Here is a 1153433-nt window from a genome sequence, read left to right on the forward strand (position 1 = left end):
GCAAAGCTTTGTTTTTAATCAAATATTCCTTCCCAGCAACTCAGTAATGTTTTCAACTATCATACACTTTTGAGCATTATTTGAGGAAAATTCTCATGACTCAGAAACAAAGTAAATATTATTCCCAGAAGACCTATGATTAGAAACTTGTTGATTTAACATGCAGCCAAATGAATGATAAGATTTTAAAAACCAGTTTTTCTTCCTTTTTTTTTTTTAATCTAAAGGAGAAAGTTCAGAGCTCAGAATATGGTCAGAAATTTGGGCTCAGGGCACCTGGGCGCCTCAGTTGGTTAAGTGACAGCCTTCGACTCCCATCATGATCTTGGTAGTCCTGGGATCCACTCATCGGGAAGTCTGCTTCTCCCTCTGACCCTCCCCCTTTTCATGTTGTCTTCCTCATTCTCTCTCTCAAATAAAAAATAAATAAAAATTAAATTAAAAAAAAAGAAATTTAGGTTCAAATCTCAATGTTGCCCCTTAGTAGCTGGATAAAATTAATCCTTCAGGGAAATTAAACTGCATAGGCCTCTTTTTTTCTCCACTGTAAATATGGGATGACGGTAAACAGTAGTCTCTTCCTCCGGTTGTTGACCAGCGCATGGGCTGTTCACCAAGACAGACCATATGCTGGGCCACATGACAAGTGTCAATAAATTTAACAAGTCTCTGTCCCGTCTGCCCGAAACTGTCCCTGTCACATGGTTATTCCATAAATATTGGTCAGATAAGCAAATGAATACAACCCTGATTCCCCATTCCAGCACACCTGTGGAGCCATGCCCATCTCTCGGATAACATCCTGTCACGGTGAACACAGTACATTCCTTCACAGTGTTTCAAGGCTTACATCCCTCAGACTAGGTTTCAAAGGAGAGAAGCTTGGAGATGAGAATATTTCCCTTCTGCTCTACCTGCTCAGTGAATGAATTCAGTGACGGGCATCTGTTCAAGGGCAACTCAGTCTGGCGTTGACAAGGGCCTGGCGTAAAGTGCATCTGGGCTCCCCACCCAGTCATGAGTGGGGAGGCTCCCAGTCCCCGGAGGGCAATTTCCTTGTACAGATTTATGGAGGAATTCTTGGGGAAGTCACCGGGAAGGCAAATTCGGAGAGGACGGTGACACAAGATGAGTAAAGCTTTATCACTCCAGTTGCTGTGTGTTGAGCAAGATCCTTCCGGAAGGAAGGATCCAAAGTCCAGCAGAGTGAGCACCTGGATGGGAACTTCAACAACTGGAATGATAGTAACTGCAAATGCTGTCGTCATCCTGTGCCAGGCTCCGCATTGTTTTATGGACTTTTTTTTTTCTTTTTTTTGGTCCTCACAACAATCTTATGAGGTACTATTAATTCCCCTATGTGGGGATAACTAAAGCTCAGGGAGTTTTCTTCGTTTGCTCAAAACACCTGCTAGTTGTAGAGACAGGATTCAACCCAAGGAATCTAGTTCCAGAACCAATTGTCTTAACACTATTACTATACCCTAGGACTGCTTTTTTTTTCCTCTCTAAAAAATACCCAAACTCCTTTAAACTACTTACCCAGAGAAAGATTTCAGAATGCGGCTATAGAAAAAAAAAAACAAAACGTAAAAAATGGCTATCATGGAATGTTACGGATGAGAATAAGCCAATTAGAGAGTCCCCAACTTTCAAACATATTGGACAAAATAAACAGGGCCATCCCCCATTCAAAAAATACAGTATGATTCCATTTATATAAGGTTTAAGAACAGGTAAAACTAAGCTATATCATTTGGGGATTCTATATGTAAGTGGTAAAACTACAAAGGAAAAGCAAAGAAATTATTATCTTTCTTAAGAAAATAAGAGCACAGTGGAGAGAAGAGTGAGCTGTACTTGGAGGGATGGCAATGTTCTATTTTCTTCACTTAGGTACAGGTTACATGGCTATTAGCTTTATTTTATTTATTTTTTTTTAAAGATTTTATTTTTATTTATTTATTTGTCAGAGAGAGAGGTAGAGCGAGTGCGAGCACAAGCAGACAGAGAGGCAGGCAGAGTCAGAGGGAGAAGCAGGCTCCCTACAGAGCAAGGAGCCCGATGTGGGACTCGATCCCAGGACGCTGGGATCATGACCTGAGCCGAAGGCAGCTGCTTAACCAACTGAGCCACCCAGGCGTCCCTTATTTTATTTTTTTTTAAAGTTTTATTTATTTATTTGGCAGACGGAGATCACAAGTAGGCAGAGAAGCAGGCAGAGAGAGAGGAGGAAGCAGGCTCCCCGCTGAGCAGAGAGCCTGATGTGGGGCTCGATCCCAGGACCCTGAGACCATGACCTGAGCTGAAGGCAGAGGCTTTAACCCACTGAGCCACCCAGGCACCCTTCCTGGATCTTTTAAGCTTAAAAAAGAGAGAGAGAAAAAAGTAAACATTAACCAACTACTGCAAATACAGTGTTCTTATATCTCATTTTAACTTCATGGGGGTTCTTTACCTCCTGTGTCCCCAAACTTTAAAAAGTACTAAAACTAGGGGCACCTCGGTGGCTCATTGAGTTGGGTGTCTGACTCTTGATTTTGACTCTGGTCATGATCTTGGGGGAAGGGGAATGAGCTCCACGTTGTTTCTGTGCCCAGTGGGGAATCTGCTTGAGGATTCTTCTTCCCTCTCCGTCTGCCCCTCCATCCACTCACGCTCTCTCTCTAGGATAAATAAATAAATCTTTTTAAAAAGTACTAAAATTAATCCTTAACTTATCACAAGGAATCCTGACCCTAGAAAAACCACTTGAACTGGGATGGTATGAAACTCATACTCCTAGCAGAACACAACCTTCTCTCGACATTTTGTTGGTTACGAATTACCATTCTGTTATTCGTTACTGCGGCGTCGTTGTGGCAGCTCTTCTGACTTCATTTGGAGATTATTCAGGAGAAACTTCGGGAGCCTGCAAAGGGAAACTCACTTCAGCTCCTGAAATGTTGATGCTAACCCACACAGGGTGCGGTCTGAGCGGCCCATTTGCGAGCTGTACATGAAAGGGACTAGTTAGTCACTCCAAAAATATTTATTCGGTGCCAGCTCTACACCCTCCAGACCCTGTTCTGAGCCCTGGAGATACCATGGACTCAAGAAAAACAGGGTCCCTCACGGAGGCTTATACTTTATTTGGGAGAAGACTTACAACAGAGACAATTAAACTGAAAATGAACAAGATAATTTCAAATAATGATGAATGACTTAAAGAAGTCCAACAGGCTAGGGCACCTGGCTGGCTTAGTCAGAGGAGCATGTGACTCTTGATCTAAGGGTGAGAGTTCGAGTCCTGCTTTGGGGGTAGAGAATAAACAAACAAACAAACAAACTTAAGAATAAAAGAAGTAGAAACAAGCGAAGGGGACAGAGAGAGAGGGAGAGGCAGTGGACAGGAGCTACAGGAAGTAGGGCAGAGTGGCACCGGTGGCTGCCCCGAGGCAGTGACGTTTGAGTTGAGACTTTAATGATGAGAAGGAGCCAGTCATGCAGAGATCTGAGCCAAGAACATCCTAAAGCAAAATGGGGGCCACTTTAGACATTTAAAGAACAGGAAGCCAGGAGAAGGGGAGTTGAAGCATGTTGGAGAAGAAGTGTGCAGAGGCCGAGGTCAGGCCTCAGGTGCCATGCCACCTGCCTGCCATGTTTTCATCTAACTGAGTGAGAAGGCTTTGGAGGGCTTTAGGCATGTCATAGTAACGGATTTATGTGTTAGCATTTTGTGCAATTTTAACTGTCCCCCTAAGCCTTTTCCTGTTTTTTAAAATAATTTTTGGTAACGCTTGAGGACTTACCTTTGAAATTTGTAGCTTCTGAACAGAAAGGACTAAACCTGAGCAAGAGAGCAAGGGTGATTGGAAACCAACTGATAGGATCTTGAGAAATGCAAACTGACTCCTATTTATCTTCCTATGTGCATCTTAATTAGAAAGGTCAGCCTCCGTGCCTGAGAGGTACAAGCTGCTGGAGGGGCTAGAAAGGGAAATGGTAAGGGGATTTCTGCAATAATCATGGGACTCTTTTCCATGCTTTTTCTATGTTTTCTGAAATTCCTCAGTGAATGAGCATGTAGTCCTTTTTTTTTTTTTTTAAGATTTTATTTATTTATTTATTTGAGAGAGAGAGCAGAGAGGGGAAAAGAGGGCAAGAGCTGGGGTGGAGGAGAGGGAGAGGGAGAAGCAGGCTCCCCACTGAGCAGGGAGCCTGAGGATGTGGGACTCAATCCCAGGACCCAGGTATCATGACCTGAGCGAAAGGTAGATGCCTAACCCACTGAGCCATCCAGGCACCCTGAGCATGTATTCTTTTTGACAGTTAGGAAAAGGAAAGGTTTCCATTTTTTTTTTTTAAGTTATTGTGCTGGAAAATTCAAATATAATTACAGAAAAGTTGAGAAGCTAGCACAATGAGCTATATCCTTCACCTAAATTCACCAGTTGTTAAGACTGTTGACCTTTGTTGGGGCGCCTGGGTGGCTCAGTGGGTTAAAGCCTCTGTCTTCGGCTCAGGTCATGATCCCGGGGTTCTGGGATCGAGCCCCGCGTCGGGCTCTCTGCTCTGCAGGGAACCTGCTTTCTCCCCTCTCTCTCTCTGCCTGCCTCTCTGCCTACTTGTGATTTCTCTCTGTCAAATAAAAAAAAAAAAAAAAAAAAAAAGACTGTTGACCTTTGTACTTGCACGCAGGCGTGTGCACACATACACTAATGTACATGGTAATTTTTGTTCTCAATCATTTATACACCTTGATGCCTTTTTTGGTTCGGCCATTTAAAACTTTCTTGCAGGGCGCCTGAGTGGCTCAGGGGGTTAAAGCCTCTGCCTTCAGCTCGGGTCATGATCCCAGGGTCCTGGGATAGAGCCCCGCATCAGGCTCTCTGCTCAGCAGGGAGCCTGCTTCCTCCTCTCTCTGCCGGCCTCTCTGCCTACTTGTGATCTCTCTCTGTCAAATAAATAAATAAAATCTTTAAAAAATAAATAAATAAAAAATAAAAATAAAACTTTCTTGCAGATGGGGATGTGACACTTTACCCCACATACTTCAGCGTGGACTCCTAAGAACCGAGACAGTCTCCTACACAGCCACAGTCAGCGTGTGCTGCTACAACAGAATACTGTAGACTGGGTGTGTTATAAACAACAGAAATTTCTTTCTCACAGTTTGGAGCATGGAAGTCAAGAGACCAGGCTGCCTGCCCGGTCAGGTTCTGGTGAGAAGCCTTCCCCCAGATGCACATAGTAGTTTCCCCTTATGGGCTGAAGGTAGGGAGATCTCTCTCTGGGGTCTTTTGGGAGGGCACTATTCCCATTCACAAGGGGTCCACCCTCATGACCTAATCATCTCCCAAAAGGCCCCACCTTCTAAAACCATCAGGTTGGTTAGGATTTTAACATAGGAATTTCGGGGGATACAAACATTCAGATCATAGCAACCACCATACCATTAACAGACCCCCGAAAATGAACACTAATACATAATCATATCTAATACGTAGAACATACTCACGTAGTTACAGTTGTTCCAGAAATGTCTTTTATGGTTTGTTGTTGTTGTTCAAAGATTTTATTTATTTGAGAGAGAGAGGGTGTGTGCACAAGCGGGGGGAGGAGCAGAGGAAGGGAAAAGAAATTCTCACCCAGACTCTGGAAGAGCGTGGGCGGTGGCTGGGCTCGATCTCACCACTCCAAGATTACAACCTGAGCCAAAACCCAGAGTCAAATGCTCAATGGGCTGAGCTGCCCAGGCAACCCGTTGTTGCTGTCGTTTTAAATCCAAGGGTGCCTGGGTGGCTAGTGGGTTAGGCCTCTGCCTTTGGCTCGGGTCGTGGTCTTGGGATCCTGCGGTCGAGTCCTGCGGTACTGAGTGGAGTCCCGAGTCAGGCTCTCTGCTCGGTGGGGAGCCTGCTTCCTCCTCTCTCTCTCTCTCTCTCTGCCTGCCCCTCTGCCTGCTTGTGGTCTCTCTCTGTCAAATAAGTAAAATCTTAAAAATCAATCAATCAATCAATCAATCCAGGAGCCAGGGTTCCTGGATGGCTTAGTCAGTTAAGCATCTGCCTTTGGTTCAGGTCATGATTCCAGGATCCTGGGATCGAGTCCCCACATCAGGCTCCCTGCTGGTCTGCTTCCCTCTCTGCCTTTCCCCCTGCTCTTGCTTGTGCTCTCTCTCTCTCATACACAAAAATAAATAAATAAAATCCTAAAAAAAAAAAAAAAATCCAGGAGCCAGTCCAGGATTATTCCTTGGATTGCATTGTTGTGTCTCTTTAGTCTCCTTAATTCTTGAATAATCCCATTACCATTTCTGTCCCTCATGACATTGTCATTTTTAGAAAAAGAATCTGGTCCAGTTGTTCTGTTGAATGCCTCGTGATTTGGATTTGTACACCCCCTCCCCCTGCTAAATGTTAAAGCAAAACTTACTGGCAAGAACACTATATAGATGATGGGGACTTTGTACTCCATCCCATCAGGAGGCTGACACTATGAAGCTGTCGCAGTACGAGTGATGCTAACTTTGAATCAGGTGGTGTCTTCCCTTTATAATCAAGAAGTACTCCTTGGGGGTCTTACTCTGTAACAACCTTTCATCGTGAAAGCTCTCAGTGTCCATTGTTGACTCCTGCCCGACTCAAGTGTTCCATCAGTCGGTGCGTTGTGTCTGCTAGTACTAATCAAGAATTAGCATCAACACTATCGAGTGCCACCAAGAAAAAGAAAATACAAAGAATTTCCACATGTAAGAAAAAGAAGGTGGAACACATTCTAAGTCATTAACATATTGACCTCACATGAGAAAAGTTTCCTTTTTGAGGTACAATTTTTTTCTGTGTTGCCTTTAAAAATTCAACCAGTTCCTGGGGCACCTGGGTGTCTTCGTTGGTTAAGTGTCTGCCTTTGGCTCAGGTCATGATCTCAGGATGCTGGGACTGAGCTCCATGTCAGGCTCCTGGCTCAATAGGGAGCATGCTTCATCCTTTCCCCTCTGCTTGTGCTCTCTCTTTCTCAAATAAATAAATAAAATCTTTTTAAAAAAGTCGACCAATTCCCTTAACTGCATAATATATATACTGAGTGTTTATTTGGGAAGGAGGGCAGGTGATGTGGGAAGAATGCAAAGCCTACTTTTGTAGAGCTCTCTTCCCTCACACAGCCTAGGAGATAAGGTGTATACTCATAAAAATGAAAAATAATAAAACAAAGGACAGATAAGTGCTGTGTGAGTGGTAAAGATAAGAACACTCTCTTTTCTGAGTAAGTGCACCTGCTTACCTGGCCATCTGTGTGCTCTTCCTACTTGTGTCTCTGCAACTTGCCCTTTGCTCACACTTATTCTACCTGGAACGTTCTCCTTCCACCTTTGCATCTGCAGGCTCATGTATTAAGATATTGCTGCTGCTTCAAGGCTGAGCTACTCTATCTTCTATTTAAAAAAAAAAAAAGCAACAAAGACACTTCTTTATTTTCTCCTCTTCTTTACTTTTTTAAAAATTCTTTAAAGGATTTTATTTTATTTATTCATTTGACAGAGAGAGAGAGTACAAGCAGAGGGAGCAGCAGAGGGAGAAGGAGAAGCAGATCCCCACCAAGCGGGGAGCCTGATGAGGGACTCGATCCCAGAACCCTGGGATCATGACCTGAGCCAAAGGTAGTTGCCCAACTGACTGAGCCACCCAGGCGCCCTCTCCTCTTCTTTAAACAGTGGTTTCTCCCAGTTCTGCACAAATTCCAGAATCAACTTATCTACATCGTTTGGCTGTCCAGTGTCACACTGCTTTCTAACTTGGATTATATAAGTGTGTGGCTCCTTCTAGACTGTACGCTGACTGAGGGTGAGCTCCCCTTCTGCCTTGCCTGGGTTCCCAGCGGGCCCCTCTCTCTGGTATTTTGCACTTGTTTTGCTTTGAGTAAACGAACAACAGTCAATGCTTCAATAAACTGCCCTTACATTTATTGAGGTTGAATTATGCTGGTAATAATCTTGATGAGAAACTCTGCACTTGGCCTCTGTGCTTATTTTTTTTCCAAACATGTTCCTTATAGTAGTAAGTTAACCAGGAAGTTTCCTTTACTCCCTTCCTCTAGACAGAGGGAAAAAAATAACAGGAAACCAACCCGCAGAAAACAATGAAGATGAATATCAAATATTTATTCCTTTCCGTCCTAGAGGAGTTAGCACAATATTAGGTCATCATGGTACCACTTGAAACAATCAAAGTTGCTTTGAGCTTTAAGAACTTTCAGTAGAGCAATTTGGCTGTTTTTATTGAAATGAGGTCAAGTTAAAATACAGCTACAGAAATCAGTAGATATTATTCCAAGTGTCCACAAGTGTCACTTGAAAGCCATGCTTGGTCTCAACCTTGTGATTCAGGAACTAGGTCTGAGGCTGTTGGCAGATAACTTCCTTTCTTTCTGTGCTCCCATACATTTTGGACATGGTAAGAAAAGAAATAGGAACTACCAAGTAACTTTCCTGTGTCACTATGACATCACAAGCTAAATATTAACTCCATCTTGTAGATAAGAAAACTCAGTTTCGGGCACCTGGGTGGCTCAGTGGGTTAAGCCACTGCCTTCGGCTCAGGTCATGGTCTCAGGGTCCTGGGATCGAGTCCCACATCGGGCTCTCTGCTCAGCAGGGAGCCTGCTTCCTCCTCTCTCTCTCTGCCTGCCTCTCTGCCTACTTGGGATCTCTCTCTGTCAAATAAATAAATAAATAATCTTTAAAAAAAAAAAAAAAGAAAGAAAGAAAACTCAGTTTCATAGACAATAAAAACTTGCTTCAAATTACACAGCTGGGGAAGTTTAAAGCCAGGATTCAAAAATACATATCTTTTGGACCCAAATCCATGCCATCATCACAGGATATGCTTTTAACAGATTGTTTTAAAATGTGAGAGAGAGTGAGAAAGAGAGAGACAGTGAGCAAGAGAGAAAGAGACAGAGACAGAGCATGAGGAGGGGGGAGGAGCAGAGGGAAAGGGAGAAGGGATCATGACCCCAGCCCAAGGCAGCACTTAACTGACTGAACCACCTGGGTGCCCCAGGACTGTGCTTTTGTTAGATGCCTGCCCCCATACCAAAGTGTGAGGTCCTTCGGTCCACAATACCTACCATAATGGCTGGAGCATGAATACTGAATATATTCGAGTATTTCCCCGTTTCCATTTCCCCTTTCCTCTATCTCACCGAAGGTCAAGTTCAGTCTTCTATTCATCCTCCCCATACAGCCAGAGGCTTCAGAAGAAGCTGACTCTGCCCCAGCCCCATCAGTGGGAAACTGGACAACCTGCTCCACTGCTGTTGGCAGCCATCTTACAACCACAAGGGGAATCAACATAGACGACATCAAGTCCACACCAGACATGGCAGAGATAAGAGAACCAAGAAAAACCAGAGCCTAGAGTCCACTCTGGATTTCCACGAATGTGAGATAAAACATTACCTTATTCTTTAAACTACTTCAAAAATGTTCATCGTTGTTGCATTGAGCTGAAATGGTCCTGATACAGTGTGTGTACTTCATAAATGTCCATGGATGAATATTTCTTTTGCATCAGGAATAGCCCTTCCAAGGCCCTTCCTTATCCTGGATAAGGAAATTAAACCTCAGCAGGTTAAGTGATTTGCTTAAGGTTACAGAACTGTTGAGGTGAAAAATGAATTCAGAACTCAAACTAGGATCTCTTGATTCTGTGGGTCCCTTACCTCCCATACAAATGAAGGGGGTGAGGGTCTTCATTCTGTGACAATCTTTTGCTTAAGGAAAAACTTACAAGAAGTGATAAGACCATTTCTTGGCAAGATTAATTTTTCTACCTCATTTACTAAACAGACATTTCCACAAACTTTCGTTGACATTGACCAAACATCCATGTCCAAAATGGCCAAGCATTCATGGTGATTCAATCAACATAGTCTAGGTTGTGCTGAATTAACAAAAGCCTCACAAAGTCTTGGTGCCTAAACACAACAAATGTTTATTTTTATTCATGCTCCATATCTAAAGAGGGTTGGTTGGGCACACTGCATCAGAGTTTTCTTACTCTAGGACCCAGGCTGTCAGAGAAGCCACCATTTCAAATGTTACTCAACACAGTAAAGGAAAAGAAAGTTCTGGAGGCTCTCACATGGACAGTTAAGTGCTTTAGGTCAGAAGTGATGCAAGTCACTTTCATTAACCATATACTGCCAGAACTAGACCTATGGCTCCACCCAGCCACAGTCTTCTGTGTGCCTGGAAGGGGAAGAAAACCAGGTACCTAAGTGGTGAGCAGCAGTCATGACCACACGGCTGGTTATACTGATGACTGCGCTAATGTTTGTTCCTTTTTTTTTTTTTTTTAAGATTATTTATTTATTTGATAGACAGAGATCACAAGCAGGCAGAGAGGCAGGCAGAGAGAGGAAGGGAAGCAGGCTCCCTGCTGAGCAGAGAGCCCGATGTGGGGCTTGATCCCAGGACCCTGGGATCGTGACCGGAGCTGAAGGCAGAGGCTTTAACCCACTGAGCCACCCCGGTGCCCCCCTGTTTCCAATTCTTTTTACCTCTTCTACATACCAAGGGCAGAATTGCTGACCTGTATGGGTAAATCCGTGTTTAACATTTTTTTTTTAAGATTTTATTTTATTTATTTGAGAGAGAGAGACAGTGAGAGAGAGCATGAGCGAGGAGAAGGTCAGAGGGAGAAGCAGACTCCCCATGGAGCTGGGAGCCCGATGTGGGACTCGATCCTGGGACTCCAGGATCACGCCCTGAGCCGGAGGCAGTCGTTTAACCAACTGCGCCACCCAGGCGTCCCCGTGTTTAACATTTTTGGAAACTGCCAAGCTGGTTTCTAAAAACAGGTGTACTATATTATAATACCTCAAGGAGTGCTTGAGGATTCTAATTTCTCCACACCTTTGTCAACCCTTGTTGTTTTCTGTTTTGTTTTTAGCTTCTCTAATAATATCTATTGTTGAGTTTCTTTTAAAATCAATGTTGAGGGGGCGCCTGGGTGGCTCAGTGAGTTAAGCCGCTGCCTTCAGCTCGGGTCATGATCTCAGGGTCCTGGGATTGAGCCCCGCATCAGGCTCTCCACTCAGCAAGAAGTCTGCTTCCCTCTTTCTCTCTGCCTGCCTCTGCCTACTTGTGATCTCTGACTGTCAAATAAATAAATAAAATCTTAAAAAAAAAATTAAAAAGAAAAAAAATGTCATGTACTTAAAGTAATTAAAATGGACCAGAACTTAATGGCAAAAGGTGTTTTCTACTAAAGGGAAATCAGAAAGGCAGATTAGAAGATGCCAATACTTCATGGAAAATCAAGAACTTAATGATATGGGGCATTGGAGTATATACGAATAACAAGATGCAAGGTAGCAATATAGACAGGAATTAAGGAGATACTTTGAGGAGAAAGATAGGTTATGTTCAACAGCTGTCTCTTCATGTTCTCCATGGGAAAATGATAATACAGTGGGGTAAATGGTGATTTTTTAAAGCATTTTCCGTGTTCTGTTAAAACCAAGTAACTCCAGAATAATGCTGAACAATAAGCCACCCCTAATGTTTGTTCTTAAACGAAGACAACATAATGTAAAATGTAGAGCTTACAAATTTCACAGAGCCCTTCAAAACACTTCGCCAAAGGGCGCCTGGGTGGTTCAGTGGTTAGAGCCTCTGCCTTCAGCTCAGGTGGTGATCCCAGGATCCTGGGATTGAACCCCGCATGGGGTTCTCTGCTCAGCAGGGAGCCTGCTTCCCTTCTTTTCTCTGCCTGCCTCTCTGCCTGCTTGTGATCTCTGTCAAATAAATAAATAAAATCTTAAAAAAAAGAAAATCACCAAGGTACTTTTACTAACATTTTTATCTGCACCGCAACCCTATGACAGCGTGTGAGCACATCAAAGTGTCAAACACAGGACAAATATTAGCCTTAGAAATAAGACAATATATGAGGTTTCCTTTGCCAGATTCCACAACTCAATATGCTAATAGGGCACATGGTAAGAGTCATCCGTTACACACACACATAATTAGGCTGAAAGATAGAGGTAGCCTGGTTACCTACCATACCATGGCCTTCCAGGGACAAAACCGTATGAAGCCTTCTAAGAAGTAGTGAAAGAATGACCAAAATGTCTCTCTCTTCTTTCCTTCCCCTGTGACATCAGTGATGGCAGCAAGAGAGAAGAAAGAGGAAGACTTGCTAAGGGAACTGGACTAGAATTGAGGAGACCCAGTTATACTCAGTTCTGTCAGAAACCAAGTATGTTTTTTTAAAAGTTTTGTTTATTTATTTAGAGCATGAGAGCTGGGGGAGGGGCAAAGGGAAAGAGAGAAAGAGAGAAACAGTTTCCACACTGAGTGCAGAGCCCAAAAGAGGGTCATGGTGCGAGTCGGGGGTGGACTCTAGCCCATCACCCTGAGATCATGACCTGAGCCAAAACCAAGAGCTTGTTGCTTAACCAACTGAGTCACCCAGACACCCCAGAAACCAGCTATGTAACTTTAAGCCAGTTTTTTACTATCTTACCAGTGACAATAAAATGATGTCTATTATTTTAGAAGGTTTTGTTATATATTATTTTTATTATACATTTTATTATATATTTTTAATAATGTCTATTATAAGAGGTTTTAGAAATATGAAGTGCTCTAAGTAATTAGTCATCCACTACTAAGTTGTTCTTTGTGCTTGGTCTCAGGGGAATAAAAGAATAAAGACACGATCTATGCCATGGGCATCTCTTATTTTTGCATGGCTGGCTTCTGTTAAGAACACCCAGCTCAGGAGAACCTTCAGCTTAGGTCATGATTCTGGACTTCTGGACGGGATAGAATCCCGAATCACATGGGGCTCCCTACACAGCAGGGCATCAGCTTCTCTCTCTCCCTCCACCCCTCCCTCCACTCATGCTCTCTCTCTCTTTCTCTCTCTCTCTCTCTCACTCTGTCTCTCTCTCAAATAAATAAAATCTTTAGGGGCATGTGGGTGGCTCAATGGGCTAAAGCCTCTGCCTTCGGCTCAGGTCATGGTCCCAGGGTCCTGGGATCGAGTCCCACATCGGGCTCTCTGCTCAGTGGGGAGTCTGCTTCCTGTTCTCTCTCTTTCTGCCTGCCTCTCTGCCTGCTTGTGATCTCTGTCAAATAAACAAATAGAATCTTAAAAAATAAAATAAAATCTTTACTTTTTTTTAAAGATTTTATTTATTTATTTGACAGACAGAGATCACAAGTAGGCAGAGAGGCAGGCAGAGAGAGAGAGAGGGAAGCAGGCTCCCTGCTGAGCAGAGAGCCCCCAAAATAAAATCTTTAAAAAAGAAAAAGAACTCACAGCTCTTCCTTTGAAGACTTGTCCCTTCCTCTACTTCATGAGGTCTGCCAGCGCTGTCAGTCACAATGCTGTGTCCCCACAGCGGAGAGTACACTAATGAGATGTGGCGATTGGCTCAAAGAGGACACGAGACCCAGTCAAGTTTTCCCAGAGATGTGGTAGAGAATTGCTGGAAGAGAATCTCATGTAATCCTGGACATAACCATGGCACATAGGGGGCTGAGCCATCTTCCTTAGTTACACAGGATTATAAATAGAGGAAAATGAGACTAATATGCTGTGAGAAGCGGAGAAGACAGAGGATGGGCTGCCAGGGAGCACTGAAGCCAAGTCGACTCCTGAACTGTTCTGTCCTTTAAATCAGTACGTTCAGTCAGTCTCACTTTCTCACCCTGCTTTGTGAGGGCTCAACTTTGTGAGGGCTCACTCTGGGCTCAATTCCCACCTTATCTCTTTATCCAAATATTCTCTGGCCATTCCAGCCTATGGTAGCCTCTCTGGAACTCCCCTCCCCCTCCCCAGAATTCCTGGCTCTACTGGGCTCTGTTAATCCTGAGATGAGCTCTATAAAAAAGTGCTTAAGAAAGAAGGATTACATAAATGTAAAAGTATCTGTTGTGAAAGTAAAGTAAAAGAGAAAATGGTGTGTGTTGAGTTGTTAAACATATTCCCTCATCCTGAGGTCAGCAGAATTAAAAACGCTCTTCAAACTGCTTTAAATACCAAAGAGCACTCCACTTGCTAATACCAGCTCATTTCATCATTCTCAAACCCTGTCTAGCCTTCGCATTCTTCCAAGCTTGTCTCAGCCAAGCTTTGTGATTACTGAGAACATCTGGGCCCCTTCACCCTTCTCCAATGGTCTCTAGAGTCAACCCCAACCCTCTCCTTCTGTTCTCCGCTCCCTCTCCCCACATTATGCACCCCCTCAGAGTTAGCTTTTGCTCTGCAAGTGCCCTTCCTATGGCTGTCCACGAATCCCCAAACTGGAAGTCCTTTCCTTGATTCCTGGGTTCAAAAATGCAGGAATTCCTTTTTTCTTTTTAAGGAGTAAATTTTTATAGAACACCAAGTCATTCAAGTTATTAAAGGTAACTCATCTTTGCTATTCATAAACCAGAGCATTGGCCCTTCACTCAAGTTTACACAGAACTTTATTTGGCATTGTGCTGAGAAGCTGAGTTGCCAGCAACTTTGCAAAGCTCCCACTACACAATTACCCAGACAGCTGGAATTCCTTAGTTTTCCAGCTAGAAGGCTTTGCTAAGGTGCATTATCAGTGTTGACTCAGGTTGGTCTTTAGGTATTAGGTTGGTTTAGTCCTTCCTTGAAATGTCAATTATTGTTAGTCTAGCTTTATTATTGTCCTTTGGTGGGTTGCTTTGCTAACCATATGGTTATTTTTTTTTTTAAAGATTTTATGTATTTATTTGACAGAGAGAAATCACAAGCAGGTGGAGAGGCAGGCAGAGAGAGAGGGAAGCAGGCTCCCTGCTGAGCAGAGAGCCCGATGTGGGACTCGATCCCAGGACCCTGAGATCATGACCTGAGCCGAAGGCAGCGGCCTAACCCACTGAGCCACCCAGGCGCACTAACCATATGGTTTTTTTTAAGGCCTTATTGTACCACTAGGATTTTGGAGCCATAATTTTCAAGGAACTAGATTCTAAGATGTGTATGGTTTGTATCCTAATAGAACTCCTTTATACCTGTATAGCTAAATCAGATGTTTTTATAATTTCCTAGAATGTGCTCATATTATGACGCTTCATTGTTTATATGCTTTTCATGAATGTGTGTTACTTATATAACTATGACCTAGAATCCAGATTAAGTGTAATGAAACCACTGGGTTATTTTTATATTTATGAGACATTGTTTTACAATATAAAATCATGTGGGCAAGCTCATATTCTTCTGTTATCAAGTAAATGGTAAGTGTCTGAGGAAAAACATATTAATGATGCCCTTTATCTAAAATGTGGTATCATGTTGTGATGTAATATTGCCATTTATTGTTTTGTTTAAAATACATTGCTATTTTAGACAAGGGTGCCAAGGCTATTCAGTGGGCAAAGGGCAGTCTTTTCAACAATTGTTGTTGAGAAAAACCAGATATCCATAAGCAAGGAAATGAAGTTGCATGCCTACCTTTGACTGTATAAAAAAATTAACTCGGGGTTATTATATTGCCAAACTGCTACCTATAGAGGATGCAACAATTTATACTCCTTTTGCTAAAAATGTAAACGATGGTTTCCCAAACTCCGGTCAACAGGGGGTTATCACATCCTTGGTAGTCTGATAAATGACAAAAGAGCATTTTGGCTTAATTCTAATTTGTATTATCTAATAATAGTGAAGTGAGCTGAACAATTTTGCGTGTGTTTAACAAGCCATTTGTATTATTTTTTCAATGAACTGTCCCAATCCTTTCCAAATTTTCTATTGTATTATCCATCTTTATTGATTTATAGGGACTCTATTTATTAATGAAATTAGCCCTGTGATGGACACTGGGCAGCTTATGTGCTATGGGGAGTGCTATGAATTATTTAAGACTGAAAAACCACAGACCTGTACCCCTAAAACAAATAATACATTATATGTTAATTAAAAAAAAAAAAACACTTCACCAGATACAAGAGGAAAAAAAAATGATATTCCTGAAGGAATACCAACCCCTTCCCAGCCTTTTTTATATCACTGCTGATCATAGGGTTCTGGTAGGTTCTCAGTGTTTATTTGTCTGCTGGTGCTAATTGCGTTTTTAATACTTCTGCTATTCACTGTCACATTACATTCTGTGCTTTCTTATTTACTTGAAAAATATTTACAAAACAAAATAGAATAAAAAAGGAAATTAGCTTTTGTACTACAAGTGACAGATTTTTTCTTCTAGTGTGTCACCTGTCACTTTTCTTTTGCTTTTTGGTGTTTGTTTTTGGGGGAGGCATGGGGCATTGCCATGAAAATATGTGTTGAGATACTGTACACCCAAATTTCAGATGGATCACAGAATTACTCGTAAAGAATGCCAACATTAACAGAAAACCATGGAAGAACTTTCTTTTGGTCTCAAAGTAGGAAGCGCCTTTCAAAGAATGAATTAAAAACCCCCAAAGACCGATAACTTTGATTCTATGAATAAAGTATGTCTTCATGGCAACATCTGACGGACTAAAGCTCAATACCTTAGAATGTAACCTTATTTGGAAATAGAGACCTTACAGATATAGTTAAGGTAAAATGATGTCCTACTGGAGTAAGGTGGATCCTGAATCCACCATGACTAGTGTCCTTATGAGAAGAGAAGAGGAGAGAAGAGGACTCAGAGATAGAGACCCAGGGAAGACACCACATGACAATGGAGACAGAGACCCGTTGTGCTGCAGCTAGAAGCCAAAGAATGCCGAGGGTGGTCACCAACCACCAAAAGCTGGGAGAGACACAGAGAAAGATTCTCCCCTGTGGGTTTCAGAGGGAACACCACCCTGCTATCACCAGAACTGTTCAACAATATATTTCTGTTGCTGTAAGCCACCCAGATGGTGGTACTTTGTTACAGTAGCCCTAGGAAACGAAGAGACCCAGCTTCCTTTCTGACTGGGTAAGACAACTAGTCTTTTTTTTTTTTTTTTTTTAAGATTTTATTTATTTATTTGACAGACAGAGATCACAAGTAGGCAGAGAGGCAGTCAAAGAGAGAGAGAGGAGGAAGCAGGCTCCCTTCTGAGCAGAGAGCCCAATGCGGGCTCCATCCCAGGACCCTGGGATTATGACCTGAGCCCAAGGCAGAGGCTTTAACCCACTGAGCCATGCAGGCACCCCAGACAACTAGTCTGATCACATGAAAGGTTTTGTTCTGAATCACTCTGGGAAAACGCATGGAGGTATAAAACACAGAGTACATTTACTTGCCTAGAAGTATTCTTATCGTGATACATTGTGAGCAATGTATAGAATTATTGAATCACTGTATTGAACACCTGAAATGAATAGAACATTGTATGTTAATTACACTGGGATTAAAAAGGTAAATAAATAGGGTGCCTGGGTGGCTCAGTGGGTTAACCCTCTGCCTTCAGCTCAGGTCATGATCCCAGGGTCCTGGGATTGAGCCCCACATCAGGCTCTCTGCTCATTTGGGAGCCTGCTTCCCCCTCCCTCTCTGCCTGCTTCTCTGCCTACTTGTGATGTCTCTCTCTCTGTCAAATAAATAAATAAAATCTTTTAAAAAAAAAAGGTAAATAAATAAGTTTGTTAAAGTTGCCTCCCCTGACCCCCCACTTTTAGGTAGCCATAGAGCTCTCTCTTTGACATCATAATTCCTCTCTGATACTAATCTTATTTACCTTTGCTTCATGAGAACACAAACTGCATGACAGGGAGAATTTTCCTTTCTGTTCACCACTCTGTCCTGAGGTGATCCCTAAAAGATGGTAGATAGTCAATACTATTTGGATGATGAATGAATAAAAATCATAAAGAATTCTAGCACATCACTGATTCTATGCCCTAAGTCATGTTCTGGAGCTGTTCCATCTCTCTGGGTCTTCATTCGTGAAATGGGGAGAAGGGTCCATGCTGCAGGTTGGGGAGAACGGGGGCCACGGGGAGTGGTGGTGCTTTGGGGGGAGCAATCAACCAGACTGTAAGCTCTACTGGGTTCCCCACCAGACTGATTAACTGCCGTGTGCCCCACAGCTACTGTGGCTGGACACATAGTAGGTGGTCAAGAAATTTACTAAGGGAATGGAAGGCGTCAGGAGGCGGGGGTTTGGAGAAATACTTGGAATGTAAAACCTGGTACTGAAGTGGATGTTGGGGAGAATAAAGTAATGACGCCACATCCTCTCTTCAGCCTTGGGAACTGGTGTGAGCTGTCCACAGATTTTAACACTTGTGAAGCAAAGGAAATAACACCCCTCCAGGGCTTTTGAACCGTCAAGCCTTACCCTTGGATTTCCACCACCCCAGCCCCTCAGAGAAGAAAAGGCAGACTTTCAAAGCTGGCAAAATAACAAAGTTTGGCGTTTTAAATGGAAACAAAAACAAACATGAATAAGCCTTTTTCCACTTCTCAGCCTCCTCCAGGCAAAGGTTTAATAAGTAAATATTTGCCTTCTGTCCTCTCAAAAAAACCCACACCACTTTTCTCCTTACAACTTAATATATTAAATTAAGTGCAGATGCGATATTCAAATATATATGATTTCAGTCTCCCCCCCTCCTTTTTTTTTTTTTTTTTTTTTGGAAGATTTCATTCATTTTGACAGAGACACGGCAAGAGAGGGAACACAAGCAGGGGGAATGGGAGAGGGAGAAGAAGCAGGCTTCCCGCTGAGCAGAGAGCCTGATGCAGGGCTTGATCCCAGGGGATCATGACCTGAGCCTAAGGCAGACGCTTTATGACTGAGCAACCCAGGTGCCCCTGTTTTCAGTCCCTTCTTATAGATTAACAAACCTCAGGATTTTAAAAATTATTTATGTATTCATATTAGGTAAAGATTTTGTTAAGTGATTTTGGGAGAATTTTTTAACTGTTCCCCCCTTCTTGTTTGGAAAATATGTTGAATGAATATAATGAAATGGTAGATAGAGATCGTTTTCTATAAAGTTAGATATTTGGATAGAACCGTTTTTTGTGTTGCTATTTTGAAAAGATGCATTTTTGTCAGCATGGTGCTTTGGTTATTTGTAACATTCATGGGACTGTCTCAACACTTATATGCTTGTATCTTCAGTGTAAAGGCTTCAACTAGACTGCAAACAAGGCAAAGGTTACATTGTGAAAGTAAATATTTCATTGCTTCTTAAAATAACTCTGCCAGCTGCAATATTCCCATAAAACAGTGTTTCTAAAGCCAGCTCCAAGGGTGAAAACCATAACTGGGTATTTAAAAAATTTTTTAAACTCTATCTCTAAAAGTTTACTTCTGAAAAATGACTTTCATAATCTTAGTCAATATTTATACATCTAAATGTCCATTCCTCAGTGTCTCTGAAAGTGCCCTGTCACAGTGTACTCCTAATTTCATTCTTAGGTCTTACAGTATGTTCATCAAGTGTATACTCTATCTGCTTCAGACTCTTTTGACCTAGAAGGTCCTTGAATGATACCCTGGAGCTCTCCTTCTCCCACTACAAGCCAGAATACCTCTGAAACTTCTCCCTTCATTTCCTGGTGGTTCATGGACACTCAGGCTTAGAATAAAGAGGCCAGCAGCAGCCTTGGGTACCATGGTACCCGGAAACACAGGCCTGAAAAGAGACTTGACTTTTGTTGCTTGCCATTTTTGTGTGTGTGACCTACTGTCCTGACCTACTCTGGCTAGGCCAGCCAGCAGTCTATCTGTCATGCCTGTTGACTTAAGCACACACACACCCCCAACATTAAATTCCCATCAGATTTTATTTTCTTATATTATGCTTCTGAAGATAATCTAGTTAAGATTATTTTCTGGAGTGTATATTTATAGATTTTTCTGATGAACAAACATGGATTTATTCAAGTTCAAAACTAAATCAAGTCCAGAATAAAAAACGTTTACAACTCAACAATGAAAAAAAAAAAGAACAATAAAAAAGGGGACAGAGGTCTTATGTAGACATTTCTCCACCAAAAATACACATGTGACCCATAAGCACATGAAAAGATGCTCCACATTTCTAATCATTAGGGAAACACACAACAAAACCATAATGAGATATCCCTTCACAACCACTAGGATGGCCATTTTTTAAAAAGGAGAAAGAAAGTAACAAGTGTTGGTGAGAATGTCAAGAGTTTGGAACTCTCAAGCACTGCCAAAGGGAATATAAAATGGTGCAACCACTGAGGAAAAGAGTTTAGTGGTCCCTCAAGAAATTAAACAGAGAATTAGCACATGATCCAGCGATTTTGCTCCTATGTATATAAACCAAATAGATGAAAATGGGGATTCAAACATATCAATATTCATAGCAGCATTATTCACAATAGCCAAAAGATGGAAACAATCCATATCTATCAACAGATGAATGAATAAGCAAATACCCTACCACAAGCAAAGAGAACTCATTGGCATAAATAAAACCATATTAGAAAAAAAGCATATTTTGTGACAATTTGCTAATAATTTGCAAATGTTTGGTCTGCTACTGTGTGCTAAGACACTGTCCTAAGTGTGCTTTACATGTTTTAGTTCAATTAATCTTTACAAAGGCCTTAGGGGGCAAGTGATATTATTCTCATTATACAATAAGAAACCTGAGGCACAGAGAGGTGAAGTCGCTTGGCAAAGGTTACACAGCATGTAAGTGGCACTGCCAGGATTTGGACCCAGACAGTCTGGTTCCGGAGCCAGTACTCTCTGCCACTCCATTCCAACTTCCCACAAAGTTCCTGAGCATATGGTACACAAATGACCTCTGTGAGAGAAAGAAAACATGGTTATGTCTCATGGGCAGTATAACCAAAACACTTACTTTGTACACGGGAGGTGCTCAAGTCATAGACAGCTAACATTGCAAAAGGGAGATGGGTAGATCAGGGAGGCATTGAAAATTATTCCAGCCTCGACGTGAGCTGATGAGGACTTGAGTGTCCCCAAAATTTTCAATGGTCCTGTCGTGCAGCACCAGTTTCTCATCATGAGAAGAGGGAAAATCAAGGAGCCCCCTGTAGTGACTCTCGAAGAGTCACTCACCCACGCTGGCATGTTGACCACAGACACCGACAAGAACCCTTTTGCAGTATGTGATCTCTCCAAATTCTCTGCTTTCAAGCCCTTAGGCCCCAGGGTTTCTAAGAAAATCCTAGATATCACCACTGATTGTAGGAGCAGCCACAGACCGTGTCCACCACACTGTTGTATCTGGCGGCTAAATCCCACAGCGGGCACCTTCCAAATACTTTTGAAGGCAGTTCTGCATAGCTTCATCCCACGGCTTAACTTGGGCTTGCCCTCTGGCAAGATCAATCTGCAGAGTACGCTTGAATATTAACAACACTGGCAGGCTTCCTGGTCACGAACAAGATTTAAATAGAGAAGGGCTGCTGCTTTTCACACATTACCAACAAACCGTATTTTCCTCACCAGTTGTCCATCCTGCAGCCCCTTGGCCTACACGCAAAGGCAGTTCATGGGCACTGATACAGCAATGTTGGAGGGAAAGCATGTCAACAGGTAAAAATAATTTTAAGGTTCACTCATTTGTAAACTTTCTGTTTTTGAGCTGCTCACAGAGGAAAAGGTGGAGAAAATGGTTAGAATCTGCCATCTCAGATGGGGACTCAGTTCAAAGTCACAAACACAATCTAGGATTTCAAACAGGACTCATCAAGCCAACAGTTTCAAGACTGTTGTGTTGCTCTAGTTATAAATGTTCTCCAGAGACTGCTAGAAAACTAAGCAGTTTCCTTTCCTTTTTTTTTTTTTTTAAGATTTTATTTATTTCACAGAGAGAGAGAGAGATAACAAGTAGGCAGAGAGGCAGGCAGAGAGAGAGAAGGAGAAGGACGCAAGCTCCCTGCTGAGCAGAGAGCCCAATGCGGGGCTCGATCCTAGGATCCCAAGATCATGACCCGGCCCAAAGGCAGAGGCTTAACCCACTGAGCCACCCAGGTGCCCCTAAATTTTTTAAATAATTATTTTTTTTATATAAAACAGACATATGTTAGGGGCAAAAAGTGGGTAAATCTCAAGGGTAGAGTGAAACAAATATTTAAATATGTAGGTACCTGTGTAACTACCATCAAGAACAGTATACAGAACATTCTCATACCTCAGAATGTTCCCTCATACCCCTTTCCCAGTTAATAACCAGCTCTCCTGGAAACAAACAAACAAACAAAAACAAAAACAAAAAACACCTGAAAAAAACTGGGAGCCTGCCTGGCTCAGTCAGTAGAGCATTCAACTCTTGGTCTCAGGGTCCTGAGTTCAAGACTCATGTTGGGCATGTAGACTACTTTAAAAAAATAAATAAAATAACTGGCTCTCCTGAAGTCATCCCTATTTGTAGGTCGCCCTTGCTTAATTTTGCATCTTTAGGGGTTTTAGATAAATTGTGTACTGTGCATTCTTGTCTGGCTTTTGTTCAACACTATGTCACGGTTTACATAAAACAGCAATTTGTCCTTTTTTTTATTGCTGTTATATTCTATGACTGTATCATAATTTGTTCTTATATCTACTACTCAGCTGGTTTTAAAAATATTTATTTATAAATAATAAAATAAATAATTTAATAATTAATTATAGTTATAATAATTAATAAATATTATTCACAAATAAAAAATTAATTATTTATATATAGAGAGAGAACGTGCACGCACAAGCAGGTAGAGCAGCGGGCAGAGGGAGAAGCAGACTCCTGGCTGAGCAGAGAGCCCAATGTAGAAGTTGATCCCAGGACCCTGAGATCATGACCTGAGTCAAAGGCAGACGTTTAACCAATTGAGCCACCCAGGCGTCCCTTGACTTTTTCTTTTTAATGTAGATTTTATTTATTTATTTTAGAGAGAAAGAAAGTGTGTGATAGCAGGGGAAGGGGCAAAGGGAAAATATCCCTAGCAGACTCCCCGATGAACCAGGAGCCCAAGGCAGGGCTGGATCTCATGACCCTGAGTTGAAAGCAAGAGTTGAACGTTTAACTGAGCCACCCAGGTGCCCCTCTACAATTCTACTGTTGATGGACATCTGGGTTATTGCCTATTTGGGGCTATTATGTGTAAAGCTGCTAAGAACATTCTGTACATGTCTTTGGCAAACATATATACTCATTTCAATAAAAAGTACAGGAGTCTTGGATATATAGGAAAATTTGACCTATTCTGGTAAGTCCAGGAAATTATTGCACTAAAACGCTTTTTGGGTGCTAATGTTTTCTGAATCTCAAACCTGGAGGTCAGGAACACATCTCCTATGTCTAGGAAGTTAGTTGGGACCCTTCCTGCCTTTTCTCTCAGTCCTAGAAGGGCTAAGGTTAAAGACGTTTTGGCACTGGCAGTCACTTATGTATTTGGACTCTTCGTAAATGAGTAAGATAAAGCCCTGACTACACTCACAATTCAGACAACTACTATTCTGTAGGCGATAGCTGTTTTCCTTTTGCTGTCAGCATCCAAATCCCTTCACAGCTTGGGGATTTCCCCACGGGATGACTCTCGGTTGCAAGGCCCAGCCCACATGCTGAAGCTGAAAAGGCCCTTCTACCGCAGTCTCCTTTGTAACCAGAGCATGGCAAGTGACCTGCTTGCACGGATCCACCTGTTGCTCTGAATCACCTGAGTCTGGGTCATGAGTCTTCCCGGCATCCAAGAATGGTAGAGTTGGCGGTGCATTTGGCACACAGAGGGCAGCAGGAACGGCAGAGCTGCTCCCAGCAAATGGGAGTGTAGATGTCATTTTCGACATTGTTCCTGTTGCATGGCCTCCAACTCAGTTCCTCAGCTGTCCCAGCCATGCTGTAAGCTAGGCAGTAGATGCTAATCCATTCCTTTTTTTTTTTTTTTAAAGATTTTATTTATTTGACAGAGAGAGATCCCAAGTAGGCAGAGAGGCAGGCAGAGAGAGAGAGGGAAGCAGGCTCCCTGCCGAGCAGAGAGCCTGATGCGGGACTCGATCCCAGGACCCTAAGATCATGACCTGAGCCACCCAGGCGCCCTAATCCATTCCTTTTGTACTTCAATCCACCTGCTTTGGTTTCTGTGGCTTATAACTAAGAACCCTGACTGCTAGATCCTCCTAAGCAAATTTTCCTGTTAATGTTGATTACAAGTATTTGCTGTTACTACAGAACTAGAACAAAAAAACCCTAAAGATTGTATGAAGTCACAAAAGAACAGCCAAAGCAATCTTGAGAAAGAACCACCAAGCTGGGCTCACCTGGGTGGCTCAGTCAGTTCAGTGTCTGCCTTCGGCTCAGGTCATGATCTGAGGGCCTTGGGATCAAGTCCCACTTGAGGCTCCCTGCTCAGACCCTGCTGCTCCCCCTGCTTATGCTTTCTTTCTCGTTTACTCTCTCTCTCTTTCAAATAAATAAATAAAATCTAAAAAAAAAACCAAAAAAAACAAAAAACAAAAAACACCAATACTAGATTTCAAGCCATACTACAAAGTTACAATGGTCAAGATAGTATGGTACTGGCATAAAAAAACAGACACATAGATCAATGGAACAGACACAGAACCCAGAAATAAACTTGCCCTTAGGGGTGCCTGGGTGGCTCAGTGGGTTAAAGCCTCTGCCTTCAGCTCGGGTCATGATTCCAGGGTCTTGAGATCGAGCCCCGCATCGGGCTCTCTGCTCCGCAGAGGGCCTGCTTCCTCCTCTCTCTCTGCCTGCCTCGCTGCTTACTTGGGATCTCTCTCTGTCAAATGAATAAATAAAATCTTTAAAACAAACAAACAAACAAACAAAACCTCATCCTTATATGGTCAATTAACCTCCAACAAAGGAGGCAAGAATATACAATGGGAGTAAAGACACTCTCTTCATAAGGTGCTGGGAAAACTGGATGGTTTTAGGCAAAGAATGACACTGGACCATTGCCTTACACCATATATAAAAATAAACACAAAATAGATTAAAGACTTAAATGTGAGACCTGAAACCATAAAATTCCTTGAAGAAAACATAACCTATATACCCATGGACATTAACCTTAGCAATATTTTCCTGGATGTCTCAGGAAATGTTTCCCAAGCAAGAGAAACAAAAGCAAAAATAAATAATTGGGGCTACACTGAACCAAAAAACTTTTGCAGTGAAGGAAACCATAAACAAAACAAAAAGGCAATCTACTGAATGGGAGAAGATATTTACTAATGATTTATTTGATAAGGAGTTAATATCTTAAATATATAAAGAATTCATACAATACCAAAGCACAAATCACCTGAATAAAAATGGGCAGAGAACCTGAAGAGACATTTTTTAAGGATTTTTTTTAATTTTTAAGTAATCTCCACACCCAAAATGGAGCTCAAACTCCCAACCCTGAGACCAAGAGTCACATGTTCTACTGACTGAGCCAGCCGGGCTTCCCTGAAGAGACTTTTTTCCAAAGAAGACATACATACAGATGGCCAACAGACACATGGAAGAATGCTTAATATCACTATTCATTAGGGAAATGCAAATCAAAACCACAATGAGATAACACATTACACCAGTCAGAATGGCTAAAATCAAAAAGACAAGAAATAACAAGCATTGATGAGGTTGTAGAGAAAAGGGAACCCTTGTGCACTGTTGGTGGGAATGTAAATTGGTGCAACCACTGTGGAAAACAGTATGGAGTTTCCTCAAAAAACTTCAAATAGGACCAAAAATGTAAAATTAAATGTAAGCATTTTCATAGAGAATTTGTTTACGATATGATTGCAGGTTTGCTTTTTTTAAATCTCATATGCTCTCATTGCTCAGAAGAGTTAAGTGACTTGCCTGAGGGTCACACAGTTTAGACTTAGATTTAACTCCCATTCCTTGCTTTTTATGATGTGAACATCAATAACTTTAAAACAGGAACATCTGTTGGCTCAGTCAGTTTAGCATCTGCTTTTGACTCAGGTCAGGTTCCCCCGGGTCCTGGGATCAAGCCCCTTGTCAGGCTTCCTGCTCAGAGGGCAGCCTGCTTCTCCCTCTCCATCTGGATCCCTCCCCCCCCCATTCCCCCAGTGTGCGCATGCTCTAATAAATAAATAAAATTTTTAAAAGAAAATAACTTTAAAACAATTATGTAACTATGGGGCACCTGGGTGGCTCAGTGGGTTAAGCCGCTGCCTTCTGCTCAGGTCATGATCTCAGGGTCCTGGGATCAAGTCCCACATCAGGCTCTCTGCTTAGCGGGGAGCCTGCTTCCCTCTCTCTCTTTCTGCCTGCCTCCCGTCTACTTGTGATTTCTCTCTGTCAAATAAATAAATAAAATCTTTAAAAAAAAATTATGTAACTGAATTGCATTAAAATGAAGTAGAGAACATAAAAACTCTAAATTCAGAAAAATTAAATGATCTAGTTTTAGTTAAAACACAACATAATACATAATTAAAAAAAAATTTGTGGATACCAAAGCTCTTCTTTATATATGTAAGAAATACATACCTGAGTAAGATGAGAATGGAGGGATATGCTCCAAAATGTTACCAGGGACTACCTCTGAGGGCTGGAATTATGGGCAATTTTATTTGTGTGTGTTTGGGAGGACAAGTATGAGCTTACCTTCATCTTCTAAATTTTCTGTAATAAATGTGCTACCTATACTTTCTGAAAAAGCCTTTTATTATTGATATTATTAGTCATTTTGATATTGCACCTTTAAAATAGCCAACTCATTATCTAACTCAATGAAAAGTATACTTTTCACCACTTATTGAGCAACATCTCCCTGATGCATGTATGTCACATGCATCATTCCGTTTTAATTTTTTTTTAAGACTTTATTTCTTTATTTGACAGAGAGAGAGCATAAGTAGGTAGAGAGGCAGGCAGAGGGAGAGGGAGAAGCAGGCTCCCCACTGAGTAAGGAACCAGATGTGGGGCTCATTCCCAGGACCATGGGGTCATGACCTGAGCTGAAGGCAGACACTCAAGGAACTGAGCCACCCAGGTGATTACCCCCGCCCCTGTTTTAATTTGTACAACAGTTTCATCAGGTAATAATGGTATCATCATGTCACAGATAAAGAGGCTGATGCTTACAGAGGTTCAACGGTCAAGATCACACAGGAAGTAATGGAGTCTGGGTTGTAGTGAGCTCAAAAGTCCACCTTCTCCGTCTGCTGGGCTGCACCGACTCTCCTACCTTCTGACTGCTCCCAGTTTCTCTAGTATAGGAGAGTTGCTCTTTAGAGGCTGGTGTGGCCTCTCAGTTACTCTTCTTTAAAAACACACTTAAGGTATTAAACAATTTAAAAATGATTATATGTATCATAAAAAGACTGGAAGGATATGTTCCAAACAGTATATACTGCCAGGGCATGGGATTGATAGTGGTGGGACTTTTATTTACTTACTTTTTTTTTTTTTTAAGATTTTTACTTATTTATTTATTTGAGAGACAGAGATCACAAGTAGGCAGAGAGGCAGGCAGAGAGAGAGAGAGCGAGGAGGAAGCAGGCTCCCTACAGAGCAGAGAGTCCGATGTGGGGCTCGATCCCAGGACCCTGGGATCATGACCTGAGCCGAAGGCAGAGGCTTTAACCCACTGAGCCACCCAGGCGCCCCTATTTACTTATTTTTAAAGTACTCTGTCCCCAATGTGGGGCTTGAACTCACAATCCCAAGATGAAGAATCACATGCTCTACTGAATGAGTCAGCTAGACACTCCAATAGTGTTGGGACTTTTATTTTCTAAGCTTTTATACTTAACTAGTTGTTTTTTCTTTTTTCTAAAAAAAAAAATTTTTGACAGAGAGAGATGACAAGTAGACAGAGACCAGGGAGAGAGAGAGGAGGAAGCAGGCTCCCTGCTGAGCAGAGAGCCCGGCTGGATCCGAGGACCCTGAGATCACGACCCGAGCCAAAGGCAGCGGCTTTAACCCACTGAGCCACCCAGGCGCCCCACTAGTTGCTTTTTCTTAAAAACTTTTTCTGTAGCACCTGGGTGGCTCAGTGGGTTAAAGCCGCTGCCTTTGGCTCGGGTCGTGATCTCAGAGTCCTGGGATCAAGCTGCATCGGCCTTTCTGCTCGGCAGGGAGCCTGCTTCCTCCTCTCTCCCCACCTGCCTCTCTGCCTACTTGTGATCTCATCTGTCAAATAAATAAAATTAAAAAAAAAATCCTAAAAAAATTTTTTTTCTGTAATAGTTTTCTTTTTTTAAAAGATGAGAATCAGGAAAAAATTACAGATTTTTCCTATATTGCCTATCTTTTGAACACTGGTGCATCACAGTATTAGGTTCAGTACACAAACCATTTCTAGAGACGCGCGTAACAGAAACGTGTACTTCGTCACCAAGCCCAGGCTTTCTCACTCAGATATCCCCTTAGACAACAGCCCCAGGTTCTCGGCTTCACCAACTACTGGGTCCTCCATGCTAGAACAGTATCTGGCCGACAAAAGCATTTGGCACAGAACTGGCAAATGCATGACTGAAGAATATGTACTTTCTTCTAAGTTTTAGATATACTGACATATTCTCCTATTAAGTTTCAAATTAGGATACATGTTAAAGTCATCTGGAAAAAGGAAAACGTACAGGGAAATATCTTTGCTTCCAGATTTCACAACTTTGCTACAGGTGGCTGTTACAGGTTGAATAGTATTCCTCCCCCTGGAAAAAAAGTTCTAACCTCTGGTACACCAAGAATGTGATGTTATTTGGAAACTGCGTCTTTGCAGGGGTAATTAGTTAAGATAAGGTCACAGATGAGAGGGTGGGTCCATAATCCAATATGACTGGTGTCCTGATAAGAAGAGAGCCAAATGAAGCCTGAGACACAAGGAGAAGGCAGTATGAAGGTAGAGGACTGGGGTGAGGATTGGGGTGATAAACACACAAGCCAAGGAACGTCAAAGATGGCCAGCAAACCACCAAAAGCTAAGAAGGATTTCCCTACTGGTTTCGGAGAGCATGGCCCCGCTGACATCTTGACATCCGTCTGCAGAACTGTGAGACAATAGATTTCTGTTGTTGTAAGCCACTCAGCTTGTGGTACACAGTGGCCTTGGCTTTGAATTTTTGCAAATAATGGGGGAGGAGGAAACGGTCACCTAAACATCATGACCTACAGGTTTTCAATGACTTTCCAGTTTGTTTTCTGATAATGGAAAATATTTTCAAGAACATGCCCAGTCAACACAGGAATGCTAGAAAAACAAACAAGGAAGGGCACACAGAAAAAACAAGTAGTTGAAATTTTAATAAGCCTAGGTACTGACATGAGAAATTTTAAAAGTTAGTGTTACAACATTGGTTTTCAAAGATTAACATTTACAATTACAGTAAAATTAAGTTTCACAAAGTTAAATTTTTTAACACCTCATTTCACTATGAATCTAACTCCTTACAATCCAGCAAAATGGTATTATTCATGGTTTGGTTTTTTTTTCCCCTGTTTTAAAGCACTGGTGTGCTTCTTAAGCAAAATATTAACATGGGACCCTAACATATAAAACAGAAAGTGAGGCTGTTCCAGTTAAAGGGGGGGGCTTTGAAAGGGATCTCACATTTCCCTAGGTGTCACCTCTTGAGACACACAGGGTATCCCAGAGTAAGCATACTCTGGGAGCCACGGTATTAAAATAGTAACAATAAACACTAAATAAGATTTCAAAGATAAAGAAAAACAAGGAAGTCCATTCAATATCCAACGCTTTTGAAGGCTCTGCTTTTCCACATGCTTTTCTTTGGTTTCATTGCTTTAGAAAATTGTCTGAACATTACTTGTTCGAATGGCAGCTGTGGTGTACTTCTGCACCCAGGAAACTTGCCACAGGACAGATGCTGCTGAATAGGATCCAGGAGCAATGACTTCTTAAAAACATTTGTTTAGGTAGTCCATTGTTCATACTACTAAAAATAAAATACTTCTCATAGACAAAGTCCCACAGCCAAGAGAGTGGTTGGGAAGATGAAGCATCACAATAAATCGAAAGGAGATTCTAAACAAATGTAGGGTCATGTGGCCTTAGCCAACAGGGCAGAAGAGGCAACAGGGGTCACACAATCCTGGCTGGGCTGTGGGGAGGCGGACCTCTGTGCACAGTGATAGTGATTCATGATAGGAAGGGTGCAGTCGGTGGACCCCAGTGGCCACAGAACCACAGGGAAGCACCTGCTTAAGGCTACATGTGGTAAGAGTTATTAATGACAAAAAAGGAAACCCATGAGACAGGTGGGCCTTCTGGTTAACTGGTTGAGCGTGCTCAGTAAGAACCTTCCTTTGGCAGTGTGTTCACGTCACAATCACTTCTACGGACTGCATGCGCTAATGGACTGTGTGTAACGTGCCGCAGTCTCTTCTAAGTGCTTTACAAACATTACTTATTTCAGCCTCACAACAACCCTACAAGGGAGGCACTCCCATTAGCTCCACTTTTGCAGATGAGAAAATAGGCACTGAGAGATACAGAAACTTGCCTGAGATCCCAAGACTTGGAAATGTTGATCCTGGATTCAAGGCCCTTTCAAGAGAAGGCAGGATGCCTTGGCTCGGAAGACAAACATGTCCTAGAGAAACCCCAGGAGCCGGCCTGAGTTAAAAAGGAGAAAACAGCCCCAGAATGATGCTCTGTGTGTTCATCACACTGTGAGGATAAGACCTCTAAACATCTTTTACCTCTAACAGGTTAAATATAAACTGTACACAGATGGACACAGCATTTCTTTCATTCTGAGTAAAGGTCCTTGGTAAATCTGGACTTGTTTTGAAATGTCTGAAGTCATACTATCATAGCTTGGCAGACCAGCTAAACCAACAAGAAGCCGATGCAGAAAGCACATGCTTCTCTATCACAGACTAGCATGGAAAAAACAGTAAATAAATATTAAGTTTAACATTAAAAAAGTGGTTTCAAATAAGGTTTAAGAATAACCTTGCACATTCCAGTTCATTACTTTATCATATTCTTGAATTCTTTGCTTTATGTGAGAAAGTTTATTCTTCAGATATTCACAGCGTTCTTTTTTTTCCAGAAATGTGGGATCCTGCAAAGGAAACACAACCAATATTTTCATTTCTAGTTTCCTCAGAGAAGAACACAGAAACTTATTATCACCTAGAAAATGACCCTTCATAGCAGATTTCTTGCAACAGATTTTAAAATCTTCCTAAGAAGAATAGCGGCTCCTTACATTTTTAAAGATGATTTTATTTTTTAGAATACTTTCCATTTCATAGCAAAACTGAGTGGGAAATACAGAAAGCTGTGAACAACTTTAACTTCAAGAGTTTAAAATATATTAAAGAGCAAATTAGTAGGTACAGAAAAGATTAACAGAAGCTCTCTCCGGCCTCTACTGTGCAATTAAGGATGGAATGAAAAATATAAAATGACTTTTTTTTTGAAGGAAATGTCAGTGAGAAGTCAGTGGCTCCTTTCTATAGGTTGCTAAAAACCAGGTTGTAACAGAATGTGTTCACGACAGAGAGGAGAAGAAAAGGCATTCAGGAGCCACTCCTGTTCTCTAGTAAGTAGCATCTGAAGAAATATTTAAAGAGAACTACTTTAGCTGAAAGAATCTAAGGTCTGTCAGCTGTCACCACTGTACGTGCATACGAATATACTCTGAAGAAGAAAATGGGTTTACTCACATTCTTTTTTTTCTTAAACTCTTCATGGATTCTTGAAATTCTCTCACGTTCCTAAAAATAATATATTGTACACTTGAATTAAAACACCTGCATTTACTCAAATCATATCTTAAGAATATCTAAGTACACTGGGGATTTGAACAGAAAATTATTTTTATCTAAGACTATAATGAAAGTATTCACACACTAAAATTCGATTCACTGGACAGAGATTAGAAGGCTTCCTGCCTGCCACACACATTGGAGTCTAGGGGTGAACAAGAGAGGAAGGCCCCGCCCGCATGAAACCAGCACTGAGTCCCAGGGCCACCACACAGCAGCTGTCTAGCCTGGGCAACCAGTTGGTCCCAGGACTCTGTTACCTTCCTGGCAACCCCAAGTTTCGGAGAAGGTTCACATATTTGAAATGACCCTGGTAAAGTGCTTGGTATGTAATAACCACATTACACACTGGGATTAAGAGGTTGAGACTATTTGACTTTCAAAAATAACTAAGTAAGGTTCCTTCTAACTAAAAATGTATTTATAACAAATACGAAATTTGTTAATGGACTGAACAGTCTATCCAAGGAGAACAGGTTACTAGGGCAATTTATCCATGTAAAACCTGTGCTTTAGAGTTGTCAGATACCATAAATCCAATAAGTAAAACAGGCAAAAAAATATTTGTAGTTCTAAAAGCTCTCCCTGAGAACATTTCTCATCACCCACCCACATTCTTTTTGCGACCTATTCTAATTCTTTCGTGCCTTTTGCAGGAGTGTCATTTGTGCTTTGATTGTTTGCCAGCATAGAGGTGACTGGCTAATTTAGTTGTCTCTGAAGAGGGCCTGGACTGGGAAGAAACTAACTGCTGGGGCCAGCGGTGTGGTGAGGGTGATGCAGGCTGAGATAAGAATGGCAAAACCTGGGGCGCCTGGCTGGCTCAGAGGGTTAAACCTCTGCCTTCAGCTCAGGTCAGGATCTCAGGGTCCTGGGGTCGAGTCCCGCATCGGGCTCTCTGCTCAGCAGGGAGCCTGCTTCCCCCTCTCTCTCTGCCTGCCTCTCTGCCTACTTGTGATCTCTCTCTGTCAAATAAATAAATAAAATCTTAAAAACAAACAAAAAAAAGAATGGCAAAACCTATCCTAGAGGCTGTCAGAAAAATGGAACTTTAGGGACACCTGGGTGGCTCAGTGGGTTAAAACCTCTGCCTTTGGCTCAGGTCATGATCCCAGGGTCCTGGGATGGAGCCCCAAGGGCTCTCTGCTCTGCGGGGAGCCTGCTTCCCCCTCTCTCTCTGCCTGCCTCTCTGCCTACTTGTGATCTCTCTCTCTCTGTTATATAAATAAGTAAAATCTTAAAAAAAAAAAAAAGACAAACGGAACTTTAGAAAGTGAGGATCAGATTATTTTGAGCAATATTCTTATTTTATAGGCATAGAAAAGTCATGTGATTCATTTTTCAAGGGCACACAAGCAGGTCTGTGAGAAAACCTATCGCTCCAAACCAGACCGCTGGGCTTTTGAACACCACTCTGGGGACCTGTCAGGAAACCCACAGGCCTTCCCTCTGACTCCCACCCACAGCAAAGCTCAGCCTGTGGCGGATGAGAAGTTAACATTTGTGATACAATTAATATTTCTACTTTAGATAGGGACTTGAGGAGACATGGAGACTAACAGTGGCCTTGTCATTTGGCTACTTACTTACCATGCTCTGTACAAACCACAGGAAACAACTACTGTTAATACTGTACAGAAATATCACGGGAGGACCCAGTCTCAGTTCCTACTATAATCAAGTCCTTCCCATCCATCAGGTGCAGACTCAATTGGCAGAGCCCTTGCCCATTCACACAAAGCCATAAACCAGAGCCCACTGGGTCCAGGCTCAAAGATGACATGACTAGACTGCTCAGCATCCTGTCTGTCAGCCAGCTTGCTCTTCCCAGCCTGTGCCGACACAGTCTCCAGAGGCCTGCTCAATCCTTCCTGCACTCCTTTGAGGGCCTATAAATTTGGGCATCCTTCTTGGACCTCTGGACCCTGTTTGTCTTTCAAATGGTACCAACTGATCCTTGACCTGCAATATTTGCGGGATTTTTCCTGGTACTGGCACCTCCTAGAAAACACCATTCCTTTGCTCCAGGAGTGGGAAAAGTTACTACTCCAGACATTTTGGCTTAGAGAGCTCATAATTATAACTGATTTAAATGTACACTTAATAGTCTGTGGTCAAAACATAGATGCCTAGTCCTTACGGATCACAGGAGCAGAATACACATATATAAAATATGTGTTAGTTATATATATACATTTCTTTTTTTTAAGATTTTATTTATTTATTTGACAGACAGAGATCACAAGTAGACAGAGAGGCAGGCAGAGAGAGAGAGGGAAGCAGGCTCCCTGCGGAGCAGAGAGCCCGATGCGGGACTCGATCCCAGGACCCTGAGATCATGACCTGAGCCGAAGGCAGCAGCTTAACCCACTGAGCCACCCAGGCGCCCCAGTTATATATATACATTAACTTGCTTGACATTTGTTAAAAATGCTGTGAGTTTTAAAAAATTTGAATTATAGGGGCGCCTGGGTGGCTCAGTCAGTTAAGCATCTGCCTTCGGCTCAGCTCATGATCCCGGGCTCCTGAGCTCTGCATCAGGCTCCCTGCTCAGTGGAAACCCTCTTTCTCCCTCTCCCTCTGCCTGCCATTCCCCCTGCTTATGTTCTCTCTGCGTGCCAAACAAAGAAATAAAAATCTTTATAAAAATTTTTGAATTATACAAATAATATCTTAGACTAATACACAGTCTTTTAAAAAGTTAGGATATTAGAGATAAATGTTCAGAGCATTACTCATAACAGACAAAAAGTGGAAAAAAACTGAAATGTTTATCAGGTGATAAGTTGATAAAGAAAATGTGGTACATACAATAAATATCACAGATAGGAATGAAACACTGAATCTTACTACAATATAAATGAACCTTAAAAGTGTTATGAAAAGCCAGATACAAAAGGCCACATATTATATCATTCCATTTATAGAAAATGTTCAAAATAAGGAACTCTATAGAGAAAGTACATTATTACTTGTCAGTGGTGGGAGAGGGGCAGGGATGGGGAATATGTACTGATGGGTATGGGGTTTCTTGCTGGAGTGATGACAATGTTCTGGAATTAGGGGGTACTAATGGTTATACAACTTTGCGAATGTACTAAAACCCTGTGAATTGTTCAGTCTAAAAGGATGAATTTTATGGCATGTGAATTGTGTCTCAATAAAAAATGTACATCTGGTATAAAGTGCTACAAATTATCAGGGCATCCTGATTTCAGAAATATTAAAATGCGACACCCTCCCCAACCCCCACCCAAACTCTAGAACCTTACGGAAAGTGACTTGAGTCCCTGGTGACTGCTGTGACTCTTCCCTAGCTCCCACTGTCATGATCCCGGTTATCCGTATAATGTGTGGATATGTGTGCCCAGCGGCTCAGATCTACTCTGTCGTTACGCACTGTGCTCTTTGGATCTGGGGTGCTCACGGCTTGGCTGTCACTTACCCCTGGAGAATCTGGAGAATGCATTAACCCTGGTTGCTCCCCTACACCCTGCTCATATCTTTGTGAATAAATCTTTTTCGAATTGTCTCAGTTTGAGTGTGCCATCAGTCTCCTTTAGGACCCTGATGGATTCAGTATGTATTTTAGGAAAATTTATTTTTTGCCTAAGAAAACAAAATGATTGTTTTATAACTGTTTAATAACTAAGAGCAGAAGATATGAAACTATATAATGTGAATTATAATCCTGACTAGTGCCCTTGAAGACCTCAAATGACTTTCTGAGACATAGACAGCAGATGCACATGGTGATTATGGCTGCCCCACATTCACGTGAAGGTCAGATTTTACCCTTCCTTCCTCAGGGCCCCTCCCAGGCAGCTGCAGGCACTGACCTGTTGGTTTTCTGAACAACGAGGCAATCTGCTCATCACTGCATCCAGCTCGTCGAACTTCCTCAAGACGGCCTGGACTTCTGCAGAGAGCTCTTTGTACTCTGAAAACTGGTCTTGGAACACAGCTTTGTAGCGTTCTCGTTCATCTTCCGTCTGAATCACAGGGTATTTTCTGATGGAAAAAATTAACCAACGCTGTGACTTTTTCATTGAAAACAGGCTGAACGGAAAATCAGCCTAGCTTATTCCCCACTGACCATGCCGTATCTTCAATTCAATATCCTACCTCTCCAGGAACAAACAACTGTTTAAATATAAATGTTGTCAAGCAAAGAGCATGACCTTGGAGACAAATGGGATTTCTCCATTTCTGCCTTGAAGAAGATTTTAAACAGACACTCACGCAACATAGTCAGGCATCACAATAGGTTTAGGGATGTGGCCTGCAGGGATGTGCCCACTCAGAAGTTCGGGTTTCATTTTTGTTGGTCTCAATTCTTTGACATTAACTTCTTGGTCTCTCTGTCTGTCACCACCAGTGGCCATATCACACTACAGTATGGGAGAAAAAGAGGATTTATTTGTAAATGGAGGTGGAGGAAGAGGAAAAAAAAACAACAACAACACATGAATTTATGTTAGAAGAAAATGGTGGGGAGAAGCAGGGGGAAGAAAAGTAGAAGCAGCAATTAACATTTCACTTGAGAACTGCATGTTTTATAGTCACAAAATTGTCTGAATGTCTTTGTAATAGCTAAGGGGAACCACACTGAGGTACAGGAGTGCATGACAGGTAAAACCATTGTGTGTATATTAAATGTGGATGATGAAATACTAAATGTAGGGTCTTAAGTACTTTATTTAGGTTGTATACCCCAACTATAAAACAATACAAACTGCAGGGCGCCTGGGTGGCTCAGCGGGTTAAGCCTCTGCCTTCAGCTCAGGTCATGGGATCAAGTCCCACACTGGGCTCCCTGCTTAGTAGAGAGCCTGCTTCTTCCTCTACCCCTTCCCCAGCTTGTGATCTCTCTCTCTCATTCTCCCTTTCAAATAAATAAATAAATAAAATCTTTAAAAAAAGAATACAAAATGTAGTTCAAAATAAGAAATTCGGGGGAAAATATGGAATAAGTCTACATAAATAGAAAGAGAAAAAATGCCCTGGGGAACTTGAGATGAATCAGCCACAAGTAGCCAACACTTAGGTTGGAAAGGGAGATGAGTTACATTGTTTTCACTGCCTGAAAAGGAAAGCAAGCAAATCCAGAGGAAAGGTGGTAAAGGCCTTTCAGCTATCCATGAACCATGAAGCTATCTGAACCTGAGGCTCCTTGTTTTAAGTCACCCTGGTTTCTCAACTGGAAAGTACTCAGAAGTCTTTAGCAAAAAATGGTACATTCAAAAGAGAAGTAGCACAAGATGAAATGACCTGGAGAGGAAGTAGCTCTGACATATGACGTAAGGAAGCAGGGGTGTCAATGTCCAGGGAAACCCACTCTGGAATGGGCAGGCTCACATGGACGTGCAGATTTAGGGGACCGTTGCATGGCCCCAGGGGGCAGGGCCCACCACACGGACCACAGTGGTGAGGTGAGTGAATGCCAGGAGAGGGGTTTCCATTTTCACGGGAACCAGCAAAGTTCAGAGAGGTGAAGTAAATTTTCTAGGGCATCAGAGCTTGGAAGTGGAAAAACCGCAATTAAAACCCTGAACTTTTGGGGGGGCACCTGGGTGGCTCAGTCTGTTAAACGTCTGATTCCTGATCACACAGCTGAGTCTTCATCTCAGGGTTATGAGTTCAAGCCCTGGCTTGGGGTCCACGATGGGCATGGAGCCTACTTAAAACAAACAGGGGCATCTGAGGGGCTCAGTCAGTTGAGGGTCTGCCTTTGGTTCAGGCTGTGATTTCGGGGTCCTGGAACTGAGTCCTCAGTTGGGCTCCCTGCTCAGTGGGGAGTCTGCTTCTCCCTTTGCCTCTGCCCCTCCCCTGCTCCAGCTCTGTCTCTCAAAAAACAAACAAAAAACAACAACAGAACTTTTCAGCTTATTGATGCTTTAAATGACTAGCAAGAGGAAGGTTTACTTAAATGCATACTGTTCAACCCTAAAGTGCCCTGCAATTCTGGTAGCTCCCTAGAAATGGTTGATTTTTCATTACAGCAGTCAGCACCCCCTCCACTGGGCCCCTGGGACTTTGGCATACACTTGTTGAATTAAACTTCCTGAACTAAACTGAGAGCAGCTCGGGAGGGCTCCCACTTGGCTGAAAACAAACTACAACACATTTTTTAAAAAAGATTTTGTTTATTTATTGGATAGAGAGAGAGATCACAAGTAGGCCAAGAGGCAGGCAGAGAGATGGGGAAGCATGCTCCCTGCTAAGCAGAGATCCCAGGACCATGAGACCCTGGGACCATGACCTGAGCTGAAGGCAGAGAACCCACTGAGCCACCCAGGCACCCCAACTACAACACGTTTTAAAACTTTGCTCTTTCTCTTGCCAGGCAGAGCTTTAAAATCCTTTTGTTCCCTGATTTCCCTATCTCTGAGGCTGTGTCTGAGGTGTGGCTTAAGATTACCTCATCCTAAAAATCACCAGCTTTTAACTCCCCAAAGAGCACAGACCACGCATTGGCATTGGCGGGTGAGGCAGCTAACCAACCCTGGGGGAGGGTTGTGCAGAGGAGAAGGGCTGCCCACAGCACCCAGGAGAAGGCTGGAAGTGGAACCAGACGGCCTTGGTGTAGGAGACATGCTGGCCACTGGGTCCCAAACAGCAAGGATCCAAGTAAGGAGCAGGAAACTCCCAAGGAAAGGAGACTAAGCAGGAGTATTTCAGGGAACACTTTCTGAGGTTAGTATTTATTCTCCTTTTTCTCCACTTTTTAGGAAGCCATTTCTTCAAATGAATGAATTCTTACCTGTTTGAATTGATAATGAATGACAGTATTAAAAAGAGGGGACAGGGACCCCTGGATGGCTCAGTCAGTTAAGCGTCTGCCTTCAGCTCAGGTCATGATCCTGGGCTTTTGGGACTGAGTCCCCAGGGGACTCAGTGGGGAGCCTAGTTCTCTCTTCCTCCCTCTCCCACACCCCATACCCTCGCTTTTATTCTCTCTCTCTCAAATAAACAAATAAAATCTTAAGAAAATGAGGCGAAACTTTTTTGGCTTAAATAAATGGATCTCTATTTCATGGTCTCCCTCTTTAGCTTCTAAATAGTTAACAACCCATTTGTCACACTGCTGTCTGAGGGGGACCCTGGCTGATGGAGCCGCTATGGATAACGCTGACCCTTCAGAGCTTAGCAGCAGCCCCAGGTGTCAAGCTCAGATTTCCGGGTCAAAATCATAAATTCTGCCCAGGTAGAATTTTTTTCCCTAGGTTAAATTTTTCAAGCAGGAAGTATTCATTTTCCTTACTTGCGCATCCCTAATTCAAAGATTCACTTTTTATTTAAAAAGGAAGCTTTAAGAAGTCAATATTTTCAGACTACTTCATCTGCTTTAAATTATTATTTTTTAAAGATTTTATTTATCCATTTAACAGACAGAGATCACAAGTAGGCAGAGAGGCAGGCAGAGAGAGAGGAAGAGAAGCAGGCTCTGCTGAGCAGAGAGCCCAACACGGGGCTGGATCCCAGGACCCTGAGATCATGACCTCAGCTGAAGGCAGAGGCTTTAATCCACTAAGCCCCCCAGGCGCCCCTAAATGTTTCTGTTTTTAACACTCTTAAAATTTTCTTTCACTGTATTTGGGTGAAGTTCACTGAACCTCACAGAACATCAATTCAGAAAACCTTACTGAGGAAAAAAAAATCTGAAACTACACTGAAGACAAATAATCAAAACCTCATTAGGCTCTTATTAGAAGGCTTTATTTGGCTCTAGCCCTGGGACACACCATTCTCAGTACTCCTGACTACAAACACAGGGCCCCAGGTTTCATAGGACCTTTCTTTGCTTCTAGTAAAAAAACTGAGTCTCTGTCAGCAAATAATAGAAAAGCTTTATTGTGAGGCAAAATAAAGTAATTAAACAATGGGGTAAGTAATGCTATGGTTACAAATTACTAAGCTTTTCAAATTAAAACATGCACTGATGAGGAGGGTCGGGGTAGGCATAATGGGTGAAGGTGAGGGGGAGGTCCCTTTCCAGTTAACTTATTCAAGGCGATGAAAGGCACAGCATAAGGAATATAGTCAATGTGACAGTGTTGTTTGGTGGCATATGGCAGCTACACTGTGGTGAGCACAGCGTACGTGTACAGAGAGGTTGAATCACTACATTGTACACCTGAAACTCTTTAACACTGTGTGTCAACTAACTTCAATTAAAAACTGCTTTAGACAAAAATGGACTTAATATGCTACCAAGTTAGAAATAGTGTGCAGGACGCCTGGGTGGCTCAGTCAGTTAAGCGTTTGCCTTCGGCTCAGGTCATGATCCCGGGGTTCTGGGATCAAGCTCCATATCAGTCTTCTTGCTCAGCGGGAGGCCTGCTTCTCCCTCTCCCACTCCCCATACTTGCGTTCCCTCTCTCACTGTCTTTCTCTGTCAAATTAATAAATAAAATCTTAAAAAAAAAAAAAAGTGTGCACTTGTCCAAATACTAAGTGTCTCCCTCTGAGCACACCATGCACTGATGCAGGGGCCGTGATCCCAAACCCACAATACCACCTTCAATGTTCAGGTTAGATTCTGACTTTTCTAGCTTGGAAAAAAACCTGTCCAGCACTTAGGGATTTATTAGAATTTGTTTCTGTCTCTGTCTGATCTTACTTTATGTCTGTATATTTCTTTTTAAAAAATGATCTTATTTGCTTTTCAAAAAGTGTATTTGTTAAAATACAAAATAAAAAGTTACAGCGTAGTATATAATTGCAAACAGGGGACAGGAAACTTACGTTCAGAGAGGGTAAGTAACTTCTTCAGAATCACAGAGCTAGTAGTAATAAAATTCAAATTTGCCTGATTCCAAGCTTTATTTTGTCTTCATCATACTACACTGCCTCTCCTGTGGTAGACTGCCAATTCTTCCCTACCAAGAACTGGGAAAGAAGCAAGTGAAAAATCAATGAGAAATTGGAGATCCAGCCTTTCCTAAAGGTTTCTAGTAGGTAAGTCTAATAGAGATTCTCTAGCTGAGTCACAGGATTCCCTCCCAGAGGTCTGCCTCTAGAATATACCTGAACGTGGATCCACTGTGATTCACTTCCCAGAGAAAGAGCCCTGTGAAACGGTGCCCTCTGCATTCAGCTCCCGTATCTTGAAAGAGTTTAAGTTAAAGGGATTGGTAGGATTTTCAAAGGATCCCTATGAATGGGGGTTCTAACTCCACTAAGATTTATTCCTGACTATTCCAGGACCTCTCCGGAGCCGGGAACCTACAACAGACTCCGGATATGCCCAGTACCAGCCTTCTAGGGCAGCCTGAAAGGGGTACCCTAGCACTTGCTGGCAGAGCTCCCTAATCCTGTCCTACCTGTACAGTCCACTTCAGCCACATTCTCACCAAACAATCATGCTGACTACCCTCACTGCATTCGGGGCAACTTCCCCAATTCAGCCAGGCCTTTCAGGTTGACTCTACTCTGTGCTTAAACAATTGGAAAATCCCATTACCTCAAAGGGAGTGGTGAAGAAGCCCATAAATTCCACCATGGCAAAGAATGACTACCATTGCCACATCATTGCCACATTGCAGCCCCATGAGACAATCCTGTCTCATGGACTGAACAATCAGCATCTGCAAAATGTACATCACTGTTAACCCCCACAAACAAACAGATTCTTAAGTCCCTGAGGATGATCAGAAACACACTTCCTAATGCTAGCACTCTGACTTGCTACCCCTGATATCAGAGTATGCTATCACCTGTTCCCACGACTGCCAACTTTTTTTTTTTTTTAAAGATTTTATTTATGTATCTGACAGACAGAGATCACAAGTAGTCAGAGGCAGGCAAAGAGAGAGGAAGAAGGGAAGCGGGGTCCCTGCTGAGCAGAGAGCAGACTCTGAGCTCGATCCTAGGACCCTGAGATCATGACCTGAGCCAAAGGCAGAGGCTTTAACCCACTGAGCCACCCAGATGACCCGTGAATTTCCTTATATAGAAGTTTTTAGACCCCCTTTCCATTATAAAACAGCTGTGTAACCCTGATCTATTTTCTACACTAAAGTCTTTTAAACTTGATATTTTCCATGCAGTGAGCATTATTTTAGGACTCTCACCAGGCTGTGATGCAGCCATGATGGTCATTCCTGGCCAGGATAGGGTTCATGAGTCTCCCCGTCAGTCCCTCTGAGGGAGCAGGATTTACAGAAGAGTTAAAGCAGTGCTGGCAATCTGGAATAAGAGTATTGGCAATAATTAGGCCAAACCACTCTCATGACTCCCAACTGGGAAGAGTGCTCTCTTCCTTTGGTCAAGGTCACTAACACTGGAAGGCAGCCCATAGGGTAAGTTAGGGAAGCTGCTCTTAAATCTCAGACAAAGGGCCAGTGTTATTAATTATTTAAGCATTAGCTCTACATTGCTTATGTCAATTTTATTTGAAGTATTTATTTAATTTGTTAAAAACTTAAACATTTTTGAATAGGTAATATGTATATACATGACATATAATTCAAACATCCAATAAGGTATATAATGAAAAGTAAGTCTCCCTCTCTCCTTGTCTTCCCAAAATTAGGCAGTGGCCCTCCTAAAGGTAACTACTATCTACCTAGCTATTCATCTATCTATGTAACAGTTTAAAAGTGAGCATCCATTTCGCTTACTGTGACTGTACCACTGAAATACACATCCTGAAAGCAATAATAAATAAATATTTAAAGCAAACAGACAGGGAATTAGGAAGTGAAAACAAAGTACAATAAAAGCAAATTAAGGGCACCTGGGTGGCTCAGTGGGTTAAAGCCACTGCCTTCGGCTCAGGTCATGATCTCGGGGTCCTGGGATCGAGTCCCGCATCGGGCTCTCTGCTCAGCAGGGAGCCTGCTTCCTCCTCTCTCTCTCTCTGCCTGCCTCTCTGCCTACTTGTGATCTCTCTCTGTCAAATAAATAAATAAAATCTTAAAAAAAAAAAAAAAAGCAAATTAAAAGCCACAGGCACAGAGTCATGTGTGTGACTAACTCTATGAAGAATGTTTCAAGTGCATAGGTTTATAGCACTCAGGTCCACGCTGCAAGAGGAACTCTTCAATATTCTGTAGACCAACCGATCCCAGCCTCATTTATCCCATGCCTGGTTAGTCAGGGCCGCTCAAGTATCTCATGATTCCTAAAGATTTATGGATCCTGGTAAGACGCAATGGCAGAATGCAATTCAGATGACTTTACATACATGTCAGAAGTAATTTAAGGCAACGGACCCACTAAAATCTGTGGCTAATTACAGATCCCAATTGCTTTGACCAGTAACAATGCTGAATTTGAGACATTATCATCCATAATCTGATTTCCCCAGAAGATAGCAGAGAACTCCAATCTCTCCTTTTTTTGAGAAATAAATCTTTTTTTTTTTTTAAGATTTTATTTATTTATTTGACAGAGAGAGAGAGAGAGAGGTCACAAGTAGGCAGAGAGGCAGGCAGAGAAAAGAGGGGAAAGCAGGCTCCCCGCTGAGCAGAGAACCTGATGTGGGGCTGGATCCCAACACCCTGAGACCATGACCTGAGCTGAAGGCAGAGGCTTAACCCACTGAGCCACCCAGGTGCCCGAGAAACAAATCTTTAAGCAACTTCAGTTTTAGGGTTCTTGCTTACTCTTTCACATATATACACACTCTACTAACACTCTGTGGTTTTTTTTTTTTTTTTTCCCACAAGATTTGTAAGCTCCTGGGAAATGGAGATGATGTACCTTGTAGTATCCATATCACTAGCCTGCAATCTAATTGGGACATGTTTGTTCAATGAATGAATGATAACACTGATGTATTAATCACAATCCCTTGGACAAAGTGTCATTTGTCCACTTCAGAAATCCCTTACTTTACTGCGAACAGAACATTTTCATATTATATTTGTGTTAAAGAGAATAATGTTTAAAAAAACCTATAAAAGGTATTTTCAAAATGCATGCACTTAAAGGATTTGTATAAATTAGCAACTCAATTAAAAAGTAGAAGGGGGAGGGGGGTGCCTGGGTGGCTCAGTGGGTTAAGCCCCTGCCTTCCGCTCAGGTCACCATCTCAGGGTCCTGGGATTGAGCCCCGCATCGGGCTCTCTGCTCGGTGGGGAACCTGCTTCCCCTCCCTCTCTGCCTGCCTCTCTGCCTACTTGTGATCTCTGTCAAATAAATAAATAGAATCTTTTAAAAAAATTTAAAAAAAGAAAAAAGACAGGATACGAAGAGTAAACAGGGAAGGAAAAGCAAACATAACATGTGAAAAATGGTCAGTCTCACTCCTTAAAAGACAAATGCAAATTATAACTACCTTAGACACCATTTTTCACCTATCAGGTTGACAGATATCAACAATTTTCCTAACACTGTGTTGGTCAAGGTGTGAGGAAGACTATAGTGCTCCTGGGAGTGGAACTTGGTAAAACTACCATTGGGCAACCAGGCAGTCAAAATAAAAAAGAGCATCCATACAATGCAGTACTATACAGTTATAAAAAGAGAATGCAGAAGTTCTTTATGTACCAATAAGGAAATGTCTTAGAAATGTATTGTTTTTTTTTTCCAATTTATTTATTTTCAGAAAAACAGTATTCATTATTTTTTCACCACACCCAGTGCTCCATGCAAGCTGTGCCCTCTATAATACCCACCACCTGGTACCCCAACCTCCCACCCCCCCGCCACTTCAAACCCCTCAGATTGTTTTTCAGAGTCCATAGTCTCTCATGGTTCATCTCTCCTTTAGAAATGTATTGTTAAGAGAAGAAAATAAGGGGCATAACAGTGGGTATGGTATGCCAGCATTTGTGTGAAAGGAGGAGTAAAGTAAGTGTGTGTGTGTGTGTACACATTTCATATACAGATAATATAAAAACATGTCTAAAAGGAAACACAAGGCACTGATAACAATGGTTCCTTCCAAGTGGGAGAGCTGGGAAGCTGAGGCATGAGGTATGAGAGAAGATATTGAGAGAAGACATTTAGTTTTGAACCAAGTACATACACTCCCTTCACAAAGAAACAAATCCAAAGGCTGGATTCTCAACTTCTTGCTTAGAAATAATGCTCAATATCTTTAAAAAAGGACTTTTCAATGAGATAAAATTATGATTATTAAAATATATTAAGTTTTTACATATATGCTATTAAATATAATAACAGCATCTCATTTAATTCTCTTGGCAAATGTGAGGTAGGAATCAATTTTTTTTTAAGAGTCAAAAAAATTTTAGGGGCACCTGGGTGGCTCAGTGGGTTAAGCCTCTGCCTTCGGCTAAGGTCATGATCCCAGGGTCCTGGGATCAAGCCCCGCATCAGGCTCTCTGCTCTGCAGGGAGCCTGCTTCCTCCTCTCTCTCTGCCTGCCTCTCTGCCTACTTGTGATCTCTGTCAGAGAAATAAAGAAAAAATCTTAAAAAAAATTTTTTTTATTTTTTTTTAGGAATCAATTATTATTCCAACTTTACAGATGAACAAATGAAGGCATGGAAAAGTAAATATCTTGACTACTGCCATGATGTTAGTCAATTCCGGAATAGGAATTTTCTTCTTGCCACAACAGCATTTAGCATCCGATAGCAAGGTGAGAAAAAGAACAGCAAAGAACTTTGAAAAGAACTTTGGGGGCACCTGGGTGGCTCAGTGGGTTAAGCCTCTGCCTTCAGTTCAGGTCATGATCTCAGGGTCCTGGGATCAAGCCCCGCATCAGGCTCTCTGCTCAGCGGGGAGCTTGCTTCCCCTCCCTCTCTGCCTGCCTCTCTGCCTACTGTGTTCTCTCTCTGTCAAATAAATTAAATTAAATTAAATTAAATTAAATTAAAAAAAAACGAAAAGAAAAGAACTTTGAAAAGACTAAAGAAAGTTTGAGAGAATCCCCTGGGCTTAAAAAATTTTAACTTAATTTTTTAAATTATTTTAATTTCATTTGTAATTTAATTTTAAACATAAGAAGAAATGGCTGTTCACTTGCATAATCTTTTTTTTTTTAAAGATTTTATTTATTTATTTGACAGAGAGAGATCACAAATAGGCAGAGAGGCAGGCAGAGAGAGAGAGAGGAGGAAGCAGGCTCCCTGCTGAGCAGAGAGCCCAATGTGGGACTCGATCCCGGGACCCCGAGATCATGACCTGAGCCGAAGGCAGCGGCTTAACCCACTGAGCCACCCAGGTGCCCTGTTCACTTGCATAATCTTAACTAACAAAATGAAAAGAAGCTAAAAAAATGATAGCACTTACAGTTTTGCCAACATACACCATGCGCACATCTAATTTGATCCTTTCATTATGAGAAAAAAGCTGAAAGTTGAACTAGATATTCAGTTAGGAACTCAATGTAATAGATACACTTTCACAGACAGAGGATCTACTCTGTAGGTAACAGGTAATATAGAAAACATTTAACAAGCTAGACATAAAATACAATGTGAACTTTATTCTTACCATTTTCCTTTTGGATGGCAATGATGGCTCACTGACCTAGAATAAAAAAGAGTGAAAATAATTTTTCAGAGAGGTGTGAGTCTACTTTGTAAATATTTTCATCCATTTGTATTTATAGCCCAATCTCAATTTCACAGACTTGGATTCTCTACTTGACAGATGTTCCCTGCTCATCTGGGTGACTTTGGATGGGCTAGCGAAGAAGCAGAGGAGGTGGGTTAACTGTACCTCCCTGTCTGTCAGGAACACACAGTTAGAGGTACAGACCTAATACAGACTATTAGGTAAATTGCACTGAATTACCTAGAAGTTTTAATTCATCCTTGGCTCCCACTACCCTGTGCAATTAAATAATTTAAACTGTTACAGGTATAAAATTAATAGAAAAAACCCACAGGCCATTAAAGCCGCTAACTCTTAAGAAGTTACAGCAACTGGGACACCTGGGTGGCTCAGTCGTAAAGCCTCTGCCTTCGGCTCAGGTCATGATCCCAGGGTCCTGGGATCGGGCCCCACATCGGGCTCCCTGCTCAGCGGAAAGCCTGCTTCTCCCTCTCCCATTCCCCCTGCTTGTGTTCCCCCTCATGCTGTGTCTCTCTCTGTCAAATAAGTCAATGAAATCTTTAAAAAAAAAAAAAAAGTTACAGCAACAGACAAAGTGGCACAACCTCCTACATGAGAACTAATTCAAGTCTAATCAACCAACATAAAAAGTCTTACGGGGGGCACCTGGGTGGCTCAGTCAGTTAAGTGTCTGCCTTTGGCTCAGATCACAATCCCAGGGTCCTGGGATCCAGCACCACATCAAGCTCCTTGTTCACAGGAAGCCTGCTTCCCCCTATCCTCCCTGCTTGTGCTCTCTCTTGCTTGCTCTCTCTCCCCCAAAAAAGGAAAAAAAAAGTCTTATGGAAACAAGTTTTGAGAATGGAGACAGAAATGAATGTTTTATGTTGATAACTATAGTCACACTCATGTAGAATTTTGAAATGATGTTAAGAAGTCTGTTGACAGGCGCCAGGGTGCCTCAATACGTTTAGCATCTGCCTTCAGCTCAGGTCATGATCCCAGGATCCTGGGATCAAGGCTCACATTGAGCCCCTTCCTTGGCAGGGAGCCTGCTTCTCCTTCTCCCTCTGCCTGTTGCTCTCCCTGTTTGTGCGCTCTCTCTCTCTCACTCTGTCAAGTCAAAAATAAAATATTTAAAAAAAAATAAGTTTGCTGTTATTAGACTTACATAAAATCATGAAGAAGTGTGTTTCACTATCCACACTTCACACTGATTAAAATTTGAAATTATTTTGTATACACTGATGTAAATTTAAGAAATATGCTTAATGTGTTGAGATAAATTTTTAGAAATAACGAATCTATGTGGAGTTCTAATAAGATTAATATATTTTGTGATGGGCGCCTGGGTGGCTCAGTGGGTTAAGCCGCTGCCTTCGGCTCAGGTCATGATCTCAGGGCCCTGGGATCGAGTCCTGCATCAGGCTCTCTGCTCAGCAGGGAGCCTGCTTCCCTCTCTCTCTCTCTGCCTGCCTCTCTGTCTACTTGTGATTTCTCTCTGTCAAATAAATAAATAAAAAAATCTTTAAAAAAAAATATATATATATTTTGTGATGAGAGAATATGGATCACAATGAAACATGTTGAGGTTCTTCATATAAAACATGAGGTAGCTGTTACAAAATTAATGCAGCTTTTTGTTGTTATATGTAAGACTGTACAAAAGATTAAACACAAAATGTACAGGTGAGTAAATAAATAGGTTACTGAGTAAATAAGAGCAGGATTTCATTTTAACCTAGATTTGCCCATATATATAGTATTTGCAATTATATAGTATCTAGGAAATCTTTGAAAGTGGGAAAAGAGGGCACCTGTGTGGATCAGGCAATTAAGCATCTGCCTTCTACTCAGGTCATGATCCCAGGAACTTGGGATCAAATCTCGCATCAGGCTTTCTGCTCTGCACAGAGTCTACTTCTCTCTCTACCCTCCCCATGTTCATGTTCTCTATCTCACTCTCTCTCTCAAATAAATAAAAAATCTTTTTTTTAAAATTTTTTTAAAATAAAAAATATTAAGAAAAAAGTGGGAAAAAAATGCATAATAAGTTGACTCAAAATTAAGAAAAAATTAATAAGACATTGTTGGTAGCATAGGTAATTTTACTACACACTCTCCTTAAAAGAAAACAAAACATTAGCTCATTTCAGGGTATAATGAAGCTAAAGGAACACACTCTAATATTTTTGCTACTGTTCAAATAAAATAATTTTAAATATGGCTTTTATATAATCTTATCCTCCAGGCATCATTATCATTATTATTATTAGTCCTCCTTCTCCTCCTTCTTCTGTTTAATTAGTTAAATCCTGGAAATAAAAACAAGCGCCAGGCTCCCATTCTAATTTGGGAACACTCATCTTCCCAAAATAAGAATGAAACATCAAAATGCCTGGGCAAGTTTTCAGAGTATGTTCATTACAACTCAGCCTCTCGATACTTAAAAAAACCAAATGTGGTTCACTGTATTCTTACATGACTTTATTTAAGTCACTGGAGGAAAGTGCCACTCATCATAACTTATAAATGAGCACTTTCCACCTAACACCTAAAAGTTTTTTTTTTTTTTTTTTTTAAAGATTTTATTTATTTATTTGTCAGAGAGAGAGGGAGAGTGAGTGAGCACAGGCAGGCAGAGAGGCAGGCAGAGAGAGAAGCAGGCTCCCTGCCGAGCAAGGAGCCCGATGTGGGACTCGATCCCAGGACGCTGGGATCATGACCTGAGCCGAAGGCAGCTGCTTACCCAACTGAGCCACCCAGGCGTCCCTAAAAGTTTTGTTTTTTTATTGAGCTTTACCACACTAAAGAATCAACCCTGTTCTCAAACTTACTTTAATGACAAGAGAGTCATTGTACTGAAAATGGTATTATTTGTTACAGAAATTTTCCCCGTAAACATCACAGACATAGCACAGCCAACAAACTATATACCGTGTTCCCCATCGTATGCCCACTCGCAATGTTACACATCAGTGACATATCTCACCAAAAGCAGGTCGGATACTGAGCCAGGACTTTCGAATTTTGGATTATTTAAAAAACAAAAATGGCTTTTTAAAAATCCTTGTTTTGACAAGTGTACGTATTTAACAAGAAAATAACCAAAAAAAAAATTGAAAAATGAATGAAGGATGGTGAAATTCCTTACCTCCTGATGTTCCATCCACTCCCTGTGTCTCCGAGCTGCCTCGTGCCTCCACAACTTTAGGCAAACCAAAGCACTAATGAGATAAACGATCATGGTGACAAACAGGAAGATCATGGCTGCTATCTGCCCTCCTTCCACGCGGCAGAACACAGCATTCATTGGAGTATTAAATAACGGATAGTAGCAGAGTCCACCTCGGTTGGTATCATTCACATAGACTATGGCTGCAGCCATATACAAAATAAACAAGGCAACGTTAATTCCAAATTCAGTTAGAGGCCACCAATTAGAATCCAAAAGAATGGTCCGATAATACATGGACATGCCGAGAACCAGAATAATAACGGTGGCGATCCAAGCTAATCCAGCGACCACGAGTACAAAAGGGGTTTTGGGGCCACTGTAATAATAGCCCCCATATGTGCTGCCCAGGCCACCAATGCCTCCCATGCCATAGGGCTGTGAATATCCAAACAGGTTATACCACTCGCTGTCCTTGTAAATGTAAGCTGTGACACAAGCAAAGACGCCAGCTCCCAAAAGCAGCTCCACCACACCCAGAATTCGCAGCAGGCCGGCCCACGACTTCATGTAGGAATACCTCAGGTTATACTCTTCCACCTTCTCACTGTACGTTTGGGCTGTCTGTGTGTGTCGGCTGAGGGAACTGTAGGGATCGTGGTGAAACATGGCCTCAGCCTCTTTCTGGGAATTAAAGGTTCCTTCTGACCCTCCGCAAGGATCTTTGCAGGAGTTGAGGAGTGAGCGGTGGTTTGGTCTTGCTGGAGAGGCTGGAGGTGAACACTGCACTCCATCCGAGATGTATCTGATGTCAGACACTGGCTTATCCCATCCTAGGTCCTTTTTCTTCCCTCTGAAGAAGTTCTTCCAGGACTCAGGGACAAAGCGCCTTACGGGTTTGAGATCTGGGGCTATAGCCGGTTCCTCTGTGTCACTTGAGTAGAAGTCGGGGCCGAATGGTGGCTGTAACGGGAGAGGGGGTGGTGGCAAGGGATCAGCGCTCACAGCCAGCTCACTGTCACGAAGAGTCTGGAGGGTTTCTATGGTGCCGTCGTGATAGGGTGAGTCCCTATCTCTTGGGACTTCATCATAATGTCTGTCCCGATTCCTGAACCTTCCATCATTGGACGACATTTGTGACTTTTATACCTGTGGCCAAGAAGTTAAAATTATCACTTATGCCTAGCTATTTATTCCTTAAATGATCCTGATTTTGTTCACTTAATGGCAGATGATCATATTTAGGAAACCAATATGATCATGTCTAATTATCATGATATGTAAAAAGGATAATAGATATATTTTAAACATATACAATGTATTAGTCAGGGGTAACATCATCATTCTATATGATTTTAAGGGCAATCAAAATTAAAATCTTAGTTCTGAATTAAAATATTTCTAAGTCTAATTTACCTATGAGCCTTTTAAACAACAAAGTGTAGAAACCATATAAAAGCTAAATTTTAATAATACAGGATACCAACAGATCCCAAGCAGAACTCTTTTCTCAAATGCCTAAATCAAAATATTTAGTAGTTTGAGCATACCGAAGTTTGATGTGTCAGCAAATACTCTTCATTCATTACCTCAAATCTCCTTGGAATGGCCTGGGAGAAGCAGCTCTATTAAATACAGGGACTGAAGAGCCCCTTTCTTTCTCGAATCAGGGAAGTTAGTTTAGGGAAAATCGCTTCTTCCACTCTAAAATATTAATTATTGATACTCAGTTTTAAAAACTGAAATCTCAGAGGGGAAAAAAAAAATCACTGATGGTTAAGATTCCCCAGAAGTACAACACAGAGCAACCATGTGTATCACGTGTAGCACTCTTTCCAGAGGGGCCACCTAAAGGTGATTTGCTGTTGCCATAGCAACACTCAAACAGTATCTCAGAGGTTTGATCCACCTAAAAAACAAAGCAGACAAAAAGCACTTTTACTAAACCTGTGGACTTCCTTCACGAAATCAGTGACCTACATGTACACACAAAAAAGGATACTATTCGCTAATATAACTACTAGGTTTAAGGACAATGAATTTCTCCCTCTCATTGCTTATAAGCAAGTATTTACTGAAAACTAACTGGACATACAGTACTATACTTGGCACTATGAAGCTCTCAGAGTTTAAATAGAGAATCCCACTTCTGTAGTGTTGAACCATTTAGAAGTTCCTTAGGCTTTGGGTGTTTTGTTTTGTTTTGCTTTTAAATTGAGAGAGAAAGAGAGCAGAAGGAGAGAGAGAATCTTAAGCAGACTCCATGCCCAGTGTGAGTCTGATGAGGGGCTCGAGCTCATGACCCTGAGATCATGACCTGAGCGGGATGCTTAATCAACCGAGCCACACAGGTACCCTCCTAAGGCTTTGCTTTATTTCATTTTGTAAAATGGAGACCTATCCGTTCAACAAATATTTACCAAACATCTGCTATCACCAGGTATGCTAAAAGTGTATCAGTGAAAAAAAAAAAACAAACAACTGAGGGGCGCCTGGGTGGCTCAGTGGGTTAAAGCCTCTGCCTTTGGCTCAGGTCATGATCCCAGGGTCCTGGGATTGAGCCCCCGCATCAGGCTCTCTGCTCAGCAGGGAGCCTGCTTCCTCTCCCTGTCTGCCTCCCTGCCTACTTGGGATCTCTGTCTGTCAAATAAATAAATAAAATCTTTATTTATTTTTTTTTTAAATTTTATTTATTTATTTGATAGAGATCCCAAGTAGGCAGAGAGGCAGGCAGAGAGAGAGAGGAGGAAGCAGGCTCCCTGCTGAGCAGAGAGCCCGATGTGGGACTTGATCCCAGGACCCTGAGATCATGACCTGAGCCGAAGGCAGCGGCTTAACCCACTGAGCCACCCAGGTGCCCATAAATAAAATCTTTAAAAAAAAAAAAAACCCAACAACTGAAATCTTAAGTTCATGGAACTTAAGTCTCAATGGGGGGGGATGACAGATGACAGATTAGGGAAATGAAATACACTGGGTGCTAAGGAACAAAGTTAAGAAAGGTGATAAGGAGCTCTCTGCCACAGGGTGTTACAATTTTACATAGAATGACCTGAGAAGCCTTCATAGAGAATGTATCATCTGAACATAGAAATGAAGGAGGGTAGAGGAGGAAGCCAGATAGGTTATCAGGGGAAGCGGTCCAGTGCAAAAGCCTTGAGGCAGGAGTGCCTGGCAAGTTCAAGAACTATTAAGTCATGGAGGCAAAGGTGGCCGCAGAGTGAGTGAGAGGGTAAGCAGCAGAATTAAGTCCATCTGAATTATTAGGGCCTTGAGAACCACGGGAAAGGATTTTGGCTTTTACCAGGAGTGAGAGGAGAAGCGCATGAAACATTCTGAGTAGAGCAGTAACAAGATCTGACATGTTTTAATAGGATCACTCTGGACACCAAGTCGAGAGTACACTCCAGGTGACAAGGAAGAAAACAGGGAGATTGGCTAAGATGCCACTGACTGAATCCAGTGGATCATGGCGGTAGCAATGGAAATAGAAAGAAGTCAGATTTTTTAATACAAGGAATTAAAATTTTTTTATTATAGAAAATTTCAAACATAATAAAAAGTGAAAAGAATATTATCATGAACCCTATGTATACCCATCAACCAACTTCAATAATTATCCATTGATGACCGATCCTGTTTCGTCTATCCCTCCTGCCAACAGATTACTCTGAAGCAAATCTAAGACATCAGATAGTTTCATATGCAACATTTCTCCACCCCTCCAAACTGGAGAAAGCCCTGGGGATATGCAGCCTGAAGAGTTTTAGATACCCATTAGAAATCCAGGTGGAGAGGAGCAGTAGGCAGTGTACACACAGAAGGATAAGTACCACCATAGACTAGTCATCCACGGAATGGGTGAAAATGTAGAGAGTTCTAAATTTCTGGGTTTTCTAGTGGGGTATCCCAATTTAGAGAATTAACTGCTAGTTCCAGCATGGTGCCCAGTGCAAAGTAGGATATAAATGACAGCAATTAGCAGTTATTTTTGTCTCTGTCATTTATCTCATCTGTGTCTAAAAACATTGATTTTACTTTTTAAAAGACTTTAAATTTACTTGACAGAGACAGAGACAGCCGGCGTACACGTAGGGGGAGCCGAAAGCAGGAGGAGAGGCGGAAGCAGTTTCCCTCAGTCCCAGGACCTTGGGCTCTGAAGGCAGAGCCTTAACCCACAGCCACGCAGGCGCCCCCTGTGTCTAAAAACATTTCAATTCTAGAAATGCCCTGTACTATTGCTGTTTCTAAATATATTTTCTTAAGAAAAGTCGAAGCAAAAGCACAGAAATAACTGCAGCAAGTTCTACATAACTCAATATCCCAATGCTTAATTTAACACACTGGTAAGAACGTGTGCTTCACTGAAATGGGTTTATATTCACCTGTGTGAAGTGGCTCATTTAAATCAGAACACCTTATCGACGTTTACATAATAAAAATAATTTTTACATAAAAAGCAAAAAATAAACGTGGGGAATCATGGAATAACAAAAGACGTGATTTTAGAAGGGCACGGCCGGCGGTATTCGCCGACGTCGTGGTTACTAGCTACGCCTCGCGTCTCTCTCAGGGCGCCACTGGTAGCCCTCTTGGATTCAGCACGCTGAGGCACAGAGGGTCTTTGTTTTGGACAAGCCCCGGACTCTGGCTCCCTTCCGTAGGCGCACACAGCTCTGAAAGCCATAGCGGGGGGAGGATACGTGGTTTCCCCCAGGAAAGTGACACGGGAACCGAACTTGTCGCCTTTACAAAAACCTGAAGCATCGCTTTCAAGTATTGCTGGGCCCACGAGATGTTGCTGGGCTTCGTGGGAGCTGGGAAAGGCCCGAGGGTTTTAAGTTAACCCACGCGTGAGTGACAAGGGACACCGAGCACGGGCGCTGGGGTCGCTCCCGAGCCTGCCGCTCGCCATCCGGTCCGCTAGTCTCTCTTACTCCCCGGGACTGCCCACCCCCGGGACCGCTCGGTCTGCGCGTTCGACAGAAAATCCACTCTCGGTCAGTCAAGACGACGCCCCAAAGCGGCCGGAACTAAGTCCGCGCGCAGATCGGGATCAGAGGATCCCGGCGCCGGGGAAGGGCGTCCGCTGGACGCGTCTCGCCGCGCACCTGTGTCCCCTGAATGAACGGGCTGGCTGAGCGGCCCTCCTGACGCGCAGGCCTAGCGCTCCCCGGCGCCCTCACCTCTCTCTCTGCGTCTCCGTCCGGCCTCGGCTGCAGGTTATGGCGGGGCTGAGTGGCGAGCGCCGCGGGCCCGGGCGCGCGCCGAGGGGCCCAAGGCCTCTCCTTCCCCAGCCGCGCACCTGTCGGGGGGGGGGCGGGGGCGGGGGCGGGCCCCTCCCCGTCCGCCGCCGCCTCACGAGGGCCCCACCCCTCGGGCCCACTCACCTGCGCGGCTGCCGGGAAGAGCGCGCACGCCGCCCACCGCAAGGAAAGCCCGCTCAGCTCCCGGGGCGGGGCCGAGCCAAGTTTGCCCCGCCCGGCTTTGTCAGGCCCGGACTTTCGCTCCGCACCCGGGAGGGTAGGGGCCCGCCCCGCACCTCGGAGCGGCGGTTACACACTCAGCTCCGCCCGCACCTCGGAGCGAGCACACAGCTCGGAAAGGTAGCAAAAGGTGTGATTACTCCCACCGGAGAGTTCTCATCGCAAGGTTGCCATTCTCTTCCCTGTTTTTGAAAAGTTAACAACGGATAAAGGGAGAGTCATGTATGCCCAATGATACCTGGCCGAGACTATATGTTAGGAAACAGTTAAAAAAAGAAACGAAAAGAAATTCAACATTTTAATTTTGATATAAATTAAATACTTTCCAAAAAGCATCTAAAATAGTCCACTGTACAGCATATAAAAATGGTACTTGAGAAGTTAGAGACCATAGAGAAATTGTGGATAAGGCACAAGGTTTATTTACACTCATAATTGCATGCTAAACTGTTTCATAATTCATATTTACAACCCCATAAAGTTTTAGTATTCTGAGTTATTCCTTCACATTCTTTGATATTTGGCATAATGTTCAAACACACATCATTCACACTGACCTCCTCTCCCAACCACTCACAAGACTAAATAAATACTAGAGAAAAAAAATTAAGATATTATTTGAAACTTGATCTGTTTACTTCAAAATGACAGAGAAGTCAGTTTCTTGTGCTGAAATACTACAAGAGTGAAGTATTAAGCTGTCATTCATTTGAAAAGTATATTATCTCTGTCCAAATACCACTGAATAAAATAAATGCACATGGACCTGCCAAGTAGCACCATGACCGGCAGGCTGGTTTCTAGGTCCCATCGCTCTCATAGTCTTCTATTATCAGCTCTTCTTCTTCCATGTCTTGTGCGGAAAAGCGCTGAGGCTGGCTGGCAGGCAGTTCACTCCCACTATTTTGACTCAAAGGCAGACAGCACGTTTCAGTTTCCGCGGTATGAGTGGGTTCACCCAGACCTTCCTCAGCAGGCTGCCCTCCTCCATTAAGATGGGCTTCATCTCCACTGTCTGGATCTATCAATCCAGGTTCCCGGTCCGTCAGGGTTTCCATTTTCAACCTGCCAGATTCATAATGCAGGCATCATAATAACGAAAAAACAGGTTATTTTTACATTATGCCATGCGTGTGAGAATTATGAAGCCATCTCTAGCCTTTCACTTACCCTGACTGAGCTCGCTATTTAGTCAAGCCCTTTAGTTTATTTCATGGTATAAAATAGTACAAGGTAAATGACAATATGTGAAAAAATCATTACAACTTATAATATAAATGACTTGATCAATGACTTTGCTAAACAGTTCTTATAAATTAAAAAGAAAAATTAAATAGAATAGTAAAATGGGTAGGGGCACCTGGGTGGCTCAGCTGGTTAAGTGTCACACTCCTGATTCAGGCTCAGGTCATGATCTCAGGGTTCAGATCGGCTCCACACTGAGAGTGGAACCTGCTTAATATTTTCTCTCTCCCTAGCCCTCTGCCCGCACACATCCATGCACTCTCTCTCTTAAAAAAAAAAAAAAAAAAAGAAAGAAAAAAAATGGGTATAAATGGGAGAATTTACATAAAAAATAGAAATGGTAACTAAATTGTTCAACCTAATTAGTAATTTTAAAAATTGAAATTTTTAAATTTCGCCTGGGTGGCTCAGTTGGTTAAGCAGCTGCCTTCGGCTCAGGTCATGATCCCAGCGTCCTGGGATCCAGTCCCACATCCGGCTCCTTGCTTGGCAGGGAGCCTGCTTCTCCCTCTGCCTTTGACTGCTACTCTGTCTGCCTGTGCTCACTCACGCTCTCTCTCTCTGACAATTAAATAAATAAAAATCTTTAAAAAAAATAAAAATAAAAATAAAAATTGAAATTAAAATAATGAACTACTACCATCATCTTTAAAACTGGCGAAGACCTGGGGCACCTGGGTGGCTCAGTTGGTTAAGCCGCTGCCTTCGGCTCGGGTCATGATCTCAGGGTCCTGGGATCGAGTCCCACATGGGCTCTCTGCTCAGCAGGGAGCCTGCTTCCTCCTCTCTCTCTCTCTGCCTGCCTGCCTCTCTGCCTACTTGTGATCTCTCTCTGTCAAATAAATAAATAAAATCTTTAAAAAAAAAAACAACTGGCGAAGACCTTATTTATTTATTTAGTTAGTTAGTTATTAAAGTTTCACTTATTTACGTAATCTCTACACCCAACGTGGGACTCAAACACGAGATCAATCTCTACACCCAACGTGGGACTCAATCCCGAGATCAAGAGTCTCATGCTCTTTTGACTAAGCCAGCCAAGTGCCACAAGACCTTTTAGGAAGATTTTAATAAAACCCAGTGATGCCAAGAGCTAGGAGAAAAGAATATATTGATACACTGTAAGTGGACATAAAACTGGCAAAATATTCCTGGAAGTAATCTGGTAATATAGAATAAAGGCTTCAGAAAAGTGTATATCTATGGATCCAGCAAGTTTATTTTTAGGAATACATTCTATGTAAATAGCATTTGATGTTCACAATGATTAAAGCTACAAGGAAAATTCTGATAAAATTGGAAATAAGCTAAATGTACAAAAATAAGGTGTAGGTTGTATTACAGAAACTAGAGAACTATTAAATATTAACTATCAAGCTATATATTAATGTTTAATATTGTCAACATGAATCAATGATAATATTAAATATGGTCATCATGATTGTTTATTTAAATAATCTCTATATCCAATGTGGGGCTTGCACTCACAACCTGAGATTGAGAGTCTCATACTCTATCTTCACTGTGCCAGCCAGGCATCCCTAAATACGGTCATCATGAATGACTATAGTAAATAGCACTGACAAATCTTGTCTCCCAAGTTAGATCAAGTAGTTGAACCAGTAATAGCAGTTAAAATGCCCTTTTAAAACTTTTTAAATCTGACCTTACAAATAAGCTAAGTAGAAATGAAATATAAGTATTGTGTTAATCACTGTATTAGCCCAGAAGTGATTTTGGAATAAAAGGAATAGCACAAATAAAGATTTACCTCTCTATATCTGTGGTTTGGTTTGGTTTGGTTTTTTAATTTGAATCTACTAAGAGAAGGAAGTTAAAAAAAAAAAAAGAGTGCTTTTGTGGTAGTTGTTGGTCAGTGCAGGCTTGAAACACAGGCTAAGAACACCTCTGGGCAGGAAAGGTGAAAAGGGGTTTCCACGTATGCAAGATTTGTTAGATGAAGAATTTTTAAAATCCCCTTACTTTTATGATTGTGAGCCAGTGAAAATATATGTGAGCCAGTGAAAATATACTGTTATATGTAATAAAATGATGGATCTACAACACAATCATATGGTCATTAATCACTGGGAATAACATCTATTTCTTAGATTTTACAGATAAATTTTACTGGCTGTATACTTAATAAATAGGTAACATTCAGTGGACATTTGAAACAGGTTTTTTTTGTTTGTTATCTGCTTTGTTTTTTTTAAGATTTTATTTATTTATTTGACAGAGAAAGATCACAAGTAGGCAGAGAGGCACGCAGAGAGAGGGGGGGGAGAAGCAGGCTTGCCGCTGAGCAGAGCCTAACGTGGGGCTCGATCCCAGGACCCTGAGATCACGACCTGAGCCGAAGGCAGAGGCTTAAGCCACTGAGTCACCCAGGCGCCCCTTGAAACAAGTTTTTAAAATTAATTCAGCTTACCTTCCAAAGTGTCGTTTCAGAGGAAGCCTTCCAATATCTTGAATAAAAGAAATCTGAGCTGAAACAGATTTTTAAAAAGCTTTAGACAGACAATTCTCTGAAGATAAACAAATGGACAAGCACATGAAAATCATGAATACTCTGGAAAATTCAAATGAAAACCACAGGATACCATTTCACATCCTTTACGATGTCTATTATTAAAAAAAAGAAAAAGAAAAAGAAAAGTTTCTTAAAGATGTACAGAAAGTGAAACCCTTGGGAATTGTTAGTGGAAATGTAAAATGGTATAACTGCTGTGGAAAATGGTAAGGCAGTTCCTTAAAAAATTAAATACAGAATTACTGTATGACTTAGCAATTCCATTTCTGGGTATATACCCAAAAGAACTGACAGCACAGTCTCAAAAAGTATTTGTACACCCATGTTCATAACAGCATCGTTCACAATAGCCAAAAGGTGGAAGCAACTTATACGTCCATCGGCAGATGAATGGATAAACAAAATGTGGTATATACACACAATGTGGTATTATTCAACCTTAAAAAGGAAATTCTGATACATGTAATTTTAAATATATATTCTTTATTTTATTCTGGCGGGGGGAGAGGGATAGAGGGAAAGGAGAAAGAGAATCTTAGGCAGGCTCCACAGCCAGTGTGGAGCTCGAAGTGGGGTTCCATCTCATGACCCTCAGATAATGACCGGAGCCAAAACCAAGAATCAGATGCTTAAATGACTGAGCCAAATTGGTCCCCTGACATATACTGTAATACAAATGAACTTTGATGCCATGCTGTGAGAAGTAAGTCACAAAAGGACAAACACTGCATGAGTCCACTTAGGTGAGGTACCTAAAGTAATCAAATTCAGAAAGAGAAGATAGGGGGTGGGCAGGGAGTGGGAGGTAGTGTTTAATGTGTGTAGTTTCAAATATGCAAGATTACAAAGTTCTAGGGATTGGTTTTACAAAGTGAATACGCTCATCTCCACTGAACTACATACTTAAAAATGGTTTAAGATGATAAGTTTTTATATTCTGAAAAAACATTTATTCAGGAAAATCTAACAACAAGAGTCTGTGGCATTTGAACCAGGACTCACTCCATTGCTTCTTTAGCTTTAAGATTAAGATTTTTTTTTTTAATTTGACATACAGAGATCACAAGTAGGCAGAGAGGCAGGCAGAGAGAGAGGAGAAAGCAGGTTCCCTGCTGAGCAGAGAGCCCTATGCGGGGCTCCATCCCAGGACCCTGGGATCATGACCCGAGCCGAAAGCAGAGGCCTTAACCCACCAAGCCACCCAGGCGCCCCACTTCTTTAGCTTTAGAGAGACTTCACGCTAGGTGGGTGCAGCCAAGGACCCACAGGACTCCTTCCCTCCTGTGGCTAGCCAAAAATTCAGGACTCCCTTTCCCCAACCTAAAGCATGGAAGCTCTATCCTATTAGAACAGCAGGCTGAGAATCCTGCTTCCTCCTTGAACTACAATGGCCCTCACCCAAGTTCCTTCTTTAGGGAAGTGGGTCCACACTGTGAAGTTCCCAGCCATGATGATCAGAGGCTACATACACTTGAGCACTCACCCAGAACAGTGACTCACTATAGGGGCTCAAGAGTAGATTTGAACTGGCTGAAGAAAGAATTAGTCAGCTTGAACAGGACTGATAAATACTGTGTAATCAAAGAAGAGAGAGAAAATGGAGAGAAATGAACAAAGCTATCAGAGGTATGTGGTATACCTTTAAGCATAAATAAAAGACAAAGAGAAAGAAGTAAAAAGTAAATAAATAATGTCTAAAATGACATGTAAAGAAATGGGACAAAAATGATAAGTAAAACATATATATATATATATATATATTTTTTTTTTTTAAAGTAGGCTCCACACCCAATGTGGGGCTTAACTCCCACCCCAAGATCAAGAGTTGCATGCCTCATTTTGCAGTGGGTTGAGTGCCCAACTCTTGGTTTCAGCTCAGGTCACGATCTCAGGGCTGTGGGATGGAGCCTGAGGGCTCTATGCTCAGCGCTGAGCAGGCCTAAGACTCTTCTCTCTTTCGCCCCGCCCCCCCCCTTGCACATGCTCTCTAATAAATACTGGGGGAAAAAAAAAGTTGCATGCTCTACCAACCCAGCCAGCCAGCCAGGCGGCCTCAAAACATTTCTTCTTACTTTGTTATGTTAGTCACCATACAATACATCATTAGTTTTTGATGTAGTGTTCCATGACTCATTGCTTGCATATTATACCCAGTGCTCCATGCACTATGTGCCCTCCTTAATACCTATCACCGGACTAACCCATCCCTTCTACCCCCTCCCCACTAAAACCCTCTGTTTGTTTCCAGGAGTCCATGGTCTCTCATGGTTTGTCTCCTCCTTCATTTTCCCCTTCCTTCTCCTAATGTTCTCCATGCTATACCTTATGCTCCACAAATAAGTGAAACCATATGATAATTGGCTTTCTCTGCTTGTCTTATTTCACTCAGCATAATCTCCTCCAGTCCCACCCATGTTGATGCAAAAGTTGGGTATTCATCCCTTCTGATGGCTGAGTAACATTCCATTATATACATGGACCACATCTTCTTTCGCCATTCATCTGTTGAGGGGCATCTCAGCTTTTCCCACAGTTTAGTTATTGGGGACACTGGTGCTATGAACACTGTGGGGAGCATGAGGTCCTTCTTTTCACTACATCTGTATCTTTGGGGTAAATACCCAGTAGTGCAATCGCTAAGTCATAAGGTAGTTCTATTTTTAATTTTTTGAGGAATTTCCACACTGTTTTCCAAAGTGGCTATACCAACCTGCATTCCCACCAACAGTGTAAGACGGTTCCTCCTTCTCCACAAGCTCTCTCAACATTTGTTGTTCCTTGCCTTGTCAATTTTTGCCATTCTGACTGGTGTAAGGTAGTATCTCGATGTGATTTTTTTTTTAATTTTATTTATTTATTTGTCAGAGAGAGAGGGAGAGCGAGCGAGCACAGGCAGACAGAGAGGCAGGCAGAGGCAGAGGGAGAAGCAGGCTCCCCGCCGAGCAAGGAGCCCGATGTGGGACTCGATCCCAGGACGCTGGGATCATGACCTGAGCCGAAGGCAGCTGCTTAACCAACTGAGCCACCCAGGCGTCCCTCGATGTGATTTTTTTTAAAAAAAGATTTTATTTATTTATTTGACAGAGAGAGATTACAAGTAGGCAGAGAGGCAGGCAGAGAGAGAGAGGAGGAAGCAGGCTCCCTGCTTAGCAGAGAGCCCGATGCGGGACTCGATCCCAGGTCCCTGAGATCATGACCTGAGCCGAAGGCAGCGGCTTAACCCACTGAGCCACCCAGGCGCCCCTCTCGATGTGATTTTGATTTGAATTTCCCTGATGGCTAATGATGATGAACCTTTTTCATGTGTCTATTAGCCATTTGTATGCCTTCTTTGGAGAAGTGTCTGTTTATGTCTTCTGCCCATTTCTTTTTTAAAAGATTTTATTTATTTATTTGACAGATAGAGATCACAAGTAGGCAGAGAGGCAGGCAGAGAGAGAGTGGGGGAAGCAGGCTCCCCGTTGAGCAGAGAGCCCGATGCAGGACTTGATCCCAGGACCCTGAGATCATAACCTGAGCCGAAGGTAGAGGCTTAATCCACTGAGCCACCCAGGCGCCCTGCCCATTTCTTTTTTAAAAGATTTTATTTATTTATTTGACAGAGATCACAAGTAGGCAGAGAGGCAGGCAGAGAGAGAGGGGGAAGCAGGCTCCCCACCGAGCAGAGAGCCCGATGCGGGGCTCGATCCCAGGACCCTGAGATCATAACCTGAGCCGAAGGTAGAGGCTTAATCCACTTAATCCATACGAGCCACAGTGGCCCTTCTGCCCATTTTTTTTACTTGGTTATTTGTTTTTTGGGTGTTGAGTTTGAGAAGTTCTTTATAGATCCTGGATATCAGCCCTTTGTAGTGTCATTTGCAAATATCTTCTCCCATTCCATGGGTTGCATCTTTGTATTGTTGACTATTTCCTTTGCTTTTCAGAAGCTTTTTATCTTGATGAAGTGCCAAAAGTTCACTTTTGCTTTTGTTTCCCTTACCTTTGGAGACGTGCCTTGAAAGAAGTTGCTGTGGCCAATGCTGAAACTTACTATCTATGCTCTCCTCTAGAATTCTGATGGATTCCTGTCTCGCACTGAGGTCTTTCATCCACTTTGAGTTTATCTTTGTGTATGGTGTAAGAGAATAGACCAGTTTCATTCTTCTGTATACAGCTATCCAATTTTCCCAGCACCATTTATTGAAGAGACTGTCTTTCATCCATAGGATATTTCTTCCTGCTTTGTTGAGGATTACTTGACCATAGAATTGAGGGTCCATATCTGGGCTCTCTATTCTGTTCCACTGGCCTATGTGTCTGTTTTTGTGCCAGTACCATGCTGTCTTGGTGATTATAGCTTTGTAGTATAGCTTAAAATCAGGCAACATGATGCCCCCAGCTTTTCTTTTTCAATATCATATCCTTGGCGCTTTGGGGTCTTTTCTGATTCCATACAAATTTTAGGATTGTTTGTTCCAGCACTTTGAAAAATGCCATTGGTATTTTGATTGGGATGGCTTTGGAAGTATAGATTGCTCTGGCCAGCAGATTTTAACAATATTTATTCTTCCAACTCATGAACATGGAATGTTTTTTTATCTTTTTGTTTCTTTTTCAATTTCTTTCATGAGTGTTCTGTAGTTTCTATAGTGTAGGTCCCTTGCCTCTTTGGTTAGGTTTATTCCAAGGTATCTTATGGGTTTTGGTGCTACTGTAAATGGAATCTATTCTCTAATTTCTTTTTCTACAGTTACATTGTTAGTATATTAGAAAGCAACTGATTTCTTTTTTAATTATTAACTTTATTAACATTACATCAATTGTTATGCATTAATAATATTAATAATAATTATTAATCATATTAATAATCATGTATTATTAGCCCCATTATTAGCCCCATACAGGTCTGTGAATTGCCACATTTACACACTTCACAGCACATACCTTCCCCCAATGTCCATAACCCAACCACCCTCTCCCCCTCCCCCACTCCCACCCCGCCAGCAACCCTCAGTTTGTTTTGTGAGATTAAGAGTCTCTTATGGTTTATCTCCCTCCCAATCCCATCTTGTTTCATTTTTTCCTTCCCTACCCCCCAAGCCCCTACATTGCTTCTCAAATTCCTCATATCAGGGAGTTCACATGATAACTGTCTTTCTTGGATTGACTTATTTCGCTCAGCATAATACCTCTAGTTCCATCCATGTCATCACAAATGTTGATTCTTTTGATGGCTGCATAGTATTCCATTGTAGATATACCACATCTTCTTTATTCGTTCATCTGTTGATGGACATCTAGGAGTTTGGCTATTGTGGACATTGCTGCTATAAACATTCGGGTGCACGTGCCCCTTCGGATCACTACATTTGTATCTTTAGGGTAAATACCCAGTAGTGCGATTGCTGGGTCATAGGGTAGCTCTGTTTTCATCTTTTTTTTTTAAGATTTTATTTATTTGACAGAGAGAGATCACAAGCAGGCAGAGAGGCAGGCAGAGAGAGAGAGGGAAGCAGGCTCCCTGCTGAGCAGAGAGCCCGATACGGGGCTCCATCCCAGGACCCTGAGATCATGACCTGAGCCAAAGGCAGCGGCTTAACCCCCTAAGCCACCCAGGCACCCTATTTTCAACTTTTTGAGGAGCCTTCATGCTGTCTTCCAGAGTGGTTGCACCAGCTTGCATTCCCACCAACAATGAAGGAGGGTTCCCCTTTCTCCACACCCTCACCAGCATCTGTTGTTTCCTGATTTAGCAACTGATTTCTGTACATTGATTTTGTATCCTGCCACATTACTGAATTAGAGTTCTAGTAATTTGGGGGTGGAATCTTTTGGGTTTTCTACATAAAGTATCATGTCATCTGCAAAGAGAGAGTCTGACTTCTACTTTGCCAATCAGAGTACCTTTTCTGTTTGTTGTCTGATTGCTGTGGTTAGGACTTCCAATACTATGTTGAACAAAAATGGCAAGAGTGGACATCCTTGTTGTGTCCCTGATTTCAAGGGAAAGGCTCTCAGCTTTTCCCCATTGAGAATGATATTCGGGGTGGATTTTTCACAGATTGATTTTATGATATTGAGGAATATTCCCTCTATCCCTATACTCCAAAGAGTTTTAATCAGGAAAGGATGCTGTATTTTTTCAAATATTTTTTTATGCATCAATTCAGAGGACCATACGGTTCTTCTCTTTCCTCTTATTAACGTGTTCTATCATATTGATTTGTGAATGTTGAACACCGTTGCACCCCAGGGATGAATCCCACTTGGTCGTGGTGGATAATCTTTTTAATGTACTACTGGATCCTATTAGCTCGGATCTTGTTGAAAATTTTGTCATCCATATTCATCAGGAATATTGGTCTGAAATTCTCCTTTTTGAAAGGGTCTTTGCCTGGTTTGGGGAGCAAGGTAATGCTGGACTCACAGAATGAGTCTGTAAGTTTTCCTTCTAATTTCCTTCTAATTTTCCTTCAGGAAAATAGGTTTTATTTCTTCTTTGAGTATTTGGTAGAATTTACCAGTGAATCCATCAGGTCCTGGACTCTTTGTTTTTTGGGAGGTTTTTGATCACTGCTTTAATGTCATTACTGGTTATTGGTCTATTCAGGTTATCCATTTCTTCCTTGGTAGTTTCTAGTTTTCCAGGAATGCATCCATTTCTTCTAGGTTGCTTAATTTATTCACATATAGTTGTTGATAATAATTTCTGATAGTTGTTTCTATTTCCTTGGTGTTAGACATGACTGTCCCCTTTCATTCATAATTTTATTAATTTGGATCCTTTCTCTCTTTTTTTTTTTTTTGATAAGTCTGGCAAGTGGTTTATTGATCTTATTCTTTCAAAGAAACCGCTTCCAGTTTCGTTGATGTGTTCTACTGTATTTCTGGTTTCTAATTCATTGATCTCTGCTCTAAACTTAATTATTTCCCTTCTAGTGCATGCATTGGGCTTAATTTGTTGTTGATTCTCCAGTTCAAGGTGTAAACATAGTTCGTGTATTCTGGCTTTTTCTATTTTCTTGAGTGAGGCTTGGATGGTATGTATTTCCCCCTGAGGACCACCTTTGCTGTACCCCACTGGTTTTGGACTGATATGTTTTTGTTCTCATTGGTTTCCATGAATAGTTTAAGCTCTTCTTTGATTTCCTGGTTGACGCAAACATTTTTTTTTTAAAGATTTTATTTATTTATTTGACAGAGAGAGAGAGAGAGAGAGAGAGAGAGATCACAAGTAGGCAGAGAAAGAAGGAAGCAGGCTCCCTGCTGAGCAGAGAGCCCGAGGTGGGGCTCAATCCCAGGACCCTGAGATTATGACCTGAGCGAAGACAGAGGCTTCTGAGCCACCCAGGTACCCTGACCCAAACATTCTTGAGCAGGATAGTCTTTAGCTTCCGAGTGTTTGAATTTCTTCCAAACTTTTTCTTCTGATTGAGTTTTAGTTTCAAAGCATTGTGGTATGTGACTATACATGGAATAATCTCAATCTTTGGTATTGGTTGAACCTGATTTGTGACCCATTATGTGGTCTATTCTGGAGAAAGCTCCATGTGCGCTGAAGAATGAGCATTCTGTTGCTTTAGGGTGGAATGTTCTGCATTTGTCTATGACGTCCATCTGGTCCACTGAGTCATTCAAAGCTCTTATTTCTTCGCTGATTTTCTGCTAAGATGTGGAGTGTTGAGTCTCCTATTAGTGATTGTGTGGAGTGTTGAGTCTCCTACTAGTGATGTATTATTATCAATATGTCTTTCTCTCTCTCTCTCTTTTTTTTTTTCCAGTATGTGTCTTTATTTTGGTTAACAGTTGGCTTATGTAGTTGGCTGATCCCATGCTGGGGGCCTAGATATTTAAAATTGTTAGATCTTCTTGTTGGATAGATCTTTCAAGAATGATATAGTGTCCTGTATCACTAACTACAGTCTTTAGCTTACTTTGTCTTATATGAGAATTGCTACCCCAGCTTTCTTTTGAGGTCCGTTGGCATGAAAGGTGGTTCTCCATCCCTTCACTTTCAGTCTGAATGTATCTTTAGGTTCAAGTGAGTCCCTTATAGACAGCACATGGATGGGTCCTGTCTTTTTATCCAATCTGTAACCCTATGCAGTTTTATGGGAGCATTTAGGCTGTTCATGTTGAGAGTGATTATTCAAAGATATGATTTTGTCATCATCATGTTGCCTGTGAGGTCCTTGTTTCTATAGATTGTCTGTGTAAATTTCTGTTCTATATCACGCTTGGAGTCTTTCTTTTATAGAACACCCCTTAATATTTCTTGCAGAGCCAGCTCAGTGGTCACATATTCTTCCAGTTTCTGCCCATCCTGGAAGCTCTTTATCTCTCCATCTATTCTCAATGACAGCCTTGCTGGAGAAGGTATTCTTGGTTGCATGTTCTTCTTATTTAGTACCCTGAATATGTCTCGCCAGCCCTTTCTGGCTTGCCAGGTCTGATGTTACTCTGATGTTCCTCCCTCTGTATGTAAGGAATCTTCCCCCAACTGCCCTTAAGATGGCTTCCTTGGTTCTAAGACTTGCTAGTTTTACTATTACATGCCAGGGTGCTGGTCTGTTCTCCTGGATTTTGGGAGGGGTCCTCTCTGCCTATAGGACACAAATGTTGTTTCATTTCCCAGATTAGGGAAGTTCTCAGCTATGATTTGCTCAAATATATCTTCTAGTCTTCTCTCTCTCTCCACCCCTCCCCTCAGGGATCCCAATAATTCTGACATTGGAACATTTCTGGCATCACTTATTTCTCTTTTCATGGATTTTAAGCCGTTTGTTCCAGGTCTCCTCCTGTTCTTTCTTTTCTATCCGTTTGTGTTCTAGGTTAATAATTTGTTCTTCCACCTCATTTACCCTAGCTGTTAAGAGTATCTGGATTAGGGGTGCCTGGTTGGCTCAGTGGGTTAAAGCCTCTGCCTTCAGCTCAGGTCGTGGTCTCAGGATTCTGGGATCGAGCCCCACATCAGGCTCTCTGCTCAGCAGGGAGCGTGCTTCCCCTCCCCCCCCACCTGCCTCTTTGCCTCCTTGTGATCTGTCAAATAAATAAAATCTTAAAAAAAAAAAAAAAAGAGTATCTAGATTAGGGGCGCCTGGGTGGCTCAGTAGGTTAAGCCTCGGTCTTCAGCTCAGGTCATGATCTCAGGGTCCTGGGATAGAGTCCCGCATCGGGCTCTCTGCTCAGCAGGGAGCCTGTTTCCCCCTCTTCCTCTGCCTGCCTTTCTGCCTACTTGTGATTTCTTTCTCTGTCAAATAAATAAATAAAATCTTAAAAAATAAAAAAGAGTATCTAGATTAGACTGGATCTCATTGATAGCATTTTTAAGTTCATTTTTTTCCCCCAATTTATTTATTTTCAGAAAAACAGTATTCATTATTTTTTCACCACACCCAGTGCTCCATGCAAGCCGGGCCCTCTATAATACCCACCACCTGGTACCCCAACCTCCCACCCCCCTGCCACTTCAAACCCCTCAGACTGTTTTTCAGAGTCCATAGTCTCTCATGGTTCACCTCCCCTTCCAATTTACCCAAATTCCCTACTCCTCTCTAACGCCCCTTGTCCTCCATGCTATTTGTTATGCTCCACAAATAAGTGAAACCATATGATAATTGACTCTCTCTGCTTGACTTATTTCACTCAGCATAATCTCTTTCAGTCCCGTCCATGTTGCTACAAAAGTTGGGTATTCATCCTTTCTGATAGAGGCATAATACTCCATAGTGTATATGGACCACATCTTCCTTATCCATTCATCCGTTGAAGGGCATCTTGGTTCTTTCCATAGTTCATTTTTAAGCCAGATCAGCTCTCATTTGTGCCCTTAGAGAATATATGTTGCCATTAATGGTTTTCTCCATCCTAGCTACTGTCTGCATAAATGTTACCTTGAAGTCTATTTCTGACATCTTTTTTTATATCCATATCCATTAGTTCTGTAGCAGAGAACTGAATCTTTCTGGTGCTGGGGGTTCCTCCCTTAGTCATTCTGTTGAGGGATGGTTGAGGGAATGCACAGAGTCCGAATTATTGATCACAACTCAAGCAAGATGCCCCTATTTTATAGAGACCTTAGGGTTGTCAGCCTCTTGTTCTCCCATCCTGTCTTCTGGGGAGGGACCTGCCTTGCTGTTACTCAGGCAATCCTTTTTGGGCAGAGTTTCCCTGTCCCTTGTTGGTGGGGGATAGACTGAGTGAAAACTGGTTTTTTGAGGCTTTTGTTCTCTGGTAGCTTTCCCCGGCATCTTTCTGCATTTCTTCCAACACAGCAGAAGTGATCATATCTATAAACCTCTGTCTTAGAACAGAGAGAGCGCAGTCTGTTCTTCAGTGAGCTTTCCAAGCGATACTATCTCTGTTTTTGTCTGTGCTGCTAAAAAACCACAGCATCCTGGGTTGTGTGCACCCCACAGAAGCACTCTTCAGCCCTCACGTCCAGGTCCAGCCATGTCTCTGCCCTTTGTCTTTCTAAAACTTTCAGCAAGCCCCAGTTCGCATTTGCGCCCCTGCTGCTTCAGGTTTCAGCTTGGGGGGCTGCCTTAAAGTCCTTCCTCCACCTCTATGGTATGCAAGTCTCTGTTTGGTCCCCAGCACGAGAGCCTTTTGCACTCCAGTGGTGTAGGATCCCAGAGGCTCCCTCCCACTTCCGTTTATCTTCCAATACCTGCCCATAGAATCATGGCTCCCTGCTTCATACCTCGAAACTAAACACTGGAGATATCTGTTTGTAGAGATCCAGATATATCCTCCTATGTCTCAGGCAGATTTTGTAGGTATTCAGAGTGCTATGGTAGATATCCAGCTTACTTACTTCATGGGACTGGCTAAAATAGGGTCCCCTATCCTCCACCATCTTTGCAACCCCCAAAACACCTTATTTTTTACTGAATTTTATAAACCCTTCGACGTTTGTTAATCCAACACTGTGAGGGGTCTTGCATACTCACCTTATTAAAGATCCACTACAGAAGAGAATTAGGATTTTTTTAAAAACAGCTTTTTGATATGGAAAACTGAGTTTGTGATCCCATAATCTGAATTTTTAATTAGTAGATAAATGAATCTCCAGATAATTCCAATGTAAGTACTCTAAATCAGTACTAGATAATAAACCGGGAAAGGTGAGAATAAACTCTGTGGTGTTAGGCTACAACAGAATGTATTCTTGTGAACTCATGGTTTACACACACACATACACACACACATGCACACACACTTCCTAGCTTTGTTCCACTGAAACAGCCTAGACACAATGATACTCCAGTAGCAAGGACCATATCTAGTGTCCTGATCCTAAATTCTTTTTTTGTAGGCTATATGCCCAATATGGAGATTGAACTCACAACCCCTAGATCAAGAGTCACATGCTCTATCAACAGAGCAAGCGAGGCAGCCCCAGATCCTAAATCTTAAATATCATTTCCACTATAAGGAACCAAGGCTCCAGAAATTCCTAATTCCAGGACTAGGGCAGCGAAGTATAAAATGATCCTGGATTTTTTATATTTATAAAAGGGACATCAGAGAGGGCTTTCTCTTTGCTCTGCTTTCTGCCATGTGAGAATATAAGATGGCAGCCATCTACAAGGTAGGAATGAGGTCTTCACCAGACACTGGATCTGCCTGTATCTTAATTTTGGACTTCCCAACCTCTGGAGCTGATTTAGTACTTATTTATAAAATATGGAGTGCTACCCATGATAAATGTCATATGCCAATTAAAGCATATGTCTAATGTTTGTATATGTACAGAATAAAGTCTACAAGAATTTGTAGACTTTAGTAGTCTTTGAAAAGCAATTACCTGTGGTTATAGGAGACTTTTAGCTTTACTTTATATATACATCTGTATTGCTTTCTTCCTTTTTAAGTAAAAAATACATATTAATTCTGGATCAAAAAATAAAGGGAAAAAAAAACTTAGCTCACTAGAATAAAGCAATGAGTTGACCTACAGAAAGTTATAAAGTTGTAAAATACTAATTCTTGGGATAAATAAAAACCCATGTTATTACCTGGATTTCTCATTGGAATGGTTAGCAAGGCAAGGTACGGCAACAGCTGAGTTTGGAGGCATAAAGCTGGTAAGCAGAAGTCAGAAAAAAGTGCTTTTGCTGTCAAGCAATTTTCCCGATACTGTATAGAAAAAAAAAGATGAAATGAAAAATAAAAAAAATATGGAGATGTATTCCCTAGACAAACTAAGTTTACTGTATCCCAAATTGTGTTTATATACCACATATTTTTAAGAGTTTATGTAATTAGTTTTTATAACTGTTCTAATCTTACCTAATAAAGCATATTACCTGTAAAACTATTTCCTATTTGACATAACAGCAATAAGACTTTTTTTTAAGAGACTTAAAGGTAGAAAGAAAAAGAATCTTAAAAACGAAAGGAATTTTGCTTATGAGCATACCTCACAAATTATGTGAGGGTTTGTTTCTCAGTTAAAAAAATATATTTTCTTTAGTTAACATGGGTACAATGCTAGGCTGAGGAGGAGAGAAGCACAATCTGCTTTCAAGGACCTTACAATTTTACAGAGACAATCTGTATGGAACTATAAGGAAAATTAATATTCCTATTATAAAGAGCAAAGCAAATCAATAAGGGACATAAACTGGTTAAAAGTCATAAAATTCTCCAAGAAATCTGTTGGAAAAATGTCTTAGGTAACGAATTGCAGGCTCATATTTAGCCATATGATTTATAAGCTGGAAAACATCTTAGAGATGACGTAGTCCAAGGGCCACAAATTTGGATGCTGTAGGAGACAGGCAGGTATATAAATCAGTGCAGTGAGACAGCTGGAGAAAGTAGTACCCACCACTCCCATCTTCAAGGGACAGATGCTACTTGGCTTGATCAGATTGCTGCCATGTAAAAACATAGACCAGTGCTGCCTTACTTTGCATTCTTTTCAGGAGTTAGAGGAATTCTGAGCCAGAAATCTGTATATGAATTTTAATTATTATACTCATTTTTTAAAGATGAAAATTCATGAAAAAAAATCTTTCTGTGTGCAGTATTCAAACTGGGGGGGCCACCCATTTTTGATTGCTAATGAATCTTCCACATTTAAAGCTGTGGAAACTAGTGGCGCCTGGGTGGCTCAGTGGGTTAAAGCCTCTGCTTTTGGCTCAGGTCATGATCCCAGGGTCGTAGAATCGAGCCCCGCAACGGGCTCTCTCCTCAGCGGGGAACCTGCTTCCTCCTCTCTCTCTCTGCCTGACTCTCTGCCTACTTGTGATCTTTGTCTGTCAAATAAATAAAATAAATAAAATCTTTAAAGAAAAAAAAAAAAGCTGTGGAAACTAAGTGCACATTAGGTAAAATAATCCGTCCAGATGGTTAGAGGCAAAGCAAAGATTTACCTTTTTCCCTTCTTCTTCTTTTTTTTTTTTTTAAAGTAATCTCTACACCCAGTGTGGGGCTTGAACTCACAACCCTGAGATTAAGAGTCACACATTCTTCCAACTGAGCCAGCCAGGTGCCCCTATTTTTTTTTTTTTTAAAGATTTATTTATTTATTTGACAGACAGAGATCACAAGTAGGCAGAGAGGCAGGCAGAGAGAGAAGAGAGAGGAGGAAGCAGGCTCCCTGCTGAGCAGAGAGTCCGATGCGGGGCTCGATCCCAGGACCCTGAGATCATGACCTAAGCGGAAGGCAGAGGCTTTAACCCTCTGAGCCACTCAGGCTCTCCCCCTATTTTTAATTAAAACTAAAAGATAATTATAACGATCCTGTGAATTCAATAATAATCAACTAAGAAATAAAATATGTACTTTTAAATTTTTAGTGTTTTTTTTTTCCTTAAAAATAATGAGGCATTCAAGAAAAGCGTCCTTTTTATGGCTTACTATAATTCTAAGAAAATTGCAGGTGTTAGCAACTATTTCTCACTTATAATAAAACACTTTTTAAAAACTTATAAAAAATAACTGCTTTGGGCGCCTGGGTGGCTCAGTGGGTTAAGCCGCTGCCTTCGGCTCAGGTCATGATCTCAGGGTCCTGGGATCGAGTCCTGCATCAGGCTCTCTGCTCAGCAGGGAGCCTGCTTCCTCCTCTCTCTCTGCCTGCCTCTCTGCCTACTTCTAATCTCTCTCTGTCAAATAAATAAATAAAATCTTTAAAAAAACAAAAACAAAAAAAACTGCTTTACTGAAATATAATTCACATACCATAAAGTTTATCTATAAAAAATTAAAATTCTTGGGGTGCCTGGGTGGCTCAGTGGGTTAAGCCGCTGCTTTCGGCTCAGGTCATGATCCCAGGGTCCTGGGATCGAGTCCCGCATCGGGCTCTCTGCTGAGCGGAGAGCCTGCTTTCCTCTCTCTCTCTGCCTGTCTCTCTGCCTACTTGTGATCTCTGTCTGTCAAATAAATAAATAAAAAATCTTTAAAAAAAAAAAAAATTAAAATTCTTTTTTTACCTTTTTATTTATAAGAAACCACTGGGGTTTGTGCAAGGGTCGAAAACTTGATCCTCCTCCTTGGCAATGAGCAAATCCTCGGGCTTTGTTGGAATGTATCACACCTCTTGTAGCTATGGATATACTATATTGATTGAGTAAAGACCGTGTCTAAAAAGGAGACAAAATGTAAAATAAAGAAAATAAGAGATTTACAATGCAGTGCTACTACTGGTACTGCTGATGCCAAAAAAATACTAATCATATTTACTTAATGTATGTTCACTATTTTTTTTTTTTTTAGTATTTATTGATTTATTTTAGAGAGAGAGAGAACATGCACATGTGTGATTCAGGGAGGGGCAGAGGGAGAGAATCTTCAGCAGACTCTCTGCTGAGTGTGGGGAGGAGCCCCAAGTTCAGGGCTTGATCCCATGAACCATGAGATCACAACCTAAGCTGAAACCAAGAGTTTTATTACTGTTATTAATAAGTTACATAAGGGGCCCCTAGGTAGCTCAGTCGGTTAAGCATCTGCCTTTGGCTCACGTCATGATCCCAGAGTCCTGGGATCAAGTCCCGAGTTGGGTTTTCTGCTCAGCAGGGAGTTTGCTTCTCCCTCTGCCCCTCTCCCTAGCTTGCGCTCTCTCTCTCTCTCTCAAAAATAAATAAAATCTTAAAAAAAAAAAAAAAGAAGTTACATAAGAAGTCAAATAATGAGGGATAAAAGTAAACTTTCTAAATTCTGAGGAAATATTCATAAACAAAAACAGTTAAGTCAAATGGTCTTACATTCCAGTCACTGCGGAGGATATCTGCAAAACTCAGAAAATCACTGGCTCTGACAAGATCATCAACTTCCACGAAGAAATCTATGTAGTTTTGGTGAAGATATAAATTAAACAGCTCTCCTGGCATGTGTGACATTTCTACTACTTCCTATAAAAAGAAGCATACACACATAATTTAGGTAAAATGCAGTGGTTAAACGTACATATGCATAAATGTGAATAATATATATCCTGTAAAAAGTACTACATATTATTAAAGACTTTATTTACCTCAGGTTGAACAAGTAAGGTATCCCGCTCATACTCTGATAAATGCGAAGGCAACCGAGGAGAATCTATTTCTGCTAAAGATGCTCCTATAAAAAAATTTCTGGAATTATTAAAAATAGCATCACCTACAGTTCCATAGAACCACTCATTGCAAGGTTCTTTCAACACTTTAAACACATAATACCAAACACATTAAGCAAGATGTTAAAAATAAGAAAACTGGAAGCTTATGTGAGTTGCCTCACTATTACAGTGCGTTGCTGCTGTATATACATTAAGCTGTCTCACATCATCACTATTCTTAAGAACTCAAATTAGAATTCTGGTACCTGGATTATGGCTTTTCTAGAGATAAAATACTCCAATTGTCAAAGCACTCTGCAGCATTTCACCTTTTCAGTTCTGCATTGCTTTCTTCTTTTGTTTTGTTTTAAAGGTTTTTTCCTTTTTTTTTATGTATTTGACAGACAGAGGTCACAAGTAGGCAGAGAGGCAGGCAGAGAGAGAGGAGGAAGCAGGCTCCCTGCTGAGCAAAGAGCCCTATGTGGGGCTCGATCCGAGGACCTGGAATCATGACCCAAGCCGAAAGCAGAGGCTTTAACCCACTGAGCCACCCAGGTGCCCCTGGTTTTAAAGATTTTATTTATTTATTTGACAGAGAGAGAGAGACAGACAGCGGGAGAGGGAACACAAGCAGGGGGAGTCAGAGAGGGAAAAGCAGGCTTCCTGCCGAGCAGGGAGCCCAAAGCGGGTCTTAATACCAGCACCATGGGATCATGACCTGAGCTGAAGACAGATGCTTAATGATTGAGCCACCCAGGCATCCCATTCTTTCTTCTTTTAATTCTCATTCTCAATATAAAGATCTTTACTGTTCTCTTTAGTGTGTAGGATGAAGCTGCTTTCTGCATGAGAGAACAGAAACCCTGTTCCCTCATTCAAGAAGTTATAAATGAATGTTGAGAAGGAAAACAAAAGGTAGAAGGAAAACAATCAGTGGGAAGAGACTCAGATTCAGAGGTAAGAGATCCAAGGACAGAAGTGTGTCTTCACTTCCATCTAAGTGTGCCTGTTTCATTTTGTTTGGGTGGCATGAAGGCTTCCATTTAGAAATCCCAAATTTTCAACTATCTGGAAAGAAGAGACTGAGAGATATTAGTCTAAAATAAGAAGGATGCCAGGACTGAGAAGCAGTAATATACAACAGAAGACAAAGAGGCAAGGAAGATAAGAAGATGGAAAACAGGTATGGGAGGCACTCAAGAGTTTTACAGGAAGATTAAAAACAGTTGTTTAGGGGCGCCTGGGTGGCTCAGTGGGTTAAGCCGCTGCCTTCGGCTCAGGTCATGATCTCAGGGTCCTGGGATCGAGTCCCGCATCGGGCTCTCTGCTCAGTGGGGAGCCTGCTTCTCTCTCTCTCTCTGCCTGCCTCTCCATCTACTTGTGATTTCTGTCAAATAAATAAATAAAATCTTAAAAAAAAAAAAAAAAACCAGTTGTTTAAAACAGCTGGGTTTTTAGCAACCAAAAATTAGTCTCAGATAGTAAGAGGTGTGATAAGCATGAAGCTTCAATGAATGTCCATTCACATACTATTTATGACCCACTGAAGCAGCTATTCTTACAAGATGTGTGAAAAACTATCTGAGAGGAGATTGAGAACATGACACAGAACTTTTCTCAATGGTCCATTATGATTATTTCCTTTGTGCTTTAACAGATAAAACAGTTCCAAACTATGGGAACGGTTTCCTTCAAAATTTTTAAGAACTGTTTCAATCTATATAAAGGCATGTCAGATCCTGCCCCCCACCCCCAATCCTAATTCTCTTCCTTCAGGATCAGCACACTAAAAACTGGTATTTTCTACATGAAAAACAGAAGTCTGGCGTTTTATTGAAGGGAAAACCAATCTGGGAACTTAGAGATCAGTGATCCGGGTGTAGGGACTGAAGGGAAGCAGGCATTAAAAAAGGAAAAGGGAAATAGAACAACAATGGTTGGGAGAGAGAGCAGGTAGTGAAGAGAAATATTAAGGAGATCCAAAGAAGCCTGAGGCTACCTGACAACTTGCCTAGGATTCTGGTGTCCAGAGTTTAGGCCCAAGAGGGCTTAGGGCTACCAACACCTGCCACTAAAATTCTAGAGAAACTGGTGTCTTACCTGCAGCAAACTATACTTTTAAAGATTTACAGACATGGTATTTGGTCTATAGTAGTTTTTACATTTAGTCCTACCCAGTCTAAAAACACTCTATCTAAATACACTTACCTGCTATGTCTCAGGCTTTGCTGAACAGAATCAGTCCTTCCCCTAACTGCCAAATACGTCACATTTTCAGAAACTCGTATTTAATTTTAGTTGTAAGACTAATGTCTAACAGATTAAAAAAAAAGTAAAACTTTCTTACTTTTACAATATAGTATTTTCCCCAGAGCTCTGAAGAGAAAAAGAGAAATATCTTTGCCACCAATGGCTTGGACCTCTTGGTTTTCAAAAACCCTATCAGTTTTTTTCCTTTGTTTTGATTTTGACAGTGCAGCAGCTGATTTTATTGAAGACAATGCTTTCTTCCTTGGCCATAAACGGTTTTCTCCTAAATAATACACATCCAAGAGACAATATTGAAAATAAAATTAAAATATGAAAAATAAGACTGACAACATTTTATATAGTTATACTAGTCTAATTAAAATGTATTTTTTCTAATGAAGTGTAATTATAAAATATATTAATTGAGTAACAGTCGTCTTTGGGTTGCTACACTATGAAAATGGAATAAAACATCACCTGAAGGGGCGCCTGGGTGGCTCAGTGGGTTAAGCCGCTGCCTTCGGCTCAGGTCATGATCCCAGGGTCCTCTCCGCTGAGCGGAGAGCCTGCTTTCCTCTCTCTCTCTCTCTCTCTCTCTGCCTGTCTCTCTGCCTACTTGTGATCTCTCTCTGTCAAATAAATAAATAAAATCTTTAAAAAAAAAAATCACCTGAAAGTACCTCATGACACAGATTTTAAATTTTATGCATAGAAATGACACATTCTCTAATATAGGCCTATCATTTTGATTTCTTATGGCACTGCTTGTGCAATGTACTATTCTTGATGCATGATAGATATTAGTCAATTAAATCCTGAAAATAACTTGATTAGGGGAGAACTCTTACTATACACATTAAAGATAGGAGATATAAAGAGATTAAGTAACTGCCTCAAGGGCATCAGATTCTAAGTGATATGAATCCAGACAGCAGTTCTGTAGTGCATGTTCAACAACTATTCTGTATTACCTTCCTACCGATTTGGGCACTCTTCAATTTATGAATATGCCACTGTTGAAATTTCAGTGGTCAATCTACTGTTCAAAACTCAGAATGCATCCCTTAAGAAAAGTAGCCTGGAAGAGCAGAAAAAACTAGGATCTGGGTTTGATTCTTATTACTGTCTATCTCATTAAGCTGGTCAAGAATTAAAGGAATCAATATATGATTGCTAATACGGTTCCTAACCCACTCAAAAAATATTATTTTCTTCCTTTTAACATTTCTGAGCTAAAAGTAATAATGTTATAAGTGACAGGATAGCAAACTGGCCTACTTCAGCCTTCCCAACCCATAATTCCAGTAGTGAACCTAAGCACCACTTACATTTATTTTTCTATTTATTTTATTTTTCTCCTTAATATTTCTACAGGAATATACAGAATTCTGATTTCAGTTGTATTAAGCTGCCTATTTACTTTTCTCTGCCTATTTACTTTTTTCTGCCTATTTACTTTTACTTTTTGTTTGAAAAACAAAGATATAAACTAAATAAACAGATTATTCTTGTAGATAAACACTAAGATTTCAGGTGGGTTCTGAGAACTCCAAAGATGGCTTTTAATTTTTCAAGGCGAATTCCTCAATGTGAAACATCAAGCAGGGTGCTTGTCAAATGTTTTCTGACAAGGACCATGTACAAGAAACCATGTGCTATCTCTCTATATACATACACATTTTTAAAGATTTATTTATTTGAGAGAGAGTGCGTGTGGGCACATGAGAAGGGAGAGGTGCAGAGGGAGAAAACCTTTAAGCCGACTCCCTGCTGAGCACTAAGCCCCACAGGGAGCTCCATCCATGACCCAGGAGAACATAACCTGAGCCAAAACCAGGAATTAGTCGCTCAACCTACTGAGCCAACCAGGCACCACTTTCCCTTCCCACTTTTTTTTTTAAGTAGGCTCCATGCCCAACCTGTAGCCCAACACAAGGGCCTAAATTCAGGACCCTGAATTAAGACCTCAGCTGAGATCAAGAGTCAGATGCTTAACCAACTGTGCCACAATGGCACCCCTGTGCTACCTCTTTTAATATAGCATGACACTGTACCTTCCTTACAATAAAGGTAAATCAATTTATTAACTGTACCATATATAAATTAAAAATAGGGAACCTGGTGGCTCAGTTCGTTAAACATCTGGCTTTGGCTCAGGTCATGACCCCAGAGTCCTGGGATCAAGTCCCGAATCAGGTTCCCTGCTCAGCAGGGGAGCCTGCTTCTCCCTTTCCCTTGGCCTGCAGCTTCCCCTGCTTGAGTACTGTCTCTGTGTCAAATAAATAAAAAACTTTGGGGTGCTTGGGCGGCTCAGTGGGTTAAGCCTCTGACTTTAAGCTCAGGTCATGATCTCAGGGTCCTGGGATCAAGCCCCACATTGGGCTCTCTGCTCAGCAGGGAGCCTGCTTCTCCTCTCTGTCTGCCTCTCTGCCTACTTGTGATCTCTCTCTGTTAAATAAATAAATAAAAATCTTTAAATAAATACAAATCTTAAAAAAAAATTAATTAAAAGTAAATACAAAGGCGAACGTATGTAAGCACAATACTACATATTTCTTAAAGATTTTTTTTATATATTTTTTAAAGATTTTATTTATTTATTTGAGAGAGAATGAGTGAGAGAGATCATGAAAGAGGAGGAGGTCAGAGGGAGAAGTGGACTCCCCAAGGAGCTGGGAGCCCGATGCGGGACTCGATCCTGGAAGTCCGGGATCATGACCTGAGCCAAAGGCAGTCGCTCAACCAACTGAGCCACGCAGGCGCCCAAAGATTTATTTTGGAGAGAGCACACCCACGTGCACTCAGGGGGGAGAGGGAGAGAGAAAACTTCGATCAGGCTCCATTCCCAGCATGGAGCTCCAGGTGGGGCTTGATCTCACAACCCTGAGATCATGACCTGGGCTGAAATCAAGAGTCGGACACTTAACTAAATGAGCCATGCAGGTGCCCCTCAGCACAATACTATTAAAATTCACTAACAGCTGATCATTTATTGACTCCTTAATATATATTAAGCACTGGAATAAACACTCTACAAGTATTAACTCACTTTTCACACAACTCTGTAATAAGAGAAGTTCTCATATAAAAGGTGAGAATATGCAAGCACAAAAATAATTGTCACTTGCAAGATTCTTCACCAGTAAATGGCAGAGCCAGAATTTTCATCCAGGAAGTCTCATCCAAATTAACTTAAAAAAGTCAAGTAGCAATAAATAAATTAATTAAATTAAAAATAAATTAATAAATAAAAAGTAAAGTAGCAAACCACCTAATTGAATCAGGTTTTATCTCAGGTATACAGGTACATACAATGACATATTCATAAGGCATATGTATGCACGTGTACATACATGACTTTACAGAACAGTCTCAAAAAAACAATAGATGGAGATATATATCAATTATAAGTTAAAATATGTTTAGTTTGATTTTGATTCATGAACAACCAAGAGAAAGTCAGTCACCCAAACAATGCAGTAAGAAATTTATTTTTCACAGTTACCTTTTGAAGAAGAAAACTGGAGGCTGTTTATTGCACTTCTGATATCACCAGAACACCCTTGACAGAGCAACTCTAGAGAACTTCTATCAGGGACAGTAATATTTCCTCCATTCTAAAATGAAAAAAATTAAAGTTTAAAACACTAGTTTCTAAAACCAAAAAAACAGCTCCCCCGTTTCTAAATGAAAAAGTAAATTAGAATCTTTTAAAGTTAGATGCTAAAAAGCTTCCATGTTAAATGCCAGTCTGCTCAGAAAAGCCAATGACTTACGATACCTTAAGGTAAATTTTCAAGAGTATAAAATAATTTCACTTGTTTACTTGGACTAGATTATATTTTGAAGTTCTCTTACTATAAACACATGTATATATAAATATATACATATATACACACACACACATATATACATACATATAAACATCACTCCCTTGTCAGTTCAAGTATAAGACCAGAAAAATTTATCTATCCCTCTCCACCTTAAGGAACTCTTAATTGTTTCCTGACAACATGATTTAAACTGATTCCAGGTCATGATCTCAGGGTCCTGGGATTGAGCCCTACAGTGGCTCCATGCTCAGTGGGAAGTCTGCCTGAGATTCTCTCCCTCTGCCCATCCTCCTGCTTGTGAATACACATACATGTTCTCTAATAAATAAATCTTTAAAAAAGATATATATTTTGGGGCGCCTGGGTGGCTCAGTGGGTTGGGCCTCTGCCTTCGGCTCAGGTCATGATCTCAGGGTCCTGGGATCGAGCCCCGCATCGGGCTCTCTGCTCAGCGGGGAGCCTGCTTCCTCCTCTCTCTGTGCCTGCCTCTCTGCCTGCTTGTCATCTCTCTCTGTCAAATAAATAAATAAAATCTTTAAAAAAAATATATATATTTCTGTGGAAGGAAAATTGCCTCCAAAGTGTCTCTAACAATTACTAATTTATTTTTTTCTACCAACAGTTATGTGAGAGTGCCAACTGTTTATCTGTGGCAGCCCTGTTTATTGATCTCTTAAAATTTCTACAAACGGATATGTGAAAAATGGTGTCTGGTTTAAATATTAATTTCTTTGATTACCAGTAGGGCAAAATACCTCTGTTTACTGGCCATTTTGTGTATTGGCTTCTCTGTTCTTGGGATTTTTACTGATTTATTTATTTTTTTAAAGCTTTTATTTTTATTTATTTATTTTTTTTCTTTATTTATCTGACAGAGATCACAAGTAGGCAGAGAGGCAGGCTGAAAGAGAGAGAGGAAGAAGCAGGCTCCCCACCCAGCAGAGAGCCCGATGCGGGACTCGATCCCAGGACCCTGGGATCACGACCTGAGCCGAAGGCAGAGGCTCAACCCACTGAGCCATCCAGGCGCCCCAAAGCTTTTATTTATTTTTGCAAGAGAGAGGGAGAGCACACTAGAGAAAGCACAGTGGAATGAGGGGCACAGGGAGAAGCAGACTTCCTGCTGAGCAGGGATTCCCAATGTGGAGCTCGGTCCTGGGACTTCAGGATCATGAACTGAGCCAAAGGCAGATGCTTAACTGACCGATTCATCCAGGCACTCCTGTCCTTAGCCTTTTTAGGTAGGCACATTTTTATATATTCATATATTAATACTTTATCTGTTACATAAATTGCAAATATTTTCTTCCATTCTCATGCTTGTCTTTTACCTTAGCTTACCAGGCCTTCTATCATTCCCTGAGCTTTTCATTTTTCTGAAGTAAATCCAATCCAATGTTTTTAGGGCTTTTGTTTCTTTTTTAGGAAAACTATCCCTCAAACCAAAGTCAGTACTTTTTCTTAATACTATTCTCATTTTGAGGGTGCCTGCGTGGCTCAGTGGGTTAAGCACCTGCCCTTCACTCAGATCATGATCTGACTGATCAGATCATCATCATGATCTCCAGGTCCTGGGATCAAACACCAAGTCCAGCTTCCTGCTTAGCAGGGAGTCTGCTTCTCCCTCTCTCCTGCTCTGTCCCTCCCTACTGCTCATTTTCTCTCTCAAATAAATAAAATCTTTTTTTTTTTTTTAAAGATTTTATTTATTTATTTGACAGAGAGAGATCACAAGCAGGCAGAGAGGCAGGCGGAGAGAGAGAGTAGGAAGCAGGCTCCCGGCTGAGCAGAGAGCCCGATGCGGGGCTCGATCCCAGGACCCTGGGATCATGATCTGAGCCGAAGGCAGTGGCTTAACCCACTGAGCCACCCAGGTGCCCCTCAAATAAATAAAATCTTTTAAAAAAATACTATTGTCATTTTTTTTTTCGCATTCAGATCTTTCATTTACCCAGAAATCTTTTTTTGATTACCAGTAGGTAATCAAATTTATTTTACAGAGAGCACATGTGTGAGTGGGAGAGGGAGCAGAGGGAAAGATTCTCAAGCAGACTCCCCATTGAGTGCATAGACCAAGGCAGGGATCATGTCAGGACTCTGAGATTGTGACCTGAGCCAAAATCAAGACTCAGAGGCTGAACTGACTGAGCCACTTAGGTGCCCCTACCTAGAAATTATTTTTGTGCAGAGTATAAAGATGCAACCTTATGTTTCCCACATGGATATCCCTTATGTTTCCCACATGGATATCCAATTGTGCTAATCACTTTTTAATTATGACAGTTTCCTCTCTCCCCACTCTAAAATGCTACTTCCATTATACAGAAAATTGTCATTTACACATACTGATATATTTCTGTGCTGTCTTCTAACTGAATCCTTCCTTTTGTCTGTTGTATTGTTTGTCAACAGTACACAGCTATAAAATTTATAGTTTTACATTGTGTTCCAATACCTAGATAGCAAGTCTCTCTTCACTATTCTTTTACCAAAATTTTCCTGCCCATGTTTGTGAATTTCTCTTCCAGATTACCTTCACTTTTATTCTGAATACATTTATTTTATTTAAAATTGTTTCAAGAGTATTTGTTTTTGAAAACTTCTAGTGTGGACTACTTGCCAAAAAGGAAATGTTATTTGTTGTTTTTTTTTTTAAAGATTTCATCCATTTATTTGAGAGAGTGTGAGAGAGAGAACATGACTGGGCAGGAGGGGCAGATGGAGAGGGAGAAGCAGACTCCCCACTGAGCAAGAAGCCTGACCCAGAGCTCGATCCCAGGACCCTGGGATCATGACCTGAGCTGAAAGCAGACATTTAACTGACTGAGCCACGCAGGCACCCCAGGATATGTAATTTGAAATCATGATCCTTTGTAGCTGAAGGAAATACCATAGATGTTAATCACTTTGAACACACAAATGTGACTGAAATGTGTGATCACACTTTACATACACAACAGTATCAACAAAAAGACTAAAGATCTTTTTTTCCTTGTAAAAACAGAAAAACATCTATTTAAACTAAAAACAAAACACAAAAACAACAACAAAAAACCCCCAAACCTAAGATATTCACCATTCTTTTAACTAAATCACTTAAGATGTCAACAGTCTTGGGACACCTGGGTGGTTCAGTCAGTTAAGCTGCTGCCTTTTGACTCAGGTCATGATCCCAAGGGTCCTGGGATCGAGTCCCGTATGGGGCTGCTTGCTCGGCAGGGAGCCAGCTTCTCTCTGCCTCTGTCCGCCTCTCTGCCTGCTTGTGTGCACTCTCTCTCTAACAAATAAATAAAATAAATCTTAAAAAAAAGAGAGAGAGATGTCAATAGTCTTTCTTAATATAATTAACTGAGCTACAGAATGCCAGACATTAAAATGATCTTTTGATTTTCTTCTACCATCATTATCATTGTTGAAGACGCCAGATAGTATCTTAACATTTCATTTTATAAAAGTGTGAAAGACTTGAATAGTGTGCTGGTTGCTGCCCCTGTGATGTAACAGTGTAAACAATAATATCAAAACTACACCAGTTTTAGGGGCATGTGGCTGGCTCAGTCAGTAGCGCATATGACTATTTTGATCTTGGGGTTGTAAGTTCAAGCCCCATGGTGGGTGTAGAGGTTACTTAAAAATTTTTAAAAACCGGGATGCCTGGGTGGCTCAGTTGGTTGGGCTGCTGCCTTTGGCTCAGGTCATGATCCCAGCGTTCTGGGATCGAGTCCCACATCGGGCTCCTTGGTTGGCGGGGAGCCTGCTCCTCCCTCTGCCTCTGCCTGCCACTCTGTCTGCCTGTGCTCGCTCGCTCTCTGTCTCACAAATAAATAAATAAAATTAAAAAAAAAAAAATTTAAAAACCTTAAAATAGGGGCACCTGGGTGGCTCAGTGGGTTAAGAGCCTCTGCCTTCAGCTCAGGTCATGATCCCGGTGTCCTGGGATCGAGTCCCACATCGGGCTCTCTGCTCAGCGGGGAGTCGGCTTCCTCCTCTCTCTCTCCCTCTCTCTGCCTGCCTCTCTGCCTACTTGTGATGTCTCTCTGTCAAATAAATAAATAAAAAATCTTTAAAAAAATATATATGTATATATTTTTTAATTCTAAAAAGTGAAATAATGTGTTTCTAACTCCACAAGTATGGCTTTCTAATGTAAGATTTGGATTAATCGGGGCGCCTGGGTGGCTCAGTGGGTTAAAGCCTCTGCCTTCGGCTCAGGTCATGATCCCAGGGTCCTGGGATTGAGCCCCGCATGGTGCTCTCTGCTTGGCAGGGAGCCTGCTTCCTCCTCTCTCTCCGCCTGCCTCTCTGCCTACTTGTGATCTCTGTCAAACAAATAAATAAAATATTTTTAAAAAAATAGATTCAGATTAATCAGTTCTTAAGAGACTTACCTTGTTAGCTTCCACTGTCACTATTCGATTAAGAAATTTCATCATAATTGTTGGTGCCACAGGGTTAAAACTGTTAAAAAGGTATTTTAAAGAAAAATAGTGGTTAAATGATCAATTTAAAAATATAACATGTATATAAGCTTATAAGCAGAAATTTCATTCTTACCTAATGTTTGCTATAGCACACTCTTCCTGAATTTCTTTGGGAAACAATAACCTCTGATTATTATCTCCACTGAGACTGTCAGAAATTATAAATATTAGAGGACATCGACCAGTGTGCACATATTTCCTAGAATAAAGTACAGCAATGTTTAAATACAAGGTACTGCCATTTAATTCAAAGTTTGAGGAAAACTTCACTGAAACTCACCTGAGAATTTCATGTAAAGTATGAGAATCTCGATAAAACTGGTTAGGTAAATCCTATTGAAAAATGGTAAATATTACTCAGTTATATTATTGTGTAAGTTTATGTAAGACTTGTATTTACCAAATTAGGGAAAAAATGTTATATATACAATTCAGAAATTAAGGAAAACATGAAAAAGTGGATTACTAAACAGTAAAATCCATCAATAGGAAACCCAATTTTCAATCAAATTTCTTAGGATCACTACTAGTTACAGTATTTTCACTAAAAACATCATTTGCCAAATAATTTATTTTGCTTTTCTATACTGAAGACATTAAAATTTTAAAGTTCATTTACTTATAGCTTCTATTCAAGTTTACTGAAAAAGACCTGAGGTTTCCACTATCACTGAGCTTTTACATTACATTTTACCACTATTAATACCATGGAGAGAGTTAATGCCCCTATCAATAAGATATATCTTGCAATTATTTACTCAATAGTTACAGCAGGATCTCAAAATCTGTCCGTACTTCAACGAGAATTATCCTCTTATCAGTTCTTAGATCATCTCCAAGCATTTGTAGTTTGTTATACTTTGTTGCTCTTAGTAGAAACTCTTTAAAAACTGCTATCTGAGACTGGTAGGGAAACGCATGGAAGCTGGATTCTGAAAAAAAAAAATTTAACACTTTTACTTTCAACAAATTATGTATACATCAAAATTACACACCTAACTAACACACACATATACATTACTGATCACATTCACATATACCTGAAGCTTACAACATTGTAGATTTTTTTAATTTAGGCAAAGCTGTACAAATTTAAAATAGGATATTCATGGGGCGCCTGGGTGGCTCAGTGGGTTAAAGCCTCTGCCTTCAGCTCAGGTCATGATCCCAGGGTTGTGGGATCGAGGCCCGCATCGGGCTCTCTGCTCAGCAGGGAGCCTGCTTCCTCCACTTTCTCTCTCTGCCTGCCTCTCTGACTACTTGTCATCTCTGTCAAATAAATAAATAAAATCTTTAAAAAAATAAAATAATATAAAATAGGATATTCATGGGGTGCCCGGGTGGCTCAGTGGGTTAAGCCTCTGCCTTTGATCAGGTCATGATCTCAGAGTCCTGGGATCGAGCCCCGCATTGCGCTATCTGATCAGCAGGAAGCCTGCATCCCCCTCTCTCTCTGCCTGCCTCTCTGCCTACTTGTGATCTCTCTCTCTCTGTCAAATAAATATATAAAATATTTAAAAAAATAAAATAAAATAAAATTGGGCGCCTGGTGGCTCAGTGGGTTGGGCCACTGCCTTCGGCTCGGGTCATGATCTCAGGGTCCTGGGATCGAGTCCCGCATCGGGTTCTCTGCTCAGCAGGGAGCCTGCTTCCCTCTCTCTCTCTCTGCCTGCCTCTCCATCTACTTGTGATTTCTCTCTGTCAAATAAATAAATAAAATCTAAATAAATAAATAAAATAAAATTGGATATGCATTTCAAAAAACAAGAGTCATCATGGACCACAATGAATTTTCTGTAACAATGAATGTAGTACGGAATTAACTGACTTTAGAACACAGTTGCTAATGTAATAGTCACAGAACTGGTAAAAATATTTACATCTTTGCCTATACAATAAAAAAAGTCCAAATGAGTGTGTTGACGACAAATCAATTAGTCAGACTTAATCCTTAAAGAATCCCATTCTCTTGGGGCACCTGGGTAGCTCAGTGGGTTAAAGCCTCTGCCTTCTACTCAGGTCATGATCTCAGGGTCCTGGGATCAAGCCCTGCATCGGGCTCTCTGCTCAGTGGGGAGCCTGCTTCCCCCTCTCTCCCTCTCTGCCTACTTGTGATCTCTGTCAAATAAATAAATAAAATCTTAAAAAAAAAAGAATCCCATTCTCCTCTACTAGAAGCAAGCTTCCCCTCTTCTCAAAGTATTTCTGTCTGAAACTTGGAAGTAGGAAAAGAAAATGGTCTCATATGGTTTCATCTGATCGCTACTCTCATTTTGTGAACCTACTGAGAGTGGGTAGATGTCAATCTAGCATAGGAGTGACAACATATATTTTTGCACAAAAACATATACCCAGGGGCGCCTGGGTGGCTCAGTCATTAAGCCTTTGCCTTCAGCTCACGTCACGATCCCAGGGCCTGGGGATCAACCCCCACATCAGGTTCCCTGCTCAATGAGCCTGCTTCTCCCTTTCCCTCTACCTGTAGCTTCACCTGCTGTGTCCTATCTCTGTGTCAAATAAATTTTTAAAATCTTAAAAACAAAACAAAACAAAACAAAAAACATACCCAAAAGAATCTTAGGAATCTCAAGAATATAGTTGGGGATGTTACTTCAAACCTCCTTCAAACATACACTTTTCCCACTATTTCTACTACGTTCATAGCAAACCTTACCAGGATTAAGTATCTCCTTGAAATCATCTTTTTGGAAGTCTGGTAAAATTGGATTAATCCACTCTTGTACTTGAATACCATGCTCCTTTGATAGTATTTTTAGAGTTGTTGTTTTCCCACATCCAGGAGGACCTGTTATTAATAAAATAGATCCACCCTAAAACCAAATACAAATATTAATCAAAAATCAAAATCACACACACACACACACACACACACAAAATCAAAATCACTGGAATGCTAGAATATTATGTTTGAATATTTTTATGTTTGAATTTTCTTTCAAATATTACTTCTATAAAGATTTACTAAATATCTGAAATAAGCTAACTTTTACACAGATGTTACCTGGATTATACGAGCTTTAGATGAAAGAGGATAATCTTATTTCTTCAACTTTAAGCATAACTTCTGATAGTTCTTCAATTCTTACACTATGTCTCTCCCAAGGACTACTGAGTAGCCAAATTAAAACAACTAAACTTCAGTTAGATTAAGGAGATAATGTCTGAAACAAGTATTTTTAGAGGTTATCTGAACTCAAAATTCAAACTTAATACAGATCTCTTTGGATTATATGCGTTAGTATTAAACAAGTATAATATTCTTTTTTTTTTTTTTAAAGATTTTATTTATTTATTTGACAGAGGTCACAGGTAGGCAGAGAGACAGGCAGAGAGAGAGGAGGAAGCAGGTTCCCCACCGAGCAGAGAGCCCGATGTGGGGCTAGATCCCAGGACCCTGGGATCATGACCTGAGCCGAAGGCAGAGGCTTTAACCCACTGAGCCACCCAGGCGCCCCAACAAGTATAATATTCTGATGGGAAATGTAGGATATCAGAATTGTTACAAAATGTGTCTTAAGAAATATATTTTCCAGGGTGCCTGGGTGGCTCAGTTGGTTAACCAACTGCCTTGGCTCAGGTCATGATCCCGGAGTTCCGGGATTGAGTACCACATCGGGCTCCCAGCTCCATGGGTAGTCTGCTTCTCCCACTGACCTTCTCCCCTCTCATGCTCTCTCTCACTTTCAAATAAATAAATAAAATCTTTAAGAAAAAAAAGAAAAAGAGAAAGAAAAATATTTTCCAGAGATAGAACTCCAAAGAGAGACTATAGGTTGTGGGTCATAATATCTCCTCGTGTAATAAATCTGATAAAAAAAAAAAGTTAAAGTTAAAAATATATCAGGGGAAGATGATCTCCTACATTCCCTGGTGGGCTATAATCCTTGCTCAGCTGTTTAACTTGACTAACTAATGCAAATAAGGGACCTTGTACATGGCCCCAGAGGACAACCCGTCCTACTTTTTAAAATGTATGAGTGCATGAGTTATAGTGATATTAGCCATGACTTTAATGATTAAATAATATATATTAAATATGGTGTCTCTGATCAAATACAGAAAACAAGGTTATATATTGATGAGTTGATGTAAAGGTGACCAAATAAAGACTGTTTTGCAGGAATCTAAATCCTTACTTCTCTTTGGAACTATGACTCAGTATTTGCTTACTGTTTCTAGTAACTTTACAGGACATACCTAATGTAAATAATGAGAACTGACTACTTCCAAGGAGATTTAAAAAAAAAGAGGATGATCAAACACAGACACCCATGCATGTTTCTTTTTTTTTTTTTTTAAGATTTTAATTTATTTATTTGACACAGAGAGAGATCACAATTAGGCAGAGAGGCAGGCAGGGAGGAGGGGGGAAGCAGGCTCCCTGCTGAGCAGAGAGCCCGACGTAGGGCTCGATCCCAGGACCACAAGATCATGACCTGGGAGTCACCCAGGTGCCCTCCATGTATGTTTCTTATATAATAAAGTGCCCTATTTTTGATGGAGTGAGTAGAGCCACATAGCAAAAGTTTTGCTTCCAGTAAGTGGGAGATAGTCTATGAGAACACTAAAACATGAAGACTTTTGTTAATGTTCCCATCGTCTACAGTACAATAGGCTTTTCTTCATTGTTTTAAATTGAAGTAAAAATGGCAATAGCATCCTAATAGTTAGTAGTACATCATAGCGATTCAATATTTTTATGTCTTACAAAATGATAAGTCTAGTCATCATGTCACTATATAAAGTTACTACAATATTACTGACTATATCCACTATGCTGTACATTACATTTCCATCACACTATAACAGTTTTACTATATTCTGAAAATGTTGCTCTGAAAAATTAAATTCAGTATTTTAAGTACTTATAATAAATTTAAGAAAAAATAATTTTAGCTTGTCCACAGAAAAATCTATACATTGTCAAAAATGGGGGGGCAGGCTACCTGGGTGGCTCAGTGGGTTAAAGCCCCTGCCTTCGGCTTAGGTCATGATCTCAAGGTCCTGGGATCAAGCCCAGAGTCCGGCTCTCTGCTCAGCAGGGAGCGTGCTTCCCTTCCTCTCTCTCTGCCTGCCTCTTTGCCTACTTGTGAACTCTGTCTGTCAAATGAATAAATAAAAAATCTTAAAAAAAAAAAAAATGGGGGGGGATATGCGTGGGTGGCCTCAGTTGCTTAAGCGTCTGCCTTCAGTTCAGATCATGATCCCAGGGTCGTGGGATTGAGTCCCATGTGGGGAAACCTTGCTCAGCAGGGAGCCTGTTTCTCCCACTGCCTGCTGCTTCCCCCACTGCCTGCTACTCCCCCTGCTCGTGCTCTCTCTGACAAATAAATAAATAAAATCTTTAAAAAATATTTTTCTTGAATAAAAATGTCTTATAATTACTGACATCATTGAACTTTTATATAATAAAGAGTATACAACTGGTGAGAGTTCAACTTCTTAGCGGGAAGATTTTATTTTTATTTTTTTAAAGATTTTATTTATTTGTCAGAGAGAGTGGGGGGAAGAGAGAGAGAGAAAGAATGCACACAAGCAGGGGGAACGGCAGGCAGAGGGAGAAGCAAACTCCTGCAGAGCAACGAACCTGATGAAACACTCGATGGACCCTAAGACCCCTAACCAACCGAGCCATGCAAGTGTCCCAAAAAATGAAACCATGAAAAAAAAAATCACCATTTCACAATCTTAACAAAATAACTGATTCAGGCAAGGACTGAAAATGGACACTAAAGCACTTACGTGAAAGGGGGAATTGGACCTTTTTTTTAAAAGATTTTATTTATTTATTTGACAGACAGAGATCACAAGTAAGCAGAACAGCAGGTAGAGACAGGGGAAGCAGGCTCCCCGCTGAGCAGAGAGTCTGATGTGGGGCTCGATCCCAGGATCCTGGGACCATGACCCGAGCCGAAGGCAGAGGCTTAACCCACTGAGCCACCCACGCGCCCCGGGAATTGGACATTTAACATTGTGAAATTATCTCCCTATAGATTATGTGGCAATCGCAAGGGAAAATTACTTCATAATGAAGATTTCTGACTATTACTGGGGCTCCTGAGTGGCTCAGTAGCTTATGTGTCTGCCTTTGGCTGAAGTCATGATCTCAAGAGTCCTGGGACTGAGCCCCCAGTTGGGTTCCCTACTTAGTGGGGAGCTTGCTTCTTCCTCTCCCTGCCTCTCGCTCATGCTCTATCTCTCTAATAAATGAATAAAATCTTTAAAAAGAGAAATATTTTTACTATTATTTCCTTAACTTAGTGATCAAAGTTAACATGAAAAACAGGAGAACCAAATATATTTTCTGATATGGTGCAATATAAAACATACATCACGACCTAAAAAGTATTCTTAAAAAATGTTCAACTTGAGTCTAATCAAACCCTTGATTCAAACTTCCAAGCCACAGGAAATGGAAGATAGAAGAACAGGTTAGTCATCATGAAGAGGAAACAACCTGACAAATCTAGAAGGTTAGGGTTCTACACGTCACCTGGCCTGGACTCTCTGGTAAGTCAGTGTCTTAGAGTAAAAAAGAGGGTAAAAGAGGACCGTTCTAGATTTTAAAAGACCTAAGAGGTGTAACAATCAAAAGCAACATGTAGTCCTTGATTAGATCCTGGTTGTAACAAATCCACTATAAATAACATTTTGCAGACAAATAGAGAAATGTGAATATGAAACGAGCATTAGATAACATTATCTAACATAATACTAGATAATTTTGTTAGAATAATAATATATAACGGAATACTATGCAGCCATCAAAAGAAATGAAATCCTGCCATTTGCAACGACGTGGATGGAACTAGAGGGTATTATGATGACCGAAATAAGTCAATTAGAGAAAGATAATCATCATATGATCTCCCGGATATCAGGAATTTGAGAGGCAAAGTGGGGGGGGGGGTTGGGGGGTAGGGAAGGAAAAAATGAAACAAGATGGGATTGGGATGGAGACAAACCATAAGAGACTCTTAATCTCACAAAACAGAGGGTTGCCGGGGGGAGGAGGGTAGGGAGAGGGTGGTGGGGTTATGGACATTGGGGAGGGTATGTGCTATGGTGAGTGCTGTGAAGTGCGAAAGCCTGATGATTCAGAAACCTGCACCCTGGGGCTAATAATACATTATATGTTAATTAAAAAAAAAAAAGAGTATTCTTCATAATATCATTCCATGTTTGTCCATGTTTGAAATTTTCTATATTAAAAAACTAACAAAAAGATTTAAAAAAAGAATAACGGTATATACAGTCAATTAGGAAAATGCTTTATTTTTTAAAAAGAGGCATATGGATATTTCTAGAAGTCTGACTAAAACGTCACATATTCATAATTGAAAATACTTTAAAATACTTAAGAGTGAAAATGAGATATATAGTAGGCATAAGACTATTCATTTATTATTCTACTTTACTTCTGAAGAATCTCAAAATAAAGTTTAAAAAGGGAGAAAAAAATATTCTAGCTTGAAGGCTAAAAGTAATTACAGAAGTAGGAAGTGAAACAAAAAACATCAGCCTTAAAATGAATGATGACTGTTTTAGGCTGTATTTAGTACAAAACTAATATGTAATTTGCCTGCTTGCTTCAGCATGAGATAATCTGATGTGCTAAATACACTGGCACCCTAATGAGTTCATTATGCTTAATGATGATGATGAGACATAAGTGGGTAAAAGAAGTTTAAGAAAGAAACTCAAAATCTCTTGAGTCTTTTGGTGAAGTGTGTAGGAGTAAATAAGAGACTTTTTTTTGTAGGTGATTTGGACTTAACAAAGTCAACATAAAAGTTTAATTTCTGGAAGACTGGGTGGCTCAGTTAGTTAAACATCTGCCTTCAGCTCAGGTCATGATCCCAGAGTCCTGAGATCAAGCCCTGCATCAGGCTCTCTGCTCCATGGGGAGCTTGCCTTTCCCTCTCCCTCTGCCTGCCGCCTCCCCTGCTTGTGCACATGCACACTCTGTCAAATCAAGCAATCAATCTTAAAAAAAAAATAGAAAAAAAGTTTAAGTTCTTACAACCAACTATAAAGCAGAGAAACATTTGATGTTATATATTTTAAAACACATTTCTTATTCAATTACCTGTTTTGGTTGCCTTTCTAAGACTTTAGCTTTTAACCAGGTTTCAACTTCTTCGATTTTCTTTTTATGCACAGCAAGTTCATGCTAAAAATTTCAAGTTTAGAACAAAACATTTTAAGTCAAGGATTTTTGGTACAGCAGCCCACATTAATCTAAATTAAGCATTTTCAATGAAGAAAACTATCAAACAACATGATAAGAGAATTTAAAAGTCTTTGCTATTATAGTTCATTTTTTATATTGAAAAATTCTGGGGGTGCCTGGGTGGCTCAGTGGGTTAAAGACTCTGCCTTCGGCTCAGGTCATGATCCCATGGTCCTGGGATGGAGCCCCACATCAGACTCTCTGCTTGGCAGGGAGCCTGCTTCCCTTCCTCTCTCTCTACCTGCCTGTCTGCCTACTTGTGATCTCTGTCAAATAAATAAATAAAATCTTAAAAAAAAAATTCTATCCTTAACACTGAAACCATTGTCTGAGAATTTGGGGCAGGTTGGGAATTACAAAACTTTAAAATCCTGACATACAGGACGCCTGGGTGGCTCATTTGGTTAAGCAGCTGCCTTCGCCTCAGGTCATGATCCCAGCGTCCTGGGATCGAGTCCCATATCAGGCTCCTTGCTCCGCAGGGAGCCTGCTTCTCCCTCTGACTCTGCCTTCCACTCTGTCTGCCTGTGCTCACTCTCGCTCACGTTTTCTCTCTCTGACAAATAAATAAATAAATAAAATCTTTAAAAAAAAAAAAATCCTGACATACATTTTTGGGAAGGGAATAAATAGGGAGAGATATCACATTTAAGAAAATAAACAGATCAATTCTATGTTGGGATTAAATTAAATCTATGACAAATAACCAACGATACAATTTCGGAATAACTTGAGAAATGCTGAGCCATGGAATATAAAAAAACTACAAATTACTGGGTTTTTTTCCTAATTCATTTAGAAAGATTTTTATGAGTAATAATCTGAAAATACATATTCCTCTCCTTCCTGAAATTGCATTATATATACTTGTTTGGATCCTTTTTAGTACCTGAGTTTCTGGCTTGTATTTATCCACCCATGGTTCATTTTCAGACAGATATTCTTTTGAATTCTCAAGACCATAAATCTTTTCTGAGGAAGATGGCTTTTCTCTTTTTCTAGCTGGAAATCTGCTACTGTCTAATCTGGAAGGCACATTTTTCCTTCTGTGACTTGAGTTATTCACACCTAATGATGTGGCAGTAATAGAGATGCCTGTATTCTCTGAAAAATCATCAAACGATGGGTCCACCCAGTCTGTTACCTGAAAAAAAAGAAATCATGTAAATATTACATTATCTACCTCTATTCCCTATATAAGTAAACTACTCTCTATAAAAAAACCATATTCACATATCTGCAACATTTTATTTTTATTTTTTTAGAAGATTTTATTTATGGGGCGCCTGGGTGGCTCAGTGGGTTAAGCCGCTGCCTTCGGCTCGGGTCATGATCTCGGGGTCCTGGGATCGAGTCCCACGTCGGGCTCTCTGCTCAGCGGAGAGCCTGCTTCCTCCTCTCTCTCTCTGCCTGCCTCTCCGTCTACTTGTGATTTCTCTCTCTCAAATAAATAAATAAAATCTTTAAAAAAAAAAAAAAAGGTTTTTTTTTTGGAACAAAAAAAATTTTTTTAATTAATTAATTAATTAATTAATTTGACAGAGAGATCACAAGTAGACAGAGAGGCAGGCAGAGAGAGAGAGGGAAGCAGGCTCCCTGCTGAGCAGAGAGCCCAACGCGGGACTCGATCCCAGGACCCCGAGATCATGACCCGAGCCGAAGGCAGCGGCTTAACCCACTGAGCCACCCAGGCGCCCCGGAACAAAAAAAATTTTTTTTTTTTTTAAAGATTTTATTTATTTGACAGAGAGAGAGAAATTAGAGAGTAGGCAGAGAGGGAGGCAGAGAGAGAGAGGGGAGGAAGCAGACTCCCTGCGGAGCAGAGAGCCCGATGCGGGGCTCGATCCCAGGACCTGAGATCATGACCTGAGCTGAAGGCAGAGGCTTTAACCCACTGAGCCACCCAGGTGCCCCCGGAACAAAAATTTTTATGATGAATTTTCTTAACATTCCTGAAGTATAAATCTAGAAAAACCTAGCTTAGGGGCGCCTGGGTGGCTCAGTGGGTTAAGCCGCTGCCTTCGGCTCGGGTCATGATCTCGGGGTCCTGGGATCGAGTCCCGCGTTGGGCTCTCTGCTCAGCAGGGAGCCTGCTTCCCTCTCTCTCTCTGCCTGCCTCTCTGCCTGCTTGTGATCTCTATCAAATAAATAAATAAATAAATCTTTAAAAAAAAACACACACACACACAAAAAAAACCTAGCTTAGTATGTGGCTTTTGAAATTCCTTGGCTGCCTAATAAGGGGGAACCAAGGTTATATTTTCCTTGAAGAACACTCAGCCATAGTTGTGAACTATTTACTAGACAATGCTAAGGAAAAGCAACCTGGGGTTCAGAACTATCTCAGGAATGAAAGTCACACTTCATTCTCCCTTTAAAGACAGAAGGTTAGGAATACTATCACCAATAAGTAAAGAAATGAAGACCTGTGGGAAAAAATTTCAGTCACAGCCTAAAAATTCGCTTCTCCTTCTTCAAAAGACTGTCGACAGTACAATAATTTTGGCTCCTCATCTGTTTTTAAGAGTTTAGGGGCACCCGGGTGGCTCAGTCAGTTAAGAATCTGCCTTCGGCTCAGGCCATGATCCCGGGGTCCTGGGATTGAGCCTTGCATCGAGCTCCTGCTAACCAGGGAGACTGCTTCTCCCTCTGCCCCTCCTTTCTCCTTTTCTCAAATAAATAAAATCTAAAAAACAAATAAGAGTACTTAGGGACACCTGGGTAGCTCTGTCAGTTGAGCTCAAACTTTTGGTTTCAGCTCAGGTTGTGATCTCAAGGTCATGAAATGGAGACCAGAGTTGGGCTCCACACTCAGCACAGAGCCTGTTTAAGACTGCCACTGCCCTTCCCGCCCCCTGCCCCTGGCTCGCACAGGTTCTCTCTCCCAAAATAAATACATCTTTAAAAAAAAGTAAAAATACCATGTTATAGTAAAACTTTTGATAGCATATCTGATCTTGCAATTTTGATCTGCAAGTTATTTATACATTTTATAGTTTTATATCTTGCAGAAACATGGAGTCCTATTTACTGGGGAAAAAAGAAACACCAAAAATTAATAATTTACGTAAGATCAGAGAAAAATAAGACCCACCATTATGAAAATAACTACCCAGCAAATAAGCATGATACTGACTGACCCCATCCTACGCTATCACTAGCCTTGCTAAGAACTGGCACTCAAAAACATATATTTAAGTGGCAGGCCTTGTGGTTAAGCTTTATTTTTATTTATCTGTTTTTTTAAAGATGTTATTTATTCATTTGAAAGAGAAAGAGACAGCAAGGAGAGGGGCAGATGGGGAGGGAGAGAAAAGGAGAGAATCCCAAACAAACCCAGCACTGAGTGCAGAGTCTGCTACAGAGCTCCATCCCACAACCCTGAGATTACGACCTGAGCTAAAACCAAGAGTCAGATGCTCAACAGTGCCACTGTTGCCCCTCACTGTTACGCTGTAATACTATGACTCATGTTTTTCTTTCTTCTATTGATCTTCCATGCAAGAGTTTTCAGCCTTTCTTCCAACTGAAATTGAAAACACTCTTTTAAAAATTAAGGTTGTGCTTTTAGTCATTTCACACTAAATTTGCAATTTTTAGATCACCAATTACAACAGATACTGTACACTATTACTTTGACAGCAATAACAAGTCATTAAAAACATACACAAAAATTATCCTTCCTTTTTGGGCAATTATTACATGGCCATTTTAGTATATCATACCTTTGTAGAAGATACCTTTGGTCTAAGAAAAGTTTTTGACATTATAAACTTTAATAGTTCCCATCCGTAGTATACAACCTGTAGTAATACATTAAAGTATAATTCACCTAAGGAAACAAAAAAAAAAATCTCAAATTAGGAAAACTATAAAAAAGAAATATAGTAATATAAACCAATATAATCTACAGTATAATAATGGCTCAAAAACTAATGAGAGGACATAGTAAACACAAGTGATCAAAATGCTAAAATAAATCACTAAAATAAAATCACTTTTAATCACTAGAACTGTCAAATAATCCACACGTGGTGGTATAAACAGTCTTTCATATGAACTCAACAATGTATTAGAGAAAATAGAAAAAATGCATTCGACATTTTGTGCAGCTTTTGTGCTGAAAGTTAAAATTTCCCTCACTTCAAATCACAATTCCAGGGTTTTTTTCTGCGAAATTTCAAAAAAATCCTCACCATTTAACAAATCCAGATTTTCACTTACTTTGGAAAAAGACTATAAATCTAACTGTATATATTTTCTGTAAGTGTTCTTCTTACTTGAACATACTGGAAAATTTGGGGACAATAATGTTTTCCGACTTTAATAATTATTCAGTGTTTACATAAACTAATGAATTCATCAGTCTGAAGTGAGCTTGAAGCAAAGTTTTTTAAGGTCTGCAAATTTATAAATTGGAAGGTGTATATGGACTTTAAGGTTTGGACGCACATATGTTATATAACGTGAAAAGATTCCATAAACGAAAAAATAAATTTTTCACACACACACACACACACACACACGCACTGTTCACGATTAAAGAGGTTTTTGCTTTGGAGATTCAAAGAGATACATGGGTGGGGAAAAAAACCACACTTGTTGGATAAATATAGTTGTCAGGTCGAAATAAAAGACGCAGACTGTTTTTACGGTCAGGACTCCAGTCGCTCTTTAAAAACAAGACTGACAATTACCTCCTTTAAAAAAGAAGATAACTGTCCCAGATGATGTCAGGCTCCTGAAATGAGATGTCAGAGGTAGAAAAGACCTTCAAGAATATTTCTAGTCTACCCACCACCCGCCCTCACACACTGGACTGGCGATACTAAACCCAGACACTCGTCCAGCGTAAAGTTACTAATCAGCGAAGAGGATCTCGCCATGTCCCCACGCCAGGCCAGAATTTTGCACCCCCACCCTCCAACCCCAAATGGAATGGGCAGGTCGGGAGGAGGAGCGAAAACAGCTCGGGGAGGCGTGAAGGCAGAGATGGGTTCGCGTCTCCAAAACATACATAGACCAAAGCCGCAACCGCGGCGGCCTTACTTTCCGGGAGCTGCATCCCCTCGTGGCGGGAGAGGAGTGGAGGAGCCAGACAGACTTTGCTCCAGCGGAAAGGCAAGTACCTGGCCCTAGCCAGGCTCAGCGCCGAGCCTCTCGGAGGTCCCGCCTCCCGGGGACCTTCTAGCCGGTCGGCGCTTCCGCGACACAGGCAGAAGGGCAGCCGCCAACGGCTCCGGTGGCTTAGGCTTCTACCGCACTGCCTGACCCAAAGCAAGGACCCGACCTGTGCCCCTGCCTTGGACTCTGCGGTGCAAGCGTGCTATAGAAGGCCAGGTAACCAATATTCAGTGGCTAGGCGGTGGAATCGGGCCCCGAGCGCCGCGCACAGCCTCGAAGCCCCCGGGGCTACTGGCGCTTGCCGCAGCTCGCCGCTTCCGGCTCCTCCCTTTTGTGCGTAAAGCGCGTGGGCCTAGACGCCCGGAGCCAGCGCGGTGAGGACCATGTTGCTTCCGAACATCCTGCTCACCGGTCAGGCGCGCGGCAGGGCGGTGCTGGGTGGCGGGGCAGGCCTAGGGCGTCGAGTGCCGTGGGGCGTCGGACGTCCGAAGGGTGCCGTTCGGTGTTCTGTTTCGAGGCTAGTGGAGGGCCGCGCGGCGTGGCGGTTGTCAGGGCCTCGAAGAGACCGGTTCCTCCGATGGTTGTGGGAGGCGGGGTGGGGGGCGGGGAATGTTGATTGTGTTGGCCCGAGGCTCCTCGGTGAGAGAGGGAGACTTCTTCAGGTCCTCGTTCTGGCAAACTGCCGAATCTTTCGGAATCTGGTTTTTGTTTGTAAAAGTTTGATGGTTTTTTTGTTTTTGTTTTTGCTTTTAATTTGCAGGGTTTGTCTTTAGAGTTTTAGCGAGATAATGTAAGTCGCTCTCAGACCCTTAGTGGATCTTTTAATGTTGCTGGAAACGCTTGTCCTTAGGCCTTCCTGGGGCGTATCTCTTTTTCTTTTGTATCTGCCAGTTACGGTTGGACAAAAGGGTTCGAATATATATGGCGCAGGGTGATTAACTTGCTGTGTACTTTTATTGAATTAGCGTCAGAAGCTTTTTTATTGTGAAGTTCCCGGGATGATAGCTGTCTTTCATACTGGTTAAACTTTTTCCCCATAAATAATTTTTTAATTAAAAAAACTAAAATAAATGATTGTAATTTGAGATACTTAGTGTTATTCTGGGAGTATCTGTTAACAGTGGCAGGCAGTCTGCGAATTCTTATTAACCCCCCAAGCCCCACTCCTGATAGATCAGATTCACTTGGTGAGATTCCCTTATGCAACAGACTTTGAGTAGTTTTGATTGGTTATAGTGTATATTCACAGGGAATTGCTAATTAGGATATTTTTCACTTCAGTTGTTAAAAAACTTGAAGAAGGGTAGATAGGTGGCTAATGTCTAACAAGTATCTATGGCTTGTCTTACAGGTACACCAGGGGTTGGAAAAACCACGCTAGGCAAAGAACTTGCATCAAGATCAGGACTGAAATACATTAATGTGGGTGATTTAGCTCGAGAAGGTAAGGGATACATTGGTGATGGTTTTTAAAAAAGAGAGCGACTAGATAATAGAGTGTTAGTATTATACTTGTCAGAAGGCACAAAAAGCAGAGACAGACCATTAAGGAATTTATGCTCTGTTGGGAACCTGTAGAAAGAGAAAGTAATATATGTGTAGTACTGTCTTTGGTTGTTCTGACTATTCTGACTATTCTGCCCCATCCTGCCCCACTCTTGGCCAGTAGTTCTTAGTGGTAATAATTGGGAAGGCTACCATGAAGAGATGGGACATAGAGAGAATGTTTTTGAAATGGGCAAACACAATAAAGGTTTGGATGGTCCTAAGCATATCTGTGGAGATGGTGAGTATAGATCTCACTGGAAGGATATTATTTTGAACTCTTAGGACAAGACTGTTGATGGTTTCTTCTTAGCTTTGTTTGATAGTTGCATGCCTGCACACAACTGCACATTATTCTAAAGTGATGAATGTTTTTATTTTACCTCGTTTTTTCCCAATTTTTATCACTCCCTTATTTGTCTTCATTTTTTTAATATTCTGTAATTTGTATAGGGTAGAAATTTAATAAATTTAAAGGGACCTTAATTAAAATTAAAAAGATTTAACACTTAAAAATTAAAATATATTTTCAAAAATTTAACAGTATTTAAAATTTTTGAAGTTCCTGACAGTTGCTACTAAAGTAACTATTTCAGATTTGATCTAATGTCCATATTTTTTTCAAATGATCTAAAGTCTGATCAACGGATATCATGGAGTCTGGCAAGATGGCTTCTCCCAAGAGCATGCCGAAAGATGCACAGATGATGGCACAAATCCTGAAGGATATGGGGATTACAGAATATGAGCCAAGAGTTATAAATCAGATGTTGGAGTTTGCCTTCCGATATGTGACCACAATTCTAGATGATGCAAAAATTTATTCCAGCCATGCTAAGAAAGCTACTGTTGATGCAGATGATGTGCGATTGGCCATCCAGTGTCGTGCTGATCAGTCTTTTACCTCTCCTCCCCCAAGAGATTTTTTATTAGATATTGCAAGGCAAAGAAATCAAACTCCTTTGCCATTAATCAAGCCATATTCAGGCCCCAGGTTGCCACCTGATAGATACTGCTTGACTGCTCCAAACTATAGACTTAAGTCTTTACAAAAAAAGGCATCTACCTCTGCGGGAAGAATAACAGTTCCACGGTTAAGTGTTGGTTCAGTTACTAGCAGACCAAGTACTCCCACTCTTGGCACACCAACCCCACAGACCATGTCTGTGTCAACTAAAGTAGGGACTCCAATGTCCCTCACAGGGCAAAGGTTTACAGTACAGATGCCCACTTCACAGTCCCCAACTGTAAAAGCATCAATTCCTGCAACATCCGCAGTTCAGAATGTTCTGATTAATCCATCATTAATTGGGTCCAAAAACATTCTTATTACCACTAACATGGTGTCATCACAAAATACTGCCAATGAATCATCAAATGCAATGAAAAGAAAACGAGAAGATGATGATGATGACGATGATGATGATGATGATGACTATGATAATTTGTAATCTGGCCTTGATGCTTGTAACATGTATACTTGTCTTGAATCCATTGTACTAGATTAAACATGCATGCTGGGTATTTTCAAGTTGTGTTGTAGAAAACTTAAATGCTATTTAATGAGTAAATATAGATACCCTTTCCAATTGAGATGTTGGGTTTTCTTTAATAGGATTAGTAATGGTTATTCATCAGCCTTTAAGTGTAAAAAATAAAACTGTTTTCATCAGTTTGACTGTTGGTATTTTGGCAATTATGTTTTTAGAAGCAGTTTTCTCACGTGTCACCAACAGGAATAACAGTGACAACAACTTGAGTTGTTCATAAACTAGAGTTTATGAACTCTAGTGTTCATAAACACTAGAGTAGTACTTCTAGTGTCTTCAGATGTTTAGATCACAGCATGATCTCTAGTGTCTAAGTCATTCTTATGGCCCCATTTTCTAAGATTGCTGAAGTGTAACCATGTCTCTTTTTTTTTTTTTTTTTAAAGATTTTATTTATTTATTTGACAGAGAGAGATCACAAGTAGGCAGAGAGGCAGGCAGAGAGAGAGAGAGGAGGAAGCAGGCTCCCTGCTGAGCAGAGAGCCCGATGCGGGACTCGATCCCAGGACACTGAGATCATGACCTGAGCCGAAGGCAGCAGCTTAACCCACTGAGCCACCCAGGCGCCCCCATGTCTCTTTTTTGTAGAGTCCACTTCATCTGTTTGGATTTTTCTTCTTCAATTACTCAACAACTTCCTGGGTCCTTTTTTTGCTCTCTTTGGTTTTATTTTAGGACCCTTAGTGTGTCTTCAAGGATGTCCCCACTTCAGAACTTAAATTTTTTTTTCCCATTATCTCTTTTTGCAGGTCAGTTTTGCATATCTTAGCTTTGTCATATTTTTGATACTGTAAGTCAGTATCATGATCATATTTTTAATCCAGGTTTGGTATTTAAGTATAGTGAATAAAACTTAGGTATTGTTTTACATGACCAGTCTCCCATTTTAAACCTACATTAAAAAAAATCTGTTTTTCCTTTGCCTGTTGAACTTTACAGTCTCTGACAAGTGATTTTAGAGTAATATACAGTTGTCAATTTCAGTCTTCTAGTTTATCTTACTGAATTTAATACTTTTTTTAAAAAAAAAGACTTTATTTATTTGACAGGTCACAAGTAGGCAGAGAGGCAGGCAGAGAAAACAGGAGGAAGCAGGCTCCCTGCTAAGCAGAGAGCCCATTGTAGACTCCATCCCAGAACCCTGAGATCATGACCTGAGCCGAAGGCAGAGACTTTAATCCACTGAGCCACCCAGGCACCCCTGAATTTAACACTTCTAAACTTAAAGAAGTTGCTATATAATATGATTGTGTAGTACTGAGAGGAATATTAACACTAGACATTTGGTTCCTTTCATACTTGTATTCAACACTATTTTAGCCACTATAACACATCTTAAGTGTGTATAGTCCCAAACATCCTCTATGTATTTTTTAAAGATTTTATTTATCCATTTGAGAGAATGTGCATGCACAGAGTGGGGGTGGTGGGGAGGACTGGAGAGGGAAAAGGGCTTCCCAAAGGGATCTGGATGGGGGTAGGAGGGGTTGTTCCTGGGATCCTGGGCTTGAGACTTGAGCCAAAGGCAGTTGCTTAACCAACTGAGTCACTCAGGTACCCCTAGGTGATCATCTTCATAAGGTTTTTCATAATGTACCAGATTGGTTTTTTCCCCCCATGCCATTTGAATATATCTGGACATCTTAATTAGAACATATTCCAAGATTAAATCTTAACTAGAAAATATACTGAGACACCTGTCCTCATTTTTCTCAAATAGTTATATATTTTAAGGGATACCATGTAACCATCTATAAAGCAGTGGCTCTCAAATAAGTGTGATTTTGCCCTTCAGGGGACATTTGTCAATTTCTGGAGACTTGATAGTCAAGACTGGGGTGGAGGCCAGGGATTCTGTTGAGCATCCCACAATTCACAGAATAGCCCCCCACTCCTATAAAAGAATTATTAAGCTCAAAATGTCAATAGTATTTGAGATTGAGAAACCCTGGTATAAAGAAACAAGACCCAAAAAATGCCGCCCTGATTTTATTTATTTATTTTTATTTTTAAAGATTTTATTTTTTTGACAGAGATCACAAGTAGGCAGAGAGGCAGGCGGGGGTGGGGGGTGGGGGAAGCAGGCTCCCCTCTGAGCAGAGAGCCCAATGCGGGGCTGCATCCCAGAACCCTGGGATCACGACCCAAGCCGAAGGCAGAGGCTTAACCCACTGAGCCACCCAGGCACTCCACCACCCTGATTTTAAATGAATTTGTCTAAATGGAGTTGACTGCCATTCTAGAAATCCTGTTGAAACTAAGAATTCTTAGGTCACGTGCAACCAAGGCAGGAAAAATTAGGTGGGGAATTGGGTTTTTTTTTAAGATTTTATTTATTTATTAGAGCAAGTAAGAGAGAGCATGAAAGGGTAGAAGGTCGGGGGGAGAAGCAGACTCCCTGCGGAGCTGGGAACCCAATGCAGGACTCCCATCCCAGAACTCCAGGATCATGACCTGAGCTGAAGGCAGTCACTTAACCGACTGAGCCACCCAGGCACCCTAGGTGGGGAATTAAGTTTAATAAAATTATTGGGAGTCCTAACTATGGTGTGGCTAAGAATGCTTTTCTTACCCTTGTTATTTCTAGCCTCAGATTCTTCCTCACTTGATATCCTTTCCCATATGCAATCACTTAGTTGCACTTACCAGCACCCTTAATTTTCCTACCACAAGTGTATCCGTCTTAAGCCTCTGTTCATAAACCTAAAGCCATCAAGCCTCTGTTCATAGGTCTAGACAAAGTATATTAACATTGGATCCACTGGAAACTTGTAAAGCATAGCAGAGCCCTCAACACTTAAAATCTTGATCTTCTCCTAACCCAGGAGTTGGTAGGCTGCTGCTGTTTTTTTACAGGAACCCCACTGCCCGAACGCTAGCCCAGGAAGCGTGAAGTATTTACTGTCTGGCCTTTTACAGAAAAAGCTTTGCTATCCTGGCTCTAACGACCCTTTATCCCATTTTTCCTCCCTCCACTGGAAGGCTTTGAAACTAACCTATTTGGCCCCTCTGGCACTGCTATCTCCCAGTCTGCATGTGATCTCCCTCACACCATATACTTCCTTATTTTAAAGATTTAATTTATTTATTTATTTGAGAGAGAGAGAGAACGAGCCGCGTGCGCATGGGAAGGGGCAGAGGGAGAAGCAGACTCCCCGCCGAGCAGAGAACTGATGTGGGGGCTCAATTCTAGGATCACAGCTGGAGCCAAGGGCAGACTCTTAAGTGACTGAGCCACCCAGGTGCCCTCTGCCATATACTTCTTTCCCAATAATTTCACTGCAGCTATATTGCTAACTTTGCCCCTGACTTTAGTAATTAATCTCATCTACTCTGAACTAGTCACTCCCTTTAAAAGAACCTAATTTCTAGATAACTCACTAAAAGTAACCACCTTGGTAGTTCCCAGACCTCTCCAAACTAATAAGACTTAAAAAGCACATGCCCTTAAGTCCTACCTGACTACTTGCCCACTCTTGATTCCTGTTCCCCACATAGGGACACATTCAAACATTACACAAATGCATTTGCCCTGTAAATCTTTTTTTTTTTTTTTAAGATTTTATTTCTTTATTTGACAGACAGAGATCACAAGTAGGCAGAGAGGCAGGAGGAAGCAGGCTCCCTGTTGAGCAGAGAGCCCGATGCGGGGCTCGATCCCAGGACCCTGGAATCAAGACCTGAGCCGAAGGCAGAGGCTTTAACCCACTGAGCCACCCAGGTGCCCCTGCCCTGTAAATCTTGATGGTTTGCCTAAAAAATTGATATGGTACTCCTCCCATTTTCAAGCCCATTTCCAGTGAATCTCATTCTTTGTATCTTTTCCTTCCCTCTCTGTTATGTCCTTTAAAGAAAAAGAGGGAGAAGGAATAAACAAGGCTTGACCTTTTTCTGACAAAGTCCATTCTCGCTAATGATGAACTGGTCATAGTTTACCTTCAGCCTTCCCTGCCCCCGCTTCCCTAGATCCCCTTCAGTCTACACTCCGTGCACTTCCTGTTCCTCAGACCCTGGGAATTGACCTCCATGTCTTTATACATGTTATTCCCTTCACCTATAAGTGCTCTTCCTTACCTGCCCTATAAACAACTCTTTAGAAGGCCCAACTCAGGGGCGCCTGGGTGGCTCAGTGGGTTAAGCTGCTGCCTTCGGCTCAGGTCATGATCTCAGGATCCTGGGATCGAGTCCTGCATCGGGCTCTCTGCTCAGCAGGGAGCCTGCTTCCCTTCCTCTCTCACTGCCTGCCTCTCTGCTTACTTGTGATCTCTCTCTGTCAAATGAATAAATAAAAAATCTTTAAAAAAAAAAAAAAAGAAGGCCCAACTCAAATGTCACATTTTGGTGCTCTCTAACTTTTTAAAGTAGATTTCATTGTGCTTTTCTCTACATAAAAGGTCAGGTATCAAAATACTCAATCCTAAACCAATTAACTTCTTGGTACTAGTTGCATCACAGACATAAGCTTCTTGTTGGATTGAAGTAAATGTGGTAAATATGTTTCCAGAGTAAGAAATCTGAGGGTCACCTGGCTAGCTCTATGGACAGAGCATGCAACTCTAGATCTCAGGGTTGTGTGAGTTCAGGTCCCATGTTGAGCATGGAATCTACTTAAAACTTAGGGGCACCTGGGTGGCCCAATCAGTTAAGCATCTGCCTTCGGTTTGGGTCATGATTCCAGGATCCTGGGATTTAGCCCCACGTCAGGCTCCCTGCTTAATGGGGAGTCTGCTTCCCCTTCTCCTGCGCCTCCCCCATCCCTGCTCGTGGGCTCTCATTCGAGGTCTCTCTCAAATCTTTTTAAAAACTGTATAAAGTAAGAAATCTGAAAATGTTTTAAGTACTGGCAATAGCATCAAAATAGATAGCATTCCAATATTAAATAATAGCTTTCATATGAGTATATTAATTCTGGGATGGCAGTTAAAATGTAATGATTTTGTAGTTTAACTACAGCTGGAAAGATCTTTTGAGGTAAGGACTTACCATTTAACTGCCCCACAATTAATTTTTCTTCTCCAACTAACCTATCTTTAAATAAATCATAAAACTTTGTTGAGAAAATTAATTGTCTATGCTTTTGGTAGTTTAATCAATTCAAGCCTTTTCATCTCTTCTAGATTAGGACCCTATACATATACAACTCTAAATTTGACTTCAACTGAAACTTTCTAAAGTAGCATACATTAAAAAAAAATTACAAGTAGCATAGATTTTTCCCTTTTGGGGGGGAAATCTGAAATGAAGTTTAGAATCCATTTCTTCATTCCTTATGGTACAGGTTATAACCATCAGTCATCTAAAATTCTGCAGTAGCCTTGATTTGGTGTCCCTGTTTCTGGATGTTTCCTTTCAACTCATTCTCTACAGAGAAACCAAAATTATTTTTAAATATTTGTAATTGATCATGTCATTTCATGATTAAAATGCTTTAATGATTTTACTTTGTTTTGGGATAAAGTCTAACTCTGCAACTCTTAAGGCCCTTTTTGATCTGGCCTCAATTTACCTGACCCTTTATCATCTATTTTCCAACTAGTTTAAGAGACTTTCCATCCCCTGAGTCTTCCCCTCCTAATTCTCTCTGGTTTTGAATACCTTCTCTGTTGAAAATAGCCTTCCCTTAGGGTGCCTGGGTGGCTTTGGGTTAAGCCTTTGCCTTCAGCTCAGGTCATGATCTCAGGGTCTTGGCATCGAGCCCCAAATCAGGCTCTCTGCTCAGCAGGGAGCCTGCTTCCCTCTCTCTCTTTCCCTGCCTCTCTGCCTACTTGTGATCTCTGTCAAATAAATAAATAAAATCTTTAAAAAAAAGAAAAGAAAATAGTCTTCCCTACCTTTTCCCTTTGGTAACTGCTCCAAATCTCCCCTTAAGTCACTTCCTCCAGGAAGCCTCCCCTAATATCCCATGTTTCTGTTCCTAACATAATAGGTGTCCATACTTTTGCTCTTGTAACACCATGAATTATAACATTAAAGTATCATCCTGATATAATTTCCAGGTTACTTGTCTGTCCTCTCTTTTTATTGTAAACTTTTTTTTAATTAATTTTTTATTTTTTATAAACATGTATTTTTATCCCCAGGGGTACAGGTCTGTGAATCGCCAGGTTTACACACTTCACAGCACTCACCAAAGCACATACCCTCCCCAATGTCCATAACCCCACCCCCCTTCTCCAACCCCCCTCCCCCCAGCAACCCTCAGTTTGTTTTGCGAGATTAAGAGTCACTTATGGTTTGTCTCCCTCCCAATCCCATCTTCTCCTACCCACTTAAGCCCCCATGTTGCATCACCACTTCCTCATATCAGGGAGATCATATGATAGTTGTCTTTCTCCGCTTGACTTATTTCGCTAAGCATGATATGCTCTAGTTCCATCCATGTTGTCGCAAATGGCAAGATTTCATTTCTTTTGATGGCTGCATAGTATTCCATTGTGTATATATACCACATCTTCTTTATCCATTCATCTGTTGATGGACATCTAGGTTTTTTCCATAGTTTGGGTAAACTTTTTAGTGTAAAATTTTCCCTTTTTGAGGGAAAGACTATGTTTGCCCTCCTGGTCATTTTGCTCACTATTAAATCCTTATTATCCCTACAGACACCTGTAAATGGTTATTTGATAATTTTTTTAAAAGATTTTATTTATTTATTTGACAGACAGAGATCACAAGTAGACAGAGAGGCAGACAGAGAAAGGAAGGGAAGCAGGCTCCCCGCTGAGCAGAGAGCCCGACGTGGGGCTCGATCCCAGGAACCTGGGATCACGACCCGAGCCGAAGGCAGAGGCTTTAACCCACTGAGCCACCCAGGCGCCCCGATAATTTTTTTTTTTAAATGAACGTTTGAAAGCTTGGATTACACTCACTGTTCAACTACATTAATGTGATTTAAGAAATCCTGCATCTCAGCATTGCAGTCAACTTTAATTCTAATTTAATATTGCAGTAGTTGTCCTTATTTTCAACGACATGTAATTTTAATGATTTCACTAGTCAAGGGTTTAGGAGGTGCCTGGGTGGCTCAATGGGTTAAGCCTCTGCCTTTGGCTCAGGTCAGGATCCCAGGGTCCTGGGATTGAGCCCCGCATTGGGCTCCCTGCTCAGCGGGGAGCCTGCTTCCTTCCCCGTCTCTCTGCCTGCCTCTCTGCCTGCTTGTGATCTCTGTCTGTCAAATAAACAAAATCTTAAAAAAAAAAAAAAAGAGTCAAGGGTTTAAATATGAAGGAACATTATTATTCATTTATTTCAGATTATGACATAGTACAGATGAGCAGAAGGAATTAGATTTTGTTGCACTGTAAAAATAATACACAGAAAAAGTATGCCAAATCCTAATTTATTTCCACCTTTTTTCTTCTAATCTTTGGCCCTATTGCAGACTACTTTGAATTCTGCTTTTATGTTTTACCCCTTGTGTTAATAAGCATTTATCATGTGCAACCTAGTGTATACTACATATTACTACCTTAGTATTCCCTTAGCTTTAATTATATTTCATCAAATTAGAAAACAGAGATTTTAAGTATTTCCCTATTGTTGAATTTTTAAAAATCATTTTATCACTTAAAATTTTTTCAGGTTTGGGGTGCTTGGGTGGCTCAGTGGGTTAAAGCCTCTGCCTTCAGCTCAGGTCATGATCCCACTGTCCTGGGATCGAGCCCCGCATTGGGCTCCCTGCTCAACGGGGAGCCTGCTTCCCCCCCTCCTCTCTGTCTGCCTCTCTGCCTACTTGTGATCTCTGTCAAATAAATAAATAAAATCTTTAAAAATAATTTCAGGTTAGGGGCACCTGGGTGGCTCAGTGGGTTAAGCCACTGCCTTCGGCTCAGGTCATGATCTCAGGGTCCTGGGATCGAGTCCCGCATCGGGCTCTCTGCTTGGCAGGGAGCCTGCTTCCCTCTCTCTCTCTCTGCCTGCCTCTCCATCTACTTGTGATTTCTCTCTGTCAAATAAATAAATAAAATCTTTAAAAAAAAATAATAATTTCAGGTTAGAAGTTAAGTGGTAGAGGAAATCTATCAATGGCATGACATTTTTCTTTTTAAAATTATTTTAAAAATACATTTTAATATACTATGTATGTATGTAATTAACTCAACAGGCATAAAAAGGCTCATTTTAATTTACATCTCTTTAATAGCTGGGAAAGTCCATTTTTTCATGTTATGTTTACTAATTATCTTTTCCATCTTGTGGGAACTCTTATTTGTTAAGCTACTTATTTTTATCTTGATTTTGAAGGTCATTATATAATCTACATTTCAGTCCTTTGTCCTACTACAAAAATTTCTCCCAGTCTGTTATTTTTCTGGGTACACTATTTTTCATTGAACAGAGATTGAACTTTTCTTTTTTTGAGATTTAACATTTTATGTGTTTTATTTAATCATTCTATTCTTTCACAAACTCAAATGAATCATTCCTTTATAGATTAAATTTTCCACTAGTTATCTTTGGAATTAAAAAATTAGCTCTTGGGCGCCTGGGTGGCTCAGTGGGTTAAGCCACTGCCTTCGGCTCAGGTCATGATCCCAGGGTCCTGGGATCGAGTCCCGCATCGGGCTCTCTGCTCAGCAGGGAGCCTGCTTCCCTCTCTCTCTCTCTGCCTGCCTCTCCGACTACTTGTGATTTCTCTCTGTCAAATAAATAAATAAAATCTTTAAAAAAAAATTAGCTCTTTAATTCACCTAGTTTATAATATAAAGGATTTAGATTATTTTCTAAATTGCTAACCAGTTTTCCCACTGTCAAGCAGTTTAATTTTTTTAGCTAGAGTTTCTGTGGGTTGCGCAATAATCCAGGGAAGCAAAGGCCACACTAAGGTGCTCAAGAGGTAGTTCTTGTGCCCAGCATCTGTCCATATACCCTCCTGGCTCTGTGCCTCCCTCAAGGACTACTCTTTTGTTACTTCAGAACTCATTCTTGTTATAACCTAATTTCAGCCTTTTCTAAAATAGGTAAGATTTTATTTATTCTAGAGAAAAAAACACATATGTGCCAGCAGAGAGGAGACAATCTGCTGAGCACGGAGCCTGTCATTGTGGGGCTCAATCCCCTCTTCTCACCAAACGGTAGCTTAACCAAAAATAAAATACAGTCCTCTTCCAACAGTCCCACAAATTCTGAAATTATTCATTCTTTTTAGTTGGTTTCAATTTTGATAACTAAAATTGATATCAGATTGACTGCTGTCCAAGTTTCCTTCTAGATAAAATTCTAATTTATCAGTATTGCTCTTCACATTTGGTGTCCATATGACATCTACTGTGTAGTGCCCTCATCAGTCTCTAAAAGAGTAATTGGTGATGTATTTCCCAAAATATAAAATTAACTGAAGACTACTGAAAGTTACTTAGAAAATATTACTTTTCTTTAATATGCCAATGTAAATCTCTTTTAGGGCAGTTATATGATGGCTATGATGAAGAGTATGAATGCCCCATTTTAGATGAAGATAGAGTAAGTACAATTTTTATTTATAAAGTATAAATTTTTATTTATAAAGTATACTTTCTTTGTTTGTGTTGAGAGAGAGAGAGAACACAAGGGGAGGAGTAGGAGCAGAGGGAGAGTGTGAGAGACTCTTAAGCAGGCTTCATGTCCAGCGTGGAGCCTGACACCAGGCTTGATGTCACAAACCTGAGATCATGACCTGAGACGAAATAAAAAATTGGACACATAACCCACTGAGTCACCCAGGTGCCCCTATAAAATACACTTCTTAAAATTTAATAGGAAAGTTGACCTCATTTTTTTAAGAGGAGCATTCTTTTTCTCCCTTTCTCACAGGTAGTTGATGAATTGGAAAGCCAAATGAGTGAAGGTGGAGTTATTGTTGATTACCATGGTTGTGATTTCTTCCCTGAACGCTGGTTTCATATAGTTTTTGTGCTGCAAGCAGATAACAGTGTATTGTACAAAAGACTTGAAACAAGGTAAGAAAGGAAAAACATTGAATTCTTAAAGTATGATATAAATCTTTATTTGGATTCCTGAAATTGGCCAGTACTACCATGAGAAAGGAGTCTATTTGAAAATGTGACGCTTGGTCTCTCGTTATAAACCATGTCTGTGTGGTACCAATGTTCTGAGTCCAAAAGAAAAAGATGCTTGTGTAAAACACAGGCAGTAATTTATAACGAGTAAATGAATACTGCAATTGACAGTTTGATTCCGTAAAATATACTGTACAGCAACTCTATTTAGTCATGCTCTTTCCTTAATGTAAAACCTTGCTGGGAAAACAGCCAAGCCAAGAACATACTCTGAGAACTGGATGAACATGACCCTCCTTCATTAACCCCTCAACATGAGTGGGAGAGTTTATGAAAAACAGACATGATAAATCAACATTTCACCACCTTTTTTTAAAAAATTTATTTATTGGAGAGACAGAGATCACAAGTAGGCAGAGAGAGAGGAGGAAGCAGGCTTCCTGCTGAGTAGAGAGCCTGAGGTGGGGCTCGATCCCAGGACCCCTGGGATCCTGACCTGAGCCAAAGGCAGAGGCTTTAACCCACTGAGCCACCCAGGCGCCCCTTCACCACCTTTAAAATATATATGAGTTGGTCTCTCCACGAGGACATCAGACTTAATCCAGTATAACCAAAACAGAAATTTTTGTGGAAAATGTTTTTCCACTGTCTTTTGATTCAAGCTGGGAAAGATGGAGGTTCTAGAGGGGTTTACAAGGCAATCTCAGAAGGAAAGCTCTGAAAGTTTACCCCTAAGTTCAGGTTTAGAATTTGAAGGTAAGACTGACAGTGGTAGTCAGCTTTAACCAACCATCACTGCATGGAATACTTGCAAAATCCTTGCACCAAGGAATATAGTAGCAAATATACAGGGAAGGTTGGAGCTAGACCTAAAACTTTAATTATCTTTCTTTTGGCAGTGAAAAGCCATTAACAGTATTTTAAATGAGAAGCAAGAGAGATCATAATAGTACACATTCCTTTTCTCAAACAAGGCAATTTAAAAATTTTTTATTAAAAATTACTGTTTGGGGGCATGTGGCTGGCTCAGTCAGTACAGCATGCGACTCTTGAACTTGGGGTTGTAAGTTAGAGCTCCAGGTTGGGTGTAGAGATTACTTAAAATCTTAAAAAAAAATTACTGTTTTATGTAAATAGGGGAAGACTGACAAGGTCTGAAAAAGCTATGAGAGAGCTAGTCTTGTTTTTAGCCACGAAAAAGTTACAATGTAATCACCTTTAAAAAAAACAGCTTTATTTTTTGAGATAAGTTCTTATTGAGATAAGTTCACATACATAAAATGTACCCATTTGAAGCATACAATTCAGTGGTTTTTAGTATGTTCACAGACTTATGCATCCATTACTACAACCAATTTTATTTTTTATTTTTTTAAAAGATTTATTTTATTTATTTATTTGACAGAGAGAGAGAGAGATCACAAGTAGGCAGAGAGACAGGCAGAGAGTGGGGGAAGCAGGCTCCCCGCTGAGCAGAGAGCCCGATGCGGGACTTGATCCCACGACCCTGAGATCATGACCTGAGCTGAAGGCAGAGGCTTAACCCACTGAGCCACCCTGGCACCCCACAACAACCAATTTTAGAAAATGCTCATTGTTTCCCTCCTCCCAAAAAAACCATACCCATTAGCAGTCACTCTGCATATATCCCCAGTCCCTCAGTCTCAGGCAACTGGTAATTTACTTTCTGTCTCTGTGGACCTGCCTGGTCTGGAAGTTTTAAATAAATGAAATCAATATGTGGTCTTTTATGGCTTCTTTTACTTAGCATAATGTTTCAGGGTTCATCTGTGTTGCAGCACATATCAGTACTTCATTTGTTTTAATCAAATACTATTCCATTGTATGGATATACCATATTTTATTTATCCATTTATCAGATTATAGATGTTTATTATAGCCATTTTTGGCTATTATAAATAATTCTGCTATGAACATCCATGCCTGTGGTTTTGTGTGGACATTATACGTTCTTTTATCTTGGATATGGAATTTTAAGAATGGGACTGCTGGGTGATATGGTAACACGTTTAACATTTTGAGGAACTCTTAGACTATTTTCCAAAGTGGCTGCACCAGTTTACCTTCCCAAGAGCAATGTATGAAGGCTCTAGTATTTACACATCCTTGCGAACACTGGTTATCTGTCTTTTTTATTGTAGCCTACCCAGTGGATATAAAGTAGTATCTCATTGTGGTTTTGATTTGCATTTCCCTGATCATTAATGATGTTGAGCCTTTTCTCATATGCTTACTGTCCATTTGTATGTCTTCTTGGGAGAAAGAGCTCTTCAGATTCTTTGCCCAATTTTTTATTGGGTTCTTTTTAATTAAGAAGAGTTTTTGTGTATTTCAGATGCAAATCTCTTATCAGATACATGATGTGCAAAAATTTTCTCCAGTTCTGTTGGTTATATTCTCATAAAGCTAATCATCTTTTAAGTAGTTCAATTTAATCTTGTTACAAGGTTGAACTAATTTGAATTTGAGTATTTGCTTTATCTTTTTCATTAGCTAATTAGCTGGCTAATTTACATATCTTCCTAAAGATTATGTAAGTTAATTTTTTTAAATGTTTTTGGGGGACGCCTGGGTGGCTCAGTTGGTTAAGCAGCTGCCTTCGGCTCAGGTCATGATCCCAGCGTCGTGGGATCGAGTCCCACATCGGGCTCCTTGCTCAGCAGGGAGCCTGCTTCTCCCTCTGCCTCTGCCTGCCATTCTGTCTGCCTGTGCTCGCTTGCTCTCCCTCTCTCTCTCTGACAAATAAATAAATAAAATCTTTAAAAAAAAAATAAAATGTTTTTGGAATTGGGAAAGGAGAGATAGATCTATATGTATAATCAAGTACCCAATTAGGATATAGTATTCCCATCATAAGTATTCCACTCTTGGGGGGGGTCCTTTTTTAATTTAAATTCAATTAACATATAGTATATTATTAGTTTCAGAGGTAGAGTTCAGTGATTCATTAGTTCCAAAGAACTCCCAGTGCTTATTCCATCAAGTGTCCCCCCTTAATGCCCATCACCCAGCTACACCATCCCCCTACCTACCTCCCCTCCAGCAACCCGCAGTTTGTTTTGTGTGCTTAAGAATCTCTTACGGTTTGTCTCCCTCTCTGAGTTCATACTGTTTTATTTTTCCCAGGTTTGTTTCTTTTACTAACTAGAATCATGACATATGTATATTGTTCTTTGTTGCGCTCATTGGCGATGTTCTCAGGCTAGCACACTCCTTTTATCCATTATATATTCCACAGAATTAGTGTCACTGTTTGGGTTGCCTCATTCTGCTGTTATAATTATGCATGTTTTTGTGCACAAATGAGCACAATGGTTGGAATTTGAGGGAAAGAATGCCAGTTTGAGCCCTTGGCAATGTGAGGTGAAGGCATGTTGACTTGGCACTGAGCAGGTGGCAGGCCGTGCGCGCCAACTCGGGCGTGGCTGGACTGTGAATTTAGGACCCACAGGCCAATGGCATCCTGTGTGACAGGGATGTGGCTGGTTTTGCTTTTAACTTTAGTTTTTCTGGGAAACTCTGTCTTTCCTTCTATTCTAAATGAAAGCCTTGCTGGATACAGTATTCTTTCTGTAGATTCTTCCTTTTAGCCATTGGAATTTATTATGCCACTTTCTTCTGGCCTGCAGAGATTCTGCTGAAAAACCCAGTGATAGCCGTATGAGGTTTCTCTTGTATGTCACTGCTTTCCTTTCTCTTGCTGCTTCTAAAATTCTCTCTTTATCACTACTTTTGGCTATCTTATTTGTGTTTTGGTGCAGACCTCTTTGGGTTGGTTTTGTTGGGAGCTCTCTGTGCCTCCTGGATCTGGATTTCTTTCCTCCCCCAGGTTCAGGAAGTTTTTTTTTGTTGTTGTTGTTTAAAGATTTTATTTATTTATTTGACAGATAGAGATCACAAGTAGGCAGAGAGGCAGGTGGAGAGAGAGAGGAGGAAGCAGGCTCCCTGCCGAGCAGAGAGCCTGACGCGGGGCTCGATCCCAGTCATGACCTGAGCTGAAGGCAAGGGCTTTAACCCACTGAGCCAACCAGGTGCCCCAATAGCTATTATTTCTTCGGACAAATCTTCTGCCCCCTTTTCTTGCTCTTCTCCTGGGATCCCTGTCATGTGACTGATACGCTTGACAGTGTTGCTGAGTTTCCTGGGTCTGTTCTCATTTTGCATATTTTTTCCCCTCTGATCTACTCAGCATGATTACTTTCCATGACTCTGTCCTCCAGGTTGCTGGTCCGTTCTTCTACTTCCTCTTGTTTGCTGTTTATTCCAGGTGGTCTATTTTTATTTCCATTTAGTGAGTCCAATAGCTCTAATTGGTTCTTTTCTACATCTGCTGTTTCTTGGCGGGTGTGGGGGGGTTCTCATGGAGGTTCTGCACTCCTTTCTCAATTCTAGCAAGCATCTTTATGAGCATTACTTTAAATTCGCTATCAAACATATTACTCATCTCCATTTTGTTTAGGTCTCTGGCTGTGATTTTGTTCCGCTCTTTCACTTGGGACATATTCCTCTGTCTCTTGCTAATTCTATTGCTGTGTCTGTTTTTCTGTGTTAGGAAAGTCAGCTGCGTCTCCCGCACTTGAAAGTAGAGGCTTTATGAAGAAGAGGTCCCACAGTGCAGCGTCTCCTGTTCCCTAGAACCTGGCACTTCAGGGGTGTTTCCAATCTGTATTGCTAAAGGGGTGTCCTACCTTTCTGGTGGAGCTGTGTTTGCCCTCAGTCCAGCCTGTGATGGCTCTCTGCCTGTTGTGGGCAGAGTCTGTTCCCAGTGGTGTTAGTGGGCTAGTTGGGGGTTGCCTTGAGCTTGCGCTGAGTCAGACCAGGTGTTTAATGGATATGAAGGAGCAATAAACTGCAGGCATTTTCCCTTTGTTGTCCCCTCAGAATTTTTTGGTGGTTGGGGGGGCCTATAGTCAAGACCAGCTGCCTACCCCCAGCCCACTGCTGGAGTCACAGTCAGACTGGTGTGTGGTTCTCCTCCCCCTCCCTGGAGCAGGACTCAGTCTGGAGTGGTGCTGGCCTCATCTGGGCTGTGCACACTGGCAGGCTTGTGGCAGCGCCTTGATGGGATCTGGCCAAGAGCGATCGGAGAGGGTGGATCTGCTTCACTGTGGTCTCTTGTCTATGTCAGGCCGCAGAGAGTCTGTTCCACCAGCTTTCCAGTTGCTTTCTGGGTTATTAATGCCAATGTAGGTGCTCTCTAGGCCACCATGCAGCAAGAGGTGATCCCAGGATCCTCCTACTCTGCCATCTTCCTAGCAACCTCTCATAAGTATTCCATTTTTATCTTTTTAAAGATTTTATTTATCTATTTAAGAGAGAGAGAGAGTATGAGAAGGGGGAGGGTCAGAGGGAGAAGCAGACTCCCTGCCAAGCAGGGAGCCCGATTCGGGACTCGATCCTGGGACTCCAGGATCATGACCTGAGCTGAAGGCAGTCGCTTAACCAACTGAGCCACCCAAGCGCCCAAGTATTCCATTTTTTTATAAAGATTTTACTTTTCAGTAATCTCTGCATCCAATGTGGGGCTCAAATTTATAACACTGAGGGGCGCCTGGGTGGCTCAGTGGGTTAAAGCCTCTGCCTTCGGCTCAGGTCATGGTCCCGGGGTCCTGGGATGGAGCCCCACATCGGGCTGTCTGCTCCACGGAGAGCCTGCTTCCTCCTCTCTCTCTCTCTGCCTGCCTCTCTGCCTACTTGTGATCTCTGTCTGTCAAATAAATAAATAAAATCTTTAAAAAAAAAATTTATAACACTGAGATCAAGAATCCCATGCTCCGGGGCGTCTGGGTGGCTCAGTCATTGAGCATCTGCCTTTGGCTCGGGTCATGATCCCAGGGTTCTGGGATCGAGTCCCGCATCAGGCTCCCTGTTCAGCGGGAAGCCTGCTTCTCCCTCTCCCACCCTCCCTGCTTGTGTTCCCTCTCTCATTGTGTCTCTGTCAAATAAATAAAATCTTAAAAAAAAAAAAATCACATGCTCCACCAACTGAGCCAGCCAGGCACCCCCCATGAATATTTCATTTTTATATGCCATCTAGTTATTTTATCTGTCTATATCTTAGCTCCTCTAAAGCCTTTAAAAATTTTTTTTCAATTTTTTAAAGATTTTATTTATTTGACAGAAAGAGAGAGAGATCACAAGAAGGCAGAGAGGCAGGCAGAGAGAAAGAGGGGGGAAGCAGACTCCCCACCGAGCAGCGAGCCCTATGCAGGGCTCGATCCTAGGACCCCGAGATCATGACCTGAGCTAAAGGCAGGGGCCCAACCCACTGGGCCACCCAGACACCCCTCTCTAATGCTTTTTCAATCTAGGACCCCAGCTATAAACCTTATTTATCTCATAACTCAATATCTGGCTTGAGGTAGGTAGATATGTTTGCTAATTGAGTGGATGACAAACTGTGTGGAGAAAATTAAGATAAACCTAAACACTGAACCTTTGTTTAACCCTCTTGTCAAAAAAGTCTCTCATAGAGTCAATTATATGGTTTCACTTATTTGTGGAGCATAACAAATAGCATGGAGGACAAGGGGAGTTAGAGAGGAGAAGGGGAAAAAAAAAGGGAAAAAAAAAAAAAGAGAGGAGAAGGAAGTTGGGGGAAATTGGAAGGGGAGGTGAACCATGAGAGACTATGGACTCTGAAAAACAATCTGAGGGGTTTGTTGCGGTGGGGGGTGGGAGGTTGGGGGAACCAGGTGGTGGGTATTAGAGATGGCACAGATTGCATGGAGCACTGGGTGTGGTGCAAAAACAATGAATACTGTTATGCTGAAAAAAAAAAAGTCTCTCATATTACAAGTGCCAATCTAATTTTCTTGAGGTAAACAGGCTACAAGAAATATTTTTGCATGATTTTTCATGTATTTAAAAGTGTCCAGTTTCTAGTGTGTTTTTAAAATTCCAGTTAAGGTATTTTAGTTTGCTTTTTGTTTTATCTTCTCATTGTCTTCTAGGGGTTATAATGAAAAGAAACTAAAAGACAATATTCAATGTGAAATTTTTCAAGTTCTTTATGAAGAAGCATTAGCATCCTACAAGGAAGAAATAGTACATCAACTGCCCAGCAATAAACCAGAAGATCTAGAAGATAATATCAATCAGATATTGAAGTGGATTGAGCAGTGGATCAAGGATCATAGCTCCTGACTTACAAGACTGGCCACTTTACAACCACTCTTGTTATATCCCTGCCATAATGAATAAATTGTCCAATTATCAGTAAAACTTCTTTATTAAGATTGTGCTGCAGGACTAGTAGATGGATAATCTAAAGGTTTATGTTAGGGCTTTTTTCTTCCATGAGAAAGCAAAACATTCTCAAATATAGTATATATAATATCATTAAGGATTTAGAGTAAAAACTGTCATCTTAAATGCTTCACCTGCTAAAGAATAAATAAATCTGACCAAAGGGGTGGCTATCTTCTAAGCTGATTGCAAAAGAAAATGAAGATGAACCCTTAAAATAAAAATTAAGACTAAGGATAAAACATCAGAGTTTTTCATTTTTATTTCTTAAATTAAAAAAACAGAAACACGATTAAGTGGTAATAAAATCAAAAGGTACAAAAGAGTATCCTGGAAAGGTAGGTTTCCCTTCCACACTGCCTCTATTCTTTAGCCACCCAGATGCCCTCCCTTTAGAAAGTAGTATCAAGAGTCAGAATTCTATCTTAGCAAGCTCTAACTCATTAAGTTACGTTGCTTAATATACATGGAACTTTGCACATGAGCAGGTTTATCTGTAAATTCCTGTATAAATTATATGCAACCATAACATTTAGTAGATTCATTTTAATAACCATATATTGTCTATTATATATGTGCAAGACTCCACCCAAATAACTGGTGGGAAATGCCTCCCAAGATAAGTTCTTTAGCTCCAGACAATCATAACCTAGAATATACATGGAAGATATACACAAAAATGGACGCTTTAGACAAATCAGTTAGATTGTGGCAAGTGCCTTACTAGAAATTCTAACATAATGAGGGGCGCCTGGGTGGCTCAGTGGGTTAAGCCGCTGCCTTTGGCTCAGGTCATGATCTCAGGGTCCTGGGATCGAGTCCCGCATCGCGCTCTCTGCTCAGCAGGGAGCCTGCTTCCCTCTCTCTCTCTCTGCCTGCCTCTCAGTCTACTTGTGATTTCTCTCTGTCAAATAAATAAATAAATAATCTTTAAAAAAAAAAAAAAGAAATTCTAACATAATGAGAGAACAAAAGAGAAAACTCTTCCTACTATGAATATCAGAAAAGGATAGAATATTAGAAAAGGGTGAATATCAGAAAATTATGTAGGATGCAGGGCTTTGAAGAATGGATATAGAAGCAGAGAAGAGTAGAAAAGTGTTATCCAGTATTACCTGGGGTCAAATCATAAAATAAGCACAATTACTTCATAGGGCTATTGTAAGGATTAAATGATATTTGAACTTAGTACCATATATGTGTGTGTTTCTACTTTTTTTTTTTTTAAGATTTTATTTATTTATTTGACAGAGAGAGAGAGATCACAAGTAGTCAGAGAGGCAGGCGGGGTGGGAGAGGCAGGCTCCCTACTGAGCAGAGAGCCCGAGGGAGGGCTCAATCCCAGGACCCTGAGATCATGACCTGAGCCGAAGGCAGAGGCTTCGGCTGAGCCACCCAGGCGCCTCATGTGTGTTACTACTTTTAGTAATTCTAATGGCTATTTTGAAAAGACAGTATTCTTTTCATTACTGGGATTCACTAAATTATCAAATGATTGCTAATTATCTTAACACTAAAATTGACTCATCATAAAGATTTTCCTTCAACAGAAGGGAAATGGTGATCCAATAGGGAGCCTAATATGCAGCTATACACCTTTTGGGAATTTTGTAAATATACTTACGAATTTCGGTCCTAGGTATTCATGTGAAACTGGTAACAATTCTTTAACATCTTACAGTTATTTGAAGACGGTCTTAGGGACGCCTGGGTGGCCTCAGTTACGCATCTGCCTTCAGCTCTGGTCATGATCCCAGGATCCTGGGATCAGTCCTGTGTCATGCTCCTTGTTCAGCGGGAAGCAACCCTTCTCCCTCACCTTCTCCCCCTGCTTGTGCTCTCTCTCTCCTTCTCTCAAATAAATAAATATAATCTTTTTTAAAAATGAAGACAGTCTTAGAATTAGCCCTATTTACTGTTTGGTTTTATTCAAACCTAATTGTTAACTTTTTTTTTTATTAAATAGATTAATTTAAAACAAACTTAAGGGGGGAGTGCCTGGGTGACTCAGTCAGTTAAGCAGCTGCCTTTGGCTCAGATCATGATCTCAGAGTCCTGTGATGGAGCCCACATCCAACTTCCAGCTTAGTGGGGAGTCTGCTTCTCCCTTACCCTTTCCCTCTGTCCCTCTCTTCCACTTGTGCACCCTCAAATCTCTCTCAGATAAATAAAATCTTAAAAAGAAAAAGAGATAAAAAGTGTACCAAGTTTTTATTCATTTCATTTTCTATAAATGAGACTTTTTAAAAAAAGATTGATTGATTGATTTGACAGAGACACAGCAAGAGAGGGAACAGCAGGGGGAGCAGAAGAGGGAGAAGCAAGGAGCCTGATAAAGGGCTTGATCGAAGGACGCTGGGATCACAACCTGACCTGAAGGCAGATGCTTAACAACTGAGCCACCCAGGCGGCCCTAAATGAGACTTCTTTTTTTTTTTTTTTTTTAAGATTTTATTTATTTATTTGACACAGAGAGAGAGAGAGCACAAGCAGGCAGACAGGCAGGCAGAGAGAGAGGGGGAAGCAGGCTCCCTGCTGAGCAGAGAGCCTGACTCGGGGCTCCATCTCAGGACCCTTAGACAATGACCTGAGGCAAAAGCAGAGGCTTAAACCCAGGCACCCCTAAATGAGACTTCTTAGTAAGATTTACTTTGTTCCTTAGGAGTGCTTAATAACCTTAGATGTATGCATAACCACTGATTGTTTTCCTTCTGCCCACCCTGATTAGTATATATATTCTTGTATGGGTTTTGAAAAAGGGGTTTGGCCTCACGTCATCTATTTCTTCTTACCGCTAATCTCTGGCCAACATTTAAATTTGTTGGTTTTTAACAAAAAGTGATAGGGGTCAAAACTGCAAAGAAGCATTTAACCTTTCCTATGGAGTGGGGAGAGTCCAAGATAAAAACAAAGCAAAGAAAAAAAACCCAACACAGTCTTAGTAACTCTAACTGCTGTATCATGAAAATTATTTATCTAACCTCGGCTTTTATTTAAAATTTAGTTCCTTGGGGTGTCTGGTTGGCTCAGTTGTTAAGGGTCTGCCTTCGGCTCAGGCCATGATTCAGGGTCCTGGAATGGTCCAGGTGCCCCAATATAACAATTTTTTTTTTTAAGATTTTATTTATTTATTTGACAGAGAGAGAGATCACAAGCAGGCGGAGAGTCAGGCAGAGAGAGAAGCAGGCTCCCGCCAAGCAAAGAGCCCGATGCGGGGCTCGATCCCAGGACCCTGAGATCATGACCTGAGCCGAAGGCAGCGGCTTAATCCACTGAGCCACCCAGGCACCCCAACAATTTTTTTTTTTAAAGATTTTTTATTTATTTATTTGACAGAGTAAGAACACAAACAGGCAGAGAGGCAGGCAGAGAGAGAGGAGGAAGCAGGCTCCCCGCTGAGCAGAGAGCCCGATGCGGGGCTCGATCCCAGGACCCTGAGATCATGACCTGAGCCGAAGGCAGCGGCTTAACCCACTGAGCCACCCAGGCGCCCCCCAATATAACAATTTTTGATGGAGGTGCAAAATGCAAATTAATGGGGAAAATAATTTTTTAACAAATGATGTCTGCGCATATCAAAAAGTGAACGCCTGGGTGGCTCAGTGGGTTAAAGCCTTTGCCTTTGGCTCTAGTCATGATCCCAGTGTCCTGGGATCAAGCCCTGCATCGGGCTCTCTGCTCAGCAGGGAGCCTGCTTCTTCCTCCCTCTCTACCTGCCTCTCTGCCTACTTGCGATCTCTGTCTGTAAAATAAATAAATAAAATCTTAAAAAAAAAAAAAAAAAAAAAAAAGACACCATCAAGGGACACCGGCCTGGCTCAGTTGGTAGGGAATGCAACTCTTGATCTCAGGATCAGGAGTTCGAGCCCCTCAATGGGTATGGAGTCTACTTTAAAAAAAAAAAAAAGACACTGTTAAAAGTAGAAGCCAACGATTGGGAGAAATGTAAAACAAATATATGAAACAGATTTGTCTTTAAAATATACAAGGTAGGGGCGCCTGGGTGGCTCAGTGGTTTAAGCTGCTGCCTTTGGCTCAGGTCATGATCTCAGGGTCCTGGGATCAAGTCCTGCATCGGGCTCTCTGCTCAGCAGGGAGCCTGCTTCCCTCTCACTCTCTCTGCCTACCTGTCTGCCTACTTGTGATCTCTATCAAATAAATAAATAAAATCTTTAAAAAAATATATTTAAAATATACAAGGTAAATGGGGCACCTGGGTGGCTCAGTGGGTAAAACCTCAGATCATGATCTCAGGGTCCTGGGATTGAGCCATGCATTGGGCTCTCTGCTCAGCATGGAGCCTGCTTCCCTCTCTCTCTCTCTGCCTGCTTCTCTGCCTACTTGTGATACCTCTCTCTCTCTGTGTCAAATAAATAAAATCTTTTAAAAAAATGAAATGAAATATACAAGGTACTCTCCATTCGGTGGCAGCCACTGAGCAGACCAGTCATCACTCACTCACACACCTCACCTCTTTCCCCTTCCTCTGCAACCATGTTTGAGAAACATGATATGGCTAAGATTGAGAAATCTGGTAAGTCGAAATTGAAGAAGATAGAAACACAAGAGAAAAATCCACTGCCTTCAAAAGAAATGAATGAACAGGAGAAGAAAGCAGATGAATCATAACAAGGCATGCAATGCCAATATGCACTGCACATTCCACAAGCATTGCCTTCTTATTTTACTTCTTTTAGCTGTTTAACTTTGTAAGAGGCAAAGACGTTGGATCAAGTTTAAATGACTGTGCTGCCCCTTTTCACATCAAAGAACAGAGAACTACTGACAATGAAAGCATCTGCCTCTCCCATCTGCCTGTCTGGCTGGCAGGGAAGGAAAAGAACTTGCATGTTGGTGAAAAACACAAATCAAAACCATAGTGAGATACTACCTCACACCAGTCAGAATGGCTAAATTAACCAGTCAGGAAACGACAGGTGTTGAAGAGGATGTGGAGAAAGGGGAGCCCTCCTACACTGCTGGTGGGAATGGAAGCTTGTACAGCCACTCTGGAAAACAGTATGTAGGTTCCTCAAAAAGTTGAAAATAGAGCTACCCTGACCCAGCAACTGCATTATTGGGTATTTACCCCAAAGATACAAATGTAGTGAACTGAAGGGGTACCTGAACCCCAATATTTATAGCAGTAATGTCCACAACAGCCAAACTATGGAAAGAACTTAGATGTCCATCAGCAGATGAATGGATAAAGAAGATGTGGTACATATACACGATGGAATACTATGTAGCCATAAAAAAAACAACAACGAAATTTTGCCATTTGTAACAATGTGGATAGAACTAGAGGGTATTATGCTGAGCAAAATAAGTCAATCAGAGAAAGACAATTATCATATGACCTAACTGATATGAGAAATTTGGGAAACAAGACAGAGGATCATAGGGGAAGGGAGGGAGAAATGAAATAAGATGAAACCAGAGATGGAGACATACCATAAGACACTGTTAATCTCAGGACTCAGAGGGTTGCTGGCGTGGAAAGGGGTGGAGGGATGGGGTAGCTGGGTGATGGATATTGGGGAGGGTATGTGCTATGGTGAGTGCTGTGAATTGTATAAGACTGATGAGTCACAGATCTGTATCCCTGAAAGAAATAATACATTATATGTTAATAAACAAATAAATAAAATATACAAGCTATTCTCAAAGCAGTAAGAAAATTAAAAACTTGATATAAAATATCGACACAATTAGCAAACCTTTATCTAGATAAAGAAAAAAGAAAAAAAGACACAAATTACTACAATCAAGAATGAAAAAGGCAGTATTACTACAGATTTAACAAATCAGATTATAAAGGAATACTATGAACATCTATATGCCAACAAAATCATTCAGATGAAATGTGCAAATTCCTAGAACTTCACAAGTATTGAAACTTACTCAAGAAGAAACACAAAATATGAATAGACCTATAACAAGTAAAGAGAATGAATTAGTTTTTTAATTTTCCCCATACAAAAGCCCAGGTCCAGATGGCTTCACTGGTGAATTTTATTAAATATTTAAGTAAAAGTTAACAGCAATTCTTCACAAACTCTTCCAATAAGTAGAAGAGGAAGATGTGAGGCCAGTATTACCCTGATACACAACCAAAGAACCACAAGCATAAAAAAAACTACAGACAAATACTTTTCACAAAAACAGATGCAAAAAATCCTCAATTAATACAACATGTCAACAGAATAAAGGACAAAACTACATGGCTGCAAAAACAGATGCAGAAAAAGGATTTCACAAAAATCCAACATCCCTGAAACAAGTATTATGCTGTATGTTAATTGTAATTTAAATAAAAAACTTGGATAGAAAAAATATACAACATCCTTTCTTTTTCTTTCTTTTTTTTTAAAAGGCAGGCAGAGAGGCAGGCAAAGAGAGAGGGGGAAGCAGGCTCCCCGCTGAGCAGAGAGCCTGATGCGGGGCTCAATCCCAGGACCCTGAGATCATAACCCAGACCAAAGGCAGAGGTCTGACCCACTGAGCCACCCAAGCACCCCTATCCTTTCTTGATATAACAGCTAAACTAGGAATAGAAGGGAACTTTTTTCAACTTGACGAAGGGAATCTATAAAAAAAAACATACAGCTGGGGCGCCTGGGTGGCTCAGTGGGTTAAGCCTCTGCCTTCGGCTCAGGTCATGATCTCAGAGTCCTGGGATCGAGCCCCCATCAGGCTCTCTGCTCCTCGGGGAGCCTGCTTCCCTCTCTCTCTCTGCCTGCCTCTCTGCCTACTTGTGATCTCTTGTGATCTCTGTCTGTCAAATAAATAAAGTCTTTTTTCTTTTTTTAAGATTTCATATATATATATATATATATATATATAGAGAGAGAGAGAGAGAGAGAGAGATTCTAGCCAAATAAATTAGGCAAGAAAAATAGAAGGTAAACTACCTTTATTTGCAGATGACATCATCCTATATATAGAAAATACCAAGGAATCTATTTTTTATTATTTATTTATTTTAAAAGATTTATTTCTTTATTTTAGAGAGAGAGAGAGAGTGCGCATGTGAGCATGAGTGGGAAGGGGAGAAGGAGAGAGATTCTCAAGCAGACCTCACACTGAGCATAGAGCCCAATGCAGGGCTCCATCTCATGATACTGAGATCATGACCTGAGCTGAAACCAAGAGAAGGACACTTAACTGACTGTGCCACCCAAATGCACCTGAAATCTACTTTTTATATTTTATTTTTTTTAAATATTTTATTTATTTATTTGAGAGGGTGAGATCGCAAGGAGGCAGAGAAGCAGGCAGAGAGAGAGGGGGAAGCAGGCTCCCTGCTGAGCAGAAAGCCTGATGTGGGGCATGATCCCAAGACCCTGAGACCATGACCCCATGACCTAAGCCGAAGGCAGAGGCTTAATCCACTAAGCCACCCAGGTGCCCCAGAATCTACTTTTTAAAAAGCTATTACACGGGACGCCTGGGTGGCTCAGTTGGTTGGGCCGCTGCCTTCGGCTCAGGTCATGATCCCAGGGTCCTGGGATCGAGTACCACATCGGGCTCCTTGTTCAGCAGGGAGCCTGCTTCTCTCGCTGCTTCTGCCTGCCTCTCTGCCTGCTTGTGTGTACTCTCTCTCTCTGTCTCTGGCAAATAAATAAAAAAACTTTATATTAAAAAAAAGCTATTATACTACTAATCAAATCTGCAAAATTCAAGATTAATACATAAAAATTAACTATACCTATTTTAAGAGAAATTACAGGGGCACCTGGATGGCTCAGTCGGTTAAGCATCTGCCTCTGCTCAGGTCATGATCACAGGGTTCTGGGATTGAGTCCCACATCAGGCTCTCTGTTCAGCAGGGAGCCTACTTTACTCTTTCCCTCTGCCTGCGGCTCCCCCAGCTTGTGCTCTATCTCTATCTGTCAAATAAATAAAATCTTTAAAAATAAACAAATAAATAAATAAAATCTTAAAAAAGAAAAATAACGTAATTAAGAAGACATAAGGAAATGGAAAGACATCCCATGTTCATGGATCAGAAGCCTTATTGTTAAACTAGAAATACATGCCACTAATCTACAGATTTAACCCAATCTACATCACAACCCTTACTAGTTTCTTTGCAGAAACTGGTAAGGTGATCCTAAAAATCATATAGAAATTCAAGGGACTCAGAACTGTCAAAACAAAGTTGGAGGAATCACATTTGCTGATTTCCAAACTTACTACAAAGTGACAGTAATAAAGATCTGCAACATATGCCACAGAGTGTAGCCCAAGAATAGATCTAAAGGATCAACAGAGTAGAAATAAAAGACCAGAAATACATCCTCACATTTATGGCCAGTTGATTTTCTTCTACATGGTTGCTAACACAACTAAAGGTGGAAAGAACAATCCTTTTCACAAATGGTGCTGGCACACCTGGAAAACTACACACAAAGTAATGAAGATGGATCCCTTTCTTACACATACATGAAAATTAACTCTTGGGGCGCCTGAGTGGCTCAGTGGGTTAAGCCACTGCCTTCGGCTCAGGTCATGATCTCAGGGTCCTGGGATCGAGCCCCGCATCGGGCTCTCTGCTCAGCAGGGAGCCTGCTTCCCTCTCTCTCTCTCTGCCTGCCTCTCTGTCTACTTGTGATCTCTGTCTGTCAAATAAACAAAATCTTTAAAAAAAAAAAAGAAAGAAAATTAACTCTTAAGAATCATAGACCTAGGGGTGCCTGGGTGGCTCAGTGGGTTAAAGCCTCTGCCTTCGGCTCAGGTCATGATGCCAGGGTCCTGGGATCGAGCCCCACATCGGGCTCTCTGCTCAGCAGGGAGCCTGCTTCCTCCTCCCTCTCTCTCTGCCTGCCTCTCTGCCTACTTGTGATATCTATCTGTCAAATAAAATAAATAAAATCTTAAAAAAAAATCATAGACCTAAATGTAAGAGCTAAAACAATATCAAAGAAAACAGGAGTAAACCTTTGACCTTGGGCTATGCAAAGCCTTCTTAGTAAAAGTAAGAAACGAAAAAAATTGGACTTCAACAAAAATTTTTAAGTTGTGTGTTTCAAAAGACACCCTCAAATCTCAGTGTAGCTCCATCGATTATAATAAACATATCACTTTTGCGAGAGATGCTGATAATGGGGAAGGCTGTCCACGTGTGCATGTAGAAAGCATACAGGGAATCTTTGTACCTTCCTCTGTTGTACTGTAAACCAAAAAGTGCTCAAAAAATAAAGTCTTAAAAAAAAAAAAAAAAAAAAAGGACAACATCAGGTGCACCTGGCTGGCTTAGTAGAGCATATGATCCCTGATCTCAGTGTCATGAGTTCAAAACCCCGTTGGACATAGAGTTTATGTTTAAAAAAAAAAAAAAAGACACTATCAACAAAGTGAAAAGATAATCCACAAAAGGATAGAAAATATTTGCAAATCATAAATCTGATAAGGTTAAGTATCCAAAACATACAAATTGTAACTCACTATTCAATCTTAAAAAGGTATATAATGCAACTGAAAAATGGACTGTAGATTTCTTTTTTTTTTTAAAGATTTTATTTGTTTATTTAACAGACAGAGATTACAAGTAGGCAGAGAGGCAGGCAGAGAGAGAGAGAGGAGGAAGCAGGCTCCCTGCTGAGCAGAGAGCCCGATGCGGGACTCGATCCCAGAACCCTGGGATCATGACCTGAGTCGAAGGCAGCGGCTTAACCCGCTGAGCCACCCAGGCGCCCCTGGACTGTAGATTTCAACAGACATTTCTTCAAGGAAAATATATCAATGGCCAGTACACACAAGAAGAAGCACAACATAATTAGTCATTAGGGAAATGCAAATTAAAACCACCATGAATACCACTTCACATCCATTAAGATAGCTACCATTAAAAACAAATAAACAAACAAAAAAACCCAGAAAATATCAAGTGTTGGTAAGGATGTGGAGAAGTTGAAACTCTCACATATAGCTAGTGTTAATGTGAAATGGTGCAACTGCCTTCAAAAACCTTTTGGCAGTTCCTCAAAATGTTACCGAGAAAGTATTATATGGCGCAGCAAGTCCATTCCTAGGAATATAACCAAGACAAATAGAAACACGTATCGGGGCGCCTGGGTGGCTCAGTGGGTTAAGCCGCTGCCTTCGGCTCAGGTCATGATCTCGGGGTCCCGGGATCGAGTCCCGCATTGGGCTCTCTGCTCGGCAGGGAGCCTGCTTCCTCCTCTTTCTCTCTGCCTGCCTCTCTGCCTACTTGTGATCTCTGTCTGTCAAATAAATAAATAAAATCTTTAAAAAAAAAAAAAAAAAGAAACACGTATCAGTCCACACAAAAACCTACTGATGAATGTTCACAGTAGCATGATTCATACTAGTCCTTAATTGGAAAAAAAAAACGATGTCCATCAAAAGATGAATGAGTAAATAAAGTGATAGTACCCATAAAACTGAATTATTATTTGGCTATAAAAACAATGAAGGGGGGCGCCTGGGTGGCTCAGTGGGTTAAGCCGCTGCCTTTGGCTCAGGTCATGATCTCAGAGTCCTGGGATCAAGTCCCGCATCGGGCTCTCTGCTCAGCAGGGAGCCTGCTTCCTTCTCTCTCTCTCTGCCTGCCTCTCTGCCTACTTGTGATCTCTCTCTGTCAAATAATAAGTAAATAAAATCTTTAAAAAAAAAAAAACAAAAAACAATGAAGGGGGCACCTGGGTGGTTCAGTGAGTTAAAACCTCTGCCTTTGGCTTGGGTCATGATCCCAGGGTTCTGTGATCAAGCTCTGCATCGGGCTCTCTGCTCGCCGGGGAGCCTGCTTCCCTTCCTCTCTCTGCCTGCCTCTCTGCCTGCTTGTGATCTCTGTCTGTCAAATAAATAAAAAATAGGGACGCCTGGGTGGCTCAGTTGGTTAAGTAGCTGCCTTCGGCTCGGGTCATGATCCCAGCGTCCTGGGATCGAGTCCCACATCGGGCTCCTTGCTCGGCAGGGAGCCTGCTTCTCCCTCTGCCTCTGCCTGCCATTCTGTCTGCCTGTGCTCGCTTGCTCTCCCTCTCTCTCTCTGACAAATAAGTAAAATCTTAAAAAATAAATAAATAAATAAAAATAAAAAATAAATAAAAACAATGAAGTGCTGATATATGCTACAGTTTCAAGGTAAACCTGAAAAACATAAAGGTAAGTGAAAGAAGCCAATCACAAAAGACTGTATATTTTATGATTCCATTTTCAAGAAATGTCCAGAATAGGCAAATATTTAGAGACAGACAGTAGAGTAGTGTTTTTTCTAGGGCTGGAGCAGTTGAAGGAAAATGACTAATGGATAAGGAGTTTCTTTTTGGAATGATGAAAATATTCTAAAATTGGTTGTGCTGCGGTGCCTGGGTGGCTGTCAGTTAAGCATCTGACTTCAGCTCAGGTCATGATCTTGGGGTTAAAAGATTGAGCTCCCAGACAGGGGGCTCAGCAGGGAGTCTGCTTGTCCCTCCCCACTCTCCCCTTCTCCTGCTGGAGCTCTCTCTCTCAAATAAATAAAATCTTAAATAAATAAATAAATGAAATTGGGACACCTGGGTGGCTCATTCAGTTAATTATCTACCTTTGGCTTAGGTCATGGTTCCAGGGTCCTGGGATGGAGTCTCACATCAGGCTCTTTGCTCAGTGGGAAGCCTGATTCTCCCTCTCCCTGCCACTCCACTTCTTGTGCTCTCTCTAACAAATAAAATCTTTAAAAAAATAAAAATTTTTAAAAATGGTTGCGCTGATTACACAACTAAAAATCGTTGAGTTGTATACTTTAAATTGTATGCTATATAGCTAAAAGCTAAATAAAGCTGTTAAATAATACACATCAGATTTGAAAGGTATTCAAATTGGTAAATACAAGTTTTTAAAGACATTCAGCACACGTTTGTTATGTAATAGTTTAGCAGCATTTCATATAGTGATGAAAACCAACTTTAGACTGATGTCGTATTTATTTATTTTAAAGATTTTTAAAATTTATTTGACAGACAGTGAGCAGGGGGAACGGGAGAGGGACAAACAGTCTCCCCACTGAGCAGGGAGCCCAAGGTGGGGCTAGATGCCAGGTCCCTGGGACCATGACCTGAGCTAGAGGCAAACACAACCAACTGGGTCACCCAGGTGCCAGGACTTATGTCTTTTTTAAATAAAAACTTTATATGCATGCATTCAAAGTTCTACTTTCTGAAGAAGTCTGACAAAGAAAATAGAGTTAGGGGTGCCTAGGTAGCTCAGTCCTTAAATGTCTGCCTTCAGCTCAGGTCATGATCCCAAGGTCCTGGGATCAAGCCCTGGATCAGGTTCGGCAGGATGCCTGCTTCTCCCTCTCCCACTCCCCCTATTTGTGTTCCCTCTCTCATTGTCTCTGTCAAATAAATAAATACAATTTAAAAAAAAAAGTTGAAGTTTTTCTAGGGATAAAGTTTTGAAATATTTTTAGGGTAAAGAAGGCTATTTTATTTATTTATTTATTTATTTATTTTTTTTAAAGATTTTATTTATTTGACAGAGAGAGATCACAAGTAGGCAGAGAGGCCGGCAGAGTGAGAGAGGAAGGGAAGCAGGCTCCCTGCTGAGCAGAGAGCCCGATGCGGACTTGATACCCGGACCCTGAGATCATGACCTGAGCCGAAGACAGTGGCTTAACACACTGAGCCACCCAGGTGCCCCAAGAAGGCTATTTTAAATAGGTCAAAGTTTTAAGAAAAACTATTTTTGGTTTGCAAAGCTATTGAATACACTAGGTAGTAAGCAAACTGACTTTAAAGTTGTAAATATATTAATCTCTTAAGATAATCTTTTTTTTTTTTTTTTAAGATAATCTTAAGTCCCCAAGCATCTACCATAGCATTGATCTTGTGTCTTTTTGGGTTTTTTTTTAAGGTTTTATTTATTTATCTGAGAGAGAGAGGGAGAGAGCACACGCAGAGGGAGCGGCAGGCACTGGGATCACTACCTGAGCCAAAGGCAGACGCTCAACCCACTGAGCCACCCAGGAGCCCAACACTGATCTTGTTTTATGTCTGCTTTTCCATATGTTTCCTTGGGGAAGTGGGTGGTTAAGGAAAATGCGGGGTGGATCTGGAGACGAGGAAGAATAAAAGACGTCTGTTACTGTTAAGAAAAGGTTCAAGAGCTTGTTTCTAATCCAAAGGAATCTTTAAATCCTGCCAAGTGTCTGGACCACCATGAAGTCCCTTCAGCTACTTCAAGGACGTCGAATATCAGGAAATACTATCAAAATCACTTCACTCAGGTAATGAAGCTACTGACTTGGCGCGTTCCGGTGGGGCTGGAGGGGGCTGGGGCCCGTCTCCAGCAATCCACGGGAATCATTCCCAGCAGCAGCTCTCTAAGGCCCCTCTTGTTCCTTCCCACTGCCACGCCTTTGCCCCAGCGGTTGGCCTGGCCTGCAAAGCCCTCCTCGTTTCTCAGCGCGGACAGCCTGCTTTCCTGGTCCACCTGCACCGCTGAACTTCAGCTCGGATCCAGCTTCTCCTGCGGGATCCCTGGACACTTCATGTTTCAACCACCTCAGTTTTACCTTTATTGACGCATACACCGTCTTGTCCTGTTTCTAAGTCTCGCACTGCCATTTCTAGTTCGGTCACTCGTACTGGGTAAATCTTGGGACTGGCAGCCGGACAGACAGCGAGCACGCTCCGGCGAGCCGCGGAAGCGTCCCAGACTGCGCCGGGCGGCACGGCTGCCTCGCCCCTCGGCGGCCTCGCCCCTCTTTCCGGTCCGGGCGGTGCGCGCTCACGTGGCTGGAGGGCGGCGGCGCGCACGGCGTAGACGCTCGGCGCCAGGTGAGCGCGGTGGGTGGGGTGCGAGGGCGGCGGGGGTCCCGAGCGCGGAGTCGGAGTCCGGGATACGGTCCCAGGGGCGCACGCTGCGGGGGTGCGGGGCCAGGCCCGACTGGTGGGGAAGGATGGGGGGGGAGGACCCCGGGCCTGCGCTGCGCGGGTTCGTGGAAACTCGGCAGGTTGTGGACAAGCTGGCACACCGGCAACTTTCCCCCTAAATGCTAGTTTAATGGCGTTTTCTCTCACGTTGAAAAAATAGGGATAGATTAGAAAAATTCTGTTTCTGCCGCTTCCCCCTCCTCCTTTTATTTTTCCTATTAGTCTTAAAACTACGGCGCATTAAATGCAGTGTAGCGTCCTGCAACAGAAAAAGAGCATCAGTAGAAGTGGGAAAATTCTCATAAAGTTTGGGGTTTAGTTAATGGCATCAATATCAACTTATAGTTTTGATCATTGTACCCTAATATTAACAGAGGAATCTCAGCAAAGGGTATACAGGAAATCTTTGCACTGTCTTTGCAACGTAATGTAAATCTCAGATTATTTTCACAAAAAGTTGAAAAACAAAATGCCAGAGCAGGATGTAGCAAGCCATTTTTCACCAGGGTGGACCCACAATAGTTTCTCTTTGCAGAGCCTGACAGGAATTAGATGTCTGTTTGACCAATCTGTTTACTAGGGCGGGAGTTGTCAGGCTAGTGGGTGTGGATGCTTCTAGTCCAAGTTTTCTGGGCAGGAGTCTTTTTTCTTTCAGTTCAGTCTATCACGTCTTTGGATACTCCTTGCAGAAGGGGCATGTGCAATAAAAATGTCAGGAAGGACTATTAAAAAGGCAGAGATGCCTGGCTGCCTCAGTCTGAAGAGCATGTGACTCTGCATCTTGGGGTGCTGAGTTTGAGCCCCAGGTGGGGTGTAGAGATTACTTAAAAAAAAAAAAAAAAAGAACTTTTTAAAAATGGCATGCCTGAGTGGTTCAGTCTGCTAAGCATCTGACTATTGGTTTCTGTTAAGGTCATGATCTCATGGATCATTAGATCGAGCCCTCTATTGGGCTCCATGCTCAGTGGGAGTCTGCTGGAAGATTCTCTCCCCCTGCTCCTCCTCCCACTCACTCGCTCTAAATAAATCTTAAAAAAATAAAAAATAAAAAGGTACAATAGAGAGCTAGGAGAAATCACATCTGGCTCAGGAGCATCAGGAGGGCTACTGGAGGGAGTGGCTCTCATGAACAGAGGGGGACTTAGAGGAGAAAGCCTTCCTGTGGTGAAGAGCACCAGCAGAGGCTTGAAGGTGACTGCATAGAGGAGGCCTGGGTGCAGGTGCAATCCTTTTTTTTTTTTTTTTTTTAGGATTTTATTTGACAGAGATCACAAGTACGCAGGGAGGTAGGCTCCCCGCTGAGCAGAGAGCCCAATTCGGGGCTTGATCCCAGGACCCTGAGATCATGATCTAAGCCAAAGGCAGAGGCTTAACCCACTGATCCACCCAGGTGCCCCAGTAGGTGCAGTCCATCATAAGGGAAGCACAGAGCCTGACCGGGGACCAGTGACAGATGAAATGGGAAGTAAAAACTAAAGTCTTGGGACGCCTGGGTGGCTCAGTTGGTTAAGCAGGCTGCCTTTGGCTCAGGTCATGATCCCAGTGTCCTGGGATCGAGTCCCGCATCGGCTCCTTGCTCGGCGGGGAGCCTGCTTCTCCCTCTGCCTCTGCCTGCCACTCTGTCTGCCTGTGCTCGGTCTCTCCCCCTCTCTCTCTCTGATAAATAAATAAAAAATCTTAAAAAAAAAAAAAAAACAGTACTCTAAAAAAAAAAAAAAGTCTCATTATATGTAACAGGGGGACACTTACTTTAATTATATATGCCATGGGAGCCATGGAACATCTTAGGGTAAGAGAAGGCCATCACTAGATCTGTGCTTGGAGCAGCAGTGTATAGGATGGCTTGGAGTAGAACTATTGGTTTAGCCCAGGAGAGGTAATAAATTCAGCTAGGGCTGCAAAGATAATATCCAAAGAAGGATATGGTTTGGGGAGATTTTATAGGCCTAGAGGACTTGGTAACTGAAGGGGTCAAGGAAAAGAGAACTACCAAAGTTTTGGATCTGGGTGTTTTGGAGCTTGAATGATACATATGTAGAAATAGAGGACTTGATGAGATCTAGTGTGGGTAGGAGGGCACTGATTTCCTTTTTGAACGTCTGTCTTTGAATTGGGGCAGGACATCCAGTTGGAAATGTGTATGTAATTGTGTTTACTGGTGGAAGCCAAATGTACCCAGCAGGGACAGAAAGAGGAAAAGGAGCCTGAGCAGGCAGTCATTCCCATAAGGCTGAGGAGCTAAGATCAACAAGGAGCCTGCACATGAGGGCGTGGGAGATGAATTGTGTCACAGCTTATGCACAGGAGGGAGAGGCTGAGGGGCAAGCCTAGATCTTGAATTTAGCAATTAGGAGGTCAGTGATCACTTTCCAGAGAGTTGTTTGAGTGCAGATGTAGGAAGATTGCTCATTGCCTTCTGTTCATCGTATGGTTTTTCCCAAGTGAGCAGAACATTGGGCCAGGAGCCAGAGATATGGCTTCTAGTTCTGGTTCTGTCACTATCTGTGTAATTTTGGGGAAGTCATGGATAGCTTGTACTAACAGAAAAATAAAACTAGAAGAACCCTTTTATTCCTAGCAACACCTAATAATCTGTAGAACTAGTGTTCTACAGGGCACACTTTGGGAAATGCTGATATAGAAGCAGAATTTTGGAGCCTTAGAAAACCAAAAAATCAGCTTATCCAATCCTCTCATTTAACAAAGAAACTGATACCCAAATTCCAAGTCAATGAACATTGATTTCAAATGCATCGATGGTACCCCAAATAACCCTATGAAGTAGTTAAACTTAAACCCATTTTGGAGACTGGAGACTGGAAAACATGCTCCAAAAAGTTAAAGGACTTGCCCAAGATCACAGAGCAGCAAGTAGTGGAATAAAATCTGAACTCAGACCTCCTGAGTCAGGGCCTTCTCTGTCACATACCCTGCTGCCTCCCTAGTTTTCAACACTGAATCCTTTTAAAACTGCCTGACTGGAACATTAGTAACTTCAAACATTTTCCCTTTCTTAGAAGGCATCCGTTCTTTTTTAAAAATTATGGCTCAGTGGGTTAAGCCGCTGCCTTCGGCTCAGGTCATGATCTCAGGGTCCTGGGATCGAGTTCCGCCTCGGGCTCTCTGCTCAGCGGGGAGCCTGCTTCCTCCTCTCTCTCTCCGCCTGCCTCTCTGCCTGCTTGTGATCTCTCTCTGTCAAATAAATACATAAAATCTTGAAAAAAAAATTATTTTATTTTTATTTTTTTTTCAAGATTTTATGTATTTATTTGACAGACAGATCACAAGCAGGCAGAGAGGCTGGCAGAGAGAGAGAGGAGGAAGCAGGCTCCCTGCTGAGCGGGGAGCCCGATGCAGGGCTGGATCCCAAGACCCTGGCAGAGGCTTTTAACCCACTGAGCCAGCCAGGTGCCACCCCCCTTTTAAAAAAAAAAAAAAATTATTTATTTGAGAGAGAGAATGAGAGAGAAAGAGAGCATGAGAGGAAAGAGGTCAAAGGGAGAAGCAGACTCCCCGCCAAGCAGAGACCTCAATGTGCAACTCCATTCCAGGACTCCAGGATCAGGACCTGAGCCAAAGACAGTTGCTTAACCAACTGAGCCACCCAGGCACCCCAGAAGGCATCCGTTCTAAAAGTAATTTAGTTTAACTGAATTACATATGAATATTAGTATATAAAAAGTGGGAGAGTACACAGCCAGCAGTTCCCAAAGTTACATTTTTTAAAACGGTGGAGTACTGGATTGTGGGAAAGTTCATTTATGTTCACCTGTGAACAGCAGAAAGACAGAACCATGATACCTGAATTTATGTGGTACACTAAAAAATATTCTTAGCTAATCCCACGATTGCTTAGTCTTTCCTCTTGCTACTTTTGTCCTTTGTGTTGACCAATTCCATTTTCTCCACTGCCAGCTGCCTAGTCCTGACCACACCCTCCTTACACAGAGGTATGAGATTGCATTTACAAATAAGAATTTGTGATAGAGGTAAAAACACAGCTTCTTAGGGATTTTCTATCTTGACAAATAAAAATAGACAAACTTACTTATTTTGGAAATAAACTTGTAAAGGAACCAAGATGATTTTGTAAAAATTTGGGTAAAAAATTACTTTCAGTTCTGTTTGATGTTATAAATGATAGGAACGTGGTTTATTCTTTTTTTTTTTTTTAAAGATTTTATTTATCAGAGAGAGAGAGGGAGAGAGAGCCAGCACAGGCAGACAAAATGGCAGGCAGAGGCAGAAGCAGGCTTCCTGCTGAGCAAGGAGCCCGATGTGGGACTGGATCCCAGGACGCTGGGATCATGACCTGAGCCGAAGGCAGCTGCTTAACCAACTGAGCCACCCAGGTGTCCCGGACGTGGTTTATTCTGATGTTAATTTCATTCAGGTTCTTCAAATGACAGAAAGCCGTGGCTAAGAGCGCCACAGTGTCTCTGACATTAGGGATCAGATTTCAGAATCTGGTTCTATCTCTTGTTAGCTATGTTACTTCACCACTCTGTGCCTAATTAAGTTCAGTTGTCTAGACTTAAACAATAACAGTATTGTCTTGCAAAGTGAGGACTAAATAAAACAATCTAAGTAAAACACTTAAGTAGCGCCTAGCACACAGAAAGTAAACCACAAGTGCTATTATTACATCACTGAAAAAGAACTGGTGCTGATTTAAAGCATCTAGTTTAATAATTTGCTTAGGTAGGAGGGCACAACTGGTTAACACAATTCTCATCTTGTTCCTCAATCCAGTTAAAGGTCCCTTTTATTTATTTATTTATTTTTGCTTAAAAAACAACTGGACCACCCAGCACCCTATGTGTGGTTTTAATAGTGGAAGAATAAGAGAAACATCTCACTAAAAAAATGCAAGACTTAAATTATTTTTTTTAATTATTATTTATTTATTTGACAGACAGATCACAAATAGGCAGAGAGAGGAAGAGGAAGCAGGCTCCCTGCTGAGCAGAGAGCCCAGCATGGGGCTCATGACCCAAACCGAAGGCAGAGGCTTTAACCCACTGAGCCACCCAGGCGTCCCAGATTTAATTATTTTTTTTAAGTCCTGGTAAGCAATTATTTAAACAGCAGGATATTTAGAGAGGATGTCAGATGTATTTATTTTTTTTAATGAGTCTTGAGAAAAGGAGATGTTTCTAAACAAGTACTTCACAACAGAGGTTTTGAAATGTCTGGTGGTGAAAGTCCTTCTCAGCTGTACTCCGTGCAAGAGGAACAAGGCTGAGCAGTTAAGGTGCTCTCCAGCCCCTGGGCTAGGTACCTCCGGTGGTCAGTGGTCTTCCCTCAGAGAGGGCTTAGTGGTGGGCACTGTAAGGCAATTTTTTTTTTAAGATTTTATTTATTTATTTGATGGAGAGAGACACAAAGAGAGAGGGGACACAAGCAGGGGGACTGGGAGAGAGAGAAGCAGGATTCCCGCTGAGCAGGGAGCCCGATGAGGGGCTTGATCCCCGGACTCTGGGATCATGACCTGAGCCGAAGGCAGACGCTTAAAGACTGAGCCACCCAGGCACCCCAATAAAGCATTTTTATCTGGAATCTTTCCTCTGGGAAGAATGGCAGGCACTTAGCTCCACAGAATGCAGAGCCTTGCTGAGGTGACTGCTTTCTGCTGGACAGGAGAATATTTCAATGCATTTATTCGTTCCTTCTTTCACTTATTTAAGAAGTATTTCTTGAGTACCGATTATGTCCCAGATACTGTCTTAGGCATTGGGAACGCAGGGATGAGCCAGACAGACAAAATTTTCTCTTCTTAAAGAGCTTACTTTCCACTTAGAGCCGTCCGGAGCAGATCTGGGCTTCAGCAGAGAAGTTTCAGGTTGCTCTACCTTTTGAGAGGCATCATAGGCAGGGCAGAAGCAACTCCTACTTTCCTAGACCCCACCTTTATACTGCCTTCCCCCTTTCAGTGGTGTGATTGGGAAAATGAATAAAATAGGGAGGGGTATGTTAGAAGGTCCTAAGTGCTTCCCGGCAAAAATAAAGCAGGGAAGTGGGATGGGGAGGGGTTTGCACTTTTAGACCCCATGTTGGTCATGGAGGTGCCACTGAAGGAAAGACACAAAGGAGGTGAAGAACCAGTTGAGCGGCTGCCTGGGGAAGATCATCCCAGGTGAACTGTGTCTTCATAGAAACAGAAGATGAACCAAGTAGAGCTAGAGGAGAGACTCTAAGAAACGCCAAGCGCCTAAAGGGCATAAAGCCCCGGGAAGGGACAGAGGCAGGTGGTCTCTATAGTCACTGCAAGTCCCACTTTTCAGACACTCCCTGAACTGTGTGTACTTCTTAGACTTTGTGAAAACCATACCCTTTCTTCTCTTTTCTTGGCAGAGGCTGATCTGCTTTATCCTGATCAGGAGATTATTAGGTTCAGTAAAAAGATCTTCCTGCTTCCTTACCATTCCCTGCAATCTTTGAAATAAGAGGATGGATCTTTTCTTACCTAAGAGGTCCTTAAATGTTAAATGAGTAGGATTGCAAGGGCTGTTTGTGTGTTGATGCCTTGCTGGGATAGTCATGCCTGTATAATGGAGAAAGAAACTTTTCTCCCCTAAAACTCAACTTTATTATACTGATGGTTTTTAAACTCTTTCTCTTAATCATAGATAACCTGCTTTCCTGATGTTGAATACAGCATCTGGCTGATGAGCGGGGTGGTGAGGCCCCCGAGTGAGGCGGAGGTTCGGACCTGGGAAACGGAAGATGATGACATGGCAGAAGGTGACTTGGGGTATGGTCTCGGAAAAAGGCCTGGCAGTATTTATGAAGTCCAAGTTTCACACCTATCGACATCGAGAAAAAGATCTGATGGCAAGAACTTTAGCCTGCCCCCATTTCCAGGAAAGGGGGAGGAAAGAAGTGGTGCCATTTTCCAGTACTCCAGGCATGAGAGCTTGCAAGATACATACCCAGAGGACTACAGAACTTCACACTACAGACGACAAAGTAGCAGCGGTAAGAGTGTCTAGTGCCCTCTCCTTTCTCCTTCTCTGCTGTCTCTGCTGTGAATTTTATCAGTGCTTTCACTCTTCCAACACCAGACAGTAGGTCACTATAGTGGATTCTGGAAATTCATCTTTATTTGTCTCTTGGGATTGGTGATATTACAAAAGTAACCCACGTTTCTATTTTCAAGGATTGTACAAATGGAGTATTCTGCTTTAATACAGATATGTTAGTGATATCAGTGATTACCTACCTTGCCTTTGTGTGTGTGTGATTTAGTGGTATGCTTCATCCTTTTTTTTTTTTTTTTAATTCAAGTATTTATGAGGTACCTCTTAGATGCCAGGGGCTGTTCTAGGCTCTGGGAACATTAGTGAATAGTCTCCATGTCATGAAGTTCACATTCTAGTAGAGAAGAGAAAAAATTAGTCTACCAGTCAACAGCTATGTCACTTGAGGCAGTAGAAAGCACAGGGACAGTGATCTCCCATCCAAGTACTAACCAGGCCCAACCTGCTTAGCTTACGAGATCAGACAAGATCGGCACATTCAGGGTGGTATGGCCATAGACAACTGTGAGTATTTGGAAGGGTTGGCATATGCTCTTCCAGGCAAGGGTCAGGCCTTTACCACCCATCTAAGGAGGTGGCTCTTGAGCACCAGAATGAAATGATGTCCAAGCCTGGAACTTATCTGGGGAAGGCATGTTCCAGGCAAAATATATATGTTTCTGGTTATTTTAGGAAAGTCATGAAATCCTTCCCTTAAAAATTAATATTTTTTAAAAGCAACCTCTACACTCAACATTGGGTAGTGCAACCCAGGGATCAATAGTTGCCCGCTCCACCGTCTGAGCCAGCCAGGTGCCTCTCAAAAGATTAATCTTAACTTATCAGAACAAAAAATAAATTTTTCCATGTATCAAGGAAAAAATAAAATTCAGAATCTTGTCGTGATAGAATGTTACAACTCCAGAACAGCTGGGAACCCAGGGGTGACTTATCTGCCTGGTGGCACAGCTTTTGTCTGGCTGAATCTTCTGTAATCCATGTAGTAAAACTTACCCCACCCAAGTGGAATGAACACAAAGTAGAACAACATGAGAATAATTTAAGAGACATGGTTTATAGATTTACAGAAAACAGACTGTAGCTGAGGATCTTAGCCATCATCTTTCATAATCCCTCTTAAAATTAGGATGGGATTATATATTTTTCTTTCAATTCCTTATCATGCATAGAGGTTGGGTTCTATTTTACAAGCAAGATGTTGAAAATCACACGTGATGCTAAGATGCCTTTGTAAGAACATGAGGAAACGACTGGGATATAAACAAGATATAAAAGTATGAGCTCCTGTCTTGTTGGGCAATGGACTTTTATCTCAAGTTAGTCTGATCCTACATAAGGATATTGTATTGGTTTCTTAATCGCTAATAGGTAATTTCCAAATTATCACAGATCTAATGCCTTAAGAAAACAATAGCTTATTATCTTACAGTTCTGCAGGTCAGAAATCCAAAATAGGTTTTACTGGGCTAAAGTCAAGATGTCGGCAGGGTTGTTGTGTTCCTTCTGGAGACTCTAAGGGAGAATCCATTCCTGTGCCTTTTCCAGCTTCTAGAGCCCACCTGCATTCCTTGCCCTGTGGCCACCTTCTCCATCTTCAAAGCCAGCAATGGCTGGTAAAGTCTTTCTCATGCTGTTTCACCCTGACACTGACTTTCCTGCCTCCCTCTTTCATTTATAAGGACCCTGGTGAGTACAATGGGATCATTTGGCTAATCCAGGATAATCTCTTAGTCCTTAATTTAATCATACCAACAAAGTCCCTTTTGTGTATTCACAGGTTCTGGGGATTAAGATGTGGTCATCTTTAGGGCCATTTTTCTGCCTACCACAAGTATTACTACAACAGGACTTGTCACTGCCAACCCAGTGTCACTTGTTTCTGCTTGGGGCCTTGTGCCATCAGAGTAAGAACAAGATTTAGTTTTTGCCTCCGATGCTGTCATATTGAAAGTTCAGAACAGCAAAGAAGAAATTGTTTTGAGAAGTTTTTAATGTCCCTCAAAATACTCTTTCTAAAAAATCTTTTCTTCCTCTTACTTCTTAATCTTCTTGCTTGTAATTTACCACTTTCATGTTTTCTATTACCAGTGAGACCACAATGAAAATGAAGCTCCTGGGAAGCTCAGTTTAATGTCTCAATGATCACGTTAAAGAGAGAATAATTGAAGTTATGGGAGACTTCTGGTCATTCTCCTTAGAAAGAAATTAAACAGGTTATTTCTTAGATATTCATATCACTACATTGATCAGACTTAAGCCAAACACCAAAATTTATATCACTCACCAACATTCATGTTTTGTTTTTTTTAAAGATTTTATTTGTTTATTTGACAGACAGAGATCACAAGTAGGCAGAGAGGCAGGCGGGCGGGGGGTGGCGGGGAGAGCTGAGCAGAGAGCCTGATGCGGAGCTCCATCCCAGGACCCTGAGATCATGACCCAAGCCCAAGGCAGGGGCTTTAACCCACTGAGCTACGCAGGCGCCCCACCCAACATTCATGTTTTTAAATACTGTTTGGCATCTAGTAATTAACCAATTCATTAACAACAGTTTTATTAGAGAGTCTCTTTTTAAAGAGTATTTTTATTCAAAAGTATGTATTTTTTCATTTGTGTAATGTCTAAAGCTACCTTTTTTTTTTTTAATTTAAGATTTTATTTATTTGACATGGAGAGAGATAGTGAGAGAGAGCACAAGCAGGGGGAATGGCAGGCAGGGAGAAGGAGTGGGGAGAGGCAGATGCCCCGCTAAGCAGGGAGCCTGATATGGGGCTTGATCCCAGTGCCCCTTAATTAAGCTACCTATTTTTATCGTTATTTGGCTTATTACAATTCTTTCATCTTGACAAAAAATTGTATTTGTTATTTTGTAAACAGATGTCCTATATTAACTAGTTTAAAAAAGTATTTGTTGGGGCTCCTGGGTGGCTTAGTCGTTAAGCATCTGCCTTTGGTTAGGGTCATGATCCCAGGGTCCTGGAATTGAGCCCCAGGTGTGCTCTCTGCTCAGCAGGGAGCCTGCTTCTCCCTCTCCTTCTGCCTTTCCCTCTGCTTGTGCCCCCCTAAATAAATAAAATCTTCTAAAAAATCTAAAAAGTATTTTTTTTTCCTAATAGATTCTAATTTGGAATTGTCAAATGTAGAATTAAAGCAACGTCTTCAGGCTACTTTAGAGGTAAGTATTCTGGCTAATATAAAAATTCTCATGTGAACAAAAAGCCCACTGATACTTTAAGTAATCTACGAGTGTCTGGAAAACCACACTGTCTTTCCAGATACTCTCAGTGAGCCACAGTGTGAGGCTGGTAACTTTGAACTGGCCTCCTTTCTTATCTTCCTCTTCTCTCAAGAAAGTTATATTTACATAAACATGCCCTCCAGCTTGCCTCACCGCCCCGCACACACCCCAGCTGTGAAAGCACAGCTTCTCTAATCTGCTCCTGGAGAAAAGAGTAACAAACTTCCCTCCAACTGTCTTAACTGTGTGTGTGGCCTGACATAAACTGACTTCATTTAACCTCTTGGAAGTCAGACCAGCAGGTTTCCCAGGCACTGCTGGAAGTAGGAGTATCTCCGTGGGGTCCCTATCTTTTGGGGAACAGGAAGCCCGTGTAACGTGCATTTCTTACTCTTCTGGGAAAAGCTACCAAGCTACGGGATTTGTCTTCCAGGGCTGCTGTAGCAAAGCACCACAAACAGATGACTTATAAAATACAGAGATGTATTCTCTCTCAGTTCTGGAGGCTAGAAATCTGAAATCAAGATGTCAGTTGAGGGACGCCTGGGTGGCGCAGTTGGTTGGACGACTGCCTTCGGCTCAGGGCGTGATCCTGGAGTCCCAGGATCGAGTCCCACATCAGGCTCCCAGCTCCATGGGGAGTCTGCTTCGCTCTCTGACTTTCTCCTCTCTCGTGCTCTCTCTCAAATAAATAAATAAAATCTTTAAAAAAAAAAAAAAAAGATGTCAGTTGACCATGTTCCCTCTGGAAGGTCTAGAAGAGAATCCTTCTTTAAAGGATTTAAAGATTAAATCTTGAAATTTAAGATTAAAGATTCTCTTCCTCTGGAGGTTACCCCTGACAGTCTCCTCCTTCCTTGGTTTATAGCTCTGTCACTCAGTCTTTGCCTCTGTTGTCACATGGCCTTCTCCCCTTTGTGTCTGTGCCCTAACTTCCCTTGTGTTAGGACAGCAGTCATTGGATTGAGGCCTACTCTAACCCAGTATGACCTCATCTTAATCTGAGTACATCTGCAAAGACCCTCTCTCCAAATAAGATCACATTCTTAGTAGCAGGAGTTAGGATTTGGACGTATCTTTATTTGGGAGGGACATAATTCAGCTGATGATAGGTACTATAGCTTGTGGATGATCATGTGCTTAATTTAGGTGCTCTAAAGATTATTTTCAGATTATTCGCTGTGTGGTCTAGAAGGGTAAAAGCAAAAGGTCTGGGCTTTTAGTTACAACAGGTACCTGATGGTGAGAGTTTCAGTCTAAAGCCTGCCTGGGCCACTTAGGAAACCTGGAGGAATTTCTAGCCTCTTTTGTAAGGTCAGAATGCTTAGATTCAAAGTGCTGTGTATCAGAGTGTTGTAATCTATCCAAAGTGATCATTTCGGGAGTTGCATATCTTACAGATACGTAGACTAATTTTACTTCTCCCCTTAGGAGGTAGAACTTTTAAAAACGGAACTTGAGGCATCTCAAAGGCAACTTGAAGGTAAAGAGGAAGCACTGAAAATTCTTCAAAGCATGGTAAGAAGTTCTTTTCTTTTTTTTTTTTTTTTAAAGATTTTATTTATTTATTTGACAGACAGAGATCACAAGTAGGCAGAGAGGCAGGCAGAGATAGAGGAGGAAGCAGGCTCCCTGCTGAGCAGAGAGCCCGATGCGGGACTCGATCTCAGGACCCTGAGATCATGACCTGAGCTGAAGGCAGCGGCTTAACCCACTGAGCCACCCAGGCGCTCCAAGAAGTTATTTTTTAATTTTGGTCACTTACACATTCCTACCATAGGTAGTATGGTTTTATCTTTTATTATTTATTTATTTATTTAAAAGATTTTTATTTATTTATTTATTTGACAGAGATCACAAGTAGGCAGAGAGGCAGGCCGAGAGAGAGAGAGAGAGAGAGAGAGAGGTGGAAGCAGGCTCCCTGCTGAGCAGAGAGCCCAATGTGGGGCTTGATCCCAGGACCCTGGGATCATGACCCGAGTCGAAGGCAGAGGCTTTAACCCACTGAACCACACAGGCGCCTCTGGTTTTATCTTTTAAAATAAAAGCATCAGTGCTTAATATAGGTGTTTTTTGTTTTTTGTTTTTTTTGAGGTGGAGATTGTTAAAACAGTTTTATTGAGGTAAAATTTTATATGTTATGGATTTCATTTGTTTTCAGTACACAGATTATTTTTGCTGACCTTAGAGTTGTATAACCATCACCATGATCTAATTTTAGAATATTTTCATTATTCCCCAAAAGGAAGTTCTAACCCATTAGCAGTTACTCCCCATTCCCATCCCCCACCCTAGACAATTCATCTCCTTACTGTCTTTTGGATTTGTCTTTTCTATTTCATATAAATGGAATGCTAGAATATGTGTCTGGATTCTTTGAATTAACATGTTTTTGAGGCTCATGCATGGTGTGGCATGTGTCAGTACTTTCTTCCTTTTTATTGCCTAATACTCTATTGTATGGAGAAGCCATATTTGTTTATCCATTCACCTTTTGATGGGCACACACTGTTTCCTCTTTTGGGCTCTTAAGAATAAATAATACTGCTTGGCTCAGTCTTTAAGTGTCTGCCTTCGGCTTAGGTCATGATCCCAGGGTCCTGGGATCGAGCCCCACATCGGGCTCCCTGCTCTGCAGGAAGTCTGCTTCTCCCTCTCCCACTCCCCCTGCTTGTGCTATCTCTTTCACTGTGTCTCTCTGTCGAATGAATGAATGAATAACACTGCTTTATTTGTTCATATACCAATCTTTGTGTGGAAAGTTCATTCATTTATTCCCAGATGCATCAGGAGAATCAAATGAAGATCTTTTGACATGTGAACTATCAAACTCTCCATAAAAGTGGTCTCTATGGAAATTCTCTGGTGGTCTATTGTGAACCTTACTCTGTATATAGGAGTAATGAGAAACTTAATTTGTACTGATATGATTCTTATTCTTCTTAGGCAATATTTGGCAAAGCCACAAGTCACACCCAAATGATGCTTCAAAAAACTATGGAACAAAAGAGATCCTTAGAGAAGGTATTTGCCACTTTTAGTATAGACTTGTTTAGTCCACGGAGCTATCAAATAGAATTTCCTTTAAAAAATCACTATATCGGGGGGCGCCTGGGTGGCTCGGTGGGTTAAGCCGCTGCCTTCGGCTCAGGTCGTGATCTCAGGGCCCTGGGATCGAGTCCCGCATCGGGCTCTCTGCTCGGCAGGGAGCCTGCTTCCTCCTCTCTCTCTCTGCCTGCCTCTCTGCCTACTTGTGATCTCTCTCTGCCAAATAAATAAATAAAATCTTTAAAAAAAAAATCACTATATCGGGGGCACCTGGGTGGCTCAGTGGGTTAAAGCCTCTGCCTTTGGCTCAGGTCATGATCCCAGGGTCCTGGGATCGAGCCCCGCATCGGGCTCTCTGCTCAGCAGGGAGCCTGCTTCCTCCTCTCTCTCTCTGCCTGCCTCTTTGCCTACTTGTGATCTCTGCCTGTCAAATAAATAAATTAAATCTTTAAAAAAAAATCACTATATCAATGGCTGTGTCATTTGTGCTTACCCTCTTTTAGTTGTGCTTCTATTTTATACAGACCCTTCCCTTTTGGAGGTCACAGTCCAAAACACATTGTTACACAGGCAAAGAATTAAGATTTCTTTTATCTCCTTATTTTAAGTTAGTGCCAAGTTGACACTTCCTATTTTTCTTCTTTTTCCTTTTTTCTTTTTCTGCTTGCCCAGCAGAGCCTGCCTCTTTCTGACCATCTCATGGTCACTAAAACAGTAGTCAGGAATCATCTTGGAAGGTCTTGTTCCTATGCCTGTTGTAGTCTCCTTTAATGACAGTGTCCTGGGCTCAAACTTCAAAGCATGTGTTTTGCTTGTGGGTCTGTATGGGTTGGGAATGGGGACAATGAGGAATGCAGGTTCTGAGCAGCAAAATTTGAAGCTATTTCTTATAGGAAGGTTTGGCAAAATTTTTCTTGGGTGCTAAAAGGCATGTTATAGGTGTTTACAAATGTCACAGACTCTTTTTGAATAATTAGTTTCTCTTTAACCTATTCCTTTTAAGTAATTAACGATTTATTTCAGCTATTCACAATGTCCTGAAGTGATTTACTTGCAGTAATTTTCCATAAAAAGTGCTACTTTCTTTCCATAGGAAATAAATGCTTTGCAGTGGGAAAAAGAATTTGATCAGAATAGATTTAAAAATATAGAGGAATCATGGACCCAAAAATATGACAGGTTTGTATATTCTTATTCTATAGTTTTTCTTTGTATATAATTTATCTATATATTTTTTATTTTTAATATTTATTAATTTGAGTAATCTCTACTCCCAACATGGGGCTTGAACTCATGACCCCGAGATCAAGAGTCTGGGTGCCCCATTTTTTTTTTTTTTTAAGATTTTATTTACATGAGAGTGTGTGTGTGTAAGGGATAGAGGGAATAGCCAACTCCCCACTAAGTGCAGAGCCCCACTTGGGGCTCAGTCCCAGGACCCTGAAAGGCATATGCTTACCTGACCAAGCCACCCAGGAGCCCCTGCTTCTCTATTTTTTACTTTAATTAATTAACTAATTAAAAGGAGAGGGGGAGAGAGAATCTTAAGGAGGCTTATGCCCAGCGTGGAGCCTGACCTGGGGTTTGATCTTACAACTTGAGCATGACCTGAGTTGAAATCAAGTGTCAGGCAGACACTTAACCCACTGAGCCAGCCAGGCCCCCCCACAACTTTTATTATTTTATTTTTTATTTTTTAACTTGAGATACTTCTGATGCTTTCTCAGCTAAATATATAGAAGAATTAAGTATATTCAAAATCTTTCCACACTCTTTTAAATTGTTTTTGTTTTGTGACTCATGTATGTTCTAGACTGTTTTGAAGTAAAAAAAAAATTTATTTGGGTTTTTGCGTTCTAATTATGAGATAAAAATCTTATTCAGTCATGAAATGTTAATATTTTAGTTATATGGAGGGTACTTTTTTCCTAGGCTAAACTGTGAAAATGCAGTCCTCCAAGAAACTTTGAATGTAAAAACAGAAGAAATTAAAATGCTCAAGTCAGAAAATGCACGTAAGTGAAGAGTGATAGTTTGATGATTCTTTAAAAATATTATGTTAGGGGCTCCTGGGTGGCTCAGTAGGTTGAGCCGCTGCCTTCGGCTCAGGTCATGATCTCGGGTCCTGGGATCGAGTCCCGCATCGGGCTCTCTGCTCAGCAGGGAGCCTGCTTCCCTCTCTCTCTCTCTTCCTGCCTCTCCATCTACTTGTGATCTCTCTCTGTCAAATAAATAAATGGAATCTTTAAAAAAAAATATTATGTTAGAAGATCATTTTTATTTTTATTATTTATTTATTTTTTTAAAAAAGATTTTATTTATTTGACAGACAGAGATCACAAATAGGCAGAGAGAGAGGAAGGGAAGCAGGCTCCCTGGCGAGCAGAGAGCCTGATGCGGGACTCGATCCCAGGACTCTGGGATCATGACCTGAGCCGAAGGCAGAGGCTTTAACCCACTGAGCCACCCAGATGCCCCAGAAGATAATTTTTAAATAGAGTGTTCTACGTTAAGAACATACAGACACAGTGCTATTATTTTGAAGTAATATACTTTAAGGATGATAGATACGCATCTTTTAGGGTGTGTGCAATTAAAAAAAAATTCTTAGGTGAAATTCAATTAACAAAATTAACCTAACCATTCAAAAGTACATAATTCATTAACACCTACAATGTTTGCAACCATCTAGTTCCAAAAGACTTTCGTCACTCCAAAATAAAACCCTATATCCACTAAGTATTTTTCCCCATTCCCCCTTCATCCTATAGTTTTTATATTCAGTGTAAAACAAAATTGTAGAGCACCTGATGTTGAGGAAACTTCATAAGTTTATGTTTTATTGGAACATTAGTAGGAAACGTATGTAACTCTGTAATTCAACATTTTCTCTCAAAAATATCTTCTGTGACTTTATTGCTAAAATTAATATTCTTAATTTTTCAATATGACCCATTAAAAACATGAAATTTTTTACATGTATGCTTATACATATACACCCATTATATGTGATGAGCCACCTTATGACAAAAACTTATAAGAGAATAGTAAGGTGTCTTAAGAATATTAAGATGGCATTAACTTTTTATAAAATTTAAAGAAATGTTGATTCTTCCCTTTTTTTTGGTTCTTCCTTCTTTGTAGAAACTTTTAAATTAGTGGCTTGAAAGGGACAAAGTTCTAAATCAAGTCATGGGCCTATGAGGGGCACTTTCTGTTGTTCAGTAAGTGAACTGTGGTAGATTTCTCCTTGTTAGGTTAGTTCAGGACAAAAGTTGTCCATAGCCACATCCTCTCCCCCTCTACCATCTCACCCTGCAATAAGAGAGGGAAAGTTACTATTTCCTCCTCAGTAGAGAGCAGGATGCTTCTAGTTCTAAAATGTTTGGTTGAGAGCCTCTTGTGAAAACTAACAGAAGTCCGATAGAGTTTGTGTAGGTGGTACATCATCTGATTATCTTAACTATCCAGCAAATGCAAATAAGTTGCATTTCTATGTTCTTTGAAAATCCTGCAAATTTTCTTTGAACAAATGAAGACCAGACTCTGGTGGCAAAATTAAGATACTTCAATATTAAAAATAGTAATATTTAATCTAGTGTTACCTATGTATTATCTCACTTGATAATTTTTTCCTGGACGGGGCCAGATGTAGTAGGCAATGTCTGTGTATATGCATTGCTTGTAAGGAGTGAGTGTATGGAAAAAAATTTTTTTAAAAAGGAGTGTATGATGTTGGTATAACTCAGGTGAGGCTGGAGTTAAATTTCATAACTAACACTCTTCCTTGGCCCTTCCTAGTTTTAAATCAACAGTATTTGGAGGCCCTCGCCATGCTTGATGTCAAACAGCAGATGGTGGCTCTGGAAAACGTGTGCCACGATAAAAGTGGTTTTACAGAGGTTTCAGGTCTTGAGGTGGGTAAACAGGTTGGAAAGTTGAACAAGAGAGAATTTTTTACTTTCCTTTTCTCATCACCAGCTGCTCCACGTTCTAGAATAGCACTATCCTTAGTAATTTGTAAATTACTATCCTTAGTAATTTGAGAGTGAGGGAAGAGAGACCCATGGGGTTCCCCAGGGGAGTTCTGTAGACTTCCTAGCACCAGGCATGTCCATGCATTATATTCTTGGACACTATTAGATGTGTTGGCTACCTCCTGCCCCTTTTAGTTCTTATTTCTATAGTTTTAGCAGAAGCTGTGTTAGCTGTGTCTCACATTACATGATGACAGGTATTTTTGAGAAGTGGAAGGATGATTATTCTCCTGGCATATTTTAAGTCATTTCATCATTTCTGAGCACACACCTCTCCCTGATGGGAACTGGTAAGGGTAGAAGCTGGGCAGCAGGACCAAGGTCAGTCACAAGAAATAACACATGGTGGGTGTTAATACTTTCTTCATTAGTTCAGGTTGCTGCCAGGGATACAGAACTAGGAAAACTGATACCCACTTAAAGGTTTTAGAGAAGGAAAAGAATCAAGGTAGAATTCCTTTTTTTTTGTTCCAAGTAATAACATTGTTTCCTCATTTGTAATTTTCACTTGGATCCTGAAATCCTTGTCTCAGCTTGCTTCTATTTTTTTCTTTCCAGGTTCTTTGAATTAGATGCTTGAATAGAAATGTGCATGTGTGTGTGTGCCCTTATGTTTGTGTGTGCAGCTAGGCAGTATGACACTTAGTAATGGGAGTAATGCTTTTGGATTTAAAGCTTGCTGTCCTTGGAGCCTGCCTTTGCCATGGCCCTGGAGGGAGTCCCTGCGCCTGTGCCAAAATGGCAGCATCTGCTCGCAAAATGCTTCTTAAGCTCAAACAGGAGGTATTGTATTATCAAAACACTAAAGAATTGGTTTTCTCCCATAATAGAATAAAGGAAAATATCTGCAACAATTAGCTTCATTTTAGTAGTCATTGGCTATGGAACTTATTCTTAATTTTATGTAATAGAATTAACTTATAAACTAGGTTCTATTTACATGGTTCTAAAATACAAATAGTATTTGGCCTGATTTGGTGTCAGCATGAAGTTGTTTGACTAAGTCTGTACTAAATTTATATTTCTTTTCTCTATAAATGGCCCTAAAAATTACTATCCTACACACTCTTGCTTAAAATCACTAGGATCCATAACTCTGATAAATGGGGAGATAAACATGAAGCTCATTAGAAAAGTAGCAAGATACAGTAGAAGGAACCTTTGTACCAGCCAGACCTAAGTTTGAGTCTTAGCTCTAGAATTTTCTAGGTGTGTGGGTTTAACATATGTTAAATAGAGAGTAATAACTAGTTACTGGGCTCTGCAACGATATAGAGGAAGCAGACATTTAATGTTTAGCATAGTGCCATGCAGGTGCCTAGCATTTAATCAAAGGACATTTGCCATTATTATTAGTTTTAATAACAAATACAGAACATGGACCATAATTTTAAACATATTTTACCTTTATTGAAGTATGGAATTTTAAGTCTTCAGATATAGGAAAAATAAGTTAAAAATAAGTAATTCATTAACAAAAGTATACGATTACACATCAGAGTCAGGGTCAGCTATGGCGGGAATGTAAAAGATGATACTCGTAATTCTTTTCAGTGATATTGTTTGGAATGGCCCAAGGCAGTACTGAGATTCAGCCTTTGGCATCCTCCTTTCTTACTCTTTGGGCAGGACACACACAGGGCTGTCTAGAGTAATACGGTGAGGTTCAAGAAATGGATTAACAAGGAATGGTCAGGCACCACGAGGAAAACTTCTGGTAATTTAATTCAGAGAGGGCAGCTACGATACAGGGGAATTAGCAAGTACTAATTAGTTTAAGCAGAGGGACTAGATCAGACACTAGACTCATGCTAGGCAGGGAGACTACATTTGCTAATCTGATTCAGCATTCAGGCAAGAATTGTTACGTTTCTCCTCTAACACCTCTCAAACTTTTTTTCAAAACTAGCTGGGACTTTTGCAGAAGAGTAAAGAAGAAGCTTACATAATGGCAGATGCATTCAGAATTGCATTTGAGCAACAATTAATGAGGAAAAATGACCAGGCACTGAGATTGACACAAATGGATAAAATGTATAAAAAAGGAACAAAATGGATAAATTGGAAGGACCTTAAAGAGGATGGTAAATATGAATTATAAAGGCAATAATGAGGTGTAATTTTAGTTGTTTCTGGTTATAATCAAAGTTGATTAAGCACAGTTAATGCAATGAATAATATAATTGAAATATCACAAAATTGTTGTGATTTATTATAGTATTTAGTAACTGTGGAAGAATGGGGAGACTGGGTATTACATATGCAGAGGAGGTAATAGGATCACTGAAATCTTAAAATAACCTCTTTTTTTTTTTTTTTTTACTAATCATCTGTCTCATTTAAACAAGACCATGTTTTGTGGGAAAACTTTGTAAAAGTGCCAGTTGATTAAAGGGAAACTGCCTAGGAAGTAATAATGAAAATACTAAAACCCAACATTAAATGTATCTAATTAAACTTTGTTGAAATGTGTGATTCTAAAGAGATATTGAGGAAAAGTCTTAAGTTGGAAATACTAATACTCATAAAAATGAAACAGAAGTTAAGGTTAGGTTTTGGTTCACAAACCTAGCAAAGTTCATGGCTGTTTTTTAGTACTGCTGTACTAGAGGAAACAAAGTATATGAAAATGGCATCGGGACGCCTGGGTGGCGCAGTTGGTTAAACGACTGCCTCCGGCTCAGGGCGTGATCCTGGAGTCCCGGGATCGAGTCCCACATCAGGCTCCCAGCTCCATGGGGAGTCTGCTTCGCTCTCTGACCTTCTCCTCGCTCATTCTCTCTCTCACTGTCTCTCTCTCTCAAATAAATAAAATAAAATCTTAAAAAAAAAAATGGCATCAAAGAATAAAATTACAGTTGAAGTATATCACCCAATATAATCCAATTAGCTATTACTTTTTTAGAAATCTTAGTTTCTCTAAGTATGTCAGTATGTTTTTATCAGAATTATTCAATGCAACTCCTAGCGCTTTAATTTAAAATTCCAATTAAATTCCTATTTGAAATCTTTTATTAGTCAAGGGAGATTACAGTGAAGTTTATAATTTATTTATTTATTTTTAAAGATTTTATTTATTTGATGAGCACATCAGCTTGTCTGGCTTTCCTCCTTTTGCCCCAGTTGCTGGAGGAAGAGGACATGAGTGAGCTCCAGTCACTGTGGTTTATAAGGATTAGGTGTAAAGGGAAGTGTCTCCTTTTTTTTTTTTTTTAAATTATTTATTTATTTGACAGAGATTACAAGTAGACAGAGAGGCAGGCAGAGAAAGGAAGGGAAACAGGTTCCCTGCTGAGCAGACAGCCTGATGTGGGACTCGATTTCAGGACTCTGGGATCATGACCTGAGCCGAAGGCAGAGGCTTTAACCCACTGAGCCACCCAGGCGCCCCAAGGGAAGTGTCTCTTATCTGTTCTGTTTTCCATTAGACCACTTGCAGAGCATTCCAAAGGCATTCTTGATGTTTTCTTTGTGTAAATCCGTAATTTTTGTACCATCTGCTATAAAACTGCATCCTTTCTATGAAGAACACCATCAGTGTACAGATTTCAGGATACAGACTTTAAAACATTATGTCTGTACCTGGGCTAGTTTTCACAACTGAGCTGTTATTTTTTAATTGTGATAAAATACATACATAAAATTTTACCATTTTAAAATGGTATTAACTACATTCACATTGTTTTGTAACCATCACAACCATCTATCTCTACAACTTTATCTTTTCATCCTCCCAAACAGAAACTTTACCCATTAAACACTAACTGCCCACTCCCTTCTCCCAGCATTCCCCTCTGCTCTATTTAATGGCACAGCAAATTCTGAGGCATAGGTACTATTATTCTAGAAGTGAGGAAACAAAGCTCAGAGACCTTGTCCAAGGTCATTTAGAAAGTGGTTAAATGAGGGTTCAAGTTCAGGTCTTTCTGCTCTAAAACAGAATTTGCATGGTTCAGAGGCCACGTTTTGTTGGGTGTGCACAGTGTTCTCAAATAACAGGGGTAAGTGACTGATATTTAACACTGGGAAATTTTACATACAAAATTGGATTGCTGCCTCCTCTGGAAGGCTGCTATTAATGTGGACTGCATGCTGTCCGGAGGAGCAGCAGTACAATGAGACGGGAGTGGCAAGCAGGGAGGGCATTGCTCTGGGTCCTTAGACTGTGGCCTCTCAACCTCCATTTGCCATCCTGGCTCTGAAGTCTGTGTTCCCCTTCCAGTACACTGTAATGCCTGACTCAGTAGAGGCTTCCTGAAGAGAACCACCTCTTGACTGATTTACAAATGAATTATCCCTGGTTCATACTTACCTCTATTCCTGGAACTATATTAGTTGAGTGTCTTTTTATGTCTCAGTTGGATTTGCATGTTCAATTTTAGGATTACCATCACAAGGAAATAAGAAGACCTTACGGCAGAAACTGCTGCAGATGCTCCCTTCAGAAAACAATTCTAAGAAGACCCATGACCAGAATAACCCTCAGGAAGTCTTTAAGATGCTAACAGAGTTGGTTAGTATCTTTGCTTTTCTTTTGTAACAGGTTGTGGCTAAGAATCTTTCTGCTTCCTATTAATTAAACTTTTTTTTTTTTTAAAGATTTTATTTATTCATTTGACAGGCAGAGATTACAAGTAGGCTGAGAGGCAGGCAGAGAGAGAGAAGGAGGAAGCAGGCTCCCTGCTGAGCAGAGAGCCTGATGCAGGGCTCGATCCCAGAACCCTGGGATCATGACCTGAGCTGAAGGCAGAGGCTTTAACCCACTGAGCCACCCAGGCGCCCCTTAATTCAACTTTTTAAAAAATGTAATTCTTTAACACTCTGTACTTGCCTTTTATGCCCTTTTCCCAGCTGATGTACCATCCTCCAGTTTTGATCTTCATCTTAAATTCCCTGCATGCTCTTCCCACTTCTCCCATTCATGTTCTTCCTGTACAAGTTTAAAGCTTCACCTCTGAAAAGAGGGGGCTCCCCTGTAATTAACTGCAGGCACCTCTGTCATCTGCACGTATGCATACAATCCACGCCATTCAGGAATTTTAAAGGTGTACAAGGCAACTTTCTCACATAATATCCTTTAATCATCACTACAACCATGAAAATCAGTCCTATTATCCCCATTTCATAGATGACTAAACTAGAAGATTCATGCTATAGGAATATACTTATCTATAGAGGTGTTCAAGTTATTTATTCTCATGTAAATGTATAAAAACAATTTCACATATATAACTTCAATATTCTCTTGCAGAGGAAAGTACACGTTAATATTGTACACACATATATACATGCACCATGTATATGTTTTCCCCTTTCTTCAGATGATCTACAAAAGCTTCAGCAGAAGGAATGCTGCTTTCTGTTCTTACTTTAAAAAAAATTCCTCAGTAATGTGTAGTATATTATTTGTGAATCAGTAGATACCTAATTATTTACACTGACTGATGACAAAACATTTTGAGAAAAATTCTTCTGACTATAGCTCTATATTCTGTGATTTACTGACTAATGGGTATATTTGTATTTAATCTTTAAAAAAAATATTTATTTGAGAGAGAGAGCATGTGTACAAGTTGGGGGAGGGGCAGAGGGAGAGAGAATCTCCAGCAGACTCCCCAGTAAGCACGATGAACACTGAATGGGGGGCTCGGGTAGATCTCATGACCCTGAAATCGTGACCCAAGCTGAAACCAAGACTCAGATGCTTAAATGACTAAGCCACCTAGGCACCCCTAACTAGTAAAATTTTAATTTTTCTATGTGCAGTTGAATGATAAAGAAGAAGCTCTGGCTCATCAAAGAAAAGTTAGTTACATGCTTGCTCGGGCACTGGAAGAGAAAGACACCACCTCAAATAAGAGTAAGGGAAAAAGTCCTGTGAAAGACAATTTTCCATTAAAAAACCACTGGCGGAAATTTTCAGAATTCCCTAAACTGCATGATCCTGTATATTCAAGTGTTCAAATTTTAAATTCTGCGGGCTGCATTTGTTCAATCCAACACCTTCACAGAGATCAAAACTGCACAAGAACTCTCAAAAGATCTTATTCTTTGCCATCAAATATTATGTTTTGAAAATAAACCAGGTGAAATCAGAACCAAGAGCTGTTTCTATCAAAAGACTTTAAAAAAAGACTGTACAAATGTTGCTTCATCTTCGGAAGTCATATACTTTCTGGATCTTTCTAAGTTTTAGAAAGCAGCTTAAATACTCAAAACATTTTCTACAAGATACTAGTATTGTGCTGACATATTTTATAAATTATATTACTATACCTTATGAAATTTCCAGTATTTGCCAATATCTTAAAAACAACAAAAAAGTGATTTTTGAGAAAAATGAAGTTATTTAGCTACTTAGATTGACTAGGGATCTTTGGCTTAAGTAACAATATAAATTAATCCTCTAAGAAGTAACAATGTCTAGGAATAACTGAATGTTAATTTTTAAAATACATGTATCTTGTTTTATTGTATTTTTTTCAGGATTTTTCATGTGCCACAGAAAGTTTAGTAATCTCCTTAACTTCAATTAAAAAGTTATTATGGTGGGACTTTGGCAGTGTATATTCAAAACATTGTTAGTTACCTTTATACCTTCTTTTTTTGTTGGTGTGGCATTCACACCATTCTGATTTAACTTCTTGGTTTTGATGCTGAATTTAAGCCATTTAACTTTTTTCCTTTCTATAAGTGTTATATAGTAAAGATCTTTAATACTTCTTGGGAATGTTGCTATATTAATAACATCACAGTTATGTCAAAGGAAATATATTACCTTATCAGAAGTTTTAATAAAACTTATCTGATTACGATCTCTAGCAAAAAAGATACATACGTGGCTTGGCTACGTTAAATACTACTTAAGTAGATGAGGTAACAACAGGGTAAAATAAGGTAACAGCAGAAAGTATAAGCCATTTATTGTTGTATTAAAGCAACACCATTTAGTTGGAACTAATAAATATTAATAAAAGATAAAAACTTGGCAAATAAATTTTGAAAAAAGGAGTAATGATGAGGAACTGTTATTAGACATTAAAAGTGCATTGTCCTGATAGTAATATAAAGCTACCTTATTTAAAACAATGTGGTATAAGCAGATCAATGAAACAGGATAAAGACCATACACAGATTTAATACATGTAATGATTTAATATGAAATAAAAGGTAAGAAAAGGAACTGTTCACCAATACCAAAATCGGAAGTGTAAGAAAAAAAATCAAATAAAAAGGTTCTTTTTTAATGTGTGTGTGTAAAATACATATGTATATAAAATGCAAATTCATATAAACTGATAAAATTTGGAACACTCCAACAGCAAAGAATCTAAATCAACAGTTTACAAAAGGGATTATATATGGTTAGCCAATGTAAGGAACTATTCAACCACAGTAGAAATTTTAAAAATGTAAATTAGAATGAGATACCAAATTAACAAAGATCACAAAGATTATTTAAGTGCTAGAAATGATGAGGTGAAACAGATCCTTTCATACAATGTCGATAACTATGTATATTTGAGACCCTGCATTCAATCTTAGGAGGTATATACTCAAATGAAACTACTAGATCATATGAAAATGCTCTTTAAAATTTTTTAAGGACAGGCCACAGTTTTCCATAGCAGACACCATTTCACATTCCAACCAAAAATCCACAAGGGTCCCAATTTCTCCACCTCCTCACTATCACTTGTTACCTTCTGGGATTTTTTTGAGGGGCGATAGCAGAGATCCTAACAGGTATGAAGTGATATCTCGTTGTGATTTTGACTTGCATTTCCCTAATGATTAGTGACATTGAGCGCCTTTTCATGTGCTTACTGGCCATTTCTACATCATCTTTGGTGAAATGTCTATTCAAGTCCTTTGCCCATTTCTTAATAAAATGTTTTTATTGTTGAGCTATCTTTTATCAGATATATGATTCAGAAATAATTTCTACTGTTCTTTTCACTCTGTGCTTATCACTCCATTGATAGACATTTTAAATTTTGATGTCATCTCTTTTGTCTTTTTATTTTTATTTATTTATTTTTTTAAAGATTTTATTTATTTATTTGACAGAGAGATCACAAGTAGGCAGAGAAGTAGGCAGAGAGAGAGAGAGAGAGAGGAAAGCAGGCTCTCCGCCCAGCGGAGAGCCCAACGTGGGACTCGATCCCAGGACCCTGGGATCATGACCTGAGCCGAAGGCAGCGGCTTAAACCACTGAGCCACCCAGGCGCCCCTCTTCTGTCTTTTTAAAGAAAACAGTTTTCTCTCTTGTAGCAGACAAGGAAACCAAACAGATTCTAAGCATAGCTGTTGGTGTACAGATGGAGAATGCCATATGACAAGGCATGTGGACTGCTTAAGAAGCTGGGAAAGGCCCCTGGCTAACAGCTAACCAGGACAGGAAGCACGTGCATTAAAATTACATGAACTGAATGAGCTTATAAGCCAATTCCTCCCTAGAAACTCAGAAAAGAGACCCATTCAACTGACACCTCGATTTGGACCTATGCAAGAAACACAGCTGGGCCAGGTCAGACATCTGGCTTACAGAACTGTGAGCCAGTACATTTGTGTAACTTTAAGGTGCTATACTTATGGTAATTTTTATGTAACACAAGAAAAATAATCCATAAAGCATGAATATGTAGTGTTATATATATATTTTTATATATTAAACAGATACTAAGCTAGATTTATGTGGAAGGGATTTTAAAAGTTTTGAGTAAAAAAAAAATTACGAGATGTACAGTCTATCACTCATAAAATTTTAACAATATGGTATATTTCTACATGAATTTTTATAAAATAGCAGTACAAAATCATGGAAGGACACACTCATTTCCTGAGAGTCACTCTCCTTTTGGGAAGGTAAAAAGGAAAAGAATGGAATGATATATTAAAGGGAGCTCAATTTCATTTGTAATTTTTTCTTCTTTCTTTCCTATTTAGCATATCAACATTTGTTAGCTCTAGGTAGCAGGTATATGCAACATTTCTACTACTGCCTCTGTTTTTTTTTTTTTTTTTCTAAGATTTTATTTATTTGAGAGAGAGAGAGATCACAAGTAGGCAGAGAGGCAAGCAGAGAGAGAGAGGGGAGGAAGCACACTCCCTGCAGAGCAGAGAGCCTGATGTGGGGCTCGATCCCAGGACCCTGGGATCATGACCTGAGCCGAAGGCAGAGGCTTAACCCACTGAGCCACCCAGGCGCCCCTGCCTCTGTTTTTGAATACTACCCCTGCTACTACATATCTGTGATGCTATGTGGGCCAACTCACCAAAGTAACTGATGATTATTTTTATTAAGGTTTCCTTAATGCATTTTCAATTCTACATTTCAAAGAACTCAACTTAATCTTACTTTAGCACTCTCATCAGAAAAATCAGAATTGTTTTAAAATAAATTTAATAAAAATAATCCAGTTTTACATATTTTACATGTGTGGAGTATTTACAAATTCCTTCTACAGCATTTACTTAATGTTTACTATTTCTCCATTATTTGCTTTTTTGACTATTTCCTTCAGTAGTAAAATACTGTCCAGTGATCTCTGTAACTAAAAAATTAGCTTCTTGGGTAATCCTCCTAGGTGAAAAAAAAAACGAGGTTGTTCACATTTAATCTTAAGGCAATTCTAACCAGTCACTGCATTCCAACTACATTCATTTTACTTGCTTTGGTTCGCTAGTAATACTTATTTAACATTAAGCATACAATACATCAATAAAAACTTAAAAGAAAATAAGGTACATACTAGTAAGTTCTCACAACTCTGATGTATACTCCAAAAGAGCCCATATCCTTTTAAAAAGCTTGATTTAATTATTTTCAGTGGAAACAAATATTGCTAAAATACGACATTCTCTACCACACTTACGAAATAGCTCACAATCTACATTTCTTAGCTGCCCCTCGGTCACTAGCTATATACTACCTACTTGGAGTTTTCTGAATTCATTTCATTTCTTATGAAAATGGAAGTTTTACCTTGTTCTAAGGCCTGTGTTCTCTTCCGTTTTGTTGCTACAACTGGATTTGACTGCTCCTTTAAAGTTTCCAACGGACAGTTTGGTCTTGGCAGCTGACATCCAGGTGTCGGCCCTGGCCGATTACTGAAATACTTAGTTTTCAATGCCTTGAAAAATGGAAGATACCAAGGAAAGTAGGGTTTTAAGTGATTATCTGGACTGTTTTTAAGAAAATCTAACTTCCAGAATTGTTGGGAATATTAAAAACACTATATGAATACCCCACACTTCCAAAATGAAATTCATTTCAAGAGTTTAGATGAGCAAACTACTATAAATAAATATATAATAGCTTAAGATCAGCGGGTAATTCTATTACCGTAAGAAAAAGACACTACAGGGGCACCTGGGTGGCTCAGTGGGTTACTGCTTTCAGCTCAGGTCATGATCTCAGGGTCCTGGGATCAAGCCCCTCATCACATCGGGCTCTCTGCTCAGCACGGAGTCTGCTTTCTCCTCTCTCTCTGCCTGACTCTGCCTACTTGTGATCTCTGTCTGTCAAATAAATAAATAAAACCTTAAAAAAAAAAAGACACTACCTTCTAACTTTTCCTCAGTTAAACAGCCTATACTAAATATGAAAAATCCTTAATAAGACATTGTACAAAATACTAAATATGAAAAATCCTTAGTAAGACATTGTATAACTCAGCTCTCTACACTTTAGGGGCTCTATAGTTCAACACATAAAGAGAGAAACATACTTAAAAAGAACTTCAAAGTTTGTCACAACATCTATATGTATTCAAATTCCAAATCATGTAAATAAATTCTTTTTTTTTTTTTTTTAAGATTTTATTTATTTATTTGACAGAGAGAGATCACAAGTAGGAAGAGAGGCAGGCAGAGAGAGAGGAGGAAGCAGGCTCCCTGCTGAGCAGAGAGCCCGATGCGGGACTCGTTCCCAGGACCCTGAGATCATGACCTGAGCCGAAGGCCGCGGCTTAACCCACTGAGCCACCCAGGTGCCCCCATGTAAATAAACTCTTGAAAATAAATTGTTTTAAATGATGCAAAAGGTTGGAAACAATGTGTTAAAATCCAACAATCCACCACAAATTATTAAAAATTTTACTTGGAAGGAATTGCACAATGTTATTTCTATATTTTACCTGCTCAATGTTCTATGATACAGTATTTCCTTTACTTTAATCCAAAATTAAAAAAAAATAATTTTGGTTTTTTTTTTCCAATAAAAATAGTTTTATTCTAAATGATAAACTAGTCAAATTCATAATTTATTTGTATCCTATAGCCACAATATTCCTTTTGGAAAATCCTTTCAGGAATATAAAAAAGTCCATATAAACTTTTCAAGCATTTCCTCCCACATTCTATTATTTGCAGTAATAATTTAGAGATTCCTAACTTCAAAAGAGTTCAATTTCTACAGTATTTCTTCCAAATCAAGAAGTTCCATAAGTAGGGCGCCTGGGTGGCTCAGTGGGTTAAGCCGCTGCCTTCGGCTCAGGTCATGATCTCAGGGTCCTGGGATCAAGTCCTGCATCAGGCTCTCTGCTCAGCGGAGAGCCTGCTTCCTCCTCTCTCTCTCTGCCTGCCTCTCTGCCTACTTGTGATCTCTCTCTGTCAAATAAATAAATAAAATCTTTAAAAAAAAAAAAAAAGAAGTTCCATAAGTAAATTAAACTAATTCTGAGATATCAGAGATCTAAGAAAGGAACATTATCTCATTCCAACTTTAAGACAGATATGCATGAGCCAGAACATGTTTTTAAAAATGCATTCTAGGGCGCCTGGGTGGTTCAGTAGGTTAAGCCGCTGCCTTCGGCTCAGGTCATGATCTCAGGGTCCTGGAATCGAGTCCTGCATCGGGCTCTCTGCTCAGCGGGGAGCCTGCTTCCTCCTCTCTCTCTCTGCCTGCCTCTCTGCCTACTTGTGATCTCTGTCAAATAAATAAATAAAATATTTTTTAAAAGATTTAAAAAAATAAATAAAAAAAAAATAAAAATGCATTCTAAGGGGTGCCTGGGTGGCTCAGTGGGTTAAAGCCTCTGCCTTCGGCTCAGGTCATGATCCCAGGGTCCTGGGATCGAGCCCCGCATCGAGCTCTCTGCTCAGCGAGAAGCCTGTTTCCTCCTCTCTCTCTGCCTGCTTGTGGTCTCTGTCAAATAAATAAAATCTTTTTTTTTTTTTTTTGTTAAGATTTTATTTATTTGACAGACAGAGATCACAAGCAGGCAGAGAGGCAGGGAAAGAGAGAGAGGGGGAAGCAGGCTCCCTGCCGAGCAGAGAGCCCGATGCGGGGCTCGATCCCAGGATCCTGGGATCATGACCTGAGCCAAAGGCAGAGGCTTTAACCCACTGAGCCACCCAGGCACCCCTAAATAAAATCTTATTAAAAAAAAAAATGCAGGGCACCCGGTGGCTCAGTGGGTTAAGCCGCTGCCTTCGGCTCAGGTCATGATCTCAAGGTCCTGGGATGGAGTCCCGCATTGGGCTCTCTGCTCATCAGGGAGCCTGCTTCCTCCTCTCTCTCTGCCCACTCTCTGCCTACTTGTGATCTCTCTCTGTCAAATAAATAAATAAAATCTTTAAAAAAAAAAAAAAAGTCCCGATTTAAAAAAAAAAAAAAAAAAAAGCATTCTAGAGGTGCCTGGGTGGCTCAGTGGTTTACGCCTCTGCCTTCCGCTCAGGTCATGATCCCAGGGTCCTGGGATCGAGTCCCACATCAGGCTCTCTGCTCAGCAGGGAGCCTGCTTCCCCCTTCTCTCTTTCCCTGCCTCTCTGCCTGCTTGTGATCTCTGTATGTCAAATAAATAAATAAAATCTAAATAAAATAAAATAAAATAAAAATGCATTCTATCAAAATATAACATAAGTTGTCACAATTAGTATTTTTCTATAAATTTTGAGTTTTACTACTAAGGAAAACAACTTTCTAGATAATCTGACCTAGTCTCAAGTTTCTTTTGATGGAGGTAATAAGTATATGTATAAAGGTGGAAAGGTAATAATGAGATACTTGCTTGAAATCAGAAAAGAAATTCTGATGGTAAAATATCTAGCATATATGTATTAATGTAGCATTATATACTGCCAAAACCAGATGGCCTATAGAAATAAATGCATTATGGGGCGCCTGGGTGGCTCAGTTGGTTAAGCTGCTGCCTTCAGCTCAGGTCATGACCCCCGGGTCCTGGGATCGAGTCCCTCATTGGGCTCCTTGCTCCGCAGGGAGCCTCTGCCTGCCACTCTGCCTGCTTGTGTGCTCTCTCTCTGACAAATAAATAAATAAAATCTTTAAAAAAAAAATTTAGAAAGAAAGAAATACATTAGACAATGATTTGGTAGCTTATAATAAACTTAAGTTAAAAAAAAAATCCCTTTGAATCCTTGGTATAATGTACATTAACATGGTTTGTTAAATATGAAGACTTGGGACATTTCATTTTAATCAGTCTTACTTTATGAAGTCAAATCATTGTACTGTGATGCATTCTTGCATTTCCCTGCCCCAATTTTAACCCACTGAGCCACCCAGGCGCCCCTTCCCTGCCCCAATTTTAAATGTTTGTGACACTGTCCTTTTTTGTCTTGTGCTTGTTTTTGAGACAAAAAAAATTGATTCCATCCCTGCCCCACCAATCTATAGGGCATTTATTTTTTTGTTTGGTAACATTTTTCTCTTCTTTTATAAGAACAGACATTCTTGGTCTTCCTAATTTTTTTTGAGTTTGATTCTTATTTCCCTTAAACAAGGGCCAGTATCAATGTCTGTTCTGTTTAGAGTATCTTTCAATCTCTTGTAAGCATAAGTTGTGTCAAGAACTATACAGGGTGCCTAGATTGCTCAGCTGGTTGAGTGTCTCCCTTTGGCTCAGGTCAAGGGCTGCATGGTGGGCTCTCGGCTTGGCAGGGAACCTGCTTCTTCCTCTCCATCTGTCTACCTCTATCCCTCCTTGTGCTCTCTGTGTCAAATAAATAAAATCTTAAAAAAAACAAAAAAAAAATTATACAATTTTCGGAGTGCCTGGCTTGTTCAGTTAAAAGAGCATGTAACTCTTGATCTTGGGGTTTTGAGTTTGAGCCCCATGTAGGGTGTAGAGATTACTTAAAAATAAAATCTTTAAAAAAGAAAAGAAGAAGAACTGTATTATTTTCTTCCACATTATCATTTTCTGACTATGACAATGATTACCATGGATACTGGGACTGCATTTCATGGGGAAAAAAACCGAAACACTTTTGGCATTAAGCTTAGCACAACCATTATTTTAACAAATACAGAATGCTTCTTATTTTTTCTTCTCTAGGTAAACTACTTGAAAGCCAATTAATTATAAATAAATATGTATTTATATGTTCCTTAACAAAAGTAAATTCTCCTGTTGTTGCGCGTACATGATGTAATTTAATACCAGTCTGAAGAGCTTGTAGCTTGGGGACAAGATAAAATTTGTTATTCCTTAAACCTAAAACACATCTTTACAGTATTTAAAGAATGGTAGAAAACCTCAAGAAATTCTACTTTTATCTATGCCAGAATTAAGATTCCCATATTTCCTATTAAAAGAAAGATATGCTAAGATACCTGTGTCGCTGTAATTCGAGTACATGGGTTGAATAAGAATAAGCCTTGTATGAGATCTAGCAAGTCGTCTCCTGCTGCAATGAAGATGTGTTGTAACGGGATTCCAGGAAAACTCTTAAATGTCACGAAATCTGGAAGACTACACATGTCCTGTAAAATATTTATAATTCAAACTTAGGGACTGAAAGGCATATAGCTCTCAGATGAAGAACTTAAACTGTCAAACGGAGAATGTAATGACTTCCATCGAACTGCTTTGCACCATTGTCAAAAATCATTTGGTCAGGGCGCCTGGGTGGATCAGTGGGTTAAGCCACTGCCTTCGGCTCAGGTCATGATCTCAGGGTCCTGGGATCGAGTCCCACATCGGGCTCTCTGCTCAGCAGGGAGCCTGCTTCCTTCTCTCTCTCTGCCTGCCTCTCTGTCCACTTGTGATCGCTCTCTGTCAAATAAATAAATAAAATCTTAAAAAATAAATAAAGAAAAACTAAAAAAAAAAAAAAAAAATCATTTGGTCAGAGTCAGTGACTGTGCTGCACACTGGACTTTCCATCCTGGAACCACGGCCCAGTTTATTCGTAATCTTGTGGAGAAGACCTTGTACTGTGAACGCTGCTATGACTTAGCCATTCTGGTACTATGGCAAGGTTATGCTGGTTACTCTAACCCCTGCTGAGACTCCTATAGCTATTCAGAGCTTGAAAAAATTTGTATACCACAGTTTCGATCAGAAGATAAAGTCTGATTAAAATGTCTCATTTCTATTATTTATTTTCAGGAGATGGAGCTATAAGAGGAAGAAAAATCTAAAGGATTATAATTTTAAGAATAAACAAGTGAGGGGTGCCTAGATGGCTCAGTCAGTTAAGCGTCTGCCTTTAGCTCAGGTCATTATCTTGGGGTCTTGGGATCAAGCCCCGCATCAGGCTCCCTGCTCAGCAGGAAGCCTGTTTCTCCTCCCACTACCCTCTGCTTGTTTTCCCTCTCTCTCTGTGTCTCTCTCAGTCAAATAAATAAATAAAATCTTATTAAAAAAAAAGAGCAAGTTGGTTGCAAAAAAATTATATGGTATGATCCCATTTTTATTAAAGAAAAGACAGAAAATGCAACTCTATGTTTATATGCTTGTGTATGTATCCTCACAACAAGATTTTCTACCAAACTGACAGTGATTAACCCTAGGTTAGGAATTACTGGGATGGAGAAAGGGCAACATGTACAAAGGAGGCTGGACAGTATACCACAATTTTAACTTTCTATTTGACATAAATTTTTCAAAGTATGTATTACTAGTACCTTAAGAAAATGAATACATTTCTTTAAGTAATACCTACATGACAGCATCAGAGTCCTAACAAAATTTCAAAGAACATGTATGAAAGCTTACTGGCCACTGTTCTTCAGTTGGTGTGCCCAAAGTTTCAAATATTCTTGTTAGTTGATCAAGGTCTGAATCTCCTGGCAAAAAAGGAACCTGGAAGAGAGTGAGATGTAGGTATTTCAAGGTGGTTTATAATAGATATACAAATAATACTACAAATTCCATAAAAAAACTAAGCTGTAACAAAAATAAAAATGAAGTCTGAGGTATACTAGATGTGGCACTAGATCCTACTGCTGCTAATCAAATGAAGAGCACTGTATTTCCCATTGTATTCACTCCACAAATCTTTAATAAACACTATGTAATAAGTATGTGGTAATTAATTAAACCCTAGGCATTTAAAGTAGGGAACAAGACAAAGACACTTGAGTGCCTCGGTCAGTTGAGTGTCCAACTTTTGATCTCAGCTCAAGTCTTGATCTCAGGGTTGAGACTTCAAGCCCCACACCCAGTTCCATGCTGGGTGTGGAACATACTTTAAAAAAAAAAAGAAAAAAGAAGTGAACAAGACACTTCTTGCTCTCCCCTGGGGTGGCTGTGGGGGAATGCTGGTAGTACAACTAAAGGGGCATCGCCCAGATGATGTTTTCAGGGAGAGCACAGGATCCTAGCATACACAAAACAGCACCTACCCACTCTACAAAAGCCAAGGAAGGCTTACTAGAAGAAGAACCAACCAGTGAAAGTTGAAAAATGAAAGAGTAAGCTGGAGGAAAAATGTTAAGATGGAGAAAAATTATTCTAGCTAAAGTACAGGAGCAGGGGCGCCTGGGTGGCTCAGTGGATTAAGTCTCTGCCTTTGGCTCTGGTCATGATCCTATGGTCCTGGGATCAAGCCCCGCACTGGGCTCTCTGCTTGGTGGGGAGCCTGCTACCCCTCTCTCTGTCTCTGCCTGCCTCTCTGCCTACTTGTGATCTCTGTCAAATAAACAAATAAAAAAATCTTAAAAAAAAAAAAAAGTACGGGAGCAAAGGCTGGCAGGCAGAAGAACACCTATATTACAATCTTATTTAAATAATATCTTGGCATATTATTTCTCTGAAGAAGTATAATGGCAAACTTTAAAGAATAAATGATAAGTTAAAAATTAGAAACTAGTAAATAATTAAAATCCTTGCTACAGACATTATTTTCCAATTCATCCTCAAACATCTTCATAAATATATAGGAGAGTAAAAAAGAGTTTGCTCTGTGAAGAGAGACTTTTCATACTATTACAGGCCTTGAAAAAATTTACCAGCTCAATGAGAAAATGAGATTAAGTACCAGCTTTCCCACATTTTTATTACTGTCAACTACCACCACCACCAGCACCAACCCCTGCCAAAAAAGCATTTAATTTTGCCAGTTATCAATTCCAAGCTCATCTATTTTGCCTTTTCTAAGAAAACAGATTTGGGCCTTTAAGTGTTTTACTTTTGCCAGCTGAAGCGGTCTGCAGATGCTGCTGGATAAACACTATAGGAAGACTTTTGCTTCCTGGCTCTAGCTTGTATGCCCAGCTGACTCCTGCGGCACTCTCAGCTTCACTACCAACAGGTTCCCACAAATGTCGGCAGTTTCTTCAGTGCCCAATGCACAGAGCAGCTTCCCTCTACAGAGTTGTGTAGCAGAGTGCCTCCAGAAAACCACCTCCCACAGAAGAGCTTTCCTCTACATGCAAGACAGACTTTCAACAAGTTCTGCCAACACAGCTCTATAGCAACTTCTCTATCATCAGTGAGCCACACTGCACATTACAACGTCTAGAATTCAGTCCCTGGGTCCTCTTCCTTGGGTGCTCTGTATTAGTCCTAGGGTGGCTGCTCCTTTCGTCTACTCTTATATGCTTTAAAATAGTCTCTTTACCTTTTCTTCTTTATTTTAGAGAGAAACAGAACTCAAACTCGTGAAGGGGGGAGGGAGAGGAGAGAGAGTCTTAAGCAGATGTGGCGCTGAGCAGAGCCCACTGTGGGGCTCAGTCTCACAACCCTGAGATCACGACCGGAGAAGAAATCAAGAATCAGACACTTAACTATATGCACCATGCAAGAACCCCTCTCATTACTTTTTATTAGTCAATCCTTCATTATTCCAATCGATAACCATAGTTAATTCTTAATATTAAACTTCCCTTTTTAATGTGTGGTTTCTATTTTCTAACTGGATCTAGATTTAATATAATCCCTATGTATAACACTAGACTATTATGTATATAAAATGTGTATCCAAAAAAAGAAACCTGAAGTTATACTAACACTGCATGAATATTTTTAGGCATGCTAATGTTTTTACTTTGAAGACTACTAAAATAAACTATGAGATCTGAAGAGGGGGGCCTGGGTGGCTCAATTGGTTCAGCATCTCCCTTTAGCTCTGGTCATGATCCCAGGGTCATAGGATCAGGTCCAATGTTGAGCTCCCTGCACAGCTGGGAATCTGTTTCTCCCTTTCCCTTTGCTCCCCGCCACCACTTGGGCTCTCTCAAATAAATAAATAAAAATCTTAAAAAAAAAAAAATCTGAAGAAAAGGACCCTCATCGAGGGAGGAGCAAGATGGCGGAGCAGTAGGAGACCTAAATTTTGTCTAGTCCCAGGTATTCGGCTAGATAGTTATCAAACCATTCTGAACACCTACAAACTCAAAAGGAGATGGAAGAAAAGAACAGCAGCAAATCTATGAACAGAATAGCGACCACTTTCTGGAAGGGTAGACATGCAAAAAAAGAGAATCCAAGGTGATATACAGGAAGACAGACCATGGAGGGAGGCTCAGCAAATGACAGAGCAGCAGAGCACAAAATCATAAGTTTTAGAAGTCTGTTCCACTAAGGGACATCACTCCAGTGGCTATGCGGGGGGATGGAATCCTTGCTGGAACAGTGTGGTCTCAGGACCCTCAGGGTCGCAGAAAGACCAGGGGTGCCAGAGTGAGGCAGAGTTCCCAAGTATCGGAGCAGGGAAGCCAGCTGCAGAGATGGAGCCAAGGAGTGGGCTCTCAGTTTGCTGTTGCCATAAACTGGATCCGAGGTACAGTAAGGCAACTGCTCTTCGAATAGGGACTCAACAAGTGGCAGATCCTGGGAGACTTCCCGTCCTCCCCAGGGAGAAGCAGCCTTGGAATGCGCTGCAGGAATCGTCTGGGTTTGGAAACTCCAAACAGGGCTGTGTGTCAGAGATAAAAATGCTCGGTCACAGGCTGGGCAAGCACAGAGTGCCTACGAAGACCAGGGAGACAGGTGTGATTGACTGCTTTTCTCTGAGGGATCACTGAAGGGGGAGCCCCGAGCTCTCGGCTCCTCCAGGGCTAGAGATTGGGAGGCTGCCATTTTCATTCCTGTCCTCCACAGCCGTACAGCTGTACAGAAAGCTTTTGAGGAATGAAAGCTACCGAAAAGCAAACCTGAGCAGATTATTTCACCTAGCCCCTGGCAAGGATGGAGCAATTCTGTCTAGGGCAAAGACATTTGAGAATCACTGCAACAACCCCACCCCTAGAAGATCAGCAAGAACATCTGGGCAAGACAAAGTATGCCGATCAATGAGAACTGAAAAACTCCAGTGTTAGGGAGAATACAGCACATAGAATTTACAGCTTTTTCCCCAAGATTCTTTTGTCTTTCAAAGTTGATTTTTAGGGGCGCCTGGGTGGCTCAGTCGGTTAAGCCGCTGCCTTCGGCTCGGGTCATGATCTCAGGGTCCTGGGATCGAGTCCCGCATCGGGCTCTCTGCTCAGCAGGGAGCCTGCTTCCTCCTCTCTCTCTCTCTCTGCCTGCCTCTCTGCCTACTTGTAATCTCTGTCAAATAAAATAAATAAAATCTTAAAAAAAATTTTTTTTAAATTTTCCTTGTTTTTTTTTTCTATTTTTATTTAATTTTTCCTCTTTCCCATTTTAACCATCCTACCATATCACTTTTTAAAAATTTTTAATTTTCATTTTTACAGTCATATTCTATCTCTTCATTATATTTAACCTTATTTTTGTGTATATATAAGTTTTTCTTTATTTAAAATTTTGAGATACAGTTTCTTCTAACAGACCAGAACATATCCTAAATCTAGTATATGGCTTTGTTCTAGTCTCCCGCCTGATCACATTGTTTTTTTAAACTTTTTTTCTTTATTTTTTCAATAAACTTATCAATTTTTTAAAAATTTTACAGTCATATTCCATCCTTTCACCATATTTACCTTTATTTTGTGTGTGTATATGTATATGTGTGTGTTTGTGTGTGTGTGTGTATATACACACCTGATTTTCTTTCCTTAAAATATATACATGATTTTCTTTTTTTTTTTTTTTTTTTTTACATGATTTTCTTTCCTTAAAATTTTGGGAGGCGGTTTCCTTTAATAGACCAAGATACAGCCAAAATCCAGTGTGTGGCTCTGTTCTGTTCACCAGCCTGATCACATTCTTCTTTTTCTTTCCCCTTTCTTTCCTCCCCGATTTCAGTTCTCTTCTGATTTTTTTTTAAAAAGATTTTATTTTATTTATTTGACAGACAGAGATCACAAGTAGGCAGAGAGGCAGGCAGAGTGGGGGGTGGGGAGAAGGCTCCCTGCTGAGCAGAGTGCCCGCCGTGGGACTCGATCCCAGGACCGTGGGATCACGACCCGAGCTGAAGGCAGAGGCTTAACCTACTGAGCCACCCAGGTGCCCCTCTCTTCTGATTTTTTAGTGTTTGTTTTTCGAGGGTAGTTGTTACCTTTTAACATTTTGTTCTCTCATTCATCTATTCTTCTCTAGACAAAATGACACAACGGAAAAACTTAAAGAAAAAACAAAACAAAACAAAACAAGAGGCAGTACTGACCGCCAAGGACTTAATCAATAGGGACATTACAAAGATGTCAAACTAGAGTTCAGAATGACGATTATAAAGATACTAGCTGGAGAATTCCTTTCTAGAGAAATAAAAGAACTAAAATCTAACCAAATCAAAATCAAAATTTTAATGAGGTGCAATAAAAAATGTAGGCTCTAACTCCTAGGATAATTGAGGCAGAAGAAAGAATTAGTGATACAGAAGACCAAATTATGAAGAATAAAGAAGCTGAGAAAAAGAGAGATGAACTACTCAATCATGAGGGAAGAATTCAAGAGATAAGTGATACCATAAGACAAAACAATATTAGAATAATTGGGATCCCAGGAGAAGCAGAGAGGGGGAAAAGATATACTGGAGCAAATTGTAGCAGAGAAAATCCCTAATATGGGGAAGGAAACATGCATCGGAATCCAGCAGGCACAGAGAACCCTCCTCAAAAATCAGTAAAAAAGGTCAACACCCCCTCGTCTAACAGTAAAACTTCGAAGTGTCAGACACAAAGAGAAAATCCTGAAAGCAGCTCAGACAAGAGGACCTACAATGGTAGAAACATTAGATAGGCAGACCTATCTATCCACAGAGACCTGGCAGACCAGAAAGGACTTGCATGATATATTCAGAGCATGAAATGAGAAAAATATGCAGCCAAGAGTACTATATCCAGCTGGGCTGTCATTGAGAATAGAAGGAGAGATAAAAAGCTTCCAGGACAAATAAAAACTAAGATAATTTGCAAACACCAAACCAGCCCTACAGGAAATATTGAAAGAGGTCCTCTAAGTAAAGAGAGAGCCTAAAAGTTACATAGACTAGAAAGAATTTGCAAACACCAAACCAGCCCTACAGGAAATATTGAAAGAGGTCCTCTAAGTAAAGAGAGAGCCTAAAAGTTACATAGACTAGAAAGAAACAGAGACAATATACAGTAACAGTCACCTTACAGGCAATACAATGGCACTAAATTCATACCTTTCAATAGTTACCCTGAATGTAAAGGGGTTAAATGCTCCAATCAAAAGACACAGGGTATCAGAATGGATAAAAAAAACAAACAAACAAACAAAAAAAACAAGACCCATCGATATGGTCTATGCAAGAAACTCATTTTAGACCCAAAGACACCTCCAGATTTAAAATGAGGAGGTGGAAAACCATCTACCATGCTAATGGACATCAAAAGAAAGCAGGGGTGACAATCCTTATATCAGATAAATTAGATTTTAAGCCAAAGACTATCATAAGGGATGAGGAAGGACACTATATCATATGTAAAAGGTCTGTCCAACAAGAAGATCTAATAATTGTAAATATCTATGCCCCTAACATGGGAGCAGCCAATTATATAAACCAATTAATAACAAAATCAAAGAAACACATTGACAATAACACAGTAACTGTAGAGGACTTTAACACCTCCCTCACTGAAATGGACAGATCATCCAAGCAAAAGATCAAGAAGGAAATAAAGGCTTTAAATGACACAATGGACCAGATGGACAACACAAATATACTCAGAACATTCCACCCCAAAGCAAAAGAATGCACTTTTTTTCTCTACTGCACATGGAACTCCAGAATAGATCACATCCTGGGTCACAAATCAGGTCTCAACCAAAAGATTGGGATCATTCCCTGCATATTTTCAGAAAACAATGCTTGAAACTAGAACTCAATCACAAGATGAAAGTTGGAAAGAACACAAATACATGGGGCCTAAAGAGCATCCTACTAAAGAATAAATGGGTCAACCCATTCATTAAAAAAAAAAAAAAAAAAAAAATTTAAGGGCGCCTGAGTGGCTCAGTGGGTTAGAGCCTCTGCCTTCAGCTCAGATCATGATCTCAGGGTCCTGGGATTGAGTCCCGCATCGAGCTTTTTGCTCAGTGGGGAGCCTGTTTCCCCCTCCATCTCTCTCTGCCTGCCTCTCTGCCTACTTGTGATCTCTCTGTTAAATAAATAAATAAAATATTTTTTAAAAAATTTAAAAATTCATGGAAACAAACGAAAATGAAAACACAACTGTTCAAAATCTTCAGGATAAAGAAATGCGGTCATAAGAGTAAGTTATATACCAACATAAGACTTTCTCAAGAAACAAGAAAGGTCTCAAATACACAACTTACCCTACACCTAAAGGAGCTGGAGAAAGAACAGCAAAGAAAGCCTAAACCCAGCAAGAAAAAAGAAATAATAAAGATCAGAGCAGAAATGGAAAACCAAATTAATAAAATCATGAATGGAAGAGGAGATCATGGGGTGCCTGGGTGGCTCAGTGGATTAAGGCCTCTATCTTTGGCTCGGGTCATGATCCCAGAGTCCTGGGATTGAGCCCCACATCGGGCTCTCTGCTTGGCGGGGAGCCTGCTTCCCTTTCTCTCCCTGCCTGCCTCTCTGCCTACTTGTGATCTCTGCCAAATAACTAAAATCTTAAAAAAAAGAAAGAAAGAAAGAAAGAGATCACAACCAACACAAAAGAAATATAATCAATTATAAGAACATATTATGAGCAACTATATACCAGCAGATTTGACAATCTGGAAGAAATGGATGCATTCCTAGAAACTTAGAAACTACCAAGACTGAAAAAGTGGGAAATCTGAACACAGACTAGGTACTGATTTATCTTTCCTTTCCTTTTCTTCAGATGATAACAGTATTGTGGTTATGATAAAAAAAAAAATTGTTCTAGAGAAAAAAGTCTTTTAGAGAAATAGTATATGGAGAAAATGGCATAATATCTGGGATTTGTGGCTTAAAAATGTGATGTGAGGGAATTACAAATAAAGCTGATCATGTGTTAAAAACTGATGAAGCTGGTTTGTGGGTACACTGAGGCTCATTTTTCTCTCCAGAGTCCCCTGCTGAAACTCTCATCCCTTCTGCTTCAATATGGACTATTTTCTCTCTGGGCACACCTGCTTCTTCAGAACTTCCTTTCACTATTAAATGAGGAATTCTATTCACCCCTTTTCTGTGTTCAATCTCATGTTCTCTGGATCCCACATCTTTCTCTTGATTTACTCTCACGTAATAGTAGAGCACAGCTTCAAATAAATTCCTAAGAAAGGAAGCAGATGTACAATTTTTAGTGTAATAAATTGTATCTATTCTCAAAAGCTAACTGAAAAATACAAATGGGCACAAAATTCTAGGTTGGAAATTATTTTCCTTCACAATGTATTCTATTGCCCTTAGGATTTCAGTGCTACTGTTGAGAAGTCTGAAACCATTCTTTCCCCCTATTCCTTCATTATGGTTTCTTTTTTTTTTTTTTTAAGATTTTTTATTTATTCATTTGACAGAGATAGATCACAAGCAGGCAGAGAGAGAAAGAGGGAAGCAGGCTCCCTGCTGAGCAGAGAGCCCGATGTGGGACTCGATCCCAGGACCCTGAGATCATGACCTGAGCCGAAGGCAGCGGCTTAACCCACTGAGCCACCCAGGTGCCCCTTCATTATGGTTTCTATGTAAGCTCTCTCTGTTTTTCCTCTCTTGGAAATAAAGTATTTTCCTTATAGTCTGGTCCTCTGAAATTTTACAATATGTCTTTTTTTATTCTCTATGCAGAGTCTTTGTTGCACTTTAAGTCAGTTCATACCCACCAATGCTAGGCTATTTTCTGGTGAATTTCCTATCCTACATTTTCATTCTAGTAAGATTTTATTTATTTATTGGACAGAGATCACAAGTAGGCAAAGAACCAGGCAGAGAAGAGTGAGGGGGAAGCAGGCTCCTTGCTGAGCAAAGAGCCCGATGTGGGGCTCAATACAAGGACCCTGGGATTGTGACCTGGGCTAAAGGCAGAGGCTTTACCCACTGAGCCACCCAGGTGCCCCTATCCTACATTTTCTTTGTTCTTTTTTATTATATTCTAGATCAATCCTGGATCAATCAATCAATCAAACCTGGATCAAATTAGCTTAATTTTTTGGTCCTACTTGAGGAAAGAATTCTCGAGTTTACTTTCCCAATCTTTCCACTGTCTCTGTTTGCTTTTAGTTACCCTACATAAAAATTTTCAAGAGTCCCTTATTCTTCAACTGATCCTTTAGTAATAGAGCATCATGTTCTTGTTTTACAGATGGAGTATGTTCTCTTAGTCCTCTGAAGGTGTGGTAGAGATGGAGGGTTAAATTTCTTCTGCTACCTATTTTGCCCAAATTTCTTTCTTTCTTTTTTTTTTTAAAGATTTTATTTATTTATTTGAGAGTGAGTGAGTGAGACAGAAAGAGCATGAGCAGGAAGGGGGCAGAGGAAGGAGGAGAAGGAGACTCCCCAATGAGCAAGGAGCCTGAGTGGGACTCAATCCCACCTGAATCAAAGGCAGACAATTAATCGACTGACCGACCAAGGCATCCCCCTACAAATTTCTTTTGTTGTCAGTCTTTCACACTGAATCCTTTCATCAAGTAACATTTTTAAGTATTTATTTATTTGAGAGGGGGAGCAGCAGGCAGAGGGAGAAGCAGGCTCTCCACTGAGCAAGGAGCCTGATGCAGGATTAGATTCCACGATCATGGGATTGTGACCTGAATGAAGGCAGGCTTAACCACTTAGCCACCCCATCATCCAATATCTAATGATTCTTGCCAATTACCTGGTAATTCTTATATACTGGAAGCCTTCATTAAATATCTGGAATTCCTTGATAACTATGTGGTAATCATGACTAACCATTCATATTCAAGGGTAAGGTACTAAAAACATTGATTAGAACTCACAGGCTTTCTCTAGAAAGATTGGGTGGGGAGTTTAATGCCAGTTTTCTGTGGGTCTATTCTCTGGGACCATTCAGATTGTCTAGTAAAGGATTCTCTAATCTTTTGCCTGGGTTAAAGAGTTACTAGCTTGTGCGCCTGGGTGGCTCAGTGGGTTAAAGCCTCTGCCTTCAGCTCAGGTCATGATCCCAGTGTCCTGGGATCAAGCCCCACACGGGGCTCTCTGCTCAGCAAGGAGCCTGCTTTCCTTCCTCTCTCTCTTCCTGTCTCTCTGCCTCCTTGTGATATCTGTCAAATAAATAAATAATATCTTAAAAAAAAGTTACTAGCTTATTGCAAAGGCTACCAAGGTTCTGGGAGCTGCAGGGAACTAAATTGAAGGTTTTACTATTCAGTATACAGACATTCATGTAATTTGTATGTTTTCACCAAAGCAACTTACCCACATCCTCCACAGTGTCTAAGGATGGCTATGTCTGGAGATTTGTGTTTCAATTTCTTGAGAGAATAAGCATATCTTCAGTGGAGTTTTAAAGTGGAGGTATAGTTAGGCAAACAGAAATGACCTAGCTTACGTGCAGAGGGACTGCGGTATTAATTGTCCATACACAATTTTTTTCCACCAACTCCAGTTTTTAGGCCTATAACCTCATTATTGTCATCAATGGTCACAGGTGCTTCTCAGTAACTAAGCACCTTTAGGATTCTGTGTGTCAAGCCCAAACTGCCTCTAGTTGGCATCCTTTTCTGTAAAATTTAAGCAGTCTTCATTTCTCATCTTATAAACTCTAGCATGGTATTAATGGGCATCTCCTAGTTTCAAGGATGGCATTTATGTATCTTTTTCAAGATAATTTATAATGGTGGGGGGAGTTTTGCCCTGCCATATCAAAAATCTTTAAGATATAATTATCACTTGGGTACCTGGGTGGCTGAGTTGGTTAAGCATCTGTGTCTAGCCCAGGTCACAATCCCAGAGTCCTGGGATCAAGTCCCTCATCAGGTTTTCTGCTTAGCAAGGAGTCTGCTTCTCCCTTTTCCTCCTGCCCCTCACCCCTGCTCATACTGTCTCTCTCAAATAAATAAATAAAATCTGAAAAAAAAAAAAAAAATAGAACTAAGCAGAGAGTGTGTGAACAGCTGTGACAGTGGGGGTAAGAGGGAGAGAATCCCAAGCATGCTATACACGACCCTGAGATAATGACCTGAGCCAAAATCAAGAGTCAGACACATAACCAACTGAGACACTAAGGCGCACTTCTAACCTGTTCCTTCTTTTTTTTTTTTTTTTAAAATATTTTTATTTATTCATTTGACAAAGAGAGATCACAAGTAGGCAGAGAGGCAGGCAGAGAGAGAGAGGAGGAAGCAGGCTCCCTGCTGAGCAGAGAGCCCAATGCAGGATTCAATCCCAGGACCCTGAGATCATGACCTGAGCCGAAGGCAGAGGCTTAACCCACTGAGCCACCCAGGCGCCCTAACCTGTTCATTCTTAACTTCTGTCTCTCTCCGCTTACTTTCTCAATGGAACAATAAATCATAACATTAAGGGCTATGGTTTTATCTTGGTAATGAATGAATTGTGTTTTGAGGAGCTGACAGAACTGACAGCTGACAAAACTCTTGTGTTTTTGTGAGTAGCAAAGCTGTTATGCCAGCTTATCCACAGAACCCATCATTAGCACAGGGATTACTATTCATCTTCAAATCTAAATATGTTACTATTTCTTCTGCAAGCACCCACAGGAGTGAGCTTCTCCAAACGATGCACAGAACTCACTCCAAACTAAACAAGATGTTTGAGAAGGTAATTTTTCTTTGTGGCATATAGAAACTATTTTCTGTGTTCAAGGAACTGAAAAGCTGTATTTTTGTGTCTTGGGTTCACATTTCTTTAAATATGTATCACCTGAGAAGAGTAGGGGTTGGAAAATGGAAAGTAGGGAAGAAAAAACTCCCAGCTTCAGAAGGATTCCCCACTATTCCTTTGCCTTCATCATTCAGAAAGGCTAAACTAAACTTTATAGCTCAACAAAAGTTTCTAAGGCACCATCTTTCTCTCCAGCAAGGGTAGCGAGACAATGATTTATTTCAAGACGGTTTCAGTCCAGGGAAATGCTACAGGACCACCACAACTGCTTAGTTTGAACAGAACTAAAATAATCTTACATACACCACTGAGAGCGCAGCTGTAGTGGCTGGTTTTACACATTTCCTAAAGTGTAACTTTTAACAGCCCCAAACAAGAAAAGTCCCAGGACTATAAAAGTGCATCCTAACATTTTTAGTTACAGCAGAAATGTTACAGTATTACAGCCTGATGAGTTTTATTATAGCTTTATTTCAGATTACAGAAATGATCTATAAATCTTTATTGTCCTCAATAGGAGGTCTTCTCATCTCCCATTAACAAAAAGGTTGCAGTGGAGAAAATGCATTTATTTTTTAAATTGGTCTATTTGTTGGCTTTTTTTTAGAAGAATGGTGCTCCTCTCTGAGAATTATCTATGGGAAGACAATTCTTATGCAAGTTATACAAACAAATAGCTATTACAATATCATAGTGTATATATCAATCCTAGACTTACCCTCAGAAGAAGCTCTGCTAAGATACAGCCAACAGCCCACATGTCCACACCAACACCATACATTCTAGCTCCAAATAGTAACTCAGGGGCCCGATACCACCTGAAGAACAAAAAGAAATGTAAATTTAAAGATGAGACCGGGAGGGAGACAAACCATAAGAGACTCTTAATCTCACAAAACAAACTGAAGGTTGCTGAGGGGAGGGCGGGGAGGGAGACGGTGGTTGGGTGATGGACATTGGGGACATATGTGCTATGGTGAGTGCTATGAAATGTGTAAACCTGACGATCCACAGACCTGTACCAGTGGGGCTAATAATACATTATATGTTAATAAAAAAATCAAAAAATTTTTAAAAATGTAATTTAAAAAGGCAATCACTGAAGTACTTCTGGGAGAAAACTCCTCAGCAAAACATCATCCCACTGATGAAATTCACTTTTATGTATTCTATTAACTCAGGAAAAACTGACTATAAAACCTAGCAGTTCCAGGACACCTGGGTGGCTCAGTTGGTTAAGCGTCTGCCTTCAGCTCAGGTAATGATCCCCAGGTCCTCGGATCGAGTCCCACATCGGGCTCCCGGCTCAGTGGGGCGCCTGGTTTTCCCTCTGCCTCTGCCTCTCTCTTTCATGAAGAAATAAAGAAAAAGTCTTAAAAAAACAAAACAAAACAAAACAAAAAACAAGCAGTTCCATACTGGAAATGACACATATCCTTGGTCCATATACTTTTAGATTTTTTTTTTTTTTAAGATTTTATTTCTTGGGGCACCTGGGTGGCTCAGTGGGTTAAGCCTCTGCCTTCGGCTCAGGTCATGATCTCAGGGTCCTGGGATCGAGTCCCGCATCGGGCTCTCTGCTCAGCAGGGAGCCTGCTTCCCTCTCTCTCTCTGCCTGCCTCTCCATCTACTTGTGATTTCTCTCTGTCAAATAAATAAATAAAATCTTAAAAAAAAAAAAAAAAGATTTTATTTCTTTATTTGACAGAGAGAGAGATCACAAGTAGACAGAGAGGCAGGCGGAGAGAGAGGGAAGCAGGCTCCCTCTTGAGCAGAGAGCCCGATGCAGGGTTCTATCCCAGGATCCTGGGATCATGACCCGAGCCAAAGGCAGAGGGTTTAAGCCACTAAGCCACCCAGCTGACTCTACTTTTCCATTCTTTTTTTTTAGAGATCTGGTTCTTTTTTTAAGATTTCATTTATTTATTTGACAGATAAAGATCACAAGTAGGCAGAGAGGCAGGAAGGCAGAGAGAGAGGAGGAAGCAGGCTCCCTGCTGAGCAGAGAGCCCAATGTGGGGCTCGATCCCAGGACCCTGGGATCATGACCTGAGTTGAGGCAGAGGCTTTAACCCACTGAGCCACCCAGGCGCCCCCAACTTTTCTATTCTTAAATGATTAATGCCTTCTCTCTTCCTGAAACTCTCAAAACCATCCTTCCTCTAAGCCACCTTACTTCCAACTTCACTGAAAAATATCCAAATAATGGGGGAAAAAAAAAAAAAAGAAAAAAGAAAAAACAATTCCATGGACTCACCTATAGTCTTTCATATTCACACAAGCTCACAATCTGTCTTTCCCATCTGTAATTTCAGACGAACTGTCCTGGACTGTTTTAATGCCAATATGTCAACTTGGGGCACCAGGTACCATGCTCTCTTGCCTATTTTCTAACATACTGAAATTCTTTCTCCTACATCAATGTTTTCTTCTTCACTAGACTTTTCCCACTAGTGTTCGAACATATGATAATTTCTTCAGCCTTAAAAAATAAACTAAAAAACAAAGTAATAAAGAAGAAAAACTTCTTTAGGCCCAACTTCCTGTAACAGCTACCTCCACATTCTCCAGTTATTCTGAAATAACTAGAATAACCTCTTACTATCTGTTTTTATTATCTCCAATTCTTATTTTCTTATCCTTTTTTTAAAAAAGATTTTATCTATTCATTTGACAAAGAAATCACAAGCAGGCAGAGAGGTAGGCAGAGAGAGAGAGGGGGAAACAGGGTCTCTGCTGAGCAGAGAGCCCGAAGCGGGGCTTGATCCCAGGACCCTGAGATCATGACCCAAACCGAAGGCAGAGGCTTTAACCCACTGAGCCACCCAGGCACCCCTTCCTATCCTTTTAAAAACTCTTTCAGGGTGCCTGGGTGGCTCAGTGGGTTAAAGCCTCTGCCTTCGGCTCAGGTCGTGATCTCAGGGTCCTGGGATCGAGCCTCGTATCGGGCTCTCTGCTCGGCAGGGAGCCTGCTTCTTCCCTCTCTCTCTGCCTGCCTCTCTGCCTACTTGTGATCTCTCTCTATCAAATAAATAAATAAAATATTAAAACAAAAACAAAAACCAAAAAAAACCCTCTTTCATGGGGTGCCTGGCTGGCTCAGTTGGTACAGCATATAACTCTTGATCGCAGGGTCCTAACTTCAAGCTCCAGGTTAGGCCTACAAAGAGCTTCCTTTAAAAAAAAAAACAACACAGACGCCTGGGTGGCTCAGCTGGTTAAATGTCTGCCTTCAGCTCAGGTCATGATTTCAGGGTCCTGGGATTGAGCCTCACATTGGGCTCCCTGCATCACCCTCTCCCTTTGCTTCCTCCTCGCTATTTATGCTGTCTCTGTCTCTCGCTCTCTCTATTGCTCTCTCAAATAAAATCTTAACACAAAACAAAACAAAACAAAAAACTAATCCTACACAATATAAACTTTCAATTTTTTTAAAACCAGTTCTTACCTGGTTACAACCTGATGTGTATAAGCTCTATTGGGGCTCCCAAATGATTTGGCCAGGCCAAAATCTGCCAGTTTTAGAACTCCATTTTCATCTAATAACAAGTTGTTTGGTTTTAGATCCTGTATCATGGAGATTTCAAATAAACATGTCAGCAGGTGGTAGAGAATACCATAATGCTACATTTAGTTGGCTTAACTTTAAACTTGGCAAAAAACAGGGTAAAACCTTAAATTTACACAACAATCAGTACTTTTTTTTTCATTGACTTAAAATCTTACCAATGCTAAAAAAAGACTGGTTATATTACTTGGTGAGACCTTGGATCAAGACCTTGGGTCACTGAGCTTCAATTTACCTACCTCAGAGGGTTGCTGTGAGGATTAAATTTAGCGTTTTCTATAAAGAGGCTACTGCAAGGACTAGGAACTCAATAAACAGTTCCTGCTATATATTTAATAACAGTAATACACAGGAATTTCAGTAAATAAAAATATGATGCATTTAGAGAGGATGAGGAACAAATTCTTCAAAATATATACTAAAAAGATATTAGCAATAACCTAAAAGGGATTCTAAGTTAAAGGTATGAGAATTACTGACTACACATATTCTTAGCTATTTATCTAAATAGAGTGCCTAAGAAAATCTATCTATTGATATTATCCGCCTTATTTCAAGAGCTGAATGTTTCTTGACTCAACCATTTCAGAAACTTCATTACTTCACAGAATTTTAGAGTTACTCAAATATTTTTTCTAAAAATATTTTAGTGTTGTAGAACTTAATCCAGACTCACTGGATTTTTTTCCCCTTGTCACAATAGTATAGGTATAGCACAAAGAACACTGGACTTAAAGCCAGAACAAGTAGATTTTAATATTCTGTCAGTTACTAGCTACTGATCTTGAAAAATATATATATAGCCGTGGTCATGTGATATAGCAACTTAGCTTTTCACCTAAGAAAAAAATGAAGAACTGGGTCTCTTCTATTTCTAAACTTTACGTAGCATTTTATGGTCTTCATGTCACCACCTGGTAGAAAACTAGGGAACACCAGAGGGAGTTCTGAACACTGAAGGGAACACCCAGAGGAAGATGGGGAAAAAATGGCCAGGCTCTATTTTTATTTTAAAATACACATATTTAGACCATTTATGTAATAACTGACCATATTACACTTGACTAAAACATAAAGAATCAATCATACTTGGTTAAAAACCTTACCCTATGTAGAATCCAATGCTGATGTAAATATTCTAACCCTTGAAGAGTCATCAACATGTAGGCTTTGATGTGTGATGGTGTCAACACAAGACTATTATCCTTTATTATAACCTGTAAACCCGGAGTATATATACAATTATTCCAAATAAATCACACCATATAAAATCACATACAGACATAAAATGAGTTTATCCATCATATAGGAGAATCTGAAGAAACACTGCCTAACTCTCCTTAGGAATCACCGTGAGAATTTCCAGTTACGTGATTAGGGCAAGTATCTCTGCTGGTGCATTCTTTCCTACTTCTTTGTTTAAAAGGCATTAACACAGTGAACATTTGTTGTTTTGCTTGCCCCAGGATGTATAGCCCCTTCTGATAACAGCATTTAGCATTCCTTTGCGGTGTCACCTGGTTAAAATAGAACTGACCACTACCAGTGTCCTCTAGAGGTAGATACATGACCCATGCATAGCCAACCACCACAATGAAGCTTGCTGTCCAAAATACTGGTTTAGGAATGGACATGTGATCTAAGCCAAGCTAATCCAAGAGGCCAACTACTTATGTTAGAAACTAAGGGAACAAAGCACCTTCCTTCCTAACTAACAGATTACTAAACTCTTAAGGATATAAACCTGAGGTGCCTGAGTCACTACTCTGAGAAATTAAGCGCATGAAGAAAGGCCACAAAGAAGAAAACAGAGTCGAGCTAAAGTGCAAGACAGAGTTTTCCAGGCATTATTTGAGAACTGTGCTTAAAGCCAGTTTATTCCTACATTTTTAAGTTATATTAGCTAAAAGTTCCCATTTTCTTTTTTTAGAAATCAGATTTAGATAAAAGGTATCCTGGGCCGCCTGGGTGGCTCAGATGGCAGGCGGCTCGGGTCATGACCCCAGGATTCTAGGATCGAGTCCTGCATCAGGGTCCCTGCTTTGCAGAGAGCCTGCTTCTTCCCTCTCCCTTTGCCTGCTGCTCTGCCCCACCCTGCTGGTTTCTTCTCTCTCTCTGTCAAATAAATAAAATCTTTTAAAAAAAAGGTATCCAAATTGGCAAGAAGTAAAACTTACACTATTTACAGATGACATACTATATATAGAAAAACCTAAATATTCCACAAAAAAACTACTAGAACTGATCATTGAATTCAGTAAAGTTGCAAGATCCAAAATCAATATACAGAAATCTGTAGCATTTCTATATACTAATAATAAAGTAACAGTAAGAGAAATTAAGAGAATCCCATTTACAAGAAAAAAAAAGAAAAGAATAAAGAAAAAGAAAGAAAAAAAAGAAGTCAGAGTTAGGCAAAATATGCCCTTTTCAGTGCATAGTTCCATGTGTTTAACAAAGACATCCAGTTATGTAACCACTACCAAAATCAAGATAAAGTTCTTTAACTCCCACCCCTACCCTAATCGCCTCAGGCCCCTCTATACCTAATACTTTCCTCTACTCCCAACCCTGGCCACCACTGACCTAATCTGTTTCTTTAGTTTTGCCTTTTCCAGAATATCATATAAGTGGAATTATGTAATATATAGCATTTTGAACTTGAGTTCTTTCATTTAGCATAATACATCTGAGATTCCTCTATACTTTATACTATGAACAGTTCATTACTTTTTATCCCCAAACAGCATTCCATTTTACAGCTATACCACAGTTTGTTTATATATTCACTAGAAAAGGTATTTGGATTGTTTCCAGTTTCGGCAATAATGAATAAAGCTGGAAATCTGTGTACCAAATGATTTCTGTGTAGACATATTTTGGTGTCTCTTAGACAAATATCTAGCAGTGGTATTGCCAGATCGTTCTTTAGCTGTGTATTTAACTGTTTTTTGTATTCTCACCAGCAGTGTATGAGAATTTTAGCTGTTCAACATACCTGGATTGTCAGTTTTTTTATTTTGTTTTGTTTTTTAAAGATCTTATTTATTTGACAGAAAGAGAAATCACAAGGAGGCAGAGAGGCAGGCAGAGAGAGAGGGGGAAGAAGGCTCCCTGCTGAGCAGAGTCCAATGCGAGGCTCAATCCCAGGACCCTGAGACCATGACCTGAATTGAAGGTAGAGGCTTAACTTACTGAGCCACACAGTGTTCCTGGATTGTCAGTTTCTGAGATTCAGTTAGTATTAAGGAAAAACCCAAGATCTTATATTCTCAAAAGTAAAATAAAAAACGTGGGTTTCAAAAGGAGGATATTCTGTGATAATACGGAAAAGGAACTCTAAATTCTCAAAGGCCTAATATTCATTTCTCTAAAAGTAATGTCAATAAGGTACAAGGAACTTGGTAGACAGAAATGCTCTGAAATCCCAATCTCTGTATATAACACTAGGAATATGGCTAAATGACTCAGATGAAAAAAGGAAATAAACATTTAGGTTCTCTTCTGATAAAAAGAGAAAAGAAAGTTCTCTAGGAATCTTAATCTTACCTCTAGATCAGTTTCCATAAAATCAAAGACAAGACTAATATTAGATTTATGTCCAAAAGCATCAAGGAGCTGCAAAGCAAAATTAAAAAATAAGTAAGTAAATAAAAATGTGATTTTCCATAAAACATTTGAAAAGATTATACCAACTAAAGTAATTCTTAAAATTTAAACAAGTATCTGGACTGCTGACAATTCCCAACTAAATCTGAATTATCTTTTTTTTTTTTTTAAAGATTTTATTTATTTATTTAACAGAGAGATTACAAGTAGGCAGAGAGGCAGGCAGAGAGAGAGAGAGGAGGAAGCAGGCTCCCTGATGAGCAGAGAGCCCGATGCGGGACTCGATCCCAGGACCCTGAGATCACGACCTGAGCCGAAGGCAGCGGCTTAACCCACTGAGCCACCAAGGCGCCCCTAAATCTGAATTATCTTATTAAATTTGACATTTATCCTTTATATTGCTAGGAATTAGTAATTTGAGGCACAAAAATACTAAACTTTGTATTTTTTAAAAGATCTTATTTATTTGAGAGAGACAAAGAGCATGCACAAACAGGGGGAGGGGCGGAGGGAGAGAGAGAAGCTGACTCCTCGCTAAGCCAGGAGCCTAATGCTGGGCTCAATCCCAGGACTCAAAGATCGTGACCTTAGCCAAAGTAAGACACCTAACCAACTGAGCAAGTAGTTGTGCCTAAACCTTAGGTTTTGTTTTTTTTTTAAAAGATTTTATTTATTCATTTGACAGAGAACCCAAGTAGGCAGAGAGGCAGGCAGAGAGAGAGAGAGAGAGAGAGAGAAGCAGGCTCTGCACTGAGCAGAGAGCCCGATGCGGGGCTCGATCCCAGGACCCTGGGATCACGACCTGGGCCGAAGGCAGAGGCTTTAACCCACTGAGCCACCCAGGTGCCCCTTAAAAAGTCACTAAATACTTAAGTTTTCCTCCAAAATTTTGTGGGTTATAATTAAGAAATAAATTAATGAAAACTTCACCTCAGTCTGCATTTTTGTGCTCAATATTTAAGAAAATCCTATAAACAGAAGTGGTAGCTATCATTCCTTATATGCACCCTCTATTCCAGGCTCTATTTCCAGGTACTTCACAAGCATTCAATCAATGAACTAGTCTTACTACAACCCTCGGAGGTGGAGTTATGGCACCGAGTTATAGGGGAGCTTACTCAAGGTCTTATACATGCTAGGGCTCTCGAGACTTCAAAATGATTTTTCACAAAATTAGGCCATATGCCCATATTAAATTTATTCCATCAGTTGTATCCTAGAGACGCCTGGGTGGCTCAGTCAGTTAAGTGTCTGCCTTTGGCTCCTGGGATGGAGTTCCCAGCTTAGAGGGGAGTCCGCTTCTCCCTCTGCCTCTGCCCCTCCCCATTTGTGCTCACGCTTTGAGTATGGCACGTGCTCTCGCGCTCTCTCTCATGCTGTCAAAATAAAGAAATAAAATCTTAGGGGCGCCTGGGTGGCTCAGTGGGTTAAAGCCTCTGCCCTTGGCTCTGGTCATGATCCCAGGATCCTGGGATTGAGCCCCACATCGGGCACTCTGCTCAGCGGGAAGCCTGCTTCCTCCTCTCTCTCTCTGCCTGCCTCTCTGCCTACTTGTGATCTTTCTCAGTCAAATAAATAAATAAAATCTTTAAAAAAAAGAAAAAAGAAACAGAATCTTAAAAAAATTTAAAAAAAAAAGATACTGCCTATAGAATCAATTAGAACAAAAAATATCTATTAGCCTGTAAATTTTTAAGCTTTTTTACAAGGTTCACCTAAAGCAATTCATCTTGCTGAGCCTTCAATCAACAACTACCACATTCAGAAATGACAGGGTCCCAAATCCCAGAAACAATTTAGATCATACTCACACCAATTATATTTGGATGACTTAGCTCCTGTAATAATTTTATTTCTCTTAAGGCTGTTCTATTTATACCTATATGAAAAGGCAAAGGAAAATGTGAAAACTCTGACATCTCAAATCTTAAAAACATATTTTTTGGGATAGGTTAGTCTTTCAGGAAATAGCAGTGAATATCCTACAGAAAAAAAAAGGGCCATTTTGACAGTTTTTTTTGACATCTGGTTTTATTTTATATTACTTTATTTTAAAAATAATTTAAAATCACTATGATAAATGGTGAAAAAAAGTATTCACTTTGTAGCAGATCTCTTGAGAAGACTGCTGGAATAACAATGTGACTGTGTAACATTAAAGCAATAAATAAGTCAACAGCTTCCTCCTTCTTGCATTATGAATATTAGGAACAGATTCTTGATGCTAACAGCAAAATAGTGGTAAGACTATTATCATTCCCAATACAAAGGATAGAACTCAAAATTAAAAATAAGATCTGGTACTATCTGTTAAATAGAAGATGGGTCCTTTTCATAAAAACTAGTTCTTGATGACTAAATACGACTTAACAGGCTAGCACACAAAGCTATGGAGGAAAGGTAAAAACGTGTTTTCTTCCATTCGTCTATTTCAGTGTGAGCTTTCCATACTTCCATGAGGTTGTATCCTGAATTTTCAAAATATTCAGTTCAGAGAAAAAAAAAACAGTGCTTGCAACAATACCTTAAAGAATGATGAAGACAGCAAGACAAGCCACTGATAACCTTGTTGCCTTACATTTACTCAGATGACTTGGTTATATGACTCTTAACATCCAAATGGTGGGTATCACAAACATCCTGTCTCTATTCTGATTCCCCATGCTAAGTTTACTCTTCTAGCACCCTGCAACAACCCTATCTAAACCGCTCAAAACTGATACGTTGCTAACTTCCTTAGTGAGGATAAAAACTTTTCCTGTTCTGTCAGATTATATTGAGTACTTACCATCTTTAGCTTCTGATCTATGTCCAAGTTTAATCTGTTGGGGGGGGAACCCAAACACATTAAAAATATGTTATTTAGACTTAGTGCATAACATATAAATACTTCAGAAACTTAGCCACAACAAGAATATGTAGCAAACTTATATGTGGCCAGTAAGCAAGAAGCGAGTGGGAAATCATGAATCTGAAAGGCAAAATTACATGTAATAAAAAGAAAAAAAAAAAAGCCCAAAACAATTACTTCTGGAAAACACAGCTATTCTACCTTTAAAACTACCCCCCAGCTAAATGCAAAATGGTGCACCCACTGTGGAAAACGGTATGGAGGTTCCTCAAAAAACTAAAAAGATAATTACCATGTGATCCAGTAATTCCCCTACTGAGTATTTACCCCAAGAATACAAAAACACTAATTTATTTAAAAGCTATATGCCCCTCTATGTTTACTGCAGCATTATTAACAAAAGCAAACAGAATATTAAAATAGAATATTACTCAGCCACAAAAAAGAACGAAATCTTGCCATTTGCAACATGGATGGATCTAGAGGGTATAACATTAAGTGAAATAAGAGAAAGACAATACCCTATGATTCATTCATATGTGGAAATTAAGAAACAAAACAAACTAACAAAGAAAAAAGAGACAACCAAGAAACAGTTAACTAGAGAGAACAGGTGGCTATCAGAGGAGAAGTGGGGGGAGGTTGGGGGAAATAGCTGAAGAGGATTAAACTACACATCATGATGAGCACTAATATACAGACTTGCTGAATTACTGTATTGTACACCTGAAACCAATGTAACACATCATGTTAGGTATGCTAGAAATAAAATTTAAAAAATAAGAATCTTGGTAATGATAAAAATAGATTAAAATATGTAAATATATAAATATATATATATATCTTCCAACTGTATACCACAAACACAACTTTTTACTTAAAGGTAAAATACTATAGTACTAAAAAATATAAGGCACTCAGCAATAAATTTAACAAAAGATGTGCAAAGCTTTCTGAAACTAAGTAATAAAATGATATAAAAACATGCTTAAAATGAGACCAAAATAAACACACTCATGGATAGCAGGACTCAGTAATCATATATGTGTCAATTTTCTTTAAGTTCAATGCAATCAAATCTAAAGCTCAACAGCATTTTTTAAAGAATACTGACAGGGACGCTTGAGTGGCGCAGTTGGTTGGACGACTGCCTCCGGCTCAGGGCGTGATCCTGGAGTCCCGGGATCGAGTCCCACATCAGGCTCCCAGCTCCATGGGGAGTCTGCTTCGCTCTCTGACCTTCTCCTCACTCATTCTCTCTCTCACTGTCTCTCTCTCTCAAATAAATAAAATAAAATCTTTAAAGAATACTGACAAACTGATTCTAAACTTTACATGGAAAAGGATCTAAGAACAATTTTTAAAATTTTTACATTTTGTAAACACAATAAAAATACATTGGTTTCAGGAAGCCATCTACTTCATTACCCAGATTTTTTTTTTTTAAAAAAAGATTTATTTACTTATTTATTTGACAGAGAGAGAGATCACAAGCAGGGAGAGAGGCAGGCAGAGAGAGAGAGAGAGAGAAGGAAGCAGGCTCCCGGCTGAGCAGAGAGCCCGATGCGGGGCTCGATCCCAGGATCCTGCGATCATGACCTGAGCCGAAGGCAGCGGCTCAACCCACTGAGCCACCCAGGCGCCCCTATTACCCAGATTAAACAACTATCAATATTTCACCACACTTACTTCATTATTCATCCTCTCCTTTCTGCTGAATAAAATGTTTTCTAAGAAACCTCAGATTTCACGTCATTTCATCCCCATGTACTTAAGTAGGCATCTCTAAAACATGGACATTTTCTTACATATTCAATATGCCATCCTCATACTTTTTTTTTTTTAAAGATTTTATTTATTTGACACAGAGAAAGAGATCACAAGTAGGCAGAGAGGCAAGCAGAAGGAGGGGGAAGCAGGCTCCCCGCTGAGCAGAGAGCCCAATGTTTTCATAGAGGTGCATATACTTTTAGTGCAGGCCTCGATCCCAGGACCCTGAGATCATGACCTGAGCCGAAGGCAGAGGCTTAACCCACTGAGCCACCCAGGCGCCCACACTTTTTTTTTTTTTAATTTATTTGTGAGAGATAGCATGAGAGGGGAGAAGCAGACTCCCTGTGGAGCTGAGAGCCCCATGCAGGTCTCAATCCCAAAACTCTGGGATCATGACCTGAGCCGAAGGTAGTTGCTTAACCAACTGAGCCACCAGGTGCCCTGCCATTTTCATTCTTAACAAAATTAATAATAATGCCAGAGCAGTATGTAATACCTAGTTCATATAGAATTCTCTTGATTGTTTGAAATTTCCCAAGTGGCAGATAAAGTAGCCAAGATAATTTTGAAGAAAAACAGGTATGCTTAACTTATCAGATTTCAAGGGTTTTGAAAGACAATAGTAATTAAATACACTATAGCATCTGAGCAGGGATGGAAAAAAAAAAATCAACTAATGGAAAAAAAAAATAGTGTGCCCCGAAATGGATCCAAGTATATACTGGAACTCAGATACAACTAAAGGCAAAACTTGGTGTTACAACAGGAAAAGGACAGACGATCCGTAATGCTCGGACAGCAAGGAAAAAAAATACTGGATCACCCTACTACACAAAATAGAAAAATTAATTCCAGATAAAATAAAGACCTAAATGTGAACAGCAATGCTTTAAAATTTTTAGAAAATAGAACCCTTAATAACCTGGACGTAGGCAAGCACATAAAAAGGAAACCCATAAAGGAAAAAAAAAAAAAAAATGGATAAACTCAACCAGAACAGAACTATAAATTTCTGTGCCCCAGAAGACACCATATATCAACGAAGTCTAGCCAAAGACTATGAGAGGATACCTGCACTGCAAATTTCTGACAAAGGATTAATGTTCAGAATATAATAAAGAATTCCACTAATCCACAGGAAGAAAAAATTTTAAGCACCCTAACAGAAAAACTGGTAGAAAAAAAAAATCTAAAAAGCCAATAAAGCTGTGGTGGGTATTATAGAGGGCACGGCTTGCATGGAGCACTGGGTGTGGTGAAAAAATAATGAATACTGTTTTTCTGAAAATAAATAAATTGGAAAAAAAATGTGACATAGTAGAAGATGGAGAATGCTATGGAAGGAAATAAAGCAGTGGAAGGAAAAAAAAAAGCCAATAAAGCTAAGAAAAGATGATCAATGTAACTGGTATTCAGAGGAATATTAATTGAAACAATCATATACCAATTTTGACCCAGGTAATTGAAAAATGTTGTAAAATCTGACAATACAAACATGGTAAGAATGTGGAGGGAGGTTAAACTGGTCCAACCACTTTGAAGAGCAATGTGACAATATGTGGTGAGAGTGATGCTGTTATGTGCCCTAAAACAGCAATAATTCACAGATGGTTTCAAATATGGATATATTCTCTAAAGAAACTGACATGAATAGGCATCTCTGTAGGACTATATTAAGGGAAAACATAAAAAAATAACAACAAAATAGCCTAAGTGTACATCAACAAGATTTTGACAGACAAATATAAGTGTAATTGTATGATGGAATCTAATCACCAATGATTAGAAATAAACCATATCTACATGTATCCATGTAGATTTTCGCAATCATGCTGATTCAGGGGGCACCTGGGTGGCTCGTGGGTTAAACCTCTGCCTTCGGCGCTGGTCATGATCGCAGGGTCCTGGGATGGAGCCCCACAATGGGCTCTCTGCTCAGTGGAGACCATGCTTCCCCCTTCTCTGCCTGCTGCTCTGCATACTTGTGATCTCTCTGTCAAATAAATAAATAAAATCTTTTTTTTTTAAGATTTATTTATTTATTTATTTATTTGACAGAGAGAGAGAGAGAGAAATCACAAGTAGGCAGAGAGGCAGGCAGAGAGAGAGGAAGGGAAGCAGGCTCCCTGCCGAGCGGAGAGCCCGATGCGGAACTCGATCCCAGGACCCCGAGATCATGACCTGAGCAGAAGGCAGCGGCTTAACACACTGAGCCACCCAGGCGCCCCAAATAAATAAAATCTTTTAAAAAAAAATAATGTTGAGGGGCACCTGGGTGGCTCAGTGGGTTAAAACCTCTGCCTTGGGCTCACATTAGGATCCCAGGGAGGTGGGATGGAGCCCCGCATCAGGCTCTCTGCTCAGCGGGGACCCTGCTTCCTCCTCTCTGTCTACTTGTGATCTCTCTCTGTCAAATAAATAAATAAAATCTTTAAAAAAATAAAATAATAAAAAAAATTAATGATTCAGAAAGACAAACTATAAAAGAATATTTACATATGTGGGGGTGGATGGGCAGCCAGCCAGGCACTGAGAGAAATAATCTCGAAGGCCACCAATAGAGGATTGGTTAAATAAATGGGGAATCATAAATTGAGTATGATCTTTTTAAAAACATGAGGTAGACATCAATGATAATTTACTGGGGCGCCTGGGTGGCTCAGTGGGTTAAAGCATCTGCCTTCGGCTCAGGTCATGATCCCAGGGTCCTGGGATCGAGCCCCGCATCGGGCTCTCTGCTCAGCAGGGAGTCTACTTCTCCCTCTGCCTGCTGCTCCCCCTGTGTGTGCGCTCTCTTTCCCTCTTTCTAAAAAAAAAAAAAAAAAAAAGATAATTTACTTTTTATAAATTTCAAAAGAAATTAAATATTCCACTTACCTTTAAAAGTACTCTTTTTTAAATTTTAAAGATTTTATTCGACAAAGAGACCACTAGTAGGCAGAGTAGCAGGCAGAGAAAGAGGGGGAAGCAGGCTCTCTACTGAGCAGGGAGCCAGATGTAAGGCTTGATCCCAGGACCCTGAGACAATGACCCAAGTGGAAGGCAGATGCTTAACCCACTGAGCCATCCAGGCACCCTATCCCTCTAAACACAATTTAAAATTCCAAGATACAATAAGTGAAAAAAATACAGAAAATTCATTTTTTGTAAAATTAAACGTGTTAGTAAATAAGTGTAAAACTTTATAGCAGAAAGACTAGATAATGTCTAAATTGAGGCTTCAAAGGAATTAGGAATTTTGAAGAAGAAAACAGATTCAAATGGCAACAGGAACAATAAGGAGGTAAGGACACCTGGGTGGCTCACTAGGTTACGCCTCTGCCTTCAATTCAGGTATTTATCCCAGGGTCCTAGAAGGGATCCCCACGTGGTGCTCCCTGCTCCTGGAAGAGCCTGCTTGCCCCGCTGCCTGCTACTTCCCTGTGTGCACTCTCTGTCCCCCTTTCTCTGACAAATAAATAAATAAATAAATAAAATCTAAAATAAAAGGAGGAGGTGGAGGTCACCTACCCCACCAAGAGACCTTGAGGTATGACAAAAACCTCTGAGAGTATTACTGACTTCAGCAGCACAGGAAAGAAGAACAAGCAACCTGGCAGCAAAACACCTGGATTTAAATGCTAGTTTTAGCCATTAGTATCTGTGTCATTTTGACAACTACTCAATCTCTCTTAGTCTCAGGTATCTCAAGTGTAAAATGAGGATATTTTCCCTACTTCATATGCCTATATGGAGGGCTAAATGAAAAGAATGTAAGTGAAGATGCCTGATATGTAAAAAATTAGCTACATACGACCCAAGTTTCTTGAATGAATGCAAGTAAAAAAGTTACTAAATTCATTTTTTTAAAAGGCACATCAATGTTAATGCTCATGAAAGCCTTTCAAGGAAAATCTGTACACAGAAAATGCAGATGATACACATGACGGATGCAGGTGTGGCAGAAACCGTGACCTGGGAAGATCACGGCATTAAACAGCTCTGAGGAACCAGCAGATGGGTACTTGCTCCCCTTGCCTACGTCTGAAGTTATAAAGCAAACATAATATATAGCTTCCTCTTCATTTCCATTCCAGTTAATGGAACAACAACAACAACAACAAAACTAATTCAACCCGAGTTCCACTCTAGAACACAAGACATTAATAAACTCCGTTTTCTCTGAAAATGACCTAAATATCAGCAGAGCACGGTCAAAAGTCGTACAAAGCCCAGGCATCAGCTCATACATACAGATATCTTCAGAGACTGAAGGAAAAATAAGACAGTAACTCACTTTCTTAATGGCGACAATTTGGTTGGTGTTCTTGTCTCTGGCCTTGTAAACCGTGGCAAACTAGAGAGAAAAACAGAAATAATCTAAGCTTGTGGGAGCTTTTTTGTGTTTGCCTTTTTACTTCTTCAGATCTGGAGAAGCAAAGACCTCGGGGTTCTTGGAGCGGATTCGAGGTGGCGTGGAACGCGGTGAGGCAGGCCACTTCCCATTCCAGTCTATCCTTCAGAAAGGACAGAGCCGCGTAGGGGCTCCCCTCCAGGGTACACAGAGGGGCAGCAGGTGCGTCTGGGCAGTCTCGTCCAAAAAGGAGTAGCCAGGTCAGTCCTCTCAACCCCACCAGAAAATCTGTGAGGGTGTGAGGCGGCCTGGCGTTCTCCGTTCAGAGCCCTGCGAATCCCATCCGAGAGCCTCACCTGTCCCTCCCCGAGGAAGTCCAGTTTCTCATAACGCTTTGCTCGCGACTTCACGTCCACCGCCATTCGTCGCACGAAACTCGGCTCCAACTGAAAAGGGCAAGCTTCCGCAACACCAGGAATTTAAAGCTACCTAAATACCTCCAACAGCCACTTCCGTTGAGTGAGAGCCGGCGCTTTATTAGCTCCGCCCCACTTCCGGTTTGGGCTTGGGTGCTGCCGAGTAAGTCCGGCTAGAGCCCGCCCTACGGAAGCTGCGCGGGGCAGGGTTCGTTGCTTTTCTGCGCCGTCCCCGCCCTGTCACGCCGTAGTCTGTTGGTGCCGGAAGCGGTGTGTTTTCGCGGTTGACTATGTCACCCTGTTACCGTTTTAACATAGATATTCCCTTCAGTACGGGGGACAGGTCAGCGTTCTGATATAATGTTCTGAGTTCGGGATTTAATAGGTATGTGTGAGTGTGGAAGACTTGACCTTATCCCTGATCTCGCTGTCTGGTTCTTGCTCAAGGGCGTCCGTCGCGATGGTTGCTATGGACGCTTAGCGTCGCAATCGCCGGTTACTTAGAAGAGAGCCCAGTTCTTCAGGGCTGGTCAAAACGCTTTCTCAATTCAGTTCTTTGTTGAAGGACTCCCCGGGAAACAAAATCCAAGTCAACTGAAGAATTCCGTGCCGTGGAACAGAATTCTAGCCGTCAGTTTTCTACTCTATAAAATGGTAATAATAAGCTACGTCATAACTGGTTGTGATGACTAAATAAAACACCCAGAAAGTTAAGACATTGTAAGTGCTCAATTAAGTGTTAATTTTGAGCAGTACTCAACTTTGAGTCTCATCAGTTTTCATGCATATTAACACGTTACATAACTCACTTACTTATCGAATGTATATTGAGCACTTACTATGTGCCTGGCTCTGTTGCAGACTGAGAAATCGGCAGGGAAAAAGACAAAGATCCATGCTTTCCAACGGAAAGAAATAAAATACGTTATGATACATACTATTACGTGCTACAGCGATTATAAAGTAGGGAAAGGGGATAAGGTAGGACTTCAGTTTAAAAGTGTTAAAAGACATCACTGAAAAGACACTGCAAAAAAAAATCATATATACATATATGCCACTGTAGTTTTCAGCAAAGTGGTATGATCTGACTTAATGTTTTAGAAAGTTCACTATGGGGGCGCCTGGGTGGCTCAGTGGGTTAAGCCGCTGCCTTCAGCTCAGGTCATGATCTCAGGGTCCTGGGATCGAGCCCCACATTGGGCTGTCTGCTCAGCGGGGAGCCTGCTTCCCCCTCTCTTTCTGCCTGCTTCTAGCCCACTTCTGATCTGTCTGTCAAATAAATTAATAAAATCTTAAAAATACAAAGAAAAAAAAAAGAAAGTTCACTATGGCTGTTTTTAGAGACCACAACATAGATTTAGAGAGCAAAAAAAGAAAGGCCAGTGAAAGAATTGTTGCAGTTATCTAGATAGCTATGTAAGGTTTGGCTTCTAGCCAATAGGATTTGCTGACAGACTGCATATGGGTTATGGAGGAAAAAACTGGTAATTCTAAAGTTTTGAGCTGAAGCATTTTGTGTTTCTAAGAGATAACAATATTCATTTGCTTCATTTGTGAAGAAGGCATCAGAATACTAAGGTTCATAGTTTAGTCAAGGTAATACAGAGTAAGGATTGAATTCTTGCTCTAGATCTGGACTACTTGCTTTTGAATACTAGCCTCACAAGTATTCAGTCACTAGATTTATTACTTGGGCAAAATATTTAACGTTTTTATTCCTAGTTTCCTCATTTGTAATAGGACTACCCATTGGGTTGCTGCAAGGCTGAAATGTTTTACATTTCCAAAACCCTTAGAAAACTGTCTGCCAGTTCTGTTCCTTACCTATCACATAACTATTACTGGTCACCTTCCAGCTCTTTGTCACTGGGTTTTTACTGAGTTCTGTTACATTCATAGGCAAAATTATCATACATTACACAAAACGCCATCCTTTTACCATTTATCTCTTGCGTCAAGATATACCTAATGATACATGGTATCATAGAACTCAGGTCAAAGTTGCTTCCGAAAGCTATCACTTTAACAGTAAACTAACTTCACTTGTAGCAGGAATAAGCTAAATAGTGAGCTAAATGTCATGTACATTTGTGAGGCTAGAAGTTCTAAAGTGTATCATGGCATATGAGTTGATAATCACTGCATTATACTATGCTAAGTAAATTCCTATGTGGGGACATTTTAAGTACGGTAAAAAAGGCAGTTATTTAGGTAAAAGTCACGGTTCAGTAGGTCACTGTATGCATAAAATGCCATTCAGCATCTGTAAAGCATTATCCAGTTTCCATAGCACTTGCAGGTATTAGCAACAGCCAGCTTTCAAGATGGCCCCAATGAAATCTTTCCTTCTGGTATCAGTGCACTTATGTAGTTTATTCCCACAGTGAAACAGACTGTTCTGTGTGACCTGTAGAATATGTCAGAATTGAGTTCATGTAATTTTTAAGTAGATCATAAAAGGCATTGCTCCTTCTGCCTTGCATGCTTAGATCATGTGCACTGGGTGAAGTCAGGCTTCATGTAAGAGTTCAGTCAGGTAGCCCTGTGAAGAGGTCTACATGGGGAAGAACTAGGACCTCCGGCCAACAGCCATCATCAACTTGGCAGTCATGTGAGTGAGTCACCCTGGAGGTAAATCATCTAGCTCCAGTCAAGCCTTCAATAATTGCAGCCCCAGCTGGTCTCTGATCACAACCTCCTGAAAGACATGGAGAGCTGTCCAGCCAAACTGCTCCAGAAATCCATACCCAGAGATAAAAAATGACCTGTTAAGTGATTATTATTTTTAGCCACATTTTGAGTTTTCAATCATTAAGTTTTGATTTGCTACAAAGTAATAACACCATAGGGACACCGGGATGGTTCAATCAAGTTAAGTGTTTGCCTTCAGCTCAGGACATGATCCTAGGATCCTGGGATCCAGAGCCACATCAGTCTCCTTCCTCAGTGGGAAGCCTGCTTCTCCCTCTGCCTCTGCCTGCCACTCCCCTGCTTGCGCTCTGATAAATAAAAGTGGAAAAAAAAAAAAAAGTAATACACAACGCACTAATGGATCCTATCATATTGTATAGCGTTAGGGAGGAAATCTGAAGCTTGAACAAATTCAGCAATTTGTGGATGGTTATATATATTTATCTCCTAAATGAAAATACAAGCTATTTATTTAAAGCTAAGCCAGAGGAACCTGGGTGGCTCAGTGGGTTAAGCCGCTGCCTTCGGCTGAGGTCAAGATCTCAGGGTCCTGGGATCGAGTCCCGCATCGGGCTCTCTGCTCAGTGGGGAGCCTGCTTCCTCCTGCTTCTCTGCCTACTTGTGATCTCTGTCTGTCAAATAAATAAATAAAATCTTTTTTTAAAAAAAAAGCTAAGCCAGAATTCCTTCCATACCATCTTCTTTGGGAGCTCACCCTATGGCACCAATTCCCACTGAGCATGCCTTTTTGCCATACTTGTGCTCATAAATTCTTTAAAAGTGATAACTTTTTTCTTTGTGACATTCATGGCTGGAGCTATAGCAAAGATGGCCTTCAGACAGTTCTAGTATGGGGCTTCTGACTGCTGGCCCACAGAATCACAGAAATCACTCTTCATTATCTGAACCAACTCTGTTTCGGAAAGCAAAAAAAAAAAGACCTTGGTTTCCTGGAACTGAAATGTAAAAATTAAGGGGAAAAAAAGAAAATAGGGCTAGCTTTAAAGAATATATTCCAAGTAAGTTTTTAAATGATAACAGAAAAATCATCAATCACATTGTTTTTCTGAGTCACCAGAACAGCTTATTTCTAGTACCAAACACCTATCTCATATTCAACTTGGGCAACATTTATACTGGTCACAACAGAGAACTCATAGGAGAAGCAGATAAACTATGGAATAGCAAAAAGACAAACAAAAAAATAACAAAAGAAACAAAAAAAACAAAGCTTAGTCTACAGGTAAATGAGCAATACTCTCAACAACAATTCAACTCTAATACCCATGAGCTACCCTTACCATTAGGAATGACTGGGACACCTGGGTGGCTCAGTTGGTTAAGCAGCTGCCTTCGCCTCAGGTCATGATCCCAGAGTCCTGGGATCGAGTCCCACATCGGGCTCCTTGCTCGGCAGGGAGCCTGCTTCTCCCTCTGCCTCTGCCTGCCACTCTGTCTGCCTGTGCTCGCTCGCTCTCTCTCCCTCTGTCTCTGACAAATAAATAAATAAAAAATCTTTAAAAAAAAAAAAAAAAAGGAATGACTTCCTTAAAGCATATTCTAGAAATCATTCAAGGTATGGAAGAAAATTTATTTAGCTTTGTGAGGCTTTACTTTCACAATAATACATGCCCTTGGCACTCTAAGACCCTATTAAAATTTCATAAATTGCCTTAATAAGGCAAATATTTAGGTTGATTTTATGAGACTTTCAGACATTTAAGTTTGAGAAAGTTAGTGGTTTTCAGAATTTGCACATATGATGACAATCAAAACAGTAAAAGTAATCAAAGAATGAGACTTTCTTAACAGCCCTAATAATACAGTAAGTTGCAATGTCTAATCAAACATCTATTCCTAGGTTTATATTTATTTTGATCCCATATTTTCCATTTTAAACTCTGGCACTTTCTTCTGAATATAGGTTACAAATAATCTTTTGTCTTAACTCCCAGTTTTAATACCACAAAGTCACCTGTTTTACCTTGACTATATTTTTATTACTTAGTGTAGGATATGCTTTTTAATCTAGTTATACTCCAGTAACTCTGTGAATGAAAAAATGTTAGGAAAACTAAGAACAAATAATGGAGTAATTCTTTCAGCTTTCATTGATCCTCATCCAATTTCAGGAAAATCACTTCCCCAAGCAGCAATTCTCTCTGATAAAAACCTGTGATAGTTTACTAGATACTGTGTACTTTTAATAGCTCCAACACTGGAAATACTTGATAACTGAGAGTAAATTAATAGGCTAACATTTAAAAATGTATACTTTAATAAGCATATAAACAATTAGGTAAGCTTTTGCAGAAGCTGACCAAGATACATATATTAGAAGATACAACTGTCCATCTAAATTTTCTATATTTCATTTTTTTTCTTTTTGCAGAGTATTCAAGTTGTTTGCTATATAATTTCTCATGTGCCATTTTGGATTTTTGGACAGTCTTTATTGTAAAGACTATTTTTTTGTCTGATGACAAATAGCAGCCACACTGTCAGTGATTATTCCGGACCTCCACGCTGAAAAGGAAAAAACAAAGCAAAAAATTAGGTGTTAAATTTACAGAAGAAATGTTTTCATGGTCACTTTACAAATTTACACAACTTTAAGCAAATGACCTTTAGGGTTTAAAAAAACAATTTCAATTTTTCATTTCTCTTAGGCACTCCTATCAATGTTATAAACAATTTCTGATCTGGAAAGGACTCAAGGTTGACCCTGATTGGTGGGTCTCAAATTTCTTGGTCTCAGCAGCCCTTCACACTGAAAAGTTACCAAGGACTCTATTGAGCTTCTTTCATGTATTACGGTTATTACTACTTTCCATATTATACTTCCACACATATATCCCTTCATGTATCTCTACTGAGGGCTTGTACATGGTTTACTTCTCATAGTCCGGGCCTGACTATCTTGGTCTTAGTTATTGACCCACCATGACAAGGTGATGGAAGAGCAAGAAAATCAGCCTATGAAATTCCAAAAGCCAAAAATGTTCATGTGTTTTGATAGTACTAAAATAAAGAGCAATGGCATACTTGGATAAATTCAATTTCTTCTTGAGATACAAGTTTCCTTCTGTATTTCTGAGGTAATGTTTTTATTATTTCTGCAGTATCCGGTGGACCCTGATGCATCAGCAAATCTGGTGATTTACTTCCTTTAGAATGCTGTGAAATTGAAGAAGAGTGAGATGGTAGTCCTGCTGATCTCAAAACTTCTGATACTGAAAAAAAATATATAATTAGAGAAATAAATTGTTCAGGTATCTTAAAATACTATTTTGAGTTATCTATTATTGAGTAAGCAAGTCATTCTTCAAGTGCTAAGTGTAATTCTAACAGGTATTACTGAGTAACTTAGTTGGGTAAAGTTCATTTTAAATAAGGAGGTAGCCTTAAGCGAATGAACTACTAAAACAAGTTTGTAAAATAATAAAACTTCTCGGTAATGGAGTTCAACCCATATAGATAATCTCATAACCTGAATTTTGTCAAATGCTGGCATTTATAGTTAAAAATATCCCTATAAGGGGTGCCTGGATGGTTCAGTTGGTTAAGCAATTGCCTTTGGCTCAGGTCATGATCCCAGGGGCCTGGGATCCCTGCACAGTGGGAAGCATGCTTCTCCCTCTCCCACTCCCCCACTTGTGATCTCTGACAAATAAATAAAATCTTTAAAATATATATATAGATAGATATACACAGATATACATAGATACATATCTATATATAGAGATATATATATATCCTTTATAAAACTTGTTAAGCTCCTCCCTGAATTGAAGATCAAATATCTTATAATAAAAACAGGGACAAGAATAATGATTACTGAGTAATGTATAGAGTTGTTGAATCACTATATTGGGCACTATAAATTAACTCTACTGGAATTAAAAAAAAACAACAGGGACAAAGGACTGGGTAAAATGGACAGAAAAGAGGAGAACAACGTGTTCAGAATCTTGAGTTACTTTATAGGCAATGATTGCTCAGGGCTAAGGCAGTCTTCATCTATTGAGTGAATGAGTAAATGAGTGAATGAAAGAAAAGAAGGTCAATTGGGAGAAAAATATAGGAATGGCTACTGTTCCTCACAATCTCTCCAATGTAAGCATGGGATAGTCTTTTCAAGGACAGAAGAAAGGAAAGAACAAAAATTTCCCTATATAAAATCAATATCCTTAAAAATTCAGAGACATTTCTGTTGAGTCACCACCTTTTTAAATGGAGGTAATATGAAGTTAATTTCTACTTGCATAAAACCTAGCAGACCACTGTGATCTAAGCTACAATGGTCTCATAGATTTTAAAATGAGTAAGAATACCTATAATAGCATATTCATATATAAAAATGCTTGTACATATATATGTATTTTAAAAATTTGAAGTGTAACTTACCATTAGGTTTAGGATTGTCTCTTCTGTCAGGGAATCTTATTAATGGAGTATGTGGCTTGACTACCTAAAGGAAAAATTAAAATACATGGAAAAAAAGATGAAGCACTAAAACTATTAACTATAAAAGAAACCACCTACTGAGCTTCACAGATACCTTTGTTAAAATAAACTTAGTATTTCACAGCAACTTTAAATCTTACTATTTTACTCTTCCCCAACCAGGAGAGCTGGTCTATAAACTATTAATTTATCTTATCTGCTCTTCATAGTAACTTTGGACTTTACACTTAACTTGTATTTTACTATACTTTATATTATTTATTTTATACTTTATATTTATACTTTACTTATATTTTACTATACTACCAACTGACCTCCAAAACAACCCTATGGAGGCACCTGGGTGGCTTAGCTGGTTCAACTGCCTTCGGCCCAGGTCATGATCCCAGAGTCCCGGGATCAAGTACCACATCGGGCTCCCAGCTCCGCAGGGAGTCCGCTTCTCCCTCTGACCTTCTCCCCTCTCATGCTCTCTCTTACTTGCTCTCTCTCTCAAATAAATAAATAAAATCTTTAAAAAAAAACAACCCTATGAAATAGATGACAAAGATCTTATGTTGCTGACATGTATTGCCCTGCTGCCTGCTAAGAATTTGAAGTTTCCTGACTTGTATTGAGTTTGTTTTCCTATGTCAATATCTAGCAGTGTAAAATAGGGTAAAAAGCATACTAAAAATTAGGTCATTAAGAAAATACTTTTTCAGGGATGCCTGGGTGGCTCAGTTGGTTAAGCAGCTGCCTTTGGCTCAGGTCATGATCTCAGCGTCCTGGGATCGAGTCCCACATCGGGCTCCTTGCTCGGCAGGGAGCCTGCTTCTCCCTCTGCCTCTGCCTGCCTCTCTGTCTGCCTGTGCTCGCGCTCTCTCCCTCTCTCTCTGACAAATAAATAAATAAAATCTTTAAAAAAAAACACAACTTTTTCTGGGATGCCTGGGTGGTTCAGTCGGTTAAGCATCTGCCTTCAGCTCAGGTCATGATCCCAGGGTTCATGAATCCAGTTCCGCCTTGGACTCCGTGCTCAGTGGGGAGACTGCTTCTCCCTTTGCCCCCCATGCCCCTGCCTGTGCTCTCACTGTCTCTCTGACAAATAAATAAAATTTTTAAAAGAAAGTATTTTTTCAAAATTACAAAAGTAACACATGTTCTGTGTAAAATAATTGGAAGAAATGGAAAAAAGCACAAATAAGAAAACACTGTCTATAATTCCCAAGCCCACAAAGAACAATTTAAACATTTTGTTAGCGCTTTTGGTCTGAGGGCTATACCCACGGTAATATATATTTTTAGAATATTGTTTTTATAATATATTTGCAGAGTATTACTGTTTTATCCCTAGAATTCCAGATAATGCTATAGAGGAACTTAAATGGATCTTTCAATGTTAAATTTTCTGAACACACAATGCTAAGACTCTAATGAACAGTACTATTTGCATCTAAAGTAATCTCTGAGTTGCTCTGTAACTAGTGATAGTGAGATATGTTTATCTGCAAAATACTGTATATATGTAGTACATATTAGTTTATATGAGTACAGAAGTAAATAGGTTCGTTGGGACCAGCCTGAAACCACCACAACTGTGCTGCTGTAAGAAAATGCTAGAATAGAGTTGTCTCCCACAGTATAAGGGTACACACAAGTCTTTCATGCTAAAAAACGATGAGTCTAATGTAACATTGTGTGTCAATTGTACTTAAATAAAATAAAATTTTTTTAAAGACTTTAATTATTTATTTGACAGAGATCACAAGCAGGCAGAGAGGTAAGCAGAGGCAGGCCCCCCACTGAGCAGAATGACCGAAGTGGGGCTCGATCCCTGGACCCTGAGATCATGACCCGAGCCGAAGGCAGAGGCTTAACCCACTGCACCACCCAGGTGCCCCCCCTTAAATAAAAAATTTTTAAAAAACCAATTATCCCTCTAGTGACTATTTTTCCTTTTCATAGCCAAGCTTCCTGAAGTAATGTTTTATCCATCCATTTTCAATACCCTATTTAAAAGTTTTAAACATGTTCAACAGCTTTCAAGATAAACTTCAAACTTAGATTTGTCATTCACAGGCCCATCCTGATTTGGCATCTACTTACCTCTCAAGCCTCAATCCCCACCACTGCCTTATATACATTATTTTTTTTAAGAGATTTTATTTATTTATTTGACAGAGAGAGAGAGATCACAAGCAAGCAGAGAGGCAGGCGGGGGTAGGGGAAGCAGGCTCCCTGCTGAGCAGAGAGCCTGATGTGGGGCTCAATCCCAGGACCCTGAAATCATGACCGAGCCAAACGCAGAGGCTTAACCCACTGAGCCACCCAGGCGCCCCTGCCTTATATACCTTTTATTGCAGGTTATTCTGAAGTACTTTTCTGTTCCCTATTCATCATGCCATTTCATCCCATTCAATCCACAGCTTGTGTTCCATGCCAGGAAATCTATCCTCAGTCCTGTCCTGCTTCCATTTTTCAGTCAGTGCTTTCATCTGTTTATTAATTTTTTTTAAGTTTTAAGATTTATCTATTTGAGAGAGAGCAAAGGGGAGTGAAAGAGAGAGAGCATGAACAAGGAGACAAGGAGAGGGAGGAGAAGCAGACTCCTGGCTGAGAAGGACGCCTGACACAGGGTTCGATCCCAAGACCCTGGTATCATGACCTGAGCTGAAGGCAAACACCTAACAGACTGAGCCACCCAGGTGTCCCTCATTTGTTGATCTGTTAAAACAATCAAATATCACTTCCCTCTAAAAAGCTTTCCTGATTTTAAAAGTGTGATTTTAAAACTCCTCCTCTGGGTTTCCATGGCACCTGTGCCAGTATATCTGTGGGACAGATTCCTAGGAAAGAGACTGCTGAGTCAAAAGAGAAAAAAGCCAATCTTGAGAGGTACTGGTAGATTTTCTTTCACAGAGTTTATACTGTTTTACATTCCCATATTGGATCCTAGAGTGACCAATGAGTGCCTGCTTACACACAGCCTTCACAACAGACTTGTGTTATCTGACTTGTACATTTTTAATCAAATCTCAGTAAGGAAAAATGTTATCTCCATGTAGTTTTCACTTTCAGCTATCTTACCATAAGTAAGGCTGTTCATCTCTTCATATGGTTAAGAGCATTTTCATTTCTTTACCTGTGAAGATGATATTCACAGCTCTTGCCTATTTTTCTATGCTTATAAGTTCTTTATATAGTATGCTTATAAACTCTTTTTCTGTTGCAAATTTTTTACCTAGTTTTTTTTTAGTTGAATGGGTTTTATTTTTTTGGATGAGTAAACATAGCTTTTTTTTTTCCCCTTTCCAGTACAGCGCACATTATCAGTTTTTTCCCCTTAACACATCTTGATTTTTATTTTTAAAGATTTTATTTAGAGACGCCTGGGTGTCTCAGTGGATTAAAGCCTCTGCCTCCGGCTCAGGTAATGATCCCAGAGTCCTGGGATCGAGCCCCCCTATGGGGCTCTCTGCTCAGCAGGGAGCCTGCTTCCCCCTCTCTCTGCCTGCCTCTCTGCCTACTTGTGATCTGTCAAATAAATAAATAAAATCTTAAAAAAAAAGATCTTTTTTTTTTAAAAAAAGCAAGATTTTTTAAAATCTTTTTTTTTAAAAAAAAAATAAAATCTTTTTTTTTAAGATTTTATTTATTTATCTGACAGAGAGAGACACAGGCAGAGGAAACACAGGCAGGGGGAGTGGGAGAGGGAGAAGCAGGCTCTCCGCTGAGGAAGGAGCCTGATGCGGGGCTCCATCCCAGGACTCTGGGATCATGACCTGAGCCGAAGGTAGATGCTTAACAACTGAGCTACCCAGTACTCTGTATCTTGATTTTAAAGCATAGTTGGGTAAGTTTTCACTGTTCCAGTTATAAAGAAAGTCTTGTTTTCATTTGGTATTGCATGGTATTGTTTCTTTTAATTTTCAATTCTGAAGTAATTACGGAATCATAGGAAGTTGCAAAAAATGTACAGGGAAATTCCTGGTAACTTCATTCAGTTTCTACTACAGTAGTATCTTACATAACTACAGCACAATATCAAAACCAGGAAACCGACACTGGTACAGTCCATACATTTTATTTTAGATTTGGTCAGTTTTATATGTACTCATTTGTTCATGTATAATTCTTTGCAATTTTGGCTTCATTTTTTACATTAAGATATCATATCCCTTTGCAATTTATCACTTCCTCCCTAACTAACCCCTGGCAACCACTGATCTTTTTACTGTTTCCAGTTTTCTCTTCCAGAAGGTCACATATTTGGAATCATAAAGTAGTCTTTTCAGTTTCTTTCATTCAGTAACATGCATGTAAGTTTCCTCCATGTCTTTTCATGGCTTGACAGCAAATTCCTTTTTAGTGTTGGATAATATTCCATTGCCTGAATGTATCACAGTTTATGTATCTATTCACCTACTACTAAAGGATATCTTGGTTGCTTCCAAATTTTGACAATTATGAATAAAGCTGCTATAAATATCCATGTGCAGGTTTCTATGTAGATGTAAGTTTTCAACTCATTTGGGTAAACAGCAAAGTGCAATTTTTTTTTTTTTTAAAGATTCCATTTATTTATTTGACAGAGAGAGATCACAAGTAGGCAGAAAGGCAGGCAGAGAGAGAGAGAGGAGGAAGCAGGCTCCCCGCTGAGCAGAAAGCCCGATGCGGGACTCGATCCCCGGACGTGAGATCATGACCTGAGCCGAAGGCAGCGGCCCAACCCACTGAGCCACCCAGGTGCCCCAGCAAAGTGCAATTTTTTTATCATATAGTTAAAAGTATATCAAGTTTTTAAAGAAACTGCCAAACTGCCTTCCAAAGTGGCCGTACCATATTACATTCTCAGCAGGAGCGAATGACTGCCTAGTGCTCTACATCTTTGCCAGCATTTGGCAGTATCCACATTCTTCTGGATTTCGGCCACTCTAACAGGTATGAAGTTATATTTCTTTGCTGTTTTAATTCACAAATCCATGATGACATATGATACTGAGCACCTTTACATATGCCTGTGATCTGTCTTTGATGAGGAGTCTGTTCAGGGCTTTTGGCCATTTTGTTGTTGTTGTTTTTAAGTGGGCCCCGCAGCCCAGCACAGGGCTCAAACCCAAACTCAGGACCCTGTCAAGACCTGAGCTAAAATCAAGAGCCAGACATTTAATGGAATGAGCAACCAGGCACCCCACCCAATTTTAAATCAGGTTGTTTTCTTGTGTTAAGTTTTAAGAGTTTTTTTTTTTTTTAAGATTTTATTCATTTATTTGACAGACAGAGATCACAAGTAGGCAGAGAGGCTGGCAGAGAGAAAGGAGGAAGCAGGCTCCCCGCTGAGCAGAGAGCCCGATGTGGGGCTCGATCCCACGACCCTGGGATCATGACCTGAGCTGAAGGCAGAGGCTTTAACCCACTGAGCCACCCAGGTGCCCCCCCTTTTTTAAAAAGATTTTATTTATTTATTTGACAGAGATCACAAGTAGGCAGAAAGGCAGGCAGAGAGAGAGGAGGAAGCAGGCTCCCTGCTGAGCAGAAAGCCCGATGCAGGGCTTGATCAGGTCCTCTGATCTTGACCTGAGCCAAAGGCAGAGGCTTTAACCCACTGGGCCACCCAGGCGCCCCGAGTTTTTTTTTTTTTTTTAAGATTTTATTTATTTATTTGACAGAGAGAGAAATTACAAGTAAACAGAGAGGTGGGCAGAGAGAGGAAGAAGCAGGCTTCCCGCTGAGCAGAGAGCCGGATGTGGGGCTTGATCCTAGGACCCTGAGATCGTGACCTGAGCTGAAGGCAGAGGCTTAACCCATTGAGCCACCCAGGTGCCCTAAGTTTTAAGAGTTCTTTGTATAATCTGGATAATGGTCCTTTATTGGTTGTTTTTTCCAAGTATTTTCTCCCTGTCTGTAGCTTGTTATCTCACTAACTTAATTAACTCTCTTTTGTAGACAAGATTTTAATTTGAATGACATTCAGCTTATCAATTATTTTTTCATGTTATCATGTCTTTGGTGTTGTATCTAAAAAGTCACATATAGGGGCGTCTGGGTGGCTCAGTGGGTTAAAGCCTCTGCCTTTGGCTCAGGTCATGATCTCAAGGGCCCTGGGATCAAACCCCTCATCGGGCTCTCTGCTTAGCGGGGAGCCTGCTTCGCCCCCCACCCACGGCCTGCCTCTCTGCCTACTTGTCATCTCTCTCTGTCAAATAAATAAATAAAATATTAAAAACAAAAAAAAAAATCACATCTAGGGATGCCTGGGTGGCTCATTTCATTGCGCCTCTACCTTCAGTTCAGGTCATGAACTTAGGGTCCTGGGATCCAGTCCTACAGAGGGTTCCCTGTTCAGCAGGGAACCTGCTTCTCCTCCTGCCTCTGCCCTTCCCCCTGCTTATGCTCACATGCACGGACACTCACTTTCTCTCTGTCAAAATAAATAAAATCTTTAGAAAAATAAATTAAAAATTAAAAAATTCAGGCAAACCTAAGATCATCTACATTTTTTATGTTATTTTCTAGTTTTACAGTTTTACATTTTACATACAATTCTACGATCCATTTTGAGTCAATTTTTGTGAAGGGTATAAGGTCTGTGTCTAGATTCATTTTTTCCAAGTGAATATCCAGTTGTTCCACAACATTTATTGAAAAGACTATCTCTTCTCCATCTATTGTGTTTGCTCCTTTGTCACAGTTCAATTAAATAGCTTTTAATTTTTAATTTTTACCTTTCTAAGTCTCTTAGTTTGAGGTATGCCTCATATATAGCATAGCATTGGATAGGTATTTGCTAGCCAAGTTTAAAGTAATTTTTTTATAGGTTTTTTTTTTAAGATTTTATTTATTTATTTGACAGAGAGAGATGACAAGTAGGCAGAGAGGCAGGCAGAGAGAGAAAGAGGAAGGGAAGCAGGCTCCCTGCTGAGCAGAGAGCCCAACTCGGGGCTCAGGCTCGATCCCAGGACCCCGGAATCATGACCTGAGCCAAAGGCAGAGGCTTTAACCCCCTGAGCCACCCAGGCGCCCCAGATCATTTACATTTACAGATATAACTCACAAGTTTGGTATATTTTGTCATATCATTTTATGATTATTTAAATATAAATTCCTTTGTCGTATCTTTTTCTTTGCTTTCATTTGTGGTATTTTTTTTTAATTTGGAAAGAATTATAAATTATGCCTTTGTGCATTTATATTTACATTACTACCTTTACATAATACCCTTAATGGCCACCTTCTGAGATACTACCCATTGGTACATTACTATGAGAAAGAATGAAAGCAGGTGATAGTGATCTCTTCTCTGCTTTCCTTCCCATCTTTTACTACCAGTTAATAACCAGGGGCAGGTGTATTCCAGCTTTTGTATACTCTCCCCCTTATTCCTCCATTTTAAAAGTTGAATTAGAACTATACTGTCAGAACAATAGTATTACCAACAAGTCTTTCACCGTATCTTCATTATTTAGTCTTGTTCTTACAGTCACATAATTCAATGTTCATATCCATTTCCTATGCTGAAACAACTCTGAGTACAACTAAGTATTCCTCAGTTGTCTTTCATTCTCTGGGAGATCTAGAAGGAAGGGCTGCAGGGAACAATATTCCCTGAGTTAGTGAAGGTGTAGAAGGGTTTTTAGCTTTCACAACTTGAAGGTCAATGTAGCTAGATACATCTCTGGTTAATATTTTCCATCCTTAACTACCTTATATGTTATCCGAATGTCCTCCTTTATGAACTACTATTGTTGTAAACTCTGATAACTTTCATTCTCTTTTAAGTGCTTGGTCTTGTAGCCTGGATCACCCAAATTTTTTCTTTTTCTCCTTTAAAATCTAAAGATTCCAGGGGCTCCTGGGTGGTTTAGTCAGTGGGGCATCCAACTCTTGGTTTCAGCTCGTCATGACCTCAGGGTCCTGAGATCCAGCCCTGTGTGCATCAGGCTCTTGGCTCCGTGGTAAGTCAACTTGTCTCCCTCTCTCTCTCTGCCTTCCCACCCCCATCCCTATGTGCTTACACACATGTGCTCCCTCTCTCTCAAATACATAAATCTTAAAAAAAAAAAAAACCCAAACCAAACCTCAAGATTCTACTAGAATATACCCATTAGTCAACTACAGTTGGTTAATTCTCTCAAGTCTAAGGTATAGTTTTAAGTCTTTTATTTTATTTTTTTAAAGATTTTATTTAAGTCTTCTTTTATATCAGGCAAGTTTTATTAAGTTATACATATTGAGACTTGTTCTATTTGCTTTTACTATTTCAGAGACTATTTATTATGCAAAAGTTGCATCTTCCTGTTTTTATCTACTTCTGTGACTTCCTTTGAATTGGTCTAGTCTTTTCATTTTTCTGTGATTTTTTTTTTCCTTTTCCTCTTTTCATGCACTATTTCCTTTAACAAAACTTCTGAGTTGCCTATTTACCTTTATATTCCTTCTACTTTAGTATTTACTTCTGGAAAGTTCTTTTAATTCTTCACTGAGTTCAGAGCTATATTGTCCCTAAAATCTAACCTCAACCACAACCTTTTAGTGTATAACTCTTCTCTGTTACTTTCCACTCTAAGCTTCATCAAACCCTACATTTCCTTGATTGTTCCTTTTCCAGTCAACTGGTTCCACCATGACTTTACCTCCTTTCTTTTCTAGCCTAGGACCCAGGGACCATTCAATATTCTATTACCAGCACTCTCATCCTCCTTCCTGGAGGTGTATCTTCACCTCACTTGTAAATCTCAAACCCTGAATTAATCCAACTACCCTTCTTCCCATGTTTCATGCAGCCAAAATGATTTTGTAAATGATAAATTTTCACCTTGTTGCTTACATTAGTCCAAATATATCAAATATATATGCTTGCCATTCCATCATTTTTATATGTCTTCTTGTAGATATATATAGTCATTTCTCTTAGGTATAAACCTAGGAGTAAAATTACTAGGTTACAGGGTAGGTATGTTTAATTACTAGCGACTGACAAAACAGATTTCCAAAGTGGCCATATGAATTATAATTCTACCAGCAACAGTGAGGGTTTCCGGTGCTTCACAATATCATCTCTTGGTATTGCCAGTTCTTAAAATTTTAATAACTTTAGTAGATGCAGTGGCACTTCCTGGCTTTAATTTGTATTTTCCTGGCAAGAATTAAGTAGAACATTTTTTCCCATGCTTATTGCTCATTTTTATATCTTCTTTTGTGCAGTTTCAAGTTTTTAACCCATTTATAAATTGAACTATATATTATGGATATGTATGGTTATACATTATGGGTACCAGTCCTTTGTCAGAGGTTCTCCTTGTCCTCACAGAATCTTTAATTAGTTAATGCTCAGTATCTACCTACTGAATAAGTGAGGATCATTCCTTGCAATGGATCTAGGCTGGGATCTAGGATTATCTTTCAAACCGAAACAAGGAAACAGGCTGTGTAAAACCACCACAAATGTGCAGGTTGTGTCCCTTTATATATTAACTTTACCCCTCCTATTTAATTTAGCCATCACTGCTGGAGAAGCAAATACAAAAGCTATCAGGAGTTTGTAATTGATGTGTGGATTAACAAAGTTCCTCTAAGCTACCAATTTAAACTCAAGGGGAAAAAAGCTTGACAACCGAAGGCCTGGAAAGCACCAACCATACATGTTTTAATGCATGTAAAACATTACAGATAAACTTAAATAATATCTTTCCCCCTTTCAATTCCCCCCACCCAGCCAGTAACTAGATGCTGGGATTGGTGGGGGAGGACAAGCCCGGGGTGAGTTCGCAGCTCACAGGCCAGTTCTCAGGCTATTCCCAAGACCTTGAAGGGACACCGGGTCAGATACAAGGTTCGCTTCCTTCCACTCGCCGTTACCGCCTTCCTTACGATTGGCTCATCCCGGGACATCACAGACGATGCTAAACGTCGATTGGCCAGACTACTGCCAGGGCAGCCTAGCCCGCTGACTCCTAAGAGGGCTACGGAGGTCCTGGCAGAGTATCGTCCGGGGACGGCGCAGCTGTTCTGCGCCTACCTGCTGATACACTGCAGTCCTGCAGCATGGCTGGAAGCCTCAGCTATAGTCCCGGCTCACTGCCCAACCCAGTGGGCTCAAGGTCCAATTCTCACACATACCCCCCGGCCGCGTCGCTGGCGCTACCCAAGGCCGCGGTGACGGCGCAGCCTCCGCCACCGCCTTGTCTCCCCAACGCCTTTACTATAATCAGCAGTGTCCCTACCACCCACGGTGCGAAAAAGCGACAAAAATTTCCTTACCTGAACGACCCTGCTGGCAGACGCCATCTTGCTGCCCATCATGACCCCGGGATGGGGCGGCTTCCGGGGCGCTAGCTAGGCGCAGAGAGAACAGGGCAGCTGGGGGCGGGCCCTGCCTGTGGCGTCATGGAGGAGGGACTAGCTGGCGATCCGGTGGGATCGTTCTCCACCGCGGAGCTAACCCACCCTCTGCGCCTGACCCCGCCCCACCCCGCCCCGCTTTCCGGCTAGGAATTGCCACACGTGCTTCCCATTGTTCAGTTTTGCAGACGAAGGTCTGTGGTGTTCCCTGTGTTTCGCACATAAGCCTATGAGTAAATTAGGGCCATTTCCTTATCCAGATAGCCAGATTCTAATTTAAGTAGTGTCCAAAATTTAACCTGAAACCAAATATGAAGTCACGTGGCTTCCTAAAATAAACAATCTTGTTAAAACTTGGGAGTTAGGGGTACCTAGGTGGCTCAGTTGGTTAAGCAACTGCCTTCCGCTGGGGTAATGATCATGGAGTCCCAGGATGGAGTCCCACATTGTGCTCCCCATTCAGCTGGGAGTTTTCTTCTCCCTCTGACCCTCCCCTGCCTCAGACTCTCTCTCTCCCCTGCTTTTGCTCTGTCAAATAAATAAATAAAATCTTTAAAAAACCTTTTTTAAAACTTGAAACTAGAAAAAAAATTGAAACATTTAATAAAGCAGATCTAACTTCTAATTAATAAAGTAGACGTGAAACAAGCTATATAAACTACTAGGGAGCAATGAGACGAATCATAACAGAAAAGTTTCTACAGATCAACTGGTTTAAGTCAGTGACTGTAAGAAAAATAGGGTGCCAGTGCATATAACCTCTCATTCAGTTCAACTTAAATATGCTAGTGTTGAGGGAAAGCAGCCTTGGTTAATATGTAATAAATCTATGGGTATTGTCTTTGTTTCAATAAAACTTTATTTACAGAACAAGCCAGCTGGTAAACCATAGTTTGCTGACCTCTGATATAAATGAACCAACCAACCAAAGCAACTGTTATCACCACCAACAACCACAATTAAAATATATACTAAGGAAAGCACCACAGCCCAGAATCTAAGACCGACTGAGATGTAAAATACTTGTGTCCCCAATTGAAAAAGATGCTGAGCTCTCAAATGCCCTCTTCAGATATGGCCAAGGTTAGTCATGGAAAGGGAGAACTTACCAAAGGGCAGAGTCAGAAACCACAGAAGAACCTCTTCCAGTGAGCAGCAAAGTGCAGTAAGCAGCAGTCCAGTGAGCAGCAGAGTGCCTAAACAAAATGTATTTCCTCTCCCTAGGAAGGAGAACCTCCTATCATTTACCAAACAGTATTTCAGAATTGCTAACCTTGTCCACTATTGTATGCTGGCTATGTAAAGCAACAGAATTTATCTTTTCAGTTCATTAATCTCCAGATCAGGAAGAGCCTTTTTTAAAAATAGGATTTTATTTATTTATTTGAGACAGAGATCCCAAGTAGGCAGAGAGGCAGGCAGAGAGAGAGGAGTAAGCAGGCTCCCTGCTGAGCAGAGAGCCTGATGCGGGACTGGATCCCAGGACCCTGGAATCATGACCTGACCTGAAGGTAGGGGCTTTAACCCCCTGAGCTACCCAGGCACCCTAGATCAGGAAGAGCCATTATTTGGACCTGATGTGAAAGAGTATCATGAGATCTTGAACTTTGAAACTGTTGTGATTAGATGACACTCTTAAGTTACTCTCCTTGGGGGGCGCCTGGGTGGCTCAGTGGGTTAAGCCGCTGCCTTCGGCTCAGGTCACGATCTCAGGATCCTGGGATCGAGTCCCGCATCGGGCTCTCTGCTCAGCAGGGAGCCTGCTTCCTCCTCTCTCTCTCTCTCTCTGCCTACTTGTGATCTCTCTCTATCAAATAAATAAATAAAATCTTAAAAAAAAAAAAAGTTGCTCTCCTTGGTGAAGGAGGTCTTTTATGTGTAAAAAGGAAGTTAATATTTAAGACCAAGACCGTATACTGTAGTGGACTGTATTCTTTTCAGATGCCCATTTTCGTTCCCCCATTCTGAAAGCCAGCACTCCCCTACTGTGGAAGTATTCTTTCCTGTCACAGTAATGTTTGGCTTGGTGAACAGAGCCTTGGTGAAATAATGTACACCTCGTCCAAGCAGATACTTTAAATGTGCTTGTGTAATTTGACTTTGCCACATAAACTATAAGAACGTTTAGACAGTGGATGTTCCTCAGGTCCTCCAATGAGCAGTCAAACTATGGATCCAAGAGAGATATAAATGTCTGTTAAAAGCCAGGGAATTGTTCAGCACTTGAGGAAAAACTGACTATCTCAGGTTTGGGCTTTAGAAGGGAATACAAAGGATAAGAAAATCCCAGGAAAATATAAAAAGATTTTTAGATGATGCTGAATCTTTACATCAGGAAGGTATTTTCCAGAATAATGCTTTTCTGTAAGAAAAATGTAACTTATTGGGGTGGCCTGAGTAGGTCAGTTGGTTGAACTTCCAGCTTAAAAAAATGTTGAAGGGTGTCTGGGTGGCTCAGTCAGTTAGGCTTGGGTTATGATCTCAGGGTCCTTGTCCTTCTGCCCCTGCCCCCACTCATTTGCTCTCAAATAAATCAACAAAATCTTTTTAAAAAGAAAAAGAATGTTGAAAATACTACATTGTCTATAAAAGTGATCAACAGCTCCAAACTCAATTTATTTCAATATTCAGTTATTTGAATAAGAAATTCAAATTAGAGCTTTCTCTAAAAAGGGATTGGATACTATAAAAGATCGCAAGTTTTATTTTTTTTTTAAGATTTTATTTATTTATTTGACACAGAGAGAGAGATCCCAAGTAGGCAGAAAGGCAGGCAGAGAGGGAGGGGGAAGCAGGCTCCTTGCTGAGCAGAGAGCCCGATGCAGGGCTCTAATCCCAGGACCCTGAGATCATGACCGGAGCCGAAGGCAGAGGCTTAAACCCCTGAGCCACCCAGGTGCTCCAAGTTTTATTTTTTTTTAAGTTTATATATTTTTAGTACTCTGTAAACCCAACATGGGGCTTAAGCCCCAGATCGAGAGTCACATGCTCTACTGAGCTAGCCAGGTGCCTGAGCAAGTTCTATCTTTTTTTTTTTAAGATTTTATTTATTTATTTGACAGACAGAGATCAAAAGTAGGCAGAGAGGCAGGCAGAGAGAGTCGGAGAAGCAGGCTCCCTGCTGAGCAGACAGCCCGATGCGGGACTGGATCCCAGGACCCTGGGATCATGACCCGAGCCAAAGGCAGAGGCTTTAACCCATTGAGCCACCCAGGCGCCCCAAGTTCTATTTTTTAATAAGACAGAGTAACATTTACTCTTTTTACTTTTTAACTTATACAAGTAATATGTGATATAGAAATACAAAATTAAAAAGTCACAATTAAAAAAATAATAAAAAAAATAAAAAGTCACAATTACTCTAATATAACCACAAGCCTTAACATTTCAGGTACATTTTATCTTGTTTTTCAAGATTGAGGTGCTTTATTTGGGTTTCTGTTTAAAGATGTGTAGATGGGGATATAGGGGTCGCTCAGTTGTTTAACTGTTTGCCTTTGGCTCAGGTCATGATCCCAGGGTCTTAGGATGGAGCCCCACATCTGACTCCTTGCTCAGCAGGGAGCCTGCTTGTCCCTCTGTCTGCCATTTCCCCGCTTGTGTGCGTGTGCTCTCTCTCTGTCAAATAAATAAAATCTTTTAAAAAAATTAAAAAAAAAAAACAAACCGTACAGTTACTTTGACCTATTAAAAAGGTGTTACCAGTAAAAAAAAAAAAAAAAAAAAAATTAAAAAAAAAAAAAGATGCAGATGGGAAAAGAAATAAAGATACGGATGGAGTGTGGGGGACTTGGGGAGATGTTGCTCACAGAATACAAAAATGCAGTTAGAAGATGAGTAAGTTTTTGGAAATCAAATGCATAGCATTGTGATTATAGTTAAGAATACCTTATTGTATATTTCAAAGTCACTAAGATCTTAAATCTTCTTACAACAAAAGAAAAATAATTATGTGACACAATGGAGATGTGAGCTAATGCCATGGTGGTCAAATCAACCCACTGTATACCTTCAACTTATACAATGCTATGTCAACCCATTGTATACCTTCAACTTATACCAAGCTATATAATTTACAATGCTATGTATATCGATACAACTGATAGTTGAAAAAACATCAAGATACGGATATCTCTTTCTCATTCTTCTAATATTTTAGTTGACTGACAAATGCACAAAAGTATTCCAAATAATGGGGGGTGGAGGGATGGGTTAAATGGATGATGAGTATTAAGGAGGACACTTTTGTGATTAGCACTAAGGTGTCAAATGTAAGTGATGAATCACTAAATTCTACTCCTGAAACTAATATTAAACTGTATGTTAACTAACTGCAATTTATAAAAACTTTAAACTACAAAGAATAAAAAAAGGAAGAAAGAAAAGAAGAGAAAAAAAGAAAAAGAAAAAAAAAAGTTGTTTTCCAAATGAGTTGGGACTGCCAGGAATGTTATAAAAAAAATGTCCACATTCAGTGGAAAGCTTAATTAGATGTCTTTTGGGACCCTTTCAGATTCTTTTAGAGAATGCCAGTCACTTTAATTAATATATTTGAAAGAACAAATTCCATGTTATAGTGTTAAGCTACAAAAGTTTGCAATATCAGTTCCGAGATTATTAAATAAAAATTTTACTTGAAATTTGCTATTTAAATGACATATCAAGATTAAAGCAAAAAATGACAAATCAGAATTCTTATTAGATCATGGTGAGATTCTTCTCAAGCTGTAGAACAGTTTCCTTAAAAGCAGGATCCTCTGCCCAATTGGCTTTACTTCCTAAAATAAGGTTCTGTAATAAAAAAAAATTATATTAAAGTTATAAGTACAATTACAAATTTAACAAGATTTTTAAAAATTCTCTTACATTAATTTTTAAAAAAAGGATTTTATTTATTTTTTTGAGAGAGAAAGGGAGAGACCACAAGCAGGAGGGAGGAACAGAGGGAAAGGGAGAAGCAGGTTCCCCGCTGAGCAGGGAGTCCTATGTTGGGTGAGCTCAATACAAGGACCCTGGGATCAGGACCTAAGCTGAAGGCACACACTTAACCAACTGAGCAACCCAGGCGCCCCCCCTTCACTAATCTTATCAAATATTTACCAATAAGGTATGGGCATCTATTCTATAAAAAATATATTCTTGGGGGCCCGGTGGGCTCAATCAGTTAAGGGTCTGACTCTTGGTTTTGGCTCAGGTCCTGATCTGGCAGGATTGAGACAGAGCCCTCCTCCTCCACCCCTGCACATGTGTGTGCATGCCCACATACACACAACTCCATTCCCTCAGGGCAGAGTTTGCTGTTTGAGATTCTCTGTCCCTCTCCCTCTGCCCCCTCCTCCTACTTATGCATGTTCACTCTCTCTCAAATAAATGAATGAATAAATAAGTAAAACCTATTTAAAAAAGAAAAAATACATTCTTGTATCCTCATTTCCACTTCAGTAAGGGTTCATACTTGATTCTCATAATTCTAGAGAATATTTACAATGTTACAACAATTTTTTTGGATTCATCAGTTTTTGGGATGTTTGCAGTGATATTCTAAATTAAAGGAAAAAGACTGCAGCTATGGTTCAGTCATTTTGCACTTCTACAGTGAAAAATAGTTTAACCATAAACTATTATGCCCTATTTATTTAAATAGAAAAACTATGGCTTGAAGATACTAAGTTACTAATTCAAATTCTGTTCAAATAGATTTTAGAATTTAAGTGTTATATTGTTATATATAAAAATACTTAACAATATGGCTTACGCATGGCACATTCTTGCTATAGGGCTGGTGTATGTAAATCCAATTAAATTTACAAACGCAAAGGGAAGTAAGCATTCAAGTACGACTGAACCCATTAGGGGCAGAAGCTCCTAATGTAGCCAAAGCTGTGTTCTGCTTAACAAAGCAACAATTTCATTAAATCAAAATTAACACTAAGAGGATATGAATAAAAGCTAAGAAAGACAAAAAATTGAAGTCTCCAAAAGTAGTAGGAAGGAAAGTATGCCAAAAAAAAATTAATCTGATCCTGTATTTATGATGCAGTTCTCCACTGGAGGTTAGTTTAAGGGACTTCCTTACTCCTAATAGAGTAACCCACTGCTACTAAAAGGTAGGTTTAAGACCTGATGAAGAGGGGAGCCTGGGCGGCTCAGACAGTTAAGCAACTGACACTTGGTTTGGGCTGAGGTCAAGACTTCAGGGTCATTAGATTGAGCCCATGATGGCTCTGTGCTCAGTGTGCAGTGTGCCTAAGATTCCTTCCCCCCACTCTCCCTTCCCACTGCTTGTGTTCTCTTTTAAATAAATAAACAAAGTCTTAAAATAAAAAGAGACCTGAAGAATTTCTTATGGTCAGCTATAAGAACTCATATTCTACAAGGATATGCTTTACACATAATAAATATTTGCTTTACACATAATGGGCAGTTTTAACTGTGTATCTTCCTAATTGAATCTAGTAATATAAGTATTTCATTTAATCAGTTTGAGACATTTTAGAATTCAAAAAAAGTAATGAAAACCCTCCAGAACTGGGATGTCTGCTGGCTCAGTCGTCTAAGCATCTGCCTTTAGCTCCAGTCATGATCCCAGGGTCCTGGGTTATAGTGCCACATCTGGCTCCTTGCTCAACAGGAAGCCTGCTTCTCCCTCTGCCTGCCACTCCCTCTGCTTATGCGTTTGCTCTCTTGCGCTCTCTCTCTGACAAAAAATAAAATATTTTTTTTTTTTTAAAGATTTTATTTATTTATTTGACAGAGAGAAATCACAAGTAGATGGAGAGGCAGGCAGAGAGAGAGAGAGAGAGAGAGGGAAGCAGGCTCCCTGCTGAGCAGAGAGCCCGATGCGGGACTCGATCCCAGGACCCCGAGATCATGACCTGAGCCGAAGGCAGCGGCTTAACCCACTGAGCCACCCAGGCGCCCCAAAAAATAAAATATTAAAAAAAAAAAAAGATGGGACGCCTGGGTGGCTCAGTGGGTTGAGCCGCTGCCTTCAGCTCGGGTCATGATCTCAGAGTCCTGGGATCGAGCCCCGAGTCGGGCTCTTTGCTCGGCGGGGAGCCTGCTTCCTCCCCTCTCTCTCTCTGCTTGCCTCTCTGCCTACTTGTGATCTCTCTCTGTCAAGTAAATAAATAAAATCTTTAAAAAAAAAAAAAAAAAGAAAACCCTCCAGAATAAAGGAGCACATAAAATTTAAGAGGTAATATGCTAATAACTACCAACATTTATTGAGAATTTACTTGGACCAGACATTATGCTAAACAGATTAACATGAATTATCTTTTTTAAGTTTTACAACCTTTCTTTCTAAACAGGGAAACTGATGTTTAGAAAACTTAAATAATTTGCTCAAGGTTCACAACTTTTAAGTTGCAGTATGGAACATAATTCTAGATTTCCATTACCTGCATCCATGTTTTTCCCTACCTCCCAAGTTTAAGTTCTAATACTTTCCACCATTATACCTGTCTCCACAAAGCTGCTAAAGTCATTACACTTACAAATGCCTAAGTTCTAACCATAACAAAAAGTCAAAGCCTAAAACATTAAATAGATACAAATTCCAAATATATGTAAACAGACTAATATTTAGTATTGAATTCATGTTTTTTTCAGGATCAAAGACTAACTGAAAGTAAATCTAAAGTAACAGAACCATTTTTAAAAAGTTCTTTATCTACTTTCCTTATATAAATGTTACCTGAAACACATGCTGAATAACTGTAGTAATCTGTATCTCCATCTGCAGGTTTTGTTGTATGGCCTTTATCTTGTCCGAATTCTCCATAACAGCCAAATCATTTTTCTGTTTGTTCTTTTCAGTCTGTATTTCTAAAAGCTTACTTTCTGAAGCTTGTTTTAATTCTATCAGGTTAAAAAAAATACATTATTGAACAACTCCTACAAACAAGAAACTGGAGAAACTGTGAAGCAGAACAATTCCTGACTATATCAAGAGAAAATATTTAATAAGCATCATTTTAAGTTACAATTCCATTTTGATCTGAAAATGACTTTCGTGATGAAAAATACCAGTATTTTAACCTTAGCCGTGTCCTGCATGATAATGACACCTGTCTACTTACGTTTGAAGTGACACCACATTAAAGAGGACTTACTCAGGGTTGTCAAAAGAAAGGCAGAAGATATATGTAAGGAAATACCTTTTCCTCCTTTATTTACAAAAATGACATATCAACAAGATAAATTTCCAGTTAAGAGATTCTCTTCTCCAGGGATAAACACATCATCAACCATTTCCTGTATTTCCTGAAAGGTTATAAGAATTAAACTATCTCAAACCATAAATAGGTGTGTCCCAAGAGCTTGGTTCATTGATATTAATGGATCAAAAATAGGTTGGAATTCAAGGAAAAACACTGAACACCCAAAGGGTGATTAGATCAGGTGACTGGAACTATTTCTGACCCTGAGATTACTTACAAACAGGCAAATCTGTGTCATATATAAAAACAATAAATCATGCCCATACTATTAAATGAAAAAGGCAATTTACAACATAGAATAAATGAGGCCAATTTTATTAGATAAGAAATAAGCACTGAAGGCACCTCTGAGAGGCTCAGTCAGGTAAGTGTCTCACTCGATTTCTACTCAGGTCATGATCTCAGGGTTGTGAAATCAAATCCGGCACCTATCTCCCCAATGAGGTCGAAATACAACCTCATCAGCATGAAGCCTGCTTGAGATTCTCTCTCTCCCTCTGCTCCTTCCCCTGCTCCTGCTCATGCCTTCTCCCACTCAAATAAACAAAAAAATAAAATCTTTAAAAAAGGGGTGGGGGCACCTGGATGGCTCAATCGATTAGATGGCTGCCTTCAGCTCAGGTCATGATCCTGGAGTCCCGGGATCGAACTCCACAATGGGCTCCCTGCTCAGCGAAGAGCCTGCTTCTCTCTCTGGCCCTCACCCTGCTTGTGCACTCTTGCGAGTGTAAGCACTCTCTCTCTTAAATAAATAAAATAAAAACCTTTAACAACAACAACAAAAAGAACCACTGAAGAGTGATTATATCTTGATAGTAAATTTAAAAATTTTACTTTCCCTAAGTATACTTTTCTGTTTCCAAATTCTACTGAAAATGTATATTACTACTTTAAAAAAAGTTTCAATAATTTCAATGCAAAAAGCCATCTCATGTTAAGTTAAAAAAGCTGTAGAATTATACGTATCAAATCACAATTTAGGGGCGCCTGGGTGGCTCAGTGGGTTAAGCCGCTGCCTTCGGCTCAGGTCGTGATCTCAGGGTCCTGGGATCGAGTCCCACATCGGGCTCTCTGCTCAGCAGGGAGCCTGCTTCCTCCTCTCTCTCTCTGCCTGCCTCTCTGCCTACTTGTGATCTCTCTCTGTCAAATAAATAAATAAAATCTTTAAAAAAAAAAAAAGATAATTTAAAATTAAGTATATATAAAGAAGACATTCAAATGGCCAAGAGAGACACATGAAAAAGTGCTCAAATCACTTGACATCAGGGAAATATAAATCAAAACTACAGTGAGATACTACCTCATACCAGTCAGAATGGCTAAAATTAACAATTCAGGAAATGACAGATGTTCCAAAGGATGCAGAGAAAGGGGAACCCTCCTACACCATTGGTGGGAATGCAAGCTGGCACAGCTACTCTGGAAAAAAGTATGGAGGTTCCTCAAAAAGTTGAAAATAGAGTTACCCTACCACCCAGCAATTGCACTACTGGGTATTTACCCAAAGATATAAATGTAGTGATCCAAAGGGGCACGTGCACCCAAATGTTTATAGGTGCAATGCCCATAACAGCCAAACTATGGAAAGAACCTAGATGGCCATCAAGAAATGAATGGATAAAGAAGATGTGGTTGGTATGTATGTATGTATATATATATATAATGGAATATTATGTAGCCATCAAAAAAGAAATCTTGCCATTTGCAGCGATGTGGATGGAGCTAGAAGGTATTATCCTAAGTGAAATAAGTCAATTAGAGAAGGACAATTATCATATGATCTCAATGATACGTGGAATCTGAGAAATAAGGCAGATCCCATAGGGGAATAGAGGAGAAAAAAAAAACAAAACAAGATGAAACCAGGGAGGGAGACAAACCATAAGAGACTCTTAATCTCAGGAAACAAACAGAGGGTTGGTGGAGTGCAAGGGGTGGGAGGGATAGGGTGGCTGGGTTATGGACATTGGGGAGGGTATGTGCTATGATGAGGACTGTGAATTGTGTAAGACTATTGAATCACCTGTACCCCTGAAACAAATAACACATTATGTGTTAATTGAAAAAAATAAAATAAAATTATGTATGTATAAATATGTTTATATGGACATGGAAAAAGTACTGGAATGATATATACCTAACTGTGGTCACACAGGAAGGAAATATGGGTTTCACATTATACACTCTGTATCATTTGATTTTTCTTTCCCTGGGAATGTATTAATTTTGTGATTTAAAGTTCTAAAACAACAAAAATGAATCAAGTGAACATTTTATATACTACTTTTAAAAATGCCATGTGTAAAATTTTAAGAAAATCTGAAAATTAAGAAATTTCTCAATGGCTGAGGTAACTGGCCTTATCAATCTCCACAGTAAGTAAAAATGTTTTCTACAAAAAACAAAACAAAAAAACTGTTCTACATACGTAATCTCTTCTTTCTAACATCAAGTAGTTTTTCCTCCAAATCCCAAGATTCCTGTTATTAAAAATAAAAAGATTAAGGTGCATTACCTAAGAATAAACCTATAATACATCACTGAATTTTCTCTATTACCCATGTTTTCCAAACCTCCTATTTTCAATCCCTTTATTTCCATACCAAAAAAGAAAAAGGACAGTAGCTTAAATTTTAAGTGAATAATTAGCAACAATAGACAGAAATAACTGAGTTATGAGAAAAAGAAGACTTAAGAACAGTGAATTCCAATCATACCAGTAATCTTTGGGTAATCCTGTATGATCACACATAATACAGTTGCAAGCAACAAGGCACTGAAATCATGAGAATGCATAAGCAGCCCAATACGCAGTTACCTGGTGTGATTTCATTATTAATTTGTTTAGCTTTAATATGTGTTTCATGTTATCCATGAGCACGCTGAAAAGGAATAAAAAAATGATTTGTAACCCTGATTAAAAATAGTAAATATCAAAAAATAATAATAATAAATATCATTAATGAACAAAATCAATTGCTATGTATTTCCTTTCATGGAATTTACTTATCCTTCAATAGAAAGTCACAGACAATTAAAAAAAATGTGAAATTTAAGCATGTAGGAACATTTCTAAAAATCTCCTATTTTGGAGAAAAAGCCCTAATAACATGCTAATGAGTTGCTTTTTTGAAAACAGACTTTAGGGGCGCCTGGGTGGCTCAGTGGGTTAAGCCTCTGCTTTTAGCTTGGATCATGATCTCAGGGTCCTGGAATCAAGCCCCATGTCCTGGAATCAAGCAGGGAGCCTGCCTCCCTCTCTCTCTCTGCCTGCCTCTCTGCCTACTTGTGATCTCTAGTCTGTCAAATAAATAAATAAAATCTTTTAAAAAAAATTTAAAATGTGAAAAACAGACTTTATTTTTTAGAGCAGTTTTAGATTCATAGCAAAACTGAAATGCAGGGGCTCCTGGCTGGCTCAGTGGGTTAAGCCGCTGCCTTCGGCTCAGGTCATGATCTCAGGGTCCTGGGATCGAGTGCCGCATAGGGCTCTCTGCTCAGCAGGGGGCCTGCTTCCCTTCCTCTCTCTCTGCCTGCCTCTCTGCCTACTTGTAATCTCTGTCAAATAAATAAATAAAATATTTTAAAACTGAAATGCAAAGTAAACCCATATACCTCTGTCCCCCACCACACACAGCACCCTCAACTATCAACATCCCCTACCAGAAAGGTCCACTCATCACAAATGATGAATCTACATTAACATATCGTTATCATCCAAAGCACATTAAGGTTCATTCTTTTTTTTTTTTTTAAGATTTTATTTATTTATTTGACAGACAGAGATCAAAGGTAGGCAGAGGAGGCAGGCAGAGAGAGAGAAGGAAGCAGACTCCCCACTGAGCAGGGAGCCCGATGTGGGGCTTAATTCTGGGACCCTGAGATCATGACCCGAGCCGAAGGCAGTGGCTTAACCCACTGAGGCACCCAGGTGCCCCATAGGGTTCACTCTTGATGGTGTACATTCTTTGGGTCTGACAAATGTATTAAGATATGTATTCACTATTACAAATAGCATCATAAAGAATAGTTTCAATGAATATTCAAGACGCTTCTTACCCTCATGTCTTCAACAAATATTTTTGAGTACTACTACATCCCAAGACCTGTGTAGACACCAGGAATATAAAGCAAAGTAAAACACCAAGAGGAAAGAATCTGCTGAAAGAGAAAAATGAAACCACAACTAGAGTATGGTTTCATCACAACCAGTAATGAAAGAGTTGTGCACAGAGTAGCACAAGGGAAATTCTTGACTCTTTAAGAACATGAAGTAATTACCTAGATTACCTACCTTGACATAGCTGGAGCCAAACAGTAAAAAGTAAGACTGGGTAAGAATAATGGTTCTTATATTTCTAAAGTGCCACTACCCTTTGGGAGGATGTTTAATGCAGACCACCACATTACCCCCATCATGCCCATCTGGACTCAGAGATTGAGTCAACAGGTTTGGGATGGGACCAGCAATGTGATCACTGTGTACTAATTATTCTGATATCAGCCAGGCATGAGAAACACTTCATGCAAAGGATTTTGTTGAGGAGGCTGAAAATGTGAATCTTTGTAAGACCTGGGAACACTAAACTCATTTTCTACTAGTTATAGCTATACTGGTTTGTAAACTTAAAACTTGCTAAAGAAACTACCTCAGCCTGCTTGGCCTTTCTGTCCTTTCTGGGGGTCAATTTCTCCTGTACCTCTTTAACTCAAGAATGTTTAAAGCTCAGGACACCTGGGTGGCTCGGTCAGTTAAGGGTCAGGTCATGATTCTAGGGTCCTGGGATCAAGTCCCGCATCGGGCTCCCTGCTTAGTGGGGAGCCTGCTTCTTCCTCTGCCTGCAGCTCTCTATGCTTGTCTTCTCATTCTCAAATAAATAAAATCTTGAAAGAAAAAAAAAAGGAATCTTTTTATTCTTTTTTTTTTTTTTTAAATATTTTATTTATTTATTTGACAGACAGAGATCACAAGTAGGCAGAGAGGCAGGCAGAGAGAGAGAGAGAGAGGAGGAAGCAGGCTTCCCACTGAGCAGAGAGCCACATGCGGGGCTCGATCCCAGGACCCTGGGATCATGACCCGAGCCGAAGGCAGAGGCTTTAACCCTCTGAGCCACCCAGGCGCCCCAAAAGGAATCTTTTTAAAGCTCACCTTTTATGGAGGAGCAATCGTTAGAGGGCCCAAATTCATATTTTAGGATTTATGTAATCCTGGAGTTAAATGGAATATGGGGAGAATACATTATCAGTCTGAACTAAGACACCCAGAAAAAGGAAGTGTCCAGATGCATCTTAACACTTTTCCGGAGCTAATGGTAGGAGATCATTTTTTTTTAAAGATTTTATTCATTTATTTGACAGAAAGAGAGCACTAGAAGGGGGAGTAGCAGAGGGAGAGGGAGAAGCAGGCTCCCAATTAGCAGGGAGCCCGATGTGGGGCTTGATCCCAGGACCCCGGGATTACAACCAGAGCCAAAGGCAGATGCTAAACTGATTGAGCCACCTAGGCACTCCAGGAGATCTTTTATCACAAGATTTTTTTAGAGCTTTGAGATATAAGAGCATAGGTAAGGCCCCTGAGGCCAGACACAGAGGACCAGATTATATAGAACTTTAGCTGTCAGAGTTTTAATTTTATATTTCTTGCCAAATAGTTTACATATACAAGCTCATTTTCTGCCAGTGAAAAATGACGCATATACTTCCTGTCTCAATAACCCAATTCCTGGTTATTGGGTAAGTGAGACAGCTCTATCCCTGTTTTATAGTAAATACTGAACAAAAGTAAACTTTCAAAATCTTCCTTCAAACTCATCAGACTGTCTGGCTAAAAATCTCCATTGCTTCTTAGTGTTGCAATCCAACCAAATGTCAGTAGGACTCTAAAAATTACAATGCTGCAGAGGCCAAAAATTCCATCACTTTTCTTATTCCCCAGATAAAGATGGATGGCACTGACAGTTAATTTAAAAAAATTCAGAAAACTAAAGTCATTATGCAGATCTCCCTTCTTATTCTTAGCCTTAACAAATTCAGTAAAAAAGGAAAAAAAAAAAACAAACATACCTAGTCCTGGGGTTATTTTTCTCCAGGTTTTTTTTAAGTGCAGTCGAAAGTTGCATCCTACAATGCAAGGAAAAAAAGCTGGCATTATAAAACATGAATAACATCTGTGTACATTGAAAAGAAATATGTATATATACAACTTAAAGACTGATTTTTTAAAAGATTTTATTTATTTATTTGAAAGTGAGAAAAAGCATGAGAAGAAGGAGTATTAGAGAGAGAGAAGCTGACTCCCTACTGAGCAGGCCTGATGTGGGACTTCATCCCAGGATTCGATCCCGGGAATCCAGGACGATGACCTGAGCTGAAGGCAATTGCTTAACCAACTGAGCCACCCAGGCACCCCTGATTTTTCTTTAAAATGTAACCTAAACCATTAGTAGGTTTATAAACACTATTGTATGGGAAATACTTTGATAAATAAATCACAGAAATGGAAAATAACAAGATGGAAAGGGCTGCTGCCTGTGGTTGTGTGCTGCCAGGCTGAGGGACCAATAAGACTTGAAATCAACCTGAGCTTTGCTCTCCAAGCCATCCACTTTGGTGCAGGGCCAGAAGGAACCATTAAGGCACTACAGAGACCAGGTTAGGCCTAACATGGAGTTAGGGAATACAAAGCCATACCTGAATGTAAACTTTAAAATATGCATTCATACAAACAAAAACAAACTGCATAAATTACTTTTATATCCAAATAGCTAATAAGTAATAATGAAAAGGCAATCAACTTAGCAATATTAATTTCTTCCTTTCTGCCACATACAAAAAAATTCAATTCATTAAAATAAGATCTCTTAATAGCTCTGAAGTCATCTTAAAAAAAAAAATGATCTATGGGGCACCTGGGTGGCTCAGTGGGTTAAGCCTCTGCCTTCGGCTCAGGTCATGATCTTGGGGTCCTGGAATCGAGCCCCAAATCGGATTCTCTGCTGGCAGGGAGCCTGCTTCCCCCTCTCTCTCTGCCTGCTTCTCTGCCTACTTGTGATCTCTCTCTGTCAAATAAATAAATAAAATCTTTAAACAAACAAAAAAATGATCTAGGGCACCAGGCTGTTTCAGTCCAGAGAACATGCAACACTTGATCTCAGGATCATGAGTTCAAGCCCCAAGTAGGGCAAAGAGTTACTTAAAATGAATTAATAAAAAAATACATATAATCTATATAATGAGCCAGCTTATGAGAATACAGAAACATGTTCACTGGTAGAAGCAATAAAGAGGACTTTAACTACTTTTCAATTAAATGTATAAGAAATTCATCCGAGAAGCCCAGAAACACAAGGAAGTAATTTTAAGTCATCCACTTAATGGAGATCATTAATTCAGATCACAGGTCTGTAAGATCATGTTTCTCTTATTAACAACTGTATACTAACACCTACCACAAAGCTTAAGACATAGTAAGCATTCAAATTATTTGTTCAATGGATTTTAAAATACAGATGCAAAACCTATATCAAAAATGTATTTAGGGGCACCTGGCTGGCTCAATCAGTAAAGAATGAGACTCCTGATCTTGGGGCTGAGTTTGAGCCCCACATTGGTGTGTTACTTAAAAATAAAATCTTAGGGGCACCTGGGTGGCTCAGTCGGTTAAGCCACTGCCTTTGGCTCAGGTCGTAATCCCGGAGTCCTGGGATGGAGCCCTGCATCGGGCTCCCAGCTCTGTGGGGTGTCTGCTTTTCCCTCTGACCTTCTCCCCTCTCATGCTCTTTCTCTCTCTCTCAAATAAATAAATAACATCTTTAAAAAATAAAAAAAAATAAAATAAAATCTTAAATATGTGTGTGTATCTTTAAACTTGATAACAATTCTTTTACTTGATTAATAGTTACTGTAGTAACTGAATCCACATAATCCTTTGAAACACTGGATGGGATTTAAGCTCACCCTTCAATTTCCTTGACTGACATTTTATTAAGTCAATCTCATGTAACTACTTCAAATGAAGGTATTAATGAACGATGTAACTTTTCTCTCAGGACTCAAAATTTGTGTAACCATTATCTAATGATCATTATCACTTGATTAATCTCATTTAGACTAATTAAAAGATTCCCTCCACCTCAAGTCATACCTGTTTTGCATTGACTTCTCAATGCTTATACCTAGACTATAATAATTACCTGTCTAATGCAAGCTTTTTCATTTCAAAAGCAATTTTCACCTCTTCAATTTCATTTTCCAGGTCTTCAATTTTACTGTCAAAGAAGCATGAACAAAAAAATTTCAGTAATATAAAAAAAAGTCATTGAATATTGAAAAATATAAAAGTAAACCTTTGAAAAAAGTAAAATGACCCTATCTAGATAAAATTATTCTGCAGGTTCCCCCACACTGATGCATTTCTAGATTTGGTAAACAGATGCCTCCGAGGTACTCAGCTAATTATCTTGTGAAGGGGAATGCCAAAAGTGCTACTGTGGTCACCGATGTACATATTAGGTCCATCTCCCATATCAACAACTTCTAAGTACAAGCATGAAAAATTACTGGGAAAATAAAGAAAAGGAAAAAGGAAAATAATGGTGTAAGATGGGTGATAATACCAAATCTTAGTAAAAAACACAAAATTTAAAGATATGACATACGCTTCAACTTGCTTATCTTGCAAGATTTGTTCTGGAGCCTTTTCTTCAGCTACAAATAAAAAATTTTTTGAAGTTAGTAATAGTTGAGAAGAGTATGGTCCAACAGATATATAATATAAGCTATAAATGCAAACCAAAAATTTAATTTTTAACTTTTAGTTTCTATACTATTATAAAGCAAGTTAAAATATTTCAGTGTGACTTATTTTAACTCAATAGGTCTAAAATATTTTAACATGTAATTAATCTTAAATTACTAATGAAGGGGCACCTGTGTGGCTCAGTTAGTTAAGCACTGCCTTTGGCTCAGGTTACAATCCTGGAGTCCCAGGATAGAGTCCAGCATCGGGCTTCCTGCTCAGCAGAATCTACTTCTCCCTTTGACCTCCCACCTCTCATGCTCTCTGTCTTATTCTCTCTCTCAGATAAATAAATAAAATGTTTTCAAAAAATAAATGAAAGAAAATTACTAATGAAATATTTTATAATCTTCTGTATTTTGCATTTATTGTCCCTCTCAAGGGACTATAGTCACATTTTAAGTGTTCGATTATCACATGGAGATAGTGGCTACCATACTGGACAGAGCAGTTTGAGAATAATGTAAAATAAAAAAGGAGTAGAATAGTACCATGAGCAATGTCAGAAAGATCAACTGTAAGTCTTTATGTTAGGAAAAAACAATCAGGGGTGCATGGGTGGCTCAGTCCATTAAGAGTCTGCCATTGGCTCAAGTCATGATCCCAGGGTCCTGGGACTGAGTCCTGCGTAGGGCTCCCTGCTCAGTGGGGAGTCTGCTTCTCCCTGTGCCCCCTCCCTTCATGCACTCATACTCTTGCTCACAAAAATAAATTTGAAAAAAAATTGGAAATTAATACTTAAGGATAAATTTAACAAGATATGCATACGACATCTACACTGAATATGTTCAAATACTGAAAAAATATATCATGTATAGATATTAGAAGAATCAATATGGCTAATAAAACAATCTACCCCAGGGCACCTGGGTGGCTCAGTGGGTTAAAGCCTCTGTCTTTGGCTCAGGTCATGATCCCAGGGTCCTGGGATCGAGCCCCCCATTGGGCTCCTTTCTCAGCGAAGAGCCTGCTTCCTCTCCTCTCTCTGCCTGCCTCTCTGCCTGCTTGTGATCTCTGTCTGTCAAATAAATAAATAAATAAAAATCTTAAAAGAAAAAAAAAAAGGCAAGAAACAAACTGGGAGAAAATACCTGCTAAATATATAAGTAAATACAGATACCTATAACTCTATAAATATATAGAGACCTACATCTATAAATATACACCTACATCTATAAATATATATATATAGATATCTGAAAAAAATAACTATATTTATAAATATTATTGAGTTTGTGTTGTTTATAAATATAGTTAACAATCCAACTAAAAATAGGCAAATATTTTAACACTTCATAAAAGTAGATTTACAGATCTACTTTATAAATGGAAATACATTAATTGCCAATAGCCACATGAAAAGATATTCAATATCATTAGTTATCAGGGAAATGTAAACTAAAGCTACATGAGATACCACTACATACTCATTAGAATGGCTAAAATTTCATAAGACCAACTATCAAATTTTAAAAAGGATGCTAAATAAATGCAAATCTCTTGCTTCTAGGAAGAACGTACCTTAATGGTATAATCATTTTACTGATCTTTTTTAAAAGCATATTTATTTATTTATTTGAGAGAGTGAGAAAGAGCACACAAACTGGAGGGAGATACAGAGGGAGAGGGAGAAGCAGACCCCCTGCTTAGCAGGGAGCCCAATGTGGACTCCATCCCAGGACTTCAAGATCATGACCTGAGCCCAAGACAGATGCTCAACCAACTGAGCCACCCAGGTGCCCCCATACTGATAGTTTTTGATGGAAGCATTATTGATATAATGTAAGTAAGGTCATGACTCTGGAGGCAAGAAGACCTGCTTCATATCCCAGTTTCATAAATCACTAGTTTTACTAAGCAGAAAAGAGGCCAGGGGGCTCATTTCATTGTCCTACTTTTTGTTGTTCTTGTTTTGCATAAAAAGACTTTAGAAAACCTGGAGTATCAGATGGACAACACAGTAGAACTGCCTTTGGATCTATGGCCTTATAAAAGAATCTGAGCAGTCTGAAAAGTTCCTAAGTTAAACATGTATTCAGGTGAAGTGACCGAAGTCATCTATGTGGCCCTTTAGGTTTTCCATAATTCTTTTTTTTTTTTAAAGATTTTATTTATTTATTTGACAGAGAGAAATCACAAGTAATCGGAGAGGCAGGCAGAGAGAGAGGGAAGCAGGCTCCCTGCTGAGCAGAGAGCCCGATGTGGGACTCGATCCCAGGACCCTGAGACCATGACCTGAGCAGAAGGCAGCGGCTTAACCCACTGAGCCACCCAGGCGCCCCAGGTTTTCCATAATTCTTGATTCAACCTAAAGTTTTGGTTTTATTCTTTAAGCCTATTTCACAGAGATAGAAAGACTCACCAAAACCTATCTTTGTAATTCAAAAGCTAGTTTTTGAATTCAAATTAGGTTGCAATAATGGCCATTATTTTAGGAGAGCTAAACCATTATTTTAGTACTCTCTTGCTCCTTAAGACTTCTAGAACTTAAAAGATAAATTTACATCTCTTCAGGGGTGACTGGGTGGCTCACTCTGTTAAGCATCTGCCCTGGGCTCAGGTTATGATCCCAGGATCCTGCATTGAGCCCTGCATCTGGGCTCCTTGCTCAGCAGGGAGTCTGCTTATCCCTTTCCCTCTGCCCCTCCCCCATCCTTCCCCTTGGTTGTGCTTTCTGTCTCTCTCAAATAAATAAACTCTTTTTTTTTTTTTTTAAAGATTATTTATTTATTGGGATGCCTGGGTGTCTCAGTTGGTTAAGTCACTGCCTTCAGCTCAGGTCATGATCCTGGAGTCCCAGGATCGAGTCCCACAACAGGTTCCCAGTTCCACAGAGTCTGCTTCTCCCTCTGACCTTCTCCCCTCTCATGCTCTCTCTTATTCTCTCTCAAATAAATAAATAAAATCTTTTAAAAAAGAACAGATTATTTATTTATTTATTGGCGAGGCAGGGCGGGGTGGGGGGGTTGTGGACTGAAAGAAAGCATGAGCCGGGGGAGAGACTAGGGGAGAAAGAGAAGCAGACTGCCCACTGAGCAAGGAGTCCCACTCAAGGCTCAGTCCCAGGACCCTGGGATCATGACCCAAGCTGAAAGCAGATGTTTAACTGACTGTGCAAACCATGCACCTCAAATCTTTTTTTTTTAAGACTTTATTTATTTATTTGAGAGAGAGAGAGACAGAGATAGTGAGAGAGAGCATGAGTGGGGAAGAGAGGGAGAAGCAGACTCCCACTGATCAGGGAGCCTCACAAGGGGCTCTATCCCAGGACCCTGAGATTATGACATGAGCCAAAGAGACAGAGATCCTTGTGATCTCTGTCTGTCAAATAAATAAATAAAATCTTCAAAAAAAAAAAAAAAAAAAAAAGATGATCTCCCTTCTGCCTCTCATTCCTAGCTTTTATTTATTTATTTTAAAGATTTTTTTTTTTTTTTTTTGACAGACAGATCACAAGTAGGCAGAGAGGCAGACAGAGAGAGAGGAGGAAGCAGGCTCCCTGCTGAGCAGAGAGCCTGATGCGGGGCTCGATCCCTGGACCCTGATATCATGACCTGAGCTGAAGGCAGCGGCTTAACCCACTGAGCCACCCAGGCGCCCCTCTCATTCCTTTCTTAAAGTATTTCTCAAAGTATAAATCTTGGATCACTTAACAATCACCTGATCCACTAATTTAACCTCTAAGCTATTCATGATCCAGTCCTATGATTCCTTCCCACAGAAACTTCCCAATTCTCTAATCAACAGAACTAAAACTGTCTTGCACCATTATTTAGGGTTTTTTTCATCTATTTCCTGAATTCCTAACAAGTTCCTGAGGCACAGAGCAATCGTGGTCTTTGACTTTTTTATATAGTATAGTACCACATTATGCTGACACTCCCATTCCCTAAATAAATAACTTTTTGTAAAATTGATTTTCTTAGAATAGTGCTCCTCACCAAGCTCACAAAATCTTATCTGAAAATGAAAATACTTACTTGCATCAACCATTGATTTATATTCCAAGAGTTGTTGTTTTGTCTGTGCTCTCAGCCTGAAAGCATAAAGAAAACAGAAAGTCTCTCTCTCTCTCTCTCTCTCTCTCTCTCTCACACACACACACACACACACACATATATATACTTTTTAAAAAGTTGGGGCGCCTGGGTGGCTCAGTGGGTTAAGCCACTGCCTTCGGCTCAGGTCATGATCTCAGGGTCCTGGGATCGAGTCCCACATCGGGCTCTCTGCTCAGCAGGGAGCCTGCTTCCCCCTCTCTCTCTCTGCCTGCCTCTCCATCTACTTGTGATTTCTCTCTGTCAAATAAATAAATAAAATCTTTAAAAAAAAATAAAAATAAAAATAAAAATAAAAATAAAAAGTTAAATAAACTCTACTCCTAACATGTGGCTCAAAGTCAAAACCCCAAGATCAAGAGTTGCATGCTCTACTGACTGAGCCAGTTAGGTGCCCCAGAAAGTCATATATTTATAGAGGATTTACTCACTACTATATTATAAACCAACTCACCTTTTTCAGAAGTTTATGCAATAAAATGAGTGTAAGTACTCAGCAATATGTCTTCTAGTTTGGCCTGATTTATTTAAAGCAGGTGTAAAGAGAATTCCAGTTGAAGATGGGTTTAAAGGAAAAACTTTGTCCTCCTCCACAGAACACACCAAATTACATCTATTAATTGAACAATTCCTCCTGAAAAACTAAGGGCTGACTGAACAGCTACTGAATAACCAAAGATAAAGAGAACAAGAAGAGAGATGGAGACATGCCACAGTTTAAGAGTATCTAGCACATACAGCTACAGCTCCAGTCAGCCAGCTAAAGTCACCAACCATACACAGTCTGCAGAAGGGACACCATACACAAGATAATGTTTAGGAGAAATAGCTGTTTACCCTTCTATAGAAACAAACACAAAACTCAAGCAAAATGGGGAGACAGAGGAATATACTCCAAAAGAAAAAACAAGAAAAATAAACTCAGAAAAAGAACTAAATGAAACAGAACTAATCAGTAATCCTGAAAAAGAATTTAAAGTAATGGTTGTAAAGATACTCAATGGGCTGGAGAAAAGAATGGAAGAACTCAGTGAGATCTTCAATCAATATAGCATGGAGTCAGCTTGAGAATCTCTCTCACTCTCCCTTTGCCTCTGCCCCTCTCACTCATGCTTTCTCTCTTTCTCAAATAAATAAATAAATCTTAAAAACAACAACAACAACAACAACTACCAAAACCTTCAGGACTAGATGGTCTCACAGATGAATTCCACCAGACATTCAAAGAAGAGTTAACACCGGTTTTTAAAGTATTCCCCAAAAAACAGAAGATAAAGGAAAATTTCCAAATACATTCTACGAGGCCAGCATTACCCAGATACCAAAACCAGACAAAGACACAACAAAAAAAGAAAATTACAGGGGGGCCTGGGTGGCTCAGTGGGTTAAAGCCTCTGCCTTTGGCTCTGGTTGTGATCTCAGGGTCCTGGGATCGAGCTCCGCAGAGAGCCTGCTTCCTCCTCTCTCTCCCTCTGCCTGCCTCTCTGCCTAGTTGTGATCTCTGTCCATCAAATAAATAAATTTTAAAAATCTGAAAAAAGAAAAAAAAAGAAAATTATAGGCCAATATACCCCTGGTGAACATAGATGCAAAAATCCTCAACAAAATATTAGTGAACCACATACAACAACACATTCAAAAAAATCATTCACCATAATCAGACAGGATTTAATCTGGGATACAAGGGTAGTACAATATTTGTGAATCAATCAGACTCTCCGCTCAGTGTGGGGCCTGACACAAGGCTCCACCTCATGAGCCTGAGATCATGACCTGAGCCCAAACCAAGAGATGGATGCTTAATCAACTGAATCACCCAGGCATTCCCACCCTCACCACTTTTATTCAACACAGTACTGAAAGTCCTCTCCAAAGCAGCCAGACAAGAAAAAGAAATAAGAGGCATCCATATTGGTAGGGAAATCAAACTGTCACTATTTGCAGATAGCATGAGACTATACTCACAAAATCCTGAAGACTCAACCAAAAAATGTATTAGAATAAATGAATTCAGTAAAGTGGCAGTACACAAACTTAAAACACAGAAATCAGCAACATTTCTCCATACTAAAAACAAAGTCATGGAAAGAGAAATTTTAAAAACACCACCATTCACAATTGCACCAAAAAGAACAAAATACCTAAGAATAAGCTTGACCAAAGAGGTGAAAGACGTGTACCCTGAAAACCATAAAACACTGATGAAAGAGGGGCGCCTGGGTGGCTCAGTGGGTTAAGCCGCTGCCTTCGGCTCAGGTCATGATCTCAGGGTCCTGGGATCGAGTCCCACATCGGGCTCTCTGCTCAGCAGGGAGCCTGCTTCCTCCTCTCTCTCTCTCTGCCTGCCTCTCTGCCTACTTGTGATCTCTCTCTGTCAAATAAATAAATAAAATCTTAAAAAAAAAAAAAAAAAAAAAAAAAAAACACTGATGAAAGAAATTGAAGATGACAAAAACAAAAGGAAAGATATTCCATGTCATGTATTAAAAGTATATTGCAGGGGGCGCCTGGGTGGCTCAGTGGGTTAAGCTGCTGCCTTCAGCTCAGGTCATGATCTCGGGGTCCTGGGATCGAGTCCCGCATCGGGCTCTCTGCTCAGCAGGGAGCCTGCTTCCTCCTCTCTCTGCCTACTTGTAATCTCTCTCTGTCAAGTGAATAAATAAAATCTTAAAAAAAAAAAAAAAAGTATATTGCAGGGGCGCCTGGGTGGCTCAGTGGGTTAAGCCTCTGCCTTATTAGGCTCAGGTCATGATCTCAGGGTCCTGGGATTGAGTCCCGCATCGGGCTCTCTGCTCAGCAGGGAGCCTGCTTCCCTCTCTCTCTCTCTGCCTGCCTCTCCATCTACTTGTGATCTCTCTCTCTCTCTGTCAAATAAATAAGTAAAAACCTTAAAAAAAAAAGTATATAAAAAATGTCCATATTACCCAAAGCAATTTATGGTTTCAAAGCAATACCTACCAAAATACCAACAGCATTTTTCACTAAACTACAACAATCAATACTACTATTTGTATGGCGGGGGGTGGGGAGGGTTCTGGGGAGCTCAGTTAGTTAAGCATCTGCCTTCTGCTCAGGTCAGGGTCCCAAAGTCCTAGGATTGAGCCCTGCATCAGGCTCCCTGCTCAGCAGGGAGTCTGCTTCTCCTTTTTGGCTTGTACTCTCTCATGAGCTCACAATCTCTCTCAAATAAATAAATAAATTTTTTTTTTAATTTTTTTTTTTTAAAGATTTTATTTTATTTATTTGAGAGAGAGAGACAGTGAGAGAGAGAATGAGCGAGGAGAAGGTCAGAGAGCGAAGCAGACTCCCCATGGAGCTGGGAGCCTGATGTGGGACTCGATCCCGGGACTCCAGGATCACGCCCTGAGCCGGAGGCAGTCGTTCAACCAACTGCGCCACCCAGGCGTCCCAATAAATAAAATTTTAAAATAAAATTTTATGGAACCACAAATGATCCCAAACAGCCAAAGCAATCCTATAGAACCAAGAATGAACCTGAACTATCACTATTCCATATTTCAAGAGATACTACAAAGCTGTAGAGGTCAAAACAGTATGGTACTGGAACAAAAACAGACCAATGGATTATAGAACAGAATATTGACCCTAGAAATAAACCCACATTTATATGTTCAATTAATCTATGGTAAAGGAAGCAAGAATATACAATGAGGAAAAGACAGTCTTTTCAATAAATGGTACTGGGAAAAATGAACACCCACTTGCAGAAGAATGAAATTGGACTACATTCTAACACCATACATAAAACTAAACTCAAAATGGATTAAAGAATTAAACAGGAGACCTGAAACCATAAAAATCTTACTAGAAAAATAGGGAGTAATTTCTGACATTGGCAATAGCAAAATTTTTCTAGATATGTCTCCTGAGGCAAGGAAAATAAAAGCAAAAATAAACTATTGGGACTACATCAAACTAAAAAGTTTTTGCCTAGCAAATGAAAAGACAATCTATTGAATGGGAGAAGATATCTGCAAATCATTTATTTTATAAGGAATTAATATCAAAAATATAGAAAGAACTTAAACAACTCAACACCAAAAAAACACACAAAAAAAACCAGTCTGTTTAAGAAATGAGCAGATGGCCTGGAGACATTTTTCCAAAGACATATAGATGACCAATAGACACATGAGAAGATACAGCTCAACTTTACTAATGATCAGGGAAATGCAAATAAAAACCACAATGAGCTATCACTCACATCTATCAGAATGGCTAAAATAAAAGACAAAAAACAACAAGAGTTGGCCAGGATGTGGAGAAAAAGTGAACCCTCCTGCACTGTTGGTAGAAATGTAAATTAGTACAGCCACTATGGAAAACAGTATGGATCCCTGGGTCCTGGGATCCTGACTTGCGCTAAAGGCAGACGCTTAACTGACTGAAGTCACCCAGGCACCCCTAAACTTTTCAAATCATTAAGTTATACACAGAAACTAATGTAACATTGTGTCAACTATGCTCAAATCTTTCTGAGCACAGGGCCTGGCTGACTCAGTTCAGGCTGTGAGTTGGAGCCTCACATTGGGTGTGCCAATTGCTTAAAAATAAAATCCCTTAAGGGATGCCTGGGTGGCTCAGTTGGTTAAGCAGCGCCTTCGGCTCAGGTCATGGTCCTGGCGTCCTGGGATTGAGTCCCACATGGGGCTCCTTGCTCAGCAGGGAGCCTGCTTCTCCCTCCGCCTCTGCCTGCCATTCTGTCTGCCTGTGCTCGCTCTTTCCCCCTCTCTCTCTCTGAAAAATAAATAAAATCTTTTTAATAATAAATAAATAAATAAAATCCCTTAAAAAAAAAAAAGGCCTCAGAGAAAGATGCAAAATGGACTCTGGTGGAGATATAGTAACTATGAGGAAAAGTTAAATTTCTAACTTTTAAATTTATTAATATGTTACACTCAAGAAATATGGGCTACACAAAGAAGAAACACATCAAAATGGTGAAAACTGCAAACATTCTAACAAATTTAAAAAGTTTGTAACACTCCTAGGAGATATAGAAAAGTAACAAATATATTAATTCTTAGATAGATAATTCATAGTTTCTTAGTTGTCCTAAGATTGTACTTAATTAAAAATCATACATAAAATAAGTAGAAAAGCTATGGGTAAAATCCTAACTAGTTATTACATTATACTTAGAAGATGTTGGACATTTACATGGTAGTTTCATAATTCTGAAACTGCTCTATAATTTTGAGATCTATATGATTTTGAGACCTGTATGAGTAGCTAAGTGACATTACAAAGATTTTTAAACCTCTATGGTTTAAGTTCCTTATGTTTGAAATTCCAAATGGAAAGAATTTCTTACAGGTTAAGAAGTTAGGCTAGCATTATAAAACATAGTGTAAGGGGTGCCTGGGTGGATCCGTGGGTTAAAACCTCTGCTCTTGGCTCAGGTCATGGTCCCAGGGTCCTGGGATGGAGCCCTGCATCTAGCTTTCTGCTCAACAGGGAGCCTGCTTCCCTCTTTCTCTGCCTGCCTCTCTGCCTACTTGTGATCTCTGTCTGTCAAATAAATAAAATTTAAAAAAAAAACAAAAACACAAAGCAAACAAAAAACTCTGTAAGAACAGCTCCCTTTTTAGCTGATATAAAAAAGGTGATCCTATATCTTTAATATTTTAGAATTTTATGTTGTAGGCAGGAGGGAATTTTTATTTATTTATTTTTTTTTTTAAAGATTTTATTTATTTATTTGAGAGAGAGAGAGACAGTGAGAGAGAGCACGAGCGAGGAGAAGGTCAGAGAGCGAAGCAGACTCCCCATGGAGCTGGGAGCCCGATGTGGGACTCGATCCCGGGACTCCAGGATCACGCCCTGAGCCGAAGGCAGTCGTCCAACCAACTGCGCCACCCAGGCGTCCCAGAGAATTTTTATTTTTTAAAGATGTTATTTATTTGACAGAGATCACAAGTCGGGGAGTGGGAGGGGGAGCATGCTCCCCGCTGAGCAGAGAGCCCAATGCAGGGCTCAATCTAAGGACCTGGGATCACGACCTGAGCCAAAGGCAGAGGCTTTAATCCACTGAGCCACCCAGGAACCCCAGGAGGGAATTTTTTAAACTGAGACTGTGAGGCTTACTAGCCAGGACCTTTCAAAGTAGTAGCTAAGCTAAAATACAGTTACAATTCTTTGGGGAGGATCCCCTTATTATGATTTAGAATATTTTGTTGTTGTTGTTTTCCCTGTAAAGGACCAAACAAATATTTCAAGCTCTGTAATTCACACGGTCTCTATTTTAGCTATTCAACTCAGACCGTGTAGCAGGAAAGTTGTGTTACAAAAAACTTTTCCTTAAGGGCACCAAAATTTGAATTTCATATAATTTCACGTGTTATTAAATATTCTTTCAGGAATTTTTTTTTTTTGTCCCAACCACTTAAAGACATAAAAACTATTCTTCGCTTGAGGGGCCACAACAAAATTCACACCGCACTGAGTGGAAAAGAATAAACATCACGCCCTTGGTAGGAAATATAACAAATGATGGTTCTGGATTGAAAAGGATCCTAGGGCGCCTGGGTGGCTCAGTGGGTTAGACCGCTGCCTTCGGCTCAGGTCATGATCTCAGGGTCCTGGGATCGAGTCCCGCATCGGGCTCTCTGCTCAGCGGAAAGCCTGCTTCTCTCTCTCTGCCTGCCTCTCTGTCTACTTGTGATCTCTGTCAAATAAATAAATAAAATCTTAAAAAAAAAAAAAAAAGAAAAGTGTTCTAACTGGGACGCCTGGGTGGCTCAGTTGGTTAAGCCGCCGCCTTTGGCTCAGGTCATGATCCCAGGGTCCTGTAATCGAGTCTCGCATCGGGCTCCTTGCTCAGCGGGGAGCCTGCTTCTCTCTCCGCCTCTGCCTGCCGCTCTGCCTGCTTGTGTCCTCCCTCTCTCTCTCTGACAAATAAAATCTAAAAAAAAAGAAAGAAAGAAAGAAAGAAAACGGTCATAACCATAAAACAAAGAGGACATTTTTTTATGTAGCTAAAGGCCTTAGAGACACCTCACAACCCGACTGAATATCGGGGCTTGAGTGCAGGAGAAAAGGAGGGGAAATTACAGCGCCGAAGGGCCCGGGGCACTACGCTAAACGCCTGCCTCTGAGTATCCCATTTAACCCCTACCGCAACTTTACTAAGAAGGTGTAACCCTCCCCTTTTTCGAAGATGACGCAGGAGACTTAAGAAGCTCAGCTGAATTACGTAGTGACGCAGGCAATAAGCGATCAACTCAGAATTCGAAGCCTTCGGGACCCTGAGAGCAAAGGGCGGGGCTCTCGGCCACGACGCCAGCTTGGATCCCGGCTAGAGGGGACAACAACCTGAGCAGCAGGGTCAAGCGGTCCTCGGGACGCGCCGCCTGGGCGCCGGCGACCTGTGGTAGCTCGCCTTCCCCGTCTCCCGCTCCGGAGTCCGCGGGCTCCGTAGCCGCTTGCTTTCCCGGCTGCTTCTCCATTCTGACTGGCGCGAAGAGAAAACGCCTGAGACAGAAAGATGCAGCCTCAGGAGCCGGTTTTCCCGCCACTTAATTGACGCCCGGAAAGGGCGGGAGAATCGTCGCACTCCGCCCGCCCCTTCCGCCCTAAGGCTCCACGGCTTCCGTCCCGTTCTCCGGTTGCTGTGGCTGCTCCTGACACTTTCCCAGGAAACTGGTATTAGACCGCTAATAAGAAAAAGTTAAACTTCAGGCATCAGTTCTGTCTATCCCGAGCTGAGCTAGGAGTGGGGCTACAGCCATTTGGGACACATCCTGCCTCCCAGGAACAGCCTGGAAGGGAAAAACGCAACACATTGAGTCAAGGGGAAAACGCAACACATTGAGTCATTCATCCTTGGCGCAGGGTCAGGGGATCTTCGGGACAGCGGTTTTTGGACCCATCTTGACACTCCCTTAACCTTCGCAGCCTTGGAAAATGGATGTGCCTGCCAGGCTAAGAAAGGGAAGCGATAGAAATGTAGACCTGACGTTATATAAGACCAACAGACTGGACAGTTAATGTCCATGCCTTGAAAAACAAAAAGCAGGACAATTATCGCTTAGGGAAACATTAATTTTGATTGGAACCTGGATTGGAAAAAAGTTTGTAAAACATCTTGCATAAACAATTGAGGAAATTAGAATACGCACAGCACATTACATACGTTGTTAATTGTCTTAATGTGATAAAGATCATGGTTATTTAGGAAAATGAATACTTAGGAGATGCATGATGAACTATTTTTTTAAACTTTTTTTTAAAGATTTTGGTTATTTATTTGACAAAGATCACAAGTAGGCAGAGAGGCAGGCAGAGAGAGAGAAGGAAGCAGGCTCCCCGCTGAGCAGAGAGCCCGGTGCGGGGCTGATCCCAGGACCCTGGGATCATGACCCCAGCCAAAGGCAGAGGTCTTAACCCTGAGCCACCCAGGCGCCCCCATGATGAAATATTTTAAGGTGACATTGTCTTGAAATTTATAATTACTTTGAAATGGCTCTGAAAAAGAAAAATATATTCACACGCGTGTATGTGTTCCTGACACACATACTTTTTTTTTTCTTTACACCTATAATTTAGTACTTACCTACGGAAGTACCTAGAACTATGTCACCTAACAGGAAAAAAAATCCTTTTCTATATCCTTGCTTATTTATAGAAGTCATTCAAATACTTATATACAGAGAAAATACTAAGTTTCAAAAAGGCTTTTTAAAGACTCCATTTCCAACAAAATTAAAAAATCACCAACAATGAAGATGTTTGACAAAAACTTTGAAAAGAAACCTAGTACTTAGAAAATAAGCAGTTAAATAATCTCCATATCAAGGACCACAAAAAAATTACAACGACCAGGAATAGATAAAAAGGAGGTCTTCAGAAACAAGCTATCTCAAAGAAAGTGTATAAATGATTTTATCACCAAAATACATTGAGCATTTAACTTAAACTAGAAAAAGATGTTGAGCTAAAACTATAAAATAAAGGTGGTAGGAATGTAATATCAAAACTGATTCTTTCAAAATACAAAAAAACAAAAACAGAAAACCCTCCACACAAGCCTGGGTAGAAAATAAAAGTATTCAATATCAGGACTGAGAGACAAGATATAACTACACAGCTATGACTTTAAAAATCTAAATGAAAAAAAAAAAATCTAGATGAGATTATTTCCTTTTAATAGAGGGGGGATAATTCCTAAAAAACACCAAACGACAATGAAAACATACCAATTTAAGCAGATCCAGGCCAAATGATTGTAAAGTTTAAATTTTTTAAAGATTTTATTTATTTAAGAGAGTGAGACAGAGATCAAAAGCTGGGGAAGGGGTAGAGGGAGAAGCAGGTGCTCTACTGAGCAGGGAGCCTGATGCAGAACTCAATCGCAGGACCCTGGGATCATGACCTGAGCCGAAGGCAGACGCTTGACCGACTGAGCCACCATGGTACCCAGTTAAGCTAGTTTCAAATGAATTAATAAGGTTTTCATTCAAAGTATGTGATATAAAAATGGAAACCTCTGTAATCCACCCAAAAGCTAGTAAAATACAAGAAAAACTAGAAAACCATACCAACAACAAAAACTAGGTCAGTTTCCCAAGTAAGGTGCAAAAATTTCTAGAAGAAACACATTAAATCTATGTACCATGAGCAAGAATTCATTTGATTTGAATAAACCTCTAATGTGGAATATTATACTATATTAATAATCCTAATAAGCTGAAAAAGTAAATGAATTTCCACAGCCCTGACAATTAACAACTCTAAACAGAAATAGAAAAATACATAAAATAGGAAGACTACTTAAAGCCTAACAACAAGAATATTAAATAATAAAAACACTTGAGATGTCTAATCCAGAAACAAGACAGATTTCTCTATTATGATTATGTTGGAGATTCTAATACAATAAATACCATAAACATTGAAAAAAAAAGTTTTAGATTTAAGTTTTCTACTCCATTAAAAACAAATTGATTTTAAAAAAAAAGTAAAAAAAAATGAGTAAGAATACTGATGCCAGCTAGATAAGAAAAAACTAGCAATAAAAAGATGGGAATTAGGTTCCATTCACAATACAACAAAAAACCACAAACCCAGCAATCAATAAACTTGACAAGAAAAGTGCTTCAATTATAGAATTAAAATTCTAAGTCAAGGGACACCTGGGTGGCTCAGTGGGGTAAAGCCTCTGCCTTCAGCGGGTCATGGTCTCAGGGTCCTGGGATAGAGCCCCGCATCAGGTTCTCTCTGCTCAGTAGGGAGCCTGCTTCCCCCTCCCCCCTACCTGCCTCTCTACTTGTGATCTGTCAAATAAATAAATAAAATCTTTTTTTAAAAAAAAAATCTAAGTCAATTGGAGAGCATGCAACTATCCTTGGAGAAAAAATGCTTCTAAATGGGAAGACAGGTCTATTCAAAACCTCAAAGCTTTTCTATAACTGGACCTAACTTTATAAAGTTCTTAGGTTTGAAATTGCCCCCAAATATCTGATAAATAGTGCTAGCTTCATCTTAGCAGATAACATAATACTTTTATCATATGAAAAAGCAAGTAGAAATAAGTAGATCAGGAAATGATGAGCATTGTTTCAATTCAGGTTGACAAGGATAATTTTGATCATGTAGTATGAACATAAAAGGGCACCTATCTATCAGAGCCCTACCTTATACCATATACAAAAAGTCTGAGGGATTATAAATGGGTAAATTTTAGAATTTTAGAAGATGCTCAGTTTTGAGATGGAGTTGACCTTAGGACTGAAAATCCAAAAGCAACTACAGAAAAAGGAAAAAAAAAAAAAGGAAATTTGATAATACAAAAACTTAAAAGTGTCTGCATGACAAAAAGAGCATAAACAGTCAAAAGACAATGATAAAATGGGAAAACCTCGCATACTGGTAAGTTCAACAAAAATTTATTCAACTAGTCATCAGAATTATAAATTACAACAGCACACTAGATAGATTATTTTTTGCCAAGTTTGTAGAAACTAGAGAATCGTTGCCTTCAGTTCTGACAAGGACACAGAGAAATCCAGCACTTTTGTACACTGCTGAGGACACTGAGAAAGTCATCGGTCTTTCTTTTGCTAAGTATCTGCCAAAATTTAGTATATACATATTCTGGAGAACACAGTGTACAGAAAGGAAAGTATGTTATTTAATGATAATAAAGACATTTGTCTGTAGTAGCAAAGAAAAACAATGTGAAGGTCAACAGCAGAATGAATATACTGTAGTATACCCTTACTATGGAATGTAATGCCCCAATACAGGGAAGGCCTATCCATGTTAAAAGGAATTACTTGTATATAGCATGATTCCATTTCTTAGAAATCCCTATAACAATTTATGTGCGCGTCTGTGTTTATAAAATAGGCATCGAAGGATCTATCCCAAACTGTTGATACCTTCAGCTGGATAGGATTGAGCTGTAGAAGTGGGGGATAAGGAGTAAATCAACTTTTTAAGATACTTTTTTTTGTTTTGAGGATCTACTTTTATTTGATCAACAATGAAAAAGTATGATTAAAATACAAAGTTCTTATTTCTGCAGGTGAAAAAAATGATACAAAAGTTGATAATTTAAGAAATAGTGGTAGAAATAAGAACTTCTTGGAATTATGGCAGCAACCACCGGAAAAGGGAGGGGAGTGTCTAAAGGTGAGGTGGCAGGCTTTTAAGCCGAAAGAAGCTGCATATTCTCCAAGATGACAGGGCTTATAGGGCTGTACATATGCACTACAGAAAGGCTTTAAATGCCTTCATGACCAAAGTAATCCATATTAAGAAAGCGAAAGCCATATACATAAAACAAGAACCACACAAATGATAATTATATATGTAGGTTGGGTCCCAATAAACTGAAAGCACTTTTTATACTCCCCACCATACCTTTAACACAACTTTTAGGTTATCCTCAAGTAGGAAAGTAGCAACATTCGAATGAGTTAAGGTAGAAGTAAAAAGGACCACAAACTTTATTAAAAGTCAGTAAAGATAACATATAGTATGTACAGATGGCACATGGTGCCAATTTTATTTGCAGTTATTATAGTACTCCAACTCATGTTTACAAGTTACACCTTTGCCACAGCCTTGGCTAAATCTTGAACTAGTGCAGAATTCAGCTGTGCCAGAGTGCTGATCTTCGCGTGCTTAGATGTGGCATACTTGTTCTTGATGGTCTGGAAGAGAAAAGCATAGTAGTTAATGAAGTCAAAGAGGAAAACATTGTAAGATCCAGTGATGCAGAAACTCAAAACATCAAATACTTAAAAATATGCTATGCATTGAGGCGCCTGGTTAAGCATCTAACTCTTGGTTTTGGTTCAGGTCATGATCTCAGGGTTGTGAGACCAAGTACGGCACTGGGCTACACACTGGGCATGGAGCCTGGTTAACATTCTCTCTCTCCCATAAAATAAGATGAAATCAGAGATGGAAACAAACTGTAAGAGATTCTGAATTCTAGGAAACAAACTGGGGATTGCTGGAGGGGAGGTGGGTAGGGAAATGCGGAACTAGGTGATGGGTATTAAGAAAGGCACATGATGTAATGAGCCCTGGGTGTTACATGCTACTGATCCATCACTGAATTCAACCTCTGAAACTAATACAATATATATAAATTAACTGAATTTTTTTTTAAGATTTTATTTTTATTTATTTTTTAAGATTTTATTTATTTACTTGACAGAGAGAGACACAGCAAGAGAGGGAACACAAGCAGTGGGGGGTGGGAGAGGGAGAAGCAGGCTTCCTTCTGAGCAGGGAGCCTGACATGGGGTTTGATCCCAGGACTGTGATCATGACCTGAGCGGAAGGCAGACGCTCCAACTGAGCCATCCAGGTGCCCCAAAGATTTTATTTAACAGACAGAGATATCACAAGTAGGCAGAGAGGCAGGCAGAGAGAGTTGGGGAAAGCAGCCTCCCCACAGAGCAGAGAGTCCGATGTGGGGCTCTATCCCAGGACCCTGGGATCAAGACCGGAGCTGAAGGCAGAGGCTTTAACCCACTGAGCCACCCAGGCGCCCCTAAATTAACTGAATTTAAATTAAAAAAAAAAAAATTCTCTCCTTCTGTACCGACCACCACCTCCCATCTCTCACTCACACACACACACAAAATAAAAAAGGAAAAATAAGCCATGCATTTACAGACATGAAATCTTAAGTATTTTCATTCTGTACCCTCCCACATCCCCCGCAACATCTTATAGTATCCCTGACTTACCATGTGCTTTGTAAGTCCACGATTCACCATGACTATATTCTTAGCTAGGTGTTGCATAACACTTAGAAGGGATTCTTCAGTGTATGATAGATAATGCTGTAGAGTTGGTGTCTATGGCAACAAATGCTAATGTTAGAAATGCTCATCAATAATGGTTTTCATAATATTTCTGTATCTTAGTCAAGAGTAGAGTAGGAAGAGATTCCCTAGGACTGATTATAACAAATTTAAGATAAATTTAAGATGCCTTCCTCCTTAAACACTCTTCTTTCATGCTCTCTAGGATCCTGTACTTAAATCTATTATACACATGTGCTCACCTTTGATACCAATATTCTCATGCATGGTTCTATTCCTAGGGCATAGGGTAGCTTATGACACATAGGAGAAATATTTGGTGAATCAATGAGTATGAATGAACTTTCTAGCATGTCATTTCTTTTTTTTTTTTTTCTTAAGATTTTGTTTATTCATTTATTTGAGAGAGAGAGAGCACAAGCAAGCAGAGAGAGAGAGAGGAGGAAGCAGGCTTCCCGCTGAGCAGAGAGCCCGATGCGGGGCTCGATCCCAGGACCCTGAGATCATGACCTGAGCCGAAGGCAGAGGCTTTAACCCACTGAGCCAACCAGGCTCCCCATCTAGCATGTCATTTCACCTGAGTGTCTTCATTTATATCAAAAGATGAAATTAGGTAATGAAGTGGGAGTATCTTATGAACACATGGCAAACAAAATATCACTTTTAATCATTCTCTCAGTAGATGCTATAATTTTAGAAACCATTTGGATAGTCCTTTAATGTAAAAAGTCCAGTATTCATACAAACATCACTTATAATTTAAAAACTCAGGGTAACCTAAGTCTTTGTGACAGAGCTTACCCATTCACCGTTATCAAGAATTTTCAGTGCTAAGCAAAAAGCTCCTGCTGCAATCTGAGAAGGAGGAAAGTGCACCATATCGTAGTCCAACATAGTTAGTTCCATCAGGTATTTGGCCAAAGTATGTTGCTCAACATCAACCTGAAACAAAACCCACAGGTCTCTCAACTTCCATTAGAGAATTCTGTACTGGCAATAAGCAGTATGCCTGTAACTATAATCACAAATGTTTGTCTTTTTTTTTTTTTTTTTATTTGACAGAGATCACAAGGAGGCAGAGAGACAGGCAGAGAGAGAGGCAGAGAGAGAGGAGGAAGCAGGCTCCCTGCTGAGCAGAGAGCCTGACGTGGGGCTCGATCCCAGGACCCTGGGATCATGACCGGAGCCGAAGGCAGAGGCTTTAAACCACTGAGCCACACAGGCGCCCCACAAATGTTTGTCTATTAACTCTCAAATGCAACTCCCCATGGAAGGCCTTAATGAAAATTGGAAACAAGGAACATTATTTCTTCTTCATACAGATTTATAAGTCAGCTGAATTAGATCTGCTTGGTTAGCAATATTTCATCATGTACCATACTAAAGGTTACCAAAGAGAATTTGTACCTCTCCGATCTTAGATGCTCTCCGAAGGAAATGCAGGGGTAGAGGGCGGCCCAGACCAAAATTTAAAGATCTTAGAATCTTCATTTCCATCTGTCTGATTTGGTGCTTAGTATAAGTGTTGTCAGTCACAAAGGCAAAGTCACCAATTTCTGGAGGGTACATTTCTTCATATTTGCTTGCAATAAACATGGCAGTGACACCAACCAGCTGCAGCATCTTCTTGGGCACACAATTATTCTGCAATGGGAATTCCAACTGGATGAACAACTAATACGTACTTGAAAAAGGAGACAAGAGAGCTATGAAGGGGACATGGGAAAAACACTCTCACAGCAAAATCTGAATGCACTACCCCAAAACAGATGTTAGCTGAAAAATACTTTTTTTTTTTTCTTAATTTTATTTACTTGAGAGAAAGAGAGCATGAGCATGGGGGTAGGGTTAGAGGGAGAGGAAGAAGCAGACTCCCCACTAAGCAGGGAGCCCAATGCCAGGCTTGATCCCAGAACCCTAAGATCATGACCTGAGCCGAAGGCAACCAGGCGCCCCTGAAAAAGTCTGTTTCTTATGACTCTGCTAGGACCCTAAAGGGAGAATCCTCAATTACTGAATTATGCTCACCTGCATGAACCGATCAATAATGGAAACAGTCATGTACATGGTCTCCTGAAGTAACCTGAACTTCATCTGAACCTGTACTAGCCAGTCAATAAGGATAGCTCTCATGTTTCCAGTGACTTCACGACCCAGTAGGTATTTTGGTCTGATGGCTTGCTCTTCCTGCAAAAGAATGCTGATTATCCTTTAGAAGCAAGACTCCATATGACATTTCTGTCCACAAATCTTAGTCACCACAGAACAGTAATGGAGAGTTCAGAATCTCTAACAGTCCTCAACTTAATTATTCATACAGTCACTACATAAAGCTGTCACTGAGGAAGAAAGCCAACATTAAATAGGACAGTTTGACAGGTTTTTCATTTTGTACAGATTTCACTATGTTCAACCTACCATCACTGCTACTTACCTACACTCTGTACCCATTTCATCCCAGACAAAGATATCATGCCATCATCTCATCTTTTCACTTATGACTCTAAATCTAGAACCTGAGCTGTGTGAAGCAGAGAAAACTAGCAGCAGCTACTTTCCAGATCAGCTGGAACCTATGTGCTAACCACTCTCCCACTCTAGGATTTAAACCCCCAAAACACCATAGGAAAAAATAATGAACCATCAAGGACCAGCACATGCACCTGCTAAACCCACTCAGCCAAAGTTATAATTTTATTAAAAAGAAAGGAGAAAAAACCCAAAGTGGAAGGCTGGCCCTGGCAAGGAAGTTTCTATAGGACAATCCTCTAGAAAATGGATGCCCAGAGAACGCATTATTAACAAACAACTGGGCAAATCTGGTAGTATACAGCTTGTTAGTATACAGAATGCTTCCTTGAGGTGGAGGACTAATGCCACTAATAGAAAGTTTCAGAAGTGATATGAAATGAAAGAAAACCACAAACTTTGAGTATACCCTCTTGGATACAAAGAACAATTTCCCTGGTATCACATGCACATCAGCCACATTGACGCAAAATGCCTTGTGTTGCTGCTGGTTATAATTTTTCAGCATTTTCTCCATTACCATCCATCTCCTGCCTCTAATCCTCAAACTCTTGAGCCTGGGACTTGCCCACTCCTAACTGTGATAGACATAAATATATCATTCAACCTATGGACATTCGTTAGAGTTACAGTTATTATCCACTGTCACTTTGTACTTTACCTGTTCAAATGGCAAATACAGATGTCCTTGGCTTGGTTAGTGACTTGATTTTTTAGTATATGTACTGCCGAAGCGAGCACAGTGACTTGATTTTTGCCACTCCATGAATGAGAATTTGAAATGGAATCTACTGTAAAGAAATACTGTTCATATCCTGCTTGAATTATAAACTCTCAGTGGAAAAAACGTCTTTAATCAAGCTAAATGGAGTTAAAAAAAAAAAAAAAGATTCTAAAAACAATACAGACCTCAAGTTGTCTCAGATAAGCATAAATATCTTTCACATATTCACTACAAAGGTTTGGATCAGCTCCATCTTCGGCATCCACATCATTCACTGCAAGAATTACATCAGAGAATGCCTGACACAGATATTCTTCTGCAGGGGCACATCCAGATGTTTCCATTGGGCTTGGAGAGGGAGTATCAACCTTAAAACAGAAAGACCTTTTGAAATAATAGCAAAGAGAAGCATACAATCTGGAAATGAAGGCCCAATTATTGGTACTAACTCAAGAGACCAACTGCTAAATAGACATTTAATTCATAATTCATTTCCTTAAAGGAAAAGTATCTTTTTTTCAAATTTATTCAATCTCTCCTTAGGACATGATTAATACAAAAAAAAAGCACAAAGCCAAAACAGACTGAGAGTTTTAAGTTAGCAGAACCCAAACCGATAGGTAAAACAGAGAAAAAGCAAACAAAATCACATTCTAGACTTTCCTCTGAAGGAAATGAGTAAACAATCTGTTTATCAGGATCAGCATCATGTGAAGTCTACCCAAATGAATGACAGTCTTTAGTCTTTATATCAACACATGGACTGCTTCTCACTGCCCAGGAAAACACAAGTTCTGTCCTGACTATTTAGGATTAACAAAGTTCATTACTTTTTTAAAAGTTTTTATTTATTTATTTGTCAGAGAGAGAGAGAGAGCACAAGCAGGGGGGGTGCAGGCAAAGGCAGAGGGAGAAGCAGGCTCTCCACTGAGCAAGGAGCCCGGATATGGGACTCTATCCCAACACCCTGGAATCATGATCTGAGCTTAAGGCAGACGCTTAACCACTCAGGCATCCCTAGTTAGTTATTATTATTAGCCATTTCTTTCAAACTCTAGCTATCCCTTTGTTCAAATATTTATTGGCATTTTCTTCTAGTCAAGCTCTATGCTAGACACTTCCCTTATAGTGTCCTCAAACGGCTTTGAATATAGGAGACAGAAGTAAATGAAATGAGACTGATCCTGGGAACAAGGGTGAGGGTAAGTTAGGCAGTTTCAGGAGTTGATGGTTGAGCTGCTTTGAAGGATGAAAAGGTAACTAAAAGAATGAGAGTTGAGAAGGGCTTTTCTTAGTAAGTGGGAGAGCAAAGTCAAGGATCAGTATGGGACTTTCAAGGAATCCTCATGTAGCCGGTATGGCCAATTAAGAGACACTGCATGCTCCAGGTTTCATATGTTATGTCCAGAATGTCAATACTAAAGCAATAGCCTCAAATCTCTCAAATAAGGAATTGGACTGAAAGACTTTACAGATCATTTTTCTCAACTGGTTTTAACTATTATTTGTTTTCTTTTCTTTCTTTCTTTCTTTTTTTTTTTATAAAGATTTACTTATTTATTTGACAGACAGAGATTACAAGTAGGCAGAGAGGCAGAGAGAGAGAGGGGGAAACAGGCTTCCTGCCGAGCAGAGAGCCCGATGCGGGGCTCGATCCCGGACCCTGGGATTGTGACCTGAGCCGAAGGCAGAGGCTTTAACCCACTGAGCCACCCAGGTGCCCCTATTATTTGTTTTCTAATTTAAAGATGTAATTGTCTTTATTAAGTGATTCGTGAAGTGGGCATCGACCCATCTACCAAGTAGAGATCTCCTTAACTATGTTTTAGTTTACTTTTCTTTTAATATTTTATTTATTTATTTGTTTGTTTGAGAGAGAGCTTGAGTGAGAGAGCACAAGCAGCAGGGGAACAACAGAGGGAGAGGGAGCAGGCTCCTCCCTGAGCAGGGAGCCTGACAAGGGGCTCCATCCCAGGATCCTGGGATCAGGACTTGAGCTGAAGGCAGAGGCTTAACGCACAGAGCCACCCAGGCACCCCCTTAACTACATTTTAAAAATTAGAGCTTCATCAAATGAGCTCATTGTAATTTCAGCAAAGGAGCTCCTTTTAGTGCCCTGTTTCTCCTTTACAGGAGTGGATACACTAATGTAATTGATATTTAATAAGTTCTTAAGTTTTAGTTTTGAGGCTGTTAAACTCATCTACTCTCTGAAAAGCTACATTTTCTTTCCCTGTTACACCTTTATCTATTCCACTGTTACAGGGTTATTAATTACTCAGTGGCCACATTAGGGAGTAAAAGGATTCAAGATAATCTGTGTCAGTCAAGGAATTTTGGTCTGATGGCATGTACCAAAGACTGCAAATCTTCAGTCCATGCAGCTCTCACTTAATACCATTCACAGGGGGGAAAGGGCAGTGTAACAAAATGCTGAAGAGCCTAGATTCTGCAGCCATATGGCCTGGGTTTACATCCACAGATGCCCCTGATGAGATGGACGACTCTAGAAAAATTACTTAACACTTCTCAAAGCCTTATCTAAAGGGTAGAGGTAATAATACAAGAGAGAGAGTCCATGTGAAGAATATGCCACTTAAAAGCCCTTCAAATGCAGAGTGGAGACTACCTCCTGCCAAGTACTCTATAAACATTACTAGTATCACTATTTGTTCGAATGCTATTATCCCAGGGGTTATTAAACGAGGGGAAAGAGACACCCAACAGACCGGATGGAGAAAGGCAAAGTAAGTTTACCAAAATAGGCTCAGGCGAAAGTTTTTCTTCTTTAACGGGCTCAGGTTCTGGCTCAGGTTCTGGCACAGGCTCGGGTGCCTTCTCCAGAGGTTTAGGTAATTTTTTAGCAATAACTTTTCCAGGAACCAAAGTTTTTGCTTCCTGTGGATGAAAGGACGGGAAATGAAATGTTTCTCCACCACAGGTCCTTGTTGTAGGGCAGACTCTTACGGAGAGAGAAGTCGGCTCAGGAAGATAGTTACCTTTTTCAGAGGCAATTTGGCCTGTGGTTGTTCGCTGACTTTGTTACCAATGTCTCCGAGGGCTGTTCTCGGCCTCAGCCCGGGCTTGGAGGCCGCAGTCGTGGCCAGAGGCACGCGCTTTGCGCCCGCCATGCTGATCTTCGCCTTATTTTCCACATTAACTTTTGCGTTCTGAAAGAACCAAGACCGCTTTGAGAGCCGGCCCGCCCACGTTAGAGTTAAGTCAAGGGTCGGGGAAGGTGGGGCGGGGCAAGAGAGAGGCTTCTCAGAATAAACGCTGGCTGCAAAAAATGGGTTCCCAAGGGACACTGGGGTTCCAGGATCTACGCTTCGGCTGTGACAAGCCCATTTATTTCTTCCCAGAACCTCCTCCCTCCCCTATTGAGGGGCTGCCTGTTTAGTCCCTGGCGACTCTGAAATATTTTAATTTACATTTGAAAGGAAATCGGAAAAGCCTCCAACCGCAGGCACCTTCTCTCCGGGAAGGGGGTTCCGCGGCTGGTGGGAGCTCACTCAGGGGCCCTCTACCATGTTTTAAAAGAGGTTTCCCGTCGACCCTCCACCGCCCTCCCTCCTCGCGCCGAACACCTATCCCAGAACAGCCCCGTTCTCTTCCTCTCTCCCTCGGACTCCCAAAGGCCCCCACCGTGCCAGGGGCCCACCGATCCCCCCATCCTCCTTCCCAAACCGCTGCCCTAGTCCACTCCGGGAGTGTTGAGCGGGGCGGGAGGGAGGGCTCCGGTAGAGGACAGAGGACGAGAAGCCACGCAGCGCCGCCCGCAGCAGCTCACCCTGGTGACCCGGAGCGCCATGGCTTCTTCTTCACCAGGCAGCAGCTCAGTGGGGAGAAGCAGAGCTCGGGAGTCACCAACCAGCCGGGGACCTGAACCCGGCGCAGCTCAACAGCCGTTCCTCCGCAGCACGCCGGGAGGAGCCGGGCCCGGCCGCAGGTTTAAACCCCGCACTGCTCCCTCCTTATTGGTCTGTTTGTGGCACTCGCTCCCTTCCCATTGGCAGAGGCCGGTTCCTCCGAGAATGCGTTTCCCGGGCGACCCCGCGGAGACGTTCGAGAGCGGGCGGGGCCAGGCCTTCGCTCCTGGGCAGCTGCGCTGCCACCTGGAGAGGAGAGCTGGAGGTGCGCCGCCCACCTGGAAGGGAGAGCTTGGGCGCCGGGGGAGCTAACCTGGAGGACGGCTGGTGTCCCTACCATGAGTGACAGTGGAGCAGCCTGATTTTGAGACCTGAGAAGCAGTTCCGGCTCTAGTCCCACTTACTGTCACACACTTTCCTTTTTGCGGCGGCATGTGGTACATTTCCATTTCATTATCCAGCAGCCCTCTAGGTGAAGGACCTGAAGCTGAGAGAGGTTTTGAGTGACTTTCCCAGAGCTACAAATTAGTAAATGGGAAATAAACTTCGGTTATTTTTTGGATCCCTGATGTTTTCACAACACTAATTGTCTCTTAAGAATATTGTCAATTTTACGGTGCCTGGGTGGCTCAGTGGGTTAAAGCCTTTGCCTTCGGCTCAGATCTTGGTCCCAGGGTCCTGGGATCGAGCCCCATATCGGGCTCTCTGCTCAGTAGGGAGCCCGCTTCCCTCTCTCTCTCCCTCTGCTGCCTCTCTTGCCTACTTGTGATCTCTGTCAAATAAAATCTTAAAAAAAAAAAAAAAAGAATATTGTCAATTTCTTAATTTGCCAGATTACTTTAATCGAATTTCTTCCAAAAGCCAATCTTTTGTTTTAGCTTTGTATTTGAAAATAATTTCGGGGCGCCTGGGTGACTCAGTCAGTTAAACAGCTGCCTTTGCTCATGATCCCAGCCTCCTGGGATCGAGCCCCATGTTGGGCTCCCTGCTCAGTGGAAAACCTGTTTCTCCCTCTCCCTCTGCCTGCCTCTCTGTCTACTTGTGTTCTGTCTGTCAAATAAATAAAATCTTAAGAAAAAAAAAAGAATTTCAAATTTAGGGAAGTTGCAAACACAAATATTACAAGGAACACATGTATACCTTTTGCCCAGATTCAAGTATACTTAACATATTACCTCATTTGCTTTATCATTTACTTCTCTCCTTCTGTATGAAGATCTATGTCTAACTGTACATAAAATTTTTCTTCCTAAATATGGGAGGGTAAATTATATATATTTATGGCCCTTGATCCCTTCTTTGGTGTGTATTTCCTAAGGAAAAGGTATATTCTCCTACATAACCATAATAGTTATTAGCTTCTTAACTTCATATTATTAAATATTTCATGCAGTCTAGTTTATCTTTCAGTTTTGTCAGTTGATCTAGTAAGGTCCCTTATAGTATTTTCCCTACTCCAGGACGGGATGCAGTCTAGGGCAAGATGTTACATTTAGCTTCCTTTAATCTGGAATACTTCCCTTATATTCTCCTACAATGCACAGGATAGCTCCCACCCTCCCAAGTACATGCCAATAATTAACCAGCCCAAAATATCAATATTCTGGAGGTGCCAAATTTGAGAAATCTTGCCAACTATGTACATGCCTATAGACTCATTTCTATTCAGTATACTAGTTTTTTTTTTTTAAGATTTTATTTATTTCTCAGAGTGAGCACAGGCAGAGCACAGGCAGACAGAGTGGCAGGCAGAGGCAGAGGAAGAAGCAGGCTTCCTGCTGAGCAAAGAGCCCGATGCGGCACTCCATCCCAGTACCCTGAGATCATGACCTGAGCTGAAGGCAGAGGCCTAACCCACCGAGCCACCCAGGCGTCCCACAGTATACTAGTTTTATGTTTAACTAGCCTAAGTATCATGGATCACCTTCTTTCTTTATGATACTTAAAAATTGGGGCACCTGGGTGGCTCAGTGGGTTAAGCATCTGCCTTTGGCTCACGTCATGACCCCAGGGTCCAGGGATCTAGCTCCACATCAGGCTCCACACTCAGTGGAGAGCCTGCTTGTCTCTCTCTCACTGCTGCTCCCCCTGCTTGTGTTCTCTCTTTCTTTCTCTCTCTCTCTGTCAGATAAATAAATAAATCTTTAAAAAAACAAAGCAAAACAAAACCTTGTGTGACTTTCTCCTCAGAGAACTGTTCAATGTGAAGTCAATGAACTCAATGTTCTCTCCTCTGGCCAAGTTAATAGGGCTGACTACATGCCAGGCCCTGTTCTAAGTGCTAGGAATACAGCTCTGAATGAAACAGAGAAGATCTTCACTTTCACAAACCTTATATTCCAGCAGGAGAAAAGAGAAATGAAACAAGTAAACAAGTAAGTGAAGTTAAAAAAAAAAAAGAAAGAAAGAAAGAAAAAGGCCAGATACTAGTCAGGGCTAGGCAGAGAATGAAAAGAAGTGATGTAGAGTAACGTGGTGCTCAGAGATAATCTAAGAAGGTGATGTTAACTCCTAGGTTAAGCTGAGGCGTAAATGACAAGAAAGAAACATTCTAGATAGAGGATATAGCCTGTGAAAACCCAGTGATAGGAATGAGTTTGTCATGTTCAGAAAAGCCAGTATGGCTAGAGTATAGGGGACAGAGTAGAAGTGAGTTTGAAGAAATTGGAAAGAATAAATTTATACAAGTCCTTGTAAACCCAGGGGTTTGAGTCTGGGCTATGTAAGTACCTTGGAAGGCTTTGGAGGGTTTCAAGCCAAGGTGTGGCCATAATCCATCTTTCAAAAAGATTACCTTAGTTACTGTAGAGAGAATGTATATAGGTGGGAAGGAGGAGGAAGGAGAAGAGCAGCCAGAGTAGCTATAAGAGGCTATTGTAACTGGCCAGGCGAAGGATGATGGCTTGGATGGTGCTAGGAGCGCTACATAGAAAGGGATGGCTTCTGGATAAATTTTGGAGGTAGATTTGCTGGGTCTTGAGGGCTTGCCTACTTGGGAGTGAGAGAAAATGGAATCAAAGATAACTCCCAGGTTTGGGCCTGAGTCACTGAAACAGAAAGACTTAGAGATGAGCAGCTTTTAGTGGGTAGCAGGTTATGGGCAGGAGATTAAGAATTCTGCTGTATTTGGAATGTTTAAAGATAGGCAGGAGAAGAGGTCCACTAGACAGACTCAGGGTGCGAGCTAGATGGCTGTAGATGGTATTTAAATCCTGACATGGAAGAGATCATCTAGAGAAGGAATGTAAAGAAGCCTACATGCCAGGAGCAAGCCCTGGGGGCCTCCGTATTTAAAGATTGAACAAAATGGCAGAAGCCAGTTAAGAAAATTGGGCAATAAGATCAGAGAGGCAGGAGATCAAACAGTGATGTCTCAGAGAAGAGAAGGTGATGGATGTTTCACTGAGGGATCAGTAATTTACCGGGACAGACTAAATATACATATTGTCTATTTCTTCCCAAAGACAGTAAAGGGATTTTTTTTTTAAAGGTTTTATTTATTTATTTGACAGACACAGATCACACGTAGGCAGAGAGGCAGGCAGAGAGAGAGAGAGAGAGAGAGAGGAAAGCAGGCTCTCCGCTCAGCAGAGCGCCCAATGCGGGACTCGATCCCAGGACCCTGGGATCATGACCTGAGCCGAAGGCAGCGGCTTAACCCACTGAGCCACCCAGGCGCCCCGATAGTAAAGAGATTTTAAAAAAATGCACAACTCTCAAAATAAAATAATAAAAATAAATAAATAAAAAATGCACAACTCTCAAGGATAGGTGAGGATACACTAAAGACATTTTGGAAGAAGAAAAGCCAATTGAAAAGTAGTGATAGAAGGAGATGTCTGCTCAAGAAAGTTGAAATCTAAGCTGGCAATGGAAAACTAAGAATCAAACTGATTCCGGCTTTAGACTCCAGCAGTTTCATGAATTGGAGTAAACAGGAGCCTACAAAATTGATGGTATAGGTGGAGTTGCAAACAGAATTTGTTGCTTCTCTCCTGTTCATCTGGGTCCAGAGAGGGTGCAGCCTCTTTCCGGTCCTAGCCATATATATATTAAACTAGAAGTTTATATTCAGGGCTGCTGAACTAAAGGAGCTCTGGATTCAGACACCAGGCAAGCTGAAAGAGGAGGAAATAAAATTATTCGATACCAAACGGTAAATCCTTCAATTCCTTTCTTCCACTCAGTCCCCTAAATGCAGGTAGCTGAACTTATATCCTCCAAAACAAGATAAGGGCAGGCTTCTCTGGAAATGGACCAGCCCCAGAGAAAAGTCTCAAACATACTGATGGTTAGGGTATCCAAAGAAATGGTTTGATCACCAGGAGGGCAAAGCTTACTACTTGACCAACTTGCACACTGACTCTGAACTTCTTCTTCTACTTCTTCTTCTTCTTTTTTTTTTTAAGATTTTAGTATTTATTTGTGAGAGAGAGAGAGAGCACAAGCAGGATGAGCAGCAGGCAGAGAAAGAAGCAGGCTCCCCACTGAGCAAGGAGCCAGTTGAGGGAATTGATCCCAGGACCCTGAGACCTGAGCTGAAGGCAGATGCTTAACCATCCAGCCACCCAGGCATCCTGTGAACCTGAACTTCTAATCAACATTTTAGTGTCTAATTTGTAACTATTAATAGCCAGCCAGTGAGCACCAGACATTTGAAGAAATGCTCCAACTGGAAAGAAAGAGACCAAAACAAAAAAAAAGAAACTTTAAGTGAAAAAGCTAAAAATGAAAATGACTTACCACTCATATCATTAGAAAAATAAAAGTAATGCATCCACAAGTAACTTGATAAAAGAGAGCTTGGAATTTAAAAATATTACAGCAAAAATTAAAAATGCCATAGGTTTTAAAGGAAAGGTCAGAAAAAAAGATAAAAAGACAAAAAAGATAAAAGATAAAAAAAGATAAAAAGACAAAGATGTAAACTACAGAAAACCTTAGAAAATTAGAAATCACAAGGAGGCAGAACAGCAGGCAGAGGGAGAGAGGGAGAAGCAGGCTCCCTGCTGAGCAGAGAGCCCAAGTGGGGCTGGATCCCAAGACCCTGAGATCATGACCTGAGCCAAAGGCAGAGGCTTAACCCACTGAGCCACCCAGGTGCCCTGGAATTAGATTTTCTTTCTTTCTTTCTTTTTTAAGATTTTATTTATTTGACAGAGAGAGAGAAATCACAAGTAGGCAGAGAGGCAGGCAGAGAAAGGAGGAAGAAGGCTCCCCACGGAGCAGAGAGCCCAACATGGGGCTCGATCCCAGGACCCTGGGATCATGCCCTGAGCTGAAGGCAGAGGCTTTAACCCACTGAGCCACCCAGGTGCCCCTGGAATTAGATTTTCAATAGCAATGTTGAAAGCTAGAAGATTCTAGGGAAGATGATTTTCAATTTATAATTCTGTACCCAGCCAAACCATCAAACAACCATCACATAGAATAAAGGCATTTTCAGATTTATAACATCTTAAAAATTATCTCCTGTGTACCTTTCTTAAAAAATTATTGGTGTGTCTTCCAAAACAAGGATGAAAATAAAAAGAGTTCGATGTGGAATCTAAAATACAGTAGTTCCAAAAAAAATAAAATAAAATAAAATAAAATACAGTAGTTCCAACACAGCAGAAAAGCAAAAGAAATTCCCAAGACTTATAGGATCCCAGGCTGGCTCTTTACAGTAGGCCTCGGGGTGTCTAGATGGCTTCCTCACTTAAGCATTGGACTTTTGATTTTGACTCAGGTCTTGATCTGGGGGTTGCGGGATGGAGCCCCGCATAAGGCTCCAAGCTCAGTGTGGAGTCTGCTTGGGATCCTCTCTTCCACTACCTCTGCTCCTGCCCCCGCTTGCGTGTGCACATGTGCTATCTCTCTTTCTCAAAAAATAAATAAATAAAATATTCCATTAGGGGCGCCTGGGTGGCTCAGTGGATTAAGCCGCTGCCTTCCGCTCAGGTCATGATCCCAGTGTCCTGGGATTGAGCCCCGCATCGGGCTCTCTGCTCAGCAGGGAGCCTGCTTCCCCTTCTATCTCTGCCTGACTCTCTGCCTACTTGTGATCTCTCTCTCTGTCAAATAAATAAATAAAATCTTAAAAAAAAAAAAAAAAAAAAAGTCTCTGCCTTCGGCTCAAGTCATGCTCTCAGGGTCCTGGAATCGAGCCCCGCATCGGGCTCTGCTTATCGGAGATCCTGCTTCCCCTTCTCTCTCTCTGCCTGCCTCTGCCTACTTGTGATCTCTCTCTCTCTCTCTGTCAAATAAATAAATAAAATCTTAAAAAAAAAATTCCATTAGGCCTAGAGATCAATCAGGGCATGGTGGAGAACAAGAATACTGAGCTCTAACTGGGACAACTCCAGGCAAAAAAAAAAAAAAAAAAAAGATATATCACCTGATGTATTTGAACATACTAAGCAGAGATTTACAGGTCTGATAAAATAGGAGATAAATTAGTGATGGGTACAGAAAAAACTAAGCAAATGGAATATGAACAAGGTAACATTAAATCTGGAGCAAGCTAGAAGTTGTTAAAAGAAAAGATGGAAATGTAATCATAATATGGCACGTAGGGCACTGCAGTAAATCATACAGTCATAATAATGGGAACACTGAATATTGATTTAATCAGAAATTATGATTCAGCTATATTGGGCAGGTGGGGAAGAGAGAGGGATGTGTAGGTGTGTGCATGTTTTCCTGTGGTGGTATTAAACCTGCATCTTCCATTACAAAGAGCTAGTGGGCAATTTTTAAAACTGTATCTCAGGGGAACCTGGAACCTGGATGGTCAACTAGCTGACTTCTGCTCAGGTCCTGATCTCAGTGTCCTGAGATAGACCCTGACCTTGTCATGCTCCCTGCTCAGCAGGGACTCAGCTTCTCCCTCTGCTCCTACTCTGCCCTGACTGGTCCCTTGTGCTCTCTCTCTTGAATAAATCTTTAAAAAAACAAAACTGTTTTTCCCCAAAATAGTATTATAAGGACATTATCGAAATTATGACTGTAAATGAAAAATTGCACAGTTAAGAATAGAAAATGGTGGGACGCCTGGGTGGCTCAGCTGGTTAAGCAGCTGCCTTCGGCTCAGGTCATGATCCCAGCGTCCTGGGATCGAGTCCCACATCGGGCTTCTTGCTCAGCAGGGAGCCTGCTTCTCCCTCTGCCTCTTCCTGCCACTCTGTCTGCTTGTGCTCACTCTCGCTCCACTCTCTCTCTCTGACAAATAAATAAATAAAATCTTTTTTTTTTTTTTAAAGATTTTTTTTTAATTTATTTATTTGACAGAGAGATCACAAGTAGGCAGAGAGGCAGGCAGAGAGAGAGAGAGGAGGAAGCAGGCTCCCTGCTGAGCAGAGAGCCTGATGCGGGACTCGATCCCAGGACCCTGAGATCATGACCTGAGCCGAAGGCAGCGGCTTAACCCACTGAGCCACCCAGGCGCCCCAATAAATAAAATCTTAAAAAAAAAAAAAAAGAATAGAAAATGGTTTCTTTTAGAGAGCAGGAATGGGGAACAAGAGTGTGCTGATTTTGTTTTAAATTTTAAAGAACAATTTGACTTTTTAAAACCATGCATAACAGAACATACAAAATTGATTAAATCTTAATTGGGACAAAATAGTATAAAAGAGAAATTTGAGGATGAATTTTGGAATGATTGGGAAAGTTTGAAACTTGACTAGACAAAACTTATAGTAATGAATTCTTGTTAATTAACCCAGGTATAATAAGTATAATAAATAGTAATAAATTTAATATCATAATATGATTATAAATGTAAGCTTACTCTAGGGTGTTTATATATATACAGAAATGTAGCTAAAATTTTCCATATTTGCTTTAATAATGGTTAGATCTAGGTAATGCGCAGAAAATATAGGGGATGATTATACTGTTCTTTCCATTTTGTGTGTATTTGAAATTTTATTTTCTTTCATTATTATTATTATTTTCAGGTTATTTATTTATTTATTTATTTGATAGAGAGACATCAAAAGAAGGAACACAAGCACGGGGAGTGGGAAAGGGAGAAGCAGGCTCCCCGCTGAGCAGGAAACCCGACCTGGGGCCCTATCCCAGGACTCCAGGATCCTGACCCAAGCCAAAGGCAGATGCTTAACCACTGTGCCACCTAGGTGCCTGAAATTTCATTTTTTTACAGATTAATTAATTAATTTATTTGATGGGGGTAGGGAGGAGGAGCAGAAGGAGAAGCAGATTCCCTGATGAGCAGGGAACCCAACGTGGGTCTTGATCCCAGGACCCTGAGATCATGACCTGAGCGGAAGGCAGACGCTTAATAGATTGAGCCCCCCAAGTGCCCTCAATTTCTAAATATTCTAATTTTAGGGGCAACAGGGTGGCTCAGTCGTTAAGCATCTGCCTTCGGCTCAAGTGATGATCCCAGCATCCTAGAATCGAGCCCTGCATCAGGCGGGCTCCCTGTTCGGCAGGAAGCCTGCTTCTTCTTCTCCCACTCCCCCTGCTTGTGTTCTTACTCACTGTGTCTCTCTCTGTCAAATAAATAAAATCTTAAAAAAAAAAAAATATAGGGCGCCTGGGTGGCTCAGTGGGTTAAGCCGCTGCCTTTGGCTCAGGTCATGATCTCAGGGTCCTGGGATCAAGTCCCGCATCCGGCTCTCTGCTCAGCGGGGAGCCTGCTTCCCTCTCTCTCTCTCTGCCTGCCTCTCTGTCTACTTGTGATTTCTCTCTGTCAAAATGAATAAATAAAATCTTTAAAAAAAAAATATATATATATATAGATAGATAGATAGATAGATAGATGATAATTTTAGGGGAAAAAACCCAAACATGCATAGCAGAAAGCCTCTCCTCTGGTGCCCTGCCTGCTGCTCCCTTGGGGTGTATTCAATAAACATCTTTCGCCTTTAAAATAAATGAATAAATAAAAGCATGCACATTTCTTTTTTTTAAAATTTTTTATTTTTTACAAACATATATTTTTATCCCCAGGGGTACAGGTCTGTGAATCGCCAGGTTTACACACTTCACAGCACTCACCAAAGCACATACCCTCCCCAATGTCCATAACCCCACCCTCCTCCTCCCAACCCCCCTCCCCCCAGAAACCCTCAGTTTGTTTTGTGAGATTAAGAGTCACTTACGGTTTGTCTCCCTCCCAATCCCATCTTGTTTCATTTATTCTTCTCCTACCCACTGCATGCACATTTCTAACTGAAAGATTAAGTTAAAGACAGCGAGTGGTTGGTTGACTGAAAATGTGAGATATTCTCATTAAGATGGAGCTGGAAATAGTGAAAAAGGACACTGAGGATACATAGAAACATCATGAAGTAACTTCTTCAGTGGGACACAGTTCCAGTGGTAGAGCTAGGGTATACACCTCTTGTTCTTTGTGTTTAAGTAGGCTCCACACCCAGGATAGGGTTTGAACTCACCAGCCCGAGATGAATAGTCCCACACTCCACTGACTGAGAAGCCAGATGCCCTAGTGGATACTTCAACATTTACCATTGTCCCTTGAATTGTTGAGAGCAGTTTTGTCTTATTTTCCCCCTAAGGTTTTGGATGCTACATGTAACAACAGTTAGAGAGGTTATACAATACAGGAAGTACTCCTCCATAGAGGAAAATGTATTAAAAGGTTCTTGGGTATCCTTTAAAAATATTCTGTGCACATATAAGAGTACAAAGTTGTTAGGTTTTTTTTTTTTTTTTTTAAGATTCTATTTATTTATGAGAGAGAGAGAGAGAAAGCACAAGCAGGCGGAGAGGCAGGGGAAGAGGGAGAAGCAGACTCTCGGCAGAGCAGGGAGCCCGATATGGGGCTTGATTCTAGGACCCGTGAGCTGAGCCGAAGGCAGACGTTTGACTGAGCCATCCAGGTGCTCCTACAAAGCCTTTTTTAAAGTTTTATTATTTAAAAATAATATTTATTTATTTGAGAGAGAGTGCATGAGTAGGTGAAGAGAGAGAGGGGAAGCATACTTCTCTGCTGAGTACACCTGAGCTGAAACCAGGAATAGGACACTTTTTTTTTTTTTTAAAGATTTTATTTATTTATTTGACAGAGAGAGATGACAAGCAGGCAGAGAGGCAGGCACAGAGAGAGGAGGAAGCAGGCTCCCTGCTGAGCAGAGAGCCCAATGCGGGGCTCGATCCCAGGACCCTGAGATCATGACCTGAGCTGAAGGCAGCGGCTCAACCCACTGAGCCACCCAGGCGCCCCCAGGAATAGGACACTTAACTGAGATACCCCAGGCGCCCCCAGAGTACAAAGATTTTTTTTTTTTTTTAAGATTTTATTTTTTTAATTTGACAGAGAGAGAGAGTGTGTGTGTGTGTGGGAGGGGCAGAGGGAGAAGCAGACTCCCCACCGAGCAGGGAGCTGATGCGAGGCTCCATCCCAGGACCCTGGGATCATGACCTGAGCCGAAAGCAGACGCTTAACCAACTGAGCCACCCAGGCGCCCCTGCCCTTTTTTTTGACAGAGATACAGAGTCCAGAGATTTTTTTTTTTTTTTTTTTTAGATTTTATTTATTTATTTGACAGATCACAGGCAGGCAGAGAAGCAGGCAGAGAGAGGAGGAAGCAGGCTTCCTGCTGAGCAGAGAGACTAATGTGGGCGATCCCAGGACCCCGGGACCATGACCCGAGCTGAAGGCAGAGGCTTTAACCCCCTGAGCCACCCAGGCGCCCCAAGAGTACAAAGATTTTAAAAGAATCTTTTAAATCTTTTTTTCCCCCAAAATATGAGTAAATCAAGATTGTTCAACCAATAAATAGATTTTTAGTTTTACTACGTTTTGTACACTGTACTAGATTCTAGGGATACCTGTTGTTAAGGTACACATTCTTGCAGATATGAAGATAAAGTATTACAATATGATTGTATTAGATAAGATTTCTTTCTCTCATCAGCCTCTTTTCTTCCCTTTTCATCTCTCAGGGAGGTGGGGGGAAACAGAGGGACTTTGGTTTAAAAGACCATGAGTGCATTTGCATCAGAATACTGTTATAAAGACTTTTTGTTGCAGGTGATAAGAACCCAACTGCAACTGACTTAAATCACAAAGGAAAATTATTGGCTCTCTAAAGTGGAAAGTCCAGGCAGTACCTCGCTTCAGGCATGGTTGATTTTGGGTCTCAAGCAAGGGAGGATACTTATCTCTATTTTCTGTTTTCCTTTCTTTGAACTTTAAGAATCTTTCAGTTTTTACAGAAAAACAAACGAAAACCCCAAACCAGAATGCTGTATTGAGAGAGCAAGACTTCATGCTCTCTCTGCTTCTACGCACACCGTCGTACTGTATGTGGATGGATGTGGGGAACATGCGAATTTGTTTACAGAGGTAAGGGTGTTAAAGAATTGGTACATGAGAAGGTAGTGAAAAAATTTTTTTTCTTTTAATTTATTTGGGGTAGAGCAAGAGTGAGAGAGAAAGAGAGAGCACAAGCAGGAGGAGCTGCAGGCAGCGGGAGAAGCAGCCTCTCCAGTGAGAAGGAGCCCAATTCAAGGCTTGATTTGAGGACCTCGGCATCATGACCTGAGGCGAAGGCAGAGGCTTTACCGACTGAGCCACTCAGGCGTCCCCCAAAATTGTTTTTGTTATATTTAGAATGTGGCTATAGGTATTTAAATTTTTCTTGAACTAGCTCTTATGTAAAAACACTTAGCATTGAGGCTCTTTTTGTAGAGATCAGACACAGTGGTCTAGCAGGGGAACTGGGTTTTCTTTTGTTGTCTTTTAAAGGTTTTATTTATTTAAGAGAGAGCAGGCAAGCACACAAGCAGGCAGAGGAAATGGGAGAAACGGACTCCCCGCTGAGCAGGGAGCCCAGTGCGGGGTCTCCATCCCAGGACCCTGGGATCATGACCTGAGTGAAGGAAGATAGCTTAACCAGTTGAGCCACCCAGGCGCCCCAAGGGAATGTTTTGTTTTTGTCATGGTGGTGGTTTTTTTTGTCTTGTTTTCAGTCACTGCTCTGGGAATAAGCTATGCCCCAAGGTGAAGTATTTCACAACTAAATATTCCAATCATTGTGAAATCTTTAGTTACAAACCCTAATTTATTAAATGTTATTTAAAGTTTATTAAATATTTTTTAGTAATCTTTATACCATGTGTGGCTCTAACACCTGAGATGAGAATCACATGCTCCTCCGACTGAGCCAGCCCGCTGACCCAAAGCCTAACTTTAATCCTTGTAGTGAAAAGGATTGTTCTAACACACATCTTGTGTGCTAAGTGATGGCAAGAACACAGAACACAGAAGCAGATAAAAGAAGATAAAAAGCAGATAAAAGAAGAATGGCAAAAGAGGGGTGATGGAGAGCGGGAGGGCCCATGCTAGTGCCAGCAACTGAAGTAAGGATTCCCCTGCGCAGTCTTTTCTCCCTGTGTTTTGGATAGACTGTACTCAGTAGTCAGGCTTTGTGGAGTGAGTAGTCTAGTAGAGAACGCCCTGTAGCCTGAGTAACATGGATACAGAGCAGAAGCTTGACAGCACAGTTTGTCTTGTGATGGTGTCCAGCTGTACTTTACAATCAGCTGTTTGGTGGAATGAGAGGTGGGCATAGATGAAAGATCACAGATCCTCCGAAACCTCTGTGATGCTCTCGAGGAAGCTGAAGCTTGGTTTAAAGCTGATTGGTCATGTAATCAGGATGTGGCCAAGTCAAGCTCAAAATCATAGTGAATTCCACTGGTTTTTCCTGATTATTAACAGTGTATGCCCTCTATGCCCTCTCCTTCATTAGGTTTCTGTAATATTCCTGGGAGGGTTTTCTTCCTCTTCGGAACTCAGAGTGTTTTTTTATTCATTTCTCCAGCATATATCTTTTCTTTCTTTTACATATTATATTTTATTTTTTAAAATATTTCATTTATTTATTTGACACAGAGAGAGAGAGAGATCACAAGTAGGCAGAGAGGCAGATGGAGAGAGAGGGGGAAGCAGGCTTCCCGCTGAGCAGAGAGCCTGATGAGGCGCTCGATCCCAGGACCCCTGGGATCATGACCTGAGCCGAAGGCAGAGGCCTTAACCCACTGAGCCACCCAGGCGCCCCGCTGTTACATATTTTATATGCTCAGTAACCATTGCTTTCTTTTATGGACAGAGGCCACATCAGACCTTTTTGTGTCATTCACTCTGCTTCCTATGTACTAGGCCATTAATGCCTCTCTTGTCTAAGTAGGCAGGTGCCTGGGGCGCCTGGGTGGCTCAGTGGGTTAAGCCGCTGCCTTCGGCTCAGGTCATGATCTCAGGGTCCTGGGATTGAGTCCCGCATCGGGCTCTCTGCTCAGCAGGGAGCCTGCTTCCCTCTCTCTCTCTCTGCCTGCCTCTCCATCTACTTGTGATTTCTCTCTGTCAAATAAATAAATAAAATCTTAAAAAAAAAAAAAAGAATATTTTAAAAATAAATAAATAAATAAATAAATGAATAAATAGGTAGGTGCATTTAGCAAGACAGTTTCCTTACATTAATTTAGGACTATCACCTTGATTTCACAGGACTGAAGGGGATCATCTTATATTTACTAGATCCAAACACCGTCACTTTATGTCAGAGAATGAGTGACTGGCCTTGTGGTGGAAAGCCTGATTCCTAGGCCGGTGTCTAGCCCGTATCAACCTGCAGTCTTTCAGATTAGGCATTCCCATATTGCTCCCATGGAAAATCGAAGCAGACTTCAAAATGGGACTCCCTACTTGAAAAGTATATTGGTGCAATTTGGCTAATGCTTTTCACACAGCTGGACAGTTAACCTCCAGGTGATGATCTACAGGTCTGTAGTTAACCTGTAACCTGGTATTCAAGTATCCTCAGCACCCTGCTTTAACTACTCCATATTTCCATATCCCTTCCGCAAAACTAAACTACTAATGGGTTTACACAGTTCTGGTGGAATTAAGCCCCTTGCCATCTTATTTCCACCAGTCCTATAGGTCCATCAAATGCCACCTCCTCTGTGAAACTTTACCTTTTTCCTTCAGCTAAGAGTAATCTAAACTTTGCCACTCCCTTATGGCACCCAATCTCTCTAAATCTTGAATTATAGTTATTTTCATCCTATCTTCTCCACTTTACTGAAGTGTACTGAAGAAAGAGTTTGTATCTGTTGTTTTTTTAAAATCTTAAATAGCAAACTTAAAAATAAGAGGTAATGAACATATCACAAGTCCTGAGTCCACATGACCTGAGTCCAGGTCACCGTCTTCTCTCACTTGGATTTTGGCAAAAGCCTTAACTCTCCCCTAGATTGCACTGTCACTCTTCTGTCTTGATTCTTTAGAAACCTCTCAGCTCCAGTCCCTTCCTCAAAGCCCCTCCACTGCTTTTCCATGTCCTCACACCATCTGGCTCATTTTGCTATCACACAAGAGTTTTCTTGCTACTCTTCTAGCACATTAGGCACTTCCTTCCTCAGATGCCTTTGCATTTGATGCTTTGTCTAGAATAGTGGATATTGGTAGAATATGGTCTAGGACACTAGTTTACCTCCTTACTTAAAACAGGTTCTCATATGTCTTCTTCCACAGAGATCCTCTTTGGCCAATCCCTCTTTGTATTCTGCTTCAATTGAGTGTCAGTCCTGAAAACAGAGTGCCTGGTTTGTAAAGGTGGCTTTACCACTTAGCAGGTATAAGATTTGGGACAAATTAATTAACCATTTTTTCCTTCTTCCTTTTTCCTTTTCTTTTTTTTTAAAGATTTTTATTTATTGGGGCACCTGGGTGTCTTAGTTGTTGGGTGTCTGCCTTCAGCTTGGGGCATGATCCCAGGGTCCTGGGATCAAGCCCCACATCAGGCTCCTTGGTTGGTGGGAAGTCTGCTTCTCCCTCTCTCACTCTCTAGGTCTCTGTCAAATAAATAAAATCTTGAAAAAAAAAAAGATTTTTATTTTTCAAGCAAGAAAGAGAGAGAACACAAATGGAGGTGGGGTGCGGAAGGGTAGAGGGAGAAGCAGGCTCCTCTCTGAGCTGGGAGTCTGACTCCGGACTCTATCCCAGGACCCTGGGATCATGACCCGAGTCAAAAGCAGGTGCTTAACCGAGGGAGCCACCCAGGGGCCCCTAATTAACCTTTTTCTGCCTTAGTTTCCTCATTTATAAAATGGGATAATTATATATTTATTGCTTTGGACATTGGCCAACTGATACATGGTAAGGGGTCAATAATTTATTGCTTTTCGGGACGCCTGGGTGGCGCAGTTGGTTGGACGACTGCCTTCGGCTCAGGGCGTGATCCTGGAGTCCCAGGATCGAGTCCCACATCTGGCTCCCAGCTCCATGGGGAGTCTGCTTCGCTCTCTGACCTTCTCCTCGCTCATGCTCTCTCTCACTGTCTCTCTCTCTCAAATAAATAAATAAAATCTTTAAAAAAAATAATTTATTGCTTTTCTTTAGTATTTATTACAGACTGTTTTTCATATATTAGCCTGTCTCCTCCATTACGGCAGGATTTTGTTTCATTGATGACTTTAGCCCTATAGCAGTGTGTCTTGGTATAAAGGATTTCAGTAAATTCTTGTTGAGTATAAATGAATTTATTGAATGTTTAAAAAACCACAACTGAATTTTATTTTTTCTTAGACAGGTTTTTCCCTAACTATGTGAATATTAATACTGTCTATGTATTGTACTTTGTTGCAGGCGAAACCTTGGTCTTTACACTCAAATGGAAAATAGCAATAAAGTGGAAAATATGTAACTGAAAAAATCTGCTCCACCATACTGCATTATTGAACTACAGCTGTTAATACAAACTTAGTATTTGATAATGCCAGAGTACTAGGAGAAAAAAATGCATGAGATGATTATGTCAACTGCTTTTATCATGCCTAGCATATAGTAGCTTCTAAATTAATAATCACTAACAAATTATAAGAACACTTAAAGAATATGCAATATAGAAATTAAAGTATAATTTAGAAGATTCTGTCAATTATACATACCTATGTTAGGTGTAGATATAGAACATGCCCCTCACTTCAAAAAAGATGCCCCTTGCTCCTTTTCAACAAATTCTATCTCCCCAAGGCAACCATGTAGGCAGAATAATGAGCCACTCCCCCTCCAGAATGCTTACAACCTGAGAATATGAACATCCTTTGAATATGTTACATGGCAAAGGGACTTTTAAGACCTTGAGATAGGAGATAATTCTGGATTACCTGGATGGGCCTGGTAGAACCACATGAATCCTTAAAAGAAGAAGAGGAGGGCAGAAAAGTAGGTCAGAAGATATAACAGTGGGAAAAGCAAACAGGAGAGATTTGAGATGTGAGGAGCACATGACCCATTGTTGCTGGCTGTGAAGATGGAAGAAGCCAAGGAATACAGGTGGCCTCTAGAAACCAGGAACATGAACGAAGAAACAGAGACCTCAGTCCCACAGCTACAAACAGTGAATTCAGCCAATCACCTGAATGAGCAAGGAAATCGATTCTCCCCCAGAGTTTAGGGAAAGAAAACAGTCCTGCAGCACCTTGATTTTAGCCCAGTGAGACCCATATTAGACTGCTGACATACAGACTATAAGACAGTTAGTGTTAAATATCTAAGTTTATGATAATTTTTTATGACAAAAATAGAAAATACAAACTATTTCCTGTGCTCTATCACTATAGGCTTTGTTCTTGGATTTTAAGTACATGTAATCATAAAGTACGAACTCTTTTGAGTCTGGCTGCTTTCACTTGACATAGTGTTTTTGAGATTTACCTATATTTTTGAAACAGTATATATATTTTTAAACTGCTGAGTACTGCTCCATTATGAATATACTATAATTTTATCCATCTTCTTGTTGATGGATATTTGGGTTGTTTCTGGTTTTTGGTTATCATGATTATGTACATTCTTGTACAAGTCTTTTTGTGACACACCTTTCCATTTCTTGGGTAAACCTGGGTAAACACCTAAGGAACAACTGCTAGGTCACAGGGTAGATATATGTTTAACTTTCAAAGAAATGCAAACAGTTCTCCGAAGTGGCTGTATCATTTCATTATCCCACTTGCACTGAGTTCCGGTTGCTCCACATCCTCACTTCACTGAACTGAGCACTTAAAATGTATTTCACTGTGTACCTAAGTGTACCACAACAAAAACAGTAGAAAAGAAAAGTAACAGGATACCGTATTTGTACATGCAGAAAATATAATATTGATCACCTGTCTTAGAAACTGTACTGTGCATAGAAGGAAAAAATCACAGAAAAAAAAATTTTGATTAAAAAAAAATCCAGGGGCGCCTGGGTGGCTTAGTGGGTTAAAGCCTCTGCCTTCGGCTCAGGTCATGGTCTCAGGGTCCTGGGACAGAGCCCCACATCGGACTCTACTCAGCAGGGAGCCTGCTTCCCCTCTCTCTCTGCTTGCCTCTCTGTCAGCTTGTGATCTCTCTGTGTCAAATAAATAAAATCTTTAAAAAAAATCCAATTTTACCATTTTAATTGTATCACACAGTATTTACTAGAAAAATTTCCTTCTGAAAAATCACTCTAAAAATGAACATTAGTTGTTTTATAACTGGAATCTGTTTAGCATCTATGTATAATCTCTGCATATTTAACTTGCATATGAATTAAGACTATTAAGAAGTGTTTGCCTTGGGGGCACCTGGGTGGCTCAGTGGGTTAAGCCGCTGCCTTCGGCTCAGGTCATGATCTCAGGATCCTGGGATCGAGTCCCACGTCGGGCTCTCTGCTCAGCAGGGAGCCTGCTTCTCCTCTCTCTCTCTCTGCCTCTCTGCCTACTTGTAATCTCTCTCTGTCAAATAAATAAATAAAATCTTTAAAAAAAAATGCAATTGCTGCATTTAAAAAAAAAAAAAAAAAAGGAAATGTTTGCCTTGGAGTGCCTGGGTGGCTCAGTGGGTTAAGGCCTCTGCCTTCAGCTCAGGTCATGATCTTGGGGTCCTGGGATTGAGCCCCGCATCGGGCTCTCTGCTCAGCGGGGAGCCTGCTTCTTCCTCTCTCTCTCTGCCTGCCTCTCTGCCTACTTGTGCTGTCTCTCAAATAAATAAATAAAATCTTAAAAAAAAAAAGTTTACCTTAAAATTCTTAAATTTTAAGAATTTAATCTTAAAAATTAAAAAAAAAAATTTGGATAGAATTTTTATTATGTGAAGGGCGCCTGGGTGGCTCAGTAGGTTAAGTGGTTGTCTTTGGCTCAGGTCATGATCCCAGGATCCTGGGATTGAGCCCCACATCAGGCTCTGGTCAGCTGGGAGGCTGTTTCTCCTCCTCCCTCTGCCTGCTACTCCCCCTGCTTGTGCTTTCTTTCTCTCTGTCAAATAAATAAATAAAACCTTAAAAAAAAGAATTTTTATTATATGAGCTCTATTTATCTATACAGTTAAGTAATCTCTATGCCCAACATGGGGCTCAAATTTACCACCCTGATATGAAGAGTTACATGCTCTATTGAATGAGCCAGCCAAGCACCATCTTAAAATATTTTAAGACATCTAACATTGCTGAGGGGAGGTAAACTGTTAAAATCCCTATAGGGTACAATTTAGTATATTATAAATGTCCTAAACCCTTTGACTCTGAAATCCTACATGCTGGAATATATTCTATATATTTATTTGTGCATATGCAAAATAGTATTTGGACAAAGCTGTTCCTATCAGCAGTCTATAACAGCAAAACATTGGAACCAATCAAAAAAACTGCATCACTAGGGTTACTAGGCAGCTAGGGAAAAAAAATGGACTGCTTTTTAATGTTTAGGATAATTTTTTTTTCTAAAAAATATTTTATTTATTTATTTGACAGAGAGATAGAGGGAGCACAAGTAAGCAGAGCAGCAGGCAGAGGGAGAGAGAAGCAGGCTCTCTTCTAAGCAGGGAGCCCGATGCGGGGCTTGATCCCAGGACCCTGGAATCATGACCCAACCCAAAGGCAGCTGCTTAACCAACTGAGCCACCCAGGCGCCCCTAGAATAATTTCTAAGTGAAAAATACATATATGTATTTGTACATTTATAAGATATCTGTAAGGATATACTATAAACTGACAAGTGTGGTAATTTCTAGAGAGGAGAGCTGTGTATCTGAGTGACAGGGGTGTGAGGTTTTTTTTGCCATTTATTCTTGAATTCTGAACCATGTGACCATTAACTAGTAAAAACAAATTATCTCTGCATTAATGTAATATAAGTTTTAGGGGAGAATCATCATCTAAATTTAAAGTAAAACCAGGGGATGCCTGGGTGGCTCAGTTGGTTAAGCAGCTGCCTTCGGCTCAGGTCATGATCCCAGCGTCCTGGGATCCAGTCCCACATCGGGCTCCTTGCTCGGCAGGGAGCCTGCTTCTCTCTCTGCCTCTGCCTGCCACTCTGTCTGCCTGTGCTCACTCTCTCCCCCTCTCTCTCTGACAAACAAATAAATAAAATCTTTAAAAAAAAAAAAAAAATCACGACCTGAGGTGAAGGCAGTGGCTTAACCCACTGAGCCACCCAGGCGCCCTTAAGATTTTTTTTTTAATATATATTTGAGAGAGTGGAAGCGAGAGGGATGACAGGTAAAAGGAGAGGAGAGTCCAATGTGGGCCTCTATCCCAGGACTCTGGGATCATGACCTGAGCCAAACGCAGCCGCTTAGCCGACTGAGCCATCCAGGCATCCCTAAAGTTAATTCTAAGTGGAAATCATGAGCTCCCAAACTGATAATATAGGAAAAACAATGGCTGGAGAGTAAAGGAAGAGGAGACAAATTAATAGGTGTGGTAAACCACCACCACCACCCTTGGGGCAAATGAACTGTTAAACAGGCTGCTGCTTCCGGTATTATTTTGAACTTATTTATACGATTTAAATACAGTTTATCTCTTGGGATACTGATTTTAATAGAAAAAAATAGACAAATTGAATGCAGGTTTAGAATAATAACAACTCCTCAATTTTACTGAGCCCTTTTCAACTTTAAGAAATTTTTTTTTCCAGGGCGCCTGGGTGGCTCAGTGGGTTAAGCCGCTGCCTTCGGCTCAGGTCATGATCTCAGGGTCCTGGGATCGAGTCCCGCATCCGGCTCTCTGCTCAGCAGGGAGCCTGCTTCCCTCTCTCTCTGCCTGCCTCTCCATCTACTTGTGATTTCTCTCTGTCAAATAAATAAATAAATAAACTCTTTAAAAAAAAAAAAAAAAAGATGGGACGCCTGGGTGGCTCAGTTGGTTGGACGACTGCCTTCGGCTCAGGGCGTGATCCTGGAGTCCCGGGATCGAGTCCCACATTGGGCTCCCAGCTCCATGGGGAGTCTGCTTCGCTCTCTGACCTTCTCCTCGCTCATGCTCTCTCTCACTGTCTCTCTCTCTCTCAAATAAATAAATAAAATCTTTAAAAAAAAAAAGAAATTTTTTTTTCCAATTCATCTCACATATATCATTCCTTTTGCTCCTCATAATCCTATGAATGTGAGCAAATTTTATTCTGGTTTTATGTACCAGGGGAAAAAAAAGATACCCAGAGAAGGATTTGCCTGAAGTCACAATGTTTGTAGGAGTTAGAACCCGCACCCTGGTGCTCTTAATACTGGTTTCTCTACTTCCAATCTGCATCCCCTTCAGCCCATGCCCGATGTCTCGCCTTATCTCTCATCACAGTAATTTAACTTTTCTGCTGTTATATGCCTCCTAGGACATGGCAATTTTAATAACGATGCAATATGTATTGTACCTATCTACCTAAACATTTTTTAACATACCAAAATTGCATTAAAACATCAATATGCAATTATTTTCCCACCACTCAAAAAGTTTAATTATGTATTGAAGATTCTGGACCAGAAAATGTGTAAGGATAAGACAAAGAATATCAAAATAACTTGTAACAAATTTCTAGAACCTCTCACATATTAAAATTGTTAAGATAAAAATATGATTTACAATACATGTTTGCCATTATGGTATAGTTAAAAAAATAACACCCATACTAAAATTAATTCATCCTACTTATCAAAATTCCTATTATATGAATGAAAATATTCAAATGCTTATAAATAGGTATTCAAAGGTTTCTTTTGAACATTCTTTGGTGTTCATAAAACTGCATATATTATAGATCTCTTTATCATACATTTTTTCAGACTATACATTCAATTTAAATTGGAAATGAAAAAATATAAATTAGATATTGTTATAGAAAGTAGTTACAGGGTAGATATTTTGATTTCATGATGCACAAGTATTTACGGACAAGATTTACTTACTAAATTTAAAATAACTATCTATTCTTTGATACTTCTTATAGATCCACATGTCCCAGAAATTAAAAAAAGAAGCTGTGTTTAAGGCAGAAAATTCAAATGTGAGTTGACATTATTTATGATTCTCTCAGCTGGTTGTTTCACAAAATATGGAGCTAAATGAAAAATGAGAACTCTCGCATTGCTTGGATCCCAGCTTGACAAGCAACTTGGAATGGAAAATGCATAACAAGAAATGGAATATTCTACTTCAGAGGAAGAAGACAAGTGATCGAAAAACATGCACACAACTTAGTATAAGTACTTTACCCTAATAAAGTAATTATTCATTTGCAAATATTACCAAAAGTAAAAAAATTTATTTTACAGAGTGGTTGGTTTTTGTAATACATCAATAATGTTATATACTTCCCTATTCTCAATGCTTGTCTCATTTCAGTGGTTGGTTTCTCCCAAATAATTTAGTTTACATTTAAAGTGGCAATACAGCTTTTACTTAATGGATTTAAGTTATAATTAGAAACCAGTTTTATATACAGAAAATCCATAAATATAGAACTTTTATTCCTATTTAATCCTAGGGCTATGCAAAAATTGACTAAAAATTTTTCATTTGGGTCTTTGTAATAAACATGTAAATACATTATTTACAATGGAGATGCTTTCTGACAGAAAGTAAACACACAAGTAATTTTGGTCTTCATTAGAATCCATCATTATATGTTCATTTTTGAAGATGATGTGATACATCATGTTCACTCAAATTTCAAGATTCCTGTTATACACATAATTCAAGTAATTATTTTACTTGTACAATTAATGCTTCGTTCTGTATTTAAATTTCCTTTAAGAAAGATTCCTTGATCCAATAGGAGGGAGCTTTAGAATTTTTTTCGAATACAGCAAATGTTTCTGTACAATTATGTGCAATTTTCTTCCTTCTGGCAATATTATAAATACCGAGTAAATTAATCTTCATTGTTCATATCCCACAGGTAATTCTTGAGTTATCTCACATGATGTAAGTACCATCTTTGTAGTATTTCATGGACTCCATTTGTTTTGTCATAGCTAGAACATCATGAAATCCAGTACTTAGGCCAGACATATGTTGAAAATATGCCTCTTTTTCCACTTGAATTGTTAAATTGTTTACTCCAGCATCTTTAAGTATTCCTGTAACCTGTTATCAAAACCCATACATTTTAAAGCATTTAGATTAATACATTTAGTGCATATCTTATAACTGATAATTACATTTTTTCATAGCCACAGATAGTCAAAGATAATCCTCAAAGTAATATTTATTATTTATTTGGTCAAATGTTAGCTATATTTCTTTAGACGGCCAAATTACTGACCTGACATTCAAACTTGAAAATGGAAATAGCTTTTGTTTCTAATATGGTAGGTTTAGAATAGGAATATAGGAACTGCTTTGATTCTTACTTGCAATCACAGCGTTAAATGCTGCCACCTTGACTGTAATTACTGTTAATATAAATCTGTATTTATAATAATTTATTTCTGGATAATTGATTGGGAGCCAACGTGGATCATAAGTAAATTTTTTTACATTCACTTAAGCCTGTCATTTAAGCACTAAAACTTAATTTTATTTTAACCATTTTGGGCTGGAAAACAAATCTAGACATAAAAAGTAAGTTATATTATCCTTGAGCAGCTAAAAGACTGGTGTTTTTGAACAGTTAAATGATTACTCAACTGTGTAATTTAGAATGTGTCCCAATTTTTGCATGAATTAACCCAAATGAGATTACTTTCATTAAAGACAAAAGATTATCACCTGCTGTACTATTCTTTGTTCCAGCACATCTGATGTCACCTGTATATGAATTGTTCCTGCCACAACACTGGCTGAATGACGCCAAAAATGAGGGTCTCGGTATGATATTAATCCTTCAATTTTCTGTATCTGTCAAATAAAAGAAGAGATGATGTAAATGGACTTAAAAAGCTGATTTACTTAACAGAAAGCAAACTTTTTGGTCCAAGAAACTACTATTAAGCTGATTTTAGTAAAAAGATAATAAGGAGAGCAAAGAAGTAAGAAAATAAAGGGATAACTTGTTTGAAGTAAAGGTGCCTAAAATATTTTGAAATGGGAATGATGTCAGGGAAGACAGGTCTGAACAGGAAATGAATGGGGGTTACAGGTGTCTTTATACTCAACAGTTGCATACCCATTTTCACCTCTTTAAGAGGTACTGTGCCTTTTCTAAACACTGGATATTTTCAGTGGACTACCTGGTTTCCTCACATTTATACACACATTCATATATTAACGGTTACATAAACATGTTTAAAAGATATTCTCTATGTTTAAAAATGAACTGATTAAGTAACAGATATTGCATACATTGTAACACTACATGCATTAAAAATGTATGACGGTATTTATCAACATGACATAACTAAACGGGGAAAATTTTGCAAAGCAGTACAAAACAGTTTTTGCCATTTTTATTTTCAAAATAGCTTTTAAAAATTTTTAAAAGATTTTCTTTATTATTTATTTGAGAGAGAGAAGCAGGCTCTCTCCTCTGAGCAGGGAAGAAAATGTGCTTTTCCATATTAAGATATTTTGAAGATGGGGTGCCTGGTTGGCTCAGTTGGCAGAACATGTGAGTTCAAGCTCCACACTAGTGGCAGAGAGTCCTTAAATAAAAACAAGGCAAAACAAAACAAAACAAAAATATTTTGAAGTTGGGGCGCCTGGTGGCTCAGTGGGTTAAGCCTCTGCCTTTGGCTCAGGTCATGATTTCAGGGTCCTGGGATCGAGCCCCGCATAGGGCTCTCTGCTCGGTGGGGAGCCTGCTTCCTCCTCTCTCTCTCTGCCTGCCTCTCTGCCTACTTGTGATCTCTGTCTGTCAAATAAATTAAAAAAAAAAAAAATTTTTTTTGAAGTTTTCCAAAATGGCCTTAAAGTATTTTTGAAATAAAACTTTTTTTCCTAAAGGATGTAGGTGAGAAAACTTCACGAATTTATGAAAACAGTGGATTAAGATGTTATTTCTTAAATATTCAAGATATTAACTTCTCATCAGCAGATCCTAATTTTTTTTTTTTTAAGATTTTATTTATTTATTTGACAGAGAGAGATCACAAGCAGACGGAGAGGCAGGCAGAGAGAGAGAGAGAGGGAAGCAGGCTCCCTGCTGAGCAGAGAGCCCGATGCGGGACTCGATCCCAGGACCCTGAGATCATGACCTGAGCCGAAGGCAGCGGCTTAACCCACTGAGCCACCCAGGTGCCCCAGCAGATCCTAATTTAACATGATATGGCAAGGGTGCCTGGGTGGCTCAGTTGGTTAAGCATCTGCCTTTGGCTCAGGTCATGATCCCGTGGTTCTAGGATTGAGTGCTATGTGGGGCTCCTTGCTCAGCAGGAGCCTACTTGTCCTTCTCCCTCTGCCTGCTGCTACCCCTGCTTCTACTCTCTCTTTCAAATAAATAAATAAAAATATACCCCCCCAAGGTTTTTATTATTTGACAGAGAGAGAAAGAAAGCAGGAGAGGGAGAGGGAGAAGTTGACTCCCTGCTAAGCAGGGAGCCCAAATGCAGGACCTGATCCCAGGACCATGAGACCACAACCTGAGCTGAAGGCAGACGCTCAACCAACTAAGCCACCCAGGCACCCTAAGTAAATAAAAATCTTAAAAAAAAAAACAAAAAAAACATTAGGGGCGCCTGGGTGGCTCAGTGGTTTAAAGCCTCTGCCTTTGGCTCAGGTCATGATCCCAGGGTCCTGGGATGGAGCCCCACATGGGGGTCTCTGCTCTGCAGGGAGCCTGCTTCCCCCCTCTCTCTGCCTGCCTCTGCCTACTTGTGATCTGTCAAATAAATAAACAAAGTCTTAAAAAAAAATTAAAAGAAGAAAGAAAAAGTACATGCAAGTCTTTATTTTGGGGTTGTGAGTTTGAGGCCCATGTTGAGTGTAGAGATTACCTTAAAAAAAAAAAAAGTATCAAATTCTCTTTCTCAGGTCATGAATTCAAGCCCCATGTTGGTTGTAAAGCTTACTTGGAAAAAAAAAAATGAGGGGCGCCTGCCTGGCTCAGTCAGTAGAACCTGTGATCTCAGGATTGTGGGTTTGAGCCCCACGATGGATGCAGAGATTACTTAAAAACATTTTATTTATTTTAGAGAGTAAGTGAGTGAGAGAGCGCACACACTAGTGGGGGGAGGGGCAGAGGGAGAGGGGAGAGAGAATCTCAAGCAGATTCCCCAAGGAGTGCAGAGACTGATGCAGTGCTCAATCCCAGGACTCTGAAATGATGACCTGAGCCGAAGGCAGCGGTTTAACCCACTGAGCCACCCAGGCGCCCTGAAATGCCATTTTTGCTACAAACTGAATTCCATAAATTCCTGGGTCTGTTTCTGGACAACCAATTTTTAAAAAATTGATTTATGTGTTTATTGCTGTGCAAGAACAAAACTGTTATTTGTGTTAGTTAATTCTGTAACTTTATAATAAATAAAAAGTTACAGAATGGGATCCTATTAGTTAATTCTGTAGTTTTTACATCTTTGTTGTTTTTATTCTCAAGCATTAACTCTTCCAAATAAGTCTCTAAGTAATATTGGATTACCTATTTTCCCCCAAAACAAAAACAAACAAAAGAAAAGAATCCCAGGAAAGGCAATTGGACTGAGATTTTTAAATTTTTTTTTATTTTTAAAAAATTTTATTTATTTATTTGACAGACAGAGATCACAAGTAGGCAGAGAGGCAGGCAGAGAGAGAGGAGGAAGCAGGCTCCCCGCTGAGCAGAGAGCCCGATGCGGGGCTCGATCCCAGGACCCTGGGACCATGACCTGAGCCGAAAGCAGAGGCTTTAACCCACTGAGCCACCCAGGCGCCCCTGCACTGAGATTTAAATGCAAGAAATAGGACAACTTCATAATAGTTTCCCATCCAAGAAAAATCTCTCCATTTATTCACTCCCTATTTTTTTCTTTCTTTTTTTTTTTTTTAAAGATTTTATTTATTTATTTAACAGAGTGAGAGAGAGAGAGATCACAAGTAGGCAGAGAAGCAGGCAGAGGGGGGAAGCAGGCTCCCCACTGAGCAGAGAGCCCGATGCGGGGCTCGATCCCAGGACCCTGGGATCATGACCTGAGCTAAAGGCAGAGGCTTAACCCACTGAGCCACCCAGGCACCCCTCTTTTCTCTTCTTTCAAAGATTTCATTTATTTATTTGACAGAGATCACAAGTAGACAGAGAGGCAAGCAGAGAGAGAGGAGGAAGCAGGCTCCTTGCTTAGCAGAGAGCCCGATGAGGAACTCGATCCCAGGACCTCAGGATTAGAACCTGAGCCAAAGACAGAGGCTTAACCCACTGAGCCACCCAGGCACCCCCACTCCCTATTTTATATGTATGTTAGTTAGTTATGTACGTATGTATGTATGCATATATGTATGTATTTACTTTTGAAAGAGAGTGTGTGTGTGCACACACAAATGGGGGGCGGAAGGGACTAAGAATATTAAGTAGCCTCCACATGGAGCCTGATGCAGGGCTCAATCTCATGAGTCTGAGACGATGACCTGAGCCAAAATCAAGAGTCAGATGCTTAACCGACTAAACCGTTTTATGTCTTTTAAATAAAACTGTATTTTCTTAATATTTTCTTAATTCATATTTTGCACATTTCTAGTTGAGTCAACTTACTCAATTTCAAATGCTATTTTATTTATTTATTATTATTACTACTTTTTCAAATGCTATTTTATGAGACTGACGCGCTACCTACTGCGCTAACGAGGCACCTTCAAATGCTATTTTAAAAGGAAAAGATATAGTGAAGAAATTACTCACAGTACCTTTTCTAAAGCAAGATGTAGCTCTTTTTCATATTCTGGTGGCAGTCTCAATAGTAGAACCTGACAGGCATCTTTAATCAGTGGAACAACACTGAGAAATATTAATATAGCAATAAAGAGAGAACACAGGGGATCAGCAATGAACCATCCAAACTGCTCTATAAGAACTGTGGATACAATTACACCAATACTGCCAAGTGTGTCCGCCAAAACATGTAGAAATACACCTACAAATAAAATATGAAAACATTAAAAATTAAAACACATCTCGATCTTTTATCCTTTTTATAAATATTACTGGGTACCTACTATGCACCTGATTTTGCTGGGGATAGTACTTAAAAAAAAAACTAAAAAGCACGGTCACTGCTCTCAAAGAATTCACGGCACAGTTGTAAAAAGAGAAAGATATAGGGAACTACAGCTCAGATTGGTGAGTTTTATGATGGTGTGGTTTTCCTAGAAATCACATATAAGCCAAGTTATGACAATACCCAAATTAAATAGTCACAATAAATAATTCAACACAGTAAATAATACTTCCCCTATATATTTTATAGTAAAATAAAAATTTCCTGGTTCTTTTGTAGTGAAAGTTCATAATGACATAGTTTTTATGCAAAAGTCACTATGAAAAGGACTCTATAATACAATTATCTGATTAAAATTGACATTTATGAAGAAATGTGAGCATTTTCTAAAGCAGATGGCTTCAGACATTTTTTTAAGCCACAGAGTGTTTCTCTAAAATAAAACTGTAACCAGAAACCTAATATTTACTAAAAATAAGACAGTGTCAATTCAGAACACAGTTGAAAAATAGGACAGTATTTGCCAAGGACTCACCCCTCATGTTAGCATTCATGCCTCTGCCTGCAGATCCGTGGCTGTGACCATGCCCATGGTCACTGTGTCCATGCATATGGTGGGAATGACTGTGATCTGATGAATGACAGCTTCCCTGAGAAGCTCCATGGTTATGGTTATGGGCATGGCTAAAGGCACAGATACCAATAAGGTTTACTATCAGCCCTCCAACTGAGACTGGCTAGTAAAAGGAGAAAAGAAAGCCTTTAAATTTGTAATTTAAAAAATATATTTGTTATTTAAAAGCTACTGTATATCTAAATATGTTTTTTTATTTACAGTTTTCCAAAGTATTTTTGGTAAAACAAGTTCAATAAGGATATCCAAAAAAATTATTTTTTAATCTTTTTTAAAAAAATTAACATATATTATTAGCCCCAGGGGTACAGGTCTGTGACTCACCAGGTTTACACACTTCACAGCACTCACCATAGCACATACCTTCCCCAATGTCCATAACCCCACCACCCTCTCCTTACCCCACTCCCTGAGGCAACTCTCAGTTTGTTTTGTGAGATTAAGAGTCTCTAATGGTTTGTCTCCCTCAAGGATATCCAAAAATTTTAAAAAGCAGATTTTAGAATATTTTAGAAGAAACATTTTAAGTTTCAAATAGCAAAGTTTTGACAAGTAGAGGAATTTGGACTTGTTTTAATCAATAAAGAACATGTATCTGGTTCATGATTTATGAATAAGTTATGCTAGAGTTTTGTTTCATTTAAATAGAGCTTGAAAGTACTGCTTACTAGAGCAAGTGTGCACTCTAGCTAAAATCTTGTTTATATTACCAGATGAATTTCAGTTTGTAAGGCAATGATTATAATTTACTAACTAGTAGATTCCAAATATATATATAATCTTATTGCTTCTTAAAACATAGTAAAATTTCCCAAAGTAAAAAAAAGGTATAATGGAAAAACAAACATGTAATAGTAATCTTTCACTTTTTTTTTTTTAAAGAAGTGAATGGAATTATCTTGATTTAATAATGCCATATAACACCCTAAAGGATAAACAAAGTTACCCTTTACTATCCTTTTATAAAATGATTTTGGATGTTCTGGGTGTTACTTAATTTACCATATATTATAATTTCTCCTTTAGAGAAATCCACTTGATTTATAAAAAGAATATATAAAAATAATGGGGACAGATAATTCAAATTAATTTCCAAAGATTATAAGACAAGAGATTCACTTTAGTAAACATGAATGGAAATTATACACTTCTTAATGAGGCTCAGACCATTTATCTGTCAGATTTTAAAATTTTAGTTAGCTTTATGAACTTGAAAATGGTTCCCAGGGCGCCTGGGTGGCTCAGTGGATTAAGCCGCTGCCTTCGGCTCAGGTCATGATCTCAGGGTCCTGGGATCGAGTCCCGCATCGGGCTCTCTGCTCAGCAGGGAGCCTGCTTCCTCCTCTCTCTCTCTCTCTCTGCCTGCCTCTCTGCCTACTTATGATCTCTCGCTGTCAAATAAATAAATAAAATCTTAAAAAAAAAAAAAAAAGAAAATGGTTCCTAAATTTTGAATAAAATCAAATATTATATACAGAGACTCCATCATCTCAAATATTTCTCCTCTAATGATAAATGCTTCATTTGTATAGATTTCATCAGAAAAAAATAATGTAGAAAGTTTAAGCATGTAACCCCCCAAAATCAGTCAGTGAGAGAATGGTGTACTTTCTATGCACATGCTAAAATACATACATAAACACCTTTTAAAGATTTATTTATTTGACAGAGAGATCACAAGTAGACAGAGAGAGAGAGAAGCAGGCTCCCCGCTGAGCAGAGAGCCCGACATGGGACTCGATCCCAGGACCCCGAGATCATGACCCGAGCCGAAGGCAGCGTCCTAACCCACTGAGCCACCCAGGCGCCCCCATAAACACCTTTTAAAACCAGCAATAATATCACATTATAATGCTGCTTTGGAATTTTTTTTAACTTAGTACAGTTTATTTCTCATGCCAGTGTATATAAATATGCCTCATTTTTTTTTTAATAAAGATTTTATTTATTTGTTTGACAGACAGAGATCACAAGTAGGCAGAGAGACAGGCAGAGAGAGAAGGAAGCAGGCTCCCTGCTAAGCAGAGAGCCCGATGCGGGGCTCGATCCCAGGACCCTGGAATCATGACCCGAGCCGAAGGCAGAGGCTTAACCCACTGAGCCACCCAGGCGCCCCTACCTCATTCTTTTTATGCATATACAGTATCCTATGAATGACAGCTTTATTTCTTTATTTAACCCGAGCCGAAGGCAGAGGCTTAACCCACTGAGCCACCCAGGCGCCCCTACCTCATTCTTTTTATGCATATACAGTATCCTATGAATGACAGCTTTATTTCTTTATTTAACTAGTCTTTTCCTTGGTGGACATTTTTTTTGTCACCATTACGAGCAAAGGCACAACGAATCATTCACCTTTACACATCTGTGCAAACATGTTTTGCAAAAATTTCTATAACAAACATTAAAGGTAAAAGATATAAGCATTTAAAATTCAAAATATATTTCTAAACTGTAATCAAAGCATTTTATTAATATATGCTTTCAGCAACCAGATTCATAACTGCTTATAGTCATCCAACAATTAATTGCTAATTTCCTACTGCAAGCCAGGTGCTAGTTTAAGTGTTAATGAGAGATAATTCAGGTCCTAAAGATACTTCACTTATATCTTTAGTTGTGGAAGAAAGACAAAGGGTTATAAGTTAATGTTGCTTTAAAAAAAAAAAGATATAACAGGAATACTGAGAAAGGGAAATCTACAAAAAAGTCTTTGAAGAGGGATATATTTTTTAAAGATTTTATTGATTTGACAGAGACACAGCGAGAGAGGGAACACAAGCAGGGGGAGTGGGAGAGGGAGAAGCAGGCTTCCTGTGGAGTAGGGAGCCTGTTGCAGGGCTCGATCCTAGGAGTCTGGGATCATGACCTGAGCCAAAGGTAGACGCTTAATGACTGAGCCACCCAGGCACCCTGAAAAGAGGGATTAATGGAAAATATCTCACTGGAAGAGACATATCAACAAAGTCCTGACAAAGGCTGGAAGGCAGATGTGAGGGAAGGGCATGCCAACTACAAGAAATAGCATATGCAAAGGTTTGAAGGTCCAGGGAGAACATTATAAACTACTACAATCAACAAAGTAAAGCCTTTAAAGTGATATTATTTTTCTGATTCTATCTCTAATATTTTGCAAATTTCAAGTATCTATAAAGCACCTCTTTTTTAAAAATGAATTTACTTTTATTTATTTTTAGATTTTTAATTTCTTTTTGACAGAGAGAGACATAGCCAGAGAAAACACAAACAAGTAGAATGGCAGAGGGAGAAGGAGGCTTCCTGCAGAGGAGGGAGCCCCACGCAGGGCTCAATCCCTGACCCAACCCAAAGGCAGATGCTCAACAACTGAGCCAGCCAGGTACCCCTATAAAGCACATCTTCACAGAAAAATATTTAATAAGTCAGAAAGAAATCTTAGGTTTTAGACTATCATATAATATTCTAACGAAAATACCAGCGAAAAGGATTAATTTCTAAGAGTCAGCGGCATAAATACAAAGACAAGATAAGAAATTATGTTAACTTAGAGGTGCCTGGGTGGCTCAGTGGGTTAAGCCTCTGCCTTCAGCTCGGGTCATGATCTCAGGGTCCTGGGATCCAGTCCCATGTCGGGCTCTTTGCTCAGCGGGGAGCCTGCTTCCCCTCTCTCTGCCTGCCTTTCTGCCTACTTGTGATCTCTCTCTCTGTCAAATAAATAAATAAAATCTTGGGCGCCTGGGTGGCTCAGTGGGTTAAAGTCTGCCTTCAGCTCAGGTCATGATTGAGCCCTGCATCGGGCTCTCTGCTCAGCAGGGAGCCTGCTTCCTCCTCTCTGTCTGCTTTTCTGCCTACCTATGATCTGTCAAATAAATAAATAAAATCTTAAAAAAAAAAAAAAGAAATTATGTTAATTTAAATTAAAAAATAAAATAAAAGCTTCCCAGATCAGTAACTACAAATAAACTTCAGCATAGAAAAGACTGTATGGGGTATGAATAGAAATTCAAACAGGAAAATAAAGACTTACTGTTAACATATGTGTGTCTAATTCCGGAGGATCAATTAATCTAGCCACTGACTCCATAAACACAAAAAAGGCTATTACCATTAGAAAAAGTCCATTAATAAATCCAGAGAGAATTTCTATTCGGCCATACCTAAAAATGTAGAATATATTTTTAGAAAAGAAAAATGACAAATATTTTTAAAGTATAAATATTATGTTAAAAAAGAGGATATAAGTCCAAATTTTCAACTACATACATAAATAATACGATCACAAAATTACCAAGATTTTAAATATCATACTAATGCTGGAAGAGTCTCTCTGTACTTTAGTTTGTTGCAATTATAAATATATATATTTTTATAAATACAAATATTTATTAAAGTCCTTCAATGTTTCCCCTTACATAAAGCCTTTCTTAGCAAGAAGTTCCTTCTCTCCTTTTAATGGGCTCTCCCTTGATGGGTTCTGTACCTGTCATAACATACAGACTGCTTTGTACCAAAATTATTTGTATTTTTGGCTCATCTATCTTTCACAATGTTAACAGTTGAAAGAGCTGAATTTATCAATCTATTCAGGGTAGGTCTTACCAAAATTCTTTGTACAAATCAAGGATTCTAGTATTTGTTGAACTGAATTGTTGATGAAAGGGAATTTCATGCATAGCCTCTTCAAATTTTGAATACTCTAATGGCAAAGATGCAAATGACCATGCACATTCCACTGTCTCAAATAAACTGTTAGGCAAAGAGCTCAAAATCTAACTGATTTTCTGTTCTCTCCATACAAGAGGAATTAGTCAGAGAATATAATCTGGAGCTTACTGCCATTCACTTGTTGATCATATGCTTGGTTTATTTCCTTGTATCTATATCAATTTAAAGAAAACTAAAGCTCTGAAAAATTACTTTTATTAAAGTAATTAAAAATTACTTGTATTTAATTACTTGTATTAAGAGTAATAAAATTTTATTCCCTAAGATGGAATTTGCCCTTAGATTTTTCCATTGTATTATATCACCTTGATGGTCAGTGTACCTACCCATAGGAAAAAATCCGAGTTGCTTTCCATCTACTCATCAAGGCCGCAAAAAGACCCATGACCAAAGCAGAGCAGTCAAAGAGCATGTGAAATCCATCTGAGATCAGACCCAGACTATTGGTCAACACGCCATAGAATAATTCAACAAAGGTAAAAAGCTAAAAAATACATTTAAAGAAAAACGGGAGGATGTTAGGAAATACTGTCTCAAGAGATTTAACAGAACTTAATCATGACAATTTTAACCCTTTAGTTAAAAAAACTTCTTCTTAAAGATTTTTTTATTTGACAGAGAGAGAGACAGAGAGAGGGAGAGGGAGCAAGTGAGCACAAGCAGGGAAGCAACAGGCAGAGAGAGAGGGAGAATGAGACTCCCCTCGGAGCAAGGAGCCCAGGTGTGTAGCTCAATCCCAGGACTCTGAGATGGTGACCTGAGCGGTAGGCAGGGGCTTAACCAACTGAGCCACCTTTTATTATGCAAACCTTTCTTAAAGATATAACTGCCACTTCATTTCATTTCATATAAACTGTAAGACAGGGACACTTGGGTGGCTCAGTTGGTTAAGCATCTGCCTTTGGCTCAGGTCATGATCCTAGGGTTCTGGGATCAAGTCCTTCGTTCAGCTCCTTGCTCAGTGGGGAGCCTGCTTCTTTCCTGCCTGCTCTGCCACTACCCCAGTTTGTGCACGTTCTGTCAGACAAATAAACAAATCTTAAAACAAACAAACAACTGTAAGATACTATACTATATCAGATATGTTCATCTTATAAATTATTGAAATAGAGATAGTTTCATTCATGTCTGTAGAACTTAATACACTAGGCTATAAAATGTTAGCAATCTCAGGGGTAGGGGGGTGCCTAGGTGGCTCAGTGGGTTAAGTCTCTGCCTTCAGCTCAGGTCATGATCCCAGGGTCCTGGGATCAAGTCCCAAATCGGGCTCCTTGTGCAGCAGGAAGCCTGCTTCTCTCTCTGCCACTCTGCCTGCTAGTGCTCTTTGACAAATAAATAAATAAAATCTTAAAAAAATAAAATAAAATAGTACACTAAACTAATGCATCTAAAATGCCTCAGAAATGGTTTGCTTAAGTAGTCTGAATGTGATCCTGTAATCTTCCTATTACTGAAAGAAAATGTAGTTTTTAGGAAATGTCACAAATATATAAAAATCTTACCAGATTCAAACACAAGAAGTAAAAGATCTGCCTAGAGTCATTCTCCTCAAGAATTTGTTTTAGTGATTCCTTAATAAACCTGGGGATCGATTGGGAGCTATGCTGGAAAGCATCACCCATGAAATTATAAAGAGGTGTTCCTTCAGGAGAATATCCAATTAGGGTGCCTTTCTGTCCTCTCTTGGAAGGAGATGATAAGATGTTGGCAGCTTTTAAAAAAGGGAAAAAAATAACATTAAAAATGTTTTGAAAGTTTAAGCTACCAAAACCAAGATGGCATCTGTCAGCACTAAATGCAAGCCCTGAACAAATTCCCAAACTAAGTAAATGATTTCAACATCAGAATCCATGAGATGAAATTTCCTAAGGGGAAAAATGCTCACACAAAATGAAGAATATAGCGCTCACTACCACTCCTCCAGACAGGACATGTTCAGTGCTTTCCTGGTGTGCTGCTTTGTTCAAAGCTCGAAGCTGGTCTGTTATTGGATGTGTCCAAAAATTTCCAAAAAGTAGAGCACTAATAAAAATGGGAAAGGATCCATAGCGGGCATATTTGGAAACTTCCATTTTGACTGAACAAATGGAATCGACATAGAAATCCAGGATCATGACAAAAAAGATAACTGTTGTGAAAGGCATTATGAGAGAAAACCAAGACTCGACTTTACTCTAGAAATTAAAAAAGAAAAAAAAATAAATTGTTAGTAGTGCACTGGAATCAAGTTCATGTCTTATGCTTTAGTTAATCCCTTTATATTTAAACAAATATTCTAACTCAATATGATTCATAAAATGCTAAGAGCTGTAAAATATTAGTATATTTCCCAGTAACCCCCAAAGTATTAAAAATAAAAGTGCTATGGTTTAATGATTATATAAATTCTAGGTGACCCACAATCCTTGTCTGTAACACACAGTAACTATTAAACAGGTTCTTCAGCGTCTTGGTGGCTCAGTTGATTAGGTGTCCGACTTTTGATTTCTGCTCAGGTCATGATCTCAGGGTTGTGGGATCAAGCCCTGCAACAGGCTCAGCGTGGAGTCGGCTTGTCCCTTTCCCTCTGCTCCTCCCCCAGGTCACCCATTCTCTCTAAAATAAATACATATTCTTTAATTGATTCCTTTGGGCCACAGGAATGGGATGAATACATAAATGTAATAGTACCTAATTTGTATTTTCTATAAACAGTAAAATTTACCCCAAAATTTTTCCAAAAATTGTCATAAAAAGCAATGATAATTTAAGATACTTGCAAGCTCAAAGCAAAATAAAATACAATGTACTGAACTAAAATTTTTAAGTAAGAGCAAATCATTTTACTTATTACCAATAAATTCCTACTCTTACCTCAGTTGTCACAGAAAGAACAATGACCCATGGGCACAAGAGAAGCACAGAAACAAGATGGGATAAAGCTTGAAGACGTTTGGCTCCACCAACATCTATAGAGAGTTTTCTGGAAGCTGTATGAAAACCAACTTTACAACACAAAGCCAGTACTAGCAACAATACTCCACCCTATGAGTAAAATTAGATAAGTTTCATTAGAAACACACAGCCAATGCTCAATCCTTAAATACATAATATTTGAAGAAATGGAGCTATTAATGTTTCTCTTCCATACCCCACATTACTGAACTACTTAAATGTCAGGCAGTACTGTAAATTACTGCAACTTATTTCAAGTGCACTTTTAAAGTTATAGTTGCTCTACTTTTTTACAATCTCTCGATCACATTAGGAACAAAGAAAAGAACATACCTTGTGATCTGCCACACCTAAGAAGGCAATGGCTGTGTAAAGCATGTGAGTTAGAGCACTGTCATGATGTCCTTCAGCTAAGTGAGTTGCAGTAAAGGAAAAAAAATAACCCCAAATATTAACTCCTTGAATCCTGAAGTCCTCCTATAATTTTAGTTACATTATTTTAGGCTGACAATATACTAGTTTGGGGGCCCCAAACCTGACTACTTGCCAACAGTTTATTGCCCTTAAAAACAAAAAAATTAAAAATTTAATTTGGGGAAATGATTTACAAATTGGGACTGCCTGTATTTCTTTTGTTTTTTCCAAAACAATTAGAATAGCCCTTGAGAAATAGTTGTTAAATTTTAGAAGTCAACCTCCAAAAGTACATGCATGTATACTGTAAGTATGACAAAGGGACAAGAGCAAGGAACTTCTTGGACCACTACTGTCATGAAATTAAGGTTGTTCTTTCAGAGTATGTCAAATCAGTCCTAAATCTGTTTCTAAATCACTAACCACATAAACCTCAGTAAAGCAAGTAGCAAGCAGAAAGGGGCATGGGTGGCATATCACAAGCAACCTGTTCTGCAAAGTCACACCACTCTCTTTCATTGTAACAAAGTAAACTGTTACTTAGTTAAATGACAGGCTTTATGACAACCAGAAGAATCAAAACTGGTAATCTAAGGTCAGCTGAATGGAGTGGGCAAAGGTGTATAGACAGGGAAGAACAAGGCAAGTCTGTTTGTAGAGGATAATGAGTGTACATATTTGACTGGAAAGTTGGGGTTACAGAGTAGTGGAAGCTCGACTAGACCTAACAGTTTAGATCAAGAGAGTGATTACTAGGTGAAGGAACTCAGCTTTTTCTTTCAGGCAAGAAGATGTCAAAGATTTTTCAATAAATTTCAAAGAAGTTTATATTTAATAATTGCAACTGACTTCTAAATTGAGCATTTAAATCATTAAATTTGTTACAAGGGAGCCAACAGAGTGATTTTGTTGACAAGCAAGTAAAAAAAAAATTTTTTTAAAGCACTAGGATATTCTAAAATAGTCTTTCACTGTCCCTGTAGAAGATATTGATGGAAATGCTATAAAATACTTAATTTATTCTAAATTTACTCATTATTTGAATACCTACATTAACCCATGGAAGTTTCATTCATGACTGATTTTATTTTTATTTTTTCATGACTGACTTTAATTCAATCCTCCTTCTTGTCCCATTCTGCCAGTCTTCTATTTTTCCGCAAGACTAAAGTATTTCAATCTATTGTAAAAGGATACGGTGTTCAGCCATTTTAGCCATGAGATCATCATTGTCAAAAAGCAATAGGCAGATTACAGCAATAATGAAAAAAGCAGCCCCTCTTGTCTGAAAATGAAGAAAATATTAGCAAGGATGGCTATTTTAAGAGTTGATGTTCAAGACCATGATTATATAAATGCTAAAGAAAAATTATTTTCTAAATAAATATTTAAAGAAAAAATAACATCTCACATTAAAACCTTTCTACTATACAATATAAATTTGCAGTATATTTTTTTAAATATTTTATTTGTTAAAAAAAAAGATTTATTTATTTGACACAGAGAAAGAGAGAGCGAGCGTGAGCGCACAAGCAAGGGGAGCAGCAGAGGGAGAGAGAGAGGCCAGCTCTCCACTGAGCAGGGAGTCCGATGTGGGGCTTGATCCTGGGACCCTGGATCACGACCTGAGCTGAACGCAGAAGCTTAACAGACTGAGCCACCCAGGCGCCCCTAAATTTGCAGTATTAACAGTAACATAAACAAGTAAAGAGCTCCAACAAATTATGCAGGATATTTTGAAGGCATTTAAGACACATAGGAATGACAACCTGAACTGTCTCCTTGCTAAGAGGGCTAGCCGGGTTACCGTGCACAAACTATTAGTGTTTGCAGAATTAATTTTCCTAAAAGCCCAAGCAGCTACAGAGTAATTAGTAGGAACTTATTTTATTCTACAACATGTGATAGAGAAGACAGTTCATTTACAATAATATCAATATTCTAGTTACCATTCTTCTAGGGAAAAAGAATAAGAGGCACATTAGGAAAATTAGCAAGTCATTTCTCATATTCAGCAAAAGTGTAGAGCATTTAAAAGCTGATGATTCTGGGGTGCCTGGGTGGCTCAGTGGGTTAAAGCCTCTGCCTTCGGCTCAGGTCATGATCCCAGGGTCCTGGGATCGAGCCCCGCATTGGGCTCTCTGCCCGGTGGGGAGCCTGCTTCCTCCTCTCTCTCTCTCTCTGCCTGCGTCTCTGCCTACTTGTGATCTCTGTCAAATAAATAAATAAAATCTTAAAAAAAAAAAGCTGATAATTCTTTTTTTTATAAGTTTATGTTCTCATCTCAGAAAAGGATTTTGACAAAAGTAAATTAGGAAGAACATACTGCCTAGTTTATGCAAATAGTTCAGAATGTTGGGTATAAAAGCCATTATGATACATTCTGTATTTATAAATTTACAAGTATAAAACAAAACAAATTTACAAGTATACTGCCACACATTTTCATTAAATAAAAATTAAAATTTAAATGATCTTTTTTTTTTTTAAAGGTTTTATTTATCTGACAGAGAGAGAGAAATCACAAATAGAGAAGCAAGCAGAGAGAGAGAGGGGAGGAAGCAGGCTCCCCGCAGAGCAGAGAGCCCGATGCGGGGCTCAATCCCAGGACCCTGGGACCATGACCCGAGCTGAAGGCAGAGGCTTTAACTCACTGAGCCACCCAGGGGCCCCAAATAAAAGTTAAAATTTAAGTGAGAATCCGGGGCGCCTGGGTGGCTCAGTGGGTTAAAGCCTCTGCCTTCGGCTCAGGTCATGATCCCGGAGTTCTGGGATCGAGCCCCGCATCGGGCTCTCTGCTCGGCGGGGAGCCTGCTTCCTGCTCTCTCTCTCTCTCTCTCTCTGCCTGCCTCTCTGCCTACTTGTGATTTCTGTCAAATAAATAAATCAAATCTTTAAAAAAAAAAAAGTGAGAATCCTATTTTATTCATGAACATGATTACCACTACACTTGATAAATTCTTTGTTAGTGTGGTAGATGGATATCTTGACAAATGTCAGTATACATAAACCACACAATTTTAAATTTCATAATTTTCATTAAATTAGAATATGACAATATCAACAACAGCCAGAATATAATTTAATTTTTTGTTAAAGAGGGCAACTGAGAATTTTGTAGGGCTTCAGTCATAACAAAGAAAAAAACACATGCTATGTTCCTGGATAGACGCCCAGATTCATTATAGACACTAATGGCATGATGTGTACGATGCATATTCTCATTTCTGAGTATTAGGGCAGCAAAATTTTTATTTATTTTTAATTATATTTTTAAAAGATTTATTTATTTGAGAGAAAGGTGGGAGGGGCAGAGGAAGAGGGAGAGAGTGTCAAGCAGACTCCACACTGAATGAACAAGGAGCCTACACAGGGCTCAGTCTCACAACCCTGGTATCATGACCTAAGCTGAAACCAACAGTCGATGCCTAACCGACTGTGCCAGCCAGGGGCTACCCGGTTTTTTTTTTTTTTAATGTTTTAAAGTCATTTGTATTTCTTTTGTGAGTTGTCTTTCCCTGCCCTTGGCTCATTTTTATTGAGAATCTTATGCATTTTTCTTAACTGACTTTACTAATTTATATTTTGAAAGAAACATAAAACTTTTACTTGTGATAGTTTTCTGTTGTTGTTGTTCGCACGATTTCTGTTACACAGAAACTTAAAATTGCTATGAAGTCAAATGTACTGAGTTTTTCCATTATGATTTTTCCCCACTGCTTTATTTTTATTAGAAAAAAAATTTTTTGGGGGGGGGCGCCTGGGTGGCTCAGTGGGTTAAAGCCTCTGCCTTCGGCTCAGGTCATGATCCCAGAGTTCTGGGATCGAGCCCCACATCGGGCTCTCTGCTCCGCAGGGAACCTGCTTTCTCCCCTCTCTCTCTCTGCCTGCCTCTCTGCCTACTTGTGATTTCTCTCTCTCTGTCAAATAAATAAAATCGTTAAAAAAAAAATTTTTTTTAAAGATCTTATTAATTTATTTGACAGACAGATCAGAAGTGGGCTAGAAGCAGGCAGAAAGAGAGGGGGAAGCAGGCTCCCCGCTGAGCAGACAGCCCAATGTGGGGCTCGATCCCAGGATCCTGAGATCATGACCTGAGGCGAAGGCAGAGGCTTTAACCCACTGAGCCACCAGGCACCTCTATTTTAAAAGAATTTTTAAAAAAGATTTTATTTATTTATATGACAGAGAGAGAGAGATCATAAGTAGGCAGAGAGGCAGGTAGAGAGAGGGAAGCAGGCTCCCTGCTGAGCAGAGAGCCCGACGTGGGTCTCGATCCCAGGACCCTGAGATCATGACCTGAGCTGAAGGCAGAGGCTTAAGCCACTAAGCCACCCAGGCACCCCTTCCCTACGGCTTTTATGCTCAGAAAGTTCTTTGCTTGTAGTTAATTATCCACCTACTTTTTATATTATATATGTATCGATGTTTTATATATTATACACGTTTATGGCTGTTTATATTTTACATACTATAGTATATCACATTTACGTATAGTGTTTTATATTATAGTTATGTATTTACATATATTTACATATTATACTATATTAATATTTCTTTCTTTCTTTTTTTTTTTAAAGATTTTATTTATTTATGTGACAGACAGAGATTATAAGCAGGCAGAGAGGCAGGCAGAGAGAGGGGAGGAAGCAGGCTCCCCGCTGAGCAGAGAGCCCGAAGCAGGGCTCGATCCCAGGACCCTGAGATCATGACCTGAGCCGAAGGCAGCGGCTTAACCCACTGAGCCACCCAGGCGCCCCTACTATATTAATATTTCTGTATATTATGCATTTTTATTGACAAAATACTTCAATCTACCTGATATTTATTTTAGAGTATTCTATGAGTGAGATGAAATAGTGGCATCTGCTTTAATATTAATGATCCCATTTGAAATCTATGGGTTAGGTGGTCTCTCTGCTCTACCTGGTATGTTACTTTGTTCACTTAATTTTATTCATCTGCCTCATTACTTAGCCTCAACAGCTCCTTTTAGAACAGGGACTACTACATATTATTTGTCTTTATTTCTCCTTTCCCCTATAACTGGGACAATGCACCATGCACAGCAAACTATCCAGTAAAAAAGAAATACTGGGGCACCTGGGTGGCTCAGTTGGTTAAGCAACTGCCTTCAGCTCAGGTCATGATCCTGGAGTCCAGCATTGGGCTCCTAGCTCCATGGGGAGTCTGCTTCTCCCTCTGACCTCCTCACCTCTCAAGCTCTCTCTCACTGTCTCCCTTTCAAATAAATAAATAAAATCTTTTAAAAAAAAAAAATACTGCAGATACAAAAATTTGGAATTACAGATTCTTGACTCCTTTACCAAAAAAGGATAGTACTTAAATTACTAAGATAAATAAGGCCTAGTTGGCAAAATGTTGGGTAAATATCCATCAGACTTTATAACAAGTGTTCATAGTGTTTTCTAAAGATGATGGATAAGGGTTAAAAACGAGATGGGCAAGAGACTTGGGTACAGCATGACAGAAATCTCTGTGGTGATCAATCTGTTCAGTGTCTTGATAAGGTCTATGAATTGTACCAATGTTAATTTCTTGATTTTGATAGTGTAATTGAGTTGGGTAAGAAATTACCACTGAAATTGAGTGAAGGGCACTCTTGGTGCTATTTTTGCAACTTCCCTGGATATATGATGATTTCAGAATAAAAAGTTAAAAAAAGTTTGTAAGAAAAAAAGTTAAAATTAGCAGAAAAAGCCCCTGCATTCTTTTAAATGGTGAAAGATTTTATTTAATTGATTTGGATAATATTTCACATGCATAACTTTCAATTTTCAAGTAACTAATAACAGAAAATTTTACCTTTGCTGGTCCTCCTCCAGAACTAGTGAACAAAACACTGAGTAGTGAGATGACAACAATATCACTGTGTTCAAATAGCAGCAAAGTCCTATAAAAATACAACATTATCATTCACAAAATACATCTGATTTTTCAATGAGAAACATGAATTCAACTGCAGTAAGAGAAAATAAATATTTCTCCTTGATTTCACAAAACACTGAGAAGAATAAATAGGGACAATTGCTTTGGAATAATCTATCTTCTGGCCTTATCTACCCCAGAAAGGGTGAAACTAGGGTAACTTGGTTAGTTCAGCTGGTAGAGCACCTCACTCCTGATCTTGGTGGTCAGTTCAAGTACCATGTTGGGCGTAGAGCCTACTTAATTTTAATTAAAAAAAAAAAAGGAGAAAAAAAGCTGAAATGGTATAACTTATAGGATTATATCACATCAATTTCTTGTATATGTGTACCAGGAAACACTTAGAGGGTTGCTCCTATCAGCTTTGTCCCCAGTAGCCCCAACCTAAATGTCACTCGTAAGAGAATAAATAATAAGGAATATGCCCATTCAACGGACTATTATACAACAATAAAAATGAATGAAATTCTATGAATATATTAAGAAATGCTGAATTGGGGGCACCTGGGTGGCTCAGTGGGTTAAGCCGCTGCCTTCGGCTCAGGTCATGATCTCAGGGTCCTGGGATCGAGTCCTGCATCGGGCTCTCTGCTCAGCAGGGAGCCTGCTTCCTCCTCTCTCTCTCTCTGCCTGCCTCTCTGCCTACTTGTGATCTCTCTCTGTCAAATAAATAAATAAAATCTTTAAAAAAAAAAAAAGAAATGCTGAATTGTATGCCTTATTTTTTTATTAAGAGAATTTTTTTTTTTAAGATTTATTTATTTGACAGAGAGAGACAGTAAGTGAGTACAAGCAGGGGGTGTAGCAGGCTCCTTGCTGATCAAGGAGCTTGATGAGGGGCTCAATCCCAGGACCTGGGATCATGACCTGAGCTGAAGGCAGATGCTTAACCCACTGAGCCACCCAGGCGCACCTGAATTGTACACTTCAAATGTGGTATAGACTGCATATTTGAGTCCCCCTTAAATTCATGTTAAACCCAACCTCTAGTGTCATGGTGTTTGGAAGTGGGACCTTTGGGATACATAGGTCACGAGGGTGGAACCCTCCCTCATGAATGAGATTGGAGTCCTCATCAAAAAGACCATAAGAGGGGGCGCCTGGGTGGCTCAGTGGGTTAAGCCGCTGCCTTCGGCTCAGGTCATGATCTCAGGGTCCTGGGGTCGAGTCCCGCATCGGGCTCTCTGCTCAGCAGGGAGCCTGCTTCCCTCTCTCTCTCTGCCTGCCTCTCCAACTACTTGTGATTTCTGTCAAATAAATAAATAAAATAAAATAAAAAAAAGACCATAAGAGTATTCTCTTTGCCTGTTCTGCCATGTGAGGTTACTGAGAAAAGATAGCTGTCTATGAACCAGGAAGTAGTCCCTCACCAGACAATCTGCCTCACCTTGATATTAGAATTCCCAGTCTCCAGAACTAAGAAATAAATCTATGTTGTTTAAAAGCCACCCAGTCTATGGGGCACCTGGGTTGCTCAGTTGGTTAAGCTTCCAATTCCTGATTTCATCTCAGATCATGATCTCAGGGTCATGGGATCGAGCCTCACATCAGACTCTGCACTCAGTGGGGAGTCTGCTTCTCTCTCCCCCTTTGTTCCTCACCCCACTCATGCATGCTCCTTATAAAATAAATTAATAAATCTTAAAAAAGAAAAAAAAAGGTGCCACCCAGTCGACACAGTATTTCTGTTATAACAGCCCAAATGGACTAAAATAAAAAGAATGAATGTTACAGTATATGAATCATATTTCAAAAAACTGCCATCAAATGAATGAACTACATATATACCTCATATGCATCAATATGGGCAAGTCTCAAATATAACATTAAAGGAAAAAGTAGGGCACCGGGGTGGCTCAGTGGGCTAGGCCTCTGCCTTCAGCTTGGGTCATGATCTCAGGGTCCTGGGATCGAGCCCCACATTGGGCTCTCTGCTCGGCCTCTCTGCCTCTTGTGATCCCCCTCTCTCTCTGCCTGCCTCTCTACCTACTTGTGATCTCTCTCTCTGTCAAATTAAAAAAAAAAATCTTAAAAATAAATAAATAAGTAGGAAAAGTACGCTGTAGAACATGCATGCAATGGAATTCTACTCATACAAAGTAAACAACTTGCAAAGTTAAACATAAAAAAAGACACATGTGAAAAAACTATATAGAAAACGAAGAAAATGAAAAGCAAAACTTAAGGGGCACCTGGGGGGGCTCAGTCATGAAGCGTCTGCCTTCAGCTCAGGTCATGATGCTGGGGGTCCTGGGATTGAGCTATAAAGAGTTGGGTTTTCTGCTCAGCAGGGAGCCTGCTTCTCCCTCTCCCCCTCTCCCCTGCTTGTGTTCCCTTTCTGGTTGTCCTTCTCTCTGTCAAATAAATAAAATCTTAAAAAATAAAGAAAAACAAAACAAGATGCTGATTGCACCGAAGGGTAGGGGGAGATGGGGACACAGTCAGGAGTGGCACACAGGGTTTCAAAGGTATTGGTAAGGTTTTATTTTGGGGGCTGGGTGCTAGATACATGAAGGTTCCCTTTATTATTTTTTGAAGATTTATTTATTTATCTGAGAGAGAGAGAGGAGTGACCAAAAGGAGAGCTGCGGGGAGGGACAGAGGGAAACTCAAGAAGACATCCTGACTTTTTTTTGTCTTTTGTTTTTTTAGAGAGAAAGAGGGAGGGACAGAGGGAGCCCAATGCGGGGCTCAATCCTACTACCCATGAGATCATGACCAGCCCCAAAACAGAGTTAGATGTTTAACTGGTTGAGGGCTGATAAGGGCTCAATCTCATGACCTGAGCCAAAATCAAGAGTTGGACACTTAACTGACTGAGCCACCTAAGGACCCCAGCATGATGGCTGCTTTTGCTTATTAAATTAAATTAAATTTATTTATTTAAGAGAGAGAGTGCAAAAGCAGGGGAAGGAACAGAGGGAGAGGGACAAGCAGACTCCATGTTAAGCACAGAGCCCAGTGCAGTGCTTAATCTCAGGAGCCTGAGATCATGGCTTGAGCTGAAAACCCAGGGGCCCCTGATGGTTTTCATAAAGAACAAGAGGGGCAGTGTTGGCCGAGGAGCTGGTGGTAGTGACAGGTTGTAAGCAGGAAATATAAGTATAAATGAGAAGTCAAATAAAAATTTAACAATATTCCGCTTTTCTTCCCTACCTAACACACAGGGACAGTCAGTGATTTAATAACATACAGAACAAAATATAACTTAATGGAAAAGAAATTTTTTTTTTTTTTTTTTTTTTTTTTTTTTTTTTTTTAAAGATTTTATTTATTTATTTGAGAGAGAGAGACAGTGAGAGAGAGCATGAGCGAGGAGAAGGTCAGAGAGCGAAGCAGACTCCCCATGGAGCTGGGAGCCCGATGTGGGACTCGATCCCGGGACTCCAGGATCACGCCCTGAGCCGAAGGCAGTCGTCCAACCAACTGCGCCACCCAGGCGTCCCGAAAAGAAATTTTTTTTAAAAGATTTTATTTATTTATTTGACAGAGAGAGATCACAAGTAGGCAGAGAGGCAGGCAGAGAGAGAGAGGAGGAAGCAGGCTCCCCGCCTAGCAGAGAGCCCGATACAGGACTCAATCCCAGGACCCCAAGATCACGACCCGAGCCGAAGGCAGCGGCTCGACCCACTGAGCCACCCAGGCACCCTTTTTTTTTTTTTTTTTAAAGATTTATTTGTTTATTTGACAGACAGAAATCACAAGGAGGTAGAGAGGCAGGCAGAGAGAGAGGAGGAAGCAGGCTCCCTGCTGAGCAGAGAGCCCAATGTGGGGCTCAATCCCAGGACCCTGGGATCATGACCCGAGCCGAAGGCAGAAGTTTTAACCCACTGAGCCACCCAGGCGCCCCTGGAAAAGAAATTTTTTAAGAAAGGATTTTATTTATTTGAGAGAGAGAGAGAAAGAGAAAAAGAATGAGTGAGATCACAAGCAAGGGGGAAGGGTAGAGTGAGAAGCAGACTACCTGCTGAGCCAGTAGTCCAATGTGGGACTTGATCTCAGGACCTTGAGATCATGACCTGAGCTGAAGGAAGACACTTAACCAACTGAGCCACCCAGGCATCCCCAGATTTTTTTTTTTTTAAAGATTTTATTTATTTATTTGACAGGGAAAGATCACAAGTAGGCAGAGAGGCAGGCAGAGAGAGAGGGAGGGAAGCAGGCTCCCCGCCGAGTGGAGAGCCCGATGCGGGACTCGATCCCAGGACCCTGAGATCATGACCCGAGCCAAAGGCAGCAGCTTAACCAACTGAGCCACCCAGGTGCCCCCAGCCCCAGATTTTTTAAAGATTTTATTTATTTATTTTAGAGAAAGCATACACACAAGCAGGCAGAGCAGCAGGCAGAGGGAGTTGGAGAAGCAGGCTCCCAAGTAAGCAGAGAGCCTGACTCGGGGCTTGATCCCAGGACCCTGGCATCATGACCTGACCCAAAGGCGGACACATAACTGACTGACCCACCCAGGTGCCCCAAAGATTTTCCTACTGATTGATTTCATTTACCATTTCAGACCTTTAAGTTTCTAAAATCATGTGCTAAAAGGGATCACCAATGGATGATAAAAAATCACCTATGTTAAAAATTTTCTGAAACTGGGGCACCTGGGTGGCTCAGTGGGTTAAGCCGCTGCCTTCGGCTCAGGTCATGATCTCAGGGTCCTGGGATCGAGTCCCGCATCGGGCTCTCTGCTCAGCAGGGAGTCTGCTTCCTCCTCTCTCTATCTGCCTGCCTCTCTGCCTACTTGTGATCTCTCTCTGTCAAATAAATAAATAAAATCTTTAAAAAAAAAATTTTCTGAAACTGTTTGGACTCTTAAGTACTATAATATCACAACAGAACATGAACAATACATTTACAGTGTTCACCAAAAGATAGTCCACATATTAAACAGGTTCTGTCAGCAATGCCCCATGTATAACTATTGAGTTGTAACCAATGCTATAGGAGTAAGAGAAGCATTTATATATAACTTAACAAAAATACCTGACATAAAATATAATGGAATAAAACTAATATTCAAAATTAAGAAATACAAATAAACATTCAAAATATGCATTTTTTATTTACCTTAGTGGTCCACAAAGAGTGAGGCCAAAAAACCACAAGAGTGAAATGATACACCCAGCAACTGCATGTTTAAATATTTTGATCCACTATGAATGGAAATAAAAAGTTAAAAATTTTAGTCATAGATGTTTTGCTAGTATCTCGAAATCTTAAATAAAATATACAAGGAAAGAAAATAATGGTAGCACTTAAATATTTTAAAGGCTAAATAATTACATTTTTTATTTTTATTTTTTAATTTTTTTTAATGAAGATTTTTATTTATTTGACAGAGAGAGACAGAGCAAGAGAGGGAACACAAGCAGGGGGAATGGAAGAGGGAGAAGCAGGCTTCCTGCTGAGCAGGGAGCCCAATGAGAGGCTTGATTCCAGGACCCCGGGATCATAACCTGAGCTGAAGGCAGATGGTTAAAAACTAAGCCACCCAGGCACCCCAATAATTACATTTTTAAAAATAATCACATATTTTGAACTGAAATAGAAAATGTTAAGATCCTTTGACTAAATCTAGATTTGTAAGACAGTATTATGTTTTCCATTTTCTATGTTCTTGTCTGTTGTTAGATCTTGAGATCTTTTTCTATAAAATACAAATTTGTGGGTTTTTTTCATTAGTTTCTCACTAATTTGCTAGAACACGTAATGTTTTAGTCTTTAAATTCTTTTCCACCAGATATTCGGAGCTTGAGTTACTTGAAAAGAGGGAAAAAAGTTATGATGGGCATTAAAATATTAATTCTGTTTTTCAAAACATGCATGGTCTCTAAAACAGAGGTACGTAAATTTGTCATTCTAATTAAAAAGTCATGGCACAGGACTCTAAGTTGTTGCACAAAGTAAACATGTAGTAGGGTCTAACTCCTGTCCAAAGAGGTAATAATATGAGATGACAATACAGAATGCAGGAGATTTCTGGTATGCATCCTGAACCTCAGGTGCCTAAAGAAAATAATGATGATGATAAGGGTGACAGCTAATACGTATTATTTGCTGACTATATGCCAGGCACTATTTCAAGAAGTTTATATGTATTAATTCATTTATTCCTCACAGTTCCATTAAAAGGTATTATTAACTCCATTTTACAGGTAAGAAAATTGAGGTAGAGAAAAATTAAGAAACTTGCTCCAAGTAAGAGTTCGAAAAGAGGACAAACACAACATGAAATCTGGCTGACTCCAGAGGCTTCATTCTTAACCTCTATGGTTTATCTGCCTCCTAATGACATATGTCCTAGGCTTTGGGCCATGTCTGCACGTCTCATTTAGAAATCTTTAGAATAGAGTCTTGCATTTAAAAAAAAATTACTTTATACCTTAAAATTTTTCTACTCTCTTCTCCATTTTTAAACATTCTGTTATCTTAATACTTTACAGTTTACTCTTGAAGACTTGATACTAAAAGGCAAGTCAAGAGCAATTTAACTCTGGAAATGTTCTGCTGTGTACTTAAATCATTTAAGTAATCTGATCAACAAAAGAGCATTTCTCCTGGCCCAATGACTAGGAAGGTGCTAGGAAAAAAGGAATGTGGCAAAAACTCACCTGGTGTTTGGTAATACTTTTTCCAGAAGAAAATGGCTTTTGACACAAAACCATAAAAAATGCAGTCCTGTGAATAAGGAAACATTATATAATATAAATATTAATATGTTAATATTTATCTTATATATAAAGTATGATGTTAAGTAAAGATTCTCACTTTAAATAAATATACTACAACTTGAAAGATATGTTACCCTCTAAAAAGATTATACTGGAGAACAATATTTATTCTACTAAGGCTTCCACTGCAATATCTGGGGAACTCTTATTTTGTAATTGCCTTCAGAATCAGTTCACCAGCCACAAAAGAAAGGAGTCTCAATATTTTTTCATACTTTAAAATAGGAAAAAACAAAACAAAACAAAACAAAACAAAAAAAATCCAACCTATCTTCTCCAAAACTTAGTAACAGTCTAGAAATAACAGAAATGAAGAATGCCCTCACCTTTCAAATTCCCAAAATGGTCACTTAATTTTAGTAATTAAATCTTAGTAAATTAAATTTTAGTAATTAAATTAACTTCCTGGGGACGCCTAGGTGGCTCAGTTGGTTAAGCAGCTGCCTTTGGCTCAGGTCATGATCCCAGTGTCCTGGGATCGAGTCCCACATCGGGCTCCTTGCTCAGCAGGGAGCCTGCTTCTCCCTCTGCCTCTGCTGCCACTCTGTCTGCCTGTGCTCGCTCTCCCCCGCCCCGATAAATAAATAAAATCTTTAAAAAAAAAAATTAACTTCCTGTAGTCTTAATGGATTTTTATTTACAGAGAGTGGTCACCATCAAGCTCAAGGTCCAAAGAAACTTTATTCAGAAAGAATTTCTTACTATGTGCAGAATAATGTAAAACTTATTTTATATGAGGAGCCTGTACTGTGAAGGGAGCATATTGTGAACAAAGCCCAGCATAGTTAAACTTAGAAAATAAGGAACATCTGTGCCAGAACAAGTCTCAGGTTACATTCTATGCCTGCTGGAAGGCTGACCTACACCAGTGGTATGGTCTGGGAATCCCTAGGGCCTGGAGACTCTTCGGAAGCCTGTGGGGTCAAAACCATTTTTATGAAAATACTAAGAAATTATCTGCCCTCTTCACTCTTGTTCTCCCAGGGGTGTAGAGTGGAGCTCTTCAGAGGATAAATGATGTGAGATCCTGCATAGACTGAATGCTGAAACAGACATGAAAATTCAGCAATCCTCTATTAAGCTGAACATTGAAAGAAACGTGCAAAAACCTCTTTAACACAAACTATAGCACAAGTTGAGTTTTGGGAAGCTATTACAGTATAACAGTCTTCAAAAAAAAAACAGTAATTCTCTTTGTACCTCTAACCTTAGGTATTTTATTTTTTTGAAAACTTAATCATAAATGTGTAAGGAGGAATAAAAAGCACAAAATATTTTATCTAAAATTTCCTAGAGATAATCAGTTAAAACAAGAGTTTCAAATAAATAAAACATTAAGGAAAAAAGAACTACAGACACTTACCCAAGTTTTAATATAAAAATGAATTGAACAATGTGAACTGCTTTTAGGAGATCATATGATTCAAAAAGTCCCACAGCCTTCAAAAATTTAGTGAAACATAGTAACACAATATATTTTGTTAATCTGAAAAGTAAAAGCAGAAACAAGTTTCAGTATCATTAAAATCACAACTCTGTAATTTTTTTTCTTATTATACACTAGGGATTATTATAGAAACCACAGATACTCATTAAAATAAATGAAACAAACAAAAAAAACAAACAACTCCCCATCCACATAACAACTAATAATATCTTGGTACATATACTTCCAGATTCTTTTTTAACAGACACAATCTGCTAAAAAAAAAAAGGGGGGGGCAAACTAAAAATAAATATGTTCTTGGCTAATTGAGTTGCCCAGATTACTTTCTAATCTGCCTTTTAAAACTTAAGTTACTTCAAACAAAGAGAATAAAAAGAGACATCAAACTCTTTCTGCGATGAAGCTAGAAGAGCACAATGTAAGAAGTAACAGAGGAAAGGTAAATGCCTTAGGTTTGCCCCTCCTCTGCTTTGCTATGTGAGTGCAGTGAGAGTCATGGTTGAAAAGTTAAGCAACCTTCCCCTACAGAGCCGTGTAAAAGCTCAGGAATCTGAAGCACCTCAGAAAGGCCTGGGGAGCTGAAAAGAGAAGCAGCATCAACAAGTCCTCCAGGTAGCTGGATCCCCACATTTCCTACCCATCATAGCCAGGCAACTAGCTCTCCTCAATCATGACAGGACACATGAGGCTTAGTCTCTGGAGAGGTCTAGACATAAGGCAAAGCAGAGATGAGGGGTGAGGCGCTAGAATAAAATCATGGAAATTAAAAGGAACTTTCCTTTTAATTAAATTAAATTAAATTAAATTAACTCCACCCGACCTCTTTTTCGTCTTTTACCTCTAATATCCTAACAGCCAGGCTGCAATCTCTCAGCAGAACCCTCTTAGGGATCCACTAGGGACAAGCCCCACACAGGTGTTCTAATTAGTTTTTTAGGGCTCCCTCAAATATGAATGGCAAACATGGATAATCAATCTTTTAAGCCCCTTTTAAGATAAGCTTAGGAGGGACCAATCAAAGTCAACAACAAACCAAAAAGATAAAGGGATCATAGGTAACAGCAGCAGAAAACAAAAAGAACTATAAATAACACTCTCAGACATAAGAATACTGAATGCATGAAAAAATTAGGCTGCCATAAAAAGGAAGAAAAAAAGAGCTCCTGAAAAAAAAACTGAAATTAGGGAAGAAATTACTTCAGTCTTCTAGCCTAGTAGTAGCAGAAATCTTAGATCATAATACTCTCAAGCAGTAAAAAAAAAAAGTTTTGCACATGAAACCCACTACTAATCTCTATGTTGTAAAAGTGTATTACTGTACTGATGTTATATTATATACATTATAAAACATACACAAATTAGAAATTAAAAAGAATGAGATAAAAAGTGGTGAAATCCTTAGTATTTTTTCCCTCACCCTAATAGGACATCTTGTGCAAGCCACTCAAGTACATGACTTCTTAAGTTTACATCAAACAGGTGTTACTATATTAAAAAGGAGGTATAAGGGAAAACAAAACAAAACATGATGTGTGAAGGATGTCCACGTCTGGCATACTGACCGGGATAAGAAGTCTCTATCAGTGGGAGAAAAAATACAAAAACAAACGCAGAAGTTTAAAAGAAACCGAAGTCGTTCAAACAAAGTTAAAATAATTTGGCATACAATGGGGATATCAAGGTATAATATAAAAACTGATGAGTATGTATAACCCAGTAAGATGGCACTGAATTAACAAGAGCTAAACCATATTAAACATACAGTAATTTGATTAAGAAGGCACAAAAAACACATTTTAGGAAGATTTTGATGCAATTATTAAAATAAATTTCAGTTCTTCAAAGAATGAATCTCAGTATCTTTACCATCCAAGATGGCTCATTTTCTGTTTTAGTCCAGATAATATCATAGTAAATTAAAAAAAAGAAGATTTGACCAAAGTGCTTTTTCTTATTATGAACACCATCTGGGGGGCGTTTTATAGTGTAGTCTGGGGATTTTAACTATGTGATAATTAATCACCCAAAAGCTAATAAAAATGTTATTGTGGAATAACGTGTACGTCACATCCTAAAGCACCTTAAAGAAATTCCTATTTAGGGACGCCTGGGTGGCTCAGTTGGTTAAGCAGCTGCCTTCGGCTCGGGTCATGATCCCAGCGTCCTGGGATCGAGTCCCACATTGGGCTCCTTGCTCAGCAGGGAGCCTGCTTCTCCCTCTGCCTCTGCCTGCCATTCTGTCTGCCTGTGCTCTCTCCCTCTCTCTCTCTGATAAATAAAAAAAAAAAAAAAAAAGAAATTCCTATTTAACTCATTTGTTGAACATTCAAATATGTTTCAAAGATCAAGCATATTTTCTGGGATGACGAAAATGTTTTATAGCTTGGGGCACCTGAGTAGGTCAGCTGTTTAAGTGCCCGACTCGATTTTGGCTGGGGTCATGATATTAGGGTCATGAGATCAAGCCTATGTTAGGAGTCAGGCTCCGTGCTCAGCAGGCAGTCGGCTCAAGATTCTTTCTCTCCCTCTATGCCCCACCCCCTGAGCATGCTCGCTCTCTCTCTCTAAATACATAAATCTTTAAAAAAAATTGTTCTATAGCTTGACTATGCTGAAAGTTACATAGGTATACACATTTGTGAAAAATGCAAACTTGTACCTTTAAAATCTATGCATTTTATTATAGGTAAATTTTATCTCAATGAAAAAAGGAATATGGCAAAAAATAATAAATTTAAAGTTATGGCTATAATAGCAACAAAAAATCAAGCGTATTTTGTTTTTGGACTCTCTGCAGACTGGCTAAAAACACAGTAAAACAAGGGAAATCTGGGGCGCCTGGGTGGTTCAGTGGGTTAAAGCCTCTGCCTTCGGCTCAGGTCATGATCCCGAGGTCCTGGGATCGAGCCCCGCATTGGGCTCTCTGCCTGGCGGGGAGCCTGCTTCCTCCTCTCTCTGCCTACTTGTGATCTCTGTCTGTCAAATAAATAAATAAAATCTTAAAAAAAAAAACAAACAAACAAGGGAAATCTACCAAGTCTCTAGCAACTGTCCAGGTATTTTGCGCTAACAGTAAAATCATCTTTAAATATGGAAGACAAAAAGCATATTAAAACCTAAGATTTATTTATATTTTGGACCATTTAAGCTAGAGAAAAAAGTCACATAGACTTCAGTACACTGAGTATATTAACTATATTAATACTAAATAAATATTCTAGTCAGTGTAGCAATTCAAAATTAGCCAATGAAAATAAAAGTTGAGCTAGAAATCTGTTGTTTATTAGTTCCCAACACAGAGACCAGCATTGTAAGTGCTCAGCAAATGTTTATAAAAAAAAATGTTAATTCTACAACTATACTTTGTGATATGGTGATATCTCATACAGTAACATATATAATGCAATAATACAGTACATTAAGTGGCAATCAAGCTTCTGGCAACCTGAACTATCAGCAACTGAGCTACAGACTCAGAATGAAAGAAAAGAAAGAAATCAAATAGCAACACTCAAAACCTCAGGGGCTTTACTCCTTAAGCTTTTAATTAGGTGTAATAATAAGGCAGCAGGATAGAAGCAAGGACACAAAGAACAATAAAGTCAAGATAGGGAGGGAAAAAACAAAGACCAGGAAAAACAGAGGTACATTAAAAAATCACAGCAGTCCGGGAATTCTCAATGTCAGCAAAGAGCCTTGTATATTCTTCATGAGGCTATACAGCCATTTTTCAAATATTCTTTGCACACTTACTATATGACAAATGCTATACATGGCCAATGAGACCTAAGGGAAGACTGACACGGTGGCTTCAAGCATAGCCTTCCCTCTTCCTGATCAAAAGAGAAGATGCAGTTGGAAATACTGGTCTTCTTTCTGCCTTCAAGGCAGGACCTTTATCTAAAAAATGTTATCAAAATGTTAACATTATCTATAAGACTTATCCATCTTATAACAAGCCTGAATATGAAAGCCAATACACGTTGGATGACAGAGAGTAAAGACAAGGAATCTGGGTCCTAGATGGTATCACTTAGGTGCTGACCAAATACCTACAATGTCTGGTTTCTTTTCTGTGAGAATATCTCCTTATTTGTTTAAAGTTCTCTTCGTTAGGTTACTTACAACTAAACATATTTCTAGGAGCTATATGCGACACTTAATGTGTAATACAGACCCAGTCTGCAAGGAGTCTGAGGCCTAAGGAGGACAGGCAACCAAACAAGTATTTATGTGACCTAATATGTAATACAGTTTTAAAAGAATACTGGAAGCAACTAACTCTAACTTGGTAAGCAAAGGTCCATCTTTAGAGTTCGGGACATCTCAGTGTATATTAAAGACTACGTAGGAATTTGGAGTACCTGGGTGGCCCAGTTGGTTAAGCATCTGACACTTGATCTCAGCTCAGGTCTCAACCTCAGGGTCATGAGTTCAAGTCACGCATTGGGCTCCATGCTGGGTGTGGAGCATACTTAAAAAAATAAAAATAGGGCACCTGGGTGGCTCAGTGGGTTAAGCCGCTGCCTTCGGCCCAGGTCATGATCTCAGGGTCCTGGGATCAAGTCCCACATGGGGCTCTCTGCTCAGCAGGGAGCCTGCTTCCCTTCCTCTCTCTGCCTGCCTCTCTGCTTACTTGTGATCTCTCTCTGTCAAATGAATAAATAAAATCTTAAAAAAAAAAATAAAAATAAAGACTAACAAGAAAGCGGAGCAGAGAGTAGCATATGCAAAATACTAGTACTAGGAACAAGCCTTTGAATGAATGACTGTATGTAAGGTCAGCTAACCAGATGATGGTCAGAATGACCAGAGATCAAGGAAAAGGTAAATTATATATAATATATTTGTTTTAAAAAGATAGGACAACATGTGAAATTCTTCTTTTAAAAAAATATTTTATTTATTTCTTTGACAGAGAGAGAGCCTGGGTGCAAGTGCACGAGCAGAAGCAGGCTCCCTGCTGAGGTGGGAATATGATGGGAGGGCAGTGGGGGTTCGATCCCACCTGGGATCATGATCAGAGCCAAAGGCAGACACTTAACTGACTGAGCCACCCAGGTGCCCAATTTCTAAGTAATTTCTGTTTGAAATATTAATTAAACTTGAAAAATTTGGCACTTCAAAGGCAAGATTTAGTAATAAGGAACATTAATTTGAGACAGAGAGCATGAGTGGGAGTGGCAGAGGGAGAGAGACTCTCAGACACCACACTGAACCTGGAGCCTGAAATGCTGAGTGATCTCATGACCCTGAGATCACTATGTGATCTGAAACCAAGAGCTGGGCGCTCAACTGACTGTGCCATCCACGTGCCCCTAAGTAAAATACTTCTTGATAACATTATCATTATGATCTGACAGCAATTTTCTTTATTCCTTTTTTAATTTTTAAAATATAAAGATTATAAAAGTAATTTCTGAGTAGCTGCTTGTTATTAAAGTTGTAGATAAAATCATTCCTAATTTTCTCCTCACAGGTGACCAAGCGGTCATCCTTTCAAACCTTTTCCCTTGCATCTTCATGTATGAAATATGCATATTTCATATATTCACATCTTTACAATCATATACATATGTTGATAGTTATATGACTTTTCATGTACTATATGTTCCAGATTTTTGCTACCATGATTAAATTAGGAAAAAATTTTTTTTCAGGAAAATTATTTTAACATTTAGTTAAAAGTTGGACTCTGATTTTTATTTTTTATTTATTTATAAAACATTAATTTTTTAAAAAGATTTTATTTATTTGACAGAGATCACAAGTAGGAAGAGAGGCAGGCAGAGAGAGAGAGAGAGAGAGAGAGAGAAGGAAGCAGGTTCCCTGCTGAGCAGAGAGTCCCATGTGGAGCTCGGATCCCAGGACACTGGGATCATTACCTGGGCCGAAGGCAGAGGCTTTAACCCACTGAGCCACCCTGGTGGCCCTAAAACATTAATTTTTTTTAAAAAAGATTTTACTTATTTATTTGAGAGAGAGACACAGAAAGAGAGAGAGAAAGGACAAGCATGGGGAGCAACAGTGGGAGAGGGAGAAGCAGGCTCTCCGCTGTGAAGGGAGCCTGATTCGGGGCTCAATCCCAAGACCCTGAGAACAGGACCTAGCTGAAGGCAGACTTGCTTAACGGACTGAGCCACCCAGGAACCTCTGGACTCTCTGATTTTTAAAGCCTCATTAGTGAGGTCTTCCTTTTGGGCTACAGATGAAACACTAGATAAGGCTAAATAACCACATACTAGTAAGTAGATATCTGCAGTTAATATTGTGCAGGAAAACAGTGAACAGCTTCATTTACTAAGAGGGAAAGAAGGGGGACGTGTTTAGAAGAGAAATGCTCTTCAACAGGGGCAGTGGCCCTTGAGTCACTCACTGACTCTGGGGGACTCAGGGAGATACATTCTACCTACCCAACTGATGAATCATTATTTGCCATCAACTAGTTTCATTAAATGTTATCATTGGTCTTTTATGTGAAAGAGTACAAAAATCTCTGGTTCTCTAAACCTGAAATTACTGAAATTTCGGTTTGGGTTTAAATGTGCTTCTTAGCTTTGCCCACTGCAACAGATCATGGTTCTCCAGCAAACAATACACAGTGTGTGAAATGAATGGGGTTTAGGATAACGGACTCTCACTTACTAGTTGGGAAAATAAACTTTTTTCTATGTCTCAGTTTCTTGATCTGTGAAACAAGGGTGTGTTAGGTAGTCTACAGCACTGTTGTAAGTATTAAGTGAGATGCTACACTCAGAGCAAATCGGACACAGTTGTTCAACAAATGTTGACTGTAACCCTCTTTCCTGCAAAGAGGTCTTACAGAAGCCAGATAGAAACATTTGAAACAATTCTTTATTGGTGAATTCAGGCACAAAAATATCCACAATTAAAGGATTTTTTTAAAAAAGATTTTATTTATTTATTTGACAGAGAGAGAGAGAGAGAGAGATATCACAAGTAGGCAGAGAGGCAGGCAGAGAGAGAGAGGGGGAAGCAGGCTCCCCGCGGAGCAGAAAGCCCGACTCGGGGCTCGATCCCAGGAACCAGAGATCATGACCTGAGCCGAAGGCAGAGGCTTAACCCACTGAGCCACACAGGCGCCCCCACAATTAAAGGATTTTTAAGCTAGTTTTTGTTGCAGATTTTAACTAGTATGTGATTAGTCTACACAAAGGAAAATTTGTGCAATTTGTAATCTACTAAAAATTCACCACTCCTGAGTTGAATTCGATTCTGCAATGAGCTACAATAGAAGGGCAGTTCTGCTAAGCAATACAACAGGATAGCAAAAGACTCTTTGCCCCATCTACCTAAGACAATAATCTCTTGAATAAACAGTAACTTTAAACTATTTGTTTAAACATAATTTCCAGTTTACAGAAAAGTGGCAAGAATAGTATGCCCTTTACCTGGATTCCCTCATTGTTACATGTCTCATTTGCCTTATTATCTCTCTAAATACAGGCTTTATTTTCCTCAACTAAAAATAAGTTACTAATATCGTACTTCTAAATACTTGATTTCCTAAGAATATGTACATTTTCTTATAAAATCAGAAAAGTTATCTTCAGAAAATTTAACATGGTTATGATACTTTACCACCCTAGTCCAGTTTTGTTAACAGACCTATTATTGTCCTTTACAGCATTTGCCCCCCTCTGCTACCAAAATCTAGACCAGTCGCCTACTGCATTTACTTGTCATACCTCAGTAAATAGTATCTGATATGCTGTTATTTATAAGAGATTAGAAAATTAAACTACAAAAATGCAGTTGACCTAAGTTCTGTCCCAGCATTTTAAATGTTCTTTTCCACTAAAAAATTATATTAGCAATGCTATTTCTACAGTTCCAAAGAATTTATCAAAGCAAACTTTAAATCTGAAAAAAAGTACTGAAGAACGAAAAAAACTGAACCTCATTAAAAATGAAGACAATGAATACCAAATTCCAACAACACCGTTGGACAGTATTTTATGCCTCTTTGACACTACCTCACAACTTAAGACAGATCAAGGACACGCTCGAAAGTGTTTACTGTACTTACCTCTGGGAGGTTTGTGGGAACATACGAAGGAGGCAGTGTAGAGAGGAATTTTCGCTTTTTATTCTACGAATTTTTGTAGCGTTTGCGTTTGTTTGTTTGTTTTTAACAATGAGCACACATTTCTCATTTAATAATAAAATAAAAGAAGCCAAGGAAAAGAAAGTTAGATGACGGGCTGAATTTTTGATGCGCGGGGTTAACCTGAATGTCGAAGTTCATCCGTTTGTACTTTGCTTTCTTCGCCTGAAGCTGGTGACACCTTCCCCTAACTTACTCAAGGAGACGTCAGAAAGGTTAACTAGTCACTAAACTACTATTTCAGGGAGAAAGAGCCAACGGAAAGGGTTGTCACAGACCAAAAAAACCCCTGCTGGCAGAGGGAAGATTAACGGTGTGCCTCGGAAACCAGAAACTCAAGCAGAACCTCCCGGGGCTTTAGAGCGTTCATTCTGCAGCGGGCAGCGGGGGAGCCAATGAAAGCCGCAGGCGCGGGCAGCGCCGGGACGGGACGGACCCCTGTGGGACGCGTGCTGGGCTGAGCGCGTTCCGCGCTGTCAGCGGGACGGGAGGGACGCGGGTGCCCGCGCGCGTCCGGGTGCGCGAGTGAGCGAGCCAGCGAACGCAGGCGCGGGAGAGGCGCTCCGGAGGCGCGAGCCGCGTCCGTCTCTTACCGAGCGCTGGGCACGTCCACGGGCCCAAGGCCGCCGCCGCCGCCGCCGCCGCCACCGCCGCCGCCGCCGCCGGGGCCGGCTAGCACCTCCCCGCCGAATTTCTCCTCCATTCCGGGGCTCAGGAGCCGCCGCCGCTGCCCCCGCCGCGGGGTTTCCTCATGTCTCGCCGCTGCCGCGGAACAGCGGGCGCAGGCGCGTCACTCCCCCATGGCAGCGGCCCCGTCGTGTCCCCGCAGGCCCGACCGCCGCCGCCGCCGCTGTACCCGGCTCTGGCTCACAAGCACACGCGCGTCGGGACTAGGCCGCGGGCAGTTCCAGTGGCGCCGGGTTCCCTGGAGGCGCACCGGAGCGGACGTTGCCAGGCCACGTCATCAGGCCCAGCAGCCCTCACTCCTGGGGGTGTGCCCAGCCTTGCGCCTGCGCACAACCGAACACTCGCTTTCTTTTGCCCTTCTTTAGGTTCCGCTTACTGCCGGGTGACGGATCAGCCCCTCCCATCCACTCTGCCTCTGCCCTTACCTGTCCCTGCAGCGCCACCTCTGGGCCGTCAGGAAAACAGCGGAAGAGGGCAGGGAAAATGGACAACGTATGATTGAATGGACTAGAATATCTTTTATGAAATCCTGCTGCTAAACTATGCTATTTAAGCCTGGTAAAACTTGTCCAGGTAGGACCAGGCCTTATTAGGGTTATTTTTCTGTTGGTAAAAATTTAGGAACGTGGGCTCTTTTTACTGTATTTGTGTGAATCCCAACTCTGCCATTTAATAATTGTTCACTGGCCTTTCTGTACCTCAATTTTTAAATTTGTAAAATAGGAATTGAAATATTTATATTACAGAGTTGTTGGAAGGATTATTCGTGTTACGTGGAAAATGTCTAGAATAGTGAATTGTACATAGTAATCAATGAATGTTAGTTATTATTACTCATAGAGAAATTGAGGACTGGGAGATAGAAATGGAGTTTGGAGCAGTTTACAATATTCTACTTAATTTGAATATACATAAAAAGTCTTAGTAACATATAAAAGATTGAGAAATCACTGCCTGTGCCTGCTGAGGTTTCATAATCTATTGTGAAAATATTTATTAATTTGAGAGCAAGGCCTGGTTGACAAAATTACAGGTTAAAGGCAAAAATGCTAAGGTTTTCCAAGTAAGGTGTGGTATGACTCTCTGACAGGCTGTGATCTGAAATTTGGATAAGGTTTTGGATATGGGAGAAAAGTATTGTGGGACAACAGATCTTATGTGTCGAACACAGAGGGAGGCATGACCTTTGAAGGCTAAAGGACTCTGAGTGACTTTTTTGTACTAATTTTTTTTTGTAGAATTCTTATTTTTCAATCAGAATGGCAGGGTAATGAGTAACTATTGTATATTGTGTTTTCTAGAGCATGTTTCATTCTTTTGGAGCCCAGAAGACTAAGTATCATGACACCTATGAATTGAAATTAACTTCATTCCAAGTGGAGCTTGAACTCACTTGATATTTCTGATTTGGTTAGAATTATTTCATTTTCTTTTAGGCCAATATAAGTAAATTTCCTACAATGTTTTGTTGTTGTTGTTGTTGTTGTTTGTAGTGGGAGGAGAAGAGCCTCTATTTTCTTTCTGCCTACTTGCTTCTCAACCCATGCCAGCCTTGGCTTTTCCATCTATCAGTCCTCTGAAGCAGTTCCCTCATGGATATTTTTCAGCCATATACAACTACCTCACTCTCTAAACCTTTCAACATAGTTGAACTTCATCATTCTTCTTCTTCTTCTTCTTCTTCTTCTTCTTCTTCTTCTTCTTCTTCTTCTGTTTATTCCTCTTCTTCTCCTCCTCCTCCTCCTCCTTCTTCCTCTTCGAGACAGTGCAAGAAGGGCTGAGGGAGAGGGAGAATCTCAAGCAGACTCCCCACTCAGTGCAAAACCCAACACGACTTCATCCCATGACCCCAAGGTTATGACCTGAGCAGAAGTCAAGAGTTGGACACCTAACCAACTGAGCCATCCAGGAACCCCTCTCTCTCCTTCCCTTTCCTTGGTTTCCAGAAATCCACATTTTGTTGTCTCAAAGGAAGCTCAAATTCTTTGTGTTTAAAAGTCAGTTAAGCCTAATTCTCTTCTAATGATTCCTACCTCATTGGATGGTGCTATTTGTTCAGCTTAGCAAACTAAAAGCTTAACTATCATCTTAAACATTTCTCTATCACCAAGTCATGTCATTTTCTACCTTTTTAATATTTCTTCAATCAATACAAATTTAACCATCTCTGTTACCACCATCAAGTTCAACTTTTGCTTTAGCCACTTTGGTAAACCATTACTACTTTTGCAATTTTGCTCTTTTCCTTCTTCAGTCAGTTTTCCACATTTTGCCGCAATAATCATAACATTTTCCAAATGCAATTTTTTTCAGTAGGCTCCATGCCCAGCATGGAATCCAATGTAGAGCTTAAATATATGACCCGAGCAGAAGATCAAGTCAAGACCTGAGCTGGGATCAAGAGTTGGAGCTTCACCAACTGAGCCACCCAGGTGCCTCTAAATGTACATCTTACAATGAACTGCTTATCCCAGTGTACTTCATCCTGTAGTCCCGCAGTGGCTTTCCATTACTTGTTTTTTTTGCCTTTCCATTACTTTTATTTTTTTTTATTTATTTATTTGACAGACAGAGATCACAAGTAGGCAGAGAGGCAGGCAGAGAGAGAGAGAGGAGGAAGCAGGCTTTCTGCTGAGCAGAGAGCCCGATGCGGGGCTCGATCCCAGGACCCTGGGATCATGACCTGAGCCGAAGACAGAGGCTTTAACCCTCTGAGCCACCCAGGCACCTCTTTCCATTACTTTTAAGACGAACTTGAATCAACCAGGAATTCACATTGATACATCCAATTACAATTCAACCTTAGATGTTTTATCTAAGACTTTCCCCCTTCAATATTTGTACCGCTCTTCCCTGGGACTGAGGAACATGATTCACATTATTCTCAATATATTGACTTATTTTCTCAGTCTTTTTTTTTTATGTAACCAATACCCTGACCATGTGGGCCATCTGCTCTTTGGCAGGAAGGCTAATGCTAGCCTGGGCTGGCTGAGACTTCTCCTCCATCCCAGTTTTTTTTTTTAAGATTTTATTTTATTTATTCATTTATTTAGAGGGTGCGAGCAGCTGGGAGGGACAGAGAGAGAGAGAGGGAGAGAGAGAGAATTCAAGCAGACTCCAGGCTGAGCACAGAACCCAAGATGGGGCTCAATCCCATAACCTTGAGATCAGGACCTGAGCCAAAATCAAGAGTTGAATGCTCAATTTACTGAACCAAACAGGTGCCCCTCCATCCCAGCTTTTATTTTTTAATCTGGATTTGACTCACTTGCAGAGGGTGACGAATATGGAAATGAACCATTTTCTCGCAGTTTAACTTTCAGTCAGCTGGAAGGAGCAACAAAGGGAAATATCTTTTCAGAGAGGCTCTACTAAGTACTAGGATATTTCTTTTTTTTTCTTTTTTTAAGATTTTATTTATTTATTTGACAGACAGAAATCACAAGTAGGCTGAGAGGCAGGCAAAGAGAGAGAAGGGAAATCCGGCTCTCTGCAAGCAGAGAACCTGATGCGGGGCTTGATCCCAGGACCCTGAGATCATGACCTGAGCTGAAGGCAGAGGCTTAACCCACTGAGCCATCCAGGCGCTCCTCTTTTTTTTTTTTTTCTTAAATGAACATATAATGTATTATTTGCTTCAGGGATACAGGTCTGTGAATCATCAGGCTTACACATTTCACAGCACTCATCATAGCACATACCCTCCCCAATATCTATCCCCCAGCCACCCTATTTTCCACACCCACCAGCAACCCTAAGTTTGTTTCCTGAGATTAAGCATCTCTTATGGTTTGTCTCCCTCTCTGGTCCCATCTTGTTTCATTTTTTTCCTCCCTTCCCCCATGACCCTCCACCCTGCCTCTCAAATTCCTCATATCAAAGAGATCATATGATAGTTGTCTTTCTCCGATTGACTTATTTCACTAAGCACGATACCCTCTAGTTCCATTCACGTCGTCACAAATGGCAAGATTTCATTTCTTTTGATGGCTGCATAGTATTCCATTGTGTATATATATACCACATCTTCTTTATCCATTCATCTGTCGATGCACATCTAGGTTCTTTCCATAGTTTGGTTATTGTGGACATTGCTGCTATAAATATTCAGGTGCACATCCCCCTTCAGATCCCCACATTTGTATCATTAGGGTGAATACCCAGTAGTGTGATTACTGTGTTATAGGGTAGCTCTATTTTCAACTTAAAAAAAAAAAGATTTTATTTATTTATTTGATAGAGAGAGAATGAGAGAGAGAGAGAGCATGAGACGGGAGAGGTCAGTGGGATAAGCAGCTTCCTTGCCGAGCAGGGAGCCCAATGTGGGACTTGATCCCAGGACTCCAGGATCATGACCTGAGCTGAAGGCAACTGCCCAACCAACTGAGCCACCCAGGCTCCCCTCTATTCTCAACTTTTTGAGGAACCTCCATACTGTTTTCCAGAGTGGCTGCACCAGCTTGCATTCCCACCAACAGTGGGAGGGTTCCCCTTTCTCTGCATCCTCAGCAACATCTGTTGTTTCCTGACTGGTTAATTTTAGCCATTCTGACTGGTGTGTGGTGGTATCTCACTGTGGTTTTGATTTGAATTTCCCTGATGCCAAGTGATGTTGAGCACTTTTTCATGTGTCTGTGGCCATTTGGATGTCGTCTTTGTCAAAATGTCTGTTCATGTCTTCTGCCCATTTCTTGATTGGATTATTTATTCTTCGGGTGTTGAGTTTGATAAGTTCTTTATAGATTTTGGATACTAGTCCTTTATCTGATATGGCATTTGCGAATATCTTCTCCTATTCTTTCGGTTGTCTTTTGATTTTGTTGACTGTTTCCTTTGCTGTGCAAAAGCTTTTGATCTTGATGAAGTCCCAGTAGTTCATTTTTGCCCTTGCTTCCCTTGCCTTTGGTGATGTTTCTAGGAAGAAGTTGCGGCTGAGGTCGAAGAGGTTGCTGCCTGTGTTCTCCTCAAGGATCTTGATGGATTCCCTTCTCACATTGAGGTCTTTCATCCATTTTGAGTCTATTTTCATGTGTGGTGTAAGGAAATGGTCCAGTATCATTCTTCTGCATGTGGCTGTCCCAATTTTCCTAAAACCATTTGTTGACGTGACTGTCTTTTTTCCACTGGATATTTTTTCCTGCTTTGTTGAAGATTAGTTGACTATAGAGTTGAGGGTCTATTTCTGGGCTATCTGTTTTGTTCCATTGATCTATGTGTCTGTTTTTGTGCCAGTACCATACTGTTTTGATGATGATAGCTTTGTAATAGAACTTGAAGTCTGGAATTGTGATGCTGCCAACTTTGGTTTTCTTTTTCAACATTCCTCTGGCTATTCGGGGTCTTTTCTGGTTCCGTATAAATTTTAGGATTATTTGTTCCATGTCTTTGACAAAAGTTGATGGTATTTTGATAGGGATTGCGTTAAATGTGTAGATTGCTTTAGGTAGCATAGACATTTTCACAATATTTATTCTTTCAGTCTATTAGCATGGAACGTTTTTTCCATTTCTTTGTGTCTACCTCAATTTCTTTCATGAGTACTTTATAGTTTTCTGAGTACAGATTCTTTGCCTCTTTGATTAGATTCATTCCTAGGTATCTTACGGTTTGGGGTGCAATTGTAAATGGGATGAACTCCTTAATTTCTCTCTTTTTTTAAAATAATTTTTTAAAAAGATTTTTATTTATTTACTTGACAGATTGAGATCACAAGTAGGCAGAGAGGCAGGCAGAGATAAAGGAGGAAGCAGGCTCCCCGCAGAGCAGAGAGCCCGATGTGGGGCTGGATCCCAGGACCCTGGGATCATGACCCGAGCCGAAGGCAGAGGCTTTAACCCACTGAGCCACCCAGGCGCCCCTCCTTAATTTCTCTTTCTTTTGTCTTGCTGTTTGTATATAGAAATGCAAATGATTTCTGAGCATTGATTTTATATCCTGATACTTTTCTGAGTTCCTATATTGAGTTCTAGCAGTTTTGGGGTGGAGTCTTTTGGGTTTTCTTTTCTTTCTTTTATTTTTTTTTTTAAAAAGATTATTTATTTATTTATTTATTTGACAGATGGAGATCACAAGTAGGCAGAGAGGCAGGCAGAGCGAGAGAAGCAGGATCCCTGCTGAGCAGAGAGCCCAGTGCAGGGCTCAATCCCAGGGCCCTGGGATCATGACCTGAACCGAAGGCAGAGGTTTTAACCCATCGAGCCACCCAGGTGCCCCATCTTTGGGGGGTTTTCTACCGAATGCATCATATCATCTACAAAGAGGGAGAGCTTGACTTCTTCTTTGCCGATTTGGATGCCATTTTGTTGTTGTTGTTGTTGTCTGATTGCTAAGGCTAGGACTTTTAGTACTATGTTGAATAGCAGTGGTGAAAGGGGATAGCCCTGCCATGTTCCTGATATTAGGGGAGAAGCTGTCAGTTTTTGGCCATTGAGAATGATACTCACTGTGGGTTTTTCATAGATGGCTTTGATCATATTGAGGTATGTACCTTCTGTGCCTACACTGTGAAGAGTTTTGATCAGGAAAGGATGCTTCACTTTGTCAGATGCTTTTTCAGTATCTCTTGAGAGTATCATATGGTTCTTGTTGTTTCTTTTATTAATGTATTGTATCACATTGATTGATTTGTGGATGGTGAACCAACCTTGCAGCCCAGGATTAAATCCCACTTGGTTGTGGTAAATAATCCTTTTAATGTACTGTTGGATCCTACTGGCTAATGTTTTGGTGAGAATTTTTGCATCCGTGTTCATCAAGGATATTGGTCTGTAATTCTACTTTTTTTTTTTTTTTAAAGATTTTATTTATTTATTTGAGAGAGAGAGACAGTGAGAGAGAGCGAAGCAGACTCCCCATAGAGCTGGGAGCCTGACGCGGGACTCGATCCCGGGACTCCAGGATCACGCCCTGAGCCGAAGGCAGTCGTCCAACCAACTGAGCCACCCAGGACCTTTGTCTGGTTTTGGGATCAAGGTAATGCTGGCCTCATAAAATGAGTTTGGAAGTTTTCCTTCCATTTCTATTTTTTGAAACAGTTTCAGGAGAATAGGTATTAATTCTTCTTTGAATGTTTGGTATGATTCCCCTGGGAGGCCATCTGGCCTGAGGTTTTGTTTGTTGGGGGACTTTGATGCCTGCTTCAATCTCCTACTGGTTGTGGGTCTGTTGAGGATTTCTATTTCTTCCTGGCTCAGTTTTGGTAGTTTCTATGTCTCTAGGAATGCATCTATTTCTTCCAGATTGTCAAATTTGCTGGTTGTATAGTTGCTCATAATATGTTCTTATAATTGTTTGTATTTCTTTGGTATTGGTTGTGATCTCTCCTCTTTCATTCATGACTTTATTAATTTGGGTCCTTTTTCTTTTGGTTTTTATAAGTCTGGCCAGGGGTTTATCAATCTTACTAATTCTTTCAAAGAACCAGATCCCAGTTTTGTTCTACTGTTCTTTTGGTTTCTTTTTCATTGATTTGTGCTCTGATGTTTATTATTTCTCTTTTACTGCTGGGATTAGGCTTCATTTGCTCTTCTGTCTCCCACTCCTTTAGGTGTAGAGTTAGGTTGTGTACTTGAGACCTTTCTTGTTTCTTGAGAAAGGTTTGTATTGCTATAAACTTTACTCTTATGACCACCTTTGCTACATCCTAAAGATTTTGAGCAGTTGTGTTTTCATTTTCATTTGTTTCCATGAATTTTAAAAATTCATCTTTAATTTCCTGGTTGACCCATTCATTCTTTAGTAGGATGCTCTTTAGACTTCACGTATTTGAGTTCTTCCCAACTTTCCTCTCGTGATTGAGTTTTAACTTCAAAGCACTGCGGTCTGAAAATATACATGGAATGATCCCAGTCTTTTGGTACCGGTTGAGACCTGGTTTGTGACCCAGGTTGTAATCTATTCTGGAGAATGTTCCAGGTGCACTAGAGATGAATGTATATTCTGTTGCTTTGGGATGGAATGTTCTGGATATATCTGTGATATCCATCTGGTCCAATGTGCCATTTAAAGCCTTTATTTCCTTGTTGATCTTTTACTTAGATGACCTATCCATTTCAGTGAGGGGGGTGTTAAAGTCCCCTGCTATTATTGTATTATTGGCAATGTGTTTCTTTGATTTTGTTATTAATTGGTTTATATAATTGGTTGCTCCCGTGTTAGGGGCATAGATATTTACAATTGTTAGATCTGCTTATTGGACAGACCCTTTAAATTTGATATAGTGTCCTTCCTCATCTTTTATGATAGTCTTTGGTTTAAAATCTAATTGATCTGCTATAAGGATTGCCACCCTAGCTTTGTTTTGATGTCCATTAACATGGTAGATTGTTTTCCACCCCTTCACTTTAAATCTGAAGGTGTCTTTGTGTCTAAAATGAGTTTCTTGAAGACAGCATATTGATGAGTCTTTTTAAAAAAAATCTATTCTGATACCTTGTGTCTTTTGATTGGGCCATTTAGCCCATTTACATTCAGAGTAACTATTGAAAGGTATGAATTTAGTGCCATTGTATTGCCTGTAAGGTGACTGTTACTGTATATTTCTCTGTTTTTTTTTTTCTGGTCTGTTACTTTTAGGGTCTCTCTTTGCTTAGAGGACCACTTTCAATATTTCTTATAGGCCTGGTTTGGTGTTTGCAAATTCTTTTAATTCTTGTTTGCCCGGGAAGCTTTTTATCTCTCCTTCTATTTTCAGTGACAGCCTAGCTGGATATAGTATTCTTGGCTGCATATTTTTCTTGTTTGTGCTCTGATTATATCATGTGAGTTCTTTCTGGCCAGCCAGGTCTCTGTGGATAGGTCTCCTGCCAATCTAATATTTCTACCATCGTGTATAACAGATCTCTTGTCCTGAGCTGCTTTCAGGATTTTCTCCTCATTACTGAGACTTATAATTACATTATACTATTAGATGATGGGGGTGTGGATCTATTTTTATTGATTTTTGAGGGGGATTCTCTCTGTTTCCTGGGTTTTGATGTTGTTCCTTTCACCGAATTAGGAAAATTCTCTGTTATAATTTGCTCCAATATACCTTCTGTCCCCCTCTCTCTTTCTTCTTCTGGGATCCCAAATATTCTAATATTGTTTTGATTTATGGTATCACTTATCTCTGGAATGGTGGTCCAGTAGTTGTTTGTTCCTCTTTTGCTCAGCTTCTTTATTCTCTGTCATTTGGTCTTCTAGTTCTGTCTTCTGCCTCATTTATCCTAGCAGTAAGAGTCTCCATTTTTAATTGCACCTCATTAATAGCTTTTTTTGATTCCAACTTGGTTACATTATAGTTCTTTTATTTCTCCAGAAAGGGATTTTATTTCTTTAGAAAGGATTTCTCTAGTATCTTCCATGTTTTTTTTTTTTTAGCCCAGCTAGAGCCTTGGTAATCGTCATTCTGAACTCTAGAGCTGAAATATTACTAATGTCCATAATGATTAGCTCCCTAGCCATCAGTATTGCCTCTTTTTCTTTTTTTTGAGATGAGTTTTTCAGCCTTGTCATTTTATCCAGATGAGAATAGAAGAATGAGAGGACAAAAAACTAAAAGGGTAGCAACAATCCCAGAAAAACATACACTAACCAAATCAGAAGAGACGTGAAACCGGGAGAAGAAAGGAGGAAAAAAAATTATATATAGATATAGTTATAGATCTAGATCTAGATATAGATATAGATATAGATATAGGTATAGAGACTGGTGAATAGAACAGAGCCATGCAATTAATTTTGGGTGTATTTTCATCTTAGAAGAGACTGTCTCCCAAAATTTTAAGGAAGGAAAAACTTATATATATACAAAAATAAGGGTAAACATGATGAAGGGATGGAATATGACTGTATAGATGGAAATTTAAAAGAATTCTAAAAAAGCAATAAGAAGTTGGCTGAAAAAAGAATAAAAAAAAAGAGGCACCAGGGGACCTGGGTGGCTCAGTGGGTTACAACCTCTGCTTTCGGCTCAGGTCCTGATCCCAGAGTTCTGGGATTGAGCCCTGCATCCAGTTCTCTGCTCAGCGGAAAGACTGCTTCCTCCTATCTCTCTCCCTGCCTCTCTGCCTACTTGTGATCTCTGTCAAATAAACAAATAAAAATCTTAAAAAAAAAAAAAAGAGTCACCTAGGTGGCTCAGTCATTAGGTGTCTGCCTTCAGCTAGGGTCATGATCCTGGGGTCCTGGGATTGAGCCCCACATCAGTCTCCCTGCTTGGAGAAGGCCAGATTCTCTCTCTCCAACTCCCCTTGCTTGTATTCCCTTTCTACCTGTGTCTCTCTCTGTTTAATAAGTAAGGAAAATCCTTTTTCGAAAAAAGATTTTATTTATTTATTTGACAGACAGAGATCAGAAGTAGGCAGAGCGGGAGAGGGAAGCAGGCTCCCCACTGAGCAGAGAGCCCAATGTGGGGCTCTATCCCAGGACCCTGGGATCATGACCTGAGCCAAAGACAGAGGCTTTAACCCACTGAGCCACCCAGGTGCCCCTAAGTAAAGAAAATCTAAAACAAAAACAAAAACAAAAGAAACCCCCAAAACGGAAAGAATGTGATCAGGCTGGAGAACAGAACAAATCCATTTGCCAGATTTAGGGTATAATTTGATGTATTAGAAGAAACTGTATCCCCCAATTTTTTAAAAAAGATTTTATTTATTTAATTGACAGACAGATCACAAGTAGGCAGAGAGGCAGGCAGAGAGGACTAAGCAGGCTCCCTGCTGAGCACAGAGCCCAATGTGGGGCTTGATCCTAGGGCCCTGGGATCATGACCTGAACGGAAAGCAGAGGCTTTAACTTACTGAGCCACCCAGGCGTCCCCCAAAATTTTAAAGAATGAAAAATCTATATGTATACAAAAAATAAGGTCAAATACAATGAAAGGAAAGACTATGATTATAACAATGAAAATTTTAAAAAGATTTTTTTTTTTTTTTTAGATTTTATTTGACAGAGAGAGAGAAATCACAAGTAGGCAGAGAGAGAGGGGAGGAAGCAGGATCCCTGCGGAGCAGAGAGCCCGATGCGGGGCTTGATCCCAGGACCTGAGATCATGACCCGAGCCGAAGGCAGAGGCTTTTACCCACTGAGCCACCCAGGCGCCCCTAAAAAGATTTTTTAGAAAAAGTATTGATAAGATAAAATAGTTTAAAAAGTTAAAATAGGAAAAAGGAAAAATTAAAAAAATAGAATAAGAAAAATTGTTTAAAAATTTGACTTTGAAAGACTAAAGAATCATGGGAAAAACACCATGAATTCTATGTGCTATATTCCCTAGCACTAGAGTTCTGCAATTCTCATTGATGGTGAACTTGGTCTCGGCTGGATGTTCTTGCTGATCTTCTGGGTGTGGGACCTGTTGCCGGAATTCTCAAATGTCTTTGCTGGGGGCAGAATTACACTGCACTTGCCAGGGGCCAGGGTAAGTAATCTGCTCGAGTTCACCTTGGGAGTTTTTTTTTTTTTTTCCCCCTGAATGCTTTCTGTAGAGCTCTGGAGGATGGGAATGAAAATGGTAGCCTCCCAATCTCCGGCACAGAGGAACCGAGAGCTCAGGGCCCCACTCCTTAGTGTGCCCTTGGAGAAAAGCAGTCAGTCCCTCTTGTCTCCCTGGTCTCCTGTCGCATGCCATGCTCACCCAGCCTGTGACCGAGCATTTCTGTCTCTGGCACACGGTCCATTTGGAGTGTCCAAACCCAGCAGATTCCTGCTGTGCACTCCTGCACCGCTCCTCCTGGAGGAGGAAGGTGAGTCTCCCTGGATCTGCCACTTGTGGGGTCCCTGCTCAAAGAGCAGTGGCCTTAATATGCCGCGGATCACAGTTTAAGATAGCCCCGAGGTGAGAGCTCACTCCTCGGCCTGTCTCCGTAGCCAGCTTCCCCGCAACCATACCTGGCAGCTCTGCCACACTCACACCCCCCAATTTTTTGTGACCCTGTGGGTCCTGAGACCACACTGTCCCTGCGGGGCCTCCACCCTCCCTGCCCCTCTGCTTAGTCTCTGGAGTGATGCCCCTCAGTTTAGCAAACTTCTAAAAGTTCTGATTTTGTGCTCTGCTGCTCTCTCACTTGCTGGGATCCATCCCCACCCTGGCAGTCTATCTTCCATCGCTTGAGAGTTACTTCTCTGCATGTCTTACCTTCCAGAAAGTGGCTGATTTTCTGTTCCTAGAATTGCTGCTCTTTTTCTCTTCTATCTCCTGTTGAGTTGGTAGGTGTTCTGGATGGTTTGGTAACTATCTAACTGAACTCCTGGGACCTGAGGATATTAGGTCTCCTACTCTTCCACCATCTTGCTCCTCCCCCTCCACGCCCCCCCCCCAGGACATTTCTTTTTCCATTTAATTCTTAGAAGATCTTTCAGTGCTGGCATTGTTTTATGTAACAGAGTTTAACCCAAAAAAGGTAAAGTTAATTGTCCATTATATAATAATGGGCAAAACACACATCATTGTCAGCTGTTTTGCCATTTTCTTCCTGATTGGTTGAGTGACAACTGACTCCAATGTTGTAAGAGAACCAGGATTGTAAATGTTCCCAGGAAAAACAGGAGGGTGGAATGTAGAATAGGAAAGAAAGACAAGCAAGGATGTGATATTTGGCAATGTCCCGCTGGGGAGCTTGGATACTGTGAGGATTCCAGCGCAGAGGGTCCTGATTGGAGGTGAGCTGTCTTAGTGCATCTGGGCTGCTATAACAACAATAGCATAAAATGGGTGGCTTATAACAACACACATTTATTTCTCCCAGTTCTGGAGGTGGAGAAGTCCAAGATCAAGGTGCTGGTAGAGTCAGTATCTAGTGAAAACCCACTTTCTGGTGTCACCTCTTTTCCTGTGTCCTTAAATGGGGGAAGAGGTGAGCTAGCTCTCTGTGGTCTCTTTTTGTAGAGGAACTAATCTATGTCATGAGGGCAGAGCCTAGTACCTAATACCCACCTCTTAATATCAGCACCTTCGGGTTTAGCATTTCAATTGGGGAACACAAACGTTGGGGCCATAACACAAAGCAATTGGGATATTTTGGGAGCAGTTCTCTGGCCAAAGAGAGGAAGGTGCTGGTTATGAGGAGTGCTGCTGGCATGTGTAAAAATGGCAAAGGGATGCAACAACATATGAGCAAAGGCCTTACTGACAGTATCCACTACAAGGTTATGTATATTTTGGTCATTTTCCACATGCTGTGTTCTGTCTTCCCAATGTTGAAACCAGAAAACTCACATTCCTAGATCGAGTTCTGGCATACACCTGAGTTTCACCAGTCAGACATCTCTGAGTGTGGCTCGACTTCAGCTGAGAAAGCAGCAAGTGGGAAAGCTCATTTTCCTATCTGGAGGAGGCACCCAGTACTTTGAAAGCAGTGATGGCAAAGCTTCTGGTGTCCATTCCTAAAGGTCATTGATGCCTAGTGACAGTGGCAGTGGTGTTGTTGGCAGAGTGGCCTTCGTGGTGTGGTTGGCCCTTACTTCTGATTGTCTTCGTGGCAGAGCCTGGCTCTCTGGTCCTTCGAGAGGTTCTGTGAATTATCCAGTATTCCTTAATAAATTCCTGCATGAACTAGTCAGAGTAGAGATGCTTGTTTGTAATTAAGAACACTAAATGGTACAGGTGATATGGTACCTTGACTAATAATGGGCTGTACATAGATTTTGTAAATGCATTTTATTTCAGAGCAAGGATCTATTTCTATTTGAAATCAGAAAAGGAACATGAGACAATGTTCAATAATTCCATATCTGTCCTGACCAGGCAGGAAGAAGATTGAGGGTTTGAGTGCTCTGGAATTTTCAGAGATCTTGGGGTTCATATGACAACTGCAAAGCTCTACAGGGAAGCAGTGGGTAGTTTTAGGATTTGAGTTCTTTGCAGTTAGGGACTCTGTGTAATGTCTTTAGCAGACATTAAACATGAGCAGTTAAAAATTAAAAACTTTATGTATAGGAACAAGGAAGAGGATGCAGATGAGGAGGTGAAGAGATATACTTCACATTTATACATTTTCAACCAGCAGATCAGAATTTTATTGTGGATCTTGAAGTTTCATTGTAATCATGCCCCAAGTGTTTCAGGAATCGCTCCTTCCATTTATCTATTCATCCACTCAGTAGTCAAGAAGGAAGTATTTACTGAAGGCCTATTATGTGCCAGTAACAATTATATTCCAGAGTAGAGGAAAATACAGTATTATCCTTCTTCTCAAACTGATTACAAACTGAACTGGTAGCAACACCCTTTGGGGAAAACAAACTGAAAAGAAATTCGTTTAGAGACACATTTTGGTAGGTCTTTTCTGTTTCTGCATGTCTTCCCAGCAGAGGTGTTGACAGCCTTTGTTATAGACTGTATTTTCAAGGGTGTGTGTATAACAAACAGTCATGGAAATTAGAGTTAATGTCTCCTTTTGAGAAGAGTGAAGATTTGTTTGCTGATCAGGATAAAAAAGATAAAGTCCCACTCTAAGACAAAGGTTGGGGAGGTTTGCTAGCAGACTCTTTAAAAAAGAGTGGGGGCCCCTGGGTGGCTCAGTCGGTTGAGCGTCTGCCTTCAGCTCAGGTCATGGTCGTAGTATCCTGGGATGGAGTCCCGTATCAGGGTCCCTGTTCGGCAGGGAGTCTGCTTCTCCCTCTCTCTCTGCCTGCTCTTCTCCATGCTTGTGCTCTCTCTCTCAAATAAATAAAATATTAAAAAAAAAAAAGAGTGGAGTTTCCTACACTCTCAGTGGCATGGTTAGCATCTACCTAGACTGTCCTGCATCACCCCCATGGGATTTGGAGGTGGAGGGGGCAAGACAAAGAGATGCAGACCTGAGGTTCATGCTGCCTGTGTGGTTAACAAAGTCCTCTGTCTCTGATCCAGGCGTCTTGGTTAGATTTCTCCCAGCTTCCAGAAAACTGTGGCTGGCTAGTTGTAAGTCTGCAAGCAGGGTAAAATCTTTTTTGTTTGTTTGTTTGTTTTTTAAAGATTTTATTTATTTTTTTTAAAGATTTTATTTATTTATTTGACAGAGAGAAATCACAAGTAGACAGAGAGGCAGGCAGAGAGAGAGGAGGAAGCAGGCTCCCTGCTGAGCAGAGAGCCCGATGCGGAACTCGATCCCAGGACTCTGAGATCATGACCTGAGCCGAAGGCAGCGGCTTAACCCACTGAGCCACCCAGGCGCCCCAAGATTTTATTTATTTGACAGACAGAAATCACAAGTAGGCAGAGAGGCAGGCAGATTGAGAGAGGAGGAAGCAGGCTCCCTGCTGAGCAGAAAGCCTGATGCAGGGCTGGATCCCAGGACTCTGGGATCATGACCTGAGCTGAAGGCAGAGGCTTTAACCCACTGAGCCACCCAGGCGCCCCAAGCTTGGTAAAATCTTTTTTTTTTTAAAGATTTTATTTATTTATTTGACAGAGAGAGATCACAGTAGGCAGAGAGGCAGGCAGAGAGAGGGGAAGGGAAGCAGGCTCCCCGCCGAGCAGAGAGCCTGATGTGGGACTCGATCCCAGGACCCTGAGATCATGACCTGAGCCGAAGGCAGCGGCTTAACCCACTGAGCCACCCAGGCGCCCCAAGCAGGGTAAAATCTTAATCCCTTCATAGTTCTTGCTGTATCTTTCCATGAAAATAATATTATTGGGAAGCCTGGGTGGCTCAGTGGGTTAAGTGTCTGCCTTTAGCTCAGGTCATGAACATAGGGTCCTGGAATCGAGTTCCATTTTGGGCTCCCTGCTCAATGAGGAGCCTGCTTCTCCCTCTGCCTGGCATGCCCCCTGCCTGTACTTGTGCTCTCTTGCTCTCTCTGACAAATAAAGAAAGAAAATCTTAAAAAAAGAAGAATTCCTTATAGAAAAAATATTATTTATTACTTAGAAAAATTCATAGCACACTATCATCAAGGGTATGGGAAAATAGGTATTCAGATTGGAAAGAAAGAAGTAAAACTACCTCTACTTTCAGATGTGACATGATCTCGCATATGGAAAATATGAGGAATCTACTAAAAAAATTGGCAGAAATAAACAAGTTGAGCAAGGCTACCAGATACTAGATCAATATACAAAAATAAATTTCAGTTCTATACATTTGTAATGAACAATCCAAAAATAAATTGGGAAAATAATTCCATTTTCAATAGCATCAAAAGAATAAAATAGTTAGGAATAAATTTGACCAAAGGAGGTATAAAAGATATGTTTTGATAACTATAAAAAATGTTGAAAGCAATTAAAGAAAACCTAAATAAATAGGAAAGTGTCATATTTAATGTTCATATTTAATATTACTGAAGTGGCCATATTCTCCAAATTGATTTACAGGTTCAGTGAAATCCCTATAAAAATCCTAGCTGGGGGATGCCTGGGTGGCTCGGTTGGTTAAGCAGCTGCCTTCGGCTCAGGTCATGATCCCAGCGTCCTGGGATCGAGTCCCACATGGGGCTCCTTGCTCGGTGGGGAGCCTGCTTCTCCCTCTGCCTCTCTGTTTGCCTGTGCTCGCTCTCTCTCCCTCTCTCTGACAAATAAATAAAATCTTTAAAAAAAAAAAATCCTAGCTGGATTTTTGCAGAAATTGACAAGCCAATCTTAAAATTTACATGGAAATTCAAGGGACCTCAAATAGCCAAAATAATATGGAAAAAGAACAGTATTGGAGAACTCACAATTCCCAATTTCCAAGCTTATTACAAAGGTACAGTAATCAGAATTATGTGGCACTGGCATAAGAATAGATATACAAATCGATGAAGTAGAATTGAGAGGCTAGGAGGAAACCCTCATACTTACACTCAATTGATTGGTGTCAAGATAATTCAGTGGAGAATGAATAATCTATACAACAAAAGTGTTGGGACAACTAGATATTCATATACAAAAGAATAAATTTGAATCCCTACCTCACCCCACAGGTAAAAATTAACTCCAAATATTTAAAGATCTAAATTCGAGAGCTAACACTATAAAGTCAGACTAAAATATGGGTGCAGATCTTTGTGACCTTGGGTTAGGTAATGATTTCTTAGCCCTTACATCAAAAGCACAACCCACAAAAGAAAAAGATCAATTATATTTCACCAGAATTAAGAACTCTGTGCTTTACTTTTGAGAACAGTGTGGAGATTCCTCAAGAAATTAAAAATAGACCTTCCCTATGACCCTACAATATTTACCCCAAAGATACCCAATGTTTATAGCAGCAATGGCCACGGTTGCCAAACTGTGGAAACAACCAAGATGCCCTTCAGCAGACGAATGGATAAGGAAGATGTGGTCCATATACGCTATGGAATATTATGCCTTCATCAGAAAGGATGAATACTTAACTTTTGTAGCAACATGGACGGGACTTGAAGAGATTATGCTGAGTGAAATAAGTCAAGCAGAGAGAGTCAAGTATCATATGGTTTCACTTATTTGTGGAGCATAACAAATAACACGGAGGACATGGGGAGACAGAGAGGAGAAGGGAGTTGAGGGAAATTGGAAGGGGAGGTGAACCGTCAGAGACTATGGACTCTGAAAAACAACCTGAGGGTTTTGAAGGGGCGGGGAGTGGGAGGTTGGGGGAGCCAGCCAGGTGGTGGGTATTAAGGAGGGTACGAATTGCATGGAGCACTGGGTGTGGTGCAAAAACAATGAATACTGTTACGCTGAAAAGAAATAAAAAAAAAAAAAGAATAATTAATGTTAAACAATAAAAAAAAGAAATAAAAAAATAAAAACACTTTGAGAAAAAAAAAAGAACTCTGTGCTTCAAAGGACATCATCAAGAATGTGAAAAGATAATTCACAGAATAGGAGGAGGAAATATTCGCAATATATCTTTTACCATATATCTGGTAAGAGTCTTGTGTTGATGCTACAACATGGATGAACCTTGAAAATGTGTTAAGTGAAAGAAGTCAATCACAGAAGAGCACATATGGTGTGATTCCATTTATATGTAATGCCCATAATAGGCAAATCTATATATAAGGTACGTTAATGATTGCCTAAGGCTGGGTGGTGAGTGATGGCTGATGAGTAGTGTTTCTTTTGGGTGCAATAAAAATGTTCTAAAATTGGTTGTGGTGATGGCTGTACAACTCTGTGAATATACTGAAAACCATTTAATTGTATGCTTTCAATAGGAGAATTGGATGGTATGTGAATTACATCTTTATAAAGGTTTTATTTATAAATTAGGAATATCAGGGTGCCTGGGTGGCTCAGTGGGTTAAAGCCTCTGCCTTCGGCTTAGGTCATGATCCTAGGGTCTTGGGATTGAGCCCCGCATTGGGCTCTTTGCTCAGCGGGGAGCCTGCTTCCCCCTCTCTCTCTACTGCCTGCCTCTCTGCCTACTTGTGATCTCTGTCTGTCAAATAAATAAAATAAAAATCTTTAAAAAAATATAAAAATTAGGAATATATATTTGGATACCCTCAAGGTAAAAAAAAAAGAGAGAGAGAGAGAGAGAAGAGCAAAGATTTGGGCAATTTTATGGTTAAAAAAATTGTATATCATTGCCATTTTATTTTTTTTAAAAGATTTTATTTATTTATTTGACAGACAGAGATCACAAGTAGGCAGATAGGCAGGCAAAGGGGGCGGGTGGGGAAGCAGGCTTCCTGCTCAGCAGAGAGCCTGATGCAGGGCCCGATCCCAGGACCCTGAGATCATGACCTGAGCCGAAGGCAGAGGCTTTAACCCACTGAGCCACCCAGGTGCCCCTTCATTGCCATTTTAATTAAAACTTTTTTTTTTAACTGTGAAGTTTTAACATCTGCTGACATGTTTGTTGGTGTTTCTCATTCTTAAGAATATGGGAATTGTTTTCTGATCTTCTAGTTTTTCTTTTAAGAGAATTATCGTTTCTCTTACTGTTAGATAGGCAATTTGGTTCTAACAGGATACCTGGAGGTCAAGAATGAGGAAGTCCTGGCTAGCTCTCTGGAAGGTCAGAGCCCGTATTGCAGCATGCTGCAAGAAGCCAGGTCAAACCAGTCAGGCCCTGGATAGCTGTTGCCATGACTGGAACCCCCTGACCACGTTAGGAAGGAAAAGCCCTAAATCCTGCTTCCCACCTCAAGTAATGAATATTCCATCCCCTTGTTAACAACTCTCAGTAAAAGAAATCCAACCCCCAGGGCACTCAGCTGTCTCTCTGGACCTTGTTTGCTTTCCTATCTCCAGCGTGTACTTTTCGCATTAATAAACTTACATGCATGTGTTGCTTATCTGCTCTGTTGCATGTCTGTCCTTGAATTCATTCTTGTGGCAAACCAAAAACCTTTGGAGATTGCTTTGGGTCTGGCTGGGTCCAGGGCCCAGGGCCCAGAGTGTCCCTAGTTCACCTGGCAATATTACTGGTACATATATTTGTTTTTAAAGGGTGCTCAAGTGGGGGGAGGTACAGAGGGAGAGGGAGAGGGAGAGAGAGAAACTTAAGCAGGCTCCACACCAGCATGGAGCCCCACACCAGGCTCAGTCTCACGACCCTGAGATCATGACCTGAGCCGAAATCAGAGTCCAACTCTCACCTGACTGAGCCACCCAGGTGCTCCATTCCTTTTTATTTTTTGATGCATTTCCAAGTCAACTGCAGACCTTATACGCTTCCCTTAAATATACATCAGCATGTATATTATTCTTATAGTTCAGCATTTGTTTGCAGATTTTTTCTTTCAATTTAAAATTTATGTACGATGAAAAACATACATTTTAAGTATACATTACCTGTGCTTTGACAAATACATCTAATTTCATAACCCAAACCCCTGTCAAAATGTGGAATATTACCATTACCCTACAGAATTCCTTCATATCCTTCTCAATCTATCTCCACCTCCACCCAACAGAGGAAACATCTATTTTTATTTTTCTTCCTGATCTGCCTGTCCTAGAACTTCATATAAATGGAATCCTACAATGAGTTCTTCTATGAGTAAGACTTCTTCTGCTCAACAGAATATTTTTGAGATACATCCATGTTCCTGTATATATCAATAGTTTATTATTTTTTGTGGCTACGTGTTTTGTTACTACATGTGTAGTGTAAGAAATAATACAGTTTATTCATTTTTTTACCGATGGATACCTAGGTTGTTCCAGATTTGGGGTATTATGAATTAAGCTGCTATAAATATTTTTGTGCAAGTCTTTGTGTAGACAGTTTTTTTTTTTTCAGGTAAATATCTAGAAGTAGATATATGTTTTAAGTTTATAAAAACATGCCAAACTTTGTTTCAAAGTAGTTATTTTACTTTATAAGCTTACCAACCTTGTATGAGAATTTTGATTGCTCTCTCTATTCCATCTTTAGTGCTGGGCAGCCCTAATAGGTGTTTGGTGATATTTCATTTAATTTACATTTCTCTGATGACTTATAAATTGATCACTTTTCCCCCACATGCTTATCAGCTATTCTCTTCTTTTGAGAAGTGTCTGAGTATTTCACTCAATTTTTGATTGGATGCTTTGTATTTTTTAAAAGATTATTTATTTATTTGACAGATACAGTGAGAGAGGGAACACAAGCAGGGGGAGTGGGAGAGGGAGAAGCAGGCTTCCCACTGGGCCAGGAGCCCGATGCAGGCCCTGGGATCATGACCTGAGCTGAAGGCAGACAGTTAACAACTGAGCCACCCAGGCACCCCTGGATAATTTGTATTTTTAAACAGGATTGTAGGAGTTCTTTAATTCTGCAAATACCACTCCTTTGTCAACAAATGTTTTGCAATATTTTCTTCCAGCAAAATCCAAACAAATAAAAAACAAAAAATATAAAACAAAAAACCCTTAAAAAATCCCATAAACCCAGTACTGACTTCCAGGTATTTATAAATTATTTTAATAAAACTTCAAAAAATAGCTCAGCTTAAATTGGAGGGTTGTTTACAAGATCTCAGTTCTGGTACACTGCATGATTGCTAATTTTAAGCAACTTTCCCCTGCTATATGTTAGATTCTTTCTGGTCAGGGCAATATCTTTCTTTCTTTCTTTCCTATACCTGGTAAAGTATCTTAAAGCCAATATTTACTGAGTGAATATTTTTTTCTGAGTTGAAACCCAGTAGTATTTTTATCATATGAAGAACAAGAGTGGGGCATTTTTTCCTTAGGTATAGTTTCATTATAGATAGATGACATCAGCACTCTCACTCATTGTTAATTCTCTATGGTTCATTGGCTGTTGAATTGTCTTCAGTCAGGAATGATAGGTGCAATACATTCAAAGAAGATTATTTCAGAGGGGACCTCTTCCTTCTTTGAACTCCTTATAACTACCTTTCTTTCACTTTCTGGGAAACTTTTTTTTTTTTAAGATTTTATTTATTTTTAGGTAGTCTTTACACCTATGTGGGACCCAAGCTCACAACCCCAAGACCAAGAGTTGCATGGTCCACCAGCTGAACCAGCCAGGCGCCCCTCTCTTGGGGCACTTTGAAACACTGCTTGTATGGAATCTGTGTGAATTCTGGCTTCTCTCCACACTGTAAGCACTTTGAAGGCAAAGGTACGTCCCATTGGCACTTCTACCCCTACTGCATCCCCCAGAATGATCATCAGGGTGCCTTACACATAGCAGAAGCAATAAACACCTGTTCAATGGCTACATAAAAGAAAAACAAAAAACCTAGAACCCAAACATACAATATACCAAGCCAAGACAAAAGAAAGTTTGATGAGCCTTAAGCGTACGTTCCTTATTTAGTAAGTGAGCTGCTCCCATTTCGGACAAGACTGAGATGTGAATGCTTGCTTGAAATGCTTTGCCGTCCCAGAGGCCAACGTCAACACTTCAACTGTCCGTATTTGTTCTTATCAACAGAGAACTTGCATTTATCATTTTTGGAATTTTTGCTTTCCTAGGCTATACTACCCAAAAAGATGAAATTGGACTTCCCGGAGCTTGTGCAAGAGGCAAAAGGTAGGGCGCCTGGGTGGCTCAGTGGGTTAAGCCGCTGCCTTCGGCTCAGGTCATGATCTCAGGGTTCTGGGATCAAGGCCCGCATCGGGCTCTCTGCTCAGCAGGGAGCCTGCTTCCTCCTCTCTCTCTGCCTGCCTCTCTGCCTGCTTATAATCTCTCTCTGTCAAATAAATAAATAAAATCTTTAAAAAAAAAAAAAAGAGGCAAAAGGTAAACTACAGGGCGCCTGGGTGGCTCAGTGGTTTAAGCCTCTGCCTTTGTCTCAGGTCATGGTCCTGGGGTCCTGGGATCGAGTCCTACATCGGGTTCTCTGCTAATCAGGGAGCCTGCTTCCCCCCTCTCTCTGCCTGCCTCTCTGCCTACTTGTGATCTCTGTCTGTCAAAAAAAAAAGATAAACTGCATTGCATTATCCTATTTCGAGGGAAGTCGAAGATGGCATAAGTAATCTGAGCCTAAAATACCCGAGAGAACCCATTCTTTCATGGCCTCTGAAATAGGTTTTCTAGTCATGGTCGTTGTAGGGTCTCTGCCATTCATTCCAGTCCATTTAACAGACATTTGTTAAAAACTGGATGTGTGGGAGGCCCTGTGATAAATACTGCCCTTCAAAAAGGAGAGGAGGGATGCCTGGGTGGCTCAGGTGGTTAAGCCTCTAACTCTTGATTTTGGCTCAGGTCATGATCTCAGGGTTGTGAGATCGAGCCCCGTGCGGGGGTTCTGTGCTGGGTGTGAATTTTACTTGAGATTCTCTTTCTCACTTTCCCTCCCTTCCTTTCTCTCCTTCTCAAAAAAAAAAAAAAAAGAGTTGAGAACATTTGAAGCCACTAGGGGACAGTGTAATACAACAGAATCCTCCATGAATTTAGGGAGTACTTGCTGCAGAAAGCCAGAAGAGGGAAAGAAGAGCGCAGGAATCTAGATTGACTAGGGAAGGAAGCAGGATTGTAGCCTGATCTGTTAAGATTGTACACTGTCCAGAAGAAAATCGTGCATACTTTTCCACCTGGAACGCATTTCACAGGCTGGTTATATAGGACCTTTCCTAAAACCAGTGTATATTCGGCTTTTTCCTGCCTCTAGCACATCTGCTGAACACCTTCTCCTTTTCAGAGGTGCTTACATTACCCCTTTGCATGCATCTAGATTTTAAGAGCTCAGAGCCTGCTTCGCTCTCCTCACAATATACTTTGGTTTATGCAGAGTGAGTATGTCTGAGTACCGCATAACTAATGATTTTATCTTCATTATTCATTATATTAAAAAATTCATTACATAAAAAATATTTTTACCTGCTTTTCCTGCTTATGCACCACTCATGTGTCTCTTTATGTTACAATATGATTAGAGAATTTCTGCAGTTTTCTTATGATGTGTCTTTATACTCAGAAGGGAACCAAAACATTGATCTTGACTTTTGAGGGCTTATTGACAGGATTTAGCTTCCTTGGTAATTGTAAGTTCAAGTTACCTGGTGGTGTACTTCCACTAACTTAGCATATTGAAGGCTTGGCATGGGGCAGTTCTCAATGAAGGACGCTGGGCCTCACTTAAGAGTGCATGAGGACAGGGTCAGGCTGGGGCCTGTGAGGCAGCCTAAGTGACTAGCTAAATGGATGGAGTTTTCTTTCTCAAGAATTTGTCCTGGGGTTGGCTCGGTCGGTCAGCATGTGACTCTTGATCTCAGGGTGTTGAGAAAAAAACCCCACACTGGGTAGAGAGCTTACTTAAAAAAAAAAAAAAAGTATTATTATAATATTTGTCAACTAAAAGGAAATTAAATGAAAAAAAAAAAGAATTTATACTGGTGATGGAGGGAAAGAGACAGGCAGTTGGTAATGGAGGCAGATCTGGGTTCCCCAGATGGAGGGCAGGGCAGGGATGCCAAGAGAATGTAGAGCCCTTAAACTCAGAGCAGAAGCTATGAGTAGAGTATACTGTGATGTAGATAAAAGATATTCAGAGTGAGGGTTGGTGGACAGGAGTTGAGAAACAAAGAGAGCTGCTGAGTTACCATAATAATAGAGAGTCAGTGAACACAGCTACTGAGGCAGTTTGGGGTCCCTTGTGTCTGCTGCTGCATTGGTGCCTTCCAGTTGGGGGAAGAGCACCCCAGGCTCTGCAGTGCCTACCGTCTGTCTGGGCTCCTTGATGCCTGGCTATATAGCTGAGAGACTTTTTTAAAGTAGGCTCAGCACCCAATATGGGGATTGAACTCATGACTGTGAGATCAAGAGTCCCATGCTCCACTGACTGAGCCAGCCAGGCATGGCCCTATTTTCCTTAATTCCATGTGATGTACAATAAATCCCCTAGTACCCGAGGTAACTTGAAGTTGCCTCAACACCAAACCACCTAACACATGCAGAGATCCTTGAACCCTTTATGCTGTGTACAATACAAAGTTAAATCCTTGTTGCGATGAGTGTGCACTAGGAAAAGTGTCTTTGAGTTGATGTACACCAAGCTGAATGTTGGTTTCTCATGGAAATAAAAGTAATAAAAGAAGGTGCTCTCCTTGTCTGGGGCTTGATTTCTTTTTCTTTTTCTTTTTCTTTTTAAAATTTTTTCAATTTATTTATTTTCAGAAAAACAGTATTCATTATTTTTTCACCACACCCAGTGCTCCATGCAATCCGTGCCCTCTATAATACCCACCACCTGGTACCCCAACCTTCCAACCCCCGCCACTTCAAACCCCTCAGATTGTTTTTCAGAGTCCATAGTCTCTCATGATTCACCTCCCCTTCCAATTTACCCCAACTCCCTTCTCCTCTCTAACACCCCTTGTCCTCCATGATATTTGTTATGCTCCACAAATAAGTGAAACCATATGATAATTGACTCTCTCTGCTTGACTTATTTCACTCAGCATAATCTCTTCCAGTCCCATCCATGTTGCTACAAAAGTTGGGTATTCGTCCTTTCTGATGGAGGCATAATACTCCATAGTGTATATGGACCACATCTTCCTTATCCATTCGTCCGTTGAAGGGCATCTTGGTTCTTTCCATAGTTTGGCGACCGTGGTAACTGCTGCTATAAACACTGGGGTACAGATGACCCTTCTTTTCACGACATCTGTATCCTTGGGGTAAATTCCCAGAAGTGCAATTGCAGGGTCATAGGGAAGCTCTATTTTTAATTTCTTGAGGAATCTCCACACTGTTCTCCAAAGAGGCTGCACCAACTTGCATTTCAAGTTAACACAGTGTATTATTAGTTTCAGGGTAGAGCTTAGTGGTCCATCAGTTGCATAGAACATCGCGTGTTTATTAGGGGCTTGATTTCATTTTAAAGAAGTCACCCCCTGGGGCTCGTGGGTAGCTCAGTGGGTTAAAAAGCCTCTGCCTTCGGCTTAGGTCATGGTCTCAGGGTCCTGGGATTGAGCCCTGCATGGGACTCTCTGCTCATCAGGGACTCTCTGCTTCCTCTTCTCTCCCTGCCTCTCTATTTGTTATTTCTATCTATCAAATAAATAAAATCTTTTTTTTTTTAAAGATTTTATTTATTTATTTGACAGAGAGAGATCACAAGCAGGCAGAGAGAGAAGAGGAAGCAGGCTCCCTGCTGAGCAGAGAGCCCGATGCGGGCCTCGATCCCAGGATCCTGAGATCATGACCTAAGCCGAAGGCAGCGGCTTAACCCACTGAGCCACCCAGGCGCCCCAAATAAAATCTTAAAAAAAAAAAAGAAGTCATCCCCCAAAACTATATTTGTACAGCCTAGCTTTCCAAATTGTTTACATTGGCCAAGCAGGCCACAATAAAATATTATATAAAATTACACTTCATATGCTATAATTGTATAGAAGCCTAGTCAAAGTCGTTACTGAAGGGGAGCTGAGTATGCCACCCCAAAATGTGCCACATTGGCAGGTGGATTATTTTGAGCTGAAGGTGATCAAGACCTAAGATACTCAGGAAAAGCTTTTTATGTTTCCCTTATCTGCCTAAAGGGATTTGGGCAGGGAGATTGTACCAGGAAGAGAGCTATAACCAGAGATAACTTTTTACATCATGGAGACTTATCTGAATGGCCTGGCAAACATTTGTTGACCAAACATGTGCTCTTTTGTATTCCTGTTACTCCTCTTCTTCCCTTTGAAGTCCCAGGCCCATACCCTGCTTCCCTCCTCCTCCCCCAACTCATGATGGTTCAGAAGACTCAACTGTCTGACTGCCCTTTAGTCTTGCGTCATTGTGGGGATCCAGTATGGATGCAATTAAATTTGTTTTTATCCTGTGAATCTCTTTTATGTCTATTTAATTATTAGGCCAGCCAAAGAACCTAGAAGGGGAGAAGGGAAATTTTTTCCTCCTCATGTTATCTTTGTAATTCTGGTCTTAGTTTTACTGGCAACACCAGAAGGTGAACATCGTTATGGTCACAAGTTGGGGAAATCTTTAGAGGCCTTTTGAGTAGACATTTGCAGAGACCTAGCACCCCTGTATGTGCCCTAATTAGAAACTAATTCTGGAGAAACTGTTAAGTTGCTTTTGCTTAATGTTTGTTTTAAATCTCATTGCAAATTTTCTTGAAGTAAGACTAGACTCAGGTTGATTTTTTTGGGTGGGGAGGTGACCTCAGAAATAAACACTTTCATTCTTTCTTGAGAAGTTCTATCATCGGCTGTTGAAGCTTTCCCTCATCCTGGTCTGATGCCAATGTCTGGGAGCAAGAATCCCTGTTCTCTTCAAGGTTCTTCTAGTTGGGCTAAGAATCAAATTGACACAAGACAGGAACAAATTGAATTTAATGGTATATGTATGGGGGAGTCCACATAGACATGGGAATTCCCAAGACAGTCAGGCAAAATGAGGTCTATAGGTCATCCTGAACTAAAGAGAATGGGGTAAGGGTCTGGGACTTCAGAGGGAAGGAATGCAATTCACAGGACAAGAAGAAGAGCAGATGTTTGGTAATTAGAGGCTCACCCTGCCAGACAGATGGGTCACTCAGATGAAATTTCTCTCTGTTAAGAACCCTTATTCTGGAAATCAGTTAGATTCTTCTATGTAGTTAAGGGAGAGGCAAAAGCTTGTCTTGGTTCTGTAGAGTCTCAGTTGCTTTCAGCTCGGAATAATCTTCATGCCACAGTGACCCATCTTGGGGTATTCTGCCTTGGTCCCTACACCAGCCAGACCTATATTCAAAATGCATGAAATGCAGACAGAGACCCTGGTTTGTTTCATCCTTAGGGTGTTCCATCACAGCACCAGTGAATTTGGCTTGTATGGGGGCTTGAATGTTGAATGTTAATCTGAATTCACAAAGTTTAAATTCTTCCATTTTTGACAAGCTTGGCAATTTGCTTGATGACAGTAGATCACAAAGATTATTAGAGCACTCTCCTGTTTAATAAGCTGCTTAAGAACTTAAGCATGTGCTATGAACATGATAAAAAACAAAATAAACCTATCATAATCTGTATGTCCAAATGCATAGTATTCCTTCAAGAGTTTTCCATTTTGTGATATGAAGGTGGAATGAGTGTTCACTTACACAGGTAATGTTGGAAATGCTGAGAGCATTTTTGAAACCACAGAAATAAGTTGGAGGACTATCTAACCAGGTGCCACCCTTCTTTCTGGGAGACAATTCAAGGGTGTTTCTGTAAATACCTATTAATGGCTCTAAATATAAAATAAATTATTTCTATTTTCTCCAGAGAAGGACAGAAAGACCAAGTCTAGAAAGTTGGTATATGAATTAGGACAGATGGCAGACATTGTGAGCTATAACAGCATATTCTTCAGATAAAGTTAGTAAAGAGGATGATACTAAAAAAAAAACAAACAAACCAAAAATAAAACAACCAGACTCAATCAGATATTGGTAGGCCAGTGCCTATAGCTGACCAAGGTAGTTACTACCTGAAATAAGGTACAAGGTTGCCATTTCTTCTCTTTCTTTCTTTTTTTAAGTGATCTCTACACCCCCAACATGGGGCTCAAGTTTACAAACTTGCTCTGACTGAGCTAGCTAGGTGCCCCAAAGGTACCATTTATACTGCAGATCTAATCACTGAAAGAATCAATGTGGAATTTTTTTTACTCCTCAACTCCTTATTTTTTGCCAGGTACATTAGACCCAACTTAAAAAAAGGCAGTCTATGTTTTGGGGTTTACTAATGGTATTCAGGGGGGAAAAATCCATGATTTGAAAAGTCCAGAGATAAGTAATGCCAAAAATGATTGTATTTGACAGCTCTATAGATTCTTAATGTGGGTTGCCTGGATGGCTTAGTCAGTTAAGCTGCAGACTCTTGGTTTTGGCTAGGACCCCATGTCTGGCTCCACGCTCAGCATGGAGTTGGCTTGGGATTCTCTCTCTGCCCCTCCCAACGCTTGCGCGCTGGCACACTCTCTCTTTCAAAAAAAGGTTCCTAACTCTTGGAATTTTTCTTGGAATTGAGACCTGAGCATAGGAACAGAGTAATCTGAATCTATGGAACTGATGAAGACATTCCTTGAGGAGAAGCAGATGTCTCCACGGATCTTGTAAATCTGAAACAGATAAGAGAAATAAAGAAACCAAATTTACAGCATTGGTGAATAGCAAAATTTGTCAGGAAGAGCTAGATATTAAGTGATTAGTTTGTAAGAAGCAAAGCATAAATCTCCTTTAGCTGTGGAAAGGGAGGAGAGCCAGAGACAATCATATCTGGGGTACTGGTCTGAACTTGTGCTAGAAAAATAGTTTTTTTGTTTTGTTCTTATTTATTATTACTGATGTAGGAAACAAAGACAAAAGAAAAATTTCCTTACTGCCTACAGCCCGCTGCCAAGTCCTTGAAACAGGCAAAGTGATATTCCTCTAGGAACTCACCTGCTTCGAAGTTAATTCTCTGCTAAGGGCAAAAGGCAATCCTAACCCAACTCCCAGGATCCTGTAAGTCTACTTGAACAAATAAAAAATTCTTTGGAAACTTCCTTTGTCTCGAAACCCCCAAGATACATGTTGGCAATCATCCCCCAAGAATATGACTCACTGATATGTATCTGAAGAGTCTTATGACTTTATTAGATGATAATAAATGACCTTTTCCCAACAGTACCTAGCCCCCTCAAGGTCCTGGAAACCTTGCTTCCGAAATTCCTTAAGGGACGTACGCTATCCCTAACTCCCTCCCAACTTGAAAGTATATAATGAGCCACTCCTCATGACCCCATTGCAGCTCTTTCTGCCTATGGTTTCTGTCCTAGAGCTTTAATAAAACCACCTTTTTGCACCAAAGACATCTCAAGAATTCTTTCTTGGCCAGAGGCTCAGATCCAGCATCTTTCCTACATCATCATTATTTTAATCAATGGGATAAAGCTTGTAGGGCCCCACACTCCTAGGAGCTCTGAGGTAAAAGGTGCACTTAATGAAGCAGGACACTTGGGATGTGAAGGAATAGTTACTTTGCATTATCACTTATTTTGCTGTCCAAGAGTGACAAGTAGATTGAAGAGAAATGTCACAGCTGAGGTATGAAAGAAGGCAGATGGCCAGAGCTGAGAAGGATGACAAACTAATGCACACAAAGGTTAATGAGTCACTAGAACTTTTGTGCTTAGGTGTTCTGAATCTATAGGTTCAGGCTTCTGATCTTTCAAAATGGAGAAACTTTCTGTGTATTATGTATTGCCCTGTATACTCTACCATAGCCTGGAGAATCCGGTAGTAGTTGCTGTTTGCTGTTTTATCTTATGCCACAGTGTCACCTATAGGAAACTCATGTGAACTACATGAAGAAGTTAATTGGAGGCCTGTCTACACAATGATTAAGGATTTCAGGGGTGATGGGACTTGAAAGGTCATTGGAGCCAAATTTCTACCAAGACCTTAAATCACTTTTATAACATATTTGATGAGTGGTTACCCAACGTCTGCTTAAACTTCCTCAGTGAACGGAAACACGCTCTCACTAAGCAGCTCCTTCTTTTTTTGTTGTTGTTAAAGTTTTTATTTATTTGTCATGAGAGAGAGAAAGAGTGAGAGACAGTGTGTGAGTACAAGCAGGGGGAGTGGCAGGCAGAGGGAGAGGGAGAGGCAGGCAGAGGGAGAAGCACTTTTCCTGCTGAACAAGGAGCCCGATGTGGAACTCAGTCCCAGGATCTTGGGATCAGGACCTGAGCCAAAGGCAGACCCTTCATGGACTGAGCACCCAGGCACCCTTTAAGCAGCTCATTCTATTCATATTTTCACATACTACTTCTTTTTTTAAAAATATTTTTATTTATTTATTTGACAGAGATCACAAATATGCAGAGAGGCAGGCAGAGAGAGAGAGAGAGAGAGAGGAGGAGGCAGGCCCCCTGCTGAGCAGAGAGCCCGATGCGGGGCTTGATCCCAGGACCCCGAGATCATAACCTAAGCCAAAGGCAGAGGCTTAACCCACTGAGCCACCCAGGCTCCCCTCACATACTTCTTTTGACTCTGTGCTTCACCACTCCTTCCTGCAGTAGCTGGGCCTCCTAGTTCTAGGCCTTTCCAGGGTTCTTCGAGGTGAATTTGCTTCATTCTTAGAGGTATCCCTATTTGCAGATACTTCAGTGGTGGGTTTTGCCAACTCAGTTACTACTGCTTTCCATCTATCAAACTATCACCTACACCTCCTGTCCTCTTTTCCTCCTCTCTCCTTCTTTTTGTTCCTGTGGATTTTTGCTTTTATTAGGAAACATTCTTCTGCTGTAGTGTTGGTTGGTTTTCGAAGAGGGAAGAAATAAAAACAAGAAGTAAAACCCTTCTTGTTTAGTTTGAAAGAAAGTCGTGTTTTTCTGAATCTGTTCGTACACATTAAAGAATATAAATGTAGTGTTTTATGTTTATCTCAATTAATTTTTTTTTGTGAAATCTAGCTCGTTATTTAGGCCTTTGAATCTTCACTCTGCCATTCAATATATTGGCTACCTCTCCCAGTCCTCAAGGAAGAGGAAAAGCAAGTTGGCTGTACACTTAGCTATCTACTTGAAAACCAGGACAAGCTGAAGACAGAATGCCATGGCACTAGAGACTCTCGGTTGACCTGGATTCGTAACTAGCATCTATCTTTGTGATTACTTGGACCAGCTCCTCCATCTTGCTCACAAGTTGTGCATCTCTATCAAACACCAAGCTAAATTGCTGAAGCACAGTGTTGATCGCTTTCTCTAATTTACCAGTCTGGCAGAGTTAAAAAAAAAGGGGGGGGTGCTATTAATTAATTAAATTACAACTTGTCCTTCCTGGCTCCTAGGCATGTTTAAGTGCTTCCCATCCTTCTCTCTGTGTTCAAAGTGATGGCTGATAGCCTGCCTGAGAATTGGACTGTCCATCCCTGCCCCATTACCCAAGATTCTTCAGAGAGATGAGTAGCAGCTCCTTTCATCACTACGTTCTTCCAGTAGTAGGCTGGGATGTAGTTCGTCGGGGTCAAGAGGTTTTACTGATGTTGTGAACCCAGGTGCTCTCTTAAAATCCCTTCACCAGTTTGGATTTTTAGGTCTCTTTCTGAATGCTTGTTCTACTATTTCCTGTCTGATACTCCTTTTCCTTGTTGGAGATGAAAGATGGAAAACAGGAGACAAAGCATTCCACAAACTATGTATCTGGCCCTACAGTTGATCTGTCACTTGCCTTGTTCTAATTACTCCAATATAGTTTCAATAAGTCATCCTTAACATCTAAAACACCCTTAACATTTATTTATTTATTTTTCACCTGTTAAAAACATTTAAAAGTTTATAGTAGACCTTTTGGGTTTACAAGGAATTGTGAGTTCTTCAACATTTCTGATCTTCAATAGATTTCTTTATACAGGGATGGTGTATACTTTGTATACATTGTAGGATACAAAGTATACTACATTGTATCCTACAATGTATACAAAGCACATGCTTTGTATATGCTACACAAAGTATATGCTTTGTATGCTACACGGAGTATATGCTTTGTATACTACAAAGTTTGGAGTAGTTTGGAGTGAAGTAGTTTGGAGTGAAGCTCTTGCCTTAGCAACTCATGATTTAACTCATGATTCAGAAAGAAAGAAAAATGTTTCAAAATTCTTTATAACTTCATTAAGTTATCTGCCTTTCCTACACATGGGATAGAACCTGAAATGATGTGGCCACACAAGGGTGTTGAATTTTTTCGGTATGCCTCCCTAGATTCATTCTCTGCCTTTCCCCATACTATTCTCCAACCTGCCAGGCTGTCTTGCACAGATTACATTAAAGGTACTCATGTTCTCCGCTTTCTGCAGGAGATGAAAGGGAGGGAGAGAGGAATATGAGGTCAGAGCATTTATTTCCCTGGCTCCTTCCTGTGAGGTGGCCACAGGCAGCTGTGTCCCTCAGCAGAAGGTCAGTGCTCTTGTCTAGACTACCACGCTCTCTCGTGGTTCCCCTACACCCACTCACCCTTTTGGAATTAATTCCTCTGTTGCTAGAACCTCTTTGGATTTTCCTAATTTGGGTATATCATCTGTTTCCATTTTGGGGAACAGGAGGGACCTTGACTGATACTGAAAGTTTAAAACAAGTCTGAGGGAAGGTGCTTCCTTTGTGTCTATTTTTTGGACCATATATTGTAATATTCTTGGACACCCTAGGAACTGGTCATTTGTTGAAGTTTTAGTGCATCAGAGTCAAAGATAGAAATATTTTAGGACTTATTTATTTATTTGTTTATTTATTAAAAAAAGGATTTTATTTATTTATTCATCAGAGAGAGAGAGCGCGTGAGCAAGCAGGTAGAGTGGCAGGCAGAGGCAGAGAGAAGCAGGCCTCCCGCTGAGAAAGGAGCTTGATGCAGGACTTGATCTCAGGACCCTGGGGTCATGACCTGAGCCAAAGGCAGCGGCTTAACCAACTGAGCCACCCAGGGGTCCCTATTTATTTATTTTTAGAGAAAGAGGGAGAGGGGAGGGAAGAGGAAGAGGAAGAGGGAAAGAATCTTTTTTTTTTTTTTTAAATACCAGACAAAATAGATTTTATATTTATTTATGTATGTAAGTATGTATGTGTTTATTATGTTATGTTAGTCATCATACAGTATGTATACATTTTAGTTTTTGATAATTCGTTGTTTGCATGTAACACCCAGTGCTCCATGCAATACATGCCCTCCTTAATACCTATCACTGGGCTCACCCATCCCCTCACCTCCTCCCCTCTGAAACCCTCAGTTTGTTTCTTGAAGTCCATAGTGAGAGAAAATTTTAAGCCGACTCCACACGCAGCATGGAGCCCGACACCAGGTTTGATCTCAAGACCCTGAGACCATGACCTGAGCTGAAATCTAGAGTCAAACACTTAACTGAGTCACCCAGGTGCCCCAGGAATTTTTTAGATCAGGAAATCAAGTGAGACTTTTTTTTTCTTGTAAGAATACCTTTGTTCAACCTGTAGTTGAATTTTAAACTACAGAATGGACTACTGATACTTTGGTTTCCAACCTGCTAGATAAAAAATAAAAAAATCAGCTCAGATATATCAAAGAAATTAGTGGTTTTCGGAATGTATAAGAAACTTCTACAGATCCACATGAAACAGACAGAATTAAAGAAAAATGATCTAAGTTACAGATTGGAAATGCATATGAAAAGACGCTCAATCTCACTACTAGTCTGGAAAACTCAAACTAAAACTAGAAAGCACTTCACATGCATTAAAATATCAAAAGTGAAAAAAATCATATAATGTCCTCTGGGAAGTGGGTTTGAGTGTAAGTTGTAATTATTTATAACCACTTTAGAAATAATTTAGTACTATTTTGTAAAGTTTAAAGGAAGCATATGATGAGATCAACAGTTCTGTCTGTACATATGCATTAGTTGAAATACATTTTTGCATGGAAAACAGGAGACAACCATATATTGGTTTCTGCCCCTGGTTGCTGGACCACAGCTCCTAAAACCATCATAATTTCCTAAATGATAAGAGTGTTAGGAGCATCTCTTATTCTAGTCTTTGTCTTTGACCCCAGTTCCTGAAACAGGGTGCTAAATCCTTGGAATTTCCTGGGTGAGAGGATTATCTTTTGTTCTAATGAGGATCCTGGATGGATCCTGGGTGGAGCTGGTCACCAGAAAGACCAACCCATGATTAGAACCTTGGAATTTTCAGCCCTACCCCCTACCCCTGAGGTGGGAAAGGGACTAGAAATGGAGTTAATAATTGATCATACATATGTGTGGAAGCCTCCATAAAATCCCACTATTAAATGGTTTGGGGAGCTTCCACATGAGAGAACACATCCACAATGGGAGGGTGACACACCCCAGTTCCATGGAGACAGAAGCTCTTGTGCTTGGGACCCTCCTATAGACCTTCCCCTAAGTATCTCATCTGGTTGTTCATCTGTATCTTTCATCATACTCTTGAACAAACTGGTGAACTGTGTATCTGAGTTCCGTGAGCTGTTCTACAAGTAATCAGATCCAAGGGGGAGAAGTTTATAGGAACATCCAATTTGTAGTCAAGTGAGACAGGACCTACTATTCCCTACTGGGAACCTACTATTTACTGTTGGCATCTGAAGTAGGGGACAGTCTTGTGGGACTGAGTCCTTCATCTGTGGGATCTGATGCAATTTTCAGGTAGGTAGGTCATAACTGAGTTAAATTGTAGGACACCCTTGGGTTCTGGTCGTTCCAAATGTTCTTTCTCAGCCCCCTCCCCCATCAGGGTTTGCCTGTTCTTCTCTAGCACAAAGTGCCCCATCATGAGATTGATCCTTATTAGGCAACCCCCAAAGAGCATACACAGCAAATTCTTCTTTTTAAAAAATTTTTGTTTTGTATAGTCCCCATCGCTCACCACACAGTTATTTTCATCCCTGTGAATTTTTCATACCTGGAATGTTTTGGTTTATTTTTGTTTTATTTTTATTATTATTTAAATTTATTATTATTTTTTAAAAGGTTCTATTTATTTATTTGAGAGAGAGAGTGTGAGTCCGGAAGCGGGGTGGGGAAGGGACAGAGTGAGAACAGAATCCCTGCTGAGCACAGAGCACAGAGCCTGACATGGGGCTCGGGGTTCAATCCCAGAACCCTAAGATCATGACCTGAGCTGAAGTAAGACACTTAACCGGCTGGGCCACACAGGCTACCCCATACCTGGAAGTTTGTACCTCTTAATCCTCTTCACCGGTCCTGCCAACAGCTTGTTCCCTGTGTTTGTGAGTCTTTCTGGTTTGTTTTGTTTTTTAGACTCCACAAATAAATGCAATCATACAGTTTTGTCTTTCTCATAGCAAATTCTTGTCCTGAATTCGCCTTCTTTTTCTTTCTTTTCTATCCTCTTTTTAGTTGTCCCATAATCCACCAAAATTTACACAAATTTTGTATGTCCTGTGACTTATATTTAATGACTATTTCCTCCCATTTCTCAAAGAGAAAGCGCAAATCTGTAATTCACATTTGAAATCTCACCTTCCTTTTCTTCTCCTGCCTTAAGGCCACCCATTCCCTTCACCCTCTCCCAGCCTGTCGTTTTTGGGGATATGTCTCCACTGTACTCTCTGCATTTCCAGGGAGAGTTTGTGATGTGTTCAAATCTCTTAGATTTGACTGGTTGCTTTGGTTCTAAGGTTGGGAAGCCAAAATGGTTTATTCAAGAATAAAAAGTTTCTTTGAAGTTAGGGACATGAAGAATCTTTGCAACATGCTTTTCAAAGCATCTGGGTTTATACTCCTGAGCTCATGGAAATGAGGAAATGAGGAAGGAAAAGAGAGAGACCTCCACCAGCTGAGATGGTCTTGAGAGTTCTGCTCCTTATCACATCAGCACACTCTCCCGTAGCAGGACTTTTTCTGAAAAAGCATTTCACAACATTTGCCACCTTATAACTCAACAAGTATGTTATTTCCTGTCAGTTTAACTTCTCCAAACTGCTTAACAATAGCCAGAAATTCTCAGAAACAGGAGGATAGTGCAACTCTGCTCTTCCTCATCACCATCCTGTTACCTCCCTAAAGTTCCTGAAACAAGACAAATGGTGAGCTCTTAACAGAGGCCAGAAGAGGGGACAAGGCCCGGCTTTTCCTACATGGCCCTGCCGAATGGCATCCCTCCATTTCTTTGTCCTGCCAGGACTCATGAGTCTATTCTTTGACACTATTAGTGTATTTCTCTTTGTGGCTGACATTTCCTAAATTTTTTTCAGCAGGCTGTGCTCTCTATCCAGTGGCTTCTGGAGGAAAAAAAAAAAAAAATGGTGCCAGGCTGTGACCGCTGCTGGGTCAACCAGGCCAAGGAAAGGGAGGTAATGTCCTTGGAAGAAGGCAGACCTCTCCCACTCCCAGGTTGGACTGGGTCTCTTAAGTGCAAACAGATATCTTATTTTCTGTTTTGGATTTGGAGTCATCTCTTGAGATAAGCAAGAAGAGATCCCTCCTAGCTTGCCAACTTGGTGATTCTGCCTGAATTCTTGTAAAAGACAACTTTGTTTATAAATGGAATCATGCGTCTGAGAGTGAAAAGCCTCATTTTGTCCAACTTTCTGACTTGCAGATGAGGAAAGAGGCCCAGAAACATTAAAAGATATCCCCAATAACAGTAATATTATATAAATTACATAGCTCAAAAGTGCTATGGCCTGCACTGTACAGAAGAAAAAATGGACAATCAGAGTGATGAGGTTGCCTGGCCCAGGACAGCACAGAGTTAGTAACGGAGGCTGCACTTGAGGCCAGGTCTCCTGATTCCCACTATGATGCTCTTTGACAGACACGGCAGCCTCTGGGCGTGGGAATGGACTTTGGAAATAGTGAAGTCTGCTGCCCAGAGTCCCATTTTACTTTTTTGTCTATACTTGGTGATCCAGAACAGTACTAGAAGTGCACATGCAATTAACAAATTCAACTGTATTTATTTGCTCTACATCGGTGAAGTACCTGGTCTGCGATTCGGAGGACACAAAGGGGCAGACAGTGAAAAAAGTCTCCCTCATGTTCCTGTCCCCCCATCTGGTTTTCCTCCCCAACTTCTTATGTGTCCTTTCAGATATGTTCATGCTTAGATACATACACATTTATGCATTTAAAAAAATGTTATGTATTTATTTGACAGACAAATCACAAGCAGGCCGAGAGGCTGGCAGAGAGAGGTGGGAGGAAGCAGGCTCCCTGCTGAACAGAGACCCTGAGGCGGGGCTCAATCCCAGGACCCTGAGATCATGACCTGAGCCGAAGGCAGAGGCTCAACCCACTGAGCCACCCAGGAGCCCACATTTTACATTTTTAATAAAAAATGGAAGCATACTGTACTCAGTTCTCCACCTTGCATTTTAAAAAGTTTGACATATTTTGGCTATCACCCTTATCAGTGCAGATAGAGCTGCTTCCTTTTTAATCGCTGCAAGTATTCCACCGAAAGGAGATACCCTAATTTGCTTATCCAGTCCACTCTTGATGGACATCAGGTGGTTTCCATTTTAGGCTGTTGGTACGAAGAATATACTATCCATGTCTTTGTGTACGTTTCCTAGAATATTCAGAAGAGACTGGCAATCTACACCTGTGGGCCAATTTCAAACTGCCATTTATTCTTTTTTTTTTTTTTTTTAAAGATTTTATTTATTTATTTGACAGAGAGAGATCACAAGTAAGCACAGAGGCAGGCAGAGAGAGAGAGAGAGGAGGAAGCAGGCTCCCCGCTGAGCAGAGAGCCTGATATGGGACTCGATCCCAGGACCCTGAGATCATGACCCAAGCCGAAGGCAGCGGTCTAACCCACTGAGCCACCCAGGCGCCCAAACTGCCATTTATTCTTGTAAATAAAGTTTTATTGGGTGGTAGCCACTCCTGTTTGTTTACATATTGTCTGTGGCTGCTTTCATGCTGTAACAGCAGACCTGTGTATTTGCAACAGAAATACGTGGCCTGAAAAGAAAATGGGATGCCTGGCTGGCTCAGCCGGTTAAGTGTATGTCTTCGGGTTAGGGAATGGTCCCAGGGTCCTCGGATTGAATCCTACATCAGGGTCCCTGCTCAGCGGGGAGCCTGTTTCTCCCTCTGCCTGCAGCTCCCTCTCTCTTTGACAAACAAATAAATAAAATCTTAAAAAAAAGAAGTACATGGCCTGGAATCCCAAAATATTTACTACCTGGCACTTAAAAAAAAAAGATTTTATTTATTTGAGAGAGAGAGAGAGAGAGAGAAAGTGAGCGCACACAGGAGCACGAGCTGCAGCCCTCCATCCAAGGACCCTGAGATCATGATCTGAGCCAAAGGCAGATGCTTAGCTGATTGAGCCTCCCAGGCGCCCCTACCTGGCCCTTTAAAAAAAAGTTTTGGTGGACTCCCATCTATAGGACAAATTCCTATTAGTGAAATTGCTGGGTTAAGAGTTTCACATTTCACACTTGACAGTTAGTGGCCCCATTCTCTTCACAGAGGTTGGACTTGTTTATTCTCCCACCGACAGCATGTTTTTCCATGTTCACACCAATGTACTTCACTGGACATTTTCACCTTTGCCGGTCTGATAGGTAGAAAAAAATATTTCTCTGTATTTGTTTTGCATTTGTCTGATTTTGAGTGAAACCAAGCATCTTTTTCTGGTTGGAGAAGGGTGACGCTGAGGGAAAGAGAAATAAATGCGAAGTAAATTATGGGTCTCAATTCTTTGATGGAACAGAACTTACATCACCGAACAAACCCAGCAGAGACCCTACTGCCACTATCTCCAGACCCCACAGCCCGTCTCTTCTCTCCTGCCCAGAAAATGGATTCTGAGCAGCACCTGCTTCCTCACGCTGCTCTGCCCTGGGTTTACTCACCATGCACGCTGTGAGCAGCTGTTAGATGGGAAAACGAGTTCTGGTTTCAATCTTGGGAAAGTGGAACTGAGACCGTGGGAAATTCCTGCACCCAGGAGGCTCTTCAGAAGGTGCAGGTCAGCCTCAAAGAAGTGCCACAACAAGCACTACCTAAGGTGGGAGTGGGGAAGAAAATGCACCTTCCTCTCTCCCTCCCTCCCCCCTCCTTTTTCCTTCCTTCCTTCCTCTCTCTCTTCCTTTCTCTCTCTTTCTTTCTGTCCTTCTTTCTTTCTTTCTCCATGCCCAACGTGGGGCTTGAACTCATGATCCTGAGATTATGAGTCATGTACTCTACTGACCAAGCCAGCCAGGTGCCCAGATCCCTTTTTCAGTTGGGGATGCAGAAAGGGAAGTGCTTCTTGGCCCCTTGTGGGTTTAGACTGTGCTGTTGGGAATGGGTGTTGGCTGCCAGGAGCCATGTGTGAGACACAGCAAGGGGCCAGGCATTCCTATCAGACTCAAGAGGCATCAGTTCCTCTCACTGGCAGGGAGGAAAGCAGTGAGGCCCAGTGTTTGAGGGTCCAAGTTTATTTGGACACCTGTTCATTAGGTGAGCATTTGTAGCTCTTACAAATGCTGTTGCTGTTTAACATGGAGAAGGGTCCTTGGTTGGGTGCTAAGGTGCTCTGGCTGAGGGGACTGATGGATGCAAGGGCCGGGGGCCAGCTGAGTCTTTACAGCTTGTCAAATTTAGAGATAAGATGCTTTGAGAATAAAGCTTTAATCCAAAAAGGTAGCAAAGGACTACCGTTTGACCGGTGGTGAAGATAAAGAAAGGGCTCCTCCGCAGCGAACTAGATCCTTAAACTACAGCAGGGCCGCAATCACATTTCAGTGTGGAAAAATGAGATTTCTAAGTTCCCGGAGAGGAACTTTGGGAAATGACTGTGCTGGAAATGGGCCAAATTAATGATGGTAAATGCATTTAATGGAATAGTATGTGGCTGTTAAAAGAGTGTGGTGGATCCGTGTGTACAGATAGGGAATCTTTTCCAAGAAATCAGTAAATGGAAACCTCAAGGGGAGGGGTGGTCATGAAGCGTTGGGCCTTGGGACTTCTAAAAGCAAAGAGTGAGACAGGGATTCCTGTGCTTTGAAGAGGGGTGCTTGCAGGAGAAGGGGAGTGTTGGGGAGGGGGGCAGTGGGAGCAGGGCAGGGGGAAAAAAAGCTAAGCAAGGCCTCTGTAAGCATCACCTTTAGCCTGATCTGGGAGGGAGCATAGGGGTGTGAGTTGTACCGCAAGGTTGTCCACTCTCTTACCCCGTCTTGGCTGCAGTGCATCCCAGGCTGGGGTTGGGGGGGGGGGAATCCTCTGCGGAAGAGGGCAAGTGTGAAGCATTCGTGACCTCGCTTACAGCAGCCAGGCGATGGGTTCTCCAGCTTTCTGGGACATCTGGGCAGAGCTCCATGGTACCCGCTGCAACAAGTCGCCACCATTGGTGGAAGAGGGTAGAGATGCCTATGAATGGGCTTGTACGTATGGGGACTAAGAGTGGAGGCTCTTACCTGGAGCCCGTGGAACCCCAACCGCTTCAGAGACAGAACCATATTTCAATAGAATTGGCTTCTTTTTTTCCTCTGTATTTTATTTTACATGTTTTCTGACCTTATCCATAGGCTCCATCAGACCTCGAATGAGCGCGTGGTGTGCGCCCAAGAATCAAGAGATGCGAGAAAGCAGTACAGCACTTGCTTTGCTGGGCGAGGCGAGAGGTGGATACGTAGGCGGGGCTCAGAGTGGCAGAGAGACTTCACATTCTTTGCATACCCTTTTGTACTGTTGGAGTTTTTGCTCTGTGCATTAATTATATTTTAAAAAGATAGGAGAAAAATGACAGAAAATGTATTTTAGAAAGTTACCTACTTCTCCAAAGAACTAGGAGGGGAAAAAGGAGGAAGAGCGGATGTGGGAGAAATACCCCCAAATGAACCTGTTTGTTCCTGGGTTTTCTTTTTACTCTCATTTCCTGGGGTGCCTTTTCTGTTTTATACCACTTCTCCGACTGCTTGCTTTCCTCTTCAAAAAATCCTGTCTCTCTAATGCTTGTATGTGATTTTGAAGCTGTTTTGGCACACTGGGATGGAACCTGCATAATTATATTTTATTAATTTTTGCCCAAGTCATAATCTAACGATAACTTAAGTGTAACGTCATTTCTTAGCATATATACCTCTACTTGCCAAATAGACCACTTTAGTCTGCATGGTTTTTGTGGGTCAAAAGCATGCCTTTATATGGAGAATGTATTTCTGTGATGAGAATAAATTTGGGAGGGTATTTCACGCTCAAGATGGAGGTTTTTAATCAGAACACATTTGAGAACATTAGATGTCTCCTTTATTCACAATATACTTCTAAAGAGTCAAGATTTACTAAATCCTACCTCTCAGGATTTTAAAATGAATGTGCACTCTCCACCACTTTTGTTGCCAAGGGAGCTCACATCTGCCCTGGAAAATCTTCCTGTGGAGCGATGTCAGCAGAGATAAATGAATGAGAGTACATGCGGTTCTATAATAATAGTGCAATTTGGCTAAGGGGTGACATCATCTTTTCACTGTTGTATCTGCCAGTCTAAGTAGCAATAAGTCCAGCTGAGCTAGAGAATGAATTACAGGGAAAGTAAATGGGCAAGGTGAGATGAAACATAAAAAATGGAGTAGAAAATTAAATTTAAAAAGAAGGTAGCTTGGAATAGATTCAGTCCACAATATATTTCTTCTTATGTATGGCTCTGATTTAATTACATGTCATAATCTGCCATCATTCTGGATTATGTGGAAAGATGCAAGTCTTCTTTCCTAATGGATGTTTTGCTGTATATACACATGGGTATCGCCAGAGTATAAATAGGGATGTTGGAATTGATTTTAGTCTTTAAAGGGCACATTTAAATGCTGGAAGATAAAATGCCTTTATCAGTTCAGTCCACTCACTGTGATTCCACATGCCTCTCTGGTAACACTTGAAGGAGGATTTGCTGGGTTTTATTTGGATATCAAGAGAAGAATATCACCATCCTTTATGCTGATGAGCCCCGGTCATGGTTTGTTTCTGGCAAGAAGCAGTATATGACTCTCTATTGGTTCTTGGAGTGCTGGATTAGTATTTATTCATTGCCTTATTTTTTTCCTTCTTAAGTAACAGCTTTACTGAGATAGAATTCACATACTAAAATATTGCTCCTGTTTGTTAATTTTTTTATATTCCTGTCCTCTAATACCCACAGGCATTGGATGATGAATTTCTGCAAAGGCATTGATGGTGGTTATGAGGAATAAATCCTGCAGATGGATCAAATCAAAACATCAGATCTCCTGGGTGGCTCAGTGGGTTAAGCCGCTGCCTTCAGCTCCGGTCATGATCTCAGGGTCCTGGGATTGAGTCCCGCATCGGGCTCTCTGCTCAGCAGGGAGCCTGCTTCCTCCTCTCTCTCTCTCTGCCTGCCTCTCTGCCTACTTGTGATCTCTCTCTGTCAAATAAATAAATAAAATCTTTAAAAAAAAAAAAACAAAAAACCAAAAAAAACATCAGATCTCAAGGCTGTATAAAAGAGTCCTGAAAAGGAGGGAGAAACAGAAATGAAGGACAGAAAAGAGCAGTTAGGTTATTGAAAAGAAAATCTTTTGCTATTTAAATAAAGAGCGAATAGCTTTCATTGTTGGCTCCCCACATGGCTGAATCTTTTTTGAGCAGCAAGTTCCAAAATCAAGAAAGTAGAAGGAACTTAGACTTGAACTAATTAGTATTAATGAAAATGTACGAGACATTAACAACGAATTTCCTAGGCAATTTCATTTCCAAAGCACATTCGCATGTATCACAGGTAAAATGTTTCCCACAAACACCATTTTTAAGATAAGATTTTATTTGCAAAAGCGATTTTTGTGGCCTAAGGAAGAAACGGCTCATTGAAACAGAACTTTGCTGATTTGGTTTCAAAGAATTCTATGATTTGAAGAATTCTGTGGAACATAGGGGTTCAGAAGTCCCTGAACACAGAACAAGCATATCTGGTAATGAAAATGTTCTTTTGGTCCAGCATTATGTTTATGCTTTAAAAGTGTTATTATGCTAGGAATAGGCAGAAGCTGTAAAGAGGAAGTAGGACAATACTTTGTGTTTGAATAGGCTTGATACTTTGCAAAATATTCAGACCCCATCAAAACCTGGTAGCAAATATTATCATTTTACTGATGAGAAGCATGCTTCTAAGAAAGTTCTTTTACAGTAAACAGAAAATTCAACTCAAAGTGGCCTAAGCAATAAAAGGTATGTGTCTTTCCGTGTGTGTGTCTCTGTGTGTGTGTTTTTGGCTTGCAGAATTGAAAAGTCCAGAGAAGGAACCAACTTTTATACCATCAGGGGCCAATTTCTCTAGATGGCTCCCAGTTCTGTTTTCCTAAAATATAGTTTTCTTCTAAGACAGGCTTTCCTCCTGAGGTTGCCAGATAGCTCTGAATCGAGTTGAAAAAGAAAAGAAAAGAAAAGAAAAAAAAAAGAGTGCCTCTGTCTCACAGTGCCAACATAGTCTAGTGATTGTGTCTCATTGGCTGCGATTGGGTCACATGTTCATCCCTGAACCTATCACTGTGGCCAGAAGGATGCTGTCTGTCCTCTGATTCACCAGGCTATAGAAGAGAACTCCCCGCCTGAATGCATGAGGTGGGGGCCAGACGGCTTTCCATGGGTGAAGAGAGGCATTCACTCAGTTTTATTGAGATATAATTGATAGATAACATTGTGTAAGTTAGAATTACCTAATTTCGTATCTCCAGTGTAGGCTGATTGAATGTTAAGCCGATATTGACATGATATAACTTTTTTTTGGGCAACTGGATTCTAAACTTTTGAGGGTAAAGGTTATATTTTGATAGTTTCTGTGTCTTTGTGCACAGTGTTTAGCATGCTCATTTTCCTTTAGTCAAAATTCAGGAGATACTTAATTGAGTTATTGAAATAGTTTTCCTAGTGAGATTATTAAATTAACTCGACTGCCATGGGAACAGCTGTATACTGATTCCTTATCCATCATGCTGAAAGAGGGGAGGGGAGGATGGAGAATCCATTTTTATAAAGATTTCCAGGTGATTCCTTTCAGGGCATTTAAAAAATTTGCTTCAAGATTTCAACATATAAATATCAGAAAGCCAGTTGACCGACATAGAACTCTTCAGCATATCACAAATAGCCAAGAAAGTGGTGTTGAAGTCAACACCCTTTAGAAATCTCTTGCAAGGGTGCCTGGATGGCTCAGTCGTTAAGTATTTGCCTTGGGCTCAGCTTGTGATCCCAAGGTCATGGGATCGGGGCCCACGTCTGGCTCCTTGCACAGCAGGAAGTCTGCTTCTCCCACTCCCACTCCCCTGCTTGTGTTCCCTCTCTCTCTGTGTCTCTCTTTGTCAAATAAATAAAATCTTAAAAAAACCACCAAAGAAATCTCTTGCAAGAGAAAACCTACAACTGTAAAAACTGAAAAAGAATGAAATCAACAAGAATTAAAATGGGAGAGAAAGACTTTGATTAAATTGTTAGGTTTGGGTTGCCTATTTCTACATAGCAAATTGCTCCAAAACAGAGGGGCTTAAAACAACAGTCATTTATTATTTCTCATTCTGTGGGTTGCCTGGGTCAAACTGGCTGGTTTCCTCAGCTCCATTTGGTATAACTACAGTCACTCATGGAGCTGAGTTCACCTGGGAGCTCAGCCAGGGCCACAACACCTGAGAAGGCCTCTTACAGTTGAAAGCTTCTTTCCTTGTGACAGCTCATCATCTAGTAGTCTGGCCCTCACTCCTTTGCAGGATGATTGCTGTCTTCCAAAAGGAGAAGCAGAAACCAGTTCCCTTAAGTGGGCTCAGAAGTGTCAGGACATCACTATGGCTACCTCTATTGGACAAGTCAAGGGATAGGGCCATTCCAGATTCTAGAGTGAAGGAAGGAACGTAGACACCACCTCTCAGTGTCAGGAGTGTGCAGAGGAAGGGGAAGAATTGCTGGTGGCCATATTTGGGTACTTTCTACTATATTTATTTATAGTTACATCTGGCACACATAGTAAGAAGTGGCGATGCCTTTGGGCCTTCTAAACTTAAGCCTAAAAACAACTACAGGATCCATGCAATGGAGTGCCATTCAGAAATAAAGAGGAATGAAATATTGATACGTGCTATACCACAGATCTGCTCAAAAACATCATGTCAAGAAGAAGAAGCCAGGGACGCCTGGGTGGCTCAGTTGGTTGGACGACTGCCCTCGGCTCAGGTCATGATCCCGGAGTCCCGGATCGAGTCCTGCATCGGGCTCCCAGCTCCATGGGGAGTCTGCTTCTCTCTCTGACCTTCTCCTCGCTCATGCTCTCTCTCACTGTCTCTCTCTCAAATAAATAAATAAAATCTTAAAAAAAAAAAAAGAAGAAGAAGCCAGACACAAAAGACCATGTACTGTATGATTCCATTTGTCTAAAATGTCCAGAAAATGCACCTCTAAGGAGAAAGAAAAGTATATTAGTGGGTTCCTGGAGGTAAGAATGAGGACTAATTTTAAATGGGCATGAGAATTCTTACTGGGGTAATAAAAATGCTCTGAAACTAGATTATGGTGATGACTACATAATTCAGGACATTTATTGAAAATCACTGAATTGTACACTCAGAAGGAGTGAATCTCATGACATATAAATTGTAAGCCAATGGAGTTGTTAAGAAAATGCAGAAGGGTGGTCTTTAATCCAAGAGACATGTTCCTGGAGGCTTTGCATCATTAAAATCTTCAGAGATGGGGGCGCCTAGGTGGCTCAGTCGTTAAGGGTCTGCCTTTGGCTCAGGTCATGATCCCAGGAAGCCTGTTTCTCCCTCTCCCTCTGCTGCTCCCCTGCTTGTGTTCCCTCTCCCACTGTGCCTCTCTCTGTCAAATAAATAAATAAAAATATTAAAAAAATAAAATCTTCAGAGTTGAAGGGCTGTTTCCCCACGGGAATAAGTTTAAAGTGGAGGACATGTATTCACAAAGTGTAAAACCCCACAGTTATTTTGGCTAGTTTTGCTTCAAGTGCTTTTTGTTTTCTTAGCCTTCGATTGTTCACATAATACTCTCTCCTAATTTAACAGTAGGGTATATCAAGGTTGGTATCTGGGCTGCTTCCCCAGATTTTTGTGCTGGACAAACTCCTAGTCCAAAGCGACTGATTTTCCAGGGAGTTTTTCATTCTGAGGACCATCACTTAAGTAAACACCTGCATGACATTGTTAAAGCCTCCTCAAAAGATTTTGATTCTTTTAAAAAATATTTATTTATTTTGTAAAAGAGAGAAAGAGAGAAAGCACACAAGCAGGAGAATGGGCAGAGGGAGAGGGAGAAAGAGAAATCTTAAGCAGACCGCCCACTGAGTGCGGAGCCCAACTTGGGGCTCCATTTCATGACCCTGAGATCAAGACCTGAGCTGAAATCAAGAGTCAGACACTTAATCAATCAAGCTCCCCAGGTGCCCCAGAAGATTTTAATTCTTTTCTTTTTTTTTTTTTTTAAAGATTTATTTATTTAACAGGGAGAGATCACAAGTAGACAGAGAGGCAGGCAGAAAGAGAGAGAGAGAGAAGCAGGCTCCCTGCTGAGCAGAGAGCCCGATGCGGAACTCGATCCCAGCACCCTGAGATCATGACGTGAGCCGAAGGCAGTGGCTTAACCCACTGAGCCACCCGGGTGCCCCGAAGATTTTAATTCCTAACAACGGTCACATTTAAAGTGAGAGCATAGTGGTTACTGAAGCCAATAGTGGACGTTTGGATGTCCACGAGTGATAGTTTCTGCTGATCAAAGATTGCAGGTGTTTCTGTTAACCAGCTGAAGTGACACCTTCCTCTGACATTAACCAATACATAGTTTGCAAGTCACTCAGCTTGTCAAATCTTGAAATTTTGTAAACTTTGACAGATGTTTACATTTAAGGAGAGTTCATATTGTTTAAAATTTTGCTCACAAATGAGACTTCCTTATTATCTCTGTGTTGCACTATTTGAAATCCTTCAAATTCACAGGAGATGCAAATACACCAGGTTACCGAGTTGGTGATGGTGAGAACCTGCTAGCCGGGCCTCCCCCCGCTCCCCAACTATGTTATTGCGATGAGAAAAACTTCAACATTCAGCATGTGCATTCCAGATGGCTCATGAGCCCTTAGTATTTGCTTCTATTCAATTTGTAAGGAGTTTGTGTTCCATGAATTTGCATTAAGTTTCAGGTTAGATTCAATAATCCTAAATACCAAATGAAATTCTGTCTGATCCATTCAGCCTCTGAATCTTGTCGGAAACTCCAAAATTGGCTTGGGTTTTCTTCAAGGATTTATGAATCTGGGCTGAATTTGAGGTTCATAAAAGGACTCAGCCAGAGCTGCTTTAGTCTGGAATTTCAAAAGAAGTATTTTGCACATTTCCTTCAATACATATCAAACAAGTGGTCAATGTCTGCTGGTTCATGTCCTACTCTTTCTAAATACTGGACTACCCATTTTGGATCTTCATTTCTTTATCATTATTATGGTTGAGTTGTGACACCACCCCCTTCCACTTACATGTTGATGTCCTGACCCACACAGCCTCAGAATGTGACCTCATTTGGAGACAGGGTTTTATTCAGGTATTCAAGTTAAAATGAGTTCCTTAGTGTGGGTTCTAACCCAATATGACTGGTGTCCTTATGAAAAGGGGGGAATTTGGTTACAGAGATATGCACATGGGGAGAACATATGTGAATATCAAGGCAGATCAGGTGGATGTGTCTAGAAGCCAAGGAATGCCAAAGATTGCAAACCACCAGCAGCCAGTGGAGAGGACTGGAACATATTCTTTCTTCCAGCTGGAACCAACCCTGCTGACACCCAGACCTCAGACTTGAAGCCTCCAGAACTGTGTGATGATAAACTTCTGTGGTTTAAATCACTCAGTATGTGGTACTTGGTTATAACATCTCTAGCAAACTAATAACATTGGTAAAATAAGAAGATAGACAAATGGCATTTGTTTTGGAGCTTGACCAAATCCTTTCAGTGCATTATATCAGTTGATTTTCAACAGAAAACCCAGAAAGGTAGGCATCCATTTCATTGTCCCCACAAGGAAATGAAGGCTGAGCGGCTTGGCCAAGATTGCACAGCTCATTTCCTTGGCTGACGCTGGGACACAGATGGCCTCTTTCCTAGTTCAGTCCTCTGGTGCTTGTTAGTGGCAGAGTTTGGGACTCAAAGACAGGATTAACAGAGATGATCTTAATCTACAATATTAGGAGTTGGATGAGATAATAGCATGTATGTTACTTTCTATGTGTCAGACATTGTCTTAGGCCTTATCAAATTAACTCTCTCATTTACTTCTCATAACAACCCTGTGAAATAATTGTTATTATTCCCATTGCATAGGAAAGAAAAGTGAGACATGGAGAGATTATGTAATGAAGGAAATGTTTTCATTCATGTGAATGAGCTCCTAGGAAGGGAGTGGAAATTTGCCTAATTTCTTTCTCTGATGATTTTATTTTAATATATTTTTATCTATATATTGTATCTCAATTATTAAAAAAAAATCAAGAGACTTTACAAAATACCAGGTCCATTATTTTAATATTTCCAGAGTGCCTTCTAAACTTTTTTCCATTCACATGAGGAACCTTTACATAGGGTACTCATAACATGTATAAAAATTGGTATTCTGCTTTCTTTCCATTCAATATCACACTAATAGCATTTTACTTGTTCTAATGCAGTACATATCTGCTGTGATCATTTTAATTTTATTTTTTAAGTTTTTATGTATTTACTAATCTTCACCCTCAGCATGGGGTTCGAACTCACCACCCCGACATTAAGAGTCAGATGCTCTTCCAACTGAGCCAGTCAGGTGCCCCTGCTGTGATCCTTTTTTTTTTTTTTTTAATTTTAAAGATTTTACTATTTATTTGAGAGAGAGAGAGAGAGAGCAAGTGTGAGCACAAGTAGGGAGGGGAACAGAAGAAGAAGGACAGCAGACTCCCTACTGAGCGCAGAGCTTGATACAGGGCTTCATCCCAGGACCCCAAGATCATGACCTGAGCTGAAGGCAGATGCTTAAACAACTGAGCCACCCAGGCGTCCCATTGCTATGATTATTTTAATGAATACTTCAGAAATCCCCTGTAAAGCTATAAAGGCTCTTCTTTGTGTAAGAATTGAAGAGTAACCCAGCTAAAGTTGAGGAAAAGGTCAACATGCAATTTGAACACGTTACCCACAATTTTATGTTTCTATGCTTTGGTGCTTAATGAGTAAACACTACTGATGTTGTTGGGAGCTATTGCTGCATAATTGATCACCCCAAACATAGTGTAAAACAGCAGACATTTTATTATTTTGAGGAAAACTGTGGGTCCAGAACTCGGAGAGCGTATGATCAGACTATGCACACAGCTTACTCTGTTCCATGATGTCTGGGACCTCAGCTGGGAATGCTTGGGGAATAAGGGCCAATTTGATGATGGTCTGAAATCATCCAAAGGCTTTTTCACTCACATGTCTAAAGGGTGATGTTCACTATTGGCTGGGGCCTTGGTTGGAAACATCTAGATCTTTCTTTTTTGTGCTTGGACCTTCCCCTAGTGTGGCACTTTGGTTCCAAAAGCAAATATTCCAACAGAACCAGGCAGAAGCTATGAACTTCTTATGAACTAGTTTTGGAAGTACATAGCATCGCTTCCATCATTTAGTCATAAACCCTCTGATGTTCAAGGAGGGAACACAGATTCCCTTATCTTGATGTGAGGAAAGTTAAAATCACATCAAAAACATGTATTATGGGAGTTATTGTTGTGGCTAGTTTTGAAAAATGAAACGTGCAATAAAGTTGTTGAAGTAAAACCATTTGTGATTTGTGTTTGCTTTTATAGCTCTTGTGAATAAATACACTTAAAAAAACAACAGTGCCTCTCTTTAATCTAGATTGGCAAAATGTGTCTTAATTGATATATTTTACCCCTAATGGGTAGTTGCTGGAAGAATGAACTAATCCTGGTTTCCCTACCAACATTTATGACCTTGGACAAGTGACCTTTCTTTTTCCCTCTGTTTCAAAATTCCAGTGTAGTTAGCATACAGTATTATATGTTAGTTTCAGGTGTACAACATAGTGATTTAGCACTTCTATATATTACTTAGTGCTCATCAAGTTAAGTCTACACTTAATCCCCTTCATCTATTTCACCCATTGTCCCTACCCATCTCCCCTCTGACAAGCGGCCTCTCTTGACTTCAAGTCCCTCATCTGTAATAATTGAACCTACCTCACTGGGCTGATGTAAGGGTTAAATACCTTAATGCTAGTAGCAATTAGTACGATACCTGGTTTGGCTTATAGTCAGCACTCCATAGACAAACAATAATGGTTATTGTTGTTATTGTGGTCCAAGTATGGATGGCTTTTATAATGTTTTTATTAACATATAATGTCTTATTTGCTTCAGGGGTACAGGTCTGTGAATCATCAGGCTTACACATTTCACAGCACTCACCACAGCACACACCCTCCCCAATGTCCATAACCCAGTGACTCTATCCCTCCCCTCCTACCCCCCAGCAACCCTCAATTTGTTTCCTGGAATTAAGAGTCTCTCTTGGTTTGTCTCCCTCCCTGGTCCCATTTTGTTTCATTTTTTTCCTCCCTACCCCCGCCCCCCTACAGCACCCCACCCTACCTCTCAAATTGGTCATAACAGAGAAATCATATGATAGTTGTCTTTCTCTGATTGACTTATTTCGCTTAACATAATACCCTCTAGTTCTGTCCACATTGTTGCAAATGCAAGATTTCATTTCTTTTGATGGCTGCATAGTATTTCATTGTCTATATATACCGCATCTTCTTTATCCATTCATCTGTTGATTGACATCTGGGCTCTTTCCATAGTTTGGCTATTGTGGACATTGCTGCTATAAACATTTGGGTGCACGTGCTCCTTCGGATCACTACATTTGTATCTTTAGGGTAAATACGCAATAGTGCGATTGCTGGGCCCTAGGGTAGCTCTATTTTCAACTTTTTGAGGAACCTCCATACTGTTTTCCAGAGTGGCTGCACCAGCTTGCATTCCCACCAACAGTGTAGGAGGGTTCCCCTTTCTCTGAATCCTTGCCAACGTCTGTCATTTCCTGAATTATTAATTTTAGCCATTCTGACTGGTGTGAGGTGGTATCTAACTGTGGTTTTGATTTGTATTTCCCTGATGCCAAGTGATGTTGAGCACTTTTTCATGTGTCTGTTGGCCATTTGGATGTTGCCTTTGCCAAAATGTCTGTTCATGTCTTCTGCCCATTTCTTGGTTGGATTATTTGTTCTTTGGGTGTTGAGTTTGATAAGTTCTTTATAGATTTGGGGTACTAGCTTTTTATCTGATATGTCATTTGCAAATATCTTCTCCCATTCTGTCAGTTGTCTTTTGATTTTGTTGACTGTTTGCTGTGCAAAAGCTTTTGATCTTGATGAAGTCCCAATAGTTCATTTTTGCCCTTGTTTCCCTTACCTTTGGTGATGTTTCTAGAAAAAATTCACTATGGCTGAGGTCAAGGCTGCTGCCTGTGTTCTTCTTAAGGATCTTGATGAATTTCTGTCTCACATTGAGGTCTTTCATCCATTTTGAGTCTATTTTCGTGTGTGGTGTAAGGAAATGGTCCAGTTTCATTTTTCTGCATGTGGCTGTCCAATTTTCCCAACACCATTTGTTGAAGAGACTGTCTTTTTCCTATTGGACATTCTTTCCTGCTTTGTCAAAGATGAGTTGGCCATAGAGTTGAGGGTCCATTTCTGGGCTGTCTCTTCTGTTCCACTGATCTGTGTGTCTGTTTTTGTGCCAGTACCATACTGTCTTGATGATGACAGCTTTGTAATAGATCTTGAAGTCTGGAATTGTAATGCCGCCAACTTTGGTTTTCTTTTTCAATATTTCTCTGGCTATTCAGGGTCTTTTTGGGTTCCATATAAATTTTAGGATTATTTCTTCCATTTCTTTGACAAAAGTTGTTGGTATTTTGATAGGGATTGCATTAAATGTATAGATTGCTTTAGTAGCATAGACATTTTTACAATATTTTTTCTTCCAGTCTATGAGCATGGAACATTTTTTCCCATTTCTTTGTGTCTTCCTCAATTTCTTTCATGAGTACTTTATAGTTGTCTGAGTACAGATTCTTTGCCTCTTTGATTAGATTCATTCCTAGGTGTCTTACGGTTTGGGGTGCAATTGTAAATGGGATGAACTCCTTAATTTCTCTTTCTTCTGTCTTTCTGTTTGTGTATAGAAATGCAACTGATTTCTGAGCATTGATTTTATATCCTGATTCTTTTCTGAGTTCCTGTATAAGTTCTAGCAGTTTTGGGTGGAGTCTTTTGGGTTTTCCTCCTTACATATCATATCATCTGCAAAGAGGGAAAGTTTGACTTCTTCTTTGCTGATTTGGATGACTTTATTTCTTTTTGTTGTCTGCATGCTAAGGCTAGGGCTTCTAGTACTATGTTGAATAGCAGTGGTGATAGTGGACAACACTGCTGTGTTCCTGACCTTAAGGGAAAAGCTCTCAGCTTTTCCACATTGAGAATGTTCGCTGTGGGTTTTTCATAGATGGCTTTGATGATACTGAAGTATGTACCCTCTATCTAAACATTGTGATGTTTTGATTAAGAAAGGATGTTGTACTTCGTCAAATGCTTTTTTGGCATTTATTAAGACTATCATATGATTCTCGTTGTTTCTTTTATTAATGTATTGTATCACATTGATTGATTTGTGGATGTTGAACTAAACTTGCAGCCCAGGAATAAATCCCACTTGGTCTTAGTGAATAGTCCTTTTAATGTACTGTTGGATCCTATTGGCTAGTATTTTGGAGAGAATTTTTGCATCTGTGTTCAGTAAGGATATTGGTCTGCAATTCTATTTTTTGATGGGGTCTTTGTCTGGTTTTGGGATCAAGGTAATGCTGGCTTCATAAAATGAGTTTGGAAGTTCTCCTTCCATTTCTATTTTTTGGAGCAGTTTCAGGAGAATAGGTATTAATTCTTTAAATGTTTGGTATGATACTCCTGGGAAACTGTCTGGCCCTGGGGTCTTGTTTGTTGGGAGACTTTTGATGACTGCTTCAATCTCCTTACTGGTTATGGGTCTGTTGAGATTTTCTATTTCTTCTTGGTTCCATTTTGGTAGTTTATATGTCTCTAGGAATGCATCCATTCCTTCCAGATTATCAAATTTGCTGATGTATATTTACTCATAATACTTTCTTATAATTGTTTGTATTTCTTTGGTGATGCTTGTGATCTCTCCTCTTTCATTCATGATTTTATTAATTTGGGTCCTTTCTCTTTTGTTTTTGATAAATCTGGCCAGGGGTTTATCAATCTTACTAATTCTTTTAAAGAACCAGCTCCCAGTTTTGTTGACTTGTTCTACTGTTCTTTTGGTTTCTATTTCATTGATTTCTGCTCTGATGTTTATTATTTCTCTTCTCCTGCTGGGTTTAGGTTTCATTTGCTCTTATATTGCCCACTGTTTTAGGTGTAGGGTTAGGTTGTGTACTTGAGACCTTTCTTGTTTCTTGAGAAAGGCTTGTATTGCTATATACTTTCCTTTCAGGACCACCTTTGCTGTGTCCAAAGATTTTGAGCGTTGTGCTTTCATTTTCATTTGTTTCTACGAATTTTTAAAATTCTTTAATTTCCTGGTTGATCGATTAATTCTTTAGTAGGATGTTCTTTAGCCTCTATGTATTTGGGTTCTTTCCAAATTTCCTACTGTTGTTGAGTTCTTGTTTCAAAACACTCATTGTCTGCAAATATACATGAAATGATCCCAATCTTTTGGTACCAGTTGAGACCTGATTTGTGATCCAGGATGTGATCTATTCTGGAGAATGTTCCACGTGCAATAGAGAAGAATGTGTATTTTGTTGCTTTTGGATGGAAAGTTCTGAATATATCTGTGATGTCCATCTTGTCCAATTTGTCATTTAAAGCCTTTATTTCCTTCTTGATCTTTTACTTAGATGATCTGTCCATTTCAGTAAGCAGGGTGTTAAAGTCCCCTACTATTATTGTATTATTGGCAATGTGTTTCTTTGATTTTGTTATTAATTGGTGTATATAATTGGCTGTTCCCGTGTTAGGGGCATAGATGTTTATAATTGTTAGAACTTCTTGTTGGACAGACCCCTTAAGTTTGATATAGTGTCCTTCCTCATTATAATAGTCTTTGTCCTTCCTCTTATAATAGTCTTTGGCTTAAAATCTAATTCATCTGCTATAAGAATTGCCACCCCAGCTTTGTTTAGAAGTCCATTAACATGGTAGATTGTTTTCCACCCCTTCGCTTTAAATATGGAGGTGTCTTTGTGTCTAAAACGAGTTTCTTGCAGACAGCATATTGGTGGGTCTTGTTTTTTTTTTTTTTAATCCATTCTGATATCCTGTGTCTTTTGATTGGGGCATTTAGCCCATTTACATTCAGGGTAACTATTGAGAGATATGAATTTAGTGCCATTGTATTACTGTTAATACAGGTGACTGTTATATATATATTGTTTCTGTTCCTTTCTGGTCTGTTACTTTTAGGTTCTCTCTTTGCTTAGAGGACCCCTTTCAATATTTCCTGTAGGGCTGGTTTGGTGTTTACAGATTCTTTTAATTTTTGTTTGTCCTGGAAGCTTTTTATCTTTCTTTCTATCTTCAATGATGGCCTAGCTGGATATGGTATTCTTGGCTGCATATTTTTCTCATTTAGTGCTCTGCTGGGTCTCTGTGGATAAGTCTGCTGCCAGTCTCACATTTCTACCATTGTGTGTTACAGTCTTCTTGACCCAGCTGCTTTCAGGATTTTCTCTTTGTTACTTAGACTAGTAAGTTTTACCATTACATGATGGGGGTGTGGACCTATTTTTATTGATTTTGAGGGAGGGTTATCTGTGCCTCCTATATTTTGATGCTTGTTCCCTTTGCCATATTAGGGAAATTCTCTATTATAATTTACTCCACTGTATCTTCTGTCCCTCTCTATCTTTCTTCTTCTTCTGGGCTCCCAATTATTCTAATATTGTTTTGTCTTATGGTATCACTTATCTCTGGAATTCTCCCCTCGTGGTTCAGTAGTTGTTTATCTCTCTCTTTCTCAGCTTCTTTATTCGTCATCATTTGGTCTTCTATATCACTAATTCTCTCTTCTGTCTCACTTATCCTAGCACTAAGAGGCTCTATTTTTTTTAAAAGATTTTATTTATTTATTTGACAGAGAGAAATCACAAGTAGACGGAGAGGCAGGCAGGCAGAGAGAGAGAGAGGGAAGCAGGCTCCCTGCTGAGCAGAGAGCCCAATGCGGGACTCAGTCCCAGGACCCTGAGATCATGACCTGAGCTGAAGGCAGTGGCTTAACCCACTGAACCACCCAGGCGCCCAGAGGCTCTATTTTTTATTGCACCTCATTAATAGCTTTTTAAATTTCAACTTCATTAGATTTTAGTTCATTTATTTCTCCAGAAAGGGATTTTATTTCTCTAGAAAGGGATTCTCTAGTATCTTCCACGCTTTTTTTGAGCCCAGCTAGCACCTTGATACTTGTCATTCTGAACTCTAGTTCTGACATTTTACTAATGTCTATATTGATTAGGTCCCTAGCCATCAGTATTGACTCTTGTTCTTTTTTTTGAGGTGAGTTTTTCTGCCTTGTCATTTTATCCATTTATCCAAATAAGAAGAGATGAATGAGAGAACAAAATACTAAAAGTGTAGCAACAACCCCAGAGAATATACTGTAACCAAATTGGAAGAGACCTGAAACTGGGAGAAGAAAGGAGGAAAAAAAAAAAGATATATATATACATATATATATGACTGGTGAATAGAATAGAATCATACAATTAATTTTGGGTGTATTTTGGTCTGTTAGAAGAGACTATCTTCCAAGGTTTTAAAGAAAACTTATATATATACACAAAAATAAGGGTAAACATGATGAAGGGATGGAATATGACTGTAAAAATGATAATTAAAAAAAGATTCTAAAAAAGGAATTGACAAGAAGTTGGTTGAAGAAAGAAAAAGTCTGTTCTAGTCTCAGGCTGGAGACTAGAACAAAGCCATGCATTAGATTTAGGGTATATTTTGATCTATTAGAAGAAAGTGTATCCCAAAATTTTAAAGAAAGAAAAACCTGTATGTATACAAAAAATAAGGTCAAATACCATGAAGGGATAGAATATGATTATAACAATGAAAATTTAAAAACCTTTAAAAAAAAGATATTGATAAAATAGTTTAAAAAAACATATTTTGGGGCACCTGGGTGGCTCAGTGGTTTAAGTCTCTGTCTTCAGCTCAGGTCATGATCTCAGGGTCCAGCTCCACATCAGGCTCTCTGCCCAGCAGGGAGCCTGCTTTACCCCTTCTCCCTCTCCCTGCCTCTCTGCCTACTTATGATCTCTCTGTCAAATAAATAAATAAAATCTTTTAAAAAAATCTTTAAAACATTAAAATATTTTTAAAAACGTTAAAATAGGAAAGAGGAAAATTTAAAAAATAGAATAAGAAAAAAATAGAACTTAAGAAATTTAACTTTGAAAGACTAAAGAATCATGGGAAAAACACTATGAATTCTCTGTGCTATATTCCCCTATCTTGGAGTTCCACAGTTCTCATTGATCAGGGAACTTGGTTTTGGCTGGAAGTTCTTACTGATCATTTGGAGGAGGGACCTGTTGCACTAATTCTCAAATGTCTTTGCCAGAGGCAAAATTGCACTGCTCTTGCCAGGGGCCAGGCTAAGTAATCTGCTTGAGTTCGCTCTCCGGAGCTTTTGTTCCCTGAACACTTTCCGTAGAGTTCTGGAGGACGGTAATGAAGATGGTGGCCTCCCAATTTCCCCAGCCCAAGGAGCTGAGAGCTCTGGGCCCCACTCCTCAGTGCACCCTGGGAGAAAAGCAGTCAGTCCCTCCCATCACCCTGGTCTCCTGCCGCACTCCACGCTCACCCGGCCTGTGACAAGCATTTCAATCTCTGGCGCAGGGCTCCGTTTGAAGTCTCCAAACCCAGCCAATTCCTGCAGTGCACTCCCGTGCCACTTCCCCCAAAGAGGAAGGCGAGTGTCCTCGGATCTGTGACTTGCGGGGTCCCTGCTCAAAGAGCAGTGGTCTGACTATGCCCCAATCATGGTTTAAGGTAGCCCCAAGCTGAGAACCCACTCCTAGGCCCCGTCTCTACAGCTGGCTTCCCATCTCCAATACCTGGGAGCTCTGCCACACTCAGACACCCCCAGTGTTTTTGTGACCCTGTGGGTCCTGAGACAACACTGTCCCTGTGAGGGCTCCACCCCCCACTTAGCCTCTGGAGCAACGTTCCTCAGTGAAGCAGAATTCTAAAAGTTCCAATTTTATGCTCCATTGCTCTCTCACTTGCCAGAACCCTGTGGTCTGTCTTCCCATTGCTTGGATTCACTTCTCTCCACATCCTACCTTCCAGAAAGTGGTTGCTTTTCTGTTCTTAGAATTGCTTCTCTTCTTCTCTTCTATCTCTTGTTGAGTATGTAGATGTTCAGAATGGTTTGATAATTATCTAGCTGAACTCCTGGGACTGGAGTATTTTAGGTGTCCTACTATTCCACCATCTTGCTTCTCCTCCTATATAATTTTTTTCTACAGCATATACAAGTGGTGTTTTGACCTGGTGATTTGATTTAAAAAAAAAAATCCTGACTTCACATGTTGTATAATTTTAAACAACCTTAGAGGAAAATGTGGGATAGTAAAAATCTATTAAAAAGGGTAGAATGCATTTAACTGGAACTTGAATAACAATATGTTGAATTAGTGTCCTGAAGTTCTCAAAAATCCCAAATGGAAAGGAGTCCACTGAATCTTAAATTGAGAAAATGGGGCCTTTAAGAGTTGATTTTATATTGAAAGCCCCAGTGGTGTCACCTGGGACCTCCCCATTGCCATTCCTCCACCACCACATCTTGGAGATTCAAGTTAGCTAGGCTCAGGCCCATTCAGCATCCTTCCTGTAACTCTTTGCTTGTCCTTGTTGTTACAGGGCTGGACTCCCTAGTCTTTACTTGTATGTCTTCCAGGGCCATCTATATTTTACCTTCTACATTCTCTTGGAGAAAAGCATTGCCTCTTCCAGCTTTTATGAGAAATTGAATCCCACAGAGCACATTTATCGTGATTTTTATAGGTCTATTAAAGACTGAGGCTATGGGGGGGGGAAGGTTCCCATAGTAGAACATTTAAGAACTTATTCTCTCTTGCCCCCTTTTCATCCCCCACTCTTTACCTCTTGCAAGACAGAACTCCAAACACTAGACCCTCACAGACTTGATTAGCCCCCTAGGAGGCATAGTCCAATTGACCAGCTAAAGAGAATAAGTAATGGAAAAAATTTAAAATGAGAAAGTGTTGGAGAGAATCAAAACAGCATCTTTACATATTTGAAGTTTAATGCTGCTTTTAATCATGGAAATGCAGTCTGACTGGAGTATGCTGAAATATGTTTTATACACAGTATCTCATTTCATCTTGTGACCAGGACAATGAAATAAGTACTATTATTATGCACCCATAATGTGGATTGAGCACAAAGAAGTTAAGTAAACAAAGTTATCTGAAGCCATGATGTTTGACTGCAGAACCTGTACCTTTAACTATTATTCTGTTCTATGTTATTGGTAACTCTGTACAATCTTTCCTGCTACTGGGCTAAGAATTTTTCGGATGCAAATGGTATTAAGGAGGAGTTGTATACATTGTATGATCTTCAGGAGTCTTTTTCACTTTTTTAGGGGGAGGTGTCTCTGATCTCTTTTACTGATAAATTGGTGTTTTGCTGATTTAGCCTTTTCAGAGTGCTTTTTCTATACTTACTGAAAAATATTTTAATAGAGAAATCATCAATGTGTAAGAGTTATAAATGAATCAATATACTATAAAAGATGTTCATTAGGAAGATAAGACATCCCTAGTTTTTTGGTAATTATTTTATGATATTTCTGATTAATGGTTTCATTTGGACCATTTCAGTGTTCAGTGGTCTTCATTTGTTAGTGTTGATTATAGGATGCCATGCCTCGTTGGAATCTGACTCTTTTTGACCAACAAATGTGAATTAAAATCAATAGAAATGTCATTAGCATCCCGATATCATGAAAGATAATATAACCATTTCTCATGCATTCAGTTTATTAAAATTTGCTAAAGTGTGAAATGTGTAGGACAAGTAATGATGTTTTAATCTTTCACCAAGGTAACAATTGAAAGCTGATTGATTCCATTCAGTAATTATAAAATCAGAATGATGGAAGATTGTAATCAAGTAGGATTCATTCTCCTACTTTGTCACTCCTCCATGCAAGATAAAATTCTCATTTGCATCATGTCTTTTATCTGAAAAGAAATCAAACTTCTGTTTGGTTCGCTAAATCCAAGAGATAGATAATAGCCTTTCCTGACTCTGGAGGGGATGGTGAAGCGGCCCCTGCCTACTAATAGAGAAGTGAGGACAGTCTTTCTTTAAGGCTAGATTGTATCTGTGAGAAGATCTAAATATTCAAACTATAACATTCTTCCAGCTTTTGCATGACCTACTGAAAGAGGTAGGGGGCTTGTCTATTAGGGCTATGCTCTTCCTGGCTTCCTTAGGACAGCCCTGGGTGAATGTAGCTGACCAAATATTATAAGCTCTCAATTAATTCAGCTGGCTTGTAGGGTGCTGGGGGGGGGATCTTTCTTGGTTCTAAAAAGTCTGGCAAGAATCCAAATTTCTTTGTCTTTGAAGATAAGGGAGAATTACCATCATCCCATGGATATACAATTGTTAGTTGGGAGTAAGGAGTGGGGGAAGAGATGAACAGAAGAAGGGTCAGGAAAAGGGAGGTTATTGGGTCCATGCTGGCAAACCTAAAACCTAGAAATTCAAGCCCTGGAAGAGCAGGGGACCAAGAAAACTGGCAGGTGCCAATATCCATCATCCCATGGGCTTGGTTGGTGGCTTTGAAATGGAGGTTGGAAGTAGACCATACCTAGGTACCATCATTACATAAAACAGAACATGCCATCAGCTAACTTGGGAACAAAGAATTCTTCGTGAAGGTAGAGATCGAGTGCTTATGTGCGTTTTCTTCACCATTGGGCTTTGAATGTGGTTGAATTGATGTTCCGGGCATCTACAAAAAGAAGCTGCACTCGCATGAGAACTTGGACGCCTTGTTAGGAAAATGTTTCTCCCTGATGACGCAGAAAGCTGTCCGTCTGGGGTGTCTGGGTGGCTCAGTGGGTTAAAGCCTCTGCCTTCGGCTCAGGTCATGATCCCAGGGTCCGGGGATTGAGCCCCACATCGGGCTCTCTGCTCAGCAGGGAGCCTGCTTCCTCCTCTCTCTCTCTCTCTGCCTACTTATGATGTCTGTCAAATAAATAAAAATCTTAAAAAAAAAAAAGCTGTCCATCTGTCTCTTGGACCTTCTGGTTCCTACTCTGCTAGCCATCCTGATTAATCATCTACGACACCTGATTATGTATCGTTTACAAGTGACTTTATAACACATCACACAAGTTTATCAGAAAGTATTTCCATTCTCAAAGAACTGGAAGTTCTAGAGGCTTTTCTTTACTGTAGTCCAGGATGTGGAAGCTATGACCTAGGAATGCCTTTCCATGGCTCAGGGAGTTAGGAGAAAACATTTGCTATACAAATATCTACTTTTATTGTTTTGTTACAGTTACTGACCTTCCAACAGATTTTCTGTGGGCAGTAGAGCATTGTGAAAAGATTGTTATTTTTGGAGCCAGACAGCCCTGAATCTGAAACCTAGCTCGAACAGTCACTAGCTATGAAGACTCTCATCTGTAAACTTGGAAAAATAGTCCTGATATTGCATGGCTGTTCTGTGGATAAGAGATGCTGTATTTTAGTGCCCAATATGGTGACTGATATTTAAAGGACTGAATATATGGCAGGTTATAGGGAGGATTATTATCACCAAATTTCCAAATTCCGTGGAAAAAGTCCAGATAATTCTCTTTAAAAGTCCACAAAAAACTGTGGTAGTGCCCAGGGAAGATGGATATAGCTCTTTTAAACTCCACGGAGAGACAGACTTTTCAGAATGCTGGAGAAAGTTTAATATTCAGGAACCTATGGACATTGACTCTACCTTCTCCACCACCCAAGATATGGCTTTGTTAATGAGTATATCACAGAAATACAAAGGCTTGGCATTGAAACACATTCCCTTATATGGAGATGCTAGATTATTAGTGTGAGTTCTGAAATGACAGTGCAAGTCTCAAGTTTAAAAGCTTGGCAGAAAATTTGGTGGTTTTCTCACTCTTGGTAGGACTTTTGCTTGCTTGGGGAATGTCTATACCAGCTGCAAGCTCTATAGGGGAAAGAGAAAAGCTAGACCAAAATCACAGCATCTCGTGCTGTTGTGAGCAAAACTTCTCTTCTGTTAAGAATTCTTGGCCGAGGGGCACCTGCATAGCTCAGTGGATTAAGCTTCTGCCTTCGGCTCAGGTCATGATCCTAGGTCCTGGGATTGAGCCCCACATCGGGCTTCTGCTCAGTGGAGAACCTGCTTCTTCTCCCTCTGCCTGCCAGCTCTGCCTATTTATGCTATCTTTCTGTCAAATAAATAAATAAAATATTTAAAAAAAAGAATTCTTGGCCAAAAACACTGGGAATGTAAAGCACGTGTGTCAGGGGTGTTCATGGCTGCTCTGGGCCCTCTGGAAACACTGTAGTCCCTCAGCCCAGTGGTTCTCATCCTGCTCTCACAGTAGAATTGCCTGGGGGTGGTTAAAAAGAAACCAAAGCTTAGGCCCCCTCACCAGACCAATTAAATGAAAATTTTTAGGAAAGAGGCCCATACATCCATAATAAAAAACAAAAAAAGTTCTTCAGGTGATTTAATGTCCCAGGGTTGAAGGTCATTGCTGGCCCAAATTTCTCAATACTAATCACACTACGAAATCTCAAGCCTTCATGTAGGGCAGCAGCAAGTAGAAGGGTGAATAAAACATAAAAGAACCTATATTTGCTTTGGTGAATTTGGTTGAGGGCATTGATCTGGGAAATGTGTCTTTTGTTGATATCACCTGAAATAGAGAGCTCATTGTTTTTTCAACCACTAAACCCCATAGGAGGTGAGATGATAGTTCTGGGAATGGCACATCAAGATGTGTCATTTAAAATGCCACGTTTTTAGGAAATGCTCTTCCAAGAGCACCTCCCTTAGGCCTGATGGTTTGGCAGCTTTTTATCCAGCACTTAGCTGCCCATCCCACTGGGATTCTCCCTCTGATCTCAGAATTCTGAAGATGCCTATATTGGCAAAGGCACCATTTAAATCTAGTTCCTGCAGTGAGCTCCTTGACTGGCATTCCCTCTCAGGTGAGGACCCTGCCAGGTAGGCACCCATCACGTGAGTGTTGCCTGTGTGGGTGATACCGGTGGAAGAATCATGATGACTGTGTTCTAGAACTGGAGAGATTCAAGAGGTGTGTTGGTTCACTCCTCTCGGGGGAGGTTTAGGCCCAGAGGGGTAAACCTAGAGGGGTAACAGGGTAGACAGTGAGTTAGGAAGCAGCTGGGTCTATGGTACAGGTCCCTTCATACCAAGATTAGGGCTTTTTCTATCTTATATTACTCTCTCTGCCTTTTCAGTGTTTTCCTGGATTTCTTTCTCTCTCTCTCTCCCTTTTTTTTTTTTTCTAGCTCCCTGACTTCATCTGTATTAAGGTTCTGCAGGGAATAGATATGTAGTATATGCATATATATATATATATATACATATAGAGAGAGAGAGAGAGAGAGAGAGAGGTTTACTGTAAGGTATTGGGTCACATGACATGGAGGCTAAATCCCATGATCACACCATCTGCAAGCCAGAGGCATAGGAGAGCCAAGGATGTAGTTTGAAACTCTGAGAGCTGGAGATTTCAGTTTGGGTGTGAAGGCCTGAGAACCAGGAATGCCAAAGGAGGAGAAAATTCATGTCCCACTTCAAGCAGTCCGGCAGAGAGTAGTCAACTTTCCTGAGATTTTGTTCTATTTATACCCTCAAAGGATTGGATGAGGTGCACTTATATTGGGGAGGGCAATCTGCTTTATTCAGTCCACGAATTCAAATGCTAATCTCCTTTTGAAGCATCCTCACAGACATTCCCCGGAAATGTTTAAGCAGATATCCGGGCTTCCCATGGCCCAGTCATGTTGACACATCAAATTAGTGATGGTTCCATCTTCTCCTATATCCTTCATTTTTCTTTTTGATTTTGTTGTCTTAGGTCTTATGTCTTTAAGATTTTGTTTGCCTTAACCAAGCTGCTCATGCTGGAACATTGTTAATTCTTAGGCTCCAGCATTCGGTTTCAGTGAATAAAGTGGCTGTTAAAGTTGGTGATCTGTAGTTCAGAACTATAGAAAATTCAGTCAAAAGTAGAAAAAATTAATAGAGGAACCAATGAAAAGGGAACCTAGTTAAATATTTTCTGCTGTTTCACAGAGGCAGATGCTGTGAGGGGGGAGAAGAACGAAGCTGTTGTTCTCTTCCTCGTAGATGGGAAGAGATGATGTTGGATAACTGGAGTGCGGTGTGAAAACTCATTTGAAGAAAACTTCTGTGGCATCTCAGCAGGAGAACATTTTTATCAACAGGATGGTTATTGCCTGCCTGGGTGGAATTTTTTGTTTTCTGCATCATTCTATTTAAAATCATAGGGATTTGACCACAGGACATTTCCTTCCATTTGTAGGACATTTTGTATGTGGGATAATACTTTCTCCCCAAACATTTTAGGACGTAAAAATGTATTAAAGTGACAAGTATTTTTCCCTTAGATATTACCAAGTGAATCCCTATAATACCAGAAAAAGGATAAAGTGTAGATCTAAATGTGTTTTTCTTCAATTTCTTTTCTGTTTTCTTAACCTTTCCAGAGTAGATTATCATAAAATTCTCTAGCTGGCCAAAATCTGTGTTCTGGCCTTGGGGGAAAATGAGCTCTCTTGAAGTGGTTGTTAACAAGCTATAGTGGACATTGAGTTATTTTGGGTGCTCAACATCTATTCACCCTTTGTATATTCTCCTATTCCCCATGATCCCATCAGGTAGTTAAATGAAGATGCCCCACTCCCAGCTCCAGGGATGGAGTGTATGACCTAGGATGGAGTGTATGACCTATCTAAGCTGATGAGCTCACAGTATTCTCTTGCCTGGAATTGTTGGCTTGAGATTGGCCGGTGACCCTGTCCAGCCAATGGGACTATTGAGAGAGAAACATTCACTGTGTCTGCACTTAAACCTGAAGGTACATGGGCTATAGCTGCAGCCAGTTGTAAAGGAAAAGCCCATCTGAATGTAAACCAACACAGGAGCTGGAACCTGACAGGAAACAGAAAATATTTCAGTATACTCAGAGGAGATTTAGATAACTGGACAGAATTTGAGATAAATTAGTGAAGATAAAATGCTCTGGGTAGAAGAGTGAGCACCAAAAGGTATATTCAAGTCCTAACTCTTAGTAACTAAGAATGTGACCTTATTCAGAAGTAAGTTCTTTGCAGGGTGCCTGGGTGGCTCAGTGGGTTAAGACTGTGCCTTCGGCTTGGGTCATGATCTCAGGGTCCTGGGATTGAGCCCCGCACAGGCTCTCTGCTCGGTGGGGAGCCTGCTTCCCCCTCTGTCTCTGCCTTTCTCTCTGCCTACTTGTGATCTCTGTCAAGTGGATAAATAAAATCTTTAAAAAAAAAGAAGTAAGATGTTTGCAGATGTAATTAAGATGTAAGTTCAGAGGAGGCTCTACAGGAGTAGGGTAGGCCCTTAATTTCAGAAGACTGATGTCCTGATAACGAGAGGAGAGATGATACAGAAGACACATACCAAGTGAGAATGCCACATGAACACACAGATATACAGAAGGGAAAAGGGCTATGTGACCATCAGAGCAGAGATCTCCCCAGGAGCTAGAAAGGTGTAAAGAGGGATCCTCCCCTACAGACTTCAGAGAGAGAGCATGGTCTTGTGGACACCTCGATTTCAGACTTCTAGCTTCCAGAACTGTGCGATAATAATATTCTGTTATTTTAAGCCATACCACATTGTTATGGCAGCCCCACAAGACTCATACAATGAGTAACTAAAAAACTTCACATATGAGAAAAAGGAATTTATTTATCTTTAAGTAGGCTCCATGCCTAGCATGGAGCCCAATGTGGGGCTTGAACTCATGACCTGAAATATAAGATCAAGAGACTGAGCTGAGATCAAGACCAGAGCTGAGATCAAGAGTCCAACTGCTTAATCCATTGAGCCACCCAGGTGCCCCAAAGGACTTCATTTTTTAATTCCAAGGAAAATTAAAAACTTGTTCAGGCAAGAAAGGGTAAACGTGGTATAGTGCATGACTTAGTAGTGGTAGTAAAGTCAAGACTTTACTACTCATAGTATTATAAATATTGATTATTAACCTTACCCAAATTATATATAGTAAGAAGTGTATAGGTATGGTGTGTGTGTACAAAATCTTCCTTCATAAGTGCAAAGTCAGTATAAGTTACCTAAACTCAAATATCTAGAAGCAGCAACACAAACAGGTTATTTAGAAATATTGTGGCACCTGGGTGGCTCAGTGGGTTAAGCATCTGCCTTCAGCTCAGGTCATGATCCCAGGATCCTGGGATCAAGCCCCACATCGGGCTCCTTACTCAGTAGGGAGCATGCTCCTCTCCATCTGCCTGCTGCTTCCCCTGCTTATGCTCTCACTCTCTGTGTCAAATAAATTTTAAAAATCTTAAAAAAAAAAAAAGAAACAGGGATTTATATAGCAAGTGATTCAGTTAAAAAGAGCTAAGAACAAGGTGAAGATGGCTGGGTCTGCCTTGTTTTTGGAATGAGATTTGTAGAATTATTTGATTCTTTACCCTTTGTGCACAAATAACCTTCATATAAAGAAAAACTACTTAAAAAAGGAAAAGAATTAACCTATGAAGGAAATTACTTGTAGAACTAAGGAATGTGCTGCCCTTGGACACAAAGAGAAAATATAATAAATTCATTTTGGGGGCTAGTTATCCACAGATCTGTATCTATTTCCTTGGTAGTCCGGGAGAAGGGTACAGGGGAGGGTCAGAGTTCTATAAAGCCTTCACATCTCCCTTTGTCCCACATTCAAATCCTGCTCTTATTGGAGGAGCAGCTCTGTTACCTTAAGTTTGTTATTATACTTGAAAACCGTAAAGTTCATTTTGACATGGGTCTTTCCTTAAAACTTAAGGATGTTCTCAAGATGAATGGCACATGTTTCCTTGGGCTGGTAGTTACAGGGTACTTTCTTTTCCCACTGGAATTCTAAGTCATATAGGTTCATTTCTTTCTCTCTCTCTCTTTCTTTTTTTTAAAAAAAGATTTTATTTATTTATGTGACCAGACAGAGAGTACACTAGCAGGAGGAGCAGTAAACGGAGGCAGAAGCAAGATTCCTGCAGAGGACGGGGAGCCTTATGTGGGACTCAATCCCGGGACTCCAGGATCATGACTTGAGCTGAAGGCAGTCGCCCAACCAACTGAGCCACCCAGGCACCCTGGATAGGTTCATTTCTTTTTTTTTTTTTTTAAAGGTTTTATTTATTTATTTGACAGAGAGAGATCACAAGTAGGCAGAGAGGCAGGCAGAGAGAGAAGGAGGAGGAAGCAGGCTCCCCGCTGAGCAGAGAGCCCGATGCGGGACTCGATCCCAGGACCCGGAGATCATGACCTGAGCCGAAGGCAGCGGCTTAACCCACTGAGCCACCCAGGCGCCCGATAGGTTCATTTCTGATAAGTAGCTAATTACTGAGTGTACCTGGCCTCTCACACTGAACTTAAGGCAGATGCTCTCCCCGCCATTCCCTCCAGCCAGTTTCAATCCTTCAGGAGGAAATAAACGTCCAGCCTGCACTGTTGCTTTTCACCATCGGAGGGCAGTGGGGCTGCAAGTGCCTGGGAAGGAGGAGGGTGGGGGGAAGCGGCTTCGCACCTGGGGAGTGGGAGGCAGTGTCTCGCGGTGTTTGTGCTGAAACGATCTCAGGAGCTTAGACATTGCATTGGTATAAATGGCCCGTTTTCTTCTAAATCTTGTGCCAGTTCCAAAAGGCAGGAAGTTTGATCTTAATGCATTTGCCATGGCTATTGATTCACTACCAGCCAGGAATTTATTAGGAAAACAAAGAGAATTGCGGGAATAAGTTTAGATCGGCATTTCCCAGATTTTCCTACTTGTAGAATAGATTCGGTACAGGTTCTGAAAGAGCATGGTGTCAGCTGGAATGGAGCTCTGCTTTCTTCCCTATTAATCTAAAATAGATGTGCTTCTTACATGCATGGATAGACTGCTTACCCCTGATTTGTATCTCAGGGACAAATCTGGCTTATTAGCACCGTTATTTGTAAACTGCTAACCTGGTTCCCGTGCTGCTGTAATGCTCTCTCGATGGGTTGCTGTGAAAATGTGAAGATGTCTGTCAGGCAGGAAAAATTATGTAAAAATGATGTGGGTATAGAAAATGGGATCGACAAAATGTAATAAACTCCTCCTGGGCTGAAGAGCAGAGCTGCATATGTAATGAAGTACTTTAGGATTACGTCACCTTTTATATAACATCTGGCGGTGACTTTTATTTCAGAGCTAATTTGAAGAAGCCAGGCGCTTTTCTTTTCCTTTCCCCACGACTGCCTTTATCTGAAAGAAGAAAGAAAGAACTGTTATATTTTGCATGCAAAGAAAGCCAAGAGTGTTTAGATTACTCCCTTAAGGTAACGGAAAAAAGAAAAAGAAATTGAAAAGGGTCAGGTGAACACGGCAGAAGGAATGAAGAGGTTTGTGTGATTCTTAGTGAAATTGGACCAGTCTAAGCAACCAGACAGGTAATCTGGGTGGCTCTACCCTTCCCTCTTCTCTTCTCTTCTTCTGTAAGACGTGACCCAAGAATGCTCTGGAAATAGTTTGCCTTAAATATTTTGTCTGAAGTGAGAGATTGAAAAAATTGTTGAGATAATTCGGGAAAATCCTAAATTTTTTTCCTTTGAGGTGTGAGAAAAAGCGTTCTCTCAAACCATCACCTTTCTCCCCTGATAATATGCAGACTCTCCAATCTATCAAAATAGATCAGATGGTCAACCCACCTCTCTAGTCATGGTGAAAGGCCTTCAGTACCACTGAATGGGACCTCACTCCTTCGAAGGGTAGAGACCAGCTTTGCTCCTCCCCGTTGTTCTCACACAGCTTCTTTGCTCATGCGCACCTCTATACAACCTGGACCTTGCTAAGCCCTGTTTGCCAGTCTCATTGTCCTCCTTCATCGTGTGATTTCTAAATCTTCCATTTTTGTCCCAACCCTGGAGATGCCCTTTTCTGAATTTCGAGGCCATGTCTACACTTCGGAAGAGGCAATGTCTTACTTTTGTACTTAGTGGGTTCCCAACAATGTATTTGAAAATTAGTGGGATGCTTTAAAATTGAACAATAGATTTGCATGCTATAAGGAAGAATGTGTTCTCAGGGAGCTAAAGTATATGATGAAATCCCTAATTATGGTTTCTGACAGTGCCACCTCTCTGAGGCCTTGGTAACCCTGTGGGTGCCTGAGAACAGGCACATGGGCTGGAGTGGGTGGCAACTGCTGGTCATCATGGGCCAGGGAAGTTGATCCAGAAATCTCTCCTTCCAAGTCTCAGCTTTCCTTCTCTCAGCCCAGCCTGAAAGGGCGAGAGCTAGAGTAAGAGGGTCTGGTTCTCACTTCATACCCAGGAATAAACACACGTGGCCCCCATGAGGTGGTAGACAGGGGGTTGGTGGACATGGGTTTGGAGGAGCATTGGAGTAGTTGGGCTGGTCAAAGGATGGGCACAGGGACAGGGTTGCTATATGAGCTGGCAAACTCCAAGTTCTGTGGCCCATGATCTCTGGAGTCCTTAATGGCAGGGGATGGTACTTCAACTCATCCAGGTAGACTCAGCTCCAGCACTGTGGGGAGTAGGTGTTGTGGGGGAGGAGGTTCTTTTGTTGTTTCAGCTTGGAGCTGGCCCCTTCTCCCAGGAGCTATGGTCGCCTAGCATGAGATCCTTTTATCATGATTCTAATGCAAATTAGGATAGACTGAATTCTGAGTATGAAAGTTTTGGAGATGTCAGTGTTTCATAGTGATGGTGTGGCATCCTGGGTATCTATTTCTTCTCCTTTAAAAAAAAATGATTTAGTTACTTGAGAGAGAGAGAGAGAGAGAGAGAGAGAGAAAACACAGGAGCAGGAAGAGCAGCAGAGGGAGAGGGAGAAGCAGGCTCCCTGTGGGGCTTGATCCCAGGGATCTCTGGGATCATGACCTGAGCTGAAGGCAGAGGCTTAAACGGCTGAGCCACCAAGGCGCCCCTGGGTATCTATTTCTGCATAAGATACTATCTCCAAACTTAGTTTCTTAAATCAACATTTAATTATATCCCATAATTTTGTGGGTCAGGAATTTGGGCTGTGCTTGGCTGGGTGATTCTTCTGCTCCATGCGGCATTGACTGGGTCACCTGATGCTCTTTAGCTGGTGGTTGACATGGTCTGAAGTGTCCAAGATGGTTCCACCTACAGTCGGATGTCCTGACAGGAGTGACTTTAGGCCCCTTTCCATCTCCATGTTGCCCTACGGCATCTCCACATGCTCTTTCTAGGAGAGCAATTGGAGTTTGACACAGTGCCTTGCTTAGGACTCTAAGAAAACAAGGAGGAAATGGTCAGTTCCCTTAGAGACTACTCTTGGAATGACATTGCACCATTTCTGCCATACTCCATTGATCAGAGCAGTCACAGGGCAGCCCAGAACCAAGGAGAATGGAAACAGACATCACTTTCCAAGGAGAGGAGTGTCAAAGAATTCATGGCCGTCTTTTTTTTTTTTTTTTTTGTTAAAGATTTTATTTATTTATTTGACAAACAGAGATCACAAGTAGGCAGAGAGGCAGGCAGAGAGAGAGAGAGAGGAGGAAGCAGGCTCCCCAGTGAGCAGAGAGCCAGATGCAGGGCTGGATCCCAGGACCCTTGGATAATGACCTGAGCTGAAGGCAGAGGCTTTAACCCTCTGAGCCACCCAGGCGCCCCTGTTGTGGCCATCTTTGATCCATAACATGTGGGTTGTCTAAATGTAGGCTGTATGGAAGTGGACCAGCAAAGAGGATATGACGGGGAAAGAAATGCCGTTGTGTTTGCTTCCTAAGAACCCTGGTTTTCCCGAGGAAAGTCGGTTTATCGAGAGGACTAATCTCATCTCTTCTGCTCTAATCTGAGGAAAATGTAATTCTGCTAAACCATGGGGGTACTGAGGTTTCGCTCCCCCTTTGTGCTTTTGGTTCAAAATAAAACTCTTGGCAAAGTGTGTCAGATCCTGATGGTGGGTGCACTGAGAAAATGTAAGCAGATAATGTCTGAAGGACCCTTTTGAGATGAAATTGGCCAGTTTCCAAAGAAAGTTTGGGAGCATTCCTCATTTTCTCCACTGTGTTGCCGTCATGCCAATGACTAAACAAGCAATGGGTTATACAGGTTTTGAAAATGTTTCAGATTTTCCTTTTTATGCAGAGCAGAGGAGGCGAAGGAGAGAGAATTGTTTTTCAGACTAATTCAACTATGTATAATTTCCTTTGTCTGCAAGTTCAATATCCCGAAAAAGCATTGTAAAAATGATAGCAGTACTATGATTTTCATTGTTGCAGGTGTGATACAATACCGGCAGTGTCATGGGGTCCCTCTTCAGACACACATTTAATTTCACTAATTAGTTTTAGAAAACATAGTATTTGCACGTAGTACAAATTTAAGGGAACAAAGGGCATAGAATAAAAATCTCCCCTACATTCCTATCTCTGAGTCCCCTGGGTCCCTTGCTCAGAGGCAGTCCCTCTTTTTTTGTATAAATTCCAGGCAAACTCCTTATATATACAAATCCCTCCAACACATGTCTATGTGTAATTATAGGATATATAATGCATTAAATTTCCCCACGAACAGAAACATGTTGTAAACTGTTTTGTACCTTGCTTTTTCATGAAACAATATTTTGGTCTTGTTCTATATTAGTAGATACAGATTAGGTTCTTCTTTCCTAAGAGCTGCATAATATTCTGTTGCATGAATATAGTATCATCTTTTTTTTTTTTCGACCATTCTCCTGTTGATGGATATTTAGGTTGTTTCTAATTTTTTGCAACACTGCGATGCATAGTGTTGGCATGCAATAACCCCTGTACATACGTGAGACTATGAGTAGAAACGGAATTGTTGGGTAGGGCTTTGAACAGTGTAATTTTGAGATCTATTACCAAATGATCCTCCATAAAGCTTCTGTTAGTCCACCCAGGTTTCATTTTGGATCTTGGGGACTGTCAGTGGAATTTGTTCTGAGGAGGTCATAGGTGAGGAAATAAACTATAAGACTGAACAAGGAAAGATCAACTTTCATGTTTTTATATCAGCCTCCTTTTATGAGAATTCTAAGTAGTTTACCAAATAATTGGCAAAATAGACTAAGTGTCAGGAAGTCCTCTCTTCTGGGAAGCCTGCCACATGGAGAAATGAGAAGATTGGACAGAGAGTGATAAGAATCTGTTTCCAGTCTGACATTGCCAGTACTCACTGTGGGATCTTGATTAGGCCAATTATCCTTTCTCTGACCTCGGTTTTCTTATCTGTCAAATGAGTATTTGGAGTAAATGATCTCAGAAGAACCCCATGGATCCAAAATGATTTGATTCTATGAAACTCCCTTCACTTTTTGTGATTAAAAACCTCCTATATAGGAAGAGCTAGATAATTTGCAAGACCCCAGGCAAAATGAAAACGTGGGGCCCTTCTTAAAAAATTATTAAGAATGTAGAGATGGCCACAGCGGAGCATTAAGCTGAATGAGGGGCCCTTCTACGCCCAGGGAGCCTGTGCAATTGTACAGGTCAGAAGCTCACGAAGACCATTCCACTCCTATAAAGATGCTTGCCTCTAAATGAACTGGTTTATTTCTAAGTAATTGATGGCAGTTTGACATAGACATGTGCCCGAGATGCTCACCGTTTTTTCTATGGAAAGCTACTTTTGTTCCTGACCTCTTGCTAAAGAAGTTGCCCTAAACTGTACCTTGTTCAGTGGGCATCTGAATGTATCAGAAGTAGACGCCTGACCCCAAGGGGAGCCAGCTTATAGGCTGGTAGGTAGCTTGTAGCATGGACTAACTGGAAAAAGTCTGACCAGGGAGAGTAATTAGGTTGATAAACAGACAAACTCGGTTTGAATTTGCATTTGAAGTGAGAAATATGGAGAGGATCAGCCAGCGGATTGGGGTCGGGTGGGGGGTGCTTAGGAAGTGGTACGAGTAGGTGTGAATAGGGAGAGAAAGAAGAAGCCACACACATTAATTGCCCCCTATAACTGTATGGTGAACCCTCATTACCTGAGGTAGCCTAAGTGAAATTATTTCTGTCCTTTGCAACCCAAAGAGGATAACTAATCCAGTGTTTATTAGAACATAGCTTCAGGGTGCCTGGGTGGCTCAATGGGTTAAGCCTCTACCTTCGGGCTCAGGTCATGGTTTCAGGGTCCTGGGATGGAGCCCCGCATCGGGCTCTCCGCTTAGCAGGGGGCCTACTTCCCTTCCTCTCTCTCTGCCTGCCTGTCTGCCTACTTGTGTTCTCTGTCAAATAAATAAATAAAATCTTAAAAAAAAAAAAGAACATAGCTTCAACCTATTAATGCTTAAGCCATCTAGGGAGTGAGGATTAAGAACAATTAGAAGCAAGGAGATATAAAAAAATATATAGCTCCCAAACCCTGTTTTCTCCTTCATCTGCCAGCAACTGCATTGGAGTCAGCTGGTGAGTAGCCTGATGATCTGCGCTCATTGAATGCTGCCCTTCTGTGTTTTTCCTGCTTCATATATTTGTGTCACAGCCAACTTTCTTACATATCCCTAGGGCTTTTTCTCCTTCTTCTTCTTCCTCTTCTTCTTCTTCTTTTTTTTTAAACTTCTCCTAAGTTATTCTTGACATCTTGTTCTACTTCCAGTGGAGTAGCCCCAGGAAAAATGTAGCTGTCACATGTGCCACAAGACATTCATTTTCTTGGTCTATATCTTTTCCTTTCCTTTGGACTATGCTAACGGATCCCTGGAGTCCGCAGCAGGCTGAGGCAGGAGCTGCACTAATTGACCTCTCCAGACCTGTTGAAGTTTAACCACGCTCAGGCAAAGATTTCAATGGAGTCATGTCCCAACCCCTAATTACAGAACGTCTATATAATCATTTGATGCTTTTCCTCTTCCTTCACAGTTCAACGGAGGCTGAGTTTGTTGGTCTTCAGATGAATGACCAACTAATTTGGTCAGGAATGTCATATAACTTACCATTGACAGTAATTTGCTTTCTAGGATGCATTAAAATCTGTGGGGTGTGGGAGCATTACTTATAATAACATATACGGCACAGAGCGGCCCATTTAAATGAGGCACGCATGAAGCTGCCTTCGGCAGAATGGATCTCAGTTCACAGAAATCACTCTGTATTCTGAGCACCATGGACGAACATGAGGATGAGATGATGCAGAGAGTGTATCTGTACTGGATACAGAGAGTGTATCTTCCTCTTGGCAGGGCACATTTTAGGTATGTTTGTGGGGTAGACTAGGAAAGCGAATCATCCAGTTGGCATTAAATATGGGGAAAGGAATGTTTTCTGTTTGCCTTTATGTTAATGCACTGCCTCCAGCATCCCACCCTGAAAAGGCTCAGGTCCAGGAGGAGAATCAAAGGTAAAAGGCCTTGAGTTCTATGTTCATCCTTCCCAGGCCTGTCAACTGTATTTTACCAGAACGTAGAGGCTATTTCGATGAGCAGCTGAGTCTGAGTGCAGGGACTGCCTTGAGACTGTGGACTGTCAGGGGTGATGGCTATGGGAATATGCTAGAACCACTGGTGGGTATTAGTTTTGTACATAAGAAAGGAAAAAAGGAACCTGGTAATATTTTGAGGTTCAGATTTTGCTGTGAATTCCGGGAACTTAAGCCTTTCGATGTCTTTGTCCTTTCCTCCTAAATGGAAATGCTAATACTGACATTCCCCTTTAATGCTGAGACACAACGCCCACATATATTATCGTAATACTTATTGTTTACCTGAAATATATCTAGTTTTCAAAAATAAGAAAAATTTAAATCAGATTTCCTTCGTGGAAGAATATAGTATTTGGGGAAATCTGATTGAAAAGTAGCTTTGGGGACTCCTGGGTGTCTCAGTTCATTAAGCGGCTGCCTTCAGCTCAGGTCATGATCCCAGAGGCCTGGGATCGAGTCCCACCCACATCGGGCTCCTTGCTTGGCGGGGAGCCTGCTTCTCCCTCTGCTTCTGCCTACCACTCTGTCTGCCTGTGCTCACTCGATCTCTCTCCCTCTCTCTCTGACAAATAAATAAATAAAAATCTTAAAAAAAAAAAAAGAAAAGTAGCTTTGGAATACTTACCCGTTTATATTTAAATTCATTAAGAAACAACCATTTTAACAGACTAGTGGGTGGGGTGGACCAGTGTCGGGGTGCAGGTAAAATCTATCTCACGAGTCACAAACTCAGCCTGGCAATTGGAGGCGAGAGGGAAAGAAGTCTTATGGATTAGAACATGATTATTTTGAGAAAATCCAGAGAGGAAATGAATACTTAATTCCTGGGATGAAGAGGGATTAATAGCAGATTACTGTAGTGATCTCTACCAGAAGCAATTTGGTTTATCTTTTCTATTTCCCAGTTGGCTATGAGAACATTTTCATAAACTTACATATTTCACAGCCCACATGCTAAATTCTGAAAGCAATGTCATTTAACTTACAACCAAATATAGAGCTGTCATTGAACACTACCCATTTATACAGAATCATGGTTTCATCTGCAAAATTCTCAAAGAGAACAGAATAAATGGCATAAACAGAACACAAGGTCAACATCTCCAGTTTCTATATGTTGTCATGACTCTGCAGTTGGTGAGTAATGTGGCCTCCCGCCCTCATGAGGGAAGGCTGGTGACAGCCACCCACAGGAACCAGGTTCTGCTGTGTACTAGGAGAGAGCCTACAATTTGTGGATTAAATGAAATGTCAGAAAGGAGGTACAGTTGTGATATGTTCCAGAGGCCAGAAAGAACGAAGGGCTTGGGCAATGTGACAGAATGTTTCTCTAAAAAATTTGCCCTGTTCCCATTTGCCCTGGTTGCAAGATGGTCAAACAATCTGACAATACAGAATACAGAATAAGCGTACTGTTTTCTCATCCCTCCTGAATTTCACTCCTTCCCCAGACGTAATAACTGACTTTTCACACCCAGCTACCTGTAGATTCAAAGTGTGCAGGTTTTTAAAAATGCAGATGGAAAGGCATTGTACACATGCACATTTTCTTGTCATTTATCAATGTCTTAGAGAGTATAAATAGGTCAGCTGCGTTCTTTTTTAAAAATAATTTTTAAATTTTTTATACACGTATAATGTATTATTAGAGCTGCATTCTTTTAAATTGTAGTTTGCTCTCCTCTAGGTGGACATTTAGCTCTTTCTACTATAAACAACACTGCAGTGAAAATCCTTATTTACGTTTCTTGGTGCATGGGTGCAAACATGTCTCTAGAATAGAGGTTTTACTGGTGGAATTTCTGGTTGAAACTGTATGGATATTTACAATATTGACAGATGTTGTTGCCAAACTGTCCTCCCAAAAGAATACCGATTTTCATTTCCACCATCTTTGTACATGAGAGTACCCCCATTTTCCCCTATCCTCGACAGCTCTGGATATTATTAATCTTGTTAAATTTTTGCCAAAATGGTGGATGAAGAAGAACAATTTAGTTGTTTTAATTTGTATTCTGTTGACTGATAAAAGTTGAGCATTTTTTCCTGAACTGGTTGGTGATTTGCATTTGTTCTTCTGCAGAATGTCTATTTTTGTCCATTGTTCATTTTTTCTATTGTGGTATTTGTTATTTTATTGCCATGGAATCACTCCTTATGTGTTTTCTGGATGTACTTATATATACTTGTTTTGTATATTTCATATACTTTATATATTTTGACGTTTGTCTTTTTTCTTCACCCATGGAGCCTTACTTGTTTAGAAGTTTATGTAGTCAAATCTGTCACTCCTTTCCTCTATGCTTAATAGTTTTGTACCTGATTTGAGGTTATAAAAATATTTTCCCTAATATTTTATAGTTGAAGAATTGCTTGGCCCTTTAATGAATCTGGTATATAGTTTTGTGCAATGTGTGAGGTAGAGAAAATTTTCTTACTTCTTGGAACAAATTCTTATTCTGTTTGTCCCCATCTGAACTATCCCACATGTTCTCCTATGACACCTTGGATTTCTGGATCCTTAGGACATCTGTAGGGAGAATCTCTGAAGTTATATACAGATTTTTGTGTATGTGTATAGGCATATTGTTTTTTTCTGTATAATGAGCCCTTAATTTTCATCAGTTTTTCAAAAGGATGCATAGTCCAGCAAAGGTTAAGAAGCCCTGTGTTAGTTATATTCTCTGTTTTTCCTTCCATCAGGAATTCCCAGAGAGGCAACCTTGTTTCCATATCCCTTCCAAACTTAACCCTTTCACTTCTCAAATTCTCTTTATGTAGTATCAGTAAGGTTTTCCAGTTCATTCTTTCAACAACCATTAATTGAGCACCTACTATATTAGTCATGGTATCAGCAAAGCTCACTAAGACTTAGAAGCTGCCCTCAACTGGCTGATAGTTGGGAAAAGAGAAAATAACTGCCAATGCATTATAGTATGATAGTGTTAGCATAATCCTATGCACAGAGAGCTATGAAAGCTTATAAATTAAAGCAAGTATTTGTGTGTGTATGTGTGTGTAGTCATTCCTGAAAGAGATTCTGGCATCATTTTGGAGACTAATGAGGAAACAAAGAGACCAGTTAGCAAGCCAATCTATGTTTCCATGGTGGGGAAATGGGAGAAATATGAGGGGTTGAACTGAAGTTGTGTTAGTGGAGAGAGAATGAGTGTGCAAGATTCAGGATATACTAAAAGGGAAAATAGGCTGGAATTATTGGCTGAGTTATTGAATATGGGGATTAGAGGGGAACTAGAAGTCAGGAATAATGGCCAGGTTTTTGGTTAGGGCAACCAGATGGTTGGGGGAGTCCTTGCTGAACTAAGAGATGTAGGCCGAGTACCAGATTTAAAGAAGTTGAGTTCGGTCTTGTACATTTACAATAATGAGCATTGATACAGAGGCAGAAATGACTGTGATCACCTAAGTGAGGGTGTAGACAGAGGAAAGATCTGGGGAATGTCAGTGTTTTCAGGGTTTGTGGAGAAAGGGGAAGGTTAAAATGCTGAGAAACAGATATGAGAAAGATCAAGAGAAAATTTTGTAGCAGACATGAGAGGAGAGAGTTTCAGAAAGGAGGAAGGAGTTAACAGGGGGAGTACTGCAGGGAAATCGACTGAGATCAAGACTGAATAAACAATGTGGGGATCATTGGAGGCCTCCCTGAGAGCGCTTTCAGGGTTGCAGTGGGAGGAGATGCTGTGGGAGACAAGATGTCATGGCGAGGGATTTGATTGGAAGAGAGAATGGAAGGTGAAGTCGTAAAAGTTGTATCTACAGACAAGTCTTTTTTTTTTTTTTTTAAAGATTTTATTTATTTATTTGACAGACAGAGATCCAAGTAGGCAGAGAGGCAGGCAGAGAGAGAGGAGGAAGCAGGCTCCCCACTGAGCAGAGAACCCGATGCGGGGCTCGATTCCAGGTCCCTGAGATCATGACCTGAGCTGAAGGCAGAGGCATTAACCCACTGAGCCACCCAGGCGCCCCACCTACAGACAAGTCTTGCCCAAAGTTTCGCTGTGAAGGTTTGATGGGAAAACTGCCATTCGTTTCTTAAGTAGAGGATTGGGTTGCTCAGCTATTAAGGAAACTCTACTCAAGTTAACCCTGGAGATAATTAACTCAGTTATTTGGTAGGTATGTTTTGTTCTTGAAGGATTTCAAAGCCGAATTTGATCAAGATTTTCTTTGACTCCTTTTCAAAGTGTTATTATTTACCAGCTGAGGTGGCTCGGTCCCTGACCCACCAGAATAGAAGCTATAACCTCTCAGAACAACTGGTGGGGCCCCGCCAATGCATAATCCTATTGCCAAGGACTGTCTGGCTATAAGTATGGATGTCTTTCTCAGAAATACTTTGATCAAAGGGACTGATTTTCCAGAGCAGATTAGAGGGATGGTAGGGCCCTAAAAAAGTTGTAGCTAATATTGCAAAATGTATGCGAACTCTTCTGTTTGAAGGCCACATTTGTAATCAAGAGCCTTGGGGGCAAAAAGGACAGGAAAGCAAACAGGAACATCAAAAAGTCTTGTTTTCCTCCCCCTAAAAACTAAGATAAACAGTGTGTGACCAGTTGGGGAGGAAGCACGAAACGAATGTTAGCATATTCTAAGTAAGAATTATGAGGACAAAAAGTCTTTGGTTTCAAATGGTCATTTCATTTTGAGCTATAAGGTTAGAAACAATGGATTTCTTCAGTGGCAGAGCATGTATGATAGGGAGGTTTTCTCAATGACCAGTGCTAGGGTTGGAATTAAGACGATATGTACTAGCACTGTTTTGCATGTGCTCTGTGTTTTTATGACAGGATGGGGTTGGGGGAAGGGCAGAGGCCTACAGCTAAAAGTAGATTCACGTTATCATGCTAGCTCAAGACTCCTCCTCATTTTTCCCTTTGGTAAAGTGTACCATCTTGCATTATGCCAGGAAATAATTTTTCAAAGAGGAATTGCAGCATATTTTTTTTTCTTTTGACAAATGCCATACAGATAAACCTCTCAGCATAATTGGCCCTCTTTCAAAGATTTTCATGTGAAATATTTATAGTGAAATGTAAGTCTGTCTGGTATATAAACAGAGTTAATTGCAGCTATTATACTCTCCTTTACACTTCTCAGTGATTGCTTAGAATGTCACGTCTCGATATACTTTCAAGAAAATTGGAATTTAAAAGTTAGTTTTGAAAAGAAAGCAGAAAAAAATGAGAGTTTTGTGGGACGGATAAAGTGCTTAATGTTCTTCTGGTGGGTAGAGTCAATAACATTACCTTTCTTGAGTTAAGAGAAAGAAAGGCTATGTTTACCTGAATTTCTTTTCTGTTGTCATTATTATTATTATTACTATTTTTGGTTGCATTCTTTTCTTTTAGTTGTGTGTTGGAGTTGACTAGAGAACATACAAGCATACCGCGGAGATATTGTGGGTTGTATTCCAGACCACCGCCATAAAGCAAATGTGGCAATAAACTGAATCAAAGGAATTTTTGTTTCCAAATACATGTGAAAGTTGTGTTTACACTATATTGTAGTCTATAAACTGTGCAAGAGCATTATGTCTAAAAACACAATGTACATACCTTAATTTAAAAACCATCCTTTGGGGTGCTGGGATGGCTCAGTTGGTTGAGTGCATCTGACTTTGGCTCAAGTCATAATCTCAGGGTCCTGGGTTTGAGCCCTGCAATGGATTCTGCTTCTCTGTCTCCTGCCCCTTCCCCAACTCATGCGCTCTCTCTCTCTCTCTTATATAAATAAATAGAATCCTAAAAAAATAAAAACTCACCCTCTGATGTGGTATATTTATATTTTATATATATACACACATATTTATGTGTATATATATACATACACACATATATGTAAATATACATATATGTATAATGGAACAGAATATTTGGAATATGCTGGAATATTATTCAGCCATCAAAAAGAATGGAATCTTGGCATTTGCCATGATGTGGATACAACTAGAGTGTATTATTCTAAGTGAAGTAAATCAGTCAGAGAAAGACAAATACCATATGATTTCATTAATATGTGGAATTTAAGAAATAAAACAGATAAACATAAGGGAAATAGAATAGGATAAAAACACAGAGAGAGGAAAGCCATAAAAGATTCTCAACTATGGGGAACAAAGTGAGGATTTGGAGGTGAGGTGGGTGGGGGTATGGAATAACTGGGTTATGGGCACTAAGGAAGGCCTTTGATTTAATGAATACTAGGTGTTACATGCAACTGATGAATCACTAAGTTGTACCCTGAAACTCATAATATACTATATGTTAACTAACTTGAGGTTTTTTTTTAACATTTTTTGAATTATTTTTTAAACATTTTAAGAAAAAGTTTTATTTATTTATTTGACAGACAGAGATCACAAGTAGGCAGAGAGGCAGGCAGAGACAGAGAGAGGGGGGAAGCAGGCTCCCCGCTGAGCAGAGATCCTGATGCGGGGCTCCATCCGAGGAGCATGGAATCATGACCTGATCTGAAGGCAAAGGCTTTAACCCACTGAGCCACCCAGGTGCCCTTTAACATTTTTTAAATTAACATATAATGTATTATTAGCCCCAGGGGTACAGGTCTGTGAATCATCAGGCTTACACAGCTCTCACCATAGCACATACCCTACCCAATGTCCATAACCCAACCACCCTCTCCCTACACCTCTCCCCCGGCAACCACTAACTTGATTTTAAATAAAAAATTCTCTGAGCTTTCAGTGATTCATAAAATTTTTTTAAAAAAGATTTTATTTATTTATTTGAGAGAGAGAATATAAGCAGGGGGAGCAACAGAGGGAGAGAGAGAAGCAGGCTCCCTGTTGATCAGAGAGCCAGATGTGGGGCTCCATCCCGGAACCCCGAGATCATGACCTGAGCTGAAGGCAGACACTTCACTGACTGAGCCACTCAGGTACCCCTGTAAGTCATAATCTTTTTGCTGGTGGAAGGTCTTGCCTCGAAGTTGTTAGCTTTTGACTAATCAGGGTCATGGTCACTGAAGGTTAGGGCAATTTCTTAGAACGAGACAACAATGAAGTTTGTGCTTGGATGGTCTCTTCCTTTCACGAACAATTAATCTGTAGCGTCAGATGCTGTTTGGTAGCACTTTACCCACAGTAGAACTTCTGTCAAAATTGGAGTCAATCCTCTTAAACTTGAGGCTTAATCAATTAAATTTATATGATATTCTAAATCCTTTGTTGTCATTTCAACAGTCTTCACAGCATCTTTATCTGGAGTAGTTTCCATCTCATGAAACTACTTTCTTTGCTCATCTATATGAAACAATTCCTCATCTATTCAAATTTTACCATGAGATTGCAGCAATTCAGTCCCATCTTCAAGCTCACTTCTAATTCTGGTTCTCTTGCTGTTTCTACCACATCAGCAGTTACTCCACTGAAGTCTTGAATTCCTCCAAGTCATCTGTGAGGGCTGGAATCAACTTCTTTCAAACTCTTGTTAATGTTGATATTTTGACCTCTTCCCATGAATCATGAATGTTCATGATGACATTTAGAATGAAGAATCCTTTCCAGAAGGTTTTCAGCTGACTTCCCAGATCTATCTCAGGAATCACTGTCCATAGCAGCTATAGCCTTACAAAATGTATTTCTTAAATAATAAGAATTGAAAATAAAAGTGACTTGATCCATGGGCTGCAGAATAGATAGTGTGCTAGCAGGCATAAAAACAACATATATCTCATTGTACATCTCTAATAGAGCTCTTGGGTGACAAGGTATATTGTCAATGAGCAGTCATATTTTGAAAAGAATCTTCTTCTGAGCAACAGGTCTCAATAGTGGGCTTAAAATATTCAGTAAATTGGGGTGCCTGGGTAGCTCGGTCAATTAAGCATCCGACTCTTGGTTTCGGCTCAAGTTATGATCTCATGGGTCATGAGGTAGAGTCCCTCATCAGGCTCTATGCTCAGTGGGAGTCTGCTTGAATATTCTCTCCCTCTGCCTCTCCCCCTAAATAAATAAATAAATCTTCAAAAAAATTCAGAAAGCCTGCAAACCAATAAACAGATGTGCTATCATCCAGGTTTTGTTGTTCCATGTATAGAGCATAGACAGAGTAGATTTAGCATAGTTCTAAAGGGCCGTAGGAGTTTCAGAATGGTTGAGAAATGAATTCAACTTAAAGTCACCAGCTATTTATGCCCCTAACAGGAGAGTCAGCCTGTCCTTTGAATCCTTAAAGCTGGGCATAGACTTTTCCTCTCTAGCTATGAAAGTCCTAGATAGCATCTTCTTCAACTAGAAGGCTGTTTGGTTTACACTGAACATATGCTGTTTATTGAAGTTTATTGATGCTGTTTATATTCATTAATTGTCTTAGTTAGATCTTCTGGGGAATGTGGTGCAGTTTCTCCAACACCACTTGCTACTTCTCCTTCTACTTGTATTTTATGGAGATGGTGTCCTTTCTTAAAACCCATGAACAAAATTCTGCTAGCTTTAAACTTTTCTTTTGTAGCTTCTTCACCTCTCAGACTTTATAGAACTGAAGACAGTTAGGGCCTTCCTCTGGTCTAGGCTTTGGCTAAAGGGAATGTTGTGGCTAGTTTGATCTTCTATCCAAAGCACTAAAACTTTCTTCATATCAGCAGTAAGGCTGTTTAGCTTTCTTATCGTTCATGTATTCATTGTAGTAGCACTTAATTTCCTTCAGGAACTTTTCCTTTGCATTCACAGCTTGGCTAACTGTTTCATGCAACAGGTCTCGGCCTAGTTTTCAACCTATCTTGGTTTTTGAGATACTGTCCTCACTAAGCTTTTTTTTTTTTTTTTTTAAGATTTTATTTATTTATTTGACAGAGAAAGAGAGACAGCAGGAGAGGGAATATAAGCAGGGGGAGTCGAGGGAGAAGCAGGATTCCTGCCAAGCAGGGAGCCCAGTGTGGGGTTCAATCCCAGGACTGTGGGACCATGACTTGAGCTGAAGGCAGACGCCTAACAACTGAGCCACTCAGGCACCCCTGTCCTCACTAAGCTTAATCTTGTCTAGCTTTTGACTTAAAGTGAGAGACGTGTGACCTTCCTTTCACTTGCACACTTAGAAGCCATTGTAGGGTAATTTACTGGCTTACTTTCAATATTGCTGTATCTCTGGGAATAGGAAGGCCTGAGGCAAAGGAGAGAGGTGGGGATTGGCTGGTGGATAGAGTAGTCCTAACAGATGGATCATTTATCAATTAAGTTTGGCGTCATATATGGGTGTGATTTGTGACACCCCAAAGCAATTACAATAATAACATCAAAGATCACTGATCACAGTTCACCATAACAAATACAATAACAATAAAAATGTTTGAAATATTATGCAAATTACCAAAATGTGACACAGAGACACAAAGTGAACAAATGCTGTTGGAGAAGTGGTGCTGATAGTCTTGTTCAATGTAGTGTTGCCACAAACCTTCAATTTGTTAAAAAAAAACAACAACCCACAATATCTGTAAAGTGCAGTAAAGTGAAGCACAGTAAAACAAAGGATGTCTATAAATTAGGAACAGGCTGGATTGGTGTCATCTCTTAGACAAGTTGGGAAAATATTCTTACCAAGGAAGCATAAGCAAGGAGAGAAATATCCAGAATCGGCATTTCATCTGCAGATGTAGTATTATTACTTATTTCTTATTCTCTTTTTCTAAGTCATGCTACTCTGAGGGGACCCACTTGCAAAATTAAGCTGAGAGTGATGGTCATAAGAAATTTTGACCTTGAATTCTTACCAGGTAAAACCTTTGGGAGGTGAACATTTCCCTACCTTTTCCACGTAACTTCAAACTCTCACTCCGTTTTTTGGCCTGGTTCTGGTTGATGCACATGTTCTCCTTTGAGACTCTCAACCTCTCAGACATCTGTTGCTGAGCTTTGTTTTGGGGCTGGCTGGCCTCCCTTGGGAGTTCCTACCCACCACCTTAATGACCCTGTTATTCCTGTCTACCAATGCCTTTCACTCTGTTGCCTCACCAGTGTTACAGTTCTCTAAGTGAAGAATGTCCCAAAGGGTAGTCTGGGTCTGTCTGTCCTAAAACTCTTTGTTTTAAGGAGATTTAGATAGCTAATCCCAAGGATGGGATGTGGACATTTGAATGACAACACACAATGCTACAAATTTTGCCTTTGTATCTGCACCAGACCAGTGCCTCAGAAAGATACCTTGGGGCTTCAGTAGCTTTCTTCAGCAAGGTTCTTCTAGCTTCCCAAGCACAGTTCTCTTAGTGATGGGGATGAACAGAATTTTAGAGACTCTGCCAATTTGGTCTTCTTGGCCAGAAAACCCATTCATTCCTTAGGTACAAAAGACCCCTTGAGAATTGATTCTGCTCTGATGTTGCTCAGGAGATGGTCATGCAAATTAAATCCTACTTCTGAAGACCTTTTGAAGGCTTTTAAAAAGGAAATTCTTCCACAAATGTGCTGACCTGATATTTCACTTAAATACCTAGAGTCTTAATTAAAACAATTTTTCAATCATTTTCTAAAGTAATTCTCTAGGGGTATCCATCGCTCTATTTTTCTGCAAATGATAATGAGGTCATAGAAATGAGAATTTCTGGGAAGTCTGACTCTATCTTCAGTCCATGCACAATTTCTCCCTCATCCTAACCTTTTCCTTTACACTGCTAGAATTTGCATTAGGCAGTCCTAGATAGTAAGTTGCTTCTTACCATGGTTTCTCAGTGCCCATGGCTTATTGAGTGCCCAAAAGGCTGATACCACTACTGTAAGAAATTACAAGATTTTGCTCTTAAAACTCCTGTAGTGTGGGTGATCCTATTGGGTCAGGTAGAGGGTAGCGTGTGGTCTCCAGGATAACAGAGGCTACATGTTTTGTCAGTCCAAGAGGAGATAGACACTTGTAAGGATAGACTTCTGACAGTACTTCTGGAAGGAAGTAGAATGGGTAATCTTTCAGAGCATGGGCTTTCAAGTCAGATAGATCTGGGTCCAAATTTTGGCTCCACTAACCATGAGCAGTGTGCCCTTAGACAAATTTCTTAACCTCTTTGCACCTTAGTTTCCTCTTCTGTAAAAGTGGAATAATACGCTATCTGTCTTATGTAGACTTGTTTCAAGGACTTAAAAAAAAAAAAAAAGTCTTACCACAGAGCCTGGAACACAACTTAATAGTCTTCGTATTAAGTGGCCTATTGGCCCCTTCTTGGAAACTGCTTGTCCTGAGGAGGGTGCAAAGATAGAAATAACTACAGAAATATTGAACATTTAGACTATACCCAGGGAGAGGTGCATTTTTTTCTGCTGAGAGCCACTGACCCCTGGTAGAGAAGGATCAATCGAAGGCCTTGTAAAAAAAACTAATTTGCTTTTTTCCCCTCAGGGAAATATAAAATATTGAATTTACCTACTTTTAAGAACAAGGAACATAGCACTTTACTCAATAAATACCTTGAATAGATTTCTAGAACTTTAAGGGACCTCAGAGACCATCCACTATAATCTCCTTATTTAATAGATGAGACAGCTGAGGGGAAATAAAAACTGACTTCGTCATAATTACTTTCCTTCACCATGACAGACCACAGGAATAAAACTTTTACTTCAAACTCCTAGCATTTTCCTCCTATACTATGTGCCTAGTTGTTCAGTAAAATAAAGGAGGAAGTGGGAAAGGAAATTGAGAAAAGGAAGAGAGAAGGAAAAGAAGTCTGAAAGAGGGACAGAGATGTTTATAGAAAGAGGAAAGGACAGAGAAAGAATAAGAAAAATAAGAAACGAGGTTGTCATTTCTCACAGCAATGGGCTTTCATTAAATGTACATCATGTCAAGCTAATGTTCTTTATTTTTTCTTTTTCTTTTTATGGATTTTGTTTATTTATTTTAGAGAGAGAGGGAGTACACACGTGTGCAGGGAGGGAGAGCGACAGAGCGGGAGGGAGAGGTAAAGGGAGAGAATCTCTAGGCAGATTCTATGTTGAACACAGAACTTGACACGGGGCTCGATCTCACAATCCTGAGATCATGACCTGAGCTGAAACCAAGAGTTGGATGCTTAACTGACTAAGCCACCCAGGTACCCCATAACCTTCTTTATTTTTCCATGAGGTCTGATACTCTGAGTGAATATTGGAATAAGTGACAGGACCTCATCACCTGCTGGGAGTGCTAATAATCCAGGTGAGAAGTGTTAATGACTCCGACTAGAGGTGGCAGCAATAAGGTGGTTCCAGAGGTTGGGTTTGAGATAGAGAGATATATTGTTGGATTAAATGTCGGGAGGCAAAGTTCTTGACTTGAGTAATTGGATGGATGGTGATAGCTGTTTACTGAGACAGGGTAAGCCTTTGGGCATGCTTTATTTGATTTCCCCAGAGAAATTCGGCGTGTACAGTTGGATATTTGAATCAGGAGCTCAGGAAGAAGGAAGGCTGAAGGTACAAATTTGGGAGTTGTTGGTATAATGATATTTGTGGGACTGGATGAGATCATCTCAAGATGGAATGAAAATAGAAAGGAGAAGGATGCTGAGGGCTGAGTTCAGAGTGCTCCATCTTTTAGAAGGCCAGCAGAAGAAAGGCTGTCAGCAAAATGACCCCTGGGAGTTATTACTGGGGGACATTCTGAAGACACGGGTTCCTAGATTTTCTGCAAGTAATTTAATAAGATCATTCACAAGGGACAAATGGGATATGAAATAGTGTGGGCCAGATAGCAGTGCAGAAGGTGTGCCCCCAGATAGTGTCAAAGACAGATTGGTGGGAACTTGAAGAGCTATAGGACGGTACCTCAGGTCTTGCCTCTGTCTCATGAATCTGGTTAAAAAAACCTCTTGAGTAGAAAGAATTTGGGTCAGGTTGGCAGCGATACAAGGATGGAGAGTTAGTTACCATATCAGATTGATTAGCAGGTTTTGAAAAACAGGGGGAGCCCGAGTAATGCTCCATGTCTGCTAAGCTAAACCAAGTGTGGGGTGATGAGGGCCTGACCTGCACTGGTGATCATGGGAGGACTGGATTCTAGAGACACTTGAAAAGAGAGAATTGGCAGGATTTTGTGTGACAAGATATAGCTGATGAAGGAGAGAAATGAGGCCCAAGGGATTCAAGGGTACTGTTTTAATGTTTTTAGTGTAGGAAGGATTAATAATAATAAATAAATAAATATTTAATATAATTTAAATCAATTTATATTAATTTAATTTAGCATTAATTAAATTAAATTTAATATTAATTAAATTAATTTAATATAAATTTAATATGTATACATATATATGTATGTGTCTATATATACATATATATACATATATATATATATAAAGCCTTAAGGTACCTCCCCACAAAACACTTAATGATTACAAAAGGAAAATTATATATATATATATATATATATATATATATATATATATATTAGCCCAGCCCAACATGAGTTAGTAACTCATTCTTTCAGGAGCTTTAGTAACTCTGATAGTTTGAATTTAAATAGTTTGTTCTGTATATTGAAGGGATAGTCAAAAGATCATGAATTAAAAGATCATGAATTAACCAATTAATGTATTTCTGTTGCATTAAAGCTGAGAGCTGAAACCAAATAGTTAATAAGATCAGTTCAGACTTTACTCTTTGATGGTTTGCCAGTTGTGTATTGATATGATTGCATTTATTTATGAGGTTCCTGGTAATTTGAATTGCCCTGTGAGAGCTCAAGTTATTTTATAGGATCATTCTCCCCTGCTTAACTAAATGACATTAATCTTATCCCTCTGAAAGCAGTGCCTTGTGGCCAAGTAGAGATTTCTGTCCTGTACTGAAGATGCTTTTAGTGATTGGAATGTGTGAGGGCCATGCCTGAGAGGCCCGCAGTACTTTCTATACCTCAGAAATTTTGCTACGATCCTGGATGGTGTTCACGAGGTGGGAGGAGGCATATCCACCTTTCTCAATGGAAAAACTATTTTCAAGCACTTATAAATGTACTCACATATAGTCATTTTCTTACCCCAGTTTGAACTCAGTCCTTAAAAGGAATGAATATTATGGTTTTAAAAACTCTCTAGTTTGGGGGCGCCTGGGTGGCTCAGTGGGTTAAGCCGCTGCCTTCGGCTCAGGTCATGATCTCAGGGTCCTGGGATCGAGTCCCACATTGGGCTCTCTGCTCAGCAGGGAGCCTACTTCCTCCTCTCTCTCTCTCTCTGCCTGCCTCTCTGCCTACTTGTGATCTCTCTCTGTCGAATAAATAAATAAAATCTTTAAAAAAAAAAACAAACTCTCTAGTTTGGATTTTTCTAGAATTCCCTATGAAATTAGCCCAAGGTTGTAAGTTTTACTGTGTCATTGTGTGTACTTCTTGCCTAATATATCAGAGAACATCAGCCACTTAAACTGAGAGAAGAGTTTTACCTCCCCAAGTTCCAAACATGAAGACACATATTTCGATTAGGGCAATAAGTATTAGAGGAGTGGGAATTTAGAACTGTAATGAAGTTAGATATTATCTAACCTTCCTCCTTAGCTTCAGACAAAGGAACAGAGGTCTAAAGAGGTGAGTCATTTGGCCAGCTTGATCCATCCAACTGACGACAGACGTGCTGTGTTCTTGCTGCGTCCTCTCAGGTAGCTCATGACTTTGGTTTGTCCCATTCCTGGTCATGTTAACTTTGATCATTTGACAAATGTAGAATCAAGTTTTTCCACAATAAGTTATTCATTTTCCTTTTGTAATCATTAAGTGTTTTGTGGGGAGGTACCTCAAGGCTTTATATATATCTCCTTCCTTATCAAATTTTACTGGCTATTACCCGTTGATATTTCTTATCTGAATTAATTATTATGATGATGCTTACCACATGGTGACTTTTCTAATTCTATCATTCCTTCTGCAAAAATGTTAGTTGCCATTTTCTGTAAAGAAACAAAATGCCAACCTATTTTTTTCCCCCACATATTGGTTTGACCTCATGGATTTCCTTTTTATTCAAAAGTGTATAATCTATTTCTATTACTACTTATTTTGATGTTTAGTTTGTCCCAGATAGGCTGGCGGGAGGTGCTTCAAGCTGGTTCCTGTGCCTTTTAGATGCATCTCCATAATTTTATTTTTCTTGTTTAATTTTTTAAAAATTCCAGTGAGTTAACATACCGTATTGGAATAGTTTCAGGTGTACAACATAGTGATTCAACAGTTCCAGACATTACTCAGGGCAGGGCTCATTATAAGTGTACTTTTATCTCCTTCAGCGATTTCACCCATCTCCCAACTTAACTCCCCTCTGGTAACCATCAGTTCTCCAGAGTCAAGAGTCTGTTTTTTGGTCTCTCTCTCTCTTTTTTCCTTTGTCATTTGCTTTGTTTCTGCAGTTGCACGAATAAATGAAATCATATGGTTTCTCTGACTGACTTATTTCACTTAGCACTATATTCTCTAGACCCATCCATGTTGTTACAAATATTTTCTCATTTAATTTTTAAACTGTGGCGAAGTACAGAAAGTTTAGAACTTACCATTTTAAGTGTTTTTAAACTGTACCATTCAGGGCATTAAGTACATTGCCAGTGTTGTGCCACTACCGCCACTATGTAGTTCCAGAATTTTTTTTTACCTCCTCATATGGAAACCCTGTACCCATTAGACATTCATTCCCCATTCCCCTGTCCCTCTAGCCCTTGGTAACCACAAATCTGCTCTCTAGCTCAAAAGACTTGGCTATTCTGGATATTTCATAGAAATGGAATCATACAATATGTGGTCTTTTATGTCTGGGTGATTTCACTTAGCATAATGTCTTCAAGATTCATCCGTGTTGTAGCATGTATCCGTACTTCATTTTTTAGTGGTTGTGTTGTATGGATATACCGCATTTTGTTTATTCATCCATCTGTTGATGAACATTCAGGTTGCTTCCACCTTTTGGCTTTTATGAATAATGCTGTCATAAAAATGCGTATGCAAGTTTTTGTTTGAACAGTTATTTTCAATTATTTTAGATATATACCTGTGAGTAGAATTGCTGGATCATATGCTAATTTTGTGTTTAACATGTTGAGCACCCTCCAAACTGTTTTCCACAGTGGCTGCATCATTTTACATTTCTACCAGCAATATGTGAAGTTTCTGTTTTCTTCACATCTTTGCCAACACTCATTTTCCTTTTTCAATTATAGCCATCCTAGTTAAGTGTGAAGTGGTGTCTAACTGTGGTTTTGATTTGCATTTTCCTAATGACTAATGATGTTGAACATTTTTTCATGTGCTTATTTGGTCCTTTATATATCTTTTTTTGAGAAATGACTGTTAAACCCATTTTAAAAATCGGGTCGTTTGCTTTTTATTGTTGAATTGTAGGAGTTCTTTATATATTCTGGGTACTAGACCCTTATCAGATATATGACTTGCAGATATCTTGTCCCATTCTGCAAGTTGTATTTTTAGTCTTGATAGATACTCTCTTTGATGTCCAAAATGTTTTAAATTTTGATTAAGTCCAATTTATCTGTTTTTTCTTTTATTGCTGTGTTTTTGGTGTCATATCTAAGAAACCATTGCCATTGTCATGAAAATTTACTCCTTTGTTTTCTTCTAAGAGTTTTATAGTTTCAGGTCTCACATTTAGGTCATTGATACATTTCAAGTTAATTTTTTATATATAGTATGGTGTAGGCATCCAATGTCATTCTTTGGCCTGCAGATATCCAGGTCTCTTAGTGCCATTTGTTGAAGAGACTGCTCTCCTTTCCCTTCCACCATTTTTTAGGGCTTTCTTTCAGGATTCAGGTTTTTATTTAAATTCTTTGGTGTTATAATTGCATTTATTTTTTTCACACATAGAAAGTCTTTTACATTGCCATATTTGTTTCCAATATACCTACCTATACTTTTTAGTAAAATATATAGCTAAAATTAAAGATTTCTTTGCTGGTAGTTTTGCCTTTATTTTGTTATTTCTCTCCAGCTTTTTTGAGATATAACTGACAACTGAAATTGTATGTATTTAAGGTGTCCAAGATTATGATTTGATATTTTCATACATTGTGAAAGATTACCACGGTCAAGTTAATTAAAACATCCATCACTTCACATAATGACCATTTTTTTGGTGAGAATACTTAAGATTTACACTCTTAGAAAATTGTAAGTATAGAATAGCGTACTTTTATAGTCACTATGTTGTACATTAGATTCCCAGAACTTATCCTTTTAAACTGAAAGTTTGTATAGTTTGACCTAGATCTCCCCATTTCTTCCACCTCCTGTCCACCCTTTCTCTCCCTGGCAAACACCATTCTACTATCTCTTCCTATGAATTTGATGTTTTTAGATCCTATTTATAAGTGAGATCATACTATTTGTATTTTTCTGTCTGGCTTAATTCACTTAGTATAATGCCCTCCAGGTTCAACCACGTTGTTACAAATGGCAGGATTTTCTTCTTTTTAATGGCTGAATAGTATTCCACTATAGATGGACATTTAGGTTGTTTCTATATTTTTGCTATTGGAAATAATGTTACAGTGAACTTGGGAGTGTAAATATCTCTTTGAGATACTGATTTCATTTCCTTTGGAAATATACCCAGAAGTGGGATTGCTGAATCATACGGTAATTCTCTTGTTAATTTTTTGAGGAATCTCCATACTGTTTTCCACAGTGGCTATGCCAGTTTTCATTCCCAACATTATGAACACTAGATTTCTAGACTAACATAGTACTGATTCTAGGTTTTCCCTGAGCTAGCCCTGAAAGTAGCCATATCTTCTTGAAACCTTGGTTCTTTTTAGTGAAGAATAGTATTCAGTATTCAGTATTCAGTATTCAGTATTCAAGGTTTGGCTACTAGGTATGTTATTAGTTTTAGGGTGTTGATGTTTCTAGGCCCTCTCAGGGGACAGAGTTGTGTACACATACACTCCCACACACATGAGCTAATATCAATACTTGCACTTCTGTCAGAGTTCACTCTAGTATTCTCCCTTTACATGTAACTATTCTCTGACAGTGAAGAGCATGACTTCTCAATGTACTTACTTATTACAACCAATCTCTCTCCATAACCACTCTTTCACCTTGCATAGATGATCTCTACATTCTACTCGGACTTTGACACTTTGTGCTGGGTTATTGCTATCTCTCTCCTGAGTGGATACCCAATTCCCTTGCTTGGACATCTCATATGAGGCTGCACAGATGATCTCATTTTTCTAAACTTCAACAACCCATGCTTAGCTGCTACCACTTCCTTTCTTACAGCTTCCGATACCTACCTTGCTAGGCCCCACCTAATAGGTTGTGGACTGAATTACTCATGATGAAAGTAAAGAAAGAAGAAGGAAAAAAGGAAGGAAGCAAACAAGCAAAGAAATCAATTTCTAGGCTCATGATTCTTTTGTAATCTTACAACTTTCTCGGTGTTCAGTGTACTCCTTGCTGATGTGTATCTTTTAATAATTATGTTTATTTTATTTTTTTTAAAGATTTTATTCATTTATTTGACAGACAGAGATCACAAGTAGGCAGAGAAGCAGGCAGAGAGAGAGGAGAAAGCAGGCTCCCTGCTGAGCAGAGAGCCCAGTGTGGGGCTCGATCCCAGGATCCTGGGATCATGACCTGAGCCGAAGGCAGAGGCTTTAACCCACTGAACGATCCAGGTGCCCCTATTTTTATGTTTTTAGCAAATGGATTAACTGGCTATAAAATTCTAGCTAAAGTTTTTTTCCCACTCTTTACTTTTTAGGGGGGAATTATTTTAGATTTACTGAAAATTTGCAGGGATAATACATTTTTCCTATACACCTTACTGCTTTTCTCCCTTATGTTAACATTCTAGATGACCATCTCTCTGCACTTTTTTTTGGGTATTTTTAAAATTAACAGGTAATATATTATTTCCTTCAGGGCTACAGGTCTGTGATTCATCAGTCTTACACAATTCCCAGCACTCACCATAGCACATACCCTTCCCTATGTCCATCACCCAGCCATCCCATTCTCTGCACTTTTAAGATCTTATTTCTTAACTTTCGGTATCTACATTAGCTAACAAGAAATCTGCTGTCACAGTTGCCCCTCTGTTTTAGATTGTCTTTTCTCTGCCAGATTTAAAGCTTGTCTTCTTTACTCTTAATTTCTAGAGTTTCACTTTAGAGTGTCCACATTTGGTTTTATTTGTATTTATTCTGCTTAGTACTTAGATTATACTGAACTGATGATCACCAGATTTTCTTTCTTTTAACCCTGGAAAATTATTAGCAATAATGTCTTCAAATATTGTTCCCTTATCATTCATTTCAGTTTATTCTTCTGGAGTTCCTATTTATTAAAATGTTGAAATCTCTCAATCTACTTCTATCATTTCTTTTTTTAAGATTTTATTTATTTATTTGAGAGAGAGCAAGCACAAGCAGAGGGTGGGGCAGAAGGATAAGCAGACTCTGCACGGAGGGCCTGGCCTGATATGGGCTTGATTCCAGGATGCTGAGATTATGACCTGAGCCAAGTAAGACTCTTTTTTTTTTTTTTTAAGTTTTAAAAAATTTATTTGACAGAGAGAGAGAGATCACAAGTAGGCAGAGAGGCAGGCAAAGAGAGAGAAGGGGGAAGCAGGCTCCCTGCTGAGCAGAGAGCCCAGTGTGGGGCTCTGTCTGAGGACCCCCGGATCATGCATGATCTGAGCTGAAGGCAGAGGCTTAACCCACTGAGTCACCCAGGTGCCTCCTATGTCAGACTCTTAACTGAGTGAGCCACCCAGGTGCCCCTCTATTTCTATGTTTCTTAACATCTTATTTAAATAAATTTATCTATCTATATCTATCTATCATCTATCTCTGTGTAGATGGGAGAACAATCTGGTCCTGTTTATTGTATTTTAAAATTCAATCTCTGTATATTTCCTTTCTTAATTTCTGCTTGCTTCCATTAAATATTTCCCTATTCTTGTTTCATTTTTTGCCTGTCTTTGTTGAAAAATTTTGTATCCTTTTTAAGTGGGGGTTAGGCTGCACTCTCTTTTTTTTCAAATATTCCATGTTTCTAATTTAAAGTCTTTGTTAAGCTGTTCTATAAAATTAATTTTCCAGAGTGGATGCATGATTGTTAATTTTGTTGGTTTTCTTTCTTAGCAACCAATTATTGCTTTTGGAATTTGGGTTTACCAGTAATTTTAGATAAGATTTTTTTGTTTCTCATTCCTTTTTCTTTCTCCCACTCACCCCATCTGCCTCTCTGTCCAGCATTTTTGTGGTACCCTTCCCACCAACCATTCTCCAGGGCCCTAATCTGTAATTAGACTTTAAATTGCTGTTTGGAGTTTTTGTCCTATAGTGATGGAGGAGTACCCAAGAGCGAGTCAAATGGCCAGTCAGCAGTTTTGGCTCAGTTCTTATCAAGGCTGTGGGTTTAAAGTGATAATTTATGTATTTTTAACAGGGGTAGTATTGCCCCCAGTAAGGTGAAAACTGATTCTTGGAAGGCTAAAAATCTTAGATATTATAGCGGACCTTCAAAGCTCGACCCTATCTCTAAAATCTCATTCCTTAGCATTTAATTTCTCTCTTTAGGGAAAAGTTAAATTAAAATTTTCTCTTTGGGGGAATAAAAATGAAAAAAATTGAAAAGCATTATTATAGCTCAGGCAAAAGTAAACTATATTTTGTTCAGTCTACTTTCTTAAGTAGTGAGCCTTCTTCCCCATCATGTGTGGAGTTTTTAAAACTCTGACTCCTGAAGAGCTGAATTTCTGGCCAGCATAGCCATAGCTTTGGCCTGCCTCTCATATTTGCATTTCTGTTCCATGGAGATGTTTATATTTTTTTCAAATCAAGAAACGTTTTCTCTTTTCATATTTAACTACATATTACTATATACTTGGAGCATGAAGGGGGTAATCAAAGCATAAAGTCATTGCATCACCTTGACTGGAAATCAATATTAATTATTTTATTTCCCATTCTAATGTCTTTTTTTCCCCCAGAGCGAGATAAAGAGAGAGCACATGTGCGTGTGTAAGTGGAAGGAGAGGGACAGAGGAAAAGGGAGAGAATCCCAAGTCGACTGTGCTGAGCGTGGAACTGCAGGGCACTTAACTTCACAACCTTGAGATCATGACCCAAACCAAATCAAGAGTCAGTCACTTAACCTACTGAACCACCCACATACCCCCATTCTAGTGTCATTTTAAGTTATTTTCTTAACTTATACCCTTATACAAGACTTATAATATAAGACATAATACAAGAATATCCAGCTGATAGATGTCAGTTATATTCAGTTGGTTATCTGTGCTTGCCCTTCTAGCTTAGCATTTCTGAGGTTTCTAAATAATGTAGATTCTTTTTAGTTAGTGCCTTCTTCTCTGAGAGGTTCTGGGCTTTTGAGGTCCCATTGTTCTGCAGATGGAAATTTATGGCCAAGTCTCTCAAGGGTGCACTCAACGCGTTCATAATCTGCTGTCTAGTAGCATTTGCAATTATGCTCTAAAAGCCCTTCCATTGTTTCAGTCTGGGTAGCATGACACTTCACAACTCATGTTTTATATAGCAGTATGCATAGTGGTTAAGGGGATAGACTGCTTGGTTTATTGGGATCTCTGTCTCTGTCTCTTGGATTTAATGTGGTTGGTTTTAGGAAGAGGCTCTTTCCAACTTTAGGAAGGTTTGTAGCGATTGACAAGTCAGTTATTTCTTTTGTTCAGAAATGAGCAAAAATGAAAGAAAATTCATTCACAATTCTATCACCTATATTTTGGTGTATATTCTTGTAGGCATGAAAATGCATTTATATGTTTATAAATAGTATCCCACTGTAAAAGTGATTATGCTGTAGTTACTGGTCCATTAAAATATATTTTTCTCATTTATTAATATAAATATACTCTGGGTCAGTAACTATGGAATCCACATCACATTCTTTTGTATCAGTATTCTGTTTTAAACCATTTAGATTTTTTCCAGCAACCTGCTATTTTCAGCAATACTGAAGTAAAGTTTTACATATATTTTTGTTCATTTGTTAGTGTTGGAGGTCATAGAGAAGATGTGACCATGGGTTGACCCGAGAGCTGATCTGGGCAATGGGAGGCTCCTCCCTCTCCCCTGTCCTTGGAATGTATGCTCCTCAACGTTCCCACAGTAGGAGCTGTTCTCTAGAGCATGGCCTTGAGAGAATAAGGTGTTGTTGAGACCATTTGGATGACATGAAGTAACCAACCCAGTGACGTAGTCTGTGTAAACCTGAGGGCTTCTGGTGCGCAGGCGCGTAGTGCAGGCACAGTGCGCCGCTCCGCGCTGGTTTCGCCAGTGGTCTACCACCCATGTCTGAGGGCCACTTGGCGGACATGCAGTTAGGAAGCATTGTAACAAAAGTTCCAGAGACCCTCTGGTTATCTTTATTCAGGGGGGAACAGAAAGCGGCGGGAGGATTGCTGTGACCATGCCCTAGGGAGAGCTGGGCACGAAGCAGGACCTGGGGCAATGTTACCAAACCAGCAAGGGGTCAGGATTGGCGTCGGGGTTCGTAGCATGGTGGAAAACGCAAATAGCTCTGAAGAGTCTGAGGAGACAACTGAGAAACACAACTCTGTGTCCCTCAGGAAGGGTTTTCGTGAAGCCTGAAAACCTGGAGGTATGTTTCCTAGCAACACGTCCTGCCCTTTCAGCCGGTTTAGTCCTGAAACAAAATAAAATTTTATTTTTATGATTGAATGAGTTCAGAATACATTATGCCCACTCTTAGGTCTGGAGTCATCTTTATCTCCCTTAATTACATTAGCTCTAAATGAACTTTTCCAATTTTCCATCATGTACTTTGGTGGTCCTTTTTTTTTTTTTTTAACCCTCCGATTGAGGTTATGGACCAGGGTTGAAGGAAGGAGGCAAATATTTCAATATCTGAAGCAACTGGTCACCTACGATAGAAAAGAAAATATAAAAATCTTTCTCTTGCTCTTTTTTTTTTTAAATTTCTAGTCTTAACCTCTCAAGTCAGCTTTTCATTCCTCAAGGGGTCATGGCAAAGTTATTACTTTTAGTATAGGTTCCAGGTGTGGACTACAATGCAGTGAAAACTTCAGCTTTCGGAAATGTTTGTCTTGAATCATCTACCTGGAACGTGGTAAGAACAGGGTAGTGGCAGAAGGGCTCAGAGCAGCCAAAACAGGCAGCAAAGTTGATGAACTGAGGTGTTGGGAGACGCCCCCAGACTCTACTCTTACTATGCCTGGAAACCAAGTTTTGATTAGTAGATTCTGAACACGTGACAGATTATTACCTGTAGGCTAGGAAAGGGGAGCTGGGAAGGCCGGAGAAAAGCAGAAACTGAGCTTCCCAAAAGAAAGGAACAGAAAAACTAAAACCTCAGAGAACAGCAGTGTGGGGCTCACAGACTTAGGGGTAAAGAGTCTTACCCAAAGTACAGCCTCTGTGGAGGGAGTCACTGATGTGTTTGAGGATGAGCTGTCAAGAAGATGGTAAAAATTCCGTGTAATCTGTTTAAGAAAACAGAATACAGGCACCTGGGTGGCTCAGTCATTAAGCATCTGCCTTCAGCTCAGGTCATGATCTCAGGGTCCTGGGATCAAGCCCGGCATCTGGTTCCCTGCTCAGCTGGAAGACTGCTTCTTCCTCTCCAACTCCCCCTGCTTGTGTCTCTCTGTCAAATAAATAAATAAATAAAATCTTAAAAAAAAAAAAAAAAAGAGTGCCTAGACTATAAGGGAGAAGGATTTCCATTGAAAACTATGAGTGTCAAAAATTTTAATCCTTTAAGGAGTAGGAATTATAATCAGCTAGGAAGTTTGGCTTTTCCAAAAGTCTTCTATGTGGCTAATGTGTTATCAAGTGACTGAGATTTGTTCTTTCCCTTCTGATTTGTTAAGCTTGAACGACTAAGTGTTTGGTGAAAAAAGTGTGGATATTGGTCACTTACCAATGAAGTCATATATATGAATGGGTTATGTGGAAAGGAGATGAAGCAGGGAGGAGAGAAAGCCATTGTAAAAATGACTTGAGTTTGAAGAAAAGTGTGGAGATGCTGCGTACAGATGACAAGCTGGGTACAGTGTGGGTGCTGAATTGCATGTGTGTAGAATTGAAGGGAGCTTTTTTTAAGACCGACTCTCACCTAGTGCTTTGGCAGTCACCCCTGTAACTGAATGTGATGGAAGGTGGTTGAAGGAGGAGAGGGACACGTCAGCCTGGGGAGCTTGGTCAGGACCAGATTCCAAATTAAGGGTTCCTGAAATGGAACCTGCTTGTGGTTGCCTATGCTATATGTGTAAGGATAGTTTTGTGTGGCTTTTAGATTCTGGAGGTGCTCCCACCAGGTAGGAAGGCTGGCTGAGCTTGTTGCCATGCCCGTATGGCCTACCCCTACACTGTACTAAGCCTGCAGTGACCCCTCAGCAAGTCAGTGAGGAGTTGCTTGCCATGCCTTGTCCTTCTGGACCACAGCAAGTGGATGGATAGCAAAGTCAGAGGAGCCCTGAGGTTATTATTCTGATAAGTCTAGTTCCTATTCAGTAAAAATAAGAAAAAAAAAAAGACCTGAATTATTTAGGTTATTGATGTAGATGGGTTTCTTCTTTCCTTGAATTATCGATGGAGAATCATTTCATAATAATTCACTGAATATAAGAGAAGCACAGGCTTAGTTTTTAAAAAGAAAGAAGAGCAGAGTTTTAGCAGATACAAATTCTACTAATACTTCCACTATTAGTTGACAAGGCATTATTCCCTCTAAAGTCTTTGTTATGAAAACTGCATAAAGATCACATAAGCATTTATTGCATAATTTAGTACCATTGTTATTAATTTACAAAGCACTTCTTATTGGAAAAGCTTAAGCTGTTTGCAAGAGCCTTGTGAGGAAAACCAGTGTTGCTTGTATTTTATAGATAAAGAAAAATGAAGCTCATAGGATTGAAATGAGTGGTCCCAAGGATTTCCACAAAAACTGACATTTTTTATGTATTTTCTCTAAGGTTCTTTTTCCTTTGCTCTTGGTGAAAATACATCATAATATTTGGTAAATGTTTTCTTATGTTATTCAATAGTCTCTTAAAACAGGATTTTAAATAGTTTTTTTTTTTTTTGGATTTTAAATAGTTATGAGACTTTTCCTTGTATAGATAGCTTATTTAACTATGCTTCCCTTATGAGATATTTGGGTTGCTTCCTATCTGCTCTTATAAGGGACACTGTGAGAAACATGTTTGTCCACACATCTTTCAAGGCAGAGAGGCCTGATTCATGCAGAGATTGTCTGGAAATCCCATAGAGATAACAAGTCACCATCAACGAGCATCAAGAAATCACCTGAGGGGCGCCTGGGTGGCTCAGTGGGTTAAAGCCTCTGCCTTCGACTCAGATCATGATCTCGGGGTCCTGGGATCGAGCCCCACATCAGTCTCTCTGCTCAGCAGGGAGCCTGCTTTCTCCTCTCTTTCTGTCTGCCTCTCTGTCTACTTGTGATCGCTCTCTCTGTCAAATAAGTAAATAAAATCTTAAAAAAAAAAATCACCTGAAGTGTGTAAAAGATTTTTCTCAGTATGGGGGCCCAGAGATGGAAAAGACATACTCTCTGAATATAAAGAATTAATCTTTTGATTAATACTTAGAGTATACATGAGGTAATAACATAAGGCAATAATAAATCCCAAAGGCACAGCATGAACAACAGCATATACTGACATGCTGTGCAGAGAGCTGATGCTTCAAAATATTGCTTGCTTTCTTTTGGTTTGCAGGAGCTGAGAGTTCAAACCACGGAGAATGGAGAACTTGAGATGGGCCCCAAAGGACAATTTAGTGTGGTGTGGACTTGTTTTGAGACAGATCTGGCTTCAGCTCCTAGTTCATATTACTAATTATTAGCAGTATGAACTTGGACCACTTACTTTCCCACTTGTGATCCCAGCTTTCTTATCTGCAGAATGGGAATAATAATAATAATGTTACTGTCACAAAGGATTAAGTGGAATAATGACTGTGAAGGACTTTCTAATGTTATTAATTATTATAAAGGGAAAAATTTCAGAAGGGTGCCTGGAACTGGGATATCATTTTAGTCACTGTTTAGTAAGATGATGTATCACATAGAAAGTATCCTGCCCTCCAGTATTTGAAATAGCAGGGTAACAAGAAGTTTTGGGGAAGCAGTAAAATATTTAAAAACTGTTATACTTTAAAGTGGGAGCAAACCCAAAAAGCAATGAAAAGAGTACATGTCAAATGCTGTATTTCATTCTCCTTTTGAAATGGTTTTGCATCTAGAACATTTGCAGGTCAGTGCTCCAGGGACACTAAATGGCTTGCTGGCAGCACAAAATGTTGGTCTTGCAGTGGTTTTGTGTCCTCCAGGGTTGGTGAAGAAATGTGCTTACACTTGTCCTAGGAGGATGAACACTGTTCTAGGTAGATAGAGGGTCGTACCTCTTTCTTGTCAAAAATCCAATTGCATGAAATTCCTCATTCCTTGTGCAAGCAGAGGAGCTGGTAGCCAAAGTGGAATAGAAAAGCAATCTTTCCTTCTTAAGGACCTGTGGAAGAGGACATCCTTCTTGTGAGGGGACTAAGTGAAAGAGTCGGACAGCATGGAGCATCTTCAGGACTATAAATGGGTTGGGTTGAGATAGAACGAAGGGTCTCCGTATTTTATCTGGGAAAGGTTATGCAGACAGGAGAGTCCTGAGAATTGGCAAGGGAGAGGTCCAGGAAACCCTGGACTGGCGCATACCAGCATTCTGGGGCTGTGCCAGGCATCTGAGGAGAGGTAAGGCTGGAGCCAGGCAGGGCCATTACTGTGTATGTGTCAGTATGAGTGAGGGTGCAAGTGTGTGAGAAAACGACGAGTACACGAGTGTATGAGAAGGTATGTGTATGGGTATGTTGGAGAATGTGAGTGTACATGAGAGTGTGAGAAAGCATGTGTGTGAGAAATGGATGAGTGTGTATTTGTGACTGTGGGAAGCTATGAGGCAGTGGTTGTGGGTGTGTGTAAGTGTGAGACTGTATGAGTGTAGATGTGGGAGTCATGGTGTGTGTGTTTGTCCGGTCAAAGTTAATCTCATATTTGAGACCACAGGTAAAGGCCTTCTCCAAACCTTTAATGAGGCTTCCTGGATTTTTAACCAAAAATGCTCACTGCTCCCAGCTTGACTGTGTTGGAGAAACTTTCCCTAGGACAGCCACACAGCCAGTGCTGAGGGCAGAAACTCGGCAGTTGGCCTGCCTGGAAGCCTTGTCTGTGTCAGCTTGGCCAAGAAACTTAGCGGCTCTGGCCCTTAGTTTCCTTGTCTCTAGAATGTGGATCACAGGAACACTTCCAGTCTCGAGGAGTGGTTGGGAAGGTGAAATGAATGAGTGAGTACATGTAAGGCTTAGCACAGTGCCTGGCACAGAGTAAGTGCTAACTTTTTTTTTTTTTTATAGATTTTATTTATTTATTTGACAGAGAGAAATCACAAGTAGATGGAGAGGCAGGCAGAGAGAGAGAGGAGGAAGCAGGCTCCCTGCTGAGCAGAGAGCCCGATGCGGGACTCCATCCCAGGACCCTGAGATCATGACCTGAGCCGAAGGCAGCGGCTTAACCCACTGAGCCACCCAGGCGCCCCAAGTAAGTGCTAACTTAAAGTTAACCAGTACAGCAGTGTTGAGTAAGGGAAAACCTTATGCCTGCCCAGGCTGGCATTTGAAAAATAATTTACTTTCACATCAAAGGCCAAAATATATAACAGTGAAAATTTCTCCTCATTCCTGTCCACCATTTCTATAGGTCTCTCATCCCTGCAAAATGTAACCACTGTTGTTAGTTTCTTGTTCAAACTTCTAGAAATAGTTTACTTTATTCAGGAAGAAGCAAATACAAATAGATATTCTTTTTGCACAGATGATAATGTATTATATACATTGTTTCTCTGCTTTGATTTTCTTTTTAAACTTAAAGATGTGAGAAAAAATAAAGATACAGAAGTCTTTTGTAGGGGTTTAGAATGAGCCTCCTCACTGTTCTTTTTTTTTTTTTTTAAAGCTGTGTAGTATTCCATTGTTTAATGGATAATAACCTGTTTTCTCATCTGCCCTTGGTGGTCATTTAGATTGTTTGAAATCTCTTCCAAATTGTCTGCTAGGATGTCTTTACACCCCAGTACTGGGCAGAGCCATGTACCAATTCTATAAGATTATCCATATCCCAGGGAGGAGAGGAAAGAAGGTTCTTATACCTCTCTTGCCCTCTGTTTCTATGGTAAATGGTAATCAAGTCAGCTGAGAGGTTAACGTATAGGGTTTGGACTTTATACCGTCAACCTTCATTAATTCATACCTGCATCTGTTGATACCATGGATGCAAACTTAGCTATTTGGTAATAACTTACATATTTGCTGACCTAAAGGGAAGAAACCGCCTCTAAGTTCTGACTGCTGCCAACTCTCCCCAAATCAAGCCCTTTCCTAGCAGAGTGTTAACTTGCCAGTAGAGGGCTCCCTCCTGTCGGGAAAAATAAAAAGGTCTCTGGGAAAGGTTTTCAACTGAATGCCCAGACACGGAGTGTGGTGGTTTCCCTTCTGTGTAGTTGGTTGGTGTGTCATTTCCCTGAATATTAACTTGGTGCTGCCTTTATCAGTTTTTTGGGTGTGTTTAACTGTGAGGAGTTGTGGAGAGGAAGCGGGTCCCCCCCCCCACCCTGGGGTTTTAGGGGAAGGTCTGTGATCTGACCCAGACTAGGGGATTATAGTTTTCCCCTCTAGGTTGTGAGGTATCCCAGCCTTGTTCTCTATTTCTAGATGGGAAACCACTCCTATACCAGGTTCTCTGGGATATGCTTTTGAGACCTGTTAACAGGGCACTTAACCCCTGTTTAGGCAGCCCTGTTTACATAAGCCCTGGTGACTGCTCTTGGAGGGTAATGCTTCCATGGAGTCCGGTGAAAATCCACCTCAGCACTTTAAAGGGGAAGAGGAAAAGAGCCGACATTCATTTAACATCTCCTGAGGTAGGCCTGGCGGTAGAGGCCACTATGCCCTATTTATCTTCATTCTTGCCTGGTAGAAATTATTCCTGTTTGCTGTATAATACCCACCCCCTAAAAAAAAAAATTAAAAGCAGTTCAGGAAACTGAGACTCTAGAAGGTGAAATACCGGGCTAAAGTCACCCAGGTAGGAACGATTGCTAAGGGGCTAGCAAGTTCGCCAGCTGGAATTGCACTGCCAGCCAATGTCACTACAGACTCCAACCTTTGTTTTCCACCAGATCAGCTCCGTCCCTGCAGGGTGTGAATGGTTTAAACCCAGTCTGAGGAGGTTGAGGTCAAGGCATCAGTCCCAGGGAGGAAATTTCCCCTCTATTGCTGACTTGTGGCCCAGTTTGAGAATAGATCCAAATAATTTCTCTTGTTTGGATATACTGATGTCCCCGCATTTCCTATTTTATTTAAGGCACACCTAGGCTAATACTGAATAAGCTGCAAGGAAACAGAACACTCATTGGGTCTGAGAAACTGAGTCTAGATCTTGCTTTCCCGAGAGCCTCTTCTGAGACCCAAGTCATTAAGCACTGCTGTGCATGGAGCACCTACCTGTGTTCTGGGCTGTTCCTGCTGAGGCAGAATGGAGGCCTCAGACTGGCAGGCTTTTCCCAGAGCAAAGGTGGCCTCTCTGTCTTATTTTGGTTTAAGAAATCAGCAGCACAGGGATGCCTGCATGGCTCAGTTGGTTAAGTGTCTGCCTTTGGCTCAGGTCATAATCCTGGGGTCCTGGGATAGAATCCCACCCACATTAGGCTCCTTGCTCAGAAGGGAGCCTGCTTCCCCCTCTGCCTGCAACTCCCCTTGTTTGTGCTCTCTCCCTCTCTCTGACAAATAGATAAATAAAATCTTAAAAAAAAAAAAAAAGAAATCAGCAGCACAAAATGAAAAGGAAGGGTGAGGCAAGGTGTTTATAGAAGTCAAATGAACTCTAGAGGGGCTTTTTTTGGTGTTGCATGTAATCTTGTACAAGAAGGGAGCAGATTCATGGGAGACAGATTGGCATAGCCAATTTAGATAAAACTTTTCCCCCTTTCTAAATGTAAGAGTACTCTTTACACTGCTTTTAAACTCGGTCTTATTAGACCACTTTATAGGATTTTGCAAAACTACTTTTTGCATTGATTACCTTATTTCTGTTCATGGTTACACACCCATCAAGCACAGGCCAATAATGTTCCTTTGTTCACATCTCTCTAGAGTTACAATAAAATTATGTGCAAATTTCTAACTGAAAAGGAATGATTCAAGGATTAAATATTTAAAAGGAGTTACTGCACCCATTCCTCAAACTTCAAGATTTTACAGTGGTGGCTTAGTATAGTAGCTCATACATGAGTATGCATCCAAATAATGTGCAAATGCTTGTTAAATTGCTGGGCCCTGCCCCCAGAGTTTCTGATTTTTCTTTCTTTCTTTTTTTTTCTTTTCTTTTCTTTTTTTTTTTTTTAGATTTTGTTTATTTATTTGACAGAGAGAGAGAACACAAGTAGGGGAAGCAGCAGGCAGAGGGAGAGGGAGAAGCAGGCTTCCCACTGAGCAGGGAGCCTGATGCGGGGTTCAATCCCAGGATCCCAGGATCATGACCTGATTCAAAGGCAGACGCTTAACTGACTGAGCCATCCAGATGCCCCTGATTTTTTTTCTTTTTTTCTTTTTTTAATGTAGGCTCCATGCCCAATGCAGAACCCAACTTGGGCCTTGAACTCAAAAACCTGAGATCAAGATTTGGGCTGAGATCAAGAGTTAGACACTCAACCAACTGATCCATCCAGGCGCCCGAGTTTCTGATTCTTTAAGTCTGGAAACTTAGATCCTTAAGTCTGTAGACTCCAGATTTGGCAATTTTTAACAAATTTCATGGGGGATGCTGATGCTGCTGGTCTGGAGAGCATACTTTGAGAATTAATGACTCCACCCTGCAAAGTGGGAAAGCTCAAGACAGTAGAAATATTGTTGCTTTTCCCCTACCCACTCTTTCCCACATCTGTTAGGAGAAGGTAGCGATCAAGAGGGAGAGTTTTGGCCTGGAATTGTGTTTGGATTCTTCCTCCAATACTTTCAACTATGTTATCTTGGCTAAATTGTTGGACTTAGTGCCTCAGTTTTCTCATTTGAAAAAAATGGGGACAATAGCTTCTAATTCATGGAGTTGTGATGAGGAGTGAGACAATGTGTCTAACTGGTTTAGAACATATATTATATACACAGGTAGCATATATACACAGATGTGTGTAACATATACAGTATTCTACAGACATGTAGTGTATATACAACTCTTTTTTCTAAGAGTCCTTGCCTATCCCTGAAGAGGCTTATTTTGACCAAAAATAGACCCAAATAAAAAGAATTAAATATAAGGCATGATTACTTTAAATAACTAGGGAGGTAGTATTTTTTCTTTTAAAGAAGTACTGAAATCCCCACTAATGAAGTACAGCCTAGGCATTACCAAACACTCTTATGATCTGAGGTCAAAAGAAAGCCTGGGGCCTCTGAACACATCAATACTGAGGAGGTGGGGAAAACTTAGGAAAAGAGTATGTCGAGCCAAAAGGTTTTAAACAATGGAACTCAAAACCTTCCCAGCTGTAGGCATAGGCAAGTCTGTTTCACGTTTTTAAATTTGGTGTTCAAATTCCCAGCCCTTGCAAATCTGCCTCCCTTCCTAGCCTGCTAGGGCAATGGGAATTCCCACTCCTTCAGTTTAAGGCGATGTGTCTCCAGAATGCAAATTGTATTTTCTAGGAGTAATAGCACATTAATCTAATAATACTCACTAACTCTTTCAGAATAGATTATATTAGATTAGCTAGGTGTTACCTTGGAAAATACAGTGCTTTGCCCTGAGGGAATAGGACACAGAAGAAGGTGACTTGGAGGAAAGATCTCAAGTCTGGGGCTGAGTGGGGACTTCGGGCAGCCAAGGGCACTGGGGGGCAGGAGAGAACTGCTGGTTACCAAGTTAGCCAGCTGCTCATTCTGCCGGGGATAGTTTCAGCCAGGCCTTCCCGTTCCCTGCAACCTTGAGGTCCTGTATAACTTATTCTAAGGTTGTGTTCTGAAAACTACCTCTTGTTTGTGGTAAAACTGAGGTGGATGGTTTTTGCTGCTGGGCTCTCTTGGCCTCTGTGGTCCCAGCCTCTCTGGGCCTTCCTCCCCATTTCTTATGTGGAGAACCGCTCATCCTGAAAGGAAGAACAACACGGTTCCAGTTGTTGGTTAAGCCCAGCCAAAGGATGCTGCTTTGGGGCATTTAGGCAGAGATAACCCCTTGAGTTTCCCCCCTTCTCCACTTTATTGACAAATGAGTCACCTGAAGCAAATGTTAAGTAAGACTTCTCCTAATTCTGAGATACAGAAAGGTAAAACTCATTGAGGAGCCAGCTCTGGATATGTTTCATTTTAATAACTTGTGCTGACCTGGAACTTTTTTTTTTTTTTTTCTTTTAAGTTTTATTTATTTATTTGAGAGACAGAGCAAGCAGGGTTGGGGGGGAGAGGAGCAGAGGAAGAGGGAGAGAGAGAGAATCCTAAGCAGACTCCCCACTGAGTGCAGAGCCCAATGCGGGGTTTGATGATCCCAGGACCCTGAGATCATGACCTGAGCAGAAATCAAGAGTTAGATGCTTGGGGTGCCTGGGTGGCTCAGTGGGGTAAGCCTCTGCCTTTGGCTCAGGTCATGGTCTCATGGTCCTGGGTCAGGGTCCATCAGGCTCTGCTCAGCAGGGAGCCTGCTTCCCCTCTTTCTCTGCCTGCCTCTCTGCCTACTTGTGATTTCTCTCTCTCTGTCAATAAAGTAAATAAATAAAATCTTTATAAAAAAAAAAGAGATGCTTAACCGACTGAACCACCCAAGCGCCCCTGGCCTGGAATATTAAAACTAATCATACTGTATGTTTTTAGTGACATATTCCTGGCTAACCTATGAGACACAGTCAGAGCCTAGGGTCTGCTTCCCACTTCAGTAGCAGCATGGAGGCCCATCTAACTCCACGACAGAAGAGCCATGCATCACACATACAACTACAAAGTGGGGAGGTCAAAAGTTTCATTTTGTAGCCCCTTTCAGGTTCTTGGGCTTTGCTGCATGCTGGTTATAACTGTTGGGGGCTTCCTTTGGTACCAGCTGGTGGCAGCCAGGTGACTTCCATTGCAAATCTAAAGTAAACTAATGTCCACTTGTTACGCCCTGTCATGGAACAATCCTGCCAGACGGGGTTGAGGCTGATGGGCAGGGCCAGGGTTAAGTACAGGTCTGGCTGGTCTGATTTTAGACTCCAGCCCTTCCCTGTTTTCACTTGGCCAGTGGTGAGGGCCAGGAGGAGAGGTCATCTCTGTGGCCAGTGTCCTTAGCCCACACTGGGTTTGTGTTTGGAAGGTGAGCTAGGGCTGTGGTCTGTGGAGGGGCCTGGGGAAGAAGATGGGGAAGAGGAGCAGCCCAGTGACTATTCAGGAGGGTAAGTGGCTTGTGGTGGTGCTGGTAGGTGGTGTGTATAAGAATCCATTATTATAAAGTATGGGCATTCAAAAATAATTAGAATAACAGGATTAGAGAAGTTGAAGACATTTTGAATGAGTCATTTAGTGGCTCTTGCTACTATTGAATTTATATCCAGGAGTCCTGTAGGCACTTCCTAGAAATAATTTACCCAAACCCAGATCTGTATAAAGAAGCCTTGTTAGTTCTGGGAGGACACTGACCAGGAGGGGTTAGAGTTGAGTTAGACCAGGGGCCTACAAGGTTCTTGCTGACTTTAAAGATTCTCTGAATTATTCCAGACTTGTAAGGTGAAATTTTCTAAGCACCTGTGCAGGTCATTCTCCCAGCGACACTGCTCACACCTGGCATAACTCCTCCTTGGAAACGACTCTTTTTGCTCCCTGGTCTCACTGCAGACATGAATGCACATGGATTCTCTTGGGCAAATCAATTTCAGAGGAGCTGTAGGCAGTTTGGTTGAAGTCTTCATGCACTATTACTGACTGGCTGTGACCCTTATGTGGTAATAAGGTTCAGGAAGAATGTTATTGCCCTTGATTAATTCTCCCTCCAGGAGGAATCTTCTTTGTTTAAAGTGGAATGGTTCATGGTTTGTCAGAAGAAACATGTAAGTCTTGCAGAAGTAAAAGGTCACTGAAATGGCTTTCTGTGGGCTTCCTAGAATCGAAAGTCTTGCTTATGACATAGGGTGAATTCATGAGGATTGGAGAATGTAGGTTTTGAATAAAAATATCTTATGAAATGCAAAGAAGGGGATCATTCCTAATACAAATGCTATTTTTGTCCCTTGCATTACTGTCCCCAGAGACCATCCTATCTCTCTCAACATCAAAGCTCCTTTCAAATGCTTAAAAATAGCATTCAGACTTTTATAAGTGTTTAATCTTCACAGAATCACTCCATTTCACAGGTGAAAGTCAGAGAAATATCTTGTCCAATGTGCTGCAACAAAGAAATGAGAGAATATTCCTTTCCACTACCCCAGATCCTTTTTTTGTTCCTTGGGCTCTGCCCATTTTACTTCCTTCCATCATCCTGGGCTTTCACCAGCAGCAGACTTCTTGCCAGCTTCCATGATCCTCCCAAACTTCTGTGTTTTCAGACGTTGTTCCTTTTTCTTGGTCCTGAAGAAGAAAAGCAACTTGTTGCCAGCTTCTTTGTGACCTTTGCTCTTTGGGACTTAAAGGGGGATCATTGGCAGGAGTCATCTTGCTTGTTACCCCAGCTCTCCCACCACAGTCAGACGAGCCTCCTCAGCAGGCACGGTGAGCCCAGCCTCTGACAAAACTCTAGGGCACAAAGTACACACAGAATGCAGGGCTCCAGAAGCCTTTGTTCCCTGTTCTTAAATTCTTTTCTTGATACTCTTATTGTTGCTGCCTTAAACGTATTGCTGGTTATTCCTGGCCAGAGCCCCCAGCCCTCTGTTGCTTTGTCCTTCTCCCTGAATCTCCTCTTTTCCGGTTAGCAGATATGGCCTCTTGGGCAACTAATGTCACTTTTTTTGAGCCTCAGTTTTCTCATCTGGAAAGAATGGATTCATAATATCGATGTGGCATGGGTTAGTTGTGAAGATTAAATCTGTTAATATCTTACAGAAAAACACCTGGCAAATAGCAGATGCTTGGTTCCTTTTAGTTACTGTCTTGATTTTGGTCTTAGAAACAGTAATCTTTTAAACATGGTCTGCCCAACCGGACACCTGAGCCTCTTCACCTTTCTCCGTCTGGGTGCCATTGTGGCTCCTCACTCTACTTGGCCCCTGGTCCCAGACACTCAGTGCCTTTGAGGCTTTTGGTTTTGGGGTTTCGCCCCTCTTCCTGGTAACGCTTTCTTGCTTCCTTGTGTCTTCTAGGCTTACTCTATGCCATTTGTCTCTGCCCTTGTGGCTGCCATAGCCAGGTGCTAACTATAATAATACCTGCTTTGCATACCTCAGGGATTATTGTGAGGATCAAAGGGGATAATTTATGCCATCAAAGTGCTTTGAAAGGTAAGATGGGCCACATTCATGTGGGTTATATTATGAGGATTATTATCACCCTGGACTATCTTCAGATGACTAAAAATATCCAGCTAGCCTGGACCTTCTCAGCATATTCTTATCTCTCTTGGACTTCCCCACACTGGCTGGGAAGTCTGACAGTTAAGCAAATGAAGAACTTGTGTCGAGGGTGGAGAATGCCTGGGTAATGAATTACCTTCTTTAGGGTCCCGATGGGAAATCTGGTACCCTGGAAAGTTGATTTACCTCACTTGAGTGAATGCTTTAGACCAAGCAAGCATTTCATTTGCCCAGGCAGCCCATTGTGATGATGACTTTAAATAATCATTATCATTATGTGGAAATCCTGTCACCTTGGGGATTTAGAAAGTGTTTCTCAAGTCACATACACATAAGCAACCAAAATGAGGAGAATGTTCATCTAGAAGAAAGTATTTGTGAAGACAACATTTGTTTGTAATTGTTCGCATTTGGCAAAGGCAGGAAATGAAAGAATGAAATGAACCACAGCTTTGGATTCCTTCCAGTGTTTTTTTTCCAATCCTAAATTGTCGAGACTAGGGAGGAAAGCCTTCCTGTCCTGGACCATGAGCTCTAGGGAGGAGAGAAGGAGCCTTCAACTCCCTCATGCCCTCTGTCCAGGAAGTCATTTCAAAGGGAGCTGCCTCCGGGGAAAACCAAGAGCCCATTGGCCAATGTTTATTTATAGTCTTATACCCTGTAAACTTGTCTTCTTTTTAAAAATTAAGAGCAAAAAATATTTTGCTTCTTGTTTGTTTGGACTACCTCCAGGCAGTCATATCTGTTTTCTTTATTTCTGCGCGGGTTGCTCAACATCTTTGGTCTTGATGGAACTGGTTTCATTCCTAGGCCCTCCCTTATTATTAATGTTCTTATTATTGGTTCATTCTTCTATGTTTGTAGTGTCCTTGACAAATTTTTTATTAGCTGTTCTTTACAACAACACAGTGAGGTGGATCAGCCTTACTGAATATTTGTCCAACAAATTGTCCAGCATTTTCTTTTGTTGGCTCTTGTCAGGATTTATTACAACTGTTTTTTTTTTTTTTTCTTTCTTTCTTTCTGATAGTCGCCCTTTTGCAAGAAATTTAATGCTCATTCTTGTGGAACTACATGAGCCAGGGGCTTTGTGTCATCTGCTTTCAATTCATGTTTGGTTTCTTCCTGCCTGCCTGCCTTTCTTACCCTCTTCAAAAATCATTGTTGCCTCTCCTGTTCATGCAAATGATGCTCAACTAATCAAAAGCAGGCTTAAGTAGATGGCTTCTTTTTTTACTTTCTTGACAATCAGATACTTTTCTAAGTGGTCACTGGCTGTCAGTTCTTCAGCACATGACTTGTTAGTAAATAATCAGCCACTGCTAATATTTTGTGGTTGTTGTCATTATGGTTGTGTGTGTATACTGGTTCTGTGGTGAACCATTGGACTGTTGGGCTGTGAAGAGAGATGTTTCAGGGATAGCTGGGAATTGGTACCATAACAGGAAAGGACATCAATTCTGACCAACAAAGAAATGTTGGAGTCTTCCAAAACTCACCATTGTCAAAAATATGTTATTATGTTTCTTTAAAAAAAAAAAAAAGATTTTATTTATTTATTTGAGAAAGAGAGAGAGAGAGACTGAGTGAGAGAGATAACACAAGCAGGGAGAGGGGAGGCAGAGGGAGAGGGAGAAGCAGACTACCCTGCTGAGCAGAGAGCCCAAAGTGGGGCGGGGTCTTAGGATCCTGAGATCATGACCTGAGCCAAAGGCAGGCACTTAACTTACTGAGCCACCCAGGCACCCCTTATTATGTTTCTAGCTATGCACACATACCTAGATATCCGTGATATCTAGGAATCTATAAGTAAACAGAACTCCTCCAAATACCATTTCAAATTTTGAGTACTTAATGCCTGTTAGCTTTCTCTTATCACTGAACCTTTATATTTCTCTATTGTGCTTATGTCATACTATAGTTATTGTTGACTTGTCTTTCTTACCCACTGGACTCTGGATTTCTTTCTTTCTTTCTTTCTTTTTTTTTTAAAGATTTTATTTATTTGACAGTCCGAGATCACAAGTAGGCAGAAAGGCAGGCAGAGAGAGTGGGGGAAGCAGGCTCCCTGCCGAGCAAAGAGCCTGATGCGGGGCTCAACCCCAGGACCCTGAGATCATGGCCTGAGCTGAAGGCAGAGGCTTTAACCCACTGAGCCATCCAGGTGCCTCTGGACTCTGGATTTCTTGAGGGCAGAGACCATGTCTTGTTTTTCATCCACGAACTATTGTTCTAGGCACCAGGGAAATCTATCCAGGGGTTAGATTTAGTGTTAGCTAAAGTGTTAGCTCAGTGAATGTTAAAGTGAAAAAAGTAAAAAACATAAAAAAAGTTAAAGTAAAAAAAGAAGTTTTTGATGTTTTATGAACTAGTAAGGAGTGTTTGAATACAAATTCTTTTTATTATACTTGTATTGTCTTGTCTATATACCAATAAAGAATAGATTTGAATCCTGTAAAGCTAGACAAGAAATACTTAACCACATTATGGAATAAGAATGATGGCAGTTTGAATTTTCAAAAGATTTAAAAAAGATCAGCCATATTACCTTGATAGTTTTCTAATATTGGGCCTGTTTGGTTATCTGTGGTGATTGAGAAAGCCCAGAAATGGATGGGAGAATAACCCACTGTCTTTAAAATCACTTAAGAAATTCTCTGCTGCATAGGTAGATGTTTAGAAAATGTCCTAAGTGAGGTTGGGTTCTGGATGTTGGTAGTTCTGGAAAGCTATGTGTTATCCTGTGTTGTATCAGGGTTAAGCCAATGGAATAGGAGTTACCAAAGCAATTCAGTCTAATTAGCAGTTGGCTCAATGCTCCAGAACTCTTCCCCCATGGGACTTACCTTAGAGGCTATGAAGAAGGGAGAGGAATAGCTCTTCCATCCACTATCTTGTGGCATCATGCTTCAAGAAGAATGGACCAGTTACTTCTACATGAACGTACATGACAACTAGTGATGAAAAAATTAGGTTCTATTTGTTAGTCTGGTACATTTCAGATAACCTAATAAATCCTGAGTGAATAAAGGAATGAATTTAGCCTCCTTATCCCAGCTGTCCAAAGTGCTTCACGTGTGCATGTGGGAAAGGCCCAAGAATGACTTTACTGGGTTTTACCCAAGGGGACCTTGGGATCAATCAGCAACAGGGAAGAACTCTTATGGGCCAAGTTCACTTCCAAGAAGCAGCTTTTGATAAGAGCTCAGTATTCTTATCAATAGTCCTTCACCTCTTTCTGCAGTCTTGGCAAAGTCTTTTTGAAAAGCAAATGCACTGTAGGCAGAAGCTGGATTGCAAAGCCAAAATGCAAGTCTCATCCCCAGTTGGGCAGCGAGAGGTCTCAAATCAACCCTTTGGTACATTTGGGAGGATGGATTTATAAGAGCCTGACAGCACTTTTGCGTCTATGTATAGAAGCATTAGACTGGTTGCTGGAAGTGAAAAATCAGTCTATTAGAACTTTGTGTGTTAAGTGAAGTTGCCAGGAGGCTACACTACAGGCTTTGGGCTTTTCATGAGTTGTCCTCGTTACTGGTCAGTGGTAGAAACAGAACATGTTGACTTTGGGATTGGGTAATTGTCTTAAATTAGTGGCTTAAAGGCCACAAAGCCTCTTTCCTTCCCTTCTGCCGACTTGACTTATCCTCATTCTTACCATGTGTTCTGGTTTCTTTTCTTCGTGTGTCTGTCTCTTCATTTTGCAGGAAGTGGCCATTAGATTTTTTTTTTTAATCTAGTTAATTCTTTGGGTGCTGAATGCGTATGAAATGGGTTTTATTTTTGTTTTTGTTCCTCTGAGGATTTGTTTTAAGCAGATATAAAGTATCTTTCTTACTCAAAGTACCTCCAAGGGCTTTCACAGATCAGTTAGTTGGTGGCATGGCAGTGAGAGGAGAGGCAGAATGAACCATGTGGTGACAGCCAGAGACCTGGCTGCACTCACTCAGGCATGCTGTCCTTGATCATTAGATAACCACAATGACACTTCACCCCTGCTACTGTTTCCATTACAATCAGAACTTCAGAGCTCTTCGGCTCAGGTCATGATCCCAGCGTCCTGGGATCAAGTCCCGCATCGGGCTCCTTTCTCTGCGGGGAGCCTGCTTCTCCTTCTGACTCTGCCTGCCATTCTGTCTGCCTGTGCTCACTCTCGCTCACTCTGACAAATAAATAAATAAAAATTAAAAAAAAAAAAAAAAAAAAGAACTTCAGAGCAAGGATAAGGCTCTCTGGGTCTCACTCCATTCCACTGATAAACAACACCCACAAGAGAGATTGGGGAGAGGGGAAGCTGGGCCTCATTTTCGAGAGACAAAACCAAGAAAAGGAAACAAAAAGAAACCAATCTCTTATTTGCACAATTAGACTCTGGAGCACTTTTGTATTCTCTGCGATGTTTGGTCATTGTTGATTGCGGAACCTGAGCATTTCTCTCTGTTCATGAGACAAGACCAACTCAACTCTGTAAGAGTCTTAATTCTAAGAAGACGAGGCTCTTGACACAGCCCTTCTAAACTTACAAAATAGGTGTGACAGGCCTCCTGCCAGAGCCTCAGCAGGCAGCGCCTACAGCATATGCCTTCAGGGCCTGTGAAGTACAGAGTGAGGGCGGAATCTGAGAAACACCTCAAAATGTGTCCAACTGAGCTCTCCAAAAAATTCCCCAGTCAGTTACTCTGTGGGAACAAATGGAGTTTCTGAAATGCAGGTGTTGTCTTAGGAACCCACTTTGAACTTCGAGTTCCCAGCTTGTTGGTATTAAGGCCAGAGGAGGGAGTGGAGATCAGAGGATGGGAGAAAAGGGTGACCATTGCAACAAGTTCAGGAGAGTAAAGATGAACCCCAACTTTTATAAGATTTGGAGTCTTTCAGACTACTCAGCAAGCTGAGGGGTTGGAAAGAAAAATGCTTCTTATATAATAGCTGAGAGCTCTTATCTCATTCTTGGGAACAAGCTGAGGGGTAGGTGGCAACTATTTTGGTCTTTCATTTCACAGTTGGCAGAGCTGAGGTACAGGGAGGGGAATTGGTCTGTCAGCCCACTTAGCCAGATGTGCATGTGAAGAGTTCCTTCAAGGCTCCTCTGTCGGCTGTTCCTGCAGTAGCTCCCCATTCTCTGTCACTGCCATTCACAACCTACACTCGGATGCTGCTGGCAGCTCCCCAAGAGTGGGAAGTTTCGACATCACTGAAGTCACTGGACAGGCCTAGAGTCTGTGGACCTGAACTTGAATTCTGGCCCTCCTCTTGCTGGCTCTGTGGTCTTGGGCAAATTTCTTAATCACTCTGCAGTCTCAGTTTGCTTCTTTTTAAAATGAGGGTGACAGGGGCGCCTGGGTGGTTTAGTGGGTTAAGCCTTTGCCTTCAGCTTGGGTCATGATCTCAGGGTCTTGGGATTGAGCTCCGCATTGGGCTCTCTGCTCAGCGGGGAGCCTGCTTCCCCCTGTCTCTGTCTCTGCCTGCCTCTCTGCCTACTTGTGATCTCTGTCTATCAAATAAATAAATAAACTCTTAAAAAAAAATGAGGATGATAACAGCAATCGCAGTGGTTGTTGTGAGAACCTGAAGTGTGTGAGAACATTTACTCTACCACCTTGCATAACTTGGTAAATGTTCATTGGATCTGAATTTAAGGAAGAGATAAAATGAACCTGAATTTCCTCCTCTGACTTCATTTGATCCCAGAGAGGCTCTGATCTACCTTACCCGATGTTCAGAGATCTCCCCATGCCTGTGGTACTTAGAGTGTGGCTTCTGGACCACCAACATCAGAGGCACCTAGGAACCTGTGAGAAATGCAAATTCTCAGGCGCTATCCTAGACTGGATCATCAAGGGGGAGGGGGGCAGCAGCAGTCTGTGGTTTAACATCTTCCTGGTGGTTCTATATACTCCCAAGTATGACAACCTCTGCACTATGTTAACTTCATTATGGCAGGAACAAAACACCTGTGGCGACAGCTGACTTAATCATGTTGCAGTGTGGCTGATAGCACTGCTCAGGCATATATGACGCCTCTATATGTGTCCTGTCTTTGTACATTTGTTGAGAGAGGAGAAGACAGAATTTGCTAAAGTTTACCATCCCTCCGAACTTTTAAGACATTCTACTTTTTTTCTGGTGCAGGGTAAGGAATTGACAAAAGACTATAGTGGGTCTGCATGAGCATGAAGCTGGTGGAAGAAATGGTTAAATACAATCCCTAAACCCTACAGTCTTTGTAATGTTGGAGTGCACAGAGACAGAACACTCACTGAAATAAAATACCGATGGAGGTATTATGTTTTGGCATACAAACTCTAAGAGAAGATGCCAAAATTTATTAGATATGCAGGAGGATGCTCAGAGTGTTGACAGATTTGAAATGATTTTGAAAATACATTTGGCCCTTGAACAATGTGGGGGTTAGGGGTGCTGACCCACGCATAGTCAAAAATCCATGTATAGCTTTTGACTCTAAAAATTTTTCTACTAATAGCCCAGAGCCAACCAGAAGCTTTACTGATGACATAAACAGTAGCTAACACATATTTTGTGTATTATATGTGTTTTATACTGTTTTATGATAATGTAAGCTAAAGAAAAGAAAATGTTATCAAAAACATAAGGAAGATAAAACACTTTTATAGAACTGTGCTGTATTTACTGAAAGAAATCTGCATGTAAATAGACTGCACAGTTCAAACTTGTGTGGTTCAGGGATCATCTGTCTTTTGAAAGTTGAGTATGTGATGTAAAGCTTGGGTATTTTAGAGTTGTGGAGAGCATCAGCTTTTCTCTTCATCTCTCCAGTAGGGGTTAGGAAGTGTGTCACCTCGCTTACTCCTCATTTCTTCTATGTCGCTCTTCATGGTGGTTTCCAGAGAGCTTTGAACAAGAGTGGCTACTGTGCCTTTCTTTGTCCGTGTCCTGCCCCTGCTCCTTCTCCATCACCACTATTCCTTTCTAGAAAAGTTTAGAAGCCCCTCCTTTTCTTTTTAGGCAGGGAAGCATTGGTTGAGTTGCCTTAGCAGCGTCAGACAGTATAGATACTTAAATCTAAAAACTTGGGACGCCTGGGTGGCTCAGTTGGTTAAGCAGCTGCCTTCGGCTCAGGTCATGGTCCCAGCGTCCTGGGATCGAGTCCTGCATCGGGCTCCTTGCTCGGCAGGGAGCCTGCTTCTCCCTCTGCCTCTGCCTGCCATTCTGTCTGCCTGTGCTATCTCCCTCTTTCTCTCTGACAAATAAATAAAATCTAATAAATAAATAAACAAATCTAAAGACTTCCTATCCCTCTGTCATTCAACAGTCATTTTACAGATGCAAAATGGAGGTCCAGAGATGGAGTTTCTTGGCTTCAAGTCTGTGCTCTTTAAACTACTCAATGGAAGCATCTCCTCACTGCCTGAGAGCTTAGTCATTGTGGGTGTGGCCTGGAAAAGGGGAGCCATGGAGTTAGAAGCTCTTTTTTCTCACTAGTTTTTCAGATATTATACCTGTTAAAAAGGTCAGTCTGTGTGTGGGTCAGTATCGTAATTTTCCACTTTTGTTTAAATAAGTGAGGAATGTGAGATTTGATTGGTCCATTTTTAATTTTGGCACTAGGGAATGGGTGGATGTTGAAACCAAACAAGTCCCAAATTGTGTCTAATTTATCTTTTTTGACGGAAGAGCTCATCATTGGCAAGCCATTAGCTTTTAATTGCTGACAAAGTCATGCTGTTCATATAAATGGGGAAGAGCGGGCGGGATTCAATCCTCTACATCATATTAGTTTTTGCCCATAACACTTGAATTTTCAGGCCCAATCATTATTTTATCCCTATAAAATAGCTTTAAAATAAGAATGGAGAGTTCCTATTTTGCTTTGGCATTGGAGTGTCAGGTGGTATCAGGTATATGCTTAAGATTTCTTAAATTTTGCTTGGCGTTCTTTGTGCTTACATTCTGAACTGCCCAGGCAATAAGTCAAATGATTTCTTAGATGTTCAGGGAACAGTGAATACAGCCAGTGTGTAATTTTTCAGGGTAATGGGAGAAAACCTTGGCCTTACTCCAAACCAGACAGATCATCAGATTAAACAAAGGTGTGTGTGTTTCTGCTTTATTTTCTTTCTGACCCCAAAATGTGACTCTGTGGTAAGGTCACATTTGAATATTCATTGTACATTCATAATAATAATGGTAATGAACACTTATTTATTGACCACTTATTATGTACCAGACACTCGAGCCTATGCTGTCTCACTCATTTCTCACAGCTCGCTATGGAAGAAATTTTCTCCTCCTCACAAAGAGTCAGTGAAGTTAAGTAATTTGTTACAGGTCACATGGGAAGGAATTGGGAGATCTAGGATTGGAACCCAGGCTGACTGGCTTCATATAGCTTTGAGTACTTTTTGAAAGTGTCATCCTTTCCCCGTGTCCTTCATTTACTGGTGGGTGTCAAGTGCTGCTGGGAAGTGAGGTAGCGCTTCAGCCTCATGTAAGTGACAAATTGTGGGTCAGGTAGGTGAGGAAGAAGCTTGGGCAATGTGTCTTTCTGGAAAAGCCTGAATCTGAAAGGTCTAAGGTGAGAGGATTAAGTACCTTTGGCCAGGAAAAGGGGAGGGTGGCTTTGGGAAGGGGATGGCTGAAAGGGTAGATAAGGTCAGCAGAGGCTGGGGTTGCCCTCTGTGAGAGAGGTTGGAGAGAACCACGTAACCCTGATCTACACTGAGCTTTAGAATAAATGGCACCTCCACTGTGCTGCCACCCTGCGTCCAACCTACTCCTACGCAGCAGTAAGAACAACCATCATAAGTTGTCTACCGGAAGTGTTAATGACTGGCCTACTACCTACCCTTCGGTGTCTTCTTAAACACATAGAATAAAATCCAAAGTCCTGATCTTTGTCTATAAGGCTATAGCAAGTGCTACCAGTGTCCTACCCACCAGGCCCGGGGACTTATTGTACCTGTGTCCTTGGGGAGCTTTCGACTGCAGTCACCTGTCTGAGGGGGTCACCAGGAAGCCCCTAGGAGTTAATGCCCCAGGAGCAGGTCTCAACCAATGATGGATAAGCATTTATGGATAAATGCCCCACTTCTCTTGGCTTCAGGTGGTAGACCTCAGAGGTGTGCTCTGTGCTTTCAGCCAGAGGTCCTCCACGGGGTGGAGCCCCAGTTGCCCACAGCCATAAACTGCTCATGAACGTACCCTGTCCTGCCTTCCCTTTCGGCCTCACTTTCCCACTCACTCTCTCTGCTGGCTCCCAAAGAAACTACTTGCACTCAAATCCGTCCTTGTGGTCTGAATCAGGGGAACCCAGAAAAGCCAGTGGTCTTGTTGGATCTGGCCTCTGTCTACCTCTCCTAATGCCTTTAGAGCTGTTGGACCCCGCAAGCTGTCTTCCATACACATTGCTCTAGACTAGAAGTATTCTAGACTTCTTGGTATGCTCCACTCCTACACTTCCCAGCCCGGATTCTTCATTAGTTAGGGTCCCACTTTAATATCACCTCCTCAACAGTTCTTTCCTGGTATTTTATTTTATTTTTATTTACTTATTTATTTTTTTAAAAGATTATGTTTATTTATTTGACAGAGACAGAGATCACAAGTAGGCAGAGAGACAGGCAGAGAGCGAGGGGGAAGCAGGATCCCTGCTGAGCAGAGAGCCCAGTGTGGGGCTTGATCCCAGGACCCTGGGAAGGCAGAGGCTTTAAGCCACTGAGCCACCCAGGCGCTCCTTTCCTGGTATTTTAGAAGAGAGTTTGAAGTGTGGGAGCAGGGTATCTGGCTCCCCTTGCTTTGGCCCCAAATGGTGTGAGAGGAAAAGCAGCATGAAGGGTGGAGGTGACCACTCCATCGCTCCCCATCTGGTCTCCTGACTTCTCCATATCCTAGTCTAAGGTGAGGCAGGCTGGGCTCATCCACCACGTGGTTTGGACTTCTGAGTGTGCTCCAGTCTATCTGTGGCACCCGGGTCAGGAAAGAGGCTCAAAATAGGAAGAAAGAGTAATGGCAGGATCGATGGAAGAGACTGTGGAGATCAGTACTCAGAAGGTCTGTCTGACATGCCTCAGAAAAATCTTCAAAATTACGGATGTATCATCTGAATCCAACTCAGTATCTTCTGAAGCCTGTTTACCAATAAACGTCCTTAAAGTCCCATGTTGATTTCTCTCACAAGTCCATGTAAGGGGGGCAGTTCTTTCAGTACTTTAAGGATGGCTTTGCAGCTGTTGTTCAAAAGAGAGAAATGAGTGAGCAGGTCATAGGTGCATCTGTGCTTTCTGTTCTCTCACCAGATAGGCTAGTACCCGAGGAATATTTTCACCCAACTGTGGCTTTTCCTTTCAAAGGAGCCTAGACGGTTCTGGAGAGTGAATTAAGACGAAGCCTCTGGGTGGAGGCTGTTCTGCCTGTGCATGCACATGGCCTGGGAGGCAGCCTCTGCCCTTGCTCCCTGAGCATGACCCACCCCATGCAGTTTAGGAGGAAACCCGAGTCTAGAGTTGAGATATGCTGACCTCCCCGCTCCCCACACTGATTCCAGCTTCAGAGAAGTGTGCCTTTAGACCTAATGTCAGGCCTATGTGTTACAGTAGGCCATTTTCTTTTTGAGTTTGATTGGATCATGAAATATCAACAGTAGGAGCCCCAGAGAGCGCAAACCAGCCTCTCATTTTTCCCAGGAGGAGACTGAGACTTCCAGCCCTTTAATGACTTGTTCAAAGCCACACTGCTGATTTGTGGCACATTTGAGATGAAAACAGGCTAAATGTCATTGGAAAATTCTTTTAAGCTGGTAACTGTCTAAAAGGTCCTTGTAATTCTCAGGAAATTCACCAAAGCGTGTGATGAGCACTGAGGATATTTTAGGGAGCAGTGGCCTTAAGGGGGAGGTCCCTTTGTGAAATTTCACCTTGGGCCCTCAAAATTTAAATTTTTGTCTTCGAATATTTCTCTTATTGCAAATGCTTTCAGAATTGTGGTGCTTGCTTCTAAACACAGCACAATATGCAATGTAGTAAGGATTGGGGTTGATGCTCGGATTTTATTTTGTTAAGGTAGACATGCTTCTTTACTGATGTTTTCAAAGCCAGTGATTTTAGATTAATACTATTGAAGGCTTCAGGTCGTCATTTGAACATTCCTTCTTTTTTTGTTAGGACCTGAAATAACTCAAAGACTAAGGAATTTCACTGAAAAAAGAAAATTAAATAAATAAAAAATTAAATGTTTTATCCTTTGGAATACATTTTTTAAAAAAGATTTTATTTATTTGCGAGGGAGAGATAGACAGAGTGAGAGCATAAGCCAGGGAGAGAGGCAGAGGGAGAGGGAGAAGCTGACTCCCAACTGAGCAGGGAGCCTGCCTCGGGGCTGGATCCCAGACCTTTTAGGATCATGACCTGAGCCGAAGACGGATGCTTAACTGACTAAACCACCCAGGTACCCCTCCTTTGGATTAAATTAATCCTCACAGAAGAGTGATAAGATAAACATGAATTTTGGTTGGTGGGACCTGCAAAAGAATGAGTTCACCTTCTTTGGGTTTAAGTGAAATTGGGATTAAAATCCCTTCAACAGTGGCACTTCCTATTACCCAGTATCTGGGGCAAACTACTGAAACATTGTCATTTATTAATTAATCATTAAATACTCATTGAGCACTTACTTTGTTATGCCCTGCCTTATACATTCTGTAATTCCATGTAGAAGAGACTTTATGAGCTTGTATGCACAAACAACTTGTCTGAAGAAATAAAATCAAAAGAGTATGCCATCTCAGGGATACCTGGGTGGCTCAGTGGGTTAAGCATCTGGCCTTCGGCTCAGGTCATGATCTCAGGGTCCTGGGATCGAGCCCCGCATTGGGCTCTCTGCTCATCAGGGAGCCTGCTTCCTCCTGTCTCTCTGCCTGCCTCTCTGCCTACTTGTGATCTCTGTCAGTCAAATAAATATATGAAATATTAAAAAAAAAAAAGAATATGACATCTCAAATGAATATGAAAATCAGTCTTTGGGGGCACCTGTGTGGCTCAGTGGGTTAAAGCCTCTGCCTTCAGCTCAGGTCGTGATCTTGGGGTCCTGAGATCGAGCCCCACATCGGGCTCTCTGCTCGGCAGGGAGCCTGCTTCCCCCTCTCTCTCTGCCTGACTCTCTGCTTGCTTGTGATCTCTACCTGTCAAATAAATAAATAAAATCTTTAAAAAAAGAAAAAAAAAAAAGGAAATCAGTTTGTAAAAGATGGTGGATTATGTTTGTTGTATTGTTTCTGTAATGGGTCTGATGGTTTGTACTGAGTAATTCATGCTATTTTGCCCAAGTCCCTTGAAAGCACTGGCATATCTCTGAGGGACAGCTGGCTGAAGTTAAGGTATGAACTATTGCCACAGACGAGCACATTGCCAAATGACTTCTTGGTATTTTATTTTTGTTAGTGCAGTGCAGTATTTGAGAGTACTTGCGGAATTAAGCAGACCTGTGTTCAAATCCTAGTTCTACCCTTTGACTTGGGCAAGGGACCTAACCTCTATTAGTCTCAATTTTCTCATTTGTAAAATGAAGGTTAAAAATTTGTCCTTATTGGGATTTACGCATAGAAGAACCAAAATTTCATATTTAAAATGAACATTCTTTTCTAAGGAGCATGGGTCTGGCTAAAGGTAAGGCTTCTATCTTGTGTAGTGCCTTAGATTTTGCTGTGAAAGTCTGGGAACAGGAATTGGGGGCTAGGTAGGTACTGGGCGAACTCCACTGTTTTTTAAAATTATTATTATTGTTTGAGGGAGAGACGGGATGGGGGCAGCAGGGGAGGGAGAGAGAGAATATTACGTAGGCTCCATGCCGAGTGCTAAGCCTGTCATGGGGCTTGATCTTACAACCCTGAGATCATAACCTGAGCCGAAATCAAGAGTTGTACGGACTGAGCCACCCAGGTGCCCCAAACTCCACTGTTTGTAGAAGAGGGAAAAGAATGGGGCAAGGAGCCAGCAAGAAGGAGGGAAGCAGGAAGTCATAGTGGTGGGCCAGAGGACATTTAAAGAACTCTGATGTTCCCTGTGTGTCTGTTGCTATGTTGGGCTCCATTTTCTATGATCTTGGCTGGTCTACCTGCCTTTCCCTGTTCTGGCCTAATCTTTGATAATGTCTGCTAAGCTCACTAGTGTTTCATGGTAGTTAAGTTGTGTGTGTGTTACACAAGTTGGGGAGGGGCTGGATTTTATGTCTGGATCAGTGAGATGACACAGATGCCCAGGAAACAGAGAACATGAGCATGGAAGCCTTTGGGAATTTGCAGAAAGCTGGTGAGGACGACGGATTTTCACAGGTTTTGATGATTCTTCCCAAGCTGATCTAGATTTCAAGGGGGCAGGATTTAACTGATGTCTGAGCATCAGTAGACAGTATTTATTGAAGTTTCAGTTTGCATCAGATGCCAACATGAGTATTGTGTGCATTGTTTCCTATTCACTCAACAAATACTTACTGAGGGATCAGTTTAATCCTTAGAAGTCAATTAAGTACTGACTTAATACTTAAATAAATAGCCCCATTTTATAGATGAAGAAACTGAGCTCCAGATAGGTTATATAAATGGCTTAAGGTTATTTAGCTAAAATATATATGTTAAACCTAGACCTTGAGATAACGTCTATCTCATTACAAAGTCTATGTTTTTAATTGTTATGATAGCTTGTGTCTCACTGTTCCGTACTGTCTTATGCCAGAAAGATTGACTAATGAAGATTGATGTTTAAGTTCCTGACACATTGTAGGTGATTTAAGTCACATTCCCTAGAAGCAGAAACTGTGAGGGATTTTTGTTTAAGAGGTCTACTACAGGAGTATTCTAAGGAGAAAGATGTGAGAATAGAAAGGAGAGGGCAATGTGTCATAATGATTGTGTGTGTTAACTTGAATAGGCCGCAGGGTGGCCAGATATTTGGTGAAACATTATTTTGGGTGTGTCTGTGAGAGTACTTCAGGATGAGATTAACATTTGAATTGGTAACTGAGTAAAGCAGATTGCCTTTCTTAATGGGGGTGAGCCTCCTCCCATCTGTTGAAGCCCTGGATAGAGTAAAAAGGTGAAGGAAGGGTAAATTGGCTCTCTCTGCCTGACTGTCTTTGAGGGGGGACATCCGTTTTTTTCTGCCTTCAGACTCAGACTTGGAATGGACTGAGACCGTTGGTCTCCTGGGTCTCCAGCTTTCTAACTGCACGTCTTAGGACTTCTTAGCCTCCATCAATGCATAAGCCAATTCCTTATAATAAACATCTCTCCCTCCCTTTCTCTCTCAGTTCTGTTTCCCTGGAGAACCCTGGCTAATACAGCAGGGAAAAAAGCTAAGCCAGAATGTGGTCTCAGTGGATTTCAGCTTTTGCCTGATCCCATAGGGAGGTCTGGAGCATAAATTACATCACAGAATCGATTCCACTTTGTGGCCCAGGGGCTGGCCTTAGTATTCCTAAGTTAGTCATTTCATGAGGTCCTCTCTGAGGGTGCAGTAGGGGTTGTGGGGTAGCTCCCTGGAGATGGGGCCAGATGTGAATTATCTGCTGATACTCCCTGCCACCCAGGGATGAGAATTCCAGCTGGTAAAGAAGATCTAAATGGGGCTACCAATAGCATCCAACGCAGTAGGCAATTAATAACTAGTAGCCAATACTATTTCACATGATTTGATTTCTTTTCCCATCCCTTAATGTGCTAAGTGTGAAGGAAAGAAATCAGAATACAGAAAAAAGTGTCAACAATTTTGCACACAAACATCATTTTTCTCCAGTCCACATCTATTTTTTTTTTTAAAGATTTTATTTATTTACTTGAGAGAGAGTGAGCGAGAGACAGAGAGAGCAGGAGCAAAGGGAGAGGCAGAGGAAGAGGGAGAAGCAGAGTCCTTGGGGGGCTTGATCCCAGGACCCTGAGATCATGACCAGAGCTGAAAGCAGGTGCTTAACCAACTGAGCTAACCAGGTACCCCAATCCACATCTATTTTTTTAGCCTAGATGTAATAATAATACATGTAAAGTTTTGCAGGCGAGATAAACACGACACCAGGCAAGGTGGGCACAAGGCAAGATTTATTAAAGGCACTCTCCGGCGAAGTTTCAGGCTCAAGAGAAGGGGAGCCAGGAAAGTCTCGCTGGGAGGAGGTGGGCACCCTCAGGCGAGGTTCCTCAACTCCAGAAAGGGGAGTGGGGAGTGGAGGAAGTCGCGAGGGAGGGAGTTGGTGGGGGTGGGGTGGGGTGGAGGGGTGTCTTTTATCGGGCCTGTGAATCCATGTTTGGTGGTCAGAAGGTATGGGGTGAGGGCTCCTGATACTCCTGTTTCCTGCATAGGTATCGGGTTACCTATGGAGACGAGACGTGGGCATACACCCTTTTGGCGGGAGAGTTTAGGGTTAAGGAAGGGGGTGGGGAGGGGACCGGAAGGTGGTGGCCCTGGCGGTCATTTCTATTGTTCCTCCTGCATTCCCGAACTGCCAACCCAACAATATAAAGTTTTAAAATTATTAAAAATATATTAATATTGTGAAAAGGCCTAACAATATAGAGGGATGTAGAGTAGAGATTAGTCTTCCTTAACCATTTCATGTTAAGTGTGCTCCCCAGATGTAATCTCTATTAGCATTGAGTGTGTAACCTTCTGTGTATTTATATATACACTTGCATGCTCACATAAACACACACCCCAGCTGGATTTAATGGGATCTTATTTCACGTATTATCCTGGATCTTCCATTGTCCACCTAACAGTATAGGTGGAGACAATATCCCGGAGATCTTCTCAAGTCAGCACATAGACATTCTTTTCAATGGGGCTGCCTAATTTTGCTAACATGTAAGTGTTACAATGTATTTAACTATTTCCCTGTTTGATGACATTTCCCATTTTTTCTTTCTTAAAGAATGAACTAGATAAAAATTGTGTTCTGCTTTACTCTATGCTGGTACAGAGTCATCATTATTTTTAAATTGCACCATGATGGTCTATCAAGTTGATGCACCATCATTTACTTGTCTCCCTATTGCTTGCTACACTGGCAACAAATGTCTATATATTATTATTAATATATTATTAATTATATAGAGAATTTTAAATTTCTACTACACGTGTAAAATTTCCCCCTTATTTTGAATTAATTCCTTATTCACAACAAGAGGCTTAGTAGACTGAGTCTACAGAACTTGGCTTCCTTTGTGTTATGCTAAGCAATTCACTGGATAGCCTCTGCAAGAAAGAATTGTTATGGAGATGTAGGCTTGCTGCATTACATCCAAAATTAGCAGAGGTTACCTACTGTGAGGGACAATACATGCTCAGGATCTAAGTCCTCAAGTCAATGAATGAGAAGTAGAATCCTCTCTTCAAGGCCTGTGCTGAATGTTGTAAAGCTACGTTCTCATTACAAGGTGTGTGCTTTTGGCATTTGCTGTTCACAAGTGCATGTTCTTGTCATGGAAACCAAGAAGCAAATAGGTAAAGATGGGGTGATTTGAAGTATTGGCATTTCTTAGACAGAATCAATTCAGTGGTGTAACAACAGTCTATGTAATGAAAATTAGTCACTGTATAAGAAACAGAGCAATTTACACAAACATCCATATAATTGGTGGTTGCATGCATTCCGGAATATTATTATTATTATTATTGTTATAATATTATTAATATTGTCATATAAACATTGTTAATATTATTATATTAATAATATTATTATTAATATTGTACAGTCACTCTTATTAATATTTACTACAGCTGAAATTTGAGTGTTTACTGTGTTCCAGACACTGTTCTGAGTATTTTACTTAGCGCTGACTAGCGCATGTTTAGTCCCCACAGCAATTCTTTGAGATGGGTCCCGTCAGATTCCCATTCTAGAGATGTGGCCAGCGGAGCACAAGGAGGTGAGGTGACATGCTCAGGTCTTCAGTCTGTAGGTCGTGGAGCTAGGATGTGTCCAGAGCTGGTCCTGTCTCTTGGCTGTGAGGCTCTATTGCCTTTTCATGAAGGATCATCTAATACCAACTTATATATTTGATTTTCAACAAAGTAGCCAGTGTTCAAGGGAACAAATACTAGATAAGAGTAAATTAAACCCAGTATTTTGGCTGAGATTCCGTACAAAGAAAGAGTCAGTAGTTGAACGGCTTAGTAGGCAATCTGTGCAGGACTCTGAGGCTGTCAACTTGGAGGAGAGATGGTCATAGAAGAAAATTAAGATGTTTTAAACTTACTTTGGGTTCCAAAGGAAGCCATAAAATTATGGACGTGGGTGCATGTTCCTCAGAACAGATGAGTTAGATAATGAGAAACTTCTGATAAAGAGACTTAAAAGCTAAAAATATCCATTCTGCCTTTCACACACCTTGTGTAGGAGGGAGATTTCTGAGAAAGCAATGTCTGTCTTCACCACTTCATTCTAGACGGCTGCCCTGTATGGAAATGAGCAGGTAATGGAGGCTTGTTAGAGCAGGGAAAAATGCTGGAGTACATGAGAGGTGAGAAAATGGGGGAAAATGCCTATAAAACTAGTGCTAATACTCAGTGGATCTGCAGTTACAGAAGGATTATTTTCTAGGAATTATTTGAATCTGGAAAAGGGGAAGACAATGCTGTACTTTTGAGAGATTCCAAAGAGCAAGAAATTAATTTTTTTTTTAAAGATTTATATATTTTATATGGGGGAGAGAGAGAGAGATCCATCAAGCTTGGGGAAGGGGCAGAGGGAAAGGGAAGAGAGTTCCAAGCAGACTCCATGCTGAGCACGGAGCCTGATGTGGGGCTTGATCTCACAACCCAGAGATCATGACCTGAGCTGAAACTAAGAATCAGACGCTTAACCGACTAAACCACCCAGGTAGCCCAGTAAATTAATTTTTTAAAATAATCAGCTCTATTGCTACTGGGTCACAAGTACTTATGCTGTCACATCTTGTACAGGTTTGGGATGTCATCCAAAAATATCCAGATTTATCTTACTAGAACCTCTTCTGCACTTAGAGTTTCTCGGTGCCCAAAGGCAAATTTATTTCTGACCAATGAGTGATAATATCTGAAGTTATTAGTACTGATAGCCTAATACCCTCAAATGATTCTTGGAAGGTAGAAATTTAATCAGAAACTCTCTTTTCTGTACTAGGGTCTGAATTGGGCTGGTGGGCTTCCAGCTCATATACTTTGCCTCTTCCTATAATTATAACAACATTCCAATTTCAACATACCTATACTATAACTGCCCCTGTCCCCTGAAAGTTTGCCCCAAAAGAAAAATCCACCTACCTTTTGGTTATACGTGGTTCCACTATCAGCCACTACAACCACCACTGGCAGGTGTGTTTGCCTTAGGTCAGGTCCTCTGCCAAATGCCTTCTGAGAGTCAGCTCATTTAATCTCCCCTTGCTCATGAATGAAGGAGCAGCCAAAGCCAAAGGCCTCCATCAACACAGAGTGAGTTCTGTTCCTTGTCTTGGCATTCATGAACTTGAGGGGAGCTGGCTCAGTGAGCTGTTAGAACAATTTTTGTCCTTGAATGTTTCCTTCATTTCCACTGTGCATCTTCCTGGTATTTCCCAAGATTTTTGTTAAATATTCTGTTTACTAAGCATTTGTCCCCCCCCGCCCCCCAATGGGGTTTCAAGCATCACAATTCATATAAACAGATTTCCTGGGCACCTGAGTGGCTCAGTTGGTTAGGCGACTGCCTTCGGCTCAGGTCATGATCCTGGAGTCCGGGATTGAGTCCTGAATCGGGCTCCCTGCTCGGTGGGGAGTCTGCTTCTCCCTCTGACCTTCCTGCACTCTCTCTCTCAAGTAAATAAATAAATAAAATCTTTAAAAAACCCACAAAACGGGTTTCCTTAAAGGGCTTACAGCTGGCTCTGGGGATTTGGGGTGTTAACAAAAAAGATTCTGGATATTCTCTTCCTGATTTACTCAGATACTACAGCTTTTCAGTAAAGGCAACAATCCTTGAATCAAGAATATTGATCAGGGGTTGTCTCTTGTAAGTGGAGTAAACTACTTCAGCATCTTATTATTTGTGTTCTGTAAGAAACTCATCTTGTGAGATACTTGACCAAAAAGAAGTCCCATAGGCAAATACATGTTGCAGGTATGAATCTCAGTACACAACCAGTTGTACAGGGAAATACTGCAATTCCTTACTTTCTGTGAATCAACCTGATTTTTTTTTTTTTTTTGAATCAACCTGATTTTAACTTATCTGCCATCCCTCCAGATTGATGGGGCATACTTGGTTATACTTGGAGTTCCTTCCTCTTCTTCCTCCAAGGGGTTGTGCCAGGATTCGGTGGTCTTACAGAATTCTTAGGCATTGGTGTGATGACTCTCCACACTTCTCTCTGTGAAGATGCTCACTATCCACACAGTCCTTTTACCTGGGCTCCCTGCTGCTGTGCTGTGCTTGGAACATGTGGTCTTTGGTGAGGTTAGAAACTCCAGTGAAAGGTCTGACTTTGGGAACTGCCCTCCTCACCCCTCCAATCTCTCTTTCCTCAACCTTGTTTGATTTGGAAATAAAAATCAAGAAGCTCTGCCCTGTCCCTCCCCTGAGGCAAGAAAATGTAGAACCTTTCTCTTCTGCTGGGGGAGGGAAGAAGGGCAAGATGGGAAGAACATGTGAACTTGTATACTACAAAATAATTTTATCATGTGAGATTGGGAAACACTGAATATCCTATTCCTTTTTTGGGTTTCCATAGTGTATATTAAAATATCAAAGGCTCTGAAAAGTCCTATAATATGAAAATGTGTTTATATTTATTTGAACTAGAGGCTACAAAATTTATTTGATCTTTGAATCTATTAACATCCCACAGAGCTACTGTTCTGGATATGCTCTTTAGGAAATCTTTATTAGCTCTGTGGGGACCCGTTACTGTCCATGATTAGGAAACAATAGGTGTTTTCTCATACAGGGACAACACTCATGTCTGTCTAATGGAGCTCATCTCTTCTGAACCTGCCACTGGACCCACTCCCTAATGCCTTTCCAGTGTTCTAGTCCTGTGCCTTCCAACATTACTACAATGGTTTTCCTTTCCCTGGGGCTTCCCATGGGCTTCGAGTTCACTGTAATTGTTCCATTAGGCGTCAAAAACACAGGCAAATGACTTGGCATCATCAGTGCAATGAACCCAGAAGCATTAGGCACTTGCAGTATATTCCTAGAATACACATTCTGTGGGCACGTGCGGATGCTTTACCTGTGCAGAGAGATTAACCAAGTGTGAGATAATAATCGAGGCTGGGGATGAGCACTAGGATAGCTGCAAAGCCGACACAGGCCTCATCACTGCTGGGACACAAGGCCTGCCGAGGCTTTTTCTTAGTTCAGCAAACAGTACTTGTAGGGCTTTTCATTACAACCGGAGCTGAGAAGGGAGGTAAGCCTGGGCCAGAGGATCAAGACCAAAGCCACTCTGTTTCTGACTATGTGATCTTAAAGGGGCTTGTGTGTTTTAGTTACTTTTCTGCTATTTGGGCTCTTTGGTTCTCTGCTATGGAGGTGCCTGGTGACCACTTTGCCTTGTCCTGGCTCCTGTTCTCTGCTATATTCCATTGCTCTGGAATAATTTCTCTCTTGTGATTCCCATCCCTGTCAGAGCTCCCACTGCTCTTCTGCTCTTAGCTGGGGAAGGGAGACCACGCTGAGTAAACAAAATCATGGAGATGTGACTGACTGACTGAGGGCTCCCTTTGCATTTTCAGGGTGCTAGTCTGCCTGCCTCTCTAATCAGGAGAATTTCAGGGGAGAAACTTGAGGCAGGAGGTCTTTAAAAAAAAAACAACAAAAAAAATCATGTTCTTTGCTGGCCAATGTGGGCCTGGCCTTCAGAAGGGAGGGGTAGGGCACCAGGGTGGCACAGTTGGTTAAACCTCTGACTCTTAGTTTTGGCTCAGGTCATGATCTTATGGTCCTGGGATTGAACCCCATGTTTGAGCCCAGCACTGGGCTCTGTGCTCAGTGAGGAATCTGCTTGAGAGTGTTTCCCTCTCTCTCTCTCTGTGTCCCTCCCCACCTCAAATAAATACATCTTAAAAAAAAAAAAAAAGGAGTGGTAAAATAAAGTTACCAGTGGGGTGCCTGGGTGGCTCCGTGGGTTAAAGACTCTGCCTTTGGCTCAGGTCATGATTCCAGAGTCCTGGGCTCGCCCCGCATCAGGCTCTCTGCTTAGCAGGGAGCCTGCTTTCTCCTCTCTCTCTCTGCCTGCTTCTCTGCCTACTTGTGATCTCTGTCTGTCAACTAACTAACTAACTAACTAAATTTTTAAAAACCAAAGAAAGTTACTGTTACAGCCCTCAGAAAACCCACTTCTGGCCTCACCAGTGCTGGAGGGCAGAGTTAATCCTACTTCCTTCTTTTATAGGCTTTTGGTCTGAAGCCTGAGATCTGAACTAATATTATTGATGTTTTTTCCTTCTCAAATATAAGAAAACTCCACTCCCTGAAGGAAGCCAAGTGCAACTGCAAACCCCAGAAGTGTCAGAGCTGGGAATCCCTGGGAGAGTGGGCTCAGCTGTCAGCTTGGGGCTCCTGGGAAACACAAGACAGTCGAGGGCCTGGTAGGGCAAGAACAGGTTCCCCTCTGCTAGTTGATCAGGGGCTTTTCAGTTGGGTCACTAACCTCTTGGAACTACACTTAGCTGACCCCAGAAATCTTGGCTTAAATGCAGAACTGTATCAATTACAGTAATTTACATGAATTATTTACCAATTATCCTTAATTACCAGGTTGCATGATAATGATTATGCATATCATCAAATGTGTGCCAGATCAACTTGGTTGTAGGATTTATTTGATTGCAATACTAATCATTGTGCACATCTGCTTAGTCTTTATGAGTTGCTCACATAGTGTGAACATTTTCTCACACCTGGAAAACAATGGAGATAACATCGAAAGACACTTGCCGTTTTCACCACTGGGTTGAAGGGAGAAAGAAAGTAAGCAATGATGATTAGTATCTGCTCCCAATAAACCCAGATTTGAGTTCTGAAGATAAAGTAAAATGAATTGGGCTTCACAGAATGCAGGTTTCTATCCTAGAGGGCAGGAACTTGTCTTATTCGTGATTCTGCCTTAGCCTGTAACGTGGTAGAAATTCAATAAACATGTGTTGAATTGCCCTGAATTTGAAATGGCACTAGTCTCTATTCTGTGGCCCAAAATATTAATGGTCATTATCACAAGGTGATGTACTGGGAATGTTTCTTCCACTATCATGAAGGTTTGTAAGATCACATACATGGGATTTTATGGAGGCATTACAAAATATGACCCATAGAAGGAAATGCAGTAGTGGTGTGCTTAAGTTTATGAAGTCTGTGGCCCGTATCACTCTTCAGAGTTCACATAACATTTCCTGAGAAAAGGAGTTGAGCTCCTCAACTGCTTAAATACACAGGGTAATGACCTACACCATCATTAACACAAAAGCCATGTGTAGCTATTATCAAGTAATCCACGTTTGCTAAGTTGTTAAAGTATCATTATTATGAGAATATAATTTTCACATGGTAATACATTCAAATAGTATCACTGAAACTGAACAGTAGTGAATCTGTAATAGTAAAAGTGAATCTTGCCATCACTTCAGGTGTCAGTTCCATTCTCCATAGAAATTTTCTATGCATGTATTTGAATGTATGCAGTTTTGTTTGAAGTAATTAGTATTTAGGTATTTCTTTTTTAAAAGATTTTATTTATTTATTTGACAGAGAGAGATCACAAGTAGGCAGAGAGGCAGGCAGAGAGAGAGGAAGAAGCAGGCTCCCTGCCAAGCAGAGAGCCCGATGCGGGACTCGATCCCAGGACCCTGAGATCATGACCTGAGCCGAAGGCAGAGGCTTAACCCACCGAGCCACCCAGGCACCCAGCATTTGGGTATTGTTTAAGAAATTATGAAGAAAGATGCTACAAACATGTATGTTTCCACCTTCCAATGTAATAAACAAAGCCAATAGATATAAATGCCCTTTGTATCTATACATCTTTACCCTTACTATCCTTGTCACTTGAGCATTTAAGTGCCCCTTCCTGGTTCCATCTTCTTCCAATAGGTAACTGCTCTTCTGAATTTGGTTTCCATGCCCACTTCTTATACTTGTATAATACATTTGTATATCCTAAGCAATATATAATAATGCTTTTACACAATTTGTCTATGAAATCATAGTGTAAGTATTTTTTTTTTTAAAGATTTTATTTATTTTTATTTGACAGATAGAGATCACAAGTAGGCAGAGAGGCAGGCAGAGAGAGAGGGAGGAGGAAGCAGGCTCCCTGCTGAGCAGAGAGCCCGATGCGGGGCTCGATCCCAGGACCCCGGGATCATGATCTGAGCCAAAGGCAGAGGCTTTAACCCACTGAGCCACCCAGGCGCCCCTGTAAGTATTTTTTTTTAAAAGATTTTATTTATTTGAGAGAGAGAGAGAGAAAGGGGGAAGGGCAGAGGGAGAGGAAGAGAGAATCTTCAAGCAGACTCTCTACTGAATGCAGAGCCCAATCTAGGGCTCGATCTCACAACCCTGAGATCATGACCTGAGCCGAAACAAAGAGACAGATGCTTAACCGACTGAGCCAGCCTGGGCGCCCGCATAGTGTAGGTATTCTTGTGTGACATGATTTTTCACTTAGTATTATAAAAATCATTCATCTGGATATGTATAGCTGTAGTTTAACCATTTTCATAGCTGTATGATATCCCATTGCATGAATGTACACAATATACATATTAATTCCCTTTTCGATGAATAATTTAGATTGTTTTTAGTTTTTTTTTTTTTTTTAAAGATTTTATTTATTTATTTGACAGAGAGAGAGATCACAAGTAGGCAGAGAGGCAGACAGAGAGCGAGGGGAGGAAGCAGGCTCCCTGCAGAGCAGAGAGCCCGATGCGGGGCTCGATCCCAGGACCCTGAGACCATGACCTGAGCCGAAGGCAGAGGCTTTAACCCACTGAGTCACCCAGGCGCCCCTGTTTTTAGTTTTTGTTGCCACAAACAATACTAGAATGAGAAATCTTATGTGTGCCTCCTTAAGTAAGTGTATGAGTTTCTGTGAAGTATATACCCAGGGATGAAATTGCTCCATCATGGGATATACACATTTCAAACTTTTCTGCAATTGCCAAAATGATCTCCAAGGTGATTGTAAATGTGTTCTTTTAAAATTTATTTTTAAATAATAGAAGGACTTGTCCTAGTGTAAATATGTGTATAATAGGCAATCTGTAGGTTTTGGAGTTCTATTGATTTACTTATCAGCCATTTATTTCAAAAGATGTGAGTCTGGTAAGAGGTAGGTCTGGGATTTGAAACTAGGATTTCTACTTTGAACCCTGTGCAGTTTCTGCTGCTTCATAGTCTGTCTCTTCTTTATCTAAAGACATCTGACCTCCTTGCATATGTGCATCTTTCAATGGCAATAATTTGAGCTTAAATAAAAATCCAAGTTCATGTGTTGTTAGGTTGTACTTTGTCTACGTGATTGGAGCATTTCTTCTCATCTTCTTCATTCTCCTCTTTTTTTTCTAAAACTTAACTCCATTTTTTTTTTTTTTTTTTTTTTTGAGGTTCAAGTAATACCTGTTGCCTATTAAAATCTTTCTACTCCACTCTACTGTGCTTGCCAGACTAACCAGCACCAGTTTTGGGGTGGGTATCATTGTAGTTTCTAGTGAGGGCATTCTTTAAGACTATGTAGTATAGTTAACCCTTGAATAACATGTGGGTCAGAGGTGCTGACCCTTGCATGGTCGAAAATCCACGTATAACTTTTGACTCCCCCAAACCTAATTACTAGTAACCTGCCATTGACCAGAAACTACCTATAACATAAACAGGTGATTAACCTGTATTTTATGTTTTATGCACATATAGTTATATTCTGTATTATATGTATATGTTATATATATATATATATATATATATATTTGTATACTGTGTTCTTCTAATAAAGTAAGCTAGTGAAAAGAAAATGTTAAGAAAATCATAAGGAAGAAAAAATACTTTACAGTACCTTACTGTGTTTATTAAAAAAACCCTGCATGTAAGAGGACCCACACATTTCAAACCCATGTTGTTTAAGGGTCAACTATCCTCTCTTTCTCATACAACTTTCGCATACTACTAATTTTAGCATCCAGCAATGATAACTGCCTAAAACTTTTATACTGTGGTCATTGCCAATTAGTGATGTATAATCTTACTCAAACCTCAAAATAACTTCAAGAAGTACATTCTATTATTATTGTTAGTATAGACAGAGCAGCAAGGGAATTAGTGAGCATGAAAGGCTAATCCTTTAAGTTCTGAATTCTCACTCACTAATAATAGCTCCCTTGAAGACTCCCAAAAACTCATTAGAATTAGTTTATTTTTATTTTATTTTTTAAAAAAGATTTTATTTATTTATTTGAGAGAGAGAGGACACAAATGGGGAGAGGAGCAGAGGGAGAAAGAGACTCCCCACTGAGCAAGGAGGCCTACTGTAGTGGGTGTGTGTGTGTGTGTGTGCATGGGACGCAGGCTCCATCCCAGGCCCTGGAGATCATGACCTGGGCTAAAGGCAGACATTTAACTCACTGAGCCACCCAGGCGCCAACATTAGACTTTGTTTAATTCACAACTGCAATGGGTTAACACTGAAGTACTCAAATTAAAAGTAGTAGAAAGAATACTAAAAATCTCTTTATCCATCTCCAAGAACGTATGAACGATTGTATGAAAATTTAAATGTATACAAATCTTATTCTATACCTTTAAAAACATGCTGCCAATTCAGGATAAAACTGTCCCAACAATTTGTACTTCATCTGAAAAGTTTATTTGCTGAAGTTGCAAAAAGGGAAAAAAAAAAACCACCTCAAAACTTTTCTTGAGAAGTGTTCTGCAACATAAAGTCCTGTAGGCAGCTTCTGGACCCAAGATCCAAACTAAAAGTGTAAGTTGATGTTTTATTCTAATAGGACCTGCAGGGGTCAACTTCTCTTGAAAAGGAAGGTTAAAATTTCACTGCACATCCCGAGACGTGTCCCTGCTTCTCAACCTCATGTTTAAAAACATGTATATTGGGGCAAAAGAATGCTTCACATCCTTATCAAGTAGGGCATAACAAAATTGGAAATTGGTTCGTGATTTATTGCACCTCTGGCGACACACTGAAGTGTGTAGTAAAATTAACTTTTGGTATATACAGTAGCTGCTTGCACAGCATGACTAAAGAAAGAGCCTGTGAGAAGGAGAGGTCGCAGATGAATGAGGCCAGAAATGGAAAACTTCCACTGGTGCAGGGAGCACAAATGCGTGTTGTTCGCATTTGCATTCGATCTCTGTGGCTACTGGGAGCACAGGCTCAGAAGGCCCTGAAGGTCCTCCTCTCTTCCTCCTCCGGCCACCTGGACCCGGGAAAGTCCATGTGATACAAGGGTCCCTTTGTCTGGTGTCAAGTCAGGACTGCTACCCATCGGCGAGCAAAGAAAGTCAAGTAGGAGTCCAGACTGCACTTGTACAAGACCGTATTGTTGCAGCTTCGGGCTGGGGAGGCATTTTTTTGGCAAGAGGACATTTTGAACACCCACAGGAGCTCGGGTTGTGGACGTAGCCATGGATAGGAAAAATATTTGATAGCAGAGCCCTTTCTGGAAATTCCCACGTGGGGAACAAGGATGTGCAGTGTCATTTTGGTTTCATATTAAAATTCCTTGCAGCGGGCCCTAGGACTGTATCGGGTTCTCAGATCTTTCCCTTAATGAAATCGCCAATGCAACGCTTTAGCATTAGGATTGCATTGCAGTACTATAAACAAAAAAGGGCCTAATTTACATTTGTGCCCACACCATTAATGTAAATTGGTTATTAGCTGTTTATGCTAAAGAGCAGCAATATAAAACATAAAGGTAGTTTTATTAACTACATTTTGCCCTCTGAAATCTGCTGTGCACGGAGTTTACAATCAGTGAATTTTTTCCCCCACCATGCAGTATGGCATTTACTCTGCCTAATTAACATATTTATTAACAGATTACTGCCCCCTTTCTGCAATTTGCATTTTATAACACATCACCACAATGAAGTTAATAAGACAGTCCCATGCCCTGTGTTTGTGATTCTCCTGGAATGTTGCATGAGCCTTTTTGTCTTCTCTTGTCTTTATTTCTCTGTAGGCAGGGGTAATTAAAGAAAAATGGCATTTAAAGACAATGATAATGCAGCAGTAATGGAGATGTAAATGAGTGTCGGTCATCACATCGTGTTTTTGAGACTATGGGCAGGTGTGGGCAGGGATGTGGCGGGGGAGGGACCAAAGTGGGTATCTCACCTTTGCCCTCAGTGCTGTCCCCTGCCCACCACTCTGTGTAATGCTGTGCCTACAGGGAAGATCTCCCTTCTCATTCCTCCTCTCATACCCAGGACTCTATGATGTAGAAATCCTAAGTGAGAAGTTGAGAGCAGAAGGAACATGGGAAAGGTTTTTGAGAAATTAAAAAAAAAAACCAACAAAACTCCACCTTAGTATTTAAGTATGCATTTGTAAAAAGCTTTCAGACCTGAGTTTTTCAACATTGCATAAATGAGTGAATGAATGAATGAATGGACAACAACCCGTTTTTCCACAAGTGGCTTCACTTTAAATTTCACCTTCGAAGTGGCATTCACAGCAGGGCTTTCTGAGCTTATGGGCTTACAGGACTCACCAAGGTCAGCATACCCGTCGGTTACACTTGCTTACTGCTTTGAACTTCCATGTCGCCCTTTCGTACTTGTTCTCTGCTTAGATCTTATCTCTTGCCTGTATCTTTAACATTTCCTTGCAAACAGCTTGAAACACTGTAAAAAAGGTAATAGGAATACCCAGAGTCATTTAGAGAAAAACGACATTTTATAAGAGAAGTGGTAGGGACGTAGTACCATGGATATGATATTTGGGAATCTTGTTCGTGATAGCTGTGCCTTTCCTCATCCTTCTTTGGTCATGGTTTTAGCCTGGTCTGAGAAAAATCCTATAGCAAAGGGGCTCCACAGTCCTCTTTTTACTCTACCCCTTAGTGACCCCGTTACTAAAGATTTTTTCATCAGTGCCTTAAATCCATGTCAGGAAGAAAGGAGGGATCCTGGACAGTGGATGGTTGAAAGATGTGTCTGAAACAGAGGCACACAAAGAGGGGGGACCCTGTCATAGATTCTGCCACTGTTTCTGAAACAGCATTTCTGAAAGGGGCTCAGGTGAGACGTTCCAGCTTGCCGGATGGGTATGAATTGGCTCCATGATACCCAGTTACATAAAAAAGATTAGATATGGCTTATTATGTTTATTTCTTAAGTGCCTGTGACATCTCTATTTTTGGTAGGTACTGTTACTGTGTTCCCTGTTCTTTGGGGAGGAGGACCCTAAAGCAGATGCTCTCTGCAGTGTCTCATCTTCCCCTGAGGGGTGGTAAAGATGAGCTGTGTCCACTTCAGGGAAAGGCTTCTGGACAGCATGGTTTATCCGAGTAAAGCTTCGACGCCTGCAAGGATAATTCCATGGAGTTCTGGTGTTTCTCTTCAAACTCGTAATTGGCCAAAAGAGATATCTTGGTTGGGGTCCAGTTGTCCAACTATCTTGACATAGCCCAATATGCACAATAACATTAATAAGCAATACCCTATATTAACTTAGAACTTTAACTTCTAGGAGGGAAGCCCTTTAATTTAGTTTAACTATTCATTTATTTAAAAAATTTTAAAAGGTTTTATTTATTTGAGAGAGAGAGAGAGAGAAGTTGAGAGAATGACTGGGAGGAGGGGCAGAGGAGGAAGCCGACCCCTCGCTGAGCAGGGAGCCCAACTTGGACTCGATCCCAGGACCCTGGGATGCTTGACCAACTGAGTCACCCAGGGGCCCTAACTTTAAATTTTTTAAAAGCCACTTTCTTAAAAAAAAAAAAAAAAAGCCACTTTCTTGAGGTATGTTTGATATGTAAAAAGCTGTACATATTTAATGTAGACAACTTGGTGAGTTTGGGATTAAGTATTGACCTAAAAACATTACCGCTGTGAAAGCCATAAACCTATCCTTCTCCTCCCAATGTTTCTTTCTGCTCTTATTCTATTATTATTATTTGGTGGTAAGGACATTTAACATAAGAACTATCCTGTTAGGAAATTTAAGTATACAATTGTTAACTATGGGCACTGTGCTGATTAGTAGGTCTCCAGAACTGTATCTTGCATAACTGAAACTCTGTACCCTTTGACCATCACTTCCCTATTTCCTCCTCCCAGCCCCTGGCAACCACCATTCCATTCTATAAGTGTCTATAAGTTTGGCTATTTCAGATTCCAAAATATGTGAGGACACATAACATTTGTCTTTCTGTGTCTGAAGCCAGTCACTTTTAATTCTGTGTTCAACGAAAAGCGAAAAGACCCTGCAGCACGTTTCTGAGTCTGGAATTAGTTCATACATCCCCTAAAATTCTGACTGGGCTTTGATAGGTTTATGAACCCCCTGAAAGCGAGTGAAAACATTTCAGTGAACTTTGTATGCATTTTTAAGATGGAAGTTTTGAGACGTCTACAAGATTCTCAAGGTGATTCGTGGCCTTAAATAGGTTAATAACCATTACAGATTTTAGATTTTTAAATTATGAGAAATATGCTTTAGATAGATAGGGTGAAATCTTTAGGATAAGCCTTATCAAACAAATGCTATAGCCACCAGAGATGTGTTCAAGTATAGAATTCTGACTCCTCATTTCTAAAAACCTCTCTGACTCCTATTCCTATAGATGTCAGGTACCTAGAATAGGGACCCACCAGAGCCACACGGTTGTGGGGGAACATGGCACCAATAAGAAGGCAGTCATTTCCTGAGCTTGACCTGCCCTTGCCCCCAGCTAAACTCAACAACTGGGGTGAAACTGAAGGGCTGGGTGTGCTGTTGAAATTGGAGAGGCAGTACCACAGGCATGTGATGGCATTGGATCCATTTCCCTGTCGGGGCAGGTGAATCCTCAGGCTAGTGTCCTGGAAAATGCAAGCAGTGACTACTGATTTCTTCATCCTGCAAAATAATGGACTTAGGGGTTTGTCTGACGAAATAGAGCCACATGGTGCTACATAAATTTCATTACTTATATTATCATCACTCTGATTTTAATTTGATTTAAAAATTTTATTGGTCCTAATTGTAGCAGTTACGAATGTTGATGTTATTTTCTGCCATTTCTAATTTCTATAAAGAATACAGATCTTTGTTTCTTAATAATTGAAAATGACTCCTGCTTAATGGATTCATGCATTCGTATGGAATTTCAATCTTTGTCTTTGACATTAAGGGTTAGTATGTATTATCAGCTCCTTTAGAAGTTATACGTCTTTCTAAATTCAGTAATGTTGGGTCTGTATCATCTAATAGTCTTTTTTTAATTACAGAGGAAAATTAATTAATTGGAATGCAAAAAAAGGGCTAAACAAACATTTTTATATGCAAAAATAAGAATAGCCCTTGAAGATATTTTGGTATTGGCTTGTGCTAAAGGTTTTTTTTTTTTTTTTTTTCTTTTCATTTACAGTGATGCCAGATGGGGATCTCCGTAGATAAAGGATAACAGTGTGTGTTTGTTTTTGTACTAGACATACTTCTAGGTCCTAAAGAGTTAAGACAGCTTCTGACCACCCTTATTAAACAGGCTGCTATATTAGGAAGACTTGTATAAATACTCAGGAAAGTCTGTGTGAGAGAACAACCTGCTGCACTCTATTTGTGTGATGGTCGCCGTGTGCATAAGCTAATTTTAAATATTAAAACTCTAATTACAAAAGACCACTTCCCTGAAGGGCGGGCCATGTGGGGAAGGAGAGCGTAAAGACCTGCGGGTAACTCACTACAGTGGATGTAATCGCTGGCCGGCAGGGGAAGACTCCCTCCTTGGGGTACTCCTGAATCCTGGGGGTGAAACTGGGAACTGGGTTTGCTCCTTTGATTGTCATTTGGAAGGCAGACTTGAATGGAGTACTTCCACAGCCTTCACATTCTGAGGAATAAGAAAAAGCTACCATTTTGATCCAGAGGCAGGGAGGTCCATGGAGACAAACCCTAGATAACCAGCACTGTGCGCGTGCATTACACCAAGGGCTCTGGGGTTCAAGAGCAGTTCCTGGAGGAAAGCACTTTCATACTTTCACTGAGATTCTTGGGGTCACATTCCTTTATGTGTCTGCCTGATCCTGTTGATGTTTTCTTTCTTCTTTTTCCCCAACTTTAGGTTTTTTAGTAAATGCACCTTGAACCCAAGGGCTTCTCTGAACTTTACTAAGGGTTCTGCGCTCAGACCCAGAGAACAGTGGCAGCAGGGGTCCCTGGGGGCCTGAAGATGGGGATGGGGGAAGGTCTGCAAGCCTCGTCCAGTTGATCCAGCACAACTCTGTGTTCTGGAGACACAGGGCAGAGTAGTACAAGGCTTCTGGTCTGGGTTTGAAGCCCTTCAGGTCACTTTATAGATTTGCACAAATTTATCTAAACTTTCAGCATGTCAGTTTTCTCATTTATGGAATGGGGTTAACAATGCTTGCCTACCGAAACAAAATAACACAATGGGGAGAGTCCTCAGGTGGGGCTGTTGGTATGTCAGTGCTGACGTGGGCTGTTGATTCTTGCTTGGAAATATTTTCAAGTTAATGCTTTAAATGCTATTTATCATGGAGATATGGCAAGGTATTTATTGAGATCTAAATGTTTTCTTTATGTTTTTCCCCCTGCTCTTTCAATTTCAAACAGGAAGCTACGCCCTCTTTGTCGTTGTCTTTTTTTTTTTTTTTTCAAGGAAGGTTTTTAAGTCGTTCCTCGTCCTTCCTGCTTTTTCATAAAATTTTAAATTAGGAGTCCTGGAGAAAAAGTGATGGGATACAGAGTCTTAGAGGAGGTTGGGAACAGGAAAAAGGTTGGTGGGTCCTGGAGATACAGGCGGCAGAGCTTGGAGGCCCCTCCCTGGGGAGGGCAACCTCTGTCAGAGGCTGGGCTGAGGGATGCATCCATGGAGATACTTGGACCCTGGATCTGGTACTGGGGTGTCCACCCAGTCTGGACCCCAAGCATGGTATGGAAGAGATGTCATGAGGACTGGGCAGTGGCATTTCACCAGTCACTCACCTGTATGCACAGATTTGCGTGACCAGAGGGGACCAGAGGGCAAACCGCAGAAAGAACAGTCTGAATTTTCTGCTAGACCCTTAGGATGTGTGCTCAGGATTAGGTTTAATTTGATATAGGTAAAATGAAAATAACATGTTGTTTATACCTGAGTTTGACTGAAATTCATACCAATTACAGAGCTGGGTGTGGATTTCAAGAGACTACAGAAAAGGTATATCCCACCCGAACCAGAGGTATAATGAAAGATTTCCTCAAAAAGCTGAATTAAGTCTTAAAACATGAATAGGAGTTATCCTTGGAGAGAGGGTAGAAGAAAGGGGTTCTAGGCAGAGGGAACATCATGAGACTGTGTGCTGGGTGTGGAGAACAACAGATAATTTAGAGTTGCTGCGGTGTAATGAACTGCATCGAGGGTGGTGAGAGATGATTCCAGAACGGCATTATCTGAAAGACGTTCCTGCAACAATGGTGTACCAGTTTTCTACTGCTGCTGTAACAAATTAACACAAATTTAATGTCTTAAAACAACATGGACTTATTATTTTATAGTTCTGTGGTCAGAAGTCCGAGGCGGATCTGTCTGGGCTGGAGTAAATGAGCCGGCAGGGAGCTGTTACTTTTGGAGTCTCTAGAGGAAAATCGATGTTCCTGACTTCTCCAGGTTCAAAAGGCTGCTTGCCTTCCTTGGCTTGTCTTCTTTTCCTCCATCTTCAAAGCCAACAATGACTAGTTGAATTTCTCTCACATCACATAATGCTGATACTGACTCTTCTGTCTCCCTCTATGCAAGGACCTTCCTTTGTGATTACATTGCACCCATAATGGATAATCTAGGATAATATTCTTATTTTAAGGTCAGCCGATCATCATCATTTCTACCTGTTTCCTTAGTTCCCCTTGGCCAGATAACATATTCATGTGATCTGGGGATGAGGACATGGTCATCTTTGCAGGGCCATTATTCTGCCCACCAAAGACGGAAATGTTTTCTCTCCGTGCTAATACAATAGCCATTAGCCACATGTGGGTATTTAAATTTAATGAAAATGAATACAATTAAACATTCAGTTCCTCAGTCACATTAGCCACAATTCAAGTGCTCAGTAGCCACATGTGGTTTTTATTTATCATAATGGGCAGTGGTGCTCTAGAGAGGTAAGAAGTGCCAGATAATGAAGGCCCTGTGTTTCTCAGCCTCTTTCCTTAAAGCACCCTGAGAGTGGGTGAGCCCGTGACCATGGCACCAGGAGATGCGGATGGCCCCCTGAGACCCAATTCAAACACCAACTTTCTTTGGAGATTCTTGTGAAAGAGATTCAGGTTTGTTTTATTTTTATTAAGAAGATTTATTTATTTATTTGACAGGCAGAGATCACAAGTAGGCAGAGAGGCTGCCAGAGAGAGGGGAGGAAACAGGCTTCCTGCTGAGCAGAGAGCCCAATGTAGGGCTCGATCCCAGGATCCTGGGATCATGACCTGAGCTGAAGGCAGAGGCTTTAACCCACTGAGCCACCTGATTTGTTTTATTTTTAAAAAGTATATATATCTCTAAATCTTCAAGTAAAATCAGCATGCTGGAAAAGTCACCATATTTATTCTGGAACTCTCCTGGCCCATCGGCACACACTCCAGTAGTAGAACACATACAGAGAGGGGAAAATCCAGGTGTAGAAATTTCTGGGTGGTGGAGGAACATGGTCAGATTTGGGGAGGTACTGCAGGGAGCAATGTGGAGGGGATGGCTTTGACGGGAATTAGATTAGAGGTAAGGAGGCCAGCTAAAAGGCTGTGGGAGGACAATGACATATCCTTGCCCTCTTTAATTCAGGGTACTTTTGTGACCTGCTTTGATCAGTGAAGTGTGAGCCAAAGTGACACATATCACTTTGGTGCAGAAACTTGAAAAAGTCAATTTCTGCTTTATGATACTTTCTTTTCTCTTTGTGATAACCTCTTGCCCCCAAACAAGCAATATTTCAGATGAAGGTTACTTCATCAACCCAGATCCTAGAATGAAGGTGGTGTAGAGCAGAAGTGCTGCTGAGCCATGATGGTTTTATAGTATAGGCAAGAAATTAACATATTTTTGTCAGCCACTGAGATTTTGGGATGATTTGTTAGCATAGCAGAATTTAGCCTATCCTGACTTATACAGAGATGGTGCAAATTACGGAGACAGAAGTCTTGGTTGTATAAAACTTTTATTAAAATAGGTGTTGCCTTAAAAACGGTTATAACTTGGGGTTCCTGGGTGGCTCAGTTGGCTAAGTGTCTGACTGTTGATTTTGGCTGAGGTCATAATCTCAGGGTTGTGAGATAGAGCCCTGTGTTGGCTCTGCATTGGGCGCAGAGCCTGCTTAGGATTCTCTCTCCTTCCTGCGTCCCTCCCTGCTCCCTCCCTCTCTGTCTCTTAAAAAAAAAAAAAAAAAAAAAAAAAGTTACAGCCCATGGGTGATCCTAGGACTTAAGCTTTATTTATGTTGTTAACTTGTCTTTATACAATAGCCATTCTCTTTTATATTTCAAGTTGAGATTCTTTTTAGTATTTAGTGTATGCTTTTAGGCAAGTCAAATTATACAGTACCAAGACTATTTCATGGAAATACTCTCTGATTGGATTGGGCTGCGAGAACAGAGCATGGAAACAATTTTGTGGAGACACATGATTTTTCTGTTAACTGGAATTGTTGGAAATTGAAGAGATGGGTTTGAATCTTTCAGATGACTTTCCTCCCTGGTTTATTCCACTCAGTAGTCATTAGTTTGAAATTGTCCTTCCAACCCTACAGCCAAAAAATAGGTACAATTTGGTAGCTATTTTTACAAAGGGTTGAGTACTAAAAGCAAGTTAATGGTTGACTTGGGTCTTTTTTTCCTTTTCCTGATCAGTAATAAGTGATACTATCTGTTTCCTCTGAGCAATAAATAATGGTACTATTATATCTGAAAAACAAAATATATTGTCACCAAGGTCCAAAATTGGAATGTATATCCCAGATATAATTAGCCTTCTTCTGAAAATGGAGACTTTAATAATCAGAAGAGACCCAGTAGCAGCATGGAAAAAAAAAATGCTATGAATCGACTACAGTAGTTAGGTCATTTTTGGATCCAACTTTGAGTAGTTTATATTATTGCTTCTTGACCTATTTGTGTGCATAAATGAAGGGTTGGAAAGAGAGTGGAGTTATGAGAGGGGGAGGAGAACAAGTTTATTAAAATAGGTGGCATCAGCCAGAGGGTTTATAATGACTTGATTGAAGCCTACTGTTCACCTGGATAGATTTCTGTTTCCTTTTTTTGTTTCCTCTAGTACAAAAATACCCTTTGTTGCTCTTTCTGGGCCAAAAGTATGAATCTGAAAAAAACAGAGAAGCCACAACTCATGTGCTTTTCATGGACCTTAATGTGGCAGTGGTAAGGGGGGGATGGAGACACAGAGGGCTGGTGTGTAACCTCAGCAGTACTCAAACTGCTGTGGACAGTTTACCTCTAGGGACAAAATTCTTCCCTTGTCAAGGGAAAAAATGTCAAGGAAGAAGCTGCATTCGGTTGTATCTCATTCTGTCTTGACATTCTTAGGCCATTTTTGGAAGAGGACAGGAAAACTTTCATTCATTTCTAGAGGACTACACTGTGTATATTCAATTTCATAAACCATTTATTTTTATTTCTTTTGTTTGTTGGAAGATTTTTTTTTTTATTACTGATTCAATTTCTGGTTATCTGTCTGTTCAAGTTTTGTCTTTCTTCCTGTTTCAGTTTTGGTAGTTTATATTAGTTTCTAAGAAGTTAACCATTTCTTCCAGTTGTGCAATTTGTTGGCATATAGTTTTCATAAATAAACCATGTAGTGTTGATGTGTATTATTATATAGCCACTCTGCACACAGCTCTTAGAATAGAGCTGACATTTTTCCCCCAACGAGAGAGGAATTTTATCAGTAAAAGCTTTCCTATGCAATGAGCCAGGAAGCTGCATAGTAGAGTAGAATGTCTTAAAGTAAATGGTTACAAAGTGAATCATATTTCCTCCTAGGAGCTATAGTAGAATTAAAGATTGTTTTTTCTGACTGAAGAGTTGATGGTAAATAAACCATAGGTATATAAATATATTGTAGAGGAGAAATACAGGTGTACATTTCGGTGATAATGTAAATGGTAAATTAATGAAGTAATAAAATGGGTATAAATCCACAAGGAAAGGCCAGTGTAATGTAAGGTACATGTAAGACATAAGAAAACTTGTGCATCATAAATTTGACCTAAAATTAATGACAGCTGTAGCACACATTGATTAAACATTAAATTATCCACAAATTTTACTTGCCTCCTTAGGAGTGATTTACTTGCTACCTCAGGAGTGATGCGCTGGGCCTTTAAAAGAGGCAATCCAATGAAGTTTTAACCAATGCTTTCTTTTTGTTGTTGTTGTTATGGTAAATTTCCATGGAGAAGACAGGCACTATTGACCTTTATCACTGATCTTAAAATAGCAGGTGTTTCATAAATGAGTGTTATTGTTGATTATGGGGCTTCTTCTTTTAAAAATTGTTTTCTAAAAGGAGTCTGATTATTCCATTCACAATAGCATAAAAATATGAAGTACCTAGAGATAATCTTAGCATGAAATGCTTAGGTCTAACATGAAGAAAACCAAAACTTTTCTAAGGGAGATAAAAAAAGATTTTTATTTCTTGGGGAGAGGGTGGGGGTCCAGATCATAAAGATAAGAATCCTGTGAATTTTTTCAAAATATATTTAATAGAATTCTAATTATTTTTCCATATAAGATCTTTGAGGGACTTAAAAATAATTGTTCTGGGAGAGAAAATAGAGAATGGTCCAAAATTTTTTTGACAAAGAATCATAATGAGAGAACACTTGTACTCTCATGTATTAAAATGTATTACACCACTTCACACCCATTAGGATAGCTGTTATCAAAAAAGAAAAACAAGTGTTGGTGGGGATGTGGAGGAATTAGAACCATTGTGTTTTGCTAGTGGAAATGTCAAATGGTGCAGCTGCTGTGGAAAATAGTCTGACAGTTCCTCAAAAATTAAACATAGAATTACCATTTGACCAGCAATCCCATTTCTGGATATATCCACAAAATAAGTGAAAGTAGGGGGGATTCATGCAGATATTTGCACACCAGTGTTCAAGCAATATGATTCACAATAGCCAAAAAGTGGAAACAACGCAAATGTCCATTGATAGACGAACGGATCAACAAAGTGTGGTATATACACCCAACAGAATGTTGTTCAACCTTAAAAAGGAATGAAATTCTGATAAATGACACAATCTGGACGAACCTTGAAGACATTATGCCAAGAGAAATAGGCCAGACACAAAGGGACAAATTTTGTATGATTCCACTTATATGAGGTATCTAGAATAGTGAAATTCATAGAGGCAGAAAGTAGAATAGTGGATGCCAGGGGCTGGGGGGAGATGGAGTGGGGGTTAGTATTTAATGAGTACAGATTTCAGTTTGGGAAGATGAAAAAGTTTTGAAGATGGATGGTCGTGATGGTTGTACAATATTATGAATGTATTTAATGAACTGTACACTTAAAAATTATTAAGATGATAAATTTTGTGATGTTACAGATATTTTACCATGATAACAAAATACCCGAAACTATAATATAGGGTTATACTAGGTAAAGTAGCAGAGTAATTGCTCAAGATTGGTGCTCAGTTCAACATAACCACATAGCAAGTCAAGAAAGAAACTCTACTATGTTAATGAATTTAATATCTGATAGAAAGAGCCATCATACCTAAGTTGGAAAATAGAGAATTACTTAATGCATACTGGGACATTTAGAGAACTATTTTGAGTAAAAATACATGCTAAGCTCTTATTATAATCTAAAATCAAGGTATTCAGTTAAAAAATGAAACTGTGGGGTGCCTGGGTGGCTCAGCGGGTTAAAGCCTCTGCCTTCGGCCCAGGTCATGATCCCAGGACCCTGGGATCGAGCCCCACATCGGGCTCTCTGCTCAGTGCAGAGCCTGCTTCTCTCTCTCTCTCTGCCTGCCTCTGTGCCTACTTGTGTTCTCTGTCAAATAAATAAAGTCTTAAAAAAAAAATGAAACTGTGAGAATATTTGTTTAATCTTAGTAAGGGGAAAGACTTTCTAAAAATAAAAACAATAGCATTACAAAGAAAAATTTGTTAGGTTTTATGCATAAAGTACTTCTGCATATAAAAAGTGTCATAAAAATCAAAAGGCAAGTGGTAACTAACTAGGTAAAATAGCCATAGACAAAAGGTTTGCTAACTTTATCCTATACATGGTTCGTGCAAAAATAGACAATTTGACGAAGGAAAAAAGATGGGTTGATACTAATGTTCAACCTCCTCGAAATCTAAGATCTGTAAATTTTTTTGCCTATGTATGAACAAAGCTGTTATTAAAGATAATTCTCTGTATAGAAGGTCCAGGGGGCTGGACACTCATTCGCAGCTGGTGAGAAATGCGTTTGGACATCCTTTTGGGAAAGTTGCAGCAGGACTTTGTTGGTTGTGACAGAAACTGAGTTTAAACTAGTTTAACAAAAGAAGGAATTTTTGGCTTATGCATTGAGAAGTTCAAGGAATGGGAATGGCATTATGCAAAGTTGGATCCAGTAGTTCAAATGATTCATTCTGTGCCTCTATCTTGTGTCTGTCTCTTTTGTTTGCTTGCGTCTGCATGGATATATTCTCAGGCAGATTCTCTCTACATGGTGAAGAGATAGCTGCTGTAGACCCAAATTTACAATATCTTACTACTTGCTGTTCTAGAGAAAGGGAGAGAGTGAGAGTCAGCATATCTTTTTTAAAAATAACAGCTTTATGGAGATATTCATATACCATCCCAATTCACCCATTTCAAGCATACGACTAAATGATTTTTAATATATTCACAGAGTTGTGCAACCATCGCCACAATCAAGTTTAGAGCATTTGCATCACTGCAAAAGAAACCTCATACCAATTAGTACTCTTCATTCCAACCCCCTTTCCTATGCTAACACCTCAGTCCTAGGCAGCTGCTGTGCTAGTCTACTTTCTGTCTGCAGATTTGTGGGTGAGTGAGCATCTTTTAAAGTATCTCCAGCACATGTCCTGAGGAATCTCCAGTTAGCCTGGCTTGGGTTATGTGTCTGTCCTCGAACCACTTACAGGGTCCGTGGGTGGAGTCCTCTTACTGGCCAGGCCAGATCACCATCTGAGCGCTGGAACCAGGGAGCTAGATTGGCTTTCTCTGAGCTATGTGTTTTGAGTAGTGTTACTGTTGGATGGGAAGGCATTCTCCAAAGGTAGGAGAGGCAAGGAGGCAAATTTGTGGTCCCACCAAGGGCATCTTGGCAGTAGGAATACGAAGTCTTCAAAATATACCTATCTCTGAGCTTAGCCACTCCCATTTTGGGACATTATCCTAAAGGAAAGACTGGAAACAAACTCTGATTCAATGCTGCACCTGTGGTGATGGGGTGGGAGACGGAGAAGTAGGCAGAGAATAACAGCACCTGCTGGTGGAGGAAAAGGGAGCAGGCACTTTGCCGGGTTGAAGGTGGAGCCCCTGCTTGAGAAGGCAGCACTTCCAAAAAGCCTCTCCATGTCAGCTCCCCTCCAGGACACCAGCGTAGCATGACAGCTGTACCTGGGCCGCAGGGGTGAGTGAGGAAGCAGGTTCGCCAGCAGCCCGCAGGCGTAGTGGTGTCTGTACTTTTCAATCCTGTCCCAGCCTCTCAGGCAGTGTTTGGGTCCTGTCCTGTGCAGCTCAGACAGTGGGTGAGCAGGCCGGAACCAGACCTAATGTCGGAGGCAGTTGAGCAGCATTGCCCAGCCTTGTCTGTACATGCTATGTCGTGCCTTTTAAACTTTGCAGGCCTGGAGTGAGGGGACATTTGAATTATCTTCAGTCAGAAAGAACCATGGCATCGGCAGATCTCCCAAGAAGATCTCCATGTGGTGGATAGACGGTCTTTTAACTGCACAATCTGGTTTTTTAGAGCTAATCAGAATGTGGGTACTTTTGTTCAGAAGGTGCATGCTGTTTGGGGAGGGAGGGGAAAAAATCTCTCTCTAAAAGTGAAGTTAAATCTACAGATCTAGAGGCTAGTTTGGGCCTGAGAGAAGTATATCCAATGAGTCTCTTAAGTGAACAGACAACTTTCAGATCGTGTCTGGCCAATCTGTATGTGTTTGAGGTTCAAGCTGTCAGTTTGAATTGGTCGTTCATTGTTTCAGTTTGGGGCCTCAGCGTAGTAAAGGCATCTTTGGTATCCTGAGGGCGTCTACTGAGATTCAAGTGGGAAAGGTTGTGGTAACCGCCCCAAAGCGCAGGGATGAACTTATTGCTGGAATTTGAGGCCCTCACTCCTGCTGCCTCAATCTCGGCACCCCATGCAGGCCCTAAGAGGCGATGGAAGCCCAAGGCTGGGGACCTGGCTTTTTTGGGGGTGGGATGGTGGTGGCATTTCTGGGAGGCTTGGCCACATGCTTTTAGCTTTTTGCAGGCAAGAACTAGGCTCCAGACAGAATTGGAATATCCTATCCAGGTACAGTTAGAAATCATATTAAGGTTGAAGTGATAAATATCAGGGATGGTGAGAGAGGGATGTTGAAGAAAGAACAAAATTTGGATTAGCAGGGAGATTGGTGTGGGTGGGGAACAGCTCTTCTTTTAATCTCTGGATTTTATGATTTAATGTTGGGGAAGATCTGGCTTTTAACCACATTTATGATCTGAGGGCTGGTGGTAGGGCAAATGTTGGAGAACAGGGTATTTTTGCTCCGCTGTCTGGTGTGTGCTCGGGGCTACCATTTCTTCAGCACCACCTCTGAGCTCCTGCATGGGAGTCAAGTCTGCCCTTGTGGGGTGGTGGGAAAACGAACAGGATTTTAATTTTAGAGGTTTGAAGTTTGCGTTTCAGCTCAGCTCTGTGCCAGCACCGTGAATTGTCTGCAGTTTAAATTTCCCCTTGCAGAGCAAAAGAATTTTCTCTAGGTGCTTCCTATATTCTCATCCCCTGTTAATATAAACTCTTTTTATGACTTTAGGTTATTTAAGTAGTTTTTACAGAAGTAGACTGAGAAGCCATGAGTTTCAGAGTTAAAATGATCCCCTGCTTTTCTATGTTCTTTTTTCCAAGGCATAAAGTTGAATGTGCCAATTGGCTGTCAGTTAGAAGAGAACGAGGGTATTGGGACATTTTAGATATCTTAAGTTTTGAAACTCTTCTTATTCTTCCTGTGTCCCAAATTTGATTTTAACAAAAATAATATGCCTCACCACTGCATTGTAAAAGGCGTGTGATTCTATTTTGTGCTGTCTTGTCTTTTGCAGTAGTAAAGGGAAAGAAGAAGGGCACCTGGCTGGCCCACTTGGTAGAGCATGTGACTCTTGGTCTCAGGGTTGCAACTTTGAGCCCCATGTTGGGTTTAGAGATTACTTAAAATCTTTTAAAAAAAGCAACCCAGCAACAACAAAGGGAAAGAAGAGTTGATGTGTATCATTCTACCTTGCTTTTGAAGCCAGGATAGTTGTTTAATTTTGTTACCAGGCGTGCTAAGTGAAATATGATCTGGTTACCTAGGAAATGCAGGAACTTATATGAATGGACTACAAAATAAAATGTGGACTGATTCCCAGGAAAATGAAACAAAACAAAATGAAAACCCATAATCATACTGAATCTATAAAATGGGAAGAGAATGAAAAGAAGATTATGACACTAATGATTATGATGATGAAAATGATATTATCTGTCACTAGTCTATTTTGGGCTGGGAGAGGGTGAGGCAAGGGGTGGAGTTGAATGGGGAGGGAGAGGTAGCAACCTGTGGGTCTTTTCTGAGCTGGAAGAGGAAGGTCGTGGAAACCAACTTGACCATGGCCAGTGATGGCTGCAAATGGTTCTCTCTGCCACTGAAAAAAAACTTGGGTACCAATGGGGATTGTGGATTGTGGGATGTAATGGGGAGTGGTCTACTTCCCCCTTTGGTGAGTTAATGCAAGCACATGAAGCGCAAAGAAATTTCTTTCAGTTCCTTACTCTAAGTTCACGATGGTAGACTATATAGCATGTGAAGGTGTCGTGGGGGTGAGGGTGCAGTGTGAAGGGCTGCAGCCAGGGTTCAGATGACTCATCTCTGTGCTCTGTACGCCAGCAAGGGCTACCCTGAGCCAACCTTTGGGATACTCCGATGTAGGTATTCCCTTGGCCGATAGAGCTTTTGGGCCAGACCCCTCTCTTTCCTCCTTTGTTCCAGAAGTCTCCATCTCTCCTTGTCCTCCCTCTTCTTATACCTCAAACACCCTATTCCTTTATCATAGGTAGGAATCTGCTAGTCTCTTCCTGGTCTTTCTTTAGCTGGGGAGGGGAAGGTAGAAGATCCAGGACCTGAGGGTGAAGGAGAGAGAAAGAATGATGGTTGGTCATGACTTCAGGGGCAGCTTGCCATTTTTATTAAAAAAAAAAAAAAAAAAGAAAGAAAGAAAGAAAGAAAAGAAAATGGAAAAGGTGAGTGGGGGGCGGGGGGGGAAGTCATCCTGCCTTACCAATTTATCAGACAAGCCCAGACATGTGCAGATCCCCCTTAGACAAGAGCTGGCATCTCCGTCCCATCAGCAACAGCATCAATACTGTCACTTCCCCTATTACTGCAGGACTATGCACCTACTTACCAGCTGTAACTAAAAGAAGAGACAGAGGCCAGGAAAGAGCAAGTGGGTGGGCTTCCAAAACCAAAGTAAATAAAAGCAGATTTAATCAAATATCTCAAGAAGATATCGTTTTTCTCCCCCTGCCCGCCTTTCTCTGGCCTTTTGCTCTCTGGAATCTCCAAATCTGGAAGCTGAAGCCACCTGCAATGTGCCCCGATGTGGGGAGACTTGGGTTTTGATATTCATTCCTTTGAGGGGCATCTGGGATAATAGTATTTGAGGATCTCAGTCCTCTGGCCAGAGGTACTTAAATCATTTCATGGGATTTCATGCCTCTTGTCTCATTCTTAGATGTTGACCATAAATCTACATAGTCTCCCTGTTGTCCTCTGGGGGGCTCATGGACAAGACTATTATATAGTCAGACAGACTACTACATAAGGAGACAGTGGGGAGTAGGGGAAGAGATTAGAATTTGATGTTAGATGGGCAGTGATTTGAATGTTAATTCTTTGATTTGACAGCTTTCAAAAGTACTCAAGGTATTAATTTTTCTTAAACCCCAATTTTTTTTAAAATATTTTTTTATTATTTATTTATTTGAGAGAGAGAGAGTGAGAGAGAGCATGAGAGGGGAGAAGGTCAGAGGGAGAAGGTCAGAAGCAGACTCCCCATGGAGCTGGGAGCCTGATGTGGGACTCAATCCTGGGACTCCGGGATCATGACCTGAGCCGAAGGCAGTTGCTTAACCAACTGAGCCACCCAGGCGCCCTTAAACCCCAATTTTGTCCTTTGTCAATGGAGATAATAATGCGTATAATAAATTTACAATAATTTCTTATAGCCTGTGATTTTGTCCATGGTCTTGCTCCTCATGCTACTACAGGGAATGGCTGCTAGTTAAAGACTCAGGGTAACAACGAATGGAAAGCAGTGGCTCTATCAGCTAGTGCAAATGAGGCCTAGTCTTTCAATGAAGCACAAGGAAATCATCTTCCTGTCCTACCAAGCACGAAGACAAAGATGGGAGATTTCCATCTGAATTCCCAAAGACCCCTCGGTTCCTCTTTCATTATTCCTTCTCTCCTCTATGCCTCCTTTTAGTGATTATTCAGTTTGGTTTCATGTCACGGCGGGAGTGGTGTTATATTCGTCTTTTCATCCTCAGTACATAATATGGAACTTGACATGCAGGGGACAGTGAATGCCTATTGAACTCAGTGAGTTTGGCTGTCAGTTGCCTCGAACAGCTCACCCTCAGAGCTGGGTTACCTTCAATTACTCATAGATTAGATTCCTTCTCCCCTTCCCAGCCTCCTAGGTCTGATCTTGGGCACCATCTCATTAAAGGAAAGCTCTAGATACCACAGTGTCTTCCCTCTCCACCCTTTACTTATGCTGTTAGACACTTTGCTTCCCTTCTCACATATTTTTATGGAATTACATCTAAAACTGAAAGACATTTAAAGAGTAATCACTCACCCTATTCATGATTATACTGCATAAGTCCCTTTTTAGAGCTCTGACAAATTTATTGTCTTCAGGGAAGACCCTAAGTTTAATCTCCAATTTCCTAATTTGTAAACATTGCTTAGATCTTTAGTGTTTTGCTTAGGTCTTTAGATTTATATCTGAACTCTTATTTTAACCTTTCTATGTTCTTATGACTGTAAGTTTTCTCTGCTTTGAAATCAACAGTAGTTAAGCATGCATAGGCCAGACACTGTCTATCTTAAGGTTGACTAATACTAACCCATGCTAGAGTATATTCATGTGCAAACTCTGCTACTGCAGTGCTTCAAAATGGCGTCCTCAAGGTAGGGGCTGTTATATAAACTAGATCATTGGTTCATGGAGTAGTCAAATAATAGTGGTTGTTTTTCTACTCTTAAGGAAAAATAAATTAATGAACAGAATATCTTCTCAATTAAAAAACTTCTTGCATTTGATTATATTGCTTCAGTGAGGGCTGGCTGGTGAGTAAACTATGAATAAGTAGAGTAGAAAGCACATAACTGAAAAGTAACTCCTTAAAGTTTAAGTGTTTATTATATCTTGAATGCAGAATATAAAATATATTTATAGCCATATTTTACTGCAAGTGAAATTGTTTATAATTTGCATGATAGAATTCAGTGTACCAACATTTCATGGTATTTTGCCATAACTCTATTACAGGTTTCCCCATGAATAAATTTGAGGATTATTGCAACCATAGTTGATTGCTCAATATGAATTTTTGTCCAGTGAATTTCCCAAAAAAGTGATCTGAGTGCTTACTACAGGCAGATCCTGTGCGAGATCTGGGTGTATGTAGTGTGATGTGACTAAGAATCTCTTTAATGAACTAATTATATTGATAATGCTTTCTTTCAGGCGAAGGATGGGAGTTAATCTGTGTTTTTATGCTGTTTATCTTAATGGGTAAAAGATCAAGCAGTTCAAACCAATCAATTGTCATGAATGTGTTTACAGATACCCAGAGATGCTTTCAGGGGGCAGGATTTGGGAGGACAGCAGTTAACTCACTTATCCTCCTTTCTCTGGTTCTGTAGCCTAGTCAGGTGGCCAGCACTCACAGCTCTTCTCAGAGTCTAGAGACCCAGAGTCATTGAAAAGCTTTGCTGCCAGTTATGTGACCTTGGGAAAACACCTGGTCTTACCTTAAGTTCCTTTATCTCTGTACTAAGAGATAGATATTAAAGGTCTCTTCTGGCTTTTAGGCTATATGGGATAGCTTTTACTATCTGAAAGGCTGCTAACCTAGTAGGAAGCTGGAGGTGAGGTTGCTCTTGCTACTGTGACAGTTTTAGGGCCAAGGAACCAGGAATAGCTAAGTCACTTGCCTCTTCTCCCCTCAGTTTTCTAGCTGAAGTTGCTGTTGAAGAACATTAGCTAACTGGATCTCAAAGCCCTGCCGTTTTAATAGCTGACCAGCGAATAGTCATCTCCAAAGCATGCTCTGGTAGAAGCTGAGTTGGAGGATCCAACTATGGCCTGAAGACTTAACATGAGGCTTCTGCTTCCTCCTTGAATTTAGATGGCCATCACCTCTGTGGAGCAGGCCCTGACCTAATGTACTTGCTGGTGAAGAGGGGGCCAAAACCAGAAAATCTCTTCCGGTAGGCCTAGACTGGCAGGAAGGAGAGAGCTTAGGTCATGATCCCAGAAGCAGACTCTGAGGCTAGGATACACGTCAACTAATTGCATCTGGAAGTGATTGCATTGCCCCCCAGGCAGAGGCAGGGGGTGTTGGTTGGAGGTACTGCAAGGGAGTGGGCAGAGAGGACAGGTGAGGTGAAGCTGAGCATGGGTTCCACTCCAGGAGAACTGCCAGATGTTGTGGGGGCTCTGAGTATAACTGACACCTCAGAGTTAGTTTCACTTGAGGTGAGGGAGCTGGGTTTCACACTGCTGCACATCCTGTCACTGGGTAGGAGCTGGCCCAGAGTGGTATGGGGGTGGTACACTGAACTCCTAAGTGCATCCAGGTGAAGTTGCTCCCGTTTGGTCCTCTGAAGAAGGTGGCTGATTCCACTATTAGAAGCAAAGCAGCCCACAGAAGCTGGAGGATGGTACGCAGAAGCGATAGGAGGCAACCTACAGGAATTGAGTCGCGGGGAGGGTGCAAAGGAACTCTCATAGCCCTTCCTCAGAGAACAACAGAGAAGAGGATGCCTTAGCTGGGCTACCCATGTGACTTTCACGGGAAATGAAAGGTCATAGGGCCCTGACCTTCCACTGTCTGCTAGCAAAACATCCCTAGTGACTGCTCTGAGCTCAGACCTCCATGGAGAGGAAGGAAAGAAGGAAGGTAGACAGAGGGTAGAAGCACAAGGAAGGAGAATGGAAGCACCCCTTCTCCCATAGCCACTCCTACCTTCCTCAGGGACTGGTTGTTAGCCTGCTCTGGTGAGCATAAAATCCTAACTAATGTGAGCTATTGTGAATAAGCGATTTGTCTAAATTACATAATTTTGGCAGAGCAAAGGTCAGACTTTGTAACTGGAAGTTTAAGGATGTTTTCCTTGGATTATGTGATCTCCTCGTAGTTAGCCCAGTTCTTTGTAAACTAGGATAAGGAAATAAACCTTGGGGTTATATTATGATTTGATTCTATAGCTCCTCCCACCCCTTTCCCCCCATCCATCCAAGACTAAGCAGTCTCTCAAAAGCTTTAGGTTTCACTGCTTATGGTGTAATAATTTTGCCAGAATGTACCAGCTGTGTTTTTTTTTTTTTTTTAAATTAACTCTGGCATCATGTGGTTTGGGACCGTTGAGTGAAAGAACCAGCACTGTCCCATGAACTGGGTGACCAAGGCAGAAGATCTCTGGTTTATGACCAGTGGCAAGGGTGGGGTCATTAGTGATATTGGAATATATGACACAGGGACCACATTTCTGGAGCAAAACATTAGATCATATGGCTTGATGGTATCGGGGCAATTGCATAGAATATTTGAAATTGGAACTAACCATGGGATAGATATCATATATAACCTCCTTAAGTATATATTTATAAAACTTTAAAAAAAAACAACTAAAACCTATAGCAAGAAATAAATTTAGAAGAGGCAGGCTGGTATAAAGACCATAGATTCTGGGGCCAGATTGCTCAGGTCTGAATCCTCTCTCTGCCACTTGCTAGCTGGACCATCATGGGTGTGTTACTTAAATTCCCCAAGCCTTAGTTACTCAACTATAAAACTGGGGTAAGAAATAGTCCCATCTCATCGGATGATCTTGAAGATTAAATGAGTCAATGTGTTTAAATGCCGCCGGCTCAGTGCCTGGCCCATGGTAAGCATTAAATGAGTGTTTGTTAGTAGTAATTTTGTATTTGACCCAGTATACAAATACTTCCACACACATAATATCTGAAGCAGAAATTGATTAGTGGAATACATTTTGATGTTTTCTATTTTATACTATTCTACTAGATTTCATTAAAAACATACAATTCACCATCTCTAATAAGGTTTGGATTACACTTCTGGCCATAGTGTCTTATGGACAGCTGTGAGCATCTCTCTAAGCAGCAGTACCACGAAATAGGGGATCTTGGTTCAAATGTTTATGATATGATTTACTTTTCCTCCTTTGATAAATTAATTCACCCTCAGGATTTCTAGAATCAAAAGAGGAGGTAGACTGGTAGCTTAAGGACTTGGCTTCGAACTTTGGGTATCTGAGAGCTGGAAAATGATGGGCCTCAGTTATTGGAACTTTGGATTGGGTAATTCTGAGGGACTTGAGAGGAGAGGAACAACGTGGAGACTTTCCAAGATTCCTGCTGTGTCACTTGAACTCCTGCTCTCAGAAAGTACAGTTAATAATATCACTCTCCAGCCCTTCTGTCTCCTTTCCTTTCCTGAGGAAATACGTTGTTGGCTGGACCTCAGTGAGTTGAAATAGCAGATAAATGAAGACCTTGTTCCTGTCCCCCCCACCCCCCAGGTAAATCATTTAAGTGCAAATAAATGCCTTTGCGTTTGTTAGGGTTGGGTGATTTGTTTCCAAATGGGAAAGAGGTTATGCTTTCATTTGTGAAATATCTTTCTTCTCTCCTTCTGATGATGAAAAGTGCATCTAGAGTCGAGGTGAGGCCTATAAACGGAATTCATAAACAGTGTGAATCCACAATAAAATTATATGCATCTTTAAAAATGGCCTCCCTTCCTATAATTGCCCTGATGCAATGCTGTAAACTTCTGACTTGAGGTATTAAATGCGTAAAAAAGGAAACCATGTCACACAAATTCAGATGTGTTGGAATGATTAAAAATGAATTTCTAATGAGGAGTTATGTCAGTAAAATCACAATTAAAATAGTGCTTCAAATGATCAGGACTTGCTTTTATTTTATATTTTGTGGCGCAGTATTTCCCAGAAGGTTATGACTACATATGGCTGATAAGGAAAATGGAGACATGAAAATGAGGTCATGTCCAAGTGGGTGAGAGGCGATCACCAGTAGCAGCCAAGCCAAATCTGCTTCCTATGCAAATGATGGCCCAGGGGCTGGCAGGAGAGCCATTAAGGTCTTTGTTAAGTTCTGACTCACCGCCATCTGCTCTCAAGTCCTGCTGTCCTAAATGGGCAATGTTGTAACATCTGGGGTAGAGATTTTCTTTAGTGCATTCTGATTTCAGATGGTCAAACAGGTTCTGTCTGATTAAACGATGGTTTAAAGCTTGTTCATTTTTTTCAATCATTTGCCCTCCCCCCCTTGTTTTTAGACCCAGTTTTAAAAACTTTTGCCTAATAACTTCTGTTTATTTTTCAAGGGAAAAGGAGGATGTTTGGGATGGTGGTTATCAAAACTGAGGTAGGGATTAGTATGTAATTTTTATTTCTTCTTGTTTCTATCATGAATCTAGAGACTTTCCTGGGATCCCTTCTGCATTCATTCACTCATTCACTCATTTACTCATTGTTGGTGTATTTAACAAATATTTATTGAGCATCTACTTATGTGCCAGAGATTATGATAGGACTGTGGAATAACTGGTGAGCAGAATCAAAGAGGTCCTGACCCCCATGAGGATATTCTAAGTGGGCTAATAGAAAACACAATTATGTTTGGTTTTGCCTGAACTATGAAGAAATGAAACAAGTTATCTGAGAGAGCAATTTGGTGGAGTTGAGATCATGGGTAGGGTTATGGCAGGATTGGTTTAGATGGGCTGGTCAGGAAGGCTATATATCACGTTGTTAAAAGTCAGTTAATTGAAAACCAGTTTGCTGAATGCTAATTCACTGCATGGCCAAATTCATCGAAGGACTAACTCACTAAGGTTGTTTATGTCATCTGTACTATTTAGTTTTGGTTTTCATCTTGATTTTCTACCAACATTTTAAGGACTTTTCAACTGCTTTTTCCCTAATCAGCGTCAAGAGCTTGGGGAGTACAGAGGACCACAAGAAAATGTGTTCATAAGGATATACTCTTGAATGGGAAGAATTGTTATAAATGTATTTTTCATTAAGTTATCTTTATTCATAAGGATACATTTATATGAACTCTTCACATTTAAGAATATATGCAAGAAGACACTATTTATAAGGAATATATTCATAAAAAGAATATTTTCTTTGAATATATTCAGAAAACAATGTATTTATGAGGAGAATATATTCATAAGAATACGTTCAACTTTTTTCTGCTCCAGCTCCTTGCTGTTGCTACTGGAGACTGAGAGACAGAATTAGAGGGAGAGGGGGGGAAACTGAGGCACAGATGGAAAAGAATGTGTTTCCAGCTCAAGTGCTGGGGAGGTGGAGAAGAGAGAAAACATTTCTTAAGATGATATTATAAAAGCGAAATGAAAACTGATCAACTGAACTAGGAAGTTAAAAGACATCATTATCTTAGGCAAACTGATCATTTGGGGAAGGAGTCATTCAAGTAATTGCTATTTGGGGGATTAGTAGATTATATGATTTATCACCTAAACTGGGATGCTTTTGAGAGTGAAAGGGGTACTGTTAATAATCATGCTGGGACAGTAGGTATAAATTAAAACTCTCCTGGGCAAACTGAGATGTACGGCCATTCTGTGTCCCTGCCTCATGGTCCAAACTGGTCTCTGCTGCCTGTGTTTGAGTAAGGTTGGGCATGCACAAACCCGAGCAACAGTCTGGATCTGCTTGGTTTTGCAATATGGCTACATGGCTGAATGTGAGATTGAATATGTGGATTGTTTTCAACATGAATACCATCTTCTGTTTGCAAGATCTAAAGCTGTTGGGTATTAGGATACGTTTTAAGGAGAGCTGTGATTTCTTGGATGGCATCCATGGCACTTATTACCTTTCAGTGGATGACTTCCAATTCTAGATCTCTAGGCCAAGCTCCAAACTGAAATTTCCAAACACAAGCTGGACATCTCCTGTAGGCACCTCAAATCCAACATGTCCCAAGTCGAACTCCCAGGAAGAGAATGTAGAGAGATTAAAAACCAGACCTTTGGGAAGGCTTCCTCACTGCCATTTTTTCATGCTAAGCTTAATTATATTTTTGACAATCTGAAAGGACTTTCTTCCTTCTCTTTATTCCTCAAAGTCTGTCTGCCTTTTAGAGACGAGTTCAAATCTCATTTTTCTGTGGCACCATCTTTATGAAATAGCCACATTTCTCTTTTCCTTATCATACTTACCAATTGTTTATGATTGCAACCCAGGGTGGTCACAAGTAAGGCCTGTGGGTAGTACCATTTAGTTAGGAACTGCATTGTTTTCTAAGTGTTTTAGATGAACCAGATATTTTTAACCATAACAACTAGCACTGTGCTAAGCAGATAAGAGGGGGATCATTTAATTCACACAAAGAATATTTACTGAGGACAAAATTATGCACCAGGTACTATTTTACTTTCTGGAGATTGAGTAATAAGCGAAACAGAGAGTGTCATGACCAGAAGCTTACATTTTAGTGGAGAAGATGGACAATGAAAAAAAACAAAGAACTCATTTTAAAGATGAGGAGAATTAGGCCACGAGAAATGAAGGGATGTGCCTAAGGACATACAGAATCTAGTGTAGAAACCAGGGCTTGAATGTGATGTTCCTTCTGGGACAGCATTCTTTCCCAGCACACCAAACTGAGGGCTCTGTCTAGCATTCTGGAGGAGATGCTCCACCAGAAGGGTGTTTGTCTGTCCCTCTGTAGCTGCATTTCTGGGCGGGCAAGAGGGATCCTGAGAGTCCCAGCTGCTTCTGATAAGAAGATGATCCTTTGTCTTTCCACACTTCCATCTGCTGTTGCTGAGAGAAAGGCTAGGAGCTGTGAGTCCTCCAGACTATACCACAGGGGCAGGAGTGATGGGGTCCTAGAATTCTGTGCACTCTTGGTAAACACAGTCAGTCCACTCTCCCCTCAACACTTAGAGCTTTGCCACTTTTTATCTTGACTAGTCGCGTCGTGTACTGCCTCGCAATTTCTGTTAGTCACCACGAGAAGCTGTGAGCTGGACAAATATTGTAGGACTTCACTTATCTGAGGTACAATCAGATTCATAGAAGCAAAAAAGCAGAAGGTGGTTACCAGGATCTGGGAGGATGGAGGTATGGGAGCAGTTTGATGGAGAGTTTCCGTCTTGCAAGATGAGAAGAGTTTTGGAGATTAGTTGGACAGCAATGTGAATGTCCTCAACACTACTCATCTGTACGCTTAAAAATGGTAGACTTTTATGTTATGTGTGTTTGCCACAATTAAAAAAAAATAAAAGATCATAGGACCCAAGCTCATCTTTCAGCCCCCAGTAGGCTCACCCCCATTCGTGTGTACGACCTTAAAGCTGCTCCTTCTTCAACAATCCTGACCTACTGTAAATATTACTAATTTGTCTGCCTGTCCCTCTCTCCCTTCAGCTAGGGTATTCTGTCCATTGGAGCTGAGAGTTTTGTTGGTTTTATTTACTGTAATAATCATAGCACCTGTAAGGGTGCCTGACACACAGTAGGTGCCAGTACGTATTTATTGACTGCTGACAGGGGACTTTTGTGTGGATCCACACAGGATGAGCAACTTATTAGGGACGTAGCAGAAGAAAGGTAGAGAAAAGCAGTCAGTCACACCACCATCTCTCCCTCTTCACATAATTAGTCATTGCCACAGAAAATATCTTTGTGACATGTTTTATTAAAAAAAAATAGAATTACGTATTTCAAAGCGGTTTGTTTTGAAATATAGCTGGGGAATGATAGGGGAGGGCTTTTCTGTTTTATGAACCAGCCTATTTATTGCCACCTAGAGTATTTCCTTTCAGGGCTGCAGGGTGCCCTTTTTTGCCACCCCATTTTTTATTTAGTGACACTATTTCATGCTGGTTTCCACCTTCATTTTTCACTAAAAATATATTACAGACTCTTTTTCTTCATTCCCCCTTGAACTATCACTCACTTGTCTTATGGATGTTCTAATGCTTCAAACATTGCTGCAATCATAGGTAATCCAAAGAATTCTACCTTATTAACAGCACAGCCAGGAGCTAATCAGAAGTCTTCATTTGGCTGACACAATTCACAGCCCACGAGGGGTGATTGCTCCATCACTTGCCTTCTTCTTTTTTTTCTGCATTGTTTTTCATTCTGAATTTATTTGTTTTTTCCACTATTCTTCAGATCTTTCCCCTTGAGCTTTCTTCCTGCACCTACACACACGTGTTTGGACTATTTTATGTGATTTGACCATCTATTTAATTAATTACCTGGTCACTTCTATTGAAAACATGAAATCCTTTTTTTTTTTTTTTTTTTACAACATTGAACTATTTGATCGATCTGATGAATGAACTGAGTCCAAATGATTTTAACAGCCATCAGTGGTGACTTGCCTTCTGTCTCAGAGAAATTTACCTTTACTCCAACTTTCGTTTTCTTTTTATTCAATGCCTTCTCTTTCTGTTAGTTTTAAAGTGATCTCAGAGCTCCTTTTGAGGTGCAGGCTTTTCTTGAATACCAGAGCAGATTATTTGCCCTAGATTGCATTATGAACTCTCATTCTTGAGAGGACAGCAAGAGTTTTCTTGTTTCTAGACCTCTGTCTAGTAGAAATGAATGTGATAAAATAAAAAACAGGGTGTATTTCTTAATATATGCTATAATACGCTATATAAATATAAGTCCATAAAACTTAAGGCTTTTCTGTGTGTGTGTCTCTGTGTGTGTGTCTATCCTTGAACTCTAGGCATTTTGATGTAATCAGGTATCAAGTTAGGGTCCATGGTCCGGTTATTCTTACATAATTTATTGTTGGTAAATTTTTTTCTTACTTCCTATTTAAAAAGTAGGTATAAATGGTAACAAGAGACATCTCATAATCTTTTCCCCAACTCCCATCCTACTCTGGCCTTTATATTAGTTATCAGTAATTATAAGTCACAGTGTGGTATCACTTCAGAGTTCTGAATTTGGAAATTTTGGAAATCCTTCATGTGACCTCAAATCAGGGATGGAGGTGTTCATGGCTGTTTTTTGCTTCTGCTTCTTACACCTTCCCACTTCACCCATACATCCTGCTTCCCATGCAGAGACACTGCTATGCAATATGCATGCCACATATATAGTTTCTTGGCATTTCTAAGCACTTCTTTCATATGGAATATATATTGTACACTGTGTTATATGTCATGTCACAGTAATACCTCAGGAGGCTGGCATGGTTTGGCATAAAGTGTTTGGATGATTATTGTTTTGGATAACTTGATTTGGGTAACAGACTTCCTTGTTTAAAATGGACAATGTCTAAAAAGTCTATACTCTACATCCTGGTAATTGGAATATATAAGATATAACTAACTCTTTTCTTAATGATGTAGGTCATCCGTTAAAGAATATTAGTGGGTTGTACAGGTAAGTGCTTTCAGAGCTGGGTTTTGATTCAGTCAGAATTCTTGGTTGCAAGCAACAGTTAATGGACTTTGGTTTATTAAGGACAGAGGGCACTCAAACTGGAGACATTCAATTTTGGGACTAGACTTCTAGAAATAATGCCCCAAGACAGGCCAAAGATCTGGTTCTGTAAGGAAAGTACTATCACTGCAGCCACTGACTACTTGGAAGCATAGTTTTAAATGCAACTTCTCTGCCAGCAACTTCCCCTTACGGCTCCTTCTGTGGCCACTGGTATGAGAGAGGGAGAAGGAAAGGAGAAGGACAGAGAGAGAGAATTGTTAGAATATTCAGTGTTAGTGTCCTTTCTGTACCAAGACTTGTGTTACAAGTCTTACAACTTGGCTTACAACTTGGCTTCATGGATGCGCCCTGTGGTGAGGGGATAGCTGATACTTTCAGCTCCTGCAGGGGGAGACTGTCTACCCTCCACCGGAACTCACAAAGTGTGGAATTCCCCCAACAAAGAAAGGGAAGCCAAGATGAACGTCAGGTTCCCACTTTAGTTAAATATGTAATATTCCACGACAATTGCTGGCACTCATTCCTTTGCTTATGTCCTGATACGAGCATGGTTCCTTGTTTCCGGGAAGTGGGGAACAGCCCGTGTGATTTGTGGGGTCAGAATCCGAATCTCCGAGCGTGGTATTTTTTTTTTTTTTGTTCTCAGTAAAGTTCTTTAATATTTTTATCTTTGAAGTTTGGCTTCTTTGACACTGTTAAAAACATCTTATTTTAGCATCCAGAGTCATTTGTTTTACCTTCATGGTGTTTTGTTTGTTTGTTTGTTTTTTGCCATCTTTTAGAATTTCAGGATATTTACTCCTATTAGTCTATTAAAGACAGGCAGTTATGTTTCAGCTGCTGACATAATTGGGCATCCTGTGTTCTGGATTTCCTTAGGATCAAGTAATTGTGAAATTTGTTCTGGGTGTAGGTTAATTCAGGTTTACCACTGTCTAGTTCTGAAGAAGCTCAGATAAAGTTCATTGTGTGAATGTGGATGATTGTCTCAGTTTACTTTTGTGTGAATGGAAGTGATCCTGCTAGGGTTGGACTCCTGGGTACTGGGAGTGCGGTCGAAAGGGTACATAAAGGGAAAAGGCAGAAATGGGGCTAGAATCCTGTCTCCATGGCACTGGCACTTTGGCCATGTTTTTCTTACCTCACAGAGGGTCATCCAGAAATCCAACCGCCTATGCTCTTGACCTTCAAGCATGGTCAGTATTTATTACACCTGCCCATCAGCTATTTTATGATTTTTATTTTTAAAATTATTTTTAAAATTTATTTGAGAGAGTGAACGAGAGACAGAGAGAGAGTGAGCGAGAGACAGAGAGAGCGCACGAGCAAGGGCAGAAGGAGAGGGAGAAGCAGACTCCCTGCTGAGCAGGGAGCTAGACATGGGGCTCAATCCCATATCCTGACCCGACCTGAGTGGAAGGCAGATGTTTAACCAACTGAGCCACCCAGGTGCCCTATTTTTATGATTTTTTAGAAGCACTGGTAGTAGATAATGATGAGTAGGAAGAAGATGTTCAAAAGCATGATGTAAAATTATAATGCTGCATTTTAAAGAACTAGATTTGGTTCAGGTCCAGGTTCTACCAATGACTATGTGAACTTGGGCGCATTATAATCAACCTCTCTGACCTCCAATGTCTTTCTCTGCAAAGTGAGATAATGCTTGTTTTGTATTCTCTTTGAAGATTAAATGAGGTAAATAGGTAAGTTACCAGTTATAAGAGAAAGTATTCAGTAAATGTTGAATCCCTTCACTGGAGTTTATTTAATGTATGCTGACCCTATTCCCCCTGAGATGACTTTAATATCTGTTTACAGTATTGCTGATGGAGGATAGTGTCAATCCAGAGTCTGACAGCCCCTCACTCCTATGTACATCCAGTGTCACTCCTAGAATCACAATGAACTTTCTAACTTTTTTCTGCATAACTTGAGGAGATTAGGAAATGATGGCTATTTTGGAAACATTCCAGCATAGAAGCAATACACCAGAAGAAATAAAATTCTGGCAAAATACCTCCTCCAAGGAATAATTCTGTTTTTGGAGGGCTACTATGTATATTTTGCTTTATGTTGTATCTCCTAAAATGAATTTATTTATTTATTTTTAAGTAATGCAATAATTTAAAAGAAAGTACCATCTTGGCTTCTATTTCCCCCCAAAGACAATAGTTTTCTTCATTAGGATGCCTAATTAAAAAGTAGTATTTGTGCTTCTGCCAACCTTCCAAAAAAATTCACTGCTAGGCAGAGGAAGAGGTTGATAAATAAAAAGTAATTTGTTCATAAAATTTATAAGCTGCTGCAAATAAGGGCGCAGGAAGAAAGTGCCAAGTCAGCTTGAAATGGGAGATAATAATCACAACAGCAAATGTACAAATGCATTATGGTAAGGATAAATCAACTGGCAAGGCTAGATGTGAATAATACAGAAAAAACAACTAAGTGGAGAAATGTCAAATGAAGATTATCTTTACTTGTGAAGAATCTATTTAAATTCTAAGTCCAGCGCAGGGTTTCTACTTCCCCAAACCTTAAGGGCTTCTACTGACTAACAGCAGTTCTAGTCCCAGCAACAATAAACTCTTTATTTTCCTTTCAGCACCTAAGAGTTCTGTGTCAAAGAGAACTCTTTTTGTGTCTTTTTGTGTCTTTAATTGCAGATTTAAGAGGGGCTCCTGCAGGCTCTGCGTGGGGCGGGAGATGTCTGTCATCAACGGGACAGAAGTTTGCTTCTTTAACTGGCCTTTGCCATCAAGAGCATTTGTTGAGCACTTTAGTCTTGACCTCCTAAAGTAAATGTTTTATTGAACAAGCATGACTTTATAACCATAAAATAACTTTAGTATTATTATTTTCTTCCCCTGTCTCTTTCCATTTGTTGTGTGGAGCTAGTTCTTCCTTGTTTCTGGATGAAAGATAAAATTTAAGGTGCACTGTAGCTACTATCTGGCCGCTCACTTAACAGTAGGTCATCCTGGTAGTATGGCCAGGGCAGTGTGATACTAGGATGAGTGTATTTCATTAAAGATTAGTGCTTTTCAAATCCTTCCCCAGGTCAGGCCTACTGAAGGCTGGCCATAAGCACTGAGCAAAAGGGGATCTGGTCAGCTTCTTTTCTTTTCCCTCAATGTGCATTTACCACCTGCCCCACCCCCATTTTGAGAGAAAGACCACTATTTCAGATCACCTTCAAGGTAGGAGGGGCTGGGGAGAAAGGGATGTAGCCAGGAGAGGTATCACTTTTCCTACTGCTGTCATCACATGGCAGCTGACTCCACAGGTGGGCTGACTTGATTGGGGGGCACATTAGTGGGTTATCTGAGTATCCTCACCTCTAGGAGCTGTCACTTGCAATCCATCATCAAATCTGTTAATTCTGTTTTCAAAAAATAGGCCACATCTCACTGTTTTGTATCTCGTCCACTGTACCCCATGCTCCAAGTCACCACCAGTTCTCTCCTGGATTTTTATGGTGGCCTTCTCTTAGCTGGTTTTCCTGCTTCTGCCTGTGTGTTTCTTACATATAGTAGCTAGAAGGATCCTTTAACATTTCGTTAAAGGATTATGTTATTCCTTTGTTCAAACTATGCAAACGCCTTTGATATTCTACATGGTCTGCTCTTCCCCAACTGTACTTTTTGGACCTCATCTTCCACCAGTCTCCTCAGTTTTCCAGAACATTGCAGACATGATTCTACCTCAGTACCTTTGCATTTGCTGTTCTTTTTTTTTTTTTAAGTTTTTTTTAATGTATTTATTTGACAGAGAGAAATCACAAGTAGATGGAGAGGCAGGCAGAGAGAGGAAGGGAAGCAGGCTCCTTGCTGAGCAGAGAGCCCGATGCGGGACTCGATCCCAGGACCCTGAGATCACGACCCGAGCCGAAGGCAGCGGCTCAACCCACTGAGCCACCTTGCTGTTCTTTTACCCATGATGCTTGCCCTCAGATATCCGCATGGCTTACTCTCTCATCTCCTTAAAATATTTGTGTAAATGTCTCTTTCTTAGCAAGCATTTCACTGATTGTCTCATTGAAAACTGCAAACTCTCCTTTCCCTAAGCACCCTCCCAATTCCTCCCTGGCTTTATTTTTCTCCATAACAATTTTTTTTTTAATTTAAATAAATTTTTTTAATAAACATATAATGTATTTTTATCCCCAGGGGTACAGGTCTGTGAATCGCCAGGTTTACACACTTCACAGCACTCACCATAGCACATACCCTCCCCATTGTCCATAACCCCACCCCTCTCTCCCAAACCCCCTCCCCCCAGCAACCCTCAGTTTGTTTTGAGAGATTAAGAGTCACTTATGGTTTGTCTCCCTCCCAATCCCATCTTGTTTCATTCATTCTTCTCTTGCCCCTTGAGCCCCCATGTTGCATCTCCACTTCCTCATATCAGTGAGATCATATGATAGTTGTCTTCCTCCGATTGACTTATTTCGCTAAGCTAATGCTTTCTAGTTCCATCCACGTCGTCGCAATCTCCATAACATTTTTTTTGATCAACTATTTATTTTACTTATATATACTTTTTTTTTCCTTTAGTATAAACTTAACAAAGGTTTGATTTTTATCAATTTGTTCCCAGTTGTATCCCTAGCATGTAGACCAGTGCTTGGCATGTAATAGGTGTTTCATAATATTTTTGAAACAATGAATGACTGATCACACTTAATGTGCTTTATTGTAATTCGTGTGTTTCTTAGTCATTTTGTTCCCTGCATGCCTAGCTTAGTGCCTGGCAGAGGATAAGTTCTCAATAAGTATTTATTGAATAAATTAAAGAGTGACTGGGTCAAGGGAGATAGATGGAGAGGGTGGAAAAAAGAAATGGAAGAGTCAGCTCTGATGGAAGATTGGGGAGAAGGTTGCAAGGCAAAATGAAATGGCCAAATATTCAAGGGAAAAAAAGTGATGGAATTTGGGATGGGAAGAGGCTGAGGCCTTGGAGGTGTGGTGGGGTAGGGTTGCCAAGCCAGTTGCAAAGGGTTAAGAGGTGCAGTGGAGGTGACAGAGCAGAGACTGTCGCGGAGAAGTTTCTGAGTGGACTGCGTGGAATTCAGCCTGAGGGGAAGTTGGTTGGGGTAATATATGTGTGTATATTAGCCAAGGGAGGATTGAAGATGTCTGTAGTGTTGAGTGGAGATACATACTAAAGATTCAGTAAGGAAGATAGATGTTGGAGCAGCTTTGGGAGAAGGCAGAAGGAGGTGGGTCTGAGAATAGGAGAAGACCCAGTCCTGGGAAGCAGTAACCTTATCTCTTCTCTGAGGTAGGGGGCAACACTGGTCCTGGCTTGGATATACAGGTGTAGAGGGAGGGAGAGAGGCGCCTACCTATTTATTTATCTTTATAACTTATATTTCTTTCTGCCTCCTCATCTATCCATCTGTTCATCCATCCATCCATCTTTCTACCTATGGATTATCTATTGAATGTTTCATTTTTCTTAGAACCCAGCCTAATTTCTTTGGTCCTTCTGATGGTTTGTCCCCATTGATGGGGGTGGGAGGTTGTGGCATTCTGAGGTGAAGCTAGGGAATAAAGAACTTTTTCAAGGTATGTGCAGCCCTCCATGGCAAGTGAGGGGTTTTGAATTACCCTGTACAATGATTTCTCTAGCCTGAAGATCACTTTGAGGTCAGCTAGACACAGTGCAAGATAAAAAACAACAGCTTACTAATATTTAGAATGCTATACTTTTCAAAGTACTTAAAACCCAAAATCTTGCAGCTAATTGCTTATTTCCACTTAGTTCTCTGCAGGCTTGGCAAGATGATTGTAGGTAAATAATTTCTACCTTTCCCTGTAATATCCAGCAAAAGAATTGAGAAATGCTTTTTTTTTCTTCCAATAATTACCACTTCTATTTATGAACAATGGAAGGGAACAAAATAAAGAGTAAATGGAAGAAATGAAAAAATAAATTCACCCGGCCTTGACACTCTGTCCAGTTAATGAACCCTACGGAGGAACCACATTAACACTGGCACCCTTTTTAATGATGGAATAACTCAATATGTGCACTCATTCGGGACGTTTATAGATTATTAATTACCCACACACAGTATTCCAGGTATAAATGTAATTACCCAGAGCCTCTCTTTTCTTGCTCGCCCAGTGTCTTGACTTGTTTCCTAAACACTCCTCAGGCGTGTGGAGCACCAGACATACTCTGCGCACCTTGGAATCATTTTAGCATTCTCCAACCAGTCTTTGCTTGGGTTGACCTGGCAGATATTGTGTGCTAAGTGCCTGCTTTGAAGTACTGATTCTCAGGGCAAAGGTTTGAGGATGATTATGACACTCCCAATCATGCTCATGTTCACAGAGGGGAGATGGGAAGCAGATTACGGGGACTGATTTATTTTGGAAACCTAGTGGAAATTCTTGTTGCCCTTGCCTCTGAATCTATGCTTAAAGATAGTTTAAAAATAACGAGGGCCGTTAACTGGAGAAAGAGACATGCCGAGCAGATGGTCCATCAGAGTCCGGGAGCCTAAACTGATGGTAAACCTGGGTGGAGATTTGGAAACAGAGGTTTCCTTGGGGAAATTATTTTGTGTTCCCAGATGTGCAATAGTTATTTCAGTAGCAATAAGGGTGACCTTAAAGAGGGGTCTAAAAGTGTTCTGACGTGACTCGAGGCTCAGACTTGTGAAGATTTACAAAGCAAGGTTTTCACAGTGCTGAGAGAATTTTTGCCCAGTCCCTGTGGCCTGGCCTGGGATAGTCTTGAGCCCACCGAGATGGGGCATGGACTTAACCTTCACTGGGGCAGACTATTATTATTATTATAGTAATAATAATATTACTATAATATAATATTATTATAGTAATACTACTACTACTATTATTAATTAATTTATAAAGATTTTATTTATTTGACAGAGAGAGCTAGAGATGACACAGAGATAGCACAAGCAGAGGGAGCAGCAGAGGGAGAGGGAGAAGCAGGCTCCCTGCTGAGCAGCAAGCCCGATGTAGGGCTCAATTCTAGAATCCTGAGATCCTGACCAGAGCCTGAAGCCAGATGTTTAACAACTGAGCCACCCAGCCACCATAATAATAATAATAATAATAATTATTATTATTATTCTGATTATAAACCTAACATGTGCTGACTATAAAATGCTAAAGCTTTTAGACATAAATGAAATAGAAAGCAAAAGTCTCTGTGATTTAACACTATAGAATAACCATTGTTACAATTTTTTGTATACCTTTCTAGAAGTTTTTTTTTTTTTTTAAAGATTTTATTTATTTATTTGACAGAGATCACAAGTAGGCAGAGAGGCAGGCAGAGAGAGAGGGGGGAAGCAGGCTCCCTGCTGAGCAGAGAGCCCAATGCGGGTCTCCATCCTAGGACCCTGGGATCATGACCTGAGCCGAAGGCAGAGGCTTTAACCCACTTAGCCACCCAGGTACCCCCCTTTCTAGAAGTTTGCGATGCATCTATAAGCACATGTCAGCACATATATGTCTTTTAGATAAATAAAATAATGTCAAAACTACTCTTCTATAACATTTTTTAACAAAATATTTCACAGACATCTTTTTATGTGAATACTTAGAAATTTTCTTGTTCTTTTCCACTGTTGAATAATTTGCAGTTATATGATATAGTATAATTTATTTAATTGGTCAATTAAAATGTGATTAAAAATTTTTTATAAGTCATGCTGCAAAAGGAAATTGTGTACATTAGTTTTTGTTCATTTGTTTATTTCTTTTGGGTAGATTCTACAAGCTTAACAGCTAGGTCAACACAAATACTTATCGGTATATATTGTCTCATTCAGTACCTCCCTAAAGTTGAACTGATTTATACTTCACCAGTGGGGTATTTATGCTTTCACCAACTTTGAATATTATAAGTCTCTTTAGTCTTTGTTAATCTTAAGGTGGGACATGATAGATTGTTGTTATTTTAATTTGTTTCTTTGATTACTAAGCAGGTTGAATAACTTTTCATATGTTTTTTAGGAATTTGTGTTTCTTCTTTTTAAATTGCCCTGTTCATGAGTCTACTTATTTTGGGGGAAAGAGACAATACTTGTCTTGTTTTTAACTGATAAGTAAGAAGTATTCAGAAAATAGAGATACTAACATTTTTACTGCTCTACATGATACCTGTTTTCTTCACAAAATATATTTTATTGTTGCTTTTATTTATAATTGTTTTTTAAACTAAGAATGTAATAAAAGTTCATTCATTGTATTTAGCTGTTAGGTACCTTTAGTTTCTTTTTAATAGAGAACAATCACTCAAAATTTGTTTCCAGGTAATATTCACTTTTTGAAAAACTGTTACTGATTTTTTTTGAAATGTTCTGTATTCTATTACATAAGTTTCCTTCTAGTCTTAGTTTACCAATGGATTTAACATGAAATGAATATAGAAATTTATCAGTTGCATTTTCTGCATTTATTAAAATGATAATTTGATCTTTTATTTCAGTCTATTAATCTACTGAATGAGACCGATAGATTTTCTAATGTTGATCCATCCTTGAATTCCTGAAATAAATCCTAGTTAGACATTCTATGTTGTTCTTTTAATGTGTTGTTGGTTCTGTTTATTAATAGTATTTTTAGGGGTGTGTGTGCGTGTGTGTGTATGCACACGCACGTGTGTGTGTGTTTGTGTAGGTATGTATATATGTGCCTGTATATATTTTTTCATAAGTAAATTTGATTTATAGTTTACTTCTTTTTTCCATTAGCTTGGTCATTTTTGATATCAGAAGTATATTAGCCTTGTGAAATGGGTTCTTAAAAGCTTTATAGAACTTTCTTAAGCCAACATTTGGAACTTTTTGGTAGAGTTGTGTTTGCTAAATATTTTAATTTCTGTTCTTTTAAAAATAATTCAGGTAGTTCCTTAGAAAAATTGTTTATCTTTTTTTGGCTTCCACATTGTTAGTGTAAGGTTATAAGTAGCATTATTTTATTAAAAATAGTCTTTTCTCTATCTGTAGTTATATTTAATTTTTCATTGCTGGTGTTGTATATGTGTTCTCAAACCTTTTTTCCTTTTATCAGATTCGTCAAACATCTCTTAAAGCTCTTTTAAAAGAAACCGGTCTTAGTTTTACTCAACAATTCTCTTTGTTCTAAACTTTCTAATTCATTGGTTTTCTTTGTTTATTTTGTTGTTCTTTTTCTAGCTTCTGAGTCTTATTTTCCAAAAATATTTACTCTAGACATTTCTTGTTTTTGGAAAAAAAAGTTATTTAAGGATATAATTTTCTCCTGAGTAAGGTTTGGCTACATCCCATAGAATTTTCCATGTCATGTTTCAACATATGTTCATTTCCAAGTAATTTATAAATTAAGTTTTTATTTACTCCTTGACACAAAAGTTATTTAGGAGAGTGAGGTTTCAGATTTAATTACATTTTAATCAGTGAGTTGGTCCTATAAGAGTTCTTCTTTTAGAAACTTACTGAGAAATTTTTATGGCTTATTAAGCAATCTTTCTATATATTTTAAATGACTGTTCCATGGGCATTTGAAAATAAAGTGACCCTTTTTAGAGAGATCATGATTTTTCTATGAAGTAAGACTTGTGATATGTATTATTCACATCTTTATATATATATTTTTTGTCATCTTGGCATGATAAATTTTGGGAATGGTTTGTTAACCTTTCCCTCTATATCTATGGGTTTGACTTTTTTTTCTTTTTCCCTATTTCTAACACTTCTTTTTACTTTTTGGTGAAAGTATAGTAAAAAAGTTAAGACCCCTGATGCTGGTTCATCTGCCTGATTTGAATATCAGCTCTGTCCTCACAAGCTGACAGACCTTGACAGGTTGCCTCAACTGTAAAATCACATCATCTGCTTTATTGGGCTCTTGGGAAGATTTCTGTGAATTACTGTGTGTAAAGAGCTTAGAACTGTGCCTGACATATTTTGAGAGTTCTGTTACTTTTTAATATATCTGCTGCCATAATACTGAGAGTGAAAAATTTCATGGTTGCTATATACTTTGATGTATCTATTATTTATTGATATGAAACAGCTTCCTCTGTCCCATATAGAGCTTTTTGCCTTGAATTCTATATGAGCTAATGTTAATATTACTATAGTGCTTTCTTTTTGTTTGTATTTGTCTGGTTTGTCTGTGGGCATCTGCACATTTTCAACCTTTCTATTACTTTGTAGTATTATTTGTGTCTGATAGATCTCTTATAAACAGCATACAGTTGGAACTTGCTTTTATTTTTAATCAGTCTGAAAGTTGCTGTCTTATTTATTTATTTATTTATTTATTTGACAGAGAGAGATCACAAGTAGGCAGAGAGGCAGGCAGAGGGAGAGGAAGGGAAGCAGACTCCTCGATGAGCAGAGAGCCCACCGAGACCCTGGTGGCTCAATAAGTTAAAGCCTCTGCCTTCAGCTCAGGTCATGATCTCAGGATCCTGGGATTGAGCCTTTTTTCAAGGCAAAAAGCTCTATATGGGATAGAGGAAGCTGTTTCATATCAATAAATAATAGATAGAGCCCCACATCGGGCTCTCTGCTCAGTGGGGAGCCTATTTCATCCGTCTTTGTATCCTCAGTGTCTACAAGAATGCCTGGTTCATAGTAGGTGCTATTTCTTAAAATGACCTGAGAAGAGGGAAAGTTATTTTATATTAACATTTGAATTAACATTTGAATTATGAGGTTTTAGAAGAAAGAACCATAGGATACAAATTATGCTTTCTATAACTTTCGTACCACTGTGTATAATGCCATAAGAAAAAAGTGAGTTTATAAGACTTTCAAGAGCTTACTCTGGACAAAAGCAGTGTGTGCTTTCAGTATAAGTTCTGAGTTACCACTGGAGGGTAGAATGACATTGACATATGAATGACTGCATTGGTGATGCAAGTGAGGACATCCAACTAATAAAAGTGCTCCTGAGCCAGCTGCTGGGGAGACATAGAGCCCTGATCTCACAGGGATTCCAAAGTTAAAAAAAAAAAAGGCAACCCAAATGAAAACTCCCAGCTTACATCAGGGAAATACTGCTGTAGAGCTTTAATGAGATCCCTAGGTGAATCAGTTTTTTATATGGGCCTGTTCGACTTCCAAAGATATCTGGCTAGACCTTGATTGATTGTCAGGCTTTTTAAGTAGCATTGATTTTTACTGCTGCAACACTGAGATGATGAGGTCATTGTATTTTGCCACGTTATTGAAGTTCTTGTTAAAGCGACCTGGAGGTTATAAGCACATCTAGCCACTGGCTCCTTGCTTGTGCTAAGTTTCAGAGATGGGAAAGTTGAGGTAAGTCAAATGATGAAGGCAAAAAAATTCTCCTCTCTGATGAGGGGGTGTTTCAGAGTTTTATGAATTACAATGATACTTGGTAGCTATTAATCATAGATGATTTTTTTTTCACGATTAGCTCTTATTTATTGAGTATGTAAGTACATGGGCCCAGGGACTATCATAAACATGAGCCTTTTATCCTGACTATGCCGCCACGAGGTAGGTGTTTTTATGTCTGCTTTGTAGACAAGGAAGCTGAGAGTCAGACAGGTAGGATTGGGTGAACTAGTCAATAGAAGAGCCAGATTTTAGATCAAGGTGCATCTCACTGCAAAGTCCATGATTTTTAAGTGCTGCTTTTCTTTACAAAGGGCGTGTGAGTAGTTAGAGATTCCCTTTGGGTAAGATCAGAGAGCAGTAGTTGAGGCTGCTGTGGAAACCATGACCCCTCTCTCCCATGTGGACCAAGATCCTGGGAAAACTGAAAATCACCTAGTAACCTCAGGACACACCAGCTTGAATTTCCCCTCTTGCACCAGGTGACCACCTGAACTTCCCAACTCTGCTTGAAGGGGCGTATGAGGGCTTTGCACATTTTGGGATTCCTCCAGCCACCATATATTGATCAATGGCTGCCAGGAGCTTTAATCCGATTAGAGTCTGTAAAACTGGTTTCCATCTCTGGCGCCTGACTCAGGTTTCAGAGCAAGGGGAAAAAGTATGACATCACCCCTGCTTGCATCTGTGCTGGGTGGCTAATGAAATTACGTGATGGATTTGAGGACCATTAAAGTCAATGTTGATCCTTATTATTATTAAGAGTACTTTCAAATTTACTGCACCATGGGGCAGGCTCGAAAGCATCATTTTTCATAGGTGTGTTCATTGCTCTGGAGTTTAGCACACAACTCCATGGGATATGGAGAATGCTAGCAGCAGAGAATCAATTCTGAAATCTGCAGGATGAAAGTGCACGTAACTCTTTTGCTGGAGTAGGGGGAAGGTTCTGGGATTTTTCCATAATGAGGCATCGTTATGACCTTGGATTGAAAAAAGCCTAAAATGAGACAAGACATGTTTGTCAAAGAAATATGAAGTACCGCTGTTACCATTAACACCAGCACTAGTATTTTTTAAAAGTTTAAACGGTTAGTGTGCAAAAAGAGTGCTCAGTTCCGGTCACCAACAATTTACTGAGTGTAGATACTGAGCTAGCAGCAGAGATCCTCCATACCAAGGGGAAAGGCATGCCTGTTTCATTCATTGGTATATCTCCAGGGCCTAGTAAATGTCAGACATGCAGATATTATTCTGTCTTCAAAACAAACCAACTATATATATATTGTATAACATACATACTGTAGAGTGCGTAGATCTTAACTGTACAACTCACTGAATTTATATACATACACATGGCCACATTCGGCCATGAATATCACCCAAATTAAGATATAGAATGTTTCCCATTTGCTCGAAGGCTCTCTTTTGCCCTCTCTTGCTTTCCCAACCAAGATAACCACTATTTTGATTTTTATATCCGCAGATAAGTTTTGTCTAACTAATAGACTTCATGTAAGTTCATTTAAAGTTGAATCTTCCTATAAATGGAATCATACACTATGTTATCTTTTCATCTGGTTACTTTTGCTCATCTCTATGTCCGTGAGATTCATCCATGCTGCTGCACGTAAGAGTATGTAAAAGTGGTCTGTTCTTTTTTATTGCAGTGCAATACTCCATTGCATAACTGTCTCACCATTTATTTATCCCTCTATGATAGATGTTTGCATTGTTTCCAGTTTTTCACTATCTTTTTTTAAAGATTTTATTTATTTATTTGCCAGAGAGAGGAGACACAGTGAGAGAGGGAACACAAGTAGGGGAGTGGGAGAGGGAGAAGCAGGCTCCTCACCGAGCAAGGAGCCCAATGTGGGACTCGATCCCAGGACCCTGGGATCATGACCCGAGCCGAAGGCAGATGCTTTACAACTGAACCACCCAGGCATCCTTCCAGTTTTTCACTATTATAAACAAAGCCAATGTGAACATTCTTGTACATGTCTTTTGACTGACTTTTCTTTAAGGCATAAAAGAACTGCCGGGTCATTTAAAATATTTTTGAATTATTGAATGGAAAAATACAGTTCTTTATGTGGCTTGGGCCTACTCAGGACTTGCAAAAAGCCATGGTTGCTTATCCCATGTGTTTTGAGTGAAAAATAATTCAGCAATAGGAAATAATTAAATTAGAATATATACAAATCATTCATTATTAATATAATGACAATATGAACTTAAACATGGTTTTGAGATATAAAGCAATGCCAAGAAAGCTAGTAATATAGTAATTTATTATACCAACCTCAATATTATACTGCAGGTCATGTAGTGTAAATTCAGAGTTAACCTATTAGTTCATTAAAAAAAATTGTTAAGAGCCCATTGTATGCCAAGCATGTTATCTATGAGAACTCATAGATAAGAGGAGGTTTCTGCCCTTAGGAAGTTTAAGTTCCAGTGGAGAAGATAAGCAATACCAAACCAATAAATATGAGCTATCAAACATTACCAGTGAAACACACAGTATGAAAAATTTTGGGGAGGATTAACAATAATATCTGTATTAGCAACAAATTTATGGGTTATTTGTATTTGAACTGCATTTATACATAGCTTAAGTCCTGGTTATTGGGAAACTCGAGGCCACGAGTCCTATTCATATGTCTAGTAATAATAAAATAATAATAGCTAATTATACGGTTTAAATACTTTACGTGGATTACGTCATTTAATCTTCCCAGTTCACGATGATGTAGGTACTATTCCACATTTTAATGGTGAAGAAACTGAGCCAAGAGGTTGCACAGCTTACACAAAGTGACACGGCTAATATGGGGTGACACTGAGACACAAACCAGGCCATCTGACCCGAGATCCCATACTCTCAGCACCCGCTCTACCCTATCCTTGTCCTCTGCATGGACAAGTACTCATGACTATATACTGTAAGCTTACCCAACGACCTGGAATAAACTACACTGACAAAGATATTACACTAATGGTAATTTAGAGGGTAAAAGCAAAACTCAAATAGCAGTGACTGAAAAACCATGACTGATTGAAGATCCTCATCACTGATACATTATTCACAAATTGTCTTTCTGAAGACTACTGAAATTCTGTCTTGTAGGCTCATGCCCAATATAAGTTTTGCAGTATTTCCAAAAGAATGGCTGCCAGGCTTAACAGAATACTGAATTAAAGATTCAGTAAACTATTCATACATTCAACTTAGAAACTACTGCTAATTCACTTTGGAGGTTATTAGTAACATCCTGTTGTAGGTAAAAGTAAAAGCTATTGGGAAGTATGTCATTTGCTCTCAGTCTGAAAGAATGATTTGCATTTCTGGATATGTTGATGGTAATTGGAAGGGCTCTCTGGAGGACCGAGATCTACTCTGAGAATCACTGACCAAAGTGAAAGAAAGTACACGAAGAACATTTCTACGCAACACGCTGAGTGCTGTGGCTAGCCGTTTATGTTAGGCTTCAGTGGGACCTAATAAAGAGCTCCCCCCATTTCCCTCTAGAGTTCTGAAGCAATTAAGAGTTAATCAAGAAGTAAGATAGAGATAAAAACATCACTGTTGTTACCGATTAAACTGATAATGGAGAACTCTGGAATGAGACGGATTTATGCCCCTGGGCTCAGGCGGCACTGGCCAGACAGGTATTTCCAGTAGTGACAGTGTGTCCCATATGGTGTCAGGAAAGCTGGAGGAATTACGTTCTTTGTGGGCAATGTGTACCCTGCTCCCACCCCAAGCTGCTCCATCTCCCACAGGAGGAGGAAGTGGGAGTACAGAGAAGCCAGCACTGTCATGATAGCAGAACTCCCTTACACGGAAGGAAGAATCAGACCTGGGGAAGAAACGTTTCCTGTCCCTGCAAAATACAATCAGTATATACACCATGGCAGTACCAACATAGTGCACCTAACCAGGAATAGGAGAAAGCACTCTCAGGAAGAGAACTTGGGCTGAGTCTTGTAGGAACACCAGGAGCTGGCAAGATGGAGTTTGGAAGAGAGGATTTTTATACATCAGGCTTTGGCCTGCAGACCAATCTGGTCTATTGCCTGTTTTTCGAAATAAGGATTTATTGGAACACAGCCACACCCATTCATTTGCGTGTTGTCTATGCATTTGTGCTATAATGGCACAATCATACAAGGACAGAGACCATATGGCCCCCCAAAGCCTAAAATATTTACTATTGAGTCCTTTACAGAAAAAGCTTGGCAGCCTCTACTTTAGACAGCGGGTAATGGTAATGGTTGGGACAATGAAGGAGGATGGTAGTGTGCTGGGGATGTGGCACTGGGCACTGTGAGTTGTTTGATGACGTCAGGACCTGAAGCGGGAGGATTGTGGAGGAATGGGAAGACCAAGTAGAGTGCTGAACAATACTTGATACTTGCATGTCTGCAGGGCAGTGTCATAGCTGACCAGGAGAAGAAGGCTGAAAAAAGTGATTACACAGATGGATCCCTGGTTCTCTAGGACTTTACAGACTCTACAGAGAGCAGTGATGCAGGCGGTCAGGTTAACCGTGTTAGTTATATGCAAAAAATGGGCAAGTATCTAACAAATAGAGACTTTAAGTTCACAAAGCATTTGCATTGTACACAAGCCAAAGACACTTTAGAAGGAGCTGTGTTTAGAAAAGATGAAATCGGTCATTTCCTTTTGAGTAGCTTGGAGAAGGAGTTCAGAAAAAGAGGCAAGCTAACCACAGCAAATGGGAACACTGGGTTGAGAGGGTGGTGAGTGTCAGGTCCAGGGATGCAGTTGAGGGTCAGAGTGGAAGGCTGAATGAAGCCAACCCGAATGTCTTTACCTGGGAAAATGAATGACTCGGGATGTGGATCTAGGAGAGAAGCTCTGTACAGAGGGGTCCAGATCTTGGGACCAATCTTTTCTTTTTGAAATAAGCTGTTCTCCTCTACCCTCCATTATTAGAATTAAGAAATTATTAATGTATGAGCATGCCTCTCTGTCCCTACTTTTTCTCCTTCCACGTGGGGTTATTTTTACTTTTTGGCTCCTGGGATTTGAGTCATGCCACTTAGGATAACAGAGAGAAAAATGAACTAGAAGGAATGGGAGATCAGTGTTGAGAAGTTGTAAAAATACGGCAGGAGGGCTGGCAGTTGATTGGAGAATGTATCTGGGCAAGTAGAGGAAGAATGGAAAAAGATCATAGATGGTTTCTTGGGCAGGGCTTGAGGATGAGAAGATTTGGGGAATTGAGAGAGAAAAGGGAAGAGTCTTTGGGGGCTGTTCTGAGCAACTATAGAAGGTAAATGAAATGGTGGGGATGTCTTGTGCCTGTGTCCATTTCACTCATTGATAATACCTGACCCCTGAATATGTTTAGGTTTGGGTGTTGTGCTGTCACTTGTAAAATGGGCCCCATCTAATGTTTCCAATGGATTCTATAAACATTAAGACTTTTGGCACTTAATTCTTGGTGACCAAACAGTTGTTTAAATATGTCACCGAGCAGACACTAGACCAAATAAGATTAATTTTTCTTCCTAACTAATTAAAAAAAATTTTTAGTTTCATTCAGATTTATCAAAGTATAATCGACATACAATAAACTATACATAAAGCAGTCAGTATTATGTGTTTTGACATGTATACATATGTGACACCCATCACCATAATCAAAATGATGAACATTAGATTCCTCCCAAAAGTTTTCTCAAATCCTTTGTTAATCCTTTCCATACCACTGTCTGCAGGAACCACTCATCTGCCTTTTGTCATTATAGATTGGTTAGCGTTTTCTAGAATTTTATGTAAATGGAACAATACAGTATCTACTCTTTTGTTCTGGTTCTTTTCACTCAGATTAATTATTTTGAAAGGTATTCTTGTTTTTGTGTGTACTAATGTTCATTCTTTTTTTTTACTGCTTAATAGTACTCCATTTACATGGGTATACCACAGAATGTTTACTTACCTGTTGATGGATATTTGAGTTGTTTCTAGTTTTTGGCTACTGCAGTGAAGCTTCTGTAAACATTTGTGTTCATGTCTTTGTATGGATGTGCTTTTGGTTCTATTGGGCAAATACTTCGAAATGTAATGGTTGGATTACAGAGTAGGTGTATGTTTATTTAAGAAACTGCTAAAATGTTTTCCAAAGAAATGGTATCACTTTACATTCCCACCAGAAGTGTATAAATAATCCAGATTATTTATAATCCAGAATTATCTTGATATGCTCAGTCTTTTTAATTTTAGCTATTTAAATAGGTATGCAGTAGTATCTCATTATGGTTTAACTTTTAATTTCCTTAATGATTAATGATGCTGAACATCTTTTCAGGTGCTTATTTGCCATCTGTATCTCTTCTTTGATGAAGGATTTGCTCAAATCTTTTGACCATTTTATACTGAGTATTTTAATTTCTATTGATTTTAAGAGTTCTTTATATATTCTGGATTTAAGTTCTTTGTCAGATATTTGATTTATAAATATTTTCTTTCAGTCTGTGACCTGTGTTTTCATTATCCTAAAAGTATATTTCAAAGAATAGATGTCTTTAATTTTGAGGAAGTCCCATTTATAGATATTTTTTCTTCGGTGAATTGTGATTTTGGTGTTGGATCTAATTTGTCTAACCCAAGACCACAAAGATTTTATCATACGTTTTCTTCTGGAAGTTTTGTAGTTTCAGGTTTAGTTTCATATTGTTTTAGGTCTATGAACCATTCTGAGTTAACTATTGTATGTCTATTATATAAGCATGAAGCATGGATTAAAGTTCTACCCTTTCTTCTCCTTCTTTGCATATGGCAGTACAATTGTTTCAGTACCATTTGTTGCAAAGATTATTCTTTTTCCTCTGAATTACCTTTTCACTTTTTATCAGAAACCCATATATCTCTACATCCATTCCTGGAATCTTTATTCTGTTCCATTGATCTATTTGTCTACCTTTATACCAATCTCATAGTATCTTGATTACTGTGGCTTTATAATAAGTTTTGAGATGAGGTGTGGTTAGTCCACCAACATTTTTTTTTTTTTTATTATTATGGTTCTTTGGGTTCTTCTGTCTTTTTTATTTCATATGAATTTTAAAATCCTTTGGTTCATTTTTTTGGTTTTTCGATTGGAGTTGCATTGACTCTCTAGATCAATTAGGAGAGAATTAGCATCTTAATAATATTGAGTCTTCCAACCCATGAACATGGCTTTAATTAGGTCTTTTGAAATTGGTTTCAGCAATGTTCTGTCAGTTTTTCACATTACATTTAGGAGCTTTTTAAAAGTTTTTTATTATTTATTTATTTATTTTTAAAGATTTTATTTATTTTACAGATCACAAGTAGGCAGAGAGGCAGGCAGAGAGAGGGCGGAAAGCAGGCTTCCTGCCGAGCAGAGAGCTCGATGTGGGGCTCGATCCCAGGACCCTGAGATCATGACCCGAGCCAAAGACAGAGGCTTAATTCACTGAGCCACGCAGGCACCCATAGGAGCTTTTTTTAAAAATGTGAGTAACTTTTAATGAGCAAAATGAACAGGCACATGTCTATAGGTGAAAGATAACCTACAGAATTGGCCTGTGGCTCAGTGGGTTAAGCCGCTGCCTTCGGCTCGGGTCATGATCTCGGGGTCCTGGGATCGGGTCCCGCGTCGGGCTCTCTGCTCGGCGGGGAGCCTGCTTCCCCCTCTCTCTCTCTGCCTGCCTCTCTGCCTACTTGTGATCTCTCTCTGTCAAATAAATAAATAAAATCTTTAAAAAAAAAAAAAAGATTTTTAAGTAACCTTAACACCCAACAGGTGGTTTGAACTTATAACCCTGAGATCAAGAGTCACATGCTCTACAGACTGAGCCAGCCAGATGCCCCTGCAGTTGACTTTTTATGGTTATGGATGCTCTCCATGTACTCTGGGAATGACTCTGTGGTGCTTCTTCTTTGTAGAGAATGGGTTGGGGTAAAATCATAATGAATGATTACTCCCAGACAGAGGTCAGGGGAAGTACATTAAAGGTACTCTGTGGTGGAAAAGAATAATGATTTGAATAGACATGAAAAGTATGTCCAAAGACATTCCTCCCATACTAGATGGAGGTAGGTCTGCAGGAGATGGCATGCCACCCTTGCAAATGGTCATAGGAATGAGTGAGGGAAAAAATTTCTGCATGACAGCAGTGTTTCTTGTCCCCCATGATGAGAACATTTTTCTGAGCCAGCCCTGAGGAAAAGGACTGAAGTGGGAAGAATGTTGGCTATGTCTACATCATAGCAAATATCTAGGTGATATCTGGATATTTTAGCATTTGAAAGTTTATTTCCATTTCTGTATTATTGCTATCAGGTGATTAGATAAAAGGGAGGTGAGTTTGTCTAGTTTTAGGAGTTTATTTCATGTCACAGGAACAGTTGCGGTAAAATAAAAAAACAGCTTATAAATTGGTTCTGGCAAAAGAAGGATTTAAATGAGTCAAATAGAACTTGAGTGTATCTTCTGTGGGAGTTTAATATTTTCTGCAGTGAGAAGTAACCCTGGCATGGCAAAGGAGATGTACAGATAAGACCTATATCAAGTTGATCTGGGCATTCTGTTTTAAATAAGACTTGGTGGGACTAATCAAGTGATTGATGTTCTGTATCTGTTTTCTAGAGTCCCTTTGTGCCAAGAAGATTCTTTGGGGACACTGTAAGGGCAAAGAGGATAGGTAGGCCAAATGGGCAGAGATGTAGACCCTCCATCTTCCTCCATCCTACCCTTAAATTCCCCATTCAACCAAAAGACATTCTTCTTTTAGAAACAAAGCCTGTATTATGAATTAGGATTTCACATCAAAAGTTGCTCTCTAAAGACGTACGTGTGTGTGTGTGTGTGTGTGTGTGTGGTGTGAAAACCACTGCAGTAGACTAGATCCATGACAGTGATCAATGACGAATGCCTTCCTCAGAAATAAGGAGAAAAATGCTACAGAAAACACATGTTCTGTTTTTAAAACGATTTTATTTATTTATGTGACAGTGAGAGCCAGAAAACATGGTGGGGGGTGGGGAGTGGCAGAAGGAGAAGGAGAAGCAGACTCGCTGCTGATCTGAGAGCCCGATGCAGGGCTCAATCCAAGGACCCTGGGATCATGACCTGAGCCGAACGCAGGTGCCTAACTGACTGAGCCACTGAGATGCCCCAAAATGTGTGCTCTTTGGCAAAACTGAATGGAGTCATTCTTTTCCTCATAGGAGGTTCTGCTAAAGTGATAAGTGGGACACCTAGGTGGCTCAGTTGGTTAAGCATCTGCCTTTGGCTCAGGTCATGATTCCAGGGTCTTGGGATCGAGTCCCACATTGGGCTCCTTGCTTGGCGGAAAGCCTGCTTCTCCCTCTGCTTGTGTTCTCTTTCTCTGACAAATAAATAAAATAAAATCTTTAAAAAAATGAAGTGATAAGTTATTGATAGCCCATTGTTAGGGTTGCCAAATATTGCATGGGACATACTTATGCTGAAAATTATTCCCAGTTTTCCTGAAATATAAATTTAATTGAATACCGTGTATTTTTCTTTTCTAAATCTGGCAGTTGTAATCAATGCATACTTCATCACAAAGTAGTAAGTGGATCCAATGTAATAATTTTCTTAAACATTGACCAAAAAATTCTCACATCTTGGCTACATATATCAGAATATGTTAATCCTTTGGCCTACCATGCACAACTTTCCCAGCAGCCAGAAGTGTTTCCTCGCTGGAATATGGATAAGGGAACAGGTATCATCAGTGTTTTTAGGACAGAAGGGCCTCACTCTCCCTCAGGACATTGAAGACAAATTTATCCAAGTTCTGCCATTGAACTGATTTTTTTCATTTTTTTTGTTTTTGTTCTTAGGTATCATTCCATCTTTTAAATTTTCAAGTTGCAGTTTTTAACCAGAATATCAAAGGTGTCTTGGAGTATTTAATCAGTATCATATGCTTTTTCTTCAATGAGAAAAGTTTAAAAATTATTTCTGTTGTCTTTGTCACTTTTTCTTTGCAAACCTCAACTCATTTTGCATGTTATCTTACCAAGAACTTGGTTAATGCTGCTAAAAACAGTTTGCTGTGCTTCTGTATCCTTGTTTTTTCTTAAATGCCCATTAGAGAGAGATCTGAGCTTATCAGAGAACCCCCTGGATAGCTCCACTGGCATCCTAGATATCTTTTGCTTGTCTTTCTCATTTGAATATCATTACAATAAATATCATTGTAAGAAACCTTTGTAGACAATAAAATTAAATCCATGTTCTGGATCCTTCATTATATGAATGGTTAATAGCTACTTTTCAGTATGCACTAAGGACTGTATGTTTATCATGACATTCAATTCTCCTAACCCTATGAGATAGGTGTTATATCTTTATTTTCTAGCAGAAAAGACAAAGACACAGAGAAACAAAGCAACTTGCCCAAGGTCACACAGCTGGAAATTTGTAGAGCTAGGATATGGAACTGTATCTCTGTCTAATTTCAAAATGATTATTTATGGTTGTTGTGTTATACCCTGCATCGCGGGTTTGTTGTCCTGGGGTTAGTCAGTTATGTGCAATAATAATTTGATAGAGTGACTGTCCAGATTATAGTCTCTGAAAAAATAAGAGAAATTGATAGTGTGCTTCCTGCTTTGTGGATGAGTAAATTTAACTGAACTTTTCCTAGTTGGTTTGTTCTTCCAGTAGAAGTGGTTTTTCTTCAGTAATTTATACACTTTGCCTAGAAGAACTAGCCATTTAATTGGGTGCCATCACCCATATTCCAAATAATTAATTACAATAAACCATATATAACAAAAGCCCAGAAATCTAATGCGTGAAAGGGGGGGTATATATATGTTTGTGCATTCATGACATTTTTTCCCCCTGCTGGGTTTAATTCACTTGCTTGTGGATTTGTTAAGCAGAAGCTGGATGTTGGCATTCTTTCTTCTCCCGATCCCTCAACCTGGAACCTGGTTTCTAGCAATGTGTTAATTTTAGCACCAATTTAGTTAATTAAAATAATTGGCAAGTTCCTTGAGTTCATCACAATGGGAGTGTACCTATTTTTAACTGTCTAAAACTTAATGTGGTGGTGCTATTTTTACTCAGAAAATAATTCTTCCTAAGTTATTTCTGAATTTTTTTCTCCATAAAGGAGATCCATTTAACCATTTCTGATTCAGAGTGAAGAAGAGGTCTCTGAGAAATGAAATAATCTGTAAGCACTTTCCCAGAAATGTTTCAGCTGAGTGTCAGGGCCTGCTGCTGTCATGCTGTCCTTGGCAACAAAAATGGTTCAACCCAAACATCTGTAGCTCTCAGTCCTGCATTTCACTTGAGCTGGTCATTGCCCCTTGTAGCATGAAGGGCATAATCATCATGGCCTAGGGCATGAACAGACTCTGTCCCTCCTCAGGTTGTGCCCCAAATGTGGAAGTTTGTTCAGCTGCTGACTTGGTTTGTCTCTGCCTCTTTCCTTGTACACACTCCACGCTGGGTCAGCCTCATGAGCGATGTCTGTGAAAGGCCCTCGAGGTGTCCCGCCTCTCCTACCCAACCAACACGCAGTAGCAGTGCTCCTTGGTTTCTGGGGTGCTTTCTTTGACCCCTTCACCATTCTTCTTGCTGGACTGGCTTCTTTAAAAGGCCTCTGCCTGCTTGCTGAGGTTGGTGAACAGGTTGCTGCTTCCCTAAGCAGGAAGGAGAGGCTCATTGACATTCTACCAGCAAATTGTCCTTCAGTTGTTGTTGGAGAGTAAGAGACACTATCTGTGCAAAGTCTAAGTGAATGTGCAAATGTGATGTTTGGAAAGGGCAACACAATATTTGAACTTGGACTCAGTCCGGGGCACTATTTTCTGTCTGCCCTTCCATCTTGTCCTATGACTCAAAATGCCACCTCTGTGCAGATGACCCTCAATCTCTCTTCTGAACCCTACACCTCTGAGTCTAGCTGCCTGTAGGACATCCCACTTCTATTTGTTAGAGGCACGTCTCTTCTGGCATGTTCAGAAAGACACTTGACCTTCCTCTCCAGAGCTGTTCTTCTCTCATTCTTCTTTCTTGGTAAATGTCTGCTTCAATCTTTTAGTTACTCAGGCCAAAAGCTTGGGCATCAACTGTCAGTTCCTTCATTCTTTCATATCCAATCAATCCTCAAATCCTCTCAGCAGTACTCTCACAATATGCTTGGCATCTGACCACTTTTCTTTGCCTCATGTCTATCACCCTAGTCCAAACTGCTCCCCATCTCTTCCTACATGATTCTGCTAACCCCCTCCTTGCTTCTTCACTTGTTCTGCCAAGTCTCTTCTCCACATACTAGCTGGACTCATAGTTTAAAAACATAGATTATGGTCCTCTTCTGTTGAAGCCCTTCAATAATTTTCCATCTTAAAACCCTATGCGAAGTGCCTCCCAAACCCCAAACCTCTCAGCTCATTGCCAGCCTCTTGACCCTCATTTCCCCTCCAGGGCACTCATGAAGGCCCTATCCCCTGGAATGTGCCAAGGAAGGACACACTGCTTGGCTGCCTGCATCTGCCTGGGAACACTTTCTTGCCATAGGGACCCACGTGACTCCTTTTCTTTACATTTCTGCTTAAACATTTTAAGAAAGTCTTCCCTGACCTAGATAATATGTTCGCCTCATCTGACTACAGGGTTTTACGTTTGTTTTATTTGGTTTGGTTTACTATGTATCCCCATTACCTGCCTCAAGGTAGGCACCTAGTAAATATCTGTATTTAGTAAGTACAAATAACTATTAATTCCCAGGCAAGAGTAGAGTTTGTTGTTTTTCCTTGAGGTCTTTGATTTACTTTGGGTTCCCAATATGACCTTCATTAGTATCTTGTGTGATCCTGGGAAGATCACATATCCTGATTTCATCATCTGTAAAATTCCTGGTTGGGCTAGGTATTGTGTAAGGCAAGTTTAGCAACATTTAGTTGTTTTTTTTTTTTTTTAATTTTATTTATTTATTTGACAGACAGAGATTGCAAGTAGGCAGAGAGGCAGGCAGAGAGAGAGAGGAGGAAGCAGGCTCTCCACTGAGCAGAGAGCCCGACGTGGGGCTCAATCCCAGGTCCCTGAGATCATGACACGAGCCGAAGGCAGAGGTTTAACCCACTGAGCCACCCAGGCGCCCATCATTTAGTTGGTTTTATACATGGATGATCACTCTCAAGATCCAACAATAGCATATTGGGATTGGGATTTCTTCTGTGGTCCTACACCTGTGTCTGAAATGATGCCAACAGCCTGTTCTTCCACGATTTTTGTTCTCCTTTCGCCATGACACAGATCATGCACTGGTGCCATTATCACACAGAACTTTCAAGAGCCATTGTGAGATGTGCCAGACACAGCTAATAGTAACAGATTATCAAAGTGTACATATAATTTATATCAAAAAGAGTGGACTCAAGATTTTCTGTAAAACAATCTGGCCCTGCTCATCTATATTCTGCTATACTTTCTCAAGTGGTAGAGAAATGGCGGAGCATGGTAGGAATTATGTGTAATTCAGTGAGTGCCTTTAGGGAATGTCTTCTATGTGAATGTCACTGATTTCATGTGTTATAGTGGAAAAACAGAACCTCTGGAGTGGCAGTGCTTGTGATATAGAGGTAAGAAAGGCCTTTGGTTTCATGGATTTTATGGTCTGGATGAAGAGACAGGACATACTTGTACTGTAAAAAGGTACATAGGAAGTGAAATAGTATGTATATGTGCCGGAGGTATGGTGCAGTAGGGTCTTTAGGGTAGCATTCTCTGGGCCAGACTATAGTGGGGATTGGTTCATAAGAGAGGGTAGGTTTGAACTATGTCATGAGGAGTCTCCTCCTCTCAAGGAATAGCTCTACAAGATGCTCTCTCCTCCTCCTTCCCGTAGCCACTGGTGATAACAGTCTGGCTTCTGTACTATTCCTTATGGTCCTGCTTCATTCACACTGTCATAAATAATCTCTCTGAATTATTCTAGTTCAGGGGTCATCACTTTCCTGATGGGATCCTGACTGATAGAGTCAGATAACAAATTTTCCTTTTAATGGGGACAAATGAAACCTCCAGATTATGGCTGTTTTTCTTCAGCAATATGCAGCCTTATAGGAAGATAAGCTCACTGTCTGCACCAAAGGAGGATTACAATTTCTAAATCCCTAACCTGCTGCTTCAAGTCTCTGGATTTAGGCACCATTTATCCTTGTTGATGCAGGTGCTACCTTGAACGAATTGAGGAGGAATTTGTCCTTGGCATCCTAAATTAGTAGGTCAACCATGTAACTTATTTTCCAAAGCGGAATACTCTTGAGAGTACAAGGGTGTGCTCTAGATAATTACTCAGGGACAATAGTTGTAAACCAGGATTGTTGGAGGCAAACATGACTGAATGGTCATTCTACAGACATAGGGATGTTGTAATTGGCTTTCCTTAATCTGAAATCACAATTCTGCTCCAGAGAAAATAAAGAGCACCCCTTCTGTTTGCTAGAGTGACCTTTTGGTCATCTTCAGGGGCTCTATTCTGGCCTGCAGGGAAGAGCCCTTTGTTGTTTATCCCGGTTGTTGAGTGAAGAGGCAAGCTCGGGGACTCAGGACCATTTGGATGATTGAAGATTCTCACTGCTGGGCAGAGGCCAGGTGGCAGTATGGGTAATATCTATGCTCTTCCTAGCATTGCCTTTGATAGGGAATTAAGGTCATGTGACACTTTCTGAGAGGTCTGTCTCTTGGTGCCTTCAAATTCTATGTCATTGTGATCAAAAGAATTGAAGCATGGTCTGGCAGGCAAGAAAATGATTCTAAGTCTGGCAGACCCACAATAGATGAGAAGGATGCAGATCCTCAGAGAGAAGGGCAGGAGCACTTCAATCAGGACTAGCCTTGTCAGCAAAGGCTAAACATCAGGGTGCCAGCTGCTACACAAAGCAAATTAAAGACCTGAGCCACATCACCAGTGCACCCGTGTGTTTGCAGGACTAGGCTTATTTAGAGGGATACATTTTCTTTATAAACCTTTCATCAACTAAAAATGTGAAGAGATGCTTCAAAGCATCAGACTTCCCCAGTAGCCTGGTGTGTGCATGGAAGCTGATGCTCCTCATTTGGCTTTGTGCTGTTAGCTCGGATGCAGTATTTGGGATTATCTAGCCAATTACTACACTGGTCCTCTGTCTTCCTCTCAAGGGATTTCCCTTTAGACTCTCTAATAGAAACATTTTGTTTTCCCTAGAAGAACAGTTTGGTCACCCTTTGGGTAACCATCTTTTGTAATGCGTGCCAGAGTTTGTGTTTATTCCATGGCTTGAACATACCCTTTTCTTCTCATTGTCTTAGTACTTGGTGTTCTTGCTGGTAATTTATGGAGAGCACTTTGCATCCTGCTCTTCAGCCTGGTGATCATCATTTCTGTCTTTTTTCCAAAATAGAGATGTTTCTTACAGTGGATAATTCTTCATGTGCATTCATAAATTTGTGTATGTATATTTTAATTTTGTGAAAGAGCAGGAAGCTATTGTGGTTTGATGGAAAACCTCTTCCAGGATTAAGTGATGTTCTTATAGCATCAAATCAGAAGCTTCTAACATTTGGGGCCTATTTATTATTTATTATGACTCAGATTGACACTTAGTTGAGTTGGGATTTCAAGTATGCAACATAGATAATGGTTAATTACCTCAGCAATAAATTATGCCTGGAATTCTAATAGCTGCCATAAGGTGAATCACTGTGGTTGAGATTACAGGCCTAGTGGCTTGGCTCTTCATAAGGATGGTAGACTACAGAGGTTAGATAAGAGAGCACATGCTTTTAGTTCCATTATGCAATATTTGTGAGGCCTAACTATGGAGGTAATATGTGGATCAGGACTAAATTGAACATAATCGCCTATACATAAATTGGCATCTCTTTGGTTTTCCATCAATTACCAAGGCAGACTTTGTTTTTGACTGTCTTCCTAGATTTAGAAAGCTTCCCAGGGTGCCTTTTGGGAGGGGGGAATTGTCTGTGTTTCTGGACCCTTCACTGAAATGCTCCTGCAGGTAAACCTTTGCTAACTGCCTACCCCCAGCCAACAAAAGCATTAGTATACTTCCTTAAGCCTTATAATTACTCTCAGGTGCAAAGACAGCTTGTTGCTTCTTTCCTGGTCACAGTAACAAAGCCTCCCCATGCAGTCTCTTCTCTCAGCTCAAATGAAAAGAGGAACTCAAGAACCTTTAAAGGAATTCTACTGTAACTCACTCAGGAAGATGCTTCTCTAATCGGAACATATTTCCTATGACCATCAGACTTATTCATCGTCTGTTTGACTATTTTGGAAACTTATGTGGTTTCCACAAAAGAACTGGGTGTGGTCTTCCAAAGGAAGATCAGGAATTCATTGGAATAGTGCTACAATAGAAAGAACCTTAAATGCTCCATGTAGATAACCTCTGACCCACTTCATTTGTTCATTCATTCATTTGTTCATTCATTCTTAAAGCATTTACGAAGTGCTCACTAAGTACGAGACACTACTTGGTGCTACGTGACTTGAGATGACTGATGCTACCTTTTTTTTTTTCTTCACTTTTGCAGATATAATAGTATACTCAGAGAACTCAGTAGTCTCTAACAAAAACTCATAAGAATTAATACAGATTTTGTAAGTGACTGGGTTCAATAATAATTGAAAGTGAAGCAGATTTTTTCCCCTCTGCACTAATAATGACACCTAGGAATGGAAGTGGGAAAAGTATTTCAGTTAAAATAGTGACATAAAATTGTAAAATATTAAAAAATTTATAAACTATTTAGAAATACCTTTGGCATGAAAAGTAGAGGACGTATATGAAGAAAACATGAAATAAATCTGAACAAATAAAAGTGTATACCACATTCTTGGATGGGGAAAAAGTATATCCTAAAAGGATTATCTAACTTTAGTATAATTTCGGTAGACCCTCAAACCATTTTTAACTTAATAAAAACCATTTTTAACTTAATAAAAACATGTCACATTTCATATAGAGAAGTAAATGTGTTAAGAAAAGTATGAAAAAGAACATTTAGGGAATACTTTGCTTATTAGATATCAATATAGTCAACAAAACTACTAAATTAAAAACCAGTATGGTATTGACAAAGAATAAATTAATCAGTAGATTAGAATAGAGAATCAGGAATATATTTTGGAATATGTGAAGAATTACTGTATGATAATGGTGGTACTTCAATTCAGTAGGAAAGGAATGATTCATTTAACAGATAGTGCTGAGATAGCTGCTATCCTTCCAGAAAAAGATAAAGTTGGACCCTATAACACAAAGTACGCAAATACAAATTCCAGGTGGCCTGAAGATTTCAATAAGCAATAAAATGTCATCATTTTAGAAGATAATCTAAGAGATTATATGTAACCAAGGAATAAAAGAGACTCTAAAACCAGAAATCCAGAAATTCCAGAAATCCTGAGACCATGTTATATAGCATTGTAGATTATTTAAATACATAAATACTACAAACACAGGAGAAATATGGTAGATTTAGAAGAAATATTTGCAACAAGCATAGCAAAGTGTAATTATTTATGATGTACAAGTAGGGTTGAGAATCAATGAGAAGAAAAACGAATGACCTCCCACATTTGATCAAGGATATGAATAGGCAACTCACAGAAGAGCAAAATCTAAGTCTATTTAGTTAATCAGGAAAAAATGCTCAAATTTACTAGTGGTCACAGAAAAGAAAATTAAGGTTGGGTGTAAGTATCTTACACTTAAGACTGGCAGACATTCAAAAGAGCAATAATATTTGCAATAATACGGTAGTGAAGGAGGCAATGAGAAAGGGTTCTCAAACTCTGCTCACAGAAATGTGAATTGTTACAGTCTTTCTGGAAGCATCATAGCAGCCTCTATGGAAATAAAAAGAAAATATATGTATATAAGTGTACCTTTTCAACCACCAGTCCAAGAACAGGGAATCTTATGGATGTAATAACATTGAGATATAGGTAAGAATCTCGATTGCAGGATCATTCATACTGCTCCAAACAGAAGAAAACAGAAAACAAACGAATGGACATCAAAGAGGAAATGTTGACTTTATACTGATGTATCTCCACTGGGAAATATTACACAGCAATTAAATGTAATTAGGTTGATTTTGGGAGGGAGTAGGAAGAACAAAATTCAGAGCAGTTTACCTAACATGGAGAATTTGGAGTGAGCAGTAGGGATGAGGATGGAAGGTGAGGAAGAGAAGAGGCAGGCAAGGAAGGAGAATACCATGCACGAAGACCTTCCATGGGATGTGTGCGTAGATATGCATGTAGAAGGAATTGGAAAAAACGTAGAGTTTGATCTGCATGAGCTGACTTGCAGGTAAGCACTTTGGAATTTCAGGCTTTGGAGATGGAGTAGTTCTACATGAGGACAAGGAATAAGATGTGGCCACAGTCCAGGATCCCTAAAGGGATGCAGAATGGAAGCCCGTGGATCTCAGGAGGTGAAGGAAGGCACTGAGCCTCACCATCTGTGTGGATGTTAGAAGCTGTGTGGGTGGAAGCCTGATCTGAGCTGGCCCTGAGATTGTGAGTCAGATAGAGGGCAGATCTGGAGGGGCCTGAAGCTGATGCCATTCTTTAAGAGAATGGGAATCATGAATACTAAATTAGGTATAAGAGAACATTTATTTAGAATGAGAAAAGAATCATAACCAATTACATATTCGAAAAATCTGACAAATAGCACAAACAACAAAAATACATTCCTGGCTCATAATCTTGGCCTCTTCATATGACACCAATTTAGCAAAATCCTTTTCATAGAGGGAATAGAAAGGAAACTCATTTTTTTTTTTTGTAGCAGGGTTGAAGTTTTTAAAAAATTATTGATAGACTTGCAATGTATTTTTTCAGTGTCACAGCTTATTAGGCTCATATCACATAACTTTTTAGAATTGTTATCCAATTTGGAAAAATCTTTGTCAAGGAGAAAACTTGTGATTTGATGAGGATCAATGATATCTGAGTCTTCTACTTACCTTATAGTAGATCTGATGGTGAGAATTGTCCATAGATTAGCTTTTGGTACTGTGCATTTCAAACCTGGCTTCTTCTGGACTACCTAGTACACTCCTGGTCCTGAAATACATGTTTATATTGAGGAGAAATCTCTTACCCTGTACCTTTGTGTTACTCAGGGGCTAGCTGTGCTTCCAGTACTCCTGGAAGCTTTTGCTCTATCAGAACCCTAGCAATCACATAACTGATACAGAAGTGACTAAGAACCATCTAAATCCACTTTATTCTTGTCCTAAACACAGAGGAAACATAGCCTCAACTCAGCTTTCTCTTAGCTGGATCTCCCACATGGTCATGACTGATCTAATGCCTTCCAAAATGGAGGGAAAATTGGAGTGAAGAAAGACAGCAATCTTAACCATTTTGGTTAAAATAGCTTTTTACAAATTTTACAGAAAAAACCTCTGACCTTCTAGGGCCTTGGAACTTAAGCTTCATTAGCTCACTATTATGTTATATTCCCTCTTTTATTGGCAACCAGCTTGGTATTCTACTGGATATAGTATAAAACTTGCTATAAGTCTCTATGTGTGTGTATGTGCAAGAGAGAGAGAAGAAGGAGAATAAATGTGTGTGTTTATAGGATTTCTTATTTTTTTGCAATTTTTTTTTGTCACACCATAGCACAGGTCCAGATAAGTCAGTCTTGCTTTTCTGGTTTCAAATCATTTTTTTAAAATCCTGGAATCCCAATACAGGAACATTAAACACTACGACTGCAGTAATTTTAGAGTCAATGTCCTGAAAATGAGAAATTCAGATGAAATGATGTACTGCACAACATCGTTTCCAGCCCCCTGCACTACCACTGAAGCTTTGCATACATTTTCCTCCTTCATTTTCATACATATTATATTTACCATCAATCTTGTGGCAAGTTGCAGAACAGGGAGATTGGGTGACATGGTTCTCTGATGGGGAGATCAATCCATAAATGGTCCTTTCCTACTCAGGATGAAAAAACTTGAGAATACAACATTGCTACTTGTGGTTCTTTCTTTTAACCCTGCTAGGAACTTCAGTCCTGCTAACAGTAGCAAAGCAGTCAGCCAAAGGTCTGAAGAGAAAAAACTAATCAAGAGGAAAGAAGAAAAACCTCAAGAAGTGATTGTGTGGTCACTTGGGGATAATTTTTGATGAGTTGAATATAAATGTAAGAATCCCGGAAATGTCAAAAGAAGGCTTTGGATAAAGCATTCAAAGCCTGATTTATCTGTGGGAAAAATATTTTTATTTATTAGTGGCCTATTTTTTAAATTTTTCCTGCTCCTCATAAGGTTTTTGTCTCCCTGCACCAAAGCGTTTAATGCAACTGGTTTTGGAAGATTTCCCATTTTGAAATTTGAAGGCTTATACTTCAGACCCACGCTTTTCCTTTCTGTTCCTCCTTTCCAAGAGATATCATCATCCTTCTGCCCAAACACTGCACTACCCTGAAGAGAAGTGTGTGTCCATGTGTGCCTCTGTGTGTGTTTGAGCCCACTCTTACCATGCTTTGGAGTAGAGTGCATTGCAAACACACACACATGGTTTTGACATTATTGGTTTAACCACACTGCAATTGCAATAATGAAAAGCAGAATGGGCAGAAGCCCAGGGCCTCTGGGTATGTTTTCCAGAATGGATTACAAAAATTGGTGGGAAAGAAATAGCTTCATGTACAGAGGGGGGTTTGGAAATAAGGGCATTTAGTGCTTTCTGGGAAGAAATGTAAACCAGATGGAGGAACCCTAAATTAAGGGTGATGATCAAAGGCAAGAAGTAGCTATTTCTTAGAAGCAATTGGTGGTGGGGGGGATGGGTCAATTATCTCTTACCTAGTTGTCAAGATAATAGTGTGGAAAGGAAGGGTGGTGTGGTGCAGACATCACATTTGGGGCTGTGAGGTCCAAGTTAGTGCACCTCTCCAGATGTGCCTGGCTCCACCCTCTGGGCCCACGCCACTTGCTCAGTGGAAACCAGTGACCACATTACCCTATCTCTTAACACTGTCAGTTGTCCTAGCCTCCCAGGGTGAACTTCGTTTCTCTATGCTTACCGGGCAGGAATTGCAGAAACCCCACCTTCTGGACTTTCTACCATGTCCATGCTTGGAAGAATCATTGGAAAGTGACGTGGGACCTGACTGTTCTAGGGGCTGACTCCCAGAAGTGTAGAGGGGTTTTTGACCAGTGAGGTACAAGAGATAGAAAGGAACTGGCAGATAATTTCTGCTCCCTATCTCTGCCACAGGATTTTGTTGAACTGCAGGTTTCCATGTGGTCTTTCTGGAGAAGTCCTACATGAAGAAGAAACCAGCTTTATTTTCTTATGAGGCTATGGCCAACTCAATAACAGACTACCTTGTATTTCTTTTTCTTTCTTTCTTGCCTCCTTTCAGGAACTAGGGGGATTGTTGATTTTTTTAAAATATTGTGCCATTAATTTGGGGTGAGACATCTATATGGTAGTTTAAACACAACACCGTAGGGAATGAGCAGATTGGTTATAAACAGTTACTTTTTTTTTTTTTTTTTTTTTTAGTGAGAGTGGGGTGGGGGAGGGGGAGAGGGAGAGGGAGAGAGAGAATCCTGAGCAGGCTCCATGCCTGGTTTGGAGCCTGACATGAATCTTGATCTCACAACCCCAAGATCATGACCCGAGATGAAATCAAGAGTCGGATGCTCAAGTGACTGAGCCACCCAGAGCCCTAAATAGTTATAATTTGAGATAATTGATTACTATGAAATTTTCAGCTACTACATTGTATAGTAATTGATATAGTTTGCTAATAAAATACTTGCACATATTCATTTAGTAATATCAAGACAAACTTAATAATAGAGCTTTTGTAATTACTTTATTGAACAGTCTGAACTTGTTAGAAGCTCGAGCAAAATGGTTTACTCTTCCCAATTACTGCTATCAAATATGTGCTGTTGAATCTCCTTGTATTAATTTTCTTTTGCTGCATTACAAATAACCTCAAGCTTATTGGCTTAAGACAACACTCATTTATTTTATCATTGTTTCTTTAAGTCAGAAGTCAGGCATGGCACCTGGGTTCTCTGCTTAGGGTCTTGTGCTTAAAAGAATGTGATCCCTGGGCACTTAACTAAAGGATCCTGAAGAGCCCACTTTCATGGTCATTCAGGCTGTTGGCAGGACAACCTTGTGGTTGTAGGCCTGCGGTCCCAGCTCCCTGGCTCTCAGCTCAGGACTGCTGTCATCTTTGGGGGGCTGCTCTCAGCTCCTTTCCAGGTGCCTTCTCCCAGACTTTCCTCAGGCCCTTACACAACTTTGAAGCTGGTGACAGGATCCCTTACTTTGAATTCTCATCACCTTCAAATCTGAGTAAATCTGAATTTAAATCTATTGTATGGATACAAGTGACACCATTCAAATCCATCTACATGCTGCAATATTCTTGACTCATGAGAAACTTATACCAACTGGTAGGAGAGTAGATGGTTCAAAGCCTACCCACTTTTTTAGGGTTTCCCAAATCTTTGCAGTTTTTTTTTCCTGATGTCAAGATGGGCATTAAAACCCAATCAGTCAGTCTACTGCATAAACAGATTTTCCACTGGGATATGAGATACCCATCCACTCTTATATAGCTAGCACCCTCAATCTCTGTATATGGGTTTGTTCTTGAATTCTGTAGGTGGATGACTAGATGGAGGAGGACCCCTGTGTTTGTCCAAATCTGGAGAAGCAGATGCCAAGATGGGGTGAGATGTTCAAGGGCTTTATGGAGGGAAATGTCTATAAGACAGAAGGGGTGGGAGTTGGAGAAGGCTGCAAGAGCCACCAGACTCTCATGCTGGTCTGATCTATGTGGAGGAGATAGGGCAGAAAGGAAGAAGGTCTTAAACTTCAGTGCAGTTCTAAGAAAGTTCCGTCAAGGCTGTCAAGAATGGGTCTGCCTTAGTTTTCCTGATGCAGCTCAGTCATTGGCCAGGGAGCAGCCAGTAGAAAGCCTGATCTTGGCTCAATGTGATGGTTATGCTCCCTTCTTTAGAAAAATTGAGTGGTGTATTTTCATGTCTTCAGCAACTGCCAGCTAAAACGTTCTTCCTTAGGCCAGACCAATGATTCGTGATTATAAAGATTCTCCTTCAGTCCTCCATATCCCCCAGTTGTCTGCATGTACACACTGGAGACAAGTGATAGGATAGGGTTGGCTGAACCAGGTCAGCCTTCTCTCATAGGAAGTTGCCCCCTCCCCTCACTTTTTGTCTTTCTTTATGATGTATGGTATCTTTATGGTTCACTTGCTTTGGGTTTGGTAACCCATTTGAGGAGCAACATAAAAAGTTGCCCTCAGGGGTACCTGGGTGGCTCAATGGGTCAAAGCCTCTCCCTTCGGCTCGGGTCATGATCCTGGGGTCCTGGGATCGAGCCCCGCATCTGGCTCTCTGCTCAGTGGGGAGCCTGCTTCCTCTTCTCTCTCTGCCTGCCTCTCTGCTTACTTGTGATCTCTGTCTGTCAAGTAAATAAATTAAAAAAAAAATTAAAAAAAAAAGTTGCCCTCATCTTATTTTATCTTCCCATAAAAGACCAAATAGAAGGAGGTCCCGGTTTTACTTCATAGGTGGCTTTGTTATCATTAATGAGAATTTTTAGCATGCTCTTATTCTCCAATTCCTTTCTTTTTAAAAATATCTCTTTCTGGGGTGCCTAGGTGGCTCAGTGGGTTAAGCCTCTGTTTTCGGCTCAGGTCATGGTCTCGGGGTCCTGGGATCGAGCCCCGCATCAGACTCTCTGCTCAGCGGGGAGCCTGCTTCCCCAGCCCCCCTGCCTGCCTCTCTGCCTACTTATGATCTCTGTCTGTTGAATAAATAAATAAAATCGTAAAAAAAAAAAACCTCTTCCTGTATAAAAGACATAAAATTTTAAAGGAAAAATAGGAAAATACCAAAAAGTAGAAAGCAAAAAATTAGACAGTGACTATAATCCTAAAATAACAAAAATTAATATTTTAAGCATTTCCTTTAAGGTCTCTTCCCCCCTGTACAAATTTGTAATCTGCTCCTCCCTTTTCCAACATCTTGGCATAAAAAACTTCTAAATTTTCTTAAAAACAAAAACAAAAACAAAAAACCCTTTTTGAGGATTGTAAAAGTAATACTGGTTCAATGTAGAAGATTTGTGACACAACATTTGATTCCACAATGGAATGATAGTCACCATCAATGTTGTATTTTCTTCTAAAAAATATATGAATTAACGTAAAGTAATTCTACTTATGTTATTTTACATCCTTTCTTTTCACTTAACATATTATGAGTGCTTTTTCATATTACTAATCTTAAAAGTACAATTTAAATAATAGCATAATATTGTATAGCATGGATTGTTCCATTGTATATTTAGATGTCTACTTTTTCACCATTATGGAGAATTCTGTGGCATGCATATTTCTCCACATTCTTATTATTTTCTTAGGGTGGATGCTTGGAAGTAGGGTTATTAAGTCAAAGGTAACACTTATTTTGAAGGGCTTTGAAAGGTATGTTGCCAAACTGCTTTCCAGAAGTGTATCAATTTATACTCCTATCACAGTGAATGAGGTAATTTTCTCTTCTTAAATCCCCCCTTCTTATCTTGGTCTCAACTTCCTGGTAGTTTCTCTCAGGTATCCACTTCCTTTATTAATGTGAGGACGTCATGAATTTGTTTTGAGGGAGATGGTTTTCAGTGAGAAGAGATATAGCTTTACTTACCATGTTTAGCATCACCTCCAGCAATTGCCTCTGATATCTGTGTAATTCAGTTTCTCATCCCTGAATTTAGAAGCTACCCAGAAGCACCTCAGTTTTCCTTTGCATCTATAGAACAGAGAGACTTGAATACACCCGTGTCTGGCACGCTTTATACATAGGAGGCTTTTCAGCTTTTGTTACTTTTAATTTTTTTATGCTTTCTTAAAAGAAATCTTTTTCTATCTTGTGCTTCACAGATAGCCTCTGGCTACTTTGTTCCAGCAACTGACTTCTTTAGAGATTTGTTCTGACACAGAATTTAAAGAGACAGTATCTTTTCTAACACAGTAGATAATTGAACACAAAATTCACTTCATTATGGTCATAGTTGCGACATGCCTGGTTGGGCTTAAAGGTTTAGTCTCTGACTACAGGGTAGAATTTTCTCCTGTGAGAAACTAGCTCATGTATTGCCCAAGTTTTGGCTTCATTGGCTTCAGTTCTAACCAACAGAAAACCCTAGCTTTTCCTGGAAAAAACAGTCACGGTTTTCTATGAGATTTGGTTCTATACCTGGGCTTTCCAGACTTGGGTTAGTGAATCATGGTAGGGTGGCAGTGGAAACTCTTGTGAGCAGGAGGCAGACGTCAGGGCAACAGTCTAGGTCAACCTCCACTGAAGTCTCATGCCCACCAAGAGAGTCACTTGGGCTTTTCCATGGTATCTGGGCTACATAGCCAGAGCTCTTGATTCCAGACCCAGCTTCTCTGTGATGTCAGAGTTTTTCGTTTTTTTTCCATAGACTTTCCTGTGCTTCCACGAGACACAGGGAAAAGCAGTTTGTTGGAGATTTTAATCTCAAGTTGCTATTTGTCTGGTACCTGAAGCAGAGAATGCATTGCACTGCATTATAATTAGCTGAGTAACACTTCAGTTCTTTATAACTAGGGCTACAGAGCTCGTTTTGGGAGCAAGAGTCACTTTGCCCATGAATTTAGTGATGGATCTCAGAAGTGATGAGTAGCTCAGAGAGGATCATGGTGGAGGCATATTTTGGTCCATCCTACTTACTCTGGTAGAGCAGTGGACCTACCCACTCTTATATTCCATGGGATGGGCTCTTAACCCTGTTTGTTTTCTTGTGAGCACCTTACTCACATAGCTGGTCTCAGATGCACATCCATGTTGCTTATAAGAATATGTGGTTCGGAGATTTAATTAATTCTGTAAAACACCTATCTCCTCCTCTTTTCACCATGGCTTTCCATGAATTAAGAATGTTAGAAGACTTTGCACCTGTGACAAGACTGTAATGTCATCTGGGAAAAATCTGCAGAGCCCAGCTAGACCAGGCTGGAAGAGAAGAAGGTAAAAGGGAACTTCTTTCTTTTGCCCCCAAACAAGGGTAGATTTGGACCTAATATTTGCTAGGGAAGAGGTAGGGGAAAAGGTTTAGGGCAAGAAGTCATAAGCCTTGAGTCAGGCCCCTTAGTGAGGGCCCTCTAGTTCTATTTTTTTTTTTTTTTAAAGATTTTATTTATTTATTTGACAGGAAGAAATTACAAGTAGGCTGAGAGGCAGGCAGAGAGAGAGAAGGAGGAAGCAGGGTCCCCGCTGAGCAGAATCCCCAATGTGGGGCTCGATCCCAGGACCCTGGGATCATGACCTGAGCCGAAGGCAGAGGCTTTAACCCACTGAGCCACCCAGGCGCCCCCCTCTAGTTCTATTTTTGAGTCTACTCTGCATAAGTCCATACAGGCAAAGCAGCAGGAAGAGTAAAAAAGGGCCCAGAGAATCCCAGCAGTGTGCATAGCTGGCAGGGAATATTTGCTTTCAAGATCGAAACAATTATTATTTTTAATTTCTCTCCCCCCCTACTTTTTTTTCAAGTTAATCAGGACAAAACTTACTTCAAAATCACCTGAATAAACACCAGTGGTAAGGCCTTTGGTGAAACAAGCCTGTGGGTAGCTGGATTATAATTAGAAACAAAATGACTCTAACATGAGGGAAAAGAAGAAAAAGCCAAAATTTGGAATGGGGCAAAGTTTGGATCAGAGTATAATGCTCTGGTGGATATCAGATTGGATAATACAGAAAAGAGGACAGAGGGAAAGAAAGAAAATGCTTAAAAATAAATTAATTACAGCCACACACAGATCCTTCAGCAAAATTGGAAGCAGCCTAGACCAAGAGAGCATAACACAGCTCTAAATTAATAGACTATATTCCACTTAATGGCCATGCAAGCCAGGGAAGCAATACATGGTGAGTCATTTAAAAAGAAGTATTTTTTTTTTTTTGAAACAAAGAGAGGAGAACAAAAGAAAGACTAATATGAAGATAAAACTTTAAATATGTGGATCCACGGTCCAGAAGAGACTAGAAGCATTCGAAAGCAGGACAAAATGAATAGCAAGAAACGAAAAGATTGCACTTAACAAAGAAGTGGGTTTTGGTTTGTTCTATTTTAGCTTCACAAAGGAACGTCAAAGACAAATGCTAGGAAAATACATGATTCTATGGAAGAAAAAAGGTGAAAACCAACATGACCCAAATGAAAATAAATGAAGGTAAAGATCATTTCTTAAACAATACCTTCATGTACAGTTGGGAGGGGAAGTGGAAAGAGACAGAAAACTGGTAATTATTTGGAACACTGAAAAAAAATAAAAGAAAAAAAAGAAAAAGAAAACTGGTAATTATTGCGAAGAGATTTAAAACATATATCGAGGCAATGATTATTTTTAAATTTGCAAATAATCTCATGAATATATTTTTGTTATAATTTTAGTGATACGGTCAAAGGAAATGTCTCTTGTTAGCTCCACCCAATCTCACTTTTCTTCCCGCACAGTTTACTAGAAAATGTTGAGAGAAATAACAAATCTAAGTCATCATGATTTTCTCAATAAGAAAAATGTATGCTAGCTACTCCTTGCTACTCTTATTATGCTCACTTTTGATCATCAGACAACTTTGCTTGAAGTATAAAATTTCTAGTATTTCTATTTCCCTTTTGATTTTTGTGGTGCTAAAATGTTCTTGAAATTAAAATGTTCCACCCCCTCCCACTCTTCAAATCCCCATCTGTTCTTTTCTGAGCATAAGACCCACACAGCTGGTCTCAGAAATGGTCACATCCATGTTGATTTAAGAATATGTTCAAATAAGCAATTTGCAGTTCAGGGATTTAATTCTACAAAACACCTAAAAAGTGCCAGGTAGGATTTCTAGGAGTTGGAGGAACAAAGATAAATAAGACAAGGTCCCAGGCTTTAAGAAAATCTTGGCTTAGCACTGGAGAAAACTCATAATATTTTAATCTAGCAGAAGCTGGAATTGAAATGGTTAATGTCTAGGTTCCAGAGTCATCCAGATCTGAGTTTGAATCCCAGCTCTGCTATCTATTATCTGTGTGGCTTTTAGAAATTGATTTAGAAATTGATGCTTAAGGTTTTTGTTATGCTTTGCCTTTTCATACCATTTATCCATACTTTATGGCAACAGATTCTATCCCTTTGGCCACAGAGTTGGACACAAAATAGATCAATCCTAGGGTTTATTACTCCTGGCCACGGTGATTGGTACACTGATGGGTACATGATCTAATCTGGGCCAGTCAGAGTTCTGCCCTGAGATTTATTTTTTCTGTCTGGTGCTCAAAGGGAAAAACTTTTTTTTTTTTTTCTCCAATGATGAGGCTGTAAGAATTTAATTTCAAAAGTGTCATTGTTTTAGTGTTGTGGGAACAGAAAATAAAGGAATTAAAATATTATTTTATTATGTGTTACTTGAAATAACAAAATATATATATATATATATAAAATACATATATTGTATGGACATTATATATATATATCCCAGTTTTCTTGCCTCTTTTTAGAGGTAAATCACAGTCCTGAATTTTGAATTTGTCATTCCTTTGTTTTTAATATAGTTTTATCACAGGTATATACACATTTAAAGATGTATTACTCAGTATTATTTATTTTTGAGCTTTATAAAAGTGATGATATACTCTATGTCATTTACTTCATCCTGCTAGATAGGCAAAAATTAGAAAATCTGACAATTTCAAGTAGTTTGTGAAGTTTGAAGTAGTGGGAACTCATATATCTCCTATTAGAATGTAAATTGGAAGAAGCCTTGGCATTATGTTGTGAAGCTGAATGTGACTGTAGTCTAAGACCCTGCAATTCCACTTTGGAGTATAGACTCCAGAAAAACATTTACGTATGTGCTCTAGCAGACATGTATAAGGACTTATCAAACCTCTGTTCATAACAGGAAAAAATTAAACAAATGAAGGAATTCAAACAAATGATTATTTATAGGAGGATAGGTGGAGAAATTGTGGTGCCTTCACATGGTAGAGAATGGTTAGGCAGGAGTGGATATGATATTCATATTCACTGCATGTAGTTGCATGGACTACAGGTACATGCAACAAGGAGAATGGATCTTAGAGGCAGTAATGAATGACAGTCAAACCACTTTAAGGAGAGCCAGGCTCCGTGAAGAGTTCCAGCTGCCGTCCTCCTGGTGCTCACTTTGATGACTGGCCTTGACAAGAGCCTCGTTTCAGGCTGTGGTAGAAGCAGAACTGGGCAGTAGTCACTACTGTTCAGACCTACCACATGGATCACCTAAGGGGAGGGAGAGTCGTGGGGAGGAAAAATGTCTACATTGATGGTGAGGTTGAGGTTCCCCTTTGTTTGAAGTCTGGACTTGGGGTAGGTTGTTTCAGGGATCAAGGAGTAGACAGTGAGGAATCTTTCTTCTGTTCCAGGGTCAGAAACCTGTGACAAGGTCTTTGTAGGTCTTATTTGGGTAGTCTATGTGGACTGATCGAAGAGGCTTTTTGTGACCAGCTTGCTATCATTGATGTCATCTTTGAGGTGAGTTAATGTGGTTTCTGACAGTTTCTAGTATGAGCCCCAGCTACTGGGTTCTCCATCTGGGGCCTATGCAGTAGCAGACTGGTCATTTTAGGCTTTTCCCTGGAAGATGGCATAAACAACTTCTCCTTTTGAGATTGTAGGTGCTGTACAAAGGCAGCTCATGCTTCATTTTCTATATAACATTTCATCAAGAATCATTGTTTAACAATTTAACCTCTCTGATAATAAGGAAGCCTTAAAATTGACAGCTTCTTAATAATGACAAAAGGTAGCATTTTTTTTCTTTCTTGATGCTACAGAAAAAATGAATGTGAATATCATAATCAGTGGACTCTTAGACTTGATTAATTAGGGTATGTTTACCCAATACAAACAATCTTCTTTTGCTCTTCTTCAAAAAAACCATTTTTTGTACATAATGATCTGCATGGCAAAATAATATTCAACAGTACTAAATAAACATGGAGTCATTTAAATAGCTCTTTAGTGGCCAGTGGCAGGGAAAAGGAAGATCTTCATAACTCTATCCATTGTAACCCCCAGCAACCGGGAAGGAGCATTGCTAAATGAGGGGCAGAGGAGAGATTGAGAGAGATGGAGATGATAGGGAGTTAGGAGGGGGAGAGAGAGAGAGTGAGCGAGAGCGAGTGCGTGTGTACAAGTGAGCGGGTGTGCAAGCACTTCCCTGATTTCTGATCACTTTCCAGTCCCTCTAGAAGTCTGATTATATGTCTTGCTCTGAGTTTTTTGATGCGTTATAATAAATCCCCCTTTTCTTGGTTCCAGCAAGTTTCTCTTTCCCACAACCGAAGGATCTCTAATTAAGATGAGCACTCGGCTCCATACCCTGTATTTAATGAATGTTCCATGAATGCTTATTGCTTTATTACTGTGCTAAAAGATTTATTGAGTTTCATCTAAAGTACTTTGAGAATAGGAAGTAAAAAGGGTCAAAGTTGGAGGGATGGTCAGTAAAGACAAGCGGAGGGGTTCTTTGAGGAGAGAAGAACTTGGGAGGTGGGGTAATAATGTGAGTCTTGGGGAGGAGTCTGGGCCTCTTTGGAAGGACCTCGTATGCTATGTGATGGGATTTGGGCTCGATTCAGAAAGGCTTGCTAAGGAAGCAATAAGGACCAAAACACACCTTTTTTGTTTGTTTGTTTCAACATAATTACTCACATACCCATGTGTAAGATGAAGTGGAGAGAAATGGAACGGTATTGGAAGGCTGTGGCAGATTGCGTGAGCAGAAATGAAGGTGAAGTGAGGTATCCGTATCCTTCTGTGTGACATTATATGTTGCCTGTGGAAGAGTGCGCCTGTCGCTGGCCTGTGTGAGCCACCTCCTGCTGTCAGAGTGGCTCACGGCTCTGCCACCACCCTCAACTTCTCCGCAGGAGCTGCTTGATTAGCAGCTGAGTTGCCTCCTCTGACATCTTCCTTCAGCCCTCTTCCTGTTTGTCTACTGTGCGGTCTTGCCCTGTTTTCTTCCCCACTCCTAGGCTCTTTTATCCAAAACCAAACAGTAGATTTTTTGTTTCTTCCTGGTGGCTTTGTACATGGATGAGACAATTTCAGACATTCTGTGTGTTATGTGTGTGCACACTCTCACATCCCTCCCCCAGTCCCCAAGTAATTTGGGAAGAACCTAAAACTAACAATTTACACAGGCTGAGTTTGGACCTTTTCCCTTCACTATGGCATTTTGACAGCAAGAAAAATGACACTAGGATAGCACTTATTGATTCACAAAAGGCCTTCCTTGTGAATTTAGATACAGATCCATCTGTGCAGTCTAGAGATATCTATGTCTATTGGGGAGGTAAAAACATCTATAGTGTTATAGATGTTGTCACTGAAATTGACCCTAAAGAGAGATTTTTGCTTTCCCAGTGGATAGTGCAGAAGTAATTCATAAATATATTTGGCTCAGTTTATAATTCTTATAAATTATATTGAGGATGATATTTCACATTTGGGGGAATTATTCTTATAAAGTACAAGTAACTGAGAAATAATTTGGGAATACAGATTTTCCTTGACTTATGTTGGGGTTACATCCTGACAAATGCATTAAGAGTTGAAAATATCTTTTTTTTTTAAAAGTTTTTTTTATTTCTTTATTTGAGAGAGAGAGAGAGAGAAAGAGTGTGCAAGTAGACAGAGCGGCAGGCAGAGGGAGAGGGAGAAGCAGGCTCTCCGCCAAGCAGGGAGCCGGATGTGGGGCTCAATCCCAGAACCCTGGAATCGTGACCTGAGCCAAAGGCAGACACTTAACCAACTGAGCCACCCAGGTGCCCCCAAAGTTGAAAATATCTTAAATTGAAGTGCACTTAATACACCTGGCCTCCCCAACGCTGTAGCTTAATCTGTCTGCCTTAAATGTGCTCAAAACACTTACATTAGCCTACAGTTGGGTAAATCATCCAACACAAAGCCCATTTTATAATAAAGTGTTGAATTTCCTGTAATGTACTGAATACTGTACAGAAGGTGGGAAACAGAACAGTTGTCAATGTATGGCTTGTTGACCCGCATGCTCGGGTAGCTGCTGGGAGCTGCTGGGAGCTGACTGGGAGCTGACTGGGAGCTGCGGCCAGCTGTCAGTGCCCAGCTTCACCAAGAGAGAGGATTGTACCAAACACTCCTAGTCCAGGAAAAGATCAAAATTCAAAATTGGAAGTATGGTTTCTACTGAACGCTTATGGCTTTCACACTATTATAAAGTTGAAAATTGTGAGCTGAATCATCGTTAAGTCAGGGACTGTCCTTAGACTGCTAATTTCTGGCCATGTGGTCATTTTAATTCTGCCGTAAAAACAGAGATGGGGCAAGTGAGTACTTTCTGAGGGTGAGCTGGCTACTTAATGTTCTTAATCTGGGAAGATGGAAGTAGAGTAGTATATGATAAAAGATGTATAGTGTCATGAAGGGAAAGAATCAGGTGGGTAACAACTCCAAGAGTAAGGAACTAATGGTAAAGACAAAAGAAAGTATAAAGTTTTGCACATAGTAAAATACTGAAATTTTTCATTCTAAGAAGTACTTAGGTTACAACATGATAGTATTCAAGAAGGGCTTAGATAGGGGCGCCTGGGTGGCTCAGTGGGTTAAGCCGCTGCCTTCAGCTCAGGTCATGATCTCAGGGTCCTGGGATCGAGTCCCGCATCGGGCTCTCTGCTCAGCAGGGAGCCTGCTTCCATCTCTCTCTCTCTCTCTCTCTCTCTGCCTGCCTCTCCATCTACTTGTGATCTCTCTCTATCAAATAAATAAATAAAATCTTAAAAAAAAGGGCTTAGATAAACTCAAGTATATTTGGTCTATAATGGGTATATTTAAGAACTATGCCCACACTGTTTTAAATCACAAAAATGACATATATCTATTGGAGAAAAATTAGAAAAATTATATATACAAAATTTTTAAAGATTAAAACCCCCTATAATCTTTTAGAATAACTGTTGATATTTTAGTAAGTAGCTTCAATACTTTTTTTTGTTTATTTATTTGATTTATCTAAGTGGACTCAGACTACATATATTGTCATGTAATTTGTTTTTTCAACAGACATGGAAGCTGCAAGACTGTTTATGACCTAACCACAGAAGTTCTGCAAAGTTGTGTTGGCCAAGCAAATTGCTAAGGTCAGCCCAGATTCTAATGGAAGGGAATTAGGGTCCACTTCCTAATAAGAGGAATAGCAAAGAACTTGGAGCCATCTTCAATCTATCGCAGTTATGGCTTATTATTTTTAAAATATGTTGCTGATTTGATTTGCTAATATTTCTTAAAATATTTGCATGAGCACCACTAAGTGTTGTTGTCCTATAGATTTTTGTGCTATATTTGTCAGATTTCTGGTGCCAGGGTTATACACTAGCTGGTTTTTAAAACTGAATTAGGAAATTTTGATCTTTTTTCTTCTCTCTTTAACAGATTAAATAGCATTAGAATGTCCTTTATGATTTGACAATTTCTCAGTGCTGTTTTTAGTATCTTTGATGGTATTAGATTATTTATATTTCTTATCTGTTCTTGGGTCAATATTGTTATTTTATATTTTCCTAGTAAAAAAGGTCACAATGATTTTTTTTGGTCAAGTATTTGTCACAACTTTCCCTGTTTTCCAGGGTGACATAGATGTTTTCCCCCTCATTTTAATTTAATTTGGCTGTTTCAGTTGGAATAAAGGGAAGAAGGGAAATTAATGCATGGGTTCAAATGGGCATCTTGCAAATGTTCTTATAGTTTTTTTTTTTTTTTTTAGGTAGGAATATCTTAGCATATGTCTGTAGTGTTGTTATCATAAGCAGAGCATTAGGCAGAATGATCCATAGATCTGCTTTCTGTGGCATTTAAAATTTGTGTTTTGAACTAAAACTCAATGGGTGTTAAATATGATCTTACACTGTACTCATTGAGATGCCAAGACTATCCCTACTCAGTGAGGGCTTTCATCCAGCTGTGTCAGCTCACAACAGAGAGAAGGAGGATGACTCCTAGATAACTGAATTCACACCTCTGACTATTGAGCATCAACACCAATAGGAAGACAATGAGGATCATATGGTTTGTGGGATAATTACTGCTTCATTTTCACTAATGGGCTCCCAGGGTGAATCTATGTGTTCTGTGTATGTGCCTGTACAAGGCTCAGAAATTCCTTTTGGGCAGGATGATTAGATTGTGGGGAAGGCAAGCAACAAAGGAGACTAGAAGAGATGCAGGTAACTGGCCATTGGTACAATTTCACTCTTAGCATGAGTTTCTTATTCTTGGAAACATTTTCTAATAGTGGAATGTGTCCCTCACTCTGACAGCATGAGGAGATAATAGAACTCTGCATAAGCTGGACTTGAAGCAAATGGATGGGGTGGATCAGTCATCACGAAGACTTTGAATTTGTGCTTCAAGGACAGGTTACAGCAACCATCGATTCTGGTAAAGCATTTCACTGTTTAGAAAGTAAATTTTACTTAAAAGGAAGTTATGGGTAGACCATGCAAAATGAGACCCAGAAATAATTGGTAAGGCGGCAAAAGAAAGATGAGAGAGTTTGAATGAGTCCTGCAAACCCAAAGGCTAAGAATACCAGGATAATTTAAAAATACAGGGCAGATTTGAAAACACATGTAGCTGCAGGGAGGATTGGCCCAAGAACAGAAACAGAAAAATCATAGGAAATGGAAAAGAGGGGAAATGGAAGGGGATGAAGATGTTACCCTTATAGGAATGCAGCCGCACGTGGAAAGATGCCAGACAAGCCAGGCGAGGAAGTGCTCTGGATGGAATTTTGTGTATGTAGCTGAGGAATGAAAGCAAAACCCACCACTACGCTAGTAATAGAGGGTGGGAAGACTACGAAAAAGTGGAGGGAAGACAATGTGGGTTTCAACAAGAGGTGGCATATTGTATGCACGGGCACTTGAGCATCCAGCGTAGCAATTAGACATTTGATCTAGAGAATGCGAGTGCAAAGGGCAGAAGAAGGAAAAGAATGTCTGGCCACTCTATATATAAACCTGTAAGTCTGAGCTCGATTTTTCTTTGTCTCCTTTGGTTACTGTTTGCGCCTCTGTTGACATGTAAAACATTTCCACAAGGTGGTTTGGGACATTTTAATGAAATGAGGCTCAGCGTAGGAAACTGAAGACTTTGAGAGGATTTTATGATATTTGATAGTTGTTTTACAATATCAAAACAGATTTGTTTCTTTTTTTTGGTTGTTTCTGTGTGCTTTGCAGAATCAATCTCATGGTTTCATAACTTTACACCAAGGGCATCTCTGAATTTTGGGCTTACATGCAAGTAATTTAAGCAAGAGCTTTATTATCTCTTCTTGGAGCAGCCTGGGATCCCCTTTGAGGAACTGTGTCTTCCAAGAATTCGTCTGACCACATAGTCCTACTATTTTGGGGAAAAGATTTGGTTTGTAGCTGCATATTTGTGTTTTTGTGCCAGTGGAGTTAGAATTTGCCTTGTCAGGAGTAAATACTCACCCTTTGGGATTGCCTTTTCAAGTGACCAGAAAAGAGGTACAAGAATCTTTCCTCATTCTGCCTCCATTCCATTTCCCTCCTCTTAGTAAAACACAAGGAGATACAAATAAAATACAGTAAACTTTACCACTTCATATGGTAAATGAGGTACAAACCAACACAAAGAAAGAAAAGTATCTTTAAGTTAAGGAAACTCATAAACTAAATTATTAATTTTTGTGGTGACCTATTGTCTGCTGGGAGAAGATAGTTCTCTGGGAAGAAAAGAAATGTGTGAAAAGGTGGGAAGGAAAAAAAAGAGATGGAAAAGCATCTTCTTAGTCATTTTAGCAAATATTTCAAGATGTTAAACTGTGCTCTAGCTACTTTTTGCAGTGACATTTTTGGGCTCCTCTACCAGAGTAAAAGTTTTCTGAGAAAAGGGATCATGTCCTTTTCAGTTTCTTAACACCAGCCCCAAAGTCAAATGGCTAAATTAAAAAAATCTTATTCTCTTTAACTTCATGACAGCATTTGAGTATGTTGAACAGTTTTCTTTTCAGAAATTCTCTGTTTCTGTCTCCTCTGCAGCCACTGCTGTAGTTGGGCTGTCACCTTTGCTCAACTGGTGTCCCACCTGTAGTCCTATGTCTCTATTCTTCCCTTTTTATCCCTCACATGACCATCAAAATTAGCTTTGATTAATCCACTCTTCTGCTTAAAAACTGATGACAGCTCCTCATTACCGACAGGAAAGGTTACACAAATCCTTGGTCTTATTTCCAACCACAGACCCAATGGATGGAGGATGATCAATTCTGCCCTTCCAGTTGGGCCCAGCTGTATTTCTCCTGCCCAAACCTTCTCGACAGTCACACAAGACAACGTGTGGCTGTCCAAGCGCTACTTGTTACTGACTTGGGTCTGGGAAAAAGACGAGAGTGGTGAAGACCCCAAATATCACTAGGAATGGAGAACAGATGAAAGAAAACTAAAGGGTCTTTCTCCATGATGATGATCTCAGATGTCTGGGCCGTGTGGGGTCCCACGCTCCAAATAACGCTGTTGCTTGCATGTGGTGACCACAGTGAGAGAAGTCCCATGGCTTGAGAGGAGAGTGGAGGGTATTGTTTGTGTTCAGCATGATTGCTGTGTTGTTTCGAGGTGAAACAGAGGTGATTGTTGGATATGGGGGGGGGCAGAAGGATGAAAGTGCAAAGGAAGTGACAAATGTCCCCATTTGTCTGAACTTAACTCTGAACCACTCTGATGGCAGGAATCATGTTTCCTGGAGAACAGGTTCATGGGTTAAAGAGTAGCTTTTGAGAGACTATTTTTGGCGATTATTGTGGATGCTGTTACCCCTAGAGTGCCTCTGTATGTATCATAACCATGGTGACCATATGTTTTCCAGGTTAGCACATGTCAAGGTGGTAAATTTTAATATTTACTTGGGAAAATGTGCTCACTATAGCTATGGAGTACAGTGAAGATGATTCTAGATGCCCAGTATATGAAATGCCTTATGAGGCAGGCAATTAGGAAAAAAATAACATGTTGAATAAAAGCAGTGCAAAGCATGGGGAGTCTAAATTAATTAGAATCTGATTTCTCCTGCTCCACCTTCTCTTACTTTGAACAGTTTGGTAAATTTTGTCATCTTATTAATAACCTTAGGGGTGCCTGGGTGGCTCAGTCATTAAGCGTCTGCCTTCGGCTCAGGTCATAACCCCAGGGTCCTTGGATTGAGCCCCACATCTGGGTCCCTCCTCAGTGGTGGGAAGCCTGCTTCTCCCTCTCCCGCTCCCTTTGCCTGTGTTCCCTCTCTCACTGTCTCTTTCTCTGTCTGTCAAATAAATAAATAAAATCTTAAAAAAAAAAACCCCAAAAACCTTAGAGAGTGGGCCAGTTTCAGAGCTGAACTGATAAGCTATAGATGCGGGCTAGCTTTGAAATCCAGGACATGAAATTTTGAATTTTCATGAATAAATTGCTGTAGAGAATGAGCTGTCAAGTCTGTATGTAATCTTGAATTTAAAAAGCTGTGATACTTTCCACTGTCACAATGAGTATGTGGACAAACCTTCCTTTCGGAGCCATACATGGTGCTTACTCTTCAGGTTCCTTGTAATAAAAGCAGAAGCCAAAACCCAGAATGTTTGACAGTGTTTCCAAAATCATGTAGGATAGATGCTATAACCATTAGTGCCTCCCCGCACCTCCTCCAAGGTGCCGTTGCCTCTATATCCCCTTGTACATCCAGTTTCAAATGCTCTTCCCCCAGCTCCATCAGAATGGGGCCACTAGTCTTAATAGATTTTCCTTAGGCTTTAGACTTTGAAACATCAAGTATCATCTTGTCAGATTCCTAAAGCCTGACTGTTGTTATAAGACTGCATATTCTCAGTGCAAAGGACAACAAACTTCAGTATAATGGGGCTTCCCTTTACACTTTCTTTTCCTAAACAGGTAACTGTACACATGCTCCATGTGAGGTGGGCATGTCAGGGTGCTCATGATTTCCTATTGAGCAGGAAGAGCATAGGATGCAAGTCCAGTCTGATATGTACCACTGAAAAGGGCTGGGATGCTTGCGTCTGTGCTCTCAGTATCATCATGACCTGTGTCCTTGTGGAAGTCAGGCTTCTACTTGCCTTCTTTGTGGTTGAACATAACATAAACCTTCATGGTGTTCCCTTTCAACCCCTGGACACTGCTGTCCCCATGTTGGCTGACATCTGGGAGGGCTCATATGTATCTCTGTCACTGGGTATCTCCGCAGCTCAAGTGTGTAACACAGGGTGCTTCATGTCTCTACCTGCCGTCCCATATTCTTTTTCCCCACTTCACCTTGCTTTGTGACTCAAGCTGCCATGCCCTTAGCTTCTAGTTGGGTTTGGCAGTGGGAACTTTGGCTGCAGATGGAAAAGAGAGAGGAGAATGAAGTCTGGCTATTCACTTCTTTGGCCCTCTCCTTGTGTGGCTTCTGGCGTGCTGGCTTTCTCCCTCACCCAAAGGTCTCAGCTCCGGTCAGCTCCACACAGCTTCATCTCTGGATTCTGCCATTCAGGCCCAAGGTGGTAACTGTGTCCTACCATTTCTAGTTCTGAGGTTGCACACCATCTCTTGTGTTTTTTCCTACACTCTGCCCATACCTTTGCCAGTAGTCCCTTAATGAACCTCTCCTCGAATTACCCAGTTTGGGTGTGCTGTTGCTTGCTGTTGACCCTAACTGATACCGGGGGCTATTCTTGAATCAATCTTGTTGTAGAAGGGTTCTGAAGGACTTTATCTATGACCCCTAGCTCCTGGCAATAAGCAGTGTAACAATGCACATATGTAAGTTGCACTGGGATCCTATAGGTGGGAGGGAAACCCACTGTGTGTGATTTCTGATGCTGCATCCTGAGATGCTGCTTGGGGAAGAAGCCCCCTTGCCCAGAGGGCAATGGCACCACAGCTTTGGATTTACTTTGTCATCTGGGAGAGGGGAGGAAGTCAGTCTTCTCCATTAGTGCTGCTGGCACAGAACGAAGCTTCTGAGTTAGCAAGTGAGAAGAGACCATTTCGGAGCCTTGCCTGATCTCTGGTGCCACTCGTTTGTCTCTCCTCTGGCACTGGCAGCCCAGGTCCCTCCTGGCATCAGGGATCAGGCAGGGGAGGTGCCTGGTGCCTCCCTCCTTCAGTCTCCTTTGGCATTCCTGTCCCCTTGCAAAGCAGAGCCCCATTAGCAAGTGAAATGTCCGCATTTCAAACAAACAGGCTCTGCAGTCTGCCAAGCCTGGGTGAAATCACAAAGAAATCTTAGTGTCCTAGGACTCCTTTGGGCCTCCTCTCAGAGCATTCAGGTAATTCTTTTGTGGCTGGAGCAGGCCTCACTTTCTCCCTGCTTGCTAGAAGGTGGCCATCTGCTACCACGCTACCTTTCTACCAGTACATCTGCCTGGCCAAACATAGTGAGGTCCCAAGGAGCTGGGTTAGCCTTCATCGACTGCTGATTTAGGCTAATTGGTCACTGGGGTTTAATCGATTCCTCGCTTGCATTTTTTCCCCAGTCACAGGTTCCCTGAGGGAGGCCTTCCCCTCTACTTGTCTTTTCTTGGCCAGCTCATTGGAAAAAACCCAGGGACTGCTCTAGATGGAGGAAAAGGGTCAGGGTCACTATCTCTGCCTAAACCAGCAAAGCCAACTTGATCGAATTCAGGGAGCGCAGGAGTAAGGATGACGCAACTCGAGTTGAGTTCTCTGGCAAAGAAATAGTAAACAGCAAAACAGTCATTTCAGAGGGCAAACTGTTTGCCTCTCTAATAAAGCATGGCTCATGATGGAAAATAACTCAGAAGAAAGTAGGGAGCAAATGGATTTAGTTGCTATGGGAACGTAGTTGGAAAAAAACACGAAATATGTAAATACTGTAATTTGGTATTTTAATGCACTTCTCTTCCATGAAGAAAATTCCCTGACAACTAAAGCTAACAACTCATTCCTCTGCTATACACAGCATTGATTGACAGAGGCTGGGCAAGTGAGTTTCTGAATTCGATGTGCCCCTAGGAGCAAATTCATCTACATTCCCAGGCATGAAAATCAAACATCTGGAGCAGTGGTTCTCAACTCTGGCTGTGCATTAGAATTTCTCAGGGAACTTTAAAAAAACTTGGCCCACCCCATGCTGATTAAATCTGATTTCCTGATTCCCTGGGAGGGTGGGGCTGGGCACTGATTTTATTTATTTATTTATTTATTTATTTATTTATTTATTTATTTATTTTAAGATCCCCAACCTTTTCTAATGGGCAGCTGGTGTTGTGGACCACTGACCTATAATCCTGGTTTGGTCGACTTGGTGAAAACAGATCACTTTTTTGCCCATATGCCTTTACTATATTTTATTTCATTGGATTTTTGATGATTTGGGTATTTTAGTACTAATAATAGGAAGGGATTAACAGTTGTCACTCTTCCATTATTAGTGTTATTAGTTTCACCATGATAGATTAATGCTCCTCTTATTGTTTAGAGCAAACATATGATATCATATTACAAATCATTATCATTTGACTGTAATAATAATGACGATTAATAGCTGTTATTTAAAAAACTATAAATTGACAATAACTTGGGAGGTTTAGTTGTTGCTCTAAATGTTGCGATCAATCTATTTTTTAATAATTACCATCATAAATTATAATTAGCTATAGAATAAGTCAAGAGAAAACACTTATATAGACATCATTATTTAACTTGCTTAATAATGGTCCACACCAGAGTTGGTAAGTGGCATAATTTCTTTGTGTAGCATTTTGCCAGCTGAGGAAATTGTTACATAAAAAAGACATGTAACTTGCATTAATTTATATGTTGCAACCAAACACATGGAACACCTGAGCATGTAATTCCAAAATTTCAATCTTTTCTCATTGCCGTGCTCCTGTTTTGTTTTGTTTTTCCATGAAGTCTCAGTCCTCCTCTGAGATTACACTAGGAACAAAACTACCAATTAAACCAGACTTTACTGGTATGTAAAGAGAATTTGAATGTGTAGGGAAGGAGGGTTCATGAAGAAGTTAATATTTATAGTAATCAAGAATGAGTTGTGAAAATCTTACCTTGTTGTGCAAGTTAAATTCAGGTGGTCAGAGGTCTAAGAGGTTACTTGGGATTCCAACCTACGGAAAGCTTGTTTGCTTTGGAAGCATTCTTTTAATCTTTAATATTATCATTATTATATCTACCCTTGGAAGCCCTTCAATCCTGTCTAACATCAGGTTTTATCATTGATCCACACTGTTGGGTCTCCTGGAGATAGACATAGTCAAGGAGTTCCTCCAGGACCATCTTTTCTCATAGTTTTTGAGGTGACCATCTCTAACCCTCTAGACCAGGTTAGGTTCTCTGTTTTCTGTTATCTGCTCCTACAGCACTGTCAAAAAAAAAAAAAAGAAAAAAAAAATCTTTCTAGCTGCTGGCACAAGTAATTAGTTCATAATTACTTATTTAAGCCAGCATTTCCTAAGCTCCATGAGGGAGGAAACAATAGTTTTCATCCTATTATTCCAAATAGCACAGTCCTTAGCATATATTAAACATTTAGTAAATATTGTTGACTAATGACTGACTTTTTTCCTCCCCAGCCCTATTAATTAAAGCTGACCTGTTTCAGATGCTTAGCAAAAATTTTCATTAAAAACAAACTTTTTTGTTATGGATATTTTCAAATACACTTAAAAGTAGAGATTTTATAAAGAATCCCTATAAATTTATCTTCAGCTTTAACAACTACCACATTTTGCCTATCTTATTTAAATTTTTAAAAATTAAAATAATTTTTAGATTTTCAGTTTCAGCTCTGAAACCTCTTTAGATTATAAGTCATCACTCCTGTTCTTATAAGAAAAACTGTCCAGAGTGATTATCAGTGACTTTTCTCATACCTATCACAGGAATGAAGGTGCCAGGCAGATCACCACCATGAAACCTGGAGAGACAGGTGAATCCAAACAATCGTACATGAAAACTACATATGTGGAGTAGAAGCTGCTGGAAATTTTGGTAATTAAGTGGTAATTGATGAGTTACTGGAAGCTGAGTGTGGTCTAGCCTGAGTGAGAAACTCCTAGTGCTGTAGTCTTAGGGAGACCCTCTTGCTTTTGTGGGTTTTACCTTCCAAAAGGAAGGTTAGATCAGGTTCTCATGGTGAAGATCCAAGGAAAATCCGCTGTGGCTTTGGCAGAAGGAGGGGAAGGGTAATCAGTCTGATATGCCAAGTGTATGTCCCCTAACACAGGCCTATTCTCCATGGGAAAATACTTTGCCAAAGCCTTAGTTCCTTGGGGAAAGGACATTCTTTATTTCTCCAGCTCCCTCCAGCCATCCTTTCTGGAGGAAGAGTGGAGGGAAGCTAGATGAAGAATTTGTGAAGGTCACAATCCAGAGAAACAGGCCCATTAAAAGATGGGATTTAACCATATGATGATAAGATGATATTTTTCTCTCATGTTATGCCACAAGGCTTGCCAAAGGCAAGAATAAAATATCCCAAAGAGATAGAGCAAGCATCAGCCCCAAACTCAGATATGATACAGGTTTTGGAATTATCAGATACAGATTTTAAAGTAATAACCATGATTTATAAGTTAAGAGCTCCAGTGGAAAAAGTAGAAAGCATGCAAGGACATGTGAATAATGTAAGCAGAGAAAGGGAAATTCTAGAAGAGGATTAAAGGAAACTCTAGAAACAAAAAACACTGCAGCAGAGATGAAGAATGTCTTTGATGGTCTCTTTAGTAGACTGGACACAACCAAAGAAAGAATCATTGAGCTTGACGATGGGTTAAGAGAAACTTCCTAAACTGATATGCAAATTAAGAAAGAATAGGAAAAAAATTGCCACAAAAAATAAAACCGATCACCCAAGAATTGTAGGCATAATTTCAAGAGATATAACATATGTACAATTGGAATACCAGAAGAAGAAAGAGAAAACAGAACAGAAGTAGTAATGTCCAAGAACTTAATAATGGTCATCAAAGAACAGATCCAGGAAACTCAGAAAGCACCAAGCAGGAAAAATACCTGCTTGACATGTCATATTCAAACTGTAAAACATCAAAGGCAAAGAAAACATCTTGAAACAAGCCAGAAGAAAGAACATTTTGATTGAAAGGAACAAGAACTACCATGAGCTACTCATCAGTAACCATGCAAGCAAGGGGACAGTGGAATGAAATATCTAAAGTGTAAACAACAACCCTACCAACGTAGAATTCTATAAACAGTGAAATTATCCTTCAAAAGTGAAGAAGAAATAAAGATATCTTCTGATTAAAAATAAACTAAAGAAATTTATGACCACTAGATTTTTGTAAGATGTGTTAAAAGAAATTCTTCAAGTAGAAGGAAAATGAAATAGGTGAGAAAAGATGTAAAGAAAGAATGTTAGAAAAGGAATAAAGAATATTTTTTACTTATCTTATTCTTAATTGATCTAAAAGTACCTATTTATTTAAAAAATTAATAGCAGCAGTGTATTGGGTGATTATAGCATATGAATAAAGGAAATGAATGATAGCACTGTCCTAAGAAATAGGAGGGATGAGTTAGGAATATTCTATATAAGCTACCTACATACTTTATTCATGAGAACAATTTGAATTTGAAATTATAAATACCAAATATAGCAGCAAAAAATGAGCAAAAAAATTTATAAATCCAAAGAAATGTATAGGAACTATATTTGGAATACAGTAAGACTAATTAAAAAAACAAAGATCTAAGTAGGTGGAGAGATATTCTGTGTTCATGGAAGATCAGTATGGTTAAGATATCAGTTTTTTTTAATTTGATTTATAGATTCAAAATAATCTCAATCAAAATCCCAGCAATGTATTTTGTAGATATTAACAAACTGATTCTAAAGTTTATATGGAATATTTGACACTACAGAAGAATAGACACAGAGATCAATGGAACAGACAAAAACCCAGAAATAGATTAACACAAATATAATCAACTGATATTTAACAAAGAAAAAAAGGCAATTTAATGTAGAAAAGAATATTTTCAACAGATGGTGTTGGAACAATTAGATGTCCATATGCAAAAACATGAAGCAACACACAGATCTTATACCTTTCACAGAAATTAACTCAAAATGTGTCATAGACCTAAGTGTAAATTGCAGTGTTATAAAACTTCTGGAAGAAAAATGTGAGAAAAATCTAGGTAATCTTGTGTTTGGTTCATAGTTTTTAGATACAATAACAAAAGCACAGTCCATGAAAGAAAAAATAACAAATTGAATTTTATTAAAATCAGCAATTCTGCTTTTTGAAAGGTGCTGTTAAGAGAATGAAAAGACAAGCCACAGATTGGCAGAAAATATTTACAAAACATATCTTATAAAGGACTTGTATCTAAAATATGCAAAAACTCTTAAAACTCAACAATAAGAAAACAATCTAATAAAAAAATGGAAGTAAGGGACGCTTGGGTGGCGCAGTTGGTTGGACGACTGCCTCCGGCTCAGGGCGTGATCCTGGAGTCCCGGAATCGAGTCCCACATCAGGCTCCCAGCTCCATGGGGAGTCTGCTTCGCTCTTTGACCTTCTCCTCGCTCATTCTCTCTCTCACTGTCTCTCTCTCTCAAATAAATAAAATAAAATCTTAAAAAAAAAAAAATGGATGTAAGATCTGAACACTTTGCCAAATTTTTTTTTATAGATTTCATGCTTATAGAAGATGCTAAACATCACTTGTCATTAGTAAATTGTAAATTAAAACAACACTGAGATACCATCCCACACGTATTAGAATGGTCAAAATCTAAAACAACTAACAATACCAATTGCTGACAAGGATGCAGAGCACAAAAAACTCTTATTCATTGCAAAATGATACAGTCACTTTGGAAACGAGAATGACAGTTTCCACACAAATTTGATTATAGTTTGCCATGATATCCAACAAGCATGCTTGTAGGTATTCACCCAAATCATGTAAACCTTAGGCCCTCAAAAAAATCTGCACATGAATGTTTATAACAGCTTTACTCATAATTGCCCCAAATTGGAAATAACTAAGATGTCCTTCAGTAGGTGAATGGATGAAAAGACTGTGTTATATTCATACAATGGCATATTATTCAGTGATAAAATAAATGAGTTATCGTTATCAAAAGATGTGTATCAATCGTAAATGAATATTGCCAATGAAGTAAGTCCCTCTGAAAAGGCTATATACTGTGTAATTCCAATTAAATGATATTCTGGAAAAGGCAAAACTTATGGGGTTGGTAAAAACATCAGTGGTGGCCAGGACTTTAGTGGTAGGAGGGTGCATCATATCATAGGGGAATTTTTTTAGGGTGGTTCACCTGTTCATAAGTTACTGTATTATTGGATACATGACAATATGCATTTGTCAAAACCTATAGAATTTTAGAGTACAAAGAGTGAAACTTAATGTAGTCAAATAAAATAATTTAGGACTTCAGGAGATCCTAGGATGGAACAGATAATGTGACAAAACAGTCTAGCTACATTACAAATGTATGCGAGAACCTCACGGATGGGATGGAGGGAAAGGTGGAAATAATGCAGTCTGTGGGTCTAAAGGCAAATGCAAATATACATAAGCATTATACTTAGGTTAATAAACTTTCCTATGGGAGCATGAATTAACAATTCTGGTACTGTTGTAGTGAACACTGGATTTACATGATTAAGTAAATGGATGATGGATGGTGGGAGCCAGGTTTCTCAGTGTTGGAGTGCTGGTTATAGGTAAGCAAGGAGAGGACATTAGACTGATCTTTGTAGGGGAGATTTGGAGATCCCAGTATGAACTCATAGCATAATATATTTAGGTTAATACAGATACAGATGATTATGCGTAGAAATATTTATAGGTATGATTATATACTTGGGTTACTATATGCACATGTATTTCATTGCTGTCAGCTGAGGAGGCTGAAAGCAACATGACCCCTATAGCAAGCTGTACATCTTGCTTCTAACATTATTCTTCAATTCTCCAATAAAAGAAGTGAAGAAACAGCGATTCTAGGAGTGGTTGTGGATACAGACAGGATGATCCTGGAGCATCTTGCAGCGCTAGCGAGTAAGAACATTTAAAAAAACCAGTCCCCAGGGGCACCTGAATGGCTCAGTGGGTTGGGCCTCTCCCTTTGGCTCAGGTCATGATCCCAGAGTCCTGGGATCGAGCCCCACATTGGGCTTTCTGCTTGGCGGGGAGCCTGCTTCCCCCCTCTCTCTGCCTGCCTCTCTGTCTACTTGTGATCTCTCTCTCTGTCAAATAATGAATAAATCTTAAAAAAAAAAAAAAAAAAAAACAGTCCCCAAAGCCCCAAATCACCCTGCCCCACCAATAATCAGGGTATGTAAAAAGACATAGGAGACAATGGAAAATGCTTCCAATAGCAAAAGCTGGGACAATCTCAGAAACAAGATAAATAAAATATTTTTGAATAGTAACCCAAATTATGAAATAAATATCCATGAGTTCATACTGATATAAATAAATAATTGAATATATAAATCAATGGGAGAGAGTCAGAATTTTCCATGTAGAAGAATTCCAAATAATTTATGTAGGTACTGTGTTCTCAAGGAGGTTGAGCTTAACTCCCCACGTAAGTGTGAGCTGTACATTCTGATAAGTACAGTATAGAAAGGGAGAATAACTAGTAATTCCACAGTGGAGAGACCTGACAAATACGACCTGAGCCACGTGATCAAGATTAACATAAATAGTGATAAGTCCTTTTGATAGCAATTATCCTTAATATGATGTGATTAAAGTGGTACTTCATCTGTAGGATCTTCCTTCTAAGAACATATAAGTACAGCCTATGAGACAGATTTCAAGTGAAGAACATTCTACAAAATACCTACTAGGACTCTACAAAGCTGTTAAGGTCATCAAAACCAAGGAAAGTCTGAAAAACTGTCACAGCTAAGAGGAGCCTAAGGATACATAACTATTAGATATCATGTGGTATCTTAGATGGGATCCTAAAACAGAAAAAAGACATTAAGTAAAAACTAGGGAAATCTGAATAAAATATGAACTTTGGTTAATAATAATAATAATGTATAGCACTGTAAATTATGTATATAATTATGTATACATATAGTGGGCAGGAAGTAGTAAATGTTTAATGTTCTCATACAGTGAAGAATTGTCCCACATCCTGCATGACTTCCTAAAGTGTCTTCATCTTCTTTTTTTTTTTTTTCCTAAAGTGTCTTCATCTTCTAAAATATACCGAATTCTGAGGAATGTCTTATCATGTAAATCCAAGAAGACTATCTTATTTTGTCCAAAAGAGTTGTTCACCTCTTTGGAAAAATTGTGGCTCTGAATATAATATGGCTTTTGATATTTGAATCATAGACTGCTTGCAAAAACTTTTGCTTTTATGGCATTTTACATATAAATGGAGTAACAGTACAATTTATTATCCATACCAGATGCTTTTGAGTGTAAAAGGGGGTGCTTTTAATAGTTACGTCAGGGAAATGGGCAAAGAAACCAGGATTATACCAGAAAACTGGGTCATACATGCGAACCTGGAAAATATAGTTTTAGGTTTCTAGATTCACATATAGGAAGACATACTAAAGCAAGATTAGAATAGATGTTAAGTGGGAAAATACACATATCCTTTGTGATATATTTGTCTGTTTGATTTATCATTCACTAAGAGAGGTGTATACAGTTTCCCTCTATAACACTGAAATTGTAAATTTTTGTGGTTTCTTTAACTTTTGCCTCATATCTTTAAAGCCCTAATTCTTAGGGGCTTATGGGTTCAGAGTGTTATACCTTCCAAGTGAATAATACTTTCTTTTTTGCCTTAAAATGTATTTTGTCTGATAAGAGTATCTCTGCTTTCTTCAATTAGTATTTACTTGACATATTTCATATTTTTAGTTTCATTGTTTCTGTATTCTTATTTTTTATTGTTTTCTGTTATAGTTAGCATATAGCTGGATTAAAATAATGATCACCTGGGCACCTGGGTGGCTCAGTGGGTTAAGCCGCTGCCTTCGGCTCAGGTCATGATCTCAGGGTCCTGGGATCGAGTCCCGCATCGGGCTCTCTGCTCAGCGGGGGCCTGCTTTCCTTCCTCTCTCTCTGCCTGCCTCTCTGCCTACTTGTCCTACTTGTGATTTCTCTCTGTCAAATAAATAAATAAAATCTTTAAAAAAAATGATCACCTTTGCTTCTAATTGGAGAACTTAATCTATTTACATTATATCATTATTCTCATTTGATTTGGGTTTGTTTTTTATCTTATTGTGTGCTTCCCCCATGTTTTCAATGTTTATTTTCCTTTTGTTTTGTGTTGATTAACACCAGTAGTTTGGAAATTATATACTCCATTTCAAATGCTTAGATGGTTACTCTAGAAACTTTAACATATATATATATATATATATATTTTTTTTTTTTAAGATTTTATTTGTTTAACAGACAGTGATCACGAGTAGGCAGAGAGGCAGGCAGAGAGAGAGGCAGGGAAGAAGGCTCCCTGCCGAGCAGAGAGCCCAGTGTGGGGCTCGATCCCAGAACCCCAGAACCTTGGGATCATGACCTGAGCCGAAGGCAGAGGCTTTAACCCACTGAACCACCCAGGCTCCCCTGCGATATCTTTAAAAGTGAACTAATTTCACTTGCAACTAGGTATTGTGATTTTTTTAAATTAATTTTTTAATTTTTTTATAAACATATAATGTATTTTTAGCCGCAGGGGTACAGGTCTGTGAATCTCCAGGTTTACACACTTCACGGCACTCACCACAGCACACAACACCCCCCCCATGTCCATAATCCCACCACCCTCTCCTAACGCCCCTCCCCCCAGCAACCCTCAGTTTGTTCTGTGAGATTAAGAGTCTCTTATGGTTTGTCTCCCTCCCATAAAGAACAGATATATTTAATAGTTTAAGTATATTTAATAGTGTCCAAAGATAATTAATATCTTTATTCCCCTTTTGTATGAGAAATCAAATGCCTTAATGTCAATCTTCTTTTCTTTATTTTATTATTAAATTGTTGGGGCACCTGGGTGACTCAGTCACTGAGTGTGTCCCTTTGGCTCAGGTCATGATCCCAGTGTCCTGGGATTGAGCCCTACATCCGGGTCCCTGCTCGGCGGGGGGCCTGCTTCTCCCTCTCCCACTCCCCCTGCCTGTGTTCCCTCTCTTGCTGTGTCTCTCTCTGTCAAATAAATAAAATAAAATAAAATAAAGATTGTTGTCATCACTATTGTTTTAGTTCTGTGTTGATCTTTTAGCCTCTCAAATGACCATAATTGTTATTATTTATATAGTCAAAATTTATTTATGTTTACTTTATGTTTACTAACACTTTGTTCTCCAGTCCTTCTTGCATCTAAGACCTACTTTTTAGGATCATTTTCTTCTCTTTTTTAAAGATTTTATTTATTTGAGAGAGAGTGAGAGTGAGCAGGAGCAGGGAGAAGGGGGGCAGAGGGAGAAGCAGACTACCTGCTGAGCAGGGAGTCTGTGGGCCTCAATCCCAGGACCCTGAGATCATGACATTAGCTGAAGGCAGGTGTTTAATCAACTGAGCCACCCAGGCGCTCCAGTATCATTCTCTTTTTTAAATGTGTCTTTTAGAAGATTCTTTAGTGATTTTCAGGTAGTAGCATACTCTTTTAGTTTTGATTCTTTATGAAAATATCTTGATTTCACTCTTAGTCTTTAGAGTAAATTTCATTTGGTAGAGAATACTGGTTTGACATTTATCTTCTTTCAGCACTTTACGGTTATCATTTTTACTGGTTTCTGTCTTATATTGTTGAAATTGAGAAATCAGCTGTCAGTCTGATTTAAATTATTTATAGTGATCTGTTTTTTTTCCTCTCTGCTTATTTTAAAGATCTCTCTGCTTTTGATGTTTACAAATTCACTATAACGGGTCAAGGCTTGTTTTTTTCCTTTTTTCTTTCTTATCTTCATTGGGCTTTACTGTGCTACCTGAATCTGTGGATTTTTCCCTGGAAAAACATTCAGTCATATTGCTTCTGCCTCATTCTGTTATCTCTTTTTAGATTTCAGTTTAGACATATGTTGGACCTTCTCATTCTATCCTCCATATCTTTTAACCTCTTACAATATTTTCATTTCTGTATTTCCATGTTGTATTTTGTGTATTTTTTCAACCTATTTAAAAAAAATTTAAAGATTTTGTGTATTTTTTTGACAGAGAGAGAGATCACAAGTAGGCAGAGAGGCTGGCAGAGAGAGATGGGGGAGAAGCAGGCTCCCTGCTGAGCAGAGAGCCCGATGTGGGACTCGATCCCAGGACCCTGAGATCAGGACCTGAGCGGAAGGCAGAGGCTTAACCCACTGAGCCACTCAGGTACCCTTTTCAACCTATTTTAAAAATATACTCCTTCTCTTTCCATTTTATGTACTTTTACTCATGAACCAAACTTATAATTTCCATTCTTGAATTCTTTTATTTGTAGGGGTTCTACTTTGGTATTTTTCCAATCTAAATTATTGGTTTTGATAAGCTTTCTTTTTCCTTTGTCATATTCTTTAAAAATTTAAATATTTCTTTAAACACATTAAATGTACTTATTTGATATTGTATGTGTGATAATTATATTATCTTGATGTATATGGTTCTAATTTAGCAACTTTTTCTTTCTTCTAATTCTTGATCATGGTAGCTTATTTACTGTAAGTTTGATGATTTTTGATTTTGGGCTAATGTTTCTGAAATCTTTGCGATAAATCCTGAGGCTTGAATTTAAAGTATGTTCTTCCAGAGAGGATATACTTTGGTTTTGTACAACTAACTAAAGACCATTTAAAATGAAGATTTCAGCTTAAGTTTTTCAGCCTGCATATATGGTGTGAATATTTCTTAAAAGAATGAAAGTGTGTTTAGGGAATTATTGGGGCAGTAATTTTTCCCCTATTCCATCCAGAATATAGTTTGAATCACATAATATCTTTTTGGAATACCAGCTTTTGTTGTTCTTTTCTTTTTTCTGAGGATTACCCTTTTGGAATCCTGACTATGCAGTGATCCCAGATCTGACCTGTAACCCAGCAAAAACCCAGTTTTACCCATTTGTCCCCAGGCTCTAAGGTGTCAAGAACTGACAAACTCCCCTAGGAGTTTGCTTTCCCTATGTATCTGAACTGTTTTATGTGCCTTGTGCAGAAACCTTTATTGAGAGAGACATGAGATTTTTTTCCTCCATGTAGCTTTCTAAAGTATAACAGGGGAAGGAAAGCTATAGGAAGGGATTCAGCTCAGTATAAAGAAGACTGCTGTCAAATAGTGAGCTGTTTCATGAGGTAGTGAGTTTCCTAGTCCCTAGAAGGATTCAAGGATAGGCTAGACAACCACATACTGGAGATATGATAAAGGGGACTTAAAGATGGAAGGATGTATTGGATTGGGCAAGTGTGCTGCTATCCTCTTTTTCTATGCTTGCTGCTGGTTTGCATGCCAGAGCCAAAGCTGTGATACACTCAGGAAGAAAATACTTTTCACTGGCCATCTGAAAGTTTAAAATAATGGCTTACCAGGACTGCTCTCTGCCTGTAAATGGCTCCTGGACACCTGGCAGCAGAGCTTTCTGGGCCCAACAGGCTTTGCCAGAACACGAGATGCCTGAGCTGCCTGCATCTACTGTTTACGTGGCCATATCCCTGGGCTCGGTTGGGTGGCTATAGTTTGTCTTGGCCACGGTGATGTCAAGGGGGAGGTGGACTGGGGGGCAGGATGAGTGAGCAACAGGTGTTAGAAGGAGTCTAGACAGAAAAGTATCCTTATACCCACAGGAGCGTTTGTTTAAAATAGCTCTTTCCCCAAATATTCTTTTGATGGCACTGGGCCCGTCTGTGCTGTGGTTTAAGATCATTTGGCAACTCTCATTCTTGCAATCAGAGAACGGCTTCTGGGGCTATAAAATCATCAGTGAGCTCAGCCAATTAGCTCAGCCCAGATAGGATTATATGCACCAGCTCTGGTAGCAAGGCGACTTGACACAAGCTGACTTTACAAAGTTTCAGTGGTTTTGTTTGCCCTGTTTTCCCCCAGGGCAGTCATAGTTCAGCTGGGACTGGGCCCCAGCAGGTGATGCCTTTGGGTGCTTTTTTTCACTGTTGGTGGAGAAACTGGGTGAGAAGTATTCACACTCTCATGCTTGTGGTAGTAAGGAAAGGAGGACTGTCCTGCAAACATGGACAATCTGTTTCTATGAAGAGAGAGTAAATGTCCCTTTTCCAGTTGGATGGGGAATTGGATGCTCCCGCAGAGCTCTGTCATGAGGGACTAGAATGGGGTCTATCAAGAGTGATGGGGGGGCGCCTGGGTGGCTCAGTGGGTTGGGTTGCTGCCTTCGGCTCGGGTCATGATCTCAGGGTCCTGGGATCGAGTCCCGCATCGGGCTCTCTGCTCAGCGGGGAGCCTGCTTCCTCCTCTCTCTCTCTGCCTGCCTCTCTGCCTACTTTGATCTCTCTCTGTCAAATAAATAAATAAAATCTTTAAAAAAAAAAAAGAGTGATGGGGGACCCCATTCTAGTCCCTCATGACTCTGGGCACTAGATGGAACTCAGGCCAATAATGAGGTTAAAGCAAGGGGACTGTTCTGTGAGTGCAAATAAGTGTTCCAGGTTACATGCGGAATTGTGGGTAAGTAATGTAGGGTTATTCTGGCATGCAAAGTGTAGGTGAACTTGAGAAGCAAGAACTCAGCTTGTAATTGGATCTCCCCTCCAGTCCCCCACCCCCAGTAGTTTGTTTTTTTGTTGTTGTTTTGGTCCATGTTATGATAGAACCTTGAGCTGTGCACAGAAGAAAAAAAAAAGATATAAATAAGAGTATTGGGGTGCCTGGGTGGCTCAGTCGGTTAAATATCTGACTCTTGGTTTCTGCTCAGGTCATGATCTCAGGGTCATGGGGTTGAGCTCCACGTCACGCTCTGTGCTCAGCATGGAATCTTTTTAAGATTCTTTCTCTCCCTCTTCCTCTGCTTCTCCTCCTGCTTGTGCATCCTCTTTCTCACATAAATAAAATCTTTAAAATAAAATAAAATAAAATAAAATAAAATAAAATAGTATAGGAAAGTCTGCCCAGCTAGAGAAAACTACTGATAACATTTTGATGCATATTCTTCCAGATCCTTTCTTCATATATGTGTATAGTGCTTCTTTTTACAGAAATGGAAGAACACTCTTGTATTACCTGCTTTTTCCACTTATATGATTCAGTCAGCAGATATTTAATGAATGTCACTATATGCCTGGCCTTACTCTAGACATTAGGGGTATCTTGATGCACAAAACAAAGCCCTTGCCCTCCTGGAACTTATGTTTTAGTAAACATTCTGTAGCGAGCATCTTTTCATATCCATGGATCCATTTATGGAACATTTGGGGGCGCTATGTAGTATTCCACTATATAGATGGGCTTTAATCTATTTTTATACTATTGTCAGAAATTCAAATGGTTTGTGGCTTTTTGACATGATAAACAATGATCTGATGAACATTCTTAGAGCTACTATGTGTGTATATCCTTATGAGAAATAAAGGCTGTAGTGAGAATTTAAAAAGACTAAATGTTCCCTCAGGTAGAGGGAATAAATGTGTACTTCCTGGCTGTGACCTGCAGACAAATAGTCCCAAAGACAGTTGAGCCCAGAGGGTATTGCTGACAGACTTGGCTGACTGTGTGGCTTGGGTGGAGGCAGGCGAGCCTGTATGGCTGGCTTTCAGCTGACCCAGGTGGACTGCCTGCCAGAGCTTGGACCCATAGATTAATTAAGGGCATATATGAATGTCAGGAGTCTTCAGAGGTCTAGCTACTTTCACTGTGGTTTTAAAAGATAAAGGCGTGCTGCTCCATGTGATAAGCTAGTGATATGTTAGTAACCCAAAGAAGAGATTCTCACAGCACACACAGATGAGGTGGGTACAGCTGCATCTGGGCCTAGGCAGCAGGGTATGCAGAAGGACCTGCTTTCGGGGAGGTCTTTTTTTGTACTGAGCCCTCATGAGCAAAATGGGAGATGAAGCAATGAGAGAGGGTGGATCACAGGAATTAAGGGTTTCTTTCAGCAGTCTCCTTGCTTAGTAGGTAGGCGCTCATGGGCTTTAGATTACCGGTATTCCATGGTATGCTCTTAAGCTCACTGAAGGGAGAGTGTCCTTTCCTTTGTTGAACAGTTGGCTACTGTCCTGTATGTAAGCCCAAAATATGGGAATAATTTTAAATCTTTCCCTTTTCCCACCCCTTCTCTCCACCAAATTCTGTGTAGTCTCCTGGACAAAATCTCTTGAATCTCATGTCCAAGCCCCAGTTCTTTCTCCCTTGAATAACTTCATGAGCTTTCATGCATATCCTTGTTCCCACTTCCCTTCCATCTCTTTCCCACACAGTGACCTGAGTTATCTTTGTGACATGAACTTTGCATCTCATTACCACCAGGTGAAGAACCTTGAATGGTTTCCTGTTACCTGCAGGGTGAAATCCAAACCCTTAAGAGATCAAAAGGCTGTCTCAGCAGCCCTAGCCTACTTGACCAGTTGTGTCCCCAGCCACACCTCACACCTGTTTTCCAGTCATGAACCACGTGCACAACCTGGGGGTGACATGTTCCTTCCAGCCCCTGTATCCTTGCACACACACTTTCCTTCTGCTAGGGATATTTCCCCTTTTTTGTTCCTTGGTGTGTTCCTATTCCTATCAAGGCACTTTCTTCATTGTGACCCCACTGTGTTGTGTCCATCTTTGTTTTATAACCTATCATGCTGCTCATTTACTCATCTACTTGTGTATATCCTTTCCTGGATTGTGACCTACTGAGAATGAAGACAGGGTATAACTCATTTTTTGTATCTCCTATCCTACAGCAGTGCTCAACATGTATTTGTTGCTGAATGTGGGAGGAGCTGGTACAATCTGGACTGCAGAATGCTTTCTTTGATGTAGATCTAACCAGATAGAATGTGTTCACAGGACTTAGTTCTGACTTATATTTTCAGACATTCTTTTAAGGATGTTTATTCTAAAGGCAATTAATTTTGTTACATAAAGGATGTTTATTAGATAGGGTTGATTCTTAGACATGCTCTCTCAGATGCATGATTTGATGTTGCAAACACACAGATACACGTTTTTCAACTAGTAAGAGATGAGTTCAAACACAGAGACTCTCAGACTCTAGAGTGTCCTGACTTCTATGCTCTAATGCCTGGGGGTGCTGGCATTTGGGTCCAGCACCAAGAGAGGGAGTTGTAAATGGAAAAAAAGGGAGATGTGGAAAAGAAAAAAATCCAAAAAGTCCTTTCATGACCATCCATGTGTTTATATAGAAGTTGAAAAACAGGGAATTGCTTTCTTTCAAAGTCTGTTTCCATATTTGTCACATGTGAGTAATAATATTCTCCTTATAAGACAGTGGTAAAGACTAGATAAGATAATGCTTTATGTATAGTAAATGCCAAAAAGTAGCTATTATATATTATTTTTCTTAGAATTCCTGGCTTTCTCTTCTTCTCTGTGCTTAGGAGTCTTTGAGTGGGCCTGACAGAAATCTTTGCAGAGGAAAACTCAGGTCTGTTTGTGATTTCAATAGGCAACTACTGAATACTCCTTCAGGAGTTTCTGAAGGCTTCCATGACCCTTATGTCCCACCAATCTCCTCATTTCCTTGATGAAATACCACAGTCAGATTTTACCTAAAGCCACGTTTGCAGATAAAATCTTTGAGCTGATAACCGTTGCTAGAGTTAACAAGTTATAAAGCTTTTACTCTATACCTCTGTGGGACTGAGTTTTGGGTTCCTTTCCTAGAAGAGGATTTTTTTCTTGAGCAGGAGACCTGAGTCTGGGTTTGGGGACGAAGTATCTGGTGAGGAAAAGATTGGAGAAAGGAAATAATAGAATGAGAGGTTCTACAGAAAACTATATTGGATAGAGACATACCATCCAGGGATGGCTACTTACCTTTCATCTTCCTGATATCCTGTTCATGATTGTCTCTTGAACTGTTTCTTTAATATTTTAGCTCAATCCTTTGTATAATTCTATTTTATTTACCTCCATGGCAGTGCATGGGGAGGAGGTATGTCGGGAAAAGGATGAGGAAGAAAGGCTCTTATTATTCCAAATAACATTCTGGAGATGAATTGCTGAGCTCACTGGTAGACATGGGTCAGGGCACAGCCCAAGGGCAGAACTGATGGAAGATAAGGTGACTTCACAGCGTGGGGGATATGGTTGAAAACTTCACTTTCCCCCGCTGCTTTTTTTTCTTTTTAAAATTGTGGTAAAATATATATAACATAAAATTTACCATTTTAAAACATATGGTTCAGAGGTGTTAAGTACATTCGTTTTGTTCAACCAACACCACTTTCCCTGTCCAGACTTTTTTCATCTTCCCAAAGTGACCCTCTTTACTCTTGAAACAATAATTTCCCACCCCTCCCATTTCCCCCAACCCAGCCCCCAGTGCCCACCATTCTGTTTTCTGCCTCTATGAATGTGACTACCTTAGATATGTCGTCTAGGTGGAATCATATAGTCTTTGTCCTATTGTGATTGCCTTAATTCACTTAGCGTTATGGCTGCAAGGTCCATCCATGTGGTAGCCCCCAGCTGCTTTTAGAAACTGCTTTGGAAACAGGAAAAGGAACAAGCTGACCATTGGCAAGCAGGCCTCAGGCCCTAGTCCGAGTTGGAAAGGGGTCCCTAGATGATCCTTTCCCTTTCAAGGAGATTGGTGACAGTCTTGTTAGCATTTCTTGGATACTCAGGAAAAAAATCTGCTGACCACTGCCTGCTGTCTTCCCCTTTTCAGGGGCCATTAAAATCCAAAGCAGCCACGTCTTCCCACTGAAAAGCCTCTGCAGGCTTGGCAGTGAGGCTGGGCACCGGTGGTAGCCAGGACAGACTCTGCTCCTGTTTAGGAGCTAGGCCACATTTTACCACGTTTGGTTCCAATTCACATTTTGGAATGGCCTTTCCCTGCCTCCAGTGGCTCCTGTCCCACCATGAGTGACTTCTGTGGTGGGCTCTAGGGAGACCGTCACTTTCTGTGCTGGTCATGCTGACTGCCACGTGGGGGGCTTGGCAGAACCAGCCAGTGACTGCCAGTCTCCTGGACTGTTGCCTTGTCTACTGCTTGGAAGTCTTGTCTTGTCTGAGATGGCGGGGTCTAGTTTCTAGAGGAAAGGTTCCTCTGGGATTTGGTCGAAATCAGGGCTGTCCTGTCCTATCCCCAGAAAAATCTGAGCAAACAGCAAATGTAATTAATACTTGGTGAATCATGCCCATTGGAGGGTTAACTCCTGACAGCCCGATGCTCTGAATGGGTAGAACACATGATGTCCTTTGGGTGCTAGCCATGCTTGCTAATGAAGAATTCACTTTCCTTATTTTGGCCTTGGGGTTAGTCGAGGATAGAAGCCTGGAAATAAGGTAGTGTCCTAAAAGCTGCCTCCTGCAGCTCTGATTGCTTTTTCTTCCTTCTCCTCCAGGGGATTCCTCTCAATTCTAACTTGCTTTGATAAATTTTAACTTCTGAGTAAGACAGCTCTTAACATTTTTAAAATTAAACGATAATACATATAAAAAAGTACACAGATCATAATGAACAGCTTAATGAATTTTCCCATGTAAAACCCATGTAACTTACAGATCAAGAAATAGAATATTCCCAGCATCCCAGAAACATCCTCATGCCCCCTTCCAAGGAAGGGAAACTACTACCTGACTTTTAAGATCCAAGTTAGTCTCACCTGTTTTTTGAATTTGAACTTTACCTGCTTTTGAAATCATCAGTGTGCATACATTTTTGTGTACTTAACCTCATGCCTGTGTGATTCATCTCTGCTCTGGTATATGGTTGTAGCTCATTCATTCTCCGTGCCGTACAGCATTTCACAATTCATTTGTCCATTCTGTCAGCTCTGTGCTGAGCCATATTGCACCCCATAGCAAAGGGAAAATTCAGTAATACTGATCCTGCCTCTTTTTTATTTTAAGATTGTATTTGCTTATTTGTTTGTTTATATAGAGAGCATTAGCAGGGGAAGGGGCAGAAGGAGAGAGAGGATCTTTTTTTTTTTAAAAAAAAAAGATTTTATTTATTTATTTGAGAGAGAGACAGTGAGAGAGAGCATGAGCGAGGAGAAGGTCAGGGGGAGAAGCCGACTCCCCGTGGAGCTGGGAGCCCGATGCGGGACTCGATCCCAGGACTCCGGGATCATGACCTGAGCCGAAGGCAGTCGTCCAACCAACTGAGCCACCCAGGCGTCCCGAGAGAGAGGATCTTAAGCAGACTCCCCACTGAGCAGGGAGCCCTGTGCAAGGCTTGATCCCAGGACCCTGAGATTATGACCTGAGCTGAAACCAAGAGTCGGTTCTCAACCGACTGAGCTACTCAGCTAGGCCTTTTGGTATTAATTTTGACTGAAAAAATATTGCATTAAAATATTGTTTATTTTGACTGAGATTTTTTGGCACCCCTTTAAATTTTGCTCCTGAGGTGAATGCTTCACTTACCTCACTCTGGTCCCAGCCCTGTCTGCTATAGATGGACGTAGCAGACTATGAATAGTGTTGGCAACTATGAATTTTTTGGCAACTATGAATAGTCTTGCTCTATTCCTGGACATGTTTCATGGTGAACATATGTAGGCATTTCTGTTAAGTATATACCTAGGAGAGAAATTTCTATAGGCAACTTTTTTTTGATAGGAGGATTGAATGTAGGGCCGAGGGGGCCTTTGTTTTCCTTTCCACATACCGGCCTTTCCTTTCAAAGTTGTTTCGAGAATGTATTCAGCCTTAGTATATATGTAAGGCGGAATATGTCTTAGTATATGATGTTGAGTGTTGGCAAGAGAGGATAAGCATGAGGCTCATTGGCATGTGCGTCCATTAGAGCTGAGGAAGCCAGAGAACCTAGGAGGTGTGAGTGTTTTGGAGAGCACAGTGTGGAACCCTTTCTAGGGAGAGTCCCTCAGAAAGAAGCTTCCCTGAGGCTAACTGGTTAAGTTTTGGTATCAGTTAGCTAGTTCCAGCCCTAAATTGGGTATCTTTCCATCTTTTCTATTTTCTGCAAAAGTTACTGTTTTTTGAAAGTTTGAGAGAACTTACTAATAAACCATTTTAGGAGGAATGTAATCATTCAAAACGCCCATTTAAACATTTTCCCACGTATATTGGTCTATTCATGTTTTCTACTTCTTTTTGATAAGACTTTTTCTCAGGAAAGGTTTATTTCAGTAAGATTTTCAAATGTGTTAGTACATTATTAATTTCTTCCCCCTTAATGTTCTTTTGATATTATAGTCCTTTTTTTCATTCTGATGATTGTGTGTATGTGTATGAAGTTTTTTTCCCTCTTATTCTTGAGCTAATAAAGGATATTAATCCTTTGCAAATATCTCTCGGGGTTTTTGTTGTTATTTTAAAAAAATGTTTCTGACCAACAAAATTTAGAAATTTTATTTGATGAGGTGTTTTAATTTTTTCCTTTGTGACTACTTCTAGTGCTTCTGTATTTTGAAATTTAACATTAAATATTTATCTATTTTAAAATTTTCTAATATTTTTATTCTTTTACATTTAATTATTTGGAAGTTTCTTGATCTAAGGTAAGTATTTAACTTGTTTTTCCACCAAGATGCTAACTTTTTTTTAACATTATTACATTTTTTACATTCCATACTTTTTTTTTTTAAGATTTAATTTATTTATTTGACAGAGAGAGATCACAAGCAGGCAGAGGGGCAGGCAGAGAGAGAGGACGAAGCAGGCTTCCCGCTGAGCAGAGAGCCCGATGTGGGGCTCGATCCCAGGACCCTGAGATCATGACCTGAGCCGAAGGCAGAGGCTTAACCCACTGAGCTACCCAGGTGCCCCTACATTCCATACTTTTTCTGTTGGTTTATATACTTCCTTTAGTATATAGTAAATTCTTATATATACAGGTATTTATGATTTAATGCAGTATATGTGTGCCTGAAAAACCTCTCATTCTACAAAATGGTGCACTAAAAATAAAAGGATTTATAAGGAAAATAGATTTAGAGCCCAGCCACTAAAAGGCTAACCTACTTCATAACAATATCATTATAATTATCATAAAAATTCTAGCTTACTTTAACCCACATTGGCATTTGTATGCATTGTCATGGGCGGTTCATCATGTTTGGCTGTAAACCTTAGGGCTTTGAGACACATGTCTTTGGGATATTTACTACGATAGAGACAAATTTTATCAAAATTAAAATCTGATAAAGAGTATAGCCTTAAAAAAATCAGTTTTATTGTTTCTTTTTTAAACACAAGGGAAATGACATTGTAGTTTTTGCAGCCTCACCAAAATTGTGGTGTTGTTGAAGACATGGAAGTTCTGAAAGCCACTAAGACAACCAAGAATCTAAATAAAAGAAGATACTTCAAGGGGCACGTGGGTGGCTCAGTTGTTAAGCATCTGCCTTCGACTCAGGTCATGATCCCAGGGTCCTAGATGGAGCCCTGCTCGGGCTCCCTACTAGGCAGGAAGCCTGCTTCTCCCTCTCCTACTCCTCCTGCTTGGGTTCCCTCTCTTGCTGTGTCTCTGTCAAATAAATAGATAAAATCTTAAAAAAAAAAGACACTTCTGCCGAGTTTTCGACTATTATGTTCTACATATATTACTAAAACTTTCCCCTTTGTGATTTGTTTTGTCAGAAAAAGTCTATTTTATTGTTCTCCTTACTCTAATAACCAGCTCCTAAATTACTGAACTATACTGCTCTCTTATTGGTTCCTTGATTTCTGTTCTTTACCTTTATTTTAGTTTATTAGGTGGCTATGGCATTTAAAACATTTTAAATTACTCAGCTTAATGCTTATTTCATTTATTTTCAAGCTGTTTTGTTTAATTAGTATTACACTTAAGGCTATGGATTTGCCTTTGAGCAATTTTTGATATTTAATATTCTTACTATTTTTTTTTTAAGATTTTACTTATTTATTTGACAGAGAGAGATCACAAATAGGCAGAGAGGCAGGCAGAGAGAGAGGAGGAAGCAGGCTCCCTGCTGAGCAGAGAGCCCGATGCGGGACTCAATCCTGGGACCCTGAGATCATGACCTGAGCCAAAGGCAGCGGCTTAACCCACTGAGCCACCCAGGCGCCCCAATATTCTTACTATTTAAAAAGTAGTCACTGTACTCTCTCATTTTTACCCCATATTACTTAGGAAGGTTTTTTTTTTTCTTTCTTTTCTTTTCTTTTCTTTTTTTTTTCCAATTTGTAAGTGTATAATGGAATTTTACTTTGAATTTTTTTTTTTCATGTTCACATTTACATCGAATTTTTTGATTTGTTTTGGGCATTATTGCTTTCTAGATTTTATGGAGTTAGTCTTTGTATGCTAGTTATGCTTTCATTTTATAAAGCAAAAACGGACAAAAAAATTTGAGCAATCTTTACTTTCATGTATGTTTACAAAAGCACAGAATGTATTCTAGAACTGACCTACTGAGGTGTGAACAAATTATCCAGCCATTCCTAACTCACCGGTTAGGGGTTAGTCCGGGGCGTTAACACCCTAACTGGACCGGTGGAGCACTATCCCCTGGCTGGTATCTGCCTTTTCATGGTGCGATGCAGGAAAGTGTTGGGATGTATGGGGACAGTCCTTAGAAGGCCGAGGGCATATTGTGAGGGTAATGATGAGGTCTTGTAGGCTTCGCAGTGGTCCTGAAGGTAAGAGGTAAGAGGCAAAAGTTGGAAGTAGCAGCAAGGAAGTAGGACTATCCAGACAAAAGGAACAGAATGTACAAAGGTTCTGGGGTAGAAAGAAGGTATGATAAATTCGGTAACTTATGATGAAGGTTTTTTGAATGTGAAGGGGTGTCTGTGGGACAGAGAGGACAAAGAGGAGAATGTTTAGAGAGAGGTTGGGGAGGGTCACAGGTCAGAATACAAGAGCTTTACCTTCCGTGTTTGCCATTTTGAACTTCATTCTGTTGGCAAAAGGGAATATCTGAAGGGTTTTAAATGGAAGAGTGGTATGATCAGATTTACATTTTTAGGAAGATTACTCTGAATGCCGTGTGGAAAATAGATTGGAGGGTGGGAAGATTAACATCATGAAAGCCATGTGGGAGAGTGTTGAAGTAATCCAGGTGAAAGTTGATGGTGGCTCATCTCAGATAGTGCTAGCCAGGATGAAGAGACATGCTTGGGAGACATACTGAACAGGGTTTGGATGGGAATGGAGGGTTGGGAGGTGGGAGAAGGCAGGGTACGAATGGACGGGATGATGAAAGAGTGAGATAAAAAAGGAATATGATTTCCAAGTTTCTGACTTGGGAATCTGTCATTCCTTGGGATGGGAATGTAGTAGGATGATAGATATGGGAGTTTTGGACATCTTAAGATTGAGGTGTCGGTAGGTGATTCCAGAGGGTGATATTTAATAAACATTCGGATCGAAGGGTCTTGTGTTATTTTGATAGATCTGATCTGCAGGTTTAGATTTAGGGGTGGTCAGCCTAAAGATAATAGTTGAAACAATAAGATCAAGTGTGGTGGCCCTGGGAGAATTTATAGAATGAGATTTATGAAAGGAAGAGGAAAAAAGCTGTGGAAACATGAATCCTACCAGGGCTGCCATTTAAAGTGTGTATTGCTTTTTCATCTGGCCATGAATGAACCTCCTGTCTCCTGTCAGAAAATGGCACACAGAAGGGCGGGTAGCAAGCTGCATGCACGTGCGTGCCTGAGGCCCGGTTTTCCTGATTAAAGCTCTCCTTGGGTTTGCGGTGTTGCATCTGTGGCTTTCCTTGGCATGACCTTTTATTTTGAGAGAACGTTTTTGGAGTGACTGATCTTTTCTTCCCGTTTCTCCTCTGGTTCAGCCTTATGCTATAATATTTACATTGGCCACTTGCCTTTCTTTTACCAGTTGGGACTAGTTGTATCCCCATAACCATCTTTCCCCCTCTGTTTTAGAGAAATAAAATATGGAAAGGCCAGGTTTAAAACAGAGTTTGCCAAAGATGGGTCTTTCTTTTGCTGACATGAGAAAGAAAGCCCACTTATGACAGATCAGCCTATTCCTAAATCTCCTTGCACCTTGGCCACGTTGACTATGTGGGAGTGAGGATGGTTCCCTGCCCCTGCTTGTGCTTCGATAATACCATTTTAGCCCTTCTCCTTGGGTAGTGAAATTCATTTTCCAACATGAACTGCAAATCGTGAATTATTAATAGCCTCCCCAACGTATTCCACTGGCTTAATTTGGTCCTGCCCTGTGTAAATTGGTTTTGATTCTTCTCATTTAGAAGAAATTTTTGCCATCGATGAGACCAATCCATATGTGCATTAATGCATAGATCTCTTTCCCAACACATCCTGAGTGGCCCATTCAATCTTCGGAGGAGACTGGTGTTTTTGTTTTTGTTTTTAAGATTTTATTTATTATTTCACAGAGAGAGACACAGCGAGAGGGAACACCAGCAGGGGGGTAGAAGAGGGAGAAGCAGTCTTCCCGCTGAGCAGGGAGGCCAATGCAGGGCTCGATCCCAGTACCTGGAATCATGACCTGAGGTGAAGGCAGTTGCTTAAGGAGTGCCACACAGGAGCCCCAAGAGGAGACTGTTACAAATCCTCCATTTTCCCCTGACCATGCTTTTGTTTTGTACTTCAAAGTCATGCAGAGTAATTCTCATGCCTATTCCAAAAGACAGGCTTTCAAATATTTAAATTCAAATATTTAAACTCCCTTATGGTGGTGGCCTTTTCCTATCTGCCTTCCCCTTTCCTCCCTCAAATTTCCCTGCTCTCCTCTCCTATAAGATTTACATGCGGTGTGTCCGACTTAGTCACTGTCTTTTTGGAGTTAATCAAACCAATTTAAGTCTTTCCATTTAATTTCTGCTTTTTTTTTTTTTTTTTGAAGATTTTATTTATTTAACAGAGAGATTGAGAGAGAGAGCGCGCGAGCGAGCACACAAGCAGTGGAACAGCCCGCAGAGGCAGGCAGAGGGAGAAGCAGGCTCCCCACCAAGCGAGGAGCCTGATGGATGTGGGACTTGATCCCTAGGATCATGACCTGAGCTGAAGGAGCCGCCTAAACGACTGAGCCATCCAGGTGTCCCTAAGCTCTACTTTTTAAGAGGGACTTTAATAAATTAAAGTGATCACACTTAAAGCTTTTTTGGGGGCACCACATTTCTAGGAATGTAGCATGAGATCCATTTTTTTCTTTGCAGCCAATTCCCACTCTTGCTTTATATTCTTTTGCCTATTAAATAAAATTTCATATTCATGAGAACTGCCATCTTCATTATCCAGCAGTTGTGTGTAGGATCTTATATTTCTTCTAGTTAAGTGATATGTTGCTAGACCTAGCCCACTGTATCAGTTTGTTTATCTTTTTCTGAATCTTGATTCTGTCCTGCAAACTATTAGCAATTAACGTCAGAATCTTTTCATATGCACAATGCACACTATTTCCTTTTTCAAGTCATTGGTTACAATAGAAGCCATTGAGAAAAATGGCAAAGAAGGAAAACGGCAGCAAATTGCGTCTTTGTCTACATTGACATTACTTTATTAGTCAATACCCTTTGGTTAATATATAACATAGCTAAAGCTTAGTTAGGTTATGCCGCATTAATAAACAACCAGAAATCTTAGTGCCTTCCAACAAGAAGAGTTTATTTCTCACTATAGTTTATGCTGACTCGTGTTCAGCTGTGGCTCTGCTCCATTTGTCTTCATTTGCAAGACCATGAAGAAAGAGAAGTCCTAATCTGTGATATACTTTCTCATGTCAAGGGGAGAAAAAGAGGTATTGCTAATCCACACACAATGGTTCTTAAAGCTTCTGCTTGAGTGTGGATGTGCCACATTCCCTCACACACTGCTGGCCAGAGCAAGTCACACGACCAAGCCCAACATCAATATGATCAGGATACGTACTCCTTTTATAGGAATGTTCTAGAAGTATGGAAATGAGTGGCCGTGAATAATTAGAAATAACCAACAATCATTTGGTAAAAATATTTAACATTCATGTGTCAGTTCCAAAATGTTTTTTTTAATCTTTTTTTCTCTTTTTAAAATATTTTATATATTTATTTGACAGAGAGAGAGAGAGTGTAAGCAGGGGAGCAGCAGGCAGGGGAGAGGGAGAAGCAGGCTCCTTGCTGAGCATGGGAGCCCCATGTGGAGGTCCTAGGACCCTGGGTTCATGACCTGAGCTGGAAGCAGACACTTAACTGACTGAGTCACCCAGGTGCCCCTCCAAAATGTTTTTATATCTCTATGTTAATTCCCACAACAATCTCATGAGACTAGGTTGTTTCTCTGTTTATCAAATGAGGTCCTGAGAGGTAAAATGTATTTTTATTGATAGTAGGTTAGGACTTAATCCCAAATATTCTGAAGACTGCAGTGTCCTTTCCAGTACTGATAATGATGACAAGAAGTATTACATACATTTACTGGGTACATTTTACCTGGAAGTTACTTTTGGGAGTGCTCTATTATCTTTTTGGGTGGGATAATTGGCTCTAGCTGTCTCAGGAGATAAATTTAAAATTCTAGTGTCTTAACCCAATGAAAGTTTATTTCTCATTCACATCATGTTCCAATGTGGGTTGGCTAAACTTTTAGGTTAGCTCTTTCCTTGAAGGGGTGATTTGCTAATCCAAGCAGTTTCCATCTGGAGCATGTGACCTCCAAGGCTGCCATTGCAAGGAGAGAGGGAGAGAAAAAGAGTTGGAGGAATCTGATAGAATTTCTTTTAAAAATTTTTAGAGAACACGCATAGCAGAGAGGGAGAAGGGAAGAGGGGGAGAGTCTTAAGCAGATTCCACTCTAAGGGAGGAGCTGACATGTGGCTGAATCTCATGACCCTGCGATCATGACCTGAGCCAAAACCAAGAGTTAGATGCTTAACCTACTGAACTACCCAGGCACCCTCAATAGATGTTTTTAAGAGCTAAGATGGGAATTGGCTCACATGTATCTCTTGCACTTACATCCCATTAGTCTGTATTATCATCTTGACCCATGAGGTCTGATAATTAAGCAAAGCATTAGATACTTACTGAACATTAATAGTCCCTGTCCCAAAGTTAAAATTATTATTTTTGTAGATGAGAAAACTGAGGTGGAGAAAATTTAAGGACTCTCTCATGGGCACATCTATAGTAGTGAAATAGATGGAATTTGAACCTAGACATTCAGGTTTCAGATCTGGGCTCTTAGTAACTGACCTAGACTGCCTCTCGTCTTTTATCATAATTAGCTAGGTTATGATATATTGACTAGGCTGGCATCCAGCCACATTTATCCATTTTGTCAAAAACATCATAAAAACCTTTTAGACTCTTCTCTTAAAATCTTGATACACTGGAAATAACCATGATCATAATCCTATGAAAAAACATGCAATAAACCTGGTACAGCAGGATCAATTATCAGCGATTACTGTTTTTGTTTGTTTGTTTCCTGAGAGATTGGCAGTTTGGACCCCAAATGGCCACAAGGACAGGGACAGTGGATATCTCAGAGGAAACTAGAAGAGCAGATTTCCCACCTGCACCTGAACGCCCTACTCTACTTGTCTCACATTTAGGTCCTGTAAATGACCCAGGATCATGGAGTAATCTCGGGAAGTGCTGAAGTTAAATTTTTCCATTAGCTTGGAAATGAGGACTCAGACTGAGAAATTGTGAACTGAGTAGTTGTGAAAAATCAAGAAAGTTAAATTTCTTGAGTTTGTGGACTGAGATGAATAGCCACCACGTCCAAAAAAGAAATCTGGAATATTGCCCATGTGGTGCTTCAATTCACCATTCTCATGCTTGTGGATTCTCTTTCTTTCCTGTGCTTAAAAATGGCACTGGCTGGTCCAACACCCCTCCTGTGGTTCTCTGTAGATCATAACTAATTAGTGATTATGACCCAGCATTTCATCTGCAGATTTTCACAAAGAAATACATGGTGTGCCAGAATCAGGGGACATAACTATTTTGCATATCTAGGTAATAACTCATGACTCTTCATTTACTGTGGGTTTTAATTCCTTCTTGGTCACCATTTCCAGAAGATCTCTTTTTTTTTTTTTTCAAAGATTTTATTTATTTATTTGACAGAGAGAGATCACAAGTAGGCAGAGTGTTAGGCAGAGAGAGAAGGGGAAGCAGGCTCCCCGCTGAGCAGAGAGCCTGATGCGGGGCTCGATCCCAGGATACTGAGATCATGACCTGAGCCGAAGGCAGCGGCTTAATCCACTGAGCCACCCAGGCGCCCCCAGAAGATCTCTTTTGATAAGTTGGAAGCAAAGTTGAAGCTGAAGAGTCATGGTTTCTGACTATTCTTCATTAGGCCAGCAAGAATCTCAGCTTTAGCCTAAAGAGTAGTCATCCTAGAAGTTAGATATGAGCTTGAATGCTCAAAGTATGGTGGTGACAGTGTTCTTTATTTGAAGATCTGAGGATCTTCCAGGGATGGAGTTAGCAATAACAGAGGGACATGACAGTTGAGGGCGGAAGGTTGGTCCAAGGAGAATGGGCCAGTTATCAAAAGGAGATGAGCTTCTGAGCATGGTTTTCCATGTGTCATTACACTTCACTTGTCCTCTTGCCTAGTTCTCCCCCCAGATTGTGCCCACCCCTATGCCCAGAGTGAGGAGGCTGTCACAAAAGCAAGCAGAGCTGAAAGGGTCATTTTTTAGTAGCTTTTGTGGGCTTTTGAGAGCACAAGCTGTGAGCGTGGGTATTGTCAGCAGTAGAGATGTTGACAGAAGTGATGGCTTTTTTTTTAAAATTAACATATAATGTATTATTTGCTTCAGAGGTACAGGTCTGTGAATCATCAGTCTTAAAAAGTTCACAGCACTCACCATAGCACATACCTTCCCCAGTGTCCATAAGCCAGCCTCCCCATTCGTCCCCCTCCATCCCAGCAACCCTCAGTTTGTTTCCTGAGATTAAGAGTCTCTTATGGTTTGTGGATGGCTTTTTAAGCAACATTAGTCGCTGCTGCATCTGCTGCCGACCATGACAGTCAAGAAATCTCCACAGAGAACCAGAGCAGGAAAGGAGAGAGATGGTGGTTCCAGCAGAGAAGACTGGATGACTTTGGATCATCTGAAAGGGCCTTCATTGGGGGTGTGTGTGTCTCTTATCAGTCCTGCACAATGGGTGGGGTTGAAGCCAGAGGAATAGTGTTTGGTTCCATTATTTCAATCTTATTGTTATTTCCATGTGTGCGTGTGCTGGGAAATACGAGTTGTATTAGTTTTACTTCATTTGTCCCAAATAATATGTACACTTTTCTCGATCTTCTCAGCGTAAACATGAGGAAAATGGTTCTTTTCCTTGTCCTTCTATACGGTGTAGGCCTCAGGTCACTGTGGGCTTCCACTTCCTGACCGGGACTGGAGCCTCTTTGCCAGTCTTTCTTATTCATCTTTGGGTGCGTATTTTCTTCATCTTTTGAATGCTCTCTAAAGGCCGGAGTGTATTAGCAGATTCCTTTTGTATCCATATTGTCCGTGATAGTCATCTTTTTTCCCGTTTTTTTCTTTCTCAGATGTGAACCTGCTTTTCTTGTTCCATCTTCTTTTTTAGTTTTCTCTTCTTTTTTCTTAACTTTACCATGGAAGCACAATTGTTATACAATGTTATGTTAGTTTTAGGTGTGTAACATGTAGATTCAACAATTCTGTACATTACTCATTGCTCACCACAATAAGTCTAGCACCCTCTGTCACTATACAATGTTATTATAATATTACTGACTCTATTCCCTATGTTGTACAGTTCATCTCTGTGACTGATTTATGTATGTATGTATTTATTTTAAAGATTTATTTTTTTATTTTAGAGAGGGAGAGGAGGGGCAGAGAGAGAGGAAGAGATATTTCCAAGCAGACACCCCATTGAATGAGGAGCCTGATGCGGGGCTCGATCTCATGACTTGGAGATCACGACTTGAGCCGAAACCAAGACACTTAAGTGACTGTGCCACCTAGGTGCTCCATCTGTGACTTACTTATTTTATAGCTGTAAGGGTGTACTTCTTAATCCCCTTCACCTATTTCACTCCACCTACCCACAACCATGAGTTTGTTCTCTGTATTTATGAATCTGTTTGCTTTTTTGTTTTTGTTTTGATTTTTAGGTTCCTCATATAAGAGAAACCATATGGTATTTGTCTTCCTCTGCCTGACTTATTTAACTTATCTTGATCCTCTTTTAAAAGAATTTACTTTTAAAATGTTTTTGTCTAATTACAAAAGAATTAACTTTACATTGTAGAAAATGTGGAAGTAGAAAGAATCATAAATAAGGAAAAATTACCATAATGCCCAGAGATAATTAGTGTTAACACTTTGATGTCCTTCTGAGTCATTTTTCTATGGATATCTGTGCAAAGAGTATAAATGTATGTGTGTGTACGTATGTAAATACACGCCCATAGTGACAAAATTGGGATCACACCACACACAAAATTTTGTAAACTTTTTCACTTTCCAGTATATCATGATTCTTTTTCCACATCATTTATTCTTCCAAAAAAATATTCTATATGATTACACATGTTTTAAAGCTTTTGATTCATATGTTTAATTTGCTTTCTGAGAAGGAGATGATAATGCATACTCTTTCTAGTCATATGTAACATTACCAGTTTTCCTGCATTCTTATTAACTCAATAATTTTTATTAAAATTTCTGCTAATTGTCTAGGTAAAACCTGGAGGCCTATTATAATTTGCATTCTTTTGATCACTAGTAACACTGAACATTTTTCCTGTCTGTGGCTATTTGTATTTTTATGTCATGAGTTAATTGTTTGTGTCTTGTCATACATTTGTAATGGTTTTGTTGGAATTGAATTTTTCAGACATTTCCTAATCCTCTTGTTCCCTCTCCTCTATCAAGAGTCTCGGACAATGTGATCATGCTGATATCTTCTTACCTGAGGATTTGGAAATCTGCCTTCTAAAGCTGTGGCACATATCTGACTGTACCTAGCCACTGCCTTCCTGACAATCACACATTTAAGTGGCTTGGCCACTTCTCTTGAGTTTAATTTGCCCCCTCACTGATCATATCAGAGTGGTTTGCCCCACTCCCTCAATGTCACAGTTAGCGTGGGGTTGACATCATTGTCCTAGCATTGTCAGTAACCTGAATAAAGGAGAAGAAGAGAAAAATCCTTGAAGGAGGTTGGATGTGGGGTAGTGGGCTACATCTCAGCAGGGTACAGGAAAGGTCATAATTGGTGGCCCTTTGGGTCTATGCAGGGTTACACACAGAGTCCAGGGATGTATTTGCATAAAGCCAGCTGAGTCAGGCCTCTGTTAAGTTGAACATGGTATTGTGCACTAGGGAAATTTGATCAGAGAACAGGATCTTATTCCAGAGGTAAGGATGGAGATAAAGTTCAGAGCTTAGGTCGTGATGAAAAGTAAGTTCAGGAAAGATGGTGGACAAAGAATAGGATCCGGATCCCGAGTTAGAGATAGGGCATCCTGGCACATTAAGGTGGGGCTGGGTTTCTTCCTGTAAGCAGCCAGGAACGTGTTGATAAAAGGTCTTCCTAGTAAGCTAGGAAGGCATGATCTGTCATAGTGAAGGGGTGGTGATGGGGGAACCCAGCAGTCTGAGAGGGGAACACCATAAGGTTAGGAGTTGACTGGAGTGGGGCCTAAGAGCAAGAAACTCCTTTTGAACCCTCATCGTCCTCCCCACTGCTATGGATTCCCTGCTCACTGACCCAGCCCCATCGTTTACTTCCATCTCACCCTCTACTGCACTCTCTAAACCCGATTTGATTTTAAATGAAACTTTCTATATCCTAGACTTCTTACAGAATATTCTCTTTACCTTTTTCTTTAGCTGAAATTTATTCTTCCCTAGACCCCACTTCCTCAGTGGCCCTTTTGAGGAAATACTTTATATTCCACACATCAGTAGGCCAAGGGATGTGTTTGTGTTTCTTCATGTCCCATGAAACCATTTCTTTTGGATACTCATGCAAAAGTCTCTTTTCCTTTGAAATTTATGTGGTCTAGCTATGCTACTTCCCCTGTTCCTCATCATGAATGTTGGCTTACCCAACATTTATGAGGGCTTTGGAACCTAGCTGATAGGTTTATTTTTTATTCCATTTCCTGATTGACTTCAATTTCTATTTCCACCAGAAATTATTTATTCTCTTTGACTCTCATGACCTTCACCTCGCTGTACTTAAGGTGCCTACTCTTGTGATCTTTTCTGCTTCTGTTGCCAGGGTACCAAGTCCTGCTGAAGAGGATAGCACAGTTTTGCAGTTGGTCCAACTCACTGTGTCTGACCTTAACTAGGCCTCACTTTGGCTTATCAGTCTTTCCACTTGCCTCTGGTCAGCTTTCTCTTCGATGTCCTATAATAGCTATTCTAAGTCCCCTCATTTCCTCAAGCTGTCTGCTTTAAGTCCTCCATCTCCTTTCTAAGGAGATGCCCCCCCCCTTTTTTTTTATCTTGGAGGGAACAATGAGGTCATCAGTTGTGACCTTACTCATTGTTCTTCCTTTCTCACCTGCTAACTTATCTTTCACTCTGATATCCAAATAAAGTATTCCTCTGAACATCTGTTCTCTGGTTTAAAGGCAATTCTCTCTCAGTGTTTTATATCACACTTCCTCTTCTTTTCCCTGGAGTTGGTCCATACATTATCCCCACTCTGTTCTCTATCTTTATTGTTTTTCTCTGCGTAGATTCATTTTCTTACTATATAAATAAATACCTGTCTCTTCCTTCTTAAACATCCCTCTCTGCATACCACAACTTCTTCCTCCCTAGCCAAATGTCTTTTATTGTCTTTTATTGTCCCTCTTACCTGGACTTCCTCATCTTCCTTGCTCCTCACATCTCTGGCAATCTGGCTTCCTACCACAGTGTTCTATGAAGGCATCTCTTACAGAGATGACCAATGATCCAGTTAGCAAATTCACTGGGTACTTTCTGGACTTCAATTACATGCTCTTCCTTTTGTATTTGACAGCATATTGATCATTCCTTTTTCTTGATGTTTTTCCCTTTGGTTTCCATCACATCACTCTTGGCTCTCTTTGTTCTTTCTGGATCATCATTATCCCCTATTCTATCCTGAGGAATTTTCTTTCAGATGCTCTCAAAGTTTCTGTGCTTATTCTTCTTTTGCCATTCTACTCTATTTATTTATTTTTAAAGATTTTATTTATTTGAGAGAGAGACAGAGGCGTGTGTGCGTGGGCGCGCACACACACACACGCACACACCATGAGTGAGGCGAGGGGCAGAGGAGAGGGAGAACAGACTCCCTGCTGAGCAGGGACAACACCCCCACCCCTGCAGTTTGGGGCTCAATCCCAGGATGCTGGGTTCATGACCCGAGCCAAGGTCAGACGCTTAGCCAACTGAGCCATCCACTTGCCCCCGTTCTACACATTTATACTCAAGGCTTCTAGTATCACTTATATGCTTTTGACTCTAGACCTCTTCTTGAGTTTGAGGCCAGAATACTCAGCTGCCCAAAGGAAAACTCCACTGACACTATAATGCTCAAACTGGAAATGCCACTGATTTAATAATTGTTTTATGAACTAATGTCCAGAACTCCATTTCGTCATTTCTTTGTGCCTCTAAGTACATTATTCTTCTTGCTTTCAGTTTTTATGTGCATGAAATGACCACTTATTTCTTATAGTAAAAGGAAGTGAGTCTTTCTGTGCCTGATAAAGTCCCCATTTGCTTTATTAAAAGAAGAGGAAAAGGTGAAATGAGGTGTCTGTAAGCTGTGGTTTAGATTATTCTATAGAGATAGTTCCCTTTTTGTTTCTACCAAAGTAGGAGTTTGTTTTCGCTATTGTCTACATATTGTTCTATGTCATGTAGTTGTGAGAAGCCTAGGTTCCTTGTCCTGAGCAAGTGGCTTCTTTCTATAATCAGTAGTTCTCAAATGTTAGAACATGAAATATTAACCTGAGAAGGGTTTTTGGTTTGTTTGTTTTTGTAGAATAATGGATCCAATCCATGAAATTCTAGGACTCAGGTGGGGCTTAGAAATCTGTGTTTTCAGGAGCACCTGGGTGACTCAGTCGTTAAGTGTCTGCCTTCAGCTTGGGTCACGATTCCAGGGTCCTGGGATCGAGCCCTGCGTTGGGTTCCCTGCTCAGCGGGAGGCCTGCTTCTCCCTCTCCCACTTCCCTGCTTGTGTTTCTCTCTCACTGTGTCTCTCTCTGTCAAATAAATAAATAAAATCTTTTAAAAAAAAAAATCTGTGTTTTCAGAAGCTTCCATGGTATTCATGATAAAAGTGGTTCACAGACCACATTTTGAGAAACACTGTTCTCTAGCATGTTGGAGCTGCCAATTGCTGTTTGCCACTTTCCTCAGCTATTGAAGCTCTCTATCACTGAAAGACCCATTTAAATGAGATGCCAGTTTATTTTGGGGCTTATCCTATAAGATTTGCATGTGTAGATAATACTGGTGACCACATTTACATGTGTCCAAAATAGCCTTCCATTGAGCTGTATTTTTCTTATAGGAGTCCCAGTTTGACTTCTTGGAGATGGAATTATTTACAGATTTTCAATGAATTGACTGGTAAAGACAAAAACCATAGCTCTTAACTTGTTCACTGGGAGAATGGAGCAGGGTTTTTTTGTTTGTTTGTTTTGTTTTGTTTTTTGTGGTTTTTATTTTTTACTATTTATTTATTTATTTATTTAAAGATTTATTTATTTATTAGACAGAGATCACAAGTAGGCAGAGAGGCAGGCAGAGAGAGAGGAGGAAGCAGGCTCCCTGCTGGCTTGATCCCAAGACCCTGAGATCATGACCTGAGCTGAAGGCAGAGGCTTAACCCACTGAGCCACCCAGGAGCCCTTTTTTTTTTTTTAGATGACTGAATATGCTGTTTGGATTTTGAGCACAAACTATTATCTTCCCATTCTACTATAGAGAGCAACATAGAAATGTGGAAGCTTTTCCTTGCTGAGTGCTTTCAGCCTAGGCTTCAAAGGCATCTTCCCCAGAACAGACAGATAATTGGTTAATCAATAACAGGTGCTTGCTTATTCTGTGATTTGCTCTTCTAAGGCCAGTGCTATATATTATTAGTATCCTGGCCAAGACAGTGTTTACATTTCTCCCTCTCTCTCTGAACTTTTGTGTCTAAAAGGTTTTTCCTGTTTGCCAATAGTAGAACTTCTATCTAAAAACAAAGGAATTATTCACAATTTCTGGTATTTTTTGCAGGGTTTATAGGCAAGAACTTTACAAATGATGAAGGACTCATGAACAACAAACAGCATCAAGGCAGGCAATGCTCATAAACTTTACATAACCTCCCCAACAACAACACAGTGAGCCATTAATCGACCTCTAAGATTTCACCGTTTCTTTTTAGTTGCTTCTCTTTCCTTCTCCAAATGTAATAAGACTTTGCATGCGACTTCTTCTTATGTCTTCACTGATATTCAAATGACAACCAGTCACTTCTGTTGTTTGGTAATTGTGAATAATTCTGAGCTTCACCAGGGATGTTTCAAAGCGGGGCTGCATGGCTCCAGAATGTCTTCTGTTTTCTGCCTCCAGCAAAGACCTTTCAAGGGTCGGCAGGAGGGGACTGCGGGGGATAAATGTGCAATAGCGTAGATTAGTGAGGTTTCCCATTCATTATAGGATTTCCCATTAGTGGTGTTTCAGGCAGTATAGAATTGAAAGGTCGAACATGATTGTTGTTTGAAGCATGTAATTAGGAGCCAGGCAGGAGTTGTGTGTGTGTGACTCTGGCCAAGGGAATATACTGCCTTACAAGAGCCTAGTGGCTGAGAGACCAGACTTTGGAGTCAGGGGGAAAAAAAAAGATGGGTTCCTATCGTGACTCTGCCACTTATTAGCAGGAAACTTTGGGCACACTGTTGAAGTGCTCTGAAAAAGCTACAATGCGGGGTTAGCAATTCTTTTTTTTTTTTTTTTTTAATTTTATTTATTTACTTTGACAGAGAGATCACAAGTAGACAGAGAAGCAGGCAGAGAGAGCGGGGGAAGCAGGCTCCCCGCTGAACAGAGAGCCCGATGTGGGGCTCGATCCCAGGATCCTGAGATCATGACCTGAGCCGAAGGCAGAGGCTTAATCCACTGAGCCACCCAGGTGCCCCCGGGGTTAGCAATTCTTATAGCCACTCTATGAGAGAGAACTATTATCAGTCTCCTCTGGCAAGGAGTTGTTATAGGGTCAATAGCTATAAGCAGCTAACACCCTTTTATTCATATTTTCATCCAACAAATTTGTAGCAGCCCATCACTGTGCTGAGGGCTGGAGCTGGAGCAGTGAGTGTGAAAAAGAAAACCACCAGCCTCCTGGAGTTTCCATGCTAGTTGGGGCCAGACAGACCATGCATGAACTAATATTCAAGGTAATTACAAATTGTGATTTATGTTATAAAGGGAGGAAACCAGCTGATGTGATGGACATGGAGCAGAGCAGGAAGGTCCATGTGGCCTGGTCAGCAGCCTGAGCCAGGAACAAAGACTAAGAACAGCTGGGGGGCAGCACATCAGATAGAGCCGCCCATTTGCTGAGTCCTTAGTGTAGTCTCCTAGTTACCACAAAACCCTGTGAGGAGATAGAATTAGTACCTGGATTTCAGATAAGGAAATTTGGGTCTAGAAGATGGAGCATACTGCCCAGGTCAGCAAGGCTGCGATTTGGAGTCCCAAGTCCAAGGTTATGACCACGGTATGCCAGGGATGGTGCTTCTTACAGGAGAGAAGAAGCTGGGGATCACCTACCTCACGGGGCCATTGATGAGGGCAGGAAGGCTGAGAGAGCAATGTGAGCTGCCGGGGTGGTGAGGACACGACTGGAAACCTGGTCTTCTGTTCTTGCATCCAGGATTTTTCTCACTGCTCACTGCTGTCAAATGGGTTGGGAATGTTTAAGTCTTCGTGACACAGCCGGGTTCCCCATTTGATTCTACTTTCTGATAAAGAGAACAGTTGGCTGATTTTTGGAGTCTTAAATGTACATTGGTTTCTTGAGAGCCACATTGATTTGACACGTTTTGTTCTAACACACATTCTTGTTTTCGTTTTCTTTTAAAATCCTACATGCACATTAAAAGAAGAACTTCAATCAGTGTATGAAAGGACATTTAACAAAAAGTCTGAAGGTAACCATTAGCATTTTGTGTGTATGCTAGACAGCTAGCATATTCATGAACATGCAAGCATATATACCTATATTCTTTTTTTTTTTTTTTGCACAAGACATAATGTACTATTTGGTGTACAATATCTGCACCTAATTTTTTTCACTTAACATCAGATGTTAAAGATTTTTCCTTCTCATCAATAGAGAGTGGATTCATACCGTTTAAAGCCTACACAGCATTCTATTGTATAAGCAAACCTAAATATATTCATTCCATCCCAAACAATCAGTATTTAGGTAGTTTCCAGTCTTTTGTGATTACAGCAAGCTTCAGTGATCATCTTTGCAGAGATATTTTTCTGCACACATGCAAGTCTTATCTGTGAGATATACTTGTAGTGGAATGTTTGTGTCAAATGGTATACAGATTTTATATTTTGATGGGTTTGCCAAATTGCTCCCTTGGACATGCCTAATAACTGTGTTTAAGAGTATCACCTTCAAGCTGGGCGACTGGTTGATGAGCAGTCTTTCTTCCTATGAAGCCAGCCTACGTACTTGGGGAGCTTTGGGGAAGCCTTCTCTGCTCTGGATTACCCCGGGGCACCTTCCTCTTTCTAGAACGTTTACAACTGTGGCTATAGACACCCAAACACCAGCAAGCACCTGAGCTGCCTCCTCTGTGCTTAGTTTTAGAGCCTGCCTGCATCCCCCTCTCTGAGGTTTGGCTTAGCTGGCTCCAGTTCCTGAAAATGTATTTCTCTGTGTCACATCCCATGAGGCAGGGCTTCAGGCAACTGGCCTGGCCTTTGTATTCTCACTGGGCTTCCTAGTTACAAGGTCCAAGGAGTGTGAGGAAGAAGGAGATAAAGGGGGAGAAAGGAAGAGACTCAAGGGTGAGAGGGGAAGAGAGAGAGCAAGAGAGATTGGATGTCAACTTTCTTGTTTCTGTTTTCATACCTCCCTCTCTTCTGGGTATGTTTGCATTAGACTTTGAACTATAAAGGAGACCTTGGGCCACCAGGTCCTGTCCTTTTAATCTGTTCATCAGCAGGGTCTCAAGGATCAGCTGCATCACTACTGCTGGCTTGCTGATGTTTAAACCCGCAGAGAACGAAAGTTGGAAAAGAGCTGGTGAAACATGGAGTCCAGTGACTTCCAAAGTGTTCTCCTTGAGGAGGGATGGTGGTCCATGAGAGGGGCCTCAGAGGTTTTTGAGGGGAGTCCTGAGGGTCATGACCTGCAGTGGACAATGTGGGGGGTGAGGTCAAGTTCTGGGCCACTCAGTTTCATTTTAACTAGAAAGATTTTGATACAGTTTGTATTATTGGACTTTAGCATAATATTATAATTAAAAGGCCATTCTGCTGCCTAAGGGAAAAAAATGTTCAAAAAGCCCTCAGCAGTTTAGTTGAATTCCCTCTTTTCAATGTAAGGAAACTGGTCTGGGAAAGAAAGGTGACTTATTCGAGGTTATTCAGATATTTCAATAATGAAGAAGGGATTTGAATTCTACAGATTTCCAGTTTGGTGTCCCTTCTGCTATATAGCATGAACCAAATAAGAGCTTTTACCTCAAAGCTAGACCCTCTCTTAAACCAATCAGGTGACTGAAAGGCCTAAATCTCCAGTTTAAACTTAAACCAAACCTTTGTTGAAACTTCTTCACTCCTTGAAAATGTAATTTTCACTTTTGCACTGAGCCCATCTGGGAATAAATGTGTCGAAAGACTCTCAGAAAAGCTGTTCTCACTGTACATATTTCTTTCTATCTAGAAATTCCAGAAGGACTTGCCATATAGTGTATCTCAGGAGAAAACTGTTAAGATATATTTTCTGGCTATATTCAGCTGACTTCACCCATCTCCCCTTCAGAGAGCTTGGAGAAGACTGAGAAGCACTTAGGTCTATTCCAGAACTTACTTCAGGTCTGTTTGAGGCATAGAAGTCACTCATATGGAGGGATTCTCCATTTGGTATTTTATTCCTAAAGTCACCTTTCCTGAGCTTATTTGTTCTTTCTGACAAACAATGTACACCTGCAGGCCTCCAGGGCCACCAGCCTAGGCCATTTCCAAATCATGTGACAGGGAGTACATGCAAGAAAGACAGAGAAAATAGACACAAGAGGCAACACTCAAGCTTATAGTTCCAAGTGGAAATAAGCACATCTGAGAAACGGATAGGAAGTGGAAACATACAAATTGTAGAGAGAGTAGAAGCTTCAGTTTGGACATTGTATTGTTTCCTCTATAGTGTAGCCTTCCCTGAAGGCAGAATTTTTTCAAGAGTTCAGATTTTCCTTTGGTTTCCCCAGTCTTTCCTTGTTACAACCACTTGAACCATCTTTAAAAAAAAGTCCCTCTTCATGGTGTTTGGTTACACCCTTCAAACGTTCCTTAGTATTTATTTCCCCCTCCAGGCGTCATTTGGCCAAGTTCTGCATATTTAATTCTTTTGCTTTTCCCTATAAATGAATATTTTTGTCCCTTTGATCCTCCCTTTTCCATTCAGAAACAAACTGAACTGAGCTATTGATGGGCCCAGGCCTCCTTCCCTTCAGATGATGGGAGGAGTGAGGGCAGGTACTTAGTACACTGCTTATCCCAGTACAAGTGCACAGATTTTCTTATTGCAAGACAGAGAGGAAGCTGTGGTTTTGAAAGTTATTTGGATGGAGTAATGAGAGATTTGCATGGGGAAGCAAGGAGCGACAGAAAGTTATATCAAAGGCTTGGCTCCACATATAGGGCCTTCTGGAATTTCCTTGCCTTGGAATCTCTCCCTATTCCAAATAGGACTGGATAAATAGATCTTGAAAATCACAGAGCCTGTGCTTGTTTACCCTGGCGGCTTTGATTTGATCACTTGGATATTGGAAGTATAGTGGGATTTGGTGTGGGTCACTGTCAGAGCCTGGTTTGTTCTTCCCTCTTCACGGGAGCATCAGAAGGGCTAGTGAATCCATCCTGGTGAAGGGCATTCAGAGTTCAAGTGCAAAGGCACACCTTGATGATTCTCATTTAGATTTGGTCTTTCAAGTGTATATTCCCATGAAAAATCCATACTTCCCTTTTATTACTGTAGCTGAATTGGGTATATTTATGGAAGCACAGTGTTTATTAAAGAGAATCTTGGAGCTCACAGATACAGGGTTTAGTTTGGGAATTCTGGGGCATTAGGGTAGATAGATAAATGCAGTTTCCCTACTTAATCACAATGGCGGATTTTCACCATGAGTAAACAAAGTCTTGATGTTGAAAGAGCTGAGGTGGGGGCGCCTGGGTGGCCTAAGGGACTGACTCTGGATTTTGGCTCAGGTCATAATCTCAGGGTCTTGATAGGGAGCCCGGTGTTGGGCTGTGCATGGAACCTGCTTAAGATTCTCTCTCCATCTCCCTCTGCCCCCTCCCCCTGCTCCAGGGCTTGTGTATTTTCTCTCTTTCTTTAAAAAAAAAAAAAAAAAAAAGTTGAGATATATACAGACAAATGCTGCTTATTGCTCGAACAGCAGCATTGGGGACTTGACCTGGGTCTCTGCTGTGGAAAGTTCTCAGTGTGCTGATTAGAGTAGGGAGTGAAACTATGTCACCTTTCCTTTCTACTGTCAAGTGTTGTGTTATAGCAAGGACTGGACTAAGGTTGAAGGAGAACATTTAGGAGAAAAGAAACAATCACACCAGACTGAAGCAAATAAACGAAGACTCAGGAACCAGAATCTCTTATCAACCAGAGATAACCATTTTTTTAAGTCCAGAGATGATGATGATGATGATGATGATGATTATTTTTTCCCGTTTGGAATGTTTCCTGTGTTTTCTCTGGTCTTATTCCTAAGGATTAAGTTGAGGCCAGAGCTATTTAAGGAAGATGGGGAGAATTCCTGGGCTGCTGTGGGATTTTCTGCCAAAATGTCTAATATGAGGAAAGTATGTTTAGTTGACATAGCCTTGGTTTCCTCCCTGTGTTCATTCATTCTGTAAGCTTTGGGGCAAGCATGTGCTGATGTGCTCTCTGTAACTATTATGCACAAATGTGCATGTCTCCTCTGTGTGTCTCTTCTTTAGTTGTGGTCACACTCTTGTACTTTTATATTTTTCAGGTATTCATTCATTCACTCATTCATTTATTCAATCAGACAACACATACTGATTGGGCACCTAATATGCGCTTGGGATAGATTTTAGCAAAGGCAAATGTGACCAGTCTTTAGGCCTTTTACAATCCAGGAAATGCAGGCCTAGCTCTCGAATGGTCCCTTTCAAGCCTGTTCTCTAGGGTTTGGGTTGGAGTGGGAAGTATACGGGGCATTGGTAACTGTCTCCAAAGAAATCCTCTCTCCTGACTCCCTAGCTTAAACTTCTTAAATGGGCTAGAGGTAAGTTTAGGGGCCAATCCCTGAAAGAATGGTCCAGCTTTAAAACTAAAACTTTAAAACTTTAAAACTATGGTTTTGTTTTTTTGGAGACTCTTCCAGAAGTCTGAGAAATCAGGAAGAGAGGAAGAGTTGCAGTTAGCATGAACCCTGGATGGGACTCTGGGGTGCAGGAGAAGTCAGGAGGTAACTCTCAAAGAAAACAAAGAAGGAAGAGAGCCAGGAGGGACAGAGATATGGCAAGAGGGCATAAGCTGAGAGTCTTAGTCACAAATGCCACCAAATCCCAAGTGAAACTGGGTGCTTTTTTATTACCTTTCTCCCTGTACATTCTTTGTTTTGCCCTTTACCTTGCCTTATCCCATGTGGGTCCAGTAAGTTCTGTCATTTCATTTCCCTTTTCACTGACCCTCCTGGTAGGGTCTTCCACATGCCTCTCAAGGCATGAGAGCCTTTCTTCAGGCTCCAAGAAGATACCTACTCTCTCCACGGGCAGCCTGGCATAGGGGCAGGCTGTGCAAGTCAAGCCCAAATGTTGTTGCTTGTCTTTTGTGGCTCTTCAGGCAAGTCACTTAGTATTTCTGACCCTCAGTTTTCTCATCTGTAACAAAGGGCATGATAAAGAGGCCCGCTGAGTATGGTGGTTGGGAAAATTAAATAAATAATACAAGCGAAGGGATGTCTGGGTGGCTCAGATGTTAAGTTCTGCCTTCCGCCCAGGTCATGATTCCAGGATCCTGGAATCATGTCTCGCATTGGGCTCCAGTCCTTCATTGGGCTTCCTTTTTAGTGGGGAGTCTGCTTCTCCCTCTCCTTCTGCACTGACCCCCCACTTGTGTGCTCTCTTTCTCTCTCTCTCAAATAAATAAATAAATAAAAACTTTAAAAAATACTAATACAAATGTTAGGTTTTCTTCCTTTTTTATCCTACTATGTCATTTCCAACATAATCTGTATGTGTACTGTTGCGTATTTACCTCATTAAATGGAGATGGTCAACTATCATCCTTAAAGTGTAATTTTCCTTTCTTCTTCTCCAACCACAGTTCCCTTTCATGTGCTGGTCTTTGGTGATACATCGCAACTTCCCCCAAGAGGTTGGGCCATGCCTTTGCCATATTCAGCTGAGTGCCTTGCCAGTTGTTGAGAACATGCCCTTCCCCCCCACCCCGGCCCCCCCACCCCCCCTCACCAATTATCTCTGCATATAAGAAACAGGATTGATCAAAGCCATTGTGGGACAGCACGTTAGTGAGGCCCAGGGCCTGGGAGCCTCTGTGCTAGGATTTGCTTCCCTAGACCATTTGGATTTGGTTTTTGCCCTCAGGCCCATTCTGTTGTCAGGAGGATGTACATAAACAAACAGAAAAAGGACATGTGAGAAGGTGCCAGTGAAGGACCCAGAAGAGGTGCCAGCACTGGCATCACAAAGGCCAGGCTCTTAATTGGCCCCAAAACAGAATCAAAACACAGCCCTCAGTCTTTTCAGGGCCACAGCTGTTTTGGATCAGAAAAACTGTCAGTATGCGTAATGGATAATGGAAACTCTTCCATGCTCGCCTGTTAGGGGAAAGAAAACACTTTTCCATGTTATGTCTTAATGGACATTGTTATCATCTCTGTACATGCAAGGAAATCAACTGCCAAGATCAGGGCTGAGTGGATACAGCCTATAAGAGGAGATTAATGTCTTACCACAGGAATTTTTTGGTGTTTTAGTGGGAAATGCCTGGTGATTCTGTTACCTATGACAGGCAAGCTGTATATGGTGAAGATTGTTTAATCATGTGGGTTTTTTCTGCTGTGAGTTGATTTCTTCAGGAAGGATACAGTTTATAACTTGTTCCTTGGTGTCCTCTCATTGTCTAGCATGGTCCCCAAATGGTAGTAGTTGTTCAATCAGTATCTCTGGAATCAAGTAGAGAAAAGAAGTATAAACAAAATTAATTAGTAATAAATAGTAATTAAATAGAGGAAAGTCCGAGAAAAATTCAGAATGTTAAAAAACTGTTTTTTTTTTCTTCTTCTTCTTTTCCCCACTAGATTAGTGCTGTTGGACACATTTTACTAAAATTGCTTCTGCCTTGGGGCTTGGAAAAAACAGATGAAATTTTATTAGACCAACAGGAATAGGCATTTTCTGTTTGAAGTAAAGTTGGGTAAACAGTCAGCTGAGAGGTGATGAGCCCAAGCAGCCAGCTGGGAGGGAAGGACTTGGGCAAGATGAGGCCAGGACAGGAGCATTGTTTTTGAATTGGCTGGGGCTCCAAAGTGGTCTCAACAGGGACTCTTATTTCCATGGGAGTAGGTGGAAAAGGTTTCCTTCCCAGAGGCAGCTTGTGGCCTGTTTCGGCTTGGGTGCAGGTAGAAGGGAAAACAGGGTTAGTTTAAAATGGTGCTGGTGGGCACGGTCTTGGTGGCTGGGATCATGGTGGCCTGGCCTATTTGAACCTTTCCCCCAGTATAATGTTGACATGGATTAAGGGAGGGGAAAGGACAACAAACTGTTTTCTTTCCTGAGGTTAGGGATTGTGAGGAGTTTAAGGAGGCTCTTCATCACTTGCTCAGGGGTGACCCAGTTCTGAAGGGAATTAACACCAAATAACATCACTGTCCATTAAAAGCAGGACCCCAAAGACAACAAGCAAACAAAAAAATAGGTGGGGAAAGGGCAAAACAAAACAAGAAAGTCAAGAAAAAAAATTCAGCCCCTCTTCCTTCCAGCTTTCTAAAACTGCTTCTGTTTCTGAGGGAACACACAGATTCCCACAACGTCTGTTCACTTGGAGGAGAAGGGAAACCAGCCCAGAGGTCTGAACCCACCAGCCATCAAGTAAGGGGTGGAAGTCCATGACCAAGGGCCCTTGCTTGCCCTCAGTCTGCATCTAACCAGGCCAGTTTTGATTTCTGTTTCAAAGTACATGGGTCTTTATGTGTCATATTTCATTGCTGAGATCCAAGCACTACATTTAAATTTCAGGCATATCTTTTGAAATAATACTCCAACTAGAGTGAGAAGAAGAAAGCTGTGCAGTTTTCTTGGGAGCACTCACCCTTTTCTCACTGAATAGCAAAAATTCTAAGAGATCCTGTCAAGGATTAGCAAGGGTCGTCCTTGGCAGGGGTGGGATAGATTTAATGGAAAAATATAGTATAATGGAAAGGAATGTGGGCATTGGGGTCAGGCCTAGGTTCAAATCTTAGCTCTATCCGTTATTTTGGGTGGGATAGCAGGCTAGTTACTTGCCTTATTGTGTCCTAAATTCCCTGAAAGGTAAAATGGGTAATAATAACTACTTCAGGTATTGTTGTGAAATTAATGTAGGTAAGCATTTAGGAAGTGCCTAGAATGTAAAAGTGTTGGGCTTGCTATGCTCTTGCTACTGTGTTGGTTAGAAATAATATAATGACATATTTGCATAGAATTATAAATACATGAGGGAAATCAGAGAGCGAAAAGAGTGACCAGACCCTTTGCAGGTAGAAGCCCCAAGTGGCCAGAATAGATCTTTTGAAGGGCTCTCCTTCTTTTGTCTGCCACACTCTTACTTTCATCCCCCAAATCCAAATTCTCCTTCAGGTTCCCTGGAATCACACAAATGGCACCACAGTGGCATAATGGCCCAGTTGGTTCTGCTGTGTGCAGGGCCTATTAAGTGGATTTTTGGTTACCCAGGCACCCATGACCTCTTCTGGAGTTCAAGGAGATGTAGTTGCTCTTCTTGATCCGAGAAGAGGGACACTGGGACAGGGGACATCACCAGTCCTGTCCTTTACCCACATATGTGATAGGACAGAAGCCCAAGGTCACCCTTGTTACTTAAAAAAAAAAAAAAGATGGCTGGGCTCCTGGGTGGCTCAGTGGGTTGAGTGTCCAACTCTTGGTTTCATCTCAGATTATGATCTCAGGGTCGTGGGATCAAGCCCCACATTGGGCTCTGTGCTTGGCATGCAGTCTGCTTGTCTCTTTCTCTCCACTCCCTGCACCCATGAATAAATAAATAAAATCTTTTAAAAAATGGAAACTTGCTAGAGTCTGAGACAACTAGTATGATTCCCTTCAAGCCAGATTTAATCAAAATTTCCATGGCCAGGTGACTCTCTGCCAGTACATTATGCCAAGGATATTCCATATGTTAGATCTCATCCTTTTGAAGGTCCTGTGGGGTCATTATCACTCCCATTTTGCAGCTGAGGAAACCAAGGCTCAGGCTAGAAAGTGGCGGATCCAAGATCTGCACTTAGAAGTGTCTAATGAAGCTCTCTACTAAGAGCTCCAGAATTATCCTTCCTCATTTCTTTTCATGAAATAGTCCCATCTTCTCAAAGCTCCTATCTCAGCTAGCCATTCTGATTAAAAGGTGGCCAAGAGGCCACTTCTTAGGGAAGTGATAAAGACAGTAAATCACAAGTCATTTCCCTCACTGCAATTCTGGACAAGGGCCTTGGAGAAAGCTAGGAGGTGAGCCAAGAAAGTGAATCTCAAAAGGTGGGATTTCCCTGACTGTGGAAAAGAAGGGGAGGGAGAGAAGGTAATGTTGAGCTGTAGTTTCTTCCTGGTGCCCATTTAATAAGTAGTGGCAGTGCCTGTAACTTGTCTATTTATAAGGCCATTGTGAGTTAATGGAATTACTAAAATATGAGTGTCGCTAATTTAGTTTCTGATTCTGTTTTCTAAGTATCTTAGCGAGAAGTCTCCTTGACTTGTTCCGCTTTAGATTCTACAGGGAGCTTTGCTCTCACTTGATCTTCCTGCACTCCATTCCAGCTGAGAAGGAATGTATGCTCAGACATGGCCTCTGGTTCTTGGGGTATTTTACCTCGATGCCTTGCCTTCCCTTCCACCTCCATCCACTGATGTAAATTAGCATCCAGGTGTACACCATGAAAATCAGAAGACATGGCAGATAGAAGACAAGTTTTCCGGGAGCAAAATGGTTAGGATTTTGCTCAGGGATTAGGCAGGGCGCTGGTTATGGTTAATAAAAGGAGTACCCACTGGGTCCAGTCAGAACTCACAGTAGAACATTTAGCAGAGAAGACTGGAGACAGGGAATTGGTTAAACATGTTTTAGAAAAAGCACAAAGGGAGCACGGAGGTAACACAGAGATAAGATTTGCATGAAGCAGAGGCCACTCCCAGGGCTAGGGAACAAAGGGAAGGAGGGGTGGGGTTCATCCAAACCCTGAGGCTCAGGGGATGTCTCACAAAGCTGGCATCAGACCTCTGAGGAGGGGGTACCATCAGCTACAGATACCTCAACAGCTCAGGGCAGAGGCTCTGGGGCTGGGAGTGATAAGGCTGTTTCTGAATGGGGCACAAAGAGGAGGAGACTGGAACCAGCCTCCCCTTCTGGGATGAAGGGGTCTATCAGCATCCAATTGATGCTACTAGGAACAAGAAGCAGACAGGAAGGAGAATGTGGCATCTCCTGACTTCTACCTTGCAGTTTCCTTCTAGTGCCCTTATTGGTAGACTTGAATATAGAGCTACCTGGCAAAGGACAATGGGGTTAGCAGTTCTCCAGCCCCAGCATCACTGTGCAGAGTCTAAGGGGCTGAATTTTGGGGCTGAGAAACAATGTCTTAAAGACTGGTACATTGGGTGAATAATTGTGTATGGTTGCCAGTAAATCACTAACTAAAAGGAGCTTCAAACATGGTGTTTGGTGTTTGAAGAGTAAGAGACTATCTAGTAACAGTGTTGCTGCCTCCTTGTATCCGGGTACTTTCACTGTTGTGAATATTAATCATTGTGTGTGTGTGTGTGTGTTTGTGTGTGTGTGTGTGCACATGTTTAAGGATTAGGAAGAGGGCTTGGCCTTTTTCACGTCTCCAGGAGTCTACTCCATCATGCTAGGAATAAACACTATCACTCTCCTCTGAGTTAATGAGACTCCAAAATAAATGTTTTCCTTTAGATTACACCTTGTAATTTATGATTCAGCCCCAGAAAAGAAACTTTAGTGTATTGGGAAATGGGAAAAGAAAAGGGTGTACTCAAAGAAACTTACTGGGGGCCAGAGCTGGAAGGATTTGGAATAAGGACAAACCCAATTGCCAGTAAACCTCAGCTAAGCTTCATGTCTCCAAATCTTAGAAGCAAGCTAATGGCTTACAGTTTTCTCGTCTTGCTTACATAGTTCCAGGAAGACAGGCAGCTCACAGCCCAGAAAGCTTAGTAACTGAACTTTACATAACACCTGGGAACATAAGAGAGTATGTGTGGGGAAGTGATGATGGGGCCATTTGCAGGTTGAAGTTAGCGCCTGGAAATTGTTCATCACCTGCTCAGCAGGCAGAACCACTGGAAACTAAATTGATGGTGATTATGCAAGAGAGGTAAATGGGAGCAGAATAAACACCATGTGAAAGGCATTATGATTGTTGGATGAATTAGAATCGCGGTGCAACTTCCTTGCCTGGGTCTTGTTCAGCTCTCCCTCATCAGATGCTGGTTAAATGGGAGCCCACCACAAGAAGAACAAAGTGTAAAATTCCAAGTGCACTGTTTGATACACTCCCACACGGCACCAAAATAGATAAGTGCTGATCTCATCAACAACATTATCTGCTGGCTGTGTAGTCCCCTGGTACTGGCAATTATCAGTGATAGAAGGAAATCAGAGTAGCCAAAAAGTTTTCCAAGGAGTAGACTGTTCATCTCACTCTGTCTGCGGGATTCCTGGTGGCAGCACCTACGGGTTAAAATAGGTGAAGGCGTAATTGAATCCATTTAGGAGAAAGACTAAAGAGCTTGGGCTATGGAGTCAGATGAACCTTGATTTCATTCTCTTTTCCCCTACCTATTGTGTGTCTGTGATCTTGAGTGAATGACTTATCTAAACCTCAGTGTCTTCACCTTTAAAGTGGGATCATTCTGGTCCTTCTCTTGCAATGCTTTTGTGAAGACCAAAGGAGAGGAGGCAAATAACATGTTCAGCAGAGTTCTTGGTGCAAAGTAAGTGCTCAAGAGATGTTGCTGTTCTTTAATTATTATTGCTATTAATATTAGGACTTAATGAAAAGTTATTGTATACTAAGTGGAAGGCTTTTGAGATAGAAAGATGAATTAGACCTAGTCTCTGCTGCCAGAGAGCTTGCAACCTCCTGCAAAAAGGTGTTTGAGAGCCTTTATTGAGAGAAAAAGGCCCAGCTCAGGTGGTAGTTTTGGGATAGGCCCTGGGGATTTTCATGTGTGTGACAAACAGCAGGGTGTGGAGGAGGAGAGCTACGGATGTAAGGAGAATGCTGAAAACAGGAAGGGAGCCTGCGTGTGCAAGGACTGGCTGGGAGTGACCAAGGAAGCAGGAAGAGCTGATTTAGAGAGAACATCCTCTTCCTCTATCTTTGGTTCCCCATCTTAGGAACCCGCAGAGCTGGATGAGCGCAGGGGACATTCTGCCTCTAACTCCGGACTTGTAGAAATGATGCAGTGCTATTGAGTGAACGACAGGGGCCCTGTTAGATGTCATTATGAAATGTTGTGACTTTGTGTCATATTGACAGCCCTCTTGCTGTTAAATGGCCATCCACTTGTTACTGAAATTGATGATCGAGGAAGACGTGCGAGATGGGTTGATTGCAAAATTGTTGGAAAGACCACAACTGACAGAAACTACTCAATCCTTGGGTCAGGAACGAGCAGGTGGGCCTCCTCTGGGCCTGTGTGCAGACCTTGCTAGGTCCCTTATTGCCCATGACAAATAGGCTGTCAGTATCGTCTGTGAAGAGAAACAGGGTGGCCTGGTTCTAAAAGGCCCCTTGAAAGATTTAAATGTTCTGTCTTGGGGGAAATGAAGGGTGTTGGGACCTGAAGGCCACAGAGGAAACAGCTGCATGCTGCCAAGATTTAATACATATACGGGTGATTTTGGGGACCATCTAGAACTTCCCTGGTAAAAGGAAACAAAGAATCTGTCAATTAAAAGAGTTATTAATTTTTCTGTCTTGCAACAGAATATTAAATCTCAGTTAACATATGTGTTTACCTGACTGGGTTTCTGGGCAATTGCTAGTGTTCAGCTGTCAGCACTTCCTTATCTGTATTGAGTCCCTTGCGAATTTTGTGAGAATTTTTAGGGTTGATAGGCAATCCCTATTCTCTTTCATGTCATTACAGAAATTTGACAAACCACCAGATTAAAAAACCCCATGAAATACCACCCCAGTAAAAGGGAGATCATGGCTTTTGGAGTATACATTTTCTTTTTGGTACAAACACTTTTTTTTTTTTTCTTATATGGAGGCAGCTATTTTGGGTTGGCATGTGCAAACAGACGAAAGAAAGCTTAATCTTAGGTTAAAAAAAAGCGCCACTAAATGGTTTATATTTTAGTGAGCCAGTAAAATCCAGAAGTTTTCCTTCTGGATAAAAACTCTTTCCACATAGCATATATTTCCAGAAATAAAAAAATTGGATCATTTCCCCTGTGTTCTCTCTAAATTTGTTTGGCTCTTGGAAAGGGAGTGGCATTTGTGAGGTTTATAGTAAATTCATTCATGGGACACTGGAACTTGCTGTAAGATATCCCAGAGTCCATGCCATGAGGAAGCTATGGATGAAATACCTTATAATCCAATAATTTTCAGCTCTCATTTTAGTGCTGTGATGACCAAAGCCCACTGAGGGAAGTTCAGTAAGATGCTTTTATAGACAGACATGCTCCGGTGGCAGGTTTGCCCATGAAATGGAGAGATGCATCACAGAAAGTCAAGTTCTAGGATGATAATAAAATTAATTAAGCAAATCACACAGTTTTATCATATATTTCCACTGGCCCTGTTTTGGATAACTTTGGATTCATTTATTTATTTATGGAGTAATTAGGCTTAATTGCAAATGTTTAAGTACTAATTAAAAATTTAAAAAATTGTTTCCAGAAAGCAGTAGTTGATCTAAAAGAGGCTGCTATCTCTAACATTAAGGAAAATGACTATGTTGGCTAGAACATCAAAAATTCACCCACTGCCAAGCATGTCTGGCTAAGAGCAGAGCTTTTTTTAGGAAACTTACTGTCTCTGGCTCTGGTCTGATCATTTTCTCTCTCTTTTTTCTCCTCAAATGCCCTTTCTCTCCTCTCCTGAATCCCTGTCGTGTCTTCCCTGAGGGTCTGGGTCCCTGGACTTGTCCATTTGAGTTAGTTTATTTTCCCTCAGATTTCCTCTGCTTAAAATCCTTTATTATGATAATCTGCTTCTCCATTGTTGGTCTATAAAAGTTCTGTTCCTTGGCATCAGTGAGGTAGGGGATGGGCCTAGGTTGGACTTAGGAGGATAAAGATATGAATATAATGGTAATAACAAAATCATGGTTATGACTACTACTTATTACTTCATTAATAGGAATTTTATGGCAGCATTTGTACAATGGCAACTGAAAAATACTCTGTATGTACATCAGTAATGGGAATGATGAATCTATTAGACTGCGCTTATACTGTGGAATATGGTATGGCTATTAAAATTGAAAGTTAGATATATATTGACCAAAAAGGATGGCCAGTTTTTTTAGTTTTTTTTTTTTAAAGGTATATTTCAGCATCATGTGTGTGATATATATTAGAGTAAAAGAAAAAAAAGGAAAATGTCTTTAAATGTGCATTTTTGTTTTACAAATTTGCATAAGAGCAGAGAATGGTGTGAAAAGAGGCACACCACACTTTACATTGGCAACATCTGGGAGTGAATATAGAGCTGAGAGGAAGATTATGAGCTTAAAAACTCATGTCTGTATTTTTTACTAGTACAATAAGTGTATAATTTTGTAATTATAAATCAATCAAGTTTAAGATGAAACATAGTATTTAATGATTTCTGCCTATGGGAAATCACTATACTAGATTGACAGATCCTAAGAATCCTACTAACTTTATAGGTAGGTACTGATACAGTTTCTACCTTATAGGTGAGGAAATTGAAAGCTAGAGAAGTACCCTCTCCAACTTCACTGAGTGGCAGAACATAGTCTATCATATCTCCACGTGTCTAGAAACTGGAGAATTTCTTTTTCTTCATCTTTTTAAAAAAGATTTTATTTATTTATTTGACAGACAAGGATCACAAGTAGGCAGAGAGGCAGGCAGAGAGAGAAGGGAAGCAGGCTCCCTGCCAAGCAGAGAGCCCGACGGGGGGCTTGATCCTAGGAACCTGGGATCATGACCTGAGCCGAAGGCAGAGGCTTTATCTCACTGAGCCACCCAGATGCCCCAAACTAGAGATCTTCTGAAGACAGTTTAAGTAAAAGCATCAATAGACATGAAATTTTTATTTTTTCTTTAAATTTTTTAAAAATTATTTTAAATAAATGAAATTTTATTTTTAAATAAAAATTTAATTATTAAAAATTTTAAAGAAAATAAGAAAAATGCAATTTTAATTTAAAAATGTTAATTTCTTTCCTGTCCTGTTGATTTTGACCATTCTAACTGGTATAAGGTGGTAATCAATGTGATTTTAATTTGAATTTCCCTGATGGCTAGTGATGATGAACATTTTTTCATGTGACGGTTAGCCATTTGTATGTCTTCTTTGGAAAAGTGTCTGTTTATGTCTTCTGCCCATTTTTTGACATGATCATCTGTTTTTTGGGTGTTGAGTTTGAGGTGTTCTTTATAGATCTTGGTTTTCAGCCCATTTTCTGTAGTGTCATTTGCAAATATCTTCTCCTATTCCATGGGTTGCCTCTTTGTTTTGTTGACTGTTTCCTGTGCTGTGCAGAAGCTTTTGATCTTGATGAAGTCCCAAAAGTTCATTTTTGGTTTTGTTTCCTTTGCCTTTGGAGACGTGTCTCGAAAGAAGTTGCTGTGGCCAGTGTTGAAGAAGTTACTGCCTATGTTCTCTTCTAGGATTTTGATAGATTCCTGCCTCATGTTGAGATCTTTCCTCCATTTTGAGTTTACGTTTGTGTATGGTGTGAGAAAATGGTCGAGTTTTATTCTTCTATACATAACTGTCCAATTTTCCCAGGACCATTTATTGAAGAGACTGCTTTTTTCCACTGGGTATTTTTTCCTGCCTTGTTGAAGCTTATTTGACCATGGAGTTGAGGGTCCATACTGGACTCTCTACTCTGTCCCATTGGTCTATGTGTCTGTTTTTGTGCCAGTTCCATGCTGTCTTGGTGATCACAGTTTTGTAGTAAAGCTTGAAATCAGACAACATGATGCCCCTAGCTTTCTTTTTCTTTTTGAACATTTCCTTAGCGATTCGGGGTCTTTTCTGGTTTCATACAAATTTTAGGATTGTTTGTTCCAGCACTTTGAAGAATGCCAGTGGAATTTTGATCAGGATGGCATTGAAAGTATAGATTGCTCTGGGCAGTATAGACATTTTAACAATGTTTATTCTTCCAATCCATGAGCATGGAATGCTTTTCCATCTTTTTGTGTCTTCTTCAATTTCTTTCATGAGTGTTTTGCAGTTCTTCGAGTACAGATCCTTTACCTCTTTGGTTAGGTTTATTCCCAGGTATCTTATGGTTTGAGGTGCTATAGTAAATGGAATCGATTCTCTAATTTCCTTTTCTGTATTTTCATTGCTACTGTATAAGAAAGCAACTGATTTCTGTGCATTGATTTTGTATCCTGCTACATTACTGAGTTGCTGTATGAGTTCTAGTAGTTTGGGGGTGGAGTCTTTCGGGTTTTCCATATAAAGTATCATGTCATTTGTGAAGAGAGAGACTTTTTCTTCTTTGCCAATTTGAATACATTTTATTTATTTGTGTTGTCTGATTGCTGTTGCTAGGACTTCTAGTACTATGTCGATCAACAGTGGTGAGAGTGGGCATCCTTGTCACGTTCCTGATCTGCATGGGAAAGATGTCAGTTTTTCCCCATTGAGAATGATATTCACTGTGGGTTTTTCATAGATAGATTTTATGAAGTTGAGAAATGTTCCCTCTATCCTCAAAAAATTAAAAATAGAGCTACCTTATGACCCTTCAATTGCACTGCTGGGTATTTACCCCAAAGATATAGATGTAGTGAAAAGAAGGGCCATATGTACCTCAATGTTCATAGCAGCAATGTCCACAGAATCGCCAAACTGTGGAAAGAGCCCAGATGCCCTTTAAAAGATAAATGGCTAAAGAAGATGTGGTCCATACGTACAATGGATTGTTACTCAGCCATCAGAAAGGATGAATACCCAGCTTTTGTATCATCATGGATAGGACTGGAGGAGATTATGGTGAGTGAAATAAGTCAAGCTGAGAAAGTCAATTATATGGTTTCGCTTACTTGTGGAGCATAGGGAATAAAATGGAGGATATTAGGAGAAGGAAAAGAAAAGTGAATTATGGTAAATTGGAGGGGGAGACGAGAGATGAGAAACTGGATTCTGAGAAACAAACTGAGGGTTTTAGAGGGGAGGGAGATGGGGCGATGGGTGAGCCTGGTGGTAGATATTAAGGAGGACACGTATTGCATGGAACCCTGGGTGTGGTGCATAAACAATGAATCTTGGAACATGAAAAAAATAAAATGAAATTAAATGTTAAAATTGTTAATTTCTTACTGAGGTATAATTAATATATAGTATCCTATTAGTTTCACGTATAATTGTAGTGACTTAATATTTATATGTATTACAAAATGATGCCCATGGTAAGTCTAGTTACCCTCTGTCACCATGCAAAGTTATTACAAAAATACTGACTACATTCCCTGCACTGTATCTTACATTCCCATGACTTTTTTTTATTGTATAGCTGAAAGTTAGTTTGCATGTGGACTATCCATACAAAGGAATGTTACTAGGCGCTAAAAAGGACTACAGTACCGAAACATGGTATAACATGGTTTAACCTTGGGAATATTATTCTAAGTGAAGGAGGTCAGACACAAAGACGCAAGAGACTACATATATGATTCTATATCTGAAACGTCCAGAATGGGCAAATCCATAAAGAAAGAAAGTAGACTGATGGTTACCTATGCCCCAGGGAATAAGGGATCTGGGAATGACTACAAATGACTAGAGTTTCCTTTTGCAGGGACAGAAGTGTTCTAAAATTACATTGTGGTGGTGGTTGCACAACCCTGTGAATATACTAAAACTTATTGAATTGCACACTTTAAGTGGTTGAATTGGATTGTATGTGAGTTATATCTCAATAAAGCTATTATAAAAAATAGTTCCCTTTATAAACATCCTTTAATGGACAGAAGGTGTAGAACCTTCTGCCTAGATTCTCCTGGAATCTCTTGGCACTGGACAGGACTCATTTATAATCTGATTTATAAATCAGATTGCACTGATTTATAGATGTTCAAGTACACCAGCAAGAAAATGGTAATGGAACAAATGCTCTCAAGGTCTTAATTGTGTGTGTGTGTGTGTGTGCGCGCGCGCGTGCATGTGTGTGAGCTTTGGCATCGTGTTAAAGAAGCTTGCATAGGTCTCTCTACTTCCTTATAATGATCTTAGTAGTCTCTTTTTTAAAATCAAAGCCTGCTTCAATTTTTTTTTTAAAAGATTTTATTTATTTATTTGACAGAGGGTTAGAGCACAAGTAGGCAGAGAGGCAGGCAGAGGGAGAGGGAGAAGCAGGCTCTGGATGGAGCCGGGAGCTCCATGTGAGGCTTGATCCCAGGACCCTGGGATTATGACCTGAGCTGAAGGCAGACACTTAAACTGACTGTACCACTCAGGCATCCCAGGACTGCCTCAATTTTGATGAGGCTGCTGAATCTCACCTGGAGTTGAGAAGTCAAAACTAGGATTTATCATTATTTCTTCCTTCAACCAAATTTTCCCCCCAACAACTTCAAACAAATTCAATTTCTCAGTTACTGTCTTAAACCTGTCATTCTTGTCTCTTATTCTTTCCTCTGACTGGTTTATCAGCACAGGTTTAATTGTTAGTTTTCATTTGCCCAAACACTATTAACAACAACTATTGTATTTTACTAGTAAAATAGTTATAGCTACAATGGTTTTTTAAAAATTAAGAATAAATTACTACCAGCAACAGGTTAAAATTACTCTGAGGAGCTTTCTGTTATGATAGTCACTGTTACCGTTTGGGTAACAACTCACAATGCCACTACTGAGATGACTGGAAAAAATAAAAACCTCAATATGCTAATGAGGATGACTTGTAAAAAAGTCCAACCAATATTTATTGAGTGTAGATTATGTTTAGGACACTGGGATCTTTATGTGAGATAGAAAACCTGTTAGGAACTTAAGATCTTTTAGGGGAGATCAGGCTTGAGGGATTATAAGGATAAGAAACAATGGAAGAGCTAGCAAAAAATACCCCCAATGCTAGAATTGTTAATTGTTCTAAGTATAAAAGGAGTCTTTGTTAATTCATTTATGAAACAACTGTTTATTCAACTTCTCTTGTACGAAAGCTCTGAGGGGTGAAGTTGATCCTTTGTGGGGTTGGAAGCTGGATAAGATTGCCTTCTCTCTCCTTTTCTGGGAAGCAGCATTGAAAACTAAGCCTTGGTGGGTTTGCAATCCATGAGAGGACAGGCATGGGTGTAGTGACTCCACTCTAACTACTTCAGTCCCTTGAACCCAGGGCCCTGGGCCCTGCCTTTCAAAGATCTCACATTAGCCACCTCTGTGGAGAGAGGAGTCAGAGGGTTATGGGGAGGTGTCCACCCAAGTATCCACACCACCTTGTTCTAGACCCTGGGTACTTGGGACCCCGGACTTCACTTCCCAGATGGCTCAAGTCATCTTCCAGGACCTGTGCAGGTCCCTATCCTGGGTCTACCTATGCTACTCATGTGAGCATCTCTGGACAAGAGAATTAGGGCAGTGTCAAAGGGCGGCTTTTTAGTGATGTGGACGGACATCTGAAGTGCAGGTTGGGGTGCTTGTAATCATGTGTGTAAGGTGCATCATGGTTTAAGAAAACAAGGGGAGTGGGCCACAGGCCAGAGGTTGACTTTTCCCACCCACCTGGTTCTGAACTGGAACTTGGAGGAGTTTGGGAATTTTAAATTTCAACCTGGTCTTCCAGCTCACCATGAAGGTAATTTGTCAAAGTAGATAAAATAAGATGAGCCTACTTTACTTAATCGTCTGTTTCTCTTACCCTGGACTCTGCAAATGTGGGGAGTGAGTCCTCAGAGTGTGGTAAGTGTTATGACAGCGGGAGGAGCAACACCTTCTGTTGAAGCAGCTTCATTGGAGGGGTGGCATCTGCCCTGGGCTCTGAGAGATCTGTTTAATCCATATTTTCTAGCAATTGCTTTGTAGCAGGCTCATTCCTAGGCACTGAGATACCTAGAGAGATCTGCTCTTGTCCCTGCCAGCATGGAATGTGCAATCTAATAAAGGAATGATATTTGTAAACAAAAACTGCCATGAAGTAAGTTAGGCCCCAAAGTGGAGATTCTATAGTGTGTACCAGGGACACTTAGCTCTTCCTGGGATGCAATCCGTCAAGGCTTCACAGAAGTCTTTGATTTGCATTCAGGTTTGGGTCTTTGATTTGGGTCCAGAAGACTGAGTAGGAGTTTTCAAGTAGATAGGAGGATAACTGAAAACGATTCCAGGCAGAAGAGAATGCCATCCCTTTTCTGGTGTGGTATGTGTGAGGAACTGCACATAGTTTGGGATGAGTTATAGTGTAGACTTTCTGTATGGAGAGAGTGATCAATGATATTTGTTCATCAGTGTATTAAGCAGCTACTTTGGTCAGGCACTAAGTGTTCTAGATTAAGCCTGGGTAGAGGCTAAGAAAGGATGGATGGGTTTGATATTTGATATCATTTGATATGATAAAGAGTTTGCAATTTATCCAGAAACTAGGGGAACTATTATAGTTATTTAAGTAAGAAACTAGAGGAAAGACAAGATAGGAGACTATAGCAAAAGTCCAGGCAAAAGATGAGGATGGCTTGAACTAAGGGCAATATCAGTGGGGGTTAAAGGGGAGGGGAAAAATACACATGACTTATCCAGTTGATAGAGTAAAAAGAGGAAAGGCCAGAATTAGTACTTTCAGGTTGTAAGCACCAGCACTGCATGTGGTGATGGCTATTTACTAGGCTAGGATGAACAACATATTTAGTTGGAGTGAGAATGGTGAGTATCAGATTCTATTTTGGTCATACTGAGGTCATATAACCATATAGAAATATCTAATGGACATTTGGAATTATGAATCCAAGCTCAGTTAAGAATTGTGAACTGAGGGGCGCCTGGGTGGCTCAGTTGGTTGGGCAACTGCCTTCGACTCAGGTCATGGTCCTGGGGTCCTGGGATTGAGACCTGCATTGGGCTCTCTGTTCAGCAGGGAGTCTGCTTCTCCCGCTGACCTCTCTTCTTTCATGCTCTCTCTCTCTACTAAATGAATAAATAAAACCTTTACAAAAAAAGAATTGTGAACTGAATATATAGATTTGTGAACACAGACACAATAGAAAAAGACCCTATGGGTCTAGATGGAATTGTGCATTAATTAAGTACCCAGTGCATACCAGGAATAGTATTAGGTTCTGGGGGATTCCAATTAAATAAGGCACTATTTCTTTTAAGTATCTTATGATTTATGTGGTATTTAGAGGGTTGGATGGAGCCAAAATTATGTTCGTAGGGAAGGATGAATCTTAAATAAGTGTTTTATTTTTTGTTTGTTTTCCAGATTCAAAGAAGTTGGATATATAAAGAGAAAGGAGGATTTTATGAGCTAGAGGAGAATGTTTAGATGGAATGACTATTAATAGGTAGGATAGATGGCAGTGTTTTGAGAATGGTGCATCAGGTTTAATCATTTAGGCCATGGCGATAAGATCCTATGTGAACCATGGGAATGGTTGCTGATGTGCAGAGCGAGAGGGAATGATGGAGTCCAGAAGGTTTAGGAACTGTTAGATCAGAGACTGGGTGACCCAAAGTTGTAAAAGACAGCACAAGTTGTAGTACATTCATCCTCACTGGATATCATTGGAGAGCCCTTGGAGGTGAATGGGAGATGACGTCAAGGAAAAGTAGAGGTGACAAAGCTAACCTCCAGGAGTTTCCAAGGCAGAGTGTGTTTCACTGAAGGCAGGAAGGATCAGTGTGGGAAAAAGCTTACATTGCTATTTGTTTTCATAATATCTGCTGGAGATGGTTATGGGGACTTGGGGTTAACATTCCATAATGTGATTCCATGGTGATAAGAACATTTGTTTGCCAAGGAAATTACAAGGGATTGGTGGAAAGAATTGGGAGTTAGGTCAACTTTGGGGACTAGGTCATTGGGCAGGAGGTCAGAGCAATACGGTGAGAAGGTTTGGCAATGGCCTTGAATTTCAGGTGGTGACAGGTGAGGGGGAATGCATTGTTTCATCCTGGCTCTGAAACATCAGAACACTGTCACAAAGTGTTAAAACACAAATATGGCGTTTTGGAATGGGATTTTGTGTTGAAAATTTTCAGTGATAAAACTCAGGTAGTGGAGTGCCATTGTTGCCACCAGTCTGTTTCTCCTGCTTGTCTGTGTGAATCTGGGTAGGTCTCCCTTGAAGATAAGTGTTATTTTGGAAATGGTGAGGGTGTCATTTTCTCCTTTCTTTCCAAAAGGACATAGAACATTCCAGGAGGGGGCATTGCCAGAAGTGAAAGCATGGAGATGTGAAACTGTGTGGGAGTTTGGGAATTGAGGAGACACAGGGCTCATAGATTAAAGAGATGAAGAGTGATACTGAAGGAGGTAATGGGTTCTAAAAGGGCCTTGAATGCCACACAGAGGAATTGGTTTTATTCTTCAGAATAAAAGAGGACTGACATGAACAGCAGTTCTTAGGTTTGTAGATGTAGAGAAATGGGGACAATGTAGAGGTGGGGCAGCCTAGAATAGGCAGAGCTGTCAAGAGGCCACTTGATGCTATTGGCCACTCAATGATGAAGAATGGTACTTGCCTTTGAGGTGATTTTAAATGAGTCAAAGACTATCTATAACTAGTTACAAGGTAGAATGTGATAATGTGAAAAGAGAGGTTTAAAATACCATCCCGACCAGAGGAAGGGGATCAGGAGTTTCTTCATGAAGGAGGTGGCCTATGTCTACACATGACAGGGAGACAAGGTTTTGATTTGTGGTAATGAAAGGAGGAAAGAAGGTATTTTGGCCCAAAGTATAGAATGTGTTTGAGGGAAGAAAGACAGGTCCATTTGGTTTGTAGCAGGAATTCTTTACTGTTTTTTGTGCTGCCAATTGGTTTGACAGTTTCGTGAAGCCTATGGCCTCCTTAGTATAATATTTTATATGTATAAATTACAATAATAAGATCGCAAAAGAAAGCAATTGTACTACAGTCATCAATAAAGTAAATACATTTGTGGTCTAGTACCATATACATTTTATTAGCAATATAATAAATAACAAGCTCTAGCAGCAATCTAATGATGACTGTAATTCCAAGTTGATGAGCTTAAGTGATATTTTGAGTTATCTGCAACAACTGTAATGTGATATCAGAATATCTGAAATCTCAATTGTTGACAAAATTACTGGTGCTTCTGCTAAATGCTGATGGTGTGATGACTACAATCGTAGTGGAAGAAAGTACAAAGTTTGAGTGATTATTGAAAATAAAGATGAATATTTTCCCCATACAAGTTCATGCATTCTGTAAATTCTATCCGTAGATGTCTAAGGAATCATGGTCTTCAGTTAAGAAATTCTATAGAAAGTGGGGTTCAGCAAAGTAATATATCACAGTGTTGTTCTAAGGAGTGAGTTCCTCCAGGGCTTTAAGATAGTATTTGATTTACAAGATCAAGATTTATTCAACACCTTATTCAAGGACCATGCTTACTGAGTAAACCAAGAACACCCACAGTGTTGCAGTTTTTTTGGCCACCGATATGTTTTGCCCTCTGTTGCCTAAGAAGACCTCTTGCTTATATTTGCAGAATGAGGAGAGTGTTCTTCCCATTTTGCAGAAGGGCATCAAGGACAAGGTGTAGAACAGAGTTCTGAGTAGCCTATGCGGTCAATGGCACAGTGTGCTCTTTGTCTTCCAAACTTGGAGGAGGAGGTACAGAATAGGAGAGATGCTGCTTGTGATCCTGGACCAAGGGCCTAGTCCTTGACCTTTTCGTTTGGGGCTACTTAGCTATTTGTTAGTTGGAAAAATCTTAGTAAAACACAAATGGAGCAGTTAGATGGACAGAAGGAAGGACAAAATACGCAGAAGGAAAAAGTGAGCCAGGCATTGGAAAGGCTTTTTTGGTGGAAGGTGTGTCCAAAGGACCCAGTCTTCAGCAATGAGATTTTCCTCTGTGCCTGGGGCTCAGTGTGGATGGCTGTCTTTTGGTTTTGGAATATGACAAAAGCTGCGGATGTGGCTGCTTACTTGTGAGAAAAATAAGGGCCCCTTTGTTTTCAGCAAAGTGGAAACAAAAGGGCTTTACGTACGCAGCTCCAGTCATAGCCTGACCACGCAGAATGGGAAACCCTGGGCACTGGGAGCTCCTGAGACAGAGAAAACAGACCTTTTTAGCCTTCTTCTTCATCCTTTCTTCCCTGGGCAGTGTGAGTATACAGCAGCGTGGTCAGCGTTGTGCTCGTGAAATCCACTCTTTATTCACTTAATGTCTGCTGTTCCTTGTACCTCCTGGCCACTGGGGACACCTGCCATGCTTTGAGTTCAAAGTCCTCAGTGCATCCCACCCAGGCTGCTTCATGGTTCTTGTCAACCCCCATAGATGCCTGTGCTCACAAAAAATGTCAGCTGTACCAGTCACTGCACAAAGGACTGATTCTCTCTGCAAAGGCTGAGTGGAAACATCTGATGTTGTAGCCAGCCATCTGGCTACCTTTGGGGACTGAACATGCATATTAATTTAATCTTTTGTTTATTACCTAGTTCACTCTCAAACATGTAGGTGGTGTTAATTGCAATGTTTGTTAAGCAGCCTCCCCACTGCAAGCCATCCTTTCAGTCCCAATCGTTGGGCAATTACTGCTACTAATATACCTCTAGTTGAGTGTACCAACAAGCAGGGTGGAATACCTGTGCCTATTTCTCTTGGATGATGATCAGTCAGTCAGCTTTTCTGGCTCTTTACGATGTAAAAAGGAACTATATTATTAAGAGGTTTAATTTTCTAAAGTGAAGAAATTCAAAGGGAGTTTCTTGGGGAGGTGGAGTGCATTGATGGAATAGTACCATCAGCAACTCATTTACATAAAAGGTATAAAAGATTTGGGTAAGTCAGATTTTCACTGGACTTATAGCCAAAATAAAGTCCTAAGACAGATAGCCTGTCTTAAATGGATTCTAGTCACTGCTTTGCAACATCAGTATACTCAAAGACCACATGGCCCATAAATATCCTTTTTCTGCTTGCCAAGGAAATGAACAAGCCAGACCAACAATCTAGTCATGACATGGGCACCTGTGTTACATTGACTTCTCCTTTTTGTTCTTCTTTAACACATGAACTACAAACTACAAAGGAAAATAGCATCTGATTCTACAAAGCAGAAAGTCAAGTAGAGAGATAATGGCTGGTTTACCAGATCTCGATATACACCACATTGGTCCCTAATTCCTCTTTCACCTAGGACAGGAAGATGTGCCTGCAAATGTGAGGTAGAAACATTTTTCCACCTAAGAAAGTGACTTGGAAGAAGGTACAGAGATAGGAATGGAAAACAAATAGAAGGAAGCAGAAAATTTGACGGTAAAGTTCTGATATAAGATATTCTTTCATGATTTTTCTTTTACTGACATTTCAATGATGTTTGATAGAGAAACCTCTGAATGCAGTATTTGTAATTCCCAAGTTGAGCAAGAGTAGAAAAAGCTTATGACCCAGAATGGGAAGGAAAAAGACAATGGGAAAAGTTAGGGATTTTTAAAACTCCTTAAGGAATATAAAGTTCGAATCTCTCCCAGAACCAACATTTTGAAAAATAATTAGGGCTTTATGCTTAGCATCTTCTTTTTTTTTTTAAATTTTTTCCTTTTTTTTTTTTTAAAGATTTTATTTATTTAGTTGACACAGAGATCACAAGTAGGCAGAGAAGCAGGCAGAGAGAGAGGAGGAAGCAGGCTCCCTGCTGAGCAGAGAGCCCGACTCGGGGCTCCATCCCAGGACCCTGAGATCATGACCCGAGCCGAAGGCATAGGTTCAACCCACTGAGCCACCCAGGTGCCCCTGCTTAGCATCTTTTAAAAAGAAAATATACTACATATATATATATAATACATATTCTATTTTATTTGTTTGTAATATCACAAAGAGAGGGAGCTGGGTAACCATTAATTTTCCATGTGTCTGCAGTCGATGCAAATTTTAGGTGTCAGAGATAAAACACTGCTTTTCTTATCTTTACTCTCTGTGTCATGCAGGCTACACTGACACATATATACTCTGAGCAGCTAAAGGGAAACCAGGGCTGGCAAACATGTAATCTGGTGACTTAACATTGTTTTTATGTTTTGTAAGAACAAATGGAGTAAAATACCTAAGACAGGTAATATACAAACATGGATTCACTTTCTACAACTGGGCTTGCTGGAGATGACTTTCAGAATAAAGATGTAGATCAATTGTAGATCAATTATATTCAGTTATTGGTTATTTTACATTTTGTTCCTAAATCTCTTAACATTGTGACTTACCAATAACTTTTATCAAATTAGTTTGGAAATTAATACTATTTACTTTTTTTTCCAAGTAGAAAATATGAAGTATGTAACATGTTATATTACAAATAACAGACATCTAATAAATGCTTATTGCATAAATGTCAAGCTCAGCACTGAAATCTTGTGACTTTCTTCTGATTCTGGGTGTGTTTATAGGCATGCCATATATTTTTAATATTAATTATCTTTCTCACAAAGTGCATTCACAAATATTCCTCATACCATTATTATTCTTTCCTTTAGAGTAAGATATTGGGATTCATAAGGTTTCAGTGGCTTATACTTTTAAATTAATTTTTTTGTCCATCATTTCATCATGAAAAATTTCAAGTCATTTTTAGTGGCTTTAAAGCCATTTCCCATCTGAAGATCCAATTTTCCATCAGTCTGAAGAATTTTCTGAAGAATTTTGTGGTTTTGGATGCATTATTAGTATTGAGTTATCTTAGTGACATCTTGGACATTGGCAAAATTGGAGGATGAGGGTATTTAAGCTTAAAAGAACTTTAAAAGAAGTAGTGGGCAGGAAATTATACAACTCTGTATGTAACATTTCTTATCATACAGGGCTACTGTGGTAAATTCTCTGTTTGACAATGTCTTCATTTTACTTTCATTTTTGAAGGATATTTTCACTGAATCTAAAATTCTGGGCTTACAATTTTTTTCCCCAGAACTTTAAACGTATTGTTCTTCTGTTTTCTGGTTCATTTGTGATGAGAAGTTAACTATCATTTGAATCATTCTTTCCTTATATGTAATGATTTTTCTACGTTTTTTTTCTTTATCTTTGTGGTTTTAGCAGTTTGCTATGTGTTCAGTTATGGTTTTATATTTGTATTCATTCTGCTTGGGGTTCATTAAGCTTCTTGAACTTGTAAATTTATGTCTTTCACTGAATTTGTAGAATTGTTGGCTCTTAATTTTTTCACATATTTTTTTAAAAAAGATTATTTATTTATTTATTTGATAGAGAGAGATCACAAGTAGGTGGAGAAGCAGGCAGAGAGAGAGGAGGAAGCAGGCTCCCCATGGAGCAGAGAGCCCAATGCAGGGCTCAATCCCAGGATGCTGGGATCATGACCTGAGCCGAAGGCAGAGGCTTTAACCCACTGAGCCACCCAGGTGCCCCTCACGTATATTTTTTATTCATTCTCTCTTTCCTGTCCTCTAGAACTCCAGTGACCTATAGGTGTGGTAACTATTATTTTAATATTTTCCCAGAAATCTTCATTCACTTTTCCCCCAATCTTCTTTCTTTGCTTTTACATTATAGAAATTGTTAGTCTATTTCAAACTTCACTGATTCTTTCCTCTCTGTCACCTCCATCCTGTTATCAAGGTATTTTTTTTTTTTTTAACCCAGGAAAATTGCACAAAAATTTGTTTTACAAGAGCCCAGGACCTGATGGATTCCCTGGGGAATTCTACCAAACTTTCAAAGAAGAAATAACACCTATTCTCCTGAAGCTGTTTCAAAAAATTGAAGCAGAAGGAAAACTTCCAGACTCTTTCTATGAAGCCAGCATTGCCATGATCCCCAAACCAGGCAAAGACCCTACCAAAAAGGAGAATTTCAGACCAATAACACTGATGAATATGGGTGCTAAGGTTCTCAACAAGATCCTAGTAAACAGGATCCAACAGCACATTAAAAAGATTATCCACCATGACCAGGTGGGATTCATCCCTGGGCTACAAGGATGGTTCAACATTCACAAATCAATCAATGTGATAGAACAAATTAATAAGAGAAGAGAGAAGAACCACATGGTCCTCTCAAATGCAGAAAAAGCATTTGACAAAATCAAGCATCCGTTCCTGATTAAAATGCTACAAAGTATAGGGATAGAGGGAACATTCCTGAACTTCATAAAATCTATCTATGAAAGACCCACAGCAGGGTGCCTGGGTGGCTCAGTGGGTTAAGCCGCTGCCTTCGGCTCAGGTCATGATCTCAGCGTCCTGGGATTGAGTACCACATCGGGCTCTCTGCTCAGCAGTGGGCCTGCTTCCCTTCCTCTCTCTCTGCCTGCCTCTCTGCCTACTTGTGATCTCTCTCTCTCAAATAAATAAATAAAATCTTTAAAAAAAAAAAAAAAGAAAGACCCACAGCAAATATCCTCAATGGGAAAAAGCTCACAGCCTTCCCATTGAGATCAGGAACACGACAAGGATGCCCACTCTCACCACTCTTGTTCAACATAGTATTAGAAGTCCTAGGAAGAGCAATCAGACAACAAAGAGAAATAAAAGGTATCCAAATTGGCAATGAAGAAGTCAAACTCTCTCTCTTTGCAGATGACATACTTCATATGGAAAACCTAAAAGACTCCATGCCCAAACTACTACAACTCATACAGCAATTCAGTAATGTGGCAGGATACAAAGTCAATGTACAGAAATCAGTGGCTTTCTTATACACTAACAATGAAAATACAGAAAGGTAAATTAGAGAATCGATTCCATTTACTATAGCACCAAGAACGATAAGATACCTGGGAATAAACCTAACTAAAGAGGTAAAGGATCTGTACTCGAGGAACTACAGAACACTCATGAAAGAAATGGAAGAAGACAGAAAAAGATGGAAGACCATAGCATGCTCTTGGATTGGAAGAATAAACATTGTTAAAATGTCTATACTGCCCAGAGCAATCTATACTTTTAATGCCATTCCAATCAAAATTCCACTGGTATTTTTCAAAGAGCTGGAAGAAATAACCCTAAAATTTGTATGGAATCAGAAGAGACCCCGAATTGCTAAGGAAATGTTAAAAAACAAAAATAAAACTGGGGACATCACGTTACCGGATTTCAAGCTTTACTACAAAGCTGTGATCACTAAGACAGCATGGTACTGGCATAAAAACAGACACATAGACCAGTGGAACAGAGTAGAGAGCCCAGATATGGACCCTCAACTCTATGGTCAAATAATCTTTGACAAAACAGGAAGAAAATATACAGTGGAAAAAAGTCTCTTCAATAAATGGTGCTGGGAAAACTGGGCAGCTATATGTAGAAGAATGAAACTCGACCATTCTCTTACACCATACACAAAGATAAACTCAAAATGGATAAAAGACCTCAACGTGAGAGAGGAATCCTTCAGAATCCTAGAGGAGAACATAGGCAGTAATCTCTTTGATATCAGCCATAGCAACTTCTTTCAAGATATGTCTCCAAAGGCAAAGGAAACAAAAGTGAAAATAAACTTTTGGGACTTCATCAAGATCAAAAGCTTCTGCACAGCAAAGGAGACATTCAACAAAACAAAGAGGCAACCCTGGAATGGGAGAAGATATTTGCAAATGATAGCACAGACAAAAGGCTGATATCCAGGATCTATAAAGAACTCCTCAAACTCGACACACACAAAACAGATAATCATGTCAAAAAATGGGCAGAAGATATGAACAGACAAACTTCTCCAATGAAGAAATACAAATGGCTATCAGACACATGAAAAAACGTTCATCATCACTAGCCATCAGGGAGATTCAAATTAAAACCACATTGAGATATCACCTTACACCAGTTAGAATGGCCAAAATTAGCAAGACAGGAAACAACATGTGTTGGAGGGGATGTGGAGAAAGGGAACCCTCTTACACTGTTGGTGGGAATGCAAGTTGGTGCAGCCTCTTTGGAAAACAGTGTGGAGATTCCTCAAGAAATTAAAAATAGAACTTCCCTATGACCCTGCCATTGCACTACTGGGTATTTACCCCAAAAATACAGATGTCATGAAAAGAAGGACCATCTGTACCCCAGTGTTTATAGCAGCAATGGCCATGGTCGCCAAACTGTGGAAAGAACCAAGATGCCCTTCATCAGATGAATGGATAAGGAAGATGTGGTCCATATACACTATGGAGTATTATGCCTCCATCAGAAAGGATGAAAACTCAGCTTTTGTAGCAACATGGACGGGACTGGAAGAGATTATGCTGAGTGAAATAAGTCAAGCAGAGAGCGTCAATTATCATATGGTTTCACTTTTTTGTGGAGCATAACAAATAGCATGGAGGACAAGGGGAGATGGAGAGAAGAAGGGAGTTGAGGGAAATTGGAAGGGGAGGTGAACCATGAGAGACTATGGACACTGAAAAACAATCTGAGGGTTTTGAAGGGCCGGGGGTTGGGAGGTTGGGGGAATGAGGTGGTGGGTATTGTAGAGGGCACGGATTGCATGGAGCACTGGATGTGGTGCAAAAGCAATGAATACTGTTACACTGAAAAGAAATAAAAAATTAAAAAAATAAAAAAAATGAAAAGAAACTTCTAGCAAAAATTAAAAAAGAATTGTTTTAACCAGTGAGAAAAAACATTTCTTTTTTTGTTACCCCTTGAAATTTTTTTCCCCGGATATTTTATTTTTCAGTTGTAGAATTTTTACCTGGATATTTAAAAAAATAGTTTCTGGTTATCTGTTGACCTGCCTGTGTTTTCATCTCTTAAAAACACACTTTTCTTTCTGTCAATGAGCATCTGTCAAGTAGATCCTTTAATATATCTGGGCCATTTCATGGTTAGTTTCTTGGGATTGTCTTTTCTCTTGAGAATGGGTTGTATTTTCTATATATGGAGTATATCACTTATGCTGCTATTGTTTTTCTTTTTGACTTCTTCTATTGTCACAGTTGAAAATATGAATATGAAAGTTTTAAAAATTCTTTTATTAAGATTTTATTTATTTGTGAGAGAGAGAGAGAGAGAGAGAGAACATGGCACGTGGTGGAGGGGGCAGTGAGGAGTGGCGGAGGGAGAAGGAGAAGCAGGAGGCTCCCCCCTAAGCAGGGAACCTGGATGCTGAGATTATGACTTGAGCCAAAGGTAGATGCTCAACGACTAAACCATCCAGTTGTCATAGTCTCTCCAAGAACTTTTCAAAAGATGATCAGTGTCATTGAAGTAGAAGTTCCAGTGTGAATGCATCTCTCCATACACAGGCTGACATTTTATGTAGAAAATGTAGTTCCTGGAATTTATGTTTTGACTTTGTACCTAGTATTTGATACAAGTCTCTGCTCCTTTGGAAAAAAGCCAAATCAAATTTTTTGCTTGTTTGTTTTATTCTTATGGTGATATTCGGACTCCTTCGTTCAAAGCATAAATAGTACTCTGCTTGAAAGTTCCATTGGTTAAATGGTTATTATAGAGTTATTTTTTAAAGGTAGAATGACTTCTTTCTCCAGTAATTATGTGCCCTACACATAGTAGGTATTTAGTCAAGATATTTTTAACTTGTATCGAGTAGGATGGAAAAATCCTAAATCGTATTCTTTGGCAATATATTATTTTCATTTGAGAGTTTATTGAATTTATTTCCTTTAAGTTTTTTGGTTTTAGGATAATTAAATATTGATAGGCATGTTAAGACAAGTAATATTGCTCCTTCATTTAATGGTCTTTTTTATTTAGTGTAAAGATGGAAGACTTTTAAAAATATATTCTCAGTTGCTTTCCCAGGAAGGGGGAAAAACCCCTAAAACTTTATATAAATTAATAAAATCCTTCTAATTCGGAATGCCATTTAAAATGGAAACTATTAAACTTAGCTAAGGATGTTGGGACTTAGTATTCATGCCATCAGTGCCTACCAAGTTGAACTGTGTGGTTTCATATGCATTATTAGTGTTGAGCTATCTTAGTGACATCCTAGATGTTGGTGAAATTGGAAGATGAGGGTACTTAAGCTTAAAAAACTTTGATAGAAGTGGTGGGCAGGAAATTTGATAACTCTGTGTATGAAAGCACCTCTCCCCTTTAGATTTCAGCCCACTAACTTGGATATTTTAGGGGAAAATATTTGCTTTGTAATCTGTATAAAAGAATTTATACTGGGGCACCTGGGTGGCTCAGTGGTTTAAGCCTCTGCCTTCGGCTCAGGTCATGATCTCAGGGTCCTGGGATCGAGTCCCGCATCGGGCTCTCTGCTCAGCGGGGAGCCTGCTTCCCCCTTCTCTCTCTCTGCCTGCCTCTCTGCCTACTTGTGATCTCTCTCTATCAAATAAATAAATAAAAAATCATTAAAAAAAAGAATTTATACTTTTCACTGTTGTGACTCTCGTTTTCATATTTATAAATCAGTGAGCAATACTGCATTTCATCCCTATTCAACTAGATGTTCTTCCTTTTGTCTAAAGGGTATGACTGGACATTGTCAAATTCTGGTAGTTTGCATTTGCATTATGGTGCCATGAAAATCTCAAGGCTGCCTAATTACATTTTTAGTCTATACTAGGCACTGTCATCCTCCCTCTTCTTTCCCTTATTCCTACTCACTACCTTATATTTACTTGGGTACAGGGAGTTGCTAGCTTTTTGAAAGCAAGAGCTGAACTTTACTCATCTTACCCCAGTACCTGGCTCAGGACTTGGTACAGGGTAATGATAAATCACCACAGTTGTAAAAGAAATAACAGTTGATATTTTCATTGTCATTGACCAAATGAGTGAACTGATGTAAAAAGTAATGACATGTGGGATCTTCCTTAACAAGAGTGTGTAACTCAAAGGTGGGAGTCTTACCCAGGATCCAGGATTGGAAAACCCCATGCCAGGCACAGCCCACCTAAACATTGTGCTTCTAAGGCTGCTGTCAGTCCGAGAGTGGTCATATCCTTCATAGATACCAACAAACATAAGCTAACACATATTACCCTTGAGACTTGGATTGCTCAGTGTAATTCTATGCATAAATTAAATTCTCCAAATGTTTGCAAGATTGAGAGGAAGAAATGAAAACTCTCCAGGTGTTTATGAAGTATGACAAAGAAAGATGTTTATAAATAATGGTCAGTCTGCCTGTCTGTTGTTTGGTCTCCTAGAGTGCCAAGTCTGATTGTGATTTGGCTAAACTGAATCTAAAACTGTTTGAGCCTTTTAGCTCTGTGTGTGGAATGTCAGCAGGGGTGAATTTTTCAGAATTATTCATGAAAAAAATCACATCATACTCAGCATTCTAGGACAAAAGGAGCAAAGTTATCAAGCAAGAATTACTGCTATCTTTATAATCTGCCAAGATCTTTAAGCAACACTATAGCAAATGTGTGAAGTAGGTCTAAAATTATTGACATTAACACCAAAGAAATTGTGAAGTAGGCATTAATAATCTTTAAATAACATCAGGACATTTGTAGAGAGGGCAGAAAGTTGTTTCCTTAGCTCTTCCTTTAGGTTTAGCCAGGAGCCCCCTTCTGATTGACCTGCTTTTTTTTTTTTTTTTTAAAGATTTTATGTATTTATTTGACAGAAATCACAAGTAGATGGAGAGGCAGGCAGAGAGAGAGAGGGAAGCAGGCTCCCTGCTGAGCAGAGAGCCCGACGCGGGACTCGATCCCAGGACCCTGAGATCATGACCTGAGCCGAAGGCAGTGGCTTAACCCACTGAGCCACCCAGGCACCCCATGATTGACCTGCTTTTGAAGCAGTAGTTTCTTACCGAGTTTGTGATCTCTACTGATGGCAGGTGCTTCACAATTCTTGAAAAATAATGTCCACTGTGAAAATGGAGTTGCCATAAACAAGAATGTGTTGATCCTTATTTCTAATGGAGATACAAGGACTAAAGAAAAGGAATTAGGGATGGGTGTGATAAATGAAGCCTTCCCCCTCAAGGTAAGTCCACCTTAGAAGGATAGAGAGAGAGAGAAAAAAGGATGATCAGAATTGTAGAATTGTGGAATTTTAGAACTAGAAAATACTGGAGATTTGGGTTGGTGTCAATATGGACAGTAGAACTCTTGGACTTTCAAAGTTTTCTAGTAATGAGAATCAGTTAGATGGTAGAACTTCACTCTCAAGTGTATGTAAGTCTGAATCTCAATCCTGAAACATCTAGTTATGTTTGGAACAGTGTTCTAGAGGATTTGTGCTATACTTTTAGTTACACTACTTTGGGACAGTTCATAAAGTAAAAAAACTGCTACTTATTATAGGACCAGCTCATCCATCCTTAATTCTTCTATAACGTTTGGATTTCAGAATGAGTTAATTGATGCTGACATCTTGTTCTAGGCAATGAAAAACAATAGTAAAACAAGAGTGAACATGGAACAATGAATAGGGGCATTAAGCCCACAGGCTTAAAAATGGTTTTCAGGAAGTCTCCAGGAAGTTATGTAATTGTCTACTTCTACTAGTCCACACAGAAGAAACTACAAATAAGCCACATTTCTGAAGCACACATCTGTATGTTCTGTTTTAAACCTCAATCTTCTTTTCTTTTGTACTTGCTCTTTATGTGTTCCTAATAATTCTTACGTAAATGAGGGTCCTCCCCACCAATCGTTTCATAGATCTCATTAGGAATTACAATATCAAGTTGAAGTCAAATGACTGTCTTTTCCCTTATTATCTATTTTGAGATACTACCTTACCCTAAGACCCAAGTGGTTACTTAGAATACAGCATTTTGCATTTTAGTGCTGGGTGTCATACCCAGCATTTGGTAGGCAGCTCTAAATAACCAAGGTGTCATTCTAAAATCCATTGGTTTAACTTCCTGTTGTGTGACTAAATCCTGAGGATGGATTGCATTTTAATGTATGGACTTTAAGTCATCTATGACTTTTGTGAGTGGTTTTTCAAAGATTTTTTGGTCAGTTCCCATGTGGTCTGCTGTCAGAGTACCAAGAGTTTAAGGCTTGAGTTTCGTATTGGGAGTTGCCATTAGCCTGTGTATGTCTGAGGAAATTTTCTCCATGAAAATATTTCTTCAGTTCTTTTCACTTAAATACATCAATTGAGGAAGATGGTGGCATGAGTAAAAGATAGACATGGACAGGTAACTTGTAATGAGTAACTTAAGTGAAGCATGGACCCCCAGGCACACATTTTGTTCAGTGTTTCCTGTCAGGAGGTGTGTCTTGTTATGGGTAAAGCTGAATTGCATTTCTCTGCCTGACCCAAACATTGATGCTGTGCCTCACATTCTGCCAAGGTAGTTGCATACTACTTGGCAGCAAGAAAACCTAGCCCTTCTCTGAAGTCAAGTGCAATTCTCCAGTGTGTCAGATGTCAGTAACTACAGGCTCTCCTGGAGGAATCAGAAAGTCTTTATTTGGGTGTGGGTGTTGGACCTGGCCTCAGGCACAGTGAAAACCCAGACACTTACAGCCAGGAGGGACCAGGAAGAGCTAGGGTTATGATGTGTGTGTGGCGATTTGGCTTTGGCTATCGTCTGTTTGGACTGATTTAACACTGGGACAGAAAAAACACTCAATTTCTTCCCACCTTGGTCTCATTTTTTTGTACATGTATTTCTCTCTTCCTCAAGAAGAATTCTTCTCCAGGGCTAATTTAAGCAACACCAAATGCACTGAGCATAATTCTTTATTCTAAAGCAAAACTCTTCAATTGAAGAATGGCTCATTTAACTTCTGAATACCCTTTTGTACATGTATTTGCTAAACTTATCTAATTACTATGAAGGTTTTGAGTATGAATCCTTCTTGGGCAGATGAAAGGCTTGTGGAAACAGCCAAAGCTGGCTTGACATTTTTGCTTCTCCTATTTAAACAGGATAACCTTCCAATCTGTGGAGCTGAAATTCATGATATGGCATTAACTTTTCTGAACCGAGTAAGGTAGGGATGGTGTTTATATATTTTTTTTTAAATGCCAACTAACCACTTTGCAGCTGGACCATGAAGCTTCCTGGCAGTATAATGGTCCTGAGGAGAAATGTGGTCACTGATCAATAAAACCCCAATGTGGGTAGAATAAGGAGGCCAGTTGTAATATTGAGAATGATCTTCTCAGCTTCTTTCCTGTGTCTTCTGTGTGTTTGTGTGTGGCAGCTCTCTATTTGTTTTCTCACACAAATGTTCAGTAGAGTAACTGTTCTCACTAATTGCTAATGGGCCAAATTGCTGGTGCTCGCAAGGAGAGATTCTTATGACAGATAATTAAGTAAGTAGTTGAAAGTGTCAGGAGAGAAAAATGACATCTTCACCTCATCAGGTTCATTTTTAAAACTTGTTAGTTGGGCTTGTTCTTTTTACCCTCATTCACATCAGTAAGAAAAATCTACAGTAATAGGAAAGAAGATTTCCCTTGACTCCAGACTTTCCTTCCCCTTCACTTAGTTTTTAGACAAAAAGGGTGCAGAGATGCTCTGGGGAAGTCACCAGTGCTGGAATCCCTAAGACTTTCTCTCTCTAGGCCTGCCCATAGCCTCTACTGAGCAGTTTTTTAAATGGTGCTTTCTTAGACCACTTCCTTTATGCAGTGAAAGTGGTGGTTAGGGGGATAGATGTACTCCAGAACAGTGAAGGAACACACTAACAATGAAGTCCTCAAAAATTCAGAATAAATAAAATGACTTGGTGGGAGGTGCTATGGGAGTTTTAGATTTAAAGGGAATCCTTCTGTGATTTTTTTTTTTTAGTAAAATATTGAATCTTTTTTTGAAGCAAATTATCACATCCCAATTTATACTGTATAAATCTGGAGTGCCACATGGAGATTTGACTTTAACTGGAACATGCCTTCATTAAACTAGTTCAAAGCCAATTCCTCTCCTTCCCTGGTTAGAAAGGAAACTCCATGAGAGCAAAGTCCTTGCTGTTTTATGGACTTCACTGATGCTTGAGAACACATTGTAGGTACCCACTAAGTATTTGTTGAATCAATGGGACAAATGGGGAGCCAGAAATAGAGCTAATGTTCTAAAATGTGATCAAAGAAAAAGATCCATCACTGATATGAGGAATTTGAGAAACAAGACAGAGGATCATAGGGGAAAGGAGGGAAAAATGAAAAAAGATGAAGCCAGAGAGGGAGACATACCATAAGAGACTCTTAATTTCAGGAAGCAAATGGAGGGTTGCTGGAGGGGAGAGGGTTGGGAGGGATGGGGTGGCTGCTTGATGGACCTCGGGGAGGGTATGTGTTATGGTGAATGCTGTGAATTGTGTAAGACTGATGAATCACAGACCTGTACCCCTGAAACAAATAATACATTATATGTTAATTAAAAAAAAGAAGCATAAATCAGAAAAAAAAAAAAAAGAAACAAGATCCAGAATTTCTTGTTAGTGCTAATATTTAAAAGAGGCCTCTTTGGGTTAAAATGAAAGAATCTGGTTGGAGATCTTAAAGAGCTGAGTACTAATTTTACCTTAATGTAATTTCTCTAGAGCAGTGGAATCCTTTTTACTTTTATGTAAGCCACAAAGAGTATCCACAAAGAGAACTGACTTGTGGCTGGCTACCTGGGGATGTTGGATCACTCATTCTGGTTGGCTTCCTTTTTCTGTGTCAGGACGTGGTTGTAAATTCATGCACAGATGATGAACTGTCAGTGTGTATGTTTATAGCACTTCTTGTTCCATGCCATGACCTTTCCTTGAGAAAGTATAAATGGGAGCTGATATGAGGTGTGGGCAGGTAGAATACCATTAAATGGAAACGTGGTTCTACCATATCTGTTAACTTATAGTAAAGCTGAGGATTCAGGCCCCCATAACATGACTTTCTTGTTCATGTTATATTCGGGGAAAACCAGAGCCACATGTTTGAGTGGCACCTTCTGAGCTACTGTTTCCAAATTCAAACTGAGCGGACACGTGGTATACATGATTTCAGCTCAGGAGCAGGTTTCACTTAATCCACAGGGCATCTGAGTTACATGAGTACAAAATGAGAAACAGACGTGACTGCAGGTGCTTTCTGCCTGCTCTTGTATAACTAACTCAAAGGTGTCTTTGATTTCAATAAGAAATTTGGTAGGGAGCTCTGTCCATAAAGCAGTTCTCTCATATTGGTTTTTGGTTAAAAGGGCTTCTCTCCTCCCACTACACACGTTCAAACACACATATAATTCCCATTAAAAAGAGCAGAATGACTGTGTTAAAAATAAAATTTCAATTAAAGGCTAACCTCAATAACCTGTAAATTTTCCATTTTCCCTGCAAATGGCCATTGGTTTTCTTGCTCTGGATAGCCTGATTTTAAGTAGATAATAATTGTTCAATAGTCCAAAATGGGGAGATGGAGAGGAGAAGGAGTTGAGGGAAATTGGAAGGGAGGTGAACCATGAGAGACTACGGACTCTGAAAAACAACCTGAGGGTCTTGAAAGGGTGGGGGGTGGGAGGTTGGGGGAACCAGGTGGTGGGTGTTAGGGAGGGCATGTATTGCATGGAGCACTGGGTGTGGTGCAAGAACAATGAATACTGTTACACTGAAAAGAAATTAAAGAAAGAAAGTCCGAAATGGTTCCAAATCTATTGTGTAAATAATATGGCTTTTAAATATATTAATGAATATTTAACCAAAACAACTTCAAAGAAGTCATTCAACTCCAGTGGGGACATAACACATTTTTAAAAAAAAGTCTAAATAAGGATTTGTTCAGTAGACCATAACCATCATAACCATTTGTGGCTCGACAAAGAGTGTGCTACCTTTGTCCTTGGAAATGTTTCTAGCCAAATCCTCATTTCCTGGACCAAAGTTCTATGTGATTGATATGGAACTCTGTTCTATTGTTGCCTCATAGTCTGTGACCTTGGGAAATACTCTTCTTGTGTTCTCAAGCTTTAGCATTTAGAAGGTTATCAGTAAATGTTTAATGATGATAATGATGAAGAAGGCTCAATTTGGGGTCTGGGTGGGGTCTGGGGTCTGGGCTCTTTTGGGCATCTGTGGGAAGCAGAGAAATCTGTTTCACCTTTTTAGCATAGACTTGTTAATGTTGGGCAAGACACTTGTCTCTGGCCTTTGGTTTCCTCATCTGCAAAATGAAGGGATGGTCTGTTTGACCTCTAATGTCCCCCCCACTTTCTACCCCGGCTATAATTAAGGGTATGATTCTGTGGGAAGTTTGGGTTTTACTGTGTGCATTAAAATTTTATACAGAGTAATCCACAACAACTTAAGTGTTTCCATAGCCTAAAGCTGTTAAATGCTTATTATGGACCCTTTTCTGACTTAGATACCCTGAATCAACTTTGTCTAAGTTTGGTTTCACCAGTTGTGCACTGCACAACTCCAGGGGGCACCATTCGCACAGACTATGAAGTGAATCACATCCTACCGCCTAAGTTATGCAACATTGCTGCTCTGCCTTAAATATATAATATATTTTCTTTCTGGCTAGTGAACAGATTCATGTTAGATTTTTTTTTAAAGCCTGTGTTTGTTGGAATTCCGCCAACTTCTTCCTTCAGACTCCTTTTCCAAGAAGACTTTCTGTCTGATTCTCTTTGCACGCCTTGATTAGAATGAAACTAGCATCTAGTTTAAAAGGTAATCATTTTTGGTCAGATGGGTTCTAAGAAAAGATCCAGGATTGGGGCACCAATTTTTTCCCTCCTTTCTGGCATTGTGCATGTAGAGTAGGATGGTATCAGATAGCAATAGAACATAGGTTTTTGGCAGCTTGGGAGCTAGGTAGATTTTATATTTTGTATGGTTTCAGTATAAAAAGGAGTTCGCAATAAATTGTTGTTTCTTGAAACTCTGCCAAGTGATTTGGCTAATGGGACTTTTCTGTCTGGCATTGTGGAAAGAGTTTGATCTTGAACCAGGGATGATCCCATTCCTAAGAGGGCTTCAGCTTGGTGGCCTGTGGAAGGCACAGTGGAATAATTGCTTCTCTGCTACTGTACTCGGAAGAGGAAAAGATTACTGGGGTTTGCTCAAGCCTGTCTTCTCCCTTGTGGGGAGAAGAACTGGGCTCTTTAAAAAAACATTATTGCTTAAAAATAACAAGTAGGACCTGAAGTGCTTTTCAGCTAATGGGTAAAAACTAGCTCTTTCTTACTGAAGGTAAATTAATATTTAAAGCCTGGATTCTGGGCTTCAAAATGTTCTCAGTAACTTACTGGAGTTTTTATCACCTGCTACTCATGAGATTTCCTTTTTGCCGTCTGTATTCCCCTCTAGAACGTGCTTTACTTTGCTGGCAGCACTTCTAGGTCTAGACTTGTAGCTCTAGGTGTGCAGTGTGCAGAAGACAGAGTTGACTTCCCCCTGCCTGTTCAGAGTGTTTAACTCAAATGATGAGAGTATGTGGTGTTGGAATTTAGACCTGTCTTACAAACCAGCTGTATATACAAGCTTCTAAGAAATGAGTAGGCAGGGCCTAGTGGTCCACATCAACATGTGATTCTTATTCCAAAATATGGAGACAGAATTCTGACTAGTTAATCTCCTCTGACATTTACATGTTGCCCTTGACTAATGTATCAGTAATAATAATAGGATTTTAACTCCATCAGCCATACCTTTTATTGAGACCATGTTTTGTATGGGCTACTTTGCATATATTATCACTAATCCCTACCCAGATCTAAGAGGTTGTGATATTATCCTATTTTATAGGAGAAGATGTTGAATCTCAGAGAGGGGGAGGCTTTTGATCAAGCCAGGGTCAGGCTTCAAGGCCAAGAATAAAACCCTGACTTCATCCTCCAAGCCATGTTGCCATCCCATCCTTTAGCCCAGTTGGAAATGTAAGCTTTCCTGCCACCTTCTCCCATGTAACCTTCTTTTCTTGACCCAACCCCATTCTCTAGTCTCAGGCTATTTTGTGGTTATGCTGTTGGCTTCTTCCAGTTGTCCTGAGGATTCTCCCTTCTTTCCACATGGTTCCTTTCCTTGGCTACTTTCTGATCATATAATCTTGAGAAAGTTGCTTAGTTCTCTGGCCTGAAAATTCCTCATCTATGGAAAGTATACAGAATTGTATATATTGCATTATAGGTTTTTTCAAGGCTTAAATGTGATAAAGGCTAGGACACCTTTAGCACAATGCTTGACACATAGTAGGGCCCCAAACACTCACGTCTTGTAGGAGTGGTGCCACATACATTCCAATTCCTGCCAGTTAGAATCTCCCCTGCTGTACTCCCATCCTTCTGCCCTGTTCATGCACTGATTCACATTTTCATGACTTAGTGATTCAGTGTATTGCAGCTGGCCCTCAGTTTTCTTCTCATATCCGTTTTGTCCTTTTACGATCTATCCCACACACTTCTAAAAAATTAATTTTACCAAAGCAAAGCTCTCATCACATCACTTTTCTGCTCTGAAACCTTTGATGACATCCAACTGCCCATTAACTTAGGCAAACATCATGTGGTAATATCCTAACTGAAATGCCCAGATGTGTCTCTTTTAATGGCCTAAATGGACCCTCACTAGATTCAAGTTTATCCTAAAGCTATGATCACATCTTCACTGCCATCTCTTCTTTCCACGGAAGCTGCCACACCCACAGCCTTTGCTGAACGACACATTATAAGCACAGCTGGTTGGATCAGAGTCAGACTCCTGATCCAAAAGCTGCCAATTTGTGAACTGTTTAGTGGTCTATAATGTCTGACTCAGCTCTAAAGGATGGACTGGTCCAGTTAGATTTTGTCTTGGGAATACCAAAGCTTAGGAAGAACTGTTTAGGTAACAGAAGGAACTGAAGCCAAAAAGTCATGAGAAAGACTGATGGGAGCATGCAAAACCAAAGCTATGTGAATACAGAAGAAATAAAGGAGAAGCAGAAATGATAAACAAGCAGAGTTAGCATGGCTTAGCACATGTTGACCCTCACTAGACATATGACAAAGGAATAAGTAGAAGTGTCATTTGGAATAGGAGAGGAAGAAGCAGATATCCAGAGTGTGTTTTAATAGTGTTAATGGTGGACCAAAAAGAGGACCCCCTGAAGGGACTTTTTCAGGGCCACATTAGATCCAGAGCCCGACTTCAGCTTTGGTCTCTTTGAGTCTCAGGGCCTACCATGGCTTATGTTTTTGGATTTTAGAGACATTGTACTTTGTCACTCCATATGTGTCCTCCAAAGATTCCCTTACTCAAACTGGCCTGAGTTGATTGCTGTTTGTGATAAACCAAAGGGCAGGAACGAAGCACCACTGGAATGGGAAAAGAATAGATTCTTCTAATGGCTCTAGTGCTGCTTTTTAGCATCAGTCAGCGTGTGTGTTTATTGAGTGCCTGTTCTGAGCCTGGCATTTTTCAGGAAAATCTGCTCTCTAGATGTTTCCATTCTGTAAGGGTGATAGGCAGTAAGCACGCAGACCAGAGTGAAATAGTTTCAGCTCCAGATAAGTGCTGTGAAAAACTGGGGAATGTCAGGGAGGGTGACTGTGGGGCGGCTCTAGCCAGGGATGAGATGAGTGGTAGCCATGTAAAGATCTGCGGGGAGAGCAATCTCAGCAGAAGGAATTACAGAGCAGAGCCAGAGCTAGAAATGTGAACAATCTGTTCAGGGAGCAAAATGGCCAGTCTGACTGGACTGAGTGTAAAAGGAATGGGGTAGCAGAGGGAGAACAGGTCGGGAGGGTTAGACTGCATGAAAGTATGGGGTGGAGTTTAGGCTTCATTTTAAGTGGAAAGGGATATGAGATGATATATTTATGCATTAGAAAGATGATTCTGATTACTGTGTAGTATATCTACTGAAAAGGGAAGGAGTACAGGGAGGGAGGGCAATTCAGAGCTATTGAAATAAAATAGGCAGGAGTTGACTGTAGTGTCAACTAGGACCATAGTAGTGGACGTTATAGAAAAGATAAAAGAGTTGAATTGGTGCTTTATTTTTAGAGATTGAGCTAGTACCTCCATTTATGGTGAATGCTGACTTATATATGGGGTATATGAGAAGTAGAGCACTAAATGATCATGGTGAGGTTTTGGACCCGAGCAACTCTGGGGTGCTGGTACAATACACTGAGATGGAGAAAATGTTGGGCAAGGATAGGATGGGGGGAGGTTTATGGTAGAAAAGCAACAGTGTGGTGGAGAGGTCTGGGCTGAGAGTTAGTAACATGCAGTGGCATTTAAATTTGTAAGACTGGGTGAGTTTTCTCAAGGGAAAAAAACATGGGATAAAGGGAAGAGGAGGGCCATGCATAGAATGCTGGGAAATCTGGCTGACCTCAGGCTGCTCACTTCATGGTTTTGGATCTTAGTGTCCTTTAAAGTGAGGGGCATGGACTAGATCTCTAAGCTGCCATAAGGTCAGGCTATCTTGGTTGTGAGAAGCTGATTATTGTGTCTCACTTGGTTGTGAGAAGATTATTATTATTATGTTCTTTGCTCAAGAAGTGGCATGAAAAAGTTACTTATGGAAAGTCACTGGTTTTGTGCTGAAATCAATTATTGGGGATGCAGGCAAAGGTTATAGTTATTAAGTGGGGGCTCCTCCCACCTGTTAACTTGGGATCTCAGTTGTCCAATTATTTGAATATTATCTGTGTTTCAAAAAGGAGTCTGCCCAACAAGAACAGATTGTACTGACTATAGCACCATTTGTTGCTCTGGCTCCTTGGCCTGTGCTGAACAAATGCCAAGGAACAAGCAGCAGATGAATTCCAGCTCAAAGGTATCTCTTATGAGGAACGAAGTTGCTGATAGGATGCATGCCTTCTTGCTTCTCCACAGAGAGAGTTCTACTCTGGCTTTGTGATCTGCGAGGGGCGCATGGACATAAGCTTGAATGGGCACAGAGCATAACTCGGGCTGGGGAGTGAGGGAGAGAGGAGCAATTAATCTTGGGACTTGTGCAAAAACTAATAACACCAGGCCCTGACACTCTGTGATTACTCAAGGAGCCCAAAGCACTTCATAAACATGAAATAATTTATTCATGTCTCCCACTTTTTCCTGCAAGACAGCTCAGCGTTGTCTTCCCCTCCTCCTACTTCTGTGACTGGGAGAGCACACTAAATCACAGAGCTTAACTTATGTCCAATCCCACTGCAAATTAGTTACCAGTTACAGGGTATGAACGTCTCAATGCAAGTGTTGTCAGCCACCTTGTTCGATATTTCCCAATTTAATAAAAATCGTCCCAGTTACCTAGGAGACTTGGTAGGACTTTGTAGATAGGCTAAAAGCATTTATGAACTACAAAAGTGTTCGGCTGTCAGCTTGATTTTTCCACCCTAGCTGAGACTTACTGGAATTGCTTACATGGCTAAGCTGGAGTCACATGGCAGGTGACTTCCTAGCATTGTGCTAAAGATGAAAACTGTAAGGCGTTTCTTTTTTTGAAGATCCATATGCCCTCTATTTCAACACCATGTAGACCACTGATCCTCTACCCAAAAAATCTGGGACCCAATCCAGTCAGACTCTCTGGGGATAGGACTTGGTCCTCCATCATCTTTAAAAGTTTCCCTGTTGACTCTCCCGTGCCCCCAGGGCTGGTGAGCTTAGCTGGGGAAGAACAGACATGGATTTTCCACGTGTTTGCTGCAAGCATGCCAAGCAACTTCTCTGTACTTTGCTTTCCTTGTAAATGGAAGATAGTAATACTTACTGCATGGGGTTGTTGGCAAGATCAAGTGCAATTAAGTAAAATGAAGTACCTTATGGTTGATATACATAGGGTTGGCTCAGAAAAAGTTAACTCCCTGCTCTCCTTTACCTGAGCTGTTGTGGAAACAGTTTCCATCTATGGTGTAACCAGATTTTTTTTTAAATTGAGGTATAATTGACATATGACATTATATTAGTTTCAGGGGTATAACATAATGATTTGATATTTGCATATATTATGAAATGATCACTTTAGTAAGTGTAGTTCAACAGATTTCTGTAATAGGATAGAAATTCTATATGCCATCCTCAGTTAGAAGACTAAAACACAAGGGGGCCACAACCTCTAGCTTTGGTTTACTTGAAGTTAGTCAGTAAAGCCAAATGGGTAGTTGGTATTGCCAGGAAGCCTCAGGGTTAGCTTTTGTAAAGGGCAGGTTCTTTCATTTCTAACTGGTTCTTAATTGTCCATTTCATGAAGCAAAAGCCAGGATGGAAGACCGTAGCAGAGGGGATATGCCCTCAACTAGATGGGCAGGGCCAGTAGTGTGCCTGCATCCTGGAGGGCTCACTGATGAGGGTGGTCCAGGGCGGGTGAAGGGGAAATGATGGTTCTTGTTTTCTCCAAAGCTGGCAAAGGTAGAATTCTGGTCAGGAGGTAGTAAAATCTTACTCCAGACTGACTTTCCTTTGCTTAGTTTTATTCCCTGCCCCTTAGTGATTCTGGTGCTTGTATCTTTCCCTTCCTGGTCAAAAGAGAACTGCCCAGACTCCCAGTGCCTGAGGAGCTCAGCTGTCTCTACTTGATAACAAGGCTCTGCCTGGTTGGAAATAAAGCAAAGCCATTGAAATAGCATTTCCACAAAACCAACTACCATTCAAAGGCTTATGGCCTTTTAGACATCATCTAGGGGAAGAACGGAAACATTGCTGTCCAGTGGGATGAACAGGCTACATCAGGCTCCAGGCCCTCCTCTGCCACCCTGGAGAGGAGCAGACAGTGGGGCCCCTGCCCCACTTTCCTGACCAGGCTGGGGGCCCTGGAGAGGCTACACCTCCATGCCCCTCTCATCACAGTGGGGAGCAGCATGCACAGAAATGGGAAGCCTGCGTTGGGTTGTGTTAGTGAGGGTCACTGTGTTCCACAGGTGATCGTAACACAGTTCCCTCCTGCACCCACTATGGTGGGAGGCGGGGGGCAGAGGCCAAGTGGATTTAGTTTTGGGCAGGAGCCATGGCACTGTCATGGTTTGACTTGGAGCTCCTAGAGCTCTGGATGGGTTTCTGGATCATGCCTTGAGTAGCAGGGCACAGCTATAGTCAAGCTCTTCAAGCTGTACATCCTATCATCTGTCCTTTTGTCTACCAAGTGCAGCGCTGAGGCAATTCCCATCCATCCATCTACCCATCCATCAATCCTTCCCACCAGCCCTCCAGCATGTACTGGGCATCTGCTATGTGCCTGGCACTGCTGAAGGTCTATGGGGGGGGGGGATAGCACTGCTGTTAAAGATCTCAGGATTATTGAGAGAGACTAATGATAGGCAGATATTGGTTGGTTAGTGGAACATCATTGGTGAGATAAGAATGATCACAGTTAGTAATAGGATATGTTGTGATTCTGAATTTTATGACCAGGACTCTGGGTCTGGATGGAGGAAAAGGCACATTTCTCTAAAGATTTTCCTGAGGCTAACCAATGCTGTAGGACAACTGACTTTGAGAGGGACCCAGTGGAGACCTGAAGGCTTGGGGCTTGTGGCACCTTCTGGGTGGAAGATTGCTGTGTCCACTTGTCCTCTCAGGGAAGGGTTGGGGGAGTGATAGCAGAAGGTTGCTTGCTATCTTCTTTCTCATTTCCCAGGGTTCTCTCCCAGGGAAAAAGCCAGAACACTCACCCATGCCATTTTACTATTTTGAAAAGAGAGAGGCTACAAGTGGAAGGATGATGGTGGTGACTGCTTTAGGATTATATTTAGAGATTAACTCCTACATTCAACTGGAATCCTAGGCAGCCTTTCTGGTGGGTGGAGCAGTTGCTTGGCTGGGCAATCTTGCTTTGGATAGTGGGAACAGGACTTAAACCTTGGTCAAGGAGGATCTTTAGTTTGTCAGCAGGAGGAAATGCAAGAAGGTATACTTTCTGAGCTTAAATCAGCCCCCAGCCCGCACTCCAACTGGAGCAGATTAAAATTTGTGACCCCTTGGCATTTCTTGAGGAAAGAGTATTTTTCTTTCTCCCCAAAATGACAGGTTTCTAGTTCTGTAATGAGGCATTAAGGTTTAAGAACAAAGAAAGATGGACCTGAAATTTATTTTGATTGAAGCCAAACTTGGTCTGATGCCCATTTACAACGATCTTAGATAATTTTTCCTCATTACTCAATGTATTATGTTTGCATCAGATAAGGGTTTTCTGGGAGAAATTACTTGCTGAAGATATGACTGTCATTGTAGATTGTGATAGTTCACTTGTCATTGTAGACTGTGATAGTTCAGCTTCTCTGGAGTAAAGAAATATGGATGGGGATAGGTACTTCAGAGTGATCCCTCTTTCCTCCTGTTACCTGGGCCCTTGTTTCTCTTTGGTCTAAAGATTCTTGGTTCATGCAGTCCCATTGCCCATCCTCTCATGAACATCTTCATTGATCAGCACCTTGCAGGAAAATTAACTTACATTGTTCATGTGTGTCTGCTCCTCTTGTCCTTGGCAGAGATTCTCCAGGAGAAAATGCAGGGAGGGGAATGCTTGCTTAGAACCACCATCTCGTTTAGTGAACAGCCTCAGCCAGGGATCTTTGTGACCCAGCACTTCTTCCTTAAAGTCATCTTGTGAGAGTTTCTAGTTGTGGTTACCTTAATAGCAATTTTGCTGTTAACATAAGAGTCCCCAATTCTGTATTCTCCATTCTGTTATATAGAAGTTGGACAATCAATATCGAGAAACAAAGATAACATAAAAGCCAAATGTTTCTGGCACATGGCTGGTCACAAACACCTTGCCTCTCTCCATGTCCATAATTCCTGTCTCCTGTCCTACCGGATTATCAGAATTCATCTGTTTTTCCTCGACAGAGCTAGTTCTGCCAACACCATTTCTTCCACATTGAATTATCTATCCATTCAACAAGGATTTAAGCCAACATTTCCTATGTATCAGAGATATGGGGATGGAAGAAGATCTGGCTCTATTTTCAAGAAGCCTCTAGTTCAGTGGAAATTCAGACATGTAGAACTGTTTTATCTTACAGGGGCTGGTGTGCGTGGTGGCATAGGTGTATACAGAATGGTGGGAACATGGAGTGAAGTGAATATGAGTTGTTGGGAATACAGGAGCCAGGGAAATGACCCTGAGGATTAGGGAATAATTAGGGGTTTTCTAGGCAGATGAGAGAGAGAGCAGAAGGAGCAGTATGTATGAGGACTTAGAGCCACAAAACAGGATGACAATTTCTGGGACTGGTGAGTAGCTACATGTGGCTGGAGCCCAGGTCCCATGGGGGAGGTGACACATGGAGTTTGGCTTTTAGAACCCCTGGGCTTACTTAGGAAGCTGATTTCAGAGAGCTCTTGGTGTTATCACTTGACAGCTGTACATATACTGATAGAAGTGTTGACATCCTTCTACTACACTGTAGAGGATGTTGTAGAGTGTCCCCTGATCCTAGGCACTTGTTCCCCTGACCCCCCAACTCCAACAAGCTGTTGGGTGTATTACCTGTGGATATCTTACAGCTGAGTCCTTCCCAGAAAAGTGGCTGAAGAGAGCTGCTTGTGTAAGACCCTGAAGGCCCATAAAGACTTAGCTTCAGCTTGAGACAGCTGGGAAGGAGCATCCCAGCCCCATGGGGATCTACCGACACCTTTGTTGTGACCACATCACAGCTCAGCTCCTTGTTTTGCCTAATTTTACTTCCTATCCTCCCTGCCTGCTGATATTTGAAGAGCCCTATTCAGTGAGCCACCTGCTGACAGATCCCTGTTTCAGAGTCTGGTTGCAGGAATCTTAGCCTGCAACATTCTTCACCCATCTGGAGAGTTAGTGGCCTCTTCTTCCTCTCTTGGGTCACCCTCCAAGTCTTCATAGCAGAACTGTGGTTGGGACTTTGGCACACCATATTTTGCAAAGCTTCCGATTCTTTTGTACCCCAGAATCTTTCTGTGGGCACTTAAAATTTTTTATTTTTATTTTTTAAAATTCAAGTGTAATTAACATACAGCATGTATTAGTCTCAGGTGTACAACATAGTCATTTAACAATTTTATACATCATTCCTCAGTGCTTATCAAGGCAGGTCTCTTAGTCCTCTTTATCTGCTTTACCTATCCCCCCTCTCCAGGCTCTTTTGAAGACTGTGTGAAAGCAGAGGTGGCCCTTCACTTACCACCCCTTTCCTCCAGTGTATGGCAAGACCCTTCCATGTGGAAAGAGCCTACATGAAAAGGGGAACCTTTGCTGCCGTGACCAGTTGACTCTATGGTTTTGTGGGATTCTACTGGGAAATTGTGACCTGATTTATTTGTTTAGCATCTTTCTTTGTTCTTAACCAGTTCAAAGTGGGAACTCTGACTTCATATTTATAGAAGGTCATACAACTTAGTATTTTAAAAAATAGGCAATAAATGCATATAACACAACACTCATGAAGACTTAAAAAAGATTTTTGGAGTCAGTAATACATATGGATAGCAAAATATTCAAAAGGCACATAATGGTATAAGGTCAGTATGTTACTTTTTTTCTTCTCTAACCCTTTCAGTACTTCCCTTTCTCCTCGTCTCTTACCCTGCACCCCAGACAACCACTCAGAGTGGTTTCTTTGTACTTTGTAAAGGAAGAGATTTATCTCTTCCATCCTCTTAGGTGAATTGATCTCCATTGACAAGACTTTAATATGTAAGACTGGGAACCAGGTGTGTGGTATAATTTAATTATTCTATTTCTCAGGCTGTAGCTAATTTATAGATTTCCAGTGTTGGAGGGGTCATTAATAGATGCTTAGTTTGAGAAACCTTTCCTAATTTCCCTCAGGAAACCTTTAACCACTTTGGGATGCTAGGCCTTTGTATTTACATCTCCACACATGCTTCCTTTTTAAATGCTAACCAAGCTTTTATCTTTAAATTATAAAATCATATCACTTCACACCAGGCAATGTAGATAACCCATACCTGTACTACCACCGTCCAGAGTAAACACCTATACCTTGCTATACATACTTCGAGAACTTTCTGTGTGTGTGTGTGTCTATGTACATTTATATGCATATTCTTTTAAAAAGTAATGTCATGCTCTAATAAGTTTTTAAAATTACTCTAGTATACACTGTGAATATCTATTTCAATAAGTCATTTCAACATTTATATTAATTAAAGCAACATGACTGCTATTACAAATAGACCTGATCATGTGATGGATACACACAGAAGTTTATTTCCTGCTCTTGTACCAGACCTGAACATGAATAGTCCACAAGAGCAGCTTTCCTTTAAGTGGGCATTCAGGGACTTCTGGGGTTTGGCAGTCTTGCCATTTTAACCAGCCAGATGGAGGGAAGGGCATGCAGGATCTCACAGGTGCATCATTGGAAGTGGTGCATATCATTTCCATCCACGTTTTATTGACTAGGACTCAGGCACATGGCCTCACTCAACAGCAGGGGAGGTTGGGAATATCTCTGGCTGTGTAGCCAGGAATAAGAGGAGGAGTTTGGTGAAAAGCTGTCACATATTTGTTAATATAGCTTGTCTGTGGTCCCATCCCTACACCACTTTGCACAGTAATTGCTACTGCTCTGTTGGTATTTGCTGAATGAATGAAGGAATGAAGCTTTCAAGTTCTATTGTTCAGGTTTAATAAAATCTAGTATTTTTGTTAAGGAGTAAGCACAAGACAGCTCTCAGATCTTGAAGGAATTATGGAGTAGAACCCTGCCACCTGAGAAGGAAAAGCCTCAAGAGAAAGGCAGGGTACTTAGCCTGGACTGGGAATAGAGGTGAAGAGAATACAAACTTTCTGGGAGTTAAGAAGGATCCTGACCAGAAATGGTCTGGAATTGCAATGTTAGGAAACTAGTATGATTGTTTGTTGGTTTGCGCAAAGCTGGATAAAGTATATCTTTATAACCTTAATGGGTCTGAATTTTAATCCTTGATGTTTTTGTACTCTGTATATTCATACATGCTCACTTTTGTAGAAGTTTTTTGTTGCTGTTCCTGGGAAGATGAATCTAAAGATGCATTGTTGAGGGCTGACTCTGAGAAGTAGGGAAGGCTTGCAGCTTAGAAAAATGCCACAAGCCCCTAGGGGACTGGCAGTGGAGCTCTGCGGTGATACCAAGAGAATGACTGGTTAGGACAGCCGGTATCCTGGAATTCCTGGTAGACAGCAGGATCAGAACTTCCATGGACAAATGTCAATTTTTCCATTTATTAGGTGATTTTGATAGTGATTCTGGGCAGGTGGGGAAAAGGGAGGCTGTGCCAATTCTCCACGTGCCCTTTGTCCAGAAGAGCCTGAAAGGTTCATAACATTTTGTTGCCCTTCTGCTAACCTCCTAAGTATAGTGACTAGTGCCAAGGCAGCTGGCAAAGGCAGCTGAAGCTGGGCTCAGAATTCCTCCTCATTCCAAACCTGGGTTTACCCTCATGTCAGGAGCCCGTGAATTCAGTGCATCATCTCCCATTCTGCCTTGACCGCCCGTGCCCTTTGTCTTTATTTTGGGAGATACATTAGGGAATGGTTGATTTCTCACTGTGCAGTCTGATCTCCCCCAATACATACTTAACTCTTTGAAACTACCTTGATTCAAGGCTAGGTTTCCTCTTCCCTGTAAGAGGGTAGAAGAACTCCTCTCATAGATTTTCATTGCCAGTGGCTGTCCTGTTATAAGACCAAGAGCACAATGGCTCTGTTCTGTAGTTGGCCTGGTCGGGGAGTAGACTGAGGACTTCTAGGCATCCTAAAAGTCTTGTTTTTTTTTTTTTTTTTTGGTCGAATTGATCACAGCTGTCTGGGACATACAGGGCAATGGAGGGATAGAGAGAAATAACACTTAGCATCCTCCCCCACTGTGTCTTCAGAGCTGGTTTAGCCAACCAATATCTAGAGGCTGGTATATATCCTTTAGGACTTAAGAATCCACATCCTTGCCTCCTGTGAAGGGAAAAGTGAGGTGGCTGAGCAAAGTAATTTCATTATTGGATAGAAGTTCTGGTTTTTTAATATTTTACAACTTACATGAAATCAGCTTAATGTGTTGAAGGCTACTTGCTTTTTCAGTGGAATTTTTAAATGGTGCAGCAGTTACTTTGGCTGCAATAAAAGCTTGGAATGAGTCAGGTAAAGAGTATATATAGTTGCCTTTCAGTATTCCAAATGGCACATGTTATTATTAAGATTGAAAGCATTTTGGCCTTCAGATCATAAAATTCCTAGAGGGTGGGGTGTGGGGTGGAAATGAAAGGACAAAGGAAAGGAAGGAGAAGGGTAAGAGGATTCTTGTAAATGTCTTTAGCTGTTAAATAACACTATTTTATAGAGTACCATCCATCTGAAAGCCTTGGAGCCCTTTGTGGGATCCTATCATCAATCCTCATACTGTCCCCTCTAGGAGAAAAGAAGCAAATAGCAATGTACTTAAAATATGAAAGAAGAAGAGGTGCTAAAGATGGAGATTTTAGTTGATCGTCACCCAGGAAGTTTCTCCACCACAAATGTGGAGCCAGGTGTCCCAATCCCTTTTCGAATGTTCAGAGTGCACAGGGCTTTGCTTTGGGCTGAATAAAGGATAAAGGCTACCATCTTGCTTTATGATCCATTGGCAGTGGGGAGAAGGCACTAGAAAAGAACAGGACAAATCTTTGAAGGTAGGAGTAGGAATAAGGCTTTTGGGCTGGGCCAAATGATAGCTTTACTTGCCTCTATTTTAATTATGTAATTGTTTGGACATGGCTACCATTTGAGAGCCACAAAAAGCAACTGGGAGCATAAACATATTTACTATTAAAAAATCAGTGGAAAGAAAGGCAGCAGCGGTGGGTGGGGGAAGGAGATATCATAACCTCTCTTTTAACCCTTCCCCCAGCACTTACTCCCCATCCAGCGAATCTCATTAGTTGCTGTATAAGGAGAGAATTGTAATTTAGTCATGGTTGAATCTATTCCATTTCCTTTCAGTATTTAGAGACTTTTTTTTTTTTCATAATTATGCTTTTGTGACAACAGAGGTACTGGGATTCTCTGGGGTTTGGGAATATCTTTGCTTTATCCTGAAAGCACCTGTCTATTCCCTCTGTGCAATGGTTTCTAATCCTGCCTAGGATGGAGAGATACAAAATGGGCTTCTAATTTCATGGTTGAAGTGAGAAGAGATAATATCAGCTCAGTTCCCTGCATAAAAATTATTTCTAATACAAACCTTCTAGAAGTTTCCTTTTGTGGCCACAACATGGTCAGGAGGATAAGCATGTATGTGCATGTAGTTTTCATCCATATATATTTATAAACAGAGCATGTGAAGAAATTCTTTTCTTAACCCAGGAATTGGGCAAAGTGCTTTCTGTTATCAATTTGAGTGTGCAAGGTGATTTTTTCCAAGCATTTGTAAAATGCCTTAAGATAGAATCACAACAAGTGTCAGGTATATCTGGTTTGATGGGGATCGATATTTCAGGCCCCCTTAGCAGTGGTTATCTCAGGGTGATTGTCCATGCACAGGTTCCACACCTGGTCATTGGCATTTGTTGCAGTGTGGTCTAAAAGGAGCTGGGAGAGGAGAGGGTTAAAGAAAATAAAGGGGGTCTGATGTGAACATCTTTCCCCTTTTTCAGCTTTTTAGAAGATAAATGTTTCAGATTTCAATCTGTGGTTCCCAGCAGTTCTTTGGGAACACTGCAGTCAGCCCACAAAAAATCACTACTGCTGAGCCAACCCTAGATAATGCGTCTCAGCAGGGATGACATAATGTGCTAAAAGAAGACTATGATGTAATGCCCATCTCAGAAATCAGAGCCAATTTCCGTTACAAAGCCTTGGAGTGTAGCAGGAGGTAATGAGCTAGCATAAATTGTGCAGCACGGAAAACTTCTAGGTCTGATATTACGATCTGCATGTTTAAAGGCAAAAAAAAAAAAAAAAAAGAAGAAGAACAAGAACAAGAAGAAATAAGAAATAAAATAGAGTTCCTAGATCTGCTGGGCTCAAGAGCATCTGCTCAGCAAGAAGCTCTGCTCCCTTCTGATGTGGACAGACTGGTGCCCCAGGCTGCCCAGATCACCTTGGCCCATGTGGGAGATAGTTGTCTGGGTCTGTAATCTGCAGCAAGGTGGTGATGTAATGCCTAATGCTAAATTTGTTTCAGCAGATAATGTTTGATAAGCGGGTGTGGTATTTGAAGGAGATCGTGCCTTCCCTGGAATGTGGGGGTAACTAGGCTAGAAATGCCTAGCAGGAAGCTGGGGGTGAGGAGACTTGAGCAAAGTCAGACTCACCTTGAAAACTTTAGCAGGTGCAACGTGCTGTGGCTTGGAGAAGTACACATATGGGGGTGCCTCAAGCCCCCAGATAACCAATCTTTGCAGCCTCACCTTAATTAATGATGCATCCTGGCCTCCTGGGGTGTAGCCTGCCCGGCAACCAGAGTCCAGCTCTTGGTTGTGCTTCCTATAAATGATGAAAACAGTTACAGATTCATCTAGGTGATGATCCAGAGTCTCAGAGAACCAGGAACGGAAAGCATGATCTTTGATTTAAAAAGCGTTCCACCCCATCGCCACTGCAATTTTCTGTTTTCGCTCATTCTTTTCTTCCTTTTATTTTTAATTGCTCTGAGTGTTTGCATGAGGAACACATTTCTATTTTGTTTGCCTTCTCTGTTTTCCATTACTTATTCCTCAGTGGGGGCTTGATCCTGTAACCCGCCCTGCATCACCCACCTCCCTCTGGATGGAACAGCAGTGCTTTTGTGTCACTTCTTGCTGCAGATTGGGCCTTCAGCACCACAGACCTGGGTAGTGACAGCATTGGCAGAGAAGTGTTGGCTTCATAAATGGAATGCTGTCTTTAAATAGGGAATGAACATCGGGAGCAGATGAAATTTTTCTGGTATAAGAAAACGAGAGAAATAAAACAGAAAACATGACATTTGGCTAAAGAAAAATTGCTCCTGTGACATGCAAACTGAAATGGGCATTGCTTTCTAGACTTTTCTGTGAAGTGCTAGCAAATCTTCCAAGTGTGTTCTTCCCTGCTGAAAAGACAGGCAGCAGCCTGGCCCCCGGTGGTCATTTGCAGACTGATCACGGGTCAGATAGTAATCCTACTAATCGTCATTTTTATCCAGTGTTCTTTAGTGCACAGCAGGAGCTGTCCTAAACTCCTTGCATTAATTATCTCATTAAATTCTTACCAGAATCCACCATAGGTTAGGTACTGGTATTATTACATCTGTTTCACAGAGGGGGAAACTGAGGCTCGGAAGGTTTCTTTAACTCACCAGGTTCACAGGTAACATTTGGCCCAGCTGCCACTGGCATCCCTCCCATCATTAGGACTCTATAGTCCACTGGCTTCACTGCTATGCAGCACTAATGCTCAGATGACATCGGCTTTAGGCAGAGATGGTTCCTGTCTTTAGGGTGAGATATCCCACAGGACAAAAATTCTTTACGTTAATATTTTCACAAAGCAAAATTTGTTGCCTTTTATCTTTTATCTTTTATGGGTTGAAGGCTGGGGATATATGAAGTGCTCACTAAATGCTTGCTAAGGTGTATAAGTGTGTGGGGTGGGTGGATAGGCTGAAGAATTAGTGCTTGAAAGAACAAAATCTAAATCAGATAGAGGGCTTTTTGAAAAGGATGAGAGTCAGGTTGCTTCCCATTTCTCGGGGAAAACACCTGAAGGAGATGGCCAATGATGTGCCTACATTAATAGCTAAGTAAGACAAAAGGGCTAGTATTACTTGTTCCCAAATCTTTCAGCATCTGACAAGGTGATTGAGGCTGCCCAGAGGATAAGTGGTAGAGAAATGTTATGTACAGATTGTACTCTTTACTGAGGACTCTCCATAAAGAGTTCTTACCAGTTCTGTAAAGTCCATTTTTAAAAACAAATGTGTATGGAAACCCATGGGTATAGGAGCAAAATCTAACACAAAGGAAGGACATAGTATAGCAGAACTATTGATTTAGACAATCTGGAAGAGACCTGCTTCTTTATATTCAGCAGCCATGGGTCTATTGTTATATAGTTTCTCTTGTTTTTATACAACAGAAATGATGCTCTTCTTTAGTCTGAGATATGTGCTATCTCATGTCTGTTTGCTTACTTGGGTCTTTCTAGGCTATAAAAAAGACATAGAAGGAAGAATGCCATTAACAAAAATCTCACAAATATCCTTAACCCTCAAGAAAAATTCAATCAACAAACATTGGGCAATAATGAGACCATCTCAGTGGTAGGTTTAAAATATCATGTTTTCAAGTTTCCATTTCATATGGCAGAATTTTGTTTTCATTGCAGGTATCCTAGGAAATGCTCTTCAGCCTTCACACCAATTTATTCCTGCCCTTTCCTCATCCTTAATATCTTGTGAATCTGTTTCTTTTCCATTCTCACCGTGCTCTCTTTTCGTCTCATTTAGGTCATTGTAGGAAGGTGATCCCTTCCTCTACCATCTTCCACACCAGATCACTCTAGCAAATTAATTTGCCTACAGCCCAGGCTTCTAAAAAATGTTCCATGTCTGTCCATCACCAAGAGAATTTAGACTAAGGTTTCTAGGTCATTCTTTTAGATACTCTGCAGTTTGGCTTCCAACAAGATTTTCTAGTTGTGTATCTCTCTTCATTTATCTATCCTATGCTTTAGCCAAACCAGTCCACTTGCTATTTCCCAAAGAGATATTTTGTTCTTGTGACTTTGTGCCATTTCCTTTCTTTTCCAGGAAGCCCACTCTTCAGTGTCTTCTTACTGTTTAAATCTTTTGGGTCCTTCAATCTCCAGCTCAAGATACTACTTCTTTGATGAAGATTTCTGGCTCCTCTCACTTGGGGATGATAAACATCTTTTCTGGAATCCCATAATATTCAGGTCAAATCTCTCAGGGCACCTATCTGTTTTTTCCTTGTATTATAATTGTTAGTGTGAAATGTCACAGTCTTAGAACTTTGCAGCCAAGAGGAATATTTTTCTTCCCTGTCTTATTAAATTGTAAACTTCTAGAGGCAAGACTATGTTTTCTTCATATTCATATCCCTTAGAATGTGCAGCAGAGTTCTTAGCACATGGCAGATGTTCAGTGGATGTAGTCAAATGAATGGGATGAGAATTTAGAATCCCCAGTTGCAATATTAATCATTGAGGCATATGCAGTCCCAAAGCTAGAAAAATGGCACTCACTTAGATATCCTTGTTTCTCTGCTACTTTTTGTCCCTTGGTTATGTGGAACCACAGAATTCCAGTAAGACTTGCTGATACCTGGTTTATCCAAGGAGGCCAAAGAGAATATAAAAAATAGTTGGGAAGGAAAGAGGATGACAAGGAGATGACAGGAAGATACTGACTAATTTACCTGTTTTTCTCATCTGATTTTTTTTCACCCTTTGCTTGTCTCTTTTCTACCCTGCTTGTCTTCTTCTTCCTGTTATCCAGACTTTTTAAACTCACAGTAAGGACCAGAGGTGATTGATAAAGTTTAGAAAGATAATATTAGATTACTTGCTCCATAGAAATTTTCTGGTTCTGCTGAATTACTATGTCCATTGAGAGAATTTAAGTCTTGCTTTCCCATTCTATAAAATGAAAGGGTGATAACAGATTATCCCTGAGTTTCCATATAGCATAAGAATTTGTTAAAATCTAGTAAGAAGCAATACTAAAGACATTTTCCCTGTCGGTCAGGCTGTTGAGTTCTTGAGTGGAATATTGACATTTTCTTTGCTACAGATAGCTTTATAGAGCATATACAGATCAGAAGCAGACACTGCACCAAATAAAATCCATTCATGTTAAACCTTAAGAAGGTGGAAAAGATTTGAGTTGATTGGTACAAAAACTCATAGGGCTGAAGAAATTCTAAGAATACTAGGGTGATGAAATGCCCCTGTAATGAAGTAGATAAAAGAGTGGATATTATTGTGGTGAAACTTATATTAACCATAGGGTTAGCTAAATGTAATGCTTCTTCTGGAATCTGTCATAGGCATACATTTCTCTGAATCCAAGAGAAAAGGATACTTTTCTGGTTCATGTTCAAGCACCTGTTAAAAGACCTGTCAGTGAGCCTCTACCCCTGAATAGCTATGATGCAAGATCCACCTCTGACATCCTTAAAGCATTTCCTTTGACTGAAGATCACAACCTCAGCCTATCCAGGTTGACTTGAAGCCAGCCATTTCCTGCCCAAACCAAGATAACCATGGGCTAAGCCAAAAGTTAGAACAGTTTGAATGGATCAATACAAAAGACAATAATGAGACGAGGATCATCAAGATGTTGTTGCCTCCACTGATGGTTCCCAAGGTCTCCTGCCCATGTTGGGTAAATAGGGGTGAGAGAAGAGACCTCCTGGGAGATATATGTGGATCATGAACAGCCATGACTACTTATTGACACCCTCCTTCCAGGAATGAACTCAAGCTGACTTCAAAAGGAGCTCAGCCCACGCTTCCCATTGACCGCAGTCTTGTCACCAACACCTTATGGTTAACTGAATCAAAAGCTTCCGACAGGTCTAAAATTAGCCTGGCTAAACATATCATTAAGGAGTTAGGGAGGAGTGTGAATGACCTTTCTCAGCCCTGGTCTCCCAGATCCAGTCAGCTGTGGGGGCTCACTGGAGAGCTAAATTGGGCTTCTAGGTTCTTGAAATAAATGACCCTTTAGATTGATTTTTTTAATTGCCTGAAGGTAGATATTTTTAGAAAGTTTGGAAGCATTCTGTTCATCTATTTTGAATCATTTGAGTATAAAAATGTGGCATTTTCACACTTTGGGATATTCAAGTCCCCTATTCCTTTTTTAAAAGTCTCTAATATTTTTTTAAATCTTTCAAATTAGTTTATTTAAAGGCCAAATTTGATTTCCTCACAGTTTCTGAGGTAAGGATGTAACTTTACCAGCTTTGAGGGAAAAGAAAATCATGGTAGTTCATTGTAAAGAAGTTATAAATATGAGGGAACACTATTCTAAGCATTATATTTCTGGTAGGAATTTAAATACCCACGGAGAAGAGTGGCAAGGCAGGGCCTGTGTTTTTATTCCTTTACACCAACCTTTAATGACAGATTAAAGAAAAAGACTTATTCTCTTTGTTACTCAAGGAACTCAAGGACACCCTTATCCTCCATTTCTTTCCAGGTTCCAAGTGTAAAAGACCCAGGGGAAGAAAATAAAGGCGAGATGGTGTCATTTCTGAACTCTTGTTTGACACGAGCCAAAGTGTTTCAATTTCTTTATTTTCCAGCCCAATTATTTTGAAATTCATTTCTTTTCTCACTAACCCAGCACATCCCAATGTATGTTTCCTAGAACACCAAGTCCATAGGATGTTAATACATGTGACTTGAAAAGAGTTTTGAGTTAAACAGATTTCTTTACTGCTGATCCTCTTTCTCAGAGTCCCTCATGTGTGATGTGACTCTCCAAGAAGGGAATATGGAATGTAGTATTTCTGATGCTCATGTGTCCTGGATGTGCCTCCTTTCTCGCTCTCCCTGTCTCTGTCTCTCTCTCTTTCTCCCTCTCTACTCCAGTCTCCCCCTTTCTCTATTTATTAAACCAACTGTCTAGAAGACTGGCGTTTTTAGGAGCACAATATGGGAAGTAATAAGTAACAGAGGATGATATTTGTAATTTCAAAATCTTACCTCTCTTTCAGTTGACGGAGAAGCTCATTTTCCTGAGTAGTGATTATCTAGTGGCACTGGTATATCCCACCTTTCTCACTACTAGGCAGTGGCCCTGTGTGATCACTTGTCTTCTCTGGGTTTCCCTTCCTTTGTGTGTAAAATAAGAGGTTGGGCCAGATGGTCCTTTAGACCATTACAGTGCTTCCTCCCCAAGTTTCTGCATGGTTCTACAACTGGCTGGGCTAGGGGTAGAGTTGCATTATCTTTTCAGGTTTGAGCGATGTACTTTTGGCTCATTTCTTTTTCAGGTATTGCCAGAGAGTCATTAGTGTTGGAGAATAAACTTAAGACATTTCAGGCTAAAGGAAATTCTTTAACAAAGGGCAGGCATCTGATAATAGGAGCTTAGTTAGATAGTAGCTCCTCAGCCAAGATTTTAATATAGGCCTCACAGCACAGCTAAAGTCATTTTTGTGATTTTTAATTAAAGTGTGTCTTGTGCTAATGTTGTAATTATAAACAGGCTCTGTCAAGTCAAGGAGCATTTGCCCTTCAATCATTGTATTTCAAGGCACTTACTGCCCACTTTTGACAAGTGAAGAATGTCTTCAGTTTGGAAATCTGTGACAGGAGGATGTAGCTTTTATAGTTAAGAGTCATACTCTCTCTGGCTCTTTCTACCTCAAACCCAGAGGTTCCAACAAACATTTGAAGAGCCCTGCCCATGTTCTATCTAGACTCTAAATCCCACTGGGCTCTAGTTTCCTGGTCTATGAAGTGATATCCTGATTATACTGTCTCTGGAAACACACCACCAAAGGCTTCTCTCTTTTTCTCTTGATCAAAATGTACCTGGCCCTAGCCTTGCGCTCAGTTTCCCAAGCTAGGAGTCTACCATGAAGTTGCAGTAGGTTAGGTTTTCATGGCTGAGAGCTTCACTGCTCTTGGGGACATGACTCTTGTTCCCTCACTCTTGTGCACACACTGCTGAATGTGTTTCGGTGGCATTCTTCCTTAAGACAGTGTAGAGAAGTGAGGGTGAAGCATTATTGACACTCTGTCCCCACCTTGGCTTAAACAAGCAGCACAGGATCAGAACAGTGAATATGACATGGAGGCATGGTGGGGAAGATCCTCCTCTCCAGCAGAAAATCATTGTATGACTGTCTTTAGTCTACAGATTGTTCTCTAAGTCTGTAAAGGCAGGTTTTGTTGTGCTAGTTTCTCCCATTGCCCCCATCTCATAAATCAGCTCAGCCTCTCCAAGCCTCCAGTGTAGACAGTAGACTGTGTGACTGGCCCTCCTCAGTTCTCCCAGCCAAAACTGATTGGATGAGGAGGAGGCATCTGATCCTGGAAGAATCATTCTGTAGGCTGAGTTCCTCAATGGTGTGTCCTCTCTCAAGAATTTGAACTGTGAGACTTAGATTAACTGTGCTTGAAATCATATAAACAAACCTGGCAGCACTAAGCCAGCATACCCTGTGTCCATATATGGCAGAAGCTAGGTAGCTGCTGCTCTCCTTACAGGGCCCTGTGTTCCTCTCCAGTCCACCCTATCCTCAGGTGCATGACTTGTCCAAGGATCACCTTCCCATGAGATGTCGTTTATTCCTTATCTGCTCATCCTGATTAAGCTTTTGCCTGACTTTCCTTTTCCTAAAATTTGAGCTGAGAAATTGTTACAGAAATGACCTAGCTGTTGGTTTCTTCCCCACCTACATGGAAGTTAGTCTATTTACCTATCAGTATATGATGCACAAACAAGTGGGTGGATTTTTGTCCTATTTGGAGAGTCCATGCAGATGGACTGAGTTAAAATATAGTCTGTATGACATCCCTGAAATTCACCTTGACTTGCACTTGAGTTGTTTTGGGCAGTTGGCTCTGGTTGTGCCGAGTGATGTAAGTGGATGTAGTGGCTGAGGCAGTTTGGGAACTAGAGGTGAGCTTGGTGGTAAGGCTTCTCTTGCAGGAGTCTGTAGGGGGGTGTGGCCCATCTCTGCCTGCTCATTCCCAGGGGTGGTTTGGTGCTCTGGAAAATATTGAATTGCTTTGGGATTAAATTGTGTTGAAGGAGGAAATTAAAGAGAGAAAGGAGAGGTGGCTTCCTGTGTTTAGTCTCTGAGAAGCTAGGATCTTCCAAAGTAAGAGGGTAGTGAGACTTACTCACTGATACATACAGTCTGAGAGAGGGCTTCTGCCAAGGAACACGAGAGACAGAGCCACGTGGGTCTGAGATATTGTCCTGGGGGCAGCATGACATCCTGAGGGACCAAGGGGCAGACTGCATGGCACATCGATGTGCTGGCTACAGTGTCCCACAAGGGATCTGGGATCATGTTTGGGTTCAACATTACCCTGCCCCCCAACCCCTGCAGCATGTTTCTCAGAAACTGTGGAAAGCAAATGCTTAGGCATATGGGCTGCTGTCAGTGATAACAAATGTATTGTATATTCTTTTTTCTAAATTCTGGAAACTGCATTACCACATGGCTGAATATAAAATAACCCTGCCCTTGTTTTAGATTGTTGGGTGGTGTGTGTGTGTTTGTTTGTTTTTTGAGAGAGAGGGGGGCAGTAAGGAGGGGCAGAAGGAGAGGGAGAGAGAGAATCTTAATTGATGTGGAGTTCAGTCTCACAACCCTGAGATCATGACCTGAGCTGATATCAAGAGTTGATTGCTTAACCAACTGAGCCACCCAGGTGCCCCCGTTAAATGGGTTTTAAAAGATGATGGCAGGGGCGCCTGGGTGGCTCAGTGGGTTAAAGCCTCTGCCTTCAGCTCAGGTCATGATCCCAGGGTCCTGGGATCGAGCCCCACATCAGGCTCTATGCTCAGCAGGGAGCCTGCTTCCTCCTCTCTGATTGCCTCTCTGCCTACTTGTAATCTCTGTCTGTCAAATAAATAAATAAAATCTTAAAAAAAAAGATGATGGCAATACATTTATAAGAAATTAGAATTTAGAATCTTGATGGTGTATCCTGCAACACTTTCAAAGATATTTTGTAACTTTCCTGTTGGTGTGCCATACCATTTGATTCTGCAGTTAATTGAATGTTCTTTTTAAACATCATGAATTACAAACTTCATCAGGTGAGGGGAAGTGGAAGTGGTTAGAAGCGTTCCTTATAAAAGTCCATTTAGTTTGTATGAACATTAAAAATGTTCAATTTTGAAATGAACATTTAAAATGGATCTGTCTTTATTATTAATAGTGGATGTGGAGATAACATTTTAATAAAATGACAGTATGATGTAACATACTGGTAATAGTCCCTCAAATCATATAGGATGGGTATTATTGACATGTATGTTTTATTGATGATAATCAAAGAGATCAATTGACTTGCTCTAAATGACATTGCTGGTGGGGAAGTAAGTCATTCCCTATAGTTCCCCACAGAATTCTGTGCCCTGCCTGGTGGCTTTTCTCTTTAGAGTTTATTCTTAGTGGAAAATTAACCTGTAATAATAAACAAAATAAAGCAAAACAATTTAAGTATCTTAAGAGGGAAGGTACATTGGCCAGCTGTTGTGTCCCACCTCCTACCATTTTCCCTAGTCATTACCATGGAAACCAGCTATGCCATCTCTCTCCCTCTTCGCATCTCCAGGATTTTCTAACTTGGCAGTGCAAGACAGCTACAGGAACCTACTAGGCCATTCTTGCACATGAACTCAGAATTAACACCTCTGGCAATTCTTAACCAACAGAAGATGGCAGCTGGTCAATAAATGTCCCCTTCCTGGATTCTTTCTCCTATATACCTCTGCAGTGTATTTTGCATTAATTTTTCTCCTTTCCCATTTTACATTTTTTAAAAAAGATTTTATTTATTTGAGAGAGAATGAGTGAGAGAGAAAGAGAAGGAGCAAGGGGAGGGACAAAAGGAAAGGGAGAAGCAGACTCCCTCTGAGCAGGGAGCTCTATGTGGGGCTCTATCCTGGGACTCAGGATCATGACCTGAACTGAAGGCAGATGCTTAACTGATTGAGCCACCCAGGTTCCCCTGTTTCACTCTTACTAGCTGTCAAATGTCCTGGATTTATCTCTATAAATTAATGACCCACAGGCGAGCCTCTGTCTCATGGTTCCGTTTCTAGGGGGGAACCCAAGCAAAGTCAAAAAGTTTCTGTAAATCAGTTTCAAGGCCACTATCTAACTGTAGTGGGCATTTGTATCTTTTGTCACTTGGTATTCACTCTTTCTCCTTAAGAAAGAATTCCTCTTTTTCTAAAACTCAGTTTCTGTGGCTTTGGTGTATCTGATTCCATCTCTGATAAGTCTAGCTTTGGAGGTGAACATGTGACCTGATCAGATTCTCTAAGACTTACTAGGATCAGGACTCTTACTCCCGGGTACCTGAGTAGGTGAGAGGTGTATGTTGCCAATGCCTTTGTGTGGGACTGGAGACTGGGGAAGATAGCACTAACTGAAAGGGAAAAAAAAAAAAAAAATCATGTCCTGATTATAGTATTTGAGTCTTGAATCCATCTGTGCACAAAACCAGATCCACCCCTGAACTTTTAGTTTGTGTAAACCCACAAATTGCCTAATGACCAAGCTATTTACTTGCAATGAAAGCATCTTACCCATTCTCCAAATATGCAGGTTATCTAGGTTTGGGGGACAGATTGCAGTTTCCATGACAGAAGTACCCTCCCAACAACAGGATTAAGGAAATTACCATGGGGAGGTAGATTTTTTTCCCCCCATCCGCATCCATCCAATCAGATTGAAATGTTCTGGGTGAAATAATTTGTGGCACAGTTTCAATTTTCCCTCCTAGAGGAACAGCAGATTTTCAATATCTCTACTAATGAGATCATGGGAGCTGTGGCTAATATGGAGTAATTTCTGCCTCAATGAAAGGGGTGGGTTAGCTGTGTAGTGATGGCTTTGGTATGACTCACTTCTCCTGGAGCCCCAGTGTCCTCTTTCACTTTCTAGAATTGCTGTTTTGGAGGAGTGCTCTGGACTGAGCTATATACTGGTCTGTGCTAGGACACTGCATGTTTAGGCATCTCTGGCTCTAACTTTGACCATACTTTCTGCCTCACATTTCACTTTCTTGTTCCTATGTATGCTTATTTGGCTTTTCCAAACTCATGGCCTTCCTCCCTAATCTGAAACAGTATCTTCTGCAAACCCCTGTCTTCTGAGAAAAGATAACTCAGACTTAGAGGAGTTTTAGCAGAAAGACCTTTTCATTGAGGAGTCGACATCATTGCTCTCCCTTTTTACTTCTGCTTCTAGGTGCCAGTGCATTTATAACCTACTTAGGGTGTGAAGCACTTAAAGACTTCCTAGGCCCTAGGTTAAGAGCTTCATCCCAGTTTCAAGATTGCCCAATAGGTTGCCTGGGTGACTCAGTTGATTAGGCATCTGCCTTTGGCTCAGGTCATGATCCCAGTTTCCTGGGATTAAGTCCCACATCAGGCTCCTTGCTTAGCAGGAAGCCTGCTTCTCCCTATGCCTATTGTTCCCCATGCTTGTGCTCTCTCGCTCTCTCTGACAAATAAATAAAAGTCTTAAAAAAAAAAAAGAAAAAGAAAAAAGATTGCCCAAGCAATTGAACATCTCAGAGGAAGATACTAGAGCTTGTTTGGTTTCTAGACTGCCTCAGACTCCACATCAAAGTATCTCTTAAAGGATCAGTAAATCCATAAGCTCATCTCATCTCTTAACCATTTCAAAATCTTTTCTCCATACAATTTTGTTGTTTTCTTAGTTCTCTGAGGTATGGAGAACCAAAGTAGAGTCACCTAGAGTCACTGTGGGACAGCTATAAGGGCCTAGAGCAGGCCTTCTGATGGATGTCCTGAACTGAAAAGAGATGGATGGCAGAAAGGTTTGTTTCTCTTGGTGGTGTCCCTGAATGATGCCTTCCCTGAGGGACCAGATCTACTAGTATCTGTCCAATCATGTTCTCACTTTTGGTTCTGTCTCTTGAAGACACTGCTTTTCTTTAAGAAAGACCTCCCTGTCTCTGGCATTAGGGTTTCTATCGTATTTGCCAAGGGACCCTGTGTCTCAGTTTTAAGTACTGAGTATGCTTATATGTTCCTTTGAGTTATTGTTAATTTTTACTTCTAGATAAAGAAATATCATGTCACAGGGTGCCTGGGTGGCTCAGTGGGTTAAGCATCTGTCTTCAGCTCAGGTCATGATCTCAGGGTCCTGGGATCAGCCCTGCATCCGTCTCTCTGCTCAGCAGGGAGCCTGCTTCCCTCTCACCCTCTGCCTGCCTCTCTGTAATCTTGTCATCTCTTTCTTTCTGTCAATTACATTTTAAAAAAGTCTTTAAGAAATATCATGTCTCTGGTTAAGCTCTAGATATAACCACCCAGCTTTTGTCTGTTGGTATAACTTCAGTAACCTCCCACCCAAAAGAATGGGGTCCTGATAAGAAAGAAGATAATCGAGCAACAGGAGGAAGGAGGAAGGCACTCCTGGTTGTGCTGGTAGCCTTGGACTGAGCCAAGCCTTCAACTGGCTTCTCTCAGGCCATTGACGAGAATCCTGCACTAAATAGGGCTGCCTTTGGGGCTGCAAATGGAACCTGTTAAGATTTCTTACATCTGCTTTATATAAACAAATAGAATTGTACAATTATTACAAAAACATCCCTTGCCAGCTCCATCAGCCACCCGTTAGGCATTTATAGATCCAAAGTCTATAGAGGGCACATGTGATGTCACAGAGCTAAGAAAGCTTTCTCAACATGGCCAGTTTTAGGGATTTCTTAGACACCCTAGTGTATGATTGCAGTGTTTATCACCAAGTCCTCCAATGGGCTTCTCATTAAAAGTTAATGAGCAGCTTCTCTGTGCAAGGCACTTTCCTTACCACACCAAGATAGTACAAAGAAAGCTAAGAAAGCATTTCTGCCTTTAACACAGCTATATATAATCTTGACTGGGAAGCCAGGACACAAAACAGAGAAAATTAAACAACGAAATAAATGTTTTGTAGAAACCCAAGACTGCAGTCCCAGAGATGTTAGAAGGCAGTTTGTCATTATTAACTAGGTTTACTGAATACAATTAACTTTTTCTTTGAAAAATATATCCATAGTTGTTTTATATAACTTTTGTATTCATCACCACCCAAACGCAGATGTAGATTTTATTTCTGATGATGAATACTCTTGTGATTTATTTTGCAGCTAAAGCATAGAAACAAAAATGCTGTTGTTATTTTATTTACCAAAACTTAACAGTTGATGGAACGAAGATTGGATATTTTTATGGCCACTGGGAAAAGTCCTGAGCTACTGAGAGAACAGTATTACATGTCTTCAGAAGTCAAATAAGCAGCATGTAGTGACCCCCCCCACAATAAATAAATAAATAAATAAATAAATAAACAAATAAAGGCTCAGAAGGACTAGGTTCCCACCCGAGTCTTAACTATCTATGAGCAATGTGACCTTGGGCAATTTACTTAATCTCTCTAATGTTCTGGTTACACACTGATAAAGCAGAGGAATGATCTCTCTTGTGCAGAGATTTTGAGGGGATAGACGATTTAATGCACATAACACACCTAGCACAATATGTGAAACCAGTAGGCAACCTATAATGACAGCTTTTATACTGATGTAACTATACACATCTGAATTGCCTCTTGTCAGATCATTTTGAATCTTCACATGAAGTGACCAGGAATTATGACATATGTGAGGGCCCTGGGTAACAAGCTGGGCTGAATGTTGACTGCAGGTTATAGAATTTTAAGTGCCAGATGTACTACCATAATCGTTCAAGAGAACTTTATTGGTTTCAGTACATTTTTAAAAATCTAGAATTTGTTCTTACTAATTGGCAGTTGGTAATTCACAATTGGTAAGAACATTTTCTATAATTTTTATTATTATTTTTTTTTTTACAAATGAGACCCATGATGTCTAAGATGAAAACTATTAATACAGTTGATACTGTTGGTAACACTGACTAAGAACTATGTTTGGTCACAGAGTAACTTGTCTGTATCATAAGGAAGTAACATAGAATTATTTAGAGGAAGCAGTGGTTTAATTCCTGGTTGTCAAGGTTGCAGACATTTATATTACACAGCATAGATGCCTTTGTTACCAGGAAATTGTTAGGGTACTGCTATGGGCTGAATTGTGTCTCCTCCGCACCCCCCTGTGCCAAATTCATACATCCAAGTTCTTAGGGCCAGTACCTCTGAATGTGGCTGTATTTAGGGATAGGGTCTTTTAAAGAGGTAATTATGGTAAAATAGGTCATATGGGTGGTCCCTAATCCAAGACCGGTGTCCTTATGAGAAAAGGAAATGTGGACACAGACAGGTACAGAGAGAAGATGACATGAAGACTAGGGAGAAGATGGCCATCTGTAAGCCAAGGAGAAAGACCTCAGGAGAAACCAAACCTGCTGACACTTTGATATCAGACTTAGAGCCTGCAGAATAGTGAGAAAAGAAACGTCCCCTGTTGGAACCACCTGGCCTGTTGCTCTTTGTTATGGTAGCTCTAAACAAAGAAACACAGATACTAACGTAGTCCTGAAGAATTGGGAGCTTGTAATTTGAGGCCAGGAGCATTCTACCCTAGATCTGGCCACTGTTTTTCTCAAAGGAAAACAAAGGGTAGTTTGGAAATATGGGATTTCTTGCCCCAGTTACGTGGGCTGCTGAGCCACACCCAAATGTAATACGCAATATGGAAGTCTGAGAAAAGAGTACAAACTGTTTGAATTGATGTCATTTAAAATGTGTGACAAACAGCCAGACTAGCTGGGTGAATGAGAACTTGCCATTAAGATAAAGGTTGAAACCCTTTACCATTCAAATTTTGACTTGTAAACAATTGTATAGAAATGGGATTAAATTCTTAAAGTGAGTAGCTAGGAGGATCTGAATTTGAACTTAATCTCTCTACGCCTCTGTTTTCTCCTGTACAAAAAGGGGTGCTTCATATAGTTGCTGTAGGGATCAAGTGAGTTAATAATGAGTTACTATGTACAGGTACAATAAATATAAGTGGTTAGTATTATTTATGTCAATATTAAAAGACAGAGTTGATTGAACAGTAACTTGCTGATGAGGAAGGAATCTATGATTTGCAGGCAAACTCAGTGGAGGAACTCACGCTCGCCTGCAGTGGTTTGCACGAGGGCTACCAAAGACCATGAATGTGATGTGACATTCTTTTCTAATTACTGAGATGGCTAATGTGGAGGCCCCCAGTGGTTCTAGAGTCTCACCTAGAATAGTGATGAATTATCTTACCACCATATAACCTCACCGCTTAAAAACTCTTCCCTAAGGGGGGTAGGGAGGGTTTTTATCATGCCAGGGTGGGGTGTGGTTAATCACAGTGTTCTTTATTGATTCTTTTGAACTGTGGGTGGCTTTCTTTTCTAGGTACCTGAATGTGTATGTTAAAGGAAGTAGGATATGGTTAGTGACTTATTTTTAGATTTTTGTCTAACTCTTAGCTTTGCCTCTGTTGTAATTCCAGACACCATTGCTTCCTTGGTTACCGCTGCTTTGCTAGTTCCTTTTAAACACTTTGTGGTAAACCAGATGATGATGGAGGCTGAAGAAAATAAAGCATGCAAAGTTAAGGCTGAGAAATTTATTTCTTTCACAGACCTTCAAGAGGAGTAGTGACTCAGACCCGGTGAGCATATCACTGCTCAGGACCTCTTAAAATAGGAACGTTCTTCCCCCTGCAGCTGTAGGGATTAGGGCTGTGGGCCTGGGGGTTCCTGAAATGAGTGCCTCCCGGACTTCTCCAGGGCACAGCGTGGGCCCTGTACCTTCCTGGAGGAGGGTGGGGCCCCTCAGTCCCCATGGACACCCTTCCTGCCACCTGCTATGGCTGAGCTCCCCTGAAAGGAGAGTAGGACAGATTGCGGGGGAGGTGGAGAAAAGAAAGCAGGGTTCCCAGGCAACAAGGCGCCTGGGAGAAGCCTATGGCAGCTCCATGTAACCTCAGGGGAGGTGACTTTAGTAGGGAAACATTTCCTCTCTATAGTTTCAGGTGTGGTTCATACTTGCTCTTCCTAAGTCATCAAAGCCTTTCTGAGGCAGGTTCTGCCTGGAAGGTTATAGTCCTTCTCCAAAATATTGTTTGAAATTAAGAACCTGAAGTCATAAGCCATTTTCCTGCTAGTGTTCTCTTCTCAGAGTGGAAGGCTTTATAGAGCTCCTTTGGTAGAAATGTTCACGGAAATGTCGGGGCTATTTCCAAACCAAGATGATGATAAAGACTTTTTTTCCCTTTGGGGGTGCTGACCAGTGGCCAGAAACCTGGAAAGCAGTAATGCCAAAGGGGAGTGGGGCTGATAGTGGATAGCCACCGAGCAGCCAGAATGCAATGAGAGGAGGCAGCATGAAAGGCCAGGCATATTCTGGGACACATACCCTGAGTCACAGAGTCACAGAGACCAGAGGTGACAGCTGGTCTCTCAGCTCCTTACTGAGCAAGCATCTGGAATATCACTCTGATTTTGTAAAGCTCAGTTTAGGGGCATAAAACCTTAGGGAATTTGGAAAACGGCAAGGAGAAGGAGTAGTTGGAGGTGAGGAGGGCTCAGGGAGTCTGATCAGAGGAAAGATTAAAGAGACTAAATGTGGGCACCTAGTAGGGGGATGGTAACAGTCTACTAATTCCTGACACCCTAGAAGGCAAGAACTCTTTGTAAAGGAGATGGTATAATTAGAAGATAAAAGGTGAGCATTTAAAGGCTGAATAGCACAAGAATTGTATGGCAATTATATTAGCTTGCACAACAAGACCACCATTTCCCAAGGAAATTGAGTATGCGTGTATGTGTGTGTGTGTGTGTTCACCATTACTTGAGATATATGACAGTAGATTTTCAGTACAATGATACTAAAAACTTCTCTGGACTAGAGACTGTTATAGCACAAAGTGACCTAATGGTAACCTGACCTCCAAACTTGGCAGCAGGTGTCCTCATGCAGCTTCTAGAACCCAGACACTTAGCAAATTAATCTCAAAATGCTCCTATAAAATGCAGGCTCCTTGCAGTAGATTTTGATTTGATTCTTGCAGTCTGTTCTGCAATAGGAAAAGGATTCTACCAAGATTGAGATGTAGAATAGTTAGATCTTAAATGGAGGAAACATGGTCCTTCCGTGGTGCATGCAGGGAGGCCCAGAGTGAAGTAGAGGGCAAGGGCCATGCTCTGGCAAAGAACCCACCAATAACTTTAATATGTGAATCCCAGAGGACACTGTGACATATCTGGTTCCTGTTACAGGATTGGAGATCTGGTTCTGTTTAGAAATTCATGCAAGAAGGTACAGTGTCTGTACAAGCAGGGGTTTTGATTCAGATGGAAACAAGCCTACCTTTTCTTAATTCCAATTTCAGAAACAAAAGTTTGCTGCTAGGTTTGGAGGACAGCTGGGAAAAGCCTCTGGACTTGGATCCATGTAAGCCTCCTCAGACATCAGGGGCCTATGAGGGGCCAGATATTTTTGCTGTCTATTTTTATTTGTAAATAAGTCCTACCTTCCAGGTGCTGGAAAGCTAATCCAGGCTGACAGATTTCCTTACTTGACTATGTTGGCTTTCAATGGCCAGGGTCACTGCTATTAATAGTAAACTCTATATTCTTAAAGAGCTTTTCTGTCTGCTCTGCCAGTCCTAGAGCAGACCTTGGTAAGAAGGATCAAGCTGGGGTTAGGCCGGAGGAAGACAGAAGCAATTAAGCAGAGGGGACAGAGAGGCACCAAAAGAAGAAAAGCCAGGAATTTCTTGAGTGAAATTAACCTTAAGCTGACTTTGAAACTTTCTTTGATACATTCTTCTAGCAATTGGTTTTAAGGTCTACATAATACAAGATTAAGGAGTTCAATCAAGAGGACTCATGCATAGATGGAAAGTGATTCTAATGACCAGATTCTTGGATAAAGGGACTCAAAGGATGGTCTTGTTGAATGAGCTTCTTTTCTGGCTTCCTTTTCCTTAAGCAAATATAAAAATAGTCTTTTAAAACAGAGCAATGTGTATCTTTTAGCTAGTCTCTTCCTTTGGTTTTCAAAGTGCATTGCATATTTTGAGAGAAATTCCAGTCAATTTTGGTGCTTTTGTGTCTTGCTTATTTATCCTACCGTGGTCCAAGGTCTCAGGCAAAGACAGTACAGTGCCCCCAAACACTTCAGAAGTAAAACCTTTATTAATGGAATTCTGGGGGAATAGAATTTATGCTTAACTCTTAGTTAAACATAAAACCCTTTTTGCTTTAATCCTTGATGTTGAAATCCTTTTTAAGATGTTTACATTTGCTTTCATGTCTGTGCACAGTAGATGGAAATGATCTAATCTTGCTCTGATGATTCAGCATCTTGTAGCCCCTCCATTCTAAATATGTTTTATTGTAGGGATAAGGGGTATAGAAGATTAGAATGAGTCTAAGCCGTGGCCCAAAAGACTCGTTTATCTAATTGTGTTTGAATCCTGGGACAGACAGACATTCCTGGTCCTGTTCTAAATACCTAAATACCTGCAGACTCCAGCCCCAAACACTGCTACTTCTTCAGCAGATCCGGAATGAATTTTTGCTTCCATGTTATTTCCTCCTAGGAGAATTATGAAACCCCAATAATGAAGACTGGGGGTAAGAGCTGGGTTGACAAATAAGACAAAATCATCACAGAACTGTTCTCCTGGGGCATGGCTCAGTGTCACCTCACTTTTGGGCCCAAGGCCATGTGCTCCTGAGTTTCGGTCTTGACATACAGGAGACCTGGGTGGGCCCTTGAAGTGCATGGAGACTCCTAGCTCCTTCCCAACATGAACAGCTGAGGAAGGTGTAAATGTATTCATTTATGTGGGGTGGAGGAGTCACGCTGCTGGCTATCTTGGTGCTCCCTTTGAGTTCAAGGAAAAGTGCCAGGTGGGAAGACATAAATATCTCACCCAAAGACAGTTTTTGCAGTCAAATGCTCTACCACTGAGCTATACTCTCTAAAGACAGTTTTTGAAAATCTCCTCTTTCTCATCCTTTCCATCCTGATTGCCAGAGTAATGGGGCAACCTGGATCACATGGGAAGGACAAGAAAATGGTAGTAGGTCAGGCTGCTAATTGCCTTGGCCTCTTTTGCTTGTTGTGACAACGAGGAAAGAGCCAACTGATCAAAACTTCTGCACAGCCTCTTTTAGCTACAGGATTTACCCCATTTATGAAGCAAATGGCCAAAGGAATTTGAGCTGGGTCAAGGACGAGAGGATTTAGCCAAGGGAGCCCCGTGGTTTCTTACTTGTCATGAATGATGTATAGAATGAGGTAATGCAACCAGAATTAAGTGAGAGCTGCAGAGTCACTTTCCACACAGCTGGGAGTGCAGCTTTTTGATGACTGTATGATTTTTTAAAATGTCCTGGAGCATCAGAAGGCCTGAATTCTAAAATCACATTATTTTACAACTTTATGTCACAGGTATATCTGGGCTTCAGGGAAGTGGGGCTGTTTCCAAGGGGGAATGCCCCACATATTTTGACATTGGAAAGTTTGGAAAAGCCTTTCCTCCATTTGTTCCTCCCTCCCCATTTGTGGTCTTAGTCTTCCAGCCTGGAGAATCAGCAAGATTTCTATGGAAACTTAGGGGAAGGAAGGGAAGATTAGAGAAGATTAAGAAATGAAAACCTGAAAGGAGCAGTATGTCCAAAGAGAACTAACAGGCTAAAGCAGGGTTGACAGAAAGAGCACCATCCATGATACACATAGAAACAGGACTTTTTCCTGCTTCAAGCTTTCCTTTACTTGAGGTTCTATTTCTGATATTTACTATGGGCTCCACTTTTCTGACTCATGGACTTTCCTTCTGAGGAAAGGGGTCAGGGAGATATGGGTTAGCCCTCTCTTCTAACTAAATAGCCTTGGCCCTTGTCTGCAAATTGAGAAGGAACATCTACCACAAAAAATGGTTTTATGGGTTGTTGTAATGTTGGTGGCCAACAAATACAAATTCTCTCCTTGCCTCTATTTTCCCTTTCTGTTTTTTCTTTTCCTGTTGACTTTCTTCATTAAACATGCTAGTAGATGTTTACCTTGAGGCAGATGAACCTTTTGCTTCTAAAGTGGACTGTGGGTCTGCTCTTTTTGGAAACTCTGCTTTAGTCAATTAGTTCTTCTGTGAGGAAAGTATTCTGAGGGTTGAGAGAGAGATGGGAGAGAGTGAGAGAGAAACACTACTTAGGGAATCATTTTGGGTGCATGGGAGGATTGAGAAAGGGGTGAGAAAGAGGACATTTTATACACATGGGTAAAAATGGAACAAGGTTCTTATAATACACTTGTTTTCTACAGTGTCTTGAGCATTAGCAAGATGCTGCTTAAAAGAGAAGAAAAAAATGTCTTCCATGGACCTGTGCCTGTTTGCCATTGAATTTTATTTTGTCTACATTATTTGGAAAACCCCAAGCTACGAAATTTTTATAAAAAGAGCTATTTTCTGAGTGTCCTGGCAGAAGCAAACATAAAACTGGTATGATGGGATGACCCCTTAATCTGGATCTCTCAGGATTCCTACATATAAATACCTGCTGAACATGAGCTCTTGACACATAGTTGCAAAATACACAAGAAAGCAATCTACCATGAGTGCACATTAATAGACACAAAAAAAGCACATTAGAATTATATGGTTTCCAGTAATTTAAAATAGTAGAGTTTTGAGTAAAAACTATGACCATGATGTTTTTAGTGATTAAAGATCAAATTATTAAAGCAGGGAATTGAAAATACAAGAAAAGAACAAGCAGTTATAAGAAGTCATTGTAAAAAAAGGAAGGGCAGATTTTGAAAGAACTTACTAAAAACTTATGGAAGGGAATGATACTGAATGCCATTGTAGTGGGCATTAGTAAACTGGAAAGTAGATCTCATAAAATTATCCAAAAACTAGCATTGAGAGATAAATTAGCAGGAAATATATAAGTCAGTTGAAAAAACATGTAGAAATAGAATTAAAGGTTTCTATATGTTAATCACAGTTAATCGTAGAAAGAATAAAAGGAATACTTGAAGAGGTAATGATTAAGAGTTTTCCAGAGTTAAAAATAAACCTAAAGCCTCATATTTGGGAAGCACAACAAATCCCAAGCAGGCTAAGTGCAAAAAACACTTAACTTACTGAAATAAAATCTCAGAACTCAAAAGACAAAGAAAGAAGAAATCTTAGAAACAATAAAGAATAAATAGTATATTATTTATAAGGACTACAACAGACTATTCAATAGCAAAAAGAAAAATTATTTTCAAAGTGCCAATGATGAGGGAGCACGGGGCTGGCTGAAGACAAAACAAAAGCTGGCGCCTTGCACCCCCCTCTCCATCCGCTCCCCCTCTGTCATATGTGTAGCATCCCTCAGGCAGCCCTGACTGCCATGAACAAGAAGCAAATAGTTAACTTGCAGAGCTCGCAATCCTGCTAGACCGGAGTCTCCCTTGGCTTGCAGAGCTCGCAATCCTGCTAGACAGGAGTCTCCCTTGGCTTACAAATGTCCTAAATCTCACTAACAAAGGCGATTGATAGCAGTATTGTGACATCCCACCAAAAAGTCTCCCAGCTCTCTTAATGTTAATAGCTGGTCTAAAGACAACATTGATCAAGCCGGGAGGGCAAGGCCTCTGGTAGGCCTCTGACATCCTGGCACCTTGTAGGCCCTCTTTAGCATATGAAAACTCCATTGAAACCTCCCTTCCCCTCCCCTTCCCCCAACTGCAGGATACAAAACCTGCCATCCCTCACAACCGGGGGCGGCTGCATCTCTGCCTGCCCACGGGTCCTGTCCCCGTGCTTTAATAAACCACCATTTTGCACCAAAGATGTCTCAAGAATTCTTTCTTGGTCATCGGCTCCGGACCTCAGCCCACCGAACCTCACCTAGGTTTGAGAACTTCATCACCAAGATAAAATTTGTATTACACTCTTGAATGATAATTTGGCTTACCATAGAATTTTTCTTTGACATATTAATCAGAAATCAGGACTGAGTTGCAAGAAGGAATGATGAACACATGGAACAAATTTAAATTAGTATTTACCATAAAATAACAATGTCAACAATGGCGGATTTAGAGGTAAAAAAACAAGGGAAAATTAAAAGCTTTATGAGAGACTATGGACTCTGAAAAACAATCTGAGGGTTTTGAAGGGGTGGGTGGTGGGAGGTTGGGGGAACCAGGTCGTGAGTATTAGAGAGGGCACAGATTGCATGGAGCAGTGGGTGTGGTGCAAAAATAATGAATACTGTTACGCTGAAAAGAAATTTAAAAAAAATATATATATATAAGATAGAAAGACACTGATTGGATTTATTGTTATAAATACTTATTTTGGAGGAAGACAGAACTATTGATTAAATTTAGACTTAATTAAAATAAGTACACATATTGAAACTCAAGGGGAACCACTAAAAACCAGAAATTAAATATGTAACTTCTAAACCAGGAGAGAATCACAAGGAATAGAGAAAATTCATTCAAGTCCAGTAGAAGCCAAAATAGGAAATATATATTCCTTAGGCTAAATAGGAAACATAACATAAGATGGTAGTAATAAATTCAAATATGTCATTAATTAAAACAAATATAAATGAACTAAACTCTTCTGTTAAAATAATCAAGATTATCATGCTGGATTAAAAATAAAAACAAAACAAAAACCAGAGACCTATTTAAAACATAAAGACACCCAGAGTTAAAAAATCATGCCAACAGATATATCAGACAAATTTTAACCAAGGGAAAGTTAATATAGCTGATAAAGCTGATATAACTAAAATTATATAAAAAATATATAAATAAATATACAAGTGGTATTTAACTAATAAAGATAAAGATGAGTCTTAAATAAGGATAAAAGAAACACACACTATGCCAGGAAGATTCAAGTTCTTTCAAGGACTCATGGGCCATTTAAAAAACAAACAAACAACTTTCTCTGTCATTACAGAGAAAGTCTTAGTAAAAATAGTAAATACCAAAAAACCCCACATACACACTAAGTTCTTTAACTACAGTGGGATTAAATGAGAAAACAGTAAGTGAAAATTCTTTTTAAAACACAATATTTCTGGAAATTAAAAGTATTTCTAAGTAAATCATGGGTCAAATAATGAATATATGGAAATATAATTAAACAGGAATGAAAATATCATAACTAAAAATAGTGTGATGATATTATTTAGTGCATAATTTACAACCTTAACTGCTTTCATTAGAAGTGAAGAAAACCAGGGGGTTCCTGGGTGGCACAGTCTGTTAAGTGTCTGACTCTTGGTTTCGACTTGGGTCCTGATCTCAGGGTCCTGAGATTGAGCCACATGTTGGGCTCCCTGCTGAGCTTTTGAAACTCTCTGCCCCCAACTCTCAGCTTTCTCCCTAAAACCAATCAATCAATCAATCTATCTATCTGTCTTTAAAAAGAAAAGAAATGAAGAAAGCTGAGACTTAAGAATTTAGCAAAAGAACAGAGTAACGCAAAAGAATTAAAAGGAAAGAAAATATGAGGTTAGAAGTATAAAGTAATAAAAAGCTAAAAACTAGGAAGTTTCAACAAAATTCAAAAGCTAACTTGTGTTCCTTTATGCATTCTGCTTCTGGGAAGGTAGGGTGTTTTACTTCATCAGTAGATTTGAGAGGAATACTGAGATTACTCATATCAGCTCTGCTCTTCTTTCAGAGCAAACCTGTCTGGAGTCAGGTTAAGTTTTCCTCTGCTCTTTCATGTTCCTCTGTGCCATAGATCTCAACCAGCAGGCTTTTGGGGGGAATTCTCCTTCCTAAGTCAGCGTATCAGTCCAATTCTGCCTCATATATTAAGCTACAATCTCCAGCTCAGGCATTATAAGTAACAAACGTACTTACTTCTTTGATTTCTCAATTTGTGCATAACCTAGGCAGGAAAGACAGAAAATACAAAAATTTTTTAAGAATGAATAAGGAAACATTGGTAGAGATATAGTAGATATTAAAAATATAAAGAGGATACTATGTTTAGCCAAATGCCAACAAACCTAAACAGAAACTGTGTGTTCGTTTGTTTTATCTCACTAGTGAGTTTGTATATCCAGTTGTAGCAAGTACAGAAAAATGTAAGTTTACTAACTGACTCAAGAAGAAACAGGTAAGTAGCTATAATCATTAAAAAAACAACAACAGTCTTTTGTAAAAATCTACACTTGTGCATGTGTATACTACATGTACACATACACACACATACTCACACTCATTTCAAATTCTTAATTTATAGGCAAGTACTAGCAAACATTCAGTCTTAAACAAGTGGTTCAGATAATAAAAAGAGTGCTCTTTTATGAGACTGGTATAACTGATAGAAAATACGATAAACTTGGTATTAAAAACAGAAGAAGTCAATATGAAAAAAATTTTGCAGACAAATATTCACAAATAAACATAGGGTCAAAAATTGTAAATGAATTATAAGCAGGTCAGAATCCAGCCGTATCTTTATGAGTTTTATATATGTGTACTTGTGTGCATGGGCATACATGTATGTGTTTGTGTGTAAGCCTAGTAGGGCTTTATAGGTGACATCAAGATGGTTTAACAATAGAACTGTTTTTAATGTAATTGAGCATACTGACTGAAGAAGAAATATATAATCATTTAAATTGAAGCAGGAAAAACACTTAAAAATTCAATATATTTTCATTATAAATTCTTAGTAAAATGGAAAGGGTGGGGAATATTTGATAAAAGATGATCTACCAACATTTTATTTTATTTTATTTGTTTTATTTTATTATTTAATTTTTAAAATCTACCAACATTTTAGAACAAACATTATCCTTTACGGTATTCTTTTCAAAGAGGACTAAGATAAGAATGCCTGTCATTATAGCATCTGTTTATCAGTGTACTACAGGTTCTAGTCAGTGATGTTAGACAAAACAAAGAAATGAAAAAATATAAGCACTGGGAAAGAAGAAAACAGTGTGTGTGTGTGTGTGTGTGTGTGTGTGTGTGTGTGGTGTGTGTGTGTTTAGACAATGTATATATCTAAGAGAAATTGCCAAATAATTCAAATAATAAAGTTGTTGGAGAAAAGATTCTTGTAGGTTGGGCATCAGGGAAGCTGACTCTGATCTGGCAATCAACATTTAGTTTCTTGGGTTATGTTCTTGATATCCACACCTGTGGAAGAGATGGGTGAGAAGCAGGATTGTATGAAGGGAGAAGTTGAACTATGATGCAGTTCTAAAGAAGGCCCCAGACAACCCCCTGGGACGATCTGAAGCTGCTGAGTCCCTTTAGAATTATTCCAGGTTAGGGTGAAGAGGTCAGGCCTTTATATTTCCATGTTGACCAGTTAACCCCATGTACAATCCCCTGGGAAGTGATGTGGCTCTGGGTTTGGCAGTTCTTTTGGCCAAGACTCTCCTTTAAGAGGGCTTGTGGATGAGGTCTAACTGCTGGCATTACTTCTTGCACCAAGAGGATAAGTTCTTTAGTCCTAAATGGGGACCTGGGAGGCACAGGGATCTACCTTATTTATTTAAGTTTTGGGAGCGATTACTTCAGGATCTCAGTGGGAGTCTTTCCCTTGAGGGGGAACTTATAGGACAAAGATGAGTAGGATAGAATATGGCTCCCATTGGAGCAGTTGGTCTTGGGGCCACCACTGATACTCATCAATTACTGCTTTCCTATGCATTCTAGACATCCTTTCCTCTTACATAGCACCATTGCTAGTCTCACTGGCAAACCTGCTGGGTGACCCAGATCCTCATTTCTGACAGGTCTGATACTTTGGTCATGTGTCATTTTTTCGGCCAGGATTGCTGCAACTGTCCAATTACTATCAAAATTGGGCAAGATAGGGCACCAGGGTGGCTCAGTGGGTTAAGCCTTTACCTTCGGCTCAGGTCATGGTCTCGGGGTCCTGGGATCGAGCCCCGCATCGGGCTCTCTGCTCAGCAGGGAGCCTGCATCCCTTCCTCTCTCTCTCTGCTTGCCTCTCTGCCTACTTGTGATCTCTGTCTGTCAAATAAATAAAATCTTTAAAAAAAAATTGGGCAAGATATTACCTAGAGGCACCAGGCACAATACTTAAATGCCAAACATAGTCTTCCCTGCTGACATTATGTAACAGCAACCTTAGCTTCTTCTGATATATGGCATTAACACCCTCCCACCATTTAAGAACCTGCTATTCATTATGATAATTCCATCATCTTGGCTTCTAACTGTTAAGTACTGCCACCTGGCCTGTATAATTTTGGGGTCCTATGTCCCCACTGCTGTCAGTGAAGCCAGTTCTGTAATGGTCTCTGCTACTGTCATTCCTGGATTGTAAAGGTAGCTACCACTGAACTTCAGGAGGTTAGTGGTCTTCTCATTAGTGCTTTTTTTTTTTTTTATTCCTTTGGCCCTCGTATGGAGCATTTTCATCTTGTGGATTTTTCATTCTTACGTGGTAAGTCCACTCTTCTATGTCTGATTATCTAGGTCTTTTTACTATTTCTTCAACTTTCTGCCTTGGTAATTCAGGCATTTATGCATTCACTTAGTGCGGTTTAGAGTCAAACAAACCTTTTCTATAAAGGGCCATAGAGTAAATATTTTAGTCTTTGTGAGCCACAGACAGCCTTGTTTGCCTATCTTTGTTTATTTTTAATAGTGCTTTTAAAACAAAACAAAACAAAACAAAACAAACATTTTTAGCTTTCAAGTTGTACAAAAATAAGGCACTGGAATTGTAGTTTGCGAGGCCCCGGGCCATAGCTTTTTTGTGCATCTGGGAGCCTTCCTAGGAGGTGTTTGCATAATCTTCCAACATCTGTAATGAGGACCCATGTTAAATCCTATGTCCTGCCACAGTGTCCCTAAATTAATATACTTTCCCTTCTTCTACTTTATATTGTGCCTCTGGTGAACCAGTATCCTGAGATCCAGTCTAGTGCACAGTCCCCTGGCTCTTTCTGGGACAGGTTTTTGGGGTCCTGCAGCTCCCTTTCAGCAAATTCTTTCTTTCTTTATCAGGTTCAGCCCATCCAGATTGAGTTAACCCTCAGTTTTGTCCTAGTGACCAGGACGGGTGGTGGAGGCTGATCCCAAGAGGAAGATGTGTTGTCTGAGATACTTCTTCTCTGCATCTCTGTAGATGCAAGTAAGAGGGAAAGAATAGGTGTCAGGAATGAGGGGTAGGCCACTTGTGCAAGCTCTCATGGTTCTGGGGCATATAAAAATGAAACAGTTTCATTTTTTGAATGAATGCTCATTCATTCTCTCCCTGGCAGGGATCTGAACTTACATAGCTGACCAACCAGTAAGAACCGAGAGCTTCATCTTTGGAATTCTGCTCCTCTTAAGGTTAAGTCCTAGTTTACGCTTTCCTTAAACTGTAGGATACGAGGGTCACTTCACAAGATCCTTGGACTTTTACATTTAGTTTTTAATTAATAATTAATTTCTATTAATTTTCATATATGTATATACATATATATATGTTTAAAAGAATTCATTTATTTATTTGACAGATAGAGATCACAAGTAGGCAGAGTGGCAGGCAGAGAGAGAGAAAGAGGAGGAAGCAGGCTCCCCACTGGGCAGAGAGCCTGATGCGGGACTCAATCCCAGGACCCTGAGATCATGACCTGAGCTGAAGGCAGAGGCTTAACCCACTGAGCCACCCAGGTGCCCCTTCCTATATATTTTTAAATGACTTATAAATTTTAGCTATAGTCACCCAGTTCTACTGTCCCTATAGTTATTATTTGCCCCATGTTTTTCTTTTTTTCTCTTAAAGATTTGTTTATTTATTTTAGAGAGAGGGAGAAAGAGAGTGAGAGAGCGGGGGGCCCAAGAGAGTGGGAGAGGGAGAAAGAACCTCAAACAGAGTCTACCCTGAACATGGAGCCTGATGCAGGGCTCCATCTTGCAACTCTGAGATCATAACCTGATCCAAAAACAAGAGTCAGATGCTTAACCAACTGCACTACCTAGGTGCCCCCTACCCCCATGTTTTTCAAATGCTTGATCAGTCACATTTCTTGTACACCCTCTTTTACCAGAGTACCCTCTCAGTTTACCACAGATGGAAGTTTGAACAATTTCACCTCTACCTTGTGCCAGTGATGGGTCCTCATCACCACTCAGTCAGAAGATGACCCAACTGCAAAATCTCATCTTAACACCTGCTTTCATAGGCTGTTTCAGGTTCTGTTCTTCAGGAAGCAGACTCTGAGGTACAGATGAATAAGAAAGCATGCTTTTGAGGTAGATACCTATAGACAGGACAGGAAAGAAGAAAGACTGAATAGAGGAGGAGATAGGGTGGGATGTGGTCTCAGTGGAATCCTTGGTAGGGAAGCTCTAGAACTGGGATGGCCCTTCAGAGTTGTTCCAAACTGGTGTGAGGAGGATGAGCCTGTTGAGTTATTCTGTTTTTTTTTTTTTTTTAATCTTTTTAAAATTAACATATAATGTATTATTAGCCCAGGGGTACAGCTCTGTGAATCTCCAGGTTTACACTTCACAGTACTCACCGTAGCACATACCTTCCCCAGTGTCCATAACCCAATCACCCTCTCCCTAACTCCTTCCCCCTAGCAACCCTCAGTTTGTTTTGTGAGATTGAGTCTCTTATGGTTTGTCTCCCTCCTGATCCCATCTTGTTTCATTTATTTCTTTCCTACCCCCATACTTCCTCATATCAGGGAGATCATATGATAATTATCCTTCTCTGATTGACTTATTTCACTAAGCATAATACCCTCTAGTTCCATACACATTGTCGCAAATGGCAAGATTTTATTTTTTTGGATGGCTGCATAGTATTCCATTGTATATATATACCACATCTACTTTATCCATTCATTTGTTGATGGTCATCTAGGTTCTTTCCATAGTTTGGCTATTGTGGACATTGCCGCTATAAACATTTGAGTGCACGTGCCCCTTCGGATCACTATATTTGTATCTTTAGGGTAAATACCCAGTAGTGTGATTGCTGGGTCGTGGGGTAGCTCTATTTTTAACTTTTGAGGAAATGCCATGCTATTTTCCAGAGTGGTTGCATTAGCTTTCATTCCCTCCAACAGTGTAGGAGGGTTCCCCTTTCTCTGCATCTTCAGCCACATCTGTAGTTTCCTGACTTATTCATTTTAGCCATTCTGACTGGTGTGAGGTGGTATCTCATTGTGGTTTTGATTTGTATTTCCCTGATACTGAGTGATGTGGAGCACTTTTTCATGTGTCAGTTGGCTATCTGGATGTCTTCTTTGCAGAAATGTCTGTTCATGTCCTCTGCCCATTTCTTGATTGGATCATTTGTTTTTTGGATGTTGAGTTTGATAAGTTCTTTTTATTTTTTTTGGTGCAGAATGGTGGTTTATTAAAGCACGGGGTCAGGACCCGTGGGCAGGAAGAGGTGCTGTCCAGGGTTATGGGAGATGGCAGGTTATACCTTGCCATTGGGGGAAGGTGAGGGGAAGGGAGGTTTCAACAGAGCTTTCATATGCTAAAGAGGGCCTACAAGGTGCGGAAGACCAAAGTTGTCTTTTAGCAAGCCATTAACATCAAGATAGTTGGGAGATTGTGATCTCTGCAAAGTTAACTATTTGTTTCTCACTGATGGCAGTCAGGGGTGCCTGAGGAATGTCACACACATTACCCACACATTACCGAGGGGAGTAGTGGAGAGGGTGTGCAAGGTGCCAGCTTTTGCTTTGTCTTCAGCCAGCCTCCTGCTCCCTCATCATTTCCCCCTGAACAATTTTGACCCTTAAATCTTTAAGGTGGTTGAAGGTGGAAGGTCTCATCTTCTGTAACTTCTTCCTGCTCAATAGGGGCGTAGAGCTGTCCCTACCTACTTGGGTCAACATTGATCAGTTGAGGAACATATAGGGGAATTACAAGGCGGAGTTACAAAAGGCGGAGGCAGCTGAATCCAGCGCTGACAGTGAAGAAGTGTCTCTGTGCGTGGTCAGGATCATCTGTCGTGGTGAAGTCATTGCAGCAATGGAGTCTCAGCACCAAGTAGAGAAACATTGAGCAAAGCTTTCTCTGTAGAGCGAAAATGTTCAGAGGTTATTGATCTTGCTTACTCTACTTGCTTACTCTGCAGATTTAAGATGCCCCTGTTAAAAATATGACTGATGATTGGTTTACTGATGACAGTAGTTTTCATTAAAAAAATAAATAAATAAGAAAAGCTAGGTATGCCATAGTGCTTATTAGCACTTTGCAATTGCCAAAGCCTAAAAATAAATATTAACACCGACTCCAAATATGCCTTCCTGGTACTACATGCCCATGGAGCTATTTGGAAGGAAAGGGGATTGCTGTCAAGCCATAACTCCCCAATCAAATATGGACCTAAGTTATAAAACCCTCCTTATTGCTATACTGAGGATGGCATATATCAAATCTGGGATACATATTTGTGGCTCACACCTACGATTGGACAGCTCAGTCAAAAGGCAGTTTTCTGCTGGGAACAAAGAAATAATACATATGATACTTGGGCAAATAACACACGATATCTAGGATGGCTATCACTAGAAATGTGTTCCCAAGTAATAGTACTCCAGGCTACTGACTGGTTTGTACTGACTGGGTAAGGTGACCTGGCATTAGATGGTCAGCTCCAAACGGAACCCACTGGATATGTGGAACTAACCTGTGGCCCTGCCTTCTTCCAGACTGGATAGGTCACTGTACCTTAGGATGCCTGTATCCAATGGGCACATTACTAAAACCATCACCACTCCAACTAATCTCCCCAATTTAAAGCAAAGACAGACACGATCTGTTTTTAAATGGTATGATCACTTAGCATCCATTTTTATTCCATCTGGGGGACTTGAGGATGTCATGTGGCATGTAGAAGCCCTTAATAAATACACTACAAAGGCACTCAGTGATTCACTAAATAACATCTCCCTACTTAATACCAAAGTCTTGCAGATATGCAAGGCAGTCCAGAAAATAGGATGGCCTTAAATGTCCTGACAGCAGCACAGGGTGGCATATGTGCAATTATCAAAACAGAATGTTGTGTGTACATCCCAGACTATCACAAAAATGTCACACTAATAAAAGATACAAATGCCCAGAGTTTGATAAGTTCTTTATAGATTTTGGATACTAGTTCTTTATCAGATAGGTCGTTTGCAAATATCTGTCCCATTCTGTCCGTTGTCTTTTGGTTTTGTTACCTATTTCCTTTGCTGTGCAGAAGCTTTTGATCTTGATGAAGCCCCAATAGTTCATTTTTGCCCTTGCTTCCCTTGCATTGGCAATGTTCCTAGGAGGAAGTTGCTGCGGTTGAGGTCAAAGAGGTTGCTGCCTGTGTTCTCCTCAAGGATTTTATGGATTCCTGTCTCACATTGAGGTCCCTCCTCCATTTTGAATCTATTTTCATGTGTGGTGTAGGGAAATGGTCCAGTTTCATTTTTATGCATGTGGCTATTCAATTTTCCCAACACCATTTGTTGAAGTGACTGTCTTTTTTCCATTGGACATTCTTTCCTGCTTTGTCAAAGATTAGTTGACCATAGAGTTGAGGGTCTATTTCTGGGCTTTCTTTTCTGTTCCATTGATCTTGTTTTTGTGCCAATACCATACTGTCTGATGATGACAGCTTTGTAATAGAGCTTGAACTTTGGCTTTCTTTTTCAACATTCCTCTGGCTATTTGAGGTCTTTTCTGGTTCTATATAAATTTTAGGATTACTTGTTCCATTTCCTTGAAAAAAAAAATGGATGGGATTTTGATAGGGATTGCGTTAAATGTAGGTTGCTTTAGGTAGTGTAGACATTTTCACAATATTTTTCTTCCAATCCAGGAGCATGGAACATTTTTCCATTTCTTTGTGTCTTCCTCAATTTCATTCATGAGTACTTTATAGTTTTCTGAGAACAGATTCTTTGCCTCTTTGGTTAGGTTTATTCCTAGGTATCTTATGGTTTTGGGTGCAATTGTAAATGGGATTGACTCCTTAATTTCTCTTTCTTCTGTCTTCTTGTTGGTGTATAGAAATGAAACTGATTTCTGTGCATTGATTTTATATTCTGACACTTTACTGAATTCCTATACAAGTTCTAGCAGATTTGGAGGGGAGTCCTTTGGGTTTTCCACATAAAGTGTCATATCATCTGCAAAGAGTAAGTAGTTTGACTTCTTCTTTGCCGATTTGGATGCCTTTAATTTCTTTTTGTTCTCTGATTGCTGAGGCTAGGACTTTTAGTAGTATGTTGAATAGCAGTGGTGATACTGGACATCCCTGCCATATTCCTGACCTTAGGGAAAAAGCTCTCAGTTTTTCCCCATTGAGAATGATACTCGCTGTGTGTTTTTCATAGATGGCTTTGATGATATTGAGGGATGTACTCTCTATCCCTACACTTTGAAGAGTTTTGCAGATTTGCAAATATCAAGAAAGAATGCTGTACTTTGTCAAATGCTTTTCAGCATCTATTGAGAAGATCATATGGTTCTTGCTCTTTCTTTTATTGATGTATTGTATCACATTGATTGATTTGACAATCACATTGATTGATTTGCGGATGTTGAACCAACCTTGCAGCCCAGGACTAAATCCCACTTGGTTGTGGTGAATAATCCTTTTAATGTACTGTTGGATCCTACTGGCTAGTATTTTGGTGAGAATTTTTGCATCCGTGTTCATCAAGGATATTGGTCTGTAATTCTACTTTTTGATGGGACTTTTGTCTGGTTTTGGGATCAAGGTAATGCTGGCCTCATAAAATGAGTTTGGAAGTTTTTCTTCCACTTCTATTTTTTGGAACAGTTTCAGGAGAATAGGAATTATTATGTTTGGTAGAATTCCCCTGGGAAGCCGTCTGGCCCTGGGCTCTTGCTTATTGGGAGATTTTTTTTTTTTTAAGATTTTATTTATTTATTTGACAGAGAGAGATCAGAAGTAGGCAGAGAGACAAGCAGAGAGAGAAAGAGGGGGAAGCAGGCTCCCCGCTGAGCAGAGAGCCTGATGTGGTATTCGATCCCAGGACCCTGAGATCATGACCTGAGCTGAAGGCAGAGGCTTAACCCACTGAGCCACCCAGGAGCCCCTTGTCGGGAGATTTTTATGACTTGTTCAATCCCCTTACAGGTTATGGGTCTGTTCAGGTTTTCTATTTTTTCCTGGTTCAGTTTTGGTGGTTTCTATGTCTCTAGGAACGCATCCATTTCTTCCAGACTGTCAAATTTGCTTGATGTATAGTTGCTCATAATAGTAGTGTTAGGTTGTGTATTTGAGACCTTTCTTGTTTCTTGAGAAAGCCTTGTATTGCTACATACTTTCCTCTCAGGACTGCCTTTGCTGTGTCCTAAAGATTCTGAACAGTTGTGTTTTCATTTTCATTTGTTTCCATGATTTTTCTTCAATTCTTCTTTAATTTCCTGGTTGACCCATTCATTCTTTAGTAGGATGCTCTTTAGCCTCCATGTATTTGGGTTCTTTCCAAATTTCCTCTTGTGATTGAGTTCTACCTTCAGAGCATTGTGGCCTGAAAATATGCAGGGAATGATTCCAATCTTTGGGTACTGGTTGAGACCTGATTTGTGACCCAGGGTGTGATCGATTCTGGAGAATGTTCTATGTGCACTAGAGAAGAATGTGTATTCTGTTGTTTTTGGGATAGAATGTTCTGAATATATCTGTGATGTCCATCATGTCCAGTGTGTCATTTAAAGCCTTTATTTCCCTGTTGATCTTTTGCTTAGATGATCTGTCCATTTCAGTAAGGGAGGTTTTAAAGTCCCTTACTATTATTATATTATTATTGATATGTTTCTTTGAATTTGTTATTAATTGGTTTATATAATTGGTTGCTCCCATGTTAGGGGCATAGATATTTACAAGTTAGATCTTGTTGTTGGACAGACCCTTTTTAAAAAATTTTTTTTCATTTTTCCATTTTTAAAAATTTTTTATTTTTTAATTACTTTTCAGTGTACTAGAATTCATTGTTTATGCACCACACCCAGTGCTCCATGCAATACGTGCCCTGTAAAATACCCACCACCAGGCTGGCCCAACTTCCCACCTCCCGCCCCTTCAAAACCCTCAGATTGTTTTTCAGAGTCTGTAGTCTCTCATGGTTCATCTCCCCCTCCAATTTCCCTCAACTCCCTTCTCCTCTCCATCGCCCCATGTCCTTTGTGTTACTTCTTATGCTCCACAAATAAGTAAAACCATATGATAACTGACTCTCTCTGCTTGACTTATTTCACTCAGTATAATCTCTTCCAGTGCTGTCCATGTTGATACAAAAGTTGGGTATTCATCCTTTCTGATGGAGAATATACTCCATAGTGTATATGGACCACATCTTCCTTATCCATTCATCCATTGAAAGGCATTTTGGTTCTTCCCACAGTTTGGTGACCATGCCATTGCTGCTATGAACACTGGGGTACAAATGGCCCTTCTTTTCACGACATCTGTATCTTTGGGGTAAATACCCAATAGTGCAATTGCAGGGTCATAGGGAAGTTCTATTTTTAATTTCTTAAGGAATCTCCACACTCTTCTCCAAATAGGCTGCATCAACTTGCATTCCCACCAACAGTGTAAGAGGCTTTCCCTTTCTCCATATCCTCTCCAACACACGTTGTTTCCTGTCTTGTTAATTTTGGCTATACTTACACTAGAACTGGTGTAAGGTGGTATCTCAATGTGGTTTTAATTTGAATCTCCCTGATGGCTAGTGATGATGAACATTTTTTCATGTGTCTTATTTGTATGTCTTCATTGGAGAAGTGTCTGTTCATGTCTTCTGCCCATTTTTTGACGTGATTTATCTGATTTCTGTGTGTTGAGTTTGAGAAGTTCTTTATAGATCCTGGATATCAGCCTTTTGTCTGTACTTTTGTCTGTATCTTCTCCCATTCCAGGGTTGCCTCTTTGTTTTGTTGAATGTTTCCTTTGCTGTGCAGAAGCTTTTGATCTTGATAAAGTCCCAAAAGTTTATTTTCACTTTTGTTTCCTTTGCCTTTGGAGACATATCTTGAAAGAAGTTGCTGTGGCTGATATCAAAGAGATTACTGCCTATGTTCTCCTCTAGGATTCTGAAGGATTCCTCTCTCACGTTGAGGTCTTTTATCCATTTTGAGTTTATCTTTTTGAGTGTATGGTGTAAGAGAATGGTCGAGTTTCATTCTTCTACATATAGCTGCCCAGTTTTCCCAGCACCATTTATTGAAGAGACTGTCTTTTTTCCACTGTATATCTTTTCCTGTTTTGTCAAAGATTATTTGACCATAGAGTTGAGGGTCCATATCTGGGCTCTCTACTCTGTTCCACTGGTCTATGTGTCTGTTTTTATGCCAATACCATGCTGTCTTGGTGATCACAGCTTTGTAGTAAAGCTTGAAATCAGGCAACATGATGCCACCAGTTTTGTTTTTGTTTTTCAACATTTCCTTAGCAATTCGGGTTTCTTCTGATTCCATACAAATTTTAGGATTATTTGTTCCAGCTCTTTGAAAAATACCGGTGGAATTTTGATCGGAATGGCATTAAAATTATAGATTACTCTACACAGTATAGACAATTTAACAATGTTTATTCTTCTAATCCAAGAGCATGGAATGGTCTTCCATCTTTTTGTGTCTTCTTTGATATCTTTCAGGAGTGTTCTGTAGTTCCTCAAGTACAGATCCTTTACCTCTTTAGTTAGGTTTATTCCCAGGTATCTTATGGTTTTTGGTGCTATAGTAAATGGAATCGATTCTCTAATTTACCTTTCTGTGTTTTCATTGTTAGTGTTTAAGAAAGCCACTGATTTCTGTGCATTGACTTTGTATCCTGCCACATTACTGAATTGCTCTATGAGTTCTAGTAGTTTGGGGGTGGAGTCTTTGGGTTTTCCATATAAAGAATCATGTCATCTGCGAAGAGAGAGAGTTTGACTTCTTCATTGCCAGTTTGGGTACCTTTTATTTCTCTTTGTTTTCTGATTGCTGTAGGACTTCTAATACTATGTTGAACAAGAGTGGTGAGAGTGGGCATCCTTGTTGTGTTCCTGATCTCAACGGGAAGGCTGTGAGCTTTTTCCCATTGAGGATGATATTTGCTGTGGATTTTTCATGGATAGATTTTATGAAGTTCAGGAATGTTCCCTCTATCCCTATACTTTGAAGCGATTTAATCAGGAACGGATGATGGATTTTGTCAAATGCTTTTTCTGCATCCATTGAGAGGACCGTGTGGTTCTTCTCCCTTCTCTTATTGATTTGTTCTATCACATTGATTGATTTGCGAATGTTGAACCATCCTTGCAACCCAGGGATGAATCCCACCTGGTCATGGTGGAAAATCTTTTTTTTTTTTTTAATTTACTGATTTATCTATTTGACAGAGAGATCATAAGTAGACAGAGAGGTAGGCAGAGAGAGGGGGAAGCAGGCTCTCCACTGAGCGGAGAGACTGATCTGGGGCTAGAACTCAGGACCCTGAGATCATGACCTGAGGTGAAGACAGAGGCTTAACCCACTGAGCCACCCAAGTGCCCTGGTGGAAAATCTCTTTTTTTTTAATTTAAAGATTTTTATTTATTTATTTGACAGACAGAGATCACAAGTAGGCAGAGAGGCAGGCAGAGAGAGAGGAGGAAGCAGGCTCCCTGCCGAGCAGAGAGCCCGATGCGGGACTTGATCCCAGGACCCTGGGATCATGACCTGAGCCGAAGGCAGAGGCTTTAACCCACTGATCCACCCAGGTGTCCCGGAAAATCTTTTTAATGTGCTGTTGGATCCTATTTGCTAGGATCTTGATGAGAGTTTTAGCATCCATATTCATTAGAGACATTGGTCTGAAATGCTCCTTTTTGGTGGGGTCTTTGCCTGATTTGGGGATCAGGGTAATGCTGGCTTCATAAAAAGAGTCTGGAAGTTTTCCTTCTGCTTCAATTTTTTGAAACAGCTTCAGGAGAATAGGTGTTATATCTTCTTTGAAAGTTTGGTAGAATTCCCCAGGGAATCCATCAGGTCCTGGGCTTTTGTTTTTTGGGAGATTTTTGATCACTGCTTCAATCTCATTGCTAGATATTGGTCTATTCAGGTTGTCAATTTCTTCCTGCTTCAATTTTGGAAGTTTATAGTTTTCCAGGAATGCATCCCTTTCATCTAGGTTGCTTAACTTACTGGCATATAACTATTGATAGTAATTTCTGATGGTTGTTTCTATTTCCTTGGTGTTAGTTGTGATCTCTCCCTTTCATTCATAATTTTATTAATTTGGGCCTTCTCTCTTTTCTTTTGGATTAGTTTGGCCAATGTTTTATTGATCTTATTGATTCTTTCAAAAAACCAGCTTCTAGATTCATTGATGCATTCTACTGTATCTCTAGTATCTATCTCATTGATCTCTGCTCTAATCTTATTTCCCTTTTTGTATGTGGAGTTGGCTTAATTTGTTGTTGATTCTCCAGTTCTTTAAGGTGTAGAGACAGTTGGTGTATTCTGGATTTTTCAATTTGTTTGAGGGAGTCTTGGATGGCTATGTATTTCCCCCTTAGGACCGCCTTTGCTGTATTCCATAGGTTTAAGTGTCTTCATTCTCATCGGTTTCCATGAATTGTTTAAGTTCTTCTTTGATTTCCTCATTGATCCAAGCATTCTAAAGTAAGGTGGTCTTTAGCTTCCAGGTGTTTGAGCTCCTTCCGAACTTTTCCTTGTGGGTGAGCTCCAGTTTTGAAGCACTGTGATCTGAGAATAGGCAGGGAATAATCTTTTGGTATCAGTTGAGCCCAGATTTGTGACCCAGGATGTGGTCTATTCTGGAGAAGGTTCCATGTGCACTTGAGAAGAATAAGTATTCTGTTGTTTTAGGCTGGAATGTTCTGTATATATCTATGAGGTCGATCTGGTCCAATGTGTCATTCAATGCTTTTGTTTCTTTATTGATTTTCTGCTTGGATGATCTGTCTATTACTGAGAGTTGCATGTTAAGATCTCCTACCATTAACGTATTCATAGCAATATGACTTTTTATCTTGATTAACAGTCTTCTTATATAATTGGCTGCTCCCATATTGGGGGCATAAATATTTACAATTGTTAGATCTTCTTGGTAGATAGTCACTTTACAAATTATTTAGTGTCCTTCTGTATCTCTGATTACAGTCTTTAGTTTAAAATTTAATTTATCTGATATGAGAATTGCTACCCCAGCCTTCTTTTGAGGCCCATTGGTATGAAATATGCTTCTCCATCCCTTCACTTTCTGACTGGGTATATCCTTAGGTTCAAAATGGGTCTCTTGTAGACAACGTATGGATGGGTCCTGTCGTTTTATCCATTCTGCAACCCTGTCATTTTATGGGCACATTTAGGCCATTCACGTTGAGAATGATTATTGAGAGATACGTTTTTATTGACATCGTGTTACCTGTGAAGTCTTTGTTTCTATATATTGTCTCCATATATTTCTGTTCAATGATATTCTTATGATTTTTCCTCTTTTATAGAACCCCCCCCCTTAATATTTCCTGCAGTGTTGGCTTGGTGGTTGCATAGTCTTTTAAACCTTGCCAGTCTTGGAAGCTCTTTATCTCTCCATCCATTTTGAATGTCAGTCTTGCTGGATAAAGTATTCTTGGCTACATGTTCTTCTCATTTAGTGCCCTGAATACATCTTGCCAGCCCTTTTTGGCTTGCCAGGTTTCTGTGGACAGGTTTGATGTTATTCTGATGGGCTTTCCTCTGTACTTAAGGAATTTCTTTGCCCTAGCTGCTTTCAAGAGCTCCTGTCTACAATTATGATTCATCATTTTCACTATCTGTCCTTCACTCTCTGTCTTGAGGTCTTTCTAGTTTCTATGATCTTGGGGGAAGACTTTTCTGCCTCTAGTACATGAACGCTGGTTCCATTTGCGAGATTGGGAAAATTTTCATGGAGAATTTGTTCAACTATATCTTCTAGTTTTCTTTCTTTCTCCTCCCCCTCAGGGATTCCAATAATTCAGACGTTGGAATGTTTCATGGTGTCTAAGTTGTTTTTGTGGCTTCTAAATAGTTTGTTCCAGGGTTCCTCCTGATCCTTTTTTCTATCTGTTTGTCCTCCAGATCACTAATTCTGTCTTCTGTCTCAGTTACCCTAACCTTTAGAGAATTTAGATTAGATTGGAATTCATTGAGAGAACATTGTGAACATCATCCCTGGTGGCTTTCACTTCTGCCCTAATCAATTCCATTTTGTATTCCATGGCTTTCTCCAACCTAGCTATTGCCTGGATAACTGTTAGCCTGAATTCCCTTTCTGACATATTGTCTATGTCCATATCCAATAGCTCTGATGCAGAAGGCCCAGTCTCTGAATTTTTCTTCTGTTGGGCACTCCTTCTCCTAGTCATTTTGGTGAGAGTTGACTGAATGGATGTGTAGCTGAATGTAATGACAGTGGTGTGCAGCAAGGTGCACCCTGGAACGCTCCTGCCCACTGGCATCTTCTGCCCCCATAGAGATCCAGAAGTGTATAATTTTAATCTCAGGCTGATTTCATGGGTGGTCAGAGTTCTTTGGTAGGTAATCAGCTCACTTTAGGTTACAGGTTGAAATGGCACATCCTCCTACTTCCCCGCCATCTTGTCTCCTTCTCTGGACAGACCCTTTAAGTATGATATAGTGTCCTTCCTCATCTCTTATATAGTCTTTGGCTTAAAATCTAATTTATCTGCTATAAGGATTGCCACTCTAGTTTTGTTTTGATATCCATTAGCATCATAAATTGTTTTCCATCCCCTCACTTTAAATCTGGAGGTGACTTTGGATCTAAAATGAGTTTCTTGTAGACAGCATATATATATATTTTTTAATCCATTCTGATACTCTGTGTCTTTTGATTGGGGCATTTAGCCCATTTACAAGTTCAGGGTAGCTATTGAAAGTTATGAATTTAGCACCATTGTATTGCCTGTAAGGTGACTGTTATTGCGCATTGTCTCTGTTCCTTTCTGGTATGTTACTTTTAGGCTCTCTGTTTGCTTAGAGAACCCCTTTCAATATTTCCTGTAGGGCTGGTTTGGCATCTGCCAATTCTTTTAGTTTTTGTTTGTCCTGGAAGCTTTTTGTCTCTCCTTCTAATTTCAAGGACAGCTTAGCCAGATATAGTATTCTTGGCTGCATATTTTTCTCATTTAGTGCTCTGAATATATCATGTCAGTCCTTTCTGGCCTTCCTTTCTTCCCTGCCAGGTATTTGTGGATAGGTCTGCTGCCAATCTAATATTTCTAACATTGTATGTTATAGACCTCTTGTCCTGAACTGCTTACAGGATTTCCTCTTTGTCACTGAGACTTTTAATTTTTAGTATTACATGATGGGGTGTGGACCTATTTTTATTGATTTTGAGGGGCGTTCTCTGTGCCTCCTGGATTTTGATGCTTGTTCTCTTTACCATATTAGGTAGATTCTTTGCTATAATTTGATCCAATATACCTTCTTCCCCCCTCTCTTTCTTCTTCTTCTGGAATCCCAATTATTCTAATATTGTTTCATCTTATAGTATCACTTATCTCTCGAATTCTCCCCTTGTGGTCCAGTAGTTGTTTTTCTTTTTTTTCTCAGCTTCTTTATTCTCTGTCATTTGGTCTTCTGTATCACTAATTCTCTCTTCTGCCTCACTTATCCTAGCAGTTAGAGGCTCCATTTTTTATTATGCCTCATTAATAGCTTTTTTTTTTTTAATTCCAGCTTGATTAGATTTTAGGTCTTTAATTCCTCCAGAAAGTGATTTTATTTCTCCAGAAAGGGATTCTTTAATATCTTCCATGCTTTTTTTTTTTGAGCCCAGCTAGAACCTTGATAATCATCATTCTGAACATAGTTCTGACATATTACTAATGTCTTTACTGATTAGGTCCCTAACCATCAGTACTGCCTCTTGTTCTATTTTTTGTGCTGAGTTTTTCTGCCTTGTCATTTTATCCAGTTAAGAATAGGTGAATGAGAGAACAAAATACTAAATACTAAAAGGGTACTAAAACAAAATACTAAAAGGGTAGCAACATCCCCAGAAAAATATACACTAACCAAATCAGAAGATACCCAAAACTGGGTGGGGGGTAGAAGAAGGGGGAAAAAAAAAGAAAAAAAATATATATATTAGATATATATTAGACTGGTGAATAGAACAGAGCCACACACTTGATTTGGGGTGTATTTGGTCTGTTAGAAGAAAGAATCTCCCAAAATTTTAAAGAGAGAAAAAATTATATATATACAAAAATAACAGTAAACACAATGAAGGGATGGAATATGACTGTAAGGATAAAAATTTAAAAAAAGATTCTAAAAAAGGAACTGATAAGAAGTCGGTTGAAAAAAGAAATAAAAGGATGAAAGAATGTGATCAGGCTGGAGACTAGAGCAAAGCCCTGTGCTAGATTTAGGATATATTTTGATCCATTAGAAGAAATTGTATCGCAAAATTTTAAAGGAAAAAAAATCCCTATATGTATATAAAAACTTCGGTTAAATGCAATGAAGGGATAAAATATGACTATATCAATGAAAATTTAAAAAGATTTTTTAAAAGGTATTGGTAAGATAAAATAGTTAAAGACATTAAAATAGGAATGAGGAAAAATTAGAAAAAATAGAATAAGAAAAAATAAAATTAAAGAAATTTTACTTTGAACGAGCAAAGGATAATGAGAAAAAAGCCATGAATTTTATATGTTGCTTTCCCCTAACTCTGGAGTTCTGAAGTTCTCATTGATCAGCCAACTTGGTCTTGACTGGGTGTTTTTGCTGATCATCTTGGGAGGGGCCTGTTGTAGTGATTCTCAACTGTCTGTGCCCCGGGGCAGAATTGCACCGCCCTTGCCAAGGGCCGGGCTAAGTAATCTATTCGGAGCTCCTGGGAGGTTTTGTTCCCTGAATGCTTTCCATACAGCTTTGGAGGACGGAAATGAAAATGGTGGCCTTCTAATCTCTGGCCCGGAGGAGCCAAGAGCTCAGGGCCCCACTCCTCAGTGCACCCTCAGAGAAAAGCGATCAATCACTTCTGTATCCCTGGTCTTTAGCCCCACACCGAGCTCACCTGGCCTGTGACTGAGTTTCTATCTCTGGCGCATGGCCCCATTTGGAGTCTCCAAACCCAGCAGATTCTTGCCGTGCACTCCTGCATTGCTCCTCCTGGAGGAGGGAGGAGGGGGTCTCTCCAGATCTGCCACTTGTTGGGTCTCTGCTCAAAGAGCAGCAGCCTGACTGTTCTGCAGATCATGATTTAAGGTAACCCTGAGCTGAAATCCCCTCCTTGGCTCTGTTTCTGTAGCTGGCTTCCTTGCTCTGATACCTGAGGGGATCTGCCACACTCAGACACCCCTGGTCTTCCTGTGACCCTGCAGGTCCTGAGACCACACTGTCCCTGCGAGGGATCCATCCCCCACTTAGCCTCTGGAGCGATGTCCCTCAGTGGAGCAGACTTCTAAAAGTTCTGATTTTGGGCTTCACAAAATGGTGCTTCACAGCTCCCCCACTTGCCAGGAGCCAACCCCTCCCCCCGTAGTCTATCTTCCCCTTGCTTTGGATTCACTTCTCCACACATCGTACCTTCCAGAAAGTAGTCAGTTTTCTGTTCCTAGAATTGCTGCTCTTCTCTTCTATCTCCTGGTCAGTTTATAGGTGTTTGGAATGGTTTTATTACTATCCAGCTGAACTCTTCAGACCTAATAATATTTCGGTCTCCTATTCCTCTACCATCTTGCTCCTCTGCTAGGAAATAAATATTAAGAGGGAGAATATCTCACTATGCCTGTTGTCCCCAAACAGCTCTCTCCTAAACTCCTTAATTAGGTAATAATTTGGTAATAATTAGGTAATAATTTGGTTTATTAAGCTGTAATTTTAAAATGCCAGCATCTTTCATCCAGGTGAAATCCATTGATCACTTGTACCATAAAGTGAACATTAATAGTATTTGGGCATGCTAGGCACCATGCCTAGTGTTTCACTTGTATTATCTTATATAATCCACATAATAATAGTGTAAGATAAATACAACTCTTATCTTCACTTACGTAAGGATAAATGGAGGTTTACAGAGGTTATATATTTCACCCCAAAGCATAGACCCAATAAATGGCAGAGTCAAGATCTGAGTCCATGCTTTTAGTGGCTGCGCTATCCTGCAATGAACAGTCAGGTTTCATACCAAACTACTCAGTTAGAGAATGAGTGTTTCATTGGATGTATGGAAAATGTGTTAATTAACATCCCACATGTTTGGTGGGGTTTTCCTCACTATTTTACAACCTGGCTTAAATTATTTCTGTATGGATTAGGATTAGAGATTCCCAAGATTAAGAAAAGTATAAAAGAAAAATACTCACCTTAATCTAACCAAACTATAAGAACCAAACACTGCACTTAAAGATTTGCTGTAAAGCACTTATATAAATGAAAGCATAATTTTGGGGGGACCTATATGCTCCCAGCCTTGATTTCCTATTGCATGTTTAGATTTTAAATTCTTAAAATCAGCTTTTGGTGAGAAGGGACTGTTAAGGACATTTAAGTAACATAAAGTCAATTAATGATACCTATTTCAAAGAGAGGTAAACTGGACATTTGAAATAATTAGATACTAAAAAACAAAACCTCTTTTGCAAATGGTATCTGCCTTCATATCATTCAAATTCATTTGCAAGAAATAGAATACTAAATTCAAACTGGCTTAAACAACAGGGATGTTTAGTCTTATAGTACTCAGTTCTGAAGTAGAGTGATCTTTATGTTTGATTCAGTGAGTCACAAAATATTATCGAAGAGCCAGATTCTCTCTGTCTCTTCATTCTGATGTTATAAGCTTTGGCTTCATTCTCAGGTTGTTGATTTTTTTTTTTTTTTCTTTTTGGTGCCACAAAATGGCTGCAACTTGGGACTATAGACCTCCTTATTCCCTTACAGGGAGGAAGAGAAAACTGGCTTCTTAGTTGCTCTCTCTTCAGAACCAAGAAAAGCATTCCCAGAAACCTCTTTTCTTTTTCACTGGCCAGAATCAAAGTCTATATCACCATTTCTTAGACAATCTCAGCAAAATGGGTTGAGATTACACATAATCAACCAGGTCCAGCACTTTAAATGAGGTCAGTCCCTTAGACACCACTGCTTTTTCTCAATAAGAGAAAAGTGCAATGTATATTACAGAGGCAACCACAATCCCCAGTGTAGAATTTGCCTGTACCAGATGGGTACCATGATTCATTTACATATTCAAGAGACATGTATTAAATATATGCCATCTGCTCAGAACCAAGAGATTCTAAAGAAAAGTTATACATGAATCCATTTTTCTATTAGGTGACAAAAATGACAAACTGTAGCTCATGCCCCTTCTGCTTCTTCCTCCCTACCCTTTGGTGTAAGCACTCAATAAAAATCTCAACCCAGCCAAAGATTGAAGATGAAAACTGAGCCCAAATTGAAACTGACAAAATTCAGTCAACAATTTAGTTATTAACCAATTATTTTATTAAATACAATCCTTTAAAAGAATTAATATTTTTTTTTATACAGACCAATTTCCCTTTATCAGGTGATAGATTAAACTGACTTACCCTTTAATTCTTGAGAGCCCTGGGTATATATCTCTATCACCCATAACTCATCAGTTTGATAGTTAGCACCTTTCCTTTTGGGCTTACTATATTACATATTTAAATCTTTTATTTTTGAAGGGGTAGGTGAAGGGCTTAAAAATTTTTATTTTCAAAGCTCAGAGTGTTCTAGATTGGCTTTTAAAATAATTGCATTTATAAATGTGAAATACTTTCAGGAGCACTTCCCTTGAAAGTGAATGAGATATGGGTGTTTGGAACAAGTTATGAGTTGTCTTATCTTGTGGTTTAGCAAATTTTGAAGTTGGTCAAATAAGCAATTTTTACTCCCCCCCCTTCTTTCTAACAGCCCAGTTAACTGCACCTGCCTCTTTATTAACCACAGAAAAGCAAAAACCTAGCAACATGAAATTAAATCTTTCTGTGCTTTGGCACCAGTATGCCCATGGAGAATGCTAAAGACATGTGGAAGATTTAATGCTTAGGGAGAGCAGAGGATTATTTGCTTCTGCCCCAGCAACAGGGCTATTCTAACAGCTCTGATTGCTTAACAGAGGCAGAGCACAGGTATGACCTCTTTTTCTGTCTCTTGCTTAGACTTTTTTTTTTTTTTTTAAGATTTTATTTATTTATTTGACAGAGAGAAATCACAAGTAGGCAGAGAGGCAGGCAGAGAGAGAGAGAGGGAAGCAGGCTCCCTGCTGAGCAGAGAGCCCGATGCGGGACTCGATCCCAGGACCCTGAGATCATGACCTGAGCCGAAGGCAGCGGCTTAACCCACTGAGCCACCCAGGCGCCCCTCTTGCTTAGACTTTTAAATTCTTACTTTTTTGTTTATTTGTTGAAGTGATTATCACACAGTCTAGAGCAGTGGTTTTTCTGGGTTTGTTCTTCTGAGTAACTTCTAGACTGAGTGATAATAGTATTTGTATTTTTAAAGACAGAATAATCTATAATTTTGCTTTGGGCATTATTTTATCATTCAACTATTAGTTCATAAAACCCCAAAAGCATCCTATTCTCATTTTAGAAAGTGTTTTGATGGTGGAAGTGAACAGAGAGAGCTGAGGAGTAGAGGGACATGGGAGTTGGTGGCCTGAGAATTATTTTGCTCTGCCAAAATGGTAACATGGGACTTTGACTTACTACAGTCCTACAGTCATGTGTTTTTTAGAGCTCAGCCTTTCACCTTCAAATGACTCTACATCTTATGACTTTTCTTTCCTGTAGGGATTAGACAGAAACTCTCCAAACTGTTCTACACTGCTCCACATGGTTTTTAGTGTGTAAACCTTTATCCCAGTCTAAGTGTGATTCCACCTATGTCACAATCTTTTGTCTGTGGAACTGGATACCTGCTACTCTAGAACTTTAAAAATACTCTGAATACTCTGAAGAATGAAATTAATGGCCAGTTGAAACAGCAAAATATGCAGCCTTCTGGTTGTGTCTACTTCCAACTTGTCTATATTACTGATTTTTTTTTTTTTCTCTTTTTAACATCAAGGACTTGGTGAGTTGTTTTGGTGACTTGTAGACATTTTCTCCCCATTATTCTTCAATCCAGAAAAGGGAACATCATTCACCCTTTGTTTAGATTAGATACACAGGAGCAAACCTTATGTTTCTCTTTTTTAAAAATTTCCTCACATCTAATTCATTCTGAAATCCTGTGGGTTTCCTTACAGAACGCACATAAAGTATGTCAACTTCACCTCTGAAGTCAGAATCCTAGCCCACGCCACTGCCACCTCAAATCCTCAAGGATTTTCAGTCTTGCCTCCTTGGCTCAACTTCGCTCAACCCTTGTTTGTCTATGATGTCTTCTTCAGCTTGAGACCAGAATTTTCTTTTAAAAATGCAAATCAGAGTATGCCAGTCCCCTTCATAAAACTGTCTCTGGTTTCCCAGTACTCTGAATAAAATCCAACTCCCAACTACCATCTCCTAAGCTCTTGTTGATCTAGCTTCTGCCATCTCCTCCAAGTTCTCTATTGCCTTCCAAAGCTGTGCCTGCAGTTGTTACCTTCATTTCTTTTCTATGTTTGGAGAGTTTCTCCTTTACTTCTTACATGATCTTAGCTTAAACGTCACCTCCCCCAGAGGCATTCCCTAATTACCCTCGAATCTGGTGTGAAAGTTACTAAATTCAATGGGTAGCTTAACATCCATTCAAACTCTCTTTCTCTATCCTGAGAACACAAGACTAAAATTTATATTTCCTAGGCCTTCTTGAAGCTTGGATCCTAGAAATTGATACAATTTTCATGAACAAAATGCAGGGCATCCTTTCTGTGGCTCGCAAATTCTCCATCTTGATGACACTGAGCATCATTTTCCTGGCTGGGATGGTGGCTGGAGTGCTGTGATTTTGTAGAAAGCAGTTCAAGCCATGGCTACAACACAAAGCAGCAGAAGGCAGCTTCCTGATTCAGTGGCTCTGGCGCAGCAGCAACAGCTACTTTAATTGCTTTGGGGGCTGGGATGGTTCTACAGTCAGCAGGGGCAGAACACCTTCTTAATACACCAGCTTCTTCTAATGGATTGTGCAGAGGTTGGGCATTGTTCTTGAGAGGTCAGTCTAGAGCCTGCTCTTCCAGTCCTTTTAACAATTTTATAAGTTACAGAGTTCCTTATATATAATCCTTTTCTGCTTAAAGTAGTTGGAATGGATTGTGTTGTTTGCAGTAAAGTCTAGACCAATACAAATGCCTACTATAGTTTACTCTGTAGCTCATCTTTGAATTTTTTTTATTCATCCCAATTCTAATTTATTTATTTTTATTTTTTTTAAAGATTTTCTTTTTAAAGATTTTATTTATTTATTTGACAGACAGAGATCACAAGTAGGCAGAGAGGCAGGCAGAGAGAGAGGAAGGGAAGCAGGGTCCTTGCTGAGCAGAGAGCCCGATGCGGGGCTTGATCCCAGGACCCTGGGATCATGACCTGAGCCGAAGGCAGAGGCTTTAACCCACTGAGCCTCCCAGGTGCTCCCCCATTCTAATTTAAATTATACTGTTCATGTATTGTCTCTCTCCATTGCAATAAAAACTTTATGAGGATAGGACTTTGGTTCACTGCTCTGTCCCTAGCACCGAGGACAGTTCTCGACGCATGGGAGATGTTCCAGAAATATTTGTTGCATGAATGAATGAGCCCTAACTTTTGTGGAGGTTACTCCACACCATGTCCAAGCTATCTTAGCAGCAGGGGGTTTGCTCTGCAGTTACAGTCTTTCGTTTGACTCACTGTTTGTTTCTGGTCCGGCTCCAATTTAGTTCTTTTGACTCAGTAATGGAAACATGCACTCCTGATATGATGACAGGCAGAGTGAGTCCTTGAATTCTCTAAAAGCTCTGCATCAGGAAGCTTCCTCTAAATGGTGCCTCACACTGCTATCGATGGAGCATGGCTCAGCCAGAGTTCACTATCTATGGTGTCAGGCAGTGGGGCAGAGAATGGACAAGGAGGACTGGCCACTGCAGGCCCTTTTTGCTTGAAAGACTATTTCACAAACAGTGGCAAGTCCGGGCACTCTCCTGCTGAAAGACTGCCCAAAATCATCCTACCCATTCTGGCTGCAGCTCTTCTCTTTCCCATAACCCAACATGCTTTTCCTCTTTTGAAAAATGTTCACAAGTCTGCAGCATGCCCATGCTAATTTAATACTCTATTTGTATTTGCTCTTTCTAAGAGCCCTTCCTTTCTCTTTGTCTGTTTCCAAATGAAGCTAATGTCCAGAAATGCTTATAGTCTCTTTGCTTTGTTTTTAACAAACTGAGAAGTTAGATTTTTAACAAACTGAGAAGTTAGGTTTACATATAAAATGTTAAATAATAGAGTATTTGCTTAAAATAATCTATGCCTCATTCAGTTTTTATCCTGGTGCTAGGTGGAGGGTACTCAATAAATGTTTGAAGAATGATTGAATGCACCATGTCCAGTTTATCAAACAAACAAACAAAACAAGGAATGAGTGAATGAATGAATCATTTTAGTTTTGTGCTTTTTCAAAGCTGGCGAAAGGTTAACATATGCAAAGACTTAGTATATGAGAAAAGAATCCCACATATGACTTTGATTCTATTCAAATGTGTTCCTGCAGTTAGGCAGGATTTCATTAACATTTTCTCCACATCATGCCTGCTGAATATCATTGCAAGGTTTAGTTGACAAGTGCCATTCACAAGCCACATCCCTGTACCTGAGAGGGTTACCCTGCCTTGTGGGGCTTCCTCTTTTCAGTCCTGACACAAGTCAGATGGCAAACGTCAAATGTTCTTTTTTAGGAATCCTATACAGGATGACGTCCTTCTTCAAGGTCAGGGCAGGCACCCACTTTGTTTTGCATTCACGAGCAAGAATGCCGGTGACAGGTAACCTTCAGAGAGGGAGGCTGTCATCAGCAGAAGGGTGAAGGCTGGGAATTGAATCCTCCTGAAAAAGTCACATCTGCTGGCTGGCAGGAGCAGAAGCTCATGTCAGGGCAGGAGACTAGCTGGCACTGGAGGGCTCGTGGTTACTGATTAAGCTGGGCAAGGCATTTTAAAAGCGAAGAGCACTCCCTGAGTTGAGATTAGGCAGGCTCTTGCAGGCTCTCAGAGCCGGGAGGGGTATGGTTGGGGGGAGTGGTGGGTGGAAAAGGGTGAGGTCAGGAAAAGGACAGGGAATGGGTATGCCCTTGGCTTGGTAGGAGGGAGAAGTCTTGCAGGGGTGGGCAGGCCCTGCATTCTGTCTCTGGAGCCGCCAGAAACAGGTAATATCTATCTCTGGGGCAGAAATTCCTGTCCTTGAGATTGAGACACTTTACGGGTTTACCGGCTATCTCAAAGGGCACTGTGAAATTCTCAAACCCAAATGGTTTCTACAACTTGACTCCCAGATATATTACACAGCTACCTTTGAGGGCCGTTTGAAGGGTGACTATTTCCACTCTCAAAATGCTTGGCCATAGCTGCTGAAGTTGCTATTATTTTCACTTGTCTACTATAAAATAAGCCTTGAGTTATACGATTTTCAGATATTATATAACTATTAAATCCCATCTCACAAGCTGATCAGATGGGTGTATTTATCCTTATTTTGTACAGTGGGTGCCTGAGGCTCAGAGAGGCTGAAAAACTTTTCCCATGTCACAGAGCAGCAAGGTGACAGAGACGACTCCCCAGAATGAAAGCGATCCTGCCCCTGTCTGGGGGAATGAGTCCCTAAATAATGGTTCTTTGCCAACTACAGAAGATTTTAATAGATATTTGGCCCTAGGCATGCTATTTTCTGTACTTGGGGAACTAACTGTACATTATTGCTCTTGAGTCCCTCAGTTTATTAACTACAGAGCAAACTAAGTTATTTTCCAGATGCAAATGAATGAAGCAAAACATGGATTGAACATAGGATGGGCAGCAAACTCAGGGTGGGCAGCTGCGTTGTGAAATATGAGTGGGAGGAGAGCCAAAAGCTGCTGTCTCACCCTCTTCCCCTCTCCCATGCCAGCCTGCCTTGTGGCCTGAAGTTTCCCCGAACAGAACCACTCATTTAGAGGAATGTTCTCACAGTCCCTACAAAAAAGTGTTGGTTTGTTCCCTGTGAGGACTAATGCATTGATTATATATATATATTTTTGATCATAGTGTTCATGCTTAACCTGTATATATTGGTTTCTCTCACTGGATTATCTCAACCCACTGCAAGGCAACTATTTCCTCTTGGCATGGATTCGTTTATCAGAATAGAGATCCCTGAGCAAAGCCCTCAGGGAATGGAGCACAGGACAGTTAAGTTTTGATGCTAAGAAAGATGATCAGGAAAAGTTGTCAGAAAGGTTAAGCGCTTTAGACCGTTTCCCTTGAGGGTGGATCCTGAAAGAAGTTGAAGTGGCCAGACACAGCATGAAGGTTTGGTACCCCAGGAAGTAAAGCTGAAACCATGGCCAGTTGTGAAGCTGAAATATGATGAGTATTTGTATATAGAGGGTATCCCCCGACAGCTTGGAATATTTAGATTTTTTTTTTTAAGGTAAGATTTATCAGTATACCACTTGATAGTTTTGTTTTATCAGGGAAGTAAGCTGTATCTCTTAACTGTATCACCTTGGCAGTCCTAGAAGGAGTTTAGAAGAGGTGTGGGGAGAGAAAATGAGAAATGGGAAGAGGTGATATGGTATTGATGAACTCACTTCTCACATGGAGAACAGGATAAGGCCATCTCCAGTCACCAACTTTTTCTCCCATGCTCTTTCCCTGGAAGATCAGAGATCCCAGATAGGCTTGGAGAGGCACATACAGAGGCATGGCCACAGCATGAGCTGTGCGGGCACACTAACCTCCTTAGGAGATGGGCCCACACATGATCACCCAATGGGAAATCTGACCCATTCCATTCCTCCCCACCTGGAAAACTTCTGGCCCTTTCCTACATCTTTCCCCTTATTTTTTTCTGCTGCTAACATTCAACCCAATCTTCACAACTCTTTGGGAGCTTATTGTTCCCTTAGGAGCAGCACCAACAAGAGCAGGGTATCAAAGACATTACCCTCCAAGCAGTCACAGGACCCTTCTACCAATGGATGTCTCCTCCCTGAGTGCAGTGCGGGGGGTAAAGGCAGTGTTGGCCCCTGGCATATTTGTCAGTTTGACCAAGTCTGGTTTTCATATTCTCTGCTCCTCTGACTCCATTTCAAGCCAGCTAAGTGTCTAGTGCCCTTATCTGTTTCCTCCTACCTCATCACTGTCCTTGAGATTGAGAAACTTTACAGCTTTACTGGCTATCTCAGAGGGCACTGTGAAATTCTCAAACCCAGATGGTTTCTACAGCTTGACTCCCAGGTATATTACACAGCTACCTTTGAGGGCCGCTTGAATGGTGACTATTTCCACTCTCAAAATGCTTGGCCATAGCTGCTGAAGTTGCTATTATTTATTATTTCATGTTTTCTGGCCCTAAACGTACCCTCTCTCCTTTCCTTTTTAGTCTGTTTCTCCAATATTACCCAACCTGGGTCTTGTTCTCTTTGTGGGTGATACTGGGTTGTCCAGATACATGCGTATTTATCATGATATTAGCCAATGTGTATGTCACTTCTTCCTGACCAGGACACCTTAAAACACTGCAGTATCACTGCAGTCTTTAGCTATATAAGAAAGCCATCGAAGGAGTAACTCTAAGGGGAAACTCAAGAACTAACACCAACCAAAAGGGGAGATATCTGAGTCACTGGTCCCTTCCTCAGGGGTGTCAGCTACCCCTTCTCTGTCTGTGTTGGATGGGCCCTGGGGTGGAGGTCTGGAAGTCGAGCCTTATACTTGATTTAGGACTCCCAAACAGTCTTGGCACCTAGCTGTAAACCCCCCTAGAGTCTTGAGGGTCTCCCTCTACAAAGTAAGGGTTGATAGTGAGAGCACAATCTCCTCTCTCTAGGTGGCGACCTGGGAGAAGTGTGTGAAGTTATTGCCAAGTGCTCTGCAAACACGGAGCACATGGAGGAAGGCTTAATGAAAGATTTGGACAAAATTCCTCTAGAAGTGGGTTGAAAGGTTAAGATGGGATCCTTGGCAGAGTCCAGTGCTGAAGAGTGAACTTCTTGTGATGCATTAGGAAAAAAAAAAAGCCCTAAATGAAGTATTCATGGCCATTAGATGCTTTCCACCCTAAAAAAAAAAAAAAAAAAAAATACTCAAGTCTGGCAAGTTTGGGAGGTGATTGCTGCCAGTCATTGTCCATTTCTGTGATGCTGTCTTAAGGTATCTTATTGTGCTGCGCAGGTTTTTAGGCTGTTAGAGAAGCGGGGCGAGACAGAGTTAAAACTCTGTGAAGTGTGCCTGTTTCCAGATGTTGGCCTGAATAAATCCTGACCACTTGCCTTGTTCCAGAAGCCACCTAGAATTAGATTTGGTAATATTTACAGGCAGGACAGAGTGTCCCAGGAGAAATTCAATGACATGAAATTGCTCATGAGGGCATCTTGACTTTTCTGGTTTCTCAGAGCCTGGGGGTTTGAGAGCTTCACATCTGGCCGCTGCTTTGCTTTATGTGGAAATGGACCTTTTTGAAGACCTGACATTTCATCTCTGCAGTCTTCGCTTGGACTCCGTAGTCCATTCCCTAAAGTCCAGAATAAAATCAGGCCTCATTCTCAGCAACAAGGCTAGAAATCTTGACTAGGGCAGGTATTGGATTAAGACATAAACTGTCAAGTGTGAAAAAAACCTCAAGTGTTTTGCTTGGTAGAAGATGAGCACAATTCACTTCTTTTTTTTCCTTTTTTTTAGGTTTCTATTGAGATTTCATATCTGTATGTCATGACAAGACAGAGTGAGAAAGCATCGAGAAATTCACAAAACTGTTGTCTGTCCTCTCATTTTCTTGACTGTGTTACTCTGTGAGACCCCGCTGTGGGTTCTGTGTCTGTACATCATGAGCAGCAAGAAGCAGAGGCAGGGCCAGCTGGTGAGGCTTCTCCTGTCTGACTGACTGCTTGTGGTCATGTTTCCTCAAGCAGCTGTTTGGGGGAAACTGTTAATGCTAAGTTCCTTGCATGGAGTTGGAAATGGAGAGGGATCAGTCCCATCAATCATCCCTGGGGTAGACTTCCTGTGCCAGGGAGGCAATTTCATACTGGGAGAATCCACGTTCCTTTGTTCTCAACATTGATGATTCTGACAGTTACCTATTTTTATTTCCTTTACCATTTTTGGGGGGATGCTCTTTTGGACCTTCCCAGTTTCTTTAGGGCAGAAATTTCTTTAGGATATTTACACATCTTTATTATCTGGTCTTTTTAATCAGGAGGAGGTGGCTTGCTGAAGGCAGTCTCACTGTGAGAACAGGAGGAGCAGCTGTTGAAAGAAGAGGAGAGATAGCAAAACTGAAGTTTTGGTGATAAAATTAGATTGAGAGAGAGGCCACTGATGGATTAAGGTAAGAGTGAATATTCAAAACCAGACGTCTGGATCTACAAATTGGGATTGTTCTTGTGAATCTTTTTTTTTTTTTTTTTAGAGATGTTATCACCCCAGTGCTGGTTATAACATGGGCTCTTGATAGTGGCTGATTCCCGGGTAACATTGAGCCAAGCCCCAAATATCTGCTCCTGTTTTTTGTTTCTCTTCATTTTATTCATATTCATGTTTTAAAAAGTTTAGAAGAGTGGGAGATAAGACATCATCACTTGTACATCTTTTGGAAATCATGGTTTTCTAGCAAAGTTAAAGGTGTTAACCCTATCTCTCTACTCCCAGAGCTTAATTGTATAATAATTAATGCAGACCTCTTGTTGTGGGCAGGGTAGAAGCTATGCAGGTTAGAGGAATAGACAGTCTAGTCTCTTACATGGAGCCTGAATGGCACAGACATGCAGAAAAAGGTCTTCTCAAATTCTGTCCCATGGAGACGAGTATTTACCAGTCTGGTGAGAGCCAGGCACACTTGTCTGGGATGGATGGAAGGATAGTAGAGAGGCCTCAGCCGAAAAGTCACAGACTTAACCTGCTTCCTTGGTAACACTTTGTCTACTAGCTTCCCCCTGCCCATAGAGCAAAACAAGCTTACAATAAAAGCTTTGGCAGAAATAAGTGTTCAGCTGTTTGGGGGGGGTTATCTTAATGCACAGGGTCTTGGCCAGCCTTCCTTCCTTCCTTCCTTCCTTCCTTTTTTCCTCCCTTAATTGCAAAGGTAGTTCAACACTGGCATTAATAAATATTTGGAAAGACTAGAAATATTACTGATAGTACTTTCTTTTAGTGTTCTTTTTAGTGCTTTTGTATGTTTTCCAAAGTCTTTATAACTGCTGTGTATGGTTTAAAAAGATTGCAAAAATGAATTGCTTATAAACCCTCAGGCTACTGCATCCATTTCCGTTTTGAGGTATTTTCTCTTTTGGTCTTTGTTAATTTTGTGCCATTTTGGCCTTGCTTCAAAAGTAATTTAGTAAGATTAAGTTTATATAACATAACATCAAGTGTTTTAAAGTGAACAGTTCAGTAACATTTGGTACACTTACAGTGTTGGGCATCTATCTAATTTCAAAATATTTCCATCTTAATTTAAATGAGATGATAATCTGTATTAATGGGTAAAATTTCTCACCCATTCAACAGTTTTTCTGTATTTCTCTGCATTTCTCTGCATGTTGCCTTTCCCATAGACCCTGGCAACAACTTGTCTACATTTCGTCTGTATGGACCTATCTATTTTGAATATTTTATATAAATGGAATTATGTTATGTGACCTTCTTTCACTTAGCATACCGTTTTTAGAGATCCATTCATATTGTAGTGTGTGTGAGTACCTTTTCCTCTTTATGGCTGAATAATATTCCTTTGTATGGATATACCACAACCACTTAATCTGTTCATCTGTTGATGAGCATTTGGGCTATTTCGACATTTTGACTCTCATGGATACGTATGTGCATGTTCTTATTTGTCTGTTTTTAATTCTTTTGGGTGTATATCTAGGTTATTCTGGTATCAACATAATCGCTAGGTTATAGGGTGAGTTTATGTTTAGATTTTTGAGGAACTGCCAAACCGTTCTGTACAGTGACTGAAACATTTTGCCTTCCAGCCAACAGTGTGCAAGGGGTTCAATGTTTCCATATCCTTGCCAGCACTTTTAATTTCTCCTTGACATACTTCTGACCACTGTGAGCATGTCATTTTATGCAACCGATTATTAAGTTTTAAAATTTATATTAACCTATAGCATTACTTGTGTATACTGGTGCATTTGACATTATCTGTGTTGTCAATTTAGAAAACTTTGCTTTGTTATCTCACTTTTGTTCTCAGATCTTCTAATTCTTCCCTGTGATTTTACCTCTAATAATATTTGAGCACAATGTTTATTGTTGGAGCAGATTCTCTTGCTTCTCAGAGCCATCTCTGTCTTAGACAGTTGGCCCCCGGCCTATTTTTTCGTTACATGAGCTTTTTGAAGCCTGGTATTCGAAGCAGAGCTCTTTCCTGAAAGCCGAGTAGTGGTGCTCGCATTTGGCTTCTGTGAATGTTCTGCAGAACATAGGAATCATGTATGACACAGGAGACTGAACAAGATGGGAAATGCCTTGCATTATGTACTTTTCTTCAGCCTCACCCACATTCTCTCACTTCAGCCTCACCCCGGCACGAGGATGAGGAGGAATGAGACTGTCCAGCTAGGCCAACAGGGTTTGGGGAACAGAATAAGGGGCAAGGATGGCCTCATATCTACAGGAACGGACAGGACAAAAGACAAGAAGGATTTCCTTAAGCTGGATTTGCCTGCTTTAACTCAGCTGGTGAATTCAACAATCAGGGAAAAATGACGGAAGGTGAAGTGTGGGGTTTCTCAACCATGGTAGCATGGACACTTTGTGCTGAATAATTCTGTGTTTTGGGAGGGCAGTCTTGTGCATTGTATGATGTTCAGTAACCTCCCTGGCCTCTGCCTACTGGATGCCAACAGTGCTCTCCACCACCTCCTGCCCTGTCCAGAATTTGCCAGCCATCCCTGGGGAGGGGGGCACAAAGACTCCCAGGTGAGAACCACTGGGCAATGTGAATATTAATTTTTTCACTTATCAATTGGCATTCTCAGTTGGCCTTATTATTTAAAAGCTAGTATTTATTGAGGCCCAACACTGGGCCAGGTGCTATGCTCAGCATTTCCTTCATTTATTCCTCAGCAAATATGTGAGTGTTATTCCACTGGAAATTTATTCTGCTGATGTGCTCTAAACACTGGCAAAGTCCTGCCCCCATGGAGCTTCCGTTCTAGAGCAGAGAGGGGCACCCTGTAGTCATCACATGAATGTGTGATTGCAACTGTGACAAGTGGTTTGGAAGGCGAGGCCTTGGGGGACTTGATGAGAGCAATTTTCCAGGGGTCCCTGTACACCAGGCTTTGTGCTGATGAACTCATGTGGCTCTTATAACAGAGTAGGTTTGAGTCACTGGTACTTACACCCGTCTCGCAACTGGTGGGCCAAGTTGGCACAGATGGTAAGGGGTGGAGTTTGGGTTTTGAGCCTGACTCATTGTCTTCAGAGCCTGAGCTTCTAACCCCCACCCATGGTCAGGTGAGGGGAGAACTATGGAATGGATGGATTCAGTGAAGAGGGAAAGACAAATGCTTTAAGGCAGAGGTACAGCAAAGGACAGAGAGCAGAGGGTGAAAAAAAGGCCCAGGGGGCCAGAGTGGGGAGAAGGTGGTGGTGGTGTCCATGGTGGGGAACATGACATTGCCACTTGGCAGGCCACCAAAAGAGATTCATCATCACCCAGAAGGCCATGAGAGGGAGGTGCTGTGAAGGGGCACTCTAAGGGGGCAGGGACACTCAGTTGTGTCCCCACTGCCATGTTTAATATTTCCAGCCACCCAATGAGGAAAGAATGAAAGCCTTTCATGATGAAATGGAACTCAGGGAGCCGAATGCTTGGTGAAGGTCATGAAAGGAAAAGTGGCAGAGCTGACCTTACTCTCAGTTTGTCCCACTTGAAACCCATTCTCTTCAGCACCACACTGTGCAGCACTGTCCTGCCTTGGGACCACAGAGCCCAGCCGGGTCACTGCACACACCTCCCTGCATGATAGCCAGTGAGCTGGGTCTGAGGTCTGGAAATGCTGTCCCCATGCCTTTTGCTCACGGTGTGTGAATGCAGACACAGTTCTGTGCGTCTCAACAGTCATTTTTTAACTTTGAATTTCCTAGTTGCTGTTGATTGTCTTTCATGACAATTCACCCTTTCACCCTGTCCACCCCTCAGCCCTGCCATTCTGCCCTGGGACATTGTGCATGTGGCCTGTGATAAGAATCGCTCCATTCAGAGTAGCTGGCAGGTAGATGTCCTATTTGCTCAAACATGCGTGAAGGTCTCCACTCCCCATGGCTCACAGCCGTGGCGCCTGGAACTCGTTGGCCAGCCCTCTTCTGTTCTTTTCGGAGATGGTATGATTCCCCCTCCAGGTAAACTTCAAATTTGTGTTCATTTAAATATTAATTTGCAGTTGCCCAATCTCACTTGCAGTATTACCCCGTTCTATGGGGCTTAGGCTGAGTGAGCCTCCCTACTCCCTTGCATCACACATTTTGGCAGTGCCGACCCTTGCTGCTGAGTCGGATCCTGGCCTTTTCACCATCCCACACGCTATGCCTCGCGAACCCAAGCGAAATGAGCCCCTTCATCTTGCACACGGATAATTAAACTTCAAACACTGTTTATCTCAGTCCCCAAATCCTCAGAATGCAGAAGCAAATTAATTTTAAATCTATATCTGCTTTAAATAGTAATTGTTTAATCAACAGGCTTGATGTTTAATTATATTCTTTGTTCGTACTCCCCGCAGGCTTGAATAGACCACATAATTCCTGGGTTGCTTTCATTTCTGTAATTAGATCATGTGACAGACCCATACTATATTACGGGTACTGTAGTGGCTTCTCTCCCACCACCCTGTAAATGCTAAAATGGTTTCTCATGAATACTTAGGTTAGAACAGCTCAGCTGAACACGGAGCCGTGAGTGTTTTGCTTAAATCCTTTACTCTTCTTTCACCTAATAGTTGACTCGGGAGCAAGTGATTTTTACTTGTGGCTGCGACATTGTGCTGACCACTTTTCAAGTTGAACTCCTGTTTTCCTGAAAGAAAACCCTTCCTGACCACATAGTAACATACTGTGTGGACACCTTGAAGTCAGTTTTGTCCTTAGAGAAATGGTGTTTTAAGGTTCAAATGGAGTAAAGATTAGTCCACTGGGCTTTTCTTTCCTGACCATCTGGGGTTTCATAGAGAAAGAGGAAGTAATTTTCCATATTAGAAAGAGTTGTTTTGTCTCTAAGAATTTATTTTGCTTGTCTGGATTCATCACCTAAAAATGAGAGCTGGACCTTCGATAATTAGGTCAACGTTGAAATCTATTCTCTAATTGGAATTTGTTTGTCCCACACAATACGCCTGATTTTCTGTGGGTCTGTGCTAGAAATATGATTGTTCAGCCAATCTGGCTCTTTTTACTTCCTTTATCATTCATATCCTCCATCTCATTATCATTTGGCTTTTATTTCCCAGAGTTCTTGTAGTTCTTAATTTTTTCTCATTTTGGTTAATGAGATATGCAGAATTCGGCAAGACATAGCAAGTGTGGCCTAATCAATGTCGTGTAAGTTGGGGAAAATGCTTGCAAGTTGGAGAGAACATCACTTTTTGGTTGATTTAAAAAAAAACTATAGGGTGTCTATAGCTAAAGCTCAAAATAACTAGGCTCTTTTCCTCCATCCTATTTCAAAATTACTTACAAGTTTGTACTGTCACATCCTTCAGTCTTCTTAAGCTTTATTCATTTATTTTCTTTCCTACCCATGGAATAGTTGTGTTTTTGATTACTTTCTCTTACCTATACATGTACATTTTCCAGGCAGTATCTCATTTTGTTATTTTGATCCAGCTATGCATTTTTATGAGTTTTACCACCATATCCCACCCGTATTTCTGTAACTGCCAGGTTTTTTTTTTTTTTTTTTAATTTGGATCATTTCACCATCCTTTTGGGTATTTGCAACACTTCCCAATTATATCTGTGGAATTAATTTCTGTATTTGTTATTCACCTTTCCAGATCATCCATACAAATGCTAAATTAAATATGACATACTCATAGATACCACTACATTAACAGATTAGTAATTATCCTGTATTAATGGAGCTGGGATAGTTTTTGGTTGGAGAATTCTGACCCTGATTTCTCTCCTACTCTCACTTGGGAGATCAATCCTTGTATAGCTTTTATTTGTATATTTTCCAAGATGTAGAAATCCACGTAAAGATATGGAAAAATCTGAGATATATTTTGATTCAGATGCTATGTCAGTTAAGTTCTAGTTGGGAAATAGAAACACTTTCGGTCTTCCTGATAGAGAGAATATAGTATAGGGAACTGGTCTTGTCATTTAGGTGTTGGTAAAACAGAGACGCCAAAGAGGAGGGGGTACAGCAACCCAGAGATTGGCCATGGCAGGAGACTGCTCTCACTCTGAGCTGGGTGGACGGCAGAGGGAAGAGGTGTTTCCAGAGCCCAGAACTTGAGCTGCTGGGCAGAGCTGGGAGCACAGAGGGCAGGATGGTCTGTTGGAGCTGGTGGCTCTCAGGAGAAATAGCATTGCCTAAGATGCCACCCTGGGTGGTGAGAGGAAAGGATAAACCTCTTAGCTTCCTTCTTCCTTTCAGCCACCCATTGGCCAGCCCCCAAATACACAGGTTAGAGCAAGGGGAAGTACAGAAGTGGATCGGAGAGCAGAGTCAAACGACCAATGTGGATGTGGTCAGATGTGCTGTGAAAGCTGGCACGTGTATGACAGTGAGCTTGCCACTTCATCACTCACTGTGACCTGCCTCTCTCGTCCATCAGCCTGGTCCTCCTAAAATACCATTTCTGCCTTTGCATGATGATTCTTAATTCCTGCCACACCAAGCCTGGACTCGCCAGGACTTTGCGAATCTGGACTGTTTCTGCTAGCTCAGACCCAGATTTAGCTCACTTTTGTCCTGGCGCAATTCTTTGCTGGAGGGAAGGAAGGTGAAATGGTAAAGCAAAATTGGTTGACTGCCTATTAGGTGACAGACACTAACCTGCGAAGTTGGTATACCTTTTCTTATTATGTAATTCTCAGGGATGACTCCCCATTTCAGGTGGTTTAGTGAGGCTCAGCAAGGGAAAGTAACTGCTCCAAGGTGACATAGTCTGGCTAGAACTGGATTTGGGTCCATCTGACGCCAAGTTTTGTTTCCACTAGGCCACACCGTCTTCCTGATTTGATTAATGCTCAGAGAAAATAAGAGATTTGAAGTTCACATGGTTGCTGAGTGCTACCTGGCAATTCAATACATTTGTTTTACATTTAGAAGATTTCCCTCGTAGTCATGTTTTAGCAAGATCTTACCACTCATCCTAGGTCCAAGTCTTACTTTCTCTGTGGTGTTTCCCCCTGTCCAAAAATCAAAGTCTCCTTTCTTTGGATTTTCACCACATTTATACCACTTAAATAATGTAATGTCTTGAGTCTCTAAGTGCTTCTGTAAGGGACAGAAATTCTGGAGTCAAGTTGTAAATAGTAAATACAATAATTCCTTAGGTATTTCCTCTATCTTTCTGTAGAATCCCATTCCAGTGACATAGTTAACAATGATCACTACCAACCTGTGTTCAGGAAATTTAGACAGAGAATTTGACAATATAGACAGAGAATTCCATATTTCTTTCTTTCTTTCTTTTTAAAAAAAATTATTTATTTATTTATTTGACAGAGAGAGATCACAAGTAGGCAGAGAGGCAGGCAGAGAGAGAAGGGGAAGCAGGCTTCCTGCTGAGCAGAGAACCTTATGCGGGGCTTGATCCCAGGACCCTGAGATCAGGACCTGAGCCAAAGGCAGAGATTTAACCCACTGAGCCACCCAGGTGCCCCAAGAATTCTGTATTTCTTAGTGGGGGTTTTTAAGCTTACATGTGCATAAGAATCATATGGGGATAGAGTTGACTCAGTAGGTCAGGTGGGAGGCCTGGGGTTCTGTTGATGTTGCTAGTCCAAGAACCACACTTTGAGTAATAAGTCTAGAACACAGATTTACACATCAGAGGCAGGGACAACCTACAGAGGACCTTCATCACAGTGGATATGATGAACTGACAGCCACATATGCTCATACCTAGGGAAATGGGACAATTGGATGCTCAAATTTAAGGGTCATAATTTTGGAAGGTGAGAAGCCAAGAATAAATATATATTAGTGAACATAAATTTAATGAGGACAACATTGGCACAATTGTTGTATAGGTAAAGATTTGCTTTCCTTGCAAGCATTATGGTCCATTACTGTTTTAACATTTTATTTGAGGGAGGGTTGCTGCAAGAAATGTAAGGAATGATGGCCTCTGAGGTGTTCCTGAAAGGGATGAAGAGAAGGCTGTCATCATGCTCAGCTCTGCCTTTATGATCTCCAAAGAGGATCAAGAAGGTATTCTTCTGGATCTTTGTTTGGGGATGTAGTGGGAGAAGTCTTTGATTTGCTATGATGGCCTGAATTTTTTATCTCTTTTGCCAAGCTCTAGCTAGATGGTAGGGCAGGTGAAATCACTCCTAAGAGAGGAAGGGGGGTTACTGGTGATGTATTTGTACAGGTGGTATACACATACACCACTGCCATGTGCTTTTCTGGTTCAGGAAGATGATGGATGGGATTTAGCAGAGTGTCCCCACTCAGCCACCTCTCCTAACTGTGTGTTTAAGCCTTGAGTTGGTGGGAAATTTCACAGGGGCAGGTGTGCTGGTCCTCTAGGGTCGTGGGGGTGATACTGCTCTGATCACATTGTTGGTTGGATCTTAGGAATTGCTGGAGAAGAATGGGAAGATGAACTCTTCTTTCTCTACCACCTCCCCTTGGGTCTTAGGAAAGAATGCTGAGGTGCCTCCTTGGTGGCTAGAGTCAAATTGAATATTTTAATAGGGATCGAAGAAGTTTACCTGAGATACTGGCCAGAATCAATCTTACTTTCATTTTCAAAAATCAATATCATACATATTTCCTATAATTTAATCTTCACATCTCTCTCCCAAATCTCTGTTACTGATAAAAATAATAATCATTACTGTCTTTGTCAAACATTTAACTATCTATGATCCATACCATCTGCTATAGATTTTTCAACTTTATTTTAGGATTTTAATGAAGTTTTTATTTGTTCATTTCATATCTCTTATACTAACCACTACTTCTAGGACTCAGCTCAGATTTCCTTAAACCATCTGGAAGAGGATTGGATCAATCTCATGTACATAGCTGATTTTGGAAGTAGATCAGGAAATTTTTTTTTGAAGATTTATACCATTTTCCCTCATTGATCATGCTCCAGAATGTCTTTGCCCATTGCTGAAATTTTATTTGCAGTGTGGTCTTCCTTAGCTACCAAATACTAGCAATTTTTATTGGCCTTGATATTTTTGAGTGGTCATGTTTGAAAAACACTGGGGTGAGTGAGTAGGGCAGAAAGAGATAATCCTGTAAAAATACATACTAATTATAAAATATTAACACTCTCTTATATTTTCTGTTAACCTTTAAGAATTTCTGATACAAATTTGGCAAAGTACATTGCTTCTTTACTCTCTTTTAGAAAAGGCTGTAAGCTCCACTGGTGTCAAGATAATGTATTTTCATCTATGTATTTAGCACTTGGGACATTAAGTGCTCACTAAATACTGATGAATGAATCAATAAATGACTTTATCTGATTAGCCTATATTGTCCAGTGATAGAAGCTTTTGAATTCTGCAAAGGACTGACCAAGGGGTATAGCCTAATCTTTTCCTTAATGAATAATGGTCATTTTCCCTAACATTAATATTTTTGAAATATATATATAGAAACACAAACCTGATATATGATTTCTGTTTTAAGTGAGTTATCTCATCTTGGAAGGTGGATGGAGCTGAAGAGGGAGATACATGGGATGGTAGAAATGATGCAGGCTTTGCCAGTAGAGAGAAGTGGGTTTGAGTGCTGGGATGCTTACACTTTCCAGCGATGTGACCCTGAGCATGTTACTAGTGCTCTGAGTCTATAAAGTGCAGATATTAATAAAGTACAAACAAGGTAATATATAGGGTCTGAATAAGGCCTTCAGGGCCTTGCCTGTCTTGGCCTTCATGTACATTACCCTTCTTCCCTTGTTCTCTGAATTTATTTCATCCAAAGTACCTTCTTGCACTTTTTCAAAAACTCTAAGTTTCTACCCACTCACCTCAGGGCCTTTGCACACGTGGTTCCCTTTGCCATCCCTACTTTCTTTCTAATTAGGTCTTATTCATGCTTCAAAGGTTAGCCAGAGCATCATTTTCTCAAGGACGCCTTCCCTGAGATCCCCCGGAAGGTGCCCCTGAACTTCATAAGGCTTACCATGATTGTTGTTACATGATAATTCTGTAATTAGTTGTTCAATTCTCCCTAACCTTTCTCAGTGTGAGAATGTAAGTTCTGTGAGGACAGACACTGTGGCTATCTTATTCATCTTTGTATCTGCAGTGTTTAGCAGAGTGCCTGGAACATAGTAGCTTAATATTGTTGGATAAATGGATAAGTGAATGACAAGTGGCTAATAAAAGCAGAACACAAACTAGGTGCACAATAATTTTCATTTCCATCTCAGCCTCCCAAATGCCTTCTTTTCAGAGGTTTTGTGTGGGAGAGCAATGAATGAATGAATGAATGAATGAATGTGTTCATGATGGGAATGGACACATCCTGATCTCCTTCAGCTGTCTGAAAATTTCTCCCTTGGCCATTCCTCTAAGTTTGTGATTCTCCAGCCTCACCTTGCGCCAGGATTACCTGGGAAACTTTTAAAAACTGCTGGTAACTAATCATGTACTATATGCTGGCTAACTAAACATAATAAAAAATAAAAATAAAATGAATAAAAAATTACAAAAAAAAAACCCACTGCAGGTGAAATTTTAGTTATTGTAGGGGAGGTCCTGCATATCAGCATTTTAGAATGCTTTCCAAGTGATCATCATGTGTAGTCAGAGTTGAAAAGCACTGTGTTAGGTAAGGCATTATTTTGTAAAATCTTGTTAAAATTCAAGAATGGCTTTGTCTGTATCCACAATTGTCTGTCTGTTGCAGAAGTTCACACATCTTAGCATCTACCAGCACTTGTGTACTGACTGAGCAGATTGGCCTTCAGAGAATGGGAGAGGGGAGAGGGTGATCATCAGACTGGTAAATCATCAGATATCAGTAGATGTCTTAGATGTGGACCAGTCCACGATGGGCATAATCAGGTGGAAATCTGCAAAGGCAAACTTCATCTTCTCAATGTTGCCACTATACAGGCTTTGCACAAATACACCAGACTTCATATTATCTTTATGGAGTGAATGGCACTAGACTAGCTCTGGATGTGCCTTTTCCTAGATGAGACAGTGCTGGAATGGCTTTCCAGTGTGGGAATAGCTTCAAGCACATGGCTCTTGGAAGGTGCTGTGGAAGGGAGTGGTTGAAGTGTGCTACGTGACAGGATTTTGGAAGCCCCTTGGCAAAAATGATGGGAAAGACCAAGCAAACTTTGGCTTCAAAGAATGAATTTGTAGTCTTATTAAATAATGAGAAAAGGAAAATATTAATAAAAGAGAATAATAATTTGGAACGTAAAATCTCCCTGCTATAGCAGAAATGTTAAATCTCTATTAAAATAGGGGTTTGGCAAACTATGGCCAATAGTCCAAATCCTGCCTATTGCCTGTTTTTGTATGACTTATGAGCAAAGAATGGTTTTATATTTTCATATGGTTAAAAAATAATCAAAAAAGAATAATATTTCATCAGCCATGAAAATGATATGAAATTCAAATATCAGTGTTCATAAATAAAATGGAATTGGAATATAGCCATGCTCATTCTTTTATGGATTGCCTCTGGCTACTTTTTTCTATAATGGCAGAGTTGAGCAGTGGTGACAGAGGCTGTATAGCCCATGAAGCCCAAAATGTTAACTCTATAGACCTCCGTAGAGAAAGTTTGCTGATTCCTCTGCTGAAGAATCAGTAGAGGAACTGGCTAGACGGCTTCACCATGGCTGAATAGAAGGGTGAGGAACAAGAGAGAAGGGTACAAATACCTATATAATAATTGTTTACAAAGTGCCAGGCACATTTAATCCTCTCAGCAGCCCTTAAGGTAGAGTCAGGGTCCCAGCAAAGCACAGATGCCCACTCAGATTAAGATAATTAGAAGAGGGTAATAAATACACTATTTCCAAGTGAGAGCAGGCATAGGGATCCATGAGAGACAGTGTGTTATCCTCAGGCTGGTAACCAAGGAGCTGTTACCACCTCTGGGCCTGGACGGTTGAGTTTCCAGAATCCAGAAGGACAGACTTTCGTGTTTAGGGATGCCTGGACAGCAGCACTGACCTTCAGTTGAAGGACACAGCCAGTCAAATAGGATCCCACAGGAAGTGAGCTCATGACATCAACACCTTACCCTCATGCTTCTCCCTTCCTGCAGTCTCCTGCAGCTGACTTTTCAGGTGGTTCTTGGTTGCCACTTGAACATGGGGACCAACCACAGTCTTGTGGTCATTTTCCTTTTCACTGAAGGATCCCTCTTGTGACTAGAAAGTTCTCCTTTAGATTGGACCAAACCAAGAGGTCACATATGCTAATTTAAAAAAAAAATCAAAGATAGATAGATAGACATCTGAAGCTCTGAGTTTTCTTTACCCACTTTATGTTTCTCTTTTCAGAGTTACTAGAAAGGTTTCTCTGTGTCTATTTTCCTTTTTGCACCCACTTGGAGTCCTTTTGTATGATAGTTACTTCCCATAGCCTTCTTTGTCATTCAAAGTCACAACCTTTCATCAGAAGGAATTCAGGGTACAAGTTTGCGTTCATTTTTCTTCTTTTAAAAGACTGGACTCTTAAAAGTACTGGAAGGTTTATTACTAAGTCGTTTGCAGCTGCTCAGTGCCATGTGAATCACTGAAGTGGGTTGTCACCAATGAGGTGCTGTCTGTGTCTTGGGAAGGTTTGTGTTGTGTCTCACACACTCTAGGATGAAGGCGCACCTTGTGAATGGCCACATCGGCTTACAGATCAGCCTTTGCATGCCATAGTGGGAAGGCATGCCAGGAACCCTCCTATTCTGGATGTGGTGACAAGACACCAGACCTGCTGTGCTCATGAGTTCTTGTTTTGTACCATGGAACATAGGACGTGGTTTCTTTTTGAGAATAAATCCAGGACTGGATGGCACTCTGTGCACCCTGATAGATGATAGTGATAACAAAACTGTTTTATGTGCTTAATTCTTAGTATGCTAGGAATAGTTCTTAACATTTGCCATTTGAGTCCAATGAACCCTTTTTATGTTTTTATATTTTTAAATCATTTTTATGAGTAATTTGCAGAAATAAAATCAGAAATATTATTAAAAAACTTTATTAGCAATTTTAACAAAAACTTAAATGTAGAAAATCCCAATTTTTAATTCCATGTTTTACTGCTTTATAAGGTATCTATAACTAAAATGGGCAAGTTCCTCTGAAAGTCACTAACTGGTCATCAACTGTCATGTTTGATTCTGGAACATACCCATCTTGTGAATATGGATTCCAGATTTCACATACACCTCTAAAAGTGTTAGCTTATCATGACTTCTGATTTTATCTTCTTGAAGTCACATCATCAAAATATAGTACCTTTTAAAAAAAAAGATTTATTTATTTATTTTAGAGAAAGAGCATGAAAGCTGGAAGGGGCAGAGGGAGAGGGAGAAAGAGACAAGCAGACTCCACAGTGGGGCTTGATGACACGACCTGGAGATCATGACCTGAGCCAAAATCAAGAGTCAGATGATCAACTGACTGAGCCACCCAGGTGCCCTAAAATATAGTACTTTTGAAAACCTTAATGGGTCATCATTTTGTTTGAGAGGACAGCCATCATTGCTCCATAATTGCAAAATCTTTCAGATTTATAAACATCAGTTAGAATGACCACTCAATAGAATTTTGGTTTTTTACATTATGTATTTTCTTTCATCCACCTTTTTATATATACCTGTCTTTTCTACCTTTGACCCCTACTAAACATACTTTGGTGTATAATCATCATAAAAGATTAAAAACAACATTGTCACACATCTTTTTAGCAAAATAAGATGGTCTAGGTTCTGATCATAAAATACTGCATGATAAAGTTCTTGTTGAGGAACTAACTCATTGAGATCACCATATCTCCTTTTTCTCCTTGGAAATAAGTATCTACTCATTGATTCTCGAGTTCGAGGAAATTAATCTAGGAAATCATCTGAAGGCTCAGAATCTGAGATTTTAGTTACGTGAAATCTCTTTGCATTAAGCTTCTGATTTGTTTAGTAATTGTGAAACTTTGCCCTCTGTCAGCTTCCTTATTTCTACTATTGTGAATAGGAAATAACAATTATGAATTCTCATCGGTGTTCACTGAAGGGTTAAAGAAACTACAAAGGGGCAGTGTGCCTGGGTCGCTCAGTAGGTTGAACATCTGACTTTTCATTTCTGCTCAGGTCATGATCTTGGGGTCCTGGGATTGAGCCCTGTGTCAGGCACCATGCTCAGTGAGGAGTCTGCTTGAGAATTTCTCTCCTTCTCCCTTTGCCTCTCCTCCTGCTCTCGTGCTCTCTCTCTCAATTAAATAAATAAATCTAAAATTAAAAAAAAAAAACTACAAAGGGGGTATCTCTTGTCTTTCTTAATCCTTGAAATACACTGCAATACTTGAGTTACAGTAGCAGGAAGACAGGGATGATATAAACATGATGGTATCATTACTGTATCACCTTTTAGGCAATTCCATTGTTTTTTTATTTCACATAATTTTAGCACTTTTAAAGCATAGTTGAGAATAATTGGTGAGTAATCTCCGATTATGCCTAAGGTGATGAACTACAAAATATTTTAAGATACAGGAAAAATGAAATTGCAGAGATTCCATTATATATTTTAAATTTATAAAAATTCAAGGTAGAATGATTTCTATTCTATTTTTTTAAAGCAAAATTTCTCCTTGTTCTTTGGAAGAGTTCTGAGACAGAGAAAAAGCAAGCAATGAAATAGTAATCCCTCCAAATAGAACTGCTCAAAAATGAAATTCAAGAGCTGAAATGGAGCCCCTTGATCCCTGATGTTATTCCTACAGTTAACATGTGTTAGATACCATGTCGAGATATTCATGAACAGGACCCAAACCAGATAATGGATAAAAAACAATAAGAGTTCCAGTTTGGGATGATGACAAAGTTCTGAAGATGGGTGCTGGTAATAATTGTACAATGTTGAGAATGTACTTAATACCACCGAATTACACTTAGAAGTGGTTAAAAGGTAGATTTTATAGTATGTATATTTTACCACAATAAAAATAATAGTCGTATTTACTTATAGGTCTTTGGATAGTATACATGAGAGTTCTCTTTCTGTCACCCATCTTGCAGAAAACAAGTCCTTAGTCAATCATCACAATTAAATGCATTAAAAGGATCCTTCCTCAAGTGGATTGGAGAGACTAAGTAACTCACCAAAGATCACAACTGGTAGATGGCAAAGTGAGAGTACAACTCTGGTGGAAAGACCTCAGAGCCTCACACTTAACCACTACACTTACTACTGATCTTGTGAGAAGTGCCAGGTCAGGGTCTTGCCGTGGTCCTATGGTGCTAAGGCTTCATTTGCTTGTCTATGCTATGTACTCCATTTCCTCTTTCCCAATTCATACTATTGTCTGGGATTCCTTATCTACCTCTTGAGAATCTCTTCTGATTTTTTTGAGACTTAAATCTTTACATGTAGGGGCACCTGGGTGGCTCAGTGGGTTAAAGCCTCTGCCTTGGGCTCAGGTCATGATCCCAGGGTCCTGGGATCGAGCCCCGCATCAGGTTCTCTGCTCAATGGGGAGCCTGCCTCCTCCTCTCTCTCTGCTTGCCTCTCTGCCTACTTGCGATCTCTGTCAAATAAATAAATAAAAATCTTAAAAAAAAAAATCTTTACATGTAAAACCACATGCATTTTTGGCCAAAATAGCCTCTGATGTTCTCAGAAGAAAGGATAAGGATGCCCATGCCTGGAAAGCCGAAGGAAAACAGCCCCCGATCTTCAGCCATCCTGTGTTTTGTCTGGACTTGGCTTTGTTGCCTCCTTCATACTCTGCTTATGAATGGCTCCCAGACTTTCCACCCCTCCTATTTGCCACTCATCTGTCAGGTGGTAGAAATTCTAATTTGCAACAGCTCCATAGATGTCAAGCCCAATTTGATTTTTTTATGTTTTTGAGGAAGGAAATATATGATTAGCTGGATGTTAGTAGAATTGTTTCCTGCAAGTTGGGTGTTGAATTCTAAATATATATATATATCATCTAAATATCTTTAAAATGAAATACATAGTTAAGCATTACTATTCTATTCCAATCAAAATAAAAAGAATAATATCCATTACTTGAGTGGAAAATATTATTATTTATAGTTCAAAGAAATTTATTTGAAGGTAAGAATATAATTGGGGTAAAGAACTGTGTCTTGGAGCTGTAGTTCCTACCAGGACCAGCTGAGGGCATTATTTCTGGGGCGAATGATTGCCTTGATTACACTCATTATGTCTGGGGAATGATGATTTTGAGCAATTAGGAGAAAGAATATCTCTAGCACTCAGAGGGCCCAGTTTGGGTGCAGAGTGACAGAAAGCATTCAGATGGTCTACTTATTGTGTTTCTTAAAGTGGTCTTAGGCCTTTCCAGGTATAGGCTGGAGACACAAATTCCAGGGACCCATCCATGGTGTACTGAGTCAGAAATTCCTCAAGGGATTCTTTTTCACAGTAAAGTATGAAAATCATTATTCTATTAGTATCTGTTCAAATAGAAGGGCGGAGTGGAAGGCAGTAGAAAGAACCAGACCAGGATTAAATATCAGGATTTATCGGCTTATTATAGTGCCATGAAGGGTCTGATGTAGGATCTAAGAAATAGGAGTGCACGAAGAGCATTCAGATGAAGAAACCCCTCAAGAGACTGTTAATTTGCTAGTCTAGATGGGAATACAAAAAAGCAAAGTAGGGTTGAGGCAGATAGGAGCCATGAATTTGCAGGATTGGGACCTTGAGAGGCCTCAGGCAGGAAAGGCACTTGGTGGGGAACAATGGACCTCACCATCAGGAGGGTTCAGAGATGCATCAAGGTGCAGGACCTGTAAGCTGGGGCTAAGTGCTCTATTGTCATCGCAATGAGCCTATCTGTCCTTGCCTTGAAGATTAAACTGGCAAATCCCGTTTCCCATTACACCTCTTTTTTGTGTTAGGGCGAGTAGTTGTTCCCAACTTTCAGACATGGAAAGCCATGAGTATCAGAGGCCTCCTCAGGGCTCATAGAACAGACTCCCTTCACGGAGCTGATCAAGGTGAAACCCACCCACCTGACATCCTGGCTTACGTGGGGAGTATCATTACAAGGAGCAGGACTGGTGTGAGCAAAGCAAATAACAAGGTGAGAAAAGAACCAAGCTGTTGAAAATCACTAGTGTGTGTGTGTGTGTGTGTGTGTGTGCATGTGAACTTATGTGAGCCTGCAATGTGCAGAAAGGGCAGCCTACTGGAGACTGCGTAAGTTTGGGGATTATTTTGAAGGCAGTGGGGAGGCATGGGAGGGTTTTCAGCTGGAGAGTAAAATGTCAGTTTTGTTTTTAGCCTACGAAGTACTGTAGCTTGGTAGGCTGTTTTGATCATACCAGTGACAAGAGACTCCATAGTGGGGCAAGTACTTGCTCTCTGACTTGCTGCTCAGAGGAAAAAATACATATTTTGAGGAATTTGATGGTGCTTAGCCCCCTAAATCACATGGCTGGATTTGGCTTCCCTCATTCTCCCTATTCCCTACTGTTCACCTTTTATGATATCTTTTATAAAGGAAAGAAAGATACTACCTCTAATTCCAAGTAGGAAAAAGGAAAGAAGGTTCTTGGAATAGATACACGTTTTCGGAATTTTCTCATGTAGTCTTTCAAAATTTGAGAACAATTATTATGAAAGGAATGCAAATGTTAATGGCATTTTTTAAAATTTAAGGATTTCATTTATTTATTTACTTGAGAGAGAGCATGCAAGTGGTGGGGGCTTGTTCTGAAGGGGTCTCAGATCCAATGAGGGCTTGATCCAACCAGGGGCTCCATCCCACAACCCTGAGATCACGACTTGAGTGGAAATTAAGAGTCAGTTTCTCAAGCAACTGAGCTACCCAGGGCTCCTGTTAATGACTTTAAACTCCTTTGATGAGGGGCACCTGGGTGGCTCAGTCGGTTAAGCATCTGCCTTCAGCTGAGGTCATGATCTCAGGGTCCTGTGATGGGGTCCTGCATCCTGTTTCCTCAGCAGGGAAACTTCTTCTCCCTCTCCCTCTGCTGCTCCCCCGCTTGTGCTCTCTGGCTCTGTCAAATAAATACATAAAATCTTTTACACCTTTGTTGAATCTGCTTATTTTTACCAAAAGAAAAAACACAAGAAAAATAAGCCAGAAACTAATGAAATTAGCTATCTACGGGGTGAATGGAACAGAATGCAAGGGGTAGTAGGACTTCTCTCGAGTATACTTCTTGATTTGGTTTTTTTTTTTTAAGATTTTATTTTTTTATTTATCTGACAGAGAGAGATCACAAGTAGGCAGAGAGGCAGGCAGAGAGAGAGGAGGAAGCAGGCTCCCTGCTGAGCAGAGAGCCCGATGCAGGACTCGATCCCAGGACCCTGAGATCATGACCTGAGCCGAAGGCAGCGGCTTAACCCACTGAGCCACCCAGGCGCCCACTTCTTGATTTGGTTTTGACTTGTAAGCCGTGAAAGGTTTACATGTCTAAAAAATTAAATTAAATAAAAATAAAAGATGGAAAAAAGATAGATACTGAATTCAACCAGAAAAAGAAGACTGTACCTTTATATCAAGTGGATGAAAATCACACATTAGAAAAAAATCTTCGTCACTTCTAAGCATAGTATACTGTGTATTCGCAGCATGGTATTTTCTAAGAATAAAAATTGCAAAGAAATCTTAAACTTTACCTAAGCTGTTGGTAATGGCAATGATGTAGCAGTATTGAAAATGTGGTATTACAGGACTGAACAAACAGTAAAAGTACAGGTTTGCTGGGAACTTGGATTCTCAGTGTGGGGGAAAGGAGATTTAAATATGGACTGAAAAAAAAATATGGACTGGAAGTAATGGTTCTTGTCTGAATTATTACCATGATGGTTATAAAATGGTAATTTGATAATTTGCTTCCTCACTTATTCTTCTGTAAGAGCTTCCCTATCTCCTTCTTGTCACTTTTGTTTTTTTCATATCAGGATGTATTCTTTTTCTCCCCAATGTCTTACATAGCCATTTCTCTCATTAGCCATATGTCTGTTTTCCTAGTAGGAATTCCTTCAAGCTAGATCCAGTGTTCTCTTGACATCTCTCCATTATATTAACAAATACATTTTTTTAAAAAAAAAATGAGTCTATACTGATACTGTGAAGATCCAATCAGTTCCACAAAATCAAAACAAAACAAAGCAAAACCAAAACAAAGCAAAAAGGAGACCAAAGTAAAGAGACATGTCAACTAAATGCAGTGTGAGAGCCTTGATTAAATCCTGGAGATACAGCTATCGATTTCTGTATTTCATATTCTCTCTCTCTATATATATACATATATATATATAATTTAGATTATATTAATTTAGATTATATTAAATCTTTATATAATTTAGATTATATTAAATATAACAAGTGTTTATATATATACACACATACACATTTAAATCAGCTACATAAGACTTTATAGGGACAATTGGAGAGCTAAGTGAAGGACTATGTACTAGATAATAGCATTGTATCAATGTTAAATTTCTTTTCTTTATTTTTTTTTAAGATTTTATTTATTTGAGAGAGAGAGAACACAAGCCCGGGGTTGGAGAGGTGGGGATGGATAGAGGGAGAGAGACAAGCAGACTCCCTGCTGAGCAAGGAGCCCAATGCTGGGTTTGATCCCCAGACCCTGGAGTCATGACCTGAGCTAAAGTCAGATGCTTAACAAACTGAGCCACCCAGGTGCCCTTCAATGTTGAATAAGGTAACTGTACTGTGGAAATGAAAAGAATCTTTTTTTTTTTTTTAAAGATTTTATTTATTTATTTATTTGACTGAGAGAGATAGTAAGCGAGATAGAGAGCACAAGCAGAGGGAGCTGCAGGCAGGCTGAGGGAGAGGGAGAAGCAGGTTCCCGGCCGAGCAAGGAGCCCGATGTGGGACTCGATTCCCAGACCCTGGAATCATGACCTGAGCTGGAGGCAGATGCTTAATCAACTGAGGCACCCAGGTGCCCCAAGGGAATCTTTTAGTACTTTTGAGATACACCCTGGCAGGTACAGGGATGGAAGTGTCATGAAGTTGCATAGGTAAAGCACCTCATTCTCAAATGGTTAAATGATAATATGTGTAAGTATGTTACAGAGAGGTAAAGCAAATTTGAGACAATGGAAACAAAGTGGTGAATCTAGGTGCAGCAGTGTTCATTTTATTTATAATTTTTCTTCAGTTAGAAATGTTTCAAAATAAAGAGTTGCGGAGGAGAGAAAAACATGTTGGATTGAATAAGAAAGGCCATGGAAAGTAGGACTGGGGTTGAGCTGACAACTTTCCGCATCTTCAGGACATCCTGGAGGGGATCCAGAAGGCAGAGGTGCACAGGAGAGTGGTTAGAAACAAATGGCAGAAAACAGAACATCTGGGGCAGCATTGATTAAGCATGTGCAAGCTGTTGGATTTTAATGGTGCCACTCTTGGTCTTATTTATTTATTTATTTTTAAAGATTTTATTTATTTGACAGAGATCACAATTAGGCAGAGAGGCAGGTAGAGAGAGAGGAAGGGAAGCAGGCTCCCTGCTGAGCAGAGAGCCCGATACCGGACTTGATCCCAGGCCCCTGAGATCATGACCTGAGCTAAAGGCAGAGGCTTAACCCCTGAGCCACCCAGGCACCCCCTGCTCTTGGTTTTAAACACACGTATAACATCATTTCATTTTACATCCATATTTGACACACAAAAACGGAGGTCATATTCCAGCTCTTTCCCAGTTCCACTCACTTAGTGGGGTGCATTGATGGGATTGTCTGGTATATTGGTTTTATTCCAAAGCCCCCCCACCCCCACCACCACGAGGGATTTCAATTCTGACTTGTTAATCTTGCCTTGGAATCACAGTTTAATGATTGTGGGAGAGCACATTTAAGATCTCCAATGATTAGCAATGTGGCTTATTTTTTGTCAAGTGTGACTTTGTTGTTTTTATCTGATGCTCACCACACAGCTTCACACAAAACAAATTTGCTTCACTGCCTCCCCTCCCCCACAGCTCCTGATACAGATTTGTATTCCTGGCATTCTGCTCTTATTTGATGAGTTTTAGGAAGCCTCAATTCTTGTTTTGTCCCCAGGAGTAACTCAGCGACTGCTTTAAACTGATAACGACACGATTTTGCTGCCCTATAGACAGTCATTTAAACTCTGATATGTGGCCACTGCCTCGAAATTCAAGCAATGGAAATGACATCATTATCAGCCGACTCTTTATGATGAAAAATGACCCACATTAGGAAACAATCTGAACCCAAGGAAACTTAGGTGATCAATCATCACAATTATAATGTGCTGGTCTTTTATGTAAATCCAACCCACAATGAAGCTGGGTTCGGGGTTGAGGAGTTGGGGGAGGAATCCTGTGGAAAAGAACATTAGTACAATATAATTAAGCAAAAGGGAAAGCTACAGATAATATATGTTTCTCAGGGGACCATTTCATGCCTTAGGGACCCTGACGGATCTAGGCGGAGAGGGTTGCATCATCATCATTAAAAGCATTTGTTAAATGCCCAAAGCTACACAGAAATGGGCTGGGCTTTTGCTGTATGAAGTTGGAACAGACTAAGTTCTCCCTTCCAGAAGCTGGAGCCCTGGTTGGGCTACTTAGTTGAAGAGCAGGGGCAGCGGCTCCCCTTGCTGCAGGGAGGCCATTAAGATTGCAAGAGGATAATGTTCCATCTGGTGGGGGCTGGGAGTGTCTGGATTCCCTCATTCTACTTTAGTCCCTTTGGACTAGTCCTTTTCATCACTATATGGCCAGTGACGGGCTTAGGGTGACCTGAGTGTGAGGTGGAAAGGAAGGGGATTGTCACTGTCCACCTGAAAGATGGCAGAGAGCACAAGCCCTCGGCCTTTGGTGATGCATCTTGCCTATATTTGTGGGCACATATGATTGCTTGCTCCTGGCCAGCATCACCTGGCCACTTGTGGTCTCTAGAGTTTGTGTTGTGTTTTGTCTAGTTCCTTTTTCTCAAATCTAGTAAAGGTAGGAGTATGTATGAATGTGTGAGGAGATGGAAGGGAGGTGAAGGAGGACAGAGAGATAATTGATGTGGCTGTGCTGGTCCCAGGAAATTGCAGAGAACAGACCTATCAAAGTGTCTCTAAGTTGCTTGTGCCCTTGGATACATGAAAAGCACCCGGAAGTGAAAGCTTAGCTTCATCATCCTTCAACAAAGACTCCAGAACCCATAGATTTGTGGGCTAGGCTGGTGGCCAGGTAACCCTGGGGTAGTGAGTCCTGCCAGCAGGATCTCCATATCTTAGTCCCCATCTGTGAATACTGGGTCCCTGTTAGCCCTGTTTTTTTTTTTTTTCTGGAAAGAACTTTGTGGTATCATCTCTCGCACACTTCCTGACTTGACCTACAAAACGTGTCACATGTGTTCTTCTTATCCTAAAATCAGTGTTAAGTTACGAGGCCCTGGTCTACTTCTTTTTCTATTCTCTACTACCCTTCTGCACATTATAAAAACCTTTTCACCTACAGACCAAGAATATCTGAGATTCCTTCCTAGGAATTTGTATTTGTTCCTTGTAGCTAAAGTTTTGCCCTCCTATGGAATAAAAATGCTCCTGTTGGACAGTGCTTTAAATCCTTGGGTGGATTTGTGGATGGTGGACCATTTCCCACATGGCAGCTGAAGGCAGGTTTCACAAGGGTGAAGGGCAGAGCAGCCCAGAGCAGGAGCACCACCCCAGCAAGGCAGGCAGGTGGGAGCTTCTGGGAGAGTGGGAGAGGGTAGGCCCAGTACCTGGGAAGGCAGAAATCAAATGTGAGAGGACTCCACGTTACTCCAACTCAAGTGCTGTTCTAAGCCACTACACCCATTTTGCCATTTAACCCCACAGCAACCCTACATGGACAGAGTTGAGATTCAAACCTCAGCAGCCCAACTTTAACCCCTGTCATTCACCATCATACTACACTGGAAAGAGGAGGAGCACCTGTGGGGAAGAAGCCTACTAAGCCTCCTGGGAAAGAGGTTCAGATGGTGGTCATCCAGCCCTGTGTCTAGACCATGGCACCTTAGTTGTCTGTGGTTATAGGAGACATGTGTGTCATGTTCATAGCAGGAGGCCACACCCCATCTGGAAAAACCCATGGCGTGCAAGCAGAGTCCTCCATCTGTGCTGGTGGGGTTAACTCGAGAGCAGCCATGGGAAGCTTACTGTTGGCAGAAGCCAGGAACTCTCCCAGGGTGGCCTTTGGACTTGTAGCAGCTTCCTAATCTGACCCACCATGGCAAGTTAAACACTGTCAGTCATTGCCCAGCTGATTTGTCTTTAGACATTAATGAAATCAAATCCTGGGATTTTGTGCATTCATTGGGCATGCTCTAGGCGGCCTCAGCTGTAGTCCAATGGCTGCTTACAAAGAACTCCAGCAGTTATGTTAGCTCAGGGAGGGATTGTATTGAGCATTTTCCCACTATGTGCAGGGCAGGATGTACTTTCTGCTTGTGAAAGAACCTCTTTTATTCTGGGCTAAAAATGAGGAAAGAAAACCACTTTGGACATGTCCTAAAAAAGATAGTCTCCCTGTGCTCCCTACAGTGACAGAGTCAAGGAGTTGGGCTTCTTTGGAAACTCTGTGTGGAGGCTCTGGCTCAACCTGATGTCCACCATCTGCCTCCACAGATTCAGGTCTAGTTGGGACAGGGCTCTGTGGGACCATATCATAACTCTGGTTTAAATCATACTTTCTCTGATAAATAGTCCATACATGGTTACCAAGAGTCATTAATCTCCGTTAGTCTTCATTTTCCAGGTGGTGGGAAAGGGGAGAGGGAACAAACATCACTGGATCCATTTTATCTCTCTTTGTAGTACTGCTCTTTGGACCAGCTCAAATCTCTCTTCTCCACTTAGCACAGGGGCAGCAAGACAAAGGGATTCAGCAAGTATTGTATTTGGAAGGGTAGAAATAATTTATTGTGGGTGGTAGAACAGGAGTTCATCTACCTCTGTAAAATTCCCATTCATTTATACCTTTGGTGAGACTACTATTTTATTTCTGAGGTCTGTGGGACATGCTATCATTAAAATTGCCACAGTATGTATATTTACCTTGCTCACAAAGTAAATCACCCCTCATCTGCAGTCATTTCCTAAAGCTCACCAGTGAAGGGCCCTCCAGGAATTCTTGGACTGTTTCTTTCCACAAAGTCCTTTCACATCTGGCACAGATTCACAACTAGATTTTAAAACCAGAGACTTCTCATAGCCCATTCAACTTGTGCCCTTCCTCAGAACCTACGTGTTGGGCATATTTCTAAAAAGCGCTAGGTGGTGAGTGTGGGTAGGGGTTAGGTCCAGAGAACAAACTGAGTGGGTTGTAGTGCTAGGGACACTGGGGTCAGAGGATCTGGGATCAAGAAAGAGCTCAACCAAGTATTAGCGGAGTGAATTGACTTACAACTCAGAGTGTCAGCTTCTTACTGTGGAGATAACAATCTCTACCTTTGGGAAGGCTCAAGTTAAGAAAAGGTATGGGGAAGCGCATTGGGAGCTAGAAAATCGTATACACAGGCAAAGGGTGGCTCCTGCGCTTGAGTTGAATCAAATAGTTCTTGAATGAAGACAGTCTAAGTCTGGAGCTTTGTTGAACAGATACTCCTTATTGATTTTTCTCTAACGGGATTTAATCTATACTCTGTTGTCTTGTGTCTAATTTTTTCAAAAGATAAGCATGTTGAAAAGACCTGTGCTTTAAATTGTTCTGGGAAGGGTCCTGCACCTTGTTGTGGCTGATGTAGAAACTGACCATAGCCAGAGAATATCCTGTGTAGTCCAAGGAATAGGTGTGTGTTCCTGCCTGACTGCCATGGTAGACCCCTTTCTCTGCCTGCCACATCCCACCCCTGCCAGGCCTTTGAGCTGCCTCATCAGTTGGCCAAAGTCTGTAGGGGCTGAGGGCTGGTCACATCTGTGCTGAGAATTTGCAGGCCTTTTAGAAAGAGAGGTGGTTGGACATTTGGAGAATTATTATAATTTCTATCACTTACTGTCTACTGCATGCCAGGTGCTGAACTAAGCACTTTACATGCATTAACCCAACAGATCTTCACAATAGCGCTGTGAAGCAGAAACTCTTAGCATCCTCATTTTAGAGATAAGGAAACTGAGCCTAGAGAGTTTTCGGTCAATTGTCCTAAGTCAACAGTTAATGTAGTGCAAATCAGGAGTCCCACGTGGGTCTGTCTGACCCCAAAGGCTGCTCTTAGCAGAATGCTTCTCCAGTGCCTACCTGGCCTGGGACTGGACCTAGCAGCCAGAGCCTCAGATCACATAGCAAGATCAAACTCAGCTCTAGCAAGGGTATCCTCCTCTTGCTAAAGGAAGGAAGGGCAGAGGGCTGGGACTGCATTTGACTTCCATTTGTGGTTGTGATGTAGCAAAGCTGACATCAGTCCCAGTCTGAAAATGCCACAGGTCAACTCAGCAGGTGTGTGGCTGTACCTTTCCTTCAAAGTCTATTTATTAAACATGTAACTGGTCATATAAAACATTTCTTTTCAAAATAGGTACCCCCACACTTTTTGGCAGTTTAAAGGGGCAGGGTGAGCTACACAGATTATTACAACTCTTCTTTTGACGTCTTTGATTCTGACTTCTTACTGTTCATAATGTATAAGTTAATATCTAAAGAAGGAAAGGAAGAAAGAGAGAGAGAGAAAGGCAGAAAGAAAGAATGAATTAACAAATGAATAAAAGAAAAGAAAGGAGGAAAGTTTATTCAGGAAAGGTAAGTAATGGGAGAGAAGGAGTGGGAAAGCTGAATGCAAAGTAGCACGAAACCAAAGACTTTTATGTCTTCTGAACCCACCCAATACCATCCCATAAATCTTTACATTATATTCTGCTAAATGTGTCAGAAATGCAACTGTGCTTGCAAATAATTGCTGCCATTGAATGAATCTCCCCTGGCATATCCATTGGAGCTCAAAATAACCCATGTAACCAAAGAGTAAATCAGTGACTGGACGTCCAGTGCCAAGCATAATCTCAGGCAACATTTAACTAGGTTCAATATTTATTTCCCAGCCTTGAGTCCCTTTGAAATGATCTGGAATCAGTTCAGACAGGGCCAGCCCTAATTTTATGGTGCTCTTGGAACCCTTCCAGCAGCATGAGGGCTCAGATGTCAGGGAGTTCCAGAAAAATGAGATCCCTCACAGATTTCACAATTTAAGTCACCCTCCTTCCAATATTTTGTAACATGTGGGCCTTTTGACTGAAGATGCAGCCTTTTGAGAGGACTTTGAGCAGCACATCTAAGAAGCATGCCTCACCCATACCCCACCTCCCACATCATCTGTAAGGATGGGGCAAGTAAAATTTACCTGGTTAATAGCTTGCAGAAATAAAATCTCTGAATATCCACATGTGGGAAAAGAGTAGCCCTCAGTTTATTACCCTTTTTTCCCCCAAACAAATGACATTTTCCACACGATTAAGAAGGACATATTTGGGAAGCTTCAAGACACATTAAAACAGCTGATAACACTGCTCCAAGTTTATTGGATATAGGGACACATCAAATAAATAGCAGCCAATTCTCAAGCTTTTGGATCTCAAATGCTCAATCAATAGAAAACCAAGCAATTTTAGTGTACATCAGAGATAAATCTCAAGATGGCAGGATTGACTTTTAGCTCCCCGTTAAAGGGTATTGAATTGACATTGAGTGACCTTACACTTAGCCAAAACATTTATTATAAAAGTCTGACACGGTTAAGTGAAATGATTGATACACCCATTTTGCCCTAAAATGTAGCCTTTCACCTTCCTTAGTTGGGAAAAGAGTAAAGGACATCACCCGTAAAATTAAACATTTTCCTTTTCTTTATTTCTCCTTAATCTATAGATGATTAATGTCATGCTTCAGAATAACCATGTGCATTCTGGGGTCTGAGATAGCCAGGTTCATATCCTAGGAAATTCATCACCAGCTTTTGAGCCAATTTTTAAGCTCCCCTGTAAGCAGTTACCTTATCTATAGAATTGGGAGGATTGGAATTAGATACTGTACTTAAAGCAATTAGTAAAGTTCCCAGACTCATACTCAAATTCTAATTTTATTATTGTTGTAATATTATTATTATTATTTATGTTGACTTCTCACTTCATGATTCCATAAGTTATGCTATTAGCAGAGGTAATAACTACAGTAATAACTATTGGTACTCTGTTGATATCTCCTAGGTACCAGGCACTGTACTTAATGCTTTTAATTCAGTTTCTCATTTAATTCTTGTAATCACCCTCTGAGGTAGGTGCTATTATTATCCCAGTCATTAGAAATTAGGAAATTGAGGTTCAAGGAAATGAGTGACATTGCTTCAGATCACACAGTTGGTCAGGATCCAGACACACTACATTACTCTGGCCTCCCTGCCCTAAGTCACATAGATTATTGCTTTTTGTGCTGTTATACTCTTAGAGGAACAGAAAACTGTAATAATCTGGGAGAAGTCACTTTCTCTGGACCTTGAGTCTGCCATCTGTCAAATGAATTGTATGGTAATGGATTGTATCAGACATTTTAGGATTCCAGGATTCTAATAGAATCAGTTGTTGTCAAGGGAAACAGCTGAGAAAATGTGTAAATGGATTTTATAAATGTTGGAAAAGGAGACTATGTAATGTATGGCAAGTTCTGCATGGTCACGCCTTCAGTCAAGCTGGAAGGAGGAACGGTTTTGTACTTCCCATAATGGCTTAATTCCCTCTCCTTTCAAAACTCTGCTATGGAGTAAGCTGTCCAGTCACCCAGACGTGCCCTTCCACAGTGTACATGGTCAGTCTAGCAGAACCTAGCACTGTCCTTTATTTGGATCAACCTTAATTTCCTGCTCCCAACCTTGATTCCTCTGAGACATTTCACAACGACCCCTTCTTCCCAAATCCTAAAATATATTCTCGTGCCATTCTGGGAATAATGTTGTGATTAAAAATGTATTTATATTTGGTCCTCACACTTCAATGTGTACATAAAATAAAACCACTGATCACTGTTGTTGCAAGGTTAGAGTGTTTAAAATATTTCATAACCTGGCCACAAGCTAAACAGTTTCCAGATATAGCTTGTTTTGAGGCTTGGTCTTCCAGGGTGTAGAAGGTGGGCAAAAGTAGGAAGAAGTAGATGGAGGATAGAAGAATCTAAAGTTGATGGAGGAAACTCTGAGCCTCAACTGACTGGACCCAAGTCCTGGGCATTTCATTTCCTGACAACCTGCTTCTGAGGTCTAGTGCTGTGGCATAGTCACAGTGTCCTAGCTCTTAGTCTGCATTCACCTCTTCCACATAGCAGTCTGCTGGTCCTGGCCTCCCAAACCACTGTTTCTTCTGGTGGTGTGAAGGACATGCAGAGATATTACATACGCTGAAATGGCTCTTCAGAAGGAGCCAGGACTCCACATTTTGGCCTGCCACTCTTTGGGGTTCACACTAAGGAAATGGTGAGAGAAAGAAAAAATCTGCCTTTAGTTCCCATGCTTATCCTTTTATAATGTGTTTCTATACCCTATCCTGTTGGGAGTATCATTTGATTTCCCCAGTAATTTCGATCGAACCAGAGATCATTGCAGGGAAATTAGCATTGGTTAAATAACTAATTGACTCTAAGGAGACAAATTGCTAAAGTGGCTAAATTAGAAAAATAAATTTTTTTTAATGTGTTTGTTTTACTTGACCTTAATGTATAGACACAGATCAAGTCTGGAGTCAGGCAGATGCCTGACAAGAGACTCCCATTGACCATCTCATGCCGTCTGCCAATGTGAGGAGTATAAACAGAAAATCTCAATTGGGTGAAGCCTTTTAGGAATGAGGGAGGAGGACATGAATTTATGGTGTGTTTTATGAAGTATTCTTTCAACATCACATATCAGAAACTAAGAAAGCTCTTAATCTGAAAGTAACTAGCTTGATGGTTTACACCTACTCATCAAAGGTCAGTCGAAAGGCATTCATGGTTGGCATTTTCCATGAGGGGATTGGAATTCAGTTGTTAAGCATGATTTGCTGTCCTTTAAATATTACTTACCAAAAAAGTGACCCAGTTTTTCAGAGAAAAGGTACAAAAGAAATCCAAATCTTGATTTTTCTTCTGAGGTCTCCCTAACTTTGCAGTTCAAGTCTTGGAGATTTTACGAAACCTGTTTTTCAGGGATTTGAAATCTCTCATAAAAATTAACTGCAGCTTTTATGCAAGTTAAAAACAGAATTCATGTAGTTCTTTTAAAAATCTTGCAGGTCTTTAAAAGAAGGACTAATAAAAATATACCTTCCAAACGGTTTTTCCTTTGGCTGTGCGGCCTGTTGAAGGACCCATTACAGTTCAGCAGCTCATCTTACCCCTACCCCCCCCCACAGTGGCACAAAGTATTTCCGGTTTTACTCAGAGCTCTCAATGGAAAATGTCAGCCTTTATTTGTTTATTTTTTTCCTTACTGAAGATTGAATTAAGGAAAGGTATATGGTAACTTTACAGTGTAGATCTTGAATTCCTGGGTGGATCGCCACATTATTGAGGTCTCACTCACCCTGTGCTCAAGACCAGCTCATGTTGTCCTTGGAGCCTAGAGCCTAGAACATCAATCTCATCCTTCTAGGCTTTGCAGACCAGGCTACCACACAGAACAACCCTGTTTCTTTTGCACCCCAGTAACAAAAGGAGGACATGGTTCCAAGGTCATATGTCATATACCTGTCCAGGGTCAGTCTAGTCCAATGGGAAGCTGAGAAAATACCAGTATGGTTGCAGCCTACTTTAATCATTCTCAAGGAAGGGCAGGAGGAACCTCTGTCACTCTCTTGCAGACAATAGCCTCTTTGGACTCTGCTTAGTACAACCTCTGTGCTTTTGTCTTGTCTTAGAGTAATGTTACCAGCCCCTACCATCTGCAGCATTATGGGAATGCACTAAGATTAGCTCTTTGGTGGAAGAAGAGATTATATTACAGAAAATGCAAAGATTCTTTCATTCAGTTATTTATTCATTTAAACATATAGTAAACCTGAACCATGCCCAGTGTACAATTCTAGGTACTAAAGTTAGGAGCCAAAGATATAAGCCTTGTTCTCATGGAGCTGAACCTCCAGATGAGGTGAAGCATGCAATTTTAACACAAGTAAGTAAGTAAGTAACACAAGTAAGTAAGTCAGTACTAAGACAGGGTGTTGGGGGGCAGAGGAGCAGCATCTAACCCAAGGTGGGGAGGGCTTTATGGAAGGCTTCCTGGAGGGTGTAACTCATGGGTGAGGTTGGAGCAACAGATGCAACAGAGAGTCCTAGCGTAATAATTATAATAAATGATTCATTTCCAGAAAAATGAGATTTTGATGACTCTAATATAGTCCCAAGGACCAAAGCCTTTTAGGATATAGCTTGGTAGCTTCCCTTTCTAGTTGTTTCCTTGAGGAAGATGACACCCAGTATGGTCTCTATGGGACTTCATCTTGCTTATGATCAAAACCCAAAATATTAGATTAGGACTTTGCCAACCTTGGATTCCTGTCCCCACCCCCTATTATTTCTAGATGTAGGACTAACTCAGTCACTGCTTCTTGGTAAGGCCACAGTCTGACACAATGAAGGATCTCAGTGGAGATGCCACTCTGGAAGGTGACTCTCTTCGTGCCCTGTTTTGAGTATTGTGCTTTAATTGTTGTCATGACTGTATTTTCCACAGAATAAGAAAGAAGTAGTGTATGGTATCAGGATGGTCCCCTTCTTTCAAAGCCAAGACAGAAACCTCAATGATGTTGCCTTCTGGACAGAGCAAAACTTCTTTAGTCTGAAAGAGAGGAATCGGACAGCCTCACCGGTCTGTGACTCAGCTGGGAGCGTCGCAACTAGCAAAGGATAAAAGCCCACATGTTTTCCTCCAAAGGGCAGCCCAGGTTCCCTTGAGCCCTGGAACTTTCTTCCTGATTTTCAAGGCTTGGTTGTCTTATTTCCTGTTTCCTTGTTTCTTGTTTCTAACATTCCTCAAACTGGAATGTTAGAGAATGAAGCAGAGAAAGGAGAGGGGATGAAAGTATTGGCTTCTAGAGGTAGCCTGTAAGGCTAGAGCCAGTGTGCAGATGGTAGCATATAGGGAAAAGGAGACCCATGGAAAGTAGAGATATGAGAATTTAAAAAGTAAGAAAGTTTTGGCCAAGAGGGCTGGGGAGAAAATTTGGTGTGACCTATGGCTTTTTCTCTGTTCAGTGAGTCTTGTATTTTTCTTTGCTGACAATTTGTCCACTTAAAAAATGCATTTAGTATATTATTAGTTTATAACTGACATGAAAATTGTGGTAATTTGTGATAATAAAGGATTTTCTCCAGTCACTTTATAAGTCATTACAAAGGTATTGGTGTCCTTGATGAGAAACAAGGTGGAACCTTTTTCTTCCAAGTACTCGTAAAGGAAAGCAGCATGGCTCAATGAATGAACAGCAGATTGTGTATCAAGAACCTATAGTGTTTCTGGCTTTGCTTCTTGTAACTCAGAAAATAATTCTCTCTTCCCATTCTTTTTGCTTTAAAATGTGGCTAGTGGTCCTCCTGGAAACATCTGAATGAGACACATGTGTAATGGAAGTATGTGTGCAGGGAGGTTTTTAGGACATATAGTATGTTTACCTGACACTTGGGAAAGGAAGCTCAGGCCATCAGTGAATCTCAGGTGACCTCTCAAAGGTAACTGGTGAATGAAGGAGGTGGGGAGACTGAGGCACAGCAAGGTCAAATAACCCTGCTGATGAACGTGTATGCTATTCACATTTGTTGACCTGCCCTTTAATTTATGCATTCCTTAATTTTATTTATTACATGTTAAAATTCTTCTCTTGACATTGCATTTGAAATTATTTTATGGCTGAGTCTTTGAAGGTTTATAATGCAGTGGCCTCCTAATGGCAGGTCAATCAGAAAGACTTTCCTTTGGCACTGTTTCCCAATGATCTAACTAAGCCACTTAAAACTTTACATGAGAGTCTGGAGAAATGCTCCAGTTCTGTCCTGGAGCTGATTGGCTGAGGTGACCTTAGCCCCTCAGAGAAACGTTAGGAGCAATGACTGCCATAGCCACACTGCTTTTGTGGCAGAGAGGGTACATGCTGGAGATTTCTCTGGCTGATGCTTCTGTGCCAAGTTTCACATGGCCTCACTTACTACTAAGGGGTTGAGAGAACCATGTGAACCCAAGCGTGATGATTGATTGACTGTCTGGGAGCTCTTTTCACACATCGTCACCACCTGCCCTCCTTCCTTCATGCCCTGCAGTCTAGCAAGATCATTCCCATAAAGCCCTTTGAAAACTTTGAACAAATATGCACATCCATTTTTTCTATATCCATTCACAAATATTGGGCACCTATTAAGTATCTTGCTCCATGCCAGACAAAATGGTGAGTATACACACGTGTAACACACAATCCCTACTCACCAAAGGAGTAAATACCATCATGTAGATGAGGCATAAGCTCATAGAATAAGATAAAAAATGATAGAGAAAGGGTTCAATGCAAGTATATTGTACAGTAGCCATGAGAATAGAGTATGGAACATGGGGAAGAAGATGGACATTACTGATGACAGAAGTGTGTTAAACTCTCATCCCTGCCACTTACTAGCTCTATAACCACAGTGTCCTTAAATGTAAAACAGATGAGGATAGCTGCAAAAATTAAATAATATGTATGAACTGCTTATCACCGGCCCTGATATGTAGTGAATACTCAATACATATCTACATACCTACGTAAAGACTACTGTTACAGAAGTCTCCCCTTACCTGTGGGGTTATGGTCCTAGAACCTTAGTGGATAGTACCAAAGCCTCTATGTGTGATTGTTTTTCTTATACATACATACCTATGATAAAGTTTAATTCATGAATAGGCACGGTAAGAGATTGACAACAATAATTAATAACAGAATAGAACAATTATAAAAATACACTTGTCATAAAAGTTATGTGAATGTGATCTCTCTCTCAATGTCTTACTGTGCTGTGAGGTGAATGATGTAGGCATTCTGACATAGCATTAGGCTACTGCTAACCTTCTGATGATATGTCAGGAGGAGCATCATTTTCTTCTGGACCATGGTGGATCGCAGGTAACTGAAACTGTGGAAAACAAAATCGTGACTAAGTGGAGACTACTGTATTATTATTGTTGTTATTGTTATTATTATTATTATAAGAGCTATAAATTTCAGAGAAGGAGGAGCTCACAGCAGGCTGAGATGAGAGGAAAAGTTCTATAAACCAGGAAGAAGTGGTCCTTGAAGAATGAGTTCAAATTAGACTAGGCTGGAGTAAGGAGACACCACTCAGGCAGGAGAGCCAGGGTCTAGAGGCAGCAATGGATGGGCTTTCTGGGAGAATTCACTGGAAGGGCCTGTGAGGGGGCCATGGGAGATGAGGTGCAGGCAGATTTTGGCAAGAGGAAAGCCTCCCTTTCCTTGACCAGGTGGCCCCCACTGGCCTCGGTCTGCTTTCCCTCATCTGACAGACACCCAGCTGGAGGAGATCTGGGCTGTGGGCTTTTGGAACATTTTTCACACAGTCATTGTTGGCCACAACTTAGCAGGTACAGACCTCCTACTCCACTGTAAGTAACCTCATGACTAATAATTGAGAATCTTGTTGCTAGTTTTGTTGTTGTGGGGGGAGTAGAGATACCAGACATGTTAACTGAGAAAAACAAGTGGGCAGGTAAAAAAAAAAAAAAAAAAATCAGGGCGCCTGGGTGGCTCAGTGGGTTAAGCCTCTGCCTTCGGCTCAGGTCATGATCTCAGGATCCTGGGATTGAGTCCCGCATCAGGCTCCCTGCTTGGCAGGGAGCCTGCTTCCCCCTCTCCCTCTGCTGCTCCCCCCACTTGTGCTTTCTCTCCTTCTCTCACTCTCTGTCAAATAAATAAATTCTAAAAAAAAAAAAAAAAAATCATGGAAATAAACCAGCATCTGTGATTTTCTTATGGATCTTCCCTTCTCCTTCCATAGGCCCCTGTAAAGTTCTGCTCACTTATGACCTAGGAAGCCTTAACATTAGAAAATCATCTCCTTTGGGGCACCTGGGTGGCTCAGTAGTTAAGTGTCCAACTCTTGGTTTTGGTTCAAGTCATGATCTCAGCGTCCTGGGATCAAGCCCCATGTCATGCTCCATGCTTAGTGGGGTATCTGCTTGAGATTCTGTTCCTTTCCTTCCCTCTCTGAACCCTTTCCTCTCAAATAAATAAATACATAAATAAATAAACAAATAAAAAAAAGAAAAAGAAAATCATCTCCTTCCCACAAAGGGACTCAGCAAATGTTATTGATACTTGTTTGTTAGTGTATTTTCAGTTAGGTGTCCATTACAGTTGTCTTTTTTTTTTGCTGTTTCTTACTAATAACATATAGTGGTGAGTTTCCCCTAGCCCCAGAAAGCCCAAAAGGCATTAGGTATCTCCATTACCATTCACAGACCTGCTTAGCTGAATGTGAAGAAGGCTGCTACAGCCAAATTGCTATTTTGAAAGAATGATTATATGTCCCTTGGGAATTTTTTTTGAAGTGTGTTTCTTGATAGCCTCATGGAGAAGAGAAGCGATAGTACATTTCCCATCCAAATAGGTATGGAAAGCTCATTGCAAATGAGTTTCTGAAATTAGGGGTCAATAAAAGCTGGTACCTGGGCCATCTGTCTAGTGCTTTTCTTAAAATAGGATAATGGAAATAGCTAAGTTCCTAATGTGCATGCTTAACAGCCCCTCCCTTGTTCATTTTAAAAAGCAGTTAGTGTAGCCTTTGGAAGTGTCACTGAGACTCCTGAGGTCACAGAGAATCAGCCTGCAAAATCCATGGGTTTCAAACTCATTATATATTAGCTACACACTGGAAAGACCAAGCTATCCAGTGCAAGAATGCTATTGTATTCTGCCTTACCCCCATGATTCATGTTGTGCAACAGAGAAAATAGGATGTTATTTACCTACCGATCTCTTGGGAAGAGGAAGCGCTGTCCAAGAAGAACATGTAGGGGATTGTTTCAATTTTAAATTTGTTAGTTAGTATTATTTAATTTATGTCTTCTATTTTTAAAATAATTGTTTCCTTTGTAACATTGGCTTCAGGCACAATGACAAAGAACGAACATTTTCTAATAAGTAAGATGTTAAATAGCAGCAGTGATTCAGCTAATTGACTTCAATACAGAAACAGGGTGTTCTTGGTTTTTCCCGGGGAGAGGGGATAACAAAAATGAATGGCCCCTAAACTTGATGTCTATTTGAGAGGTGTGGGGATTCTGCATCATTATTAAAAAGACAAGTGCTATAAATTTAATAGACTTCTTAGTGACTCAATGTTAGCTAACCCCAAGTCAGTCAGTAGATCTGTGAATAGGAAAGAGACAACCTTCTCTGTTAGAAATGTGTTAATATTTATTGTGCTATGGGGGTTGGGTTTTCTGGGGGGCTCTACTTGTAGCAAAAATTATAGGAAAACCTTTAGGCAGAGTCTTGGGAAGAAGTCTATAGTCCCACTTTACCAGCACCATCCAAGAAATAAAAAGAAGGCATTACTCTCTCATGTGTGATGTAGAGGTCTCTTCAAGCCTTTCTCAGAACAACATCTGCCACAGGAGTCTGGCATCCTGTTTGCCAAAGGATTTGTGGTGAAAGAAGTCCCAAGGATAGACCCACCAGAGGGGAACAACACAAAGTAAAATACTTCTTTTTAGAGCTCAACTATCTCTTGTGTAAAATAAGCCATGCTTTGGATTTTAATGTTCTCCTTTTTATCATCACCTCTTTCAGTTGCTAGTCCCTGACAAACCAAGCAAGTGCTGGTATACTAGACCTCTTTGGGTAAATAGTTAAGAATGACTGCAATGGTTAGTTTTATATCCTGAGGTGGTTATTCCATTTTCTTAGAATCTTCTGTCAAGAGCTCTTAAAACAGTCTCTTTCTTAAGAACACACTTTGGTCTGCTTCTCAAATTTGTCAGGTCCTGGTGTTGAATTTATAGTCTACTTGGGTCCCCACTTTTTTTTTCCTCTTTCTGATAATTTTTCCTCTTGGTTTTTATTTTCTGCTTCCATGTCACAGCAAGCCTCAAGTTGTTTCTCCTGTTATTTCTGTGGCTTCTGTCAATTTCTCAGAACACATCAACCTAAGACTAAAACTTAAGTCCCACATCTATAGGTTAGTGTGTCTACACACAAAATATAAAGATAACATCCTCTTGTATTTAGGAAAGGAGACTCTGGATCACAATTACAAAAAGAAAGTAGGTCCTCTGCTAGAGTGACCTATTAAAAACCCATCACCAGTATTAATTGGTGCAATTCTCTTGGAAAACAATTAGATGATGTCTGTCACATTGGAAATTGCACATGACTTTTGACTCAACAGTTTCACCATTAGGAATTTATCTTATTGTTATAAGCTTTCCATACCTAAAGACATACACAGGAATTTCATTGGACATTGTTTGAATAAGAATAAAGATGAAAATGACTTAAATATCTCAGAAAATAGGAATGAATAAGTAAATTATGAAATATTTTTACAATATTATATAGTAGTTAAAAGGAAATAGATCTATTTAGGCTGGTATTGAAAAAATAGTGTGGATTAGGTGAATCTGAAAATTTCAGAACTTTTCACATAAAATGATTTTGTGTGTGTTAAAAAGAACAGTGTAATATTGCATTATAAAGTATGAAATAAATATATATGAGTCCATATGATATAAAGAATTAAAAGGGACATTTATGAAAAAACTAGTGAAATCTGAATATGGTCTAGAGTTCAGTTAATGATAATAGGAGTATATCAGTGTTAATTTGTTAGTTTTGACAAATATATTATGTAATATACATGTAAATATATATTTACATATATTTATGTATATTTAAATATATTACATATATTTATTTATATTTACATATATTTACATACATTATATGTAATATATTATGTAAATATATGTTATATATTATAATATATATATAAATAAAATTTCTATAAATCTAAAAGTTTTTTTTTTAAGTTTATCTTAAGAAGGCAGTGGAGGGGCTTGAGAGCATATAATAAACATATAAATATATAAATAGAAATTTCTGGAATGGTATCCAAGTAATTCCTAAAACCACTTACCATTGGGAAGTAGGACTGAGGCCTGGGTGAGGGGGGGCATGGGAAATGACAGAAAGAGAGGGAGAGGAGGGTGAAAGTGGGAATTCTACCTTTTCACTTTTTTCCCTCTTTACTATTTAATCTTTTCCCTCCTGTTTGACATTTATAAGCTCCCCATGTTTATCAGACCACTTTTATCCCTCAGCTTACTCTTAGCTCATCTTTCTGAAACAAAAGAGGAGATACTTCGTTCAGCTATTGTGCTGGGGAACGTCTTAGGGCCTATAGCTCTGTGCAATTATATTAGCTTAAATTCAGTGTTTATGGCTGCCATATGATGAATCTTCTACCATACATCTTACATCTTAAGGTTTGAGTGTCTCTTCAGATTGTAACTTGCCATAATGTTAGTCGTAGGGCACCAGTTCTTCAAATCAACAATCCTTCTTGCTTGAGATCTATTCTAGTGAAAAACACTTATGTACTTATGTATATCCCTATCACCTTTTTAAAAAAAATGAATTTTGCATTTACGTTGTCAGATCCAACTCACTGTAGTAATAACAGAAAAGTTTTCATTCCACACTGATATCATCTTGAGATCATAGATTGGTTCATCAGAGAAGTTCCCAGAAAAAAAATCACTTCCATTTAATTGTATAGGCCGAGGAGAGAAGGATTATGTCAACTAGGGAAGATTAAACCTTCAGCTGTATAGAAAACAGTAAAACAGATAATGAAAGTGAAAGCCAGTTCATATAATTTAGTTCATAAATAGAAGTCAATCTGAGACAACCTTCCCTACCTCCTTTCAAGAGACAATTAAGATTATAATGTTCAAAATGTATGTGTTGAATTCAAGAATTTTTGAGAATGTTTATGAAGAAACAGGTGCATAGACCTTGCCTCGTGATTGGGCTTGAGGAGGGAGTAAAGAGGAGTATGTTTGTTTAAGGAGGACTTAGAAGGAAAGGAATATGATATGATGTCCCACTTCCATGAGGAGTATTTATATGTTAATGGAGATACTTTGAATGTAGAAAATTATTTTGGTGTTTGGCTAAAATCAGTGAATTGTGTACTATGTTTTGAAGGAAAAAGTTTAAAAAGTTCACAGAAGCTAATTTCTTAAACATAGACTTTTGTGGAGATTTGTCAAGTTTTTTTCATAAATCCATTTTTTGTTTTGATTCTTGGGTTAAGCTGATAGTGTTTTGTTTCTTGGTTTCTTTATATTTAAAGTACATCTCTAGTAACTGTGTATTCTTAAAAATATCTATTCTGACAATCTTTTCTTTTTTAAAAGATTTTATTTATTTATTTGATAAACAGAGATCACAAGTAGGCAGAGAGGCAGGCAGAGAGAGAGAGAGAGAGGAGGAAGCAGGCTCCCCACTGAGCAGAGTCAGATGTGGGGCTTGGTCTCAGGACCCTTGGATCATGAGCTGAAGGCAGAGGCTTTAACCCACTGAGCCACCCAGGTGCCCCTATTCTGACAATCTCTCTTTAGCCCATAAGCAATTAATAAAATTATTATTGTGGTTGGATTTAGGTCTACCACTTTATTATTTTTGTTTTGTTATCTTTCTGTTCTTTCTCTTTTTCTCTTCTTTGGTAGTATTTGAATTATTTAAAAATGCACTTATGGGGCACCTGCCTTTTGCTCAGGTCATGATTCCCGGGTCCTAGGATAGAGCCCCGCATTGATCAAATCGGGTTCCCTGCTCAGTGGGAAGCCTGCTTCTCCCTCTCCCACTTCCCCTGCTTGTGTTCCATCTCTCGCTGTATCTCTGTCAGTTAAATAAATAAAAAAAAACTTTTAAAAAATGCACTTACAATTATCTGTTGTATTTTCAGATATACCTCTTTGTATTGTTTTTAGTGTTATTCTGAAGATTATGATACACATACTTAACTTTTCACATTCTACTATATAGAGTTAACGTTGTACAATTTCATTGTAGAATGTAGAAACTTTACAACAATGTGAGTCCATTTTACCACCCTATCTTTTGTGCTATAATTATCATACATATTTTATCAGTATAACTTATGACGCCTAATAGATAATTTTTTTTTGGTAAGCACATATGAATTTAAAATAAAGGGGAAAACTTTCTTTATATTTACTCAGATATTTACCATTTTTGATGTTTTACAGTTTATATTGTATACTTGAGTTTTCATTTGGTTCCATTTCCTTTCAGCCCGTAGTTTCCTTTAGCTTTTCAACATATCAGCTGACAATAAATTCTCTTAGTTTTATTTTATTTATTTTAATTTAATTTAATTTTTTAATTTCTTTTAAGATTTTATTTATTTGACAGAGAGACACACAGTGAGAAAGGAACACAAGCAGGGGGAGTAAGAGAGGGAGAAGGTGGCTTCCCACGGAGCTGGGAGCCTGATTCGGGGCTCGATCCCAGGAACCTGGGATCATGACCTGAGCTGATGGGCAGATGCTTAACAACTGAACCACTCAGATGTCCCTCTTAGTGTATTTTATATCAAAATGTCTTTGTCTTCATCCTTGAAAAAAAATTTCACTGGATACTGAATTCAGGATTAATAGTTTTTTCATGACCCCACCCCTGACCTGTTCTTTAAAAAAATGTCGCACTCTCTTCCAGCTGCCATAATTTCTAATGAGAAGTCATTCCATTTGAATCATGGTTCCTATGTGTAGTGTATTTTTATCTTACTGTTTTTTTTTCCTTTTTTTTTTCTTCAATTTATTTATTTTCAGAAAAACAGTATTCATTATTTTTTTCACCACACCCAGTGCTCCATGCAATCCATGCCCTCTATAATACCCACCACCTGGTACCCCAACCTCCCACCCCCCCGCCACTTCAAACCCCTCAGATTGTTTTTCAGAGTCCATAGTCTCTCATGGTTCACCTCCCCTTCCAATTTATCTTACTGTTTTTAATATTTTTTCTTTATCTTTGGTTTTCAGCAATTTGGGTATAATAAAACTGGGCATAGCTATCCTGTTTGGAGTTCACTGAGCTTTTTGGATCTGTGAATTTAAGTCTTAACAGCAAATTTGTAAGATTTTCAGCCATTATACCTTTGAATATTTTAAATGCACATTTTTCTCTCCTTTCCTTATGGAATTCTAGTTATACACATATTAGATCTTTTTTTAAAAAAAAAATTCTATGGGTCCATGTGTTCATGAAGCTCTGTTTCATTTTTTTCCAGTCCTATTCCCCTTGGTCTTTTAGACTGGATTTTTTTTCCTATTTTCTTCAAGCTTACAGACTATTCTGTATTTTCCATTGTATTATTAGGCACATTCAGGAATTTTTAACTTTAGATATATTGTGTTTTTTAGTTTTAGTATTTATAGCTTTAAAAATAGTTTCTGTTTATCAGAAGATACTTACTGCCTTTTCATTTATTGTGAGGATTATTTTCCTTTATTTTGTTGGGGGCAGTTTCTTTATTTGGTAAGATATTTTGAATTATACCCTGAACATTGTGAATGATTGGGGATAGGTATTCTGAATTCTGTTATGGTTTTTTGTTCTGTTTCAGCAGACAAATAACTTGGTGACTCAAACTACAAATGCTATCTTTTTTATGGTGGCTTAGCCTTCAGTTTAGTGTTTTTTTGGTTTGTTTGTTTGTTTGTTTGTTTTTTCTTTTTTTGCTGAGATGCTTGGAGATTTCCATATGCATGTGAGAGTCATGGGTTATTCAGATACTTGAGAAGAGGGTACCTAAAAAACTGAGGGCCCTTTCTCTTTGGATCACTGCTTTCTAGAATTTCCTTCTCATTGTCTTATAGCTGTGGTTGCCCTACTTCTGTCTTTTGGTCCTTTCCCCCCAAAAAATGTGACTTCCTATTAGAAATATAGTCACTCTTTGTGACACTGACTTCAGCATGACTTTAAGCAGAAAGCGTGGAAATTGTTAACTCACCCAGCATCAATTCCTTTTCTCAGTTCTCAGCTTTTACCCAGGAATTCACTCTGGAAATCTTTGGATATTTTATTTGTGTTTGTATAATTTATCTATGCTTTATAGTTATCTGTGGCTATAGTCTGATCAGAGACTTCTTGGTCATACTGAAAGTAGAAAAATAGTTTAAAATAAAGCCATTTTCTCCTCTAATAAAGTGAAAAAGTGTGATCTGTTTGTTACCTATAGGAGTTCAAAATTTAGGACTAAGAGTATATTGGGTATAAAATATAAACTCAGATAATGGGATGCCTGGGTGGCTCAGTCAATTAAGTGTTTGCCTTTGGCTCAGGTCACGATCCCAGGGTCCTGGGATTGAGTCCCACATCAGGCCCCCTACTCAGCGTGGAGCCTATTTCTGCCTGCTGTTCAGCCTGCTTTTGCTCTCACACTCTCTCATTCTTTCTCTCTGGCAAATACATAAATAATATTTTTAAAAAAATAAAATATAAACTCAGGTAAGCTCCATTGTGGTTTCCATTTACATAAAATCACCACAAAACTATGTGAACAGGATAAACATAAATAAAAAATATTAGGGGCACCTGGGTGGCTCTGTGGGTTAAAGCCTCTGCCTTCGGCTCAGGTCATGATCCCAGGGTCCTGGGATGGAGCTCCACATCAGGCTCTCTGCTCTTCAGGGAGCCTGCTTCCTCCTCTCTCTCTCTCTGACTGCCTCTCTGCCTACTTGTGATCTCTGTCTGTCAAATAAATAAATAAATCTATTAAAAATTAAAAAAAAAATTAAAAATGCTCCAGAGATAATTTTTTGACTCATTAGCAATATTTGAGGACCTTTGTTTGAAGTCTGTGATGTAACATTCAGCAATAGGTGAGGGATTTGTCTAAAAGTTCTGAAAATAGGTACCAGTCCACTGATGTTCTCTAAGGCTTTAAGTGGGTCTTCCAGGAACTTGAAGGCCTCAAAGGTCTCAAATGAAGTTGTCTAAACTCTATAGAGTAGAAAAAGTCATACTAATGCATGTGAATTCAATAATGGCAGTGGGAAATGGTTATATGTGGAGCAATGTCAGAAGCCCAAGTAAGTATTTATAGAAAGAATACGAGAACCACTGGTTTAAATTTTTATATGAAGAGAAAGTATGAACAGAGAAGTTATTATATATAATTGAGAAGTTCTATGTGGAGTTAATTCTGCATGCATGACTTCTGAATCAGAAGTAGGAGGAATATTTTTAAAAGAAATGAAAGCTGAGTTTCTTAATCTTTTCTGAAATGTAGAAGCTTCAGGATCTATTTTCTGTCTCTACCTGTTATTGTTGCTGGTTGTCCAATGAAAGGACAAGAATCTGAGATGCCAAAAGGTAGGGAAACTGCATAGGGATGAGGGTCATTTCCAAACTCTGGCCCACAGCTCAACAGCAATTCCTTAAGCTTTGACAAGTATGAAATTTAGTTGCTGGTGATGTGTGAAACTAAATTATTGAGGCTTGAATGTCTTTATAGCCAATGAGCTTGGAGGAGGGAAATTAGAGTTGAACCAAGCTGGTTTACTGGTTTACGCATCTCTGCTGATGGTGTACTTGCTGTTGGTGAGGACGTAGCAATCTGTGAAAAGGTCTTTGAAAAACTCCAGGGAAGCTCTGTGTTTTGCTCCTAGAGGAAGTCCCCAGGGAAACACACTTGGAGGCTCTCGAGTTTTATTGGGAACCAGGGATTTGTCATGGCTCAAAGAAGCTTTTGGAATTGCTCATTATGGAGCCTCCCCTTGAAAGGTCTCCATATTTTTATTCAGCTTGATGTTTTAGTTGGCCTGGGGTCACTTTGGCTGGAAGATTTCTTCCATTTTCTTTAGGTTGTTTCTGGAGGACAAAGTCACTCTTTGAGTTCCCTTTACAGAGGACTCAGGCAGCCTGCAGGCTGTATTGGGCCCTTCAAACCTCCCAGTATTCTCCTTCCTTTTTGGGGGAGATAGAATGGCCAAAGATTTGTTAACTGCGTTTACTGCCCTTGAGAAGGTATTTAACTGAACCAGTGGGTGATATGCTGCTTACATTTAGTAGAAATTTAGTGGATTTAGTAGAAATTTCCCTAGGAGGGCAACTTCTCAATTATTTGCCCCTCACCTTTTTATAATTTCTGATCCTATAACCAATACTGACCCATCAACCAATACCCTATGATTCTGTGACAGCTAGGTTTCAGGTCTCTGTTGCAATGTGGACGCTGATTGTGACACTGTGGTTACTCTGGCAGAGATGGAGACATCACTAGAATAGCTAGACACCAAAGACATCTAAGCATTCTCTTTTAATGGCTATCATACTTTTCACCTCACTGTATTCCAGTCTGAACTGGTGGATTTCTACCACTTCTCCAGACTTTAACCTTGGGAATTCTGAATTTTACCCTGGAATTTCAAATTCCCTGTTTCTGCCTGCTGCTTTGTTTACCTTGCACCAGAACGTATCTTGTATGTTCCTCACTCCAGACTTCAGAGCTGATTTCTAATTTTGATCTTCCCAGAGAGAGGGTTTCAACAGGAAATCTTTTTTCTCCATACCAACAAGCTTTGATGAACTAAATTGTTCACAGCTATTCTGGGGAGACGGTTATCTTAAATGGAAAGAAAGGAAACATGGCAATTTGTTCTAGAATATTATGTGTTTAAAAAACTATAAGGAGTTTCTTGCAGTTGGAGTGCGGTAAAAACAGAATGACAAACACTGCTATGGGAATATGGATTGGTACAAGTTTTCTGAAGGGCAATATGGAAAAATATTTGAGGAACTTTAAAAATCTACATATTCTCCTTCTAGAAATTTTATCCAAATAAAATAAACAAAGATTCATTAAATATTTGTTTGAACTGATTCCATTATGAGTAATTAACATAACTCATGGGCTCCAAATGGGAATTAGATAAATACAGTTAATCCTTGAACAACATGGGTTTGAACTATGCAGGTCTACTCATCTGCAGATTTTTTTTTTTATAATCAATACAATACTATAAAATGTATTTTCCTTATGATTTTCTTAACATTTTGTTTTCTCTAACTTACTTTTTAAAATAAGAATACAGAATATAATGTGTAAAACATACAAAATGTGTTAATCAACTGTATTATCATTGAGGCTTCTGGTCAATAACAGGCTATTGGTAGTTAAGTTTTGGGGGAATTGGAATTATACCAGGATTTCTGATTGTATAAGGGGTCAAAGCCCCTAGCCCCCATATTGTTCACCTATACTAAGTTGAGACATGAAATTACTGATAGTGGATACATATTGACTTAAACAAAACACCTTTTTGTATGATTCATGCTAATAAATTGTGGGATGTTCACATGATAGACTTCTCTGTAGGTATTGAAATATCATATTTTAAAAAATACTTAATGTTCATAAATAAAATACCATATACCAAAGGTAGGATAAAAAGTATATAGTATGATCTCCATTTTATTTTATTAGCATACATGTTTATATATATTTGTACATACATGATTAGAAAATGACTAGAAGAAACATTCATTTTAATACCATTTCTCTGGATGATTGGATTATTCATTTTTTGTCTTACTGTTTTTATACTTTCCTGTCTTTCCCAAATATGTGTGGTTACAATAATGCTAGTTTCTGTATTTCCTCCAGAAGTTATATAGCAAGGATTTATGGTAAGCATGTTGCTGCATACTCTTCAAAATGATTTGAATGAATTCACAATAATATCTTCAATAGAATTCCATCAATTATTTAAATATCCCTTAATGGAAGGTTTTTCAGTTGATCCTTTCTTCCTTCCTCCCTTCCTCTCTCCGTTCTTTCTTATGTAAATAACTCAAGTCTCTCTTTCCCATATTTTGGATTATTTCTGTAACATATATTCCCAGAAGTAAAATCTCTGTTAGGCATGAAAGGGGGCAGGGAGAGATTAAACTGGAAGCTGAATATTACCCGCATACTTCTTGAGAACCTCACCTCTGAGCCCCTTCAGCCTTTTGAGGTGCTGCAAAGACACTGGTGTAACACCATTTCTTGTCGTTAATGGAAACATTATCATTTTCCACAGTTCTGATTCCAAGGCAGCAACATTTAAAGAGCTCAGCTCAGGTGGAACAGCTTAGTGTTTATTCCAGCTTAACCTAGGAGAGAAACCTCACAAAATCAGATAAAAACGGTGCCAATCTGTCAGGTCAGCCACATACCTTCCCAGTTTTCATTATTTCTCTTTGCTCAGGTGATATTTGTATACCTTTGGCTGCCCAGTGCTTGCTTGGCATAAACCCACGTGGTGGCTCATGGCTATGGGGTTCAGAGGAAGACTGTGTGAGTGCTGGGCTTCCCAGAGCCCTTTGATGTGTGAGCAGCATCTGACAGTGCTGAAGATTGGTGTGATGAGAGAGGCTTTATGTTCTCCATCCACGGGTAAATCATGCGTTGGAGGAATACTGTCTCTTCCTTCAGAAAGCTTCGGTGCCTGGACACATGACTTTAAACTGGTATCTACTCTCGTTTTTATTTGAACACAGAAGGGTGTAAGGCAGTCAGAGGACACAGAAGGGCAGCCTCCGATAGCCTTCATGATATTTGGGAGGTATGTCATCTCCATCCCTCTGACCTGGATGTCCTTATATGAATGGGTATCTGCTGAGGGCCTGGTACAGCTGGGGGGTTAGGCCGAGCCAGCTGCAGGAGATCCTGGGGGTGTGGGAGCTTTCTTCATTGACAGTAACAACTGTATTGCAAAGCCTAGGAGAAATCAGCTACTGTCTGCTGGTTCACAAGCTTTTGTTGAGCTCTTGACTATTTATCAGATGATGCTAGGCCTGAAAATAGCAGATGAATAAAACATGCTTCCTGCCCTGCAGGAGCTCACATGATCAGATAAGACATGCAAGTAAATGGATCATTGGTAGCCTGAGAGATGGGGACACAAGATGAATAAAGAGAATGTTGTGGGGGACACAGAGGGGAAGTACCAGAATTGGGGATGTTTCCAGGGGAGGTGAGATTTGAGTCAGGTGTTAAAGGATGAGTGGTAACTGCTGCCAGCTGGTTGAAGAAGGGGAAAAACATACCTTTTATGGAGGGTCAGTGGAAACTATTGCTGGTGTTGGGGAGGCTCCTCACTGACCTCTGGACAAACACACGTTTACTGACCGCTGGATTATGCCAACTGCTTTTGTACCTGTTGACAGTGGGCTATGGCTGCCTTGTTGGTACCCTCTGAACAGAAGAGAGCTACTTCCAAGAAATAAACCACATGCATCCAAGTCCAATGGCCAGCTGTGTGCTTCTATTCTTCTTTGGGTCTTTTCCTTGTTTTTGGAGTTTTTAGATGACAGTAATGTGATTAGCTACTTCTAATTGTGAAGCTGATTCATGCTTATCATTAAAATTTCAAACAGTCCACGCAAATGTAAGAAAGAATTACATCAAATCCTTCAGCATACGATCACTGGTGTTAACATTTGGCAAGCATCCTTCCACACACCCTTCTATATACCCTCGCTGAAACACTTCTGTAGAAATGTCATACGATTTAACTTAGCAGGCATCTCCTGTACCATGACTGTGCAAGAAATTAGGCATACACCAGTGAGCAAGACTGATAGGGACCTGCCTAGAGGAGTTCCACTTCAATTTTAGCTTAGGGTGGACTCTGGAAAGAACTGATTACAAAATCACATGTGGACCAGAAGCCTTTCCCATTATAGGGCCTTTGCACAAGAGTTGTTTCTTTGCTGTTTCCCTGCTTCCCCTATACTAGGGACAGATAACTGTATCAATAGTTATATTGTACAAACAGTATATACAGGTAATTGTATGCAGTTATCAACAGATACAGGTTATGTCCCTGTCTGTCCAATATATTTAATGGAAGTATTTTTTTCTCTTGTATGGAAAAATCATTGATCCATTTTTATTTTTAACTAATCATATTACTAGGTTTTTATTATTTTAAATATTTTTTTTCTCTTATGAACAGTTATGTAACAAATGTTCTTTTTATACATCTTGGCCATTTATGTTAGGATTAAATTCCTAAAAGTAGAATTACTGGATCAAATGTTGTTATACACATTAAACTTTTGATATGTGTTGCAAAATATACACTGCTCTTCCATGAGATTCCATCAACACTTTGTAAATTACCATTTCCCCATATTCTACCAACACTAGGAATCCTCAATTTATAAAACTTTTGACCATCTGATGAAATTTCAGGTTTTTAAAAAATTTGTTTACATTTCAGTTTTCATCGACTTTTATTTGTTACTAGTTCAGTCATTTTCATCCATTCATTTATTCTTTGTCTTCCTTTGTGAACATCCTATTCATATCCTTTGCCAGTTCTTTTCTTTTTTTTTTTTTAATATTCCTATTGTGGTACTAGTCTTTTTTATACTAATGATTTACTAGTGCTCTTCATATATCAAGGACACTAACACTTTGCTGTACTTGTTGCAGATATTTTTTCTCATATCATTTGAGATTTTATTTTTCATGTCGTGTTTTTGTCTTAAAGAGGTAAAACAACACAATAATGTCATATCTAATCACCTTTTCTTCTGCGGTTTTGTATTTTTATGAAATTCTTTTCATCCATTTCTGACCATCTTGACTCATTGCTTGTGCCTGACTGAATTTGAGGCTTGAATGAAAGCCAAATGGCTAAGAATTCATTCTAATAAGACAGAGGCTGTATCAGTAAAAAATGAGAAAACATCAAGAAAATGTGTCTGAGATCATTTCTGCCCTCTATCTCCACTGGTTGCAGGATCTCCATGCTGTGGTTTCTGAACAGTCTGAAAGCACACGTAGGTAAGATGGCCTTTCCACAAACACAAGAAATGAAGAAAACCATCTTTTCTCTGTGAAGAAGGTCCTCTGCCAGTCCGAGTGTGGACTGAGCAGTACCAAGGGCTGAACGGAGCCTAAGTAACAGAAACAATGGAAGCCAATGGATGTAGAAGATAAAATCCATGCTGAAGGGCTAATGTGAAATAGCTGTCATTTGTTAAGGTCTACTCTGTGTCCTCTAATGTCTTACAGGATAGATAATCTTGTCCTCATTTTATATATCTTAAAAACTAACCAACAAATAAGGCTTACAGGGGTGAGATGTTTGATCCAAGGGCATATAGCTAGTAAGTAGAAAAATTGGGTTTTGAACTCTGATCTGATATGATGGAAAAGCTAGTGTTGTTAAGTATTCATTAGGCATTGCACTAAGTGCTTTACGTATACTAGCTCTTTTCATGTGGCAGCGATCATTTGAGGTAAGCATTTCTGTATTAAAGATGGGAATGGTGAAGTCTAGAGCAGCTAAGTAGCATGCCCATGACCATATAGTAAGGAGTTGTAGAATCAGGGATTGAACCAAAGCATTTTGTCTTTTCTCTCATTTTGTATTTTATTTTATTTTTAGATCATTTATTTATTTATTTGACAGAGATGACAAGTAGGCAGAGAGGCAGGCAGAGGTGGGGGGGAAGCAGGCTCCTGCTGAGCAGAGAGCCCGATGTGGGGTTCTATCCCAGGACCCTGAGATCATGACCTGAGCTGAAGGCAGAGGCTTTAAGCCACTGAGCCACCCAGGTGCCCCTGTATTTTATTATTAAAATACTTTATTGTTTATATTTATGAAATGCTTATGCTTATTAGAATTTCAAGTAATACATGAAACAAATCCTTGTTTGTTGTTTCCCTCACTCCATTCTGCTTGTTCCCAATATATGTTCTGAATTAGCAGTTGTCCTTGGGAGAACTTAGCACACTATTCCCACCCCTATGCTTTGAAGGTTTATGTCCCTGTCTGTTATCTTCATGAAAATATATTTTTTTGGCAACTACTAAGTGGAGAATGGGAATAATTTATATAATTACCAGGCAATATTGGGGTTGTCAAGTGTGACCACAGTACCTGGGAAAAGTTAATAAGTGAGTGATTGTTTAATTACTTAACTACTAATGATTTTCCAGGAATCGAACCATTTGATTTTGCACTCGAACATTTTCTATTAAGTCAATTGGAAATAACTGTGAGACAGCAGAGTTGTGAGCTTCAGAGGTCATTGCATTGGGGTGGCCATTATTGATTCCACCATGGGGTTCCACTAAAACATATGTAGAGACATTGACCAATTATTTTAATGCATCCTCCCTTTTATTAGGCATGACTATCACACTGGGCAATCAAAATAAACTTGTGCTTTCCAAATCTTGCTCCTCAAGCTGGAATTTTTTTTCTCTGATGTGCTTATATTTCCTTTCCTTTTGACCTTATTGGAAAATATTTCCTCCAAACTAGGTCATTAAATTTGAGTATATAAATGAGGAACATTAGATTTCAGAAAATCTTTTGATGTGTAGAGATCATTTGTATTTGGGCATTTTCCCTCTCCTTTTCCCCAGCACACACACATAGAGACAGTTCTAACCACCCCCACAATTCTCTCTCTCCTCAACTAATTGGTTTTGGGATATTCAGCAAGCACCAAGACATGAATAATTCAATGAGAGTTATTAGAAAGAAACAAAGGTGAAATAATTTTTTTTTCCTGGATACAAAGAAAATGTTTCTTACCCTCAGAGTTAGGCCTTTTAGCAGGTGTCAGAATCACCTGGAGAGCTTGTTAAAACACAGGTTCCTGGATCTCACCCCCAGATACTCTGATTCAGGAATCTACTGTGGACTCTAAGAATTTGCATTTCTTACAAGTTGCCTGTGTTTCTGATTGCACTGGTTTTAAAACATGGTCACAGATTCTTCTACACTTCTTCCCTTTGAGCTTTCCTCTACCTCTGCTTTTCTATCACCTCCATATTCAGTTAACCAGTAAAGCCTGTAGATTTTACCCTTTAAATATTTCTCACACTTGATGATTTATGTGCACTGACTACCACTGGCCTGCCCTCTCCATCTCTCACCTGAGCTATTGTAATCATCTCTGTATTCTATTCCATGTCTCTAAGATTGCCCCTGCCTTAAATCCATCTACCACTCTGTGTAGACAGTGTAACCATCTAATACTATTATCAGTTCCTTCTCGTCTTTCTGTCCTATAAAGTTCTCATTTGTCTTTTAAAACTCACTTCAGAAATTATCTCCTCAAGGAAGCCTTCCTTGAAACCCCTCCTGGGATCAATGGTTCTCTTCTGTCTCACGTATTCCCTGGTATATATTTTTAGTTTAGTTTATTTTCCATTTATTGCAAATGTGTATGGTGATTTCTTCCCTTAGAATGTAAGTTGCTTTGGGCAGAAATTATACTTACTCATCTTCCTACCACAACCACCTGAGGCAGGAACATAATACATGGGAGACTGTACTGGGCAGTAACACTAGATCAGGCAGTGATGACATACTGAGCCAAATGCTATTAATTTGTTTAACAGATATTACTGAACACTGTTATAGGCTGAATTGTATGCCTCTCCACCCCATTCAGATGTTGAAGTCCTAACTCCCGGTACCTCAGAATGTGATTGTATTTGGAGATAGGGTCTTCAAAGAGGTAATTAAGTGAAAAGGAGACCTTTAGAGTAGGCCCTAATCCAATAGGACTAGTGTCTTTATAAGAAATATTTTGTAAGAAAAGGAGATTAAGACACAGACACAAGTAGGAAAGGCTATCTACAAACTTAGGATAGAGGTCTCAGAAGAGACCAACCATGCCAATACCTTGATCTCAGACTCTTAGCTTTCAGAAAGGTAGAAAATACATCTCTTAAGTCATCCAATCTTTACTACTTGGTTATGGCAGCCCTAGAAGATACAAGTACCTATTATGAATTAGGGGTTATTCCAGGTCCTGGGAAGATTTAGATGAATTCCACACATGGGTTCCTGCCCTCATGGAGCTTGCAATCTACTAGGTGTCTCTTAGATACAAATGATTATTCAATTCAACACAATAAATGTGCTCTGCATGCATAGGCCTGGATGGGCAATGATGATGCAGCCAAATACTGATCTCAAGGAGTTTACGATGTAACTGCAGAGACAGTGCTTAACATGTGTAGAGAAGTGAAGAGATGGTGCAAGACTACTTAAGACTGAAGATAAAAATGTCCCTAGGACTACCAGAATGGGGAGGGATTACTTAGGATAAAGTGTTTGGGGAGAGCACCTAAACAGACCTCAAGGAGGTAGAACTTCAGATAGGAAGGGCTTAGACTGAGCGAAATGCAGCCTACACCCATGGAAAAGGGCAACATGAGTAAAGATACAGAAGTGGTTAGCCCAGTGCTTTCAGTAGTAGAGTGTACACTTAGCAAATCATCTGTTGGAGAATAAGGGAAGTTAATAATTGCCAGTATTTCTCTGTGCCAAGTGCTTTGTAAATGTTGTCTCATTTAATCTTTTAGACAAAGCTATAAGTAGATAGTAGTATTTTCATTTTACAAGTTAAAGCCTAAGGCTCAGAGAATTAAAATAATTATCTATGGCTATTGCAGGTCATTTGTTAAAAGAATAAATGAAAGAGGGGTGCCTGGGTGGCTCAGTCATTAAGCATCTGCCTTTAGATCAGGTCATGATCCCAGGGTCCTGGGATTGAGTCCCGCATTGGGCCGCCTGGTCAGCGGGAAGCCTGACTCTCCCTCTCCCACTCCCCCTGCTTGTGTTCCCTCTCTCCCTATCTCTTTCTCTGTCAAATAAATAAATAAATAAATAAATAAATAAATCTATCTTTAAAAAAAAAATAAATGAGAGAGATGACACCTAATAGTAATTGGTAAGTAAAGAATGTGGTATCTTTTCGAAGAATCATTAAAATGAAAATAAGTGAAAGCTTACTCTGGTGGCTGTTTGTAGAGTGATGTGAGTCAGTGGTTCTCAAACTTGGCTGCATGTTAGAATCATACGGAGAACTTTGAAAACTCCCACTGCCCATACTATAACTGAGGACACAAGATCTCTAGCAGAAATCTGTTCCCCCAAATCCTTCCTCCATGTCTACTCTTCTCCCCTGGCCCACATACACTCCAAACCTATTCCCTCCAACTTTTCAATTTTTATTTCAGTGTGTTTTTGTTATATTTTATTTCTCCCTATCTGACTAACTCTTTTAAAAATGTGGTACCCACTAGGAGTTTTTCTGTTGTAGCAAATCTGTGGAATACTTCCTATCTCTTCATTAGTAGGACCAGATTAAGAACAAGCTAGTCATAGACTTTCTTTAACTTTTCTCCTAGTTCCCTTCCCTTTCCTTCTCTTCTCTTCTTTTTCCCTTCCCTCCCTTCTCCTTTCATCCACCCATCCATTTAACTTTAGTACTTATATGGCAGGGTAACTCTGGCATATATTGTAAATATTTACTTCTCTTGTTAAATTATTTGTTTACATAGTTATTCCATATTCTATATCTATTGTAAGCTTCCTTTTGTTTGTCTGCCTCTTTTTCTCATTTTACCCACCAAATCCCCCAGGTGGTAAGAAACACACCTGTTTTATTTGCCCTGTACACCAAGTAGCACAAAGAAGCTTCACAGGTAGTAGAAAATATCTTTTCAAGAAAGATGTTAATAGTCCTTTCTACCAAAAGAAAGGTTAAGAACCTGTATAGCCCAGCTATCATATTATGAATTTTAAATTACGATGGAAAACACAGCTGGCAGGTTATGGGCTGTATGTTTTCTTCTGCCCACTAAGACCAGGCATGATGACCTGTTCTGTAATCATGGAAGGGGCATGGGTATGCAGATAGGCTCAGAGAACTCTTTGGTCTGGCTTGGAGCACAGTGACTCTGCTTGAATGACTCCCCTTCACTCCTTTTCTGTTTTCCTACAGGCGACACCATCAAACCTCTTAAATAGCAGTTCTCAGATTCATTACCTCAGGAGTTCATGCAGCCTGAAAATATAAAAAGGGTCAAGAAAACTTTAGATAAATTAAGGGAAGACAGGTCTGTTGATTGGTGGTTTTGAAGGGAAAGGGAATTTAGGGATGTGTGTTATCTCTACCTCTGATAATATCCTCCAGATTAGTCCTTCCTTAACAAATTTCTCTTTGGTCCTGTCCTCAGAGATGGCCAAACTGCATTTCTTCTGTGTTTCAGGGGTACAGAAATATAGTATGGTCACCAATTCTACATGTTTCTGGCACATAATTTCAGTCTGAGACCTATGGGAGCAAATGATGCTGCCCTGTGTGTCATCACTGAATCCCTAACAAGAAGTGGAGATTTTGGAAAATCCCAAAGGTGTCTCTTGTTCTGATAGTCCTTAAGTTTTATTGTGTTTTATTGGCTTACAACAGCAGAAATTTATTTTGTCATAGTCCAGGAAGCCAGAAGTCTGAAATCAGTCTCCTTAGACAGAAATTAAAGTGTCAGCAGGGCTGCATTCCTTCAGAAGGTGTGAGGGCAGATAGAATCTGTGCCCTGTCTCTGCCAGCTTCTGGTGGCTGCCAGCATTCTTTAGCTTTTGGCCACATCACTGTGATCTTTGCTACTATTCTTAATTTTCTTCTCCTCTGTGTTTCTGATTTCCCTCTGCCTTTCTCTTTTAAACTCTTGGGATGGTACTTAGCATCCACCAGGATAATCCAGAGTAATCTTGTCACTCCAAAACCCTTAACTTAAGCATACCTGCAGAAATTTGGTCATTCAGGGTAACCTTCACAGGTTCTAGAGATTAGGGCCAGGGATTAAGACAACTTAATCTAAATATTATGGTAAGAATTTATTTCTCTCACGAAGAATCCTGGAGATAGGCAACCCAGGGTTGGTAAGGTAGTTGTACAATGTCAGCAGAGTGATGGTTCTGAAGTAATTGGCCAAATATATGATGAAGGAAACTTCTAATCAGAGCTGTACAAAGGCTTAATGAAATGCTGAGCAAGGATTCTGTGGTTGATTCTATTAATTCCAAGAAGAAAAGCATCAGGAGAACCCCAGGGGGCAATTTGAAGAAGATGCTTCCATTTCTGCAGCAAAGATGCCCCTCCAAAGAGACTGTTTGAGAAGAGGGTGCAGACAGAGCTCGCCAGCATGTCACTTCACTACTACCTTTCTGGGGAAGTGGAAAGGACAGCTTAGAATTTCTTTTAAAATGTGTTGACTTAAGTCCTCCTTATTTTACTTTTCTGAAATGTTCCAGACGTTGTAAATAACTTATGCAGAATGAAGGATGGCAGGTCAGTTTGCTGCCAAATCAAGAATGAGAAACTGGGGGACGTTTGTGCAGGAAAATTCCACTCAGCCCAAGCAGCCAGGGTCTAGGGGAAGCTGACATTTCAGGGAGGATGAATACAAACAGCATTTTCCTGGTGCTGTTCATCACGTGGACACAAAGAGCAGGCTAAAGAAACTCGTCCAAAACCAGACAATAGCAACTTCCTGTCACTTTGAAAAATAATAATGACCACGCCGACTATGGGATGAAGCTCCAGCAGTAACAATAGACAAAAGAGAGGAAGTACGCCTTTGAGACTTGAGATTCCAAATGGCAGTAACCACTTGTCAAGGATTATTGTGTGTCCACTGACCTCAAACTATTTCCTTGGCCATCCAACAGTGAAAGCCGCAGAGCACGAGGGCACCAGGGAATCTTCCTGTGTGAAAAGTGGGGTTTCAATGCTCAAATGCTCACGAGGCCTGAACTCTGTCACCAAAGCTGAGAGGCATTATTTTCTTAGCAACTGACTTTCCAGTGGGTGGAGGGCCATGGGCTGCTTTGTTGGGAGCAGGCATCCATAACTCTGTCTTTAGTTAAGTGGAGAACACTTTTTAGCATTTTCTGAAATTAGAAAAACAAAATGCTCATGCTTCAAGCAAATCAGCCCCGAATCAGAAATGGCAAATATCTTTGGGGTATTCAATTTAATACATTGGCCGTGAATGCTAATATGATTAAACAGATGTGGGATGGGCTGCAAAATCATATATTCTGCTCTGAATTTTCATGACCTGGTTCACTGTTTTATTTGAGTGAGTCAGGGTCCTCTATGAGTTTCATGCACCCTAAGCACCCCTAAAGCAGGGGTATGCCCCTGAGCAGGCAAGGCCTGCTGCCATATTAAAACAAGTTCCTGGTTATTCTTGCTGCCAAATATGAGATGATTTTTCCCTACATGTGGGATAAGCAGTGGTAAAACTGCCCAATCTGAGCTTTTCATTCTGAATAAAAAATGAAAATTACTTAAACATGAGGTAACAGAGCATCTTAATAGTGGATCCGGACAATTGTATCAAAAAAGACCCTATGGCATAATGGAAAAGAGAACTCAATGCCATTTCTGGTAATTATAGTCCAGAGGGAGAAGTAGTAAATAGGCTGAAGGATGCTCAATGGTGAGGTTAGGGATGACAGTTATGCTTTTGAATTATATTTATCTTTAAGGTTTTTCTCTTTATAATTTTTTTTAAAGCTGGTAATATCAATTTAAACTCTGGACATATAAGCAAAATTTTATGAAATGTGGCTCTGATAACACCCCCTATGTTTATTTTTATGTGTGCTAAGAAGAGATGGGGTGGAAGATGGAAGTTGCTTATGCTTAGACCCCAAGTTCAGCAAGATATCTAGTTAAAGTCAGCTGAAATTGTACAAGTTCACATGGATTTCCCTGATTTATTTTTATGTTTAACTGCTTTGTCAAGATTGTGGAAGAACTGCACATATTTAAAAGTGTATAGTTTTGATACATTCTGACTTATTTCTATACTCATGAAACTGTCACTGTAATCATGATAGTGAACACAGCCACCGCTTCCAGAAGTTTGGGTCCCTTTATAATCGCTCCCTCTTTCCCCTCCACCTCCTATCTCCAGATAATCACTGTTTTGTCATTATGGATTGGTTTGTATTTGCTAGAATCTTACATAAATGGAATCATGTAATATGAATTCTGTTTTGCCTGGCTTCTTTCCCACAGCATAACAGTTTTAAGATTCACCCATACTGTTGTATGCATTTTTAAAAATTAATTAGTTAATTAATTGATTAATTAATTCCTTTCTCTTCCAGGCAGTATGAAATTGTATGAACACACAAAAATTTGTTTATCCTTTTTATTGTAGATTGTAATCCACTGTATGGATATACCAAAATTTATCTGTCTACCTGTTAATAGACATTTGGATTATTTCCAGTTTTTGGCAATTATAAATAAAGATTTTAAGGGCATTCATGTAAAAATCATTGCATGGACATAGTTTTCCTTTTTATTTTTTCTTTTCTCATGGGTATTTGTATTTACCTGAATGGAATAGCTGGATTTTATATGTTTAATTTTTATATTTTGATACTTCCCTTTCATTGAGTTCAGTATATTTTAAAATTTCTCTTGAGAATTCTTTTACTCATGGTTGTTTAGAGGTAGGATATTTGATTTCCAAATGTTTGTGAATTTTCCAGATACCATTCTGTTTTTGATTTCTAGCTTAATTTTACTATGTTCAGAAAGTATGTGGTATAATTTCTGTTCTTTCGAATTTGTTAAGCCTTGTTTTATGGCACAGAATATGGTCTATCTCGATGACCATTCCTGTGCACTTGAGAAGAATGTGTATTCTCCTGTTGTTGGATGGAGTATCTATAAATGTCAGGTCAAGTGTTTTGATTATGTTGGTGGGCTCTTCTATGTCTCTACTTATTTTCTGTCCATTTTTCCTATTAGTGATAGAAAGACAAGTGTTGAAACTTCAGATATAATTGTAGATTTGTGTATTTATCCCTTATTTTAAATTCCTATTCTTAAGTATTTAGGATTGTTATGTCTTTGTGGAGAATTGACTCCTTTATCATTATTTATTGTCCCACATTATCCACTGCAATATTTCTCATTCTTGTCTTTGTCTTGTCTATGTGCTCTCTGACCCTTTCCAGAGAAAAGTTTGCCATTCCCTGTTTTGAATGACCAATTATCTTTTAAAGCTATTCTTATAATAAATAAATGATAAGGGACACCTGGGTGGCTTAGTTGGTTAAGGGCTTGCCTTCAGCTCAGGTCATGATCCCAAGGTCTTGGGTTCAAGTCCATGTTGGGTTCCTTGCTCAGCGGGAGTTGGCTTCTCTCTCCACTTGCGCTCTCCCTGCTTGTGTGTGTTCTCTTTCTGACAAATAAAATCTTAAACTAAATGAATTAATAAATAAATAACTAGTTATCTTGTAGTTACTATTTCAGATGTTATTTTTTCCTTTTATGTAGATACATATTTCCATCTGGTATCATTTTCCCTCTGACCGAAAGATTTCTTTCAACATTCTTTTTCGTGCAGGTTTGATGGTGATGTAATCTTTCAATGTTGTATATCTAAAAAATTCCTTATTTCACCTTTGTCTAAAATAGATATTTTTGTCAGATGTAGAATTCTATGTTGATAATAATTTTTTATTACTTTAAAGGTGTTGCTCCCTGGTCTCCTTCTTGCCATTCTGCTTGATGAGAAATACACTTTCATGCTTCGTTCTTCTGCACATATTATGATCATTTTTTGTGGCTGCTTTTAAGATTTTTTATCACTATATTTGAGAAACTTGATTATGATTATGTAATTTGAATTATGTTATGAAATTTGAAAGATAGTTTTCCTCATATATTTCTTATGCTTGGGAGTTTGTTGAGCTTCTTGCATCTCTGGATTTTTAGTCTCCAACAAATTTGGAAGTTTCTCAGGCATTATTTTTACATCGTTTCTTTTCCCCTTTGAAGATTCCAATTATATATATGTTGGGCTCTTAAAGTTGCCCATATCTCATGAATATTTTGTTTGTTTATTTTTTTTCTCTGTGTGTTTTGTTTTGGATAGTGTTGCTTAGTTTCTTTAGTTCACTAATATTTTCTTCTGCAATATCTAATATGACAGCAATTCCCATAGTGTATTTTTCATCTCTGAAAGATCATTGTATGTCTTTTAAAAATAATATGTATATTCTGTATTTCTACTTAGCATAGTCAGTTTTCCCTGTAGCATTTTTGTCATATGGAATATAGACATAATGACTATGTTGAGATCTTTATCCATCATTCTGTCATTGCTGTCAATTCTCAGTTAGTGTTGGTAGTTTTATCTTTTCATTATAGGGCAGACATTCTTGCTGATTTGCATGCCTGGTAATTTTTTTTTTTTATTAGATACCAGACACTGTGAGTTTTACCTTTTTGGCTGCTATATTTTTTTGGTGTTCCTATAGGTATTCTAGAGTTTTATTCTGGTATGTGGTTGAGTAACCCAAAAATAGTTTGGTGCTTTTAGGTCTTGATTTTAAACATTGTTAATCTGGATCAGGGAAGCAGTTAGTGGAGGGCTATTTTTACCATTGATAAAGGAAGACCCTTCTGAGTACTTCTGTTTGGCAGAATCCCAATAGCTTCCATGTTTTTGACCTCTGGTGTTACTCCTGTTATTATGTTACAGTACCTGGGAAAAGAGATTTTGTCCATATAATTGTTACTATTAAGTTGAATTTAAGATAGGAGATGATCCAGGTAGACCTGACTTCTATGAGCTTTTTAAAAGCAGATACTTGTTTCTGAATGGTTGCAGAATGGCCAAATATTCTAAGCACAAGGGTGATTTGATGTGTCATATATGTCATTACTGGCTTGAAAATGTAAGGGGGTCATGTGGAATGGATTTGTGAGTGTCCTCTAAGAACTGAGAGCAATCCTTGGCCAACAGCCAGAAAGAAAATGGGGACCTCAGTCATATAACCTCAAGTAACCAAATCCTGCCAACAACCAGAATGAACTTGGAAACAGATTCTTCCCCAGAGCCTCCAGGTAAGAGCCTAGCCCAACTATGCCTTGGCTTTAAGATACCCCAAGAAGAGAACCCAGTCAAGCTTGCCTGCGCTTTTGATCTATGTAACTAAATAATAAGAGGGTATTATTTTCAAGCTTCTCAATTTGTGGTAAATTATTATACAGTAATAGAAAACTAATATGGTAGCCTCTCCAATATCCTGAAAATTATGAGGTTTTCCATTTCAGGCCAGTGGAAATAGGCACTATTCCCTGCTCCATGTATGCTTTAAGTTTTGTTCCCTCTAATTGTCTGTGGTTCCTTCCATGTCATCTGTTGGTTACCTTACAGTCCTGTGCTGATCAGTGCTCAGGTGAATACTCCAGGGGGTCCTTTTGCAGATCTCACATTCTCTCTCTGTACATCTCTTCCCTTACTGACACTCTGTCCTGCAAACTGTAGCCTCCCCCCACTCCTGGCTTTGTCACCTCAGCTTGGGGGGAATATCAGGCTCTACCTCGATATCTTCTCCTGATGCTGCAGCCTGGAATCTCTGCCCAGGAAGTGAGTTGGTGATTAGGGCTTCCTGGGTTTACTGTTTCTCAGATCACTGCCTCATGTGAAAGCCATTGTTTCATATATTTTGGCTAGCTTTTGATTGCTTCAGGAGTGCAAGTAAATTCTTTTTCTAGTACTTGATCTTGATCAGAAGCAAAGGTCCTCATTTAAATACAGTTAGGTCAGGCTGTTTAAATCCAGGTTTGGGGACTAAAATTCTCCAAAGTGCTCACCCTGCAGAAGGTGGGTCTAGTTCTGAAAGAGTAGTAGGATAGATTGTGGGATGGATAGATAGATAGATAGATAGATAGATAGATAGATAGAAATTGTTGGTTTCTTTAGTTTGATTTGCCTATCTCACTTTAAGAGTCAGGTTAATTTGATTTCCAATTTCAAGTGCAGGGATCTGCAGTGATCTGATCTCCCTCCATGCTGAGTGAGTGCTTTATCCTTATAGTGATATCACCTCTTCGTTTAGAAAGGGATTCCTCTGTTTGGCATTCCCAACCACCCTTCAGATTCTTTAGAAGACATTTTCTTGGACAATCTATATCATTCTCTTCTTTACTCACAAGTTTCTGCAGCCAGGTGCCGCAGGGCCTGGAGGTGAGTGTGAGAAGGTGAAGTGGTTGCTATGAAGCGGTCCTGATGGTTGAAACATTTAAACTACTTTAGGGGCTTTATTTTAGACCATGGTGATGAGCAGCTTCCTCCCCTGTACCAGGGAGAGGCTTTGAGTCCTTGCTCTATCTGGGCTGCTGCTTTCTCCAGCTCACCTGCTGCGCAACCTGCTAAAGCCAGGTCTGTATGTGTGCCTGGGGGCAGGGGAGATTCTTGTGTACTTGCTTTGAAGCAAAAAAAAAAAAAAAAAAGAAGAAGTTACTAATATTTTCCTTAAGCAACAATGCTCTTCTCACATAGAAACAAATGCTTTCAAAAGGAATAGCATTTATGAAACTGGGCAAATCATATAACTTTAGACCAGAATGGAGTTAAAAAGGCCAGAGCCACAGCATTCAAACATATAAAGGGGTGAGAGAACCATGGAGATGCTGTGAAATAAGTTTGTTAATTCTAAATATGTGCTTTAAAGGGTGGTTTTCAAACTTTAGTGTGCATGTAAATCACATGGGAACTTATTAAAATGCAGATTCTGATTCTGTAGATCTGGTGTGGGGCCTGAGAGTCTCTATTTCTCATAAGGCTCCAGGTGATGCCTATGTCACTAGTTTGGGGACCACACATTGAATAGCAAGGTTCTGAAAGCATATATTCAGGAAAAATACATGAGAAAAACAGAAATAACAGTATAATCAGCTTTCATTTATTTATTCAACACCTAAAGGACTATCATATATAATACCCTATACTCAGTGATTTGGGGGGGAAAAAAAGCCTCCCTGGGGTGCCTGGGTGGCTCTGTCAGTTAAGCATCTGCCTTCGGCTCAGGTCAGGATCCCAGGGTCCTAGGATCAAACCCGAAATCAAGTTCCCTGCTCAGCGGGGAGTCAGCTTCCCTACCCCCCCACCTCTGCCCCTCCTATCCTTCCTACTTCTACTCTTTCATGCTCTTGCACTCTCTCGAATGAATAAATAAGATCTTTTTTTAAAGAAGAATAAAGCTTCCTCTTATAGAAGAAGTTTAAAATGTATACAAAGCATTAGCCTGTAAGTAGTATAGTATAGTATCTAGGAGTTAAAGATACACAGGCTTGAATCTTAGTGGGTTAAAAAAATTTTAAGATTTTATTTATTTGAGAGAAAGAGTGTGTGTGTATGAGAGAGAGCTATCATAATCAGGGGGGAGGGGTAGAAGAAGAAGCAGACTCCCTGCTGAGCAGGGAGCCTGACATGGAACTTGGTTCCAGGACCCTAGGATCATGACCTGAGCTAAAGGAAGACACTTAACCGACTAAGCCACCCAGGCACCCAGTCTGTAAAAAATTAATCAAATTACTTAACCATTATATGGTTCACTCTTCTCATTTGTGAAATGCAAAAATAAAAGTAGTGATAACACCTACAGCTTAGGCATGTTTGAGGATTAAATGAGTTAATGCATATAAGGATACTTAGAATAGTGACTGGCACATTGAAAGAACCAAAAAGTACCTTTATAATATAAGCTGAAAGGTGAGAAAAGTCATAAAAGGAATTTAGATAAAATATGAATTTCAGTCCCAGCCAATGTCAGTGACCATTTTTATCCAATCCCCATCTGGAAATCAAGTTTTTTGTTCTGTGAAATGCCAGACAGACGTAAAGGGAATCGATTTTCTCAGCTGTCTAAGAAGATGTGGAAGGAATTTGAGAAAAAGATGTGAAAAAGTTATCATCAGTGTTGCTTTCTATTTCTGATTTTCCTTCTTTTCTTCCATAAACTTGGAAGAATTGGATTTGAGCTTTCACTCTGCTGCTTATTACCTGAAATAATGATACATTTCCTTTTTAAAAAAATTTATTTATTTTTATTTTTTATAAACATATAATATATTTTTATCCCCAGGGGTACAGGTCTGTGAATCGCTAGGTTTACACACTTCACAGCACTCACCCCAGCACATGCCCTCCCCAATGTCCATAACCCCCCCCTCTCCGAACCCCCCTCCGCCCAGCAACCCTCAGTTTGTTTTGTGAGATTAGGAGTCACTTGTGGTTTGTCTCCCTCCCAATCCCATCTTGTTTCATTTATTCTTCTCCTACCCACTTCACTGCCCATGTTGCATCTCCTCTTCCTCATATCAGGGAGTTCATACGATAGTTGTCTTTCTCCAATTGACTTATTTCGCTAAGCGTGATACCTTTTAGTTCCATTCCACGTCATCACAAATGGCAAGATTTCATTTCTTTTGATGGCTGGATAGTATTCCGTTGTGTATATATACCACATCTTCTTTATCCATTCATCTGTTGATCGACATTTAGGTTCTTTCCATAGTTTGGCTATTGTAGACATTGCTGCTATAAACATTCGGGTGCACGTGCCCCTTCGGATCACTGTGTTTGTATCTTTAGGGTAAATACCCAGTAGTGCAATTGCTGGGTCATAGGGTAGCTCTATTTTCAACACTTTGAGGAACCTCCATGCTGTTTCCCAGAGTGGTTGCACCAGCTTGCATTCCCACCAGCAGTGTAGGAGGGTTCCCCTTTCTCCACATCCTCGCCAGCATCTGTCATTTCCTGACTTGTTGATTTTAGCCATTCTGACTGGTGTGAGGTGATATCTCATTGTGGTTTTGATTTGTATTTCCCTGATGCTGAGGGATATGGAGCATTTTTTCATGTGTCTGTTGGCCATCTGGATGTCTTCCTTGCAGAAATGTCTGTTCATGTCCTCTACCCATTTCTTGATTGGATTATTTGTTCTTTGGATGTTGAGTTTGATAAGTTCTTTATAGATTTTGGACACTAGCCCTTTATCTGATATGTCGTTTGCCAAATATCTTCTCCCATTCTGTCAGTTGTCTTTTGGTTTTGTTAACTATTTCCTTTGCTGTGCAAAAGCTTTTGATCTTGATGAAATCCCAATAGTTCATTTTTGCCCTTGCTTCCCTTGCCTTTGGCGATGTTCCTAGGAAGATGTTGCTGCGACTGAGGTCGAAGAGGTTGCTGCCTGTGTTCTCCTCAAGGATTTTGATTGATTCCTTTCTCACACTGAGGTCCTTCACCCATTTTGAGTCTATTTTTGTGTGTGGTGTAAGGAAATGGTCCAATTTTCCCAACACCATTTGTTGAAGTGACTGTCTTTTTTCCATTGGATATTCTTTACTGCTTTATCAAAGATTAGTTGACCATAGAGTTGAAGGTCTATTTCTGGGCTCTCTATTCTGTTCCATTGATCTATGTGTCTGTTTTTGTGCCAATACCATGCTGTCTTGATGATGACAGCTTTGTAATAGAGCTTGAAGTCCGGAATTGTGATGCTACCAACTTTGGCTTTCTTTTTCAATATTCCTTTGGCTATTCGAGGTCTTTTCTGGTTCCATATAAATTTTAGGATTATTTTTTCTTTGAAAAAGATGGATGGTACTTTGATAGGAATTGCATTAAATGTGTAGATTGCTTTAGGTAGCATAGATATTTTCACAATATTTATTCTTCCAATCCAGGAGCATGGAACATTTTTCCATTTCTTTGTGTCTTCCTCAATTTCTTTCATGAGTACTTTATAGTTTTCTGAATATAGATTCTTAGCCTCTTTGGTTAGGTTTATTCCTAGGTATCTTATAGTTTTGGGTGTAATTGTAAATGGGATTGACTCCTTAATTTCTCTTTCTTCTGTCTTGTTGTTGGTGTAGAAAAATGCAACTGATTTCTGTGCATTGATTTTATATTCTGACACTTTACTGAATTCCTATACAAGTTCTAGCAGTTTTGGAGTGGAGTCTTTTGGGTTTTCCACATATAGTATCATATCATCTGCAAAGAGTGATAGTTTGACTTCTTCTTTGCTAATTTGGATGCCTTTAATTTCCTTTTGTTGTCTGATTGCTGAGGCTAGGACTTCTAGTCCTATGTTGAATAACAGTGGTGATAATGGACATCCCTGCCATGTTCCTGACCTTAGCGGAAAAGCTTTCATTTTTTTTTCCATTGAGAATGATATTTGCAGTGGGTTTTTAATAGATGGCTTTGATAATATTGAGATATGTGCCCCCTTTACCTGCACTTTGAAGAGTTTTGATTGGGAAAGGATGCTGTACTTTGTCAAATGCTTTTTAGCATCTATTGAGAGTATCATATGGTTCTTGTTCTTTCTTTTATTAATGTGTTGTATCACATTGATTGATTTGCAGATGTTGAACCAACCTTGCAGCCCTGGAATAAATCCCACTTGGTCGTGGTGAATAATTGTTTTAATGTACTGTTGAATCCTATTGGCTAGTATTTTGGTGAGAATTTTCGCATCTGTGTTCATCAAGGATATTGGTCTGTAGTTCTCTTTTTTGATGGGATCCTTGTCTGGTTTTGGGATCAAGGTGGTGCTGGCCTCATAAAATGAGTTTGGAAGTTTTCCTTCCATTTCTATTTTTTGGAACAGTTTCAGCAGAATAGGAATTAGTTCTTCTTTAAATGTTTTGTAGAATTCTCCTGGGAAGCCATCTGGCTTTGGGCTTTTGTTTGTTTGGAGATTTTTGATGACTGTATCAATCTCCCTACTGGTTATGGGTCTGTTCAGGTTTTCTATTTCTTCCTGTTTCAGTTGTGGTAGGTATGTCTCTAGAAATGCATCCATTTCTTCCAGATTGTCAAATTTGTTGGCGTAGAGTTGCTCATAGTATGTTCTTATAATTGTTTGTATTTCTTTGGTGTTGGTTGTGACCTCTCCTCTTTCATTCATGATGTTTTTAATCTGGGTCCTTTCTCTTTTCTTTTTGAAAAGTCTGGCCAGGGGTTTATCAATCTTATTAATTCTTTCAAAGAACCAGCTCCTAGTTTCATTGATTTGTTCTGTTGTTTTTTTGGTTTCTTTTTCATTGATTTCTGCTCTGATCTTTATTTCTCTTCTCCTGCTGGGTTTAGGCTTTCTTTGCTGTTCTTTCTCCAGCTCCCTTGGGTGTAGAGTTAGGTAGTGTATTTGAAATGTTTCTTGTTTCTTGAGAAAGTCTTGTATTGCTATATATTTTCCTCTCAGGACTGCCTTTGTTGTGTCCCACAGATTTTGAACTGTTGTGTTTTCATTATCATTTGTTTTCATGAATTTTTTCAATTCTTCTTTAATTTCCTGGTTGACCCATTCATTCTTTAGAAGGATGCTGTTTAGTCTCCATGTATTTGGGTTCTTTTCCAATTTCCTCTTGTGATTGAGTTCTAGCTTCAGAGCATTGTGGTCTGAAAATATGCAGGGAATGATCCCAATCTTTTGATACCGGTTGAGACCTGATTTAGGACCGAGGATGTGATCTATTCTGGAGAATGTTCCATGTGCACTAGAGAAGAATGTGTATTCTGTTGCTTTGGGAAATGTTCTGAATATATCTGTGATGTCCATCTGGTCCAGTGTGTCATTTAAGGCCTTTGTTTCCTTGTTGATCTTTTGCTTGGATGATCTGTCCATTTCAGTGAGGGGAGTGTGAAAGTCTCCTACTATTACTGTATTATTGTTGATGTGTTTCTTTGATTTTGTTATTAATTGGTTTATATAGTTGGCTGCTCCCACGTTAGGGGCATAGATATTTAAAATTGTTAGATCTTCTTGTTAGACAGATCCTTTGAGTATGATATAGTATCCTTCCTCATCTCTTATTATAGTCTTTGGCTTAAAATCTAATTGATCTGATATAAGGATTGCCACCCCTATTTTCTTCTGATGTCCATTAGCATGGTAAATTGTTTTCCACCCCCTCACTTTAAATCTGGAGATGTCTTCGGGTCTAAAATGAGTTTCTTGTAGGCAACATATAGATGGGTTTTGTTTTTTTATCCATTCTGATACCCTGTGTCTTTTGATTGGGGTATTTAGCCCATTTACATTCAGGGTAACTATTGAGAGATACGAATTTAGTGCCATTGTATTCCCTGTAAGGTGTCTGTTACTGTATATTGTCTCTGTTCCTTTCTGATCTACCACTTGTAGGCTCTCTCTTTGCTTAGAGGACCCCTTTCAATATTTCCTGTAGAGCTGGTTTGGTGTTTGCAAATTCTTTCAGTTTTTGTTTGTCCTGGAAGCTTTTTATCTCTCCTTCTATTTTCAATGATAGCCTCGCTGGATATAGTATTCTTGGCTGCATGTTTTTCTCACTTAGTGCTCTGAAAATATCATGCCAGCTCTCTGGTCTGCCAGGTCTCTGTGGATAAGTCTGCTGCCATCCTAATATTTTTACCATTGTATGTTACAGACTTCTTTTCGTGGGCTGCTTTCAGGATCTTTTCTTTGTAGAAGACTTGTAAATTTTACTATTAGGTGATGGGGTGTGGACCTATTCTTGTTGATTTTGAGGGGGGTTCTCTGTATCTCCTGGATTTTGATGTTTGTTCCCTTTGCCATATTAGGGAAATTCTCTCTAATAATTCTCTCCAATATACCTTCTGCTCCCCTCTCTCTTTCTTTTTCTTCTGGAATCCCAATTATTCTAATGTTGTTTCATCTTATGGTTTCACTTATCTCTCAAATTCTCCCCTTGTGGTCCACTAGCTGTTTGTTCCTCTTTTGCTCAGCTTCTTTATTCTCTGTCATTTGGTCTTCTATATCACTAATTCTTTCTTCTGCCTCATTTATCCTAGCAGTGAGAGCCTCCTCTTTTTATTGCACCTCATTAATAGCTTTTTTGAGTTCAACTTGGTTAGATTTTTGTTCTTTTATTTCTCCAGAAAGGGCTTTTATATATCCCAAGAGGATTTCTCTAATATCTTCCATGCCTTTTTCGAGCCCGGCTAGAACCTTGAGAATCATCATTCTGAACTCTAGATCTGATGTATTACCAATGTCTGTATTGATTAGGTCCCTAGCCTTCAGTACTGTTTCTTGTTCCTTTTTTTGTGGTGAATTTTTCCGCCTTGTCATTTTGTCCAGATAAGAGTATGTGAAGGAGCAAGTAAAATACTAAAAGGTTGGCAAAGACCCCAGGAAAATATGCTTTAACCAAATCAGAAGGGGTGGGGGAGAAAGGGGATAAAAAGAGATTCAGAAAAAAAAAAGAAATAATTAAAAAAAGAAAACGAATAAAGAAAAAATATAAAAAAGAAAAAATATATATATATTAGATATACTAGTTAAGAGACGTTAAAAAAGAAAAGGGTAAAAGTTAAAAAAAATTAGCAGAAGTAGAAAAAAAATTGAAAAAGAAAAAAAAATTAAATTAACTGCAAGACTAAAGAATCATGGGGAGAAAGCCATGAGTTCCGTGCTTTGCTTTCTCCTCCTCTGGATTTCCGCTGCTCTCCTTGGTATTGAACCTGCACTCCTTGGTAGGTGAACCTGGTCCTGGCTGGATTTCTTGTTGATCTTCTGGGGGAGGGGCCTGTTGTAGTGATTCTCAAGTGTCTTTGCCCCAGGCGGAATTGCACCGCCCTTACCAGGGGCCGGGCTGAGTAATCCGCTCGGGTTTGCTTTCAGGAACTTTTTCCCCTGAGCGCTTTCCGTAGAGTTCCAGAGGACGGGAATAGTGGCCTCCCAGTCTCCGGCCCAGAGGAGCCGAGAGCTTGGGGCCCCACTCCTCAGTGTGCCCTCAGAGAATAGTGCCCAATTACTCCTGTCTCCCTGGCCTCCGGCCATGCTCCAAGCTCACCGAGGCTATGACCGGTTCAAGGTAACCCCGAGCTGTGAGCTCACTGTCAGCTCTGTCTCTGTAGCTGGCTTCCCCGTTCTAATACCTGCAAGCTCTGCAACACTCAGACACCCCCGTTCTTCTGTGACCATGCGGGACCTGAGGCCACACTGACCCCGCGTGGGCTTCACCCCAGTTTAGCCTCTGGAGCGATGTCCCCCAGTGGAACAGACTTTTAAAAGTCCTGATTTAGTGCTCCGTTGCTCCGCCGCTTGCCAGGAGTCGGCCCCTCCCCCTGTGGTCTATCTTCCCATTGATTTGGGTTCACTTCTCCGCCAGTCCTACCTTTCAGAAAGTGGTTGATTTTCTGTTTCTAGAATTGCTGTTCTTCTTCTCTTTGATCTCCCGTTGGATTTGTGGGTGTTTGCAATCTTTAGATAAGCTATCTAGCTGATATCCTGCTAGCTGATGTAGTCTCAGCCTGCTGCTTCTCCGCCATCTTGACTCCTCCCTCCTAATGATACATTTCTTAATCTGTCTGTGCCTCAGTGGCCTTATTTGTAGAATGGAGATGATGTGAGTGTGATGGTATAATTGTGAAAATTAAAAGCAAAAATATGGTAAGTTGAATAATGGCCCCCAAAAGATATCTAAGTTCTCATCCCTGGGAAGGGTGCATGCTATCTTAGATGGCAAGAGACTCTGCAGATGTGATAAAGAACTTTGAGATAGAGGGGCATCTGGGTGTTTTTTCGAAAGAGGATCTGACTCTTGGTTTTGGCTCAGGTCATAATCCCCTGGGTCATGAGATCAAGCCCCGAGCTGGGCTCCACACTCAGTGGGCAGTCTGCTTGAAGGTTCTCTCCCTCTGCCCCTTCCCCCACCCTCTTTTTCTTTCTATCTATAATAAATAAATCTTTTAAAAAATAATTTTGAGATAGAGAAATTATTTTGGATTATCTGGGTGGACCCAATGTGATTATAGGTACCCTTATAAAAGGGAGGCAGAACAAGATTTGACATACAAAAAGGCATCATGACCACTAAATCCAAGATGCCACATGGCTGGCTTTGATGATGGTAGAAGGGGTCGTGAGCCACAGAATACAAGTAGTACAGCTCTGGAAGATGGAAAAGTCAAGAAAACAGATTCTTCTCTAGAGCCAGCTGAGATACAGGGGGAGTAAGACTGACACCTTGGTTTTGCCACAGTCAAACCGATTTCAGACTTCTGACCTCCAAAACTGTAAGAGAGTAAATGTGCATTGTTTTAAGCCACAAGCGTTGTGGTGATTTGTTACAGCTGCCACAGGAAACAAATACAAAAATTATGAAAAACAGCCATGGAGCACTTCCCAAATTCTATTTTTCATCTCTTCTCTAATTAGAAAGCCACCACTAGCTTAAAAAATCTTTAAGGTTCCAGTAACAATCTTAGGTTTTCCTGAAGAAGTCTAAAGCCATATACCCGCTTTGTCTGTAAGATTACTTTGTAAATGAAGCAGTCCTCATGGCTCTCCAAAAGGATATTAAGGAATCTGGGGACTATACTGCTCTGGGAAAGAAGTCAGAAGTCTAGGTGACCAGATGTACAAATTGAAAACACTTCGTGGATTTCACTTTTCCACAGCAGAGTATTTGTCTTGTGGTCTGAATCAAGTCATATGGATCTTGCCAGAAACTTTAGAAGCTTCAGAATACAAAGATCTAGTTATTTCGGAAGAGAACTTTAGAAGGGAGGAAAAAGGAAGGGATAATGATTTGTGAAGTGATTGAAAAGCATTGCTTATGAATCCTTTCAAATTTCAATTTGGAGTCTAAAACATATTTTGTTTAGTTCCGTTTCTTTAAGTTGATGTTGACAAACTTCCAGTATTTGAGTCAAGGAGAAAGTTTGTGAAAAAGTTAATTTTTAATATTCTTGATATAAACTATAATTCAGTCATATAATATTAAACTCATGATCCCTTAAATCTCCAAGAAAAATGTTCAAAATTTTTAATTATTCTATTAATTATAAAATAAGAGGATCCTTTCTTCCCTTCCCGCACACTCCTTCCCCACCCTTAGATGCATGAACACACGGAGGCCAGTCTGACACTGAAGGAGAACAAACAGAGGCAAGTCAGCAGTCAACAAGAGTCTTCATGTGTTCTCACACTACCTATTCCCTTTGATCTTCCATACTCCTCTAGCTGATTTTCTTAAAGAGATGATCTGAGTTCCTAGCATAAAGGTTTGTGATTATTCATTCATTTGAGTATTTTTGAGACTCTACCATGTTACCATGTTACCATGTTAGCTTTAAGTAACACCTAATTAGACACATTAGTTTTGCCAAGACTTAATAAAGAGTTCAAAGCCTCCATAAAAACAGGGCATATGATAACCACTTTAGTTAGCCTGGCAAGTAGCCTGTGTACCCTTTGAAAACTCTCTTCTTTAATTTGGAGGGCCCAGAAGTTGATCCTTAAATGAGATATTTATGGCAGCTTTTGGGAAAATGTAGCGTGCTATGTTAGATAATTGTTACAACAATTGCAACAACCACATCCCACCACAAAACATTTGGAGAACAATCTGTACAGTGGAGGTTCATGTAATGAAGGAAGGCTTCTCTCTAAAAGGATTCTTCCTCCATCTTATAAAAGGATTCGGATCATTCCTGACTTCCGACCTCCATGTAGAAAAGAAGAATCTTACTCGCACTGACTCTTCATGGAGTGCTCCCCAGCATCCCGCCCCCAGGGAATCCTTGCATACCTGACAATAAGTTTGAATCAGGACTCCTATATGCGTTATCACATAAATCAGGAGATACAAATGGTAATTTTACCTTTCTACCTTCTCTTTTGTACTTTTTTTCTCTTTTATTCTCTCCAGCCAGCCCTTTTGTTCCCTAGATCACCAATCTCCCAGTTCTAATCCCTCATTTTAAGGGTCGCAGGTATACTACTCAACACCGTCATGAATCAGGAAGGGAAAAAATGCTGTTTTGAGTATTGTACATAGATGTCATGAAGTTCATGCATAAAGGCACATCCCTACATTTCAGTTTAGAAAGGAAAGCTGGGGCCAAATCAGGGAAGTCCTTGTGAAGGCATTTCAACTTCATCCTGAAATTAGAGGTGGTTTTTTGAAGAGATTTTAAATAGGTAATTATTCAACTAGATTTGCTTTCAAGATAGATTATTCTAAGAGTAGTACAGAGGACAGATGAACCTTCTGCAAGGTTGTGGGTTGGGTGGGGTGAGGTGGTCAGTATGATGAGGGCAGGCTTGAGAGCAGACAGTTTCATGAGGAAGATATTGCAGTGATGTAGGCCAACAGTGAACAGACTCTGAATTAAAACAATTACAAGGGGAGTGGAGTAAAAGGAACTGGATGGGCAATTGATGGCATTAACACGATGACATCTATAGGAAATACATGAAAAGTATGTGAAAGTGAAAGTCCAGGAATCAAACGGAAGAATCAGACAGAAGATGAGAGAGCTGGGTCAAAATACCTTCCACATTTCTCCAGACGGAAATAATAGTTCTTCTAAACTAAATTGTTATTGTCTGTACTTCATTATGGCCCTTACAATATTCTACTTTATGTCTAGTTTTTTATTAATTTACTCAACTCTGCTACTGAGTGGTAAATATGTAGGGCACAGTGACTGTTGTTTGTTGAGGTATTACTCTCCTAAAATGTCTAATTCTGTGCCCTAGAATAAATAGGAACTAACTATGGTGAAAGAATGGATTAAATTTTAGAGTATACTATAGTTTGTGAAGCACTTTGAAATGTATAAATCATTAGATACTTGCAACGTCTTTGGGAAAGGTGTATGACAGTTATTATTCCCATTTTTCAGGTGAGAAAACCTATGGTTGGAAATATTAATATAATATAGCTAGTAATTGGCAGAGCTGGGTTCATATATCTGATACAGCATCTACCATATGCCTATACTGTTTTTCATAAATGTCTCAGTGTCTTCACTCATGGATGTTTATTTTTAATAAATAAGGTAACAGATTTTCTAGCCGTTACCATGTTAACTACCACAAAAATAAGAGATAGAAAGGAATGGAGAGGGCTCTGGAAGACAACCCACTGAGTAAGTGATAGGGTGCTCAGCAACTTTTGGCATCATTTTCTTCCTTCCAAGCTCTCGCCCATGTATAGGCACTGGAAGTCTGGAAACTATTTCCTATTACTAGATGGGTTTAGGTTTTGATTTTACCAATAGAAGGCACTTGCACAAAGTGTAGCATGTGAAAAGGGAGAGGCCATTTTCTATACAGAATTTGGGCAGGCATATGGTTTTCTCAAGGATTTCCAGATAACCCCCTGAGAGTCACCTGCCTTTGTACCACAGTTAGCTTAGGTCATGGACACAGTCTCCTATGAAGCCTTCATTTCCTGAGTTATTAAATGTCAGCAGTGGTATCCCTGATCTTCATACCACCTAGCTTTTGCAATGCTTGCATAAGCTGATTAATCCTTATATTAAATCCCTTTGTGCTTTAAATACCTATAGTGGTTCTGTTTACCTGATTCATGCACCATACAAAGAAAATACAAGTATTAAAAAAAGTATTTCAGGGCACCCAGGTGGCTCAGTCAGTTAAGCGTCTGCCTTTGGTTCAGGTCATGATCTCAGGGCCCTGGACTCCCTGCTCAGGGAGAGTCTGCTTCTCCCTCTGCTGCCTATGCATGCTCTCTCTCATATCTCCGTTGTTCTGTGTGTGTCTCTCTCTCAAATAAATAAATAAAATCTTTAAAAAAAATGTGTTCCAAGCTGAGGTCATGTAGCTAAGAGGCAAATAGCCCTGTTGGCCTCATCCACCTTTATAACATACTTGCAATAGTCCGTTATGTGAGGATACAGGGGACAGATCATAGATTGACAAACATTTCTACTCAGAGTGGTTTTAATACAGACTTCCAGTGGCTTGATGCTGGGGCTTGATACTTAGGACATTTAGTTTCCCAGAAAACTTTAGGTGAGCCCATTCCCCTAAAATACTGGCAGGAACCTGAAGTTTTACCATGGGTAGAATGGAGTTTCACAATGGCCATATGCAGGAATGAAAGATTGCTAAATTTGAATTTTCATGTAGAGTCATGTTCAGATGGGTTGCTGATAGATGAATTAAAAAAAAAAGATTTTTCTAGTAACCCATGGATTGATGGAAAGATATTCAAATAGACTGGCTTTAGAGTGCTAAAAATTTCCATGCATTCCTTTGTTTTGTTTTGTTTTGTTTTTCAAATAAGTAAAATGAAGTTGTTAATGCCTAGAAAAAAATATCCAACAATATGACCTTACCTTTCATCAATACTGTTATTGTCCTTTGCTTTTCTGAATTCTTCTGGTCAATGCAGATAATAAAAACCCCTTGTCAGCCATCCAGCTATGGTGATGACCTTTCTCTCAAATGAGCATTTCCTATTCATTTGCTGCTTTGTGCTCATTTACTAGGCTAGACAGCATAGTTGCAAACACAGAATACACTGGCTTTGGTTTAGTTCTTAATATCTTGGTGAGGGAGGAGGGGGAGCAGCTTACCTTTTTCTCAGGTCACTGGATTGCTGCCTTTTATGGTGCTAGACAGGCTTAGTTATTCAGTAACTCTTGGGCATTTCCACTGCTCTCCTAAGGCACGTAGGCAATTTTGGTGTTGTAGAAACTTATTTCCCCACAAATATATTTGACACTGAATCAAACCTTGATGAGCCAAATTTCATTTTTCCAAACTCTAGGGATGGGTAAACCTGGCTTTGTGTTCAATTCACTGAATATCTCAAACTATTTTTCAAATGTCCTGGGTTTGGCCAAAACCAAATATACTTTGCCAAACATTTAATTTAATTTAATAATAAAAAAACCCATCTGTATTATAATGAAAATTTAATCCATATGTTTGATTCACTTTTTGCACTCAATCCATCAAAATATTTTGTAAGAGTTATCTGAAGTCCAAAAGACCTTCTATGCCATTAAAAAAAAAAAAAATGAAGCCAGTGTAAGCCTTTCTGCCCCACCCCAACATGTTTTTCTCTGCTATTAGGGAAGTTCTGTTTTCCCAGTCCCTGTCTGACTCAAGCCTTATCTGTACTCTTTCTCTGACTCCCCCGTTCCACACTATTTCCACTCTGGTCTGATCACTAATCGAAGTGGCTCATGAAGACCTTATCCATTTTGTTTTCTGGTGTTTCCTGAAGAAGGAAATAAGTGAAAGGGGGGAAAAGACAAAGAAAAAGACCCTAGCTTTTTCTTTGAGGAGGAGCCTAGTTACGTAAACTCAAGCTATAGTGACATGTATCTTCTTTGACTCCAACGTTGAATGACAAACAATGCACCACACTGATATGGGTACATTTAATGTTGAAGAGGGACTAGAGAGATGATTAAATTTCCCCTAACTATGATTTGTAGAGGTAGCCCCAACAGAGACTTTATGGGGAAAAAAGACCAAGCATTTGAAAGCTGGCTAATTTCTATTCATTTAAATTTTAAGTGGGATTTGAATAGGAAGATACTTAGTTGGTCAACTGGAGAAGAAACTAAGGGTTCAATATATCAGCATACTTTGCAGACTAGCTATGCTTCACCAGGTAATTGGCAAACCAGGGGTGGCGGAGGATGGGAAGACCGGCTCAGCGAGGAAGGGTCAGAAGGGGAGGTTGGTACCCATGGCTGCTGTTTTCAATGAGGTAATCCTTCCTCAGCATTGCACTGCTACCCTGTGCTTACTGCCAGTAGCCAAAGATCTCCAGATGCAATTGATCTCATAGATCAGAACAGAATTGGCTTGGACAGCCTGTTCTTTCCCAGTGATTAGGACATAGCATATTTTTCTTCCCCCTCCCCCTCAGCCCTATCTTAGTCTCTTGGCTGAAAGTTCTTTTGTCTTTGGATTAATCTAGGGTTAATCTAAGTTTACTCACTTGCTGCAAGCCGTGAGCTGGCAAGGTAGAGAAAATCTTCAAATAACTCTGAAAACTGTGTTCTCATCGTTCATGTGTGCTCTGATTTGTTTAACCTCTGTCGATATTGGACTCCAGCTAACCTGAAGAAACTGGGCACAGGATGTAGCAGGATTAAATCAGAGATTAGTTCTGCATCTTATCTAAGATAAAATTCTCATTTCAATGTCAACATGCTAGGAGGCCTCTTGACACTTTATTTTTATCATAGAGAGCATCTAACAAGAATCATGGAACATGAAAGGAATTTCAGAAGACAGCTCTTCTATGCCTCTGCCTCTAGGAAAGACTGCACTTAAAAATATCCCCTTAATAGAGAGCTCCTTCTCCTTCTTTAAACCCTCCCTAGTGACACCCACAAATTCTTTGCTAATGTGTTCTGTATCTCCCTAATGTAAGGCAATTCCCTAATTAAGCTGATTATGAGATTTGGGGGGTGGAACTGGGTACCTAGTGAGATACTTCTGTCTCCAAAGAAACTAAGAAGTAAACAGCAAGAACTGAAAACAATGCTGTGGTCTGCAAGTCAGGAGAACCTTGTCCTTACTGGACCTAGGAACAAATTTTGGTTTGACTCTGAGTTAGTGATGTAACCCATTTTGGCCTTAGTTTCCTCATTGAAATAATGAAGAAGATCCCTCAAGCTGTAAGATCCCTTACAACTCTGTAAGATTTTTCTGGCTTGTGATTTAATTCTCTTGGGAAATAAGTTGCAAGGCTGAGAAGGAAAATGTAATCACTTCCCACTGCTTAATTAACCTCCACCTCAGAATTCCTTACACACACAGCAGTACACACACCAACCCAGGAGATAGACTTTTGGTTTTTTGCTACATCCCAGTTTCATTCTATGCTATGATACGTGAGCACTGAAGGCAAGCCTTTGTCCACTGACTTGCAGCTTGCTCATAAGGGGCCTTCGTTATCAAGAGGGTTAGGCATTCTAGGTTCCTTCTCACTGTATTCCCCTATCCCTTCTATTTTATTTCTAAGGAATGTCTTCTTCTTCTTCTTCTTTTTTAAACTAAGGAAATTCTAATAGAGGCTAAATTCCAAGGGAAAAGATATAATAAACAGAAAAGACATGGTTTTTACATAAGGAAAAATCCCCATCATTTTAGGATTATTGATTTTAATGTTTCAGTGATATTACTACTGCTTGGCAGCCTTAGGGAAAGACAGAGTTCCCACCTGGGTAATGCTGAGCCAGCCACTTACAAAGCAGTTTTGAAGTTATGAACGGAAAGTATAGGTATGGTGTAATTTGATGCTGACAAGTAAGAATTGAAGAGTTGAAGCTTGTGCCACACTAACAATTTAGAGTCCCATATTAAGTGGAGTGACATAAATACGAATGACACAGACACAGGGACCTTCTAAGAAAATCCTCTCTCTTCTCAACGGCTGAGAGGGAGATGAACAGTACAGGGAGGAGATAAAATGAGAGAGGATTACAAAGCAGAAGTGCACAGGTGCTTGTTTGTGTTATTTCAGTTCGCATGTACCATCTTCACATTGGTTACCTCCCACTGCACTGAAGCAGACCTGACCGGGCAATCAGTGACCTATGCAGAGGCCACACATCACCAGGAAGCCTCCATTGCAAGAAGCTGCTTTGTTTCTTTCAGATGAGACACATGAGAGGATGGTGCTTATTTTAAGCATGCCACCAGGATTTAGCAAATTATTGAGACCCCTTCCAAAAAACTCCAGTTCATAGACTACAAAAAGAAAATATATTTCATGCTTTCTCATCTCTTATTGCAGCTGACATTAAACTGTATTACCTTGTTATGTTGCCACCTGATTTAAGACTTATTTTCAAAAGCCCTTCAACATTGAGAAAAAAAATCTTACATCCTCTAGGAATTGTGACAATTGTCCTTATACTACTAATAATCCTACCAGCATTTAGTGAATGCTTGCTGGGTGCCAGGCCCTGTGCTGAGTACTCTTTGCAGGTTTTCTCATGTAACCTTTGCAAAAACCCAGGGAAATAGATAACTACTTTATCACTGCGTGGAAACGTTGGCTCAAAGATGTTAAGTAACTCACATGAAGTGAATCATCGCTTTTGAGATCGTTCAAAAGAAAAGTCTCAGACTCTGAAGGAAATTCCAAAAGTATTTCCCGGTCATCTTTAGACAATGGAATCATTGTGAGAATGTTTATAGCTTTGTGGGTGTCTTCTGTAAAGGAAACAATAGTTGTTTGGATACATAAATATTGGAACTTTTGTTGAAAATCAGGATCATGAGTTTATAGTCTCACTCCTTGAATTTCTTCCCTTTTGATGTTTTCCCCCAGAGTCTATAGTGTATTATTTTAAAGAGAGTGGAGTTGATGTTTCTTGTCTGATATTATGTAAGCCAGATCTTTAAGGATTAAGTTTTAGTGACAATTGTGGAAACATGAATGCTCGTCTTTCTCTCAAATTTACAATTCACAATAATAAAATTAAACATCTCAGAGGAAGCATCTCTTGGTCCAGTGAGTGAAGAGAAAGGTGCCTTCAGTTCCTATAAGAGTGGGGTTGGTAGAGGTCGGTAGCAGGAAGGAGCAGAGCTTGCCAGCCAGGCCTGCATCCTGTTGAATGCTTATGACCCCTGTCAGTTCTTCCTAGGCTAGCTTTCTTGGTCTGCTGCTGGGCTGGGCCTAGAGCAATATCTTGCACACATATACTCTAGGTATGTATTTGATGACACAGTGATTCTTCTGTATTTTTAAGGCTTAGTAAATGCCCAAACTTTAAGTTAATTTGAAGTAGACTTGAAAATCATTTCAGTTGCTGCTGTGTTCCAGAGTATTCTGGACTTATTACCTTTGAAGAATCCTCCCTTCAGGTCATACACAATTCCCAACTATCAAACTCCAGTCTCCTAAAAAACCCTATAAATGCATATATTTTGTTGGTTGCTTTTTGAAATGACTGGAAACAGACTAATCCCCATTGCTTTTCTTTTTATTCTTTATTTAATAGTAAAACTTCATATTTTTAATTTTACTAAGACCCCCTCAGTCTATTATTCCAAGCCTGGGGAATACAGACCATAGGGATTTGAAATTTAGAGATGCAAGTCATTATCTGTACTCCTGTATAGTATTTCAAACAGAAAGAAAATCTTACACTTACTAAGACCATACAGGGTAACTTTGCTTTTTGGCCTAAAAGTTAAATAAATTTTGATTGGCTATTATAGGTCTTGATTATTAAAAATGAATTAATTAATCAGCTACTATTTAAAAATTTTAGTTTTTTTATTGAAGTCTTAAATGTGAGACCTGAAACCGTAAAAATCCTGGAAGAGAACATAAGCAGTAATCTTTCTAACATTGGCTGTAGCAATACTTTTCTAGCTATGTCTCTTCTAGCAAGAGAAACAAAAGCAAAAATAAACTTTTGGGACCACATCAAAATAAAAAGCTTTTGCACAGTGAACATAAACAAAACAAAAAGACAACCTACTGCATGGGAGAACATATTTGCAAATGATACATATTTGATAACAGGTTTATATCCAAACTACATAAAGACCTTATACTATGCAACACCAAAAAGCAATCTGATTAAAAAATAAGCAAAGGACCTAAATAGACATTTTCCTAAGGAAGGCATACAGATGGCCGACAGACACATGAAAAGAGGTTCAGCATCATAGTCAATAGAGAAATGCAAATCATAACCACAGTGAGATATCAGTTAACACCTGTCAGAATGGCTACAATCAAAAAGATAACAATAAGTGTTAGCAAGGATGTGAAGCGCCTGGAACCCTTGTGCACTATTGGTAGGAATGTAAATTGGTGCAACCACTATGGAAACAGTATGGAGTTCCTCGAAAAATTAAAAGTAGGAATACCATATGATCCAGTAATTCCACTATTAGGTATATACCCAAAGAAAATGAAAACACTAACTCAAAAAGATATATGTACCTTTATGTTTATTGCAGCATTATTTGCAATAGCCAAGATCAGGAAATAACCTAAGCATTCCTCAGTAGACAAATAGGTAAGGAAGATGTGGCATGCACATATATATATATATATGTGGCATATTACACAGCCATAAAAAGGATGAGATCATGCCATTTGGAATAGCATGGATAGTCCTAGAGGCTACTACACTAAGTTAAATAAGTCAGATTGACAAATATTAATACCATATGATTTCACTTATATGTGGAATCTAAAAAAAATAAATGAATAAACAAATAAAAAAGCGGAATCAGACCTATAAGTTCAGAGAACAAACTGGTGGTTGCCAGAGGGGAGGAGAGAGTCAGAAGATGAGTGAAGTGGGTGAAGGGAAGTGGGAGATACAGGCTTCCAGTTATAAAATGAGTAAGTCATGGAAATAAAAGGCAGGGCAAAGTAAATATAGTCAATGATATTGTAATAGTGTTGTATGTGGAGATATAGTAGCTACCCTTGTGGTAAGCATAGAATAATGTATAAACTTGTCAGATCTCTATGTTGTACACTTAGTACACAACTAATCTAACATTGTGTTTCAACTATTCAAATTAAATTCTTTTTAATTTCAAATTTTCTGTTTAACCCAATATTTTAAAATATAGGATTCTTGGGGGACAATTCAATTGGTCCATGGATTTTAAAATGTTGCTTGGCACATACTAGTGACTTGATAAAATTGTATCAAGTGAGGAAATAAGCTTTATTTTTAATTCAGTCTTACTGACCTTCTAAAATGGAATAGAATTTTTTCTTCAAACAGCATCTTTGTTTGGACACAAATTCTGCAACAGAGAAAAGTGAACTGGATTTCATTAAAGTTGGGGTGTATATGCAGGTGACAGAGCTCCAGAGTTCTGCTCTCTGTCCCCTCTTTGACCTCATGGAACATACCTCTTCTGGTATTTGTATGGACTCTTAAAGCTCTGTATGCTACAGTTTTAAAATGGCTTCTCTAAACCATCCCATCCCATTGTAAATCTCTACGCTTCACCTGACTCCTACATCCATTTCGATCTCAGCTATTTGGTTTGAGCAAAATGATTTTTTGTTATGTAGATAGACAATTGTAACTGCAAAGAGAAAAAGTCTTGTACTAGTTTGCTTGGGCTCCCATAACAAAGCACCTCAAACCAGAAGTCAAAGATGAAGCTGTTGGCAGTGTTAGTTCATTTTGAGAAATGAGTGAGAGAAGTGTTTCCATGTCTGTCCGAGCTTCTGGTGGTCTGCTCTCAGTCTTTGGTGTTCCTTGGCTTGCAAAAGCACTGCCCCATCTCTGTCTTCATCTTCACATAGCACTCTGTGTGTGTATGTGTGTGTGTGTGTGTGTGTGTGTCTCCAAATCCCCTTTTTATGAGTACAACAGACATACTAGATTAGGGCATACTCTAATGACCTCATTTGAACTTTTTACCCCAGTAAAAATCCAAACTCCAAGTAAGCTCACATTCTGAGATACTGGGGGTGGGGGCAGTTGGGACTTCTACATACAAATTTTTGGAGGACACAATTCAACCCATAACAGATACTTTTGATAATGTGCAGGAGTCAGAGGATACAAGTGAGATTCTTGGTTTTCTTCACTGGCTGATGATTAGAACTCAGAGAAGCCTCATTGATAAATGAGTATCAAAATGAACTAAGTAAGCATAATACCCTCTAGTTGCATCCACGTCGTTGCAAATGGCAAGATTTCATTTCTTTTGATGGCTGCATAGTATTCCATTGTGTATATATATACCACATCTTCTTTATCCACTCATCTGTTGATGGACATCTAGGTTCTTTCCATAGTTTGGCTATTGTGGATATTGCTGCTATAAACATTCAGGTGCACGTGCCCCTTCGGATCACTGTGTTTGTATCTTTAGGGTAAATACCCAGTAGTGCAATTGCTGGATCATAGGGTAGCTCTATTTTCAACTTTTTGAGGAATCTCCATGCTGTTTTCCAGAGTGGTTGCACCAGCTTGCATTCCCACCAACAGTGTAGGAGGGTTCCCCTTTCTCCGCATCCTCGCTAGCATCTGTCATTTCCTGACTTGTTCATTTTAGCCATTTTGACTGGTGTGAGGTGGTATCCCATTGTGGTTTTGATTTGTATTTCAGAGTTACCCTATGACCCAGCAATTGCACTACTGGGTATTTACCCTAAAGATACAAACATAGTGGGGCGCCTGAGTAGCTCAGTGGGTTAAAGCCTCTGCCTTTGGCTCAGGTCATGATCTCAGGGTTCTGGGATTGAGCCCTGCATTGGGCTTTCTGCTCAGCAGGGAGCCTGCTTCCCTTTCTCTCTGCTTGCCTCTCTGCCTACTTGTGATCTCTCTCTCTCTGTCAAATAAATAAATAAAATCTTAAAAAAAAGAGATATAAACGTAGTGATTCGAAGGGACACGTGCACCCCAATGTTTATAGCAGCAATGTCCACAATAGCCAAACTAGGGAAAGAACCTAGATGTCCGTCAACAGATGAATGGATAAAGAAGATGTGGTATAGATATACAATGGAATACTATGCAGCCATCAAAAGAAATGAAATCTTGCCATTTGCAATGACATGGATGCAACTAGAGGGTATTATGCTTAGCGAAATAAGTCAATCGGAGAAAGACAACTATCATATGATCTCCCTGATATGAGGAAGTGGAGATGCAACGTGGGGGGTTTGGGGGGTTAGAAAAGAATAAATGAAACAAGATGGGATCAGGAGGGAGACAAACCATAAAAGACTCTTAATGTTACAAAGCAAATTGAGGGTTGCTGGGGGGAGGGGGTAGGGAGAGAGTGGTGGGGTTATGGACATTGGGGAGGGTATGTGTATGGTGAGTGCTGTGAAGTGTGTAAACCTGGCGATTCACAGACCTGTATCCCTGGGGCTACTAATACATTATATGTTTATTTAAAAAATGAACTAAGTAGTAGGAACTAGATTATAAGAGATGATTATAAATATGATTAAGAATACAGGCTATGGGGCCAGACTGCCTGGGCTCTATTTCTGACTCACTAGCTAGGTGATCTTGGGTAAGTCCTCTAATTTCTTTGTACTTCAGTTTTAACATTTGTGAAATAAGGATGATAACAGCACATGCATTTTGGGCTATTGTGAATATTGAATGAGTTAATACATGTTAAGCACTGAAGGTAAATACTTTATTAAGCTTAAATCATTTGTTCTAGTTCATTTAAGGTTGACTGTATAACAATAGAACTATACCATAGCCATCCTACCCAGGGTGTACTCTTGCTTAGGGAAGGCCAGGGATGTTCTACCTTGCCTAATTTAGTCTTTATGCAATGTTACAATTGACAACTTAGGTGAAGTGTCACAAATCCATTCCTAATATGTAGGGGATTGTGGGGAGCAGACAGCCAACTCCTTTCCTCTGTGGGAGGTATCATGAGACACTTACCATGTGTTGGAAGACCCTTAAATTCTTTTCATTTCCTAAGCTAATCGCCTGTCTACCACCTTGCTGAGGCAGATGAAGATCCAAGTTTGGCAGGGCAGATGAGCTCAAAGTTTCTTCACATGCAACCAAAGCCCAGAAGGAAGAGATTTGCTCATGTGGCCATGCAGAGGGAGGGTGTCCAATGAACAGGGTGGGTTGGGCTTTACAATAACCTAAGAGTGACACAATGACACATGAATTAAAGTTCTCTCCAAGTCTGCACTAAGAAAGGAATTGACTATTTGGACGTTTAAGGGGGAAAACTGTCATGAGCAAAGAGTTTTCTTATGGCAGGTAGGGTGGGGAAGATTTAAAAATGCTGTAATTTTACCATTTATATGACAACTCTTGTTAATAGAGTATCTTAGTGCTCATGATATTTTGAATATTCTAATTATAGAATAAGCAGTTTCCTATTTAGTTTTTTCACTATATTTTTAGTGGCCACATAAAATCCTTCAAATGATGCATTGTAATTTAGTTAACTATTCCCTTATTAGAAATTTGGATTGTTTTATTTTTTCATAATTACAATTAATGCTGTGACAAACATCTTGGTAAGTAAACCTTTTTCCATATTTTGGGTTGTTTCCATAGGACAGGTTCCCAGAAGTGAAATTACTGAATCAAAAACTAACTTCATTTCTATCCTTCTTCATACATATTGCCAAATTGCTTTCTTAAAGAGCTGCATCAATTATTATCATAGCAGCTATAGATGAAAGTGCAGTTATTACTGTATGTCTCCAGCAGAGGATTTTATATTGTTTTTATTTTGATATTTTTTCCAGTAAAGTGATAAATTAATTTTTTTATCTATTATTTTTTTAAAAGATTTTATTTATTTATTTGACAGAAAGATCACAAGTAGGAAGAAAGCAGGCAGAGAGGGAAGGGAAAGCAGGCTCCCCGCTGTGCAGAGAGCCCGATGTGGGGCTCAATCCCAGGACCTTAGACCATGACCTGAGCCGAAGGCAGAGGCTTAACCCACTGAGCCACCCAGGTGCCCCTAATTTATTTTTAATTTGGATTTTGTTGCTAGTGAGATTGGCCATCTTTCTAAATTTTTTTCTAGTTTTTTCCTATCATGAACTGTCTTTCTTTTGCCCATTGAAATATATTGCTATCTCTCTTAAAAATTTGTTTAAGCTCCTTTTTACTTTAAAGATATTAACCCTGTGTACATTAAAATGTTATAAATAATTTCTTTAGTCTGTGACTTCTTTTAATATACTTATTTGTTTTTTTATTTATGTATCGTCCTTTAGGATTTAGTAGTAAGCCTGTTGAACTTTCCCTTGGAAAATATCTTCATTGTTTCTAAGCTTGCAAAGCCATCCTATCTTCAGATGTTTGTGGGCTATCTGATTCCACTTTTTTCTATGACTTGAATTTTTTAAAACAATTTACTCTCTAATCCATCTGGAATTTATTTTGGTTATGCTCTAAGAAAGAGGTTTGTTTGTTTTTTTTTTTCTCATTGATTTGAAGGGATTCTTTATTTAGAATTCTTTTTTGGAGAAAGTAACTTTAAGGTGAAGAATTTAATTTAAGAGTACCTAGTAGGGGGCTGCCTGGGTAGCTCAGTGCGTTAAGCCTCTGCCTTCAGCTTGGGTCATGATCTCAGGATCCTGGGATCGAGTCCCACATCGGGCTCTCCTAGGCAGGGAGCCTACTCCTTCCCCCCTCTCTCTCTCTACTTGTGATCTCTCTCTGTTAAAAAAAAAAAAATCTTAAAAAAAAAAAAAGAGTACCTAGTAGGAAGTCACTAGGAACAGTGAGATGAGATCTTAGCTGGTTGGAAGAAGTGAAACAGGGAGTTGAGGGAATAAAGGAATTGAGGTGGGGGCAGGGCTGTGAAACTAATGGATGAAGTTTGGTTGAAAGTAGGAAAGTGAACAAAGAAATTACCTTGAGCTGTATTTATTTGCAGAATGCCAATATGCCTAGAAAGTTTAGTGAAGATGTTTTCTATAAGATCACAGAGTCAACAGCGTTATCAGTCTTCATTGATATATTTTTTTACTATGAATTAATAGCAAGTTCTAAAATAATAAAGGAGAAAATTGGGAAAATATTCATCTCTTCTTTCATTCATATAATACTTATTGAACACCTGCATGTGCCAGCATTAGGCTAACTGCTGAGGTCAGAACGTGAACAAAACCATTGAGGGACTAGGACTACACCTCTACATATGAAATCTCTCAGCCAAAGACTTCATACTCAAAACATTCAAGATCCTGCCAGTATGTCCCCAGCTTATCATTCCAGTTACATTGCCCATTTTTCTAAGTGTATCACGTATTTTTTTAAAAAATTTTATTTATTTTTTAAAATTTCTTTTCAGTGTTCCAGAATTCATTGTTTATGCACCATACCTGTGCTCCATGCAATATGTGCCTTCCATAATACCCACCACCAAGCTCACCCAAACTCCCAATCCCCTCATATATTTAATCACAACAGTCTCTCCTATTTTCTGAGCACTTCTCATATTTTGGCCTTTGGACTTCTATTTATGGTGCGCCATTCTCTTTTAATACTCCCTATCCCATATTTCCAGTTAGGAGCTCTTGAGTTCTACTGCCACTCAAAGCTTTTGTTCATGATCTGAGACAGATATGACCCCTTCATCCTGCTTTTGCCTTTTTAATGGAACTTTGCTCCTCTGAATAACATACTTGGATTTTAGCTGATTATTTTTCTTTCCCCTCATTTCCTCCTTATTAAACTATAAGCTTCCAAGAGTGAAGATAAGAGCTTCTGCCATTTTTCTAATTCTTACAGTTCCAAAGATGGTACTGTATGACAAGTTTTGGCCAATGGGACATGAATAGAAATGGTATGTGTCCCTTGAAGAATGTGTGTTCCAGATGGTACCTCTACAAGATCATGAGTGTCCATCAATGTGGGTCACATTGGAACACATGCCTTTGCCGACTATGTTGGATAGGTAGTTTAAGCAAGAAATAAACTTTGAGCAAGTAATATATTAGAACTGTTACTGAAGCATACTCTAGCACTGGAGATGGGAATTTTTTTTCTGTAAAGAGTTAGATAGTTAAATATTTTCCATGAAAGCATCTATGGGCAGTACATAAATGAATGTTACTCTGTCCCAATAAAACTTAATTTATAAAAATAGTCAGTAATCTGGATTTGGCTCATGGACGTAATTTGTCAATACTTGTTCTTTCATATCCTGACCATACATCTCCACATGTCTTTTTGTTTGTCCCAAATCTCATTAAAATGCTTTGGTGTGTGTTGTGGGGGAGGAGGAGCATAAGAAACATTTGCCATTAAATTCATGAACAAAGTAAGGAAGTTCACACACCATACTATAATTTAATGCCCACTGTTCAAGAAGTCCAAACTGTTGGAATTGAACAGGAGAAATAAATCCAAAAAGTTCAACTGTAAAATTATTATAAAAAAATAACAAATTCAGGGCACCTGGGTGGCTCAGTGGGTTAAAGCCTCTTCCTTCGGCTCAGGCCATGATCCCAGGATCCTGGGATCAAGCCCCTCATTGGGCTCTCTGCTCAGCAGGGAGTCTGCTTCCCCCTCTCTCTGTCTGCTTCTCTTCCTACTTGTGATCTCTATCAAATAAATAAACAAAATCTTAAAAAAAATTCAGAAAGATATCTATCTGCATATAAAATTAACATAACAAAGTAAAAGTCTTTCCTATAGATTGAATATTTATGTCCCTCCCAAATTAGTACACTGAACCCTGATTACCACTGTGACAGAATTTTAAGGTGGGATTTTTGGGGAGGTGCTTAGGTCATGAGGGTGGAATCCCCATAAATGGAATTAGTGCCCTTGCAAAAGAAACCCCAGAGAACTCTGTCACCCCTTGCACCATGTGGGGATACAGAAAAGATGTCTGTCTATGAACCAGGAAAGCTCTCGCCAGACACTGAATCTGCTGGTGTTTTGATTTTGAACTTACCAGCCTCCAGAACTGTGAGAAATGTTTCTGCAGTTTATAACCCACCCAGTCTATGGTATTCTCTCGTAACAGCCCAAACAGATGAAGACATTCTCTATATGCAAACAGTAACCTCTTAGAAGTTTTAATGGGGAAAAGTATAATTTATAACACAACAACAAGTAGTAAAATATTTAATAATAAGTACACTAAGAAATGTTTAAGATTGATGGAAAGAAAATTTTGAAAATCTAGAGACTAATAAGGAAAACATGAATAGAATGGAAAAGGATACCTTGTTTATGGATAGGAAGGCTCATTAGGGTAAAGATAACAATTTTTACTTAAATTAATCTATTAATTCTGTTCATACCAATAAAAAGAAAGGATATGTTAATTTGATCCTTTGAGTTGACAATACACTCATTTATTTGCTAAAACAAATCTAAAAGTTAATAGTTATTCTTCTCATTCTGTCCTAACTCATATAGTCTCCCACCAAAATAACCTCTATTTTTCATTTTTAATGTGTCTTCTAGCCTTTTTTATAAAATATAAACAAATATGAATATGTATTCCTACTCGGCTCTTCTAATCCCAAAGTTATCATGTATGTGTATGTACACATGTATATGTATCTCTCTCTCTCTCTCTCTCTATATATATATATATATACACACACACACATACATGGCTTCTAAATGTTTTTTAAGCTTCATAGTGTTCTCTGAATGGATATGCTATTACTTATTTAACTAGCCATACTTATACCTGGGTAGTTTTTACTATTATAGTGTCACAATAATAATATTGAAGACAACATTTTCATGTGTACAGATACATGCAGAGGATAATTTTCCCATGCTAGATTGCTGGGTCAAGGTGTGTAGACATTTATATACTTTTGTACTTTTTGATGTTGCCAAAAGAAAGTCTTTTTAAACATTTGGATTTTTTGTCAATCTGCTATGTTAAAAAACTACATCTCACTTACTTATATTGGAAATCTTCTTATGTTAAGTGTTGCTTGTATTTCATACTCTATGAACTTCTATGCATATAATTTGTCCATTTTTTCCCCATCTGATTGTTGGTTATTTTCTCCTCAGTTTCTAGGAGTTTTTTTGAACAGAAAGATTGGCCCTTTGCGATAGAAGTTGCAAATATTTTTTCCTAGTTCATCTTTCATCTTTTAACCCTGTTCATGATAATTTTGCCATTCAAAGTTTATTTTAAATATAGTTACATTTACATGTCCTTTTTTTTAAAAAAAGGTTTATTTAAATTGATTTGCCAGGGGGCACGCAGTGGGGGAGGGACAGAAGGAGAGGGAGAGAGGGAATTCTAAGCAGACTCCCCACTGAACGTGGAGCTCGTGAGCAGAAAGCTCGATGCGGGGCTTAATCCCAGGACCCTGGGAAGCTGAAGTTGATAATAGAAATAACAAATCCAACAGTTGATTCTATGGGGGAAATTTTTTTGAAGACATGTTAGTTGACCTAAATGAGAGAAAAGGGAAGAAGGCACAAGTACAAAATAAGAAGTGACACTAGTGAAGCAGTCATATATATAGAAGAAAATTAAGGAATTACAAGACTCTCTGTTTATTACATTTATAAAAATTTGAGAATCCAGATGCACTGTGTAATTTTCTAGAAAAGTATAAATTACCACAACTGATGAAGAGGAGATAAAAATGTCATCCTACCATTACCATAATAAAAATAGAGAAAACTATTCAAGATAGCACCCCCCTCCTAAGAAACAGGGAGCTTGGGACACCTGGGGTGGCTCAGTGGGTTAAAGCCTCGGTCTTCAGCTCAGGCTCAGGTCATGATCCCAGGGTCCTGGGATCGAGTCCCACATCAGGCTCTCTGCTCAGCGGGGAGCCTGCCTCCCCCTCTCTCTCTGCCTGCCTTTCTGCCTACTTGTGATCTCTTGTCTGTCAAATAAATAAATAAAATATTAAAAAAAAAAAAAGGAAAGAGGGAGCTTGATGAACTCAGAGGGAAAGTCTGCCAAACATTAAAGGATAGAGAACTATTATGCCATTTAAACTCTTCTTAACCACAGGATAAGAAGTTAAGTTTCCAAATCATTTTATAACAAGTAGAGCATTGATTTTAGGATTCCACACTTACTGTGGTGAGCATTTCATAATGTATATAATTGTCAAATCACAATGTTGTACACCTGAAATTAATATAATATTGTCTATCAACTGCATTTCAATAAAAAATTTACTCCTAAATTTATAATATTAATAGATAAAATAAAATAACATTGCAACCCCTACAGAGATTTAAAAAGCATTTAATAAAGTTCATTTCTTATTCTTTTTTTTTTTTTTTTTAAGATTTATTTATTTATTTATTTATTTGTCAGAGACAGAGGGAGAGAGAGAGCACAGGCAGAGGCAGAGGGAGAAGCAGGCTCCCTGCTGAGCAAGGAGCCCGATGTGGGACTCGATCCCAGGACTCTGGGATCATGACCCGAGCCGAAGGCAGCTGCTTAACCAACTGAGCCACCCAGGCGTCCCCATTTCTTATTCTTGAATTTAAGAATCTTATAATAGGTAGATATAAGTTTGTGGTATATATATTTTGCTCAACCAATATGCTTCTAACTAGGGAAATATTATAAACACTAAAACATTAAAATATTAGAAACATAAAAATTAAGAGTAAGACAGATGCCTCTATTATCAGTGTTTTTTCTGAACTTCTAAGAAGTTCTACCCCATGCAATTAAATAAAAGAAATACACGAGATTTATAAAGAAGAAAATTGAAATGCTAGGAAAAGACTTGGGGACTATTAAAAAAAAGACTTGCATAAATGAAAAGGCATACTATAATCAATTTTGGATAGCAAGTATCAAAATCAGAAAGATGTCAATTTCCTGTAACCTATAAATTTTATATGATTCCAATAAAAACTATCAAAAGCATTTTTCTTGTGGAACTGTACAAGCTGTTGCTAAATTTCAAATGGAAAATAAGCAAGAATAGCTAGGAAAAATTCTGATAAAGAAGATGAAAGAGAAGCTAGCCCATTATCTATTAGCTCTTGTTATAAAGCTATGATAAGTAGAACAATCTGTTACCATGACACGAATCGGCAGACCAGTAATACAAAATAGAAAGTGTAGAAATAGATCTAAGTCCATATGGTTATGTAGTACATGATAAAGATGATGCTTCAAATCAATGGAGAAAGATGCATTACTCAATACATGGTATTGAAACAACTGAGTGGCCATCTGGAAAAAATCTGAGAACTTTGCATTTTACACTAAAGTATATTTCCTAATGATTGCAGGTTTGGACACAAAATATGAAACCGTGAAAATAGCTAAGAAAACTCTGGTGAATTATTTTTATAACTGTGGAATGGGAAAGACCCAAATTTAATACAGAAGCCAGAAGTCATGAAAGAGTGATAAATTAGGCTGTATTTAAAGTATTTTTGTAAAATGCGTAATCCAAGACAAAATATAAAAGACACACTAGAAGAAATATTTGCATCTCACAACACATGTAAAGGATAATTTGCTTATATAGAAAGAGCTTCCACAAAAAAATAAGTACATGTCTAAGACTAATAGAAAAATAGAAAAAGGTTACAAGTGGTGGTTAACAGTAAAGGAATGCAAATGATTCTGACAACTATGATCAGACAGGCAACCTTCTTCAAAATTATAGAAATATATAAATTCAAGGGACACCTGGGTGGCTCAGCTGTTAAGCATCTGCCTTCAGCTCAGGTCATGGTACCAGGGTCCTGGGATCAAACCCCCCATTGGGATCCCTGCTCGGCGGAAAGTCTGCTTCTCTCTCTCCCACTCCCCCTGTTTGTGTTCCCTCTCTCGCGGTCTCTCTCTCTCTGTCAAATTAATAAATAAAATCTTAAAAATGAAATAAAACGAAACAAAAAAATATTTAAAAAAGAAATATGAATTCAAGTAAATTAGATATTTTTACTTATATTCTCAAAGATCTACAAAATTAATAACTTCAAAATATTTTAAGTGAAAAAATGAAGGTGTATAGGAGTGTGTATAATATGCTACCATTTGTTTTAGGAACGGAAAAATAATGCATGTAAGAATGTACCTATATATGCATAAATACATCTAAGAGAATATTTAAGAAGTTGGTCATGTTAACTGCATCTGGGATTGGGAAATGAGCACCACACCTAGAAGGGAGACCTTTTAGTGCATACTCTTTATAAAAGCAACCTGAATGATTTCCATACAGTAACCTACATTTGTTGAAAGTGTACAATTCAGTGAATTTTCACAGTTGCAAACACCCATGAAACCACTGACACAATGAAGATAAAAAACATTTTAATCACCACCAAAAGATTCCTTGTGCTCCTTTGCTATCCACTTTTGGCCTCAGGTAACAACTGGTCTACTTAGTTTTTTTTTTTTTTTTTAAGTAACAGCTTTACTGTGATAAAGCTACCTACCATATAATTAACTCATTTAAAGCATACAACTCAAGAGTTCTGAGTATATTCATAAAGTTGTGCAACCATTACCACAATCAATTTGGGAATTTTTCAATACCCCAAAGAGAGAGCCTATACCCATTAGCAGTCACTCTGTTTTGGCCCAACCTCATAGCCATAGGAAACCACTACTCTCTATATCTATGGATTTGCTTATTCTGGACACATCATATTAGTGAAATCATATGGTATGTGGTCTTTGTGATTGGCTTCTTTCACTTGGTATGTTTTCAGGAATCATATGTTGTAGCTCATATCAGTACTTCATTTCCTTTTATTGTTGAATAATATTCTGTTTCATTGATAAACAAATTTTATTTATCCACTTATCAGTATTAATAGATAATTGGGTTGTTCTCAGTTTGGGGCTATTATGAATAATGTTATTATATGAATATTCATGTAAGTTTTTTGTGTGAAGATGTATTTTATTTCTTTTGGGCATATAACGAGGAGTGGAATCACTGATCTGTTTTGTCACTACAGATCAGTTTGTGTTTTCTAGAATTTTGTGTAAGTGGAACCCTTTATATATTCTATTGTGTCACATTTCTATCGTGCAGCAAAATGATTTTGAGACTTACCTATTGTGTTAACATGTATGAGAGGTCCATTCCTTTTTATTTTTTATTTTTTTTAAGATTTTATTTATTTATTTGACAGACAGAGAGCACAAGTTGGCAGAGAGGCAGGCAGAGAAGCAGGCAGAGAGAGAGGAGGAAGCAGGCTCTCTGCGGGACTCGATACCAGGACCCTGGGATCATGACCTGAGCCGAAGGCAGAGGCTTTAACCCACTGAGCCACCCAGGCGCCCCATTCCTTTTTATTGAGTAGTGTTTGGTTATAGAGATATAGCAAATTATATTCATTCATCTGTTGATGGTCATTTGAATTGATCCAGCTTTTGGCTTTCATTAATAGAAGTGCTATAAACCAGCACTGGGTGGCTCAGGTGGCTCAGTTGGCTCAGTTGGTTAAGCGTCTACCTTTGGCTCAGGTCATGATCCCAGGGTCCTTGGATCAAGTTCCAAGTTGGGCTCCTTGCTCATGGGGAACTTGCTTCTCCTTCTGCCTGATGTTCCCCCTGCTTGTGCTCTCTCTCTCTCGTAAATAAATAAAATCTAAAAAACAAAAACACAAACACAACTGCTATAAACCTTTATATGTAAGTCTTATGAACATATATTTTAATTTCTCTTGTGCAAATACTAGTCCAAGGGTGATATGGTAAATATTTCATGTTTAACTTCCAAAGAATTGTCCAACAGTTTTCTAAAGTGATTGTACCATTTTTCATGAGAACTCCACAACATCACCACATTTGGTATGATCAATCTTTTAAATTTTATCCATTTATCCATTTATATCCATAAATTTTATCCATGTGTGAAGGGATTTTACAATTCCCTGATGACTAATGATGAGACTTCTTCGTGTGCTAACTGGCCATATACCGCCTTTTGTAAAATGTTTGTTCTAAACCCTTTGCCCATTTTTTAAAAAAGATTTTATATATTTATTTGACAGACAGAGATCACAAGTAGGCAGAGAGGCAGGCAGGGAGAGAGGGAGGGAAGCAGGCTCCCTGCTGAGCAGAGATCCTGATGTGGGACTTGATCCCAGGACCCCGGGATCATGACCTGAGCCGAAAGCAGAGGCTTTAACCCACTGAGCCACCCAGGCGCCCCTCTTTGCCCATTTTTAATGTGGTTGTTTGTCTTTTTATTATTGAGTTTTGAGTTCTTTATTCTGGATACAAGCACTTTGCCATTTATGTATTACAATTATTTTCCCCATATTGTCTTTACTTTTTGATTCCTTAATGATGATTGTTGAAGAGCAATAGTTTTCAATTCAGATAATGGCTAATTTGTCATTGTGCCTTTATAGTTTGTGGTTTTGTGTACTATACTAAGAAATCTTTGCCTATCTTAAGAACACGAAGATTTTCTCCTGGGAATTTTATTGTTTCAGGGTAATTATTTAGTTCTATGACTATTTTGGCTAACTTTTGTATATGGTGTGAGATAAAAGTTGATGTTCATTTTTTTCCACCAAAGGATTTCCAGTAATTTCAGTATCATATGTTCAAACATCTTCCTTTTCCCACTGAAATGTCTTAGCACTCTTGCTAAAACCAATTGAGTCTGTATGTGTGGGCTAGTTCTGGACTCTGTATTCTGTCTCATTAATCTCTAGGCCTACTTCTATGTTGATAACACATTGTCTTGAATCCTATAGCTATATAATGATTCAAAAATAAGATAATTTAAGGTTTCCCTTCAACTTTATTATTATTATTTCCAGATTTATTAGCTATTCTGGATTACTGATATTTCCATATTAATTTTAGCCTTCGTTTATCAATTCCTATAAAAATACTGCTGGATTCTGATTGAAGTCACAGCTGAGTCTCGTTATCAGTTTAGGGAGAACTGATATTTTAACAATACTCTGTCTTCCAATTCATGGACATGGTAGATAGCTCTGTAATTATTTAGATCTTTAACTTATTTTAGGAATGCACTGCAATTTTAGTGAAAAGTGTTCCCTTATTTTGTTGTATTTATCTCTAAGTATTTTGTGTGGTTTTGATGCAACTATAAACTTTTTTTTGAATTTAATTTCCAGTTTTATTTTAATAGCAAGTTTAAATATTGCTGTTTAAAATATTACCCACAAAATCAAGTGGCTATAAACAATAATCAGCATTTCTTTTCTTCTTTTTTTTTAAGATTTTATTTATTTATTTGGCACAGAGAGATCACAAGTAGGCAGAGAGGCAGTCAGAGAGAGAAACGGAAGCAGGCTCCCTGCTGAGCAGAGAGCCTGATGTGGGGCTCAATCCCAGGACACTGAGATGATGACCTGAGCTGAAGGCAGAGGCTTAACCCACTGAGCCACCCAAGCGCCCCAATTATCAACATTTCTTATATCTCACTGTTTCTGTGCATCAGGAACTCAGGTATTGTTTACCTATACAGATATTCTCCTTGATATTGATTCTATTTGTATTTCTATTTGAAGCTATTACGGGCAAGACTGTAAAAATAAGCACTGACAACTACCCAGAAAACCTGCTCAGATATTACACATGGTGTTGGACGGGGGTGGTGGTGGAGTGTAAGTAAAGAAACCAGGGAAGACTAAAGCCAGGTATTTATCCCCAAATGGCATTTAAGTCCATACCCACTTCTGTCATTAAATGCTTGACTTGGGCACTAAGAAGAAGTAAACCATTTCTCAGAGTTCTAGCCCTTTCCCTTCATGGCTTCCTTTGAAGCCATGGTTTGGCAAGCAACCCAAAGCCAGCAGACAAAAGAACTGTGCATCAGGAACTCAGGTATTGTTTACCTGGATGGTTCAGCTGTGGACCTCGCATAACATTTCACTCAAGATGTTGGTTGGGGCTGCAGTCATCTGAGGGCTTGACTGGAGCTGAAAGATCTGCTTTCAAGATGTCTAATTTATGTGGCTGGCAAGTTGGTGCTATCTTGGGTGGGACAGCTCAATTTCTTTTTATATGAGCCTCTGCAGAGCAAGTGATTCAGAAGAGCTGGGAAGAAGTTGAAGTGTTGCTTATGACCTAGACTCATATAAGTCACATGCTGTTATCTCCACAAATTAATTTGTTACACAGGTCAGCACTATTTTATATGGGAGGGAAATACACAAGAGTATAAAAACCCCAGACTGAGCAACCATTGATCTTTTTACTATCTCCAGTTTTGCCTTTTCCAATAAGTCATATAGTTGAAATCATACATTATGTAGCCTTTTCAGATTGGCTTCTTTAATGTAGTAATACACACTTAAAGTTCTTTTGTGTTTCATGGCTTGATAACTTATTTCCTTTTCTACTAATTAGTATAGTATTGCATTGTCTGAATGTATCATAGTTTATCCATTAACTTATTAAAGGATATCTTGTTTTTTTTTTTTCTAATTTTTGGTAGTTATGAATAAAGCTTCTTTAAACATATATATGTATGCAGATTTTGTGTGCATATAAGTTTTCTCCTTGGGTAAATTCCAAGGAGACCAATTGCTGGATCATATGGTAAGAGCATGTTGAGGGTTTTTTTTTAAATATATTTTTAAAAGATTTTATTTATTTATTTGAGTGAGAGAGAGAGAGAGAGAGAACATGGTTGGGGGAGAGGAAGAAGGAGAGACAAGCAGACTTCCCACTTAGCAGGGACACCCTTCTCCCATCCCTGACACAGGGCTCCATCCCAGGACCCTGAGATCATGACCTGAGCTGCAGGGGGATGCCTAACTGACTGAGCCACCCCTGTGTCCTGAGCATGTTTAGTTTTGTGAGAAACCACACAATTACCTTCCAGAGTGGCTGTACTATTTTGCAGTCTGAGCAGAAGTGAATGAGAGTTCCTCCTGTTTGGCATCCTCAGCAGCCTTTGGTGTTGTGTTTCATATTTTGGCCATTCTAATAAACATGTGATGGTATCTCATTGTTGTTTTAACTTGCATTTCTTGATGACATATCTTTTTATGTGGAACATTTTTTTATATGCTTATTTGCCATCAGTATATTTTCTTTGGTGAAGTGTTGGTTATAGTGTTTGGCCCAATTTTTAACTGGGTACTTTGTGGTTTTGTTTTTGTTTTTGTTTTATAAAGATCTTATTTATTTATTTGCCAGAGAGAGAGAGAGAGAGCACAGGCAGGCAGAGTGGCAGCAGAGGCAGAGGGAGAAGCAGGCTCCCCGCCAAGCAAGGAGCCCGAAGTGGGACTCGATCCTAGGATGCCGGGATCATAACCTGGGCCGAAGCCAGCAGCTCAACCAACTGAGCCACCCAGGCATCCCGACTTTGTGGTTTTTTATTGTGGGATTTTAAGAGTTCTTTGTACATTGTTGGATAATAGTCTTTTTCTCAGATACATCTTTTGTAGATATTTCCTCCTGGTCTGTGACTTGTCTTCTCATTCTCTTGACAGCCCTTCCCAGACCAGAAGTTTTTAATTTTAATGAAGTTCAGCTTATCAGTTATTTCCTTCATGATCATGCCTTTGGTGTTGTATATAAAAAGTCATTGCCATACCCGAGGTCATCTAGATTTTTTCCCATGTTATCCTCTAAGAGTTTTATAGTTTTGAGTTTTACAATTAGCTATAGATCCATTTTATGTTGATTTTTGTGAAGGATGTAAGGTCTGTGTCTAGATTCATTTATAATTTATTTTGCACATGGAGGTCTGGTTGCTCAGATACCAGATATTAAGAAGACTATTTTGCTCCATTATATTGTCTTCACTCCTTTGTCAACAACGTACTGATATATTTGTATGGATCTACATATGGGTTCCCTATTTTTATTCCATTGATATCTTTGTCTTTTCTTTGAACAATACCACACTGTCTTGATTACTGTAGCTTTATAATAAATTTTGAAATCAGGTAGTGTCGGTCTTCCAATTTTGTCTCTTTTGATATTGTGTTGGCTATACTGTGACTTTTTCCTCTTCAGATAAACGTTACTATCAGTTTGTCAATATCTACAACATAACATACTGGGATTTTTATTGGGTTTGCAATGGATCTGTAGATCACATTGGGAAGAACTGACATCTTGACCATATTGGGTCTTCCTATCTATGAACATGGACTATCTCTCTATTTATTTTGCTCATCAGAATGATGTAGTTTTCCTCAAGTAGATCTCATACATACTTTTAAAATTTATATATAGTTATTTTGTTTTGGGGGTTTCTAATTTAAATGTATTGTGTTTTTAATGTCAAATTCCACTTGTTCTCTGCTGGTATATAGGAAAGTGACTGACTTCTGTATATCAATTTTGTATTTTAAATTTTCTCTTGAAATTTCTCCTTTGACCTGTGTATTATTTAATCTCCACATATTTTGAGATTTTTCTAGTTATCTTTCTGTTATTTTTTTTTTAGTTTAATTACACTGTGGTCTGAGAACAAACATGTATGATTTTGATTCTTTAACGTTGGTTAAGATGTGTTTTATGGCCCAGAATGTGGTCTCTTTTCATGGATGTAGTATTTATTTTATTTATCTTGCTTGGGATTTTTCATGTTTTTTGAATGTGTAAGTATATAATTTTTAAAATCAGTTTTGGGATGTGTTCATCCATTATTTCTTTAAACATTTTTTTTCTGCCTCTTTCTTTCTCATTTCTTGATCTGGGACTCCAATTATACACATGTTACACTGCTTGATATTGTCCCACATGTTACTGAAATCCTACTTATGTTTTCCCCTAGCCTCTCTATTTTCTGAGCTTGATTTTGGCTAGTTTTTATTACTATGTCTTCAAATTCACTGATCCTTTCTTCTGTAATATCAACTTTTAATCCCATTAAGTGAATTTTTTCATTTCACATATTGTATCTTGGGCCTCTAGAGTACTTATGTGGCTTCTTTTTATATTTTCAACTATTTTCTTCTTTATATCTTTTTTTTCTTTTAAGTTGTTGAGCTTTTATAATCATTCCTTTAAAGTTCTTGTCTGCTTGTTAAGTTTTCTTAGGACAAGTCTAGAGTAGCCTTATTATATGACTAGTTTATTGCTACTACTAAGGTTTGGATGTTCTTAGAGAAAGTTTTTCCCTTTTTTTGTTTTGTTTTGTTTTGTTTGTTTGTTTTCTTGGTTTGTGGCATTCATTTATACATGCACAGTCTTGGATTTGGCTTGAGATTCACTGAAACTCCTAGGCATATTTCTGAAGCATTTGCTTTGTGTAGCTCTCAGGAATGCTTCTCTACAATTTCCAGCTGCTTCAACCTTTCTAAGCTCCTGTCTTTTTCTCCTTCACTCAGAGATGAGCTCCTCCTCCTCCATGCCTTGAGGTTAGCAAATTGGTTCTAGGCAGCAAGTCATGGTCTCAGAAATCATAAGTCTGTACCCCCTGTTATCTAGTACCTGAAAAGAGGCATTTTATATATTTTATCTAATTCCGTAATTTATTGTTTATGGGGGAAGGGATGCAAACACCATAAAGTTACATTCCTTCATGGGTGGAAGCAAAATCTTTCCCTTTTTGATTTTAAAAGTAAAGTAAATGGAAAAAATTATTAAAAGGAAGAGGAAATTCCAGACAGTAAAAATAGTAAAATTAATACTATTAGAGTATATGGAAGCAAGCCACATTAAGAAATTATTGGTTGGTGTTTGAATCTGAACAATCTTTCAGAAAGGCATTTTGGCAAAATGAAAAATAACTTAAACATTTTGTTTTTGAACTAGCAACTCTTCTTTTAGGGATTTATCCAGAGGAAATAATCATATATTATATATTATATATATAATATATAAAAGTATTCAGTACAGAATTAATTATAATAAATAAAAGAAAAATTTTAACCTATAATAAGGAAAAAATTTAACCTATATGCCTAGCAGGATAAAATTGGTAAAAAAAATTTTTTTTGTGCATCCACATAATGACTTATTATTTACAAAAAATAATTTTATGTAAATATAACTTAATGATAAAGGAAAGTATTTTAACAACTTCATTAAAATGAAAAAATCAGATTAAAAAATGTTTTCTGAGCTTAATCACAATGATATTAATATATAATAAGTATGATATAGTGAATATGAAAGTATTATCAGTAGCTATCCCTGGTGATGTGATTATAGAAATGTTTTTCTGCTTTGTGGTTTTTTGGGGGGAAGTTTACCAAATTTTCTACAACAAATACAGACTTATTTAAAACATTTTTAAGAGCATTATTTTGAAATGCTTCATTGGATTGATCCACAGTTACATGATAATTGAAAGTGGGATAAAAATGGCCCTAAGGGATCCAATAAAGTATACTGTATAATGGGACAAGCCATGAAATACAACTTTGAATTTCATTCCACATTTTCTAGATGCAATGCTCTTGAACAAGTTTTATACTTCTTGGAACCTGTATTGCCTTACCTGGAAAATGGGGCTATAGCTACTTCTCAGGGTTCCTGTAAGTATTAAATGATATAATCTGAAGAAACATTTATGTTTCTATGGATGGCAGTTAATGCATTGTATTATTACTATTATTTCTGGTACAACTATACTAATTAGTACTACTACTATTACCAATACAATCATTAGGATAAATGACCTTATGAGGATAGGATTAAGAGAATCCTGAAAAAGGAGGAAGGACAAGAACCAGAGAAGAACTTTATGAACTTCTCTTTAGGTTTTCTTGTTTTATGTTTCTCTTATGACTAGCACTGTTAGAAAAAAGCTCAAATGGGGAATTATTTTCAAAATAGTTAAGATACTTATCTTTTTAAGATCCTTAAGATGGATAGAAATCACATCCCTGCTTAATTTACAAAGAGATTTTTTTTTTTTTTGGACAGAGAATAACACTTTATGTAAGAAAATGTATATTTGGTAGGCTTTTAAATGAAATATAAAAATATTATATTGAAACATGTGAAGATCTGAATACCCTTCTCCACCTTCACTTCTATTGCCATGGCCAAACCACCATCAATTCTGGTTTCCCTGCTTCTGCCTTTGCCCCACTGAACCCTATCCTCTATTTAGTACCAGAATGGATATTTGTAAAACATTAGTGAAATTGAATCAGGAGGAGACAATTCTAGACCAAGACAGCCACATGTACAAATACAAGGAGGTACAGAACTAGAAGGTATAGTTGGGAAGCTCTAACTTTGGCATTACTAGAGCGTCATGTAAAATTTGGGGACCAAGGAAAGGAGAGAAGATGAAGAAGCCAAGAGGTATCATATCCTGAAATTTCATGCATGGTTGAGCAAGCTTTATGTTTAAGGTGATAAAAATCCATCAAACAAATTTCAACAAAAGCATGATAACATCAAATAAATATTTTAGGAAGATAATTCTGAGACTTTGTAGAACAAACTTGGGAGGAAGGAGAGAGAGGGGAAAGGATGAAATTAGAGTTAGTACATTTAAGAACTCATTGTGGTGTAACATGATGGTGGTGCATAAGCTTTTTTGACTTTAGTTCACTGAGAGAGGACAAAAGATGTCTCAACACACCTACTCTAAGAATTTCACTCTGTAGTAATAAAAGAATTTAGGGAAACAAAGATTCTGCATAGAACCATGTTTTTACTCAATGTGTGTTTAAGTGTATTTGAGTTTAGATATGATGTTTATTATTCAGCAGTTCCCTCTAAACTTATTTGATCATTATGCAGCTTATTGGGAAAACTTTCATAGTCAGTCAACAAACTGAAGGTCCTATGCTTACAATCATTGGGTTACAAAAGAATGGTTATTATGTAGAGATAAAGGGGAAAGATATAGACAAATGTATTCAAGAGGTAGAATTGAAAAGACATGGTTATTAATTGATAGGGGATTTGAAGAAGGAGGAATGAAAGTTGTTAACTACATTTCTGGCTTTGATGATTTTGTGTGGCCAACAGAAATGGGAATTCAGTACATGTGCTGTTGAAGCAAGCACAGAGATAGGAATTCAAGAGGAAAATCAGATTGAGGGAAGTGGGAGATGATAGTTTCTGCTTCAGACAGAAGTTTGACATTATTCCGCATTATCCAAGTAAAAAGAATTAGTCGATAATGGAATAAAGCATAGGGAAGATATTTGGGTTGGGTATGGTAAAATAACACAGAAATTCTCAGACTATGTAAGTGATGTAGCCTCTCTGGGCAACATGCTGAAATATGCAAGGATGTTTTTTGCTGACACAATGCCCAGGCCTGGTTCTGCTAGCATGACTGAGTGGGGACCAAGGACGCTAAATGTCCTATAATACAAAGGACAGCTGCAAACAACAATTACCCCAGCCAAAATGCCAATAGTATCTCCATTGGAAAATACTGATATAGTAGAAGGGAGAGGGTATAAAGTGAGTAGAGAAGAGGCTACAGTTAAGACTGAGAAGGAGGAGAGAGCAACAGAAAGCAAGATGATTGGCAGAGAAAAGGCAAAGAGTGATGGAAGTCAATGGAGAGAGTTTCAAGATGATTAAGCAGAATCAAAAATATATGAGAATAAAGAGACCAAGCAGAGTAAGCCCTAAAATGTTAAACAGATTGTACCAAGATCAGTTCTTTCTAAGGGGAACAGAGCAGGGCAAAGGCAAAGAAATTTCTTGGAGTCCTTTGAGTTATTTATACTCATTTCCATAATTATCATGAATTTTTTTTTAATGAGAAACAAAGAGGACGCTTTCTAATGTGGAATTAACATTTGTGGTTCTGCCTAGATAATAGTGACAAATGATTGTGTTCTTCCAATAGTTAACACACTGCTCAGAACCTTAATAATGCTACTTTGTATTTGTAATGGCAGTATTTTATGAGAACCTGTCTTACCCTAGTTATTGTGGTCCAGTTCCATAATTCCCAAATCATTTAACAGATAGGGAAAAGAGAGACAGGGAAAAGAGAGAAGCAGAAAGTTTAACTCACCTATGAAGATGTACACAGAATATAAGAAATTTAAGCTATTCATTTCTTATGTATGGTATTTCAAAGCTTTCTGCTTCTTGGTTGCCCCTTGCTTTGCTTAGATGGAAATGATAAATTTGTTAAGGCCTTCTGAGCTTATTTTCTATGGACAGAGTTCTGTCTTGAATTCCTTAATTTATTTGCATCTTCCCTATTTTATTTTTTTAAAAAGCTTTATTTTTTTAGAGACAGCAGAAGTGGGAGGGGCAGAGGGGAGAGGGAGAGAGAAAATCTCAATCAGGTTCCACGCTCAGTGTGGAGCGTGGCTTTGGGCTTGATCCCAACACTCTGAGATCATGACCTGAGTCGAAACCAAGAGTCAGTCACGTAATGGACTGTGCCACCTAGGCACCTCTCCTTCCCTTATTATTTCCTTTCTTTGTTCCTTCCTTTGTTCTTTTGTTCCTTTCTTCTTTAATTTCTTCCTTTGCTCCTTCTACCACTTATAATCAGAAAGTATTAAAATAAGCTTATGAAGATACATGAAACATACAGAATAGCATATATAAAAAGCAGAGATGAAAGAAGAAAATAAAGCAAAGGAGGGATCATTAAATAGAAAGAACAAATCTGTTGCTTTGGAACAGTGAGATAAAGCATCAGGGGGTAAAGTTGACATTGAAGGTGTTCCAAGAAATAGAAGTAGGGGCATGATTTTATGTCCACATGGGTTATTGGTAACCTAGTAATAGTCAACACAACTGGCTCCTGGGTATGTTCTTAGCATGAAAATTAGGACTGAAAGCCACAGTCTCCTGGCTGTTAAATAGTAAATCCTGCCTGGACCACACAGAGTTGACAAAACTGTCACATCCAAATCCCCTGCCTAAGGGAAAAAAAAGCTTGCAAGCTTGAATGGCACCACCCAATGAGGGAATAAAAGAGACCAGAGTGGGTGGGATGAGTGGGGATGGAATGTGCCCAGGAAAGGTGGGGCTCCCCAAGTGTCAGGGAAGGCCAGAGGGAACATGGAGTATGTTGATTGCAAGAATTCCAAGTTGTTCTTGGCAGCCCTTAGTGTCAAGAGGTCCCATGACAAGCCTGGGTTAAAGAGACAAGGAATCATCTAGAATGCAGTCCTCTTTGGGACAGAATGGAATTTTTAGCTGGCTATGCAGGCCTGGGGTGTGTGAAGATTAAGGAGGTGTGGCCTAAAGTGAGGGGGAGGGGGAAAGAATCTAACACATTAGTCAAATAACATTCAGCTTGGGAGCAGAGGTCTTCTGTTAAGAAGTATTTACTGTCAGCAAGCTGTTGCATCAGAAGGCAAAGCAACATGCGTTGCAGAATTCTGGGGTATGTGGAATGCATGTTGCCAGAGTGAATGGTATGTGACAAGTATGCATTTGGGGCCGTGGCATACCATGAAGTGCACTGTGTCCTTGCTAGTTTGTGGTATGCCACAGGGCCACAAGCAGGTGGATGAGAGCCATACTTGCCTGTGTCCCTTGTCTGAAGCTTGCTGTATACCATATCCTCTCAAACATTTTTGGATGGGCAGCAACTTCTTGGTTGTCCTCTTTCATCACAGAGTTGGTAAATTGACAGAAGATGTTGGTTTATGTGGACAAGGCACTGTCACTTGACTCTTAAGATAAGAACCAAAGGTTGATTTATAGGCAGCACAGCTGTTGCTGAGACATGCTTCCCACCCCATATGGGCCTCCTCCTCGGCATGCAAATGATTTGGATCTGAATTAGTAGGAAGAGAACACAGAACTCTCTCTCTTAAGGTTTGTAGAACCTGGAGCTACAAAATCCTACTCACTTGAAAAGGAACAATGTGGTTAAGTATATGGACTCTGAAGTTGATTGCTTGGGTTTAAATGACTTTGTGATGTTAGGCTTCATATCCCTCACTTGAAAAATGGAGGAAGGAACAGAACTTTCTTTTTCATGCAGCTCTGAGTATTTGGGGAGCTAATACATGGAAAGTATATTTGAAAAGTCCCTGATCCACACCAAATAGTCCATAAATGATAGCTGGCATTGTTATAATCAAGATGCCCACACCAAGGAAAGTCCTGGTCCAGATGGTGAACTCCTACTGCTAAGACTGCATCTGGCCCTGTGTGGACTCTCCTGTCGGTAGGCTCCCGTTCCAGCCTTGTTCACTTCAGGCCTGCACTCTGTCCTTGCACAGTTCTGTGTTACTCCTTGAAAAATAGAAACAGACACAGAGCTGTCCCTTGGGCCTGGAAAGAGTGAGTGGCTAGTGCTGGCATAGATCCCTGGGGCTGGGGGTCCAGCTCTTCTGTCCGAGGTGCTGAGTCATGAGCTGTGGTTGCAGGCCCGGCTGCACCACTGCACTTGGCGTGGCATCTGGGGAGGATTAGGAGATTACAATCGGAACAAGACACAAAGGAATTGCAGCTGATGTTGATAAGTGATTTGGAAGGTACTCAGAGGAAGGAAAAACACGAAGGCAATCTGCAAAATCAAAGTGAGCGTGGGCAGAGAGAGATGAATAGCTGAGAGTGGAGGGGCATAAACCATGCAACTCCAACAGGACGAGGGCTTCCCTTTCTGTTATTGTTTCTTTGGTGCTTAGAGGAAACTGCCAGAAAGACTTTGACATTGGTCAAATAAAAACATTTAAAATGTAGAGCAAAGAATCACTCATACATTGCTTGTGGGAACCAGAATCAAGTTTCTTTAGGAATGTTTTGTGAGAAATGACTTAGTGCTTCACCATTTTATGGTTGCATTTCACAGATTCCTTCAATGACGTAAAGAAAGGTGTTATGGCAGGGCTTTCAGAGACCATGAGATGTGAGTGGGTGTATAGAAGTATCTGACCCAGAAGACTTTTCCAGAGTTCTTCCAATCACATTCCCTCTGTCAAAATTAGTGCTTTTCCTGGCCAGGACTTGGGCTTCCTAGGAGATGAGAGGTCAGATTCGAGGAAAATCCACTGTCTCTTAGGCCTGAGTGGAGCTAAGAGATGATAGTAAGCTCTACCCCTGGCTATGTTCTTTACCTGCAAACAGCCCATGGGTGATTATTCTTGGCTCACACTGCTTGTGACCTCCAGGAGCTGTCCTGTTGGTGATGTTTCTGGTAGTAATGAGGAATGGGGCTAAAAAAAGGGGAACAGTCATTATCCAATTCACTGATTTTTCCTCTTAAGCTCACAATTACCAGAAATCAAGTCTTTCTTCATAATGGCTATCACTTAACCATCTCTGTATTCAGGCTTTCCTCTTTGGGGAGCAACCAAGTTTGGTCTTGCCCTATGAAAGAGAGAACAAACTCTGTAGAGTTCTCCCTTGCAACGCAGAAGCACTCGGGTAGTTAGATGTGAAACTGGTCAAAAGGCAGACTGGAGCCAGCATGTAGAGTGGGCCCAGGGTCCCAGAAAACATTACCTTATCTTTTATCATTGGTAGGAAGACTTCTCATATTTCTTATTGACTCAAGATGTATTTGATATGGTTGCTTGGCCCCAAAGCCTGTCTGCCTCGACAACTGCAGAAGATCCAGAGATACATAGCCATCCATCAAATCTGACAGGACTGCCTCCTACAGCAGCTGTATTGTTGATGAAATGAATCACTTCCATAGCAAATCCGAAAGCAAACTTGTGCTGGATTTGACAGACACATCCCCCTTCCTTCTTCTCATTTCCTCCTTTCACATGCTTGCCCAGCATCTGAGTAGCAGCCCAATTTTGGTAAGGTGGAAATGAGAAACAAAAAGCATGGTTGTTTTTCTTGAAGAAAATCATTACATCTGACTTCTAGGTTTACAGTAGTTCGGCAAGCATGTGTCTTCTCTTTGCTTAGCAGGAGTCTGTGGGGGAGGAAAAATGAGTGGGCAGGAGTGGTGGTTGCCACATGTATACCCTGAGAAATAGGATCCCATTATTCTATAATTCTATTTAGTGGCCACATAGAAAATTCTTTCTACAGCATCCGTTTCTCAGTAGCGATCAAGCTTCCCACCTGTAGGAACACTAATAGCAAAATGGAAACCACTAAAAATGGAGTGTTTGTTGGCTGTGTGACTCTGAGAGGGAACCACTGACAAAAAAGAATTTAAGAAGTGGCCAAGGTGTTGGGTAAAGTTGCTCAATCTGGCTCAGCCTCATATAGAAAAAATAGGCTTACAGATAGAATTTGAGAGACTCCAAAGGATTCAGTCCTTAGCTCCTTGTTGCTAATAAAACTATTTTTGGAGTGAAGTCACACTTGATCATCTTAATACCATGTGGCCAGTGGGCTCATGATGTTATCAGATGCTAAGGTCTGAATAATCTGAGAGAACTTAGTATGTAAGATATTGGAAGGATAAGGGGCATCCAAAGGACAGGAAAGGCCCAGGTGATGATATTCAAGAGAATAGTTATTGAACACCTATTGCTTGCCAGCCACTACGTTAAGCTCCAGGCTACAGTACTGAACAAGACACAGTCCCTACCTTCCGTGGAAGTTGGTTTGATGAGAGATATAGACATCTACTCAGAAGAGTACATAAAATATGATAAACATGATGAACAGAAGTACGGTTTGGTGCTATTAAGGGATATTGCAAAGCCCCTCTGAGAAAATAAAACCTATCACTTAAGGAGCCTGTGCAGTTCCTCAGGGCTCCTAAAGAAGTCAGACAGGAACAACTCCTGATATAGGAAACAGGGGGACAGAAGATGCCACTAGGGGATTAGCAAATCTCCTAAGAGGAAAACACAATGTGAATAGTAAAATATAAACAGGAAAAGACTTATTACTTGACTACATAAATATTTAAACATTTGGCAGGGAAGAAACCATAAATAAAACTGGAACTTGGAAACTTGGGGGTGGAAAAGGACCACATTAAGTCTTATCTTATTGATGCAACCACTGAAAATGGAGGTTCCTCAAAATGTTAAAAATAAAAAATACTATATGATTCAGTAATTTCACTACTGGGTATTTACCCAAAGGAAATGAAAACAGTAATTCAAAAACATATATACACCCCTGTGTTTACTGCAGCAGTGTTTACAATAGCCAAAATATGGAAGCAACCCAAGTGTCCATCAATAGATAAACAGATAAAGAAGATATAGTGCGTGCACGCACACACACACACACACACACACACATGCACACACACACAGGAATATTACTCACCTATCAAAAGAGATGAGAGCTTGCCATTTGTAACAACATGGATGGGCTCAGAGGGTATTATGTTCAATGAAATAAGTCAGACAGAGATAAACTAATACATGATTTCACTTACATGTGGGATCTAAAAAGCAAAACAAATGAGTAAACAAATAACAGAAATAAAGAAACGAAAAGCAGAATCAGACCTGTAAATACAGAGAACAAACTGATGGTTGCCAGACTGGGGAGATGGGCAAAATGGGTGAAGGGCAGAGGGAGATACAGGCTTCCAGTTATGGAATGAATAGGTCACAGGAATAACAGGTACAACATAGGGAATATAGTGGAATGGTATTACAACAGCATTGTATGGTGAGAGATGGTAGTTACCTTGTGGAGATTGTAGCATAATATATAAAGTTGTCAAATCACTGTTATATACCTGAAATGAATGTAACATTGTGTGTCAGCTATACTCAACAAACACACACACACACACACACACACACTCACACATAAAGCACTAACAAAAGAGAAATATATAGATAGATGCTCAATATCACTCACAATGCGAATACTGATAGAAACCAATGAAGGCAGAAGGGAGGTGCTTTAGAGGTCTGCTGGATTCAGGCCTTGCTGGGAAGAAGACTCAGAGAAGAAATGATGAATCAGCAAGAAGAGGCCTATGTATCTGTTAGAGAACTTAGCTGATTACTTACCATTTATGGCTCAAATTGTAATTTCAGAGTTATTCTGGAAATAATAGTGTGAGTTTCAAGCAAGGAATGGAAACCCCATAACTCCTTTGGAAAACTCAGTTTCCCATTTTTCTTGTCATGGTCACAGGAATGATCATGCAGGGAAAAGGGTACAGTTCTTTGACTGTAACAGGTGATCCAGGGTGTTCCTTAAGCAAGGTGTTTCTACAACACCTGTGTTGTGATTGAACACTATAGTAGAGGGTCTTGAAGATTGGAATGCTCAGTTTTGGAGAAGATTATATCCTTAGAATATGCTACCCAGCCTGGATTTCCAAGCCCTACAACAAAGTGACCATATCCAGTCTGCAGAGAAAGTTGAGGTATTTTTATTTTGTCATGATTTTAGGCTTTCAAGTGGCCAGCTGTAGTTCCAGTCACTTTCACCATCCCTGTCATCCCCTCAAATCCATATGTTGAAGTCGTCATCCCTAGTACCTCAGAATTTGGCCCTCTTTGGAGATAAGGTCTTTACAGATGTAATCAAATTAAAAATGATTTCATTTGGGAGGACCCTAATCCAATGATTGGTGTCCTTATAAAAAAAGAGAAAGTTTGGAGAGAGACATACAGGGAGAATGCCATGTGAGCATGAAGACAGGCATCTACAAGCCAAAGAGGGAGGCCTGGAACAGATCCTTCTTTCATAGCCCACAGTAGGAATCAACTCTGCAGATACCTTGATTTTGACCTTCTAGCCTCCAGAACTGTGAGGCTATAAATTTCTGTTGTCTAAGCTACCTAGTCTTTGTTACTGAGTTATGTTAGCCCTAGCAGACAAATCCAGTCCCCATGTTCAGTCATATTCTTCCATATGCCCTCATCTAGACTATAATAATTTTTTAATTTGAAATGAAAAAAAGTATATTCTTTGAAACTGTTTTCAGGTATGAAAGGTAATGGAGAAATGGTGAGGAGGAGGAAGAGGGACATCTGGTGATTTAACAAGTATTTTTTGTGTAAACATCTCTGGCACCATCTTGTATGTGAGAGGTATGATAGTGAATAAGACAACATGGCTCCTGTCTTCCTGGAGTCTGTAGTCTAGCAGGAACCACTCTGAACCTAGACAATTCTGAGAGTGTAACAAATGTTTTCTTTGACAAGGGTATGCATAGCCTCTTGTGAGAGCAGATCCTACTTTTAGGATCCAGAAAGACTTCTCTGATTTGGAAGTGACTCCTGACCTGGATAATTGGTAGGAGTTAGCTGGTGATAGGGGTGGAAGATAAAGGAAAGACAAGGAGGGGAATGAGAGCAGTGTTTCTAGGTGGAAGCAAAAGTCTCTGTGCCTCGAATATAACAGGGAAGAAAACTTGTCTTCCATTTTGGAGCTGAAGACATGGCCCCAGAGTCATGAAGGAACTGAGCAAAAAGGGTAAGAATGTGTGAGTGGGAAAAAAGTTCTCAGTTGCAGTCCTTATTGTAGGCAGCATGCAAGTGCAGAAGTGACCTTGATTTGGGCAGGTCACCTTGAATGCTAAATGCAGGAGGAATAAATTGGCTGCCTTCAGCGACCCCTCAGGCATGCTATGTAGTCTTCCTGACCCACTGGCCAAGTATTCTCATGCAACATTTTCACAGCCTGGTCTGGAAGCTTCTAATTTTTCTTTTCTTTTCTTTTCTTTCTTTTTTTTTTTTTAAACAGAGCTCAACTCTGTGCAAGGGCCAACCAACAAAGAAAACCCCACTTAGCTGATGGGAGAATTGTTGGGGCTTGTCCTCAGATGGGAGAGGCCACTCCCTTCTCTTCCATTCCCTTCCAAAAACCATAAAACTGAAAGGGCCTTTTATGTTTCTGATAAATGGTTTGGCAAACATTTTGAGTTTTGGAATCATACCTTACCTGACTTGCCTTCCACTAATCCCCCACCCTTACACCCCCAACAGAGTAAGTTGTGTCTCCGGGCAACACAGCCTGAGGAATGAATGGTGTCTCACAGAAGTTAATGTTTTCATGGTGTCTTCTGGATCTTCATCCTGATTTTTGCCATTTATCAGTCCTGTGACTGAAAAAAGTCACCTCTCATCCCTGAATCTCAGTTTCTGAGATAATAAACCAGTTGGATGAGAAAGGCTGCTAATAGGATCCCTCCCAACCTGAATGTTAGGATTCTGTTATTCTTTCTATATCCAAAAGCAATTTAATTCATCCCCATTCAACCTAACCATCATTGTCAGAGGTCAGGGGAAGCAGCCTTTGGCGATGTTGGGGAGTCCTACAGCTCCCCTGTTGTCGTTAGTAAGTGTAGTGAAGAGTGGGTAAACATGAACCAGCAGAAACCCCATTTGCCCCTCAGCTCTCTCACCTGCCATCATCAATGATGCCGCCCTTCCCCCTCCACCTCCCTCCTACCCTCTTCCACCCACAAATTCATCTAAAAACTTTTGCCTAGAGGGGAATTCAAGACTTATTTCTTTAATGGTCAGAATTGTGCTAGGTCAAGACTTTTAACTGTGTATTTAATTAGTCATCTGTATGCATGTAACTTAAAGGCGTTCAGCTGTGCCTTTTTTATAGGATTAATAAAGCGGGTTGTAAATCACCTATGCAGCCTATAAAAGTATTTATAGCAGCTTTTCTCTCCTTTTGCCATTACAGAAGCTCTGTTTGAACTAGCTGAGGTTTGCACGGGGAGAGTTCTACCCAGTTCTAGGAGGAAAGCGTTAACAGTCCCTTCCTGGCAAACCACAACTCCATCATTAGGCAATGCGAAATGTGCTGAAATGTTAAGCTCCAGCAAGGACGTTCCAAGGGGTTATTGCCAACAGCAAGCCTTCTATGTTAATGAAAATCAAAATACAAAAAGCCAGTCAACTGCAAGCACAAAACTTAAGCCGAGCTGGAGAAATAGGACCAGAGCTGGAATGCCATGGCTTCTTGACTTCTATAAACCTTAACAGGATTTGGCAAGCCCTTCTCCAAGCTCATACATTTGCACTGGCCAAACACCTTTTGGAACCACCTCAGCCAATTCCACAGTATCACTGAGTCTGTAAAGGAACAAACCACCTTTTGTCTGATAGACACGTAGGGCTTTTGTGGGTAAAATAAACAGTTACCAGAACTGCTTCTTTGTGTCAGGAGGAGATTCGCTTCTCACACCCTTCTCTCCAGCCTGCCAAAACAAAGCTCCCAGGTCTTAAAAGAAAATTAGATCCATGTCATGTTCCTAGTATCACTGCTCTTCAAGTCCTGCCCAGCTGGAATTCTTCCTCTAGTTGAATGTGATGGGAAGTAGCATTGACTGGGACCCTGTCACTGAGGTTGACAATTAGTTAAACACAGATATATCTCGGTTATCATTTCAGGGCTAACCCTGAAAAAAAGAGGCCATAGATTTTGCTTTTGCAGACACATGTTCTGAAACCTTGTAATACATGTTTCTTCTTTAGAAGAATCCTGACTCTCTAATGATCAGCACCTTCTCAAAAGGCAAAACAAAAACAAAAACAAAAAACAAAAAAATGGATTGTTAAAAAGGTCATAGCAACCTATGAAGAATCATCTCACTTCAGGTTTGGGCACTGAAGGCAAAGGACAGGCTACCTTCTCAGGACTGGGGGCTTCTGTAAATGGGTGGTAGTTTGCATATTTCCCTGGCCCTCAGAGAGTAGGTGCTTAATCACTTTGGTGGCTCCTTTATGGATGGTAACTAGTATTCTCTTTGACTATGGCTAGCTTAATTTGAACTTGTTTTTTGTTAATGGATCATTGTATGCTTCTAGAAAAGACATTCTCCTTTTTATTTATTTTTTAAAAAGCTGTTTCTCTCTCTCTCTCAGAGTTGATAAGGATTAGAAAATACTTGAGGTGGAGATTGAAAGTTTCATTTACAGTTTTTCTTTCATTGTATTTACTTTGGTGGTGACTGACTTAATTTTATTGAGGTACAGTCTACATATCATGAAATTCATTCATTTTAAGTATATCATTCAGTGATGTATTTTTGTAGATTTACTAAATGGTGTGGCACAATAATCATTTTTAAAACATCTTTACTGCTACAACAAGATTTCTTGTATCTGTTTATAATTAATTCTGTTTCTAACCCTAGCTACAAGCACCATTAATCTACTTTCTGTTTCTGTAGATCTGCCTTTTCGGCACATTTCATATACATATAATTATTCAGTATTCAGTATGTAATCTTTTGTGTCTGGCTTCTTTTACTCAAAATAATGTTTTTGAGATTTATTAATGTTGTAGCATGTTTCAATATTTCTTTCCCTTTTACTGCTGAGACCATTCTGTTGTTGTAAAACCATCTTTTGTTTATCTGTTCACCAATTTATGGATGTTTGGTTTATGTTCACTTTTAGGTGCTTATGAATAACGTTTGCCATGAACGTTTGAGTACAGATCTTTGTGTGGACATATGTTGTCCTTTCTCTTGGTTACATGTATAGGTCTGGAATTTCTGGATCATATGGTAAATTTATGTTTAACTTTTAAAGAAACTGTCAAACATTTTTCCGAAGCATCTATACCATTTAAATTCCTACCAGCGTTGTGTGAAGGTTTCTACTTCTCCACAGCCTGGACAACATTTTCTATTATCTGTCATTTTAACAGCCATCCTAGTGGATATAATGTGATATCTCAGTGTGGTTTTGATTTGCATTTTTCTGGTGACTAATGATGCGGACCATCTTTTTTTGTGCTTATTAGCCATTTAATATCTTTTTGGTGAAATGTTTATTTTTTATCTTTGGTCCATGTTTAATTGAGTTCTTTGTGTTTTTATTATTGAATTTTAAGAGGGTTGGTTTTTTTTTTTTTTTTTCTTTTTGGTATATTCTGGGTACAGGCACTTTACCAGTTATGTAATTTGCAAAAATATTTTCTCCCATTTTGTGGTTTATTTTCATTGTCTTGAAGTCTTTTGAGGCACAAGAGTATTGAATTTTGATGAAGTCTAATATATTATTATTTTTTTTCTTTTTTTTAAGTCATCCTTTTAGTGTTGTATCTGAGAAGTCTTTGCTAACCAGGGTTCCTGAAGATTTTCTCCTGTTTTCTTTTAAATGTGTGATATTTCAGCTTTTACATTTAAGTCACTGATCCATCTTAAATTAATTTTTGTGTTTAATGTGAGGTCTGAGTTAACTCTTTTATGTCGATATATAATTTTCCTAGCATCGTGTGTTAAAAAGATGATTCTTTCTCCACTGAATTTCCTTGACACCATTGTCAAAAATCAATTGACTATAACTATAAGGATTTATTTCTCTCAATTTGCTTGTATCTTTATATGTATTCTTATGCTGGTGCTTAGTTCTGATTAAGATTATTTTGAAATTCTGATTGTCTAAAGAGAATCACTGCAATTGGACATAAGAAATTGAGCTGAAAATTTTTTTAATGCAACTCTTCCCACAGCCAGAAATGGGAGAAATGAAGTGATCTAAGAAATGGTTTGCATGAAAGGAGAACCCAGAACCAGAGCTATCTGTGTGACTGAACTGATTCTCATGTAGAGAAGACCCGCTATATGAAATGAAAGCCCAAAGCAAATACAAGACTTGAATATGTAGTAAAGAAGCTCTCCAGGCAGGGGACAGGCGATGAGACAGCTGAGCCAGGTGGTCAGTTAGGGAAAATATTTCTCTCTCTCTCTTGCCCAAACTCTTCAAAGATTGGAGACATGGAGCAATTTAGTAAGAACCTCTATTTTTTAATGGAGTTATCTCTAAAAAACTATGATTTATGAAAATAGAAAACCTCCCCATTTTCCTAAGAAAAGGAAAATAGGCAAAAATGTAGCTGCCTTGATAAAGAAGAGTAGTGGTGGTAGGCTCTAGCTTCTAGTATTCCTTTCTTCTTACTATTTCCATCCTTTTTCCCAGTTTCTCATATGTCAGGGATCTGCTACTGTTCTAGGTACAGACACAACCAGCTTCTGTGATCTTTTTTAAAATGGACATATCATCACAAATACTGTTGAAAGTGGCAACAATATAACAAATCTGGTTTATTATTATTATGCTTGTAACTTAGAACAACATGCAAGGGACAAGGAAGACATTTGTACATAATTGAAGTCCATTCATAGCAGAAGTTTCTAAGAAATCTCCTTTACGGAATCATGAGTTATTGAAATTCCTTCCTCAAAGGGATCACTGTTTCCTACGCTCCTCATAGACCAATGAAAGAAGTTCACTGAAGCAACAGAAGTTGACAATACAGAATAAAGGGCTTTTCCTGGAATCATGTTAAGAAGATGTGGCCATGCCTCTTCAAGATGCCTTGTCTAGAGCATCTTGTCTGTGATCTTGGAGTCTTAGATGGTAGGCCTGAGCTAGAATTAGTTTGGAGGCCTTCCATATCTATAGGTGAAATAAGTTCCACATCACCCAATACTATGGTCCAAGTCTCTTCCTTGACCTACTAGGTTAGGTGAAAATAATAGGAACTCGACAATCATGAATACATTACAAAGTATGTGGGCCAATACATTACTGGCACCTAGTGATTTTCAGTAATGTTGAGTCTCTGAAAAATGTTGTTGATCTCTCTGAAGAAGGAGGCTTTCAGAGAGTTAGGTTATTAGGTAAGTTTTGATGAGTAACAAAAGAGACAGAAGGTCCTTGAGCAAGGCACAAGTGAGCATTTGCCTCTGAAGCAAAGCTTTGGATCTAAATGTGTGAAAATGAATTGACCCTTCTAAATGTTGAACCCATATGGATTTTATATTATATTTCCTTCTAAATAATCAAGCTTATAAAGACTGTTACCTAAAACGCAGAACAAGAATGGGCTGGAACTCATCTGAATAAGTACTACACTGTGCCCAACTCACAGGCAAATCAAACAGTAAGCCCCTATTTCCTTGTGTACCACCCCACTGAAGCAAGCACTGAGGATAGGCAGAAACCCCAAACCCAGGACAAAAAGTCAGGAAAACTATGTCTCCTAACCTCTTTACCCTGCTTTTGTTTTTTCCTCTTCCCTGTTGGCCCCAGAGCCCTGCAGTGACCCTTCATCATGCCTGGTTTCCTCCTAGATCTATCTGTTCACTTAAGAAATGCCTTCACCGTCCCATTCCTTCTTCAGAACATACCTACCTGCCTGTGTGCCTTCCCAGGAGAAGGCAGCAAATCCACTCATAGGGACTTCTATGGAATGGAATGACTGTGTTAAGACGTCTAGAAAGGATTTTAGTTGACTGAAGCTCGTTGGAGAGAGACCTCCTTAGAGACTGTTTTATAGCTGGGAACCCACTCTACCCACGCTACCTACTGTTCGTGTCTTGTCCCTTTTTTCTTACAGAAGTCCAGAGAAGCCAGGCCCATCTAGGCCATGTGCATCGGGGCTAGGGGAGAGTGGCAACGCCTTCTGAGTTTTGTTCTGGATAATTAACCTCAATTATTGCAGTAGGACTCTTGTCTGGTTGTGGACAAATCATCCCAGGCTGGCCTCAGATGCTCTGGTTAGTCCCTGCTGTTCCATGGGCCTCTGTTGTCAGCCCTGGACACACAGACACTGACAGCAGTCGCCACAGGCTGCACTCCATTCTGTTGCTCGGACACTTTGTTCTGACCATGCTGGGCTCTGGGCTTGGCTTCCTTTCCATAGAAGCTGTGAAGTTCCCATTGTGTTGGGGTTGGCTGAGGCTCCGGAGAGTCACGTGGGGATGAGAGTCTGCTGGAGCATATGCTGCCTAGGGGTCTAGGACAGAAGATTGGAGCTGTTCTCAAAGCCCAAGGCCTGATGGGGCTTTCCAGCCCTTTCTTTATCCTAGAAACCCAGGAAAGGGCTCAGAGAAGGAGCTGTTTGTGTGCAAAGTGTACAGAGGGCCCTCTGGTGATGCAGGGCTTAGGAGGAGGGCTGGATGGGCGATGATGAAGGAGGAGAAGGAAACCCCAGTGGACCTGGCTTTGGCTATGAGCCAAGCTCATTACCAGCATTCTTAGGGAAAACAAAACAAAACAAAAAACATTTAGTAACTGTCATGAAAGGGCTCAATTTTTTTAGTAGTGCATTTTTTTTCTTGTTTATAAAAATATCCATGTTCACTGTAACAAATATGGAAAAGACAAAAATCACCAATAGAAAAACAAAAATCATTCAAATAGGGATAACTGTTGTTAATATGTAGATATTTTGGTATAAACTAATCTTTTTTTTCTTATATGTAAAGAAATTGTATTTTATATATGTATACACATTTATATACCCTTTTTTTCCCCACTCAGTGTTATATATTTTTCTGCAGAATGATCACTCAATCAAACACCTATGGTATGGACAAACACATATGGTTGTCTCTAATTTTTTTCTTTCCTTTTTTTTTTTTTTTTTTAAGATTTTCTTTATTTGAAAGAGAGAGAGAGAGAGGAGAGGAGAGCACAGAGGGAGAGTGAGAGGGAGAAGCAGACTCCCCACCCAGTACAAAGCCTAGTGGGGGGCTTGATCCCAGAACACTGAGACCATGACCCCAGCTGAAGGCAGATGCTTACCTGATTGATCTACCCAGGCACCCTAACTGTTTTTTTTTTTTTTTTTTTAAGTGGGCTCCATGCCTAGCACAGAGCCCAGTGTGGGTCTTGAACTCATAACCCAGAGATTAAGACCTGAGCTGAAACCAAGTGTCAGATGCTTAATTTACTGAGCCACCCAGGCACCCCATGTTGTCTCTAATTTTAACATAAGTCTTTGCTCACTTTCATAGTTATATCTTTAAAATATATTTCTAGAAGTGGAATATGCACGTTAAATTTTTTATACATATTGCAAAATTTCCTTCCAGTAAGATTTTTCTAAATTCTATTTGCATCAGTAGTATATGAAATATATTTTTTACAGTCTAACATTGGATATCTTTGTTAATCTTCATCAAATTGAAAAGCATTAAGTTCTCTCATGACTTTAATTTGAATCTTTTTGCCTATTAGTGTGATTCAGTATTTTTTCACGTATTTAATGATGAAATATACAGATACATATCACCAATAAATGGGATCTTTCTATTTTTAATTGCTCTATTAGAGCTATTTATATATTGGGATATCTTCAGTTTGTTTGATGCAAATAGTTTGCTAATTGGTCATTTCCCTTTAATTTTAATTTTAATTATTTAAATGTCATATAATCAAATGTATTAATCTTTTTCCTTTAGAGTATCTTGATGCTATCATGTATACTTGATGCTACTTAGGAAGATTGTTTCCACTGTAGGATTTAATACTCATCTTCCCCCGCCCCCAGTATTGAGAAATAATTTTTTAATTTCACAAGTAACCCTTTATTTATTTATTTTTTTAAAAAAAGATTTTATTTATTTATTTGACAGAGAGAGAGATCACAAGTAGGCAGAGAGGCAGGCAGAGAGAGAGAGAGGAGGAAGCAGGCTCCCCGCTTAGCAGAGAGCCCGATGCGGGACTCGATCCCAGGACCCTGAGATCATGACCTGAGCCGAAGGCAGAGGCTTGCCCCACTGAGCCACAGGTGCCCCTACAAGTAACTCTTTAATCTATTTGTAATATAAGCCTCCATGGATAAGGTAGGAAATCTAATTTTCTTTCCCAAACTATTTTCCCAACTCCATTTATTGAATAATAGAGTCATCCTTCATTGATACAAGATGTCACCTTGTTGGGATAGGAAATACACATGAACTCTGTTGCTTGGTCTGTCTGTACAATTCTGAAGCAATACCACTCTCCTTTAGTGAACATAGATTTATGCAGCCCTTCTATTTATTTGTCAAGTTTTTTCTTTTCTTCCAATATCAGTTTATTAGTTTTTGTTGCATCTTTAATGAGTCCTTTTCCTCTTTATTTTGGTATTTTGGCTTTCTTTATAATGTCTTCAATAAATTTTTAGTACACTTGTTTTATCTTTTTTTAAAAATGCATTTAATGTTACAAATATGCTTTTGATTACATCAGTCTCATACTTCAGATTTTAAAATGCGATGTTCTCATTATTACTATTTTCTAAGTATTCTTTAATCATAGTTTTGATTTTTCTCTGTCCCTAGAGTAATTTTTAAAAGCGTGTTTGAATAATCAAGTAGTGACTTAAAGGTTTTATACTTTTATTATTAAAATGAAGTATCAAATATTTGGGAAACTAGTGCTGTTTTCTCTGTGTCCCAAAGCATATCAATTATGGTGGAAAATATTTATCTATTTATATGGTCCAGAAGTCAATATATAGAAAATGAGACAGTCATATCAATGATATTTCTCCGTTTCTCCTTCTCCTTCTATTCTTTTTTACCTCTTGATCTGTCAATAACAAATAGGATTTTGTTAAAGTCTTTTGTGCTTCTATAAATTCTTTCAGAAGATCTAGGTTCGTAAGTGCTATGTATTTCAATGTTTTATTATTCTGTTAGTAAGATGTTAATGTTAATTATACAAATTGATGTACCACATGATAAGATATGAGAGCATCAATTCTGTGTTATTTCTGCTCAAAACATGTAATCTAATCTAATCATGAAGAAATAGCAGACAAACCCAAATTGAGGAATTTTCTATAAACAATTGGCCTGTAGTATTTTCAGAGGCATTAAAGTCCCAGAGGTCAAGGAAAGATTGTATAATTGCTCTAAATTGATGGGGATTAAAAGACATGACAACTAAATCTGATTCTGGATTGGATGCTTTTGTCATAAAGAGTATTTTGGGGACAATTGGTAAAACTTGCGTGGGGTCTGTGAATTAGATGCTAGTAATGTATCAGTGGGAATGTCTGGATTTTGATGCTTGCATTGTAGTTATGTAGGAAAATATCTTCTTCAGAAGATACACACTAGACTATCTGGGGGTTGTGCTGCATCATGTGAGCCACTCTCAAAAAGTTCAAGGGAAAAGTTTTCGAGAAGCTTTTCTTTAAGTTTGAAATTGTTTAAAAAGAAAAAGATCAACACAAGTGTTTTCTGAGACGTTTGGACCTCTAAGTCCTATTGTACAGTTTGTCTTCATAGTCATATTGATGCCAATTAACATCATGATAGTTTTTAATGCTGGATGTGTTATTAAACACATCTGAGTGCTCCGTGTCCTGAGGGGTCCCAGCTAGTGACCTGAGCAGGGTAGTGCAGAGCTGGGGAGAATGGGTGAAGAGTGAACAGCAAGGGCTCAGGACAGAACTTGCTGGAGATGCTCAGAGCAAGGTGGTGTCGAGTGTTGTAAGAATGTAGTTGGAGGCAAGAGTCTGATTCACAGTGGAATGAAATGAATTCTGCAGAAAGTGGTGGCCCTTTTGCCTAATTTGCTTTTTTAGGGAGTCCACATGATGCCCTTGGTGATGTCCTGGCATCTCTGTCTCTGGCAATCTTTGAGGGCAAGGTGGTAAGGCAGATCATAGTCAGGAGACTCGAATTCTTCTCTTGGCCTGCCACAAACCAGCTCTGACACAGGGAAAGTCATTTAGGCTCACAGTGACTCAATTTTCTATTTTGTGAATGGAGAGTGTTGGTCTTTAAGGCTCTTCCCAAGTTCAGAGTTGTGATTTTGAACATCAGTGAGAATGAACATTTTAATAATTCAAAGAGAAGTGAGATCCAGGTGGGCTGGAGCAGATAGAAAAAGCCTCATGGAGTGGCTAGGAGTGGTGTGGGGCCTTTAACATGGGGCAGGATATAAATCTTTGGGCAAGAGGAGAGAGGACTGGAGAAAACCTGTGCCTTGGAGACAGACTTTCTGAATGGCAGAGAGGTCAGGGGAGAGCATGGAGAAGGGCAAGGAGGCAGCGGGACCAGCTTCGAGCGTGGTTACTCATCTTTCATCCACATGAACTCTGGCTGCGAAGATTCTGGCACAAGTTTCTGCTTCTAAGGTTGTTGTGTGGATGAAATGCATGAATGTTTTCAGTACGATTAGGAAATGATCAGCTGTTAAAAGTAGACCAAATCTACCTTCTTACACGGAATAATTGTAGTGTCTTAAGGACGTATTATCTTTCCCCCCCTCCTTAAACTAGTGGGCAGAATTGAGGAGAACAAAGGCAACTGGAAAGAAAGAACTATAAAAATTAATTTAGTGTTTTCTTAGGAAATTTAATATGCCACAGTTGGGCCATGTGGGTGCTTTATTACTTTTCCCCCCTCTTTCAAGAAAGGGTCTGGGTCGGGTACATGCAGAAGAATAGGAGGCAAAAGAAATGTGTCTTCCAAACTATGGAATGACCCATGGGACCTCCGTAGACCACATACTTCTCATTTCAGTGACCCTAATACCAAAGAACCACAGTCAGCCATGCTCACACCCTCTCTGTAGAGGCAACCATTTGTCAGCAGTGGATGGGAAACTGCCAAGGGGAAACAGATCCATCTGGGAAGGCGAGGGCACAGGTTGGGACAATGCACCCAGCAGGTTACTGACTCTCTCTCTCTCTCTCTCTGCGACAGTGGGGTGTGATACCTCTCGGTTCTCTGCCCTTGAGTGGCCACGAGGGAGGAATATGTCCCACGGGGCAAATGTTAGGCTTGGTTGGGCACAGAGGCTAGGAAATTCTTCATTTGTCTAAAGGAAATCAGAATGTGGGCAGACTATTTTGTGAAAAGCCGACACATGCAGCCCGAGGAGAGAAGAGCCTGTACCCAATGGCTAAGTGGAGCGTGGAGCCCTGGCAAGGAAGAGAAGAAAAGCAGGCCTGGGCTGAAGGCCACGGCGGTGTGCCTGGTGGGAGCCCCATTATTCCACCCCCTCTTGCTCTCTGTGGCTGGGAACACAAAGAGAAAAAGGGTGGGATAGGAGGGCTTGGCCCTTCTCCCTGCAGAGGTCGGTCCACTGGCCTCAAATGATTATTGCCTTTAATGAATTGCAGCTTGTAAAAGGCTTTGAAGTTAGAAGGCAGAGCCTGAGTGCTGAGGATTCTTTTCCTTAAATCATTTTTTTCTATGACTCGAAAAACAAAATTGCTCTTGAGCAGAGAGCAATGGTCAAGGCTGCCCACCTCCACTCGTGCTAACTTTTCTTTTTCTCTTTCAAACTGCTGTTAAAAGGTGAAGACTACAAAATGTGGAATAAGCGAAGCACAGGAAGACAATGGGAGGTAGGGGAACATGTTAAAGGGGCGGCCATTGGAGCAATAGCAATTAGCCCCATTAGCTTGGGCATAACCCATAAATGTAAGGAGCTCATAAATGGTGAAAGCCAATCGCTGTGGTGCCCCTGGGAAAAGATTTCGGTGCTGGAACCATCCCACTAAATGGACATAAAAAGATCATACGGTGTGTTTCTTTTGGTGGCAATTAACCTCAATTACTATGCTGTAGTCCATAAAAACAGCTGCATCAGATAGATTCCATGTGGGATCTGTGTCTGAGTCTGGGCTGTCCCCACCAGTTATCCTATAGACAGTGATTGCGTTTGGGGCATTTTCAGACACAGTATAAAATCCTCCCTGGCATTGTTGGCTCCTAAGGATAAAAGCAAGAGCAGCAGGTGTGACTTCCCAACCAACCCTTTATAAGCCTGGGCATTGTGACAGCATTTGCTGGCTTGCACCTCGGTAATGAGCTAGAGAAAAGCAAAGAAGGGAAGGCAATTGAATTCACCAGGGTTCTTTCAGGCACCTGGAGGAGAAAAGTTCAGCCTAGGATTTTAATTCACATAGTTCCTTCCTCTGAAGAACACTTTGCTGATATTATCACTTTAAGCTGTCTGTGTAGCTTTATTTTGAAATTATAACAGGTATTTCATATTGGTATTTCCCCTCATTAACAGCAAATCAATGTTTCTATAAACATCAGAATAATTGCATGCCTCTTCCTTGGAAGCATTTTTAAAATTCTGTGTCTTCCTCAGTGTCTTGTTCCTTTGCTCTCACTCCCCTGCCCTCCCCCTCTCTTCTCTTCACCTCCTTCTCCTGCTTCTTGCTCTGTTTTAGGCAATTTAATTCTTTTACTTATTTCTAGGGTTTATCCTTTATGTAACACGCTTATTTCTATTTCCTGTTCCACTTCCTTTTTAACAAAACTAAAGAAATACTTTATTTTAGTTGGCTTTGTCTGCATTCCCATTCTTCATAATAGTGGTCATGTTTCCCTACGTCTTCATAATGGTATATTTGTATATACATGGGCAAGCCCATTCTCCTTTTCTACTTGTTAGTCGTACTCTAATCTGTCCTGAAACTTTCTGATAGTATCTCTTAATACTTTTTAAAAAAGATTTTATTTATTTGCCGGGGGTGGGGGGAGGTTGGTGGTGGACACAAACAGGGGGAGTGGGAAAGGGAGAAGCAGACTCTCTGCTGAGCAGGGAACAGGAAACAGGCCTGGATGGGAGGACTCTGGGGTCCTGACCTGAGCCCAAGGCAGATACTTAACGACTGAGCACCCAGGCACCACAGTATCTCTCAATACTTCTCAAATCTCTGTTTTAAAATTTTTCGTGCTGTTAATGGTTTTTAAATGTTGTGATATAATGATTTATAGTAAGAAATACATGTTTGGTCTTCCTTCCCATTCCCGGCACAGAGCTCCAAAATCCCTTGGAATTTTCTGAGATGCTATCAATTGATCAAGGTGTCTTTTATTATGTTAATGAGGGAAATTTAGGAAAGCTCCCAGTAATGCAACTGTGGGGCCTGGTTGCCAGGGGAACCAATCCCCATTAGGGGGTTGGAAGTTCAGCCCCACCCTCTGACCTCGGCTAGAGAGACTGAATTCAGTTACCATTGCGCAGTGATTTAACCAATTCTGCCTGGGTAATAAAGCCTCCACAAAACCCCAGAAAAGAATGGGATTTAGGAGAGCTTCTGGTTGATGAACCAGAATGCATCCCTGCGCCAGGGCCCAAACTCCCTGGAGACAAATCTCCTGCCTTGGAACCTTACCCTTTGTATCTTCATCTGGCCGTTGATTCATATCCTGTGATTTCCTTTGTAATAGACTGGTAGTCTAGTAAGTAAACTGATTTCCTGAGATCTGTGAACAGCTCTTGCAAATGAATTGAACCCAGGGAGGGGCTTGTGGGAACTTCTCCTTTGTAGCCAGTCTGTCAGAAGCAGAGGTAACAACCTTCACTTTTATTTGGCATCTAAATTGGGGAGAAGAGGGGGACAGGCGTGAGACTGGGTCCTTAACCTGTGGAATCTAAGGCTAGCTCTGGGTAGATAGTATCAGAATTGAGTTAAATTTGTGGGACATCTGGTCAGCATGCACAGAGAATTGAGTTAATTGCTTGGTAGTATGTCGAAGATAAAACACACTGGAAATGGTGTCAGAATTGGAAGTATCCTGGGTCTGTGATCCACGTAAATGGCTTTGATATTTTTCCATTGTATACTCGTTATTATTTTCCTTGTTAGGTTCTTTGTCCTTCACTTGGCCATCCTTTATTATATCCTTTTTTGAGAAAGCCACATAATATGGGAGAAAGAAAAAAGTCTTAGTTCCAGCCTTGGCTCAATTTTATCTTGGTTAAATTACACAACTTGTTAGCCTCAGCTTTCTTGACTATGAAATGGGAATAATAAAGTCAAGCTCTCAGAGCTATTATGAGGACTAATTGAATAGCATAGGTGGAACTTCTATATTGTGGGTCTCCAAAGTGTTGCTTCTCCTTGCCATTTCAGGCAAATGGTGTCCATTCTGTAAACTCTTGGTAAGGAAATAACTTCTAATAAGTCTTTCAGTATAGACAGGTGAAACTTCAAGTGTTGTCTCCCATTACTATTGTGTGGATTTTGGTATTAAAACATAAAACCATAGTCCATAGGTAAAGTAGGCTTTTGTCACATCAGGCTCCCTTTTTGAGGAGTACACCTGCTTCACAATAGCTCCATGAGCTATGGTCTGGTAACCCCTCTTTTATAGAGGTTCAGGAGTGTTACAGAAGTCCCATTCATCACTGGAGGGAATTACATAACTGTAGTCCATTCTGTAGTCATTGCCAGCTGAATGGGAGAGAGGAAAAGGGTGGCTGTTTCAGGTCCAGGACACGGATATTGTTGGGGAAAGAGAAGTGTGGGAAGAGAGAGTCTTGTTAGATCCTTGCCCAGTGTAGTCCAAATATTTGGCTATGTCTCTATTGGGCTTTTCCTTTTATGGCACTGCACCAGCTTTGCTATTGAATCAACCAATGGTTAGCTAATACATGAGAAAACAGTGAGCAATAATATTGCCAGAAAGAACAATAATAATGCAAGAAAAAGAATGTGAGACAGTGGGACCTACCCTCAGAGAGACAGAAAACCTCTACCTCACAGAGAACATGGTAGTGAAGTTGCCTTTGTTATGGTGCATCGGTGGCTCAGTTCACTGTGGCTTCAAAATGGTAGGGCCTGGATAGCTTAAGACCTGGAATCCATGGGGCACCTGGGTGGTTCAGGTTATGATCTCATGGGTGGTGGAATTGAGCCCCAAGAGGGGCTCCATGCTCAGCAGGGACTCTGCTGGAGATTCTCTCTCTCCATCTCCCTTTGTCCCTGTCCCCCTCCCATTCACTTTTGCTCTCTCTCTCAAATAAATAAATCTTCAAAAAAAAGCACGCAGAAAACGGAAAGTACTTGAAATCATGAACACTTGAGAATTAATGCAAGAATGGGGATGGTAGAGAAGAGAGAGTCATTCCCATAGAATCAATTCCTGCTCATTGGAAAGAAGAATTCACTTCAAACAGCATAGCTCCAGTCTTGAGGATGGGTGTCTTGGGCCACTCTAGAGAGTTTTATTTGAACTGAGAACTTGTTAGAAGAGAAGTAGGTGTTTCTGATTTCCGACTTTTTCCTATTTCTCTACCTGGCCTTGGGTATACCAGTTCATTGCTCTCAGATTCTCTCTTAGCAAGCAGAGAAGGGAACAGAAGTCCTAGAATGGCGTTCTGTAGTTGAGGATCTTCTTTGAATAAAGCTTTTAGAATATGACTCTCTAATATCAGAGTCAGATATTAGAATAGTGGTTTTCAAAGTGTGAACCCCTAGTGTACTGAATCAGAATTTCTGGGGTTAGGCTCAGCATTCTGGTTTCACAAACTCATCGGATGATTCCGATTTGTGCCACTGTGTGGGAACTGCTGGATGAGAACACAGGGTTTAAGAATGCAGACTGTGTTCCCTGGGTTCTAATCTCAATTCTATGTTTTACTAAATGTGGGTTGTCTAAGGGCTGTTAAAAGTGTTAGATAAGAAAGTGTCTGTTGACAGGGTTTTAGCAGAATCAGAATCCTAGCCGGCACTCAGTAGATGTTACCTGTAGTGTTGAGTGGAGTGAGGAGGGGTCCTGAGTTTGCTTGCTGAAAGGCTTGCCAAGGGAACCAGTTATTTTTGCATATTAAGCCTCTCTACCTTGTTCGGTGCTGTGGGTTCTGAATGAGTGTGCCTTCCTTGTGTCCCACTATTATTTAAGAGGTGTGGAGAATGTTTCTTTTTCGAGTCGGATGGCTGCACCAATAGTGAAAACACAGGCTGGCTGAGGCCAGAGCTGCATCTAACTTTGTCTTTTGGAAAATGGGTGGAGGGAGCAAGAGTTACCTAGCTTTTTTTCCCCTTTGGCAACACTGTTCTTCCCGAACTCTGAGGAGTAATGAAGATAGAAAAATGAACATTTTTGTGGTTTAGCTGACATTAAAATGGGAAAAAGCACATCACTGGAATTAGAATGTCCTGTTCATTCGTCACCTTTTCTTCAATTAAAATGTCTCAGCAAGCAGGGAAAAAAAAAACAAGCCCTTGGTGACCTCATAATTCATTATTTCTAAGGAATATACTTAATTCCCAGTGGGGATAAATCTGAAATCGATTTTCCATTTCTGTTGGCCATTGACTGGCGGCCTCTCAGGTCCTTGTGAAGGAGAGTATGTACCTTTTGTGGGGCTGGCAGGGGCTGTTTAGGAGAGGGGGCTGATAACCTTGAAGGCAGCTGCGGAAGATCCATTTTCTTTTATGAGCCACTCTGAGCCTTTTAGAGACTGAAGAGGAGGAACTTGGGCAGGCATTTTCATGACAAGGCTTTGCTAACTGTAGTCAGCAAAGGGCCACTCTTAAAACTGAGATCCTCTTTCCAGACCCTTAGAAAAGAATGTAAAATGTACAAGCTGCTGATAAGGGGCATGCGGGAAGGGCCGTAGAGCCTTTACTGATTGGACCATGGTTGTTAGAAAGAGTGTATGGTCCAATGCTTTCTAGAATATCCTTTGCCTCCACATCCCCAAGACCTCTGAGCTTGAGGTTAACTAGAACTGTAACTGAACTTTGAACTCTGACAACCCCGCCTCCCCTACACCCCAATTTCCCAATGCCAGGATTATACCTTTCCTTACACAAAGGGGATGGCACAGCATTCATCTCTGTGGTTAGACCTGGAAAAATTTCTGGGGATGGTTCACATGTCTTGTGCTATGACAAGCTGAACCAACATTGGACCCCCCTATGTGAGTAACACCATAGCCTTAACCTCCCTGCAAAGTCAACAGACTAGAGTATAGATCATCACAGAATTCAGCAGTGACAAATTCACCTCCAAGGTCAGTGAAATGTCTGCTGGTTTTTCAAAGGGTGTTTTCATGTTGAATTTACACTTACCAGCTGTGCAAACACAAGATGATAGGAACGGAAGTCACAAATGAGCCACACCTCAGAAAAGGTATACTAAATTTAACACTTTGTAACTTGATTCCATATAAATACAGTCACATTTCTTTTTACAGCATTAATTAAATTGAGATAATAATCCAGGCAAAACCCAAATAATTCTGGGGTTGACTATGCTATGGGAAGTAGCTGAATAATGATCAAATCTGTATTTCATTAGCTATCATAACTACCGTAACAAATTGCATTTAAATAGCAGATTTACACATAACACTGTAATTAGAGCCATTGTTTGGCAGTAGTCCCTCATTAGAATGATAGAATAATTTCTGGGGACCTGGCCAGGAGAGTGTTCCCCACAGACTCTAGGGTCAAGCTTATGTTCCTATAGTAGGCTGAATAATAGTCCCCAAAGATACTAGGTCTTAATCCCTGGAACACATGAACATTAATTTATATGGCAAAATCTTTGCAGCTGTGATTTAGTGCAAGGCTCTTGAGATGGGGAGATTGACCCAATTAGCAAAATGGGATCCCATTGTAATCACATGCGTCCTAGTAAGAGTGATGCAGAGGAGAATGCTGTGTGAAACCAGAGCAGAAAGAGATTTGAGGATGCTGACCTTGAGTAGTGAAGTCATGTGGCCGTAGGCCAAGGAGTGCTGTAGCTCCCAGAAGCTGGAAGAAGCAGGGAGCAGATTTTCTCTGACAGCCTACCTTGTGGCCCTGCCAACACCTTAATTTCAGCCTAGTGATAGTGACTTTGGGCTTGTGGACTGCAGAGCTATAGGAGAAAGTGTGTTTTCAGCCCCTGGTTTGTGGTAATTTGTTACAGCAGCTATAGGAAACTAATACAAAACCTACAGTCTCTTCCTGAGGGTGAATCTGAGTGGAGGACTAGGATGCTAGGGCAGACTTCATTGCAACAGTTGAGTCCTTTAACAGCCTCACCGCATTCAATTTCTCCTGTAGGACACCTGGGATCCTTATGCAAGTGAACCATGTCTCATCTCCTTTCTACTAACACCCAGATGCACCACTTAAGTCCTCATTCAGGATCCTGTTACACGCACCAGCGCTGTATGTAGGACACAGAGGAAAGGATTAGAGAATGTAACCCATCCCCTTCCCCATGCCTCATAAGCCACTCATTGTGGTTCTTTCATTTATTCATCCATTCACTTAGCAATTATTCTTACGAGGCTGTTCTGTGTCTTGAACTATGTATGCACTTTCAGAAATTCAGCAATAATTTATCTTCCAGCTCTTTACATTTAAGCCAAAACTCAGTTGAATCTCATTTAGTGCCAAGTTTACACGAGAAGTGCCTTTACAGGAGAAGTGCCTTTCCTGCTTAAAGAAAGGCCCTTCCTTAAATCTAATCTCATTTAAAAATTATTTCTGGTCATCTGGATGAATAGTGATTTGTTTCTTCTCCCACCCACTGCATCAGGTGAACCATTCCAGGACAAACCTAGGATGTTGCCTATGATGACAGTATATACAGGTTTATCAGGTTTGCTTTTGTCATGAAATGATTTCAGAGGATGTTACTATCTGTATTTGTACTTTGAAAATATCCATTGCATTTTAGAATAGGGACTTTAGAGATCTAGGGTGACATCACATTAATTTGTGTTGTGTGACTGCGAACAGCATCAAGTCTAGGAGCATGTGTGTGACTAAATTAATTATAACAGGAATATGGTGAATTCACCTGATTCTACTGAGCTTTATCTATTAAGGTATAATTCAGATAGATTCTGAATGTTAAAATCCACTAAGTCACTTTTGCAATATGTGCTCATTTTCATACCTCTGTGGATCTCTATACTTGCTGAAAAGCCTGAGTATCTTTGGATCTTGATACTTTTACAAAGGGTGTCTTAGTGCCTGAAATAGTAATTAAGAAGCCAGATACTGGAGGCAGAATAATGCTAGTTCAAATCTCACATCTGACCATTTATAAGATATGTAACCTTGGGCCTGACCTCACTTGATTTTAGTATCCTTATATGAAAATACAAGAATTACAAATGTCTCCCACTAGGACAAGAAACAAGGTAACAATGTCCCTTCTCATCACTGTTTTTGACAAACCAGATTATAGAGCATATACCAGTAAACAGCAGCAGGGAATGAGAAAAATAAAGAAATGGAGAAAAACAAAAAAAATGGAAAAAATTTTTATTGACTTTATTGGCAAATGATGGGAATTGAGTATGCAGTACTTGAAATGTATCTTAAGCTTTCTTTGAGAAAATTCACGGAAATGACATGACAGATCCATCTCTTTCCCATTGGTCAGCAATTAGAGACGTGGTTACCTCAAGCTGTAAGGAAACCAAGACATCTGGTCATGAGTCTAAAAATTGGGGGTTCTGTTACTATGGAGAAAAGAAAGTGCCTTGGTAATCTCCTAAATCCCAGTTCTCAGTAAATCATTAATTTAATCAGTATATGTTGGTTCTAGCCTTCTTTGTAGCAACATTTGTATAACATTGCTATTACGCAAAGTAGAAGATGTGGCTACCTACAATTTTAAGTTAGTAATGAAAGAATCTAGCTTCCTTCCTTGATTCTGATAAATCTTGAACTGCTCTTCTGAAGGGTGATGTAATATTTGAGTTCTCATTACAAGTGAGGATCTGATATAACTGGATTCAAATCCTAGCTCTTCTGCTTAGTACCTGTGTGTCTTGGAGCAGATTACTTAAACTTTCAGAACTGCAGTTTCATTTTCCTGTTATGGTCATAGCACCCATACCTAACAATTTTGTTAGGGTCGGGTATCAGTAGAGATGTTAAATACCTGGAATACAGATATAGTTGGTAGAATAAATGAGAACTTTTGTTCCATTCTCTTTTGTTCCCTGCTCTTTTGTGCTCTGACCATTTCTCCACTCCCAGTATCCCAAGACATCTTCTCTTCTAGATTTGGATGTTTTCCGACAAGTTCACCTAAAAGGGTAGCCCCAGAATATTCAGGGTACATTGTTAACTGCAGGAATTGCCATGCTGTCATTGTAAGTAGAAAACGACTCAGCCAGGAGCACATTCCATAGACTAATGCTCACCCAGAAACATGCAGAACACACACAGCTACACCTAAGACTTCCATAAATATAAATGCTAATGTGCACAGGGATAAGCATTTATCTTTTTACAAGACTTGGTCATCATGGCTGACTCAAATTTCCTGGATGAGCTCAAGCAAATGTGGTCCCTAAAGTAGTACCCTGGTGGAGACTTAAGGGATTCTAGGACAGTGCCCTAGACTGAATATTTGTGTTCCCCAACATTCATGTTAAATCCAATATATTTGGATTTATTTACACCTTTATTAACACCTTTGAGAGTTGCTACATCATGAGGGTGCTTAGGTAGAGCCCTCATAATTTATTAGAAAAAAAAAAAGACTTCAGAGGGCTCCCTTCCCTGTCCTACCATATGAGGTTGTAGGGCCCTCACCAGACCTTGAATCTACTGGTGTCTTGATCTTGAACTTCCCAGTGTCCAGAACTATGAGAATTAAATGTGTGTTATTTATAAGCCACACAGTTGATAGGATTCTGCTACGGTATCCAAAGCTGATTAAGACACCCAGGCTTATCCTACCCAGCCTGTTTTCCATGTTCTCTCCTCATCCTTGCCTTTGCTAACAACAGACCATTTTGTCTCCTTGGTCATGAGGCTCATTCCAGGTAATTTATTTTAATACTTGCTGTTTTTGTTTCCTAGGGCTGCCATAACAAAGTGCTATAAATTGGGTGGCTTAAACAATAGGCATTTATTTTCTCATAATTCTGGAGTCGAGAAGTCTAATATCAAGCTATCAGCAGGACCCTTTGACACTGGAAAGTTATTCCTTGCTGTTGTCTGATTTCTGATGGTAGGTGGTGGCTGCAACACTTCAGTCTCTGCTTTTTTTTTGTCTCGTGGTGTTCTCCCTCTGTGTCTCTGAACTTTTCCTCTTAAGAGGATTAGGAGCCAGCCTAAAGATCTCATTTTCACTTGGCTGCCTCTGCAAAAACCCTGTTTTCAAATGTGGTCACATTCACAAGTACTAAGAGCTAGGACTTTAACCAATCTTTTTGGGGAACACAATTCAATCTAACACTTAATGTAGAATTTTGAGAAATTAAGAATAAATTAGAACAGATTCAAAGTTAACCCTGTGCAATTTTCACTGACTTCTAGTTGCTTTTGGTTAGTGGAAAAGAATGGGCCAGAATCACGTGCTATTAGCAGTGAGAAGTTGAGCTTTGGAAGTGAGTCTTGAATGTGAATATTGCGATTACCAGATGGATCCCAAAACGTGGAAGGTTTTCCTTCTGCTTATGGGTGGAGCTGGGATGTTCAAGGAAGAGATGGCCGAGTACTTCAATTGGTAGTCAAAGTCAGGAGCTGAGCTATTTTAAGCTTGTGTGTATGCACACGTGCACATGTGTCCATGTGCATAACTTTGTGTGTGACTATGTGCATGTGAATGTGACTGTGTGAAAGTTCATGTATGTGAGTGAATGTGTACATGTGGGGTGAATGAGTGTGTGTGTGTGTGTGTGTGTGTGTGAAATTTCTAGAAGGCAGTAATGGGAACCCTGGGATGTTAACAGCAGTTAGGTGGGTGGGAGAAAGGACAATCACAGGGGCACAGCATCTAACTATAGGAAGTTAGAATGTGACTTTCTAATGAAAGGGAACACAGAAGATTATGTAAAATTAGAAACCTGAAAGTCTGTGCCAGGTCTATATCCAGTTGCCTTATGTTTCTCTTCCTCCATTATTTAGGATGAATGGCTATAGGCCAGATCCAATTGTAGTTTTTGCCTCTGATTTTTTTTTTTTTAATGAGAAACAAACACTAGTATTTTTTATTCTGTCATATTTAGAAAACTATATCCCTTCCTCCTTCTTTCTTGATTCTACTCTAATATAAGAACCACCAGATTGAGATCAGTCTTGCCAAGAAAGTTTTATTATAAAGATGAAAATGCACAGAGAAAAGTTTTAGTCTGAAAATACAAGGTAGTTAGATAGTTTAAAAAAAAGGAAAGAAAGAAAGAAAGAAAAGAAAATCTAAATTTTAATGCATGGGCACATTTTGCTCTAATTATTTTATTTGCCATTAGCAATAAGGCTCAATAACTCTTAAGCTGTAGACCAACCAAAAACCTATTTGGGAACTTAGTACCAATGAATGAGCCATTATCTCTACCTATCCCACTTACTCTCACTTTATTTTCTAACCTCTTTGATGTCACATTCAAAGAGTTTGACTATAATGAAATAATGTAGAAGAACAAGACAGAATGGAAAGTGAAACTAGCTTTGAAACTATTTTTCCTGGAAAAAAAAAACGAAAGAATTCCCAAGAACAAGTTACACCAACGGGAGATGAATATCCTATAACTTTTTCTATAAAATAAATATGAATCAGAATATGGTGCCCTCCACATGGAAGACACTAAATAAGAACTTGTTTATGATGATGGTGGTGGGCGTGGTGATTTGAGATCTGGAATAACTTGAACCAAAAAGAATATTCATGTGGCAGATTGGGTTTCTCAAAGATGGCCATAATAAGTTATGGCCTCAATTAGATAGCCATCTCTTCCCACAATATGTTCTTACAATGTAACTCTGACATACCTATATTATTATGTCAAGGTATGACCTTGATGTACATTGGTATATGTTTCCTCCCTCTCATCCTGGGCAGACCTTTGTAACTACTTTGCCCAACAGAATGTGACAGCCATGGTGCTGGATGACTTCCAAAGCTAGGACACAAGATATAATAGGGGTTCTATTTGGTGATTTCGCTCTCTCTGATTGTCCTTGAAGCCTCGCCACCACTTTCTGAGAAATACAGCCTACATGGAGAACCTGTGTGTGGGTGTTCCAGCTGACAGTGCTAACTAGACCCCCACTTGATAGCCAGCATCACTGCCACACCATGGTTGAAGGAGCCTTCAGATGATCCCAACATCCAGCCTGCAAGCCTTCCAGCTGAGGCTCCAGATCCAGTGACTTGTCTGAATTTCGGACCCATGGGAAATGGGAAAGATAATAAAGAATTACTGTTTTAAATCACTATATCTGGGGAGTAAGTTGTAATGCAGCAGTAGTATACCTCCCTAGAGAATTCACGGGTACTACCAGATCACCCACACAGGGAGCTGGCCGATTCTGCTTTTTGTGGCATTATCTTGCTTGAATGGTACAAGCACTTTCTCTCTGTCCTGGGGGTTACTTCTTGATCTAAGTTCCCATCATTGCTGGCCTCAGCCATTAGGTTTTCATAGGCTTGTCAAGGTGGGCTTCAAAGTTATGGTTAGGGTTTCATAGTCCACTATTGAAATTTTTATTTTATAGTCACATAATATGCTTGTTTCGAATTTTGACCTATGCTGTATGGATTAATGCTTTCCAACCTATAATGTGCATACAGATCACCTAGGGATCTTATTAAAATGCAAGTTCTGATTCAGTTTCCAGGTCTTGCTGCTAGGACAGATCTCTGAACCACACTTTGAATCAAGGGTGTAGAAGGTTGTATGGACAAAACAAACTTTTGTATGATTGATCCCCAAGGAAAGAAACCACGGATAGTGTTGTCATTGATCATCTGTGTGGTAAGTCTCTACCTACGTGTTTGCTATACATCAGCTTTAGTCCTCATACTGCTAGCAAGGTGTAAATATTATCTCCACATTGACTATGTAGAAGCTAAGGTTCATAGAGGTTAGGTAAGCAAACAGAGCCGGGACTCAACCAAAACTTTATCTTTGCCTTTGTGTGGTCCATCTTTCATGCTTTCTAAGCCTATGATTGGTTTGCTGGTTATCATATTATTTTGAATAAAAAGGTACTTTTGTAATGGGTCTGTGCAATAGAACTTTCTGCAGTGACAAAACTGTTCTGTATCAGTTCTGTCAAATATGATAACCACATGTGGCTACGGAGAATTGAAATGTGGCTAGTATAACTGAAAAATAAATTTTCATTAAATTTTATTTTAATTAAAAATTTAAATATATATAGCTATTGGCCAAGAAAAGTGACTAATCGATGTTGGCTACTGTATAGGACAGCACAACTTTATAGAAAGGGTCCTAGGGTCATTGAGTTTGAAAGGTGACTCGGACTTGCACTGTAGGTATATGTGCCATGACCATTTAAATGCTCACATGTGAGACATTGTGAACATTTAAAACAGTGCACATAATTTTCATCCCTAATCTTTACTTTCATCTTCTTCCCTTTCCTAAATCACATTGCATCAGACAACTTTTTCCTTTTGGACTCAGATCATTTAAACAGAAGTTTTAAACATGGTACAAATACTGGAGGCTACAAAGAGGAGGAAATGCCACTTCAGGAAGGGGGGAGGGATTTGATGCAGGAGTCCCTGAGAGACTGGAATGGCAAGTGGAAACCACTGTTTCATTCTTTGAAGATTTGGGAAAAGAATGGAAAAGATGTGTTCAGAGTCTTTATTATTCTCCTGGGACTTACACCAATTAAAATGCTGTCAGGTATGAGGAAAAAAAACCTTGACTCAGATTGCTCTAAACAAAGAAGAAGTGTATTATTTCACGTAACTGGAAGTCCGAGGCAGAGTAGACTTCAGAGTCTGTTGACACAATTGCTCCACAGTGTCTTCAAAGACCTGTGTTCTCACCATCGCTCTTCCCTTTCACCTTTAATGCTGGCTTCCTCATCTTGCATGCAGTGAGGTGGCCTCAGCAGTTCTGGGCACTATATCCAGGCATGGCAATCTACAGAGGAAGGGGGAAACTCTTTCTTCCTGTCGCTCACTCTCAGAAGATTGAAAAGTTTCTCCAGAAGTGCTCAGATTTCCCCTTCATGTTTCTTTGGCTGGAATTTGGTCCCATAACCACTTCTGAAATCTTCCTTATACCAATCAGGTCCACTTCTGGGGCTGGGAGTGAGGTCAGCTTTTTCTAAATACATGGATTCCTAAAAAAAAATTGGGTTTCTATTAGAAGGAAAGAAAGGGGAGGCAATCCCATTGTCCACTACAAGACAGCTATTGAAGCATCTAGTTTGGTAAAGGCAAACCAGAGAATATCAGACAGAGTCAGTGGCCTGTTTCTCTGATGATGACCATGGGTGGCTCCACATTTGTCTCAATGCCACATCTACTGCATTTTTGGACTGAAAGCATCTGTGGAGTCTAGGCTCATGGACCTATTCTGGGGACTCCTGATTCCCTGTGGCATGGGCAGGGCAGGGCCTGGGCAGGGCACACAGGGTCCCAGAATTCCTACATGCCCTAGTGAAGGCCAAAGAGGGGCCAGAGAGGTACTGAGAGGTCCTGTGGCCCAGCAGAGGCCCAAGGAATATCAACAGCAAGTGTAAAGTACCTGACACAGAGTTCAAAACAGGGTTTCATTTTCACATATGGAACTCTTCTTGTCTCTAAGAATATTTCCAAGTTGTGAGTCTCACCCTACCATCCTGGAACTGATATGTGCCAGTCTCTAAGATAACTCCATGGTGTCAGGGGACTGCTTTTGCCTATGCCTGGCTTCTTGATTCTTGTTCCATTTAGAGAACACCCCCATCTGGCTCAACTTATGCCTTTAGGGAGTCATCCCCAGACCTCTCTGTGTGGAAGCAGAGGCTTGGGAACAGTGTGATTTGGGTATCTTTTTCTCCACTTAAAAACCTAGAAAATGTTCAGTGAAATACTGTCAAATATTTTCCACTTAAAGAAATTATTTCCTTGAGTCACATTCTCTGATTTTACTGTTCTTCAAATTCAGTTGGATTATTCTAGAGCTCTCAGAGTAAGACATCCTAGAAGGCTAATACCGGCCCTAGGTGGCATTCACAACTTTACCTATTGCAACAAGAAAGGAACCTAGCCTTGAGCCAATCTTACTGCTGTGCCTATGAAATCTTTCCTGTCTTGTGCACTGGAAATCTCCAGAGCTGAACCTCTCTACAGCCTTTCCTGAATTGCTGCATGGCTTCCTTAGGCTTCCTTCCTTCCTTGCTCCTTAAGAAATCTGTTTGTGGAGTTATCCTATTATTATTATTTAATATTAATTCATATCCTATCCTGAATTCCTCCCTAGCTTCCTGAAATCAGCATTTGGTTTATGCTCTCACATTCTATGCCATTGTACCCATGTATCTCTGCCAAATGTATCTCTCTACCTGACAGATCCTGTTGGCTGAGGATATTGCCATACCACTCCCCGTGTGTCCTTCCCATTTCCATGGTTCTACATTCCTTTGGAACACAGTGGACCATTGGGTTTAGAAGAGCCTTAACTGAGCCCTGATGGATGACCCAAAGGTGATTCCACTCACTAGAACCAGAAGTCTGTATCAGAATTGCCTGTGGAGTTTTGGGGAAATGCATATTCCTAGGCCCATGTACTACTGAATAAAACACCTGGGATAGGAGTAGCGGAAGGGGACAGGAGAGTGAGTCTATTTTCGAAATACATTCCCAGGTGATACTGCAGACCTAGGCATGGGAATTACTAGTTTGGTGCCTCCTTAGTTTTCATGTGGCTCTCTGATTTCCATGTTGAAATCACTCTTACAGTGGTGGTAAATTAGGAACTGAGGCCTCTTTTAGACTGAGGGCAACACAGTGCCTTCTGAATAATGGGGGTGAGAGAGTAAATTCACCTATAAGCCAGACCATGAGACCGGACTCTGAACAGCCACTCACAGGGGTCAGCAAAAAGGGTGCAGATATTTTGTGTTTGTTTGTTTGAGGGATAGGTGTTCGGGAATTTGGGTTAATGATAATACCTAGAATTTTGTCATGGTTTGAACAGTTCTTAGGTAATGTTAACTCAGTTATCACTGTCAACAAAAGTCCATTGAATGTCAACCATGTATAGGATACTGGGGCTTGGTATTGGAGACTAAAAAAAATAATTAAACACCTTCACCTAGAGTTGGAAAAGAACACAGAGGCTTCAGAAGATGTGCTGAAATCTATGTTGTAAGGAAAATTGGAATCTACTTGTTTCAGGTCTGTTTTCCTCTTAACTCACTCATTTAAGGATTCCTAGGGGTTGTGATCTACCAGATGCTGTGCTAAGCCAAGGGTGGTGTAGAGTGGTAAGGGTACAGAGATAAGAAGAAATGGTCCTGGTGCAACAGGGAGCAGTGTAATTTCCACACAGTGTAGTCAGAGCTAAACAGAAATCATACTAACCTTTGTAGGAGCCCAGAAAAGCAGCTTTTTTAATGTGGTGTTTAGAGCACTGGTTGCTTACAACTGCCTAAGAATGAACTATGTACCTGGGAGTACACCAGGCATTTGAAATTATCTAGGCTCTCTCCACTGCTGTAGCCTTCACCACCGCTCAGCAGCTGCACATCCTTACAATGGCTAAAACAGCAATGACCTACAAGGAAAAAATGAAGGAGCTGCCATGCTGTCCCTGATCTGCTCTTGCTTTTACCCCAAACCTTGCAACATCAACATCTATACTTTCGATGATATGGAAGTGAAGCAAATCAACAAATGTGCCTCTGGCCAGACTTTTTTGCTGATCCTGAAGTCACCATCTCCTATCTCAGAATCCCCATGAACTTTAGCTTCTCCAGAGAAGAAAGACCTGTCTCTGGAGGAGACCCAGAAAAAACTGGAGGCTGCAGAGGAAAGAAGTCAGTCTCAGGAAGCCCAGGTGCTGAAACAATTGGCAGAGAAGAGGGAACATGAGCAAGAAGTCCTTCAGAAGGCTTTGGAGGAGAACAACAACTTCAGCAAAATGGTGGAGGAAAAGCTAATCCTGAAAATGGAACAAATTAAAGAAAACCATGAGGCTAAGAAAAAAAAAAAAAGAAATTATCTCATCTAATATAATTTATCATTTTCTGGGATCCTTTTAGGTAAATATTCTTACCCCTAGTTTACAATCACATAGATTCTCCCTGAAGGGTGACTGAAGCTTCTTTGACAGGACAAAAATACTATCTCTGTAACATTCCCAGCATTCATTTGAATATACTGATTTGCATAAGAAGGTCCTGAGACTTAAGAAGGACTTGAACTCTTAGGTGGGAACAGTGGGAAAACCTTTGGGATAAAAGTCCTAAAGGGGTAGAGGTAGCCTATTGAGTTGATCCAGTTAAAGATTTGTCCAAGGTTTAAGGTCTGGATAAAGTGTGCCCTGTATTTCCAATCCATCAGTATCTGGGGAAGAAGAGCTACCAGACTTTGGAATCCAGTCAGTGTCATTGCTTCATTTTGGGAAATCCTTGACTGACCAAAACATGTTTGATGGGAACTTCCTCTCTTACTCCAAAAAGAACTTTTAAAAGATTTTATTTATTTATTTGACAGGCAGAGATCACAAGTAGGCAGAGAGGCAGGCAGAGAGAGAGGAGGAAGCAGGCTCCCCGCTGAGCAGAGAGCCCGATGGGGGCTCGATCTCAGGACCCTGGGATCATGACCTGAGCCAAAGGCAGAGGCTTTAACCCACTGAGCCACCCAGGCGCCCCCAAAAAGAACTTTTAAAACATGGTAGTGATGGTGCACAAAGGCTTGAGCAAGGAGGATCAAAATGGTGGCAGTGATGGTGGTAGATTTTCTTCCTAACTGGCAACCAATCTGCTCCACCTGGCAAGGAAAGTCTGTTACCTTTAGGTGACTGAGATGACTGTGGCATTAACAATGAGAACAAAATTCTAATATCCACATGCACTGCATGCGTTAGCTTGGTCTGGATTTAGAGTCCGTATTCAATAGTCTTCCTTAGCAGTTCCTAAAAATACTTGGGGAGATGGGATCTATTTGAAACAAACAAACAACAACAACAACAAAAAACCACAACAAAACAAAACCATGAAACCAGAACTGAATTTGCCTTTAAACTGGCTGGAGGAGGGACAGGGTGGTCAAGCTAGTGAGAGCCAGGGATTGGTAAGTGCCTAGATTTTTTAATCCTAGTGTAATGGAGCTCTTTGAGCCACCTACAGATGAGAAAACTGAAGATTATTCATTGCTCATGGTGATGGAACCAGGACACAGCAGAGCCAGGCTTCAAACCCAGACTCTTTGGACTACAGATCTATTCCTCTTGTGAGGTGACCTTTGAAAAGAGGGTTTGTAAATGGAAAGGGAGCCCTTTAGGTCATTCCAGAGACGGTTGCAGCCAAGTATGCAAAGACGTAAGGTTGAAAGAACAGGGTGTTTGGGAGCTTAGGCCACATAATTTGTAATTCAGCAAGACTGAGGTAGCCTTCATAGAGGAAATGATAATAGGTGAGCCCGAAAAGACACATTGGGGTGGATTGTGCAGACTCTGTGTGCCTTGCTAAGGTGCAACACCTAGACCTCTCATAACACACCCTCCTGCTTTTTGATAAACACAAAAATCTAATTTCCTCTTTTATAGTTACTTGAAATATCAACTACAGTCAATATGTAGACAAAAAAAATCACAGCAATGGAAATTTTTGCAATGCAAATTTCCAAATGACTATGTTCTTGAGTTCATATAGTATTTTCTATCTCTGTTGCCTGGAGATAGACCTTTAGAGTTAGGGAGATCAGGATGAAGCCATTACAACTCTACAAAAGCAGTGCAGAAGGAGAAGGAACAGATTCAAGAACCCTTTCAGAGAAAGAACTGAGAAGAACTCTCCCAGGAGAGAACTATTGGATTTTTAAACTGCCTTAATTATTGAGGACTTCTGCTTTGAACATGAAGCTGCTATATTCCAACTCTGCATAGACATTGGAATTTGATTTTAAGTTCAGGAATGACTCAAAGAAGAGAATTCTAGACTCTGCTTTTCACAACATCAATATAAATGGGTGTTTTGTGTCAAAATGAAAGAGTCTATGACTTCAGTGATTTCTCCTTCAGAGCAAATATTTACTTTGCCTCATCCATATCACTTATTATAATAACTGCCAATGATTGTTGCAGGAACTGTAGGAATTGCTTTGCATGTAGCCTCTCATCAAATCTCAGAGTCATGCCATGGGTTAGTTATTATTATCCTCATTTTATAGAGAAGGGGCCGGGGGTTCAGAAACAAGTCTGTATAGCTGGTTTAAGTGGTGGAGTTGGAATTGGAACTCAGGCCTATTTCATGTCAGAGTCATTCTGAGTGTATGTGTGTGGACCTGATACTAAGAGAGCTCAGGGGCTTAAACTATGACCTGGGGCACGATGATATCCTCACTTACTCCCAGAAGAGATAAGGGCAATGCTGAACAGCAAATGCCTCCTGGCGTTGGGTGCATCATGCCTGTAAGGACACCTTTATATTGTGCCAGAAGGCCCCTGTAGTCCTTTGACTTGAAACAGAGAAGGCAAAAGTCAGTCCTCACTCTCTGAAGCTGAAGTCCCCAGGGCTGCCCAGCTCAGATCCAGATGGAATCTAGAATGGGTCCAGGTGCACATGGGGCCAGGAGTCTCAGAGATGAGGAGAGCGGCTCATCTGACACCTCTGGCTCAGGGATCCCAGCTATTAAATAACCTTGATACTTCCTTACATGGGTTATATTAAATCCCTTGTACTTAATTTTTTCCCTTTTATTTTTTAAAGTTATTACTTAAATAATTCTGAAAAAGGTGAACATGTTTTTGTTTTAAGAATTCAGACATCATAAAATCCTGGAGCAGCTTTTAAACGTTTAACAACAGGCTGCAACTGTGAAAGAAACAAGTTATAAATGGCATTTAAACACAAACTGAATTCTTTTCTCCCAAATGCTAAGGACTTCTGTCTGCTAACCACAGGATACAGTTCACCTTATCATCTATGGAAGCCTTTTTACTTGTCATGGATTTTGGGGGAAGAAAATACAGCATGTGTTCTTATCTAATGTAGTTGTTTTAAACTTAATAAATGGCCTTCTAAAAGTCACTTTTGGATTATTTCTCATAGGCCTACAACTTAAATTACTAAGGTTTAAAAGTGCACAAAGATCGTACAAAGGGCCTTGGCTACTGTCAAACTCTATTCTTCATATATCTGGCACCTAAGTCTAGGTCAGACAAGTCCCAGCTGTAAGCTGATAATGGCCAACCTCGGCATTGTGATATATGGCTGTAGAAATGAGGAAGAGAGCCGCCATCTCAGAAGGGTTGAAATTTGTTACCACTTAACTGGCAAAAGCTGAATAGAGTAATGGTAGAACAATGAATCCACATTTCTTTGGAAGAGGAAACTAAGTAAGAATGGAACAATCTATAAATGTGGGAGGAGATTAGGTAGTGAGTCTCCCAAGGTTAACCGCAATGCCAGTACTTGTTTTCCCAAGTTGGAAAAAAACAAAGTTCTACACCACCCAAAATGAAGTCAGACCAAGCCCATCATGTTTTAAATATGTGGTGATGCTTTCTTTAGAAAGGGCCCCTGAAGAAGACATAAGAAAGAACAGTTCTGCCCGCAGGCCTGGACGAACGCTGGCTTTGACAACTCCTGTGGGCTTTTATGTGGCTATTTACTCTGAATAAATAATGGAACCACATTCTCACACAAGGACTGCTAATTCTGCAGCCTCCTGAGATCCAGAAGTTACCACAAAACCAAACCGTATACTTACATGTGCAAGGGAGTCTGGAACTCCAACAAGAAGCTTGCGTCCCTCTCGGGCTGGCTAACATCACGAGTCTGTGTCCCATTTGCCTTTAGAGTGTTCTGTTGTTTGTTGGCTGGTTGGTTGGTTGGTTGTGTCTTCCACAGTTACATTGGAAGGTGGTGATGGGGGGATGGAGTATGCGGGTAGATTTGTAGGAAAAAGGGTGATGGCGACCTTTGTCTTTCACATGAAACTATTTGCACCATTGAGTTTCCAAAGAGACATCTTGTCAATGATGAGGGGATGAGGGAATTAGCAATTGACTTTTCCTTCTCACTGGGTAATGCTATGGGAATAAGTGCTAAATAGCCAAAGGAAAGGGCCAACTACTCTACTCCTCAAGTAGGACTGTAAAATTTCTCACCTTGTGGCCACCTGAGGCATTGAGGTGGTTCACTGTCATGAGGCAGGGAAGTGAAATTAAATGCATATCCCTCTTTTGCTGACCTCTCAAGACTGCATTTATCTCTCACTGCCACACTCCCCAGGCCCACAGGGAGCCCTCTCTTACTACTAAACCCTTTGGGAATTGAACTCCAGGCCACTGAGAATTAATGGAAGAAAATATTAGAAAGGAAGAAAAACAAGTGGGTCTTCACTTTAACAGTGGTCAGTCTTCCACTTGAGACTAGAGACTATGGTTACTATAGAGAATGCATACAATTTCATTCATCAAATTAGGTGCACATTTTTACTTTGACCTATTTGTAACCTTTCAAGTGATTCTTTTTGCTTACATGCTATGGAACAGAAAATATTTTAAAGTTTCTTTATTTGTGATGGTTGTCTGCAGAACCACAAATACGAAAAAGGTGAACTAGTGGTTTCCTGCCTGATGATGACTTCTCACCTTCATTGTAGCTCTGCGAGGGAGGACCTGGATCTTTCTCACTGTTGTATACCCAGGGAGGGCTTTGTTCATGGGAGGCCCTCAACAGATAGCAGATCAATGAATGAGCATCAAAGACAAAGAGTTCGGAATTGAGTGCTATGGTAACAAATGCACTAAACAAGTATAATTACCACATGCATCTGTGATAGTGACATTAGGATGAAACATACTTTTTTACTGTTTACATGAAGATTCAGTTTTAGGAATGTGATGACAAGAAGGATAAGGGTCAGAGTATTCAGTGAAGCTGCCACATCCAAGGACTGACACACAACAGTAATAAGTAGTCAGTGCCAAGGTTAATTTTTAAAGCCTCTAACCACTCATTTGCAAGGAGAGTTTAAAAAAAAAAAGGAGCTAAAAAAAGAGTTAAGAAAAAGTTAAAAAGTATCAGCTTGACTTTTGTACCATTTCTTTATGACTCATCCACTTTCTTTAAGTAAATCAGTCCTTTAAGGGTGTGACACTGACCTTTTAAAGCCACTAAATTGGCAAGATTTGTCCCCTCCCCAGACTAATCATTTATTCTTTCATTCATTACATATTTTTAAATGCCTATTATAGATCACTGTGGTAGCACTTGAGAGTAAAAAGAAGATTGTACACATGGTTCTTAACTTTCGTTGCTTACAATCTGTCTTAGTCTGTTCAGGCTACTATAGCAAAATACCATAGACTGGGTGGCTTGTTAACAATAGAAATTTATGTCTTACAGTTTTGGAGGGTGAAAGTCCTAGACTAGGGTGCCAGTACAGTCAGCTGAGAGCCCTCTTCTGGGTTTCAGATTGCTGACTTTTCGTTGTGTCCTCACGTGATGGAAGGGACCAGGGAGTACCCTAGAGATGCCTCTGTAAGGGCGCTCATTCCATTGGTGAGAACGTGGGCGTCGATCTTATGACCTTCCAAAGACCCCACCTCCCAATACCATCACCTTGGGGGTTAGGTTTTAACCTTTGAATTTGGGGGGTACACATACATATCATAGTATAACCTAATAGGGGAGAAAGGATACTATAAGCCCATGAAAAACGAAGGTGATCCCCAGTAGAAATGGCAATACTTAAAAACATGTTGGAAGTCAGTATGTGGTCAGACACCAGAAGGAAGGAGTCTACCCAGAGCTTACCCTTCTTTTAGGAACCATCATTTCCCCTATCCTGATCCACAGGATTACTACATAAGCCATGTTCGCATAGTATGAACCCACTTGCCTCATTGAAGTTGAATGGACCGAGGATGGCACCTAACAATGCTGGACCAGTCAGATCCTAGGGATTTGGAATTGGGTGTGAGATGCCGGTTTTGTTTGGTTATCTGCCTTTGAGAAGAGATGTAAACATTGGTAGTGGCTATTTTCCATCATGACAAAGCAAAGAAAGACAGTTGCAGTGTGGAAAAAGAATGAAGCAAATGTGAGGAGAGAAGCAATGATAAGGGAAGGTGAAAAGGGACTCTGGTTCCCTCAGTAGCTCGAGTCCTTATTTGGAGATTCATTTTCCCCCTGTCTTGCCATCCATGAGACATCTCTGTATGCATTTAAGGGTGAATTTCTACTTGCTCCTGCAGAAAACAATTTCATCTTTAACAAGGTGCCTAGTTAATCTGATGTCTGGCTGGCTTGTATCTTTGGAAATCCAGGGAATTTCTGGTCTAAACTGAGGACACTTTCCTAATCCAGCCCCTCACCCCTTCCTCCTGCCATGTGTGTCCACTAGCACCTCTCATTTCATGCCATCTCAGAGGTTGGGTTCTTCATATCTCCATGGGTCTGTTGCTACCCTTTCTTTCAGCCTCCAAAGTTGATTACAAGTGCTTCAAATATTTCATCTCATTTAATCCTTACAGTAACCCTTTTTGAGGTAAATACTATTAACTCCATTTTGCAGATTACTCTGATACACAAAGAAATTGACCAATTTACCCACCATCACATAACTGATACGTGACAAAGCCATGATGTGGACAGAAGCAACATGACTTCTGAGCACATGCTCTCAGCACTCAGCTTCTCCCCTTTTTGCTGTTACAGCAGAGAGAGCATTACATAGAATCATCTTTTCTTCAGCACTTTTAAACTGTTAGGATGGTTCTATTCCTCTCATTCTATCAGTGTCATTAAACATAAACCTCATTGCAAACACAAGTTTGGTGCTTACTAATCCCTCTCCTCTTACCAGGCACACTGGCAGTCTAAATTCCCTATTCTCGCTTGAAGTTAAGTTGGAGACAGTGCTGCGTACTGGCCAATGGCATGGGGCAAAAGGTGACGTATGTTCCTTCCGAGCTTAGAAATAAATTTATCTAGACAGTTTTCTTTGCTCTTTTTTCTCCTTTGATATGTTTAAGGAGTCCATTTCCTATGGATGACAGTGGCACAAGTTACAAGGAGACAAGATCTCTGAGTCATTCCATGGAGGTGAACAATGTAGGAGAACCATCCAACCCTCACAGACTGACATGAGCAGGAAATAAATGGTGATGGTGCTGAATTACTACAGTTTAGAGTGGTTTGTTACAGAAGCTGCCAGCTTTCCCTTATTGATCTACCTCCTGAATTCCAAAAATTAGGTGAGCATGCTGATAGCCAATGAGGTAGGCACTTGGGTAGACATATCAAGATTGTTTTATTGGAAGCTTCATCCTTTAAGAAATCTGATTTGTGGTATTAATGAAAGAAAGTATTGATAATATTATCAAAAAGCACTCAGCTCAGTGCTTCTGTGCTTGTTAGGAGGGCAGTGCCTTGGGAGTGTTTGCCATAACTGATGGAGTCAGTCTTTCTGTGGCTCCTCAGGACATTCTCTGGGTGGTGGGATCAGTTCCTTGCTTATGCAGGGACAGGGACTTCAGTCAGAATCAGGGAGTTATATTTCAGTATGGGATGCTCAGGGGCTCAGGTCCAACTTACAGAGAGGCTGCGTTTAGTTGCTTTTTGACAGCAGTGGAGCAGGATGGAAGGATTTGTGGTTGTTGTTGTTTTCAACGAACATACAGTGTGACCATTCAGTCTCCTTGAACCTATGCCTATAAGGACTTTCTCCATTCCTTCCTATCAGAAAAGGGAGGCAGTGTTGTCCACATGGAAACTTCTGACTTGGGTGAGAAAAGGAAGATGTGACCAAGTGGAGTTGATTAAGAATGAACCCTTGGTGTTTGCATGTCACCTATTAGAGATACAGAATCAAAACTGTTGCCTTTTGTTAGGAACTCCACATTGGAAGCTGACAGACTCTTTTGGGGAAGTAGTTGAAAATGTGTTAAGAGTTGCTAAGTTTAACATTAATCTTATCATTTAGTCAGAGGTCAAGGTTTTATTTCAAATTAAATTTATCATGAAATTAGGAAAATGGGCTTGCCACATTTCAATGATCTCCATGATCCCTGTACAGTTTCATCATCTTGCCAATGAACCTTCTGACTTTGCCAGTGCACACGGCTCTCTGCGGGACCACAGAAAGGTAAAGAGAAACAAAAGGACTAAAAATCTTTGCTTTTGTTTTATTCTTACAGTTCAAATTAAATGACTTAAGAATATCCACCATTTCTTCAAAATATACTGGGCCGCCAAGAGATGGCTACATTAAGATTCAAGGACATGAGCTTTGGAGTTGTCATGCTTAATATAATCTGTGGCTGTTATTTTTCTATATTATTATTTATTCATCTAATAATTCCCGAGTGCCTTGATGTTCTGTGCACTGAGTGCAATGGAACTGCTACCTATGTCTGGTGGAGTATGTATTTACAATTTGTTGCCACCTTTGCTAGAGCATAGCCAATTTTAATACACTAGAAGATGGAATTCAGAGTCTGGCACATAGTGGGTGCTCAGAATGCTTGTTGAATGGACACATGAGCCCATTAGTGTATCTGAGAAATTCTACATGAGCAGCCGTGTAACATCACCTCTGCTTTACCTCAATCTGCGACCCTGTGAAAAAGATTGGCTTTCCTACTTCAAAAAAGGTTAACACTTGTTCTATAGTGTGTTTGTACAACAAACATTTATTGAGTGGCTATTTTGTGGTGGACACAGTGCTGGGCAAGGAGACACCGAGGCTCTGACCTCTCCTTCTAGCAGCAGCATACTGGTTGACCTACACTTTATTGACTTGGCAAGTTAGGTAATTCTTAGTTAAGCACTGCTGCCTTTGAAAATGTCTCCTTTCTTTGACCCTCAATTATGCCAGGAGAGGAGAGAGGGAGGCAGTTGATCGGTATGAATGTCAGGGCCATAATAAACCCTGATTTACTTAAGAGTACGTGGAATGAAACCAGTAGAGTGTTAACCAACATTTTCTCTGAAACGAGGTTGGGAAGGATTAGCTTAGGGGAGGGCTCTGTTAGAAAGAGAAGAGCCATTAATCACTGTCCTGAAATAATCCAAGTTGAATATCTTATTGTTTAATTATTTTTAATCTTTTGAATATACAGAGCCGCCCCAGGGTATTTTCTTTTCTCTGTCCTCCTACAGAGCAGGCTGCTCTGGGAGTTGAAGTCCTCCTGTGTATACCTTGAACTGGATCCAAATTCATTACAGATAGACTGTGTCTTGGGCAGAGATGATGAAGCTGGTAAAGAGGAGTGGGCAAGAGGGTGAGCAAGCAAGCCATGGTAGTAGCTAGGGCTAGCTGTACAAGTTGAAAGGTGATCTTTGACCTTCTCATGACTCATAAAGCACTTTATGCCTCCCACCCCTTGGTCAAGAATTTTCAAGCTCAACAAAAGGGCTTTTAGCTCAAATGCCACTTTAACCTAACTTCACAAGGATGACTTATTTTGGTTTCTGTGTTGACCAAGTAAATTTCTTCACTTTGACTACCTAATAGCCCACCACCTTGGTTGATCCCATGTCTGTTTGTCAGGTCATGCACTTTGTCCAGGCATGGAACAAGGTGGGTGAGGTTTTATTTCTCGGTTGTGGGAAATGGATCACCAGATGTCTGATTTAGGTATATGGATGGATGGAGCTGCCAATTTGCAAATATTTCCAGTCAAGAGTCATTCCAAGTTGTGAACCCTCACAAGTCAAGCTAAAAGAATCCTGAGAGGAGGATTTCTGGGCTCAGTACCCTAGACCCATCCCCAAGGCTTTCTAATACTTTTGCAGCTTTAATCTCTGATGCTGCCTCACCGCTGATAAAGAGTACCAATTACTGCACTCACCACCATTGAAATGTCCAGTTTCCTTCTGGGAGAGAAAACTATTAGAGACTACAATGGGATTTAAATGTAGCTGAGTTAGGCAGTAAGCTATAGAGGGCCACAGGCTCTAGAAGATTTGGATTTTTCTGTTCTGTTTTATACATTTTCCCGTCTCTTTCGAACTCTATTTCCCAAGCCAGACAATATGATTAAAGAATTACAGCCCGTCTTCTTTTAACAGGCCTAGCTGGTGCTATTGAGGTAGGCTAAAGATGGCTACAAATTCTTTAACATTCCTTCAATGACAGATGGGGTCTTCAGCTTGAATCTGGATACCCTCTGTGACTGCTTGACCCATAGAATTCTTTGGAGGTAACACCATGTTTCTGTGGCACTTTGTTATGCGGAAATTGATGTTTAGAATATGTTGGCTGGGGGCAAGATAAGGCATCTGGATATGGTGATACATAGGGACCTCTTATATTTGTGGGAAAAGGATCACATTTAACAAGAATCTACTATTTTCCCAGGCTTGCACCAGCTTTGTGAAACAAGGATATTCATCTATGGCTCCCATGTTTAAGAAGTTCACAGTCTAATGGAGATGATAGATGTATGTGAACTAGCATGATTTGAACCAGGGATGGTACTGATGGGATGCAGCCTTACCTAGATGCACAGGTTACCCTGAAGAGCATGGCCGAGAACCCCATTTTAAGCAGTACTAGCTGCAAGGATGTGGAATTTGGAGTGACTCCCAGGGACTGCGCAGGGAGTCCTCTGAATGGTCTCCATGGAAAAGGTGACAGTTCAGCAAGGTTTTAAGAGTGGGAGTTGGTTCTCCTAAATCCAGAGCTCCAGCAGCCCTTTGTGCTGAGAGAGGTATAATATGGCAAATGCCAAAATGCTTCCCTAACCAAAAATACCTTCCCTGCTAGCCCTGCCACGGTGTTTAAAACTTCTTCAATATTCAGTCTTTGAATAGGCTTTGAAGGTCTGCAAAATTTTAAATATTATTTGGGAAAGGTAACACAATAGGTCATTTTTAAAATTCACTCACACATTAACACACATTTCCTTATTTTTATGTTCAAAATTATTGTTTTTCATTGACTCTCTAGGTTGCTATATTATAGATGTTAAAAATAATTGTTCTGATTAAATAAATGTTTGGCGCTCAGAGATTATGGATTCCTAAAGGCATAGATTGTTTTAGGGAGAGACACCTTGGTGAGTTGTAGGGAACCCGTCCTTTCAAAGCACGAGTTGTTTCCTACATAAGGAATGAGCATATGCTTTCAAAAAACCAAATACCTGCTTATGTTTGGAGCGTATTAGCACTGGGGGTGGTAGTGAGGGACATACAGCAGGATTTGGCATAGTATGTTCAAGGGGGTTCCGGTCTACTTAATCAAAAGTAACAACTAACTGAACTGCGCAGGTTATGATGTATGCGTATTTCAACATGAAGCAATGGGGCAGCCATTTGCAGTTGTATAGGAGAGCAGCAAAAAAAGTCAGCCAGAGGGGACTTTAGGTGCCAAGGAAGGCTCTTTATGAGCTTTCTGTGACACAAAAGGACCCAGCCCTTCTGTGCGATATATTTAGTGTTATTCTAGATACAAAGAATGTCCATAGATTCTGTGGAAGGATGATACATCGAACTTAGAGGAAGGTTATCTTTTGGGAAGATAATTAAGCCCAATGATTGTTTGGGTTACTGACTCCTCGGCTGTTACCTGCATGAAGTTCTCTGGGGCTGTCATGGTCAGAAGAAATTCTTTTATTTATTTTGGTTATCTAATCTCTTTGCTCTGCTTGTTTCCAGAAAACAGTTTGAAGATCAGCAGTGTCATTGATCCCATGCCTGTGTAGCTGACAGCCTTTCTGAACTATGGGTCTGATGATAACACCTCACTGCTGAAAGTCCATAAAAAAATCCCACGTCCAGAGTGCCTGGGTAGCTCAGTCAGTTGAGCCTCTGACTCTTGATTTTGGCTCAGGTCATGACCTCAGGGTTGTGGGATGGAGCCCCATGTAGGGCTCAGTGCTCTGCATTGAGTCTTCTTGGGATTCTCTCTCTCCCTCTGCCCCCTGCCCCAGGCCCACCCACTCTGCTTGCCCACTTGCCCACCCACTTGCCCCTGTTTTCATGTGTGCGCATGTGCATTCTCTCTCTCTGGAAAAAGAAAAAAAAAATACCCACTGCCTCTACCCAGCATGGCATTCTATAATTTGGCCCCCTCACCTTCCGGCGCTCCCATCTTGCCCTAGACTTAGGCCACACACCTTTGAAATTCCTTTCCCCACAGTCCCTCTAAGCCCACAGTGCCTTCCCCTTCCATCTAGATTGACTTCTACCCATACTAGAGCCAGCTCAGGCATCAACTCCATAATTACACATTAGCTTTAAGCTTCCAAGAAAGAATGCATTTACTGTGCCCTTCATCAGGTACTCGTTGCACTTAAAACCAGGGGGTGTTCTCAAGAGTGTTGCGTGCCCCCTCACCCCACCCACTCTCTACCCTTCTCCATTCTTCTCTGTGCCCCAGGAGGCTGACCCATATGCACCTCATACCCCCTTAACCTTCCAGCTCCCTGTTAGCCTTGGCTAATAGGAAACACCAACAGGGGATCAGGAAGGAGGAAGAGAAGGAGGGAGTTGAGTTATTAATCCCCTGCCTCCCTACTTCTGGTTGCTATGGTTTGTCTTTGTCTTTCTGCCAAAAGCTGTAGTCCCTTTTAGGCAACCCTGCATCTCTAGCTGCCTTCTCCTACTTCTGGTATTCTCTCCTTCTTGTGTATTTGGCTTCCAGTAGTAGCAGAAGTTCTTAGTTGCTACTAGCCATGGAGCACTGCCTTGTTCTGGTCTATTCCCTGAAACCTTGCCCATGCCATTGTGAATAGTCTAATTCAATACAAATGAACCATCTATATCCAGCAGGACACTCACTGATATAGCTAGTTTTCAGGGTAAGATCAGGAGCTTTCTGTAATGTTTATAATCTGATACTTTGGTGTCTTTCTTCCAAGATGTCATCTGAACTGGCTTCAAAGCTGTAAAACAGGTAGACACAGCCTGCCTGTGGCACCAGAAAACCTTACTCCAAGCTCCCCATTCCTGTACTTCAAATGGGGAATTTGGATGTCATGTTTATTTGCCACATCCACAGTGAAAATCTAATGAATTCAGATCAAGAAAACTCTAATAGTAGGATTTATTATTAGCCGTGTGTACCCCACCCTCAATTAGCAGAGGATAAAATATTTATACAGAGGCTGGAGGCAAATATAAAGAACTAATCCTGCTCTTCCAATCCCTCCACAAGATCTGGAGGTGGAAATTCAATTCAATAATAGGTGTTTGGATTAATTATGGCAGCTGAAATTACAAAGTAGATGCTCAGTAAAGGCTTGTAAAATAAAATTTAATTGGGTGATTGCTCATACCGCAAGTACTGTGCAGAGCTGAGTTGAAACCAGAATTGAATTCCTGTTTGAACAGGCTGGTTTCTGAAGGCACCCATGTCCTACCTTGGGTGTTGGTGGCACAGCTGTGATCCGTTTGTGGAGTGCTCCAAGTGGGAAAGACCACCCATCAGTCTCTGAACTGCAAGCCAAGGAGGGTAACTTGCTGTAAAGTATTTATTTGCCAAATGATAATGTCAACTGCACATACACCATGGTGGCTGGAAAATTACATGTCTGAGCCAGGGACGGTTGTACATTTCAAGGTTAAGATGGGCAAGGAATCCCTCCGGCTTTCCTCCCCGATGAACATCCAGGTCCACACAGCCAGATGCAGCTGAGCATCTGGGCTTGGGGGTTCTACAGACGCAGCCACCACAGAGAAGGAGTTTTTCATGAGTGATGCTTGCAGATCAAAGTGAAACCCCTGACTCGTGTGCCCAGGGGCGAAAAGGCCTGAAAGAGGGCTCTGTTGAAAGAACAGTAGTCCTCCCTATGCTGAAGTTGGCCAGTGGGAGTTTTTCAATTTGCACCTGGTGTTGGGCAGGAGTTCACGAAAATCCACAGAAAGGAAGGTTTCCGAGTTGAATGATCGAAAAGGAAAAAAAAAGTTGAACCGGAGTCCTTTGGAATCATGAAAAGCACTGATTGAATTTGTGAAACAGAGACTTAAATCTTTGGCGAGAAGAAGGCTTCTCGGAGGTCTGCCCTCCATGAACGCGTGTGGTGGGGCGTCTGCTGTCACCTTTGCGGCCACGAGCCTTTGGAAGGGAGCTGAGTCGCTCACAGCCACCCGGGGGAGCCAGAAAAGCCTGTGCTTTTCTGACCAGGAGTCTTTTTCATCTTCTCTTTCCAGGGCAGAAAGATTTTCCCAGCTCGCTAAATATTTAAAATTTGTACTCAGTGACAGCCCCTTTCTTCACTCAGCAGAAGATTTTTGGGATTTTGTAAATGCACTTCTTCTTTCCAAAGTGTCCAGAGCCTTTGTGTAAAACACACATTTTACCTAGAAATGTATCTTTTAGTAGTACAGAAATAATAAATGCTCATTATACAAGCTTCAAATGCCACTAAAGAGACTAATAAAGAGACTTAAAGTCACCCTGAATGTTACCCCAGCGTTGACCACCATCAAAGGATCAGAAGGTCTGCTTCCAGCCTTCATTTTCTAAGCATTTAGCAATATACAAGAAGTGCATTTTTTTAAAATTACAGAGGAAAACCTAAATGTATATTTTAGACCTTGAAACTACAATAGCTGAGGTTGAAATTGCTGAACACCACAGAGTGTTGCTTTGCTAAAAGGACACCTCTGTATTCCTATTTTATTTGACTTTCCAGAGCCTTTGAAACTTTTGACCCAATGTCTCTTTGAGCTCTTAACGTTTCTTGTCAGTTTCCCCCTCATGCAGCCCCTTTCCTGCTTCGTTTCTAAAACCCACTGCTCCTAAAGCTTTTCCCTTCTAGGATTTAAGGTCTCTATGCTCAAGATTTCCAAATTGGTGCTCTATGTGGCCACAGGGTAGGCATCTTAAACATAATACAGAAATGTGAAACTGGAAATATGCTGTGAATTCTGAACGCTTAAAGGAATAAACTTCCTCTCTGAGAAGTAGAAATGATCTAAATGTTTTCATTCTTGGCACATGGCTAGCTTTGTGAAGTTGAGGAAAATGTTTAAATGACTTGTCTGAAAAATATTAGGCCCGCCACATGTTAGGGCACTTTGGAGGAAAGTGATGGGAAGTAGGGTGAGGTAGATAGGGAGTGATTCATGGTACAATCTGGGTTCTAGGGCTGTGTCCACACTAATGAGGAGAAGGACGGCACTGTTGATCCAAGTAATGTGGAAAATCTTTGCCATGTTTCACTTAAACGCCCTGTAATTTTTTTTTTTTTTACGGAAAATGCTGTTCTGACACTGGGAGCTCCTGGCCTCCTTCATCAGAGGAGCTGGCTGGCCCCATCGCTCATGATTTCACTTTCCATTAAGATGCTCATTTGCTCCCAGGTGGACTTATCTCAGCCTTGTCTTATTTCTTTGTGGTCCTGCTTAAATGCATTTGAATTTGTAACTGTGCTAGGTCCAGGCTTTGGTCAGAATTAAGAGAATTTGTTAAAGATGACAGAAGCAAAGACTTCAGAAGGGCACATTGGACTTCCCAGTACCTTAATGAGAAATAGACACTCTTGGATGCAGATAATAAGGACAATGAAAATTTTTGATCTCTGACCATGTGCCAAGCATAGTGTCTGATGCTTTATAAGCCTTATCTCCATTTAGTTCTCCATTGACCTTAGGAGTTAACTACAATTCTTTTCCCTAGGCAACAGATGTATACACAAGGCTCACAGACATTAAGTCACATGCCCAAGAGTACCCAGTCACGGGCAGGGCCTCGGTTCTGGGCTAGTCTACTCCAGAACCTTACCTGTTACCCGTTGCTGCCTCCGCTCGTCATCCTGGAGCTTCTCATCAGTTGAGCCCAGTAATGGCGTTTCAGGCTGGCAGGGACTCTCAACCCTGCATGCACATTGACTCAGGGGGACCTTTGGAAGAATTCTCATACCAAACCCACCTAGCCCCCAGAGATTCTGATTTATTTGGAATTGAGGCCAATATCGATTATCTTCAGTTAAGTAGAGGCTAGCATTTCGTTTGTTTGTTTGCTTGCTTGCTTGTTTGTTTGTTTTAAAGTGATCCCAAGCTCTGGATTAAACATATAGTTTCTTCTGGGAGATGGATACATCAACTCCAGGAGTTTAGTGCTTTCCCCTCAGTCCTTTCACCTTGTTCTGAATGCCCAGCCTTCTCTCCCTCAGATGCACCCAACTCAAGAATCATCAAATCACTCCCCTTTGCACTCCCTAAGTAACTCTGTATACAGTTTGGCCCAGATAGTGGTGTGGAGAATGCCTTATAGTTAGATTTTGATCAATTTATGGGTGCTACATCTCCCCGCCCAGTTGATTTGTATAGGGCAAAACTCTGACTTCTCCAGCTTCTGTTTGCCTGAAGATACTTTGTATAGAGGTGTGTGTGTGCGGGTGTATGCAAAATGCTGGCTTCGTTAGTGGCAAAACCACTATGGGATTTCAGGCCTGTGAGAGAGTGTGCAAGGAGCAATGAAGAAAAATAAATCAAGTATCAGTGGTCTTTTATGATAATTGTATCTCTATTTATGTATTCAGTAAGTAGTTGTTGAGCATCTGCTATGTAGCAATCATATTCTAGTGAGAGACATAGAATTATCACCTATGTAAACCCATAAACAAGTCGTTTCAGATAGTATTGGAATCTTGAAGGAAATAAAAGTAGTTAACATAGAAATGAGTGACTGGGTGGGAAGAGGGCCTTCAGGATAACTGGGGAAGGTCTTGCTGAGGGAGGGGACAATTGAGCCTGAAGTCTGAGGACATATCCATGGAAATTCTGGTGCATGTTCCAGATAGAAACCTTGGAAGCAGGCATAACTTTGTGTGCTTAAGGAACAGGAGCAAGGCCTGTGTAGGGCACACATACTGAACAGGAAGGGTGGTAGGGAGGTCAGAGATGCAGGTTGTGCCAGAGTCTACAGGCCTTGAATGTCAGAGTAAGAAGTATGGATTTCTTTGTGGGTATAATAAGATTTTTGAAAATTGCAATTCACAGTCGAATGATGATACAAATATAAATATATGTTGGCTTTCCTAATTTTTTCTTCTATTTGGATCGGGGATCTTAAGGAAATTCTACTAGTGAATTTAGGGTAAGGAAAGCTTCCATGTATTGGGTTCTCTTTGTTCCAAAAAACATTTCCCTGACACAGTGTTCAAATGCCCGAGGGACACATTATCATTCGCTATGGGTTTTTTCCCTAACTGTGCTGAGAGGTGAGGAAAGGCCTATCCCTGACAAAATGTTCGTCTCATTTTACTCTGGTGGTAACTTGGCAGTAGTGGAGTTGTGGCTCGTTGTGCCATTTATAACGTCAGCTAACTACAGAGCTCAGCTTGCTTTTTCATTGTTTTAATAGGAAACCTCTGAGAAGTAGAAATGTGTGATGGACACTTGATGTGTTATTGATTGCTGAACAACAAATTACTACCAACTTAGCAGCTTAAAATGAAACACATTTATTACCTCAGAGATTCCGTGAATTGGGAATCTGGACACAACTTAACAGGGTACCCTGCTCAGGGTCTCAGAAGGCTGTCATCCGGGTATCTGCTGGGCTACATTCTCATTTAGAGGTTTAACTGGGAAAGAATCTGCTTCTAAGCTCCCTCAGGTTTGGGGGAGAATTCATGTCCTTCCAGTTGTAAGACTGAGGCCTCTGGCATGTTGGCATCTGTCAGCCAGGAGCTGCCCTGGAGGCTGCTTTATCCCCTTGCCATGTGGGCCAATCTGCCAGCCAGATAGAGTCTTACATAACACAACCTAACAGTTGAAGTCATAGCCTATCACTTTTGCTATATTCTGTTGGGTCAGAAGCAAGTTCTAGGTCTTACACATACACAAGAAGAAGAGATTGCACAAGAATATGCACACCAAGAATCTAGAACTAAGAATCATGGGGCCATCTTAGAGTCTGTCCACCATACTTGGTTTTATTAAAAAACAAAACAAAACAAACTTGTCTTTGGAAGTTATAACTAATGTAATAACATTCAGTGGTTGTTGATAAGCAGACATCTTAAACATTTTCCTTTTATAAATTAAAACTCTGTTCTTCGTGGGTTTATTCTGGGACTAGAAAGGGAGATACATCTTTGAAACATGACTTTAAAGCTGGTTTGTAAACTGACAAATGTCTGCACAGTTACTGATACTTGGGGCAGTCCAAAGCTGTCTCCCATCTTTTTGCGGTAAGACCACTTCATCCTGTTCTATATCACAGGCAGCCAAAATAAATCCATGGAATTTTTTAACCTGCCTTTTTAGGAGACAAGCCTTCCCCTGGAATATTTGCAGAGTGACCATCCTCTGTGCATACTCACATGATGCTCTGTCATCTTTGGGAGGAAAGCCAATAGTATAAAACGTGGCCAGGGGAAAAAATGGATCACAGCAAAGTAACCTGGGCATTTAACCAGGCTGAATTTGGCATGCTTTGTCCATACACTTTTAGTAAAGATTTGCCTTTTATTGTCACTCTTGCCTAGCCAGTATTTTAGTGGTTCTTTCTGCTTCTAGAAATTGGAGCCCCCAAAATACTAGAGCCTAGTTGTGGTGTTGTCAGGTCAGACACAGTCCCAAAGAGTGGCTTGGAGGGAGTACCAAGAATCTCCCTTACTGCCATATTCACTCCCCCCAACAGCCCCCGCCATTCTCCCTTCCCTATTACCCTGCCTTTTCCTTGATATGGACAGTGTGTGTTTTCTCAGTCTTATGTAAAGTGCCATGCCAACTAAGCTGTGGGACTAGACTCTGACATCCACCCTCTTCCAACCACATTGCTGCCCCCAGACCTCTCTCATTGAGAGTGTCTGGGACTTCTTCTATTTCATGTTGATATCAAAAGAGAGATTTGGGAACATTTTTATCTTTTTATTGACCCTTCCTTTAGAATTCAAAGGGGGAAAAGTTACTTTAAATATTGTCTGAAAATGGGGCACCTCAGTGTCTCAGTCAGTTAAGCATTTGCCTTCAGGTCAGGTCATGATCCCAGGGTCCTGGTATGGAGCCCCACGTCAGGCTCCCTACTCAGTAGGAAGTCTGCTTCTCCTCACCTTCTTCCCCTACCCCTGCTCTTGCTTTCTCTCTCTCTCTCTCAAATGGGTAAATAAAATCTTAATAAATAAAAAATGCATATATATTGTCTGAAAGACAGAGGTGAGCTAGCTGTATCCCAGGCCCAGACAACTGGTTTTCTTTCTTTGCTAGGAGGTGGTTGTTGCCAGTCTCTGTAGGTTTCCTGGGTCAAAGAAACAGAATTTAGAACCTACAAGTGTTGATCAAGACTGATGCCACGACTTTGATCAGTTAAGAATAAATCAGAAATTTACGGTTTAAATTCCCTTTGAAATACATATACACTTGGAGGTTAAGGGGAAAAAGTGTTTGGCAGAATGCATCTGAGAAGTTGCCAGCCATATAATGCTTGAGAAATAGCCAGATAGAATTTGCCAAACCTAAAAGCAGCCAGTTTGCTCATCTCCACATTAAAGGAACATTAAGGTCTTTATCTATTGACCTGAACCTACCTACGAAAGAAGGGGAATTCTAGAGCTGAGACTAATGTTTTTTTGGAAAAATCACCTTCTGCTGCCTAATTATTGTTGAGATCTCTGTGATGTGGCATATCTAGTGCTTGATATTCAATAATACACAAGGGTGGAGTTGGCAAGTAAATAAAGGATGTTATAATGAGGGCAGGAACCGATTAGCCTCATTAGGTCAAGCCATCCCAAGAACAAGTGATGGCCCCTGACTGCAGGAAGGAAAAAGTAGATGAAGTGTTAGGAAAGATGGCAGTGTGTAATAAGCAAGGCCACAGCTGCCTCAGGATAGAATATCCCTTTCTAAAGAGCCCCAGATAGAAAGCATACAACAGACACACTCTTGAAGTTCTAAGAAAAAAGAAGTATTCAGATAATAGTGAGAATTACTGTTTGTTATCATTTTTATTGCTGTAATTTATTAGATCCCTAGCATGGGCTTACCTAGCATGTTGTGTGCTAAGCCCTTTGCATATACCATTGAGAAACCTAACCGCACTGCAGTATAAGTATTTAAACAGTTGGTGTGATTTCTCTCACAAGATTCCTGATTGATATCTTGAAGTCATGTTATTAATCATCTGAAACTTATGTTTTATGGAAAGGTATCTCTGAGCAGCCAGAACGCCTGAGACTTAGGGGTTCTTGCAGATTTCCAACCATCTGACTATCGTGTCTTGCCCAGTCTGTCCCAAAGTGATTATTTGCAGCATATCATTGAGGCAGTTCAACAACTGTGAGGGATTGGGGGCCCAGTTCATGCCCAAATTTGCTGAAAGGGTGCAAATAGTATTTGTTAGAGTTAATGGACCAAGTGGTGTTTTTGGATATTCCCAGTTGGCCAATTCTATATTGATATGTGAGGTAATATTTATTGAGAGCCTAGCATGTATACTGTTGTGATAGTTTCTATAGATGGTAATTAGTTTAATCTTTATAATGACTTATAATCTTTATAATGACTATATTCTTTAGTCATGGGGAACCAATACTTTGAGGTAGTATGAGAAGGGACTAACTGCTATAACAAACACCCTCCCACCTTAGTGGCTTCATACAATAAAAGATTTATTTCTTCCATACCTCACTGTCACGTACATGATTGGCAGGCATATTTTCACACCATGGTTTGGGAAAGCAGCAACAGATTTAGGGGTCTCAGAATCTTTTCCTGGATCTTCTGCAACTGGCAAGAAAACCATGAAAGGAGAGAAGGAGCCCAGAGGATCTTGTGGGAGGTTTTAGGAGTCAGCCCAGGAGTGTCATTCCCACTTCTGCCCACATTGTAATAGTCAGAACTGGTCACCAGGCCTCACACGGACAAAGAAGTCACATGTGGTTTTCCTGTGTTCCCAGGAGGGAGAAGAAACAGTGTGGTAGAGGCATAGGGATACATTTACCCCAGGGAAGTGCTGCTATTATTCCTGCTTTACAGCTGAGGGAATTAAGGCATTGGAAGTTTTGATACCTAAGATCATGTCGTTCAATACCCAATGTCAGTGACAATAAGCAGGCTGATGATTCAAAACCAAGTAGTCTCATTTCTGAGCCCATCCTTGTAACTACACTCTCTACTGCCTCTCAATTACTGCCGGTCAGAAAAGTTATTCTCAAGTCATCACTATTCGGTTTGATTATTTTATCCCAGATCCAGCCCCAGATTATTAATTAAACATTTTTGTGATTGGGTAGAAGTGCCATTTAGAGTCCTAGTCACGGATGATAATGAGAGGGGGTTAGACAAACAGCATAGAATTCTGGTCTGTAGGAACATTTTACATCACCCCCACCTCCATATTCTTTCCCTATCTCAGACCCACCTACCCACTTACGAACCACCAGTACCACCACTGCTGAGAAAAAAGGAGAAAGAAGTAAAAAGGAAAAAAAAAAAAGAAAGAAAGAAAAGTCCTGATAAAGCTTTCACAGTAAGAAGGTCAAAGGGAGTTGAGTGAGTTAATATCTAACTGCACCTGAAATTAACCAGACATTTGGCTCTTTTCCCAAAATGGATGGTTAGAAATATCAGACCGTGAGCTCTGAATGAGTTTAGCCCAACCTTCAGCCTTGTGCTCACCCTCCACTGCTATTTCCCATGTGTTCTAAACCATCTGAAAGCATCTCACTGAGCCTTCCCCGTGGTGCCTTGCCCTCAGGTCTCAGAGACAACCTCAGATTGGCCCAGTCAGACCCTTGGAAAGCTTCAGAATGCTGCCTGTCAGATATGTCCATGTCAGCACTCCACCTGTTCTGGCAGGAAACCAATTTTCTATTTCTTCCTCCTTCGGGAAATGTGCCTGTTTCTCGCATCTGTCCCCATGTATCCTGCTCACACACTGAGACAAAGAAGTCATTTCATTTCTAAAGCCGTCTTTCCCACTTAAAAGAAAAAAAAATTCTTGGGTTCTCTCTTAACAGCCCTGTTGATTCCATCTTCCTCCACTTTATGTATTTAAATCTATTCTTGTTTCCTTGTATAATATTCTTGCTCCATTTTCTCTTAAAGTTCCCTTCTTTGTTTTGTTGTTGTTGTTGTTTGTTTGGGGGTCTTCATCTTTTTTTAAAATCACCTCTGATTATATAAAAGAACCCCCTCTTAAGTAATCTGAGGTGTTTTCATATGCATCAACCACTGATCTTAATGGTGTTCACTGCTGTTCTGGAACATTTTGTCGTTTATCTTTAGACAAGTATGACTATTTGCTTTTCTTTCTTCCTAAGAGCCTACTAAGTTATAGATAGTATGTATGAGAAAACATGACAGTATTGAAATATGGGCTTATGCTATTGATCTATACTTCAAGAAACACTATTTTTTAAAAGAACGTTGGACTTTTTTTTTTTTTTTTCCAAATTGCTGCCACCTCTGTTGTTTAAAACATGATTTCTTCGGAGGGTGAAGAGAAACGCGTTCCAGGGAGGTCGCTTCACTGCCGTGTAGGCAGGTCACATGGAGTCTCCTCTTCCTACAGAATCATTCTGTGATCTTGGTAAAGCGAAGCCGCAGGACAAAAGTGTATTTAAAGAAAGATATTATGGGACCGGAAGCTTGGAGAATTAACTTTACTTCTGTGACTCAGATGCCTCCCATTTTAAGAAAGTCCTCTGAACACTGTGTACTTTGGTTTTGCCTTTTCATAAAAAAGAAACCAATACAAATATAGCATCTACAATGTAGGCCCCTAACAAACTTCCAATAAATGGCTCGTTAAAATCTTTTTCAAAAATGGTGTGGATGAAAAATTAATGAACTTACCAGGAAAATGAGATTTGTTTCCTAGGAATTGGTATTTTGTGAACATTCTATGCCCGCCTCCTTCTGTCTTCTGCTAGATTTTTGCCAGTTCTTCTCTTCCACTGAGCAATACTTGGATTTGCCAGTGTGTTTCAAAGAGCATGAGAATTTTAGTGGAAAACACAAGAAAGCTAGGTATAATGAGATATGTGGTGTGTGCTCTTGGACATGGGACAGATTTACTTGTCATCATCCTTCTGTCCTCTCTAAGACACAGTGTCACTGTCACTCATTCTGCATATTGTCAAGGCAGAACCCATAGGCTCAAATCCTGGCTCCATTCCTGAAAAGCTCTGTGATTTTCGGCAAGATTGATAACCTCTCTAAAGGTTAGTGTTGATTGGTAGGTAAGAGAGGTTAACCTCTCTAAGATCTTAGTGTCTTTATTAGTAAAGTCCTCTTTGGGAACTGTAAGGATCCCATGAAGAAAAGCAAGAGAAACTCCTACCACAGTGCCTGGAATATTGTTAATATGCAACAAGTGGCCCTCCCATAAACTCAATGGAGTATATTCTTAAAATATTAAACTACCCTCTCTTCCTCCTCCCTTCAAATATGAATCCCTAGCAAATCCTGTTTCCTTAAATTCCTTTGGCCTTTACAGTTGATTGCCACAGGGAAAGAGGGTAGGCAGATATTTAAACTGAGAGGTTATCATTTCCCTCTGAATTAAAAAGCTAATGTTTTGAGTTCATAGTGTGACCATAACCTTGAAAGCCAAGTTTTGGGGGGGAAAAAAGCTTTCTACTTTGTAAAGCTTCCCTTTGCTTATATGGAGTGAAGTCTGGTAAATTTGGACTCCAGAGCTTTATTTATCAGACCTAGAAAAAGGAAGAAGGGAGATATGATGTAAGAATAAATTTTATCTGACTGAAAGGGAAAGTAAGAAAGCTCTTCAGGTTCCAGAGAGAGGAGTCCAGGAAGGGAGAAGAAAGAGAGGCAGGATATCAGAACTGAGTAACATGACTTTACCATCAAGATCAGAACTCCCAGTGGAAGAAGGTTTGAGAAACTCTCCCAGCAGGTTGACACATCCCAGACATCTCAAGATAAATGTTAATTCAAAATGTTAGCTAATCCCTCTTTTGCGGGGAGCTCCCTGTTTTCAGCCTAGCTGTGGAGCAGCATGGCATCACACACATGGGAGTTCAGAAAGGCAAGAAGTACCCTTCTTGGTCCTCATGGAGCTCCAGAACCCTCATGTGTCCCAGTAGAAGAATCAGGAAGTGCTATAGGCCCTTGAAACAGAGAGAGATGGAGAATGAGGAGGTTATTTTATGGTGTGGGGTCAGAAGCCTATGGTAGAAATCACAGCTTCTACTTCAAGTGCTAGGTACAAATGAGGTAAGCTGTATCGCACTAGAGACAAGAATGGGCAACAGAGACACGATCCAAACAGTCACATCATGTCAGGCCTGGAACATTCAAGGAACAACAAAGACACAGTAACCCTGGAGTAACAACATTAACTTTTCTCTGCTACCTGTAGAAGTAAAGCACCCTCCAATAAGATAAGATCTGAGAGAGAAAATAATCTATGTTTACTTTTGTGCATCTGAATGTAATTCGTAGATTTCTGACCCTTCTATGAAAGTAATTGAGAACTGGCCTCATATTGAAGCTGACTTTCAGTTTCTCTCTCTCTCTCTCTCTGTGTGTGTGTGTGTGTGTGTGTGTGTGTGTGTCGGGAGTGGGTGAGGAACAGGGTGGTTGGCATAAAGCTTCTAACTACCTCACAGGGAGGTGAACAGGGGAAGCTATCTTTTGGAAAATAAATTTTGAAGCTCTATGGGATAATCAAGGTAGTCTGTCACAGAAACATTATTTTTTCATATGAGACTGGGTCACCTAAGGGAGTCCACCAAAACACACAGACCTGTAGCCATTCCACGCCATGCCAGCCACTTGGCTGTAGGAGTCGTCCTGAACAAAGTTTATGAGTCCTAATCAGACATATCTCACTCCTTACTGCCTGAAGCACTCCCTGTTTGGGGCTGAAGTAATTTGACTAAAAATATACCTACCAATCAACACCTCCCTGTTGTTTCTAGCTACATGGATGCTTGGGGCAGAAAAAGTCTCCAAATAGACTTCAAAGAGCCCACAGCTCTTCAGGACACTAATCACACCAGTGTTGTGGAAAGCAGAATAGATGTGTAGCACAGTTACCAATAATGTCAACAAACTCAAGGTGTTAGCGTGTGAAATGAGGTTGTTATTTTGATGACACTGATTATATCAACTGTTCCTCCTTACAATCATAGGGTACTTTTAGATCATGGACACTAAAATTACCAACCAGTAATTTAGAGATCAAATTTACAGCAACCCATTCAAAATAAATTGGTTCATTTTGGCTCCATGGCATTAGGCAACAGAAGGAATGTGAAGTTCTCAAACTGGTTTGTGGCACATCTTTGTAGTCAAGCTTGATGAAGTTCTAGACAAACAGCTCTTTCAGGCATTGCTCATCTAGGAGGTCATTTCTGCTCTTATCAGAATGGAAATCCCAAAAACACATATTTGAGAGTCCACAGACTGTCTTCATAGTATATTTGAGTAACTTCAGAAGCTTTGTTGGAAAATTATTTTGTAACCCAGGTCATCCTGCTTCATGAGGAAACACTATATTCCTGAACATCCATCAGTCTTATTCCACATCACCATATTGGATACAAGAAGGACTATCACCTCCCCAAGTATTTCTAAGCATCCCTGGATGGCTTACACTCGTGGTGGTTGTTTATTGAATCAGTTAGGAATCAGGCCCACTTAGGAAATGGCCAACTGCTGCCGTTTAACTAAGCAGGAAGAATGGTGTTTTTCTCACACATTAGAAGGCTGGAGTGAGCAATCCCAAGGGCTCTGTAAGGTCTTTAGTGTTCTAGGCCCCTTCAGGGTTTCTTTACTCTCTCTGTAATGGAAGGCTTTTACCTCTTGCTTCTTGTCTGATGGCCACAAGATGGCTGCCTCTTTCCCACACTCCGTGTCTTTGCTCTCAGCAGAAAGAAGGAAGGACTGAGGGACTCAAAGGACTGAAAAAGAAGGCTGGGGACAACACTTGAGGCAGCAAAACAAAACTTTGACTTGTCATTATATCTCACTAGCCTGAAACATATGTCCACCTTTGCTGTATTCTGAGAAAGCAAGGATTTTACAGAGATACCTTCCTACCTGAAATGAAATATGAATAAGTTTGGTAAGGAAAAGGGGGAGCATAAGTTCCCTGAGCACCCAGCAGTGCCTGCCACTCTCCCTACCCCTCTTTCTGAGCCACTGCTCCTCCACACTGGCCATGTTTGGCCATTTCCTAACTACTGGGCAGAACCCAAACACTGTATACCAGATCTACATGTCTTGGTAGAGGCCTTGCGTCTTTCTGGGAGAGTAGCCTCCTGAGCTTTTCTTTGTGATCGTCCAGCTTGACGCCATCTTGCTGAGACCACTTTCTTTATTAATTCAATTAACAGAAACTTTTGTGGTACCTCTGTGTGTCAGATACTGTTGTAGACAGAGAGAATATGGAAGGGAACAAAATCTCATGGCCCCTATTCTCATGGAACTTACATCATGGGAAAAACTGATTTTCACCCTTAGTCATCCCCATATCTGTGCACATTTGTGCAGGGTTCAACCTGCATCACTATTTATGACAACCCTGAGAAGTCCCCAGGGATCCAGGCTTCTATCAGAAGAAGTCATAAATAAAGAGAGAGTCATAAATAAAGAGAAGTCAGAAATAGAGTCTGACAAGGTCTTTTTCTCTTTCCCTCTTGACTGAGAATTCCATAGGTAAAGAAAATATACAATGCCAGGGTCCTATGTAAGGTTTTTAAAGTGGAATAGGATTCTTTAGGAATTTGAAGAGTCTGTATGTAGGTGATGAAGGCTAATGTGACTGAGTTTATGAGTTTATAAACTTCTCAACATAAAGTCCTCACCAGGCTCTCTCTCTTCTCCAACTACTGTGCTCTGTTTTATGTTCTATGTTCCAGCTAAGCATAGGATTTTCCCTCTCTCACCTTCTCCCATTCCCTGAAGAGCTTCTCCCTGCTCTCTGTCCAGCCATATCCTTTAAACCACATTATTTCAAACCATTCTTCTTAAGCTCACCATATACTACAATGCCTTATTGATCTGTACTCTGTTCTGCCTGACTCTCCCTCGACACTTGCATTTATCTATGTCCAGCTACCCATCACCACACCCCCTGTACTGATGTCTGTTCTGGTTCTTCATGAAATGACCAAACTCACAAAATGGGTATTAGGGTCTGCTACACACATGGGAGCTTCCCCACTATGTACTGTATTACAGTACATAGTACATCATATACCTGCAGCAGCCCCATGTATGGAAGGGGGGCTGCTGCAGGTATAAGATGCAAAATTTCTCTTCAGTGTGCTCAATTTTCTAGACAATTTATATTTGAGATTGCAAGCAAGTGCCTGTGTCACTGGTTCCAGCCTTCTCTGGGTGGTGACAGAATCATGGGGAGGCAATCTGTGTTTCCTTCACCTACTGAAGGTTCTCCGTGTCCAAGAAAATACAATGCACCAACTCCAAAGCTTTGGTTTTCCAGTCAGCCTTTGACTGAATCCCTCCTCTCTGGCAGTCCACTGATTCCGGGTCCTCAGAGGGATAGATATAAAGAGAAGTACAATTCCATGGATATGCTAATGGAGAGTGCAGAACTGAGCTCCAGTTTTCTTCCCAATAAAACGGGTGATTAGATAGGCTTCACAATTTGTTTTAAGGATTATGTGAGGAAAAATATAATAAAATCCTGTGTAGATTGCAGGCATATATTAATTCACTGTTCCATCCCTGTTACATTCTCATGTTGAGATATCCACTGTCAGTTACACAAAGTCTCATTCCGCCCCACCCTGCTGTTGTGAACTCCTCTGGGAGAAAAGTCACATCCTATTTTCTTTACATAAGGAAGAATTAGGTGATAGAAAGAATATGAGGAATCAAGAAACCAGGATCTTGTTCATGGACCTGCCATTCATTATCTATATGACTTTGGGCTGGTTTGCTTGTCAGTAAAATAAGGGGTTTGGTTTGGATGATTGCTAACAGGTATGTGTCTAACCTACATCCCCTAAAGAACTTAGTGATGGATACCCAGTAAACATGATACTCAAGACATTTTTTTAAGCTTATTTTTAATAGTTTATTTTAAGCTGATAACAACTTAACTTTTTCTTTTAAGAAAAGTTTTTATTTAAATTCAATTTAGTTGACATAGTCCTATTAGTTTCACATATATAATGTAGTGATTCAAGACTTCCATACATCATCTTGTCACAAGAAGCACACTCTTTCATCCCTATCACCTATTTCACTCATCTCCCCCACCAACCTTCCCCTCTGGTAACCTTCAATTTGTTCTCTATAGATAAGAATCTATTTCTCGGTTTGTCCCCCCCTCTCTCTTTTTCCCTTAGCTTGCTTGTTTTATTTCCTAAATTTCACATACTCAAAACTTTGTAAGAGGCTAACGGGTGATTGTCTAATGTTCTGACGGCATTATGATCCTACCAGGTCTTCCTTGCCAGTGTCTGAGAGAATAGAGAGCTTAATCATGCTGTAGCTCCTCAGGCCCACAGAGGAAAAGTAGCCCTTCAATCAAGTCCAGTCCCAGCCCAGATTCTAGGAACCAGCCAACAAGTCACAAAATGCACGCCTTCCCCTAAACTCCATCCATCCATCCCAGCCAACAAACATCACATGGGGATGCTGATGGGAATGGTAGATTAGAGATAGGAATTTAAATTCAGGTTCTGAAACTTCCCTTTTGTTTTACTACCACAGCTGATGACGGTGAGCAATGTTTGGCATCTTCTCCACCCACGGACAGTGTCATGAAGTTCAGTATTGAGGTTGAGCTTGGCTTTGAGATTTTCAGGTAAAAAAAAAAATACTATATTGATCAGATTATAAAATTTCTAATTCTTCTATCACATTTCTGTAGACCAAGAAAGGTTTTTCCTTGCCTGAGCCTTTCTTTGTAGTTATGCAAAACACAGTGATTTGTATTACAACCAATCAATTTAAATGGTATCTTTGAGCTTATTTTAAATAAAACTGGGATGAAGGTCCTGGTTCTTGATGTGTTTGTGGTACCATTACAAGAATACTTACCATATTGATCTCTAATGAGCTGGTTTGGATATTTTCTTTAAGAATGCTAAGACAAGGGGCACCTGGGTGGCTCAGTCAGTTAAGCATCTGGCTTGGGCTCAAGTCATGATCTCAGGGTCCTGGGATCAAGCCCCAGGGCAGGCTCCCTGCTTAGCAGGGAGTCTGCTTTTCCCTCTCTCTCTGCCTGCTGCTCCCCCTGCTTGTGTGCACTCTCTCTCTGTCAAATAAATGAAATTTAAAAAAAAAAAGAAAAGAATGCTAAGACAAGATCATTTTGATACAACTTCATTTCTGCCTCTGAAGGCAAGGAACCTCTATCTAAGTACAAGTTTTCATAATTAATTTAAATTGGCCAAAGGTCATACTGCAGAGAGGAAGGGATTGGAAATTAGCTACCAAAAGGGAATGAATTGTCCGGTTCAAAAGGTAAGTTCACCTCCATTTTAGCACTTTCCTCATTTGGAAATCTGGACTAGAAGGCAGTAAGGTAAAGAGATACAACTCATCCTAAGATGTGAGGTAGCTCCTGGCTGTTTTCAATTTTCACACGTTCTTTAGTTTAAGGATTTGCCGAAGGTCTTAGAACAGATGTTATGTAGGCTGTCAACTCAAATGTACCTAGGCATAACTAATATATCCTACTTCATCGGTTTGGAATATGAAATAACCTCACCTTTCTTTGAATGTTTAATTTATAATAATTCCAATTCCGTGTTTTCACTGAGAAGTCTCTACTTTCTTTTCTGGCCATTGCCCATGAGAAGTCTAAGAACCCAAGTCTACACAGGCCAACACAGTCACTCATGGAAGAAGATGCTAGTTCTTGCTATGTCACTGCTGAAAACACCCATCCATTAGTCTAGGGCAGATAGAAGGGTTGCTGCCATCAACTGTCTAGGGACCAGGGGAATTTGGCAGGGCAGAGTGCTTCTCCCCGGAATGTCATGCTCCACTCAGGCATGGGGCTCCAGACCATAGCAAGCTGCGATCCAGCAAGATGAATCTTTGTGATCGGTTTTCTTTTCTCACATACTCAGCCATTTGCCACTGAGCATGGTCATGGTGTGATGATGACTCAATCTAGAAGGGATAATATCAGTGCCAGACCAGATCTCCTCTTGGATAATCTTGACGCTGTTCTTAAGCTTGGAGTACTCAAATGTGCCTGATGGTCAAGTGCCCCCCTGGGCACCCCCCAGTGACTTTTCCTGCTAAATTAGTTCAATTAAAAAGATTTCAGTGTTTCAGAGATATTCTTACTTGACTCACTTGGCATATCTAAAGTAAGGACTTGGATCCCTGTTTCTCTTTGGCTCTCAAAGAATCACATTATAAACATGGGACTGGTACATGAAGGAGTGACACTGACTAATGCCATTGCCGAGAGCATTCAAGCATCAAAACTTCATCAAGTCAGAGAATACCCTGTTATAAGCCCTCTGTGAGAACAGTGGGTGAGCGCTAGCCTTATGTCTGCCAAGCCTCTCACGTGGCTCAGTCTAGAACAAAAGTATCTACGTCAAAGTGATTTGATAACTAAAATCAGAAACAGCAACTTCTAAATGGCCTTTCCCTGAATAATAATGAAGATAATAATTTCAAGTTTGACATTGTTGGGCCACCAGTAATAGTTTGTGTGAACGGTAATGCTTTGTGAGAACTCATTTGGTACTTTGTATTTATACATTAATACTCAGTGGAAAGGGAGGGGTAAGAGAGGAAGAGTCCTGAGCCCCAACATGTGTAGGTCCTGTGCTAGTCCTGGCGTACTTGTCTCCCTACGAAGCTAAAGCTCAGAGAAGTTAAGGAACCTGCCCATTGTCACAGAGCCAGTGCATGGCAGAGCTGAGATTCCGAATCACGTCCTCCTGACTGTAGTAACATTTATTCTCTTAACCACTGTACCCTAGGTCTTTTCTGGGTGAGCAACAACGAAAGCTGTTAACCAATCAAATAGGCAGAAGTGTAGAAAACACAAGGTCTGGGGTCCTTCTAAAACTCTGCCTCCTCCTCTCCTCACATCTCTGCTCCATGCCAGGTGTGCCTTGGTGATTAATGCTTCTGACGCTCTGGGTGTGTCCAGATGATATGCTATCTACAGCACACAAATGGGAAATTTCAAGATGGTGTTCTTTAACAGGCTTGCCACCAAATGCTGTCAGAAAACTAAAATTGTCCAGGCTATTTTGAGACCAAACTCAAAGTTTTATCCAGCTTCTCCCCCAAGTAAATTGATGTTCATGAATCTCAGAGCTGTTCTCTGCCTCATATTTTAATCGGAGTCATATAGCTAGAATTGTGCTCATTCAAATTCATGTCCCTTTGTGGACCCCAAGCCTTCTGAAAAGCCCAGTGGAATTGCATGATCTCAGATAGAATCAGGGGCCTGCATTCATTAGCTTCAAAGTAAAGAGAGAGAAGGCAAGAGTTGACTCAGAACATGAACATGGTACCAAGAAGAAAATTAGAATTGCCCATTTAATGTTTACACATCTTCTAGGCTGGGGTGAGTGTAGCTTGTTTACTTTTGAGTGCAAATGACTGAGTTTTCCCACCTTGAGATAGAAACCCAACCTGTGAGACAAAATTTTCTTTTCTCCCCTCCTTTTCTAACAAGTAGGGATGGCTTGGTGAAATGTACATCAGTTTTCATTCCAGGTGAGAAAATAGAAGGAAGCCTGCAATTTCTAAATAATGCATCTAAGATGCATCTGAGACCAGATGAGACAGGACACTTATATAAATAGTAGCAAGGACTGGAAATTTCAAGCCCTCCCCAACCCCTACCCCAATTATTGGCATTTGACACTTGGCCTTGGGTTGTGGATTCCTCATGGTCACTGTGTAGCCTGGGAAGTGATGCTGGGTGACACACACAGAGAATCTTTTCCTGGAAGTGGGTTTGGAGGAGAGCTTATTATAAACAATAAGCCCTTGTGTATGGGGATTGAAAATAAACTCAGACAGTGCATCAGGTTACGGTTATGTGTTGAAAGGCTACAATCCACCATCTGTCACCTATCTGCATGCTCTGACTGCAGCATTTGCCTCTGCCTGGAGTTCCAGGAACTCTGACTAAGTGGTCAGGCACTTCTTTATACAGAGGCAGTGATTTACGGTAGATGGCCATGGAGTTGAAACTTATTTTTAAAAACAGATAATACTTTGGTCCTTTTAAAGAAAAGAGGTGATGTTGTATTAGATGGCCACATGATCTTTCATCTGTCCACTCATTCCTGGTCACCCACCTGTGGTGGTCTCGCAGACTCTTCTGGATTAGTTTTCATGTATTTTCCTCCATAAGTGTATATGATATTATCCAGTCATAGCTATTGTTGGCTTCAAGCTGTGTGAATGAAAAATAGATACAGGCTCTCCAGCTCTGCCCCCCATACAAAAAAAGTAATAATTTTCTATCATTACTTTTGGTTGTATACTAAAGTTATCATCAAGCAGATACTATTTCTGGACCAGAACGTGTGTATATGGGTCAGCTGTCTCATCCTTTCTGCCATGATGTACACCTCAGTTGAAATGCTTTCTTCTGTTGTTCTTTCTCCTGTGGCATAGCTTCCATTCTGGAATTAACTGTATCATTTCAAGAGGGTATTTTTCTATCACCTCAAAGTCCTTAGGAGGGCTCAGGGGAGAGTATTTTGGCACTTACTTAGGCAGGATGATTGTGCTGGTTTTAATACCACTTTGGAAATTAAAGGTGTCTTGAGTCTTAAGATTACATAAATTCCTGCTTGGCAAACAAGGATGTTCTGGCACTGGGGGCCTGGGAGCTAACATATCATCTTTTTACCCAAATCCTTTCTCTCTGAGTCTGCTTTGTTGGTAAAAGGCAGAACCCAGGACAGTGCTGACTATAAATCCAGTCTGAGAGCCAATGAACAAGGCAAGGGTCCAGGGGAGGGTGGAGAGGTGTCCTCAAATCTCTTGAGTCATTTTAGGGGATAGAGAGGATGCACTGGGAGTATCATGGCTTCTCATTCCATTGGCTCATGTTCAGCTACAAGAAGGCACAGGGGGCACTGGGGAAAGCATGGCTCCTGTGTTCCCATAAGACAGTCCCTGAAATAGGAAAGTTTCATGTATTAAATGAGTCCCAGTGGCAGCTGAATGCTATAAAAAGTTAGAAAATTTCCCCTAAGTACAGGTTCCCAGCCCGTGGGCTGTGGGCTTCTGGTGGGTGCACTTTTTGTAGAGGGTAGAAAATTCGCAATTGCTGAGAAAGAGCCTGGGTGATAGGGGTCATGCAGGTGTGTCCAGGGTCATCTAGCGGAGTGGTTAAGGCTCCGGACCCTGACAGATTCAAACCCTGGCTGTGCCTTTTACTAGTTATATGGCCCCAAAGTGAGGTATTTAACCTCTGAGTGTTTCTGGCTCTCCATCTGTCCGGTGAGGGCAGTGGCAATACTACCACCCCTTTGGGTGGTCATCTTAAGTGAGTTAATATATATGCACTTGTGTTGCTCACGCAGTTAAGACAAAAGACATTTTAGCTATGATTATTAGGCAGACATATTTGTCGCTGTTCTCATGATAAATTAAAAATACATGCATTTAAAGGTAATTTCAGTGCAATGCTTTGTCAATATATATGGTTTCAGTGGATGGAAATCAAATGTAGAATTATCATCATAAGGGGATTCCTATTGTCAGAAGCAGATGGAAGGAATAAAGAGCTGGTGCTGAGTTATCCCAAAACAGGAAAGAAAATACAACTGGCATGCTGGGCCAGTGTCTCCAGGTGGGCCAAGGGTCTGTGATACTTTCAGGAGCTCATGAAAATGTTCTAAATTCTTTTTAAAAGTAGAAGTAATGTTTTCATGCATAATTGTTAATATTAAGTATACATTGATCTTTAGTGGGTATTCATTTAAAATATTGTTTTTTATTTTTTTGGTGGGAAGTTGGCCAATGAAGGAAAACGTATCCAGACCCATGGATGTCCTGTTGTGGCCCAAGTGCCATGCTTCTCTTACATTTGTTCACGTCCTTGTCTGTGTCCCCTCCTGAATGTTTGGGGGGGGGGCAGTCTTAAGAGCAGAGACTGCAACTTATTTGCCTTTGTACACAGAAAGCCTTTCATGGTGGCTGGCACCTAACAGGCAACCATAAATATTTGATGAAAGAAATGATGAGGATGGGGCACCTGGGTGGCTCAGTGGGTTAAAGCCTCTGCCTTCAGCTCAGGTCATGATCCCGGCATCCTGGGATCAAGCCACGCATCAGACTCTCTGCTCAGTGGAGAGCCTGCTTCCTCCTCTCTCTTTCTGCCTGCCTCTGCCTACTTGTGATCTCTGATCTCTGTCTGTCAAGTGAATAGGTAAAATCTTTAAAAAAAAAGAAAGAAAGAAAGAAAGAAAGAAATGATGAGGATTTGGGTGACATGCAAAAGGCCTGGGGCCTTGGAAGGGAGGGGGTTGTTCAGTCTATCTCAGCCTAGAAGTACATTTGAAAGTAGCATTCTATGTGATGTGGATGAAAACCCAAAAGGAGGAGTGCTTGGGTGGCTCAGTTGGTTAAGCTGCTGCCTTCTGCTCAGGTCATGATCCTTCGGTCCTGGGATTGAGCCCTGCATTGGGCTCCTTGCTCAGTGGGGGCGTCTGCTTCTCCCCTCCCTCTGCTCATGCTCTCTCTCTCTCTCTTTCTCTCTTTCTCAAATAAGTAAATAAATCTTAAAAAGAAAAAAATAAAAGAAAACCCAAAAGGACAGAGAGCGAGCAGAGCGAAAAAGAGACACATACTCCTTTTTCTTTGGATTTGCCTTGAGAGCAGGCTTTACATGAAAGATGGACCATTGAGCTCCACCTGGGGTCCAGCTTCTGGAAAGGGAGCCCTCACATGTGGGTCCTAGCAGAGTGGGGCTGTTTACAGCAGAACGGGGAGTGAAACTATGGAGATGTGAACACAAACAAGTTATACCCTCCCCTTCTCCCTTAGACCTCTTCTGGGTCCTCTGCTGCCTGAGGCCAGGGAAGGAAGAGATCCCTGATGGGACAGCAGTGCCCTGAGCAGCCAAGGTCTTGGTGGCTAAGAACTAGATCCAGTGAGTAGTAAGTGGAATTGCTGAGGTTATGCAAGAGAGGACTTGGAATCCAGCTTATTTGAAGGCTTGTGTTACATGGGTAGAGCTCTGTGTCCACAAGCATGTCCATGTCTTATTTTGCTGTAATCCATTTCACTTTGCCTTGTTTCTGCCTGAACTGTGGGACCCAGAACCCCAGCTTCTAGCAAGAATGGGCATCCATTCCAGCCAAATGTATTGTGGGGGCTCCAAGAAGATACCTGCGAGGCAAGGTTTATTTCTGGCAGGCAGGAAAGGTTCCAGAGCAAGGGGGAAGACAGGGAGGAAGAAAGAAGGGAGAAGGGGGAAAGGTGAAAGAGAAAGACAGAAAAGGAATGAGTCAGGGGAGGGTTTTTTCATAGCTATTTACAGTATATATTTAAATTGATGAATTAGAAAAACTGTTCCAATTTCAGCCTATGTCTTCACTTGAGTTTTGAATTTTGGGTGCCTGAGTGGCTCAATTGGTTCAGCATCTGCCTAGGTCATGGTCCGAGGGTCCTGGGATCAAGCTCAGTTCTCCCTCTGCCTCTGCCCCTCTCCCCTGCTTGTGCTTGCTCTCTTGCGCTCTCTCAAATAAATAAATAAAATCTTTTTTAAAATAATGAATTTTAATACAATTGTAGTAGAGGGAATTGCTTGATTTAATTAACTCCCATATATTGAGCCAGAGGGGAGGGGCAGAGTGTGCTCCATTGAGATACCCTCTTTTTAATCCTGGCTCTGACCTATTCAATGGGTCATGCTCTCTGGGCCTCAGTTTCCACATCTGTAAAAACAAGGAGGTTGAACAAGAAGATGTCGTCCATTTCAGATGTAACATTTTATGATAAAAGAAATTTTTATATTTCTTTTTGTATGGTTAAATGACTTGAACCAGACCATGAATTGCACAGAAATGAGTATTTCACAGAGATTTAAAAAGCAACAACAACAACAACAACAACATAAATTTGGTGTCTAACTCCCCAGATTAATGTTAAATTTCTATACATCAGTTGCTTGGGTCTTGAATTCTCATGTTTTCCCACATTTCCTCATGACCTGCATACCTTAAGAGAAAATGAGGCCTGCAAAATCTTCTCCACAAAAGCCCACATTAAATGGAGCAAAACTTTTCTTGAATAAGAAAGAGTTCTCTGGGGGCGCCTGAGTGGCTCAGTGGGTTAAAGCCTCTGCTTTCAGCTCGGGTCATGATCTCGGGGTCCTGGGATTGAGCCCCACATCCAGCTCTCTGTCTGTCAGGGAGCCTGCTTCCTCCCCCCTCTCTCTCTCTCTCTGCCTGCCTCTCTGCCTACTTGTGATCTCTGTCAAATAAATGGATTAAATCTTTAAAAAAAAAAAAAAAAGAAAGAGTTCTCTGAATGGGAACAGTCACTTAAGGGAACAGCTTCAGATTCTAGATTCTGTATTTGGTAACAAAGTCATAGGTGGAAAATGGCTGTCTGATTTTGAGAACCACAAGATACAGAACACACACACACACACACACACACACACACACACAATTGACAAGGCCTGAGGTGCTGATGACCAGGGGAGAGATGCTGAGATAGGAGTGCACACTCTAAGATCTGTGCTCCTGGGGGGGGGGGTCAAGGAGTAGAGAGGGCGGGATGGAATCAGGAGTAACATATCACAGAAAGTCAATAAAAAGCCCCTGATAAGACCCAGATATAAACTGTTTTTAAAACATGATGAAGATCAAATCAGTGGAGGGGGGCATTATTTAATAAATTATCCTGGAATACCTTTGTTCAGTTCAGAAACTCCAAGTGGAAATCTTAGCTCACATTATACACTTAAATACATTCCAAGTGGACTAAAAACTGAAATATAAAAGTAAAACTACCATCTAGGTAGGAAAAAAAAAATGCATGATTTTAGTCAAGAAGCCTTTTCCAAGGCAGAAGCTATGAAGAAATAGGCAGATAAGTTTGACAATATATTTTATATTTCTGTATATGCTAAAAAACATTAAAGGCAGAGGACAAACTGGAAAGCATAATTGCAAAATATGTGATGGATAAAGATTCAACATTTCCCTTACAGCAAGATTTCTTATTAGGCACTTCAGGAAAGATAAACACTCAAAAACAGAAATTGGCTTGGGCAGTAGGAAAGAAAGAACTACAAAAGAGCCTCAGGTATAATCAAAGTAGTATAAATTAAAACAACAAGATACTATTTTGTCTGTAAAGTCAAAGAGTTAAAAGGCTGATAATACCCTTTGTGGTAGTGTGGTGAAATTAGCACTCTAAGATTAGATTTATTCCTGGCTCTGACTTTCGTATAAAATCTTAAGATAGACATTTAAGCTTTCTGAGCTTCAATGTTCTCATCTATAAAATGGAACATATAAGAATCTCATAAGGTTAGGGTGAAGATAAGATGAGATAATGAATTTTAAAAGAACTTTGTAAATTCAAAAGTAGTATATACACAGGTATATACAATTATGATTACTGGGTCCTATAAGCCAAGTGGATCTGTGCTATACCTCCAAGAATAAAAGGCAGAGGCTTAACCCACTGAGCCACCCAGGTGCCCCAAGTAGACTTAGATGCCATCTTTAAGATACTATATTACTCATACAAGTTCCTTGAAAGAGCTGTGTGACATTATAGGTTCAGTAAACTACAATATAGAAGTTGTGCTAACAAGGACTGAGATACTTGGGTGTTGCTATAGGAGTAGAAGATACCATGAGGACTCTGAAAAATGTGTTGGCTGGAATGGATGCCTGAAACCACCATTCACTGGCAGCCTTCATGACAAGAGGTGGTGATAGAAGCCACTTCCAGTTATGGAAACTTCCCCAGTGGAACACGTGCTGAGAGTCTTTGGGATGGAACTGTGTCCAAGGAGAAGTATCACTAGGGATAACTTCAGTGAGCAGAAATTACCCACAGAGGTGCCCTTAAAAAATCACAAGTCAGAGATGGCCCTGGGGAGATCCCATGGAGGTGGAAACCACCATTTGTTTTTTGTTGTTGTTTTTTGGTTTTTGGGTTTTTTTTGTTTGTTTGTTTTGTGTGTGTGTAGTGGTTAAAATGTGGGGGTTTTAGAACCAGACCTTTTGTATTCAAATCCTGACTCCAATTGTGTGACCATGTGGAAAGTCTCTGTGAATTAGTTTTCTCATCTGTTAAGTGTGGATAATAATTGCATTTAACTCCTATGGTTATTGTGGGAATATATGAGTCAATACACATAAAACATTTAAAGATTCCTAAAACTTCATAAATACCTAATCATGTTAAGTATTACTATTATTGTTGTGGTTATTAGGAATACCACTACTACTACCATGATAATCTTCCTTTAAAAAGAGAATAACAGCTTCTCACTAGGAAACCTGGCATCATCAGAGCATTAAAAATTCTGGTTAGTATCTCCATGCAAGTCCTAGATCTCCTCTAATTTCAAAAAAATATAAAAGTCTAATAGAGAGTTCCAATCATAACAGTAGGTTATTTCCCTTGCTACATAAAGAAGTCTTCATTTATCATTTGGCTCCACCCCCTTTGTTCCATGCAAAGAAAGGAAATACACACTAGGGTAACTTACAGCATTCACAAAGGTGCAGCTCCATCTCACCCCCACCAGAGACCCTCTTGGGTTCACAGCCTCAAATTCATGCTCCAAATAAGTGCCCCCAGTGGAAAAGCCATTACTGTGCTCTGGCAAGAGAGAGGCCAAATATAATTCCTTGCTTTCTATATTCAACAGGAAGTTCAAATATCTCAACCATGAAAATTTCCTAAAGAATTTCCCATGATATTTTTGGAATGTCCAACGTGGAGGTGTTTGATTAAAAAATGAATGAGAGCAGGTTCAAACTCCACTTCCCCAAATTACTCTGCCCTTCCCTTCTGGGTCAAAGTGGGCTATGAGCCCTGCCGTTAGTGGTGCTAGAAGCAAAACATTTTCCCTGGGTAATTTGGAAAATAAAAAGATTTCAGAAACTAAATTTGAAGTGCAGCATTGTGGGGGGAGGTTGTAACCAGTGAGACATGCAGAATGGGCCTCCTCAGGGATGTCTAATCCCCACCACCCCAAGATTGGTGTGTTTACCAGTCTTAACTGCCATTCAGAAGAATGCCCACTAGAAGATGTCTCTCTTTAAGGCATGTCATGGGAATAACACTTAATTATTCATATCAGAAGAAAGAGATTGTGTTTGTTGGAGGGAGTAGAGGTTCAAGAAATGCTTTGGGTCATGCCCCTGCCATCAGATATATGAGGTACTATCATCTCTATAAATGAAATGATCAGGTTTCAAGAGGCTAAGTGGTTTGCTCAGGATCATTCACCCAGATTATTATTCATGGGAGGGAACAAAGGAGAAAGGAAGAAAAGAACTTATTGCCTTATATCCCATCCATACTGTCTTTTTCTCCGGAAGGAAAGGGCCACAGCTGTCAATGGCTATAGAATATACACCAAATATTCAAACTATAAACTGTAAAAGAGGCAGGCAGAGAGAGAGAGAGAGAGAGTAGAAAACAAACAAAATGCAAACAAAAGTACTCAATATGGATGGAACAAATCAAATCCTAGATGTTGAACAGCCATAGCCCCCAGAAGATGGCTGTTCTACTGGGTTGTCAGAGATGAGTTGATAGAAGAGAGTAATGAGAGGTGATAATGCAATCCAGCTTTGTTGACTTCTCTGAGGAGTAACTTGACTTTCCTGTCCTATTTAATTATAGCTACTCTGTTTTAGCAAACGGAACTCTGTTCTTTCTTGGGTTTCTTGATGCTGACAACATGTTCTTCTTTTCCCTGTGTAGTAGAAAGACATCCATTGGAGTAATATATGATACTGGCTTGGCCAACTAACTCTGAGAACATATTTGCTCATCCATAAACCGGGAATGACAATGGTAGTAGTGATTTTGGAGAGCTATTGTGAGAACTAAATGGAATAATATTTGTGAAGCACTCAGCATTGTGTCTAGCACATGTTTCTTTCCTAACAAAGGTGAATTCCCTATTCTTTTTGTAGAAGTAGAAATAGGGGCAAAAACTAGCTGGCATCATACTCTGTCAGCCTGTTTAACTTGAAGTAGAGGACTTGGGCTTAGTAATTTCTACTCCTCTGATATTCCCCCACCCCTTAGCCCCTGAAGTGTGAAATGTCAGTGAAACTAACAAAATAAAAATTTTAATTCATCAGCATTTTGAGCCTATGCAAACCTATGTTCGGATAATATAGCTTCACCCAACCACTGGTTACATAGCCTCAGTGTCATATATTTGTGAGGAATGGAACACTTTTGTTTAGATTTAACCTGGATATTGTATCAAAATGTATTAGCAAGCCAAGAGTTCAATTTATGATATTGATGTGACTCAACCCAAAATAAGGACAATAGAGTAGCTTACTTACAACACATGCTAGAGCAGGAATAAAATTGCCATGTCCCCTTTAATGTCAACACCTGTGAGGTGCTGGGGCTGGAGGATAGCCTGTTGATATTAGCAGAATATACCATGTCTCCGATGGCACATCTCCCTCTGTAATATTACTTCAACCATCTGATCTTAGTTGTTTTCTGTGAAGAAGTTCAACAGATCAGCCAACTTTGAGGGGACACATATAAGAAAACTGCATTTATATTATATGAAGGAAGGGAGAAGTAGGACTAGATTAGTTAGAAGCCCACCAATCACAGAGGAAGAGCAGATATGCCAATCCTATAAAACTTTGGTTGAACCATGAATCTCAGAATGACCTCACTGAACCTTGAGCACTTTGAGTACTTTATCCAGCTTTAAGTACGGTATCCAAACACGGTCATGTTCTGAGATACTTGGGGTTAAGTATTCAACATAAGAATTTGGAGGAACCCAATTCAGCCCATAACAGATATCTCCACTGGATACTAGTTATAGGACACTGTTTCCTATTGGTGTTGTTACCTCTACCATGTTGGTAATAAGGGAAGAATGCGGCACTGCCCAGGCAGGAGCATCTTACTTGCCAGGCTTAGTTACATACACATCCGACTCCTGCCATTGAGTAGAAGGAAAGCGAGAATATGGCCTTTTCAGTTCCTAGTTGTGAGGCAGGTTCTGCTTTTTACCAAGACTCATACTATGAGGATATCCCCAATGTAAGAAGTAGGCTCAGTGGCTGAGCATTTCAAAACCTGACAAGTAGCCACATCAGTGCTCTTTAAACCAACCAGTGTCTTCAAGTAGGCACATGAGTCTTTGGAAAAAAGCTCTGAATAACATTGAAATACAGGGTTTAGAACCAAGCCAGACAAAGAAGGAACTCTAAAGATTACTGGCAAAACATGTAAATTGTAGTCCATGTCTACTTCTGATTCACATTGAGAGAGGTGAAGTAATATGTAACCTTTCTGCTCAAAATCATTCCTTTCCATTTTCCCAGTCCCCAGTGGAAGCAGCAAGTACCCAGGCCCACATATCCCTTGTCCTTTCTGACTTTGCCACCACCGTTGACTGTGTTGAGATAGGCAAGTACGGAGATGGGGAGAGCAAATGCTTCTTTGGATTAGGAGAGAAGCAGAACTGGACAAATGTTGCCAGAGCTATTGTTCAGAGTCACTACTGGGTGATAGACATGTGTGTCAGGAGGATCAGGGAGAAAAGGCAGTTCCTGTGTCTTTCCATGGCGTTGAAAGGAATTAGAGCCCAAGAATGAATAGCTACTGCCATGGCAAAGTTCTTGGCTTCACACCCTTCATTACCATGTCTTTTGCAGTCCTGTTTTATCTACTGGAAGTTTCTTATTTATTGAGCACCTATGGGCCAGACAACTGTGCTAAGGAGTAGAGATGTCATGAAAATACTTGGCCCCTGCCCTAGCACTGAGGCTAGGGCATTGAGGCTAGGGCAGTCCTAGCATTGAGGAAGAGACTGATATGCTTTAAATAGCTACAAAGCAGTATTCTTAAAGCACATATTAAAGGGCGCCTGGGTGGCTCAGTTGTTAGGTGTCTGCCTTTGGCTCAGGTCATTGTCCCAGGATCCAAGGATTGAGCCCCACATCAGGCTCCCTGCTCAGCAAGAGGTCTGCGTCTCCTTCTCCTTCTCCCCCTGCTTTTATTTCCTCTCTTACAGTCTCTCTGTGTCAAATAAATAAATAAAATCTTTCAAAAAAGCAAATATCAGTATATGGAATTATGGATATTTTTATACATTTACTTATTCACTCTGTCTCTCCCACTGCAGTGCAGTGGACTTGGTCACAGTTACCTTTGCGTGTACAGCACTCTGGTGCCTAGAATCTAGAAAAGCTTAGGGATTCAGTAAATATTCATGAATAATATTTATGATGGAAGCCTATTAAAGAGTGCTGAGGGAAATCAGGAAAGGCTTCCCAGAGGAGGAAACTACATGTCATCATGACTCATTCTCATTGTGGTGAATTGATTGCATTATTAGCAGTGGGTTTTTCGTACTTCTATTATATTCATGCTTTTTGGCAGTGGTCTTGGCCATGTGACTTGTTTAGACAATGGGATACCAGCATACTTTATGCAAGCAGATACTTGAAATGTGGCTTCTGATTTCTCTCTTGGAGCCCTGCCACCACCAGAAACACAAGCCTAGTCTAGCCCAGAAGATAAGAGATCATAGGAAACAGAGATGAGTTTACCCCAGCTGAATGGACAGCTGATTGCAAATACATACCTGAGCCTTGGCCAGATCAGCAAAGCTGGCCAGCTAACTCAAAAAAGAATGAGAATAACAAATGGCTTCTTTAAGCCAACGAGTGTTGAGGTGGTTTGTTATATGGCTTCATTGTGGCAGTAGATAACAGATACACTTACCATCTCACCCAACAACAATTTGTGAAATAGTAATTTTTATTGCCACTTCAAATATAAGAAAACTGAGGCTGAGATATAGGGGTAAAGTAGAGTTTCTCCCAAGTGTTTGGACTTCAGATCAAGTACTCCTTTCTCTATACCATTGCAGCCTTTACGTTTAGAAATGGGACTCTGCTAGATCGTGGTAGCTGATGGGTTAATTATGTAATGGGATGGAGGAATGGAGAGAGGGAAGGAGAAAGGGAAAGAAAGAAGAGAGGAGGAATGAATAGAAGGAAGGGGAATGGGAGGAATATGTTTGACCCTCCCCAAGGCAATGTTTGTACCACTGATGTAGCCACACAAGTGGTGCTTGGCAAATTCTGAGTGATGTTCAATATAACCCAAAGCTAACTTAAAAAATGGATTAAAGAGGACTTCTTAAGGGTGGAAAGGAAAGGAAGTATAGTCAAGAAAGCACAGAGTAAAGGACGTATATGTTTTTGTGAGACAGATGAAATCACTCATCCCACTTTTGGCGCTGCGGTTGGGGAAGAACTGTCTGAGGAGGTAGCAGTCTGAGGTTTGAACAACAAGAAAGAACCGGCTACATGAGGATCAGGAAGAACAACCTTCAGAGGCAAGAGAATGGCTGTGGCTAAGGACTCAAGGCCAAAACAAGCTGGGCAAGTTAAAGGACTCAGAGGAAGGCTAGGGTAGCTTGAGTGAAGTGGGGGTGGGGGACAGATCTTATTCTAGGTCATACCTGATATATGCTTTGGAAAAGAAAACTCTGGAGGATGGATTATGGGAGAATAGATGATAGGTGGGCAAACAAGGAAATATTGTAGCTGCATCTTTGAGAGATGTTGGTTGCTGGGCTTTGGCGATTGTGGTCAAGACTGTGAAAAGTGGATTGTTCTTGGAAGTCATGTCAACCTGACCCACCTGGGGATTGGATATCAGGGAAAGGCAAGAATCAAGAATGAATCCCAAGTTTTTGGCTTGAACAACTGGGTGAGTAGTGGTGCCATTTACTGCATTAGAGACAATCACAGGAAGAAAAGGTTTTTTGTTTTGTTTTTCCCAGAGTAGGGGATTCATAGGAAAAAGGAATGAAGGGTTAAAACAATAGCGGCTGCATTGAGGAGAGAAGGGGTCACCTCTTCACTAACACTCTGAAGCATGAGTACTGTAGCCTGTGCCCTGATCTCATGTCTTAGTGTATCTGAATGATCAGGAAGGTTAGATTGTTATGGAATAAAAATAAACAGTTGAAAAATTAAAATAGAACCACAGTGATGCTGAAGAGCAGTTTGTTAGTAAGTAGCAACAGCTGGAGGCAGAGTATGAACAGTTTGTTTTTCCTCCCCAAACCTAAGCCTGGTGCACAGGCGAGGCCAGTGCTACTCAGTGGTGAGTTCTTGGGTAACCACCTCTCTTTCCACCCACCCTCTCTCCACCACAATGGAAAAAAGAGACATATGAGTTTGTTTTCTAGTACAGCCCACACTTTTAGAGCACTTTAAATGATCGCTGACAACAGCTTGGTGAGGTGAGCAGAAAAGATGCCATTTTCCCCAATTTTTAAATCAGGAATCTGAACCAGAGACAAGACCACATGGGTTAACAAGTGGTGGGTGGGACCCCTTCCATTGCCTGGGTGCAAGGCTTACTCTCTTTTCTAAGCCTGACTCTGTTGTGGATGGCCAGCCATCTCTGCTTTCCACAGCTGTTCTTCCACTTTGGGGTCCTCCTATTATACTCCTGTTTTTGCTGCCCTCCTTGTCTCACCTCCCTCTCTACCCAAATGGATTCCATGGTCCAACATTTCAATCATAGTCTTGTATACTTGATAAAAGCCTATGAGAACAAATCCTGTAGATGCAAATTCAGTAGACATCAGGCATCCATTCCCCACTGTAGTTTCACTAACCTAGGCATAGCAGGGCTCTCATTGCATATAGTTGAATTTTGAGACCCCATGGAGAGTGTTTGGGTAGGGTTTTGCTCGGCCATCAACTCCTTTTTACTGTATTCTTCCATCACATTTGCCAACTAGCTGTCCATCTCTTCGGGTTTGGCAGTCAGACTGATGGGAGCTGCTGTAGGAAATCACCACTTGGTCAGATTAATGCCAAAATCAGCTTTTGCTGGGCCAGAGGCACTGCTCTGAGATCCTGCTCCATCTATAATTTGTTTTTCTGTGCCCTGTTTCAGGCCTACTCTCTCCCAACCTCAGATCCCTTCCTCATTAGAAGGAGGTGACTTCCTACTTCACAGAGACAATAGAAGCCATCATGTGGAAATGATATCATCATCTGGCCATGAGGTCTACACACATTCCTGAATCAGTATTCATCCTTTTCCCTTCCATTTTTAGTGAAGAAGGCGGTCCTTCTCTATTCTAAGGTCTTTCCATCTACTGTGCTCTGGATCCCATTTTCTTCTATCTTTCAGCATGCGTATTTCCAACGTTCCTCCCTTAAAAGTTCAAGTCTGTCAAGAAAAAAGAAAGGTGAAACACAGAACCTTCCTTAGACCCTCGTTTCATACTCTATTATTTTGTCAGTATCCACCCATTCATAGTAGACTTGTCCTCTTTGCCATCTTTTAAAATTCTTTTTCACTCTTCAACCTCTTATCAAATCTGGGTTCCTTCCCCATATGTTCTATCCAAATCTGGTCCACTGACCAAGCTCACCAATTATCTCCAGGTTATTAGGTTCAGTGGACACTTGCACATTTTATCTGATCTCTCAAAGGTATAACACATAGACATTCCGTACTCACCTTCAGGAAACATCTTGCACTTGTACAGCACCATTCCCACTAGGTTTTCTTTTAACTGGCTGATCACACCTTTTGCATTCTGTTCTGAAGCTTCTTTTTCTTTTTCTACTTGTCTTTTAACTTTTTTCTTATTTGACACACTTGTTAGATGATCTTATCCATACCCCGTGTACTGATAACTTCCAAAGCTTTACTGTTGCCAAGAACTTTCTGCTGAGCTTCAGACAGATGTATCCATCTGCCTACTTGACATCTGCATGTATAAGTTTAATAAACCTCAAAAAGAACATGTGCAAACTTGAACTTGTGATCTTTCCTCTCAACACTTGACTCTTCCTCTGCCACATCATCACACTCTCCACTCATTTGTGCCTGTGAAAGTCTAGTTATTACCTATAATAAGTACTGTCATTCTCGTTTGCCTAGCATCCATTCCCCACTGTGTTTGTAATAGTCCGTCAGATTTCTTCTCCCACCCTAGGTCTGTTTGCCTCAGGAAGAATGATATTTCCTGATAATACTGAGATGTTCTCTTCTGCTGGAGTTACTGCCCTATGAGAATGTGGACCTGGAATTGCCGGATGCTATCTTGCCACCCTGAGGACAAAAGTGAAACCAAAGCAGCAGATAAAGCAATCAGAAAGAGACCTGTTCCTAAAGACATCATCTGAACTCTTGGATCCAGCCATGTCTGAAGCATGTCATCTACTCCTGGGCTTTCCCTGTACTTGAATCAATCCATTTCCTTTCAGGCCCACTTTGAACTGGGCTGCAGTCACTGCATAGAAACAGACCTATTAACTTTAGTGCCTCCCCTTCCTACACCCCTTCCTTACCATCCAATCAGTCTTCAGGTGTTTTTTATTCCATTTTCTTTCTTTTTTTGGGGGGGTTGTATTTTTTTTAAATTTGTTATTTGTTATAAACATATATTTTTATCCCCAGGGGTACAGGTCTGTGAATCACCAGGTTTACACACTTCACAGCACTCACCATAGCACATACCCTCCCCAATGTCCATAACCCCACCCCCCTACTCCCAGCCCCCCTCCCCCCAGCAACCCTCAGTTTGTTTTGTGAGATTAAGAGTCACTTATGGTTTGTCTCCCTCCCAATCCCATCTTGTTTCATTTATTCTTCTCCTACCCCTTAACCCCCCATGTTGCATCTCCACTTCCTCCTATCAGGGAGATCATATGATAGTTATCTTTCTCCACTTGACTTATTTCGCTAAGCATGATACCCTCTAGTTCTATCCACGTTGTCACAAATGGCAAGATTTCATTTCTTTTGATGGCTGCATAGTATTCCATTGTGTATATATACCACATCTTCTTTATCCATTCATCTGTTGGTGGACATCTAGGTTCTTTCCATAGTTTGGCTATTGTGGACATGGCTGCTATAAACATTCGGGTGCATCTGCCCCTTCCGATCACTGCGTTTGTATCTTTAGGGTAAATACCCAGAAGTGCAATTGCTGGGTCATAGGGTAGCTCTATTTTCAACATTTTGAGGAACCTCCATGCTGTTTTCCAGAGTGGTTGCACCAGCTTGCATTCCCACCAGCAGTGTAGGAGGGTTCCCCTTTCTCTGCATCCTCGCCAGCATCTGTCATTTCCTGACTTGTTAATTTTAGCCATTCTGACTGGTGTGAGGTGATAGCTCATTGTGGTTTTGACCCATTTTCTAATTAGCTAAATATCTGTGAAATCACTCTTCTGCAATCAGTTCCACCCATCAGTCTAGGCCAAACATTATCTCTCAGTTGGACAATCACAACGGCATTCTAACCGGTTCTTTGTGTCCAGGTTGATGGGAGCTGCTGTAGGAAATCACCAGTTGTCTCTTCAGTATACTGCCCTCACAGTGGTCCATGTGATCTCAGTAAAATCCAGATCTGATTATATGTCTTCTTTACTTAGAGCTCTTCATTGCTCCCTCTTGTCCGTGTGATTAAGTGCAAAAATCATTCATGTGGTCTTTGGCCTCTGAATGGGCTAGCCCCTGCATAACTTTCCAGCTGAAGCTCAATCCATTTTCCTCCTCATTTCCCTCATCCAAGTGAGGCTGGGCATGGTCCCTAGTGCTGTTCCCAGCACCTGGAACAGTCTTCCTCCACCACTCTGCTTAACTAACTGCAATTTGAATGTCATTCTTTGGGAGAAGACTTTCCTAATATATTACACCAGGCTCCTTTCTTCCCTGAGCCATCTCTCATTCCCCAAACTCTTGTATTCTACTTTTACCTTCACAATGATTGTATGTGTCCTCATTTAATTAAGCATTTAATGTTAATGATCCACATGTAGTCTCCTTCCCCCACTATACTATAATAAGCTTCTTGAGGATAAGGGCCAGGCCTATTTTGTTTACAACTATAGCTCATCACAGGGCCTGACATCCTTTTGATTGATTTCCTTTGTTCTGGGAGTGGGGAGATGGGATGGGAGAAGAGAGAGAAATTAAAGAAAAATAGAGATGTTTGATCGGGCTTACAGATTTCATTTGAAGTGAAAAACTTCAGACTGAAGAAGTTGACCATCTGTTATACCGTTATTCTTTCTTTCTTTTTTGAAGTATTTATTTATTTAGGTAATTTCTATACCCAACTTGGGGCTTGACCTCTTGACTCTGAAATCAAGAGTCCCATGCTCCACTGACTGAGCCAGCCAGGTGCCGCATCTGTTAAACCATGAAAGCAGTATCTTTTGCAGGGGAGGATAAGACAGAGAGTGGGGGCAATTTCCTAAAAACCTGATTTATGTGAAGAATAGAATCTGGGACACAAAAGGAAGGAAAAGCACACAAAAGCTCATCCTGCCCTGTTCTTTTCAACAAGGAGTTTAGTGAAAAAATAATGATAATAAAGGGAAGAGAGAAATCATGCTAAAGATTTTTAAGGGACATAATAACTAGGTACAGTGCAGGATCCCAGGTTTGAGTTTGGTTTGGATAAACCAACTGTAAAGGGCATTTTGTGGACAAGCAGGGGAAATCTGAATACAGGCTAAGCTTTAGATAAGATGAAGATGAACTGGGAAGGGGAGATGGGTATCTTTAAAGAAAGCAGGTTACAAACTGGTCTCCTTTCTGTAAAAATGCCTATATGTGTATTTGTATGTGTATAGATTCTAGATTCTTTAACTGGCCTAATAATTAAATTGACATAAGACAGATTCATAGTAAAATACACATTTAATCTCATATGTACGGGAGCCTCACATAGACATGAGATGGTCAAAAGCAGTCAGGCAGTTAAGGTTTTTATGTCATTGCGAACTAAGGAAAAGGGTATAGGGATCTGGAGCCTCAGAAGGAAGGAAAAGGATTCACAGGAAGATGGGAAGAACATATGTTTGGTAAACAAATGTTTTGTCATGCCATGCAAAGAAGTGTTAATGATGTAAAAAAGAGTTATCTCTGAGCAGTAGCCCTCTTCCTGGTAGAGGCTTCCTATCTAAACTTTTTAGGCAGTTAAGGGGGAGGTAAAAAGTTGTCTTGAGTGTGTTAAGCCTTGGTTGCCTTCGGTTGAGATAAACGTATGCGGGAGTGGTACATTCTGGTTCAACCTCCCCGAGCCCCAGCACCTCATAGAAATAGCTTTCAGGATATACGCACAGGTGTGTTAACAGTGGTGACCAATGGGTGGTAGGAATAGGGTTTTATCATTTTCTTATTTTTCTGTATCTGAATTCACAACTTTCTATAATGCACAAATGCTGCCTGTGAAATAAAAATTTAAATGTGAATTAATTTAAGAAATTTATAAAGTAGGCCTAAACAGACTCAGATTTTTACTGAAAGCTGTCCAGGACATTTTTTCTGTGTCCTCCACCTTAGCAATGAGTATATATCCCAACTTCTGAGTAGGCCTCAGCATGAAGAATTAAAATTTTTAGCTGTCCTTGAACTGAAAGGGAATCAATCAGATATTGAGCATGCATACATTTTCTGCTGGCAATGTCAGTAAGTGACCTCCCCATCGGTAGCAGGAAAGGTTGCAAGAAAGCAGCCTTACAGTGAGGAGTGAGGTGCTCATATAATCACCAGGCAATGTTGAAGCAGCCATTTCCTGTTCTAATGGAAAAATCCACAGTTCATCAATTCTTCAGAGTAGTAAGTACATAGAAAGTTTAGAAAATGCGCAGTTCCAATGCTGTCTGATAAGGGGAGGGAAGAGCATTTTGGAGACAATTGTGAAGGACTGGAAAGGTCACTACTGGACGGACACCAGGGAACTGAGTATCCAGAGGCATGTATTCCAGCCTCAGCCTTACTCCAAAGGGGGTGGAAACATCTACCACCATGGTAGTCCTCACATTTCTTATCTGTGAAGTAAGATCTAGACAAAACCTAAAATTTTAACAGCTTCACAACCATCGTTTATTGGATAACAAGACATAATTGTTGGATACTAAGTCACCACATTAAATATACCGAGAGAATTTTGCTAACATCCCCTTTAACGAATTCTCACAGCGTGCCACAAGTTGCCTGTAGAGGGCACTAGTCTGTTAATAACATCTTTTTAAATCAGTTTGACTCAGGAACAGAAAGGGACCTCCTCCATATCGTATGTCCAGTCCTTCTTACAGAGGAGGAAATTGAGGCCCAGAGTTATCAGGTGATTTGCATAGACTTAGACAGCTCGCGCGGGCCAGAGGTGAGGTAGAATAAATTCTGATCCATGCTAAAACAAAACAAAACCCCCTACAACTTACAGAGATTTAAAAATTGAATTGTATTAGTTGCCCATTTACTGAATCACCTTCCTTGAAAATAATAACATCATCATCACTGTAAAAAAAGGACACTATTCCAGAAAAAGAACTCTTGAAGATACTTTTTTTGAAGCTTTTTATTCCAATGTCACTCCTCAGTAACATTGTTATTCAGTAAAATTCCCTTAGCCTACTACCATTTTGTTGATAACCTTTGCTATTTTAATACTACCTTGCCAAATGTATACAGCCCTCCAACTGCACTGGGAGGGACAGAATGGTGTGTAGGGATTTTTTTCTCCTCCAGTCTCATCAGTAGCGATGAATTTTCAACCATTTCAATCATTCATTTGTTAGAATTGGACTTACAGCTGCACTGACGTTGTGGTTCCCTCGGGTTGTTGGTCAGTTATTTCAGTCATCCTGTGGTCAGACTAGATCAACACTTTGCCAGATTGTCTGTATTCCTTGCCAACGTTCCAGAAAACCGTTCTTCTGGTCAAATACTATACCTGGACCCAACTCTATAAAACCATGGTTAGGATGTGTTTGATATGTTTGGGCTTTTCTGTTTGTTGTTGTTTTGAGAAATAGATGTATGGAGACATCATGTTGCAGTAGAGGAATCATCAACTTTGGAGCTCAGGAAACATAGGCTTAAATCCTGCCTCCATTCATTATTCAGTGGGTTCTCCTCAACAAGTTATGTTGACTCTATGAGTATCAGATTTCTCATCACAGTGTTTATCTTGTGGAGTGAGGATTAAATGAGAAAATTCTACAAAATGCCTTTATCAGCCCCTGGCACAGTACAAGTGAATCTCCCACTTGTAGAATATGACTTGTTTGTGGAACTAGGAGAGAACAAAGAGTAGAATTCTACAGTGTAATGGACTCAAGGTCATTGCTACTAAAGCAAGGTGTTTTCTTTAAAACACACCATGGAGAATAGATGAGATGAATATTCTAGTGGACGAGTTTCAGAGAAGTAGCTGTGAAACTAGACCAAGCTAGCGCCATGGTGCTCTTATTGTCCGTCAACTTTCACAGCAGTGACATTACTAAATGACTGCCCAAGGCCCCACCAATGCTCATGGAGTTCAAAGAGCATGCTCAGTTAAGAGTATGGGTAGAAGAACTTAGAAGAACTTAGAACACTTAACCAATCTCACTCCGTCATATTTCCAGGGTGCAGAGAGAGCATTTCAGCTTCTTTTTTAAACTCGGTCTTTTCTTAGAGCTTATAGGAAAGACAGTGATGGAGCTCCCCAAAGTATGATAGTTCATGCTCAGATGACCGGTGGCAGTGGCAGTGGCATTTTTTCACAGTTCTGCCTGGTGGGTTGACACCCACCAATTGTATATTATGTTTAGAGCACTAGACAGATATGATTTCATTCAAACTCCACCACAACCGGCTGGAGAGATACTATTCTTAACTTCAATATACGGATGGAGAAATTGAGGTTTGACAAGAGTGGGTTGTTAACCCAGGTCATGCAGCTAGTAGTGTAGTGAAACTAGGGTGAAGCCCTGACAGTGATTCCAGTCCATGCTCTTCACCTCTGCCTCTGGGGTCTCTTACGTCCTGGCTCTCTCTAAATATGCTAATCATCAGCAAAAAGGCAGGTAGCAGCCTGAGGGGGAAAAAAAACAAAGAACTTAAAAATCCACCAAGAACCAACTCCGTTTACATCCACACAGTTTATACTGACATGGCTTTACTATTCTAGGGTCTTCATCCGCCTAAGTTTACTGTTCCAGAAAGCTATTGCCCAGGAAGATAATAGTTACAAATAAATTTATTGCTCATTTCAGGAACTTCCCCAGAGACCCATCAACCCATTGATAGAAAACATCACGGGACAATTTTACATCAATTTGAGCATTTTCAAAGCCCTCACCTGAACATCTTCCCTGCTGAGTTCACGAATTCTAAAGATTGACCACCCTCACCCAACCCTAACCAGACCTCTCCCACCCCCTCACTGAAAGACCCACATTGAAAAACCAGACTTCACAGTCTCAAAATGTTCTCAACCTTGACCTCCCCACTCTAAGCCTCTACTAACACTGTCAACGTCGCGTTCTCAGTTCTCGTGTTCTCAGAGCAGTGGTTCTCAACTGGATCTGATTTTCCCTCCCAGGAACACCCTGGGCAATGTCATAAGACACCTTTGATTGTCATGACTGGGGGTGCTACTGGCATGTAGAGAGTCTAGGTCAGGATTGCTGTGAAACCTACAGTGTACAGGACAGTCCCCCTCCCCCCACAAAGCATTATTTGGCCAATAGGTTATTCTGGTAATATTTGGGGGAGCAGCATTTGAACCACCAATTAGCAATATCTATATTAGTTCTATAAAGAAGTTTCTCAAACTCTGAACCATTCAGGCTGCGTTCTTGTTTTCCATCACTCCTGATTTCTTATGTCCCGTCAGGTTAGTGAGCCCTAAATCCATCATGCCCAGCCTGAAGAAATTTCATCCTGAGCGTCTATATTATAGACCTATATCTGCCTTCCTTTTTATGAGGTTGTCCATCTTCCAAAAAAGATTACCTGGTGGCTCATTTTTCTTTAATTTCTATGCTTTGTGTTCTGTACAAGCAGTTTGAATCAATGAATTTGAGACCATGAGTTTTTTCACGAGATGTCCTCCTTAGCTATGTTAATAACTGCAGAGTTCCTGAAGTTGTGAGCATGGCTTTTACAAACAGGAAGTACAGTCTCCTTGCAGCCAAACAGCACTAATTCAAAGTAGCAGAGAATACGGAATACCACCTTTTGAAATTAGCACTTTGAACTTCACCTTTTCTTCTAGATATCTCCTCTGATAGCAATGTTTACTCAGAAGCCTGCTTTTGAGCTTATGAGATCAGTTTGTGATCCCAAAATACAGTCTACTTCTCCTGCTTGTGGTGGGTAAAAGTCAAAAGCAAAACTTATATATAAACAGTTCAAAAACTGCTATTACTTAAGTCTTGAAATATTATGCAATAATTTTCTGAATGCAAGTAATCGTTTTGGATCTTGGGAGCTTATTGAAGTGAAATGCCAGCCCTCACTGTGGGCACAGAAGCCAGGGCTCGCATTGTTGGAATGAGGCCCAGGATGATCTCAGCCTGTGTGGAGGCTGTATCGATGACCCCACAGTGCCTTTGTATTAGGCAGCCAAGTCTCTCCAACTAGGAGCCTCAGTGAACCTTACCAAAGATCTCAAACCCATCACAGAAATACTGCCTATCTCAAAACTTGGCCCAGGAAGGACCCAGGCAGTTTTCCTTTCTTAAGGTTCTTGTAATGATACAAATCTTAAATCTTGTGGGGACCCACTCAAACCAGGGTTTGCATGAAGATCATGTCAAAGACAAAATGGGTTAGCTAAAGCAGAGGCAAAAAGAAATCTTACCTAAATTGCTGTTATCTGACTACAGCAGAGGATCCAGAAAATACAACTACCATTAATCCCCCAGGGAGTTTCCTGCAAATTCAGCTGCCATGGGGACAGTCTGCCCATTGCAGTAGCATCAAAAAGCACAGCAGAACCTTCCATACCTTCCTATTAAAAGCCCTAACTAACAGCAACACTGCCACCTCTTTATGTGAGGGTTGGTACAGGAATCTTTTGATCTCTGTCATTGAGTGGGTGCCTTATCACTGAGTACTTCCACCTGGTATGCATAGATTATCCTTGTCTTTTCTCTTGATAATCTATCTATTGTCAATTAATTTGCAGGCCCCCAATAACTAGACACAAGTTAGAAGAAGCAAAGTTTATCTCCTAACAGTTTTGGTGATGATTGCAGCCTACTGCTCCGATCCCAGGATCTCTGACCCAGCTGACCTCAGTCCATCTCCTTACCGATGCTCAGGGTCTGGTGGAGCAAGGCAAAAAGCACCTCTCTTTTTGTTTCTTGCCAAGATTCAAATCAGCAGGAGAAAACAGTTACACAAACCAGCTCTTCGTACTTTGTGACTCTTGGTTGGAGGGCTCTTACTGCAGACCCTTTCCTTCCCAGGGATAGCTATTGTGACCTGTCTGATTGTCTCATTTTGTGTCCTGAGAGCTTGATCTGGAACTATGGAGAGCACTCACTCTGTGGTTTTCTGTCGGCCTGGGAGTACATGTTTTTGGATCTGTGCTCAGAAAAGGCTCTTAGGTTGGAGGCATGGCACTCTGTAGTCTGCAGGCAAAAATAAGTGTGGGTACCCCATTTGCTCCCGGTTTCCTGCAAACCATTGCCAGCCCTTAGGGGGTTTGTCTAAATCCAAATAAAGGGTCTCAGTTGACTTGCTAGTGCTGGGAAGTACCATTCTAGCTTGCCTGGTGTGACAGGGGAAGTTCTGTGATGAAGGGGTCTCACTTTTATGAGAATCGAGAGACACAAGTTTTCACAGAAACCATTCTTGTTACCTGATGGAGTGAGATTCTTATCTTTCTTTCTCTTTGGCTATCATTGGGAGTGACCTTGGATCATGGGGCTTCATCTTCCTGTGCCCTTTTTGTGGGATGCCTCTTATGTCTGTGGCTAAGTCATAGATAGGCTTTTTGGTTTTGAGTCACACTTCAAAACAGGTATCCCCTTGGAGATCTTACAGCATCAATGGCCAAACAACAGATCCTTTGGTTTAGAAAAGATTTTGTATTTGAAAATATTTTTTAAAGAGCTCTCACCTTAAACAAAAATCCAGTTACCAGTATGGCAAGATCATCTGGAAAGGAGGGCACACACAAAAATGATCAGCTAGCTTAAGAGGCTTTTTTGACAAATTAAAGAACAGAAATCAGATTAGAGCAGAAACTAAAATCTACACCCATCACAAACCCCTCCACCACCTTCCCCCTGCAAATGACCCACTTGGGGACAGATAATCAGGGCCTGATAGAAGCTCTTATAGAAGCCTTCTCTCTGTAGTTTAATTGGACTCAAGTAGAATGATGTACTCTGAGGGAAGAAATATATCCCAAGACTTTATTGAATGATTTATAAAAAAAAAATTCCAAAGATGAAGAGCTCTAAACCTAGAAGTTCTAGAACATGGAAATCTTTTGGTTTCCACTTGATATAAATAAGAATTTCAAAGTAATGTAGTTGGATGTGCAGACTTTCCCCTAATATTATTACTGAGGCTGCCACTCCGTTTTTTGAAGAATTAAAAATAACCATCCTCATCTTGTCTTTACAAAATAGAACGTGGCTCTAGGAGTTACCCAAAGCTCACCCATCTTCCTTACCAATCCCCAGTCCTCCCCTGTTTGTCTCACAGATGCTTGCAGATACTTTAAAAAGTCAGGACATTGCACTCAAGAAGAAAAACTTAAATGGTAATTGGCTAGGCCTCTCAGCCCCCTCAAACAGGCTCCCCTGAACCGTCTTCTTAAGTAGGCCTCAACCTGGACCTATTAAAAACTACAGACTTTCAACACGGATGATCGTGTCCATCTGCCACACCTCTTCCCCTTTTAAAATGCCTACTTGGGAAAGCTCAGTGCTACCAGGAACGTTTACTGTTTGTTCTAGCCCAAACCCCTGAAAACTCTCTTGGAGCAGTTACTTTTTTTTTTTTTTTTTTTTTTTTTTAAAGATTTTATTTATTTATTTGAGAGAGACAGTGAGAGAGAGCATGAGCCAGGAGAAGGTCAGAGAGCGAAGCAGACTCCCCATGGAGCTGGGAGCCTGATGTGGGACTCGATCCCGGGACTCCAGGATCACGCCCTGAGCCGAAGGCAGTCGTCCAACCAACTGCGCCACCCAGGCGTCCCTGGAGCAGTTACTTTTAAAGGTTACATCTTTCCTGTCCCTCTTCAAGATGTAAATCTTCTACCCCCCCTGCCCAGAGCTGTCTTCTCAAAGACCTGAAAGCCATCTCTCTCAAATGCAAACATCCAAGGAAATAACTCTGGCTCTCAGCCAAGGGCTGCCTTGCTTCTACTTGTACTGCTGCTTCCTGTCATAAAATGTGAGAAATTTATTTCTCCTCCTGATAAGCACCCATGCTCCCCCTTAACAAACCCACTATGCCTGTTTCCTTAGCGCACCCAGCCTCTAAAAAGTAACGTCTCGGTCCACTGACATAGTCAGCTGGGGCTGAACTGCAGCCTCTATGTGATTACACATCTGGGTAGAGAGAAAGAACGTGAAGGTGTCCCCCACAAATGCCGGTAGAAAACGTTAGCCTTTCTACTAAACAAGTAGCATTCCACCCAGAAACATAGTTTGAATAAAAAGTGGGGCAAAGGTGAAAACCAACTCTTACATAAATGAGTGAGTTTTGGATTACTGTGAAAGCTGTATGATCTCTAAATCTGTGTGTACATGTATGTATGTCTAGGTATGCGTGTTATAGAATGTATTTTCTTACCTTGGGATGGTATCGTCAGATTAATTGATAAAATTCCTTAAAGGAGCTTTCTTTTAGTTGGCAAAGAAAAAGAAATGCTTAAATAAATGAGATATTCCTAAAACTGAGAAACATAGAAACTAAAATAGATATTTTTCAAATTTACATCATCTGGGTAAGTCTTTGGTAAAGAAGACCAGTTTCATATTGTTGGCTTAATAAAAACAACTATGTCTTCTGAGTTAACGGCATCATGATTCAAGCATATATTTTTAGACTACTTAAGTTTATTAATCAAGTAAGCTAATGATATATTTGTTAGGTGTTTAAGAGTATAAAACTTTATAGATTTGATTTTAAGCAAATTTAACCTTTGCTCTTATAAGCTTTAGCTCAGTAATAATTGTGCTTCATTATATATCTGCTTAGATGTAGTTTCCAAAATCTTTTTGGTAATTTGAAACCTTGAAGTTATACTGAGTTAAGTTAAATGACAGATATTCATTGAATATCTAGATCACTTTTAGATAAGATACCACACTGAGCGATTAATTACTGAACATAACTTTACGTACTTTGGGTTTCTTACATATACAGAGAGACTAAAGATATTTGGATCTATTCATAAGCATGGTCTTTTGTAACATTGAGAAATTGTACAATGAAGAAGCATATGCATCTAGAAATTGTGAGATAATATGTTGATATATTTGCTGATTTAACTACAGAATACTGGTATATGACAGTCTGTTCACAATTGTCTACTTAGTTTTATCTGCAAAATAAAGGTTATTAAGGATTGAAAATTATAATCAATATATGTAAATGAAGCTACAGAAAATAATAAGAGTGAAGAAATAAAAACGCACAGTATTCAGGGAATATTGGATTATATTTGTGAAAGGGGAAAAAAAGAGTAATTTTGTCCTAAAGTAATTGTTTAAAGATTGTTTCAGAATGAGAAAGAGAAAAGTGAGGGACAAAAACATGAATGGATTTAGAAAGTTGCAAAGGTTTGAGGAGTCGGGGTTTGTGCAGTGCATGGAGAGAGAATCGTATCTCATGTGGTCAAGCTGGCTAAGATTGAATGGATTTATTATACTGTTTAAAATGAGTTTTAATATCAGAATGTACCAGTGCAAAGCCAGAATTTGATTTTCTCTCTCTCTCAAAAAGACAAAGTTTGTTGGAGTATTAGTCTGCTCTTAGTTAGAAATTGTGAACAATTTTCTTTACCTTTTAGTAAACACAGATTCTATGTTTTATTGAAATAATTTCCAGTGCTTTATCATGCCTTTGATTATTTTAGAAAACCAAGTCTCTTTTATCCCCCCCTCAAAAAACTGATCTGTGCTCTTGTTTAATGGGATGTTCAAACCTGTGACATTTTGAACAGCTTCCTAAAATCAAATTCTAAATGATGCCTCCTTGATCCCAAAGTGACTTTGAGACTCTCCGGAGAGTCTCTGGAAAGTCTCAAAGGATTACTCCTCTTACCTTGTAAAAAGAGAGGTATAAACTAACTTCCTAGAAAGTTGTTAATGCCTTCCCTATCAATGATATGTCTTGATATAATGTTATCAGCCATAATTCTAGTTATTATCTTAAAATGTTATGTGTCACATAAACAACCAAATTTCTTCATCAGTTATGGTTCTTCTTTATCATCTTCATCATTTCTGGTTCTTTACTGTTTTATTTTCTAGATATAATTTCTCTTTTCTCTCCTTTGGATATTCTTTTCTTTTCTCTTAAGCTATCTATAATTCACAACAATTTAGTAGGTTATATCTTTGAAAATTAAAGGAAACATTTATCTTTTTCTCCGTACTGATCCTTCTAGACTTTAGAAACTCTTATTGCATATTCTTATTTTCATTGCAATGTAATTGTTTGAAAGTTCAATAAGAATCTGTTCATTCTCCTTATAACAGGACATGATTGAGGAAATTTTGTTTTATCACCAAGGCTTTTATTAAAATGTCCTATTTGAGAATAGTATGCTTGGAATCAGATATGACCAGATAGTTTTAAGGAATTAAGATTGACTCTATGCCAGATGCTGGCGAGGATGCGGAGAAAGGGGAACCCTCCTACACTGTTGGTGGGAATGCAAGCTGGTGCAACCACTCTGGAAAACAGCATGGAGATTCCTCAAAATGTTGAAAATAGAACTGCCCTATGACCCAGCAATTGCACTACTGGGAATTTACCCTAAAGATACAAACGTAGTGATCCAAAGGGCCACGTGCACCCGAATGTTTATAGCAGCAATGTCCACAATAGCCAAACTATGGAAAGAACCTAGATGTCCATCAACAGATGAATGGATCAAGAAGATGTGGTATATATACACAATGGAATACTATGCAGCCATCAAAAGAAACGAAATCTTGCCATTTGCGACAACATGGATGGAACTAGAGCGTATCATGCTTAGCGAAATAAGTCAAGCGGAGAAAGACAACTATCATATGATCTCCCTGATATGAGGGAGTGGTGATGCAACATGGGGGCTTAAGTGGGTAGGAGAAGAATCCATGAAACAAGATGGGATAGGGAGGGAGACAAACCATAAGTGACTCTTAATCTCACGAAACAAACTGTGGGTTGCTGGGGGGAGGGGGGTTGGGAGAAGGGGGGAAGGTTATGGACATTGGGGAGGGTATGTGCTTTTGGGTAAATTGGAAGGGGAGATGAACCATGAGAGACTATGGACTCTGAAAAACAGTCTGAGGGGTTTAAAGTGGCGGGGGGGCGGGAGGTTGGGGTACCAGGTGGTGGGTATTATAGAGGGCACAGCTTGCATGGAGCACTGGGTGTGGTGAAAAAATAATGAATACTGTTTTTCTGAAAATAAATAAATTGGAAAAAAAAAAAAAAAAAAGATTGACTCTATGCAGTCAATATTCACAAAGCCTTCTCAAAAAAACTGGCCTGACAACTGGCGTACAGGTTTCCCAACCTTATGGGTGAGTACAAAAGGTCACTTTCTGGCAGGCTCCAGGAACTTTAGAATATTTGGGGGATTTCAAGAAAAGAGGAGATCACCCAAATCTGTAGGAACTGCAGATGAAGTCTGATGAGTTCTTGGCTTGGCTTATAAAAGGAATTTAAAAGTCTAATCTGAGACTCTTTGTAATAGTTAGAGTAGAGCTAACATAAAAAGGTCTATTGGCTAGTTACCACTCTTGCTGCATTAATGTAAATGATCAGGCCAAATTTAGTGAGAGTAGGCTTATTTTGTAAATAAGAGTAATCTTTTTTTTTTTTTTTTTTTAACATATAATGTATTATTTGTCTCGGGTACAGGTCTGTGAATCATCAGTCTTCCACAATTCACATCAGTCACCATAGCACATACCTTCCCCAATGTCCATCACCAAGCCACCCTATCCCTCCTACCCCCGCCTTCCACATCAGCAGCCCTTAGTTTGTTTCCTGAGAATAAGAGGGTCTTATGGTTTGTCTCCCTCTCTGGTTTCATCTTGTTTTATTTTTTTCTCTCTTCCCCTATGATCCTCTGCTTTGTTTCTCAAATTCCATGTGTTAGTGAGATCATATGATAATTGTCTTTCTCTGATTGACTTATTTCACTTAACATAATACCCTCTAGTTCCAGCCACGTCATTGCAAGTGGCAAGATTTCGTTTTTTGATGGTTGCATACTACTCCTGTGTGTGTGTGTGTGTGTGTGTGTGTGTGTGTGTGTGTGTGTGTGTACCACATCTGCTTTATCCATTCATCTGTAGATGGACATCTAGGCTCTTTCCATAGTTTGGCTACTGTGGACATTGCTGCTATAAACATTGGGGTGCATATGTTTCTTTAGATCACAACATTTGTATCTTTGGAGTAAATACCCAGTAGTATAATTGCTGGGTCATAGGATAGCTCTATTACTTTGATTATCTTTGATTAAGATGGGGGTGATTGTAGAGAAAAGTTTTATGTTTCCATAAAAAATAATAATCTACCCTTCCATGTTATCAGCATTGAGTCTTGTTCACTGTTTTTGAGCTGTTTTTTCTGTCTTTGTAAACTGTACCCTGCTGTCTTACATATTTTGTTGGTAATTAATGTTTCCAGTTTTTCTCCCATTCTGACTTAGTATCACTGGGAATCAAAACTGCCTTTTTTCTTGAAGTTCAGTGAACTGAAGCTGGACAACTTGCTGTAACCTGACAGAATGTATCAACACAACAGTGGATGACTGTGACATTACCACTACCATCCTCACTAAAGATGCTTTAAACTCAACATCTAGAAACCATTTTTTATTTGAAATGGGAGAAAGAAGGGAGAGGGACAAAGGAAGAGGGAGAGAGGGAATATTAAGCAGGCTCTACAGCCAGTGTGGATTCTGACACAGGGCTCGATCTCATGACCCTGAGATCATGACTTGAGCTGAAATTGAGAGTTGGACCCTTAACTGACTGAGCCATCCAGATTACCCAAAATGTAGAAATCTTGACTAGCTTCCCTCTTGACTCAGAAACTGTATTCATAGTGTACTCTAACCATTATTCTTTGTTTTTCTTTCCCTTTCATTTTTTTAAAGATATTATTTATTTATTTATTTGACAGAGAGAGAGAGAGATCACAGGTAGGCAGAGAGGCAGGCAGAGAGAGGGAGAAGCAGGTTCCCCACTGAGCGGAGAGCACGATGTGGGGCTCGATCTCAGGACCCTGAGACCATGACCTGAGCCGAAGGGAGAGGCTTAACCCACTGAGCCACTCACGTGCCCCTTCTTTCCCTTTCTATATCTTTCCCCAAATCTTGTAACTGGAATCTTTCTCCACAACAATCAAGCTTTTTTTTTTTGGGAGGGGAGGTGAAACTTCCTGGGGAGTTTCAAATGGGGAGAATGGGAGGAACCATTCAGACATCGAGAGTTGATTTTAAAGTGAAAACATTTGAGCTAAAAAAAAAATGTAAAGAAATCTTATTTTAACTCCTCTTATCTAACCAGAGCAGAGCCTCTTCTACATCTATTTTCCAGAGTATACAGCCTACCATTAACCCCAACTTGATGGGAGTTTCCTGTGAATGCAGCTGCCTTAGCGACAGGCTGCCCATTCCCATTGCCACCAAAAAACCCCACAGAAAGCCTGTTTTTCTCCTTGGCTGTTGAGTGAGTTACCCATCACTGAGTAGGTCCATGTGTCAACATAAGTAAACCTTGTCTTTTTTCCTGTTTATCTATCCATTGTCATTAATTTGCAGTTCCCAGTCACTGGACCCAAGTTGAAAGAAAAAGAATTTCCACCCAACAGCCTCCTCCCTGCTGATTATAGCAGGCTGCTCCCTGATGAAAGCAGCACCGCCATGACTACAGAATTTTCTATTCCTGGACACATGTGTGCTTATGGTCAGGTGTATATTTACAGAGCAGGCAGCTCCGTAGGCTGTGACTGAACATCCTTAGGAATCTCCTTTGAGAGGCAAAGCTTATTAAAGCAGAAACACTTCCCAGAAGATCAGAAATCTATCTTCAAACCAAGCTCATTCCCCTGCTTGTTGCATCATCAGGCCAGGCAGCTTAAAATAAATCATCTATTAAAAGTCAAGCAATTACCAAACTCACCTTCTGACACTTCCAACATTAGTTTTGGGAAATGTACTGGAAGGACTCCTACAATGGTAACTTGACCATGCTCTCCCTGATGACATCGTCTTGGTATGTTGGTAAACTTCTTTTGGCATATGCTCCAGGGAGAAGACAGTTGTCTAAGTTAATGACAACCTTTAATTGGAGGTAGTTATGAGCTTTGGTGTCTGGTAGACTGGGCTCAACTCCCAACTCAACAAATTGTTAGTTTTGCAACCTTGAGCAATGCTTTAACTTCTCTGAGGCTGCCTCAGTTTCCTTATTTGCAAAGTGGGTGAAATAACACTTAACTTGAAAGATTTGGGGAGAGATAAAAATGAAAGAAATGTATATGCAAGTGCATATACATTTTCTTCCTGGCTTCTTTAAGGTGCTTTCAAAATCACTTAGGACACGAGATTAGTGCTCTGTAGGCAGCAATGACACAGCTCTTCTCTATATTATAACATGTACCCTACTTCACTTACTTAATTTTCCACATCTATTTTCCTGTTTCCATTATTCCTGGAAAAAGATCACATCTGCTTTATATGGGCAGAAAACATACTCAGTTTTTCCTATGAAAATTAAATCAAAATTTTTAGAGAGGAGAATATCTTAGGTCATTTTCTAAATAATAATAATTTTTAAAACTTGAACTATTTAATTTCATAAAAATTAAATTAAAACTTCGTTTTCATGAAGTTTGCTAGATTTGCCTCTAGTTTAGGTCTGGGGGGCATAAGCTGATAGGGAGTCTGGATCCCCTTCTCTTGTCCTTTCCTTGCCTATATAAATCTCATTATAACTGGCTCTACCTACCATGACCTGGCTCTACTTGCCATGATGAGCCACCCTGAGTCTGGACTGACTGCATTGGGCAATACACAGGCCAAGATCTTTCTGGTCAGGGCTTGGCAGTATGAATTAAACAGGATGCCAACATTGTTGCCAAATGAATGGCTCATATTTTCCATCTTGGTCTTTGTGGATGGCCGCCGCACTCCCCATGGTGCCCAGTTGTGCAACGAAATGTGAGAGGCACTGAGCCAGAGCAAGGGCCTAGGATGAAGTTAGGCCTTCCTGATAGGCATGGGCCTGGATTGGGCTAGGAGATATGTATGTGTTTGGCTTGAATAATCCGCTATGTCAGGTTAGACTAATGCTTGGTTGGGTAGATAAACTCAGAAACAGAGGCTGAGAGTGACCCTGTGGATAGCCCAAGCAGTGATGGGTCCAAATGAGGATCTTGAGCTGGTGCTGATGTAGAGATGGGGTGTTTCATCAGATTGGACTCAAATGAAGGGTAGGAGTTAGTCAGGTAAGGCCATTGCTTGGACACTACCGAAGACAATAACCAAGATCATTTCGGATGCTTCCAAAAGGGCATGTGATGCTGATGGAGGCTTCCATTTACCAAAACGTGACTTAGAATGTCTGTTGACAGCCCCACTATGGGGCAGTCAATTTGTTTTTCTCTAAGAAACCAGTTCAAGGTGAACCAGGACTGTGAAAGGGGGATTCTGATTCCACTGCAGCAAAAGCTCAATATTCTCTGGGCTATGGCCACTGCATCTTTGTAGATAAGCATTTCTGTTCCCTGAACTGAAATCTGAAGCGAAGACTAGGATTTTTACTGTCCATTCATAGGCCATGGAGAAGGTACCTACCATGGAGCATCCATCCAGAGAAAACTGGTGCTTTGGGCAAAGTGTTTTTCAGCTTCTATCTGTCTTCATGTGAAAGTGATGACTTTGGTGAGTTTCAGGGAATATATCACAGGGCTAGATGTACCATCACAGAGAACCATCCATTGCACTGAGTGCTTACCTGTCTATAAGCATTTCTTATCCATGATACCCCAGAAAGGATAAAAAATTTTCTTTATAATAAGTAGGTGTTGGAGCGCCTGGGTGGCTCTGTGGGTTAAAGCCTCTGCCTTTGTCTCAGGTCATGATCTCAGGGTCCTGGGATCAAGCCCCACATTGGATTCTCTGGTCAGCAGGGGGTCTGCCCACCCCCTACACTGGTTGCCTCTCTGCCTACTTGTGCTCTCTGTCTGTCAAATAAATAACTAAAATATTAAAAAAAAAAAAAAAGTAGGTGTCACTGTCACTGGTGAGGAATAATTGTAAAACCCTTTGAGGTCCCTTAAATAATTTGTCAGTCCCAGACCTGGGGTTGTTATTGAACTGTGCTTGGTCCCTCAGCCCGGGCTATGGCTTACAAAGCCCTAAGGATTGGCATAAAGTAGAGTAGGAATAAGGGAGGAGGGGAATGGAGAGGAGCCATTCCCATGAGATCTCTGGCCTCTTTTGGTGGGGCACATGTCTCTCAGGGCTTCCTATACTATATAGAACTCTTTCCAGAACTACTGCAGCTCTTCTGAGTCTTCTAAGCATCACTGGAAATGAAAAGACCCCTGGACTAGTTATCAGGTGAGGTCCTTCCTTGCTTAAGAAACTTCTGTGAGCACTTTGGTAGTTCACATAGGAAATAGGGCTACCTGGATGACTCAGTTGGTTAAGCATCTGCCTTTGGCTCAGGTGATGATCCCAGGGTCCTGGGATCGAGTCATACATCAGGCTCCCTGCTCAGTGGGGAGCCTGCTTCTCCCTCTCTCCTCTGCTCATGCTCTCTCTTGCTATCTCCCTCTCTCTTAAATAAATAAATAAAATCTTCAAAGAACACACAAAAAATAAAAAAAAAAATAACAAAGTAAAATGGGCATTGTGGAATTGCAGAATCAGGACTCCTATGTCCTTGAAGAGCTCCCTATCTGTCCTGAGAGCTTTATTCTGTCCTAACATGGCAGTGGCCATTACTGACCCAACACTCTGTGGCCCAGCCCCATCCCCACCAGGTGTCCTTCCAGAGGGAGAGGCAACCTTCCCCAGTGACCACACCCTCGTTCTCTAAGGCTGCCAGGCCACCTGGATTTTCCCTCATTAACTTTCATGAGACTCTAGAACATATTATATATACTAACTACATAAATTAAAAGTCTGCATGTGACAGTTTCTTCATTGGCAAAAGAAGCTTCAGTCCTAGGCATAGGAAATAAATTGGCTTTACAGTACATCTGAAAGAAAAAAAAAAAAACTAAGGCTAAAATAAACAAACAAAAATCCTTGGCTTCTTCAAGGTTCACATATAAATAGAGACCTTGCAATTTTCAGCAGAAATGTCTTTGTACACATCAAAGCAAGATACGAGTGCTTCAAGCTTGTAATAGATCCTGGAATGTCTTCAGAATCCGAGGTAACACGCAATGTAGGGTGAGGGGAGATTTTCACGTATCTCTGGCCTGTGCAAAAATGACCTCATCCATCTGGATCCTGTCCATCAACAAAGCACTTCTTAGATTGAATTATCCAGGTGATTGCTCTATCCCTCCAACATACTTTCCATGTATAAAAATAACAAATTAACACTAAACATGATGCTATTTTGAAAAAATTGGACTTGAGCTTTTACAGTGTTTTGCAAATCTATAGTTTGAATTGTATTTCCTGGAATTTTTCATTTTTGTAATACTGTTAAAAAAAATTTCAGTTGATTTGTGTGGCTGAGATCCCCCGGGAATAGACTGACCTCCAGCAACTCCTCACTCCACCCATCTCCCCGCGGCAGCCCCCCCCCCGCCCCCCGCCGCTGGAGCTTGAATAATGACTGAGTGACAAAGTGTCCCATTCAGTTATTATTCAACTATATTAAATTGCTAAAGTTGGTAATTGGAGCATATCTTATTACAAAGGCAAAAGTTCAACATTTTTTCCCCAGGCATAATAGGCTTGCACATTTAAAAACTTCTGGTCTGGGGAGGAATAGATGTCAGGGCACCGAGCATGTCCAAATTAAACAGGGAAAGATATATTAACCAACCCTGCACACAACTGCCAGGCATTACCTTGAAGATATTTAGCATTCGTTCTCAAGCCTCATATAAAGAGGTTCAAGAGATAAAGTAGAAAGGAATCTTGAAAATCCGCTAGTATTCCCAAGCTCTATTAGGCTTACTCAACTGAAAAGCTATCATTTAAAATACTAGGGACTGATAGTTACACAATAAACACAAAATGTTTAAACTTTTTTTTTTAAGATTTATTTATTTATTTGACAGAGAGAGAGAGAGAGAGAGAGATCACAAGTAGACAGGCAGGCAGAGAGAGAGGGAGAAGCAGGCTCCCTGCCAAGCAGAGAGCCCGATGTGGGGCTCAATCCCAGGACCCTGGGATCATGACCCGAGCCGAAGGCAGAGGCTCAACCCACTGAGCCACCCAGGTGCTCCACAAAATATTTATATTGTATTTTTTGTCTACTTTTATTAGTTGGTACCCACACAGTACTGATATTAAATATCTTAAAATCTCATCTGAGTTATTAAAACCTATTTGGATCTACCAGATACAGACTATTTACTGGAAGTATTATCTGGGATAGGGCTGAGGCATCTAATTTGCTATAAAATGGTACTCTGATGAAGGACCAGTTTTAGTAAAGACAGTGGGAGCTTTGGGTACCTGTCATCCAAAGTCACTGCTTCAAAGACCAGGAAGTAAGGGTTGGGGAAACTACAGAAATTATAGCCCGTGTTATTATTTTTCAAAGATACCTCATCAGAAGATTAATTTGGGGCAATTATTTAAGAATCTGGATTCCCAGATGCCTTCCCTGAGTGTTGTGAATACTGGGTTTCAGGTAGACATGGGAATCAGTATTTCTAATAAGCATCCTGATAATTCTTAAGGTAAGGCAGATGTGGGAAACACTATTCAGACAGTGATACTCATTCATGATACACTCCTTCTTTTATTCAGTTATTTAGTACTCACTCTGTTGTTTCTCAAAGTGGGATCCTGGCTCCCCTACATCAAAATCATCTGGAGTGTTTGATTAAGATCCAGACATTGGGCCCCATCCCAAACCTACTACATCAGAATCCCCAGGGATAGGTCCCAGAAATCTGCATTTTAAATGAGCATCCCAGGTGATTGTTACATAGTACAATTTGAGACTATCTACTATGTGTCAGGCACATGTCTGTTCCCAGTTAATAGGTCTCAAACACTTCGTCATAGATCTACTGAGGCAGGGATCAGTGAATGATGTATGTAGCAGTAACATAAAGGGTGAAGGGGGACAGGCAGCTCTTCCTGCTTTAAATTGGAAGTCTGCAGGGCTTGTAGGAGCAAGAAGGGAAGCTGCCCTATAAATGGAGTGGCCAGGTTTTGGGGAACATGGAAGATCTAAGTGAGGACCAGGCCCCTTCAGCCTTTGCAGCCATGGATGGGCCAAAAATGCCTGGTTGGAGTTGGCGCTGCAAAGGCCCCACAGTCCCAGGGTCAGGTGGTGGGGCACTGACGAGAATTCTCACTTGGAATTTCCTGCCACAGCTCCAGCCCTGCAGGACATAAATATACTTTACTTCTCTCTTTTCTTCTCCCATTTCCTTGGTTTTGTTTTTGCAACTGTAATGGAACTTGCCCAGGCATTGTTTCATTTTGACACCATATCAAGGTCTTTTCTGAACTCACTTTCTCCATCAGAAGTCTATGGAGTGTTCATTGTTCCTATGGACTTTTACTGATGTACAATTGTTTTAAAAATAACTTGTCCAAAGCATAGCTGGAAAATAATAAGTAAATTTATTTCAAGTAAGTTTTGGCTGATGATTCCAATTCTGATTTTTCTGATGGCTCGTGTGGGTCAATGTTCAGGCAAATGCCTTTCTGGTTTTGAATGGTAAAAGAAACGAAAAACACAATGATAATGAAGTACTCAAGAGTCTCGTGTAATTATAGCTCTAGCATAGAATTTGAAGTCAGAAAATCTGAGTGATTCTCCTTCTCTTCATCTATAAAATGGGAATAATGACACCTGCTTTAGCTACCTCACTTGGTAAACTATAAAGATCTATATTATGATTATTGTTTGTATATCTATGATTATTGTTTTTTAGTAGTTTTCTTCTTGTCACTTTGTCCCCCTCTAGCTTCAGATGTCATTGAAGCATTTTTAGATAGTATGGGTCAGCCTAGAATAAAGCACTAGAAAGACAGGAATTTGGGGAAGAGGTGCTTACCATTGAAATTGTCTTTATTACAGAGACAATTATTTGGACCAAAGCATTATTTTTGCTCAGGTCTGAGAAGGAAGAAGTATGATCCAAATAGCAAAGGTCCCCATGACAAATGAAAGGCGTTTGGAAACTATGGTGCATTGTTCTGTTCTTCTGGAAGGCAAAACACTGCCGGGATGAAGACAGAGCCCTTCCAAGTGGGTGATGAAATTTACTTTATTGACATTATCAATAAGGATGTATTTGTGGAAAACAAACATGAAGTCTAGCTCACACTTAGAGGACTTGGCAGGTAAATACAGGGAAGTGGGATGTCTGATCAGGAGGCTTAAACCTTTGGGCTTATTTGGCATTGGTTTCATGCCTGATTAGCTGTGTGATTTTTTGGTAATTGTCTTCCCTCGTAAACTCTCAACTTTCTCATGCATAAAATGGGTGTAAAACTTTCCATTACCCATTATAAGAGCACCAGCCATGTTTTTCACTTGAAGTGAAACACTGTGTATAGTTTATCATTACCGAAATGAACATTATGTCATACATGACGGTTAAAAATCAAGAAAGATATACAATAGAGATAGCAAATTGCAGCACAACACACAGGCTTCTGTTTACTATTTCGACCTGTGTAATATGAATACCTTACTTTTGGTTTTCTGGTTTTTTTTTTCTCTTTCAAATAAGTGCATATGTATCTACCCTCTTGTTAGATCATCAAAAGTTAAAAACACGCACCTCTTCAGGACAGCAGATGGAAAAGGAGTTTTAGTTTCATCATTCTGTATCATCTCTTTGCACTTCCTAGAATCTCATGAGAAGAATGAAGAGTTAGGAAATATGAGATGCAAGTTCATACAGTTAATTGTCCTGCCCTAAATTCATGCACCTTACACGTAGATGACTCATTGCTGGTTCCTGCAGAATTTTTTTAACTGGAAAAAAGTGAGTGTATTGATTGTTAAAGTTGTCAAGTTGACAAATCCAGGTAACAAAGAAACCTCTCTTTTAAGATGAGTTAGGAGTCATAGCATGTTTGAAGCCAGAAGGAAGCTTCAAAACCATTAGTTTATAGTGGAGAAATCTGGGGCACAGAGGTAACTTGTTACAGTAGTAATAGGAATCCTAGCGTGTTTTACGTCCTAGATATATACTAAATGATTTGCATGTATTATTTCATTTAATGTTCAAGACAACCCTCAGAAATAGGTGCTGTTATTAATGCCGTAGTAGAGATAAGGAAACTGAGGTTTGAAGAAATTAAGCCTTGTGCTCAAGATTACACAGGGGTTAATTCTTTGTCAGTTCTTGCTACTATAACAGAATATCAGAGCCTGATGGCTTCACCAGCAGGAGTTTATTGCTCACAGTTCTGGAGACTGGGAAATCTGGTATCAAGGTGCTGGTCAATTTAGTATCCAGTGAGTGTCCTCTTCTTGGCTTGCAGATAGATGCCTTCTTGCTATGTCCTCACATGGTGAAGAGAGTTCTTTCCTTATGAGGGTGCTGATTCCGTCCCTGAACCCCATTTTCATGACCTAAGTATCTCCCAAACGCCTCACCTCCAAATACCATCACACTGGGGGTTAGGCTTTAACATGCAAATTTTGTGGGGGGTACAAACATGCAGTCCATGGCATGTGATAAGAATTACTGATTATTAATATTCATTAAGCATACTTTATGTGTCAAGCACTGTATGTGGCCCTGGGAACGGAAAAGTAAAATAATGATATACATTTTCATCTTTGTGGTATATACAGAGCAATGGGGGACACAGACAGGGCTTAATTATCACATGAACACATAATTACAAACTAGGAAAAGTGGTTTTGAAGGGAAAGAGTAGGAGATGTGAAAGCAGAAGACTTTGTGTAGTTTGGGGAGTCAGAATGGCTTCTCAGGGGCTAGAACAACTGAGCTACAATATGAAGGGTGAACAGTCAGGGGAACAGAAGAGTGTTTCAGACTTGGGAAACTCAAGTGCAAAGACCCTTGGCTGCATCACAAAGAGCTGTGTTGAGGGTGAGAGGAGTGCAGAGAGGTGAATGCTTGGCGGGGACCAGATTATCCAGGGCCCTGAGATGTTTGGTCTTCTTCATGAGAACGGTGGCTTCTGGAATTATCCTCAATAAAGGTCACCAGTGACTTGGTAATTACCTCATTTTACAGCCTTTCCCCAGGTTCCATCCTCCCCAAATGTGTGGAACACCTGAGGCAGTGGCCTTGGGTCCCATGGTCCTCTAGCTTTGGGTCTTCCATGAACCTCCGGGCCCTTCCTCTGCTCTACTCCTCTTCCGTCCCCTCAATGTAAGACTGTATAGTAAACTCCTTAAAAATATGTGTATTGGGTGGGTGCAGGGCATGGTTCTCAATGTTTATTCTTGCTAATTTTTCCAAATACTCAAATCTCATGTACTGCATTGACTACATTTAGTGAGGCCACTTATATTTTTGGAACAACTATTTTTGAAACAGTATACTTGTCCAATATTATGTTTTATCCCATGTTCATTAATAGCTCTAAAGTGTCTAAGCTGGGGCACCCGGATGGCTTATTAGGTTAAGCGTCTGCCTTTGATCTCAGGGTCCTGGAATCAAGCCTTTATCATACTCCCTGCTCAGTAGGGAGTCTGCTTCTCCCTCTTGCTCTGCCCCTCCCCCCACTCACTGTCTCCCTCTCTTTCAAATAAATAAAGTCTTTAAAAAATGAAATGTCTGTGCTATTAAGATCTCACTTGGTTGAGAAGTCATTCCCCCATTGCCACCATGCTTACTGGCAAAAATCACTTTTCACCCATGGTCTGGCTGCTAACTTTCCCATTAGAGCTTCTTTCTTTAGACTAAAACGTTATGTAGTATGTTAAAATAAATGAATAATCTGAAAACATGTAACACTCAGGTTATAAGTCATTTATACCTTAATGAAAACGACTTTCAGATCTTTTCCATTGGGCAAGTTTCGATAGAGAGAAATGGAGGGAAAGTGCAGAAGGTCATTGAGCTCCTGATTAAGGTGGAAAGGGGAGCTGAGAGGCGTGTGGAGGAGGAAGGACCTGTGGGGAAGAGATTCTGCTCTTTGAAGTCGGCTACTTTGAACATTGTCAACTCTTCTTTCTTTCCCGTTCATAAATGCTATTTATTCTTTGGTAATTATCCATTACAGTGAGTAAATTTTTGGTTAAAATTTTTAGTGTGGTTTCCTTTAGGCTGTAATTACTTGAAAACTCTTGATTAAAAATAGTAACTTGAAATGCAAACATTTAACCCTGGCTATATAACCAATTGTCCAAATAAACTTAACGTTTTTTCACATTTAAGTTATTTTCCACTCCAATACCGTACAACATTTTAAAGGACTACCATGCCTGAAGGCATCATTTGGCTTAATGGGAGATGCTACTTTGAAAAAAAAAATTAGCTAAATTCGACAGCAGCATGATTCAAGATGATTGACACTTCAGAGTGAGCATCCAAGTTTGTTTCATGAATAGTAGGGGGAATTTGGCTTCAACTGAACATTTACTTATCAGTGTTTGTGCTACTGGTTTCCAGGCAATATATAAATTACTGCTTGCTTGCATGTGGTACAGAGAATCAAGGCAAACGCATCTTTTTGGAGGCAGCCAGGCTCTGATTTATAGTTATGGCACCATTAGGCCGGCTAATGGGAGGACTCAAATGGACACACGACAAGATGGCAGCTTTGTGCTAAGTCAGGAAGACTCTGGAACTCTCCTGGTACACTGGGCTTATTCCCTGGCTGGAAGGAAATATGCCACAGTGGCCGTGGAGGGACATGGTCTTTCTGTTCGAAACTTGTATCTCCACGGGCTTTGAAGAAGTTTGTGAAGGTCTGTGCAGCCTCATACCAGGTGTGGAGCCAGAGGTAACTGTTGTGTTAGGTTTCCTTCAAAGCCTGTTCAAGAACCTGACTTCAGCAGTAAAAAGTGTCTGATGTTTGGGGATGGCTTGCATTGTTACGGGCAGTGATTCATCCTCCCCTCCCCTCCCCGCCACAAGAGCCTCTTCTGAACGGAAAGAGGTAAAATGGGTCACTATGTCACAGATAGCCTAGAAATAGAGAAGAACTCGGGCAGAGCTGTCCAGACAGAGGGCAGCTGAAACCCAGTGATGGTCAGAAACTCACCTGTGCTCCACTCAGCAGGTGCATGGCGTGTCTAATGGAAAATGGATGTGAGTCATGGCACACGCAGTAGGACAGACAGAAACCTGCCACAGAGATGGAGTCTCCTTTCTTAAAGGGGAATGTTAGCTAAAAGGGAAAAAAAAACTGTCCTTCTTTTATCTGGAGAGCTGACTGGTTGTCAGCATCTAGTCGAATACCAAAGGGCAGCAGCCAGCACGTCTGGTGCAGAGTGAGGCAGAGAGGAACTGAGACTCGTTTTATCAGACAGTTATTCTAGAAAAGAAAGGTTACTTGGTTTATTTGATCAGATTGTAATCTTGCCATTTTCCAAAGCATTTCTCTGTTTCTCCACACTTATCAGCCTCCTTTTTCTCACCCCAAACCATATGATTCAACCAGAAATTCTGCTCCACAAGCATTTGAAGAGGCCAGAGGTGAATGGCAGGGGAAGGGTCTGAGGGCCCCAGCTCTACTCCAACCCCTTCCCTTCTGCACTTTACAAAGCAGATACTCCTGGGAGGGAAATCAGATTCCCATAAATCACCAAATAGCTTTCCTGAATCTGTTACCCATACTGCTCTTGTTCTCGTGCCGGACCACAGCAGGTGGCATTTTCAGAGAGGGGAAGTAGTGGAGCATTGGCGGGGGAGCTGGGGGGGGCACCCACCGGGCTGCATGGTGCAGTCACAGGAAGCCAGACAGCTTCCTGCCCTGCTTGCCAAGTACCATGCTGAGCCATCCCTGGGGAGCATGCTTTCCCTCCTGTGTCTCAGTATCATGGCTTTCCTGTGCTGACGTATATCCCTCTCTCCAGAAAGAAGAAAAAGGAGATAAAATTGGGGCAAGAAGGAGAAGTAAGCTTTAAGTGCCGGGAGGCTCACAGGCGGTCAGTCAGTGAATGACCTCAGAAGGAAGAGAGAGGCACAGGGTCTACCTCAGGAGGGTCTTCCTGACCCTCTTCCCCCATGACCCCTAATGCTCTTGCTCTGTCTGCTCTGGTCTCCAAAGCTCCTTCTTCATTCCTTTCTCGTTTCCCTCAGAGAGCTCCCGTTGGCAGTAGCCAACTGTTAGAATTCACCCTGTTCTGTCCTTTAAGGAGCCTGAATTCCTGCTTAGAACGAGACAGCTCAAGTTCAACCTGCCCTTCCTACTGTTGGGAAATTAAAAGTCTAGCCAACAAACAGAGCTGCCTTCACATCACTGTGGAAAGAAAGGCAACTGATTTATTATTTGAGCATGCGCAGTAGAGCACATGCAGATAGGTAGCCTACAAGACACCATGGAAGGCAGGATGAAATTTCACACAATCTACACAGCAAAGCAGAAGTAGCAATAGAATCTCTCTCACCTCTAGAAGCAAATATGTACATCTTGAGATAGGTTCCCAGGTTGACTCCAGGGACATGTGGTTACACGTGAGGGGCCATGAGGTCCATGACCTTGAAGATATCTCTGCATGGTAAAGCTGGAGCCTGGGCTTATCTAGTCCCTTGGGAGACCCCTTTATCATCTCAAAAGGCCAGAGCAAGGGTTCAGGCCCATTCGCTTTTCAAGGAGACCCTTACTCCTAACAGTCCTAGCAAAAGGGCTCTTCTGCAAGGAATCAACCTCTCAGAATTAAAGAGCATCCTGTTCTTTTCATACTTCTATCCCCGAGGCTGCACGCTGCCTTTCATGGCTTGTCTCCTTCACCACCACCCTTTCTCTGAGTGCTCCTGTGTAGCCGTGTCTGTGCTGAGGAGTCAGGTCCCAGGGGATGGTTTTCCCACATGACAACCCCCTGTGGCAGAGACAGGTCCTGTGGAGGAAAAGATGCCCTTTCCTTGAGGGCCAGGGCAGAAAAGCAATCAGATTAAAGGCCCCCACACTCAGCTGTGATGGATGGCACCCCTTGAACCTGCTCACTAGAGCTTCCAACGTGAAGAGGTAGGGAAAGATTCCCTTTTGTCCTTTCGACCAACTGTTAAATCAGTTCCACAAGCTTGGAGGGGAGAGCAAGGAGTATGTGAGGCCTCTTTGTTACTGCCAGCTTATATTTAGCTCCCAACACCTACTTAGTGCATCACCAACTTGAGTTGATGCTTGCAATGCCTATTTAAAGTGCACACTTCTGGGGCGCCTGGGTGGCTCAGTCAGTTCAGCATCTGCCTTCAGCTCAGGTCCTGATCCCAGGGTCCTAGGATCCAGATCCCCAGGTCCTGGGCCTCCCTGCTCAGTGGGGAGACTGCTTCTCCTTCTTCCTCTGCCTCTCTGCCCCACTCATGCTGTCTCTCAAATAAAGTGCACACTTCTGATACATTTATCTATTCAGCTTTGGGATGGATCCAAGGAAGCTACATTTTTAAAAAGCACCCTAGGTGAATTTGGTGCTCGTCGTACTGAGAAACACTGATTTTCATTGTGCTCCTACCTAGCAAATATGCATGAGCCTGTCTGCCCAGCATGAGCCTATGTGCCCAGCCAGGGGCTCCTCAAAGGTAGGGTAACACATGCCCACAGTGACCTAGGCTCTCCTAATTGTGCCTGTTGGAAACACTGAGGTAAATGGCTCTGGGGGACCAGGTCTCAGGGACATTTGTAAGTATTAAGGGATAGAACATGTCAGAAAACTGGGTTAAACCAAGTTAAAGAAGGATTTTTACTGCAGGACTTAAATCCTTTAACAAGTCAATATACGGTGAATCTGGAGGAAGAGCAGATAACAAACACAGTGTTCCAAATTTCTGACTGTAGGGTCCTCTGCTGAACTTGGAGCACATATTGGGAAGATAGGATGGAAGGGTCTTTAGTGATTATCAGGACGGTTTTCTTCTCTGTGTGAATGGCTACTCGGGGGCTCATTTGGCTTTCTGAAATAATGCTGGACATGTCAGTGTATGTGGGCTACACCACACAATACACAGTCCTGGTTGCCACGGTCACATCTATTATCATAGAGTTGCATGTACTATTTTACTTAATCTGCCCATAATCCTGTGAGGTGGGTATTCTTATTCATTTTTATTTGACGATGAAGAGACTATGGTCAGGAGAACTTAGGTAACTTGTTCAAGGTTACACCCTCACTAGATGATGTGTTCAAATCCAGGATTCAAACCCAAATCAATCAGACTTCCAACTGGCATTCTTTTCTTTATACTTTTCTGTATCCCTAGCCACATAATACTTTCAGGGGAACCTCACCTTCTGTGGCATTAGGTTCTAAAGTCAGGTACAATCAAAGGTAAATGAGAAAATATTTAAGTTTCCCATAAAGTATAGTCATACAAAGTTCTGGGCGTATAACCCCATCCAGTATTGTGTTGATATAAATATATGATGCTCATGTGTATGCAAAATATAATTTTACAACACTTTTATTTTTAAGTATGTAAAAGAGAAAATTTCTATAATTGAATTAATGTAAATTAAACACCCCTATGATGCCTCTCTATGTATGCGTGTTGAAATGTGTGCCCCACTAAAGATGGTGACATCTTAAGGAATCATACAAGTTTAGCGCCCAAAAGAAATCAGTGATCAACAAATTTGTTTTACATTTGAGGGAACTGAGACCCCAAGAAGCTATCATTTGACCATCCTCACTGTCTCTCTTTGCTTCAAACATGCTTTGCGACCCTGGGTGTCTGCTCCTGAGTGTCAGCCAGGAGGAGAGTAGCGGCCACCTTCCTTTCTTCTGCCCATCACAGTCCTGCTGACTTGATGAATGAAGCCCAGGGAATGGGCAGGTGGTGTGAGCTGGCTGACCTCTGGTCTTTGCCTCTTACCGGGAGGCAGTTGCTGTCACATGCCACTGGTTACAGCTTCAGCTCCACCTGGGAATTGTCTCCCCGCAGGAGATAGGTTCCCAGCCTCTTCCTCTTGTCTGCACAGTTCCTAGGTTGGTCCAAACTGATGGACCCATGGAAGGGTCCAAGGTGTGTATAAAGGGAAGGAAATCTGTAGCTTTGGAACTCAGTACCTCCTATGCATACACACGCACACACTGCACACTTGCTCCAATCCTTTGAAAAGAAGAAGCCAGACTATGTGATGTGGTCAGCTGTTTGGACTCTTAATTAGTGTACTGAATCTGAGGAATAGGGCAAGCTATGGACAGGGCACTCATGATTTTTTGGCGGGGGTGGGGAAGACAGGGATAGTTCCAGCTCTAATCTTATGGGGCAAGGAGTGAGCTGAACTGGCCTTTGTCATGGGAGAGCACACACACCCCCATTAGGTGCCCTGCCTGATGTCATCAGCCCTCTCCCATCCCATTATCCATGTGATGTCTCCTAAGCTGCCTTCATTCTGTCAGCTAGCTGCCAGTCTGGGAGCAATCCACACCAAGATGGCAGATGACAAGAGAGAAAGTTCCTTCTCAGGCACTTTCACGTGGGTAATCCTACAGTTCCCAGTGCCTCCAGAGGCAAAACCATATATGGTTACAGTGTCAGACGAGTTGAAGAGAAATTTCTGGGCCACAGCCCTTCATGATGCTTTTCGTATCACAACCCAGTCAAGCCTGTTACTTTGGTAAGCAGGAGAGAGGCTGGTTGGGAAATGAGGGGAGGTACCTCACCCTCTATTCTGAAAAACCTTCTGTGTCTGGACTTGGAGGGAGAAGCCTCCCTCTGACACACAAATGCTTACCTGCCCTCATTTTCCAGATACTTGGTTTTATATGTGAAATTCTTTCATTTTATAGCACCACTGGCATACAAGAATCCCCCAAATGCAGCCCAGGCCATTCATACTTGAATCTTTTCCTGTGATTTTTCATCAGGGCAGCTGAGGGTATCACGAGGGGTGGCCCCCTCCCTTTCTCCCCTCTAAAACATTCACCTGTGCTGGTTGTGAGCAAATGGTTTTTAGTTCTTTTTCAAAAAATAACACATCCTGGAAAGATACAGTGGTTAGGCCAGACACCCAAGTTGTTGGCTCTCCTTTGATGAGGAAACTTTCGGTTTCCATCAGCGTGCCAGTTCCTGGGCTGGGAATTTGATTTTAAGGGCACTGATGCTTGAGAACTCTTGGACTAAAAGTTGCTGTCTCTCTTGAGAGTGACAGCTCCACCTGAGTGGCAGGTTATCCCGTCCGTCATTTCCTGGAGAGTTCTGTATAAATGCCGTGCATAGCAGGAAGGTCTAACACATTCAAGGGCTTGGAGGGAACAGGGCAGGAGCAAGTCGATGTTCATCAAGAAGGCCCCTTGTCCTGTGCTGTGGGGACTTCTGCCCACACCTGCTACTCAGTCAGGGACACTGAAGAATTTATCACCAAGAATTTATCAACAGTCTACCATTCCTTGTTCACCCTACAGGTACAGTAGGCTCCCTGAGACACCCCTAAGAACACAGCCTTGAAAAAGTCATCCCAGCCACCCAAGACTTGGTCCTCCTCCCCCACTACTTCCCCCTCCTCTTCCTCCTCCTCCTCCTCATCAGGACTAACTAAAATCATACTGGGAGGGGGCTGGGCCTGTGTTCCGATTCCTAATGTGATCCGAATAGCTCTATGTGGTAAGCAGATGGTCTTCCTTTCGGTGCTTCCACGTCCTCAAGCAGAACACAGAGCTACTGAAAGAATCTGCCTCTCAGGATTGTTTTAAGAATGAAATGTGACTGTGCGAACCCAGTTCCTAACACAGAGTTTGCCATAGAGTGAGTGCTCAGGGAACAGACCCCAGCTAGCCTGGAGGATGGCCCTGTGTTAACAACAACAACAGCAGCTGTCTTCTAGGTAGACACATTAGAGCACATGCTTCCTCCTCTGGCCTGGCTGAGTCTGGTGCCTGAGTTCTTATCTGGGAGAGCGGAGTCTGTCCCTCAGCCGGCCACGCTTTGGCTGCTGGCAGTTCAGGAAACTGATGAAACTGATGGGGGAAAGCAGTTATCAGATGTCAGCCAGAGTGAGCACACAGGAGGGCTGGCGGGACTGCAGTGGGTTGGCGGTGGGAGCTACCCCGACCCTGGATTCTCCCTCCTCCTCCTCCAGGGGCCTCGAGAGAGATGACGGTGGGGGCCCAAGTGCAGGGGGTGGTGCCTACGTCTCACTTCTCAGAATCGTCAGTGCTGTGCTCAGCAGCCGCTCATCTTGATAAACTTCAGTGAGAACAAAGGCCCCAAAGACACTCTGAACCTTCCTCTTCTGAGCTGGGTGCCAGCTGATCGTGCTTCCGGTTTCTCTAAGAGCTTCCTCGACACAGGCAACGTGCTTCTTTCAAATTTGGTCATTGCTCTCCCCCTTTCTTTTGTGAGTCAGTGTGGCTGCCTGGGTGCAAGAGTGTGTCCTCCTGGCCCCGGGTCCCCCACCTCCCCGAGGTAATCCCCCGCTGCCCAGAGTGAATGTCCCCGCCCACACGGCGCCACCTCAGAGATGTGCGCTGGGGACATGAGTCACAGCCCCGTCCTGTCCTCCCTGGCTGAAAGTATTCTTGGAATGCCTCTGCACGCAGTGCACGCCTGCTTCCTGGATTGCACAGTCCTCTGCTCAGGGAGCCGCAAATCACACTCCTCAGCCAGAGGTTCCACTTGGGGGATCTCAAGGTGGTTGCCGGCAGTCAGGAAGTTTCTGAGGAAGTTCTCTATAGGCCAGACACTGTTAGGCCTCCGCACGACATCGACTGCGCATGGGTACCCCCAGCCTGTGCCTAGCAAGGTGTGTCCTTTATGGTGACTCAAAAGACATTGCTCTGGAGTTCTGCATTATATTTAGAGGCTGCAGTAGAACGAGAAGCCAGAATGAGTGTTACAAACAAGAGATGAGGCAGCACAGATGTCTTTGGGCAGAGGTACCTGGGGTGTTAAATCTGGGAGGAAAGAGGCAACAGACTGAGAGAGGTCAAGTCCCTGTGCCCTCTTTACAGATGAGGACACCACCTGGAAGAAGGTAACGTCCTGAGCTCAGGGTCTCAGGCAGTGAAGCACATACCCAAGCCATCTGCCTTGTGAGCATTAACTTCTGTGGCTCAGGGTAAGAAGAAATTCTTTTTCCAGAAGGATATTAGAAGGAAGGGGAGACGAGTTTAGGTCACTGATCCTCCTGTGACATCCTGATGTGGGTCTCTCTTCTCCTATGCTAGATCTTGACTTATGCCCAAGTGGCAAGGATCTCAGGCAAGTTCTGGTGCTGGATGCAGATGAGGTAATCTCGAATGGGTCTTGAGTTCAGAAGTTCTCATTCCATGTTAGTGTGGCATTGGCTGAATTGCTGAGAGAGAGGAGAGCCGTTAATTTCCTGATTTTCCTTATTTGACAAAAACATGAGAACTTGAGCATTCCAAAACAGAAGAAAAAAAAAAAAAAAAACCCTTGTGGCTAGATATTTTTCACATTCTAAGAAATAAAACCAAAGAGGAAGAAAGCAGCTTCTCGGACAACATGGCAGAGGACCCTGGAAGAGGCTGCGGGTGGGCTGTGACAGAGGTGCCTTGACTGTAGGCGTACAAAAAGAGAACGAGAGAGAGAAAAGAAGTCTCTCTTCAAGTTGCAAACACACACAGCCTCCCAGGATGCCTGAGAGGTCCCTCTGTCACTTCCTTCCCCCGATGACAAGGGACATACGAGGAAGGGGTCCTGTGACTCACTTTACCTGGCAAGATGGTGCTTGTATAGGACACTTCCATAAATAAAGGCTGATTGATCTTACTCTATTGCTAGGCACAAATATTATCCTGAGTCTCTGACCTTCCCCAAGAGTGGCCATCTAATAAAAGCAAAAAGCCTGCTTTTTGTGTGCTGCTGTAATGTAGCTATCTGAATTCACAGTCAGGAGGAGGCTTAAGTTGTCCCTTCACAGTTTGGGCCAGTATGGAGCTTGAGTTTGGCAGAGAAGAAGTAGAACACGTTTTTATTCGTGATCTGAAAGGGAAAACTTACGTTTTTGCCGTCAGGACAATCTCAGGGATATGGGAAGATCCCCTGAAGGATGACTAACCATAAACTGGGATTCCCTGAAGGATGACTAACCATAAACTGGGTTACTGAGTTCTCTGCCCACCTCCTCTCAGAGTTGTCCAAGGATGCACATCTCAGCATCTCCATTGTACCCTCAACCTTAGTCCAGAAGACCAAAAGATTTGTTCTCTTAGAACAAAAGGTGCCTGAGTTTACAATAGTCACATCGGATCGTTATTGAACACCTAATGAGGGCTTCCCTGGACTCTCCTCTTTATAATTCTCTCAGCCTCCTTTGAGAGAGTTCTTATTACTAGCCCCATTTTTTCAGATGAGGAAACTGAGGCATAGAAAAGCTTTTGAAATCCATTCAATTTAAGAGCTGCTACTTTAACAGGCTTCTACTATAGAGCCACCTTCAGTGATTACAGGAAATGATGTTTAACAAAAATGGAGCAATTCAGTCTGCGATAATATCCAAACCACCTGCTCTGGGAGGGTGAAGACTAAAAAGAATGAGAAGTTTCCCACTAGGAGTGTGTGTGTGTGTGTGTGTGTGTGTGTGAAACTGAAGAAAGGCAAGAACAAAAGAGAAGTATTCATTTTCTAAGACATGAGGTTGAAATCTTTTGTGGCTAAGAAATGTTGCATTAGAAATACTGAGCTGGGGGGAGGGGAAAAGGCATTTAAAACCACCAGGAACACTAAAAGAACTCAAAACCACCACACTGTTTTTGCCAAAGTCACATCACCAGATAACTGTACTAAAAATGGACCATTTGGTTAAAAGTAGGGACCCCTGGAAACAGAATCTCCTATTTACACATCTGCCCTTCAGGTTCTATGTCTCCAAGTTATAAAAGAAGTTCTGCTCACACATGGATGGGTGGTTCAGACTTTTCAGTGTGACCTCCCTGAAGTACTCCCTCACCAATCCCTCCAAAACACAGAACTGAAAACTGCTTCTGCTGTGTCAGATCGAAGTTTGCATGAGGTCAGAGGTCTTCAGAGAATGAAATGCTATCCTTTGGTCATGAAAAACCATTGTCAAGGAAATGATTTGGAAAACAAAAAATGAAGGACCTGCAATTTTTCAATCCAAAGTGGACTGATAAACATTTCAGTTCATATTGTTTAAATAATGAATATGAGAAACCTATTATTTAGTATTTTTCATAAAAAAAAATCTAGCATTCTTGAGGGTTTTTTCTTCTTTTTTCTTTTAAGACTTCTTTTATACTCTGAATATTGATGGACCTTCCAGGGCCTCAATAAAAAGAACCATGAAAAAAAGTCCTTGACATGAACCACAAATAAAGCCAGGTGGCAATGTTTTTAACTGAATTTTGAAGCCAATCAAAATGAGTCTCCCCTTATAAAACTACCAATAAACTATGCACAGTCAGAGCTGAAGCTTTTTTTTTTTAAAGTGTTAAATTCGAATAGATGAGTACATCAGTGTATTCTCTAAGTTCATATTCTGATTACCGCAAATTTCTAGGTTTCTCTCCATTTCACATTATACATGGAAAGTTTCCATTAGTTGGTAACAAGAGTTTTCACATTTCTATGTCTCTTAAAGGACACAAAGCAAGGAAGGTGATGATGAAACTGTGGAGGGTTGTCGCACCCAACATTATAGCCCATGAAGGCTGTCGCTCTATCATTTCAGACAACAGAAAGTTCCATGCACTGTCCTCTGCCCACACACTTCTGTGTAGTCACACATGAGTAAAGGACCTATAGTTTTTGTGATTATGGGTCTCTGGGAAAATCCTGGAGAAGAAGGAGGATTTGAGTGTAGCAGAGCAAGGATCAGATTGTTTTGAGAAGAGTTTTAACACTGAGCTGACCTCTTTTCCCCCTCCACTGACTTTCACCCTCTTAGTCCAGGAACAGGTGAGGAGAGAAGGTAAAGCTGTTTCCTCCCGAAAGAGTATTCATATTTGAAACAGTGCTGTGTATGGTAGATGAAAAATCAGAAGATTTGAAGGTTTTCATTCACCCTTTAAGTAGTCTTGACCATTTGGGCATCTTGATCTCACTCAGTCAGTATTCCCATCTGTAAAATGGGGGCTAATGGCCTATCCTTACAGAGCTATACAGAGGAACAAAATGAGAGACTGCACAATGGAAGAGCGTGGTTATTGGCACACCACTGTCAGCCCTTCAAATCCTGCACCACTGATTTTGGGGAGCTGGAGACTGTATTAAATTCTATTTACTCTTTCGTGAATCAGTTTCTCATTCAGCTATGTAAAATAAATTTGTCTTTTCCTGCCTTCATTATTGTCATTAAGTCTTAAACAAATCGTAATGCATCTATTTGGGAGCTCAGTTTGGCTGTGCCATGGGGTATGAATATTAATAGAAAGTCCATATGTTTTCAGTCTCTCTGTAAAACACGAAGAAAAGTGCTCTTAGTGTTCTGTGTAAAACTCTATTGTTAAATACTTGTGTGCAATCATTAAAATAACCGGGGCGGAGATGAAGGCCAGAGAGGCTTTTAAACCAAGCATCACCTCCTCTCCTGCTAACTAAATGAGAAAGATCAGGTGGGGATGGGGAGGGACAGCAGCTGAAGTTTACAAACTCAGTTATATTCCGTTGGAAAGGTGAGCAGATTTTAGGATTTCAGGGGGCAGGATGGAAAAATCAGGAAACTACCAGAGTCCAGTCTTTTTGTGTGTGGATCCGTGATTTTGTGCATGCACATTCCAATTCTAGAAATGCTATTCTAAGGTGGAAACATTTAGATCATGGGGTTTTTCCATTCTTCTGGGTTTTCCAGGTCTCCGCGGGTCTCCAGCATCCTTGATAATTAGGAGGTCATGGGATCAGGCGAAGTCAGAGCCTCAGGGGGTGTTGGACACCCCCCAGCCCAACCTTTTCATTTCACATATGATGGGCTGAGACCAAGAGGCTGGAGAGCAAGGCCCAGCTTAGGGAACATAGACTTTAGAAAATCTAAAAGGAACGCCTTCCCTATAAAATGATGACAGGCAGGCTTGAAACTTGCTTGTCACTGTCCTGGTTTCATTTTTTCCCTCAAGTCTCAATAAGGGGAACCATTCTGTGCCTTATGGCAGAACCCCCAGAAACTGCTGCCTCGAGCAGACACTCCCCTTTCTCTGCCTACAGGCTGGAAGGAAGCCTGGTTGGGAACTGCCAGCACCTTTGGAGGGGGCTGTTGCCTCCTAACAGTAGTGAGTCTACAGCTTGTATAAAGGGCCAGAGACTGACGGGCCTGTGGCTCTAGCTTTTGCATTTGGGCAAGAAAAAATGTCTTGGTAAAAAGAGTAAGAATAGCGGCTTGATAATGAAAGTGACAAACAGGATCCAGTCAGTGGCGAGGTTCCCGTCCAGCCCCCAACCCACACACACCCTAGCACACATTTCTTGCTTCTCTGCTCTTGCCTGACAGGCTGCCTGCAATGTTTATTTCAAAATACCAACTGAGAAAGTTCCATAGGACTCTGTCATGTAGGCAAGCACTCTAGTCCCCCTTTGAAGCTGAGGGGAGCCAGAAAGAAACCATGTTAAATTAGACCAGACAAGAGAGGAAGAGGCCCCCCTGGGCCTTCGTTCAGGCCCCTGAGGTATGCATCACATCTGGCAGCCAGAGCACAGGAACTGCCCCGAGGGAGGCCCTGGGCAGCCCACAGGCTTTCCTGCTGGCTGGGGACTCCTGCCCCCTTCACAGTGTCTCCCTTGCTCCTACCGAAGCTATCAGAGTCTACTGCAGCTTGGACGTGGGGGCCATGCACGTGCTGCTTCCTGTGTGATTGAAAAGGAAACTGGCCTCCTTCTTTCCTTTTCTGCAGAGGCCTGCTTGGAGGCGATCCTGGCTAGAATTGCACTACTAAACACAACACATCACTTTGAATCCTTGCTCATTGCCTGAAGACTTACCCCTTTCTGTTTCCACACCCCACACACTTGTGTGGAAAGACTGGAAGGAAATTCATATGTAGTCATATCTAAGAAGAGGAAGCACTTACAAGGGTGTTGTCCAGTCTATTTTTTCTGCATCACCTTCTATCTGATACTTTATGGGATGATTTTAGTTTTGTTTTTGTATCATAAAGAGCACGTATTTGTGTGTCTCAGAATCTCTTGATAAGTACTTGTGAAGCAAATTGTACATTTCCACTTGCAGAGTTAAAAGTAAGGGGCCAGGGGCACCTGGGTGGCTCAGTGGGTTAAAGCCTCTGCCTTCGGCTCAGGTCGTGATCTCAGGGTCCTGGGATCGAGGCCCGCATCGGGCTCTCTGCTCCGCAAGGAGCCTGCTTCCTCCTCTCTCTCTGCCTGCCTCTCTGCCTACTTGTGATCTGTCAAATAAATAATAAATCTTAAAAAAAAAAAAAGTAAGGGGCCCGCGTTTAGGATAACAAACATTTATTCGGCACCTACTATTTGCTGACATCTGTGCTAGAACTCTAAGGCCGTGGAGCTGAAAAGCACGCACCTGCTGCTGATAGGCTTAGATTATTCTGTCTTCTGCTCTCTGTGAGCGAACACAAAGAGTTCTAATCAGTGTTTAATTCCCAAATGGCTCCTTTTTTTTTAAAGGAGGGATTTGAGAACCTGAGTACCTGTATAAATCTATACAAGTATTAAGGATCTGAACATGAAGAAAAGAAGAGCAAATCTACTTTACCCAACTATAAGCCTTACATTTTGGCAATGCTCAGGTTTGAGAACTTGATATATATATACATATATAGATATCTACATGTCTGTATATCTAGAGCCATAGCCATCCATCTATATCTTAGATACCTACTGTGAAATGTGGGACCAAGCTCTATTAGATGTTTGATATATCCTGGCAAAGGAAGGGGATAAAAAAGAGAAACCAGATCTCCAAGTCATCTTGGGTAGGTAGATGGAGGTGGGTATGATGAGGGAGCACAAGGCTGGCTGAAGACAAAGCAAAAGCTGGCGCCTTGCACCCCCCACTCCATCTGCTCTCCCTCAGTCATATGTGTAGCATCCCTCAGGCAGCCCTGACTACCGTGAACAATAAGCAAATAGTTAACTTGCAGAGCTCACAATCCTGCTAGACAGGAGTCTCCCTTGGCTTACAAATGTCCTAAATCTCACTAGCAAAGACGATTGATAGCAGGATGGTGACATCCCACCAAAAAGTCTCCCAACTATCTTAATGTTAATGGCATGGCTGGTCTAAAGACAACATTGATCAAGCCCCAAGGGCAAGGCCTCTGTTAGGCCTCTGACATCCGGGCACCTTGTAGGCCCACTTTAGCATATGAAAACTCCATTGAAACCTTCCTTCCCCTCAAACCTTCCTACCCCCAAACTCCATTGAACTCCATTGAAACCTTCCTTCCCCTCAAACCTTCCTACCCCCAAACGCAGGGTACAAAACCTGCCATCCCTCACAACCCGGGGCAGCAGCTCTTCCTGCCCACAGGTCCTGTCCCCGTGCTTTAATAAACCACCATTTTGCACCAAAGATGTCTCAAGAATTCTTTCTTGGTCATCGGCTCCAGACCTCAGCCCACCAAACCTCACCTAGGTTCTAGAACTTCATCAGGTAGGTAGGTAGGTGGATAGGTAGGTAGGTGGGTAGATGGGTAGGTAGATGGAGCTTGGATAAGGAACTAATGAGAAAACTCAAGAAAGCCATCATGAGACCAAAATGGAAGGATGAGATGTCATGAGTTAGTCCTGGGTGGGAACAAACATATTTACCAATATTCCTCTTTTTATATGTTGCCACCTTAGATGGGAGAAGCAAAATTCTGATGGCCAAGAATATGCAGTCAGTGAAATCCTAGGGGTAGAACAACCCAGAAGACAAGGGGAGGGCCACAGCAAATGAACAAAGATTTTATTTATTTGTTTGAGAGAAAGAGAGCAAGCATGAGTAGGGGCGGGGAGGGTGAGGAGCAGAGGGAGAGGAAGAAGTGGATCCCCAGCTTAGCAGGGACCCCAACTCGGAGCTCCATCCCAGACCCAGAGATCATGGCCTGAGCTGAAGGCAGAGGCTTAACCAACTGAGCCACCCGGGCACCCCAACGAAGCATCATTTAAAAGAAAAAATTGCAGCTGAGTACTTAAGGATTTTGGTATTTTACAATAATAAAATAAATTATTATTTGCCTTTTCCTTTGGCAAAGGCTCTCTGCTTTCCATTCTTTGGGGTTCTTTGTTTCTTTTGCTATATAGGCCAGCTCATCTGTTGTGCACTTCCTTCTTATTGTTATGGCTGGAAGCCTAAGAACTACATTTCCCAGAATCCCCTGCCAGTCGTTTCAAGACTTTCGCTGATGACCAGAGGTACCAGCATGAGATTTTGAAGGCAGAAGAGAAACAGAAGCCACATTACGGCCCTTCTGTCAGAAGTGGGCAGGTGTGTGGGTGTCAGCAGATATCAGAGTTTGCACAGAATCCCAGACATTCTCCTGTGAATCATCCACCTCAGAGCTGGAAGTAGATGACATCACTACTAGCAGTTTCCTTTAGTCCTTGAAACTTCCGGTCTCTTAAAACTAGCAGCATATTTGAAAGCTTGTGGCTTTCCCTAGTCCTTCAGCCCTCCTGGGCATTTTGTATGCATCCAGTTCCCTGTATTAATTTTTTTTTCCTGCTTAAAATATCTAGAGTGTTTTTCTTTACTAAATCCTATTCTGTAAATCAAAATCTCATTTCATAATGAAAACCAAAATAAAGTAGAATTTCTCTTTATTATATAGTTTTATATTTTTTCCCTAAATAGCTACAGATTTCTTTCATGAAATTTTGAACGCAAACCTGTGTACATAATAGCGTGAAGTGAAATGCATGTGGAAGATTGTAAAATGGCAAGAAGTACTAGAAGGTATAGTTGGGGTTCTAAGGATGGGGGAAGTAAGCAATTTTTTTCCCCAGTTAAGGTTTCAGAGGTAGGGTCATGATCATCAGATTTAGCAAATGACAGAACAGCTCGTTAAATTAGAATTTTAGATAAACAGTGTGGTAGGCAGGATAATGTCCACCTCCAGATAAGTTCGTCTCCTAATCCTTGTGACCCGTGAATGTGTTACATGGCAAAAGACATTCAGGTGTGATTAAGCGTAGGAGCCTGAAAAGACTGGTCATCTCCATCATGTAGCTGGGCCCAATTAATCAGAGTCCTTAAAAGTGGAGCACCTCTGCCAACTGCAGTCAGAGGGCAGGTGGTATGACTAAGGAAGCCTGGAGAGGTGCAATGTTTCTGCCTTTCAAGATGGAGAAAGAAGGCACTGTGCCAAAGAATGTGGGTGGGCCTCAGGAGCTGGAAAAGGTAAGAAAGTGGATTGTTCCCTGGAGCCTCTGGTAGGAATGCAGTCCTGCTGATACAGATTTTATCCCAGTGAGGACCGTGTCAGAGTGCTGCCCTCTGTACCTGTAAGATAATAAATTGGTTGTCTTAATCCACTCACTGTGATGATTTGCTGCAGCAGCAATAGAAAATTGATAACCAACAACAGGTCGTGTTTTAGTGTAAGTATAGCCTTGAAATAATTAAGACGTGCTTATATTAAAAAGGGGTGTTTTTTTTTTAATTAAAATTTAACTGTGAGTCTTTGTATCTTACCTGGCAACCATATTTATAAGAAGGCGGGGTCCAGAGCTCCTTCACAATATCAATCTTTGGCACATATGTCAATTTTTGGCACTTACTATGTGCCAGACACTTAAAATAAGTGAGTTACCTATTCTGTTTTTGTATGATCGTTGCAAGTCTTTGGTGTAGGTATTGCTGTGGCTATTTTTAAATGAGGTAACTGAGTATACATAGAATATTAAACAATTTGCTTAATGCAAGTTGTAGACCATGAAGGAGCTGGGGTGGGGTTTGGCAGGTCTATGTGACCCCAGAACCCCTTAGGCTAAGCTCTCTCCATCTGCTTTGCTAGGCTGTGGCACCATTTTTTCATCTTTCTGTCATCTCTAGAGCCCCCAAAGACAGCCTCTACTATCTCCTCCACATCCTCCCACCCACTCCTTCCTGCAGCCCAGGAATCTGACTTCTGCTGCCACCTCCTCTGTACCATTGAAACTGCCTTCTTAAAGGTCACCGATAACCTTTAATCAGCCACACTTCTTAGTCCTCCTTCTTGCTATCTGTGTACCATGTAACCATGCTGTGTTCCCCTCTGTCTCCCAAGCAGGCCTCCTCTACCTCCATGCCCCCGACCAAGCTTTTATGTTATAATGTTGAAGAACCTTCTGCCACACTGATTTACTCTCTAGTGATGGCTACTGTTATGTGTCAGCTTGACTAGACTAGAGGATGCCCAGATATCTGGTCAACCCATGATTTCTAGGTGTATCTGGGAGGATATTTGTGGGAGAGAGGAGCGTTTGAATCTGTAGATGGAGGAAAGCAGGTAGATAGCCCTCAGTGATGCAGGTAGACATTGTCCAAACTGTTGGTTCCCTGAATAGAACAAAAAGATAGAGGAAGGGTGAATTTGCTTTCTGTTCGGCCAGGGTGTCTGTCATCTTCTGCTCTTAGACATTGGCTCATCTGGTGCTCAGGCCTTTGGGCTTGGACTGGAACTATACCACCAGCCTTTGGTGACTTTTCACCCTCTATTAATTGTGTGAGCCAGTCCTACATAGTAAATCTATAACTTGTATATATCCTATTGGTTTGCTTTCTGTAGAGAACCTGATGAATATACTTCTGTCTTCTTACTCTTCTCACCTTTTGTGGTGGTATGAAAGAGGCTTAGTTCTGTTCTCCCACACTCCCATTTTTTTTCTTCTATTCAGAGCTCCCTTGGATATCTCACTATCCTGGCTTCAGCTTCCACCTCTAATGACCATTCCCAAATCCTGTCTCCAGTTCTCACTGCACACTTGTACAAGTACCTGCTGCCCAAGCTCACCCTCCTCATGGTCCACCTGCCCTTCTTCCCCAGTCTGTGAAAGGCATGGGTGCTCTGCGCACACAGGTTCTAGGGCTGATGTATCTTTAAGTCTTGCCTCTTTCCCTCAATGAGGTCACTGAATAGTCAATGTATCGCAAGTGCATTGTTCTTCACGGTATCTTCAGCATTCCTTTCTTCTTCTCTGTAGCATGTGGGACAGTTTGTGCCCGAGGTCTTGATACTGCCTACTGTTGCCTCAGAGGCCCTCAACTTAGCAGCCTGCCAGGGAGGTTTTACTGATGTCTGGAAACCAGGCCCCCCACCCCCTCCAGATTTAGTGGTTCTGGGACAAGGCCCAGATAACAAACTTGGGTAAATCTTACCCAGGTACATTCGTTTTCTACGGCTGCTATAACAAACTACCACAAACTGAGTGGTTTGAAAGAACACAAGTTTATGCTCCTACAGTTCTGGATGCCAGAAGTCTAAAATGAGTTTCACAGGGCCACATTTAAGTTCTCTTACTCTCTGGAAGCACTAGGGAAGAATCTGTTTCCTTGGTTTCCCATCTTCTAGAAGCCATCCCATTCCTTCATAAGTGGTCACATTATGTGTCTTTTCTTACCCTGCCTCAGGTGTTACATTGCTTTATTCTTCTTCTGTAAGTCCTATTTCCCTCCCCTCTCTCCCACAGGGATACTGGTGATTACAGTTAGGGCCACCTAGGTAGGCCAGGATAATCTCCCCATGTCATTACGCTGGAGTAAGTCAGCAAATTTAAATTTAAATTTATTTATTTATTTATTTATTTTTGCCATGTGAAGTAACATCACAAGTTGCCAGGATGAAGCTGTGGATATCCTTGGGGTCCATCCGTCCATCTGGTGGTCAGTCCGTCAGTCACACTAGGTAATTATAATTTGCAGTCAAACTTAAGAACCACTTTTAAAATTGACCAACCTTCTTCTCGGCTTCTTTTTCTAATCTATCTTATTCACCATTCTCCTAATACACCATCCCTATTATCACATGGCCCTGGTGATATGCCACCAAACTCTTCCTCTGCTCTCTTAGAATACATCCCCAATTCCTCAGTGGAGAACACAAACCAGTACATGCAGACCAAAGACTCTTCACCGATGCAGGTGTATTCTACTATTCCTGTACACGAATGTTTTGCTTTAGGTAAACTGCTTTTCTCAGACTACCCCTGGCATTCTGATTGGCTTAGTTATTTTGTTTTTGCTGTTTCACTTGCATGTAAGGCTTTCCTCCCCATCCTGTGCTTACTCAGATCTTAAACCATGTGGCAAGATGTGTTCTTTTCCACAGTCTTCCATAAGAGAGGACTATAGCCTGGGTGGCTTAAAAAATGAACGAGAAGTGCATTGTCTCACGTTTCTGGAAATTAGAAGTCCAAAGTCAAGGGGTGAGCAGGGTTGTGTCCTGAAGGCTGTGAGAGATGTAGTCGTTTGCGGCCTCCCTCTGTGACTTGCAGAGGGGCATCTTTTTGTATCCATCTGTATTGTCTTCTCTCTCTGGGTATGTCTCTGCAAATTTCTCCTTAAAAAAATGCTAGTCCTGGTAAATTCGGACCCATACTCATGACGTCATTTTAACTTAATTCCCTCTATAAAGACCCTCTCCCCAAATAAGAGTACATTCTGATGCACTGGGGGTTAGGATCTCAACGTAGGAATTTTTAGAAGGGGACACAATTCAGCCTATAACATAGGCTTTCACAGTCCTATTTGGTTTCTGATGTCTTTAGCCTCCTTTGGCTTAGGTGAAAGGTCCCTCCTCCATCTAAGTAATAGAATAGTTTTGGTCCACGCATTTGGAAAAAATAACAAACTACACCTTGAATTTGCCTTCTCCGTTGTCTTCGAACACTTAACTTTGTGTGTGTCTGTGTGTCCGTCCTTCCGAAAAAGAGCATGAGCTCTTCCACGACAGTCGTTGTGTCTTATTGATCATGTCATTATTACACTCAGGACATCTAGGATAGGTGCTCAATCAATACTTGGTGATTTCACCTCAGAAAATTTAAGAGTGTTTAGTGTGGGATGGGGAGTGAGCAGAGACGATAATGGGACATGATCTAATGTATCCTCAAATAAAGGATCAGCTCAGTACCTTGGTTGGTGAGAATCTACGAGCATGCTTTCGCGTGGCATACTGCTTAAAAAAAAAGCTCCTGCATAAAAGCCAGGAGTTGACCAGAGGGAAAGAGTGGGGAGAGAGACACAAGAAAAGCAAGACTCTTGATACTCAAACGAATTAATCTAAAAACTGGGTGAGTCAAGGGTAACAGCATTTTGCCTCATCAGCATCATGCCTACCTCTCCCCCCACCAGTCCTCAGGCTGCAGTGATAGTAGGGGGCTTTGGAGGACTTATCAAGCTGACACAGGCAGCCTGAGTCGGGCACCTCGCCAGTCCTTCTGTGGGTGCCCTTGCGCTTCCGTCTACTTGTTCTAGTTAGGAGGCTGCCTGCCAGGCAGAGACTCTCTGGTCACTTTCACCGAAGCGCTGGCTGTACAAATGGCTGAGTGGGAGACTGTCAGGCTGAGGAATGGCGAGGGCTGCCCATGTAGGAGGTATTTATCTTCTTAGCCTGAGTGTCTCCAGAACGGCAACAGGGGAAGTCTCCACATCAAAAGGAGTCACCGGAGCACCCAAGTGTGTCATCCCTTCAGAGAGGAATATGTCTGAGCCTCATTGAGAAAATGAGGAAGTATTTAAAAATAAACTCCTTTGCCTTGAAAGAGTGTGGAACTGAAACACCTGCATCTTTCCTGCATGATCCGGGCGATTTCCTCCTCTCTCCTGGCCCCGCTTCCTTCTCCAGGGGGGCCACGTGCCTTTCCATGTCTGTTGACATTGCTGGGCTCCAGGTCCTGCAGCTCCACTTCCCGCTTGTTTTCTTGTTATCCTGCCCAGGTCCCTCCAGCCGTCCCTGCTGGGTGTTGATGCTGGAGAAAATGAGAGCCTGTTCCGTTTGCCCCGACTTAAGCCGCTGTGGGGGCTTTCCGTGGACTCTTTAAAACTCTGCACCCCTGTACTTTTCACTCCCTCTCGAGGGGAGCCTGGGCACCCAGGAATGGCTACCTCCTCTGCTGCAATTCCTGTGTGCTTATGGAGCATGTGGGATGGCGAGCGTTATCTGGGTCTCCTTTCTTGCTGCAGCTGCCGCACTTGGAGAAGGAAGGGGAATCTTCAGGCATCTGATGCTTGCTTGAGTGGGCAGCCCTTCCCTCTCAGAACTCCGTGTGTGGAGCGTAGGGCCGGGCTGGTCCCCATGGCCTCCAGCACGACTGGAACAGCTGGGGGTTATTTTTGCAGTGGGGGCGTTAGAGGAACAAGAGCGCAGTTGCCCAAGGCTGTCCTCCATATGAGACTGTGCAGGGGGTCACAGGTTAGACTGTGCGGCGTCAGCTTCAAGGATCGGGAGCTGAGCTGGTGTCAGCCTAGCCCACATACCTTCATAAAGTCCCTTCCATCTAGTCTTCCTTTCCAACCTCTGAGCTTCCGGCCGACAGACCAGGAACTTTAATTACCTCGTTTTCATCCACCAAGCTGTTCAAATAGCCCTTGATTGGGGACTCACCCTCATCCTATCCTGTGTGGACTTGGCACAGAGCCTCTGTTTTCTCTCTAAAGGGTCACCCTCACCTTAATAGGTATCAGTTCAAAATTCTTTATTGTTTCTAGTAGACTTAATGCCTTTTCTTGCATTTTCCTTTATCTTTGTGCTCTCTCAGGGCTGTCAGATGGGGACTTAGCAATCTGCTTCATACCAAATCACATCCTGTAACTTGAGGTTTGTGTACAAGCAACAGAAAAATCCCAAATTACCGAAACTCAAAAGAGCTCAAGAAACATGCGCAGATTTCTCTCATGTGAAAGGGTAGAATAAAATTGTGTAGGGCGGGTAGTGTGGCTCTGCTCCAGGTAATCCTTAGAAAACAGTCCACTGGGCTTTTTCCTGTGTAGTGCAACCTCATGTTCATAGTGCAAGGTGGCATCTGTTCCCAGACGGCAGGAGGGGTGAGGTGATGAAAAAGAAAGGCAAAGGGCAAGTGTCAGCCAACACTCCCACAAGGTTCCCAGGAGCAGCTCTCTGACATTTTGGAATACTTCTTGTTGACCAGACCTTCCTCCCAGGACCATGCTCTGCTGCAAAGGATGCTGGGTAACATGGCATCTATTTAGAGCAGCCGTGTGTGTTAAAAATTGCATTACTAGAAAAGAAGATGAAAACGGATAGTAGAGAATAACTAGCAGCCTCCGCTGCAAAACTCTATTCTAAAAATAGATTGGGGGGGTGTTCTTGGTAAAAAGAAAAATATGTCTTTCTACAAAGTAAATCAAATGATTTGTTTTGGAGTGCACATCATTACCTACCCTGATACATGTACAAACACACCAATTTATGTAGGTCAGTACTTACATACGTAATAGAGTTAGAGTTTAAGTCAAGTAGACAAAGTTATATACTGGGAACGTTTTTAAGCTATTACTGTAAATAGAGATGACTTGTTCTGGAATGTTTTCCCCAATATTGCAATAATCCTTGGAGCTATTATGTTGGTCTGTGATCTTAAGCAACTCAACCAGCCACTCAGATGGTGAAATCTCTGAAATCTCTCTGGGGTCCCAGTTGCCAGAATTATTTCAACTTAGTGCCAGGAAACAATATCCCATGGCTTTCATGTCTGCATATTTCATTATAGAGAAGCAGGATACTGGGGGAGACAATGACACTTGAGTGAAAGCAAGGTGTGGGGAAGGTGTATATATGTTTATGCATGGGGGACGTATATAGGCTGGACATTTATGGGAAAATGCATGGAATGCCAGATGAAATAAGGTGCTTAATCAAGAATTTTGAGTGCCCTGGAGGACAAACATATCCCTTACATGACAGTGGCCATCTAAGAGAACTTAAAATAATCTTTTGGGGTTTTAGGTGAACTTTTTGAAGAGGACATAATATATTTTTGCTTAATTTTATTGTTAGTTTTTAAATTGAAACAAAGGATTCCCCTCTCCCCAAGAGAGTAAAATTCCATGAGGGAGCAGGATTTACCTTGATGAACTTGAAAATAGTCTTTGAATGGTGGTCTGCACATACAAACTTTTTAAGCTACTGTTTCTTAAAGGAACGACATTTTTAATTTGGTCGTTTGTGCTAAGAGAGAAGAGTAAATCTAAATCAGGAGGACTTTTGAACAAAAAGATCTTTTTACCTTCAATTAGAAGCTGCCTTTGTATAACTCCTCCCTCCCCAGTCCCACTATATGAGTGAGTTTTCTGCACTCATTGTCTGTCTTCTGAGGTATAGGATTTCTGTGATCATTTTTGTTCTGTGTGTTGACACATGTTACTATAAACCATTCTGGACGTTGAACAATCACCTTGTAATTGCTTGCTACTCCAGTTTCCATGTCTGAGTTGGCTTTTGTGTTTGCCAAAATTGAAGACTCTCAGCCAATGACACCCAAGACAGGCCGAGTTCCACAAGGCCTCTGCCATAGCAGTTACCGCCATGATGATGTTCCTAGCAAGCATGGTGGTGGGTGCCCTTCTTTACAGTCATGCAGGTGGGGCAGTTCATAGGTGGAAGAATGGGGAGTCACAAAAATGCAGGCAAAACTTTTTATTAAATGAAACATTTTTTAAGATTGTATTTATTTGACAGAGAAAGAGAGAGAGAGAAGCAGAGAGCATGAGCCCGGGGGAGCAGCAGAGGGAGAGACAGAAGCAGACTCCCCGATGAGCAGGGAGCTCAACATGGGGCTTGATCCCAGGACCATGAATTCATAATCTGAACTGAAGGCAGACTCTTAACTGACTGAGCCACCCAGGTGCCCCTTATTAAATGGAATTTAATGTTTTTTCTCAGTATTGCATTTGGGTAGTTTTGTTTTATTTTTTAGAAAGATTTTATTTATTTATTTATTTGAGAGAGAGTGACAAAGAAAGAGAGAATGAGCATGTAGAGCAGCAGAGGGAGAAGGAGAAGCAGACTCCCTGCTGAGCAGGGAGCCCAATGTGGGGTCGATCTCAGAACCCTGGGATCATGACCTGAGCTGAAGGCAGATGCTTAACCAACTGAGCCACCCAGGCATCCTATGGGTACACAGTTTTAAATGGCTCATCAGCCTAATAAATTGATGACTAAAAATTAAATTGGTTAACAAAAAATAAAAATAATGACTCAACAGCTTTCAAAAGTAAAAGATCCAAGTTAAAAAAAAATGACTCATTAAACATGCACATGCATCTTTGTATTATTAGCTCCAATAGGGATGATTTTGTTTGACCAAAACCAAAATCTTCCATTTCATTAAATTATAAAAATAAATAAACTTAAATGTGTAAGAATAAAATTCAATGACTTTCTTTGGATTTTAGGATATTATTATAGCGTGATGCATCTGTTCAGTATTTCTTTTTATAATTAAGTAAAATAATAAACTATTTCTTAGCACTAAAGATTTTGAGAATTTTTTTTCCTTTAACAAGAGGCCATATAACAGGTTTGCAGAATACAAAACTAGGAAGCTAATTTGTAGTGTCTGTCCTTGTCCACATTTTAGCACCCTCTCTTGCCTGAATTTCGAGCTCACTTGCCCTTTCCCCACTGGTCAGGAGCACCACAGGCGGACCATCCATTGAAGCACTCAGATACCTTGTCTGCCTAGGAGGCTGACACACTTTTACCCTAATGAGCATTAGTAAAATGTCAGAAGGTTAGTCTAATAAACAAGGTACACCAAGTGAAGTATATAAATTTATATTCTATACTAAAAAAGCAAGGATGATAGGGAGCATTAGTTGGCAGAGGGCCAACCCCATAGAGCTATTTGATTAATAAATTGACTTAGAACTGTCATTGCAGGAAGTGAAGCAGAAGGAGAGTCCTTCTGAAAATCTGTGAGAATGAAATTGAACATGGGCGATTATAACCAAGTCCTTCCTAAGGCTCGTAAATTGAATTTGTTATTTAGTTGGATATATTTTTATATCAGATGGCTTTTACCTTTCTTAGACTTACATGAGTTCATCCCCCTCATTCTCATTTTCTGGGTCCATTCATTTCCACCTCTATTGTCCACAAATCCCATCACTCCTAATTGTTTGCACTCAGACACACATACACACACACAGGCATGGTGTCCTTGGGGGAAGGAAAGGATTGATAAAGTAGATAAAATCCCAGAAACAATGGCAAGAAACAAAGTAAGAACTGGAGGAGAATGAGTGTAAGAAAAATGGAATGCATCAAGTAGAAATATTTGAATATTGCTGATTTTAGTTTATGAATTTGTATTTACCCTTCTGAGCACAGATGTGTTTATTGAGCGATATTTTGTTCTCTCGCACCTTATTTCATCCTCCCATAATATAACCTTCAGCCAACAGCTAGAATGCCTACACTCTCTCTTTTACTGGAGGAGATATTGAGTCTTACAGGTTATATACTGCAGAGCCAACCATGAAAGGACACTGTTTTTTTTTCCCCCCTAACCTCTCATGAAGTTGTTAGACTCTGACCCTGGGAGGCTGATTTATGTCTGTACATTGGGGAGGGCTGCTTAGTGGACAAAGACAAGGAGAATAAACAGAATTTGGCCTGTGATTTGGTACTGTCTGAGTTTTGTAGTCAGGAAAACAGAATGCTCATTTGTGTACCTTCAAAGACATTCTCAAGACATATCATCCCATAAATTTCTGAGTGAGTAATTTGTATTCTCAAAGGCCCTCTGAGGAGTGATCTACAGAGTAACCTTCAGGGATGTTCAGGCAACCAAGACCAGGCTGGATTCTTCAGAGGGCACATGGCTTCCTCAGTACTTAATCAAAGTCTGTCAGGAGATGGGCAAAACCTCCCCTGTTCAGTTAGCTTTTCTTTGTAACTTGAGTTTGTTTCTCACTTTCAATGTTGTAAGGTAACCTTTGAAGCAAAAATAAGATGCATGATTTGTAAAAGTTTTTCAGTCTTCATGTATTTTTTCTTTGGAGGCCAAATGGGAAGGTAGATAAGTGAGATATTAGAAAATCGAAACCTAAGGAGCTTTAACTAACTTTTCCTGTAGTTGCAATTCAGTAAGTTGATCTACTTTACCATAGGAGAAGAAGAAAGGTGACTCACTAAACCTCTGTAAGGATCAGCTGTAAAATGAAGACTATATCAACCTCAAAAAACAAGGCATTATGTAACCAAATGACTTATTATAGTAATAGCAAGTATGTGCTAATGGCTATTACAAATACAAGTTTATCAAGTAATATGGCTTCTTTAGCCATTTAAGAAAACAACCATTTAGCTTAGTTAGGCTGGGCTCAGCTGGATAGTTCTTCTAGTGTTAGCTGGGCACCCTTATGAGCCTGGTGTGAGTGACAGATCATCTAGGTGTTTCTGCTTCTGGGATGTGGCTGGCTGTCACTTGGGATAGTGGAACCAATGGTCCATATGTTTTTTATCCTCCAGAAAGATAGCCTGGGCTTATTCATGTGGTGATCTCAGGGATTCAAGAGGAAGAAGAGCTTTCAGAACTGGCATGCTATCATTTTTGCCATATTCTTTTGGTTAAAGCAAGTAACAAAAGTAGCTCATATTTAAGGAATGGGAAAACAGATTACACCTCCTCCTGGGAAGAGTGGAAGGCATATGACAAAGGCCAGGAATAAAAGGAAGCTGAAAATGTATGGACATTTTTATAGTCTGCCACAGTAACTATATACTGTATAATTTATTCTTTATACTTACTTAATGACTTTGACATGGCTTATTTAAAAAATCAATATAGTGATATAGTAACATGTACATAAAAATTTAAAAGCTTGTCTTACTATACATGAAAACAGGATGCCAGATCCAAGATTTTTACATTAATAGAACATGCGATTGTGAACAGTGAGGTTGTCTTCATAGAATATTCAAACCATTGGGGCAACAGGTTTTGGTTGAAAACCTATTAAATAAAATGGTGACATAAGTTAATAGTAATGGAACCCTTGAAACTGTATAATGTGTATTAGAGCTGATTCAAGAGCCAAGGGATCTGTGGTATAATTGTGTTCTTCTCTTGAACTCTTGATTGCTGCTATTCAAGGACCTCATGAGAGACTTTGCGAGGCAGAAAAGAGGGCTTCGGAGTCTTGAAGACCGTCCTGATCGACAAACTGGGGGTTTAATCCAGTTCCATATGGCCTTTCTTAACTTTCTTAATAGCTTTCTCAAATTGGGGCTAATGATGCTTATGGGACGAAACTGTTAAGTCCTATAAAAAAAGATGTAGATATAAAACATGTCACTTTCCTCTGATTATTTATTTTATGTTGTCTCCCCCAAAACATGCATAAGTTCTTTTTAAGAAAGAGATTTTTTTTCTCAATCTCATTCACAGATACATCCAAAAATATAAAATATTCATGAAACATTATGGTTCACTGGTGAATATTCTGAATCTTGACCCCATATAAGATTTCTGAAAATAGTTTCTGGAACCAAAGCAATGGCCTACCCTATATACTGAGGGGAGTTTTTCATGCCTTCAAATGCCAACCTGCTCAGCTCTCCAGTTCCCAAACCCCTGTGGCATTGGGAACATTTTCCAGTATAGCAGTCCTCTTGAGACTGTGTGGGGTGCCTTCTGCTCAAGCAAATTTGTGGCCTCCTGAAGCTACATTACTTGCTTCTTTCTCTATGAAAAGAGGAGGGGATCATGTGATTAGAAAGACCTCCTTGACTTGATTGAGACATTCATTTGTATTTCTATGCTCCTCCTATGTGTTTTCGTGGCTCAGTGTAATGTGAATAAGAAGGACAAAGTTCCGGCTCTTATCCTTGGTTTCCGTCTTATGGAAACCAAGGGGCAAAGAGATAATAATGTACAAGATGAGATCAAATGATGATAAATGTTATTTTTTAAGAAGCATGATATTGTGTTAGAGTAAGTAGTGGGGACAGAGGAGGGCACTGTTTCCATCTGGTGCCATGGAAGACCTCAACAGCAAACAGGACTTGTGTGAACTGAGATGCAACTCAAAAGAAGTCAGCCAGGTAGATCTTTCCAGTTGGAGGGTCAATAAGTATGACGAATCTGAAGCAAGAATAAGCTTGGTGTATTTAAGGAACAGCAAATGCAGTATGACTGGAAGTCTTGGGACAGGGAGTGAATGGAAGGAAATAAAGCCAGAGAGATGGGCAGGAGTCAGACCATGGCGGTCTACAGAGACCCTCATGGACTTAGTAAGAAGCTCGGTTTTCTTACTGAGGGGAAAATTATGTATATAAATGTATATAATATAATACTAACATTTTCAAATATATAAATATATTTTCAAAACTAAAGGTAGCTTTTTGGGTGTCGCTTCCATTAGTAACATACTCCTTGGTTCAAAGTCACAGATGACATGAAAGTTAGGTCTGCTTGAATTAAATTTCTAGTATGTGCAGGCAACTCATAGATGCTAGAAACCTTTTAAGTAAAATATTCTTTAAATATACTGAGACAGAGGACTAGAGGACCTAAGTGGTCATGGTGAGTATCTTTGCCATGGAGTAAATCCAGAATGAATGGTGAAACCTGAGGATCCATGTGTACCTGGATGTGATCAGAGACTTCAGAAATGTTCCCTTTGTTCTCTGCCTTCTTTCCCTTCCATGATTTATTAGAAAATAAACATTCAGTAGTTTAAGAATCCATGATTTATGTTAATGAGATTGTGTGCACATATTTGAGTTATCTGTTAGACATTAGCTAGTAAATTTCTGAATTATTCAGGAATCATTTGCTAACTTTCTACTCACACCAGTAAGCTCGTCTATAGAAAAACTGCTCTTCTATAAAAATATACCCATGTACGAATTATTGGGGGGGAGCTATAAAGTAATTTATCAGTTTTTAATGAGCACCTACTATGGGCATTGCACTAAGTGTTGGGGATACAACAAGGAACAAGAAATGCATAGCTTATTAATTGAGACCAGAAAGTGAACTAGCTTTTTTCTCTCTTTTTTTATGAAAAAAAAAATGACAGTAAAATATCACATATAATGAAAACTAAAACTCCTTCCTCAGAGATGACCATTTGCAATTGTTTTTTGGAATTTCTTCTACATATTTGCAGATGTATCTCTTTGTGTAAATATTACTAAAGACACATTACATATGTCTTTTTCTATTTGTCTTCATCTTGAACATCTTTTTGTGGGAATACTCGGCAGTCAGCTCTTTTTAAATGGTTGTGAACTGACAGAAATAAATCATTTTCTTATGGGTCCGAGGAGGCTACAATGGGAACATGTAGAAAGGGATATCCCCTCTGATTTGGAGATTAGGAAGGAGTTCCCAATTGATCCATGAACAGAGATCTGTGAGGTAAAAATGATAGGCAGGGTGGGAGGCTGGGGAAGGGGAAAGCCAGCATGTTGGAGGAGACAGCACTCCAGATAGAAGAGACCTGGGCAAATTTAGTGAGCAGGGGTGAGGATAGGGACGGAGAACAAGGAACTGAATGTAGTTCAAGTCTCTCAAAATTATATATGTAATTCTACTTTTTAAAAAATTATTTTTCTATTTTTATTTGAGGAATCTCTACAAATCTCAAACATACAACCCTAAGATGAAGAATCACATGCTCTACCAACTGAGCCAACCAGATGCCCCTAATTTTTAAATGTGAGATAAAATTTATATTTGAAACTTTTTTTTAACTTTGATGCGAATTGAAGAAATTTATAATCTATGTTGTGCAAGGTGATTGAAACTGAGGTAATAACGCAACTCTTAGCAAGCCCATGGTGTCTTGTAGGGATCACCACTTTATTTTCCTTGAGCCCTTGGAGAAGAAATGAGTGATGACTAGAAGCATCAAGGACTCGTTATTTTGGTGGAGGCAAATAGTGCAGAGATCAAAGGCATTATCAAGTAGTTCGAGAGGCAAATATTATTACTAATTTTTGTAGTACTTTATGGTTGAACAAATATTTCCACTTAGTCTTCACAGCATTTGTGAGAATCAGAAAAAAATTTAAAGTCTTAATTTGTAACATTTGCCGATTTTCATGGTATAAATACTCCTACTATGGCCAATTTTAAGCTAATAACATTTTAACAGCTGGCCCACAAATTCCTGAATATTTAACAATCAGGTCTCCAGCACACAACTATAAATAGTAGGTGGCACTCGGCTTCATTTTTTTCTCATTCCAAGTTTTACCTCTAAAGATGCCTCTGTGTTTGAGCCCTGGTATTCACTTTGGTCACAGGATGAAGTCTGCCTATGGGTTCTGTTTGTTGATGAGGCAGTTTCTTCAGCAAAGAAATTCAAAGATAGCCTGTGTCTCCTTTATCCTTTAATTATTTAATACTTATGTATTAAGCATATGGTAACGGTTATAGATGAAATCTCAGAAAACTTACAAGACAGCTACTATTATTATCCGCTTGTACAGATGCAGCAAAAACACAGAGATGGACTGCTTTGTCCAGTGTCACCCAGTCGCTAAATGCAGGAGCTGGGATTGGAACTCTAGCATCTGGCTTAAGTCTGTTCTCTTAACCAGTTCCTACTGCTTCTTCCAGGTTCATGTCAGAAATATACCTGCAGCATGTGTAAGCCTGATGATTCACAGATTTGTACCCCTTGGGCAAATAGTACATTATACGTTAATTAAAAAAAAAAAAAAGAAATATACCTGCCGCACATTAATATCTCAGCCCATATCACCTGAGACATTAGGCCCGAGTCAAAAACTTACATGTACAGTAACAGTTCATTTCGAAGTGAAATTGTAAGGCAGCAGCAGTGATGGGAAAAGAGGGGAAATCAGGACAGGAAAAGCACATTGAAGGGAATGCTGCCCACAGCCCCTGGGAAAGCTATTATGTGATCTCAGAGGGTGTCTTCAGAGAAGCCAAACAAAGCTTACGTATCTCTCGACAGTCCATTCTGCAGATGGAAAGAGAAATTCATCCCAAGGGATGTTAACTCACCTGTACTTTTTTGGGTTGTCCATACGGGGATGCCAGGTGGGTCCTATGATGTCTCCTGTTTCACCAGTCACAGAAAATCCTGCGACACGAGGTTGGAAGGCTGTGGTACGGGCTGTGACAAGGTGCCATTGAGCTACGCCTGTGAGTGGTTTAAAGGTCAGAGTAAGTGGCCACTGAAGCGGGCTCTTCAGTCAGTGGTGGTGGCTGAGGCAGCGGTGACCCAGTTCTGTTAGTACAGGTGTTGATTATGGCCCAAATTAAGAGAAGAAGACAGACCTGAGAGGATGCCTCAATTAGAGGGAGAGACTTCCTTTGAAAACTTCTGATGACCTTGAGTGGAAGGGTGTCAGTCTGACAATCCTAGAGGGTCATAAATAAAAGGATTAATTCAATCTCCTTCGATTATACTCTCATAATACTTCTGTCGTTCTTTATGTGACACTTACATTTTACCACAGATGAATGTTATGTGACTCAGAATCCTAGAATGTAAGTTCCTTGAAGGTATATCTCTTTTTTCATCTTGATCCATCCTTTTATTAGTGCATATAATCAACAACTCCATATACATCTGTTGACCTGAAAGCAATGTTGTATTCAAGGCCAATAACATAAAATATGCAGGTGTCAGTGCAAAATGAAAATGCAGGGTCTATGTTCAAAAATGAGAAAGTGCTGGGTTGCCTGAATGGTGTAATTTTTTGGGTGACCGCCACTTGGTTCAGGCTGTGATCTCAGGGTGATGAGATTGAACCCTGCGTTGGGCTCTGTCCGGAGCTCTCTGTCTCTCCTTCTTTAAAATAAATAAATAAATCTTAGGCGAAAAAAGTACCCCAAGTGTACTAAAACATAAAGTTTAAAAAAAATTTTGTTATAAAACATAATATGAATAATAATGGAGTAATAACACAAGCTTATATATTACAAAAAATATTTCTGATGCTGTCACTTTAAACAATACTGTAAATAAATAGATGTGATCTTGATTGTTCAAAAATAATTTATTGGCCCCCTTCTCCAAATTCCTTTATTAGATCATTAATCTTAAACTTTGAGCAATACTGAAATATTTACATATATATTTTAAAGATTTTATTTATTTGTGTGAGAGAGAACATGAGCAGGGAGAAGGAGGCAGAGGGAGAGGGAGAAGCAGACTGCCTGGTGAGCAGGGAGCCCCACGTGGGGCTGGATCCCAGGACCCTGAGATCATGACCCGAGCTAAGAAACGACTGAGCCACCCAGGGGCCCTAAAATACGTATATTTTAACAGCAATATTGAAAGTGACAGTGGTCATTGGTCATTCTTAAACTCAAGATTGAAAATATTTTTCTGTAATTTGTAATTTTGAGAAAAATCTGATATAGCTGTTATTGGAGTTATGAGTATTTCATAAACCATGACAACATTAGAATAAATTTCTGCTAGCAAAATAATACAAAAGTTTTTAGCACATCTAGAACTGATTCCTGTGGAACAATTGTTCTAAGAAGATGTGATTTTTCATAAAAATCAGTTTTGAGTCTGTCTGAATTTAATTTTACATGTGAATTTAGGCAATGGCCCTTTAATGTTTCCTCTGACAATTCTTATAAACTTACAGAGGGTGTACAAGAAACTACAAGTGACTTCATGATGTGCATGTGAATCAAAACATGTTTATGCCTTCTATTGCCATCTATTCAGTTACAGTGAAATTTGAATTTTAAAGCTGTTTTTGTCATTAATCACGTCATCTCGAGCTTCATATGAAAAAAGTTTTCATTTATTTTTTAATTCAGTGCTACAGTATTTCCATTAATATCCATTTATAAGCCTGTGGATATTTCATTTGCAATATGGCACCATTGTTCAAAGCTGGAGATCCTAGGCTCTTTGAAGAATTCTCAGAACCCCCTGATAGGCTTTATTTCTATGTCCCTGTACATGCTTTGGTTCTGTAATAATAAACTGCCACAGTTTACTGCCTCCAACACCACTGTGCCTGTTCCCTGCAGCTGCAGCCAGGTCAGGCTCTGACCAATAGGCAAGCGGACCTTGCATCCCCATTTGTCCTGGGCTCACAACCACCTCTTTGCTGCTGCTGCCACAGATCTACATCTCGGTTGTGCCCCAGCCAAGCCTTCAGGACTCTGTGGTGACCCAAACTGTCCTGAGGCTGGTCCTGTGTGCCGGGCGACCTGGTCTGAAGCTGGGTGCTCGAGGTGCCTGCACCGTTGCTGCTGGACCAGAGCCGTGTGGGCTCCCTGCTGTTTGGTACATCTCTGCTCACACCAGTCAACAGCTAGGAATCTTCCGATGGTGACAGCCGAGCTCAACAAAATGATCGACTGAACGGGTCTCACACCCAAGAAGTCAACCCTGGTTTTATCTTAATTTTAGCAAGACATCTGTCGACTGTGGAAAAAGAAGGCCTAGTTCAGGGGCACTGAGATGTTTTTGATCGCAAACATCATAAGAAGGACATTTACACTGTGACTCAGATTACACACATACCTATATATATATCTGAGGCAGAAGTTTCCTGCAGTAATACTTAACATTAATAGGAGAGGCCCTCTGATAACTTCTGTTGAACTTTTAAGCACAGACAGCCCACTCAGTGGATTTCCCAACTGGTATCAGTTGTGACCTGCAGTTTGAGAAACGCTGGGCGGGTTGGTGGTGCAAGTCAGTAGTAGTCTGGCCATGATGACAGTTTGCAATTATACATCTTAAAGCTCTGCAGTAAAGTAGATGAATCCGCTGGAGAATCTTGCTCAAAGGCAGTTCATTAAAGGAATGGTTGTAAAGCGGAGGCGAGTATTTGGTGATGAGCTGCGTCTCTTGATACTCAGCCCTGCCCAGTTGAACGTTTTCATCTGTGGCTTGGATGAAACAGCCTGTGGTCCCGTTCAGCACAGGGAGTGCAACTTTGGGGCTCTGCATGCATGGGACCCATGTATATGAATCAGCATGGGAAGACAGAGCACCATGATGTATGTCACCACCCAGGGATACAGGAGCACACAGACAGGAAGGAGTCCACTCCTAGAGTGGGGGCCAGTCAGGCACCATTTTGGGATCTTTGAGTACCATCCCTCAGCATGTGTTTTATAGATAAAATAAGAAATTGGGGAAAAGTAGATTTCACATGCTTTTACTTCTCCCCAACGCATAAAGACCAAAATGCCCATCAAGTAAAAGAATGTTCTAAAGCAAGAATGTTCTAAAACTTTTTGACAAAAGATTTAAGAGGCTCAGGAAAGACTAAATTCTCAATCTTTCTTGATTTCAACTGAGATTTCCATAGAACTTTTTTTTTCCTGGGATGGCCCATTTTATGTGTCAGCTTGACTGGGCCATGGGGGTGCCTGGGTATTTGGTGAAACAGTATTGTGGGCGTGGCTGTGAGTGTTTCTGGATGAGTTTAGCATGTGACTCTGCAGACTGAGTTAAACTGATTGCCCTCCTTAACACGAATGGGCTATATCCAGCCATTCGAGGACCTGAAGAGAACAAAAAGCTGCCTTCTTCTCAGTGAGGAAGAATTTCTCCTGCCACGCTGCTTTCCAGCTGGGATATCAGATTTTTCCTGCCTTCTGACTGGAACTGAAACATCTGCTTTTCTTAAGCCTCAAGCAAACCAGCCTTTGGGCCAAATCCATGCCATTGGTCCTTCCACCTCTCATGGCTTCAGCACTACAACATTGGCTCTCCTGGTCTCCAGCTTAACCAGTCACCCTGTAGGTCTTGGAATGTGTCTGCTTTCATAATCCATGAGCCAGTTCTTTAAAATACATCTCTTCACATACACACATGTCCTGTTGATTCTTTGTATTGTTCTTTTTCTCTGGAGAACCCTAATAGTTGTAAAAAAAAATTTTCAAGTTACTTCAATGTTCTTTTTATTATAAAAGCAATGTAGCTTTAAGTGAAAAAGATATGCAAAAAAAAAAAAAAAGAAGAAGAAGAAGAGCTGGAGAAGGAAAGGAAGGAAGGAAGAAAGTGACAAAATCCATAATCCTACTACTTTTAGTTAATCCCTCTTAGAACCTTGGTATATATACTTCCAGATCTGTGAATGTTTATACACATGTATATTTAGTATAGTGAAAATGGAATTATATACTTTTTTAAAGTTTTGTTTTTTCAGATAATGATATATTTCAACCTCTTTCCATGTCAGTAAATCTCCATCCTCTGGATCTTTTAAAGCCAAATAATATTCTAGAACTTACCACCAATGCTGTGTTGATATTTAGATTGTGTTTAATATTTTAACATAAACAATGTAAACATCTTTGCATCTATTCTTAGCATATATCCATTATCATTTCCTCAAGATAAATTCCTGTAGTGGAATTTCTGGAACACAGAAATGCACATTTTTTAAAAAACCTTGTCCTCTTTTTTGGGGGCTGGGTTGATATAAATTGTCTTCCAGGAAGCAGGTCCCAATTTGTACTTCTGCTAACAAAGTCTGAGTGCCTAACATGCTTTCTAAATGTGCACCATTTGCAGAAAACACAAACTGAGAGAAGTCATATGTTAATTACGTAACAGCAAAAATTTACAAAAATCTCAATGGTTTCACCTTTAAACAGGATGAGCATTGACAGAAATAAGTAAAAGTTCTTTCATTTTAGTTTATAATTTTTTGTGTGTGTATATATTACTGGCTGTGAAAAACCTGCATTGTTCTGATCGTCTTTTGCTGCCTAACAAACCACTTCAAAACCTCGAGGCTTTGAGCAGCGATGTCATTTATTTTGTTAACACATCTGGAATCTGCGGTTTGGGCGGGCCTCAGTGCAGTCCCTTCATCTGTGTTCTCCTTAGCCTCAGCTAGTGTTGATGCTGGCTGTTGGTGGTGGGACTCCAGGTGAGGCTGTCACTCAGAACACCCACATGTGCCCTTTCCTTGGTTGACTGGTTTCCTCATATACAGTGCAATGACTGGCTTCTAAGGGCAAAGGTCATCACATAGTCCAGGTTGAGATTCTATGGCTGTGATGACTAAGCCTTAGAAATCATCTAGTGGCATTTCCTCCAGTCACAGGCCCACCTCAACTCAAGAGAATATAACCCCCCCTACTTCTCTATGGAGTGGTATCAATATCCCATCCTAAGAGTAAGTGGAATGGGATATACTCGTAGAGCCATCTCTGGAACATAAAATCTACTAACATATGTTCTGTGAAGGTGGTGTTTTAGCTTCAAGAACAGTGCAAATCAGTTACATATCCTGCATGCCAAATACAGTCTGAAGTTCTGTACTGTATGTGCCTGAGCATAAAAAGCATTTTTCCCTATAATTATCCTGCCGGAAATAGGGGCTGGCCTCATATTTGAGTATCTTCTATAGTGGGGTAATTTATTTTGCACAACTAAGTACTGTTTGTGTAAGGAAGATAACCTGAAACAAATTCAGTGCTTGCTTGTTTGGAGATGGTTTTAAAGGTCGTGTGCTAAGATCTGTGAGAGAGAAGTGAAGAAATTTTGAGAAGCTTTAGTCATTCTGGGTATATGACTTCACAGGTGAGTGTTCTAGATCATTGAAAATAGGTATTTTATACATCAGTTTAAAATGTGAGACGGGGTGCCTGGGTGGGTCAGTGGGTTGAGCCTCTGCCTTCAGCTCATGTCATGGTCTCAGGGTCCTATGATCGAGCCCCGCATCGGGCTCTCTGCTTTGCAGGAAGCCTGCTTCCCCCTCTCTCTCTCTGTCTGCCTCTCTGCCTACTTGTGATCTCTCTCTCTCTGTGTGTGTCAAATAAATGAATAAAATCTTAAAAAAATAAATAAATAAAAAGTGAGACAGTAAGTTGTAGTTATATACCCACAGAATAAATGTGTTGGTGGGGACTACTCTCTTCACCTGTGGCTTGGGATAAAATTTCTTGTGTCAGCATTATACACATTTGTCTCAATTTGGACAGAATTGAAAATGGTATTTTTTAGAAACTGTATAAGATCATCAGAATTGGCTTAAGTGATGATAAATTCAGTGATAGCAAAGGTGGAGATACAAAATTGGAGTAAAATAATTCCATGAAATGAGTAAGGAAAAATACTGCTTCTAAGTTAAGATTATTTTATACAATTTATAGTTGAAAAAGCTGTTAAAAAATTCATAAATTCATAAACAGCTGACTATCAGCTCCATTGTTCTATAAATATTTGCTTCCTGTTTCCATGCAGAGTTTTTACTTTCAAATTATTTTTAGAACAGTATTAAAGTAAATGAATTTCTGAAGTATTCTCATTTTTAGTTTATTAGGGTTATTTTTCTCTTCTTGACTGTGTTCAGTTAGTCAAGTGATTTAAAATATTCCAAATAGATTAAGAACAACCAAATCTGGGTTTCAACCAACATCATGATCTCTTCGTTCCAGTGCCTGGGATGTACTGGGCCCCTGGTGAATGTTCCTTGAAGTGAATGGATCTCTTAGCTCCCCTCTGCCATTTTGTAATTAGTCTGTAAGGCTAAGGGGAGGAAGAGGAATGGGATCCAGCAGCCACTTCTGAGTGCTTGCTCCAAAGGGGTCCCCTGCCCGCTACCCCCACCATGTTCACTCATACAAATATTTAAAATGCAGAAGGAGGGATGCCAATGAAGGTTGATCTTAACATTTTGAATGTTACCTGCCATAGGAAAAAGAGGATATAGAGCATAAATGTTATGACAACCTTTTGGCACTTGGCCAAACTCTCTGCCAGGTTATCCCTTGCCTGGAAGAATACTCTGAGGGACTAGGTCACACAGGCCAAACGAAGGAACACATTTATTCCACTTCCTGACTGGGCTTTTTGAGTGACAGACTCTCAGGGCCACAGGTGGTGGCCCAGCTCCTGTGGGCAGTATGCTGTAGGATTAAGCTTATGTTTGGATTACCCAAGTGACAAGGGTCTCGTTTCTTGGACCTGGTGGGCTGCTGTGGGACCAGGGTTGCCCGTGGCATGCTGCTACTATAGGGGCGATGGACCAGCACTGAACTGGAGGTCCCATCTAACAAATTATACAGACCGATGCTAAATGTGGAGAACACCCTAGAGTCTGAAATGTTGGAAACCTTTCAGCATTTTCCCTTAATCCATGCATGGCACCTCTTGATTTCTATTTAGTATGCACTCCATGGTGGCTCCCACTCCTGTATTTTTTTCCTGCAAATTGTAGCTTTTTTTTTTTAAGATTTTATTTATTTACTTGACAGAGAGAGATCACAGTAGGCAGAGAGGCAGGCAGAGAGAGGGGAAGGGAAGCAGGCCCCCTGCTGAGCAGAGAGCCCGATGTGGGACTTGATCCCAGGACCCTGAGATCATGACCTGAGCCGAAGGCATCGGCTTAACCCACTGAGCCACCCAGGTGCCCTGCAAATTGTAGCTTTTAAAAAATATCTCTATTGTCTGAATATCAGATGGGTTTGAGGATGTGTGAGCTTAGAAAAATGAAAGTTCTTTTTCTGAATGGTGGAATGGATACTGATTTCTTTTTCTTTTTTCTTTTTTTTACACTTCCACACTAATCATTACTTTATTTACTTCATAGCACTTACCTCTTTCTTAAATCTTAATTTTTATAAACCAATTTTCTTTTTTTTTTTTTTTTTTGGATACTGATTTCTACCGCAGATTGGTCAACAATATAGGCATGGTAATGTAATGTACATATTAAGAAATAGTGTTCCATAGAGGATTTTTGGAGATGTTCCGTCTAGTTAGAAAAAGGTGACTGGTAAAAGGAAAGTAAGTCTTAAATAAGGTTATTGGTGGAGAGACAGGTCTTTGATGTGGTTGCTGATGCTTTGGCAATGCTATAACCGCTGGGGTAGGTCCTAAAGTTGTTGATTAGCGACTTATTCTTGGGATGATCTCTCTTGATTTTTTTAAAGTTATGGAGCAATATACAACAAAATTATGTGTGCAAGGAGAAAGCTAACAATCCTATTTGTGATAGCTCCATACTGCTTCACAAAGTATGAAGTAAAATATTAATAATAGAGTATGAGTAATTCCGTATATGTCTGTACATTAATTAGTTTTCCTAACAAATTTTACCAAAAAAGCACTCTTAACTTGGTTGGTCTCATTTAACAATATACAATATTATGGTCAATACTCTATGTCAATCCATATAGCTTCAACTCATTCTTTTTAATATCCATATCCACAGTATACTTATACTACATCTGAAGCTGTCGTGTTCTCATTTTTTTTTAACTCCTTGAGCAATGCTTCTGTAAGTGTTTTTGTAGCTACATCTTTACGTATGGATACTTAAAGGGTAAAAAACCTACTCCTAAAGGGGAACCCTTTTGTGCTTTTGGCAAGAATGCAACCTGCTGCAGCTACTGTGGAAAACAGTGTGGAGGGTCCTCACAGAGTTAAAAATAGAGCTACCATATGACCCAGCAGTCACACTACTAGGTATTTACCCAAAGAATACAAAAATACTAATTTAGAGGGATACATGCACTTTGATGTTCATAGCAACATTATCCACAATAACAAAATTATGGAAACAGCCCAAGTGTCTATCTATAGATGAATGGATAAAGAAGATATAGTGTGTGTGTGTGTGTGTGTGTGTGTGTGTGTGTGTGTAACATGGAATATTACTCAGTCACAAAAAAGAATGAAATCTTGCTATTTGCAACAACAGAAGGTATTATTCTAAGTGAAAAAATCAGAGAAAGGCAAATATCATATGATTTCACTCATATGTGGAATCTAAGGAATAAACAAATGAGCAATGGGACGGGGTGGGGGTGGGAAGAGGCTAACCAAGAAACAAACTTTCAACTATAGAGAACAAACTGATGGTTACTAGAAGAGAGGTGGGTGGGAGATGGGTGAAATAGGTGATGGAGATTAAAAGGGCACTTGTGATGAGCACTAGGTGATGTATGGAAGTGCTGAATCTCTATATTGTACACCTGAAACTAGTATGATACTGTATTAACTAACCAGAAATTAAATAATTAAAAAAACCCTTACTCCTCACTTCTATTGGATTTTATAGATCCGTATCCAATCCAGTAGCCATTAGACAGAAACATGGCTGATCTGAGTGAAAATGAGCTATAATTTTTTTTTTTAAGAGGGAGGGAGAGAGAGGTGGGGAGGGGCAGAGGAAGAGGGAGAGAGAATCTTACTTTTTTTTTTTTTTAAGATTTTATTTATCCATTTAACAGAGAGAGAGATCACAAGGAGGCAGAGGCAGGCAGAGAGAGTGGGGGAAGCAGGCTCCCCGCTGAGCAGAGAGCCTGATACGGGGCTCGATCCCAGGACCCTGGGATCATTATCTGAGCTGAAGGCAGAGGCTTTAACCCACTGAGCCACCCAGGCGCCCCAGGGAGAGAGAATCTTAAGCAGGCTCCAGGTCCAGCATGGAGGGCTCTGTCTCCCAATCCTGAGATTGTGACCTGAGTCAAATTCAAGAGCTGGATGTTTAACCAACTGAACCACCCAGGCACCCCAAAACATGCTATAATTTTAAAATATACACCAGATTTCAAAGACTTAGTATGAGAGAAAAATGAAAATATCTCTAATAATTTTTTATTGTTTACACGTGGAAATAATACTATCTATTGCTAAATAATATTACTAAAGTTCATTAAATGTGTTTGCTTTTCCTCTTTTAAATGTTACTATTTGGGAGGGTGTGTGCTATGGTGAGTTCTGTGAATTGTGTAAGACTGATGATTCACAGATCTGTACCCCTGAAACAAATAATACATTATATGTTTGTTTATTAAAATTTTAAAATTCCATATATGGCTCACATCTGTGGATTGTATTACATTTCTCTGAAGAGGAATATTACAGATATATAAATTTTTTTCCCAGATGGCTCCAGGCATTGTCCTGAAGAGGTTTTTTGCTTTGTTTTTATTTAAATTTTGAATAGGTAGTACATGTATACAGCCCAAAATTCAAAAGGGATAAAAGGTATAAGAAGTGCTTGTAATAGTCCTGTATTGCTGCTATAACAAATTACCCCAAACTTGGTGGCTTAAAACAACACACATTTGTTCTCTTAAAGTTGTGGAGTTTGGAAGTCTGAACCAGGTCTCGCTGACCTAAATTCAAGAAGTTCTTTTTGTAGACTTGCCTTTGCCCATTTTTAGAAGTTGCCTCCATTCCTTTGTTCATGGTCCTTTACCATCTTCATGGCCAACTTCATGGGTCATATCTCCTAATCTGACTCTGGCTCCCTTTCTGTTTCTCCTTTCCGCTGTTTTCAGCTTTGGTGAGAGTTTTCAGCTTTGTTGAGAGTCAAACTTTGTTGAGTTTATATATCACATAGCAAACAATTCACCCTTTAAATGTATAACTCAGTGGCTTTTAGTGTATTCATAGAGTTGTGTATCCTCGATGACAGTTCTAGAACAATTTCATCACCCCCAGAAGAAACCCTGTATCCTGTAGCCTTCAACTACCTTCCAATCCCTCATCCTCCCAAGCTCCTGGAAACCACTCATAGAGTTTCCGTCTCTCCAGATTTGCCTATTCTGGACTTTTCGTACACATAGAAATACAAAATATGGTCGTTGGTGACACTGCTTTCACTTAGCATGATGTGTTCTAGATTCATCCATGTTGTAGAGCAGATCAGCACTTCATTTGTTTTTATTGCCAGATTATACAGCATTCCACTCCTTTTCCACTTTTGAAGACCGTTTGATTCCTGGTCTTCTCAGACAGTCCAGGATAATCTTCCTATCCAAATTCAACTGTTCAGCAACTTTGTCCCTTCTGCAATCTTCATTTCCTCTTGCTATTTAACAGACATAGTTACCAGCTCCAGGGATTAGGTTGGGGGGGTTCCATTATTCTGCCTATCCAAGTGCCAAACTTCAGGAGATACCATTTACAGCAGAACACAAGAAACTCTCTCCCCAGAGGCAGCCCTGTGACTAGTATCTCTTATATTCCTAAGTCATAGTCTATGCATATGCAAACATATACATTTTTTTAATGTCACTCACTGTGGATACACTACACTATAAACTGTGTATACTGTCTTTGGCATTGTTTTTGGGTTTTGGTTTTCTAGTCTTAAATCTCCTTTAGAGTTTGTAGTTATTTCCTCGGACTGCCATAACAAATCACCGCCGACTAGGTGACTTAAAACAACAGAAATGTCTTCTCTCCCAACTCTGGAGGGCAGAGGTGTAAAATCAAGGTGTGGGCCACGTGGGAGGCCCTCCACGCAATCCAGGGTAGAAGCTCTTCTTTGCTTCTTGCAGCCTCTCATGCAGCCAGATGTTCCTTAACTGACAGCTACATCATCCCAGTCTGGGCCTCCTCCTTCGTATAGCTTCCTGGCCTTCTCTCTGCGTGTCTTCATCTATCTTTTAGAAAGAAACTGTCATTAGATAGAGGGCCCACCCAGATAATCTAGACGATCTCATTTTAGATCCTAACTTAATGACATCTATAAAGTCCTTTTCCCAAGTAAGTTCCCATTCACAGATTCTGGGGCTGAGGACATGGGCATATCTTTTGGGACACCAGCTTTCACCCTCCTGCAGAGATCAGTCCACAGCCTGTCTGTAGCCTCACATTATTCTTGAAGCAACTGCATGGGATTTCATGGTAAGATGATGCTTAAACAAGTGTCCTAATGATGAACGACTATATTGTTCTATTTATGGCTTTCCTTTTAAATTAGTTGTCAAAATATTTTGAAATGGCCTGTAAGTTTTCATAAAGGTGTGAACTTTAAGAGACAGAAAAGCTGATGTAGACTGTCTTGTGGAATTGTGCAGGGAGCAGAATTTAGCAAAGGAACTTGAAAGAGGGTATTAGCTGTGCCCACGGCTGTTGAACTTGGAGGTTATTTTATACTGAAGGAGGTACTGGAGTCCTGCGGAAATATTTCAGGTTTGTGAAGGGACCTGGGGTCACTGTGACCAGGGAGTATGACAGGGCCCTTGTTGGTTCCTTCCCAGCATTCCTTGCCCTTCCAGGGTGCAGTGGGCTTGCTTCCACAATGAGCGCGTGTTTATAGACTGCTTGAGGAGCCTTGGAGAGAGGCGAGCAAGCAGCCAGGCAGGCCAGCATTCGGGAGCAGCCTTTATTCCTCTGGGGAGAGCGAATGTCCTGGAAGCTGTTTACTGTTTAACCAAGTGTTTGCCAGTAGGACAGATGTCCTGCCCACACACAACGCACGGTCTGTAACTGGGTGGCGGTATCTGGTTAAATCACCCTCCCCGTGTGATTTCTAATGCTGCGTTTTGTGTCCTGTCTTCATTTCCCATGGATTGTGCAGTGAGAATTTCACGTGTGAGCTGCATTTTGGTGCATCTACCCACAACACTTCCCCCTCAACACGCACGCACACACACACACACACATACACACATACGCACACACACCCGGACAGGTAAACTTGGGCTGTTGTGTTTCTCAAGGCTTTTAGATAAAGCCTGAGGTGAGGCGATGCCCGGTTCCAGTGGCCTCCAGCCCAGAGACAATTTGCACAGACTGTGTTACACAAAGGCACGATTCAGGGAGGGCTCCAAACAAGGGCATATTGTGTCCCTGTCACTTTGTTGGGAGTCCTGTTAATGGCTGACATGCACTGGGTCCTCCAGTTTAAGCATGTATGTCCTATTTGGCAGGAGCAACCTGAGGACTAACACTTGTGCAGACTGACTGCATTGGAGGGAGACCCGAACACCTGAGGTGTGAAGAGCCCTCCTTCCCTCCCCTCTCCTTTCCGCCAGCTTTCCTCATGATTGCACCCTCTGCCCCCTCCCCCACCACCCCCAGCCGCTGCTAGCCTCGCATGTGACTCCAAGCCCTCAGGGCCCTCTCTGGGACACAGTTCTAGCCAGGCTCAGAAGGCCTGAAGGGGGGGCAGTAGGCATCCCAAACCTGACAGGACAGAGCAGCACCCTCTCCCACCCGCCAAGGAAGTAACTGCTTCAATGTTGTTAGATGTGACTCTCTTGCTCTTTGTGAGTCAGGATGGATGGTTGTCAGTTCTCCCTAGATTACTCAATCAGACAATTAAACAGGCACACAATGTCCAATTCTCCATGCTGCCCTCAGGAGGAGACGAGCCATCTGTCTTCCTCAGCAGAGGAAGAAACCCTCTCACCTCTCTGCCACGGCATGGAGCTCAAATAGAGCTAATACGAATATAATGCCTGCTAACACTCACTGAGTGCTCAGTATATGGCCCGCCCTTTTCGAGATGATTCCAATCAGTCTTCACAGGAAACCCGGGAGGTGGGCCTTATGACTGACACCATTTATGCAGATGGGGAAACTTAAAGCACAGAGAGATGAGTGGCCAAGGTCATGTCTTGAAAAGGAGCTGCTTCAGGGCTATATCACTCACTGGGAAGACGACCCCACCACAAGTACCAGGCTGGGCCAGTGAGAGTGGGCTCTCACTGGCCCAGCCTAGTCCTGTTTGGGGCACACTGACAAAGAAGGTGGGTGTACACTGGTGGGGAGGGGCCATTTCTTTAATTGTCTATAATGTAAGGATGACATAAGACCTCATCCCAGGCTCCATTCCCATTACATTCAGTAGCCTGGCAAGTTCTACCAAAGGTAGGAGTAATTGCTCCTATTCTTTTTATAAACATGCCATATATTAAGGATGGCCTTTCCTTGATCGTCATCTCCCCCTGGAGTAGAAATGAAAAGACAGAAAACACCCTGTGTCAGTTTTAAGGAGGATCCAGGACCACCTCTTTTCCGAGCCTTGTTGGCCATATCATTCAAGTCAAGATAATCAAAAGCATCTTCTGGTTCTATGTTTGAAGAGATACGATCCCAGTGAAGGTTGTTCAATTATTCTTTGCACTGGGCCTCCTGGGGCACTCCCAAGTGCCCTTCCTGTCATCATTTGTCTCCTTGGAAATTTATCCACTGTTTGTGGCATTGACTGACACCATTTTTAGTCAGCCAAGTGCTTATCTAATCAATTCCTTGGGTTGGAACTAGGGCAGCTCCATATGTGCAGAAGAACCTAAATCATGTGAGGGAGGGAGGTGGGGACATTCCCTGTGTCTAAAAGACTCCCTCACTCCTCAGGAGTGCCAAGGCTCTGGTATTTCACCATTAATTTCCACGCTTGCCTTAGACATTTTCCCCTTCAGGCCTTTGTGCCAGTCAAGACTGAGTTGGGCTGGGGCGCCTGGGTGGCTCAGTGGGTTAAAGCCTCTGCCTTCGGCTCAGGTCGTGATCCCAGGGTCCTGGGATCGAGCCCCACGTTGGGCTCTCTGCTCGGCGGGAAGCATGCTTCCTCTTCTCTCTGACTGCCTCTCTGCCTACTTGTAGTCTCTGTCTGTCAAGTAAATGGATAAAATCTTTGAAAGAAAAAAAAAAGACAGAGTTGGGCTTCATGTAATGGGAACCCAACTTTCGTTGTTTCACCAAATAATTTGTCTTCTCACGTATGAAGTCTGGAATCACTAATGCAGAATGGCACATGCCAGAGGAGGCTGCCCAGGGCTCCCACCCCTGTGCCATGGCCTCCTGCTCCAGTACCTTCTGTGTGTGTCTTTTGTCTTCACAGTGGTAAGATGGCTGCTGTGCCTCTGCTACCTGTTCTATCCGCATTCCAAGTCAGAATGAACCAGGAAGAAGAACAGAAGGAACAAAGCTCAGTGCCAGGTAAGTCCGCCCACTTTTATTAGGCAAGCGGTCTCCTTCCAAACCTCCACCCTCTAGACTTACTGATTCACCTCTGTCTGAGAAGATGTTTGGGGTGGGGGAGAGTGGTTATTGGTTTTCACTGGGCACTTGCTTCTTTGGGCAAATTAAGGAGTTTCTTCAGTACGACAAAAGGGGAGATTGCCTCTGACATAGGGCCCTGGCAAAGACCACCACACCTCCTCTTGAACGGGAATGTGTTTTGAAACGTTAGCATATTAAGCCATTACTAAGCTAAAAAAAATTGAGGTATGGTAGCCTGTTACTCTTTTCCTTCCACTAAAAGAACCAAGGGCTGCCTAGGGACACTGGACTCTGTGACATGGGGATTGTTGAAAAGAAAAAGGTTAGGACCAGAAAGATGACAGCTGTGTCCTCGTTGTACATCTGCTTGGGGTCGGCCTTGCTTCTGGGACGTGGTTACGTTTCCTCCGGTCAGGGTGTCGGAACGCTACTGACATTTTGGCCCAGGTCGTTCTTGGATGTGAGAGCCGTGCTGGGCATTGTAGGATGTTTATCCTGGCCTCTACCCACTAGATGCCAGTAATGCCGGCCCTCGCCCCCAGCTGGGATAACCAGAACTGTCTCCAGACACTGCCAGCGTGCCCCTGGGTAAGAATCACTCTTTGGGTCTATTCCATTCTCCAGAATATTGCTGACAAAACTCCTCTTTTTCCTGGTTTTTGTAATGAAAATTGTGGTCTTGACCTGCTCCCCACAGCAGACCTCAGCCAAGTAGGGCAGCAGGAGGAGGAGGGCCTCCCGGCACAATGTGTCCCGCACATCTGCACAGCTAGAGTGGGCTTCTTCTGGCCTGGGCATCATATTTGAAGCCCAGCATCCCAGGGGCAAAACTGGGGGCTGCCAGATTTTAAATAAAGACAAAAACATGGGATGCCCAAGGATATTTGACTCCGATAAACAACAAGTAGTCTTTTAGTATAAGGAGGTCTCACACAACCCTAAATGAGAAGTGTGGGTCTGCATTCTCAGTTTGGATCATTCCTAGGATCGCCTTTTGCTGCCACGTTGCATGACGTTTGGCACTGCTACTTCCTGGTGCTGCCGCCGAGCATGCTGGCAGCCGAAAGCTCTGATAGAAAGGTGTCCCACAGACTCTGTGCCCTTACCCTGACCTTGAACCCCACGTGGTGCCAAGCAAAGTCACCAGGCCCTCAAATTACAGTTCCTTTTTCTGCACCCTCATATCTTGAATGCATCAGGCCCATTCATTTTCATCGACGAAGCCATCCTCTGGCTGGGCTGCTCCCCTTGTTCTCTGTATCTGAGGGGCACAGAGAGTGTTCCCCAGGCAAGGGGCAGGATTGTGTTACCAGAGAAAATCCAGGTCAGCCCCAGACTCTCCAGAGCCAAGCTGCCAGCACTGGGAAAGTAGGGCGTTTGCCTTCTGCAGATGAGCATTGATGTTCCACCTGAAACACTCAGAAAGTGGTTCCCAAAGTGTGTCCCCGGATTCAGCTTGTGGCCTGCTGCAGATGTGCCTCTGATATATCAGCGACCTATCTTAGGGAGCCACGGGATACATGAGCATGTTTAAATCCAGAGGGGTCCTGCATTAAGGAAACCTGTTGGACTTTGTTTAAACCAGGGTTCCTTCACATTATCGGACAGTCTTTTCCTTGCCCAGTATCTATTACCAGAATGTACTTGGGCATTTACCGCCAATGCAGATAACGTGTAGCATAGCAGACAATGGACAAATATTTATTATACATATATATAGTGCTGGGCCAGGTGCTCGGGATATAGAGGTTTGTCCTTTGTAGTTCTTAAAGCAGTTGTAAATATTTAATTAACTATAATTATTTGTTTAGTGTCTGACTCCCCCAATAAAAAATTCATAAGGGCAAGGATGTTACCCCTTTTACTCACTATCATGTGGCCAGCCCCTAAGAGTTCCTGGCCCATTATAGACACTCAATAATTATTACTTGAATACATAGAAAAAAAAATCTTTGTCCTTTGAGAACTTCCTGTCTAATACGATGGTCCTCATAGGACTGCAGAGCAGAATCATGGGAGGAAGTTTTTGATACAGGTGTCTGGTCCCCACAGCTGGAAATGGTGTAAAAAGTTGGGGAGAGGGGTACCTGGGTGGCTCAGTGGGTTAAAGCCTCTGCCTTCGGCTCAGGTCATGATCCCAGGGTCCTGGGATTGAGCCCCGCATCAGGCTCTCTGCTCAGCAGGGAGCCTGTTTCCTCCTGTCTCTCTCTGCCTGCTTCTCTGCCTACTTTTGATCTCTGTCAAATTTAAAAAAAAAAAAAAAAAAAAAAAGATGGGGAGATAGTATTCTATAGACAAAGCTGAGGTTTGAGACAATGCCCCCGACTCTTCAGGAAGCATACATACACATACCACACTTGGAATTAGACGGCTTCATTGAGTTCTCTCTTTTGTCTGCCAAGGCCAACAAGTCTGGGCCTCGCTTATGCCCCTAAGAGGCCCCAGGAGAAAAGCCACTTGGAAGCTAGGGGCTCACCAGGGAGCAACAATCCCTGCTTTCCAAGGGACCAGAATAAAGCCCAGAATATGTTGGTGTGCTGAAATGGAGTAGACCACTTACTCATTTCCAGAAGACATTTTTAACTTTCCTTTTTGAACCATAGCCTGGGCTCCGAACTTCAAGCCTGGCCCTAACTTCCCTCTTCCTCCTGTGAGCTCCTTACTGTTCACATATGATTCTCTCATGAGGCTCTGAGATAATTTGTCAGAGCACACTTGCAGTCCCTGGCTTTACTTGAGATAGAGCAAGTTCCTATTCTAGCTCCTGGTAGGGGTTTGGCCTCCCCACGTCTCACCGCCCATCACTGGCCTCCAGTTTAGCTGGAGGCAGACCATCTGCTTAAGGAAGCCTTTCAAGGGAAGACTTCATACATGCAGTACCCCGTAGAACTCCCATTTATATGGGCTTATTATCAAAGCTGACTTTTTTATTTCTGCACAATGCTTTCAACATTGATAGAAATCTGAATATAACTGCATCTCCTCAAGAATCTTGGATATACAGAAATTTGAACTCATTTATCGTAGCAGGATCTGGTTTGCTATTATATATACACACATGCACATACATATACATATATTTATATATACTATCTAACAACATACTTTTCAGGGGTCTTAGGTGTCTTTTTGCACTGAATTGTAGTGGAAGTGCATAGCTTCTTTGTTTACTAATGTGTAAATTATGCAAGTTTCCGTTCATCATTCTACTGAAATGTGATGATTTATCACCTTAACTGGGCTTCTGTCCTCATCCTCACTAGTCCTCTTTCTTAGAATTGGTTAGTTCTTGTTAGTTACTTGTATCTCTCTCTTTCTTACACAATTACCAAAGGAAAAAAAAAAGAACAGAACAATTAAAGAGATTTGAATCAGCTGCTAAAAAGCCAGCATTCACAAAATTCTAAAGCACAGGACCCTAGCAGTAGCTTAAGTGAATAACGCAGTGTGCTACTTACAGAATTTGGAGCAGGACTTTGATATAAACTAAGAGACTTCTCAGTTAGATTTTTCAGTTTTGCATGTTTTGTTCCAGTAAACTGACCTTTCTATGTTGAACATGAAAATAACCTCTGTTGTTCTGTGTAGATCCTTCTACTTCTTTTTCATGCTATGCCTTGTCCATCTCAGAATTTTTTTTTTTTTTAAGATTTGTATTTATTTATTTGACAGACAGAGATCACAAGAAGTCAGAGAGAGGTGGAAGCAGGCTCCATGCTGAGCAGAGAGCCCGACGAAGGACTTGATCCCAGGACCCTGGGACCATGACCTGAGCCGAAGGCAGAGGCCTCCACCCACTGAGCCACCCAGGCGCCCTCCATCTCAGAATTTAACTGCACTATCTCTAGTCCAACTGAGAGGCTCCCTCAGGACTGACAGTCTGTGTTGATATCCATCATAACCCGTGGCCCTGTCATCACAGCATTGTCTATCTGTCCCCTGTAGTTGACTGGCAGCTCCCCAGGGATGTGGGGGGTTGTTGAGGGAGTCCTCTTCAGCTGTCCTGGCTAAGACCTGCATTGCTGGCTCAGAGAGGGCCGTGCCAATCCCAGGCACTGATCTCCAGATTCTTCTTTCCTGGCTGACTCCTAGGGAAGATCAGTCTTCGAGGAACCTATTGGTCACTCCAAAGAAATGTTAGCCTTGAATTCTTCATGGTATTTTAGAATGCTGGGATCTCCACAGCACAGTAATTGCAAAGATACAGAAAATACTCTCCTGTTGTTTTTCTATTTCAAATTTCATTGATTGCTATGCCTTATTTCCTGCCATTTTCTCACTTTGGATTTAATTTGCTCTTCTTTCTCTGATTTCTTAAGGTAGGAGCTTTGGTAACCAATTTGAAAACTTTCTCCTTTTCTAGTAAAAGCGTTCAGTGCCATAAATTTCCTTCTAAGTACTACTTTAACTTGTATCCCTACATTTTGGTATGTTTTATTTTTATTTCCATTCGGCTAAAATATTATTAATTGCCCTTGAGAATTTCTCTTGGAGCCCTGGGTAGTTTAGAAGGGCATTGCTTAATTTGCAAATATTTGTGGATTTTCCAGATATCTTTCCGTTACTCGCTTCTGGTTTAATTCTGGCTATGGCCAGAGAACATATTTTGCATGATTTCCTAGTCTTTTTAATTTGTTAAGGTATATTCTATGGGCTGGAATATGGCCATATCTTGGTGAGTTGTCCATGTACACTTAGAAACAATGTGTACTTGGCTTGTTAGTTAGAGTATTCTATACACGTCAGTTAGGACAAGTTGGTTGATCATGTTTTTCAGGTCTTTATCCTTTGTATTAATAACTGAGAGAAGAGTGCTGAGGTTTGTGTGTATAATGCTCATTTTTTTCTCCTTCGTTTCTGTCTCTTTTTGATCCAAGTATTTTTTTTTCAAGATTTTATTTATTTATTTGACAGAGATTGAGAGCACAAGTAGGCAAAGAGCAAGGCAGAGGGAGAGAGAGAAGCAGGCTCTCCACTGAGCAGAGAGCCCAATGTGGGGCTCAATCCCAGGCCTCTGGGATCATGACCTGAGCCAAAGGCAGCCGCTTAACAGACTGAGCCACCCAGGCGTCCCTGATTCAAGTATTTTTAATGCTCTGCTATCAGGTGCATCCAAATTTTGGATCATTGTCTTTCTGGATAACTAACCCCATTGTCATTATACAGTGTTCCTCTTTATCCCAGAGACAGAGGGTTTTTTCCTCACCCCAGTTGCACTGTGGGGTCAGTGTTGGTTGCCTCCTCCTCCTCCCACAGCTTTTGTTTTGCGGAGGAGATGCTGGGGAAGAATCCAGGCAAAATTTCAACCCTTTCTGGCAGTGGCTGCCCTTCCCCTCACCCAGCCTGTCCCCTGGAGATACTTTCCCGTGCCTCTTGCCAGTCCTTCCACAAGTGCCCTCTAGGTCAGTGCAGAAGGGCCTGCATGACCTGCCCTCCTATCCGTGGCTCCCAGGATTCTCCTCTCTCCCTTGCCGAAACGTGCCCCCTGCCAGTGAATTCTCTAGTGGTTTCAGCAGACTCTTTCTCTCTAGAGCATGTCTAGCTGCATTAGCCCTGGAGAAGGAGGGGGCTCACATCCTGTTTCATCTGTCTTCCTTTGGTTTACTTAGTTCTAGTTGGTTTGATGGTTAGTTAGCTGGTTGTCTCATGACCTCAGCTCTCTAATGAATTTACAGAAGGTTGTGAATATGCAAGTCTGCCTTTTTATTGTTTGAAGAGCAAGAATGCAGCTCTTTTTAGCTTTCTGTGTCTCATGTGTCAACAGAAAGTATGGATTATTATTTTATTGTACCCCCATCCTTTCTCAAAAAGAATTTGAAATGGCAATCTTGAGAATATCTTTCTGGAACCCAACCTAATATAAGATCCATTTCCTTGCCCTTGATACTGGAGCCAGACTTTCTGAAGGGAGGGAAGGAAGAAAGGATAAAATGCCTAGGAGAAGAATTCCCTGCTTAGGCTTTTCTTTTCTCATTGATGGAGATTAAGTGGGATAGCATTAGTATTGTTCTTCTATCCCGAAACAAAGGGTTTGAGCTTGGAAGGCTAGGCAGTCTCTGGAGGCCAGAGGAAAAAAATAGAGCAAATGTTTAGCTACTTCTAAATGAACTGAAATGAGGGGTGCTTGGGTGGCTCAGTCAATTAAGCGTCTGCCTTTGGCTCAGGTCATGATCTCAGGGTCCTGGGATTGAGCCCCACAGCAGGCTCCCTGCTTAGCAGGGAGTTGTCTTCTCCCTCTCCCTCTGCCCCTCCCCCTGCTCATTCTCTTTTTCTCCCTCCCTCCCCACCCCCTCATGCTCTTCATCTCAAATAAATAAATTAAATCTTAAAAAAAAATAAATAACTGAAATGAAAGCACTTTTAAAACCTCTATGGAATTAAACCATATAGGAGAGTAACTAATAGTATGCATTTTGTCTTCCTTCTCCACCTTCCCCGACACCCCCTTTTCTCCCCACCCAGTTGGGACTTCAGTCCGCTGCCCCTTTGGGAGAAGGCCGAGAGGGTGGGCAGGAGTGGAAGATGAAACACTGTTTGCTCCTGCCACTCACGTCTGTTAAATGGTGGCATCCACCCCTTGGTCATGTTTGCATCACAACACACATCATCGGCTTGCTTTGACCCTGACACCATTTTATAGGCTTAATAATAATAAATCTATGCCTGAAATAGTTTTGCAGATTATAGCAATCAATCAAAATTCAGGGAGCCCAAGACCATTAATGTCATCAGCAGTGATGCAGCACCCCGGGAATCCATCTAAATCAGCCATTATGACGGAAAATATACCTTAAGAGTCTAAAGAGAGAAAGAGGAGACAGGCATAAATTGCAGTTCTATTTTTATCAGCCATCAAGTGATGATTTTCTTCGGAGGTTTTGTTCCTGGGAGGAGATGAAACTAGGGTTTGCTATCTGTACTCCAAAGCGTAAACTGGGAAGATTTTGCTGGTCCTGGGACTAAGAGCACCAAAACCCAATCTGTAGACACCTTTAAGCCGAAGCACTGGGAATTTTTCTTTTGAAACTCGCCAGTGAGATAAGTCCAGGCCTTGTACTCTGCCTTTCTGGGTAGACGGCTTCAACTGCTCGTGTTCCACGTGTCAAAACAGATCCTAAAGGAAGACTCAGCTGGGAGAGGCTTGAGATCCTGCCACAAGGAGGTCCCCAGCTGTCCACAAAGATCACTTGTGGTTAATCACAAACTGAGGATGAGGGGTAGGAGGATGAGAAGTTTCCTTCTCAGGCCTTTGATAGTCTGTATCTTCCTATAAGCTCTCAAAGACTTATTTCCTGTAAGTCGATATGGTATGGTAAAAGTAACTGAGATTTCAGAGTCAGGAAAATGGAGTCCTGGCTGTTGAGCTGATTATAGTAATCTCACCTTTAGGCACCTTCTTTATCCATCTATAAAATGAGCAGATGGCTCCATATCAGGCATTCCAAACCTGGGATCCATGGATTAGATCCAGAGGTGGGTTTTGTTTGGTTTCGCCTTGGTGACTGTTTTTGTGAGCTAAACAATGATGGAAATCTCGGTAAATTTCACATACAAACTACCATTTCATCTTCTCCCCCAAAATTGGCGGTGCTGGCTACATGGGGCCTTATCCCCACATGGCAGCTACGCAGCATTGCTGTCTAATGAGGGCTGCTTGTGACACAGCCTGCCCTCTTCCTGAGTACCCCAGGGTCCCCACCTAATGTCTTACCTTCCCCTGCCCCCGTGACTTAGTCACATTAGTTGTCTGGCTCTTGGAAACACAGCTCCTGGATTATATGATCTATATAAAGGGTGATATTTAACTTTGCCTACTAAGGCAGAACTTTCTTAAAAGACTTTGAAAATAAAGTCCTTAAAAAAAAATAATGGAAGGGAAGCCCCAAAGAATCATATACTGTATGGATCCTGCATTTTCATTCTTCACCTCAAACAACCACTATGAGTACAAGCAACAACAGATGAGTAACTAACTGTTGACTTCTTAATTCACAATAGAAAAATAAGATCTAGTTCATTTTTATAGCCTCGTTCATTTTCAACTCTTTCACGTGTCCTAGAAAAGCTCATCACAGGCCTGGGGAACAGGCAAGAAAACTGGAATTTGGAACTTTTCTCTAAACATTGAGTTCTTGAGCCAGGAATAGGCTCTCCTCCCTCTCACTATTCTTTCTCTATTAGCAGTATTAACTGTTTGTTTACTGGTATTTGGTCCGTATCCTCAGGCCTCCTATAGCTGCTTCACATGTCAATTATAAGCTCCTTGAGAGCAGGGATGAGATATAGAGCTTTTGTAACTTCTTGCCTTCCAAGTGCATCGCCAAGCAGAGCCTAGACCCATCCAAAGTGGTCACCAAGAAAAGACCTACTTTTGCAATATCGACCAGCGTAAGCATGTTCCTTTCAAGGAATCCAACAAGTCCACAAGATAAGCCCATCCAAACTATGATGCAGGTGCTCTGATTGTGGACAAGTTCTGAGGTCCCGGGGGGTCCTCGTTTAAGCAACCAGAGCCAGAACACTGGAGAGTAACAGTACGGTTAACGGTTGATGTTTCTGCACTCCTTGTATTAATTTCGCTGCCCTCTGTGGCTAAGCTGTTTGTACCAGATGAGTCCCTCTTCACCTCATTTCCCACTTTTCCCACAGCCTCCCCTTCCTCAGTCTTCCCTGTGGATTGATAATGGCAGGACACATGGAAATTTTCATCGACTAAATGCCCATAAAGATAAATCATCTGGCCCTTTCCCTTCTTTGCACCCTTAGCCATTGTCTCAAATGGAACTTGTGACCCTTTGTATGTGTTTTCTGATAAGAGAAAAATTGATTCCGTGGCAGGGAATGGTGACCTTGGCAAAGTCAAATAATTTAATAGGCCACGAGGTGCCGGGCCCATCCATTGGGGTCTTTTGCAGTCGTTGCTGGTACTGTTTTCTCTGAACAATACGGCTGTTGAGTGGGACTGAAGTGGTGGTCGTCCAAGCAGCAAGCTGCTAAAAGAGCCTTCCAATTTCATTGTTAATGGGAAAATAAAATCAGTTACTGTATCAGAAAAAGCTTTTCAGAAAAATCAGGTCATTCTGTGGTCCACGGCCCTTTTATTAGGATTAGAATCACGTGACTAGCTACACACATAATAAAATGGGGCCTCATAGGTCTGGGAAGACAGGCAAGAAAGTTAAGTTTTCTAAAGTTTCATTAATTATTACTTCCCTGACACAACAGAACTGTGGGAGCTTTGGGAAGAAAGTGGCCTCAGCTTGGCCAGGAAGGTAGTTGAAGCCACAAGTGGTCTCTTGGAAAAAAGAAAAACCGAATTTTCTCATGTGAATCTGCAGCCTGCTCCCTTCATTGAGAGACCAGGCCCTTGTACACGATCCATCTCTTTCCCTTAGAATTACACTGGCCACCAGCTCTTGACGTGGGCTTGAAATCAGGCACACTTGATTTTATATCTGAGCTCTTCCATTTACTGGGTGATCTTGGGCAAGTGACTTCATCTCCCTTGCCTCGCTGTAGGATTGAAGCGAGATTGTGCTTAAAAAGTGCTTCTCACTCAGAGCCAGAGGTCAGAAAGTAAGAGTTGTATCAGTGTCATTGTTACTACCAGGCTTGGTGCCTGGTTCCTTAATCACCTGTGGGCTCCACCCGCTCCCTGTCTGTCTACCTCTCTGAATGGCCTTCTCTCTGTACCCAGGCTTCCCTGCTGGATCACTTCCAGCTTCTCCCCTAAAGAGCACTGAGGGAATGGCGTCCTTTTCCTTTCTTGGGATGGTAACGTGATAACCTCCAGGCACTTTCACATTCCTCGAAACAGAGCTGTAATCTAACAATAGGCGCTCCCTGAACTGTGGGCACCCAGAGCCTTGGGGCAGAGCAGAGCTCAACCTGTCTGAGCTCTTTGGACCACCCAGCTAGGGAATTCTCTGAACCTTCCACTGCAGGGAAAATCACGACACAGCAATCCTTTGTTTCTGCCTAGAAATGTACTTCCAAGGTGCACGCAAATTTTCTTTACAGTACTCCCAAGCATCTGCTAGCATCCTTTGGGCACAGAGGCCAAGACCACCTGAGTTTCCTAGTGGCCTCTTGGCAGCCAGCCAGTGCTTCTCAGGACCTGGGGAAGTGGGGGGTTCTCTTCTGAGCCCACAAATCTGTCATCGTTGTTGCTGTTGTTGTTTTATTGGAATCGTCAGCCTTAAAAATCACAAATTTTTCACATGTATATTTGGATTTGGGGCTTTTCTTGATAAAAACTGGAGGTTCCGACAATATTGGGCTAGCACCTGCTTTTTTATGTTAATCCCCTGGATTAACATGTTAAGTACCTGAGTTTACAAATCCTGAACTGGAGGTTACTGGACTTTTATCACAAACCATAGCCTCTTAAAACTGGGGGAGGCCATAGGATTAAGTCGTCCAGGAAGCTAATCTCAGAGAGATTAAAGATGTGTCTAAGGTTTGCAGAACATTTGTGGCAGAAGAGAAGCTGGGGTTCCTGGATTCAACGCCCTTCCTCAGGGCAACATGCTTTCCCTATAGTCTGAAAGAAATAGTGTGGGAACCTTGGGTTTCAGAGACCTGTCAATCCTCTTCAAGTTCCAAGGGTGTGATTCAAGGATCTAAGAGAACCACTCAACCCATGGTCTCTCTTCCTTCTGCCTCAATACCCAGAATTCCTACTGTTCATGTATCACAGTGTTCATCTGTGGAACAGTGAATTGTACTGGGTTAAGACCTCAGAGTAGCAACGTTTACTCAGAAAATGGGTCAATTAAAACTTTTCCCTGAGTGCTTGCTTGACCTCTCTCCTGGCCAGCTGAGAGCAGGGAGCTCAGAGAATGGGCTCTGGGCAATTCTGAGCTGAGGCTGGGGTTGTAGAGTATAGCCTGGTAAAATAGAAAAGTCAGAGTTGTGAGTTATGAACCCAATATAGTCAGTGGCTTCCCTTGTAATCAGTTTCTACCCCCATGAGATGGGGGCATTTGGCATGGTGATGTTTGAGGTTCGAGAGCCTCCCCAGGCCAGGCAGTCCATGATTTTACACACAGAAATGTCCCAAGTGATGGTTGTTTCTGGTCTGAAAGATCAGCATGAGGAAGGCCTTTTGGAAGCCAAATCCGTGGGATTACAGGACCTGAGGGCAAGAAAGTGGCTTGCCAATATGAGGTTGAAAAAAATTTTTTGTAAACCCTGGGAGGTAATCCTTCTCTGTCCTTGGGTGCGCTCATCTCATTGCTTGAAGCTAACAGATGGTGGCTGTTGCCTATATCCCTGGAGCAAGAAGAGATCCTATCCACATTCTTTCGGACAAAGTGAAGACTTCTTCAAGAAATGACCTCTAAGATGATTTTAGTCCCCTGTGACCGTTGCCATCCTTAATTAGCCAATTACGGCTTCAGGGTCACCAGAGTTTATCAAAGCTCATTGAGTCCACCTGGGAGTGGAGCTCAAGCAGTGGGTTTCTTAGGTGCAAAGCTCCATCTTCCAGAGAGCCTTTGTGCCCCATCAACAAAGGTCCTTTTGGGGGACTCTCTCCCCAAACTTCCTGGTGTGAACTCTACTCCCCAGTGTCAGCATCGTGTATTTTAAGCTGCTACCACAAGTTACAACTGACGTAAGAGGTTTTTACCACTGTCTGTTTTCAGAAACCTCTATCCCCAAATGTCCTTAGGCTCAGAAGAATCTTTTTCATTTTAAGGACTTTCTGAGAAAGAAAGTTCTATAGCTGTCTTTATCAACCTGTTTTGGCACTGAGCAGCCTTTCCATCCACGTCCTCACTTTTTCTCTGGCCTTTGAGGGTTGGAGAACTGTTTGCCACAGTCTTCTTAGTACCAATCTTTCATATGCTCAGACATGTTATTGTGGCTGTTTCTGTGGTCTCCTGTAGTTGATGAAAACCGGTGACTACGTCAGTGACATTTGCAAGTTAAGAGCCCACTGTTTCGCATGAGCCAGACAGATGTGGGAGACAAAAGTGGTGCCATGATTCCTGCCTTCAAGGAGCTTCAGGTCCCACAGGGGCAAAGGGGTCTGTGTATATATATATTCACTTCAAGAACAGAATGCTCACAGGTACCCCTTTATCCTAACCTGGAAGTGAAGGACTTTGGGGAGCCTTGACACCTAGCCTCTGGGAGGGTAGGAGACGTATGTAACAAATCATCCAAGAGTTTGTTCAACTCTTTCATTTTTGAACTCTTTGAACTAGGGCAACTCTCCTGGGGTTTGATGACATTTAGGACATGGGTGTTTATGCCCAAGTGAAAGCACTGTGTGTGCAGCTACTGTATGTGTGCCGTAAGGCAAACCCCAGGAAGACAGGGATTTTCACATCTTTGGTTTGCCAATTAGCCCAAGAGCCTACAACAGTGCCTGGCACAGCAGTGGTGTACTGTAGTTATTGAAGGAAGAATTAGGGAGGGGAGGGCTCAATGGTAAATTTTTATTCTGGTATCCTGGGAATAGTGTGGTTCAATTTTTTTTCCATCTGAAAAAAAAATAGTCATGAAGAGCCACCAAAGTCTCCTGATCAAACCAGACCTACAAGTAACCCCTTTTCAACCAAAGATATTACCTCTTGTTACCCAATTTTGTTTCCTCTTTGGGAAGCATTTTATCTTCACTTTGAACTCTTAACCCCTATCATGATTTCTTGCCTGGGGCAACTGACTTTACCACACAACCTTATCAAATGCTTTTTGAGATTTAGGTAAATATAATCCTAGGCTTTCAGTTTTCTTTGGTCTATCCCAGTAATTCCTCTAAACACCCCTCCCAAAACAAAACAAAACAAACAAACAAATCCAATGAGTTCTTTAAAGTGAGGCCTGCCCTCACAAATCCACATTAGCTGTGTGTGAGCGGGCTCTGGGACTGCGAATCCTTTGTACTTCCACTGTCCATGTGGCTGCTAGTGTTTCCTTAGGTGATCTGGTAGACACTCTCTTCTTATTCTAACAGTTTGGTAATAAAACAGGTTGGGCTTGGCACTCATCCTTTTCTGACTGGTAGCCTTTCCACCCTCCTTTGTGACTGCTGGGTTGGTACTTTAGTGGGAACCTGGCCAGGGGCAGGATGTCTCTCTTGAATGTGGAGATGAGCTTTGCTACAATGATGTTTTACTACTTTATTCCAAAAGCAATAACCTCTCTCTGCTCTTTAGGCAGTGTGAGTCTGGGAACTGGGAACAGGCAGGACCAGTCAGTCAATACCGTTTAGAATCTATTGGGATCATTCCTATTTCTCTTTCCCTTTTTCTCAGCCTCTGCTTGCCTGCTTCCATTCTCTATGCCCCAGTCATACAATGATGATCCCCAGCCTGGTTGAGACAAAGTGGTGCTTTAGAGTCAAGTAGGTCTGGGTTTAAATTCTAACCTTGGGTAGTATACTTTGTCTCTTGTTAGGAACCAAATGTGTCCTTCCAAGTTCATGTGTTGAAGCTTTGATCCCAAATCTTATGGTATTGGAAGGTGGGACCATGAGAGGTAATTAAGTTAGATACAGTCATGTAGGTGGGACCTGAGTTCCCTCTCCACCTGTGAGGATACAGAAATAAGACAGCCACCTACAAACCAGAAAGAGGGCCCTCAGCAAGAAATGAACTGGCCAGCACCCTTCATCTTGGACTTCCCAGTCTCAGTCAACCCTGCGTGTTGTTGAAGGCATGCAGTCTCTGGTATTCCGTGAGAACAGCCTGCGCAGACATCTCTAAGCCTCAGTTTCCTCACATGTGAAATGGGTTAATAATATCTTCTTGAAATTGTTGTTATCAGGATTACATGCAGTAACAAATATAAAGGGATGGACTTTAAAGAGACACAAAATGAAAGGTAACTATTGTAGTATCCTCCCTCTATTTGAGTCCACATTTTTCATGAGTAACAATAGTAGTAACAAAAGCAGTAACCTTTACAAAGACCTGATTACATATAATCCACTGTTCTGAGTGCTTTGTGTACATTAATTCATTTTATCTCAATTACTGTGTTCTCCAGTTATCTTTCTTTCCCTCTTTTCCCAGCTCTTCTTGGGTTTGCCTCTTCCCCATTTTCTTCCAAAAAGTCTTTTCTCTAATTGTCCATGGAGATTTCTGCATGGAATACAAATAGCACCTAATAATAAACAATTACGCACGTAGCAAGAGCATTTACCCAGAGCCATCTTTTCAGCCAGAGCTCATGGCCACTTCCTGGAGCTCTATAGTAATTCTCAGCCATGGCTGCACTTTAGAATCACCTGGCGAGCCATCACAAAGCCCCTTGCCAAGTCACACATAGACCAATTAAATCAGAATCTCTGGGAATGGGACCAGGTACTGCCTCTCAGAGTATAAGGCATAGGAGAATTACCTGAAGATCTTGTGGAACTGCAGGTTCTACTTTTCCATCAGGATCCCAAAGAGGCAATTCTGCTGGTCTAGAGACCACTTTGGGTGGCAGGGCCAGGCTAGACACCCCTCACTGCCCATTGGGTTTCTCCTAACTCAGTCATATAATATCTCTTGATTACTCCTTCTGGTCCTCCTTGGTCACCTAAGAGTAGACCCTAATTGGGCCTGACTCTCAGATACCACAACAACAGAAGATATGACCAGTGGCAGAGAAAGAGATGACCAGTAGCAGAGAAAGTGACTCACACACATAGGCAAACCAAATGTCTTTGCTTAGGAAATTCATCTAGAGTCCAGGATTTGGAGGTCAGGAATAAACTACCACCAAATGCCTGGGGACATCTTAAAATGGGAGCAATTCTCAATCTGCATTCATTTCTAAATCTTGGGCCATTCTTTTCTTTTTTTGTTTTTTAAAGTAGGTTTCATGTCCCACATGGGGCCCAGTACTGGACTTGAACTCACAACCCTGAGATCGAGACCTGAGCCAAGATCAAGAGTTCGATGCTTAACCAACCAAGCCACCCAGGAGCCCCATCATGAGCCATTCTTGGTGGGACCTTTATAAATAGGCAATGAGGGAATAGTGAATTATGATTTTGTGGCCTGGTCAACTTCCTACAACAGTCTATACCAAGATTCCCTTTATTCTGACCTCTTAACTGAGTTCAACAATGACCACCCAAACCATCCTCTCTCTGGCTCTGTGCCAAGTGCTGATAGCACATGATATTTGTGAAATTCCTACTTGGAAATGTCTGTTTGCAGGAGTTCTTGAGCTATTTAAGTCATGTGGAGGGAAAGAAAAGTAAACTCCTCCAGGAAAATGCTGGAAGGTTACAATGCCCCCTCTGGTACACAGCTTCCTCATTCATAGGGAATTAAAAGGCTAGAGTCAGCCAATCTCTGAGGTGTCTCCCTCCCAATGTGTATATTTTGAGTTGAGATCAGAGCATTGCCTGCCTTTCATGAGCCTAGACAAGGTGACCTTTGAGGGTAATGATAATTGTCCAAATGCACATTGCCTCGTTCTCTCATTTTTTAAACCAGTTTCATCCTTAAAGATGACAAAGGTCTTGCAAAGCACAGTAAGTGTTCTGCATCACAGTTGCCAATAATATAAGGGAACGTAATGGATTGTGAATTTAGGTTGGAGAAAGAGACTCTGATTCCAGTCTTATTCTGCTATAGAGATGTCCAGGGTAGAACAAAACCAAGTGTTTAATAAGTAAGTTGTTTTCCTCTTCATTTAGAACTTAGAGACATTCATAGGCAGCCTTTCTAGTCAAGTAAAACTAGAAGAAGGAGGAGGAGGGGGGAGGGGAGGGTGGGAGGGAGGGAGGAGAAAGAGAAGAGGGGGTGGAGGAGGAGGAGGAGGAGAAGGAAGGAGAAGGAGAAGAAGGAAGAAGAAGGAGAAGGAGGAGAAGGAGAGGAAGGTAGGAAGGAAGGAGGAAAGAAAAAGAAAAAGGAAGGAAGGAAGGAAATGAAAGAAAGAATAAGTCATGCTGCGTGGTGACCATACTACCTATTGGCTACACAATTTGGGATAATTTTAATAAGCAGGTGATAACTTATTTCTTCTTTTCTCTTCTGTTTACCAGAAGAGCAGCAGCTGTGAGTAACATTTGCTGTGGGAAGAATCTAGACTGTCTTGAGGAGTTAAGATTTAAGTCCACTCTTTCAGCATTTCCAGAGTACCCAGTTGGATTTCAGCTGTGTGCATGTTTAATCTTGTTTAAAACCAAGCTCCTGGAATGAACCTGGAAAAGACGGGAAATGCTGGGAAATCTAACTCTTATTTATTTTGGAAGCAAAGGTCCACTGCGTTCCAATTTCATGGCAGGGAGACAAATCTATATCATGTTGTAACATTGTAGTTAGCGTGTGGGGAAAGAAGGGGGATTGAATCCTGTCCTGAGTTGGCCTCCAGTTGTTCCACAGGAGTGAGCTCTCTGATAGCAGCAGATATATTGGTTTCCTTTTGAAGACACATGATAGGAACTTAATAAGTCAATGTGGATTTGATTTTGCAATTTTGATTGTTAGGTATGGCCACTTTTTAAAACAAACACTTCAAATTATCTTACAATAAGTACAGCATTTTTATGAGCACCCCAATTTTTGCAATTTTTAGCAGCCTTTGCACAATTTTAGAACACACCCTTCTGTCCTCCATCCCCCCAGAGTTAGTAATGTAATAGAAATGAACACCAATGATTTTGTCATTCAGGCAGTGTGGTTTGCCTTGGTAAGGAAGAAATAGTGATCTGTAAGATTGCCTTGAATATTACTCATTGTTGGGAAAAGCAAGTTATTCAACACTGAGACGACTATAACCAAAGAAAATTCAGGGGTTGGCAATTGTTTAATGTATTTTAGGTTTTGCTGCACTACCAGAGATCAAATCCAGAGTCAGTGTTGGAAAACTAGCAAAAAAAAAAAAAAAAAAAAAAAAAAATCAACACACACACACAAATACAACAACAAAAAGAGAAAAGCATGGTTTTATTCAGCATATATGTGGAGGAAAACAAGAATACTAGTGCTATTCAGGTTTGAGTTTCCCTCTTCTCAAAGTGAAGGTAATGAACTATCCCAGCCTGTTGTGTTGCTAAAATGCCTTGCTTTCCTTTAGTTAAAAAAAAAAAAAATGTTTTCACATAAGTATTTGTTAAGTTTAAATTTCTTCTGGAATTTAGGCTTCTGGCTGAGAAGTTTGGAGGAGTTCATGAGAGATTCATTCCCCCATATCTAGTTTGAATTACACTATAACAGAAAGAAAACCACTCATCTGAAACAAACACACACACACACACACACACACACACACACACACACATATATATGGATTATTTTGGGAAAAAATAAATGGAACCATCCCTCCCTCTCTTTATGGTCAGAAGATTTGTCATGTCTCAACTCCATGTACCTCTTGCCACTCAGGTCCTTTCCTTAGAGCCAGGTCCCCTGAAGGAGGCAGGGACTGTGTTCTGTCATTCAGACAATATACACTGAACACTTTTCATCCCTCACTCTTTAATTAGGCTCTCTTCACAAAAGCCCTTCTCTTTTCTATACAATTACATCCCATTCCCATTTTCCTTCCAGGTATGGCTCACTTCCAAAATCTTTCCTCACTTTTGCTATCTATTTCCCTGGCTCACCCTAGTTGGCTCTGGCTCAATGTCTCTGTGGGGCCCAGATATGAAGTGCAGTAAGCAAATAAAGTTTCCCCCGACTGGGAAGAGATGAGAAGTCCCTTGGGACTCTTAGAACCCTCTAAGTAGGCTGCTGGTGGGAGTGGGAGGAGAACCAAATGATCTCGAGAGACTTTTTCTTTGCTCCTTCTTACTGGAAAAAATAGAAATGCATGTAAAAATCTCACCATTCTCTGAAATGTTGATCTTCCACGAACTTGCACATACATGTACCAGCAGCACGAAAGGAATCGAAATGTTTGACCCATCCAAAAACAAAAAAGAAAAACCCCACACAGACCAGCCAGAAGCCCTCCCCTTGCTACCCCTACCCCATTACCAAACCAGACTTCTTGATGCGCACCTGCCACCACACCCCAGTCTATGTGAACACGATGTTTATTTGAATGTGCAATCAACAATGGTTCCCTTTCTTTTTAAATTTTCTATGCCAAAGACAACACATGCAAATGGTAGGGTGGATTTAGGATTAAAAGAGTCCAAATAAGGGTGAGCACAGCATGAAGGTTAGGCCTACAGGATAATCCCCCAACAGTCAGAGAGGCAGGTATTTTACAACAGCCATGTAGGCCATAAATAAACTTTTATGACTTAGCATATAAAATCTCCACCAGAAATGTGTCATTAACATTGTTTTATATAACCAAAGGGGGAAAAGCCCTCCTGTAAGAAACTTGCCCTTTTGTTGTTTCTACCTAAGGCAAATGGAACCAGACATTGAATTAAGGTTTTGAAAGCCCTTAGAATTGGGTAATTTCTTGGAATAAAATTGGGGTAACTGCAAAATGAGGTAGGGGGGAAGTAGTGGTGGTGACTGTAGAGAGTGTGGTGGTCAGGCAAAGGGCCAAGAGAGAAGTTTCCCAGAAAGTGTTGGATCTATTCTCTATCCTGCCGGAAATACCATCTCTCTTCATTGAACTTGTCTATGATATGAGCTGTTGTTCTCCCCAAGTAAGGTTTTAAAAGCTTAGAGACAGGGCGCTGCTTTGAAGCTGAGATATCCACAGTTTCTTTTTAAAATATACAAATTAAAACAGGAATGAATGCATAGGAAAAGCAAAGTTGGCTCTTGGGCGTGAAGCTTGCTCCCACAGTCATAAAGATGCAGACAGGTAGATCTATCACTTTAATTTAAAAATGAAAATCCCTTTAGAAAGTTGGCAGACAGTCAGCCCTGGCCAAATGGGTTTGAAAGGACTGTGATTTCTCCTGCTGTCAGCTGGCTCTGGGAGAGTTGCTGCTGGCAGGCCCATTCATAGTTGGATTTGCAGGGGAGCCTCCAATGGACCATCACCCTTAGCTTTGGGGAAAGTTAGGAGGAATCTTAAAAATAACAGCTTCTGTATACTGAGTCCTTGGTAAGTGTCAGACGGTATATGTTACTTGAATGGTCTAGGCAATCATTTTAAGATGGATACGGTCATTAACTGGATTTTATAGACAGTGCATTAGTTTTCTACTGCGGCTATAACAAAGAACGCCAGATGTAGTGGCTTAAAACAACTCACATTTATTATCTCATGGTTCTGTAGAAGTCGTATGCAGGTTTCACCGAGCTAAAATCGAGGTGTGTCAAAAGGGATGTAGTCCTTTTTGAAGGCTATAGGGAAGAATCATTTTCTCAAATTCTTCAGCTTCTAGAGGCCACTCACATTCCTTAGCACATGGTTCTCTTTCTCCATCTTCAAAGCCAGCAAAGACTACTGAGATTTTTTTTTAAATCACATCACATCACTCTGACCTTCTCTGCCTTCCTTTTCCTTTGTGAGTACTGTGGGCCCATATGGATAATCTTGGATAATCTCCCCATATCGGAGTCAGTTGGCTGGCAACTTAGGTCCATCTGCAACCTTAATTTCTCTTTACTGCATAACCTCCCATGGTCACAGTCTCCAGGGGTTAGGAGGTAGCCATCTTTGGGGAGCTCAACACGTAGAAAAAGTGAGGATCAGAGGGGTTAGGACACTTATGTTGGGTCACACAGCCAGTTGGTAGCAGCCCAAAGCCTGAACTGGGAACAGGAAGAGAAACAAAGAAAGAGGGAAAGAAAGTTGAGAGGAAATTTTCTATTACAGAGGAAACTGAGTTTTGTCAAAAAATGCAGTATTGGTTATAAGTCAATTTAACAAGAGGAATGTGTGAGTGGACAATTTGCTTTTGTTAACTACCTCCTTTATTCCCCCATTTAACCTGGAAAGAGTTTCCATAAATCATAGTTCACCAAATTACATCAGCCTCAGTCATAACACTGGTCTTACTGGTATCATAAAACACACCGATGCATTGAGACCCACCCCACAATAGACCACACACACTTCTAGGGATCCAGTATGAAGGTGTTAATGTATGTACACGCTTACACCACACCAAAATGCAAATTTAAGCAAGTAGACTTGTTCCATATAATCCTAATGGAAAGGATTTGAATTACTGGGTGAAAGGTATAGGGAGACAAGTCAAGATTAATGTCAAGAAGACTTTTGCTAAGAGGAAGAACAATAAGCTACCCCACAGTGAGACTCTTTGCCCTGGGAACTATTGAGCTGATGCTGGATGAACCCTAGACAGCACCATGTTAAACTTTTTAGTGTGCTTTCTTATTTAGGATTCCTGCCACTTGCTTCTCTAAAAGACACATGCAAGGAGGGAATAAAAGCAAAGAAGGCCAGAAGCTCTTTTGTAGTTCCCTGTTGACAGGTGTTTCCTACAGCCCTTCCTACTCAACTGGAATCCCTGGATAGTGCAGGGATATTTACGACCTTCTGGTCTACCTCTCCATATACAGATGAGAAAACTGAGCAGCAGGAAGATGAAATAACAGAGTCCACAGCTGATTCCAGTAGAAAGGTATGAAACATTGGACATAGGTTCCGAAGTCCAAAAAGCCACAGATGTCACATGAAAATTAGATCAACATCCCCTTAGGAGAGCTCCCAACTGGAGACTGATGTGTGATCTCTTGAAATATCTAGCACAAGCAGCTTTTCATCCAGTACTGCAAGAGAAGACCCTTTCCTCAGTGCATTTCAGGAGCCAGCTGAAATGAAAAATATGTGTCTTTAAAGGCGAAAAGTACATTTCACTGAGGAAGATGCCCACTCTGTCAGAGGCCCTTGGGAATGAACCCTGAAGCAGGACTAATAGAAGTACATCCCTACCTCACACCTATGTTAAGGTCTCCACCTTTCCTGAGCAGAAGGCCACGTTCTGGAAGGAATTTAAGTTACTGTAAGTTATAGTGTACACAGCCCTTGGGGTCAGGGAAAATGGAACAGTTTGTCTCTTTCATATTTGCTGCTGTGGGTTCTCAAACATTGTGCAGATAGGACCGATTTCTTATCCAGTCTCTGGGGCCCTAAGCAAAGAACTAGATTTCTTGAGAACTGCTAGGTCAGACTTCTCTGGAAGGTAAGCCAAAGTAGGAAGAAGAATATCTTTCTTTGAGCAGGTCCAAAATTCTCTGGTGATTTAGCACAACAAAAAGAACACTTCCTTTTTTGCCTTTATCAGACAAATTATTATGTGGACAAATGTGTAGTTTTTCGGGACGCCTGGGTGGCTCAGTTGGTTGGACGACTGCCTTCGGCTCAGGGCGTGATCCTGGAGTCCCGGGATCGAGTCCCACATCAGGCTCCCAGCTCCATGGGGAGTCTGCTTCGCTCTCTGACCTTCTCCTCGCTCATGCTCTCTCTCACTGTCTCTCTCTCTCAAATAAATAAATAAAATCTTTAAAAAAAAAAAATGTGTAGTTTTTCCAAGGGTCCCAAACCTTGACTAGTTCTCTAAAGCCTCTAATACACAAATGGGGTTGTCAGGTCTGAGCATTTATGTTTGATTTCATCTTCTGTCCCATTCAAGAATGTTAGTCATTATGAAATTCTCATTATTTTGAAGGATGTAACCTTCTTCCGTGTAAGGATGAGTATTTTATATTTCTCCAGGTTCTAATTCTCTCACCTCCTCATCCCAGAGGTAGGTGTAATTCATCCTGGTGGCAAAAGTCACTTCTTCTTTTAAGGGGAGAATTCACAGGCTTCTAGTTGAACCTACCTTTAAGGACACTGATAGCATCACCAAGACTATGGCAGTAGGGGCCGAGATAGGTAGGGATCAACACTGGAGAGTCAGGGAAAAAAGGGAATTTAATTGTATACTACTGAAAAATCAGGTGTCTGGGTGTCATCAGATGCTAAGGTTATCACATCAGCTTGAGTAGGCTTTCAAATGGTACAGGGTTCCTAGACACATGGATGGACTATTCTCTGGCAGAAGCAGAGGTCAGCTGGCAGTTTGGCAGATGAGATGGTGCCAGGTGGGTAAACTCCTCCTATGCTTGGGCCTCACACATTGATTCAGTTACTTGGCAGGATTGCTCCCCACCATTGATGGTTCCTTCTCTTTTCTCTGTCAGTGTGAAGATAGCAGGCTCCTTGTCCACAAAGGATTGCCAGAGGGGAAGTCCTTAGCTTTGTCAGGAGTGGCTCAGTTGGTTAAGCAACCAACTCTTGAATTCAGCTCAGGTTGTGATCTCAGCGTGGTGAGACTGAGCCCCACCTCAGGCTCCGTGCTGAGCATGGAGCTGGCTTAAGATTCCCTCTCTCCCTCTGCCTCTTCCCCCCTGTGTGTGCATGCTCTCTCCGTCTCTCTCTAAAAAAACAAAATGGTCAAGACCATTAACTTTATGTTCTGTGTTTTTTACTGCAATTGAAAATAAAAATGACTAAAAATGAGGCAAAATTTAGGTTAAAACAGATGAGAGACTTAACAGTGATAAGTATCTGCAAGCAAAAAACCCGCAGTCTTAACAACTCTCTGAGATGCACTTCCCTTTCATTTTCCTGGGGCAGAGGACTTTTGTGGAGATCGGTACATAGGGATTCCTTGCAGTGTCTGCCCTGAAAGGTCGTGAGTCTATTCAGTCAGCTTATGTCTGGAAGCCAGCCAGCATGTGAGAATTATAATAGTTTAGCTACAAATGCTCTGTTATGCTTCCCTCAAAAAAAAAAATAATGAATGAATGTCTAAATAAATAAAAGGTGATCCAAAACTCTCTGGCCTATTTCCAGGATTAAGCTTGAGGAACTGCTTTCAGAGCCCACCCTGAGTCGTTCTCCACACCTACACGCTTCTCTACTTCTGCTGGGTGATACCTCAGAGGCTTGGGAAACTTAGCATGGGAAGGGACAATAATGGATAAGTGAGTGGATCTTTCTAGTTTGTTTTCATTGCAGCTCCAAATTCCTCCTCTCAAGGGCCCCTCTCTGCTCCCCCACTCACGTACATTCGACCCTACTGCAGGTGGCTTTGTGTGTGTGTGCATCCCGGTATCTGAGCACTTCCTGTGCTCTCTCACCAGGGAGCTTGTGGGTTTCTTACCAGTGAAGGAGTTTTGACTACTACTAGCACAATGCTTAGAGTCCTGGAGATGCTTAATAAATAAATGTTGTATAGTGATGACATTGGTGATTGTTCCATATTCTCAGAATACAGGTCACGAGGGTATCCTTTTTGGACACCTGACCATGTAGACAGTTTAATTCGGATCCTATTCTGGCCTCAGCATTATGATCCTGCTCAGAACCTCTTTGGGCTCCACCTTCAGGTTCCTGACTTACTTCATTATTCCATCATCCACCTCCTCCCTAAATATGCGTGTGTGGTTTCTGTTTAACTTCTTCGGGTTATACATGTCCTTAGTAGTCATGTGTGGGTATTCCTACACCTCATTACCTCCTGAACTTCTCAGGGACAGAGTAGCCAACACATTGTCTGCATCTTTCCAAAGCATCACACACCAAGATACAAAGTTAAAGGGCCCTGTGTGCTTGAGAAGAGCCCGACATGTCCAAATGTGATGGACACCTCCACCGCCATGTTCTGCCCAGATCTCCATAGGTGATTTGTCATCTTTTCTGCACCTGCTCATTTTTCTAAATTCCTTGAAGGGTGGTTGCTAATATATTTAATTATATTAATTAATTAATATATAATTGTTTTGAGAGAAGGTACTTTTCTTCATGGTACCAAACATTCTCCCACTCTTAAGGCTTGAAACCTTCCCTAGGCTCTTTGGCCTGACTTTCTTCATGCCTGTCCCCTCCCCTCAATCAAAACTGCAGGCACTGACTCCTATTGATTATGTTTTACAACATTTTCTGGATAACCACCGCCTCTCCTACTTCACCCTCATTGTCATCATACTGAAGCAATTGGCACCTGAGCCAAGGACTATATATGCCAGTTTCCATCCATTGGAGTCACCGTCCAGATGGAGCAGGGTTCTGAGAAGATGTTGATGCTTTGTCTGCCATCAGCAGAAGGGAATATAGTATTTTAATCGATTAAAGATCTCTGTACTGAGTATAGTTGAGGGGAATTGTGGTCCAAGTGCTGAGATTCTGTCATCTCTGGCCAAGATGAGTATGATAGTCTTCTTTGTCCCTTGTGTCTTAATTCAGTGCTTCCTACACCTTGACCCCAAGTTGACTCATTTCATTGGTACTATGGCTTCTCACTTCCTAAAGAAATGATATTTCATTGCCCACACCATCTGTCAAGCTTCCCAGTCACTCACAAGAGTCTCAAATGCCGTCCATCTACAGGTTCATTCATGCCTGGGAGCTGAGCTGGTCTAGATTAAGACAGGAAGTATATCAGCTGCCTCAGTCCATCCAGATACGGAGCCTGGAGTTAATCGTGGCTGCCCACAGACCTGGTATCTGCCCCACCTAGCATCAGCCCTGGGTGCCAACCTAGCCTCCAGGTCACACCATTTTTTATCTTTTTTCCACTTCCCATTTCCCCACACCCTCAGAGGTACTGGTCCAAGGGTGGTTCTGACCTTCTGCCACAGGTTACTGGGTTGTTCTTAACATTTTGCTTTCAACATAGCCTGCTTATGTAGGCTCCCAGGAATTCAAGACTTGCCAGCTTTTCTACTCCAAGCCCAGGCTAGGTTCTGGCCATAGGTGAGCAGGTGATCCAGAATGACATAGGGAATTGTGGGAATCCTCTATTACTAGGGCAAACCCATCAAACCATCTATGCCCTCTCTACCATTAGTACAGCGTGGCCCCTGGACAAGACTGCCACATCCTCTGAATACTCAGCCTAGGGAAGCCGACACGTTCCCTGCTTCCCCCGTTCAGTGCCTTCCTTTACCCAGCAACCCCAGCCTCTCCCGTGCTTAAACAGAACACAAAAGTGTCATTCATTTAGTACTTGTTATGTGCCAAGCGTTTGAATAAGTGCTTTGTACATATTACCTCACTGCACCTTCACAAGGACCTACGAAACCGGAAATAAGGGTGAGAGTTTGAAAGTACAACTGTCCGAATCTAAAGCTTATGCTTTCAGTCACTGTGCTAGAGATTGCAGACTAGTAGCTCATGGGAGAATGTCGCCCCTGGTTGTGTTTGGTCACCACAGAGTTTTCGTTTGCTTGTTTACTCATAGCCAATACTTTAAAAATCAGGAGACATCCCATTAAAAATTCAGAGGTAGGACTCCTCTTTACCAAATTGGAAGGTCTGGAAACAGAGGTTCCATGTCCTACAAGGCAAAATCAAATACAGCTGGGAAAAGTCTGTCCTGCACTTGGAGTGGGGGCTTACCCTGTAACTCTTTCTTATGGCAGGACTGCTCGACGTTCCTATCCATCAGAACCATCTAGAGATGGCTGGGCCACACGCAAGTGTTTGATTCAGTAGGTGGGGGGAGGGTCTGAGAATTCGCCTTACTACAACCTAGGTGCTGGTTGCCATTTCTCATCCCTTCAGTGCTGTTGCTATTTTTATGGACCTACCCACCCGCCTCCTTCTTTCACCTCCGAGCTCCCCGGGGGCATTTGAGTCTATATCTCAGGAACTCCATTTCATGAACACTAAGGCATCAGGGCCCTCTCTGCTGTTCTTAAATTTCCACTAATCTCTGACAGAAATCTTAAATCTCATCTGGACTTCCTGTTGTTCTAACCTCCTCTTTCAACTCCTTTAAAGACATGATACGGCTTCTTTATTTCGTTTCACGAAGGCAGTAGAAGATTTCATGAATGGCCCCCAAACTGGTGTGTTGTAGTAGAGCTTCTTCCCCTGAGCTGGAAGGGACAAGCAGAAAAAAGACATCTTATGTGTACAGAAGATAGGAGCTCCTGCTAACATAATCCTTTGACAGCTCAGATTTAAAAGCTGTAGCATCTGCGCAGAAGCAACCACTCCATCTATTCTGTTCTTCCAGGAACAGCGAGCGCTCTTCCCTGGTTATGGAAAGTCAATCTGGGAGAAATCTGTTCAGACAGTTATGCAGTAAACCTAGTGCCTCAGTTCAAAAAATGCTCATTAGGTTTTCGCTCTGCCTGGAAGGCCCTATTATAATCTTCAAGACCTATCTCAGATGCCGCTTAGTCAAAATGCCCTTCCTAGTGAGCCTTGGCCGAAAGAATCGTTCATCTCTAAACTTAGAGCATGGCCGGAGCCATGACGCTTAACCCATACTTGCCTGAAATATAAAATAATTATGTTGTCACCTCTCTCAACTATGAGATCATAAACTCTTTTAGAACATAAGATGAGACGTACACAATATGGACCTATGATGCCCGGTATAGTGCTTTGCTTTTAGGTGACACTAAGGTCAGATTTCTGAGCATTGAGATGAAGAGAGGGATTCACATAGTGTCATTGGAAGGGCAGAGAGCAGAGCAGGGGTTCAGAGAGATTTGGGACCCCCTGAAGTTCTCAGTTGTTTCATGAGGGCCTATTATGTTTTTGGCACTCATTGGGCACTCCTGAGAATAAGGAGTAAAAAATGATGAGCTCTGTCGTGAGAAAATTGGCAAAACCAACACACGTGATAACAACTGAGAACACACTCCAATGTGAGTGCTAAACTATGTGAGAAATAAGATAGAGAAATAAGGGAACATCAGATAAATAACAAGTTAAGAAAAGAGCACAGAGTGAGCAAGAAAAATGCAGAAGACTATACAGAGCAGATCAGAAATATCCGACACATCCAAGCCAGATATATAAGTAAAGGAGGTGTTTCCGTTTTCTACTGGCAAGGTCATGAAGATTTTTCTCAGGTTACCTTCTAAAAGCTTTATTATTTTACTTTTCACATTTAGATCTAAAATCCATCTAGGGTGGAATTTTGTGAACAGTAGGGACTTGCTGTGTGGATTTTTCTTTCTGTGTGGAATTGCATAATTAACCAAGTATCACTTATTGAAAAAAGCCCTCCCTCCCCTTACTGCAGTACTGTGTACCTTTATTGTGAAAATGATTGTCGAGTGTGTATAAGTGGATTTTTTGACTCTGTTCCATCGTGCATTTTTCTATCCTTGTGTCAATACCACATGGGTTTTTATATTTTGCTTGTTTGGTTTTAAGATAACTAGCTTTGTAATACCTTGATATTTACTAGCTTAAATCCTCTAACTTGATATTTTTAAGTTTGTCTTTTGCTCTTCTTGGACCTTTGTGTTTCCATTCTAAATTTTTAGAATTTATGTGTCAGTTTCTACAAGATGGTCTTCTGGGATTTTGATTGGGATTTTATTGACTGTAAAGATTAATTCAGGGGAAATCAGCAGTTTTAGTATATGCAGTGGTCTAATCCTGAACTGACATATCTTTCCATTTGCTTAGATATTCTTTTATTTCTTTCAGTAATGTTTTGTAGTTTTCTCTGCTATTGTCTTATACATTTTTAAATTTTGATTTGTTTCTAGATATTTGAAGTTTTTAAATCTATTTTCACTTGTAGAATTTTAAAATTTTCATTTCCCAGTTGTATCTTCCTAAGATACAGAAATATATTTGAGTTTTCTTAATGTTGATCTTGTATCCAGGGAACTTGTGAGATTTACTTATTTATTCTAATATTTTATCCTTTGAATTTTCTATACACACAATTATGTCATTGTGAAAAATGACAGTTTTATCTTGTCCTTTCCAATTTTTACATCTTTTTTTTCCCCCTTAAATTATTGCACTGGCTGAAACCTCAAGTACAGCATTAAATGTGCCTAGTAAAAATGGTCATCTTTGCCTCATTCCTGATCTCAGGAAGGCTTTTTAAAAAGTAATTTTACTATTATATATGAAGTTTTATGTAGTTTTTAAAAATACATACTTTAAGGTTAAGGAAGTTCCTCTATTCTTGGTTTGCCAAGAAAATTTTTTTATCATGATTGGATATTAAATTTTATCAAATTCTGTTTTGTAGCTAACAATATAATCACATGATTTTTCTCCTTTAGTCCATTAATGTGGCTAATTTTATTGATTAATTTTCTAATTTTTTCAAACTTACAAGAGCACATTGGTTTTTCCCTGTAGTATTCTCCTGAATTTTTGGAATGAGGGTTTGGTGGTCTCATAAAACTAGGTGGGAATCATCAGCTATTTTGCTATTGTTTGGAAATGTTTATGTGTGATTGGTACTATTCCTTAGATATTTGGAAGAATTCACTGTGAAAGCCATGAATCTAGACTTCTCTTTATGGAAGAGTCTTTGAATACAAACATAGGTTCTTTAATAAATATAGGACTTTCTATTTCTTGTGGTGTCCATTTTAATGTTGTATTTTTCAATGAATATTTCCACTTATCCAAGTTTTCAAATGTATTGGCAAACACTTCTTCACAGATATTTTCATCTTGTAACATCTGCACAATCTGTTGTGATGTTCCCTATTTTACTCTTTTTATTGATGTGTTTCCTCTCATTTTTCTTGCTAAACAGAGTCGATCAATTTTATCAATATTTTTAAAGAACAAACTTTGGCTTTGTTGAATTTCCCTGTTGCATGTTTGTTTTCTGTATTATTGATTTTTACTTTTTATAATTGCCTGCTTTCTATTTTCTTTGGGTTTAATTTGCTGGTGTTTGTCTAGCTTCTTGAGTTAAAAACCCAAATTATTGTCTTTGCTAATGTATTTAAAGATAGAATTTGCCTTTTTCTGAGCACTACCTAAACTATGTGATAGATTGCAAAAACTACCACAATTTTTTTTTCCTATTGCTGTCAGCATGACCTATTGTAATATAATTAAGCAGTTTTTTCCATCAAGATGTATCTCCACCCTTGAGTCTAGGTTTGGCCATGTGACTTGCTTTAGTCAAGAGATGTTAGCAAATATAAAACAAACAGAGACTTGGAAAGCTTTTAACATTTGAGTTTGTCTTTCTTGTTGTGCTTGGAAACTTGAGAATACCATGAGAATGAGAGCAGGCTAGTTTGCTGCAGGCCCCATGGAAAAGAACTGAGGCATCCTGGCTGAAAGCCTACCAACGGACAAATAATGTGAGCAAGGTCATTCTAGATCTTCCATCTTTCCCAGCCTCTGTCTGATCATAGATATAAGGCAGCCCAACAATGTCAGTTGAGCCAGAACAGAAGAACCACTGAGCCAACCCACTGAATCTTGACATAAATAAAATGTTTGCTTTAAGTCACTAAATTTTGGAATGATTTGTTACACAGCAAAAACTAGCCAAAACACACTGTAACTTGACCCAAGAGTATTGATATGAGGTATGTTCCACTATCATTTAGTTCAAAACATTTTCTAATTTCCATGGTGATTTCTTATTAAGATCAATGAAATAGTTAGAAGTTTATTGTTTAATTTTCAAATGTTAGAGACTTCATTAGTGATATTTTTGTCATTGTTTTCTAGCTTAATTCCTCTAAAGGCCAGAGAATGTCATCTGTAGTCTTTTTAGTCCTTTCAGATTTGTTGAGATTTGCATTACAGCCTAGCAAGTAGTCAATTTTAACAGATAGCCTTTATTGTATACTTGAAATTTGCTACGAAAGATCAGGCTTAAGTATAAGATTGGTCTGATACATGTTACTTTGTAATTTCTGGAAGTGAAATTCTCCTGTCTGTAACATTTAATGTCTTTAAATGAAAATATTCATACAATTATTATGAGATTAAAAAACACTTTAAAAATCATGATTTGACCAGCCATACAGTGGTTGTCACAAAAGTATGTTTTTAAATACAGTATATGCGGGGTGCCTGGGTGGCTCAGTGGGTTAAAGCCTCTGCCTTCAGCTCAGGTCATGATCCCAGGATTCTGGGATCGAGCCCCGCATCAGGCTCTCTGCTCAGCGGGGAGCCTGCTTCCCTCTCTCTCTCTGTCTGCCTCTCTGCCTACTTGTGATCTCTGTCTGTCAAATAAATAAATAAAATCTTAAAAAAAATACAGTATATGCCTGTATATATTTGCAGTGTTGACTCATTGTCCTTCAAAATAATCTTGCATTAATGTCAATGTGTGAGACTACTAGCTAAACTGAAGCTTGTTTGATAATAAACCCTTTTAATGCCTTTATTTTTAAAAGTTTTGGATCATTCTACCCAACTCTATAAAATATGTTAAATCATAGTCACCTTGAGGCTGATGTCAGCCACAGGTATCAACAGCAAGGAGTGAACTTGGAATGATTTATTCATGAAAGCCTTAAGAAACTCCTTTTGTCAAATTTTAATTTTTCATATTTCTTTACCCTCAAGCAATAGATAGGCTATTCATGACCATTACCTATCTGGTAATTCAATTATTTTTATGATAATCTTTAATAATTCTAATGCCATAAACTTTTAAAAATAATCACTGAGTAGCTAAGAGTACAGCAACAGAGGCCTTTCATGCATTTGTAAAGCTTCCGGCAAGTTATTTAAAATACAAGAAACTGCAGAATTATATGTTTCAAATTTATAATTTTTATATAATGATTTTATATAATGATTCGTATAATGATTTTACCTCAATGTATTTATAATAAGGAAACTCATACATGCATAAATATATATGGAGAGAACTCTATTTTTTAGCCTTATTTATAATAGCAAAATATTGGCAACAATAGTAAAGAAAACAAAATATAATACCCAACAACAGGACATTGTGTTTTCAAAGTGTTGTATCTGTGGGACTGAATTATATGCCACTACTTAAAAATATTTTAGGGGACTATTTAGTGATATAGCAATTCGTAAAGTAGGGGGACAATCATTTTTAAAGGGCTACCTGGAGGTTGAATCGATGGTTCAGGAGAAGGGTAGAATTCCTTTCAGAGTGGTATTTCACTGCTGGTTTAGGAAAATGCCTGAAAGTGTTTGCCTCAGTTTGAAAGTTGTGCCCCCACCCTGATCTTACCCCCTCACCCTCCCACGTAATCTAGATAGAAAACCTATAGACAAGGGTTTTGTTTTACTTTTTAAGATTTTTATTTATTTATTTGACAGAGAAAGACACAGCGAGAGAAGGAACACAAGCAAGGGGAGTGGGAAAGGCAGAAGCAGGCTTCCCACCAAGGAAGGGCCCAATGCGGGCTTGATCCCAGGACCCTGGGATCATGACCTGAGCCGAAGGCCGACACTTAACACTTAACGACTGAGCCACCCAGGTGCCCCCAAAGAAGAGTTCTATCCCACTGCTTTAAATAGCAAAGTAATTAGGGAGTGGACCTTCAGCAGCTTCTGAGCAGCTGTAGGAGGGAATTCAGTTAACACAGGAAGAGGTGAGTGGAACTGGGGAGAGTCTACCACACGGGAACAGGTGGGGCCCCGTGGAATACGTTGGTCAGCGTGAATTTTCTCATGGGATAGTGGTGGCCAAGGAAATTTGGGACACAAATCGCTCTTACTAAATCTTACATAGCTTTCTGTGGTGGGATGAGAAGCACATGTCCTCTATTCACTTGTAAACCCAAGGCTCCCCAACAAACTACAAATGAAAGAACATGCTTCTAATGGTAACCCTCGCACTCTCTCTTCACTGTGGGCCTGGAGAGAACCCGAGGAAAGCAAGTTGTGGCTTTTAAGCTGTCTCAGCCCTTGCCTGGCTGGCATCCTTTTCTTTCCTCCTTCTCATTATGTGCTCCCCGTCTTGCCTTTCCATCTGTATCCTTTCTGGCCACATGCAATTTCCTGGCTCTAAGCTTTCACACCAACTTCAGAGATGTTTGTCTTTCTACCCACAGTCATTCAAGTTCCATAAAATGTAGTATCCTGACTGTGTATGATATCTCCTTTTACTTTTTCTTTGTTTTTATTTTGTTTTGTTTTTGTCTCTTGCTTGTGTTCATGTTCATAGAGGGAACTCTATCCTGTGCTCTGACTTTTGGCTGGGAGGCTGGAAACAGCCTCCAAGTTAAATCCATCTGGAAAAAGACTCCTTCAGGACTTACATATTCTATACTTCCGGCGAAGCACCATCATGTATTCCCCTGGCTGCAATCCTTCGTGTAAGTCTCCTGAGCACAGGGCATTGTGATCCAAACTGATTCTTGAAGTAGCCCTTAAACTTAGAGTCTTCCTGCCCTTGCTTCCTTTTCTCTTAGGCCTTCCCTGTGGCCGCTTGTACTTAGGCGGTAGTCACTCCTTGGGCTGTTGCCCTTGTTCTGGAAATTTCCAAATGCTGCTGGGCCTGAAAGAAGTTTGGAACCTGGCAGCAATAAATGTCTTTAGGTAGACACAAGAAGAGACACAGAGGAAGCATGTTACCTAATTTTTTTTTTGATGGAAAAAGGTTTAATTTATAGGATTTTTAATTAACCAGTCATCAATTTTGTTTTTTTTTTAAGATTTTATTTATTTATTTGACAGAGAGAGATGACAAGCAGGCAGAGAGGCAGGCAGAGAGAGAGGAGGAAGCAGGTTCCCTGCTGAGCAAAGAGCCCGATGCAGGGCTCGATCCCAGGACCCTGAGATCATGACCTGAGTCGAAGGCAGCGGCTTAACCCACTGAGCCACCCAGGCACCCCCAATTTTATTTGTTGAAGTAGAGCTGATATACAGTGTTACATTGGTTTCAGGTGGACAACTTAGTGATTGGACAAGTTCATAGGTTCCACAGTGCTTCCCGCAAGTGCAGCTACCGTCTGTCACCCTGCAGCACTGTGACCAAACCATTGACAATATTCCCAATGCTGTGCCTTTAGTGTTACGTATTTTTTCCATTATCCGTTGTTGTAAGATATCACAATCATTCCCTTCCCCATCACCTGGTTTTCAAACAAGAAGGTCACCAATAGTGTCCTTGCCAACAGAACGCTTTGGAGTGGAGATGAGATACAAATCATGACATCACCTCAGCATCAAATCCTACTCTGCTCTGTCTTCTGGGATCCCACTTCCTTTTTGGGCCTTTTATTGTATTGTGTGTGTTTTTGTTTGTTGTTGTTGTTCTTGTTGTTTGTTTTGGTTTGGTTTTGGTTGTTTGCTGGATTCTGCTTGATTTCTTTTAATGATTTTTGTCATCAGCTTCCTGATTACAATTCTGCACACTGCCCTGCTTTTTGGCTCTCTTTAAATGTAGTTCAGACACATCCCCAAGTCCCCAAACAACAAGGCAGAGTAAATATCCTGTAACTGGTAATTCACTTTAGAAAAATCAATTGTTGTATAAAGGGCAATTTCCCCTGAGAACCTCATTTGCATGAGATCTGAATATTCACTTCTCAGGTTTTAATGGCATCACCTTGATACCTTCAGCACACTGCCTTGGCAGAGTTGCTACCCAGCTCCTTGACTTCTTATTCCTTTGAGGTTTTTCATAGTGGAGACTCTCACTATCAGGCAAATGGAGAACTTGGAAACTGTTCCTGTTTGCGAGGGAATCTGCTGGTAGCTGGCATTTCACATATCAAATTCAGTTTCTAAGTCTTAACGATAATCTTCAGGCTTAATGTTGCTTTTGTGCAGGTAATCTAACAAAAGAGGGTTTCAAAGGCTTTATGGACCATGACTTGAATATACCACTAGCAAAGAGTTAGAGTGTATTCCGTTATTCATTTTTTTTTAAGATTTTATTTATTTATTCGACAGAGATCACAAGTAGGCAGAGAGGCAGGCAGAGAAAGAGGGAGAAACAGGCTCCCCGCTGAGCAGAGAGCCCCATGCGTGGCTCAATCCCAGGACCCTGAGATCATGACCTGAGCCAAAGGCAGAGGCTTTAACCCACTGAGCCACCTAGGCGCCCCATTGTGTATTCCGTTATTGACAATTCCTTTTCTTCTGGTAATAAATAAACATCTATAATACAGGCAGACAATGGGCTAGGCACGGTGGCCAGGACCAGTGCAAAATAAAAATGGAGGATTTCTTCTTTGAAAATTATTGAGAATTTAGTAATAATTATGAAGAATTTAGTAATCTAACAGCACAATGTTGGACCAAGTGCGGAGCAATTCTAAGCTCGGGGGCCCGCGTGACTGCACAGGTCACGAGCCTGAGAAGCAGGCCCCTGAGTGGGGCCAGTAAGGTTGTAATGTCCCTGACTTCAAGGAAGCAAGTAAGTGAGAACCAGGCTAGTCTCTAGGAGGGATGCAAAACGTTCTAGAATTCATTTATGCAGATTTTTAAAGCACCCTTTCAGCTAAGGAGCTGACACTTTACAACTGAGGGAATGTAAATGCTGATGGGTGTGACTTGAGTCTCTACCTTTTTATCCTTTTAACTGTTTAACAAAAGCCACAGACCCAAAACCGCCAGAGGCGCTCATTTCACTCGCAGCCAAACAGCCAAATTCGCCTTTCTTGCCTGTCAGGCAATTCTTCTATAAAATAGATTCAGTTGGGGGCGCCTGGGTGGCTCGGTGGGTTAAGCCACTGCCTTCGGCTCGGGTCATGGTCCCAGAGTCCTGGAATCGAGCCCCGCATTGGGCTCTCTGCTCAGCAGGGAGCCTACTTCCTCCCCTCTCTCTGCCTGCCTCTCTGTCTACTTGTGATCTCTGTCTGTCAAATAAATAAATAAGATCTTAAAAAAAAAAAATAGATTCAGTTGGAAAATCCTCCTTGAAAGTCTTGATGGGCGTCTCCTTGGCTCAGCTACTGGGTGGTGGACCGCTAGGGGGTCCCCAGGAGCTGAGGGAGGAGCAGGGCTCTGCGGCCTCCTCATCTGTAGACCAGGTATGTCTTCTGATGGAGGCCTGACTTGGTGACAAATTGTATAATGGGTGGATATGATGATGCTGCCAGCACCCTTTTTGCACTAACAAGCCAGTCCTGGCTTCCTCAGGGGTTCTGCCTCCAGGGACATGAGAATCACAAGGGAAGGCTCAACGGTTGAACTGCCACTGTCTGATGATCACCTGATCTGGTCTTGTTAGACATAAATGCCACCATTTACACCATTTACTGAGGGCTTTGTCCGGTGTTGTGCCAGACGACATCACTGCAGCTGCCGTGAACACATACTCCCATGGTCTTCCTTCTCAGGGGCGTGGGGAGGTGGGGAATGGGGACAGGCCGGGGTGGGAGACGGGCTCAACAAATTGAAGCAGCCATATGCAGCCCATGCACGCCCAAAGCTGGATGTGAGCCCTGCTCTTTTCCACAGCCCGGTTCTGTCTGCCATCCCTGTTGGAGCATCTGGAGTGCAGGGGTTACATTGCACACACCGGGAAGGGGCCCCAGCTCAGTTCCCAAAGGGGCAGGAAGGCAATTGCCAGGACACTGTTCTGTTGTTGTCTTTCCTGAAGAAGAACACACTCCAGGTGGGACATTGAAGAGAGAGGTGTTAGCTGCTGTCATCAGAGCACTGGAAGGAAAGAGGCGGCCCTGATGGCCGGGGCTGGTGATGGCTCCCAAGTAGCCTCCTCAGAGAGCTGGGAAGGGGAGCTGGCTGCTTACCACCAGCAGAAGGATGTGGAGATGGCAGTGTTCACAGGCCCCATGGAGGGCCTTGCCATGTGCCCAGAGCAGCATAAAGCCTGACCAAAGAGGCTAAGAGAGGGAGGGAGGGTGGGAGGGAGAGAGATTAAATGTGTTCTTCAGTTTTCATGAACTTACCCAAACTTTTGAAATCAGAACATGAATTTACTTCCGTTTCACCATACATGTGGATATTATGTTTATAGTTTATGGGGTTTTAAAAAAGATTTTATTTATTTATTTGAGAGAGAGAGCAAGGGATGAGAGCGCATAAGCAGGGGCAATGGCAGGCAGAGGGAGAAGCAGACCCCCCAGTGAGCGAGGAGCCTGATGCGGGACTCGGTCCCAGGACCATGGGATCATGACCTGAGCCGAAGGCAGACACTTAACTGACTGAGCCACCCAGGCACCCCTATAGTTTATGGTGTTATATAATGTTTAGCATGAATTATATAGGATAGGGAGGGTATCAAAATCTCATCTCTGCTTCATGCCTCCAATTGTCCTAATCTGGCCCTGAGCATTTGGCAGCACGTTCTCTCCCATCCCCCATCCTCCTCATGCAAAATCCCTTCCTGGACCTTCCTTGTGCCAAAAATCCCACAAATATAGCCCCCTTCTTGGTAAGATTAAGAACTCTTTGCCACTATCTCTAGGATGAAAATAGTCTCTCAGTAGTTACCCCAGTTTAGGGGATTATAGTAAACACCAGTATTTTCAAGCAAGATGCGGACCTGGGGCCATCAGGAGCTCAGGATGGGAAAAGTCCTAAAATGAGGCTGTAAAGGGCATGCCAATTTCCATTGTCCATAGTTGAACTTAGTCACTTCCATCCTCCAGTTTAAATAACTTTTCTTTAATTCTGTGAAATCCACCCAAGAACTCTCCCTGTACTTCCATGTAAAATGTAGACCCCAGCTGAATGCAGAGACTTCACTCTGGATCCGGCTCTGTGTTCCCTCCCATACACCACACACCACCAAGAAGGCCAGCAAATATGTATTCAAAGTTACCACTTCATGGAGAACACAGAAAACCTCTTGTATATGACAAGATCATTCTGAAAGGCTCATAACAATGCCCTTTGTTTTCATATTAGCCTGTGTTCATGAAGAACTTGACATAGAGTAACTAACTGATTCTCACCAAACTATCTGAAGTGGACACTCATAACCCCATTTACAGGTAGGTAAGCTGAGGAATGTCGAGGTTGAATAATAAATCATATCACATAGTGAGTGTGGCTGCTGGGTTCCTGGTCTGAGCTCTTCATCCCTCGTTCACTCTGCCCCTAGACCGCCTCGGGTGCTGTCTCTTTAAAACGTGTTTTCAAATTCACTATCATATGGGGCACCTGGGTGGCTCAGTGGGTTAAAGCCTCTGCCTTCGTCTCAGGTCATGATCCCAGGGTCCTGGGATCGAGCCCTGCATCTGACTCTCTGCTCAGCAAGGAGTCTGCTTCCTCCTCTCTCTCTGCTTACCTCTCTGCCTACTTGTGATCTCTGTCTGTCAAATAAATAAATAAAATCTTTAAAAAAAAAATTCACTCTCATAGTAACTTCTCACATAACCCCACTGGGGATGAATTATTAACCCCATTCTACAGAAAAAGACACTGAACCTCAGAGGTTGAAGTCTTGCTCTTCTTTGTAAGGTGCATTGTAATTTGAGTTTTGCAGTAGAACGTTCTTGATAAGAAATGGAAGGGGATGGGAGCAGTTTGTGAACTTGAAGGAGGAAGACAATGTGGGATGCTGAGAAATCTTAGAGGAATCATTCCTTACCTCCTTACCTCTACTCTTTCAGCAAGGGGGAAATAAAACTTAATCATCTGTCATGAAAAGCTGTTTTCAACTCAAGTGAGAAAGGCTGGCCCCCTGGGAGCAGAGAACTCTCTTGGAATTTATAGAATTAATGGAAAGGTATTTAAATGAGAGGATAGAGAGATAATGAGAAGGAGAATACCATCAGTTTGACCTTAAGCTCTGTACTTTGCTTCACAGAAAACCTACATACACATTTTTTGAATTGAATTGAATTGAGTCCAATTCTTTGGTATGCATTTTCCTCTTGAGCAATCTATTGCCAATTCAAAAGTCAGGAAACAGCCTGCTTTCTAAAACATTTAGGCTTTTGCAAGAGTTCGGGTCCTTCAGACTCCTGTAATTACCCTCACATGATTGCTCCACATCAATTTAGTGTCCAGATTGAAAATGAAATAAATGTTTACCAGAAACCCATTTACTTGTCAACTTCAACAATGAGTCTGGGATGAGAAACAATATTCTCTGAGCTGAGGGGTGTAATTTCACCACCTGATGCCATTGTCAATGTCTCATCAATTGAAAACCGATACACTTCAATTGGTTCCCTAGATCCTCGTACCTTAACCTAACCTTCAGGTCTAGCATGGTTTTGCCTTTTTCATATAATCAGCAAAGCTCAAACTGCTTCCTGATTGAAGAAAATTGCTCAGCAGCCCCTGGCAAATGATTGGAACATGTTTTCCAGTTTGTAACAACCACCTCGGAAAGCATGCGCAGTTGGAGAAGGCCAGGCTCTCGGCATCTCTGCAAACCCCCGTGGTTCTTTGCTTCGTTTTCCTGTTTTATTGCTTTTATTTTTCCTGTGTTTGCGGTAGTGACTTGAAGCTACCTGGGCCTCTAACTCCTTCTCTAAGGGACAGGGAGACCCCCATGGGGAATCTGCGTTAGCACAGACCTTGCATGACAGGCGTCGACACTCCCCTGCCTGGGCTTGCCCCAGCTCCTGCTTTTGTAGGATGGTTTGAGATTACCTTTTCCTTGGTTGTGTTGGTTCTCCCATTTACCTGTTCCTCTTTATGTCCTTTTGCAAAATTCTTCCTAATTGCTCTCCTGTTGATAGCACTTTTCACTTTTTCATGTTGAAAGGATTTTTTTGTAACATATTCTAAAATATGTATTGGACCTTTTCCATAGGAACTTAAGAAGAAAGGGAGTAGTTCCGTGTGTAGGCTCCACTCACCATTTTAGAACGGAAGTCTTGACATCCTTTTCAAAAACAATTACGAATACAATTTATCGTCCTGTTTATGGCATAAGAGTAAAAGCCCATGAAACTACTCAGCACTGTAGGAAATGAATGGTTTATTAAACTGTTGACTGTGCTCTAATCCTGGCTTCAGAATGATTAACTAACAAATCTATCATCTGGGGGAAAGCTGGCTTGGCAGAGATTAATTCCTAAACTATTCTTCCTTGGGGGTATTGTTTGGTTTTTATTTGGGAGAACTTCCAGAATTGTTAAGAAACGTTATATGTGTTTGTTTTTGCTTAAAACAGAAATAATCTGCATTTTACACATGATTATAGATGTACTTTATACATTTTAACTGATTTTGAATTTTTTCAATGGTGAAAAGGATCAGAATTCAAACAAGGCATTCTAAGGGATTTTCATCAGTACTTTCAAAAGGAAAGCGGACATATCAGTGAAGATTCAATTGATGGGAAGTACAGGAAATCAACTTGCGATAATTTAAGATCAAAAGAGGAATTTATTAAAAGGCTATGATGGGGGGGGGCTCCCAGAATCTGCAAATACATGTGAAACTAAAGAGGGTTATCAATTACCATGGATTCACCTGCCAGTTACAGAAAACTAGATATAATCATCCTTTTTCTGACTCGGGTAACTGGAAGTCAGAGGTAGGAAAGGTTCCCAGGCTGGTCAGTGATGTTATCACATTTCTTTCAGCTCTCTGCTGCCGTTCATGCTGCTGGCTTCATCCTTGGCCTGATTCACGTGGCAATGAGAGAGCTACCAGCAACCTACGAGCTTACATCCTCCTGGTCTTAGCCTGGGTTCCCAGAAAAACCAGTGGGCCAGTTTTTATTGGAGTGAGATTTGGGGAAGCAGGAGAAGAAAGAGGGGCAATTAACTAGGAAAGGGGCAAAGAGCAAGTGCAACGGGGAGGGGAGCCTTCAGAAAGTTTGCACAAGCTCCTGTATCTCAGGACTAGCTATGTGGGTGGAACAGAGAAGCATTTATCCATCAGCAACTTCCTGGTCCCTGTTCTTCCTCTGACCAGAGTCGTTTCTATGGGACTTAACTTCCCTTTCCTTCCTACTCTGTTCCCAGGCTTCTTCAGGCAATTCCGGGGAAAGCTGCAACCCCCACAGGACAAAGAGGGGCCAGGGGACAGACTCGGAAATCTTTCTGTTCCAAGTAGCACTGCTGTGTGGGTTCTCCATCTCTAGAGATAGTAATGGCTGCAAGAGTGGTTGTCCCCATAGTCTCGGGGCCGGCCTTGATGATCTGTAAGCAAGGAGGTTACCTGGATCTGGGATGGCACAAAAACCGAGTCCAATACATCCTCCCCAGCTGGGGTGGGGCTTTCTTCCAGAAGCTGCTTCAAAAAAAATAAGGAAGCCTGGCTCCTTGAATCCCTTAATAATTATTTTCCTCTGTTCATTCCTCTATCCCCTTAGTGTTCCCACCCATCTCTAAACCAACAACATTGCCCAGGGAATAGTATTCTGATAACCTTAGGCCAGAATCATTTAGCTATGGACTTAAACCATTTCCAAGGGAGGTTTGAAATAGCTGTGGATATCAAAGTAAAAAACTGAGGGGTTACCAAATGAAGGAAAAAATAAAAGTTGAGGAGATAATCATAATGTTCACTTCAAGAAAATTCTTGGAAACAGGAGCCAGAAAAGATAAGAAGACAGTTTCTCCCCCATATACATCTGTTTCATTGTTCTCATTCTAAGGAGAACTTAATTTCCAGGGCATAAAATATGGCATGAAAGTTTAATTCTTCCAAATCTAGCCACAATCAAAGAGACTGAATCTTTTCTTTGCATCTGATTGACCCAACTTGAGCCCCGGATCTCTCCTTGATCTCTCAGGGTCCTGGCATCAAGCCCCACATCAGGCTTCCTGCTCAGCAGGGAGTCTCCCTCTCCATCTGCCTCTCTCCCAGCTCATGGGATCATGACCTGAGCCAAAGGAAGATTGCTTACCAGACTAAGCCACCCAGGTATCACAAAAATGTTTATAGACCAAAGTAATATTCATAGACTTTCTTGATAGGGGCATTTTTATACGTTTTAAGTTTAAATGAGACTGTATTTGCGTCTAGATTAGCATATTCCCTAAACATGGTATCTCTGACCCCACTGAAACTTTCTCAGTGCTAAGGAAATGTGGCCAACACCATCAGCCTGTTACTGGGCAATATTCCCTTTAGTTGCTATAATATTTCCTGTTTCCATTTCATGGATGGTGACAAGGCTTCCCACTCCATTCTGGAAGATATTTAATTTCAAATTCTAGTGTGGAGGTTTCACTGCTTGGGACATCCAGGAACTCCCTCTTAGCCCAAGTGGCCAATTCATTGTGTAATTGTGGGCATGCCATCTTAAACATATTCCACTGGCTGTAAGTGTGTGTTCAAATACCATTTGCCAAGTATACCACTGGCACTAAAATTGCCAGCCAGAAACACTAGGAGCCTGACTGTCATATTCATGGAGGTTGGAACAGTAGTCATATACGCTGCTAGAGAGAGATACGAAATTCACAGCGACTCATTAAAGACATGATATGGAAGTAAAAAATAACTCTTGAGAACTAATTCAAGAACAGAGAAGCAAAACATAAATTATGGTAAATGCATGGATAAACAAACTTTGCTGTGTCGCTACAATGGAATATTATTCAGCAACGAAAAGTAAAGAATGGCTTCTTTCACTTAGCAACATGCATTTACGTTTCCTCCATGTCTTCTAATGGAAAAAACTTAAATGCATGTTGCTAAGTGAAAGGAGCCAGTCTGAAAAGACTACATACCATATGATTCCAAATGTTTGAGAGTCTGGAAAACACAAACCTATAGAGACGATCACAAGACCAGTGGTCACCAAGAACTTGAGAGAAAAGAGGGATAAATATGTGGAGCATGGGGATTCTGAGGGCAATGAAACTCTTCAGTATATAATGACAGAGGCATGACATTGCATAATTGTCAAAGCTCATAGAACTGTACAGCACCAAGAGTGCACCCTAATATAAATTATGGACTTCAGGTAATGGTACATCGATATTGGTTCATCAATTATAGCAAGTATACCACACTAATGCAAGATGTTGATAATAGCGGAAACTCTGTGCAAGGAGGGGACAGATCAGAACTATATGGGAGCTCTTTATTTTCTGCTCAATTTTTCTGTAAATGTAAAAAATAAAGTTTATCCCAGGAAGGAAGGGAGGGAGGGAGGGTAGAGGGAAGAAAGGAAAAGAAAGGAAAGGAAAAGAGAAAGGAAAGGAGAAAGGATAGGAAAAGAAATAAAAAAAAAAAAAAGGAAAGGAAAAAGAGAAAAAGAGAAGGGAGGGAAAGAGGAAGGAAGAAATGGTTGGGAGATGGAAGGATGAGACTAGGGAAGAGCAAAGCTCTATTGTTTGAACAGGAAGGGAAAGAAAAGAAAAGGGCCAAGCATGTCTGGCCCTCGGCAGCATCTTCCTTGGATCTCGAGGTGGAACAGCTGTGTTCCTAGTTCGCACATCTTGGGAGCCACTTCCTTCCTGAGTCACAGCTGTCTTTCCCCAGCTGCCACCCTGGCTGCAGTTGGATTGTTCTAGCAGAGAACACTTCACTCCAGGTGGGCCTATGAGACTCAAAAGAGAGATTTGGTCTTTTTCAGTGTAGATGCGTTTGTAATTTTATTTAAAGGGGAAAAAAAAAAAAAACAAAAAACCAAAAACGCCCAGCCAACAACTGTGTTATCAGAGAATAGATTTTGCTCCCCTTGAAAGACCATAATTTGTTTCCTTGGGGATTTTGCCCCATCTGGTCTCGTAATAAGGAAAGATTTTAATTCAGATCTCCGTAATGTAAATTCCTTGAGGATGCGAATTCTATCTGCAGAGTCAGCCCTCCAAAATCATGTGTTGTCTGTGATAACAGTGATGGTCAGGGTGATAATAATGATAGAGGAGGAAGTTGTTCAGTAAATCTTACACCAGATTCATCACCTCTAAAATGACATTTCCCCCCTTGGTCTTTTCCTGGATGTCACGCCAGTCTATTCCCCGCACAGTTGTGTGCTCTGTGAATGTGAGCTGCGGTGCCTGGTGTGCGCCAGCAATCCCAGGTTCGCCTGCTGCTGAGCGCCACCGTCCCCCCGGCCCCTAAACGGCTGCTCGGGCTGCAGGTGGATTAACAGGAAGAACGACATATAAACCTGATCTTAGGACAATGACATTGTTCTACTTCTTCATAGTTTTGCCCTTGTCTTCCAAGGGTGGCAAGGGCTTCGCTATGCGCGGGAGCTATTCTGGGGCTTCCTGTGAGGTAGGCAGTTGGAAGAAATTGGGAAATCTTAGCACCCACGAACACTGGCAAGTCCTTTTCCGTAGTGTCGCCTGGAGAGAGCTGATGACATCCACAGCACGGTCTGCGCCCACCCCCCAGGATGCCACAGAGCTTCTGTGCATGGGTGAGCGAGTATCTTATGAGCTGGATGATAAATTAGGAAAACCATTGAGAAAATGGGAGAGACATCCTACAAATGAAAGAAAGTTGAAATGTCAAAGACAATGAAATCTTCAGTGTTCCAAATGGAGAAGCAGTCTCACCGACAAACCCACCAACCCTTGGACCGTTTTCCTCTTGCCTTCCTCCCAGTCCATGCTCCTGGCTATCTTTCCTTGGGCCCTCATTCAGATTCTCTGAGCTGAGTTGATTCTGCTCTGGGGGGCGGTATGGCTGCCGTAGGTGGGTCGTGAAAACGACGACATGGCTTCTGGCCTCCAACACCTTGCTGAATTCAGGCTCTGTCCGCCAAGTTCGCGAAGGGGATCCACCTTGTCTTGCCGCACGGAGCCTGCGGGAGGTCTGGGGTGCACAGTGGGCTCTGTGTGGGCACCCAGGAATGTATTGGACAGACATGTCAAGGCTGTCAGGCAAGGGGCATGGCCTCGAATGATGTGTCTGAGGGCCATCATGACTGTCCACAGGTTGTCCGAGAGGGCCTTTCATTCCTGCATGGTGGGACGCTGGTGGGACAGCATTGACCACCTTACTCATCAAAGCTTTTACTCCTGTAACCCTGGGGTGTTCCTTCTGGTGCTGTGTGGCCAGGCTCAGCCGAGCCTCTGTGCCTGGTGTGGCTTGGTACTCCCCCCATGTGAACGCGCACACGCATCAGCGGGGATCTTGTTAAAATGCGGGTTCGGATTCAGTGGGTGGGGGGTGGGCTGACGGCTCTGCACATCTCCCAGATGCTGCCGCTCCACGGACCCCACCTTGAGTAGCACGAGCTTCCCTGATGGTGAGCTTCCCTGAGCACACCATTTTGTAACAGCCTGCCTCTGTGAGGAGAGGGGAAAACAGAATCACATGTGCCTTTGGAGTTTGCCAACCTTTGTGACCTCCACAAAGGGGGAAGGAAATGGAACTGTCAGTGATGTGGCTGCTTCCACGCGCCAGGCATGGAGCCCAGCGGCCAACATTTAATTATATTATCTCAGTTGAAGAGAATCTGAGCAACTTGAAAAAGAAAGTGATGAAGTAAGGCTTGTTTTGGGAGTCCCACCCCTTTCTGATGTGATGAGTAGCTAGTGTTGCCAAGGCAACTCGGCAGGCCAAGGTGCCAGATCAGATCCGAATGGAGGGGGCCTCCAGGGACACCGAGTACTTAACGCACACTCCAGGAAACCCCAACTCCAAAAAGACCTGCCCCAAATAGAGGTGTGCCGATGCAAATGAGTAACCACGGCCATTCTCAGGATGTAAGAAGGGGTTAGAAACCTCTCTGGTGACTCATCAGCCTCCACTGTTGCCAGCCGTTAGCTCTAGCTCTAGATAGGCAGCCGGTTTCTGGGGCACCCCCCCAACCCTCCACCCCCTCACCCCTGCAAGCTTTTTCTTGAGGACGTTCCAAATATGAGGCAGGAGCAGTTTGGGCCTGTCAATCTGGGGGCCAGACCGACTATGCTGCAGCCTCTGGGATGGACTTCCTGAGGGCACAAGAACCAGGACTGGTCACCATGGGGGTCACCCAACCCCTTCTGGTCTAAGTCCCGTGCATTGAAGAGTGTGAGTGGTGGGGATGTATTTTTCCTGGGAGGCTTGGCTGGCTGGTCAAGTGAATGAGGACCCATAGCTCCTCCAAGCACCCCTGGGCCGGCCCCACGCACCAGGTCTCTGTGGGGAGCAATGGCCTTGAAAGCTTTTTTTAGCTGAAAGTGCCACTAGCAGGAAAGTGTCCCCCCCTGAGCCGCCCCATGCTTCTTTGTCTTTCCCTCACCATTCTGAGTCACAGACCTGTTTCTTCCAAGACTCTTGATGACTGAAGAAACTAAGAGTAGGAAATTAAGTATGGATTCTAATGACATCAGGTCTTCTGAAATGTTGACTTCTCTGTGAAGTATTCCTAAGACACCAAGCTCCTAGCCTAGAATATGACAGAGCAGAACTGTTTCTTTGGCTTGTCAAGAGGAGTAGCGTAGGAAAGAATTATCTTGTTGGCTACTAACATATTCTGTGGATCTGCTCTGGGTATGACACTGCGTCAGGAGCTGTGAGAAATAACAAAGTTACACCTCAAATTTTTATTATCTGATGTGAAACAGGAGTTGTGGATTTAAGAAAAAACCATGGATGGCACATTCCAGTTTCTACAGCACTTTCATATAAATTATACTATCTGTTACGACGAACCTGTGAGGTAAAAATGTGTCTTCTGCATTTCGTAGATTAAAAAAATGAACCTCAGAGAAGCTAAGGTGATTTTCAAAATTAAATACATGTCTAGATGTGGCTTTGGGATGAGGCAGAAACAGTGGGATTTTGTTCTCCTCATCACAGTGCCAGAGCCACGTCAGCCCCTCTGGAATCGGGAAGGAGAGGGAGAATGTATGCTGCTTGTCAGAATGTTTACCCTCACTTAGAAGAGTCCTGAGTGTGTGCATCTGCTTGGATGTAAGCCATCCCTGTGCCTTTTCCTCTTCCTTCCATGCCCCTCATTCTCCAAAGGGCACAGAGTCCTCTAGGGCAAAGCTCATGACACTTGACAGTGTGTCCTTCCCCCAAACATACCCCTGGTCCCCTCAGGACTTCATCTTGGCTTAGCCATACTCACGTCCCTTGCTGGAAGGATAAAAAGCAGAGTTCCCAGTGTGTAGGGAATGAGCCATCCAAGGCAGAGACTACATGAAATCTTGCACTGGAGCCATTTTTAACCAGCCACAACTTTATCATAATCTGTGCTCTCCTAAATGATTTTATTAAGGGCCACTCATCTGGCCAATGAATCACTTATATGTAAGCATTCCTGATATGGACTGTGTTGTATTCTTCATGGCTCTAGCTCCTAACAGAGCTTTGTATACGATGAAAAACCCAGGGGAAAAGCCTGGTTATTAAAGAAAAGCCTGGAAAACTCTTCTCTCCGTCCAAAAGTCTTTTCTCTTTGGTGGGGAGAAGAAACTTGCAGGGCCTGGACTGTTTACCCTTGGGAATTCAGCAGAGAAGGCTCTCGGAGGAATGCTCTGCGGTACCACCTCGCTGGAGTCTCATTTCTTCATCCTCTCACCCAGTCTAAACTTGGTCAGTTCTATGAGGCTCTGAACACAGAGAGGATCAAGGATGCAAATTCCCACCTCACACCCACCTAAGAGGTGCTCTGTCTGTAGATCTGGGTGGAGCCCAACCATAAGTGGTTTTTTTTTTTTTTTTTTTTTTTTATTTATTTGAGAGAGAGAGACAGTGAGAGAGAGCATGAGCGAGGAGAAGGTCAGAGAGCAAAGCAGACTCCCCATGGAGCTGGGAGCCTGATGTGGGACTCGATCCCGGGACTCCAGGATCACGCCCTGAGCCGAAGGCAGTCGTCCAACCAACTGAGCCACCCAGGCGTCCCGCAACCATAAGTGTTTTTGAAAGGCACTCCACGTGATGGCGATTCACGTGGCCCCCACACAACAGTCTGAGAAAACACTACTAAACAGAGGTCACATAGAGGGCATTGGGTACGATAAAGGAATGGGTACCATTCCTTGGAGAACCTCAGGGTCTGAGTCATGCCCAGTCTTGTCACACCTTGGCAGGCAATCAAGAAAGGCATTTCTGAGTCATATGAGGACCATTCTATGGGAATACGATCTTTCTGGTCCATCCCAGAGTCACAGTCTGTGGGACACACCAGGCCTTCTGCAGCTGAGGTGAGAATTTACTCACCTTCTCCTTCACCCCACCGATTTAAGAAGCGCTCTCTCTGTGTCGGTTACCACATCGTCTCTCACATGAGTCAGCTAAGCCTCACAATAACTCTGAGAGTTATTCCTCTACTAGAGATGATAAAACTGAAGTCCAAAGAGGTTGAGACATTTGTCTAACCAATGTTAAAAAGACTGTTGGAATATACATCCAAGCACAGACCACAGCCCGTCTATCTTCCTTCCACGACGCTATGCTCTTTTCCATCGAAGTCAGACAGGTCTGTGACTGGAGAGGAAGATGGCTCAGTGGAGCTTCTTTCTGGCTGAAGATACTCCGTCCCACACTGATACTGCATTTCCATCCTGTAATCTAGATGGACTCTTTCTCTACTTTGGATGTTCACTTAAAAAACTAAAATCAAAGCTAAGTAGAAAGTCCAGCAAGGTGAAGGGGAGTGGGAGCATTTATGTGTAGGACTCGATGGCCCTTGCCTGTGTACCATGCAATTTCCCCTTTGCCCTACACACCGACCTGACCTTGGGCAGCGCGGGCAGCCCCTCACCAGGGCCAACCGGGACAAGGGTCAGTGGGAACACAAGCTCAGACCACCTCACAACCTGGATGTGTTGGTTTTGGCAGGATCTGACCCATTTTATCTTGTACAGAACATTCGTCTGTGTATCCAAGTGTAAAAAGGGAGAGAGCAGGGATGAAGGATCAGCAGAAAATACAGCAGGAATTAGAAACTGGTGCAGACTCTTTACGACAGACCCTACCCCCCAGGCTATATATTTGTTCTATTTAAATACGTAATTTAAAAATAAAAATTATATTATAAATTATAACATCATGTTATTGCTTTCCTAAGAAATTCAAGGCACAGAGCATAGATTTTGGATTAGACATACCTGAATTCCCACCCTGCTTCCATCACTTGAGTAAGTTACTTAACCTCTGGGTCTTCGTTTTTCAAGTTATAATTATGGACAATAATATCTGCTTGAATGAGTGAGCTCTGGGGACTAGAAATAATGTATGCAGGGGAGGCTCTCAATAAATGTAGCTAATATTATGATTACTACTCTAGAACTCATTTCCAAAGTTAATGGAGTATCTGAAGATGAACCTAATTGTACGAAAGGTGTAGACTTCTGGTTGTTATGGTTTTGAAAATAACAATACAGAGTTTTAACTGGTATATTCCTCCTTCTGTGAGCTCAAAACACTTCAGAAATACATGGAAATTTTGCATCTATTATTCCATTCAGTCCTCATAACAATCCAGTGATGTATAGTAAGTGTTATTTTTATTTTACAAATGACCATGTTAAGGATTAGCAATATTAAATAGTTTACCCTCATAATTGATTAAGAGCTGACCCCGACACATCAGACTTCTGAAACAGAATTCAGAGCTCCTGTTACCTGACCACACTAGAATTTATGTCCGTTATCTTTGAAGTGTCCAATGAAAATACATACTCTACCTTTTTTTTTTTACTCTATCCTCTTTCATATTCAGTTACTGGAAAATTGTATTCCAGATGGAAAGAAAAGAAAGTTTATTCAGATCATACAGAAAAATCAGCAAGAGGAGTGGGGTTTTTTTATTTAAAAAAATTTTTTAACTTAAATTCAACCAGCCAACATACAGAACATCATTTGTTTCAGAGGTAGAGTTCAGTAATTCATTGGTTGCATATCACATCATGTGCCCTCCTTAATGCCCATTACCCAGCTACCCCATCCCCCCTCCAACCATCTTCCAACAACCCTCAGTGTCTTTCCCATAGTTAAGAGTCTCTTATGGTTTGTCTCCCTCTCCAATTGCTTCCCATTCAATTTTTCCTCCCTTTGAGTGGGTCTTCTTTTAAAAGGAGACTTCAGTACCTAATGAAGATGACCCAAGGAGATCTTTGTGGGCTTTGCTACTTGCTTACTGTGCAATTTGTGCAACTTACTTAACCTTAGTAGGCTGCTTTTCTAAATTCTAAGAACAGCATCAGCTTCAGAGTGTTGCTGTGGTGATGAAATTAGATTATAGATGTGCACCTGGCAAACCGATGCTCAGTAGACATGGGTTTCCTCTATCTTATGCATTACATTTACAAATGTCTACTTAGCAAAATCTGGTCGCAAAAGTCCTGGAGTCATGAAGCCTTCTCATGGCCACAAACCAGGTGTAGTGGGTATTTGGCAGGGGTGGTCAGTCATTTCATCAGTTGTCAGCTTCAGCCATCCTGAAGCAGAGCGGTTTCTGGGAGAGGCACTGAAAATACTTGGGCCTCTATGAGTAGGTTGATTCCGTCCCTTTGCTGGGTAAGGGTAACTGCTAGTCAGGTTGCTAAATGCAATCCACATGTCAGACTGGTTTGTCTGCCTTGGGTGACTTAGATGCTGGTAACTAATAGATAGACAGGCACTCAAGTTCAAGCTTAATGTGAACACATGCTTGCCTACGAACCAGACTGGCACCATTAGCTCATAGCACGAAGGTTACCCAGCCTCTGTGAAATGATTACAGCACTCACTTTTTATTCCTCTCAGAGCAACGCTGAGTTCCGATTCCCTTTACCAGCTATTGAAGCCTCATTCCTCTGGCCCTGTTTGTGGTCTACCTGGGCACAGGGGCAATTCTCAAAGGTGGGAGGGGAAAATCCATTTGATTCTTCATTCTTCTGAGCAGACAAGGTAATTGGAGCAACTGAAGTTTGAGCTGTCTGCCTGTATGGGTGTGTACATAGGTGTGCATTGGCATGTATATAAGCATATCAGCTGTCCATAAATCAATATTGTTTTCACAGTTGTCTCCCATATGACCATGATATAGATTAAGGGTTAATTTATGTGAGGTTTATTAACAAAGTCACCTTTCTAAAGGTCAGGCCGGGTCTGTGACTCTCAACTTGGACTCATCTACGTCAAGGTCTTTGGGTTTGGCCCTGGCTTCTTGGCTGGTCCAATCAGAGTTCTTGGAATTCTCCATCTGCCTTGTCTTGGTGGGAAAATATCCAGTGATTTTTTTGGGTTTTGTTTTCCTTTTTAGTATGTTCTAATTTGATGGCCATATTTCAGGTGAAAATGGCAGTAAAATGTCAACCAAACTCTGGACTGCTTTGACCCCAGGAAGCAGACTGCAGGCCAAGAAGGACCTTGTTCTCTGGTATCTTCTTTGGTTTTAGTCTACTTCCCAATCATGGGAACTATGAGTATCTACCCTCCTTGTCTAGCCTATGGTCCCTTTCCTTTCCTGAGGTCAGCCTGGGAGGTTTCCACCAATCTGCCCTGGTCGTGAGAGTCTAATCATATCAAGACCCCTCTATCCTATGCACTTTCTGGGCAGAGGCTGAGAAAACCTCAGGCCATAGTATGGTATTTTCCCATTACTTCTGTGACAAATTAAAACAAACTTAGTGGCTTAAAATAACACAAATATATTATTTTATAGTTCTGGATATTAGAAGTGTCATAGAGGTCTCACTGGACTAAAATCAGTATTGGAAAGAGGAGTCTTCCTTTTGGGGGTGTCAAAGAAGAACCTGTTTCCTTGCCTTTTCAAGCTTCTAGAGGCTATCCACATTCATTGTTTGGCTTATGGTCTTTGTCCTTCACCTTCAAAGCCAGCAAGATCTCACATTGCCATCTCTTTGGTTCTCTCTTTGGCTTCTTTCTTCTACTTACAAGGACTCCTGTGATTACATTGGGCCTACCTGCATAGTCCAGGATAATCTCCTCATCTCAAAATCAGATGATCAGCAAACCCAATTCCATCAGTAACCTTCATTCCTCTTCATCATGAAAACTAACATAGTCACAGTTCTTGGGTATTAGGTTGTAGACACCAGTGGGGACCATTATTCTGCCTACCACACACTATCACTTTTTTCCACAAAGTAGAGGATGCACAGGACCATTGCTAAAAACAGGCTGGTCTCACCCACTGAACTGTCTGTTCCTGGCCACTGGTAAATGTTTGTGATCAACCTCCCTTGGCAGCCTTCCCAGGCATGCGGTCTGAGTCAACTATCAGGAATCCCAATATCCTCTCCCTTCAACTGACACAAACTCCGTGTCCTTTGGAGTTCACCACACTTCACCTTGGATGGAAATTTCACTTTGGGAAAACTTGGCTGAAGCTATGCTTTCTGATTGCTAAGATCTACTCTGTGCAGAGTGTCAACACTTGACCTTGGCCTGGGGCTGCTGGATCTCTGAAAAAGTTCATGTTGATTTTCCTCCACAAGCCCCTGGTTGACATATGGCCCAGGCACAGCAGTAGAAGTATGTCATCCTCCGGCCCCAGTCCTGACCTAAAGATGGGCATGTGACTGAAGCCAGGCATGGCAGGGATGGTGATATTCGTCAAACATTCTAAATTCTCCCTCATATTCCTAGTCACCTTGCAGTTAGGCAGGGTCATTGAGCTAGCTCTGAGCAAAGAGTAATATTGGTCACTTCAGGGCTGAAGCAATGAAGAACCCATGAACAATTTTCTAGTTTTTTCCTTCTGCTGCAGCAATAAAGGAAATCTTAAGTTCCAGATGGCACAGCTATAAAATGGGGGAACATTCAATATCGTGCGTGTCTGAGGTTCAATGACGCACATCAGACATGTAATGTGAATGGAAACATGGGTGCTGAGCCTCAGATTTGAGATCGACTATTACCACAGTTTAACCAGCCCATGCTGCTGACTGATGGACCAGCCCAGAGCTCCCAGGAAAGGCCCTGCCTCTCTCTTGCTCTAGCACGCAAGCTCATTTTGAAATGTCTTAATCTTAGAACTTCCAGCTGCCGTCTTGCCATCATGAAGAGAGGGCCTATCAAAAAAGGAAGCCACTCAGAAGCAAGCAGAGCCATGAGATGAAAGAAAAGAATCTTGTCGACCTCATCTGAATACTTTGATACATTTGAGCACAAAGGCTTCTTGACTCTTTGAATCTCTCAGCTATGAGAGAAAGATGTTGCCATTTTTGCTTAAGCTAATTTGAATTGTGTTTCTGTCCTTTTCAGTGGCAAGAGTCCTTCCAACCCCTTTCTTTTGACTGGCCCACATAGCAACATGGAATTATTCTTCCCATAGAAAACAAGATTCCTGGATATTGGAGTGCGGCTCTCAGCACATTTTGTTGCCCCTAGAGAGTATGATTCTCCTGTATTCTATATGGATGTCCCCCAATGAAGTATAATTACATACCTCTTTTCCATTTCCTGAGAAGGATGTGTTTATAGTCAGGAGTAGCGAGGCAACATCATCATCAAATCACCAAAGGGAAGAATTCACCAGTGATCAAAATTGAAACAAAGGGAAAGTGAATATAGATTGATCTCATCTTACAAAAACAATGAACAGAAAATGGTGCTGCCTTTATTCTACTGTAATATTTTCTCTAGGCATTGTTTTGCCTTCACATGTTTCCTGATAGTTGGGGCCTTTGGGAAAGTGACTAGAGGTTTTGAGGGTTTTTCCCTTGTAGAAATGATGACTGTGCACAGACCCACCCCCAGTCTCTCTTTTGTTCTCTGTAGGAGCCAGGAAGGAGGCACGTAGGAGGTGAATGTTAGGAATGAGGTTACACTCTGTGGCCATGGGATTGCACCAAGCTAGCAGGTCCACTGACAGGTCAAACCAACAGAGCTGACCTCCGCTCCACACTTTGACCAACAGTGTCGAATCCTGACCAGCTGCCTAGGCTGGGCTGAAGCACACTTTGATGTGACCTGAGCTGACCCCCAGTCCCCATAATCCAAACACATGATTCCTCACAAAGCATCCTGAATTGACCAGATGGAAACTCCTGGCTTAGAAATGGCCAGTGACCTGGAGGCAACAGAGTCAGCATTGCTTCAACCTTGGCCACAGCTGTGAGTCAGGGGGTAAAACTGAGTCTTTACCAAGTGTTCTTCTGGTACTGACTTGGGAATTCAGCCAGATCCAGAGGAGAGATGGCATTTTGTGGAGTGCAAGAAGTCAGGTTCAAGTTTTCAAAAAATACTCATTATTGCCTTATAGCTTTTTTTTTTTTTAAGATCTTATTTATTTGGCAGACAGAGGTTACAAGTAGACAGAGAGGCAGGCAGAGAGAGGAAGGGAAGCAGGCTCCTTGCTGAGCAGAGAGCCCAATGTGGGGGCTTGATCCCAGGATCCTGGGATCAAGACCTGAGCCCAAGGCAGAGGCTTTAACCCACTGAGCCACCCAGGCACCCCCACCTTATAGCTTTTATTTCGCGAGGAAACATATTTGTAAATTCCTGTGTATATGTGTGTATTACGGACCCAGATGTTATCATTAGAAGATTGGGAAACTTATTTTCTTAGTCACGATGGCCTCTGATGGAGAGTCTTCAGGTGCTTTCCCCCACAGCTGACCAAAGCCAGAATATGTGAACACATATTTCAAAACGATCTACTTATCCATTGTAACTACTACCATCTTGGGATCAAGTCTAGATAGTACCTGATTGGATGAAAAGGAGTTAGATGCTATTGACAGTATTTTGTTAAGTTATACTTCTCATTTCTCCTGATAATTATAATGTTAGCAACATAACACATTTATTTGTTGACAAGTGCGAACTTTTGCTTTGCGAATTTAGAATTTCATATGTGAAGGGATTATCTAGCCTACATGCTCAGATCTTCTCTGCAGCATTCCCCACTTCACCCTGGCATGCCACTGCTTCTAGAAGCAATCTATAGTAGCATTGTTGGAGCCCTGTACATCACTCTGGCCAACCTCTGATCTTAGCAGTAGCCCAGACCAGACTCTTTCAGCTGATCGTATCTCACCTCTGTTGGGTGCCCCACAGACTTCCACATCTGCTCATGAGCTTCTCCCAGGCTACCTACTAGACTAGTGCTGCCTGATGTAGAAGAGTGCTTCAGCAACCCTCAATAAGAAGGGGATGGGGTGGGCCCTGGGTCATTCTCACTGCCTGCCCTCCTCTAGGTGAAAGATTGGGGGGGCGTAGTTTCTGCCCAATTCTCAGAGCTCTGGGTAATGCTCTCTTCTGTTGAATCCTCTTCCTTTCCTAACTCACTCCTCCAATCCATTCTCTTTTTTGTTACCTGGGATCATCTCCCAAAGAAATGGCTTGCCTTCAAGCCCTTATCTCAGGCTCTAAATAGGAGGGAAAGCAAACTAAATTGCAGTCTATTGCATTGTAATGGATAAGAATATGGGCTTTAGAAATACACTGCCTGACACCAGCTATGTGACCCTGGGCAAGTTTCTTAACCTCTATGCCCTAGGTTTTTTTACCTGTAAAATCAGGGTAATAATACCACCTATATCCTATGATGATTCTGAAAATCAAATATTGTAAAAGCACTTAAAGGATTGTCCTGCTCATCGTAAATGCTCCATGAGCACTGCCCCCTATGTTGGTTTGTGGGCACATAAAGAGCAGCTGTGGTTTAAGGGCTTTTCCCTAGTGTGAGGTGGATCCATCACCCTGTGAATTTTATCCTCCAGACAATGATGGCCAAGAGCTTCAGGTCACAGCCGCTCCGTTGGTTAGAAGTGTGGGGTATGGGGAAATGAGGTTACTAGAGATTCCCAGGTCACTTGTAAGTCATTTCTCTGGGGCTGGCTTTGTCCTAGGCTCTCAGGCCATTAAAAATGAACAAAAAAAATTCTACAGCAGTGAGACAAATACATTATTTTAATAAATCTGGAAGTGAATGGCAGTTGTTACAAAAATTCTAATGAAATGCTATTTAATCCAATAATTTTCAAAAACTTTGAATTCTTTTCTTTAAATTCAATTAGCCAACATGCAGTACATCATTAGTTTTTGATGTAGTGTTCAATGATGAATTCTTTTCTTTTTAAAAGCAGGGTCATAAATATCAAAATACAACATCTACCCATCTGACAATCTGAGTTTGTTACTGTACATGTTCTACTGAGAACACCCAGCTTCCTTTTGATACAGGGCCTACCACTACATACAGATTTACTGTGCAAGTATAGAGAGGAAGTTTCAAGGAAGTGATACAAATCAAAGATTGAGAGACTACAATGGAGATTTGTGGATCACCAACTAGCAGACTGTATGCAACAAGGAATACAGGGAAAAAGACTGATTGTGATTGCAGGCTTCTACTAGCCCATGCCCTTCCGCTCTTCTGCGAACATATTTGGAAACCCAGTTTCCAAAGCCTCTTTACTCCAAATGTGGTCAGCATGCACTACACCAGCGAGCTCAGCAGACTACAGTCCTGACAGAGGGTGCTCAAGCACGTGTGAGTATCTATGAGATGTACAACACCTCTGCTTCCAGGGAGCTTTTCCCCTTCACAGTTGTTACATTATAAAGATACTGCTGTTAATCAAAATACTTCTAGAATTTCACTAACACCAGAAGCACATTCTTTTGACTATCATCACGGAAGGCAAATCCTTATCTTTGGGGGAAAGTCTCACTTCTGTAGATAATCAAAATCAAATCTTGTAAAAAAAAAAAAAAACAATTATCAGCTGAGCAAGAACATTTTTGGTCAAACAAGGACTAAAATTGATTTTTCTGATGTGGTTCTAGAGCAAAGCACCCATCCTAGTTGCTCAAGGCTAGGTTTTTGCTGGTTATCCCAACCAAATTATTAATAGCACCCGCTGTCATTCTCAAAGGGCTCCAGTGTGTGTGATAAATTGTGATATGCTGTCCTGAAAACAATTCCAAAAAAATAAGTCACAAACATGTAAGTAGTGTCAAGATTTCAGGGTTGAGTGCTCAGCTTCCTAATATGGCTACTTTTAAGAACACATTGATATAAATATACAAGTTCTGATGTGTTTGCTTTGGGGGGAAAAAAAAAACAGAAACAAATAAACCCCCTGTACATTTTTCTTGGCTTCTTTTGGTAAAATTGTGAGCATGCAGATAGTAGGCAAACAGAGGTGAGGCGTGGTGATGGTGATGGGGGGCAAGCCTCCCCCCTCCTCTTTCACACACTGTCAGGATGAATTTGTAGGACTCTCCCTCCCCTCCATGGATGGTCCTTGATGTTATTTTCTGTAAGTAGAATTTATTTCAGTTATAACGTTAGGAGAAAATGAAGGAGCTCATTTAGTGTAATGTCCCGAGACCTTCAGTCCCACAGGAATGGCCTTGAAAGTCTGAGTTTCTTTTTGGGTCCAGGATAAAACCAGAAGGAGTAGGCTGATCCCTGACACCATAACACAGGAGCTGTGAGAACATTCCTCTTAATGCAAGCAGCTTATTCCCCTGCATTGCCAACAACTTAATTCCATACCCGCTCTATCTCCTTCCATTTTGGGGAGGGATATACTGGCATCCCTCCATAAATACGACCTTAGTCATTATCATAATACGCTTTCCAGTAAGCTGGAGAAAGGCAAAAATACCTCCTGGGGACTGGGGATTATTGCTGTAACATCATAAAATTCCATTAGAAACATGAAGACATAATACTGACACTTCAGACTATTTTGGGCCACGGAATGTAAATAGACAATGTTTCAAATAGAAACATCCCCAACCTTCTGATATCAGAAATAACAACTTTGCAACAGGCTATATATCTAAGGGTTCTGGCAACAAAGAATTTCAGAGTGGAATCACAAAAAATAGTGATGAAATACAGAATCAAAATAACAGTTTCAACTATTTTTGGAACCCTTTTCTCCCAAGGAGGTCAACACAATGAAGACGTTTGATCATTTTTCCCAAGCCGGCTTTCTTTGAGAAGGTAGCGTAGGCAGGACAGGGCAGAGGAGGGGTGGGAAAATCAACAATTAACTGATGAGCAAATATTTATTGAGTGACTATTGTGTGCAGGGCATAGCCTGGTGGTTAAATACATGAACATTAGCTCTGCCTGCCCCACGACTTACTAACCCCCGGTGACTTGCCTTCCATTTCTCTGTCCCTGCTCTCCAATCCAATGTGGGGCTAATAACAGGACCTGCCTCGCATGTTTGTTGTGAAAACAAACAGTTTGAGGCATTTATAAATTATAATTCATCATTTGTAAAGTAAGTGGCCCAGAGCAAGCTTTCAAACATTTTATTTAGGGGAAAATAAAATATCTGTAGACAAAAATACCGATGCCAGAAGAAGGCAGCATGTAACCAGTAGGCAGTGGTAACCACAGTGACTTAAGAGGGGGCAGATCTTTGTGAATTTGTGAATTCCTCCTGGAGGAAGTGGGTCTTACCCTAGTCCTGATGTTAGCGGCAGGTGGAGGAGGTCATCTCGTGCCCCTCCCGAGGTGCAGCCACCACACGCACCCTGTGCCAGCGGGGGCAGAAACGCAATAAACAGGTCATTCTGGCTGGAGTTGAGGAATCCTTCAGGAGAGACAGGAGAAGGAAAGTGGCAGATGTGGTTTGGGTTAGTTTGGGAGAATCTTGGGTTTTAGCCAAAAAGGCTTTCCGACAAGGTCTTGCCTTGGTGGAACTGATGCGGTTGGAAGCATCATCCATTGAGACTGGCCTGGAGGTTAGATGACCCTCCGGGTGTGGATCAGCTGCCCTGAAGCTTTTGCAGGGAAAGAGTCAGGTGTGAGGGCCTGGAATGGGGGCAGGTGGCTGAAAAAAGAAGTCTCCTGTGGATTCAGCTAGACAGGAGCGGCCTCTGCTTCACTTGGTGAGGACTGACCCCAAGGTTCTGGTGGTGCAGGCCTTAGGGGCAGGCCTAAGGTCACAATCCAGCCCAGGTTGCCAGAAAGGAGAGGTCTTAAGAAAATGACTGGTCCTTGTATTTTGTTTTTGGTGTTGGACAAGAGTAACCATTCTCATTTATCGTAAAACAATGTCAGGTAACATTCAGAAGCCATATGAAAACCAGTTCTCTAAGATCCCAAAGGATCTCACAACCAGGGTAGAGGAAGGGAGAGGAGAGATTTAGAGAGAGGCATTTCTTCAGAAGAAGACCAGATACATGGCGTCTGTTTGTTCCAGAATCAAGGGAGTAATGTGAGTAAAGTGGGCCACTGAAAGCCCCAGGAGATTACGACAGCCACTGTAGTTATAGAAGGCTGATTTGATGATTTGTTATAAATTGAGATACTTCTAATTTCAGAGACAAAAAAAATTTTTTTTGCATTTAGGTAGAGTGGAGAATAAATTACAAAAACAAAGTAAAACTCGACAATGTCTCTCATCTTTTTACTCTTACAAAGAATTCCGTCTAGCTCATAGACTTGAATTAGCAAAGAGATATAACGGTAATAGCTAACATTTACTGAGCACCGATTTGTGTCGGGTACCATGTGAGACCAATTACACCTCCCAATTAATCCTCCCAAACTTTCCTGAAGAGGTCCACTATTTTTTTTTTTTTTGAAGATTTATATATTTGGTGGTGGGCAGGGGGAGTGGGAGAGGGAGAGAGAGAATCCCAAGCAGTCTTCACACTGCGTGCGGAGTCTGACACAGGGCTCAAGGTCACGACCTTGATATCATGACCCGAGCTGAAACCAAGAGTCAGACACTCAACCGACTTAACCACCTAGGTGCCCCTAGGTCCACTATTATTGTATTCATTTTGCAAATGGGGAATGGGGTGCTTGGAAAGAGTCTATTTCACTCTCTAAAAGATTTACTTTTCAGATCTGCTGATTAGACTCTGACCCATCACGGCCTCGTTTTTTATCACCATCTCTACCGGTCTTTTGAGACTGATAACCTTATGTTTGGGCAGCTTCGACTGTGGGGACCCTGGAGCTCTAGCTGAGGCAGATCCGTGCATTCACTCTTGGCAGGGTCACGCCATCACACCTGTCCTGGATTCAGGGCTACCGGTGTTGTGTGAGCACTTCTAACTGCCACTGCCACCAGCTATCCCCTGCAGGACTCCCAGGCTGGGTCACCTGCTCTGCCTGGAACCCCTGTGTGCTTGTTGGGACGCTGATGGGGAAGTGGCTGAGGCATCTGGGGTCTGGTTGGGTTGTGTGTTTCGTTGGCCCCTTGGTCTTTGTTGAAAAGGCTGGCAGCTCATTTACACTTCAGTCGCCGTGTGATCCAGACAAGGTTTGTGACTCTGCCACCATCAGTTTCTCCATCTTTAATATGAGGACGAAGGTAGTACCTCCCGCTCAGTGTCGTGTGGTTCAGTAGCTGTAAAGCACTCAGACTGATGCCTGGCTACAGAGTTGGTGTTCGGTCAGTCTTTGTTCATTATTATTTCCTGAGCTTCTCCAGTGGTCACTGGGGATATTGTGTGGATGCAGGCACTAGAACCAAATCATGACTTAGGAATTGTAAATAATTATATGTAAGAAGAAGTTGTAACATGGTTACAGGACAAGGTGGACAAGTAACTATTTTACATGTACATTGGGCTGTAACTGAAATTTCTTTACCAATTAGAAGGTAGAACCAAAGGGAGGACAGACAGCATTGCAAGGAGAGCCCAGCACCTTTGATTTGCATGTGCTGAAGGTTGTCGTAAGTGCTAATCAAAATGAAGTCTCTTGCCTGGTTACGTTTAAACAGGCAAACGCCTACTGATTCAGAAGCCATGGGAATTTCTTCCTTCTCTCTCTGTCTGCCTCTTTCTCTCTCTTTTAAACGAGTATCTTAGCTGATCGTTAGGCACTTGAAAGTTTGGTTACCATTCATCCAAGGATTAAGAAACAGCATCTCACCGGGATCAGAGTAGACATACAGCTGGGCAAAAGCAAGCCTGAGCCTTGAAGTTGACAAATGATCCCAATTCCTAGGCCTTTGGGACATCAACTGACCAGAGTGATAATAACAAACTGGCCCCGCGGGACATTTACTGAGTAAAGAGCATTGATCATCTTAAGATCCAGCCTTGCCTGATACCAGCTCTATAGGACACCCAGTGATCAAGGGACTCTGGGCTTAACAATAGCCAAGTAACAATGGCCTAATCTCCTCTCAAAACTCATCCCCTTAATAACAGGAAATACAAGCAACAGCAACACCAACACAGCCATCCACATCACTAGAGGCCAAATAAAGCCCAGAAACATGAACTACGGGGACAAAAAGAAGACGGAAGCTTGGTAAACGACTTAGTACAACAGTACAAGGTCAGAACTAAGGTTCCGCAGAGGAAGAGCTAAGTTAAGTCAATTCACCTATGCTACTCTGAAAAGGGATAAAAATTGCAGGCACCAAGTTATTATAAAAAATGGGAAAAGAGGGGCGCCTGGGTGGCTCAGTTGGTTGGACGACTGCCTTCGGCTCAGGTCATGATCCTGGAGTCCGGGAATCGAGTCCCGCATCGGGCTCCCAGCTCCATGGGGAGTCTGCTACTCCCTTTGACCTTCTCCTCGCTCATGCTCTCTCTCACTGTCTCTCTCTCAAATAAATAAATAAAATCTTAAAAAAAAATGGGAAAAGATTGGATGGATGATGCTGAAAAAGATGGGGCTAATACCAAAAATATTGGCAAAACAAACCTGTTTTTAAATAGCTACATTAACCAGGAAGCTTGACTTTCTCTCACACACGCACACGCACATGCCCACACGTAGTTCCTTCCTCCTGCCCTCTCAGCTCACAGGAACAACAAGCCATTTTGCCTCCTTTTCAGGCCCCCCTCCCCCGGATTCCAAATAACTACCCAACCCAGTTTTCCAGGAAACTGCTGAAGGATGTACTGACCAAATAGGGTATAAACTAAGAAAGAGGAAGACAAGGATTTTAGGAAACAAGAGATCCACACAGGAAGGAGGTTAAGGGAATTCCCTGGATATTGGCACAGGGAAGTCCCTGAACAACAGCTGTGTAGCTGTGTGGCAAGAATAGAGACAAGCAATCCAAAGGGGAGCAGGAGAACGGAAGACTCCGGGAGCAAGGTCTCCAAAGAGAGAGAGAAAAACTTACAGTTATCTGATGGGTTTGAAGATATGAAAAACTGTATTGAAAGCCATGGTACACAGCAATAGGAACACATGGAAAGATGTTGTCCTTGATTTAAAAAAAAAAGGAGCAAGTAAAAAATTAGGTAATAATTAACTTCAGGAAAAACAAAAAGTTATACAGCATAGGAAATGTAAATAATATACATTTATTGACTTAGAAGTAGATAGCCATCAAAAAAATGAAAACCCTGAATATGAATTTAACTAAAAATTATGATTACACTTATATTGAAGGAATAGGAGAGTGAAAGTGCTCATCTACCATCGTAAGAATTAAATAGATTTGCCAAAACTAAAAACCAAGTGATAGAAGTATATGAATATTATTTAGAACTCTAAGAGTAAATATCCAAAGTCATAGCCTCGGAGAGTTAAAAGTCGGTACTTCTGAGAAATGGGACACTTAGGAGAGAGAGAGAGAGATAGAGCGTGTGTTAGGAATCTGCTGCTTTTTTCCTAAGACTCTAAACTCTAAACTTTTATTATAAACTTTGTTGAAGCACAGTGCTTTAATATTATACATACTGATTCTGGAGGAAAACTGTCAAAGGTCAGATTTTAATGCCACTACTCAATAGCATTGTGGCCTAGAGGAAGTTACTTACGACCCATGTGCCTCAGTTTTAACCTCAGTACAATGGGCATAATTTGGCTCAGGGGGTACTGAGAATGAAATGAGATAATACGTGTAGAATACCTGATTTTGGCATTCAACACATCCTATCCATTATCATTTCACTTTTTAACTTACATTCAAGTACTATTTTGATAAGAAAGAAAAAATTTTTAGAAGCAGGTAAGACAAACAGATTTCTAACAAGGGACTTTGGGCTTCTATCCACCGCATCCTGGAGACTGCATCCTGGTTCATGATGCCAGAAAAGGAGGGTAGCTAGGCTGGGGTTCCTGTGGGCTGACAGGGAGGGAAGAAGAAACTCTGCGTGTGTGTACTCACGTGCGTGTGCATGTATGTGCGCTTTTGCATGCCCACGTGCTTGAGAGCATGTGTGTGTGAGAGAGAATGAAACTTCCTGGTTAATGTTAGTGAAACAAACCTGCTCAAAAACAGGTTTGTTTCACTAATATTTTATTATTAGCCTTCCTCTCCTAAAACTTCCCAAGCGTGGAAACATCTCCCCTCCTAAAAGGATCTCCCCTCCTAAAAGGTAGGAAGGAGAACAGTCTGGCAATTTCCGATGACTTAGCTCGGGTGCAGGTATAGTCCTGCTGTTTGCTTGGGGTGGGCATGCAAGATTCACAGGCCTGGGGCAGCAGGGTTTCAGGCCGCGCTGTCTCTCCACTTGTCTAACTAGGGAAAATGACAAGTGAAGATTGGAGATAGGCTGAGCTCAGGGCTGTTTTCCTGACTGCTGCTAAATCAAAACAGCTAATTGGTACCTTCTGCAGCTCACTCTAGGTGCAATTGGCTGAAAATCAACCATAATAGCTGATACAGCTGCAACTTGATTTTGTTTCTCTTAGAGAGGTCTGTCTGCAGGGTTCTTATTAGGAGCAAATCGCGTCTGCTGATTCACTCTGCTCTGAAACTTTTCAGGCCAGCATCCACCCCCACCCAAAGGCTGATCTTCTGGGGACCCATTACACTGCAGGTGTCTGGGGTACCGCTTCCCTTACGCACTACCCCATGCAAGGAGGTTCGTTGATGTTCATGACACGGCGCCCTTTCCTCAGGACTGACCACTGGAACAGAGATACTAACTTCTCACTTCTTCCTGCCCGGGCTTGGAAGTGTGGTCGTAGCTCTTCATGCACTTACCCTTGACCTGCATGGGTACATTCTTTTCTTAATGATTCAGCATTTACTGTTTAGGTTAAACACTTCCTATCTTGTCCATGTCTTAGCTGGTGAATGCCCCGGGGTGGAGGGCTCTGTCTGTTTGTAGTTATTTCATTTCAGATGGTAAGTTCTTCTTGCCTCTATAGTTGCTTTGGTACATGGGGAGAAGTGAAAAAATTCTGAAGCTCCAAGAGCGTTTAGGAGAGGAAGAGAAAAATCCCTGGCTTTGGGGTAAGAGAACAGGAAAACTAAGTTCAGGGAACAGGTGTCATTTTACAGTTTGCCTCTTTGCAGCGTGCCGTGCGTGTTGTGAGGATTGTTAAATAAGGGGTCCAGCCAGAGCTGCCGAGCTGCTTGGGAGGATGAGCCCCGTTTGGCTGCTTGCTGGCCGTCAGCAAGTCCCCTGTGTTGTGGTCCTTCGGTGTCCTCGCTGAAACATCCCCAAAATACTAGTGAGTTGTCGAGGTTGAGAGCAGGTTGCAGAATGCTTCTGAGAGCCCCCAGGACCTCACGCCTCAGTAGTGTCATTTTTGGCAAGTGAGAGAGAGCGGACAGAGGAGGGGATTAACTCAGAGGTTGTTAGAGGTGGGGTGGCATTTATGGCTTCAGCCAGGGATGCTGGGACATCATGCCAGAGGAAGGCTGCGGGGAGAATGGTAAGTAGGGACTCCTCCTTCCTGCCACAGAAATCCAGAGGCAGGAGTTCTTAACACAGCGTCCCATGTCAAAACCAACAGCAAACACTCCCCTATAATGCATCGCATCGGGGCACCTTCTGATCACAACTGTATTGGTTTTTTATTGCTGTGGCAGCAAACGACAAGGACCCAAGTTAGTTACCTCAGAGTTCTGGAGGTCAGAAGTCCCAAACAAGGGCTACCTCAAGGTAGAGCTGCATTGCTTCAGGAAGCCCTGGGGGAGATTCCATTCCCTTGCCTTTTCCTATAATTGAAACATTCTGTCTTTTTGGTTTGTGTTTTGGTTTGTGACCCTTCCTGCCTACTTCTGAAATCCCTGTCTCGTCTCACAGAGTGTGGTTCTCCTGAACTCCCTCCCTCTTCTGAGGGCCCTCGTGACGACATTGCTCCTCGGCCCTAAATCACCCATGATAACCTTCCCATTTTGGGATCCTTAAAGCAATCCCATCATAAAGTCCCTTTTACCAAGGAAGGTAAATTAATTCAGAGGTCCTGGGAATGAGGGGATCGACCTCTCTGGTATCTCACCGCAGTCCATGGTGAAGGTCATTCCCTTTATTAATGACTTCACATATATATACAAATATATCAAAATATATATGGAAAGCCATGACCCTCTGCAAATACAAGACAAACATGTCAAAGATGGTATTTAACTCTCAAATTAATTAAGGAACTGATCCCATGGCACAACTGTTGCAAAAATGAATCAAAATCCCGCACACATATTTAGGTCCTCAGGAATCCTGAACTCAATTTATGTATGGCTAGAAAATTGTCAATATGGACAACAATTGAGTTCATCTCTACATAATTTACATTTCTCTGGAAGCAGTGGTTTGCGTCACTCTGTGTTCTACAATTGACAGAGCTGTGGCTGAGACTTGGAACACGTGTGGTGTGGTGTGTCAGCACCTTCGGCCGTCAGCCAGCGCCAGAGAACTTCCAGAGTTTCCCCTTGCCTCTCCGAAGCACTTGCATTCTTCCTCCGCCTCACATCACCAAGCTAGCCACCTCTGGGCAGGCATTTATGATGCCTACACTGTATGATGCATACACTCCTGGGTGAGTGTAAAACAAACAGGAATCCAAGCACTGTAAACTGAATGCAGGAAAGCTGGACGTGTAGGCAGCAGTTTTCACCCTGATCAGAACGACCTGAGGAGATTTTTTAAAAAAAGATTTTATCTATTTATTTGACAGAGAGAGAGGGAGACAGTGAGAGAGAGAGAGAGAGCACACAAGCAGGGACAATAGGAAAGGGAGAAACAGGCTACCTCTGAGTAGGGAGCCCCATGTGGGGCGTGATCCCAGGACCTGGGGATTATGACCTGAGCAGAAGGCAGATGCTTAACCAAACTCTTTTTTTTTTTTAAAGATTTTATTTATTTATTTGACAGAGAGAGATCACAAGTAGGCAGAGAGGCAGGCAGAGAGAGAGAGAGAGGGAAGCAGGCTCCCTGCTGAGCAGAGAGCCCGACGCGGGACTCGATCCCAGGACCCTGAGATCGTGACCTGAGCCGAAGGCAGCGGCTTAACCCACTGAGCCACCCAGGCACCCTTAACCAAACTCTTAACCAGAAGCTTAACAACTGAGCCACCCAAGCGCCCTGAGAAGATTTTTTTTTTTTAAAAGTACTAGTACAATTTTACACCAACCAACAGTCTAAAAGTCTCCCCAGATGATTCTCCTGTGGATTCTTATGTGAATCACCAATGTGGAGCTTTGCTAATTAAAGGGTGGTCTAGACACCAGGGCATAAGCAGCATCTAGAATCTCCACAGATGACTCAGGCTTCACCTAGACTTACTGAATCAAATCCTAAAGATTAACACAGTCCTAGGTATTTTGTATGTAGGTTAAAGCTTCAAGAGCACAGGCGTGGCCCCGTGGCTCTCAAACTTTGGTCAAGCATAGGAGTCACCGAGATGGCTTGTTATACTCTTGATTGCTAGGTCCCATCCCCAGAACTGCTAATTTGATGAGTCTCAGTGGGGCTCAAGAGTGTGATTCTCTTACAAGTTCCTGGGCAAACACATTTTGAGAACCACTCCTGTAGGGAAGCAGAGCATGAAAGCATCACGAGGAAGCAGCCCCTTCTTCCAGGCAAACCGCACCACCTTCCTGGTTTATCCTCTGAGCTGGTTGGTCCTCTGAGCAAAAAAAAAAATGGACTCACATACCCCAAACTCTTCAGGGTGACCCTAAAAGTAGTTGCAAAGCCAGGCAGGGAGATTGTCCTGGGAACAGGAATGTGCAGAATGAATCCTGGGCAGAATTTACTCACCTTCCCCTCGGACGTCTCTCAGCATCCCTCATTCTCTAGAAGGCTTTCTTGGAAGTAGACATGTCTTCTTTCCCCTGAAAGTCCACTTAGATGTGCACTTACTTTAGCATTTTAAGAAGTCCCCTCCTTCCTCCCTTTCTCATGTCCCCCCTTCTTTCTTACCTGCTTTCCTCCCCCCCTTCCTTCCTCGGTCTGCCCCACCTCTCCCTCTCTCCTCTCTTCTACTTTTCATGCCTATCAAACAGTCCTAGTTCAATCAGGATGGCTTGCAGTTAACTGCCACCTGTTGTCCTGAGGCAATTTCTTTGAACAGTTCCCTGCTCCAAACCTCCTTCTTTGGATAACAGCAAAGGGAGTCTTTTTTTTTTCTTTCAGAGGAAGTCTTATTAACTTCATTCTATGCTTGTGGCATCTAAGGCTATTACAGGCCCAAAGTTACTTAGTACATTTGGTGCTAAGACCTGGTCACTACCCGCCGATGCCCCCAGGGTTTTCCAACCAATAAGCCAACCATTCAGGCTGGCTTGCTCCAGCTGTCCTCCTGGGAGGAAATGCTGGTGAGGTAAGGGGAAGTGGACACGCCTGGGGCATGACTGGCAGGGGTGGGCAGGGAGGAATGGGTTTGTGCCTTCTTCCAGGCCGGTGCTCACCGCTGCACCTGGGGGCTGTTTGGCAGCCCTGTGGACAGCGGATGGTGAAGGCTAAGGCGGAGGGAAAGTGAGTAGGGAAATCCAGCGGTCAGAGGGCCTGAGGGTAGACCCAGCCCTGTGCCTGCTTTACAGAAAGCCTGCTAATAGGTGGGTAGCCCCAGGATTTCACAATCAGTCTTATGCGTTTCCTTCATGCTTTCCTCGTTCCTCACAGAGCTTACCAAAGCCACCTTCTCAGGGTGATTAGGAGGATCAAGTCTTCTTTCCTCTGTGCAGTTGAGTTAAATATAACACAGTGGCCTCTTTTTTTCCTTTTCTTTTACCCCTCTGGTTCATTTTGTCTACATTTCTTCTTGCATCTGCCACCTGCGTCCTCAGATCCTCCCCTTAACAATGCCTCTATCCTCCCCGCGGCCTGATCTAGCCCTCTTGTAATGTTGCATGACCACAACAACTTTTGGTAAGTGCCCTACTTCTGAGCGATGGAACTTTGTAAGACTGTTCCTCCTTGGAGAGTCTTTGCCACTCCACACAGACGTGTTCTCTCTGTGGTTGTTTCTTATCGATGTCTGACATTCCCTGGGCATTCTCTTGTGTGCCAGCCACTGAGCTAAGTTTTATACACAGTTTTTTGCTTCCATTTACTTCTCCTAACACTGTATGGTATAGGTATTGTTATTGTACCCATTTTGCAGGCGAAGGAATCAGGTCACAGAGAGGTTAAGTACAAGTTTTTAGTAAATGTGTTATGTTCCAGAATGCTTTAGCTGATTCCAACTGGGGAGGTCCTGAGGGTAGGTTACTCCCAAACCCTCCCATGGTCAACCTCCAAACAATGAGCTTCAAGTAGAGGGATGACAGAAGAGGAACTATTCTGAGTTATCTGTTGGCAAGGTGAATAGGTGATAGGAGGTAAGGCCATACATTGTGTGGGGAAGGAGCACAAGACACAGTGCTCAAGGCCTATCGTCAACCCTAGATGCTTCTCTTTGTCTTTTAGTATTGGTCCCCTCACCTGTAAAATGCAATGGTTGAGCTACATTATTTCCAAGAATGTCTCCAACTATGAGAGGCTATAATTATAAAAGTTTTAGAAAAGCAGAAGTCCTATTTGACCTTAGACATCTGCTCCCCTTTTGTGTTTGTAAACATGGAGCCAAACCTTCCTGTGGACTAGTGGACCAGTGGGGGATATGACCTCGAGTAGCTCAGAGGCTGTGGCTGATCGGTCCCTGTCATGAGGGGAGGACTCAACAGGAGAAAGCAAAATGTGGCTCAAGTGGTTTGCTAACACCTGCTTAACAAAATCCCGATTATTTTTGTCCTACATATGGGGATACTTAAAGCTCTTACCTGTGTGCTCCTTCTCTCCTTGCTGGGATCCAAGCTGGGAAAACATGATCTATATCCAAAGTCTTGAGAGCTGCCCTCTAACCAAGGATTTATAAAGTGTGAGCCTGATCCAGTGGCCAAGTACTATTTCCTATCTCCTGGAGCCAGGGATCTTCTCGAAATGGAGATAGTGGGAGAAAGAAGCTATGATGGGAATAGATGGAAAGAGAAGTCATAGAAAACATGGGCATTTCTTCTCTCTCCAGAACTTTACTCCAAGTAACTGAGAAGCTCTGAACCATGATAACAGGAACTCTGAACTAAGTCTAAGCCCCTGATGCATCATCTTTCCATCATACATTCAAAACCCTCTTTGGACAGAAACAAAGATGGCCAGAGGCTGAATGAGCCTGAAGAGGGAGAAGGAAAAGAAAGTTAGTTCGGAGATAGCACGTGCAATTCCATCACTCATCTCTCTGAGCCCATGTGTGGTCATTTTGAAGCATAGCTTATGAGACCTGTTCTTCCTACCTCATGTAAGGTCGTTATAAGGATGAACTTAAAGGATGAGTATTAAACACTAAGAGAATGAGAATGGTAGTGTCTTGGGATTAGTGGCTTCCCAAAACAATAAACGTCTATTGTAGCAGGTCAGAAATTTGGGGGAAGGTAAGCTGAGTGGCTCAGGTTTGAGAATTCTCATGAACATACAGTCAGCATAGCTGCCAGGGAGGCATCATCTGAAGGTTTTACCGGGGATTCATGATCTCCTGCTTAGATAACGTTCTCACATGGCTGTCAAGTTGATACTGCCTTTTTTTTTTTTTGACAAGAGTCCTTAGTTCTTCACCATTTGGCCCTCTCAGTAGGGTTGCTTGAATGTCTCATGACATGTAGCAGACTTCCCTCATGTACACCTCCCCTTGGTTACATGGGTCAGCCCTATTCAGTGTGGAAGGGACCACAGAGGACCATGCATATCAGGGTCAAGAATCAGTGAAACTGGGAGGAGTCAAGATGGCGGAGAAGTAGCAGGCTGAGACTACCTCAGCTAGCAGGAGATCAGCTAGAGAGCTTATCTAAAGACTGCAAACACCAGCAAATCCATCGGCAGATCGAAGAGAAGAAGAACAGCAATTCTAGAAACAGAAAAACAACCACTTTCTGAAAGGTAGGACTGGCGGAGAAGTGAATCCAAAGCCACGGGAAGATAGACCCCGGGGGGAGGGGCCGGCTCCCGGCAAGCGGCGGAGCGACGGAGCACAAAATCAGGACTTTTAAAAGTCTGTTCCGCTGAGGGACATCGCTCCGGAGGCTAAACCGGGGCGAAGCCCACAAGGGGTCGGCGTGACCTCAGGTCCCGCGGGGTCACAGAAGGATCGGGGGTGTCTGAGTGTCGCAGAGCTTGCGGTTATTGGAACGGGAAAGCCGGCTGCAGAGACAGAGCCGACAGTAAGCTCGCAGCTCGGAGTTGCCTTGAACCGGTCGCAAGCTCGGTGAGCTCGGAGCGCGGCCGGAGGTTAGGCAGACGCGAGTTACTAGGAGCTGTTCGCTGAGGGCGCACAGGGGAGCGGGGCCCCGGGCTCTCGGCACCTCCGGGCCGGAGACCAGGAGGCCGCCATTTGTATTCCCGTCCTCCAGAACTCTACGGAAAGTGCTCAGGGAACAAAAGCTCCTGAAAGCAAAGCCGAGCAGATCACTCAGCCCGGCCCCTGGTAAGGGCGGTGTAATTCCGCCTGGGGCAAAGACACTTGAGAATCACTACACCAGGCCCCTCCCCCAGAAGATCAACAAGAAATCCAGGCAAGACCAAGTTCACCTACCAAGGAGTGCAGTTTCAATACCAAGGAGAGAGCAGCAGAATTCCAGAGGAGGAGAAAACAAACCACGGAACTCATGGCTTTCTGCCTGTGATTTTTTAGTCTTGCAGTTAATTTAATTTTTTCTTTTTCTTTTTTTTTTTCTCTTCTTCTGCTAAATTTTTTTATAACTTTTACCCTTTTCTTTTTTAACGTTTTTTAACTAGATTATCTAATATATATATATTTTTCTTTTTTATCCTTTTCTTTATTCATTTTCTTTTTTTTATTCTTTTTTTTTCTTTCTTTCTTTTTGAACTTCTTTTTATCCCCAAATCAGAAGAGATCCTAATCGCTTCAATCTTTTTTTTTCTTAATTCTTTTTTAAATTATTGATTGAATTTTCAATTCAATCTCTTTTTTTTAATTCTTTTTTTCTTTTTTTTCTTTCTTTCTTTTTGAACCTCTTTTTATCCCCAAATCAGAAGAGAAACTAATCTCTTCAATCTTTATTTTTCTTAATTCTTTTTTAAATTCTTGATTGAATTTTTAATTCAATCTTTTTTTTAATTCTTTTTTTCTTTTTTTTTTTTCTTTCTTTTTGAACCTCTTTTTATCCCCAAATCAGAGGAGATCCCAATCAGAAGAGATTGGGAGATCCCAATCAGAAGAGATTGGGAGATCCCAATCAAAGGAGATCCCAATCAGAGGAGATCCCTCACCCAATCGTGAGGGGGGAGAAATCCCCCCTCACGATTTGGGATCTCTTCTGATTTGGTTAAAGCATATTTTCCTGGGATTGTTGCCACCCTTTTAGTATTTTACTTGCTCCTTCATATACTCTTAGCTGGACAAAATGACAAGGCGGAAAAATTCACAACAAAAAAAAGAACAAGAGGCAGTACCGAAGGCTAGGGACCTAATCAATACAGACATTGGTAATATGTCAGATCTAGAGTTCAAAATGACAATTCTCAAGGTTATAGCCGGGCTTGAAAAAGGCATGGAAGATATTAGAGAAACCCTCTCCAGAGATATAAAAGCCCTTTCTGGAGAAATAAAAGAACTAAAATCTAACCAAGTTGAAATCAAAAAAGCTATTAATGAAGTTCAATCAAAAATGGAGGCTCTCACTGCTAGGATAAATGAGGCAGAAGAAAGAATTAGCGATACAGAAGACCAAATGACAGAGAATAAAGAAGCTGAGCAAAAGAGGGACAAACAGCTACTGGACCATGAGGGGAGAATTCGAGAGATAAGTGACACCATAAGACGAAACAACATTAGAATAATTGGGATTCCAGAAGAAGAAGAAATAGAGAGGGGAGCAGAAGGTATACTGGAGAGAATTATTGGGGAGAATTTCCCCAATATGGCAAAGGGAACGAGCATCAAAATTCAGGAGGTTCAGAGAACGCCCCTCAAAATCAATAAGAATAGGCCCACACCCCGTCACCTAATAGTAAAATTTACAAGCCTTAGTGACAAAGAGAAAATCCTGAAAGCAGCCCGGGAAAAGAAGTCTGTAACATACAATGGTAAAAGTATTAGATTGGCAGCTGACTTATCCACAGAGACCTGGCAGGCCAGAAAGAGCTGGCATGACATTTTCAGAGCACTAAACGAGAAAAACATGCAGCCAAGAATACTATATCCAGCTAGGCTATCATTGAAAATAGAAGGAGAGATTAAAAGCTTCCAGGATAAACAAAAACTGAAAGAATTTGCAAACACCAAACCAGCTCTACAGGAAATACTGAAAGGGGTCCTCTAAGCAAAGACAGAGCCTACAAGTGGTAGATCAGAAAGGAACAGAGACAATATACAGTAACAGTCACCTTACAGGCAATACAATGGCACTAAAATCATATCTCTCAATAGTTACCCTGAATGTTAATGGGCTAAATGCCCCAATCAAAAGACACAGGGTATCAGAATGGATAAAAAAACAAAACCCATCTATATGTTGCCTCCAAGAAACTCATTTTAAACCCGAAGACACCTCCAGACTTAAAGTGAGGGGGTGGAAAAGAATTTACCATGCTAATGGACATCAGAAAAAAGCAGGAGTGGCAATCCTTATATCAGATCAATTAGATTTTAAGCCAAAGACTATAATAAGAGATGAGGAAGGACACTATATCATACTCAAAGGGTCTGTCCAACAAGAAGATCTAACAATTTTAAATATCTATGCCCCCAACGTGGGCGCAGCAAACTATATAAACCAATTAATAACAAAATCAAAGAAACACATCAACAATAATACAATAATAGTAGGGGACTTTAACACTCCCCTCACTGAAATGGACAGATCATCCAAGCAAAAGATCAACAGGGAAATAAAGGCCTTAAATGATACACTGGATGAGATGGACATCACAGATATATTCAGAACATTTCATCCCAAAGCAACAGAATACACATTCTTCTCTAGTGCACATGGAACATTCTCCAGAATAGATCACATCCTCGGTCCTAAATCAGGACTCAACTGGTATCAAAAGATTGGGATCATTCCCTGCATATTTTCAGACCACAATGCTCTGAAGCTAGAACTCAACCACAAGAGGAAGTTTGGAAAGAACCCAAATACATGGAGACTAAACAGCATCCTTCTAAAGAATGAATGGGTCAACCGGGAAATTAAAGAAGAATTGAAAAAAATCATGGAAACAAATGATATGAAAATACAACGGTTCAAAATCTGTGGGACACAACAAAGGCAGTCCTGAGAGGAAAATATATAGCGGTACAAGCTTTTCTCAAGAAACAAGAAAGGTCTCAGGTACACAACCTAACCCTACACCTAAAGGAGCTGGAGAAAGAACAAGAAAGAAACCCTAAGCCCAGCAGGAGAAGAGAAATCATAAAGATCAGAGCAGAAATCAATGAAATAGAAACCAAAAAAACAATAGAGCAAATCAACCAAACTAGGAGCTGGTTCTTTGAAAGAATTAATAAAATTGATAAACCCTTGGCCAGACTTATCAAAAAGAAAAGAGAAAGGACCCAAATAAATAAAATCATGAATGAAAGAGGAGAGATCACAACTAACACCAAAGAAATACAAACTATTATAAGAACATACTATGAGCAACTCTACGCCAACAAATTTGACAATCTGGAAGAAATGGATGCATTCCTAGAAACATATAAACTACCAAAATTGAACCAGGAAGAAATAGAAAGCCTGAACAGACCCATAACCAGTAAGGAGATTGAAACAGTCATTAAAAATCTCCAAACAAACAAAAGCCCAGGGCCAGATGGCTTCCCGGGGGAATTCTACCAAACATTTAAAGAAGAACTAATTCCTATTCTCCTGAAACTGTTCCAAAAAATAGAAATGGAAGGAAAACTCCCAAACTCATTTTATGAGGCCAGCATCACCTTGATCCCAAAACCAGACAAGGATCCCATCAAAAAAGAGAGCTATAGACCAATATCCTTGATGAACACAGATGCAAAAATTCTCACCAAAATACTAGCCAATAGGATTCAACAGTACATTAAAAGGATTATTCACCACGACCAAGTGGGATTTATCCCAGGGCTGCAAGGTTGGTTCAACATCTGCAAATCAGTCAATGTGATACAACACATCAATAAAAGAAAGAACAAGAACCATATGATACTCTCAATAGATGCTGAAAAAGCATTTGACAAAGTACAGCATCCCTTCCTGATCAAAACCCTTCAAAGTGTAGGGATAGAGGGCACATACCTCAATATCATCAAAGCCATCTATGAAAAACCCACTGCCAATATCACTCTCAATGGAGAAAAACTGAAAGCTTTTCCACTAAAGTCAGGAACACGGCAGGGATGTCCATTATCACCACTGCTATTCAACATAGTACTAGAAGTCCTAGCCTCAGCAATCAGACAACAAAAGGAAATTAAAGGCATCCAAATCGGCAAAGAAGAAGTCAAATTATCACTCTTCGCAGATGATATGATACTGTATGTGGAAAACCCAAAAGACTCCACTCCAAAACTGCTAGAACTTATACAGGAATTCAGTAAAGTGTCAGGATATAAGATCAATGCACAGAAATCAGTTGCATTTCTCTACACCAACAATAAGACAGAAGAAAGAGAAATTAAGGAGTCAATCCCATTTACAATTGCACCCCAAACCATAAGATATCTAGGAATAAACCTAACCAAAGAGGCTAAGAATCTATACTCAGAAAACTATAAAGTACTCATGAAAGAAATTGAGGAAGACACAAAGAAATGGAAAAATGTTCCATGCTCCTGGATTGGAAGAATAAATATTGTGAAAATGTCTATGCTACCTAAAGCAATCTACACATTTAATGCAATTCCTATCAAAGTACCATCCATCTTTTTCAAAGAAATGGAACAAATAATTTTAAAATTTATATAGAACCAGAAAAGACCTCGAATAGCCAAAGGGATATTGAAAAACAAAGCCAAAGTTGGTGGCATCACAATTCCGGACTTCAAGCTTTATTATAAAGCTGTCATCATCAAGACAGCATGGTACTGGCACAAAAACAGACACATAGACCAATGGAATAGAATAGAGAGCCCAGAAATAGACCCTCAACTCTATGGTCAACTAATCTTCGACAAAGCAGGAAAGAATGTCCAATAGAAAAAAGACAGCCTCTTCAATAAATGGTGTTGGGAAAATTGGACAGCCACGTGCAGAAAAATGAAATTGGACCATTTCCTTACACCACACACAAAAATAGATTCAAAATGGATTAAGGACCTCAATGTGAGAAAGGAATCCATCAAAATCCTTGAGGAGAACACAGGCAGCAACCTCTTCGACCTCAGCCGCAGCAACATCTTCCTAGGAACATCGCCAAAGGCAAGGGAAGCAAAGGCAAAAATGAACTTTTGGGATTTCATCAAAATCAAAAGCTTTTGCACAGCAAAGGAAACAGTTAACAAAACCAAAAGACAACTGACAGAATGGGAGAAGATATTTGCAAACGACATATCAGATAAAGGACTAGTGTCCAAAATCTATAAAGAACTTAACAAACTCAACACCCAAAGAACAAATAATCCAATCAAGAAATGGGCAGAGGACATGAACAGACATTTCTACAAAGAAGACATCCAGATGGCCAACAGACACATGAAAAAGTGCTCCATATCACTCGGCATCAGGGAAATACAAATCAAAACCACAATGAGATATCACCTCACACCAGTCAGAATGGCTAAAATCAACAAGTCAGGAAATGACAGATGCTGGCGAGGATGTGGAGAAAGGGGAACCCTCCTACACTGTTGGTGGGAATGCAAGCTGGTGCAACCACTCTGGAAAACGGCATGGAGGTTCCTCAAAATGTTGAAAATAGAACTGCCCTATGACCCAGCAATTGCACTACTGGGTATTTACCCTAAAGATACAAACGTAGTGATCCAAAGGGGCACGTGCACCCGAATGTTTATAGCAGCAATGTCCACAATAGCCAAACTATGGAAAGAACCTAGATGTCCATCAACAGATGAATGGATCAAGAAGATGTGGTATATATACACAATGGAATACTATGCAGCCATCAAAAGAAACGAAATCTTGCCATTTGCGACAACATGGATGGAACTAGAGCGTATCATGCTTAGCGAAATAAGTCAATCGGAGAAAGACAACTATCATATGATCTCCCTGATATGAGGGAGTGGTGATGCAACATGGGGGCCTAAGTGGGTAGGAGAAGAATCCATGAAACAAGATGGGATAGGGAGGGAGACAAACCATAAGTGACTCTTAATCTCATGAAACAAACTGTGGGTTGCGGGGGGGAGAGGGGTTGGGAGAAGGGGGGTAGGCTTATGGACATTGGGGAGGGTATGTGCTTTTGGGTAAATTGGAAGGGGAGATGAACCATGAGAGACTATGGACTCTGAAAAACAATCTGAGGGGTTTGAAGTGGCAGGGGGGTGGGAGGTTGGGGTACCAGGTGGTGGGTATTATAGAGGGCACAGCTTGCATGGAGCACTGGGTGTGGTGAAAAAATAATGAATACTGTTTTTCTGAAAATAAATAAATTGGAAAAAAAAATTAAAAAAAAAAAAAAAAAAAAAAGAATCAGTGAAACTGTCTTGGGGTCCATTTAGTAACCTGGCTACTGCTGTTCCTTATTGCCTTAACTGAGAATGTTGCTGTAACTTGGATCCGCTTCCAGCTGACGTGATGACTCTGGCTAACAGTCCGGCTTTCTCTCAGCCCAGCATCTCTTTCTGTTCTCTGAACTTATGACTCCAAAATGTTTTAAAGGACATTTGGGAGAGCAGGGGTGAGTAGGGAGGTAACGCAGATGGTAGGAAAGAAAAGGCAAGGAAGTGTCAAGGCTCAGAAAAGCTTCAGTAATGCTAAGCCAGTATTGTCTCAGTCAGCCTTCATTGGCCTGTCTTCAGACAGAAGCAGTAACAGACTCATCTTTAACCAATCGTTTCAAGTTTCCACCCCGGTAGACCTGTAATCAGTTTTGCCATCAAAAGGCAAGCGCAAGTTTGACTTCCTGTGCCGTGTCCTGTTCAGACTGTGTGAAAGATCAGCCATCATGGAAATGGTCAGCCAAAGTGGCCAAATTGGAAAGTGTTAGGCCCAGCAACCTCCCTTCTGCTCTGAGCATTGCATTTTTTTTTTCCGTGATAGTGAAATACAATCAAACCTTAACAGAATTTCTCAAAGGTTTTCTTTCACTTTTTGTGTCTCAGTCAAAATTTAAAAATATAAAATGTCAAAAAAGGACATTTCTGATATGCATAGGTATGTTTTTTTATACTTAAATTCAATTTTAAAGGTATTTATACAATACCAATGATGTGCCCTAGGACTTTGTGAGAGTGGGGAGGGGGCACACTGAAGAGAGAATTAAAATCATTCCGTCTTAAAAAAAAAAACAAAAAACTTAATGTCTATGTGGGGATGACAGAAGATTAAAGAAAAGGGCTGAGAGGGACTACAATGCCACAGGGGCAGGCACCATTGACCGATTGATGGAGGAGCCATTCTAGTACCTTCTCCTTGCCTACCTTCCACTATAGATGCATAAGTGGGGTACTTGCTTTCCTGGCCTCACCGGAAGTCAGGGGTGGCCACATAACCCAGTCCTGGCCAAGGAGGTATAAAGTCTGCTGGAAGCATTTGGGAAAGTTTCCTTTTCCTTATAAAAGGAACAGGTGTAAGAAGAGGGCTCATTCCTTCCTCTCCTTTCAGAGCAGTTATCTTGTGACCCTAAACCAAGAAAGATGAGGCCCAAAACTATCTATGCAAAGCAAAGCATGAAAGGACCTCAGTCTTGGATGGCGTTGTTGTGCTGCCCACTGCCGGCTTCTAGATGTCTCGTAATAGTTATTGAAGCCACTTCTAGATGGCTTTTCTCTTATGTGAAGATTATCCTTGACATGGAAGATCGAACTTAAGACCAAATGAGAGTGTTAGGATGTATAGACTGACAGGTCAGTGAGAAATGATTTCACTGGGAGTTGAAAGGCAAGGGAGGACTGGTTAGAGGAGTCGGAGTCAGCAAGGAGTGCTTGGATAGAGGGAAATGGAGCACACAGGTGACAAAGGGCAGTCTAGAGTGGAGGCACCGAGAATCTGTTTACTGTTGTCACCACATCTGTGCCTTTAAAGGCAAGGTTGTTAGGGGTCACTGTTCCCTAAGATGTGACACACGGCTGAAGACATTTTCTGTAATTGGAGATCGTATAAGCTTCTGTGTCTGAATGGAGGCTCAGGCATCAGAGAGACCCGGGTTTGGGTACCAGGTCCATCACAAATTAGCTATCTGATTTTTGAATACTCTGCATGGCCTTATTAAATCTTCAGCATCTTCATTTGTAAACTCAGGGCAAATAAGGCATACAGAGCTCAGTACGAGGCATTCAATAAAGTGAGTAGTAATTATTATCACCATGACTGTGAACAGATATTAATTATGTTGTCCATCTTTACATGTCATCATAGGCATGCTTTCTTAACCCTCTGGAACCCAAATATTCCATCTTTCAAATAGGAATGTCATCTCTCAAAGGTGAATTAAATATTAATGAAAGTCCCTGTGATTGTTTTTCTTTTAAGCAAATTTACCTATAAAGAACGTATGCACTTTTGCTTTATTTTATTTTATTTTGTTATATATTATTTTGAAGCCCTTTAAGTAGACTTGTGAGCAAAAAAATCAGAGTGATTTTTCTTCCCTAGCAGAAGATATAAGTTAGGCAAAAAGACAAAGATTAAAACTTTAAACAATGACCTTTAGGTTTGGTGTAGGTTTTAGGGTTGTTATTGTCTGGAGTGGTCTTAGATTTTAACAGTTTCCTAAGAAGTTTGACCTCGGGGCATGCTCTGGAAAATTCAGGGTCATGAAGTGGTCTCTTGTAGTAAAATTTTCTTGTACCATACATGGTCTCCATCACTAACAAAATATGAAGGATAGATAAGCAGCTTGAGAGTAGGACAGTGTCAAGAAGAAACCTGGAAGCTGCCATCTGAATATGCTTTTGAATTCTTGAAAACTCTACTATGGTCATCCAGATGTAGTGGTTCCTCATGTGACTAAACCTCGTGACTGAACCCTCTGAGGATTAACATGAGCAAACACATACACACATACTTTTCCTTACTTTCACACATCTTTTCATGCTTCAAACTTCATGTCTTCCAGAATTTTCCTCTCCTTGATTCACAGGATCTCTTACACACCTTTATGACACTCCCAATCAAAATGTGCTACTTTTGCTCTCCCTTAGATATTTGCTTTTACCATTTCAAAATTCCATAACTGTTCCAAACTCACTGAGGAAAAACAAATAGATTAAAAAAGACAAGAGACACAACACCCAAGGCAGGGCCCTCTCAAAGAATTGATAAATTAGACTTCATTAAAATTAAAATAAAAAGATAAGCCATAGACTGGGAGAAAATATTTGCAAGAGACATATTTGATAAAAGGTTATTATCTAAAATATACAAAGAACTCTTAAAACCCAACAGTAAGAAAACAACCCAACTAAGAATTAAGCCAGAAACCTTATGCACATCTCACCAAAGGAGATCTACAGATGGCAAATAAGCAGGCGAAAAGATGTTCCACATCATAGGTCATCTGGGAAATGCAAATTACAACAACAATGAGATGCTACAACATATCTATTAAAAGACTCTTTCCTACTGACAGGGGTGTGCTGGAGCTGACTCAAAAATCAGCTGGCTGTATTTTCAGTTATTTTGCAAGTTGGTTGTTATACACAGTTATTATTTAGAATTAAGTGCTACCAACTTAAAATCAAGTAAGTTATAATCCTAGGTACTATTGAAAATTAAATTATTTGAACTTATAATCAAATAAGTATCCAAAACTTATCACTCTCAATTGTTTTAATGTATGTTATCATATGTACTGTTGAGGGTATCTTTCGTGTAGTGTATCTGGATTGGTGATACTGTGCTGTCTTTCCTATTCCACGTTCATTGACATACGGGACAGCTGAGGATTGAACACTTTCCATCATACCCCTGCTGGCCCTCCCTTACCTCTAGTGTCAGTTTCTCTGAACTGGGGAGGAAATGGGAAATCTGTTATGGAGTTCTGCTAAGGTTTAACAGCTGCTTAATTCCTAGAGACACCTTTTCTTCTAATGCCTTTAATCATAGGCTTCTCAGAACCTCCTTCTATACTATCCTGTCCTTACAAATTTTTGCAAGGATTTCTAAAAGTTCTATGTACTAATGGCGATTCTTCCTCTCTTGCCCCCCTTCACAGGAAAAGGCCAGAATATTTGGCCTTCCAAAGATTCATGAGGGTTATTTAGCTTAAATTCATCATTGACATCTATCTTTGAGAGATGAAGTTCAAAAAAAAGGTGACATTAGAAATGAACTGGAATGAGGAAATCCCATGGAACAATGGTGAATAGAATGTAATGGCACATGAAGCTGCGCTCCAAACCAGACCGAGCTGATGTCTAGATAAGAGAATGCAGTGTCTGGTTCCCCATAGTTTTTTTTTTTTTTTTTTTTTTCCCAAATTATTTATTTTCAGAAAAACATTATTCATTATTTTTTCACCACACCCAGTGCTCCATGCAAGCCGTGCCCTCTATAATACCCACCACCTGTTTTTGGCCTTGCCAGAGAGGTCACAAGGACCTCTTGGAAAGTTGCATTAACTTTGATTACCCATATGCCAAAAGTAACGGTAAGTGGCAAAACAAATTTGCCACTAAGATTCTGGCCCCAAATAGTGAAGCCTATGAACTGTGGTCTGCAATTTTGTTGCCTTTTCCTCCAGAAGAACTTGCAGATCAGCTTTGTCAGGCATGTTGAAGTGAGTCCTACTCAAAAAGTGCCAGGAAATGGACAAGTACCATGAACAGGGTTTTAGAGCCAAGCCACAGAAACTTCTTCCTAAATCAGTACTCAGCTTCTGCCACAGTTTGAATGAGAAAGCGCTATATGGAAATTTCTGAGACTTTTTAAAATTAAGAGCATTGTGTGAGAGCTACTATCATTTACAAAGACCCCTTGGGCAGATTCCTCTCAAGTATCTGGACAAAGGAAATGCCTAAGTCACAATGAACTACAAGTTCCTCCTCTAGCAGCGTTAAGACTATGAAACAAAATGTAGTGCTTTTTAATTAATTAATTAATTAATTATTTTTGCCCGACTGATAGGGAGCTCTATTTTTCTTTAATTATTGGGACTTTCCTTAGAAAGGATTTGTTTATAACTAGACTCCAAGCCAGTGCTGGTCCCCAATCACAGGGCACTTTCGTATTGGGGTATTACTTTCCAGTGGGTTGCTTCTGGTGGCTCCCTCCCCCTTCTGTTTATCCTCCGATATCAGTCTGATCATTCCCAGTACGCTTTACCTGTCCTCGTTCCCAGTATGCTTTACCTGTCCACTGGCGTCTTCTGCCCCTGTAGAGATCCAGATATAATCCTACATCTCAGGCTGGTTTCATGGGTGTTCAGAGTGTTCTGGTAGATATTTAGCTCACGTTAGGGCACTGGTTGAAACAGGGTCTCTTACTTCTCCACCATCTTGCTCCTCCTCCAGATTTGTTTATATTTTTAATAACTTCTCCCTTCCCCTCCTCCTTCACTACTTGTTTTGTGTCTATTTTCTGTTGGTCTTTTAAAAAAATTTTGTTATACTTGTGTTTAATAAAATATTACACAATTTTTTTTCAGAATAATTACATAATAGAACAGTCAATGAATCCATGATTTTGGTGTATTGGATTGTGAGTAATCTAACACTGTGTACCTAAGATCCGATAAAAGTTAAACAGTAACATAATTTTTTGGAAGACAGTGGAGATGTAAATAAATACTTCAGAAGTAAAATACCTTTTGAATGGTCTACCATATGCCCTGTGCTAGGAATGACAGCAAATCCAAAGTTGTAGATACAGTTTATTGACAATCTTACTGGGTGGGAAGACTCACCAAGAGCCATAATCATTAGCTTCTGTTTATTAGATACCAGCCATGTTCCAGGTGCATTTTAAACATTATCTCATGATCTCATTTAATTCCACCTCCCCTTCTCCACTCCCCCACCCCCGGGACCACCAGAGTCTAATCCAGTAGGTAGGGTTTCCTATTAAATCTTTACCCAGGTGATTCTAACCTGAAGGCGGAGCTGAGGGTTTCTAATCCAGAATATATGCAGTTCACATCAGATGCCAAGCAGAGGCAAGTGAGGCCCTCACAGTCTGTCCTCGCATGGAGGACAGCAGCCTGCCTGGAGCGAGGGTATGAGGTCAGCTGATGGAACCACAGATGGGACATTCAATCTGGAGAACCTGTAATAAAGGTAATGCCTATGACAGTACTTGAAAAACAAAACCCCTTCACTTCAAAAGTGATTGTATTGGGGAGATGAACCATGAGAGACTATGGACTCTGAAAAACAGTCTGAGGGGTTTGAAGTGGCGGGGGGGTGGGAGGTTGGGGTACCAGGTGGTGGGTATTATAGAGGGCACAGCTTGCATGGAGCACTGGGTGTGGTGGAAAAATAATGAATACTGTTTTTCTGAAAATAAATAAATTGGAAAAAAAGAAAAAAAAAAGTGATTGTATTAAGAGATGCAATGGCTTTGCTACAAAGACACTAGCCTAGCTCTCCCCAAGGCAGGGGAGGAGTGGTACAGGCCAAATGTTTCTTTCCCCTCCAAATTCATATGCTGAAAGTCCAGCCCCAACGTGATGTTTGGCGATGGGAGCTTTGCTAGGTAACTGGCGTCAGATGAAGTAAGGAGACACTCAGGTGTTCCTTATACAAAGACACCCAGGAGGGTCCGTTCCCTACACGAAGTTTGCCTTCACCACGAACAGAGAACTTTGAAGGCAGCCGCCTGTCTTCTTTATGCCTGGGCTTCCAGAGGGAAGCACAAGGTTCTGTACCCATAAAGTTTGTCAAATGAATCAGTAAACTATCTTTACACCTCTGGACCTCACCACCCAAGGAAACCAATCACCCCCACTGTCAGCAAACCTATTTAAAGCCACAAACCATGTGTTATGGGGTCTCTCCTAAGATGACAGTAAATAGGAAGTAAAGCAACCAGCACGTTTTCTCCATTGTGATGAAGTTATCCGTATTTTTTGGTTTGGAAGGGCATGGACTATAAATCACTGAACGCTGAAATAAGTCCATAAATAAATTGATTCCAGTAGGTTAGTCATGGAATGTATGGTATATTTTCCAGTCAAATCCTTGATTCTAATAAGCAGTCTTGGTGATGATGGTCTTGTAACTTGGCTCATAAGGTGATGAGTGGAGGTAGTTGGAGGTTGACTGTCCTGTTCTCCTACTATGGGCCAAACCTTTGCATATGTCAAGCCAGGTGCAGCTTTAGAATTTTTTATTTAACAATAAGCTAAGCCTGAGGTCATGCTTCAGACAGTTGTGACTGAGCTACAGAAAGCAGAGAACTGCTATATTTCCTTCTGGAAAGCAAATGCAGATAAGCATGTTGGTGGTGACTCATTCCACATCCCACAACCCCCCACCAGCCCCCAAAGCATCTTAGCACTTTTCTGTTGAGTTGATTTATGACATCAATATCCAGCTGGAAATAACAAAGAGCTGTCGGATTTTATCTTAAGTGTAAATGGTTAACAATCGATTATATCTGTTTGCACTTAAGATACCACGACAGGATTCTCATTTTGTTTTGTTTTGTTTATTGAGATATAATTGACGTATGGCACTGCATAAATCTAATGCATACAGCATAATGTTTTGACTTATGTATATTATGAAATGATTGCCACAGTTTAGTTGACAAGCATCATCTCACAAAAATAGAAAAAAATATATTTCCTTGAGATTTACTCTTAGGATTTATTCTTAGGATTTACTCTTTTGGCAACTTTGAAATATACCATTCGGTGTTAACTCTAGCAGTCATGTTATAAGTTACATTCCTAGTACTCCTTTGTCTTATAGAAGTTTGTAACTTTTGACCACCTCCTCCAATTATCCCTCCCCTTCTGTAATAACCATCCCAGTAGGTGTGAGGTGATCTTGTGGTTTCGATTTGCATTTCCCTAATGACTAGAAATGTTGAACATAGTTGCATGTACCTGTTAGCCACTCATGTATCTCTTTTGGAAAAATGTCTGTTTAGGTCTTTTGCACATTTTCAATTGGATTATTGTCACTGTTATTTTGCTATTGAGTTGTGTGAGTTCTTTATATATTTGGATATTAACTGATTATCATATACATAGTTTGTAAATATTTTTTCCTATTTTGTACCTAATTTTTTCATTTATTGATTTTCTTTTGTCTGAAGAAGCTTTTTAGTTTGATGTAGTTCACTTGTTTACTTTTGACTTTGTTGCTTATGCTTTAGGTGTCATATGCAAAAATCATGGCCAACCTCACATCAAGGAGTTTTTTTCCCTTTTCTAGGATTATGATGATTTGAATGGCTTTAATATTAATGGATTTAAATGGATTAAATACTTAATCTGTCTTGAGTTAATTTTTTTAGTGCCTTAAGATAGGGGTCGAGCTCCATTCTTTTACATGTGAATAACCAGTTTTCCCAACACTGTCCATTGAAGAGACCTTCTCTTGAGCATTGGTTGTCCTTGACTCTCTTGGGGTTTCAGTTCTATCGATTTACTTGTTTTTGTGCCAGCCAGTGCCATACTGGTTTGATTATTATAGCTTTATAGTATAATTCAAAATCAGGAAGTGCAACTCCTCCCATTGTCCTTTTTCAGGAGTGCTTTGGCTATTCAAGGTCTTTTGTGGTTTTCATGTAAATTTTAAGACTGTTTTTGTTCTTCCTATTCCTATGAAAATACCTTTGGAATCTTGATGAGAATTGCACTAAATGTATATTTGGCTTTTTGTAACATTAATTCTTTCAATCCACGAACACTGATACCTTTGCATTTATTTTTGTCATCTTTGATTTCTTTCATCAGTGACCTGTAGTTTTCAAAAAAGAGATTATTTCACTTCCTTGGTTAGGTTTATTCTAAGTATTTTGCTGTTTTTAATACTATTGTGAATAGAATTGGTTTCTTTAATTCTCTGAAAGATCATTTGTTGTCAGTATATAGAAAAGCTACTGATTTTTGTGTGTTAATTTTGTATCCTACTATTTTGTTGAATTCATTGAATAGACAACTTTTTTTTTTTTTTTGGTGGAGTCTTTAGGATTTTTCTACATGTAAGAGCATGTTATCTGCAAATATAGACAATTGAACTTCTTTTCCAATTTTTTTTTTAACTTGATTTCTCTGGCAAGAAGTTCTAGTGCTATATTGACCAGAAATGATGAGACTGGTCTTCATTGTTTGTTCCTGATCTTAGAGGAAAAGCTTTCAACATTCATCGTTGAGTATGCTCTTAGCTGTGGGTTGATCATTTATGGTCTTTATTTATGTTGAGGGCTATTTCTTCTATACCTGCTTTGTTGAGAGTTGTTGATCAGGAATGGATGTTGAATTTGGTCCAGTGCTTTTCCTGTGTCTGTTGAGATGATAAGATTTTTTTTTCATTCTATTAATATCTGTTTCACTTTGATGGATGTGTATGTTGAACTGTCCTTGCGTCCTAGTTATAAATCCTGCATGATCATTGTGAATGATCCTTTTAATTTTTGCTGAATTTGGTTTACTAGGGTTTTTTTGTTTTGTTTTGTTTTTTTAAGTATTTTTGTATCTATATTTATCTAGGATATTGAGCTGTAGTTTTCTTTCTTGTTAGTGCACTTTCTAGCTTTGGCATGAGGTGGTTGTATAAAATGACTGGGAACATTCCTTCCTCTTCTGTTTTTTGGGAGATTTGAGGATTGGTTTTAATTCCTTAAATATTTGTAATACTTACCAGTGGAATCATCTGAACCTGAGCTTTTCTTTATTGGGAGATACTGCCTCAATCTCATTATTAGTAATTTGGTTAATGCAGAGTTCCTATTTTTTCTTGATTCAATCTAGGTTGTTTGTATGTTTCTAAGAATTTTGCCATTTCTTCTAAGTTGTCCAGTTTGTTGGCATGTAATTGTTAATAGGAGCCTCTTAGGTTCTTTTGTATTTCTATGGTATCAGTTGTAATGTCTCCTTTTTTATTTATAATTTTGTAGATTTGGGTCCTCTTTTTTTTCCCCCCCTTGGTTAGTATAGCTAAAGTTTTGTCAATTTGGTTTATCTTTTAAAGGGACAAATTATTAGTTTGGTTATCTTTCCTTTTGTTTTCCTGATCTCTATTTTGTTCATTTCTCCTCTAGTCTTTTTAATTTTTTTACTTTTTCTAACCGGGCTCATTTCTTTTTGTTGTTGTTGTTAGGGCATAGAGTTACATTGTTTATTGGGCATCTTTCTTGCTTCTAAATACAGGGGTCTATTGCTAGGACTTCATTTTTAAACTGCTTTTTCTGGATCCTCTTAGTTTTAGTATGCTGGGTTTCTTCTATTTTCTTTTTTTAATTTTTAAAAATTTTATCCAATATTTTTCTTTAAAGTATGGTTGACATACAGTATTATATTAGTTTCAGGTGTACAACATAGTAATCAGACACCCAAAAACATAACAAAATGATAACCATGATAAGCGTAGTTGCCCCCTATTATACAAAGTTATAATTCCAGTGACTTACTTATGTTATGAATGGAAGTTTGTCCCTCTTAATCCCTGTCACATATTATGCCCATTTCTCCAGCTCCCCTCCTTTTGGCAACTGTGAGTTTCACCTCTGTATTTATGAGTCAATATCTTTTATGTTTTGGCAGTTAATTTGTTTCTTTAGACTCTATAAAAAGTGAAATCATATGGTATTTGTGTTTATGACTTACCTTGGTTAGCGTAAACCTTCTAGGATTATCCCTGTTGTTGCTAATGGTAAGGTTTCATTCTTTTTTTTTTTTTTTTTTTTAAATAACTGAGCAATGTTGCATTGTATATATATATCACTTGTTTATCCATTCATCTATTGATGGACACTTAGGTTGCTTCCATATCTTGGCTATCGTAAGTAATGCTGCAGTAAACATAGGGATGCACGTGTCTTTTTGAATTAGTCTTTTTGTTTCTTCAGATAAATGGAATGGCTGAATGGAAATTCAGAAGTGGAATGGCTGGATCATATGGTTCTTCTATTTTTTAGTTTTTGAGGAATCTTCATACTGTTTTCTATAGTGACTGCTTCAATTTACATTCCTCTCAACAATGCATAAGGGTTTACTCCCTCCTCATCCTCATCAGCACTTAATTGTTTTTGTGGTTTTGATCCTAGCCATTCTGACAAGTGTGAGGTGATATCTCATTGTGGTTTAATTTGCATTCCCTGATGGTGAGTGATGTTGAGCATGTTTTCAATGTGTCCTGGACATCTGTATGTCTTCTATGGAAAAATGTCTGTTGAGGTCCTCTGCCATTTTTTAATCAGTTGTTTGATTTTTTTAAGTGTTCAGCTGTATGAGTTCTTTAGATATTTTAGATACTCATATCAGATAGATCATTTGCAAATATCTTCTCCCATTCATTAGGCTGTCTTTCCATTTAGTGGATTATTCACTTTACTGTACAGAAGCTTTTTAATTTGATGGAGTCTCAATAATTTATTTTCATTGTTGTTTCCCTTGCCTGAGCAGGCAGATAGATAAATAAATAAATAAATAAATAAACAAACAAAACTCTCTCTCTCTCTCTATATATATATATATATATATCCCTTGTCTGAGCAGGCAGATAAATAAATATATGGCTATATATATCTATATATAGATATATATATCTTCCATATAGATATATATATTTTCTATATAGATATATTTAAGATCAATGACCAAGAGTTTACTGCCTATGTTTTATTTTAGGGGTTTTAAGATTTAAAGTCTTAAATTTAGGTCCTTAATCCATTTTAAGCTTTTTTTTTTTTAATTGTATAGTGTAAGAAGGTAGTCTAGTTTCATTCTCTGCATGTAGCTGTCCATTTTTCCCAACAGCATTGATTGAAAAGGTTGTCTTTTCCCCCTTGTATATTCTTACCTCATTTGTTGTAGATTAATTGACCACAAAAGTGGGTTTGTATCTTAGCTCTGGTTACTCTTCTCTTCATCTCTGTGTCTTTTTGTGCTAGTACCATCTTGTTTTTATGGCTATAGTTTTCTAGTATAGTTTGAAATGTGTAAATGTGATGCCTCAGTTTTGTTCTTTCTCAAGATTGCTTTGGTATTTGGAGTCTTTGTGATTCATACAAATAACAGTATGATTTGATCTTGCTGTGTAAAAATACTGTTGATATTTGATAGGGATTGCACTGAATCTGTAGAAATCATTGGGTAGTATGGAAAATTTAACAATATAAACTCTTCTAGTTGATGAGTGTATCTTTCCATTTATTTGTGTTCTCTGCACTTGCTTTCATCAGTGTCTTACAGTTTTCCAAGCACAGGCCTTTTATGTCTTTGGTTAAATTTTTTCCTAGGTATTTTATTCTTTTTACTGTGATAATGAAAGGGATTGTTTTCTTAATTTCTTTTTCTGCTATTTTGTTATCACTCTATAGAAATCAGATTTGTGTGTTAGTTTTGTATGCTGCCACTTTGCTGAATTCTTCTAATAGTTGTAATAATATTTTCAGTGCAGTGTTTAGGATTCTCTATTTATAGTATCATGTCATCTACATACAGTGATAATTTTATTTCTTTTTTTTTTTTTAATTTGGATGCCTTTTCTTTCTTTCTTGTCCTTCCAGTATTAAGTTGGATAAAAGCAGCCCAAGTGAGCATCCTTGCCTTTCTCCTGATCTTAGGGGAAAGCTGTCAGTTTTTCACCATTGAGTATGTTAGGTGTGGGTTGTCATATATGGCCTTCACCGAGTTGAGCTATGTTTCCTCTAAATTCACTTTGTAAAGTTTTCCTCATGAACAGATGTTGAATTTTGTCAAATGTCAAACTTCATGCATCTTTTGAGGTGATCATACAATTCTTATGATTTGTTTTATTAATGTGGTGTATCCCATTGATTGATTTGTGGGTGATTAATCATCCTGCATCCCTGGAATAAATACCACTTGATCTTGGTAAAATATTCTTTTAATGTATTGTTGAATTCTGTTTGCTAATATTTTGTTGAGGATTTCTGAACCTATGTCATCAGGGATACTGGACCGTAGTGTTCTTTCTTTGTAGTATCCTTGTCTGATTTTGGTATTAGGGTAATGATGGCCTTGTAGAGTATATTTGGAAGTGTTCCTTCCTGTTTTGTTATTTCCAATAGTTTGTGTAGGATATGTATTAAGTCTTCTTTAAAGGTTTGGTGGAATTCATCCATATGGAATACTGTATGTTTGGAAGACTGTATGTTTCTAGGAACTTAACTCTTTCTTCCAGATTGTCCAGTTGGTTGGTATAGACTTTTTTGTAGTAGCCTCACAATCCTTTGTTACTTATCTTTCATTTCGGATTTTATTTGGGTTCTCTCTCTTTTGTTCTTACTGAGTCTGGCAAAAAGGATATTAATTTTGTTTATCTTTTCAATGAACCATCTCTTGGTTCCATTGGTCTTTTCTATCTTTCCTTTTTTTTTTAAATCTTATTTCATTTATTTCTGCTCTGATCTTTTTTTCTCTCCTCTACGATCTTTGGACTCTTTCTGTTCTTTTTATAGTTTTTAGAGGTGTTTTTTTTGATTGATTGTTTCTGGTTACCATGAGGTTCATATATAACATCCTAAGTACATAGTGGTGTATATTAAGTTGATGGTCATTTAAGAAGATCAAACACATTCTAAAAAACCTTCATTTTTACTCCCCCTTTGTCCATGTTTTATATATATGTTATCACATTTATTTTCTTATTTTGTGAGTCCCCTTAACTAATTTTTATGATCTAGTTTATTTTACTATTTTGGTCTTTTAATTTTCATCCTAGCTTTTTAAGTGATTGCTATACTATCTTATATGTTTGTTTTTACTCATGAAATTATTTTCTTTCATAATTTTCTTCTAATTATGACCTTTTGTTTTCCACTTTAAGTTTCTTTGGTATTTCTTAAAGGCTGGTTTAGTGGCTATGAACTCCTTCAACTTTTGTTTCTTTGGGAAACTCCATCTGTTCTTCAAATCTGAATGATAACATTGCCAGTAGAATATTAATTGTTGGGCACCTGGGTAGCTCTGTGGGTTAAGCCTCTGCCTTCAGCTCAGATCATGATCTCAAGGTCCTGGGATCGAGTCCTACATCGGGCTCTCTGCTTGGCGGGGAGCCTGCTTCCTCCTCTCTCTCTCTCTGCCTGCCTCTCTACCTACTTGTGCTCTCTCCCTGTCAAATAAATAAATAAAATCTTTTTAAAAAAAAAAAAAGAATATTAATTGTTGTCAGATATTTCCTTTCAACACCTTGACCACATCCTGCCACTCCCTTCTGGCCTGCAAAGTGTCTGCTAAAAAATAAGCTGATAACCTTTTGTGGTTTCCTTTGTACACAACTAGTTGCTTTTCTCCTCCTGCTTTTAAAATTCTATATCTTTAAATTTTGACATTTGAATTAATATATTTTGTGGTGTGGACCTCCTGGGGTCATCGTGTTTGGAATGCTCTGTACTTTCTGAACCTAGATGTCTGTTTCCTTTCCCAACTTGGGGAAGTTTGTAGCTGTTATTTCTTCAAATAAATTTTCATCCCTTTTTAGTTCTCGTTTCCTTCTAGGACCCCTGTAATGCAAGTATTTGCTTGATATTATCCAAGAGATCCTATAACTTATTCTCATTAACTTTTTTTTTTTTTCCTATTCAGCTTTGGTGTTTTCCTTTACTGTCTTTGAAGTTGTTGATCCATTTTTCTGCATCTTCAAATCTGTTGATTCCTTCCAGTGTATTTTCCATTTTAGTTATTGTAGTCTTCAACTGTGGTTTTTTAATATTTTCTGTTTTTCTTGAAGTTCTCACAGAGTTCATTCACTCTTCTCTCCATTCCAGTGAGCATCTTTATGAACATTGCTTTGAACTCTTTGCCAGGTAGATTTGTTATCTCCATTTCATTTAGGTCTTTTTCTGAGGTGTGTGTGTGGGTTTTTTTTGTTTTGTTTTGTTTTGTTTTCATATGGAGTACACTCCTCATTTCGTTTGACTTTTTGTGTTTATTTCTATGAATTAGGTGAAATAACTACTTCTATACTTGAAGGAATAATCTTGTATATGATTATCCCTGTGTAGACTGTGTGTGCCTGGTGACTTTGATTCGATGGCTGGAGCTGCAGTTAGCAGGGGCTGGGGGTCCCAGGGAACTTTGTGCTCAGCCTTGGTGAGATGGCTGGAGCAGAAGTGAGCATGGGCCAAGGCAGCTGAAGTTGACATGGGTACAAGTTAGAGGCCCCAGGGCTCTCTGCACAGAGGATGCCCTGGCAGGACAGCTGAAGCTTAAGTGGATATAAGCTGGTGCATCCTAGGGTTGTCACTGCAAAGAACACCTGGCAGGACAGGTGAAGCCTAAGTGGGAACAGAGTGGGGATTCTGGGGCACCCTACTTGGAGGCACCGTGGCAAAGCAGCTGGAGCCAAAGTGGGCACAGACCCAATGTTCCCAGGTGCTTTGTGAGGGTGATGCCCTGGTGGCTCAGCTGAAGATGAATCAGGCATGGGCTGTGGGGTTCTGGGGTGCTTTATGCTGGGACTGCCCTGGCAAGTTGTCTGGAGCTGAAGTGGTAGAGGCCTAGAGTGCTCCTGTAGGCTTTGGGCCTGTGTCACTTTGGCAAGATGACTGGAGCTGTAGTGAGCACTGACTGTGGGTGTCCTGATATGTACCACCCTGGGACCACCTGGTGGGACATCTGGGGTCTAGTATGGGCTAGGAGCCCAGGACTCCTTGAGAAGGTAGGCTGGGTATGGGTTCCTGAACCTTGTGTCTCTCTGTACTGTTAAGGGGGAAAGGGAGCATAAAGCAGCCCCACTGACCCACTGAGAATTTCAGCAACTCCCCCACTGTTTGCAAGGGTTTTAGGGCTAGATCTTTTAAATTCTAGTTGTTCTTTTAAACTGTAGCTTTTTTTCTATGTCCCCAGGGATCTGGGGCTGGTGTAGGCTAGAGGCCAGGTGCTTGCTGGGTAGGGGGGCAGATCATCAACGCACCCAGATCCTGCTCCCGTGAACACTATTAAGTTGGAGAAGAAACATAAACCATGGAATTCTCCAGCCCCTCCAAACCAGAGGAAGTACAGCAGTTACCTTTCCTTTTGGTACAGTTCTAGGCCTGGTTCCTTTATATTTGAGTTGCCACTTTAAACAGAGGCCTTTGCTCCATACTCTGGGGTAGACAGATCTGCTCACAGTCTCTTAGTACTGTTCCTCACCATGGCAGTTCGCAGTATCAGGGGTGAAGGTTCCCTTCATTACCATGTCTCTGTCTCTCTTGCCATTCTTTTTGTGGTCTTTCAGTGAGCAGAACTGTTTGGTTAGCCCTCAGTTCTTCTTCAGGGGGAATTGCTCTGTATAAATCAGTGTAGATTTGGTATGCCTGTGGAGGAGGTGAATTCATGGTCTTTGTACCTCACCATCTTAGACTAGAACTCCCCCTTTACCATTTCTTGTAAGGCTGATTGAAGGTGATAAACTCCTTTACCATTTGTCTGGAAATCTCTCTCTCTCCTTCAGTTCTGTAGAGTATTCATGGTTGTAGTTTGTTTTTCTTTGAGCACTTTGAATATATCTTGCCACTCTCTCTGGCTTGCAAAGTATCTGCTGATGAATCAGCTCATAGCTTTATGGGCATTTCCTTGTATGTAACTAATAGCTTTTCTCTTGCTGCTTTTAAGGTTCCCTCTTTATCTCTAATTTTTGGCTTGCTTTCATCTTGCTTGGTATCGCGTTCACTCCGCCCGCAGAGAGACACGACATGTAGTTAAGGAGAGCTCTTTTATTCTTACATGCTAGCTTCTTCCACTCCGGAGGATGCTTCTTCCCTGCTGGCCGGCGCGGGGCTTGCCCTGGGGCGCTCTCCGAGGACAGGGAGCCCGCGGTGAGCAGGAGGCACGGCAGGGTGGCGGCCTGAGTCCACTCGGCTCCCGGCACGGCGGCGCTGGCGGCGGTGGTGGCGGTGGCTCCTGGCGCTTTCCTTTCTCCAGGCTGCTGTAGCGCTGCTCATGCTGCTGGTCCAGTCGCGTGTGGGCCGCCTTCCCCCCAGGTGCAGGTGGCCAGGCAGGGGGTGCCACGCCCGCCCGCCCCTCGAGGTTCCTGACTGGCGGCCGGGAGCCGCTGGCCGGCCGTCCTGCTGCAGCTGTGACCGCCGCTCATCACGGTCCTCCCGGCCCCTCCCAGTTATATAATCATAGTCAGCCAATCACAGCAGGGTACATGAGTTAGGCGCATGGACACTGCACTAAAGCATATAGGGCATGCAGAGATCACGCAGAGATCATGCAGGCGCCCGGTGCAATGAGGATTGCTTCCTCATTCGGATGAAGCCTGTCTGTTCTAAAGCCTGACCGCACTGGCTCATTGCCAGCCGCCATCCCGTCTGGCCTGCCTTGTGGGGTCCCGGACACCCCGACAGCTCCCCCTTTTATTTTTGTTTAAAGGGCTGGCAAGAGACCGTGCCTGTCTTAGGTTGAGGGGTCGGCTCCTATCCTTACCCGTCCTCAAAGACTGTAGAGCATGCTACAGCTTCTGTCTTAGGTTGGTATACGGCCACCTCCTTCATTACCTGTCTTTGACCACCGGTCTAGCATACTAAGCCAGACTTGAGGGAAGCCGCCTGTTTCTAAGGCAACCATGGCTTGTTGGGATATTAGGCGGTCTCGCTGAGCTGATGCTCGTATGCACATAAGGAAACGGATTAAGAGGAGAAAACCCAGATCAAACAATATAAGCAAGGCCCCAATGCCCGCCCATTGTTCACCCATGATATGAAGCCCATGGCTTTGGCTATATCAACCCTCGAGGCATTGAGGGAGGATATCTCCTGCCGTAAGGTTTGAGTAAGGTTATCAAACTCAAAGGTCCATGTACCGTTGAGCAAAGTTCCGAGATGTTTGGAAATATTGGCTGCCTGAGATAGGTTGGTATATTGTGTGCTGGTGACACAAAGTCCTGTCATAGAGGTCACACATGTCGAAGTCAGGACCTCTGAAATGATGTTCATTTGTTCTTGTAGGAGGTCCACCCGTTGGTTCAGTAGCATGATGCCCCTATGGAGGTGTTGATTAATGGCACTTTGTGTAGAGAGGGCCGCTGCCGTGGAGCTGGTAAGATTGTTGAGCGCTTAAGCAGTGGGCACAGACAGTGCCAGAGCTGTTCCGGCAGCTGCTGCTGAGGTGGCCGCTACAGCGATTGCCGTAATGACAGCAGCAGTGATTCCAAAGTCTCTTTTTGCTTGTAGCATTACTGTTAAGTCTCTGTTGTGCACCTTTACTGGGAAAGGAATATAGGTTGGAATGCGAGCAAGTATAGCTAAATCATATACGGAACCGTTCCAGCAACCAGATATAACACAAGAATCATTATTCTGGGTACAATCCAAGTTATTATTACTGACATGAGAATAATTGGATAAAATGGAGACAAATGGAGCCCAAACACATACTGGGGTAGGAGCAAACGGAATGGTTGGGCCCTTAGAGCAGTTGACATTTACATCAGTTTCAAAAAGGTTACTAGTATTATATACATAACTACAATTTTTAAAACTGCCTCCGTTTAGGAAGGCCAAACCATTGAGTTGAGTGCAAGCACCCCTCTTGGAGCAGAGCAACCAGGAGTCAAAAGGATTGGCGGGAACACCCTGTGTGGGATTTCCAAAGGAGAAGTTATATCCAGAGAAAGAAGAATTAGTGAAAGTAGGAATTTTGGGGGAGAAGGTGAAATCACAATTTGTGAAGACACAGTGTGGAGTGAGTTTGCTTTGGCATCCTGTCCAGCTAGGGGGCCAGGTAAAAGGATTTTTGAAAAGTTGTTAGTGGCAGTAGTAGGATCAAAGGGTACTTTGGGTGAAGTTAAACAACTTTTTACTAGAGTCCATATAGCCATGGTACCAGAAGGCAGAGGAGTTTTTTTGTTAGCCTTTTGTAAGTCTTCCCCCAAATGTTCCCATTGTGGGATATTTAATAGTCCCTCATCTAAATACCAAGGGACGATATCCTCTACTGTTTGTTAAAATCTCCTTGAGGAGGAGGTTCTTAGGTGCATCCCATTAGTCTTTAACAGAATCTTTAGGGGCCCTTCCATATGGGCTCTGGATATCTCTGAGCCCATAATTTCTCTTCACTTATGTATCGCTTCAATTTTAGTGGCCGCTTTTCGCGTGCCTAGTTTAGTTTCAGTTTTAATGGCCGCTTTTCGCATGCCTAGTTTTAAATTTACTGAACCGCGTTTCGCGTGTTCGGATAGTCGCAATACTGCGAATGTCAAGACTGCCTTTCCTTAGTTTTATTTGCTTACCTTATGATTTGCTTACCTTAATGTAGTTTTGATTCCCGGGTTTCGGCACCACTTATCGCGTTCACTCCGCCTACAGAGAGACACGACATGTAGTTAAGGAGAGCTCTTTTATTCTTGCATGATGGCTTCTTACACTCCGGAGGATGCTTCTTCCCTGCTGGCTCGTGCGGGGCTTGCCCTGGGGCGCCCTCTGAGGACAGGGAGCCGGCTGCCAGCAGGAGGCGCAGCAGGGCGTCGGCCCGGGTCCCCTCCGCTCCCGCACGGCGGCGCTGGCAGCGGTGGCGGCTCCTCGCGCTTTCCTTTCTCCAGGCTGCTGTAGCCGCTGCTCATGCTGCTGGTCCTGTAGCGCGTGAGCCGCCTTCCCCCAGGCGCAGACAGCCAGGCAGGGGGTGTAGCGCCCGACCGCCCTGTGAGGTTCCCGGCATTCGGCCCTGAGCTGCCGGCTGTCCTGCTGCAGCTGTGGCTGCGGCTCACCCCGGCCCTCCCGGCCCCTCCCAGTCCCTCCCAGTTATATAATCATGGTCAGCCAATCACAACAGGGTACATGAGTTAGGCGCATGGACACTGCACTAAAGCATATAGGGCATGCAGAGATCACGTAGGGAACATGCAGGCGCCCGGTCCAATGAGGATTGCTTCCTCATCCGGATGAAGCCTGTCTGTTCTAAAGCCTGACCGCACTGGCTCATTGCCAACCGACATCCCGTCTGGCCTGCCTTGTGGGGTCCCGGACACCCCAACAGCTTGGGGCTCTCTCTGCTTCCTCGATCTAGATGTCTCTCTTTCCTCAGGTTAGGGATGTTTTTAGCTTTCTTCAAATAAGAATGTAAGCTGAGAATGAAGGGATAAAAATATTTATTTCAAACGACTCTTGCTTTTTTGTTGCTTATCATGTGCTTGAAATACCTATTTTTATACTGTCATTGTCAGTTTATGTGTGTCCTTAAGGCTAAAATATGTCCCTTGTGGACAGCATATTATTGGATCTATTTTTTTTTAAGTTTGTTCACCTGTTCCATTTGCTTTTATTGGTGAATATAATTTTATGTTAGTTGTTGATAATTAAGGACTTACTATTGGCATTTTGTTATTGTTTTATAGATCCATTGTTCCTTGTTCCATCCAGCTGTCTTTTCTTGTGTTTTGATGTCATGTGTTGCTCAACTATTTTTTTTTTAATTATTAATTTTTACACACCTCCTCCCCTTGGTAAATGTCAATTTTTTCTGTACGGTTAAGAATCTGTTTTTTGGTTAGTCTTTTTTTCCCCTTTGCTTGTTTTGTTTCTTAAGTTCCACATATAAGTGAAACCATACAATATTTATCTTTCTCTGACTGACCCATTCCACTTAGCATTGTGCTGCCTAGATCTGTCCATGTTGTTGCAAATGGTAAGATTTTATTCTTTTTTATGGGTGAGTAGTATTTCATTGTATATATGCATATATATTATAACTAATTTTTTATCCACATATCTAGCTATGGATGCTTGGGCTACTCCCATAATATAGCTATTGTAAATAATGCTGCAGTCAACAGAGGGATTCATAGATGTTTTTGAATTAGTGTTTTTGCCTTCTTTGAGTACATATCAATTCCTGGAATTGCTGAACATATAGTAATTCTATTTTTAATTTTTTGCGGAACCTCCAAACTGTGTTCCACAGTGATTGCACCACTTTATATTCCCACCATCCGTGTAAGAGGGTGTCTTCTTTTCACATCCATGCCAACACTTCTTTTCTTGTGTTTTTATTTTAGCTATTCTGAAAGTGGGAGGTAGTATCTCATTATGGTTTTGATTTGCACTTCCCTGATGTGAGTGATGTGATGATGAGTGATGTTGAACATATTTTCATGTATCTGTTGGCTATCTGTATGTCTTCTTTGGAGACATGATCCTCTGCTCATTTTTAGTTTGGGTTGCTTAATTTCTTGGTGTTGTGTTGTATAAGTTCTTTATATATTTTGGATGCTAATCCCTTATTTAAATATTTCATTTGCATATGCCTTCTCTCTTTTCGGTAGTTTGTCTTTTAGTTTTTTTTTTTTCCTTACGATTTTATTTATTTGACAGAGATCACAAGTAGGCAGAGAGGCAGGCAGAGACAGAAAGAACGAGGGGGGAGCAGGCTCCCTGCTGAGCAGAGAGCCTGATTCAGGACTCTATCCCAGGACTCTGAGGTCATGACCTGAGCTGAAGGCAGAGACTTAACCCACTGAGCCACCCAGGCGTCCTGTCTTTATTTTTGTTGATTGTTTCCTTTGCTGTGCAGAAGGTTTTAATTTGATGAAGTCCTAATAGTTTATTTTTGCTTTTATTTTCCTTGCCCAAGGAGACAAACCTAGAAAAATGTTACGACCTATGCCAGAGAAATTACTGCCTGTCCTCTCTTCTAGGAGTTTTACAGTTTCAGGTCTCACATTTATGTCTCCAATCCATTGTGAAATTATATTTGTGTAGGGAATAAGAAACTATCCAGTTTCATTTTTTTGCATGTAGCTCTCCAGTTTTCTCAACTCCATTGTTGAAGAGACTGTCTTGTTCCCATTGCATATTGACTTCTTGTCAAAGATTAATTGTCCTTATTGTCATGGGTTTATTTCTGGGCTCTCTATTCTGTTGGATTGATCGCTGTGTTTCTTTTTGTGCTGGGACCAGACTGTTAGATTACCACAGGTTTGTAGTCTATCTTGAAATATGAGATTGTGATATCTCCAGTTTTGTTCTTGTTTTTCAAGATAGCTTTATTATGTGGGGTCTTTAAAGGTTCCATTACAATGTTCTAGTTCTGTCATAAATGCTATTGGTATTTTGGTAGGGATTGCTTTAAACATGTAGGTTGCTTTGGGTAGTATGGACATTTTAACAATATTCAATTTGTGTGCATGTAACATCTTCTTGTTTATGTCACCTTCAATTCCTTTCATCAGTGTTTTACACTTTTCATAGCAGTGGTCTTTTACTCCTTGGTTAATTTATTGGTGTTTTATTCTTTGTGCAGTTGTAAATGGGATGTCTTCTTAATTTCTTTTTCTGCTTTATTATTAGTTTATAGGAATGCAATAGATTTGTTATTGATTTTGTATCCTGTGATCTTACTGACTTTATCAGTCCCAATAGTACTTGGTGGAGTCTTTAGGGTTTTCTATGTATATAGTATCACATTAGCTTCAAAGAGTGAAAGTTGTACTTCTTCCTTACCAATTTGGATGTATTTTATCTCTTTTTCTTGTCATATTGCTGTGGCTAGGACTTCCATTACTATGTTGAATAAAAGTGATGAGAGTGGACATCCTTATCTTCTTCCTGACCTTAGGGGAAAAGCTTCCAGTTTTTCTACCATAGAGTATGATGTTAGCTGTGGGATTTTTATATATATATATGGCCTTAATATGTTGAGGTATGTCTCTTCTAAACCTCTTTTATTGAGGTTTTTTATCATGAATGGATGTTGTACATTGTCAGATGCTTTCTCTGCATCTAGTGAAATGATCATATGTATTTTATCCTTTCTTTTCTTAATATGATGTATTACATTGTTTGATTTATGAATATTCAACCACCCTTGCATCCTGGGAATAAATCCTGCTTGATAATGGCGAATGATTTTTAAAATGTATTGTTCGGTTTGCTAATATTTTATTAAGCATTTTTGCATCTGTGATCATCAGAGATATTGGCCTCTAGTTCTCTTTTTTTGTGGGTGTCTTTATGTCGTTTTGGTACCAGGGTAATACTGGCCTCATAGAATGAATTTGGAAGTTTTCCTTCCTCTTCTCTTTTTTTGGAATAGTTTAAGAAGAATAGGTATTTACTCTTCTCTAAATAGTTGGTAGAGTTGACCTGTGAAGACTTCTGGCCCTAGACTTGTATCTTTTGGGAGTTTTGTTTGTTTTGTTTTTTTTGTTTTTTTTAAATTTTATTTATTTATGTGAGAGAAAGAATGAGAGAGGGGGGGAGCTGAGCAGGGAGCCTGATGTGGAACTAGATCCTGGAACTCCAGGATCATGACCTGAGCTGAAGGCAGTCACTTAACCAACTAAGCCATCTGGGTGCCCTGTTGGGAGTTCTTTGATGACTAATTCAATTTTGTTGCTGGAAATTGGTCTCTTCAAATTTTCTCTTTCTTCCGGCTTCAGTTTGAATAGGTTGTACATTTTTAGGAATTTATCCATTTCTTCTAGATAGTTTGTTAGCATATAATTTTTCATAATGCTCTCAGAATTTTTTGTATTTTTGTGATGTCAGTTGTATTTCTTTTTCATTTCTGACTTTGAGTTCTCTCTCTCTCTCTCTTTTTGGATTCTAGATAAAGGTTTATAAGTTTTGTTGATCCTTTCAAACACCTAATCCTGGTTTCATTCATCTACTCTATTTTTTTCTTTGTTCATTTCTGCTCTAATTTTTATTATTTCCTTCTACCAGTTTTTTTTTAAAGATTTTATTCATTTATTTGACAGAGAGATCACAAGTAGGCAGAGAGGCAGGCAGAGAGAGAGAGAGAGAGGAGGAAGCAGGCTCCCCACCGAGCAGAGAGCCCGATGCGGGACTCGAGCTCAGGACCCTGAGATCATGACCTGAGCCGAAGGCAGCGGCTTAACCCACTGAGCCACCCAGGCGCCCCCTTCTACCAGTTTTGAGTTCTTTTTTTTTCTTGTTCTAGGTCCTTTAGGTGTAAGGTTAGGTTATTTCAGATTTTTCTTCTTGAGGTAGGCCTGTATTGTTATAAATTGCCCTCTTAGAACAGCTTTTAGGGCATCCCCAAAATGGTGAACCATTGTGTTTTCAGTTTCATTTGTCTCCATGTATTTTTTGAGGTCTTCTGTGATTTTCTGATTGACCAATTTAGGGTTTGTGTAGCATGTTATTTAAACCTGTATGTATTTGCGTTCTTTCCAGATTTCTTCTTGTGGTTGACTTCTGATTTCATGGTGTTGTCAAAACAGATGCATGGTCTGACTTAATTTTTTTTTTTTTTAAGTTTCAGAGGTAGAGTTTAGTGATATATCAGTAGCATATAACACCTAGCACTCATTACATCAGGTGCCGTCCTTAATACCCATCATCCAGTTATCCCTTTGCCTCACCCACCTCCCCTCCAGCAACTCAGTTTGTTTCCTACATTTTAGAGTCTCTTATGGTTTGTCTCCTTCTCAATTTTGATTTTATTCTTTCTTCCCTTCCCCTTTGTTCATCTGTTTTGTTTCTTTAATTCCACTTATGATTTCATCCTTTTGATTATATTGACATTTGAAATTCATAATCTATTCTGGAGAATGTTCTGTGTGTACTTGAAAAGATTGTGTATTCTGCCATTTTAGAATGGAATATTCTGAATATCTGTTAGATCCACCTGGTCCAATATGTCATTCAAAACCACTGTTTCCTTGTTGATTTTCTGATTGGACAGTCTATCCATTGATGTAAGTGAAGTGTTAATATCCCCTGGTATTACTGTATCACTATCAATTACTTTTCAATATGTATTTTTAGCTGCTTTATGTAATTTGGATACTATCATGTTGGTTGCATAAATGTTTACAATTGTTAAATTTTTTTTCTCACCTATTTATTCTCTTTATGTTATATATTGTCCTCCTTTGTCTCTTCTGGCCTGCAGAGTTCCTGCTGAAAAATCCAATGACAGTGTTATGGAGTTTCCCTTCTATGTAATTGTTTTCTTTCTCCCTCCTCTTTAAAAAATTCTCTTTTTGCCATATTAATTACTATGCATTTTGGTGTGGATCTTTCTGGGTTCATTTTGTTATGTGTTTTCTGTGCTCCTAGATATGTATTTCTGTTTCCTTCTCCAAATTTGGAAAGTTTTCAGCTATTATTTCTTCAAATAATTTTTCTGTTCCCCTTTCTCTTCTTCTTTTGGGATCCCTATAATGAGAATGGTATTACACTTGAGGGTCTGGTTGAGTTCCCTTAGTCTATTTTCATTTTTTTTTTCTCTCCTCTGTTCAGGTTGATTGCTTTCCATTACTGTGCCTTCCAGGTGACTGATCTATTCTTGGGCTTTTGCTAGTTTACTACTTATTCTGCCTGGTGTATTTTTAATTTCACTTACTGCATTCTTCATCTCTGATTGGTTCTTTATGTTTTCTGTGTCTTAGTTGAGGTTCTTCAATCTATATTCTCAAGTCAAGTGAGTATCTTTATGACCATTATTGTAAATTCTCAATCGGACATACTACTTATCTATTTCATTTAGCTCTTTTGCTGTGATTTTTGTCCTGTTCTTTTATTTGGGAGATACTCCTTTGTTTCCTTATTTTGTCTAACCTGCTTTTTAAAAGTAATTGCCTTATTAAGAAGAGTTCCTGTAGTGGCCTGCTGTGCAGTGTCCCTGTTCACCTGAACCTGGCACTTCAGGAATGTCTCCTGTGTGTGTTGCATGTGCCCTATTGTTGTGGCCGAGCCACCTTCTCCTTCAGTCCAGTCTTCTGCAATAGCTCACTTTGTCTGTTGTGGGCAGGGTTTAGTTCCTGTGTTGTTAGTTGGCTAGTCTGGGGCCACACTAGCCCTGAGTTGTCAGATCAGGCATTTTGCCAGAGATGCGATAGCATGGACCTGCAGGGCATTTTCCCTGTGTTAGCCCTTGAGATGCTTTCACTGCTAAGCAGGCCCTGAGGTTAGAGGAGATGCCTTCCACCAGCTCACTGTGGGGGCCACATTTGGACTGGTGTGTGTGCTTATCTTGCCTTCTCCCCAGGCTAGGAGTCACTTCCTAGTGGTGCTCTCCCCTGGTGGGGCTGCTTATGCTGCCAGACTTATGGCATTGGTTCAGATGGGCTCCTGCTAAGGGCACGTTGGACTGGGCAAGTTTGTAGGAAAACTCAGGAGCAGAGTAGAAGTGTTACCAAGCTATTCACAGGTCTGCTGTGGGTGGGGACCTGGGGACCTGGACTAAAGGCCTGGCTACCGGGGTCATGTCTGCTGGAGAATGCAGGGGCAGGTCACTGTTAGCACAAGCTAAGGGGAGAGTGTTGGTGCTGCCTTGGTTCCTCTAGGTGTCCATGTATCTAGGCTGAAAAGCAGGGGCTGAAAACCTCTGTTGTTCTTGGAGAAGTGTCCAGACAATCCCTGCCCACCCCCCACCAGCACATGATCTTGAGAGCTGTGGCCTCTATGTCATATTTCAGTAGGCCTGTCTGCTGTGCTGTCTCTGGAAGAGCAGGGAGTCCAACTCCATTTCCGCTTACCCTTTGGGTCTCCAAGAGCCAAGATTGCAGATTTTTAAAGTTCCACTGTCAAGCTTGCTTACTGTAAAAACTCCAGAATTTTGGCCCCTCTAGTTTTCAAAGCTTCAAATATCACTGAGGCTTGTCTTCCCTGTGTAGGTTCCCCATGCCTAGAGTGCCTGGTGTGAGGGTCTGTTTCTTTCACCTTCCTGTGCCTGTGGTGTCCTTTCCTCCTGTGGACAATCCCATGGGCCTCTTTAGCTCCTGATGGTGTCTCTGCCCTTCCTATGCACTTTGATGTGGCCTCTTCTCTACATTTAGCTGTGAGGAATCTGTTCTGCCAGTTTTTGCTGTTTTTTCCTAGGTGTTGTCTGATGTGGGTGTCATCTAGTTGAATCCATGGGAAGAGGTGAGCATAGGCTCTTCATACAATGCAGTTTTCCCTGGGAGTTTCTTATGAAATTACTTCAGATTTTTCCCAAGTTACCATGAGTTATTCATAAAACATCTCAAAAAAACTACAGTGCCTTATTTTAAACCAATAACTTCAATAGAATTCCTGGCCTTTACACTATATTTCTCCTTCTCCTCAGGTTTTAGATTAACAATGTTATAGTTTGTCTGTTTTTTTTACTCTGTTTAATAACAGAAAGCTGTATTTGGATTATTGTATTTTTTTTACTTTTAAACTAGAATCGTAAGTGAACTACAACCATTGCCATATTATGGAATCCACCTGTGACTGTGGTTTTACCATTACTAGTGAGTTCGACAGAGCCTTCTTAAGTTTTTATGATGTTAAATAGTGTCCTTTTAGTTTCACTCAAAAAACTCCCTTCAGCATTTCTTGTAAGGAAAGTCTAGTGGTGATGAATTACCTCAGCTTTTGTTTGTTTTGGAAAGTCTTATCCCTCCTCCATTTCTGAAGGACAGCTATGCTAGGTATACTGTTCTTTGTTAACAGGTTTTTTTCTTCCAGTATTTTGGATATATCATTATGTTATCTCTTGGCCTGGAAGTTTGTGTTTAGAAACTGCTGATAAAATTTATTGTAGTTGGAATGCTTGGGTGGCTCAGTGGGTTAAAGCCTCTGCCTTCGGCTTGGGTCATGATCCCAGAGTCCCGGGTCGAGCCCCGCAACAGGCTCTCTGCTCAGTAGGGATCCTGCTTCCTTTTCTCTCTCTGCCTGCCTCTCAGCCTACTTGTGATCTCTGTCAAATAAATAAATAAATAAATAAATCTTTAAAAAAATTATTGTAGTTAACTTTTCTCTTGCTGCTTTTGAAATTCTTTGTCTTTGACTTTTGACAATTTAATAATAATGTATCTTAATGTACCCCTATTTGGCTTCAGCCTTTTTATGGTCCTTTTGCCTCTTGGATCTTAACGTTTATTTCTCTTCCCATTTCGGGGGAGTTTTCAACCATTATTCCTTTAAATATCCCTTCTGTCATTCCCTTGTCTTGTCCCTCTGGGATTCCCATAATGATAATAATGTTTCTTTGTGTTTTATACATTTTGTAGGCTTTCTTCACTCTTCTTGGTTCTTCTTTCTCTTTGCTCCTCTAACTGACTGAACAATTTGAAATATAAGACATTCGAAATTAACTATCTTTCTTCTGCATGGTTTAGTCTGCTTTTGAAGCTCCTTATTGAATACTTCACTTATATTTTTCTTTCTTTTTTTTTTTTTAGATTTTATTTTTTTATTTGACAGAGAGAGAGAGAAAGAGAGATCACAAGTAGGCAGAGAGAGGGAGAAGCAGGTTCTCTGCTGAGGAGAAAACCTGATGTGGGGCTCGATCCCAGGACCCTGAGATCATGACCTGAGCTGAAGGCAGAGGTGCGCTGAGCCACCCAGGAACCCCTTCACTGATATTTTTCCATTGTAGAATATCTATTTTTTTTTAATGGTTTCTCTTTTGTTGTTGACTTTCATGTTGTCCATGCATTTCATTTAGTTGTGCATTCTTCTAATTCCTTAAAATTCTTTAAGAGGATTATTTTGAATTTTTTGTCTAACACTACATAGATCTCCATTTCTTTAGGGTTAGTTATTAAGAGTTTTATTAGTTCCCTTTGGTGGGGTCATATTTACCTGATGTTTCATGACTGTTTACTTCTTCCACCAGTATCTGCACATTTGAGTGACTGGTTTCATTTTCCAGAATGTAATGGTTCGCTTTGGCAGAGACAGGTTTTCATGAGTCAGTTCAGCTCAGATTTTGGGACATGTCTGCTGGTAATGTTCTTGGGCAGATGGGGCCTGGTATTAGCATCTATTTTGGGGTGAGGCAACTGTTCAAGCTCCGAGGTCATCAGGAGGAGTGGGAGGGATGGTATGACACTGACTGAGAACAGCTGGATAGGACTGCTGTTGTGTTCCCTGGCCAAGTGAGGCTGTAGGATGGGCTCCGCAGTTGCCTGGATTTTCTGGTCAGGCTTGCTAGACGGTGGGATTGGGTCCCATACTCAGCAGTACATGGGGCTGTGAATTAATTTCCCTGCCCTGGCAGGGCAGCCAGATAGGTCCCAGGGCCTGCTTGGCTCATTCTTTTGGGACCCAAATTAAGCAAGGGTATACACTGAAGGTCTTGGTCAGGTGAGGCTGCTGGTTGTATTGTGCAGTCAGGAAAAGCCATGACCTGTGCCCTCTATGCAAGTCCACCTGTAAGCAAGGCTATTGGATGGGCTCTGTAGCTTCCTGTGAGTTTTGGTAAAGTTCCCTGGTCAGGAAGGCTGAAGATTATATTCAGCAGTAAGACAGTACATGAATTAGTTTTTCTGCCTAGTGCACTGGGGGAAGTAGCTCTAAGGCCATTAATGTTTTTAGTGGTCTTGACTTAAGCAGACCTGTGCACCAGGTTCTCTGGCCAAACAGGGCCACTGGCTCTGCTCTGAGGGAGATCAGCTTGGCCTGCAGTATTCTCAGCCCTTCCTGTCAGATGAGCCTGTGGACCCTCTGTAGTGGAAGGGACTGTGACTCAGTCTTTCTCTGCAGTTGGGGGCAGACCAGACTTCAGGGCTGGCAAAGCCTTTTGTTTGAAGTTCCTAATGATCAGGTATCCCTGTACCCTGCCAAGTACCCTGGTCAGACAGTACCCCAGACATGGTTCTGCAGAGAAGCAGAACTGCTGGGTGGGAGCTACTGCTTGGGCTCTACAGGTAGGAGTTTTGTCTGCCAACATCCAAGTGTTGGTTGAGGGAAACCCCTCCTCCTTTCTGTGTTACAGTTCGGTTGCCGTGGCTGAGTCCTATAGAATCCCCTGTGATCTCTGAGATAAAACCAGAAAGAGTCTTTCCAGAAATGACCGACCCCCAGTGCTGTGAGGGGTAGATATCACCCATGGCCTCCCTTTCTGCGCTGGAGGAAGTGTAGGGTCAGGGGAGATCTCTTGGTCTGGCGACGCACTGGCCTGAGTTGGTCCTCTCACCCATGCAGGGCAGTCTGCCTGGTTCTCTGTGGGGGCACTGAGTACTTCAGCCCCACCCCCGGGTTCTAGGATTCTTTCAGGGGTGTGTTGCTCGTGAATGGTTGTTACGTCATTCCTTCCCCTCCCAAGTACAACCATGACCCTGTCTCGGTTATGTCACTTGCTATTAATAACCATTCTAACAGGTGTGAAGTGCTTTCGCATTGTGGTTTTGACTTGTATTTCCCTAGTGGTTAGTGACATAGGCCACCTTCTCATGCACCTTCAGCTATTTGTTTTCTAAGGAAAAATTTCTGTTCAGGACTTCTGCCTATATTTAACTTGGATTCTTTAGTTTCTTTTTGCCATTGAGTGGAATGAGTTCTTTATGTATTTTGGACATTAACCCCTTATCTGAGCTATAGTTAGCAAACATTTTCTTCCATTCCATAGATAGCCTTTTCATTTTGTTGACAGTTTCCTTTGCTTTGAAGAAGCTCTTTAGTTGATAGAGTCCCACATTTATTATTTACTTTGTTGCTTGTGCTTTAGGGGTCATAGCCAAAAAATGTTTGTCAAGACCTATGTTCAAGAGCTTTTTTGCCATGTTTTCTTCTAGGAGTTTCATGGTTTCTAGTCTTACATTTAAGTCTTTTCAAAATTCTTAATTTGTAGTCAGACTTTTTAAGGGGGAAGTTGAGAAGAAAAAGTTTTTAATGGGTTGATACGGTATCTGCTCTTAACATGCCACACTTGCTTGCCTCCTGCCATGCTCCACAGGATTTTGTGGGCTACGTCCTCTGACTCAGTGCCTCATGCTTTAGATAGATAGACAAATATCATTTCCAAGTATACTCTTCTTCACCTTATCAGGAATGTCACTTCCATTTTGATTCACCTGAAGTGTAGCTTTAAGACATCAGCTAGTGAAATGGGCCCTAATTCTGCTAATGCATTCTTGGCCATGGTCACTGATGACACAAGGGACCAGTTCTTAATTGCAGTGCTCTGCAGTCACCAGTTATGTTGTGGGTTGTCACTGTGGAGAACCAGGGGATTGAGTCGTCTCACTCATTCCACTAAATCACATCACAGTGTCTGCCACTATTTAGACTCACAGCTTTATTTTTACAGATAGGGAAATAGAGGCCTCGATGGGTAAAGTGAGTTGGCCAAGTTCTCACGGCTGGTTAAAGACAGAGCTAAGACCAACCTAGGCCTCCCTAACTGAAAATCAGTCTATTTTCTATATAGAGTGAATGCTGTGAATGTAAATTATATCATAAAGTAAAATATATTTCTATCACTCATTAATGTGGCTTTTAATTAAAATACTGGCAGCATTCTTTGAACAATTTAGGCGATCTTAAGTAGGGATCATCAAACTCCGGTAGGCATTAAGATCAATCTGAGAGCTTGTTGGAGGAGGTTGGTGCGTCCTGCTCTCAGCGCCAGTAGTTGAGGGCCAAGGGTCTTGGATTTGCACTTCTGACAGGTTTTCAGGTAGTGCTGGTGCTAATGCTGTTTGTCAGGAACCCACTGGCCTAAAGCCAACCTCTGCCAATTCCTGTCATTTGTTCCTGGCCTCTTGTGCCCCATCCACCAATGGAGAACCATAGTTAGATCCCCATCAGGAAGAGTAACCAGTGAACTTTTCTCTGAACCTCCTAATGTTTCCCACTGGAAGGCTGTTACAGTGTCGGGGTGGAGAGTCTTGGCTTGAGTCAGACCACTTAGGTTTTGGACTCTGTGCTCTTCGTTGTTGCCTGATCTGAGTAAATCACCTAACATCGCATGGGAATATTTTCTTTAAACTCAAAGCTGTGTAAGGATTAAATGAGATAATGCACAGCAAGTGTTGAATGGATACTTACATGTATTATTAATCAGATCAGCCACGGAAACAATTCTAGTTCTTATAGAAGGGATTGACTAAATCAAGAGAATTGGTTTCTCAAGTGATGGAAGGGCTCAGAGACCAAACAGGTGCTAGTGAGGGAATGCAAAGGATTCGCAACAGCAGAAAGCTGCTACCACTCCTTGGGCTGGACTGAAAATGGGAGGAGGCACGGACAGGATAGCTCAGAAGTCAGAGGCTTCTACTGCAAGGGAGAGCTTCCGGGGGCGGCTGAAACTTTGGCGAGAGGGTTTGTCTGGCAAGAGGTGGTGCCACAGCAAGACTCAGGACCTAGAGGCCAGAGGGCCAGAGATCCTGGGGAGTAGTATAGCTCTCTGCGATACAGAACTGGGGGGTAGGGACAGGAGGAGCAGGATGTGAGTTTGGTATTGCCGCGCTCTGTATGTTAGTCCTTGCTGCCCTGACTTTATTTTGGTGCCCTGCTTATTTCCATTACTGGACCATGCCTCCGTTTGGGACCCTTGCTTTGCTGCTACGTTACATGAGCACCATATCCTTGCAATGTAGCCTCACTTTAAATTTGCTCAGCAGTGACAACAAATAGGCAAGTTATTTCACATTAAGAATGATGTGTAATTAGGGGCGCCTGGGTGGATCAGTGGGTTAAAGCCTCTGCCTTTGGCTCGGGTCATGATCTCAGGGTCCTGGGATCAAGCCCTGCATCGGGCTCTCTGATTGGCAGGGAGCCTGCTTCCTCCTTTCTCTCTCTCTCTCTACCTGCCTGCGTATCTGTGATCTCTGTCTGTCAAATAAATAAATAAAATCTTAAAAAAAAAAAAATGATGTTACTATGAGAAACCTCGATCTTAAGTGTATTTTAGCTCCCCCTCCAAGCCGCATGTCACACCCCGGGTCACGCTTGGCTATGGTGAACACTGCCTCATGCTGTCCCTGTACTGTGGGTGTTCAGTACATGCTGACCACAAAACAGGGACAGAAACAGCTCCCTTAACAAAACGTAGTTTGTCGAGAACAATCCTGAAGGTTTGGGGATGTATGGTAGGCAAGGTAAAGGACTGACAGACTGTGGCCATTATAGCAAGAACATGCTTTGAAATGGCATCACCTAGAGGTATTTTTTTTTGTCATTAAGGATGTAGTGAAATTTTGCCAACAACACTAACCCATCGTTCTTGTGACTACTTAGTGTCTTTCTCACTTTACAAAAATGAAATAACATGATAATAGGATGAAGACAGGTAGGTGGGAGACTATGGGAACAGCAGCAACGTTTGTTAAGCAGAAGAGGAAGAGAGCAGGTTTAGAAACATTTCTTCTGTGATAATGGACATTTCAAACCCCAATGTAAGTTTCAAAACAACCTTTATTCTGTTTGAAGACCTAATACAATGCATCAGAGCAACTTAAAACAAGACATAGCTCCACTGAATCTATAGCTTGAACAAAATGTCAAGGAGGCACACTCCCCCCACCCCCCAACCCGGTTGCCTTGTAAAGGCAAAATTACAACTGACCATGACATCCTCCCTCTCGTCAAAAGACCAACTTTATTTTAACAATGTCATATAAACAGATTTGTAAAAACATTGAACAAATCATAGCTTTAAAAAATACACACATATAAATGAGTTTTTTTGTTTTGCTTTTTTTTTTTTTTTTAAATAGCAGCATCCTGGGCAGCTAATGCTATCTCATGGTGACAAGTTTAACGTTAAGTTGGATAGTGTTTCCAATGAACCCAATTCTGTTCCTTTGCTACTCATAATGCTAGTATTTTATACAAGTGGATTTGTAAAAAATAAGAATTTGGCATTTTTAAACTTTGTCCCATGTGAGGCATTGTGCTTTCAACTGCCCCTTTCTTAAAAGACCCTAAACTCAGATTTCAGGGTCTGCTTTCCAACTATTTGGATACCATGCATAGCAAAAGCACAGGTGTTAAAACCAGCAGAATTTTTCTCCCATTCAGGAACATCAGTAGGACTCCCAAACACGTTACTAGCTCATAACCAGCTACATGACAGAGCACTTGGTTCCCCACAGTGACAGCTCACAGAAACACGTTTGACTTGACACACTGAAAATGAGGATTTCCAAGTAAAGCAGGTCATCTAGACCAGCTCACCAAAAGGAGGAACTTTACAAAGCAGAGGAAAGCGAAAGAATTATGAACTTCTCACTTCACTTGCAAACAGTTTTCACCTTTAGAAGACAAAACAAAGCCACTTCAAAGGAAAAAAAACAACCCATACACGTACACAAGAATTGTACTAGACATGTGCTTGTTATGTACTTGAACTCAACGACTGTGGATCTGTTTTGGCTGGAAGGTGTACTGAAAACAGTCCATGCACATATACATATATACATAGATCAAGGGCCGTGACCTTGTCAGGTGTTGCAAACACATGCTTTTTGCCTTCTTACACGGTTAGGATTTTTCTCTTGTGGGTAGTGGGTAGCATCGGGTCCCTGAGCTCCCACTGTCCAGTCCCCTCACAGCCTTGCTGCCGCTAGCCTAGCTTCTGGCTTTTATCTCTAGAATGCTACAGTGCGTGGGGAAAGTCACCGCGTGCATAAAAACGTGTTATCAGGAGTGCCTCTGCTGTATCCATTCATACTCATGAGCCACTCAGTGTTATGAGGAGATGACCGATCGAACCGCAAGAGCCCTTCTGGTCACCCATAGAAGGACGGACGTGGTGGGCCTGCACCAAAATCAAAAAAGGCATCTGGCAGAGGCGTGACCTCACAGCTACAGTGTAACTCACTATCAACAGGGAATGATGAATCCTGCCTTTGCTGTTCAGAGAGAAACCTACAGCATTTGTGTCCATGAGATGCAGAAACAAGGCAGGTGCCTGAAGACCAAGCTGCCTCGGGAGAGTGGTGACCCCAAAAACATGAACAAAGCTGTCTTTTAATGAACCATTCAATCTTAGATCTTGTATTTTCAATGTGAAATGAAAATTCTACTTAACAGCATCCATGGGTGAGCTACTAAAAAGACCCCACTCGAACACTAGTCTAGCAATCACTGTGAAAGCAGCGGCGGGCTCACGTGGGAAGTGCAAGGATAGTTTTCAAGGCAACACTTACAGGCTACAAGCAGGGCAGTCCTCGGTCTGTGGAGAGGAGAGGGAGACGGTCAGGTCTCAGGGCTGACAGTATGGCCGTGAGACCAACTCCTGCTCTTGACAGGAATAGCCCCGTGTAAAGAAGAAAATAATACATTCTACAGATGATGAAGTCAGCTGGTGGACCGGTTATTACAAAAGAATTTTGAAAACTACACTGAAGAACAAAACAAAAAGCCCTCCCCGCAGTATCTGAAATAAAGCCGGGTTTGAACCAATCCCAGCAAAGGGAAACTGCCAATTGTGAGATGCCACTGGAACCTGCCAGGGGCGGGACCATCACACTGATCCTTTATCATTCCCAACACAGGGACGGTGGCCACCACGCAGAAGGGGATGGGCCTGAGTAAATCCGGGAGAGACTCTCCCTCTTGCCCCAAGTTGGATAGGATGCTCTAGGACCCCTGCCTTTCTCCCACGTTGAAGTAGAACACACACAATGACTTAAGATGAGCCAGAAGGACTGTTGGGATCCCTGCGGTGGCCATGACTTTGATAAGCTCTCCCCAGCCCAGCACAGGAGCAGCTCGGATCATGGGGTCTTGGCCGTGTGGTCCCAACTGAATGGAAAGGTGGGAAAATAACAAATGCAGATAAAAATCCTTTTTCCAGGTCCGGCTTTTTCTGAAATGAATGTTTATTGGTTGTAACAGGTAATCTCATGTTAAAAAGACAGGTAATCTAAATGCAGCAATTATACCTTGCGATCAGCGTTCCAAACAAAGGTGAACACTGCCCCAGGAGGCCGACTTTCTTCCTATGAATTCCGTTCTCTGACCCGCCGCCACACTGCCTTAGAGTTCCAGTAGGTCTGTCCTTGTCACTCATGTCTAGTAACAAGCAGATCAGAGTGGGAAAAGACTGAAGTAGAAGTTACTCACTTCTCCGTAATCGTGAGAAAGTGCACACCATCTCATTCCCCCCTCCCTCTGCCCCACCTGTACAGCCCTTTGCTACATTCCCCCCACTCCCTAGACTCAAGAAGTTCACAATTCTTTATGAAACATTACCAGGTACCGTATTTTAAGAGTCTGGAAACAACATTGTTGAACTCAGCGATACTTTGTCATATTTATATATCTTTCTCTTTTTTTATTGAATAAAGCAGCTTTGAAGCTTATCAGGCACTGCCCAACAAAACATTTAGTCCAAAAAATCTGTTAGGAACTTTTTAACCTTGGGCTAATAGCCAAGTACTCTGTACAAGAAAAACCGTAAAATATTTCATAGTTTTAATTCTGAAGCCATTTTTTTTTAACTGGCATCCTGTACATTTCTTTTTTAAAAAAGGAAAAGAATCACAAATGAATATTAACAATAACAACAAAAAATCAGGGACAGTATTTTCAGGCAACAGAAACTAGGGTGGGGAAGCTTATTCTGAAGGTACATTTAAAACGGAGATAACAATGACAATTAAAAATTGCATAGCACTGTGAATTTAGCCTTCAGCAAAACAAAACAGAAGCTATTTGGTATTGATACAAATCCATCTAGTTGATAGTTAGTCATCCACTGTTATGTACATATTTTATATAATGAATGTCATTTAAAGTCCTGTTCTCCAAGCTCCGTTTCTCCGTCGTTGGTGGGGTCATTTTTTTGTTTTTTAAAGTCTAAACAAAACACTTCTGGCACTCTGCTACGACAGAATTTCCTCTAACTGTACGTGAGCGGACGTTCTCCTAAAATGTCTCTTGTGAGCCGAAGTGCCTTTCTGCTACATATCGTTCATTTCTTAGGAAATAATCCACAGTGCGACGTGTCTGGGTCCACCGTGCACAGCAAGGCCCAGGCCCAGCCAGCCTGGCGCGAGCGTTTGCAGGCCGGGGCTCTAGAGCCCAGCCACCCTCTGGTCTCCAAGGTCCCCCACTTTGAGCTGGTAAAGCTTCAGAAAGCATGAACAAGCACCATGGTTAAAGGCCTCTTTGTCCCTGCACGCAGAGATTTTTGCATTTCTTTTTCTCTTTTGTGTTGTTGTGGCTTAAATCAAACCAAAAGAAAAAAAAAGAAAAAAGAAAAAAAAAAAAAAACCTCCAAAAACGTAAGGAAGGACAAGCGCTCCAGATTAGAAACGTAGGGTCACTACTCGGTGCTAGGCTGCGTGTCTTCCCCTGTACTCTTTTGTCGGAAGCTCGAGTCCCATCTGAAGGCAGATGGCTTCGTTTCCGCAGCTCAATGACAGGTCAGGCTGGAGAGGAGCCCTGTGCTTTCCAGAGGCCTCAGGGTGGTTGAACGTCAGGAGCAGGATCCGAGGACAAGTGCTTCATCGCCTCTGCTGTGCGTATACCGGGTAGGCTAGTGTGACGTTGAGCGAGTCATTGTGCTGCACGAGGGACGTGTGTTGGTAATGTAGCACCAGTTCTTTCAGGGAGCCGTACAAGTTATAGGGTTCGGCGAAGCCATAGCCGGTGGCCGTTTTGTTGATGACACAATGCTTGACCTCGCCGTCCACCCTGCAGAGGAGAGAGAGAGTGCATGCCTTTTGAGCTGCTCCTAGACAATTCTCGACTCCACGAGGTGCTGCTCATAAAATCATCACAATGGAAACGTACACTCTGCAGGCCATCCTCCAGAACGGGAAGCCTCCCAGGCTAGCTGTCGACTCGTGGCTCTGTCACTTACGGGGTGAGCGACATGGGCTGGTAATCCTGCCTCCCTGAGCCACGGTATTTGCATCTTTAAAATGGGATAGAGGTGACATGGAGGCTTTGTGTAACAGGGCTCTACTATTACCGGCATTTGTAGGATTCTCTCAGGCTAGCCTTTCACTTTGCATTTCCCCTATCTGCTCCTATTCTCCTGGCCTTCACTCCAAGTAAGAGCAACTTTGAGATGCTCTTACTTCCTCCTCCCTGTACGACTATTTCTCTGCTCAAGTGGAGGGAGACCGCATTTTTGGAACCTTTCTTTCCTAGAGGACACTCTTCTGAAATGATAGGAAGGGGGGAACAGTATGAAAAGTAAAAGGAAAATGGGCCCTGTGACAGAAATGTCATCTCTTGGGTGCCCTGATCTCAAGGGCAGTGACCTTTCTCTCGTTGTTCTGACCTGTTCCTGCTGTGGCCCTGACCTGGGGGTGGAGCTCTCACAGGAATTACATCATATTCTTCTGCTATTAGCCTTGAGAAGTTATATAAAAAAAAAAAAAAAAAAAAAAAGGCGGGGCGGGGGTGGGGGCGGGTGGCAAGCAGTGCTAGTTTCATTGCAAAGATGAAAAGATCGGAACTCCTGATGAACCAGTTCATGAATTAGGCCCCAAAGCCCAGTCTCTGAATTCCATAGCAGGGTTCTGTACTTCTGCGTGGGCTTGGAAAACAGCATGCTTTCTTCCCTGTCCTACACTACTGCACCGTGAGGTTCTTCCACATCCTTGCCCTGGCTCGGGTGGCCGAATGGACGGAAGTGAGCACCCCGTCCAGAGCTGCGTGCCCGGCGCCCAGCAGCGGGAGCTACGTACACGACAGAGCAGGCGTAGCAGCCCTGTTTGCTGCTCTCCCGGACCAGGAAGGTGCCGTCTCGTTTCCCTCGGAGGAGGTTCTCCGCTTTGTTCCTGTTGCTGCTGCCCACGTTCCAGGTCTTCTCGTCGTGGTGCGGCAAATCCTCATCATCTTCCACCAGCGAATATTGGCTAGAGAGCCGGGAGAGAGAGGATCTCTGTGAAGCACCCACCAGGGACGGGCGGCCTGCCCTGCCTCCCAAGCCCCGTAGACCAGCAGCTGCGGCTCTGACTCCAGCAGCTTCTCCAGCCTGCCTTTCCTCATCTAGCTTCAGCCTTCAACGTGGCCCCCCCCAACACCCACCCCCAACCCCGGAAGAGAGCACCGGTAAGTTAAACTCTGTAGTCAGGAGCTCCACTGAGGAACCTGGGCAGAGAGGAAGGTGTCAACCAATCCTGTTCGTCCAGTTCAGATCAGGAAATGTATCGACTAGGAGGACTGCCAGTTTTCAAATAATTCAAACAAAACACATACTTAAGCTTTGGGAGATCCACTGAATGGAACTGTGTTGTGTTTTTTTTCCCCGCCTTCCAACTGTTTGAGAAACCCATAGGGATTTTTTATCTAGGTTGGCATCCCCCTTCCCTGAACTTTCCTTTTATAACATTCAGGATAAAGTGACGCCGTTTATAGAGGATGTTCCAAATTCGGTAAAATTGCTCGCTGTTCCGCAAACAAAGCAAGTCGTGCATTTCCCTAAAATGAAAAACCTCCTTTGCTGCCTCCCACCTGCAGTAAGTACTTACTCTTCCGTATTTTCATTGCCCAGCCACTCATTCAGCTTCTTCTGCCGAACACCTTTCTGAGTCAACCACCTGGAAAACAGAAAAAGAAAACGCATTAATAACGTAGCCTTAATTTTTCCAACTGGCTTCCAGGGTTCGGATTCTAGGACTTACATCAAGTATTGGTCTCTTGTCTTTCTCAGCTGAATGAGGTCTGGTTTAATGCTGTTCATGCGTTTGTCGATCTCCCGGTACTCAGCTGCCTGCTTCTTCAGGTCTTCCTCCAGTCGCCTTCTACTGTCCACAATTTCACTGATTCGGGACTTTAACTTCTCATAATTATGCATAATCCTACAGGCAAGTGAAAGGCATGGGTCATTACCTGCTCTATCATGATGGTTTCCCAAAGCTTTCCTCAAGTTAAGAATGCTTTCTCAGGCTGTCTTTTTTTGTTGGGTTTTTTTTTTTTTTTTTCTTTCAATTAGTCAAAGCACAGAAAGCAAGACCATCTTTCAATAGTTCTGGAGGATTCTGCTTATCTTTCGTACAAAGACAATCCTCCTGATTCACCAACCTTTGTATTTCTTTCTCATTGCCTTCGCGTTTAAATTTTTCTATGTATTCTTTGCTGTACCGTTCCTGGCTTTGGCACTGTTCTTCAAATATTTTTATGGTTTCATTAAATGCTTCAATAGCTGTTCTTTTCATTTGGATTTCCTGCAATACAATGTTGAATAAGACAATGTCATACCTTTCACAGAACAGATAACTTGTTACTCTGTGACACTGTCAAGACATTTGATGCTACTACTATCTAGCATCTGAGTACTCTGTTACCAAGCAAGGTCCCTAATTCATAAAACCCATTAAAATAGTATCAGAAACACACATTTACTTTGGGAATTTTTCTAGTCTATGCCCGACAATTTCCTAGAGTTGTCACTGTTTTAAAAGTCATTCCCCTTTATCAGCAATTTAAGGAATCCACGCTGCCTTCTACTCCCTCTGGTGGTCCTAGATACATCATAGCCTAGAGCAGATTAAGCCTCTAGGAAAATACTGCAGGGAACAGAGCTACGTTTTTTTTGACAGGGTATATAATAGTTAAATCTCCATCATTTTGGAGGTCAGACAAGTTTGTGTTTGTGTGTTGAGGGGGTAGGGGGAGTTCAATCAGGAATTATGTCAAATCCACTTAAAACTCATAGCAACCTCTTCAATTAGCATGAGTACTTATTGTGAAATCTTTAAGAGTTTCATGGGAAAGCTTATGGAGATATACTATGGTCTAGAGAGCCTATGAATAATAAACAGTGATTCACAAATATATGATCTTTTCTCCTCATCCGATTAGCAGAAAGTGAAAGGACACGTCTTAGTCTCTAGTAACTACAAGTTCTGAGCCTACATTGTGACTTTTGCAGAAAACTCACCTGGGAAGTACGGGTATAATCTTCATATAATCTATCATATTCCCGGCTTTTTTCTTGAAATTGAGTGTTATATTCATGTAATTTTTTCCCTACAGCTTCAATATTATCTTCTTTGACAACTTGATCCTGGAAAAATGAAAGAGAGAACTTCAGCTGATGAGGTATTTAGTCACTGTTTTGGCCGTTATCAAACTGTAGTAAAAAGTTGTTAAAATCTCATTACATGCAATTCAGCTGCTTCACAATGTTTTTGAAACATTGCAAAGTATCTTGTCTAAATACTGTAACATAAGTATTCCAGTTTGGATTACCTGTTGGTATTTGGACACTGGATAAAGTAATTTCACGTCCAGTTTGGGATTATACTGAGCTAGAGACTCATTCCGGTAGTGGTTTATTAGTTCAACCACAGAGTTGAAGGTCAGTGGGTCAGAGAAGCCATATTTCCCATCTCGGTGAAATATTTTGATTAATTTGTTATTTCCTCCTTTCCTGTAGATACAACACAATAGATGGCATTGCAGTCTTCTTTTAAAAAATGTGTTTTGACGTCTGCTTCCACAGCTCTATCTTTGTTACGTTCCCGGACTCACCTTAGTGTAAGAGTATAATCCCCATGCATTTTAGTAGATGCGTCTCGTACCAAAAAGGTCCCATCAGCTGTATCTCGAAGTTTTTCATTCACTTCTTCCCTGAAAGGAAAATGACACAAGACAAAGCTCACTTTGAGGATTCAGTAACTGCTTTTGTTTTTGGAGTTTGAACTTCACAGCAAAACTAAGCACACAGTAGGTAGAGCTCCCTTCCAGCCCCCTGCTGCCGACAGGGTGTATGTACTGTTTATATAGAAATGTTAACAAAGTTCATCTCCTTACAAACTGGGAGCGACAAAACAACATACCCACTTTCAGTACTGGTGTAGCTGTGGTACAAAGTTTTATTTTGTAACCACATACACTGAGCACAAAAACACATGATCCCCAAAGGGACTCCTTAGTCCCCCTTCAAAAAAAAAAAAAGGCGACAAATAAAGATGCCTTTGTAAAGTATGTGTCAGATAATTACATAAACCCTGACAGTTTTCCCTAATGGAAAGTGACTTTGGACCCTGCCTTTAGGCAGTGCCACTCCACCCGGGTGCTTTCCTGACATTTCTGTCCAGAATGAGACTTGTCAAGTATTTAATTTCCCATGGCATCCGACACCCACGGTTCCCCAGCACTCAGGGACTTCTCTGGTCTTCTCTGGAAGACAACCAACTATGCTTCGTGCTTATGTTGGAGGACATCCTAAAAATGGAACTTAGCATGCTGGTGCGTTTCTCTCTCTAAAATGAGCTCGCTCTCTCTAGTGAAAACTCAGAGCACTTATATAGCCTTACCTTGAGATATCTCCCCAGTACCACTCAGCATCTTGTAAGGACATATTGTTATTCATACCGTTGTTGGCTACACTAGTGGGTTTTGGTGGTTTAGGAGGCAATGCTGCAGATGAAAGAGAAAGAAAAGTTGTTTGCAATCTCAACTATAGTGGAACACTTAGGTCTAATTTATGTGTCTTTAGAATACTGTGAAATACAGCAATAATTCACAATTCTATGAAACAGGATCATTATATTAAAAAAAAAAAAAAGACATCTTTCAGAATATAGGTCAAAAAGAAAAAGTGGAAAAAGAGACCAGCAGCTTAACAAATAAACCCGGCTGGCAATGTGAATGAATCCAGAGTCCCGGCATTTTCTACTTCTAGGCTCTAGTTATATTAAAGTTTCAGGCCTGATCGAATCCAGCTAAAATAGGAAACTGTGAACATATGAGCAGAAGGAATCACATGGGTTGGCTTTAATTTCCTCCTCTTATTTAATTATAAAAGACAAATTTGGTTTCTGTCCTCCACAAATGCTGTTGCTGTAATAAAACTCATCTACAGCAATATGTTTTAAGAGGAGGAACTGGTTTTCTCTAATCTTAGTATTTCAGGCACTATTCTGCCAAAAGCCACTTTAAGAAACTCATCTGTGACCTAAATCTCTTTAGTATTCATGTTAATATTCTTTTGGACAAATTGTGCTCTATATGCCAAGACTGAGGAAAAACCATATCCCTCTTCCTCAATGTCAAATCAGTATTCATACACCAACTGGTGACAAATAAAAGACTGCAGTGTTTCTGAATTTCTTAATTGGGAGCAGGGCTAACATTGGAATACAGTTTAGGAAGCAAAATAAGGCTAACATTTTAACTGAATTCTAAGTCACAAGTTTTAAAGGACGAGTAGTACTTCATGCAAAAATTTCAGGAGTCTATCAAGAGTATTTTGTAAAGCCTAGGACTAAATAAATAATGGGAAGCCAACTCCTTTTCTCATTACAGTATCTTAATATAAGAGCAGGTAAAGTCTCAGCGTTTGATTTAGAATAGTTTCAAGTCGCCTAGGACTGAGTTGCAATCACTGCTAGGTTTTACATGCTCTCTAAAAGTGCCAAGTGTTATCACTGCAAAGTACCACACTGTCCTCATCCACTGTCAAAAGAGAAAAGCAGCACAAAGGACGCATCCTTTTAATTAAAGGAACAGTATGAACGATACATAACACTATAACCCAAACAGCAAAGGACCCCGGTTAACAAAAGACACCAGTGAAAAAGTGGAATTCAATTCCTATCTGTTCAAGTAAGAAAAAGCATTCACCACATACAGGCTGATCTGCTTGCTTCCACAGGCAAACAATTTCATGTCCAAGCTAAGATCAAGCTAATTTTTATTAAATTACAACAAGTTAATAAATAGAAATCTACAGAGGATCAGTTACAGTAGTTGTCAAAAAAAGAAAAAAAAAAAAACCAAAACCCACAAAATAAACTAGCTTTCTAAAAGCATACTGCAGTATTACCTGGTGGATCCATTTCTATATAAAACATCAAGTCTGTGCCACAATTTCTATCTGTCTTAGCATATTCTAAATCCAGGTCTTCCATATTCCAAACAGTGTTGTACATTTGTGCGAGAGTTTCCTTGGCTGAGCTCAGTTATAAGAAAAGAGTCCGGCTTTCTTTGTAATGGTGTCTTGGAATTCATTTTAAAACCTATAAGGGGCTGCACTGTAACCTATTACATCACACACCCGAGCCAATCAAGTCAGAAAAATGTCACCAGACCACTCCTGCTTCATCATTTCTCTTCAACATCCAGCCCTAACACAATCCCAACCTTGCCGAGAACCTACGTTTACTAGACCAGCAATGTATGTACATGCTCATCGTTTCAAAAAGATGTTTAATTTGACTCTTCTCCACCACCAGTGAGTTTTCTAATTCCTTTTTTATTACTCTTTGCAGCATGGTACGCTCCGCTGTTGGCAGGTTGACAAAAGCTGATATGCTGCAGCACGTAGCTCTCCCCCCTCCCCCCGCCCCGCCAGTGCATCTGGGTTAATAGAGAGCCTGATCATGCCTTGGTTTAAAAATCTTACAAATGCATCAAAATGGCATATATAAGGTATATTTTACAATCCTTAAATACCTCCTGTATATATTAAAAGCAGAAGGGATCAAGAACTCTGGATATTTCATTCCTACCGAATTCACTGACAACTCAGAACTTAAACACTGTTACAAATGTACACCACATGAGAAAGCACAATTAAAAATCTCCTACCAAACATAGTAAAGTTAAAACTAGACCTTAGGGAATAACAATGAAAAATCTTAATAGGAATGAAGACATGTATATTCTTAGCAGACATTAAAATGTCCCTAACAAGACTAGTCAAGGTAAGTTATATCTTCCAAAAAGAAGCCATATATCAGAATGCAGAGGTTGCACGATGTTTGCAAACTATTTCTCACCAGCAGCACCAGAAGTCTGAAGATGGGCTTAATAGTGCTTGAGGGGGGAAAGTCATGTAATCACTTTTGAGATTTTTTTTCCCTCCATCTCAAATTCCTCCCTCTGGGGACCCTTAATCCTGGTTAGCAATATGTAATGTAAAGAAGTCAATTCCCCTATAAATCTATTAATTTTAGTTCTCTAGAGCCATTCTACATATAATCCTACTACCCTTACTAGAGCCTAATGCACATTCCCATTGTAAACCATCTCTTCACGTTTTTAATATAAATCAGAGAAAACAGGGGAGCAAAGGCAAGGCATTCTCTGAGCACTGTTCACTTGGCCCCATCTAGGTGAATTCACTTGCCCATTAATGAGGAAGGCAGACTCAACCCATACCCTGCAGCCCGCTCCAGGGAACACTTTTCTATTCCTAAACTCAAAATCACACACAGAAATGGTCAAAGTGGGGGTGTGGGATATGTCCTTCAGATAAGGCTCAGAAGAACATTTTTTTTTTAATACAAATGCATTTCCTCCCCCAAAAGGAGTCCTGCCAGCAGCTGCAGACAGGCTAACAGCCCCAAGGGCCACCCCATGTCCATGCCTTCCTAGTGGGGAGCACTTGGTGTGAACCAGTCCTGCTGCTGGATCCCCTGTGGCAAACCAACCCAGGGAGGAGGGGAGGGAGACAGGTGATTTTCCACGTCTCTCCCAGGCCTGGCCCGGTCCCAACTTCCAGCCAAGCACGTTGTAATTACCTCCTTCCCCACTTCTAACCCAAACCCCATCTTTTCCTCCCACTGTGCCCCTCCAGGAAAGGGGGGAGTGTCTCCGCTCCTGTCTTATCTGCCCTCCCCAGACAGCACTTAATCAGCCTCACTCACACACCCGCAAAGACAAACTACAGAAGTGAACGTTTCACAGAAGTACACAAAGCAAAGCAGGGCAGCGGCGAGCGGGGCACGAGGGAGAGGCAACTTACTTTGCAGGTTATGCATGTCTGCAGCCTCCCGCGGCCAGGCCGGTATCCGACAGCGAGAACAATGCCCCCGGCTAGTCCCGCCGCGCCTGCTCCCAGGCACTGCTCGCGCCTGCAGGGCGCAGCGGCGGCGGCAGCAGTGGCGGCGGCGGCGGCGGCGGCGCGGGACCCTCGGGCTCGCGCGGCGCGACGCGGGCGCCGGGACCGGACCCCCGCGGCAGCGCCGCTCCCTGCCCGCGCCCCGCCGAGAGAGCCACTGGATGCTGGGGCTGCGGCCGGGAGGGAAAAAGCCCCGGCGCTCGCACGTCTCGCAGATAAAGATCACGGCTTCATGATTAACTTGGGCAGGTTCAAATATTTGCTGAGCTAGGGATTTTGGGTGGGGGAGGGGAGCCCGAGTCAAAGTCAAAGTTGTCATCGGCTAACAAGTGGCCACCGCCAGCCCCGCGCGCTCATGTTCGCCGAGGAAATGAGAAGGCCATTGTGGAGGGACCTAAAATAGTCTCTCTGACTGGCTGCCGCAGCGCGCGGGGCTCAAGTGGCCACAGTGAAGCGAGGCACTATGCGCGGCCAAACACAGGAAGTGGCTGAGCTAGTTCAGCAAAAATAGAATCAAAGCCTTGCTTGTAAAGGCCTGAACCGCTCCGCGCCGCCCAGAGCACCGCGCCTCGCTCGGGGGCGCCTCCTCCCACACAGCAGCACGGCCAGCCCCGCAGGTGCACCGCGAGACCCCGCGGGGGAGCTCGCCAGGGCACAGGTTTGGAAAAGGCCTGCTGGTGGGAGGAGAGGGTCGTCCGCTGGGCACTCTACTCCACCACCACGTGAGCACTGGCCCAAAAACCCCGCTGCGCAGCGGCTCCTATGAGCCGACTTCAAGCCACGCTTAGCCGGCCACAGGAGTGTCTGACAATGAAAAGGTGTGTCTGCCTGAAGTTCACGTGACCGCTAAACGGCGCAAAGGATAGGGCCAGGAGGACGGTACGCCTTCCCAGAGGATCTCAGTCCTCTGAGAAAAGTGGCAATGAACCACACTAAAACTTGACCCAAGAAAATTTGCACTGGCCTCAGGGTTAGATGGAGGGGTTTCCTGATAACCCCAGAACCCGTAACAATGTAAAGTCACAGAATCACTAACTCTAAAACCAGACAGTAATTCTAAAGAGCACGTCAAGCAAGTCCCTCAAGCTACACTCTGGTGACCCTGGTCCGGAGGGCAGAGGGGTGAAGTGGTTTGCCTGGGATCAAGGCCGGAGCACCACAACCTAGCCTGCAGACTTGTCCTAAACTCCTTTTTCTCTACCCACTGGCCCTGGTCTTCACTTCCTTCTTCCAGAGAAAGTTAAAAGTAACACATGAAACTGAGGCTAAATTCTTTTAGGCCCATGTGAAAAATTTCACACCTACAACAAAATTGACTTTTTCTGTTTTCTATTTTTAGCTTGGTTACGGTTTTTAAAAAACTACCTTCTAATTCTTCGTGGAGTAACACGAGTCTAGCCATAGTATTTACCCTCAGACACATGACCCTGTGGTCCCATAGGGAGCTAAAGTAAGATCTAGGTGCTGACATCACATGCACACAGGAAGCCCCCAGCTGCAGGATCACCCACAGGATCTGGGAAGGGCACTAACCTCATGATCCAAGTGACTTTATGAACTTTCCTCTGGGGCAACTGATAGAGCATGAAAAACCCACTTTCCAATGGAAAGAAAAAAGTCTTTAAGTGGATCTTCCAGCTCCTGCCTGCTGATCACTGAGACATATGGTTAGTTCTGAGAACACCCTTGCACCCTGAGCTGCAGAATCTTGCCCTACTTTTAAAAATAGTCTTTCTAAAGCTAGAAAGCTTGGAAACATCAGTCTCTTCAGCATACCTGATTCTACATGATGTTTCATGTCAAAACCTTCCAAGATGATAGTGTCTTCTAGTCCAAAAGTGTATTTTCGATCTCAGAAAACTGTCCCCTGGAAAGCAGTACACTCTCAACTTAGAGAAAGCAAGTCTTAGATTTGAGAACTTTGTGTCGTTTCTCACAATATGTACAATCCTCTACCACAGAGCTTCTGTTCTATTACTGAAAGTGTAAGCGGAGTCTTTTCCCATTTAGTTTCAGTCTTTGAAAAGTGATGGGCAAGACACTCTCTGGTCTTCATTAGCTTAAAAAGGGAGCCCTCTGCTGGTAGAACAGAATCAGTAACTTTTCTGGGAGAAAACGCTCAACTTTCTGTGTATTTCCCACTATGTCCAAAATTTCACACAAATTAAATGGAAGATTCATTTGCAAATAACCAATAAATCAAACGCACAGACATCATATCAACTTAGGAAGTGTTTTTCATCATGTGGCTGCTAAGTTCTTTAAAAAAAAAAATAAAAGCAAAAAACAAAAAAACTCGTTTTTGTTTTTGTTTTTTTTTTTTTTTTTTAATTTTGGCATGTATCTGAGACCCAAAAAGACTCAGAGAACTCACACATATATTTGAAAACTGACTTTACCTTCTGGATTCCTTGAAACAGTATGCTTTGCTACTTTTCTTTTCCTCAAAGTTTTTAAAAACTCATCTTAGAGGCAAAAAACAGACCACACTTCGTTTCTTAGCAGGTGTTATCTAGTCAGGAAAATACTGTTAATCGTGAAAACATGCTTGAAAGGTACAGACTGCCTGAACACTGTCTCACACGTGCAAATCCCCATCAGAGAGTGACTGTTCCCTACACAGCTTCTATCGTGCACAATTTCTTTGCAAAAAGAAATGCTGTGAGAAGAAAAAAAAATAAAGGAACCAAAATCTTCAAGGGTTAAATGAATGCCTCCCTTCATTTTAACTTAAGACAAATTAAGGACAGAAGGGCCTTTCAGTAGGATGCAAATTCTTTACTCCATATCCAGTGCTCTTATGCCTCACTAAGGAAAATGGCCATTTGAATTTATAAAGAAACCCAGATTGTCACAGGACACATTCTACAAAATGCATGAAAAGGTGTGACAGTTGCTTAGCAGAAGGCGGCACTGCTTCCCTCTCAAACGCTGTCCCTGGAGAGAAGGAGTCTGCACAGTGACTACCCCACCAATATATGCACTCTGAAATATGCTGCTTTTTCAGAGCACAAATAAAACTTCCTATTTTTCGTTATAACCTAGTATGGCTTGCCTCTCTGTTTATTCCGACCCATCTAAATATATGCATTTTTTTCAAGTTTCATTTCTCACCTTTGAAACAACCCTCTAATGTCAGACCACATTTTAAACCCAATAAAAAATAAATCAGAGAAAAGTAAAACTCTTTGAAAGTCATTTCCCTCTACCTTAGTGCTTGCTTTCGTCTTGGTTGAAAACCAAGCCCAGAGCATTTAAAACAAGATTTATGAATCAGGCTCTTCAGGAGGAATGTTTTGCAATGCGCCAGTGGTTAAACATTAACTCTGACAGGTGTAGAAGGGCAGGAGGGAGAAAGAGTCATTTATTTTCCACTCTGGGCTTGAGGGTGCAATATTAGACTTCAATTATGCTGCATTAATATTTCTGGATATACCCATGAAATCTGAAATATGTAAATACACTTATAATGGGTTTCATTCAGAGCTACCCTGTGTTAAATGGTCCTGTTTGTCCCTTAGTGGCCCTACAGAAATCTGCTTTAGCTACCCAAGTATCAATAGGGTAAACATACCACATAATGAGTCATGAAAACCTGCTGTTCAGCTCTAGGTATTTTTAAGACTTTTAGAAACAAAGGGGACAGTAGACTATCCAAACGCTGAGAACTCAGTGACTCCATGTTTAACCTTTCAAACCTTAGTTTCCCACCAAATGTGGGAGATGCCTGCTTCACAGGTTTGCTGCATCCAGTAAATGAGTGGGTATGCCAAAGTTCTTTGAAAGTTGCTTAGTCTGTCAAGGAACTTTTTGAAAATTCATGTGGATGATTATTATCCTTTGCTTAGCTCTATGCTAGGAGGAGCTCAAAAGGAGAAGCAGCCTTTGTCCTTGAGGAATGGAGCTGAGCAAAGGGAAAGAACAGGCAGAACTACAGGGCATAAGCCTGTGGAATGGGTTGATCACTGCACATCCAGCATTTCCTATGAAATGAAGTAGATGGCACTGTTTGGGGCTGCTCTGTACAGTTGTGTGTTTTGTGCACTGCAGAGAGGCACATGGCAGGAGAAGGTGCTACTGAAAACCAGGCCCTCCACTCACCAAGCCACACACACAGGAAGGGGCATGAGACTAAGTGAGGAACGTTCCTCCCTCCAAGCAATGCACCGGGCAGCAACTACCCAGTGAGTATGTGTTTTGCAGAATAGCCGTGAAGCTCATGCAGGCACCTCGAGGCCTGGCTCCATAGGCTGGCAGTGTGGGCTCAGTGGAGGGAAGAGCCTGACAGGACTGAGGAGTTGGAGCTGCAGAAGGGAGCCCCCTCTGGTAGGTCCTTAAAAAACCAGAGTTGAGCAATGGGTCATGAGTTTCAGTACTTATCACCTCACTGAAATCTCAACCTCCCCAGGAGAGAGGCATTGTTCCCATTTCACAGACTAGGAAACAGTTTAGAAAGGTTGAGTTATTTGATATGACCTTGGCAAATAAGCAGCCGAGAGCTGATTCAAATCCAGATCCATTAGAGACCCTCTCTTCCTACCAGCACACGATGGGTGGAGTGACTCTGAGTTTTATCCACCACAGCTATGGAACTCGCACTGGGGCTCTTTACTGCAAACTTCAGAGGACTTCAGACTGGACCCTAAAAGCAGCCCCATTCCTCATGAAGCTTCCCCAAACCCAGGAAGCAGGTGCAGCGCTGAGACCCTAGCAAGAGTCTGGGATTGGGTCCCTTCCGCAGGGGGCCTCCCTGGGGTGACCTGGTTCTGGCACACACTGGTTAGCACCACCTAACCGTGCAACCTCTGGGGGCGCTTCTGTCTCCTTATGAGCAAAAATTAGAGCTGGGCAATGCTTTCAACTCTAAAATGATGCTTTTTACAATTGTCATTTAAAACATTTACTACTTTTTTGAATCAAGCCACTCTTTTTTTTTGTATTTTGCAATTTATTTTGAATAAACCTTTGAAACTCCTTGAATTGAAATACTGTTTCCTCTTCCCCTTTTCAAACTACCAATTCTTCAAAGCCCATTCAAGTAGCATTTTTTTCTCTAAGCCTTTTCTGTCTACTTATTGCCCTACAAAGTCACCCATCACATCTAAAATTCTTTTCATATTTAGAGTAATCACCCTCTCCTAGTACTTAATTAGATACTGTGTGCTAATGGTCTTCTATGAATTGACACGTTGCCTCCAACATCATTTTTGCCTAGCAGTTCAAGTTCTACCAGGTAAAAACTATAAAAGAGGTCTATCTATCCCATAATAGCCTTGCTTCCCTGTCTCCCCAGCAACTCCCCCCAATCATTCAAGTACTCCTTCTATTCACAAGAATAAAGTCATTGCAAATGAATGATTTATGACTGTTCACTGGAGATACCCTGGTGCTGTGCTTCCAGAGCCCTGTGGTAACAGCACGGGCTGGGGCAATGATGAAGGAGTCTAGGAAAATGTCAGATTCTTACCAGGCCTAAGAAATCATTTCTCTAACCAAGAGTGCCCTGCTAGTCATCGGCATGAAGCCATTCCTGAATGTGAAGGGGTTCGGCATGAGGATGTTCTTCCTGAGGTGGTCAGTACGTTTCCACAAGGCAGACACAATGAAGCATTTATTTTATTCCCAAGGGCCTGAACATTCTTCAGAATAGCTAAGAGATACCAAACAAAGGGAAGAATGGCTCAAACTAGCATTTAGAGATGACTCAGATACAATTTTCTTGAAGAGGCTGCATGAATCTCGGGCAGGTCTAGGGAATGTTCACGGCATCGCTCACCATTCAGCACAGCTGGCAGGACTAACCCGCCTCCAACACCAGTTTCTTAGTAGAGGAAAGCAGTGAGGTCCATGCCTAGCAGGCAGTCTTAGGCGCACTCAGTGAAAATGGATGAACGTGAATTTTTTTTTGTTTTTGGATGGAATTAGGCTCAAACTTGTAAGGACATTTAACCGGTTTATACCAGTCAGACTAATTAAACTCCAACTGATTCTCCTTGGTGTGTAGCAGAATTCTCAAAGATTTCATGATAAATTTGTTGGCGGGTTATCTATCAAACCCTGTCTGGCTGTCAACCTGTCTCCAGAGGGGTGGGTGCTGAGAAGACCGGGACTACCCTCAGCCCTTTACTGCATGCAGGGCTCAGCTGTCCCTAGTCTGAGACACACCTCCACACCGGCCACCAGAAAGTGGGAGGCAGGGCTCCGCCCTTTGGCCCAGCGGCCTGTTTTGTTGTTACTACTCTTCTTTTGTACTCAAAAGAAGTAGTGCAGTAGTACTACTAGTACTACTAGTAGTATGACTATACTAGTACTAGTACTAGTACTACTACTACAAAAAAGTACTACTACTACTACTCTTTTGTTGTTACTACACTTCTTTCTCCACTCTTGTATTTAGTCTGGGGTGGGGTGTGGGGGGAGCAGTCAATAAAGGACTAAAGTGTCATGTTTCACACCTGCCCCCTGTCCCCTTATCATAGGGTACTCTTAATCTACCATTGAATCTTTTCTGTTGAGCCCAAAGGCAGCCTGTGAACACCAACACAGAGTTCCCAAATCCATTAACAAATGCACCACGCAGTCACAGGACATGAAACCTTTGGGCCGCCCCCTGGACTAAAGTCCTTGGCCACTGTTGACAGACTTCTCTGATGCCATTCACCTACAATTCGGAGTATCCCTGCTGAACATCCTGCTTGCTGTGATCTACAACATTTGGAACATAACCACTTGTGCCTTATGTACTGCTTCTGCTGCCCCTCCTACCTGTGGATGCCGTATCCCGGTCCTGTCCACAGGAGCCCTTCCAAATACACGCACCATGAGTGGTTACCTGTCCAGTCACGCAATCCACACCCCACCGAGCCTCGCTGGGTAACACCTACGAAAACCAACCTAATTCCCCACTGCTCAATGCAGGGGGACCCCATGCCTGTTTGTACAGAGATAAACTGGGCGGTCTGCATGAGTTACCGATAATAAAGAATTCTTATCTTAACATCTTATTCATGATGTTTTATTTTAATTCTAGGCATAAATTAAGACTACAAGCAACATCTCCACCGGTCCTGAAACTTCACTTCACTGACTGGACCCTACTATTCCCAATGACCAGCTTCTGTTAGCTAACTTTTAACAAGCATACAGGCAAAGTGTTTAGACTTTCCACAGTACAAGAAAAATACATCAGTTTAAATTAAATCCACTGCTAACGTGGTCTACATTTCCTGCTTTGTTAAATGGCTAACCGAATGCCAGCCTGCTTTCAAAGAAGTGTCTGGCCTGCTCTAACTTGCTCCGGTGAACACCCTGGTTTCACACTGCTTGCATTCTTGAAAATGTTTATTTGGACAGACATTTCTCAGCAGACCTCCTTCCAAAACACACATTCCAAAATATTTCAAATTATATAGTAATTATAAATCCCCTACTTTATAAGTATTAGAAAGAAAAACAAGAATGTCAACAACTAAAATGAGCTCTGTAATTTATGCAACAACTGGGAGCATCAAAGTTGAGGGGACGGGAGAGAGCTCCCCACAACCCACGTCTAAAACCAAGACCATCCACAGATACTGAAATCCACAGATACTGAAAAATCCAGGTACTGAAATCCAGATAAAATTTCCGCATACACTACCACTCAGCCATTCTTTCTGTAAATCGCAAGGTGACGTGTTATGGATCGCAATTCTACCAGAAACGTATGTTCCTTCAGAGAAGGTCTAAAGCCACCATTCTAAAGAACAAACCAGGACAGAATTTTAAAAGTTCAAAAAGCCTTACCTGGTGCAGGCTGTCGCTCATTCCACTCCGTTGAGATTAAAATTTCTATAACTTTAATGAGGTGTTCAGTATTCTCAGAGCTACAAAAAAAGAGAATTTTATTAGAAACTTGTTTTCAAAACAGCAAACTCCTGTTCACTTATACACATTCAAGTCACTGCATCTGGTAGGAAGGTGCGCGCGCATCTGCGAAGCGAGCACCTTCGGAACAAGTTGAATGATCCATCAGCTCAGGACCTCCCCCACCACCCCAAAATACATGCTTCTCTTCCTTTCACCTTACCTGGCTGCTGGGAATCTGAAAAGCAGAGGGCTGAAAAGTTCAGAGAGCACTCTCGCACTCAGGAGATTCTTGCTGGAGGTCTGACAGAGCTTGAAGAAATGTTTTAGCAAATACTGAAGCGTCAGCCAATACTGATGAGGTATGTTAGGTGCCCTAATGAGCTTCTTCAACAGCTGGATGTAGTCCTCAGAGCTTTGTACTTCTACAGAGTTAAAAAAAAACAAAACAAAACAAATCAGATTGTTTCTAGATATCAGTGACTAAACACCTAGAACGCTTCTGTTCTAGCTACAGAAGAACGAGTCCCTTTAAACGAAATCATCAGAAACAGGACACTCTTCTTCTCGTCAGAAAAGGCATTGTGAGAAACTAGAGCTCTCAAGTCAGATGGAAATGCAAGAAACTCTTGGTGTAAAAAGCCACCAGAGGATCAGGCTGTGCCGACAGAGAGCCACCCTCTACTGAGCAGCTTCCAGTGCGATTGGCTGATTTAGAGGAGCATCAGATAAGTATCACACGTTTTGACTTTGAAGGTTACGAACCACAATTTCCTGCCCCCAAAGCACTTTAAGTGAGCATTAGCTCCTCAGCATGAGAGTCCTCGTCCCTCAGCACATTCTGTAATGGCCACTCGAGGAAAATGGTAAGAACATCCCCAGTCAGTGGGTCCCGGTCCCAGGTTCCCCGAATCCAAAGATGGCACTTGGAGCGCCGTGGCCTTCCCTGACATAGTGAACTTTGTTAATGCTGATAAAAGGTTAACAATTAGCCATTTCAACATGTGGAGAATCTTCCTAAGTAAACGAGAATCTGGGTCTTCTATTGGATGCCCTGGTAAGGGAGGGAATTGGTGCTAATGGGGAGGTCAGGGGTCGGGGAGAGGGCAGATTCCTACTAATATTTTCTAAAACATCGCTCTTTATATCTGTGACAGAAACATTTTAAAAAGGATTTCAGACACTGTGTATATTGGTTGGGCACATTTTTCTGAATATGTGACATTTATTATTTATATGCTGCCTTTAATAGAGTTTACATACATCTGCACATCTCAATACATGCTCATTGAGGTTTTCAGAACAGAAAACAAACCTTGGGCTAAATAAATCATTTCATTGTAAACTGCTACTGGAATGACAGGATTCGGTAAGTCCATAAGATAGCGTTTGAAAGCGTCTCCCAAAACTTGCACATCGATCATCTCCAAGTCCATGGAGGCGGCATCTGTGACAGAAACATTTTAAAAAGGATTTCAGACACTGTATATATTGGTTGGGCCCATTTTTCTGAATGTTTGACATAAACATGACACAAGAAAGGAAGCAACAGGAGGACAGTTATAAAATTCTTGAGTATTTATGAGCAGTGTTTCTCACAGAGGTTGTTCCTGGCATTGCAAATAGACCACTTTTTCTTTGTGGAAGTCTGTCCCCTAAGTGGTAAGCATTTCGCATGATGTCTTCTGCCCGTGCCACGGGCATGTTCCCAGATCCTGGGGCAACAACGATAAGAAAATCACGTCCCTGTTTTGAGATGAATCAGGTCCCCCACTACTCACAGGTTGAAGCCCTAACTCCCACTGTCTCCGAAGGTGAATATACTTGGAGACAGGGCCTTTAAGAAGGTGGCTTGGCTAAAATGAGGCCATTGGGGCCAGGCCCTGATCCAACTTGGCTGGTGTCCTTTTAAGAAGAGGAGATGTGGACACACAAACACCAGGAGCAGAAGCACAGAGGGAATGCCTCGTGAGGACACAGTGAGAAGATGGCCATCAGTAAGCCAAGGAGAGAGGCCTCACAGGAAACCAAACCTGCCTGGACCTGGGGCTTCTACTCTCAAGAACAGGGGGAAAATAGGTTTGCGTGTGAAGCTAACCAGTCTGTGGAGTTTTGTTTATGTCAGACCTAGCACACTAAAGGAGCCCCCTTAATATCTCCAAATATCTTCTGGAGGGTGTTTCTGCTCTGAGAAGGGCTCTGTCTAGGGATGGCTAATCATTTAGTAAATGCTTCCTAAAGCCTCAACAGGAAAACATGAAATGCAAATCCAGAGAATGCCTAAATTTTGAGTTGCTAAATACTGCATCTCAGAAGGCATACAAATTTAGCTCAAGAGAGTGACTGAACAAACAGTAAGATACACAGAATTTTAACAATCTCAAAAATAGCCATAAAAATATTTTTAACATTTTCTCCCTAATTCTGACAGGGTACTCGAATTAGGATATAACTAATCTAACCTGTGGGCACTGAACTAGCTCCTAAGAAAGATGAACGCATCTGTCCAGTAAATCCTTCACCCAGAAAAGCGGCCAGGCAATTCAATAATGGGGTGATGCTAACGAACGAACTAACTCAGGGTACAAAAAAGCACAGTGTCCGGCAGAGAGAGGTGCTGCCTGGGCAGGAAGGGCCATGGGCATCTCTGCGTGAGGAGAAGCATCCGGCTGCCACTGAAGGACGCACTCCTGAAGGCCAACCTGAAGATTAACTGCAGACTTGGTGCACTCAGCGGAGAAGTGAGCTGATGAACGAAATGCTCCATTTTCAGCAGCTTTATTCTTTTTAGTGTTAAAAATCAGTTGGAGAAGGGAATTTGGGTAAATTGGAAGGGGAGGTGAACCATGAGAGACTATGGACTCTGAAAAACAATCTGAGGGGTTTGAAGTGGCGGGGGGGTGGGAGGTTGGGGTACCAGGTGGTGGGTATTATAGAGGGCACGGCTTGCATAGAGCACTGGGTGTGGTGAAAAAATAATGAATAATGTTTTTCTGAAAATAAATAAATTGATAAAAAAAAGAGAGAAAAAAAAATCAGTTGGAACAGAAAGTTGCTGGAAGTGAAGGGAACACTTCTGGTAATTTGAATTATAATGCGGGAGATGTGGGAGACATTGTCAAGAACTGACACAACCTGGTGACCGACTGGATCCTGTGGAGACCTGGAGATCCTAGGAGCCGGAGGAGGAAAAGGCGGCATCCTGGATGGCCACAAAGTGAGTGTGATACTAGATATTACTCTGGGTTCAACGTGAAGCCACAGAAGTTCGTGGGACACATCGTTATCATACACCAAACCTGGCCCGCGCACAAGGCAGACCGTACGAAACAATCCCACACACCAATAAAGCTCAGGGAAGTGCATCTGGTAGAGAATGCGCAGAGGTGAGCTGAACGAGGAGAATTCTTAAACTCAGAGAGTGGAGGGGCACAGAGTTGTACCCCACAGATCGAATGGCACACCTCGCATCCCCAACAAGGCTGGGGAAGGCAGTACTGGGTCTGGGCACAAAGGGCCCACGTAAGAAGTAATGCAACCACCAGTGAGCCTGTCAGCCAAAACCGTGTGCACCGCTCGAGCACTCCACAGCCACTGACCGCCTGACAAGCTGCTGGGCCCGGGCCCTTCCCGCCCTGTATGCTTCATTTACGAGATCACTTTGCCAGGGGGGGATTACTATTACCTAACTTGTGTACCGTCAAGAATGGGACAAACTGTTCAGTGATGGTAAAAGACAACCACAACAAACACACATTAAGTTGCTCACTTCTTCACCGGCCCCTCCCTCAGGCAGGGTTTCTACTGCCTTCTCAGCTGTGCTGATGATCCCCGTCTCTATCATGACACTTCCCAGACAGTGTGGTAATCTGGTGTCTCTCTACCTCACTGAGAGTACCTCAAGGGCACGAGCTGTGGCTTCTCCCTGCTCTTCCTGCTCCTCTCCGCGCCCAGCACGTAGGATGCGCTTTGCTAAACGTTTGTGGACTGAGCCACAGCAGGTCCTCAGGGTAATGTTAATTCACCCAAGCCCTTCTCTAACACCTCTAACACAAGAGCTATATTCCCAAGAGCCTTAAGCCTTTGAATAAAATCATCTCATTTCGAGTCTCGGGATTAGCCTTTGGATAAGCTCACTTTGTCAAATCCACTAGTGCTGATGACATAGTGTATTATTTTTTTTAATGTAGCTCTAAAGCTCCTTAGAGTTCCTGAATTTTGCTCTGTAAGTCTCCTTTTCTTCATTCAAACGATCCTAATGAGCTCTTCTAAGAGCTGTGGAAATCTGTCATGTGATAACTTCTGAGGTTAGCTAGGCAGTGCGAAACAAACTTTAGGTCTAGAATGGAGGAGTTTATACCCTCTAAACCCCAACCCTGCGTGGAGTCTGCTCAAGGCAGGTCAACTAGTAAGCTCGCCAGCATGTCACCCCTCCCCCCAAAGGGATGGAGTCTCCTCCTCTGTTCACCTCTACCTAAGCCAGCAGTTCTCAGTTAGGGGTTTCCATTTTATTGCCTCACCCTGACCCCAACCCCAACTCCCAGGAGACATGTGGCAATGTCTGGACAATTTTTGATTGTTAAAATTCAGGGACCATGCTATTGGCATCTAGTGAGTAAAGGGCAGGTGTGCTGAGGCTGCTAAAAGCCTCATTTCTTTAAAGTGAGGTATAACGCACATATAACTCTATCATTATAGCAACAGGATTTGATATTTATATATGTTACAGATGATCACCACAGTCAGTCCAGTTAACATCTATCACCATAGTTACAGAATTTCTCTTTCCTGTAATGAGAACTTTTAAAGAAAAGGCCTGCTTCGGGTCAGGAGAAACCAAAAAAAAATAAATAAATAAAATAAAAAAAAATAAAAATCAGGAGAAAAATCAAATGAGAACAACAAAGATAAAATTCACTCTAGGTCAATACAGCAGAAAAAAAAGAGTAAGGGCTTTTGGAGTGAGACTAATTTGGGTGCAAAACCCAGCGTTGCCATCAGCGGGGAGGAATAGTACTGTCACACGGGCAATATGGAGATGAACAAAATAACTTAGGAGGGTGCTAATAAAAGTGGGATGCTGTCCTCCACATCCACCCTGTTCAGTCACTGGTAATTCACAAGCTTGGTTAAAAGCCATGAATTCTCTTTTCTCTCTCTTTTTTTAAAGTGTAAGTGGCTTATCCCTGAGCTTCCTCCAAGGTATTACAGTATTTTTATGGACTGAAAAATCCTTAAGCTATTAAGAGTCCTGGAGGACCCACTCCTAAATCTATATAATGTTTACTCTTATTCTGCTCACAAAATTCACTTTTATGACACAGAATCCACAAGAAACCATTTTTTTACCTATGGGTTTTGACCTCAAGTGGTGAGGAAAAGCTGTCTATCAAAATACATTGCTGACGTGATTTTTGGTTACTTACTCCATCTCAAAGGTGATGTGAAGGTTTTTTTCTAAAGCTAAAGTGCATCATTTGTATTCAGTCACATTTAAAAGCTTAACCGCTATTTCTCAAATAACTCCCATCTCATCAGTCTCTGATGTCTAAACATTTCCTGTGACTGTTGTTCAGTCTGACCAATTTTCTGACCAAAACATGTATCTCAAGTTCAACTGGCTAAGGACAAAATTCAGTCTCCTTACCACTCTGGTCAGGCCGTGAGAAAGAAAGGACATGTGTTTCACCTTGAGTTTTCTTCCAGTCAGCTTCTCCTGACCTGCTCTAGGGGAAAGGCAGGAGACCAGCCGCCAGGGCCCATGCCCTGCACATGTGAGAGGCTGGCTTCCATGCACAAAATAAAAATGAAAGTTTGAAAAAAAAAATTTTTTTTTTTCAAACTTCAAACATTTGGGTGGTGCATTTCAGGTGAAACTATTTACTGATACAGATAGAATCTTTTTTTCCCAGAAACATCTTTTCTAGAAATTGTCATGACTGCCTCGACTTCACATTTTCACTTACTGCATTCTTGTTTAAAAGAGCTTTTTCCCAAATGAGGTTTCATTCTTTTGGTTTCAGAAGTCCAAATTCATAAGAATGTGAGGCAGAGAAATATTTTTCCGAAAGAAAAATTCTGAGAGGCAATGAAGAATCTGAAGGATTCTACAAGTTGCTACAGAAGATGACTGGCCAGAATGTTGGCCAGTAAATTTACTCACGTTTGTAGTTTTATTTTATTTGGTAAAGAAGAGAGGAACCAATAATGTAGGCACCACTAAGTTGAATTAACTGATGTCATTTAACCAATGGTGCACTGTAGCTGGCCTGCTCTAAGGGCCACCTGTGCTCAATTCTTTCCAAGTTGAGAGTTGGTGATAACACGCTGGCAGCCTGAAACTGACCACGGTGGGCGTAGTTACACCGTGGAAATGGGCAAATGCTACGAACCAGGCTTCCCCTACCTCCCTGAGAGTTCAGCACAGCACTGAATAGAACAGCATCATGGCGTTACTTAATATAAACATGGCATGAGAAAGCAAAGAAGCACGAAAGGAAGGAAGACTGAGACAGTAAAAAAAGGAGAGGGGGCACCAGGGTGGCTCAGTAGGTTAAGCCTCTGCCTTCGGCTCGGGTCATGGTTCCAGGGTCCTGGGATCGAGTCCCACATCGGGCTCTCTGCTCAGCGGGAAGCCTGCTTCCCCCTCTTTCTCTCTGCCTGCCTCTCTCCCTGCTTGTGATCTCTGTCAAATAAATAAATAAAATCTTTAAAAAAAAAAAAAAAGGAGAGGAAAATGGAAAGGGTCAGAAGAGACCTCGGTTAAATGACATAGGCTTATAAATATTTTTTAAGCTGATCCAGATGAATCAGCTGTAACCAACGGCACAGTCGGAGAAAGACGGTAGACAAGCAGAGCCAGAGAAATCCCAAGGGGGTGTTCCTCTCCTCAGCAACTCCTGCAGGACCCAGAGGCTCTTTGCTGTGAGGTCAGACCACATGCCTGCAGGCAGGCAGGCACGCACAGACACCCAACTCAGCAGACAAACATCAAAGGTCCGGGCTGGTTTGCACTGTTACCTTAATAGGGCAGAAGGAACTGGGTGTGATTTCTGAGCTTCCTTCAAACTTAGAACACAGCACGGTTACGTTCCAGTTTTTGGTGCTTTACCTGAGACCGAAAGGTAAGAGCCATGCTTCCCATCTGTCTTTCGAGTTCCATGACACTCACCACAATCAAGAAGCTGTCGCAATTCGGCCGGGTTGCTGGAGCTCTGTGTTCTGTATAGAGTTGAACATTCCAGACCTAAGACACAAAACAGACTGAGCATGCAAAACACAGCTCTCTGGAGAACCTGTGAGCCTGCTGCCAGAAAGACATTCCAGCTTCCATCCCATATCTATTCTAGATGTGTACCAAATATTCTTGGAAGTGAACTCCTACTTATTAATCTTAGCTGGTATGTCAATGACTTTGGCAAAGTCATCTGGCCCCTAAAGAGCAAGTTAATTATATTTATTAAATTATGGAGAATTTAATAGTTTCCATACAGTAAATACATGGTAACATGGGGTTAGGAATCAGACCAAGATTATTTCCCCACTGCACGGCAACAAAGAGCTCATGTGTCTAGCACAAGGAGCGAGAAATGTATTTAATGAATGCCCAACAGACAAATGTAAATCACAACACCCATGAAATAAGAATATAACAAGGTAAGAGGGCCCCTCTACCAGCTGATTACCTTTCTTTTCAATGGCTTCCAGGAGTTTCACGAGAAGAGGCGGAGCAATGTCGGGAGGGGCAAACTGCTCAGCGAGATCTGGAAGAGCCAAAGCTGCAAATAAACAAAATCCTACGATTATCCTTAATTGGGGTAATCAAATGCGTGAGACGGCAAGGAAGAGAATGTAAATACAAAACAATGTAGTTCTGACACTGGCAAACTCAGGCCTGAGCAAGACCGAGCCAGGTGCTGGGCCCTGCACTTAAGAAGGCTTCTCTCTCGAGCCCTCTTCCAGCTGGGCCTCTTTCTGTACCTTAAGGTTTGAGGGCCCAGCAGACAGGCCTGCTTCTTCCCTAGGACACACTCAGAGTACCTAGCTAGAACCCAGGAATTCCCTGTCCAACTGGCCTCTCAGGGCCTCTAACCCAGGTCCATCCTCCGCAGGGCAGAAACTCCCTAGGGACTTGCCCCTGGGCCCGAGGCACCTGGCTTGGGCTGGGGGTGGGGGTGGTGGTCCACCCCCCCCCCGGCCCCCGCCCACCACCACCACACTCTGGGGCAGAACCTGGAACCCAAGAGACCTAAATTCAATTCGTTATGAAGGAATAACTGTGCAGGTAGGAGAATGGGATAGATTTGACTCAATAGGTCATGAATATGATTTATAACTTTAAAATATTTAGACATAGGACACTTGCAAATGATCCCCGGCCCCCATGTTCACATAAAGCCCCTGTGTACTTGCCACCCAAGCCTTTGTTTGCTGACACGTAATTGGTCAATTAATATCTTAAGAAATGTGACGCTTTCACAATGGTTTTTCCATGCTTTCTCTCCGTGTTTTACCAATTGCAATGATACAAGAAGAAACTAATTGGATGACACATATAATGGCCTTCGGCTTCACATTTATAACTGTAGTTTCACTCCAAAAATACATAAAGCCATTTTAAGTAAAAATATTCATCTCATAATACACCAGAAGAGGGAGCTAAATATATTCACCTCACTTTTCTCACAAGCTGCAAAATACACCTAAAGGAGTGTCTCTATAAAAATATCTGCAGGTGCGAACTTCTCATTAGCCACCAATACAGAACGTTTCCGACACTTCAGGTTCATTCCTGTGCAAGCCTATCTAGGAATTAACAGTTTATATAACTTAAGAAAGATGAAATATTTTAAATTTTGTTTCAGTGAGATCTAAAATTTTTTTTGAATCGTAATTCAAGGCATTTATTATGTCATTAAGCAGACTTCGAATGAAGCCCATCTTCCTAATACGAAGAGTCATCACAGAAGAAGAGTCACGATACAAAAGTCAACCTCAGAGAATGAAGCATGATTTATGTCACTTTACAAACCCTAAACCCTGTGGTTTAAGAGCCTTCTGCACAGCAGTATGCCCTGGGAGAAACAGACACATGTGATCTTGCCACCTATGTTTGTTTGTTTTTGCTTTCCATCCTGGTTTTAATTGGGGCAGAGGGAATGGGAAGGGGAGAGGAAGAAGAGGCCTCCTGGGACCTGGACTTTTAAAGGAAGGAATAGCAGCTTTGAGGAAGGAGCCACCGGACTCTGCAAGCCCCTGTCCCTGCCCAGACCTCCCTCCTCCCTGCTCGGCGGGGCGCCCAGCCTCCTGGGCAGCCAAGGGGGTTCTTTTCTGCTGGGACACAGGGGACAAGGCAAGCGGCTGTGGAACAAAGAGGTTCCTTCCTACCTGAATTCTCCCCACTGGGCCCACTTCTGTCCTTCAGAACCCGAGGTGGGGCCCTTCACCCCCAGGGAACCCTCCAGTAGTTGGTAAGCATAAAAGGAGGTAAGGAGAAAAGGAGAAGAGCTAGAGGAGGGAAGAAAACCCCACAGCAGTACTGTGCACTAGAGCTCTCTGTGAGGACGGAAATGCCCTATTAGCTGCGCTCTCCCAAAAAAGCAGTGACTAGTCTCAACTAGCCACATGTGGCTACGGAGCACAAGAAATGTAGCCACCGCAGCTTAGCAAAGGAATTCTCCTACTGCTTTAAACCGAAAAAGCTGTGTGCGCTAGTGGCCACAGCATCAGAGCGCACAGTCCTGCAGCCTGAGCGAGGCTAGACTCTGTCAAGAGCAAACAAGAGAGTCCTGAGCTGCCTCTGGGCTACTAAGACCCCACCATAAAGCCATCCAAAGAGGGGCTTTTGGGTGTCGGGCTCATTGACACCTGAGCTCAGGGCACGAAAAGTATGTCACAGCTTCCCGGTGACTTTGTTCAACTGCAACGTCACCAGAACATGTTATGGACTTCATAAGGGAGGGACAGAAATGCCAGACTTTCCAGACAGCCAAGATGCCGACAGCTGAGTAGGAACTCCATCTCCCCTGGGCTCCCCGTACCTGCCCAGGTCTATGGAGCACCTGGACCGCTTGCTAGGAACACAGAGCCCCAGGTACCACCACCAACCCCTGGAATCAGAAAATCCAGGAATGGAGCTAGTCATCGATTTTGGGTTGGCACTAACATTTTAGGACACGCTATTGTGATAAGCAAATTCAGGTGGGTAACCCCCCAAAAAAGAAGCAGTAACGTCATCCCCCAAATCTCTAAATGTCATAATGTGAAGTGTATCTGAAAAGCTCTGAAAACAAAAACATCTTCCAAGTTTCATGTAGTCTTTTTCATCAAAAGCACTGTAATAGAAGGATCTGCAAAATGAAAGAGCATATTATTTCATTTCCCCTGATAAACTGATAAACCTTTTGCCTTAGAAGGCTATCGGCTCACAAAAATTGTCCTCCCCCATAAATGCCTTCTACACTGAACAAACTGGCATGTCTTGTCCTATCAGCAGATGTAATCGAGAAAAACAAGGGTCGAGAAATGGTGTGGAGAAATATTAGTCAGAATTCACTGTAGTGTCTCTCCTCAGCCTTCTCAAACTTACGGGTCTTCACTTAGCACATGCCAAGACACAAAAAGCTAAAGATTAACCAATAAATATACAGACCCACAGGGCCACTCAACGCTCGTCCAACGAATATGCCCCATTCCTCTGTTCCCGCCCTCAGAAACTACGCAGGCCTCTTTTCTTTTAGTTTAAAAAAAAAAAAAAATCTTTAAAGTTGGCAACTGAAAATGGAATTACTTAATAAAGGTTTATCTCCTTCCAGAATCTTATCAACACCATCATTTCTGCAGGCGAATTTGAAAGTTAAATTAACTGATAATTAAAGATTTCACCTAATTGCGATTGAAATATGCACCCAGCAGTTGTTTTATGACTGGGCTGGCAAATACTACATAGAAAAGGGGTTTCCACCTCTCTATTTGTTCCCTTTGGCTTGAAGAAGAAAAAAGGAAACCTTCTTTCCCAGTCCTCTCAAATGTTTCTGTGGCAAAAAAATGGTAGTTTACCTTCAGTATCCCAAGCTACAAAATATCATGTATTTCACTCAAGAACTCAAGCGGCACCTGGGTGGCTCAGTTGGTCAAGTGTCCAACTCATGATCTCAGGGTTATGAGATCGAGCCTCACACCTCAGGCTCTGCACTGGGCGTGGAGTGTACTTGAGATTCATTCTCTTTCCCCAGCCCCGGGCAGCCCCCCACCCCACTCTCTCTCTCGAAAAAAAAAAAAAAAAAAAAAAAGAAAAAGAAAAAGAAAAAAGAAAAAAGAAACTTACATGGAGTGTTGGAAAAGCACCATGCTAGCCGTCAGGTACCTACAACAACACTGGGACTTTTCCCAGAGCACGCCAGAATACAGAGAAGCAAGCTAGAGGTACACAGAGAGGGTACAGGTACACTTCTTGTGATAGGTCTGTGAATTTCCCACTGAGCTTTTAATACTGATAAAAGCTGTATTACTCAAATGTCTCAATCATTATAGCTGATTAAGGTTTTGCAATGCGAGTTTTTTAAAGGAGAAATTCTAAAAGGAAAGACCTTGTTTTTTACATAACAATTCAGGGATTTCCTATTCTCCAGTACAGAATCTGTGATTCAATCCGTTTCCCCTTTCAAATATTTAAACATAGGGACCATGAAGTCCTACCCAAGAAGTCTTTAAAGTTCACATTTTCTAATTTAGGCAACAGGATCCATTGAAACCAAAATCTAAAAACTATTCTAAAGCAAAATATTAATTATTTCAACAATCCTAAAATCAACTATTCCTCTAATTTTATTAAGTACAGAAGGCTCATATATCCTTTTCCATTAAATCCCATTTTAAGAAATTCCAACAGGAAATTACAATTTTTAGGCACTACCAAATTTGGCAAGTTGTTCTTTGAAAGGTTCATGATGAAGAACCCACATCATGCATGTCAATAAACTAAGACAGTGGAATAAAAAAAAAATACAGAATATACAGATCATATATAGTGGCTATTGTACAAAACACAAAATGACATACCATGTTCATCATGAAGTTTATATATACATTCTTACTGGGTTTCGTCTTCCAGACAAATTTTTGTACGTGAACGAGAAGAGCTTTTTGGCTTTGAAGCCTGCTATAGCCAGTGTGTACATCTGGAGAGCCAAGTCTGCTCTTAAGAATCTGGATGAATACACAGATTCGCCTACTATAGTCCAACACCAGTTTCTGTCATTTAAAAAAAAAAAAAAAAGATTTATTTTAGAGAGAGAGCAGGTGGAGGAGAGAGAGGAGAGAAGCAGACTCCCCACTGAGTGTGGGGTCCAACACGGGGCTCCACCCAAGGCCTGGTCCGACCATCCTGAGATCATGACCTGAGCTGAAATCAAGAGTTGGACGCTTACCCAAATGAGCCACCCAGGCACCCCTGTCCAAGACCAGTGTTTTTCTTAGTGGGATCAGGTTTCATCAATAGAAATTAGTATTACTGAAGGAGAAAGAAGACAAGAAAGAACTGCAGAAGGGTCTAGAAGTGGGGAAGCCAAGACACGTATTGTTTCAAATGAGGAAGCAGTCTTCAACACTGATAGGAATACCAATGAATTAGGTGTCCCTAGTTGCAGAAAAAATTTCTGATGACACATCAGATGCTGTGTTTTCCATTAGTTCTATTTCTCAACCCTAACCCTGATGACGACCAACCACATGGAAGAGGAGAGAGCCTTCTCTCCAAACTCAGACCCTTCCCAAACCACGAACACGAACAGGCCCGAACAGTCCTCGGGCCCCGGTGGTGTGTGGGAGACGGTGGCATTCCTCACATGTAACACTGCCAACACCGCTACAAAGTGCAAGACGAAACCAGCACACAGCTGCACCTTTTGGAGGCAGTCTCCATAAAACAAGATATTTCAGAGTCAGTGCCTGGCAGGGACGAATGGAAAGTTTAAGCTGAAATTCTGGGACTCCACAGACGGCCCAAGCCAAGTATTTCGTTACCGATGGAAGTAGCTTGGAAGTACATGAAAAACTGCCACTTACCTTTTAAAATGTCCTACAAATACACAGAAAAGAAAGTGTATATGCAAGGCGTGGGTCAATATTAAATCAAGATGTTTGTCGATTAGCTGTTGCTGAATCAGAACTTTATTTCTGTCTGAAACAACCACTCTCATTATTTCAAATGGAAAAGAAAAAAAAAAAAGGTAGAATTGGTGGGCAAAACCCTAACAAATCCCAGTCCTTGTCTGAGATAACTTGTGTAAGCACATTCATACCTATGTCCATAATGGTTAATATCCTGGCATTTAAACGTCTTAAGTTCTCCTGGCAAAACCCCAACAAATGCTGGCTAAGATGATATAGCTAAAAAAACTAAAACAAAGCCAAAAACCAGGCTGGGTTCCTTCACTCTGGAACACACCTGCTCAATCAACAGTAGTGCAATTATTAAAAGCACACGTTTAAAGCCAAAGAGACCTCGGATTTAACCTTGGCTTTGCTACTTACTCAGTGTGTATTCCTGGACACGTTAATTAGCTTAAACTTCAGTTTCTTCATCTGTAAAATGGGAATAATTATGACTGCAAAAAGGACTAAATGAATAATACAGATAAACATGGTAGGCATAGTGCCTAGTATGTAGAATGCACCAACTAATGGGCAGCTGTTATGAATTTACATTTAAGTAATCTTTTTCACTATTACAGAATTTTAATTATAATAGGAAATATTAAGACCAGAAAGTATTATCATGGAGACAGAAAGAATTTTCAGTACATTTTTTTAAAGACATTATTTATTTATTTGAGAGAAAACACAAGCTGGTGGGGGGAGGGGGGCAGGGAGAATAGAGAGGGAGAGGGAGAAGCAGACTCTGCCACCGAGCAGGGAACCCAGTGCAGGGCTGTATTCTGGATCGTGACCTGAGCAGAAGGCAGATGTTTAAGGGCCTGAGCCTCCCAGGCACCCCTCAATATAAGCCTTTTGAGAGGGTACACATTTCCATCTTGCCTTTCATGGCAACATATAAACACAATTATCTTTTCAGAAGTCATGCCTAAACTATCACATTATTTTCAGTATATTGCACTTTTCCCTATAAAGACTAATCTCTTTGAGTTATGATACTTTAGTTTTCTGAACATGAAAGAAAAATGAGGTTGGAATGATACTGAACTTGGTGGAAACAAGGACTTTTGCGGGGGGAAGGAGGAGAAAAAAGTATGGGTAAGAAAGAAAATTGTGGAGTCCACGTGGAAATAACACTTCAGCCGTAACTACATATTTTCAGAGATAACTACAGACATAACTAGTCAGTGGGAATTAAAAGATCTGTCAACAGATTTAAATAGAAGTTTGCAAATCTTTTCAGACACCCTAAACTAATTAGTCTTTAATATCTTCATCTTCTCCCACTTACCCCTTCTGCTCCACAGCTCAAAAACAAAGGAAAGGGATCTGAGATCTCTACCCATTTAGTTTTATTTCTAGACCACAGCCTAGTACAGGAAACAAACAGCAGGCAAAGATCTTATTAAACATAAGCAGCCATTACAGCTTTGCTTTGGATGGCCTTAGCCGGAACCTCGGAGTTGGAAGATCACCCACGTGCGAGACTGTACTTAATCTTTGACAGGCTAGCCTAATTAATTGTGGTTGTTACCGCCCAAACTGGAGTCTGATTTGAAGATTACAATTTACAGCATACAGCACAAAATTAAAATGCTGGGTAGGAGGTTAAGTGAGGAAGAAAGAGACTCCCCCTTCTGCACCCCAGGAAATAATGTAGAGGTTGAGTCCCTGGGATTTTGGGGGCTAATGATTTGTAAGGGAAGTGGTCTTTCGGTTTGTTGGCTTAGAGAGTTGCTACGAAGTACGCCGGAAGAGCCCCAAAAGGGAAGGAAAGAAGAGAAAAATCACGGGACACACCACAGTGTGGTGTGGAATGAATACTACTGAACATCCCTTGGGAGCCACACCCCACTGGAAGACATGTTTCCCATTTTTTTATTCCTAGCAGCCCAAGACTTACCGTCCTTATCAACCAGACTCCAGAACCGAGGAAGTTGGGCCTTACAGAAATTAAGTCATTTGGTCACGGTCATAATGCCGAAGTTGGGCTTGTACCTGTTCCCCCCACCCCCAGGAGCTGGCAAGAAGTCCCAGTAAGGAAAGAAACCTGTGAGAAGTTTGCCAGAATTTGCTGACAAGGCTCCCTAATTTAAACAGGACCAATGACAATGGTGTTGCATAAAAGTGAGATATCTGATGCTTGATCCCACCAGCGAGCAGCCACAGTACTTCTGGCGTGTGCCAAGTAAAGCGACCCTGATAACACTCATTTCTGCCCTTGCCCCAAATACACAAGGCAGCACCTAGTCCCTCACAATCAAACCTTCCCCATGCAGACCATTAACACCCTAAAGAGAAAGCAAGGAGAGCCCCTGGCGTGACCAGAGGGAGGCAGGGACTCTAACAGAACCTGCGGGCACTGGCTTCTCTCCCACTGCCCTCTGGTAATAGATTACAGTCAAACATATGAAAATATCACGTTAAAAATGTTTCAAGGTAAAATAAAGTAGGGTCTTCCCTTGTAACCTGAGAAGCCCTGTCTCTCAAGAGTTAAAGATCCGCTGATCAGGAGGGCACAAAAGCCAGAGAGAACTGGGAAGACACTCCTGGTGCAACGAGAGACCTGAAAGAACATCTTGATCTCGGCTAGACCCTCACTACCTGCGCAACAGCAGGACGCTGGGAGTCCCAGGAGCAAGTGCCAGAAGAGGGAGGAACTGCCGAAGAGGCAGATTCGCCCATGGGGGAGGGGGACAGCTTCTTCACAAAGCCTGGATGGAAATCAGAGAAAAGAACCACCGGATTCCATTCTAATAACTACAGCGAGAGCTGGGTAGTTTCGCTGACATTTTAAAACATACCCACACGCTGAAGGAATCGTACAGTGAATGCCCATACATTCTCCCCCTCAAGTCCACAAGCAATGTTTATCTGTTTCATTACCTATCGACCCATCGATCCATCTTTCTTTAGGTGACGTGCTTCAAAGGAGGCTGCAGAAATCGGTTGCTGCGGATGGAAATGCTTTGCACACCCTCTCCCCCCATCCCTACAAAGAAGCCTTAACTACTGTTATGACGGTATTAGGAGACAGACTTTTGAGAGGTAATTAGGTTGAACTGAGGTCATGAGGGTGGGGCCATCACAACGGGACGAGTGTCCTTCTCCGACTCTAGAAACCTCCCCCTTTCTCTCTCTGCCACAGGAGCACAGAAAGAGAGGCAAATGGGTGTAAGCCAGGAGAAGGCTGGGACCCAACCATGCCAGCTCCTGGACCTTGGACGTCCAGCCACCTGAACTAGGGTGAACAAATAAAGTCTGCTGTTTAAGCCACTCAGCCTATGGTATTTTGTCACAGTTGCCCAAGGTGACCGAAACATCAATGCATTCCACCCGAAGAAAGCAAAGGAACTGCAAGTCTAGGGGAAAAAATCAATGTCAAATAGAATTCTACGAGGATTTGGTAAACACCTTCTGTGGGTCGGAATATTCACCAAGGGCAGTGCTTTCTAAACTTTACCTGATTCAATCAATAACCTGATTGGGATCCAGGTGGGACTGGAGGATTCTGCAGATCCAATATGCCCCCAGGTGAGGCCGGCACTGCTGGTCTCTGGAACACACCTGGAGTCACAACGGCTGAGGGTGAGCCCACCAATCCCAGAGAGAAAATGCGGATCTCTCCGGGAGAGAGAATCCCAGTGGTTAACTGGCGTACTTCACACTTGTTGCCTAAATGCCCTGGGCTTCGAGGGCTGGTCTTACACCAGATCCCAGGAGCCCAGCATCTAAACATGTGTCGTGCAGGCGACAGGACTGACTCGGAGGGTCTGGCTATCAAATCTCATCAACTCTGGTATCATACCTGATTAGAAATCAAAGGAGCAAGATCTGTTCACCTGTGTACTGCTGTGTGTGGGGAGAGGGGTCCCCTGGGTCACAACTTGTAAAGGTCCCAAAGTTAAGTTCAGGCTGACCACTAGCACCCAGTTCCCCTGACATCCACAGCAAAGCTTCTCCCGAAGGGCCACACTCAAGAGGACACAGCCGGTGACACTGTGCTAGGAGGAGAGCAACAGAAAATATGACTACCCCAACTGCAAGGACCACCACTACTACCACCGGCACGGCGAGGCTACTGCTTCTACTACTGCTAGTTCTCACATATTTAATACTTAGTACTGGAAACCGTGCTCAGTGCTTCGTATGCCTGATCTCATTTTATCTGGGCAACCTGGTAAAATACTCTAATTGTCCCCATTTTACAAGTAAGGAAACTGAGGCTAAGAAGAGTTAAGCACATTAGCCAAAGTCATGCCAGCAGTTAAGTGGGAAAGGAATGATTTTATAGAACAGACAGACTTCAAAGCCAGCAGTAACACTCCATGAATCTTGGGTGCCTCCTCACGGGGAGGTACCACAGGACTCCACTCCGTGCGGGGGCTGGGGGGTAAACAGGCCATGACAAGAGAATAAAGATCAAAAAGCATATGGCAAGAAGAGGATCCCCAACCCACCTCCCCCACTCCCAGCCAGTGACAACCCTTAGTGACAAGCGGTGCATTTGTTCAACGCAAGTTCTGACCGGCGGGCCAGCTTCTCACCATCACCTTATCAGGACTGAACCCCTTGCCAGTCAACTCGGCCAGGCTAAATATTTTAAGGACAGCATTTATTAAATATTTTCTCATAAGGCTAAACTAAGCACATTCTTCCCCAAAGATGTAATGGGTTTTATTCAGCTAAATATAGTTAGCTAGCTTATCACTTTTAGCAAGGTACAGATGGACTATTCTAGTTAATTATCCAGAGGAGAAAGACCCCAGCAAATGACTGACAAATGCATAGGTGTTTTAATTTGTATTACAAAGGATTCCAAAATGAAATCCTCATAGGATACACTTAAGAGTCATAGGAAAGGAGCTGCAATGCTCATGATCATAGAGGGAGAGAAAAGGAAAGGATGACCTGTCTGTGGGGCTGGGAAGAAAACGAAAATAAGGACAAAAAAAGACAAGGGGCCAGAAAATAATGAACAGAGAATTCCCCATCAGCTATTACACAAAAATTACATAAGAAAATGTGTATTCAGATTTTTTTCAACAGAAAACATTTTAAAAAATCACTGATATATGAAACTAAGGTATCCATTTATAATAAAGCAATTATTAGCAACTGCTAGCAATTTTAAGATAAAAGTACATACAACCCTTAATTATTATGTGAGCAACCAGAATAAAAAATAAAAATGAAACGATATGCTTTTACTAGCTCAGACAAATGTGATTCATTCTGGGGGGGCCATAAAGTCTCCCTACCTCAGAATGTATACTATGATCACTGCGGAAGTGACCAGAGATCATTCACCTCTCAGCTACAGAAATCCAGGAACTTATACCGGCTGCAATTTTCCATCTGAGGATACCCGTTTTAGAAGGGGCAATTTGGGCAGCAGTTGGACTCTATCATTACACTCTCAAAAAAGCCAGGGGAATACATAGTACTTTGTCACACACACACACGTGTTTTTGTCATATCCATCTACCTTGTTTTAAATATACAGGAGGCCCGACAGACAGAACAAAAGCAAAATATAAAATACATATCAATTACAGAAAGAAGTCTGACCATGTTCCCACTAGGATTCTCAGAAATAAGCTGAAAAAAACCCCAACCCATACAGATGGGTGATATCTGAGGAGTGGGTGCATTTGATAACTGCTTCCAAGTCAGGGGAAAAGTGGCTACGTCACATAAGCCAGAGCGAATCGATCAAAGACGAGGAGTAAAGTAAAAAATTAAGGGGGACCCAGAAAGGAACTGTTCGGTCAGTGATTGTAACCAACAGTTGGGACTCTTGACAGACAATACTCTGTACCAGTTCGCAGATTTCACACTAAAACTGCCCTGGCCTGAGTGGGGATGGTCAGGACAGTGTGGGTCGCCTATTATGGATAGGACTGTGATGCTGTTCATGAAAAAGTGCCCTGGGGGACACCCAGAGGGGGAAGCCGCCGCTGACCACTGCTCCTGTGCCTCTCCACGTTCTGTCTCAGAGCCACCGTAGTCCTAGCAACGGTGACAGGCTGCGCCCTGCCTCTCCCTCCTGCACCCCTTCTGCCTTCGCTTCAAAGGGAAGTGATAGGGCCTGAACCACAGGAGGGAGTTTTGTACATTTTGTTCTATCAGATTAGACCTCAGTAACTTTATGAATTATGAGCTGTCAACTTCTTTTTCATCTGCTATAGAATATGCTTCTTAGAAATTGGGGCTATAAATAAAACAACAGATGTTTTTTGCTGGCTTCAACAGGAGCCTGGGTCATTTTTTTTAAAAAGGGGCTACAAATTAAGTGAGTTAATCCAAAAGGATGTACTAGGTTTCCCCCTGTTGGTGACTTTCTGCATTATTCCAAAAGATTCACGGATCCATTTTACTCCATAAAATACTTTTTGGGGCCATTGTATATAATCTACTGAAGAAACTAGAAAGGGCTTTATAACACACTGCATCCTTTCTGTGACTTCTATTTAAAAGGAAAAAAAAACCCCTACTACTAGATGCCTTACCTATGCTTATTACTGGATGACACCATAAACAACCGAAAAGCCACTGTTCAGCGGCAGACAAGAGGTAAGGACATGAGTTCTAGATGCTTCTGTCAGTGACAGGTTGGGAACTTTGAGGAAAACATTTCATACCTCTGGGCCTTCACCTAACAGTGATGTGATAAGGTTTAGCTAAATAATTTTAAAATAACTTCTAGTTCTTAAATCTGTAATTGGACGATAAAAGCCGAGGAAATCACAGGGCCAACATAAAACCACTGAATTACATTTCAACATGAATTACTTTAAAAATAATCTTATTCTCTTCAGCCATTATGTTGTTGCATCACGTAGCTGACAAAAATCACAGGAGGGCACCAAGGAGAGAGAGGGCTGGAGTTGGTAGCAGGCAAAAAAAAGTTACTTCAAATAAGGGTGGGGTGGGTCAGGGGAAAAAAAAGTCAGTTAAATGCATTAAAAGAAAGGAAAAATGGCAAAATTTAATTATATTTCATTGGGCTACCTTAACCTGTAATTTCTGACAAGGGATGGGGAAACTTTTCTGAGGTTGGCTTTTCAACTGAGATACAAACTTTCACTTTGTCAGCATGAACACTTTCAAAAGAAGTAAAACATTTCTCCAACTTGTATACAGATCTAACAGAAGACAACTTACTGTGTGTTCTTAAATGTATTCCAAAGTCATGACTGCTACAAATCAAAGAATGCAATTTCTACTCCGTTTCTATAGATCACAATTTGGAGGAATGGGTGTGGAGACCAAGAAATTGAGAGCAACATATGAGTCAGGCCAAGGGAAGGGAAGGAGGGAGGGCAGTCAGTGGCCTAGATACTGCTCGAGTCACTTGGTTTACTTCCCTGAGTCACGGTGACAGTCTTGGAAAGGACATCAGTCTTATTTTGCATGTGGGAAGGACTGAGAGGTTAGGTGACTACAACAAGATCACTTGCTCAGTGCCTGGCAGAGCAGACACCAACAACCCACGTCCGTCTGAATCTAAGGGCCCTGGCTCTTTCCACTTCCCCTTTGATCTCTCCTATAGGTAGTTTTTTCTCCTCTTCTCCTCAGTTTCCGATTTAAGTTGCTTGTAAATCCAGCCCCTTTTAACATTTTGGAATTTCTGACCAACACATGCTGGGTTCTAGGAGATAGGAAGGAGGGTCCGTGCAAAAGGGGCTCCCCATCTACACGGTCAGTGATTACAAATGTCTGTGATTAAACACGTAAAGGGGTTAATGAGAAGTAATGATACTCAGAGGAAAGTGCTCTGTTCCCCAAAACCTAAATCTTTGTAAGTTTATTCATTTCCTTTTGAGGGGATTAGTCCTTCAGAAGGTGATACATTCTCAAACATGTGGTAGTAAGAGGCGATCCCAAATCAAACAAGATCAGAAGAAAGACACCAAAGGCTGCCCTTCATACCCAAGGCTCTCCTTACCAAGATGCTAATAATGGCTAGTGCTTACCATGTTGCACTTAGTATACGACAGGTACTGTGCTAAGTTGTTTTAATGAAATTATCCCATTATGGGGCAGGTTCTATCCACAGAGTTCATCTCCATTTGACCAAGGGTAACTGAGGCTCAGAGATGCTAAGTGATTTGTCTAGGCTCACACAGTGGTATCGGTCAGAGCCAGGACTTAAGTGACAGAGGTTTAGACATAAAGGCTGCTCCCCTCTAAGGGTTCCTTATTTACTAATGGAGTGTTATCTCACTGGGTTCCTTTAGGGCACCTAGTTTCCTTAAAGACTTCATCTTTTTTTCTTTCTTTCTTTTTTTTTTTTTTTTTGGTACAGCACAGTCCACTATCCTGGCAGGTGGGACCGCCTAGAGCCAGACAACAAAGTTAGAAAAAGAAGAGTTCTCTAGCTCAAGAACAGATGTGGAAAGTTGAGAGCTCAAGAACAGCACCACTCTGCTCCTTGACTGGCCCATTTCTCTAGTTACTGTCCTTTTCCAATTCTGTGACATTCTACAAGATGTTGAACATACCTACGAAGTGAGGGCAGAATGCGCCAGTCATGGTTGACAATCACGTCTCAAATCCTTGAAAAACAGTGTGATACCAACCATTTCCATGGTCCTATGTTCTACCAGATGATCATTCATTTTGGAAGAAATGACAGAGATACACATGAATAAGAAACCCACCAGAACTGACAGAAATGGTCACCGAGCAGAATGTATATCAGAATTTCAGAGCCAAAGAGTGAATTTAGTACTCCGTAATGAGGCGATCCAAAGCTAAGCCATACATGTTAATTTAAAATTTTCTAGTAGCCACATTATGGGTAAAAATAGGAGAAAATTTAATCTTTTATTTAACCCTATTTATCCAAAATATGATCATTTCTACATATAAGCAATATAGAAGTTATCAATGGGATAGTTTACATTCCTTATTTCCTCTTTTATGCTCCCAGCACATCTCCATTTGGATGAGCCACATTTCAACAGCATAGTGTGACCGTGACATGTGACTGGGGGATCTGTACTGGGCAGCGCAGCTCCAGGAGACACGGCCTTCAGCTCTTCCCAGCGTGCGCAGTCTGCTGACCGCAGCTGACAGAAGTGCCATTATCAGGGAAAGGCTGCCACAGTCCAGCTAGAGAGTGAGGCAATCTACGGTCCACTGAGGTTCACATCTTGACGGTATAAGCCTCAATAAGGTCATTTATAAGACTCGTGATCATTAACATGTTCACCACTGGCTATAAGACAAATGACCATAAAAGGCGCAGAGGGACAGTGATGTCTACGGAGTCTCCTATGGGCAGAAGGAGCAGCCTGAGGCGGCTTTCCTTCTGCTAAGATGGCCCAAGGCTGTGTATTTTTTTAAAGCCCTGTAACCTTCAAATTCAAAGCCTTGAATACACCCCTCTTTCCAAAACATGGCCTTTAACGAATCCATTCTTATAAAAACTTGGAAACTCTTTTTGCTCAACTGTGTTGGTAACAATATTAAGTAGATTTTGGGCTTCAAAGCCCCACTACAAAGGAAGCACGACAAAGGGCTATAAGACCAGGCTAGAGCAACGGCAGTGATGTCTCATTCATTCAAGAGCATCTCTCTCCCAACACCTGCCCATGCTCCTGCTCCCAGGCCTAAAAACTTGACTCTTTCCAAGTATGTGAAATGAGAAGCTTAAACCCAGCTCCTAACTGGTGCTTCTGCGGGCGGTGGGGGGGGGGGTGATATGCATTTCACAGCTCAAATTTCTGCTTCTGCTTTGGACCCAGAACAAAAACTCTCTAATAAGTCAAAGCTGATTATCATTACCCCCAAATGTAAAATGTTTTACAAGTGGCAGAAACTAGAAGTGGGAAGCAGTTCCCAGCTCAGATTATAGGATAACATTATATAAAGCTCAAAGGTACTGAATCAAATATTATTATTTAGGTAAGGCAACAAGAATGTGGATTTATAGCAAGCTCCTCAGACCTCTGGGCTCTTTCTGGGAGAAGGCCTGAGTCTGAACGCAGTGGCCATCACTGTGCCTGAATTTCAAAGGAGATGATTGAAAGAGCCTGCCCTTATCAAACACCTAGCATCTTGAGAGAGTTTATCAAGTTGACACAGCTTTCAACGTGTCAGGTTCAACGGTTTTAGCACTTGGCTATGCAGGTCAAACCTCGGAGTAAGGTGCTACTTGATGACGATACCCAGGAAATTGGCTCTCAGGAGGAAGTGCATGGTCGGTAACGTGTGTCCGCCTTGCCTGCACCAAACAGCTAAAGACAGACTAATTTTGGATGTAAACCAGGGTTTCAAGAAGGAGGCTCAAGATTGCCAAGAGGATGTAAGCTTTGGAAGTCACTCACAGAATGTGTTCCAAACCCGCGTCACCAGGACACAGAGGATGTGCTCCATGAATGTTGCTGACTGAATGCTCTGAGGAACGAGTCCATTTCTCCCAAACTGTTCAAGAATTCTTGGGCTAGGAGAACCACTTGAAGATGAGATTTATGACAGACTATGACCCACGTGAGATTCTTAATTAAGAGATCTTAATTAAGTTTAACATAAATGAAAGTACAATTAGTTTACAAGTACTGTGCCCTGAGTTCAAATGATATGTCCGTTTCTTTTCCCAGCTACAGGGCGGGGCTTCCCGAGCAGGCACCTAGAGCACGGGTGTTCGTCCCCGCACCTTGTGCTCTGTGCACTGCCTGACACAGGGAAGCTTTCCCATGAACAGGGGTTGGGACTTCTCGAACTTGAGTCTTTCTGGACCTTTGTTTTCTTGGACATAAATTACATGGACTGGGTTATCATTTCTAAGATCTTCTCAAATGCTCTACGAATATTGTGAATTAAACTTGCTGTATGAAAATAACTGAGTAAAAGGGACGCCTGGGTGGCTCTATCGGTTAAGCACTGGACTCTTGACTTGGCTCAGGTCATGGTCTCAGGGGCGTGAGATCAAGCCCCGAGTCAGGCTCCGCACAGGAGCCTTTGTAAGATTCTCTCACTCCCTCTGCCCCTTTCCTCTCACCTGTGCTCGCTCTCTCTCTGAAAATAAATAAATAAATAAATAACTGAACAATTATATTATCTATTTCTGCCAACAATACTGAATATAAGCTCTGAGGGAATTATCATCGAGATTTTAACATCCAAAAGTAATAGCCCTTTCCTTGCCCGGTACTTGAATATAATACATGAATACTTCAGAGATTACTGATGAACAAAAAAATATTAGGGCATTGGAAATATCAAAACCCAAATAAAAACCCAAACAACAGACCATATACAGTGAATGTTTGGAAAGGTTAATTAATCTGTTCCACAAAGAACAGCACTCTTTTGCAGGACACAGGAAAAAGCATTAGCAGAACAGAGTATAGCAAATGTAGTAGGCACCTTTCCCTGCTCCTCACGGACGGTCATGATCGTATGACTCCTTCTGAAAACGTTCATCAGACAGTAAGCCACAAGCAGAAAGGGACCACTGTAGAATCACTGAAGGGGTTAGCCCTGTGTTAGTGAGGCCTACTCTCTCATGGTTCTAGCTGCCTTTCACCAGGCTCTTCGACAGACAGGAAGAGGTAAAATCTGGGGATAGAGGGAAGTCTGTGGCTCCTCTCAATGAGGAGTCAGCCTCTATCACCCATCTGTCTCTATTTCACTGCATTAGGAATCCGTTTCATTCAAAATGCTGAAGGGTACAGGAACAGGAAGTGGAGGTGAGCTAGGCCTACCCGGCCTTGTGGCTCTCACCTCTTCTGGTTTTCCCACCTCAGACTGTGGCCCACGCAGCACCCTACATCCGTGGTGGTACATCTCACATTAGTGGCTGAAGAGGCCCCCATCAAGCACGCTGCCACTCCCTCCTGTACCCAGGCCCCGAGGAGAAGGCTCTCAACCACAGCAAACGTGGGGTGGGGGGGCATCACGACCCTGGCTTGGCAGGTCACCTACTTACAGCTGGCTGGGTGAATGCAACAACCAGGCCTAGGCTACAGTGAGAAACAGAACACTTCTCTTGAGCATTTCTATCTTCCTTTCCCAAACTCTTAACCCGATTTGGCAATATTCTTCTTTCTCTATCATCTCACTTTCTTGCTAATCCTCCTTCCTGATCCATGAGATTGTTCAGAGGCCTGGTGGTCTCTCTGGTCTCCCGCAGGCTCAAACACCAGCCAGTCACAGAAGGGCTTGACCAATGATCACAATGAAATGGGAATGACCAGGGAAGTTTCATGCGTTATCATACAGAAGCACAGGGTTGATTTTAAAAGGCTCTCCACGGGCACCTGGGTGGCTCAGTGGGTTAAAGCCTCTGCCTTCGACTCAGGTCATGATCCCAGGGTTCTGAGCTCGAGCCCCTCATTGGGCTCTCTGCTCAGCAGGGAGCCTGCTTCCCCCTCTCTCTCTGCCTGCCTCTGACTACTTGTGATCTCTGTCTGTCAAATAAATAATAAATAAAATCTTAAAAAAAAAAAAAGGATCTGTAGCCACATCTGTCTAATTATAGAATTGCAGGCATAATCTTCTCTGAAGACACACACCCACATATACATGGCTCTTTAGTACTTTGCTGTGAATTAGTCATCAGAATGTGTCTCATTAAGATCATAAAAAGCTCTTGTCAATAGTCGATTTTGCAAAGCTGAGTGAGACCAGATGATCACTGAGGACACCAACCACGCTCACTGTGTGTACTTCAGCAACCACCAACGTCATACCACAACAGTAAAATTAACAAACATCACAATAATACCTTCAATTTCTGCATTTAGATGACAAAATGCTTTTATGCCTTTCCTTTTTTTGATCCTCAAACTAGAGAGAGAGAGAGAAAACTGGTTAAAGAGAAAAGCAAGAAAAGGGGGTGGTCAAGGCAGAGAAAGACACAGGTTAATAAATTCTGGCTGTTCACATTAAAGAACAGGAAAACATGTAGTTGGGGTCATCAACATTGCTTTGAAGGATGTGCTATTTTGAATAAACAGATACTTGGTTTTAAAAATTTCTGTGAATATGCTCTTATGAATTCTGTGTCCCTCCCACTTGCAAGCAGGTGCTTCAGCGAAAAGAGAATAAAACCACACCAGAAAGGCAAATGGTTATCAAGCCAGCAAAAAACCCATGTCTTTGTGGTTTTTAAAGATGCTATCAGCATTTTAACGTGAAATGTCTTGCAGACTAAGGTTCCAAACAATCGCCGCTTTTTGGGAATTGTGCAAAGCATAAACAGTGCTCCCCATGACAAAGGAACATTCATGAATGTGCATATTATAATCTGTTACAAGAACAATTAATGAAAAGAGATGCCAATTCTAGATGGAGTCGCTGTTTCACACTCACACTCACAGCCAGTGGGTTCACATTGGCCCTCTGATTCCCTCCTAAGACGAGCAGTGAGAGCTGGGATCTTAAAACAATACTATGAAAGCAGTGAAGCCGCCATTCAAAATAAAGATGCAGCTCACGCCAAGCAAGCTTAGGCGTTTTCCCCAATCGCCCCCTGTCCCCTGTTCTTCATAAAATTACTAACTCATTTCCCCCAAGGACTAGTTCACAGAGCATGGCTTCAAATGAATGCTTGGTGCATGAGGCTCCTGAAGAAGTGGCTAACAAGTGACAATTGTTTACCACTCCCCTGCTGAAGTAGATGATGTGGCTGAACCAGAGGCTGAGCAGATAAAGATGCTATTCGCATATAGCTTGGTCAAGAATGAATACAGTCGAAGACCCTGGAGAAGCCCTGAATTCTCCATTTGTTTCCGTACAACACTAACTTTCCTTTATGAGTAAGAGTGGGTTATTTCTTCCACATCTGTCGCATGGTAAATCTTTATCGGACAAAAATTCCACAAGGACTAAAGAGTGACTACTTTGTAAATCAGGGGATGAGACTATTCTTCTTAGGTAGTTTTAGAAAATTAGATGCTCCTAAACTTTATCACTCACTTAAAAATCTCAGAAGTTAAGCACTAAGAAGCTTCTGGAGCGACCCAGTGACTAAAGCTGCAGGCCATTACAGAGTCATTTCCCTTGAAGGATTTCTCTCCCCACCAAGTTAGCCACAGAGCAGCATCAGGTCTGTTTGTGGCATGAACCGTGGCCTGATCTGTGTCAACTAGGGACAAAGGCAAGAGAAGGATTTCGAGGTTACCCAGTGGAAAATTTAGGAATAAGATTCCAGAACCTCAGGAAACCCTGATTTAATTTAAGATACTACTTTGCCTTGTTGAAATAAAAAACAAAAAAAGCAAGACTTTGTTCATGCAACCCATTCCCCCGTATTATATAAAGTTTTAAGACCTAAAATAAACATAATTACAGATACGAACCATACCCTAGCACTTCCAAGGGTGGCTTTTCTTAAATCACATTAAAATTGCAAAAAGTAAGTTACAAATGGCAACTAATGAAAACACTTAATGGTCCATTTGGGCCAGCTCCAAGAGAAGAGACTTGACTGTATAATCCAATGAAACATCTACATATTGACTTTTAGATCTAGGATTCTTTTGTCAGCAACAAATCTCTCCTGGTCTAGCTTTCAAGTAGCTGACAGTGCCACAAGAACGGGAATTCACAGAGCTACCTTCAGAAGTTTGCTCAAACACAGACTGGTCAACTGATTTGTGCAATACTCAAGCATGCAGGCTCACATTCATTTCCCACATTTAAGACCAACATGGCAAACACAAATCACTCAAGACTCTGGAAAGGTTGTAAAAATACAAAAACCAAAAAAAAAAAGTTGGGGGTGGGTTTCATGGGAAGATACAATGTAGATATTTAATAGCTCCTGGAATGGATATAGATGGGTTTACAGTTCATTGTTTTCAGTAATCCCTCTGACTAAATCAACTTTCCACCTGCTTAGTCCAGTGCTGAGAGAACACGACAACACTGAAGTATGTACGAAGCATGCATTTCATTTACCATAAAGAGCTCTAATAAGGCAAATGTGTGCAGCTGGAACTAACTTGTACCACATTTCACCAATCTCCCATCTCATGGTAGATATTTGCAAACACCTCTCTAAGTCCCAGCTGTTTTCAGTTAATAGCTAATGTGGAGAGAATCTTGCCTAACTTTCTGGACTATCATTTTATTAAAAAGAGGATTCTGAACGTTTTTTTTTTTTAATAGGACTAGATCCATTTATTCTCAAGTCAAATATATGACCCAAAGATAAATTTAAGGTTAGCTCTTTTAAAAACAGTAATATTTCACATTGAATGTGCTCCTGAGGCCAGAGGAAATGTTCTTTCCTTTCCTAAAATTTCTAGCCAAGTCCTAACAAACCCAGTTTCTTCCCAAGAATATTTGTTTTCTATTTCTCCGAGTCTAGTTTAAAAGGGCTGGAACCTTTCACAAGACAGAAGTATTCCATTTGCTGGCTGGCTCTTTCTCTGAGTCCAGCTCCGGCCCTACGGGACACATAAATCCTCATCTGAGATGTAGGGTAAGTGTCAAGAAACATACTTGGAAACTGGGAAACCACAGTTCAAAGCACAAACACAAAGAAAGAAGTGAAGACCCACTTTAAATGAAAGCTCTAACAAGCAGAAATACCACTGACCATTAATTCTTTAGTCAAAAAAATAAAAAACATTCAAGGAAAAACCATACATATTATTACTAATTTAGGGGGAAAGACAGAAATGCGGATGATAGTTCATACCGCCAGGAAGCAGGGACAAGGTCAGTAAGCTCACATTTACCCTGAATGACTTAAGCCAGACATACAGTTCATTTCCCTCATCAAATACTGTGTCAGATGGCGTCTGGAAAAAAAACAAGATTAGGAGCAGCACAAAGGTGGAGGCTCAGCTGCAAAAAGGTGGACAGCAGGACACGGCAGGTTTCAGAGGCACAGTGCTGCACAGACAGTGGCCACTGGATGGCAGCGGGGTGTCACCCAGGTAAGGTGTGGGACGACGGGCAGTCCTGCCCCAGGACTCCGTGCTCAGGGGAAATAAAAAGTTGTTCCTCTCTCGCAAAAAAGGCCGGGGACCTCTGGCCTAGGGATGTGCAAACCATCATTCTGATCATCACCCAGTGCCTTTGTCAGAGTATGGACACGGGGACTGAAACAAAACTTCTAAATGACTTCTAGGATTCTGAAATTCAGAACGCGTGTGCGCGCGCACACACACACACACACACTCCCTCCCGTTTACTATTGAAACATTATCATCCCAAGCCCAGTACAGCAAATTGAAACCACATTTTATTCTACTTTTTCTTGTTAACTTGATGGCTTCACCACACTTTTAAATGCTACACTCTCTCCTCCCTCTCCCTTGGCATTTGATGCTTGCTTTTTTTTTTTTTGGTGAAATCAGTAATCTCACTAGTGACAAGCTTAGCTTTCAGTAAGTGTCTCTGCCAACTCAAACAGCGTCTCCTCAGGCAACGGAATAATGAAAGACACATGTAGGTACTTGTCCATCACTAGACAAAAACTCCTCAAGTCGGCCCGACATTGGGCCTGTAATTCTGGTGATCCTTGGGTTTGAGACAACTGTCCGGAGTGCTCTAGGATGGTCTAGGTCTTAGTCTCAGCACGTCAGTCTTGACTTTCAAACAAGAGACATAAGTGGCCGACCTTTCTCATCTGGGCTCACCCAGAGACGAGTCCGAACTCTTCAGTTCAATGGGGGAGATGTGAAGGATTGCTCAACACTTGGCAAACGGTAAGGTCTCAAGACATCAAATCGTGAATTCTGCCTCATTCCTGCTAGTGAACTTGAGGCAGGGCTTTCCAAGCCCAGCCTCATGACCCAACCAGAACATCTCCAAGGTCAGCCATTCCTTCTGCACACAGCCAAGGCTCCACCAATTCCCAACCGAGCTGGAACCTACAGCACTGATCTGAGTCCTTTCATGCATGACACACGGTGCACTCCTTTCTCCCTCTCTCTCCACACTGTCAACTCTCCTATGAACACGGATTCTAAAACCTAAGAAGTCTGAAGAATGGACTAATAATAGAAAGTCTGGATGGCCTGAAAGAAAGACCGGGACAGGAGCTGTAGTTCCAGCTCACAAGCAGTTTCCTTCTTTTTGCAGCTGGGTCTACCCACAGAAATCAGTGGCTGATTAATCCAGCTCTACAGGAACTCCCCTGTTCTGCACAACCCAACCCCAACCTGGAGACCGACTTTAGTACATTTTTATGCATTTCCCATGAGTGTGAGTCAATGGCTCACAAAGGTCCAGTCCCCTTACTTCTGCCCAACAAGTAAAAACCTGGAGACTATTAGGCCTCATAAAGACTGCTCATTAGTAAAATTATTACTTTTTTTTTAATATAACAAAGTACATTGAAAAACCAACTCAGAAACAGCTGACACCTTTCATCCTCTGAACCAAGAATCTGAGTCATCTGACTGAAGCACAGCACAAAATCAGGGATGTGTTGCAAAGGCTTTATCAAGAATACATTTCCACTCTACATTATTAAATAGCTATTTTAAAATCAAATCTAAAATCCAGGAATTTTAACTTTCTTAATGACAAAGGCAATGTTAGCCAACAGAACCACCGTTACCACCTACCATCCTGTAGCCCCCCCACCAAATCCTAAATCCTAGCATAAATGGAATCCTTATCTGAAAGCAATAGAAGTAACCCATTGTGTGCTGATAGATTTTGAAGATAAATCTTTAATAGCTAAGAGCTGATTACTGTGTCAGGAAATGAATCATTTCCCCGCAATTCCCTTCTCCCTTGGAGAGTCACAAGACAACAAGTTCTTGGAGCACCAGGTTAATTTAAGTAATATGCATATAAGGTAAACACACACTCTTGACTTAAAAAGACCTTTTAGGATATGGGTTAGGTTCCCTTTAGCTCAGTGGCTCTGATAAGCAGGTTTGGAAAATGAATGATTAACTTCAAGAACTCCAGGAGAGACCATTCAAAATCCCCAAGCAGCACAGAAGTCTGGGGGCACCTAAGCGCTAACAAAGCTTTCCTAGCATGGCTACATATCAGCGCAAGAAGCCAGCTTACATGGGGATGACATTTCCAAAGCTCACTTCTAAGTTGGTTGTGCAAAATTCGGAACGCATTTGCCCCCAGAGATTATGTTATAAAGGGGGGTCAGGTCTCCAGATTTGACCACCAAAGTCTCTTCCACCCAAGTTACTTTGAACTACATGGGTGATGACCACACATGGGCATATTTCAGTGACATTATGGGTAATAAAAATTTTAGTATATAAACACGGAAACCTAATGCACTTGATGATAATTTCTATTATCTAAGTATGTCAAGACCAAGGGGAATAATCCAATCCACGTCCCTTTGCAAATAACATCAGAGGTGAGGGTGCAGTCAGAGGTGAGGGTGTGGACAGAGCAACGGGAATTACAAGGGGTGGGAGGAAGGAGCCAGAAGAGGTCTGGTGAAGCAGAGACCAACACTGTGGCGGGGGTGGGGGTGGGGTCTCGCAGCCTTGGTATCCTGTGCTGGGGCCTGTCAATGAGATCCCAGACCCTGATCCTGCTCTGACAACCTGGGGAGGGGCCAATGCTGCCCCAGCCACCCGAGAAAGGGCAGTGACACAAAAGGGATGAAGAGAGTGAAGGCAGGCTCCTCCCCGTGTTTCCAGGCACAGTACTGCTCAGAGCCGGAGAGGCACTCCGCTCATACACCCTGCTTCCCTCCACCAGGTTTTGAGCTTCACAGGAAGCAGTGAAGATACTGTATTTATGATGGTGACCCCAGCATCCTGCCTAGTGCCTGGCATACAGTAAGCGCATAATAAATGACCATGAATGGGCTGCCCAACAAATCGCCTCCAGATCTCCAGGGAAATAACTTAAGGTCAATGGCATATGGACATTCACCCACTGATTCATTTACTCACCAGATAGAGTCTGTCATCTGCCTTCTGCGTGGAATGTTCAAATAGCCGCCCAACTGAGAAAGTATCTGTGTTAACCTTTTCTCCCAGCAGTTTCCATTTGGAGAGTACTTGAAACGCCTGGTAAGTGCTGCCTATAAACACCTATTGAAATGCAGCTTTATGGGAGGTTCAGTCGATGGAGGAGCACAGCCCCAGGAGCTAAACCGGCTAGCAGTACCCTACAGTGGTCTGTTGAGCCAACCAATGTCAACTGAAGAAATGGTTTTGTTACAAAGTCCCACTGCCCAATACAATATTCTAGAATGTACTCCTTTGAATTTAAAATGTTTGATCACATGTGTTTAAGTACATGATTTTGTGAAAAGAGCACTGAAGTACTACAGTAGATAATCTGGACAGCACTGAAAAGGCCCAGTGTATCTGCTTTTATGGAAACACACTATAAAAAAGACCAAGGAGAAAGAGCACTACACTCACGTGAAGGTGGAAAGAGAACTTAAAAGAGGATTCAAGACGGATAGTTGAAAAAAGCAAAACTGAAGAGAGATCAAAGTTTCACATGTACCTAATTCTACTCTTTGTTAATGTTAAGAATAAAACCAACCAGAACAGGAAAATGACTCTGAATTTCAAATAGTGAGTAAGCATATATTCCTCTTCCTAAAGGAAGGGACAAAAATAGAAGAGAAAAAAAGGTATCATTATTGGTAAATGGGCAAGACTTTACAAAAGGAAATTACACAGACGGAGTATAACAATGCACTCTGACTTTCCTACATAAAATGCTCATGTCTTAAATTCCCTGACAATGTTCGCAAAGCTATCTTCCCCCTCTCCCTCAAGTTCTCAGAGCATACTGCAACACTAGGTATGAGCTTACGGCTGACATCCACAGGAAGCTGCTGGAAAACACATTTTACTTTCTTCAGGAAACATCTCTTGATTTATTATGGACTCACTCCAACGACTCTTCAGTTTGGTTTTTGCTTTTAGTGAGCCTACTAATTTAAATTCACCAATATGTTGCTTTATGACAGTTTATATACGTATTTTCACACATATATAGGTGTACTACATAAAAATTAAAGCAAATAACATCTGGTTCTCCCAGTTTCCCAGTACTAAATTCCCAATGCAAAGTGGAGTAAGGGCTGGTGGTAAATAAACCTTGCCAAAACAATTAACTGACTATGTAATGCCACCAAAGGGTATCAAATTATTATTTCGGAGCATCAAATGGCTTAAAATTACAAATATGAACAGACACATGAGCAAAAAATAAGGACATAATATAGGAAGAGTGGTGGCTTTATTCCTAAATTTCTCTCACGCTATCGCAGATGTAACAGTAATTTATGTAGGTTCTAATTTTCTCAAGATCTGAAAAGTATTTAGATACTGGGAACATGGAGGAGAGGTGGATTTAAGATGATCAGCATTAACAGTAAGAAATTTGCTATATCACTGTTTTATATTTAAATCCGAGTATTCTTAATAATTGAATTTATGTAACCATCCGAACATGGAAAGAATTATTATGAGGAACATTTTCCAAGTCTGTAGCCACTTGAGACTTTTCAACAAAAACAATGCACCTTTTTTGCGGGGGGGATTATCAATGTACCTTGATGTTCAAGGACTATGGGGAGATGACATCCCTCAGGACAGGGTTCTCTGTGTAGTCCTCATGATCTGGGAAAACAGATTCTGGAACCAAGAGGTACAGAAGGCCAATGTCACCAAGCCTGTCCGATTTTGGCTAGACAGGAAATGCTGGACTTTAAAGCTTGGTGTAAAAGAAAGCCCAAACTAACAATAAAGTTAGAAAAGTGTTTTCAAAATCAAGCCTCTAACATTTGCCTAAGTAAAAATCCATTTATCCACTTAATATTCCATTAAGATGGAATTCTGACGGTCTCAAAAATATGCTTTTAAAAGGAACCATGAAAGCAGTATACCTCCTCTCCTTCAGTATCTACTACGATTTCATGAGACGGGCTGTGAAAAAGTGGAAGCACAAAATAAGGGTTCCTCATCAAATCCCACATTTTCAAACACTGCAGCCAAGAGCACCACCAAAATAATTCTGTTCTGATCACACCCACTACCTGTTTGTTTGGCAAACATCTTTCAGTTTTATTTCTTTCTTTAACCAATAGATGGCAATCTTTATTGCTAAGATTGTTTGAGCCAGACATTTGAGAAAGATTGTTTTTCCTTCCTCCTGTCAAGATTCAGAATCTCTTTACTAATGAGCTATTGGATAAATGACTACTAATCATAAAATCGAAATAGTTGTGATTTATTATGCTACTGTACTTTTGGCTTTCTAAGGAAAAAAAAAAAAAAAGACCTGACAATCTCCTCAATAAGAAACACACCAACAGACAAAGCAAAGTGAGTCTTTATTCCTCAGCAAGACTTTGATGGTGTTATTACTACAAAGGAAGACAGAGAGTAAGCATGTTCTATTCTCTGCATATGGCATATTAAAGACTGTGGAATGGCTCCCCACCAAATGGTTGAGGGAATGAAGACATACAATGTAAAAAGAATACAGGAGTTGACCAGACTGCATCTTCCAGGGAACAGGACTTGTTAAGTGAAGATAAAGACACTGCCATAAGAAAGCAAACATGATACCTACCAGTGGTTTTTTGTTGGAGGGCAACACGCACACAGGTGTTTGGTGAATTCACTGCCCCTTTCACTGAAATTAAAGAAAAGATTCGCTGGAAATAAAGACAAGATTCAAGAATGTGTCTCAGAAAACAGGTCAGCGTCACCGCTGGTGCTAACTTCAGTAATTTAATTAACCTCATTTCTTCTTGGAAGAGCCACAAAGAAAGTATCAAAGAATTCGTTACTATTCTCCATAAAACACTGTCACGTACAATATCAGACGTTTAAATCGGCTCTAGGTCTTTATTTCCTGTGGCTGAACAATTTCAACCCCTTTCATTCCTTTAAGCTCTAAACTCATCAATTAAGTTCAAGAACTTCTTTGGTGTGTACACCAAATTATTTTTAAAATTTCTGAACAGTATCAATGAGTTGTTGGTTTTCATCAGACACTTGCTTTTTAATACTCTAAGTATCTTTTTAGGGGCTTGGTTGTGACCATGATGCCTCACCGAAATCCTTGGCTTGGTAGAGTGTCATTAAATTCTATTTTATAGATAAGAAAACCAAAGTGAAGCATGTTACTGGCTTTAGGACACACAGCAAATTAGTCACAGTAATTAGGACTAACGGTTGGACAAGGGCATTGTTCAAAGCGCAGCCTATTCAGAAGTGTTCTGACGTAAGCGAGAACAATGAAAAGGGATGTGGAACAAAAGTGATCCTACATAAGAAACCCCATCTCCTATATAGCTTCCAAATGCCCTCAAACATCCAAACTTAGCATATTCAAAACTCAGCTAACTTGAAATCAATGAAGAAAGCAAGCACATTTATCAGAATTCCTCAACTTTCCAACAGGTGCAATGACTGTTAAGTATATCCATTTATAGTGCAATAAATAATTATGAAATATAGTAAGAATTTGCTCATGTCTAAAAGTATTTCAAAATCTTCCTCAAACCACAAGGCTTTTTTGAAGAAGGAAAAAAATAATACCCATCATATATTGTGTGCTATGTTCTCTCAGGATGCTAAAATGTCTTTCTCTTCCTTTTGAAGACAGCAGCTGAGACTCAGAGAACCAACCCCAAGCAGAGTGACTTGGATGTCTGATTTAATCTGGCAATTAACTGTGAGTCACTTGACCCCCGCTTTGTCCCTTCAATGACAAAAATAATTCCTTGGGCGAAAGGCACGCAGGGAGGTTGATTAGACTGTACACTCCTTTGAACGTCTGTAGAAATGATCTATAAAACCCATGGGATGTGTTACTCAATAAAATATTGCAGAAGTTTAGGTGATGTTCAGTTGAAGCTATTTCTTACCTCTAGTCCCCCTGACTGCCACACGAGATCTGAGTTCAAAGGCGTGCATTTTTTGAAAGCCTGCGTCTTTTTACAATGATTAGAAAACAGAGGGAGAAAACTAAAAATTACCATGGATCTGACCAGTCAACTATTCAGTGAACGGTGGCATTAATACATTCAGCATGAGCTACAATTACAGTTACAGCAAAAACTCTTCATCGTACCAAGAAATTTAACTTCTTGATACAAAATACACAGTTAGAAGACAAGTTTTCACAAGGACCACTGAGTGAGCTTAATAATCTAATTAAAAGCAATACATCCTAAAGTCTTTAATTAAGACCCATTTAAGTAAGAAACTTTCAACACATGCTGCTAAGTCCCACTGAGTGAGAGAACAAATTTTCCACCACTCACTCCCGCACCCATGCAAATACACTTCTCACAACTGTGTTTTGCATTCAGATTCTTTTGTTTTTCTTGTACCTAACTAGAAGAAAAAAAAATCAAGTCTAATTATTTCAATTTGAAAGGGATTTTATGTGTAAGTAAAAGATCACCAAGGATCAGTGATTCACAGAACACTGGTTTGCTCCTGATAAACCATACTATGGCTTATATGCCTCTGTCAAATCCACAGGCATGTAATCTTAGTCAAGATATAATTAATGTGGCCATAGAACACTCCAAATTAATGCTTTAATTTAAACTACAGCTGTTTAATCTTCTCATTGTAAGAGACCAGAATATCTAATGCTTCATTCTAGAAGAGTAGGAAGTAAACAAGAGGAAGAGAGGAAACTGAAGTTACTCAATTGTCTATGAAGCCCAAGGAACCATTTCATGTAGTCTCAATTAAGATAGTCACTCATCACTCTGGCCCATGTGATTGTTTAATGGAAGATTATTCAGACTCTGAATCCCAAAGCTAACTCCCATTTCTGCCCCAAGTCACCAAAGTTAACTGAGCACTTGCTTTATGACTCAAGTGCTGGGCTGGGAGCCAGTCCCCATGCAACTAGCTTCTTTCTGTCTGACAAACCAAACCATCTCTACACCAGAGAAAGGCTGCCACTGGATGTGTGTGTCTGCCATGGTTGGTTTATACGGATTCTCTTCAGTGAACATTCTGAGGAGGAGAGAAATGTAAGACTCTTTTTTTTTTTTTAAAGATTTTATTTATTTATTTGACAGACAGATCACAAGTAGGCAGAGAGGCAGGCAGAGAGAAGAAGGGAAGCAGGCTCCCCGCTGAGCAGAGAGCCTGATGCGGGGCTCGATCCCAGGACCCTGGGATCATAACCTGAGCCAAAGGCAGAAGCTTAACCCACTGAGCCACCCAGGTGCCTGGACTGTTGATACAAACTCCCAGTGGGACTGTTGATACAAACTCCCAGTGAGGTCCAGGCTACCTCTCTCCTCCACTGTGAAGGGAAATGAGTGAGGTCTGTGAGCAACAACGGGACTGCCCAGGGTCCAGGCTGAAATGGGTTTTTTCCGCCATAGCTGTGGTAGAACAGAACTTTGGGCTTCCTAATTCTGCCCTCTTTTAATTCACTGAAACTTCCCTTCAAAAATGTTCTAGGTTATGACCTTCGCATAGATGGTTCTTCCCAGAGATGAATCATCTATGAGGAAAATCCTCTCATCTAGTCAGAGTTTGTAAGAGAGGACACTTTTTTTTTTAAACAGGAAACACAACATCAAAACCTTTCAAAGTTTTATGTGTCTCATCATAGCAGCAAACAAATCTTTTCTTAATCAAAGTTACATGTTAACAGTTAGAGAGCCCAGGTTTTACATGCCTATGAGAGGTTCAAAAATAACCATTCTCCTGATAGCCAAGAGCAGAAACACAAGCACGTTTCACATAACACAGAGTTTGCAAAGGCCTCAAAATGGGCCTTCCTCTTTCATCATGGCCTTTTGTAAAAACTGTGACAGTGGGCCAGTGGGAATTCTGGCAGGAAAAAAGTCCCATCAGAGACTGGCTTTTCGTTTAAAAAAAAAAAAAAAAAAAGGCATGCTTATGCAGAAAATTCTTGCTTTTTCCATTATGTGGTGTCTGGGGGAGGGTGGGAAGAAGAAGACTTTTTTCTATATCTGTAGAGCACTGTAATTTAAAATGAGTCATGTAAAACATAAATGAAAACGTTAACCTCTTGAGACAAGGGTCAGAAAATTTTATTAGTGCTTAAATCCATTTTTCTCTGGCAAGCTTGACTAATCCCAAACCAGGGGCTTTCCCCATAGGCACACTCCAACTTACCCAGAAACTGAGGGTTAAGTCTGAAAATGGTCAGCTTGAGGAGGAGGAGGGCTCAAGGATTGAGAAATCCTTGGCCACAGCTTAGCCTCGGGCTAACCCTAGGCTAGCCCATCAGTCCAGAAGACCTCCCATTTCACAGCAGTGAATTTTCCCAAACACAGCTACAGAGGATCCCCCAACTCCAATGAGGGGTGGGATTATTTGTCTTAGTGTCAACTACAGCAGTATGGTTTAGCTCTATCTCCTACGTCGGGCCTAGGAAAGCATCTGCTTGCTTGTCTACCCATGGAAGACCCCTCTTTCTGGGTACCCCGCCTGCTTTAAATCCATCTTGCTGGTTTAAAGGGATCTCCTAGCATCAAGTACTTTTATTCTGCCTCTATCCCTCAGGAGTGTGACGGGAACTGAAGTGTGACTGCTGTGTTCTCTGAACAAACTCAAAGTGGGGATCACATGGAGACCTCGTCCAGATGTCTCATCCGTAGCCAACCTTACATGCTCTCCATCAGGGCTGATCTCTTCTCTAAGATTAACCTTTTACCAAACCAAGCAATTAAAACACAGGCATTCTTCTAGATTTTAACTGCTATAAACGGACCCAATTCTAAGTTCAAACACTGGTAACATTCTAATAACACAATACTTTCACCCGGACGGAGTAAGATCACTGCTTTACCTTACGGTATTTCATACAGTCTTCCCTCTTTACTGCTAAGAAAACTTCTAAAGACAGTGATGATATGGTACAAACCGTCTCATCTAAGTCTCTGGTTCCATGTATGGTTCAAGTACAAACATGATCTTGACAGAAACAAGATACGAGCCAACTGAAGATTGTTAATACTTAGATCTTGAAGATTTTTAAAATTAGTATGAGAGTAACTGAATATGGCTAAAGATTATAGAGATATGAGACTCAACTTAAAATTCTATGACATACAGGCCACCTCTTCCTAATATTTACTTAAATATTTGCCTCCAGCTTCGGTGATTGGTCTAACATGACATGACCTCTGGGGAAGTTCATACGGCCAGAGGTTCCCTTTCTTCCCGTTTCAATTTGAGGGTGGGACACAGCGTGATGCTGGAAAGCACACACCCTGAAGTCAGAGCCTGTGTGCAAACCCCAGCTCTCTACCCTTTACTAGTATTTGCTCCTGGGCTTCTGGCTCTAAGCCTCAACCTGAAAACAGCAACAAGTGAGATGCCCCAGGCAGTGTATGCAGCCAGTGCCCGGCACAAAGCAAATGCTCAAGGCGTACTAAGCAAACCTTAAGAATCATGAGGAAAACATTTCAAACTCTTCATCCCAGATGTAAAACACCTCATGCTACAACATGTGTTTAAGAAAAAGGTAGTAACCAGATGCAATGCACTAAAAAGAGTAATATTAAAAAAAATGCAAAGACACCCTTTTTAGCAAATAAAAAATTCAGGTACTCATTCAGTGACATGCCTCTAAGTGAAAGGTCCAGAATAAGGTGGCAAAATTAATGAGAACCTACACTGCCTTTGCCTAAAACATCAAATATCAACTCTGTGAGATGGATTTCGGGGAAAAGGCTAACCCTATCAGTCTTCTTTTCAACTCCTATAAGCAAAATATTTGTGCTTTCATTTTAAGCTTCAATTACTGGAACTGTTAACTCCCAGCCTTCTTCATTTCCTTCTCTTAGCAAATTATACATTAAATGTGAGATAACATAATTTGGAGGTTACTAACCACATTTGCTAGGATAGAGGATTTTTTTTTAAAGATTTTATTTATTTATTTGACAGAGAGAAATCACAAGTAGGCAGAGAAGCAGACAGAGAGAAAGAGGAGGAAGCATGCTCCCTGCCAAGCAGAGAGCCCGATGCGGAACTCGATCCCAGGACCCTTAGATCATGACCGGAGCCAAAGGCAGAGGCTCAACCCACTGAACCACCCAGGCACCGTAGGATAGAGAATTTTAAACATTGTAGAATGTGAACTCCACACAGCATGTGATGCTGGCAAAAGATGGTCCCTTAGCGATTCACTGAATCAAGAGATTCTTAAGCAAAAGCCTAGCTGTATTTCAAACACGTTTTATTTAGAAAACGGATTGTGTGGGGGTTGCCTGAGAAGTGGCAGGGACCATGGTTTTGTATTCTAGGAAAAAAGATCATTGTACAACTGTCTCCATCTTTCTCTTTCAGAGTATACGAAAGGCAACTAGTCTCATAGACAGATAACACTACACTCCCCCATGGGAAAAAAAAAATTTTTTTTTTCACCCTGATGGCTAAAGAATATGCCAAATACTAAATACTAAAAGGATGTTAACAGCTAGGCTGGAATTCACCAACAGCAGTTAAAGGAATAAAATAGTTACGTGATTAGACAAATTCCCTTATTTGACCACACTGCCATCAGATAGGCGGAGGGCTCAGGGTCCGCTGCACAGACTCCGGAAGCGGGCGAAGACAAGAGTAAAATAAACACTGGGTGCATCTTGTGAAACTTGTCCTGAGTGCGGGCCACAGTTAGCTGACTCCAATCACGTAAGAGCTGGATAGATGTGGTCCAACAGGAAACGGAGTTTCAACCTAAACAACTGTGAATTTTATGCTCCAATGTTTAAACTTCCTCTAAATGTTAAAGCTGACGGGGTTTCTCAAGTTTCCCTTATGGGGAAGATCAGACCACAAATGACAGTTACAATATAACCGTACAAGTAACTACAAGCATCTGATGGCTAGTGGAGTAGCAAGTTACAACTAGCTTTCAATCCTTTAAAGCTGATTTTAGTGAAATTAGCAAACTCAATTGCAAAGGCGCATTCGCATCACCAAAGCAACAATGACTTGTCTATATTGCTCTATATACTGTGCTATCAGACATGTTTGTATACAATGTTATGTATGAATGCTATTCTATATATTTAGATGTTATGCCATCTTATAAGGATATAACGTCACATCTACATGTATATACCATTTTATGAAGCGCTAGCGAGTCCAGTGAGTGCTAACTTGAAGGTTAATATTGTAATCACTAATGCTCCAGAGATTCCAACACAACTTTAAATCACCTCTTCCGGGCCTACTGTTCTGGTGAGGTCCTTCTGCTGAAAAGGAGAGTAACTCACACAACTGCCTCATTCTCTGTCTTTTTTCTTGGGTCTATTTCCTGAAAGTGGAAAAATCTTGTTGTTTAACTCACTACCTAGGATCAGGCCATGTCACAGGTCACTGGCAAGCCAGGGGATCATCTGTCTTTGGCTCGGGGGTGCCCTCCTGGCCAACGGGCTGTGTCCAGGAATATCGCGCCATCACAGAGCGTGGATCCTCCCACCCAAGGCCCATTCGCTGGGCGGTACAGATGCTTAACCACGCTGGGGTGGCAGTCGGTCTGGGGTCAGACCCCAACTTATGCACTAGCTCTGTGAGCCTGGGCTATCATTTAACCGAACTTCAACTTCTTTTCCTCTGTAACACTTGTAATAATAAGGCCAATGTCACAGAATTCTTACGAAAAGTAACAAGTTAATGAAGCACAATGTTAGCACAGTCCCTGACCAAGAACTAGCATTTGCTGAAAACACAAATACAGGCAGGTATAAATCCACACTTCTCCACTTGTATATCTATACACACATACATGTGCATATTTACATAGGTATTTCTGTAAAATTTTCATATAAGCTAAGGATTTCCCCCATGTCCATAATACTGTCATACTTTCTCTGCAGTCTGTGTTTTCAGACACATTTTATTTTTAGGTGTTTGGAAAATACACACCTTAGAGTTTTATTCTTTGGGTAATTATTCTTCAAGGTAATCAACTTCTGCCTTTCTCATTACAAAGTTTAAATGAAAAACAATGTTTAAGTTTTCCCATGGGACATGGGCAGGTTGACGTATCTTTTTGAGCTCTTGCTGATATATCATAGTGTGTCTCTTAACTGCCTTTCCATGTCAAATATAAAGAAGCCAGACCCTAAGTTCTCAAGTCACCATCTTTTCTCCTCAAAACTCTGCTACTGTCTTTTAGCATTTACAGCTATAAAAGAGAAGGAAGCCTCAATTTTATTTCTTGGTACCTAAGTAGGTATTGTGACTAGATGCTTTAATGATGATTTTTATACTTAATTTTTTTTTTTTTTTTTTTTGGCCAACACGCATCTAGAGGCAGCTTTCCATTGATCTCCAATAAACAAGGTGGAGGACATGTTCAAATGTGCACACAAGCATGCAAGGTTATTTTTATTATGTTGTTCTCTTTGACTTGATACAATTTCCTGTTTATCAGCACTTAGACGTCTCATGTTAGATCTTCAGGTCCACGTATCTATCATCTTTACTCCTCACTTTTCTTTTTCTTTGCATTCTGGAAGAGCTTTGTCTACATTTCTTGTTCATAACACTGGTTTTATTTTCAGCGGCATTATTGTCCCTCATATGTTACTGAAACTTTAATTTCTTTACACTCAGTCTTTTTTTTTATGGCTTTACTGCCATTTCATCCCATCCTACCTTTTCTTTTTTTTTTTTTCCCCCAACTCTAACATTTAACTGCTTTCTGCCCCTCTTTCATTAGGGCCATGTCATTTTGAAGTAATAAATCATTGGTGGAGATCTGTTTTTTCTTAAAATCGCCTATCTGATCTCCCCTTTCTCTTTTTGGGGCAACACTGTTCAGCCGGCTCAACTATGCCTTTCCTGATCAGTGAGCACTAAGCAAGAAGAAATCTACCCAGACCTAGCATTTTCTCTGAGTTACCCTGATCCATCAGGTACTGGCTTCGGACCCAGAGCTGGCTGGCCAGTTAGAATGAAGAGTTCCGGGGCGCCTGGGTAGCTTAGTGGGTTAAGCCTCTGCCTTTGGCTCAGGTCATGATCTCAGGGTCCTGGGGATCAAGCCCCGCATCGGGCTCTCTGCTTAGTGGGGAGTCTGCTTCCCCCCTCTCTCTGCCTGCCTCTCATCTCTCTCTCTCTCTCTGTCAAATAAATAAATAAAATCTTAAAAAAAAAAAAAGAAAAAAAAAAGAATGAAGAGTTCCCAGCCCAATTCCCAAAGTGGTCTTCATTCCAGTGTAGTTTCACTGGCCTGAAAGAAAACCTCCTGCCTTCACTGGCTGGCCTTCTGAGGTCTGAATGGTGGAGAACTCAACTAGTACTCAAACCCCGAGTCAACAGAGGTCTTTCTAACCCTTCCCTACTACCTCCAACACTTTACTTTTGTGGAGGAAGATTCTCAGGATGTAACAGTAATATCCCCTGTCCCACTACCCTGCCTGGTTATTTTTTGAGCTATGATCTTCCACTGAATAAAAAAGTATCACTGGGGGAGATTAGAAAGAGGAAGGGAAGGACATCCTGAGGACAGCTGCCTAGGCTCTTTCTGAATTACGGGCAGAGTCGGGGAGGACGCGGCTCTGCCTCCCTGTTTATAGGTGGTCAGAACTTACTGCCTATGTTCTTAAACCTGGCTCTGTTTAGTTTACGGTAGACATTTGCCCTGCTACTTCTCGCTTTTATAACTCTTGAGAATGCAAGTGTTTTTCTCTACCTTCTTAGGGACTAGTGAGAAGCCTCACAAGGCTGTGTCAGGCCCACCAGGCAGAGACCTTTTTCAATGAGGAAACTTTCAAATGTTTCAAGGGGAAAAAAAATAAGGAAAAATAAAGGCATCCAAGAGGTTCTGCTGGCACTCATCACCTTTGAGAGACTATCTCTGTGCAATGTCACATTGTCCTTTTAAACACCCAGAAATAAAATTCACCTGTGCCTTTCACGTGCCCTCATCGACCCTCCTGTCCTTGGAATTCTGGAAACAGAAACACAATGTTTATGTTATAAACTTGGCAGTGACTGACTTTCCTGAGAAATAAAGTTTGACATTCAAAGGAATTTAGCCATTTAGCCAGTCTTTAAAATGGCGTTTACTGCTAACTCTGACAGAACTCAGGCTTAGGTTTAAGACTTCAAATTCATTTTAGTCAGCTTGGGATTTCTTGTATTTATGGAGTTCAAGCAGCCACTATCTACATGCCAAAACACATAATTCTTATGCTGGACATACTCAATTTTCTGGCTTTTAAACAGGTAATAACCAGCCTGTGCTCCATTTCAATCAAAATGATACAATTATAAGACAAAAAGAAGAAAGTTAGAAATTCAGGGAAACATTTGAAATAGACAGTAACGTCTTCCAAAATAACGGACATGGAGGGAAAATCATTTATCAATGGTACGTAAATTCTGAGGATCTGATCGAGGTTTATTTCTTCTCAAGAAAAACCACATACACACACACACACCCAAAACTCTGTCTTAGTTTCATGGCCTCCTCAGTCATGTAACTCAAACCTTTAATATATTTAAAAGACTTGAGAAAATGCAATGAGTCGTGTGTAAAACAAAGGTAATTTGTTGTGTGGTTGTATGAATTTAACAGCCAATGAAACCTGAAAGATCATACAAACATAATTAAAGACCATCCAAAAAGCTAAAACTATCTGGTTTCTTCAGTTACTGGTAACTTCACAAAGGACTGCTTAACAAGATCCACACAGCTATGTGTTGGAGGGCTCTGAACCATCTGAATGCCCCTTCTACGAAGCCCCCTTCTTAAATATTTACAAAATCATTTGAGGTTTAGCTTCTTAATCTGGAAAATGATTTTAACAATGCAATCTTTGCAGGATGGATAGAAGAATCAAACGGAAAATGGCTATCAAATGCCTAGCAGAATGCCTGGCGAACTAAGCATACCAATTTTATGGATCCCCCCCCTTTTTTTAAATTTTAAAGCCTTGGTGAGCTTTATTTTGTTAGTTTAAGGTACATTTTGAAAAAGGCATTTTCAGCATTTAAATACATCCATGTATGTAAGTGTGATATAATGACTACACTATATATTTCTGATATATTCTAGCCAAATTCATTAAATCTCATTCCTTGGTACTCAGCAGATGATCGGTGTTATTAAATAAAGCCATCTTGCTCTAACTTTTTTGAATCAATCTTTCTCCTTCGATAATGGAAAATTTACTTTTTGGCTACCTAAATAAAGCAAGTTAGCCATGTTGTCTAATACTTTCAAATTACAAAGTAATGATACAAACATTGAACTATGTTTCTACAATTAGGACACCGGGACAGAAAGATACATTTCAAATGAACCATTCACTGATAAAGAAGCAACATTCTTAAACATTATTTTTAAAAACATGCTAAAAATAGACCCAGTGGTATTTAATGTGGATTCACGGTAGATTATCTTCTTTGCAACCTGAAGTAACTTTGAAAACTGAATTTTCCAAGACCCCGCAATAAGCTGGAGCTGACTTTCTCAGTGTCAATGGTACCACGTGCCAAATCAAGGGCACTATGGCAGGTCCCTTCCTGGGGGTAAAGCTTAGAGGATGAGGATGACTGCCCCCACGCCCGCTATCTGGCTGACTTTACCACAAAGCAGCCCTGCCCAATGCCTATGCTAACGTGTTACCTCTTGGGCACACACGCCAATACCTCTATCACATAAATCTGAAGAGCTCTGAATAAACAAATCTTTATAACCCCAATAGACAAACGTTATAACCATCACCCTGTCTACCTGCCTTGAAAAATTTAACAAAAAACTCACAACACAAATCCTTAGAAAATCTGAGCTCCTATCACGTCAAGAAATTTAGTTACACCACAGAGACATCGTACAAGGCAGGGATTCCATGAGTATCTCCTCATTCATTCATGAGCTGCAACGCGTCAACCGGAAGTCACAAACTCACTTAGACGTCCGCCATTCCTGAGAGTCCACCAACAGAGGGAAAGCATAAATTCTCATACTTTGATATGTACCTTAAGATCATTTTGTATGCAGTTTTGCAAAATCTTGCTACCAATCTGGCACCTTCAACAGCAATAATCCCATCTGATCTCACAGCCCAACCTCCACATCAGGTCTTGCCATGAGGTCACGTGAGCACATATACCCAACCATCCTAGCTTTTTTTTTTTTTTTACCTAAGTCCCTTCTTCTGCCTTCTGGGCACATGTACTAGGGAAACACTATTGGGGACAACTTAAGTTTCCTGGATTATGTGTCTCAACAATTCTTTAAGTAGGAATAAAGAAATTTTTACTGACCAAGTGGCAGCAAGGCTAAAACTAAAATACAGTTAAAAATCAGAAGAGACAGTACCTACCTCTATTTTACAACTAGAGAACACTGGATTAGAAGGGTTAAGGAATTTAAAAAAAAAAGGGGGGGTGGTTTAAGGAATTTATAGGAAGCAAAGCAGAGGGAATTTCTGGCTCAAATACTGTATCACAGAGATTTAGATTTCACTTATACCAACAGCTTTACCATCTTGGATACCAAATTTGGTCACCAAATTACAAAGAGTCTCCTACAATGCAGTGTAATAAATTCACAGTCAGAACTTCAATATGCATCAAACTGTGACAGGATAGAAGAATCTATAGGCACCACATGATAAGTGCGACCAAATGGAAATAGATGAGCAGATGAATGCCAACACCTCCAAGCAAGACAGTGTCCAGAAAGGTATTCCTGAAAATGAAAGCCATACATCAGATGGCATAAAGCTACTGGGACAAAGTTCCGCAAGCAAAATTAAACAGAAAGATCTGCTGCTTGTTTTAATTTTTACTTGCAAAGTTCTACTTTATCAGATGATTTAACAATGTATAGTGCATAGGATTATCATGGTAAAAACAAAATACTGTGGTCAGTTATAGAAATTAGTAAGAATAATACACTTTACAAAGTATTCTGACAGTATTTTGTTAAACTTGACATTTTAGGGAAATTATACCCCAGAAACTAAAATATAGCCAACTTCTAGTACACTCTGAACTCTATTTAGATTAATTTCAACGAAAGCCTAAGAACTCTTTTGGTACGGAATGCTATAAAATCAACCAAGACCTCAAAACATTAGATATAATCCATCATGCAATTATGCTTCTCATTTCTAGCTATCACACCAAGTTATTTTCTCCCATTTCAGCCTTCAAACCAATTTGATGTCATTCCTCATGGAAATTTGTTTGCAACAAAGACACACATATATGCAACAGCCAGTTCTACTGCTAACATCTGTTCTCTTTTACTAAGAAAAACATGGATATGTAAATGGCATCACGTATTTGGTATTCTTTTCTGCCAGAGGTACAAAATTCTCCCCTTTTGGGACGCTACTTAGCAGATGTAAGACACCCTTTGTTGTTGAATTTAAGAATTTGAATTGTTTATTTTTTCAAACTCTGACTTACTGGAGAAGTGCTTATTAATTAGAATTTCTCCTGTTTTAGACAAAGATGCTTTTACCTAGAAACCAGAGAAGACGTCAAAGTTATCAAAGAATCTACTGACAACGAAACTAAAAAAGAAAATATAGAGTTCTACTTTTATGACAAGGAAAATTTCATTAGAACATCATCATTAGCTTGGTTGCTAGGAAACAAAATAGGCTCACTCCACTTAACAGAATCCTGCTCGAATCAGAGGTGTGAGGCTTTACTTAGGTAGTACAGATATGGACTTTGGACACTTTACCCATTTTGGGAGGGAAAAAAAAAGGCAGAGTGAAATGTCTAAAGCTAGAAGCCTTAATGCAATCATCTGAACATATATCTCACTTAAGAAAATGCAATCTGCATACCATAGCTCTGTGATTCTAAATGACGCATGTCAGGGTAACATGGCAGAAATCTTTTCCTCAAGCAATGTCTTATCTGTAACCTTGAACTTAACTGTCACCACAGCTCCAGGAAAGAGAACTATCAGGTTCTTCTGGTCAAATAACAGACTGGAGGAAGGAGGGAGGAATGTCTCCCTCTCTGGGAGTGTACCAAGAGGAACTCCCTAGGCATCCCCCCTTAGGGTTTGCTTTTACTTTTTGTTATTTATTTTTTATTTTATTATTTACATTTTTATTCCCCTCTCCCTATTTATTTGACAGATAGACAGAGAGCACAAGTAGGCAGAGCGGCAGGCCAAGGAAGAGGGAGAAGCAGGCTCTCTGCTGAGCAGGAAGCCTAACTCGGGGCTCGATCCCAGGACCCTGGGATCATAATCTGAGCCGAAGGCAATGCTTAACCGACTGAGCCACCCAGGCATCCCTAAGGTTTGCTTTTAATTCCTAACATGGTCATCCAGGTTGGGCAGGGCAGAACTTTTCCACTATTATGTAGGAAGATGTGAAAATCTTTTCTCTGTCAGTTTCCTTCTCAACTAACCATGGGTATGCAAATTACTAATTAGGGTTGCTTTTCTTTCTCTTCAAATTTCTAGGGAGACAAAATAATTAAACTTAAAATTCATTGGGTGCCTGGGTGGTTCAATCGGTTAAGCAGCTGCCTTCATCTCAGGTCATGATCCCAAGATCCTGGGATCAAGTCCCACATCGGGCTTCCTGTTCAGCAGAGGGTCTATTTTTCCCTCTCCCTGCTGCTCTGCCTATTTGTACTCTCTACCTCTCTGTCAAATAAATAAATGAAATCTTTAAAAAAAAAAAAAAAACCCTTAAGATTCACAGGAAAAATACCTTAAAAATCAAGCATTTAGTAAAAAGATTTTAAACAGGAACAAAAAAGAAAAGAAATGCTGGCACTCGGGCAGGAGAACTCTATCACAACATGTAACTTAATATGTGAGTAATCCCTTCTGGGATCTTAAGAGAAGTGGTTAAGCTCATCTGATTTTATCAAAAATAATGATCACATTTGTTTTCTCCAGACCTACTCTTAATCAGTTACATTTATGATATCTTTTGGAAATTAATTCCATTTTGTATTAAAACACAGAGGTCAGACACTTAAGTTTTTATACCTGGGTAAAGCCCTAGCGTTCTGATTAATTTTTCCAGCGGGTAGTTAGAGGTAGGACTCTAAGGCTTTATCTTCAAATACCCTCTAACCAGCCCGGCTTTTTCACAGAGGCGGCATGGTCAATGCAGACCTCAAGTCCGAGGTCTCACCCCAGCGTTCACGGGAGCTCAACAGGACAATCCTCTAATGCACAGCAAAGTCTCACTTAAGTCGGGAAAACAGGTGAAGAAAGTTATGACAAGGCATAATCTCAACCAAAACAGAACTCATGAAGGCAGGAATTTGTGAGGCAAAACAAACTACTTTCACAGGTGCTGTCTGGGTGAGCATCAGCAGTATGTTATGACCATGAGGCTCAGCAAAGGTGTATAATTTGGGATCAGGTCGCTGTCTTCTGTGACTTCTGTACAGTGTAGTGAATTTCTGTGATTTACTACAGCCTCGCTTTCTAGATGGTGAATGACAACTATGGAGGGGCACTCACACGCTGAGTATGAGAAATGTAGAAATAACCTGGCCAGGGAAATCTTGAAAGCAAGGTACATGCTTTGTTCTTTTCTGCTTATAAAGAATTTTAATCAAAATTTAAAATAGGCCTCACCCAATGTGCGCTTTTGGGTTTTATATGTGGAACCAGCTGGGACCCGGGACTCACTGTCAGGGTCCAAAGTGGGAGCCGGTAAGGGGTGTGGATGGGGGATGTAGGTGAGTATGAACTCAAATTCCTAAGTGCTCTCTCCAGTTAGCAGATTCCAATGTTCCCGTTACAAAGTAACATGGTCACTAGTTTATACAATACAAGAGACTCTAGGTACTAGAATCTCACTAGTCTAAATAGTGTGCATTGGTATGACTTTAATTAATGAATCGCAGAATACTGTCTCAAGAAACAGCCCCGCTGGACAGCTTACTTATAAAAGGAAGGAATACATTTTCATTCCCCTATCCCTACATCTCCACCTCCATTATTCTTTGTGTACAGAAGAAACCGAGACCGTGGCTGAATGGGGAACGGAATGCCAGGGTCTGAAGAGCCTAATGCAGAAAGAGCTAGAGTACTGTCTTTCAACAGCATGGGTCCCCTAATGACCATGTGACACCCATTTTGCACACCCTTCACCTACATTCAACACTGAGCAGGTTCTCTCCAAAGTAGGTCACATGGGGCTTCACCCCATTGAGGGAAAGTGTAACATGATACTCCTCTTGGCAATTTTAGCCCTCATGCAAAGGGAAGGACATGAAAGGAGGGGAGAGGGAATAAAAGCTGTGCCTGAGGACACTTGCTGATCCTGACACATGTTCTAATCACTTTGCTTAAGTGGCTGACAGAACCCACTATCTTAACACACTTTCCCGCTAGCAGAACGACCTATCCTAAGCACTGGAGTAGGAAGTAACAGTTTTGGAGACACAGAATTCAATGGTCAAGGCCAAGGCTGCAAGACTCCTCAGATGTGAATGATGTGAAAACAAATCAACTGTGATTTCTAATAACAGAATGGGCTGTTACAGCCTCGTGTGCCTGCCCATGACAGACAGAGTGAGTGGCTCTCCTTTAAAAATCACCTGGATGGGGGCGCCTATGTGTTTCAGTGGGTTAAAGCCTCTGCCTTCGGCTCAGGTCATGATCTCAGGGTCCTGGGATCGAGTCCCGCATCGGGCTCTCTGCTCCGTGGGGAGCCTGCTTCCTCTTCTCTCTCTCTCTGCCTCTCTGCCTACTTATGATCTCTCTCAAATAAATAAATAAATAAAATCTTTAAAAATAAATACAATAAAATAAAATCACCTGGATATGAAACATTTCAATGAAGAACCTCAAAAGCAAGCCCTTATCCACTAACAACCTATTGCACTATTCTAGATTCTCGGGATAATGGAAGAACCACCAAGATTCCCACTGTCATGGAGCCTACAATCTAGCAGAGAGAAGATACAACCCATATCAACATGGGAAGTGAATTCTATAGCTGGTTAGATAATAAATAGTTTACAAAAGCAGAGGGGCAGGTCACCACGTGAAATAGGGTGAGCAGAGCCAGCCTCCATGAGAAGATGGGAGCAGAGGGCAAAGTAGGTTGCCCAAAGGATGTGTGAGGAAGAGCTGGCCAAGGGGAGGGAAGGAAGCACAGCCCTGAGGCGGGAGGGGAAAGGACACAGTATCAGAAGGCACACTACCTCTCTCGAATTTTTTATTTTATTTTATTTATTTGACAGACAGATCACAAGTAGGCAGAGAGGCAGATGTGGAGCTCGATCCCAGGACCCTGAGATCATGACCTGAGCCGAAGGCAGAGGCTCTAACCCACTGAGCTACCCAGGCACTCCACCTCTCTCGAATTTTGACTTCATTTGTCATCACTACTTGCCAGCACAGAACAGCGACGCAGCTCATGTTTACTGAATGACTTTGGAGGCAGTAGGTACAACAATGTCCAATAAACAAATGCAATTCAATCGACAGGCTGGGCTTCCTAAGAGGCTACACGCAAAAGGTACCGGTGGAAGGTTTAGCAGATTTTCAAGTGAGTTTCAGAAGCTCAACTTCACGCTTTATTTCCAGGAACACTCAAGGAAAAGTGGAAAAGCGGCTTCTGCTACATAAGGAGCAATCCCTCACACAATCTACTTGTGGCCAGAGTCCAACCACAACCTTCTCTGAAGGAGAGAGAAGGCTGCAAGAGGAGGAGACAAGGACCACACAATTTGCAGGCAGGCAGGCAGACGTGAACACCCTCTGTCTATCCCCTGCCCATGACGGGGGGGGGGGGGTGCCAACTCTCCCCGTGACACTGTCTCAACAGGACACCTGCAAGGACCTCAGGCCTCAGAGGTAACCTTCTAAGTAAAACAAGGTCAAACACAAAAAACAGGCTACATCAAGTATGCGAAGTAGAAAGAAAGTGCTAAAGGATTCAAGGACAGTAAGAAAAGAACCATCCTCTCACTGCTCCAGTGTGTCACTGTAAAGGCTTCCAAATAAACAACCACGTGGGCAAAAGAAACCAGAAGCCCATAGTTCCAACATACATGTTTGTCTCTACAACTACCTTCCTTATCAATGTGACAGGCAACCAGTAGGAGCTACTGAGTCCTCATTTCAGACAAATCCTATTTTTTAATTTATTTATATTAGAAGGTTTTATTTATTTATTTGAGAGACAGAGAGAGAGTGCAAGTAGGCAGAGCAGCAGGCATAAGCAGGCTCTCCGCAGAGCAGGAAGCTCAATGTGGGGCTCGATTCCAGGATCTTGGGATCATGACCTGAGCAGAAGGCAGACCTTTAACCCACTGAGCCACCTAGGCGCCCCTCCTATTTAAATGAGAACAGAAGACTAACATTTCTGGAAAACCTAATGTTTATTACTACACTCCCCTCACAACCTCTCCTTACTCCCTTTTCAACCTTTTAGTTACTTTTAATTTCTCATTTATATTTAGGCCCACTCTTTCTAATACCTGAATGCACATTATCATGGGCTTCTTTCCTAAATTCTGCTAAAAATCTTCAATTACCCTACCTTTTCATGTGTTACAAAGAAAAAAGAAAAGGCTGTGAAAAATCTCCATTGTCACTGCATCACATTAGAAAGAAAGCATTATAAAATAGTTTAGGACCTAAAAAGAGAAAATCATTTTATTTATAATGGAAGTTATACCTAATAGCAGTTATTAAATGCAATTTTGCCTAGAAATTATTTTTACAAAATCTGTATGTCACTAATCTTGACAAGAAGCTCCTTCTTTTCACCTTTTAAATAATCTTCTCTAATCCAACACAGATACTTGTAGGATTCTGTCATCTTTTGTATTCTGGGAAAATTAATTAATTTTTCCTTTGGAATCAGCCTATTTAAGTGTTTCTTTTTTTTTTTTTTAAACTTAAAAAATAAACAGCCAAGTTAAAATACATAGTTTGGTGTGGGAAAAAAGAAAAAAAACAAAAACCCTCGTAATGTATACACCTTCAATCTGCTCAATGAAATGCAATGGTTGAAAAAACTGTATCTACATATACAGTCAAGGTTTTCTGACTTACCTGTGAAGAAAAATTTACTTTTGCTTTTCAACTGTAGGGTAAAAGACATTTGGACATTGTTCATGAAGTTCGGTATCACGTTCATCTAACAAGTATCCCTTTTGGGTCAGGGACGGGGAGGAAAGGGCACGTGCCCCTTCAGGGATGCTTGACTTTTATAAAAGATTCCCTGTCGTATTATGACCCAGTGCTAAAAGGCAGGCCTTTACCTTGCATTCTGCTCCTTTAACCTCGTGTTACCTCATTTTTAAGTGCTGTAAGGAGCCAGCTTAAAGAAGGCAGAAGAGTAACAGAATCCCTCCCAGAAACACACTGTAATACCATGGGCAGTTCTACTTCACATGCAACCACTGTGGGGTTTTGGGTGGGAAGGGTGGGGGGGACCCTCTTTTAAACCTACCTTTCCAAAACCTTCTCAGTCTGAGAAGAAAAAAAAATTATGAGGGAAAAAAAGCTTGAAATTTACTAACAAGGAAATGAGTATTTAACAAAGGTCGAAACAGCAAAGCTGAGCAAAGGGCCTGTCTCTGCTTGACACTGCACAGCAGAAAAACCTTCAGTGACCAGCTGTGCACAAAGCTCGAGCGTGGCCCATCTCCAATAATAGACAAGGAGCGGGTTTTGAATCAAGGTGGTTTCCATTTAAGAAAAGCATTCAGTAATTTTTTTTCCTCTCATCATGGCCAAGCACACTAGAGGCAATAGTGATAGGAAATGGCCCTGCTGTGAAGGGAGCAAACTCCCTCTCCACCTATACTGAGTACTGAGTACGGGATTAAGCGTCAGCTAAAGCCACAGTGTTTCTGGAGAGGAAACCAAGAGGGAGACACCAGGTTATAAAAACAATGCTTTCTTCCCTGCTGAGTTCTGTGGTCACTTTATTGCTCTCGACATTTTTCCATACACGTTAAATTAACATTAAATATACTGACTTACCCTCTACTTTCCCCTAATGATTATTTAAATATATTAATACCAATTACAAGAGGAAGAACGCAGTAGTGTTTAATTCCATGGCAACTATAATAATAGGGTTTAAAGATGCTTACGAAACAGGTTCTCATTTACCATCTCCCTCTTTTTACAACACTCTACCCCACAAACACAAATTCCTAGTCTTGTAATGATTGACCAAGCTTTTTATATACTAAGCATAAATTCAGATAAAATTGCCAAAATGAGTCCCTCCCTGAGGACAACAGCCCGACACAAATCTCGGGCTTTTCTTTTAAAAAAAAAAGCCATAAAAAGCAATCACTTAGGAATACTGACCTTGCTGTTGTTCACTATCTGCTTCAGCTTTCGAAGAACCTGGTGCAACAGGAAGGGGTCGAGGTGGTCGGGGCTTTGGTGTGGGAGGCGAGATTCTTTTCCTTCCAATATATTCAACGTAAGTTCCCGGAAAGTCCCCTCTTTCCCCTGTGGTTTCATTATAACCATTTAACCAGCCGATTTCTTCAGGCCTGGCTTCCTGTCCATCACTGAATCCAAGAGCTACTAAGGACCCTTTATTCACAGTCAAGACATCACCCAAGTGCAAGTCAATATCTTCGTCTCGTTCCTTTTTGTAATCATACAGTGCTCGGTACTGGTAGCCCTCGGCACTCATGGTGGCGATTCTGGGACCATGCAACAGAGCAGTCCGGTTTCCCGCTGCCGTCTGGTCTTATGTTTCTGCGGAAAGTGAATTCAGAGTGTATGTTAAGATTCCTAATACGTGTCCAGCAGAGGACAAAGGACAACTCTCCAAAGGTTTAAGAGGAGAGGTGACTGGCTGTCCGGCTGTCCATCTGTCCTCCATCAATGGTGTGACTGAAGACAGGGTGCCACTTCCTCTGTGGCCCACAGTCCTCCCACTGGCTTCCTTTTCAGCAGCTCGTCAACACTTGGCCTCCAGGCTGATTCTCGCAGCGCGGCCCAATCCTTTCTGACACTCTTGTCTCACTGTCCATCTGGCGTCTGATTTGACTGTGTCACTCCACACGCGAGCTTCACCTAGCAGAGGAAAAACAAGACTTATGAATGAACATCACACTTTGCCATCTGTGTGAATTTGAATTTCTATTTCCATTCAACAAGTATTTAATCAATTTGGCATACACACTCGGGCCAGCGTGCTATTGCTCAACATGATATATACAACAAAGATTAGTGAGACAGTCCCTGCCTTCCAAGAACATTAGGCAGGGGTGGCAGGTGTGCTGGCATGTGGCAATGTCTCTCAGATAAGAACGGGACACAAGGAACCTTAACACTAGGGAAAGTGCAGAAGACAGAGACAAAACGCTGTTGGGTTCTGGCGAGGGAGAAACCCGCGTCTAACCGCAGGGATCTAAAGACACAATGGAATGCGTGGCATGAACTTAGGTACAGATGTGACTAAGCAAATGTCCTATTCTGGGAAGAGCTAGAACAGGCAGTCCAAAGCGTCTGAAGCCAAAGAGGGAACACTAGAACTGGATTAGAAAGACAGGGAGGGGTTAGGTGACATGACACACGCCTGCACTGAGCTTGGGGCGGGGGGTACTCGGGAGCCACTGAAGACGCTTAGAGAAAGGGGAGCAACACCCTGAGAGAAGGGCACTTGAAGAATCTCAGCCCAACTACGGTGAGTGGGACGGATGGGCAAAAGGGATGCAGGTGGGAAGATGAAAGCGGACTACGGGGGTGTGGGCGAAAGGCCTCGAGCGCGGGAACCAAGGTGGCAGAAGGTAGGGAAGGCGAGGGATGAAGCAAGAGACACTGCAGAGAAAGCACGAGTGCGGTGGTGATGCTTCAGTCAGAGTCAAGACAGAACAGGAGCAGAAGGCCAAACGGGAGCTAACTCCAGTGGGCTTTAGGGAATGCTGGGCACACAGCTGCTAGTGTGGTGGGGCTCAGGGGCAAACCCAGCCTGTGATTCAAGAGAGGGAACCCGCTACAGATCTGATCAGCTGCAAATAAGGTGAGACTGAATTCAGTGGCAGGGAGGAGCTCCCAGGGGAAAAAAAAAATGTATCGGAGATTAAAAAATCATCCGAGGCTCAAACACACTGGGGTTCACTGAAAGCAGCCTTAAAAGCAAAGTCAAGGTTTGGAGACAGGCTCTGTCGGTCTTACCTGGGAAACAACGGACAAGAGGATTTGGGTGGGAAAAGGTGATCCCTAAGACCAAATCCTGCAGGGGCCTCCAGTAGGGGGAAAGTGAGGCAAGGCTAGGTAACTCAGGGCTCTGCATCACCCTATCATCAGTGACTTCTGAGAAACCAGCCACCAGTCTAGAGACAGCGAGGACAGTCTGTGAATTGAAGGAGTTAAGAACCTGGAGAGGAAGTAGAAATGGTTGCCTGAGATTACCCTGGAAAGACAGCCTGGTGCAGGGGGAAACCAGCAGTGCAAGTTTTTGCTTTTCTTGTAACATAGTGGAAGCAGAGGAATTAAAGACTCTCTAGACAGAAAGTCAGCACGTGGCCTGCCAACAGCACAGGGCATTCATGTAACACTTTGCACTCCGGTCACTTCTCAGCGCTATCTTCGTTATAAAAAGTAAAAGCAACTGAAAGGTTAAAGTTAAGCTGGCTGAGCAGCAAAGCAATAAACGAGAGCCACATAACATCAGCGTGCTATATCAAAGAGAGCTCCGTGAGTTAATGCGGGGGCCACCTGAGAAGTTCAGTATTACAGGAACTCGCCAGTGTGTGCATCTTAATATGCAAAATCTAATCACAGCTCACGATGCTGGTATTCAGAAGTGTCAAGTATTCAACTTTATGTGGTTAGAAACTCTTTGTGGTAGTACCGTAACACTCTTAGGAGAGTTAATATTAAAAGAAGCAAAAACAAACACTGAAATCTTTGAGTAGTAAGAATACTAATTTGAGACAGTAGTCTTAACTTTGCATTTCATTTGTCAGATTAAGAAAAAAAAAAACTAAAGCAACTAACACGGTGTATTAGAAAAATAAACTGTATTATGTTTGAAGACCACCTCTCCGTTTGATGGGTCCAGAATCAAATTAAATATTCACAGGAGAAATTCACACAAAAATGTAGGACTAGCAAATCTCATTTTTAGTACTAATGTACTCTGTACAAATGAGACACAGAACTCTAAGGAACATGAAAATTTACATATCCCTAAATGCCTGGAAACCAGGCAACATGCCTAAGAATAATTTAATTCCTCCAAATCTGCCTTGAAATTTTTGTTAGCTTTTCCTGGCAATGTAGGTCTTTTGGGGGGTGAAAAAAAATCCTCAACTAGTACGTTGGATAGATCTTTCCACCAGCTGCTGCCTATGGCTTGTTCTATTTCAACAACCCAGTGGGCCAGTTTGGTGAGATTTTTAACAGAATGGGGAATATTATATCCAACCCCTTGTTTTCCCTTTCTCCCTCTCTCCCTGTCTGTCTCTCTTCATTACTCCCTTCCCTACACAGTCCTCAGCAACCACCGGGGCCCCTGGTCACAGCACGCCTATGCAGATATGCAATGGTCCTGAAGAGGAGACACCATACTAAGAGGCCCCATGACGGGTCAAGGTTTTACCAACCTGAAAACCACGCTTCTGTTAGCCTGAGGCTAAATAATCTGTGCAAAGAGAAAAACTACCCCAAGGAACCTGATGACTGAGAGTAGCAATCCCCAACCCAGGTGCCAAAGACCTGGAGGTCTCTACTAATTCCCAACCCTCACTGTTTTTAAAAGGAGAAACTTAACTTTCTGTGTGAGAAGAGCTGTGCAGAATTCTGGGTCTTCGTCTGATTCAAAAACAAAACACAAAACAGGGCGCCTGGGGGCTCAGTAGGTTAAGCCTCTGCCTTTGGCTCAGGTCATGATCTCAGGGTCCTGGGATTGAGCCTTGCACCGGGCTCTCTGCTCAGTAGGGAGCCTGCTTCCCCATCTGTCTCCGCCTGCCTCTCTGCTACTTGTGATCTCCCTCTGTCAAATAAATAAAATCTTTAATAAATAAAATCAAAACAGAACAAAACAAAAAAACCAAAATCAGCAAAACCCTCATCTTCTGTGATGCTAGGATTATAAGAACACACCACATTCCTGTCTTCTGGGACTCCACAACATCAAGGCCAGGAAGATCAATCCATACAATTCAAGGTTGGCCACAAGTTGGCACCAGCTAAGCAGTTGGAGAGCAACGTTGTAAGAGAAGAGGGAGCACTGACTTGTCATCTGGGCGGCAACTGGACAGTGTCCTGTGGCCAAGTGCACAGCGGCCTTGGCGGGGGAAAAGGGGCAGGCACCTCAATCCCGACGCGGGCCACATACTTTCTCCTGACAGCCACACCCATTTTGAGGACTGTCACTGTCATCATGGTCATCACGGGCATCCTCTAACACTTACTGGGAGCTGCATGTGTATTAACTCACTCAACCATTGCCACCTAATGTTCATTAGGAACTACGCGTTCATCAACATGGTCGCTCTTCTCCATAACCCCAAGGCAGCACTATCAATAGTCTCATTTTGCAGAGGAGGAAACTGAGGCACAGAGAATTGAGTACCTTGGCCATGGTAACACTCAGCAACTGGAAGCTGGAATCCCAGTTCACATTCTAGCTGTCTGGCTCCAGGGCCACGACTCTTGACAGCACTAGAACCTACTGCCCAAATTCAACATGCTTTGCTGACCGAGTACAGCCCAGGTATGTCCACAGGGTCAAAGATGCAGATTCTTTGCCGGCACATTCTGACCCCCCTCAGATTAATCCCGAATGTCTGTTTTTTATTTACTCTCTGTGACAGTGGCCTCACTGATAGTGTTGGTGGCTCTTTTACAAACACACCTAACCAAAAAAGCCACTACAACTTGGCAAGAGTTCCATCAAGTTCAGGACCCAGTATCTTGGACAATGCAAATTTTCTTGCAAAGAGACTTCAGTAAAATGCATCCTTGCCAAAGAAATCTATAGACTAGTGAATGAGAGAATACTGGACACAAACTTCTGGAAGGCTGCCCACTTCTGGAATCCTGCCCACTTCTGCTCTATGAGCTGACACTTCTGCCACCTGTATCCCTCTTGGCATCTATGCCCTCTATGGATATCCCAGGCCCCTGACTACACAATTTCTAACAACTCAGCTCCTCCCTAGGGGAATACATGGAACATTAATCCATAGTCATACAACTATCTTATCTAGACAACAACAAGTTCTTTTTTCTCTTACCCTCACATTCTCTCCAGGACTGCAGAAGACTCAGCAGCCTGAGACACTGGCAGCACCTGTGTAATGTAACCTTCCTAGGGTCAGTCTGGAGCTGGAACTGCCCACACATCAACAGGATATATGCTGCCCAGATTATAAGACTATGCCTCCAATCTCTTTGGCTACATTCACCAGTCTGGTGAACTATTTCCACCTAGCTCCAACACAACTGTTAACACAGTAAAGGTTTTTATAGGTTTCTATACCCACCCATCCATAATTTAATGTTTTCAAATAAGCAATGCAATTTTATGATCTAGGTGCCAAGCTAGCGCGTAAGTTAAGTTACAGTAACAAAAGATAAAAAGGAATTTTATAAACAAGTAACTAACTTATTCTTACATAATATTGCATGCAGCAGTTCAAAATTTCTTTGATGGTAATTACCGTGTTCCAGTCTTTCAACCCTTTTAAAGTCTGCCCGCCTGCAACACCACTAATCGATGTATATTTTCTCGCTTTGCTAGGATACCATGCAATTCCCATTTTGTTCTCCAAAATAAAATTGTGTCTGATGCCTGACAATCAGCAACCCATGACTTCTTAATGCAAAAATGCCTGAATGTAAACTTTCAATTTAACCCTACAACCCACAGGTATTCTGGCAAAGAACCAAACAAAATTCTTTGAAAAGTCCTCTGACTATACTGACTTACTCATTCCCCTTTTACAAAGAACAAGGATTTAGCAAACGTGGTGAGGAGACAGGAATATAGGGCATTTTAAAATCACTTGAAGTAAATCAGGATACGCCTGTGATTCAATGAGCAGTTTGCCAGTGGGTCCCAGCACACAGTGGGTCTTCACCTCGGCTGCAAAGGCAACGGAGGGTTCCTGGGCTCACAGCCCATCCTTCCCTGCATTCCATCTCTCCACCCTCCCCGGGCTAGCTCTGAGTCTAGGGCAAGCTCCCAACCTAAATTCACTGTCTTTTAAAGACAAATCATCATTTAAAAATTTCTTCACCTGTCCAATACAAAGTCCTGGAAATCATAAAAATCAAAGAACAAACTTAGATTAAGCCTAAAGTAAAAGTCATCAGGTATCCTCAATCATTTTCAAACCAACCACAATGCCTTACTGACTGGGAAGCTCAGGGCGGAGTCCATGCTGTGGGCAAGCAGGCTGCCTAGGGCAAGACTCCTGGCTGCAGTCCTTTTTGGGCTGGAGGAGCAGTGGGGGTGGGCAGGACACGGGAAGAGCCCAGGTGAAACAACACGGAGGCAGGATCTTCCAGAAGGCAAAGTGATGACACAGAACTGGAACACTTCAGGAGGGGCAGAGAAGGGAGGCCCAGGTCCAACTGCAGTCCTCACAGGAGGCCAGCAGAAAGATGCTAGTGCTCTTGCTGCAGGTCCAGAGGGGCCTGAGAAACAGACCCCACCATCCAGGCAAGGCTGTGCATGGGGTTGACCGTTCCAGTTTCCTGCACCATCACAGGGAAAAGGCCCATGGAAATGGCTGTGGAACTGAATGAGATGATCTGCACCTCCTCCTCTTGTGAAAATACAATGCGATTTTGCAAAAGTCTTAACGAGATTAGTATAAGCACTGAGCTTCGGACAAAGGCAGCTGTCCCCATCACTGTCCGGATTTTTTACCTTGGGCAAGTTACTCAGATCTCTCTGTGGCACAATTTTATCATCTGTGAGACAGCTACAATGAGCAAACTTACACCTCCCGGGGTTACCATGAGAATTAAATGAAATTACATATATAAAGTGCTTACCTCCATGCTTGATAATTAGAACTTAATATAATTAACACCACCATAGTGTTTACTATGCGCCAGGCACAGCTCTTAAGAGTTTTGCATAGAACTCGATGAACCCTCACAACCATCCTAGATATAATTACTAACACTATTTTACAGATGAGAAAACAAGCACAGAAAAGTTAAAGACTTTGCCTGATGTTACATAGCTAGTAAACTGCAGCTATGTTATTACTGGTATCATTACTCCTATTTATTTATACTATTTATACTATTATTACTACCATTTATATGATCCTTACTTGAAACAGGAATATTTGCTACGAGTTTTTGTTTGCACTGCTTCTAAAGGCTTGCGAACTCTTGTAAAGGAATCCTCAAGTTAGCCTAAAATAAAACTCTCTGCTGTCCCTTTAACTCCTTTTCAGAGTAAGCAGACACAAAAAGCCTGCTTGTGGACTTTGCCCACCTACTTCTCTCCCTGCCCAAAGGAAAGGGGTGGCTCTGGAGGTCCAGGCAGAGGAGACATGGGAGGGGCCAAAACTCCACTACAGCAAGGTCTGGTGGAGGCTCTGCCCTCAAACAGGAAAAGAGTCCTTCATGGACTAAAAAGGTAGCTGAGTTCTGAGGCTTCAGCCCTAGGTCCTCTGGGGTCTGAGTCCAGGGTCTGGACCTCCTGGGTCCAGCCAGGAAGTAGAGGAGCAGCATGCCTGCCCAGGCACCTGGCTCTATTAACTCACTCTTGCACACCGGGGGAGTCTTCTCACACATCTGGGACTCTCTGGGGTGATCCTGAACCTGAAAACTATTTTGACGACAGGTGCCTGTGGGTATGTATTTGATTTACTTTAAGGAAAACAATGCTGGAAAGATAAAATCTCCAAAGATGTTTTCATAGCAGAATTTTTTTTCCCAGCAAAAAACTACGCTATGCTCATTATATACTTGGGGGGGGCGGTGGAAACCAACCAACATAAGCCAAACAGACAAGTTTATGAGTAATTATGTAGTCTATTTTTCAGCTCATTTGGCATAATGCACATGAAATAGCCTTTAATCGCCATTTTTTAAGGCAAGTAATTCCAATAAGAGAGTTGGCAGAAGCATAGCAAGAAATCACATTAGGATGGAGATGGAGGAGTCAGAGAAAAAAGCAATACCATGAATATTTTAAAAACTACTTACAACCTAAGTTCTCTATTAAAAACAGTCACAGAATTTATATTGTGCCTTCTAAGGTATAAAAACCAAATTGATAAGCCGTCCTTCCACTGGTAAGTAACCTCATTTTCTGAGAGCTTCACTAAGAGGCTCCATTCTCTTGAGTTCACTGACAAATTCCTGTTCCCTCCAAAACAGATCTGTGGGGAGCCCATTGAAATATATAACGTACAGAAAGAAGCATTTCCCATTTTCTTCTGCACGGTGTATGCCCCACAGGTGAGAGCCCAATGGCTCCCCACATAGGCAGCCATTATCTCAGCTCTTTATCATCTACCTGACCATAAAATCATTTTCTTTAAATCTGCTCATTCACCATCTCTTTATTCAATAAAACATATTTCGGGAATCACAAAATGCAAAGACAACAGAAGATGAACTGAAACTGTCCCTGTTTTAATGAGTAAGGGGTCAATCTTTCAGAATGGATGCCTTTTTAGAACCTGACCCACGAACCACCTAAGAAAAAAAGTAAATTCTGGACAACACATTACCTTAAAAATTACATGGCAATTATGGAAAAATGTAATTAACATGTATGGTCACTTTTAACAACACAAGATTCAGGCAGATGGTGTATGTTTACATTTAAGATACAAAATCCTTCAAAAATCGGCTGAGGTGCAAGTGGCATTTCCAGAAGATAAACGCATACTACCAGCACCACCACCAACAACCAAAACATCTATTAACATAATTTATTGTACCACTTCTGTTCCCCAAAACTAACTTTATACACTGTGGGGATTTCCTGATCTTAATAAATACGAATTTCAAAAAATAGCTAAGAAAAGACAATATAATTAATTGAAGGGAAGGGAAGTGCTTTTTCACCCTATCAGCATCACCCATGTGAAAGAACACAGTGATAACATCCTTTTACAAAAGCAGATAAAATAGCAGATAGACACGTGTACACTAGAGTTCTGTTATGCAACTGACAAGAACAGGTCCCAAATCAGGATGGAAGTTAAAAAGCAAAAGCACCTCACACTTTGAAAGCCAATATGAGGTAGACAGATCTTCCTCCCAATCACAAAAACCTATATACACTGTTAGGAATAAAGTAGTACTATCTACTACCTACCTGCGACAGGAATGTAAAAGCTGAAGAGGCCAGCAGTGACATAACCCAACAATTCTGCAAGGCAGGTAGTCGCCTCCACTGACCTTTCCAGTTTAAAGCTTGATTCTAAACCAAACACATTTTCTCAAACTTTAGAGGGACACTGCCTGCCCCCCAACAACTTTTAGGGTTTTTTCTTTGTAACAACCAAAACACTTGCTTCCCAAAATTTAAGCAACTTCTGTTTCTAAGAAACTACCCTCTATTGATTTGAACTGTTTATTTCGAGGACTGTGTGAGCTAACAAAAACCTGTTTGATATTTTGAGGGGAGGGGGTTCTTCTTTGCAGATAAAAGCTGTTTGTGGTCTTCTCTGCAGAACTCACCAAATTCCCAATGATTTGCACCTTGAAGATCCATTACTCTTAACAACGTGCCTCAGATATGAGCCTGTCTTCTCCGATCTTTTCTAGCTAATACCTACCCATCTTTAGAGTTGCAAAACGAAACCCGAGCTAATGAAACATTTAAATACAATTCAACATAAATGCCTGGGTCAATAAGCTCTGTGAATGTCCCGCCTAACAACTAAAACCTGAACCTCATTACGCTGAAATGACAATCTTATGCTGCACTCAAAACCCGGAACTGCTTCACCCAGTCGTACTTCACACTGAATGACAAAGAGAAAAAGAACAGAACAGAAAAAGAAAAAAGGGGGGGGAAAGTGCTGCTTCCACAGTCATAAAAGCTCCAAATAAAAAGTAAACTCATACTGGGCTACCAACCGTGCTGCAGCTCCATCAGGGATTAACGGTGGAAGTGAGACCTTTTCGATATTAATAGCTCTCAGAGAAGCCCAAGAAATTCCCCAAATCCAGTTCACACGCGTTCTGCGTTCAACATGTAACAGCCATTGCACTCACACCCTTCCAGTTCATGCTCAAATTCTGGTTACCGAAGTATGTATCTGTACAGGAGGGGCAAGCCTGAGCTTTTCAGTTCTCTTTGTCTTGTGATCTGCGGGGCAGTTTCTGCTCTTGGGAAGTGTTAGAGCTGTGGCTGCCAGACAATTCCCCACGATATTTTAGCTCGGGCTTGCCATACTCTTGCTCTCCCTTGCCGGCTCCATATTGCTGGGCAGGTCCCACCAGTCTCGACCCGCGATAAAGCTGGGTTTCCGGGCTGTTGGAGGACCCCATCAAATATGCCTCCAAAAACCTGTCCAGGCCCAGACGGCACTAGACGCCTTTTGGGCCCCAGCGACCAGCCTCCCCGAGGAGCACTTCCCCCACCCCGGAAGAGGAGGAAGGCAAACTTCGGAGGGCGGGGGCTCCCGGCGAGCTCCGGGGACCACCGCCGCCCCACCCGCTCGGAAGAACGGCCGGAGCAGCGACCCTGGTTGCAGCTGGAGGACGCGGGGGAGACTCCGCTCCTTCCCGCTAACTCAAAGGCAACGGTCTGGGCGCTCTCCTCCGGTGGAGGACCCCGGAAAACTGCAGCAAGGCGACAGTAAGGACCCTCAGAAGTGTGCGGTAACCAAGGGGTGGGGACAAGCCCGAGATCGCCTGCAACTCGGGGGACGAACGAGTCCGGCGGCGTGCAGAGCCAGCTCGTTAGAGGACCGGGGAAACGGGAGCTCAGCAGCCGCCGGAGCACGCAGAACGCTGGCCGAGAACCGGCGATGCCGGCGGCTGGCCCGCTTTCCCCCGGCTCGGCTCTGCAGAAGCGGCGGCTGGTGACAGGAAGAGAACGGCGGCAGCCGCGCGCGCACGCACCGCCTCCCCCTCCCGGGCACACACACACCCGGACCCGCTGCCGCCGCCTACCTACCCCGCCGGCCGGCTTCCTTCCTCTGCGGGGCCCAGGCTGCAGCGGCGGCTTCCGACGCGCCTCTGACCCGGCCCCGACCCGCCTGTCGTTCCCGATCCGAGCTCTGCGGCTCCAACCCGCTAGCCCGCCGCCCTCGTCGCGGCCGCTTCCTCCAACTCCGCTCCAGCTGCTCGCGACTCCTCTCCGTCAGCCCGGAGCTCCGGCGCCCAGCCCCGGCCCCGCCTCCGGCCCGGCCCAGCGCGCCCCGCCCCCGAGCCCGAGCCAACCAGCGCGCACGTCTCCGCCCCTCTCCGCTGGCGCCGCGCCCTCCGCCGCTGCCACTCACTGTGCCGGCCTGCGAGCCGGGCGGCCGGAGGGGTGGAGCTCCGGTTCTGCGGACCCTTCCTGCGGCCGGGCTAGCCTTCCGCCCCCGGCCGCGGGGATGCCCCGGACCGCGGGACCGCGCGCCACCTCCGCGGTAGAGCGCTCTGGGTCTGTGCCTGCCCGCGGCATCGCCAGCTGCCGGTGTCTCCGAGACCAGAGACGGTGGGGCTGGGAGAGAGGTGGAGGGCGAGTTCAGACTTAGGGGCTGCGTCTTTAATCAGAGTGTCTGGAGACGAACTCCATCCAGCCTCTTTAGAGCCCTCAGCGCCCTAGCCGAGTGCCAGGAGCGGGGAGGACTCAGATTCCAGGGCTCGTCAAGGCGGGAAGGCCATGCAATTCCCAGCCTCTCCAGCACGGCCTCGGGAGTGGGCGGAAAAACCACGCCACCCGCGTGGCGCCCGGGGGTGAACGAAGGGTGAAAGGGTGAGCCGGAGGGGCTGGTGCCCGCAGGCTGCCGCGAGCTCCAGCAGCCCGGCACCGCTGCCACCAGGAGCCAGGCGGGCCCACGAAAAGGAAAGAGCGTTTAATGAGGAGGGCGCACGCTGACTGATCCCTTCCAGCCTCTACATCACCGAGCAAATGTAGGTCGATCAAGCGGACCATGGCCCCTCTCCTTGCTCAGAGTGTCGGCAGTGGAAGATCTCGTAAATTATACTGTCCCATAAATTCGCTTCCAAATGCAGATTAGCCCACTAACAATCATTACTAAGTTGCTCAAAAAATGTGATGTTGGTTCAGACCTTCCAATGACGGGTAAGATGCACTGCGAGCAACTTGGGTTCTGTCTGCCCTTTACTATTAAGCCCCGTTAAGAGTCCGCTGTTTCGACCTCTTTTTCCAGATTCCTCTTTCAGCAGTTTTGAGATCCGCACCCACCCAGTCTGCTTGCCCTAGAGCACTTTCTTTAGCTCTCTCCCCATTTCCTTGCAAGGATATTCCTTTTTTTTTTTTTTAAACAAGCATTTAAACTTTTGTCAAACTCTGAATTTGGTGCTTATTCCCATGAGTGTTGGAAGTAAAGAACACCGTGAAATGTCTGTCTTGATTATCCTCAGAGAATAAAATCATTTTTAAAGGTGACTCACACTCTAACAGAAGAGTTAGTTCCACTTCAGGTATCAGGTATTGGCCTTTCTATTATTCCAACATGTCTCTTGAAATGGAGGCAGAGAGCTACCCACATGTTTAAGAATCCACTTAATCTGAAAGTTTACCCAAGCGACGTCCTTTCCACCTACTCTATGAAATGGAGGGCCTCATTTATTGTTTGCCTGAGCTTTGTAACTGAAATGAGGTGTCTCATCCTGTGATAGAATTACTTTGACCCAATCCGATAAGCTGAGCTGTAAGTGGTATGATGTTTACAGTATTTCCTTAAGGCTTGGGTCTGAAGAAACCCTACCAGCCATCTCCTCCTTTTTGTACGTGAGGAAATCCTGGAAAGGGACTTAGTATCGTTAGGATGGGGTTCTATTCCCCCCAAACCTAAAACCGCATGAAATCTTTAATTAAGTTTCCTTTTTTAGATGGTTTTCAGCAATTTATGTTATATCTTCTTTCATCTTTTCCATCATACTGGACCACAGAGTTTAGGTCCAAAGAGTATTCCATGGGAGGACAATAGGGCTCTTTTTTGATAAACTAAGTTCAGTCTTTGTTTCATCTGTATTGATACCTGCCCCCCCATCACTAACAATAGCTTTTTTGTTTCCATTTTCCACTGATTTCTATGAATAAAAAGCAACAGAACAGCAGTACCCAGACTGTAAAATAAAGCTTTTTCCTAAATAAAATCTTATAAGCTACATGGTGAGGCCAAGGGGAACCTCTAGGTCTTTGGGCAAGCGTTGTTATTCTCTCCTGGGGAAGTGTTGGAAATGCAAATTCTCTGTCCTTACTGAATCAGAAATGCTGGGGCTGGAGCCTCCCAATGTTTAAGTAAGCCTTGCAAGTTGCCTCACACAAGAGGAGGTTTGAGAGCCTCTGCTCTAGGCCTAGGGCATCTAGGCACACAGACTGAAAACCACCGCAAGGAAATGCTTGAATGGCCACAGAAACACCACCGTCCCATTCAGTAGCAGCCAAACTACTGGCTGCCACGTGGTGCTACCACTACCACCAAGGAGCTCAAAGTGTCTAAGAATGTACAATTTCTTAAAGGGATGTCATATACATTTGGTGACAATGAAGGTGGTTTGAAGTCAGACCTAACAAAGACAAGGACCCCCAAGCAACGTGAAAGGCTTCCAGCAGTCATAGCAAGCTAGGGGTCCTCACTAAAGATGACTGGCAGGATACTTTCTCATTTGCCACCATCACTCCAGCTACTGTAATAATGTGAGGGCTAGAATATAATTCCTTTAGACTCAAAACCCAAGTATGTAGTTTAGGGTTCAAAAACCAAAATATAGGGACACCTGGGTGGCTCAGTTGGTTAAGCGGCTGCCTTCAGCTCAGGTCATGATCCCAGCGTCCTGGAATCAAGTCCCACATGGGGCTCCTTGCTCAGCAGGGAGCCTGCTTCTCCCTCTGCCTCTGCCTGCCATTCTGTCTGCCTGTGCTCGCTCTCTCTCCCTCTCTCTCTCTGATAAATAAATAAACTCTTAAAAAAAAAAGACAGCCAAAATATAGCAAATACAACAAATGCCTTTGAGCCTTATTTCTCAAAGAGAGGTCTGTAAACCAGCAGCACCGGCACCATCTAGGAGGTTCTTAGAGATGAAGCATGCTAGGCACTATCCCAGACCTACTGAATCACAATTTGCATTTTAACAAAACCCCCAGGTGACCGATGTGCAATATACAGGTTGCAAAGCTGTGTCTCAGCAGGGGTCCTCAATTCTGGCTATAGCCCTTGTAATTGCCTGGGAAATGTATATAAATCCTGATGCCTTGTCTGCACCCCAGAGAGAGTATATCAAAACCTCTGTGGGCACAACACAGGCATCCCTCCAGTGTGAAGGTGGGATGAAGAAGCACTGCCCTGGAGGATCCAGGTAGGAAAGATGCCATCAGGAAAGCCAGCTGGGAGAGATGGAGCCCAAATGGCTGATCTTACAGGAAGCAGCTGGTACTAGCGTTCAATGGTTGTTACCACACAGGAGCATGAGCCCAGATTTGCCAGACCTTCCAGTTTTCACAGAGAAGCTGGAAACCCAGATTTGTATGGGCAATTTCTCAACTCCTAAATGCTGGCAATTAATTCAACATCTTTTGAAACCTAGGTTAGCCCACACGATGACCACCAGTTTATGGATTTATGATGCCTTACCTCATAAAATTAGGTGGACCTCAACCAAAAAAGGACACCCAACAGGACAACTAATTTGTTGAAATGTCAAACTTCTGGTCTACAGGCCCATGCATTTTCAGTCTTCCGTTCTCTATGGCACCAAACATTGCAGGCACTCAACAGCTGAGAGAGGGCAGCAGTGAGATCCCCCGACGCCCCCCAACCAAGCCACGCTGGGGCCCAACACTAAGGAATGTGGCCTAATATTTCTGTTTTCCCTTTCTCCTGCCTTGATAGCTGAAATGCTTTTTGGGTGAAGGGGCAGAGGTGGGGGCAGTCAATCCTTGTGTTACTTAGCTTAAGGTCTTCCTATTATGAGTTAACTAGGTTAAGCACATACTAGGAGAAACATGAACAAGCTGTTAACCATGGTGAAGTACTAGAAAGAATGGCAACTTCTGACTGTACCCCAGAGAACATGTCAGGTCATAATGACCTGGACCTTAAGTTCTCTGATCACCATCTGTTCTCTGGGCATTCCTATCTAATATTTTAGTGTCCAAATCCTCAAACTGTTGGGAAGCAGATCCAAGAAATCAACCAGTATGAGATGCAAGTGAATGAGCAAACTTCGGGGTAGTTTCAGTTACATTTTACTCCATAACTGTTCTCAAAATCCCTTGAAATAAGAAGCTGGCCTTTAAAAAAAAAAAAAAAAAAAAAAAAGTTACAATACAGTAATCTCAGTAGAGCTGATAAAATGTGAAACATAGAAACAAATTTCTGCTTAGTTATTTTCCTGAATGCAAGGGCCACTTTTTACTTTTGTGTAACTCTGGCAGCTAACAGACTTACTGGTACATATCGGGCACTCAGCAAGGGAGAAAGGCCAGGAAAGCTCACGGAAATGCAATGCAAATTCCTGTATTTGTGACTGTTAGAACACTAGTATGCAAGTGTGAATCAGAAAGAACCTCTGAGAGTCCCAGTAAGTCAGAGCCAGGCTGGGGACAGAGCAGGTCCCCCCACATACACGGAAAAATGAACTTCAGTGCTGATGTCCCACCAAATAAAGCCTGGAAATGAGCCATAGACCTAAAAATTTCAAAGACAACAAAACTCCTAAGAGAAAGTATACACTTAGAAAAGATTTCTTAAAAATTAGGACACAAAAGTGTCAACTATAACAGAAAAAAAATCGATAAACTGAATTTCATTGAAACTGAAACATTTGGGGGGACCTGAGTTGCTCAATCACTTGGGCGTTCAACTCTTCATTTCAGCTCACATCATGATCTCAGGGTCATGAGATCAAGCTCCGTGTTGGGCTCAACACTTGGTATGGAGTCTGAGATTCTTTCTCTTCCTCTGCCCGCCCCCACTCATTTTCTCTCTCTCTCTCTCTCTCTCTCAAATAAATAAAATCTTAAATCGAAATGTTGTTCTCTTCAAATGACACTGTTACAAAAACAAAAAGTCACATCTTGGGAGAAAATATTTGCAAAATGTGTACCCAACAAAGGACTTGTATTAAGAGTATATAAAGAATGGGGTGCCTGGGTGGCTCAGTGGGCTCTGGTCATGATCCCAGGGTCCTGGGATCGAGCCCCACATCGGGCTCTCTGCTCTGCGGGGAGCCTGCTTCCTTCTCTCTTGCTCTCTCTGCCTGCCTCTCTGCCTACTTGTGATCTCTATCTGTCAAATAAATAAATAAGTAAATAATCTTTTTTTTAAAAAAAAGAGTACATTAAGAAGTCTCACAGCACAATAACGAAAAAGCAAATACATTTTTTCAAAATCGACGAAGTTTTAAACACTTTACCAAAGATGATATATGGATGGCAAATAAACTCATATATATATATAGAAGTTACACATCTTTAGTTATTAGAGAAATGCAAATTAAAACCACAAGGGGAAGACTCAAATAGAAATTTGTATGCCAATGTCTGTAACAGCATTATTCACAACTGCCAAAAGCTGGAAACAACCCAAGTGTTCATCAACCAATTAATGCATGAGCAAATGTGGTATATCCATACAATAAAATAGTATTTAGTCATAAAAAAGGAATGGAGCTCTGATCCACACCACAATGCGGAGGAGCCTTGGAAGCATTTGGTGTAAACAGGGATATTTCCTCCTGGCTCTGGAATGCCTTCTTGACATGTCCCAGGCACCCAGTGGAGTACACCTCCCATGTAAACAGCATGTTTGTATCTCCCACCCTCAGGAACTTTCTCCTTGGTGCTGTCTCCCTCTTACTTTCTGATATTCCTTTACATGGACTCTGTGAAACTACCTCGCTTTGATTAAAAATCTTTTACAAAGCTTACAGGACACTTAGCTTTCAGCTTTCTGAACTAACATCACACTCCAGGCTTGCCTCTTAGAAACTAAAACAGACTTAGTGGATATAAGATTTTCTTCATCACTGTTTACAGGCTCTCTCTCTGTCACACACCCAAGACACACACACACACACACACACACACAATGCTACATCATGTGTTGTTAACACAGATTTCTTTCTCAGACTGCCACTTTTTCCCAACCTTCTGGAGCCACCTTACTCCAACACAAGCAACCCACTTAGATCCATACGCATGTGTCAGCTGAGCTAAGAAAGCAATTCTGAAACATTCTACTATTTTTTTTTATTTGAAAACGAGCTTGCATTTGAAAAGTGACAAGTGTAAATACAATGAGAAGCAAGCAAATAAATTGTATTTTTGGATGATTCAAGTGAGTGGAAATTTAACCCATAGTTGATTATATTCCACACCCAAGCTCTGAGTGCTGGCACGAATTGTCAGAGTGCTGTTACAGCTGTCTGGGTAAAAGGATTTGCTTAAATATGCTCGTGTTGGCCCTGCCAGCATGAAAATTAAGGGCAAAGTCATACCGATAGATAATGAGCCCTTTATCAAGGAAACTGTGTTGGACAATCTCAGTGCTCAGAAAGAATTTTTCAAAAGAAACTCTAGCCTTTGTTCCCTCCACTGGAGGAGATCCAGAACTGTCAGAGCTTCTGACAGAACCTAGCCTAAGTATTCAGACAGCCTTGCAGAATAAAGGAAACACATTACCATCAGCCTCCCCAATCCAGCTCCAAGCACACAGCCTTTTCTCTGGGTCCTGCCAAGCTGTGTATGCAAAGAAAACACTTTAGATCAGGTAAGGCTGTATTCTGACAGGACCAATTTTTCTAAAATTGGTTAGAGTCTTTTTCTTTAACACTCAAAATACTTGCTGGGTGGATATATCATGTTTACAAGGATTTCCTTTCTTTGGTTATGAATAAGATGCATCTTGAAGGAATGACCGACCACTCAGAATTTAGGATGTTTTGTAGATTATCAGTTTCTTTAGCCACTTAGGTCTTCTGTTTTCTGTTTTAAGAAGGGTGTTGTGCTTATGATGGCTTTTGTACTGGATTTCAGTGTTTAAAGAGGACTTTCACGTGAACTATTTTATTTGATGCGCCCCGGGCCCTGGGCTGCAGGCAGAGCATGTGTCGTGATTTCCATTTTACAGATGAAGAAACAGACTCAGAGAGAGGCTGTGTGATTTGGCCCAGGTCCCACTGATGGTAAGCAGCAGAAGCGAATCTCCACTTGGGCCTTCTGCCTTGGGGACTGTAGTCCCTGCTGCCTCACTCTTCAGTGATACCTTCCCCGTTCTCGTTAATAAGCCTCTTATCCTGAATTTGTGACAGGCCAGTTCGAGGCAACTTTGTCCTAACCACTGCAATTATCAACTCATTTATCATCACCACCAATCAAGGAGAAACTCTAAAAGGGCTCCCAAGGGCACCTGGGTGGCTCAGTATGTTAGGCCTCTGCCTTCACCTCAGGTCATGATCTTGGGGTCCTGGGATCAAGCCCCATATCAGGCTCTCTTGGTGGGGAGCCTGCTTCCCCCCTCTTTCTGCCTGCCTCTTGCCTACTTGCGATCTCTCTCTCTCTCTTTGAAATAAATAAATAAAATCTTAAAAAAAAAAAAAAAAAAAAAGGGCTCCCAAACGATCTGGGTTCATCAACTTAGAATTTCAGACCTCTGGGACTGCCTGGTCTCTCTCCTTGGGCAATCCTGAATTACAGAGCTGCCAAGTGCCTTCGGCCTCTACCTTACCTTGTTCTTTTTCAGATAAGAAAACTGAGTCCCAGAGAAATTAGGTAACCATCTCGTGCTACAAAATTAGCTGATGCTCCAAGCCACCAGCTCCTGAGTGCCAGCATCATGAAAAGTCCCTGAGCCTCCCTGACTCAGGCATTCACCTCCCTCATGCAGCTTGTGGCCTCCCTGGTATCACTGGGGCTTAGTTAGTGCCTGGTAGATACTGGCCAAAGAGAAAAGGCACTGTTGAGTTATTAAAGAAAAGATTTATGATTCTTATGCAAGCTTGAAGGCCTGTCAACAATGCTTTTATAAAGATTACTAATCTTGTGCATAACTTAGGCACCGTGCCACTCAAAAAACAGGAGAAACTATGCAGGCTGATGATGCAATCTGAGGCAGAACTTCTTTAAACCTGAAATGCCATAAAATACTTGACCACACAGTTCTGTGGCAAAGGAGCTGGCAATTCCTGCGATTTTTTTAAATCACTGAATTCAGAGAGGAAAAAAAGAATACACGTCTATCCCCAAGCCATTTACCTGGCCATGAAGGATGACTCACATATCCTCATGCCCACCAGTACCTCCCTGCCACAGGCCATGGTGGAGCCCATTAAAACTGTATCCTAAGATTCCCCTCCTTCAGGGAATGTTCCCTCACCAACTAAGGACTAAAACCCCAGTGTTAACTAAGTCTGAAAAGCTCACTCTTCTCCCTAACAGAGATGGTTTGGCCACCCTTTCCCTTCTTTGTTCTTTTTTGGAAGGGTGCTCTGAAGCTGGCTTACCAAGAGGCTACCACGCAGAAGGCTGCAAGACCATTCTTCTAGAGTCAAAACAGCATCAAGCAAGTGAGCACGAGAACCGCCAGTGGGAGGTGGGCCGAGCTGATGCGCTTTTGCTCTGAGCTTTGACTCAACCTATGACTTTCCACTGGAAGAAAGTTCACAAATAGAGAAGTTTCCCTGTAAGGACAGGTCTTTCTTCACCTGGCAGGTGAGTGGCTCTTGCCCTCTTTCTACCTCCCTGCAGAAGAGGTTGTTGGGCCAGGCTCAGCAACAGAAAAACACTCTACAAAAGCACACAATGAAGCTGAAAAGAGGAAGCAGACAAGGGTTAATGGCACTTCTTATAAATTGAGCACGGGTCCAAGCGCTTTTCACAGATGAATTCAGGGACTCCCCACAGCCACCCTAGGAGGGACGGCTACACCACTTCTCTCACTATTTACGGATGAGGCAACTGGGCATGGAGAGGTTAGGTAGCTGGGAGACCTGAGCAGTGAACGCAAGCAACTTGGTTCCAGACACAAAATTCTAAACTAGGGGTCTGAAAACTATGCCTCGCAGGCCAAGTCTAGCCACATCTATTTGTGTAAACAAAACGTGCTGTCTACAGATGCTTCCACATCACCAAGGCAGAGTTAGTACTTGCAACAGGGACCACACGGCCCACAAAGCCTAAAATATTTACTCTCTGGCTTTTTACAGGAAAGTGTGCTGACCCTTCCTCTCAATATCATCTGAGCAAAGGAGGAGGACTGTCCATCTCGCACCTTTTAAAGATACAAATACATCTGAAAGCTGTTATTATACAGGTTAACAATTTAGTATCTGGAAGACAGCTTAGCATCAATCTAATTTTCTCCTGTCTGATTTAATGATGAGAAAGTGGAGGTCTGGGACAGAAAGAAATTAGCCCCAGATGACACTGAGTGACACCAGCAGAGCCAGGTCCAAAATCTGAATCCCCATCCCTCAGTTCTGCTGTGTCTGAGAGAACACCTCAATTCTCAGTTAACACCTTAGCAGAGATTAGTTGAAAATGAGTTGAGAACAAGACTGCAGGAAATTATAGGCACCATCCAGTAGATGGAAGTTAAAGGGAAGTATGGAGAGTCCAAAAGGGAGCAAACAGAGTCTTTGATGCTAAAGGGAGCAAGGGCACCCAAGGCAAACCACACTGGCCTCATAGCCTGGTCAAGGGCCAGTCCTGGTAGGGCTACTCAAGCCTCCCTATGCTCCCAGCCTCCGGCTTCTCACTCAACTAACAGAGATGGTCTGTGGGACAATCAAGAATAGAAGAGTTTATAAATGTTATTGACCACATCATTTGTTTAGTCCTAACTATACATTTCTTGAGGGAAATTTCAAAGGTCATGAACACATGATGTGTAGAGTCTGCAAAGAGGGCCATACCCTGGGAAGTCTGAATGGAAATACTGGCCTTGTTTTTTCCTAGTTGTCTGCCCTACCCATTCATAAGAAAGCTCATGGAAAATCTTTATTTATGATCATTTTCATCACCAGTAATTAGCACAGCCCTCATTTCATCTTGGAGTTTCAAAAGAATACACTGTCAAAACCAGCTTCTTCATGACTTTTCATCTAGCATGTTCTGCGTTGTTTCTTAGGGAACAAAAACCATACTTATCCCCACTGCAACTGAAATCTCCATTCTCACAACTTCTGTTTGGGCTTCGGGGAGTCTCAGCGTTAAGACGATACTAATAAGAATCAAAAGAGCGAGGTTTTGTTACAAAATTTCTCATCTACAGAAATGCAAATGATAGTTTAAAATCAGCATAATTTCAGAGCTAGTGCACTGCTTTGTTGAATCAGCTCAAAACTTCATAATCCAAATACTATACCAATGCAAGTCTCCTGACATTCATCACTATCTAATATAAAGTTTTAGAAAGCTTGGAAACTTCAGATGCCATAATAACAGCAGTCTAGAGAGATGGAATATTTTGTAAAATTTTCAACCTGCTTGGAATTGTTTTCACTTAGATCTTGTGGTTTTCTTGTTAATTTCCTCAATTGAGATATGATGGCAAACCTGCACTATTCACCAAGCCCCTCCTTTTCTAGGACTTGCCACCCCAGTCCTACCACAGTTCCCAAGGACCATCACAGGAGCATCCCTTTCAGCCACAGTCCAATGGGGTCAATAAATCAAAGTGGGCTGATCCCAACCTTTCCCTCAGGTCATACTTCCCGGCCATAGGTGATTGGTTCAGAGGAGGACACCTGGTCCAGCTGAGCCAGTGAGCTCCTTCCTCAGGACTCTGGAGTTTGTAACCAAAGTCAGGTCCACTTCCCTAAAGTCTGAGCCCTAAAACTTAAGCCCCAGACGCTATCAGTTGCCAGTTCTAGTATGTTTGACCAAAAAAAGTGATGAAATCTGGTTTGTGAGGAGAGAGTAAGATGGACAAAGCAGATGTGCAGGTTCAAAGAACTGAGAGAAGATACCATCAAGGCATGAGTTTGTAACTAACTTTTCTTGGAACCTAGCTGCAAATTCATCTTCCTAGTCTGTGAGAGACTTGTACAGCCTTATAATAAAGCGTTTCTTTTATTTAAGCTTATTAGAGTGAGGTTGCTGTCATTTGGCACTAAACATCTGAAGGAGTACGCAACATGAAAACCGTTAAGGAGAAGACGAAGCAGCAACAACTTTACTAGGAAAGGATGTGCGTTTCCTAGGAAGGCTCGTTTACTTGGCACGAGCTGCTTCAAGTTACAATCCAAGGCAGACCAATCAAGCCAATGACCTGAATTCAGTATTTAGCAGTTTTCTGGTATGGTTGCTATTATTTGTTTTAATGTATAATAAATAGCAAGGATTGGTGAGTGCCACGTTAAAGGCCTAGAGAAAAGAGAAGTAAGGCACAAGACAAAATGAAAGCAGACTCCCCCTGCCAAAACTGAAACCCTCCGTCCCTCTGACCACATCAGGTTCTAGCTCTTGCTGCTATCCCAACAAACAGCCCAGTTATCCAGCCCGCCATGTACGCAGCGCCCAGCTAACCCTCTTCTCTCTTTTCCCCTACACTGACTCCGTAACATCATCATTCCACTGGACCCAGAGGTGTGAGCAAACAGAAATCTCTCCTATTTACCTACCTCTTTTCATCTCCACTGCTGCTACCCCAACCCAGAGTTGTACCATTCAGCAGTCGCTGAACCGGTTTCCTTTCTGAGGGCAGAGCTAGCTTTCCTAACTCCAGGATCCTAGCCATGGGATGCTTTCTGAAATGTAGACCTGATGGTGATGACACCCATCTCCACCTCAGCACACACGGTACCCATACTCCCTTTTAAACATCTTGTGGTTACCCCCGGCTGGAGGGTCATGATTGCCAGTAAAATCACCTGGAAGCTTTAAAAAAAAAAAAAAAAAAACTATGCTGGAGTCTCAAATCCAGGACTTAATTTTCCGGAATGAGATTCTCCTATCAGTATTTCTAAAATGCTCCCCAGGTGATTCTGAAGAGGATCTGGAGTTGTAAAAATTGTTCTATGTGTATAGGCCCAAATCCTTAACATGGGCTGTGCCATCTTATCCCTGCTTGCTTCTCTTTGCTCTTCCTCTACCACATCCCCATCCCTTGTTCTCCAGCCACACTGGCCTTCTTTCGGTTCCTCAAAATCACCACACTCCTTCCTGCCTGTGCGTAGGGCCTCTGAGCAGGTTCACCCTGCGACACGGTCTCCTTTTTCCCCAGATCTGTACTTGGTACCACCACCCTAGGGAAGGCTTCCTTGGCCTCTTTGATTAGGTCAGCTCCCAGCTCTGGGCTCAGCATACTCTTCCTTTATAGCACTGGTCACACGACAGCTTTCTAGGATGTGTGAATGATCCGTGAATAATGTTTGTCTCCCCAAGTAGACTATAAATTCTGTGTGGGCAGGGACCGGGTCTGCTTTGCTCATCAGCCCATCACCGGTCCCTAAGCCTACCTGTAAGAGAAGGCCCTCATGATATGCAGGTGAGGACCAAGTAAGAGAAGGGTGATGTTTACCGAGGACAAGCCAGCTGGCTATGGAAATTAAAATTCTAGGGGCGCCTGGGTGGCTCAGTGGGTTAAGCCGCTGCCTTCGGCTCAGGTCATGATCTCAGAGTCCTGGGATCGAGTCCCGCATCGGGCTCTCTGCTCAGCGGGGAGCCTGCTTCCCTCTCTCTCTCTCTGCCTCTCTGTCTACTTGTGATTTCTCTCTGTCAAATAAATAAATAAAATCTTTAAAAAAAAAAAAATTCTACACAAAGATTTTTTTTTGTGACCAAAGCAGCAAAAACTTCAAAGGGTAACCCAAGTCTGGAGTGGAGAGTGCAGTACAGTACTCCAAGGGGCACGTGGTTGATGGTGGGTTGTATGACGGAGGGGGTGGGGTGTAAAAAAACCTCAGGACAGGTGAAAGGTCTGGAGGAGAAGCTTCTGACCCTTCCAAGTCGGCTCCCTCATTTTATTTCCCTGCCTCTGACTTAAGCAGGATGGCCAAAAAGCAGAAAGGGAGAGCACTTGCCCAGCAGCCCTGTGGGGACCGTGGGTTTGTCTGGGTGGCAGAGGGAGAAATCACCCAGCTGGACACCTAGTTTGGTAGTTAGACGTGAAGCCAGACTCCCTAGTTTCAAATGCCTATAGGGATCTGGCTCTGCTCCTTACGTGCTGTGTGACCTTAGAACAAGTTACTTATGTTCTCCAGGCTTCTGTTTCCAGGCTGTAGCCTTGGGACAATAACAAAACCTACGTCACAGCAGGCAGGTAAGATTATATCGTTTCTCTTCATCATGGTAATGACAGATACATGCATTCTGGCTAATTCAAGCACAAATTCTAGCAAACCCAAGCCTTCTTCAGCCATTGTTTTTATAAGTTTATGCCTGCTCTAAGAAGTCAACAAGGCTCCCCATTGTTGCTTCTGTATTGGTAGGTCTGCAGTTGGAGCCCTGTGAATTCTAGGTTCTTAATCGTAGCAGCACACAGCCCCCACACAGCCAAACTGACTACCATCAAATGAGAAAAAGCTTACTGGTTTCTGAATAAAATCAAAGTGCAGCACACTGACAATTTCTGAATTTTAGATAAATCGCGACTGTGCAGATGATCTGCTTCCCAGCTGTGCACTGAAATGTCACCGCTGAGAACACCCCTGAAGCTATGCTCTCATCTCCAGGACTTGTAATACCCCTAAAGGCACGTCTGTCACCTTCTGGAATGAAGGCAGAAAGCTTTCACCAGCATCCCTCCCTCGGAGTGTCACAGATGCAACCATGCAGCACAGAACACCCTCCTCCTTCTGACCCCCCATTATCACTGCAAATGCGTTCCCAGGGACACGGATAAGGGGGCAGCCCATTTATTCACATGCTCTGGAATGGTAAGTTCTGAGCACACAGTAACATCTGAAGGCTCAGAGAACTGGAGAGACTACACATTCTGGTAACATATCCTTTTAAATCAGAAAAGCATTTTTGTTATGATGAAAATCTTACCTACAATTTCAATTTGATGAGCACTTGTTGGAGGAGTGATGGTTCATTTTAGGTGTCAAGTAGACTGGGACATGGGGGTACCCAGACATTTAGTCAAAAAGCATTTTGGCTGTGTCTGTGAGGCTGTTCTGGATTGCTAGACTAAGTAAAGCAGATGGTCTCTCTCTACTGTAAGTGGGTCCCATCCGATCAGTTGAGGAACTGGCTGCAACAAAAGGCTGACTCTCCCACCAGGAAGAGGGAATTTCCTCCTGCCTGACCACCCTGAGCTAGAATGCTATTTTTTCCCCTAGGATTCAAATTGAAACGCTGGTCCTTCCTGAGTCTTAAGCCCGTCGGCTTTTGGACTGGGACTATACTCCTGTTCTCAGGCTTTTGGACTTATACTGGAACTAAATCAATGGCTCTCCTGGGGTCTCCAGCTTGTTGATGGCATATCTTGGGACATCCACAATCACATGAGCCAATTCTTTGTAATAAATGTCTTTCCATATGTGTGTGTGTGTATGTGTGTACACATATGTGAGTGTACATTTTTTGCATATATATATTCTATTTGTTCTCCAAAGATCCCTGACCAAGACAAGGAGCTTAGAAGAAAGCCTTAGTAAAGCTTTTTCTGGCTTAGTAAATTTGGAAGACCAACTGTGTGACTTTTTTTTTTTTCTCGCTAACCAAGATTCAGAGGGTTTTAGAGAAATACTCCACATTGTGAACATGAGTCACTCACTATATAATGCTGTGGGGAACAAAAGGGGAATTAACATGTATGGAACACTCACTCTAAGCCAGTCACTTCCAGAAACAGTGATTTTTTTTTTCTCTCTCACAAACAGCGATTTAATGAATTAAAGCGGCATCTACCAACCTTAGAACTTAGCCTAAGAACAAGTCCCAGCACTAGTTCTATCATTCATCTTTCACATTAAATACGAAGTTTACTAAATTGCAAAAAGCTTGAATAAGGCCCTGACACAGGCTAAGGCAACAGCCTTCTCTTGCTTAGGGGAGTTAGAGAAACTTCAAAGGAGAAGGTGTGACTTCTTTCATTGTTAAGTTACTGAATGGTGATGTTAAAAATGTTGTTCTTCCTGACAAAACTGGGGTCTTTGTGATGCACGAGACATGGCTTGATATTCTGCTTTCCTGACCCACAACAGCCCCGGATGATGTCTTACCATATCACAGGACCACATGGGGTCACCCCCTGGAAAGACAACAGGTCCCTGTCACAGATTTTGGCAGGCTCTGGGACATCTCTGTTTCCTCACAGGCATTTTGTAAATCACAGGAAGCCTTCCAGACTCAGCAATGCCCCAGTGCAGAGACTGCAAGATTTTATTGGAACACATGAGGAAAGGGTCATAAAGTGGGTTTCTCTGACCTGTATCTGAAGAGTGACTTGGAGTCTTACGGTCTTTCTGAGACTTTTCTCTGGCTGCCCAATGGAATGGATAAAAAGGCTGAGGAGGAAAAGGTCTCTCACTCACCTCTCTGAGCCTCATATGTTAAAAGATCTAAACCTTGGTGACCCTGCCAAAGTCATAAGCCTGAACAATGACTGACAAAATGTTTTATAATGGAAAAGATGCAATGGCTGGGATTTATAGATAGAGACTCTACCTCTGTCATTTAGTTAAGCCACTTAAATACCCTGGACCTCAGCTGAACACTGGAGTGGGGTGAAGAGGGCTAGGAGGGGGAAAGTGGGTGGAGTAAGGTGGACTGAGAAGGGGAAGGAGGGTAGGGGGAGAAGGATTGCGGGGGAGGGGGGCAGAGGGTGGGGCCACAGGATTTCCTTGTGAGACTCCTTGACTTTTTAAAAACCATGCTTTTCTGTTATCTCTATATTAGAGTGGTTTTATCAGCATGATAGAAACCTTTCAACTTATCAAAGGTAAGAAATTGGTAGCCCACAAGTTGGTTCTCCATGTGGAAGGCAGGGTTCTGAGCTTCTCTGCCATCTGCTTAGTTTAACGAGTATTTTGGAGCATTTGCTAGAACACAGATCCACGCTAGCTTCTGGACATACAGAATAAACTCAGAAACTCGTGGGGTCTTGAGGAGGACCCAGGTTACTAGTTTAAGATAATATACACTACGCTGTTATTCTTAGAGAAAAACACAAAAATACACACGTAGCGCTGTTTAAAAATGGCTTTGATATTCCTTGCAACAAGAGGGGGCCAATCTTAGCAATTTGTTTGTAACCAAATGAATCTTGGAGCAGTGAGGCAGTGTTGGGCTGGAGGCTAGGTTGGAAAAGGCTTCTGGGACCATTGCTGTGGTGTAAGCAGCCCACCACACGGGAAGTCTGACTACCCTGAGGCGGCCATGCGCCATGCCGAGGGAAGTGCTCTGTTAACTACCCCTGCGGAGCTCCCAGCGGTCTCAACTGTGGGCCTCTGAGAGCGCACAGGGCAGCCTTTGATGAGAGCCGCCCCGCCTGTATCCCACTGCTAGAGCACTGCCACCTGCCAGCGCTGCAGGAGCTCTTTCTGAATTCCCAGCCCACAAGACTGGGAGCAGAATTAAGTGGTGGCTGTAGCTATTGGTTTGGGGGTTATGCAGCAGTAATACCCAGAACAATATCCTCACCCAAATTACTCTTGAGATAATTAATCCAGAATCACAGTTACCACAGAAACATTTTTATTACTGTAAACTCTTTCAGTGGGTATATAGCCCATGCTTAAAGGAGAGAAAGAACAAGATACAAGTGACCTAAAACCTTCATGAATGGACTCATACAATAACTCTAAAATACCTTTTTCTCCCGCCTTTTAAAAGTATAACCCTGAAAAGGAGTCTTTGTTCAAACTAGAAACATATCCATGGAACATAAATTTTAAAAAACAAAAATTTAAGAAAATTGAACCCAAGAGGACCCTTTAAATAACAACTATAGTGGGACTATTTCACATTATCAGTGCTGCCCAGGACAACTGAATTTTTCATTTCTGTTTGGGGGAAAAAAAAAAGTCATCCTGAGTCTTTATTTACTCTAACCACAGTGAAACACATTCTGGCCTGGTGATCAGAGGGAAAATACAGGAAGATAAGAATAAACTCCCTGCGTCCCACCCTTTCAGCTAGATCTCATGACCACGATCCTCCCATCATACACGCATGGATATTTTCAACACCAAGACTCAAGTACTTCAAATGAAGTGGTGAGTGGAACATGAGCCATCTCCTAAAAATGACAGTTTCATGACTTGATGAACCTGAAGCTTACGGAGGATGCAGCTTCCAGTCGCTGCAAAAAATAGCTCCTGTCAACAGGTGACAATTTGAGAGTTCACCTGGCAGAGCAGCTACCAGCTGACCTCACCTCTTCCTTTTGGATTCTCTGTTTGCAAAGTTGTAATTACACTCCTGACCTACCCTAACAGTCACTATCTCAGTTGGGGGAGGCTGCAAACAAGTTGAAAAAAAAAAAAAAAAAAATCTGAGCCTTAAGAACACTGAATCAACTTTGCAAATATGATAGTTTTCAAAACACACCAAACTTTATTTTTAAGTTCCTGTTTAAAATACTGTATTCACCCTGGTCATGTTTGCTGGTGCTACTGCCTCCCTTTTGTCAGCTGGATTTTAACATTTCCCATAAGAGTACAGTAACTGCATGTTTGTGAATGGGGAGGAAGATGTCAGCAAATAAACATAAAAACTCAAGGTCCTTTTGTGCTTGGAAATAATGAATGGAACAAGTGGGGAGACATCTGTTTATGTAGTTGCACTAACCACAGATGGTATATAAAGTCCTACATGAAAAAGAAAAAAAAAAAAACATAAAATAAGGGGTAATCTAAACAAATTCACAGTAGGGCTCCTTTAAATAGCAAGTGCCATTGTTTATTTGAAATATACTTAGAAATATCAAAGTCTGTCCTGTGTAAAACTTTTCAGGAATACTTCTTCAAAAAAAAAAAAAAAAGAAAGAAAGAAAGAAAGAAAAGAAAAAGCCTGTATCAGATAATTTTGGAAAAGACATTTTAAAATACAGTTGCTTTCCTCTGCTAACTCAACCGTGCAAAGCTCCCCAATTATTTCTCCTTTTCTCCTCTATTTGTGAGGTCTCATTCTTCTCAACTTGGCTCCAGAGTTGCTTTCTCTCTGAGACCTTCTGATCTTCTGTGAAACCTCTTCTCTCTTTTGCTGGGCCCCTACTGGACTTCATTCATTTCTCTTGATATGCAATTCCAACGCTGAGCTAAAATGGCTTGCGAATAGCCTGTGTCCTCCCTTAGATTGTGGCTGATGCATCCGCCTTCATATCCAGTGTATGGCTTGGTGTGCGGCAGGTGCTCAGCCGATGCTGACGGACTTGTCCTTGCATCTGTGTGCCATCGCTCTGTTTCCTCTGCATTTTTAGTACCTAATATTCCTTTTCCTCTTAATATTTGTGACTTTCACTGAATTCTTTTGAGTTTTGATCTTACAGTTCCTAATTAAAGGACAAGAGCACATCTGCTGGTGCAAGGCCTGCAGAACTTGGGTGTGTGTGTGAGAGCTGAGTCACTACCTCCCATTTCTGCCTTTGCTCTTCACATCCACGCCCCACCCTTGTGCTCTATTTTCATTCCTTCTTCTCATTTCCCTTTCGGAGGCACATCTGAAGGTGAGAAAATAGCATCTTACTATTCTATTTTTACTTGCCAAATACTATGCTGAATCTGGCCGTAATTCTTCAATTATTCTGAAGAAGGGGACTTATCTACTGTAAAATAAGTGTCCTTATAATCTCTGGTTATAGCAATCCTATTCTATTTTGTTCAAGTATGGCAGGGTATATGTAGAGCTCTGTTCTGTACTTTTTCTGGCACCAAGAAACATAGGGTGAAAATATTCCAAAGCCATCACAAATCAGTTTTTGAAGAATATCCAGTGGCATGGGGAATGGTCACCTTAGGTAGAAAAAAAAGCACCGTATAAAGGAGAATTGGATTCCACTTAAGTATATTGAAAATTTATCTTTATCTGTGTATGTCTGCAAATACAAAGGTAAGAAAGGAAATCCATAAAAAAATCAACAGTAATTCAAGGACATGGGACTTACACTTTCTCGATTATACTTCTTTTCTGCATTTCTCAATTTACCACAGTTATATTTTCTCTCTATAACCAGAAAAAAACCCCAATTCTGACATGTTAAAGAAAGACAACTGAAAAAGTTAAAAACAGAATAGGGTAGACATATAAAAGAAAACTCATGTTTTGCACTTGCCTAAGAGAAGGGGAGACTAAAGGGCCTTTTTATTGTCATATTTTTTTTAAAAGATTTTATTTATTTATGTGAGGGAGAGAATGAGAGAGAAAGAACATGAGAGGGGAGGTGGTTAGAGGGAGAAGCAGACTCCCTGCTGAGCAGGGAGCCGGATGCGGGACTCGATCCTGTGACTCCAGGATCCTGACCTGAGTGAAGGCAGTCGCTTAACCAACTGAGCCACCCAGGTGCCCTGTAGAATTTTTTTTTTTTTTTTTTTTTAAAACATACTTGGTTTCTAAATTCTCGAGAGTGGACAACAGCAGACACAGTAAGGTCCTGGGTACCCATCACTCACTCAGTTTAACCCACTAACCACACTGCCATGGTTCTTTGCTCTACTTTCCCATTCCCCACTTTTTCTTCAAAGCAGTTTTTGTAGGATTCCAGTTGTCTTTTCATTTGTTTGGATCTGTTTTATTTTGTATAGCTTGGATTTTCTCTTTTGGGATAGCTTACAAAACCACAAAATTCTGGACACCCATTCAGGGAGATGGCATCTCGATTCTCCAAGTTTGTGCCCTTCAACTCCACCCTGAGATGATTCCTACCGCGGGTCCTGCAAGCAAACAATCTAGTAAAAGCAAAGTGATATGGTATTTACTCAACTTTACTTCTATCCGGTGGGTCAGAGAACAGACTCCAGGGTCCAGGATAAAGCCAGGCCTTGCTGGGCCCTGGCAGCTCAAGCCGCTCCATTGTGATTCCAGATTCGGGGTGTAAACACATGCAGTGTTTAACCATCACCAGTTTGCTTTGAATGTTTGATAGCCGTGACTGGGGCTCAGGAAGAACACAGTAGTGACTTCTTCGCTGGAACTGAAGCTGAGGCTTTATTTAGTATTTGGGCAAGCGGCACTGGCAGCTGCAAACCCTCAATGGGCGCTTTCTAGTCCCAGAGCTGTCAGAGTTGCCGGGAGCTGAGGGTCCAGGCCCCCAGGGAGCCCGTGGCGGGCGGGGGAGGGGGTAGCAGGATGGCTCAGCCTGGGCCCTCCCCCAGGGGAAGACTGGGCGACAGGTGCTGAGGAACGAGGAGCAGGAGGAAGAGGCCCTCCCCACTCTCTCCCAAGCAGGGGCCTGGTGTCTAACACTAACCGCCAGTTTTATTGCGTTTTTGTTTCAGGAACACAAGACCTTGGCAGGCAGAGACGTACCCTGTGGTTTGGGCTTTCTCTGCGTGGCCAGTGGGGATGAAAACGATAACAAAGACCCTGACTTTGCTTAATGACCAAGACTCACTCAGATAACAAACCAACACAGGGGCTGGCAGAGAGCCTTGCAGACCCTTGACTAGAGTGGGCAGGGGGGTTGCGTGGAAAGAGTTCTAAGTTGTATTTCTGTGCAACCAAAGGAGATTATCTTTTCCTTATCTGGACCAACGACCACATGTATTAGTAACTATCATTTACTGAGAACTTTTATGTGCCAGGTACTGAACTAGGTATTTTATGTTCGCTATCTCGCTCACTACAACCCTGCAAGGGTCTGTTGTTGCTTTCTTTTTTTTTTTTAACAAAAGAGAAAACTGTGGGCCAGAAAGGTTAAATAATTCGTTCAATGTTATTAGACAGCTTATAAATGGTACAGCCACAAATCCAATCTTGGTATGACTATAAAATACTCTTTCCTCTTTCTTGGGGAAACATATAACTTATGCCTTGTACATTTTCAATTCAAGGTCCCAGGTGACTATGGCCTAGAACAGGTGAGCTGGCCATGGGAATACAGAGTTAAGTACATATATATATATATGCAACAGTATATACTCTTCATTACAGAGAATAAGAGAAAAATTCAGATGAGATAGAATTGTTTTCCCCCAAAACCCCCAAACAAACACCCCCCCCCCCAAAAAAAAATCCCAGAAAGGGCGACTGACTCTGTGATGATGATAAAAACAGGGACAAAGATGATGAGGGAGGAAAGAAGTTTGATATGGAATATCATTTCTTCACTGCCCTTACATTTCTACACTGCAAATACACAACATTTCCTTGGATGCCTACAGTATTTATAAAATAAAAATAAATAAAATAACCTCAGGTGTAAGCACTACTATTATCTAACAAAACATTTTAAATTTTAATCGCCTCTGTCTCTGGACTAATGAGGACACTTCTTTGGTTACTCCTACCTTGTTTAAGTATTTTATAGTGTATTTTTATAAATTAAAAACATTGCAACAACTTTGCTACTATTTTAGAAATGTCACTAAAAACAGTCGGATAATCAACCTACTTTAGCAGGGGTAAAAAAATGAATAAAGTTAGCAGTGTGCCTTTGACCTTGAACTGTTATTTAACTAGCAATTGGAGGATCAAGCTTTTTAACGTCTTATCAAGGTCCTAGATTACTTAGATGTATCTTCCCTGTAGGTCACATTTGCCTTTTTTTTTTTTTTTTAAGGGGGAAGATTCAGAAAGCAGAGCTCAATTTGATCCAAAACAATATGCCTCCAAATCTATGTAAGGAGAAAGATGAATTAGGTAAGATGGGTAAGGTGAATTCACCCCAGGGAAAAACAGAAGATTTTCCTCAGTGGAAATATGCAGAGAGATTTTTTTTTTTTAAAGATTTTATTTATTTATTTATTTATTTATTTGACAGAGAGAGAGAGAGAGAGAGAGATCACAAGTAGGCAGAGAGGCAGGCAGGGGGTGGGGGGGCGGGCAGGCTCCCTGCTGAGCAGAGAGCCTGATGCAGGGCTCGATCCCAGGACCCTGAGACCATGACCTGAGCTGAAGGCAGAGGCTTAACCCACTGACCCACCTAGGAGCCCCACAGGGAGATATTTTAAAGGAAGTTTTTAACCAACATATTTATCTCATCCAGTGCTCCAAACAGGACACCAAATAGATACTCTCTGCTGGTGGAGGTGGTAGGCAAAGGAATTGCATTCATAAACCTATGTATGCCTGAAGCCCATGGCAGTGGTCATAAAAAAGCAAGGATACAGTCCAATGTTTCAGATCTTTTCAAGAACAAGAACCTCTTGGGGCACCTGGGTGGCTCAGTGGGTTAAGCCGCTGCCTTCGGCTCAGGTCATGATCTCAGGGTCCTGGGATCGAGTCCGCATCAGGCTCTCTGCTCAGCAGGGAGCCGGCTTCCCTCTCTCTCTCTCTGCCTGCCTCTCTGCCTACTTGTGATTTCTCTCTGTCAAATAAATAAATAAAATCTTTAAAAAAAAAAAAAAAAAAGAACAAGAACCTCTTTTGGAAGTCAAAAAAATTTCATGGTTCCCCATATGATAGTAGCTTATTCACTGACAAAATAAATAATATTAAATTAGGGATGATATTAGTCACATAACCACATTGTAACTTTCACATACATTTGGAAAAGCAGTGGCATATATGTGTGAAAACATATATCCCTTAAGTCTGTAGGTGGTGCATAAAACCTTCTGGCAACTTCAGGGCCCCTCAACAGGAAGACATGTACTTCTGTTCCTCCCCCTCCTCCCTCCTTCCATGCCATTGCTAGGTTCCTGGCCTAGGTCTTCTCTTCTAGCAGATGAGCTATTATACCCAGACTTCCAGTTTCTATGGATCCACTTCCTCCTCCTATGTCTAGAGAACTGTGTAAGAAGGAAGTACAGAGGGAACTCCCTGTGGGCCGTTGTGTTGACCTGGCTGTAGTTCTGGTGCTGTTCCAGCATCCAACCAACTCGTGGTCGCACTGGCCAACGTATCTCCCAACTCCCACCCCGAGATCTCTGGAAGGTGTACCAACTCCAAAATGACCAGGAGTGTGGGATAAAGAGGGTTTGTGTCTTAGAGTCTTGACTTTGTTGGTGCCCCATAGCACTGACTAGGTTCAAGTAAAAGAAAGGTGTGAGCTCCGGGTTCAGGCTCTCTCCTAAGGTCACTCATGGTTCACTCTGTCCTACTGTGGCACCTCAGATCTGATGCATGTCTTTTGTTCTCAGTAAAGTCTTTGCCTCTTGGTAGAGCTGCCTTCCACCTCAACCCCTTGGTTCCCCTGAAGTCAGTTCTGATTTTCCACCCCAGCTGGGTTACCTCAGGAAGTCTTAGGGAAAATCCAACCCTTCTTTCCCACCTGCTCACCTAGTTAGCTCCCTCTCAGCCTGGGATGGGGAACCTGGATTCTTCCGAAAGACAAGGGCTTCCACCCTCTCCCTTATCTCACACTAGCAAAATAAAACGAAAATGCAACCCTGTCCCACTCCTGACTGATACTAAAACCGTCATTACAGATCCCTTGGTTTAGGCTTTAACTTTTGGTAAAATACAAAATGCAACTAAGAGCAGAGGTCACTGGTTAAGCCTTATCAGCAAGTTGCCACTGAATGAGCTTATCAGATTCTTTCCTGGTGGCGAATCTCAAGAGTGAGAGGACAGAAAGAGGACAGAACTGAACCTTGCTCCTTCAACATCTACCAACAGTCAGGAAAAGGAAAAAAGAGAAAACTAAAGGTTATGTAGATTGAGTAAAATTAAGATCTCTCCTGTATAATACCAGTCAGACTGATTTATTTCACCCTGGATGTAACCAGAGTATAAGACTCCTGAGAGGTGCTCGAGTTTGGCCAGGATGGGAAAAGAATCAATGCTACTGAAGCAATGAGCTGTGAGCTGGTCATGGTAGGAAGGACCTAGCACTCAGGACATTTCTGATGCTGCTGTACGTGACTTACGTCCAAGAGACAGATGCTATTATTATGCCCCCATTTAACAGATGGGGAAATCAAGGTCCAGAAAGATTAACTTGCCCTACCCACTTAGCAAGGGGCAGGTAAGCACTGAATCCAGGCAGTGTGGTTCCCAAATCAGAACTCTCCAGCAACACGATGTTATGGAGTAGAAGTGGAAGCAAAAGCACACTCTGGTTCTAGTTTAAGCACTGCCTCTAGCTATATGCCTTTAGGGAAAGTCATTTCAGTTCCCTAGCCTCAATCCTATCAACAATTAAAAAAAAAAAAAAAAGTAGATGACACAAGGTTCTCCCACTGCTCCAACATTCAGTGATTCTCCATGGAGCACATAAGGTCAGAAGACCGGAGTAGCCTATGCAACTAATATATTTACGCTGAGGGTATGTATTATGCTCCAACTCCCATCCCCAGAGATTTATACACCCAGACATGCTTTTATGCCTTCCTTGCCTTACCCTCCCTGATAATGGTGGGTGATGGCAATGACAACCGAACTGTTATGAGAGGTGCTTCTGGAGTTGGTCAAAGGAGAAGAGGAGGGGGAAAAGCATTGGTGACAGATGGAAAACCTGCTTCGTGCTTACCAACATGATCTTGCGTAAGTTAATTATCTTCTCTGAGACTCAGCTTCTACATCTGCTGTGGTAAAAGTAGCTACACAGAGGGTTTTTGTGGGGATTCAGTAAAATATATAAAGAACCAAGGTCAGCACCTAGCACACAGTTAAGTTTTAGTTCCAGTTCCTTTTTCTGTCTTTCTGCCTTCCCCCAACAAGTAGCATGTGGAATTCAGAGTTGTAGTGGCCAGAGGAATGCCATGTAACTTCATGTCCTCTTCTATCACCCCAACTTTTATGTTCCAAGATAGTTCTGGATCTAGGTGAAAGGCAGTTACATCACTTTTTGTGGACATCTTGGGGTATCTGCCTAGCTCAGGGGGGACCCGGTGAAGGTGAATAATAGGTACAAATTTCCAGTTATAGGATAAATTAATGTTAGGAATATAACATATAGCAGACTGAGTATATTTAACAATACTGTATTGTGTATTTGGAAGTTGCTGAGATAACAGACCTTTAAAGATCTCATGGCAAGGAAAAAAGTTGTAACTATCTGAAGTGATGGACTTTAATTGTATTGTGATAATCATTTTGCAATATATACATATATTAAATTGTATTTTATAAAGCTTAAACTTCTATAATGTTATATCAACTATATCTCAATAAATAGAACAAAAAATAACGGCAAAAAAGGGTCATAGGGGCAGCCCAGATTCAATGCAGGCCTGCATAAGGTCACAAATACTAGGCGATATTGTTCATTGTGGGCCATCTATGGACACTAGTTATTGCAACTTGACAATGAGTATTCTTCTAGTAACTTCTATTTGCATTCCTTTGAATAAAACAGAGTCAGATTCTGTTGCTTATACCAAAAAATCTCAATTAATATATCTCTAATTAACCTTAAATATAAAAGGGTAGAATCAGCAGAAAAGTATGAGAGAGGTTAACAGAAGTCAGTTATAAAAAAATCAGCTGTCTGGGGCACCTGGGTGGCTCAGTGGGCTAAGCCTCTGCCTTCGGCTCAGGTCATGATCCCAGGGTCCTGGGATCGAGCCCCACATTGGGCTCTCTGCTCAGCGGGGAGCCTGCTTCCTCCTCTCTCTCTGCCTGCCTCTCTGCCTGCTTGTGATCTCTGTCAAATAAAAAAAATTAAAAAAAAATCAGCTGTCTGTTTCTCTGTGTGCATATATGCAACAAGTGCACATGCTCATCTTCAAAGACCTCAACATCTTGGACAAAATCAAATTTTATTATTTTAATTTTTTAAGACCTATCCTTTCATTTACCAACATGTCTATACGTATTGCTAGGATATAATCTTTTTAAAAAATCCATGATATCACTATCACACTTAAAAATTAGAAATTCCTTAATATCAGGTCAACATTCAGGTTTCCCTGATTATCTAATGAACAAACTGAGGGCTGCTGCAGGGGAGTGGGGTAGGAGGGATGGCGTGGCTGGGTTATGGACATTGGGGAGGGTATGTGCTATGGTGAGTGCTGTGAAGTGTGTAAGCCTGATGAGTCACAGACCTGTATCCCTGAAGCAAATAATAATTATATGTTAATAAAAAAAATTTTTTTAAGGACTTTAATTTTACATTTTAAAACTTTTGATAGCTAAGAATAAAGTGGGTGAGAAGTTCCAGATCATATAATACACTCATAAAATAGATAGGAAATCAAAATATTTTTTAGGGGAGTGCCTCCTTACTAAAGGGGGCAGAGTCCATGAACTCAAGGAAGAAATACAAGAGATGCATGTAAGCCTAAGAACCTGCCTTTCTCTACCTGTTGCACTCTTACTCATTCTTTCTGGTCAGCTCAAACTTGACTCAAACTCTGACCCTAACTCCATCCCTTCCGCTAGGCAGACTTACTTGCTTTTGGCTTCTCATAGCTCATTGCTGCAATTTCCCAGATATCATTCAATCTTGTAGATGGGAGCTTTTTGTTGCATGGGGCAAACAGAATTTTACGATGTCCCCTAATAAGCTCCTTACAGGATTCCCTCCCATTTTGTGTGAGCAGGACCTGTGACTGTGAGGAGATAATACCCTCGTGACTATGTAACACTATCCGGCAAAAAGGATTTTACAGATGTCCAAATGGGTTAACCTTAAAATGCATGATTACCCTTTCTTTGGTTGGACTGACCTACCTGATGGGACAACCTTGCAAAGAGAGAAGCCTCTTCAAAAGACACAAAGTGTGAGAGGGACTTGAGGCAAGGGAGATTGCTAGTCTGGCGATGGAGGGGGCCACATGGCAAGGAATGCAAGCAGACTTCAGGATTTGAGACCAACTCCTGACCGGAGGAACTTTAGTCCTATAACCTCCGGGAAATGAATTCTGTCATAAGCACACAAGCTTGGAGTAAAATCCCAGCTCCAGGTGAGAATGAAGCCCACCTAAACCCATGAAATTAGCCCAGAGAACCCATCTGTGCTACACCAAGACTTCTAACATGTAGCACTGTAAGCTAACAATAGGGTACTGTTCTAAGCTGCTAAATTTGTGATTTGTTATATAGCAATTGATACTGATATGTTATACATCTCTCTTCTCCACTGAATTATGATCTCTTGGAAGGCAGGACCCATGTCTTAATCATTAATACAGGCCCCTCTGAGAAAAGTGTCTGACTTGGAGCAGTGGTCTAATAAATGTTTACTGAACTAAATTATAAATTAATCAGAAGTGTGGCATTCTGCAGCACTGTATAGGCAATTAGAAACGAGGATGCATTGTACTGAATTTACTTCATTAGGTGTCCTGCAAATGCCCACTAGATGCTTAGTGCCATGTCAAAGTCAAGTTCCTCTCAGGTAACATCACTGATTCTCATGGTCTTCCAGGGAGCCCTGTTATGTAATACTGAGTTTTGAAACAATACGGATGCAGACATAATTAATCATGGTTATCATAATGATAGAGGTAAGACCTGATGGGGAGGTGAAAATAAGAGGTAGGAAAAGTTTCAAAACTTATTTTGAGGAATGGCTTTATTACACTGCCCCGAAAGAACTTCTGATTGATGCCCCTCTTGATTACAACTCAGGGCAATGCATTCATCTCTGAGTTTTGGTTTCCTAATAAAGAAGTAGGATTATATCGTGTCCATCCCCAGCCATGAGATTCTATGTAGTCTATGAATTTCGTGTGTTCTTTCCATCCCTGCTCACTGTGTAAGGAGACATCCACACTCAAAAAAGGGCCAGGACACAACCATCTACAGATTAATTGCATTATTTTTTGCCCATGGGTCAAAGGTGCGTCTCAGAAGCCTCAAGAAACAAGAAGAAAACCAGCTCGTCTTTTTAAAAATCTCCCAACATCTTAGCACAAGTGTTTTAAAACAAAACAAAACAAAACAGCAACTATACTTTTTTACTCTGAAAAAGTTCAGGCATTATAGTATAACTGGAAGAATTCCAGTCTGAAAGTCCTGACATTTGACTATCTGGGCAGCAACAGAGCATGCAGTCAAAATGAGAAGACAATGACATGATGCTTCAACTATGCTTTAAAGTCCCCCGCGCCACCCACGGTGGCAGGGTGTGGGCAGGGGAGCTCGCATGGTGTAAGAAAGAGTCTCTCAAGTGTGGATGAAGACCCTAAAAGTGAGCAATATCCAGAAGCTTCCAATTGGTCAGTCTGTTTTAATCCAAAAAATAAATAAATAAATAAATAATGCATTGGTAATTTTGGTCCCCTCTACAAATGGAAAAATCCTCAGAGAAAGGGACATTTCATTCATTTAGTGCACCCACTATATGCTGGGTACTAGTCTATAAGGATAAGGATACAGCCGTGAACCCACCTATGGAGCCCACAATTTTAAGTCTATTAAGTAGTGGTGCTTGTGGTCGGGGAATTCAGTTTTACCAATGTCCACTATGTGCCAAGCATGGGGTGCAGAGGTAGCTTCCTTTGTTTTTTTTTTTTTTGAAGATTTATATACACATGAGAGAGAGAGAAAGAGCATGTGCGTGCACACACACTCAAGTGGGGGGAGGGGCAGAGGGGGAGACTCTCCAGCAGACCCCTCTTTGAGCATAAGTGAGCCCAATGTGGGACTTGATTCCATGACCCTGAGATCATGACCTGAGATGAAAGCAAAGGACACCAAATGAGATGAACTACCCAGCAGCCCCTAGGGGTGAATTCTCAGTAAAACTGATGAACTCTTGAGTTTAATAGTGGCTTACTTTCATGGGCCCCTTCTGAAGTATAGGTCTCTTCCTCAGAAACCTGGGGCTCATCTAGGTGTTTGGCATGCTGCCCCAGATAGGGACATCAAGGAGAAGGTTCTGATTAAGACGCCTCTCCACTCTCTGTGTAGCGCTCTCTATACTAAGGCAGCACCAGGAGCACCTTGTGTTTTGCAATCTCCCTTCCCCTGCCCAGTACCTTCCCCTGCCCAGTACCACTAACAGGATGCTGGACCTGGCTGAGCTGGACTAGCTCCTGGGGCAATGGTCCAGCGACATCAAAGATCTGAAGACTCTAAGGGTTTTTCCTAGGACAGCAGGCACCTCCAGAGCAAGAAATTGTTGCAGCTGTGGCATGGCCAACAAATTTCCATGCTGAAAGAACCTCTTCTAAACCATCAGTAATGAAAAACATATTTCTATCTACTATGCAAGAAGACCAAATCTATCTTTCTCTCTACATGAAATTGTATTGTAAAATTTTTACCATGTAAAGAAGGATCAAAGAGTATAAAGTCAAAAAAGTAGGGAATAGATTTATTATACAGGTGGGTCAAGCAGTGAAGGTGTAATACTAACAATCATCATTAATTAACACTAATAATAATAATACTATTTTTCTGGATGCCTGAGAAAATCTGTAATACGTTATGGTTTCTTTTTTTCATTTGAAATAGATACTTTTTTTTTTTTTTAAGATTTTATTTATTTGACAGAGGGAGAGACAGAGAGTGAACACAGCCAGGGGCAGAAGGAAAGGGAGAATCAGGCTTCCCGCAGAGCAAGGAGCTCCATGTGGGGCTCCATCCCAGGACAGCAGGATCATGACTTGAGCCAAAGGCAGATGTTCAACAACTGAGCCACCCAGGTGCCCCTGAAATAGATATGTATTTTTGAACCTAATTTCATAGTCTCTTTCATAAAAAGGGCTCCATATTTGATAAGCTTCAGGACTCATAAGAATCTGGATCTAGCCTGACAGCTCCTTTTCCTAAAGAAGTGAATAGGAGGAAGGGCATAAAATAAAATCACTAATATCATAAGAAATGTGCGAATTGTCCCACTGCTTTTCTTTACTCCATTAAATCCTTGCCTTTTATACTTGGGTCTTGAATATATTCAAAAAGCTTAAAAGATGCAAACATCAGTAAGGATGGTTTAAAGTATCTAATTACAAAAGACCTGCCTGAACTGACCTCAGAGCAAAAGCATGGCTCCAGCTCTTTCTACTCTGGAAAAAGGCACATTTGGGTAGATGGGTTTTTGGAAGGTAACTGCCTTAGAAATTCAGAGTTCCAGAAAATGGAAAGTGTGTACCACTTCTTGAGTACATTTCTTTTACAATTAGTTATTAATACAGAGGCTCTTACTCTAGGTGTCTTTGTAAGGACACATCCACCACTATTTTCCATCAATTCAGGAGGGAATAGCAAGGCTGAGAGAGAGCCAAGGAAAGGAAAAGAAATGATTGCCCATTTTGCAGCAACAAAACCAAAGGATTCTTGATTTATCAGTACATTTGGCACACTCTTTTTTGGGGGGGAGGTGGAGGGGTGATCGGGAGTTGGAAATAGAGGGTTGTAAGTTTTCTAAAATTCTAAACGCAAGCCCTTAAAGTAGGCCAATTGGTCAGCTGCGAGCTTGGCAGGCAAGAGGAAGCATGTGTGCTGGGGCAGCTTCAGAACACAATGTTCTGGTTCACTCTGAGAGCAAAGGAAAGTGGAAGAAGGGCTCAGCCCAGGACAGACAGGCCGCAGCACAGACATGCAAGAGGCCAAGAGACAAAGCCAACACTAAGGAATAAATGCAACTTGCTTACCCTGCTGGCCACAGAATTCAGAGAGAGAGAGAGAGAGAAAAGGAAAGATAGAGAAGGAAAGAAAAAACTATTAAAGCCCCCAAGAGAGGTGCTGTGGTTCTGATGTTTACTTGAACTCAATTCTGGAAAATCTGGAGCTGTTGTGTGATTAATGATAAAGAGTAATCACTGAATGTTTTATATAACGGTCATGATGAAATTCTGCAAGAGTGCTTGGAAATCATGCTGAGCATATAAACTTTGAGACATAAAGATGTGTGGCACGAAGAGAAAAAGGATATTAAAAAAAAAACCTTCTAGGGGTTTTTTCTGAACCTCCATTTACATTTCATACTGTCTCAATGATTACTTAGCTGACAATGAATAAAAGAGTCATCTATCATATATATAAAAATAACTTAAAATATTTGCCATCTTTGAGTAATCAGGCTTCTCGGGTATTTTCAAATGATTTAAGAGAGTAAACTTAATATTTAAAATTCAAGTAAGGTGAAATAATATTAAAAGCTCAAGAAAAACAAGAAACCAATAATAAATTTTATTTTAATTCACGAAGCATTTTGCAGATGGGTACTAACTGCCCATAGTCTTGAGAGTTTTCTTTTTATTCAAGCACTTTTTAATTGTGCTGAGGTTTTATTCCATTAGATGGAATCATTTACAACTGGTAACATTAAATGAGTAAGTTCGCATATGTTTTTCTTCAAGTATCTGGGACTGTCAGAAGTTTGAAAGGACAGAGATTAAGCTTAGTAATAATTGCTTAACTCCAAATGTACACTATCATTTAAAATTTTTAAGTTGAAAATAATTTCTTACGGAATGTCTCTATACTTGACTTATTGCACAAAAGAATTCAAGTATATATGAAAAAATGGTTTTTAGTACTCCTCCACATAGCACAAAAAAAGGGGGGGGCACCTTATTCATCAGTGTAAAAAACCAGAGACCATAGTGGCCAGAAGACTCAGCTGGTCTTTGTAAAGGAGTTTATAGCTTTCAGCTGAAAACTAAGTAAGAATTCTCATTCTCAGCTGCTGGCTCCCTGTGAGCCACCCGTGGCCTCTGGCCCCATTTCCATGGAGACCAAGGTGGGAAGGGTAAAAATAAGTTAAGGGGGAAACTTTTAAGGAAGTATTTCCAAATCCCTACTCCTCCAATACTTAATGAGTGTCCAAGTTAAAACTGACCACACGTTAGTTACTGAAATTCACATTTACTTCTTCTAGGTTAAGTGACTGAAAGTTACATGTATGATTTTAAAGGTATGCTTGCATGAAAAAAAAGCAAACACCTGCCCTATTTGGTACTATGTAAGCACAAAACTAAAGCTTGGAAAGAAGGTAAAATACCTGCTGCCATCCAACAGTAGATAGGATCCTACATGTTTCAGGGTCTTATTACCATTCTAAAAAATCCTGCCAGCTTTTTATTGGCTGAGAATTGTGAATGTTATGTGTCAGGATGCTGCAGACCTCTGTCGTAGGAGTGGGAGTGTGGGTGGGATAGCAAAAAACAGCAAAAGGTTGGGATCTTCACCAGGGAAGTGGAAGCCCCCCAAAAAAACCCCAAACCCCGAAAATGAAACATGTTGGTCTTCCTCACATGTATCAATTACTCTGTTGCCCTGCTGTAGGCTTTTGTTTCTAACCGTAGTCCTGAGGTTAATAAAAATAAATAGGATGCTCAAACACAGCTATTCCAAGAACCATCGGTTTACAGCTACTAGTGGCCATTTATCGAGTCATTACTGCATACCTGCTACTATCTGATGTATTTGCTTAGTTAATGATCATCTCTTAGGAAAGACTTTTCATTAGGGAAAATTTTAAACATACACAAAAGAGAACAGTCCGATGAACCCAGGTGTTTATCACTCAGCTATAGCAGTGATCAACTCAAGGCCACTCTTTTTTTATCCATACCACCACACATTCCTCTGTTACTTTAAAGCAAATCTCAGGTATTTTTATTTTTTACTATTTTAGTATGTATTTATAAAATATAAGGACTCCTTAAAAATAAACAATACCACTATCATACCCGACACAAACAATATCACGTCTAAAAAACAAAGAATTTCCCAATAACAAATATTAAGTCCGAGAACTTGAGTTGATTATCACTGTCATACTATTATTATTCATTGTTCATATTTTACAATTACAGAAAGTGAGGGTTAGAGTAGTTTAAAAGCCTGCACAGTACCACACAGAAGGTAAGTAGGAGAACTTAAAGGTTCAGGAAAAGGACCACCACAGAGCCCAGGTTGAAGGTTATAAGACTTGCAGTAAATACAGTAAGGATACTAACAGTTTTTGTGTTAGTTAAAGCCAAATTTTGTTCTGCCTGACTTAACCCTCCCCACAACCCAGCAAAATAGGTGCCATTCCCTACATTTTACAGACAAAGCCACAGCACTAGTCCAGGATGCACCCAGTCAGAAGACATTCATTGCCTTCTTCATTTCCTGTCTTTTAGCTTTATAAAACATTTTATTCATTTGTTTTTAATTCCAATTTAGTGTATGTTATATTCACGTATACAATATACTGATTCAACAATTCTATACACTATTCCGTGCTCATCAGGACAAGTGTACTGTTAATCTCCTTCACCCATCTCACCCTGCCCTCCTCAAACCCAGCTCTTCTCTGGTAACCGTCAATTTGTTGTCTAGAGTTAAGAGTCTGTTTCTTGATTTTTCTCCCTTTTTCTTTGCTCATTTGTTTCTCAGTTCCACACAGGAGTGAAGTTGTATGGTATCTGTCTTTCTCTGACTTATTTCATAGGACATTATACTCTAGATATATCCATGTCGCTGCAAATGGCAAGGTTTCATTGTTTTTTTATGGATGGGTACAATCCCGTTGAGTGTGTGTGTGTGTGTATACAGTTATATGTAAGTGTGTGTGTGTGTGTGTGTGTGTGTGTGTGTATTTATTTTACTTATTTTCCACTACATATCCACTCATCAATCAATGGACACTTGGGCTGCCTCCGTATCTTGCCTTTTGCGAATAATGCTGCTGTAAACAGAGGGGAACATTATCTTTTCATATTAGTGTTTTCATATTCTTTGGGTAAAAGCCTGATAGCAGAATTACTGGATTATAGGGTTCTTCTATTTTTAGTTTCCTGAGGAACCTCCATACTGTTTTCCACAGTGGCTCCACCACTTTGCATTCCTATCAACGGAGCATGAGGGTTGGTTTTTCTCCATGTTCTTGCCTACACTTGCTGTTTCCTGTGTTAGACATTCTGACAAGTAGGGGTCATATCTTATTATGGTTTTGATTTGGATTTCCCTGATGATCAATGATACTGAGCATCTTTTCATGTGCTCATTGGCCATCTGTCTATCTTCCTTGGAGAAGTGCCTTTTCATGTGTGCTGTCCATTCTTAGATTATTTGCTTTTTTGTTAAAGAGTTCTGTAAGTTCTTTATATATATTAGATACTTACTCTTTGTCAGATAACATTATTTACAAAAACCTTCTCCCATTCAGTAGGAAGTCCCCTAGTTTTGTTGACAGTTTCCTTTGCTGTGCAATAGCTTTTTATTTTGAGATAGTACCAATAGTTTATTTTTGCTTTTGTTTTTCTTGCCTCAGGAGACATATCTAGAAAAGTGTAGCTATGGTTAATGACAGAGAAATTACTGCCTGTGTTCTCTTCTAGGATTTTTATAGTTTTAGGTGTCACATTTAGCTCTTTCATCCATTTTGGATTTTTGTGTATGTTATATCAGAAAGTGGTCCAGTTTCATTCTTTTGCATGTTGCTGTCCGATTTCCCCCACACCATTTGTTAAAAAGACTATCTTTTTCCAATTGCATAATCTTGCCTCCTTTGTCAAAGACTAATTTCCCATCCCATCACAGATTTATTTCTGGGCTCTCTATTCTGTTCCATTGATCTATGGGTCTCTCTTTTTTTTGCCAGTACCATACTGTTTTGATTACTATAGTTCTGTAAGATATCTTGAAATCTCAGATTATGGTATCTCCAGTTTGTTTATTTTTCAAGATTCCTTTGGCTATTTAGGGTCTTTTGTGGTTCCATACAAATATTAGGATTGTTTTATTTCTGTGAAAAATCCTGATAGATTGCATTTTATCTGCAGATGTCTTTGGGTAATATGGATGTTTTGACAGTATTTGTTCTTCCAATCCATAAGCATGAAGTCTTTTCAATTTTAAGTATCATCTTCAATTTCTTTCATGAATGTTTTATAGTTTTCATGGTACAGTTCTTTCACCTCCTTGGTTAAGTTTATTCCTAGGTATTTTACTCTTTTGGGTGCAACTATAAATGGAACTTTCTTAATTTCTCTTTTTGCTACTTCATTATTAGTGTATATAAACAGTAGATTTCTATATATTGATTTTATATTCTGTGGTCTCAGTAAATTCATTTATCAGTTCTAGTAGTTTTTTGGTAGAGTTTTTAGGGATTTCTATATAAGTATCCTGTCATCTGCAAAGTTTTACTTCTTCTTGCCTTTTATGTCTTGTTGGATTGCTATGGCTAGGACTTCTAGTCATATGTTGAATAAAAGTGGTGAGAGAAGAAATCTGTGTCATATTCCTGATCTTAGGGGGAAAGCTTATAGTTTCTCAGCATTAAGTATAATATTATCTATGGATTTTCCTACATGGCTTTTCTTACAGCTGAGGTATGTTCCCTCTAAACCTACTTTGTTGAGGGTTTTTTTTTTTTAATCATGAATGGATGTTATACTTTGTCGAATGCTTTTTCTGCATCTATTGAAATGATTACAGGTTTTTTTTAACCATTTTTCCTGTTGTATATCACTCTGTCTTTTTAACCTATCTTTAGATTAATCTTTAGATCAAATAAATGTGAATCTATTTTTTCACATAAATAGATTCATAGTTCAAAACTCAAAAGGTTCAAAATGATATGCATGGAAAAATCTCTTTATCACCTCTGTCCAACTCCCATCCAGAGACAACTGATATTTTTTGTTTCCTGACAGTCCTTCCACAGAGATCTTATGCACAAACAAGTAAATGCATATCCTTTCTCTATTTTTACATGGAGGGCAGCATACCATATACACTCTCTCCACTTACGGGTTTTCAGGTAGTATGTTTTGGAGCTTTATTATTTTCTTTTATACGGAGCTCACACGATGCCATCCTGCCCATTCACATTGAGAAATAAATCTAGCTCTGAGTTTCTAACTCTCAAAATCTTAACATCCATGTAAATATTTAATATTGACTCAGAACTTGTATGTTTCACTCCTTCATATTTTGAGGCTGTTTAAGCATCCTTTAAAATTAATTCATTCTGGTGGCTTAGTCGGTTAAGCGTCTGCCTTTGGCTCAGGTCATGATCCCAGCGTCCTGAAATCAAGTCCCGCATCGGATGCCTTGTTCAGTGGAGAGCCTGGTTCTCCCTCTGCTTGCTGCTCCCCTTGCTTGTGTGCATTCTCTCTCTTTCTCTCTGACAAATAAATAGACAAAATTTTTAAAAAATTATTTCATTCTGTTACCTTTAGGCAAGGTCCTGAAACTTACTTTAAGCAAAGAACTTTGGATTGTGTTGCCTGAGATACTGGCAGTTTCACTTAAAAATAACCCAATGCTATGATTAACTAGCTTTTAAATGTTCTTCATTTCTTTTATTTTGTTGTCTCTATCTAAAAATGTTCTCAAAGAAGATGGAAAATGGCTTGCAGTAATGGCACTATCAAATAATATAATGAAATAAAAATAATAAAGATGGAAAAAATAATTTAAAACGTGTCCTTGGAGAATTTCTAACCATGGGTTTCAGGCCATAAATATCCATGTCTATAAAATGTTTACAAAGATCCCAAATTGATACTGTCCCCAGATGCATGGCAGAAGTAAACACAGATCTTCTTTAAACACAGCCTTCAAAGGAATTCCTATAAGTTCTAAGGAACCTCAACCATCATCATCCCCTGACCCCCCACCACACAGTGAAACAGACATGGACAAACAAGACACCATGAGTAAGAGTCAGCAAAACAACACAACACACAAACAGTCCCGCAAAGACAGGAGATTTAGGCATTATCAGATACAAATAAAGTTAAAGCAAAAAAGACATGAAAATATAAAAGAGGAGTCTAGAAATAACGATCATGGGGTGAGATGATAGAAATAGAAATAGAAAAATAGAAAATAGAAATAGAAATACTTTATCATAGAAATAGAAATAGAAAACTTTATCACATTTTAAATTGCATGAAAACTGGAGAATCGAATTCATTTCTCCATGAAAAGACCAATTCTTAGATTCAGGCATCTGAACAAATCCCAGTCAAAGTAAACAGAAATCTACATTTAACCACATTGTACAGAAACGGTGAAAGTTATAAAAATAAATAAATAAGCTTGAGCAAAGACAGGTCTAGAATAAAAGAGCAATTAGCCGACCTCTCAACAGCTACATGGAAATGAGAAACACTGGAATATTAGTTGCATATATCCCAACAATGTAGCTTCAAAATGCATCATATAAATATAGATAGAACTACAAAGAGAAGCTAGCAAATCTATTATCACACTAGATCTGTGGTCCGTGACCTTCAGTATGCCTCAGAATCACTTGATGGGCATGTTAAAATGCAGATTTCTGGGCCCACCCTTTCAGTTTCTGATTAAGTAGATGTGGGGTGGGGCCCGAGAATTTTTATTTCTAGTCGGTTTCCAAGTGCTGCTGATGCTACCAGTTCAGGGACTCCAGTACACTACTGCCCTAGAGAAGTCTTACGTATAAACACCAAGAGACAGGTATGTAGAAGTTGATAGCAGCATTGGCTCTTATTGAAAATTACTGACAACCTGCTTTCTTAATCAGCAACAGAAACTATAAATAACTCATAGTATGTTGAGACAAGCGAATACTGTTCAGTGATGACAAAGAATGAAGTATGGCTACATGTAAGACATAGCTAATTCTCAAAAACAATGATTAAGGAAGAATATGTAAGAAAAATACATAAAGTTGGATCTCATTTACATAAATCTCAAGTCAAAAAAATCAAACCATTGTACAGGGATATATCTAGTTATAATAAAACCATAATGCAAGAAAATGAATAACCCAGTAACAGACCTGACAATTTCCCCTGTGGTGTGGGGCCAGGGGGATGAATCATGGAGAGTAATGTTCTATTTCTTAAACTGCCAGTTGAATTGTTGTATGCTTATTTTATTCTAAGTGGTATAGCTACCTGATGCATACTTTCTGTATCTAAGGTACATTTTGTAATAAAAAAATAAAAAGTAATGAAACCAGATAGTATAAAGAAGGATCAAATCATTATCAACTAAAGTGATCTGGAGTAGATTCTACAAAGAGTAAAGATCTGGGGGCGCCTGGGTGGCTCAGTGGGTTAAAGCCTCTGCCTTCGGCTCAGGTCATGATCCCAGGGTCCTGGGATCGAGCCCTGCATGAGGCTCTCTGCTCCGCAGGGAGCCTGCTTCCTCCTCTCTCTCTCTGCCTGCCTCTCTGCCTACTTGTGATCTCTGTCTGTCAAATAAATAAATAAAAAATCTTTAAAAAAAAAAAGAGTAAAGATCTGAATGATTACTGAAAGCATGAAAGACAGACTTGGAGGAGTGGGGGTATTTT

General features: G+C 40.9%; 13 protein-coding genes, 1 long non-coding RNA gene and 1 pseudogene across 25 annotated transcripts; 7 read left to right on the forward strand and 8 right to left on the reverse strand.

Moving 5' to 3' along the window:
* Positions 1–29149: 29149 nt before the first annotated feature.
* Positions 29150–54791, reverse strand: MARVELD2 (MARVEL domain containing 2). 5 transcript variants are annotated; one of them, XM_044267646.1, is made up of 8 exons: positions 54707–54726; positions 50867–51225; positions 49296–50465; positions 46079–46114; positions 35907–36055; positions 35504–35675; positions 31563–31613; positions 29150–30955 (listed from the first exon to the last, which is right to left on the reverse strand). In XM_044267646.1, exons 3-8 carry the CDS (start codon positions 50448–50450, stop codon positions 30833–30835), a joined length of 1686 nt encoding a protein of 561 aa, XP_044123581.1. In that variant the 5' UTR covers positions 50451–50465; positions 50867–51225; positions 54707–54726; the 3' UTR covers positions 29150–30832. The 5 variants fall into 5 exon arrangements, with proteins under 5 accessions (XP_044123581.1, XP_044123573.1, XP_044123564.1 ...); XM_044267638.1 differs by lacking the exon at positions 54707–54726 and adding an exon at positions 54503–54572 and having other exon boundaries at positions 50906–51225; XM_044267629.1 differs by lacking the exon at positions 54707–54726 and adding an exon at positions 54503–54572.
* A 296-nt stretch (positions 54792–55087) lies between these two features.
* RAD17 (RAD17 checkpoint clamp loader component) lies at positions 55088–98072 on the reverse strand. Of its 2 annotated transcripts, XM_044267691.1 has the most exons (18): positions 97974–98058; positions 97622–97665; positions 96650–96756; positions 93814–94068; positions 92781–92864; positions 87345–87501; positions 85466–85602; positions 84951–85003; positions 84744–84869; positions 84578–84647; positions 79862–79973; positions 76454–76639; positions 74044–74129; positions 73775–73921; positions 73004–73153; positions 70583–70703; positions 58479–58536; positions 55088–55867 (listed from the first exon to the last, which is right to left on the reverse strand). In XM_044267691.1, exons 3-18 carry the CDS (start codon positions 96689–96691, stop codon positions 55603–55605), a joined length of 2049 nt encoding a protein of 682 aa, XP_044123626.1. In that variant the 5' UTR covers positions 96692–96756; positions 97622–97665; positions 97974–98058; the 3' UTR covers positions 55088–55602. The 2 variants fall into 2 exon arrangements, with proteins under 2 accessions (XP_044123626.1, XP_044123615.1); XM_044267680.1 differs by lacking the exon at positions 97622–97665 and having other exon boundaries at positions 97974–98072.
* A 314-nt stretch (positions 98073–98386) lies between these two features.
* Positions 98387–118652, forward strand: AK6 (adenylate kinase 6). Its single transcript, XM_044267720.1, has 5 exons — positions 98387–98459; positions 99400–99492; positions 110547–110605; positions 110936–111081; positions 118116–118652. Exons 1-5 carry the CDS (start codon positions 98432–98434, stop codon positions 118306–118308), a joined length of 519 nt encoding a protein of 172 aa, XP_044123655.1. The 5' UTR covers positions 98387–98431; the 3' UTR covers positions 118309–118652.
* On the forward strand, positions 99404–101271 carry TAF9 (TATA-box binding protein associated factor 9). The gene is made up of 2 exons (XM_044267705.1): positions 99404–99492; positions 100230–101271. Exon 2 carries the CDS (start codon positions 100247–100249, stop codon positions 101042–101044), a length of 798 nt encoding a protein of 265 aa, XP_044123640.1. The 5' UTR covers positions 99404–99492; positions 100230–100246; the 3' UTR covers positions 101045–101271.
* A 4119-nt stretch (positions 118653–122771) lies between the features above and the next one.
* On the forward strand, positions 122772–123245 carry LOC122901174 (thymosin beta-4-like). The gene has a single exon (XM_044240660.1). The coding sequence runs from the start codon at positions 122905–122907 to the stop codon at positions 123037–123039; it is 135 nt and encodes a 44-aa protein (XP_044096595.1). The 5' UTR covers positions 122772–122904; the 3' UTR covers positions 123040–123245.
* An 8073-nt stretch (positions 123246–131318) lies between these two features.
* On the forward strand, positions 131319–156903 carry CCDC125 (coiled-coil domain containing 125). Its single transcript, XM_044267734.1, is given in 15 exon segments — positions 131319–131882; positions 131885–131931; positions 131933–132085; positions 132087–132197; positions 138923–139271; positions 142450–142508; positions 144003–144089; positions 145518–145595; positions 146713–146798; positions 147552–147634; positions 149421–149536; positions 150332–150439; positions 151566–151740; positions 154039–154169; positions 155423–156903. Coding segments are annotated over 15 exon segments (2127 nt in total). The 5' UTR covers positions 131319–131647; the 3' UTR covers positions 155732–156903.
* Positions 154437–193665, reverse strand: CDK7 (cyclin dependent kinase 7). 5 transcript variants are annotated; one of them, XM_044267752.1, is made up of 12 exons: positions 193513–193665; positions 193100–193159; positions 186988–187021; positions 186011–186078; positions 184140–184208; positions 181697–181807; positions 180471–180589; positions 177741–177840; positions 165625–165711; positions 164238–164387; positions 159645–159792; positions 154437–154610 (listed from the first exon to the last, which is right to left on the reverse strand). In XM_044267752.1, exons 1-12 carry the CDS (start codon positions 193576–193578, stop codon positions 154597–154599), a joined length of 1026 nt encoding a protein of 341 aa, XP_044123687.1. In that variant the 5' UTR covers positions 193579–193665; the 3' UTR covers positions 154437–154596. The 5 variants fall into 5 exon arrangements, with proteins under 5 accessions (XP_044123687.1, XP_044123680.1, XP_044123704.1 ...); XM_044267745.1 differs by lacking the exon at positions 154437–154610 and adding an exon at positions 159046–159242; XM_044267769.1 differs by lacking the exons at positions 154437–154610; positions 164238–164387 and adding an exon at positions 159046–159242.
* A 4171-nt stretch (positions 193666–197836) lies between these two features.
* Positions 197837–211080, reverse strand: MRPS36 (mitochondrial ribosomal protein S36). The gene is made up of 4 exons (XM_044267792.1): positions 210976–211080; positions 200674–200737; positions 199312–199499; positions 197837–198792 (listed from the first exon to the last, which is right to left on the reverse strand). Exons 1-4 carry the CDS (start codon positions 211015–211017, stop codon positions 198775–198777), a joined length of 312 nt encoding a protein of 103 aa, XP_044123727.1. The 5' UTR covers positions 211018–211080; the 3' UTR covers positions 197837–198774.
* Positions 211081–215453: 4373 nt separating this feature from the next.
* Positions 215454–239663, reverse strand: CENPH (centromere protein H). The gene is made up of 9 exons (XM_044267801.1): positions 239472–239663; positions 232059–232114; positions 227939–227987; positions 227474–227548; positions 225345–225401; positions 222100–222163; positions 221710–221761; positions 218756–218919; positions 215454–215847 (listed from the first exon to the last, which is right to left on the reverse strand). Exons 1-9 carry the CDS (start codon positions 239603–239605, stop codon positions 215755–215757), a joined length of 744 nt encoding a protein of 247 aa, XP_044123736.1. The 5' UTR covers positions 239606–239663; the 3' UTR covers positions 215454–215754.
* Positions 239664–243027: 3364 nt separating this feature from the next.
* CCNB1 (cyclin B1) lies at positions 243028–252633 on the reverse strand. The gene is made up of 9 exons (XM_044267810.1): positions 252487–252633; positions 251696–251866; positions 251454–251594; positions 248882–249064; positions 247472–247630; positions 246851–247087; positions 246245–246385; positions 245366–245476; positions 243028–244315 (listed from the first exon to the last, which is right to left on the reverse strand). The coding sequence occupies exons 1-9, from the start codon at positions 252505–252507 to the stop codon at positions 244208–244210; spliced, it is 1272 nt and encodes a 423-aa protein (XP_044123745.1). The 5' UTR covers positions 252508–252633; the 3' UTR covers positions 243028–244207.
* Positions 252634–273280: 20647 nt separating this feature from the next.
* On the reverse strand, positions 273281–311743 carry SLC30A5 (solute carrier family 30 member 5). 2 transcript variants are annotated; one of them, XM_044267819.1, is made up of 16 exons: positions 311443–311743; positions 302638–302760; positions 301155–301221; positions 299611–299696; positions 294421–294508; positions 289792–289879; positions 288514–288590; positions 288100–288270; positions 287132–287420; positions 286749–286957; positions 285573–285730; positions 284549–284678; positions 280444–280645; positions 279598–279824; positions 275557–275685; positions 273281–274932 (listed from the first exon to the last, which is right to left on the reverse strand). In XM_044267819.1, the coding sequence occupies exons 1-16, from the start codon at positions 311550–311552 to the stop codon at positions 274762–274764; spliced, it is 2325 nt and encodes a 774-aa protein (XP_044123754.1). In that variant the 5' UTR covers positions 311553–311743; the 3' UTR covers positions 273281–274761. The 2 variants fall into 2 exon arrangements, with proteins under 2 accessions (XP_044123754.1, XP_044123755.1); XM_044267820.1 differs by lacking the exon at positions 311443–311743 and adding an exon at positions 310772–310809.
* Positions 311744–379118: 67375 nt separating this feature from the next.
* LOC122918935 lies at positions 379119–922175 on the forward strand. The gene is made up of 3 exons (XR_006386720.1): positions 379119–379160; positions 669158–669289; positions 922115–922175. It is a non-coding gene; the product is annotated as an uncharacterized LOC122918935 (long non-coding RNA).
* LOC122918919 lies at positions 804909–805433 on the forward strand (annotated as a pseudogene).
* A 107754-nt stretch (positions 922176–1029929) lies between the features above and the next one.
* PIK3R1 (phosphoinositide-3-kinase regulatory subunit 1) lies at positions 1029930–1115341 on the reverse strand. 2 transcript variants are annotated; one of them, XM_044267821.1, is made up of 16 exons: positions 1115255–1115341; positions 1104487–1105209; positions 1057821–1057913; positions 1057307–1057381; positions 1051451–1051582; positions 1050359–1050560; positions 1050076–1050155; positions 1038761–1038863; positions 1037973–1038071; positions 1037691–1037871; positions 1037380–1037505; positions 1036521–1036663; positions 1036121–1036297; positions 1035968–1036036; positions 1035182–1035352; positions 1029930–1034177 (listed from the first exon to the last, which is right to left on the reverse strand). In XM_044267821.1, exons 2-16 carry the CDS (start codon positions 1104821–1104823, stop codon positions 1033988–1033990), a joined length of 2178 nt encoding a protein of 725 aa, XP_044123756.1. In that variant the 5' UTR covers positions 1104824–1105209; positions 1115255–1115341; the 3' UTR covers positions 1029930–1033987. The 2 variants fall into 2 exon arrangements, with proteins under 2 accessions (XP_044123756.1, XP_044123757.1); XM_044267822.1 differs by lacking the exons at positions 1050076–1050155; positions 1050359–1050560; positions 1051451–1051582; ... (2 more) ...; positions 1104487–1105209; positions 1115255–1115341 and adding an exon at positions 1040272–1040444.
* Positions 1115106–1115819, forward strand: LOC122889549 (vegetative cell wall protein gp1-like). Its single transcript, XM_044224830.1, has one exon. It carries the CDS (start codon positions 1115106–1115108, stop codon positions 1115817–1115819), a length of 714 nt encoding a protein of 237 aa, XP_044080765.1.
* Positions 1115820–1153433: the final 37614 nt, after the last annotated feature.

The sequence above is a fragment of the Neovison vison genome, chromosome 1, assembly GCF_020171115.1.
Source record: "Neovison vison isolate M4711 chromosome 1, ASM_NN_V1, whole genome shotgun sequence".
Taxonomy (NCBI): Eukaryota; Metazoa; Chordata; class Mammalia; order Carnivora; family Mustelidae; genus Neogale; species Neogale vison.

Bases quoted from the DNA above. Each gene is read 5' to 3' on its own strand.
- RAD17 (XM_044267680.1), bottom strand. The intron at 94,069-96,649 runs GTATGATATACT...CTTTTTTTTCAG, and splicing joins CAAAGGTATCTTCTACAAAG to GTAACAGACTGGGTGGACCC. The intron at 70,704-73,003 runs GTAAAAAAAGAA...TTTTCTATACAG, and splicing joins GGTTTCTTATAAATAAAAAG to TATCGGGAAAATTGCTTGAC.
- LOC122889549 (XM_044224830.1), top strand. From the start codon at position 1,115,106: ATGCCGGCGGCTGGCCCGCTTTCCCCCGGCTCGGCTCTGCAGAAGCGG.
- SLC30A5 (XM_044267819.1), bottom strand. From the start codon at position 311,552: ATGGAGGAGAAATTCGGCGGGGAGGTGCTAGCCGGCCCCGGCGGCGGC. The intron at 299,697-301,154 runs GTGAGTTTTTGC...TTCCATTCATAG, and splicing joins AAAGTATTACCAAACACCAG to TGGATCAAAATATTTAAACA. The intron at 289,880-294,420 runs GTAAAATTTTCT...CTTCATTTTCAG, and splicing joins CTGGAGGAGGACCAGCAAAG to ACAAGAGGGGCTGCTTTTTT.
- PIK3R1 (XM_044267821.1), bottom strand. From the start codon at position 1,104,823: ATGAGTGCCGAGGGCTACCAGTACCGAGCACTGTATGATTACAAAAAG. The intron at 1,057,382-1,057,820 runs GTAATCAGCTGG...TTTGTGTCTTAG, and splicing joins GGAAGCCATTGAAAAGAAAG to GTCTGGAATGTTCAACTCTA. The intron at 1,037,872-1,037,972 runs GTGAGTCCGGGA...TTGTATCTACAG, and splicing joins GATTATACTCTTACACTAAG to GAAAGGAGGAAATAACAAAT.
- CCNB1 (XM_044267810.1), bottom strand. From the start codon at position 252,507: ATGGCGCTCCGGGTCACCAGG. The intron at 246,386-246,850 runs GTACAAATTCTC...GTTTTGTTTCAG, and splicing joins GAGCATCTAAGATCGGAGAG to GTTGATGTTGAGCAACATAC. The intron at 245,477-246,244 runs GTAAGCTCTGTC...TTGTTGCCATAG, and splicing joins TTCTTGATAACGGTGAATGG to ACACCAACTCTACAGCATTA.
- TAF9 (XM_044267705.1), top strand. From the start codon at position 100,247: ATGGAGTCTGGCAAGATGGCTTCTCCCAAGAGCATGCCGAAAGATGCA.
- CDK7 (XM_044267745.1), bottom strand. From the start codon at position 193,578: ATGGCGGTGGACGTGAAGTCGCGAGCAAAGCGTTATGAGAAACTGGAC. The intron at 184,209-186,010 runs GTGAGTATGATC...TTTGCTTTGCAG, and splicing joins GTCATCCAAATATAATTGGT to CTCCTTGATGCTTTTGGACA. The intron at 159,243-159,644 runs GTAAAACTTCCA...TTTTTCACCTAG, and splicing joins AACACAGGCCTTAGAACAAG to GAGGATTACCCAAGAAGCTA.
- MARVELD2 (XM_044267656.1), bottom strand. From the start codon at position 50,450: ATGTCGTCCAATGATGGAAGGTTCAGGAATCGGGACAGACATTATGAT. The intron at 46,115-49,295 runs GTAAGGAATTTC...TTTTTATTCTAG, and splicing joins AGTGGATGGAACATCAGGAG to GTCAGTGAGCCATCATTGCC. The intron at 35,676-35,906 runs GTGAGTGTCTGT...TTTTTCCATCAG, and splicing joins GTGATGCCTGACTATGTTGC to AAAATACCCTGTGATTCAGA.
- MRPS36 (XM_044267792.1), bottom strand. From the start codon at position 211,017: ATGATGGGCAGCAAGATGGCGTCTGCCAGCAGGGTCGTTCAG. The intron at 200,738-210,975 runs GTAAGGAAATTT...TTTTTCCTTTAG, and splicing joins CTGCCAGCAGGGTCGTTCAG to GTAGTCAAGCCACATACTCC. The intron at 199,500-200,673 runs GTAAGTTACACT...ATTTTTTTTCAG, and splicing joins AGACAATCCTAAACCTAATG to TATCAGAAGTTTTGAGATCA.
- CENPH (XM_044267801.1), bottom strand. From the start codon at position 239,605: ATGGAGAAGCAGCCGGGAAAGCAAGCGGCTACGGAGCCCGCGGACTCC. The intron at 222,164-225,344 runs GTATGTTTGTTT...ATTCCTTTTCAG, and splicing joins AAAAATAACCCCAGGACTAG to CGTGCTCATGGATAACATGA. The intron at 221,762-222,099 runs GTAACTGCGTAT...TTTTAATAACAG, and splicing joins TAATAATGAAATCACACCAG to GAATCTTGGGATTTGGAGGA.
- AK6 (XM_044267720.1), top strand. From the start codon at position 98,432: ATGTTGCTTCCGAACATCCTGCTCACCG. The intron at 110,606-110,935 runs GTAAGTACAATT...CCTTTCTCACAG, and splicing joins CCATTTTAGATGAAGATAGA to GTAGTTGATGAATTGGAAAG. The intron at 111,082-118,115 runs GTAAGAAAGGAA...ATTGTCTTCTAG, and splicing joins TACAAAAGACTTGAAACAAG to GGGTTATAATGAAAAGAAAC.
- LOC122901174 (XM_044240660.1), top strand. From the start codon at position 122,905: ATGTTTGAGAAACATGATATGGCTAAGATTGAGAAATCTGGTAAGTCG.